The sequence below is a fragment of the Cervus elaphus genome, chromosome 10 (assembly GCF_910594005.1).
Source record: "Cervus elaphus chromosome 10, mCerEla1.1, whole genome shotgun sequence".
In the NCBI taxonomy this organism is placed as follows: Eukaryota; Metazoa; Chordata; class Mammalia; order Artiodactyla; family Cervidae; genus Cervus; species Cervus elaphus.
Genome location: NC_057824.1, coordinates 26,101,154 through 27,254,586, shown reverse-complemented (window position 1 = coordinate 27,254,586; position 1,153,433 = coordinate 26,101,154). Strand labels below are relative to the sequence as shown.

The 1,153,433-nt window shown below is 42.8% G+C and overlaps 1 protein-coding gene and 3 non-coding genes across 6 annotated transcripts; all 4 read right to left on the bottom strand.

The window, feature by feature from the left end:
- Window positions 1–206,452: 206,452 nt before the first annotated feature.
- Window positions 206,453–206,525, bottom strand: TRNAE-UUC. Its single transcript has one exon. It is a non-coding gene; the product is annotated as a tRNA-Glu (tRNA).
- Window positions 206,526–498,388: 291,863 nt separating this feature from the next.
- On the bottom strand, window positions 498,389–498,461 carry TRNAG-UCC. The gene has a single exon. It is a non-coding gene; the product is annotated as a tRNA-Gly (tRNA).
- Window positions 498,462–584,694: 86,233 nt separating this feature from the next.
- Window positions 584,695–1,100,087, bottom strand: SHISA9 (shisa family member 9). Of its 3 annotated transcripts, none has more exons than XM_043914353.1 (5): window positions 1,099,349–1,100,087; window positions 1,084,781–1,084,908; window positions 784,074–784,229; window positions 593,944–593,991; window positions 584,695–585,029 (listed from the first exon to the last, which is right to left on the bottom strand). In XM_043914353.1, exons 1-5 carry the CDS (start codon window positions 1,100,032–1,100,034, stop codon window positions 584,986–584,988), a joined length of 1,062 nt encoding a protein of 353 aa, XP_043770288.1. In that variant the 5' UTR covers window positions 1,100,035–1,100,087; the 3' UTR covers window positions 584,695–584,985. The 3 variants fall into 3 exon arrangements, with proteins under 3 accessions (XP_043770288.1, XP_043770285.1, XP_043770287.1); XM_043914350.1 differs by lacking the exons at window positions 584,695–585,029; window positions 593,944–593,991 and adding exons at window positions 755,669–760,582; window positions 776,505–776,552 and having other exon boundaries at window positions 1,099,349–1,099,915; XM_043914352.1 differs by lacking the exons at window positions 584,695–585,029; window positions 593,944–593,991 and adding an exon at window positions 755,669–760,582 and having other exon boundaries at window positions 1,099,349–1,099,915.
- Window positions 868,610–868,681, bottom strand: TRNAC-GCA. The gene has a single exon. It is a non-coding gene; the product is annotated as a tRNA-Cys (tRNA).
- Window positions 1,100,088–1,153,433: the final 53,346 nt, after the last annotated feature.

Here is a 1,153,433-nt window from a genome sequence, read left to right as displayed (position 1 = left end):
TCTGTGTCCATCCATCCGTTCTCTATGTCTGCATCTTTAATCCTGCCCTTCAAATAGGTTCATCTGTACCATTTTTCTAGAGTCCACATATATGCGTTAACATACAATATTTGTTTTTCTCTTTCTGACTTACTTAACTCTGTATCACAGACTCTAGGTCCATCTATATCTCCACAAATGGCCCAGTTTCATTCCTTTTTATGGCTGAGTAATATTCCATTGCATATACTGATATCTACCACATCTCCTAGTTGCAGGTCGTGTCTACACTTAAGGGGAGGAAGACGACAAGGATGTGAAATCCAGGAGGTGGAGATGATGGGGGCTACCCTAAGAATTTGTCTGCCACAGCAATAGTCATCAGTAATGATGATTATTAAAAATAGCAAATAATAATAAAAAATAGCAAATAATAACTACTATTATTTGGTATCTAAACCATGTATTAATTTTCAAAGTTTATATTTGGGGTTTGAATAGGTTCACCAGATGGAGAAATAGAAGATGCCATCTGTATACATAAAGAAAATCATGGACATGGATTTGTAGACACAGTTGAGAGTTCATGTGGAAAGTCTTTGGTGGATCATGGGAGGTTTGTAAATGCCCAGTTAATAAGAGGTCTGCCTTATGCCTATTGGTTAACAGATTTAAAAGGTTTTATAGAGAATGAATTTATGGCTACTTGAGGGAAAGATTGCGGGGGGAAGAATAACTTAGGAGTTTGGGATTGACGGGTACACAATGCTGTATTTAAAATGGATAACCAGGGGACTTCCCAGATAGTCCAGCACTTAAGAATCAGCTTTGCGATGCACAGGACACGGGTTCAATCTCTGGTCTGGGAACTAACGTCTCACATGCTGTGGAGCAACTAACCCCACGTGCCACAGCTAGAGAGTCTGTGTGGAGCAAGGAAGGATCCCGCATGATGCAACGAAGGTCCTGTGTGCTGCAATTAAGACCCAATGCAGCCAAATAAATTAAAAAAATGATAAAAAATAAAACAAAACAAACAATATAAAACAATAAAACTATTGCTGTTATTAGTGGATATGAATATTTTGTGTTGTAAAATAAATCTAAACCCAAACTTCAAAAGGCAAAAAAACAAAAGATTTTAAGGCAGAGGTTCTATTTAAAGCAGAGCTTCTGTGTTTGTCCAAGTGTCCTTCTTACCCTATACTTCTAAATAATATGCTTGTGATTACTATTCCACTTTTTCATTTATCAGTTTGAAGCATGAATCACTGCTTTTCTACTATTATAGAGGAAAATTTGGGTCTTTCATAATTTTTTGTCATCATCCTCCCAAAAATGTTATTTGATGATTTAAAAAAATAAAGTCAGAAATTAAATCAATAGGTTTTATAAAAGGGCTATTATGTAAAATTGTTCACAGATGAATTAAATTTGTGTGGGTGTATTCCCACTCCCGGACCCTAGCTCCCACAAAATTCCTAATAGTGGATTCAGGGCAATGCACATCAGTGGTGGGTTGGCTCCAAGCTCTGCACAGCATCTGGGGCAATAGTCTGCCTAAAGATCAGGCTTCTGTCACTCTGCTTCAAGGAAACTGTACAAGTGAAACCAGAGACTTCATGTGGGAGGTGGGTGGTGGTGGTTTTGTCGCTAAGTCGTGTCTGACTCTTGAGACCCCAGGGACTGTAGCCCGCCAGGCTCCTCTGTCCATGGGATTTCCCAGGCAAGAATACTGGAGTGGGGTGTCACTTCCTTCTTCAGGGGATCTTCCTGACCCAGGTTCGAACCTGGAACTCCTGCATTGCAAGTGGATTCTTTACCTCTGAGCCACCTGGGAGGCCCGTGGGAGGTGGGAGACAATGGCAAATGGCCTCACTCCCCCACTCCATCCCTCGAAAGGAAAACCAGCAAGTCCTCCCCTCTGTTTTTAACACCGCACTCATGGAACCTCGTCAGGAAGGAGACTGCTGGCTGGCTTCTCTCACCCCTTTCAGAGAAACTTTAATCAGGGTTTATTCACTCAAGGACACTTGAGACCAATAGCTCTGTCGGCTCTCAGCATGCCTTCCTTCCTTCTTGTCTCCCTTGTGTCTCTCAAGCCATTGAGGCTTGCACTGTTGGACAGAATTTCCTGACCGTCAGGTACAATTGTGAAATGACCACCTTCAAATGGAGCAGCTTGGGGGACAAATCACGGTCATTATTTCACCCCTGCCTTGTTTAACTGGCAAGTGGGGGAAGCAGAGGTGATGAAAATGAGAAGGGAGATGCTGGCAGGGCAGACTGGAGGGCAGGATATGAAAAACTTTGATTTTCTAATTGTCTTGGCTTTGAGGACCCAGTCCATTGTAGCTGCGTGTGTGTGTCTGACTCTTTGAGACCCCATGGACTGTAGCCCGCCAGACTCCTCTGTCCATGGGATTTTTCAGGCAAGAATACTGGAGTGGGCTGCCATTTCCTTCTCCAGGGATCCCAGGGGTTGAACGTGCATCTCCTGCTTGGCAGGAAGATTCTCTACCACTGAGCCACCTGGGAAGTCCTCCACTGTAGCTCTTGCACTGTAAATGAAGACAAAGACCACTGAGCTTAGAGAATAAAGCGATTGGTATATTTATAGAACCTGGTCTTTTTGGGCCCCATGTTGAACTCAAAGCTGGCCTGGAAAACTCACTCTGATGGGCAGCATGCATTGTTCATGAAGACTTGTCTAAAACTGTTATTTTTTAAGTTTTTAAAAAACTGTTATTTATTTTTGGCTGTGCTGTGTCTTTGTTGCTGCTCGGGCTTTTTTCTAGTTTCCACAAGCAGTTGTGGTGTGCAGGCTTCTCACTGCAGTGGCTTCTCTTGTTGCGGAACACAGGCTCTAGGCACGCAGGCTTCAGAAGTTGCGGCTCTCAGGCTCTGGAACACAGGCTTGGTAGCTGTGACACACGGGCTTAATTGCTCTGTGGCATGTGGGATCTTCCCAGATTACGGATTGGACCCGAGTCTCCTGCATTGGCAGGCAGATTCTTTACAACTGAGCCACCAAGGAAGCTTGTCTAGAACTTGTTTAAACTCTGATGTGATCATTCTTGCAAAACCCCGAATGTCTATGTGTTTTATTCTGCCATCAATGGGAAACAGGAACAAAAGCAATAAAGATAAATTTCCCTATTACTATTGGTGCCCAGGAGGCATCTCTGACTTGGGAAGATGAGGTAGATGCCTCACATCAGAAGAGTTTAACACTTTAACCTATATTGTTGCCACAATATGACATATCAACTGGAAGGAAAACATGCAGGTTGTTATGCTGTTAATTCTGAAGTAACTACAGTGCTTAACTCCTTGTGCTTGAAGGAGATATGATCTTTTTTTATTTCCAACTGACTCTACTATAATACTAATTTTTAAATTTAAATAAATATAAATACAGTGAAAAAGGATCTTAACCCAGCTCTCAGGACAGGTGGGGCTTCCCTGATAGCTCAGTTGATAAAGTATCTGCCTGCAATGCAGGAGACCCTGGTTCGATCCCTGGGTTGGGTAGATCCCCTGGAGAAGGGAAAGGCTACCCACTCCAATATTCTGGCCTGGAGAATTCCATGGACTATGCAGTCCATGTGGTCGCAGAGAGTCGGACACGACTGAGCGACTTTCACTTTCTTAGGACATGTGCTGAGAGCAGTGGGCTCAGGGACCACACCATGTCTCCCATCACAGGCAGCTTTTTAAATCTATGAGTGAAACCAACATCAGAAGTCTTCTTGATACATTTCTTGGATCATTAGAAACTGCGGCAGTGGGAGCGGGGAACCATTATAGTGGCAGAGTGGTGGCAAAATTGGGAAAAGCCTCACACTCCCTGAATTACCCAGGGAGAACCCTTCGCGGTTTTAGGAAGAATTCTAACATCTCATCACATGAGGCTCATGAAATGTCCTGACCCAAACCTTACTCAGGTTCCCAGCTGGCTCAGTGGTAAAGAATCCATCTGCCATTGCAGAAGACACAGGCTCGATCTCTGGGTCAGGAAGATCCCCTGGAGCAGGAAATGGCAACCCACTCCAGTATTCTTGCCTGGAGAATTCCATGGACAGAGGAGCCTCATGGGCTACAGTCCATGGAGTCACAAAGAGTTGGACATGACTGAGCAACTGATCAAGGCTTAATCAGAGAGAGAGGCTTTCACAAAGATTATATAAGATCCATATTATGATAGCCTCCAAAGTGCTCTCCTATCAGTTCTTTCTCCTTCCAACATAACATGGTGGTGTCCTATTCACATGTGATCAGGGTTAGTGGTTGGGGAAAGATGAAGGGACATTTATCAGGAGAGACCCTGACCTTTTTGCCTGAGCAAACTGATATTCCAAGTAAAAATCCTTTGGCACCCTTGACAAACTTCAGAAGCTCTAATGCTAGATGTTTATAAGTAAGTGTACCAGTTGGGAATGTGTTTGACTGCATGTAACAAATAGTGGCTTAAGCGTTGTACCTGTTTTTCATGTGACAAAAAGTCCAGAGGTAAGCAGTCTCCAAAAAGAGTGCAGACAGTTCTATTGTAATAGGACATAGGTTGCTAAAAATAGCTGCATTATATTGATAAATTGCACAATAGAAGCCACAAGCTTATGAGAAAGATGGGATTGGGACACAACATTCAAAAACATCATCAGGAACACATTAATATAAGAAACTCAGTAAAATAAGTTATAATAGTGACATGTTAATGGTTAAGAAATATCAATATATAAGTAATATTATAAATATGGCACTTTCCTTGAAAAAGGCCAAAGTTTGCTTGTGGAAATAGGTGTTGGACAGGTACGTGGCTCCGTTCAGGTAGGTGCAGTATTCTTCTTTTATCTGGTGTTTATTATGGTTAAAATCACACACAAGCAAAAGTGACATTTACACCAGGCTCAGATTGTTCCCTATGATTTCAATCACATTAGAATAAATAAAAAACAAGCATTATAGTGGAGTTAACTATACAACTGCTCAAGGAAGTCATCTAAGAACCAGGCTTCTTCTGTCTTCCTGCTCTGCAAACTTGTGTGTGTGGGTTTTGTCCTCATGGCCTCAAAAAGACTGCTGCACTTCCAGGTACTATCTACATACATTCCAGGCAGAAAGAATGAAGGACAAAATGTGAAGGGAAAAAGCACTTTCTCGCTAGAATCTTTGCCTGAGGAAGGGATATGCTCCCCAGGGACATCCATCTATATCCATTGTCTATAATGGAACCACATATCCATTCCCTCTAGCCACAAGGGAGTTTGAGAAGATGAATATTTTAGACAAGTACATTGCTAGTTAGTTCTTTATCATTGTCACCTACAGGTTTGTTAAGAGTGAGTTGTAACAGGTCCAAGTTATGGAGATAACTTTGTTTAATATATGTTTTCCTATTCAGTTATCTGGAAAGACGCCTGACCACAGATCTTGAAGAGGTTGGAAGATGTGTCAGATTGGAAATTTCCTAACTGCCTAAGTATCTCAACCTTTTAATTTGAGCCCATCACAGGGATATTAATATTACTCAGCTTAATACACATCTAATGCACAACAGTTATGTGCCGGGCGTTGTGCCAGGTATTGAGGATATAAAGATGAAGATGATGGTGATGTTGGTGATGATAGTGATATTGATGATGTTGACTAATGCTTACTGAGCACTTACCCTGTGCAATGCAGTATTCTAAGTACTTTGTTCATATTAGCTAATGGATTTCTCACAACAACCATAGGGGTACACTTTATTATTCCTCCAAATCTGTCAAAGATGAGAACCCTGATGCACAGAGAGTTAAGTAATATACTGAGGTCATTCAGCTTGGCAAGTGGTACTGCCCTGATTTCAGTGTGGGTCTATGTTCTTAACTGCTGTTGAACCACTAAAGGGCTTACTTACTTAGTGTTAGAGACAAACAAATAAACAAGTAACCAGTAGGCAGAACTTATTGATGGTCTACACAGTATTTAAAAAAATTAAATGCCAATATTTAGAAATTGAGGGATTTTCTCATATGCATATACTTATTAGGGTTTTCCAGAGAAAAAGAACCATTACATCCATATAGATACATAAAAAGAGATACATGAGGGATTGGCTCATGCAGCTATGGAGACTGAGCAGTCCTACAATCTGCTGTTTATGAGCTGGAGGTATAGGAAAGTTGGTGGTATCATTTCAGTCTGAACCAAAAGGCTTGAGAACCAGGGGAGCAAATGGTATAAGTCTAAGCTGAATCTGAAGACTCCAGAACCAGCGATACCAATGTACAAGGGTGGGAGAGATGGGTGTCCCAGCTCAAGCAGAAAGGACAAATTCATTCTAGAACAAATTTTGTTCTATTTGGGACTTCAGTGGATTGGCTGATGTTCATGTACATGGTGAGGGTGATTTTTTTATTCAGTCTACTGATTCAGATGCTAATCTCTTCCAGAAACACCCTCCAGACACACCCACAAATAATGTCTTACCAGCTATCTGAGTGTCCCTTAGCCTGGTCAAGTTGACATGTTAAATGAACCATCACCACTGGTTTCTCTTGACAAAGATTATTTGGCAATACAGTGCTAGTACTCACATATGGCAGGGGCTGTTTGGAGTTGAGAGGTAGCTAGCTCCTCCTTTAAGCGGGGCAATTTCTCTCCAGTACCCCACTGCTCACCACTCCCTACTTCCTGTCTTACCCCTCATCAGTTGGTTTACTCATGCTTGGTCCTGCAGCATTTGAGTTAGCAATCTCTGCACTATGAGACATAATGGGTACAACAGAGGAGGTAAAATCAGTCTTTCAAAATCACAGAGAAGAGAGTTGAGGAAAACTTCATAAAGGGGCTATGTCAAAATTGGGTCTTGAGGGTGAGAGCAGGTTGATTAAATGAGAAGGGAAGAAAGACATTCCTGGCAGAGGAAATAGCACATGCAAAGGTAGATAGGCGGGACTTCTCTGGTGGCAGTGGTTAAGAATCTGCTTTGCAAAGCAAGAGATGCAGGTTCAATCTCTGGTTGGGGAACTCAGATCCCACAAACTGCAGAGCAACGAACCCCATGCGCTGCAACTACTGAGTTCACTCGCCACATCTAGAGAGTCTGTGTACCACAACAAAAAATCCCCACAAGATGCAAAGAAGATCCAGTGTGCTGTAGCTAAGACCTAATGCAGTGAAATAAATAAATTAAAAAAAAATTTTTTTTTAAAGTAGGCTTAGGAAGATGCAGAATATTTGCTCCCTTTTGTCATAACATTTGTGGAATTTGCCATAGTTGAAATCTATTCATTAGAATCTAAAGAAAAAAAAATCTAGTCTCTGTTATCATTTTATCCAACCTGGGCTTTTGGTATAGCTTTAATTTCCCTCTAGTTCTATTGATCAAACAAAGAAAAAATTTTTCTTTTTTTTAGAAAAGGTTCTTTTTGCACCAGCATTTTGCTTCCTTGTCTGATGCTTGCTTTGTGTGGATATTGATTTGTTTTCTTTCCAGCGTGCTGGGGAATTTACCTTTCTTGTCCTCATCTCACTTTATACCACAGCTTGAAACTCCCGGATTCAAAGCTCTGGACAGGCAGGTTGCATGCAGACTGCCTGAATTTGAATCCTGTCTCCATCCTCCCCAGCTGTGTGTTCCAGGGAGATGCCCTTAACCTATCTGGGCTTCAGTTTCCTCATTTTTATTGTTATTATTTTTTCCCAATTATTTTTATTAGTTGAAGGCTAATTAATTACTTTCTTTGTAGTGGTTTTTGCCATACATTGACATGAATCAGCCATGGATTTACATGTGTTCCCCATCCCGATCCCCGCTCCCGCCTCCCTCTCCATCCCATTCCTCTGGGTCTTCCCAGTGCACCAGCCCTGAGTACTTGTCTCATGCATCCAACCTGGGCTGGTGATCTGTTTCACCCTTGATAGTATACTTGTTTCAGTGCTGTTCTCTCTGAACATCCCACCCTCGCCTTCTCCCACAGAGTCCAAAAGTCTGTTCTGTACATCTGTGTCTCTCTTTCTGTTTTGCATATAGGGTTATCGTCACCATCTTTCTAAATTCCATATATATGCGTTAGTATACTGTATTGGTCTTTATCTTTCTGGCTTACTTCACTCTGTATAATGGGCTCCAGTTTCATCCATCTCATTAGAACTGATTCAAATGAATTCTTTTTAATGGCTGAATAATATTCCATGGTGTATATGTACCGCAGCTTTCTTATCCATTTGTCTGCTGATGGGCATCTAGGTTGCTTCCATGTCCTAGCAATTATAAACAGTGCTGCGATGAACATTGGGGTACACGTGTCTCTTTCAGATCTGGTTTCCTCAGTGTGTATGCCCAGAAGTGAGATTGCTGGGTCATATGGCACTTCTATTTCCAGTTTTTTAAGGAATCTCCACACTGTTCTCCATAGCGGCTGTACTAGTTTGCATTCCCACCAACAGTGTAAGAGGGTTCCCTTTTCTCCACACCCTCTCCAGCATTTACTGCTTGTAGACTTTTGGATAGCAGCCATTCTGACTGGTGTGTAATGGTACCTCGTTGTGGTTTTGATTTGCATTTCTCTGATAATGAGTGATGTTGAGCATCTTTTCATGTGTTTGTTAGCCATCTGTATGTCTTCTTTGGAGAAATGTCTGTTTAGATCTTTGGCCCATTTTTTGATTGGGTCATTTATTTTTCTGGAATTGAGCTGCAGGAGTTGCTTGTATATTTTTGAGATTAATCCTTTGTCTGTTTCTTCATTTGCTATTATTTTCTCCCATTCTGAAGGCTGTCTTTTCACCTTACTTATAGTTTCCTTTGTTGTGCAAAAGCTTTTAAGTTTCATTAGGTCCCATTTGTTTATTTTTGCACTTATTTCCAATATTCTGGGAGGTGGGTCATAGAGGATCTTGCTGTGATTTATGTCGGAGAGTGTTTTGCTTATGTTTTTCTCTAGGAGTTTTATAGTTTCTGGTCTGACATTTAGATCTTTAATCCATTTTGAGTTTATTTTTGTGTGTGGTGTTAGAAAGTGTTCTAGTTTCATTCTTTTACAAGTTGTTGACCAGTTTTCCCAGCACCGCTTGTTAAAGAGGTTGTCCTTTTTCCATTGTATATTCTTGCCTCCTTTGTTGAAGATAAGGTGTCCGTAGGTACATGGATTTATCTCTGGGCTTTCTATTTTGTTCCATTGATCTATATTTCTGTCTTTGTGCCAGTACCATACTGTCTTGATGACTGTGGCTTTGTAGTAGAGTCTGAAGTCAGGCAGGTTGATTCCTCCAGTTCCATTCTTCTTTCTCAAGATTGCTTTGGCTATTTGAGGTTTTTTGTATTTCCATACAAATTGTGAAATTATTTGTTCTAGTTCTATGAAGAATACCGTTGGTAACTTGATAGGGATTACATTGAATCTATAGATTCCTTTGGGTAGTATACTCATTTTCACAATATTGATTCTTCCAATGCATGAACACGGTATATTTTTCCATCTATTTGTGTCCTCTTTGATTTCTTTCATCAGTGTTTTATAGTTTTCTATGTATAGGTCTTTTGTTTCTTTAGGTAGATATACTCCTAAGTATTTTATTCTTTTTGTTGCAATGGTGAATGGTATTGTTTCCTTAATTTCTCTTTCTGTTTTCTCATTGTTAGTGTATAGGAATTCAAGGGATTTCTGTGTGTTAATTTTATATCCTGCAACTTTACTATATTCATTGATTAGCTCTAGTGGTTTTCTATGTAGAGGATCATGTCATCTGCAAACAGTGAGAGTTTCACTTCTTCTTTTCCTATCTGGATTCCTTTTATTTCTTTTTCTGCTCTGATGCTGTGGCCAAAACTTCCAAAACTATGTTGAATAGTAGTAGCGAGAGTGGGCACCCTTGTCTTGTTCCTGATTTCAGGGGAAATGCTTTCAATTTTTCACCATTGAGGATAATGTTTGCTGTGGGTTTGTCATATATAGCTTTATTATGTTGAGGTATGTTCCTTCTATTCCTTCTTTCTGGAGAGTTTTTATCATAAATGGATGTTGAATTTTGTCAAAGGCTTTTTTTGCATCTATTGAGGTAATCATATGGTTTTTATCTTTCAATTTGTTAATGTGGTGTATTACATTGATTGATTTGTGGATATTAAAGAATCCTTGCATTCCTGGGATAAAGCCCACTTGGTCACGATGTATGATTTTCTTAATATGTTGTTGGATTCTGTTTGCTAGAATTTTGTTAAGGATTTTTGCATCTATGTTCATCAGTGATATTGGCCTGTAGTTTTCTTTTTTTGTAGCATCTTTGTCTGGTTTTGGAATTAGAGTGATGGTGGCCTCATAGAATGAGTTTGGAAGTTTACCTTCTTCTGCAATTTTCTGGAAGAGTTTGAGTAAGATAGGTGTTAGCTCTTCTCTAAATTTTTGGTAGAATTCAGCTGTGAAGCCATCTGGCCCTCGGCTTTTGTTTGCTGGAAGATTTTTGATGACAGTTTCGATTTCCTTGCTTGTGATGGGTCTGTTAAGATCTTCTATTTCTTCCTGGTTCAATTTTGGAAAGTTATACTTTTCTAAGAATTTGTCCATTTCTTCCAAGTTGTCCATTTTATTGGCATAGAGCTGCTGGTAGTAGTCTCTTATGATCCTTTGTATTTCAGTGTTGTCTGTTGTGATCTCTCCATTTTCATTTCTAATTTTGTTGATTTGGTTCTTCTCTCTTTGTTTCTTAATGAGTCTTGCTAACAGTTTGTCAATTTTATCTTTTCAGAAAACCAGCTTTTAGCTTTGTTGACTTTTGCTATGGTCTGTTTTGTTTCTTTTGCATTTATTTCTGCCCTAATTTTTAAGATTTCTTTCCTTCTGCTAACCCTGGGGTTCTTCACTTCTTCCTTCTCTAGTTGCTTTAGGTGTAGAGTTAGGTTATTTATTAGACTTTTTTCTTGTTTCTTGAGGTGAGCCTGTAATGCTATGAACCTTCCCCTTAGCACTGCTTTTACAGTGTCCCGTAGGTTTTGGGTTGTTGTGTTTTCATTTTCATTCATTTCTATGCATATTTTGATTTCTTTTTTGATTTCTTCTATAATTTGTTGGTTATTCAGAAGCATGCTATTTAGCCTCCATATGTTTGAATTTTTAATAGTTTTTTTTCCTGTAATTGAGATCTAATCTTACTGCACTGTGGTCAGAAAAGATGACTGGAATGATTTCAATTTTTTTGAATTTACCAAGGCTAGATTTATGGCCCAGGATGTGATCTATTCTGGAGAAGGTTCCATGTGCACTTGAGAAAAAGGTGAAATTGATTGTTTTGGGGTGAAATGTCCTATAGATATCAATTAGGTCTAGCTGGTCCATTGTGTCATTTAAAGTTTGTGTTTCCTTGTTAATTTTCTGTTTAGTTGATCTATCCATAGGTGTGAGTGGGGTATTAAAGTCTCCCACTATTATTGTGTTATTGTTAATTTCCCCTTTCATACTCATTAGCATTTGCCTTACATATTGCGGTGCTCCTATGTTGGGTGCATATATATTTATAATTGTTATATCTTCTTCTTGGATTGATCCTTTGATCATTATGTAGTGTCCTTCTTTGTCTCTTTTCACAGCCTTTATTTTAAAGTCTATTTTATCTGATATGAGTATTGCGACTCCTGCTTTCTTTTGGTCTCCGTTTAGTTTCCTCATTTGTAAAATGAGAATAACAGTAGGGTTATTAGGAGGAGGATAACAGTAGGGTTATTAGAAGGTGGTTTTTAGTAGGTTCCAGTATTCCTCCCTGGAGAATCCCACGGACAGAGGAGACTGATGGGCTACAGTCCATGGGGTCCCAAAGAGTCAGACATTACTGAGCAACTAACACTATTAGTAGGTTATTAGGAGGATTTGATGAGTTACTCCGTGAAGAGCACTTGGAACGATGGCTGAGATCTGGCTCTCAAGACGTGTGGGCTGTTATTACAAATGCCCCTCAGTGCCTGACTCTGTGCCAGATGTCAGAAAAACAGAAGGGATGTGGTCCCAGCAGCAGGGAGCTGAGTTTCTGGCAAGAAGGTGGCAGGCAGGTCTGAGAGGAGAACAACATTTTGCTTTTTAAACCCTGGCCTTTTTCATCATCAATGAAAATGCCAACATCAACCTCTCAGTCTAGACCCTTGGTTCAGAGATGTTGCTCTTCACTGCACTTTGCAGGAAACTTCATGTTGGGTGGGTAGATACCTCTGTGCATAGGCACTGAGTCATTCCACAGTGGCATCCTTGTTTGTGCTTTGGCATTTTCCCCCAGTCCCTTTAAGGAGAGCCCAGTGAGTGGAGGTCAAGAGCTGGAAGGAAATAGGTCTGGAAAGAGATATAATAGAGATCGTGTTTAATGTGGCTCAGTGATAAATCAATGTTTACTTTGGGCATAAATTTTTGTGTTATGCTGGCATAGTCAGAACAGATGCATTAAACACAAAACAAAACAAACCTTCAGGAAGAAAAGAAAGTCAGGAGGTTATTGTCTACTTTGTCTGTGCAACAAGCCCACCATGGATATTTCAAGGCGCCTTGTTGTCCTGATACTGATTGGGAAGAGAATGCCCTGGGGTCTTCTGTCTCTCTCTTCCTCCTGTTGTTTTTTTCACTGTGATGGTGCTTCTGCTGTCACCTTTCGGTAACAAATGTGCACCTTGTGGGTGTTGAATTTATTCAGCTGCTCCACCTGGGGAAGATTACAAATGAGGAACAAGCTTAGGATTTTTGAAACACGCTTCTAAAAGGGAACAAAGTGGCTTTAGAATGATGCTGGGGTGGCATCTCCTGTGGCTATGCTCTGAAAAAGAAGTGAAACAAGACAAATTCAATTCTGAGTAGTACATATTTACAAAACGAGGCCAAAGGGCAGTAGGAAAGGGGAATACAAGGGCTCTCTCGGCATAGTAATGTTGGACAATCAAGTGCCTAATATTTGGAATTCATCTGTCATTCCTTTTGAATTTGTCTCTGACCTAGGAAGACTGGAAATGGAAAATGGGTGGACGAATAGATAATTTTGTGCAAGAGGTAATTCTTAAAACAAAGATAGGGACTTCCCTGGTGGTCGAGTAGCTATGACTCCCAAGTTCCCAATGCAGGGGGCCTGGGTTTGATCCCTGGTGAGGGAACTAGATCCCACATGCCACAGTTAGAAGATCCTGTGTGCTAAGACCTGGCACAGCCAAGTAAATTTAAAAAATAAATGTTGAAAACAAAATGTAGCCAAAAGGAGGATGCTCTCTCAGACTTGACATTCAAGAGACAATGGAGGGAAAAGAAATGCAAACAGCTGTGACTTACTGGGCTATTGACAGTAAATCTTGGTCTGAGCTACTAAAAAGTTGCCAGAGCCATGTGGGAAGGCATCTGCTACTCCCTCCTTGGGAGGGGGCTTGGCAGGAGGGGGAAAAGGGAGAAGGGATCTCAGGGTGAGATGAAAAGCTATTTACCTGTTCTTTCCAACACCAGTGCTTGCTGAAAGGCACTGAAGGGGAGAGAAAGATGTCTGCAGCCCGAGGTGAAGCCAGTGCACTCACAGCTATTCTTTACTGGAAATTTGTTCTGTGCCGATCAGTTTCCTTATGGTATTATCTTTTTTCTTAAAATGAATTTTCATTGGAGTATAGTTGCTTTACAATATTGTGTTAGTTTCTTCTGTACAGCAAAGTGAATCAGCTGTGCATATGCACATGTCCCCTGCTTTTTGGATTTCCTTCCCGTTTAGGTCACCACAGAGCAGTGAGCAGAGTCCCCTGTGACATACAGCAGTTTCTCACTAGTTATCTGTTCTATACACAGTAGTCTGTGTTTGTCAAGCCCTATCTCCCAGTCCATTCCACCCCCCACCTTCCTCCTTTGTGTCCATCCATTTCTCATGGTATTATCTTTAATCATGACAATATTTGTGAAAGTTTGATAACATTATCTCTGTTTTTCAATAAACTTTCATCTTAGATTAGATTTACAGGAAAGTTGCAAAGATGCTACAGAGATTTCCAGTATGCCCTCACTCAGTGTTCCCCATTATCAAGCTCTTGTGTCACCGGGGTGTGTTTGTCAAAACTAAGCAACAGGCGTTGTTAAGTTACTATTAACCAAGTCCTAGGCTGGATTTCGGAGCAGGCAATGGCAACCCACTCCAGTAGTCTTGCCTGGAAAATCCCATGGACGGAGGAGCCTGGTAGGCTGCAGTCCATGGGGTCGCTAAGAGTCGGACCCGACTGAACGACTTCACTTTCACTTTTCACTTTCATGCATTGGAGAAGGAAATGGAAACCCACTACAGTGTTCTTGCCTGCGGAATCCCAGGGACAGGGGAGCCTGGTGAGCTGCCGTCTGTGGGGTCGCACAGAGTCAGATACAACTGAAGCGACTTAGCAGCAGCAGGGTGGATTTCAATTTCATCAGTTTTTCCATTAATGTCCTGGTCTTAGTCTGGTTGCTATAACAAAAATCCAATGGAGTGGGTAGTTTAAGCAGCATAAGTTTATTTTTCACAGTTCTGGAAGTTGGTAAGTCCAAGATCAAGGTGCCAGCAGATTCAGTGTCTGGTGAGAACCCATGTCCTGGTTCATAGATGGCCATCCCCTTGCTGTGTCCTCACATGATAAAAGGGACAGGGAGCTCTCTGAAATCTCTTTTATAAGGGCACTTTTCAGGGCTTTCCTGATGGCTCAGTGGTAAAGAATCTGCCTGCAATGCAGGAGGCGCAGGAGACATGGGTTCGATCCCTGGGTCAGGAAGATTCCCTGGAGGAGGGCATGGAAACCCATTCCAGTATCCTTGCCTGAAGAATTTCAGGGACAGAGGAGTCTGGTGGGCTAGAGTTCATAGGGTCACAAAGAGTTGGACACGACTGAAATGACTGAGCCCAGCACAGCAATCTTATTCATGAGGGCTCCAACCTCATGACCTAATTACCTCCTTAAAGTTTCCACCTCCTAATGCCATCACATTAGAGGTTAGGATTTCAATATATGATTTTTTGGGGAGGGGGTTGCATAAAACTTTCAGTCTATAGTAGTCTTCCTTCAATTGCAGGATTCTATCCATACTACATGTGGTCACCATGTTCCCTAGTTTCCTCTGCTCTGTGAACAGTCTGCCAGTTTTTCCTTGCTTTTCACATCCTTAACAATCTTGAGGGATATTATCTTTAACATGTGCATGTGTGCTAAGCTGCTTCAGTCATGTCCAACTCTTTGCAGCCCTATGGCCTATGGGATTCTCCAGGCAAGAATATGAAATGGGTTGCCATGCCCTCCTCAAGGGGATTTTCCTGACCCATGGATCGAACCCATATCTCTTACATCTCATGCATTGACAGGTGGGTTCTTTACCACTAGAACCACTTGGGAAGCCCTTTATTTTAACATATCAAGGCATTAGACCTCAGAGAGGTTAAATGGCTTGTTCAGGTTCAAACAGCTTATGGAGGCAGTGCTATATTTCTGTGAAGGCAGTTTCAAGCCTGTTTCTCAGATTTGAGCTTGCATTGGACTCACCAGGAGGGCTTGCTAGGACTCAGACCACAAGGACCCACCCCTAGAATTTCAGATTCAATAGTTCTGGAGTGAAGTCACAATTTGCACGTCTGGAAGTTCTCTAGTGATGATGATGGTGAGGACAATAACCAATTCCTACCCTAGACATTGAACTGAAGCAGTTACTGAAGAAGAGGAAACTGACAGATAAACAATGTGAACTTCAAATATTCCCTCGGAACTAGTAGCATTTGTTTCTTTTTTTTGGAGAAAGTTTCTACATCAGTAATTCAAAATTTATCCTTCCTTTCTTGCTTTTTAAAAAAATGTTACTACAAGGCTGAACTATGCTGAAAGTGGAATCTGGAGATTGTAATCCACTGACCTAAGAATTAAGCCACTAAAAGGGATTGGACAATACAGCCTCACTAAAGAGCTGTACTCATTTATTTGTTTTAAATTATGTATTTATTTATGGCTGCACTGGGTCTTCATTGCTGTCTGTGGGCTTTCTCTAGTTGCAGTGAGCGGGGGCTATTCCCTGCTTGTGGTGCCTGGGCTTCTCTTGTTGTGGAGCGTGGGCCTCAAGGCGTGGGCTCAGTAACTGTGGCATGTTGCCCTGAGGCATGTAGATTATTCCCGACCAGGGATCACACCCATGTCCTTTGCACTAGCGGGTGGATTCTTAACAACTGAACCACCACGGAAGTCTCCAATACACTCATTTATTGAATTTAAATAGTAGAGTGGTAAAGCGAACCTTTAGCCACTATAATAGCTTCCAGTGACCTGGCATATAGTGAACCCACATCACCACACCATTGTTAGTCACTTAAAAACAAATCACCTAGTAATATATTATGTGTTGTCTTCTGTGCAGTTTATAAGGGAGTAACTCAAAACTGTTCTTTCCTTTCAATGATCTTGACCTTAGGCCTATTTTAAATATGTCTTAAAAAGAATCTTGAAAGAGAGGGAAATAAAAATACTCAACCTCCTAGTGTTAACTGAAAAAGTGCTGCAAATTTTTGGAAACCCTTGAATTCGTTACCTTAAGTACTCCCATATTAATGATTCATATTACTTTCAAGCTCTCTCCCTTCCTATTTTGATTAGAAGCTCAGCCTGACTTTTAAGTCAGGCCGAATTCACAATAAAATATGAAACTTTAGTTGCTTCCTTTATTATCCTTCACATCTCTGCCCCTGAATCATTTAAAATACTTCCAAACAATCATAAGTTATCTAAAACAAAGTACAAATCATGCACACAGCCCTTGGGGGCAGAGGAAAGAATTCTGTGTGTGTGAGCATATTTAATCATCCCATTTTGGGCAAGATAATCCCTTTTAATTTTCTTAAACTGTGTTTACTTGCTTTCATTATTTTCTTTACTTCAAAGATCAACTTGACAACTATTTTTCTTCACCACTAGGCTTATAGTATCACTCCAGGTCCATCTGATTTCATGGCCTTTGGGATTGCTTTCATGTATTATGAATTTCTCAATTGGCCGTGTTTATTAGATGGAAACTTACAACTCTTTGTAGAAGTATGATCTTACAGAAACCCGGTTGCCAGGGTTTTTATTTTTAAAGAGAAGGAAATATGAACGTTTTCAGAGGGATGGTGAGAATTGTTTGCAAAAGCTACTCAATTATTGTGCATTGGATCATTCTTCTGCGATATGCACTGTTTTCTATTTTGTCTCCTGGTATTTCTCTCTCCATTTAAGCAATGAGTCCTCTGTGTTCCTTGCCTCTGGCAAGGGTTTGTGACAGACCCATCTCCTTTTTCTCCTTCCCACTTCAAAATCCTAGATCCATTAATGAGAATAGGGTTTTTGACCACAGAGGGCTTTTCCCCAGACTTGGGAAAGGAGGCATTGTAAATGTTCCTGGGTTTCTAAACTGGCAGGGGAGCAAAGAGGGCTAGTAGATTTTGAAGCAGGAATTATATATGGTTGCAAGTAACAGACTACCATCTCCTAATAGAGTGACTTAAGCAGTTCAGAAAGTCGTCTAAAAAACACAAGTAAGTCTAGAGGCAAGTAGTCCAGAGCTTGTGTGCCAGTGACACAGAGTAATCCGTGACTTCTATCTCTTTGTTCCTCCATCCTCACTTCATGGTCTCCATGCTCAAGGTTGCCTCATATTCCAAGATGGCTACCAGAGCACTAGCCATCACATCTGTTTTCTTGGCAGTAAGAAGGTTGAAAGAGTGCTTCTGTCAGGCAAAGCAATTCCTTTTGAAATCTCTGTTCCAGAAGTCATGTAACATATCTACTTATATCTCACTAGACAGAACTTAGTCACATGGCTATGTCTAGCTGAACAGGAGACTGGGAAATTAGCTTTTATAGTAGATTTTTGTTACTAAGGAAGAAGGGGAAGTGGATACTTGGAGGGCAACTAGAAGTGCATGTCACAGGCCTGCGGGTGCTAGGGGGCTGAAGCAAAGTTAACTTCATGTGTGCATAATGTAGACTAATAACAACAACAAAAATGGACATGACCCACTCTTTGGCTATTCAGTGTTCATCCACATGCCTCCATGTGTATTTGAACTTCCTCCAACAACACAAATGACCCTATGCTTCCCCCTAACAATATACAGCCAACTTTCATTGAAACAAAGGCATTTGCATCTGCTCCTCAGAGTCACAACAGTCATTATACTCATTTCTGGGCCATGTTAATCACTCTCCAAAATCATAGTTCCTTCAGAAGATTTTATTACTTAGATTTAATTGTAAAATTAACTGCCACTAACAGGACTTGTATAAGATTTTGGGGAAGAAGAAAAGAGAGGAAGAAATTAGTACACACACACACGCCAAACCAGGAAGAATATATGCCTGGTTCTACAGTCCTTGCTTCTGTAACTGATCATGATCTCGCAGTTGGTATTATAAGTTCCTCTTCCTCCTATCAGTTTCTTATTTCCTTTTTCTTCAGCCAAGACATTTGCTGGTACTTTTCTCTACCTGGTAGTGAAATTCAAACTTCCGTTTATGAAGGGTAGAGGTTCCCAACCCTATTTTTGAGGTCATTGTTATTGTAGTTTTCTATTAATCAAGTACATGAAAGTACCGAGAAGAATCCCAGAGACTCTTTGGGTCCAGACATAAGTCTTCTTGCTATGAGGGTGTTGTAGCAACCTGATTCCCTCTTCATGATTGGGATCAATCTCCCTTGACAGTAGAGAAAATTCCTTCTTTACTTGTTAATTCAGTGGCATATGGAGTTAACAGTGGGCTTTCCCTATGGCTCAGTGGTAAAGAATCCTCCTGCAGTGCAGGAGATGCAGGTGACACTGGTTTGATCCCTGAGTCAGGAAGATCCCCCGAGTAGGAAATGTCAACCCACTCCAGTATTGTTGTCTGGAAAATCCCTTGGAGAGAGGAGCCTGTTGGGCTATAGTCCATAGTCCATGGGGTTGCAAAGAGTTGGACACGACTGAGCATACACACACTCATGCAAGGAGTCAATTCTAGTCTCATCTTCCAATTCAATGGAACTATGATGGTGCCCCTGGCTGGAAGCACATCCCCCCTTGGGACTAAAATCTCCAAAGCAGCAGAGCTCAGACTTGCTGGAATGGGAAGCAAAAATCCTGCAAGTGATTGTGAGAGTGAGAAAAGCAACCCCCACCCCTTGATTCCCGGCCCTGCGTAATCTGACTACGGAAGAAATGGCACCATGAACTGGTAGGCAAATCAGAAAATGTACTGCTTCCAGTGGAGAGAGCTCCATCCTTTGTGGGAGTTGTCTCCTTGATGGCTTTGTAACTAACTCTTTCACAGGCTTCATAACTGACCCTTCCATTCTATTAGGCCAGCATTCCTAAACGATGGCCAACCAGTGAAGTCCACTGGCAAGAACCCACTGATGCATCTATTTTATTGTGAGACATATTTCCTGATCAGGAGCAATGTGTATGTGGTGGGGGGTGGGGGATGGAAATGTTAGGGCGAATGGGCACACTCTTGCAGGTCCTTGGATGGTGGTGCTGGCAGAAACATCGTAGACAGGAGGGAGGATATTCAGATCCAGAGTGTTTGTTTATTTCAGTGAGGATGAATCTCTGCCCTGTCTGTGATGGAAGGGATGTGACTGACCTCTCCCTAAGTGGCTGTCTGGACCTCCAGGGAATGCATTACTGGACTTCAGTGTTGTTCTCTGCCATTGGCCAATTAGGCACATGCTTAGCATTGGTGGAGGGAAACTCATATTGTTGAACTCATGCAGGCCTCCATTCCTGCCACCCTGGCCAGTTTGCAAACAGATCCATTGAGCGAGCACAGAAGTGGCTGGGGAGGAAGGCTGACCCATGTCCACAGAGTGTCCCATCTTGCCCATCAGGTTACTGAGAACTTTCTCTACTGTGAATCTGTGTCTCACGTGGGTCATTCTGAACCTCCTCTAAGATGTCCTCCTGCATACATCTTCCATGACACCAGCCTCCCAGGCCTGTTCTTTCCAAGAACCTACTCATCCAGACATATCATTAGCAACTGCTCATGTATTGGTGTAGCTCGGGATTCCAGTTCTTGCTTGGCCCACCGAAAGTGAACACCCAAATGTACTACTCACATTTCTGACCCCTGGAGGATTCTTCTTTACCTCTCCTTCATGGCCATCTCTGAGTAGGGCTAGAAGGATGCAGGTCCATTTCTGGTTGGTACCAGCAAGGTCTGGCGTCTACCATTTCTCTTGTCACTTTCTATCACACCCCATCTTCCAGTCCTCTGCATCTTTGGCTCAGTTCACAATGCCTTTTCCTCTCTGGCAGTGAGTCAGCTCCAAATCAACTTGCTAACTCTGTTCCTGTGCCCTTGGCAAGTGTCTCTGCCATCATACTTGTTTGAATGCTTTTTATTATTTATGCTACCCTAGCATCAGCTGTGGTTCCCTGGCTTCCTTAGGATTCAGAACACATCCGTTCAAACCACTGTTCTGTTTCCCCTTGGAGTCCAAAGCCCTTCTCAAAATGTCTGCACTTTCTCAGGTAGCTTATATTCACTACCACTGATTTTCAGATCTGGATTTTGCACATATTTTCTCTGATTTTTGCATGTTAACCTGGCTATGAAATTAAGCTCTGTCCTCAATATGTAAGATGCTATTTTAGAGGGGATTTTTAAAAGTCTGCTAAGATTGTTCTTTGTATGTATCTGTGGCCTTTAAACATTTTTGATAAAGGGTCAGAATATATTTTCAGCTGTGGGGACCATAAGGATTCTGTTGCAATTACTTCTGTTGTACTGCAAAAATAGCCAAAGACCATAAATTAACAAATGGGTATGATTGTGTTCCAATACAATTTTATTGACAAAAATTGGTGGTAGGCAAAATTTGACCAGCCCATGGGCTATGGTTTGTCAATCCATGGTTTTTAAGAAGGCTATGGGTTTTGGTCTATTAAAGTTGTGTTTTTAGTCAATCATCTTACATTCTCTTGTTTGTAATTATTTTCACTTGATTTTGAAAATTTGGGTCCTTTGGGTATAGAAATTGAATCACCTGATGTCTCTGTTTGGGCTGCTATAAAGAATACCATAAACTTAAACAACAAATGTTGTTGTTGTTTAGTCTCTAAGTTGTGTTGGACTCTTTTGCAACCCCATGGACTGTAACCTGCCAGGTTCCTCTGTCCATGGGATTTCCCAGCAAGGATGCTGAAATGGGGTTGCCATTTCCCTCTTTGGAAGATCTTCCCAACCCCTAAAATCTGTGTTTTGTGCTTGGCAGTGGATTCTTTACCACTGACCCACCAGGAAAGCCCTAAACAACAAACACCATGCATTAAACAATAAATATTTCTTATAGTTATGGAGGCTGGCAAGTCCAAAATCAGTATGGAATAGATTCAATGTTGGGTGAGGGCCCACTTCCTGGTTCAAAGACATTTTCTGCTGTGTCCTCACATGGTGGGTGGGGCAAGGGAACTCTCTGGGTATCTTGCAAGGGCACTAGTCCCATTTATGAGAGCTCTATCTCCATGACTTAATCATATCACAAAGATCCTACCTCCTAATAACATCACTTTGGAGGTTGTGATTTCAGCAGATGAATTTGGAGGGACACAGACATTCAGTTCATTATAGCTAAAAAGGACTTCCTCCTTGACCAAGCTCTAGTCAAGTTCCCTTGTTCCCTCTTCCTGATTAGACCTCATCTTTGAATGTCCATCCTTGGCCAGTGGTCCTTGGTCTGCTGTCTTTGGCTTGCTGAGCCCCGTTCAGCAGGAATCCTGCCAAGCCAGTTTAGCAAGAATCACCCCCCACACCTTGATATCTTATCAAATTCCCCCCAATAATTTTCTTTCCAATGATTCCCTCTCCCACTTGCTAGAAATTCCCAACTGTCCCTGTTGTTTTTGAACTTGAGTTTAATCTCTCTCCCCTACTGCAGTTGTCTTGAACAGTCTTGCTTAAATGGTGCAATTTTTCTTTGACCCACCTTAAAAAATTTTATTTTAACCCCTTTCCCTTTGTCCAAGTTATCATCTACAGATATAACTTGGTATTTCAGATATAGTAATGAGAGTGGATGTATGGGTAAGCCTCAGCCAGAAAACAGGAAACACCCAGCATGACTGATTGAAGAGCTTTTAATGAAAGGACTATTTCTAAGATGTGCTCAGAGCTAAAGAAACCCAATAAGAGATGATGAAGCACCCCAGGGCTGAACAAGCAATGCTGGGGTGGCTGTCATACACACCCTACACATGAAGGAATAGGTAAAGAAAGCAGTTACCAAAACTTCATCAAAGCAGGAGAGGAGGGCGTCTCATAAGAGCTGTGTCTTAGGTAGAAGAACACACCACTGCTAATCATAGCTAGATGGGAAAACTGAGGACCCTGACCCCACTGTTATCCTTCCCCCTGATCTCCTGCTGGTTTGTCCTTTGGAAGATCTCATCCAAAAGCCACAGAACAAGGGAGGCTGGTGATGGAGTCTAAAGAGGTCGGCCTCCTGGATTACAGAGCAGGGAGGAGCCGGGTGGAGGGTAGATCTGGGGAGGGGGTGTGGACAGAGTCAGAGAACTTGCATCACAATAAATACTGTTGACTTGTCCAGCCTTCAGTGATGAGTTTCTGGTGTTTGCCTATTAAGGATCAAGATGTGTTATATACATACAGTGGAATATTACTGAATCATAAAAAGGAACAAAATTGGATCATTTGTAGAGAGGTGGATGGGCCTAGAATCTGTCATACAGAGTGAAATAAGTCAAAGAGAAAAACTGATATTGCATATTAATGCATATACGTGGAATCTAGAAAAATGGTACTGATGAACCTATTTGCAGGGCAGAGATAGAGATGAAGACATAGAGAACGGACATGTGGACATAGCAGGGGAAGGAAGGGTGGGATGAATTAGAAGATTAGGATTGACATATAAACACTACCATGAATGAAATAGATAGCTAGTGGGAACCTGTACAGGGAACTCTGAGCTCAGTGCTCTGTGGTGACCTAGATGAGTGGGACGGGGAGGTGGGAGGGAAGTTCAAGAGGGAGGAAATATATATATATATATATGTGTGTGTGTGTGTGTGTATACACACACATATTACTGATTGACTTTGTTGTACAGCAGAAACCAACACAGCATTGCAAAGCAGCTATACTCCAATTAAAAAAAAAGAGTCATGCCAATTTGGGGAGTGAAATGGATGTTTTCTATCATATTAAGGAAGTATTTGTTTTTTAAAAGCTTTTCTTTTTAAAACAGGAATGGATGTTGAATCTATTTAGTGCCTTTTTATTTTCTGTGCAGATGATACTCTGTTTCTTTTTCCTTTACCTTATTAATATAGTGAATTATATTAGTAAGGAGTGTACTTTGAGAAATACTTGCATTCTTGGGAGAAACCCCACTTGGTCATGGAATATGAGTACTATTGGATTCTGTTTGTTGGTATTTTATTTAGATTTTTTGCATGGATATCAGCAAGTGAAAGAGAGAATAGTCTGTATTTTCTTTTGTGCTGTTTTTATCATTTTCAGCTTCATAAAAATACAGAGAAGTTTTCTGCTTTCTTTTTGTTTTTGAAGAATCTTTTCTCACCTTGGGTATTTTTTTCTCTTGCCAGCTGAACTTGGAAATGCGTTTCCCCTGTAAACTAATTTGAGAAGATATCCTACTTCAACAATGTTGGATCTTCCTATTTTAGATTGGTCATGATAGTCTGAGTTTAATTTTCAATTCATAGTTTGAGGAGAGAGTGGCTTGAAGTAATTCTGAAGAGGTAGCAAGGACCTTAGGCAAAACTTTGCAAAAATTTGCTTCTATGTTCAGACAAAAGCCAGTAAAGGGTTTTTAATAGGTCATTTGCCCAATCAGATTTTACATTCTAAATATCTCATGCTGACCTTCTTATCTTGGGAAAATTACTCTTTAAGCTTCAGTTTCTACATCTATAAATCACAGGGGAAAAAAATCTATATTATAGAATTTGAGTAAATCATTTGAGGTAGGTGACATACATAAATGCTTATACCTGATTCTGTCTGGCATGTCATAAACATTTATAAGCAAGACTATTATTTTTGTGCATATTCATTCAAGTTATTTTCTTTTTTGTGTTTAAGCAGTAGTTTTGTAGTTTCTTCACATAAAAAACAGACCCTTTTTTTAATAAAGATCATCCATAGACCCATGTGTATACTTTTGGAAGTGGAACCTTTTCTACATTGTTTGTTTATGGGAAACCTATTGATTTCTGTATATTTATCTTGTATCCAGCCATCTTACTGAACTTGTTGATGAACTCCTGTTTCTTCAGTTAATTCTCTTTATTTTCTTGGTTATTCAATCATATTGTTTGCACACTATTTCCTTTTCAAACCATTATTTGTGAATTACCTGCAACTTGCATTTGCTTGGAGAGTAATATTTATCCTTGGAATCCAAACCAGAATTGCACATTACAAACAGATTGCTTGGTGGAGAAGTGACCCACAGTTTAAATTACCTCTGAAGTTGAATAGGATAGTAATTGCAATGATTGCATAAGACACCATTTTGAAACTTAAAGTTGAATGTTTAACCTACCAGGTGGGATAGAAAACAGGCTATTATGTGTATGATTGAGTTTAATGGGATGTTTATTTGACCTCCATGTTCCCTACATGTAATCATGCATTTATTCCATCTTGAACTATGAAAAGGTCAGAGAGGTTTAATTATATATCTCTTCCTCTCATACCTTACTGTTGATTTGGAATATAAAACAGGTCTTGATTTCTAGAATTGCTGATTATACTTGTCACTCAATAAATATTACATATATTGAAATGTAAAACACAGCAAATAGCAGGCATATATAGTTATAGTGCAATTCCTGACATATAATAGGTGCTACAGACTGAATGCTGTGTTCCCTCCAGAACTCATATGTTGAAATCCTAACCATCAATGTGATTAGGAGTTGGGGCTTTCTGGGGTGATCAGGTCGTGAGAATGGAGCTGTCATGAATAGTATTAGAGCTCTTTAAAAGAGGCTCCAGAGAGTTCTCGCACACTTTCCCATCACCTGAGGACACAGTGAGAAGACAACTGCCTATGAACCAGGCTCTTATCAGACACTGAATGTGCTGGTGGCTTGATCCTGGGCTTCCCAGTCTTCGGAACTGTGAGCAATAAATGTTTATGGCAGATTTTTGTTTTATCAGCCTGAACTAAGATGATAAAATACAATAAACATAGCTTTCTGTCTCCTCCCTTTCAAACACATATGTCCAAGGACTCCAGCCTCATAATTTCAACCCCCCAGTTTAAGTTCTTCCCCTGCTCTGCTGTCTACGTGGTCTGCCTCCTGTCTCCTCTCCATCCTTCTTTTCTATTACTTTCCCCTTGTTTCCTTCACTCCAGCCTCAAAGATCTCGATCTCCCTTAAGCCTTTGAATAAATGAATGTTATAACCTCTAGCATGTAATTTGTGATGATAAACAATAAAATGGGTCTTGGCCTGAATTAACAGAATCTGACACCAGATGCTGATATCTCCTGATGTGGGGGATCCCTTGGGAACTGAAATCTTAAAGCTTAGAGATTGCTAAGGACCAAATTGTGTCCTTTCCAAATTCATATGTTGGAATCCTGACCTCTAATCTGACTGTATTTGGAAATAGGACCTGTGAAGAGGGGGCTAAAGAATTCACCCATCAATGCAGGAGGCATAAGAGATATGGGTTCGATCCCTGGGTTGGGAAGATCCCCTGAAGGAAGACATGGTAACCCACTCCAGTGTTCTTGCCTGGAGAATCCCATGGACAGAGGAGCCTGGTGGGCTACAGTCGAAGAGGAGTTAAAGTTAAATGAGATCATGAGTCGATAGTACTGGTGCCTTATAAGAAGAGGAAGATCCTTCAGAGCTCTTTCTCTCCCCACCATGTGAGGACACAGAGGGATGGTGACTATCCACAAACCAGGAGGAAAGCCCTTACCAGGACTTGAATGAGCTGGCACCTTGATCTTAGGTTTCCTAGCATCCAGAACTGTAAGAAGATAAATTGCTGTCATTTAAGCCACCCAGACTTATTGGGTAGTATTTTGTTATGGCATCCCTAGCTGACTATTACCAGCATACAGAGATGTTTATAAATGGTTCTGGTACCCTTCCAGTGCACTGAGAAAAAGTCTGAAACATAAGAGTAGCTGTGATGGTAATAGTTTATCACATAGACTTGGGATTCAGTCTGTTCTACAATGCATCATGTCCTCTCTGGACCACTGGCTACCTGGACCATGGTCTTCTTTTCATGAGTTGCAGATGTGGGAGAGAATGAGCAAAATAACTAATGTCACTTGTGGCCTCATCCAGAAACTGACGCACTGTCACTTACATTCATATTCCACTGGACAAAGAAGGTCATCCCACCAAGCCAGTAACAGAAGGATGGGGAAATATACTCCTCAAAAGGTATAGAATTCTAATACAGGGAGGGCATGAAGAATGGTAAATCATGCTTCAGTCCACCACAGTTCTTTTATTATTACTATCACTTGAAAATGAATCCAACATAGAGGAAAATAGTCGAGAGATGAAGAGAAAAAGCATTGATAACATTATTTGACTCCTGAAGCTTGATTTTTCCCTTGAGATTTTTCTATAAGTGAACCAAAAGACAAGATTTTATTTTAACTTAAGTTGGTTAGAGTTGGAGTTCTATTCATTACCACTGAAAGAATCCTAAAGATTAAAAATGTGGAGTAGAAAAGAATTCATTAGTCTAGTAGGCTAAAAGACAAGTAGTGGTTTAGTTGATTAGATTTTAGTTTATAAAATATTTATATACTGTTTCCACTTTGATAAAAGGGGCATATTCCTCATCTCATTGATGTTGAGCTTGGCATAGAAATTGTTGTGGTCCATAAATTGTGGGTGGAAGTGACAGTGTGAATTTCTAAGATTAAACATCAAAGATATTGTATATATTTTCTCATCTCCTGGGAGTTTCCTACCCTTGCAACCAGAAGAACACATGCCAGGCAGCCATTGGTCCTAGAAGGACAAGAGACACATGGGCAATGACCTAAATCTAGACCAACTGAGCTGTCTAATTAGCCAAATACAGTCAATCTAAGGTGGATGAGTGAGAGATGAATTTTTCTCTTTGGATGGAAGTCATGGTGTGTGTTATGCAGCAGGGGATGACTGAAACATGCTGCATTTCCCAAATTTTGATGGTGGAATCCTTTTGTCCTCATGGAACATTTTCTCAAGATTGAGGCCTTTCAATTTGGAAAAATGATGTTCTGCTTATCTTTCAAACAATTCTACATAAACATTACTTTACTCCCCAAAATGTTTTGTGAGAGTTAGATGGGAAAAAAGTCCTACTTAGGGTTTAAAATAAATTGCTTTTTAAAAACTGTAGAAAAATCAATCAACCAAATTAAAAAATTTTGATTTTTTTCTAAAATTACTATAAACTTGAATAGGAATGGGAAGGAAAGATGAGACTCAGACATGCACCTTTAGTTTGCCAATTAGCAAGATTATGCTCTCTACAGGAAGCAGTTACTAGCAAGGGTTTAGTGGCTCAATAATGTTACACTTGATATCTTTGCAGTTCTCTTAACCTTTTTCTTCATGATCACAAGGTGACTCCTGCTCCAGCCATATGATATTGAAGGTCAGCTTCTTGTATACTTTTTGATTATGAATACAGTATGTTTCCCAGAAGCTCTACTGGGTGGCTTTCCAGTTGTGTCTGAGTCATGTCACATGACCATTTCTCCTGCAACAGAGTCTGGGAAATCAAGTGACTAATGTTTCCAAGGCTCTGTAGCAGGACATGGCAAGAGATGGAAGAAGCGAGTTGTGAACGTCTATTGGTGCAGTCCGTCAGCTGACTGTTGATATAAAAATCGGAATTTTTGCCAATACTCAAGCCCCTTGGAGAACATTCTGAGGAGGAAGCTTGCATCCTTGTTGCCATTGCTCAAATGCTCTTCCCTGTGGGTGGAGGAGTAGCTTATCTGGTTACTGGGAATGATGAAGATCTGCTTCCTGGCGTATGGTCTCTGCCTGCAGGCAGAGCATGTTTTCCTTTCCTTGTGTTAGCCCTTCTGCTATTTTCCAGCTGCTCTGCTTAAGCAAAAGCAAAAAGAGGCAGAAATCTTGGATGTAAGCAAAGTGATCAGATTCAGTTACCATTTCTAAAGCTGGGGTGTTCTGATACTACCTAGCTCACAATTTTTAATTGGATCAACTTTGGGGGGCTAGAAAAGAGTACCCCCAAAGCCAAATACCTCACTTGTTAAAATATCTATTTACTTATGGCTGCCATTGAGTCTTCATTGCTGTGCATGGGCTTTCTCTAGTTGTGGTGAGAGGTTCCTCTCTAGTCACAGTGTGAAGGCTTCTCATTGCAATGGCTTCTCTGTGTGGAGCACAGGCTCTTTAGGTGAGCACGGGCATCAGTAGTTGCAGTACTCAGGCTCAGTAGTTTTCGCTCCTGGGTTCATGGGTTAAGTAGTTGTCATACACTGGTTTCCTTGTCCCGTGGCATGTGGAATCTTCCTGGACCAGGGATCAAACCCGTGTCCCCTGCATTGGTAGGCGGACTCTCAACCACTGGGCCAGCAGGGAAGTCCAGACATCTCACTTTTTATGCTTCACCATTTGACACGACAATTTCACATCCATTGAACAATACCTTTGTGAGTTTGGCATTGCAGGAGTTATTTATTTATTTTTAAAATTTTTCAGGCTAGATTCTTTTTTGTTGTTGTTGTTTTGCCACTTTATTTTTTAATTGAGGAATAATTGCTTTACAGAATTTTGTTGTTTTCTGTCAAACATCAACAAGAATCAGCCATAGGTACACCCGTGTCCCCTCCCTGCAGGAGTTTCTTAACCTCACTTTACAAATGAGGAACCTGAGCCTGGAGAGGGCAGGCGAGATGCACGCAGCGGGTGTCAGCATGGCCGAAACTCAAGCCTGCGCTTTCCGCTTCAGTCTGTGACAGTGCTGTTCCTGTGGCCTTTATTCCACATTCCCTCTGTGCAGTCTCATCAATTCTGCTCATCCTGTAGTATCTGTTTTTGCATCCTGTTGTCATCCATCCTGAATCCCCCTTCAGCCCAGGAGAGCGATGTCTCAGCAATCGGTCAATGCTAATATGCCAGCAATTTCCCAGAGCTTTGTTGTGGAGGAGTCTGTCTTGATTTATTATGCTAAGCGTGTTGCTTAGACAACATTGATTAATGATCAATTTCTACATTACAAAGTAATCATAGGGCCTGATGAAACTGTTCGGGAAGCAGAAGCAGCCTTTGAGTAGGTATGAGATGTTCAGCCTTAGACTAGATTGCCTGTGGCTGCCATTCTGTAAACTTTTCACTGATGCTCCACTGACTCTTTGTTTGAGTTTCCACACTTCTTAAAGGGATACTGGGCATCAGCTTATAGTTTTCTGCTTTGTTGTCTATGGGAACATTAAAAAAAATTTATATTGACGTATAGTTGATTTATAATGTTACATTAGTTTCAGGCGTACAGTAGAGTGATTCTGATATATATATATATATACACATTTACATATATAGGGGCTTCCCTGGTGGCTCAGATGGCAAAGACTCTGCCTGCAGTGCAGGAGACTGGGGTTCGATCCCTGGGTGGGAAAGATCCCCTGGAGAAGGAAATGGCAACCCACTCCAGTATTCTTGCCTGGAGAATTCCATGGACTGAGGAGCCTGGCTGGCTATAGTCCATGGGGTGGCAAAGAGTCAGACACGACTGAGCAACTAACATACATACACACACACACACACACACACACACACATGTATTCTTTTTCAGATTCTTTCCCCATTTATTCCAAAATATTGAGTAGAGTTCCCTTTGCTATACAGTAGGTGCTTGTTGATTTTCTATTGATTATCTGTTTTGTATATAGTGGTGTATATATATTAATCCTAATTTATCTCTCCCTCTTTTCCCCTTTGATAACTATAAGTTTGTTTTCAAAGTAACTATGAGTCTGTTTCTGTTTTGCATGTAAATTCACTTATATCATTGTTTTTAGATTCCACATATAAGTGATATCATATGATAGTTGTCTTTCTCTGTCTGACTTCCTTATGAGTGCATTTTGGAGCGGGGTGTTGTCAAGTGTAGTAGCATAGTGTTTGGCTCTCAGTTCTGTTTCTTCTAGTGGCAAGCAATGCGTAGCACACAGTAGGTGCTTAAATGTTTGTTGAACAAATGAATTAATTAGTGGACCTGTGGGTAGAATGTACATCTTTTTCAACCTTGGCTGTTTCCTGGACATTCACACATAATGTAAGGATTTCAAGAGTCTCCCTGATTCTACAAAGCTTGGATATTATTCATTCACTTTGAAAAAATCCTGGAAGGAGGCACTATTGTTAGATACCTCTGAGTTGCCTCTGCCTTCCTAGCTCAGTAACTTCAGGCATGTTTTTATCCCATTAAGCCTCAGTTTCTTCATCCATGAAATAGGAATTTCATTGTCAACGCCTACTTCATGGCTGAAGCAAGATTAAATGAATACAATGCATGTTGAGTATTTAGCACATTGCCTGGCATCTGGTAAGTCCTTAGTGACAGTGAGCTCGTATTTCTGTTTGACTCAAGATTTAGTGAAGAGAACCTAAAGATGAACTGAGAATGACTAAATTCACCCCATAGAATGAGAACTTAATAGAGTTTGCTATAGATTTAGTTTAGGTCAAATATTTACAACAATCACGAAAGGAAGTACAGAGGGATTACGGAGACAATTAATCTGAAGTGGCTGAGAGAGTAGAGTTTACTCTTGTTGGTTTGGAGCTTGTGCTTCTGGTGTCCAGCACGCTCTGCTGATCCTATTTGCATTTCTCTAGCTCTTCTCGGACCTCCTGGTCTGTACTGGGATAGTACTTTATGTTTGTTTCTGGACCTTCATTCTCAGTTTCTGCTTTGACAATTTGCCAGAGTTAGATTTTTTTTTTTTTTTTTATTAGTTGGAGGCTAATTACTTCACAACATTTCAGTGGGTTTTGTCATACATTGATATGAATCAGCCATAGATTTACACTTATTCCCCATCCCGATCCCCCCTCCCACCTCCCTCTCCACCCGATTCCTCTGGGTCTTCCCAGTGCACCAGGCCGGAGCACTTGTCTCATGCATCCCACCTGGGCTGGTGATCTGTTTCACCCTTGATAGTATACATGCTGTTCTTTTGAAACATCCCACCCTCACCTTCTCCCACAGAGTTCAAAAGTCTGTTCTGTATTTCTGTGTCTGTTTTTCTGTTTTGCATATAGGGTTATCGTTACCATCTTTCTAAATTCCATATATATGTGTTAGTATGCTGTAATGTTCTTTATCTTTCTGGCTTACTTCACTCTGTATAAGGGGCTCCAGTTTCATCCATCTCATTAGGACTGGTTCAAGTGAATTCTTTTTGACGGCTGAGTAAAATTCCATGGTGTATATGTACCACAGCTTCCTTATCCATTCATCTGCTGATGGGCATCTAGGTTGCTTCCATGTCCTGGCTATTATAAACAGTGCTGCAATGAACATTGGGGTGCATGTGTCTCTTTCAGATCTGGTTTCCTCAGTGTGTATGCCCAGAAGTGGGATTGCTGGGTCATATGGCAGTTCTATTTCCAGTTTTTTAAGAAATCTCCACACTGTTTTCCATAGCGGCTGTACTAGTTTGCATTCCCACCAACAGTGTAAGAGGGTTCCCTTTTCTCCACACCCTCTCCAGCATTTATTGCTTGTAGACTTTTGGATAGCAGCCATCCTGACTGGCGAGTAATGGTACCTCATTGTGGTTTTGATTTGCATTTCTCTAATAATGAGTGATGTTGAGCATCTTTTCATGTGTTTGTTAGCCATCTGTATGTCTTCTTTGGAGAAATGTCTGTTTAGTTCTTTGGCCCATTTTTTGATTGGGTCATTTATTTTTCTGGAATTGAGCTGCAGGAGTTGCTTGTATATTTTTGAGATTAATCCTTTGTCTGTTTCTTCATTTGCTATTATTTTCTCCCAATCTGACGGCTGTCTTTTCACCTTACTTATAGTTTCTTTTGTAGTGCAAAAGCTTTTAAGTTTCATTAGATCCCATTTGTTTATTTTTGCTTTTATTTCCAATATTCTGGGAGGTGGGTCATAGAGGATCTTGCTGTGATTTATGTCGGAGAGTGTTTTGCCTATGTTCTCCTCTAGGAGTTTTATAGTTTCTGGTCTGACATTTAGATCTTTAATCCATTTTGAGTTTATTTTTGTGTATGGTGTTAGAAAGTGTTCTAGTTTCATTCTTTTGCAAGTGGTTGACCAGTTTTCCCAGCACCACTTGTTAAAGAGGTTGTCTTTTTTCCATTGTATATCCTTGCCTCCTTTGTCAAAGATAAGGTGTCCATAGGTTCGTGGATTTATCTCTGGGCTTTCTATTCTGTTCCATTGATCTATATTTCTGTCTTTGTGCCAGTACCACACTGTCTTGATGACTGTGGCTTTGTAGTAGAGTCTGAAGTCAGGCAGGTTGATTCCTCCAGTTCCATTCTTCTTTTTCAAGATTACTTTGGCTATTTGAGGTTTTTTGTATTTCCATACAAATTGTGAAATTCTTTGGTCTAGTTCTGTGAAAAATACCGTTGGTAGCTTGATAGGGATTGCATTGAATCTATAGATTGCTTTGGGTAGAATAGCCATTTTGACAATATTGATTCTTCCAATCCATGAACACGGTATGTTTCTCCATCTGTTTGTGTCCTCTTTGATTTCTTTCATCAGTGTTTTATAGTTTTCTATGTATAGGTCTTTTGTTTCTTTAGGTAGATATACTCCTAAGTATTTTATTCTTTTTGTTGCAATGGTGAATGGTATTGTTTCCTTAATTTCTCTTTCTGTTTTTTCATTGTTAGTATATGGGAATGCAAGGGATTTCTGTGTGTTAATTTTATATCCTGCAACTTTACTATATTCATTGATTAGCTCTAGTAATTTTCTGGTAGAGTCTTTAGGGTTTTCTATATAGAGGATCATGTCATCTGCAAACAGTGAGAGTTTCACTTCTTCTTTTCCTATCTGGATTCCTTTTACTTCTTTTTCTGCTCTGATTGCTGTGGCCAAAACTTCCAACACTATGTTGAACAGTAGTGGTGAGAGTGGGCACCCTTGTCTTGTTCCTGATTTCAGGGGAAATGCTTTCAATTTTTCACCTTTGAGGGTGATGCTTGCTGTGGGTTTGTCATATATAGCTTTTATTATGTTGAGGTATGTTCCTTCTATTCCTGCTTTTTGGAGAGTTTTAATCATAAATGAGTGTTGAATTTTGTCAAAGGCTTTCTCTGCATCTATTGAGATAATCATATGGTTTTTATCTTTCAATTTGTTAATGTGGTGTATTACATTGATTGATTTGCGGATATTGAAGAATCCTTGCATTCCTGGGATAAAGCCCACTTGGTCGTGGTGTATGATTTTTTTAATATGTTGTTGGATTCTGTTTGCTAGAATTTTGTTAAGGATTTTTGCATCTATGTTCATCAGTGATATTGGCCTGTAGTTTTCTTTTTTTGTGGCATCTTTGTCAGGTTTTGGAATTAGGGTGATGGTGGCCTCATAGAATGAGTTTGGAAGTTTACCTTCTTCTGCAATTTTCTGGAAGAGTTTGAGTAAGGTAGGTGTTAGCTCTTCTCTAAATTTTTGGTAGAATTCAGCTGTGAAGCCATCTGGTCCTGGGCTTTTGTTTGCTGGAAGATTTTTGATTACAGTTTCGATTTCCTTGCCTGTGATGGGTCTGTTAAGATCTTCTATTTCTTCCTGGTTCAGTTTTGGAAAGTTATACTTTTCTAAGAATTTGTCCATTTCATCCAAGTTGTCCATTTTATTGGCATAGAGCTGCTGGTAGTAGTCTCTTATGATCCTTTGTATTTCAGTGTTGTCTGTTGTGATCTCTCCATTTTCATTTCTAATTTTGTTAATTTGGTTCTTCTCTCTTTGTTTCTTAATGAGTCTTGCTAATGGTTTGTCAATTTTGTTTATTTTTTCAAAAAACCAGCTTTTAGCTTTGTTGATTTTTGCTATGGTCTCTTTAGTTTCTATTGCATTTATTTCTGCCTTAATTCAGAGTTAGATTTTTAACAGAAAGGACTTTATCAGCCGTATTCCTGGAGACCCGGCTTCCCTTTAATTCACTTGGCAAAATGCCTGCAATATTTGCCTAAGGAAGTTTACGGTTTTTCCCTCTGGTTCATTTCTACAGTTCTTTAGTCTCATCCCAATTTTGGGACTTGTCCTTTTTTCTCCCTTGAGTTTGACATATGTTTATAGCTATATCATCCAAACCCCTATCAAAATATTGAGCATTTTCATCACCCAAGAAAGATCCTTCATACCCATTTTCGGTCAATCTCCCTTCTCTTCAAAGGCAACTGTTATGTGTTCTATGTTTTTTTAGAAAATAATTTTACTTATATATATATATATATATATATATTTATCTTTGGCTGTGCTGGGTCTTTGTTGCTGTGCGGGCTTTTCTTTGTTCTAGCGAGTGGGGACTGTTATTTGTTACGGTGCACAGGCTTTTCATTGATGTGGTTTCTTTTGTTGCAGAGCATGGGCTCTAGGGTGCCTGGGCTTCAGTAGTTGTAATTCCTGGGAAGATTATTTACCACTGAGCTGCCCGGAAAGCCTTGCTTTCTATCTTTATAGATTTGTATGTCCTTGAACATCTTTTGCTCAGTCTTCTGTCTGTGGGATTTATTCTTGTTGCATGGGTTAAAAGTTCATTCCTTTTTATTGCCCGTTAGTAGCCCATTATATGAATATTTTGTGGTTTATTTATCTCATTCTTATATTGATGAACATTTGGATTGTTTCCACTTTTTAGCTCTTATGAATCAAGCTGCAATTAAAATTCTTTTGTAAGAATTTTTTGTGGGACATATGATTTTATTTACTTTTGTGTAAATAGGAATAGAATTGCTGAATCATCAAGTTAGTGGATATTTGCCAGGCTGTTTTCCCAAGTGCCTGTTCCATTTTGCATTTCTTTGAGCTTCAGAGGCTTGGCATCCTCACCGGCGCTTAGTATGTTTAGTTCTTTCTGTTTTAGTCATTCAAGTGGATGGTAACTAATGATGTTGACCATCACTTTATGTGCCTTGCGTTTTAAGCTAATTAACATTTCTCCAATTGAAGGGAAGAGTAATTTTCCACTTGAGGTCAACACTGAACATCATTTCCCCCATGACTCCAGACAAGGATGTCACTCAGTTCCCTGGGTAATTTCACTAAACACCCTGTGATAGTTAATTTTGTGTCAACTTGAATGGGCCATGGAATTTCCTAAACATTTGGTCAAACATTATTTTGGGTATGTCTGTGAGTGTGTTTTTGGATGAAATTAACATTTAATTGGTAACTGAATAAAGCAGATTGCACTACCTAAATGTGGGTAGGCCTCATCCAATCAGTAAAAGGCCTGAATAGCACAAAAAGGCTAACCTTTCTGTGAGTAAGAGGAATATCCTCCTGCCTGCCTGCCTTTGAGCTGGGACATCAGTTTTTTCCTCCTTGCACACTTGAACTGAAGCCCTGGCTTGTGCTGTGTCTCTACTGGTACTCACAGCTTTAGCTCTTCCTAGGTCTCCAGCCTCCAGCTTGCCAACTGCAGATCTTGAGGTCTGTCAGCCTTATAATCACATGAGTCAATTTATTATAATAAATCTCTTTATGTCTCTATGCCCCATCAGTTCTCTCTCCCTTGAGAACTGTGACTAATACATACTCCTTTCTCCTCCACCATCTTCACCCGAAGTACTATCTTTCAGTTCTATTTCTGCACAAGCCCTGTGCTGGCTTCATTAAATAGGCCATAAACATGTGTTCAGTGTTTTCATTTAACATCCTTGGGATTACAACTAAAATCCTTGCAGAAAAGTTATGCAGAGTTATGGTAAGTCATTCAATGCAGCCATATTCGGAAGTGATGACCTCTCATTAGCATTGCATGAGAGGTAACCGCTGAGTGGTTGATCCCTGGCTTTACACTATTGTTCTTTAACAGTGTTTTTCAACTGAAAGATATGATCCAGCAACATAAAAATGAGAGGGCTCTTGCCCTCCTAATAGCAGAGTGACGAATAGAATAACTGGAACGATGATAAACCTCCACAGAAGGAGGATGATTAAGGATGCTGATGGATGCAGCAGCACTGCAATAGAGATCTGTCTCCACACTATGGGATGGAGGCAAATCTTGATTTTTTTCATGATGTGAACTCAAGCATAACATTCTGAAAGCAGAACTCCCTTTAATCAAAATCCTGCTTGTAACGCTTCAGAGATTCAAAGAGCATGTTTCTTCTTTCCTCTCTCTTTCCAAACAGCCTATTTATTTACTTGTTTGTTTGTTATTTACTTGTTCATTTGTATACTAACCTATTCATTTATTTATTATATATTTTATTTATGTATTGTTTATTTACTTACCTATGAGATATTTTGATTAGTTAATTTTAAAATGTGTGGACTGAGTTATGTCTCCAGACTGGAATAGCTTCCCCTCTTAAGTTTTTGGTTACCTTTCATGCTCCATACAAATCAAGGATCATTTCCTGAGACATCTAACCCCTCCCCAGATTGTACATGAACCCCACGGGGAGGGTGGGTTTAAAGAGGGTACTTTGGTTTCCAAATGTAGGCAAAGAGAACATTAGCGATTTGGAAACTAGCCCACCAGTTTGGTGCATCTTTTGTTTACTCCTGAAGGTCCTGCTTGGGCTACAGCGTGGTCTCCCACCACCTGTCTGTTTTACCCTCAGCTTGGTGATTGTTTCCACTGCTGGACTACAACCATCTCCCCCAGGTCTGATGTTGAAGCCCTGTCAGTGGTTCACCAGCCCTCAAGGTGAACATCCCCTCTGCAGGCTTGGTGTCTGTTTCTGAAAAGTCACCATTGTCAACCAGAAAAATACACACAACCTGAAAGTTGAGAGTTATTTTTATTTGGTGGGAATGTTTGGGACTCCGAGCCTGGAAGACATTATCTCAGTAGCTCTGAGAAAACTGTTCCAAGGAGGCAGGAGGGGAAGTCAGGCTATATACAGGTTTGCAACAAAGGGAGCAGGCCATCTGAATATCAAAGATCAGGTAGCAAGTTAAGGAATTTAACATCCTCTGTATGGGAAAATGCAAGCCTCTGGGCTCACTGAATTTATTCCTTTCATATGCATCTCAGTTGTCTGGGGCCAAATCCAGTTTCCTTGTTCACCTTAAGGAATGGCACAGGGCTGCTTCCTACATTCCTCCTCAGCAATTGCCATGGAGGGTGGCAGCATCCACTGGATCGCAGTTTTGGGACCCTCATTCATATTTGGAGGCCCACAGTCACAATGGCTGTGACATTTCTTGTGTATTGAAATGGCAGGAGTCACCCCCTCTGTTGTCATCATCTTCAGAGGAGTCACTTCATCTTTCTTTCCAAACACTCATGGTCCCCTTGAAAAATTTGCCCACACCCACCATAGCTGCCAGGTGAAGGGTGTTGGAAAAGACAGCACTTGCCAGCACACAAGAGGGTCCCATTGCTCGTCCCTCCAGGGTAGTGGTTGCCTATGAACCTGAAACCTGCCCATTTGAGTTCAGAGACGATGTTGAGAGAATCTTCTCCAAGAAGTTCCCTGTGGCCACCTGGCCAAAGTAATGGCCTCCAATTCTCTTTCAAGAAGCAACTCACTGGATGCCTTGCTGTGAAAGTAGTCCTTGTTCGTGTTAGCAACCCCAGGTTGGTGTGCCAGACAAATCAAAACATCATCGTTAGAGCAGAGCAAAGTTTACTGCCGGGCCATGCAAGGAGAAACAGTAGCTTGTGTCCCCCCAAACCCTGAACTCTCGATAGGGTTCAGCAAAGCATTTTTAAAGGCCAGGTGAGGGAGGGGCATCCCAAGGTCTGTGATCAACTTGTGTACAATTCTCTGATTGGCTGATGGTGAGGTAACAGGATGGAGTCAATCCTTAGGCTTCAGTAGCCCGGCAGGCTACATGTTCATAGGCAAGTAGTTAATGTCTTCTTTGTCTGTGTGTGTGTGTGTCTGTGTGTGTGTGGTGGCGGGTGAGGGGCCGGGGGGGGGGGGAGGGGGCGGGGGGGGGGGCGGGGGCGGGTGTCGGGGATTTCACATCTGTAAAACAACTCAGGAAATGTGCATTAGAGTTTGTTATCTAGGCATTTCATTCAGAGAGGAGCTGAAGCAGAGGATGTGGGGGAAGGGTCTTGCCCCAGGAAGGTCCCATAGGGTCCTGCTCAGTTTATATTCATTGCAGGAGACTTAAGAATTACAGATAAATCCACGGCTGATTCATGTCAATGTATGACAAAAACCACTACAAAAAAAAAAAATTACAGATGAATAATGAGAGAAAGTAAAAATCACCCATTATTCAACATTTCTTGCTTTTTTACTTCTTTGACTGGGCCGAGTCTTAGTTTGCAGCATGCAGGATCTTTAGTTGCACCGTGTTGGGATCTAGTTCCCAAACCTGGAATTGAATGCAGGCCCCCTGCGTTGGGAGCGTGGAATCTTAACCAATGGACCACCAGGGAAGTCCCTACTGATACATGTATAAAATAGATAACTAATGAGAACCTATTGTATAGCTCAGGGAACTCTACTCAACATACTGTGGTGACCTAGATGGGAAGGAAAGCTGAAAAAGAGGCAATATATACGTATATAGCTGTTTCACTTTGCTGTACTGTAGAAACAAATACAACATTGTAAAGCATTATGCTCCAATAAAAATTTTTAAAAATCACCATTTGCCTCACCCAGTGTTGAACTTCCATATGTGTCATTTCAGTCTCTTTTCCATGTACCTGCACGTACATGAGATTGAATTGTCTGGTGTTGTATCATAATCTGGTTTTTATTTTTTCACTTAATAATACATTATTCATGAATCTATTCAAAAATAGATATTGAGCAGCTTCTACATGCCAGCCACTGTTCTAGGTCCTGGGCATACATCAGCAACAAAAATTCCTGCTGTCAAGTCTCTTGTTTTTAAGTGCCCCGAAGGATAATAAATAAAACAAATGATTAAAATATGTTATTTGTCAAATAATAAACATTGAAGAGAAAACAGAAATGGAGGAAGAGGGATATGTAGAGTGCATGTCTGTGCTGGGGCCCAGAGCAGACTGCTTCAAAATATGGCTCAAGGGCATATTGATTATTTTGAATTAATGTTGCTTAAGAAATGCCTGTTGCAACGGGGACCCTCTGACCCTCCTCTCTGCCTCTGTGAAAGCAGGAAATGAATCTCTCCTGTGAAAGCTGCCTTCTCTGCGTTGGGAGGAAGAAGGACTCTTTATCACCACAGATGGGGAATTCAGGCGGAGAAGCAGTATAAACAAATCTTGTTCCTTAAGAAATTTACTACCTCAAGCCCAGACTCTGTTTGGACTTCTTGCATGCACGCTCAGTCGTCGCTTCTGTTGTGTCCAACTCTTTGTGATCCTATGGACTGTAGCCTGCCAGTCTCCTCTGTCCATGGGATTCTCAAGGCAAGAATACTGGAGTGGGTTGCTATTTGCTTTTCCAGGGTATCTTCCCGACTCAGGGATCAAACCTGCGTCTCTTAAGTCTCCTGCGTTGGCAGGCAGATTCTTTACTGCTGAGCCAACCAGGGAGCCCATTTAGACTTCTTAACTATTAATAACTACGCACCCAAACAGGGCCTCCCTGGTGGTCCAGTGGTTAAGACTCTGCACTCGCAGTGCAAAGGGCATGGGTTCCATCCCTGGTTGGGGAACTAAAATCCCACACGGTGCATAGTGTGGCCAAAAAAAGAAAAAGCACCCAAAGTTCAAGTTTCTTTGTTCTGTCAGTTCCTCACTGATTTATTGTTTCCTTGTCTAAAAAGTGTAAAAGTTGCCTGCCTTGGTCACGTCTTAGGTCCCATTTCTGTGAGACCTCTGGACTCATAAATTAAGCCTTGTTTCAATTCTCCTGTTAATTTCTCTGGTGTGAATTTTGCTATTAATCCAGCCTTAAGAACTCAAGAGGAATAGAGGGGGAAATTTCCCCCTCCCCACAGTGCATATTGAGGGTGTGTGATGGGGTAGTTGACATGTTATACGGGAGGCCTTGTGAACAAGGAGATTTCTGAGGGAAGCCTCGGAGAAGGAAAGAGAGAGGAGCATCGCCATGCAGATGAAGCCGCCTGAGTCCACAGGGCACCCAGCTTGTTGCAGGAACTGTGAGGATGTTCACCAGGACCAGTGGAGAGGGGGAGTGATGGAGGAGCTGGGGACAAATGTGGGGGGTGAGAGTAGCTGACCATGAGCCCCCTCCCCTCAGGCTCCTTCCTTGTTGTTCTCTGTTTTTGTATGATAGGATTATGGATTTATGTAGCCTACCACCTCTCACTGGACTTTCGTTTCTAGTTTTCCCATAGAAACAGTTGTGAGCCCTTGCTGGAGCTTTCCCATACTGATTGTCATGCTCCCCTGGTGGCTGAGATGGTAAAGAATCTGCCTGCAATGTAGGAGATATGGGTTCAGTCCCAGGGAAGATCCCCTGGAGGAAGGCAGGGCAGCCCACTCTAGTGTTCTTGCTTGGAGAATCCCATGGACAGAGGAGCCTGGAGGGCTACAGTCTATGGGGTCACAGAGAGTTGGACATGACTGAATGACTAACACATACATAAGAAAGGAGAGCAGATGGCAGAACATGGGCACATGAGGACTTCGTTGGTGGTCCCCATGTGGCTAAGACTCCTCACTCCCAATCCAGGAGGCCGGAGTTTGATCTCTGGTCTGGGAACTGGATGCCACATGCCGCAACTAAGAGTTTTCATGCCCCGAATAAGACCCAGTGCAGCCAAATAAATAAATATTATTTTAAAAAAAGGAAAAAGAAAATGGGTGCGTTGTTTTAGCCCATTTTGGCAGGGGGTGGGGTTGGGGTGAAATTTGGAGTCATTGCTCTTAACTTCGTGTTGGGTTTGTGAAGACATGATGCTGTTGACCTCTAGGGGCAGGAATGGCAGCTCTTCCGGCCCTGAGCAAGATTAATGGGATGATGTAATGCCTGATAAATTTACCAGACAGAGGAAGGAAGCAAGAAGGAGGGTTGAAAGGGCAGGAACAAAAAGAGACATAAAAGAGAAGACCAGAAGAAAGGGGGAGAGCTGGAAATCTTTATAACATTAATAATATTTTTGTTTTTCTGATTTTAAAAGTAGAGCACCACATTAAAGAAAATCTGGAAAGTTTACAGAAAAGTAAATATTTAAGTGAAAGCCACATAGCTCCATGTCTAGAGATAACAATGAGACTTTTTATTGCTTTCCACCCAGACATTCACAGAATTGTAGGTGCATACAGTTTTGGGTTTTGCTTCTTGTTTAAAATTTTGTCAAGAACCTTGACTTACCACTACAGGAATATTAAAAACCATGGTTTTCAACCATCATATAATATTAGCCTGGCATGCTGAAGTCCATGGGGTCACAAAGCTTTGGACATCACTTAATGACTGAGCAGAACAGATTGTAACGAAAGTTATCATTTCCTTGTTGTTGAGTGCTTTGGTTATTTTTGATATTGTACCATTAGAAATAATGCAGCCAGGCAGTCCTTCATCAGGCATCTTTGTATCTTTATTTTATTAGGATGAATTCTTAGGAGTGCGATGACTTGCACAGGCAGGTGAATTTTTCTTTTTTAAATACCCGAAGACTTGAAGGCAAATGATTGATGATTTTGTGCAATGACATTTGATTTTTGTAACCAATTGTGAACAGGTGACTGGCTATTAAGACTATGATTCTGTTGTAGAATCAGGAGTCACAAAACACTCTTCAGAGGACACTCAAGACAGTGGAGTACAGTTTATTACACTGGCAGGTCCAAGGGGAATAGGTTCCCAACAAGGACTCCGATGATTTCAGAGAACTTGGTTTTATACCCCCTGCTACATGACTGGTTACACGTTAGTAATTAGTTTTACAACATGCAGGTGCAGGCACTATTGTTAATCTATCTGAGACAACCTGACCTTTACTTCCAGTCTTTGTCATCTGTGAGGAAGGGGTTTTCTGGTTTTTCTTTAATGATGGTTAACAGGGTTCAGACCCAGTTCACATCCTGCCTTAAGATGGCTGACAGTCTTCAAGATGGAATCCCTCTTGCCCTCCTCCCAGCGGCCTCAACAATTCCATAATTTTGATGACAAAGGTCCATATCATTAAAGCTATGGTTTTTCCAGTAGTTATATGTGGATATGAGAATTGGACCATATAGAAGGCTGAACCCTGAAGTATTGATGCTTTCAAATTGTGGTGTTGGAGAAGACTCTTAAGAGCCCCTTAGACAGCAAGGAGATCAAACCAGTCAATCCTAAAGGAAATCATCCCTGAACATTCACTGGAAGGACTGTTGCTGAGGCTGAAATTCCAACTCCTGGAAAACACCCTGATGCTGGGAAAGACTGAAGGCAAAAGGAGAGGGGGTGGCAGAGGATGAGATGGTTGGATGGCATCACTGACTCAATGGACATGAGTCTGAGCAGACTCTGGGAGATAGTGAAGGACAGGGGAGCCTGGCGTGCTTCAGTCCACAGGGTCACAAAGAGTTGGACTGAGCAACTGAAACACAAAGACAAATCCAATCTGTGGTCATTCTTCAGACTGTAACAAAAATGCTTTGGAGGAAGTACAGGGCATCTAGCATTACATGTTGGACTTAATTTTTTCAGGAAAATGCCACCTTGGGCTGAAAGACATATGAATAGAATCAATGTAAAAAACATATAAAAGAGACTTAGCAGTATGTGGGCCTTAATTGTATCTGTTAAAAAACACAACGGCTGAGATGTTGTTAACTAAAAACGTGTACAATGTGAGAATTGCAAGTTAAGTTTTATTTGGGGCAAAATGAGGACTGCAGCCAGGGAAAGAGCACCTCAGATAGCTCTGAGAAACTGCTCCAAAGAAGTGGGGGGGCGGGAGGGGGTGGTCAGTATATATATGATTTTGGTGAAGGGGGAGTTCATGCAATCAAGCATTTATCCTTACAACAGGTTTTCTGCTAGTCACAACAAACTGATGTCACCACAAAGGGATTTAGTGCTTTTTTAGATATGGGAAGATGGAAAGATTGGGCTCATAAAATGGGCTCCTGAAAATATCTAGCTATCTGAAGACCTGTTCCACCAGTTTTCCTGGAGCACAGAGTGCCTCCTTCCTGTTCTCCACCGGAACCCCATTCAGGGCGTCAATAGCTGTAGCAGCACAGCCACAGAGGCAGACAGCAAATGCCAGTGAGTTGACTGTACATATTTTTTTAAGTCGACAATGTGTTACTTTTATTAGACAATCAGAAATTTGAATGGAGACTGAATTTCAATAATATTAAAATATTATTATTGATTACTTACATGTGATACTTTTCATACTATTCATGGGGTTCTCAAGGCAAGAATACTGAAGTGGTTTGCCATTCCCTTCTCCAGTGGACCACATTCTGTCAGACCTCTCCACCATGACCCGTCCGTCTTGGGTGGCTCCACACGGCATGGCTTAGTTTCATTGAATTAGACAAGGCTGTGGTCCGTGTGATCAGATTGGCTAGTTTTCTGTGATTATGGTTTTAGTGTGTCTGCCCTCTGATGCCCTCTGGCAATACCTACCGTCTTATTTGAGTTTCCCTTACCTTGGACATGGGGTAGCTCAACATTCAGAAAACTGAGATCATGGCATCTGGTCGCATCACTTCATGGGAAATAGATGGGGAAACAGTGGAAACTGTGCCAGACTTTATTTTTTTGGGCTCCAAAATCACTGCAGATGGTGATTTCAGCCATGAAATTAAAAGACGCTTACTCCTTGGAAGGAAAGTTATGACCAACCTAGATAGCATTTTAAAAAGCAGAGACATTACTTTGCCAACAAAGGTCCGTCTGGTCAAGGCTATGGTTTTTCCAGTGGTCATGTATGCATGTGAGAGTTGGACTGTGAAGAAGGCTGAGCACTGAAAAATTGATGCTTTTGAACTGTGGTGTTGGAGAAGACTCTTGAGAGTCCCTTGGACTGCAACGAGATCCAACCAGTCCATCCTAAAGGAGATCAGTCCTGGGTGTTCATTGGAAGGACTGATGCTGAAGCTGAAACTCCAGTACTTTGGCCACCTCATGCGAAGAGTTGACTCATTGGAAAAGACCCTGATGCTGGGAGGGATTGGGGCAGGAGGAGAAGGGGACGACAGAAGATGAGATGGCTGGATGGCATCACCGACTCGATGGACATGAGTTTGAGTAAACTCCAGGAGTTTGTGATGGACAGGGAGGCCTGGCGTGCTGCGATTCGTGGGGTCGTAAAGAGTTGGACACGACTGAGCGCTGAACTGAACTGAACTGAACATGCGATACTGGAGGAAATGGCAGTCCACTCCAGCATTTCTTGCCTGGAAAAATACCATGGACAGAGAAGCCTAGCAGGCTATTCATAGCTTCGCAAAGACTGGCAGTGTCAGACACAACTGAGTGACTGAGCACACACACGCACACACACACACATATAATCTTAAAAGATGAGCCCTTATCTTTTAGAAATATACTTGGAAACATTGAAGATGAAATGATATAATGTCTGGGATTTCCTTCTGAGCCATTTGAGGGGTAATTGATGGGGCAGCATTGACCATGAATTGATAATAGTTGGGGTTGGAGGCTGGGTTCCTACGAGTCTTTATATCAGAGTTTAGTTTAGCAAACTACGACCTGAGGGCCAAATCCAGCCTATTGCCTGTTTTTGTAAATAAAGTTTTATTGGAACACAACCATGCCCGCTTGTTCACATATTTTCTGTGGTTGATTTTGCATTGTTATGTTAGAGTTGAGTTGTTGCTACAAAGACTATCTGAGCCTGAAATATATACTTTCCTGCCCTTTACAGAGTTTGCTGGCCCTTGATTTATGCTACTGTGCCTACTTCTGTTTAAAATCATTCACAATAAAATATTTGAAGTACATTTCATTATAAAGATCTATACAGTTCCTATGACTACTGCCATAGAATAGTGTTTCTCTCCTAACTGTCTTGAATACATTAAATCACAGCTGAAACACATGGCACACATAATAAATTGCTGAAATATCTGTGGGATGATTCTTCTATTAAAATGTATTCCTCTGTGTGGGTAATACATGCATGGAACAAGATTTATAGGAAATGCTCTGGAAAGTAAGTCTCCTTTCCTCCCCATCTCTCATCCATCCTGGCCTCCTCCCTGGTGTTTCTTGTTTATTCTTCCAGGGATAATTTTTGAATGTACAAACATAATATAAATTTATAGTGTAATTTCTCTCCCATACAAGTGATAGTATACAATATATATTTGCATTTTGTCAAACTTAATAATATATCTTGGAGATCTTTTCATGTTAATTGTATAATCATTTCTAAATTATACATAATTATATGTATGTGTGCATGCATGCACGCTCAGTCACTTCATTCGTTTCTGACTGTTTGAGACCCTATGGACTGCATCCCGCCAGGCTCCTCTGTCAATGGGATTCTCCAGGTAAGAATACTGGAGTGGGTTGCCATGCTGTCCTCCAGGGGATCTTCCTGACCCAGGGATCAAACCTGCATCTCCTGTGTCTACATGTATATGTATATGTGTGTGTGTGTATGTGTATATATATGTGTGTGTGTGTGTGTGTGTCTATTCCTAAAATATATGTTTAGGAGTTTTATATGCATATATATTTATATATGAATTATATATATCTAGTAAATATATATATGAAGTATATATATTTAGGATATTTATATGCATAAAGTGTATATGTATGTGTTATTCTCAGTTTGGGGGAAGAATTAAGGGCCAGAGAGGCACGTGAAACTGAAGCCTGGAGCAAGTGTGTATGTTTGGTCAGGAGGGGAGAGTGGGATGGGCATCTGTTATTATACTCCCCCATCCCCGTTCTGAAGAGTGGTTGCAAAAAGAATTCAACAAGTTGGAGTTTGTTTATCTTTCCTTAAAATACTGAAAAAAGACAGAAATATCTGTTGGTAAATCCTATTTCCTCTCCCGTCAAAGTACCTTCAGAATCTGAGTGCTTCTCACCGCTCTCCATCCTGATCTGAGACCTGGTCCCCTCTCACCTGGCATCCATGACCATCTCCTCTCCTGGTCTCCCCACCTCCACCCTTGTTTCCTACAGTCTGTTCTTAACTCTCAGTCAGGGTCATTTTTAAAGGGAAAGTCAGATCACATCCCCACCTCTGCTCAGAATCCTTCAATGGCTCATCTTATTCGGAATAAAAGTGAAAAGCCTCACAAAGGCTCACATGGTCCTGCCACACCCCTTCTCTAGGACGCTCTTCCTTTTTCCTTCTGCAGCCACGTGGGCCTCCCCGTCTCCTCTCCCAGCTCACCATCCACATTGCTCATCCCTCACCTCCTTCAAGTTTTGCTCAAATGTCACCATTTCAAACACTCCTTCCCAACTCCTTCTTTTAAAAATCACCACTCCCGAGCATTCCCTTTTTAATGTTTATTATTTTTCTCTATAGTTTTAAGTCTCTTTTGTATTAGTTTCTTGTGGCTGCTGTAACAAATGACCACAAGCTTGGCAGCTTAAAACAACAGAATTGCATTGTCTCCTGGTTCTGGAGGTCAGAAGTCTGAAATCAAGATGCTGGCAGAGTTGGTTCCTTGTGGAGGCTCTATGGGAAAATAGATTCCATGCTCCTCTCCTAGATACTGGTGGTGACTTTCCTTGGCTTGTAGATGCATCACTCTAGTCTTTGCCTCCATTTTCATAATGCCATCTCCTCTCCGTGTTCTTGCCTTTGCTTCTCTTATCAGGGCACATCATTGGTTTTCCAGCCACCACTTTAATCCAGGATAATCTTTTCTCCAGCTCCTTTATTCCATTACATTTGCAAAGACTCTTTTTCCAAATCACATCATATTCCCAGGTCCCAGGTGTAGAACCGAGCAGGACCATTTGGGGCTCCTGGGCACAAAAGCCTTTCTGTGTCCTCCACTTCTGAATTGTAGGAAACAGGCTTCATTCAGCTTCCCATGACTTTCCCTGAGTTCCAAAGGGCAGATTCAAACAGATGCTAATTAGGAAAGAGAGGGGATGCTGGGACATGCACAAGCCTTGGGGCGAGGTCCTGGTTCCCCCTCAAGGGATACACATAACAATATCTGAGCTGTTTTTCAGATACTGAAAACCCCCCGTCAGGTGGGAGAAGTTAACTGTGTGCTGCCCACAAGCACGTAGACCCCAGACTGGTTGGAACTAGAAGGTTGATGACACTGATGCCCAGTATTCTCACTGTGAGCCAATCAGAAGAATGTTCTTAAGCTAATCACGTCCTCTTTGAACTATCACTATAAAACTCTTCATTACTTGCTCCAGGTCAGGACACACAGTTTTGAGGGTATTATCCCACTGTGTCCCCCTTTGCCTGGCAAAGTAATAAAATTATTCTTTTCTACCTCACCCAGAACTCCATCTTTGATATTTAATTCGGTGTCGAGGTACAGAGGTCAGATTCAGCATCAGGTGGACATCTTTTAGGGGAGCACCATTTGACCTATTACACCTTCTATCCCTCATACATTTGCTGATTCATTTTATATTTGTCTTTCTCTCTGTTGTAGGATATAAAACCCAACAGGGCCAAGTTTGTGGTCTGTATTTTACCCCACTGCTCTAGTGACTAGGCAATGCTCAGCATATGGTAGGGGTCCACTAAGTGTGGGCTGAAAGTGAAATAACGGTGGTATTTGCTACCAGTCTTAGCACTGTCGACAAAAAGGATGCACAACATTAGAGTTCTGAGCTAAGTTTTATTTCTAAAACTGAGAAAAAATTAGTAAAACTCATGAGTAAAACTGGGCAAAATGAGTACTGCAGCCCAGAAGGCAGCAGCCCAGATATCTCTGAGAGACTGCTCCAAAGAGGCAGTGGGAGGAAGGTTAATATATAAGGTTTTGGTGAAGTGGGAGTTCAATACCATTAAGCGCTCATTTTACAAAAGATTTTCTGCTAGTCATGAAGCTCTGATGTCACCATGAAGGGATTTAGTGCTTTTCTAGATATGAGGAGATGCAAGGATTGAGATCATAAAATCTGTTCATAAAAACATCCAACTATCTAAAGACCTGTCCCACCAGATTCCCTGGAGCACAGAGTGCCTCACTTCACCCCGAATTCCCTCAGGGGTGTTGAAGGTCAACAGCTACAACAGCACACTGTTCAGTCTCCGCAGAGGCAGATGGCAAATGCCACTGTTGTTCAGTGGTTGGCAGTGAAACTGGTAAGTGCCAATTTGTAGTTGATAGCACCAAGAGCTATAGAATATCATGTTTTCTCCCTGCCAGCCCAAGATGCCATTGTTAATACTTCACTTCCCAATAAAGTAATATGGAATGTGAAAACATGATGTGAAATGTGCCCCATGTAAATAAGTGATGTAAATCACAGAGTCCATTTATAACTAGAACCTTTTGATAGGAAAACCAACACAATATCAACAATGTCATAATCACTGAACACTTTAAGCAATGCAGACGGAAATTCTTGACTTCCTTTAGGCTTTTGTTATCAGTAACTATGAGAATTCTAAGCATAGTTTTGAACTTAAAAAATGACTTGCATACACTTTTGCCTTATATAATGATGTATGTTCAGAAACTGGGTGGTAGCTCAAAACTGACATGTTTGGTTAGAGGATTCTGCTCTTAGGACAGAGATAGACTGGGGTCCTGGGATCCTGAGGACAGGGCCTCTCCCACACAGGATCATCTGTCTCTTTTCCTGGTCCAGGATGAAAGGATGCTCCCAGAAATGCTGCTTTGTGTCTGGAAGGAACAGAGGGAGATAACGGAATTTATATTTGAACTCATAGCCTTTGACTTACAGTTTATGGTCAAAACAGAATCAAGGAACCCTCATGACTGCCACCCCATGTGACTTTGAGACACTTTCCCAGGGCGTCTCCTGTGGGAAAATTATTCCACTTGTCTAAAACATATTAGCACGTTGCCTGAGCCCAAGCTGCAGACAGGTCCCGTGGCTCTGCTCCAGAAAAATGTTCCAGTTTTCTTTCCCTCCAACTGCTCTCAAGGGTCATAGCCCAGGAGGAGGCCTCAGTGAGACCTTCTGTTCTTTACAATGTATTATTTTCAGAGATGTTCCCAGCTTTTAAATCCCAAACGAGAAAATAAGGGGCATTGAAATTCTTCTCTGATGACCTTTTTCCCTCTAATACCTTCCCCCCTACCCTGTTTATCAAAGTGATACAGGCTTGTTGGTCAAAAATTGGGAAATAGAAAAGCATGTTAAAAAGACAGTCCACATTACCAATAATTCTACTGCCAGAAATAACTACTTTTGTTATTTGAGTTTATTTTATTTTGATATTCAGTCAATTCAGTTCAGTTCAGTCGCTCAGTCATGTCCGACTCTTTGCGACCCCCTGAATCGCAGCACGCCAGGCCTCCCTGTCCGTCACAAACTCTCGGAGTTTACTCAAACACATGTCCATTGAGTCAGTGATGCCATCCAGCCATCTCATCTTCTGTCGTCCCCTTCTCCTCCTGCCCCCAATCCCTCCCAGCATCAGGGCCTTTTCCTATGAGTCAACTCTTCGCATGAGGTGGCCAAAGTATTGGAGTTTCAGCTTTAGCATCAGTCCTTCCAATGAACACCCAGGACTGATCTCCTTTAGGATGGACTGGTTGGATCTCGTTGCAGTCCAAGGGACTCTCAAGAGTCTTCTCCAACACCACAGTTCAAAAGTATCAATTCTTTGGCGCTTAGCTCTCTTCGCAGTCCAGCTCTCACATGCATACATGACCACTGGAAAAACCATAGCTTTGACTAGACGGACTTTTGTTGGCAAAGTAATGTCTCTGCTTTTTAATGTGCCATCTAGGTTGGTCATAACTTTCCTTCCAAGGAGTAAGCGTCTTTTAATTTCATGGCTGAAATCACCATCTGCAGTGATTTTTGAGCCCCCCAAAATAATTTTGATATTATCTGATATCAAATATTTTATTTTGATATATCTGTCTACATGTATTATACAGTTATTATATTTTGCATATGGTTTTTCGACATCTGTTGCAAAAATATTTTAAACATACAGAAAAATGGAAAAATCATATAGTGGACATATATGGACCAACCAACCATGTATATTTGTAGTTAACATTTTACTTAACTTGCTTTATCATTTATCTTTTCTTTCCTCTTCTGTCTTCCCTTGTTCCACCTACTCATCTCCCTCCTTTTATCCCTGCACTGAACTCTCCATCCGTCCATCCATCCGTCCGTCTCGGTCTATGTTCATTCATCCACCTACCTCATTTTTGTGGTGCTTTTCAAAGTAAGTTACAGGCATCCATATAGTTTACCTCCAAACACCAGGAGACCCAGGAGATTCAGATTCAATCCCTGGGTTGGGAAGATCCCTTGGAAGAGGAAACAGCAACTCACTCCAGTATACTTGCCTGAAAAATCCCATGGACAGAGGAGCCTGGTAGGCTACAGTCCACGGGGTCTCAGAGTCAGACACAACTGAGCGCTAGCATACACACAGCAGGCTCTCTGTATCTGGAGGTTCTTCACCCACAGTCAGTCATTCACAAGTAAAAAATATTTGGGAAAAAAATTCCAGAAAGTTCCAAAAAGCAAAATGAATTTGCCATGCTGGCAACTATTTACATAGCATTTACATTGTATTTACAACTATTTGCATAGTATTTATGTTATATTAGGTGTTATAGACAGACCTCAGAGAGATTGTGGATTTGGTTCCAGACCACTGCAATAAAGCAAATATCAAAATAGAGCAAGTCACATGATATATATTTTTTTTTCGATTTCCCAGTACATGTAAAAGCTATGTTTACATTATACTTTAGGCTCTTAGGTATTCAATAGTATTATGTCTTAAAACTGTATATATCTTTATTAAAAAATACTTTATTGCTAAAAATTCTACCATCTGAGCCCTTCAGTGAGTGACAATCATTTTGCAAATTGTAGCATCAAAGATTACTGATCACAGATCGCCATAACAAACATAACAACATCAAAAGTGTTTGAAATATTGCAAGAATTACCAACATGTGACACAGAAATACAGAGTAAACAAACGCTTTTGGAAAAGCGGCGCCGATAGACTTGCTGGATGCAGGGTTGCCATAGACCTTCAGTCTGTATAAAAGACAAGATCTGTGAAGAACAATAAGGTGAGATGCAATAAAGCAAGGTATACCTACATGAGAAAACTAGATATGATTTAAAGTGTAATGGGAGGGACTTCCCTGGTGGTCCAGTGGTAAAGAATCCACCTGCCATTGCAAGGGATGTGGGTTCAACCCCTGGTCCGAAAACGAAGATCGCAAGGCCGCAGGCAACTAAGCCTGTGGGCCATGACTAGGGAGCCCACACTCTACAGTCCACGAGCCTAGAGCCTGTGCTCTGCAACAAGAGAAGCCATGCAATGAAAAGCCTGTGAGCAGCAACCAAGACCCACAGCAGCCAAAGATAAATAAATATTTAAAAAAAAAAGTACACGAGAGAATATGCTTAAGGTTATAAGCAAATACTACATCATTTTCTGTAAGAGACTTGAGCATCTGTAGATTCTGGTGTCGCAGGGGAGTCCTGGAATCAATCCCCTGCAGAGACCAAGGGGTGGCTGTATATCCAGGTACCATAGGGTTCGGGATCTCTGGAGACAAGCACCAAAATTTGTGTAATAGTATTGTGAAAGTGACGGGCTCCCCTGGTGGCTCGGACTGTAAAGACTCTGCCTGCAATGCAGGAGACCAGGTTCCATCTCTGGGTTGGGAAGATCCCCTGGAGAAGGAAGTGGCAACCCACTCCACGTATTCCTGCCTGGGAAATCCCATGGACAGAGAAGCTTGTCAGGCTACAGTCCCTGGGGTTCCAAGGAATCGGACATGACTTATCAACTAATACTTACTTACTGTGAAAGTGATACTAGCCAACACATGTAGTACTTACTACATGCCAGGCAAAGTTCCAAGCACTGTATCAACTTCCTTAACCCTTAACAATCCAATGAGACAGGTGTTTTCTTGATGATAGCCTCTACTGCTTATATTGGTTAAGACAGTGATGGTTAAGATGCTTGTGGTGGTGGTTTAGTCACTAAGTCGTGTCCAACTCATGCAACCCCATGGACTGTAGCCTGCCAGGCTCCTCTGTCCGTGGGATTCTCTAGACAAGAATACTGGAATGGGTTGCCATTTCCTTCTCCAGGGGGTCTTCCCAACCCAGGAGTCGAACCCAGGTCTCCCGCATTGGAGGCAGATTCTTGAATCTGGGGCGAATTGGGGGCCATGTTACAACGATGTGGGCTTCTCTGGTGGCTCTGCTGGTGAAGAATCCGCCTGCAATGCTGGAGACCTGGGTTTGATCCCTGGTTGGGAAGATCCCCAGATGTGAGGGTGTTGGGCCTGCAAGATTTTGCAGATGCTTGCTCCCGCAACCTGGAAATACATAATGCCATGATGTGGCAGGCCCAGGCAAGCCAGGAAAATTCCCTGCAATTCTGCACACCGGACTTGGCTCTGTAGTCACTGTGTTCCCTCCATTACAGGGGAAGCGGCATTTATGGCAGTGGGAGTGGGAGTGGGGAGAGGTTCAAGCGTTGGTTAAGCTTGACCAATAAAGCTGTTTGGAAAAAGAAAATCCCTTCGCTTCTTGGGCAAATTGCTGTCTCCTCTTCCCAAACACAGCTTTGCTAACTGCACAAAAAGGAGCATTTTCTAAGATATCCAATCTTTCCTGAAAACAAGAAAGGTGAGCCGCTAAGACTCCAGGTCAGGAAGGTGTGGTGGGATTTTCTGAGACATAGCTCAACTTTGGAGAGAAAATAACAGACTGAAGTGCTATCTTCTCTTCCTCCCTCCTGGATGGCAGGAAAATGAGCGCCGGCAGTGACTTTGAAACGCTCCAGGATACAAAGCACTGTCCTTCTTATTCCTCACCGTAAGATGGCGCTCTGATGCCTGCGTTGTAAACTAGGTCTGCTGGAGAGAGGGCTCCTTGAGCTACCACATAAGCAGAAAGACACTGCTCTCATCCATATTTGCTTTACATTTCTATGCTAACAAGGTGCGATAATTTCATTCCAAATGTGTAAATATTATTGAGTTTGTCAGGGCTGCTGCCCGAATCTGGAACAGAGGACTGATGTTCAGGACCAAGAGGATATGGAAGAAAGAAGCAGCGTAGGGGACGAACAGAGAAGCTTGGCTACCCTGGCTTTGTTCAGCTAACATTTCCATGTCCTTATGCATTTTGTATTAACACACCGCAGTGAGGATCTCTTTGGGGCTGTGGCTCATACATACCCTGTTCTCTGGCCTCAGAGGTGGGAGGTAATTGTGCCCTTTGCACTAAGGCAAGGATGAGGGATTCCAGGAGCAGAGAGCTGGTTGCTCAGGCCGTGGTTTGCCTTCTCTCATGTTTCCAATCCCTTGATTGACTCTTTCTTCTTCTGATTGATTATTATCTGATGCTTTGCTTAATTGACTACCTAATTACCCTCGAGGTACCTCAACGTTTCAGCAATTGAATGAATGAGAGTCTCATCCTGTCTGTGCCCAAGTCAATCCCTCCCCCAAATCCAAGGGATTTTTGAGTCTTATCTGAGTTATTGAGAAGACAAGGAGATATCAGAGGAACTAGTCTTCGTCTTGAGCTATTCTCCTTTTTGTCTGTCACTGCCTCAGAGAGATGAGCTTCTTGTGTGCCCGGGAAGCCCAAAGTATCTCACTCCCTGCTCGTTGTTTTCTTAGGGGCCTGGAAGCCTAGTTTGTAGTAAGAGCTGCATGAATATTTGATTGAATGGATGGAGGGATTGGGTAGATGGGTGGATGGGTGAAAAATCAAACCTCTCTACTGGTAGCTGAAATGGTATTACATGATTTCAGTACCAGATGAGGAGACAGAATGTTGATCTATTGTTAGGAAAATTGAAGATCATGTTTAACAGTTTCTGTCCTGAAGAAGCTTAGAGTTTGTTTAAAAATTAATTAATTAATTTAAAAGTTGAAGTCTAGTTAATTTACAATGTTGTGTTAATTTCAAGGGTGCAACAAAGTGGGTCAAGTTACGCATATATATATACTATTTTTTCCAGATTATTTTCCATTATAGGTTATTACAAGATATAAGAAGTTTAGAGCCTTATAAGGAATTTAAGATAAGCTTATAGTTATTAAATGATTGAAAAAACTACCATCTATTAATCCTCTGCTATATACCAGGTTTATATTATAGTTTCATAGCACATGTATATTTTAATATGTATCAAACTTCTTTTAAGAGCATATGCATATATAACTTTTATAAGTTTATATAATTTATATGTAAATATGTAACATATAATATGCTATGCATACATTTATATGCTCTTAAAAGATGTCTGATGGTAGGTGGGGCAAGGAAGTATTGGGAGTTTAGAATTTGCAAATGAAACTTACATATAGGATGGATAAACAGCAAGGCCCTATTGTATAGCACAGGTAACTATATTCAGTATCTTGTGATAAACCATAATGAAAAGAATTATGAAAAAGAATGTGTATATATGTATGTGTGTGTGTGTATTGCTGAATCATTTCAATAAAAAATAAAGAATCATCTCTAGAAAAAAAGAAGCCGGATATTAATAAAACGGTTACCATTGTGGTCTTCTCAGCATTCATTGTTTCCGTTCTCATTCCCAGTAAAATTCTGCTTTTGGTCAGTTATTCCCCACCCCTACACAGCTGATCCCTTCCTTCCCAGCTCCATCAGCGGGTCCTATTTAGTCTAAGACGTCTGTGACATATCGAGCCCTATTGCTAGTGTTGGAGTCATAACCAGGCTTCAATGAGTGTTCAGCACTCCTCTGGTTACTGCAGTTAATCCAGGAGTGAGGATGTAACCCGTGTGGGTGCAGTCAGTCTAAGGGAAGAATATCCCTGCCAACTCTGTCGCCAAACTGGGGAGAAACCTTGCTCCCTTCTGTGGGATAGGAACAGAGAAGCCTGTTGTTGATAGCTTTATGACATCTAGAAGGAAACTGACCTTAGGATGCTATTAATGCTTTGGCTGGCAGAGCAGTGAGATGCAAAGAATCTCGGTCCTTAGTGACATCATTTGAGTGACTGTGTCAACCAGCTCTGGAACCCATTCCGTCCCTGGGCTTCCTATTACATGAGATATATTAAAATATTTTAATTGTTTAAGCCAGATAAAGTTGGTATTGTGGCTGTTTTTAGTTATATTATTGCCTTTTTAAAAAACAGATAACAAAGAAACTGAAGTTCAGAGAGGTCAATAACAATGACAATGGCAAACTATATTGTGACAAAGCCAGGACTGGAACCCTAGACCATCTGACTCTACAGGCCGTACTCCAAATCCATCGTATCACCCCCAGGGAATACAATGTAGAAAGTGTTTAGGAGTTTACTAGGGGTTGTAGGAAGGGGGGACAAAAAGAACTTACAACTAGGGAAGGAAAATATTGGAGAGTGTTAAATGAAATTCCTTCTTCCCATAGAACATGGGATAATAGACATGCCAGCAGAGGGAAAACTTGGTTTGTCCAAACTCTGATAGAGATGAATAGTAATACTATTAACTTTGGTAAGCTTAGTAGAACTTGAAATTGGATGTAAACTAAAGTTGATGCTTTTGTGTATTTTGGGAGGAAATGCACTCTCCCTTCTTTTTTTCTTATACCTCTTTATTTCTTGTTCTGTGATCAGGGCATGAGAAGAGATCATTTATTTTCCTATTTAAAGCCAAAGGAAAAAGCCCAACTCCTCAATGTCTCTTTAGTCCAGAATGAAGGACAAGCTGACAACTGATGACAACTTGATTTTACCTGGTTCCTGCCTCCTGGAGTGTGACTTCTTGGACCTTTGCCCAAAGTTGGATTTGCCTGTCACTTCAGATGTTGCAAAGAAGCCTTGCAAAAGCTCTCTCAGGGAACTTGCTGACTGGGGGAATGAATGATGTAGTTCAGGATGAAATTTGCCGAGAGATGAAGTAGAGTGAAACTTTGATTTGTCAGAAATATCAAGAAAGTAACGTTCTTGAAGTATGTAGCAGATTTATTCAAGTAATAGGCTCTATTGCCTGCTGCCAGACTTTAACTTTTTATTTGGAAAAGTTTTAAAAATACAGAAAGTTTGAATACACACTTCTCTCAAGAAGATATACAAATGGCACATGAAAAGATGCTCAATGTCAGCATTAGGGAAATGCCAATCAAAACAACAATGGAATGCAACTTTATAGCTATTAGGATGGCTATAATTAAAAAAGGAAAAATAGCAAGTGTTGGCAAGGACTGTAGAGAAATTGGAACCCTTACGCATGCATTGCTGGCGGGGGTGTGAAATGGTGCAGCTGCTATGGAAAACAGAATGGTGGTTTGTCAAACAATTAAATATACAGTTACCATAACCCAGTAATTCCATTTTTGGTATACACACTCCAAAGAACTGAAAACAGGAACTCAAATAGATAATTGTATACCAATGTTTATTACAGCATTAGTCACAATAGCTAAAATGTGGAAACCACCCAAGTGTCTATCAACAGAAGGATGGATAAACAAAACGTGGTATATGCATACAAAGGAATATTATTTGAACATAAAAAGGAATGACATTCTGATGGCATCCTACAACATGGATGAAAACACTGTGTGAAGTGAAATAGGCTAACACAAAAGGAATGGGCAAATTCATAGAAATAGAAAGTAGGTTAGAGGCTACCAAGGACTGAGGGACATGGGAATGGGGGTTATTGCTTAATGGGTACAGTTCCTCCTTAGGGTGATGCACTATTGGGAAATAGTGGTGGTAGTTGTACAACATTGTGAATGCAATTAACAAAATTTAAAGAAAAAATACAGAAAAAAACCCACACAGCACCACGGAAAATGTAATGCCCATCAGATTGAATTAACAAATATTAATATTTTATCAGTAGGGAAAACCACTAGAGTAGGTATGACCTAAATCAAATCCCTTACGATTATACAGTGGAAGTGACAAATAGATTCGAGGGATTAGATCTGACAGAGGACCTGAAGAGCTATGGATGGAGGTTCATAACATTGTACAGGAGGTAGTGATCAAAACCATCCCCAAGAAGAAGAAAAACAAAAAGGCAAAATGGTTTTCTGAGGAGGTGTTACAGATAGCTGAGAAAAGAAGAGAAGCAAAAGGCAAAGAAGAAAAGGAAAAATACATCCATCTGAATGCAGAGTTCCAAAGAATAGCAAGGAGAAATAAGAACGCCTTCCTAAGTGATCAGTGCAAAGAAATAGAGGAAAACAATAGAAGTCGCTCAGTCGTGTCCAACTCTTTGTGACCCCATGGACTGTAGCCTACCAGGCTCCACCATCCATGGGATTTTCCAGGCAATAGTACTGGAGTGGGTTGCCATTTCCTTCTCCATGGGAAAGACTAGAGATCTCTTATTAAAGAAAATTAGAGATACCAAGGGAACATTTCATGCAAAGATGGGTACAGTAAAGGACAGAAACAGTATGGACTTAACAGAGGCAGAAGATATTAAGAAGAGATGGCAAGAATACACAGAATAACTAATCAAAGTAGATCTTCATGACCCAGATTAACATGATGGTGTGATCACTCACCTAGAGTCAGACATCCTGGAGTGCGCAGTCAACTGGGCCTTAGAAGGCATCACTATGAACAAAGCTAGTGGAGGTAATAGAATTCCAGCTGAGCTATTTCAAATCCTAAAAGATGATTTTGAAATGTTAAAGTGCTGCACTCAATATGCCAGCAAATTGGGAAAACTCAGCAGTAGCCACAGACCTGGAAAAGGTCAGTTTTCATTTCAATCCCAAAGAAAGGCAATGCCAAAGAATGCTCAAACTACTGCACAATTTCACTCATCTCACATGCTAGCAAAGTAATGCTCAAAATTCTCCAAGCAAGGCTTAAACAATACTTGAACCAAGAACTTCCAGATGTTCAAGCTGGATTTAGAAAAGGCAGAGGAACCAGAGATCAAATTGTCAACATCTGTTGGATCACAGAAAAAGCAAGAGAATTTCAGAAGAACATCTAGTTCTGCTTCATTGACTATGCTAAAGCCTTTTACTGTGTGGATCACAACAAACTGTGGCAAATTCTTCAAGAGATGGGAATACCAGACCACCTGACCTGCCTCCTGAGAAACCTGTATGCAGGTCAAGAAGCAACAGTTAGAACCAGACATGGAACAACAGACTGGTTTCAGATTGGCAAAGGCTGTATATTCTCACCTTGTTTTTTAAACTTATATGTAGAGTACATCATGCAAAATGCGGACTTAATGAAGCGCAAGCTGGACCCAAGATTGCAGGTTGAAATATCAATAAGCTCAGATATGCAGATGACACCACCCTCATGGCATAAAGTGAAGAAGAACTAAAGAGCCTCTTGATGAAAGTGAAAGAGGAGAGTGAAAAAGCTGGCTTAAAATTCAGCATTCAAAAAAAAAGAAGATTATGGCATCCAGTCCCATCACTTCATGGCAAATAGATGAGGAAACAATGGAAACAGTAATAGACTTTACTTTTGGGGGCTCCATAATCACTGCAGATGGTGACTGCAGCCATGAAATTAAAAGACACTTGTTCCTTGGAAGAAAAGCTATGACCAACCTACACAGAGTATTAAAAAGCAGAGACATTACTGACAAAGGTCTATATAATCAAAGCTATGGCTTTTCCAATAGTCATATACGGATGTGAGAGTTGGACCATAAAGAAAGCTGAGAGCTGAAGAATTGATGCTTTTGAACTGTGGTGTTGGAGAAGACTCTTGAGAGTCCCTTGGACTGCATGGAGATCCAACCAGTCCATCCTAAAGGAAATCAATCTTGAATATTCATTGAAAGGACTGTTGCTGAAGCTGAAGCTACAATACTTTGACCACTTGATGCGAAGAATTGACTCGTTGGAAAAGACCCTGATGCTGGGAAAGATTGAAAGCAGGAGGAGAAGGGCACAACAGAAGATGAGATGGTTGGATGGCATCACCACCTCGATGGACTTGAGTTTGAGTTGGTGATGAACAGGGAAGCCTGGTGTGCTGCAGTCCATGGGGTTGCAAACAGTTGGACACGACTGAGTGACTGAAATGTACTGAATATTTTATCATATTTATCTTAGGGCTGTCCTGGTGGCTCAGACAGTAAACAATCTGCCGGCAATGCAGGAGACATTGGTTCGATCACGGCAACCCATTAGGTATGGCAACCCACTGGGTATTTGAAATCTAAAACATTGCTGACAGAATTATTCCCTTGTAGCCTACATGACTAATGCCGCCTGCCGTATCCCTGAAGCCAGTCTCTGAGTCCCGTTGCAGCTAGGGTAGACAGTCCCGGTGCATCCTGACTGCCATCTCAAAAGCTTGCATCCTTCATCTTCTGTGGAGGAGGGCTCCCCTCAGTGGGAGGGAGCTTGCACAGCCTGCCCACAGGGCAATCCCAGAGGGACCAGAGTTATTCCTGGAGGCCAAGCCTTATCACTGAGAGATGGAAGTTGGAGAATAAATATCTTGGATTTCTTGACCCTTGGCGAATCATGTCTGAGGCATGTTTTCTCTGTGGCTCTTCAGAGGGTCCCCAGGGAGACTGAGCCCCAGTTGCCTACAGTTGTACCCTCTTGGTTGATACATACTATGTCGGCTTTTTGGCCTTCCCCACATCCTTACGGTGCTTCCTGCAATTGACACCCCCAAAACTATTTGTGCCCAATATCTTGTTTTAGGCTCTGTTTTTGGAAGAACCTAAACTAAGACACCCACTTTCCTCCTCATTCTCCTCTTCACTTATAGGAAGAAATCACTTTCAAGAAGTTGATAAAGCTTGGGTGGTTTACCCAAAGTTTATAAATTGGTGGTTAATAACTAAGATATGGAACTAACATTCCAGGTTCCTATGCAATACTGAGGATGATATGCCTGCATGGCATTACTGATGCAATGGACATGAACTTGGGCAAACTTTGGGAGATGGTGAGGGACAGGGAGGCCTGGTGTGCTGCAGTCCATGGGGTCGCAATGAGTCGGACACGACTGGGAGGCTGAACAACAACGTAAGATATGTGTTATCCCAGATGGCGCTAGTGGTAAAGAACCCGCCTGCCAGTGCAGGAGATGTAAGGGACCTGTATTCAATTCCTGGATCAGAAAGGTCCCCTGGAGAAGGGCACGGCGACCCACTCCAGTATTCTTGTCTGCAGAATCCCATGGACAGAGGAGCCTGGCGGGCTGCAGTCTAGAGGGTCACAAAGAGTCAGACATAACTGAAGCTACTTAGCATGCACGCTTGCACCTAAGATATACTTGAATGGATTTAAATAATTTTATGAATGGAATCACTGTGTGTGTGTGTGTGTGTGTGGTGTGTGTGGCTCTGCAACTTTTCTCACTCAATATGTTTTTAAGATTTCATGTGATAACAGAGATCTAGTTCATTATTTTCAAATAACCGTGTGCAGTTTTAAATGTTGTATGGCTTAATCATATTTTATTTGGCCAACTCCTTCATCTTGAGCATTTGTACTTTTCTGATAGATTTTGCTATTATAAACGTGTTTCAATGAGTACCCTTATACTTTTGTTTTGTTTTAAAGGAATGTATCCAGAAGTGGAATTGTTGGATTGTAGGGCATGCATAAAAATTAATATCTTAAAAAATTGATTGAGGTGAAATTCACATAACGTAAGATTAGCTATTTTAAAACAAACAATTTAGTGGAATTTAGTACATTTCACAATGTTGTGCAACCACCATCCCTTTCTAGATCCAAAACAATTCCATCACCTATTAAAGAAAACCCTGTACCTATTAAGCAGTGTCTTCCCCTCCCCGACACTCCTCAGCCCCTTAGCAACCACCATTCTACTTTCCATCTCTAGTAACTTGCCTATTCTGGGCCTGTCAGTCTGCTGCAAACCTCAGCTCCTCACTTGCTAGCTGTGCAACCTATCATGAGTCACTTAACCTCTCTGAGCCTCCATTGCCTCAAGTGTAAGATGGAGGCGGTTATCTCCCTGATAGGAATATTTTGAGGATGAAGTCAGATAGCATATGTGAAGTGTAGAGCACAGTGCCTCATCCCCAGTAAGTGCTCAGCAAATGTTAGCTAGTATTGTTATTCCAAAATCAAATAGAGGTGACACACAGCAGAAGTTCCTTTCTCACTCATGCTACCTCAGCACTTTGATTCCCCTTTTTACCTGGGAAACCCAATAAGCAATATGCTACAATGAGGGCTTTGGGATGGCAGGAATCGTGTCTGTCTGTTGTATCTCTGTTGTTTCTCCAGTGCCTGGCACATGGGAAGTGTTCTGTACATATTTGTCAAATAAAATAATGAGTAAGTGAAAGTGAGGGTTTCCCAGGTGGTTCAGTGGTAAAGAATCTGCCTGTCAATGCAGGATATACAAGAGATGTGGGTTTGATCCCTGGGTCAGGAAAATACCCTGGTGAAGGAAATGGCAACCCACTCCAGTATTCTTGCCTGGAAAATCCCACGGACAGAGGATCCTGGTGGGTTACAGTCCATGGGGTCACAAAAGGGTCAGCCACATTTGAAGTTACTAAACAACAGCAGCAAGTCAAAGTGAAGGGTAGCAATCATCGGTGCTGCTCACCAAATATTTTCATGATAGCATCTCACTTCCCTGATTCCCTGATGTTCACTGTGACTTGTTTTGACCAATAAAATGCAAGCCAAAGCCATGGGTCTGGGTAGTGGTCCTCTAAGCCAGTGCTGTCCTCAGTACATCCCTCCCACAGCCACGATGATCATGGGAATCACGTTGAGATAAAGCCTCCTCTGGCCTGAGTTCCTTGGTCACTATGATGCTCAGTCTACTCCCACTCTCCATAATCACTGACTTGTATTGTACATGCAGCATAGGCAAGAAATAAACTTTTGTTAAGTCAATGAGATTTTGGGGATTGCTTGTTACTGCACCTAGCCTCTCCTGATTAATACACAGGCCTGTCACTTAATGGAAATTTTGGGATGTTATTAAAAAATTCAAACAAACCATTCCATAAGCACTGGCTTCTTCAAGGCCTCACTTTGGGACTCTATGCTTTATCCCATTATTGTCATTGCTTGGAAGACACTTTTAGAACTGCCACAAGAATCCCCAGCTCATTTATTTCTAAGTCCCTGGAGCTGGGTGTGCTCAGTTGCTCGGTCGTGTCTGACTGACTCTTTGCAGCCCCATGGACAGTAGACTACCAGGCTCCTCTGCCCATGGAATTTTCCAGGCAAGTATGTTGGAGTGGGGGCCTACTCCAGGGGATCTTCCTGACCCAGGGATCAAACTCATTTCTCTTGTGTCTCCTACATTGGCAGGCGGATTCTTTACCACTAGCGCCACCTGGGAAGCCCTCCCTGAAGCTAGCAAACCTTTATTCTTTGGGGATGAAGTTTATGTTTGGAAATAGTTCACACCAAAAGACACTGCAGTCAGGTCTAGAAAGGAAGGTATGATTCAGCAGGCTGGGGTCATTTTTCGTCCAAAACAAGATGGGACTGGAAAGAAGTGGGATTTATTTGCTTGCTCCATAGTCTGGCCTGGAATTATCAGTATTGGCTGACTGTTGTGACATGTTTCCTTTGTGCCAAGCATGTAACGAAGCACACCGCTTACAATAGTCCCAAGAGGTGGGCTTGAGGGTCCTCACTTGACACGTTGGCTCAGGGAAGTGAAGCTCACGGCTCAGCCCCACCATGGCATGGCTGTGAAGCTGTGGGCTGCCCTCGGGACTCTGACCCCAGAGCACTCAAGGGAAGACACTCAAGGGGAGACAAAACCCAAGCTTCTGATGGACAAGAAGAAAGTGGTAACGAATGTGTTCTGCTGAGAGGTTTGGGTGTAGCCTTCAGTTCTTATCCTGGGGAGGCAGTGAGCATCGTGGTCAGTGCTCTGTCTGACCCCCTCTGTTTCCTCACCTGTGAAACAGAGTAGGCATCATCCTGTGACTAGGTTGTCGTGGGACCCGATGAGCTCTCTGTAAAGCTGTTATTGTGGGGCTTTACAGATGATTCACTTTTAACCTAAGGACATGACATTGTAACTAACTCCTGTTAATTTGAACCCTTAACTACATACTGGACAGCTGAGCACATGGACTTGGGGTCCAGGCTGCATGAATTTGAGTCCCATCTGCATTCCACCTGTGGTCCTGGACAAGCCCCTTGACACCCGGGTTAAATTTTTGCTTGTGCAAAATGGGGGTATTGATTGTACCAGCTTCATAGTGCAGATCAAATGAGCTAATGAGTGTGCAGCTTCTAGAGGCTTCCTGGCAGCAGCATCAACACACCAACTTGTTATCTCCTAATCCTCACCACAATAATGCAATATAGATAGTGCCACCCCATTTGTCAGGAAAGGAAACTGAGGGAAGAGGGGGACCAGGATTTGAATTCAGATCTGCCTCACTCTAATGCCTGTGCCCTCTCCCTTATATCACACTACTAAGTAGCCTTCTTTGTATCTACAGCCACTTTCAGAACTGCAGAATGTTCCAGCTTCTCTGCTGTCTGTTTCTGTGTATCATTTGGGCTCCAAATGGCAGCCTAGAGCCCCTGCTCCCCCTTTTTATTGGAGTAGTCAGTGGTGAGATGGATCCCCTTGCTCTGGCAATTGGAGTTGAAAATATTTTTCTTGAGAACTGGGACTTGAATTTCTGCTCATGTACCTGCTGTAAACTGGTCTTCCCTCTTGTTTCATTTATCGCTGTTTGGAATCCTCCTTTCAGAAAGGGTCTCTGAGTTAAAAAAAAAATAATAATAAAATTCAAAATTCAATTGGCCCTAGCCCAGACTAAGGCTCTACCCACTGGCTACTTAAACTGCTGATCTCTGGACCAGGAAGCCACTGGGCCTCCTGCGGGAGGTGCTCTGAAAGAACTCTGGTGCCTTGTTAGAGAGGGCTTTGCTGTAATACATTACAGGAAGCAGGCTCTGGGGGATGGAGTGGATAGGCTGAAGCAGCCAGTATCACTAAGCACTTTAAAGCAGACCATTTCCAGCACAGTGGAAAGTTAAGGAAAAGGCTTATGTTGCAAAAGTGGGAGTTTTGGAATGCTAATACACAAAACTGCAGACTTTCAGGAGAGCTCACAGGCCAGGTCTCTTTGTAGAGCGTTTCCATCAAATGTTTGTTGAAACAGCAGCTCAGCTGGATCTTTGTGGATTTACTCATTGGTTGTTAGCTGCTTGAAGGAGAAGATGGGGAATAATAAACCTAGAAGCTTCACATGAAAAGTTAGAAATTTTTGTCATCAAATGTGAAGAAATGGATATGAAGAAATTTTCTAAAACTCCAAGGTAAATGAATCACAAGCATTTAAAAAAATGGATCTTTGGAACCCAAATTTTGGTTGTAAGCAACCATCTCCAAATCTCTCCAGACACTGTTTCCTGTGCTGGGACCACTCTTGGCAGCTGCCTTTCTGCCTGCCTGATCCCAGTCAGTCTTCTGTTTTGTGCCAGGGCGTCTGGACCACATGGCCTCTGGACCACATGGCCTCCAAGCTCCCTGAGGCATACAACCTCTTCATGGCCTCAACCCAGAAGTGATCCATATTCCTCTCACTCTATTGGTCAGAACTAGTCACACAGCCCCATCCTGACTGCAGAGGGAGTTGGGAAATGTAGGGGATAACGTGGACCATTTGTTGAGGATTAAGTTTCTGCTACAAATTTTCTTCTTATGTGTTTTCAAGTCATCCAGTCTTAGCAGTCTCTCTCTCTCTCTTTTTGGTAATTGCCTGTTGCTTAGTCCACCCAAATCCCAAACCTGTAAAATCTGAGAGAAAGAACTGGAACTCATTCTCTATTGTATACCTTGTATCTAACCCAACCCAACACATGGTGGGGAGAGGGGCTTTCACTATCTAGTTACTGATACAGGAAAAAAAAAAGAGGGACTTCCCTGGTGGTGGTTCAGAGGCTAAGACTTCATGCTCCAATGCAGGGGGCTCTGGTCAGGGAACTAGATCCTACATGTCATAGCTAAGACCTGACACAGCCAAATAAATAAATGAAATATTTTTTTTAAAGAAAGAATGAAGAAATAAATGACCCAGGAATATAGCCATTTAAAAAAATGGAGGCATAATTTTTTTAGGTAAGTCTCTCACTCAGGAGGTTTAATGTTTTATTTATAATTCAGATCACCTTTAACCTCTTGGATGTCCATCAGATTTCTGTGATTTGAGAATCAGTCTTCAGACAAGGCTAATGGAAATCTCCCGTCCCCGAAATGTGTATGTGCTAGTGCATGCATGCCCAATTGCTTCAGTTGTGTCTGATTCTTTGTGACCCTATGGACTGTAGCCTACCAGGATCCTCTGTCCATTGGATTTTCCCAGCAAGGATACTGGAGTGGGTTGCTATGCCTTCCTCCAGAGGATCTTCTCAACCCAGGGATTGAACCCATGTCTCCTGCATCCCCTGCATTACAGGCAGATAGATTCTTTACTACTGACCTACCAGGGAAGCTTCCTAAAGGAAATCAGTGCAGAATATTCATTGGAAGGACTGATGTTGAAGCTGAAACTGCAATAGTTTGGCCACCTGATGCGAAGAGCTGACTCATTTGAAAAGACCCTGATGCTGGGAAAGATTGAAGGTGGGAGGAGAAGGGGACAACAGAGGATGAGATGGTTGGATGGCATCACTGACTCAATGGAAATGAGTTTGAGTAAACTCTGGGAGTTTGTGATGGACAGGGAGACCTAGCATGCTGCAGTCCATGGGATCACAAAGAGTTGAACATGACTGAGCAACTGAACTGAACTGAACTACCAGGGAAACCTCTAAATGTGTAGATGTCCTGTGTTTAATACTAGGCTCTATTCAAAGTTTCATGGCTTTATTCTAGCTTCCATATTAAAAATCATGACTTGTTTCATTGTTTCCTATTATGCACACACAAATTAAGGAGAAAAAGTACATGATTTTTTTTTTCTCAAAAACATGATCCATGTTTAAAAACTATTATTATATATGTAAAAAGTAATTGCAATATTGTGATTAATAAAAAAATACATGTATGGTCTTTCAGATGACCAAGATATATATATATATATATATATATATATGTTTCTCATATATATTTGGTGTTCCAGGAACTTCCGGAGTTCCTGGCTCAGCTCCCAAAACCCTTGGAATTTCCCAAGTGTGAAGAGGGATTACAGCGTCTTTTGCTACGTTAATGAGGTGACTTTTGGAGCCCCCCTAAGGATGGGGGCTGGTTGTTGAGGGATCCAGCCCTGTCACTAGAGGGTTAGAACTTTCAGTCCCTACCTCTGAGGAGGGGAGGTGTGGTGTGAGGAACTGGAGGCTAAATCACCAGTGGCCAATGATTTAATCAGTTGTGTCTAGGTAGTGAAGCCTTATGCTGCTGCTGTTCAGTCCCTATGTCATATCTGACTCTTTGCAACCCCATGGACTGTGGCACACCAGGCTCCATGGGGTTCTCCAGGCAAGAACACTGGAGTGGGTTGTCATTTCCTTCTCCAAGGGATCTCCCTGGACCAGGGATGGAACTCGCATCCCCTGCTTTGGCAGACAGATTCTTTACTTCTGAACCATCAGGGAAGCCCAGTGATGAAGCCTTTGAAAAACTCTGAAAAGGACAGGAGTTGCAGAGCTTCCAGGTTAGTGGACACTTGGAGGGGCTGGGAGAATAGCATGCCTGGGGAGGGCATGGAAGCTCTGCGTCCCTTCCCCAGGCCTCACCCTAGGACTCTCTTCTGCCTGGTGGTTCCTCAGTTACATCCTTTCATAATAAATCGGTAGTTATGGGGTAGGGGTGGGAGAATGAGAATCGGGACCCCTTTCAGTTTCCAAGAGTTGCTCCTTGTCTAAGGTCGTGGTCCGGGTGCGTGTTGGAGTAGAATTTCTAGACATGAGACAGAATGAGAGGGAAATAAAGTTTATTAGAATGGGAGACGCTGCTAGAACAGTGGGCCAGCTCAAGGGAGAACCCATGTTGAACAAGGGCCTTTATTCCACTTTTATACCCAGGGCACAGGGAGTGGGATAGGGGTCTTCCGGGTCATTTGCTGATTGAATGAGGCACATATACTGGGTAGGGGGAAGGGTGAGGCGAATACCTTCTCCCTATGGGGTAGCAGGGGAGACAGGTTATACTGCTGAAATCCGTTAATAGTTACAACATGGGGGAGGGAAGGACGATAAGGGTCTGTTTTTTCATTCCTGCATTCCAGGACCCTCCTTGGTTTTATCTGCTCTTTCATCCTTGGATCACCACATCTAACATTTGGAAATGAATTGTCCAAGGAGAGATACATACGGACAAAGCAAAAGACTTTCCATACGGACAAAGCAAAAGACTTTATTGAAAAGGGTACTGGTACGGAAAGCAGTAAGGCCAGTGAGCCCAGGAGGCGTGGCTTGCAGCCTCAGGGTTATGGTAGTAGGATTAGTTTCCCGGTTGTCTCTGGCCAATCATCTTGTTCGTTCCCATGTTTGGTCCGACTCAGGGCCTCCCTCGCTGCGGAAGATCTCAATCAAGATGAGTTCCAGCGCAAGAGCTTCTGGGAGGACATATTATAGGCTGACATCTCCTTCCGCTTTGGCCCCTCCCGAGTTCTTCCGGTCTGGCGGCAGCTTGTCTGCGCAGTGTTCTTTATCAGGACCTCGTGTTGAGAGACAACTCGTGCAAAGGGTTACTATCGTGCCTGATTGGGGTGAGTGGTTTCCATCCGTGGTTCCTTAACAATCTAGTAAGTTAAATATTTCTCTGAGTTCTGTAAGTCGCCCTAGCAAATTATTCGAACATGAGGACAGGAGTCGTGGGAATGTTTGATGTATGACCAGTCAGTCGGAAGCAGAAGTAGCTGGGCTTGGGATTGGTGTCTGAGGTAGAGGGTGGTCTTGTGGGACTGAGCCTTTTACTGGTGGAATCTGATTCTATCTCTGGAATAGACAGTGTTAGAATTGAGTTGAGTTGAATTCTTGAACACCTTGGCGGTGTCTGAGAATTGCTTGTTCCCGTGGAGAAGCCTACACACACGTGCGAGTGTGTGCACACACAGAACTGGGTCCAGGAACCCAGGAGAGTAATACACACCTCTAAGGCATGTATTCATTTGGGTGATGCTTGCTGTTATAATAAAAACCCTACAAATATTGATGGTTTATCAAAAACTTCTAGCTTACATGGCAGTCGAGTGTGGGTGTTCTATGTTAATGCAAATTCTTTTGCCCCATTCACAGTGAGACCAAAAAAACTCAAATGTCAGGGTTAGAAGCAGAGAAAAATTTGTTGCAAGGTCACACAAGGCCCAAGCACCCTGAAGGGTTGTGGCAAAGCACTTTTAAAAGCCAGATGAAGGAGGGGGATTTGCAGGATATAGGATCAGAATTGTGTACAATTCTCTGGCTGATGGTGAGATAGCAGGGTAGTGTCACCGGGGTTAAAGTTATCAGTCATCAAGCTCCAGGAGGCCTGCAGCTGTGTGCTCTTGGTTGTGAAGTAGTTAACATCTTTTATTTGTCAAAGAGGTGGAGGTTTTTACATCTGAAAACAGCTCAGGAAATGTACATCAAATACTATTCTCTAGGTATTTCAGAGTCCCTTGGACTGATAGGGAAATCAATCCTGAATATTCATTGGAAGAATTGATGCTGAAGCTGAAGCTCCAATAATTTGGCCACCTAATGCGAAGAACTGACTCATTAGAAAAAGACTCTGATGATGGGAAAGATTGAAGGCAGGAGGAGAAGGGGATGACAGAGGATGAGATGGTTGGATGGCCTCACTGACTCAATGGACATGAGTTGAGCAAGCTCCGGGGGATGGTGAGGGGGGACAGGGAAGTCTGGTGTGCTGCAGTCCATGGGATCGCAAAGAGTCAGACATGACTGAGCAACTGAACAACGACAAAGGTATTTTGGAGAGGAACTAAAGCAGAGGATGTGGGGGAAGGCCTGTCCCAGGAAGGCCTGTGGGGTCCTGCTCAGTTGCACTTGATGGGAGGACAGGTAGCTTTTCATGTGGTGAACTGAGGAGCAGCCTCTTCCTGTCTTGTGTTCCTCCCTCCTTTAGGGCCTTGGGTTCTTCACTTCTACTTTGGTTTTCGTTCTCTTAATGAGAACTAGTTATAGAGCCCACCGTAGACACAAGGCTGGCTGGGAAATGTCGTCCATGGCCAGACAGCTCTTCCCTGTCAACAGATGCTCCAAAGACATCTGCATGGCTGCCTCTTCAGCATCCTTTTGTCCCCACAACAGCAAGTACTTTGACTCTCCTTGGGGGAATTCACCCTCTACATTCTCAACCATGTGATTTAGATGCAGTTGTCTCCATTTCAAACTCTACTCAGTGTAAGCTAATTAGCAAGTTACATACCTGTCTTAATGAAATGCATAATGTGAGAGCTGCAAGTTAAGCTTTATTTGGGGCAAAAGGAGGACTATAGCCTGGGAGACATCACCTCAGATAGCTTTGAGAAACTGCTCCACAGAAGTAGGGGGAAGGACAGTATATATGTGATTTGGGTGAAGGAGGAGTACATGCAATCAAACATATTTTTTTTGTAGAAAATTTCTGTTGGTCCCATGAAGCTTCTGCTATCACAAGAAACATTCATCACCAGGCATTTTAGTGCTCTTCTAGATGTGATGAGACACAAGAATTAGGCTCATAAAATCAACTCCTCAGGACATCTAACTATCTGAAGACCTGTCCTGCCAGTTTTTCCCAGAGCACAGAGTGCCTCATTTCTGCACTCCACCTGAACTACTTCTGGAGGTGTTGAAGGTCAGCAGCTTCAGCAGCACATGATTTAATCCTTGTAGAAGTAGATGGCGAGCACCCTTGGCAAGTGCCAATTTGTAGTTGACATACCACTGGCCACAGTGACTGGGTGAGTGGTGGGCACATCATATAATTCAGGCCTGTGTGTGTGTGTGTGTGTGTGTGTGTGTGTGTGTGTGTAGAGTAGGGTGGGAAGGCTGTTTGGAGCCAGGGGATAAAGCCAATGCTTGGAAAGCAGAGCCCCTGAAATAGGTAGAAACCAGATCTTTGGTGATCTTATTGTTGGGACTGGAATATCCCTAGCCTGCAACTCACACTATGTCTTGGATTTTCAGTTACATTAGTCAATTGATTCCCATTGTTAAGGCAGTTTGAATTTGCTTCATTGTGATTGAAAATATACTAGCCAATAGGGACCATTTTGGTTTTATAAAAATATCAAGGAAGTTTGGCAAAGCATAAAGGTGACCATAGATAATTTTTCAGTGTTTTCAGAGAAGACATTATAATAGATAGTTGAAATCATGTTGCATATTTAATTTAATCCTGCTTTTTTTTATGTTAGCTTGATTCGTAATTATCTCTCCATATCATTAAATGCTTACTGTAAACATTATTTAAAATGGGTTCAATTTATGTAATGCCAAAACATCTGGTCTTGTTCATCATTCCAGGCAAGAAGTTAGTCCAGTGGGTTGTTTGGTGTCATATACAGAAAGCAACTGGCTGGTTAATTGGTGTTTTGATTATGGCTGAATTGGCTCGGTGTTGACACATCAAGTAGACTGCTGTTATTACTGGATCCAGAGGTTATTACTGGAACAGAGGCAGTTACAGGGAGAAGCAATAAAAATAGGTGCAATTTTAAAAAATGAGTTCATATTCTAGTTGGTGAATACTGCCTAACTGTTGGGCATTTAAGTTTTTTTGAGTTTTTGCTTACCTGATTTTTTTCTTTAGGATCCATTCCTAGAAGTGAAGTTACCTGTTCAAAGGTAGGGCTGAAAAGAGCTTGATAAAAATTGCCAGATTGTTGTTTTAGTTGCAGCGTGTGCAATCTAGTTCCCTGACTGGGGATTGAACCCAGTCCCCCTGGATTGGGAGCACAGAGTCTTAGCCACTGGACCAAGAGGCAAGTCCCTGATTGCCAGTAAGTTTTATGTTTCCTTTTAACACACATCTGATGACGTAGTATTTAATATACTGCTGACTCTCAGGCACTTGACTTGCTTGCCCTCTTGACATTTGCCCTGCTTTAGCAGTCAGCTTCCAGATATGATTCTGAATATCAGATCAGGGTTTCTTAATCTCTGAACTAGTGACAGTCTCCTAGTGACACACATACATATATACATATATATGTCTAGGTACAGGTATCTATCTACATTGTATATATTTAAAAATTTTCTGTATGTTTTGACATCTTAAAAACCCTTTATTTCTGACTAAGGAGAGATTGCCTCTCCCAGGCTAGCCAATTCTTAGGGATAGCAAAGGGCCCCGTGGAAAGCATGCCTATGATATGCAAATGAACCAGTCCAGAGCCACTCTGTCTGTGGCTCTCCCACCTCAGGAGACAGTACTCCTCTGCCTTCATCATCCCAGGTCCAGTACCAGGCCACTGAAGACCACTCCAGAGCCAGCAGTAATGATTCAAGGTAGCCAGTCCTAAGCTGTTTTCACCATTTTGCCTTGCTTTCTCCCCGGAAACCCTAGAAATGGCCGTGGCCTAAACATTCTCCTCTCTCTTATCTTCTGCTTCCTGATCAGTTCAGTTTCCCTCTATGACCCTGTGTCACATACAGTGACCCCCCTCTCAAAACCTGTGCATACAGTCATCGCTCAGTACCCATAGGTTTGTTCTCGGATCCCCCAAGGATACCAGAATCCAAGGATGCTGAAGTCCCTTATATGAAATGGTCCTCCCTATCCTCGGGTTCTGAATCTGAGAATTCACCCAAGTGCAGTTCGGTTTTGCCTGCGTTGGTTGAATCTGTGGACTGAGAACTAGGGTTTCGGAAGTCAGGCTGGTATAATGAGCTTTGTTCTATAAGCCTCTCCTGTTCCTCCCATGCCACCTCGCCCCCTCCAGGCCATCCTATGAACAGACAAGTTGAAACAGTTTTAACAACCCACTATCTATCCTGCTGGCTTTGCTTCTCTGTTGAACCTTGCCTAAACAGACTTGAATCTATTTCAAAAACCAGGCCAAGAGGAGCTGCTGATGGTCTGAATGAAGGGGTGCCAGCACCCTTGGCCTGTGCAATTAACCCCGGTTCACATACTCTCAACTTGAAAAAGCCAAGGTTTTGCCAAAGTCAGGTTCGGGCGGTGCACCTTGCCTCCTTCTAAGTGGTTTCATTCTGTGCCTTTGACATTTTCCCCCAGAACAGAGTTCACCTCTCCAGACCCTGTGTACTGATCATTCCTTACAGGGCTTCCCTGTTCCCCCGGCCAGGCTTATTAGCGGCATTTTCAGCGCAAACCCTGCAGGAGCCCTGGGCAGAACTCCATGAAGTACAAGTGAATGTTTTCAGTGCCAATGACTGCAGCCCCCGAATACCTCTAAAGGACATTTTCAGTCCTTTCTCTTATGTCCACCACCTTCCTCTAGTGCTTAAAGGGTGAGGGATGGTGGTGGGTGGGCTCTGAGCTGTGTCTGTAAGACCCTGGTTGGAGGAGACTGATGGTTCTAAACCAAAATTTCCATATGGGAGGCAGAATTAGAGATGCTGTCTGAAGCCTTTCAAAGGAGTGTAGCCACCACTGTGTAGATCTCAGGGAGGAGGACCATTTCTTCTTGTGGAGCATTCATGGGGCGATTGCTCAATTAACCATAGATCTTCCCAGAAGTTTCTAGATGTGATTGAAAATCCCTGCTCTCTGTGGGCAAAGAAGCATCCGAGGAGTGGAAAATTGGGGCACATACTCCCACTGGGGCCTGGGAGGGGGTCTTTAGTTTCAGATTCTTTTGAGCAGAGAGAGTGACTCTAGGTTGCAGACACAAAAAGTTTAAAAAAAGAAGCCAAGTTCATTTATAGTCGACTCATGACCTCCCATTCTCTTTTCCCCCCAGGAAGGCAAAGAGAGGGGTCCTTTCACTGTGGCACCTGCCCCTGTTCAAGGCTTTCCTTGAAAGTCGAAAGCATCAGGAATGAATCCTCCTCCACTGTAAAAATCATATATGCTCATTATAGAAACAAAATTCACACAGCATATATATATATATGAAAGAGGAAAGAGAGAAACCTTTCAAAATCTACTACCCAGATAATAAGCATTGTTAATATTTTGATGAATATTCTTCCTGGATATTTCTAAACACACATTCTCTCCCCTTTTCTCTTTCTCACACACTTACACACACACACACACACACACACACTCACACACTCATACACCCACACACACTTCTATGCAAATGAGATCACATCACGCTTGTTCTCTTATTCTGTAACCTGCTTTTTCACTCAACATTATGCCATGGTCCTCTTTCTGGGTCAACAAATTTAGAAATATTCTCATCAATTTTAATAGCTTCTTAAAATTCCACTGGGTGGTTGAAATGGACAATATTTAACTAGTTCCCTATTGGTGGACATTTAGGCTGATTTTGATGTTTATTGTAGAGAATATGGCTATGAAAATCCCTGTGGTTATATCTTGATCCACACATATAATTTATTGCTCTTTTAAACATCTCTCTCTTTTTAAATTATTTATTTATTTATTTATTTCCATTTATTTTTATTAGTTGGAGGCTAATAACTTTACAATATCTCTCTTTTTTTAAAAAGTGCTATACATAATAGCCTTTTCGGGGGTTGAGATGAGAAAAGAATGTGGCATTTCTGGAGATTTCTGAATGCCCTAGGAGAGTTCTCAGCATGGAGGTAAAACTCAGGAGCCAGGCCCAACATCAGTGCTGTCCTGATTTATAAGGAGCAAGAGAAGTGAAAAGTGAAAGTTGTGTCTGACTCTTGGCAACCCTGTGAACTGTAGCTTGCCAGGCTCCTCTGGTCATGGAATTCTCCAGGCCAGAATATTGGAGTGGGTAGCCGTTCACTTCTCCAGGGTACCTTCCCTACCCAGGGATCGAACCCAGGCCTCCCACATTGCAGGCGGACTGTTTACCATCTGAGCCACCAGGGAAGCCCAGGGAGCATGAGGGTACATGCTGAAAGTCCCAGTGCCTAGAATCTCTGCAACATATTGCCATAGCTTCCTCAGGGGGCTTGTATTTCAGCTATTTCAAGCCCTAGGCACAGGTGGGGACCTGAGGCAGAGAGAAGCAGGAGAAATTAACACTGTATATCGAGGATTGGATTGAGTTTAAATCCAAATGCCCCTGGGAGAGGTGTGGGGAGCCAGGAAATTACAGTAGAGTGAGGTAAGTGTTAAGTATGAAATATGTTGGACACATCAAAAGGCTCATCAGTCTTTGAAGATCCAAGACGCCTTCTTGGAGGAAGCCAACTCCAAGTAAGCACTATAAGGTATCTTGGAAATGGCCAGGTAATAGAAACGTGGGGAGGGAGAGAGCATCCTGGGAAGAAGACACAGCTGCTTTAAGGCTGGGGTTGGGGGAGTGTGGAGAAAGATATGGACCTTGCCCTCACTGAGCCCCAAATCTAGACAAATAAACAGGTAAGTTTAAAATATAGTGCTAAACGTGATGAAGATAGGGACTATGACCCAGCCTGGGAAGAAACTTGGGATCCCTTAGCTTATGGAAACCTGATATTCTACTGAAGGGCATTTCTTCTTTCTTGGCCTTGGGGAACCAAAAGCATTTCTCCTGTAACTCAGAAAACAATATAGTGGTTGCTTCAGGGACCACTCGCATTATCATTAAGGGTCTTCATTTTCATGTGGCCAAGATAGAACTGAAGTAATTTACAAGAAGGGAGGCAGAATTGGGGCAAGTAAACAGGCAGGATTGTTTTGTGATAGGGACTGTTTATCATTGAGAAGTAGGAAATAGCTTTGTAGTCATTGTGGAGCTGGGATTATGAGAAGAAAACTGGGGAGAAAAGGTTATTGTAAGAAACTGAAATGCCCCTAAGAATTAATTTGATGTATGCTAAAAATTCTGAGACTTCAAAACTCCCTTCTCAGCTTGGGTGGTTTCTGGAATTTCTAGTTTTGAGTGAAGATGTAAATGTGATTGCTTGATTATATGTGCAGTGTGCTATGGAGTGTGGTTTATGAACCATGTATGTTAGAACCATCTGGAACCTTCTAGAAGGCACATCCTTGGGTCCTAGCACATCCTAAGACCTGGGGGAGGTCTTAGCTGTTATTCTAGCATCCACCTCAGCTCTGTTCCTACATGCTTCTCTTTCCTAAAGAATCAAAATCTTGTGGTTCAGTTGTGCACCCCTCCCCCATGCTCCCATCAAACTCTAGAGAAACTAATCTTTGGTATAATTGAGCTTCTCTCAAGGAATTGCTATTTTCCTGCCGGTGATTGCTTCAAGAATAGTCATTTGACCCAATTTGGTTCTCTGCTCTCACTCAGTAAAAGAAAGCCTTTTGAAAGCTTCAGAAAGTTTCCTTTTTCATAAGAAAAAGATCTGGGGAGAGAGAGAACCTGTCTGCTTCCTCTGAATGTTGTTGATTCTGAGCATCTACCTACAACTGCTACTGTGGCCATTTGTGACCAACTGAGGATGAAGCCAGTGCTGGAGAGGACAGGGAGAAGAGCACGAAGAACCTGGCTTCTTCATGACCTTGCTGAGCAGCTGGATCCACCTGCCTTTGAAGCTCTTGATCTCTCTGCCACCTTTCATGTTACCTGGGATAATAAACTCTTTACTGTTTGAGCTGACATTTCTTTTCTTAAAAAAAAAAATTATTTAATTATTTGGCTGTGCCAGGTCTTAGTTGCGGCATGTGGGATCTAGTTCCTTGACCAGGGATTGAACCTGGGCCCTCTGCATTGGGAGTATGGAAACAGCCTCTGGACCACCAGGGAAGTCTGTCCTATGAGTTGAAGTTTCCATTACTTGCAGATGGAACACTCTAATTGATATATACTCATTGAGTCAGAACAGGACACAGCTGTTCCAGGTGATTCTGATGTGTGTTCAAGTGTTTAAGTGTGGAAATACCTGGAGAGGTGAAGGGGATACTAAGCTAGACGTCAAAAGTCTGGGTTCTGGTCCCAGTTGTAATGCTAGATTGCTGAGCAGCCTGGGGCAAGTCCTGCTGCCTTTCTGAGCCCCAGCTGCCTCATGTGACAAAGGGATACACCCTAGAAATTCTATCCTTGTGAATTTTCCCATCTTGCTATAATGTGGTTCTAGGCAAGTAGAGTGAGGACCTTTGGCAGGAGACGACATCAAGGAAAATATTTCATTAATGTTGATGTCAGTGCAGTAGAGCAGGAAGGAATATTATTGCTATTCAGCTATTGGTTTTCAACTTTCTAGAGAAATACCATAATTAACTCAGGAATTTGAAGGTTCTGGTGTTTAGAAAAATGACTTGGTGGCCATTTTTATTTCAATATGGGCTACTACCCCCAACCCCAGGAAAGCCTGGATGAATGATAGTGAAACAGGAGAGACTGGACTTCTCAGTACTGTGTATTGGAAGTTTGAGGCAACAGAATCTTGCATTTCCAGCAGTCCATAGAGAAAGGGCATGGGGTCCAGAAGCAGAACAGAAGGGAGATGTGGGGAAGGTCTAAGGAAGGAGATGCCTGATTAGATGAACTGTGGTGAGCCAGGGCTTCCAGGGGATGTGGCCTGGAGAGAAATTTCCTGGGATGCAGAATGGCCCATTATCATCAGGACAGTGATGTCTGACTTGTCACTTGGCCAGTTTTGTGCTGTAATTCCCCTCCCTCACCCCAAACCATCAGTGAAAATGTGCAACACACTTCCTGTTCTCCTGTTTGGGGTTCTTTGGGGAAATAATGAAAACATTGAGGATGAGTTCCCTGTAATCTGAAGATGTGTAGAAATAGCATGGATATCACAGGAAGAAATTTTCAGAGTCTTCCCACTCTACAGAATCAGAGAAACCTAGACAGCATTTTAAAAATCAGAGACATCACTTTGCCAACAGAGATCTGTCTAGTCAAAGCTATGGTTTTTCCAGTAGTCATGTATGAATGTGAATTGGACCATAAAGAAGGCTGAGCACTGAAAAATTGATGTGTTTGAACTGTGGTGCTGGAGAAGACTCTTGAGAGTCCCCTGGATAGCAAGGAGATCAAGCTAGTCAATCCTAAAGGAAATCAACCCTGAATATTCATTGGAAGGACTGATGTTGAAACTGAAACTCTAATACTTTGGCCACCTGATGCAAAGAGCCCACTCAGGGGAAAAGACCCTGTTGCTGGGAAAGATTGAAGGCAGGAGGAGAGGGAGACAACAGAGGATGAGATGGTTGGTCAATGGACATGAGTTTGAGCAAACTCTTGAGAGTTGGTGAAGGACAGGGAAGCCTGGTGTGCTGCAGTCCATGGGGTCACAAAGAGTTGGACACAACTTAGCAACTGAACAACAATAGAAGCAGAGAAACTTGACAAGGTGCAACCAAGTGAACTTATTCCCATGTCCAGAAAATCCTCAGAACCACTGGAGGGGAGATGGGGTGGTGGTCATCAAGTTTGACACAAAAAGTGAGATGAGAGTTTGAGCCATTCTCTGAGAATAGTGTAAAGAACAGTGAGCTGACAAGCTGGAGGGCTGGAGGAACATCAGGGGGCTGGTGACTGGGTAACAGCGCAACTCTCTTTTCAGTGTCCTGTAGACCCACTAGTCCATGTTATTCTTTCAGTAACCCTGGAGATAGATTAATTATTAGACCCAATTTCAGGTATGAAATCTAAGGCTCAGAGAGGTCTTCCCGCCTTCCTGATGTCCTCATCTTTTCCTACCTGGGACTTTCACTTCTGCACCAACATTTTGCAGCTTGATTCCCCAGCTTGGATAAAGGAGTGATGAGATTTGATTAGGGATGTGAAAAAAGGTAAGTTTCGCAAATTAATTTAATTGATCTCATTTTGAAGACATCTGGTCAGCACCCCCCCCCACCCCATTTTTCCAGTTCTTGATGGCTGATGTCCTCAGATTGAAGGAGGAACTCAGATGAGGGTGGAGCTCTGAGGTATGAGCACCTTCCAAAAGTTGGAAATCTGCCCTTCTGGGCAGTGTGGATTACCTGCAGCAGGCTGATCTGTGGGAAATAGATCCAAAGAAACCCTCACAGGAGACTGGAAGTGGCTTTTTTAACCCTCCCCTGCAATCTGTAAATCTGTTAAAGAAACCAAACCAAAACAAAAACAGTGCAGCAGTAATGGAGGCACAGTTGCTAAGGCGCCAGGGTTGTCACTCAACCACCCGGAGTTTCCAGGCTGCACTAACGTAATGGGGGCAGCCACCCACCAACAAAACCCCAGCTGGCTGCAGATCTGATGGCCGAACAATCGTGTGAATGAAGCCGCCACCTCCAGCAGCCTTATTCAACAGCTCTCTCTCTCTCCACTCCTGTTGGCATGTCCTGTTGATTCTGCCTCAGTGATAACTTTCATATGAGCATCCCCACTGACAGCTTTTCTCCCTGCCTCTGGATTATAAGTTCAGACTTAATCAACTCTCATAGGGAGTTTTGCCATATTCTTTACCTGATCTCCCAACTTGCAGTTTCTAAACGCTCTGCATTATGTAACAGGTCATCAGAATTCTTTTTTGTTTTAACTGAAGTATAGTTGATTTACAACACTGTGTGGTTTTCAGGTGTATAGAGAAGTAATTCAGTTTGCTATACACCTGCAACTTTATGGGAAATAATCTGAAAAAGAAAAGGTATATTATAGGCTATTACAAGATACTGAATATAGTACCCTGTGCTATACAGTAAGTCCTTGTTGTTTATCTGTCTTACATATAGTTGTGTGTATCTGTTAATTCCAAGCTCCTAATTTATACTCCTCCTTCCCCACCCTAAGAATTCTTTAATTGTCTCTTCCAGGGCCTCTCTCAGCTCTAGGGTTATAAACAGTACCCTCTGGCTTTGATTATATTTCTCTTCCTTCCTTTGTCTCCTGGTTCCCACTGTTCACTTTTTTCCCCCTTTGGAGGTCTCTCTTCTGCCATAGGTCCACTGTTCCTCTTAGCCTTCTTCAGGAAACATTTGTCCTAAGCCTGGGTGACTTCTGGATCCTACATCTTCACTCTTTCTATGGGTCAAAATTGTATCTAGAAAGTATAGTGTGATGCTATATCTCACCACTAAGTGCTATGTTTTTTCCCTTTTTTTGACTAGGCTGCATGGTATGTGGGATCTTACTTCCCTGACCAGGGATTGAACCTGCATCCCCTGCATTGAAAGTACAGAGTCTTAACCACTGGACTGCTGGGAAGTCCTGACTGTTCACTTTCCTATTATAAACACCTTCATGAGATAAGAACTTTTTTAGGATCAGACACCACTTGTAGATTCTAGGGACAATGAGATAAACAATAATGGATAGTAACACCCTGGCAAATTTTCATGTTATTTTATAGTTCAGTATTAACTCATATTAATATGGACCCAGGTACTAATTTCCATCTGAAGTTTATTTTTGAGCATGTTCTCTTGTGTTGGGCGCCAGGACAATTTCTGTAGAAAGGTGGGTTAGGCAGCTCTTGTGCAAAGGAGCTTGCAGTGCTTGATGATAACTTTTTGTGGGACTTCATACTGTTTTCTAAATTGATAACTACGCATCATGGACTTTCTCGTTCTGAAAATGTCCATCTAGGACCTAATTTTTGTCATTTTTTTTCTTGTAATACTCAAGTTTCTTCTCTACAGCTGCTATAATTAAACAAGAAAGGCATTTGAGAAACCCTTTTAGATGAAGAGCAAGGGAAACTGAGTCTCAGTGTGGTCTGCTAGTCTCATGTTCATTTGTAACAGTTTTCTTTGATTTTGTTTGAGAGCAACAAGATAAACTTGATTTTTAATTGTAGATTCTGTCTCTTTAAAAAAAATTATTTATTTATTTGGTTGCACCAGGTCTTAAGTTGCGGCATGTGAGATCTAGTACCCAGACAAGGAATCGAACCCAGGCCCCCTGCATTGGGAGTGCAGAGTCTTAGCCACTGGATCACCAGGCAAGTCTGATTTTTAGATTTAAAAAGGAAATCTTTAAATCATGTTTTATTAAGGTTTAGAGTGGCATGACATTAAGAGTAATAGAAAATCAGAGGGTTGGAGTTCCAGTTCTCATTTTGCTATGTTCTGTGACCTTGGCCCATATGTCTGATCTGAAGGGACTCAAAGTTCTGACCTGTGAAACAAGACAGTGGTCCTAGAATGAGGGACACCCAATAGACTACGATTCAAGTCTGTTACTAACGGCTGCCAAAGCTGTGAGCTGAGAAGGATTACGAGGCTGAACACTGCGATCGGTTAGTCATGTCTGTCGTGGCTCCAAGAGTGCGAGAAGTGAGACAAGAGCTATGGATTTTCCATGCTTTCTATATGACCTTTCAGTTTCTCTTTCAGCCTGTAAAAGTCCTGCTTCTATTCCTACAAAACAATGAAGGCTCAGGTGCCCTGTTAAACTATCTCCAATGTGTTGTTTATTAATTTAAACTTAAACTCCAATCCTGATTCAGCCATCACAACTTGCAGCAGTGAACTGTAAATGAACTTTAACATTTGGGGTTCATTGTCCATCTTTTTGTGCTATCAAGGCATCTTTTGACACTTGAGCAGCTGGCCTCATCTCTTTTTCCCGACTTTTAGTTACAGTTGTCCTTCTGTATCTGAGGGGATTGTTTTCAGGATCCCCATCAGATATCAAAATCCACAGGTGCTTGAGCACCTGAAGTGAAGTACAGTGTACCCTTTATAGCCCCAGGCTCTGTATCCATGGACAAGGACGACCAACTGTATTTGGAAGTAATAATTTTAAAATATTTTATTTTTGATTTTTAAATTTTTTCTTTTTCATAATGATTTACTACAGAATATTGAATATGGTTCCCTGTGCCATACAATAGGACCTTGTTGTTTATCCATTCTACATATAGTTTGTGTGTGCTAATCCCAAGCTCCCTATCCAAACCTTCCCCCACCACCCAGCAACCACAAATCTGTTCTCTAGGTCTGTGAGTCTATTTCTGTTTCATAGATAAGTTTACTGGTGTCACATTTTAGATTCCACCTATAAGCAGTATCATATGTTGTTTGTCTTTCTCTTTTTGATTTACTTCACCTAGTGTGATAATCTCTAGGTCCATCCATGTAGCTGTTAATGGCATTTCATTCTTTTGTATGACTGAGTAGTATTCCATTGTATATATGTAGGACATCTTCCTTGTCCATTTATTTGTCCATGGACATTTAGGTTTCCCTGTGTTGGCTTTCTTAAGTAGTTCTGCTATGAATATTGGGATGCATGTATCTTTTCAAATTATAGTTTTGTCTGGATATATGCCCAGGAGTGGGATTGCTGAATCATATGGCAACTCTAGTTTTTGAGCAATCTTCATTCAGTTTTCCATAGTGGGTATACCAATTTACATTCCACCAACTGTGTAGGAGAGTTCCCTTTTCTCCACACCCTCTTCAGCATTTATTTGCAGACTTTTTCATGATGGTTACTTTGACTGGTGTGAAGTGGTGTCTTATTGTGTTTTAATGTGCATTTCTCTAGTAATTAGCAATGTAGAGTATCTTTTCATGTGCCTGTTTACCACCTGTATGTTAGAAGTAATCATTCTTAGTGTGAAAATCATAGGCAGGTTAAGTGAAATAGGAAAGACCAAGCCACAAAGCCCCAGATGATACAGAGTTAGATCAGAGCTACACTTTTTAAAAAAAATTTATTTAGTTTAATTGGAGGCTAATTACTTTACAATATTGTAGTGGTTTTGCCATACATTGACATGAATCAGCCACGGGTGTACATGTGTTCCCCATCCTGAACCCCCTCTCTCCTCCCTCTCCATCCCATCCCTCAGGGTCATCCCAGTGCACCAGCCCTGAGCACCCTGTCTCATGCATCGGACCTGGACTGGCGATCTGTTTCACATGTGATAATATACATGTTTCAATGCTATTCTCTCAAATCATCCCACCCTTGCCTTCTCCCACAGAGTCCAAAAGACTGTTCTATACATCTGTGTCTCTTTTGCTGTCTTGCATATAGGGTCATCATTACCATCTTTCTAAATTCCATATATTTCTTTCTTACTTCACTCTGTATAATAGGCTCCAGTTTCATCCACCTTATTAGAACTGATTCAAATGAATTCTTTTTAATGGCTGAGTAATATTCCATCGCATATATGCACCATGGTTTTCTTATCCATTCGTCTGCCGATGGACATCTAGGTTGCTTCCATTTCCTGGCTGTTGTAAACAGTGATGTGGTGAACATTGGGGTACACGTGTCTCTTTCAGATCTGGTTTCCTCGGTGTGTATGCCCAGCAGTGGGATTGCTGGGTCCTATGGCAGTTCTATTTCCAGTTTTTTAAGGAATCTCCACACTGTTCTCCATAGTGGCTGTACTAGTTTGCATTCCCACCAACAGTGTAAGAGGGTTCTCTTTTCTCCATACCCTCTCCAGCATTTATTGTTTGTAAACTTTTTGATAGCAGCCTTTCTGACCAGCGTAAGATGGTATCTCGTTGTGATTTTGATTTGCATTTCTCTGATAATGAGTGATGTTGAGCATCTTTTCATGTGTTTGTTAGCCACCTGTATGTCTTCTTTGGAGAGATGTCTGTTTAGTTCTTTGGCCCATTTTTTGATTGGTCATTTATTTTTGTGGAATTGAGCTGCAGCAGTTGCTTGTATATTTTTGAGATTAATTCTTTGTCAGTTGCAGAGCTACAGTTTTGAGCAGAGGGCATGGGTTCAGGGTTCACTGAGATACTGGGAGGTGAACTAATTCTCCCAAGTGTTGTGCGTGTGCACTCGCTCAGTCATGTCCGACTCTGTGATCCCATGGACTGCAGCCCACCAGGTTCCTCTGTCCATGGAATTTCCCAGGCAAGAATACTGAAGTCAGTTGCCATTTCCTACTCCATGGGATCTTCCTGACCCAGGGATCAAACCTACATCTCCTGCATTGGCCATTTTACCACTGCACCACCTGGAAAGCCCAAATTCTCTCAAGACCCCGTGGCTAATAAGTGGCAGAGCTGGGGCTCTAGACTGCCAGGAGAGAGGGCTCTTCTACAACCTGCCAATTCACTCCAAAGCTTTTGTTAACTGGGGTGATTTTTATCCCCAATAGAGAGTGCAAATATGGTTATATTATTTCATTTTTTACCTTAAAATCAGAATAAGCAAGAGTATTAGCAGGAATTTAGCACCCGTGAGAGATTAGCATGAAATTCAGTATCTATTTTAGGAGCTCTACCCTTACCCCTCCATGAACTGGGCAAGAAAATGGAGGGACTTACAAGGTCTGAGGGAGAGTCATTCAGGCAGGGACGACCTGGAGCCTTTCAGCCTGCTCCTGCTCGTTACTTCCCACTGCCACATGGTGTCGCTGTGGAGCAGCAGGCCACAGTCTGATAGACAAGGCTGTCCTCCTGTATTACCTTCCTTAGATGTTTGGTTCTAACAAACAAACAAGGATGTGTACTCATCTTTTCCTGTGAGAACTCCAAAAATGCAACACGCTTCTGAACAGCCATTGACAGGAGAATGCTGGATCCCAGCAAAAAAAAGATACCCCATGTCCAGGAGCAAAGGAGAAGCCCCAACAAGACAGTAGGAGGGGTGAAATTGCATTTAGAATCAAACCCCATACCCGCCTGAGACGCCTGGAGGGCTCAAACAAAACCTTGTGTGCACCAGGACCCAGAGAGCCCACAGAGACTGAGCCAGACCCGCCTTTGAGTGTTTGAGTGTCTCCTGAGGAGGCACAGATCAGCTGCAGCAGACCTGGAGCAGAAATTAAAAGATGCTTTCACCTTGGAAGAAAAGCTGTGACCAACCTAGACAATGTATTAAAAAACAGAGACATCACTTTACTGACAGAGGTCCATATAGTCAAAGCTATGTTTTTTTCCAGTAGTCATGTATGGATGTGAGAGGTGGACCATAAAGAAAGCTGAGTGCCAAAAGAATTGCTTTCAAACTGTGGTGTTGGAGAAGACTCTTGAGAGTCACTTGGACAGCAGGGAGATCCAACCAGTCAATCCTAAAGGAAATCAGTCCTGAATATTCACTGGAAGGACTGATGCTGAAGCTGAAGCTCCAATACTTTGGCCACCTGATGAGAAGAGCTGACTCATTGGAAAAGACCCTGATGCTGGGAAAGATTGAAAGCAGGAGGAGAAGAGGACAATGGAGGATGAGATAGTTGGATGGCATCACTGACTCAATGGACTTTAGTTTGAGCAAGCTTCGGGAGCTGGTGATGGACAGGGAGGCCTGGTGTGCTGTAGTCCATGGGGTTGCAAAGAGTCGGACATGACTGAGTGACTGAACTGAACTGAACTGAACTGAAATGTTTGGTTACTACCAAATCTGGCTGATGACATCATGACTTGGCATTCAGTACCTTAGGTCTCAAAGGGAGCGGTCCTGGTAATAGGTGGCACCTGTCCATTATAAACCTGTCGCCCCCTCCCTCTTCTTTTCCCTGGCGACCCATACGCAGAGTATGAGAAGAACTTCAGACCTCGAAGGCACTGGTTCCTTTTAAAATGTTCAAAATATCAAAGGATATCAATACTCTTCTTTTTCCAGTAGTAGACCCTGATTACCTCCAAGTCAGTGGTTCATACCAGGAGGTGATTTATGCCCCGCCCCCGGGGACATTTGGTAAGATGCCTAGGCCAGAAACAGGAAGTGACTTGTTCACATCCATCCACGTGTTTCTGAACTTTGGGTGCCTCCTTCTTGTAAAATCACACCCAAGGTCTGGACTCGGGGCAATAACCTCAAATGGCTACCAGGGCCTGGCCAGTGAGGCAAGTAAGTGAGGCAGGGGGGGAGGAGCTGCAGAGAACCACGGAGGGCCTGCCCGTCCATCACAGGCTGCTGTGTGGGGAGGAGCCCAGCGAGGGAGACCTGCTGATTGTTTTATCAGGAGAAACCATAAAGTGATACTTCATTTAAAAAAACTCCCCTTTAAAGACACTAGCTCCTTGGAAGAAAAGCTGTGACAAACCTGGACAACATATTAAAAAGCAGAGACATCACTTTGCCAACAAAGGTCTGTATAGTCAAAGCTATGTTTTTTCCAGTTCAGTTCAGTTCAGTTGCTCAGTCCTGTCTGACTGTTTGCTACCCCATGAATCGCAGCACACCAGGCCTCCCTGTCCATCACCAACTCCCGGAGTTTACTCAAATTCATGCCCATCGAGTCGGTGATGCCATCCAGCCATCTCATCCTCTGTCGTCCCCATCTCCTCCTGCCCCCAGTCCCTCCCAACATCAGGGTCTTTTCCAGTGAGTCAGCTCTTCGCATGAGGTGGCCAAAGTACTGGAGTTTCAGCTTCAGCATCAGTCCTTCCAATGAATACCCAGGACTGATCTCCTTTAGGATGGACTGGTTGGATCTCCTTGCAGTCCAAGGGACTCTCAAGAGTCTTCTCCAACACCATAGTTCAAAAGCATCAATTTTTCGGTGCTCAGCTTTCTTCATAGTCCAACTCTCACATCCATACATGACCACTGGAAAAACCATAGCCTTGACCAGATGGACCTTTGTTGGCAAAGTAATGTCTCTGCTTTTTAATATGCTATATCCAGGTTGGTCATAACTTTCCTTCCAAAGAGTAAGCATCTTTTAATTTCATGGCTGCAGTCACCATCTGCAGTGATTTTGGAGCCCCAAAAAATAAAGTCTGATACTGTTTCCACTGTCTCCCCATCTATTTCCCAGATGATGTGATCTTAGTTTTCTGAATGTTGAGCTTTAAACCAGCTTTTTCACCCTCCTCTTTAACTTTCATTAAGAGGCTTTTTAGTTCCTCTTCACTTTCTGCCATAAGGGTGGTGTCATCTGCATATCTGAGATTATTGATATTTCTCCCGGCAATCCTGATTCCAGCTTGTGCTTCATCCAGCCCAGCGTTTCTCATGATGTACTCTGCATATAAGTTAAATAAGGAGGGTGACAATATACAGCCTTGACGTACTCCTTTTCCTGTTTGGAACCAGTCTGTTGTTCCATGTCCAGTTCTAACTGTTGCTTCCTGACCTGCATATAGGTTTCTCAAGAGGCAGATCAGGTGGTCTGGTATTCCCATCTCTTTCAGAATTTTCCAGTTTATTGTGATCCACACAGTCGAAGGCTTTGGCGAAGTCAATAAAGCAGAAATAGATGTTTTTCTGGAACTCTTTTGCTTTTTCGATGATCCAGCAGATATTGGCAATTTGATCTCTGGTTCCTCTGCCTTTTCTAAAACCAGCTTGAACATCTGGAAGTTCTCATTTCACGTATTGCTGAAGCCTGGTTTGGAGAATTTTGAGCATTACTTTGCTAGTGTGTGAGATGAGTGCAATTGTGCGGTAGTTTGAGCATTCTTTGGGATTGCCTTTCTTAGGGATTGGAATGAAAACGGACCTTTTCCAGTCCTGTGGCCACTGCTGAGTTTTCTGAATTTGCTGGCATATTGAGTGCAGCACTTTCACAGCATCATCTTTCAGGATTTGAAATAGCTCAACTGGAATTTCATCACATCCACTAGCTTTGTTCGTAGTGATGCTTTCTAAGGCCCACTTGACTTCACATTCCAGGATGTCTGGCTCTAGGTGAGTGATCACACCATTGTGATTATCTGGGTCGTGAAGATCTTTTTTGTACAGTTCTTCTGTGTATTCTTGCCACCTCTTCTTAATATCTTCTGCTTCTGTTAGGTCCATACCATTTCTGTCCTTTATTGAACCCATCTTTGCATGAAATGTTCCCTTGGTATCTCTAATTTTCTTGAAGAGGTCTCTAGTCTTTCCCATTCTGTTGTTTTCCTCTATTTCTTTGCACTGATCACTGAGGAAGGCTTTCTTATCTCTCCTGGCTATTCTTTGGAACTCTGCATTCAGATGGGAATATCTTTCCTTTTCTCCTTTGCTTTTCACTTCTCTTTGTTTCACAGCTATTTGTAAGGCCTCCTCAGACAACCATTTTGCCTATCTGCATTTCTTTTCCATGGGGATGGTCTTGATCCCTGTCTCCTGTACAATGTCACGAACCTCTGTCCATAGTTCATCAGGCTCTCTGTCTATCAGATCTAGTCCCCTTAAATCTATTTCTCACTTCCACTGTATAGTCATAAGGGATTTGATTTACATCATACCTGAGTGGTCTAGTGGTTATCCCTACTTTCTTCAGTTTAAGTCTGAATTTGGCAATAAGGAGTTCATGATCTGAGCCACAGTCAGCTCCCAGTCTTGTTTTTGCTGACTGTATAGAGCTTCTCCATCTTTGGCTGCAAAGAATATAATCAGTCTGATTTTGGTGTTGACCATCTGGTGATGTCCATGTGTAGAGTCTTATCTTGTGTTGTTGGAAGAGGGTGTTTGCTATGACCAATGCGTTCTCTTCTACAAATGTGAGAGTTGGACCATAAAGAAGGCTGAACGTTGAAGAATTGATGATTTCAAATTGTGGTGCTGGAAAAGACTCTTGAGACTCCTTTGTACAGCAGGGAGATCAAACCAGTCAATTCTAAAGGAATCAACCCTGACTTTACGTTGGAAGGATTGATGGTGAAGCTCCAATACTTTGGTCACCTGATGTGAAGAGCCAACTTACTGGAAAAGAAAACTTTCCCCTGATGCTGGGAAAGATTGAGGGTGGGAGGAGAAGGGGGCAGCAGAGGATGAGATGGTTGGATGGCATCACTGACTTAATGGACATGAATTTGAACAAACTCCAGGAGATGGTGAAGGACAGGGCACCCTGGCATATATGCTTTAGTTCATGGGGCTGCAAAGAGTCAGACTCCATTTAGCAGCTGAACAGCAAAAATACTGACAGTTAAAGTGTCTTAGACATGGTGCATGGTATGGTGGGGATGGAGGGGAAGAAAGGAAAAGAAAAACCTGAGGGTTTCCTGAGATCCTGTTTGTTTGCTGCAATGGGGCAGAAGCTTGCACCTCTTTTGGAAAATCTGTGGCAGCTCCCTTTCTTGGGTTCCTTTGCCCTCACTCATCTGTACATCATTCTGAGACATAGTTAGCTGTTAATCTGGTTGGAAGGTAGGAGTTAGGGCACAGATTTTTTGATGAAGCCGTTAACTTGATTTGACAAACACTTATGTACTGCTCACCACACTCTAGCCCTGTTTTGAGCACAAATATCAGCTCATTTCACCTCCATAACAACCCCCTAGGGAGCTACTGCCCCTAATTTCATATTACAGATGAGAAAACGGAAGACAGAGAGATTGTGGCACTTGCAGTCAGGCATTGAAAAAAGGTTGCAGCCAGGATTTGAATCTAGGACGTTTAGACTCCAGAGTCTGTGCCCTAAACTTCTATCCCATCAGCCTTTCAAAACAAAGCAGAAAAAAAAAAAGCAACCATTGTTTTCTGTTTAATGTAGAATCATCTTTAAAATGGAGGGATTGGGAAAAGAGTATGCAAATGAGCTAGACTGATCTGGCTCCAATGGCAAGGAAGGCTTCGAGAAAGCTTGGTGAGGACCCAGCCATTTCCTTCTCTGTCTCCATCACAGAGAGCTCCCCAGGGTCCTGTGAAGCCCCCATCCTCCTACTGAGTTTGGTAATGCAGCTAGATTATCACAGGTGGGGAAGATGGCTGCTAAACCCGAAAGATACAGAGATATGAGGTGAAGTATTAGTCTCCCTATAAAAGATAATTAGACCCAGAGATGACTTTAAAGGCTGTCTTTAAAAAAGGGCAGACACAGCTGAATGCATTTCTAGTCATCAAAAGTGTTCTTCATTAAATGGGTATTTTATGAGCGGAAGAGTGGCGGGGATGAAACGGGCATGCATATTTATGTTTCATCAAGAAAACTCCAAGTTTCGGGAGTTCTGGGTGGTGAAAAGAAGCAACACGTCTATCTGATCTTTTGGACACAGAGACTGTTAGTCGCTTCAGTCGTGTCCGACTCTTTGTGACCATATGGGCTGTAGCCCGCCAGGCTCCTCTGTCCTTGGGATTCTCCAGGCAAGAAAATGGAGTGGGTTGACATTTCCTCCTCCAGGGGATCTGCACGACCCAGGGATCAAACCCGTGTCTCCTGAATTGCAGGTAGATTCTTTACCACTAAGCCACCAGGGAAATCCATGTTAGTTTCTAATGTACAGCAAAACCAATCAGTCATACATATACACACATACACATACATATATCCCCTCCCTTGAGGTTCTTGCCATTCTGTGTTTGATTTATGTTGGTGGAAAAGAAGATGAAGCCAGCTAGCTAGTGGTTTTCATGCATGGTGGGGAGAGATGGGTTTGGTTCTCCTTAAAGTTTGGGAAAAACCCAATTTCCAAATTGGGAAAGGAGCACGTAAAGGCTGTATATTGTCACCCTGATTATTTAACTTATATGCAGAGTACATAATGAGAAATGCTGGGCTGGATGAAGCACAAGCTGGAATCAAGATTGCCAGGAGAAATATCAGTAACCTCAGATATGCAGATGACACCATCCTTATGGCAGAAAGGGAAGAGGAGCTAAAGAGCTTCTTGATGAAAGTGAAAGAGGAGAGTTGAAAAAGCTGGCTTAAAACTCAACATTCAGAAAACTAAGATCATGGCATCTGGTCCCATCACTTCATGGCAAATAGATGGGGAAACAATGGAAACAGTGATAGACTTTCTTTTCTTGGGCTCCAAAATCACTGCAGATGGTGACTGCAGCCATGAAATTAAAAGATGCTTGCTCCTTGGAAGAAAAGCTATGACCAAACTATACAGCATATTAAAAAGCAGAGACATTACTTTGCCAACAAAGGTCCATCTAGTCAAAGCTATGGTTTTTCCAGCAGTCATGTATGAATGTATGGATGTGAGAATTGGATTGTCAAGAAAACTGAGTGCTGACGAATTGATGCTTTTGAACTGAGGTGTTGGAGAAGATTCTTGAGAGTCACTTGGACAGCAGGGAGATCCAACCAGTCCATCCTAAAGGAAATCAGTCCTGAATATTCATTGGAAGGACTGATGCTGAAGCTGAATCTCCAATATTTTGGCCATCTGATGCCAAGAACTGACTCATTTGAAAAGACCCTGATGCTGGAAAAGATTTCAGGCAGGTGGAGAAGGGGATGACAGAGGATGAGGTAGTTGGATGGCATCACTCACTTGATGGACTTGAGTTTGAGCAAGCTCTGGGAGTTGGTGATGAACAGGGAATCCTGGCATGCTTCAGTCCATGGGATCCCAAAGAGTTGGACAGGACTGAGCAACTGAACTGAACTGAAAGTTAGGGCTTTGGGAGTTCTGGTGAAGCCAAAGCTGGGTCTGTACCCTGATACCAAATTAGTTCTTGGAGACAGAGTTTTGAGTGAAGTAGAAAAGATTAGCTTTATTGCTTTGCCAGGCAAATGAGGGCACAGCAGCTTCATGCCCTCAAAACTGTGTCTGTACTCGATGTGGGCAGTGAGGAGTTTTACAGAAAAGAGGATGTGATTAGCTCATAAACATTCTTCTGATTGGTTGGTGGTTGCTTGGGAGTCAGCATCATCAACCATCTGCTTCTGACCCATGTAGGGTCTCTGTGCTTGTGGGCAGCATATAGTTAACTTCTCCCATCTGGTAGGGGTTTCAGTATCTGCAAAACAGCTCAAAGATATTGTTGTGTGTATCCTTTGAGGGGGAACCAGGACCCTGCCCCAAGGCTACACTATTGTTTCTTGACTTCCTTGTCTCTGTGACCGCTTGTTGTTGTTTTTGAGTTGTTAAGTCATGTCTGACTCTTTCGTGACCCCATGGATTTTATAGCCCATTAGGCTCCTCTGTCCATGGGATTTCCCAGGCATGAATATTGGAGTGGGTTGCCATTTCCTTCTCCAGGGGATCTTCCTTTCCCAGCGATGGAACCCTGTCTCCTGAGTCTCCTGCATTGGCAGGTGGATTCTTTACCCCTGAGCCTCCGGGGTAGCCCCTGCATTCCTGCTGTTCCCTAATTAGTAACTGTTTGAACCTGCCCATCAGAAATCAGGGAAGGTCATGGAGGCTGAGTGAGACCTATTTCCTGTAATCAACAAATGGAAGACATAGAAAGGCCTTGTGCCCAGGAGTGCCACAGTGTCCTGCTCAGTTTCACTGGGAAGAAAAGCCTGGTGGGAAGAAGTTAGGGGGAGAATCAGCTAACTTGATTTCGGCTGCATTTCTAAGTCTACTTGCAGTGAGTTGGGATCTCTGAAAGAGACATGGAGAAGTCCTAAGGACTTTCCTGGTGGCTCGGATGGTAAAGAATCTGACTGCAATGCAGGAGACCTGGTTTTGATCCCTGGGTGGGGAAGATCCCTTGGGGAAAGGAATGGCAACCCACTCCAGTATTCTTGCCTGGAGAATTCCATGGACAGAACAGCCTGGTGGAGAAGGCCCACAAATGTCTCATGGAGAAGGAACCTTGGTCCACATTTCCCAAACGTGGATTGGAGGGCAGAATCCAGAGTATCTATTCAGCTGGTCCAGGGATGAAAAATTCCCTGTCCTATGCTCCTGGCAGACGTTGCTAATCAGTCACAAGGGACTGTCCGGTGAGCCTGGCTGTGGCTTCACAGCCCATTCAGCAGTGTGTTCTATATGGTCACTAGCAATCAAATGGACGTGGTTTGAGAGAGGAACTATATTGGGCTTCCCTGTTGCCCTTCCCAGGACCTCAGCCGTCTCTTTTCAACCTCTAGCGCATTGGAGAGAAGTAGTATAACCCATTAGTTGGGCTCTGGTGTCAGATCACTGGGCTTGGAGTCCTAACTCCACCTCCTGGTCACTATGGTCTTTGTCTTGGCTTATTCACACCTAACCCCCACTTCCTGTCCTGTGAAATGGAAGCAGCACCAGCATCAACCTCGTAAGAATGGTGGTAGTGCTGCTGTTGTGTGTGTGTGTGTGTGTCTGTGTGTGTGTGTACATGTGTGTGTGGGTAGACAGCAAGTATCTAGCCCTATGTCTGGCTAGGTGCTCTACAAATGAGATTCTTTCCTCTTTCCTCTAAAGAGTCCCACAGGTGGGTTTGGGGGTTGGGTGTAGGCACTGGTTAGAAGGTAGAATTAGAAGAAGATGGGGCAGTCAGGGAATAGACCTTGTAGGGCCTTGAGGTCAGGGTTGGGACCTTTGTCTTTTTCTTAAAAATCAAACTGAGCAGGAGATGAACACCTTTGGCTTCTCAGAGTTTGCCATGCTCCCTCCCATCTTTTGTTCAAGTTTGTCCTCTTTGCTAGAAAGCTGTTTTCTTGTCTCCTGTCTCAAGCCAATCTTGCTGCTGCTACTGCTGCTGCTAACTCGCTTCAGTCGTGTCCGACCCTGTGCGACCCCATAGACGGCAGCCCACCAGGCTCCCCCATCCCTGGGATTCTCCAGGTGAGAACACTGGAGTGGGTTGCCATTTCCTTCTCCAATGCATGAAAGTGAAAAGGGAAAGTAACGTCGCTCAATCGTGTCCGACTCCTAGCAATCCCATGGACTGCAGCCTACCAGGCTTCTCCATCCACGGGATTTTCCAGGCAAGAGTACTGGAGTGGGTTCAAGCCAATCTTACATCTAGTTAACTTTCGAAAGTCTTCCAGATGGCTCTCAATGATCACCTCTTCAAAGAAGCCTTCCCCGATCTCTTACTGCCTTGTGTTATATGCTCCCAGGACCCACACTGTTAACCTCATAGCACCTCCACACTTGGAGTTTCACCTTTATTTGTGTAGTTATATGACAAAACTGACTGTGCATGTGTACTAAATTGCTTCAGCCGTGTCTGACTCTGTGTGACCCCATGGACTGTGGTCAGCCACACTCCTCTGTCCATGGGATTCTCCAGGCAAAATACTGGAGTGAATCATCATGCTCTCCTCTAGGGGATCTTCCCAACCCAGAGACTGGACCTGTGCCTCTTACATCTCCTGCCTCTTACACCTCCTGCGTTGGCAGGTGAGTTCTTTACCACTAGCGCCACCTGGAAGCCCCCACTAGTCTCTCAGCTATGTTATCTCCCTAGAACCTCACAGGTTGCCTGATACCCAGCAGATGCCCAATAAGTATTAATGTGTCAAATACTGAATAAGTGAAGAGACAGTATTGTGCTCTAGAAATGTCACTCTGACCACATGGAAGAGAGGACACAGAGCCAGGAGGGAAGCAGAGAAACCAGGGAGGAGGCCGTCCCTCCAAACCAAATGAAACGTCAAGGTGGCTTTGAACTTAGATGGTGACAATGAGCTTGGAGGGAAATAGGTGATGTCTAGAGCAAGGAAAGCAAACTTTGTATTAATAAATTACTGGCAGACATTTTTCTTTTTCTTCCTTTCTTTTTTGGACATTACAACTGGCTTCTTGCTTAATAGAAATTTCCGAAGGATAAGAAGAGGCACAGTAAACCTCGTGGCTTAGACAGTAAAGAATCTGCCTGCAGTGTGGGAGACCCAGGTTTGATCCCTTGGTCAGGAAGATCTCCTGGAGAAGGGAATGTCTACCCACTCTAGTATTCTTTCCTAGAGCATTCCATGGTCAGAGGAGCCTGGAGGATGGTCACAGAGAGTTGGACATGACCGAGTGACTTTTATGAAAATGTAAACTGTTTTGCAAACTGAGATGGGAGAAGGCTCCTAGTCCCCATGCTAATCAGAAGTGGGCAGAGCCCGTCTTGGGACCTCCTTTCCCCACTGGTTCTCCAAGAAAGGATGCTACTAGCCTGTGAAATCTGTACCTTGTTCTGCCAACCCACAGCTCAAAATGCCCAGTGCGTCTTAGGAGCTCAGTGGATTAGCTGCTGAGTGGAGAGGAAGAGGCTTATTCAAGTAGGCAAAGCTGAAAGCCTTGTTTGAACTGTAATGTGTCCTGCCGAGCATTTTATGAATATGCAGAATCAAACAGGAACTAATAGGAGCCAGAGGGAGCAGGCAGATAGAGGCTTTCTTTAAAATCACAGCCAATGGAGGCACACATTTCAGCTCATTAAAACACACAACAGGCTGTTACAGACACTTTCAAAAAGAGCTTTCTATTGAGTAATATCCTGGGGGACTTTTATTATTATTTTTTTCTTTGTAGAAAGTTTTCCAGGGGCGACACCAAATGTTCTAAAGCAAATGGCTGTCTCAAAGGGCCGGACAGAAGTGGAGGGCAACCTTCCTGCCGGGGACAAAATCGGGTCTCCGATCTGGGCCTTCAAAAGGCACTTGCCTTTTCCTGCTGATCTGTCTAATCTCCCAGATTCATTTACACTTTTCAGTTTGATGGTCTGCACTCGACAGCATGGCCCATATGCTTGGCGCTTTTGATGGAAATGGTCCTGCTTGAATTCCCTTATTTAGTTTTAATTTCCTAAGTTTAGGTTTGGCTCTGGGTGTTTCAACTGCTTATGAAAGTAAATGGCAACCACTCCTTTTGAACACCTCACTGGAACACTCTCTCTTCCTCCCTGGAGCCTGAAGACCCTACCTAGGGTCACCTTGAAGATTTCTTGGCAAAAAGCTTAGTAAATCCTTATTGTTGATTTATTCAGGAGACACGTCCTGGCACCTCTTATCTCCTGGTGTGGTGGCAGAAGCTGTGATTTTCCTAATTTAATATTAAAGTCTTCCCTTTTTCCTTTATTTCTTTGGGTTTCTGGATCTTTCTTATTTGACGTCAAGCTTATAGGAGGCTTCTATTTCCATCCTCCCTCTAAATAAAAGCTATTTAATGAAAAGTAAAAAAAAAAAAAAATAATAATATATATATACATAATGACACTGGAAAATAAATTTTGCTACTTTTTCTTGCCTAAATACCAGCTAGTTAGACCCAAGACCACCTTTGTTATCATCTTCACGGTTGTCTGCTTTGGTAGTTTGTCAAAATGGTACCCTACCCAACAGCCATGTCATGTGACTTTATAGAGCCCTCCCACTTTGGCTCTGGACACCAAGTGACTTTACTGGATCAATACAGTGTCAGCAATATGTGACTAGTAGGGGCAGGCAAATCCTTCCTGATTGGTCCTGTCTGTTCTTGCCCTCTGCCACTGCCATGACAAGGACATTCCCAGGTTCGCCCACTGGTCTCAGGGTGAGGATGAGAGATGCATGGAGCAGAACTGAATCTCGCAGTCCTCCTAGCTGACATCTAGCCAAGACCAGAAGGGAGAACCATCGAGCCAAGCAGAATCATGAGCTAAAATAACTATCTTGTCAAGACACTTGAGTCTGGGGGGAGTTTGTTACACAGCATTATTTTAGCAGCAGATAGCTACTATATCCTGAGAATGCAGCTATGAATGGTTCTGCAAATTCTTTCCTAATGCAGGGAATATAGATTAAATTGCTGAGTGTATGCACTGACAGTAGGGTATCAGCTGGCCTGGTCTTCCCTGATGGCTCAGGAGGTAAAGAATCTCTGCGATGCAGGAGACACAGGAGATGTGAGTTCGATCCCTGGGTCGGGAAGATCCCCTGGAGGGGGAGATGGCAACCCACTCCAGTATTTCTGCCTGGGAAATGCCATGGACAGAGGAGCCTAGTGGGCTATAGTCTATGGGGTCTCAAAGAGTCAGACATGACTGAGCACAGTACAGCACACCAGCTGGGCTGGTTTCTTTAGAAGAGATGGTGAAAACTTTCAACCAGGAAAGCTCAGAAATTTTACTCTTGGAAGCTGAGAAGCTGAGGAAGTTCTTCCTTGGTTTCAGCTTTTTTTTTTTTTTTTTTCACCCCTTTGTTCTATTGGTGGGTGAAGGTCTGATTGAGTGATGATGGATATCTCTCAATGTTAGTGCACTGCCTGCCTATTGCTTGTATGGCCAGTAAACCTAATAAGCTGGTTCCAGTCTTCAAAACAATGATGAGTCTTCTTATGAGTCTTTGGAGGCTGTATGCTGGAATGAAACTCACTGGTATTTGAGGTTTACTGCCCAGTCAAGCTTTGAAATACCTAAATCTTTTAAAATAGATTATCTTTTTTAGCTACACTTGTTTTTTTGCAGAAGGAATATAATCTGTGTCTCCATGAAAAATCCATTTCCTGATACTTGATTCATAGCTGTGATTTTGGAGTCCTGAAAAGAACTTTTATTTTTAAAATATAAAATGAATTTATTTGAGTGATTGGATTTATTACGGTTGACCTTCCTCATCCCTAACATAAGACAGAATATGAAGGAATAGTTGATATTAACTGGAAGTTATGGAGTTCTAGTCATTTCCTGCCCAAAATCCAGTATACACAGTTTCTCTGATAAATGTATCCTCAATTTCCTCTCAGTTATGATGTCTCCCCCACTTTCAGTCCATGTGTTTCTGGTGGATTTGACTTTACCATGATGATCTCCATGTCCCTCCCTATTCCTCCTCACTTCCTCCAGAGGTGAGCATGTGGCCAAAGCCTGGCCAATCAGACTCTCATATCCTTTGAAACACTGGGGTATTATCACATGACCCAAGCAAAGCCAGTGAGGTCACTGTGATCCAATTAAGACTTTTTGGCTTGTGCATTCAGAAAAGAGGCATGCTTTTTCTTTCCTGTTGAAACTGGAGCTCTGAGAATGTAAGTCTAGTATTTCTAGAAGCCATCTTGTTGCTAGAGGTAGCTACCTGTCTGTAAATGGAGCCAGCACAAGGGGGATGCAGACATGAAAGATGGAGGGATGAACGGTTCCAATGACATTGTTTGAGCTCCTGGATCCAGCCATACCTGAAGCCATATAACCTGTGATGTACATTTTCATGAGCTAATGTTATCCCTTTGATTGTACTTTTGAGTTGGTATTTTTTTTTTTTCACCAACAGCCAAAATTCCTCATTAAGAAATGGTGTTTGGAGAGCACAACTCCTTTTTAAAAAAGGAATAAGAATCTTCTTGGAGCTTGAGAAAAGATGGGACAAAGACTTGAAGGACATTTTGATGAGAGGGAAACAGATGTTCTGTAGATAAAGGGGAATTGCAGAGGCTTGAGAATGTGAGAGTGGGAGAAATGCCATATTTGATGAACCTGAAAGTGCTTTCCTTGACAAAATGGACTATTATGTTTTTGATAATGAGAACTATGCCACTACCTATGTCTCCCTTTTTATTTATTTATTGGGCTATGACAGGTTTTAGTTGTGGCATGTAGGATCATTAGTTTCAGCATGTGGGATCTTTAGTTGTAGCCTGAGAACTCTTAGTTGTGGCCTGTGGGATCTAATTCCCTGACCAGGGATCAAATCCGGGACCCCTGCATCAGGAGCGCAGAGTCTTAGCCACTGGACCACAGGGGAGTCCCTGTGCTTCCCTTTTTAGTTTTGACTGCCAAGCTTTCTTGTATTCAGAAAGCCACATATGTTCTTGGTGGCCGGTACATATGTGTTGTCCCCATTCAGCTCAGTTTGATGAATGTACACTCTGCACTCATTCATGTCAGACCAGAGGCTATGGGAATACCTAGATGTGTCTGTGGAGGAAAACAGATACACACGCAAAGAATTAAATACAATCTATTAGTTGCCACCTGCTGTGGACTGAATTTTGCACTCCATTAAGTATGTTGAAGCCTTAACCCTCAGTGTGAGTGTATCTGGAGGTGGGTCTAAGGGAGGCAAATAAGCTTAAATTATACATAACTTAAGTGACGTAGCACACAGCACATGTGGTAGGGCAGGACCCCATCTAACAGGAGTGGGGTCCTCATCAGAGGAGGAGGAGACACCAGAGGTCGCTCACTGTCTGTGTAGGTGCAGAGGAAAGGCCATATGAGGACATGGTGAGAAGACAGTCATTTGCCAGCCAGGAAGAGAGCTCTCATCAGAAACAGAACACCGCCAGACCCTGATCTGGGACTTCCAGCCTCCAGGATGATGAGAAATGCATTCCTATTGTCTAAGCCATCCAATCTGTGCTGCTTTGTTATGGCAGCCTGGTCTGAATAATATACTACTTATTCCTTAATTTCATGGTCTCAGTTCCTTATTATTTACAAATTCATCATTTCTACTGATTGCAATTCAGTGCTCGGTCACCATGAATCCCCTGGAAGGTGAGGTGAAGTACAAATAAATATATGTAAAAAGATCTGTTTGAAGTTTTCAGTTGTCTTCAAAGCATCAGCCTTAGCTTGCATGCGTGTGTGCTAAGTCACTTGTCTTGTCCAACTCTTTGCGACCCTATGGGATATAGCCCACCAGGCTCATCCGTCTATGGGATTCTCCCGGCAAGAATGCTGGAGTGGGTTTCTGTGCCCTCCTCCAGGGGTTCTTCCTGACCCAGGGATTGAACCCATGTCTCTTTCATCTCCTACATTGGCAGACGAGTTCTTTACCACTGGCACCACCTGGGAAGCCCCCCATCTCATCTTGTATTTCCTCAAAAGCCAACCCCAAGACAAGGACCCAAGCAGGCAGCTTACCTGGGGAGATAGACCCCATGAATCACATTGAAGGAGGGGAGGGTGGAAAGAGAGGGAAAGGAGATAATCCAGTAAAGTTTCATTCATGAGTAGGTTCTTGGGCAACTGGTGTTCCATCCCCTCGGGATCCTCTGAGAAAACGTGTGCAACACACCTCCTGAGTTATCTGGGCTGAGAGGCTGGGATATAACTTCATTGACTGAGGATTTCTCCCAGGCCATTGGATCCCTGGCACTTCTCCCTTCCCTGTGTGTGCTGGGCAAGCTCCCTGAAGAAGCTCTGAGGCAAAAAACCAGGAAGAGGCAGGTACCTGAAGTGGGAAGCCAGCCACAGGCAGGGGCTATGTGCAACCTCAAAGGTAGACCAAGAATACCTGGGGTTGGACAGGTAGCAGCTGCTACAACCCAGGTATGAAGCATGGCCTGCAGACAGTACTCAACAAGGATTTTTTTTTTAGTTGTTTATTATTGGCTGCACCGAATCTTCATTGCTGCATGTGGACTTTCTCTAGTTGCAGCGAGCAGGGGCTGCTCTCATGTTGCAGTGCTTCTCTTGTCGCGGAGTACAGGCTCTAGGGTGAATGGACGTCAGCAGTTGCGGCTTGTGGGCTCCAGAGCACAGGCTCAATAGTTGTGGCACATGGGCTTAGTTGCCCTGTGGCATGTGGGATCTTCCTGGACCAGTGATCAAGCCCATGTCTCCTGCCGTGGCAGGTGGATTTTTAACCATTGAGCCACCTGGAAAGTCCTCAACAAGGATTTGAAAGGCCATGAAACCTGAGTCAATTGCCACTCTGCTTTATCAAAAGCTTGTGGATAAACATTTTGAACAAGACTCCTCAGATGAGGAAAGCGTGAATGGTAATGCTTTCTGAAATCTGGCATATAATAATGGTCAGTTAATGTTTGGATCATGGCATCTGGTCCCATCACTTCAGGGCAAATAGATGGGGAAACAATGGAAACAGTGATAGACTTTATTTTTTTGGGCTCCAAAATCACTGCAGATGGTGACTGCAGCCATGATATTAAAAGACGCTTGCTCCTTGGAAGAAAAGTTATGACCAACCTAGACAGCATATTAAAAAGCAGAGACATTACTTTGCCAACAAATGCCCATCTAGTCAAAGCTATGTAGTAGCTTTGTATGTAGTAGTCATATGTGGATGTGAGAGTTGGACTATCAAGAAAACTGAGTGCTGAAGAATTGATGCTTTTGAACTGTGGTGTTGGAGAAGACTCTTGAGAGTCCCTTGGACTGCAAGGAGATCCAACCAGTTCATCCTAAAGGAAATCAGTCCTGAATATTCATTGAAAGGGCTGATGTTGAAGCTGAAACTCCAATACTTTGGCCACCTGATGTGAAGAACTGACTCACTGGAAAAGACCCTAATGCTGGGAAAGATTGAAGGTGGGAGGAGAAGGGGATGACAGAGGATGAGATGCTTGGATGGCATCACTGACTTGATGGACGTGAGTCTGAGTAATCTCTGGGAGTTGGTGATAGACAGGGAGGCCTGGCATGCTACAATCCATGGGGTCACAAAGAGTCAGACATGGCTGAGCGACTGAACTGAACTGAATGTTTGGATGTCTGCATCTGCCACCACATGCCTTCCCCCAGCTTATTAAGATATGACGTTGCTTGATCTTGTATTACCGTATTTCTTGATTCCAGGATGCCACTGATAGCAAGACAGACTATTAATTTAAGAGCAGCTTTTTTGGAGGGCCGAGGAAATGACATTAAATATGCATATCAACTACATGACACATCCCAATTTCAGAAGAGTTAGAACGTGAAGGAAAAATATACATCTTAGAGACAAGAAAACAGAGTATATTCAGTTTCATAATACTACCTACTAAGTACAAAGTTCTAGTCTAAACTCTGATGTGGTTCCTCCATTAAAATTAATCAAAGTACATACTTATTTCTTATTTAACATTTTTATTGATATATAATTCATAGGCCATACAATTCACTCCTTTAAAGTTCACAATTCGGTGGTTTTTAGTCTATTCATGGAGGTGTGCAGCCATCACCACTATCAATTTTAGGACATTTTCTTACCCTTTAACAATCTCTCCCCAGCCTCTCCTCACCCCACCTCCTGGCTACCACTCATCTATATTCTATCTCTAAAGATTTGCATGTTCTGGACATTTTTTATAAATGGAACTGTATAATTAAACATTTTTCATCACTTACTTCATGTACCAGGCACAGTTTTAAACAGTTGATTAGTATTTTGTAAATTAATCCTTCACAACTGGTCTACCAAGTGGAGACTCTCCACATCTTCCATACCCACATTTCTGATGAGAAGACTGAAGCAAAGAGAGATTAAGTGGCTTCTGCAAGGTCACACAGCTAGTAAGTGGCAGAAACGTGAATTTATTGCCAGGTAATCTGCCCTGATATTCTTTTTTTTTTTTTTTTAATTATTTATTTATTTTATGTTTGACTGCACTGGGTCTTTGTTGCTGCCCATGGGTTTTCTCTAGTTGCAGTGAGTGGGGGCTAGTCTCAAGTTGTGACATGCGGGGTTCTCTTTGCAGTGGCTTCTCTTATTGCAGAGCATAGGCTCTTGAGTGTGTAGGCTTCAGTAGTTGCAGTGCATGGTCTTAGTTGCACATGGGATCTTCCCAGACCAGGGATTGAACCTGTGTCCCCTGCAGTGGAAGGCAGACTCTTAACCACTGGACCACCAGGGAAGTCCCTTGAAAATGTTCTTAACCTTTACTGACTAGCACTGAGGAAATGTGAGAACTTGGATTATCCTGAACCACACTCTGGAAGTTTCCTTGCCATGTGTTCAGTTGGGGTCCTCCTCCATGGTGGGGCCACCTCTGTATATGAAAGCTGATACTTTAGGATTGTCTTCTGTAACAGGGAAGCCCTCCAAGCATTGAAGTTCATGTCATGGAGAGGTTGCTCTGTGTTCTACCAATAGCTAGAGCCGTTGGCCATTGAGTGAGCTCTTCCCTGGCTGAATCGTCTGTTTCCTTATGTATACAGTGAAAATTCTAACTGACACATTTCTGAAGTCTCATCTTGGGCCACCTTTGACTATTTTTATCTCTATCCTGCTTCCTGGAGAAGACTGTGCTTTAAGAAATTAGCATCAATTCCAGTATGAAGATGCCACTTTAATGATACAGTAAAGAAAATGGCTTTGTTTTAGGTTAGTTTCCCAAAGTGAATTTTGAAAATCTTGAAATGCATGGTTTGATATTATGGAACGTTAAGCTAATTTTTAAGACAAGGGAGAAAAAGGAAAAGAGGGTTATGATACTGTGAATTTGGGAGACATTGAGCAAAAACTGTGTATATGTTTACTGCAGGACTTTTAAGAGTCTTTAATGTCCTATAATCTCTAGCATGAGGCTTCCCTGGTGGCTTAGATAATAAAGGATCTGCCTGCAATGCAGGAGACCTGTGTTCAATCCCTGGGTCAGGAAGATCCCTTGGAAAAGGGAATGACTACCCACTCCAGTATTCTTGCATGGAGAATTCCATGGAGAGAGGAGCCTGGTGAGCTACAGTCCATGGGATCTCGAAGAGTTGGACACGACTGAACAACTTTAATTTTAATTTAATTATATTGACCTCCAGCATAGGGATTTCCTCGCTGTAGGGGACTCACAATGGGACACTGCAGTATGAGACACACCAGCATCCTTTGCTAAGAACTACCCCTCCTCCTGAGCCTTATGATGGTAGCAGGAGCAGCTGTGTAACTAAGCCACCTGCTTCAGTGGCTTCAGAGAGTGATTGTCCAAATCAAATGGGACAATCACAGTATGATATCCCCTTGAACTAGTGAGTTCCTTCTTGAGTCTGTATTTGGACCCCAGAGGAAGGAGAGGCAGTCTCTCCCCATAACATGTAAAATGCAGGAGTTTTCAGTACATTGTACTAAGTACTTAGTACGTGGTATGTTCCAAGATGGGAACTGAGGATGCAGCTTTTTATCCCAAACTTATCTGTATTAGCCTTTTAAGGAACAGCATCGTTTAGCCTGTGCTCCATTGTTTCCACCTGGACTGCATTCTCATGAGTTTCAGAATATTCTTTCAGGCTGTATTTTTCTCCTGTAATGAGAATTCAGGCAGGTAATTGTAGGTAATTGCTGGTGTTTTTCAGTGGTTGCAGCATTGTGTGGCAGATATCTCTATATTCCTCTTGGTCTTTTCCTTATGGTCACAAAGCAGCTGCAGCTTTTCCAGCCATCCTTTTTTTTTTTTTTTTTAATCCAAAGCCAGGTAATGGAAGAAAAGGTCATGTCAACTGCATTTTCAACTTTTCACCAAATAAAGTTAAAGCTTACTCAAATTCTAGATATCCTTATAGCAGAGCTTTCTTATGTCTCAGAACAATCAAAATTGTGTCTCATGGGATTCCTCATGTGCTAAGGAGGCTGGGAAATTTGGAAATAGAATTGTTGTGATTGGTTTAAATCAATCCCAGTCCATTGATTAAGGCTGGACACAGAGGTTAATCTAAATTGAGGTTCTGTTTTCATGGAAAAAGGAAGGAGTGAGTAATGAGAAGTCAGATTACAGAGTCTGCTTTGCCTGCAGCACCTCTGTACTTAGGTGGACACTTACGAGCCTTCTGGAAGCTTCCTGGGGCTCAGAGAACTATTCAAGTGTCAATAAGCCAACAATTTTTCTGTTGGTGAGCCTTGAAGATGGCCAGTTTCTCTCCTAAAGCAAATGTGTGAGATATAAGAATTATGGCCCTAGGCAGAATATAAGCATTTAAGGCAGCTGATCATTTTTCCTCTTGATTAATACTCTAACTTGTTCTCACCCTAACCTGACTTTAAATGATTTCACCATTCTTCTCTGTTGCCACTTAGTATCTATCTATCTATATTGGTTAGTGGTTTCATTTTTAAAAAATTTTAATTAATTAATTAATTTTAATTGGAGGCTAATTACATTACAATATTGTGGTGTTTTTTTTTTGCCATACATTGACATAAACCAGCCATGGGTGTATATGTATCCCCCATCCCAAACCCCCTTCCCACCTCCCTTCCCATCCCATCCCTCTGGGTTGTCCTATTGCACCGGCTTTGAGTGTGCTGTTTCATACATTGAACTTGGACTGGTCATCTATTTCACATATGGTAATATACATGTTTCAATGCTATTCTCTCAAATCATCCTACCCTTGCCTTCTTCCATGGAGTTCAAAAGTCTGTTGTTTATTTCTGTCTCTTTTGCTGTCTCATGTATCAGCTCATCATTACCATCTTTCTAAATTCCATATATATACGTTAATATACTATATTGGTGTTCTTCTTTCTGACTTACTTCATTCTGTATAATAGGCTCCAGTTTCATCCACCTCATTAGAACTGATTCAAATGAGTTCTTTTTAATAGCCGAGTAATATTCCATTGTGTATATGTACCATGACTTTCTTATCCATTTGTCTGCCTATGGACATCTAGGCTGCTTCCATGTCCTGGCTATTGTAAACAGTGCTATGATGAATATTGGGGTACATGTGTCTCTTTCAATTCTGGTTTCAATTCTGTATGTCCAGCAGTGGGATTGCTGGGTTGTATAGCAGTTCTATTTCCAGTTTTTTAAAGAAATATCCACACTGTTCTCCATAGTGGCTGTACTAGTTTGCATTCCCACCAACAGTGTAAGAGGGTTCCCTTTTCTTCATACCCTCCCCTGCATTTATTGTTTGTAGACTTTTTGATTGCAGCCATCTGTGTGAGATGGTACCTCACTGTGGTTTTGATTTGCATTTCCCTGAAAATGAGTTGAGCATCTTTTCATGTGTTTGTTAGCCATCTGTATGTCTTCTTTGGAGAAATGTCTGTTTAGTTCTTTGGCCCATTTTTTGATTGGGTCATTTATTTTTCTGGTGTTGAGCTGCCTGAGCTACTTGTATATTTTTCAGATTAATTCTTTGTAAGTTGCTTCATTTGTTACTACTTTTCTCCAATTCTGAAGGCTGTCTTTTCACCTTGCTTATAGTTTCCTTCCTTGTGCAAAGGCTTTTGAGTTTGATTAGGTCCCATTTGTTTATTTTTGCTTTTATTTCCATTACTCTGGGAGGTGGGTCTTGCTGTGATTTATGTCAGAGAGTGTTTTGCCTATGTTTTTTTCTAGGAGTTTTATAGTTTCTGGTCTTATATTTAGATCTTTAATCCACTTTGAGTTTATTTTTGTGTATGGTGTTATAAAGTGTTCTAGGTTTATTCTTTTACAGGTAGTTGACCAGTTTTCCCAACACCACTTGTTAAAGAGATTGCATTTTATCCATTGTATATTTTTGCCTCCTTTGTCAAAGATAAGGTGTCCATAGGGGCGTGGATTCATCTCCGGGCTTTCTATTTTGTTCCATTGATCTATATCTCTGTCTTTGTGCCAGTACCATGCTGTCTTTATGACTGTAGCTTTGTAGTAAAGTCTGAGGTCAGGTAGGTTGTTTCCTCCAGTTCCATTATTCTTTCTCAATATTGCTTTGGCTAATTGAGGTTTTGTGTATTTCCATACAAAGTGTGAAATTATTTGTTCTAGTTCTGTGAAAAATACCATTGGTAGCTTGATAGGGATTGCATTGAATCTATAGATTCTTTTGGGTAGTATACTCATTTTCACTTTATTGATTCTTCTGATCCATCAACATAGTATATTTCTTCATCTATTTGTGTCATCTTTGGTTTTTTTCATCAGTGTTTTATAGTTTTCTATATATAGTCTTTTGTTTCTTTAGGTAGATTTATTCCTAAGTATTTTATTCTTTTCATCGCAATGGTGAATGAGATTGTTTCCTTAATTTCTCTTTCTGTTTTCTCATTGTTAGTATATAAGAATGCATGGGATTTCTGTGTATTAATTTTGTATCCTGCAACTTTACTATATTCATTGATTAGCTCTAGTAATTTTCTGGTGGTGTCTTTAGGGTTTTCTATGTAGAGGATCATATCATCTGCAAACAGTGAGAGTTTTATTTCTTTTCCAATCTGAATTCCTTTTATTTCTTTTTCTTCTCTGATTGCTGTGGCTAAAACTTCCAAAACTGTGTTGAATAGTAGTGGTGAGAGTGGGCACCCTTGTCTTGCTCCTGACTTTAGGGGAAATGCTTTCAATTTTTCACCATTGAGGATAATGTTTGCTGTGGGTTTGTCATATATAGCTTTATTATGTTGAGGTATGTTCCTTCTATTCCTTCTTTCTGGAGAGTTTTTATCATAAATGGCTGTTGAATTTTGTCAAAGGCTTTTTCTGCATCTATTGAGGTAATCATATGGTTTTTATCTTTTAATTTGTTAATGTGATGTATCACATTGATTGATTTGTGAATATTGAAGAATCCTTGCATCCCTGGGATAAAGCCCACTTGGTTATGATGTATATGAGTCTCATTTCTTTTAGTTCTTTTTTCCTCTCTGCTTCATTTATTTCCACCATTCTATCTTCCACCTCACTTATCCTATCTTCTTCCTCAGTTATTCTACTGTTGGTTCCCTCCAGAGTGCTTTTGATCTCATTTATTGCATTATTGACTCTTCTTTATTTCTTCTAGGTCCTTATTAAACATTCTTGCATCTTCTCAATCCTTGTCTCTAGTCTATTTATCTGTAACTCCATTTTGTTTTCAAGATTTTGGATCATCTGTACTATCATTATTCTGAATTCTTTTTCAGGTAGACACCCTATCTCCTCCTCTCTTGTTTGGTTTGGTGGGCATTTATCATGTTCCTTTACCTGCTGAATATTTCTCTGCCTTTTAATTTTGTTTAGATTGCTGTGTTTGGGGTGGCCTTTCTGTAGGCTGAAAGTTCGTGGTTCCTCTTTATTGTGGAGCCTGCTCCCTGTGAGTGGGGTTGGACTAGTGGCTTGTCAAGGTTTCCTGGGTGGGGGAGCTTGCGTCTGTGTTCTGGTGAATGGAGCTGGAGCTCTTCTCTCTGAAGTGCAATGATGTGTCCAGTGGTGAGTTCTGGGGTGTCTGTGGGTTTGGCATGGCTTTGGACAGCCTGTCTTTTAATGCTCAGGGCTGTGTTCCTGCTTTGCTGGAGAATTAGCATGATATATCTTGCTCTGGAATTTGTTGGCTCTTGGGTGGAGCTTGGTTTCAGTGTAGGTATGGAGGCTTTTGGGTGAGCTCTTTTATATTAATATTCCCTGGAATCAGGAGTTCTCTGATGTTCCCAAGTTCTGGAGTTAAGTCTCCTGCCTCTGGCTTTCTGTCTTATTCTTATGATAGCCTCAAGACTTCTCCATCCATACAGCACAGATGGTAAAACATCTAGGTTAATGGTGAAACAATTCTCCACAGTGAGGGACACCCAGAGAGGTTCACAGAGTTACATAGAGAAGAGAAGAGGGAGGAGGGAGATAGAGGTGACTAGGAGAAGAGAGGGAGTCAAAAGGGGAGAGAGCAATCTAGCCAGTAATCAGTTCCCTAAGTGTTCTCCACAGTCCAGAACACCCAGAGAGATTCACAGAGTTAAGTGGAGAAGAGAAGGAGGAGGGAGGAGATGTGGCCAGGGGGAGAAAAGGGAGAGTCAAAAGGGGAGAGCTCAATCAAGCGAGTAATCACACCCGTAAGTGAAAAAGGATACTGAAGATAAGATTCTCAAAGGTACAAAATTGATAACAAATACCTAAAACCAAAGATTAAAAACCTTGAGTAGAGTTTAGACTCTCAAAAAAAAAAAAACAATATTAAAAATACAAAACAAAATCAATCAGAAAATTATAAATATATATATATGAAGTTTGCTTTAAAAATAGGGTTTTTTTTTGGCAAGGTAATAGTAGGTTATAAAAATGAAAATTAAAGGAGTAATAACTTAAATTTTAAAAAGAAATTAAAAAGTGATAATAGTAAAAATATATCTAGGAATTTCTCTGGATCTGTTGTGGGCAGTGTGGGTTCAGTTCAGTTTCAGATAGTATCTTGTTCCAGCTTGTACTTGTTCTCAGGGTCTATACGCCCCTCCAATGCTTAGTCAATGTTAACTACAGGGTTTTAATCTGTTGCACCTGTCACTTCCAGAGCGGTTCCCTCTGTTTATTTTGGCTTCCTCTTTTTGAAAGTCTCTTCAGTGTCTAATTTCTGCCCTGACACAAGGGGGCAAAGGTGGTCACTTATTTAGGCTCACTTGTTCAGTTGTGTTGTGGGGAGGGAGGGAAACTGCAAGCAAATATCGCTGGCATGTGTGGGGAGTGCTCGCAGTGTATGGACCACACTGGGTTTGCCCCAGCTGAAGGCAGTGTGTGCTTCCCGGGTCTACACTGCTCAGGCTCCAGGGTGCTCTACAGGGCACTGTCCAAAGCGGGCCCTGCCTTTTGTGGACTTCCCAGGTCTAAGCTGCTCAGGTGCAGGTTCTTGGGTACTCCGCAAGGGCACACACTTGCTTGGGCATGCGTTCTGTGCCCTTCCCAGGTCCAAGAAACTCAGGCAGCCAGGTGTTTGGCAAGTGCACTGTCCCACGTGGGCCATGCGTCTTAATCACCTCTCTGGCCCGGCCGCTCAGTTTCCCCGAGTGTGCCGGGAAAGCGCCGTCTCATGTGTGTCGCGTGTGTCCTCTGGGGAGCTGATCTCCGGCTGTGATACTCCTGGCAGATGTCAACCGTCCAGGATCCCAGGAAGACGTGGTTAGCAACAGGGAGCCTGCTCACAGTTTGGTGGAGGATGCCAGTCTTTGGGGTCGAGATTGCAGCAGCCCCTTGCCTTCCCTCTGGCTGTCGCCCGCCTGCCTCTCTGGCTCTGGTGGCAGGAGGGCCCTGTACGCAGCCAGCTAGCTCTCCTTTGGTGTTCGCTCAATCCTTTGTTCTGTGAGTGGGCCAGGCTGCACGTTAGAGCCTTTCACGGGGAAGTTCTTTGTCTTTTCCTCTCTGGTAATCCCACAGTTTGGGTTGCTGTCTCACTCTAGCTCCGTCAGGTTGTCCCCAGGGCATTCCTGGTCCTTACTCGAAGCACCGATTATGCCACCCGTGCCTCCCTGTCCAGCCCCTGCTCACTGGTGGCGGTCGTGAGCGTCTGGGCTACTTCTCTGCTGGCAGTTGTGGTTAGGCGCCTATTTGGTGGTTTTTTTCTTTTTACCTCCTGGTTATGTTGCCCTCTGAGATTCCAAAACTCCCCACAGACCCACCTATGAGAGGGTTTCCTACTGTTTGGAAACTTCTTCTCCTTCATGACTCCCTCCCCAGGACAGGTCTCCATCCCTAACTCTTTTGTCTCTCTTTTTGTCTTTTATATTTTGTCCTACCTCCTTTTGAAGAGAATGGGCTGCCTTTCTGGGTGCCCAGTATCCTCTGCCAGCATTCAGAAACTGTTTTGTAGAAGCTGCTCAGCATTCAAATGATCTTTAGGTGAATTTGTGGGCTTCTGCCATCTTCAGACAGGAGAGCAGTGGTTTCCTTCTTTTAGGATTTGTTTTTTTTTCTTTTGGTGTGGACCATTCTTAAAGTCTTTATTAAACTTGTTACAATGTTGTTTCTGTTTTATGTTTTGGTATTTTGGTCCTGAGGCATGTGGGGTCTTAGCCTCCCAACCAGGGATTGAACCGGAGCTCCTTGCATTGGAAGGCAAAGTCTTAACCACTGGACCTCAGGGAAGTCCCTGTTAGTGGGTTCTTACACATATTTCCTTGGTGTGCAATTGCCCCTCAGAAAGGATTATCCTTGCTCCATGGCAGGCATTGTTCTAAGCATTTTACAAATAAAACTCATTTTTATCTTCACAAGCATTAGAAAAGTACTCTGTAATGTAGGCGCTATTATTAGCATCACTTTTCAGGTGGGAAAACTGATGTTCAGAGGCATTAAAGTACTTGTTGGTGAGTAAATGATAGAGCCAGATTTGAAGCAAAACTGTATGCCTCCAGAGTTCATAGTCTCAACCTTACTGTAGGCAGCTGTGCAGTGCAGTAGAGTGTCCACTGTGGGGAGAACAGCCAACACAATTTGCTATGAATCACCCCATCTGTCTTGTACATTGTGGACTGTACAATAGCAGGGGCATCCATGTTTCAGTATGAGCCCATGTGGTCTCTTGACTCCAGTTCAGCAAATCATGGTACCCCACCTTCCAGAACCAATGACTGCCTTCCCCTGAGAATCTTTACTTGAGCCAGAAGGAGGGGAGTCTGTTAGTTTCTCTTACCCATAACACAAAACTCAATACTGCCGGTGGCTATGACTGGAGACAGGATGGAAGAAGAGGGATTGTTTTAGCCCTTGATTTCCACAGGTCATTCTAGGAAACCTGCAAGAATGCTGTATCTTTCTTCTTCTACTTCACTTGGGATTCAGTTGATGGCAACCCAAAGGCTTTATTAATATTATATGTGTCAGTTATTTATTGGAAGTACAATGCTGCCCAAGAAACAATCACAAAACTCAGTGACATCCAATAATATACATTTATTTAGCTGTTAAGGTTCAGGGTTGACTGATCTCAGATATCTGGCTCATGCTCTCTGCTTGGCTGCAAGTGGGGTCAGCAGCTCTACTGAACTTGGCTGAGATCTTTCACAGGGAAGTCTGGGGGTTGCCTAGGGGTTGGCTAGTTTAGACTGGCTTCTGCTGGGGGGATTGTCAACCATGTTCTGCTCCATTTGACTCACCCACCTGCAGACCAACATGGGCATGTTCTTGTGGTGATGGCAGGAAAGATGCAAGAGTGAGAGATGTGCAAATGCTTCTTAACCCTCTGTGTGCATGTGTCATACTTGCCTACATCCCACTGGCTAAAGCAAGTCACATGGTCAAGCCCAAGGTGAGAGTGGGTGGGCTCTACAGTCATTGGCAAAGGGTGCAGGTGGATTGGGTGGGTGTGGAGAATTGAGGCCAGGTTTTCAAACATCTGCACCAAGGGATAATGGCTCAGAGATAGCTGTTTTTGAATAATTTTTAAGCTAAGAAAGAGTTTTACATTGTAAAAGAACTGTAAAAGAAATAATAATAATTTGTGACAGAGGCCATATGTGTCCTGCAAAACCTAAAATATTAACTATCTGGTCCTTTTCAGAAAAAGTTGACCAGCCTGTGGTTTAGAGTGTGGATGCCAGAATCAGTCTACTTGAATTTCACACCCAGCTCTGCTGCTCATGGGCTGTGTGACTTGAGAAAATTACTTGAACACTCAGGTTCCTCATCTGTAAGATGGGGTTTCCAATAGCATCTACCTCATAGGATTTCTGTGAGGATTAAACAGAGAATGTAAAGTCTTAGTCCAGTGCCTGGCACGAGGTAAGGGCCGTGTAAGCCCATCTAGTAGTATTACTCCCTGGGGACATTGGGCAGACTGGACGGAATGAGGAGGAGCTTCTGTTGTATTATATCGAGTCAGCTTAGGGCTTGGCATGCATGCTTTGAGCTTTTAAGTTTGTCTAAGCCAAGCTCTGTTTAGCCCCAGGTGTGTGATGTACTATGTTCTTAATCACACTTACAGGTGTATCTAGATACATACACAAACACTATAGAGAAATGCAGGTCAGTCTCATGCCCGCAGAATGGCAGGTAAGTGGAGACTGGCTCCAGCTGTCCTGTCTCCAAGGTGTCAACACAGCCAAGCCTTGGATCTTCTCAGGTACCCTTGTCCTGCTGTGACACTGCGTGGCTTCTTAGCAAAGGAGGAGGAGCAGCTGTTTCCAAGAAGTGTTTCAGCGAGCTGTTTTTGGCTGGCATCTGGGAGCAGCTGCCGCCACTACTTCACGCTGAGTCACCACACTGCTCTGCCAAAGCCTAGGTGTGCAGAGGAAGGTTGACTCAGGAAGCCCTGGAGAAGTTGTCACTTGATTCTCCAAAGTGATGCGGGTGCTGACAACTTTTGAATAGAGATTCCAAAGGACCATTCTAGGGCACTGTGCACCATGCTTATTCATTGGAATTTGTGTGTTGTCTTAAAGCCACTTAACCTTCCTAAACTTCTGTTTCCCTCACCTGAAAAACGGCAGCAACGATGGTATAATAGGGAAGAACAAATCTGACTTCATATTGGATCCGTTATTTTTACTTTAACCTTTGTATTCTAAAAAACTAACTTGTACCTTTCCCTAAAGGGTACACTAAAGGGATGTTGTTATTGTTTAGTTGTTAAGTCATGTTCTGCGTGACCCCCTGCATTGGGAACACAGAGTCTTAACCACTAGACTGCCTTTCTGGTTATAGTTATAGTTAATACTTTACAATATGTGAAAGTTGTGTGAAACTCAAATTTCAATGTCTATGAATAAAGTTTTATAGAAACACGACCACACTTATTCCTTTACACATTGTCTCTGCAATACTGCACGACCATGGCAGAGTTGAGTAGTTGTGATAGAACAGCGTGGTTAGCAATATTTACTGTCTGACCCCTTACATGAAGAGTTTGCTAACCCTGATGTGGAACAATATATTGGTTTGTGTTCCCCCAGAGGCAGGCCTCAAGACAAGGATTTGAGACCTTGGTGCTGGGAAAGACTGAGGGCAAGAGGAGAAGTGTGACAGAGGATGAGATGATTGAACGACATCACTGACTCAATGAATAGGAGTTTGAGCAAACTCCAGGAGATAGTGAAGGACAAAGATGTCTGGCATGCTGCAGTCCATGGGATCACAAAGAGTCGGACACTACTTAATGACTGAACAACAACATCTTTATTTGGGAGGTGATCCCATGTAACAGGGCTTCCCTGGTTGCTGAGACAGTAAAGAATTTGCCTGCAATGCAGGTGACCTGGGTTTGATCCCTGGATTAGGAAGATGTCCTGGAGAAGGGGATAGCTAAGCACTCTAGTATTCTTGCCTGGAGAATTCCATGGAGAGAGGAGCCTGGCGGGCTACAGTCCAAGGGATTGCAAAGAGTTTGGATGCAACTAACACTTCTACTTTTCACTTCACTTCCCATGTAGAAATAGAAAGTATAATGTAAGGAAAGTAAAGTAGCCAGTAAAGGGTGTATTGTTCAGATGGGTCATTAGAGCTTAATCCCATTGGGTAGCTTTGGGAATCAGTGTAAAATACAGCCTTTGAGATATTCTATCCAAGGAGTAGAATTAGTCACTATTTGAAGGCTGCTCTGGGAAAGGAGGGAAGCCTTGATCCTGGCATTTATGAGAACAAGCAAGCCATCTTAAATGTAGTAAAGGCTCCATAGGTAAGTAGTTGTTCATAAAAAAATGATGAGACAGTCAACTTTGGAAACTGGCAAAATGTGTTGGTTGAGTCAGACTCTGGTGACTTTGGGCAAAAACTTAACTTCTCTGAACCTCCTTAAGTCTGTGGTCAGGATTAAATGAGATTATGCTTGGCACGAAGTAAGTGTGCCATAAATTTTAACTACTATTAATACTTATGGATTGAAATATATTCATACATTGAGTCAGATTCATAAAACTTTTATGAAAATTGTGTCTGTTTCTTTTAAAACCCCTGAGCATGTAATAAGATTCTGTAATTAAAATATTGGAGACCTCGGAGAAGTCAAATATTAATGAGTTAAGAAAGGAGAACGAGAACTTGGGCTGATGGCGCTGTTCTGTGGGAGTGTTTCCGAAGTGCATGGATACTTGTGTCTGAGCGTAGAAGTGTCCCAATTCGTAATTAGTTCCTAAGGATTGTGCTGCGGATCTCATTTTTGTGGAAGTTAGGAGGCTCAGGAAGTCCAGGACACATTGCTCAAAATCCTTTTGGTGTCCTTGAGAATTTTTAAACCAGTTTATTTCAATAAACCAATGTCTTGGCACACGTGTGCCAGTCATTGGGTTACTGACCAAAGGCAAAGTCTCCAACTTTAAGGTATTCCTAGTCTGCCTGAGATGTTCTTACCATGGGCACATCAGCCCAACTAATACTACTGAAGATACTGATCGATGGGGGAGGCTAACTCTGAGCGTGAGAGTCAGCAAAGATGTTCCCAAAGGAACTTTTCTGATGGTCTAGTGGTTAAGACTCTGTGCTCCCATTGCAAGGAGTGTGTATTTGATCCCTGGTCAGGGAACTTAAGATCCCACATGCAGCACAGCATGGCCAAATAAAAAGAGAAAAGATGTTCTCAAATAGGTGGTAGGTGTGGACTTGGAAAGATGAGGCAGATTTTATACCTGGAAAGGGAAGAAGGAACAGGTATTTCTGGAAGAGGGAGGATAAGCAATTGAATAGAAACTTGAAAGAATGCTTCCTGGCAGAGGGTGTTCCATTAGGAATGGGGCTAGAGCCAGAAGAATGGATTTTGGCATCTTCCATCTTGCAATGAAACCTTCTATTTGAATTTGAACTTTATTGCATTAGCAGTGGGGAACCATCTAATCTTTCAGAGCAGAGCATTAACACGATAAATGGCTCTGTTAAAAATTCTTTTGACCCAAGCGTGAAGGATCTAAGTTCAGAAGAGAGGGAAATAGGAAAGAGACTCTTCCAATAAAAGGTTCAGAGAAGAGGCTGAAGTTAGATAAGTGCTGAAAGAAACAGAAAAGTGGGCAGGAGGTGATATGAGCCTCTTAATAACGAACTTTCCTCAGGGAGCAGAAAGGAGGGACAGAAAGGGTAAAGGCAAAGTGGTGTATTTGCTGTGCTTTTACATATGGCTGCTGAGATGCTCAAGATGACCATTCTGTTTACCCGCCTGGGAAGCTCTGAACACTGGTTCTTCTTTGTAGAAGGTCTTGGCTTGGTCTTTTGAGTGAGTTGGTGCTTATGAGAGTTATTCATGCTTGAACATGGGTCCAAGAGCGGTGAAGGAAGGGGAAAACAAAGAAAAATAGCACTAAGGCTAAGAAAAGGTAGACACCTTTGAGGGGTGGGGAGTCTGATATGGAAAGAAGGGTGAGAGGAAATAGAGATGTAGCTTCTTCTTCTTCTTCTTTTTTTTTTTTAAATGAGGTAAAATTCATACAACGTAACATTGTCATTTACCATTTTAAAGTTTTCAATTCAGTGGCATTTAGTTCATCTGAAATGCTATTGCAGCCACCACTTTTATCTAATTCTTAGATATTTTCATCACCCCAAAAGGAAACCCTGTGCCCACTAAGCAGGCACCCTCCTTCCCCACCAGGCCCTGGCAACCACTGATCTGCTTTTTGTCTTTATATGTGTGTGCTTAGTCACTCAGTCATGTCCAACTTTTGAGACCCCATGGACTGCACCCCGCCAGGCTTCTCTGTCCATGGCATTCTCCAAGCTCATTCTCCAAACTCACTGGAGTGAGTTGCCATTTCCTGCTCCATTCTGTTTCTATGGATTTGCTTATTCTGGATGTTTCCCATAAATGGAATCATTCAATATGTGACTGTTTGTGCCTGGCTTCTCTCACTGAGCATAATGAAGCTCAGAGCCATTTTGCTGGGTCATGTCTGTGATAAGGAGTCAGTTATATGTATATGTTCTGTGGTCCCTGGTGGCTGCGATGGTAGTCTCCTGCAGTGCGCAAGATGAGGGTTCCATCCCTGGGAAAGGAAGATCTCCTGGAGAAGAAAATGGCAACCCACTCCAGTGTTCTTGCCTGGAAAATCCTATGGATGCAGGAGCCTGGCAGGGTACAGTCCATGGGGTTGCAAAGAGTCGGACATGACTGAGTGACTTCACTTTCACTTTGATACGTGTGTTCCAGTCTCAAGGAGCTCACCCTTGCTGAGCCCTTTGCCTGGAATGCTTTTTCCTCATATGCACACATGCCTGACCCTCTCGCTTCATTTCACGTCTCCACTCAAGTGTCACCTCCTCAGAGGATACTTCACTAGTGGGGTTGGGGATAAGTTGAGAGGACAAAGAAGACCAAGTTGAGAGGACCTTGAAAAGACAGGCTTGGGCAGAAAATAAGAGAGAACTCCCCCAAGGTCATTGTCAGTGTAAATGAACTGATGTTTTATGATTCAGCTTGTTTCAGCTGGTTTTATCTGGTGGCTACTGTCTTTTTTAAAATATTTATTTATTTGGTACATCTAGTCTTAGTTGCAGCATGTGGGGTCTTCCATTGTGATGCACAGGGTTCTCTCTAGTTGCATCACGTGAGCTCATTAGTTGCCGTGAGTGGGCTCCAGAGTGTGTGGGTTCATTAGTTGTGGCTCTTCGGCTTAGTTGCCCTTTGGCATGTGGGATCTTAGTTCCCTGACCACAGATCAAACCCATGTCCTCAGCATTGGAAGGTGGATTCTTTACCACTGGCTACTCTTGCATGGAAGGAACTCTGTGATGGCTTAGGTTGTGTTTTAAAATGTAGGTTTTTATTATTATTTGCATATGGCAAGGTCAACACATCAGGAGACATTGCCATTGAAGAGACAGCTTGTTGTACTCACAGATCCCAAGAGAAGGGAATATGCTATGACAGGCCACACAGGCAACCACCAGGGTTGGTCAGGAGGCAGAAAGATTGAGGGGAAAGCATAGGTAGATCCTTCATTGGGATTTCTGCAAGAAGGTGCAGGTCAGGCAAGGTGAGCAGGCCTGGGATTGGCTAGTTCGAATAATTTCAGCAGGTTCTGGGGTGTGAGGGCTGTCCCTAGTTGTTTGGTATCTCGGCTAGGCATAATGAGGGTAGGGTGATGGTAGCCTGGAGCATGAGAGCTCCATAAAAATGGTGTTTCATGGTATGGGATCTGGACTGGGGGGCTTGCACATGAAAGAAGCACTCACCATTGTTCTCATCCTCTGAAACCTGGATAACTTTGGGAGAGGTAATCCATTCAGGTGAGCATGGCCTCCTATATTAATCATCAAAGAACAGAAAATAAAAATACATGTTTAGGGACTTCCCTGGTGGTCCAGTGGCTAAGACTCCACACTCCCAATGGAGGGGGCCCAGGTTCTATCCCTGGTCAAGGAACTAGATGCCAAGTGTGGCAACTAAGACCCGATACAGTCAAATAAATAAATATAAATATTAAAAAAACTGAAGAGGGCACCATTTGAAAAAAAAATGCATGATTAATATAGGCTGTTACCTCTTTTGATGACTTGGTACCTTGATTGTTTTTCTTGCCTACTGCTTCCTCTGAGGATGGTCAGGCCCACCCAAAAACAGGTTGGAGGGAGAACAGAAATCAGCTAGGCAGCCCCTTCCCATAGAAGCTTGGTACGAGATGCAGTCTGTGCATGAGGGTTTTTCAGGCCTCCTGGAACCCTGGGAGTTGTTTATTTAATGTTTCTTCATTTAGGGGAGATTGCTCTTTCTGAAACTGCTTTGTGTTGGTGACTGCATCTCCTTTATCTGATTAGTCCTGCTTCTTAGAGTCATTCAAAACCTTTTTTTCCCTCCATGGTACCATATATTTTTCCTTTGAGTCTATAGTACTTTACACTCAAATTCTGGAACTATGATGTGGTATTTCTCTCCTGATGATTCCTAGCAGGTGGCTTAGCTCAGTGACTGGTAATGGCAGGGGCTGTTTATGTTATGGAGAAAGCAAGTAGATGTGTGTGTCTGTGGATCTTTGATTTCCGTGTCTATAGTCTTTGACTTCCCCTCCATATCTATTTCCTCCTTTACTGTTCTTTCAGCTCATCTCTTACATGTACCAGCATTACCTGTTGCTTTGACATCTGTTCGAAGAACTCTCTATTAGCCTGCCTATGACAAAGACATTTGGGCTCTTGGGGGAGTAGAGGTCATATTTATTTATTTTTTAAAAGTTTTTCTATTTTATTTTTATGTATTTATTTATTTTGTTTATTTTGGGTTGCACCGGGTCTTCACTGCTATATGCGGGCTTTCTCTAGTTGTGGTGAGCAGGGGCTACTCTTCATTTTGATGTGCGAGCGTCTCATTGTGGAGGCTTCTCTCTTGGTGTGGAGCAAAGGCTCTGGGCACCCAGGATTCAGTAGCTGCCGCACACAGGCTCTGAAGTTGTGGTGTGCAACTCCAGGGCGTGTGGGTTCCAGAAGTTTCAGCTTGAGTGCCTGAGCTTCAGTGGTTGTACCAAGTGGGCTCAGTAGTCGTGGCACATGGGCTTGGTTGCTCCATGGCCTGTGGAGGCTTCCTGGACCAGGGATCAAACTCATGTCCCCTGTATTGGCAGGTGGATTCCTACCAACTGCGCCCCTAGAGAAATCTTGAGGTCATTTTTAAAAGATGATATGGTGGGTGACTCAGTGGTTAAGAATTTACCTGCCAGTGCAGGAGACCCTTGATTTGATCCCTGGGTCAGGAAGATCCTCTGGAGAAGGAAATGGCAACCCATTCCAGTATTCTTGCCTGGAGAATCCTGTGCGCAGAGGAGCCTGGGAGGCTGAAGTCCATGGCGTTGCAAGAGAGTCAGACACAACTTAGCAACTAAACAACAACAACAAAATGATAAGATTTATTGAGTCTTACTATGTGCCAGACATTGTGGTAAGCATCTTCCATTCATTAACTAATGTATTCTGTCCCCAAACCATCTCGGGTATGTATTCCCATTGTACAGACGAGGAAACTAAGACCAAGAGACTTCCTAAAGACCACAAAGGTAGCAAGGCCAGAATTTGGACCCATACCTGATTCCAAGGTATTCCAAGTCTGATTCCAAGACTATATTTACCAACTTGACTAGATAATGGTTTGTGTGTAGTCCTTAGCTACTTTTGTGTCTGTGATTCATTCATGTCTTTCTTCATCTAATAAAGTCCTAGAAACTCCAGAATTCCTGAGTCATCAATAAAAAAGTCCCAAATTTTGGACTCTGGACAAAACTGTAAGGAAAGGAAATTTGTCTGCAGGGTCTTCATCTTCCTCTAATTTATTCAACTTTTTCTTTAGATGTTCAGTGGCCTCCTGGTCTCTCCTTTTCCTCATTGTTGTTGTTGTTCAGTTGCCAAGTCATGTCCAACTCTCTGCGACCCTATGGACTGCAGTATGCCAGATTTTTTTGTCCTTCACTGTCTCCTTGAGTTTGCTCAAATTCATGTCCATTGAGTCAGTGATGCCATCCACCCATCTCATCTTCTGTTGCCCCTTTCTTCTCTTGCCCTCAATCTTTCCCAGCATCAGGGTCTTTTGCAATGAGTCAGCTCTTCCCATCAGGTGGCCTAAGTATTGGAGCTTCAGCTTCAGCATCAGTCCTTCCAATGAATATTCAGGATTTATTTCCTTTAGGATTGACTAGTGGACAAAACATGGTCCACTGGAGAAGGGAATGGCAAACCACTTCAGTATTCTTGCCTTGAAAACCCCATGAACAGTATGAAAGGATAAGGTTGTTGTAAGGATCAAATGGGTTGCTATTCTGAAGCACTTAGAACAGTGCCTGGCACATAATAGAGTATATAACCATTTGTTAAATAAATAACAGAAAGGAACATCCAACTCTAGCATCCTACTGTGTGGATGGGTCCTTAGGTACTGGGGGGAAGTCACAGGATGTAATTGTGTTGGACACCCAGATCTACCTTTGTATCTCTCTTGGGTCATCCACTGGCAACTCTTGATTGCTCACGAATTAATTTTCAGCACTGAATGCAGCTTCCTCCTCTCTACCACTTAGGTGGGTCTCAGGAATAGGCCAGAGAGGACAAAGGCAAAATTCATTGACTCTCACCTGTACAATGAATTGAGATATTTCCAGTTGTCACAACTGGTGTGAAGCTGGCATCAAATGAGTAGAGACTACGGATTCTGCCAAACATCCGGCAGTGCAAGGACCAGCCCCCAAAGAATTATCCGACCCCTAAGAGCAAGCGTGCAGAGGTTGAGAACCTTGGTTGGACTTTGTTAAGGTGGCAGTTTTTGAGATACATTTGATCTCATCTGAGTTATAGAGTCATTTGTTGTTGTTTAGTCGCTAAGTCATGTCCAACTCTTTGTGACTCCATGGATTGTAGCCCGCCAGGTTCCTCTCTCCATGGGATTCTCCAGGCAAGAATACTAGAGTGGGTAGCCATTCCCTTCTCTAGGGGATTGTCCTGACCCAGGGATCGAACCCGAGTCTCCTGCATTGGCATGCAGATTCTTTACCACTGAGCCACTTGGGAAGCACCTGCAGAGTTATTAGAAATCAGCAAGCTTGAAAGGCCTTGCAGACCCACTCTGCTCCCAGGTGAGGCTATTTGAGCTGAGCACCTCTCCATATTTCTTCTTTGAGCAGAAAATTCTACAGAGGGAGTTGCTGGAAGTAAAAAATCCATCAGTTCTCATTTTACCAGGCATTTAGGAAAATAACTTTTCTCCTGCAGAAGAAATTACATGAATTACATTAAAATGGTGCTAAGGTAATAAAATTACATGCTCAGGATTCTTCTGAAAACTTCCTTTGTCTGGCAGAGTAATTTGAGTGTGGGAAAGACAGTCTTCCCAGCCACCACACTTTCACATAAAGAGGAACAGAGGAAATTGGCTCCATCATGCCATTGCTGCAAGTACCACTCTGTGAAATTCCAATTTGTAAAAAATCTGCAGATTTAATCACAAGGCAAACCTTCTGATGCAGATCCTTGAGAACAATGACTTGGGTTTTACTTTAAATGCATATTTATAAGGGAAACTTCAAATCACCATATGAATGGTGGTAACCCCAGACGGGCAAATACTCTTGGAACTGGGCAGAAATGGACTCTAATGTTGTGAGAATCATCCTCACTTTTGGTGTTGGTGCTGTTTGGAAGGAAATAGATGAAAAATGCACACGTGATGAGACAAATCTCTTCGCTTCCAGCGTGCTAACATTTTTAGCTCAGAGGGGGGAAAAAAAAATCCTCGTTTTAATGTACAAGAAAACCGAAATGACGGGGGAAAGTGACATCTGTTCTTAAGATTCCCGGTGAAAACGTCATTTAGAGGCAAACTGATGCATGTGACATGTTGGCCGAGGCCATGAGGGATGAGGCTGTACGTGCTGGAGAGATCATGGAGACAGAAGCATCCTTGCTTTTGTGGATGGTGGGGCTTGAGCCGCTTTTATTTATTTAATTTTAAAAATATCTTCATGACTTAAAAAAATAATTTTATTAATTTATTTTGGGCTGTGCTGAGTGTTGCTGTGTGGGCTTTTCTCTTGTTGCGGTGAGCAAGAGCTACTCTCTAGTTGCGGTGCACAGGCTTCTCATTGCCGTGGCTTCTCTTGTTGCGGAGCTTGGGCTACAGGGCATGTGGGCTCAGTAGTTGCAGCTCCCAGGTTCTAGAGCACAGGCTCAATAGTTGTGCACAGGCATACTTGCTCTGCAGCGTGTGGGATCTTCCTGGATCGGGTCAAACCCATGTCTCTTGCATTGGCACGAAGATTCTTTTCCACTGATCCACCAGGGAAGCCTGGTTTGAGTTTTTAGAAGAGTGGTTCTCAACCAGTGGTGACTGTGCCTCCCAGGAGACATTTGGCAACATTTGGAGACATTTTTGTTTGTCTGGGTTCTGCTGGCACCTCATGAGTAAAGGCTAGGGATGTTGTGAAGCATCCTGTGAGGCACAGGGCTGCCCCCCACAACAAAGACTCACCTGGTCCAAAATAATAACAGAGGTTGGGAAACCCTGTATCGGAACTTCTATTCCTTCATCTATAGAGTGAGAGTACCTGCTACACCTCTTCCACCTGCCTGTTCTAAGGATGCAGGAGAATGCTTTCCACAAGTGATGGTTGACTTCAGTGATAATAGAGATTTCTAAGGCATTCGTTGATTTTATTTCTCTACCTAAACTCCACCATGTTTCCCCACTGGCTCAATCCTCCTGCAATGCAGGAGACTTGGATTTAATCCCCTGGTCAAGAAGATCCCTTGGAGGAGGAAATGGCAACCCACTCCAGTATTCTTGCCTGGGAAATCCCATGGACAGAGGAGCCTGGCAGGCTACAGTCCATGGAGTCCCAAAAGAGCCGGACACAACTTAGTGACTAAACAACAAACAAACTACCATAGCCACAGAACGCTTCCTAAAATGCAAATCTGACTCTGCTGTTTCTCTCCTGAAAGCCTATATGTGGCTTTCCATCGACTCCTGTAGTACATCCTAACTGATCTTCACAGCCTTGGTTTTCAACGCTGCCCTTCTCCCTTCTACACCCCCGCGCCCCACACCACGATCAGGAATGCAGTGGAATATACTCTCCCTCACCTCCACATCTTCGTACTCACTCTTTTCTTTCCTGAATCCTTCCAGCACACTCCTTCCTTTCTGATTTCACCTACTTGTTCTTGATGGCCTTAGCCTCCATGTCACCTCCTCCAGGAAGTCTTCCCTTATTGCCCCAGGTCAAGTACTTGACAAGCTAGCACAGTTCAGTAAACAGTTGTTGAATGAAGTAATGAATAGATGAATTAATGAGATCTTTGAGTATAGCTGTTTTTAAGAGAAAATAGCTCATTTCAATTTGTCTCCCTTCTTTCTCCTTGGGTCACTGTTATGATTATGCTAATGGGTGACAGTCCAAAGGGGGAAGGTTGCTGAGAAGAGCCCAGCAGAGGGTCAAGATACTCTTTAACTTTGACCAGTGGCCTTGACATAATCCAGAGGGACATGTCCTTGGGTGAGAATAGCCACCTGAGAGTGAATTAACTGCTATTTTCTGGAAAATAGATTAGTCAGGGAGAGATGACAATTTAGTGAGTTGCTGGTAGCTCTGGGATTTGTGTGTGTGTGTGTGTGTGTGTGTGTGTGTGTGTGTGTGTGCTCAGTTGTGTCCAACTCTTTGTGACCCCATGAACTGTATGTAGCTTGCCAGACTCCTCTGTCCATGGGATTCTCCAGGCAAGAATACTGGAGTGGGTTGCCACTTCCTTCTCCAGGGGATCTTCCTGACCCAGGGATGGAACCCACATCTATTGCATCTCCTGCATTGGCGGGTGGATTCTTTACCACCAGCGCCACTTGTGAAGTTCATATTCCAGACTATTTTTTATTGTGTGTCCCACTGAATTTCACATTCTTTGCTACATAATTAAGCTTCTGGAGGACAGAAACAACATCTTAATGTATATCCTCTCAAAGTGCCTGATAAAGAAAACCTTTCTGCTAAAAGTCTTTCCATAATGATATGCAATGTCCCCATTTTACAAATGAGTAAACTGAATATTCTCAAAGAGGGTAACTGTGTCCTACAGTGAGTTAGCAACCAAACCAGGACTCAGGAAAAAAAAAAAAGGCATAGCTTCATTGGAGACAAATTATAGAAGCTGCAATGTCTTTAAATTTAGAAAACAAAGTTAGCTCCCGCCAGAGCTGCGAGGCAGTTTTGACGTCTTCTGAAAGCCTCTTCTCCCATCCAATTTTATTTCTTAAAGCAGGAAGCCAGAGCTCACAGGGACACTTGCCTCGTCTCCCCTTCCATTTATCAGTATTTTTGCCTCTCATTATACCCGTGGCCTAGTTTTCTTGGGCTCTTTAGATGTCAATGAGCGTATTACACTAGGTATTGTCCTTGAGAGTTTTTGAAGTTCTTTAGGCTTTATGAACAAGGTCTCTGACTCCAGCTGAGTGCCACGGATGACTTTGGCTCTGCTCTATTTCCTCAAGAAATCTAAAGGATGGTGTTGTCATCTTCCAAAACAGAAACTGATGAAGGCTGCCCTCATACCGAGAGCGTCCCCCCTTTTCTCAGAGGCAGCAGAGAAATTGCTAAAACTGAGTTTCGGTGTACAAGGTGCTCCTGTCTCCTAACCACCAAAGAGTGAGCTGTGGCTCTGGAAGAACGGAGCCTGTGGTTTGGGGGATGCAAGGCGACTGGTGCCGAAGCCCAGAGAGAAGGGAGTCAGCGTTTCACGTTACGATTCCATTATGGGGGAGCAGGAGCCAGCCTGCCTGAGAGTCACGTGTCCTGGGCACAGGGCCCCGTGACACTGAGTTCTGTCTTTGGATCCGGGTCTCAGGTGACTGTGGGCTTTTGAAAGGGGACCTGGGTCTACGTTTGTCTTCTGCTCTAGGCTTTATCCAACCTAGTGTAAAAAGGACTAGCAGTTCCCAGCAGACTCTCATGAAGCTGTTTTGGCATCTCGCGGGGTTGGAGGGGAAGATGGAGGGAGTTTAGCTCCAGGCTTAGGAAGGGGGTGTGGAGCTGAGGGCTAGCTCCTCAGTGGGTGGAGTGGGCTCCTGAAATCTAATTTAAGGGACTCCGAGAAGACTCACTCACACCCCCAGACACCACCCCTTCAGATGTCGGAAATGTCAGCTAGAGCACCCATCACTGCTGAGATGTCCATCACGTCTTTCCACAGCTTCCTGCAACGGGGCAGCACATTCGGTCTGTAACACGTCCACGTGGGTGGTTTTCTCTAGCCAGCTTTCCCTCCTGATTGCAGACGGAAGGTGGTGGGGTGAGGCATGAAGCCAAAAGACACACAAAAGTGGCTGCCACTGACTGCAGTCCCCAGAAGTTCTTCCAGCTGGCTCCGTTTCTTTTTAACACACTAATGTAAAACACCAGTGTCTGTGTTTCAACAAGTTGGGGAATAACATGAGGGTGTGCTCCTTTTAACACTCAACTTTTTCAGAAGTGGAGGATCTGGAGCTGGCCGGCAGAGACTCTCATGCTCGCCCTACCATTTATGAGCTTTGTGGTCTTGGATGATCCACTCAACCCCTCCACATCTGTTTCCTTATCTGTAAATGGGAACACTTATAACATAGGCTTATTTGAATGATTAAGTTAGAATAACATACGCTTTCTGTCCTAGTGCTTGTACACATACACAAAAAAGTCCTTATTGGGACTTCCCTGGTGGGCCAGAGGTAAAGAATCCACCTTCCAGTGTAGGGGACTTGAGTTTGAACCCTGGTTGTGGAACTAGGGCTTCCCTGGTGACTCAGAATCTGCCTGCTATGCGGAAGACTTGGGTTCGATCTCTCAGGTTGGGAAGATCCCCTGGAGAAGGGAATGGCAACCCATTCCAGTATTCTTGCCTGGAGAATCCCATGGACAGAGGAGTCTGGCAGGCTACAGTCCATGGGGTTGCAGAGTCAGACATGACTGAGCGACTAACTCCTTAGGGAACTAAGATCCCACATACCATGGGGCAACTAAGCCTCTACACCATAAAGAGAATTCTCACACTGTAACAAAGACCCACTACAGACAAAAAAAAAAAAAAAAAGATAAGCAGCAAGAATTTGCTGTATAACACAGGGAATTATATTTAGTATCTTGATTAACTTATAATGGAAAATAATCTGAATAAAATATGTAAAACTGAATCACTTTGGTGTGCATCTGAAACCAAAACAATATTGTAAATCAACTATACTCCAATTAAGAAAAGTTATTACACCACTATGACGGGGTGTACGTCAAAAGGACAAGAGGGCTGACAGAGCTCATGATGGCAAAGCTGGAACATTTCAAGCAACAGAAACATTAATATCAATAAACATCCATGAGTCCATACTATCAAAGAAATATTTAAACATGTATACAAGTGGGGAAAAGAAATAGATTTCCTGAACAGAAGAATTCCAGATAATTTATGTAGACATATCATCCTCAAGGGACTTCCCAGGTGTTGACAGTGGTAAAGAACTCCCCTGCCAGTGGGGGCAGGAGATGTAAGAGACCCTAGTTCGACCCCTGGGTCCCTGGGTTGGGAAGGTCCCCCGGAGAAGGGAATGGCAGCCCACTCTAGTATTCTTGCCTGGAGAATCCCGTGGACAGAGGAGCCTGGTGGAATGTGGTCCATGTGGTCGCAAAGAGTCAGACACAACTGAAGCGACTTAGCATGCACCCAGAACATCATGATCAAGGATGAGTCTCACAGCTGGCCACTCCCTTAAGTGGGGGCTACACACAGTTACTTCCTTCTAAATAGGACAGTATAAAGGGGAGGGGGAGAATAAAAGAGTAATTCACAGTGCAGACATTTTGACAAATGTCAAATGATCTCAGCCAGTGATCAAGGTTAAAATCAACAACCATGAATCATGTTGATACTAGGTGCCCTTGATATGATGTGATAAAAATGGCAATTTATCTCTGTGGTCTCCTTCTCCAAACCCCATAACCTCAGCATAATCATGAGAAAAACATGAGACTAATCCCAGTGCAGGGAATCCTACAAGATACGTGACCAGTATTTCTCAAAAATGTCAAGGTTATCAGAAACAAGGAACGTCTGATAAACTGTCATAGCCAAGCGGATCCTACAGGGATGTCAGCTAACTGTGATGTGGTCCTGAGTGGATTCTGGAACACAAAAAGAACACTAGGTAAAAATAAAGAAAATATGACTAAACCAGGGCATTAGTTAATAACCTTGCATCCATTGGCTCATTAACTATAATAGATTACCGGAGTAATCTTGGGCTTCCTTGGTGGCTCGTATGGTAAAGAATCTGCCTGCTTCAGGAGACGTGGATTTGCTCCCTGGGTTGGGAAGATCCCCTGGAAAAGGGAATGGCTACCTACTCTAATATTCTTGCCTGGAGAATTCCATGGACAGAGGAGCCTGGTGGGCTACAGTCCATGGGGTGCAAAGAGTCATACATGATTGAAAGACTGACATTTTCACTTCACATTTCACCAAAGTAATCTAAGGCATTGATAATCCAGGACACTGGGCTCAGGGTGTAGGGGAGTTCTTTGTGTTGTATTCTCAGATTTTCTATAAATCCAAAAGTGTATTGAAAAACAGTCTATTTTAAAAATAGTAATTATTATTATTATCATTATCACTATTTGTTTTCTGGAGTTCTCTCTCCTGTGAAAACTTTCAAGGCTCCTGTTAAGTCTAAGACAACAGTCCCAGTTACTACTGCTTTTGATAGCAAGGAGACCAGCTCTTTTTGGTTCTGATTGGTATGGTTCCCAACCAGCTTGGGTGATCTGGCTGTCCACATGCTCTTCTAGTGAGGCATTCTTTGGTGGTAGAATGGTGAGCATATAGCTGCCTTCCTGGCTCTTCCAGGGGAATACATATTAATTCTGAAAATGTTGACCCAGCAGCCTGACAGGACCCATGTCCAGTAAAGAAGTGTTTGGTAAACTAGTTCATTCCAGGCAAAATCAATCATTTCTTTCTCTGTCAACACTGCCTTGTTACATACTTCGGGTGACTCACACATCACATTGGATCTTCATTATTCATCTCTACCCATCTGTGAACTCCCCAGGGGAGGAGAGTTTTCTCATTTATCTCTGTACTTCCAGAACTTAATCTTAAGCCCAGCATAGATGACAAAAAAATTGATGACTGAATGGAGGACTGGGCAGCACTGTTTAAACTTGCAAAGCTGAAACTCAATTTGATTGCCTATGCCAAAGGAGAAGAGGTGGTGGGAGAGACTGTATTTTCCAAAGTTGGCGACAGCAATATCTCCCATTCCACATTCTGTTTTTTCAGTGTGGCCTTCACCCTTCTCTCGCAGCGTGGTGAAGTCTATGTCCTTTCCTCCTGAAAGGAGTCGACCTTTTGGAGTGCATGGACCAATAGCATATGGCAGAAGTGGTACCATGTGAGTTTGGAGGTTACATCATAAAAGTTCCATAGAGTTCTCTGGCTTTCTCTCTTGGGATGCTCACTCTTGGAATCCAGCCCCTATGCTGTGAGCATGCCCAAGCATGGATATAGAGAGACATGCTTTGAGAGGAACTGAAGTCCTGGTCCATGTCCTCAGCTGAGCTTCCAGCTGAGAGCCAGTGTCAACGTGCCAGCCATCTTGGAAGGGGATTCTTCAGCCCCCAGCCAAGCTACTCCAGCTGCTGGTGTGTGGAACAGAGACCAGCTAGCTCATCACACCCTGTCCAACTTCATGAGCCAAGTCAATAACTGCTGTTGTTTCAAGCCACCACGTTTTGGAGTGTGTTAGGCACGGATAACCAGAGCATATGGGAAAATAAAATCCAACTGATTGAAAATAAGACTTGTGAGTTATTTTACTTTCCTTCCTATTTCATGCAAAAAGCCTTCTGAGGCTATAATTGTTTTTTCACCATAAGTGTGAATTGACTGAGAGCGATAGAGCCACATTTGGAAGTGAGTAACTGCAAGGATCTCAAAATGATAATTTAATTAATGTGTTTATAAATCAATTAGCTAATTCAGCAGTCATTTGCATACCCATCGTGGCCCAAGTCCCTGGCTGAGGGGTGGTACCTGTCACTGAGTAACCCAGACATGGTGCTCTGTCTTAATGAAGTTTAGCATTCTAGTGGGAAAAGTAAATAAACAGTTACACGATCAGTTTAGATTAATAATTCATTCCATCTCAGGAGTGGAAAAAACTGGAGGATATTTATCCTAGAAAGTGGCTTCTTCAAGTATCTGAGGACTGTGCCATGGTTGATTCTCATGGCGAAGGCTTCCTCACAGCATGGTGACTGGGAGGCTGCTCAGTTGATGACAGTGTCCTTCTGTGGGATGCTTTTCCACTCCCCAGTACACAGGTGGGCTCTCAGCGTCAAGATCTGCCTAGGTGACTCCACTCCTCTCACCAGAGTTGACTAATCTGGGAGGGATGAGACCTGACTCGGGCTGACCCAGTCACATTCTTGGAGCTGTGGGTAAGGCTTGTTAATGGTGGTGCTGGAGATGATCAGTTCAGTTCAGTCGCTCAGTCGTGTCCGACTCTTTGTGATCCCATAGACTGCAGCACACCAGGCCTCTCTGTCCATCACCAACTCCCGGAGTTTACTCAAACTCATGTCCATTGAGTCGGTGATGCCATCCTACCATCTCATCCTCTGTCATCCCCGTCTCCTCCCACCTTCAATCTTCCCCAGCATCAGGGTCTTTTCAAATGAGTCAGTTCTTCACATCAGCTGGCCAAAGTATTGGAGTTTCAACTTCAGCTTCAGCATCAGTCCTTCCAATGAATATTCAGGACTGATTTCCTTTAGGATGGACTGGTTAGATCTCCTTGTTGTCCAAGGGACTCTCAAAAGAGTCTTCTCCAACACCACAGTTCAAAAGCATCAATTTTTCGGTGCTCAACTTTCTTTATAGTCCAACTCTCACATCCATACATGACTACTGGAAAAACCATAGCCTTGACTAGACAGACCTTTGTTGGTAAAGTAATGCCTCTGCTTTTTAATATGCTGTCTAGGTTGATCATAACTTTTCTTCCAAGGAGCAAGCATGGTTGCAGTCACCATCTGCAGTGATTTTGCAATCCCAAGAAATAAAGTCTGTCACTTTTTCCATTGTTTCCCCATCTGTTTGCCATGAAGTGATGGGACCAGATGCCATAATCTTAGTTTTCTGAATGTTGAGTTTTAAGCCAACTTTTTCACTTTCCTCTTTCACTTTCATCAAGAGGCTCTTTAGTTCTTCTTCGCTTTCTGCCATAAGGGTGGTGTCATCTGCATATCTGAGGTTATTGATATTTCTCCCGGCAATCTTGATTCCAACTTGTGCTTCATCCAGCCCAGCATTTCTCATGAGGTACTCTGCATATAAGTTAAATAAGCAGGGTGACAATATACAGCCTTGACATATTTCTTTCCTGATTGGGAACCAGTCTGTTGTTCCATGTCCAGTTCTAACTGTTGCTTCCTGACCTGCATACAGATTTCTCAGGAGGCAGGTAAGGTGCTCTGGTATTCCCGTCTCTTGAAGAATTTTCCACAGTTTCTTGTGTTTCACTCAGTCAAAGACTTTGGTGTAGTCAATAAAGCAGAAGTAGATGTTCTTCTGGAACTCTCTTGCTTTTTCGATGATCCAGCGGATGTTGGTAATTTCATCTCTGGTTCCTCTGCCTTTTCTAAATCCAGTTGAACATCTGGTTCACGGTTCATGTATTGTTGAAGCCTGACTTGGAGAATTTTGAGCATTACTTTACTAGCGTGTGAGATGAGTGCAATTGTGCCGTAGTTTGAGCATTCTTTGGCATTGCCTTTCTTGGCAATTGGAATGAAAACTGACGTTTTCCAGTCCTGTGGCCTCTGCTGAGTTTTCTGAATTTGCTGGCATATTGAGTGCAGCACTTTCACAGCATCATCTTTTAGGATCTGAAATAGCTCAGCTGGAATTCCATTACCTCCAGTGGCTTTGTTTGTAGTGATGCTTCCTATGGCCCTCTTGACTTCACGTTCCAGGATGTCTGGCTCTAGGTGAGTGATCACACCATCGTGATTATCTGGGTCATGAAGATCTTTTTTGTATAGTTCTTCTGTGTATTCTTGCCACCTCTTCTTAATATCTTCTGCTTCTTTTAGGTCTATACCATTACTGTCCTTTATTGATGGTTTGGTGATTTTTCCTGATGAGATTAGTCCTGAACCTGTCCCAATTTCTCCTCTCCCTAAGCCTGATTCTCCTCCCCACCATCCTGTCTTCTTCCTCCTCTTGCTCTTTCAGCTTCTTCCCCTTCTCCTTCTTGATCTAATCAGATGTCCAACATCTTTCCAGTCAATTTCCTTTAAGGCTAAAACTACCTAGAGTGATTTTTGTTATGTACAATGACACCAAACCTTCACTAATACAAACTACAAGAGGGATTATCCCTGTCCTTTAAGACTCCCATGGGATAGAATTAAAACCAAGGATCAGAAGTCACAGCAGGAGAAATTTCAGTTGCATATGTGAAAGAATGTTCTAAGGACCAGAAATATGCATAGACTCAGGTAGTGAGCTTCCTGTCCTTGGAGGTTTTCAGACAAAGTCTGGCTAACCACTTAGATATGATGTTATCAGAGAATTGAGGCATTTACTTCAAAATTGGGCTGCCAAATGATGATGATGATGATGATGGTGGTGGTCATGGCAGCTAAGAGTTTTGTGCACTTACTGTTTTACCATGATAAGTATTTAACATACATTGTTAATCCTCCCAGTAACTCCATGAGGAAATTTTGTTACTATAACCGTATGGCAAAATGAGGAAGCTGAGCCTTCAGAAGTTAGGTAAGTCACACAAGGTCATTCATTCGATGAGCCAGATTTTAGACTCTGTGGGAACCTAGGAATGATGCTCTAGTTTTAGGTGAAACATCTTACTCCAGCCCCCAAAGCTCATAGGATTTCACCTCTTCTTCTTTATTCCACATCTCAGAATGGTTCAAAATTAAAAGGTAAAGCAAAAATCTTGGGTAGTTATACCCTGAATAGTAGAGAATACTTCATATGAAAAAAAATTCAGGCATACGAGACTCAGGCATATTAGACCTGCTTGAATCAGAAAATGGTAGAAAAAATGGTCCTCAGAGCACCATGTTCAAGTGGAGATGCTCACTAAATATATCCCCACAAGTTGCTGCCTGCATTTTTTTCTTTTTTTTTCTGTCACTCCTCCCAGTTTGAACATTTACCTGAATCATGTCTACTCTCTCTTTCTGGACTAAATGAGCTTTATTATAATAATAATAATAATAATTAGTGTTTTGTTTAGTTTGAAAACTCAGCACATCCCTCCCAGCTCTGAATGATTTACTTTGCGATGGATATTGGTGCTGACAGAAGGTGTGCTGTGTGGCGGAGACAATTTGAATTGCCAATAGCCTGTTTGATGAGTTTCCCAGAAGCAGACATGATTCAGTTCTGCAGCAGTTTCTTTTAGAAATGTGTCTAAAAACAATCCCCCACCTCTACCTGATCATTTATCATTCTTTTAAATCACAGGGAAAAAGGGAAGGTTCCTATCACTTTCTTTATTGAATAAAAGAGACAGACTGGGAGAGATCCCATTGAATACTGAACAGACTCCAAGCACCTAATTACAGCGTTTACCTGCAGAGTTCCCTTTGCAGAGGAGGCGCCAAGCCCTGCATCTCTCCCCACCTGTTTCTGATGTGTTTCTGCCTGCCTGGCAGGTTAACATGGCCAATCCAGTGCCTGCCTCTTTAATTGAATACTTAAGTGCATCCCTGTTGCAGGGTGAAGAGCAGATCTTCTAAGAATCTTCTGTGCTTTTGTTAAGCCTATCAGGATGTTTCCAAGGAGATGGAGACAACAGAAGGCAAACGGTGGTCGTTGCATCCCCTCAGGAGCTTGTTTACCCAACTGTGTTTGGAAACTCATTACTTCATTATGCAGCTCTAGTATCCCAAGCAGGTGATGCTTGCATTTAGGAGCCAATTGTGTGCCTTCCATGCACCGTACATCTAAATTCCCCCCAATAAGCTATTTTAGGTATAGAAAGAGAGCCACATTAAATTCTCTGGACCTACAACTTCTGCTCACTTGACATAAGAGACACTGGTTTGTTAAAGCTGGGATGCAGTCTGAGTCCCAGGCACAGGATGTGGGAGTACGTTTGGGAGCCCTTGGATGATACTGATAATAATAGCTTAAGTTTCTCGAGACCTTAACCATATGCCAGGTACTCTTGAGGGGTGGGGGAGCCCAGGTTAACATCTCATTTCCATTGTTAACAGGGAAAACAAAACTTTGGCTCTCTGCATCTCAGAACCATCAGGAATCTGCTCTAACCACAAAGAATAAAGCTGTGAAAACCACAACCTGGGTTAATTCCTGTAACCACAGGGCAACTGTTTTTAAGAATATGAGTACCCTTGCAGTCATAGGCAAAAAAGTGACAAGTTCTGTGACCTTGGGGATGTATCTTTTTTGGTTTTACTCACTGTTGATTTCTGTTACCTTAACTTATAGCTTATCTTATAGCATAGAAGTCAGCACACTTTTTCTGGAAGGAAGCAGATATCAAGTGTTACAGACTTTGTGAGCCATGTGGCCTCTGTCGTGTAAAGGGAAAATAAAAATGGAGTCAGTATTGCTAAAATGGAGCTAGGAGGCCACTGAGGAAGTGGGGCTTATGGATGGAATCTTGCCTTTTGACCAGTTATCTTTTTTTTAAAAAATGTACTTACTTATTATTGGCTGTATTGGGTCTCTGTTGCTGTGTGTGGGCTTCCTCTAGGTGCCGTGAATGGGGACTCCTCTCTAGTAGCACTCTCTCATTGCAGTGGTTTCTCTTGTTGCCGCGCACAGGCTCTGGAGTGCAGGCTCAATAGTGATGGTGCGTGGGCTTTGTTGCCCCACAGCACGTGGAACTTTCTCAGAGCAGGGGTCAAACCTGTGTCCCCTGTACTGGCAGGTGAAGTCTTAACCACTGGACCAGCAACGAAATCCTGAACACTTATCATCTCAATACAGGCATCCAGAACATTTGCATAGTGTTCTAGAAACTGAAGATATTTATCAGACCCTAGAATGATCGGTGACAGCCATCCCTTAAGGATCAATATTTCCTTCTTGTGTCAGAGTACCACCTCATGGCTGTTGCTTTTATAGAAGCCCTTGACTTTTCCTCTTCTTCAGAATGCTCTTTCAGTTTTACCCAATTTTATCTCCAGAATTGCTATTCTTAAGACCCCAAATAAAGTCTTTTGTTATTTGCAGCCTTCTGCTTTTTGTTATTGTTGTTGACAGTTGCAGTTATTCAACTCTACTCTTGTAGTGCAAAAGCAGCCATACACAATGAGTAGACAAAGGGACGTGGATGTGTTTCAATAAAACTTTATTTGTGAAAGGTGTAGGTGGCTCCAGGACTATAGCTTGCTGACTCAGATACAGTATATAGTAGGTTCAGTGTATAGTAAATTCAGAAACGTTGATGAAAAATAACCCTAAAGTAGAAAGTTCAAGCAAATGAAATTTAAAATGGAAAACCAGGGCTTCCCGATGGTCCAGTGGTTAAGAATTTCTCTGCCAATGCATGGGACACAGGGTTGATCCCTGGTCCAAGAAGATCCCCCATGCCACAGGGCAACTAAGCCTGTGTGCCACAACTACTGAGCTTGCACACTCTAGAGCCCGTGCTCTGCAACAAGAGAAGCCACTGCAATGAGAAGCCCACGCTCCACAACTAGAAAGTAGCCTCCGCTTACCACAGCTAGAGAAAGCCCATGTGTAGCAACAAATACCCAGTACAGCCAAAAGAAATGATAAATAAATAAATGCAAAGCCCATCTTTGTAAAAAATTTATGACAGTAAATACATGCTTATTGTAGAAAATTTGGAAAATATAAAAAAGTACATTAGAAGAAAGTAGAAATCCTGACCAAAAGATAGGCCCAGTTAAAAATTTGGTGAATAATTGTTTTCTTTTAGTCATTTTCCTATGCCTGCCTTTTTAAAAACTTGGTAAACAACTAGAATTTAAGATATACTATGCATTTGCTCTGTTTTTCTGGAAGGTGGCAGATGAAGCCAGCTTCCTTTGAAACTCTATTGCAAGAAGTGACTCTTCTGTTCAATGAAGAGACCTTCTTCAAGTCCGTCCAATCACCTGTATCTCTTGAGATCCAAAATCAGATTTCTTCCCATGATTTTAGGCTCTAAAAAATCCTAAAGTGCCTTTTGGATTGCAAAAGATTTACTTAAACATCTCAGTAGGTTTTCAGCACTGAATGCTTTATTGCTTGTATGTGGTGTAACTCATTTAACCAAAACCTGGCATTTCTTCTCTAGTTCTGAGTGCTTGGAAGTATCTGGGGTGCTGTTGGCAGAGGCCAGGACATTTTGAGGATGTCTTGCCTGAAAAGGGAAAGGAGGTCTGTGATAAATGGTTGAGCCATAGATGTTAATAACTTGGTATCAGAGTGAGCCTTTGGGAATTTTTTATTTCTGTGTCATAGACAGCAGGGACTTCCCAGTTCCCCTCTCCTGGGACACACACACACACACACACACACACACACGACATCCCTGCGTGCATCTTCGAGAGTGTTTGATCTGATCTGCATGCGTGCTCAGTCACATCCGACTCTCTGCAACCCCATGGACTGTAGCCCACCAGGCTCCTCTGTTTGTGGAATTTCCCAGGCAAGAATACTGCAGTGAGTTGCCATTTCCTCCTCCAGAGGATCTTCCCGACCCAGGGATCAAACTCAAGTCTCTTACATCTCCTGCATTGGCAGATGGGTTCTTTACCATCTTTACCAGTAGGGCCACTTGGGAAGCAAGTGAAATTAGCATTATGAAGAAAATTAAGTGGAGTGGTGTGACAGTGATAGAGGCAGGCAAAGGAGGGCAACATTCTATGCTGATTTCTGTCTAAAATGATCTCTTGGCTTTCTTGCTTGTTGGTTTTTTAACTATTTGGTTTTTTTTTTGGCAACTTAACTAAATGGACATCTTCTATATCAATAAATAATTTCCACACAAACACATAAAAATTTATATGGTATTCCATAGTAGCATACTTTATTTAATCAACCATAGAAATTTTAGGCTATTTGAAAATTTTTTAAACTTTTTAAGAAGCTAGAGCTTATGTTTTTGTACAGTTATTCTTTCTGATACTCATACTATTAATTCCTTAGTATAAACATCCTTAAATGGAATTTCTGGGTTAAAGTCTGTGCATCTGAAGTAACCAAAATAACCAGGAAAGAGGTCTGTGAGTGATGCCTTCTGAGTGGAGAGTGATGAGAGGCAGCCAGCCAGGGAAGGGTTTGGGACGTGAGGAAAGAGGGAACAGCAAGGACATTTCTTAAATGGTTTTCTGGCCAAAGTTCCCCCAGCTTCTCATCTGTGCGTTTCCCCTCTATTGAACAGCAACCTGTTAATTACGGGTTGCCAAACAGCGCTAGACTCTAGATTAGGTCAGTCTGGAACATCCAGGTTCTAATCAGAAACTTGGGAGCAAATTCAATGTGGAGATGAACAGACTTATTATCAGTGAGGGCTGTTTGGACTGCTGTTCAATTTTGGAAAATTCCTAAACCCTTGATTGGCTTCTGCCAAAAACCAGAGCTGAGTTTCTCCCCCAGAAACTGTCCCGGAACTGTGTGAGCACAGATATGTCTGGGAGCTACTGGCTTCCAGCAGATGAGATAAGAAATCTGTTAAATCACCGGCTAATAAAAACATACAAGCAAACACACCGGAAAAAAGTTCAGATTTGTGGTTAACCAAGGCAGGGCAGATTTGTGGTTAACCAAGGCAGGGATATTGGGGGGAGGGGAACTGGATGAAGGCAGTCAGAAGATACTGCGTATGTCCAATTATAAGATAAACAAGTCCTAGGAATGTAACATGTAACATGATGAATACACTGTAATTAATACTGCTGTATATTATATACTACACTTCATCTTAGCCAAAAGGCTGAGAAGCAATATGAAAGTTGTTAAGAGAGTAAATCCTCAGAGTTCTCATCACACACAATTTTTTTCTGTTTCTTTCATTTTGCATCTATGGGAGATGATGTTCACTAAACTTATTGTGATAATCATTTCAGGATGTATGTAAATCAAATCATGATGCTATACACTTTAAACTTATAAAATGTTCCATGTCAATTATATCTCCATAAAACTGGAAGGAAAAAAAATTTGTAAATTATTCTGCAGTTTCATCCGAGGGAAAGTAATAGCTGTGCTGGGGCTGTGGCAATCAAGTTTGGCTCCTTTGGGGGTGGTGGGGAGAAGACTGGGAGAGATTATGTATTTTTCATTCACTACTGACAGAGGTGTTTCTTTAGGTAATATTTGCACTCATCAGACTTGTGGAATGTACCAACATTCTGTGCTGTTTGAACCAGGAACACTGCCAGGAAAACGCAATGCACAAGAACTGTTCCAGTTATGAAGGTGATTTTGCTCTACTAAATTCTTACTGTGTATGTTAACACAAGGGCCATACCAAACCATCTTACACTGTAAATATGAACTGTAAAAAAATCTTTGTATAAAGATCTTTATGCAGGTATATTGATATAACATAATAGGAAAATATAAAATACAGTGTTTGTCCATCAGTAGAAAACTGGTGGAAAAAACTATGATGGTTAGTCATCTAGAAATAGACTGCAGAGGCATTTACTCATTTAGTGAACATTGTTGAATACCACCGTGTTCTGGGCAGTCTTCTGGGTAATGGAAGTGGAAAGATAAATAAGACACACTGCTTGTTCTCAGAGAGCTTGTTGTCTTTTGGGGAACTGAGTCATGGCTTTTGTAGTTGCTGACTGTTTAGCTTTGGGCTTCTTATCTCTGAACCTTGGTTTTCATGTCCACAAATCAACAGGACTCAGCCAGGTGACTGGTGGGGTATTTCCAGTACCAGTGGGGTATTTCCAGTGGTATTGTAGGGTTAGCAAAGGAAGCCCAAATAGGGCTCCATGATTAGAGCAAGACGGTCCCATGCTAATGGAGACAGGGACGTCTTCCAGGAACGAGATTCAGTAGAATCTTAGGTAGTTTATGAACTCAGCTGTGAGCTTGAACTTCGATTGAAATTGGCTTGGTTTCTTAATTAAGAGAAAACTCTCATGCAGTTCTGTTTGAGGTGAATTCTCTGGTCTATTTTATTCTATTTTTTTAAGATTTTAATTTAATTTTTATTTTATATTGGAGTATAGTTGATTTACAGGGTTGTGTTAGTTTCAGGTGTACACTAAGTGATTAATTATCCATTCTTTTTCACAAGCACATCTATCTCTTTTTCAGATTCCTTTTCCATATGAGTTATTACAGAATATTGAGTAGATCCCCTGTGCTATACAGTGGGTTCTTGTTGATTATCTATGTTATATATAGTGGTGTATAGGTGATAGTCCCAAACTCCTAATTTATTGTCCACCCCCCCCACCCCGCTACATTTCCCCTTTGGTAACAATATATTTGGTAACAATAGTCCAAGACTATTTCTGTGTATGTGTGTGTGTGTTTTTATATAAGTTCATTTGTATCTTCTTTTTTTTTTTAAGATTCCAGTTATAAGTGATATCATATGATATTTGTCTTTGTCCGATTTACTTCACTTAGTATCCTCTTTCTGGCCTTTATTTTTTAAGATAAAAAAAGAGATGCATTCTTTGAACTGCAGCTGCTGCTGCTAAGTCGCTTCAGTCATATCCAACTCTGTGTGACCCCGTAGACGGCAGCCCACCTGGCTCCTCTGTCCCTGGGATTCTCCAGGCAAGAATACTGGAGTGGGTTGCCATTTCCTTCTCCAATGCATGCATGCATGCTAAGTCGCTTTAGTCGTGTCCAACTCTGTGTGACCCCATGGACAGCAGTCCACCAGGCTCCTCTGTCCACAGGATTCTCCAGGCAAGAATACTGGAGTGGGTTGCCATTTCCTTCTCCGTTCTCAGAACTACTGACTGTAGAACTCACTGATAAGTTTCTAGGTAAATTTCAGATTTGGTTTGGAAACACAATTTTTAAGTAAGTAGAAAGAGAAGTAATGATCTAGCATGGATTCACAAGGCAAAAGCCATTCACTGAGCAAATCAAGAAACACATTTAGTTTTTGAGGCATATTTACGTGTATGTTTTAGGTATCATTTTAGGTACAGTGGACTGAACAGTGATTAAAACAGTTAAAAGAATTTTTTTCTTCTCTTGTGGTATTTGTATTCTAGAGGAGGTAAGAGGAGTAGCAGACAAAGAACAAGATAAATAAATAAAGCCAGTTAGAGTGTGAGATGATGGTAGGTCATATGGAGAAAAATAAGGCAAGGAAGGGGATAATAATACTCCCATTTCTTTATTTTAGTTTTAAAAAAGGTCATCACCTGGGAATGAGAAATGAGTGCCTAGTGATTATGGAGTCTCCTTTTGGGATGATAAAAATGCTTTGAAACTATATAGAAGTGATGATCATACAACATTGCAGTTGTAATATAAATGCCAATGAACTATGCTTAAAAAAGTGGGTAATTTTCTGTTATATGAATTTTTTTCCTCAATAATAAAAAAGAAGTCATCAGGACAGGATTTCGTTTTATTTTTTTAAAAGTGACATTTGATAAGGACCTGAAGGAAGTGAGGAAGGGAGTCCCTTTTTCCTTTAAAAAAAATTCTGTATATGAGTAAGTGAGATAACACTTGTGTTGGAAATATCCAGTGATGCATACCTGATGGGTTACCCGTGACTCAGGACCAGTGCTATACGGCCAGGGCTAGTTCACCTGACCCCACTGTCACAGCCAGGATTGAGATCATCTCCAGGCAGAAGCCAGAGGTGGACTGCCTGTGGGTGAAAGGTGAGCAACCTGAGAGGCAGCACATTACCTGAAGAAATGATTTAAATTGTTGCATCCAACTGGACTAAAATTTATTTTTTATTAAAATTTTAAAATATTTATGTATTTGGCTGCACTGGATCTTAGTTGCAGCATGTGGAATCTGGGTCCCTAACCAGGTATCAAACCTGGGCCCCCTGCACTGAGAGTGCAGAGTCTTAGCCGCTGGACCACCAGGGAAGTCCTTGGACTAAAATTTATTTTTTCTTTGATTCCTGCTCCATAGTCAATGGGGCTGCTCCATAGTCAGTGATGAGAAGTGCCATGTCAGTAATAAACTGCACTTCATTTGCATGTCTGAGAAGTAATGTGTGTAAACTTGAGACCCCAAATCAGTTGTATGTTCCTTATTTTTTGGAGAGATGGGGAATAATAAGGGTCCTGAACTCTTCTAAGTTTCTCTGACAGGTGTGTATGGGTGCTCAGTCACCCAGTTGTGTCTGACTTTGAGATTCCATGGTCTGTAGCCCGCCAGCTTCCTCTGTCCATGGAATTTTCCAAGCAAGATTCTTGGAGCAGGTTGCCATTTCCTACTCCAGGGAATCTTCCCCACCCAGGGATCGAGCCTGCGTCTCCTGCATTGGCAGGTGGATTCTTTACCATTGTGCCACCTGGGAAGTCCCTTCTTTAACAGGTATATGATCTCAAAAAAGTTAAGATGCTCCAGGCACCTTGCAAGCAAATATTTTGCTTGTCATAAATAGTAATGGGCATTCTAGGGCTGTGGCAATGAAGTTTGGCTCCTTTAGGTTGGTGGGGAGAGGATTGGGGAAGGTCATTTTATTTTCATCTTCTACTGACAGAGGTGTTTCTTTGGGTAATATTTGCACTCATCAGCCTTCTGGAATGTACCAACATTCTATGCTGTTTGAATCTGGACCATTGCCAAGAAAATACAATTCATAAGAACTGTCTAGATATGAGAGTGCTTTTGCTCTACTAAATTCTTACTATATATGTTAACACAGTGGGCTATACCAAACCATCCTACACTGTAAATATGAACTGTAAAAATCTTTGCATAAAGATCCATATGCAGGTATGTTGATATAACAGGAAAATATTAAATACAAACAGTCCATCAGTAGAAAACTAGTGAAAAAACTATGGTTCATCCAAATAATGGAATAATAATATACATGATAATAATGCAGCTATTAAAAGAGGGAAAGAGAGCTACGCATATTAAAATGAAGTAACCTTTAAGATATGTTATGAAGAACTCTGCATTTACATATACTTTCATTCATATAAAATGAATCTATAAATCCATATGGGTATATTATATATTCTTACCTGTATCTATATCTACACCTATCTAAAACAATGTTAATTTCTATTTTGCTGCTTTTATATAAACAGAATATTTCTGGTAAGCTATAGGAATCTAATACTCTTGGTTGCCTCAGGGAGAAGACTGAGAGATAGTATAGGTGGGGAAGCAGACACAGAGAAGAATTATTCTTCATTTGAAATTCTTCCATTCTATTTGTTTTAAAAATAAATATTTTCACATATTACTTGTTTTTCCAAAAAATTAGAAATGATTGGATTAAAATACATGTTTTCCTGATTGGGAAAAAGAAGCCAGCTGCACATAAATACACAGTACCTAGGGTTGAAGGTAATTAAATTAACAAGCAGAATCTAGTTTTTACTAGATTGCAGCTTGAAGATTTTCAGCTTTTCTAAACTGGTAGATACAAAGAGAGGCTCCCTCTTCCCCCAACTGGTTGAATCCAAAATGTGTTATCCTGGAGGAACCAAAGAAATGGCAGGAAGAGAGGAAAAGGGGCGGGGCAGTGAGAGATTTCTGACTCCTTTACCACTTTAGATTGTCAGTGGGGTACCTTGACATAAGCAAAAATTTGTAGACAAAACTTGAAATAACCTAAAGGTGTGAAAAGAGGGAAACGGAAGCAGCATTTATTAAATGCTTTTTAGGTTTAGGACCTTTGCAAAAGTATTTTCCTTAATTCTTAACAACACCCCCATTTTGCATATAAGGAAACTGAGGCTCACACAGTAGAGGAATTTGCCCAAGGTCATCCAGCCAGGGAGCGGGATGTAGGGTCTGTAGGGCTCATTCATCTTAAGATCTTTTCACTACATCATGATTTGCAGGTTGAGGTTTATCTAGAGCAGAGGGAATGAGGCCAGCTTCCTGGCAGAACAACAAGCCATGAGATAATGAGACCCATCACCCTGGAGCATCATTTGTTCCTGATGAAAAGTAATTAAAAAATTTTTAGGCTTATATTAAACACAGATGTAATGTAAAGTGACATGCAAATGTCATAGGAGTTTTAAAGATAACATTTAAGATGTCAGAGAAATTCCTTATTTGTTTCAAAATCCTTTCCTCACAACCTCGAAGCATTGGTTCTTTGCGATTGACAGTTGTCAGAGTGCCGCATGGGACCGCCTTCTGAAAACCAGTGGTGTGTGTTTGGTCACATGTCCATTCTCCCAATTAGTATTGTGGGTTGTTAATCCACCGTGAGAGCAGACTACGGAAACCAGAGGTGTTGGCATGGGAACCCAAATGTGAGTGATGTAGAAGTCAAGGGGGCAGAGAGGACGGGGGAGTGAGTTCATTGTGCAAATATGCACTGTGAATTCCTGGGTAGAGATTCTGTGTAGGTGTTTGTTTTCTGCAACCTGGAGTGGGGGTTCATTTTAGAGTTAGAGAGTATCTGGAAGCAGCATAGTGAAGATAAGGCAGATACAAACTATGGGCTGGAACCATACTCCTCCTCCTCAGCCTTGTGCCTTAGGAGGCGTTGCCAGTCTATCTCAGCACACTTTCTTCACGCTGATCATGGGCTTCATCTCACAGTTTTCCCCAAGGTAATCATCACTGCTAATGGGTAAATGGAACTCACATTGCAACAAAACCTACATGCCATGAAAGAATTAAATCTAGTGGCTAGAACACACTTGGAAGCCAGACTACTGCTGCTGCTGCTGCTAAGTCGCTTCAGTCGTGTCCGACTCTATGCGACCCCATAGACGGCAGCCCACCAGGCTCCCCCATCCCTGGGATTCTTCAGGCAAGGACACTGGAGTGGGTTGCCATTTCCTTCTCCAATGCATGAAAGTGAGAAGTGAAAGTGAAGTCACTCAGTCATGTCCAACTCCTAGCGACCCCATGGACTGCAGCCTACCAGGCTCCTCCATCCATGGGATTTTCCAGGCAAGAGTACTGGAGTGGGGTGCCATGGCCTTCTCTGGAAGCCAGACTATCTAGGTTTGAATCCTGGCTTTGACCTTAATGGCTGTGTGGCTATGACCAGGGCACTGAGCTTCTAGGGAATCTCACTCTCTTCTATAAAGTGAGGATAAAAATAGATCCCTACATCGTAGAGTTGTTATGTGGGTTAAAATATAAAAAGCTCTTAGAACTGTTGCTGGCATGTATTAAGCACTCACTACATTATTTATGTTTTATATTATTAATATAATTGAGTAAGGTAGCTCCATGTTAAAAAGAGTGAGGATCAGGGAAGCTGAGTAACTTGCCCGAGTCATTCAGGTAGGAAGTGGTGTAGCTGGGGAATTGAATTCAGGACTGTGGGCATCACTGTATGCAGAATCTACTCCACATCATAGACTGCATCATTAATGCCTTCCTACTGTGGTCAGTTTTCTTAGCCTTTCCATTGGTCTGTATGTGTAGGGCTGATGAGTAGAAGGTAGGACCATGGGGCATTACCAGAAAAGCCAGAATATAGAGTTGGATGAGGGGCTGTGTTGTGAGTAGGGGAAGTTGAGGGAAGACTGGAGTCCTGGGGGCCTGGTCCAGGCTTTGGTGAAAGAATGGGGTTGCTTCTTATTCTTGGGGATGATGGTGGCAGGAAGCAGATGAGACAGAGTGCCTTGTGCTTCATATGGGGTGTGGTGTGCTGGCTGGGCAGAGACGCTTGGGAACCCTGTTTCATAGTCTCATGGACCTTATAGCTACAAATCCATGGATAACAGTTGAATCATTCACCCACTGAGCAACTGGGTCTTTCAAAATAAACTCTCCTCCTTCCCAGCACTTCTGGCAAGTTTTTCTACGTCTCTATAGTAGATTGCAAATCTAGTTGTGTGCTTCTGTCATCAAGCAGTGGAACCTACTAATCTATCCTTTGAATTAGAGATATCCATGTGCTTTGTCTTGACCAATAGAAAGTAACCTCCTTGTAGCTTCTTCTCAATGTTTTGGGAACCATCCACTGCCATGGGACAAACCCAGGACAGCTTAGTGGATGATGAGGGACACATGGTCAGAGACCCCTGTTGCCTCTGTGACAGCCAGCTACCCACCAGTCATATGAGTGAAGCCATCCCCAGGCAGCCCCAGCTAACTATCAGCTGATCACAGGCATGCACAGGAACCTCAGCTAAGGCAGCTGAGGTCAGAAGAACCTCCCAGCTGAACCCAGTTCAAATTGCTGACCCATGGAATGGTGAAAGAAATAATTAATCACTGTTTTGAACCTCTTAAGTTTTGGAGTGGTTTATTCCACAGCAGAAGATAACCACTACATGGACCAAGTAGGGATGGATGCCAAAGCTCAACCAGTCAAAACAGCCAGCCAATTTTGATTTTGCATCTCTGACATCTAGTCAAGACTTTTCTGTGTAAGGAATGCTTTTATTCTATTTTCCTATCATTTATTGTCATTAATTCTTCAAATATGAGAGTCTTTAGACCCCCTCAAAAGCTGAGGAACTGCATCCTTTCCAGCATGGCAGGGAAGGGAGCAGGATGGATGGTTTCAGTATTTTTCAATCTGAAATTAGCTGCTTAAAAGAGATGACAGAGTTGGGGTGGGGCAAGGAGCTGGAGTTCTGGGACCTACCAGCCTTACCCCCCCACCCCAACTTTAATCAGAGCAATTCTAATTTTATTTGTCTATATATGCATTTATTTTGATAATACATTTTTGAGTACTCGTTGTGTTCCAGTCAAATATTTTTTAGAAACTCTGCTTGCCAGACCATTAACTGGTGAACCTGTTTGTTCGCTGACAGAAAGATTCGTCTGCTACAAAACAAGTCTGAAATCCACTGCTGTGTACAGTATTTTCTCAGAATCCTTTTCAGAAGGTGGAAGCATTTTCCTGGAAAGGTAATTTTGGCTGTCGTTAAGTCAGAGCTCTCTGCTCGTGTGCCAGGAGGCTGGCTTGGCTGGAGGAGGGGCAAGGGCTGGCTTTCTTGGGGCTTGGGTGGGGTGCGGAGTGCAGGAGAAAACTTCTGATGGGTATGATTGGCTCACAGTCGCTCCAGGACCCCCTCCTCAAGTTCAAGTACTGTGCCCCAGCTCATGGCTCACCCCCAACTGCTTCCTGGCTCAGCTCCTCCTCCCTCCTCGCATCTAGAATATTCTCACTGCCGGTGGGTGCATCCAGAACCAAGCAGGCTTCCCTGACAGCGGGGGGTTTGACTGATTGATTTTCCCTTCTGCTCCCTCACATTCTTCCATCTTCCCTCCAAGACCTGGTGTTCAGCAGCCTGGCCAGAGAGGAAACAGCTGCCATCCTGCCTCTTTTCCCTCTCTCCTCTCATCCATTGAGTGATGGTCTGTTTTTTCTCCTGTTACTTCTTGGAGACCCTTTCACATCAGAGGTGGACACAGGACGAGGATTCAGGAGATGAGGTTCCGGAGACCAGTTCTGTGTTTCTTCAAGTGTGAAAAGAGGGACTTGGCCCCAAGGCTTCTCAGACCAGCCATCTGGAGCCACCTGTGCTGTTTGGCCGCAAACAGCACAGCGAGGTGGAGCCTGCTCTCTCTTTGTTGAAAAGGAGTGTGCAGGAATACTGAGTGACTATGCTGAACACCCGAAACCATCACAGTATTGTAAATCAACTATACTTCAATTAAAAAAAGAGATCAGCAAGTGTTAGGCTGTTAACCACACAGCAATCCCAAGCAGATTTTGTTTTCTCTACTAAGAAGGACTGCAGAAATACAAACTTATATAGGATAAGTAAACTACAAGGTCCTACTGTATAGCACAGGGAACTATGTTCAGTGTCCTGAGATAAACCACAATGGAAAAGAATATGAAAAAGCATGTATATATATGTATAACTGAGTCACTTTGCTATACAGCAGAAATTAACATTATAAATCAACTATATTTCAATAAAATAAATCTAAAAAAAAAAAACAATTGCTACCAAGCTAAAAAAAGAAAAAGGATTACAGAAGATGAGAAGGAGAGGTAAATTTTCTATTTTGTGATGTCTTGTTTGTTCCCCAAGGATTAGCATTATAGGGACCAAGGAGGACCTGGGATTCTGCTCAGGAGAAGCCCCCTCAATGAAAAGCCCGCACACCACAGCTAGAGAAAAGCCCATAGAGCAACGAAGACCCAGCAAAGCCTAAAAAGAAAAAGTCTGCCTATTTTCCTAGCCACTGTGTCTGCCCTAGGCCAATGCCCCCGTAAGTGCCAAATCAACTTGAAAGTTGGTTGTTGAAGGCTCTAAAGTTTCCACAGGAAATTTCCCTTTTCCCTCCCATCCACTGTTGTTCCTCTGACTTCTATCTGATCCATGTGCATTCATATACAAACACATTTATGTTATATGAGGGGCTTCTTTGAAGGCTCAGATGGTAAAGAATCTGCCTGCAATGAGAGAGACCTGAGTTCTATCCCTGGGTCAGGAAGATCCCCTGGAGAAGGGAACGGCTACCCACTCCAGTATTCTTGCCTGGAGAATTCCATAGGGTCGCAGAGTCGGACTCGACTGAGTGACTAACACTTCATGTCATGTGAGAAAGATTTCTTGAGATTAATTGCTCTTAGTCACTGCATGGGTAGTCAGAAGATGTTTACCATCTTCAAACAAACACTTGTTGGGAACTTGCTCTGAGACTAGCACTGTTCTAGATGCTGGAAAGACAACAGTGGGGGGTAAAAGCTTCCAGCACTTATGGAGCCAGTGTGGAGGCAGACAGCACAGACACGGATCAGGAGTGGGGTGGTTGACAGAATAATGTCCCCCCCAAAGATCTCCACATCCCAATTACCAGAACCTGTGATTATGTTACGGTACATGGCAACTGAGAATTAAGGTAGCAGATGGAATAAAGGTGACTAATTAACTGATTTATTTTTATTTAAAAAATATATCTGTTTTTTGCCTGTGTTAAGTCTTAGCGGGGAGTCTTACTTGAGGCATGCGGGCTTCTCTGTAGGTGTAGCACGTGGGTTTATTTGCCCCACTGCATGTGGTAATCTCAGTTCCCTGACCAAGGATCAAACCTGTGTCCTCTATATTGGAAAGTGGATTCTTAACCACTGGACCCCCAGGGGAACCCCTGACTAACTGATTTATTAATAAAACAGAGAGATGACCCTAGATTATGCACGTGGGCCCAGTATAATCATAAGGACCTTGACACATGGAAGGTGTGTGTTAGTTGCTCAGTCGTGTCCGACTTATTGCGACCCCATGGACTGTAGCCCGCCAGGCTCCTCTGTCCATGGAATTCTCCAGGCAAGAATACTGGAGTGGGTTGCTGTTTCCTTCTCCAAGGGATCTTCCCTACCCAGGGATTGAACCTGTGTATCCTGCATTGCAGGCAGACTCCTGACCATCTGAGCCACCAAGGAAGCCCCAAAAAGAGAGAAGCAGAAATTCACACTCAGAGAGAGAGCAGGTGTAATGAGAAATTACTGACTAGCCATTACTAACTTGGAAGAGGCCAAAGAATATAGGAAGTCTCTTCAAGTTCAAAAAAGCAAGAAAACAGATTTTACTTTAGAGCCCCCAGAAAAGAACAGGGCCTGCTGACCCCTTGGTTTTAGCCCAGTGAGATACATTTTGGATTTCTGACCTTCAGAATGGTAACAAATTAGATTTGTATTGCTTAAGCCACTGAGCATGTGGTGATTTGTTGCAGCAGCTATAGGAAATTAATACAGATCATGTCTCCTTCTTCATTTCAGTTTTTTCTTTCTTTTCCTGCTTGTAAGAGCAAGTGTCCTGGGGCCTTTAGAAGTCCTCTCCTTTCCTGTTGAGAGGCTGGTGTATGCATCACTAAAGAAAACAGGGAACCGACCTTGCTGTGGCTTCCAGAACACCCCCACCCCCAATCCCCCCAAAACAGAAAATGGATACGCTCTTAAGTGGTTCTTGGAATCTCATTTTCTCTCTCAGTGCCTCAGGCTTCCCCACTTAAGAGCCTTGCCATATGGCAGTGTTTTTCTGGGCTCCTGTGATGCAGACAGCCATTTGACAAAAGTCACCCCACTGAGGTATGCTGGAGGCTGGGGTGTGCTCAGAGATCTGATTTAAAAGGTCCTGAATGACAGCGCCGTAGTTTAACCTGGTTCCTGCAGCCTGTGGAGGGGGCTTGTAAGCTGCTGAGCGGACTGGTGATGGTGTGGTCCCAGCTGAACGCAAGAGACTGAAATTTTTTTTCAAATGCCTTAGCTGTCCCTTCTGCTGTTTGTTTACTCATTAAGACCTTAATACATTTATATTATGATGTATAACACACATTCAGATAAGGGTAAAAAAAAAAACACACACACCCACAGCTTAATGAAACATCACAAAGCAAACATTTGTTTAACCATTACCTGGCTAGTGAAAAGGAACATTTCTGACATCCAGAAGCCCTTGTGTGTCCCTTCCCAATAAACTACTTCCTCCTTCTCAAGCATAACCACTATCGTGCCCCCTCATAGCTTCTTTTTCTTTTATACATTTCAAAAATAACACGCATACACTACTTTGTGTAAAAGAGATAGCTAGTGGGAACCATAAAGAAGGCTGACTGCTGAAGAATGGGTGCTTTCGGACTGTGGTGATGGAGAAGACTCTTGAGAGTTTCTTGGACAGCAAGTAGATCAAACCAGTCAATCCTAAAGGAAATCAACCCTGAATATTTTTTGAAAGGACTGACGCTGAAGCTGAAACTCCAGTACTTTGGCCACCTGGTGCAAAGAGCCAACGTATTGGAAAAGACCCTGATGCTGAGAAAGATTGGAGGCAGGAGGAGAAGGATGACAGAGGATGAGATGGTTGGAAGGCATCACTGACTCAATGGACATTAGTTTGCACAGACTCCGGGAGATGCTGAAGGACAAGGAAGCCTGGTGTGCTGCAGCCCATGGGGTTGCAAAGAGTCGGACGTGACTGAGCGACTGAACCACAAGTGGGAACCTGCTCTTAAGCACTGGGGGCTCAGTTCCTTGCTCTGAGGTGACCTAGGTGGGTGGCATGGGGGTTGGGTTGGGAGGTGGAAGAGGGAGGGGATATATGTATACATACAACTGACTCACTTCTTCATTCAGCAGAAACTAACACAACACTATAAAGCATTATACTCCAATAATAAAGCAAATCAGCTTTTTTTTTAAATTAAAAAATGACATTGTAAAAATTCAAACAGTATCAAAGCTAAAGATGAATGGTTGATCACAGTAAGCATTTCTTATTAGTAATGATTCTTTCAATTAAAATTATTATGAAGTAAAACATAATAGTATGCATAATAATATAAGGAACAGCTGGTGCCCAACACACTGCCTAAGAAATAAAGCATCATCAGTATGGTCACAACCTCATATGTTCCTTTCCCTGATCCATCCCTCCCCTGCCCCAAGTGTGGTATATATTTATTAACTCCATGCATTTTGCCATATTTTTTCTAGCTTGTTTGTGTACCTAAATAATGTATCATTTTGTTTTGCACATTTTCACACCATATCATACTGTGCACACTCTCTTTTGCTCAGTGCTCTTTGTGAGATTCACGCAGGTTGAGGGTTCATCCCAGGTGGCCCTCATGGTCAAGAATCCACCTGCCAGTCCACGAGATGTAAGAGACACAGGTTTGATCCCTGGATTGGGAAGGTCCGCTGGAAGAGGAAATGGCAACCCACCCCAATATTCTTGGCTGGAGAATTCCATGAACAGAGGAGCCCGGTGGGCTACAGAAGAGGGCTGCAAAGAGTCAGACATGACTGAGAGACTGACCACACCCAGGCTGATCCATGGACTTCTTGTTTATCCATTTTGTCTTCAGTCTGTTTGGATTTTTTAAAAAGAATAAAAAGGTCTGTCCCATCTCTGCCTTTTCCCCATTCCCTGACCTCAGAGGTAAAGACAGATAGGGGTTTGGTGTTTATAATGCCCTCAGCTTTCTCTTCCAAAGTATGTATCCATGTTCACATACATACATGAAAGTCAAAGTGTTACTTGCTTAGTCATGTCTGACTATGTGTTCCTATAGACTGTAGCCCACCAGGCTCCTCTGTCCATGGAATTCTTCAGGCAAGAATACTGGAGTGGGTAGCCTTTCCCTTCTCCAGGGGATCTTCCTGACCCAGGGATCAAACATGTGTCTGCTGCATCGAAAGGTGGGTTCTTTACCATTGAGCCACCAGCGAAGCCCCATGCAGAATTTTAAATAGTTACTTACAAACATTGGATCTTCAGAGCAGATATAAGCCCAAGCTCTGGAGTTGAATGCCAGCTCCCTCACTTAGCAGCTCTGTGACTTTGGGCAAGATATTTCATCTCCCCACATTTTATTTTGCTCATCTATAAAATGTGATAATAAAAAGAGCTATGTCCAAGTGTTGGTGAAAGGATTCAATAAGATGATATATGTAAAGTGCTTATCATACTTTCTGGCCTGTAGCAAGTGCTTCAGTAAATGTTAACTATTATTGTTACATGTGGTTCCATAATGTGCTTTCTCCTTTTAATAACTTATCATGTCATCTTTCTACGCCTGTAAATATGTGTGCTCAGTCACTAAGTCATGTCCAACTCTTTGCAGCCCTATGGACTGTAGCATGCCAGGCTTCTCTGTCCATGGGATACTCCAGGCAAGGATACTGGAGCGGGTTGCCATTTCCTTCTCCAGGGGATCTTCCTGACCCAGGGGCTGAACCTGCATCTCCTGCATTGGCATGCGAATTCTTTACCTCTGAGTCATCAGGGAAGCTCTGTCTGTAAACATAGGACTGTATTATAACATGAAAACACACACATGTATGTACACATGTACATGCACACACAAACACACAGTACCTATTTACAAACCAGAGGACTGGTATGGAAACTCACCATCATGATCAATTTCAACTTACTTTATTGGTCATTTTGAGCACTCCTGCTTTTCTGTTGTGTAACTAGAGGGCTTGGCAGGTTCTAATATTTGTCATATATTTCAGGAGTCCTTAGCCAGAGATGGCAACCTTATTCCCTATAGGTCTGTGGATAGAATATAAAGGATTAGTCAGTTTGGAATGGAAAAAAGTTTTTTTCGCTGATCTCTCACTAATTTTTAGTATTTCTTTGGTTATGATTGTAGGCCACAAACCACAGTAGAATTAACACTTCCTGTGACTTGGTTGCCATTGGGAGCCATAGCTTTTTTCATATCTCATTATAATTGTTGCAGAATCTTCAAATATCCTTTAGGCTCATTGCTTCTTTGAAATTACAGTAGTTGTTAAGCCTACTGTTAGACTTTTTTTCTTTAATGTGCTAATAAAGAACAATGCTCATTGCGTGTATATTGCTATATCACAAGTTTGTTTTAATATTTAGATAACTATACTTCAGTGTAATTTGCTTCTTTTGGAATCCAATGTATTTTGTTTTATCCATTTAAAATTATTACACTGAGAAAGTCTATATGCTTCACCAAATTGCTGACGCGATTCATACCACTAAGGAGATTAAGAGACCCCTTGGGTTTTCTGACCAAGGTCTGTAGGTGTAGTTAATACTTGCCATACTTTTTGGCTGCTCAGTATATGAGGTCCTAATATTTAGAGAAGGAAATGGCAACCCACTCCAGTATTCTTGCCTGGAGAATCCCATGGACGGAGGAGCCTGGTGGGCTACAGTCCACAGGGTCACAAAGAGTCGGACACGGCTGAGCGACTTAACTAACTTTCCTAATGATGAGGCATAACCTGCCTCCTTGTTCAGAGACTGAAAATGGTAGCACCTGTTCTCTAGGTTTCCATGCAGCTGGGACACAGACCCACCCTTTGTGTGCACACATGCGTGCTAAGTCGCTTCAGTCATGTCCAACTCTGTGACCCCATGGACCATAGCCTGCCAGGTTCCTCTGTCCATGGATTCTCCAGGCAAGAATACTAGAGTGGGTTGCCATTTCCTCCTCCAGGGGCTCTTCTTGACCTGGGGATCGAACTCATGACTCGTGCATTTCCTGTATTGGCAGGCAGATTCTTTACCACTGAGCCATGTGGGAAGCCCCTACGTAGCGAAAGTGAAGGATGGCATTTCTGATATTAGATTATGAAAGGTTGTAACTTCCATCCTGATGCTCTTTCACTTGCTCTTGGATCATCCACTGGCAGGAAAGCCAGTTTCCATGCTGTGAGCATCCTCTGGAGCAGCCCACATGGTGAGACTGTTGGCAGCCAAAATCTTGGCCTTCTGTGTCCACCGAAGCCAAATGAAAAATACAAAGACAGAGTTCGGAGGAAATAGAAAGGCAGTTTTAATTCTCAGCTGGCAGAGAGGGGAAGACAGTAGGCTTGCACCTCAAGAACTGTGTCCACCCTCCCCCCCCACCCTTGAGGAGTCTCAGGGCTTATATAAAGCACGGGCTTGCAGTCAGGAGTCGATGGTGGGGAATAAAGGTGGTAGGATCTTGATTTCTTCTTGCGTTGTTTCAAAGACAGTCATAAACTGGCCACAGTAACCCAGAAATTGAATCTGGCACTTCAGTGGCTCTGCAGCCTTCTTTCTAATATGTAGCTACAAGGGGAAGTGTGTTGTAGAGGTAAACATCAGATAAGAGATGTATTTAACATTGAGTCAAAGAAAAAAATGTGAATTGTAGCTCCTGCATAGTTAAGGGGCAGAAAAGCAAAGTTATAGACAGGCAGAGTAGGAGCAGTTAAAGTAAAGAAAACTAGGAATGTTCAGACCCACTCTCTGTTCTTTATCTTCTTCATTCTCAGGAAAGGGGAAGAGAAAAACTCATTCCTCGTTTTTCCTTTTCACTGAAACAAGACTACAATGCCTCTGGCCAAAAGTCAGTGAAACACTGAGGCCTGCCAACAAACATGTGAGTGAGCTTAGAAGTGGATTTTCCACCCAAATAGAGTCTTGTGATGATTGTGTCCTTGGCTGATAGCTTTACTGCAGTCGAGTAAGAAACCCTGAGGCAGAACCACCCAGCTAAGCTGCTCCTAAACCCCAGACCCTTAGAACACGTGTGAGATAACATGTTTGTGATTTTAGTCTGTCAGACTTTTTTGAAGGGAGAAATAAACAGTTTGTTTCATAGTAATAGATAACTAAGACACAAGATTAGATAAAATGTTCTTGCTAGTTAGTGTATGTAGCTCAGTGGATAGAAAGCATGTTACAAGGACTAAGGCAGCATGGTGAGTCTTTCCTGTATTATGCAGCTAGTAGACTAACACACAGATGGATAATAGCCATTGTGTGTAAAGAGATTCTATTAATCATTGTGATAAAGATCAATTACCCAGTAGAAAAATGAGTGTGTGACTATGGGTAAATCATGTCATCAGTTTCCCAACTTGCAAAACTTTTACAGATTGGTTGAAGTCATGCCTGGCATGGAGTAAGTAATAAGTAAGTTTACGTAAAACAGATAAATTTCCGTAGAGAAATATGACATGGTCTCACTTATATGTAGGATCAAAAAATAGGCAAGCTCAGAAGTAAAGTAGAATGGGGGTCATCAGGGTGGGAGTGGAGGACGTGAAGTAAATGGGGAGATGTTGGTCAAAGGGTACACATTTTCAGTTATGTAGGATGAATATGTTCTAGAGGTGTAATCTCAGGGATTTCTCTGGTGATCCAGTGGTTAGGACTTCATGCTTCCTCTGCAGGGGGCAAAGGTTTGATTCCTCATCAGGAAGATCTCCAAAGCCTTATGGGGCAGTCAAGAAAAAAATAAAAAAGATGTAATCTCACAGCATGGTGACCATGGTTAACAATACCATATTGAATTCTTAAACTTTGCAAAGAGAATAGATCTTAAAACTTTTGCTTGAGCTCAAGCCTGAGGGTGAGGCACACACTCTTGGTAACCATTAGAAGTAAAGAGTATGTTAATTAGCTTGATTGTGATGTATATATTACAAGATGTGTATGTACATATCCACAGTGTAGCTAATGTACCCTTTAGGGCCGCTGTGTGCCATGAGGTTCCTCTGTCCGTGGGGATTCTCCAGGCAAGAACACTGAAGTGGATTGCCTTGCCCTCCTCCAGGGGATCTTCTCAACCCAGGGATCAAACCCAGGTCTCCCACATTGCAGGCAGATTGTTTACCATCTGAGCCACCTGGGAAGGGTTAGGGGCACCCAATCCCTGCCCAGTAGAAAATCTACATTTAACTTTAGACTGTCCCCAAACTTACCTACTAACAGCCTATTATTGACTGGAAGCTTTACCGATAACATACACTGTTGATTAACACATATTTTATATGATTTATATGTTATATACTCTGTGTGTGTGTGAGTGTTAGTTGCTCAGTTGCGTCCTACTCTTTGCAACCCAATGGGTTCCTCTGTCCATGGAATTCTCCACGCAAGGATATTGGAGTGGGTTGCCATTTCCTTCTCCAGGGGATCTTCACAACCCAGGGATCGAACCTGGGTCTCCTGCATTACAGATAGGTTCTTTACTATCTGAGCCACCAGGGAAGCCCATTATATACTGTATTCCTACAATAACACAAGCTAGAGAAAGTAAAATATTAAGAAAATCATAAGGAAGAGAAAATATATGCACAGTACTATAGTATATTTGTTGATACTGTAAGTTTACACCATCTGTTTATAAAATGAATTGTCAAGGATATGGTCTTTCCAGTAGTTATGTACAGTTGTGAGAGCTGGACCACAAAGAAGGCAGAGCGCCGAAGAATAGATGCTTTCAAACGGTGGTGCTGGAGAAGACTCTTGAGAGTCTCTTGGACAGCAAGGAGATTAAACCAGTCAGTCTTGAAAGAAATCAACACTGAATGCTCATTGGAAGGACTGATGCCGAAGCTGAAGCTCCAATACTTTGGTCTTTTGATACGAATAGCTGACTCATCGGATAGGACCCTGATGCCGGGGAAGATTGAAGGGAGGAGGAGAAGGGTACGACAGAGGATCAGATAGCTGAATGGCATCACCGATGCAATGGACGTGAATTTGGGCAAACTCCAGGTGATGGTGAGGGACAGGGAGGCCTGGCGTGGTGCAGTCCATGGGGTCTCGAAGGGTAGGACATGACTGGGCAACTGAACGCCAACAGCCTGCATCAATGCAGTCTTATATGATACAAAACATGGTGTATGTTATATGTACTGCTGATATCGTGATCAAAATCTGGGCTTTCTCTGTCCTCCGAAGCCGAATAAAAAAATACTGAGACGGAGTTTGGAGAAAATAGAGAAGTGGCTTTGATCTGTAGCTGGTGGAGTGGAAGAACACTGTAGACTCATGCCACAAGAACCGTGCCCCCCTTCCATGGTGACTCTATGGGCTCAACTAATAGGAAGGCTCACAGACAAGGGTAGATGATGAAGAACAAAGGTGGAAGGATCTCGTATTCTTCCTCTTGCATTGTTTCAAACACAGTCATAGGTTGCCATCAGATAGCCTGGTCATTGGGTCTGGTACTCCCGTAGCCCAATAGTTGGATCCGTTGTCTTCTGTGTATTTTACTGAGGCCTCGTTTCTGTAGTGCAAAAAGAGAAGAGCTGCAGGGGCTGGTCTGCGAAGAGAGCACTGTGAAGGTGAGCCCCAGACAAAGAATGCAGTTGGCATAGAGTCAGAGGATAATATGGGCTTCCCTGGTGACTCAGATGGTAAAGCATCTGCCTGCAATGTGGGAGGCCTGAGTTCAGTCCCTGGGTTGGGGAAGATCCCTGGAGATTCCCCTTGAGAAGGGAATGTCTCCCTACTTCAGTATTCTTGCCTGGAGAATTCCATGGACAGAGGAGCCGGCAAGCTACAGTCAGACATGCAAAGAGTCAGACATGACTGAGTCTCTAGGAGGCAGACAGAGAGAGGGAAAAATAATAGGTGCCAAATGTAGCTCATGCAGAGTTAGGGGGAAGAAAAGCAAATGTAGTTACAGACTACAGATTAGGAATAGTTAAAGTAAAAACTAGGAGTCATCAGGCCTCCTCACTCTTATCTTCTTTGTTCCCAGGAAAGAAAACAAAAACTCATTCCTCTTTTTTCCTTTTCACTGCAACATTTTATCCTTTTCACTGCAACAGTAACAATAAACTTCAAACATAAAAAGGTAATATGAAGAAGAAATTCATATTTATTTACGGGTATAATAATTCATGCATTGATAACAAAGAAGCAGCAGTGTAAGCCTAGTGTAATTGATGGTACCATGTGTGGTATGTGTTTGTGTGCATAAGTTTTGATAAATTTTGACTTTTTATAATAGCTTTGTATATATTTTGTGGTAGTGATAAATAGACTAGCATGCATTCATAACATACCTAACTTTTTCTTAAAATTTTTCAATATTTCTAGGCTACATGTTTTGTCTGCAAGTTTTAAAATACCGTCACAAATCTCCAAAAAATTTTCCAATATTTTTAATGAAAAAAACTCAAGTAGAAGTGGACCTGTGCAGTTCAAACCCCTGTTGTTCAAGGGTCAATTGTATATGTCAGAACATCCAGTTGAAAAAAATCAAGTTGTACATTTTAAATATATATAATTTAAAAAGATATCTCAATAAAGTTGTTTAAAAGAGATTGAATTGACCCATTGAAAAGGAAAAAAGAATCCCAAATACTCAGCAAAATAATTATAAAATAGCCAGTTAGTTTATGAAAAGATGCTTTACTTCAGTAAAGAGCAGAGGAAGGTTAAGTCCAACCACCTGTGCTTAGAACAGTGTCTGGCACATCATTAATACTCAATAAATACTCGTTGAATGAACAAGACCTGGAAGATGGAAGGAAGAGTGTAGAGAGTATGCAGCTGTGGTCAAAGATGCCAGGCATCAGGGAGGGCTAGGTCTGTCACAGGGAGGGAACAGGTCTGACTTGTTTGAGGACAGTGGGAAATGCTGTGTGGTTGGAGCAAAATGAACAAGAGGAGCCTAGGCAGGCCCTGGGGGGTGTGAACAGACTTGTCAGCCACTGTAAAGACTTTGGCTTTTACTTGGGGCCGAGTGAAGAGCTAGTGGTGGGTTTTGAGCAGAGAAGGGACATCTTCCGATGTATTCTGGCTGCTGTCCTCTGAATTGCCTGATGGGCCAAAGGGAGAACTCAGGCCAGGTGATCAGCAGTGGAGATGGTCAGGTTTTTTTAAAACAGCATACATTTTTTGGGTTTCCCAGGTGGCTCAGTGGTAAAGAATCTTCCTGCCAGCGCAGGAGACGCAGGAGACCTGGGTTCAATCCCTGGGTCAGAAAGATCCCCTGGAGGAGGAAATGGCAACCCACTCCAGTACTCTTGCCTGGAAAACTCCATGGACAGAGGAGCCTGGTGGGCTACAGTCCATGGGATTGCAGAGTTGGACATGACTTAGCGAGTGGCACACACAAGCTCACATACATTTGTTATCTCACTTTGAAATGATCACATGGATCTTCTTCTTTGGTCTGTTAATTTGATGGCTTACACTGAATGATTTTTTAAAGAATATTTACTTGACTTTTTATTTATTTGGCTGCACCAGGTCTTAGTTGTGGCATGTAGGATCTTTGACATTCGTTGTGGCATATGAGATCTTTAGTTGTGGCATATGAATTCTTGGTTGCAGCACATCTGATCTAGTTTCCTGACCAGGGGTCAAACCCAGGCCTCTTGCATTAGAACACAGAGTCTTAGCCACTGTACCACCAGGGAAGTCCCTTGAATGACTTTTAAGTATTGAACATGTCTGGGATTCCTGGAATAAACTCCATTTTGCCCTAGGGTATTCTTTTTTTTTTTTAAACATGTATCATTGTATTCAATTTTCTGGGTTTTTCTAGTGACTCAGTTGGTAAAGAATCTGCCTGCAATGCAGGAGACCCAGGTTCAATCCCTCGGTGGGGAAGATCCCCTGGAGAAGGAAATGGCAACCCACTCCAGTATTCTTGCCTGGAAAATTCCATGGACAGAGGAGCCTGGCAGGCAACAGTCCATGGGGTCACAAAGAGACAGACATGACTGTGCAACTGACTTTGACTTTGATTCTATTTTCTAGTATCTGAGTAGTCAGGTTTGAGATGTGTCTGCAGTTAAAACCAGGGCCAGCATCATGTCCTAGTGATCTGTGGTGTCACACTGGATCCCTTACTCAGAAGGATCCCTGCTTGGTTTCATGTTCTGCTCTCATCGTTTTGGAATTCTTAATAATCTTTGGATGTGGCCCTCCATTTTCATTTGATCCAAAGCCCCACAAATTATGGACCTGGTCCTGGATAGACTGATAGGATTTGTCAGCAGATTGCATGTGTGGTTTGAGAGAAGGAGAGGTGTCAGAGATAAGATAATGCAAAGGTCTTGGTCTCAGCAATTGAAGCTGGAGTTGACGTTGAGTGAGATGGGGAAACTGCAGGATTGTTGGGATGAAGAGAACATGGGAGTTGCAGAGAGAATTTTCTAGGACATGCTGGCACTTGTGAACTATTCCAGGGTCCTCTTTGGGGAGAGTTTTCTCCCCTCAGATTTCCAGCAGGGCCATGCCCCCATCCCAGGATGACTTTAGTCTGACTAGCAGAACAGTCACACCAAGAGCAGCTGTGTCCTCCTTGGGGACAATGGTCTGACCCCAGAGGGACTGTGCATGCCACTGACTTATTTTTAGAATTTCTCATTTCTCCTCAACGGCAACTGAAATGAAAAATCCCGAGGCTGGATGTGAATGGCTGAATAAAAACCTTTAATTAAGAGTTAAAGACTTTAATCTGCCTCTAACTCGGTTTTATTCCTAAATCCTACAATTCTGAAAAGAAAAAGCAATTGAGAGAACAAAAATGCCATCTAATACAAAGCTGCGAACGTGTTAAGCCAAAACAATTGTGGTCTCCAGGGCAATTAAACTCTCCACTTTTCAGATCTGGCAAGAAAAAATGTTTTTTCTCCCGGTCTGAGCTGCACATTTTTCTGCAAGCTCCCCAGTTGTGCTGACTCAGCAGGAAATACATCCCTCTCTCCCCACTCCCCCCCCCCCCCACACCCCCCTCAGACCTCTGGCTGGTCTACCTGTGTCTTCCTCTGCCCTCTTCCTCCCAGGTAACCTAGATGAGCCGTGGAACTAAAATGAGGCTTTATTTGTCTTCTTTTTTGGCCACTGAAGAAATGGTGGGGAAAAGTGCTCACACTTCTTTTTTAAAGATGCATATTTCACACAATGTGTCAGAAGAAGGAAGGCAGTGAGGAAGGAGGAGGTGCCAATGGCTGATGTGATTGAGAGGGAGAGAAAGCCCTGTGTTGCTCAGATGTAAATAATTTAAGGTTTGGAAGTGCTCACCTTTGGACCCAATGAAGCTGTTGGGAACTTGTGCACTGGGGGGAAAGAAAATTGCTGAGACAGGAGGGAGAGAAGTGAGCTTACTGGCCTGGACTTGATTGATTCAGCCAGGGGAGCAGCCGATGAGCCCTGGCGGTTGAGATCAGCCAGTGCAGAAGACTCCATGAGGACTGAGCACTTCGGGGGGGCTGTGAATCGGGAGCCCCCCTCCATCATGTGGGCTGAGAATTCTCATTGCTACCAAAAAGATGGCAGAGGCAGATGACTTACCAAGGCAAAAGAGAAGGGAAAAACATAGTAATAAGTAATATTAATGTAGTTCTTACTATATCCTAGGTAACCTTCTAGATTAGTAGTTGGCAGATGTTTTCTATAAAGGGCCAGGCAGTTGATATTTTAGGCTTTGTGCCCATATGGTCTTTGTAGGAACTGCAACTACTTAACTGGGTTCTGGTAGGGTAAAAATAACCAAGGACAGTATGTAAATGAATGGGTGTGGCTGAGTGCCAATAAAACTTTATTTCTGGACACTGAAATTCAAATTTCATTTTTCGTGTGTCATGAAATCTTCTTCTCATTTCCCCCAAGTCTTTAAAAATATAGAACATATTCTTAGCTTGCTGGCAATGCAAGAACAGGTGGCAGGCTGTCTTTGGCCCTTGGGTGATTGTTTCCTGGCCCCTATTCTAGATATTTTGTATGTTAGCTCTTTTATTCTCCAAACCCTGTAATAATAACTTTGATATAAGAGCAAGAACAGAGAGAAAAATTCATTGTCAATAGTCGCTCTTGTGGGTTGAATTGTGCTACCACCCAGTTCATATGTTGAAGTCCTAATATCCAGGACCATAGAATATGATGCTGTTTGGAAATAGAGTTTTTGCAGATACAATTATTATGAGGTTATTAGAGTGGATCCTGATTCAATATGACTGGTATCCTTATAAAAGGAAGAAATTTAGACATTGAAATACATGCAGGGAGATCTCTGTATAAAGATGAAGGCTGAGATCAAGGTGATGTTTCAATTGAACAAAGAATGCCAAAGATTGCCAGGATATCACTGGAAACTGCAGAACATGTGGAATAGATTTCTGTGCTACAGCCCCTAGAAGGGACCAACTTGTCCGTCACATGTTGATTTTAAAACTTCAGAACTATGAGATGATAATTTCTTAGTCACTCAGTTGTGCCCACTCTTTGTGGCCACATGGACTGTAGCCCATCAGGCTCCTCTGTCCATGGAATTTTCCAGGCAAGAATCCTGGAGTGGGTTGCCATTTCCTATTCCAGGGGATCTTCCCAACCCAGAGATGGAACTCACATCTCTTGTATCTCCTGCATTGGCAGGTATTGCCACCTGGGAATCCCAATTTTTGTTTAATCAACCTTATCTGTGTACTTGGTTTTAGCTGCCCCAGCAAACAAATGCAGTTACACAGCCAGTAAATGGCATAGCAGAGGTTGAAAGACAGGATTTCAGAGGCTGGGTACTTAACTGTTGTGCTATTTATTCTGATCATAACTTTATAATAAAGATTAAGAGTGGCTTTAGAGCCTGACAGAACCAGATACAATTCCTGACTAAAATTTCTGTATGCTGTGTGTCTTTGGGCAAGTTCCTCAACCTCTCTGAGACTTGCTTCCCACTTGTATAAAGTGGGGATTACAAGATAACCATTTTATAAGTGATGTGAGAAGGTGAAGATGATATACAAATAAAAGAGGATCTATAATACAAGAAACAAAGAAGCCCATAGCACACAGGAAATGTTCAATGGCTGCTAGTCATTTTTCTCTGCTTACGTATCCTCAGACTGTTTTTATTAGTGTTTGTAATCTCACAACAGGGGCTTCCCAGGGGCACAGAGGTAAAGAATCTGCCTGCCAATGCAAGAGACCCAAGTGACATGGGTTCGATCCCTTGGTCGAGAAGATCCCCTGGAATAGGAAATGGCAGAAGCCTGGCGGGCTACAGTCCAAAGGGTCTCAAAGAGTTGGACACCAATGAGCACAATCTCACGAGATGCAATTTTGTTCTTACAATGGCTATTTTGTAGCCACTCTGCAGAGGCTCTTAGAGGCTCTTCCCTAGCACAGGTTACCTTATATACACCTCCTTATATGCACAAGATCACCAGCCACACTGGATGAGGACCTACCTTACTGACCTCATCTTAAGTAATTATATTAGCTTTTTTGGTTCCCAATGCTCTTGTTGGAGGAGGTCATGTAGAAGACGTGACCACTGGTCGATTCTCTAGCAGGAGGGTAATCGGAGGCTGCTCACCCTTCCCCGTCTTTGAAATGTACATTCTGCTCACTCTTCTCACACTGGGAGTTGGTTCAAGGATGTGGCTTTGAGAGAGCAGCATGTTGTTCTGACCATCTGGACGGGATATACAGGATATAAGACTAAGCCCTGTAAAGCCCTCTATAAACTGTTAAGATTCTGGTGGGCGAATGCTGAGATCTACTTGTCTTGCAGGGCCTGAGACACACTTCCTAGGTTCCCTGGCTTGTTAGTAAACCTGCCCCCTTCCAGTCTGGAGTGTTTGCCTCCTCCTTCCGTCTCTCTATGCCCTCCATGTACGTGGCAGCTTTCATATTTTACATAGAAAACTCCTGAAGTCTCTAACCCTTGGCCATGTCTAGTGGAAGATTCTCTGCTGCTTGCAAGTGAGGCATGGTGAAAACTGCTTGCTTATTTGATCTGCTCTGTTAATTGTTTAGGGTTTATCATCCAGGGAGGAGGTGAGGGACTTAGATGGAGAATTTAGAGAACTTCCTTCTGGCTGTGTCCGGGGGCCTGAGAGAGTGAGAGGAAACTCTGAGGACTGGGGCAAGGGGGATGCCACACTTAGAGGGAGAACCCTTGGATGGTCGGTAAAAGATCTTTCAGAGAGCACTTTCACTTCCTTGCCTGTTATTTTTAGTTGCTAAGTTGTGTTTGACTCTTTGCGACGCTATGAACCGTGGCCCGCCAGCCCCCTCTGTCTGTGGGCTTTCCCAGGCAAGAATACTGGAGTGAGTTGCCATTTCCTTCTCCAGGGGATCTTCCTGCCCAGGGATTGTACCCATGTCTCCTCCTGCATTGGCAGGCAGATTCTTTACTGCTGAGCCTCGAGGGAAGCCCCCTTTGTCTGTTGTTTGTGGTCAAATCAGGATCCTCTTATATGCTGATTTCCACCGAGGTTCCAATTTGTATTCCTGAGACTAGAGGAAATTCATTCATTTGGGCTAAGACAAAGTTCTACCTTCCCATCCCCTTTATGAATTCCTGGCTGGCACTCTCTCAATGAAGTCTTTTTCAACTGGGCAACCAGCAGGGAACAAGGCATTGACAGAACCTGTTCTGGGATCCAAGATGGTAAGATTTTTTCTTTTTTTTTAAAATATAATTTGGCTGCATGGGTCTTAGTTGCAGCATGTGAGATCTAGTTCCCTGACCAGGGATTTGAACCTGGGCCTCCTGCATTAGGAGTGTGGAGTCTTAGCCACTGGACCACCAGGGAAGTCCCCGGGATGGTAAGTTTTGATAGGGGTCCAGAGTGTGGACAGCGACAAGAGTCAAAATAGGGGATATTACTTACGGAATTATGGCCATAGGCAATGGCAGCAGGAAGGTCCTCAGTACCTAAAGCAGGGAATGTGCCAGAGAGGAGGCAGACAGACACATAAAGGGAGAGCAGCAGCAACAAACTTGGCAGAGGCCAGCAGACCCTGGTTCGAATCTCAGCCCTGCCACTTAGCAGCTGTGTGATTTTGAGAAAGATACTGAGCCTCTCTGAGCCTTAGCTTTCTAATATTTTTAAGTGGAATTAGCAATAGTTACCTTATAGAGTAGTTGTCAGTGTTAAACAAGAACATGGGAGTAATAATACAGCTCTTTTGGGGATGTAGAGAGCCTAGCAGGACCCTGGATTCAAAGTGGGTGCTCAGTAAATGGCGGTGAGAAATGAGGTTGGTGCTCTGCCCAGGTCCACTTGGATCCCATTTTTGCATGACCTCCAGCTTTAGTTTGCTTTCACTTCCTGCAGCTCACATCTGCTGATCCCTTGGAGGGACCCATGCTCTTGGCTTAGGGAGCCTGAAAAGGGAGGTACAGGTATCTCTGTGTCCAGAAGGCAGCCTTAAACCAAAGACTGGAGGCCCAGTGACACCAGGCCTAAGCCCCCTCTGTGGGCTTCTGCCTGGGTTTCCGCACTTACTGAAGTCTCTCTCCTGCGCTTCCCTGCCCTTCCTCTCTTTTTCTGTTTTTTTGTTTTTGTTTTTTCTGGGACCATCTCTTTAATGAATCTCTTATATATGAACTCTGTGTCTGGAGACCTCAGTCTAAGAACCACAATGCTTGTCCTGTTATATTCTAGTCTGAGTTTGGAGCCTCTGAAAATCACCAAGCCAACAAACAGGAAAACCATACTGAACTCCTTTTTTGCATAAGCATTAAAGACAAATGTACTGTAAGTAAGTGTTACTCAGTCGTGCCCGACTCTTTGCGACCCCATGGACTGCAGCCCACTAGGCTCCTGTGTCCTTGGGATTTTCCAGGCAAGGGTACTGGAGTGGGTTGCCATGTCCTCCTCCAGGGGATCTTCCCAACCCAGGGATCGAACCTGGGTCTTCTGCATTGCAGGCAGATTCTTTACTGACTGAGCTACAAATACAAATGTACTATAGCTAAGGTCTTTAATGCAAGACGAAATGTCACAGAAGTCATTTAGGGGAGAGAAGGGGTCAAGGTTCTATTTGGCTTTTATTTTAAAGATGTATTTAGTTTTTGGCCATGGTGGGTATTCGTTGCTGCACTCGGGCTTTCTCTAGTTGTGGTCAATGGGAGTTATTCTCTAGTTGAGGTGCAGGGGCTTCTCATTGCAGTGGCTTCTCTTGTGAAGCACAGACTCTTGGTACATAGGCTTCAGTAGCTGTAGCATGCGTGCTCAGCAAACCCGTGTGGTGCACTGCTTTATTTGCTTGGTGGCGTGTGAAATCTTCCCGAACCAGGAATCGAACCTGTCTCCCCTGCATTGGCAGGTGGACTCTTACCCACTGTACCACAAAGGAAGTCCTAATTTGAGGTTTCAATTCAGAGGTTTATGTCATTCCAAAGGGCGATGGACTTTGTTTACTACTTGGAAAGATGGGGTGTTTGAGAGAATGGCAGTGCTGCCTTCCCAGATGGTACATTTTATTCTTTTGGGTGGCAGTTCTCTTTACCAGTTAAGGCTATGCATAGTCTCAGTTGCAGAAATTTTCCATGGGAAAGGAAAAACAGAACCATCATATATTTAGGTGCTATCAACATGATTGGTTTATTTTTTCTCTTCCACACCTGGGGGCATTTACTGAAGAGATGTTTATAAGCAAATAAGCACAGAACAGCCATTTAACCTGTTCAGTATCTTAAATCTCAGTCCTTTTTAGGTCAGTGGTTGTCAACCTTGGCTGTACCTGGGAAGCTTTAAAAAATATTGATGTCCAAGTACCATCTTAAAGATTCTGATGATATGGATCTGGGGTATAACCTAGGCACTTGAGCATACAGTGGTTTTGTTTATTGCTGTTATTATTGTCAGGTTTATTGCAGCTTAATTTTTGGTGAACAGTTCTATATGTACTGACGAACACATTTGTCACGCAAACAGCACTCAAACAAGATACAGATTTCCCCACTCCCCAAACTTCCTTCATGTTCATTTATAATCAAATCCTCACTTACCATGCCCCCACCTGCCACATACCCAACCGTTAGCAAACTCTGGTCTATTTTCCATGCCTATAGTTTAGCTTTTTCCAGTGTACCATTAAAGTGGATATAGCCCTTTGAGTCTCCTTTTTTAACTTGGCTGCTTTCAGTTTTCAGCAATCATAAGTAAAGCCACTATAACATCTTATGTATAGGTTTTGTGTGAACATAACCTTTTATTTCTCTTGGATAATATCTAGGAGTGGGACCTTTGGGTTTTGTAGGTATATACTTCACAAGAAATTGCCAAGATGTTTTCCTAAGTCTGTACCATTTAGCACTTCTAACAAAAGCAAATGAGGACACGTTAGGTTTTTTTTTTTTTTTATAAAGCCATTCTGATGGCTGTGTCTTTTATTATTTTATTATTTCACTGTGTCTTTAATTTGAATTTATGTGATGAAAATGAAGTTGAGTGTCTTTACAAGCTTGTTTGCTCCCTATGTAACTTCTTTGGGGGAAAGTACTGTTGAAGTCTTTGACCCTTTCTCTAGGGCACAGGGCTCAGTAGTTGTGATGCATGGGTTTAGTTGCTCTGTGGGATGTGGAGTCTTCCTGGACCAGGGGTTGGACTCGTGTCCCCTGCTTTAGCAGGTGGATTCGTATCCACTGTGCCACCAGGGGAGTCCCACTGATTGATTTTTGAAGGTTGAACTAACTTTGCTTTCCCAAGATCATATTCCTGGGATACCTCATTCATTCATTCATTCCTGATTTTTTTTTGTGTCATTCTATCATTGCTAGATCTCATTTGCTATTTTTTGAGGATATTTGCATCTGTATTCACTGTGGACGTTGGTCCAGAGCTGCACTATACAGTGCAGTAATTCCTAGATATGGGCTATATAAATTTAAATATAAATAGATGAAATTCTTACATAAGATTAAACATTTATTTCCTAAGTTACACTAGTTATATTTCAAGTGTTCAATAGCCCCATGTGGCTCGGGGCTACCATATTGAATAGTGCAGATATTGCTACCAAAGCAGAAAGTCCTGTTGGACAGTGGCAGTTTTAGAGTTTTCTTCTTTCTTTTTTTCTAATTTCTTTGTCTGATTTGGTATAGTATGATGGTTGCCCAATGCATGAGTTGAAAAGTCTTTCCTTCTTTCCTATTTTCCAGAAGAACCTGTGTAGACCTGTTTGTAGGAGAACTGTGATCTATCTTGGGGAATGTTCCCTGTGTACTTAAAAAAAAAATGCATACTCTGTTGTTGGGTAAAATGTTTTATGAATGTCAATTAGGTCAGGTTCTTGATAGTCTTGTCCAAGTATTCTACATCCATACTTGATTTCTTCCTACTTTTCCTATCAAGTAGCTCTGAGACATGAATTTGAGCAAACTCTGGGAGACAGTGGAGGTTAGACAGCCTGGTGTGCTGCAGTCCATAGAGTCTCAAAGAATGCGACATGACTCAGTGACTGAATAGCAATAACATGAAGCACCACGTGTATTTTCGCATTTATCCATTTCTCCTTTCAGTCTTATCAATTATTCCTTCAGATATTCAGAGACTCTTTTGTCATTTGTGTATACATTTAGGATCCTTGTGACAAGGGTAAACAGATCCCTCTAGTGTTACATGACTTGTTTCATGCCCCTGCCTCAGGGGCAGAAGATACTTTTCTCCTGCTGCAGTGGGTCTCTACTTGTGGCCTTGGATTTGCTGCTCTGCTTCCATCATCTTGTGGAAAAGGAAATGGCAACCCACTCCAGTACTCTTGCCTAGAAAATTCCATGGTTGGAGGAGCCTGGTGGGCTGCAGTCCATGGGGTCGCAAAGAGTGGACACGACTGAGCAACTTCACTTTCACTTTCCATCGTCTTGAGGATTTTTTTCTTAAATATTTGTTTGGCTGCCCTGGGTCTTAGTGGCAGCACCCAGGATATTTCACTGTGGCACATGGGCTTCTCTGCAGTTGTGGCACTCCAGTTCAGTAGTTGCGGCCCAGGCTTAGTTGTCTCGAGACTGGTAGGATCTTAGTTCCCCCACCAGGGATCAAACCCATATCCTCTGCATTGGAAGGCAGATTCTTAACCAGTAGACCACCAAAGAAGTCCTCATCTTGAGGTTTGCATTCTGTTGGGCAAAAGGATCTCAATGAAGGCTTTTGCATTTACCCTAGCAGCACAATAGGGCTATACCATCAAGGAAGACCTTTTCAGTATCTCACCCTTTATTTGATCTTTCTCTCAAGCACCCTCTAATGGTCAATGGAGAAGAGCTTGTGGATGTGTACAAGCTTCCCTTGTGCCTGTGATTCTCAGGGATTCAATAATCATATGCTAGCCCACACTCAGCAGTGGCCACAGGACTGGAAAAGGTCAGTTTTCATTCCAGTCCCAAGAAAAGGCAATGCCAAAGAGTGTTCAAACTACTGCACTATCACACTCATCTCACACACTAGCAAAGTAATGCTCAAAATTCTTCAAGCAAGACTTCAACAGTACGTGAACCAAGAACTTCCAGATGTTCAAGCTGGGTTTAGAAAAGGCAGAGGAACCAGAGATCAAATTGCCAACATCCATTGGATCATTGAAAAAGCAAGAGAGTTCCAGAAGTACATCTGCTTTATTAACTACGCCAAAGCCTTTGACTGTGTGGATCACAACAAACTGTGGAAAATTCTGAAAGAGATGGGAATACCAGAACACCTGACCTGCCTCCTGAGAAATCTGTATTCAGGTCAAGAAGTGACAGTTAGAACCGAACATGGGACAACAGACTGGTTCCAAATTGGGAAAGCAGTTCGTCAAGGCTGTATATTGTCACCCTGCTTATTTAACTTATATGCAGAGTACATCATACGAAGTGCCAGGCTGGATGAAGCACAAGGTGGCATCAAGATTGTAGGGGGAAATACCAATAATCTCAGATATGCAGTTGACACCACCCTTATGGCAGAAAGCGGAAGAGGAACTGAAGAGCCTCTTGATAAAAGTTAAAGAGGAGAGTGAAAAAGCTGGCTTAAAATTCACCATTCAGAAAACGAAGATCATGGCATCTGGTCCCATCACTTCATGGCAGATAGATGGGAAAACAATGGAAACAGTGAGAGACTTTATTTTCTTGGGCTCCAAAGTCACTGCAGATAGTGAGTGCAGCTATGAAATGAAAAGACGCTTGCTTCTTGGAAGAAAAGCTATGACCAACCTAGACAGTGTATTGAAAAGCAGAGACATTACTTTGCTGACAAAGGTCCATTTAGTCAAAGCTATGGTTTTTCCAGTAGTTGTGTAAGAATATGAGAGTTGGACCATAAAGAAAGCTGAGCACCAAAGAATTGATGCTTTTGAACTGTGGTGTTTGAGAAGAATCTTGAGAGTCCCTTGGACAGCAAGGAGATCAAACCAGTCCATCCTAAAGGAAATCAGTCCTGAATATTCACTGATGCTGAAGCTGAACCTTTGGCCACCTGATGTGAAGAGCCAACTCATTGGAAGAGACCCTGATGCTGGGAAAGATTGAAGGTGGGAAGAGAAGGGGACTACAGAGGATTAGATGGCTGGATGGCATCACCGACTCAATGGACATGAGTTTGAGCAAGCTTCGGGTGTTGGTGATGGACAGGGAAGCCTGGTGTGCTGCATGCAGTCCATGGGGTTGCAAAGAGTTGGACATGATTTAGTGACTGAACTGAATGGAGCCCACACTTGGCCTCTAGAAAATAATAATAATAATAATAAAATGTATCTGAGTTTGCCTTACTCGCATGCCTGGTGTCTCTCCATTCCATACTTTGCACAGTTGATCTTTAGAGGCACATTTCTGTAAAGTTCAAGCTACTTGCTTCCCTGCGACCTCAACTTTTAGATGCATTGAAGAAACATCATGGTTTTGAAGTTTTTCCTGCCTTTTTCTTGTTGTTAGGATGGGAGTGAAGCTCCTTCCAGCTTTGTACATCCTAGAAAACTCTATATGGTTGATAATTTAATTTTGTTTTCTACAGGTGTGTTTGCAAACTCCCAATGTAGAAGAGGTCACCTCAGCATTAAATGAAAAGTAAAGTTACTTTCATTAAAAAAGGAAAGGATTTTAGTGTGGTGATGAATGCTAGGAAGGACTGATTGGTGCCCTTAAATGCTGCATAACTTAAAAACTGTATTTTGCAAGCCAGGTTTTATGCCAGGGCAAAATTTTAGAGGTAGCTTAATAATCCATAAAGCAGGCTTATTCAAAAAGTTCTGATATCTTCCCCTGGCATGCAATTTTGCTATAATCCTATAGCTCTTGCAAAAGGCATTGTTCTACTAGGTGGTATCTGTCTGTCCTTTGCATGGCAAATCCTCAGGTGTAACTTTTTACATAATACACCCCCTTTCAATAATTGAACCTCATGTTCAGAGTGCTGTACTTTCGAGGGGTATAGAGATCACAGGGAAAGAGGATTAATACTTAGGCAAGGCTCAGAAAGAGGGAGAACACAGGAGTTACAGAGAGGAATGGATTGCTTAATAAGGATTTAAAAAGAAAGCTTTTACTTTATTCAGAATTGTTAACTTGAGTCAGGACACATGAAGCAAAAGCAGTGTTTCTGGGAAAGGGTTTGTGTGTCTGAGACTTCAGATCCATCCAGGTCTCCGTGATGGCACCAGTGCCATTGACTAGTGAATTTAATTTTTCTTAAAGAATGCTGGCTCTGGGAAAGTCCAGCGGGAGACACCAGAAGGAGCATTCAGGAAGTCTGCAGGGGGGCAATCCCATCACAGGCTGTGAATGGTGTCCCTGAGACGGTACGTGGTTTAGACACATGTATTTTTTTAAAATTTAATTTTCAATTAACTTTTATTGAAGCATAGTTGCTTTACAATGTTGTACGAGTTTCTGTGTGCTGTGCTGGGCTCGGTCACTCAGTCGTGTCTGACTGTGACCCCGTGGACTGTAACCTGCCAGGCTCCTCTGTCCATGGGATTCTCCAGGCAAGAATAGTGGAGTGGGCTGCCATTTCCTTCTCCAGGGGATCTTCCCCACCCAGGGATAGAACCCAGGTCTCCTGCACTGCAGGCCGTTTCTTTGCCATCTGAGCCACCAGGGAAGCCTGTGTTAGTTTCTACTGTATAGTAAAATGAATCAACCACACATATGCATAAATCCCCTCCCTTTTGGACTTCTTACCCATTCAGGTCACCCCAGTGCATTGTTGATTCCCTGTTCTCTATAGTATGTACACACTATTGATACTATATACGTAACAGATAGGGCTTCCCTGGTAGCTCAGCTGGTAAAGAATCTGCCTGCAATGCAGGAGACCCCGGTTCAGTTCCTGGGTCAGGAAGGCATGCTGGAGAAGGGATAGACTACCCACTCTAGTATTCTTGGACTTCCCTGGTGGTTCAGATAGTAAAGAATCTGCCTGCAATGTGTAAGACCTGAGTTTGATCCTTGGGTTGGGACGACTCCCCTGGAGAAGGGAATGGCTATCCACTCCAGTATTTTGGCCTGAATACTGGACAGAGGAGCCTGGTGGGCTACCGTCCTTGGGGTAGATAACTAATCAAACTTATATTTTAATGCTGGTTTTCCTTCTGAGTGACCTTCATGTGCCTGACTCTCCGCTTACTCGTCGGTGACAAGGAGCTAAGAATCCTTATGTCTTAGTGTTACTTGGTGGATGAAGTGATTAAATCTGTAGAACATTCACCACAAGGCCTGACACTTAGGAAATGCTCAGTCAGTATAAATTCACCTCTCCTTTTCCCCTTTTTGGGAACTGTGCAAAGAAGGGGACATGAACTTGTCCTCTGACCAGCCCTGTCCCCTGGGATCTTGGTTTTACAAAGCACACAATTTTACAGTTGTACCTTTAGAAACCTGGAGGCACCTTTGCTGAGTGGGTTGAGGCTTGCATTTGTGCCTTATGGGGACTTTGTTGTAAGGGTGTGATTATATAAAACATTAATAATCGTTTTTATTCTGCAATTTGGAAATCAGAGCAGTTGTCCCCTTGGCTCACTGTTGGACTGAATCTATCTCTTGGTGAGGTGTGAATAACTGGGGTCAGAGATTGCCAAGGGCTTGGGTCTTCCGCATGAAAGTTGATTAAATTAGCCAAGACTGTCTGGGTCAGACTGATCTAGGTTTGAATCACGGTCTTGCCAGTTCTTAGCAGCAGAATCCAAAGCAAATTCCTGTTCCTCTCTAAGCCTTACTGCTCTTGTTGACAAACTGGGAGAGGGATGCAATGTCTACTTCATAGGTTGAGATAATCAATGAGGTCAGGCATAATCATGCACTCACAAATGTTACATTAACAACTTATTGTTACCATTTACCGTGCTTAGCAGTGGGTTAAGCACTTTATTGGGGCTTCCCTGGTGGCTCAGATGGTGAAGAATCTGCCTGCAATGCAGGAGACCTGGTTCGATCCCTGGGTCAGGAAGATCCCTTGGAGAAGGTAGTGGCAACCCACTCCAATATTCTTGCCTGGAAAATCTCACGGACAGAGGAGTCTGTCACTTTATATATGGATTATATAGTTTAGTGCCCATTACAGCTCTGTAAGTTAGGTGATATTTGTAGTCCCGTTTTACAGAGGAGGAGGCTGAGGTAAGTTACTCAGTCAAGATGTGGTGGTGATGGGTTGTGAGCCCATGTCCATACTCTTAACCCCATTCCTGTGCTGCCTTCCATGTTCTTTGGCTTTTGCGTCTCCCCAAACCACTGTGGAATTTAGAAATAAGTTATGATATTCGGTGACATGTTAGTAGATGGCATGCCTAATATTGCCTTCTGAAAAGAGGTTTTGGAGCATTGCAGCTACTCTCAGAGTAGTGAAAATAGCAGAAGGTATTTTGGGAGCCAACCTCCTGATGTGGTAAGTTTTAATTCCCTGGTCTATCAGGCATTTGAAGCCTTAGGTTGGTAAGCTCTACTTATGGGCAGGGCAGAGACTCTGAGGGCTAAACAGACTGGGCAGACAACAGTGTCGTGCTTCCCACAGGCCAAGGGAAAGAGTAATTTGTTAGGGGAGCAGAATGACCAGCAGGAACTCTGAAGTCTTACCTCTTTAAAAACATGTCAAAAGTTTATTTTTTTTTTTAGATCAATCTTGTTAAATGGAGGGGGGTGTTCCCTAGTTGGTAAAATAACTGTGCATTGACTCAGAAGCTTCTGCACTTGGCAGATAATCTACAAAGGAGAGAGGACATTTTGTCCTGATTTTTCTTACCATTTTCCATCAGGTCCCGGTTAACACACAGCTGGTGCTGTGAAGTGCAGTGACAAATTAACCTCCTTTGGAGGTTTCTTCAACCTCCAAAAGACTGTCTCCTAGAGAAGGTGCCTTGAGAATGGTTTCTCTGTACAGGAATAATTCCAGGAGTTGTAATTTATGAATACATTTTTGAGGGTCTCCAGATTTTCTTCAAAACTGTGTTAATGAACAAGAGTACTTCATTTCAACATGCTGGGCTTTGAATACAGTGATTGCACCTGATCCACAATTAGAAAGGTAGTGTTTTCTGATACAGAATCATTTATAGTCTTTCTTAAGTCTCATTTAGACCTATGTTACCCATATTACACAGCCAGGTTAATGATGCAGAGGTAACATCAGAAGTTCTCTATATGAAATTCCTTTCTTTGTTAAAAAAAAAGAAACAAAACTGAGTTGATGACCAAAGCTTTAACTGTCTTAAATAATTGATCCACCGTACAAAAAAATGTCATAGAAGCTTCCCAGAGAAATGGGCCTCCCAGGAGAAAGCATTAAAGCCTTACTGTTTTTCCTCAGTATATACTCCTGACTCTCACAGACTATTGCTGATAGTTGAGCAGAAACAATAAAATCGTTTGCAGTCCTCTCAAATGTGTAGCCATAAACACAATGATCACTATTTATTTCACATACATTTTAGTCTAGCTATCTATGTACATCCGCTGGAATATTGGGCTCCTCTGGTGGTTCAGATGGTAAACCATCTGCCTGCAGTGCGAGAGACCTGGGTTCGATCCCTGGGTTGGGAAGATCGCCTGGAGAAGGAAATGGCAACCCACTCCAGTATTCTTGCCTGGAAAATTCCATGGACAGAGGAGCCTGGTGGGCTACAGTCCATGGGGTCGCAAAGAGTTGGACATGACTGAGCAACTTCACTAGAATGTTTGCATCTCTGAAAAAATAGATATAATTTACTCCACTTTGTAAATTAGGAAAAGGAGGCTAAAGTGAGGAGGATTAAGTAAGTTGTTTAATACCATGTAGATAGTGTGTAGTGGAACCATATTCGGACTGAGTCTGAATTGCTTCAAAGCTTCTACCCATTCTGTTACTTTATAGCCACTAGAGGGTATCACAAAGGAAGATTCACTTCTTTTCTTTGGATACCTTACATGTAGATAAAGAGCTAAGACATAACCATCACAATAAAAGGTTGAGAACTTATTTTGTGTCAGGGATTCTGCTCAACTTTCTGTAGAGAAGTTCTCATTTAATTATCTCAGCAACCCCATGAAGTACATAGTACTACTGTTCCAAATTGACAAATGATGGCAAGTAGCTTCCTTTATATGGTGGACTGGATCTGAGCTTCAAAGACAAGCAGTCAGACTCCAGAGTCTATTCTTTAAACTACCATCGCTCCCCAGGACTGTTGATCTGGGACACTGATAGTTCAGAAGACAATTTAGTTGAAGTCAGGCTAAGTGAGGGTTCAACAGTAACTGCAGTTAGGGAGCTGAGGGTCAAGACAAGGATAGGGATAAGTTGTCCATGGCAGTGGACCTTTCAGAACCATGGACAGCCACCTAGAAAGGAGGTTGTAGTTTGTTTAAGTCAGGTAAAGCCTTTATCTTCAAACAAGGTTAATGTCTCCTAGCCATTATTTTTATTATTAATTGACCTTCACTCACTTGTTGCTTGGCTTAGCGCCTCAGAATTCATGGGATCATTTTCAATGCCCTCAAGAACTCTTGATGTCTATATTGACGTAATTTGAGCTTCCATTGATAAATAGAACATACAGCAGGGTGGTGGAGGAGTAGTGATGAGTGTAGAGGAATGGGAGAATTCTCATTCCTCATAATCCATTGGTTTGTCCTCTAACCTCCCATTTTCCTTTAATTCAGGATAATATTAAAACTAAGGCCAGGGTCCTGACAGTAAATGTGAATAGTTTAAAAGAGTTGGGTTGCAGAATATGTGCAATGTCACAAGGAAGTTCATGATTAATTGCCGACTGGAAGGTACAGTCAAATGCCACTGGAGGGTGAAATCATTGTAAGCTGCAGTGGTCTCAGGAGACAATGGAAGGATGTATTTGTCTGAGTGTAGATAAGGTGGGGGTATTTCAGGAAAAGGTAAAGAGCACAGAAAAAAAGTACAGAGGTAGGGAGCTATAAAATGTCTAGTGGGGAATAAACAGGCTGACTTTTTTCTTTCCTGGAGACTCATGTTCATCAATGACCAGACTTGAGTCTTATTTGTATGTATGTACATAAAATACGAGCAGAATGAAAAAGCCTCAGATATGCTTTCAAGCTGCTGGGTGCTGGTGTGGGTACAGAAGGGCTCGTGCCCCTGTTTAGCCAGACAGCTCTATTAGCACTGGATTCCTGCTATAATTATAAAGCATCATTGGAGACAAGCTGTGCTGTAGCATTTCTCCCCAAGCATCCAGGGGACCTAGAGAAGCTGGACTGTCATTTACAGGAGACAAATGACAATGATCCCCTGAGATGTAATGTGCAGAAAAAATGCAATCCTATTATGAGACTGTCTTTGTAAAGGTTTCTTCTTGTTCCCAGCTCAGACAGAGGAGGGAGACAAGGTACCATGTGAACAAGAGGAAAGTGATCTTAGCCAGAATACAGAAAGATCCCTGCTATTTCAGAAAAACAATTCTTTGGGATTGAGTAAAATTAAATGCTTCAGGGAAAAGGGTGTTTTGATGTATAAGAGAAAGAATATGGCCTAACAGCCAAAGTTTCTCTTCTGATGGACCTGAAAAGCCTTGGTGATGAAATTTGATTTCCACTTTCTTTGAAGAAATCAGAAACTCGGTTGTGCAGTGAAGAGTGTTCCCAAGTGGCATTGTGTCCATTTTTAAGAGATCCATTAGTTAGTAAGATACATTGTCTTTAATTTTAAGGAGGAAAAAGAAGACTATGTTTTACTTGGCTTTCTGTGTTGTGTGACTGGAGAGAGAGGGTCGTGTTCATTCTCAAACCACTGGGCAATGTGTGTAAGTATACTTGTGCACATGGAGGTGCAAACTTTGATACCTAGTGTGGTAAATATTAAGATATTCATCCTTTACCAAGAGGTCATCCAGATTTTTTCATGCCTGATGCCTTCTACCCAGTGAAGTACCAGCAAGGTATATAGGGAACGACAGGAGCTTTGACATTGGAGAGATTCAAATTCCAGCTCACCCACTTTCTAACAGTGGATCTTTGGCAAGTTAACTTTTCTGAGCCTCATTTTCCTCATCTGTGCAGTGGGGTCACATATTCTCTGGGTGAAACATTTGGGATAGTGTCTGATGTATATGAAGTGCTCAAGAAATATCCATGACACATTTCCACATTACAATCAAAAGCAGTTATTTTGTTGCTTCCTTTGTAAGGTGGTGGATGCTTCTTTTTGTCTTCCAGTATCTTTCCCCTCCTCTTGACTAAACACTCTTCTGATTTTCTGTTGAAATAAAACCACTTATTCCCCCATCTCAGTCCATGTGGCTTGGGTAGAGAGCTTTCTTTACTGCGGAGGTAGATACACCTTCATCAGTCATGGTTTTCCTTGTTCCTGCCCACCCTGATTGGTTCAGGGATGGACATGTGACCCAATCTGGGCCAATGAGACTTGATTCCAGTACTTTTATGGATCTTTCTGAAAGGAGGAACTCTATTCTTCTGGTGGTTAAGAATGTATCAGATGATTGCTCAAAAAATTATACATAGATGACAACATGACTCATCAATTCCATTTCCAGAAAAACACCAAAAACAATTAAAAACAAGTGCTCAAACAAAAGCTTATATATGAATTTCATAGCAGCTTTATTCATAATAGTGCCAAGGGCAAAACAACTCAAATGTCCATCAACAGATGAATGAATAAGTAAAATGGATAAAAATTCCATATAATGGAATATTATTCAACCACATAAAGGAAGAAGTACCAGTGCATGCTACACTGTGGTCAAACCTTGGAAACATTAGTTATAGTGACAGCTTTGTAGGCACCCACCTCCTGCTAAGAGAAAAAGGCTGATAACACTGTTAACACAAATAGAAGGAAAGTGTTTCCAGGGCCAGACAGTGCCATTCTCCCCACAGAAAGGAAAGTGACATGCTCTTTGAATCCTAGCCTCCATTTTTCTCTTTTTGTGAGCTTATTGAATAAGACCAGTTCAAATGCTGCTTTTTCCAGGAAGAATTCAAAGTTGAACTTAGTCGCTCAGTGTCAAATGGTGAAGTAGTTTTGTAAATATCTGTTTCCCACAAAGATTAGGGGGCTATTGAGAGTAGCAACTGTGTCTTAATCTTGTTTGTATCCCTCACCTGTAATGCCTACTATGGTGCCTGGCACTCATGTTTTCTCAATGAATACTTAATTTGAAGAGAGAATTGGTCATAATTGTGTGTGAGAGTAACACGTAACTGATTTTAGATCTAGTTTTGTTGAACACTTAGCATGATTCCTTAAAGTATGCATTTTATTATATAAACTATAGCCATATGTGTATCTACCTATAACCTACACCTATATCTACTTGACACCTACGTCTTCACCTACATCTATACCACCACCTGTGTCTACATCTAGTCTGAGTAATACTACCTGAAAGAAACTGAAACCCTTCTCTGTCTATGAAACCCACTACACCATTGAACCATCCCCCAAGAAAAAGAAATTCAAAAAATCAAAATGGCTGTCTGAGGAGGCCTTACAAATAGCTGTGAAAAGAAGGGAAGTGAGAAACAAAGGATTAAAGGAACCCATAAATATACCCATTTGAATGCCGAGTTCCAAAGAATAGCTAGGAGAGATACGAAAGCCTTCCTCAGAGATCAGTGCAAAAAAATAGAGGAAAACAATAGAATGGGAAAGACTAGAGATCTCATCAAGAAAATTAGAGATACCAAGGGAACATTTCATGCAAAGATGGGCACAATAAAGGACAGAAATGGTATGGACCTAACAGAAGCAGAAGATATTAAGAAGAGGTGGCAAGAATGCACAGAAGAACTGTACAAAAAAGATCTTCATGAGCCAGATAATCATGATGGTGTAATCACTCACCTAGAGCCGAACATCCTGGAATGTGAAGTCAAGTGGGCCATAGGAAGCATCACTATGAACAAAGCTAGTGGAGGTGATGGAATTCCAGTTGAGCTATTTCAAATCCTAAAAGATGATGCTGTGAAAGTGCTGCATTCAATATGCCAGCAAATTTGGAAAACTCAGCAGTGGCCACCGGATTGGAAAAGGTCAATTTTCATTCCAGTCCCTAAGAAAGGCAATGCTGAAGAATGCTCAAACTACCACACAGTTGCTCTCATCTCACACACTAGTAAAGTAATGCTCAAAATTCTCCAAGCCAGGCTTCAGCAATATGTGAACTGTGAACTTCCAGATGTTCAAGCTGGTTTTAGAAAAGGCAGAGGAACCAGAGATCAAATTGCCAACATCCACTGGATCATCGAAAAAGCAAGACAGTTCCAGAGAAACATCTATTTCTGCTTTATCGACTATGCCAAAGCCTTTGACTGTATGGATCACAATTAACTGTGGAAGATTCTGAAAGAAATGGGAATACCAGACCACTTGACCTGCCTCTTGAGAATTCTGTATGTAGGTCAGGAAGCAACAGTTAGAACTGGACATGGAACAACAGACTAGCTCCAAATAGGAAAAGGAGTACGTCAAGGCTGTATGTTGTCATTGTGCTTATTTAACTTATATGCAGAGTACATCATGAGAAATGCTGGGCTGGAAGAAGCACAAGCTGGAATCAAAATTTCCAGGAGAAATATCAGTAACCTCATATATGCAGGTGACACCACCCTTATGGCAGAAAGTGAAGAAGAACTTAAGTGCCTCATGATGAAAGTTGAGGAGAGTGAAAAAGTTTGCTTAAAACTCAACATTCAGAAAACTAAGATCATGGCATCTGGTTCCATCACTTCATGGCAAGTAGATGGGGAAACAATGTAAACAGTGACAGACTTTATCTTTCTGGGCTGCAAAATCACTGCGAATGTTGATTGTAGCCATGAAATTAAAAGACACTTACTCCTTGGAAGGAAAGTTATGACCAACCTAGATAGCATATTAAAAAGCAGAGACATTACTTGCCAACAAAGGTCCGTCTAGTCAAAGCTATGGTTTTTCCAGTAGTCATGTATGGATGTGAGAGTTGGACTATAAAGAAAGCTGAGCACTGAAGAACTGATGCTTTTGAACTGTGGTATTGGAGAAGACTCTTGAGAGTCCCTTGGACTGCGAGGAGATCCAGCCAATCCATCCTAAAGGAGATCAGTCCTGAGTGTTCATTGGAGGGACTGGTGTTGAAGCTGAAACTGCAATACTTTGGCCACCTCATGCAAAGAGCTGACTCATTGGAAAAGACCCTGATGCTGGAAAAGATTGAAGGCGGGAGGAGAAGAGGATGACAGAGGATGAGATAGTTGGAAGGCATCACCTACTCAATGGACATGAGTTTGGGTAAACTCTGGCAGGTGGTGATGGACAGGGAGGCCTGGCATGTTGTGGTCCTTGGGATTGCAAAGAGTCAGACACGACTGAGCGACTGAACTGAACTCATACCATTGAACTTTGTATAAATCACTGAACATACTGTCATATATATCCTGGAGGTCACCGAACTATTGTATTACCTTCTGTAGTGGGACCTCCATCCCTGTCTTTAACTCGATGATCCGAAAAATGAAGACAGTATCATTTACCAGTTATTGAGTATTTGCTTTGAGCTGGCATTGGTATCACTCACATTTCATTCTGTCCACACAGCAGCATTTATTTGAGCCATGTTCTGTGAATATCCTCATTCTACTGATTCGTGGAGGCTGAGGGAGGCTCAGCCACTTGCCCAAGGTCACATATTGCATTTGAGGGAAGAATCAAGGTTTCAACCTGTTTGACCTCCAATCCCACCTTCCTGACCAGCACAACTGCCAGATGGGAAATTCTGCCCTAGTTGGCCCATTCCCTTTTGCTCCCACTTCCTGCCTGTCACCCCCTCCCTCTGAGAGCTGAAGGGTCTAAGAACAGCTTCTGAGGAGTCTGTATGCTGCCAGTGCACGCTCTCTTTATGTGCGTCTCTCCAGTTCCCTGGAAGGGGCTCGGTTTGGGGCAGTTCTGACTTGGTAACTTCATGAACCCCCAGAGGGTGGGAGTGGTCTTGTTCTTTGTCCCTGTCATTACCCATTATGTCTAGAGATGTGCCTGTATTATAATATGAACAATCACATAGGAAATGACATAGTGTTACAAAAAACTTCAGGATCTTTTGCCAGTCACCAGCATCTTTCATTGTCTTGATGGCAGTTTCAAATACATAAGCCCATTTTCCTTCCTGATTTCCAGAAATCAGGCTCAGGGAGACCCCGTCCTCACATTTCTGAGCCCTCTGGTGGGGAAGAACCGAAGGAGGCACCTGGGCCACCTTGGGCTTGTTTGGCCTCATATCCATCCTTTGTCCTCCCCCTGCAGACCATGGTTCCCAGAGTCCAATGTCAGCAGAGTTACAGCTGAGTTTGGCCAATGGGAGGTGGTGATGGGAGACAGGCAGGCAAGAGGAAGGGATAAGCCTTGTTTTGGGCTGGCCAAAACTGTTGTTCGGATTTCCCAGAAGGTGGTATAGAAAAACCGGAATGAACAAACTGGTAAACTCAATGTTTCTCTCTCCCTTTGCCTCTCATGGCATCTCTGCAGCAGCGGTATCTCCTCTCTGGCCCCAGGTCCTGTGGGACAGGGCCTTTTTGTCCTGCACTTTAGTGACACCCAATCTCCCTTGGTTCCTCTTCCTCGGGGTTGTAATAGATTCCTGCTGTATATTCATCTTTGGCAGGACCAAGACTAGGATGAAACAAGTGAGGCTGAGTCATGCAAATATGGGGTCAGATTCGGTCTTTATGTAAAATTTTGATACTTGCTTTATCATGGATTTTTTTCTGCATCAATCTAGACTTTTAAAAAATTTATTGGAATATTGTTGCATTACAAGGTTGCACTAGTTTCTGCTGCACAATGAAGTGAATCAGCGATATTCATACAGATATCCCCTCTCTCTTGGACCTTCTTCCCTCCACACCCCACCTCCTCACCCCACTCCTCTAGGTCATCGCAGAACCCCCAGCTCAGCTTCCTGTGCTTTATAGCAGTTTCCCACTAGCTATTTATTTTACACATGGTAGTGTATATGTTAATTCTAATCTCCCAATTCACTCCCCCCTCCCCATCTCCACCCTTGGGGCCACATGTCTGTTCTCTATGTCTACATTTCTATTCCTGTCTTGGACATAGGTTCATCTGTACCATATTTCTAGATTCCACATGTATGTGTTAATATCCGTAACTTATGATGGAGTTATGTCCAGATATCTTTATCTGGACATAACTCCATCATAAGTTGAAAACACTGTAATTTGAAAATGCATTTAATACACCTGACCTGCTTAACATCATAGCTGAGCCTAGCCTACCTTAAATGAGCTCAGAACATTTCCATTAGCCTACAGGGGAGCAAAATCACTTAACACAGAGCCTATTTTATAACACAGTGTTGGATATCTCTTGTCATTTATTGACTATGACAGTGAAAGTGAAGAGCAGAAAGGTTGTCTGGGTACAGAACGGTTGTAAGAGTGTTGGCGGTTTACCTGGTGATCACATGACTAAGAGATGCTCTTGGCAGCTGCCCTGCACCATCGGAGGGTTGCACTACCTAGGGCTAGCCTGGGAAAAGATTGGAATCCAAAGTGTGATATATGATTTCTACTGAATGTGTACCATTTTCCACACCATCATAAAGTAAAAAAATTGAAGTCAAACTATCGTTAAGTCAGGACTTGTATTTCTCCCGTTCACTTGCTAAGTCGTGTCTGACTCTTTGCGACACCACAGACTGCAGCACGCCAGCCCGCTCTGTCCTCCACTGTCTCCCAGAGTTTGCTGAAATTCATGTCCATGGAGTTGGTTGGACGGTTAGATGCTATCTAACCATCTCATCCTCTGCTGCCCCTTCGCCTTTTGCCTTCAATCTTTCCTAGCATCAGGGTCTTTCCCAGTAAGTTGGCTTTTTGCATCAGGTGGCCAAAACACTGGAACTTCAGCTTCAGCATTTGTCCTTCTGATGAATACTCAGGGTTGATTTCCTTTAGGATTGGCTGTTTTGATCTCCTTGCTGTCCAAGGGGCTCTCAGGAGTCTTCTCCGGAACCACCATTCAGTGTTCAACCTTCTTTTTTTTTTAATTTATTTTTTAATTGACGGATAATTGTTTTACAGAATTTTGTTTTCTGTCAAGTGTCAACAGGAATCAGCCATAGTTGCACCCATAGTCCAACTCTCACATCTGCATATGACTACTGGAACAACCATAGCTTTAACTAGACAGACCTTTGTCAGCAAAGTGATGTCTCTGCTTTTTAATATGCTGTCTAGGTTTGTCATAGGTTTCCTTTCAAGGAGCAAGCATCTTAATTTCATGGCTGCGGTCACAGTCTGCAGTGATTCTGATAGTCAGGACTATATGTATTAAAGTAGAATTTCCACATTGTTCCATTTGGAATCTTGGTCTTTTGTCACCTGAACACCAAATTCCCAGCCTTAAATCCTTGCTGTTTAAAATACTCAAGTGGTTTCTCTTCCCCAGTTAGACACTGATAGATTGCTTCACACTGATTTTGACTTATGTGTCTCTGTGAGGTAGTGATTGGTATTATGTCCATTTTAAGTGTGAGGAGAGATGCTCTGAAACCTTTGGTTACCTGCCAGTGTCACTGAAGCTATGATGGGGCAGAAGTGGGTCTTGAACACAGGTCTGTGGGACTCCAGAATTCTCACTCTTAACCATGAAGCTCTGTGGTTTTATTATATATATTTTCAAAGGATTCAACTAAGAACAAAATCCCTTTTGATCAGGAAGGAACCTTTTGATTGTGGAGAATGCTCTTGAAAGGGTCTCTGTCTGGGCTCTTTCAAACTGGAAATTTACATGCAGAGAAGACAACCATGTGAGAACTGGTGATATTGGGATGAAGCCCGGCAGGTTTGTATTCTTCTCTGAGCTGATCTGTCTCAGTAAATCCCCAGAAAATATCACTCGTCTCATTTCCCTTCAATCCTTTTGTCTGAGTTTAAGTTGAAAACACTTTTCCCCCCTCTTTCTTTGTAAATTCTCTTGATTTTGCTTATGTAACCAAGCCAGGCAGTTGCCTTTGCTGAACAAAAGTCTCAAATGAATAGATATCAATGATAATACCAGTAATTAACAGTTTCTCTCTGCAGTGCATGTCTGAAACTGCTTTTATTGATTTATTTTGACTCTGTTCCATATAGGACAATTTTTCAGCTCACACAAACATAGGCTTATCTCCTTTTGGTGTTTCCTTTTGGTTCCTCAGGACAGCTCTAACAGTGGGGCAGATGAAACGGGGCTTTGGTACCTCAAATGAACTATAACCTTGAAAGGCTAACAATGAGTGGGGAAGAGGGAGAACCTCTTAATTTGGAGTTTGATCTCTGTGTTTTCTTTCTGATATAAGGAGAACTTGGAGTTTCATGGAGTTGTGTGTAGGGAGAGGACGGGGGGATGGGAGGAGTCATCCAGGCAAAGATAGGAGTCAAAGCGGAGGAAAATGGAAGGGGAAGAACCAGTTGCCAAATTCCCCTGATGCAGGAGGCTCTGCTTCTCTGGGATCTAGCCTGGGGATCCTATTCTTTCCCCTCAGTCAAGGGTATTAAAAGGGCACTTTGTTTGGATGGCTAGGTATATCAAAGTTACTGCTTTTCCTCTGGAATTGAGTTCTTTTATTAAGCTGAATGTAGAAAACTTAGGTGACACAGAAGCAAAGGAGGAGGGGATGGGGAGGAAGCTAGTTTTACATATTTTCAAGTATTTTGTGGTCCTTCATGCAGATATGTTCCACGCCCCCCCCCCCCCCCCCCCCCAGTCCAGCTCTCTCTCTCACATGCACCCACATGCACATGCTATCTTTGAGATGCCACTGAGCATGCCTATAGGACATAAGAATATTGAACATGTGACCTGTTTTCAAATTTGTGATGTATCATGAACCCTTTTACATGCCAATAATTATAGCTCTGTGTGATCATTTTTCAAGCCCGAAGAGTATGCCGTTTATTGTTGTTTAGTTACTCAGTTGTGTCTGACTCTTGTGATCCCATGGACTGCAGCAAGCCAGGCTCCCCTGTCCTTCACCATCTCCGAGAGTTTGCTCAAACTCATGTCTGTCTATCTATCTATCCACCTATCTCTAATGGAATACTATTCAGCCTTGAACAATATAATGTATATTATATATATTTATAATATAATATGGGGCTTCCCTGGTGGCTCAGATGGTAAAGAATCTGCCTGCAATGTGGGATACCTGGGTTTGGAAGATCCCCTGGAGGAAGGGCATGGTGACCCACTCCTGTATTCTTGCCTGGAGAATCCCCATGGACAGAGGAGCCTGGCGGGCTACAGTCCTTGGGGTCTCAAAGAGTTGGCCATGACTGAGTGACTAAGCACATAATAAAATATAATATAAATTTTTCCTTCCTGTCCTCTTTTACTTTTCTTATCTCCTTCCTTCCCTCCCTTCCTGTCTCCATTTTTCCTGTATAACCATTCTGAAACTAACAACCTTTTTCTTTGTGAATCTGAAACATTTACTTAGAACAGATTCTTAAGTGTAGATTGTTGGGTCAAAAAGTGTGCCATTAAAAAAATACTGATTGGAGGATAACTGCTTCACAGTGTTATGCTGGTTTTTGCTGTACAAAATGAGAATCAGTGATAATTATATATGAATATCCTCTCTATCTTGAGCTTCCCTCTGCCTTCCTGTCCCACCTACCTAGGTCATCACAGAGCACTAGGCTGGGCTCTCTTTGTTATATGGCAGCTCCTTCAGTTCAGTTCAGTTCAGTTCAGTCACTCAGTCCTGTCCAACTCTTTGCAACCCCATGGACTGCCACCAGGATTCCCTGTCCATCATCAACTCCCAGAGCTAGCTCAAACTCATGTCCATCAAGTTGGTGATGCCATCCAACCATCTCATCCTCTGTCATCCCCTTTTCGTCCTGCCTTCAATCTTTCCCAGCATCAGGGTCTTTTCCAATGGGTCAGTCCTTCTCATCAAGTGGCCAAAGTATTGGAGCTTCAGCTTTAGCATCAGTCCTTCCAATGAATATTCAGGACTGATTTCCTTTAGAATTGACTGCTTGGATCTCCTTGCAGTCCAAGGGACTCTCAAGAGTCTTCTCCAACACCATAGTTCAAAAGCATCAGTTCTTCAGTGCTCAGCTTTCTTTACAGTCCAACTCTCACATCCATACATGACTCCTAGAAAAGCCATAGCTTTGACTAGACAGACCTTTGTTGGCAAAGTAACATCTCTGCTTTTTAATAAGTTGTCTAGGTTGGTCATAGCTTTTCTTTCAAGGAGCAAGCGTCTTTTAATTTCATGGCTGCAGTCAACATCTGCAGTGATTTTGGAGTCCCAAAAAATAAAATCTGTCACTGTTTCCATTGTTTACTCATCAATTTGCCATGAAGTGATGGGACAAGATGCCATGATCTTAGTTTTCTGAGTGTTGAGTTTTAGGCCAACTTTTTCATTCTCCACTTAAACTTTCACCAAGAGCCTCTTTAGTTCTTCACTTTCTCGCATAAGGGTGGTGTCATCTGTGTACCTGAGATTATTAATATTTCTCCCGGAAATCTCGATTCCAGCTTGTGCTTCACCCAGCCTGGCATTTTGCATGATGTACTCTGCATAGAAGTTAAGTAAGCAGAGTGACAGTATACGGCCTTGAAGTACTCCTTTCCCAATTTGGAACCAGTCTGTTGTTCCACGCATTCACTATTCTGTCCTCTGCGAAGAATGTACTGATGCATCCAGGAAGTATGGCAGTTTTTACCCTACAATTACATCATCCTGTAAAGCTTCTCTGGAGGTGCAGTATTTGCACTAAGGACTCTAGGATGGATATAAGTTAGCAAGTCGAAGAGAGAGTGGTGATGGCAAACATTGTGACAGAGGAACTCTCATATGTAAGGAACACTTTGTGGGGAATAAAGGACCTTCAAAGTGCAGATTGAGCACAAAGAATAAAGGGGGAGGGTATATCATTTAGGATTCTGAGGTTTGTTATAAGGAAGTGGCTCATGTGATTATGGAAACTGGATAGCCCCCAGATTGTAGTCAGGAAGCTGGAAACCCAGGAGAGCCAAAGTTTCATTATAAGTCTAAAGGCAGAGGAAAAAAATGAAAAGAAAAACTGTAAGACCTATGTCCTAGCTCAAGCCATTCAGGCAGGAAGTGTTTGACCTTATTTGTGGGAGAGCCAGCACTTTGGGGGCCTTCCCTTGTGGTTTGGACAGTAAAGAATCTGCTTGCAGTGCAGGAGATCCAAGTTTGATTCCTGGGTCGGGAGTATTCCCTGGAGAAGAAATGGCCTACCCACTGCAGTATTCTTGCCTGGAGAATTCCTTGGATCAGTGAGCCTGCTGGGCTACAGTCCATGGGGTCACAAAGAGTCAGCCAGGAGTGAGCGACTAACACTAACCCTTTCTTTCTTTTTTTTTTTTTTTTCATTTATTTTTATTAGTTGGAAGCTAATTACTTCACAACATTGCAGTGGGTTTTGTCATACATTGACATGAATCAGCCATGGATTTACATGTATTCCCCATCCCGATCCCCCCTCCCACCTCCCTCTCCACCTGATTCCTCTGGGTCTTCCCAGTGCACCAGGCCTGAGCACTTGTCTCATGCATCCCACCTGGGCTGGTGATCTGTTTCACCCTAGATAATATACATGCTGTTCTCTAGAAACATCCCACCCTCGCCTTCTCCAAAAGAGTCCAAAACTCTGTTCTGTACATCTGTGTCTCTTTTTCTGTTTTGCATATAGGGTTATCGTTACCATCTTTCTAAATTCCATATATATGTGTTAGTATGCTGTAATGTTCTTTATCTTTCTGGCTTATTTCACTCTGTATAAGGGGCTCCAGTTTCATCCATCTCATTAGAACTGGTTCAAATGAATTCTTTTTAATGGCTGAGTAATATTCCATGGTGTATATGTACCACAGCTTCCTTATCCATTCATCTGCTGATGGGCATCTAGGTTGCTTCCATGTCCTGGCTATTATAAACAGTGCTGCGATGAACATTGTGGTGCACGTGTCTCTTTCAGATCTGGTTTCCTCAGTGTGTATGCCCAGAAGTGGGATTGCTGGGTCATATGGCAGTTCTATTTCCAGTTTATTAAGAAATCTCCACACTGTTTTCCATAGTGGCTGTACTAGTTTGCATTCCCACCAACAGTGTAAGAGGGTTCCCTTTTCTCCACACCCTCTCCAGCATTTATTGCTTGTAGACTTTTGGATAGCAGCCATCCTGACTGGCGTGTAATGGAACCTCACTGTGGTTTTGATTTGCATTTCTCTGATAATGAGTGATGTTGAGCATCTTTTCATGTGTTTGTTAGCCATCTGTATGTCTTCTTTGGAGAAATGTCTGTTTAGTTCTTTGGCCCATTTTTTGATTGGGTCATTTATTTTTCTGGAATTGAGCTGCAGGAGTTGCTTGTATATATTTGAGATTAATCCTTTGTCTGTTGCTTCATTTGCTATTATTTTCTCCCTATCTGAGGGCTGTCTTTTCACCTTGCTTATAGTTTCCTTTGTTGTGCAAAAGCTTTTAAGTTTCATTAGGTCCCATTTGTTTATTTTTGCTTTTATTTCCAATATTCTGGGAGGTGGGTCATAGAAGATCCTGCCATGATTTATGTCAGAGAGTGTTTTGCCTATGTTCTCCTCTAGGATTTTTATAGTTTCTGATCTTACATTTAGATCTTTGATCCATTTTGAGTTTATTTTTTGTATGGTGTTAGAAAGTGTTCTAGTTTCATTCTTTTACAAGTGGTTGACCAGTTTTCCCAGCACCACTTGTTAAAGACGTTGTCTTTTTTCCATTGTATATTCTTGCCTCCTTTGTCGAAGATAAGGTGTCCATAGGTTCGTGGATTTATCTCTGAGTTTTCTATTCTGTTCCATTGATCTATATTTCTGTCTTTGTGCCAGTACCATACTGTCTTGATGACTGTGGCTTTGTAGTATAGTCTGAAGTCAGGCAGGTTGATTCCTCCTGTTCCATTCTTCTTTCTCAAGATTACTTTGGCTATTCGAGGTTTTTTGTATTTCCATACAAATTGTGAAATTATTTGTTCTAGTTCTGTGAAAAATGCTATTGGTAGCTTGATAGGGATTGCATTGAACCTATAGATTGCTTTGGATCATATACTCATTTTCACAATATTGATTCTTCCAATCCATGAACACGGTATGTTTCTCCATCTGTTTGTGTCCTCTTTGATTTCTTTCATCAGTGTTTTATAGTTTTCTATGTATAGGTCTTTTGTTTCTTTAGGTAGATATACTACTAAGTATTTTATTCTTTTTGTTGCAATGGTGAATGGTATTGTTTCCTTAATTTCTCTTTCTGTTTTCTCATTGTTAGTGTATAGGTATGCAAGGGATTTCTGTGTGTTAATTTTATATCCTGCAACTTTACTATATTCGTTGATTAGCTCTAGTAATTTTCTGGTAGAGTCTTTAGGGTTTTCTATGTAGAGGATCATGTCATCTGCAAACAGTGAGAGTTTCACTTCTTCTTTTCCTATCTGGATTCCTTTTACTTCTTTTTCTGCTCTGATTGCTGTGGCCAAAACTTCCAAAACTATGTTGAATAGTAGTGGTGAGAGTGGGCACCCTTGTCTTGTTCCTGATTTCAGGGGAAATGCTTTCAATTTTTCACCATTGAGGGTAATGCTTGCTGTAACACTAACGCTTTCACTTTCTTCAGCCCTGTTGCTTTCTTGAGGCCTTCAACTGATTAGATGAGGCCCACTCACATCAGGGAGGGCAATCTGCTTTACTTAGTCTACTAATTTAAAAATTAATTTTGTCCCCAAACATCTGTACAGACACATCCAGAATAATATTTGACTAAATGTCTGGGCATCCTGTGGCCCAGTGAATTTGACCCCCAAAACTAAGCATTGTAGGGAGAACATGAAAGAAGGTTCAGGAAGTGGGCAGCTGGGGAGGGAATGTAGGTGGAAGGAGACCTGGACCACACAGGGCCTTGTGGACCACATAAGCGATTTTGGTTTTCGTCATAAGCAGTATTGGAAACTGTTGTTGTGTTGTGCTCTGTTGCTCAGTCACATCTGATTCTGTATCCCCATGGACTGCAGCATGCCAGGATCCTGTGTACATGGGATTTTCCAGTCAAGAATACTGGAGTGGGTTGCTGTTTCCTCCTCCTGGGGATCTTCCTGACCCAAGGATTGAACTGGCATCACTTGCGTCTTTGCATTGGCAGGTGGGTTCTTTACCACTGTGCCACCTGGGTGGTTTTAGCAAGGCTGGAGGTGCAGTGACATAGTCACATTCACAATAGCCCTATGAAGTGTGAGGGGAAGGCATTGCTGGCTTATATGACAGATGAAAAGACTAGACTGGAACCTTTAAGTAGCTCCCTCTCTCATTCCACCGTATAAATTAGGATTCTTTGGGCCACACTAGACTACTACTTGAGGGTTCACATGTGTAGGTAACTTTGCAAGGCATTCTCCCAGTACACAAATTCACCACATCCCTTTACTTCAACTTGGAATTGCTAAGGAGTTAATGTCCCCAGAAGCCACCCAATGGCCGATGGGGAGCTTGTAGGTAAATGCAGCAGCCTGGCAGTCCCATGCTATGGAATCATCCCAAGGTGCCTGCTCCCCAGTTCTCTCCTGGGACTCCCAGTGGGTTGCTGCTCCCACTTCCCAGAGCAAGAATCTTTTGCACAACACAGGTCTGTATTGGATGCTTCCTCTCTTCTTCACTACCCTGTTGGGCTTTTCTGAGATCACTTCCCCAGCAAACAATTTACAAGTAAGTCTTGTCTGAGGACCTTCTTGGGGGGATACCCAACCAAAGGCAGGGACACTCCTTCCAGGACAGTTTTGCTTCTGTGCAGTTCTGCCACCAGCACTTGGCCTGTGTGGCTGGAGGTTTTAGTGATGAGCATGGGCCAAGACACTCAATATTTGTTCCTCTTTCCCACTCATGAGTACAGGGCTGGTGTCAGGGAAGGACCTCTGTGGACAGTGTGAGGAAATCTTGTGGGTTTTGCATTTGTGATGCATTACTGCTTAAGGCAGGATTTGACAGTGGGTACCTGCCAGCATGCCAGCAACAGCTATGACACCATGCCTGGGGCTGAAGGATTAATCACCAGCCTCTGCCTAGTCCAGGGTAACATGCCTGCCATCTTTTCACCTCTGACTCCTCTGCTACGCAATGGATCCCCAAGGCTCCATCAGTAATTCATAGGAGAACCAAGAGCATCACAACTCTGGCACACCTCCTGACAGTCAACTAGTTTCTGGCCCTCTCCTACCTTCTGGGTCATGTCTGATTCTCTGTTTTCCTGAACTATATGTGGCATCAGGTGAAGAATAAACTTTAGGGCTGTCATTTCCCAAGGATGCCAGAACTAAGGATGTAAATTAAATACTCATAATTAGAAGATGCCTCTCTGCCAGCCTTCTTTAGGGAAAAATTTCCTCCTTGCTCTGTCTGATATTCCCATGGAGATGAGGGGGGACAATTCCTATCTGGCAGCAGGCTGTGGCATCAAAAATAATGGCTCCAGGCCCAAGGAAAATGTAATCAATATTTACCTGCTGAGAGGTCCCATGATGGGAAGAAAATTGACTCTGTTCTCCAGTGCATATAGCCTATGTTGGTGTCCTGCTTTCTTTGTGTATTTGGCAGAGGGGAAATGCATAATCTTGGTTCTTCAGTGGGGAAAAACTACACGAAACCATTACATTGTCATCAGTCTATATAAGATAATCCATTGCTGTGGGTGGGAGCTTAAAATATCCTAGCAGGTCTCCTGGTTTTCTGCCTGGTTTCTCTTTGTGCCCAAACCATTGCAGTTCAGCAATATGCTTGTCCTTACTCCCCTCTATCCCTTGCCCCAAACAAATGACAAGGGATGACACTCGTTTCACTATCTATGTCACCTCCCTGGAGAATTCTCTTGGGAAAAAACAACTTACATGGGTTGATCATGTTTCTCTGGACTGTTTCATCATAGATCTGAAAGTTTTACTCTAGAGATAGACCTAAAATTCCAGAGTATATCATCTAGATCATTTTTTCCTCTCCAGTAGAAGTATATTGATCTGGGTTTCTGGTTGCAAATAAAATGACAGAGTAGGTGGGTGGGGTGTGTGTGTGTACACACATGCTCATGTGCATGCTCAGTCATGTTTGAGTCTTTGTGACTCCATGGACTGTAGCCCGCCAGGCTCCTGTGTCCATGGGATTCTCCAGGCAAGAATACTGGAGTGGGTTGCCATTTCCTTCTCCAGGGCATCTTCCTGACTCAGGGTTCAAACCTGCACCTCTTGCACCTTGTGTATTGGCAGGTGGGTTCTTTACCACTGCACCACCTGGGAAGTCCTGGAATCGATGATAGTGATTTGAAATGGAAAAGGACTCTATGGTTTGGAAAACAAATAGAAAGCAGAAGAGGCAAGACCTAGCCTGACTTGGCCTTAACACCAGGCAGCCTGGGGGTATTCCTGTTGGTATGGAACTGAACCTTCAGTTCAGTTCAGTCGCTCAGTCGTGTCTGACTGTTTGTGACCACATGGACTGCAGCATGCCAGGCCTCCCTGTCCATCACCAACTCCCAGAGCTTAATCAAACTCATGTCCATTGAGTCGGTGATGCCATCCAACCATCTCATCCTCTGTCATCCCCTTCTCCTCCTGTCTTCAGTCTTTCCCAGCATCAGGGTCTTTTCCAATGAGTCAATTCTTTGCATCAGGTGGCCAAAGTATTGGAGTTTCAGCTTCAACACCAGTCCTTCCAATGAATATTCAGGATTGATTTCCTTTAGGATGGACTTTTTGGATCTTCTTTTTGTCTAAAGAACTCTCAAGAGTCTTCTCCAACACCACAGTTCAAAAGCATCAATTTTTCAGCACTCAGCTTGGTTGCCCTGGATACTGGTTATTTTGCAACTGTACTCCAAAGCTAGTCTTGGCTATGTGAGTATCTCTGAAGATGGCTGTCTTTACATCCTCTGTTCAGTCTCAAGTCCTGGAGATGGGTACCTACCAGCTGAGCTTTCATCATGGCCCAGCAACCTCACTTCCAGGTACCAGGGACAGGCACCCCATCCTTTCTACCCCTGTAAGGAGAGTCTTTGAAAGAGCAATCTTTTCCATCACCCACCCATCCTCCTCCCTCTTTCTGTTTCCCCCTTTCATTTGTCCTATCAGTTTCCCACCTAGCCTATAATTTACTCATCTATCATGTTTATGCTCTGCAACCTCCCACTAGGATCCAAGTTTCATTGGAGCAGGAGTTTGGTCTCCCTCATTCATTGCTAAATCCTAGAACAGTGCCTCACACATAGGTAGCACTTAGTAAACATAAGTTGAATGAATGAATCAATGAAATGGGAGAGATAGTTTGGATGCTGGACTGCTCCAAAGGCTGACTATCCCTTGAAAGAAACATTTCTCATTCTTGATAAAGGGAAAAATCCCTTTTAGGAGTTGGCTCTTTGTATTTAGCAAGACAAGACCATAAGAAACTCATGCACTGCAGAGAAAAACACTGCACTGTGACATTTTCCCCTTAGATTTTCTTCTATGCAAAGATGGCATTTATAGGCAGTATCCACCAGCCTCTGTTTATCTACAAAGTGAGTCACAGAGGACTCAGCAAGGATCGTGGAATAAGGCGGAGTCATGGAAAGTCCATCTCTTCATACAGAGAATAAAAGGAAAGTGTAGTTCCTCTGATAAGAAGGACTATTTGGGAAAATAGTACCACTGGACATGGAGCATTCAGGGCAGTGGATCTGTGGGAAAAATTGTAGGCTAATCTGTTTCAGCTCCCTCATCCTGATCATATGCTTAAGGACCAACATTTATTGAGCATATACTACATGCCAGGAGCTCTTCCAAGCCTTCCACATCCTTTAATCCACCTTACTGTTATCCCCATATTGCAGCTGAAAAGCTGGGACACACTTGAGATCTGTGTGAGCTATGCAGGTTTCATGACAGTCCCCCTTTCAGAACCATGGACAGGGACCTGGCCGCAACACCAAGCCAAGCTGTCTTCTGAGGACTAGAGAACAAAGTGCTTGCCTGAGAGCCACCCATCATACCCAGCACCCAGTTGCCCTGATGAGGCTGTGTCGACAGAGGTTTGGCCCAATGGGCTGTCTGTGCTCTAGAGTCCGCAAGCCACAACTACTGAACCTCAGTGATGCAGCTGTTGAAGCCCGCATGTCCTAGAGTCTGCGCTCTACTGCGAGAGAAGCTACTGCAATGAGAAGCCCACACACTGCAACAAAGAGTATCCCCTGCTTGCCACAACTAGAGAAAGCCCTCACACAGTCATGAAGCCTCAGCAGAGCCAAAAGTAAATAAATAAATGATATGTACAGAAGAGAGCCAACTGTGGGGCACAAGTGCTAGAAGATTCCAAGACTGCTTATAATAGTCCTGTAAAGAGAATCTTTCACTGCAGTCATGCTTGGATTTTGGAGTAAGAGACTCACTTTTGGCCATGGAGACTCATCATCTTTCTGCCCCAATACACCACCACAAAGCAAAGCCCCTCGAATGTTAGCTGTTGTTGCCCTTAATGCAAGGGATTTGGGGAACTGCAACATTTTGTTCTTGTTATGACATGGTGCTCATGGAGTCACCGGTGACTTTCTCCACGGTGGTTCAGTCACTGTAATCAAATGAACATAAACTCAGACAAGTACCTTTACTCTGGGGCCAAGGAATTAATTGGGTTTGCACTGGAGACGGATTAAGATATAAGATGCCAACTAAAATTCAAGATCTCCAGTGAAATTTGAATTTTAGATAGACAAAGAATAATTTTTAGTATGTCTCATGCAATATTTGCAACATACTTATTCTAAAAAATTATTCATTGTTTATCTGAAATTCAAATTTCACTGGGCATCCTGTACTTTTATGTGCTAAATCTTGCAATCCTAAGACTTTTGTTTTGTCTCTGGCTATTCCTGGCCTTCTATTAGCCTCTTTCTTGCCCCTGCCTGCTTAAGTGTGAAATCGGAACTCATAAAAGACTTGACACAATGACAAAAATTTTAATGGCCTAAGGCATTAATTCATCCTTGACAGGAGACATATCCAATCCAAGTCCCTCAGTCGTGTCCGACTCTTTGTGACCCCACAGACTGTAGCCCACCAGGCTCCTCCATCCACGGGATTTTCCAGGCAAGAATACTGGAGTGGGTTGCCATTTCCTTCTCCAGAGGATCTTCCTGACCCAGGGATCGAACCCAGGTCTCCCACATTGTAGGCCGACACTTTACCGTCTGAGCCACCAGGGAAGTCCCTTTATGTGCTAAATCTTGCAATCCTAAGACTTTTGTTTCGTCTCTGGCTCTTCCTGGCCTTCTATTAACCTCTTTCTTCCTCCTGCCTGCTTAAATGTGAAATCAGAACTCATAAAAGACTTGACACAATGACAAGAATTTTAATGGCCTAAGGCATTAATTCATCCTTGACAGGAGACATATCCAATCTATTTAGGTTCAGTGATTTGAAATGACACATTTTCATATTTCCCACCCGCACTCCATCCCCACCAAGAATCAGGATGGAATCAGAAGCAATTAATTCCATTTTTAGAATATTTGAGGGCAAATGCCTTCTTGTGAAGAGGGTGAGGATTTAAGGCCTAAAGGCAGGTGTTGAAGACCCTTTGGGCGGGTGTTAATTTGACTCTTCTTGTACTCCACTGCTAATTTCTTTAATAGTCATGAGCATACAGGTGTGGGTAGCAATGCAGAGGAGAGACATGTCCCAAATTTGGATGATTAAGACACGTTTTCTCATTTCCACCCTGTAATTTGAGATGTTCTTGATTTTCGTTTTCACTCGTCATCAACTTGCAGTGGCAGCAAACATTTTAATGTTCAAGTCTCTGCTCCCTACTTCCCAGACCCTCTCTCAAGCCATATACAGTCTAGAGATACTCTTCATTTAAAGAAAAGAGCCCTGCAGTGAATCTTTACCCACAAGTGGAAATTCCTTGTGTAGTGCAAATTACACATCTTCCCCATTTTATGAGTTTTGTAAATGTTGAAGCTTCTGTTTATTGACTTTTTAAAAAGTGGATGTTCTAGTATGCCATTGGGTGTCCTGACCTCCTGTTCCTCTTCCTTTCTTCCTACCCATCGTCCTCACCCTATTCATCATTTTTGTATTAAACTCACAATTAAGCGTTGCCACTCAGAGCAGCGGTCTTCGATTCTGGCTACATTTTCTGATTGCAGAGGTAATTAAAAGAAACCTACAGACTCTCAGGGCACAGCCCTAAAGACTCTGACTTAAATAATCTGAGATGGGATACTGCTAAGCCATTCTAATTGCTGCCAGGATGGAGGACCACTCACTTAGAGATTAAAAACAGAGAAAGAACTGAGGGGTCTGGATTCCCATCCTACCTATGATGTATCCTCTGGCAGGTAACCACCTCCCTGAGGCTCAGTTTTCTCATCCATAAGATGGGGATGGTCACAGCAGAATGGAGTAGCTGTGATAAGAGATTACATGGCACACACAGTCTAAAATATTTACTCTGAACCTTTACAGGAAAAGTTTACTGTAACTTGGCATAGCGTAAGCCCGTGTAACGGGGAAGAACGGAATCTGACTCCATGTTGGATCTGCTTCTTTTACTTTAAGCTTTGTTCTCTGTTGCCTTTGTTACTATAATCACCAAAAGGAGGCTGTCATAGCTCTGCCCTCATGCGTGCTAAGTGGCTTCAGTCATGTCTGACTCTTTGCAGCCCCATGGACTGTATCCCACGCAGCTCCTCTGTCCATGGGACTCTCCAGGCAAGAATACCAGAGTGGGTTGCCATGCCCTCCTCCAGGGGATCTTCCTGACCCAGGGATTGAACTTGTGTCTCTTATGTCTCCTGCATTGGCAGGCGGGTTCTTTACCGCTGGTGCCATCTGGGAAGCCCCATCTATAGCTATAAGCATACATAATGGACTGCCTCAGGGAACCCTGCCCCTTTGCCTGAATGTTAAACTAAAGTGCCTTTGTTCAGCTCACAGGGAGACATTTTGATCCCGTGATTGGCTACAGGGAGGAAAAATTAAGACATGCCCTCCCCGAAGCTGGCCAAACCAAGAGATATTCTGCAAGACTTATGGCCTTCTTACTTTCCTTCCTCACCTCCTCCCCATCTCTATTCTATAAAAGAAAATGGCATCCAGACCTTGATAAGATGGTACTCTAGGACATTAGTTTGCCATCTTCTCAGATACCTGAAAATTATTCCTTTTCTCAACACCTTGTCTCTCCCAATTATAGGCCTGCTAGGCAGAGAGCAGACTGAGCTTGGATTCGGTAACACCTGTTCCATAAACCTCATTTATGTCCCCATGGGGTTCCCAGCCTAGTCGGGGGAGATACTTTAAATACCTCCCATATATTCCCAGTAAAAGTGCAGTGTAGTATTACGGAGATAGTCTGGGATTGGTTTCTTTCCTCAAATCTTCCCTAAACCATACATTTGACCTTAAGTAACCTGCTTTTCCCCCCCATTCCTCTGAGCCTCATCCTCCTCTCTTTTTATGAGGAAAGGTGGGGTTTGATGATCACTTTGGTCTCTTTTGAGGCTTCCCCCATGGCTCAGCAGTAAAGAGATCTTCCTGCAGTGCAGGAGATGTGGGTTCTATTCCTGGGTCAGGAAGATCTCCTGGAGGAGGGCATGGCAACCCACTCCACTATTCTTGCCTGGAGAATCCCATGGGCAGAGGAGCCTGGTGGGCTACAGTCCATATGTTCACAAAGAGTCGAACGTGGCTGAAGTGCCTGAGTGCGCACGCACAAGGGCTCTTTGAGCTCTAGAATGTTCTGATTCTGTCCCTGGCATCCTGTGTTGCTCTTAAAGCACAGCTCTATTCTATGGGGGCTGGTCCAGAAGACCTTTTCAATTGGGTGTGGTGACAGACCAGGCTTTCCCTTCTCTGCACTACAGATGTTTTAAAGTGAAGTGATGACCATTCTGCATCACAGCCACTCTTCTTTCTCTAGAGATTCAGAGAAAGTTTTAGAAATCCCTCTGTGGCAGGAGGCATATTTGACTGCAGAGAAGACAATTTGGGCAACCTCAGCTGAGAGAGTTTTAAAGATGCTAAGCTGCTGGCTTTGAAGATGGAGGAAGGGGATGGGTATTGAAGAATGCAAAGAGTGCAGCTCTAGAAGCTAGAAAAGGCAGCTGAAAAAAACCTCCACTCTGTGCAGGGAGCACAGCCCTGTTGATATTTTAATTCCACTCCGGTCAAATTGCTTTTGGAGGGACTTCCCTGGTGGTCCAGTGGCTAAGAGTCCATGCTTCTAATGGAAGGGGCCCAGGTTTGATCCCTGATTGGGGAACTAGATCCCACATTCCACAGCTAAGAGTTTGCATGCCGCAACTAAAGATCCCCAGTGCCATAACTAAAGGTCTCATGAGATGCAACTAAGACTCAGCACAGTCAAAAAAATAAATACTAAAAAAAAAGCAACAAAACTTTGCTTTTGGAATTCTAACTTTGAGAACTGTAAGAGGATAAGTGCATGTTACTTTAAACCACCGCCTTTGTGGTAATTGTTGTGACAACACCTGTAGGAAAGTAATATACCTTTCTTACATTGATAAGTAACCCATGGATCCCAAGGATAACAGGGAGTGTACATGTAAGTAAGTCTTGTACCAGAGAGAAAGTGAGTAAAGGGTTTTATTTTGGTCAGTTATGGAAACACTGGAATGGAATAGAGACAGAGGGGAAAATGGAGGGGAGTTGAATAGGGCGAGAGGGAAAATACAGAAGGTCTCTGTTCCTCCCCAGCTCTTCATTTCCATCCATCACTGCCAGGGCAACTTCTAAGCTACCCCCACAATCTCCATCTGCTGGCATTAGTGAGACCTGAGACCTGGTGAGACCTGAGACTTACTTCTAACCAGTAGAATTGGCAGAGGTGATATTGTCTGGATCTTAGACTAGAGAGAGATGTCCTCGTCTATGCACAGATTGGAAAAGAATTTCTAGACATGAGGTAGAATGAGAGGAGAATAAAGTTTATTAGAGTGGGAGACTCTGTTAGAACAGTGGACTGGCTCAAGGGAGAGCCAAACCCTTTTGCAGGCTAGTGACCAATTTTTATAGCCTCAAGACTGCGAAAATTCCTTCTGGAAGGGTGGCATTAAGTGACTGGTTACGATGCTATAGGATAGATAATAGGGTGGGTGTGTTACCTAATATGGGGTCAGGGAACTGGCCAGTTTAGATCCAGAGGCACATGGCAACAATTGTTATTTATTTATCCAGAGATTTTTGTCCTGTGACCTTGTACAGAACTCCACACCTGTGCAAGAGAGGCTGTCCCATCGACCTTGCAGAAGCAAACAGCCTTGTTGGAACTATCTGTGGAGAGTGGCATGTGCCAGGGAATGGGACTGGTGTCTAGTATTTGAGGACAGCCCCCATAGCCAGCAAGAAACCAGGAACTGTAGTCAATCAGCAACATGAAGGTGAATTTGCCAGCAATCAAAATGAGCTTAGAAGGAGGTCCTTCCCGAATCCACATTCAAGATGAGAACATGGGGACTTCCTTTGTAGTTCAGAGATTAAGAATCCGTCTTTCAACGCAGGGGCTGCAGGTTCAATCCCTTGCCAGGAAACTAAGATCCCACATGCCACAGAGCAACTGAGTCCATGAGCCATGACTACTGAGCCCATACGCTCTGGAGCCCATGGGACACAACTAGAGAAAAGCCCGTGTGCCACAATGAAAGATCCCGTGTGTTGTACTAAGACCCAGTGCAGCCCCCCTCCCCCCAAAAAAGATGAGAACACAGGCGCCTCCCTCCCTCCGCCCCGACACCCTGATTGATGCCTTGTGAGACCCACAGGAAGAGACCAAGCTGTGCCTGAATGTCTGAGCCACAGAAATGGTGAGATGATAAATGTATCTCTTTTTAGTTGGTAGGTTTGTGGTAATTTGTTACACAGCAATAGAAAATATATGTAATAAAATACAATAAAATACATTCTAGTTGAGGTGATTCAATGATTGTTGAAGGAGTGAGTTTGCGGCAATCTAAAATCTTTTACTTTCACAAAGATTTCCACCCTCTGTGAATAACCACAGTGCCTGTCCTCATGACTCAAAAATTGAAGTTATCAAGGTTGTATTTAAAATAAAAAATATGACTGAGGAGTTACAGAACATGGAATGATCATTAATGGGTTTTTTTTTTTTTTTTTTTTGCTATACTGGGTCTTGTTTGTGGCACATAAGACCTTTGATCTTCATTGGTATATGTAGGATCTAGTTCCCTGAATAGGGATTGAACCCAGGCCCTCTGCATTGAGAGCTGGACTGCCAGGGAAGTCCCCAGAAGGACAATTAGTTTTAAACTTAGTTTAAGCATTTGACAGTATAGAGTATATTTGGCAGTATAGAGAATAGTACACAGGACAGGTAAGTTCTGATTGAGGCAAAAGGGAGGGCCAGGAGCAATTCAGCATAAGGATAGCATTTAAGATGCATGTATAGAAAATTCATGTGTTGGATGTTACATTGAATACTTTACATATGTATCTTATTTAATCATCATTATCAACTCTATGGAGGTAGGCACTTTGACTGTCTCCAGTATACAAATAAATAGGGGCACAGAAAGTTTATTTAACTTGCTATAAGTCACACAATGATGTCGACTTACAAGACATTGTATTAATGCATATATATGGAATTTAGAAGGATGGTAACAACGATCCTATATGCAAGGCAGCAGAAGAGACACAGATGTAAAGAACAGACTTTTGGACTCTGTGGGAGAAGGCGGGGGTGGGATGCTATGAGAGAATAACATTGAAATATGTATTTCACCATATGTAAACAAAGTTATGACCAACCTAGATAGCATATTTAAAAGCAGATACATTACTTTGCCAACAAAGGTCCGTCTGGTCAAGACTATGGTTTTTCCAGTGGTCATGTATGGATGTGAGAGTTGGACTGTGAGGAAAGCTGAGCACCGAAAAATGGATTCTTTTGAACTGTGGTGTTGGAGAAGACTCTTGAGAGTCTTCTCAAGACTCTCTGCAAGGAGATCCAACCAGTCCATCCTAAAGGAGATCAGTCCTGGGTGTTCATTGGAAGGACTGATGCTGAAGCTGAAACTCCAATACCTTGGCCACCTCATGCGAAGAGTTGACTCATTGGAAAAGACTCTGATGCTGGGAGGGATTGGGGGCAGGAGGAGAAGGGGATGACAGAAGATGAGATGGCTGGATGGCATCACTGACTCGATGGACATGAGTTTGAGTAAACTCCGGGAGTTGGTAATGGACAGGGAGGCCTGGCGTGCTGTGATTCATGGGGTCGCAAAGAGTTCACACGACTGAGCGACTGAACTGAACTGAAACTAGATGACCAGTGCAAATTTGATGCATGAAGCAGGGCACTCAAAGCTGGTGCTCTGGGACAACCCAGAGGGATGGGGTGGGGAGGGAGGTGGGAGGGGGGTTCAGGATGGGAGGACAGATGTGCACCCGTGGCTGACTCATGTTGATGTATGGCAAAAACCATTGCAATATTGTAAAATAATTATCCTCCAATTAAAATAAATACATTTAAAAAGAAAACCTTAAAAAAAAAGAGCACAATGTGAGAGTTTCAAGTTAAGATAAATTTGGGGCAAAATGAGGACTAACGCCTGGGAAACAGCATCTAAGATAGCTCTGAGAAACTGCTTCAAAGAGGTAGGGGGATGGTCAGCATGTATGTGATTTTGGTGAAGGGGGAATACATGCAATCAAGCACATGTTTTTCCAGAGGGTTTCTGCTAGTCTCACCAAGCTTCGCTATTCATGAGGAACAGTCATCACCATGAAGGATTTCAGTGCCTTTCTAGATAATGGGGAGATACAAGAGTTGGGCTCATAAAATCAGCTCCTGAAAGTATCTAACTATCTGAAGACCTGCCTTGCCAGTTTTCCCCAGAGCACAGAGTGCCTCATTTCTGCTCTCCACCTTGAACTCCTTTCAGAGGGTGTTGAAAGTCAGTAGCTGCTGCAGCACATGATCTAATCCTCATAGAGGTAGACGGCAAGTGCCAATGCGTAGTTGATAGCTAGGGTTGATGTCCAGGAGGGACCATGCACCGGGATCCTTGACTAGGCAGGAGGTTGAAGAATGATGAGGGGCATGCAGGAAATGGGAAGGGGTCTTGAGGAAGGAGGAAGTTTCTCCAAAGAGAAGTGGAGTCCAAGGAAGCTCTATCTGAAGGCAAACTGAGAGGCTATTTATGAAATGCTCTACAACTAGGTTTATTGGCAAAGGATGCCTGAAAGGTTTGCTTGATAGTGACTCTTGAGACCTTGTCCAGCTTCAGTGGAAAGGAGTAACTGATTATTAGTATTATTATTATTCATTGATGTAGTTAAGCAATGTTGTTTTTAAATTTAAGTTTAATGGGATACAATACAGTACAAAATAAAAAGCTTTTTAAAAATCTATTATCAACTTATTCTTAACTCATGGGATTGTTTTAGAAACAACATCACTTAACTACATCAATGAATAATAATAAAAATAACAAAGTAATGCTCATAATTCTCCAAGCCAGGCTTCAACAGTATGTGAATTGTGAACTTCCGGATGTTCAAGCTGGATTTAGAAACGGCAGAGGAACCAGAGGTCAAATTACCAACATCATCTGGATCATCAAAAAACAAGGGCGTTCCAGAAAAACATCTACTTCTGCTTTATTGACTACGTCAAAGCCTTTGACTGTGTGGATCACAACAAACTGTGGAAAATTCTTCAAGAGATGGGAATACCAGACCACCTGACCTGCCTCCTGAGAAACCTGTATGCAGGTCAAGAAGCAACAGTTAAAACTGGACATGGAACAACAGACTGGTTCCAAATAGGGAAAGGAATATATCAAGGCTGTGTATTGTCACCCTGCTTATTTAACTTATATGAGTACATCATACAAAACACCAGGCTGGATGAAGCACAAGTTGGAATCAAGATTTTTGGGAGAAATATCAATAACCTCAGATATGCAGATGACACCACCCATATGGCAGAAGCAAAGAACTAAAGAGCCTCTTGATGAAAGTGAAAAAGTTTGCTTAAAACTCAACATTCAGAACACTAAGATCATGGCATCTGTTCCCATCACTTCAAGGCAAATAGATGGGGAAACAATGGAAACAGTTACAGACTTTTTTGGGGGGTCTCCAAAATCACTGCAGATGGTGACTGCACCCATGACATTGAAAGACACTTGCTTCTTGGAAGAAAAGCTATGACCAACCTAGACAGCATATTGAAAAGCAGAGACATTACTTTGCCAGTAAAGGTCCGTCTAGTCAAAGCTATGGTTTTTCTAGGAGTCATGTAACGATGTGAGAGTTGGACTATAAAGAAAGCTGAGTGCCGAAGAATTGATGATTTTGAACTGTGGTGTTGGAGAAGACTCTTGAGAGTCTTCTCAAGACTCTCTGCAAGGAGATCCAAGCAGTCCATCCTAAAGGAAATTAGTCCTGAATATTCATTGGAAGGATTGATGCTGAAGCTGAAACTCCAATACTCTGGCCACCTTATGTGAAGAACTGACTCTTTGGAAAAGACCCCAGTGCTGGAAAAGATTGAAGGCAGGAGGAGAAGGGGATGACAGAGGATGAGATGGTTGGATGGCATCACCAACTCGATGGACATGAGTTTAAGTAAGCTCTGGGAGTTGGTGATGGACAGGGAATCCTGGTGTGCTGCAATCCATGGGGTTGCAAAGAGTTGGACACGACTGAGCGACTGAACTGAACTGAATAGCCAATAAATAATGTTGTGATAGTTTCAGGTGGGTGGCAATGGAACTCATCCATACATAAACATGTATCCATTCTCCCCCAAACTCCCCTCTCATCCAGGCTGCCACATAACAGTGAGCAGAGTTCTATGTACTATACCGTAGATCCTTCTTCTTTATCCATTTTAAATATAGCAGTGTGTACATGTTCATCCCAGACTCCCTAACCATCCCTTCATCCATCCATCCACCCCCAGCAACTGCAAGTTTGTTCTCTAAGTCTGTGAGTCTGTTTCTGTTTTGTAAATGACTTCATTTGTATCATTTCTTTTTGATTCTACATATAAGGGGCATTCCTGATAATAAGCTTATAATTGTTGGTAATGTGCCTTTGACAGGGAGAAATCTTCTGACACTGGCAGAACATTGGAATCAAGTAATGTGAAAAGACAAAAATGGAAGCTTGCCAGTGTTTACATGAGGTCTTGGCAAAGTGAGGGCCACTTCTGGCTGGAGAGAGGACGGAGGCACATGGCAGAGTGTCTGAGAGTGATGGCTGTCAGATCAGATAGCTTTCTTGCTTCCTGACGCATTCACATAGCAGCTATGTTGCTGTGTTCAAGTCATTGTGTCTGTTCTGTGCTTCAGTTTCCTCATCTATAAAATGGAGCTACAGAAAGTCTGTACCTAGTAGCAACTGTTGCAAAAATAAAATGAGTTGATCCATGTCAAGTGCTTAGAACACTGGCAGTACACACTCAGTAGCTGTTATTATTATCCATACTATTATTATGTTGATGGTGGATAACTTTTTAATCTTTTTTATTTTTTGCCACATTCCTGGTGAAGCAAGCTGGTTTTTCAGGTTATTATACCTTAGATGTTCCAGGCACTCTGCCTGATAACAGTGATCTCATTTCCTCCCATAATTTATCATCATACCTGTTGTACATGTAAGAATCTTGGAGGTCATCAAGATGAAGCAGCAATTACTGGTGGAGTCAGTGTTCCAGCCAGAATGCTAAGACCCTTCGTGTCCTCTTAAGTTGCTCTCACAAGAAGAGGCCATCAGCCCTAGGGTAAGAGATTGGTACCACCAGTGGCTTAGACAGTAAAGAGTCTGCAAGAAGTGCAGGAGATCCAGGTTCCATCCCTGGGCCAGGAAGATCCCCTGGAGAAGGAAATGGCAACCCACTGCAGTATTCTTGCCTGGAGAATCCCATGGACAGAGGAGCCTGGCGGACTACACTCCATGGGGTCTTAAGAGCGGGACACGACTGAGCGCTGTTCAGGTCTGCAGGGAGGAGAATGTCCCTTTCTGCCCCAGCCCCTTCTGGTCTCCAGGTGCAGAGCTCTGCTCTTACGTATTGAAGGGAAAGAGATCCTTCTGCTGGCCTTCTAGTTTCTTATAGCCCCAAGTCTGCAGTCTTCATGCTTCATCAGCTGCAGGCCTTCCCAGTATGCTCCAAAGCAGAGGTCCTCAACCCCTGGACCAGAAACTGGCTTGCACAGAGGGAGGTGAGTGGCCGGCCCATGAGTGAGCAAAGCTTAATCTGTATTTACAGCTGCTCCTCATCATTCACATTACTGTCTGAGCTCTGCCTCCTGTCAGAGCAGCCTTAGGTCATCACAGGAGTGCGAGCCCTAACCCTGAAGGAAATGTGGAATATCCTGCTGCTGCTGCTTAGTCAGTCTGATGTGTCTGACTCTCTGTGACCCCATGGACTGCAGCCCGCCCGGCTCCTCTGTCCTTGGGATTCTCCAGGCAAGAATACTGGAGTGGGCTGCCATTTCCTCCTCCAGGGGATCTTCCGAGCCAGGGATCGAACCCTCGTCTCTTGTGTCTCCTGCATGGTAGGCGGGTTCCATCCTGAGATTGCCATCAAATAGAAATAAAGTGCACAATAAATAATGTAATGTGCTTGAATCATCCCCAAATCAGACCTTTCCCCCCCCACCCCATTTCCATGGAAAAATTGTCTTCCACGTAAATGGTCCCTGGCGTCAGAAGGGTTGGGGACCAGTGTTCTAATGGAACCTCACCAAGTAGCAGGATTGGAGACATTTCGAGGACTTTTGGCAAAAGAGATCTTGGGTACTTTTCTTTCCTTTCTGTTTGGAAGCACAGATCCCAGTGAGTTTAGGGAGTGGTGACCCCACCGTAGGTGAAGATGTTTCCTGGGAGGCTGCTCCCCCTTTTTTTCCCAAAGCATGTAGAGTATTAGGAGCTGAACTGAAGGCACAGTCTTCTTTCTGAATTTTCCTGTAGTTTCAAGGGCATGGTTAGCCTTCCTCATCAGGTACGTTGTGATTCAAGGAAAACTGCAGAGATACAGGGAGTAGAAAAGACATTTCACATGAACACTGGGAATGAGAACTTTGGGGAAGTGGGGGAGAAAGGAAAAGAATGAAGTGAATTGTTGAGGGCGGTCAAAAATCCCAAATGAAAGAAGAAAAATTGTGCCTTTCTGAAAAGACCCAAAGTAAATGACACATGTTAGGAAGAAGACAACCGTGAAGGGTGAAGTTGAGGAGAGAGACAGGAGTGGGGAAGGTGACAGAGGATGTGGTGTGCTGGACTGAGATGGATGGTAGGAAGAAGGGCGGCAGAACGGGAAATATGATAAACCCTTAAGTGCCAGTGAGAGAGAGTCCAGTAACGAGAACCTCAGCTAAGACAAACATAAGAAGTAAAACCCTTTCAGAACACAGCTGAGGGGCCGAATGGAACCGACAGCCAATGAGGGCAGGGCTGGAGGATGTGAAGCATGAAGGAGACAAATTCAAAGAGAAAGAGACTCTCTGGGCTGCCATGGCTGTCAAATGGCTTTGACAAGGGAGGCGACGAGGGACAATGAGGGGCTGATCTGACGGACAAATCCCCCAGCCCCGAGTCACATAGCATTAGAGGGATCTGCTTTGTGGGCTGTGACCGTCTCCGCTTTGGGATGCACATGAGGGCACACGCGGCACTGATGACGCAGGTTCCTTGTCTGTTTGAGATTATGTTTAAGGTGGAAATGTCTAGGAAGCAGCTATAAAGGCTCAGAAGTCAAAAGTGTATTTCCAAACGTACAGGCCTGAAAGTGGAGGGAGGGAGTCATCTCTGTTCTAACATCGAAGCCTTTGGTGCTTTTCCTCCAAGGGCTGTCCCTTTGGTTTTCAGTCATAGCTTGTTTGTTTGTTTGTTTTGATTTTGTCCCAAGCCCTGGTTGAATATAGCTTTGTGGATAGTATGGAAATCTTGGCCATCGATAGACTGGGTTGGAATCTTAGCTCCACCAGTTACTCACCCACTCCTAGTGGTTCAGATGGTAAACAATGTGCCTGAAATGCAGGAGACCCAGGTTTGATCCCGGGGCTGAGAAGATCCCCTGGAGAAGGGAATGGCAACCCACACCCACTCTAGTATTCTTGCCTGGAGAATTCCCTGGTCAGAGGAGTCTGGAGGGCTACAGTCCATGGGGTTGCAAATAGTTGGACATGACTGAGGGACTAACACTTTCACTTTTCCACCACTTACTGGCCTCAGGTTTCTCAAATAGGATGGAGCTGATGTGGGGCCCCGTAGGCTGGCTGTGGGGACCAAATGAAATCAGCTGAGTCATGTTCTCAGCGTGGTGGCGAGGCTGAGCTGGAGGCTGGGGTGTGGATCAAGGCACAGTCTAGTTCCACGTGGTTCTTGGCTGTGAAGTGAGGAAGGAAGAAGCATATGCCATAATAAAATATGAGAAATACAACCATGGGCTCTTGTTTTCAAAGTCTAACCCTCACAGCATTTAGAGGACTTGTGGAGGAGTTTCAGGGAAGGGAGAAGGAGATACATAGGCATAGGGAAAATGTATTAGCCCTGCAGGGAGAGAGTGGGGTTCTCTCTACCTCTAGACCAGGGAATTCCTTGAATGTCAGTGAGTAGAAACCAGATCTACTTGCTTGCAATGCAACTGGAGGCATCAAGACCCCAGACAAGTATGCCTGGCTTGTAAGTTTGGAAATACAGTTTTGACTTCTGAGACTTTACAGCTACTTCCTAGACTTTTCCACCTTAAACCTAACCTCAGACAGCTCAGTAGAGAGGATGTATTCATCACCTGCAAAACAATTCTTCCAACATAGTGACTTCAAAGAGCAAGCAATGAGCATAATGTGTGAGTGTAAGAGGAGTGCTCAGATCAGTTAGAAAGGAAATCAGAGCAAATGTACACAGATTCAGTGAGATACAATGGTTACTACGTTTTGTACTTTATGGGTCCCATAATTTTTGTTGTTTAGTCACTCAGTCATGTCCAACTCTGCGACACCATGGTTTGTTGCCCACTAGGCTCCTCTGTCCATGGGATTCCCCAGGCAAGAATACTGGAGTGGGTTGCCGTTTCCTTCTGCAGGGGATCTTTCCGACCCAGGGATCAAATTTATGTCTCCTACATTGGCAGGTGGATTCTTTACCACTGAGCCACCAGGGAAGCCTGGTGGGCCCAGTAAGTATTTGTCTGAATGGATGAAAGAACAAATGAATGACTGGAGGTTTGGTGCAAAAGCAGAAGACAAACAGCTTGAAAAGATTTTTTGAAAAACCAATGAGACATTCATTATATCCCAATTTCTATAGGTCAGAAATTTGAGTATGGCTTAGCAGGGTCATTTGGCTTGGATTCTCTGACAAGACTGCAGTCAAGGTGTTGGGTGGAGAAGGTGTCATCTTGGGACTCAAGTGGGAGATGATCCAGTTCCCAGGTCACTCCTGTAGCTGTTGGCAGGATTGAGTTTCTCCTGCGCTGCTGGCCTGGGGGCTTTAGTTCTGGCTGTTGGCCAGAAGCCACTTCAATTCCTTGCAGGATGGCCCCTTCCATAGGGCATCTCACAAAGGCAGCTGGCTTTATCAGGGTTCATCAGAAGAGCCAGAGAAGGAGAGGAGTAAAAGTATTTTGTAATGGAGTTTGAAAGTGGCATCCTATCATGTTGGCCATATTCTATTCTTTAGTATACACTCGAGAGGAGGGAATTACACAAAGGCATGAATACCAGAAGATGAGTGTCTAGGAAGTGGGGACCTTGGAGTCCATGGCAGAAGCTGCCTACCATGAAGGACTACAGCCATTCTTACAAGTGTTCTGTATAAGCCTGCCTTAGATGTAGCAGAGAACAGAGGTCAACTGAGAGTGAAACAATAGGAGTATCACTGGGAGTCTGTGTGGATAGTTAGCCAATCACAGAGGAGGTCTACCCTGTGTCTCATAGTGTATTAGATCATAGACTCATGATGCAGGTACAAGGGCATTATGGGAAAAGTCCTAAGGATGGCTAGGCTGAAAGGCACATTGACAGTTTTAATGGATGCTGGCAACTTGCCATCACCAAAAGAATGTACCAGTTGTCACATACAGAATTCACAGTCGTTCCTTATCTTCTCTCTTTTTCCTGGAAAAAAATGTGCAGCGGCTAACTGCTGGGAACAGTGGAGTAGAAGTGATGTGAGCCAACGATCATGTTCCATCCAAGTCAGTGAAAGGTGAATCATAGACATTACTGTACAGCAAAAGAATAACTCTGAGATTAGATTTAGTGAAGCTCAAGGAGGGAGAGTGGCTTGCCAAACCGTTAATGAAAATCTGGCTGGGAAGTGTTGAAGAAGAGAAAGGAACAAAATTGACTAGAGTCAGAACTCTGAATCCAGTATGGAGAGTTAATTCTAACTCTGAAGCCCAAGCTCATGCAAACATTAGCCTAAACATTCATTTATTCATCCATCCAATGACTATTTGGTTCACTTTCTACATGTTAGGGGATGTACATGACACTGAGGGTATAACAGTAGGCTAGACTAGGGATCAGAACAGTGGCCAGTGGACAGATCTTTTGAATCTTGTAAATACAAAAAAAAAAAAAAATCTTGTAAATACATTTTTTCTTTTTTTTGGTTTTGTGGTGTGGCTTGTGCAACCTTAGTTCCCTGACCAGGGATTGAACCTGGGCCCATGGCAGTGAAAGCACTGAGTCTTTACCACTGGACCACCAGGGAATCCCAGGTCTTATAAATAAATTTTATTAGAACACAACTACACTCATATGGGCTTCCTGGATGGCTCAGCAGTAAAGAATCCTCCTGCAATGCAGGAGACACAAAGGACACAGGTTCAATCCCTGGGTCGGGAAGATCCCCTGGAGGAGGAAATGGTCACCCACTCCAATATTCTTGCCTGAAAAATCCCATGGACAGAGGAACCTGGCAGGCTACAGTCCAAAGGGTTGCAAAGAATCGGACATGACTGAGCAACTGAGCACACATAGTCACACTCATTAACTAGCAAATTATCCATGAATGTTTTCACACTATGTCAGTAGAGTTGAGTAGTTGTGACAGAGACTGTATGGTCCACAGAGTTGAAGATATTTACCATTTGCCTCTTGCAGAAAAAGTTTGCCAGTCCCTAGGTTGACAGTCATGGTTGCCATCTAACAGTAAAGATGGACATTCATCCAGTAATGTCCTCAGTTCAGTTCAAGGTGTGTAATTATAAACTGTGAGTAGTGTTCTGGAAAGTACATGATGCCATGACAGAATGCAGCACGGGACGCTTTTTGATAGAGTGGTCAGAGAGTACTTCCTGAGGACATGGGTTTTCTTTAGGGATTTGATGGAGACGGGCAGGAAGCAGCCTGCAAAGAATGGGGGAAGAGATTTCGGAACAGAGGGAAGAGGATGTGTCGAGAATCCATGTTGGGAAAGAACTCATCTCTCCCAGGAATGAAGAGGCATTAGAGTAGTGAGACAAGACTCAGTTAGGGTCAGATCTTCAGGGACCCCCAGTCAATGGTCACAGACCTGGATTTTGTTTAAAGCACAACATGAAGACTTTGAAATTTTTATGATCAGTTTGATGAATCTTTAAGGCCAGTCTGTCTTGTTTAATTAGCTGATTTGAAGAGAGAGGAGACTGGAAAAATATTTAGTGCCCAGGCCCTGTATCTTTTTTTTGCCTTGACTTAACAGTTCAGGATGTATGGACAGAAACAGAATGTTTTTTTCACTGAGGGGTGAGGCATGTCAGGTTGGCCATAGAGGTAAGAAACCCTTGGAAGCTGCCAGAGAAGTGAAGCAGCGTAGCCAGGGTCTGGTGGCAATTTTGAAAAGTGAGCCCTCTAGTGGAGACATCATACTTCTTGGGTCACACAGTCCATGGAAAGATCTGAACCACAGTGCTGGCCCAGGGAATACTCATCACAGGACTTTTGCAGCGAAGAAAGCTGCTGATGCCTTTTTAAAATAAGGTATTTAAAAAATTTGATGAATAATTAGTGTCTGTGCTGTGTCTTCATTGCTCTGCGTGGGCTTTCTCTTATTGCGGCGAGCTGGGGCCACTCGTTGCAGAGCACGGGCTTCTCAATGCAGTGGCTTCTCTTGGTGTGGAGCGCAGGCTCAGTAGTTGTGGCACATGGGCTGAGCTGCTCTGAGGCATGTGGAATCTTCTTGGAGCAGGGCTCGAACCTGATGTCCCTTACATTGGCAGGCAGATTCTTTTACCCCTGGACCAGCAGGGAAGTCCTGCTGATGCCTTTAAAAAGTTTTTTAGAATTTATTTTTATTGGAGTATAATTGCTTTACAATGTTGTGTAAGTTTCTGCTGTACAATGGAGTGAATCAGGTATATGTAAACATATTAAATATATGCCCTCCTTCGTGGGCCTGCCCCCCATCCCACTGCTCACGGTCACCACAGAGCCCCAAGCTGAGCTCTCTACCCTACTTTAGGTTCCCACTAGCTGGTTGTTTTACACGTGGCATTACTGATGCCTTTTTAGACTACTAAAGTTGTAATTTTTATCAAGTATAAATGAACCAAGAGTCACAGACAACTCATAATCTCCACGTCAAACCCTCTTCCTCCAGCTCTTAAGTATCGCTTTCCCTGTGGCTCCTTCTCACAAGTGATGAAGGTGTTCCCTTTTTTGGCTTTGCGCTTGTTGCTAAAAGTATTCAGGCTTGAAAACAAAACAAAAGAACTGAGAAAAACAACTCCGTAAGTGCCTGCTTGACATTGAGCAAGGAATTAATTCACCTTTTCCAGATTTTACCTTATCTTAATGTCTTTCTAATCTCCTAGAAGGAACATAGCAATTTAGTCATGAGCTTGGAAGCACTAACCAGCATCTTCCCTGAGTAGATAGCTGTGTAATCGAATAAGCTTTCAAGGTGTCTCCTTGAAAGTTTTATTAAAAAGCTAGTACTAAAACCACTTCAAATGATGTCGCTTTTTATCATCCCACTAAACAATGAGAAAATCAAGGGGCAAGCTGCTTAAGACAGTGCTACTGGTGAATGATGCAGCTGGACCTGATGTCCTCAAGGTGAACAATTATAGAAAATGAAGCCTTTGTTGCCAAAATGCAAACTTTTTTTCTCTTATGGGCGATCACGTTTAATAAAAACATATAATAACATGTAAAAATGTGGACATTTTCCTTTCGGTTATTTTATAATCAAGAATGATGTAAATTGTTGGTTAATATAGTTAACTATTTTAATTCATTGTTAATTAAAACTATTAGTTAATAGTTAATAACTAATAGTTAACAGTTTTCATTCCAATCCCAAAGAAAGACAATGCCAAAGAATGTTCAAACTGCTGCACAACTGCACTCATCTTACATGCTGGCAAAGTAATGCTCAGAATTCTCCAAGCCAGCTTTCAACAGTACGTGAAAGCTGAACTTCTGTATGTTCAAGCTGGACTTAGGAAAGGCAGAAGAACCAGAGATCAAATTGCCAACATCCGCTGGATCATCAAAAAAGCAAGAGAGTTCCAGAAAAACATCTACTTTTGCTTTACTGATTATGCCAAAGCCTTTGACTGTGTGGATCACAACAAACTGTGGAAAATTCTTAAAGAGAAGGGAGTACTAGACCACCTGACCTGCCTCCTGAGAAATCTATATGCAGGTCAAGAAGCAACAGTTAGAACTGGACGTGGAACAACAGACTGGTTCCAAATTGGGAAAGGAGTACATCAAGGCTGTATATTGTCACCCTGATTATTTAACTTCTATGCAGAGTACATCATGAGAAATGCTGGGCTGGATGAAACACAAGCTGGAATCAAGATTGCCTGGAGAAATATCCATAACCTCCGATATGCAGATGATATCACCCTTATGGCAGAAGGCAAAGAAGAACTAAAGAGCCTCTTGATGAAAGTGAAAGAGGAGAGTGAGAAAGTTGGCTTAAAACTCAACATTCAGAAAACTAAGATCATGGCATCTGTTCCCATCACTTCCTGGCAAATAGATGGGTAAACAATGGAAATAGTGACAGACTTTATTTTTTGGGGACTCCAAAATCACTGCAGATGTTGACTGCAGCCATGAAATTAAAAGACGCTTGCTCCTTGAAAGAAAAGCTATGACGAACCTACATAGCATTTTATTTTATTTTTATTTTTTTAAAAAAACACAATATCCAGAGTATTATCTTACTTTTGAACAAAATTACTCAAATACATTTTGTAGACAAGAAGTCTATACTGCAAAATGTGGAACAGGTAATACCAATTTTCTGATTTATGTTTACTTGTTCTTTCTGTTTTTTTTAAGGATGGATGTTTTGTGTAATTAAAAATTAAATGACAAATGTACCACCTGCCCCCCTCCTTTTAAAAAGCAGAGACATTACTTTACCAACCAAGGTCCATCTAGTCAAAGGTATGGTTTTTCCAGTAGTCATGTATGGATGTGAGAGTTGGACTGTAAAGAAAGCTGAGTGCCAAAGAATTGATGCTTTCAAACTGTGGTGTTGGAGAAGACTCTTGAGAGTCGCTTGGACTGCAAGGAGATCCAAGCAGTCAATCTTAAAGGAAATCAGTCCTGAATATTCATTGGAAGGACTGATGCTGAAGCTGAAACTCCAATACTTTGGCCCGCTCATGCGAAGAACTGACTTATTGGAAAAGACCCCAATGCTGGGAACCATTGAAAGCAGGAGGAGAAGGGGATGACAGAGGATGAGATGGTTGGATGGCATCACCGATGCGATGGACATGAGTTTGAGTAGGCTCCAGGAGTTGGTGATGGACAGGGAATACTGGCATGCTGCAGTCCTTGGGGTGGCAAAGAGTTGGACACAACTGAGTGACTGAACTGAACTGACTGAATAGTTAGTGACTTGTAAGACAGTAGCATTATCACTAGAGAAAGCAAAGACAAATAAAATGGCCAGATCATGAGTGAACATTTTTTCATTGCTCTGTGGGTTAGAAGTTGGTTTTATCCTTGAGAGGATAAAAAGGAAGATGTGGGATTACTGGAAGCTAGGAGCTCGGAGGAAGGGCTGCAAAGCTGGTATTGAAAGTGAAAGTGAAAGTCGCTCAGTCATGTCCGACTCTGCAACCCTATGGACTATACAGTCCATGGAATTTTCCATGGCCAGAATACTGGAGTGGGTAGCCTTTCCCTTCCCCAGGGGATTTTCCCAACCCAGGAATCAAACCCAGGTGTCCTGCATTTCAGGTAGATTCTTTACCAGTTGAGCCACAAGGGAAGCCCAAGAATACCAGAGTGGGTAACCTATCCCTTCTCCAGCAGATCTTCCCAACCCAGGAATCGAACCAGGGTCTCCTGCACTGCAGGCGGATTCTTTACCAACTGAGCTATCAGGGAAGCCACAAGGGTTTCTAGCCAGCCAGGAGCTGGAATTGGGAGCATTTAAAGAAGCTAGAGATTGGAGCTAAGCACTGCAGCTGGAATAATACTGATAGGAGAAGTAAAACAAAGAGACATTCTTTTATTCCTTCCTCTTCTAGAATCTTCCATCAGCAGTTCCTAACAGGAAGCCAGTCCCTCAAAGGAGTCTGTGAAATTTAGTGTGCAGAGTTCCAACTAGGATAACATACAAGTGTGGAAGGGTGGACAAAGAGCTGAGAGACAAATGATAAATAAGTGGCATCATAGTATCCTTTTCTGTGAATAAAGCATCTTGGATCTGTAGGAGCCCCATTAGGCTGGGCTAAGCTGTGAATTCTCTTGACTCCATGAAATTCTAGTAGATTTCTTTCTTTCTGGCATTAACTATTCCAGGCTCAACGTGTATGTTTTATGCTCAAGTCAGCTATTTCTGCAAAAATCCTGGGTTCCTTTTAGCAGAGAATGGTATGTAGAGACCAAAATCTAGGCATCATGGATATTTATCAAAACCCTCATTTGAAGTAGGCATTTGCCTACAGTCCATATTAAGTTTATAACTGTAACCTACCACCAGTTCTGGAGTTTTGTTGGGGAGGGTTATCTTTGCTTTTGCTGTCAGTCCCTTGTGGAAAGAGATGATTCCAGGTTATTTTAAGTTTCCCTCATCATTGTGTTTTTGTTCCTAATTTCATGCTTAGTCTTCAAGCTTCTAGTTTTTAAATCCTAAGCCATGTTCCAAGATGACAATATAATTTGTAAGTTACTATTCTGTGAAAAATGTACATGAAGAGTGACATTAAAAATCAATCAAACAAAAAAAATCAATCAAACAGACAATGAATACGTTTTGGTATATTTGTGTTATTAGTTGCTCACTATTGTGGGAAAAGATGTCAGTTGAAGAGATCAAACATTAAGCCAATTTATGTCAAGAACTTGAATTGCAAAAGAGGTGTGGATTTTCTATATAATTAAATGGTAGAAAAGCTGGTACATATAGTGAAATCCTCGTTAAAATTCTAGGTGTGCAGAGATATTCAGACTCACTCAGGAAATCTCGCTCAAGCACAACTCCTTTGCATCACCACCAGCCATGTTGAAACTCAGCATAGTCTTTACTTCCCCTGTAGACCCCATTCACATTAATGCATATTTTGATTATACCCCAACTGAAGGCACATAATTATTCAGTTGCTTCCATATAAAAGTTCCACATAAAAGTGACATGCTTCATAATTTTAAGTGTGAAAAATTCGGTTAGTCAACCTGGGAAAATGATATTTTGATAATTGTGCTTGAATATGCCTATGATAAAATCTTCTAAAAGCCAAGAAATTAAAATAAACACTTTCCAGATCTTTGAGTAAAGTGAACGCTCAGGAAGATACACTGTGTTTGTGTGTGGCTTTGGGAAGCCTCCAAGCTTCACTAAATACTCTATCTTGAGACATATTAGAGGATAGAAATTCTGATTATTGCCTTCTGCTGCAGTCCTAGTTCTAAGAGAAAGGAACATTCATAAAGAGTTTGGTGGAAAAATAAAGTCTCTTATTTATCACTAAGATCCATCAAATTCCAAAGCATGCAAGTCTGGTAAAAGCAGACTGGAGAACAGAGTGGATCTGATGTCTTTCCCTACCTTCCCCAATATCTAGGTCTTAAACCATCCATCTACTTTTAACACTAGGAAACAAAATAGATTTTGAAAAATCTCACCCAGTTTTGAAATTTCTCACTCAATGGAATTTTAAACTCCGCCCTCCATGGAGGGTCACTGACAGATTTAACATCTCAAGGTTTTCACAGGAGGGGGCCAGAGAGGACTCCAGGAAGTGCTGACTGCTAGGAAACGGAGGAGGCCTGGTTTTCTCATCTCCGAGATTGCGATCTATTGAATAAGAGAGTGGGTGGACCACCGTTCCTTGCTTTTGAGACAAACTGAGTCTCCCGGTGGAAGGCAAGTTCTCCGGAACCTCACCAATCAGATTAGTTAGTCCCACCCTGTAGGGAGAAGCGAAGAAAGGTCAGTTAGAGGTCAAAGCCATTTCTTTGGGGGCCAATAGGATGAACATCTTTGAGAATCTGAGGACAGAAGAATCAGAATTCTTCCCTTTTGAGAAGCACCCTCAGGGGTGGGAGGCAAGGTGTTATGAATGAGTGAAGGGAGCCAGGTAGGACACGAGAGACCTGGAGACACATACCCTGTCCAAAGCTCACAGTGCCTATTCAAGGTCCGGCAGATGTCGGCATATGGGGACATGCGTTTGGAGCTGCTGGACCTCCTACATTTTCAAGAGAAGCCCAAAATGAGGCTTTTAAATAAAACTTTGCAATTTAGAAATTTTGACAAGTCATTCAACTTTTTAAAAGATGTTGTGTACCCCAAACAGAACATAGCTGTTTGTTGGACTCAGCCCAGGACTCTCTGACGTCTGGTTTGCAACATCATCAGCTGAGACAGTGAAGCATCACTTTTTTTTAACCTCTGCTTAGGCTGGTGAAAGAGCCATACCACCAAGGATTAGAATAGGAAAAAGAAAAATCCCAAACTTATTGTATTATGGATATTTGTGTTTCCTGGCCTCTCTTCCACTCTGATTCAAGACAGACAATCTTGGCTTCTTTCTCTGGCCCTGCTGCTTCCCTCGGCAGCTCCTTCATTTGTAAGTCACGTGGTCCCGGTCACACAGCATCAACACACTGACTTTGGCTGAAGTTTTCTGTCATTCTGATTAGCAGATGTAGGAAGTTGAACCTGTTGTCCTTGACAGATGAGACACGGAGCCCCATTTTCAGACCGGAAAGGCCAAGCCTTCATCCTGTGTCAGTAAGAATGTCACTCTGCATTCTGCAAGGCTGGAGCCAAGCGCACAGGACAGCTTTGGACAGAGCCCATCTTCAGCATGTCACTGCCTTTGTGTGGCTGGTGATGGCCTCGAAATGCAAGTGCCATTAACAGGCTCCTCCTCATTATTATTATAATCTCCTCCTTACCTGTCTCAGATTACTTTCTGTGCAGAGAAACTTCTGACATTCATTCATTATTCAGCAAACATTTATTGTGTTCCTGCTATTAGCTGGGGACGGTTGAGGCACTGGGTATTCAGCATTAAATTAAAAAAAAACTTGATCCCTGCCTTTGTGGTGCTGACATCCTAGTCAGGGAAGACAGGTAAGCAAAAATAAATAAAAGATGATTCAGCCAGTGATGATACCGCGGAGAAACTAAAACAAGGTGATGTTGTAGTGACTGAGGACAGGGTCTCCTTTGATTGGTGTGACTGAGAGCGTCTCTTTATGGAGATGACATTTTAACTGACACCTGAATCATGTATACTGTTTAAGTGTCCATGTATTATTATCATTATTATTTTATTGGACCCTTAGTCCTAGAGTTAATGGAGAAACAAGATTATTAAAGTTAAATATGGTTAAGGTCTAGAAATGGCATGCATTGAAGTATTAACAATGGTTATCTCCTGCTAGTGGGTTTCATGAATTCATTTAACTTAAGAAGTGCCAATATGACCCTGAGACTGTACTAAGTGCTGGGAATACAGTCATGAGCAAATAAAACAGACAGTATCATATGGTTAAAATATACAGTGTTCTGGGGGGAATGCTGTGCTCTGAGGAAGGATAAAAAAAGAGAGGCACTTAATTTATGATGGTGGGTCAGCTCAGCCTAACACTGTTACTGAGAAATGAGAAGGATCCAGTCATGTGAAGAATCTTGAGGGTGGGAATTTGGAGTATTGCAGTTAATGAGGGTGGCCTGGGCAAATGTCCTGGGGTAGGACAGAATTTGTTGTATTTGGGGAACTGAAAGAAAATGTGTTAGGATGGGACAAAGGGGTGAAGAAATAAAACTGGAGACATTTTGAAGATCCAGATAGGGCAAGTCTTGGGTTCATAAAGATGGCTTTGGACTTTTTATGGAGAGCAATGGGAACCTCTTGAGAGGCTTTAAGTTGGAGAGTGATGTGACCTGCTGTTCAGTTTTTATGAGGTCACTCTTGTTCATTGGGTGAAGAAGGGGCTGTCAGGGACAGAGTGGAAGCAGGGATACGTGTTAGGAAGTTGTTGCATTTATTCTGGTGAGAGATGATGGTAGCTTGGATGAGGGAAAGAGGACTGATGTTTATGGTCCTGTAAGTTGGTTCTTGCACAACTCTAGGGAGTATCTTTTACCTGTACAATAATGTAAACAATGCTTTCTGGAGTTAAGTGCTGGGCTTGACCCAAGTCTGAGGCAACAGTATCAGCAGAGGGATAGGAGTCGGGATTGCTGATAATTAGATTGCGTGGAGGGAAAGAAGAGAGGACACTTAGGGGTGATTCCTAGGGTTCTGAGTTAGATAACTTTGGGGATGTTGGTGGCATTTTCTTAACTGGAGAAAGACCAGATGTAAAACAATTTGAGAGAGAAACAGCAAGAAACTTTTCTTAGTTTTAAGTGTGAGATATGGGAAGATATCCGAGCGAAGATGTCCAGTAGGTGGCTGAATACACAGGTCTGGAATTCAGAGTGGAGGTCTAGCTCAGATACCAAACGTTGGAGTTTCTTCAGGACAAAGATAGATTTAAAGCCATGGGTATATATAGAGAAAAGATCAGATCTTGAGTCTGTTACTGGAGGAACTTCATAGGTAAGGAGAAGAGGAAGAGGAAGAGTTGGCTAAGAAGATGGAGAGGAAGCTGCCATGAACTAGGAAGAGATCAGAAAATATAGCATCTTAGAAGGAGCATGGATGACTTAAGAGACAAGAGAGGAACAGTCAAACAGTCCCTTATCCTAAGAAATTATTTTTAATTAAAAAGATAAATGCAGGGGCTTCCCTGGTGGTCCAGTGTTTAATGTAGGGGACATGGGTTCGGTCCCTGGTCCAGAAAGGTACCACATGCTGGGGAGCAACAAAGCCTGTGCCCCACAACTGCCAAAGCCCTTGTGCCTCAGGCTGGTGCTCTGTGACAAGAGAAGCCATGGCAATGAGAAGCCTGTGCCCAGCAGTGAAGAGGAGCCCCTGTTCATGGCAACCAGAGAAAGCCTGCTCACAGCAACAGGGACCCAGCATAGCCAAAAAGAAATAAATACATTTATGTATTGAAAAAAGATCATTGGCAAATGCATACATTTTTGTCTCTAAAATGATGCAGTTGCATGTACATTATTTTTCTGTGAGTGGCAAGGGCTGAGCTGATTTTGCTCCACAGTGGAAAGCAGTGGTGGGGGTCAGCGAGGTGTGACACAGGAGTACATGGTACCTTACGGTTGTGGATGCTGAAGATGGCTAAGACAGAGCGTTGCTCATCACCCAGTTCTTCAGGGGTTAAGTGGAAACCCACTGCATTTGCCCACCTAGAGTGTACCCTGAGAGGAACTCAGGATGAAAAATAGATTGGGGCACTCTATGCGTTGGGTAAACAGGTGCTTAGACAGTACATGCAGCCCTCAGGATGAATTTCAAGGACCTCCAATTCTTGCACCTTCCCATACATGGGGAAAGTGCTAAAATCATTACCTTGACCTATCTGTTCTTTGGCATTGGCAGTATACTTACCAAGATGTATACTTGACTCCATGTTCCCCTACCCAAAAATCATACAGAAGCTGCTTCTCCTCTGTCTCCTTGGAGCAGTTTCCTCAAAGCTACCTGAGTGGCTATCTCAGTAAGACTCTGAATAAAGCTTACACCCTCAGTTCTTACGTTGTATGCTTTCCTTTAAGTTGAAACACCCTAAAGGAGCTCAGTAGAGCTGAAGTCGGCCTGGTGTAGGGCAGTGGTTCTCACAGGGTCAGTTTGTCCCTTGGGGATATTTGGCAATGTTTGGAGACATTTTCAGGATTCCCTGGTGGCTCAGTGATAAAGAATCCACCTGCCAATACAGGAGACACAGGAGACACATATTCGATCCCTGGATCAGGAAGATCCCCTGGAGTAGGAAATGGCAACCCATTCCAGTATTCTCGCCTGGAGAATTCCATGGATACAGGAGCCTGACAGATTATAGTCCTTGGGGTCCCAAAAGCACTGGACACAACTGAGTCCACACACACAGATACGTTTTCATTTGTTACAACTGGGTGTTGGTCATGGTGAGGCTGCTACTAGCACCTACTGGGAGGAGGCTAGGGACAGTACTAAACATCCTACAAAGCACAGGATGGCCCCTGCAACAAACTGTCCATCCCTAAATGTCAATAGTGTTGACGTGGAGAAACCCTGTTATAGTGAGTGCAGGTCCTTGCAGAGGTTTCATTGCTTCTTCCTCAAAGACTTCCCTGGGGGAGGAGAGAAACCTGCCATGCCGAGGATTTATCTGTCTCCATTTTCTCGGAGTACCTATACCCAGACACGGGGACTTGATTGAAATGATTTCTTGAATGATATTTCACACTTAGGCATATCTCCAGGCTGTCAGAGATACAATTCATAGAAAAATTTCTGCAACTTGGATATGTATTTTTATTTTTTTCTGGAGCGGGGGGAGAGCAAGAGAGAATGAGAGAGAGAGAAAGGATCTTTGCACCAATGCTGCATTTTATTTCAATTATTTGGAGGTCCTCAAACACTTGTCTTTGTTCAAAAAATGGCATTTATGTTCTATTCTCTTGGGAATTGATTGACAGAAGTCGAAGAGGACTTAGCACCGGAAGGTGACCAAACTAATCTTGGCCTCACATATAGATTCAAAGGCAATGTGGCATTTCTGTACTGCCTAAGATTTTGCTTTAATTGGAAGTCTGCCTGTGGATGGAAGGTGAAGGGCAGTTGGAGAAGAGACAGGATTATGTAGAATTCAGAATTTTATATCCTTAAGGCACTTTAGAAAACATCTAATCTGACCTCTGTACATCCAGAGATTTTAAGAATATCACAATTAGCCTCATCTTTCTCCCTCTTTTTATACTTGGAGAAGTATAAAAGATTGCATGAAAAACTTGAACAGTGTTATAAAGAAAACTGGCCTGAACTTTCTCTCATTGTCTGTGCATGGGTTGGAAAAGAATTTCCAGATATGAGGCAGAATGAGGGGAGAATAGAGTTTATTAAAGTGGGAGAGGCTGTTAGAACCTTGGGCTGCCTCAAGAGAGTGGACCCCTTTTGTGGGCTTGTGGCCAATTTTTATAGCCTAATGACAAAGAAAATTCCTATGGAGAGGGGTGGCATTAGGTCATTGTTCAGGATTCTATATGATGCATATGTTTCTTAATATAGAGATGGGAGCTGGCTGGTTAGGAATGTGATGGCGCATGACAAACAGGATGGCTCCTGACAATAGTTGCCATGGAGCTTGGCTAATGCTGGAGATATTGTCCTATGACCTCAGTATAGGGTTCCACTCTTTCCAGCTCTGGGTAGGTGTTCACTGTGGAGGGAGGAGGAGGAAGAACATGTGACATAAAAGAGACTCCAGAGCAGAGGATTGTAGACGATCATAGCATTGAGATAAGGGGCCTGCGGGGCTTCCCAGGTGGCTCAGTGGTAAAGAATCCACCTGCCAAGCAGCAGATGCGGGTTTGATCCCTGGGTTGGGAAGATCCCCTGAAGGAAATGGCATCCGCTCTAGTATTCTTGCCTTGGAAAGCCCATGGACAGAGACGCCTGGTGGGTTACAGTCCATAAGGTTGCAAAGAGTCAGACATGACTGAGCGACTAAACCACAGCAGCAGCAAGGGTCCTGAAGCTGAGTCCAGCCTCTGTACCCTGACTCTGAATTAAATCCCAGGGATAGAGTTTTGGGTGAAGCAGAAAAGAATAGCTAATATTATTGCTATGCCAGGCAAACCCACAGTGGGCTAGTGCCCTCAAAACTGCATGCCAACCTAGAGGGGGTAGTGAGGAGTTTTACAGGAATGGTTCAAGGAGGGCATGATCAGCTCGATGACGTTCTTCTGACTGGTTGGTGGTGAGATAATTGGGAGTCAACATCATCACCCACCTGCTTCCAACAGGTCTGGGGGCTACATACTTGTGGGAAGCCTACAGTCAACTTCTCTCATCTGGTGGGGTTTCATTATCTGCAACATAGCCCAGTGATATGGTAATGCATGTCCTTGGTTTCTTTTGACTGTTCCTCCCTTGTCTCTGTGTCCCCTCCCTTCCGTGATTGTACTGTGTAAATGCTCACTTGCTTAGTCATCCAACTCTTTGCGACCCCATGGACTATAGCCCGCCAGGCTCCTCTGTCCATGAGATTTCCCAAGCAAGAATACTGGAGTAGGTTTCCATTTTATCCTTAGGGGATCTTCCCGCAGGGGTTGACCATCTCCGGCATCTCCTGTATTGGCAGGTGGATTCTTTACCTCTGAACCACCTGGGAAACTCCTTCTCTGATTCAGTTCAGTTCGGTTCAGTCGCTCAGTCATGTCCAACTCTTTGCGACCCCATGAATCGGAGCACGCCAGGCCTCCCTGTCCATTACCAACTCCCGGAGTTTACTCAAACTCATGTCCATCGAGTCGGTGATGCCATCCAGCCATCTCATCCTCTGTCATCCCCTTCTCCTCCTGCCCCCAATTCCTCCCAGCATCAGAGTCTTTTCCAATGAGTCAACTCTTAGCATGAGGTGGCCAAAGTATTGGAGTTTCAGCTTCAGCATCAGTCCTTCCAATGAACATCCAGGACTGATCTCCTTCAGGATGGACTGGTTGGATCTCCTTGCAGTCCAAAGGACTCTCAAGAGTCTTCTCCAACACCATAGTTCAAAAGCATCAATTTTTTGGTGCTCAGCTTTCCTCACAGTCCAACTCTCACATCCATACATGACCACTGGAAAAACCATAGTCTTGACTAGATGGACCTTTGTTGGCAAAGTAATGCCTCTGCTTTTTAATATGCTATCTAGGTCGGTCATAACTTTCCTTCCAAGGAGTAAGCGTCTTTTAATTTTATGGCTGCAGTCACCATCTGTAGTGATTTTGGGGCCCAAAAAAATAAAGTCTGACACTGTTTCCACTGTCTCCCCATCTGTTTCCCATGAGGTGATGGGACAAGATGCCATGATCTTAGTTTTCTGAATGTTAAGCTTTAAGCCAACTTTTTTACTCTCCTCTTTCATCAAGAGGCTTTTTAGTTCCTCTTCACTCTCTGCCATAAGGGTGATGTCATCTGCATATCTGAGGTGATTGATATTTCTCCTGGCAATCTTGATTCCAGCTTGTGCTTCTTCCAGCCCAGCATTTCTCATGATGTACTCTGCATATAAGTTAAATAAGCAGGGTGACAATATACAGCCTTGACATACTCCTTTTCCTATTTGGAACTAGTCTGTTGTTCCATGTCCAGTTCTAACTGTTGCTTCCTGACCTGCATCCAGGTTTCTCAAGAGGCAGGTCAGGTGGTCTGGTATTCCCATCTCTTTCAGAATTTTCCACAGTTTATTGTGATCCACACAGTCAAAGGCTTTGGTGTAGTCAATAAAGCAGAAATAGATGTTTTTCTGGAACTCTCTTGCTTTTTCGATGATCCAGCAGATATTGGCAATTTGATCTCTGGTTCCTCTGCCTTTCCTAAAACCATCTTGAACATCTGGAAGTTCACGGTTCATGTATTGCTGAAGCCTGGCTTGGAGAATTTTGAGCATTACTTTACTAGCATGTGAGATGAGTGCAATTGTGTGGTAGTTTGAGCATTCTTCAGCATTGCCTTTCTTAGGGATTGGAATGAAAACGGACCTTTTCCAGTCCTGTGGCCACTGCTGAGTTTTCTGAATTTGCTGGCATATTGAGTGCAGCACTTTCACAGTATCATCTTTTAGGATTTGAAAAAGCTCAACTGGAATTCCATCACATCCACTAGCTTTGTTCGTAGTGATGCTTTCTAAGCCCACTTGACTTCACATTCCAGTGTGTCTGGTTCTAGGTGAGTGGTCACACCATTGTGATTATCTGGGTTGTGAAGATCTTTTTTGTACAGTTCTTCTGTGTATTCTTGCCACCTCTTCTTAATATCTTCTGCTTCTGTTAGGTCCATACCATCTCTGTCCTTTATCGAACCCATCTTTGCCTGAAATTTTTCCTTGATATCTCTAATTTTCTTGAAGAGATCTCTAGTTTTTCACATTCTGTTGTTTTCCTCTATTTCTTTGCACTGATCACTGAGGAAGACTTTCTTATCTCTCCTGGCTATTCTTTGGAACTCTGCATTCAAATGGGAATATCTTTGATTAGCAACTGTTTAAACCTGTCCTTTAGTACTCAGGGAAGGTTTTGGAGGCTGAATGAAGTCTACTTCCTATTAGCAAGAGACAGAAATGGGTTTTGTTCCCAGGAGCTCTGCAGGGGCCTGCTTGGTTTCTGTCCACTGGGGAATTTTGTTCATCACAGAAGACTTGGTCCTTTAACAGCACCTGCCTATAGTAGGAACTTGGTAAATACCTGTTGAACACGGGACCCAAGGAAATCCATGCAGAGTCCGTGCAAATCCACTGATTTTTGGGGGTGGCAGGCTCATTGAAGAAGATGATATTAACTTTCATATTCTTTTGCCTGTTAAGATGCTTCAGAGAAATAGATGGTTAAGAGGGATAATAATGGTAAATATAAGATAATATTTATATTCAGTTTAATGAAACAATACCTGAAAATTAAGGGCTGACATAAGGAAAAAAGTGCTTTTTCCTCATGTAATAAAAAGTTTGAAGATGGTTAGGAAGTCCAGTGCTGATGTGGTGATTCCGAGATGCTATCAAGGGACCTGGACTCTTTCTGATTTCTGTTCTTCATCAGCCATATTTGCATTTATCTTTGTAAAAATGGATATAAGATGGCTGTTTTATGTCCATATGTGTTCTATGTCTTCCTTCCAGCCCAGAAGAAAAGGGAAAGGAAAGAGTGGTAGAGTCTATTCCATTTTATCAGGAAAAGAATGGCTTTTCCAGAAGTCCCACCCACTAAATTTTCTCTTCCATCTTATTGGCTGGAAGTAGGTCACATGCTCATTCCTAGCTGCAAGGGAGTCTGGGAAAGGTGTCAGCTACCCTGGAAAAAATATGAACCCTGTTTGTAAAGAAGTAAAGGGGAGCCTGGCACACATCCCTTATTCCACATTTAAAGAGAATGGACTTGCCTGGTCCTTTGTAGTGAATTCAAGTCAATGTAGAAACTCCACTCCCATCTCAATGACTTGGCTTGAAATCCGGATGTAGAGAAGCATGAAGCTTCAGTGACACAGCATCTGTTCATCACCACCTGGCAACTGGGCTTTGGTTTCTGCTAAAAGTCATGTGGTAGGGCCAGTACATCCTCAGGAGTCTGGGGCATAGCAGTGCCAAGTGAGACAGAAATCAAATAAAGCTGTGGCTGTGGCTGCTTTTATTCACTGTGAACACAGGACTTAACCAGAGATATCACATTTGGCCAAAGGACGATAAACCTGAGTGTTATGCTGAGCCCAGTGGAGACATCCCAGACCTGGCTGCATTTCTCTAAGTACTAGAATGCAGTGGACCGAGTGAGAAAAATGGTGTGCATGCAAGAAGCATTCAGGAAAAGGTAACTGTGGTGATTATCATTTAATGGGTAATATTGACCCAAAGAGAAATCTGATGCATTGTAGGATGCAGTTACATTAGAGTAACTAAGAAAGATATAAAATATGCATGGTGAGGAGGTTGGCTAACATACAATTATAATTTTGTGTGCGAGTATAGAGAGTGGAAGGAAAGAGCTGAGGTTGGAGAGGATTTAGCATTCCTCTAAGTGTGGAGGAAAACCACTAGGGTGAGGGGACAATGATGTTAGCAGGGGGAGTGACCACATGTATGTTTTGGAGAGCTCTCTCTGTAAATCTGAGACTAGATGGTGGGAGGAAGGGTGGAAATGGAGAGACAGAGATGATGTCACTACTGCAGGTGAGAAACCATGGTGGCTTGGACCTCAGTGCTTGTGGCGGAAGTGAAGAGAGGTCAGATTTCAGATGTATGTGTCTATATGCATTTGTGTGTGTGCTAAGTTGCTTCAATTGTGTCTGACTCTTTGTGACCCCATGGACTGTAGCCTCCCAGGCTCCTCTGTCCATGGGATTGTCCAGGCAAGAATACTGCAGTGGGTTGCCATGCCCTCCTCCAGGGCATATTTCTGACCCAGGGATTGAGCCCAAGTCTCTTATTCCTGCTGCATTGGCAGGCAGTTCTTTACCACTAGCACTATCTGGGAAGCCCATACATCTCTATATAGAGATATATGTATTGGTTGTGTCTTGTGGCTTGTGGGATCTTAGCTCCCTAACCAGGATTAAACTTGGGGCCCCTACAGTGGAAGTGTGGAGTCCTCATCACTAGATTACCAGGGAAGTCCCTTGTATATACACTTTGAAGGTAGAACCAACAGGACTAACAGATGTATTTTAGGTGGGACTTGAGAGAAACAGGGGAGGCAAAGATGTCTCTTGAACAACTGAAATGATGGAGTTGCCATTTCCTGAGTAAGAGACAACTGCAGGAAGGACAGGTTTAGGAGCAAGTGAGGGGATCAGTAGTTTCTGGCCAAGTCTGAGAGGTCTGTTAGACACCCTATTTGAGACTTAACTGGGCAACTGGAAATTTGAGTCCAAAGGCTAGGATTGAAGTTGGGGCTGGAGAATTGCATTTTAAAGTCCTGATTGTGTTGTTTGTTGTTTAGTGATTAAGTCATGTCCAAATCTTTTGTGACCCTATGGACTATCACCCACCAGGCTCCTCTGTCCATGGAATTTCCAAGACAAGAATAGTGAGTGGGTTGCCATCTCCTTCTCCAGGGGATCTTCCTGAAGACTGAACCCAGGGATTGAACCCACATCTCCTGAATTGCAGGTGGATTCTTTACCATTGAGCCACCAGCTGAGATTTAAAGCCATGGTGCTGGATGGGGTCACAGGGTGGGGATATGTGTAAGTAGAGAAAGGAAGAGATTCAAGAACAGGATCCTAGGTTAGCGAGAAGCAGCAGCCCATAAGGAAGGGGGAAACAAGATGTGGTGTCTAGGAATCAAAGTGGAAAAAAAGCCCCATAAGGGTGGATAGAGTCTGTGCAGTGAGGATGATCTCTGCATTGGCATCATGGGGTCCCAGAGATGTGGACAAGACCATTCCAGTCCCTTGCCAGGGATGACAGCCTGGTTGAAGAATAGAGTAGCTTGACTCCAAGGTTCCGTGAGAAGACTCATGACACGATTTGCTTGCTGTGTAAAGGAATCTGAATTTTCACCATGAGGGCAATAACATTGTAGGAAGAAGAGTGACATGGTCAGATTTGTATTATAGAAAGATCACCCTGACTATACTGTGGGTCAGGAGAGGTGAACTTGAAAACAGCTGGTGAGTGATGGTGGCCAGGACAGCCACAGTGGAGGTGGAGACTGTAAACTGATTTGAAAGAAATGGAGGAAATGGAACCCATACTGCTTGAGGATGGGTTGGAGGTGGGAGGTAGGAGAAAAGGAGGTGGGTTCAGGTCCTGACTCTGCCACGGGGTTGCTCTGTGACCTTGAGCAAGTCTCTTAACATCCCAGTGCCTCAGTTTCCTCATCTGTAAAATGAGGTGAACAGTAGTATCTACTCCTTAAGGGTGTTTTAGGATTGAATGAGATGATGTGTATCAGATGCTTAGCATAAGGCCTGACCTGTGGTAGCTATTGAGAACCATCAACAGAATCTTTGAAGATTTTAAATGTTTAAATTTAAATGTTTAAATTTTAACCCCTACTAGGTGTTCTTTTTCCGGGGACTATCTCCCCCTTCTTCAGCAATAAGAACTGTTGTTCAGTTGCTGTCATGTCTGACTCTTTGCGGCCTCATGGACTGCAGCACTCCAAGCTTCCCTGCTCTTCACTATCTCCCAGAGTTTGCTCAGACTCATGTCCATTGGTTGGTGATGCCATCCAACCATCTCATCCTCTGTCGTCCCCTTCTCCTCCTGCTTTCAATCTTTCCCAGCATCAGGTTCTTTTCCAATGTGTTGGCTCTTCACATCAGGTGGCTAGAGTATTGGAACTTCAGCTTCAGCATCAATCCTTCCAATGAATATTCAGGGTTGATTTCCTTGACTGGCTAGGATTGACTGGTTTGATCTCCTTGCTGTCCAAGGGACTCTTAAGAGTCTTCACCAGCACCACAGTTGGAAAACATCAGTTCTTTGGTTCCCAGCCTTCTTTACGGCTTAACTCTCACATCCTTACATGACTGCTGGAAAAACCATAGCTTTGACTATATGGACTTGTGTCAGCACAATGATGTCTCTGCTTTTTAATACACTGTCTAGATTTGTCATAGCTTTTCTTCCAAGGAGGAAGAACTGAGGAAGGCAGAATTAACCACTGGTAAGAATACACAGCTCAGATGACTCATTTTCTCCAGGAAAAAGACATGATTCATATTTATGACTAGATGTCATAGAAACTATACATTATTATTTCATATAATTTCATTAGTGAGATTCAGCTATCAGGAAACACTTTGGCTAAAAGGATTCACTCAGAAAGAGGTGGGTATGATTGGCGTCCTTGTGATTGACATGCAGTGACTATTAGGTTTAATGGGACAACAATTTTACATGCAGATTGATTTGCATATATCATGCCTTCAATTTGCCCACAAATCAGGCACTTAGGCACACAATTACCCAATTAGTGGATGTCATTTCCTAATTGCAGGGGCCAACGTGATAATTGAGCCCTCAAATGTCTAAGCATTCGCAATTTGCTTCCTTTTAGGAAAGGTGGCACTTTGGAGTTTCCTGGTAGAGGTGAAACCATCTGACAGCTAAGGAGTCCTTTTCTAACTATATGATGGTGTCATTTCAGTACAGACTGAGCATGGCAGTTAAGAAATTGAAGGAGCTATTCAATCTGAAGTTTCCATGTGGAGACTGTCAATATCTTACTGGACATCATATTGGAATTCCTTGTTCTGGGATGTAGATACTGATGTCTTGGCCTACTTTGGAAATCATCTTTTCCTTCATGGGGTAATATTCCTTCCCTCTAGCTTGTATGTCTCCATTGATTGGCACGCTCTGGCCTCAATGGTAGGGGTATTCTCTTTGTCCATCCTGCATGCCCTTTGTATCACTCCACTGCTTCTGGCATTCAGTTAGACCTAGGGAGCTTTCTATTTTTGTCTATCATAGAAGGATTTTCTTGGTAGGATCAGGATGTAACACAGAACTTGGAATTTTGAATCTGACCCACTTCCCAGTTTGGTGGGAGGTCACTGGAGATTCTTGTGGAGTTGCTTGCTAAAAGAACTAAGCTACATTCCTTCCTTCCTTCCTTCCATTACCAAATCAAATGGGTATGCTCAGGTGTACTCAGTAAAGCCAATCTACTGACACCAGGTTGTCAGGAAGGTAAATGCAGCATTTATTTCAAGGCAGGAGTCCAGGACAGCTAATACTCAAAAAGCCCAAACTCCTCGATGGGTTTCAGCCAAGCATTTTTAAAGGCCAGGTGAGGGAGGGGCATCCCAGGGTCTTTGATCAGTTTGTGCACCATTCTCTGATTGGTTGATGGTGAGGTCACAGGATGGTGCCAATGATCAATCTTCAATAGGCCTGGGGGCTATATGTTCATGGCCATCAAATAGTTAGCATCTCCCATTTGGTGAGGGCTTTTCAGCATCTGTAAAACAATTCAGGAAACGTGCATAAGATACTGTTATATCTCGGGACTCCAGAGAAGAGCTAAAGCAGAGGATATGGGGGGTTCTGCCCTAGAAAGACCCCTATGGGGTCCTACTCAATTACCCTGCCTCCTTTCTCTCCTCTCTTCCCTCCTGCATGTCTCCCTTCCTCCCTCCTTCCTTTCTTCCTTTGTCTCTCCCTTTCTCCTTCCTTTGTCTCTCCCTTTCTCCTTCCTTTGTCTCTCCCTTTCTCCCACCTTTCTTGCTTGTCACAGGAGGGAAAAGAAGAGGTGATGTGAGAGGTGTGAAACATAAGTTTTGCCTTGAATTACCAAACAACCAAGCCAGGATCATGGTCAGGCCTTCCAGTTTTCATCTCCTTTCTACTAAAGTGGTTTGATTTGTGTATTAATCAAGATAGTATTAGCAGCTGTCACATAGAGTCCCTGAAATCTCAGTGGTTTCACTCATTTCTTGCTTATTTTTCATCACCTTTGCCAATGGACAGCATTTCGTGAAGTCAGTCAGGGACCCAGGCTCTTTTTATCTCATAGCTCTGCCCTCTTCTTGGACCTCAGACTCCTCTCTCTGTTGGCTGATGGAGTAAAAGAAGGTGGAGAAAGCATATGTGCTTCTTACTCATGTTGTACTGAAGGAAATGGATGTTACTTCTACTCACATTCCATTGGTGAGAACAAGTCACATGACCCCCACCTAGCTGCAAGGAATGCTGGGATAAGTATTGTTTGGATGGGCAGATAGTCCCCAGCAGTAATTCCACACTTGGCAAGGGAAGACCCAGTCTTTGGTTGTCAGCTAGTCATTTATGTCACAATTCACATCTTTCATCAAGCATCCCCCTCTCTGCCCCATCTCCCATCCAACTGGAGCTCACTTCATTCTGCTTTATCTAGAGCTTTGCATGACCAGAATTTTTGCCAACTGAAACAGAAAACAAAAGTGCTGCATTCTCTAGCCAGACAAGCTCACCATGGGATCTCTGAGGTTCATAAATCACAATGCAGAGGGAGTTCATCATCTGAAAAATGAGGAGGAAGAGCTGGCAAAGCCCAGCTCATAAAACAGATGTTCTTTTGGTGGAGAAGAGCAAAAGAAGCAGGATTACGGAAATAAAAACCCAGGAAACTAGCCATCCTACCTTAAAAAAGCACATCTTCCCTGAAGTAATTCACTTTCCCCCTCTTACTAGACCCTGCTCTCTAGGGGAAAAAAAAGGGGGGAGTTATTTTCCCCAGTTTAATTTTCCATTTTAAGCTGGGACAATAGCTGTTTTACCTGTGTTTCCAAAAGTGTGGATATTAATTTTTTTTCCTACTGCATGACAAATACAATGATGCCTCACTAACCACTGCGGGTCTGTTATGTTTCAGGATACACGCTGCTCTGCCATCCTTATCGTGAAATCCCACTCAGAATAAATAAGATTCATTTCGGCCATAGCCATTTGTTCTTGTTAGGGAGCCGCCAGGATGGCATGAAATATTAAATGACAAGGGTTAATTCTGTTCTCAGCAAAGAGCTCCCATCTAATTTCCCATAAGACTGTACAATGGGTCATCGTGTCAGGCTTGAAATCATAGCCTGCAAAAGCCTTCTCTGGGAAGGTTCTGTACCCTGGCTGTATTGATGATTCTGGCTTTTGTGATGGGAAAACAAAGCTGATTCTTCCTGCCACTGGGAGGAATGAGGGGCTCGGTTGTTCCCAGGGTTTGCAGCAGTGACTTTGACAATCTGCCTCTAGTGACTGGTGCTTCGTTATTTTCTGCTGGTTCCCTTGTGACAAATGGGGGTTTCTGGGGGTGGTGCTAGTGGTAAAGAACCTTCCTGCCAGTGCAGGAGATGCAAGAGACACGGGTTCTATCCCTGATTTGGGAAGATCCCCTGGAGAAGGGGATGGTAGCCCACTCCACTGTTCGTGCCTCAAGAATCCCATGGGTGAAGGAGCCTGGTTGGCTATGGTCCATAGGGTCGCAAAGAGCTGGATATGACTGAAGCAACTACATATACACATCCTTTGGGTACTGGTCTCTCATGCTTACTTCTCCTGGTTTCTTATCCAGAGATTATTTGTGTTAAGTGAGAAGGTCGTTGCTTTAAATTACATTGATGCTTTATTAATATGTTAAATGATCATGCTTGAGCTATATTCACTTATTATTGTGCATTATGCAGTGCATTAGTAATGAATGAGAATGCTTTACTTAAAGATCTGTCTATAAATCAGTTGAACATGAGGGAAAAAAGACTTATTGTTTATTTATGAAGCCTGGAAAAGAAATCACAAGAGTGTAAATCTTATGTATTCTCTTATTCTAAAAACATTATGAAACATTGATTATATGTTTGTCATTACGTTTATGTGCCTGTTGCCTTTGTGTTCTGATATAATGTTAATCTTAAGGATTGAGCCTCTGAAATCTTCTGTAGACGTAAGAGTAGAAAGCTTCAGGGCTAGGCAGTAAAGTTTGCTTGGACAGAGATTGGGTGTGTGTTCTCTTGCTATGCAAATGGTACGTCATCTGAAGGATGAGCCTTCAGAGTGTGCAGTCCTTGTGGGAGTGTTTTACTACTGCCCAGGGTCCATGAACAATTTGCTTCCCAGTAAATGCAAATTAATAGACATTCACTGGGTTTCTAGCCTTCGAATTAAAGATGGGACCAAGGTACTGTTTGTTGTTGTTTAGTCACTAAGTCATGTCTGACTCCTGTGACCCCGTGGACTAGAACCCGCCAGGCTTCTTCTGTCCATGGGATTTTCCAGGCAAGAATACTAGAATAGGTTGCTATTTCCTTCTCCAGGGGATCTTCCTGACCCAGGGATCAAACCTGTGTCTCCTTCTTTGGCAGGCGGATTCTTTACTACTGAGCCACCAGGGACGACCAAGGTACTGTTAGAACATATAAAATAAAGACATTCTGGGAAATTCTTCCCTACAGCAGAAATGTCTCTCTTCATAAGACTTCTGGAGTGGAATATTCACATAAAATTATAGCCAACAGGAAGCAAGGCACCATTTCATTACTTGGCTAAGATTCTATTGAGAGCCATTGTTTCAAAATACATTTCTAGAGTGACCTGAAGAATGTGGCCTTACATAAGAATCTATTAGGACCTCTATTAACTTCTAAACCCCCAGATCCTACTATAGCAATTGGACAAATGCTGGCCAAGTCCTAGGATGTGCATAAGGATGAAAGAAAAGGGCTCAATATGGCCTCACGGGCTGACCTGTACAATATGGCTGCTTGGATAGACCAGGCAGAGAAAGAGTGATGCTGTCCACTGGACCCATGGTGCAATCATTGTCCTGGAGCCTGGAATAGAATGAGATTAGTAGTTCCTTCCCTTGAGGATAAAAAAGAGATTGAATCAAGAGCTGTTCTTTTTTAAAAAAATATTATTTATTTATTTGGCTGCATCAGGTCTTAGCTGTGGCACGGGATCTTCATTGCCTTCTCTTAGATTTTTCGCTTTAGTGCACAGACTCTCTAATTGTGCATGGGCTTTAGTAGTAGTGGTGCCTAGGGATAGTTGCCCTGCAGCATATGGGATCTCAGATCCCTGATGAGGACTCGAACTTGCATCCCCTGCATTGCAAGGCAGATTTTTAACCACTGGATGGTCAGGGAAGTCCCAAATTGAGAGCTGCTCTGAACCTTCTTTTCTTGCTATACCTCCTCTGCACTGGGTTTTAGCCTAAGATGATGGACATAGAGATAAGTAATACTAATCAGTTGCTATTTTTAAAATACTCAGAGGCTTGCAGTAGAGGTAATCCAGTAAACAAGTTAAACACTCTAGAAAATAGTAATAATAATAGTAGTCAAAAAATGCCAACAACTTACTGAGTGCTTGTGATGCATTGGGCACTGTGCCAAGAAGTCTGTAAGTTCACACGAGTTCTGGAGGTAGCATAGAAAAGGGAATGATCAACTTTGGCAAGACAGGATTTCTGGAGGAGGTGACATTTATGCTGCAATGTAAGAAGGAATAGGAAATCTCCAAATGCAAAAAAGATGGAGAACATTCTGAACAAGTGAAAGGGTGTGTGTTTGTGTGTGTGTGTGTGTGTGTGTGTGTGTATGTGTGTAATGACATAGGCCTGGAGAGAACTATACCCATCTCAGGGTCTCTAAAACATTATCTAGAGGACAGAGGCGGTGTGAAATGAATTTGAAAACAGAGGAAGAGTGAAATTGTACTTTTAAAGCTAGGACAAGAAGCTTGGATGTTTTTTATTCTAGACAGTAGTCTTTTAAGGGATGTATGGACTTCCCAGGTGACACTAGTGGTAAAGAATCCACCTGCCAATGCAGGAAACGCAAGAGACATGGGTTTGATTCCCAGGTCGGGAAGATCCCCTGCAGTAGGAAATGGCAACATGCTCCAGTATTCTTGCCTGGGAAATTCATGGACAGAGGAACCTGGTGGGCTACAGTCCAAGGGGCCGCAAAGAGCCATTCATGACTGAGCATACACACAAAAGATGTATAAGTAGAGAAAAGATTGCTCTAGGTCTTTGTAAGTCTTTCTGGCTACAGCTGGGAAGATGGCTTGGAGGAAATGAGACATGAGAAGTGAGCCACCCAAGAGTCAATAAGGGTGTAAACTAAAGAGATGTGATAACTTAGAGCAGAAAATGATCTGAAAAATCTGTGGGAAGTAGAACAGACGCCATGGTGGCTACTGGATGTGAGGACTGATGGGAAAGGAAAGCGTCCTGGATGACTTCATGGTTTATTCATTAGGTGGCAGCCTCAGTGCAAAGGGCTGGAGTCAAATGGACACTGTCCAGCTGGTGCCAGTCTCTACTAATTAGAGTTCTTGGTTGAAATCATAACCAATTCATTTAAAAAATTATTTATTAATTTGACTGTACCAGGTCTTGTCTGCAGCACTTGAGGTTTTCCATCTTAGCTGTAGCATGTGGGATCTAGTTCCCTGACCAGGGACTGACTGGACCGCCGCACTGTGTGTTTGAAATCTTAGCCACTGGACCACTCTGGAAGTCTCTTAAACCAATTCTTTTTCTGAATTTCTCTAGCTGTGGCAAAATATGTGCTTGTGCTCCATTGCTTCAGTTGTGTCCGTCTCTCTGTGACCCTGTGGATTGTAGCCCGCCAGGCTCCTCTGTCCATGGGGATTCTCCAGGCAAGAATACTGGAGTGGGTGGTCATGTCTGTCTCCAGGGATTCTTCAGGGATTGAACCGCTGTCTCTTATGTCTCCTGCATTGGCGGGCAGGTTCTTTACCAGTAGTGCCACCTGGGAAGCCCATGGCAAAATGTACATAATAGAAAATTTATTATAACACTTCTAAGTGTATTGTGGTATTAAATACATTCATACTGTTGTACAACCATCACCACCTTCCATCTCCAGAACTCTTTTCATCATATGAAACTGAAAATCTATACTTGCTGAATAAGAACTCTCCATCCTCCCCTTCCCCTAGCTTCTGGCTATCACAACACAAAAAGTATCTTGCCTGTATGATTTCAGTCACTCTAGGGACCTCATATAAATCAAACCTTACATTATGTGTCCTTTTGGAAGTGACTTGTTTCATTTAGCATGATGTCCTCAAGGTTCATCTATGTTGTAGCATGTGTCAGAGTTTCCTTCCTTTTAAAGGCTGAATAATATTCCACTGCTTGTGGATAGACCACACTTTGTTTATTCATTCATTGGTAGATGAGCACTTGGCTTGCTTCCACGTTTTAGCCATTGTGAATCATCTTGTTATGAATGTGATATACAAGTATTTCTTTGAGATTCTGCTTTTAATTCTTTTGGGTTTATAGCTAGAAGCAGGCTTGCTGCATTAAGTGGGGTCTCTTTTTTTAATTTTTGAGGAACCACCATGCTGCTGTTTTCCGAAGTTCAATCAGCAGTGCACAAGAGTTCCAATTTCTATACATCTGTCCCTACACTTGTTATTTTTTTTTTAATTTTAATTTCTTTAAATCTTTTGGCTGCAACACTCAGCATGTGGGATCTTGGTTCCTTGACTAGGGATTGAACCTGTATCCCGTGCATTGAAAGCTTGAAGTCTTAACTACTGTACCACCAGGGAAGTCCCTGTATTTTTTTTACATAGTAATGCTAGTGGGTGAGGCCAATTTTTAGATGTCTGAATTTTACCCTGTGCTACTATGAGGCCATTCATTCAGGGTCCCTGGGGAGTTGTGTACAGGAGTTGTCTTTATTTCCATCCTCAATTTTTCCGTGCCACCATGGAGGATTTTATTTATTTTTTCTGGAAAAAAAAAGGACTTTTACTCACTTATTTTAGTGTGAACATTACTGATAACATTCTAATAGTACACATCCCAATGAGAGCGGCATGTTTACAGGGACCATGCAGGAATTTAGGTTATTTGTTCAAATCCTGGTTCAGCTGTTTACTAGCCATGTAACTCTGAGCAGATCAGATCATTTTAACTTCCTCATGTGCAAAGTGGAAATTAGAAGTAAGTACCCTTTGTTGAGTTGCTTTGAGAACTGGAAGAACATTTGGTGTATAGTAGAAGTTTGATTAATATTCATTTTTACTCTTCTAAAGTTAAACAACATTCTTAATGGTGGGTCTTCAGAAAGGGAGGTGGGCAGAGACTAAAACCTGAGCACTGACTCTGAAATTCTATATTTTGTACTACTCACTACTCTGCTTACATGATGGAGTCTTTAGCAGCTCAGGCTGCTATAATAATGATACCATCAATTAGGTGGCTAAAATAGTAAACGTTTATTTCTCACAATTCTGGAGGCTGAAGTCCAAGATCAAGGTGCCAGCAGATACCGGTGTCTGGTGAGAGTCCATTTCCTGGTTCACAGACAACATTCTCACCGTGTTCTTACAAACTGGGGAGACTTCTGGGCTGTTCATCCTCCTGAAAGTGAAAGTTAGTAGCTCAGTCTTTTTTATGGCTTCATAATATTCCTCTGTGTGTGTGTGTGTGTGTGTGTGTGTGTGTGTGTGTGTGTGTGCATGCTCAATCATGTCTTACTCTTTGTGACCCCATGGACTACAGCCTGCCAGGCTCCTCTGTCCATGAAATTCTCAAGGCAAGAATACTGGAGTGGGTAGCCATTCCCTTTTCCCGGGAATCTTCCTGACCCAGGGATGGAACCCAGGCCTTCCACATTGCAGGCAGATTCTTTATTGTCTGAGCCACCAGGGAAGCCCCTTGTTTAGTTGCTCAGTCGTGTCTGACTCTTTGTGACCCCATGGACTGTAGCCTGCCAGACTCCTCTGTCCATGGGGATTTCCCAGACTAGAATACTGGAGGGGGTTGTCGTTTCTTTCTCCCAGTGAAGCGCTATCATGCCATAAATCTCATCCTGGGGCCTCCACCCCCATGACCTCATTGAAACCTAATTACCTCTCAAAGCCCACACTTCCAAATTCTATCACTTTGGGAACTGGGGGATTAAGCCTCAACGTATGAATTTTGAGACATAAACACTTAGTCCACAGCAGATGGCTTTTTTTTTTTTTGCCCCACGTTTTGTCTTCTCTTTCACTGAACCTTCGACTAAGAACAAGCACAAATGCTGATCTGGTATGCAGTGAACACATTTGACACGTGTTTTAACTTCACCTTTTACGAGGGATCTTTCATACCGAATAGTTATTAGTCGCTTGCAAGATGCAGAGATTAGGCTGCTGTCAAAGAGGCCATGACAAGAGCAGCCTCACGCTAGCTCAGGTGGCCGGAGAACACTTAGAAAAAGAGAAAAACTAGCATTGTGTTAACCCAGGGTGCCCTGAGTGATTATCCCTATGGAACACTTGCAAGTATGTAATGAAATGAGTGTTGTAGATACTGTCAAATTCCCCAGGAAGAGGAAAAGGAAAATCTTTGTAGCACAGAGGTTTTCATTTGTTTTCAAGTAAGAGAAGATGATATAGATTAACTTTGTGATTTTTTTTTTTTCTGGCCTCATAGAGTCTGGTGCTCAGACTACAAATCAGGAAATCTGAACAGTTCCAGGGGAAAATGTTACAGTGATCTGCCATCAATGCTCTGAAAATTGAATGATGAGCTCTAAAGATGTTGTAAGCATTGTCTTCCTTTGAGTGTCCAGTGGATTCTGAGAAGCTTAACTTTTGAAATTGGTCTGATAAGTCTGTGAGATGGTTCCCTTTAGTTGTGTTTTCCAACAATAACTCTCACCCCAGGAATTATTGTCATCTTTTCTTTTAAGTCGTTAGGGAAAGGTCATTGTTTGGTCTTGAATAGGCTTTCCATGAATTTTCTATATTACAGAAATCCTTGTTGGTCCCTACAGTGATCTGAGAGACTGCAATCTTCCCAGATTTATTTGTGCTTTGGAGTCAGGTGGACTGGGTTCATATCTCAGCTCAATGATTTACTGGCCATGCGAAAAGTGAAAGTGTAAATGTTAGTCTCTATGTCTGATTCTTTGTGATCGAAACCGTATCTCTCACATTGCAACCAGTTCTTTACCATCTGAGCCATGAGGAAGCCCTATTGGCCATAGTCAATAAACTTATTTGAGCCTCTTGGTTTTCTTACTTATGAAATGGGGCTAATATCTATCTCATAAAGAAGACATAGGGTTCTGTAAATTGCTTGGTATGATGATAGTACATGGCACACAGTCCATACTTAATGTGTGATTGTGTGTGAGTGCGCGCTTGCTGTGTCTGACACTTTGTGACCCCATAGACTGTAGCCTGCCAGACTCCTCTGTCCATGGAATTTTCTAGGCAAGAATACTGGAGTGGATTGCTACTTCCCACTCCAGGGGATCTTCCCGACCCAGGGGTTGAGATGATGTCTCTTGCATCTGCTGCACTGGCAGGTGGGTTCTTTACTCCTGGTGTCTCTTGGGAAGCCCATACTCAGTAAACAATAGCTGTTATTAACCTGGGCTTCCCTGGTAGCCGAGTTATTAACTTGGCTCTGACACCAGGCTCATTTACAAAGGAAAATACACATATATGTTGCGTGTAAGGGTTAAAGAAGGCATAGTCAAAGAAGGATGCTGTGGTACTTAGTTTCCATCCTACCTCCTTCTTCACCCTTGGTCTCCCCCACCACGTCAGGTTTCATCCTTGGTCCCTGGTCAGAGTACTGTAATGGGCTGAGTGTTCTTCCTTGAGATGAAGGACGATCATATAGGACCATGGCTTTGTCTACTGCAAGACTCCCACCAGCAGATATCTTCCCCAAATGGGAGAAGCAAGCCATCAAGAATCAATCTGGATTTTAAAGAACTATCAGTAAAAGAAAGAGCTTGTGGTTCCATCTAAGAACAAGACTCTGCCCATCAGAATCCATTCTTCTCACTTGCCTGTGCCCCCAGGGCCATTACTTGTGAACTAGGGGTTATTTTGTACAAGCTTAATCACTCCTGAGACCACTCATCATAAGCTCAATGTCCAATATTTTATTGGCTCTGTTTTTTTTTTTTTTTTTTATCTTTTTTAGGGACAAAGTTCATTAGCGTTTGGAACTAAAGCTTTACAGACAGTGGCCGGTTAGCATTGTAACTTTTCCCTTTTCTTTATTGCCATCAGACTTATAATTAATAATAAAGCTTGACTTTTGTTCTTCTGTTTTCATCTTCCAAAGTGCAATAATTACAAACTGAACTTTAAGTAATCCCTCCATTAGGAGCTGTTCACGCAAAATTAGAGTATTGTCTAGATGAAACTTGACTTGTCCTCCTTTTTTTTTTCTTCCAACTGTGTTGGCTTGAATTTCAGTCATCTGGGGTGGGAGGTGGTCTTTGAAAATAAATGAGAATAAAGCTGCATTTGTTGATTTAAAATCTGTTTTTAATTCTTTATTAAGCTATCATGACATATTTATTTAACTAGCACATGAAAACATGAAAATTCAGTCCAGCCTCTGTTTATGAGAACTAGGGCTTCCCTCATAGCTCAGCTGGTAAAGAATCCACCTGCAATGCAGGAGACCCTGGTTTGATTCCTGGGTGGGGAAGATCCACTGGAGAAAGGATAGGCTACCCACTCCAGTATTCTTGGGCTTCCCTTGGGCTCAGCTGGGAAAGAATCCACCTGCAATGCGGGAGACCTGGGTTCCATCCCTGGGTTGGGAAGATCCCCTGGAGAAGGGAAAGGCTACCCGCTCCTGTGTTCTGGCCTGGAGAGTTCCATGGACTGCAGAGAGTCAGACATGACTGAGCAACTTTCACTTCATTCACTGTGTGAAGGCTCAGTGGAAGACATATTGAAGATAGATGAGACAGAACCTCTGACACCAAATGTATTAAAATGTCTTGGGAGGAAAGGTGTAATTAAGAAAGAGGCCCAAGACTATGATTTGAAGCAATGAAAACCACGCAAGCACAGTGGGGCATTCTTCGACTCCAGTATGCAGTGGAATTCTAAGCAAGCTGGTCAACTTGCTTAAGAATTCTAATTGGAGGCATGTTGGCTTGTGTATAGAGCTACAGACTTTCCCCTGGTACTTTATTGAGGTATAATTTAGATAGAATAAAATGCACAAATCTTAAGTGTATAGCTTGGTTAATTTTTGTATATATGTGTGTATATATATATACACATAAGTGTCTGAGTACCTTGTATTAGTAGATATAATCTGTATCTTCAGATCAAGATAGAGTTTATTTCCTTCACTCCAGAAACTTCCTCTGTACCCCTTTCGTGTCAATTCCCCTTCCCAGGGGTAACTCCTATCAATCCCAGAGGTAACTGCCCAGAGGTAATTCCTAGTGACCTAATCTCTGGGGACTTCAATCACCAGAGATTAGTTGTGGGTATTTTGTTTTTCTCTTTGCTTTTATAGGAAAAATTATTTTATTGAGGTATAGTTGATTTATAATGTTGCATTAATTTCTACTGTGCAGCAAAGTACAGTATTCAGTTAAACATATATATATATATATATACACACACACACACACATACATATACATATATCACCAACTCCCAGACCTTGCTCATACTCATGTCCATTCAGTCAGTTATGCCATCCAACCATTTCATCCTCTGTTGTCCCCTTCTCCTCCTGCCTTCAATCTTTCCCAGCATCAGGGTCTTTTCCAGTGAATCAGTTCTTCCCATCAGCGGGCCAAAGTATTGGAACTTCAGCTTCAGCATTAGCCCTTCCAATGAATATTCAGGGTTGAACTCTTTTGGGATTGACTGGTTTGATCTCCTTGCTATCCAAGGGACTCCCAAGAGTCTTCTCCAGCACCACAGTTTGAAAGCATCAGTTCTTTGGCACTCAGCCTTCTTTATGGTCCAACTCTCACATCTGTATTTAATTACTGGAAAAACCATACCTCTAACTATACGGACCTTTGTTGGCAACACTCCAACACATGTATTATATACATACAAGTAGTATATAGTAGAAAATACTCCAATATATGGTAACTGTTATTATGATTATTAGCATCTCCATATTCTCTTCTTATCCAGCTACTTTAAGGCAACATTTTCCAAGATGTGCAATGTAGTGCTGAGTGAGTCAGTGAAAGCCGCTCAGTCATGTCTGACTCTTCGTGACCCCATGAACTCTACAGTCCATGGAATTCTCCAGGCCAGAATACTGGAGTAGGTAGCCATCCCCTTCTCCAGGGGATCTTCCCAACCTAGGGATCAAACCCAGGTCTGCCTCATTTTAGGCAGATTCTTTACCAGCTGAGCCACCAGGGAAGCCCAAGAATACTGGAGTGGGTAGCCTATTCCTTCTCCAGTGGATCTTCCTGACCCAGGAATCGAACCAGGGTCTCCTGCGTTGCAGGTAGATTCTTTATCAGCTGAGTTACCTGGATAGCCCACAACGTGGTGCTACTTGACATATATTTTACTCTAAGTATTAAATAGAAACAGCATTAAGAAATACTGAATCACACAGTGAAACTTTATTTCTATCCCAATTCTCTTTAATACCAGTTATGTCACATGAAGAGCCTCAGCATGGTGTTAGTCTGACTTGACACCTCTCCAACACTTGCTAATCTTCCTTTTTAATAAAGTGAGAACAAGACACAGGCTCTTTGTGTTTAGAAGGCAACAGTAGCTAGAAATAATTCAATGTTGTTTTGTCTTCCTTTTTTTTTTTTTTAATTTTTACTGTTAGTAGAATGGGTGGCAAGTGGTACTAGTAGTATTTATGGCAGTGATTTAATCTGTTCCTAAATTGTTTACATATAAACAGTGAATTATCTGGAAGAAAAAAATGTTAAGAAAATAATATGGGAGGAAGTTAGGGGCTGTCGTACGTTGATCCCCTCCTGGGGGTCCCATACCCAGCTTCATGCTGACCCCCTGCCAGCACACACAGACACCGACACACGAGTGTGCAAGGGCATGGATCCCTCGTCCTTGGAGTCCAGATCATCCCGATCACACAGAGAACATGGCACGTCAGGGTCATTGAAGGTGGAGTTTTTGGTGAACCAGATGGAGGTTAGCCAAGCAAGACCAGAGTGAGGACAGCTTTAGTCTTTGGGGAAATGGTCAAAGGGATATTCGAAGAAACTTCCACAGTATGTATCGTTCAGCCAGAGATATTTGAGACAGTGCTAATAGGATTTTAGAGGCAAGTAGAACTGGGTCCAAATTGTGCTTTTAGCAAATTACTGGCTGTGCGACATTGGAAAAGTAACCACTGATGGCCTGGGTTTCCTTATTTGTGAAATTGTGGTTCTAATGCCTCCTTGTCTGAGTTGTTGTGGGGATTGAATGAGGCAACACGTGTGAATAGGTTTAATGAATGTTTTGTATTGTTTTGATTATCTTGGATAGAAGTTCAAGAATGTATAGCATCTTCATTTGCTTTATCTCTACGGGGAATCAAGCAGGACAACCTTTTCTTGGCTGATTAAGCTTTGCTGCTTGAAACTTGAAACTTCCTGTTTCCAATATTCTCCCTCAAATTTACCATAAAAACTTGTGGTACTGTGTCCCATCCTCTCAGCCTCTGCTCCCCTGCTAGAGAGCAGTAGATATTGATCCTTGTGAATGGAGTAGCATATCTGATTCTGGAATCTGATCTTGATGTTTCTGTTTGATACTTTGTACTTAGATCTGTCACCGATCCCAGGCATTGTGCAGAGAAGTCAGTCAGATGGTAAGCTTCTTATAGACAGTGACCATATGCTGATTTCTGAATCTGGGGCACCTGGCACAATATAGGTGCTCAATAAACTGGTCCTTGGGTGCCCTGTGGCTTCACTTATTTTCTTAGTAGAATGGAATGTCTTGGAAAGCAGGAGCATGTCTGCCTGTTCAGAGTTGAATCTTTCATACTTGGTGGGCTCTTAAGAGCCCCCAGGTTGAATGAATGAATGAATGAGGCAAAGGGGAGATTGGTTTTTCTTTTCTGTGTTTGAGACTGGGATGTGAGCAGATAACCAGGCCTGCATGAAGGGGGAGCCAGCCACTGGCCAGACCTGTGTGCAGCTGGTCTGATCTGCTCTCTTTGTTGGCAAACGCTCTGCCAGAGGCCCCCCTCCAGTGCACCTGCCTGGATTGATCATCTTCTTTGTGATAAACAGGAAGGAAAATCATTATAGCACAAGCGCCTTGTCATTCCACATGCCTCTGCCTGTGATAAATGGTCTCCATTTACAGAGTCGTCAGTGGAAACCTAGAGGGAATGATTGCCATCCAGCTTAACCTGGAGCAGGTTCACCATTAAACAACTCCTGTAATTTCCACTGCTCAGCATTCAGCTTTTCCTTGCAGGGCTGGGGAAGAAACAGGGTTTTTGACGTCAAGACAGACAAATCTGCCACCTAATTGCCTTTTTTGTCTTCTAAGCATTGCTGTGAGGAAGTGGACAAGAGGGAGTGTCATCAAATGGACAGTCATTTGGGGCCACTGGAGCTTTTTGCCACTTTTGGTGGGAGCATTTGGCGTGATCCAACGAAACTGGTAATACACAGATTCAGTAACCCAGCAAGTGAAGTCTTCAGTATTTACCCTGGAGAGTTGCCTGCATTTGTGCTTGAGGAAAGCTCAGAACAACATTGTGTGTAACAGCCCAGATATGAACAAGATTCAACAGCCATCAACATAATGGTATGTTTTTATAAACTTGGTGTATTTATATACTAGAATATTCTACAGAAATTGAAACGAATGACTCTGACATACATGATTCTTTACAAGAATAGTGAAACAATACACAAGAGAGACTATATGCTGTGAGCCCATTCATATAGAATCAAACACAGAGGAAAGCGGATAAATTGTTTAGGTCTACATACAAAGGAAAAAAGGTATAAAGACAAGGAAATAAAGGATCACCAAAAAAGTTAAGATAGTGGTTGAAAGTTAAGATAGAGGGCAGGGAGAGGCATTGATATAGGAGTGGGACCCAGGGGTGCTTTGGGGTGGTTATTCTAATTCTAGTTCTTCACCTTGGTGTCAGTTGTGACAAAGATACTCACTTATAAGTATTTGCTAAGCTGTGCCTTTGTGCAGTTTTCTGTATACATATTATTGTTGTGGTTCAGTTTGCTAAGTTATGTCTCTTTGCAACCCCATGGACTGCAGCATGCCAGCCTCCCCTGTCCTTCAGTATTTCCGAGTTTTCTCAAATTCATATCCATTGACTTGATGATGCTATCTAACCATCTCATTCTCTGCCGCCTCCTTACTTTACAATAAAATATATTTAAAAAATTCAGCCTATAGATATTGAGCTGTCATTTATCCTGGCCAGTGCTTCTCAAACTTGCAAAATGCTAAAATCGAGCCAGGGCTTTTGTTAAAGTGCAGGTTCCTAAGTGCCTGGTGATTTTCATAGCTGTGGGACTGATGTGTGATTGTTTTATAAAGGATTTTTTGAAAGATTAATTTAGAGCAAGTTTTTGCATTAGAATCATTTGGGGTGCTTTAAAAATGACTGTTTTCTGGATTATACCCCCAGAGCATCTGGTTTGATGAGTCTGGGGGCCAATTTGAACATCCAGATTTTTTTAAAATTAATTAATTTATTTTTCATTTATTTTTATTAGTTTGAGACTAATTACTTTACAACATTGTAGTGGTTTTTGCCATACATTGACATGAATCAGCCATGGATTTACATGTGTTCCCCATCCTGATCCCCCCTCCCACCTCCCTCCCCATCCCATCCCTTTGGGTCTTCCCAGTGCACCAGGCCTGAGCACTTGTCTCACGCATCCACCAGATTTTTTTTAAAGCTCTCCAAGTGATTTTAGTGTTCAGCTCAGTTGAGACTAGTGTTTCTTAAACTGTAAACTGGGTTTCTAGTTGGTTACCTGAGGATCCTATGAAAATTCAGATTCTGATTCAATGGGTCTGAACGGACCTGAGATTCTGCATTTCTTATAGGTTCCCAGGTGATGAGGATGCTGCTGTCACATGGACTGCACTTGGATTAGCAAAGGTTTCGAGCCTTTGGAATCAGCCATGACTGAGTCTCAGCTCTGACCCTAAATTGCTGTGTTACCTGGGGCAAGGACTGAACCTTGCTGGGCCTCAAGTCATTCATCTATACATCATAACTTTCTAACAGAGTGTCAGGCAGAGAGTAAGTGCTCAGTAAAAATGGCTTTGCTGGTTTGATGTGAGGAGCTCCCAGAGGCTGTTGACAGTGGGTGTAGCTTCTAGTGTTGACTCTGCTCCTTCATTGCCTTGAATCCTGAAGCCTCATAAGGAGCCCACTTGGAGGGTCAGATAGAGGGTCAGCCAACCCTGCAGGCCCGTTAGTTTAGGAGAAAAGTGTAGTAAGTGCTGCAGAGGATGAGGGCGTCTGAGGTTGAAGTAGACACTTTGACCAAACCTGCTGGGAACTGAAGAGAATACAAGACAAGCCATGAACTCTGAGGACAGAAGTCCTTGATGTTGGACTTCTTTGGACCTGCCTTTATTTTCTGTGTGTATATCCATATATCCATACATATATATACATGTTGTTGCTGTTTAGTAACTAAGTCGTGTCCAACTCTTTTGTGACCCCCTGGACTACAACCCTCCAGGCTCCTCCATCCATGGGATTTCCCAGGGAAGAATGCCAGAAGGGAAAGTGTTGCATTCCCTTCTCCAGGGCATCTTTCTGAACCAGGGGTCGAAGTCATGTCTTCTGCATTGCAGGTGGATTCTTTACCACGGAGCCACCTGGGAAGTCCCCTGGCACAGAGAAGGTGCTCATAAAAGTGTTTCACTTGAATGATATGTTGGCTTCTGTCTCTTGTGTTCTTGGAATCATTGCAGCTGCAGGTGACTCAGTGTAGGCTCAAGTGTGTTGTAGTTGATCTTGTAAATGTCTGCATTTTTTTTTTTTTTGATGGCCAGTTTGAGTGCCATGGTGTGAAAGCCCCTTTGCACTTCAAAGTACTATCATTTTAGGTCAGTGGTGCAAACCAGCTTTTAATGACATTATTTGCAGAGAAGAAAGGAAAAAGAAACTTTATTATACTTCATTACTCCCTCCCCGCACCCTAGCATCCTGTCTGAGTTACCTCTCAGTTGCTGATCTGTTCTGGCTGCAATTAAAGTCAAATCGCCTTTGGGACCAGAGCAGTCTCATCTTTATTTACAGCACCTGCAAATCATGTTGTTCCTCCTAATTTTAACAGCTTCTTCAGTGGCAAAAATCTCTCCTCTGAAGGAGCGGGTGGGAAAGTGATAAAGAACAGTTACTGAGCTCTTTCCTCTGGGGATAGGATGGAGGAGACTGGGCCAGGAGAAGGGGATGTTTGTGCTATGGCAATAGATGTCCTCCACCCTCCGGGTTCAAATGTGAGTGCTGCCTTTTATGGGCTGAATGACCTTGAGCAGGTCATGGAAACTTGCTGAACCTCAGTCACGTTGTCAATAAGATGATGGGAGCTCAACGGCTGGTCAGCCAATCCAGTGGACTATAGGAACCCAAGGAGATCAATATGAAAAAGTTCTTATGTTTTTAGTAGCAGTGAGGGGTAGCAAAAGGTGGGAGAATCTGTAATCATCCTATTACAGTAAGTCTGTTACATAAGAACCTTCAAGTGGCGAACTTTCAAAGACGCAAACTCGTGTCCACATGTCCAATCACGTAAGCTAGTTCACGGGTCTGGTGTCCACTGACATGTGCGTGCATCCTCCAGAATGGTGATGCTTTTGTGTCCTTTACAGTACTGTATAGAGTACAGAGTACTGTATCTTTATTTCAAGCCCAGGATGTTGGAAGCAAGTGGAAAATCAGCAGGGGTGTAGCTGGTACTACTGTACTTTTCACGGTACTGTACTGTAAGATCAAAAATGTTTTCTTTGATTCTGTGTTTGTTTGTTTATGTATTATTTGTGGGAAAAGTATTATAAACCCACATAGTACAGTACTAATATATAGCTGATTGTGTTAGTTGGATATGTAGGCTAACTTTATTAGACCTTTGAACAAATTGAACTTACAAACCCACACTCAGAATAGAACTCATTCATATGTAGGGGACTTACTGTATTTAAATCATCAGGCTCACTGCTTGTTTGAAACCCTTCTCATCATGTATCATTGTGCTGAAATGCCTTTTCTCCTATATCTGTCTCTCTATGCCTTTATCTCCTTGCCTATTTCCATCAAATTCATTCAGCAATAATGTATAATAATAAACATGATGTGCTAGTCACTGAACAAGACAGATGTGGCTTCCATTCGTAAGTAGCTTTTGTTGTTGTTTAGTCACTAACTCACGTCTGACTCTTTTGCGACCCCATGGACTGTAGCCTTCCAGGCTTCTCTGTCCATGGGATTTCCCAGGCAAGAATACTGGAGTGGGTTGCCATTTCCTTCTCCAGGGGATCTTCCCAACCTAAGGATCAAACCTGCATCTCCTGCACTGCATCTCCTGCATTGCCTGCTGAGTCACCAGGAAAGCCCTGTAAATAGCTCACAAGCTAATAATGGAAGCTGCTGCTGCTGCTAAGTCGCTTCAGTCGTGTCCGACTCTGTGCGACCCCATAGACAGCAGCCCACCAGGCTCCCCCATCCCTGGGATTCTCCAGGCAGGAACTCTGGAGTGGGTTGCCATTTCCTTCTCCAATGCATGAAAGTGAAAAGTGAAAGTGAAGATGCTCAGTCATGTCCGACTCTTAGTGACCCCATGGTCTGCAGCCCACCAGGCTCCTCCGTCCATGGGATTTTCCAGGCAAGAATACTGGAGTGGGGTGCCATTGCCTTCTCCCAATAATGGAAGAGAAGCTTGGAAAAAAACTCACATGCCTGACTATGTGATGATCACCATGCCACCCTCCAGGAAGGGAAAGTGTCTGGAGTTAAGAGATCATATAGCAGGGAGACCAAATCACACTGAAGGGCCAGGGAGCCCTCTGTGCAGATGGGGTTTCTATGCAGAGACATGAAGGATGTCTGGGAATTAACTAGATGGAAGGAGGGAATCATGTTCCAGGCAGGTGGAACAGCATGTGCTAAGATCTAGAGCTGGAATAAAGTAAGTGAAAGGAGCGGTAAAGTCGCGAGTGGAGAGATCAGGTAGGCAAGTCACTTTGTTAGAGCAGTGGGTGTGTTTTCACAGGAGGCTCCTGCTGCGGTGATACAGTCCTGGCCATGATGACACAACCAAAACAAAACACATAAGCAAAGAAAACAACAGTGAGAAGCAGTCTGGTTCTGCTTCCCCTGCATCACTGGCAACCTTTTCTCTAAACAATGCTTCTTCTTCTTCTTCTTTTTTATAGACTTTATTGTTTAGAGCAATTTTAGGTTCACAGCAAATGAGCAGAAGGTACAGAAATTTTCCATACACTCTCTGCCCCACCATATGCATAGTTTCCCAAATTGTCAGTGTTAAAATGTGTTTCTTCAATCGCCAGCTTAGGACTTTGTGTATGTGTAAGCAGCTCCTTCTTAGAAGTCAAGTTATTCCTTGCCCTTCTGACTCCAGAGGGAAGGTTGGGAGGACAGGAGAAGGTAAAAATAATCTCCAACCAGTGTTGGACTGAGCTCTCCATGTGGGTAAACAGAACTCCGAGACATAGAGCACTGGTGTGGTAGTCTACTCATTTAATAAGATTCCCTGGGCTTCCCTGGTGGCTCAGATGGTAAAGAATCTGCCTGCAATGTGAGAGACCCAGGTTTGATCGCTGGGTTGGGACTATCCCTTGGAGAAGGGAACGGCGCCCCACTCCACTATTCTTGCCTGGAGAATTCCAAGGACAGAGGAGTCTGGTGGGGTACAGTCTATGGGTTGCAGAGAGTCAGACACAGCCGAATGACTAACACTTTCAGTTTCACTTCCTAGACAGTCCTCTCTGAAGCTGGTATCAATCACCCCGTGACATTGTTCTAATCAACGCCCGCCCCCTCCCCCTCCAGCTGGACTTGAGCAGACTGGCACATTTTCCCCCCAGGGGATGGTGGCCTCCCCATGTTTCCATGAAAAGTTCATTACCAAGCCCAGGCAATCACATTTACATTGCTAATTGAAGAAGAAAGCTCCCGTAAGTACAAGAGTGAGAATTATTGGGCAGTATCAGGAAAAACATGCCCAGGTCCCCCTGGGGGCATCAGTGTCAGCAACCACAACAGGACACTCTGCCTGATGCTAATAAAAGAGATGCTTAAAATGAGCACCGAGGAAAATCAGCAGACTCTAGAGACTCTCAGCGATCGCCTCTGACGTGGACTTTTGAGATATTTTGGTGCGATGGGATTTAATTCAAGTGGAGCAGGGTAGCAAATGGATTTCATTTCTTAAGAGGGTTCTCCTAGGGCCAAGGAGATATCTAAGCTGAACTGGTTCTACTGTTTTTCAAACCACTGATTTGGCCTGACAAAACCTTCTGTTCCCTGTGAATAGATCCTACCCCTTCACCACGGCCATCACTTGACCTGTGACCCCCATGGGAGGAGTCAAATTATTCACCTATAGATCATGGACATGAATTTGAGCAAATTCTGGGAGATGGTGAAGGACAGGGGTGCCTGGTGTGCTACAGTCCATGGGGTCGCAAAGAGGCAGACACGACTGAGCGACTAAACGAGGTCATGGCCACAGGTCCTCCTCTCCCCCATGGCAGGCACAACAAAGGGGAAGACCACCCCCATCTCCCAAAATGACAGGACAATGCACTCTGACTGTCATGCGTTTTGGTGACTGCTCCTTGCTCTCCATGAAGAACTTGATGTAAAATTCTCAGCCTGGGGGTGTTTAAAAATATGAATTGGTTGTCACTGAGGGGGTTAGCAGGGCCAGTCTTTCTGGATCAGGGTTTCATGTTTCAAGCAAAATAGGTTGTGAAGACCTTTTTGGTAATTATTTAAATTATGGTGTACTTCAAAGGGTGTAGCTTAGTTGACATTAACCTAGACAGCTCCACCGAGAGAGAAACACAAGAGTATACCTGTGTACCTGTGGACTCCTAGCTCCATTAAAAAAATTGTTTTTTATTTACTTGGCTGTGCATGCTGAATAAATATTTTGCAAGTGTTTGTTTATTTACTTAGTTGCTGCATGTGGGATCTAGTTCCCTGACCAGGGATGGAACCTGGGCCCCTCTGCATTGGGAGCAAGGAAACTTAGCCACTGGACCACCAGGGAAGTCCCTCCTAGCTCCATTTTAACTTTAAGGCTCCCTTTGAATTTCTTTCAAAAAGCTTTTAAATATGGAGAATCCCAAACATAAATGAAAGTATGATGAAAAAAAGTGACATCTGCAAAACGGCGGGATAAGAGCTTCCTACATCATGCCTCCTCTCATGGAACATCGATTTTGACAATCACCCACAGATAAGGGTACCTTTGTAGGGAATTGGAAGTCCAGTGGAAAGGTTCCAGCACATCCTTGGAGCAGAAAGCCCAAGAGCAGACACATTGAAGGGATAAGAACAGATTCACTTTACCCATGTCATCCTCTGCTCCCTGATGACACAGCTCAGTGCCAGAGAGACCCCCTTCAGTCGGGAAAAGCGAAAGCATGTGAGTAAGGGCATGGCCTCCCCAGTCATGTGGAATGGTTGCCCAAGAGGCTGGCTTCTGTCTCTCCCCATCAAAATAGTGAGGCGAGCTGCGGGACTGAGGGATGGAGAGAGGCAGGGAGCTTAGCAACCAGGGCTCAGCGAGCATCAAAGGGAGGCAGATCCTATTAAGTTCCTCCCTGGACTCCAGCAGGGAGGTTGTCCACAAGCTGCTAGGGATGTCATCTATGGACCCCTAAACTGACCCATGGACCCACCTCCGCATGGTCGGATCCCTGTGCGTGCCCATGGACAGTGCGTGTGAACCTTTGCAGACAGTGAGCATGCGTGAGCAGAGAGCCTGCCAGACTCTGCGGGGCTGGGAAAAAACACACAAACTTAAAGATCACAGGGCACTGCCCTTGGGAAACAAAATGGAGCCCTTTAGCACCTGCCTGGCTTTGTGGGACTAAGCGAGGGAAGCGGTCTTATGGATTCTCCTCTCTGTGGATTCTCTAACACTTCCTGGATCCCACAGCCCCTGTCTCCTCTTCCTGTTCTGGATGTCTGAAATGTCTCCTCTCTTCTATGCACTTCCCATGACTGTGTCTGACTCTGGGACCAAGAGGTGGAAGAGACAGATAGTAAAAAGCAAAGGAGATGCTCTTCCCTCCGTCGGAATTTTAGGTACTTGTCCAATGGCAGCCGCCTCCACCGTTGCCCCTGCTGTCCTAGATGGCTTGGGGGCTGGGGCAGAGGAGAAGGGAAAGAGCATAAAAATGGGAAATTACTTCTCTCCTGGGATCTTCTAGATGCACTCTTTCTCACTTCTTAGATTAGAATGAGGAATCCCTTGGAGCTCTTTGTGTCTGCACCCAGTGACTACTTTGGGATTTTTGCATGCCTGTGGGTCCAGGCTGCAGATAGTGGCGGAAAAAAGAAAAGATCCAAGAAATTCACTGCTAGATTGGTCTTGCTTTGAGTTCTATTTTTTCTTTCTTTTTCTCCTTCCTCCTATCCTTCTTTCCGGTCAGCCTGCTGGTTTCCTTTTCCGAGTCCTCAGATGCTGTCCCGGGCCTTCTTGGTAAAGAAGAGACAAAGTGAGCTATGTTTATTCATCTTGCCCAGGACTGGAAGATGAATGGTACATTTTAAAAAATATTTGTTTGTCTATTTTTGGCTGTGCTTAGTCTTTGTTGCTGTGCGCGGGCATTCTCTGGTTGCAGCGGGTGGAGACTACTCTCTAGCTGTGGCCCGTGGGCTCAGTAACTGCGGTTGGCTAAGCTGTGGCTTAATTACTCCTCGGCATGTGCAATCTTTCTGAACCAGGGATCAAACCCGTGTGCCCTGCATTGGCAAGCATATTCTTCACCATTGGACCACCAGGGAAGTCCCTGAATGATTCACTTTTTAAAAACCTATTTTATTTATTAGACTTAAGTTCTGCATTTTTAAAAGTCAGTTTTATTGCAATATAAGTTGTTGTTCAGTTGCCCAGTCGTGTCTGACTCTTTGTGACCCCATGGACTGTAGCATGCCAGGCCTCCCTGTCCCTCACCATCTCCCAAAGCCTGCCCAAGTTCATGTCCATTGTATCGGTGATGCCATCCAGCCATCTCATCCTCTGATGCCCTCTGCAATCAAATATACACATAATAAGTATACATTCAGTGGATTGTGACATATCTATATACCCGTATATACATCATCCCAATCAAGAGAGGGGACGTTTTCCTCTCCTTAGACGATTCCTTCATATCCTTGCTAATCTGAATAAAAATTTTTTTAAACTTCTGGAAATGATGATATTTACTATTTATTTTTTTTAAAAAAGAGTATTCCAATGCTTTAGTCTTCTCTCTTCTCTCTCTCTTTGAATTATTACAATTCTGCTGAACATTTGAAAGTAAGTTGCTGACTTCAAAACCCTCTGCCCCATAAGATATCATGTGTATTTCTTAATAAGGACATTCTCTTCTATGACTGCAGCAAATGATTGAAATCAGGAAATTTAATACTGATACAGAATAATGATATAATACTCACTCCATATTAAGCTTCTTACCTGTTGTCACATTTCGTGTCAGTATACCACATTTTTCCAATCCAAGATCATTTTGCTGTTGATTTTTGAAGGAGACTAAAATCTCTTCCCATTCCCCAATTCTTCAACTCCACATGAGGGGCCAAGAGCCAAATGAAGCAGTACCAAGGTTGACTCTGGATGGAGAGCAGAGTGGGTGAGATGCCAGGAGAACAGCCCACCATGGAAGGAAACAGGCTTCTTTTAGCTCGGCCAGCCTGGCCTCTGGCAGAACCCTGCTGGCCAGCCATCCAGACTGCAGCTCCTCAGGAGCCTTGGCATTCTGTGAGCCTGCCAACAAAACAAACACAGTCAGAGACAGCAAGCATATTTCTTAAAAGTCAACTTGATCTACCTCCTGAAGTGAAGACTGCATGTCCATGTGCCAGTCCCATTACAGCGGTCAATTTCCTGCCAGCAGTCGGTAGAGAATGTAACCCACCTGGGCTGCCAGGGTGCCCTACCTGCAGCCATGACAAGGGAAAATCATGGTCTCCTCCCTAAGATGCACACAACCTGAATTCTCCTAGAAAACGGTCCCCTCCTCTCCCTTGCCTGGGACAAATGTGAATTTAGAAGGACGTGCTCTTGGCATTATTCACTTTCATATGGGGGCAACTTCTCGGACGTGGGCAGGTTGGGAACACGTGTTTGTGGGCTGGTGGATCTTTGAGATGTGTAGCTGATTTCATGTCTCTTGGCCAGTTTAGAGCAAGTTGTTGCTCCTGGAGACAGTTATCAGATTGAAAATAGTAAGTTATGAATATCTTCAATCCTTCTTCACATTTGAGTTTATAGAAACTGGTCCTTATCTTTAATAATGATAGATAATTCATTGCTCTTGGTCCTATGGTGGTGATTTAGTTGCTAAGTCATGACTGGCACTTGTGACCCCACAGACTATAGCCCACCAGGCTCCTCTGTTCATGGAATTCTCCAGGCAAGAATACTGGAGTGGGTAACCATTTCCTTTTCTGGGGGGTCTTCCCAACCCAGGGATCGAGCCCATGTCTCCTGTATTACAGGTGGATTCTTTACCACTAAGCCACCAGAGATTCCTCTTAGTACTATAGAGTGTTCATAAAACCCTGTAACCAAGGCCTTTAAGAGTGGAAGGGGGTGATGGTACATTATTAAACAGTCTTCCCATTTACCAGTTACACATATATAGTCCAGAAGAATGTAAAACACACACGCACAAAAACCAAACCCACAAAAACCTTTTTCAGGTCAAATTCTATTTCCAACTATACAGAGGCCACTGATAACAGGTGTGCGTGGGAAGTGGATCCTCCTTTCCACCCAATTTGTCACTAGCATCTCAACAGGGATGAAACCTCATATTCGTTCAAGTGCTTTATCTTCATGGTTACTATAGAACTTAACTCCTCGCTTTTAGCTCTTTCTTCTTCAGGATCTTACACTCCTCCCTCTCTTCACCTCACCATCCTGCCTCTTCTATTCTGTATTTAAAAATAGGATGTCAGTTGCTCAGTCACATTTGGTTCCACTGAATAAGTGCAGAGATGCGATTCTAGGTTGAAGGTTGATGGTGACTTTGGACCAGGTTGGGTAGAGCAATAACAGTCCTAGACAATTCAGCTGCCGTAATAGCTTCCTCCTGGCTCACATACTTGACATTATGTTAAAAGAATCTCTATCTTTTTTTTAAATTCACCTTGAGTTACATTAGCGAATGCACCCTGTCCCCCATTTGTTAAATTATCTTTGGAATGTTCCAGGCCCAGGAGAGAATAAACCCTATCCATGCAAGCTATGTTAACGTTAGCCAAAAATAGGGATTAATTTTTTGGCAAGTGCATCCCTTTTAAGGTAACAAGAGCACAAGGACAGGTAGATTCTATGGTTTCTTCAATTATTTAGGATCTTTAAAAAAATATGGATTTGGATCCCTTCCTTGATTCTGCAACATTAGGACCTCTGAAAGAAAGGCTCAGGTACTACATTTTTAGTGAATTTCCCAAGATTCAGGAACTACAGTTTTAGAATGCCTAGCTGCTTCCTTCTGGGTAAAGAGGAAAACAACTCCATCCAAGGAAGGGAGAAGTAAGAAGGCATGTGCCCCTGGAGCGGTGGATGAGAGGAGTATTCTCCAAAGACTTGATGGGAAGAGAAAAGCTGATTACAGTGGGGGAAATGAGGAATGCAGCATTAGTGACAAAATATGGATAATTAGTTATTTAGGGAAATTGGATTGTTTAATATTGGATTAAGACTATTTAGAGTCAAGAAAAGTCACATTCATTTACAAAGTGAAAAACCAAGGCAGTGATATTCACAGCATTGAAGATTCCCCAAAGGGGCAAAAATAACAAGACATTTTCTGGTGAGCTGAAGCAGGACATAATATATGCTGTTTCCAGTAATGGGACACATTTCTGTTCACTTGGAGCCTAATTCTTTTAAACTTTAGGCTCCATGTAGACTGAAATCTTCATGATTATTTCAAGATAGATAAGACTTCTAGTACTCTGTGCTGCATTAGAAAAGGGGAAATATTTCTATTTTTCAAAAGTGAGAACTGATGAATCTATCAGTCTTTCATTTATTCCACAAATATTTATTGAATGTCTGCTAAATGTTAGGTATAAAGCTATGCCTTAGTGACAGACTGATGGACAATCCTAATTATATGGTGTCTGTATTTGAAGACTGGCCTCCTGTATCAATTTCTATGTAGAAAATTAACCCCAAACTGGACTTAAAACATTGAACATTTATAATCTCACAATTTCCATGGGCTAGGAATTCAGGAGCATCTTAGCTGTCTGGCTCTGACTCAGGGTCTTTTATGAGATTGAAGTCAAGATATTGACCAAGGATGTGGTGATCTGAAGGCTTGACTGGGTTGGGGAGATGGTTCATGCACAGCTGTTGGCAGGGGGCCTCAGTCACTTGCCACATGGCCTCTTTATAGGTTAGCTTGAGCGTCCTTACAGCATGGCAGCTGACTTCCCCCGGGGTGAGTGATCTACAAGAGAGCAAAGAGGAAGCTGCCATGTCTTTTATGACCTGATCTTGGTGTTACATACTGTGATTTCTGCCACATTCTGTTCTGCCACATTCTGTTCCTTAGAAATCAGTCACTAAGTCTAGCCCACACAAAAGGAAGGGAAATTATTTGGCTGTGTCGGGTCTTAATTGCGGGTGTAGGATCTTTGTTGCATCATGCAGGACCTTTCATTGCGGTGCTCGGACTCTCTAGTTGTGATGTGTGGGCTCCAGAGTGCAGGCTTTGGTAGTTGTGGCACACAAGCTTAATTGCCCTGAGGCATGTGGGATCTTAGTTCCTCCACCAGAGATCGAACCTGTGTCCCCTGCATTGCAAGATGGGTTCTTAATCAGTGGACCACCATGGAAGTCCCAGGCCCTATCATTTTAATGGAGGAGTATCAAAACACTTGTGGAAATCTCCTTATATGAGACCCCTCTTTTCCTGAAGGACTTTGTTACCTGTGATATAGCTAGGTTCAGATACATACTTGAAGGAGATGTATAAGCATGTTGACTGAATAATCTAACCACTCTCAAATACTAACTATGCAATGATTATTGACAATGATCACATACTAGAATAACTAGGGAAGTATAGCTCTTCAAAAATATTGATACCTAGATTCCAGCTCTAGAAATTCTGACTCAAATTGTCTATAATGGGATCTGGATATTGGTAATTAAAAAAAAAAGTTTCCAGGTGATAAATCATTGCCCAATAAACTCAAAGTTACTGACTAACAACTCTTTAAGAAACTTTTTTTGGGATGCCATTTAAAATCTTTATTTGATTGCATGATTTGATGAGCTCTCCCCATCTTTTATTGGCCTTTTCCACCATTTTTGCCCATTTATTCCCTTTATACATCTTCTGGTTTGGTTTTCTTATTTATTTTGGACCCATGTTCTCAACTATGTTAGAGCTTGATGTAATGATATTTCCTTATAGCTTCATCATGCATTCTCACATCTAGAGGAAAAATCTTAACTCCAGCAAAATTGGCTTGAAGTATGTGTGTGCTATGTAAAAATGTCAGGAATGCTATAATTATATTTTATCAGGTGAAGCTTAACATTTTAATAGGCAGTGTCTAAGACTGATCTGACAGGGTGTTTTTGGATGGTGAAATGGATGCTCAAAATAAGAAAACACCACTCAGGAACTAAATGAGTCACTTCTGCCAGACAAGTAGGCTTGGAGTTTATGCTGAAGGGCCTGTATAATATTTCTGAAGTGCTGTCCTCTTTAATGTATGTTCATTAAATCTGATTTGGAAGGTTTGGAAAATAACCCCTCTGTGACTTGTTAATCATTCAAGAAGAAGAGTGAACATTGGCAAGGTTCCAGGAGAAGGCCTTAGCTGAGTATTTATATCATCTCACCATGGGTGTAATTCACCAAAAATACTGATAGTTTAAGCAATTTCATCAGCTACACATCTCTATTCATTCCTTTGTGTGTTTGTCCACTGAATTGGATGAACGAGCTCATTATAGCTGCACTATTTATTATCATTTTTCTCTCATGGGAGTGAATTTAATTTACTTGGGTTATTCAGCTGATGTGTGTGTTGCCTTTGTTTTGTTTATAAGCAGGATAGTCATGACTCCCTTGCCTTGAGTTAGATCCCTGATGAGAAGCATAATTTTTGCACATTATCTGGGAAATAGATAAACTATGCATTTTACGTATGTGTGAAGCACTTCTACTTCTTTATGTAATGTTGATTTTTATCTCTAAGAATGATTGCTCTTTTCCTGGAAAGCTAAAATGATTCCCCTTTGGAAAGCTGGGTGATTAAACTGCAGCATTAACCATCCCAGGACTGCAAGGTTTGACTCCAGTGACCTGACTGCCAACTTCCTTCCTTCTTATACAAGGCATTCTGCAGGCAATATAGGTTAAAATCATGGGATTGAAAGTTAGACTGGACTTGAGTTTCATTTTTGACAGCTCACTGTATGACCTTGTGAAAACGATTTCTCTCTCTCCCGCAAAAATCTGTCATGAGGATTAAATCCATGCATAGATAATTCTTGTTTTACCTTTTCTTGCTTATCTCTTCCCTGTCCTTTCTACTCATTACAGTCCTGTTTCCTTTGGGAAATTTTATTCCATAATGCTGAACCTTTCACAGGGATGGGCATTTGGTCCAAACAGAATCTTATCAATGGAAACTTATTTTTAGTACCTTAAAAATATTTTTCCACTGTTTTCTGGATACCATTGTTACTACTAAGAAGTCATCCATTATTCTTATTGCTCTTTTGAAGGTAAATGCTTCTTTTTCCTTTTTCTGCTTTCAAACTTTATCATTAACATTGGATTTTAGAAGTTTTACTTTGATGAGTTTAGGTGTCTCTCTCTCTCTCTTATATATATGTATGTATGTATATGTGTGTATATATATATATATATATGTATGTATGTATATGTATGTATGTATGTATAAAATCCCTGCTTGAGATTCATTGTTTCCTGAAACTGTGTTTTGACGTTTTAAGCATTTTTGGAAAATTGTTTTCAAAAGTTACTTCTCCCATTCTCCCACCTCCAAGCAGTCTCTCTCACCTCCCCTATTGGGCATCCAATTACATAAATATTAGAGCATATCAAGAAGTATCTTCTATCTTTTGTGTTTTTTAAAAAATGAATTTCCCATCATTTTCTCTGTCTCTGTGCTCCATTCTTAGGGTGTTCCACTGATGTATCTTTAGATAGACTGATTCTCTGTTGTGTCTAATCTAATGTTAGAGTATCTATTGACATATCAAAAACTTTCATTTTCTGTATTTTTTCAGCTCTAGCACTTGCGTTTGATTTATGTAGATTACAGTTCTCTGGTTAAATCCTCCATTTTGCTATTTTCTCGAGTATATTAAAATCATTTTAAAGTCTCTGATTATCTAAAAGGCTGTTTTTCACTTTGTCTCATCTCTTGATGTGCCAGATAACTTTTTATTAAATGCCAGATGAATGAATGAAACAGTATAGAAGCTATGGATGATGATGTTCATCTTCCAGAAAAGACATGCTTTTGATTTTGGAAGACAGTTAATGTAGAGGCAGATGACTTTATCTAATATGCAATCTATCTAATACAAAACTGAATTAGTGTTTATAAGGGATGGTATATATTCATTCTGCCCTTAACTTTAGGACAGAACACTTAAGGACCCCAAATCACAACCTTGTGGTGTTTACCAAAACCTCTTATTTTTGGCTAGTCCTGAACTCCAATTTTTGTCTCACCATCATTGTGAAACTACTGTAAACTCTGCTTTGCTTTTTGGGGTTTTAGTTTATATTTTCTCTTTGGCTTCTCGGCCTCTCAGTCCCTGGTTACAAATCTATATGTTCCTAAAAGGGAAATGCAGAAGCTAAATGTAAAGCTTACTTCCATCTTCTCCATGACTTTGGCCCCTCAAGTTATGTGTACTTTGGTAGCCATGGATCTTACTTTTACCCAACCCCCTGAGACTTCTGAAGGAGTTGCTCATTCTTTTTAACACTTTAGTCACCACCTTCTGCCTAGCTTCTCACCTTTGTTTCCAAATTGGCAAAGGTTTCAAGGGGAAACTTTGTACAGAATACCAGGCTTTCCTCACATCCTGGTCACCTTGGAGGATTTTCAGTGACTTTGAACATCTTTTAAAAAATTTCCCGCATTTAAAGTTATTCGTTATAGAACTTCTGGTCTGATACAAACTGGACCATTACAGTTGGAAGCACCATTCTCTGCTAAAATTTTAGTTTTGGTCTGAGATCCAGAAATCGAAAAGTCCAGGGGTAATTTCTAGGGAACCAATTCCGGGACCTCTACTACTGAGCGCTCTTGGGTTGCCCTAGTTGTAGCATTTCCCTGAGATCAATTTCTCCTCCCTTTGTTTGAATATATTACTCACCTACTACTATAGTAAAAATCCTCCTTTTCTTAAACTTAGTCTGAATATCTGTATTTTCAAATAAACCATAAACATTAAGCACATTTATCAGTTGGCTACTCAGCATAAGAGGACTAATTTGTATTCATGTAAGAGCAAAGTTATGTGATTATTTTGAAGGGTTTGGGGGGCAAGTGGCCTGGTTTTGCTGGGTTTTAAAAGCAGCTCTGTCACTGGACTGCTTGATGAATTTGGAGAATTTATCCCCTTGGGTCTCAGTTTTCTCATCTGTAAAATTTTATGTTTGTACAAAATTACCTCTGAAATTCCTTCAAGCTGAAAATCGTATCTTCTGAATTGGTGCTAATTGGCCCACACAGGAATTGAATCTATGAACTTGCTCTTCTAAACTCTTGATTTTACAACTGATAAGACTAATATTTTACATGCCATGTTCCTTGTTTTGTTTTTCTTTTTTTTTTTTTAAAGCTAGCTTTAAAAATTCCTGCTCATGTAAAGTGAGGCACACCTGAACAGGAATTATACTAGTTTGGATAATATGGTGCAAGGAATAGACTTAGATGAAAAGGTCACTTTGCCAGTGAATGTCAATGATTCTACCTGACTTGTATGTCTCTGTAACACCTTTGGTGATAGACAGGGTAGCCTGGCATGCTGCAGTCCATGGAGTCTCAAAGAGTCAAACACAAAAGAGCGACAGAACTGAACTGAACAACACCTTAAGATGTTCTTTTAATCTGAGCAATTTACAAAGATACAAAAAAAAAAAAATAGCAGAGATCTATCTTTATATTTTGGAATACCTAATATATAGTTACTTCTGTATATACAGCCCTAACTTTATATAAATAAAAGCAATATATACAGCAAGGTCTTTGACTTTTGTAGGAGGACTTTCATCATTTATTTTCAGTACAGTGAGAACCTCTCTATATCACCATTGACTCTTTGGATGTCAATACCTCAGTTCTTGGTGGATAGTTTAAAATTGAACCCTAGACCTCCTCAATCATGAGGCACTTTTTTTTTTTTTTTGGAAGAGACACTTTTTAAAAGTATTACCAACCCAGTTTTTAGATTCTCTAAAATTTATTGAATCCAATTTATCAGAGAAATGTGTGCCTGGTACACATTCTTTTGCCTTTGTGGAAGATTGTTTTGGTTCTATGATATCTAACTTCATCAAATATTAATATGTTTCCTTCCTTCCATACTCCTGTCAATACTATAGGGGGAAATGCCTTTATTAATCATCTGGGTTATTACAATACTTAACCGTAACTTCCATCCCATTGATCTTCCCATATTTTCTGTTGTTGCTGTTTAGTCGCTAAGTCATGTCTGACTCTTTTGCGCCCCAAGGACTGTAGCCCACCAGGCTCTTCTATCCATGGGATTTCCCAGACAAAAATACTAGAGTGGGTTGTCATTTCCTTCTCCAGCAAATCTTCCTCACCCAGGGATGGAACTGGTTTTTCCTGCACTGGCAGACGGATTCTTTACCACTGCGCCACATAGTGGGTTGCATATAATTTCTTCTCCCTTAGATGCCAAGTGATTTTTTCAAAACAAAATTCTGATTGTCTCAGTTCAGTTCAGTCGCTCAGTAATATCCGACTCTTTGCGACCCCATGGACTGCAGCACAACAGGCTTCCCTGTCCATCACCAACTCCCAGAGCTTGCTCAAACTCATGTCCATCAAGTTGGTGATGCCATCCAGCCATCTCATCCTCTGTTGTCCTCTTCTTCTCCTGCTTTCAATCTTTCCCAGCATCAGGGTCTTTTCCAAGGAGTCAGTTCTTCACATCACATGGCCAAAGTATTGGAGTTTCAGCTTCAACATCAGTCTTTCCAATTAATATTCAGGACTGATTTCCTTTAGGATTGACTGGTTTGATCTCCTTGCAGTCCAAGGGTCTCTCAAGAATCTTCTCCAAAACTGCAGTTCAAAAGCATCAATTCTTCAGGGCTCAGCTTTCTTTATAGTACAACTCTCATACATGATTACTGGAAAAACCATAGCTTTGACCAGACAGACTTTGTTGGCAAAGTAATGTCTCTGCTTTTTAATATGCTGTCTAGGTTGGTGATAGCTTTTTTTCCAAGGAGCAAGCATCTTTAAGGCTGCAGTCACCATCTGCAGGGATTTTGGAGTCCAAAAAAATAAAGTCTGTCACTGTTTCCATTGTTTCCCCATCTATTTGTCATGAAGTGATGGGACTGGATGCCATAATCTTAGTTTTTTGAATGTTGAGTTTTAAGCCAACTTTTTCACTCTCCTCTTTCACTTTTATCAAGAGGCTCTTTAGTTCTTCACTTTCTGCCATAAGGATGGTGTCATCTGCATATTTGAGGTTATTGATATTTCTCCTGGAAATCTTGATCCAGCCCAGCATTTCTCATGATGTACTCTGCATTGTCTCATCCACTTGCTAAAAGTTCTTCAGTATCTCCTCATTGATCTTAAGGGAAATTGGTCCATTGTTTGACTCTTGTCTATCTCCTCAGCCTCTTCTTCCACTAGACTACCTCCTTCTGCATTCTCCTTTTAGCCACAGTGGTTCTAACTTACCAAAACAACTTTATTCCATGGGGCAGTTTCATTGGTTGTATCTTCTGGGAACACCTTCCTCTCTTTGCCCAGAGCAAGCCATTTCAACCTTCCGATCTAGTCAGTCAACCCCCTGGTGTAGGTTAAATCATCTATCATTGTATTTATGACTGTTTCACAGCACTTGCATTTATTTTATGACTGCTTCATAGTACTTGCATTTATTCCTGTGTTTTGTGAAATTTTGTCTGAATCTCTCATGAGAAGCTAAGCTTCATGAAAGCAGGATTTTTTATCTCTTTTATTTACCATTGTTTCTACTCCCCAGAGTATAATACAGTGCCTGGGACATAATAGATGCTTAATAAATATGTTCTGAGTGAATGAAGAAAACAACCAGCTTAAATGCATTATTTCATCAATTGTGGGATAATTTTGAAGATGTTTCCATGAAAATCATCGTTCAATGAGCACATAGTGTGAAACATTTTCTCTGGTTTCAGTACCAGAGATGGACTGTATCATGAATAATTGATGTGCTTTATTTTGTCTATAGATACTGAAAATTAAAGAACTGTTTGTTTTACCTTTTTTGTTTGGATTTTAAGCAGGCCAGAGTGAAATTTAGCATTGAATTCCAGCTGGTTAGGTTCTTTTTAACCAAAATCTATTTATTCAGCACACATTTTTCAAGCACTTGCAATGTGGGAAACACTGTCGCAGGCCCTAGATAGAGGGGAATGAGTGAAATCAAGCACAGTTGGCTCCTACAGGGGCTTCTAATATTTAGGCAATGGTTAATGAAAGAATCATACAAATAAGCCTCACAATTGCAATTTTCAGATGTACTATAGAAAATAAGTCTGTGGTCCAGTGGTAAAGAATCCATCTGCCTATGCAGGTTACATGAGTTCAATCCCTGATTAGGGAAGATCCCACATGTCGCGGGGCAACTATGCTTGCGCACCAGGACCACTGAACCTGTGCCCTGGAGACCTCGAACTGCAACTGCTGAAGCCTAGAACTCATGCTGTGTAGCAAGAGAAGCCCCCTCAACGAGAAGCCCGTGCCCCTCAAGGAAGAGGAGCCCCTGCTTGCTGCAAGCCCACATGCAGCATGAAGACCCTCACAGCCCAAACAATACATTTTTTAAAAAGGAAAATAAACCTGTGGAATTTTGAGAACTTGGTATAGGAGTATTTGTTCTGGTCAAAGTAATGTTGGAGGGGATGTCAGAAGAAGGAGTAGAACCCAACTGGGCAACGAAAGTGGGGAAGAACATTCCAGGGAAAAGCATGAGCAGATGTCCTATAGCAGAAGGGAGTGTGGGGAGGAGAAGAAACTCAAAATTAGGCTGGTGTGGCTGGTGTGGAAAGAACAAGGAGCACCGTGTGAAGTTGAGGTTGATGGGGTGTGCAGAGGCCAGGATGTGCAGGGTTTCTTATCAGACTTTCTAGGGAATTCAGTCTATCTGGAGAACAAAGGAAAATCATGAAAGGCTTTTTTTTTTTAATAGTTAACCTTAACACCTTACATTTCATTTTTTAACATTAAAAACATCTATTTATTTATTTGGCTGTCTTAGGTCTTAGTTGCAGCACAAGGGATCTTCCTGCAGCTTAAGGCTTCTCTCTAGTTGCCACCCTCAGGCTCAGTAGTTGTGGCTCTTGGGCTTGGTTGCCCTGAGGCATGTGGGATCTTAGGTCCCTGGCCCGGGACTGAACCCATGTCCTCTCCATTGAAAGGCAGATTCTTCACCACTGGACCAGGAAAGTCCCATGAAGGGTTTTTAAGAGTGGGACATATCTATTTTCAAAGAAAAAAATCATTGTTGCCTATGATGTGAACACAATATGTGCATGAATTTATATTCTTGGTATTTTGTACAACCTGGCTTTTCTTTCTATCATACTGTCTTTGACTAAATTCCCCAGAAATAAAGCCATTTCAGAGATTCTTGTGCAAGTGACTCATTCAAAGAGTGCTCTCAGGACAAAGAGAATAAAAGGGTAGGGAAAAGAGTTTATCAAAGGTGGGTCCCAGGTGGAGTCTAGCTTCAGCCTAATCTCAAGGAAAGCTCTGGAGCAAGCGCTGTATCAGAATTGATCCCTTCTTGAGGTCAGGGAACCAGAAGGGATCAAATGTGAGTCATCATCAATCAGCATTCCTAGCAGCATGGGACATGGCCTGTGAAAACAGGTCTGCGTGGGGCATCAAAAGTGTCCACCCCAAGTACTTTATTTACTTTCATTGTTTAAAAATTTTATTGGAATATAGTTGTTTTAAAAAGTTCCATTAGTTTCTACTTTACAGCAAAGTGAATCAGTTATATGTATACATATGTCCCCCCTTTTTTAGATTTCCTTCCCCTTTAGGTCACCACAGAGCTCTGCGTAGAGTTCTCTGTGCTCTACAGTAGGTTCTCATTCGATCTATCTATTTTAAACATAATATCAATAGTGTATAGATGTTAATCCCAGTCTTTCATCCCACCACCCACCTTCCCCCTTTTGGTGTCCATAAGTTAGTTTTCTGCATCTGTAACCCTATTTCTGTGTTGCAAAGAAGTTCATCCATACCATTTTTCTAGATTCCATATACAAGTGGCATTATGTGGTATTTGTTTTTCTCTTTCTGATTTCCTTCATTCTGTATGACAGTCTCTAGGTCTATCCATGTCTCTGCAAATGGCACTATTTCATTCCTTTTAAAAATGTCTCCAATTCTCTTCCCCAGAGGCAGCTGTTATGAATTTCTTGTATATGCTTTCACAAGCAGTCTCCATGTACTTTTAGTTATTAAAGTATAGTTGATTTACAATGCTGTATTAGTTTCTGGGGTCCAGCAAAGTGATTCCATTACGTGTATGTATGTGTGTGTACTAAGTTACTTCAGTTGTGTCCAACTCTTTGAGACCCTATGGACTGCAGCCTGCCAGGCTCTTCTGCCCATGGGATTCTCCAGGCGAGAATACTGCAGTGGGTAGCCATTCCCTTCTCCAGGGGATCTTCCCGACCTAGGGATCGAACGTGGGTCTCCTGCATGGAAAGCAGATTCTTTACCGTCTGAGCCACAGGGAAACCCCCATATACAGTGTGTATCTAGTAATCCCCATGCCTAGTTGATCCCCCCACCCACCCTTCCCCCTTTGGTAACCATAGGTTGTTTTCTATGTCTTATGCATTTTCTCTTACTTTCTGTAAATCAGTTTACAGCATGTTGTGCTTACTCTTCTGTACCTTGTTCTCTTCTTTTAGTGATGAAATTTACAGAGTATTGTATACTGAAACACAGAGAGCTGCATCATCATTTTTAATGGCTATAGAGTATTGTATTGTACCATAGTCTATTGACCTTGATTTTTTCACTAAATATTCCTATATAACTGTACTGTGTATATGTCTCTAAGCCACTTCAAGTACTTGGAACAGAGTAGAAGGTAAGTAACTAAAACTAATACATGGGATTTCATGTCTTATGAGAGACATAATCCAAAAAACCATTCAGAGGACCTGGAAATATCCACATTCAGAGAGGGAACCATATTTTGTTTTATTCCCTGTATGACACTGTGGAGTCTAATCAGTAATGGATATTCAATCAGTTCTTTATGGCTAGAGACCTTGGCTGAAACTCTTGTCATTTCATCTGAAAATGGCAGAAATCCCAAGTCAATTTCAGAGCTTATTTCATAGGTTTCCAAGGAATCCATTATGACTACATCCAAAGGTCTCTGAACTTTGGTCCAGACTTTCTTTATTGATTTAATGTAAAGCCTAATAAAATTCCATGGCTTAAAAATAAACCAGCCTGATCTTGATATAGCTTTCCCCCTGTATCTTTGTCTTTAGAGATTTAATCATCATATCTAAGTCACTGCTTAATGGAGTCAAAGATCTGGAACTGTTCCTGCCCAGTTGTATTTGCAAAATGAACAGCTGACATACGTACAAGATGAAGAGCTGCTTTGAAAGTTCAGGACAGAATCTTGGCTTCTCCCCTGAGGCAGCCTGTTTAGCCATGATTCACACTGCAGTCTCCAACATGGCGCTGGGGTGGGCTAGAGATGCTGGTGTTTTCCCAAGCGGAACCTCCCTGGGATCTTTGTCTCGTTCTTTCCAAAGGACTGATGCTCTGTGGCCAATTGCCATATGTAAAGCATTTGACCCAAATTTAATGCAGTTCTCTAATTCCTGTTTGATTCTTTAAGAAGTCATGCAGATAGAGCTTAGATGTCTGCTTGTTGCTCAGATAAACATATCTCACCAAGAGACAGCTAACTCTCAGAGCTATATTTAAAGTTGGCTCAGATATTAAATAATCTGCCTGCAATGCAGGAAACCTGGGTTTGATCCCTGTGTTGGGAAGATCCCCTGGAGGAGGACATGGCAACCCACTCCAGTATTCTTGCCTGCAGAATCCCAAGGAGTGAGGAGCCTGGCAGGCTAGAGTCCAGGGGGTTGCAAAGAGTCAGATGTGACTGAACGACTAAGCCCAGCACAGGACAGCAGTCAGACACAATATTTTATACTGTACAGTGTCCAGCTTAAGATAAAAGTGCTATTGTAAGTCTTGAATAAACTCGCTGTTTTCTGAGGATCAGAAGGTTAAGGTCAGGTGTTTGGTACCTTGAAATTGACAATGACTCAGGTTTGTTTTCTTTCACTTTCTCTTTGGAAGAAACAGAAGTGATGAGCAATGCCGACTACTTTATCCAACACTGCTCAGTGAAGGTGTTGAATAAACTATTCATTATTAGCAAAACTGCATTTTTAAGTTGGCACAATGACACCTTGATGGATTATATATATGGATAGTCACTTCTGATTTGCAGTTTGTACCGTTGACAGCCTGTTGGCTGCTGGAATCCATCCAAGATGTAATGCTTCACAATGCTCCACCTAAACCTCAGATTCCTTATGAAGAAAAGAATTGTAAAGTTGTTCTAAGAATTTGATGAGTTAGTTCATGTAAAGCCCTTAGCACAGTGCATGGGACATAGAAATCCCTCATTCAGTATATTTCAAAAAGATATTTAATGAGTGCTTTTCATGAGTTGGGCATTGCTCAAGGTACCAGAGATGTATACAGAAACAAGGAGTATGATGGTGGTGGTTTAGTTGCTAATTTGTGTCCGACCCTTGAACCTCATGGACTGTAGCCTACCAGGCTCCTCTGTCCATGGGTTCTCCAGGCAAGAGTACTGGAGTGGGTTGCTATTTCCTTCTCTAGGGGATCTTCCCAACCCAGGAATCGAACCCAGGTCCCCTGCATTGCAGGCGGATTCTTTACTGACTGAGCTATGAGGGAAGCCCAAGGAGTATGATGCTCACATTCTAATTTGTAAAAATGAATAAAGAAATAATCAAGATAAGTCTAGATTCCATGGACAGAGGAGCCTGGCAAGCTACAGTCCATGGGGTCATAAGAGATGGACACGACTTATGAATAAACCACCACCAGATATTAGTGAGTGCTCTGAAAATAACTATACAGGATATGATGATCAAAATTGAATGGGAGGGGAGAGATTGAAAGATGAAACGGGGTCATGCACTGACTTTGTGCAGTTTGACCTCAGATCCATCTTTTCCATTTCCCTGTTGTGACCTGTATGGTCATGGGGCTGTCGGATGTGTTTCCCAAACTCATGTGGCTATGGGGTTCCAGATGGACTCCATCAATGGAGGCACTGTTAGATTTGAGGGATGGAGGAAGGGAGAAACCTGGGTATTTCTCCCCACCTCTATATGATGACCTCATGTGGTTGCATTTCTCTTGTGACTTTGGCTTCTGCTGAGCAGGTCTTACTAAAGCTTCTTCCAGCTTCCACTTGGTGATCTTGGCTCGTGGGCTCCGGTAATGCCAGTTTCTTCCTTTGGCTTTCCAGGCCCGGGTGGACTTAGTCTTCCTGCGGTTGCAAATCTTTGTGTTGTCATTCCTTGTTTGTCTTCAAAGGTTATCCACCCCATGTATCATTAATTGTCTATATTAAATTCCTTCTGTATTAGAAATAGAGTCACAGACATAGAAAACAAACTTATGGTTACCAAGGGAGAAAGGAGGGGGAGGGATAAACTGGGAGATTGGAATTGACACATACACACAACCATACATGAAATGCTGGGGAAGATTGGGGGCAGGACGAGAAGGGGACGACAGAGGATGAGATGGCTGGATGGCATCACCGACTCAATGGACATGGGTTTGGGTGGACTCTGGGAGCTGGTGATGGACAGGGAGGCCTGGCATGCTGCGGTTCATGGGGTTGCAAAGAGTCGGACATGACTGAGTGACTGAACTGAATTGAACTGATACATAAAATAGCTAATAAGCTAATAATACATAACTAATAAGAACCTGTTATATCACAGGGAACTCTACTTAATATACTCTTATAATATCCAGAGTTATTATATAATTCTGCAGTGACTTATATGGGAATAGAACCAATAAAAAGAGTGGATATATGTGTATATATAACTGATTCACTTTACTGTACGGCAAAAACTAACACAGCATTGTAAATCAGCTATATGCCAGTACGAATTAACTTCAATTCCTTCTGGGTTAAATACAAAGAAAGGTTTCTATTTTCTTTGTTGGATCCTGACTTGCACAAAAAGTTAGAGTTTTTTTCAAAAGATACTATTTGAAATGAAATCTGAAAGGACAGGAAGCTGGGTGTGTGATCTGGAGGAAAAACATTCCAGGAAGAGGGAACAGCAAGGACAAAAGCATTGAGATGAGGCTGAGATGAGTGCATTTGAGAAAGAGAGAAAGCAAGTGTGGTTGGAGCATGGTGAAGGGGCGGGAAGGTGGTAAGTACAAAGAGGAAGGTAGGGACTCCTGTTGGAAGATCTTGCAGGTCAGAGTGAAGGTTTGGGGGGTTATTCTAATTGTATTTGAAAACAATCACAGTGTTTTAAGATAAGAATAGGACATGTAAGTTTTGTTTGAAATAGGTCATCCTGGCTGCTCTGTGAGAATATGGTAAAGTCCTAAGATTAGAACAAAGACCAGTTAAGTACCTATTGCTGGTGAGCCAAGCTAGAAATGATGAGAACTTGAGCTTGGGTGGAAGAAAAGGAAACAGACGTGGGTTGACTCCTAACATGTTTTGGAAGAACTGTCCATAGAGCTTCCTGATGAGAATGAGGGAAAAAGAGGCATCAAATATGACTTCTAGACCTTTGCTCTTAAAGTTGATGGTATAATATACACAGATGAAGGAAGCTAAAGGATGGAGAAAGATGAAGAAAGATGAAGAAAGCTACAGGTTTTGGGGGGAGAGAAGATACTGGATTTTAAATATGTTAGAGATGCTTGTTTGACATCTAAATAGTTATGTTGGGAGCTATTGATCATGTCTGGACCTCCAGGGAGAACTCATGGTTAGAAGTATAGATATGGAAGTCAACAACACAAATCCATGCATTGGATAAATTAGCGGAAGAAAGAATATAGGTATAGATCAACCATTATTATTGTTGTTGCTTATGCCTCTCCTGCTATTGCTATTGTTACTGTTATAACAAAGTTTCAGACTGCCTTAAAATTAAACTTTGACCAAAGTTTGAGACTTGCTAACTTAACAGTATGTGAACCGTGAAATTCCAGATGTCCAAGTTGGATTTAGAAAAGGCAAAGGAATGAGAGATCAAATAACCAAGATCTTTTGGATCATCAAAAGAGCAAGAGAGTTCCAGAAAAACATCTACTTCTGCTTTATTGACTACACCAAAGCCTTTGACTGTGTGAATCACAACAAACTATGGAAAGTTCTTCAAGAGATGGGAATACCAGACCACCTGACCTGCCTCCTGAGAAATCTATATGCAGGTCAAGAAGCAACAGTTAGAGCCAGACATGGAACAACAGACTGATTCCAGATCGGGAGAGGAGCACATCAAGGCTGTATATTGTCACCCTGCTTATTTAACTTCTATGCAGAGTACATCATGAGAAATGCCAGGCTGGATGAAGCACAAACTGGCATCAAGATTGCCAGGAGAAATATCAATAACCTCAGATATGCAGATGACACCCCCCTTATGGCAGAAAGCAAAGAAGAACTAAAGAGCCTCTTGTTGAAAGTGAAAGAGGAGAGTGAAAAAGTTGGCTTAAAACTCAACTTTCAGAAAACTAAGATTATGGCATACAATTCCATCATTTTGTGGCAAATAGATGGGGAAACAATGGGAACAGTGACAGACTTTATTTTTTTGGACTCCAAAATCACTGCAGATGGTGGCTGCAGCCATGAAATTAAAAAATGCTTGCTCCTTGGAAGAAAAGCTATGACCAACCTAGACAGCATATTAAAAAGCAGAGACATTACTTTGCCAACAAAGGTCCATCTAGTCAAAGCTATGGTTCTTCCAGTAGTCATGTATGGATGTGAGAGATGGACTATAAAGAAAACTGAGCACCAAAAAATTGGTGCTTTTGAACTGTGGTGTTGGAGAAGACTCTTGAGATTCCTTTGGACAACAAGGAGATCCAAGCAGTCCATCCTAAAGGAAATCAGTCCTGAATATTCATTGGAAGGACTGATGCTGAAGCTGAAACTCCAATACTTTGGCCACCTGATGCAAAGAACTGACTTAATGGAAAGACCCTGATGCTGGGAACGATTGAAGGTGGGAGGAGAGGGGGACGACAGAGGATGAGATGGTTGGATGGCATAACTGACATGAGTTTGAGCAAGTTCTGGGAGTTGGTGATGGACAGGGAAGCCTGGTGTGCTGCTGTCTATGGGGTCGCAAAGAGTCGGACACGACTAGCGACTGCACTGAACTGAACTGAACAGAAGATAATGACAGAAATGAGCATAGTGACCAATTTGCCTAGATGCTTGTTAGAACATTCATATCCTTTTCTCTGTAGACCAGATGGCTAGCTGGATAAGTAGTAAGTGTGATGGATGGTCTGAGGCTCTGAATATCACCTCCACGTGCAAGTTTTCTGGAGTGAGGCCCAGACCAGTTCATTATAGAGTAGTGAATAAATCTGCTTCATATTCATATTTTGTATGAATAATTGAACAATCCATACTAAATTCCCCCATGTGAATATTTTGTGAAAGATAAGTTGTGATGAGTACATTTGAGTTCACAAATTCTTAACCTCTTTATTTAGGTAGACTTAGAGAATATTGTGCTTAGTGAAAAGTGTCAGACAAAGACAAATTCTGTATCACCTGTATGTGGAATCTGAAAATTAATACAGATGGATCTATATACAAAGCAGAAAGATACAGATATGGGAAACAAATTTATGTTTATCAAGTGGGAGAGGAGAGAAGGAAGGACAAATTAGGAGTATGGAATTAACAAATACATACTACTGTATGTTAAAAAGATGAGCAACAAAAATTTAATGTGTCACATAGGGAATTTTACCCTATACTTTGTAATTATCTATAATGCAATATAATCTACTAAATACTAGAGTACTATGCTGTACATCTGAAATTAACCATATTGGGAATCAATGATACTTCAATTTTAAAAAATAAAATAGATGGATGAAAATAATAAATAAGAATTTAAAAATCATTAAAAAAAGAAATAAACAATTGTTTTTAAGGCCTAACCAGCTCTTTCCAGAAAATTCCCTAGAATAAAACTAAGGAAATACTGAAATACTTCAAAGCGACAGAGGTGGACAAGGCACGGTGAGCTCATGTGTGACCTCTGTGTTCTTAGGTCATTGCCTAGTGAGTCTCCAGGAGCTTAATTTACCCGATGCTGTGGTGTGCATTGCTTCTTAGTCATGTAGGGGCAAACTTTGTTAAGAGAAAGTGTTCTGACTATTAATCGACTATGGAATTAGGAGTGACCTTGGTGTTACCACATGGAAGTCAAGTATACCCAAAAAGAGCATCAACAGCAGATTCTACAAGATGTTGTTTGTTCATTGTTCGCTCAAGCCTTATTTGAATGCAACTTGGAGGTGAATGTACATGTTTGAAAAATAACTTTGGCTGTCCATTTCTTAAATTAATAGACCATTCTAGGCTCTGTCTATTAGAAGCAAGGGCATGTAGTGCTGCTTGGTGAATAGCACCAAGAAGATGATCCAGGGAGATATTTTATCTGCTATGGTGCCAAATTCAGAGCATGCCAGCCTTGAGAGTGGCTTGGCAGTCTCCGTAATACTGGTGATAAAGTAATTTCTCCACGTGCCTAAATTAGTCTAATCAAACCTATCAGAATTCTGAACATCAAGATTTTAACATTGCCAGGAATTCTCTCATGCCTTGGACAATGTCAGATAGAAGCCCTGATAGTAACTTAATTCTGTTATTTCACCCAAGAGTGCTGTTCATCTTCAGCTCTCTCATTTTCTCTTCTATTTTTATCCCAGTGAATCTGGTATACGATAAATCCATGAATCCATATTTGTTGCACATTTGCATGGTAGGTGTAGGATAGGGGTAAAAACTAAAAATAAACAAACACAAGACAAACCAACTCTTAACAATGGGGCACAAATATCCACCAGTTTTGTTTGGGGGTATTTTTTTGTTTATTTCTTGGATACTGGAGTTCCATATTGAATTCACTATACAGTTCTCAGCATGACACTTCTTTTCAAGTTTTAATGCTGCCTTCATAACTCAAAACTTATTATAAATCTACAGTATAAAATTAGCATGATATTGGCATAGCTATAGACAAAGAGATCAATAGAACAAAATGAAGAGCCCACAGGACAGAAGTGTTTTAGCATACCAGTGGAGAGACATTTGTTGCTGAGACATTTGTTATTTATATGGAAAGACATGTGATTGGACCCCTACCTCACATTGTACACAAACATGAATTCCAAATTTATTAAACATCCAAATGTACAAGGGAAAACTAGAAAAAATTTTAATTTATTTATTTACTTTTGTTGATCCTACATGGCCTGCAGGATCTTAGTTCCCCGACCAGTACTGAACCTGCACGCTCAGCAGTGAAAATGTGGAGTCCTAACCCCTGGATCCACCACAGAATTCCCTAGAAAGCTTTTCAGAAGAGAATGTTTGTGGATGTTTTCATGAACTTAAGATATGGCAAGACTTCTTAAACAAGTCCTAAAAAGCACAGTCCATAAAGGACATGATTGACAAATTTACCCAAGTGAAAACCAAGCATATGCATTTATCCAAAGACATCACATAAAGAGTGAAAATGGAAACTTTGAGGCTGAATTCCTTCTGTTCTATTTGCGAATGTTGGTTTATCAAGACCATCCCAAGCTATAAGAATGTAGACAGATGTTACAGCTGCTCGGATGTGACAACTCTTGCTGACCTCATCTCCATTATTGGTGACCCTGTCCTTCCTATCAAAGTCATGGAGAGGATAAATTTAGCATAATTGCTATTCTCTGCTTTTTCTGCAGAGTGTTAAAGTACTTTTGCATTCCTCTGGTTTGAAATGTGCTCTGCAACTTCTCTGACTATTGCCAAAATATATGATATCTTCAAAGAATTGGAGTTTATAACTCAAAAATGTGTGTGTGTGGATGAGCATGCTGGAGAAGTTCAGGAAGTCCTAAAAGTGAGTCTCTCCTTCAAGTTTGAATATAATGCATGCTCATTATAGAGAAAATTTGCAATACAGAAAAATAAACAAGAAGTAGCTCATAATTCTCCTACTGTCCATAGTCATTTATTAACATTTTGGTGTTTGCTTTTTTCTATGTGTATCCCATTGTAGCGTATTATTGAATTCTGGTCAGTTCACTGAAGATAATAACACCAACTTCCTCTGTGTTGTTATAAATTTGGTAGAAACATTATTTTCTTTTTCTTTAGCTTCTTTTCTGCCCAGTTTTATTGAGGTGTAATTGACATACAGCACTGTATAAGTTTAACATATACAGTATAATAATTTGGTTTACATACATCTAGAAACATTATTTTTAATGGCAGTCCATGGGAAGTTGTACACCATTTTCATTAGGATCCTAGGCTCCAGGGCCATACTATCTAAGTTTGAATCCCAAATCCACCACATATTAGCTGTGTGGTCATGAGCAAGGGACTGACCATCTCTTCCCTTTGTTTTCCTCACCTGTAAAATGGGCTAATAAGAGTATCTACCTCACAGAAAGGACTTTGGAATTTGATACTTACAAACTGTGTTTAGCGGGTATTCATTCGTAGTTGTTGCTGTTATCATTGTGTGTGTAAAGGGGTTGATGAATTTCAGCATCCTCTGGGCCCACTCTGTTAGTGCTAGAGCTTTCTTTGGTATCTTCCCATTGGTCTCTGTACATAGAGGATTCTACAGTTGCGGGGCTCATGAGTGTCCTGAAAGGTGTTAGTCACATGGTGTAGTTTGGAGATCTTCAAAGACTCAAGGGCATGGGTGGTAATTCTTTTGCCAGAATACTGTTGGAAACCTGCAGGTGGCTACTGTGGGAAGACCCTTATGAGAACACTGAGGACTGACCACTGGGTTCTCAGCATTAGTCCCAATCCAAGCTTCCTCTAATGGGATTGTGGGGGCTGTTTCGTGATGCTGCCATCTCTTCATGCGGTCCCCTGGGGTCCATCCCTCCTTTCCTAGTCTTAGGCAACATCCACCCTCCAAGAGCATGTCTTATCCCTTTGCCCAACCAGGAACAAAGATGGGAGGCATGATTGCCTACCCTTTTCTTTCCAGCCAGTTATTGTTACATAAACTTCATCAGTCAACTTTCCCCAAAGACCATTCTTTGTGATTATCAAGACTTTTCTTGGAAGTTAGAAAGACTGGATATAGCTTGTTTCTTTCTTTCCATTCTCATGATAACAATCCCAATTTCCTTTGAATGCCTCTGATTAACTAGGAGAAGGGTCATGTATAATGGAGCACAGAAAAGAAAGCACCACAGATTAATATTTTAAAGTATTATCTCATCATAAGTGAATGTATCATAATTTACTTAATCACTCTCCTATTACTGGACACTTAGATTATTTCCAATTTTTAGCTATTAAAATGGCACTGTGATTAACAATGCTAAAAATCTTTTCATATTTTGGATGACTTAGTGTGAATTACCAGAAGTGGAAATTCTGGGTCAAATAATACAAAAAATAATAAATGCTTTAAGAATTTTCTTTCTTGTGTTAGGGGTAGTTTCCATTGTTCTATCAGGTGGTCGAAAATTAAACATAAGAACAGGGTCAGATTTTTTAAATCATTGCTATTTAACTATCTGAATACCTGTAATATCCATTTATATTGACCAAAAAGACCCTCAACAGTTTACTGATGTCTGAATTTCTTTGGCTAATGACTTTCTTCTCTTGTTAAAACTGTTAGTACTTTGGGGAATAGTAAAAGTTTAAGACTGTGCACTAAAAGACAGAGTTCGTTTTATTGGATCCTTAACTAACCTAACTTGTTTAACTAAGCATTGATTAGTAGAAGTGGCATGACCAGTGGGACAAAGGGGCAGGCGGTGTCGCTGGGTGTCACGCGTGGCATTAGAATGGATTCCTGGAGGTCACAATAGCCAACTTTCGATTTCCTCAGTCTTTCAAGAGAAACGTATAGGAGATGAACTGATGGGGCATCAAGATGACTATTATGCCTCAATTTCACAATCATATTCTCAAACAGTGGAGAGTAGATCAAAATAAGCATGAAGAACAAGGTTGTCCCTGATGTATTTTTGTGATGGAAGGAGAATGTTGTCCACTCACAGATAGCCTAAGCTTTGTCTTATAAAGAATTCTAACAGGGGTGCTATCAACGTGAGCCTACCATAGACACCCAATCTTGAATGAGATGGGTCCTATCGCTCTATAACACAACCCTCTCTAAAGGAAAAGCAGTAGTCACTGCAAGTAAATAAATGGTGCTAGAGAATATATGTATAATTTTATTGTACACTTAACACAAATATAATCATATATAAGAAATTAAAAACACTGTACAGTAAAGCTTGTAATTCACATCCAGTTGGTCCTAACTAGGAATTCCTGAAAGCTAACATCAGTGACTCTATTCTCATTGGGTCCGGATTTTTCTTTCTTCTGTAGAACCTCTAAGATCCGTGAATTATTTTCTGCATATCTTATGTTGTTCTTGCTTTATGCAGTCCTCTGCTGGAACGCTTGCTTCCCTGAGTTAGAGAAAACTTATTACCAGAAATTACAGGAAATCCTCAGCCTCTGAAAGTGTAAAGCTTCAACATTTAGTTTAAATATGGAGCCATCATCAACTGCGTTGCTATGGAGATCCTTCCTCCCCTGTGCTCTGCACCTTGTCTGCTGCCAATTATCCAGAAATAACTTCTCTATTTCTATGGAATATTCTGTGTCTCACCTACTGCTGCCTCTGTATTCTTTTTGAATTTTGGTGGAAGGAGGAGGGATTTTCATTTCTATTCTTTGTAGGCAGGAAAGATCATTTTCAATGTGTCCCAGCTGAAAAGGGTCCCCCACGGTGCCACTTCCTGTGTAACACTATTAAACCTCCCTCCTTACTGCTTAGCTGCAGTGGGTGAAGGTTAATGTTTTAACTATTTTATACTCACAGTAGACTAGACTACCGTCTTGGTGGAAGTGGTGGGAAAGATGGTTATGGGTCAGTTTGACATTGTAGACTGTTTTTTTTTCCCTAGCAGTTTGATGAGTCAATTAATTTTCCCATATGAGCTGCCACTCACAGTCAACTCCAGTGAGGAGTTAGGAGTTGAGTGTGGGATTTGTCTATTTCTCTATTTTGATTTGGAGCATCCATGCTTGGGAATTAAAGAGTCTTCCTTGAGCTGATTCAGCATCATATGGAAGATTTGAAAGTATTCAGTCTATAACCATTGAGCTAGACCCCATGGGTGGCTTTATATTACAGCAGGAATTTCAACTCTGCAAATTCCTTATCTTGACTCTCTTGGTAGGCCAGCAGACTCTGATGCAATAGGAGCCTCCTTTATCTATTGCTTCATGCTGAAAACTGATAAGTTTTGTGGTTGATCATTCCCTCTCTAAGCTCAACCAAGTGGTGTTCTAAGAATATCCTGGCTTCATAGAAGCCTTCCATTGTATTTTATAGATTCACTTTTAGCGAGTGGTTTAATGAACACAGATCTGTTCTGAAGCACTAAGTTTCCTGCACTTGTACAGGGATGGAGAAACTGGGGGAGTTCTTTGAATTCTGCCCAACTTGGAGGCCTTTGCATGAAAGGAAATGAAAGATTCGTCTGCCTGCCTTCTCGTTCCATGTTTATAGCCCACTTGGAGCCTGTAAGGAGAATGTAATCCAAAAGGTTTGGAGAATATGGTGGATCAGATCCAAAAGTATCCCTGGCTGGGTCTGAGATAAAGATGATGGGCGGTGGAGGAGGACCAATAAGAGACTGCCCAGTCTCATACTGCTTGTATATCAATTTCTGACTTTCAGACAAGCAGACTCCAAATCTGTCAAACTAGTGAAGTGTCCCTACATCAGGCTTCCAAGAAAACCTGTGTATGATGGGCTGATATCTATAATTATTGAGGTTTATTTATTTTTGGCTGCACTGGGTCTTCATTGCCACACATGGGCTTTCTATTGTTGCAGGAAAGAGAGGCGATTCTCTAGTTGCGGGGCACAGGCTTCTCATTGCGGTGGTTCTCTTGTTGTGGAGCATGGCTATGGAGCGTGGGTTTCAGTAGTCGTGGTGCACTGGTTTAGTTGCCCTACAGCATATGGGATCTTTCCAGGCTAGGAATCAAACCCATGTCCCCTGCATTGGCAGGTGGATTCTTAACCACTGGACCACCAGGGAAGTCTAATCATTAAGATTTGATTCTCTGTCTTTGGTGGATCCAATGATTGCCCCCATTTCTTGGTCACTGAATGCAATAGATATCACTATGCCTCCTGACAGCATCACCTAAACACGTTTCTTCTTCCTCTTCAATGCTTTTAAAGCTATTGTAGAAGAATAGGGGTTGCAGGGAGGGAGCACTACACAATGCTGAGATGACAATCTGTTAAAAATTAGCCCCAAAGTTGTATTATCGGGTCAAAAAGGAGGTACACTTCACATTTAGATATTGACAAGTGACAACTTAAGGAATCTGCCCTCCGAAAGTTGTCACATTTTTGCAGAAACCCTGCATATTAGAATGTTCCTTACAGCCTTGTTTGTGCTAATAAAAAATTGTAAACAACCTCAGTATCCAACCAAAGGGGACTGGCTGAATAAATGATAATGCATCCACACAGTGGAATACTGTGGGCGTTATGTAGACTTGGGCAGAACTTTGAAGTGTGGCTCAGCAATGGAATATAACAAAGAATATAAGGGTATAGTAAATCTCCCACGCACAAGCCATCAAGTTGTGAACTTTCAAAGATGCAAACGTGCATTCTGTCAGTGTCAGGGATGAGTGAAACTGCAGCTCTCCCTCCGTCTCCCATAGATGGGGATCCTTCTCCTCTACCATCTTGCACCTCCTCTCCCTCCTCCGGTCAGTAACTCTTCCTGCCTGGTCACTCGATGCCAGCAGCTGTATGCCAGGTGTTGTACTGTACTTTTCAAGGTACTGTATTGTAAGATTAAAAGTATTTTCTTTATTTTTGTGTGTTTGTTTTTTTTAATATATTATTTGTGTGAAAAGTATTATAAATCTTTTACAGTGCAACACTGTATAGCTGATTGTGTTAGTTGGGTACCTAGGCTAACTTTGTTGGACTTATGGACAAATTGGACTAATGAACTTGCTCTTGGAATAGGACTCGTTCATATATAGGGGACTTACTGTATAGTAAAAAATCTGGAAGGCCATGTGTAAACTTATTAGCAGTAGTTAGCTATGGACAGTCAGTTTTGAGGGAGGAGATTTTTACTTTATACTTATTTTATTATATATATGTAATACACACACATATATACATATATCCTTGTATTACTTATAAAATCTTTTAAAAATGTCTTAAAAATCAATTCTCCATATTTGTTTATTTTGTTTGTTTGATTATACAATTCAAATCATGGGTAATGATCTTGTCAGTGACAGACTCCCATGGATGTCTTCAAGTCACACATGATTACAAGTCCCCAAGTGATGACTCCATCTCTTGCTCTCCCATTCAAGAAAGTACTCAAAGTGGCTTGAGTCAGGGTACTACGATTATAAGAATAAGCTTAAATATGTTGCAAGTTACTTTTTTAAAAAGTCACTTAATATAAAGCATACTATTTTAACCACATTTCAGTGTACATTTCAGTGGCACCAAGTGCATTCATACTGTTTTGTTTTACTTTCACCATCATCCACAATCTCCCGAATGTTTCACTTTTCTAAGCTGAAACTCTGTCTCCATTAAACCCACTAAGTCCCCATCCCCCCGCCCACACTCTACCCTTTCCTTCCTCACCCCCCTGCCCTTCCCTTATCCCTGGCCCCTGACATCTATCAGTCTACTTTCTGACTATGAATTTGACTCTTGTAGGTACTTTTAAAAGCAAAGGTATTCATAAACTTAACTTAATATCTCTCTATATATAGGTATGTCTGTCTATCTACCTCAAAAGCAAATTATATGAGACACAGGTAATTGAGAACCACTAACAACATTGATGGGCAGTCATGACCTTCCAGTGAGATGTTATACAAAAGTGTGTGTGATACCAAGAAGATCAAAGTGCCTTCTTTACCTTAGAGCTGCTTGAAGTAGAGAAGTATATATAGCAAGACACTTCATGATGAGCTCCTGCCTCAATTTGCGTGCATGGATATTTTGAGGGCAACTTCCAGCTGAGACTGAGGGCAATCCTCATGAAGGAGGTGTCTCATCACAGTGGTATGATTAAAAGATTCAGAGGTGTGTGTAGGTGGGTTTAAGCTGAGGAGGAGTGTGGTAGGCAAAGATTATCTTTAGAGGACACTGCGACCTTCATGAAGGTGAGGGATTTGTTTCATCAGCTATGCTTTGCCTAACATTGAGCCAGTGCTCAGCCAGACATTGAGAAGTGCTCAACAATATTTTTTGTGTAGATAACAAGTCAAATTTAGCATCAGAAATAGAAATCAATCTAGTCTGGAAAACAGCCTATGGATCCCAGTGCCCTGTTGGTAAAACAATAGCTGCTGTGCATCTTCTTAATGTGCGAGACCCCTGGGAGGAACTGCTGGATTCAGTCTTTCAACAATAGCTTTGGAAGATTGATGATTTCAGGGGTCCAGAGCTCTTTATTGACTGCTGAGCAGAAGACAAAAAAAAAAAAAAAGAAGAAGAAGACAAGATTTCTGCCAGTAAACAGTTTACTGATTCCTCTATGTGGCTGGTTTTTGATAAGTTGCACATTTGCACAGCTCCAGACACCATCTCTGTATTTATGTGACCCTCATGCTAATCCCTGAGTGATGATGGATAGCATGAATTATTGTTCCCCTTTTACCACTTCTGGGATCCAGAAGTGCAAGGACTTGTTGGTCTCACAGCCCAGGAGTACAGAGCCTGGGAGAAAAATCAATGTCTCCCGACCTTGCTGCAGTTCCCCTTCCAGTCACACAGGCTGGGACACTGTGAGACCTCTGTGAGCAGCTTGGTATGTCTTAGGAGGTACTGCTTGCTGCTGTAATTAAGGTGTGGATAATAGGTTTCCATCCCTCTGGGAAAGAGGAAGAATCAAAGCAAAGCAAACAGAAACCCTCTGAGATGCTTCTGCTTTGTGTATTGACTTGAGGGTTTCTGTTTTGTTTGACTTTCTGGAAATCCCAGGAATGAGATTTGCCTTTTTTCTACCCTTGATTAGAATTATTGAATCTCTTCTGTTTAGTTCTTTGGAATACAATCCTCTTCAATTTACAGTGAACAAAAATCCATCTTTCCAGTTCTACTTCCCCATTATTTCCTCTCCAAACAATCCTGGACTTTGGGGCAGATAAGTCACGGGTTATATATGCTCAGATGTCAGGACAGTGCTCATCCTTGGAATAACAATGGAGCATTTATCCATGTTTGGTTTCTTCCTTTCCTTTTACATCTTCCCCTCCCCACGCTCATTTCCTCATATTTGCCTTCTTTGCCATGTCTAAATATACCCTCTAATTTCGTGAAGCATTTAAAAGCAAAATTGGATATTCATTCATTCAGTAGTAACGATTGCAGGCCTGCTGTGTGCCAGGCAAACTTTGCTATTGGTATCGGCGTTCTATAGCTACTTCATAAGTTACCACAAACTTAGTGGCTTAAACACACATGCTTGTTATTTCACACTTTCTGTAGATCAGTGACCTGGGCTTAGCTCTGTCCTCTGCGCAGAGTCTCATCTAGCTGAAATCTAGGTGTCCCCTGGGGCTTCAATCTCATCTGATGCTTGCTGGGCTCTTCCCAGCTTACTGGTTGATGACAGAACTCATTTTTTTGTGGTTGTGTGGCTGAAGCCTGCTTTGTTAGCTGTTAGCAGGGGATCACTTTCAGCCCCCAGAGGCCAACCTCAAATCCTTGCCACATGGTCTCCTTCTCTTACCAGGTGGAAGCCGACCTCTTAGACACGAGACAAGCATCTACTGCTGCTTCTCATCTCTCTGATATCATTTAAGGACTCGCTTGAATGAAGGTCAGTCTACCTGGGATGATCTCCCTTTTGATTAACTACTGATTAGGGATTTTGTTTGTCTCTACAAAGTGTCATCCTCTTTCCCATATGTGTAACCTTCTCATGAGAGTGATGGCCCATCATCATCTTAAGACCTGCCTAGATTCATGGGAGGGGATTGTACAGGTCTTGTATCCCAGAGAACAAGAATCCTGGGGGCCCTTTAGGATCCTGTCTAGTAAGCTCCACAGTCGATACATTTGTAACTAACACGTGCTTGATCCCTGCCCCCATGACATGTTTGTTTAGTGGCAGAGCCAGACAGCAATAAACAGATATTTAAAATTTGTGATAAATTCTGTGAGAGGAATCAACAGATTGATATGAAAAAATACTGTGCACAGGTGACATTGTTTATTTTTATTGAAGTATTTAGAATTTATATGCTTTACAATGTGTGTTAGTTTCTGCTGTACAAGGAAGAGAAACAGCCACTTGTATACGTATATCCCTCCCTCTTGGAACTCCCTACCATTCCATGGCCCCCCTCATCCCATCCATCTAGGTCATCACAGAGCACCAACCTGAGCTCCTTGTGCTATATAGCAGCTTCCCACTTGCTACCTATTTTACACATGGTAGTGTATATATGTCAATCTGAATCTACTAATTCATCCCACCCTGCCCTACTTACCCCCCATGTTCTCCACACATCCATTTTCTACATCTGCATCACTATTTCTTCCCTGCAAATAGGTTCATTCTTCTAGATTCCACATACATGCATTAATATACAGTATTTGTTTTTCTCCTTCTGACTTACTTCACTCTGTATAACAGACCCTAGCTCCATCCACATCTCTCTACAAGTGACCTAATTTCATTCCTTTTTATGGCTGAGTAATATTCCCTTATACATATGTACCACATCTTCTTTATCCATTCACCTGTTGATGGACACTTATGGTATTTCCATGCCATAGCTATTGTAAATAGTGTAGAACAAAATTTATCCTGAGTAGTGTGGAGGATAGAAAGGAACAGTCACCTAAGATCTGGAGAAAGCATTCTATGCAGACCCACCAACTGGTTCAAAGGCATGGAGGTCAAAAAGACTTGTGCTTCTGTTTTTGATGAACAGAGAGGAGACTGGTGTGATGGAAGCAGAAGGAAGGAGAAAGTGAAGTCGGAGAGGTAGGAAGGGGCCAGATGAAGCAGAGACTCAGAAATCATGGTAAGATGTTTTGGAGATGGGAAGCCAAAAGTAATTTTATTCAGGGGAGAAATATGATCTGATTTGTTTTAAGATCTGTGATACTGTGATACATAATAAGAAATATGCATTTAGTCTTCATCCCATTTCGGGGGGTTACAGAGCTCCTAAAACCACTGGAATTTACTAAGGGGTGAGAGAGATCAAGCTATCTTTTGTTATGTTAATGAGATGATATTTGGACCGAACCTAAGGGGGATGACTAGTCCTCAGTGAAACCAACCAAATGATTAGAGAGTTGGAACTTTCAGTCCCTCCCAGACCTCTGGGGAATGGAGAGGAGTTCAACTGGAGTTGGAGACAGAATTCAATTACTAATAGCCAATGATTTAATCAACTGTGTCTATGAAATGAAGCTTCCATAAAAACCCAAAAGGACTGGGTTTAGAGAGCTTATAGTCTGCAGGACACATTGGCGTTTTGGGGTGAGTGGACCCTGGAGAGGGCTTGCAAACTCTGTGCTCTTTCCCACATACTTTGCCTTAGGCATCTCCGCCATCTGGCTGTTCCTGAGTTACATCCTTTTATAATAAATAAGTGATCTAGTAAGTAACATGCTTCTCTGAGTTCTTTGAGCTGCTTTAGAAAATTAATCAACCCAAGGAGGAAGTTATGGGAACTGCCAGTGGTATAGCCAGTTGGCCAGAAGCCGAGGGAACAACCTGGACTACAGATTGACCTCTGGGGGTGGGAAGTCAGTCTTGCAAGAGTGAGCCCTTAACCTGAGTGATCTGACACTGTATTCAGGTAGACGGTGTCAGAATTGAGTTGAATTGTAGGACATTCAGCTGGTGTTGGAGAACTGCTTGGTGGTATGGTGGTGAAAACCCCCTACATGTTGGAACTGGGTGCAGGATTATAAGATCACTTTGTGTAGAAATTGGATCTTAGAAGTTCAGGAGAGGAAGTTGGGAGACCAGAGTGGAAACTTCTAAGAGGATCCAGGAAAGAGGTGATGGAGGGCTGCACCAGAGTGGTGGTTGTGAAGATAGGAAAAAGGAAATAGAGTTGAGACATATTTTGGAGACATTAAGAAGGACGGGAGTTGCTGATGGATGGAATGTGGCACCTGGCAAGGGCATTTCAATTTTAAAAGGTTAATCACTTTGCTTAAGGTCACCCAGTTAATAAGCATCTACAGGCAGTTTGTGGATGCAGGTAGTCTAAATCTGCTATCCTCTCTCCATCCCTTTAATTCTTTAGTGAACAAACAATGCAAACCAGGCAGGTGACATCATTAATTGACACTATGGAAAACATGCTACAAACCTGCTTATTTTTTTCTCTTAAAAGTGCAAGTAAAAGCAGTAGGGAATTGCTCTGTGAAGTTGATTCCAGACACACAGCAGAGAGCAGTAGCTTGCAATGAACAGCAGCTTGAAGCAAGACCTTAGTTCCCTGATGGAGTATCAAACCATGGCAGAGGTGGTGAGAGCACCAAGTCCTACAAACCATGAGGGCCTGTGGCTGGAATCTGGGACCCAGTTCTTATCTGCCTTGAAAAAAAATTCTGACCAGGAGATGGAAGGTAGAGAGGAAAGTAAGGTGTCCATGTGGACAGACTTATGGGTGAGTGTGGAGAGACATTTATGTCTTTGCGGAAGTTTAAATCATTTATAAGCTGGCAGTCTTCCAGGTCTTTGTTTTCCTGTGGCCAATTGTTTTGCTTTGACCCTCTGGCTGATTTGCTTCAAGACTGTTCCTACATGTGTGCACATCCTTCAGCAAAGATGGGTTTCAGTTCAAGGGCCTTTGGGGGAGTTAGGGCATTTTATTATGGCCTGGCATACCCTCCCTTTTTGATCTCTAAGAAGTGTTTCTGTGCATGTGCAGTGAACGTCTTCCTGGCCCCAAAGATGGGAAATATGTGACCTCTTGATCTTTTATACAAATCAAGGTTTATCCCCTCTCTGCCCTTGCCATTAGCGTCATTGCCAAGTGTCCACAGGAGACAAAGTTCAGATATTTACCCTGTTTCTGTTGTTATTTCCATCTCAAAGTATAAACAAGAGACTAGCTATAAATGTCTAATAACCTAGAGCTTATCTATCCCCTGCCTCAAGAAATATAAACAGGAGGCCACTTTTAAATGCTTAGCCTGGAGGCCACCTTTCTCCTGCCTCAAAGTCAGCACATCCATATCTTTATTGCAAACCAGGGTAACATGATCCTGGAAGTCACAGTCAGTCAGAGTAGAATTGTTGATTTTTTTTTTTTCTTTTTACCAGAAGGAGATAATCTTTTCCTGGAAGATTTCCAAAGGAACCCATCACAGGGTTTCTGGATACTGGATGGTGATTGTCATGCTATAAAACTACCTTTGTAAAATGAGCAAAGGGAGAAGGCAAGGAAAGGATGATTGCCCTGGATTTGGGTGATTTATGATTTCAAATTTTAAATTTGTGAGTCAGGTTTGAGGACTGTGATGATCTACAGAGTCAGTCGAATTATCATCAAAACAAGCTCTCTCTCACCACCCACCCTCCTTGTCACTCTGTCCAGAGGAAGACAAAAACATTTGCATAAGCACCAGACTAAATGATTTGGTGTCTATTAATCTACCTGCTAGAGATAATAGTTTCATTTTTTAAATGGTTGTAAATTGTATTCACAGACAGAGCTGGTAAGAAATTAAGTAGGTTATAATGTTGGATCCAAATCAACAAACTTAAATGACTACCTGTACCACAGTTTATATCTCAGGAGCTCCCCTTGGTCTCTGATGCAGAACAGTGAGATGCACCTCAAAAAATGAGGTATGCAAAGAGAACTGCTGTTTTGGGGTAAGGGCATATTTGGTCAATATAAACCAAAAGAGAAGGATTTTGGTAAGCACCATGGGGGTGTTGGGGTTTCCCAGGTGAAGCAGTGGTAAAGAACTTGCCTACCAATGCAGAAGATGCAAGAGATGCAGGTTTGATCCCTGGGTGGGAAAGATCCCCTGGAGAAGGAGACGGCAACCCACTCCAGTATTCTTGCCTGGGAAATTTCATGGGCAGAGGAGCCTGGTGGGCTACAGATCCATGGAGTCACAAAGAGTCAGACAGGACTGAGCAACTGAGTATGCACATATGGGGGTGTTATCAAAGGGGTGAGCATAGGGACATTGGAGAAGGCATATCAGCAACTTACATCTGCTTGTGGCTCTGCAGATTGCTATCTAGGGCACGTGCTTCCCTGAGATGGCTAGTGTCAGTTGAAGGTCCCTTCAGACCACTTAACCAGATAGAATGGATACCAAGGCAGCCATACTGTGAAGTAGTTTAGCTAAACGCTCAACAGCTTGCTAGTACCACCATTACTACCTTTATTAGTACTGCAATTCATCATCATATGTTAATATAAGAGGTAACAGTGATTGAAGACTAATCATGGTCTAGGCATTATGCTAATTGTTTTACACCAATTAACTCATTTAATTCTTTACAACAATCTTGTCTTGCAGACACTAGGATGATCTCTTTAAAGGAAATAGAGGCTTAGAAAGATTAAGGAAATTTCCTAAAGGTTCTTAGACTGTGAATGGCAGATCTAGTATTAGAATACAAGGTATTTCACTCTGGCTTTAGTGCTTTTAAATATAAATATAAAATAAGTGCCTTACCTTAGCGACTGTGTTCTAGTCCATCTCTTTTCTCCTTTCTTCCCATTCATAAAACACTGTATCTTAGAGAAGTGAAATGACTTGCCCAAGCTCATTTACTTGTGTAAATTTTTAATGAGAAATCAGAGAGATTTAGTTGCTTAGGAAGAGTTTTTGAATGTCATTGGTATTCTAGCGGTGTTCTCAATTGGAAAATGAAAGCCTCTGGCAGAAGAAAGAGTTTCTGGACACCTGAGAAAGATGTAGAAGGACTGCAGCTATGTTTGTTTATGAGAATACCGTAGTCTTGATGTGCAGAAGTCCTGGTTCAGTTGAATGAATTATTCTAATGAATTCTAAGGGGGAAAAAAAGGTTAAACAAAGCAGTGATTTAAAATCAATAGCAGATGATTTTTTTAAATTGCCTAGTTGCACTTTGGAGAAGGCAATGGCACCCCACTGCAGTATTCTTGCCTGGAAAATCCCATGGACGGAGGAGCCTGGTAGGCTGCAGTCCATGGGGTCACTAAGAGTCGGACACAACTGAACGACTTCACTTTCACTTTTCACTTTCATGCATTGGGGAAGGAAATGGCAACCCTCTCCAGTGTTCTTGCCTGGAGAATCCCAGGGAGGGGGGAGCCTGGTGGGCTGCCGTCTATGGGGTCGCAGAGTCGGACACGACTGAAGTGACTTAGCAGCAGCAGCAGCAGCAGCAGTTGCACTTAGAAGTTTCTCATTCTATAATATTTTAAAATATAATTATGATAAAGTCTCCCATCCTAGAGAATATCACCCTAGACGTTACTTTATAAATGATCCACATTTTCAAATCCCACCATGTTGTTTTTTTTTTTCCATAAAACTTATCTTTATTATTTTTTGTTAAATTTTTAAAACAATTTTTATTTGTTTGTTTATTTTTGGCTGTGCTGGGTCTTTGCTGCTGCTTGGGCTTTTCTCTAGTTTCGGTGGGCGGGGGCTGCTCTTCATTACGGTATAGGGGCTGCTCATTGTGCTGGCTTCCCTTGCTATGCAGCACAGGCTCTCGGGTGCCCAGGCTTCAGTAGCTGTGTTTCCCAGGATCTAGAGCACCAGCTCAGTGGTTGAGGTGCTCAAGCTTAGTTGCTCCATGGGCATGTGGGATCCTACCTGACCGGGGATCGAACCCACATCTCCTGCACTGGCAGGTGGATTCTTTACCACGGAGCCACCACAGAAGCCCAGAGTTATTATTCCCTTCATCTCTTCTCATTGCTTCTAAACTAGCACTAGCAGTTGCATTTCTTGGGACAAGGGACTGGGTGGGGGAAATAACTTTTTTTTTTAACTCACAGAAATTACTGCATCTTGATTACTAACGGAAAACAGTGTTTGGTGGTCAACTAAGTCCACTCATTATTTACAATTTACAGAGGCATGATGTTCTAACAGTTGTCCCTTAAGCTCAAAAATGGGTCATTTCAAATGATAGATGTTCAGAGCCACTCATTGATTGTTAGAATCAAGAAAGATAAATGTCAACTGTCCACTGTACTAGGAAAAGTAATTGGCACTTGTGCTTAATTAACTATAACTTTTAAAGTTAAAACCATGATTGAAAAGAGAAAGTTTTTTTAAACTTTAGATAATTATGAGCATAGGAAGCCTTTCTAGAGTATGTAGTTGTAACCTAGTCTACACTCCTGTTTATTTTGTTCAGAAATCCTAGCTCCTGATCAGGTTCTATGAAAGAAACAATTTGGAGGTGTCTGGTCTTGCATATCCATACATATTGTTTCTCAAACTTCCATGATGATGAGAATACTTGTCAAGTCTAGAGATTACCCAGTTTCTTTCCCAGGAAATTCTGATTCAGTAAGACTCAGCTGAAGCGTAGGAATCTGTTTTAACAAATTCTCCAAGATATTCTTATCATTGAGAAAGTTTGAGAAATACTGTGATATGAAAGGAAGCACCACTCTTTGCCTAAGATGTCATGATTTCAACAGGAGAAAGATTTCAGTATAAATATGAAATATCCTGATGCAAGTTCTTCACTGAAGTTGCTGTGTATCCTTCTTTCCATTTGGACACCTGGTTGGTCTTTTTGCAATAGTTGCAGTGGTTGCATCTGTTGTAGGTAACACAGTTAGTACTTCCTCCCTCTCCCATGTTATTAGAGAAATGAAAGATATATTTAAAAAACAAATTGAGCTTCTAAAAATTAATACTATGATGTCTGAGATTAAAAAGTAATATACTGGATGGTATCAATAGCAGATTAGATATTGCAGAGGAAAAGATCAGAGAACTTGAAGAGATAATGATGAGAAGGAAATCGCAACCCACTCCAGTATTCTTGCCTGGAAAATCCCATGGATGGAGGAGCCTGGCAGACTACAGTCCATGGGGTCACAAAGAGTCAGACACACCTGAGCGACTTCACTTCACTTCACTTCACCTGAAATAAAATGCACATAGGAAAAACACTGGGAAAAATAAACAGCATGAATGAGATGTGGGAAAACTTTAAGGAGCTCAATATGCTTATAATTGCAGTGTGGAAGAATGGGTGGCAAAAAAATTTTTAGGAGATAATGGCTGAAAAAATTGAAAATTTGATGTGAAGTTTAAACCCTGTAGCTCCAAGGAGCTGAACAAACAGCAAGGACAAGAAAGATGACAAAAACTTATCCAAAGTATGTCATATAAAATTGCTTAAAACCAGGGATGAAAAGAAAATCTTAAAGCAGTCAGAGAAAAAGCACACATCATATATAGAGGAACAACAATAAGCATGACAGCCGATTCCTTAGACACAATGCAAGGAGACAGTGGAACAACTTCAAAGGATCAAAAATCAACCTCCACATTTTACTGAGTGTCATATCCTGAGCAGCCATTTAACGTTTCTGGAGCTTCATTATATTTATGTGTAAACTGGAAGTGACCTTGATGCTGGGAAAGATTGAGGGCAGGAGGAGAAGGGGGTGACAGAGGATGAGATGGTTGGATGGAATCATTAACTCAATGGACATGAGTTTGAGCAAACTCTAGGAGATAGTCAGGGAAAGGGAAGCCTGGTGTGCTGCAATACATGAAGTTGCAAAGAGGGAAAGTTACAAATGAGTAACTGAGCAACAATAAAAGTGGTAATAAAATTAAAATGTGTCTTTCAGAGATTCTGTAAATATTAAATGAGATAATTTTCTAGAAATGCACATTTTGAGTAATAAATTATTAGGCAGAATCTTTATTTTTTTTTATTGTATACATTCTTTCTGGTATTTTTTGTCATGGTATCTTAGAACTTAGAATTGGGTCTTCTTAGTAGTAATTTGGTTCAGGATCCTCAGTAGGCAGTAGTGATGTCTATTATTTTGAAATAAATCTTAGGAAACTTGAGTTCACTGTGGTGGATTGAACATATCCCTTTATGCCTGCCCTCCTGCAATCCCCTAAAACACCAACAAAATGATAAAAAGTAAAAAAAAAAAAAAAAAGTTTAAAAGCTACACAGAGAAGCAGAAGACATGATAATAGGCAAGAAATTTCAGTATACTTGATTGCTGATAAAAAGATGGGCAAAGGATAAACTTCCTGGCAGACTGAGAAAGTTGAAAATTAGGTACCAGCGAGAAGAGGGAGAAGGCTAAAAACAAGGAGGTATATTTGCTGAAGCCCAGAAAGATTCAAGAAAGGCGTGAGGAAGGATTGAGAACATGAAGACTGGTTGAAAGTTTTTATAATGAGAAGTGAAACCATGGGAGCTCTTCTGTCACTGCAAACCTAGAAATCATTTTACTACATCTCTCCTTCCTTGGCAGAAGATTGCAAGTTTATTCTCCAGGAAGATACAGCCAGAGGATCTCTAAATTAAGATATCAGATTCAAATGAAATTGGTGGAAGGTACTCTACTAAAGATAAGGCATTGAGAAAATATCTACATACTAAATGGTGAGACTCTGAGTTTTCTTTTTCCTCTCATCTCCCAGAATGTTGTCAGCCAAACCTAGACCATCCAACTAGGACAATGAAGTTACCTCTGGGAATATTTACTACCTGAAAAGACAATTTGTTGTTGTTATTGTTGTTCTGTCACTAAGTTATATCCAACTCTTTGTGACTCCATGGACTGCACACGCCAGGCTCCTGTGTCCTCTGCTATCTCCTGGAGTTTTCTCAGATTCATGTCCATTGAGTCAGTGATGCTATCTAACCATCTCATCTGCTGCTGCCCTCTTCTTTTTTTGCCTTCCATCTTTCCCAGCATCAGGGTCTTTTCCAGTAAGTTGGCTCTTTGCATCAGGTAACCAAAATATTGGAGCTTCAGCTTCAGCATCAGTCCGTCCAATGAATATTCGGGGCTGATCTCTTTAAGGATTGATTGATTTGATCTCCTTGCTGTTCAAGGGACTCTCAAAAGGCTTCTCCAGCACCACAGCTTGAAAACATCAATTCTTCAGCTCTCAGCCTCCTTTATGGTCCAACTCTTACATCCATACATGACTGCTGGAAAAACCATAGCTTTGCCTTTACAGACCGTTGTGAACAAAGTGATATCTTTGCTTTTTAATACTCTGTCTAGGTTTGCCATAGCTTTCCTTCCAAGGAGCAAACGCCTTTTAATTTCATGGCTGCAGTCACCATCTGCAGTGATTTTGGAGCCCAAGAAAATAAAGTCTGCTACTGTTTCCATTTTATCCCCATCTATTTGCCATGAAGTGATGGGATCAGATGCTGTGATCTTAGTTTTCTGAATGATGAGTTTTAAGCCAGCTTTTTCACTCTCCTCTTTCATCCTCATCAAGAGGCTCTTTAGTTCCTCTTAACTTTTTGCCATTAGAGTGCTATCATCTGTGTATCTGAGGTTGTTGATGTTTCTCCTGGCAGCCTTGATTCCAGCTTGTGATTTATCCAGCCTGGCATTTTGCATGATGTATGAAATGCATATAAGTTAGATAAGCAGGGTGACAATATACAGCCTTGTATAGACATACTGGTGTTTAGGTGCACCCAGAGAAATAGGTCGTTACTCCTAGAGTGAAGTCCACAAATTGACAAGTTCTATGAAGATAGAACTATCCATCATCCTCAACCAGCATTTCAGTATCTTGTTATTAAATAAAATCCAGCTCCATATTGGATTTACAATGAATGAGTAAAACCTTCTGACCTTTAGACACTTAAGGAAATCCTCTACTGTGAAACTCAATGACCTAAATAAAGGAATGCAGAGGAAATAGTGTCCAGACCACCAAATGACCATTAGTACCTTCAGAGAAATAGTAGACTATAACCATTGCATTATGAAAAAATAACAGGATGCTTTAGAAAAGGTACAGAAAAGAACAAGAAAGAAATATTGGAAGTTAAAAGATGGAGGGATATTTGCCAAATTTTAATATAAGAATTTAAAGGTAAAGTCAAGGTAATGACTCAAAATTTTAAGAATAACAAAAGATAGAAAAGATGAAAATAGAAATATTGTTGGCCAAGAAAAGAAAACAGAGAAAATGGAAAGAAGGAAATTATTAAACTATCAGACCTCCATGACATGAATTAAAAGAAGTGTCATTGGGCATCCATAAAATGTGAGTAAAAATTCTACATACTAAACTACCTCACTGAATTTTAGAGCAGCAGTGATTAAAAAAAAAAATAGATGGACATAATACTTTCCCAAGATTTTAAAAATGCCCTAAAGAATGTGGACTTGGAATGGCATTGAGCTTTTCAAGAGTAACACTATAGTGTATACACTGGGATTTAGAATGCAACAGAAGGGGTGCATTCAGCATTTTGAGGGAAAAATTATATCCAATCTAAAATTTCACACTCAGACAAATGATCCATCAAGTTGCATGATGGAAAAAAGAACTCTTCAGACAGAAAAGATCTCATTAAATTAATCTTTCCTTTCTTGAAAAGTACTTGAAAATGTGCTCTCCTAAAACAAGAGAGTAACCCAAATAAAAAGAAGATGTGGCATTCAACTGCTGGACATTTATCCAAAGGAAATGAAATCAGTGCCTTGAAGAGATATCTGTGCTGTCATGTTCATCGCACTGTTATTCACAATAGCCCAAATATGGAAACAATCTAAATGTCTGTTGATTTTTGGATGAAGAAAGAAAATGTGGCATATGAATTTAATGGAATATTACTGAACTCTTAAAAAGGAAATTGCTGCCATTTGCAACAGTATGGATAAAGCTTGAGGATATATTGCTAAATGAAATAAGCCAAACATAGATAATGACTGTGGCTCATCATGAACTCCTTATTGCAAAATTCAGACTTAAACTGAAGAAAGTGGGGGAAAACTACTGGACCATTCAGGTATGACCTAAATCAAATCCCTTACAGTTATACAGTGGAAGTGACAAATAGATTCAAGGGATTAGATCTGATAGAATGTCTGAAGAACTATGGACAGAGGTTCGTGACAGGATGTTTGTGTACAGGTTGCAGAGGTTTGTGTATAAGATGCAGTGATCAAGACCATCCCCAAGAAAAAGAAATGCAAAAAGGCAAAATGATTGTCTGAGGAGGCCTTACAAATAGCTGAGAAAAGAAGAGAAGCTAAAGGCAAAGGAGAAAAGTAAAGATATACCCATTTGAATGAGGAGTTCCAAAGAATAGCCAGGAGAGATAAGAAAGCCTTCCTCACTGATCAGTGCAAAGAAATAAAGGAAAACAACAGAATGGGAAAGGATAGAGATCTCTTCAAGAAAACTAGAGATACTAAGGGAACATTTCATACCAAGATGAGCACAATAAAGGACTGAAATGGTATGGACCAAACAGAAGAGAAGAGGTGGCAAGAATACACAGAAGGACTGTACAGAAAAGATCTTCACGACCCAGATAACCACGATAGTGTAATCACTCACCTAGAGCCAGACATCCTGGAATGAGAAGTCAAGTGGGCCTTAGGAAGCATCACTATAAACAAAGCTAGTGGAGGTGATGGAATTCCAGTTGAGCTACTTCCAATCCTAAAAGATGATGCTGTGAAAGTGCTGTACTCAATATGTCAGCAAATTTGGAAAACTCAGCAGTGGCCACAGGAATGGAAAAGTCAGTTTTCATTTCAATTCCAAAGAAAGGCAATACCAAAGAATGTTCAAACTACCGCACAATTGCACTCCTCTCACATGCTAGCAAAGTAATGCTCAAAGTTCTCCAAGTCAGGCTTCAACAGTACATGAACCATGAACTTTCAGATGTTCAAACAGGATTTAGAAAAGGCAGAGAAAACAGAGATCAAATTGCCAACATCCATTGGGTCATCAAAAAAGCAACAGAGTTCCAGAGTAACATCTATTTCTGCTTTATTGACTATGCCGAAGCCTTTGACTGTGTGGATCACAACAAACTGTGGAAAATTCTTCAAGAGATGGTAATACCAGACCATCTCCTGACCTGCCTCCTGAGAAATCTGTAAGCAGGTCAAGAAGCAACAGTTAGAACCGGACATGGGACAACAGACTGGTTCCAGATCGGGAAAGGAATATGTCAAGGTTGTATATTGTCACCCTGCTTATTTAACTTGTATGCAGAGTACATCATGCAAAATGCCAGGCTGGATGAAGCACAAGCTGGAATCAAGATTGCCGGGAGAAGTATCAATCACCTCAGAAGCCCAGATGATATTGCCCTTATAGCAGAAAGCAAAGAAAAACTAAAGAGCCTCTTGATGAAAGTGAAAGAGGAGAGTGAAAAAGTTGCCTTAAAGCTCAACATTCAGAAAACTAAGATCATAGCATCTGGTCCCATCACTTCATGGCAAATAGATGGGGAGACAATGGAAACAGTGAGTGACTTTATTTTGGGGGGCTCTAAAATCACTGCAGATGGTGGCTGCAGCCATGAAATTAAAAGATGCTTGTTCCTTGAAAGAAAACTATGATCAACCTAGACAGCATATTAAAAAGCAGAGACATTACTTTGCTAACAAAGGTCCATCCAGTCAAAGGTATGATTTTTCCAGTAATCATGTATGGATGTAAGAGTTGGACTATAAAGAAGCTGAGTGCTGAAGAATTGATGCTTTTGAACTGTGGTGTTGGAGAAGACTCTTGAGAGTCCCTTGGACTGCAAAGAGATCCAAGCAGTCAATCCTAGAGGAGATCAGCCCTGAATATTCATTGGAAGGACTGATGCTGAAGCTGGAACTCCAGTCCTTTGGCCACCTGGTGCCAAGAACTGACTCATTGGAAAGACCCTGATGCTGGGAAAGACTGAAGGCAGGAGGAGAAGGGGATGACAGAGGAAGAGATTGTTGGACGGCATCACCGTCTTGATGGACATGAGTTTGAGTAAGCTCTGGGAGTTGGTGATGGACAGGAAAGCCTGGCATGTTGCAGTCCATGGGGTCACAAAGAGTTGGACATTACTGAGCCACTGAACTGAACTGAACTGAGACAAATACTGTATGGTCTCACCTATATTTGGGATCAGAAACAGTCAAACTCACAGAAACAGACAGTAGAGTGGTAGTTACTAGGTGCTAGGGAGAGGAAAAATGAGGATATGAAAGAGTTCAAATGTTTGATTTATGCAAGATAAGTTCTGGAGATCTACATACAGATAAGGTGTTATACTATAGCTAACAATGCTGCATGGTACACTTAAAATTTGCCATGAGAGTAGATCTATGTTAAATGTTCTTTTCACAAATAATAACCATAATAATAATATAATAAAAGGGTGAGAGGAAACTTTGGGAGGTGATAGAAATGTTTATGGCCTTGATGATAGTGATGGTCATAAGTGTGTGTGAAGTGAAGTGTTAGTTGCTCAGTTGTGACTCTTTGGGACCCTATGGACTGTAGTTGGCCAGACTCCTCTGTGCATGGAATTCTCCGGGCAAGAATACTGGAGTAGGTAGTCATTCGCTTCTCCAGGGGATCTTCCTGACCCAGGGATCAAATCCGGGTCTCCTGCAGTGCAAGTGGATTCTTTACCCTTACAGCTACCAAGGAAGCTCTCATAGTGTATATCTATTCCCAAAACCATCAAGTTGTATACATTAAATATGTATAGCTTTTAATGTCAATTATTTTCCAATTAAGAAAAAAAAAAAGTATATAGAATTCAGAAACAAAGGCTCCAACTTAGGAAAGAGACAAAAGGAATTTCCAGATTAATGAAAGGCATTTCCAGGATGCTGAAGATCTGTGAGTGGATCATAATCTCCAGATTATAATCAGAGAAACAAGTACTTCTAGAGGATTGTCTTCAATAAACAAAAGAATGAAAACTCTGAGTGTTTCTGATTTACACCTTTGCCCATCCTCTCCACTCCCCCATTAGGGATGACTAAATTCATGAAGTTCAGGAAGTCTAAATCTGGTGGACATATTTTGTCTTATGTTATAGATTTGAAAACCTGGGTATATGGGACTAAAAATATTATTATTTCAGGCATCTGGATCCGTGGACTCCAGACAAACTGCCTACTCCTGAGATCTATAATTAAAATATGATATTAAAATAACTTCACTGCTAAATGCAAAGGAATTAGAAGTGTCCTATATTCATTTAAAGCTATTTTAGAAGATCAAGAAGTCATACTCCTGAGAATAAAATGAGTAGATTTTGGATTATCCTGGATTTAAATCTGAACATATAACTTTAACAGAGTTAAAAAGTTAATAAATACTACTACTGTTGAGGAATGAAAGAGAAGAAAACTCAATTACATTGGTCACCTACTATGTGCCAAGTCTTACACTTGGCATGTAGAGTCTAAAAACCTTACGAGGATGCCTTGGTAGAAGTGATGAAAAGATTAAGGAGAGCCACTCCCCAAGCCCTTACTTTATTTGGTTGATTTTTAACTCAGCTGGTAAAGAATCTGCCTGCAATGCAGGAGACCCCTTTTGATTCCTGGGTCAGGAAGATTCCCTGGAGCAGGGATGGACTACCCATTCCAGTATTCTTGGGCTTCCCTGGTGGCTCAGCTGGTAAAGAATCTGCCTGTGATGCAGGACACCTGGGTTTTATCCCTTGGTTGGGAGATGCCCTGGAGAAGGGAACGGGTTCCCCACTCCAGTATTCTGGCCCGGAGAATTCAGGTCATGAGTCAGGTACGACTGAGCGACTTTCACTTCCCAGCTCTAGAGATACAGATTCACTGTTTGTTAGATATTTTGAACCGTGGTAGGAAAGAGGCAGTGGTGGGAGAGAAGGTATGTGGTTGAAGAGATACAAGTCAGAGAGATGGCCAGCCAGAGAGGTCCCAGTTTTTCCTAGGAGGCTGTGGGACGTGGATCTTTTTCTTCACCCATGATGTTTCTATGCTCCAGGAGTTGTTGCAGTTCCTCTTCTTTTCCTCCTCTTTCTCTCTTTCTTCCCCTTTCCGCTCCTCCTTCTCCCATTCTTCCTCCTTTCCCTTCTCCTTCCCCTTCTCTCGTCTCCCCATCCCTGTTCCTCCTCCTCCTCTTTCCCTCCTCATTCTCCTCTTCTTTTTCTTATCCTTCTTCTTCTCCCCCTTCTTCTTCCAGCTAAGAAAACAGACCCAGAAAATATAATCACTTGCCAAATTTCTTACGTATAGTAAACTTGAGGGCATGATTGGATCCTGTCTGATTAAATGACCTGTCGTTTGCTTGTAGCGTGTAGTTATACAGTGCTTACAATTTCCAAAAGTGTTGTTGGGGTCTCCGTGGTTTCCTTATCGGCTCTGTTTTCTTATGAATCAGCACTTCCATGTCAACCTTGAACTGGTCAACTTCTAGACATTTATAGGAGAGAGAAATAAACATGGCTTAGTTTATACCACTGATAGTTTGAGTTTCTTTTCGCAGTCAAACCTAATTTAAGTCAAAACTAATTTAAGCCCATTTAGTCACAGAATATTCTATTATTTTATAAATGCATATTCATGGAGAACATACTAGATACCTGGCACTATGCCAGTTTCAGGGGATAGAATGATGAGGAATAATAAACACAAATTCCATGGAACACCCACTGGGAAATATTTTTTTAAAAAAGCAATTTGTTATTCAAGGTGGTTAGGTCTTTAGTTCATTAACTAACATGTAAATGTGGATTCAAAAATCATATTAGAAAAATGAAAGCTAGGGCACTGTGGGAATGAGATATAAGGCAATAAAAGGAAATTTCAATGTTTGGGAGCTCTGGATATTTGAGGGATTGATGAAGGCCAAAGCTAGAAGGCAAGGTGGAATAGAATAGTTGATAAAGCCAAATTACTTCCTTTCTAATTTTGCGGAAGTCTTTGGATCCACTTACATGGGCTTCCAGTGCCAAGTGTGAACTGACCTTTCCCACTCCACCTGGGCAATGTCACCTTTTCTCTCTGAGCTTGTCTGACACATTTTGGGATGGAGGAGAAACTCATTTACCCAGTGTTCCTTGAACAGCCAGCCAATGATATTGTTCTAGGAGGCCCTGAGGAGTTCATCTTTGCCTGCTGAACAGATGAGATATTCCAGGTTTAAAATAACTTTATGCCACCAGGGTCATTACAGAAGATGTTCTCAGTTAAGATCTGTCATTCATCCGACGGGGGCAAAAATCCATAAAGCTATAAGTAGCACAGCAATAAAGGCAGATGGGGAGAGAGAAAGTGCTCACTAGCCAGCATCTTCATTGCAAAATACCTACTGTTAGGATACTGTTCAGATGGCTGTAAATTCAGGAGTTCAGTGAAATGGAGTCAGGAAGAGGGCGGGAAGAAGCAACAGGTGAAAACCCCGATTTCCTCATGTTCTTTAGGAAGCTGATGCTTACTCAAACATTCATTCATTCCAAAGATATGTATTGAGTACTATCATGTGCTGCATACTGTGACTGGGATACAAAGACGGAAAAAACAGACATGGTCTCTGCCCCGATGGGTCTCATCAACAAACAGTATGAATATGCAGAGAGATCCTGGGAGGTGGCAGGAAAAGGGAAGCAAAAAGGACATTTTTGGGTGTTTATTGTCCTCTTAATCTCATAAAAACTATGAAGGATACAGTTATCATCCTTGGCTCTATTTTAGAGAAGGAGTACATGTGTGCTAAGTCGCTTCAGTCATGTTTGACTCTTTGTAACCACATAGACTGTAGCCTGCCAGGCTCCTCTCTCCATGGGATTCTCCAGGTAAGAATATTGAAGTAGATTGTCATGCCCTCCACTACGGGATCTTTCCAACCCAGAGATCGAACCCACATGTCCTGAGGCTCCTGCATTGCAGGTGGATTTTTTTTTTTTTTTTTTTTTTTTACTGCTGAGCTATCTGGGAAGCCCATAGTAAAGACCAGAACTCAAAAAGTTTAGGTAACTACCCAAAATTATTTGCTAACTAGTAAGAAACAGAAACAGAATTTTAACCTGGGTCAATCTGACTCCATTGCTTAAACTATTGGCGATTAGATGAATATCCTATATCATTTCTTTGTTTTGGGGGGGTTGTATTGGGTCCTCATTGGGCACACGAGCTTCTCTCATTGTGGCGTGCAGGCTTAGTTGCCCCGGGACATGTGGGATCTTAGTTTCCTGACCAGAGTTCAAACCTGTGTCCCCTGTATTGACAGGCAGATGCTTAATCACTGGACCACCAGGGAAGTCCCCATGTATCATTCCTTGATTTATCTCCAAGGGGTAGGGTCTGTCAGGGGCTGACTTCCTTCTAAAGCCTAAGCGTAAGCCCCATAAACATGCTTGAGGAAATAAAAACTCATTTTAACTTTCAACTACAGTGACTATTTGGCTTTCCTGGTAGCTCAGCTGGTAAAGAATCTGCCTGTAATGGAGGAGACCTCGGATTGATTCCTGAGTCAAGAAGATCTGCTGGAGAAGGGATAGGCTACCCACTCTAGTATTCTTGGGCTTCCACAGTGGCTCAGCTGATAAAGAATCAGCCTGCAACATGAGAGACCTGGGTTCGACCCCTGGGTTGGGAAGATCCTTTGGAGAAGGGAATGGCTACCCATTCCAGTATTCTGGCCTGGAGAAGTCCATGGTGTCACAAAAAGTAAAACATGACTGAGTGACTTTCACTTTCACAGTGAATATTATTAAGAAGGTAAATCTGCCACTACATATTTAAAAAAAAAACCTTAAAAATAAAAGTTATATAGAAATGGCATTAGAAATGTTTGGAGTTTATTCCTGGAAATTTAATTTGGATACATTTCATGGTCATGACTTTGGAGTTGGCAAATGGCTAGCTAAGAATCTTTACTTCTCATAATCTGTGGTTTGAATCTTTGGATTTTTTTTCCTAATTGCAAAGTAATCGAGCAGATTTTAATAATTCAACCAAGTCAGACATATCTATTTGTTGTTGTTGTTCAATCACTGTCATGTCTGACTCTTTGAGATCCTGTGGACTGTCGCACACCAGATTTCCCTGTCCTTCACTATCTCCCAGTGTTTGCTCAAACTTATGTCCATTGAGTTGGTGATACTATCTAACCATCTCATTCTCTGCCACCCTCTTCTCCTCCTGCCTTCATATATCCCAGGATAAGAGTCCTCTCTAACAGGTCAGCATTTTGCATCAGGTGGCCAAAAAATTGGAGCTTCAGCTTCAGCACCAGACCTTCCAATGCATATACGAGGTTGATTTCCTTTAGGATGGACTGGTTTGATCTCCTTGCAGTATAAGGAACTCTCAAGAGTCTTCTCCAGCACCATAATCTGAGAGCATCAATACTTTGACATTCAATCTTCTGTACAGTCCAACTCTCACATGTGTATAGCTTTGACTATATGGACCTTTGCTGGCAAAGTGATATCTCTGCTTTTTAACATGTTGTCTAGGTTTGCCATGGAGAAGGAAATGGCAGCCCACTCTAGTATTCTTGCCTGGAGAATCCCAGGGACGGAGGAACCTGGTGGGCTGCCGTCTATGGGGTCACACAGAATCGGATACGACTGAAGCGACTTACCAGCAGCAGCAGCAGGTTTGCCATAGCTTTCCTTCCAAGGAAGCTTGGAAGGAAGCTTTTCTTCCAAGGAGCAAGCATCTTTTAATTTCATGGCTGGTGTCACCATCCACAGTGATTTTGGAGCCCAAGAAAATAAAATCAGTCACTGTTTCCACTTTTCCCCCATCTATTTGCCATGAAGTGATGGGACCGGATGCCATGATCTTCGTTTTTTTAATGTTGGGTTTTAAACCAGGTTTTTCACTCTCCTCTTTCACCCTCACCAAGAGGCTCTTTAGTTCCTCTGCAGTTTCTGCCATTAGAGTAATATCATCTTCATATCTGAGGTTGTTGATATTTCTCCTGGAAATCTTGATTCCAGCTTGTGCTTCATCCAGCCCAGCATTTTGTATGTACACTGCATATAATTTAAATAAGGAGGATGACAATATACAGCCTTGATGTACTCCTTTCCCAATTTGTAACCAGTTTGCTGTTCCCTGTCTGGTTCTAACTGTTGCTTCTTGACCTGCATACAGGTTTCTCAGGTGGCAGGTTAGGTGGTCTGGTATTCCCATCTCTTGAAGAATTTTCCACAATTTGTTGTGATCCACACAGTCAAAGAATTTAGTGTAGTCAATGAAGCAGAAGTAGATGTTTTTCTGGAATTCCCTTGCTTTCTCTATGATCCAACAAATGTTAGCAATTTGATCTCTGGTTCCTCTGCCTTTTCTATACCCAGCTTATACATCTGAAAGTTCATGTATGCATTTGGTTCATGTAGTCCTGAAGCCTAGCTTGAAGGATTTTGAGTGTTACTTTGCTAGCATGTGAAATGAGTGCAATTGTTTGGTAGTTTGAACATTCTTTAGCATTATCTGTACTAATGACTAAAGCCCACATATTAAGTTCTAACCACTCTTCTAAATGCTTGCCTTTATCACCTTGTTTAAACCTCTCAACATCCCTCTGCAATAGATTTTATGAGTATCATTCCCATTTTATGGATGAAGACATTTTGGCTCAGCAAGGATAAGTCAGTTCTTCCAGATCACACCACTGGCAAATGACAGAGCCAGGATTTGAAAGGAGTTTGGACACTAGAGTTTAGTGTATATTCTTCCATCTTCCTCCAATGGAAAGGGAAAATCCTCTGCCTTTTCTCTGTTTATGCTCATCAGGAATAAAATGGTATTTGCAGAAATCTGTTCTGGGAAGTACATTAAAAAGAATTTTCAATTTTTCTCTGGTTCTCTTATTTACATCTTCAGATTTGAGCATCTCAGTGGGAACTGAGATCACAGTCTAGGCAGGCTTGGGAAACCTCCAGTCTGGGGACTAGAGGGCTCCCTATGGGGTGCCAGCTGATTAGATATTTGCCTTCAGGGTCAGCAGAGCTATAGCTTCCAGAGAAGGACAGGTTGGCTCTGTTCTGAGCCTCTGGCTGCCGTCCAATACACCAGGTAGGAATCCTACTGACTGCTCCTCCCCCAGGCTAGTAGAATCCATGGTTTTCTCTGCTCCTCTTCCTAAAGTCCAGAACTAATTTTTACCATAGGCCCTGAATAGCTCAAAGAATGTAAGACATTTCACTTTAACTTAATCCTCCCCCAACATATTCTTCCCTCACTGATTCCAAACTATGCCTCAGATCAGGGTAACTCCTTCAGAAGTCTTTTTGCTGTTTCATACTGTTCATAGGGTTCTTAATGCAAGAATGTGAAGTGGTTTGCCATTCCCTTCTCCAGCAGACCACATTTTGTCTGAACTCTCCACCATGACCTTTCCATCTTGGGTGGCCCTGCTGTCACTTCAAGGCAAATAGATGGGGGAAAAACAGAAACAGTGTCAGACTTCATTTTTCTGGACTTGAAAATCACTGCAGACAGTCACTGGAAAATCCCATGGACGGAGGAGCCTGGTAGGCTGTGGTCCATGGGGTTGCTAAGAGTCAGACTCTACTGAGCAACTTCACTTTCACTTTTCACTTTCATGCATTGGAGAAGGAAATGGCAACCCACTCCAGTGTTCTTGCCTGGAGAATCCCAGGGATGGGGGAGCCTGGTGGGCTGCCATCTATGGGGTCACATAGAGTCGGACATGACTGAAGTGACTTAGCAGCAGCAGTGACTGCAGCCATGACATTAAAAGACACTTGCTCCTTTTGAAGAAAAACTATGACAAACCTAGACAACATATCAAAAACCAGGGACATCACTTTGCCGACAAAGTTCACTATTGTCAAAGCTATGGTTTTTCCAGTAGTCATGTGCAGATGTGAGAGTTGGACCATAAGGAAGGCTGAGTGCTGAAGAATTGATGGTTTCCAGTTATGGTGCTTGAGAGTCCCTTGGACAGCAAAGAGATCAAACCAGTCCATCCTAAAGGAAATCAACCCTGAATATTCATTGGAAGGACTGATACTGAAGCTGAAGCTCCAATACTTTTGCCACCTGATGCGAAGAGCTGGCTCATTGGAAAAGACCCTGATATTGGGAAAGATTGAAGGCAGGAAGAGAAGGGGATGACAGAGGATGAGACGGTTGGATGGCATCAGCAACTCAATGGACATCAGTTTGAGCAAACTCCAAGAGCTGGTAAAGGACAGGGCAGCCTGGCGTGCTGCAGTCCATGGGGACTGAACAAAAACATGGATGTCTATGGGACAGACATGGACCAGGGTTTCAACCTTGCACACAGGCTGCCTGCCTATCTCTTGGTTTAGATTTGCCCCAACTGGAGCCTGAAGGAATATTTTCTGGAGGAAAATTAAGAACACATATCTGGACTAAGTGAAGAAGGAGGGCAGCCACTGCTGGGAAGGCGAAGATTATATTGAACAGAAGTGTCAATGAGAGAAAGAAAACTCTGATCCTTTCTAGGCATTGAATAAGAAATCTGAGTTTTCTGTAGAAAAGATATCCTTATTGTTTGATAGGAATATATCCGAAAAAGAGGTACACGAGGTACAAGAGAACAAAAGGAGAAATACGGAAAGAGATGAAAGATAAAAGTGGAGGAGAGAGAGAAGCTATAAATATGAATGGATATGAGATAGCCAGGTCTTACATAGCACACCGAAAGTGATTTTTTTAAAAAATTGTTTATTAATTTTGGCTGTGCCGGGTCTTGTGTTGCTCTCAGTTGTGGAGAGTGGGGGCTACTATCTAGTTGTGGTGTCTGGTCTCTAGGGCTTCAGTAGTTGTGGCGAATGGGCTTAGCTACCCCGGGGCACGTGGAATCTTCTTGGACCAGAGATTGAACCCCTGTCTCCTGCATTGGCAGGCAGATTCTTAACCACTAGACCACAAGGGAAGTCCCAGAAACAATTGTTTTATTTTCCCCTTTTCTGCCTCTCTTGTTTTCTCCATGGCTGCTCAGGATCATTCACATGTATTCCATCCAAACTTAACTTACTTGGATATCTCCCGGTGTTCTTAATTGCTTCTACCTCTCACCTCAACCAATACTTGCTTGTCCTGAAGATGTTAAAGAAAAGTGTCATTGGTTCAATTTTCAAATCTGCCCTACATAGACTGTGTGACTTTAGGGCAAGTCACTTCCCCTCACCGGGACTCAGTTTCCCCATGAGTAAAATGAAGGGATGTGATTCAGTAAGGTCTCCCATCGTTTTTGCTGTAAGAGTTTATCATGCCGTTTGAAGTGAAGTGAAAATCGCTCTGTTGTGTCCAACTCTTTGCGACCCTATGGACCATACAGTCCATGGAATTCTCCAGGCCAGAATACTGGAGTGGGTAGCCTTTCCCTTTTCCAGGGGATCTTCCCAACGCAGGGATTGAACCCAGGTCTCCTGCATTGCAGGCCGATTCTTTAGCAACTGAACCACAAGGAAAGCCCAAGAATACTGGAGTGGATAGCCTTTCCTTTCTCCAGGGGATGTTCTCAACCCAGGGACCGAACCCAGGTCTCCTGCATTGCAGGCGGATTCTTTACCAACTGAGCTCTTAGGGGAGTATGGCCGTATGATTCCTAGAGGTCTCTTCTCCTTGGGGGTTCAGGTGAACATTTTCCTTGAGCATCAGTATCACCTGAAAGTTTAAGAATAAAAATTTCCAGTCCTCTAGCTCAATCTGTTGCTTCAGAATCATCAGGGCAAAGTCCTGGGAAGAGGGGAAAGACATCAAGAGTCCCACGTGATTTTTTTGTCTTGGGGGAAGTTTGGAAAACAGATGCTAAGGAAATTTTATTTCTTGACTGATATGGTTTAATGTACTATCTGTCCTAGTTAAAATATTTACATTTCAAAGGGGTCTCAACTGCCTAACTTGAGCAAACTCTAGGAGATAGTGAAGGACAGGGAAGCCTGGCATGCTGCAGTTCATAGGGCTGCAGAGAGTCAGATATGACTTACAACTGAACAACAAGATCAACAACTACCTAAACCTGTGTTTGAGAACAACGTAGGGTGAGGAGGAAGCACTTCTTTAGAGTGTACCTGTGCCTGGAAGCAGCTAAATGTCACATACATACTCTCTCAAATATGTGCACTTAGAAAACTTATTTAACTTCTCTATGCCTAAGTTTCATTGTCTGAAATATGGGATAATATTGGCTAAAAAATCTACCTCACTGATTGTTGGGAAGTTTGTAAGTTTAGCATGGGACCTGGCATGTAAGTAGCACTCAACACTTTTTTTCCAATGGACCTTAGGAGAAATATATTACTATCTCCATTTTACAAATCTGGAAAGTAGATTCATGTGGGTCATGTTTGTTGCTGAAATGGATTTTATAGGTAATTTGTAGGTGATGAAGTGGAATTTGAACCCAGGTCTGCTGCTGCTGCTGCTAAGTCGCTTCAGTTGTGTCTGACTCTGTGCGACCCCATAGACGGCAGCCCACCATGCTCCCCCATCCCTGAGATTCTCCAGGCAAGAACACTGGAGTGGGTTGCCATTTCCTTCTCCAATGCATGAAAGTGAAAAGTGAAAGTGAAGATGCTCAGTCGTGTCTGACTCTTAGAGACCACATGGACCGCAGCCTACCAGGCTCCTCCATCCGTGGGATTTTCCCGGCAAGAGTACTGGAGTGGGGTGCCATTGCCTTCTCCCGAACCCAGGTCTACACTGACCCTAAAACTTTCATTCCTTGTCTATACCATCTGATCACCTACTGTAGCTGAGTGACAAGCCAATCCTGATTTAGTCAGATAACTGGCCAGTACAGAAATCTGTTTTGTAAAGTGGTTACTGAACATTATGGGATGATCCACTTGTGCTGGTAGAACAGCCTCTGGGCAGCACATCCTTTAGGCTCTCGGATGATGATGGTTCTTCTTTTGTTGTCAAGGTTTTGCTCAAGAGAGTTGTACAGACTTCCTTTTCTCTTGGAGGATTTATAATTCACCATGTTTCCTTCCTGGCTCCCCAACTCCTGCTGCATCGGGTTTGATATGCATTTCTAGTTTGATCTCTTATTCATGACAGGCAGTTTTCACAAACAAATAGAGAAGGAGAGTTTTCCATACCAGAGGCAAATGGTTGATGTAATTCCTGGGCTTGAAACAGGAGTGATGGTCTGGCTCCTCTGCCCATATCTGTGTCTAAATGCAGTATTTGCATACTGTGTGGACATTTTACACATTCCAGTGTTTCCCATTGATGCCAGTGAGTTTGTGTACTTGCCAGGCTCAGCTGTGACAACTCACATGTATAGAGTCCTATAAATTGAGTGTTTATGCCCTTCCCAAATTCTTATATTAAAGTCTTAGCCCCCAGTATCATGGCATTTGGAGATAGGGCCTCTTAGGAAGTAAAGCAAAATGAGGTCATAAGGGTGAAGCCCTGACTCTTGACTAAGATTAGTGTCCTTAGAAAAAGGGAAAGAGAAAATACATTGCCCAAGAAATGTGTATTTCCAAGTAGAAATTGATCATTCCATATCACATGAAGAAGAGAGTGGAATTACCTTGCATTCCATGCTCTAGAACCCAGGGCTCTAGAATTATAACTTTTTAAGCTGGAGAATAAAAAAGGCTTTAGTAAGAGGTGCATTTGGTAAAAGCATCGGGGTACAGCATAGGTCTCAAACTGAAAACTATGGCTGAGCTAGCCCACAGAAGTGTGCTTTTTTTGGCCTGCACATTGTTTTATTTTGGTTGTTGTTTTGTTTTAACTGATTCAAAGCAAAACAAACTCGAAACACTTTCTGACCATGAACAGTTCACTTCTCTAAGTCTTAGTTTCTTATGTGTCAAAATGCTTGCAAGTTCATAGTGAGCGTTACATGAAATCACGTATACAAAGCACACAGCACAAAGCAGAGCCCACTCTAGGTGTTCAGGAAACGGCAGCTTCTTTTGATGAACATAATGAGTGCGCTAACAAATACGAGTTTTCCACCATAGAGAGTGTCCAAGCCTTTCACCTGGTTGATTAACAGGGAATCCCTTTCCAATTTGATCAGTTGAGAAGTGTTGATGGCTTATCCCATCACCTCATGGTCAGGTGTCAGCCCGGTATGCCCACCCACCAGCTGCCATAAAGTCCTGATATTTGCCAAACGTCATTTGGAGAAGCTACTCCTTCTTTGAGTGACAGCCCAGAACTATGATGACTCACACTGGGGAATGTTGGCTTGCCCACCACTCATTGCCCTCAAGGCTTGCCTTCCTTTGGATTTCAGACAGTATTTCAAAGAATGGCAGATACTCCAGGGTTGAAATTCTTTGAGAGTGGATGGCCCACCATATAAGTGGACGATCAAAAGGAATATACAGCTTGGCAAAGTCCTCCCAGTGGGAACATGCATCTATATGGTAATTACCTCTTGACTCCTTGAACTACTATACTCCAATGAAAAATCCTTGAAGTTGGAGTCCATGGGTGACTCATCTTTGTATCCCTAATTTTAGCACTGGGCCTGGCTCAGGGGTGGTCCTCACTAAGGGCTAGTTGGATGTGTCTCTGAATAACTGTTACTTTTTCCTTTTAAAAATATGGAAAAGATTTGAGCAAATATAAAAATAGAGCCACTATATAATGATCCTTCAGGGACTAATCACCCAACTTCAACTGTTATTAACATTTGCCACTCTTTATTCAGCTATTCTTCCTGTTTTTTTCCCCCCCTCTGTAATAGTTTAAAGCAAATAAAATATTATAGCACTTCAACTATAAATAATTTAGTATGCATTAATAACTGATAGAGAATCCTTTGAAAAAGCAGAGCTATAATATTGTTAATCATACCTGACAAGTTCAATGGTAATTTCATATATATCCTCTACTACTTGGTTTATATTCCAAATTCTACATGTGCCTTAAAATCTTTTTCTTTTTTTGGCCATGCTTTGAATGTTCTGCTTCATTTTAAAATATTTTGCTTATTTACTGTCAGAGTTGGTTTATGACTTTGGGATATGTTTGCTTTGTTTTGTATAGCCTTATTTGGGATATTTAAGGACCTCATAGTTGAAGAGCTCATCACAGTTTGTTACAGAATGAAACTGTGTGTGCTTCTGTTAATAAAAACAAGGTCTACTTAGAAATTTCTGATACAAACACACACGCATGTGCACACACACACATACAACACAGCCTATGCTTGAAATAGAAACAAAGAAAATTTTGGCCTTCAGATTAAAATAGGAAGGACTAGGATACACTTTTCAAATAAGCCATTTATTTTGGTAAAGATGTTTCAACTTTTTAAAAAGTATATTTTATTTTTTAAGATTAGAGGATGATGGTTTTTGCCGTACATCAAGATGCATCGGCATTAGGTATACACGTGTCCTCTTCCTCTTGAATCCTCTTCCCAGCTCTTTCCCCATCCTAGGGTTGTCACAGAGCACTGATTTACCTGCATCATGCATTGAATTCCCACTGGCTATGTGATTTACATATGGTAATGTATGTGTTTCAAGGCTATTCTCTCATATCACCGCACCCTCTCCTTCCCCTACTGTGTCCAAAATGTCTGTGTCTCCTTTGCTCCCCTGCGAGTAGGATCATCAGTACTTTCTTTCTGATTCCATGTGTATGCATTAATACACAATATTTTTCTTTCTCTTCCTGACTTACTTCACTCTGTATATTAGGCTCTAGGTTCCTCATTAGAACTGACTCAAATGTGTTCCTTTTCATAGCTGGGTAATACTCCACTGTGTATCAGTTCAGTTAGTTCAGTCACTCAGTCGTGTCTGACTCTTTGCGACCCCATGAATCACAGCACGCCAGGCCTCCCTGTCCATCACCAACTCCTGGGGTTTACTCAAACTCATGTTCATCGAGTCAGTGATGCCATCCAGCCATCTCATCCTCTGTCGTCCCCTTCTCCTCCTGCCCCCAATCCCTCCCAGCATCAGGGTCTTTTCCAATGAGTCAACTCTTCACATGAGGTGGCCAAAGTATTGGAGTTTCAGCTTCAGCATCAGTCCTTCCAATGAACACCCAGGACTGATCTCCTTTAGGATGGACTAGTTGGATCTCCTTGCGGTCCAAGCAACTCTCAAGAGTCTTCCCCAACACCACAGTTCAAAAGCATCAATTCTTCAGCACTCAGCTCTCTTTATAGTCCAACTCTCACATCCATACATGACCACTGGAAAAACTATAGCCTTGACTAGATGGACCTTTGTTGGCAAAGTAATGTCTCTGCTTTTTAATATGCTGTCTAGGTTGGTCATAACTTTCCTTCCAAGGAGTAAGCGTCTTTTAATTTCATGGCTGCAATCACCATCTGCAGTGATTTTGGAGCCCCCCAAAATAAAGTCTGACACTGTTTCCACTGTTTCTCCATCTATTTCCCATGAAGTGATGGGACCAGATGCCATGATCTTAGTTTTCTGAATGTTGAGCTTTAAGCCAACTTTTTCACTCTCCTCTTTCACTTGCATTGTGTATATGTAACCACAATTTCCTTTGGCATTCATCTGTCATTGGACTTCTAGTTTGCTTCCATGTCTTAGCTATTGTAAATAGTGCTGCAATGAACGTAGAGCATATGTGTCTTTTTCAGTTCTGGTTTCCTCAGGGTGCCCAGTAGTGAGATTGCTGGGTTGTATGATAGCTTTTTCCTATTTTTTAAAGAAATCTCCACACTGTTCTCCATAGTGGCTCTATCAGTTTGCATTCTGACACAGTGCAAGAGGGTTCCCTTTTCTCTACACCTTCTCCAGCACTTATTGCTTGTAGACTTTTTGATGATGGCCAGTGTGAGATGATCCCTCATGTAGTTTTTATTTCATTTATCTAATAATGAGAATATTGAACATCTTTTCATGTGTTTATTAGCTATCTGCATGTCTTCTTTGGACAAATGTCTGTTGAGGTCTTCTGCCTGCTCTTTGATTGGGTTGCTTTTCTAATATTGAGCTACTTGTATATTTTGGAGATTAATTCTTTGTTAGTTGTTTCATTTGCTGTATATTTCTCCCTTTCTGAGAGTCGTCTTTTCACCTTGCTTGTAGTTTCCTTCATTGTACAGAAGCTTTTAAGTTTAATTAGGCCCCATTTGTTTATTTTTGTTTTCATTTCCATTATCCTAGGATGTGGGTCATAGAGGATCTCACTGTGATTTATGTCAGAGAGTGTTCTCTATGTTTCCCTCTAAGAGTTTATAGTTTCTGGTTTTATATTTAGATCTTTAATCCATTTTGAGTTTATTTTTGTGTATGGTGTTAGGAAGTGTTCTAATTTCATTCTTTTACATGTAGTTGACCAGTTTTCCTAGCGCCACTTGTTGAAGAGACTGTCTTTTCTCCATTGTATATTTTTGCCTCCTTTATCAAAGATAAGGTGCCCTCAACTGTTTTTTATACACTTGAAGTGATTTTCATATTGAGATAAGTCAGAGCACTTTAAGAAATGAATTGACTATTATTGACTATGACCTTCTATGCAAAATTTTAGATTTTGAATAATATTTATGGAGGTACTTATAACTGAAATTATTTATGAAAATAATTTCTTATATCTTAGCTACTACTTGGCTTATGTTTGAAATTCTTAAAAAATATTTTTATAGTAATATTTTTTTGTGATTGGGATCCAAACAACTCTTGCGTTTTAACTATAACAGTTTATATAAGAATACAACTGTGATAATTAATCTCCCCACCTTTTCTTTTTGGTTCATGCTGTTTATTTGTGAATAAAAAAATGAGTCACTGCCTGATAGAACTTTTTACATCTGAGATTTGGCTGATTCTAATCTTATGACTTTTTAACAACTTCCTCCATTTCCTTTATTTCCTGTAATCTGGTTGTTAGGGTTAGAAGCTTTTTGATTTTCATGCTTGTTTTCTTCTGGAAAAAAATACCTCTAGGATACCTCTATTTGCTTCCTATGGCATCACATCTGGAAGCATTGGTTGTCTCACTTTAAGTGATTAAAAAATAGCAATCTCAAAAGTATATAATTTCTGCTGAATTTATTAACAGGAATTCTCTTATAAGAAGGAATCTCAGTGAAGTAGATGAACCTAGAGCCTTCCATACACAGTGAAGTAAGTCAGAAGGGGAAAAACAAATATTATATATTAATGCATGTATATAGAATATAGAAAAATACTACTGATGAACCTATCTGCAGGGCATGAATGGAGACACAGACTTGTGAACACAGGGCAGGAAGGAGAAGGCAGGACAAATTGAAAGGGTAGTGTTGACATGGTAGTGTAAAGTAGACAACTAGGGGGAAGGTGCTGTGTAACAAGGGAGCTCAGCTTGGTGGTCTGTGGTAACCCAGAGGGGTGGGATGGGGGTGGGAGGAAAGCTCAAGAGGGAGGGGATATATGTATATATATAGCTGATTCACATCATTGTACAGCAGAAACTAATGCAGCATTGTAAAGCAGTTATCCTCCAATTAAAAAAAAATCTGGTGACTCTGAAATATGGTTGACCCTTGAACAACCTGGGTTTGAACTGCAAGGGTCTACTGGTACCTAGATATTTTCCAGTAGTAAATACTACAGAGCAATGCAGTCAGGTCCACGGTTGGTTGAATCCACGTATAACAGAGAAACTGCAGATATGGAGGGCCAATTATAAATTATATACAGATTAACCCCTCCCCATGTTGTTCAAGGGTCAACATGAATATAGTCTATTTATAAAAGCAGTCTAGATGCTTGATTTCTGTAATTTTAATTGTCAGTTCTTCATATCAGGTGGCCAAATTATTGGAGCTTCAGCTTCAGCATCAGTCTTTCCAATGAATATTCAGGACTGATTTCCTTTAGGATTAACTGGTTGGATCTCCTTGCTGTCCAAGGGACTCTCAAGAGTCGTCTTCAACACCACAGTTCAAAAGCATCAGTGCTTTGTGCTCAGCTTTCTTTATGGTTCAACTCTCACATCTGTGCATGACTACTGGAAAAACCATAGCTTTGACTAGATGGACCTTTGTTGGCAAAGTAATGTCTCTACTTTCTAATATGCTGTCTAGGTTGGTAATAGCTTTTCTTTCAAGGATCAAGAGTCTTTTAATTTCATGACTGCAGTCACCATCTGCAGTGATTTTGGAGCCCCCAAAAATAAAGTCTGTCACTGTTTCCATTGTTTCCCCATCTATTTGCCATGAAGTGATGGGACCAGATGCCATGATCTTCGTTTTTTGAATGTTGAAGTTTAAGCCAGCTTTTTCACTCTCCTCTTTCACTTTCATCAAGAGGCTCTTTAGTGCCTCTTTGCTTTCTGCCATACGGGTGGTGTCATCTGCATATCTGAGGTTGTTTATATTTCTCCCAGCAATCTTGTTTCCAGCTTGTGCTTTATCTATCCTGGCATTTCTCATGATGTGCACTGCATATAAGTTAAATAAGCAAGGTGACGGTATACAGACTTGACGTTCTCCTTTCCCAATTTGGAACCAGTCAGTTGTTTCATGTCCGGTTCTAACTGTTGCTTCTTGACCTGTATACAGATTTCTCAGGAGGCAGGTCAGGTGGTCTGGTATTCCCATCTCTTGAAGAACTTTTCCCAGTTTGTTGTGATCCACACAGTCAGAGGCTTTAGTGTAGTCAATGAAGCAGAAGTAGATATTTTTCTGGAATTCTCTTGCTTTTTCTATGATCCAATGGATGATGACAATTTGATCCCTGGTTCTGCCTTTTCTAAATCCAGCTTGAACATCTGGAAGTTTTCAGTTCACATACGGTTGAAGCCTAGCTTGAAGAATGTTGAGCATTACGTGTGTGAGATAAGTGCAATTGCGCAATAGTTTGAACATTCTTTGGCATTGCCTTTCTTTAGGATTGGAATGAAAACTGACTTTTCCAGTCCTGTGGCCACTGCTGAGTTTTCCAAATTTGCTGGCATATTGAGTGCCACATTTTCACAGCATCATCTTTTAGGATTTGAAATAGCTCTGCTGGAATTCTATCACCTCCACTAACTTTGTTTGTAGTGATGCTTCCTAAGGCCCACTTGACTTCATATTCCAGGATGTCTGGCTCTAGGTGAGTGATCATGCCATCATGGTTATCTGGGTCATTAAGGTATTTTTTGTATAGTTCTGTGAATTCTTGCTACCTTTTCTTAATATGCATGTATATATATGTATATACATATATATATATGTAATTTCAAAATAAGAATAACTGATACTAACATTGCTAGAAATAGTTTAAGCTCTTTTGCATTTTGGATATCTGCCTCTTGGAATGTAAATTCAACGTATTCTGTGCCTGTCACTTAAAATAATTCTTGGGTGGTTATGCCAAAAACTTGATATACAGTTGTGTTATTTGCTTCAATTTGTGTTCTGCAGGAAATTATCCAATACCAGTGTGGTCTCCTCTAATTCAATTCAATTCTGAAATTAACTACCCAGAGTTAACATCCAATCTCATATGGTAAAGGGTAAGGTTTCCCAAGAAGACACCCCCTTACTTCAGACACCAGCCTCAAGTAGGGGCCCAAGGCCACCTTCACTAATGCACAACTACAAGTTTGGGGCTTCCCACAACTAACTTCCTTCTGTAATTTATAGAACTACTCACAGAACTCAGGAAAGTGCTATACTTAGAGTTACCATTTTCACATAAGGGATACAAATGAGCAGCCAGATAAGGTACATAGGGTGGCAAGGTTCAGTATTATGCAGTCAGGGTGTTTCCCCTTCTCTAGACCTTTGATATGTTCATCAGCCAGGAAACTCCCTCAATCCCTTATGTTCAGTTTTTGTTTTTGTTTTTGTTTTTAACCAAGATCTGTTAATTACATAGGAATGATTGATTAAATCACTGACTATGTGATTGAACTCATATTTCAGGACTCTTCCCCTCCCCAAATGTTGGGCTGCTGAAATTTCCAACCCTCTCATCATGTGGTTGGTTTCTCTAGGGACCAGCCCTCATCCCAAAGCTGTCTAGGAGCTCTGACATTTAGTCACCTCATCAGTATACAATGGCATGCCCATCACTCATGAAATTTCAAGGATTTTTGAAGCTCTGTGCCGGGAAGCAGGGACGAAGACCAGAGATTTTTAAAAATGATATTACATAGATTATTCTCAATTTAATGCTATTTATTAAAAAAAAATTATTTATTGGCTGCACCAGGTCTTAGTTGCACCAAGCAAGATCTCGGTTGAGTCGTGTGGACTGAGTCGCTGTGCTGTGCAGGCTTAGGTGCCCCAGGGGATGTGGGGTATGAGCTCCCCAACCTGGGATTAAACCCGCGTGCGTCTCCTGCATTGGAAGGCAGATTCTTAACCACTGGACAACAGGGAAGTCCCTTAATGTCATTTTTAATGGTGAATATTGCTATTATGACATTGCCAAGATAAAGGCACCTAGCAGAGCATTTTGTACATTGAAGGTGCTCCACTCATTATTTGTGCTCAGATGATTCTCAGTCTCCTTGGGTGTATGAATAAAATGGTGCCTATGTTCTTTATATGTGGGTTTCATACACGTGGGTCTTTTCTTCCATCTTGGTTCTTTCCAAGACCAGGACAATTCCATTTCTGCTCATATATAAAATATCAGTATTGCTGTGGCTGGGTTTGATCAATGAATATTGAATTAAATTGAAAATTTAAAATAAAATGCTGAGGATATAAAGGTAGGAGGTGTTAGGAAAATACTAACTCTTCCATCTATTAGTAATTCTAATATATTGTTTCCCAGAAAAAGAATCTACCTTTATTTCTTTGCCTTTATATCTGCTATTTTGTTTCTATCGGTGATTCTCAAGGCTTGTGGCAGCTGTCAGACCCCTAGGGGAGCTTTCAAAAAAATTACCCTAGGCCTGGGGAAGACCCCTTTCTCCATCTACCTGGAGTCAAGTTTAATCAATTCTAATTCAGTTGATCTGGGCTGTGTTTGGAGCATAGGTATTTTTAAAAAATAAACCCAAACATTAGTATGGACTCATATTTAGATTAATATAGATGCAGATAGTTCATATAGAAGTATTTATAGAAAAATGTGTATATACACACACACACATATATATAGATAGATTAGATACATGAAATTTTTTTTCTGTTAGTTGAGAGGACCCAGAAGAAACACCCCAGTAGCAACAAGCAGTCCTAGAGCTCATATCTTAATTTCTCATACATTCTCCAATAAACTCTAAGCTCCAATAATATGTATCTGTGGTCCTTGGAGAAATAACTGATTCTAAGACTGGGCAAAAAATATATAAAATAAACCTAGAGCACATGTGCTAGAGAGTTAAGGAAGTGCTAAAAACAAAAAACAACCACAAACAAACAAAAAAAAGCCCCACAGTGATGGGGATATGTCAAAGATGCAGAAGTCAATTGAAAGAATTCCCAGTGGCTAAAGCTGGAACAATTTGAGCAACAAAATTACAAAGTAGTATTGGATGACAACTCAAAGTGAAAAATAGCCACCAATCCACACTGATATAAGTAAATAGTTAAATAAATGGGGGAAAGAGACAAGTCTTCCAGGCAGAAGAATTCCAAATAATTTAGGTAGATATTCCTTTTTCAAGAAAGGAGAGCCTCAGACCCCACTCTGTAACTGTGGGCTTCATATAATGACTTCCTCCCAAAGAGTTCAGTATGGAAAGTGGCAAATAAGAGTGGCTGGATAGAGGAGAAATCTGAAAAACACTACTCAGTGAGGGGATCAAGGTCAACATCAACAGTGATAAGTCATCTTGAAAGCATGTACCCTTTGCTATTATGGCATTTTACCTCTGTGTTCTCCCTCTTCTGAACCCATAACCCCAGTCTAATCAGAAGAGAAATATCAGACAAATCTCATACTCAAATAGCACTCCTCAAACTGTCAAGGTCTTCAAAAACAAGTTGAGTCTGAGAAACTGTCCCAGCCCAGATTGCTTAAGGAGAACATGATGACTATATGTCACATGGTCTCCTGGATGAAATTCTGCAACAAAGGAAGGACATTAGGTAAAAACTAAAGATGTAAGAAGAAACTATGGGCTCTAGTTAATGATCATGGATTAGTACTGGTTCACTTACTGTTAAAAATGTATCAGATTAATGCACCATTCTAATAATAGGAAGACCTGAATGTGGGGTATTTGGGGACTCATTGTGCTGTCTTCACAATTTTTCTGTATATCCAAAAGTTTGCTAAAGTGAAAAGGCTTATTAAAAAAAAAAAAAGGAAAAAAAGAAACCTTGCCCAGGTATTTTCTGCCTTCCTCTCCTTTGCAACGTCCTAGACTAAATGAAAAGAAGAAAATGATCCATTCTACCACAGTTACAATTCCCATTCAGTATGCTACTCAAGTATAAATTGGATTATCTAACTGTTAAAACTGAGGTGTGACTTTCTAATAGGCTTAACATTTTCAGGTGGTATTTACATTTTAAAAGAGGCTCTTATTTACTCAAATCTCAAAATATAATGCCCAGGAGATATTTCTGAGCTGAGTCTTTTTGGTGCACTGTATCTGTGACTTCCATAAGCAGTCCTCACAAAGAATAACAGCACAAAAATAGATTCATAAACTTTCCAACAGACTTCTGAAGTCTTCAGAGACAAAGCTGATAGCTTTGGACACAAACAGGAAATAAAATTTCAAAACGCCAAACCAGGAGAAAGACAAAGTGTGGCGCAATGGGAAGATCTCGGCCACGGACATCAAATGGACCTGGGTTCTAGTTATGATGCCAGGAACTTTCCCGGCCGGCCAGTGGTTAAGACTGTGTTTCCAGGGCAGGGTCCTCAGGTGCAATCCCTAATAAGGAAATTAAGATCCCAGATGCTCTAGAGCAAGGCCAAAGAAAAAAAAAAATTTTTATGATGCCAGCACTGATAACTTGATGACGTTGGCCATGCTACTTGATTTTTTGAGTCCCAGTTTCCATACTTGAAATAGAGATGATTAAATGTTTATCGTGGTACCGAAGTGACACAGTGGGGCTTTCCTGGGGGCTCAGTGGTGAAGAAACCGCCTGCCAATGCAGTAGGCTTGGGTTCAACTCCTGGTTTGGGAAGATCCCCTGGAGAAGGAAATGGCTTCCCACTCCAGTATTCTTGCCTGGGAAATTCCATAGACAGAGGAGCCTGGTGGCAGCCCATGGGGTCTCAAAAGAGTTGAATGTGACTACTAACACAACAAGTGACACAATGCAAGTAAAATGCCGAGTATAATACCTAGCACATACAGATTTTTTTTTTAAAGATGATTGTTAATGTTTTGCTGTCTTTATCTTCATCATTGTGATCACCATCAATGGCTCCTGCACTGCCAAGCTGAATAATCTGGGGAAAATTACTTACCATCCCCCAGCTTCAGTTGCTTTGTAAAATGTCTATAAAAACTTTATACTCTGTATGGAAGGGCTATGAATATTAAATGAAGTAATGGTTTTATGTATTTTTCCTTGTGGTCTGACACAGTTGTTTGTGTCTGCCTGATTCTGTATCTATCCATCTGTCTTCATATTTATTCATCTATCTTTAATATTTGAATAGTTAACGAAATTTTCTGTGCAAGAAGTATTTGTTTTTAACAGTGGAAAGGAATGAGTTTTAAAAAAGCTCAAAGGCCTTCTTTGATATTCATGTGTTCCAGATAAAATTCTCAGAAAATGCATAGACATGAAGAGAGACTTAATCTGCAATAATTAACAAAAAAACTACTGGTTTTGAATGATATTGGAACTGTAGGTTTATTACAGGAGCCTGCCTCTACTTAAAGGTTACTCCTAATTAATATTTTTTGAGTTAAAAACTTTTTGGTGCTTTCTTGCTAGGGGCACTGAGGCCGGCTGAGAAATTATTAATAATTCTGGATGCTTTGAAGCCTGAAGCCATGAATACTTTTCTTATTTTTCAATGTGGTTGCCTGTATTGCTGGATCCTTGCAAGCTGCTTGTCAATAAATATTCAAAAACTTCATGGTCACACTGCGATAAGCAACACAGTGGTTAAATAACCTTTGTTATTCCTGTCATCCTGCTTTTCACTGACATCTGCCCAAGACCACACACTGATTCCTCCCTCAAGCAACACGGGCTCACTTTTCTCTCAGGTTCCAGCCAGAAAACAGGCAGACATAGTGGGCACATTCCTGGAAAGTGAAAGTAAAAGTCACTCAGTCATGTCTGACTCTCTGCAGCCCCATGGGCTGTACAGTCCATGGAATTCTCCAAGCCAGAATACTGGAGTGGGTAGCCTATCCCTTCTCCAGGGGATCTTCCTGACCCAGGAATCGAACCGGGGTCTCCTGCATTGCAGGTGGTATTCTTTCCCAACTGAGCTATGAGGGAAGTCTTGCTTGGTTGAGTCCAACATTGCTTGGTTGAAACTCTGAGACCTTTTGGATGAACTGGGAATCTAGCGTGAAGGGAAAGGAAAGAATTAAAAAGGGGCCCAGGACTGACTCCTGAGTAGCTCTGCCCTTTAGAGTTAAGAAGAAGAGTGACAGATAGATGTAAAGCCATGGTCTGGGAGAGAGGAGGAGAACCCAATATTCTAGAAGCAAACAGAGCCCAGATGCCCGCACAGGCCTTGACACATGCTGTTGAGAGACTGAGTGAAATAAAATCAAAGGGCTCTGCGTTTGACAGATGGAGGTCATTGGTAATATTGGTAAGCGAAGTTCCCAAGGAGGGAGAAGGGTGTGGGAGCTAAAGTGGAGAAGCAAATGGGAAGTGAGAGTGGGGGAGACCTGTGCCTTTCTTTGTGTTTGAAAATTTTTATAATTAAATAAAACACTTCTAAAGCCAGTATCAAAACCTATATTTGGATATGTCCACATACACACACCCCCCGGCCCTCACATTCCACATCATGGACGACATAGGGTATGAACTCAGGTCCACTGAATTTCAATACCATCCTACCTTCCTACCACACCAGGTCACAGCTCTGGGAAGCTACCTCCTTTAGAGCTTTTACTTTTCTGAAGCCTTTATAATTAGATTCCTCTGCTACTCTCATTCTGACACTATTTTGAGGTCAACACTATCCATCTAGCTTTCTTTCTAGGAACAACTGATTCTCAAGACTTGATTGCATGGTAGAGTAAGATCTTCTTTTCTTCAATGCCCCTTAACTAACCGTATGGTAACGGCAAAAGATCCAAGTTCTTCCTATGCTCTATAGCGATGGTCCCCAACTTTTTGACCCCAGGGACATGTTTCCTGGAAGACAATTTTTCCACAGACCAGCATGGGGACGAGGGTGGTTTTGAGATGATTCAAGCACATTACATTTGTTGTGCCCTTTATTTCTGATCTAGTGCTGCCACTGACCTGACAGGAGGTACCAATCCGCAGTCTAGAGCTTGGGGGTCTCTGGTCTCCAGGGTTGTTCCACATGACCATTTGGCTCCTGGCCCCTTAACGTTTCTCACCACGTGCCCCCTGTAACAGTCCCCCAGCCATACTAGCTTCACTGCAGATCCTCGATCATACAAATATCCACCTTGGGGCCTTTCCACCTGCTCTTTCCCCTTGCCTTGGACACTCTGACCAATAATTACATGATTCACTCTCTAACTTCATCTGGAACTCTGCCCAGATGTCACCTCCTCAAGTGTTACCTTCCTTAACATGCCTAGCTGAAAGAGCAACACTTGTCCCTTTCTACTCCTTCATTCTTGATTATCATATTTTCATAGTGCTGATCTCATTCTGATTACATTGTTCATTTGGTATTTATTTTTTAAGTGTTTCTGTACCACTCTTCCCACACCCAAAAGCAAGCTTCATGTGATCGACCAGTATGGTGGACAGGTTCTTGGTGCAAAGCAGGTATTCGATAAATAGTTGTTGAGTGAGTGAAAGAATGTGGCTGGGACTTCCCTGGTGTTCCAGGGGTTAAGAATCCTCCTTGCAGTGCAGGGGATGCAGGTTTGATCCCTGCTTGGGAACTAAGATCCCACATGCTGAGGAGCAACCAAACCCCCATGCCACAACTACTGAGACCACACCTCACAACTACCACTAGAGTCCGTGTGCACAAGGAAAGATCCCATCTGATGCAATGAAGATCCTGTGTGCGGCAACTAATACCCAGTGCAGCCAAAAAAAAAAAAAAAAAAAAGAGAGAGAGAGGAGAGAGAGAATATGGCTGATATTTTCTGACTTTAAGATGATTTTTTTTAATCCTTTTCTTATTTTTAAAAATTATCTTTATTTGTAATCACCAAGGAAAGGACCACAGAGTTAATTCAGGAGTCTTGGAGTTGTGGGAGACCTAAAAAAGCATCTAAATCAGTCTTTCCCACTAATTTCTTTGTTATTAGGTGAATCTGTGAGAAAAATAAGACTTTTGAAATAAAGCACATTTGGAGTATAATGCATATTAGTACAGAGTAATAGAGAAGTTCTATCATAAAGAAAATTTAACCGGTTTGATGGTAATTTAGTCACTAAGTCATGTCTGACTCTTGCAACCCCATGGACTGTAGCCTGCCAGGCTCCTCTGTCCATTGGATTCTCCTGGCAAGAACATTGGAGTGGGTTGCCATTTCCTTCTCCAGGGGATCTTCCTGACCCAGGAATTAAATCCGGGTCTCCTGCATTGCAGGTAGATTCTTTACCAACTGAGCTATGAGGGAAGCCCCAGCACTAACTGGGCAGTTCACCTAAAAGATTTTTAATTAATTATTTTTGGCTGTGGTTGTAGCAACAAAGTTACTTTGCCTGCATGTAGCAACAAAGTTACTTTGTTGCTACATGCAGGCTTTCTCTGGATGCAGTGAGTGGGGGCTGCTCTCAGTTGTGGTGTCCAGGCTTCTTATTGCGGTGGCTTCTGTCCCTCTAGAGCACAGACCCTAGGCATGCACACTTGGTAGTTGCAGCTCATGGGCTCTAGAGCTTGGGCTCAGTTGTTGTGGTGCTGGGGTTTAGTTGCTCCGCAGCATTGGAATCTTCCTGGACCAGGAATTGAACCTATTTCCCCTGGGTTCCCTGAGTGCCTATTGTCTGTGCATTGGCAGGGCTTCCCTGATAGCTCAGTTGGTGAAGAATCCACCTGCAATGCAGGAGACCCTGGTTTGATTCCTGGCTTGAGAAGATCCTCTGGAGAAGGGATAGGCTACCTCCTCCAGTATTTTTGGTCAGCTGGTAAAGAATCTGCCTGCAATGTGGGAGACCTGGGTTGGGAAAATCCCCTGGAGAAAGGAAAGGCTACCCACTCCAGTATTCTGGCCTGGAGAATTCCATGGACTGTATAGTTCATGGGGTCACAAAGAGTCAGACACGACTGAGCGACTTTCACTTTCATTTCCCCCTGCATTGGCAGGTGGATTCTTAATCTCTCGACCACCAGGGAAGTCCTGAAAATATATGTTTTGATCATAGCATATTTTATTTCTTTGGAAATTTTCATGGCACTCTATTTTGTGGAACATATAGAAACACATAAATGTACAGTATAACCTAGCAAGGAAGATCAGTGTGGTGCAGGCATTAAGAGTGTAGAATCTGACCTCCAGTCTGCCTTAATTATATCTCGGCTCCTAGGCTACAAGCTGTGTAACTTTGGGCAAGTTATTTAATCCTTTTGTGACTCTGTTTCCTCATGGGCAAAATGAGGATGATAATAGTGGAACTTACCTCAATCAGCTGTAATGATGATTAGGTGGGTTAATCCATGTAGGTACTTAAACTAATGCCTAACTCATAGTAAGCACCCACTAGCTCTTAGCTGTTACTATTATATATGCATAAGTTTTTCAGTAAAATTAAGTACCAACCCAATGTTGGTTTTCAAACTCTTTTGACCCTGGCAATTTAAACAAGCAAACGTGTTTCAGTCTTGTTATAGTGACAAGGAATTCTGACTTTCTTTCCAGGAATTGCTCTTGGGCAGTTTGAAAACCTCTCTTGCCCATTTCACCGAATATTTAATAATCTCATTTGACCTCTTGGTTTCTTTATTTCTGGCTGCTAAGCTGTACTCAGGCAGAAAATATGCAAAATAGTATGATGTCCTGACTATGCAGATATGCAATTATCTTTCACAAATACATTATTTCCTTCTTCCTCTACTTATGTTTCTGGCCTCTGTCTGTCTCACTCTTATTTCAATCTCTTGTCTGTCTCTCTCTTTTTTTTTTTTTTCTTTTTTAAACTGAAATATTTGTTGCTTCCCTGGTGGCTGAGAAGGTAAGGAATCTGCCTGCAATACAGGAGACCTAGGTTCAGTCACTGGGTCCGGAAGATCCCCTGGAGAAGGGAATGGAAACCCTCTCCAGTGTTCTTGCCTGGAGAATTCCGTGGACAGAGGAGCCTGGCAGGCTACAGTCCATGGGGTCGCAAAGAGTTGGACATGACTGAGTGACTAACACACACATGTACATAGTTGATTTACAATGTTGTGTTAGTTTCTGGTGTATAGCAAAGTGATTCAGTTATATTAATACATATATATATATATATTCTTTTCCATTATGGCTTATTATAGGATATTGAATACAGTTCCCTGTGTTATACAGTAGGGACCTTGCTGTATGTCTATTTTGTACATAATTGTTTATATCTGCTAATCCCAACTCCTAATTTATCCCTCTTCCACTCTCTTCCTTCTTTGGTAATCATACATTTGTTTTCTGTTTCTGAGTGTCTGTTTCTATTTTGTAAATAAGTTAATCTAAGTTTTTAGATTACGTATGTAATTGGCATGGTATTTTTCTTTCTATGTCTGACATATTTCACTTATCATAATGCTCCCCAAGTCTATCCATGTTGCTGCAGATGGCAAAATTTCGTTCTTATTTATGACTGAGTAGTATTCCATTGTGTGTATGTGTGTGTATATACACATTCCATAGAGAAGTTCATCTTCTCTAACCATTCATCTGTTGATGGATAACCTACGTTACTTCCATTTCTTGGCTATTGTGAATAGTGGCTCTGCTATGAACATTGGGGTGCATATATCTTTTCAAATTAGAGTTTCTCTGGATATATGCCCAGAAGAGGGATTGCTAGATCATATGGCAACTTTTAGATTTTAAAGAAACCTCCATATCATTTTCCATAGTGGCTGCACCAATTTATATGCCCACCAAAAGTATAGGAGGGTTCCTTTTTTCTGCATTCTCTCTAGCATTTGTGATTTGTGTCTCTCTGTCTTGATCTCAGCGTTTGGCTATTTCTATCCTAATTTCTATTTGTTTCTGTCTTTGTTGTTATCTCTGCTTATGTCTGCCTTTTTATCTTTGTCTCCTTCTTTTTCAGTGTCTTCCTCATATACACACAAAACCAATACACATGGTATGTCTGTTTTTCTCTTTGCATGTGTATGTGTGTACATGAGCTATTTTCCCAGACATGACTGTTTCCTCTTGTATCATCTTTTACTAACTTTTCTTTCCCTTTATCACAAGAGACTTGGCTTCCCTAAGACACACATCCAAGTTCTCTTGGTTTGAGCCTTTTGAGTTGAGCTAAGTGGAAGATAAAGGCCCCTCTGAATGGCTTCTTTTCTTTAAACTAGCGTTGCAAACATGCCAGTGTCTATTTGGAAAGTCTTTCATTTGGGAGGATTTTTCCTCCTCCAAATTCCTTTTAAAATTACCCATTTGCAGTTCAGTCTTTGTCTGTTTGTGCAGCTCAGTTCCACCCGAGGTCAATCACCTCTCTTCTCTGCCTTTCAATTATCTTTGGTGCTTTTATTCCCATGCACAACTTGAGTTGCTACCTAGCAATTTGAATCAGGGTGTTCAGCCTCTGAGATTCGTGAATGAATAGCACTCCTGATAACAAGTATTAGTTGACAAGCTCCATCTTCTGTCCACATTGTTAAATGGTGGGAAGAATGAAATATAAATAAAGTCAAATTCTTATATCTTCTTTTGGGTAATTCTCCTATTAATTTCACTGTGAGTAGAAAACCTGTGGTTTTTATTGGAAGCAAGGACATTTGACACTAGCATTTTAATCAGATTTGTCCAGAGTAGTTTGGAAGTTGATTTTCAAGACATCAAAACATTATCCAGAAGACTTTGTCATGGTGGGTTTGTTTTTGTGAGTTAAAAAAAATATCCCAACAACTTTTGACCTATATAATCTGTCTTTAGAAAGTGATTTCCGCATATGCATGACGTGGTTAGACTGCCTTGTAAAAACACAATTTTTATTTGACAGTTTTAATATTTTGAACACTCCATGTTGACATTTTTATCAGATGGGTTGCTTGTTGTCATTGACAGTAGGAGTTTGCAAACTAATGAGGAAAATAAGAAAGGAAATTAGCTTGAAGCTGCTGAATATTTGTGACCAGAAAGTAAACGAAGGAGGTACCAGAGTCTGGAAATAATTACCATCACTGCCATAGTCCTCCATTAGCGCTGGCAAAAGACCCAGGGTCTGACAGTTAAATTAAAGCTTGCAACCCAGTGAAAAATTAGCAACAGAAAGCTTGAATTCTGGTAACATCACACTGCATGCCGTTTACTGTAGGGCTTTGACAACTCTGCTCCATTCATAAGATTCATTGGTGAAGCAAGATCCCTTAGAAGATGTAGAAAACAAATTCATCTATAGCAGGCAGTGTTTACAAAGCAATGACCCAGGCAGTCTGCTATGGAAGTCAACCTTACTCAGTGAAATTCTTCTTTTATTATGTGGCATTGGATGATGACAGAAGTCTGAACTTTAAGAAAAGTTTTTTTTTAATTGGAGGAAAATCGCTTTACAGTGTTGTGTTGGTTTCTGCCATACAACAATGCAAGTCAATCATAATTATACATACATCACCTGTCTCCCCTCATCCCACCCCTCTAGGTCATCACAGACTGCCAGGCCAGAGTCCCTGCGTTATATAGCAGCTCCCAGCCAGCTATCTATTTCGCACATGGCAGTGTGTATATGTCAGCGCCACTCTCTCCTTTCATCCCACCCTCCCCTTCCCTGATTGTGGCCATAGGTCCGTTCTCTCCTTCCACGCAGATACTTTCATCAATACCATTTTTCTAGATTCCATATATACACATTTATATACAGTATTTTTTTTTCTCTTTCTGACTTACTTCACTCTGCATAACAGGTTCTAGGTTCATCCACCTCATTAGAACTGCCTCACATGCATTCTTTTTTATGGCTGAGTAATAGTCCATGTTTTGGGCTCCAAAATCACTGCAGATGGTGATTGCAGCCATGAAATTAAAAGACGCTTACTCCTTGGAAGGAAAGTTATGACCAACCTAGACAGCATATTAAAAAGCAGAGACATTACTTTGCCAACAAAGGTCCCTCTAGTCAAGGCTATAGTTTTTCCAGTGGTCATGTATGGATGTGAGAGTTGGACTATAAAGAGAGCTGAGTGCTGAAGAATTGATGCTTTTGAACTGTGGTGTTAGAGAGGACTCTTGAGAGTCCCTTGGACTGCAGGGAGATCCAACCAGTCCATCCTAAAGGAGATCAGTCCTGGGTATTCACTGGAAGGACTGATGCTGAAGCTGAAACTCCAATACTTTGGCCACCTCATGCAAAGAGTTGACTCATTGGAAAAGACTCTGATGCTGGGAGGGATTGGGGGCAGGAGGAGAAGGGGACAACAGAGGATGAGATGGCTGGATGGCATCACCGACTCAGTGGACGTGAGTTTGAGTAAACTCCGGGAGTTTGTGATGGACAGGGAGGCCTGGTGTGCTGCGATTCATGGCGTCACAAAGAGTCGGACACAACTGAGTGACTGAACTGAACTGAACTGAACTGAATATTCCATTGTGTATTTCTTCCACATCTTCTTTGTCCATTCATCTGTAGATGGACATCTAGGTTGCTTTCTTGTCCTGGCTATTATAAATAGTGCTGCAGTAAACATCATATATATGTCTTTTAGAAGTGTGGCTTTCTCAGGGTATATGCCCAGTAGTAGGATTGCTGAGTCGTGTGTGTGTGTGTGTGTGTGTGTGTGTGTGTGTGTGTGTGTGTGCGCGTGCGCTCAGTTATGTCTGACTCTTCATGACCCCATGGACCATAGCCTGCCAGGGGCCTCTTTGCATGAAATTTCCCAGGCAAGAATATGGGAGTGAGTTGCCTCTTCCTACTCCAGGAGGTCTTCCTGACCCCAGGGGTCGAACCCACGTCACTTGCGTCTCCTGCATTGATAGGATTCTTTACCAACTGCACCAGTTGGGAAGCCCTTTAGAAGGGTTATGCCCAGTAGTAGGATTGCTGGGTCACATGGTAGATTTATTCCTAGTTTTTTTAAGAAATCTCCATATTGTTCTCCATAATGGCTGTATCAGTTTACATTTCCATCAACAGTGTAGGAGGCTTCCCTTTTCTCCATATCCTCTCCAGCATTTACTGTTAGTAGATTTTTTGATGATGGCCATTCTGACTGGTGTGAAGTGATGAGCCTGAACTCTGAAGTCAGAGTTGCATATAATACCCAGTTCCAACACTTACTGGCTGTGTGTCCTTGGTCTGGTAACTTCACCATTTTGAGCCTTAGTTTCCTTACCTTTAAAATACATATAATACCATAAAATACCTAATAAAATTACTGGGAGTCAATAAGATAATGCATACAAAGTACATGGTGATGCCTGGCCCATCATAAATGATGGAATGAGTAGTTGATCTTGTTCAGGCAAATGGTAGAGAAGGAGATTCATTTCACTGTAGACATTTGGAGGCTCCTTGGAAAATGTGGAAGCTGAGATTCATCTTGAACTAAGAGTAAGGATTTGACATGAGCATATAAGTTGGGAGAAGAATGGAAACCTGCAAAAAAGGAGACAGCTTAAGCAAAGATTTGGGAGATGGGAGGGTTTATGGCTTATTCAAGGAACAGAAGAAGGGCAGGGAATAGGGAATGACCTTGAGCTAAAATAGATTCGGGACCACTTTTTCTGTGATTCGTCATGCATAAGCCATGGCCTTCTTGAGTAGCCAGATTCAAACTAGGTTCTCTAGTACAGTTCTTAAGTATCAGACTGCAGGGAATACCTAAGGATACTCCACCGTTTAGGTAGCTCACCATTTTTTCCAAGATCCTCAAAGGCACTAATCCTTCTCCCCTTACCCTAGCCAATGCTTGCCAATCTGATAGATTAAAAAATGGCGTCTTCTAGTTGACACTTCACTTTAAAAAATTTGCGGTACAAATATAATGCTATAATCTTTTAGGAAATTAATCTGGCAGTGTCTATAAAAATTAATTATATTTATATTAATTGGGCTTCCCTGGTAGCTCAGTGGTAAAGAATCCACCTGCCAACACAGGAGACATGGGTTTGATTCCTGGGTCAAGAAGATCCCCTGGAGAAGGAAATGGCAACCCATTCCAGTATTCTTGCCTGGGAAATCCCAAGGACAGAAGAGCCTGGCAGGCCACATTCTGTGGGGCTGCAAAAGAATTGGATACAACTTAGTGACTAAACAACAGCAATAATTATATTAGTTATATAATTAAATATGGGCTTCCCAGGGGGCACTAGTGGTAAAGAGCCCACATGCCAGTGCAGAAGTAAGAGATGCAGGCACGATCCCTGGGTCAGGAAGATTCCCTGCATGGCAACCCACTCCAGTATTCTTGCCTGAAGAATCCCATCAACAGAGGAGCTTGGCAGGCTACAGTCCATGGAGTTGCAAAGAGTCAAACAAGACTGAAGTGGCTTAGCATGCATAATTAGATATATAATTAGTTGTAAAATTAATTACATTAATACCCCTTAAGTTACAAATCCAACTTTGAGGAATCTTACAGAAAGAAGCATATTAGTACCTGAAGATCTCTGTGTTAGCATGTTTATTAAAGTATTATTAACAATGGTTAAAAAGAAAGCAAATTCCATATCATCTACTGATAGAGATGGTTGAATTGATGGGCTGGATTTCTCCTTTTACAGAATATTATTCAGTATTTTGGGAAATTAATTACCTCTCTATTCCTTAACGTGAGCAAGTTGTATACTATAGTGGGAATAGTGTGATCTAGTTATTTGAAAAATAACTTTATGTATGTGACTATGTTTACATATGGTTGGATGAATGTAGATGTAAAAGATCATACATCAAATATGTGTGTTAGCCTGTTTCTTTGGTGGAAGGTTGACAAGAATTGAATGAGAAGAGAGAAACAGTTGCCCTTTTCTTTGTACAACTCTGATTTTGACTTGTTGTCATAAGCATGCATTGTGTAACTTGAAAGGAAAATCTAATAAAATATATAAAAAAGGCATTCACCTGGTGAATGGCGGATACAGGAAAAGAAAAGTAGACTAAAAGCAAAGGGAAATTGTGTAGCTTGTAAGCCTAGGAAAGAATGAGTGATAGCCATTTTTGTTCATTTAAGTACCCGATGGGTTTAAAGTCTGCTTGAGGGCGAATTTTTCTCACTTCCTGCACAGTGTAAAAGGAAGCTACACAGATCTTAGCTTGTCATGGAATCTGCCTTATGTGAGGTGGTCTCTGATGACCTGTCCCAGCGCCATCTCCCACCTGACTTACTCATTGTTACTCGTTGCTAACATTGAACAGTTTATCTAGTGGCCAACACTCTATCATGGGAGAAGGCAATGGCGACCCACTCCAGTACTCTTGCCTAGCAAATCCCATGGACGGAGGGGCCTGGTAGGCTACAGTCCATGGGATTGCGAAGAGTCGAACACGACTGAGTGACTTCACTTTCACTTTTCACTTTCATGCACTGGAGAAGGAAATGGCAACCCTCTCCAGTGTTCTCGCCTGGAGAATCCCAGGGATGGAGGAGCCTGGTGGGCTGCCGTCTATGGGGTTGCACAGAGTCGGACATGACTGACGTGACTTAGCAGCAGCCACACTCTATCATAAACACACACACATGTGTGTGCACACTTGCATGCACACACATGCACCAACACTCATGGCTGTGTTTTACGTGGTTCCCCACCTGTATGTTGTTCCTTTAGACCAGAACACTCTTTCCTCTACTCATTGCCTGGTTAAGTCCCATTCTCTAAGATTTGAGTTGGGAAATATTCCTCCTCTGAAGACTGGACTAAGCAACCTGCATATGTGCCCTCCTCCCACCAGCAGCCTAAGTAACCGTCTAGCTCAGCATTTCATCTGTGCGTGTGGTACTGTCTTCTTCTCAAAATGAATTTTCTTTCTGTCTTTTCCTTAAACCATTTTAACTGGGTTTCAGTCCCAGTTAAGATTTTTCATGGAATTTCTCCAAAGCACTAGAAATTGGGTGAATTTTTATTTGGTTTCTATTTCAGACAAGGAATTAGAAGCTCAGCATAGTTGAGTGACCTCCTCAAGTTCCCACAGTAAAGTATTGACAGGATGAAACATCAAAACCGTATCTCCATACTCCTAACTTGGGACTTTTCTGCTCCACCCACACTGAAACTGCAGATATAGACACACTCCAGTGAAATTAACTGGTGATGGTATTACTATTATCCAGGTGTGCCTTATATTATATTAACAGGTTGCCTCTGAAAATCCCATTGGTTTTGCCTCATGTTGACTTGCTCTAAGCCAGACTATAATACCCTGATGACCATGTGTATGAATTAGGATGCCCTCAGTTGTAAGTAACAAGAAAGTCTAACTTAAAATAGCTTAAATGTTAAAGATGTGCATTATCTCATATAAAGAAAAGTTTGTCTCAAGACATTAGCAAAGGGACTTTCCTGGTGGCCCAGTGGTTAAGATTTCACACATCTAACACAGGGAGCGTGGGTTTGATTCCTGGTTGGGGAACTAGGATCTCACATGCTATGTGGCCTGGCCAGAATTAAAATTTAAAAATAAATAAATAGACATGATTCTGACAAATGAACAAGGTCAATTAAAATAAAATAAAACTTCCCCTTAAAAAAAAGAAACACACTTTAGGAAGAACATTAGCCTTCCCACCTTTCTCCTCAGCCATCCCACACTTGTGACTTTTATCCCCAACAGAGTCACCTCATGGTTATGGACTGTTGCTGCAGTTCCAGGCCTCACAGCTGCATATAAGAACAATCAAATGTGGAGAAAGAATCCCTATCTTTAGGAGATAAGGAGATAAAATAGGATAAGATAAGAGGAGGAGATAGGAGATAAAAATTCCACACGTCTTTCTCTATGAGTCTGTGCAGTGAAGGATTAAAATTGCCCCAAGGTTTGGGCTTTGGCCTCAGCTCCTGGGAGGTAACCTCTAAGACCTTGGAGAGTCCTGCATGATAAGAATATCTGTTTATCTGGGGTCTTTGGGCCAGGCCAGATAGTGTCTGCTGACAAGGTGACTTAAGGTGGGAGGCCTTGCATAATGCATCAGCTTGATCTCTGCAAGGGCTGGAGATTAAGGTCAGCCATGGGAGTGGTCAGTTGCATCTTTGTGACTGAGCCCCAATAAAAACTCTGGATACCAAGGTTTGGATAATATTCCTGGCTGACAGCATAGCATGCATCATCATACATTGCTGCTTGAGAAGTAAGTGCTATTTGCATGACTCCACTGGAAGAGAACAATCATAATCTCCACGCTGGGTATCTCTTCAGTGTTGCTTATGAAACTTGGCTGATTTTAATATGTTCTTTTGCTATTAAAAAAAAAAACCTTAATAGTTGCCATTGAAATTGTTAGATGGCATTTCAGGAGGCTCCAAAGAGCTCTAGTTCTTTATGTTTCTTTGCAGAAAGAATCAGTGAGAGGTGAAGTGATAGATAAGTGGTTTATTAGAATAGGATGCTTGTGAGGCTTACACTTGTGGTTGAGAGGGTGCCACACCCTGAGAACTTATTGGGCTACAGGTTTATAATCAAAGGAAAAGTGGGGTGGAGGAGAAGACCTTCTTTGTCTTTCTTGAGTATATGTCATGATCCCATCATCAGTTCCCCCTCCCAGTTGGGCAGGGGAGTTTTTTGGTTCCTGTATGGTCAAGCTAGGTCTACAAATTAGTGTGTGTGTGTGTGCGTGCATGCTCATATGCACACGTGCAGAGAGCATGTTCCAGGGATCATTAACTTATTAAGCTCACTGGGCAGGTTGTGGGTCTTATGCCACCATTGTTTCATTGCTTGGTTTTGTGGTTAAGTAAACCTGCTTTTGTGAGTAATCATTAACTTACAGGGGTCTCCCGTATTTTTTTCTGTTAACTTTTAATCACCTATTTTGTCGCTTTACTCTGTCCCTGTCAGAATTCTGAGTTCTGTGAAAGTGAAAGTGTTGGTTGCTCAGTTGTGTCCAACTCTTTGCCACTCCATGGATTGTAGCCTGCCAGGCTCCTCTGTCCATGGGATTCTCCAGGCAAGAATACTGGAGTGGATTGCCATCCCCTTCTCCAGGGGATCTTCCCAACCCAGGGACTGAACTCGAGTCTCCTGCATTGCTGACAGATTCTTTACCTTCTGAGCACCAGGGAAGTTCAAGTTCTGTGAGTCCTAGTCTGTTATTGTATTGTACCTGCACATGATCTTGGAGACCAACAAACTTGTAGGTGATGTCAGAAGTGAGAGTGGTCTTGTAGACATTGTTCTCTACCTCTTTTGACCAGAGCAGGACCTTAGGCTCACCTTTCAATGAACCACAGGCAAGTGGAATTGTCATGAGTGGCTTGAACTGATAAAGATTTAGCCTCTGGGCTGGTGAAGAGCCTCCTCTGGAGCACTTGGCCCTTGAGTCTTGACATTTCTGTTAGCAACAAAGAAGGTGGGGCCTAGCTGTTGGGGAAAAAACTAACATCGTCAACCACGAACTATTGCCACTCTTTTTCTGCCCAATGGAAGCAACTACAGTACCAGAGGAACCTTTACCTCTGTATTCTGCATCCTTCTTTGCTTCCCACGGACTGAGGGACAGGGAATCTTCATTCTAGACAGCAACACTGATAAACTTGTCAATGCTGTTATCTACCTGGAGTCCAGAGGCTTTGACACAAGCAGCTTGAGCTGACCTTCTCCCACACTTGGTATTTGTGCAGAATAAGGACCGAAAATAACTAAGTAGAAACCCGAGAGAGGTCTTCCTTAGGGCAGTGTTCTATTCACAAACCTCCCATGTGTATAAATGCAGCATCCCAACCAGCTTCCTTTGGCATTCAAGTTGATTGTAGATATACAAGTGCCCAATAAAAACAATAAATTCAGGGACTTCCCTGGTGGTCCAGTGACTAAGACTACACACTCCCAATGCAGGGGTCCAGGGTTGAATCCCTAATCAGGGAACTAGGTCCCACATGCTGCAACTAAAGATCCTGCATGCTGCAGCTAAGACCCCACACCATAGATATTTTAAAAGTAATAAGTTCATGTAATAATGATGTCAGTTGATTGACTGCTAATATGTGCTAGGATTGGGTAAGGGCTATGCATGTATTATTTCATATACTCCTCAAAACAATCATGTGGGGTAGGTTTTGTTGGTAATTCTTTCTGTGTAAATAAGGAAACTGAGTCTCAGAGAGTTGCAGTAACTTTCAGTAAGTTGCAGTCACACAGCCAGTAAGAGCTGTAGTTAACCTGGAAGCCTCTAAATCAGACCAGAGCCATTGGGCCACACTGCTATGTGCGGTCATGTCTGCTGGGAAAGGAACTTCATCCCAGGAACAGTAGGGTACCACTGAAGGGTTATGAGGAAAGGATGACTAACTCATTCTGGGAAGGGCATCTGGGCAAGATGAGAGTGTTCCAAGCTGCCCATGGTAGGGATGGCCAAACTACTACCGGAGTTTCTTTGAGAGATATTAATACCTTGAATGTACACTTGCCTCATCTGAGAAGCATCCTTTTGATTTGTTTTACACCTTGGATTCCACATAATATTTCATTTGAATGAAACATTTAATTGTTTTTAGAAAAGAAAATTAGAATTCCATTGTGGACCAAATCCGGAAAGTTGGTAATTTTGTAAAGTTATATTGAAAGAAGATCATGTCCATTTACATGTTATCTAAGGTTGTTTTTGCTGTAAATAGCAAAGCCTAAAATATTTACTATCTGGCCCTTTGCAGAAAATGTTTGCAGGCCTCTGAGCTAGACCAGGGTTTCTCAGACTTGGCACTATTAACATCTTGGGTTGAATGATTCTTTTTGCAGGATTCTGATCTGTCTGTTGTAAAATGTTTTAACAGCATTCCTGGCCCAACAAGACACCAGTCGCATCGTCCCCACAGCAGTCAGGCAACATCCCCCAGATGAGAACCACTGAACCAGATGATATTCATGTTCTTTCTGGGTCTGAAATTCTAGATATTTATTTATTTATTATTGGAGTATAATTGATTTATAATACTGTGTTAGTTTCAAGTGCAAAGCAAAGTGATTCAGTTATACACACACACACACACATATATTAATATATATTGATATTTGCTAGCATTTAACTGTTCATAGTATATTCTTATCATTTTTTGTATTTCTTAAAAATACAAAAAAGTATCAGCTGTTATTTCTCCTCTTTCATTTCTTATTTTGTTTATTTGTGTCTTCTTTCTTTTCGTCTGAGCCTGGCTAGATGTTTGTCAATTTTGTTTATCCTTTCAAAACCTAGCTCTTGGTTTTAGTGATCTTTTCTATGTTCTTTTTTTAATCTCTATTTTATTTATTTCATTTATTATCTTTATTATTTTCTTTCTTCTGCTGACTTTGGGTTTTGTTTGTCTTATTTTTCTGATTCTTTTAGTAGAGGGTTAAGTTGTTTATTCGAATTTTTCTTGTTTCTTGCCAAAGGCCTGTGCTGCTATAAACTTCTCTCTTAGAACTGCTTTTGCTGTGTCCCATAGATTGTATAAGGTTGTTTTCATTGTCTTTTGTCTCAAGGTACTTTCTAATTTTCTCTTTGATTTCATTGCTGACCCATTGATTTTTAGTAGCATATTGTTTAGTCTCTATGTAATCATTTTTTTCCCTGTTTATCTTTCTGTGGTTGATTTCTAGTTTTGTACCACTGTGGTCAGAGAAGATGCTTGAAATAATTTCTACCCTCTTAAATTTTAAAAAATCTTTTCTTCAGTTCTGAATGATAGTTTTCTGAGTAGTGTATCCTAGGTTTTTCCCTTTCAGCACTTTACACATGTCATGCTAGTCCCCTCTTGCTTGCAAGTTTTCTACAGAAAAGTTTGCTAATAGCTGATTCCCTTGCCTGTGTGATTCTTTGTTTTTCTCTTGCTGCCTTTAGGATTCTCTTTTTAACTTTTGTCACTTTAATTATGATATGGTTTGGAGTGAGTCGCTTTGGGTTCATCTTGTTTGCACTGTCTGTGGTTCCTGTACCTGGACATCTGTTTCCTTCTTTAGGCTCAAAATTCTTTCAGCCATAATTTTATCAAATACATTTTTGTTCCCCTTCTGTATTTCTTCATCTGGGACTGCTATAATATGCCTGGGGACTCAGAAAAGGATGGGGATATTACAGGCTTGGAGGTAATCTTCTAGTGTGACTGCCTAGCCTTGGTTGTAGAAGAGTCTTTCTGACAGTTTCATTTGCTTTCATGAAAATTGCTCCACACGGAGATGTATTTTTGCTGCTCTTGGGGGAAGTTGAGCTCACTGTCCTCCTACTCTGCCATCTTGATCTCTCCTCCCTGGTGCAAATTTGAATTTTCCGTAGAATAGGAGAGATACTTCTCTGAAGTACTAAAGTTTTAAGAAAGTTTGTGAAATGAATGATTGAATTTTCTTAGTTCTCTTTTTTTTTTGCTGGTAAAGAAATATGGCTACGTGACTAATACATTCAACGGTACAGAGTAAAAGAAAGTGGGAATTAAGCTACAGTTTATGATTTGATAATTATAAACTTTTGGAGCTGGAATATCACTGTAGGTTAGACAAGAAAATGATGCTTGATTACGATATTTCCAGGCTTATAGTGTCAGTACCATAATTTTAAAAACTCAAGTTTTGGACTGTGATGTTTTCCATTTTCACAATTTCTTCTGCTTTTAAAAATTCTAAGAATTCAGCGATCTTCTGTACCTGTGCCATTATCAAGTACTGAAATGGTGGTCTTGAAATCAATTTCACTGAACTAATAGCTATAGAGTTGTCTACAGTTTAGACACCTCCTTGCAGCCAAGAGATGACACAGTGGTGTAATCAGAGAGGCATGTAAGCTAATTATCTATGGTTGAATTTTGATTCAGATTCAGCTTTTCTAAGAAGAGATTTCACACTTAGGTTTTGAGCCATGATGGGGAACTCTCTCTTTTATGTGTATGAATGTGTGCGTACACGGGAATGTGAAAGATGTGCTATGTGGAAAGTTGTCCAGGGAAAATAAATAATGTGAAGGTCTCTGTCCAAATGCTGAAATTCTTGACACCTTTTGCAACCAGTGGGTGGATCCTGGGCTGAATGTCAAAAAGTCTGGTGAAACAGATCACCAGCCCAGGTGGGATGCATGAGACAAGTGCTCCGGCCTGGTGCACTGGGAAGACCCAGAGGAATCGGGTGGAGAGGGAGGTGGGAGGGGGGATCGGGATTGGGAATACATGTAAATCCATGGCTGATTCATATCAATGTATGACAAAACCCACTGGAAAAAAAAATAATAAAAAAAAAATAAAAAAAAAAAAAAAAAAGAAAAAAAAAAAAAAAGTCTGGGTTGCGTTCTGCTTCTGCTCATTGCCTGTTTTGTGTCCTTGGGAGAGGCCCTGCTTTCTGGGCCTCAGTTTTCTCATATGTCAAATGAGCACATTAGATGGAACAAAGCGTTTGCCATTGTGTTTTGTAGTCCTTTTCTCCTCCCGTCTTTCTTTCTCTGATCTCCAGCCCCACATGTAAACCAACTGAACATATTTGACTCCTTCTCTTTTATCTTTCCCAGTCCATTATCTCCTGTTGACTTTCACTGGCAGCAGTACTATTATGGGATAATTTTCCAAAAAGATAGAACCTTGATTTCCTTAGTCATATGAATAAACACATTAGGTTGAATAGGATCCCCCTATTCACATTTGTGAATGTGACCTTATTTGAGGATAAGATGTTTTCAGATGTAATCAAATTAAGATGAGATCATACTAAAGTAGGGTAGGTCCTAAATCCAATGACTGGTGCCCTATAAGGGGAAAAATCTCAAGACAGATTCACAGGAGAATGCTGGGTGTAGACAAAGACAGAATTAGAGTGATGTTTTTGCAAAACAAGGAGTGCCAGAAACTACAAGAAGCTGGGGAAGAAACTAAAAGAAACTGAAAACTGCCAGAAACTACAAGAAACTAAAGAGAATCAGGGGTGGATCTTCCCCTACAACTGTTAGAGGGAGAATGGCCCCACTGATAGCTTGATTTCAGGCATCTCTCCTCCAGAACTGTGAACAAATAAATTTCTGTTGTCTTAAGTCACTCCATTTATGGTAATTTGTTACGGCAGCTTAGCAAACTGAAACACACACGTTAAAGATTTTATTTAGCTCAAATGAGGACAGCAGGCAGCAAGCAGTTCAAAGCACAAATTAATGGGGAGTAAAGGAAAGTTAAAATGGATTTGCAAATGAATACAAAGCTGCCTTTACATGGGGATGAGGGAGTGGGGGGTTATCTCTCTACTGGACATAACTTACTGGCGCATCTATACGAGAATTGTTTTTACTGCTATCAGTCATCTACAACTTACACATTACAGAGTTGGGAAGTAGCTCCTGTAGAATCAGACAGCTTGGAAGTCTTGACAGTGCATGGTTGTCCAGTGACATACGCACGGTCCCTCTCCACTTTCTTGTTCACCCAGGCTTAGAGTTCAGGGTCATTTTGTTGGGTGGGGACATGCTGTGTGGCATGTGGGATCTTAGTTCCCTGACCGGGGATCGAACCCCATCTTCTGCATTGGAAGAACAGTGTCTTAACCACTGGACCACCAGGAAAGCCCTCCAGGGTCATTTTTAAAATTTTCTTTCTCTTCCATGCTTCTTGAAACACTCTTCATGCCTGTTTCCCTTCTTCGACCTCCACCTACATTTTTTTTTGTCTTTAAAAAAATTTTTGTTTTAAATTTTAGTTGGAGGCTAATTACTTTATAATATTGTGGTGGTTTTTGCCATACATTCACATGAATCAGCCATGGGTGCACATGTGTTCCCCATCCTGACCCTCCCTCCCACCTCCCTCCCCATCCCATCCCTCAGGGTCATCCCAGTGCACCAGCCCCGAGCACCCTGCCTCATGCATCGAACCTGGACTGGTGATCTATTTCACGTATGACTCTGTGGGAGAAGGTGAGGGTGGGATGATTTGAGAGAATAGCATTGAAACATATATATTACCTCCACCTACTTTAGATTCTTCCTGGATCATCCCTGGTTTCCCCTATCCCAGCTTTCACTTGGAGACCTAAAACTGGCCCCAGATTCCTGTTGTGATGGGGATTAAGGCAGTGTAGTGGGCTGAGTAGCATCTCCCCAAAAGTCCTGTCCACCGGGAACCAAAGAATGTGATTTTATTTGAAAATAGGGCATATAAAGGATGCAATTTGTTAAAAACCTTGAGATGAAGTCATGGATGTAAGGCCAGCCTAACTCTAGTGACTTGTATCTGTTTAAGAAGAGGAGAGGACACAGAAAGACCCACAGACACACAGGGAGGAAGTCCATGAGAAGATGGGGCAGAGATTGTAGTCATGCTACCACAAACCAAGGGAGACCAGGAGCCACCAGAAGGTGCAAGAAGTAAAGAAGGACTCTCACCAAGGGCCTCCAGAGAGAGCATGGCCCTGCCAACACCTTAATTCCGGCTCCGTGAAATTGATTTCAGACTTCTGGCCTCCAGAATTGTGAGGCAATAAATTTGTTTTGTTTTCAGCCACTGAGTGTGAGGTAATTTATTATGGCAGCCCTTGGAAACTATGACAGGGGAAATGGCAGTGGGAAATAATTCAATTTCACAAACTTTTTGCTAAGGTCCTGCTAGATGACTTCCAGCCTTGTGCCAGGCATTGGAGATTTAGAAAGTGTTGAAGAGGAGCTCTGGTCACCTTTGATAACATATGGTAGTGACCACATGATATGGGCTGCCTGGCCTCCTCCTCCTCTCCTCCTTTTCCTCCTCATCCTCCTCCTTTTTTTTTTTTTTAACTTCCAAATGGATCTTCCTTTTCAATTCATCATTTGGGTTTTGTCATTGTATTGGGTCCCTCTTGGGTGTACGTGCTAAGTTGCTTTAGTCGCGTCCAGCTCTTTGTGACCCCACAGACTGTAGCCCGCCAGGCTCCTCTGTCCATGGGATTCTCCAGGCAAGAACACTATCTGCAGCTCAGATCTTCCAGATGCTTCTGGGGACCTGAACCAGAGAAGTGGGGGGCCATTTTCAACTTTTTACTGTTTCCTTTGGGCAGAAATTGAGAGTCCTGAGTAACTGCAGTTATCACCATGTATTTCCTATTGCTGCTGTAACATATTATCACAAACTATTGCCTTCCCAGGTGGCTCAGTGGTAAAGAACCCACCTACCAATGCAGGAGATGTGGGTTCAGTCTCTTGAGTTGGGAAGATCCCCTGGAGGAGGAAATGGCAACCCACTCCAGTATTCTTGCTTGGGAGAATCCTATGGACAGGGGAGCCTGGAGGCCTATATCCATATGGGGTTGCAAAGAGTTGGACATGACTTAGCAACTAAGCTGTGGCAGCAGCATTGGCTCAAAACAACATAAATGTATCATCTTGTAGTTCTGGAGGTCAGAGGTCCTAAAACCAAGGTATGGGCAGGGCTACATTCTTCTTGGAGGTCTTAGAGGAGAACCCATTTCCTTGCCTTTTCCAGCTTATAGAGGTCTCCTGCATTCCTTGACTTGTGGCCCCTTCTGCCTTCTTCCAACTCCATAATTCCATCATCACATCTCCTCGGTCTCTGACCTCTTGCCTCCCTCCTATAAGATCCTTTGTAGTTACATTGGGTTCAACCAGGTAATCCAGGCTAATCTCCCCCATCTCAGTGTTCTTAATCACATCTGCAAAGTCCCTCTTGCCACATGTTGCCTTTAACACATTCACAGGTTCTGAGGATTAGGGCATGGAAATCTTTGGAAGGGGTCATTATTTAGATGAGCAAAAACTTTCTTTTATCGTATTTATGACATCGGTGAAAAGTTCTTTATCCATCTATCTATCATATATAATCTGTCTACTTAACTGCATCCTTACCCATCTCACTGACCACAATTCTTAAATAATGAGGGATTTTCTACCTGATGTAATTATCAATCAAAATGAAATTTAAGCAAAGAACCTTCATACAATGAAAAATGCTTGGTCACTGCAGAGGAACAAGATAATTTTAGAAATGACACTTGGACTCTGGAGTACCTTGTTGAAAAGCAATATTTTTTCCAGGAGGAAATATTATTATGTGGAAGTCTCAGGTTGTATCAGATCTTTACAAAATCAGTGTCTATCAAACTGGATCCAAAATGAGATTTCTGCTCAAAGATTAGGTAACTCCTGCTTAGCTGTTAATTGATACTCTCAGGATGAGATCGTAATGCTTGACCCATTTCTTCTCTTCTGGTCCTTGTGGGTGGGCATTTTTCTCTTGGATTTGCCAAAAAGCAAAAGCTAACAGTTCCAACCACTGGAGATTTAAATGAAAGAAGATTTATCATTTTCTACTTATAGTTGGGGGCTTCCTAGGTGGTTCAGTGGTAAAGAATTCACCTGCCAATTCAAGTTCAATCCTTGGGTTGAAAAGATCACCTAAAAAGGAAATGGCAACCTACTCTCGTATTCTTCCCTGGAGAATCCTGTGGACAGAGGAGCCTGGCAGGCTAAAGTTCACAGGGTCATGAAAGTCGGACATGACTTAGTGGCCAAGCAACAACAACTACCCACAGTTGTAATCACAGAGGACCGTGCATAGCTACTGCAGTTTGTGTAAATCTCTGCATACTGTCACACTCCCATCTTGTGGTTCTTTTATTCCTGTTGAAGTTGTTATAATGATTGTATGCAACATAATGATCTCAGAAGCCTATGTTCTGTTGGATGTGTGATGGAGAAACTTGTTGTGGTTTCTCAAGAAAATAGAAGTTTTCTATTCAAAATGGCCTTTGAACTTCTGGCCACTCATTCATTGAGCAGCCTGAGTGTGTGATGCCGTTAATTCTTCAACTGAGTGAGTGGGAAAGTGAGACAGGGCAGGTGGGCTTGACACCTGCTAGAGGCAACATTCGTGTCCCACATTTATGAGGGATCAGGGAGTTAACATTATAACCAAAGGAAGAGAGTTTAGGAGGGAATTCATTCCTGCCCTCTGGCATTTGCTGAATGTCTTTATGGACTGAGATTATTTCCCTCTCACAAAGGCCAAGTTACTAGGGAAAAGCATTAGTTCAGACTCGTCATCTTAGGACTTAACAGCAGGTGCTAATGGCGTGTGTGTTTTTGTAACTAAGCATTTGGAAAAAGCAATCATTTTGGACAGAAATTTTGACCTCAGAGTAGCTGCCCTTGGCAACTATAAACTAGTAATGCTTTATAACACTAGGGGTCCAGCTGCCTTTGTGGCTAATCCTCTCAGAGGCTAATCCTCAGGGCCTCTACAGATAATGTCCTTCCTCCAAACTTCTACTTTCACTCTAGATGAATCTACCTTTTCAGTTTCTTCCATTGATCAGAAGCATCAAATAGCTCTGCATTTCATATGTTTCCTATGAATAGAGTCCAGCCTTCTTGGTCAGGCCCAAGACTACATTTCTTGTCTTATCTCCTACTCTTTCCCGGAAAGTTTTAGCTATTGAAGACATCTTGCATTGTCCTGCACCTATGACTTTGGTCAATATTTATTTTAGCTTAGAACCTGCTCTCTCATCCTTTTTCTACAAATTCCTATCTCTTCTATAAGGGACAGTTTAAGTGCTTTCTGCTCCCAAAGGCATCCTAGTATTTTTTCAACTAGATGAAGCCTTTTTTTCCTTGAAATTTTCCTTCCTAAGAGAACATTTCTGTAAACTTTCCTTCTTAGGTATTGTTTATGAGAAATGTTGGGCTCACTACTGCCTATGATTTTTTTTTAAGTTAATAGTTCAAGTCATATTTCCCTTAAAGGATTGACTTGCTATGAAGTTCAATTTAATGTTACCCGAATGAGCAATCCCCTGTCTATTTAAAATGATTCAATTAGCTAGGATGAGATATTTTATAAAGGGAATACAGTTTTTTTTAGCATTTTTAGGAACCTATTTAAACCATGGGCTCTTTTTCACCAAGTTGCATGCTTGTGTGCTAAGTTGCTTCAGTCAAGTCTGACTCTTTGTGACCCTATAGACCATAGCCCTCCAGGCTCCTCTGTCCATGGGATTCTCCAGGCAAGAATACTGGAGTGGCTTGCCATGCCCTCCTCCAGGGGATCTTCCTGACCCAGGGATCGAACCCATGGTTCTTAGGTCTCCTGCACTGGCAGGCAGGTCATTTACCACTAGCACCACTGGAGAAGCCCTCACCAAGAGGTTAACAAGGCAAAATTCCAGAGAATTTTGCATAATATTTCAGAGTGACCTCAAACCACCATGCCTTCATTTGCCCATGATTAAGAACTTGTGCTTCAATACGTTAATTCTCTTGCATTGTGTATTAGCTAAAGCACAAGGGAACCATATTTGTTACGGCCAGTAGACAACTTCCAACAGTATTAACATTAAACTTGATTCAGTAACTGTATTTTTAGAGTCTGCTGTCAGAAGGAAAAGAAAAGACATCATCAAGGCCTATCTATCCATAGGCCTTGAGAAGTCAAGACAATATAAGTGCTATTTGCTGTGATGGAAGTGACATACACATTTTAGCTCTGCACTGATTAGAAATGCTTGAATTCAAGTGGCCAAGGGCTCAAACTGCCTTCTCGGTGGCATAAAAATAACTTCTCCAGATCAGTGGTGATCATTGAGTGCATGGGATTCAGTCCTCTCTTAAAGTAATAATACACTGTGGTGTCAATGGAGCTATTTCTTATTAAGCAAGATTAAAGCTAAAGCTAAATATCCAGTCAACTGTTTGGGAGGTTTTTTGTGGTTGTTATACAAAGCTGTTACAATAGCTGTGGGCCAAGTGATTAATTAATTGGCCAAATTAATTGATTTAATCTGGTCATTATTATGCTAGAGAAAGCAGTCCTCATGAAAGCAGCAGAATTTTGGATGCTAGCTGTTCTCAGAGCTTCGGTGTCACTACGTGCAAGTGTAAAACTGAACTAAATCACTCTGTCTCTCTCTTGCTCTCTTTCTGCTCCAAGTCTTCTCTCTCTGAGAAAGCCCTCACCTTTTCTCTGGCTCTCCACTCATTTCCATTGATTCATGTAATTTTCCTTATCATTCCTTTTACTGACATTTCTACCAACCCCTCAAACCAGACCACTGCAATGCCCTGCAGTCATGCCTCCAGCTTCTGCTCTCTCCTCCATGGCAACAAGTTTATTTTAAAATTATTACTTTGAATTTTTTTTTTTTTTTTTTGGCTGTGCTAGATCTTCGCTGTGGCACTCAGGCTCTTCATTGTGGTTCACGGGCTTTGTCTCCTTTCCGTGTGCTGGAGCTTCTCTCTGGTTGTGGAGAAATGGTTTAGTTGCCGCTGGTGGCTTAGATGATGATAAAGAATCTGTCTGCATGCAGGAGACCCAGGTTCTATCCCTGAGTCCGGAAGATCCCCTGGAGAAGGAAATGGCAACCGACTCCAGTATTCTTGCCTGAAAAATCCCAGGAACAGAGGAGCCTGGTGGGCTATGGTCCACGGGGTCACAAAGAACTGAAAGCAACTGAGTTAGTAATACTTTCACTTTCATATGGGATTTAGTTCCCAGACCAGGGATCAAGTCAAACCCATATCCCCTGCATTGGAAGGTGGATTACTAACAACTGGACCACCAGGGGAGAACCACCCACCCCCCCCCCAACAAATTCTTACTTTTTATGAATGTACATAATACTCAACATTCAAAAACCTAAGACCATGGCATCCAATCCCATCACTTCATGGCAAATAGAAGGGGAAACAGTGGAAACAGTGACAGACTTTATTTTCTTTGGCTGCAAAATCACTTCAGATGTTGACTGCAGTCATGAAATTAAAAGACACTTGCTCCTTGGAAGAAAAACTATGACAAACCTAGACAGCATATCACAAAGCAGAGACATTACCGACAAATGTCCGTCTAGTTAAAGCTGTGGTTTTTCCAGGAGTCATGTATGGATATGAGAGTTGGACCATAAAGAAGGCTGAGCACTGAAGAATTGATCCTTTTGAACTTTGGTGTTGGAGAAGACTCTTGAGAGTTCCTTGGACTGCAAGGAGATCAAACCAGTCAATCGTAAAGGAAATCAGACCTGAATATTCGTTGGAAGGACTGATGCTGAAGCTGAAACTCCAATACTTTGGCCACCTAATGCGAAGAACTGACTCATTGGAAAATACTCTGATGCTGGGAAAGATTGAAGGCAGGAGAAGAAGGGGACAACAAAGGATGAGATGGTTGGATGGCATCACTGACTCGATGGACATGAGTTTGAGCAAGCTCTGGGAGTTGGTGATGGACAGGGAAGCCTGGCGTGCTGCAGTCCATGGAGTCACAAAGAGTCGGATACCACTGAGTGACTGAGCTGAATACATGAATGCATTCCCTCATCAAAAGACATGGAGCATGTGTGTGAAATCCCTTTGACACCCTCATCCCCCAAATTGTGTTCCTCTCTCCAGACTACTCATGTGTGTACAGTTTGGCAGGTGAATTTCCAGACATCATTCTTCGTATTTGCCAATGTATGTACTCATTAAAAATATATTGAATGTGTGTATCAGAAGTATCTCAATTTGTTATTATTTTTAACTCAGCAGTATGATTTGGAGGTCTTTACGAATTCTTACATAGATATTGACTTCATTTTTTTCAACTACTGCATGGGATTCCATAGTATAAATATGACAGACTTATTAGGCCACTTCCTGTTGATATTTTCACATTTTCATTATTAAAAACAACATGATTTATTTCTGCATCTTCTAAAATACCACATGAGCACTCCTTCATGGAATTTTTAGGTGTTTATACCACAAGTGCATGTGGGGGAAGTCTCTACTCTGATTCTCCTCCTTTTCATATTTTACTTCTTGCTGCTTCCCTCTATATGCCCACCACTAAGCTGGTATTTACATTCCTTACCACTCTTGTGCTTTGGCTCATTCAGTACGAGGCTCAATTTTTTTATCGTGTTCGATCATTGTCATCATCCTCATTATCATTATCGTCCTCCTCATTACCATCATCATCACATCACCCCTTACCCTAGTCATTTTCTAAGTACTTTACACATATCTACTCTTTCCTCTTTTTCTTAGTACTTTACATGTATCTAATCTTTCTCACCAACCTATGATATAGGTATCTTAACTTTCCTCATTGTATAGATGAAGAAACTGAAACACTGAGATTAAATAATTTGCCCAGAGTCACCTAGAATGTACATGATGTGGCCAGGATTCAAGTCTAGGCAGCCCAGCTGCAGAGGCAATGCTTCTGACCCCTCATCTGTACACTCTCTGTTTCACAAATCATAAGCCACCAACTTGGTAAACTTCCAAGTTGGTGGTCAGTTTCCTTGACCATCACTGCAGACCTCTACATTTTTTCTCCTGTTCAACAGACATTTCAAGCCCCCTTACTCTGTGTATGTTCTGTGCTGGTTTCTGCGGCGATATTGGCAAATGAAATGGTGCAGGCCATGTCCTGAACTTGTCAGGCCAATAAACTTGACCTTCAGATGCTTTGCTGTCCACACCACTCAGAGGTATGGGATGCATACTACTTTTTATCTTTTATAGTGTTCTTTGCATCCTGTATCTTCCTTAGGGAATTAGTTGTGTTTTTGCTGTTGGACATCTCTCTTAACACTTAGATGATCACAATTGCTTCATGATCATTTAATGATGATGATGCTATAATAGACAATGTTCCATATAGATTGCTTAAGTCTTACCTGCAAAAGAATCTGGATATGGTGCCAGGTAAATCATGGCTTGCTAATAAGTCTCATTCCCACCTTGATGTCCAGAAAACTACTTGACATATGGCTGAAACCCACTCATTTGAGGTGTCCCCACTTAGGAAGTAGGACTTCAGTATCTACAGATCATCTGATGGACCTCATCTGAAGCCTTGGGTTCTTTCAAGAAGAACCGTTGGGGTTAGAGAAGTGCGTGGAGTCGATCCTGGCTCTTGAGCTCCAAGCGTCTCACAGTTAGGGAGACAAAGGGTAAAAGAGTGTCTGTTCATCAGAGTGGCTGCATGTCTGTTGATTTCACCTTCTGTAGATCTGCTTTTGTTGAACTAATGCCTCTGGTGCCCACATTTAATGTTTTATGTGCTCCCCTGACCTAGAGGAAGTCAAAGCATTTGGAAACATCGCTAGGATTGATGGTTTAGAAGAGGATTATCCTATCATGTGACATACCAAGTGAAAAATACCACGAGTTGCGCTTTCACTTTCTCTTTTACATAACAGAGATTGAGAAGAGCCTCAGAGGGAAGCAGGTAGAAACAACCACAATTAAGTGGAAACAAATTTGCTGTATGACGCAGGGAGCTCAAATAGGTGCTCTGTGACAACCTAGAGGGGTGGGATGAGGTGGGAGGTGGAGAGTAGTTCAAGAGGGAGGGGACATCTGCGTATCTATGGCTGATTCATGCTGATGTATGGCAGAAACCAACACAGTATTGTAATGCAACTACCCTTCAGTTAAAAATAAATACATGTTTTAAAAAGGAAGTGGAAACAATCGAGCCAGTGGTTCAGAGGTCTATGTTCCACATCAAGATGCCACCAATGGATAAGGAAAAAAAAAGTCACTGGGCCAAATTTGTTAAAATCAGGCCTTGCTTGCTAACACACCAGACAATACATTTTTGGCAAAATACTCACAGGTTTATACCACATCCTTGCTTCCAGAAAGAGGAAGTCTTCCCTGATCCCAGTACTTCGTATTCATCCAGTGTTTGGGGAGGATAAACACAGCCTTGTAAGGTTTCACTGTGTCTGTTTCACAGATGAAGGAAAGCTGATTGCTTAAGTTAGTGGCAGAGTGAATATTAGGTTTTGGCACTTCAAATCCCTGTCCGATCACCAGTTTTCTGCCACTATGCTTTTCTATTCCGCACTGAGTATACCTCTTAAGATGAATATCAACATTAGCCTGAGAGGTCCGACACTATTCAAAATCAAATCCCACCAGTTCTACAGAGGCTGAGTTCTAATAATGCCAACCTGCTCTTTAGGTCCCCCAAACATCTCTTGGCCTTTTATACCCCTCTGATTTTTACACACGTGGTTCTCTCTCCTCTTCCCCCTTTGTGTGATGAGAGCCTCCACTTGCAGACTTAGTTCAAATATCACTTTCTCTGGGAAACTCTGCATGCTCTCATTTTTGCTCCAGCATCTTGAGATGACCCTTTCCTTTAATATTCATCTCAAATGTCTGAAACTCCAGTCTAAGAGAAGACATAAAATCTGTCTGTGCCCAGTATCTCTAGGGCTTCTCGGCAGGACCCAGTCCAGGACACTTATCCTTTCCTGGTTGTCTCTTGCCCTGAGTTCCTGTGTTCTGGCCACCTCCTGCAATTTCTCTCTTCCTCCCCTTCCCCCGACCCGTACTGACATGGTCTTCAAAGTACCGCTGACACAGGCTGTCCTGTCTTGCAGATATTTATTTAACAGAAGGTTTTTGCTCACAGTGGGAGATCACCTCACGGGAGAACAGAAGAAACAGTAGCTTGAGGTGAAATATTAGATAGATGTCGCGATCCCAAGCACTCATCAATTGTTCGCTGGCACTGGGGGTTTCTCACTGACTGCCTCAGCCGAGGATTTTATTCTGTATACCTTTCTTGCCCTGCCTCTGTGGATGTCCCCTCCTCTCTACTTCTGCCAGCCTTGAACCCTTAACATTCTTATGACTTACATACAGAGCTTTCTAGTGTCTTCCTCTTTTCCTCTGAACTAATCTCTGGCTGACTTGACATATCCAAAGATTTCATTAAGGTGGCTGCACTTAACAAAAGGTTTTTTCCTTCTGGTCTCTCCGTTTAGCTCACAAAGCATCTGATGTGCAGACATTATTTTTTTATCGGTAGCATCTCCAATAGGTGAGAAAATGGAATTGCTAGAAGGGAGACAGACAAGGACTCTGTTTTCTCTTTTTAAAATGTATGTTTATTTGTGGTTTGCATTTTATTTTTACAGTGAGTGCCTATTGGCTTATTGGTGTATTTGTAATAAAATCATTAATGCAAGGATGTTTAAAATGGCCTCTTTCTAATTCTTGGGATGATATTCAATTCTCATACAAGGAGTTTCTTTCACAGGGGCCTTGTAAACAGAAGAGGAGCCATGGAAAGATTTATTCTCCTTCTGTTTGGGCAGAGCAAAGCAAGTTCTTTGTTTATTTCAGATTTCCCAGACACCGCGTGAGAAGGCAGAGGCTGTATCTTAATCATCCTTGTAGTGTAAAGAAAAGTGGTGGTTCAGTGGGAAAGTACCCACTGCCTGGAGCATATTCTTTCTGGTTGTCCAGTGTTTACCATCGCTGAGTTCTTTGATGACTGTAAGTTGTGGGTGACCCACAGCAATACAAAACCATCCTTCCCAGTAGACATCCAAAAATTCTGTAAAAGGAAGGTTCATATCTGGACAGTGGAGGTTCTCAGGTAGAAGAGGCCATTTTTTCCCAGTTTGCTTATTCACTTTAATATTCCTGACCTACGCATGTGTATAATCTTTGCATTCTCCTTTAACCTGACAGTAACCTCCTACCAGTTCCCTCATTAATGACAGCTAAATTCTCTTAACACGTTTTCACTTAACTTCCGTGTGAAAGTCATGACTTGACCTTGTCTTAAGTTTTAAAATAATCCTGTAATAATTTCTTTGTTGCCTCTATCAAGGACTGATGATGCATGGTCCCCACAAAAAATATTTGTTGAATGAATGGATAAACGAAAAAACAAGAACGTCTAACCTGACTATGCCAGAGAATTGATGCTTTTGCACTGTGATGCTGGAGAAGACTCTTGAGAGTCTCTTGGATGGCAAGGAGATCAAACAAGTCAGTCCTAAAGGAAACCAACCCTAAATATTCATTGGAAAGACTGATGCTGAAACTGAAGCTCCAACACTTTGGCCACCTGATGCAAACAGCTGACTCATTGGAAAAGACCTGATGTTGGGAAAGATTGAGGGCATGAGGAGAAGTGGGTGACAGAGAATGAGACAGTTGGGAGGCATCATCAACTCAATGGACATGAGTCTGAGCAAACCCCTGGAGACAGTAAAGGCAGACACTCACAATGAGTTGGATACTACTTAGCAACTGAACAACAAACAAACTTCATTGCTGATAAAATAACATGAGTCCAAGTAGCTGCATTATTAACAAGTCTGAACTTTCTCATGGCTTGCCAGCTAATGTTAAGATTGGTGAGAACTTGGGTTTTACCCAAGCCATCATCATTTGATGTTATTCAAATTAGAAGAATATTTTTTTAGAAAAATCAGAAAAAATAGAAAGGTTAAAGAATAAATTGTAACCATTCCATAGTCTCTCTCCCTTGAGTAATCACAATTTTTAAAAGTATAATTTAACTAATTTAAGATAGATAATACACATATATGGCAAAAGTACAAAGTGCATGAAAAATTTTTAAATAAACATTTTTCTTTTCTTACCAAAATAGTAGTGGATTATTTATTTATTTATTTTTATTTATTTATTTTTTTCATTTGTTTTTATTAGTTGGAGGCTAATTACTTTACAGGAAGGGAGAAAATTAGTAGTGGCTTAAAACAGCATAGATTTATCTTACAATTCTAGTGAGTAGATGCCCTAAGATTAAGGTGTTGGAAAGGCTGTATTCCTTCCAGATTCTCTAGGGGAGAAACTATTTCCTTGCCTTTTCCAGCTTCTAGATGCTTTTTGAGGCTTTTGGCTCATCCCTCCAATTTAAGTCCGCAATGTAACATCTTCAAATCTTGCTTTCTCTCTGACCTCCTCTTCTGTCATCACATATCCCTACTCTGACATTTTGGCCTCCTTTTAAACAAAAAATAATTTATTCATTTCATTTTTGCTTGTACTGGGTCTTCATTGCAGTGCACGGGCTTTCTCTAGTTTTGGAGAGTGGGGGCTACTCTCTAGTTGTGGTCCCAGCTTCTCATTGCAGTGGCTTCTCTTGTTGCAGAGCACTGATTCTAGTTGTGTAGGCGTCAGTAGTCTTGCTCATGGACTCTAGAGCACAGGCTCAATAGTTGTGGCACATGGACCTAGTTGTTCCGCAGCTTGTGGAATCGTCCCTGACCAGGGACTGAACCCTTGTCCCCTGCGTTGGCAGGAGGATTCCCATCCACTGAACTAGCAAGGATCTTATGATTACATTGGGCCCACTGGATAATCCAAGATAACTTTCCCTCCTCAAGATCCTTTACTTCACCACATTGCAAAGTCTCTTTGGCCATATACATACCACAAATACTGAAAAATAGGACATGGACATCTTTGGAGCTTATTATTCTGCCTACCATAGTCTCCGAGAGTTGAGTAATCACTATTAATTCTTGGCTTATTTCCTTCTAATTTTTTTCTCTGACTCTCTTCATTAAACAAGAATTTACTAAGTACTTACTGCGTGCCAGATACTACAGCTATAGTGCTGAAGAAAGCAGACAAGGCCCCTAACCTTTTAGAGCTGACAGTCTAAGTGGGAGAGGAGAAAAAAATAGATACATAAATGAATAAAAATATCCAGTCAATAAAGAGCACGTGTATACTTCTGAATGAATATTTTCTATGCATTGAGTTAGTAAAATATGTTTTGATCCATTTATCCATTATTAACTGCTTGAGTGCAAGTGCATCAGTACAGAATTGCTTTATTGAAGTACAGTTGATTTAGAGTGTTGTGTGAATTTCTGCTGTATAGCAAAGTGACTCAGTTATATATCCATATATGTATATATATGTGTTTTTTTTATTCTTTTCCATCCTGGTTTAATCACAGGATATTGAATATAGCTCCCTGCAGAACTGGGTTTTAAATCAGCATCTGACTCTCCTAGGTGGTCCTGACTCTCCTCTGTGGCCCAGAAGATTCTATAACCAGGTGTAAGGAGTTAAAGTTGGTCACCCCCAAAGGTCAGTGGCTCTGCGGCGCCTCTGTGGCTCTGAGATTCAATGTCAGACTTTCAAATTCAACAGCCACCCGGGGGGAACACAGAGGAAGAGTAATTTTTTTTTTTTTTTCCTGTAGAGTTACAAATAAGAGAGGCATTTCCAAAGGGCAGGGAACTTGAATTTCCCTTTAATCTGTCCTTGCTTGACTGGAGGGGACTGCCACGTGGAGGAGAGAGATGCGATGGTGGTAGAGGAGAAGGTGAGGAGAGGAGGCGGCCAAGTCTGACACTTTTCTCTGGAAAAGGTGATGCTTCTATAGGCACCCCCTACATATTTGGGGAGAAATCACGGTTAATCAGCATTCAGACTTGGTAGATTTCTTTTCTTGTCAGTATGTTTCATTTATTTTTTTTTCCATTTATTTTTATTAGTTAAAATGAAATGTTCTGCAAACTTTTAGCCTTTTATTTTATTTGAGAAGCTGATCTGAGAATACTTATCTTGGAGATGAAGGTGTGTATGTGTGTTTCAGTTTTAGACTAGGTCCCACACAGGAGCTGTGTTCTAAGATTGGGAAGAAGGTGAGACCCTTTGAAGGGCTTACATGTAAATTGATTCCAAATCATGGCTTAATATTGATTTATAATAAATTTCCTGTGAGGCAAGTTTGTGAGTTGTTTCCTTCTATGATTTAGGACACAAGAGCCCTGGTTTTGTGACACATGATAATGGCCTTTTCATATAATTAGGCACAAGAGTAGTGTCATCTGTTAAGGCTCTCTTTCTCTGCCTCTTTCTCAGTCCCTCTCCTGATTCTGATGTCTCAGAATATTTTGTCCTGATAGCAAATAAAACAATGTCTCAACTCAGACGTCTGAAAAGGATGTAAGAGGGTTTACCAGACACAGCCATTGCGGAGACACTGCATTCATTTTAGAGTCATGTCTTCACTCACTCTAATATGTATATACTTAACTGAACTATAATTGACATACAATGTTATATGTTTCATGTGTGCAAGATAGCAATTCAGTATTTGTGGACATTATGAGGTGATCATTACCATAAGTTTAGTTACCATCTATCATCATTTAAACTTATTACAGTACTATTCACTATATTTCTAATGCTGTGTATTACATCCCTGTGACTTACTTATTTTATAACTGGAAATTTGTACCTCTTAATCCCCTTTACCATCCATTCTCCCAACTCCTTCCCCTCTGGAGACCACCAGTCTGTTCTCTGTATCTATGAGTCTGTTTCTCTTTTGTATTTGTTCTTTTATTTTGTTTTCTAGCTTCCACATAGAAGTGAAATCATATGACATTTGGCTTTCTCCGTCTGACTTTTTTCAGTTGTTCCCATATCCTGGCTATTGCAAATAATGCTGCAATAAACATAAGGTTGCATATCTCTGTTCAAATTAGTGTTTTTTGTTTTATTTAGATAAATACCCAGAAATGGAATTGCTGGATTATATGGTAGTCCTATTTTTAATTATTTGAAGAAACTTTGTACTGATTTCCATATTACATTCCCTTCAGTGGTGAACAAGGGAGAATATGTTTGAAAATCATATATCTGATAAGGAGTTAAATCCAGAATATATTAAAAAAAAAAAAAAAACTCATGCAACCTAATGTTGAAAACCAAACAGTTTAATTGAAAAATGGGAAGAGGACTAGAACAGACATTTTTTCCAGATAAAAATATTCAGATGGCACTTTAGAAAAAGGTCAACATCACTGGTTATCAGGGAAATGCAAATCAAAACCACAGTGAGACATCACTTCACTCTTGTCGGAGTGGATATTATCAAAAAGACAAGGAATAACAAGTGTTGGCAAGGATATGGAGAAAAAGGAACCTTTGTCTGTCTATAATATCATTTAATATCATGTTAAATGCTCACAAAGGTCCATATGGTCAAAGCTATGGTTTTTCCAGTTTTCATGTATTGATGTGAGAATTGGACCATAAAGAAGGCTGAGCACTGAAGAATTGATGCTTTTGAACTTTGGTGCTGGAGAAGACTCCTGAGAGTTATTCAGACAGCAAGGAGATCAAACCAGTCAATCCTAAAGGAAATCAACCCTGAATATTCATTGGAAGGACTGATGCTGAAGCTGAAGCTCCAATTCTTTGGCTGCCTGATGTGAAGAGCTGACTCACTGGAAAAGACCCCGATGCTGGGAAGGATTGAAGAAGGTAGGAGAAGGGGACAACAGAGGATGAGATGGTTGGCTGGCATCACTGACTCAATGGACATGAATTTGAGCAAACTCCAGGAGATGGTGAAGGACAAAGAAGCCTGGCGTGCTACCATTCATGGAATTGCAGAGAGTCAGACACAACTGAGCAACTGAACAACAAATGTATTATGTTTATTTATTTATTTATTTTTAGTTCTACAAGCTTATTGCTACCAACCCATCTCCCTCCACCCTTATGCTTGCATGCTCAGTCATCCGCCAGGCTCCTCTGTCCATGGACTTTTCCAGGCAAGAATACTGGAGTGGGTTGCCATTTCCTTCTCCTATGTTTATTTAATATGCTATTATTTAATATAATATATTATTTATATTATAATATATAATATTAAATACTATATAATATATATAATATATAAATACTATATATTATTAGTATAATATTTGATATTTATTTTCTGATACTTCTAGGGGTGAGTCTTGGTTTCACTCATCCAGATGTTGATTACTGATCTTTGATATGTCTTATACTCTTCACCCACCATATTTGATTATTGGATTAAGGTTGCCAAGTTTCCTGTCCCACCCCCTCAGCTGCTATGGTCCCAGGGCCCTGGAGTAATATAAGTTACAAAAGAGACTAATTGCCTGGCAGACATTTAGGAGGTGTTACTGGACCCTGCATGACTGTGATCCTTTCACAGATACACTCCAGCTATCTGTTCTCTTCCCAACACAGTTTCTTAACCACCCAAGTGAGCATCATTGGAAGACCCTAAGTCATTTCATCCACAGCCTTCACTCCATGACCCAAGATGTTCCTATTTCACCACATGGGGAAGAAGGAGAGGTTTCTAATTCTGACTTGTTCCATGGCTGGATTCATTCAAATAAACTCTGGCCTTAGTATCCTCATCCCAAACCTCTTGGATTTTATACACCAGAGAGAAAGAATACCTGCCTTTCATCTTTCTCTCCTTTGACCTTGTTCTTTGAAGGTTATGGCAGTATCTAAGACCTACAGGTAGATCATAAACAGGTGACTCTTCTTTAAATTTATTTTTAATTGGAGGATAATTGCTTTACAATGTTGTGCTGGTTTCTGCCATACATCAACATGAATCCGCCATAGGTTATACATGTCTCCTCTGTCTTGAACCTCCCTCCCACCTCCCACCCTATCCCACCCCTCTAGGTGGTCACAGAGCACCAGGCTCAGCTCCCTGGACTGTAGGACAACTTTCAATTAGTATCTATTTTACATAAAGTAATATATTTTTTTCAGTGCTTCTCTCTCAATTCGTCCCACCCTCTCCTTCCCCAGCTGTGTCCATAAGTTTGTTTTCTTGTCTGAGTCTCTATTGCTGCCCTGAAAATAAGTTCATCAATACCAGTTTTCTAGACTCCATATATATGTGTTAATATTTATTTTTCTCTTTCTGACTTCCTCTCTCTGTATAACTAAACAGGTGAATCTTACTAATGATTTAGGGAAGGAAGGAAAGGAAGATTATTTGTATACCACCTCTTCCAACACAAAAGGCTTGAATGAAGGTTTGAACTTTCCTGTACAAATTAACTTATCATTGTATTTTATTGTTTAAGTTCTTGTAGGATTCATGTCCTTCCTCTGTGGGTTTGAAAGTTTCCCTTAACTGACTGTAAGCCCACTGTGGACATGAATCGTCTGTGACATCTTTGCCTAAGCCATCACCACTTCTCTTTTAGATTATAGCAACAGCCTCCTGTACGGTCTCACTATGTGTATACCTATACCTATAATACATTTTCCACACAGTGGCCAGATGATGTTTAAAAACATAAGTCATATCATATTACTCCCTTGTGAAAACCATCCAGTGGCTTCTGTTTGCCCCGTAGAAGAAACGGAAACTTTACCATGACATATAAGGTCAGCCTCTACACCCATCTTTCTATTTCCTCTTCAGTTCACTTGCCGATGTTGCAAAAATCTGACCTTCCCACTCCAGGGCCTTTGTACTACTTGTTCTGTCTTCCTAGAATGCTCTTCTTTCTTTATTTTTAATTGAAGGGTAATTGCTCCACAATATTGTGTTGGTCTCTGCCATATATCAGCATGAACCAGCCATTGGTATACACATGTCCCTTCCCTCTGGAACCTTGCTCCCACCTCCCACCCCATCTCACCCCTCTAGGTTGTCAGAGAGCCCCAGGTTTGAGCTCCGTGTGTCACAGATCAGATTCGCGCTGGCTATCTATTTTACACCTGGTAATGTATATGTTTCAATGATGCTCTCCCAATTCGTCCTTTCTTCTCCTTTCCCCACTGTGTCTACAAGTCTGAATGTTCTGCTTTAAGACTTTTCATGTAGCTAATTTCTTCTTGCTGTTGAGATATCTCCTGATCCAATATCAACCTTTCTCATTCTTTCTTTGTCTTAGTTTATCTGAAAAAGTGCTCTGTAAGATATTTTTTCTTCATTTTCTTCTTTTGTTTTTCTGTCTTCTGTCCCCCTTCCGTCTCCCTCTAAGAAGATGTAAGCTCCTTGACAGCAGAGATCTTTTAAGGTCTCGTTCACAGCTGTATTCTTGCTTAGCATCTAGTGCAAAACTTGACACGTAGTGGGTGGTCAATAGATATTTGTGGGTTGAATGGATGAATTACTTAACATCCCCTCCATTCCAGATTGGAGGCCAGATTTTCTTTGGGAAGTAAAGGATGTATTTGCATTGATTAATTATTGTTTGTATAAACTATTGCAAATAGAACATGAGGCTGGGAGCACTGGCTTATAGAAACATTGGTTCCTGGGGTGACTGGCATTCAGCTTGTCATGCCTGAGTGACACATTTTCCCTCCCAGTGTAGTCAAAGCTGTTGATCTGAGTGTGGCTCAGGTTCCATGGGCCCAGAAGCAGCTGTAATTAACTGCCTAAGCTTTGAAAAGGTATTTTGAACTAACCCAGAGCAACCAACTTTGTAAACAGTAGTTAGCTAGAAAAAAAGGTAATGCTGTGTGTGTCCTCCCGTTTTTCTATCATATGCATTTCAAGGTTCAAAGGGATTATATGAAAATGAATATTCCAGCGTTCTCATATACACCTGCCTTCCAAAGAAGAAAGAGAAAGTTTTAAGTTAAGTAGGGCAGCATGTCTGCCACTTTAAATACTAAGGCCAGGGATGTTTGAGGAGCAAAAGGACCGTGCAGATGGAAATCTTTTCTCACTGCTAACTATGCCCAGTGGGACATTTCTCAGAAGGGGTGCATTTACTCATAATAATTGGGGTGGGGAAATGTGGGGAAATATTGTTGGCCCTATTTCTTATTGACAGATGAAACTGAAGCCTAGAGGTCAGTAATACACATCTACTCCTCTGTCCAAGTGATTTGTTTTTTCATTCATTCATTCATTCAAGATTTATTAGGCCTCAGTGTGCATCAGGGGCTGTGTGCTAGTTGCACATATTCAGTGAACAAAACAGATGTGGTTCCTCCCTGTCCTCGTGGGGCTGAGAGTCCTCGGTAAGGAGGACAGTGAAAGTGAGGACAGGCATTTGACAAACATGCAGATAAATATTTAATTATTACAATAGAGCAAAGGCTGTGAAGAGAAAGGACAGGGTGTTATGAGAGAGGATATGAAGGAATCTTCCTTATTTAATTATTCATATTGGAATATAATTGCTTTATAATGTTGCATTAGTTTCTGCTGTACAAGGAAATGAATCAGCTGTATGTATATTATATATATATATATATATCTGGGGTTCCCAGGTGGCGCTAGTGGTAAAGAACCCGCCTGCCAATGCAAGGAGACACAAGAGACACTTGTTTGATCCCTGGGTTGGAAAGATCCCCTGGAGGAGGGCACGGCAACTCACTCCAGTATTCTTGCCTGTGGAATCCCATGGACAGAGGAGCCCAGCAGGCTACAGTCCAAAGGGTCGCAAAGAGTTGGACATGACTGAAGTGACTTAGCATGCACACACACACATGTGTATATCCCCTCCCTTTATTTAGGTCATCACAGAGCACCAAGCTGAGCTTCCTGTGGTTTATAGCAGGTGAGGTTCTTTAAATTAGGGGATCAGAAAAGCCTTTCTGAGGAAGTGACATTCAACTTGTATCAAAGAAGGAGGAGAAGCTGGGGAAGAAGTGCTCCAGTTCTGAAGGGTGGTGATCAGCTGGGGCCAGGAAGGCTCTTGATGTGATCCAGAGGTGGACAAGTCCACATGACTGGATGATGGAGAGTTCAGGGGCCTAGACACAGTGGCTGATGGGGGGCCAGATTGTGAGGGTACATGGAAATTTGGATTTTATTTTGTAGGTAACTGGAAGCCAAGAGAGGAAACATCTGAGACTGTGCTTCCCTAGCAAGCTAAACAAGAATAAGAATAGGTCCCCAAACCTCTCAGAGTGTTCCCTAACACAACTGAGTTTCAACTCAGGTTACCTGGGAGAAATATAATTAATCCTCTTATTTGTAGAGGACAGTGCCTTCTGCCTCCTGGGAGTCTACCCAGAGTAATTCTGACAATGCTACCCTCAGACAATCCTTTTCTGTGAAGGATGTTGAATCTTGCAAAACTCAAAGGAGATTTACTCATATAATGGAATAATATTCAGCCACTAAAATAATAAAGAAAAGAATTAGGAATTTCCTGGCAGTTGCTCCACACTTCCACTGTAGCGGGGCACAGATTCGATTCTTTGTTGGGGAACTAAGATTCTACATGCTGCATGGTGCAGCCAAAAAAGAAAAATAATAAGAAAGAAGGAAAGAAAAAGAAAGGAATTTAAAGGACGTGAGAAAATGCCTTGACTGTATCTGATTGTTTTTGTTCAGTCCTGAGTCATGTCTGACTCTTTGCGATCACATGGATGGCAGCACACCAGCCTTCCCTGTCCTTCACTATCTCCTGGAGTTTGCTCAAATTCATGTCCCTTGAGTCAATGATGCCATTCAGCTATCTCATCCTCTGTTGCCCGCTTCTCCTCTTGCCTTTAATCTTTCCCAGCATCAGGGTCTTTTTCCAATGAGTTGGGTCTTCACATCACTTGGCCAAAGTGTTGGAACTTCAACTTCAGCATCAGTCTTTCCAATGAATGTTCAGGGCTGATTTCCTTTAGGATTCACTGGTTTGATCTCCTTGCAGTCCAAGGAACTGTCAAGAGTCTTCTCCAGCCCTACAATTCAAAAACATGAATTCTTTGGTGCTCAGCATTCTTTACAGTCCAATTCTCACATCCATACATTACTCCCGGGAAACCATAGCTTTGACTATATGGATCTTTGTCATCAAAGTAATGTCTCTGCTTTTTAATACACTGTCTTTGTTTGTCATAACTTTTCTTCCAAGGAGCAAGCGTCTTTTAGTTTCATGGCTGCAGTCACTGTCCACAGTGATTTTGGAGCCCAAGAAAATAAAGTGTATTGCTGTTTCCATTTTTCCCCCATCTATTTGCCATGAAGTGATGGGGCCAGATGCCATGATCTTAGTATCTGATTGCAACGTAGTATGTATTACATGATCTTATTTTTTTAAATGATATTAACTAATCCATGTTTTGGAAAAATGAAAGCCCTGGGTAGATATTTATCAAAATGGCACTTCCGACTGGTAGGATCCCACATATGTTTAACTCTCACTGAACTTTGAGAGAAGACACTGCTGGCCTTAATTTCTAGATGATGAAAACTATCAGAGGTAACATACTGTTGGGGCTTCCCAAGTGACTCAGTGGTAAAGAACCTGCCTGCCAATGCAGGAGACATGAGATATGGGTCCAATCCCTGGGTCAGGAAGATCCCCAGGAGTAGGAAATTGCAACTCACTCCAGGGTTCTTGCCTGGGAAATTTCAAGGGCAGAGGAACCTGGCAGGCTATAGTCCATGGAGTACTAAAGAGTTGGACTTGATTGAGCATACCTACACACTCAATACAGTGTTAAGTCACTCACACTCATTCATTCCTTCAAGCAATATTTATTAGGTACTTACTGTGTATCAGGGGTTGTGCTCAGTTCAGTTCAGTTCTGTCACCCAGTCGTGTCTGACTCTTTGTGACCCCATGGACTGCAGCAGACTTCCCTGTCCATCGCCAACTCCCAGATCTTGCTCAAACTCATGTCCATAGAGTCGGTGATGCCATCCAACCATCTCATCCTCTGTCGTCCCCTTCTCCTCCTGTCTTCAATCTTTCCCAGCATCATGAGTCAGTTCTTTGCATCAGGTGGTCAAAGTATTGGAGTTTCAGCTTCAGCATCAGTCCTTCCAATGAATATTCAGGACTGATTTCCTTTAGGATTAGTTGGTTAAATCTCCCTGCAGTCCAAGGGACTCTCAAGAGTCTTCCCCGACACCACAGTTCAAAAGCATCAATTCTTTGGGTCTCAGCTTTCTTTATAGTCCAACTCTCATGTTCATACATGACTACTGGAAAAACCATAGCTTTGACTAGATGGACCTTTGTTGGCAAAGTAATGTCTCTGCTTTTTAATATGCTGTCTAGGTTGGTCATAGCTTTTCTTCCAAGGAGCAAGCATCTTTTCATTTCATGGCTGCAGTCACCATCTGCAGTGATTTTGGAGCCCCCCAAATAGTCTGTCACTGTTTCCATTGTTTCCCCATCTATTTGTCATGAAGTGATGGGACCGGATGCCATGATCTTAGTTTTCTGAATGTTGAGTTTTAAGCCAACTTTTCACTCTCCTCTTTCACTTTCATCAAGAGGCTCTTTAGTTCTTCATTTTCTGCCATAAGGGTGGTGCCATCTGCATATCTGAGTTTACTGATATTTCTCCCGGCAATCTTGATTCCAGCTTGTGCTTCATCCAGCCTGGCATTTCTTATGATGTACTCTGCACAGAAGTTGAATAAGCAGGGTGACAATATACAGCCTTGACGTACTCCTTTCCCTATTTGGAACCAGTCTATTGTTCCATGTCCAGTTCTAACTGTTGCTTTTTGACCTGCATACAGGTTTCTCAGGAGGCAGCTAAGGTGGTCTGGTATTCCCATCTCTTTAAGAATTTTCCACAGTTTGTTGTGATCTATACAGTCAAAGGCTTTGACATAGTCAATAAAGCAGAAATAGATGTTTTTCTGGAACTCTCTTGCTTTTCTGATGATCCAACAGATGTTGGCTATTCCTCTGCCTTTTCTAAATCCAGCTTGAACATCCAAAGTTCATGGTTCACATACTGTTGAAGCCTGGCTTGGAGAGTGCTTGGGATTGTGCCAGGCACTGAGTTTTCAATGATGAGTATATTTTGCTTTTATTTCAATGATGAGTATAGCAGATGACTTTTTAAAATGTGTCCTGTGTTATTTCAGACATAATGAAAAAGTATCAAATAAAAAGTGCAACTCACATCCATGTATCCAATAATTAGCCAAAGAAATAAAACATAACTGATGTAGTTGAAGGTCCCTGTATATTATTTGTCTCCCATTACACTCCATCCCTTCCCCTTAGGGGTAAACACTTCGGTAACTTGGGTGTTTATCATTCACAGACATTTCTTGGACTATAGTTAATTTTTGTCTCCTTTTTCCATGCTCCCGTCTTTGAAATTTCCTGTAGTGAACACATATCCTTTCAAGGAAAAAAAAAAGTGGAAATTATTTTTTAAAACCCAAAAGGAGATGTTGGAAATCAGGCCCCTGAAAAAGAGTGCCTTCATAAACCTGCAGTCAAGGGCCTTCCTTCATCCTGGTGGGTCCTTCGTACCCTCCTGCCTAAGCTGTCCTTCCCAGCCCCTCTCCTGAGATCTAGATAATCATCAGCCAGGAAGGTCTCCTTCTCAGATCCTCTTGCTTCCTAAAAATATTTAAAGGACAGTGTTTGTTTGATGCCTGGAGCTGGGGCTGTCAGTCTTCTAATGGGACTGTGTCCTTGATCTCTGGTTATACCCTGTTCTTTGGGATGACATTGACCAAGGGCAAAGAAGATCAAATGCTCAACCCCAGAAGCAGGGGGCAATATCCTCTGGATGCATTTTCAATATGAAAGCTGAAATTAGAGTGAAACTTTACCTTGCATTTTTTATGATGTGTGTCTTAGTCAACTTCTGTATTTGCAAAGACAAAGGGAATTAATATTTAATATGGGCACGGCAAAAGGAGAGGGGAAAGATCTTTTCTCTGCTGTGTCTTTGAATCTTCAATCTCCTTGGAATATCAGCCCTTAATCTCTTGATTATGAACTTGACACCATCCTCTTCCATTTCTCATTAACATTGGGTAAGAACTGTTGTTGGAGAAGGGAATGGCAACCCACTCCAGTGTTCTTGCCTGGAGAATTCCATGAACAGGGGAGCCTGGAGAGTTACAGTGCATGGGATTGAAGAGAGTGGACATGACTGAGCGAGTTTCAGTATACTACACTAAGAACTGTTGTATCCTTGGACTTAGATAGACCTGAACTTTGGTGCCAGCTCTGCCATTTATGTACTAGGTGACTCTGGGCTTCGATTTTCTCTTCAGAAAAATGGGATAATATGAATAATACCTACCTCTTGGGTATTCATTGGATATTCATTGGAAGGACTGATGTTGAAGCTGAAACTCCAATAGTTTGGCCACATGATGCGAGGAACTGACTCATTTGAAAAGACCCTGATGCTGGGAAAGATTGAAGGTGGGAAGAGAAGGGGATGACAGAGGATGAGATGGTTGGATGGCATCACCGACTTGAAGGACATGAGTTTGAGTAGGCTCTGGGAGTTGGTGATGGACAGGGAAGCCTGGTATGCTGCAGTCCATGGGGTTGCAAAGAGTCGGACACAACTGAGCGACTGAACTGAACTGAACTGAACTGACCTCTTGGGAGGTGCAATGGAGATGTAGTGAGATAACTAGGTGTAGCAGATGAAAACAGTATTTGGAACCTTACAAATCCAAATGGACGATCGCTTATCAGCCTTCTGAAGGATGAGCATGGAGTGGCTATATCTGTCACAGGAAGAGTAAAAGAAATCTTTTTCACTTAGGTAGACTGGTGTTGAAGAGAAAGGGGAATCTGAAACTTTACAGCTTCTACCCAATCTTTTGTGCAGCATGGAAGTCGTGTCTTGGAATATTTCACAACTGATTTCAACAGAGATATTTTTGTGTTTAAGAGATATGAAGATGTGTCCAAGGTTAAATTGCTCTGCAGAATGGGGGAGGGTCTGAGGGTGAAGGAACTCAAGAAAGAAAATGGAGGAGATAGTCTTGTAGCTTCTTATTCAGCAGGTATGGGGGAGGCCTGGGATTCTGCATTTCTAGCAAGCTCCCAGGTGATGTTCCTGCTGCAGGTACACAGGTCAGTCTTAGAGGAGTGATGTCTTAGGCATCAAGGAAAATATCACAGGGATTGTACACAGCTACTCTTGCTTTTTTGTTTGTTTTAGAAGGTATGTTTAGTAATTTCATTGCCTTCTTCAGGATTGTTATTGAGAATTTTCCCTTCTAATGTAAATATTAAGATTTTCTTTTTTAAGGTTTTTTTTTTTTTTTCTTTAAACCTATGGTAAAAGTCACATAATCTAAGACACACTATTTTAACCATATTTAACTGTACAGTTCAGGGGCACTAAGTACTTTCACCTTGTTGTGCAACTCTCACCGTCACTCAGCTCCCAAATTTTTCACTTTCCTAAGCTGAAACTCTGTCTCCATTAGACACTAGCTCCCCAAGCCCCCTTCTCACCCCTCCCACCTCCTGGCCCCTGGCATTTACCAGTGTATTTTTGACTCTGAATTTGACTATGCTAGTACCTCATATAAGTGGAATCAAACACTATTTGTCTGTACCTAATATATATTGGAATGCATTTTTAAGGTTGACTTAACATATGTGTGCACTGATTCTTTGGTCTCACATTTAAGGGTGTTGGGAATTAGTACTCTGAAAAACAAAAGAAAATCCATGTGTTAGGGGTGGGAAGTAGTGGAGAATAGGGAAAAAGGCTCAAAGTCAAAGCTAGAGTGAAGTTTGCCCTCATGATTTATCTCTATCCGGGCTGCTGGTTAATTGGCTCTCAAGTGGACAGACTTGGATCTGAGCCTGGAAAGTACTCAGACTTAAAGGTCCTGCCTCCCAGGGTGATTATAAGGATGAGTTAAGTATGGTAAGTAGTGTCTTAACTTATAAACTAATTCTTTGATCATTTAAACAGTATTTACTGAGCACCTGTTATATCTGAAGAACGCTGAGTGCTGAAAATTGGTGTCTTTGAATTGTGGTGCTGGAGAAGACTCTACAGAGTCCCTTGGACTGGAAGGAGATCAAACCAGTCATTCCTAAAGGAAATCAACCCTGAATATTAATCAGAAGGACTGTTGCTAAAGCTGAGACTCCAAAACTTTGGCCACCTGATGCAAAGAGCCCACTCATTGGATAAGACTTTAATGCTGGCAAAGATTGAAGGCAAAGGGAACAGGGGATGGCAGGGGATGAGATGGTTGGATATCACTGACTCAACGGGCTTGAGTTTGAGCAAACTCCAGGAGATGGTGGAGCACAGAGGAGCCTGGCATGCTACAGTCTGTGGGGTTGCAAAGAGTTGGACACAACTTAGCGAGTGGAACAACAACAATTGTATCCGAAGAAATAATGCACAGTGGATAAAGCAGATGCTGGCCTGGTCCTCATGGAGCTTAGAGTCTAGCAGGGTAGACAGACATGAGTCAATTATAATAAGTGAACACCATGTTGCAGATTGAGTTGGCATATTTCTTGGAGCCTCTGTTGCCTTCCTGACAGCTCATACCTCCAGTGTCATGCTAAGGCTTGTGATTGCCTCGAATTTTATGTCCCCCTACCACCGGGGCTGCCATTAGTCTCTGACTGACTGATGAGTAGCTACCTAAACCCAGCTCCCTTTGCTTCAAAGCAAGACAGACTCAGTGGTTCAGTCCCTGCTCCGGAGCTCCCGGGTAGCGGTGGGTGCTGACGCTCCATGTCACCTGAACCTGTACCTTTGCCAATGCTTTGTGTCAGCTGTATCATCTATATCTTTGCTCAGCTTTTCCATGTCCTGTCCTGCATCCCACGCTCCCTTACAAGTTCTTCCCAAAAGCCTTCCCTTAGGAAGCCTCTTCAAGGGAAACTGACCTGAAATACAGGATAATTCTTAGTAGTGATGAGGGCTATGAAACCGGGCAGGAGAAATGTGCCAGAGGGTGATGAGGGAAGAGGGACTGATTTTAGATCAGGTGTCAAGGAGGGCTTTTTGGAGGTGGGGGCATTTTGAACTGAGACCCAGCTGGGAAGGGAGAATGTCTACACTGACCCAGGGGAGAAGCGTTTCAGGAAATAACTGGCAAAGGATCTCAGGAGGAAGTGAACTGCAGCCTGGAAGACAGCCTGAGGCTGGAGTGTAGTACAGAAGGGCAGATTGGAAGGGGATGAGGTCAGAAAAGCAACCTCAGTGCCCTTCTTTGTAAGCTGAGGAAAGAAGTCGATTGTATTCCAGATGTGATTTGAATGTACTGGAGCGGGTGAAACTTGATTCAGGTTTCAACAAGATCTCTCAGGATGCTAAGGATGCTGTTGTTATTGGTTAGTTGCTAAGTCGCGTCTGAATCTTTGCGACCCCATGGACTGTAGCCTGAGATGCTTCTCTGTCCATGGGATTTCCCAGGCAAGAATACTGGAGTGGGTTGCCATTTCCTTCTCCAGGGGATCTTCCCAATCCAAGGAGAGAACACGCATCCCGTGGGTCTCTTGGGTTGCCAGGCGGATTCTTTACGCTGAGCCACCAGGAAAGTGTGCTGTTCTTAGTCATTCAGTTGTGTCAGACTCTTTGTGACCCCATGGACTGTAGCCCACCGGACTCCTCTGTCTATGGAAATTCTCCAGGCAAGAATACTGGAGTGGGCTGCCATGCCCTCTTCCAGGGGATCTTCCCGACCCAGGGATTGAACCCAGGTCTCCCACATTGCAGGCGGATTCTCTACCGACTGAGCCCACCAGGGAAGAATAGATGATAACACAGTGTCTGGCAATAATAGCTGCTAAATAAATAGTAGCTCCTTCAGTAGCTCAATTCCCATCCTTCAGAGGTGTCTTAGAGGACATTTCTGCATTAGGAAGGAAATTGGCATGACTACCCTCCCAGGGCTGTTTGAAATAGACTGTAACTCGATGGGACTTCCCTGGTTGCTCTGCTGGTAAAGAATCTGCCTGCAGTGCAGGAGACCTGGGTTCGATCCCTGGGTTGGGAAGATCCCCTGGAGGAGGGCATGGCAAACCACTGCAGTATTCTTGCCTGGAGAATCCCTAAGGACAGAGGAGCCTAGCGGGCTGCAGTCCATGGGGTCACAAAGGGTTGGACATGGCTGAGCGACTCGGCGCAGCACACAGCACATAACTCAGTGCCCTCTTATGGTATTAGCCCTGGGGCCACATGACTCACCCACTAAGACTTTTTGTTTGATTGTGTTTCATTTATTGGAAAAACTGATAAGACCTTGTTTCAAGTATATAATTTCCAGATGCTTTTATTGACTTTTCCTCTCTTTTATTGACTTTTAAATATAGAAAGATGAGATACATTTTGCAGAGTGCTGGTATTTGACCCAATCAGGTTGTAAAACAGAATGACTTTCCTTTTCTTCAAGTATTTAAACTCCAGGCAACCGGCCCCTCCTTACTCTCCACTAAAAATGTTTAAACAACTTCTATTATGTTTTCTAGTTACAGGAGGAATACAACCATGTTTTGCCAAAAAAGATGATAAAATCCAGGCAAACTCAACAATCGTTTTTTATTTTTATTTATGTTATTTGTTTATTTACCTTTGACTGTGCCGGGTCTTCATTGCTGCACAGGCTTTTCTCTAGTTGCGGCGATCGGGGGCTACTCTCTAACTGCAGGGCACAGCCTCTCATTTAATAGTGGCTTCTCTTGTTGTGGAGCACAGGCTCTGGAGCACAGGCTGAGTAGCTGTGGTGCATGGATTTAGTTGCTCTGCTGCGTGTGGGATCTTCCTGGACCAGGCATCAAACCTGTGTCCTGCTTTGGCGGGCAGATTTTTTACCACTGAGCCACCAGGGAAGCCCCTCAACAATTACTTACCATAATGGCTGAGATCTATTAGGTGTTCTGCCCGTAGTCCGAGTCCCCGGTCGGGAAAGAAGACTCCTCGAAACAATGCAACTCGCAATAGGGGAATTTATTACTGACTTGAGCCAGGGCCTCCCGCCCTCACCAGGTGTGTGAGGATGAAAGGCCCCGAGCCCCAGTTCTCTCGGGTATTTATTAGGTCAAAATAAGCCGCAGGTAGTTGGCGCAATCAGATTGGTTACACAGTGGGTAGTTGGTGTAAGCGGATTGGTTACACAGTTGCAAGGTAATTTTTGTTGGCCCAACATGGGGCTTTCAGCTTTCCCCTGATAGGTTCCCTTTTTTCTGGCTAGGCATATGTTGATTGGCTGGCTCCAGGAGGCCTGATAATTATGTTACCCCGGGAAACCAGGCCTACTCCTAATCTAGGCTGCCTGCCATGGCGTTAGCCGTGACAGCCTTACGTAGGTACTAACTGTGTGCCAGACACTGAGTTCGGCACACACTTGCATATATCATTTTATTCTCACCAGGAGGTGGGGACTATTATTATATCCATTATAGAGAAGAGAAAACAGGTTGAATGAGTCAAGTAGCTTGCTCAGCTTGGCAGCTAGTAGGTGGCAAAAATAAGTTGAACTCATGTTATCTGACCCCCAATTATTTGAACTCATGTTATTCAGACACTGTCCCACCACTTGCTGAAATATCATTAGTGTTTGGTACATAGACTGACATATTTTAAGCTATAAGTGGCATTCATTTGCATAAATATGATTTTGTCCACTTTTGTCATCCATCACATTACATTTAGTTTCCAGTCAAAGGTACAGATATGTATAAGTATGTATGTGTGTGTGTATACTTTCTGGCACCAGGGACAGGTTTCATAGAAGACAGTTTTTCTGTGGACCAGGGATGGGGTTAGATTTGGGATGAATCTCCTAAGGAGCGGGCAACCTAGATCTCTCGCACCCACAGTTCACAGTAAGGTTTGCACTCCTATGAGAGTCTAATACCACCACTGAGTTAACAAGAGGCAAAGTTCAGGCAATAATGTGAGTGATGGGGAGCGGCTGTCAATACAGTGAAAACTTCACTCGATTGCCTGCTTCTTGCCACCTGCCGTGTGGCCCGGTTCCTAACAGTCCATGGACCAGTACACATCTGTGGCCTGGGGGTTAGGGCCTCCTGCAATCTGATATAAACACTGTAAGATGTTGATCTCATTCCCTCATCCCATCTGCCCCCTCCCCATATCCCTAACATTTAGAACAGTGCATGGAATGAAGCAGACACTCAAGTGAGTGCTTGTTGAATAAATAAGCTAAATCAATACTAGCTCATCCAGCAGCTTTTATCTTTAAATATGTAAACGTTTTGTAATCAGAGTCTTCCCTTGAAGCAATCTATCATAAACATCTATGACATTTACTACTTTAGCAGCACCTCATTTTTAATGGCTGTGCAGAGTTATAAATTGACACGTTTAGTTCTTTTTTTATTATTATTACCTCTTGGGAGCATCTTGAAGCATTATCTTTCTTTGGCCTCAGGAATTCTCCCCTTTTCTGTGATCTCTCTGGCTGTTTCAGCATCCTAAAGCCTTCTTATCGTCCATCTTCCTCTCTGAGGAATCTGACGTCTCTCAGGGTTTGAGGTGGACTCTCATTCCTCTCTGCCTTCACACTTCCTGGGCAAGCCCAGCCGCATCTTTATCTCCAGTTATGACCTTCCAGATGCACACTATGTGCTCTCCATCCCTCGCCTTCTCTCACTTATTCTCCACAGTGGTGTTGGAGATAGGCACTGTCAAACTTGGAGGCATAACGAGCCTGCATGACTTCACAAGTGTCACACATCTGGAAAACAGAAAAAAGTGAAAGTGAAGTCCCTCAGTCGTGTCCGACTCTTTGCAACCCCGTGGAGTGTAGCCCGCCAGGCTCCTCCGTCCATGGGATTCTCCAGGCAAGAATACTGGAGTGGTTCGCCATTTCCTTCTCCAGGGGATCTTCCTGACCCAGGGAACGGACCTGGGTCTTCCGCATTGCAGGCAGATGCTTTACTCTCTGAGCCACGAGGGAAAACAGAAGAGCTAGGATTTTAAGTCAGATCTGTCTGATCAAAACAACAGGAGCTCCATCCTCTGTGTTCTCCAGATCAATAGCACAGAACATCTTATGCCTTCAAAACTACACGTGGAAGCTGTCAATCCTGTGTTTTAATTCCTCATGACTACTTTTATGAGCCATTTCTTCTCACTAAAAGGATTGTCTCTTGAATTCTCCTTTTGTCTTCCAATTCTCTTTTGCCCCCCAATTCTTCCTTCTCCTTTTGTTTTTTCCTATTGAATCTTCAAGCCTAACAGTTGGAGATTTCCACCCAACTATAGTTGGAGTTTTGGTGGAATTTCAAAGTCTGTCTTGTAACTTTGGAGCAGTTAACATCCAAAAATTGAGCTGTGGCTGTCTCAAAAGATCCTGAACTTAAGCCAGTCGAATCACCACACTCCGCTGGATCAAATAGTTAAACCAGGGATTGTCAGCTTCAGAGAAGCTGTTCATCACTTCTCCCTTGGCCCCCTGACCCCCAGGGGTATGCAACATCCCATCCCCATAGAGGGTCCATGGAAAGGAGGATGGGATTTCAGGAACATATAGAGGTTACACTGTGTGACCATCCAAATGGAGGAAGGTGGTCAAAAGATTGAAACCTTCTGTTACAAGACAAGTAAATACTTGGAGCGTAATGGACTACATGATGAGTAACCTTTACGGAAATGGTTAGGAGAGTACATCTTAAGAACTCTCATTACAAGGAGATTTGTTTTCTTTTTTCTTTTTATTGTATCTTTATAGTATGATGGATGTTAGCTGAACCTATTGCAGTCATCATTTCACATGTATGCAAATCAAACCATCATGCTGTATGCCTTAAATTTATACAGTAATGCACATCAGTTTTCAATAGGACTGGGGGAAAAAGGCAAAACTACCCAAAGCAATTTGCAACCAACGTCAGACTTGATGGTCCTCATGGGATGCTTTTGATGCCTGCCTTAGGTTCACATGGAACTAGCTGGGTGATTCTGAACATTGGGAAAAGTGCTGCATCCAAGTATATCTTGAGATCAGTGTTGGCAGTGTCTCAAATGAGAACTTGAATATCAGAAAATCTACCATGTACTAAAATGGTCTATTCTGGGCTGTCCAACAGCCAGAATGTATATTGTCTGATCCATCTGTCATCAGCCACACACAACCTGCTCCAGTATTCTTGCCTGGAAAATCCCATGGACGGAGGAGCCTGGTGGGCTACAGTCCATGGGGTCACAAGAGCCAGACAAGGCTTAGCAACTAAAACTTAACTTTGATATGCGGCTGTGTATCTCTTGTGACATTTAAGTAGGGCAAGCAAAGAACAGAATTTTCAGTATTATTTAATTTTAATCGCCATACGTGCAGTTATTTCAAGAACAAAGGAATAAAAAGAAGAACACCTGGAGAGTTCATACCTGCAACTCAGATTTCCAGTCTATGGAATTGTGAGCAAATAAATTTCTGTTGTGTGAGCCACCCAGTCTGTAGCACTTTATTATGGTAGTTTGAGTGGGCTAATAGATTCTCTCTCCATCCATCTACCCTTCCATTCTTCCATCTATCTATCCAGCAATTATGATTTCTTTTAATCATGTCATAAATTTCACATGCTCCTAGGGGATCATGTTATTTTCTTGTCTTCAACACAGTGTTATTACTAACTGAAAATTGATGTTAATAATGATGGTTACTGTTTCTAACCTGCCAGCTTGAGCTAGGCCCTTATATTTATTTTCTAATTTAATCTTCCCCACTATATCAAACATGTTAAGTAAAATATTCAAAATCAAAGTCTTAAAATCATGCCTCTTTGCCTCTCAAAGTATTTGATGATTTATCTCAAAGAAGCCAGGAGCTTGTATTCCTTCATACTCACTTAGTTTCATTCACAAATGCCTCAAGCCAGGGGCAGGAGTGATTAATACATAGTTTTTTTAGCAATGAGGAAAGAAAATAACCTACTGCTTCCACAACCCTATAGGCCCTTTATATCTTAAAATACTCTACCCTTAGTAATACTCTGCTCCTGTTAGGAGGAGATATGATAGGAGCATGGCTTTGGAGCCAAATAGAAATAGGTTCAAATTCTAGCTGTATCATCTACTTCCTACCCTGTAAACTAACGCAAGTTATTGAACCTTGTAACTTTTCTTAACTATGCGGAGAGGATAATGGTATCTATCTTCAAACATATCCACCTGTTGAACAAATGTTTTTCAATCATGAGTGTTGAGTATGTGTAAATTCACTCGATGGTAGCCCATGAGCAGGGAGCAAGACACACTTTGTCTCCACCTACCTAGATCTGTGGCCTAACGGAAAAGTCTGATAAGTAATCAAATAATCACACAAGCAATTAACTGCACTCATGATAAATGCAACAGAGGACAAGTATGGTAAATTATGAGATCACATAGGGCATATGAAGAGGTGACAATTATCCCGGGATCCAGAGAATGAGGAAGAGTGGTCTTATCTTTATTCTCAATACATCTTAAATAGAATCTGTTATTGTGCAAAGAATCTCATTCCCAAGTCTAAAGAGTGAGGTATTCTTGGACCTGAAGTTTCTGTCTGCCTCACACTTCATTTGTATAGGTGGTTGCAGGGTTTTTAAGCTTCATTTCAAAGTCAAGGATAAAAGCTCTATATAATTTTTCTTTCTCCAAAGGCGTATGCAGAGGACAGAGCCTCAGGAGAAGGAAAATACCATTGTAATATAATTATCTTTGTAGCTGGCAGGTTGGAAGGCACCACTGCTCAGATTGAATGATGTAAGAGGAACGCCCTCACTGATGCACATGTATGGTAGGATATTAAGAAGCAGCAAAATCCACATTTGGGGTGAGGTAGTGGGGAGCCTGTGATCTCACAAACAAGTACCTCTTGGTCCTAAGTTGTAGGACTTAAAATACTCAGTGTACATTTTAGGGAAATGGTATTTTAAAATATAATTTTAATTAAAATTATAAATACAAAAATATTAAAATACAACTGTATCAATGAAACCAAAGTCTCCCTCCCACCTCAAACTCCCATGACTTTTTCCACAAACAACCAGTGTTCATGGCTTCTTATGTATTTTTAAAATAAATTTTCTATACATTATATGTATGTCAGTATATTCTCTTATTTTTAACATAAAAGGGATAAAAGGAAGCACAATGTTCTGTGTATTACATTTGTCACTTACTATTTTCAAATAAATAATGCAGATCCACCTTCATCTCTTTTTTCCCTCAAATAGGTGTATATAGTCATCTATAAAATGGGACAGTCTTGACCTGCTTTAAAAATTCAACAGCACTCCTGTTGATGAATATTTAGGTTGTTTCCAATCTTGCTGTTTTATGAACAGTGTTGCTATAAATCTCTTCATGCGTATGTCTTAGTGCCTTTTTGCAAGGACAGATGTTGCTGTTGTTCAGTTCAGTTCGGTTCAGTCACTCAGTTGTGTCCGACTCTTTGCGACCCCATGGACCGCAGCACGCCAGGCCTCCCTGTCCATCACCAACTCCCAGAGCTTACTCAGACTCAGGTCCACTGAGTTGGTGATGCCACCCAACCATCTCATCCTCAGTCGTCCCCTTCTCTTCCTGCCCCCAATCCCTCCCAGCATCAAGGTCTTTTCAAATGAGTCAGTTCTTTGCATCAGGTGGCCAAAGTATTGGAGTTTCAGCTTCAGCATCAGTCTTTCCAATGAATATTCAGGACTGATTTCCTTTAGCATGGACTAGTTGGATCTCCTTGCAGTCCAAGGGACTCTCAAGAATCTTCTCCAACACCACAGTTCAAAAGCATCAGTTCTTCGGCACTCAGCTTTCTTTATAGTCCAACTCTCACATTCATACATGACTACTGGAAAAACCATAGCTTTGACTAGACAGACCTTTGAAGGCAAAGTAATGTCTCTGCTTTTTAATATGCTGTCTTGGTTGGTCATAACTTTTCTTCTAAGGAGCAAGCATCTTTTAATTTCGTGGCTGCAGTCACCATCTGCAGTGATTTAGGAGTCCAGAAAAATAAAGTCAGCCACTGTTTCCACTGTTTCCCCATCTATTTGCCATGAAGTGATGGCCCTGGATGCCATGATCTTAATTTTCTGAATGTTGAGTTTTAAGGCAACTTTTTCACTCTCCTCTTTCACTTTCATCAAGAGGCTCTTTAGTTCTCATTTGCTTTCTGCCATAAGAGTGGTATCATCTGCATCTCTGAGGTTATTGATATTTCTCTCGGCAATCTTGACTCCAGCTTGTGCTTCACCCAGCCTGTCATTTTGCGTGATGTACTCTGCATAGAAGTTAAATAAGCAGGGAGACAATATACAGCCTTGATGTACTCCTTTCCCAATTTGGAACCAGTCTGTTGTTCCATGTCCAGTTCTAACTGTTGCTTCTTGACCTGCATGCAGATTTCTCAGGAGGCAGCTCAGGTGGTCTGGTATTCTCATATTTTTTAAGAATTTTCTACAGTTTGTTGTGATCCACACTGTCAGAGGCTTTGGCATAGTTAATAAAGCACAAGTAGATGTTTTTCTGGAACTCTTTCGCTTTTTGATGATCCAACGAGATTTGGAAATTTGATCTCTGGTTCCTCTGCCTTTTCTAAATCCAGCTTGAACATCTGGAAGTTCATGGTTCATGTACTGTTGAAGCCTGGCTTGAATAATTTTGAGCATTACTTTTCTAGCATGTGAAATGAGTGCAATTGTGTGGTAGTTTGAGCATCTTTGACATTGCCTTTCTTTGGGATTGGAAGGAAAACTGACTTTTTCCAGTCCTGTGGCTACTGCTGAGTTTTCCAAATTTGCTGACATATTGAGTGCAGCACTTTCACAGCATCATCTTTTAGAATTTGAAATAGCTCAACTGGAATTCCACCACCTCCACTTTGTTCACAGTGATACTTCCTAAGGCCCACTTGACTTCAAATTCCAGGATGTCTGGCTCCAGGTGAGTGATCACACCATTGTGATTATCTGAGTCGTGAAGATCTTTTTTGTATAGTTCTTCTGTGTCTGCTTATTGTAGAGGAAGGTAAATTCCTGGTAGATCATAGGATTTGTATCTTACAGTTTTAATAATTGGGGTAAATTTGGTTTCCCAGAAGCTCTCCTGCTTGACATATTTCAGCCAGGCTCTCCTCAATGGCACTGTCAGTTATAAATATCTTTATATTTTTCAGCCTGTGAGGCAAAAATTAGGGTCTCATTGTTATTTTAATTTGCATTTCTTTAATTATGAGGGAGGTTAGACATCATTTCATATGTTAATGAGGCATTTGATTTTTTTTTTTTTCCCTCTTGTGAACTGCTGTTTGTGTCCTCAGCTAATCTTTCTACTGGGACCATTTTTTAATTTCTTTGAAAGGGCACTGATTTGATGAATGAAATTGATCCTTCTTCTGTCCCTGGTGGTGTAAAAGTATTTTTCCTTCAGTTTACAATTTTTTTCTTTTGATTTTATTATGGATGGGCAGAATCTATTTGTTCTGATTTATTCAAATATCCATAATTGCTCCTAAAGGACAGCTGGTCCTTTGGATCTTTCACCTCATGTCTTCTTAGTTCTTTGATTCATTCATTCCACAAATACTTACTGAGCTCTTATTATGTGTCAGACATTGTTTTAGGTTCTGGGAAGACAGAAATAAAATGATCACAAACCTTTGTGTTCTAGGGACTAGTGAGGAGACAAAGATAGCCAAAAAGCAGGTAAAATACATTGAATGTTTGGTGATGATACATGTTAGGGAGAAAATAAAGCAAGTGAAAGGAATCAAGATTTCATGGGATGCGGGGGGTGGGGGTGGGTAGGTAGGGTGGCAATTACAAAATTTGAATTGTCAAAGCCTTGTCTTATTGTGAAGGTGACATTTGATTAAAGATATGAAGAGGGCAAGGAAATCAGCCACGTGAATATCTGGGAGAAAAGTGCTCAGCTAAGAAAATGGCAAGTACAAAGGGAGCATTGTGGGAATAGCAAAATGTGATAAATCCCCTCCATAAGAACCTTCACGTTGCAAACTTTCAAAGATGTGGACATGCCTTCGCACGTCCAGTCCCGTAAGTGAATTCACATGTCTGGTGTACTTCTAGCCTCTACAATTGTTTGTGCTTTGGGTACTTTACTGTACATACTATAGAGAGCCCAGTAGTACAGTATCTTTATTTCAAGCCCAGCACGTCCAGAAATAAGTGTAAAAGCAGCAGTGATGTAGCTGGTACTGCTGCAGTTTTCAAGGTACTGTAGTGTAAGACTAAAAATATTTTTTACTTTTGTGTGTTTTTAAAATGTATTATTTGTGTGAAAAGTATGTGGCCTTAAAAAATATTCACAACTTAAAAGTTGAGAGTTATGGTTTATGTGGTGGATATTTTTAGGACTTCAAGCCCTGGAGATAGCATATCAATCGACCCTGAGATAAATAAATGCTCTGAGAAGGTGAAGGGAGGAGCCAGGTGACATAGAAGTTTTGCAACAAAGGCAGGTAGTCTGAACATCAGGAGATTATTGTTAATTAGAGAAAACCTGTTATCCCAAGTTAAGGAGTTTAGTACATTTCTGTGTATGGAAAGATACAAGAGTCTGGTCTCACTGAAATCATTCCTTTCATATGCATCTCCGCTGTCTGGGGCCAGTTTCCTGTGTTTTCACCTCGTGAGCTTCCTTGGGGCTCACTGTAGGGACTGACTGTAGTCTGAAGGCTGCTAAATTGCAGGTATTCTTTCCTTCCTGAGTGCCTTTAGGGCTTACCAGCTCATTTTGGAGGGCTGTAATCACTGTTGATTGTATCATCCTTGTTTACTGATATGGCAGGAAATATTCCATTTCTGAAGTATTGTAAAGCTATTACAGCACAGTACTGTATAGCTGGTTGTGTTAGTTGGGAGCCTAGGCTATCTTTGTTGGATTTAGGAACAAATTGGACTTACTGACCCACTCTCGAAATGGAACTCAGTTGTATGTAGGGGACTTATTCTACTCTACATGAATTGAGGCCTTCCCTGGTGGCTCAGATGGTAAAAAATCTTCCTACAATGTGGGAGACCTGGGTTTGATCCCCGGGTTGGGAAGATCCCCTGGAGGAGGGCATGGCAACCCACTCCAGTATTCTTTTTTTTGTTGTTTTTTTTCTTTTTTTTCATTTGTTTATATTAGTTGGAGGCTAATTACTTTACACTATTCTAATGGTTTTTGCCATACATTGATATGAATCAGCCATGGATTTACATGTGTTCCCCATCCTGATCCCCCCTCCCACCTCCCTCCTTATCCCATCTCTCTGGGTCATCTCAGTGCACAGCCCCGAGCACCTGTCTCATGCATCAAACCTGGACTGGCAATCCGCCCCACAATTGATAATATACATGTTTCAATGCTATTCTCCCAGATCATCCCACCCTCGCCTTCTCCCACAGAGTCCATAAGTCTGTTCTATACATCTGTGTCTCTTTTTCTGTCTTGCATATAGGGTTATCGTTACCATATTTCTAAATTCCATATATATGCGTTAGTATACTGTATTAGTGTTTTTCTTTCTGGTTTACTTTACTCTGTATAATGGGCTCCAGTTTCATCCATCTCATTAGGACTGATTCAAATGAATTCTTTTTAATGGCCGAGTAATATTCCATTGTGTATATGTAGCACAGCTTTCTTATCCATTCGTCTGCTATTGGGCATCTAGGTTACTTCCATGTCCTGGCTATTATAAACAGTGCTGTGATGAACATTGGGGTACATGTGACTCTTTCAGTTCTGGTTTCCTCGGTGTATATGCCCAGGAGTGTAACCCACTCCAGTATTCTTGCCTGGAGAATCCCCATAGACAAAGGTGCCTGGTGGGCTACAGTCCATGGGGTCACAAAGACTCGGACACAAGTGAGCAACTGACACTTCACTATACTTCAGGAACTGAGGTCAGAGATGTGCTGGGGAGGAGGGCAGATTGTTAGACACTGTTTCGGTGATAGTGGAAGCTGGACGACTAGTGTTGAGGCTATGGTTCTAATCCAGGTAAGAAATGATGGTTGCTTGGACCAAGATGATAGCAGGGGCAGGTCGAGAAGAGGTGGGATTCCGGTTGTATTGTAGAGGAGGAGCCATGGACTCTATTGAAGGATTTATATGGGATAAAGCAGAAAGAGAGAAGCCAAGAATGGCTTCTATTTTGGTGAGAGATGGAAGAAATGGTGTCAGCATTACTGGGAGGGGACAGATTTAGAGGCATGTGATCACAAGTCCAGCTTTGGTCATGTTAAGATTTAAATGCCCAACAGTGTCAGACTTTATTTTTCTGGGCTCCAAAATCACTGCAGATGGTGACTGCAGCCATGAAATTAAAAGACGCTTACTCCTTGGAAGGAAAGTTATTACCAACCTAGATAGCATATTAAAAAGCAGACATTACTTTGCCAACAAAGGTCCATCTGGTCAAGGCTATGGTTTTTCCAGTGGTCATGTATGGTTGTGAGAGTTGGACTGTGAAGAAAGCTGAGCTCCGAAGAATTGATGCTTTTGAACTGTGGTGTTGGAGAAGACTCTTGAGAGTCCCTTGGACTGCAAGGAGATCCAACCAGTCCATTCTAAAGGAGATCAGTCCTGGGTGTTCATTGGAAGGACTGATGATGAAGCTGAAACACCAGCACTTTGGCCACCTCATGCAAAGAGCTGACTCACTGGAAAAGACCCTGATGCTTGGAGGGATTGGGGGCAGGAGGAGAAGGGGACGACAGAGGATGAGATGGCTGGATGGCATCACCAACTCGATGGGCATGAGTTTGAGTAAGCTCCAGGAGTTGGTGATGGACAGGGAGGCCTGGCGTGCTGCAATTCATGGGGTCGCAAAGAGTCGGACAGGACTGAGTGACTGAACTGAACTGAAGTATGACATCAAGAATGGATGTTGAGCAAGCAGCTGATATGTGGGTCTGACATTTCAGAGAGGGTTCTAACCTACTAATAAAATTTGGGAGTCATTAGCCTAGAGATACTGTTTAATGTCATGAGAATGAACGCACTAGAAAATAAACATAGATAACAAATAGAAGTCCAAGGGCAGAGCCCTGGGACCCTCCGAAAAGTGGCAAGAAAATTAGGAAGATGCAGCGTCATGGCCAATAGGCTCTGGTACTTAAGGTGAATAAGAAGCAAGCGTAGGAAATTATGTACCAGGCAGGGGGGCCAAAATGTGCAAGGGCCACGAGTGAGGAAAAGCTTGGTCAAGGTCAGGATTGTAACTGAGGGCTGGCAGACCTCACTGGCTCACGAATCTCTTTTGTGTGGCTCATCCAGTTTTTGTTTGCTTGTTTGTCTTAGTGGAATTAGTTGTTAGCTCTGAGAAAGCTGCTCCTGGACTCAGAGTCCTAAACATTTCCATCAAATAAAATAACTCTCTACTTTTCAGGTTGTGACTATATTTTTTAGTCAACAGATGCCAGCATTTGAAAATAGGGAGATTTCACATTTTTAAGAAAAAATTTGGAAACCTGCCATCTCTTCAATAATCACTGTATTTCACAACACTGGCTCCAGTTTCCCCACAGGCAAGAACTGGCCATTGCTAAAAGCTGAGAGCTGAAGAACTGATGCTTTTGAACTGCATTGGAGAAGATCTTGAGAGTCCCTTGGACTGCAAGGAGATCCAACCAGTCCATCCTAAAGGAAATCAGTCCTGAATATTCACTGGAAGGACTAATGCTGAAGCTCCAGTACTTTGGCCACCTGATGTGAAGAACTGACTCACTGGAAAAGACCCTGATGCTGGGAAAGATTGAAGACAGGAGGGGAAGGGGACGACAGGATGAGATGGTTGGATGGCATCACCAACTTGATGAACATGAGTTTGTGCAAGCTCTGGGAGTTGGTGATGGACAGGACAGCCCGGAGTGCTACAGTCCATGGGGTCGCAAAGAGTTGGACGTGACTGAGCCAACTGAACTGAACTGAACCAACTGCTGCCCCCTTAGAAAGCTTGTGTGATTTGCTGCAGGAGTCCCCTGGCCTGGCTTATTCATTTTAGTTCCAGGTGCAAAAAGCTATGCCCTTAAGCTTGTCAACTGGAACTTCTTTCAGTCTGGGCTCCTCCTCACCCCACCCCAGGACGAAGTGAGATGACTTCTGTTGGGGGCACCTCCAGGTTGAGTTATGAAATGGTTCTGTGTCAGACTCACTGTGCATCCTGAGTCAGTCATGCAGTTAAGGTAACTGACTGACCTGTCCAGGTTGGCCCAGATCTGTGTGGTTTCCCAGGATATGGGGCTTTTCTGTACTGAAACCAGGAAGGACCCACGCAAACTGAGACAAATTGGCCAGCCATCACTCTGAACCGGCCTGGCATTCTAAGTTGAATGGCAGGCATCAAAACACCTCACATTTTCCCCCAAGATGATGACATGTTCTTTAAAACTGTTAGAAGATGGAACTTGAGATAGAAAAAGAGACTGGAATTTGAAATCAAATTTGTATAATAGAAATTACAGACAGTTCTTGCTCATGAAGGGGATCATTATTATTACTATAGTTAAGGTCGGGAAGATCCTGTGGAGAAGGAAATGGCAACCCACTCCAGTATTCTTGCCTGGAGAATCCCATGGGCAGAGGAGCCTGGCTGCTAGAGTCCATGGAGTTGTGAAGAGTCAGACACAACTTAGCGACTACCTAACAACAATAGCTGATTAACAAAGTTGTTATAGTTTCAGGTGCAGAGCAGAGCAACTCAGTCATACATATTAATATATTGGGATGGCCAAAATGTTCACTTGGATTTCTCCATACGATGTTATAGAAAAACTCAAATGAAATTTTTGGTCAACCAAGTATATGTGTCTATTCTCCCCCAGATTCCCCTCCCTGGACTACGCATTTTGTATGCACTCACTCACTTCATGCTAGAAGCCTCATGAGGTAAGGACTTATTCTCCCAATGGAGATGCAGAAGTTGAGTCTGTCTCTATAAGGTCACAGAGGTAGTAAGTGACAGAGCCAGGGTACAATCCCAGGCCTGTGTGTTTCTGAAGTCTGCACAATTTTGATCAGTGTCTAAAGTTCAAACAGGGACTCCTTGGGGTGGCTGGCATAGACTGGATTGGTTGCAGGCTGAACAAAGCACCTCCCTCCGCCATCCTCCAGGTCAAACCAGCCCCTTGAAGGCCTCCCTGTGCTTCAGAAGTCAAGGCCCAGCATTGAAAAGCCGCCTCCTTCTACGGAATTCTAGTTATCTTGTTTTATGCCAAGTGGCTTAATATCCTGGCAACACAAGCCTTGGCGTTTTATATCCCCCCTGTTTTCTGAAATTTGCAACCAAATGAGGAGCGCATTGGGCTCATTATCTAAACCCCCTCATCTGCAAAGCAGAGATGGGATCAGAGCTAGCCCACGTGATAGCCGTTCCCTTTCATGGATGGGGATTTAATTAGGCTTCTGTGTCACACGGGCTTAGGAGAGCTATCTTTCTGTTGGGCTCATGGGCGTTGACTTCCTTCTTCCCCTCCTGGGCCCTCAGGGGGTGGGGAGAAGGAACAGTCTTTCTTATTCTCTGAGGCTGAGTCTTGAGTCCTAAGCATGGGCCTCTGAGCTTTTTCTTTTGTGGGAATCATTTAGGTAGAAGCTGAAGTCATGTGCAAGTCTAGGCAGAGATAACAAGGGCCCGAGTAACCCTTTCATGATCCTGTCGGGGATTCAGACATCCCTGGAAGGCTGGAAGGTGTCTATCAGATCCCTCTGGTGAAAACTTTGCTCCTTATGGCTTCACGCCCTTGACTCTACCCATCTCCTCTTCTTGCAGCCATAACCCTGGGCTTTACATCAGGCCCACTTCCCAGCCTCCAACTTCTTCTTCACTTGATTGATTTCCACTCATGCTTCAGGAAATGCCACATTTTTTTAGGGAAATCATCTCCAATCCTTTCAACTATATTAAACCCCACTGTTTCCTGGCCCCACAGGACACCATAGTCACCTTTCCTTAATACCCTTCCCAGCTATAATTTGCTTAATGTCTCTCTCCTAGTCTAGAAAGCTCTCCCAGAATAATTTTCAAAAAGTTAAAGACAGGACTTTCAGTCGAATATCAATTGAACACATGTCAAGATTTTATTTCACTCTTTAATGAAGGAATCCATAGAAAAGATAAAACTTATTCAAAGAGCAGTTTGAAGAACTGGGTATTTATAGGCATTTTAGAAAGAAAAACGTTAGACTAAGACTGCTAGGTTAGATACAAAACTGAATACTGTCCTATTGGACAAGAAAACAGAACCTGTAGGGCGGCCTTTTCAACTGCACAGAAATCTGCAAGGTGACATGTAGCTTCAGAGTATTTGGTCTCTAATCAAAGAATAAATAGCAAAACCAATGTAGATACATTCTCTAAGAGAACTAAATAAATCTTAAGTGAGCAAAATTGTTACACAATGCTCTGACATGACATTGAGAGTGCAGGCTGTGTTCTTTTGACCGCATCTATAAATTTTATATCATCCTTTTAAAATAGGCCTGTATGGTCAAGGCCCCTTTTGTGGTGTCGCTGTAGCACCTAGCCCAGTTCTTGGCTGTGATCAGAATCCAGTGGAGATTTATCAACTATTGACTGAAATAAAAGAATCTGTTGCTGCTGTTTAGTCACTCAGTTGCATCTGACTCTTGCGACCCCAGGGACTGTAGCCCGCCAGGCTCCTCTGTCCATGGGGTTCTCCAGGCAAGAATGCTGGAGTGGGTCGCCATTTCCTCCTCCAGGGGATCTCCCAGACCCAGGGATCCAACCCATGTCTCCTGCATTGTCAGGCAGATTCTCTACCAGTGAGCCACCAGGGAAGCCAGTAAAAGAATATTGTGTAGTAAATTAACCTGAAGTCTGTGTTAGTCAGCTAAGGGTGCTAGACTGGGTGGCTTAAAAAACAGAAATTTATTTTTGCACAGTTCTGGAGGGGAGAAGTCCAAGACTAAAGTTTCTGTGATTGGGTTCTGGTGAGAGGTCTCTTCCTGGCTTGCAGAGAGCTGCCTTCTTGTCCTCACAGAGCTTTTCCTCCATGTACACAGAGAAAGGGCTCTCTGGTGTCTCTTTCTATAAGGACACTAGTCCTTTTGTATCAGCGCTCCCTCCACCTTTATGACCTCATTTAACCTTGTTTACTTCCTTACTCCAAAAACAGCCACACTGGGAATTAGGGTTTCCACAGATTAATTTGGAGAGGATGCATACATTCATTCCATAACAAAGTCCAATTTTGAATGGAATCAGATGTGAATCAGGTTCATTCGTGTTTTAAAATTGTTTTATTTAAGTATTGTTTTACAGTGTTGGGCCAATCTTTGCTCTACAACAAAGTGACTCAGTTTTACACATTTTAGATGTGTATGTATGCATTTGTGTATCTTTTTCATTTGTATATCTTTTAAGAAATGCCTATTCAAATTCTTTGCCTATTTTTTAATCGAGTTTTTTTTTAATTGTTGAATTGTAAGAGTTCGCTTATTATTATCATTGCTGGAGTAGAATTGCTTTACAACACTGCCTTGGTTTCTACTGCACAACAAAGTGAATCAGATATATGTAAACATATATACTCTCCTTCTTGAGCCCCGCCCCGCCCCCAATCCCATATTCATTTTATACAAGACTTCAAGGCTTTTGTTTGTTCTGGGTAAACTCTGCAGGCTTCATTATTCAATTGGTTTTTATCTCATGACTATTACCACTGTTTCTTCTGGATACACAAAAGTGTGTAGACATTAGTACTAAGCGTTGCAATAAAGCTTTTCTACTCTTGTGTGGGATTCAGTTCTATCTATCCACTAAGATAGTGTAGCAAATATCAGTCATTTTTGTCCACTCATCATCCATTCTTCCTTACTCTGTTATCAAATGCTGGATTGTTGCCTGGGGAGCCACAATTCCCCCCATCTCAACCCACAAGATTCAGAAGGAGTTTCCTCAGTTCTCACATCCAGCAGTAGGCAAGAGATTCAGGCAGAGCCAGAATATACAACCCTCAGAACTGATTGGTTTGTAGTTGAGCTTGTGCTTTAACCTGGGAGAATCCAAGACTTAACTAAGACTTTTTCTGTAGCTACCAAGAAACAGTCTTCACCTTTTCTTTTAGGGTTGCCTAGTTTTTATGTTAATAATACAAACCAAAAGGAGCTGTGGACATTTTTGCAGTCTTTTGATGATATCCTAAGACTGAGGCTATTGAATCCTGGCTCCCCCAAATACCAGGAAAACAATTTGCTGATAAGTCAAAGTTGAGTTGATTTTTACCATAGCGAGTAGAGCTCTACCTTGATAGAATCTCACTAGCATCACAGAGAAGTGAGGACAAAATTGAAATATTTATTGAGATTCTGAAGTCAGTTTGTGGTGAGTCTCTAATGTGAGGACTTTGTCAGAATTAGTAAGGACTGAAGTATAATAATTTAGGATTGGTAGACATATCAGGATGAGAAATTCGAGATGAGGGATTCAAAGAGTCTTGGGTATAAACTTAATGCTTTCTATTGAAGAATTGATGGATCTTTCCTCAAGTTCCTTAAAAGAATAATAAAGTTATTTGCCACTTTTATCTTTCTGGGTAAGAGTTTTCTGGAACGGTAAAATTATGTCTATGAAGACAGGAAAATAGTAAGTGTTAGTCATTCAGTTATGTCTGATTCTGAGAGCCCACAGACTGTAGCCTGCCAGACTCCACTGTCTATGGGGTTCTCCAGGCAAGAATACTGGTGTGGGTAGCCATTCCCTTTTCCAGGGGATCTTCCTGACCCAGGGATTAAACCCAGGTCTCCCACACTCAGGGCAAATTCTTTACTGTTTGAGCTATCAGGGAAGCCCTGGGAAAATGTAAAGTCATGAAAATGTAGACAAGCCTCTTATTCTTATCCATCAGAGGGCAGACAGAGTGAAAACCACAATCACAGAAAACTTACCAAACTGATCACGTGGAATTAGCCTTGTCTAACTCAATGAAACTATGAACCATGCCATGTAGGGCCACCCAAGATGGACAGGTCATGGTGGAGAGTTCTGACCAAACATGGTCCACTGGAGAAGGGAATGGCAAACCACTCCAGTATTCTTGCCTTGAGAACCCCATGAACAGTATGAAATGGCAAAAAGATAGGACACTGAAAAATGAACTCCGGGTTGGTAGGTGCCCAATATGCTACTTGAGAAGAGTGGAGAAATAGCTCAAGAAAGAATGAAGAGGTTGAGTCAAAGCAAAAACAATGACCAGTTGAGGATGTGACTGGTGATGGAAGTAAAGTCTGATGCTGTAAAGAACAATATTGCATAGGAACCTGGAATGTTAGGTCCATGAATCGAGGTAAACTGGAAGTGGTCAAATAGGAGATGGCAAGACTGAACATCAACATTTTAGGAATCAGTGAACTAAAATGGACTGGAATGGGTGAATTTAATTCAGATGACCATTACATCTACTACTGTGGGCAAAAATCCCTTAGAAGAAATGGAGCAGCCCACATAGTCAACAAGAGTCCAAAATACAGTAGTTGGGTGCAGTCTCAAAAATGACAGAATGATCTCTGTTCATTTCCAAGGCAAACTATTCAATATCACAGTAATCCAAGTCCATGCCCCAACCACATTGGATCATAGATAAAGCAAGAGAATTCCAGGAAAACATTTACTCTGCTTCATTGACTATGCTAAAGCCTTTGACTATGGGAATCACAACAAACTCTGGAAAATTCTTAAAGGGGTGGGAATACCAGACCACCTTACCTGCCTCATGAGAAACCTGTATGGGGGTCAAGAAGAAACAGTTAGAACCAGACATGGAACAATGGACTGGTTCCAAATTGGGAAAGGAGTACATCAAGGCTGTATATTATCACCCTGCTCATTTAACTTATATGCAGAATACATCATGTGAAATGCCGGGATAGATGAAGCTCAAAGTGGAATCAAGATTGCAGGGAGAAATATCAATAATCTCAGATATGCAGTTGACACCACCCTTATGGCAGAAAGTGAAGAGGAACTAAAGAGCCTCTTGGTGAAAGTGAAAGAGGAGAGTGAAAAAACTGACTAACATTAGAGAGTTCACCCTCGGACTTTTTAGATATATGATCCAACAGGTTCTCCAACAGGTTCTCAAAACTAAACATTCAAAAAACAAAGATCATAGTATCTGGTCCCATCACTTCATGGCAAGTAGATGGAGAAACAATGGAAACAGTGAGAGACTTTCTTTCCTTGGGCTCCAAAATCACTGCAGACAGTGACTTCAGCCATGAAATTAAAAGACTCTTGCTCCTTGGAAGAAAAGCCATAACCAACCTAGACAGCATATTAAGAAGCAGAGACATTACTTTGCCAACAAAGGTCCATCTAGTTAAAGCTATGATTTTTCCAGTAGTCATGTATGGATGTGAGAGTTGGACTATAAAGAAAGCCGATCCCCGAAGAATTGATGCTTTTGAACTGTGGTGTTGAAGACTCTTGAGAGTCCCTGGGACAGCAAGAGATCAAACCAGTCAATCCTAAAGGAAATCAGTCCTAAATATTCCTTGGAAGGACTGATGCTGAAGCTGAAGCTCCAGTACTTTGGTCACCTCATGTGAAGAACTGACTCAATGGAAAAGACCCTGATGCCTGGAAAGATTGAAGAAGGCAGGAGGAGAAGGGGATGTCAGAGGATGAGATGGTTGAATGACATCATTGACTTTATGGACATGAGTTTGTGCCGTCTCCGGGAGTTGGTGATAAACAGGGAAACCTGGCATGCTGCAGTTCATGGGGTTGCAGAGTTGGACACGACTAAGCAACTGAACTGAGCTGAACTGATAATGTAGACAGTAAGCTATGAATATAGGGGATGGAAGGCAGAGGGATGAAAGATATGCTTCCATTGGCATCATTTCAATTTCTGGCAGGGAGTGTAGGGATAAATTAGGGCTTTGCAATTAACATATACCCACTATTATATATAAAATACATAACCAACAAGGACCTACTATATAGCACAGGGAACTATATTCAATATTTTGTAATAACCAATAAAGGGAAAATAATCTGAAAAAAATAGATATGTATGTGTATAGCTGAATATGCTATTACATATACATACATATGTATATACATATGTATATATACACATACATATATGTATATATGCTATACACCTGAAATTAGCACAACATTGTAAATCAACTGTAGTTTGATACAAATAAATAAATTTCTGAATCCAGGAATACTGAAGCCAAATATGACTGGTTGAATCATGCTCTCTTTGCGTTAGAATTACACATTCTAATCTTTTACCATGCAACCAGACCACCTCCTAACAAACAATGTGGATTCTGTTTCTCAGTCCCACTGATGTTGGGCTAGTTACAGGACTGGACTTGGCCAACAGAATGCAGGTAGGAGTGATGGCTGCCAGTTTCAGGCAGTGACCTATGAGCATTTGTATTTCTACTGCCCTTTTTAAGCTTCTGTGATCAGCCATGAGATGATCCTCCTCAGGCTTCCCCTCCGTTTTTGGCAGGGCATCAGAGTGGAGACCCACGGAGTAGTCAGAACAAGCCAGGAGTCCTGAGTCCTGTTTGGTTCAACCACGTTCAACCCGGATCTGCCAAAAAGCTGCTCCAAGGATTTGTGAGAAAGGAAAACAAAGATTTGCTGTTGAAAGCTACTGAGATAAGGAAGTTGTTTGCCACACAATAAAAAATGACTAACATTAGAGAGTTCACCCTCGGACTTTTTAGATATATGATCCAACAGGTTCTCCACATTGCTTAAATTGAGTTGAGTTGGAGTTTTGTTATTTGTTAACTAGAAGAGTTTTCTGCGTTAGTGTCTTTATATGGCATTGCATCACTTTTTGGCTCACGGAAGCCTCTGTGACACCCCGAGTCTTTCTCAAGGAAGCCACAGCCAAGCTTGATCCTCTCCATTCTCTGCTTGAACAATTGATTTTTTTTAAAAGCAATATTTATCCTTGTTAATGCTTATCTTTTGGCTTGCACCCAACATTCCAGTCTAGTGAGATCTTTCTCAATTTGACTCTTTCATTCTGGGGCTTAGCTGTCTCATTCAACATTTTGTCAAATACAAATTGGATCTGTGTGGCCACAAGGGCCTCTTCCAAGCCCCTGATTTCTCCATTATGATTTTGCAGTGTTGCACTGAAAACCAACCTCAAGACTGACCCCCAACCACACAAAAGATCATTATTTGGGCCAGGTATTCTAAATGAAGCTCATAGGACTGAAGTATTTTTCAGTGCTTTTTTTTTTTTTGCCACTGTAATGATCTCAGAGGAGTGGAAATCAGGAGATATTATGCTGGGTGTTTTTGCAGATAATATTTTCCAAGTCTACCAGCAGTTGAGTGACATACTTTTCAAGTAAGTGGGTTGGAATCTGTAAACCTTCTAAAAAAAATAAAATTGCCCAGCTCTTGAGTTCTAGTCCTGCCTGATGATGTCAAATAATTGACCTTGAGTGAGTCATTCATATTTGTCCTCTGACTCTTTGTTACTATGTCTTGGATAGGATTTGTACCTATCAAAGTACCGAGGCAGTTATAAACATATCAACTTATTTAAACTATCTCTTCTTCCTAGCTTGTCTCGGTACAAGGATTTTTAAAAATCTGGGGTATATGCTTCACATCAGAGCTTCCATAGCACATCCCCGCATCCAGCATTTCACTGTGTTGTAATTTTCCATTACCTTGTGAGTTTATCCTGCTTATCTCTGGACTTTTTGAGAGAAAGAATCAAGTTGATCTTGTTACCAGAATACCTGACATTGTTTCTGACTGACAGTGGACATTCAATAAATATTTGTTTGGTTCAATGAATAGAAATTGTTCTGAAGTTTTGTGTGTGTTTGTGTGTTTCTGCATGTGTCTGTGTGTATTTGTGTTGAAATAGCTGGATAATGTTCATCATTTGCCTGAAGCATTGGCTAATGTTAAATTTAAATTAAAATATGCTCTTGGGTGACTACGTCTTCAATTTCATGGTTGACTCCTTTGCGATTGACTTATTAAGCTAAACTGGGAATTGAAAACTAGATTACCTTGAGGGGCCAGAAAGGAGCATAATAAACAAGGATGGTTAGGTATAACTGAAAAAGACCCAGTATCTTTATAGGAATGGATATCCAGTATCTTCATAGGAATAGACACTCAGTATTGCTAGATATTCTAGTTTTTCAGAGGAGGATTTTAGTTTTAAAATGTGCTTTTAAGAAATGTAAAAGGTCCTGATTTAAAATTTTTTTTTATTAATAGAATTGGGAAATACTAAAACAGAATGTCTAAAATATTATATGGGTCAAATAAAATATATCTGAAGCTTAGTGCCAACTCATAAGCCATTAGTCTGAGAAAAGGAGTTAAATGTTTTACACCTGTGCTGGTATTTCAGTTTGCAATGACTGTTTAATTTACAATGAACAACCTTGAACTAGTGAAAGTGTTAATTGCTCAGTCATGTCCACTTCTTTGTGACCCCGTGGACCTGTAGCCCACCAGGCTCCTCTCTTCTTGGGATTCTCCAGACAAGAACACTGGAATAGGTAGCCATTCCCTTCTCCAGGATATATACCTGACCCAGGGGTCAAACCTGGGTCTCTTGCATTGTAGGCAGATCCTTTACCTTCTGAGCCACCAGGGAAGCCCAAAGAACAACCTTGGGTAATATCAAACACTACGTTTATTGTTGAATAGTACAAAACCTATAAAATAGATAGAGATCCAATTAAGGCCCAATTTTGAGGCCTGAGGTTAGATTTTCGTGGGCCTACTTCACAAAGGGTTTCCCAGATAACACAGGAAGGATTATGGCATTAAAGATAAATTTTTAGCAGTTTATACTAGTGTTTTACACAACAAGATAGAGACCTTGAGTCTATCATCTTCAGGTCATTGATCTCCATTATGGTTGAACTAGTGAAAGTTATGTCACTCTTGAGAAGCTCTCTATCATACCACATGACCTTCCTCACCATGTTCTCAATGTTTATGCATTAATATTCATGGAGAGAGATGGGCTCTTAACTGCTTCTGGCTTTCAGCCCATCAGTTATTGTTGTTGGTTCATCCCGCTCACTTTAGTAACCACTAGTCAAGCATGTCAAAATGCTCTTATGTATTTGCAAAGATAGGAACTGGAATCTCTCCTTGGAAAAAATGACCATGTTAATCAAAGCCTACAACTTCCAACAAGCAGAAACTCATCTGAGGGTTTCATTTTATTATCCATTAATTGAGAAACATATTTAATATTCATGCCTCATTGACCCTAGATACCGAATGGATCAAGCAACATATAGCATTTTTATTAAAGAGCACAGCAAGATATTCAAATAACTGCAAGTAAGTCTAAAAGAACCACTGTATCTAGGATGTTGCCTTGCTATGAGAATATGAAAAAATAGAATTCTGTGTTCCTGGGAATGAGAACTCTAGTGAGGAGAGGAGTTGTAAAGACAGGGTGGAAGCCAGCGGAGTAAAAAAGGTAAGGTGCTCTCCTACGGCAAGTATCTACTCTTTTACTGAAAAGTGAAAGTGAAAGTTGCTCAGTTGTGTCCGACTCTTCGCAACCCCATGGACTATACAGTTCATGGAATTCTCCAGGCCAGAATACTGGAATGGGTAGCCTTTCCCTTCTCCAGGGGTTTTTCCCAACCCAGGGATCAAACCCAGGTCTCCTGCATTGCAGGTGGATTCTTTATCAGCTGAGTCACAAGGGAAGCCCTTTTACTCTTTTACCGAACACCTGTCATTTATAGAGAAAGGTGGGGATGCTCTACTGAGAATGATTTCAAGACCACTCACTAATTTAGAAGGATGGAGTGATATAAGTGAATAGTAATGTCTGTTACAAGCATCAGAAGAAGAAATAGCAGTATACATGTGTATGTTACCTGCAGCCTAAGTAGAATAAATAAAACAGAAAGTTTGCAAAGGATTATCATAAGATCCAATATGCATGGGACAGTCTCAGTTTATCCCTGTCATAAATCAGTTAATCCCTCTTAGTTATGCATGTACGCCTCTTTATTTTCAAGAGTGTCTCCTAGTCTGGATAGTAAGTGATCTACAGTCACTCTGGAAAGATTCTTGCATGATTATTATTAGTTCATTTGTTAACTCAAAAATATTCCTGAATCTCTTCTGTTTGGCCCTCATCACTCATTACTAGCCACCATCTTCTTTTGGGGGACCAGGGTTTTCTCAATATTCTGCTCAAAATGTCTTAACAGAATAGAGGCTTCTTCCCTTGTGGTTCAGCAGTTAAAGAATCCGCCTGCAGTGCGGGAGACCTGGGTTCGATCCCTGGGTTGGGAAGATCCCCTGGAGAAGGGAAAGGCTACCCACTCCAGTATTCAGGCCTGGAGAATTCCATGGACTGTATAGTTCCTGGGCTCACACGATTGAGTGACTTTCACTTTTTTTTTCCACTAAGCATAATTCCATACTTCCTATCTAAACCACTCTCGGATATATTCTGGAACGCAGCCATGAGATCACACTCCTTAGCCTCTCCTGTATCTGACAATTCTCTCTTCCTCCCCAAAATAGCTCCTGAACAAAAAAATCTCTCTTCTAAATGGAGCTCCTTCTTTATATCTGCCATATTGAGTATCCTGTCTATGTCAAATAATGTCAATTTCCAAAAGCCCAGATCAAAGACTAAGAATGTATGTATCAGATTTTTCTACTGCAGATTCCTGGGAGTTTAAAATCTTGGATTCTGTCTGGATATTTCAGTTGATTCTCCAAGGGCAGAGCTGGGGTTCTCTAACACAACACCTATCACAACTGAGGTTCCCAGCTAGATTTGCCCTCATGGAAATACTGGTCGATTTCCATGCTGTCAGCAGACTTGGCGAGAAGCCGGATTTCTCAACCTCAGCAATATTAACATTTTGGGCTGGATAACTCTTGGTTTGTTGTCTGTGCACTTTTGGTTAGTTGGCAGCATCCTTGGCTCAAGCCACCAAATGCTAGTCTCCGTCTTCCCCAATTGTGCAAACAGAAATTTCTCCAGGTGTTGCCAAACATCCCCTGGAGATGAGACAGAACTGTTGCCTGCTGAGAAATATTGGGATAGGCATTCTGAAGATCAAGACAAATAAACTACTCTTGTGAGCAAGTCATGTGAGCAAGTGTATTACAAAACTCTAAGTGCCCTGTTAAGGTTTGGCAAAAGTGCTGTCAGAGCCAAAGAAAGGAGGGATGTATCTTCTTGGAGAAACAGAGGATGTTTGCGGCTTCGGGTGATTATCTGATATTCCCCAGGTGGGAAAGAAGGGGAGGACCTCCCAAGCCAAGGGGCTGTGATATGAAGGTGAGTAGTGTATTTGAAACAGAGTAAGAAATTTAAAGGGAATGGGGTGATGGGTACACTAGGGAGAGAGTTAGGGATTGAGGGATAGGATGGGGACCTAGATTTAAGTCCACTTTGGAAAACTGCTAGAATATGAATCAGGACTTTGTTAACTGGGTAGCAGGGAACTACAAAAAGGCTAGTAAAAGTGATACGGGCAGATGTAGGCTTTATAGAGATCACATGGGTGTTGGCAAGAGTTGGAGCATCAGGGTGAATGACACTGTCTTTGGAATCAGGCTGCCTTGGGCTGGGATCTTGCTTCACCATCGAATAGCATGTGGGACCTTGGGCAAAGCATGTCTCTTCCCTAAACCCCCACTTCCTTCTCTGCAAAATGAAGATGATAATCCTGCCTACCCCACTGGGTTGTTGTGAGGATTAAAGAAGTTAATTCATGTAATGCACTTAAAGTGTCTGGATGTAGTTGAAACTCATTAAATAATTATTCTAGATTCCCAGGAAGTGTGAGGGTTTGAGCCTGAAGGCAGGGAGACCAGTTTAGAAGAAGGAATGAAACATGATGGGGACATGAGCTAGCACAATGATGGGGTGATGGAGAAGAGCTACCTGAACTGAGTTGACTCAAGAAACTGACATTCTCCAGGGACCGAGCAACAAGACATTCAAATCGCCAGACAGATGCCCTATTACTGGAGTTCCTACCATGTCCAGGGCTGGACAGTCCCATGCTGAAATTTTCCACCACATATTCCCTGATAGTGTGAGTCTGAGATCTGAGATAGAAAGAGTTAATTCAATGAAGATCCACAGTTGAAGGGTAGATCTTCATTTCATTCTGCCTTGTCTGTATTTTCCTGTTCTTTTCTGCAGCCTGCCTTCTGTTCTGAGGAAGAAGGGCTGCAAATGACCTGCTTCAGGACCAAATAACAATTTAATAGAGTGGAGATTCATTAAGACAGTGCTGATGGCGACTGTAGTCTCCGGAATGGAGAAACAGCCCAGAGGACTTAGATTCTCTACCAGTTTTCTGACCTCAATTTACAAGGCACAATTAAGTTCCGGAGACCTCAGAACAGAACGAAATAATGAAACTACTGGCTTTTAATCACTAGTAGAATTGTGAGGAGTTAGTAGACCTCTAACATTATTCAGTTCTCTCTTTTAAAGGAAAGTTTCTGTATCTGTGACACATAACCTGATGTGATTGCTGTTTTTCCTTTCATTCTCAGAATGTATTCATCCAAATATATTTTTTAAAAACAAAACTGTGTGCCATGATAGTGCCAGATATTGGAAAAACAGTGATAAACAATGCCAACCTAACCCTTGTTCTTGTGGAGGTTACCTTCAGGAAGAGCCAAACAACAACAACAACAAAAACTGCTAAAAAATTATGGCAATTACTGGAGAAGGAAATGAACCAACTGGTATTTATGTGGCTAAAGGATATGGATCCCAATTTTAAACATGATTCTCAGGGTTTTTTTTTTTCTTTCAGATCATAATTGTTATGAAGCAGACAGAGAATTTCATGCCTACCTCTGGCAGCTTGGGGAATTGACTTAAATTGATTGAGTCATGGGTTAATAACTCAGAGTTATTATCACTTTCTTACATATCAAGGAAATCGGTGTTGAAGGGCAGAATAGAGAAACATTATTTGTTTTAGTTTTTTCATAGTTAGGTGAAGTTTGGTTTCTTGGAGTATCTTGGAAAAACCTTAGTAATGATGTTAAGATAGGGGTTAGGAGTGTGGGCCCTGAAGTCAGATACTTGGGTCAAAATTTGGGCCCTGCTGCTATTAGCTGAATGACTTTGGCAGGCTCATTCACCTTACCAGGTCTCAGTTTGTAAAGTGGGATAATAACCAACTTCTCAGAGATGTTGAGAGAATTGAATGAGATGATGCATATAAAGGCTTAGCAAAGTGTCTGACACATATGGCATATTTCTAAAAATAATATAACAGAGAAAGGAGGTGTGCTATGTTGCTGGGTGGGGTGAAAATTACTGAACTGGTCTCTGAGCAGCAGCAACCAGCAGCAAGGAAGAGTATGTTCAAAGGCAGCTTTGCCTGCTCCTAGCAATGATTCCATTCCCCTCTGTCAACCCCAACTTCCTCCTCTGCAAAATAGGAATAATAATGACCATCTTTTGAGGCTGTAGTGAGGATATGAAGCAATGTATCTCAAACATCTAGAATGGAGGCCAGTACATATCAGTCCTTGGTACAACATAAGAAGGGTCACCATCACATCATCATCACCATTAGCAACATCATCACCACCTTCATCACCACCATCATCCATCATCATCACCACCATTATTAGAGACAGTTGGTTGTTTTGCTGCTTAGCATGCTTTTTCCCTTCCCATCTGCCTTAGGTTATATTGCCTAGAAGCACAGTTTGCAATAGGATATTTTTGTGTGTGTGCAAATGGTTTATTGGGAGACTGCTCTCAAGACAAACAAGTATCAGGGAATCAGGAGACAGTGGGAGAGGAAAGATGCAAAGAAGTGATTTGGGGTGATGTCCAGCTTTGGTCAGATCCTGTAGGGAGTTCTAGTGCACTGTATCACAGAGTTTATCCTATCCAAAGGCCAGAGAATAGCTTTATACCGCCATATCAGTCAGTCACTGGTTGCTTGCCTGCTCCCAGGAGAAGGACCTAATTTTCCAGACATGCCAGGTGAGAAAGCTCCTATCAATAGCAAGGTGATCCCCCAGAGAAAGGTGCAAGATAAACTGTCAGCTCCCAGCATCAGAGCAGCTGGGAGATGAATGCCCAGACTTTGTATTGAGGCTGGGACACCAGTAGCATCCACTGTACCTTTCTGATGCACTTTGATTTCCTCTGGAAGCCCCCTCCCCTACTCTCAGTTTTATCCCAACTCCAAGGGGAGACTTGTGACCTGAGACTTGGTGAAAGAGAGTATGAGATTTGCCTGCCGGTAGTGATTGGTTCAGGGGTGATCATGTGATCTCATGAAAGCCAATAAAACTCAAGGAAACTTTTGCTAGGAATGCTGGGAGAGAGTTAGATGGTCTTTCCCACAGATAATGCTAATAATTATGGCATCACAAGCTAGACCAGTCAGGGACCAAACATGGGGTCTGAGAATGAAAATAGTTCGGTGGATGATAGTCAAATGACAGAGAGAAGCAAGGTCCCTGGATCAAAACATGCTTGAAGTTTACTCTCCCCTTGCACTTTCAGGTTACATAAGCCGTTTCTCCCCCTTTTGCTTATTTCTCTGAGCTGGAAATTCTGGATACCAGCAATAGTGAGTCCTGACTGATATTATTGCTATAATGGCCCCAGGAGCGCTATGTAAATGAGAAGCAGTCAATCAACTTACAGGATTATTGTTGCTATGTAAATAAAGTTCTCTTTTGACTGAGTGAGCAGAGGCTTCCAAGCCAGGGCAGTTTTCCAAATTAGATTTTTCATTGTCTCAGCCAGAAAAGAGGCACATTAGGCGACTCAGAGGGCAGCAAGGCTGCCCATACCTCTGAGAACGAGTCTTTCCTGCCAGCTTTCCCTAATTGCTGAGGGCCAGGTGCTGGCAAAGTGACTTTCAAACAAAGTGGCCATCGTAAGGCTGACAACATAAACCAAGTCAGAGGAAGGCATAGATTTACTTTAGAAGGAAAGGTAGACAAAAGTAGAGTGGGGCAGGCAAATGGGTGATGTCAATGGGCATTTTTAAGAGATAAATCGAGTCATATTCAAAATGGTAAAAATTTATTTGAGCAAAAATCTATTTGAATCTGCCAGTGCCAAATAGGAAGTGGTTAGGAGTAGCCCAACACAGGAGCTTGGGGAAAGATGTTTATAGAGAAAGGTTGAAAGTAATGTGAGGGAATGGTTTGATCAGCTATAGATTAAGTGGTTGCCTTATGGGGAGAAACCTAGTTGGCTATTTGTGGTTGGTTGTCTTTAGGTATCAGTTGTTTAACCTTGAGATATTTCAGGCTTAGATTTTGGTTTGCTTATGTCAGCTGCATGCTCAGTTGCTAAGTCATGCCTGACTCTTTGTGACCCCATCCATGGACCATAGTCCACCAGGTTCCTCTGTCCGTGGGATTTTCCAGGCAAGAATACTGGAGTGGGTTGTCATTTCCTTCTCCAGGGAATCTTCCTGACCCAGGGATCGAACCCGCATCTCCTATGTCTCCTGCATTGGCAGGTGGAGTCTTTACCACTGAGCCACCTGAAGCTGTTAAGGCATTAAAGTCAGCTTAGTCTATTGACCTTCTTGTTTAGTTAATTTAAAAACATGGACAGAAGCAGTTCACTAACAACAACCAAAACCCCTTTAAATCCACACAGACACCTACTGATAAAGCAAAATACATTAACCTTTACTCATAGTTATTTGCATTTTTAAAAAGTTTGTTATCTTTTTATTTCCATTTCTTACTCTTAAAAAAACAAAAAAACAAAAAAACCTTTTCTATACTATTACAATGTGCCCTTGAATTGCCCGCTGATCTCATTTCATAAGATCTCAACACTTGATGCAGTCGGAAAAAGAACTCTTAGAAAAATCTGTGGGGAAAAAAAAAAGATGTTTTAAGAGCCATCAAACCATTTCCATTAGACTGAGCTTGGTTTCTAGCCTTTCTGTACAACAAGAATATATTTTCTATGAATCAAATTTGGAAACCATAATGTCTTTTCTTTTCACTGGAGGATTTTTCCAGCTTAAGGGTGGGGAAGGCTCTGGCAATTTTGGAGTGTTTAGAAGAATGAGCAGTCTAAAGCCACAAGGGGAAAACTTGAGGATAGCCATCCAGAACCAGTGAAGTGACACATAAAAGCAATGACAGGAAGGAAAAATGAACTTGTGGATGAGCCTGTATAAAGAGAAAGGGAAGAAAGAAAAAAGTGTGGAAATAAGTTCCAGTAATGTGTCACCTACCTGCCCAGCTGACTATGGTTAACTGGCCAACGGTGATTGGCATTTAGTATCCCTGGCTGCCTTGGTGTGGCCGAGATATATTTTCCTCAAGCAGCATTTTTCAAAGGGCAATTCGGGGACCACCTTCACCAGCAGGTCATGGGAGGTGTGTTGAAAAGCTGATTCTTGTATTTCATCTACTGCTACTTAAACATTTCTGGGTGTGGGGCTGGGTGGCTGCATTTTTTTTTTTATAGCTTTACTGAGGTATGATTGACTTAGAATAACTTCACACATTAAAGTACACAATTTGATAAGTTTGGACATTATGATGTGTCTGTGAGGTCATCACCACAATCAAGATCATGAATATATCACCTCCTCAAGTTTCCTGGAGTCCTTTTGTAATGCATTCATCTCTGTTCCTTTCCCATCCTCCTATCTCAGATTGCCATGGATCTATGGTCTCTGTAGATCAGTTTGTAATTTTATAGAATATATAAGTGGATTCATAGATTACACATTATTTTTGTTTGGTGACTTTGACTCATTTATTCTATCCATCTGATGAGAGACTGCTCAGATGCTTCTATTTTTTGACTATTACATGTAAAGCTGGTTTGACCATAAGTCTACAAGTCTTTGTATGGACCTAGGTCTCAATTGCCCCTTTGTTCATACCTAAGAACCAAATGATTGGATCATAGTTTAGTCAAATGTTTAAATTTTTAAAAAAATTTGCAATGTATAGGTCCCACAGGGACTTCCCAGGTGATGCTAGTTGTAAAGAACCCACCTGCCAATACAGGAGACATAAGAGATGCAGGTTCAGTCCCTGGGTTGGGAAGATCCCTTGGAGGAGAACATGGCATCCCACTCCAATATTCTTGCCTGGAGAATCCCATGAACAGAGGAGCATGATGGGCTACAGTCCATATCGTCACAATGAGTCAGACACAATCGAAGCAAATTAGCATGCACACACGCATATGTCCCAGAGTGCTTGTAACTTTTCCAGAGAGTTTTTGTAGAATTGGTATTATTTATTTCTTAAATGTTTGCTGGAATTCACAAATGAATTCATCTAGGCAAGGAGTTTTCTTGGTGGTAAGGTGTTTTAAACTCTAAATTTAATTTCATCAGTAGATATAGGACTATCAGATATTCTGTTTCTTTTCAAATGAGTTTTGACAGTTTGTGGTTTTTAAGGTGTTTGCCCATTTCACCAACAAGTTGCTGATTATAATGGCATATTGGTGTTCATAATATTCCCTTATTAGGCCTTTAATGTTTGTAAGATCAATAGTGATGTCTCTTCTCTCATTTCGGATATTGGTGCTTGACATCGTTTTCATCCTGATCAATTTGAGTAGAAGTATATTAATTTGATTAATCTCTTCAAAGACTTGTTTTAGTTTTAATATATATATTTTCTATGTCATTTATTTCTATTCTTTTCTTTCTTTATTTTTTCTTCTGCTTTTTTGGATTTAATTTGGCTTTCTTTTTATCAGTCAGTCAGTTCAGTTGCTCAGTCGTGTCCGACTTTGTGACCCCATGGACGGCAGCACCCAGGCTTCCCTGTCCATCACCAACTCCCAGAGCCTGCTCAATTTCATGTCCATCGAGTCAGTGATACCATTCAACCATCTCATCCTCTGTCATCCCTTCTGTATTCAATCTTTCCCAGCATTAGGGTCTTTTCCAGTGAGTCAGTTCTTTGCATTAGGTGAGCAAAATATTGGAGTTTCAGCTTTAGCATCAGTCCTTCCAATGTATATTCAGGACTGGTTTCCTTTAGGATTGACTGGTTTGATCTCCTTGCTGTCCGAGGGACTCTCAAGAGTCTCCTCCAACACCACAGTTCAGAGGCATCAATTCTTTGGCACTTAGCTTTTTTTATGGTCCAACTCTCACATCCATACATGACTACTGGAAAAACCATAGCTTTGATTAGGCAGACCTTTGTTGGTAAGGTAATGTCTCTGCTTTTTACTTATAAATATTTATGCCTACTTTCTTCTCAGGATTACAGTTACATTATCAAAGACATCTGAAATTGTTCCACAGCATATTTATCTTCTGGGTTTTTGTCATTCTTTTTTTTACTCTCAAGTTTCCATTGCTGGGTCTTCAATTCACTAATCTTTTCCTCCGTGGTGTCTAATCTGTTGTTAGTTTCATCTAGTGTATTTTTCATCTTAGAGATTGTATTTTTCCTTTCTAGAAGTGTGATTTTGATCTTCTAAAATGTCTTCTCTCCTTAACATGTTCAGGCTTTTCTCTCTTCTTGACCATATTGAATATATTGATAATAGCTGTTTTGTTTTCCTTGTCTACCTAGTCTCTAGGCAGTGTCATTTCTGGGTGTCTTTCTGCTGATTAATTATTTTCCTCATTTTTCATAAGTTTTTTCTACTCCCTTGCATGTCTGGAAATTTTTATTATTATCAGCCATTTTGAATTTTTACCTTGTTGGATGCTGAATAGTTTTGTAATCTTATAAATACTTGGGGATTTTGTTGTGGGACATAGTTAAGTTTGTTGCTTTCTAGGCTTGCTTTTTAAGTTTCGGTAAGTAGGTCCTTTAGTTCAGGGCTTACATTTCCAAACTAATAAGATGACTCATTTTTCAGAACTTTCATTTTCCGTGAATTATAAGGTTTTTCTCTCCCATTAGTAAAAACATAAGCTATTCCTGAACTTTCATCATATTTGGGGATTGTCCTGGCTCCAGTATACCTTTAGGTACACAACATAAGTTGTCAATTTTGTCCTAGGCAATTTGAGGGTGCTAATAGAAACCAGCAGTGATAACAAGATTAGTCATGAAATAGGTATTTACAAACTCATGGCTCTTTTCTGACCTGAGGAACCTCAAGTTATTTTTTTATTCTTTAATCAGAGGGGTAAGAAGGGAAGGGGATCATATGCCATGTTGTTTCAAATAGGCTTCTTCTGTTTTAAGCCAGATTATTGTATAGACTTCATGAGTAAGCACATAAGGTGGCCTAGATAAGATTGGAGTAAGTTATTCTTGTTCAAGCCACCTATCCCTCCTATTAAGCTCTTAAAACTCTGTTTAGATATTCAGAAATCTGGGTTTACTGGACACTCAGATGCCAGTGGGAAGTATAGACTCAGAAATGCCATTATTAATACATAAGATATCTAGCTGATGGACAGAAAAACTCCTGACTATCTGGTCGACAGTGAGGGCAACCTCTAGGGGAATGACTTTAGCCTGCTTAACTGAAAATTGAACCACATGTCAGTCAGACCAGGGGATCACTTCCAGTCCCTGATTTAGCCATCAAATTCTGAGATCATTCCAAATAGTAATTCTGTTTCCATCATCCTACTGTTTCTACAGGTTTTAATCTACATAAAAACAACAGCTGATACAGCATCCTGTCTTGTCAACTTTGAGTATTAACATTAAAATAATTATTGGCATTTTATTTGTAATTTAGTAAAATTTGATTCCGCTAGAATGTAAGCTCTACAAAGGTAGGAATTTTGCCTGTTTTTCCTACTGCTATAACATCAGCAGCTAAGGTAGTGCCTGGCCTGTAGTAGATGATAAATTAATTTTACTGAATGGTTTAATTTTAATGGCTACACAATAATTCATGTTTATCATTGTAAATCAAATTACGCAAAGAAACATATAGGACATTCAATGATTAATCTCCTTGTACTCCACACTCCTCTCCCCACAAATTAGAGGGGCAGTATTTACTTTTGGTATTATATATATTTTTTCACAAGCCTCAGACAAAGCTATGAAAAATTATACACATTCATATTGTTTATTCTCTTATTTTTCTTCTTGTTGTTTTTCTTCATTTCCCCCTCTCTTTCTTGCTTTTCTATTTAATATATAATGATACAGTGATGTCCTATTAAGCTGGTGAGTCTCATTCTAATTGCACATTAAAATCACTGTTGAAAGTTTAAAACAGTTCCAAAGACTGGACTCATATATCTACAGGTAAAAGTACAGGTATGAATCACTTTGGCCAGTGGCATTTTTTAAAAGTCCTCTAGCTGATTCTAATGTGCAGTCAGGATTGAAAGCCTCTGATCTACTTTAATACATATAAATGTAACTCATCCATTTTAATAATTACATAATATTTCATAGTGGGGGTACATCAAAATCTGTTCATCTGCTTTTCCATTCATGTTCATTAGGTTGTTCCTGATTTCTTTCCCTTATTCTCCATTGTTTGGTGCAGAAACTGTCATTATTACACTATTCTCTCCATGGATTGTATCTTTTAACATTTGGGCAAAGTCATGCTTTTGGTCTTGAATTGTGTTCTATCTGTTGATACCAGTACCGCTCATGCTTTCCATTGTTGTTTTTGCATTTGCCTACTGTTCCTTTGTTGTTGTTGTTGTTTAGTCAATAAGTTGTGTCTAACTCTTTTGCAACCCCATGGACTATAGCCCGCCAGACTCCTCTGTCCGTGGGATTTCCCAGGCAAGAATACTGGACTGGGTTGCCGTTTCCTCCTCCAGGGGATCTTCATGAACCAGGGATGGAACCCATATCTCCTGCAGCGGCAGGCAGATTCTTTACCGCTGAGCCACGAGGGAAGTCCACTGTACCTTTACCTGTAGATATATTCACAGACTTTTCTTGTCACTTGTTTTAGGCATAAACAGCATATAGCTGGAATTAAACCGAAATTCTTATGTGAAATCCTTTGCCTTTTTATAAGGATATTAGCATTTTTTTGTTTTGTTTACTTTTTGTTTTCTTTTTTCTTTTTGGATATTAGCATTTTAAATAAGAATCCAGGAAGACTGTAAAGTCTTCAGGCCTCAAATTCATGGGCATCATAGTGGAGTTCAGACCTCCGGCCAGCCTGACCGAGGATGAGCAGGATGACTGTTCTTTCCTCACCTTTCCAGCCTTTTCAGTCCCGGTGTATGCAACAGCCACATGAGGTGCTTCTCATTGCAAATGCAAATTCCACATGTAAACTGTTTCTTTCTTAACTTTATCACTCTTCCCTCTTAATTTTCAAGAGGCTTAAGTTATTAGCACTTGTCTCAACAATGCAGACTCGCCTGGTATCTCTGAGGACGTGTTGTTGATAACTTCCCAAATGATGTCACCCCAGAAAGCACAGCTCCAAAGCACCCGTTCCATTGTGGGCATTGTTCACAAAGTGCCTGAATAATTCAGTGACCTACAGCCTGGATGCATTTATAGAAGTGCAAATTGAAAAGTAAATCAGAAACTTCATTTCCATGTCTGGGACTCTCAAAACTCTGTATATTCCCTGTGTACCAATGCATCTTATCAACGGGGGTGGGGACAGGCAGAAATAGTCTCCTGTGGAGAGCTGAAAGATCCAGTTCCCTCCAGGAGCTCTTTTTTCTCATATCCTCAGCAGCAAATTAAGGCATTTGGGGGGGTTGAGGTGGGGGGAGGGTTGGGGGTTCACTTGAAGAACTGATGCTGAAGCTGAAGCTCCAATATTTTGGTCACCTGATGTGAAGAGCTGACTCATTGGAAAAGACACTGATGCTGGGAAAGATTAAGGGCAGGAGAAGGGGATGACAGAGGATGAGATGGTTAGATAGCATCACCGACTATGAATCTGAGCAAACTCTGGGAGATAGTGAAGGACAGGGAAGCCTGGCATGCTGTAGTTCATGGAGTCGCAAAGAGTTGGACACTACTTAGTGACTGAACAATAATAACAGGACTCCCTGCCTCACCTTTCAGGAGCTTTCCACACTAACATGTGTTAAATACGTGCTCAATGCCAGACACTGTGGTAAACATCTGAATGGATTATTTTAGTTAACTATCCCCACTACTTGATGAGGTAAGCACTGCTAGTTTCCCATTCTTCAGATGAGATAACTGAGGCTCAGAGAAGTGATGCCACTTGCTCAAGGTCACCCAGTAAGTTAGACAGGGAATGTGGATTTGAGCCCCAGTCTTTATGTTGCCAGAGTCATGAATTTATCCCCTATGATGACCTGATTGAATCTAGTATGAAGGACCCATCACACTCGGGGTCCTGCCAACCTCTCTGGCGTAATCTGTCTCATCTGGGCCCCTGGCCTCCTCACCACCCGTAGCTCCTCCAGCCATACCTGCATGCGTGCATGCTTAGTTGATTCAGTTGTGTCCAACTCTTTGTGACCTCATGGACTGTAGCTGCCAGGCTCCTCTGTGTATGAGATTCTCCAGGCAAGAATACTGGAGTGGGTTGCCATGCTCTCCTCCAGGGGATCTTCCCGACCCAGGGACTGAACTCGTGTCTCCTGCATTGCAGGTGGATTCTTTACCACTTAGCCACTGAGGAAGCCCCTAGTCACACCTAAGCCATCCCCTGAATGTGCTTCATCGTCTTCCCCCTCCATGCCTTTGCTCCCCCGACACCCACTGAGTGGGGTTGACCCCTGGACTCCATTCACAGTTCTATCAGAGCTCTCCTCCACTTTATAGCATCCCGTGGCTTCTCATCTCCCTACTCCCAGCCCCCAATAGTGTGAGCTCCCCGTGGGCAGGGACTGTGTCTCACTCACCACTGTATCTGATCACCTAGCACAGTGCCTGGCACATAGCAGATACTCAGTAATAAATTGGATGTTCCTAATCCCCCTCCCAAACTTTTTTCTCCCCACTATGAAAGAAGTCAAACCCTTTTGACCTATTATTTCATTCCTCTTCAGAGAAATGAGAGGAATATTTGTTTCTATGACTTTATTGGTTTCCCTTTATTGGTTGTTGGTCCTGAACACTTGGTCTAGAAGCAGAAAAAGTGGAAACAGTAACAGATTTTCTTTTCTTGGGCTGCAAAATCACCAAGGACAGTGACTGCAGCCGTGAAATTAAAAGATGCTTGCTCCTTGGAAGAAAAGCTATGACAAATCTAGACAGCATATTAAAAAGCAAAGACATCACTTTGCCAACAAGGGTCCATATAGTCAAAGCTACCGTTTTTCCAGGAGTCATGTACAGGTGTGAGAGTTGAACCATAAAGAAGGCTGAGCACTAAAGAACAGATGCTTTTGAACTGTGGTGTTGGAGAAGACTTGGGAGCCCCTTGGACTGTAAGGACATTCAACCAGGCAATCCTAAAGGAAATCAATCCTGAATATTCACTGGAAAGACTGATGCTGAAGCTGGAGCTCCAATACTTTGGTCACCTGATTCGAACAGCCAACTCTTTGGAAAACACCCTGATGCTGGGAAAGATTGAGGGCAGGAGGAGAAAGGGGTGACAGAGGGTGAGATGGTTGGATGAGATCATTAACTCAATGGACTTGAGTTTGAGCAAACCCTGGGAGATAGTGAAGGACTAGGAAGCCTGGTGTGCTGCAGTCCACGGGGTCGCAAAGAGTCAGGCATAAATGAGTGACTGAACAACAACAGTCATTCTGAAATGTAAAAAAAAAGTCTTCATGGTCCAATCACAACTGTTTGGCATGATCTGGCTTGATTTTGCAGTTTTCCACCTCTGACTTGGATTTTCAGGCAGGGCTAAGCAGAGAAACCTATCTGGATTTGAATTCCCACTCTATCATGTGTTTGAATCAGGCAGCTCTGATTGGCTGGACTTGAATCACACACCCATCCTTGGTCTGGTCGGTCATCTCCAAACCATGCAAAATCAAAACCGGGGAGAGAGTTGTTCTTCCCTAGAGGAAGAGGAGAGAATAAATGCTGGTGAGCACAATGGTGTCAGCTCCAGAGGCTACATCTGGATGATTTGGGTCTACAAATGCTCCCGCCTAATGCCTCAGCTGGTATACAATCTGCCTGCAGTGCGGGAGACCTCGATTCGATCCCTTGGTTGGGAAGATCCCCTGGAGAAGGGGATGGCTACCTACTCCAGTATTCTTGCCTGGAGAATTCCATGGACAGAGGAGCCTGGCGGGCTACAGTCCATGGGGTCGCAAAGAGTCGGACACGACTGACTGAGCGACTCCCACTTTCACTAATCTTGCCTTAGGGAGCCCCTACATCTCTCCATTCCCAAAGACGGAGCAGGCTGCAGAGGGAGAGGCACCAGCTGCGTACCTCCCACCATGCAGTAAGCCCAGGGCTATTTTGGCCCAAGTCTAGTGAGGCAGAGGGGTATTTGCAAAGCCCTCTCCAGAGAGGTTGCCAAACATAGAAGAAATTGAATAGTATCATCAAGTAATCACACCGCACCCTGGACTCTAAAATGAGCTCCTTCCTCCCTTTGATCTTGTTCTAATGGAGAATGCCCATGGCATTCGTTGTGACCTAAATCCCTCACAAGATTGCTGGAGAGGAAAACTGCACCAGAAGAGAACTGTGGCCTGGAATATCAAGTGAAAGGGGCCAATTAGCCCTGCTCCCTGAGAGCCTATCACCGGGCCTGCATATTCATGGGATTTGCATACAGACGAGCCAGCAGCTGCTGCTGAAAATGGTTCAGTTTGTTGTGGGAAAGTCTGGGGAGGCCTCCTGAAGCTGCTCATTGGTGAAATGTCCTCTTCAGGGGTTGTTCTGTTCCCACTCAACGTGGTCCTTTGGAATAATACAAAATCTGGATCTTCCAGCTTCAGGGAACAAATGCTTGCCTTCTAGCTGAGTTGTGTTGGGTAGGGGGTGGTTAAAAGCCTGGATATAAATTGTTGACTCTTTGCAACCCCATGGACCACTGCATGCCAGGCTTTCCTGGCTTCCCCCACAATCTCCTGGAGCTTACTCAGACTCATGTCCATTGAGTCGGTGATGACATCCAACCATTTCATCCTCTGTCATCCCCTTCTCCTTCCTTCAGTCTTTCCCAGCACTGTGTATATCCTCATGCTGAGATATAAACTGGGAGGGATAAGTCCTTAGTATACCTGCTGCAGAACTGTCCTAAATGATCCCTGCCTTGCCCCCCAATCTTTTAAAGATGGGAGTAGGGGTGAGGTAGAGACAGGTGTCTGTGGAAATTTGACTTGGAAGAATGCTGGAGACTTGGTAACTCCTGTCTGGGATGGTCTAGGGCAGTGCTTCTCAGACTTTATTAATACACACACAAACACTTGAGTCTTTTGTGAGTATTGCAGATCCTACTTTTCTAGACCTAGGATGGAGTTGAGATTCTGCATTACCGGCAAGCTCCTAGATGGACCATGCTTCTGGTCCGTGGGCCACTCTTACTTTAAGAGTATAAAGAGATGGCTCCCAAACTTGGTTGCATATTAGAATTGTTTGGAGAGCTTTTAAAAATTAGGATGCCAGGCCTCACTCCTTACCAGTTAGATCAGAATTTTTTAATTTTTTATAGCCGATAAGGGCTTCCTAGGTGGCGCTAGTGGTCAAGAACCCGCCTGCCAAACAGAAGATATAAGAGACACTGTTGCGATCTCCCAGGGGTCAGGAAGATCCCCTGGAGGAGGTTATGGCAACCCATTTCAGTATTCTTGCCTGGAGAATCCCATGAACAGAGGAGTCTGGTGGGCTACAGTCCATGGGGGTCATACAGAGTCGGACATGACTGAAACGACTTAGTGTGCATGCACTCATAGCGATTCACGATGTTGTGAAAGTTGCAGGTGAACAATGAAGGGACTCAGCCTATACATACCTATAAATGTATCCATTCTCCCCCAAGCTCCCCTCTACTCCCCTCTTATCCAGGCTGCCACATAATGTTGAGCAGAATTACCTGTGTTATACAGTAAGTCCTTGCTGGTTATCCATTTGAAATAAAGCAGTGTACATGTCCATCCCAAACTCCCTAACTATCCCTTCCTCCTATCCTCCCCCCAACCCCAGGCAATCATAGGTTCGTTTTCTCAGTCTCGTTCTGTTTTGTAAGTTAATTTGTATCATTTATTTTTAGACTAGGAATCAATATTTTTATAAAGCCTCCCGGGTAATTCCTACATTCAGTTTGAGAATCAATGGCATAGTGGTTCACAACCCTGACTACTGCACATCGCAGTCACCTGGGGAGTCTAAAAGGTATCCAGGCTCAGCCCCATCTCATGGTGAATCTCTTGTGAGGTGTGTACAGTAGGGATAGACCTGAGCATTCTTATGTTTCAAAAGTTTCAGAGCTAATTCTTTGCAGCCAAGTTTGGTAATCAGAGATGTAGAAGGAATCAGCCTCTGTGGTTCTTTCCCATCCTGAGATCCTGTGAATTACTTTTGCTATTATTATCATGAGGGAGCTTATTATCACCTTTGGACTCAGATTTATATCTCTTAAGGCAACCGTAGGTACATTGTTGTACAACAGTCCCCTTATTTACCTTGCTAACTGAAGCTTTATGCCCACTGATTTGTAACTCCCTCCCTCTGCCCTCCCTCCGGCTCCTGGCAGCCATTATTCTTTTTGATTCTCTGAGTTTGACTACATTAGATACCTCAATAAGGAGAATCATGCAGTATTTGTCCATCTGTGACTTATTTCACTTGCAAATGTCCTCAAGTTTCATCCATCTTGTAGCATATTGCAGGGTCTCCTTTTTAGGTCTGCATAGTATTCCATTGTGTGTGTACAACACATTTTCTCTATTGATTCATCTGCTGATGGGCATTTAGGATGTTTCCGCATCTTGACTGCTGTGACTAGTGCTACCATAATCATGGGAATGTTAAGATCTCTTCAAGAACCTGATTTCAATTATTTTGGATAAATACCCAATATTTGGATGGCTAGACCTAGGATAGTTCACATTTTTTACTTATGCTCTTCTATTCTTTTTAAAATAGTTTTATTGCATCTCTCTATATTTTTTGTTAGTTTGTTTCTTGGCTGTGCTTATCAGCATTGCAGGATCTTAATTCCCAGACCAGGGACCAAACCCTCACCCCTGCAGTGGAAGCATGAGGTCTTAACCACTGGAGCACCAGGGATGTCCCTCTTCCAGTCTATCTTATTTTACAAGTCTGGAGTGTTCAACAGCACATACTCCCTTGTTTTAAAATATCACTTCCCCGTATTGTATCTTTTTCTATAAGACATTTCTTAATGATTGTTACTATCATGATTCATTTAACCATTCTTCAACTCTTAATAAATATTTAGATTGCTCCTAAGTGAAAGTGAAGTTGCTCAGTCATGTCCACTCTTTGCAATCCCATGGACTGTAGCCCACCAGGCTCCTCCATCCATGGGATTTTTCAGGCAAGAATACTGGAGTGGGTTGCCATTTCCTTCTCCAGGAGATCTTACCGACCCAGGGATTCAACCGGGATCTCCCGCATTATAGGCAGATGCTTTACCGTCTGAGCCACCAGGGAACTAGATCGCTCCTAACTTAAAAATAATTTCTTTAATAAAATGTCTTGGATATGGAACTGTGGGCTAAAAGACAGGAACATTTCTTTAGGAGAATGGATTCATACTGTCAAAGTAGGGCTTCAAATTTGTAACTCATTGTTTAATAACCAGGGCCTTGCATGCAGTAAGCATGTTGAATGAAAGAGTAAATAAATAAACCGAGTCCTTGCATCTCCAGCATTTAGCAGGGTGCCTGGCCCATAGGACTCATTCAACAAATGTTCCTAGAATGCCTGAATGAGTAAACTTTGTATAAAACTATGAAACATTAAAAAAAAAAAAAAAAAACAGCTATCCATGGCTAGGATGTGTCAGAAGGCTGACTAAAATATAATTTACTTTTGTTCTTCACAAGCAGTCAAGCCCAATTACATAGAATGCTTCCCAAAGTGAAGGCTAACATCATAATTTGCTCTTAGTAAGGTATCAGAAAATTAATTGTTCCATTTCTCAAAGACCTTTACTGTGTGAGATATATATATATATATATATATATATATATGTATATATAAATCCCTCCACCGTAGCAATTATCTATAATTACTAATGAAAACAGGTGTCTTCAAAGCCTTTTCAAATTGAGACATGAATGGTTCATTATCGTAGCAGGGCAACTACCAATATCCAATTTTCAATGAGATGTTGAAATCAAACATAATGCGAGGATCAGCGGGGCACACAAAGGGAACGGCGCTTCTTGGCTGCTGTTCATTAGAAGTAATTTGGTGGAGGGAGCAGAGGTTGACAGATGTTAAAATAAGAAGCGGAGTTTCTTGGAGATGTGGAGCACTGCATGGCTGAGAGAGGTAAAAGAGAGCAACAGTTTTTGTACAGGGGATAAAAATCTCTTCTTCCAAAAGCTTTTTCATGGAGGAAAATTAGCTCAATCAAGCCATTGTCTCCAAGCTTACTTTCTGCATGTGGAGAGTGGCCATGAGACAACCTCAGCTTATTAGGGTATAGAACCCCCTTTATAAATAAGATATAGGACTGTTATGGGGAAGTGACTGAGAAAATGGATGACGAGGGAACAGCAGACTGTCTGGAGTGGGCCTGATGTGATTCTATTCTTTTTTCTTTTAATTTATTTTTTAATCTTGTTAAAATGTGTGTATGTAATTTTTATTGATGTATTTATTTTTGGCTGTGCTGGGTCTTTGTTGCTATGCCAGCTTTTCTTTAGTTGCGGCAAATGGGGACTACTCTCTAGTTGTGCTGGGAGGGCCTCTCATTGTGATGACTTCTCTTGTTGCAGAGTACAGGCTCTAGGGCACCAGGGCTTCAGTAGTTGTTGCTCACGGGCTTCGTTGCTCTGCAGCCTGTGGGATCTTGATCAGGGATCGAGCCCATGTCTCCTGCATTGGCAGGCGGATTCTTTACCACTGAGCCACTAGGGAAGCCCTTAGATTTACTTTTAATTGGAGGATAATTGCCTTACAATGTTGTGTTGGTTTCTGCCATATAACACCAACGTGTAGCACTCTGTGTGCATGCATGTTCATTCACTTCAGGCATGTCCCACTCTTTGTGACCCTATAGACTGTAGCCCTCCAGGCCCCTCTGTCCATGGGGTTCTACTGGAGTGGGTTGCCATGTCCTGCTCCAGGGGATCTTCCCGACCCAGGGATCGAACCCAAGTGTCTTATGTCTCCTGCATTGGCAGGCGGGTTCTTTACCACTAGCGCCACCTGGGAATGTATACATATATCCCGTCCCTCTGGAAGCTCCCTTTCCACCCCTCTAGTTGATCACAGAGCACCGTGCAGGGCTCCCTGCCCTATACAACAGCTTCCCACTAGTATCTGTTTAACACATGATAGTGTATACACGTCAGTCCTACTCTCTCAACTTGTCCCACTCTCTGCTTCCTCCACTGTGTCCACAAGTCCTTTCTCTTTATTTCTCCTTTAAAGTTTTCTTTGATTCCCAATTTCTATCAACTTGTGATAAGCGCGGTGGACCAGGTATAATACAGCATCTAATCCCTGCAGAAATTAGAACTCTGCACGCCTGTCTCTACACTTCCTGTTGCATTGCATGCTGGGAGTTAGCTCTCATGAACATGTGCATAGAGCAAGGAGTAGAAAGGAGAGAAGCTGAAAAATATCAGAACTTGGCCTGTGGCTCAGGACACAGTCTCCATGCATTGGAAGCATAGACATGTTTATTTTGGTGGATTTGCCTTCCCTGCACCCTAGTTTTAGTCAGAAATCGTGAAGAGGATCAGTATTTTCTCTAATTTTGTTATTTGGGGATACTCTTGTAATCCAGAGAACCGGATTGTGGGATCTATCCCATTGACCATATAGCTAGCCACATGCCCCTTGGACTTTGAGATTCCCATAGAATGCAGCCCCAGAGGCTGCTTGACTCTAAAAGCTTTTCCTAGCCTAATGTGTTGGAAGAAAACTGTAGACTACCTTTCCCCTTGGGAAATCTGCAACGGAAATTGACATATTTCCGCAAGGAGAGTCCTAGAGCAGAGAAACACGATTAACTGGGTTTATCCTGTCTTTTCTAAACCTATTTGGCCACAAAACTCCTTTTATGTGGAAGAACTATTAACATCCCACTCATTTTATGTCCTGGGGAGCACATTTTAAGAAACATTGGTTTATGGTCTTTTTAATCTTTGGTTTTCCTATCAAGTTTTGAATTTTTATGTGTCTCTATGAGTCTATTCAGGAGAAACTGAGCTGTGGAGGGCAGTTTTGTTTTTGCCCATCCAACAGTCTGTTGATTTCTCCTTTCTCCCCTCTAGCTAGGGACTCTGGGGAGTTTTCAATCACAGAATTCTGCTCCTACCTCTGGCAACCGCAGGGTTGCTGGATCAAATATAAGGTACCCATTGTTTATTCAGATAAACAATGAATAACTTTTTAGTCCATGCTTATCTCTTTTTGTGTTTGCAGAATCAAGCAGCTCTACCATTAGGGTGGCCTGTCTTGGACCTGCCTTCTTCCAGCTCATAATGCCTGTCCTGGGAGGTGTCATCCCACTCAAACAGGTTGATCAGAGAATATCCCCTATGATTCTTCATTCTGTGCTGGAAGAAAGTGACTTTGTGATGCATGTCACAAAGCTGAAGGAAAGGTTGGTGACTGGGTCAACCATCTCTCCCTCCATGTGGAAAAAGGCTACCTGTGGAAGGTAAGGCTGCAGCCACCACCTACAGAGAAACAAGCCAAGAAGGGGAGAGACATGGAGTTCTTACGACTTCAGTGATGTCCCTGGATCCACTTTGGATTGCAACTAGTCTCCTCTTCAACTTTCCAGGTACACAAGCCAATAGAGTTATCTTTTGCTTTGTTACTGTTGGTATCTTTTCTTTTCCTAAGCGAATTTGAATTGCAACCAATACAGAGTATATGTGGCACTTCTTTTCTGCTGTCACAACCCTATAAATTATTTAACATTTATTTAATGTCTTCTATACACCAGGGCTTGCATTAGGTGATTCCCTTCGCCCATTGCCTGGCATTTAGGGCCACTTGACCATGACAGTCAGACTCACCAAGCCAGTCCTTTCTCCCAATCCCAGCTTCCCATGCCTGGCTACCCCTGTCTTGTTAAATTCTGAATTTGAATGGAGTGCTGAAGAATCAGCGTGCTTCAACACAAAACCCAGGCAAAAGCATCAGATTACAATTTTGCTGCAAACCTGAGAGGGAATGGAAAGGAGGAGAGGTTCCTGTCCACAGTTTGCTTCTCACTTAGAATCCTTAGCAGCAGAGCAGCTGTTCGACATCAGTTTGAGAGTGAAGTCTTGGGACTAGAGATTCCCGTTAGACCTGGTGTGTCACAAGGAACGTGAGGTTGAATCCTCCTCCCTCAGCTTATGTAAGGAAGGCAGTCACTGGTGGGAGGAGGCTGCTGGTTCTCTCAAAGACATTCATTTGGATGACTCATGGTCTTCTAATATTCTGGGACTAATAGCTGCCAAAGACTTCACTCAACGTTGCAAATTTCAAATCCTGGCGCACATGCAATATTCAACAAGATGTTCGAAAAATAAATAACATGGATGGAATTTGTTGTTCAAGGACTGAGATCACCCTGAAATTTCTCTGGCTTCCTCTCTCCTTTGCGTGTAAAGCTTGTGCTCCATCCCTTGAGAATCACCAGAAATTCTCTGGGCCCTTCGTGTCCTCTCAGCGCTATGTCTCTGCACACATTGTCGCATCTCACTGGAATAGTTTTCCAATCCTGATTCTTACTCTGAAATTCAGCCCTCTTTGAACACCTGGCTCATTCATGATCTTTTCCTTCCAGTTCTTTTTAAGTCCACATGTGATGCTTCACCTGTTTGATTCCAGTATGTCCTAAATTTACCCTTTTGTATTTACCCTATTGAACAGATGACACTGTATTGTAATTACTGATGCATTTCTTCACTTCAGCTCTAGATTGTGAACTCCTTTGCAGATGGAAACTGGGAATCTTTCACCTGCATATAACCAGAACCTAGCATGGCACCTGGAAAAATAATATTTGTGGATCAATATGCATTTTTTAAAAATAGCAATTTCTAAAATCTCTGTTTTCACCTTGAGGGCCTTTGTTGTTCTTTGTGTGTCAGAGTGTAGTAGAAAGCTGTTGCTTTCTGGTATTCATTCCCCTCATTCTACTAGTCTTAAATTTTGGTAGATTCTTCAGGTACTGGGAAAGCTGACGTTAACCTCTGGATCATGTGACCTGGCCCAGCCAATAAGCACTATTCATCCCATTGGCTCTGGTTGTTGGTTCACAGGTGAACTTGTGACCTAAGCCAATCCAGTCAGAGTGAATCTCAGATCTTTGGCTGGAAACTGTGGTGTTGTTGTTCAGTTGCCAAGTCATGTCCAACTCCTTGCGACCCCATGAACCACAGCCATCAGGCTCTTTTGTCCTTCACTATCTTCCAGAGTTTGCTCAAACTCATATCCATTGAGTTGGTGATGCCATTCAATCATCACGTCATCTGTCACCCCCTTCTTCTCCTGCCCTCAATTTTTCAGAGCATCAGGATCTTTTCCAATGTGTTAGCTCATTGAATCAGGTGGCCAAAGTATTGGAGCTTCCGTTTCAGCATCAGTCTTTCCAATGAATATTTAGAGTTGATTTCCTTTAGCATTTACTGGTTTTATCTCCTTCTGTCCAAGGGACTCTTAAAGAGTCTTCTCTAGCACCACAATTCAAAGGCATCCATTCTTTAGCACTCAACCTTCTTTATGGTCCAACTCTCACATCTGTACATGACTACTGGAAACTCTGGGCTGACACTAACCTGATCAGGCCCAACTAGTCAGCAGTGTCCATCCCTTTGGCTCCAGTGGTTGGTTCAGGGATAGCCATGTGACCTGAGCCAGTCCAATCAGATCTTTGGCTGGAAATGCTGGACCACAGAAACTCTTTTTTTTTTTTTTTTTTCAAAATTCTGCCTTGTGTAGATGCTAAGTCTTAGACTCCTGAAGATATTTTTCTACAGTGAGAGAAGCCATCCTGAGGACACAGCTAAGAGAACTGCAGAGAAACTGAGTTGTAAAACTAAAAACCTAATGATATTTTTAATCTCTGGAGCAATCTATATTGGAAATCTACCCTAACTCTGGACTTTTCTGCTGTGCAAGTCAGTAAATTCTCTGTCTTGCACATTTTAAAGCCAACATTAGTTTAGTTTTTCATTATTTGCAACACAAAGTCCAGTACTTAGGTCTTAACTGGTACTCAGAGCCTCTTTCTTCCCTGTGAACTTATTCCAGTGAGGGCTGTTGCTTAAGACCAAGTCAGTCATCCCAATTAGTGTGACTGACTTTAGCTGAAGGTATAGACTGTGTTTGGAGCCTCTGGGAATACCCTCCACCTTTTCTGCAGTCCACCCTGTCAGTGTTTATTGAACACTGCTCTGTTGCAAGCACTGGGCCATATGCTCTGTGACATCCCAATAAGAGCAAAGATCCCATCTGTAAGGCGCTGGCAGTCCAGTGAACCTGAAGGCACCCTGAACCATGGCCGAAGAAATACATGCTTTAATTGAAACATATGCGTTATCATACATAAAGCAGACAGCCCGTGGGAATTTGCTGTATGATGCAGGGAGCTCATACCCAGTGCTCTGTGATAACCTAGAGGGGTGGGATGGGGTAGGGGTTGGGAGGGACATTCACAAGGGAGAGGACATATGTATACCTGTGGCTGATTCATGTCAGTGTATAGCAGAAAGCAACACGACATTGTAAAGCAACTGTCCTCCAATTAAAAATAAATTAAAAAGAGAAATACATGCTTTCTTTCCCCCCAATTTGCTTTGTGATCTTGTGCTGATCACCATCCTTCCCTGCACTTGAGCTTCTCATCTATAATGTGAGTGCATTGGTTGATGACTCTCGAAAATCCTCTCCAGCATTAACATGCCGCTCTCTAAATACATTTGATGTTGTGTCTGCTCAAAATAGAGCTTCAGGCTTATTTGCCCAGCCAGTATTTGTTAAGAGTCTATTATGTTCTAGGTGCTGGAGACACAGCAGTGAACACAACAGACAAAGCACCTGATCTCTTAGAGTTTACATCCTGGTGGGAGAAGCAGAGAATAGAGAAACACCTAAGTGAGATACAGTTGTTGTTTGGTCACTAAGTTGTGTCCCACTCTTTGCAACCCCAGGGACTGTAGCCCGCCAGGCTCCTCTGTCCATAGGATTTCTGAGGCAAGAATACTGGAGTGAGTTGCCATTTCCTCCTCCAGGGCATCTTCCCAACCCAGGGATCAAACCCACATCTCCTGCTTGGCAGGCGGATTCTTTACTACTAAGCCACCTGGGAAGCCCAAGATAGAGAGTAGACCCTCATTATTCATGGAATAAGTATTTGTGAATTTGCCTACTTGCCAAAATGTCTTTGTAACCCCCAAACCAATACTTAAGGCACTTTCATGGTCATTGGGTGACAAGTGGGGAGTGGTGAAAAAATTGAGCCACTTAATACGCAATTCCCAACTGAGGTCAAACAAGGTGATGCCTTCTCTCAACAGCTCTCTTGTTGTAAACAAACTCCTTGTGGCACAAACCTTTTAGTGCCAAGTTTTAAATTTCTGTCTTTTTGTGAGTGATTTTAAATAGCCCAGATATATAGTTCTGAAGTGCTGTCTAGTCTTCCTAAGCACAAGAAAGCTGTATGAGCCTTACAGAGAAAATATATGCTTCGTTCAGGCCTGAATTATAGTGTGTGTTGGTTGCGAGTTCAATATTAATGAAACCATGTATATTAAATAAGGTGCCTTTAAACAAAAACACAAAGAACAAGGTCATAAACTGATGGGTTGACAAAAATGGGATGACCAGAGTCTTGCAGGAAACTGAATTTTATGTTACCTCCAGGAGCAAATGGCTCGGTGTTTGCTTATTCACGGTTCACATCAACTTCATGAACCATCACTGCCTGCAATAATAAGGAGCAACTGGATACCATGTGAATTTGCAGTAACAGCCATGGAGGAAAGCAAAGGGTGGAAGCAGGAAAAAGGAGTCCATGTCTTTAGAGGATGCCAAGAAAGTGTTTTTCAAGCAGAAAGAATGGCGAGAGTGAGAACTCTGCAGTGGAAATGTGCTTCACGTGTTGGAGGGGTAGTCTGGTGGCTGGTGTGGCTGGGGAGGATTGAGACCCAAGACAGTGGAAGGAGATGACGATGAGAAGGTAGCAGAGGCCACACCACGGAGGTCTTTGGGGCTATGACAAGGACCCTGACTGCCTTCTGAACCACATGGGATAGCATTGGTGAGTTTTGACAGAGAAAGGATATGATCTGAATTCATGGTTTTTTGTTTGTTTTTTGTGTTTTTTTTTTTACTGCACTGGGTCTTTGTTGCAGCACTCGGGCATCTCTTGCTGCGTCGCTAGGGTTTAGTTGCCCTGAGATATGTGGAATCTTAGTTCCCTGACCAGGGATCGAACCTCTGTCCCTTGCATTGGAAAGCGGATTCTTAACCACTGGACCCCCAGGGAAGACTCAGTCAGAGCTCATTTTAATGGGGTCTGTCTGGCTGCGGCATTGAGAACAGGCTGAAGCAGGTCAAAGCAGAGGACAGCAGGCCAGCCCGGAGGCAGTTCCAGTGACCTGGGTGAGGGCGGACAGTGAATCTTGAATGACACACCCGCACAATCTGCATTAGCCCCCTAACCGAGCAAAGGTTGCCGGGAGTCTGAGAAGCCGGCTCTTGTTGCAAAAGTCCTTGAACTTGAACAGTAAATTATCCTCAAAGTTTCATTAGCTCACCTTGGCATGGTTCTCTCCTCCGACGCCCTGTGCCACGGCTCCTCTTGAGAAGCGGCTATAAATAACCTGCGATTCTGCTCTCATCAGGGAAACAGGACCTGGAGTCGCTTCCTGGACACGTTAATAACCGCCCTCTCCTCACTCCCAAATTACTCTTGTTATGAGGCTGCCTTGCCCTGGGTATCTTCTAATCATCATTTAACCCCAGGACTCAGCCATCCTACAGCACCAGGCTCTGTCTCTTCTTAGTGGCCTCAGAGGAGCACTAGGCCCATTGAAGTTCCAGTTTTTCCAGACAAATGCATTGCATTGCAATAGAGAAAGTGTGGTTTTGATCTAATTAACTGAATTCTTCTTTATAGCTGCTCTGTGATAACCTGTACAGAGGAGCCTGAGGGGCTACATTCCTTGGGGTTGCAAAAGAGTCCAGCACCACTTAGGCACTAAACCACAATGATAACCCATACTTTGGGGGCAAATTTGGGGCACAATGAAAGATTCAAGAAGAAGACAAGAGATTTGAATTCAACTTTTATTAACTTGGGCTTCCCTGGTGGCTTAGATGGTAAAGAATCTGCCTGCAAGGCAGGAGATCTGCGTTTAATCCCTGGGTCGGGAAGATTCCCTGGAGAACGGAATGGCTACCCACTCTCTTCCTGCCTGGAAACTCCCATGAACAGAAAAGCCTGGCGGGCTACAGTCCATAGAGTCAAAGAGTCACAAAGGACTGAATGACTAACACTTTATTAGCTCTTTAAGACCAATAGATGGGAGGAAGGAAAAGGGAACTGACATTTGTTGAGGTGCATTCATTTATTCCTTCATTCAATATTTATGAATACCTACTATGTGCTAGTAATTGTTCTAGGGGCTGGGGATAGAGCAGAGAGCCAAGACACTTGTTAATCAATGAAGTGAGAAGCAGAACAAAGTGATGCCCTGATTCAGAGCATGAACTGGAGCTGGACTATGTCCCCACCCGAACTCTGGTTGTGTGACCTCGTGTGACTTCATCTCTACCCCATAGCTCACTTGCATCATCTGTAAACCAGGAGATAATAAAAATACCTGGATCACAGCTCATTGAATTAAATGAATTCATGTTCAGTGTATGTAGTATCAGTCTGATTGAGCGTGCTTGGTAAGTGATGCGAGAGTACGCGAGTCCTGAAGGAGGAGTTTAGGAAAATCTGAGAGTGGAAACCAGGCCAGCCTCATCTCCGTAGGCTCTGTGTTCAGAGCTTTGCTAAGCTCATCTACATCTCCACACAGTCTCAGGAAGTCAGCCATCCTTCCTCTTTGTCACAAATGGGGAACCTGAGAACCAGCACTAGGAAGCTGTCTGCCGCTGAACACCCAGCATCTGTGTGGCAGGGTGGAATCAAGCCTGCATATGCTTGGTTCCAGAGTCCTTCCCCAGCCTGAACTTCACTGTGGGCTGAGAGTTGACAGTTGTTCAGTCTCTTAGTTGTGCCCAGCTCTTTGCAACCCCATAGGCTGCAGCATGCCAGGTTTTCCTGTCCTTCTCCATCTCCCGGAGTTTGCTCAAACTCATGTCCATTGAGTCGGTGATGCCATCCAACCATCTTGTCCTCTGTTGCCCCCTTCTCCTCCTGCCTTCAATCTTTCCCAGCATCAGTGTCTTTTCTAATGAGTAGGCTCTTTACATCAGGTGGACAAAGATTGGAGCTTCAGCATCAGTCCTTCCAATGAATATGCAGGGTTGATTTCCTTTAGGATTGACTGCTCTGATCTCCTTGCTGTCCAAAGAACTCTCAAGAGTCTTCTTCAATATCACAATTTGAAAACATCAATTCTTCAGTGCTCAGCCTTCTTTATGGTCCAAGTCTCATATCTGTACATGACTACTGGGAAAACCATAGCTTTGACTCGACAGACCTTTGTCAGCAAAGTATGCTGTCTAGGTTTGTCATAGCTTTTCTTCCAAGGAGCCAGCATCTTTTAATTTCATGGCTTCAGTCACCATCTGCAGTGATTTTGGAGCCCAAGAAAATAAAATTTGTCACTATTTCCATTGTTTCCCCGTCTGTTTGCCATGAAGTGATGGTGGAGAGTTATTTTACCCCTAAATACAAAACACCCTGCCTCTTCCCTCCAGCTAAGTAGCATAGGGGACCAGGGTCTCTGGGAAGAGAACATAGATTAGTCCAGCACTCCTTTTGTACTACATCACAACAAATGAACTTCTCTGGGAGGGGAAACTCACTACCTCCCCAAGCAGCTCAATCACAGACCTCCTGGTTTGCCTGAGACGCTTGTTGTAAGAATTGATGAATTCTCTCTCTTGCTCATTTTTAAACAGTTGAATTTCTTGTACATTCTAAAATGGTTTTTTTTTTTTTTTCCCACACAGTTCACATGTGCCTTTCCCACTCCAACCACCCATCATTTGAAGGAGCTACCAGACTTTCTTGGGTTTAGGAGGAAAAAAACTTATTTCCCCCTAGCAATTTTTAGATGGATTTTGAGTATGGTAACACCATCTTTGTTCACCATTAAAGAGGGCTCCATCTGAGTGACAGGACTAATGTTCTCTAAGCCCAGATTAGAATTGGGAGAGATTGAAGACAGGAGGAGAAGGGGATGACAGAGGATGAGATGGCTGGATGGCATCGATTCAATGGACAGGTTTGAATGAGCTATTCAATGAGTTTGAGCCAGCTCCAGGAGATGGTAAAGGCCAGGGGAGCCTGGCATGCTGCAGTCCGTGAGTTGCAAAGAGTCGGACACGACTGACTGAGCAAGCAACAAAGCTCAGATTAGGCTCTAGGGTTGATGACACAAATTTTGGATGGGTAGAATATTCTAGAGGCATTTAATTTTATTATGACCAAGAGCTATGCTAACACCATATAGAATTGTTTGTTAATTTAATCCTCACAGCAACCCTATGAGATTATTATTACCCTGTTCAGTAGATGTGGAAACCAAGGTTCAGAGAACTCAGTAACTGTCTGATGACATGTCATAAGTGGTCAAGTCACTTCTTGAACAAGTGTCACCTGACCTCAGGGCCCATTTTCTTAACCACAGATCACAGCCTCCCTGGTTCATGAAAGTTTTATTGATGTCATAGAAAGTATCATGTATGCTTAAATTACTACATGGCTTCAAGGCTAACAGTTTGTCTCTGTGCTGGGTGGTATTCTTGGAATACAGTAAGTACTCAGTAAACACCAAATGAATGAGTGGGTGAGTGAATTTAAGACTTCATGTGTAGGGTTGGTACAGTCTCTGCATGGTCTTTTAAAGGCTTTGTTGTTGTTCAATCACTAAGGCCTGCCTGACTCTTGCGACCCCATGGACTATAGCCTGTCAAATTCCTCTGTCCATGGGATTCCCCAGGCAAGAATCCTAGAGTGGGTTGCCATTACCTTCTCCAGTGGATCTTCCTGACCAAGGGACTGAACCCATTCTCCTGCATTGGCAGTCGGATTCTTTACCACTGAGCCACCAGGAAACCCTAACTTGCTTTAACATAATCCATTTTCCTTCTTTGACTGTCAAAGTTAATATTGAATAATAAGGATCTAATTTTTTTTTTGAATTGAAGTTTTGGAAGCATCCTAGTAACAGTAGCCTTGACTTTGAGGAATTGGAAGCAATTTTTGGACCCCAGAAACTTGCAATCTCTCCTTCCGTGGCAAGGGTGGCTTAACCTTGGTAATTCTCACCTTCTTTTTCGTCAACACTGGGTTATTAAGAAAACAAACTCGAAAGCTCCAGTGTCAAGGAAGCTTTATGACTGTTTATTTTTCCATGAATTTATTGTATATAGGTTGCTCTTTTTAAAATATTTATTTATGGCTGCATCAAGTCTTAGCTGCGGCAGGCAGGATCTCGGTTGCAGCACGTGGGATCCTCTATCGCAGCTCGAGGGCCTCTCTTCAGTTGTAGCACGTGGACTCCAGAGCCTGTGGGCTTAGTTGCTCTTCAGTACATGGGATCTTAGTTTCCCGACCAAGGGTCACACCCACGTGCCCTGCTTTGGAAGGTGGATTCTTAACCGCTGAACCTCCAGGGAAGTCTCTATACATAAGATGCTTGAAGGAGCCCATGAACTGTGGATTATTTGCATACTCATGTAACCCATTCATGTATTCATTAGTCTAGCTATGGAATGAAATGAAAGGGATAGCGTTAATTTTGATAGAAGCATCTGGCGAGTACCTGTCACTTCATGCTCCAGACTAACGTGTCTCTAGGAGCCAGGGATTCAGAGGTGGGAGGTCTGGGGGAAGGTGCAGCTGGAATTGGAAGTATCTGCTCATAGTAAGCAGTGTCCCCGGATATCACATCATGGAGCCATGATAAAATCGAGGGTACAAGCTCTTTAATGAGTGCATTCACAATTTGTCAATCACATTCAAAGAGTTTGTTTGAAATAGTTGTGCTATGAGCTATAGAAGTCCCCAAAAGCAAGCTTCCAGAAGTTGGAGGGACACAGTGTCATTTTTTTAAAAATTTGTTTATTTAGAGATTTTTAGGGCAATAGAAAGTTACATTTATTTCATTTCATTGAGGTTGCTGGCTAACTTTATTTTTAATTGGTTATAGCTGGTTTACAATGTTGCATTATTTTCTGCTGTACAGAAAAGTGGATCCACCACACATATACATATACTCTCTCTTCCTTGGATTTCCTTCCCCTTTAGGTCACCACAGAGTAATGAGTAGAGTTCCCTGTGCTCTACAATAGGTTCTCAATAGTTATCTGTTTTATACATAGTAGTGTATATATGCCAAGCCCAACCTTCTGATTCATTCCACTCCCCCGCCCCCTTTGGTATCCATACATAGGGACACTAACGTCTGAGCTCCAACTTCTTAGTTGTATGAATTCCTTGTCAGTGAGGAGGTCAGTCTATGTGAAATCTCAGTGGGGCAAAGTGATTTAATAAAAATGATAAGCTTTTCAAGAAATTGATCAAACTGGGATTCAAATCCTGCATCTACCACTTACCAGATGTGAGTCCTTAGGCCACCTCTTGACCTTCCCAAGCCTGTTTCCTTATCTGTAAAACAACAAGAGTATATCTAACTGTTCAGGATTGTTTGAGGAATAACACAAGAGTGGGTGTCAGTTTTCTGACATGGGCATGATTTTCAGTGTCAAATGTCATTCTCTTCCTGTGTTCCTTCAGGGTGCTCCAAATACCTAAGTATAAGCTCTATTTTTAACTAATACTAATTGTATATCAGAAATCTGATGCTTGAGGTTAATGGAAAATCCAACTCAAGTCGCCTTGAACAGCAAAAGGGACTTATTGACTGGGATTGATGAGCATCCCAGAGGAAGATCTGGCTTCAAGCAGGCTTTCTTTGATGCATCTTACACAGGTATTTTCCATCTCTTCTCTCCAAATTGCCCTTTTCTGCTTCATCGTAAGAATGACTCTCCTTATGATGCAAAGTGGCTGCCAGGAGCTTGTAAGAACCCAATTCTTCTTCATCACTTAGCAACAGGAACTAAGTAAGCCTTTCCTCGCAGCCATCTCACATAAAGGAGAAATGTTTTCTCTTCCAACAAGTATATCTGTGATCTCATTGGCTCAAAATGTATCAGATACACTGAACCAATCAGAGTGGCTTCCTGGAGGGTGTGGACTGTTTTAAGCCAATCAAGACACATCCCTGGAGTGAAGGTGGGGCTGTGTGTGTAAGAGGGGAGTGATACCCAGTCAAAAATAACAGTTTTAGTACCAAGAGGAAAGGGTAGTGAATGTAAGTTGCTTTTTTACTATTTATTGTCCTTCAGAATAGAGTAAGGGAGTTTGCCTAGAAGCCTCTAAGTTGTGGCCTTACACCATTTTAGAGGACCTCACAGGATAATAGGATGCTATTTTTCATCTTTAACAGTCCTGATTCATATATTTTCTGTCACAAAGACAGGAAGATCATTATCCAGGTTGGACTCAAAGGTCTCTGGACCATCCCAGCTGGAATATTTTACACAGCCCCTATAACAGTGGAAAATATACTTGGTTGCAAGGGAGTTAATTGGTAGTAACTAAAGCCCAGTGGTACAATTTGGTGGTGATTCAGAGGGGAATGATGCTTAAGGCTCATCAATGATGCCACAAGGGATTGGCTTTATAATTCAGATGCACAATTTAGTTTTTTTTTGTAAATCGTGACTCTGATACTCCAAATCACTATGCTAGCTCACAAGGCAGGAAGTGTTCAAATAAAAGACTGTGTTTGGGGCATATATATAGAATCTATAATGATGGTATTGGTGAGCCTCTTGGCAGGGCAGAAATAGAGACACAGACGTGGGGAACAGACTTGTGGACACAGTGGGGGAAGGAGAGAGTGGGATGAATTGAGAGAGCATCGCTGACATTCATACACTGCCATGTGTATAACAGATAGCTAGTGGGGATCTGCTGGATAGCACAGGGGGCTCAGCTCAGTTCTCGAGATGACCTAGAGGGGTGGGGTGGGGAGTGAGAGAGAGGTTCAAGAAGGAGGGGATATATGGATACATATAGCTGATCCACTTTGTTGTATAGCAGAAACTAACACAGCAGTGTAAAGAAATTATGCGTGCATGCATGCTAAATTTCTTCAGTCATGTCTGACTCTTTGTGACCCCACAGACTGTAGCCCGCCAGGCTCCTCTGTCCATGGGATTCTCCAAGCAAGAATACTGGAGTGGGTTGCCACGCCCTCCTCCAGGGGATCTTCCTGACCCAGGGGTCAAACCCGCATCTCTTATGTCTTCTGCATTGGCAGGTGGGTTCTTTACCACTAGTGCCACCTGGGAAGCCCCCAAAGCAATTATATGCCAATTAAAAACTAAAAAGCCCTTGTTGGGGTTTTCATGAGATTCAGCCTAATCTTTCCTATCTGCTCTCAGTACTTTAGACCTGCTGAATGCCAAGACTACCAGGCACATGGCACAAGTCAGAGCCCCACATTTTGCTAGCTGGACCTCTGTGTTCTCACCCATACAATGGGAAATTTTTTGATGTCTAAAGCAAAGAGTTGTGGTGAATCTATATAAAGTAAATTCAGTGCCTGGCACAGTGAGTGCCTGAGTTGTTCTTTTTGGAAGTAGGGATAACAGAAAGGGCTACTGGATATGATCAGTTATATGCATTGTGTGATTCAGTGTCCTCACCTATAGAATGGGGATATTGATATCTTATAGGATTACTGGGGAGATAAATGAATTAAAACACATCATTCAGTGCCTTGCACACAGTAGGCATTCAGGAAGGATGTAGTCCAGTGGTTTTCACCCAAGAATGATATTGCGCCCCACAGGACAGTTGGTAATGCCCAGAGGCATTTTTGGTTTTCACAGATGATGACGGCATCCAATGTGTAGAGGTCAGGGATGTAGCTAAACATCCACAGGGCATAGGACAGACTCCCCACAGCAAAAGTTATCTGGCTCAAAATATCAATACTGCCCAAGGTTGAGAACCTCTGCTATAGTCAAAACCTGAACGAGGTCATCTTTTGTTCCTTTGGTGGCTTTTGTGACTTCTGCTTTGCATGGAAATTTGTTCCCAGGGGACAGAGGCCAACTATCAAAAAAGAGCCAGATTGGCCTTGTGAAGTGAGCTCTGGTTATGCTCCTTTAAAAAGTATGTTTAAAAATAAAGCTTTTGTTAAAAAAAAAAAAAAAAAAAACCTTCATTATTCTAAAACACCCCAGGCTCAACCACCTCCTGGATCTATCTTTCCAAATTCAACCTGGGTTCACAGAGCAGCCTCATCAGTTGTAACCTTGAGCAAGTTATTACCTCTCTTAGCCTCACTGTACTCAACTGCAAAATGGGAATAATAATATCAATACATTTGCCCCTCAGGGTTGTTGCTGAGATCCTATGAATTAAGGTAGCAGAAGCACTTGGCACAAAGTGAGGTACCTTGTGAATATGTGAGATCATTGTTGGGGTCTTGGTGATTGCTTTCTGTTTAAAAAAAATATTTATTTACTTGGCTGCACTGGATGTTAGATGTGGCGCTCGGCATCTTCGGTCTTTGTCATGGCATGCGGGATTTTTAGTTTTGGCATGTGGGATCTAGTTCCTTGACCGGGGATGGAACCCAGGCCCCCTGCATTGGGAGCCCAGCATCCTAGCCAGTGGGCCACCAGGGAAGCCCCTAGTCCTTGTGAACTCTTATGTGGCATCATGGCATCTGCCTTTCCCTTCTTTTGTTGAAGCTTCACAATAAAAAGAGAACATAGATGTGAAATCATTTTTCTCCCTAAAGTCAAAAGGAGTCATAAACATAAAGCTGTTGTTAATATTAATTTGAAGGATAATGAGGAATATCCGGGGAGACTCCCTCTGGATGAATTTCCAGGGCAGAGATCCGGCTTCCCTGCAGAGCCTAACCTCTTCATCCTCCTTGTCTTGGCAGAGATGAACGCCAGATCTATGCTTCCCCAGGAGCGTGCATCTTATTTTCTTACTGCTTCCCTGATTTCACTGCAATTGATTTTCCATTTCATGGGGGAGGGGGGGCAGAATACAAAAAGCAGAAGCAGAAACACATCCTCAATCCTTTACCAATTGTATTTCTTTCCACCTGATCATTTAGGAAAACAGTGTGAAGCCCCTAGGTGCTGCGTGCACACACAGCCGTTGTGTATCTGCCTTCCAGAGTTGGAGGAGTATCACATGCTTCTGATTACTTGTGTTACTGTTGTTTTGTCACTAAGTCGTGTCTGACTCTTTGCGACCCCATGGACTGTAGCCTGCCAGGCTCCTCTGTCCATGGGATTCTCCAGGCAAGAATACTGAGAGTGGGTTGCCACTTCCTTCTCCAGGGGTTCTTTCCGACCCAGGGATCAAACCTGCATCTCCTGCCTTGCTGGTGATTCTTTACCGCTGAGCCCCCAGGGAAGCCCGAGTACTTGAGTGCATGCCTGTGTGTGCACACACAGGTGCATATGTGTCGGTGTGTGTGTCTTGTGTGCCTGTGTCGTTACATTTGTGTGTGAGAATTTGTATCTAAGACTGTACATGTCCCTGCATGCTGGTGCTATGTGTGCACGTGTGAGCGTGTGAGTTCTCTGTTGCAAACACTCATCTGTTTTGTGTTTGTGTGTGTGGGTACATAAGTGGATTTTTTATTGTTATGGGCATCAGGTGCAGGAGAATATTCCTACCTGTAGAGACACAAACAGATGAGTATTTGTGCATGCACTGCAAGCTGTGAATATAAATCCATGTTTGTGCTTATGTGTATTTTCGTGAATATTACCGACATCTATGCATCTAATACATTGTTGTGTGTTTATAGGTGTGTGTGTGCGTGCATGTGCACATGTAAAAGAGAGAAGAAGGAGCAAAGATCTTCAGTGGATTTTTATCTTTGTGGACATCGCCACATGGACTGAATATTTTCCCCATTTAATCATCTCAGGGAAGAAACAGCAACCATGTAAATGCAGGGGGGAAAGTTACCAGCCAATTAATTTCTCCCTTCCTTTTCATGGTGACTACTTACTGATATTTTTTATAGCACAGGGAACTCTACTCAACGCTCTGTGGTGCCAAAGAGAGGTATTTGTGTGTGTGTCGCTGATTTGCTTTGTTGTACAGTAGAGACTAACATGACTAAAGCAACTAAACTCCATATAAGAGAGTGTATTAAAATGTAGGGGAAAAGTGACTTTATGTTTTTTATAGGAGTATAATTGACTCACAATGTTGTATAGGTTTCAGGTGTACGGCACAGTGACTCGGTCATACATATATGTGAAAGTGAAAGTGGAAGTCTCCCAGTCATGTCCTACTCTGTGACCCCACGGACTATACAGTCCATGGAACTCTCCAGGCCAGAATACCGGAGGAGGTGGCCGTTCCCTTCTCCAGGGGATCTTCCCAACCCAGGGTCAAACTCAGGTCTCCTGCATTGCGGTCGGATTCTTTACCAGCTGAGCCACCAGGGAAGCCCAAGAATACTGGAGTGGGTAGCCTAGCCCTTTTCCAGCTGATATTCCCGACCCAGGAATCAAACTGGGGTCTCCTGCATTGCAGGCAGATTCTTTACCAACTGAGCTATGAGGGAAGCATACATATATATATATATATATATATATATATATATATGTATGTGTATATATATGTATGTATATGTGTATATGTAATTATATATGTATATATATATAATGGACTTCCCTGGTAGCTCAGACAGTAAAGCGTCTGCCTACAACGCAGAAGACCTGGGTTCAATTCCTGGGTCAGGAAGATCCCCTGGAGAAGGAAAAGGCAACCCACTCCAGTACTCTTGCCTGGAAAATTCCATGGACGGAGGAGCGTGGCAGGCTACAGTCCATGGGGTCGCAAAGAGTCAGACATGACTGAGCAACGTCACTTTCACTTTCACTTCCATATATATATACCCTCTTAGATTCTTTTCCCATGTAGGTCATTACAGAGTATTGAGTAGAGTCCCCTGTACTATACAGTAAGCTCATATTATTAATAGTTATCTATTTCATATACAGTAGTGTATATGTGTCAATCCCAACCATTTTAAAAGTAGAAAAATATGAGAGTATGACAACATGTCACTGGCATTAAAAATTTCTGATTGAGGAGAGGAAGCCATTTTTCAAAGTTTCACTGTGTATCTGATATTTCCAGAAGGCCTGGAGGCAGAAGGGCCAGACTCTCCTCCAGCAAACTTGCCTCATTTACCTTCTGACAAACCGCCCGTCTGAGGGAACATGCTGAGAATCCCTGGCTGAGCTCTGCGTTTGCTGATCCATGTTTAAGAGTTGCCGCTTCAACGGTTTTCAAAATGATGAGGAGGATGTTTGGCTGGTGCTAAAATGGGAAGTCTGGATTTTAGCTCTATGATTTCAGAAAGTTCAATTCTGTGTAGACTTGAGCTGGTGAGACACCTACACGTTATCTAGCTTAAGTTTCTTGTTGCAGGGCTGAGGAAACTGAGACCCAAGGCAGAAGAGTTTGTTTCTAGGTGCTGGAGAGATAGCAGTGAACATGATAAGTGAGGTCTCCATGAAGATGAAACCCTAGTGAGAGAGGGAGACTCCTCACCTGCTCAATTGGGTCCAAGCATGTAGCTTTCTTTCTGTTCCTCTAAGCTTATCCCTGCCCCAGGGCCTTTGCACTTGCCATTCCCTCTTTTGGGAATATTCTGGACTTCACATTCCTTGTCATTCACCTCTCAGCTCCATACACTTGGTCTAAAATCCTCCCCACCCAGTGTTGTCTTCATAGTGAAAGGTTGTTGCTGAACGATAAGACGCCGGGATTCTTGGCCTCCAGAGGAGATGAATTCAATCCGGGACCAGAGACGAGGCTGGATCACTCAGAGATTTTGTGTAATATAGTTTTATTAAAGTATAAAGGAGATAGAGAAAGCTTCTGACATAGGCATCAGAAGCGGGCAAAAGAGTACCCCCCTGCTAGTCTTTAGCTGTATGTTATATAGTCACTCACAGTCTGTTAATGAAAAGAAAGGAATGTCATAAAATTTAGAATGGCACCAGATAATTCATCCCTGGCCATAAAACGATTGACTTGAATCTTGTAGAAGGGCAGAATACCAACAAATAGTTTTGTTTACATAGATTAGGGGAACAATACCTGAGTAAGTAAGTTAGGCCGTTTGGCAGAACCAACTTGAAGATAGAGTCTGGGGTACATTAACATAGCTTAAGACAACATTTCCATAAGAAAAAGAAATGTATTGGTTAACTCAAAGTTTGAGAGTAGTTAGCTTTAGGTGAGACCAGGTGTCATGGCAACACAGCATTTTAAGAGAAACCTCCTTTTAAATTTGTATAGAGAAGGAAAAACATATTGCTGGTTTGTTTCTTCCTGCCGCTTAAGAGAGATAAAAATGTCTGGCACTTGCAGCCTCTTTCCTCCGTTTGGAGACCCCTGGCCTTCCTGCCTGTTACCCTCTCAATAGTCCTTCTCATAAATGCGTCCATGTGAATGTGTATGTTACCGTGTTTGTCTTTTGTTTTCCCCAACTAGAATGTGAACTCTAAAATGACCAGAATCATCTCTGACTTGTCCACTGGCCTATACCAGTTGCACATAGTAGACACTCCATAAGTGTTTGATGAATGAATGAATGACTTAAAGGAATAAATGTAGAATTTCTCAAGTCAGAAGTATTATGAAGAAAGTTAAACAGTGTGATGGTCCCTTGGAGGCATTTGCGGTAAGAGCTTGGTGATGAAGTGTGAGCCCTGAGGAGAGAAGGGAAGGATGTTGGCCTGGGGCTGGGAGGAGCCCTGTGGATGCCACCGTGGCTATGGCAGGGCAGGAAAGCGGGGAGTCACCTGGGGGAGCCACAAACAAGAGTCTGATGATGCCGGGCAGGGACCGGCTAACTCTTCCAGTAAAAAGCCATGTGGTAAACAGTTCAGCGTTTCACACTATATGGTTTCTGTCACAATGGCTCCATTCTGCCGCTTACAGAAAAAGCAGCCACAATCAATACAGAAATGAATGGGTACAGTTGTTTTCCCAAAAAAACTGTCTTGACACATATAAATGTTAGGCTGACTTTGTCCCAAGGACCCCAGTTTGCAGCCCTCTGATGTTGGGAACCCTAGGCTATGGGAAAGTACTTTTGTTTCATCCTCAAGGCATCAGGAAATCTTATGACTGGTGCCTTTGAAAACCATCTTTCTAAGGAGAGTGGAATGGAAGGGCAGGAGAAAGCACAGGCATGCTTCATTTCTGTCTGGGCTCTGCTGTGCTGTACTCACGTGTGTCTGACTCTTTGTGACCCCACAGACTGTAGCCCCCCCAGGCTCCTCTGTCCATGGGATTTACCAGGCAAGAAGAGTGGAGTGCGTTGCCATTTCCTACTCTTAGGGGGTCTTCCTGACCCAGTGATCAAACCCGCATCTCTTGAGTTTCCTGCTTGGCAGATGGATTCTTGACCAGTCCCTACTTCAATGGTGGTTTAATTAGATGGTGGTTCAGCTCTTAACATCTTTTTGGAGATGCTATTTGTTCCTGAAAACCCAAACTGGAAACTACCCAAATGTCCATCAACAGAGCATATGCATAAACTGTGATACAGCCATACAGCAGAATGCTCCTCAGCAATAAAAAGAATCAATTACTGTATGCAACAACATAAAGGAATCTCAAAAGCTTTATGCTGATATAAAGAAGACAGACGCAAGAGAGTCCACACCGTATGATCTAATTCTCTGAAACTTTACAGAAAGCAAAGCCAAACGATAGTGACAAAACAAAAAGGGATTGTTTTTTGTCAATCACTCTCCCACCGGGGTTCAGCAGGAGAGATACTGACTCCATACAGTTATGAAGGAGTTTTCTGGGGGTGATGGATATATTCTGTAGGTTGAATGTAATGATGGTTACTCTGATGTATGTATCCAAACTCATCAAACTTTATTTAAATGATTGCATATTGCTGTCTATAAATTATAACTTCAAAAAAGTTGATTAAAAATAATTTTTAAAGTAGTGAAGACAATCCCACTCCTGGGCATATATCAAAAAAAAGGAAATAAAGAAAACCAATAGTTCAATAAGATACATGTAGCACAATGGTCATTGCAGCACTGTTTACAGTGGCCAGAGCATAGAAGCAATCTAAATGGCCATCGATGAAAGGATGGATAAAGAAGATGTGGTGTAAATATACAATGGAATATTAGCTCATAAAAAGAACAAAATATGCCATTTGCAGTGACATGGATGGATCTAGAGACTGTTGTTCTGAGTGAAGTCAGATGGATAAAGACGAATATTATATGATTCACTTTTCTGTGCATAGAAACTAACACAGCACTGTCAATCAACTATGATCCAATGACTATTAATTAAAAAATAAAAAAGTGAAGGAACAATGAAGGGACATTGAATGTCTTCTACAAGGAACTTAATATGTGTGTGTACATGTCTGTTTGTCTATATATATCTGGACATTGACTTGAGGAAAAGACGTAAGCCTTGATTTAAAGGTTAGACTAAAATCCCTTAAATATCCATTCAGCTCTGTTATTATATGATACTCCAAAATTGACAGGTTAAATTGGTTGCAGGGCATTATCTTCCATGGTTCATCTCTCCTGACCCCCAAGGTAATGTCAGAGACCCTCAGAGAGCATTAGAACTCTAGAGCCAGCTCCCTGAATGATCAGCTTCCAACTGTCAAAGTTCTGGCTTGGCAATTAACTCATTGAAGCCATTTGCTTTCTCAGAATGAATCAACAGCTTTTTCTTATCATTCCTGTACACATTTTATATCCAACAGCATTTTTTTTAATCCCCAAAAGATTGTGTTATTAAAGTTTTGTGTGAAGCTGTGATTGCCATCCTTGGAACTGAAGATGCAATCAAGGGGACAGAATTGATGCCTTATAATTCAATGAATGGATGTGCTTCTGTGGTAATTTCTTCAGTAATTACTTGTGTAAACTGTGTGTTTCTGTAATTGAAACTTGAGAGTGTGGGGTAATTCATCAAAATCTATAATTTATTACCGCTTTCCCATTTTGTCTCTTGGTTTCTCTACTTGTCCTCATTAGACTGTTGTCCTCTCACCACCACTCCAGTCCATCACAACTGGTTAGACAAGGAGGCAAAAAATGTACTGATGGGAATTTGGGAAAAAATGTTCTGATGAACTTGGATGGAAGTTTAAAATGCATTTTCTAAAGAACACAGTTGTTATTGTCACTTGCAACATGTATTTTCTGACAGATTCTAAAAGATTATTTATGAAATGGTTTCGAAGAGATTGTCTACTTCAAAAGTCTAGATAATAACACAGGTTTTCTGTTGTGATCAGCAAGTATTCTGAATGTGTCTCATGTTTGTTCACAAAAGTCTAGGGAGGAAGGTAGGGGCTGAGAGGTAGGTTCTGCTAGCAGAGGACACAGAATCACAGAGACTTCTGAGAGCAAAACTGTGTCTCCTGACTTAAGGAACTGTCTTAGGGCAATGTGAGAGGGGAGCTGTTAGAATCCCATTCCAAGACCATGAGAAAGCCACCCTAACAAATATCCCAGAGCTGTCCATGATGCTTACCCATTTCTTTACAGTAGATAACAGATAGGGACTTCCCAGGTGGTGGAGTGGTAAAGAATTCACCTGCCAATGCAGCAGATGCAAGAAATACACATTCACTCCCTGGGTCAGGAAGATCCCCTGGAAAAGGAAATAGCATCCTGTTTCAGTATCCTTACCTGGGAAATTCCATGGCAGAGGAGACTGGCAAGCTACAGTCCATGGGGTTTCAAAGAGTGGGACACGACTGAGCACACACAGAGATAACAGGTATCAGGCAAAGTCTGGTGTGCCGTGTGAAGGACCCTAAGGTCAAAGACAATTGAGAGAAACTTCTGTAATCTAACATGTGTTTAAAGCAAACTTTAGTTGTTTCATCACTAGAATGAAGCGTCAAAAAGAAGAAAAATCATAGAAAACAACATTTGCTCTCCCACCAGCAAAATCTACTGTTAGCATTTAGACATGGTTTTCTCCATTATGTTTTTCTGTGTATGGTTTCTGTGTTACTTGATACTGTTTCACATTGCTTATGCATTTTCTCGATGGCACTCAAAACAATACAAAATACAGCTTTAAACTTTTCTTTATGATTTTTGAGGTGTAGTTTGTACATAGTAAAGTCTGCCCGTTTTAATGTACAGATCACTTTATGAAAGTGAGAGGAGAGTGAAAAAGCTGGCTTAAAATTCAACATTCAAAAAACTAAGATCATGGCGTCCGGGCCCATCACTTCTTGGAAAATAGATGGGGAAACAATGGAAACAGTAACATACTTTATTTTCTTGGGCTTCAAAATCACTACAGATGGTGACTGCAGCCATGAAATTAAAAGATGATTGCTCTTTGAAAGAAAAGCTATGATCAACCTAGACAGCATATTAAAAAAACAGAGACATTACTTTGCCAACAAAGATCCATCTAGTCAAAGCTATGGTCTTTCTACCAGTCTGTATGAATGTGAGAATTGAACCATAAAGAAAGCTGAGCACTGAAGAATTTATTCTTTTGAACTGTGGTGTTGGAGAAGACTCTTGAGAGTCCCTTGGACTGCAAGGAGATAAAACCAATCAATTCTAAAGGAAATCTGTCCTGAATATCCATTGGAAGGACTGATGCTGAAAGCTGAAGTTCCAATACTTTGGCCACCTGATGGGAAGAACTGACTCATTGGAAAGACCCTGATGCTGGGAAAGTTTGAAGGCGTGAGGAGAAGGGGATGACGGAGGATGAGATGGTTGGATGGCATCACTGACTCAATGGACATGAGTTTGAGTAAGGTCCAGGAGTTGGTGATGGACAGGGAGGCCTGGCATGCTGCAATCCATGGGGTTGCAAAGAGTCAGAAACGACTGAGCAACTGAGCTGAACTGAATGTACAGTTCTCTGAATTTTTACACTTGTATAGAAACCCTTATAATCAAGATGTTGAACAGCCCTATTGTCACCAACAATTTCCTTTTAAATTATCCTCTCTCCCCACTTCCAGACACTGGTAAGCACTCATTTTTTTTCTGTCCTTCTAGAAAAATAGTATCTTTATAATATAATGTTACAGTAAGAAGGTATACCATAATCTCTTAATTTGTCTCTGTAAAATATTTAGTTTATTATATTTTCCTCCCATTATAAATAGTACTGAAATGAATATTTTTGTGCATATAGCTTTTCAAGAATCTTAAGTAATTACAATCCTATGGAATTCTAGGAATGAGGTTGATGCATCAGAGATGAGGAACGCTTTGAAGCTTCACTCTGGGAGCAGACACCAAATTAACACACTTGATAATGAAAATCCAAGGAAGTATTTATAAAAACCTCAGAGTAGAAGGGAGAGAATCAGGAATGTACTGAAGCGCTGGAAACCAGTCCTTCCAATCATGCTACAGTTCTGTTTAGTCTTCTGTTGACAATGAAGACTAAACAGAATCTGGAAACAGATATTTCCAGATTGTGGTGCTAGAGAAGATTCTTGAGAATCTCTTGGATGGTAAGGAGGTCAAACCAGTCAATCCTAAAGGAAATCAACTCTGAATATTCATTGGAAGGACTGTTGTTGAAGCTGTAGCTCCAATACTTTAGCCACCTGCTATGAAGACCCGATTCATTGGAAAAGATCCCAGTGCTGGAAAAGATTGAAGGCCAAAGAAGAGGGTGGCAGAGGATGGGATGAGTTTAGATAGCATCACTGACTCAACAGACATGAATTTGAGCAAACTCTGAGAGATAGAGGAGGACAAAGGAGCCTGGCGTGCTGCAATTCAAAGGGTCACAAAGAGTTGGACTTAGTGACTGAACAACATCAACAATTTCTTAATGACCTCAGACATAGTTAAACATCTTAGCTTGACATTCACAGTCTTTTATCATCTGCACTGTGTCTATTCCACACCACCACTGCCCCCCCCCCCCATCATGATTTATATGTATATCTACTCTATATGCATCACTACTTGTGCTCCTGGGCTTCCCAGGTGGCCCAGTGTTAAAGAATCTGCCTGCCAGTGCAGGAAATGCAAGACACACAGGTTTGATCCCTGGGTTGGGAGGATCTCCTTGAATAGGAAATGGCAACCTGCTCCAGTATTCTTACCTGAAACATGCCATGGACAGAGGATCCTGGCATGCTACTGTTCATGTTGTCACAAAGAGTCTCAACTAAACACACACTTGTGCTCCTAGGTATGCCACCTTCTCCTGTGGTTCCTGTCTTTGGACATATTTATATTTGCCCCCCTTTTCTGAAAAATCTCCTCCCTCCCTCCAATGTCCCCTTCTTTTTCAGCCTTCTCAACCCACCAACACAAAGCTTTGTGTTGTGTTCCCCCAGTTCCTTCTGCTGAGCTCCATGTTAGGACTCATTCATGTATACCCTCAATAATTACATATTGAGAGTCTACAATATGCAGGGCCCTGTGGACGTGGCAGTGAATGAGAGACACAATGTCCCTGTCAAATGGAAAATAACATTCTTAGAGCCAAAGAGATGATATTGGAGCAGAGACATGAATAATGAAAAGAAGGAGTTGTAGGATAGATACGTGAAAAGTGCTTTGCGTGCATGCATGCTAAGTTGCTTCAGTTGTGTCCAGCTCTTTGTGACCCTGTGGACTGTCACCCACCAGGCTCCTCTGTCCATGGGGATTCTCCAGGCAAGAATACTGGAGTGTATTGCCATGCCCTCCTACAGAGAATCTTCCTGACCCAGGGATCAAACCTTGAAACTCCTACACTGAAGGCTGATTCTTTATCTCTGAGCCCCCAGGGGAGGTTTGAAAACTTCATTAGGCAGATGGCAAAACAGGTACAAAGATCCTGAAAAGTGGAATGCTTGGCTTATCTGAGGAAAAGTAAAGAGGCTATGTGGAGTCTGGTGAGTAAGAAAAAAAGTTGTAGGAAATAAAGTTAGAGAGGAAAAGTAGGTTCTGATCATTTTTGGCCTTGTAGGTCATGACAAGGTGGCACAGTGGCCTGCCAATGCAGGAGACACCAGAGAAGCAGGTTCAATCCCTGGGTCACGAAGATCCCCAGGAGTAGGAAGTGGCAACCTGTTCCAGTATTGTTGCCTGGAAAATTTCATGGACAGAGGGCCTGATGGGCTACAGTTCATGAGGTTGTAAAGAGTCAGACACAACTCAGCACATACATACATACAGGTCATGGCACAGAGTGTGGCTTTTATTGCAAATATGATTGAATGATTAGAATTTTTAATTAGGAGAGCTATAAAATGTAATTAGGATTTTAAGAACATCATGCTGAATTCTGGGTGAAGAAGGGGGAAAATAATAGAAGACTACCAAGAAGGCGGCCATGGCAGTCATGTAGGTGTGAAACAATGATGGCTTAAGTCAGCAGTCAGCAAACTTTTTCTGTAATGGGCCAATTAGTAAAAAATTGGGGCTTTGTGGAACAAATGGTTTCTGTCACAACCACTCAGTTCTGCCATTGTAGCATGAAAGCAGCCACAGACAATATACAAATGAATGAGAGTGGCTGTTTTCCAATAAAATGTTATTCACAAGAACAGATGGTGGGCTGGATTTGGCCCAAGGGCCATAATTTGTTGAGCTCTCTCTTATAGTAAGAGTTATGATGAAGGTAGTGATGAATGAATAGATTAAATATTCATTTTTGGATATGGAGTAGGTTTTCTCTGAGAAGTCAAAAGTTCTGTTTTCACCCTCAGGTTTTTAAGATGCTCATTTCATGTCTACTTGAAGATTTTGCATTGGCTATTGGAGAGTTGAGTGAAGCATAGAGTACTGAGGCAGGGTTGACTAGCATTATTAATTCTGGGATTATCATCACACAGGTGATAAGTAAGAAAGAACATAGCCATCAAGGGAAAGGGCTTAGATAGAGAAGAGGAGAAGAGGCGCGAGGTGAGGGAAGATGAGGCTAAGGGTTGAGTTTTGGATGATTTCCACATCGAGAAGTTGGCATATGAGGATGACCCAGAAAAGAAGAGGGACTTCCTGTGAAGAAGCAGATATCTCCAAATTCAGGAGCAGAGGATGCTTTTAATTGGAGTATTGTTGATTTATGGGGCTTCCCCGATGGCTCAGCAGGTAAAAGGATCTGCCTGCAATGCAGGAGATGCTGAAGACGCGGGTTGGATCCCTGGATCGGGAAGATCCACTGGAGAAGGGCATGGCAAACCACTCCAGTATTCTTGCTGGGAATATCCCTGAGGAGCCTGGCAGGCTAAGGTCCGTGGGGTCGCAAAGAGTTGGACATGACTGAAACTGAGCATGCGTGCATGCATGGTTGGTTTATAATGTTATATTAGTTTCAGGTATGCACCAATGATTTGATATTCTTATAGATTATACTCCATTTAAAGTTATTATAAAATATTGTCATATTGCCTGTGTTATACATTAAGTCCTTGTGTTTTATTTATTTTCTTCCTTGTAGTTCGTATTTCTTAAACCCTTTCCCCTATCTTGCCCCTCCCTCAGCTGTCTGACTCTTTGTGACCCAGTGGACTGTAGTTTGCCAGACTCCTCTGTCCATGGGATTCTCTAGGCAAGAATACTGGAGTGGGTTGCCATTTCCTCCTCCAGGAGATCTTCCCAACCCAGGGATCAAACCCACATGCCTTTCATCTCCTGCAGTAGCAGGTGGGTTCTTTACCACTAGCCTAATGGGCATGATCCACAATTAGGGGAGAATTGATACAGGACAAAGAAGAGACAATTAAAGCAGTAAAGTCTTTGAGGAGGAAAGAACCATAGGGGAGGGGTTGACAGTCCATCCAGCACAACAAAGGAAGTCAGAATTAATCTGTACTGATGCTTGTAAATTTGGTGGGGGGTGGTGTGGGATGGTGAAGGAATACTTCTAATTTTCAGGGAAATAGAAAAAAAATCATCAGTTTTCCAAGAATGGGAGAAGAGGCATTGGAGGTTGGGGAAGAAGATATTAAGTAGTCAACCTGGACAAATAGAAAGACAGACTTTCCAGGAAACAGAGTTTAAGATTTTCTGGTAGGACTAAGGTCATAAATGTAAAGTGAGGTCAGTCAGCTGGATTTGTGTTTCTCTCACCATGTTGAGCTCTTGGGCTATGGGCATAGAAGAGATGAAACACTAGGTTTAACCTGGGCTTGACTTGGATGGAGAAAGAAAACACAGAGAATGGGAAGTAAAAGAATTAACAGTGTACCCAAGTGATGTGGCTTAGTGTTTGATCATGAGAAAACTGTCTGAAGGAAAAAGTAAGAGTGAAAAAGAGACCATCATTAGTGAGGTAGTGGTGGGGGACAATGGGTTAGAATCCTCAATGGTGGGAAGAATAATTGGATTAGAGAGTCCTGTAAGGTATGAGGTGGAAAGATAAGAGGATGGAATACTTAAGTTTGAGGTCTTAGACCTGGTGCTCTCAAAGTTCTAGAGTGTATTCATGCAAACATGTTGAGAGGTGAGATGAGACAAAAGAATAGATTTGCGGAGGTAGGGTGGTCAAGGACCTGAGGGGTGGGGTCCTTGGGTGGATAATTGGATAATTCACATGGATACTGAAGTCACAAGGAAGGATGACCGGAATAATGGTTGACAGAAAAACAGTGGTCCAGATGCTAGAATCTTCAGTGAATGAGAGTGAGTGCCTGTGAAGTCAGCCCAAGACTGAAAAGAAGGGGCCATGGTTTGTGAAGGCTTGGGGTAAACTTCAAAAGAGCTGAAATTTTGGAAGCAGGAAGGGAAAGCAAAGGCTGAGAAGCAGCCGTGTTGAAGTAAGAAGGGCGCTTTCTTACCTTTTCTCATGTAGGAAAAAAATTATTGCTCTCAGGGGCTGGTCACGTTTTGGTTTGCATCTCTGTATAGGCGTAGCTCATTTTCTTGTGCCTCATTTTATTGCTCTTCCCGGATATTGTGCTTTTTACAAATAAGTAGAACAAAAACAGACTCATAGGTATAGAGAACAAACTACTAGTTATCAGTGGGAGGAGGGGTTGGAGAGAGGGAAAATAAGACTAGGAGATTAAGAAGTACAAACTACTACGTATAAAATAAATAAGATACAGGATATATTGTACTGCACAGTGAAGACAGCCAATATTTTATCCTAGCTTTAAATGGAATGTAATCTATAAAAATATTGAATCACTATGTTGTACACCTGAAACTAATACAATATTGTAAGTCAACAGTGTCAGGTAAGTCTATCAGTGCTGTTCGCCCAGCAGTATTTGCCCACTTTGCATCACTGTGTCACATTTTGGTAATTCTTGCAATATTTTAAATATTTACTGGATTTGTTACAGTGATCTGTGATCAAAGATATTGGATATTCTACAAGATGATGGTTAGTGTTTTTTTTTAGAAATAAAGTTTTCTTAAATTAAGATATGTACATTGTGTTTTAAAGACATAATGTGTCACACACTTGATAGACTACAGTAAACATGGGCTTCCCTGGTACCTCAGCTGGTGAAGAATCTGCCTGCAATGCAGGAGAGCCTGATTCAACTTCTGGGCTGGGAAGATCCCCTGGAGAAGGGATAGGCTACCCACTCCAGTATTCTTGGGCTTTCCTGGTGGCTAAGATGGTAAAGAATTCGCCTGTAGTGCTGGAGACATGAGTTTGATCCCTGGGTTGGAAAGATCCCCTGGAGGAGGGCATGGCAGTTCACTCCAGTATTCTTGCCTGGAGAACCCCATGGAGAGGAGCCTGGTGGGCTACAGTCCATGGGTTGCAAGGAGTTGGACACGACCGAGTGACCAAGCACAGCTCAGCACACAGTGTAAACATAACTTTAATAAGCGCTGTGTGTTAAGTCACGCAGTCATGTCTGACTCTGTGTGACCCTGTGGACTGTAGCCTACGAGGCTCCTCTGTCCCTGGGATTCTCCAGGCAGGAATACTAGAGTGGGTTGCCATGCCCTCCTCCAGGGGATCTTCCCGACCCAGGGATCGAACCTGCGTCTCCTGCATTGGCAGGTAGATTCTTACTTGCTGAGCCGTTGGGGAAACCCTTTACATGCACTAGGAAACCAAATAATTCACTTTTTTTTTTTTTTTTTTTGCCATATTTGCTTTATTCTGGTGACCTGGAACCAAACCCACAATATCTCTGAGACGCATCTGTATATATAATATTACTCTGCTACCCAGGCAAGAAAACTGAGGTTCAGCAAGATTAGGGAACCTGGCCAAGGTCACAGCAGCTTGGGCTCAAGACTATGTCTGTTGATTCTGGAGCCTGTGTTCTGGTCTGATAGGATACACAAATCTGAACCCCATGCTGTATCCAGTTCTGCCATGTGTGACCTATTCTGCCCTGACCCTGCAGCTTCCTCCTTCAAAGTTCACCCCCTGAGGCTACTCAGGATGTTACTGGCATCTGTAGCCTTGTCTGAGGCTGGCCTGGGCCGAGAATCCTTGGTTATTGTCCTCAGGGTTAATGGCCTGCACAGGGAATTCACCCTTGACTTCTCCTCCCTCCCAGATTCTATTCCGAGCAGGGACACGTTGGTACAGACAGCTGGTTTTCATTCTCTTGATGCTGACAGTGGGATAATGATTCAAATTGGCCTTGGTTATGAAATGAAGCCCTGGGAGGGAATTCTCATCAGACTCCTTAGGAGAGCAAAGAAAGGGATTGAAATTAAAGTGGTTACTGATGACTTGGTTGGCATTCAGACTGACTCCTTAAGTCTTTCTTCCTCTTCATGTCATCATTAAATGAGATAGAGCAGGCAACTGGTAAATGGGAGAAACCTAGGCTAATGCTCCGACGCTGTGATATGGTCTTTAATAGCTCTCATTTAGGCTCTGAGGGCTTCCCAGATGGCGCGAGTGGTAAAGAACCCACCTGCAAATGCAGGAGACCTAAGACACTTGCGTTCGATCCCTGTATCAGGAAGATCTCCTGGAGGAGGGCATGGCAACCCATTCCAGTATTCTTGCCTGGAGAATCCCATGGATGAAGGAGCTTCGCAGGCTACAGTCAATAAGGTTGCACAGAGTCAGACATGACTGAAGCGACTTAGCACTGGCTCTGAGCCCCACACTGAACAGGAAGCATGCTACCCCGTCCCCATAGCAATCCCACAAGGAGAGCCACCCCACTGTCCCTTTTACAGGTAGGCAATCCAGGCACAGTATTATCTTACTTGAGGCCACACGTACACCCCTGCCTCCCAAATCAGTCCCTTCTCCACCTCAAGGTAGTTCCTCCCCATGGACCCTATTCATTTTCCTTGACTTTGCTTAGAAGCTGGAAGGATGAAGGGACGCCAAACCAGCATATCGAATCAGAGTTCTTTGTGGTCTTCCTCTAGAATATCAGATTCTAGCACTTGGCTCCCTGGCTTTAAATATTGCCTCTATTTCCTATTGACTGTGTGAACTCAGGGGAATTACTTAATCTCTCTGAACTTCATTTTCTCCATCTATAAAATTGGTTTTATTATGCATTTATCACATATGATGGTTTTTGTTTTTCAGTTGTGTCTGATTCTTTGCGACCCCATGGACTGCAGCACACCAGATTTCCCAGTCCTTCACTGTCTCCCAGAGTTCACTCAAACTCATGTCCATTGAGTTGATGATGCCATCTAACTATCTCATCTTCTGTTGCCTCCTTCTCCTCCTGCCCTCAATGTTTCCCAGGACCATAGGACAATGTTTCCATAGGACTGTTGTAAAGATTGAATCATTTAAAGATGTTAAGCTCTTAAAATGGTGCCTGGCATATAGGCAGTGTTTGCTATCATTTTTGTTTTGTTTATTTTTTAACTGAAGTATAGTTGGTTTACAATGTTGTGTTAATTTCTGCTCTACAGCAAAATGATTCAGTTCCATATGTATCTTCATATTCTTTTTTTCCATTATGTGTTCTCATAGGACATTGAATATAGTTCCCTGTGCTATATAGTAGGACCTTGTTTATTTATCCCATATAAAACAGCAGGGCTTGCTTGGTGGTGCAGTGGGTAAGAATCCACCTGCCAGTAGAGGGTACATGAGTTGGATCCCTGGTCGGGGAAGATTCTACATGCCATGGAGCAGCTAAGCCTGTGGGCCACAACTACTGGACCTGTACTCTGCAACAAGAGAAGCCGCCACAGTGAGAAACCGGTGCACCACAGTGAGGAGTAGCCCCATTCACAGAAAGCCTGTGCAAAGCAGCAAGGACCCAGCACCACCAAAAATAAATAAATAGATACAGTTTTAAAACTGTTTATGACCCCATGGACTGTAGCACCCCAGGCTCCTCGGTCCATGGGACTTCCCAGGCAAGAACACTGGAGTGGGTTTCCATCTCCTTCTCCAGGGGATCTTCCCGACCCAGGGATCGAGCCCACATCTCTTGCACCTCTTACATTGGCAGGCAGATTGTTTACCACTGTACCACCTGGGAAGGCCCATCATATGCTTGCACTCCAAATCAGTTGAGAGAATAGGATTTCCTCAGGATCAGTCAGGTCGCCCAGGAGCTGAAGGTGAGATCAGCCTTGCAGAAGCATATGAACACCTGGAATATCATAGTACCTGAAAAAAAACAAAAAAAATCATACTCTGAGAGAAAGATAGGGAAATGAATCTAGGTGGTCAAAATCAGGGTCCACTATGGTGAGGCGCTGTTGTTGATTTGTAATAGAGAAGGAAACTCAGTCTCTGAGAGTTTTCATAATTTCACACAGTCATCAAAGTGAAACTCAACCTTTCAGATCCTAAGATGCATGCTCTTTAGGGCCACATTAAAGCTCTATGGGGTTTGCTGTGTTCACAGCAGCACTATTGAGCCATGACGTGGAAACAACCTAAATGTCCTTTGACAGATGACTGGATAAAGAAGCTGTGGTACATATATACAATGGAATACTACTTAGCCGTGAAAAAGAATAAAATATAGTTGTTTTTTCCTAGTTTCATGTTGGCTTATTTTAACAGATGGAAGTAGTTGTTTGTTGTAAGGTGTGTATGTAACCTATGTTAAATTTGTGGTCTGAAGTGTTTAGCTATCAAGTGGCTTCTTTAGTAGACCAAAATTTTCTGTCACTGAAGTGTTCTGAAGTATATACCGTGATGTTTAAAAGAAACACTTGTTAAAGCAAGTTTTCATCTTCTGGGATATACTTTTTAAAACTTCCATCCCCTGTAGTTATGACTGCATGTGCCAGGCCTCTAGAAGTTAGTGTGTTAAGCTGAACCAACTTGATTGGAGTCGCTGTCCATACATAGGACTTGTTTTCCAAAGAAAAATATTGTTTAGAGTAGCAAAATTATAAGCCTGCCCAGGCATGTTGTAAAGCCTCTGGAAAAGTAACTTGGAGCAAGTCTTGTGAATGGAAATGTAGTGCTCAAGTCACATTCTGCTTTAAAAAGTTGTAACAAATACAGATGAATTAAAAAGAAAAAAAAATAATGCCATATTCAGCAACCTGAATGGACCTAGAGATGATCACACTAAGCAAATTAAGTCAGGAAGAGAAAGACAAATATCATATGATATCATTTGTATGTGGAATCTAAAATACACTGACACATGGACATGAGTTTGAGGAAACTCCAGGAGGAAGTGAAGGACAGGCATTTTGCAGTTCATGGGGTCACAATGAATCAGACATGATTTAGCAAGTGAACAACAACAAAATACAAGTCAACATATCTATGAAATAAAAACAGACTCACAGATATAGAGAACAGACTTGGTGTTGCCACGTGGGAGAGAAGAGAGAGGAGGGAAGTATTGGGAATGGAATAGAATTAATAGAGTCAAACTGTCACACATAGGATGGATGAACAAGTTCCTACTGCATAGTACATGAAACGGTATTCAATATTCTGTGACATACCATCTTAGAAAAGAATATGAAAAAGATACATACTGTCACTCTGCTGTAGAAGAAATTACACAACGTTTTAAATCAACTGTACTTTAACAAACTTTTTTTAAAAAGCTTTATGGAGTTTGGAGATGTGGCAGTTTTTATTGATCGAGCACATATGTTTGGCCACTATGAAGACACTTTACAAGAATCTTATTTAATTCCTTTAATCAACCCCCAAAATTAGTTCCATTTAATAGGATGAGGGGGTAAACTGAGGTTAAAATAGGGTATTTGGCTTGTTGCAGGCCACAGAGCTAAGCCAAAAAATCAAAATTGGGACCCAGGTCTCTCTGGATCAAAAGCCTAAACTTTTCCTATGACCCTAAAATAACCAAATGCCATTCTCATATTCTTCTATCATTTGAGATTCATATGAGAAGAAGTCAAACTTTTAATGAGGATCCTGACGAATTTCAATTCAATGACCCAGTTTTTTTCCCCTAATTTTTATTTTAGAATAAGACTTTCAAAGCACATATAGATATGGACTTTTTCTCTTTTTTTGTGCTGTAAGCTCTGTGACCTCCTCTTTCTGCCTGCTTTCACTGAGAACTTTTAGGATAAAACATCTTAATTGGCTGCTCTGATGCCCTCTGGGCTGCATGGGATCAGGAGTGCTTGGGTTCCATGCTGGTTTGCCTCCTCCTCTCCATCAGCCAGGAGCCGTGGAGAGCTGAGCGTATTATGATCACATGAACCCAGGTCATGCTCAGATCTAGCGTGGAAGCCCTCAGCCGTTTCTCTCCTTTGTTCCCTAAAATCCCTTCTATTTCTAAGACAGGGGCAGGAATTCTGGTTAGTTGAGGGCCCAGCCAAGTACCAGGCAGTATATTACTGTTTAATTTTCACATCCACATCAAATATCGGTATCCTTTATAAAGGTGAAGACACTGGTTCACAGAGGTGAAATAACCACCCAAGGTATCACAGCTGGTGAGTGGGGATTCAGAACTGACCTGAAGAACTCCATGAAATTGCTGAAGAAGAGCTCCATGAAAGAGTGGAAAAAAATCTTTAATTTTTTATTGTGCCTCCCAGATTGTAAATTTCTATAGTGTTAGTCACTCAAGTCCTTGTGAACTCATGGACCGTAGCCCACCAGGATCCTCTTGTCCATGGAATTCTCCAGGCAAGAATACTGGAGTGGGTTGCCATGCCCTCTTCCAGGGGATCCTCCTGACCCAGGGATTGAACCTACGTCTCCTGCACTGAAGGCAGTTTCTTTACCATCTAAGCCACCAGGAAAGTCCCAATTTCTATAGGGAATCTGCCAAAGTCTTATACTTCTTTGCTCTATATCCTAGGTAAAGTCATATGAATTTATTTTGCTTGCAACTAACAGAAACCTCGGAGAAGGCAATGACAACCCACTCCAGTACTCTTGCCTGGAAAATCCCGTGGATGGAGGAGCCTGGTAGGCTTCAGTCCATGGGGTCGCTAAGAGTCGGACGTGACTGAAGCGATTTAGCAGCAGCAGCAGTGACGGAAACCTACTGAGATTAGCTTAAGCTAACCAGGGCCTTGAATGCAGTGTAGGCTTTCTTCTATCACATGAGCTTCTGTGTGTTTACTTCGTTCTTGTTCACTTAAACTAGTTTGCTTGACTTCCCACAAATTAAAAAAAAAAAAAAAAGACTGCTGGCCCCTCTAGTTTACATAACTAGATTATTCATACAGAAGAGTTTTCTTTTCCTCCCTTCCTCCCCATTTCTCTATCCATCTTAATCCTCTCTGTATTGTAATCTACAGGGTTTAGCCTGGTTTGGCTAAGGCCTGTATCTAACACTAACTCAGTCATCTATGTCTGAAGTCTGGGACTGACGCTGGACCAAAATGTGTCAGCTTGGAAATTTGTGGTTGGAAGGAGGAGGAAGCGGTCTCAGAAAAATTTGAGGGGGAGATCCCAGAAGTTGTGGTTTTACTGGATAGACTGCCTAATAGTTCCCCTTTATAAAAGTATTGAAACTGTACTACCTCGCTAAGACAATCTAGTAAATTACATTTTAGGAATGTAGAACACTGTCAATTGATACGAATGCTCAATAAAGGCAGAAAGTTTTTTTTGTTTGTTTTAAAATACACATATATTCTTTTTCCGATTATTTTTCCTTTACTTGTTATTGAAAGATTTTGAATATAATTCCTGTGCTTGACAGTAGGTCCTTGTTTGTATGTTATAAACAAGTCATGTATGTGTGTTAATCCCCAACTCCTAGTTTACCCTTTCTCCCTTTCCTCTTTGGTAATCACAAGTTTGTTTTCTATGTCCGTGAGTCTGTTTCCGTTTTGTAAATAAGTTCATTTGTATCATTTTTTTTTTTAAGATTCCACATATTAGTGATATGTGTCCTCTGTCTGGCTTACTTCACCTAGTATGGTAATTTCAATGTGCATCCATGTTGCTGCAAATGGTATTATTTCATTCTTTTTTATGGCTGAATAATAATGGCAACCCACTCCAGTATTCTTGCCTGGAGAATCCCATGGATGGAGGAGCCTGGTGGGCTACAGTCCACGGGGTCGCAAAGAGTCGGACATGACTGACTGACTTAACTAACTAACTAACTAATATTCCATTATATTTCTATACCACATTTTCTTTATCCATTCATCTGTCAATGGACATTTGGATTATTCCCATGTCTTGGCTATTGTAAATAGCACTGTTGTGAACACTGGGGTGCATGTATCTTTTGAAATTAGAGTTTTCCTCTTTTCCAGATATATGTCCAGGAGTGGAATTGCTGGATTGGATGATAGTTCAGTTTTTAGCTTTAGAGGAACCTTGATACCACTCTCCACAGTGGCTGCAGCAAAAGTGCAATAGGTTTTTATCCCATCCTTTGAGTCTTGAGTTGGAAAACAGAATAAGTTGCCATTTTAGAGAGGAAGCCAGTGGAAAAGCTCTGGGGGAGATGTTAAAAGGCCATGACGTTCTTCTTAGAATCAAAATTGGTGCATGCTTATCTCTAAGGCAGAGTTCCTTTCATTATAGGCAGAGTCAAAATATTTGCAGATTTTTTTTCTCCTTCACCTAAGACCATGTTTCTAACCATAGATGCACATATGGGTTTTTTAAGCAGATGTGTTTAAAAAATACTGATGCTGAGGCCCAGTCCTACCTCCAGGGGTTCTGATTCAATTCATCTGGGGTGGGGCACATGAATTAATTTTCCAAAGAGCTTCTGAGATGAGTCTCATACACACAGAAAGGAGAACTACTGACTTATAGTGAGAAGCATTTACCTGAGGTCCTAAACCTGCTCCAAGAAGTGCTCAGACCAAAAGCCACATGATCACAGGCAGGCAGGGATGGTGTCTTTTGCTCCAGGGAGATGTGGGCCAGGCTCTGAAGTGATGTCCTCTCCAGGAGGTGCTGTGCTGAAGCTATTGATGGGTCTATTTTAGAGTGAGGCCTGTTTTGGCTAATTACAAGAGAAATACTGAAGCTCGGGTGGATCTTGTTAGTGTCAAGTATATTCCTACTGGGTCCAATTTGCTCTACTCTTTTAATTCATCATCTCCCATTTGAAATGGCATTAGGGCATATTGGGAAGAGCTCTCAGAGACTGAAGGGGATGGGAATGACAGGTTCGAGTGGCCATTCCTGACATACAGCCAAACTTTAAGAGCAGATGGAGAGTGCACACTAGCTGCATTAGCTCACACCAGGGAGGGCCTCCTGGTCTCAACCTTTGCTCCCCTTTTAGACAATTGAAACAGCTACCCTGCCTAGGCAAAATTGATAACAGCACATTGAATCTGTACAACCTACAAAATTTACAACCTACAAAACTCCCTCACAAATACCTCACTGTTCCCCAAAGTGTGATAACATGAACCATAGCCCCATAGGCGGTACAGAAGATGCTTTTAAGTGGTACACAGAGATTTTTAATAGTTATCTTAATGCCTATTTGGGGAAACATAATTATCAAGTGGAAACTGATTTCACAGATATTATTTCTTATGATAAAGTAGATGATTAAGATTTTACCTCCTCAGAGTGAGTTGATTTAAAGAAAAGTGTTAATTTCAGGTTGTGGTCGATACAGTAAGACAGCATGATGTGTTTTGAGGATGATCAAACATTAGGTCAAAACACTAGGTTATTTCATTGTCACCAATGATCCACAGTAAGTTGCTTGTTAATCAGCGGGGGGTGGGGGAGTTGTTTTATTGATTATTGAATTAGAGCTTTGAGAGTGTAAATAATTCATCCAGGCTTGTTTTTTATATATGTGTGTGTGTACTAAGCTGCTTCAGTTGTGTCCGACTCTGTGTGACCCTATGGACTGTAGCCTGCCAGTCTCCTCTGTCCATGGGATTCTCCAGGCAGGAACACTGGAGTGTGTTGCCACGCCCTCCTCCAGGGGATCTTCCCGACCCAGGGATCAAACCTGTGTCTCTTATGTCTCCTGCATTGGCAACTGGATTCTTTACCTCTAGTGCCACCTGAGAAGCTTATATTCAAATTCATGTTCTCTGAATCTAATTCCAGGCTTCTTTCTATGAACTTACTCTTCTGTTGAGAGTTAATGTCTAAGTTCAGTTCAGTTCAGTTGCTCAATTGTGTCCGACTCTTTGAGACCCCACGGACTGCAGCACACCATGCTTCCCTGTCCATCACCAACTCTCAGAGCTTACTCAAACCCATGTGCGTGGAGTCAGTGATGCCATCCAACCATCTCATCCTCTATTGTCCCCTTCTCCTCCTGCCTTCAATCTTTCCCAACATCAGGGTCTTTTCCAATCAGTCAGTTCTCTGTTATTCTAGCAGGTGAGAAAGGGCTTTCCAGAGTCACCCACTCTCAGACTAGACGGCATGCATGGCCCTGGATATGTAATGGAATGGACCAGTTCAGTGGTTCTCTAAGGGTGGCTTCTGGGTCAACAGCAGAAGCATCACCTGGAATCTCTGAAAATTCTTAGACCCTCTAGAGGACTGCTGAGTCAGAAACTCTGAGGGTGGGGCTCAGAAATCTGTTTTATCAAACTTCTAAGGTGATTCCGAGGTACACTGTAGTTTGGGAACTGTCTTCTGGTTTTCAACTGGGGGTGACTTGGTCTCCCTAGGAGACATTTAACCATACCTGGAATCATGGCACAGTGGTAAAGAATCTGCTTGTCATTGCGAGATGCAAGAGATGAGGGTTTGATCTCTGGGCCAGGAAGATCCCCTGGAGAAGGGAATGGCAGCCCACTCCAGTATTCTTGCTGTGGAATCCCCATTTACAGAGGAGCCTGGGGGTCTACAGTCCGTGGGGTCACAAAGAGAAGGACCTGACCAAGCAAGGAGGCACTCATAGTTGTCCCACTTGGGGCAGAGGGTGCTGCAGACCCTGGTGAGTAGAGGCCTGGGATGCTGCTAAACATCCCATACAGGACAGCCTCCTTCAACAACGATTGATCCATCCCAAGATGTCAGTAGTGCTGAGATGGAAAATCCCTGCACCAAACTGATTTATCTTAGCTTGATGAGCATGGTGTATAGTTTCTTTCTTTTTTTTTTTTTTTTAGTTTCTTTTTTTAATTAAAAAAATATTTTGGCCTTGTCCTGTGGCATGTGGGATCTTAGTGCCCATACCAAGGGTGGAACGCATGCCCCCTGCATTGGGAGCCTGGAGTCTTAACCACTGGAGCACCAGGGAAGTCCTACAAGGGTGTGTACTTAAAAGACCACAAATCAGCTAAAAATTGAAGCTTCCTTTGGCCTCTGGTTGACTGAGTAGCACACTGGCCATTTGTGCTCACAGGTTCATGGTCAGGGGGCAAGGAACTTCTCCAATCTGTAGCCATAGTCATATCTGAAATGGATATCAAATTGTGGTCAAAAGTGGTGGTGGAGTCTAGCCCAAGAAACCAGGGCAGCCCTGGGATAATATGGGGGGCTTGTGCCTGGTGAACCCCATTTGGCCTTCTTAGCACCTGGGACTTTACACTGTCCTCTGAATGCTAAGACTCCACCCCCTCCAAAAAAGAATGCTTATCTAGTTCCCTGATCACTAGGCCCTGTATCATAAAAGTCAACAGCACCGTCTAGGGGATGAGAGTGTTTGGAATCAAATCCCAGCTTTGCTATTTCATGGCTGTGTGACTTTGGCAAACTGGTCACCTTTCTAAGCCTCAGTTTCCTCATTTGTAGAATAAGGGTGATAATAATTGGAGTTCTGGCTCAGTGGTAAAGAATCTGCCTACCAATGTAGGAGACATAAGGAACTCAAGTTCGATCCCTGGATCAGAAAGATCCCCTGAAGGAGGAAATAGCAACCCACCCCAGTATTCTTGCCTGGAAAATTCCATCAGTGGAGGAGCCTGGCTGCAAAGAGTCGGACACGACTGAGCACACACACACACACACACACACACACACACAAGGACTGAATGGCACACTGCATGTAAAACTCTTAGAACAATGCCAGATCCATAGAAAATGCTTACACATGCAAAGTATCAGCATTGCTATCTTTTTAGGTCTTGCATTTTTAAAATGGCAAGCCTGTCCCCTTTGTGCTCAATGTGTTTGATTGAACCTCTGATGCCCATGTGTTTGAACTCATCCCTGGTCTCCTCTCTCCTTGCTCTCCCTCAGATCTGATGGTGGATGCTCCTTGCCCAGGACCAACCTTGTCTCTCTCTACACCTCTGATATGCCAGGAGACAAACTGCATCAGCTGCCTCCAGCTTCTTGGACTCCACCCTGGTCCTGGAAGGTTGGTGTGTGTGTGTGTGGTTTTTTGTTTTTTTTTTTTTACGATGAGGATAGGATGGGTGTCTGGCATTACACTAGCTGTTCTCAGTTTCAAAGAGTGCATTTTGAATGATGGGTTATCAGCATCAGGGAAGATATTTTCAAGCAAGAGATGACTTTGCCCCACATGGGTAGGCTCTCACTGAAGCTTTCATAAGGTCAGCCTTGCCCAGGTTAATATGGCTTTCGAAATAATAAAAGGGAAGAATAAAAATCTGTCTGCTTTCATTAAGTCTAACCTTTGCCTGCATATTAGAATATGTATACCTCAGCACCATGCAGAAGGATGGCTGGCCTCCAGGTCAAGCTGGGTACAAAGGAGAAGAACAGGGCTTCTCATTAATGGCCCTGGAAGCAAACGGGGTCAACATCATTAATATTAGAACATCCCCCAATTATCTTCAGATGATCAAACCCCCGAGGGAGGGGCCAGTGGGGGAAGCTCTGAACGTGTCACTAGGATGAGAACTATTCAAGCTTCTTTTTCTTCTGTGTAACCTCAGAAGTCGGTGGCTCCCAGCTCAAACTAGCGTCTACTGCAAAAGCCTCTTTCTGTCTTTGCATCTGAGCATCACAGTGGGAACTCTCCTTGTAGTCAAAACAGAAAGAAATGGGAAAACTTTGCACAGGTGGCTACGCAACCCTCCTGATAGGAATGCTCTCATCTTATATGAAATTACTGGAAAGCAGTTGGAACCAGCTTTGGAGTCTCAGGTTGGGGGAGGAGAGAAGTTGGCGGATTCAAACATGATGGGAGCTCCTATCAGATTTCTTATTGGTATTCCAGAGTTCTGTTCCTGGGCCACAGAGCGTCTCCCACTGTATGTGTGGGCTTCATGCAAAATTGATAAAGTCAACAGCCAGCCTCCCTCCTTCAGAGGGAGTTATTTCTTGAGTGTTTTTTTTTTTTTCCCCCTGAGCCACCCTAGGAAGAGAGCGCTGATGGATGGAGACTTCTATTTCAAAGGTTTGTTTAGTTTTTCAGGGAGAAGTGATATTTTGGTGACTCATCCTAACAGCAGTTGTAGGGGGAAATCTGCTAAAGGCTAAGAGCATTGAATATAAGGAACGTGAAACAGTTAAATGACAGCGTACAGTATACCAAGTCCTGTGCTGGATACAAGGGCAGCGGCTCTTAACCTTGGCCATTCATTAGAGTTCTCCTTGGCACTCAGAAACAATGTAATAAAATAGTACAATACAAGTGCCAACCACCAGACTAATTAAACCAGAACCTCTGGGGATTATCCCAGGCATCTCTAGTTTTCAAAACTCCCCAGGTGATTTCAATGTGAAATCAGGGTGAAGCGCCTCGGACCTAAATTGGCAAGAGTTGAAAAAGACATAATTTGCTCCCTTGAGAAAGTAAACAGAGACAAACATGTAAATAAATACATGCATTTATTTACATAAGATGCATATAAGACATCAGATGCACTCATGGTGATGCACTCAAGAGATCAGGTTTTTGGAGAGAAGGAATAGACTGATTTTCCTTGGGAGGATCAGGGGATCCTTCATGGAAGAGATGAGGTCAGAATAATTTTGAAGATGACAAAGGATGTTTGTCAAGTTGGCAAGCAGGGAAGAAGATTGGAGGGCGGAAGGGAGCTCACATGCTCTGTGTGCAGGTAGAGGAAAGCCAAGAAGGTGCCGAAGACTTTTTTCGACCCATAGCTATCAGATAGGGAACAGTTCATGCAGAGTGCTCTCGACATCCAACCTGGAAGCTGCTCTTGACTGTTGAGAAGCCAGTGGCTGGGACAGACAAAGTCCCCCTTTCTCATCAGTGGAGTCTGTAACGTGAGAGTTGAGAGCAGAAGGCAGTACACGGGCAGAGATACCCTTCTCAGAGTAAGGGGTGACAAAGGAGGACCCTGAATGACAGCCAGCATTTTGTACTATTAATTTTTTAAAGCATTATTTAGGATTTAGTGAAATCCATGTGGCTTCAAACCATGAAGATACCAGACTCCTCTTCCTGCTCTTAATCTTCTCCATGGCTTTTCTGCTGATGAACTTGACCTGCATGATGACAGGCAGCTTTAGGAGTTTCTCTTCTCCAGAATGTTTTAAGCGCGATCGTATCACATCCATGATGGGACTGTCTGCAGTCCTGATTTTGTTAGCATTTACCTATGTCTGCTCCAGGGCCCATGATTTACTGAGGTCGACATTTGGATAGAAGTTCTGATTCCTCTTTAAGTGGTTATGCCTCATATAAACCTTGTCAGAGTAACCTGGGTAGCTTTACCTAAGTTGATTGTTCGGTGATGCCTGCCACTAGCCTGACCCTGCTTCCCCAGTGCTTCTGGTTGTTGCTGAAGTAGCTGTTGCCTTGGCTCCCATGGTCCTGAATCTTATGGTTCTTCCTTAGTTTGGATGGTATGTCAGTGACCAAGACAAATGAGATATCAATATTTTTGAAGTCGCAGCATTATCATGAGTGGATGCTGTAGCTAACAGAAACAAAGATAACTGTTGTTGCAGAGATACAATTTATATATGATGTGGTACCTGGTGCAAGTTTTGAAGACATGGTGTGAATTTGCACAGTGGCATTCATGTTTGGAAATACTGATTGAGGTCAATACCAGTCAAGCCACATACCCATCACCTGTTGAATTGTGACCAGCCTTATGCATCATGTGGCATCTTGTCAGTTGCCACAGCTGATAGTGGCATTGCCCATAAAGATATTACAGCAAAAGCTACAACTAACAATAATTTAAAAAATATATTGAGGGCTTACAAGTGGCTCAGTGGTAAAGAATCCATCTGCTGATGTAGGAGACACAGGAGATATGGGAGATGCAGGTTTGATCCCTTTCCTCCAGGAAGATCCCCTGGAGGAGGAAATGGCAACCCACTCCAGTATATTTGTCTGGAAAATTCCATGGACAGAGGAGCCTGGCAGGCTATAGTCCATAGGGTCGCAAAGAGTCAGACATGACTGAGCACATGTGTGCTCACACACACACACACACACACAATGCCCTAAATGTGTTAACTATTTTAAGAAATCTTTGATTGTGTTTTGCCACTTACACTCCATTTATTTTACTTTTAATATCATCAAATATTTTACTTGCACATTTGTTTACTCATAACAAGGATAATAGTTTTAAAAGTTTTTAGAGAGACCTCTTTTCTCATTTTTGTGGTAAATCATGTTCTTCCAATATAGCTTTTTTGTTTGTTTGTTTCGGGTGTATGGGCTTCTCTAGTTGTGGCATGTGGGCTTAATTGCCCTGAGGCATGTGGGATCTTAGTTCTCAAAATCAGGCATCAAACCCACATCCCCTGCATTGGACAGCAGATTCTTAACTACGGGGCCATCAAGGAGGTCTTCCAATACAGTTTTAACTTTTAAGATTTATTTTATTCAAGTATATTTGATTTACAATGAGTTTATTTCTACTATACAGTAAAGTCCTTCAGTTATACATACATATATTCCCTTTCATATGATTTTCCATGCTGGCTTATCACAGGATATAATATAGTCCCTGTGCTCGGAGGTGGGACCTTGTTTACCCATTCTATACATCATCATTTGCAACTGCTAATCTCGAACTCCCACCCCGTCCCTCCTCCATGTTCCCCCGCCCCTTGGCAACCACAAGTCTGTTCTCTGTGTCTGTGAGTCTGTTTCATTCTAATGTGGCTTTAGACTAAGAAGTAAGATGCCAACTTGGGGGAGAGAAGAGTGCAGAATAGGAAACATCACTGTGAAAGAGGTAGAAGTAGCCAAAGGCCCATTCCTGCTGCTTCTGGGGATGTGGGAAGAAACAAGTTAACCTTTCTGTGAGGCAGGTGGTGAAACACATGTATCTTTATCAGCCTCTCTGGGTTGAAGTGCAGGGAGGGGAAACCAGCTGGATAGATTGAGAGGGAGATGAAAGCAGAAGAGGATTTTTCTTTGCTTGCTTCCTATTTAGGATCTGAGAGAAGAAGGATTTCTAAGGCGTCCCCCTTGATAACATGCGGTGGCCCCTTCAGAGCCACATCAGATGCATGCTGTGGTTAGGGGAAGAGTTGGGCTGAGACAGGATCTTAAGCGTCCCTGGGCTCTTGTGGGGATCAGGAAAAGCCAGAATTTTTTCTGAATTACGGAAGGACCTGGATATTAGCTGATCATGACTAGGAAGCTTGCCTTAGGGTTGCTGCTCCAGAAGTGAAGTGGTCTGTGGGGGGATGCTGCATTGTGGGCCACCTAGCCTGGGGGTTCAAAGGGAGTGGTCAGCCTCAGAGGGATGTGTGGAAGCACGGAGGAACCCGTCAGAGGCCCCGATTGGGTTGGGAGAGCACAGATCTTAAGTTTACCTGTCATCAGCTTCCATGTGGCCCACTGCCAAGCAGGGTGTCCAGAAACTGGGCGGCAAAGGACATCAACGTGGAGACCAGAGGAGCCTGGATTCAGTGGATGAGGCTGAGTGAGTGGATCTGAAACCCCTACCATCCCTGCCACCACAGTGCTGCGTTCTCCAGCCTCCTGGACCCCATCCAATGCCCAGTGGAGAATAAGCATAAGGAGGGGAGAAGGCAAATAGAAGGGGAAAATGTGGAAACAGTGGCAGATTTTCTTTTCTTGGGCTCCAAAGTCATTGTGGATGGTGACTGCAGCCATGAAATTAAAAGCTGCTTCCTCCATGGAAGGAAGGCTGTGACAAACCTAGACAGCATATTAAAAAGCAGAGTCATCACTTTGCCAACAAAGATCTGTATAGTCAAAACTATAGTTTTTCCAGTAGTCATGTATGGATGTGAGAGTGGGACCATGCAGAAGGCTGAGCACAGAAGAGCTGATGCTTTCAAATTGTGCTGCTGGAGAAGACTCTTCAGAGTCCCTTGGACAGCAAGGAGATCAAAGCAGTCAATCCTAAAGGAAATCAACCCTGAATATTCATTGGAAGGACTGATGCTGAAGCTGAAGCTCCAATAGTTTGGCCACCTGATGGGAAGAACTGACTCATTGGAAAAGACCCTGATGCTGAGAAAGATTGAGGGCAAAAAGATAAGGGGATGACAGAGGATGAGGTGGTTGGATGGCATCATGGACTCGATGGATATAAGTTTGAGCAAGCTCTGGGAGATGGTGAAGGACAGGGAATTCTGGTGTGCTGCAGTCCATGGAATTGCAAAGAGTCAGACATGACTTAACTGAACATCAACACAGGGAGAGATAAATTGGAAACACTGGGGAGAAGCTAACTCACCTTAAGAGATTGTTTGAAGTATTGCATCAGCCTGAATTAATGTGATTAAACTATTAAAACTTCAGGTTTTCCCCATGGCCACTTGAGGTGAGGGCTTGTGAGGTTAATTCAGGACATATAAATGGTGCATTTTCTGACATCTGTACAAATCTGTGATCCAGCTATACTGGTTTCCAAGACTGCCACAACCAATCACCACCAACCCGGTGGCTTAAAATAACAGAAATTTGTACTCTCATGGTTCAGGAGGCCAGAAATCTGAAATCAAGGAATCAGCAGCGTTTGTTTCTTCTGGAGCCTCTGGGGAGCTCCTCATGGTGGCCAGCCATCATGGGTATTTCTTGGCAGGTAGATTCATTGCTCAGGACTCTGTATACATCTTCATGTGGCTTGTCCTCTGTGTGTCTCAGTCTCTGTCTCTCTTTTTTAAAATTAAAGATATCAGAGACTTCCCCAGCGGTCCAGTGGCTAAGACTCCATGCTCCCAATATAGGGAGCCCAGGTTCGATCCCTGGTCAGGGAACTAAGCCCATGTGCCAAGCAACTAAAGATCCCACATGACTCAACCTAGACCTGATACAGCCAAATAAATAAATGAAGTAAAAAATAAAGTGCAAGATTTTTTAAAAAATGCATTATTGGGTTTAGTACCCACCCTAATCCAATATGACCTCACTTTAATTAATGACATTTGCAAAGACCTTCTTTCCAAATACTCTGAGGTTCTGGGTGGACATGAAAATCTGGTGACACTATACAGCCCAGGGCTTCCCTGGTGGCTCAGTGGTAAAGAATACATCAGCAATGCAGGAGACCTGAGTTCCATCCCTGGGTTGGGAAGATCCCCTGGAGAAGGGAATGCTACCCACTCCAATATTCTTGCCTGGAAAATCCCACGGAAAGAGGAGCCTGGTGGGCTACAGTCCTTGGGGTTGCAAAGAGTCAGACCTGACTGAACAACTAACACTTTTACTTTTCATACAGTCTAGCACACTGACAATACTTGTTTCTCCCTCACTACCCTGTAAGCTTCCCCAGTGGGGAAGCCCCTGGGCTTCTCTGATGGCTCAGCAGGTAAAGAATCTGCTGGCAAGGCAGGAGACACAGGAGACTCGGGTTCGATACCTGGGTCAGAAAGATCCCCTGGAGGAGGGCATGGCAACCACTCCAGTATTCTTGCCTGGAGAATCCCATGGACCGAGGAGCCTGGTCGGCTCCAGTCCACAGTGTCACAAAGAACTGGACACAGCTGAGTGACTAAGCATACACCCTGGAAGCTCCCAGAAGGCAGTGACCAGATAGGTTTCATTGACCCTACTGGTGCCTCACGCAGAGTGTTCCCAGAGTGTATTCATTGATCAAGTGAAAGAACAGATGTACTCCATCAGTATGACTTTTGCTTCTTCCATTATAAGGAAGGATTATAGCCTTCCACCAGTCCCAGCCTTCAGTCCATTGTGGGTCAGACTGGTCTTCTGTCCCCTGACTTAGCACCTGCATCTCAACTTTTGTCTAGCCCCTGCACGAGGTTTCTTCAACAATATGACTTCAATTTATGAGCCGTGAATTGTTCAAAATTTGTTCCCCTTGGCTTCTAAGTAGAAAGTGATTACTGAACTTTATCCTATATCCTTCAGCATTTGTTGAGCAAGAGAGGAGTCCTGCCTCTTTGAAAATACAGAGGACATTTATTTCTCACCTTGCAAGGCTAAGAGAGGCCCTGTCTATCCTGTCCACCCTTCCTGACCTTATATCAGCGCCACTGTTTATCTGAGTTGAAGATTAGCCTGGGCAAGATGCCTCTTCTGCAAGAGGGAATGTCTCTATGCAGAATTTTGGAAGGCTTTTGATCAGGCTACCATGTAATTAGGAGATAAAATAGGGCATAGGCAACTGATGAAAAAGGGGGAAAAAATCAGTCAGTTCCAGGCATTGTGCCTCATCTATGGTAAAATGATGATTATTTCTTTTTGCTTATTCTGCTATATGCTTGCGACAAAAGTGATTACTTAGGCAGGCTTGGTCAAATATTTAGGCCCTGTAGACTAAATTCAATGTAATGACTAAGTGTCAAAACTGCTTTCAAAGCCCAGGGAACTTGCATTTTCAATTCAACAATTGTATTCCAAACCCAGATCTGAGTGTGATCAAAATTAAATCCCTCTTCCATCCTCATTTCTGCCAGCCTACTCTAATCCATCTCTCTCTAAAATGCTCTTATTTTTGCTTCCTGGCAATGAAACTCAAGATGAAAACCCAAGCCATAGAGTCAGACACACCCAACTATATACTTAGTTGTGTTTTCAACCAGTGTTTCTCAGCCCTGGCTGTGTGTTAGAGTTACTTTGGGAGCTTAAAAATCCTGATATGCAAGCCCCACCCTACACCAATGAAATCACAATCTTTGGAGATAGGACCCAGGCATTAATATTTCCTAAAACCCCTCAGGCAATGACAAGATACATCTGTATTTCAGAACTGGGGATCTCAGATGAATCATTTGTCTTTCTAAGCCTCAGTTTGATCTTCTGTAGATGGAGGTAATTTCCTTCTCATAGAGTTTATTCTGAGGATTAAATGACAGTGTCTGAAATATTTTTAGTATAGTGCCTGCTAGTTAATAATCTCTCAGTACACTATAGCTGCTTTTATTATGTTTAGTCTTGTATTGTTCACAAATGGTTTCTTATATCTTATTTCCAAAATAAGATAAATTCTTCTCTAGAGACTATTATATTTTATTCTTAATTAACTAATTAAGAAGTATTTCTTATGGTACATCTCTGTATTAAGTACTATAGGGAAGAGGACTTAAAAATAGTTAAGACAAGGCTTCTTATCTCCAAGAGCTCAACAGGTAATGGGGAAAGATGACATCATGTATTTGGCTCTGATCCAAAGTACACTCCACAATAATCACATTGGTATAAGTACCCAGGACGTGCAATGGAGGAGTGCTGTTTTGTTGCTCAGTTGTGTACGACTGTTTGCAACCCCATGGACCGTAGCCTGCCAGCTCCTCTGTCCATGAGACTTCCCAGGCAAAAATGCTGGAATGCCATTTCCTCCTTCAGGGGATTTTCCCAACCCAGGGATCCAACCAGCGTCTCTTGGGTCTCCTGCATTGGCAGGCAGATTCTTTGCCCCTAGTGCCACCTGGGAAGCCCCAAATTGGAGAAGAGTGCAGTTTATTCTGGTTGGAGTTCTTGGAAGACTTCTTAGACAAAGTAGAACCTGCACTAACTGGGTTTTGTAGAGTGAGTTAGCCACAGATGGACAAGTCAGTGCTAGGCAAAGAGTATAGGGAGAACTGCTTTTACAAAGACAAAGGGGAAGAAGAAGATTGAATTATTGTTCCCAGAAAGGCAAGTGGTTCATGTCTCAAGAGTGCATTTGAGAAAGACCCACAATGGTAGAGAATAACAGAAAGGTAGGTAGAGGCAATTGATGGAGGTCTTGGCAATCCAAGGTAAAGGGTTTGGACTTTTTGTCTGTTTTACTAGTTGGGTGCACAGGTTGTTGGTTGTTATGACCTTCTTGCTAGTTGGGATTGAGTTGTGCAAATAGAGAACAGTTCTGTTTACAGAATCCCACAAGGCCCAGTCACATCAGGCTCATTAGCATCAAGCCTGGTACAAAAGAGAATACATTTCCTAAAATGTGTGTAGGACAGACACTGGTCAAAATGTGCTCTGTTGCCCATTACCTGGGGGCTTGTTAGAACAACACAATCTTGGATTTTATCCCAGAACTATTACATCTAAATCTGAATTTTAACAAGATCCCCAGTGATTGATATGCATGTTAACATTTGAGAAGCATTAGACTAGCCTCTCCTCTTTGCAACATCTTTCCCAATATCCATCCAGTTGAACATGTCTCTCATCACTGTAACAACTGGTGTCCCATAATAATCAATAAGGATGCTAGCAGAAAGGAACAAGTTGGCAAATACGACCTTTCCCCCCAATTTAGAAATGTAATGTTTCCAGGAGTCTCTTGTGGTAATATCAATTTCTTCTTATGGATACTCCTCACATTTTAGCATACAACATTTACTTATTAATGCTGGAAAAGTCACCAGTAGATGTGGCCTTCTTGCCACCAGTGACCTCATTCAGATGCACACGTGTGTTTTACAAAGTCAGGCAAAATTACTAAGGGTACATAAATCTTAATAATTGTCTCTTCTGATTCCTTGATATCTTGATTCCTTGATATTGCCAACAGAGAGTTACCTTGTTGGCAATCAAGATATGCTGTTACTAAGAGTTACATAAATAAGTTTCCTGGGGTAAAATGATTACAGGAAATACCATATATTTTCTTTCCTTTCTGTGGTATGTATAATACATGCTAACATATTTTTAAATACTTATTTATTTATTCTTGGCTACCTTGGGTCTTAGTTGCAGCCTGCAGGGTCTTCATTGTGGCACCCAGCTTCTATCTAGTTGTGGCACGCAGGCTTAGTTGCCCGCCTTGTGTCGGGGACCTTAGTTCCTCGACCAGGGATTGAACCCAAATCCCCTTGCATTGCAAGGTGGATTCTTAACCACTGGACCACCAGGGAAGTTCCATTGTAACATATGGTAACATATTTAAGATTCTATGGTGTCCTACAAGAAGTGTCTGGTTTATTTACTGTCCCCACCCTGTTTCACCACAGAACACACTTAATGCATTAATCTCTTGCAGAACACAATTAGAGAAATTCTGCTGTATGAAAGAAAGGGATGGACAATGTCAAGGGGTGTAAAATTAACCATTAGAAATGCACAATTCAAGAGAAAAAGGGTGGAGAGGAAACTGTGCCAAGATAAACTTGAACTCCATTAGCCTCAGACTTCTGTCCTGTAAGAAGGTACTCAATTAGTTCAGAGCCTTTCTAACTTACCAAATGCTGTTTTAAGCCTCTCCAAATACCTGAACACATTCTCAGTAAATGGAAAAAATATTATCCAATTTCACAGTTAGAACCATAGAAAACTTCTGGGAAGGGGTAACGGCTTTGGTATCAGACATACCTGTGACGTTGGGTGAGTTCTTTACCTATACAAGTCTTAGTTTTCTCATCTCTAAAATGAAAACACTGATTTCCACATAACAGATCTTTTTAGTATTGTGTTTGTTTTAACCAGTCAATTTAGTCTTAAATAGATTTAAAATATAAGAAAAAAAATCACATATATACTCATGCAGTTACCATTCCTATTTCTCTTCATTCTTTCATGTAGCTCCACACTTCCATATGAAATCATTTTTCTTCTGCCTGAAGAAATTCATTTAACATTTCTTCTAGTGCCAATTTTCCACTGCTGAATTATTTGGATTTTGTGTGTCTGAGAAATTCTTTATTTCAGCTTCATTTTTGAAAGATATTCTCATTGAGTATAGAATCTTAGATTGACCATTCCCGCCTCCCTCTGTCCCCTGGACTTTAGTGATATTGCTGCACTGTTGCTTACTGTCATGCAAAACTTAGTTCCTGTGCATGTCATGTGTCTTACTTCTCTAACTACTATGATTTTCTCTTTCTCACTGGTTGTAAGCAATTAGGTTACGATGTGTCTTGGTGCCATTTTCTTATGTTTCTTGTAATTCAGTTTGTTGAGTGTCTTGGCTCACTGCGTTTACATTTTCCTTTCATTTATAAACTTTTGTCATTATTTCTTCAAGTATATTTCTTTGTTCCCCACTCTTTGGGGTCTATAACTACACATATGTTAGGCCAATGGAAGTTGATTGCAGCTTACTGATGCTCTATTTTATTTTTATCCTTGTATTTTTCCTTTGCATGTCACTTTATCTTCAAATTCACAAAATTGTTTTGCAATGCTTAATATTATGCTGATCTTCAGTGCAATCTTCATCTCTGGAAGTTCAATTTAGGTCTTCCATGTATCTTCCATGTCTTTACTTAATATGCTCAATTTTTCTTCTACATTCTTGAACGTACGAGATACAGTTATAATGACTGTTTTAATATCTTTGTCTAATTGGTTCTATATATGTGTCATTTCTGGGCATACTTTGATTATTTCTTTATTCTCCTCACTGTGAATCATATTTTCCCGCATCTTTGAATGCCTGGTAATTTTTGTTTGGATACTAGACATTGTGGTTTTAGCTTGTTGGGTGTTAGATAATTTTGTATTTCCATAAATATCCTTGAACTCTGTCCTGGGATGCAGTTACATTCTTGGGAACATTTTGATCATTTTGAGGCTTGCTTTTCAGCTTTATTAGGGGGACTAGAACAGTTCTTAGTCTATGACTAATCTTGCCCCACTACCAAGGCAATATCTTTCTGAGTACTTTACCTAACACACTGTTCAACCTGTGAGTTTTTTCACTCTGGTTAGCAGAAATAGGAATTTGCTCTGGCTTTTTGTGAGCTCTGGGAATTATTCCTTTTGCTACTTTCAGATAATTCTTTCCCTAGATTTTGCTAGTTTTATCAGCCATCATCCTGACCAGTGGGCTTCCCTCATAGCTCAGTCAGTAAAGAATCCACCTGCAATGCAGGAGTCTGTGTGCAATGCAGGAGACCCAGGTTTGATTCCTGGGTTGGGAAGATCCCCTGGAGAAGGAAATGGCAAACCAGTCCAGTATTCTTGCCTGGAAAATTCCAGGTGGGCTACAGTCCATGGGGTTGCAAGAGTCAGTCAGACACGACTTAGCGGCTAAACCACCACCACCACCAACCACCATGCTGACCAGTATTGAGCCTAGGACTTGAGAGGAAACTTCTTCAGACCGCTCTGCTCTCTCTCTCTCTCTCCCCTCCCACCTCTACTCCTGTCCACTACTCTTCTCTGTGAACTCTCTAATCACCTTCATCTCCCTGAATTTCCATCTCCTTCTCAACTCAGATGACTGGAATTTGCCTGAGTTTTGTCTCCCAACACTGCGGCCTGAAAACTCTGTGCCATAGTAACTTGGGACAATTTCTGGGACTTATATGATTTGATTACTTCATTTCAGGGATCACTGCATTGCACTGCCTGATGTCCAATATCTGAAAACAGATATTCCATTTACTGCACCCAGTTTTTCAGGTGTTTTAAGTAGGAAGATAAATCTGTTCGCTGTTACTTCACCTTCGTTGCAAGGAAAAGATTCTATATATGAAAAATTCTGAATGCAGACAGACAATATATAAATAATATCCTTATTGCTGTAATTTGTGATCTTAAATTGAGGTTTATTTCATTTATTCTAGACATTTCTGCTTCTTTGTTCAAAATAATATCTTGACTGTCACAACTTTGTGTGAACTCCACATGCTAGCAATAGGGTCTGATATCAGTGGCTAATTTCCCCAAAAGATTTACAGTGAAGTGCAAGGGTCAGATTTCAGATAATAAATGACTTTTATTTGGCTACAACTACAATCTGGGCTATTGCTGGTTGATTTATTAGTAGTTAGTCTCAATTTAAGAACATTAGCGAAAGTCTTGTCTTTAGCCAAGACATGTGACTAATGAAGTGATGTACCCCCCAAAATGAACCATGTGGTAACTTTTGCTTTCTCTAGGTATCCATGCCAGGTGAAAATCTAATTGACCTATGCAGGCAGAGGCATATGCCCATAGTGGATGCTGCATCAATTGCAGGGATAGTTCTAATATGTGTTAATGGGACCTGCTATAATACCTGGGCTTCCCTGGTGGCCCAGGTGGTAAAGAATCTGCCTGCAATGCAGGAGATTGGGGTTTGACCCCTACCTCATTCCCAGGCTTAAGTACCTAAATGACAAAGTTCCTTGACCACAGAGGTGGTAACTTCTATAATGCTTTTTATTACAAAACCTCAACAGAAAATTTGCATTTTTCAATAATCAATCTACACAGAATACCTACAGTGTCATTTATTATTATTGCTTCTTTGGGCTGAAATGATAAAATATAAAAATAACAACTACTACTTGATAAATTATGTTTAAGCCACAATTTTTAGGCCTCAAAACAACTGTGCAAAAAAAGCAGAAGTAAGAAAACTTTACTGTTTTGAATACATTGTACTTGTCCCTCATGAACTGGTAAGAAAGTCTATTCAGTAGTTACAATTTTGTTTGACTGATAAAATTATGGGAATGAATGAAAAATTACCACACCAGTACAGTTTGTCAACATGATATGGTAAAATGGTTATGGTCTTTGGAGTCAGACAGATATGGATTCATATCTCAGCTCACTAATTTGTTTTGTGATCCTTGAAATTTACATAACTTACCTGAATGAGCTCAGATTCTTTACTATTAGTAAATAATTAGTAAATAATAAGATTCAACATGATTTGAGCAGTTAACATGTGACAGCCACCATAGTAAGGTGAAATCAGGATGATTATTATCCTCATTTTACAGATGAGGGCTTCCCTGATAGCTCAGTTGGTAAAGAATCTGCCTGCAATGCAGGAGACCCCAGTTCGATTCCTGGGTTGGGAAGATCCCCTGGAGAAGGGAAAGGCTACCCACTCCAGTATTCTGGCCTGGAGAATTCCATGGACTATATAGTCCATGGGGTCTCAAAGAACTGGACATGACTGAGAGACTTTCACTTTACAGATGAGGGAAATGAAGCTTAAATACATCACTTGCCAGGAGTCCAGTGGGTAGTAAATGAAGATCCAGGATTTGAACCCTGACTGACAATAGTATTGTGCGAAAATAAGGCAAAACAACATGTATGTTAAAAAGTCATTGGTAAGGAGTAAATGTCATGCCGTGTGTTCTTAATACATGGTGATTCTTCAATAAGTGACTCTCTCCTTTTCTTCACTGTAATTTCTTAAACAAGGATTCCATAGAGGGAGATCTAATCTTTTTTTTTTTTTTGCTGTTGTTTAGTTGCTAAGTCATGTCCAGCTCTTTCACAACCCCATGGACTGTAGTTGACCAAGCTCCTCTCTCCATGGGATTTCCCAGGCAAGAATACTGGAGTAGGTTGCCATTTCCTTCTCCAGGGGATCTTCTGGACCCAGGGATTGAACCTGCACCTACTGCAATTGGCAGGCAGATTTTTTTTTTTTACCACTGAGCCACCAGGGAAGCCCCAGTTTTTTTAAAGTATTTATTTATTTATTTATTTGATTGTATTGTGTCTTAGTTGTGGCATGTGAGATCTAGTTCCCTGACAAGGGATAGAACCTGGGCCCCCTGCATTGGGAGCAAGTAGTTTTAGCCACTGGACCACCCAGAAAGTCCCAAAATCTAATAGTTTTAAAGAGTAGTTCTTGGTGATAAGAATACTTGAGATCAATGGGAAAATTCAAATGCAGACAATGAAGAAAACTTTATTATGTTATAGGAATAATATTATTAGTTTATGAGATCCATGCCTGAAGATATTCTGAAATCATCTTCACAGCAATAAATGAGGCAGGCACTATCTTCATCATTTCTATTGAGACTTGTGGAGGACACATCTACTTTATTCACGTTCATACAGTAAGGTCTGGGGAACAGAGGCTGAGTCCAGACAGTCTAAATCCAGAGTTCCAGTTCTAATCACTAAAGCATCCTGCATCTTCATAGCTCTCATACATCATTTTTAACTGAGGTTTTTGCATTAAAAACAAATTTTTTTTTTGGCTGCACCACACAGCTTATGGGATCTTAGTCCCCTGGCCAAGGTTTGAACCCACGCCACCCCCTGTATTAGAAGTGCAGTGTTAACCACTGGACCACCAGGGAAATCCCATTTTTGCATATCTGATTGAAACAAGCTATGAGTTTGTACCAGGATCATCTGAGAAGATTCTTTCCCACTCAGGGAGGTAGCATGCCATTGAAAGTTAACATGGCAAGTTCAAGACAGGTTATGCAAATATTTCTATTGCACTTTCCATTGTGTAATTAGCCTCTTGCCACAGCCTGACTTCAGATTTCCATTCATGAAAGCCAATTTGGAGCCAAGCAGGGTTGATGCCTGAAATCCTGGAAGTCATACGAGAAACCCCTTTTCCTCCCAGGTTTACAGCAATTAAATCCTTGATAATGAATTGCTCATCAGTTCTGCAGGCATCGGGAGTGATTGCCTTTGCAGGTAGCAATCATTCTGTGCAACTGCCACAATTATCAATCCTCTTCAGGATGATTGGGATTTAGCAATAGGGACCAGAAGAGTGGAAGATTTTTCAAGATAGGGACTAATATTAGAACTTGCCAATGGGAAATGATGTCTTTTCACTAATGAAGGTCTCTTAGAAAGTGAGCAGTGGCTAGAAAATGATCGGGATTTCTGAGGCTCCTCCCTTACAGATCTGAATGCACTGTGTACACCCAGAAGACAAGATAATTTTAAAGATCTATCATAGATTTTGTTTTTCCTCTTCATGACTCCCACCAATTATTATGCTGACACATATTCATTTCTGACCTAAGTATTCAATTCCAGGTAATTTTTAATGCTGGTGGTGGTATTAGGAGTATACACTTTCTCCCCTCTGGAAAAATAATTTGGCAGCATACATGAAACCTTAAAATATTTATACCCTCTGTCTTTTTCATACCTTTTCTGGAAGTCTATCCTATGAAAAGCAGAGGAGTAGGAAAAGATTGAAACACTCAGTGTTATTTCTAGTAGAAAAATATTAGAAAATACTTCAATGCTCAATAACAGAATAGTTAAGTAAATTATAGTTCATTAAATGATGGGGTATTATGCAGCCATTAAACGTCATGTTTTTGAAGAGTGGTTAATGACACATGGAAAATACTCATTATAGAATGTCAAGTGGAAAAAATAAACACAATCAAGGTTGAATAACAGTAGGTATAATGTAATTTATTAAGCATCCATTATATAACCCTGAAGGGTAGGTATTTTTATCCCCATATAACAGAAATGGAAACAAAAGTTCAAAGAGGTTAGGGGAGAAAGAGAGGGGCGGGGGAGGAAAAATGTGATATGAAAATATACAAAATGTATTGGTAGTTACCCTGGAGGGATAGGAACTGAAAACAACTGTGTTTTCAGTATGTGTTGTAATTTCCACCATAACCGTGCATTATATTTGCAATCAGAAAATAGCAAATGTCATTAAAATATTCTGGGCACCTAAGAAACAAACAACCTTGGAAAAGAACTTTTTCTTAGACCAGGAAGCAGGAGGTAAACATGAATTTTAGTCTTCAAAGACCTAGACTTGACCACAGTCTTGCTCGCTACTCAGGCCCCTGGTTAAGGGATTATTCAGACATGGGACTCTCCCCAGCCTAGCTAGCAGTCTCCCTCCTGCTGATCCTTTTATTATGGATGAGTCCTTGTCCCAGAAGGAAACATCTGATAAACTCACCCACCCTCAGGAGTTTGACACCAAGAGTGCTGTTTCTCAGAATACCTACCTGGTTCTGGTCCTGGAATGCCTGATCCAGGAATCACTCATCCACCTTAACAAAAATGTTGATTCCTGGACCTTTCAGACTTCCTGAATCATTCTGCATCTGCAACAAGAGCTCCAGGTGATGCTATTTTGCTGTTGTCAGAGATCATTGTCCTGGAGGAACCTACTATTAATGGGGAAAGAACTAAGAGGGAAATGTTGAATCCAGTGAAAGTGTCTACAGGGAAGATATCTGGGAGGCAGAAAATCCCTTTAATCATGTCAGTTCACAATTTCCTAGTAGGATCCTGGCCAACCTTCTCGCTAGGGTAACCTTGACTTTGGGAAGTTACTTCCCCTCTCTGAGAGTCTCATTGTTTTCATCTATGAAATGAGAATGGCATGTTGATGACTGGTGAAGATGTTGATGGTGGTGGTGGTGATGGTGGTGATGATGGTAGTGAAATGATAATGGTGATGCGGTGGTGATGATGGTGACAATGGTGATAATGGTGATGGTGGTGGCAATGACAATAATGGTGATGGTGGTGGTGATGATGGTGGTGATGGTGATGGTGGTGATGGTGGTGATGATGGTGGTGGTGGTGATGATGGTGATGGTGGTGGCAATGACAATAATGGTGATGGTGCTGGTGATGATGGTGATGGTGGTGATGGTGGTGATGATGGTGATGGTGGTGATGATGGTGATGGTGGTGGCAATGACAATAACGGTGATGGTAGTGATGATGATGGTGATGATGGTGATGGTGGTGATGATGATGGTGATGGTGGTGATGATGGTGGTGGTGGTGATGATGGTGACGGTGGTGGCAATGACAATAACGGTGATGGTGCTGGTGATGATGGTGATGGTGGTGATGATGGTGATGGTGGTGATGATGGTGGCAATGATGATGGTTTGTTGTTGATGATGATGATGATGATACGATGTAGCCTACCTGGCTCTTCTGTCCATGGGACTTCCCAGGCAAGAATTCTTTACCACTGATCCAACAGGGAAGCCTTTAAAATGGCCTACAAGATCATATATGATCCACTCTCTACCCCCATAACCTCTCTGATCCCACTGTATTCTCTGTTGCTGTTTAATCAAGCCAAGCACACTTCCATCGTAAAACTCTCCCATTGCTATACAGATCGGCCATCTAATTCCACTGAGTCTTTTGCTCAAAGACACCTTTCTGAGACCATCCTAAAGTTTAGCATCCTAAATTTAGCATTTAGCATTTAAAATTTCAGCATTCCTCCTCCTGACACCCCCAATCTCCCCTCACTTGCTTTCCTTTTTGTTTTGCACTGCACTTACCACCTTCAAACATACTGTATAACTGGCTTATTATTCTTTTATTGCACCCTCTCCCCGCACATATCTGTTGAAACCCCTTTATCTTTTTACTGTTGCTAATTGATATCCCCAAGCACCTTGAACAGTGCCTGGAACACGGTAGGTTCTCAGGGGATAGTGGTTGAGTAAATGCATGAGGGAGTGAATGAATGAATAAACAACAACTTGATAAATCTCTATTCTCTTCTTCACCAAGGGAATTGGTTCTTAAGACAGAATGGCTTGAATGTTTTCATGTTTACTCATTTGCCTCTTGTTTTATCTGTGTTTTAGCTAAGTCTTTGAATGTCCCTGCTAATCTACCATATCTTTCTTATCAAAGCTTTTGTGTCTTTGAGTTCTGTGTACAGATGACTTGGATTGGTCAACATCTGGCTAGTGGGCAAGGGTCTGGAGAGCTATTTGCCATGGGCATCAGTTTTAAAAGGGTTCTGAAAAAAAGGAGTTCAATGCCTCGCTGCCACAGACATGGGCACAAGGCTTTCTGCAACAGACACAGACGCAGACCATAGTGTGTTCCATTAAGACAGGATTGCACTATTACATTGATCTCACCAGAGGAGCCTCTTGACATGAATCTAATACAATTTTCCAAGTTACTAAAACCAGTTCTGACTCTCTGCCTCCTCTGAGTTTCTCTTGAGACTGCAGAAAACAAGACTACTGGCTTAGAAATCGAAATGTGTTTGGTGGGGAGGTATTGCAGACTGTAAAACACACCACATTTTAGTGATGGGTATTATTATTATTGTCATTTATTATTTATTTGCCCTCCTCCATACACAAAGAAGACTTGGTAATGATCCCTGCTTCCTTGCTCTAAAAGCCTTCACATTTGCCCCCAAATTGGCCTGAGTGGTATAATTAGCCTGGAAGAACCACTCACTCATTATTGTTCTGATAAAAGCAAGTTTTCTCCAGGCCAGCTTGCTTTCTCCACTACCCCTGGCCTCCATGGAGGGGATCAATAAGGATATATAAAACACCCCAAAGGGCACTATTCTGGGGAGAGGGGACCAGGCGGCAGAACCATAAAGAGCTTCTCAAGGCTGCTTGAACTCCCTCTGGCCAGGCCCGCAGACTTTAATGATTGTTTTTGTCACTCTGCACAGCAAGATGTAATTTACCTTTCCTGGGATTTCAGAGCAGGATGTTCTCTCTCACTTGGGTCTGTTTTGCATAATTGCACTGGAGTTCTTTAGCCATCTCTTGCCGTGGCACAAACCAGAAAGCAGAAAGAGGAATAGATGGGCAACTCTTGGAGTGTTCCAATTCCATCCAACAGCCTTGGTGTGATTCCTAGCACGTGGAGCACAGATCCAGAAGAATCCTGGGGGACGACCTGGTGGTCCAGGGGCTTAGACTCCGTGCTCCCAATTCAGGGGGCCTGGGTTCGATCTCTGGTCAAGGACCTAGATCCCACAAGCTGCAACTAAGATCTGGTGCAGCCCAATTAAAAAAAAAAAAAAAAAACCTGGGGAATAAGATTGATGTTATCTGATTATCTAAAGTAACAGGGTGGTGGGATAGTCATGGGGTGGATTTCTGTTGAGGAAGACCTTGATTTCAGTCTTGGTTCTCCTCCTTTCCATCAATATGAACTTGGGTAATTTATTGGAACTTTCTATGACTCTGTTTATTCATCGGTAAGACAGGAACAATAAAACCTCTTGTAGAGTTGTCGTGAGAAACAGAGGAAATAACTTGAAAATCTTGGCACATAGTAGGTATAGAATGCATCCTGATGATGTGAACAAATGCCTCTTTTGACTCTCCCCAGGGCTGGTGGTCCATATGTTGTGAATAGTGGGTTTCATCATCCCATAACTAAAGTTCCTCTGTTTCTCAGCCCTTCTATATTCCGGGTTATTTTTCCCCCTCAGACAAAGATCTCCGGTGATGGCAATGATTTCCATAATCTTGTCACCTTAATCGCTGCTGTCACTATAGGTATTGAAGTTAATTTTGATTTCTTTTTGTTTCTGCTTAGCGCTTTGGAATGTGACTAATGGAATTATTTTGGGCTTTAGCTTAGAGTCATGTTCCTGGCAGCTTGAAGAGCAGGCCTGAGCTTTCTGTGTGGGGCCACTTTCTGCCCAGGGACAGAAAACGTGTTGGAAGTCTCAGGAAAGGGGATCAGCTAGTTGAGGTCATTTCAGACAAATGGCACATAGATGGTGTGTGCATTCTTATTGTCATTTCCCTTTTGCATTTATCCCTGGGTCAGGAAGATCCCCTGGAAGCAGACGTGACAACCCACTCTAGTATTCTTGCCTGGAGAATCCCATGGACAGAGAAGCCTGGTGGGCTGTGGTCCACAGGGTCACAGGGTCAGATACGACTGAAGTCTTAGCACAAATGCTCACTGGCATTATATTGCTTTAAATTATGTGACTCGTCATAAAAACTCCAGAAGCGAAATCTAAAATATGACACAGGTGAACATATTTATGAACTAGAAACAGACTCACAGACATAGAAAACAAACTTATGGTCACCAAAGGGGGAAGGGGATGGGAGAGGGATAAATTAGGAGTTTGAGATTAGCAGATAAAACTACTATATGTAAAACACTATATATATATAAAACTTTATATGTATATGTAAAACACTATGTAAAAATCTTTACACATATATAAAACTACTATACATAAAATAGATAAACAATAAAATCCTACTGTATAGCATGGGGAACTATATTCACTAACCTGTAATAAACCTTAATGGAATAAACCTTCATTCATATACACACACACACTCTTTTGGGCTTCCCTGGTAGCTCAGTTGGTAAAGAATCTGCCTGCAATGCAGGAGACCTGGGTTCAATCCTTGGATTGGGAAGATCCCCTGGAGAAGGGAATGGCAACCCACTCCAGTATCCTAGCCGGGAGAATTCAATGGACTGAGGAGCCTGGCAGGCTACAGTCCATGGGATCCCGAAGAGTTGAACATGACTGAGCAATTAACACACACATACACACAGACACACATGCACACACACATACACACACACACACACACACATCTGAATCACTTTGCCGTACACCAGAAACTAACAAAACTGAAAGTCGATTATACTTCAATTAAGGAAAAGAAAACTTCAGGAGCAAGGGATGCCTCTGTTACTTACGCTACACCCTTCAAATGCTTCCTCTCTAGAATCAGGTCTTGAGTTAAAGAATAGATTGACCACGACTGATCCTGTTGCAGCTTCCAGAGGAGACCAGTCTAGCTTTCTAAAAATTCTTGGAGCTGCCCTTTCTCATCCTAATTTTTTAAGCTTGGTGATTCTTGAAGCCACCCGGCATTTTCCCAGCAAGCTCTCTTTCTCCCTTGGTTAGTTACAGTCAAGTAGTTACTGACGTAGTGATGTAGTTAGTGACGTGGGACCGAAGAACTCTAGCTTGTCCTGGGCACTTTACAATTTTTAGGATACCAGTGGTGACGTAACCTCACTCTGTCTTTCTCCCTCTTTCTCTCTTTCCCATTGCTGAGCCTGAGATACCCTGCCCACCTAGCCTCTCTATTGCTTCTTCATCCTTCAAGACCCAGGTCAAGTGTTACTTCCTCTAGCGAATATCCCAGAGAGATCAGTGTTGCTTCCTCCGTGTCCCCCACAGTGTTCCTGCTTCCCACGTAGCATCCGTTATACCACACTGCTGGTTTTGTTTGCATGTCTGCCTGTCTGCCGTGGAGCCCTCCTCGGAGGTGCCAATCAAACTTCTGAAGGCCACACACATGGTCCCCTGTTCATCCATCCTTCCTGGCGCATGTTGGTGGACGGATGGATGCACTGACCTCACCGAGGGACAGAAGGTCTGAAGGTTGTCAGATGCCCTGACTGAGAGCAGTTGTGCTGAATTTTCTCAGAATACACCTGTAGTGGGTTTATATTCATCTGTTCAAAGTGCTCTGGGCCAAAATCAAAGAGTTTATTCCTCCTGATGAGCAGAGGACAAAGAGTGCAAAGTCACTCTGACCTCTAAGATCCTCTTTTATCACAAATAACATGATTTTTTTTTCTGATTATAAAAGCAGTACAAACATAGTGTCAGGAATTTATATAATACCTGAAAGACAGAAAGGAGAAAATAAGAATGCCCCATAGCCCTGACACCCAGAGATAAATGCTGTCATTTTAAAGTACTTTATTCTAGTCTTTTTTTCCTCCAGGTATCACAGTTTGTAGATGTATTTATTTATGCACTATTTTTGTTATGTGCTTTCTTGCGTTTGATCTTAGATAGTGCCCATTTTCTTTTATGTACCACTTTTATTTATTTTTTATTGAAGTATAGTTGATTTGCAATGTTATGTTAGTTTCAGGTATACAACAAAGTGATTTGTGTGTGTGTGTGTGTGTGTCTATCCTTTTTCAGATTCTTTTCCCTTGTATGGTATTAAAAAATATTGAGTATAATTCCTTGTGCTATACAGTAGATATATGTTAGTTATCTATTTTATATAAGAAAAGAGTGAAAGCATCTGACACTTTCAGACTCCATGGACTGTAGCCCACCAGGCTTCTCTGTCATGGAATTCTTCAGGCGAGAACACTGGAGTGAGTAGCCATTCCCTTCTCCAGTGTATATATGTTAATCCCTAATTCGAAATTTATCCCTCCTCTCCTTTCCTCTTTGGTAACCATAAATTTGTTTTCTATGTCTGTGAGTCTAATTCTGTTTTGTATACAAATTCATTCAAATCATTTTTTTTTTAGATTCCACATTAAAGTGACATCATGTGATCTTTTTCTTTGTATGTTTGACTTCACTTTAATATGATAATCTCTAGGTCCATCCATGTTGCTATCAATAGTATTATTTCATTCTTTTGTGTGAATGAGTAATATTCCATTCTGTACATATTATATACTGCTTTTAGAGTCTGTATGATAGTCCATCCTATAGAGAAACTAACATTGAGTTCATCAGTCTTCTCACTTGCTCTGTCTATGCTGTCCTCTTTGGTGTGTGGTTGTAAACAACACTGAACTGAGGTTTGGGAGGGGGGTTAATAAATAGTACCCTCTAGGACTTCCCTGGTGGCCCAGTGGTTAAGAATCCACCTGCAATGCAAGAGATGTGGGTTCGATCCCCGGTTGGAGAACTGAGATCCCACATGCCCTGGAGCAGCTAAGCTTGTGCATCTCAACTACTGAATCCGATGTGGTCCAGAGCCTGTGTGCCGCAACTACTGAGCCTGAGTGCCACAACTCGAGAGTCCATGCACCCCATCAAAAGGATCCTGCCTGATGCAGCTAAGACCCAACACAGCCAAATAAATAAATAACTTAAATAAAAAAGAGTACCCTTTGGTCCCCACCCTCAGAGCCAGTTGAAGGTTAGACACACAGAAGTTAGGCCAAGTAAGGATCTGTCAACTTAGTTACTGATTGCACACTAATTTGGAGGATGTAGAACCACAAAGAACTCCCTCATGCCACATTCCAGAATATTTTTTCCAGCTTTGTTGAGATACAGTTGACCTATGACATTGTATATGTTTAAGATATAAAAGCCAAGGCTTGATCCATGTACATATTGCGAACTGTTTCCTGCAATAATCTTAGTTAACACATCCATCACCTTGCACAGTCCCAGTTATTTTTGTGTGAATGGTGAGACATTTAAGAACTACCCTCTTATCAGCTTTCAAGTGTCAAATGCAGTTTTGTTAGCTCCAGTCTCCACACTGTACATGAGATCCCCAGCACTGATTCATCTCATAACTGGAAGTTTGGACCCTTGGGACAATACTTTCCCATTTCCCCCACCCCTCAACCTCTGGAAACCACCAATCAGTTTTCTGTTTCTAAGAGTTCATTTTTTTTTTTTAATATTTCACTTGTAAGTGAGGTCATGCTATATTGCTCTTCCTTAGTCTGACTTATTTCACTGAGCACGATGTTCTGAAATTGCATTCATGTTATCACAAATGGCAAGATTTCCTTCTTTTCATGGTTGAGTTATATATACATATAGTTGTTGTTCAGTTGCCCAGTCATGTCTGACTCTTTGTGACCCTGTGGACTGCAGCATGCCAGGCCTTCCTGTCCCTCACCATCTCCCAGAGTTTGCCCAAGTTCATGTTCATTGCATTGGTGATGCCATCCAGCCATTTCATCCTCTGATGCCCTCTTCTCCTTCTACCCTTGATCTTTCCCGGCATCAGGGACTTTTCCAATGAGTCATCTGTTCGAATCAGGTTACCAAAATACTGGAACTTCAGTTTCAGCATCAGTCCTTCCAGTGAATATTCAGGGTTGATCTCACTTAAGATTGACGGGTCCAAGGGACTTTCAGAAGTCTTCTCCAGCACCACAGTTAGAAGGCATCAATTCTTTGGCACTCTGCCTTCTTTACTGTCCAGCTCTCACAACCATACATGACCACTATATACATATATATATGTATATATTATACATTGCATGTCATATATTAGAGAGAGAGACAGAGGGAGAAGAGAGCAGTAGACACCTTCTCATGTGGGGAGTCAGATTCCACCCAGAGGGAGAGGGTAGAGAAGGCAGGACCCCTCAGACCCCATGTCTTCTCCCAAATTCACCAACTGGATGGATCTCACCCTTGTCCCCCAAGTGTCCAAGAAGTAATACTTTAGTTGACATCTTCCACTTGACCAATGGTGTTGGATATTCTGAAGCACAACTCCATAAGTATTTTCTTAAGGAAGATTTCTATAAGACTTATTGAGAGGTTGAATATTTTTAAGACTTTTGAGACATATTTTCAATTTGTTCATTGTAAAGTTTGTTCAAATTTACCATGCCACCAGCAGTGTGTACAGCTGACCATGTCGCTGAATCTTCATAAGCATTCCGCAGTGCCACTTTAAAGCTGTTCTTTTCTATTTGATAGAAAAAAAAGAGCAGCTTATTTTTTCATGTGTGTTTATCTGCATAGAAAGAAAGCTGATAACTTTTTTCATCTGTTTGTTATTTGAGCTTTTGCTCTAAATAAGCCAATCATTCATGCCCTTTGGCCATTTTTCTATTGAATTTTAATTTCTGAATGGGTTTTATATACTAAGTATAACAAATTTGCCTGCTATATTTTTAATTTTGTTTTTTCTTTTATTTTGTTGATACTTTAAATAAGTTATATATTACTGAATTTGTTGAGTGTTTTTGATTCTTCCATTGCTTACAAATTTCTTCCTTTTCAGATATAATTTGTCTGTACCTTTTTATGGTTTTATTCTTATGTTTACACCTAGCATTTTAATCTGGTAAGAGTTTATTTTGGTGTGTGTTGTCAGGCTGAGATTTCTCTTCTTCCATAACAAATAGATAATTCATTGTCCTGGAACTTATTGCTATTTTATGTAGTATCTTATTAGAAATTTAATATCTAGCAGGACAGGGTGCCTCATTTTATACCTCTCTTATATCCCCTCAAGTCTCTTGGTTAGTCTCATCTCATATTTTCAAATGAAACTTGGAATAATTTTACTGCATTCCAAAAAAAATTCCCAAAGAAGGACAATGCCAAAGAATGTTCAAACTACCAGGCAATTGTGCGCAATTCACATGCTAGCAAGTTAATGCTAAAAATCCTTCAAGCTAGGCTTCAATAGTATGTGAACTGAGAACATCCAGATGTTCCAGCTGAATTTAGAAAAGGCAGAGGAACCAGAAGTCAAATTGCCAACATCTGTTTGGATCATAGAAAAAACAAGGGGATTCCAGAAAAACATCTACTGTTGTGCTATTGACTACACTAAAGCCTTTGACTGTGGGGATCACAACAAACTAGAAAATTTCCTAAAGAGATGGGAATATCAGACCACCTTACCTGTCTCTTGAGAAACCTGTTTGCAGGTCAAGAAGCAACAGTTAGAAATGGACATGGAACAAAGGATTGGTTCCAAATAGGAAAAGGAGAACGTCAAGGCTGTCTATTGTTGCTCTGATTATTTAACTTATATGCAGATTGCATCATGTGAAATGCCAAGCTGGATGAATCACAAGTGGAATCAAGGTGGCTGGGAGAAATACCAATACCTCAGATATGCAGATAACACCATCCTAATGGCAGAAAGCAAAAAGGAAGTAAAGAGCCTCTTGATGAAGGTGAAAGAGGAGAATGAAAAAGCTGGCTTAAAACTCAACATTCAAAAAATGAAGTCATGGCATCCAGCCCCATCACTTCATGGCAAATAGATGGGGGAAAAGTGGAAACAGTGACAGACTTTCTTTCCTTGGGCTCCAAAATCACTGCAGACAGTGAGTGTGGCCATGAAATTAAAAGATGCTTGCTCCTTGGAAGAAAAGCTATGACAAACCTAGACAGCCTATTAAAAAGCAGAGACATCACTTTACCAACAAAGGTCCATCTAGCCAAAGCTATGGTTTTTCCAGGAGTCATGTATGCATGTGAGAGTTGGACCATAAAGAAGGCTAAGAGCCAAAGAACTAATACTTTCAAACTGTGGTGCTACAGATGACTCTTGAGAGTGCCTTGCACGGCAAGGAGATCAAACCAGTCAGTCCTAAAGGGAATCAACCCTGAATATTCACTGGAAGGATGGATGCTGAATCTGAAGCTCCAATACTTTGGCCACCTGATGCAAAGAAGCACGTCATTGGAAAAGACCCTGATGCTGGGAAAGATTGAAGGCAGGAGGAGAAGCAGGCAAGAGAGAATGAGATGGTTAGATGGCATCATTGACTCAACAGACATGAGTTTGAGCAAACTCTGGGTGATAGTGAAGGACAGGGAAGCCTGGAATGCTGCAGTCCATGGGATCACAAGGAGTCGGACATGACTGAATGACTAAACAACAACAACAAATTTCTTTTATTTATTTATTTGAGTATAATTGCTTTACAATGTTGTGTTAGGCTTTGCTGTACAATGAAGTGAATCAGCTATGAGCATACATATATCCTCTCCCTCGTGGCCCTCCCTCACTGCCCATACCACCCTTCTAGGTCATCACAGAGTCAGTATAGAGTGTCAAAAACCCTTCATATCATATATGTTGTGCGTATGTCTTGCCTGTGAGTTCTGAGTGTTTTTTGTTGTTGTTATTGCTGCTGAAAATCAACTGTTTTGTGTTTTCTAATTCCTTTGTTTTAAACATATAGGGAGATGTAAATGTATTAATTTTGCAACTCATTACCTTCAAAACATTTTTATTATTTCCATTTTCCTAGCTCATATTTTTTTCTAAGTAGGTAATCGTATCTTGTGGAAAGAGTAGTGAATTTCCCTATTCCTTTATTTCTCATGACCTGTTGGATAGATTAGAATATCCAGCACATTAATAAGCAACAGTGGGTTTCCTTGTCTTATTGTTAATGTTAATGGAACTATCTCCTTAACCATTGACTTAAGACAATTAAGAAAATTGTGTTGAGGCACTTTCATTTTATTTTAGTTGCATTAAGCTTTTGTTAGTAATGCAGTGAGTGTGGACTTCCTCAGACGCCTCCTCTTATTCTTTTTTGAGGATGATTTTATCATTGCTTCTGGAGATTTGGTGGTGATTCTTGGATTATAAGGGCTTCCCTAGTAGCTCAGTCAGTAAAAAATGCGACTGCCATGCAGGAGATTCCAGTTTGATTCCTGGGTCAGGAAGATCCCCTGGAGGAGGGCATGGCAACCCACCCCAGTATTGTGGCTTGGAGAATCCCCATGGACAGAGGTGCCTGGCAGGCTACAGTCCATGGGGTCGCAAAGACTCAGACATGACTGAGTGATTAAGCACAGCACTTGAGTCATCATCTTTCCTTCTCAAGTACTGGCAGTATGGAAGAAAGGTTTGAGACCTGTCTCACGTTTTCATCTTCCCAGGTAAACCATTTTTCAGTTCTGTTTCATTTTTTGCCTGGCTGCATGTAGGATTTTAAACATTTTTCCTTGAGAGTCTAAAAACTTAATCAGATTGTATCTAGATGGTGTCCTTCAGTGTATCTATTAGAATTACAAATTCAGATCATCCATAAACCTGGAAGGTGTGTTGCTATCTTCTCTCTCTGATTATTGCTTTTGTCTTCTCTTATGATTGTGTTTTTAGAAACATCAGTGGTACCCTGAATCTCCATGTTTGGTCCTATGATCTGATATATCTCTTACCATGTCACAGCTTCATTCTTTTATACGGGCTTCTCTGATAACTCAGTTGGTAAAGAATCCACCTGCATTGCAGGAGACCTGGGTTCAATCCCTGGGTTGGAAAGATCCCCTGGAAACGGGAAAGGCTACCCACTTCAGTATTCTGGAAAGGCTACCCGTTCCAGTATTCTTTTATACTGCATTGTGGATGAGATTTGTGTGTGCTACACACGTCAGTGCTTAGTTTCTGTAGTATTCTGCATGTTTATAAGGTAGGGTTTAATTTTGCTACTACATTTTGTATTTCTTTGCATTGTTTCTTCTATTTCTTGTCAGGACATTTTCTTCTCTGTCCTTTCTCCCGATTCCCTTTTGTAAGACTATCATATGTATTTTACCTGAAATATTATTCATTGATCAAACGTTGTATTTCAAGCACTAAACCTTGAGTTAATAAGTTCTTTTCAGAATCTAAAAGTAACATATATTTACTGCAAAAAAATTTAAGAAATACAGAAAAGTATTTAGAAGAATATGAAATGACCACTATCCCATTAAAAAATCACTGCCAGGATAATGGAGTGATTTTTTTTTTATGGGTTGGAAAACTTAATATTATTCTTTTTTTAAATTTATTAATTGGAGGAGAATTGCTTTATAATGCTGTTTGTTTCTGTCGTACAACGATGTGGATCAGCCATGAGGGTACAGATGTCTCCTCCCCACCCCATCCCACCCCTCTAGGCCATCACAGAACGCCAGGCTGAGCTCCCTGGGTTATATAGGAACTTCCCACTAGCTTTCTATTTTACACACGGTAGTGAGTATATGTCACGGCTCCTCTCCCAATTCACCTCATCCTCTTTTAGTCAAAATTTGTATTTCCTTGGTATACATTTTTTCTTTTATTTTGAAGTCATTATGGACCTATAGGGTATTGCAAATATAACATAAAGGGTCCCATGAGCCCTCTGCTCTGGTCCCCTCATCAGTGCCGTCTCATAGAACTCTAGCATAGTTTGAATCTAAGAAGTTGACATTGGTAAAATACTGTTTCCTAGACACAGATTTTGCCAAGTAAGCCTTTTTTACATGCATTTATTTGCATGTGTATGTGTATACGTCTGTGCAATTTCAGCCTCTGGATAGGTTATGGAACCACTAGTACAATTGAAATACAGAGCTATTCCATCAGTACAAAGGAACTCCCTGCTACTACCTTCTTATATTCACACCTCCATCCTTGTATCTTGGCAACCACTAACTAATCTGTTTTCATCTCTTTAGTTTCCTCATATCAAAATTGCTATATAAGTGGAATCATGCAGTATACAGCCTTTTGGGATTGACTTATTTTACAATGCATAATGCCTTTGAGATACATCCAGGATGTTGTATGTACCAATACATGGGTGGATCAGAGTTTATATAAACATTCACCCACTGAAAAACATTTGAGTTGCTTCCAGTTTCTTTTTTTCCTATTATGAAGAAAGCTGCTGTGAACATTCAAGCAGAGACTGGGATTTTTGGCATTTGTTGTTTTTAAATTCTACTTTTATAATATAACATTCTATTGTAAGTGTTTCTCCATATCGTTCTTTCGTCTTTGAAGACATGGTTTTTAATGCCTGCATAATATTCTACCATATGGCTGTACCTCCATTTATTTAAACATTTCCCTATAAGTTCATGTTTCTTTGAATTTTATCAAGAGCTCACCAGATGCTCTTTAAAATTTTCTTCTTTTTCTCAGTAAATCTTTTTAAAATGTGTGTGCTTTCTGTGCATTTTGAGTGCAATGTTTCATGTTTAGTATGATAGGAAGTTGTTTCATAGACTCCAGGTTGTTGGTTTTATAAAATTTTTCTTTCAAACTTTTTCTGGGGGCTGCATTATGCAGCATAGGGGACCCTGGCTCCCAGACCAGGGATGGAGCCTGTGCCCCTTGCAGTGGAAGCATGAAGCCTTAACCACTGGACAACCAGTTGTGGTTCAGTTGTTCAGGTGTGTCTGACTCTTTGCGACCACATGGACTGCAGCACACCAGGCTTTCCTGTCCTTCAGCCTCTCCCAGAGCTTGCTCAAACTCATGTCCATTGAGTCAATGATGCCATCCAACCATCTCATCCTCTGTTGCCCCCTTCTCCTCCTGCCCTCAATCTTTCCCAGCATCAGGGTCTTTTCCAATGAGTCGGCTCTTGCATCAGGTGGCCAAAGTATTAGAGCTTCAACTCCAGCATCAATCCTTCCAGTGAATATTCAGGTTTGATTTCCTTTAGGATTGAAATCCTTAAAGTCTTCTTTGGTCTTCTCAAAAATGAAGAGAAGCTTGGTATTTGCTGATAGGTTGGGTGAATTTTCCTCCGTATTCCTAATTGTCCCCCTGGGTACAATTAGACCTCCCTCTCTCAGACCTTTTGAAGGATGGCTGATTAATGTATTCTGCCAGCCATATTTCTGAACCTAGTGGCTATATAGTGAGTATGATGAGTGTAAGAGACAGCTTTACTCCACTGATGTTGCAGTGGGAACTTATTCATGGATTATTTAACAGGGGGTGTTGTCCTTCCCTTGTCTGGAGCAGCATGTTAAATCCTACACAGAGTACACCACTCTGGGACTTTCCTGGTGGCCCAGTGGTTAAGACTCTACACTCCCAACGCAGGGAACCTGGGTTATATCAGGGCACTAGATCCCACATGCTGCAACTAAAGTTTCTGCATTCTGCAACTAAGACTCAGTGCAGCCAAATAAATAAATAAATTTTAAAATAAACAGATTTTATTTATTTATTTATAAAGCCAAATAAATACGTTTTTAAAAGCACACTATCCCCACTGCACCCTATCTCTCTCTGACTCCTCCTTCTTTGGTTGTCATATCTCCCATCCCAGGTGACTATAAGCAACTGCTCTTCACTCTTTCTCTGCATCCTTCACAACGTCGCAATTCCAGCTACTGCAGTCCCTAAGTGACTATAATAAGAAAGATGCAGTGTTGGGGAGTGGGGACCAGTGAAGGAATCAGAACGTGTCTTCTACATAGCAGAAACTCACGTGTCTCAGATACCAGAGCTCAGGGAAAATCTATTACCTTTTCCCTTCCTGATCTTGCTGTTCTGCCTCAGGTGGCCAAGAGTGACTTCTTCATGGAAATGTCTCCTAGGGTCTGGCTCGTGCTATTCCAACCATGCATCTTGATGTGGCTTGAAATTATTTTCACAGAAAAGAGGTGCTGTGAAAATCAGGTGTCTCTAGGGTTCCACCCTCATTATCCAGAAGTCTGTAATAACTTTGTGATCTAAGACAATGGGGGCAGGGTCTTATTCTTTTCCAAATGATGATGACTGTCAATTCTGAAACACTTCCTTGTTTTAAACACTTAATATGCATTATGTCAGCTCATTCACGTAGTTTTTGAGCACCTGTTTTATGCCAAGCACTGGGGACACCAAGTGAATGACACTTTTTTTTTCTTTTTGCTTGAAATCCTTCAATGATGTCACATAACACATAGAATAAAATTTCGATTCCATTACTACTCGGGCTGGCCCTTTCTGTCCTTCCAATCTCATCTTCTCTCTCTTTTGTACATTTTCCATTTCTCTTGAGCCACAGAGGTCTCTGGTTTGTTTCTCCTTCCCACCTCCAAAATCTGTTATTTCTTTTGCCTGAAATTCTCTTTCTTTATTAACTGGTTGCTTCTTGTCATTCAAATCTCAGCTTAAATGTCACCTCCTAGAGAGGTTAAAAGGTTCTGCTTCAAATGATCAAATATTGGAAACAAAAGCATTCTACCCCAGTCAAATCATTGCTTGTGTTATCTGCAATCAATTAACTAATTGATCAATAGCTAGTAAGTATCCACTATGAGTCAGGCATTGTTTGGCATGTGTATGTTCATGCCGTCGCTCTGTCGTGTCTGACACTTTACGACCCCGTTGGTACACTGCAGCCCACCAGGCTCCTTTGTTCATAGAATTTTCTAGACAGGCATAGTGGAGTGGGTTGCCATTTCCTACTCCAGGAGTTCTTTCCAACCCAGGGATTGAACCTGCATCTCCTGTGTCTGCTGCATTGGCAGGCAGATTCTTTAGCACTGAGCCACCTGTGAAGCACTGTGTATACAGTGAAAGAGAGCTTAACATGACCCCTGACTTTTTGGAGTCTACATTCTCTTGGGATTTGAGAATAGATCACTAATAAGAACCTGCTGTAAAGCATAAGGGACTCTGCTCACTACTCTGTAAAAGTGAAAGAGTTAGTAGCTTAGTTGTTTCTGACTCTTTGTGGCCCTGTGGACTGTAGCCCGCCAGGCTCCTCTGTCCGTGGGATTCTGCAGGCGGTAATACTGGAGTGGGTTGCCATTCCCTTCTCCAGGGGATCTTCCTGACCCCGCAATCAAATTCAGGTCTCCTGCATCGCAGGTGGATTCTTTACCATCTGAAGCACCAGGGAGGCCCTGGATATATATGTATATATTATATATATAGCAGATTCACTTAACTGCATGCCTGAAACTAACACAACATTATAAATCAACTATACTAAAAAAATAAAAATTAAAAAATTAAAAAAAAAAAAACCAACAAAACAGACTAGACCTTGGCTGCGGATGGGCAGGAGAGGTGAAGCAAGATGATGTCATCCTAGGAAGAAAGCTGGGTTGCCCTAAAAACCTCTTGCCAGGAATCCTCATTGGTTTCTCTCCTTTGATTTCTAATCTGCTCATTTATGAGCTCAGATTCTGAAGGAAAAAGGATTAATTTTCAAAGTGACCTGAAGGCTCTCCAAGAGCACCATTACCCTTGCCTGTTTAGGAACCTGGCCCACCTCCCAGCTCCAACCCCAGGAGTGATTCACCTGGGATTGAGTGAGGACACGGGGCTCCGAGCACACTGGCCATGGTGTTTGCCCACAGAATGTGTTCCCATGGAGGCTCTGTTTGACTTTTGCTTTTCCCCTCTTTGTGAAGAAATTGACTAGGACTTGTTGTCATGGTGATGCAGGATGCTGGGAACCTTACTCTGAGAGACCATTTTCTTTGTTCTTCCTTCCTACTGGAAGAGAGGTGAGATGGGTAGGGCTAGGAATGGAGTCTGGAATCTGAAACTGGCAAATTCTTCAATTTGAGAGGCCACTGGATCTGGTTTACAAGCCCAACCCTGCCACAAATAAGCTATTCAATCCCAGCAGGTAGCTTAAGCCTGCTTAACCCTTAGCTTCTGTTTCCTCATCAGAAATTGGGGATAAGAAAAAGCTTTATTTTATAGAGTGTCTGAAAAACCAATGGAGTTATTCCTTTAAGTGTTTAGGTTAGCACCTGGCACACAGTAAGGCAATTATTACTTTCAGAAATATTGCAATTGCAGAATTTGCAATGGTTACTTTTATGACTACTGCTACTCTCATCACCACCTCATCATCATCAACTCTATCCTTGTCATCCTCACCAAAAGTTTCCCAGTGCTATCTTTGTAGAGAAAAGTGAAAGTGAAAGTTGCTCAGTCGTGTCTGACTCTTTGCAACCCCATGGACTGTATAGTCCATGAAATTCTCCAGGCCAGCATATTGGAGTGGGTTCCTTTCTCCAGGGGATCATCCCAACCTAGGGATCGAACCCAGGTCTTCTGCATTGCAGCTGGATTCTTTACCAGCTGAGCCACCAGGGAAGCCCTTGTAGAGGAAAAATTCATAGCAAAGAACAAAGAGACCCAAGTTCAAATCCTGATTTCACTACTTATGGGCAAGTCTATTGATGTAACTGTCTTAGAAAATGGAGACAATGAAATTTTATCTTTTCAGGGTTATTTTAAAGAGTCAGTGAACTTAGTGAAGTGTAAGTGTCCAGCACAAAACAAGTGCTTAACAGAGATTAGTTGAACTTGAATTTGAATCACACTCCTGCAGCAAAATAGCCTTTGGTTTTAGGATATGTCTTACACTGCTAAAACTTGAAAGGAACTTAATAATTAAAGAAAAAATTAAAACCAAAATTCCCCTCCCCCAGCGAGTGAAAACCAAAGAACATCTTGCACGTGGTGAGATAGTGGAACAGTTAACTGGCTGATTAACAGACATCTGCTGAGCACCTTCTGCATGTTGAGTGTTGTTCCTGGCACTCTTTGGAAAGAAATAAGATATAGAAGGCCCCAAAGGGCCTGGGTAAGTCACACAGATATGACACCAAGAAGATAATTGGGCAAGGCATTGGAGACCCTGTAGTTCCCAGATAAAAGGCTCAGACTCAGTTCACTCTAAGGACCTTCAGATTCTGGCCTCTCTGTCTTCCTGTAGCCTTATTTCCTACCATTTTTAACAAACACTCCAGCCCCAGTTAGTATGATTGTGTAATGCTCCTTCATGCCCCAGTAATTTTGTTCCTGCTATGACTTCTGCCTAGATCACTCTGTCCAAAACTTTTTATGCTCTTCTTCTCTGCTAACTCAGTGATGGCCATCATCCCTCCAGGGGTGCCCTTTATGACCTACCATCTTGTGTGTCTACTGTCTGTCGGTTAGTCTCTCCATTGTGTATGACTCTTTGTGACCCCATGGGTGGAAGCCCACCAGGCCCCTCGGTCCATGGAATTCTCCAGCAAGAATATTGGAGTGGGTTGCTATTTCCTTCTCCAGGGGATCTTCCCAGCCCAGGGATCAAACCTGGGTCTTTTGCATCACAGACAGATTCTTCACCATCTGTGCTACCAGGGAAGCCCTAACCATAACCCTAACCCTAACCCTAACCCTAACCCTAACCCGTGTCTACTATTTAAATATGGGGGTGATCAATGTTCATCACAGCACTGTTTATAATAGCCAGGACATGGAAGCAACCTAGATGCCCATCAGCAGATGAATGGATAAGGAAGCTGTGGTACATATACACCATGGAATATTACTCAGCCATTAAAAAGAATTCATTTGAATCAGTTCTAATGAGATGGATGAAACTGGAGCCCCTTATACAGAGTGAAGTAAGCCAGAAAGATAAAGAACATTACAGCATACTAACACATATATATGGAATTTAGAAAGAAGGTAACGATAACCCTATATGCAAAACAGAAAAAGAGACACAGAAGTACAGAACAGACTTTTGGACTCTGTGGGAGAAGGTGAGGGTGGGATGTTTCGAAAGAACAGCATGTATATTATCTATGGTGAAACAGATCACCAGCCCAGCTGGGATGCATGAGACAAGTGCTCGGGCCTGGTGCACTGGGAAGACCCAGAGGAATCGGGTGGAGAGGGAGATGGGAGGGGGGATCGGGATGGGGAATACGTGTAACTCTATGGCTGATTCATATCAATGTATGACAAAACCCACTGAAATGTTGTGAAGTAATTAGCCTCCAACTAATAAAACAAAAACTCAAAAAAAAATAAATAAATATGGGGGTGATGGTGGTGGTTTCGTCGCTAAGTCATGTCCAACACTTGCGACCCCATGGACTGTAGCCTGCCAGGCTCCTCTGTCCATGAGATTCTCCAGGCAAGAATACTAGAGCGGGTTGCCATTTCCTTCTCCAGGGGATCTTCCCAACCCAGGAATCAAACCTGGGTCTTCTGCATTGCAGGCAGATTCTTTACCAATTGAGCTATGAGGGAAGCCCCATTTAAGTATAGAATCTACTATATTTCTATCTATTTTCTGATCAGTTGAACCATATGAAATTGCCATTTTGGATGTTAAAAGTGGTTGAATATTGTCAATTTCTTTTGGTTAGAACAGATCCCCTCATGTCCTATATATGACTGTGCACTGCTTCCAAACCCCACCCTTACCCCACATGATCCAAACCCCTCCGCTCCCCGACTTGTGACCTTGGGAAAGTTGTTCTACTGTTCAATGTCTCAGTTTCCCTATTTGTAAAGTAGAAATGATTTATCCTATCTCATAATATTCATGGGGAGATCATATATAAAATTTAACAGAATCTCAGGCATATGAAAAGTGAAAGTCACTCAGCCGTGTCCGACTCTTTGTCCGTGAAATAGATATAGTCCATGGAATTCTCCAGGCCAGAATCCTGGAGTGGGTAGCCTTTTCCTTCTCCAGGGGATCTTCCCAACCCAGGGATTGAACCCTGGTCTCCCCACATTGCAGGCGGATTCTTTACCAACTGAGCCACAAGGGAAGCCCTTGCATATAATTAATGATAAATAACAGTAAGTGTTAACTTATAGTCACTGGTTTATTTTACGGGACTCCTCATTTACACTATAAGGTCATTGAGGGCATATACTGAATATTATTTGACTTCATTACCCTGTAGCCAAGAAAATCAACAAAGATAGGTGACTAATAGATGTTTATTGAATAATAAAGACCTAGGTGTGAGTCCCATGCAGACATACACCAGCTACATGATCTTGGACAAGCCAGTCAGCCCTCCAAACCTCTTTTTTTTTAATCTGTAAAATGAGAAAAATAATTTAAAAATGCCTTTTCTAGAGGACTTCCTGGTGGCCCACTGTTTAAGACTTTACCTTCCAATGCAGGGGGTGAGAGATTTATCCCTGGTTGGGGAGCCAAGATACACACATGCTTCATGGCCAAAAAACCAAACATAAAACGAAAGCAATATTGTAACATATTCAATAAAGACTTTTAAAATGATCCACATCAAAAGAATCTTAAAAAAAATAAAATGCCTTTTCTATCTCCTAACATTTCTGTAGCTATTGAACAGCATTCATTAATTCTACAAATATTTCTAGTGTCTGCTATATATGTGCTTGGGAGTATACATACTGCCAAAATATTTTGGCAGTGAAGATGCGTTATCATCTGTAAAACTCTAATCATATGTAAGAGGTTACTTATAGAAAGAATCAACCACTGGGCATGAGCAAAAAAAAGATATCTTCATATGAAAGCTTCCCAGATGATAGAGAAAAATGAAGCATTTACACTGACTCAGAGACTCAAGGTCTGATTGTAGGGCAATAACAGTCCATAATTAGATTTTTAAAAATTGTCCTGTAATACCCATTTCACAGTCTTTGACATAAAGTTAAAAATAATTCCTTCTTCTACAGCTTGAGGAAGTTGACTATCCTTAAAGTGAAAGTGAAGTGAAAGTGAAAGTCACTCATTCGTGTCCAACTCTTTGTGAACCCATGGATTATACAGTCCATGGAATTCTCCAGGCCAGAATTTTGGAGTGGGTAGCCTTTCCCTTCTCCAGGGGATTTTCCTAACTCAGGGATCGAACCCAGGTCTCCCGCCTTGAAGGCAGATTCTTTACCAGCTGAGCCATAAGGGAAGTCCTGAATATCCTTAGACTGTGTATATTTAATGCAGAGGGAAGAAGGCTAGAGTGATAAAGCCATGAAGGGCCTTAAATGGGAAGGGAAGGGGTGATGGCTGTTTGGGGTCAAGTTTACTAGCTAACAGGTCTCCCTAGTGGCCCATCATCTTTCTAAAAACATCAGAGGGAAGGATTGAAGTTGACACTATGGTTTGCACCTTGAGATATGAGCCAAGTTCAAGGACTGGCCTATAAGAAACTCTCTTTGGCCTCACCGAGTTTCACTTGATTGCTTAAAAGGGATCCCCCCTTCCCAATTCCAGACTAGCCCTATCATCCCACACTGCCAAGAACATTTCCATCATCCCAACACCAACTGTCCCAGCCCAAATGAATACACAAGCAATGGGACGGGAGGTAGGAGTCATTTATTCAAAACAGGGACCAGGAAGATGAGCAAACAACCCTTCAACTTGGTGCAGAGCCAAGAAGCAAAGATCCTCAAGGGAAAGGGGTAGGGAGAGAATTATTGTGAGTGCCCCCTGGAGTGTCTACCATGTGCACGACTCTGGAGTAGAGGATTTACACACATCCTGCTAAAAAGAGAAAAAAAGAAAAGAAAAGGATTATTCCAGGAAAACATTCTTCTCACTTGATAAATGGACAAAGTCAAAGCAGACATGATGTGAAGTAAAAATGAGTTGGTAGGAAGTCTAAAATTTTTTCAAAATAAAAATTTAATAAAAGCTAGATTGATAGATACTAATCTGTTACCAGAGTGTTGACGCTTGGTTGCAAGTGACAGAAATCCAATGATACTCAGAAAAGTGGAATATTGGGGTGACCCATGGAAGCCATGAGGGCAATGCCACCGGACCTCAGGTGTAATGGAAATCAAAGACTTGGACACTCCCCAGATAACCTCATCTCTCAATCCACCTCCTCTCTGGGTGTTTATTCCACTTTCTTGCTGTCTCCCACACTGGCTTTCTTCAATTCTGACCAACACATCTCAAGCTTTGCCTCTTTACAGTCCTGAACATAGAGTGTCTTTCCCAGTTCCAGGTCCCCAATTCTCAGGAAAGGAATCTGATCATATTAGATGCCCATCCATGGACCATCTGGAGTCAACTCTGCACAGGAATGGCTTAACACTTTTCTAACAAGACAGGTTCTAGAATAAACTTCTGGATGAAGTGAGAGGGGAGACCAGGGATGTCTGGGCAGATACTCAGCATGGGGGTGAAGGGATAAAATGGTGTAAGAAAAAGGGCTTGAATGTTGTTCCTGCAGGATAGAAATACCTACCATTCGGGAGCTTACGGTATAATCAAAGAGGTAACATTTACCAATGATCAGTGCTAGTGTCTGAAGCCTGGCTGCAGGCATGCTGGGCATTTGTACTTGGTCGTGGGCTGAAACAGTGTGAAAAGGAGGAGTGTGATCAGCAGGTAGTTATATTGTATTATCCATGTCTTGCACTGATGCTTTGTGTACATACATCTCATGCAACTTTTATTCCCATCTTGTTGGCGTGGAAACTGAGACCCCAGGAGGTGAGGTGACTTCCACCAAGTCACAGTTGTAACTAGTAGTGAACACAGATTCTAAGTCGTGGAGCAGAGGGAGCAAGGTCCAAGAGGGAGGGAATATATGTATTGATAGAGCTGATTTGGGCTTTCCAGGTGGCACTAGTTATAAAGAACCTGCCTACCAATGCAGGAGACATAAAAGATGAGTGTTTGATCCCGAGAAGATCTCCTGGAGGTGGGCATAACAACCCACTTCAGTATTCTTGCCTGGAGAATCCCATGGACAGCGGAGCCTGGGGGACTGCAGTCCACAGGGTTGCAAAGAGTCGGATACCACTGAAGCGACTCAGCTTCCGCGTATAACTGATTCACTTCAGTATGCAGTAGAAATAAATACAACATTGTAAAGCAATTGTACTCTGATAAAAAACAAAGACAAATTCTAAACGTGGTGCCATTTCTAAAACCTCTGTTACTCTGAAATCAAGCGCATACCTGTTATTTTTTCAAACTTCAATGAAGTTTGAACTTTAAAGCATAAAGTTAGGTGGCAAAGCTTTGGTTTCCTTCTGATTTCTGTAAAGCTTTTGGTCCCACTCTGGCCTCAGGGAGCTGCTTGCCAACATCTCTGAATCAGTCAAAACATCCCTTTAAGAAATGAAAAAATGCAACCAACCAAGCCGCGAGTGATTCATGGTGCCCAATATACATATTTATAGGCTACGTGCAAGGGTGAAGTCCACTCGAGGCTCTCTTGTTCACACCCCCACGCATCTGTGCGTCTGCATCAGGCACTTAGAGGAACCGAAGCCCCTTCCACTTATTCACCCACACGTGTCTGTGATGGGGTCTGAACTCTCCATGAACCACCACCAACCCGCAGAGCCAAACTCTAAGTGCCCATCTGTGGAAGCAGAGTTCCAAAATGAGAATTCTGCTAGAAACATTCTTCTAGTCATTTTTTTTTTCTGAACTCCATTTCTCTTCCTTTGGGGATCTGGGGTGATTGGCATGTGGTTTGGACTGATCTGGGTTTGATGGTCTGCTCCTATTGACTCTGACCTTGAACTTGTCTCTTAAGCCTTTTGAGATTTAATGCCTTCTCTTTAAAAAGGAGCTATTACATACCATGGGACTGCTGTCATGTGCAAAGTGTGGGACAGGGTTTTAGGAAACCTGCAAGACATAGCCAATGCCTCTGGGGTAGTAATAGAGGGCAGCTGATATTACCTGAAAGCTGGAAAGGGCAACAGGAGGAGGTGGTTACTGGTACCTGGAGAAGGCAGTCATGTGGAAAAGGCTCCATGGCAGGAACTAGAGTCTAGAGCAGGATGATGCAGCCGGCTCATCTGTTGTCACCTGGGAGGGAGGGAGCCAGGGGACTGAATACCTTGACCATATTCTACTCCTTCCCTCCAACACCTGCTGGCACCTCCCTTGGTTAAATCTATGTAGAAGCTGGAGGAATAAAGGCCTCAGGTGGTCCATACAGGTTAGCATCCTCATACCCAGAGCAGGGTGGAGAGGGGTGGAGGGTGAACGTGGAGGGCCTGGAAGACATCCAACTCAAGTATCAGAGAGAGAGATGCAAGTAGAGCGCTTCATCACAGAGGCTGGCGTGGGATATGTGTTTAACAAATAGTGACCTTAATCACATAATCAAAGTGTGAAGAATTACAGTGCTACAACTTGGGGATTCTTTTCAACTTCAATCTTGATGTACCAGTTTATAGAAAAATTAGGGAAAGATAATTCCCATTTTCCATGTTCTTTGTTTTGAAGATTTGCAGATCCTCTCCACCCCAGCAGTGCCCTCTGGCACTTTCTACATTTCTTCTTTGTTCAGTCACTAAGTTGAGTTCAACTCTGTGACCCCATGGACTACAGCACTCCAGGCTTCCCTGTTCTTCACTATCTCCCAGAGTTTAATTCAGGCTTAAATTGAAGAAAGTAGGGAAAACCACTGGACCATTCAGGTATGACCTAGATCAAATCCCTTGTGATTATACAGTGGAGGTGAGGAATAGATACAAGGGATTAGATCTGGTAGACAGAGTGCCTAAAGAATTACGGGTGGAGGTTCGTAACATAGTATAGGAAGCGATGATCAAAACCATCCCAAAGAAAAAGAAACAAGAAGGCTAAGTGGTTGTCTGAGGAGGCCTTACAAATAGCTGAGAAAAGAAGAGAAGCAAAAGGGAAAGATATACCCAACTGAATGTAAAGTTCCAAAGAATAGCAAGGAGAGTTAAGAAAGCTTCTTAAGTGAACAATGCAAAGAAATAGAGGAAAACAATAGAATGGGAAAGACTAGAGATCTCTTTCAAGAAAATTGAAGATATCCAGGGAACATTTCACACAGAGATGGGCACAATAAAGGCAAGGATGTAACAAGGAGAAGAATGCACAGAAGAACTGTACAAAAAAGGTCTTAATGATCCAGATAGCCATGATGATGTGGTCACTCACCTAGAGCCAGACATTCTGAAGTGTGAAGTCAAGTGGGCCTTAGCAAGCATTACTACTAAAGTTTCCTCTTAGGGAAGGCATTCATTCATTCATCCATTCATTCATGGTTTTACTCAACAGTGATTGACTCAGCACCATCTCTGTGCCAGGCATGGTGCCCCAGGGCATTGAACCCACAGTGATGGACACACATCTCGTCTCTGTGTTTGCAGGCTATCAGAGGCAGGAACATATAAGCTCCTACAGTAAGTCCCCTAAGAATGAACAAGTTCTGTTCAGAGAGTGCATTCGTTAAATCCAATTTGTTCATAAGTCCAACAAAGTAAGCCTATCACAACTATCACAATCAGCTATATAGTACTGTACTGTACTGTAGTAGATTTACAATACTTTTCACACAAATAATATATAAAAAGAAACAAATATTAAAAAATAAAGAAAACATTAAGAATCTTACAGTATAGTACCTTGAAAATATAGTAGTACAGTACAACAGGGCTTCCAGATGACTCAGTGGTGAAGAATCTGCCTGCCAATGAAGGAGATGCAAGAGTTGTGGGTTCGATCCCTGGGTCAGGAAGATCTCCTGGAGAAGGAAGTGGCAACCTACTCCAGTGTTCCTGCCTGGGAAATCCCATGGACAGAGGAGTCTGGTGGGTTACAGTCTGTGGGGTTGCAGAGAATTGGATACAACTGAGCAACTGAGCAACTGAGCACGCATGCACAGTACAACACTGGCATTCAAGGGCTGGCATCGAGTGAACAGGCAAGAAGAGTTACCGGCTGGAGGAAGGGGAGGAGGTGGGAGATGGTCGAGCTGAAGGATCGCCAGCAATAGGAGATTGAGGGTGTTCTGCCGAAAGTGAAAACTTTCATCTCAGGTTCAAAGGATTTATTAGCAAATAAGTCTCTCATTTTATACAAATAAATAATACAAATATTTATTAAAGAATGATCTAGCTTACTTTCAATATGCTAACATTACAAGAAAAGAGAAACAGAAAGAGCAGAGACCAACATCCAGACTTAAACCGCGCTGGGACGTCCTGTGTCATGGCACATTTGGAGTCCCAGTTGGGAAAAGGTCCCAGGCAGCGTGTCTGCTCTGTGGGTGAGGCTTCAAAGATTGCAGTTCAGGGTTCCTGTTTATCATCCCAGGATGGCAGCAGACTGATAGCACCATCAATCTGTGACCAAATTGCAACCCTTTTAATGTGAATGCTGTGTGTTTTGTCTTGGAAAACTTGGAATGTAGCTAAGCCCAAGGCTTGGTTGGCCAGACCCCTCCAGGATCCCAACAATCTCAAGATTCCTTCCCCATCGTGTCTAAGGTGCTGCAAGTCTTGCAGTCCGAGCAGGCAGTCACTCCCAGTCACTCCCAGTCAGGACAGTGTCCAGGCAGGTTAGAAGCGACGTCAGAGGCCTGTTCTGGTTTGTCTCTGAAGCCTAAATAAGACTATTTTTTAAATTTCCCTAACAGAGGGCAAGATGCAATTTCATTCATGCCTGATGATGGGACGCATATTCGCCCCCTTTTTTTGGTTGCACTGGATCTTCGTTGCTTTGTGCGGGCTTTCTCTAGTTGTGGCGAGCCGGGGCTACTCTTCATGGCAGTGCTCAGGCTACTCTTGTGAAGCACAGGCTCTAGGCACGCGAACTTCAGCAGTTGTGGCACACAGACCCAGTAGTTGTGGCTCGTGGACCCTAGAGTGTGGGCTTCAGTAGTTGCAGAAGCAGGTTCGGTAGTTGCGGCGCATGGGCACACTGGCTTCTTCGAAAGTTCGGGACTTGAAGGTTCCTATGTAGGGGACTTATTGTTAGTGATGAAGCAGCATGTGAGATGTGAGATGGAGGTAGGTGTGGTTGAGCAAGGACCTCCACAGCTTGATTGGAGCTCCAGCCTGATGCTGTTTGAAAATGAACCCTCAAGAGTTAACAAAGAGAAGACGCTCTCCACAAAGGAAGACATCGTTAAATGCAAAGGTTTGAGGATTAGCCAAAGTCATTGCCAGCCCCAACTTTGGTGTCTTTCCAATTCTTTGGTCTCTCCAACTTTGTGGTGGGGTGTGTATTTAAATGAATAAGCATAGGGTCGTTTCTAATTGCTATAGAAAAAAAAAAAAAGAGTCTTGTTTATGTGCTGAGCACATTCTCTTCTAACTAATTAGCTCAACAAAGCTGAACACAGAGTCATTTCTGACCCTCCCTAGGCAATTAAACATAAGTGTTTTCTACTATCTATAAGCCTTCCACCGCCTTCTGAATTGCTGCTGCCAAGGAGGGGTATGCAAGGGATGTGCATGCATATAGCTCCCTTTCTAACAAAGAAATCACGATGGTGTCCGGGGCCCCGGTTGTGACGCCTGCCTTGGTCCATTCTCAGCCTCTCATCTTTGCCTGTCTGCAAAGGAAAATTGCAAAAAAGAAAGAAATTGCAAAAGTCTGACTTGGTTGCCCCAGAAAATGCCCAGCATACTGGGGAAGAAAGAGCGTAGCCCCCAAAATGGCAGGACTTAGAACAGGGGTCCCCAAGCTCCAGGATCTAATGCCTGATGACCTATGGTGGAGCTTATGTAATAAAAATAGAAGTAAAGTGTACAATAAATGTAATGTGCTTGAATCATCCTGAAACCACTCCCACGTCCATGAAACTGGTCCCTGGCGCCCAAAAAGGTTGGGGACCGCTGCCTAGATGACTCCCTCCCCTGTCATCTGGGAGCAGCAGAGGATAAATGGAAGTGGCCAATTGTCCTGAAATAGATGTGCTGATATTCCCAAGGTTCTGAATGATGCACTTAATACAGAGAGAGCAGGGTGATGCTGACAGGGCAGGGAGCACCTTGGGCAGCTCCCTGCTTCCCATGCCCCAAGAAGGGGTGACCAAACGCTCCCGTGTTCAAGAGAGGCTGAGAGTGATTGAAGCCTGGAGTGACCATGGCTTTGACCAGGAGGGATGGAGCGGTTCTCAAGGGACACTCACACAGACTGATAATGACAGAAAAATAGAACACTTCCTCCCTCAGCATGATGTGACTCAAGAAGCCTCAGAGTTAAGCCACAACATGTTGAGAAAGAAGAAGAGAGAAACCCTAAATAGTCCAAGATTTACTTTTCTCTGCTTGGTGGAATTGAGACTCAGAACAAAAATTAAGATGTTTGATAAAAAAGAAAGTTTCCTATCTTGCCATTGTCCTCTTTCTGCCACACATACACCAAGTAAAGCACAGGTCCAAGTGCCAGAACCTCTGGGTGTGAGGCTCTAGTGCTAACTGGCTGTTAATAGCTGTGAAAACCCATTTTGCAGATGAGGAAACTGAGGGATGGAAAGGTTAAGAAACATGTGGCTGGTAACTGACCAAGGCAGAATGCTAATTCATGTCAGTTTGTCCCCTAAACCATCACGTTTAATAGCTACAACTGTCCTCTGAGAAATCTGTTTGCATGTCAGGAAGTAACAGTTAGAACTGGACATGGAACAACAGACTAGTTCCAAATCGGGAACTGAGTACGTCAAGGCTGTATATTGTCACCCTGCTTATTTAACTTATTATGCAGAGTACATCATGAGAAACGCTGGGCTGGGCAGAATACATCATGAGAAACGCTGAAGCACAAGCTGGAATCAAGATTGCTGGGAGAAATATCAATAACCTCAGATATGCAGATGACACCACCCTTATGGCAGAAAGCGAAGAAGAACTAAAGAGTCTCTTGATGAAAGTGAAAGAGGAGAGTGAAAAAGTTGACTTAAAGCTCAGCATTCAGAAAACTAAGATCATGACATCCAGTCCCATCACTTCATGGCAAATAGATAGGGAAACAATGGAAACAGTGGCTGACTTTATTTTTCTGGGCTCCAAAATCACTGCAGATGGTGACTACAGCCATGACATTAAAAGATGCTTGCTCCTTGGAAGGAAAGTTATGACCAACCTCGACAGCATATTAAAAAGCAGAGACATTGCCAACAAATGTCCATCTAGTCAAGGCTATGGTTTATCCAGTGGTCATGTATGGATGTGAGAGTTGGACTATAAAGAAAGCTGAGTGCCGAAGAACTGATGCTTTTGAACTGTGGTGTTGGAGAAGACTCTTGAGAGTCCCTTGGACTGTAAGGAGATCCAACCAGTCCATCCTAAAGGAGATCAGTCCTGGGTGTTCATTGAAAGGACTGATGCTGAAGCTGAAACTCCAGTACTTTGGCCACCTGATGCAAAGAACTGACTCATCTGAAAAGACCCTGATGCTGGGAAAGATTGAAGGTGGGAGGAGAAGGGGACGACAGAGGATGAGATGGTTGGATGGCATCACCAACTCAATGGACAAGAGTTTGAGTAAACTCCGGGAGTTGGTGATGGACAGGGAGGCTTGGTGTGCTGCAGTCCATGGGATCACAAAGAGTCAGACATGCCTGAGCGACTGAACTGAACTGAACTGATCCTCTGAGAACAATATATTTACATTCATGAAATGGAGGGTTCTAGGTGACATGATGCAGGCAATTGCTGATTACCTAGTCATATATGGATTATTATTACTTTTTAATAGAATCATTCATTCTCAGGACTTGTTTTTGGGGGAGGTATTTCAGCTTTTATCTTATTTTTAATTAATTTTTATTAGAGTATAGTTGCTTTACAATGTTGTGTTAGTTTTTACTATACAGTAAATTGAATCAACTGTATGCATGCATATACCTCCTCTTTTTTTGGACTTCTTTTCCATTTAGGTCACCACAGAGCATTGAGTAAAGTTCCCTCTGCTATACTGTAGGATCTCATTAGTTATTTATTTTATACACAGTATCAATAGTGTATATATGTCAATCCCAATCTCCCAATTCATCCTACCCCTCTTCCCCTTCTGCTTTGCTAATAAGATCATCTATACCATTTTTCTAGATTCCACATAGATGCATTAATATAGATATGGGTTATTATTAGCCAGTGTCTCAAGGGCATCTCCTGGAGTCAGTTTACTAGCTTGTACAAGAGAAAACTTGCAGCAACAAATTCTGAGACCCTTGTATCAGCCCCAGCAAAACCAAGGAGACATGTGATTAGGTGAACAGCTTGCATGCGTGCCCTCCTCCAGGGGGTCTCCCCACCCTTTTCAGAGCAGCGATAAGAAACTGGTACAAACTGTCACCTACAGAAATGTCAGATGGCCTGAGAGTGCATCACAGTCACTTCCGCAGTTTGTAGGGAGCACTTCCCCCAGAACCACCCCAGGCGTTAAGATTCATTAGATCGGAGAGAATGGAACAGCTACCCACTCCAGTATTCTTGTCTGGAGAATTCCATGGACAGAAGAGCCTGGCAGGCTTTAGTGCATGGGATCGCAAAGAGTCAGACAAACTGAGTGACTAACACTTTCTTTTCCAGCCAGTGAATGCATTCTTAACACTCTTCCTTCCCCAAATCTCCAGGTGGTTCCGATTCAGGGGGGATGAGAAATATTCTACTGGGGTAACGGAGGCTATGAGGACCTAGAAGTTTGCTATTCAGAAAACAAGTGGTTTTTGTAGTGTGTTCAGCAGAATCACTAAGCTCTAAGCAAGTTACTCATTAAATCCTACACTGTTCAAACTGGAAAGGACCTTGAGGGGATGGTCCAAATGCTTAAATTTTTCAGAGCTAGAAATGGAGGCAACAGGAGGGCCAGGGTTTCTAGGGAGTAAATTATAAATTTTGAGTCTGGATCAGAATTTAGTGTTGCAGAATAATTCCATTAGACCAAAGCAAAAGGGAAACATGGGTTCTTTCTAGGGTGCCATCTTTTATTTGGGGAAGACAACATTGATTTGAAAATGAGTTTTTTCTTAGGTCTACAGACAGCTCAAACTAAATTAAAAAGCCAACCTTCATGCTCATATGTAATTATGGGATTGCATACTTTCACATTATGTTTTCCTCCTATCTTTTCTACCACTATGGATGTGTCTATCATGTACTTCCCTGGATTTGAAAAAGGTTTCCTATTAGTGAAATTTTATGAATTTTTACAGTTTATCTGGGGTTGCTAGCGAAATGAAAAAGATGATGCATTTAAAAAAATTCTCTGAGCACTTTCTCCCAAAAAACAGAGATAAAAGCTTTGAAAAATAAACTGTCATAACATAAAAGTAAGGTATATCCCCTGAAAACACGGAGTGGCCTGTTTCAGGCCCAACCCCTGCTGCCTCGTGACAGATTCCCTAAAAGGGTCTGTCAGAGGATCAGAAGCACAGAATCCTCATACAGGTTACAGCGCAAGTCCTGGTTGACCAGAACCCTGAAATGAGGCACTGTTCTTAGAGACTCCTATTGGAGTTTACATTTCTGTGTCTGTATTCAGTTATGAATGTGTACGAAATGGCAACCCATTCCAGTGTGCTTGCCTGGAGAATCCTATGGACAGAGGAGCCTGGCGGGCTGCAGTCCATGGGGTCGCAAGAGTTGGACACGACTTAGTCACTAAACCACCATGTGTACCTGTGTGTCCTGGTGCGCTAAAACCCGGGTAATGAGAGATTATCATACTAAATGAAGTAAGTCAGAGAAAGACAAATACCATTTGATATGGCTTATGTGTGGAATCTGAAAAAAGTGTTACAGATGAACTTGTTTATAAAATGGAAATAGACTCACCGACATAGAAAACAAACATATGGCTCCCAAAGGGTAAAGATGGGGTCAGGGATAAATTAAAGGGTTGGAAATACACAGTACTGTGTATAAAATAGATGGCTAACAAGGACCTACAGTTCCATATAGTGCAGTGCAGGGAACTATTCAATATCTTATAATAACCTATAAAGGAAAAAAACCTGAAAAAGAATATATATATATATATATATATATGTGTGTGTGTGTGTGTGTGTGTGTGTGTATAAAATACACACACACATGTATATTTAACTGAATCACTTTGCTGTCACCTAAAACTAATATGACATTGTAAATCAAGTGTACTTCAATAAAATTTTTAAAAAGAAAAGATAATGAGAGCATTTGGGAGAAGAATTAAATATATTTGTTCCTACCAGGTAAAAATTTTCAACGTCCTGACCCAGGAGAGTCCCCTAAACGTGACTCTCTAACTCCATGAAGAAACCCTGAAACTCTCAACATTGTGAGGTGAACTGACAGTCCCTGGAGCAGAAACACAAGGAACCAGGGGACTGTCCCTAGGTGACTCAGAATCTCTCTTTTTTTTTAAGCCTTAAATTCAGGATCTCTTTTAAGTGTTTTTTTTTTTTTTCTTAATACACAGTAGATTCTGTCAAGATCTTGACATATTTCCCCTAGCAGGCTCCCTTTTAGTTAAAGATATTGCAGGATGAAAGAATGACAGGAAGAAGTCCAGATGAAAGCATAGAGATGATCCCCAAATAAAAAAGGATCCATGATCAGAATTGATGCTTTTGAACTGTGGTGTTGGAGAAGACTCTTGACGGCGCCTTGAACTGCAAGGAGATCCAACCAGTCCATCCTAAAGAAGACCAGTCCTGGGCGTTCACTGCAAGGACTGATGTTGAAGCTGAAACTCCAGTCCTTTGGCCACCTGAAGCAAAGAGCTGACTCATTGGAAAAGACCCAGATGCTGAGAAAGATTGAGGGCAGGAGGAGAAGGGGACAACAGAGGATGAGATGGTTGGATGGCATCACCGACTCAATGGACATGGGTTTGGGTAAACTCCAGGAGTCGGTGATGGACAGGGAGGCCTGGTGTGCTGCGGTTCATGGGGTCACAAAGAGTCGGACACAACTGAGCAACTGAACTGAACTGAACTGATGATCAGAATACAGCAGGTGCCCAGAAAACTGTTGTTGTTGTTCAGTCACTCAGCCTGTCTGACTGTTTATGACTCCATGCACTGTAGCCTGCCAGGCTTCTCTGTCTATGGAATTCTCCATGCAAGAATAGTGAAGTGGGTTGCCATTCCCTCCTCCAGGGCATCTTTCCTACCCAGGGTTCAAACCCAGGTCTCCTTCACTGCAGGCAGATTCTTTACCACTGAGCCACTATTGAACCCTTCCCCACCCCACCCCCAGAAAATAAGGTGGGTAGAAAACCAACAGAGTTCTAGTCTTTTATATGCAGATTCCAGATTCCAGTTTGCGTTAGGAAGCACAGTGAAAAAAGACTTTGAATGAATTCATATGGCACAAGCTGGGAGCCCTTTCTCCAGCCTCATCTCTCCCCAGCCTCTCTTTTGCCTTGCGGTCTCAGCACCTCATAACCCCCAAGAACTTATGTGGTGTTTTAGACCTTTGTAATTTTATGTGGACTGTTCTGTCTGCTTTAGCGTTCTTTTTTTCCTCCTTTTTGTATGGCAAAATCCTTCTCCTCTATCAGGTCCTCTAAGATAGCCTAATTACTTTTTTCCCAGTCTGTGCAAGGTACCCTCCCCTGTGATCCAGTGTGCCCCATGCTAATCTCTACCATGACACCTATTATCCTGGATCTGAATAATCATTTCTGGTTCAGTTTTCCAATTAGACTGTGGGCTCCTTGAGGACAGGTGGGTCTCTTATTCTTTTTTTGATTCTCTCGTGACTGTCGTGGCAGTCAGAGCTCAGGCTGGAAAAGAATTTCCAGACATGGAGTGCTTCAGAAAGGAGTGATTTTATTAAGAACAAAGAGCAGAGATCACGTGGATGCTTCCAGCACCACGGCCGACCTCCTGACAGGCCGAGGAGAGTCAACACTTTTCGTGGGTTAGTAACCAATTTTTCTAGCCTCAAGACAAAGAAAATTCCTGCTAGAATTGTGGCATTAGGTGATTGGTTAGGGCACAGTAGGGTGTGTACTGGGGTGGGTACTCTTGCCTAATATGGGTTCAGGGGCTTGGCCGGGAAGGATTGGGATGGGGGGTTGTCAGTGGTTACCTTGGGGCTCAGTCAGTTCCGGTGATGATTTTGGTCCGGTGCTCTGCATCTATGGCCTTGATGTAAGGCTTTGAACCCATGACCTTGGTGTCAGGGGAAGCACACGGACTGAAACCGCCCACCCTGGCCAGGCACCATAGTAGCCATTTGCATGAGTTGTTTTACAACAGGAGGTCCTGGTAAGGAACACGGAACTAATAAGCCACCACCAACCGGAAGAGTTCAGGAAAGGTCAAAAGGAGACACCACATGTCCGACCACCTCCCAGAATCCTTCTCTCTGGCATCCATCTTGGCTGAACAAGGCGTGCGCCACCAGGAAGGACTCTGAGTCAGAATGATTGGCTAAAGACAACCCAGAAACGAATCCCATCACCATAAAACTGGAGACTGCAAGTCACGTGGCAGAGCAGTTCTCCTGAGTTCCCTTACCCTCCTGCTCTCCACCCGGGCGCCCTTTCCCAATAAAATCTCTTGCTTGGCACATGTGTCTCCTCAGACAATTCATTTCCAAGTGTTAGACAAGAGCCCAGTTTCGGGCCCTGGAAGGGGTCCCCCTTCCTGCAACATTGGTGTGGGACTCCACAGTGAGCAGCCCAGTGCCTGCCACATAGTGTGTATTCAGTAAATGTCTGTCAACACTCTTGTGGTAATCACTTGTGGAGCATGTGTGGAGAAAGAGTGAAAGAATGCTGGTGGCTGCGGGACACAAACACAAAGAGTGAAGTGGGTTATGTGGGATGGCAGGAAGGGTCTATACAGTCCAGATGCCCTTACTTGCCACCCTCAAATCCTGGAAAATTCAATCAATCATAACATGAGTTATATAGCATGAGCTTTGGGTTATAAAGACTGAGTTTGAAAGTCAGCTTTGTTTAAGGACTTTAATAGTAAGGTAAAATATTCTCTGTGCATCTAGATATGTGTGTAATTTCTTATATCTTCTCTTCTCCTCTACAACTGTGAATTCCATGGAGGACCGTGACTGTCTTGATTACTCATATTTCTGCTGTACTTCACACATATTTGTTGAATGAATAAAGGTATTATAAATGAATGTCATGGCCTAGCTGTGTAACCTTTGACGAGTTACATCATCTCATACAAAATCTCTCAATAGATAGACAGATGGCATGTAGATAGTAGTTAAATAGATAGATGATTGGTAGACAGCCATAGCATACAGATAGGTAGTATAGTAGATAGACAGATGGCATATAGATAGTAACTAGATAGATTGTGTTGTTGTTTACTTGCTGAGTTGTGTCTGACTCTTTTGCAACCCCTTGGATTCTAACCCACCAGGCTCCTCTGTCCATAGGATTTCCCAGACAAGGATACTGGAGTGGGTTGCCCATTTCCTCCTCCAGAGGGTCTTCCCAACCCAGGGTTCAAACCCACATTTTCTGCATTGCAGGCAGATTCTTTACCACTGAGCCACTGGGGAAGCAAAGATAGATAGGTAGATGGTACATAGGTAGATAGATAGATAATAGAAAGGTATAGAGACAGATGGCATATAAATAGATAAATAGATATCCTCATATATAAAATGAGGGTGAAAATTTCTTAGCCAAACTCCTAAGAAAACTTCCTCACTCTCCTCTCATAGCTCTCAGCCAACCCATGAGTAAGTTCTGAAAATTCTACCTCAGAAACATAATTTCATCTCCATTCCTCCAACTTGACTATCACCATATCCAAGCTGACAGCTGCAAAGCTTCCTAATTCATTTCCTTCTTCCATCCAAGCCTCTCATAATCTATTCACTGAAGAGCAGCCAGACTGATTTTATAAAATACAAATCAAATCACAACACTACCTTGCTTAAAAATCCCCCAGTGATCTCCCATTTTGCTTGGAATGGCCTCAAAACTCCTGACCGTGGTTTTCTAAATCCTCATGACTGTCATGTCCTATCTCTTCTAACTCTCCAGATACACTGTTTTGTTGCTCTTGTTGTTGTTTGTTATTCTTTGAATCCATCATGCTTATTCTCAACTGAAGACTTCTGCACTGGCTGTAATCTGTGCCTGGAAATGGCTTGATTTTCACATAGTTAGTGGTCTAACTCGTCATTCAGATTTCACCTTCACTGGCACCTCAGAGATGCCTTTCACAATGACCTGATCTAAACTAATGTATATTCTATATTTATCCCATGTTTTAATGATCTTCAGAGATCTCTACAGTCTTGTAGTTTTATTTGATTTATTTATTTGATGTTGTCTGTCTCCCTTAGGGCTTCCTAGGTGGTGCTAGTGGTAAATAATCCATCTGTCAATACAGGAGACTTTAAAGATGGGGGTTCGATCCCTGGGTGGGGAAGATCCCCTGGAAGAGGGCGTGGCAATCCTCTTCAGTATTCTTGCCTGGAGAATCCCATGGACTCTCAGAGGAGTCTGGTGGGTGAGTCCATAGGGTCACAAAGAGTCAGACACAACTGAAGTGACTCAGCACACATGCATACAGGTCTCCCTTACCAGAAGGTAACTCCATGGATGGGAAGCACATTGAATCATGGAAATATCCACAGTACCTAGAGTAATGCTAGTAATTCAGAAATATTTGTGAAATAAATATATAAACCCCTACATCTTAGTGTAGTTTTGAAGGTTAAATGAGATAATTTACATAAAGCACTTAGCCCTGTGTTTGACACATACATAACATGCAGTAAATGTAGTTATTCTAGTCATTTATTACATTGCTTTATGCAAGCAAACAAACAAACAAACAAAAATCCCACTTCTAAGTTTCTGTTTCTGCATCAATTCTATCCAATCCTTTGGGAACTGGAATGTGGAATGTCCTCCAAACAGAACTGACTTGTTTCTGTTTACCAGGTCTGGGTGATGGTACGGACCAGATATGTTACCTACAGAGGAAAGGAACCAAGAGTATAGGGAGGTTCAAGACGGAAGGGACATATGTACAACTATAGCTGATTCATGTTGATGTTTGACAGAAAACAACAAAATTCTGTAAAGCAATTATCCTTCAATTAAAAGATAAATTTTTTTAAAAAAGATTGTACTTGGCTGCAAGTAATAACAAGAAATTTAAAGCCACTGATTTAAGCAGATAAAGGGTTTTCCCCCTCATGTAGTAATATCTGAAGAACACCTCTTGAATATTTGGCTGAATTCTGATTAGCACATACATGTGAGAAAACTCCCTGATGTGAAAGAAAGAAGCTCCCAATGAGATTAGACGACTCGGTGCTCAGTGCTCACACAGGGCTGGGAATTGTGCCTCTTCTACCAGCCAAACTAGAAAACCTCTGATTTCAGAGGCACTGGAGTGAGGACACAGAAGAATCTTGCCTCATAATGGGGAATAATTAGTCTCAGACCAATTTCTTCTCTGGTTGTGCCCCAAAAATATTAAAAGTGAGATCTGAAAGAGTCTTCCAAGGAATTTAACTCTTTCCCATTACCAAAGGCAAGAATAGTTATAGGAATACAAAGGATTTCCCAGGTGACTCAGTAGTAAAGAATCCGTCTGCCAATGCAGGAGATGTAAGAGACGTGGGTTCAATCCCGGGGCCTGGATGATCCCCTGGAGATGGAAAGGCAACCCACTCCAGTATTCTTGCCTGGAAAATCCCATGGACAGAGGAGTCTGGTGGGCTACATGGCAACTCCATGGGGTTGAAAAGAGTCAGACATGACTAAACACACACACAGACACACACAGTCACCCTCATGCACAAAGATTTTCAGCACCCAAAGAGGCACAATTCACATCTGGCGTCAAATAGGACCCATAATGAAGACTAATTAATCCAAATTGTTCCAGGACTGACACAGATATTAGAATTAGCATGCAAGAACATTAAAATAGTTATAATAGCTGTATTTAAAATATTCAAAGTAAAAGTAGATGTATGGAAGATTTTAAAAAAACCTCACATTGACATTGTTGAGATAAATAGGCTTTCCTATCCTCCAGCAGGACAGTTCTTTCTTTTTTTAATTAAAATTTGTTTTGTTTATTGCTTTCATTTATTTATTTTTATTTTTTAAGCTGCACCTTGCAGCATGTGGGGTCTTAGCTCCCTGACTAGGGATTGAACCCATGCCCCCTGCAGTGGAAATGCAGAGTCTTAACCACTGGACCACCAGGGAAGTTCTCCTGTAGGAAAATTCTGTGATGAATTCTCCATGAATCTTTAGGGGGGTTCCTCAGCAAGACCAAACTCTGCCTATAGCTCTAGTTAATTTTTTAATGCACTCTTGATTGGCTTTTTTCCCTACCTTGCCTCATTTTCCCCATCCCTTCACGTTTGTTTTCTGAAATCTTCTCTCAGTAAATGAACCGTACTCAAGCCCTTATCTTAGGGTCATCTTTGGGAGAAAAACAAAACTAAAATATATGGGAAAATAAATTTAGAAAATATTGAGTTACCTGTAGTTAAACATGTCTTCTTTTATAGAAATTCTAGAGCTTTAATATGCTAATGTTCATTCTGACTCTTCATGAGGGGAATTCAGAAATTTAAGCTTCCCAAACTTGGATTATAAGCTTTTATCCCCAAGGCAACCTGGAGAATTAGTACTCCATGAAACACACGTCAGGGATGCTTGATTTAAAGTTTCTACAGCTTTTTCTATTTTGAATAAAGAAAAATATTTTTAAATTTAAATGGTGTAGAAGAGTAAGAGGGGAAGAAAAAGGATTTTCAAACGTATCAAAACATGAGTACCTTATTTTGTACCACTGACAAGAACAAAATTGACTACCAGGCTGGTACCTAGCCCCATGAAGAAGGAGTCTTGTGGCAGGTCTCAAGGGTGGGCATTAAATAGCCAGATATTCTCTGGAAAGCTTCTTGCAGCTTCCACTGGAGAATGAAGCCATGTGGTCTTTAGTGAAAAAGGGCAAATTCTTCCTCTCCATGCTAAGTTGCTTCAGTTGTGTCCGACTCTTTGCAACCCCGTGGACTCTAGCCTGCCAGGACTCCTTTGTCCATGGAATTCTCCAGGCCAGAATACTGGACTGGGTTGCCATTCCCTTCTCCAGGGGATCTTCCCAACTCAGAGATGAAACCCGCATCCCTTCCCTCTCCTGCATTGGCAGGCGAGTTCTTTACCACTAGCACCAACTAAGCCCCCTCTTCTCCCCTCATCTTTTAATTACTGTGCGGGATGGTGAAGTTAAACCCAGCAGGTAACAACTCCTATACAAATTTCTGAAGCTACCTCATGTGCTGGTTAATTGTATATGCCTGCAGAGGCTGATTAGCATAATTAATCTTACCCTGTGATTACCCTGAGGAGGAAGAAGTTCTGAATGCACAGGTGGGATCTGGTGAATGAGCGGCTGTGCCTGTCTCCTAGGGACAAAGAAACGTGGGCTGGAGAAGGTTTGAGGACCACAGCCAGAGTCATTTGCATGAACATGCCAAAGGGCTTCACACACATGCACATGCTCAGTTGCTCAGAGTCATGTCTGACTCTTTGTGACCCTTCGGACTGTAGCCCGCTAGGCTCCTCTGTCCATGGGATTTTTCAGTCAAGAATACTCGAGTGGGTTGCTGATTCCTTCTCTAGGGGCTCTTCCTGACCCAGGGATCGAACCTGTGTCTCCAGCATCTCTTGCATTGCAGGTGGATTCTTTACTGCTGAGGCACTGGGGAAGGCAGGGCTTCGTGGGATAGGAGAAAAGAGGAGAGGAGAGGCAATTTGTACAGGTCAAGCCAATGGGCTGACCTATCTTTATATAGTTGTAGAATTCCAGGTCTCCTTTGTCTGCCAGGAGCTCCCTGAGGACCAGGGTTTTGTCTTCTACATTTTCCAGAGTTCTTTCATCACTTGGTACAGGGATGGGCCTCTGAGTAACTTTGGATAGAGTAAGATATTTGGAATAAGATGGGGAGAACAAAAGAATAGATGGAATTAGTGGAAGAAATGAAAATACTATATTAGAAGAGATAGAGGGAGATAAGTGGTTAGGTAGATGGATACTAAGTAGATGGAAAGATAAACTGTTGTGAAGTACTGACCATGTACCAGGATGGTGCAATAAAGCAGCTCCAGTACTGATCTCTATAAGGCATGCTTTTAAATTATCACAACAGCCCACAGCACACATTGGTTCTCAACTTAAAGATGCCTAAGAATCACCAATAAACTTTGTTAAAATGCATAAGAATGAGTTGCCTCTAGAGAGATTTTAGTCCTATAATCTTAAATACAATCTAGGAATCTGCATCTGTTAGTGGTCCAGGAGATCCCCATGTGGTTGGGCCTAGGACCTCACTTTTAGAAATGCTCTTTCTCTAATGAACGAATGAATGAATGAATGAATGTGTCCTTTAAAGCAGTTATTTTAGTGATCAATTTCAGAAAAGCAGAGACTGAGGGGCAGAACAAGCAAGTAGCTTGTGCAAGCTCCCACAGAGAGTAATGGAGGATAAATAGACCTCCTATTTGCCCTTTCTACTGTAGGAGGCATGTAGCAAAGATTATGAAAGAGATCCTTGGTTATCTTTTCCTTAAAGCATAAACAAGAGGAAGAAGTGCAAGGAAGGATATATCAAATTTGAATCATTTCTTCCTTCATTCATTCAACCAATATCTTAAGCAAGTACTCTGTGCCAGATATTGAGATTGTAATAATGAACAAAAAGACATGATACCAGCCTTTTTGGAGTTTACAGTCTAGAGTAAATAGATACAAATGGGAATCATTGCATAAATACGACCTTATAAATTGCTCCAAATATTTTTTTTCCCAAATACAGTGTTTATGGTGTTAAGAAAAGATTTAACAGGGGCCCTGACCTGGCCTTGAGGATCAGGGAAGGACTTCTATTCAAGTTAGTGTCTTAAGTATGAGTATGAGTTAACCAAATGAATTGGGTAGAAAGACTCACATCCCAGACAGTGGGGGAAAAGCTTGCATAAAATTTTGGGACGGGGCTAGGGAGCAGAGGGCTTGAAAAATGGAGAGGATGTGAATTAGGCCAAATCCTTCAAGCTGCATTTCTTGGGAACCAGAGTACGGTCTGGGCAATTGAGTAAGGTGCATCTTCAGCTAAGAAAGATGGAGTCCCGATCATTGGTTTGGGAATGTGGAAAAGCAAAATTAACTGAAGACAGGCTTATACTGGAGAAATTAAATCAGAAGAACCTGAGTGGTCAGAAGCTAATCTGGATGGTCTAGAAGAAGGGGTTTTGGAATCAGTTTTTGAACACACTGATGCCATTGGAAACCTACTTTTATTTGATGCTACCTGCAAAATCCAGTCCAGTGGAATTAAACAAGCCTTTTGAATGGCACATTATAAAGGTGGGAGGCAAGGTAAATTTCCACCAGTCCCATTGTCCATTATAAGGAAAGCATCTGCTTTTCTTCTCTGGCCCAGAGCCCGAAGGCCATATTGGCTAGTTAGTATGTAAATACTGAGCATGTGTGCCAGGCTGGATGCTAGGTATTTGTTATATGGCAGTTAACAGAGGGGCTTCCCTGATAGCTCAGTTGGTAAAAGATCCGCCTGCAATGCAGGAGACCCCAGTTCGATTCCTAGATCGGGAAGATCCGTGTGGAGAAGGGAAAGGCTATCCACTCCAGTATTCTTGGGCTTCCCTATGGCTCAGCTGGTGAAGAATCTGCCTGCAATGCAGAAGACCTGGGTTCAATCCCTGAGTTGGGAAGATCCCCTGGAGAAGGGAAAGGCTATCCACTCCAGTATTCTGGCCTGGAGAATTCCACGGACTGTGTAATCCAGGGGTTGCAAAGAGTCAGACATGACTGAGTGACTTTCACTTTCAGTGAACATAACTACTAACTCAATTCCCACCTTCTTGAAGTTTACAGAGAAATGGAGGCAACTTTCATTAAGTACATAACTACAGTTCTGATCAGTGTGATGAATAATTAATCCAAGAAAATGAGAATTTTGGGGGGAACCTCATCTAGTCTGAGAAGTCAGTGGCTGAGGTGAAGGGTGCTTTGAGGACATGACATTTAAACTGAGATTTAAAGAACAAGGTTAGGGACATCCCTGGTGGTCCAATGGTTAAGACTTCACCTTCCACTTCAAGGGGTGCAGGTTTGATCCCTGGTCAGGGAGCTAGAGCTTGACTGTCTCGGGGCCAAAACCCCAAAACACAAAACAGAAGCAATACTGTAACAAATTCAAGAAAGACTTTTAAAAAATGGTCCACATTAAAAAAAAAAAAAGTCTTGAAAAAAATAAAAAAACAAAATTCATGAAGTGACTGGTGGGATGGAGAATGCATACATGCGTAAACCCTGAGCTGGAAGGTCGTGCAAAGAGTCCAAGCAACTGGCAGAGGGTGTGTGTGTCTGCAGAAAAGAAATTTGTTGAAATGATAAAGCAAAAAGTTTGTGAATGCTTAGATCACATGGGAGCTCACCACCATGGTCCAGTGAGTGACTTTGTTCTGAAAGAAATGGGTGACTATTGAGAGATTTACCCCAGAGAATGGCAAGAGCTGGTTCATCTTCAGTCTCCAGGGTGCTACATCTCAGCAGAGCACAAGACAGGAATTCTTATTCCAACCAGGCTCTGTGCCTCCACTCAAGGGAATGGAAAGGATCCAACAGTAATGGGAAGGAAGACAATGCCTCCTGACTCAGAGCAAGTCACGTCCCCATCCTGAACCTCAGCTCCTCCTCTGACCACTAAGAATTTGGGCCCACCACTCAGTAAGTATTTATTAAATCATTGGAGATAAATATACTTGCTTTCTGGCCTTAGCTTTCTCTAGAGTGGAGCTATTTTTCTCCCTTCTAAAAGGTCTGTTGAAATACAAGAACATCATTTAGAAATGAGATCCTGCAGTAGATTGATCTGTTCCGATATGAGATGAGAAAGGGAATAAAACCACATCCATTTAAAATCTGACTGAGGAACAGGAGAGTAAAACCCACTCAGTCTAACAACGAGACTGAGCTGAATTTTGTTGTGATTTTTCATTGGCTGTTAAGTTTCTCAGTTCTTCTGAAGGGAGATAAAACACCCTTAAGAATAACAATGTGTTGAACTGGCAAATTTCAGGAGCGTTCACACATGCAATTTGTGTTGCAAGTCTTTCCTCCCTGAATTGTTTTCACTTTTCAGTTGAGGGCTTTTTCTAGTGGAGACAAATTAACCCGGTGTGAGACGAATAGAGGAGAAAGCAAGAAACATGGCCGGTGGCCAAAGACTCCACACGGCAGAGGAAGAAGGAGGTCAGCGACCAAACCCAACATCTGGCTGTCCCCTTGGCTCCATCCTGCGGGGCGCCCACTGGAGAATATCAATATAGACATTATTCTCTGAATAAAGGGGTGATGAAGTTTTTCAGGAAAGGATCAAATTGTAAATCATTTGGGCTTTTCAGGTCATGCAGACTCTGTTCCTAAGAGTCAGCTCTTTGGTTGTAGCAGGAAAGCAGTTGTGGATACCATGTATGTGAATGGGTATGTCTATACTTCTGAAAAGGGGCAGTGAGCATCTTTGACCCATGGGCTGCAGTAGGCAAAGGAGGGGGGCACTTCCCTGGTGGTCCAGTGGTTAAGAATCTGCCTGCTAATGCAGTGGACAGGGGCTCAATCTCTGGTCTAGGAAATAAGATCCCACACACCACAGGGCAACTAAGCTCATGCGCCACACTCTGGAGCCCCAAGTCACAACTACTGAGCCTGCACATCCTAGAGCCTGTGCTCCCCAACGAGAGAGGCCACACCCAGCAACTAGAGAGTAGCCCTCCCTCAGGGCGACTAGAGAAAAGCCCAGGAAGCTTTTCTGAGGACCCAGCGCAGCCAAATGTAAATAAACCAAGGGCTGTGGATTCCAGATCTGTGGGCTTGAAACTGACTCTGTCTTTACAGGCTCATGACCTTGAGATAAATGACTACCTTTCTGAGGCTCTGTGGCGGGCGTTTGTTGTATTTGCTGCCCTACATCCTACTTCTTGAGAGAACAAGATGGCGGGTTGTTTTGAGGGAGTTTTATCTGAGAGGAGGGCATCTTACCTCTTCAGCACTCACAACCTAGACAGTTCTCGTGACGAGGACCAAAGTTGGTGGCTTTTCACCTTCCTGCACCACGTTCTACCAGAGATCCTATCCTTGCTGGACAAAATCTTGTGCTCTGGACTTTTCCAATGACCTCCAGATCTTCCAAAATCAAACCTGCCCCACGTCCAACACTATTTGAGAGATGATTCCTGGGACTCTTCTGTGCTTTAGAGCAGCTGTCTGAGGAGTGGGTGATTGTGATCCTCACCCCCCAGGAGACATTTGACCACATCTGGTGACATTTTTGTTTGTCACATCTTGGGGGGAAGGAGGACATGCTACTGACATTGGTGGGTGGAAGCCAGAGAGGCTGTTAGACACCCCATAATGCACTAGACAGCCCTTCACAACAGATAATTAGTTATCTGTCCCCAAGTGTTAAGAATGCTAAGGTAGAGGATTTCTCTGGTGGTCCAGTGACTAAGATTCTGCCCTCTTGTTCCCTGGTCAGGAAACTAGATCCCGCAGACCACAACTAAAGATCTTGTGTGCTGCAATGAAGACCTAGCACAACCAAATGAAATTTTTTTATGTGTTAAGGCAAAGAAACCATACTTTGAAGTTAACAGCTAATAACAATATTTTCTTTGATAAATTGTTATGTCTTCAAATAGGGCCTCTGTTATCCATTATAACAAAATCTTTGATTACCCTAGATCCCTAAATATCAGCATTAGAAGGAGACTATTTGAGCATTTGTGGAAACATTTTTCTAGATGCAGGACTTAATGAATTTCTCAGGTTCTTATTTTTCTCAGCTGTAAAGTGGGGATGAAGATGAAACTTTCTCAGGAATTTGGGGTTTCCCCGGTGGCTCAGCAGTAAAGAATCTGCCTGCAATGCAGGAGACACAGGGAAACATGGGTTTGATTTCTGGATTGGGAAGATCTCCTGAAGGAAGGCATGGAAACCCATCCCAGTATTCTTGTCTGGAGAATCCCCATGGACAGAGAAGCCTGTTTGGCTTAATCCATAGGGTCGCAAAGAGTCAGACACTACTGAGTGACTGAGCATGCATGCTTTGGAAGCATCTCCCTGCAAAATGGGGTGATTATTATTTTTAACTACCCATGATTGAACCCTCATGAAGTACCAGGCAGTACACTCAGCTGAAAAACTTCCCCTATTCCTCACAATTACTCTATAAAGGAAGTAGCAGACTTCATAGAATTATGCCCATTTTAGAGATAAAATAACTTAGGCACAGAAAGTTTAACTGATGAAACTGCTATGTAATTCTCACAACACACAAGTCATGGGATAAGGAGAAAGGAAGATAGACTTTGAGCCTGGGATATCCTGGATCTTTTTATTAATTAGCATTCCCTTAGGGCATAAGGTAACCAGGAAAATAAAAATAAAAAAGAACAACCCTGTCAACTAAATAGTGAAGCAATTAGATGGAAGTCAATATTAACAAGATTCTGTGATTCCAGGGGCCCAAAGACAACGATTCAGAAGCCTCTGCCACTTAGCAATTTTGTAGACTTGCGGCCTAAAGGGAAGGGATGTGACACAGGAATTGATTTCTTGCCAGCTGATTAGTAGCTGGTTATTTCCCGAGCAGCCCATAGTCCTGTCCCATCCAGAACCAGAAAGATGCTGCAGACAGTAACCAGTTAAATTCAGAATCTACTAAGGAAGCTCTTCCTCTTAGGAAGTAGAGCTCCCTGCCCTACACAGACACACAATTTGCAAAGGGTGTTTTTCCTACTTCTTGACCTTAGCACCTACTTCTTGACCCAAAGCACCAAGCCAAGAACAGAATCATCAGCGTCAACAAAGTTGACACTGGATTCCCTCACTTCTGCAACTGGAGAAGGTAATGAAGCTCAAGGGCAGTTCTTCAGAGAGTAGGTCAAACCTTCCAGTCTAAGAATCTTCCTAGACTTTTCTCTCTGTTCCATGACCTTTAGGCAGTCTGTCTCAAGTACTGATGGCTTTACCTCTGCGTTCCCTCCCCTGCCTAGCCAGCCCTTTCCCTCCCCTTGCCAACAGCATTAATGCCCATCCACAATTTCCTAGAACTACTGCAGCAGCTTCCTAACTGGTCACACAACCTCACACTCATTCTTCCCAATCTATTTATACTATTTATACATGAACTCCATAGTGAACTTTCTACACTGCAGGTTTGATTATGCCATCACTCCATCTAGATGGTCCCAATATGATAGGATAAAACTAAGCTTCCAGCATGAGATAATATCCTCTGAAATCTAGCCTCATCTCTCACCCCCACTTCCTCCAGTCCCCATCATATTGAATGATATTCAGTTCCACAAGCTCTACTTTTACAGATGCTATTTCTTCTATCCGAATTACCTTTTCCATCCTTCTTCAAGTTTAATTGGGTTGAACAAGTGGTTTAATTTTATTCATTTTTCGAAGACTGAAATTAAGGGTTAAAAACCCTCTGAATTGAGTCAGGCACTTGTCTCTCTGCATTTCTGTGGCCTTGTCTTCTTACCTCTTGTGGTGGCTTAGAGCTATGTTCACAGATTCTTTGACATGCCTCTTCTTCAGAATGTGCTGTCTAGTTCCCTACACCTTGAATGCAGACCAAATTTGGTGCCTTGCTTCCTTCTTGAATCACCCACTCTGGAGGAAGCCAGCTGCCATCTTGTGAGGATACTCAAGCAGCCTGAGGATGACAGCCAACAAGAGCAAGATCTATCTTATAATTGGATACTGCAGTGCCAGTCAAGTTTTCAGACAGTCGCAGTCCCAACCAACATCTTGACTACATGCTCATCAGAAACCCTGAGCTTAGCCACACCTAAATCTCTGACTCACAGAATTTGTAAGCATAAAATTATGGGTTTTTAAAAAAATTTTTTTATTTGTTTCTTTATTTTTGGCTGTGCTGAGTCTTTGTTGCTGCATGGGCTTTTCTCTAGTTGAGGAGAGTATAGGGGCTACTCTCTAGTTGTGGTGCACACATTTCTCATTGCGGTGGCATCTCTTGTTGTGTAGCAAGAACTCTAGGGTGCACAGACCTCAGCAGTTGCAGCTCCGGGGCTCTAGGGCACAGGCTCAGTAGTTGTGCATAGGTTTAGTTGCTCTGCGACATGTGGGATTCTCCCAAACCAGGAATCAGCCACCAGGGAAGTCCACATTATGGGTTTAAGTCACCAAACTTTGGGGTCATTCATCATACCTCAGTAGATGACTAATAAACCTCTACAGCCCAACTGTCTGGGTTCAATCCTGGTACTGTCCCTAATTAACTCTATGACTTTCCACTAGGTACTTCATTTCTTTTTTTAATTTTTTTGACCTTGCAACACAGTATGTGGGATTTCAGTTGTGTAACAACCAGGGGTCAAACCTGAGCACCCTGCATTTGCTGATGCCATCCAATGGTCTCCTCCTCTGTCGCCCCCTTCTCCACCTGCCCTCAATATTTCCCAGTATCAGGGGCTTTTCCAAAGAGTCAGCTCTTCATATCCAGTTGCCAAAGTATTGGAGCTTCAGCTTCAGCATCAGTCCTTCAGATAAATATATTCAGGGTTGATTTCCTTTATGGTTGACTGGTTTGATCTCCTTGCAGTCAGGGCTATACTTATAGGGTTACCGCTTGTAGTTTTGTGATCTTAGGTAAGTTTATATAACTTTTCTAAGGTTCTTTTGTGTGTATGTGTGCTCAGTCATGTCCAGCTCTTTGCGACTCCATGGACTATAGCCAGCCAGGTGTTTCTCATCTGGAAAATGGGGATTAAAGTTAACAGTCATCTCAATATTTGTTCTGGTTATCAATTGTTGCATGACGGACTATGCCAATACAGAGGGGTGTCCTTCAACTTTCTCCAGATAAACAGAACCAATCGGATATACGTATATGGAGAGAGAGAGGTATCTAGTGAGGGACTGACTCATGCAATTACAGAAGCCAAGAAGTCCTATAGTTTATTGTCTGGAAGCTGGAGCCCAGGAAAGCTAATGGTATAATTCAGTCTGAGTCCATAGGCCTGGGAACCAGGAACACCAGAGTCCAAGGGCGGGAGAAGATGGATGTCACAGCTCAAGCAAAAAGAAGAAATTCACCTTTTCTCTGTCTTTTCATTGTATTTGAGCCCTCGACAGATTGAATGATACCCACTTTCACAGATGAGAGTGATTGTGTTTATTCAGTCTGTCAATTCAGTGTTACTCTCTTCCAGAAACACAGACATGCCCAGACATGTTTTACCAGCTATTTGGAAATCCCTTAGCCCAGTCAAGTTGACACATAAAATTAACCAATCATAAGAGGCTTAAAACAAAAACGCATTTTGCTTGTGTGTCTGCAGTCTGGGCCAAGCTCAGTAGGGAAATCTCTCTGTTCTACTCAGCATGAGCTGTGGCTACCCCACTGTGAGCTGAGAATCTGCCTCCAAGATGGGTCACCCTCACAGTTTCCAAGTCAGGGCTGGAAGGTCACCTGAGGACTCTGGGGACCTCAGTCTGTTCCCATGGAGGCATCTTCATGTGTCCTGGGTTTCTTCACAGCATGATGGTTGGGTTCAAGAGTGACTCTCTCAATAGAGATAGCCAGAGAACTGTATCTCTCATTGTGCAGCCTTGGAGGTCACATAGACTCCATTGCTCTGACAGTCACAAAAGTCACCCAGGTGCAAGGGGAAGAGACACGGACTTCATTTCTTAATAGGAGTGGCAAGCTTTTATAGGATAAGTGGAACAGGAAAATCCAGTCTAGTTATTGTATCTTATTGTAAATAAGGTAATGAATGTAAAGTGCTTAGCTTGGTTTCTGGCATGGAGTATGTATTTTATACATATTTGTTAGATGAATGATAAATTTACTCATATAACTTTTAAATTTGAGTTTTCTCATCTGTATTATGGGACATGCATGAACTGGGTTTCCCTGGTAGCTCAGCTGGTAAAGAATCCGCCTGCAATGCAAGAGACCCTGGTTCGATTCCTTGGTCGGGAAGATCCCCTGCAGAAGGGATAGGCTTCTCTGGTGGCTCAGAATGTAAAGAATCTGCCTGCAATGCGGGAGACCTGGGCTCGATCCCTGGGTTGGGAAGATTCCCTGGAGGAGGGCATGTCAACCTATTCCAGTATTCTTGCCTGGAGAATCCCCATGGACAGAGGGGCCTGGTGGGCTACAGTCCACAGGGTCACAAAGAGTTGGACAAGACTTAGCGACTAAGCACACAGCACATGATAGAATTAGGGAGACTTGTGAGGTTTACAAACACACATAAACCAGCAACACATGCTAAGACTTTGTATTATTATTATTGTGACCCTAGTGATTCCATTCCTCTCCTCGAGGCACACATAGAGCCGACTCATTTTGAGCCTGTTTATGTATGTTATGTTTATGGACCAATAGACTCCACCCCCAAGGGGGCGGGGCTATGTCACTCCCTTGGCATTTTCTATTAGTCCAGTTTTGCGAGTATGCAATGGACACTCACTTACTGCCCAATGACTATTCAAATGTGTATTTTAGGGGTCATATTAATAAACATATTATTAAATATGTTTAAATGTCAAATAATGTTAAAATGTTAAATATTATTAAATAAACATTAATAAACATGGGGATTGATAGTGACTATAAGTTAAGTGACTATCTGGGCTTCCTAGGTGGTGCTAGTGGTAAAGATCATGCCTGCCAATGCAGGAGACATAAGAGAAGTTCAATCCCTGGGTCAGGAAGATCCCCTGGAGGAGGGCATGGCAACCCGCTCCTATTCTTACCTGGAAAATCCTATGGACAGAGGAGCCTGGTGTGCTATGGTCCATATGGTCACAGAGAGTTGGACACGACTGAGGCAACTTAGCACACACACATAAGGATGTCTAAGTTTAGTTCAGTTCTGTTGCTCAGTCGTGTCTGACTCTTTTCGACCCCATGGACTGCAGGATTCATGCAAACTTGTTTCTTTCTCCATACCCATTATTTTAAGATAGAGTAGCTTCTAATGGTTGTGTATCAGCACAATGTCTTTATTTTGCCCTTTTTTCCTGATTACATTAAACATCTTCATTAAGATCTCCAGACATGATATGTGGGGGTCAATAACAGCCTAATACTAGCAAATACCAGGCTGGAAAAGCTGAAGAGGAAGGCACACTTCCTTCTCCTCTGAAATGTAAACTCTCCTCATCTGTTATATGAACTCCAGTGGTTTCAAATTTTGATGTATGATCTGAGACACTGAATAATCTGGTTATGATTTATTTGCAAAAACCAAGGAGATAAGTGAAGTGAAAAGCATTCAGTCATGTCTGACTCTTTGTGATCCCATGGGCTATACAGTCCATGGAATTCTCCAGGCCAAAATACTGGAGTGGGTAGCCTTTCCCTTCTCCAGGGGATCTTCCCAATCCAGGGATCGAACCCAGGTCTCCTGCATTGCAGGTGGATTCTTTACCAGCTGAGCCACCAGGGAAGCCCTGGGGAAAAAAAAAAAAAAACAGAATAAAAAAGCAATAAGCTAGAACATCTCCAGGCATAGGTAAAGGTTATACAATAATTCATCCAGTTTTCCTAGATTATGCTTTCTTTGTACCCCACTCCCCTTGTCATCTGTGTGGTAACATGGGAGAAGGGGAGAGGAATTGAGGGAGGGAGAGTAACATTTGCTACATAAAGTCTGTAAAATCATTTCTCCCTGAAGCATGCCGAGACCGGGACTGTGCTTGACTGATGAGGCATGGGCACATGCTAAGGATGTCTAAGATCCTTCCAGGCAAAGAGTCTCCATCATTTTTATGATATCTCATGATCCCCAAGGAGCCACAATTGGTGGAAGGAGAAGATGAACCATAACAAAATAAGTGTCCCCATGAGGTTATCCTTATTATTCTCTGAGTTTCCTTCAGAGTCCCCCTGCTCAATGAGTTGACTGGTAGAATGAGTACATCAAAGTTGGAACACTTCTGATCTATCCCTAAATTTAATATATTTTTAGTTGCCTAGAAATGGACAGTTTTTTTGTTTCCCTCTTGAGATGATTCTAATATATAGGATTTTTAAAGGATATGTTATAACCTCAAGGCAAACAAAAACAGTCATCACTTGGTTCTTTTAAAGTTAAAAGAGCACTACCCAAATCTTTGAGTATTACCTAAATCTTTGAGTATTACCCAAAACTTCACAAATAATAATAATACCTAAAACTTGAGTAGCAATTTAAATTTTACGAAGTGATTTTTTGCTAGCAATATTATTATTATCCCCAGTTTATAGAAGAGACAGAGGGTCAATGATTTGTACCTTACCCAAACCCATAGTATTGGAGAAGGAAATGGCAACCCACTCCAGTGTTCTTGCCTGGAGAATCCCAGGGACGGCGGAGCCTGGTGGCCTCCCGTTTATGGCATCACACATAGTTGGACACGACTGAAGCGACTTAGCAGCAGCAGCCGCAAACCCATAGTAAAACGGTAATAGTGAAATGGCAACATATACATGCTATAAATTAGTTTTGAGCTTTAGAGATGACACATGAAAAGTATCTAGCACTTGAACACTCACCCCAAAAATGTTGGAACACATCTATACCCTCCATCACAGTATCCCCAGTGCCCAGCATAGTGTATGAAATATGGGACATACTCAATATAGGTTAGTTCATCCCTGCAATGAACAAATATTGCAAGTATTGGTTGTGCTTCCAGTGACGTGTAAGACACTTTCCTTGACATAAAAGAAGGAAGAAAGGTGCTAAGTGAGGAGTTCTTCCTAAAGTCTTACCTAGAGAGGCCCTACTCATATTTCTTTTTTTTTTTTTTTTAATTTTTTATTAGTTGGAGGCTAATTACTTCACAACATTTCAGTGGGTTTTGTCATACAATGATATGAATCAGCCATAGATTAACAATGGAACTATAGCTTCTTTCAATTTTCTTTTTATTTCTCAGATAGATTACCTGGGTCTTCAGTTTCTGTTTGGGGACTGTCCTAAGCATAAAGGATGACAGCAGAAAGTTTGGGGGACTGTGTTTATTGGTAGCTGAGTAGCCCAGGTAGTGCAGTGGTAAAGAATATGCCTGCCAATGCAGGAAACACAAGAGACACAGGTTTGATCCCTGGGTCGGGAAGATTCTCTGGAGTAGGAAATGGCAACCCACTCCAGTATTCTTGCTAGGAAAATTCCTTGGATAGAGAAGCCTGGTGGGACTACAGTCCATGGGGTTGCAAAGAGTTGGACATGAGTGAGCACACACAGCATGGCTAACAGTGAGGAGCCAATACAAAGAATCTTGCTCAAGAGTCTTTAATGTTATAGATGGTAAACGGTCCTAGGTCAAATAAAAAGGACAAAGTGAACAAGGGGAGTGGAATGATGAAAGACAACACAGAGCTGGTACTTGAATAGAAAACCAGCCAAACAGAGGCATTCCGAACTTAGGCTATGAACTGTAAGTATGTACAGGATCTTTCTTTTTATGTGGCAACATGCGGCAGGCAGTGTGAGACAACTAGATAAACAAAATCCACCCAAAGACACCCTCACTTCTGACTCCAATCGTAGATTCAGAGGATCCTCCAAAGCACTTTTAGTTTTGGTAATTTGCTGGAAGGATTCATGGAACTTACAAAAAGCTGTCATACTCACAGTTATAGTTTATTGCAGGGAAAGGAAACAGATTAAAATGGAGCTCACAGGCAGAGTCCAGCAGAGGTTGGATATTTGGAGCTTAGATTATCCTTTCTCCATGAAGTTCTGGATAGTGTGACTTTCCCAGCATAAATGGGTGACTGTATGTACAAAGCGTCACCAACCAGGGAAATTCACCTGTAATTCTAGGGCTTTTATCGGGGTTTGCTTATATACTGCTTTGGCGAGAACCCATCTGGCGTTAGAACTGATAACATTAGGCTAACTGTTAGTCTTCGACTCCTTCATAGGTAGAACTGATATTATATGACCCAAAGCCTCACTTATAAATCACATTGCTAGACTGTCTGATGGCCAGGGATGCAGGCAAACAAGGGCACTCTTATCAGGCACGACGTTCCAAAGGTCAAGGGATTGCACACCAGTAGCCGAAAGCAAAGTTCAGGCCCCTGTTTGGGTAAGGTTAATTCTTCACTTGCACAGTGCCCTTAAAAGGAAATGCAGATGGCCAACAGGCACTTGAAAATATGCTCAACATCACTAATCATCAGAGAAAGGCAAATCAAAACCACAGTGGGCTATCAGGAAAAATAACAAAGTTTGGCAAGGATGTGGAAAACAGGGAATCCTTGGATACTAATGATGGGAATGTAAACTGGTGTAGCCACTGTGGAAAATGGTATAAGGTTTCTCAAAAAACTAAAAATAGAATTACCATATGACCTAGCAATTCCACTCTTGGGTATATATCTGAAAAAAGACAAAAACAATAATTGGAAAAGATACATGTACACTAATGTTCATTGCAGCATCATTTACAGTTGACAAGATATGGAAGCAATCTAAGTGTCCTTCAACAGATGAATGGCTAAGGAAGATGGGGTCTCTGTATGTATATATATGTATGTGTACACACACACACACGCACACGCACACACACAGACAATGGAATACTACTTAGCCATTAAAAAGAATGAAAATTTGCCATTTGAAGCAATATGGATAGACTTGGAGGGTATTATTGCTAAGTGAAGTGTCAGGTGGAAAAAAGACAAATATTGTATGATACCCCTCATATGTGAAATGCAACAAACTAGTGAATATAACAACAACAAAAAAAGCAGACACGCATATATACAGAACAAGCTAGAGATTACCAGTGGGGAGAAGGAAGGGGCAGGGCCATTTTAGGGGTATGGACGTAAGAGGTACAAACTATTAGATACAAAATAAACCATAAAGATATATTGTACAACATGGGGAATATAGCCAATATTTTATAATAACTAAATGGAGTATCACCTTTAAAACTGTGAGTCACTCTATTGTACACCTGTAACTTATATAATATTGTACATCAACTATACTTCAATCACAAAAAAGAATAGACCTTGGTATTTCAGAATTGCTCTAGTGAATCATTCATTTATTCATTTCTCTGTGCAAATAATGTGCTGGACACCGTGGGGGAAACAGCAGTGAAGAAGACATGATTCTGGAGCTGACTCAGATGTGAGCAATTAATTGGAGACATGGAGGAGGTGGAGGATGGAAAAGTGCTCTAGCTAGCTAGTGGGGATAGCACTAGAGACGAAAACAGGAAAGTTCAAGTGCACGACCTCAGGGGACCTGGGACTCTGAGGTCTTCTTCCAGAAGAGAGAATGAGGGAGGCCGACCATAAGTCGTTAAGATCCATCGGAAACAGATGGAGAGGAGTCACTAGCCAGATCTTTATCCCATTTTATTTTCTTTCTAGAACTTAACATGTCTGAAATTGCTGGTTTTCTTATTTGCTTCTTTAGTGTCTATCTCTGCCAATAGGATAAGGGATGATGCTTGCCTTTCTTATCAGTCTATTCCCAGTTCCCAGAATAGTGCCTATCATAAGGTGGACACTCATTATTCATTAATTAAATGAACTTTTTCTAACCCCAAGTCATAAGAAGGATCTCTGAACTTTCTACCTTCAGGGCTTAGGTTTCTCCAGCTTAAACCAAACGGAAACCCGTAGCCACTGACAGAGTGTCTAGCTCGAAGTCAACCCTTGTTCTTTTTTTTTTTTCCAGCAGGAGAGTGATGCGTTATGTTGTGGGAACAGGAGGGTGTGTTTCATTTGTCCATTTAGATCTGCGTAAGAGCTGAGGGGGTAATCATAGATGCAAGACTGCTGCCTTTAACTGGAAAAACTCCACTCTGAGTTAATAAAGAATCAGGCACTTAGCTATATGTTTTCACATCTTAACACCTGAAGACATTTTTCCAAGGGTTGAATGCACATAATTATCAATTTCCACACGTTTATTACGATTCAGCTGGGATTGAGCAAATGCTTCCTAAACACAGGCTGTTGACAATGACAATGAGCACCACTCCTCACTGTTCTCATCCACCAGGTGCAAGTTTGTGTCACTTTCTTTTGATTCTGTTTTATTGATTTTCTCATAAATCTGTGGTGAATGCAAAACATTGAACCTGCTCTTGAAATCAGTCCAATGGGGGGACAAAATGGACTTTGACTTTGCTCTCTGTGTAGGAAATGAGAGATCCGTCCTTATGGGGAGTGTATAAATTGGCAGAGAATGACATGGGGTCAGTGCAGAGATGGACTTCTCACATTCACTGGCAGATAAGAAATTCAGACAGACAGGGGTGGGGGAGGATGACTAGAAGGGGAAACTTTTGTTTTGAAGGGGATCATGTACTAAATTATGTATATAATATGAACTTAAATAAATGGTTTATAAAGGTATAATTATGTGGTTATATGCATTTGGAGATATTCTGGTATAGAAACTGAATGGATTAAAATAGTAGAGTTAGAATACAACTCAGGCAATAAGATAAAAAAGAGGTGGTTGGTTTTATCTCCAATAGTAATAGTGACGTGGGCCAAGAACATACCTGGAATTCAACCAAGTGGAGGGGAGTGTCCTACTTAGGGTGAAAAAAAAAAGTAGGCAAAATTCCAAATTGCCTGGTTCTTAGACTCCTTTCCTTCATGCAAATGCCTTTGTAATAAAGAGAGCCATGTGCCTGGAAGTATATATTATAGTAACCAGGGACAGAACAACATGGGACTAATACAGATGATAACAGGCACATGAAAAGATACTCAGCATCCCTAATTGCTAGAGAAATGCAGATCAGAACTACAGATACAATGAGGAATCACCTCACACCAGTCAGAATGGCCATCTCTAAAACATCCACAAATGACAAATGCTGTTGATGGGAATGTTAATTGGTGCAGCCACTATAGAAAACAGCATTGAGGTGCCTCAAAATACTAAAATTATGATCCAGCAACCTCACTCCTAGGCATTATGCAGATATAACTGTAATTCAAAAAGATACATGCATTCCTATGTTCATAGTAGCACTATTCACAATAGCCAACATATGGAAACAATCTAAATGTCCACCGACAGATGAATGGATAGAGACATGTACATGTATACAATGGAAAACTACTCAGCCATAAAAAAGAATGAAATATTCCCATTTGTAGCAACATGGATGAACCTAGAGATTATTATACTAACTGAAGTAAGTCAGAAAGAGAAAGGCAAATGCCATATGATATCACTTATATGTGGAATCTAAAATATGACACAAATGAACTTAACTACAAAACAGAAACAGACATAGAGAACAGACTTTGGTTGCCAAGGGGTTGGGAGGATAGGAGATGAATGGACTGCAAGTTAGGGGTTAGCAGATGGAAACCATTGTATATAAAATGGATAAACAACAAGGTCCTACTGTATCGCACAGGGAACTATACTCAGTAACCAGTGATAAATCATCATGGAAAAGAATATATATGTATATGTATAACTGAATCACTTTGCTGTACGGGAGAAATGAACGCAATGTTGTAAATCAACTATCCATCAGTAAAATAAATTTAACAAACAAACAAAACACCCATGGGTCTAGCAGCTCCAAATTGGAAGAAGGTCCAAAGTGGGATAGAGAAGAAGCGCTTCTCCTTCCTTCTGATCATCCCTACTGATCCACATCCAAGGTCTAATGCTACATCTTGGGCTACAAGGCACAGTGTGGCTTCTTTCCTCAAGACTGTGCATACACACAGGCATTGGAGCAAGTTCTGCCTGGATTTGAATCCCAATTCCATTCCTTACCACCTGTGTGACCTTGGGTTGATCTGATTCTTTACTTCCTCCTCTGTAAAACGAGGATGACAACCCACATCTAGAGCTACTGTGAGAGTTAAGTGAGTTGTACAATGCCTGGCATGCAGGGATCAAGCATCACACATTTTCTATGATGATATTTAATATTTTAAATAGAGGATGCATGAGTGTGAGTCTGGGTGGGAAAATGGAATCGTGTCAGTGAAGACAAAATCCTTTCCAAAGTTACCTCTATTAATGCAAGTTCAGGTGCTCAATGCCCAGTGAGGCCAAACAAACTGAAATGATGGAATTTGAAACAAAGAACAGCTTATTGCAGGGCCATACCAAAAGACAGGCTGCTCATGCCCTAAAAAAATCCCTGACTTCCCGGAAGGGTTTCAGCAAAGCATTTTTAAAAGCCAGGTGAGGAGGGCAGGGTCTGTGATCAGCTTGTGCACAAGCCTCTGATTGGCTGATGGCGAGGTAGCAGGGTGATGTCACAGGGTTAACATTATCAATCCTTGGGCTCTAGGAGGCCTGGGGCTCTGTGCTCATGGTTGTCAACAGTTAAACATATTTCATTTGTTGAAGAGGGGGAGGAATTTTACAACTGCAAAACATCTCAGGAAATGTGCATTAAATACTGTTACATAGGTACTTCAGAGAAGAGCTAACGCAGAGGACATGGGAGATGGTTTGGCTGGGGAAGACCCCATAGGGTGCTGTTCAGTTACCCCTCTTAAATTCTGCCAGCCTCTCCTAGTCTTTTTTCCTTCTTCCTGAATCTCTCCCCTCCATCCCCTCCTTAGAGGTTTAATTGACATAGTTTCTCCTTCAATTCCAAAAGCAAGCAAGCAAGCGAAGAAACACAGAGAAAGAGGGTGTGCAGTGGTTCTGAAAACGTCAACCTTTTACAGCTGTGCATGGTTGGTCAAGAATGTCCTGCAGGGGGAGCTGTTCCCTTTCCCTCTTGGTTTCTTACACTAAGTCCAAAGAAGACAAAGGGCTATCCTCTCAAAAGGATCAAATGACACAAACATCATCTCAGTACCTCACTAGTACCCCTTGAAGAGTGGAGATCTTGATTTCATTTCGGAGATGAGGGGATTATAACATAAACTGGACAAACCTTGTCTTTTGGAAAGAGTTATTATGCTAAAGGCAGTGGACCCCTCTTTTTCTCGCCTCTTTTCTCTTGAGGAGAGTGGGGTAAGCTTTGGCTTTTCACAAAGCTGGATGACCAACCAGACCTAAAAATCTTCCCCTTCGTGGGCCCTTGTATTATTTAGCAACTGGCATAAAATGCAGTACCTTAAAATGTAGTGGCTTAACCATTTATTGGGGTTTTCCTGCTGGCTCAGCTGTAAAGAGTCTGCCTGCCAATGCAGGAGATGGAGGAAACTCCATCTCCATTTCAATCAAGGGATTGAAACTTGGATTGAACCAAGTTCAATCCCTGGTCAGGAAGATCTCCAGAGGAGGGCATGACAACCCATTCCAGTATTCTTGCCTGGCTATGGTCCATGCAAAGAGTCAAACACAACTTACCGACTATTAAGCATGCACACAACCATTTATTGGGTTGACCAAGAAGTTCATTTGAGTTTTTCCATAGATGGCATGGAAAAATTGGAATGAATTTTTTGGCCGATGTGATACTACTGTTTACAAGTCTACGGGCAATCTGGTCAGTTTTGCCAGTTTTTTGGTGGGGAGTGGGCAGGATCTTTAATGCATCTTCAGGCAACTGGAGAGTTGGCCAGGGGCTGGCTGGTCTAGGATGGCTTTGCCCTGATCCGTGTGCCTCTCATCCTCCAACAGGGCAGCCCGGGCTTATTCTCATGGTGACAGCAGGAATCTGAGAGTGAGTAAACCCCAGTATTCTTGCTTGGAGAATCCCGTGGACAGAGGAGCCTGGCAGGCTACTGTCCATGGGGTCGTAAGAGTTGGACATGACTTAGTGACTGAAAGAGAGAGAAGCCGAGCTGTATATGAGAACAAGAAGATACTCACACGTGCTTCCAAGCTTCTGGTGGCATGAACTTTACTGTAATCTTGTCGACTTAAAAAATAGCCACAACCTGAAAGTTAAGAGTTATGTTTTATTCGGCAGAAATTCTTAGGACTTCAAGCCCAGGAGACAACATTTCAAGTAGCCCTGAGAGAACTGCTTGGAGGAGGCAAGAGGACGAGTCAGGTTATACAGAAATTTTACAACAAAGGGCAGGTAGCCTGAACATCGAGAGATTATTGTAAATTAAAGAAGACTAGATATCCCAAGTTAAGAATTTATCTCTTTTTCCGTGTATGGGAAGATGTAGGAGTCTGGGCTCACTGAAATGATTCCTTTCATATGCACCTCAACTATCCTGGGGCTAGTATCCTGCAGTCTGTTTTTGTTCTTTTTTTTAACATCCTGAGTTCCTCAGGGAGGGAGTGGCTGCCTGGATCCCCTAAGGGATTCTCCTTCCTGAGTGCCCCAGAGGCTGAAATCACTGATGACTCTAAGTGACATCCTTGTTTATCGATATGGCAGGAAATACTCCATTTCTAAATCTTACCTTCCAAAACAAGTCACACATCTGAGCCGGGGAACTACAGAATGACAGGCAAAGGGTGTGTATATAGGCAGGTCATTTACTGGGGTCATTACTGCAATCCATCTACCCCAGTCCCAAAGTCTGCTCTGTGGGAGTGCAGAGCTTGCAAGGGTGAGAAAAACCATCTCACTTGGGAAGGCTTGGACAGCTTTGTGATGGAGGAGATTTCCTGAGCCAAACTTTTTTTTTTATGGGATTGCAAAAATGAATCTGATAATTTATTGAAATCTTTCAAGCACAGGCTTTCTTCTGGCCCAAGAAAATCAGAAATTATTTTATGAATACATGTATTAATCTTGGATCCATTAAAAATGTCTATTATGCATTTAAAAAATTTTTTATTGGAGCATGCATTCTACCAGAAAGCTCAGAGGCTTGATTAGGGCTTGGCGCTTTGGAGGAACTGGCAGTAATCACCAGGCAAGGTAAAAGATGAATCGTGAACGCTGAGGTTGAAAGGTTGTGCTCAAGTGCTGAGGGTTTCTATTGTACCCATCTACCAGAAACCACTGAAGGTTTTTATATTGTTGAATGTGATCTGCCTTCTTTTGGAAAGATAACCTTGTCCCTCGCTTAGGAAGAGGAGGAAGAACTGCACTCCCACCTGATCTGTAAGTCAAGAGAATTTTGTTGTCAAATAATACTCCTTTCTCCACCCACCTGCTTTGTTTAGCCCTTTTGTTCCTCTCAGGGACACAGTTAAGCGCTTCTAATTCACAGATCTGGAAGCCAGCTCTTTTTGTAGTCGTTAGACAATAACCTATCCAGATTCCAGCCACACACACACAAGAACAACAGAAATAATGGCTGGGAGGCGAAGTAAGTCCCCAGTTTGAGGCTCTTTCTTGCTTTCTCCTTCTGAAGCATCTATAATTAGACTTGAAAGAAAGACTTTCTTTAATTCATGCTATTTCACGTAAGATCATTAGCAGGATTCAGCCGGGTCTTTATTACTCCAGTGCAGGCGACCTCTGTAAAGTTGAGAGCAATAATGGGGCTCTACCTATCTTCAGGAAGCCAGCCCATTCTTCTGAGGAAGGAAAAATGGCCCCAGCCAGGTTGCCATAGCCACTAGAGAAGGCTGTCACAGAGCCACAATGTACCTATTTCCCAGTGACGTGCAGAATTAGAGGTGTTGGGGGATCAAGGGAGAGCTAGCCTGATGAAACAAAAGGTCCCTTCAGCTTCTCCTGACATACTTCTTTGCAGAAGCAGCCTCCTGGCACCCTTCTCCTCTCCCCCACTGCCTGAAGCCAGGTGAACGAATTTACATCCAAAGATGGAGACAGTAATCTCCACCACGTTGAGGTCAATTTCAAAGGCCTTCTTTGAACAATGTCAGTGGCTTCCCATGGTTCCAGAGTTCCTTTTGTATATATATAATTTTGTTTATTTACGTATATTTTGGCTCTGCTGGGTCTTCATTGCTGCACAGGCTTTTCTCTAGTGGCGGCGAGCAGGGGCTACTCTCTAGTTGCAGTCCATAGGCTTCTCTTTGAAGTGGCTTCTCTTGTTTCAGAGCATGGGCTCTAGGGTGTCTGGGCTTCAGTAATTTCAGTTCCCTGGCTCTGAAACACAGGCTCAGTAGTTGCGGCGCACGAGCTGAGTTGCTCCATGGCATGTGGGATCCTCCCAGATAAGGGATCAAAGCTGTGCCTCCTGCATTGGCGGGTGGATTCTTTACCACTGAGCCTCCAGGAAAGCCTGGTTCCAAACTTCTTGATGTGACCCTAAGTCCTGAAAAGTCTCTGTCACCTGCCAGCATCTCCATGTTCTTCAGTCACTCTTGTTACAGCCCAGCTGTTCTCCTTTGAGTTCATAAATATGCAACACATTCCCACCTAGGGGACCTTTGTCCCTGGTGGCCCCCCTTGCTAACTTCTCTCACTCTTGCCTCTTGTGTGGCTGGTTTTCCTTCTTTTCCAGGTCTCATGTGAGGTTGCTTTCCCTGGAGATCCTGTCTGAGCATGTGTGTGTGTGTGTGTGTGTGTGTGTGTGTGTGTGTGTGTGTGTGTGTTAGTTGCTCAGTCATGTCCGACTCTTTGTGACCCCATAGACTGCAGCCCACCAGTCTCCTCTGTCCTTGGGATTTCCCAGGCAAGAATACTGGGGTGGGTTGCCATTTCCTTCTCCAGGGGATCTTTTTGATCCAGGGATCAAACCTGGATTTCCTGCATTGCAGACAGATTCTTTAACCATCTGAGCCACCAGGGAAGCCTGCCTATCTGAGCATGATTACCTCTGAAAGAGTTCTTTCATCCCAGTTATTCTCCATCATATCGTCTTGGTTCTTGATCAGTAAGTTTCACCATCTATAATTATCTTTTATTTGCTGTTTGTGTTTATGGCTGGTCTCCCCTTCTAGGGTGCAATCTGCGTAAAGCCAGGTACCTGATAGATGTCTCTGCGCATCTTTGCTTCATTTCCTCCCACAGCAGATGCTGAGGCAAGGAGTCAAGTGCAGATGGTTTTATTTATTTATTTTCGGTTGTGCTGGGTCTTTGTCGCTGCACACAGGCTTTCTCTAATTGTAGCAAGTGGGGGCTACGCTTTAGTTGCCAGTGTGTGGGTTTCTCATTGCGGTGGCTTCTCTTATTGCGGAGCTTGGGCTCTAGGCACGCGGGCTTCAGTAATTGTGACAGATGAACTTAGTAGCCCCGCAGTATGTGGAATCTTTCAGGATCAGGGATCGAGTCCATGTCCCCTGCATTGGCAGGTGGCTTCTTAACCTCTGGACCACCAGGGAAGTCTTGCAAATGGTTTATTTGGGAGGTGAAGAAGGTGCAGTCAGGGGATGAGAGTGAGACAAGGAAAGGAAGACAGTCAATAAAAGTCTGTGATAACAAGGTACCATTCTGAGTGGATTATATACATCAGAAATTTATTTATGAATGTTCTGGAGGCTGGAGGTCTGAGATCAGGGTGCCAACAGGGTCAGGGTTGAGGAGGTGCTCTCTTCCAGGTTGCAGATGGCCAAATACTCCTTGTATCTTTTCGTGGAAGCAGGGGAAGTGAGCTCTCTGGGGTCTCTGGTATAAGAATCTTCATCCCATTCATAAAGGCTCCACCCACATGACCTAATCTCTTCCTAAAGTCCTAAACACCATTACATTGGGTATTAAGTTTTAACATATGTATTTGGGGGCATGCAAACTTTCCGTCTATAGCGGGTGTGTAAGAGTGAGTTACCACTGGGGCAACTGGAGTATGATGCTCCTTGGGACTCTAGGAGCCAGTGTAGACACACATTCAGAGTTGTCCTATGTGAGGGATGAGGGAGCTGGGGTAGTTACTTATTATCTCCCATCAGTCATTGAGAGCTCTTTCCAGGGAATGGGAAGTCTTCAGCCTGCCGATTTCCTGGGCATAGCAGGCTCTGGTGGCCAGAGGAAATCTTCGAGTAAAGACTTGTGGATGACAGCACTAAGAGTTGTGTTGTGTATACTATATTGATAAGACCCAAGAGGGGATCCTGATAGCATCTGTTAGGTGCTTCACAGACATTTGCTGACTGAATGCAAGAATGCATACATGCATGAATGAATTAATGGATTCTATGCCTTTTGCTGCAGCTAATATCAGACCCTCAAGAAATGTTCAACAACTAGTACACGTTGAAGAAGAGACAGCACAGATTCTCATCTCAAGCTGTGCTGGGTTCAAATCCAGCTGGGCTACTTTAAACAAATTACACAGTCTCTCTGAGTCTCAGTTTACCCACCTATAAAATGGTGATAATAACTCCCACCTCAGAGAATGATTTTAAAATGACTAGAGATATTATAAATGAAGTTTACAACTGTGTCTGGCATATAGTAGGTGACCAATAAATCTCATCTCTCTGCCATGAAGGGGAAGCATGTTCTCTAGGGCAGTATGTGGTTAAGGGCTAAGATGAACAACAAAAATTAGGAGACCCATGAAAGCTGGAGTGGTCATGAGTAGCTTCTAGAAAGGTAGATACATTTTGAAGAATGGGCAGGGTTAGGGTGGATCTGGGCAAGATTCAAGATGAAGAATATTATTCACTTCTACTTATCAGATGCTCACCATGTCTTAGACCCTGTGGGAAAGCACTTTGTATGTGTATTTACTTTTTTTTTTTTTGCCATACCACATGGCATGTGGAATATTAGTTCCACAACCAGGTATCGAACCTGTGCCCCCTGCAGTGGAAACATGGAGTCTTAACCACTGGATGACCAGGGAAGTCCCTGGATATGTATTTCCTAATCTACACAATATAACTCCATGAGGTACTACCTCCCTGCCCTCAACCCTGAAGATGAAAAAACTAAAGGATAAATTACTTACATGAGGCCACTCAGCAAGTAAGTGGTGGAATATGGGTCAAAAGTAATTGTCTTTGGAGAACTAGCTTTGTTAGGAAAGAGTATAATGTAGTTCTTCCCAGAATGTGGGAGTAGGACATGGGGGTGGGAGCAACTCAATGGGAGTAATGGGAACATGGAAATCAGGGCTGGTCAAAAATATCATGGGAGAAAGACATGTTGGGACTGCACATAAGGGGACACGAGGGTCAACATACAGTGTTTTTAAATTGAGGTGAAAGTTCCATACAGCAGAGAACACACACACATTGATTTGTTGTTGTTCAGTTGCGAAGTCATATCTGACTCTTCACAACCCCATGGACTGCGGCACACCAGGCTTCCCCGTCCTTCACCATCTCCCGGAGCTTGCTCAAACTCATATCCATTGAGTCAGTGATGCCATCCAACTATCTCATCCTCTGTCACTCTCTTCTTCTTCTGCCCTCCATCTTTCCCAGCTTCAGGGTCTTTCCCAATGAGTCGGTTCTTCACATCAAGCGGCCAAAGTATCAGAGCTTCAGCTTCAGCATCAATACTTCCAATGATTATTCAGTGTTGATTTCCTTTAGAATTGACTGGTTTGATTTCCTTGTAGTCCAAGGGATTCTCAAGAGTCCTCTCTTGCTTACCCTATTGATGGTACAGCTCAATGAATTTGTGTCTCTGTATACACCTGGCAGGCTATAGTCCATGGGGTCAAAAAGAGTCAGACACAACTGAGTGACAAAGCAAACACAAGCATATACACCCATATAACCACCAGATCAAGATATGGAACATTTCCATCCCTCTAGAAATTTCCCTCATGTTCCTTTCCAATCAATAGCTCCCTCTCTGCCTACTCCACCCTCAGGAAATCACTCTTCTGCCTTTTTGTTAATCACCAAAGGTTAGATTTTTAAAGTACATATTTTTAATGTACAAAAGAAATATATGCTTGCAGAAAATTCACACAATGACAAAAAATTCAAAAAGAATAATCAAAATCACTCATCATCCTATAGCTCAGAAGTAACCACCTTGAACATTGTTGTTAATTCCTTGCTGTCTTTACATGTTTTAAATTTTAACTTGAGATCATACTATATATTCAATTTTGTATGCTGGTTTTTTTTTAATGAATCATTAGGACAGAAGCATTTTCCCAGGTGAATTATAAATTCTTTATAAACTTAATTTTACATGACTTCAATGTTCCATTGAGGAATTCAGCAAAAATACCTACCAGTTCTACGCATTAGCTGTTTGAGTTTGCTTCCAACGTTTCATAGTAATGAATGCCTTTTTTGATAAAGTTGTCTGGATTTCAGACTAGTTAGAATGGAATTGGAAGTACTGGTTGAAATAGTACATATCCTTTTTTTCTTTTTCCATTTATTTTTATTCATTGGAGGCTAATTACTTTACACTATTGTAGTGGTTTTTGCGATACATTGACATGAATCAGCCATGGATTTACATGTGTTCCCCATCCCAATCCCCCCTCCCACCTCCCTCTCCATCCCATCCCTCTGGGTCTCTCCAGTGCACCAGCCCTGAGCACCTGTCTCACTATGGAATATTACTCAGCCATTAAAAAGAATTTATTTGAATCAGTTCTAATGAGATGGATAAAACTGGAGTCCATTATACAGAGTGAAGTAAGATAGAAAGATAGAGACCAATACAGTATACTAACACATATATATGGAATTTTAAAAGATGGTAACGATAACCCTATATGCAAAACAGAAAAAGAGACACAGATGTACAGAACAGACTTTTAGACTCTGTGGGAGAAGGCGAGGGTGGGATGTTCAGAGAAAACCACATTGAAACAAGTATACTATCAAGGGTGAAACAGATCACCAACCTTTTTTTTTGTTGTTTTGGCTGCACTGCATGGCTCTTGTGGGATCTCAGTTCCCTGACCCAGGATTGAACCCAGACCCTCAGCAGTGAAAGCTCAGAGTCCTAACTATTAGATCATGAGGAATTCCCCAAAACAATACATATTCTTCAAACCCTTGATACATAGGCATCAAAAAACTTTCCAGAACAGATAGACTTACATTCTTATCATCTGGGTCCATGCTGGGTGCCACTGAATTTCACACTCATCAGCCTTAAGCACCATGAGGCAGTGGTCTGCCTCATGATTTAGTTACTAAATCATGTCTGACTCTTGCAACCCCATGGACTGGAGCCCGGCAGGCTCCCCTGTCCAAGGGATTTCCCAGGCAAGAATACTGGAGTGGGTTGCCAGTTCCTCCTCCAGGGGATCTTCCCAACCCAGGGCTTGAACCCAGGTCTCCTGCGCTGCAGTTGGTCTCCTGCATTGCAGGCAGATTCTTTATTGACTTAACCACCAGTTTGTTAAACATGAAGTACCATCTGGAAAAGCTCCGAAAGGCTATCCTACTAGAAGCTTCAGTGACCACGCTGAAGGATGATGCTGGTTTCTTTCTCCTCTCCTATTCTGTGATGCTGAGATGGTCTCAATAGGTAACCTCAGAAATGACTCTGGTTCAACAGCTGCAGCCATCAAGGAGTCATGAGCAGGGAAGACAGACAGGGACATTTGTGGGCTGCCTTGGAGCAGGGTCACAGATGGCCTCCGGTTATCTAACCTCCTTCTGAAGAGTCCATTCTATCCACCTCTCATTTCATCATGGGCGTGGAGAAGCAAGAAGCTGACAGACCCAGTCTGTGCCTTGGGCAGCTTCAAAGGGGCCCTTTGTGAGGTCGGGAGCTGCGAGAGGACTGATAATTACAGTGGAGCTCACAGCCGAGAGGCATAATGATGGGGGCTAACCTAACATTTAGGGCAGACTCCATAATGGCCTTTTGAAGGCTGTTTAAAATCACCCTCCCATCTCCAGGAAATCTGGCCTTTTGCACTGAAATCAAAGGCCAGAGTATGTGTACAAAGTTCTCAATAGGATACTTCCAAACTTGCTTCCAGGAAAACCACTCCAAAGCAAATTCTCCATGAGCAGGAAAACTCACTTCTCACTGACTTTGGAAAGACCTCAAAGAGTAAAGGCAATGATGGCTATTTCTGGGAGCCAGCGGCTCCTGTGAACAGACGGTCTCCTTCCAAACCCACCTTGGAAGCACTGCTTCCTCGTTTAAGGTTCATTACCCTTCCAGGAGCTAACATAATATTGTAGGTCAGTTATGCTTCAAAATCAAACAAATGAGTTCATAGAAAAAAGTGATCAGATAAGGTTTTCAGAGGCAGGAGGTGAGGGGAAGGGAAACTGGATGAAGGTAGTCAAGGTACAAACTTCCAGTTATAAGATAAATAAGTATTAGGGATGTAATGTACAACATGATAAATATAATTAATGCTGCTCTATGTTATATATGAAATCGTTATGAGAGCAAATCCTAAGAGTTCTCATCACACGGGAAATTTTTTTCTGTTTTTTAAATATTGCATCTGTATGAGATGATGGATGTTCACTGAACTTATTGTGGTCATTATTTCCTGATGTATGCGAGTCAAATCATTATTCTGTACATCTTAAACTTACACAGTGCTGCATGTCACTAACATCTCAATAAAACTGGAAGAGAAAAAAAGGAGGGTAGATAGCCTTGAGCCTGTGCTTCTTGAAGCATGGAGTCTTAACCACTGGACTGCCAGGAAAATCTCATGGTTGTTTAATTTTCTGAGGGTCTTCCATAACATTTTCCACAGTGGCTGTGCAAATTTCCAGTCCCATCAACAGTGCACAAGTTTTCCTTTTCCTCCACATTCACACTAGCATTTATCACTTGTCTTTTTGATGATAGCTACAAGACCAGGAGCTGACCGTGGCTCAGATCATGAACTCCTTATTGCCAAATTCAGACTTGAACTGAAGAAAGTAGGGAAAACCACTAGACCATTCAGGTATGATCTAAATCAAATCCCTTATGACTATGCAGTGGAAGTGAGAAATAGATTTAAGGGACCAGAGCTGATAGACAGAGAGCCTGATGAACTATGGACGGAGGTTCATGACATTGTACAGGAAACAGGGATCAAGACCATCCCCATGGAAAAGAAATGCAAAAAGGCAAAATGGTTTTCTGAGGAGGCCTTACAAATAGCTGTGAAAAGAAGAGAAGCCAAAAGCAAAGGAGAAAAGGAAAGATATTCCCATTTGAATGAAGAGTTCCAAAGAATAGCCAGGAGAGATAAGAAAGCCTTCTTCAGTGATCAATGCAAAGAAATGGAGGAAAACAACAGAATGGGAAAGACTAGAGATCTCTTCAAGAAAATTAGAGATATCAAGGGAACATTTCAGGTAAAGATGGGTTTGAAAAAGGACAGAAATGGTATGGACCTAACAGAAGCAGAACATATTAAGAAGAGGTGGCAAGAATACACAGAAGAACTGTACAAAAAAGATCTTCACGAGCCAGATAATCACAATGGTGTGATCACTCACCTAGAACCAGACATCCTGGAATGTGAAGTCAAGTGGGCCTTAGAAAGCATCACTACGAACAAAGCTAGTGGATGTGGTGGAAATCCAGTTGAGCTATTTCAAATCCTGAAAGATGATGCTGTGAAAGTGCTGCGCTCAATACGCCAGCAACTTTGGAAAACTCAGCAGTGGCCACAGGACTGGAAAAGGTCCGTTTTCATTCCAGTCCCTAAGAAAGGCAATCCCAAAGAATGTTCAAACTACCGCACAATTGCCCTCATCTCACACGCTAGTAAAGTAATGCTCAAAATTCTCCAAGCCAGGCTTCAGCAATACGTGAACCGAGAACTTCCAGATGTTCAAGCTGGTTTTAGAAAAGGCAGAGGAACCAGAGATTAAATTGCCAATATCCGCTGGATCATCGAAAAAGCAAGAGAGTTCCAGAAAAACATCTATTTCTGCTTTATTGACTATGCCAAAGCCTTCAACTGTGTGGATCACAATAAACTGTGGAAAATTCTGAAAGAGATGGTCAGGCCACCTGACTTGCCTCTTGAGAAACCTGTATGCAGGTCAGGAAGCAACAGTTAGAACTGGACATGGAACAACAGACTGGTTCCAAATAGGAAAAGGAGTACGTCAAGGCTGTATATTGTCACCCAGCTTATTTAACTTATATGCAGAGTACATCATGAGAAACACTGGGCTGGAAGAAGCACAAGCTGGAATCAAGATTGCCGGGAGAAATATCAATAACCTCAGATATGCAGATGACACCACCCTTATGGCAGAGAGTGAAGAAGAACTAAAAAGCCTCTTGATGAAAGTGAAAGAGGAGAGTGAAAAAGTTGGCTTAAAGTTTAACATTCAGAAAACTAAGATCATGGCATCTGGTCCCATCACCTCATGGGAAATAGATGGGGAGACAGTGGAAACAGTGTCAGACTTTATTTTTGGGGGCTCCAAAATCACTGTGGATGGTGACTGCAGCCATGAAATTAAAAGACTCCTTGGAAGGAAAGTTATGACCAACCTAGAAAGCATTACTTTGCCAACAAAGGTCCGTCTGGTCAAAGCTATGGTTTTTCCAGCGGTCATGTATGGATGTGAGAGTTGGATTGTGAAGAAAGCTGAGCACCGAAAAATTGATGCTTTTGAACTGTGGTTGGAGAAGACTCTTGAGAGTCCCTTGAACTGCAAGGAGATCCAACCAGTCCATCCTAAAGGAGATCAGTCCTGGGTGTTCATTGGGAGGACTGATGCTGAAGCTGAAACTCCAATACTTTGGCCACCTCATGCGAAGAGTTGACTCATTGGAAAAGACTCTGATGCTGGGAGGGATTGGGGGCAGGAGGATAAGGGGACGACAGAGGATGAGATGGCTGGATGGCATCACCGACTCAATGGGCATCTGTTTGAGTAAACTCCGGGAGTTGGTGATGGACAGGGAGGCCTGGCGTGCTGCGACTCAGGGGGTCACAAAGAGTCGGACACAACTGAGCGACTGAACTGAACTGAACTGATCCTTTCAGGTGGAAGGTAATATTTCATTGTGGTTTTATGTGCCTCACTGAACTTGTAACACCAAATTAGATTTTTGGTTTTTATAGACTATGAGTGACTTGCAGGCAAAGATCAAATTAGTTCTCCCATATATCCCTCCATAGGGTTTAACTCAGTGTCATGCACATAGTAGGTGCTCAGCAAATGTTGTTAATATATGAATAAACCTGCACTCTAGTTCATATAAGCAATAATAATACTTACAATGAGTACTTGCTATCTGCCAGGCAATATTCTATATGCCTTTTTTGAACTCACTAAATCATTACTTGTCCAGAAGGTTTTATTATTATCCTTCATATCTTCCCAACCCAGGGATTGAACCCATGTCTCCCACATTGCAGGGAGATTCTTTACCAGCTGAGCCGCCAGGGAAGCCCAAGAATACTGGAGTGGGTAGCCTATCCCTTCTCCAGGGGATCTTTTCGACCCAGAAATTGAACTGGAGTCTCCTGCATGGCAGGTGGATTCTTTACCAGCTAAGCTACCAGGGAAGCCCCTTTATCCTTCTAGATAATATTGTATATACTAGATGAGGAAATATATATTATATAGCCCAGAGAGGTTCAGCAACTAGCTCAAAGTCACACAGCTGATACATGGTGGGGTCAGAATTTGCATCCAAGTCACCTGGCTTCATTATTTGATATTATGCCCTGAATGATAATGAATACCCAGGATTCCATTATAGGAAAGGGGTAGAGAATAAAATGATTTCAAATTGACTTGAAACTCATGCTCCCTTTCCACCATCACCAATACATAAGCCAATTTGTGTGCATTCCTTGCTTCCTTCCTTTGCTGCTTCTGCAAATATTTACCGACTTACTACCGTGATCCAGGGACTGCTGTAGAAATTGGCTTTCAGTAATGAAGGGGAGAGGACATCAGCCTTTATCTCCACAAAACTTTCAACAAACATCTCCTGAGAACCTCCTTTGTGCCAAGATCATGCTAGGTTCTAGAGATACAAACATGTATCAGGAAGAGTCCAGGTTCCTTGTAGATGGGACAGACACAACAGCAATAATTAAGATGGAAAGAAAAATAAATAAAGAAAATAAGATGCCCTTCCTGAAAGCAATTTCAAAGTAAATGTAGATAGAGAGATGGAAAGACACATAGATAAAATAGACAAATGGAAAGGAGGTGAACAAGAACAGAAATCTGCATAAGGGGAAAAATGAAACAAAAGTGAACATCACTCAGTTGTGTCCGACTCTTTGTGACCTCATGGACTGTAGCCTGCCAGGCTCCTCTGTCCATGGGATTCTCCAGACAAGAATACTGGAGTGGGTCACCATTTCTTCTCCAGGGGGTCTTCCTGACCCAGGGATTGAAGCTGGGTTGCCTGCATTTCAGGCTGATTCTCTACCATCTGAGTCACACTGAACCCAACTCTAGGACTTTCTGGAAGTCTTTCTGGAGAGGATACAGCTGTGCCTGAATCTTTAGGCATCCTCAGATGTCAACCAGGTAAAGAAAGTTGGACAGCTCCAGTGAAAGCACAGAGATAAAGAATACTTCTCTGTGTGGCTATCTGTAAGTATTTTTATATGCTAGAGAAACTAAGGCCAGGTGGTAACACTCGAGAACAAAGGAACATGAACCCCAGAACACACTGGAGAAATCAAGAAAATGCTTCCATAAGACGTATGAGACCTTACCTTTTTTCTTTACATCCTAGTGAACAAAAATGAAAAGAAAACAGACTGGTCTTCACGGAGGAGAGAGGAGGTGATCTTCCTTCTAAGACAAGTTGTATAAAACTTAAATCTTGGCAGATCACCATGATACGAATGACTCTTGCTTCTCCAGACCAAGAAATACTTCAAATAAGTAGCTGGACTTCCGGGCTGGACTCCTACTTTTGTATGAGAAGGAAACTGCCCTTAAACAAGATTGATGTTCAGGTTATTCCATAAACGACAGAAAATAATGTCGAGAGGGAGAAAAATGAATAAAGACAGGTCTGAGAAGAATAATAAAGGGGCATTAGTGGGTGGTTTATGATGCGTGGCATTTTGTTAATGTTAAACTTTCCCAGGTGTGTTATATAAGTCACAGAACAAGGCAATGGGTGGAAGTTTTATTTTCTTGTGTGAACAATGAGTGCCCATGAACTAAATAAAAATAAGGGACTTGGGAACATGGGGAGTTGATTACCAGGGCATAAAATTGATCATAAGGACTATATCCCACCATGTACCAATAAAACAACCTGCACCGTTTATGTTGTTTGCTTCTTTGAAGGATGGTTATCAAATGGTTTCACAATGCTTTTTTTTTTTTTTTTAAGATGCGGAGTCTCTGGCTTTATTTCATCTTTTTTTTGTTTTTGACCCCACCACATGACATGTGGGATCTCAGTTCCTTGACCAGTGATTGAACCCATGCCCCCTGCATTGGCAGCACAGGGTCTTAACCACTGGATTCAGGGAAATCCCTATCATGCATTATTCCTCTGATTTTATCTCAGCCTTGGGAGGGAGAAATTACTTCGTCCCCATTTTACAGATAATGGAGAATGAGCTGGACCCATCTGGCTCAAGATCTTTCAGCCACTAAGGAACCAAACTGGAATCCAAACTCAGGTGCACTGACTCTAGAATGAATTCATTGTGTCTGTGCAACGCTTCACAAACCTCTTCATAGCAAACATTTTTTAAAGAAGGTTAGTGAGAACTCTTCCATTCCCCTAGTGTCAGTCTTGATAAAAAGCCTCAACACACACCTGAAACTATCACAACATTGTTAATTGGCTGTACCCCAATACAAAATGTTTTTGGTGTTAACAAAAAATAAAATTAAAAAGAAAAAAATATCTCAACACAGATGAAGTTTGTATATTTGGAGTAGTTGGAATCCCAGTAACTACGTTTTCTACCTTTCTCCAGTACACATGTGCATGCTCAGTTGGTCAGTCATGTCCGACTCTTTGTGACCCTATGCACTGTAGCCCGCCAGGCTTCTTGGTCCATGGGATTCTTCAGGCAAGAATACTGGAGTGGGTTGCCAGGTCCTCTTCTAGGGGATCTTCCTGACCCAGGGATGGAACCCGCATCTCCTGTATTGCAGGCAGATTCTTTACTACTGAGCCACCAAGGAAGCCCAGTGATCTTCCCCCCACCCCCTGAAATGTCTTTTTGTCTCAAAAGAAAAGGAATTGATCAGAAGTCCTCTCATGGCAGATTTAGTACTGTCTTCTCCACTTATAACTCTAAAGAAGGAAATCTGCCTCTCAGAACTGGAGGAGAGAGTAGGGTAAACCACCCAACCTAGTTTTATTTGCAGAGTCTGTTGTTTTGAGCCATTTTCTTTCACTTTTAAACTTTTATTTTGAAATCATTATAGATTCACTGGAAGCTACATGAACAGTATGGAGTCTTGTGTACCCTTCACCCAGCTTCCTCCAGTGGTAACAGCTAATAAATCTATACTACAATATCATTGCAACCTCAGTATCCATCAACAGAGGAATGGATGAAGAAGATGTGGTGTGTATATGCAATGGAATATTACCCAGTCATAAAAAGGAACAAAATTGGGTCATTTGTAGAGACATGGATGGACCTAGAGACTCTCATACAGAGTGTGGTAAGTTAGAAAGACAAATATCATATGTTAACATATGTGGAATCTAGAAGCATATGTTAACATATATGCGGAATCTAGAAAAATGGTATAGGTGATCTTATATGCAAAGCGGAAATGAAGGCAAGGACACGAAGATCGAATCTGTGGATACCAAGAGAGAAAGAGGGGTGGGATGAATTGGGAGATTGGGATTAACATGTATACACTATTGACACTCTGTATAAAATAGAAACTAATGTGAACCTACGTATAGCACAGGAAGCTCTACTCAATGCTCTGTGGTGACTTAAACGGGAAGGAAATCCTAAGAGAGGATATATGTATATAGCTGATTATATATATATATGTATGTATACATATATACACACACACACATATATATAGGCTTCCCAGGTGACTCAGTGGTAAAGAATCCATCTACCCATAGAGACACAGGACTTGTGGCTTTGGTCCCTGGGTTGGGGAGATCCCCTGGAGAAGGAAATGGCAACCCACTCCAGTACTCTTGCCTGGAAAATCCCATGGATGGAGGAGCCTGGCGGAATACAGCCCATGAGGTCACAAAGAGTTGGACATGACTGAGCCACTGAGCACAGACACATATATATAACTGATTCTAACACAACATTGAAAGCAATTATACTTCCATAAAAATTAAATATATATTTATATAAATATATATATATATTAATTGCAGAGTATTTAATTTTTTTTCTGAATTAGTTATGAAGATTAAAGCAAAACAAGCAAGCAAATGTTAGCAACAAAGCTAGGAGATCTAACAAGAAAGTTAGAGTTCTGATCTTTTTTGAAAACCTGGAAGATCTGGCAACGTGGTCCTCCCTGGGCAGTAAAGGCGGCTAGTGATGCTGTCCCTTGCCCACAGGCAAGGGCTCAACAGGTCCATGAGGCTTTCTTCACTTGTGTTACCTGCCTGGCCTCTGGAGGCAGCTGAGTTTTCAGTGCATTCTTCAGAAAGGGGAGTTATTACTAAGTTACAATAAGCATACAATATTGTATTAGTTTCAGATATGAAACATAGTGATACAATATTTTTATACACTATGAAATAATAACTACAGTAAGTCCAGTTACCATCTGTCACCATATAAAATTGTTACAGTATTAGTGATTACATTTCCTACTATTTATAATAGCCAAGATAAGAAAGTAACTTAAATGTCCATCAACAGATGAATGGATAAAGAAGACGTGAGATATATATATATATACATATACATATACATATATGAATATGTGAAAGTCGCTCAGTCGTGACCCCATGGACTATACAGTCCATGGAATTCTCCAGGCCAGAATACTGGAGTGGGTAGCCTTTCCCTTCTCCAGGGTATCTTCCCAACCCAGGGATAGGACCCAGGTCTCTCACATTGCAGGCGGATTCTTTACCAGCTGAGCCACAAGGGAAGCCCATATAAATATACATAAATTTGAGCCACCTGGGAACCCATGTATTTATATGAATATATATATGTAAATAAATACATGGGTTCTCAGGTGGCTCAAGTTGCGAAAGCAAATTGACTCCTCTGCCACCTACTGTTCTTCTCCACTCCCTTCCCAGTCCCCATCACTTCATCTAATTATTGCTGTTGTGAGTTGGAGTAATCCTGGGCCTTCGAACATGCCCATATCCCTTCTTAAAACAAAACATATGCAGGCTCTAGGCTAATGAGAAAGACATTTGGAAAGAAAACTGTGAAGCAGAAACCAAAGGAGACTGTTAACAGAATAACTAGGAAACATGCTAAAAGATGGCCAGAGTTGACGTTTCCAAATTTGGATGTCTTGTGTTTACTCTGTTTTAAAGCCAGACAATGGCAAAATCCTCCTTTCTTTTTCTTCTCCAATAAAGGGACTTAAGCTCCATCCCTGGTTCCCAGCACAGCAGGGAATTGGACAGATCGAATCCAATGACTGACAACTCTGCCCTGAAGCCAAAGATAGGAGGAGAGGATAATTACTGGGGAAGCGAAGGTACATTAACAGGATGTGCTAAGTTGTTTCAGTTGTGTCCACTCTTTGTGACCCTGTGGACCATAGCCTGCCAGGTATCTCTGTCCGTGGGATTCTCCAGGCAAGAATACTGGAGAAAACTGCAGTGGGTTGCCATGCCCTCCTCCAGGGGCTCTTCCTGACCTGGGGATCAAACACACACTGCTGAGCCAACTGAGAAAGCCCGCTAAGGGGATAGGGTGCCACGAACTGGGCTTCCCAGGTGGCTCAGTGGTAACAAATCCACCTGCCAATGCAGGAGACATAGGAGGTGCAGGTTCATCCTCGGTTCAGGGAGATCCCTTGGAGAAGGAAATGGCAACCCACTCTAGGATTCTTGCCTGGAAAATCCCATGGACAGAGGAGCCTGGTGGGCTACAGTCTATGGGATTGCAAAGAGTTGGACATGACTGAGCACGCACACCATCAATGGGAAGTAGAGAAGATATAAAGGAGAGAAGTTTCCTTCTAAGGAAAGGGAGCCCCAAACATCTAAAATGAGTCCCTACACATATACACAGTCACTATTAAGAAACCATCTGTGGGAATTTCCTGGCAGTCTAGTGGTTGAGACTCTCTGCTTCCAATGCAGGCGACATGGGTTCAATCCCTGGTCAGGGAACTAAAATCCCACCTGGCATGTGGTGCAGCCAAAAAATCATTTTAATTAAAAAATGTAAAAGCAAAGATTTAAACATAAATAAATACATACAGAAAGAAGCCATCTGCAAATTCATAATTTCTGTGGGGGCGTTTGAGGGTGTAATTTTAAGACTGAGAATTTTCCAGGTCTCTCCTCCTCCAGTAAGTGTAGAAAGATCACGACCCTCCAGAACATACATCCTCCTTTGTGCCTAAATTTTAATCCAGCCTTGTAATAGCAATTCATCTAATCATAGCCCCAGCTGCCCATGCTGGTAAATGGCTGAGATCACTGCCACTCTAATGGAAAGTTTGGAAGGTCAAAAAGAAGCAGAGCTGGCTCCCAACTGGGCTTTTGAGAGCTGACCTTTTGTTTCCTCCGTGGCTCTGCGGCAGAAACAGAGTTTCCTAAGACAGTCCCTATAATTGGGTTTAACACAATGGCGTCAGCAAAGACGCTTGGAAGATGGAGAGTCAGACTCAAATTCAAGGAATTAAAAATTTGAGAGGTGCTTCCCTGGTGGCTCAGTGGTAAAGAATCTGCCTGCCAATGCAAGAGATAAGGGTTGGATCCCTGATCCAGGAAGATCCCACATGCTGGGGAGCAACTAAGCCTATGCATCACTATTACTGAGCCTGTGCTCTGGGGCCCTGGAGCCGCAACTACTGAGCTCATGAGCTGCTACTACTGAAGCCTGCAAGCCTGAGAGCATGTGCTCTGCAACAAGAGAAGTCACCACAGTGAGAAGTCAGCCCACCACAGCTAGAGAAAAGCCCTCACAGCAATAAAGACTCAGCTCAGCCAAAAATAAATAAATACAATGATAAAAAGCTTGAAAGCTCAAGGGACACCCAAAAGGCATGTGGTCCAGTCTCTTGCTTTTGGGCTTCCTTGGTGGCTCAGCTGGTAAAGAACACGCCTGCAATGCAGGAGACCTGGGTTTGATCCCTGGGTTGGGAAGATCCCCTGGAGAAGGGAATGGCTACCCACTGCAGTAGGCTGGCCTGGAGAACTCCATGGACTGTATAGTCCATGGGGCCGCAAGGAGTCAGACACGACTGAGTGACTTTCACTTGCTTTCAGTTTCAACCATTCTTCATGGAGAGGTAACAAATCTTCCCTCTTGGCCTCCATATTCCAGGTATGTCACACCTGAAAGATAGGCTCTCCTGGACAGGCATTTCTAGAACCCCTGCAGGTAACCTTTTAAGTATGTATGCATGCATGCTCAGTTGCTTCAGCCGTGTCCAACTCTTTATGACCCTATGGACTGTAGCCTGCCAGGCTCCTCTGTCCATAGGATTCTTCAGGCAAGAATACTGGAGTGTGTTGCCATGCCCTCCTCCAGGGGATCTTCCCGACCCAGAGATCAACCCCTCATCTCTTATGTCTCCTGCATTGGCAGGCAGGTTCTTAACCACTAGCAACACTTGAGAAGCCAACCTTTTAAGTGTACTTTATAAAATAAAAATACCCCGAGCACCGTGCCTACATACCCTTGGCATTCTTTTTAAGTCACCTTCTTGAGTTTTCTCATTAGTGGAGATGGAGGCGATCACCTCATTTAGCAATGGGATGAAGACAGTAATTAAGTGGCTATGTCATCTTTTCCTTTCTAGGCTAACTAATCCCAATTATTTTTTAACCTTTTCACATGGGCCCTTTTTCCTGACCTTCGAATGAATTTTCACTGCTTACCTCTGGTCCTTATCTAGAGGTACCACAGGCTTCACAGGTTGCCAAAGTTTTTCCATAGCAATAATGAAATGCTCACTATTTTCTCCCTCTTTGTAAGAATAGACTCCCATTTTTGAGAAATATCTAAAATTATATGCCTAATTTTCAGCTCCAGTTCTGCAGTGGCGTTCCTACCAAATACATCAGCTAGGCTCTCTACTTTTTATTTTTTGCAGCTACATGTTTTATCTACAAAATAAAATGATGATTGAAAGTATTTTCAATGCATTATTGAGGCCCTACTAGGTATGGAGGAGTGTGCTATGTACTATCTGTGCAGGCTAAGTCACTTCAGTCATGCCTGGAGTTTGTGATCCCATGGACTATAGCCCATCAGGCTCCTCTGTCCATGGGATTCTCCAGGCCAGAATACTGGAGTGGGTTGCCATTCCTTTCTCCAGAAGACCTTCCTGACCCAGGAATCAAACCTGAGTCTCCTGCACTGGCAGGCAGGTTCTTTACCACTAGCGCCACCTGGGAAGCCCGCTATGTACTGTGTGTGATAGTCGCTCAGTCATTTCCGACTCTGCGACCCCATGGACTGTAGCCTGCCAGGCTCCTCTGTCCATGAACTTTTCCAGGCAAGAATGCTGGAGTGCATAGCTCCAGTTTCCCTTCTCCAGGGGATCTTCCTGACCCAGGGATTGAACCCCGGTCTCCCACACTGGGGACAGAGTCTTTACCATCTGAGCCACCAGGAAAACCCCTAATTAAGTGGTAGAAAAGTGATATAAACTCTGACTTGTCTTGCCCGAAAGCCAGTCAGTGGAATTTTCAAGGCTTGGTGGTTTTTGCTGTATTTACATTTATGACCTTGGTACTCTTACCTTACAAGTCAAGCATCACCTTAAAAATACAAAGCTGATATTGTCAGGGGAAGCACACTGACTGAAACCGCCCACCCTGGCCAGACACAATAGTAATCATTTGCATGAGTTTTATGACTGGAGGTCCTAGTAAGGAACACGGAATAAGCCACAACCAACAGAAAGAGTTCAGGAAAGGTCAAAAGGAGACACCACATGGCCAACTACCTCCCAGAATCCTCCTCTCTGGCATCCATCTTGGCTGAAGGAGACGTGCACCACCAGGAAGGACTCTGAGTCAGAATGATTGGCTAAAGACAACCCGGAAACTAATCCCATCACCATAAAACCCGAGACTGCAAGCCATGTGACAGAGCTGTTCTCCTGGGTTCTCTTACTCTCCTGCTCTCCACCCGAGTGCTCTTTCCCAATAAAATCTCTTGCTTTGTCAGCACCTGTGTCTGCTTGGACAATTCATTTCCGAGTGTTAGACAAGAGCCCAGTTTCGGGCCCTGGAAGGGGTCCCCCTTCCTGAAACAATATTAGTAACTATCAATGATATGATAAACATCATCTCCAAGAAGCTAATGGGGACGGACTTCCCTGGTGATCCAGTGGTTAAGACTTTGCCTTCGAATGCAGGGGGTCCAGGTCTGATCCCTGTTCGGAGAGCTAAGCTCCCACACGCCTTGTGGCCAAAAAAACTGAAACATAAAACAGAATCAATATGGTAATGAATTCAATAAAGACTTTAAAAATGGTCCACATCAAAAAGAAATTCTCAAAGGAGAAAAAAGCCAAGGGGGAGTTTACAGGAGAGAGAATTGAAACCCATCAGGACCTTCCCAACGGAGTCACATGTCCTGTTTGCTCTTCGTGGTACTGGAGGCTGTACAGAATGGAGAATGAATGTATGGTCCCTGGGACCAAGCTGATTTCATCCCAACTTCCCCACTTAATGGCTGTGAAGTCTTAGGAAAAATGCTTCTCCTCTCTCTGCTTCCATTTTCCCAACTGTACAATCGAAATAGTTGTAGCATTGACCTCGTTGCACTATTGAGTGTATTCCTATGTTAAAAGTGCAAAGAACTGAGTCTGAAATAGATGAAGTGCTGAGTAATTAGTGACCATCACTGTCCTAGAAATCTCTTCTCCCCAGGGTGTCCCAGCTTTTAATGTCTATCTTTTCTGGAGTTGTATCGCCTTTATGGTAACCATGGCAAACAGCCCCTGTAGATGTTTCCATGACATTTTTTTTTTTCCTTAAGCAAAAACTTGAAAATCTCTTTTGAAAACCAAAGCTATCTAATTCTTCCAGGCCAAAAGAAATCTAAATTTCCATCAGAGCTGTAAAATGCTTTAAGCAAGGATATGGGGGATTAGACAGGATGTCCTAAAGCAATTAACTACACAAATGGATGAGGCAAAAATCAAGTCTATCTGAAATACAAGGTCATTGTGCTTTAAGGTGACTGTGGAAACCAGCAGGAATAGAAAATGGAAAGAATTCTAAAGTGTCCTTGCTTATCTGAGTAGTTTATTCCCTTCTGTTTTCTTTTTTTAAAAAATATAGATTTATTTAATTGGAGGCTAATTACTTTACAATATTGTATTGGTTTTGCCATACATTGACATGAATCTGCCATGGGTGTACATGTGTTCCCCATCCTGAACCCCCCTCCCACCTCCCTCCCCATCCCATCCCTCTGGGTCATCCCAGTTTTCTTAAATATAAAATTTGTACAGTAAGTCCTCTACAGATGAACAAGTTCAGTTCCAAGAGCATGTTTTTTAAGACAGTTTTGTTCATAAATCCAACAAAGGTAGCCTAGGTACCCAACTAACACAATTGGCTATATCATACTGGACTATAGTAGGTTAGTAACACTTTTCACAGAAATAATATGCAAAAAAATGAACACACAAAAAATAAAGAAAACACTTTAATCTTATAGTACAGTATCTCGTACAGTACCACAGCTGGCATACAGGGGCTGGCATCGAGTGAACAGGCAAGAGGAGTTGCAGACTGGAGGAGGGGTAGGAGGTGGGAGATGGTAGAGCTGAAGGATCGTCAGCAATAGGAGACGGAGGGCAAACTGCGGTTTCACTCATGTCGGACATTGATGGCACAGGTCCTGGTTCCTTGCTGGAATTAGATGCATGCTCACATCTTTGAAAGTTTGAAACTTGAGGGTTTGTATGTAGGGGGCTTACTATATTGAAGTATAACATGTCTATGGGCAAGGATACAAATCTTAAATGAACTTTAATAACACAAGCACACCCAGATGTAATTGACATTCAGATCAGGGGACAGAACATTGAATGAACCTCTCTCACCTTATTTCACTATTTTTAATTCATATTCATATACACAGCCTTAATGAGGAATGACAATATTCAAATGTTTAAAAAGAAACCATTTTGCTTGAACTATCAGAAGCTATGGGAGGAACTAATTTTTTTCCTCAGATTTTGGCCATGGTTGAGTCCACCAGAAATAATTTTTTTAATGTCTGGATAGTCTGTATATTATTAATAGCTGCTCGTTGAAAACTACTTTTTCCCAGTTACATGCCAATGAACATAAAATTGTAAAAAAAAAAAAATTCCCTTTGGAGTAGACATCATTCTTCATTGAACTGGGCTCAGTTATGCAGTTGACTGCCTTTTCTCAGGACAGTTTACCATCATTCACCCAGTGCTTTGTTATTCAATTGTTATGTGTTTAAATTCTCTTTTCAACCACATTTCAGATTCCTGTAGGGAGAATTCTCACTAAACTTCTTTGAAGTCTTTGTAACTCTGAATACTTATGACATAGAGTTATCTCACTATATTTCCTGAAGAAACGATTCAAAGAATGTGTGTATCTATCCTCTCCGGCAATACATATTAAAGTAATAGAAGTTTCGCTATACAAAACAAAAACAGAACCTTGGTACATTCTTGAAAGCTGGTGTTTTCATTAATTAGCATAATGGATCAAGTAAACAGGGAAGAAATTATGTTTGAAAAAGAACAGATTACCTACGGGGCTGAGATCTTGTCATGCAATACATTTGCAGTGTTTGTATATTTTTCATTTTAAAGAGGGATTATTAACGAAACCTAAAGGCATTCTCTGTTCATGCTATATTCAGAAAAATACCAATTTCTTTCCAATCAAAGCAGAATACAACTACTTTGTAATGGGAAGACTGGTTAATAGGTTATTGAATGTTACTGAATTACTTAGCTAAAGTTCTGCTAAAAACCTGGAACACCAGCTCCTATTACTTAATTAATTCTTCATTTCAACAAGAATCAATGAGTAGATAGTGTGTACCAGGCATAGCTTGTCTATCACAGAAATGTCACCAAACTGACAAAAGCAGATAGTAAATGATCTAGAACCAAAGCACACATAATCTGTCTATCCTAAGGATATGAGGTTAAGTCAGGTGGGCAGATCCTCCAAGCTGTGCTCAAATGCTTTCTCCTTCATGAACCCATTCATCTATTTCCCCCCTGCATTCCTAAAGATTTTACCCAATACCTTCATTTTCACTTATTTCCTTTCGTGTTATATTATTGTTACCTTGGATGCTGTGAAGCATGGTTGTTCGAATGTGAATTTTACGATCAGATTGAGATTTGCATCCTAGCTTTAATCTTTCCTTGCCCTGTGTCCTTGAGCATAGGAATCAATCCCTCTGGACCTCGGTTTATTCACCTGTGAAATAGGAATAATTAAAAATTTCCACAAGCTATCATACACATGGGAATTCCCTGGAAGTGCAGTGGTTAGGACTCTGAGCTTCCAACACCAGAGGCCTGGGTTGAATCCCTGGTCAGGATATTAAGATCTCACCAGCTATGGGGTGTGGTGAAAAAAATCATAAATGCAGTGTGTTTCATGCACTCAGAGATAATAGTAACTATAATGAACACTTTCAGCACTAACTGTATTTTTATGATTACTTTAGGTATATTAACTCATTTAACCCTCACAATAACCCTACAGAATAGGCACTTTGGTTATTTCAGATGAGAAACTGAGATGCAGAGAGGTTTAGGGAACTTTCCCAACATGATACAGTGAGTTAAGTGGTGAAATGGAGTTTTGAATTGAGATGTGTTGCCTCTAGTCTTCATGATTGTACCACTCTGTTCTACTGACTTTTCTAGAAGAACATGGTAGGCATAAAATTAATAAGTGGTAGCTATTAATATGGGCTTCCTATGTGGCACTAGTGGTAAAGAACCTGCTTGCCAATACAGGAGACATAAGACACGTGGGGTTTGATCCCTGGGTTGGGAAGATCCCCTGGAGGAGGGCATGACAACCCACTCCATTTTCTTGCCTAGAGAATCCCATGGACAAGGGGAGCCTGACAGGCTACAGTCCATAGAGTCGCAAAGAGTTGGACACTACTGAAGTGATTTGGCATGCACTGTAATAAACACACTTTTAATCATCTTTTCCCAGCACTATGTTAATAACATAGTGAAACAAAAAGCACATCATATTTATTCATCTGTCTTCCTACTTTTGTGCTCCGCACATAGTAGGTCCACAACATGTGTGTGTTGAGTTGAAATGCCTTTCTTAAAAATGAAACAACAGAAGAAAACAAATAAAAACTAACAGCTACACTATTTTAAACTATAATTCTATCAAGTTTTTGAATCAATGTTTCTTCATGACCCTAGAGACAAATGCAAAAATGAAAATTTTTGAGCATTTTAGAATGCCACCCTCCATTTCAATCATTTCACAGCTCATTAGCTTCCAGGTTTTCTTTTTTTCCTCTCTCAGTCCCTCACAATAAGGATTCTTAGAAAATAACTCTCACCTTCCAATCTACATTTGCAGATTCTGTTTTTGTTTGTTTGTTTTGCAGCCTAGCAAATAGTCACTTGCCCACTGGCACAGGTAAATGGCATCTATTCTAAGACGTTTAAAGAGAATACAGATGTCCTACATATTCTGAACTAGGAAGTACAGAAAAGAGAAATTAGGATGGATTGACCAGCTTTTTCAATTGGTTGTTCGGCTTTTCATCTTTCAGAGACTGTGGGAAAGAAATTCATAACATGAGACTTTACAAGCCTGAGTACAACCTAGAGACATGTTATCTTAATTTTGTTATTGGAATTGAGTATGTATTTCCTTACAAATCTGAATTCCTCAACAGGTAGGACAACAAAGTCACTGTTGGAACACAGGAAGCTGAGTGAGTCCAAAACCAGTTGTTTAAGTCCATTGACTCTCAGATTGACCAGGGAAGAAATCATGCTTACTACAAAATGGACCATGGGCATGGAGTTGGAAAATCAAACAAACAACAACAACAACAAAAAAGCTGTACCATTTTTTTTTTTTTAGATTCCACATATAAGTAACATTATATATTTGTCTTTCTCTGTGTGACTTACTTCACCCAGTATGACAATGTCTTGCTCCATCCATGGTGCTGCAAAAGGCATTATTTTGTTCTTTTTTATGGCTGAGTAATATTCTATGATATATATGTGACACATCTTCTTTATCTATTCCTCTGTGGATGGACACTTAGGTTGCTTCCATGTCCTAGCTATCATGAATAGTCCTCCAATGAACATTGGGGTACATGTATCTTTTCCAATTACGGTTTTCTCCAAGTATATGCCCAGGAGTGGGATTGCTAGAGGAACCAAATACATTTGGTTTGTTTGTTTACCCTTTCTTGCTTCAAGCTGTGGTTTTGTTGCTGGATATACAGCCTGATAAGATCTTGGTAAAAATAAGTTGGATATTAGAAAATATAACCACGAACACATCACATATTCCATTTGGATGAAAATTTATACACAACCAATGTCAGTTTCCTCTCCTAAATCAGAAATCTCTTCTGTCCATTCTATTCTTTCTCCCCTTGACATCTTCTGAGCTTCTACTCAGTTCTAGGTATTATGATGGGAAATGTGTCTAAAGAACTAAACAACTGAGAACAAAAGAAGTTTACCATATAGATGCAGAAAGAGGCAGGTTAACAGGTTAACTGTAAAATCTGGGGAGGTCAAGTTCAAGACACTGAAGTCAGGCTGGACCATGAAGGTGATCACAGGTTTTCTCAAGTAGGGACAACTGAGATGGGTTTTGACAAATGTGTAGGAGTTTTCCCCTATCCAGCGAAGGAGGTTTCCCAAACAGCTTCTGCTCAGGCATTCCTCATGAGGAGAGTCAGTTGTTGGAAAACTTCTGGAACCTAAATACACCTTCCTGTAACACTTTTCTCATCTCTGGTTTTATCTTTTGGAAAAACTCTTCTTTTTACAGAGTTCCATCAGACAGTTGAAGATGGTCTTTGTGTCCATTGTAACTCTCCCTTATAAAAATAAACATCTTGTAATCACTCCTCATATAACTTAATATCAATTTCCTTTATCTTTCTGATCATCCTTTGTTGATAAAATTAAATGTTCAATGAGTCCCTTTCAGGGCCTGTACTAAGCACTTTTGACTTGTTATCTCCACCCTCACGACAAATCCTTTGAAAGGTTCTTTTTATCCTATTTATTTATTTGGCTGTGCCAGGTCTTAGCTGCACAAGGGATCTTTTGTTGCAGCATATGAATTCTAGTTCCCTGACCAGGATTTGAAGCTGAGCCCCCTGCACTGGGAGCACAGAGACTTAGCCCCTGGACCACCAGGGAGGCCCCTATTGTTGTTGTTGTTGTTTTGGCAAGCTTCTCAGCATGTTAGATCTCAGTTCCCCGACCGGGATCAAACGCATGACCCCTGCACTGAAAGTGTGGAATCTCATCTAGTAGACCACCAGGGAAGACCCTTTACCCCATTTATACATGAGAAAGTGAGGATTTAGAAAAATAGCCTGTTCGAAGTAACCCACCAGAGCCCTAGCTTTCAGCAATAACTGCGCCTCCTAGATTCCCACTGATTTCATTAAAATGGTCAAAGGCAAAGGCTTGCGGTACCCTTTTCTCCCTTCTAGCTGAGGAAAAGCATGAGATCCAAGAAGTAGGATGCACTTGGAACCAGCTAGGAAAACAAAGTGAAGCCCCTATCTATAATTGTACTTGACTTGGCACTCCATGTTCTGGGTAAGGAGGATGATGTTTTTGTTAGAAGCAATGTGGTGTCACCGTCACAAGCACACGGACTCCTCTGTCTAAACAGTGAGGGATAAGTCACAGTGGTATTCGTGTCCGATAAGCACAGCACATCACGTGCCAGATCTCCCACCACACCCGTCCATCTCAGACTCTGAAACCGTGGGGCTCAGCAAGTCCCACACCTACAGCCCTGTCTTCCTATCTTTTTGTGTTTTTATACATGTTTCCACCTTCTGCCCTTCATCCTAGAAAATTGAAATGACCGCTTACATATTTTATGAGAAATCACACCATGGGCGATTTCTGCAACATTTGGCAATGTCTAGAGACTTTTTGGTTGTCACAGCTGAGGGTGTGGGGGTGGCGGTAGGTGTAAGTGGCTTCTAGTGAGTGGAGTGATACTGTTAAACGTCCTGCAATGGACAGGACAGCCCCGGACAACAGAGGGTGACCCGGCCCCCCAAGTCAGTCATGCTGAAGCTGAGAAAACCCACGTTCACTCCTCTGTCTCTCAGTCTTCATTTCCTCTCTCTCTTCCCTCTACTTCCCTTTTCCCCCTTCTTCCATTTTGTTGTTTCCCATTCTTTTCCCCTCCCTTTTCTTTCTAATCCTCTGGTCTGTTCAACTTCCTTCCTCAGTCGATGACAGATAAAGTAAAACTCTGCTTATCCTCACTGAACAAAGTTTTCATCTAAAACCCCAAATGGTGGGGCTGCCCTCGTGGTCCTATGGTTAAGACTCCATGCTTCCAATGGAGGGGGGCACGGGTTTGATTCCTGGTCAGGAAACTAGGGGCGCAACCAAATTTTTTTTTTAATTTTTAATTTTTAAAAGTAAAAACCCCAATGGTAATGGCAGCCAGAAGTAAATAACATGGCAGCATTTAGGATACCAGGTCCTGTTAAGGTGGGTGCCCTATAAATGCTTCTTTCTCTAAGCTTCCAGCCTGCTGGAGTTTGCAGAAAGGCAGCATCAAACTTGTCCTTTGGCAGATTAAGAATCCAGTTACCTAGAAAGACTCAACATCCCCCACTTTCACATGTTAGGTCCTCTACTGGTCAGGCACCTTAAAGGAGCATCATTAGATTGTTAAGGACTATATCCATCTGCAAGGGTTGCCATAACAAAGTACCACAAACCGGATGACTTACACGGCAGAAATGTATTTTCTTCCAGCTCTAGATGCTGGAAGTCTGAGATCAAAGTTCCTTTGGGGTTACTTCTTTTGAGACCTCTCTCCTTGGCTTATAGATAACTGTCTTCTCCCAATATCCTCACATCATGTTTCTTCTGTGTTTTTTCTTCTCTTCTTTCTTTCTTAATTTTTCCAACTTTATTGGGTACACTTGACAAGTAAAAATTATATGTACTTAAGGTATATAGCTGGAGAAGGCAATGGCAGCCCACTCCAGTATTCTTGCCTGGGAAATCCCATGAACGGAGGAGCCTGGTGGGCTGCCGACTATGGGGTCACACAGAGTCGGACACGACTGAAGTGACTTAGCAGCAGCAAGGTATATAGTATGATGTTTTGATATATGTACGCACTGTGAAATGATTACCACAGTCAAGCCAATTAGCATATTCATCACCTCCTCTTTTAAGGATGCCAGTCATTGGATTAAGGCCCACCCTGATGACCTCATCTAACCTTCATTATTTCTTTAAAGGCCCTATGTCCAAATATAGTTGTTTTCTGAGATTATGGGGGCTTAAACATATGAATTTTGGTGAAGGGGGGGAATAATTCAGCCCCACATAAGAATGTTGCAACTCATGTTTACCCCTTGCTAAGTTGTAAATTATATATTAATATCTCCTTCATCTGCAAACTATCTTAATTTATAAATAAGAAAAACAAACTCAATTAGTCATCAGGTCAATTATAACTCCAAAAACTCCAAAATACCTTTGAAATGGGTTCTGTCGTGGGTTGTGTCCCTTTGCCCCCACATCCATATGTTGAAGTACTAACATCAGTACCTTAGAATGTGACTATTTGGAAACTGAGACGTCACAGGTGTAATTAGTTAAGATGAGGTGATATAGGAATAGGATGGGCGCCAATTATGATTGGTGTCATTAGAATAAAGCAAGGTTTGGACATAAAGACAGGCAAGCACAGGGAAGGAGCATGTGAAGACAGAAGGAGCGATTTGGATGTTGCAACAGAAACCAAGGAATGCCAAAGCCTCCCAGCAAACCATTATGAGCTAGGAGAGAGGCACAGAGCAGATTCTCCAGACCTCACAGCCTTCAGAAAGCACTCACATCTGACATCTTGATCTCGAACTTCTAGCCTCCAGAGCTGGAACACAGTACATTCCTGTAGTTTAAGCAACCCAATTTGTTGTCCTTTGTTGCAGCAGCCTGAAAAACTAATACAGGTCATCTCCTCTGTATGCTTCGTAAAAAATTAATAAATAGAAATCTCAATTAAATAGAGTTAGGAGACCAGAAGGGGGCGCTCTCACACCCTCCCACGATATAATGGCACAACCCATCAGGAAGAAGACAGACTTCCCTTCTTTCCTGGTGAGGACTCAGCCATTGACCACAGCCCTCCCGACTTCCTTTTCACCTCTATAAAAGAGTTCTTTTTCTCTGGTCATCTAGGGACTTGTGCATGACTCCCCATGGTTGCAGACCCAAAATTGCAATTCTCTGCTGATCCCCGAAAAAAATCCATCTTTGCTAAAGAAGCATCAGCAGTCTATTTGTTTCAGGTCGACAGCCCAGAACTACAGGTGAAATTGTTCACCAACTTTTCATCATTTCTCACCTGGGCTATCCCAGTTAGCTTTAGGTGCTGCTCCCGCCGCAAGACTAACACTGTCTCCTTCCATTTATTCTCCACTCAGCTGCATGGTGACCTTTCCACAATTCAAGTGTCACCTTGTACAGAATCCTCACCGTTATCCTCAGGATGTGCGCCAAGATTATCAGCCCAACATCCAGGAACAAAGTCCCCCATTAATAAAATTACTTCTCTTCCAGAAGCATTATCCCATAGATCTCATGAATTTCTTCTTAGGGGTCAGAATTCACTTGGACATGAAATGGAAAGGAGGACCCAGTCTCAGGAAATTGAATTACCTTTGGGAAGCTAGCATCAGAAACAGATACATCTATCTTTTGTTGCTGTGCTCAGTCGCTAAGTCGTGTCCAACTCTTTGCAACCCTGTGGACTGCAGCACGCCAGGATTCCCTGTCCTTTGCTATCTCCCTGAGTTTGCTCAAACTCAGGTTCATTGAGTCGATGATGCCATCCAACCATCTCATCCTCTGTCGTCCCCTTCTCCTCCTGCCTTCAATCTTTCCCAGCATCAGGGTCTTTACCAATGAGTCAACTGTTCACATCAGGTGGCCAAATATTGGAGCTTCAGCTTCAGCATCAGTCCTTCCAATGAATATTCAGGATTGATTTCCTTTAGAACTGACTGGTTTGATCTTGCCATCCCAGGGACTCTCAAGAGTCTTCTCCAGCCCCATAGATCAAAAGCATCAATTCTTTGCCCCTCAGCCTTCTTTGTGGTCCAACTCTCACATCTGTACAAGACTACTGGATATCTGTCTTTAGGACTGACAATCACTGGGGCCTCCTAAGGAGACATTCTCCACTCAGGGTGTGTTTATTTGGAGATAAGGAACCCCTAATTGTTTTGAGCTCTTGGTCAGTGTACTTGACAATTCAGCCTGTGTCATCTTTTTGGTGGCCCAGCCAGGAGGATCCCCAGTGATGGAATCCAACCAAGGGTGTAGCTCAGTGATAAAAGTGTTTGATGACTGCATTTCTCTCATTTCCCCCACCCCCAGCCTTTGCTGGTGATTCTGAGCACGAATAATCGACTTTATTATGCTGGGTTAAGAGAATGCTCTTCCACAGAAAATTATCGGCAGCAAATAAAAACAATTCCATATGGCAGCCCCATTCACTGCAAGACTAGTTAAACCTTGACAGCACGGTTTGTGCTCGTGTGCCATCTTTCTTGTTGCCTTGGCTATTTGCCAGCATGTGGTATTCTGTGTCCCTCGGTGACAAATTCAACCCAGAAAATTCCTTGCAGGGTTCTTTTTATCTCTAGATTTCTAGTAGTTCTTTCTGTTTTGGCCTCAGGGCAGATTCTAAACCTCAAATTGACTTCTCCTAGAAATCATTCAACGTCCAGTAAATATTTATTAAACACCTCTAGTGTGATGTGCCATATATGAAACTCCAGAAATGCTATACTTCTATAAAAGATGATGCTTTTGACTCATTATCGAGTGGGTTGTATCTTCAGTGATTTTTTCTATCTGTGAATATGGGTTGTTCTAGAATAATACCCTGTTTGCATATCCTTACAGCTTGGAGAACAAAACCTATAGTCTGTCTCCAGTTTGCCTTGTAAATACCTCATCTCCTGCTTCCTCTCTATTTGTCTCAAGTGCCCCCTCACACTCTGTCCACACTGCTTTAAATATCCTGCCTTATCATCCACTCTTCCATCTCTATGCATTTACTTCCTTCTATCCTGTACTACCTAGAATGCAAGTTTCCATCTTTCAAGTTTCAACTCAAGCCACATCTCCTTCACAAGGCTTTGTCTTTTCTTTTTTAGTTCTTCTACCTCCCAATTAGAATGATTCATCCCTTACAATTCTTTTGAGTTTGATTTTTCAAGTAAACTGCAATTGCCTCAATCTGTTTTGTATGACAGTCATCTGTTTACACTTCTTTATTTAAATTGAAGTATAGTTGATGTACCATATTATATAACTCACAAGTGTACTCTATGGTGATTCACACTTTTTAAAGGTTTTATTCCATTTATGCGTGCGTGTGTGTTACTTCAGTTGTGTCTGACTCCTCGTGACCCTGTGGACAGTAACCCACCAGGCCCCTCTGTCCATGGAATTTCCGAGGCAAGAATACTGATGTGGGTTGCCATACCTTCCTCCAGGGGATCTTCCCGACCCAGAGATCAAACCCTTGTCTCCTGTAGTTCCTACACGGCAGGCAGATTCTTTACTGGGGAAGCTCCATATTCCATTTATACTTTTTATAAAATAATGGCTATAATCCCCATGTTGTACAATAGATCCTTGTAGCTTATTTTATACATAATAGTTTATATCTCTTAATCCCCTCTGCCTATAGCATTCCTTCCCCCCTTCCCTCTCCCTATTGGTAACCACTAGTTTGTTCTCTGTATCTGGTTCTGCTTCTTTTTTGTTACACTTCTTTATCAGAGAGGGAAGAGTGACTTTATCTAGCTATATACCCTGGATAGGCTCCTTAGCTTCTCTTCCCTCCTTTATGAAAGGAAAGATTATAACACTCACCTTGGAGCAAAGAATTCATTTCTTTCCTTTTCTCATGCTGCTCTGGCTGGTGAGTTTGAACTAAAGGGCCATGTGGCATTTCTAGTCTTGAGCATTGAATTGGCGAAGTGAGATGCTCCCAAACTCCCCTACCCTCTGCAAGGCCAAGTAGCAATGTTCCTGAGAGTGCCTGCTCTTCTGCCTGATTTCCAAAGTAGCAGTCTCCAGCTAACTATTATAGATGTACAGCAAGAGTGAGAAATAAACATCTTTTTATAGCCTCTGACATTTGAGGATTGCCTGTTATTGCAGCATAGCCTAGATTATCCTGACTGATGCAGAGGGTTATTATGAGAATTAAATACAATAAGGTAAGAACAATGCTTGGTGGTACTTGGCAGACTGGAAGTTCTCAGTCATCGTTTGTAAAGCACAGAGTGACGAAGAGAGGATGTCGATTCTAAATGATCCATATACAGCCATCCCATTTCAGTGTTACATTTTGATGTGTCTGAAAGATCCTACAAATAAAGGAGCTTTATTAAGTTAGCTCTGTGGCACTTGCTTCCCCCTAATGTTAACTTCCTAGTATGAAATTAAGTCTCCCAGCCTGGCTTAACCTAATAGAGCATCAATCTAAGTACTTTATTAAGTGATTTTGATCTTAAAATTGATTGACATCTATACACTACTGATACTATGTATAAAATAGATAACTAATGAGAACCTATGTAGAGTTCAGGGAACCCTACTCAGTGCTCTGTGGTGACCCAAATGGGAAGGAAATTGAAAAAGGAGGCAACACGTACATATATATATACATATATATGTGTGTACATAGAGCTGATTCACTTTGCTCTACAGTGGAAACTAACACAGCATTGTAAAGCAACAATACTCCAATAGATATTAATTTGAAAAAAAAGATCTCTATGGTGCCCTTAAGAAGAGGGACTGTTTCCTTCTGTCACCTTGGGAGGAGATGGACTGTACACAAAGAGTGTGTCGCCAGGGACTCAGTCTCCTGGAAGTAGCGGCTCCTGGGTGTAGTGGCTACAGGAAATGGTTTTAGAGTCAGCGAGACCTGTGTTCAACCTTGACTCCACTGCTTGCTGGCTCTGTGAACCTGGGGAAACTGATTAACCCCTTGACACCCCAGTTTCCCTTGCATAAAATGGAAAGAGCAATAGTGCCTACCTCAGAGAATTGTTGTGAGAATTAAATGAGATAACACATATAAAACACCTGGCCAAGTGCCTGGTGTGGAGTAAGCTCCCAATAAATGGTAGCTATTATGATTACAGCAAGATGCAGCTCAAACTACATTTTCTGCCAAATACTCTACACAACCCAATGAACTGTGAAGTTTCTATTATAACAGGAAGGAGAAAGAAGGAAAGTTAATAGAGACCTTTGATGTTGGTGTAGCAAAGGGTAGATCAGTCTTCTGTTGTCTGCTTGCCACGTGTTAGCTTCCCCTTACAGAGTGGCTATGGGGAGGGGAGCACAGGAAATTTGACCTTGAACCATGCCCAAGAACTCCATCTATATCTACAGGATCAGCAAAACAACAATAATAACTCTTATTTCTAGTTTCCTGGTCTTTGGGTTGCTTAAGGATTCTCTAGGAGGAAAGAGATGAGTAAATAAACAGCAACAATGACTTTCAAATTGGTCTTTCCAAAACAATGTTAATCGAGAATGGAAATCAGGACAATAAAAAGCTAAACATGTTTTTCATATCTTTTAAAAAAATATTTATTTATTTTTGACTGTGCTGGGTCTTCTTTGCTGTGCGGGCTTTCTCTAGTTGTGGCAAGTAGGGGCTACCCTCTGGTTGTGATGGGCAGGCTTCTCATTGCAGTGGGCAATCTCTGCAATTGCCGAAACAAGGCTTCTCTTGTTGGGGAACACAGGCTGTAGAGCAGCACGTGGCCTTAGTTGCCACTCGGCTTGTGGGGTCTTCCAAACCAGGGACCGCACCCATGCCCACAGCAGCTGTCAGGTGGATTCTTAACCACTGGGCCACCAGGGAAGTTCTGTTTTTCATATTAATGTAAATAAGTGGTTCTCTTTCAAAGAAGAGTTTCTCTGAATGCTAGTTTTCCTTTCCTCTGGTGACCTGGGACAGGAGTTTCCTTCACTCTCAAAGGATAAAGAAGAGACTCGTCATTTCTCAGGGCTTCTCTGATGGCTCAGAGTTCCCTTGGAACACTCAGTTATACCCCAATCCGTGTCTTCCCAAATGGTAATTCCTAGGACCTCAAGCAGTTAGAATCAGACATGAAACAACAGACTGGTTCCAAATTGGGAAAGAAGCACATCAAAACTGTATACTGTCACCCTGCTTATTTAACTTATATGCAGAGTGCATCATGCAAAATGCCAGGTTGGGTGAAGCACAAGCTGGAATCATGATTGCTGGGAGAAATATCAATAACCTCAGGTATACAGATGACACAACCCTAATTGCAGAAAGCGAAGAGGAACTGAAGAGCCTCTTGATGAAGGTGAAAGAGGAGAGTGAAAAAGCTGGCTTAAAACTTAATATTCAGAAAACTAAGATCATGACATCCAGTCCCATCATTTCATGGCAAATAGATGGGGAAAAAGTGGAAACAGTGACAGACTTTATTTTCTCGGGCTCCAAAATCACTGCAGATGGTGGCTGCAACCATGAAATTAAAAGATGCTTGCTCCTTGGAAGAAAAGCTATGACCAACCTAGACAGTATATTAAAAAGCAGAGACATTGCTTTGCCAACAAAGGTCTGTCTAGTCAAAGCTATGGTTTTTCCAGTAGTCATGTATGGATGTGAGAGTTGGACCATAAGGAAGGCTGAGTGCTGAAGAATTGATGCTTTTGAACTGTGGTATTGGAGAAGACTTTTTGAAAGTCCCTTGGACAGCAAGAAGATCCAACCAGTCGATCCTAAAGGAAATCAGTCCTGAATATTCCTTAGAAGGACTGATGCTGAAGCTGAAACTCCAATACTTTGGCCACCTGATGGGAAGAGTCGACTCTTTTGAAAAAACCCTGTTGCTGGGAAAGACGAGGTGGGAGGAGAAGATGGTGACAGAGGATGAGATGGTTGGATGGCATCACTGACTCAATGGACATGTGTTTGAGCAAGCTCCAAGAGATGGTAAAGGATAGGGAATCCTGGCGTGCTTCAGTCCATGGGGTCACAAAGAGTTGGACATGACTGAATGACTAAGCAACAACAACAAAGGACCTCAAATAAAGTTTGGGCTTCCCAGATGGCACAAGTGGTAAAGATTCTGCCTGCCAATGCAGGAGATGCAAGAGATATGGGTTCAATCCCTGGATTGGGAAGATCCCCTGGAGTAGGAAATGGTAACCCACTACAGTATTCTTGCATGAAAGATTCCATGGACAGAGGAGCCCTGGCAGGCTACAGTCCATGGGACCGCAGAGAGTCAGATATGACTAAAGGCCTAAGCAGCAGCAGCAAATAAAGCTCTTTGTTCTTTGCCCAACAATCTTGATACTGATTATTGTTTAACAGGAGACAGACATGGTGAGGGATACAGGCAGCCTCTTGGAGCAGAGAGCAGTCCTTGGTTGAAAGACAATAAGAAGCAGGGGCATCAGCCCTACAGTTGCAAAGACCTGAATTCAGCCAAAAACCTGAATGACCTTGGAAGTGGCTTCATTCCCAGAGTCTCCAGAATGGAACATGACCCAGCTAATGCTTTGATTTCAGCCCCATAAAAGCTTGAGCAGGGTTCTCAGCCATACTCTGCCTGGTTTTGGTTATCAGCTCCCAAATGTGTGATGATTTGTTATGCAGAACTAACACAAGGAAAGTGAGTTACTTTATTTGTATATTAAATGAAAAACTGGCTCCAGAAAGCCAAAGAAATTAGGGGTGATTTGAGTAAATGATAGGAGCTTCCCTGGTGGCTCAGATGGTAAAGAATCTGCCTCTAATACCAGAGATATGGGTTTGATCCCTGGGTCAGAAAGATCCCCTGGAGGAGGGCATGGCTACCCACTCCAGTATTCTAGCCTGGAGAATTCCATGGATAGAGGAACCTGGGTAAATGATGACTTTCACTTGGAAATATTGAAAAACAGGTTCACAGAATATAAAATAAAACGTAACTATGAGTATCTTTTAGGGATGGGATAGATTACAGGATAGGTTATTTCTTCTTTTTTGCTTTTCTCTGCCTTAGAACTTTTCTAACTATTACCATAAGACAAAAATAGGGGGGAGGAGCTAAGTTGGCAGAGGAATAGGATGGGGAGACCACTTTCTCCCCTATAAATTCATCAAAAGAACATTTGAACGCTGAGCAAACTCCACAAAACAACTTCTGATCACTAGCAGAGGACATCAGGTGCCCAGAAAAGCAGCCCATTGTCTTTGAAAGAAGGTAGGACAAATGATAAAAGATAAAAAGAGAGACAAAAGAGTTAGGGATAGAGACCCGTCCCAGGAAGCGAGTCCTAATAGATGAAGTTTCCAAACACCAGGAAACCCTCTCACTGGTGGGTCTGGGGGAAGTTTTCAAATCTTGGAGGGCAACCTAACTGGGAGGAAAAATAAATAAAACCTGCAGATTACATGCCTAAAAGCAACTCCCAGCAGAAAAGTACCCCAGACCAGCCCGAACACACTGCCGGCCGTTCACAGAACAAAGGAAGGACTGAGCAATTCCAGAGAAGAGCTAGCTGGTGGCGGACCAGCCCATCCCCCGCTGGAGGGGAGGCAGGGGGGAGGGGAAAGGGGCAAACTCAGCCACAGAGACAGCATCCCCTACCAAACTGCAAACAGGCCTCCAGTTTCTAACCAAAGACTTCCTGAGATTCTGTATGGTTGACATCCGCTGGGAGGGTCGCAGCTAGAGACCAGCTCCCCAGCAGAGACACAAGGCCCACCCAACCTGCGTGCGTGGAAACTGAGGCTGGGACCACAGAGGGGATAAGGCTCACCGCACCCAGGGAGAGTGAGCTCGTCAAGCTCCTGGCTGCCTGAGCTGCTAGGGCGGGGAAGGCACAAAATGCAGGCCCAACTGAGCCTGCGCTTTTGTGGAATACCCGAAAACCTGAATGTGAGAGGCTTAGGCCTGGGAACTGAACGCAACTCAGGGCCCGCTCCCTATAGAGCAGCCTGGAGCCTGAGCAGGGTAGACGGGGAAAGCACACATGCCTTGAGTGGGGGCAAACCCAGTGTGGCCGGAACACTGCGAGTGCTCCCCACACAGACCAGTGACATTTGTCTGCAGTGCCCCTCCCTCCCCACAGCACGACTGAACAAGCAAACCTGAACAAGAGACCACCTCTGCCCGCGTGTGTCAGGGCGGAAATTAGACACTGAAGAGACCTGCAAACAGAAACTAAATAAACAAAGGGAACCGCTTTAGAAGTGACCGGTGCAACAGATTAAAATCCCTGTAGTTAACACCAACTACACCAGAAGGGGCCTGTAGATATAGAGAAGTGTAAGCTGGAACAAGGAGCTATCTGAAACTGAACCAAACCCACACTGCCCGCAACAGCTCCAGAAAAAATTCCTAGATATATTTTTACTATTATTTTTTAATTAAAAAATTTTTTTCCTTTTTAAATTTTTTTCTTTTATTTTTTTAAAGTCCTCTATTACTCCTTAATTTTCATTTTCACAACAAACTATAACCTTGCAAAAAAAAAAAGACCCTATTTTTAAAGCAAACTTCATATATATTTCTTAAATTTTTTGTGTTTTTGTTTTCAATATTGTATTTTTAAGAGTCTAACCTCTACTCTAGATTTTTAATCTTTGTTTTTCAGTATTTGATATCAATTTTGGACATTTAAGAATCCAATATTCAGTACCCATTTTTACTCAGGAGTGTGATGATTACTCTCTCCCCCTTTTGACTCTCCTTTTTCTCCCCCAGATCACCTCTATTTCCTCCCTCCCCCTTCTCTTCTCAGTCCAATTCTGTGAATCTCTGTGGGTGTTCTGGGCTACAGAGAACACTTAGGGAACAGAGTACTGCATAGATCTGTCTCTCTCCTCTTGAGTCCCCCTCTTTCTCCTCCTGCTCATCTCTATCTCCTTCCTCCCTCTCCTCTTCTTCATGTAACTCTGTGAACCTCTCTGGATGTCCCTCACTGTGGAGAATCTTTTCACCATTAACCTAGAAGTTTTATTATCAGTGCTGTATAGTTGGAGAAGTCTTGAGGCTACTGGAAGAATAAGACTGAAATCCAGAGGCAGGAGACTTAAGTACAAAACCTGAGAACACCAGAGAACTCCTGACTACAGGGAACATTAAGTAATAAGAGAGCATCCAAGAGCCTCCATACCTACACTGAAACCAACCACCACCCAAGAGCCAATAAGTTCCAGAGCAAGACATACCACGCAAATTCTCCAGCAATGCAGGAACATAGCCCTGAGCGTCAACATACAGGCTGCCCAAAGTTACACCTAACACATAGACCCATCTCAAAAACTCACTACTGGACACTCCATTGCACTCCAGAGAGAAGAAATCCAGCTCCATGCACCAGAACACCGACGCAAGCTTCCCTAACCAGGAAACCTTGACCAGCCAATCGTCCAACCCCACCCACTAGGAGAAACCTCCACAATAAAAAGGAACCACAGACCACCAGAATACAGAAAGGCCACCCCAAACACAGCAATCTAAACAAGATGAAAAGGCAGAGAAATATCCAGCAGGTAAAGGAACATGAAAAATGCCCACTAAGCCAAAGAAAAGAGGAGGAGATAGGGACTCTACCTGAAAAAGAATTTAGAATAATGATAATGAAAATGATCCAAAATCTTGAAAATAAAATGGAGTTACAGATAAATAGCCTGGAGACAAGGACTGAGAAGATGCAAGAAATGTTTCACAAGGACCTAGGAGAAATAAAAAAGAGTCAATTAAAAAATGAATAATGCAATAAATGAGATCAAAAACACTCTGGAGGGAACCAACAGTAGAATAATGGAGGCAGAAGATAGGATAAGTGAGGTAGAAGGTAAAATGGTGGAAATAAATGAAGCAGAGAGGAAAAAAGAAAAAAGAATCAAAAGAAACGAGGACAACCTTAGGGACCTCTGGGACAATGTGAAACACCCCAACATTTGAATCATAGGAGTCCCAAAAGAAGAAGACTAAAAGAAAGGTCATGAGAAAATACTCGAGGAGATAATAGCTGAAAACTTCCCTAAAATGGGGAAGGAAAATAGTCACACAGGTCCAAGAAACCCAGAGAGTCCCAAACAGGATAAACCCAAGGCAAAACACCACAAGACACATATTAATCAAATTAACAAAGATCAAACACAAAGAACAAATATTAAAAGCAGCAAGGGAGAAACAACAAATAACACACAAAGGGATTCCCATAAGGATAACAGCTGATCTATCAATAGAAACTCTTCAGGCCAGAAGGGAATGGCAGGACATACTGAAAGTAATGAAAGAGAATAACCTACAGCTCAGATTACTGTACCTAGCAAGGATCTCATTCAGATATGAAGGAGAATTTAAAAGCTTTACAGACAAGCAAAAGCTGAGCGAATTCAGCACCGCCAAACCAGCTCTTCAACAAATGCTGAAGGATCTTCTCTAGACAAGAAACACAGAAAGGTTGTATAAACACGAACCCAAAACAACAAAGTAAATGGCAATGGGACCATACCTATCAATAATTACCTTAAATGTAAATGGGTTGAATGCCCCAACCAAAAGACAAAAACTGGCTGAATGGATACAAAAACAAGACCCCTATATATGCTGTCTACAAGAGACCCACCTCAAAACAAGGGACACATACAGACTGAAAGTGAAGGGCTGGAAAAAAATATTTCATGCAAACGGAGACCAAAAGAAAGCAGGAGTCGCAATACTCATATCAGATAAAATAGACTTAAAAATAAAGGCTGTGAAAAGAGACAAAGAAGGACACTACATAATGATCAGAGGATCAATCCAAGAGGAAGATAGAACACTTACAAATATATATGCACCCAACATAGGAGCACCGCAATGTGTAAGGCAAATGCTAACGAGTATGAAAGGGGAAATTAACAATAACACAATAATAGTGGGAGACTTTAATACCCCACTCACAACTATGGATAGATCAACTAAACAGAAAATTAATAAGGAAATACAAACTTTAAATGACACAATGGACCTGTTAGACCTAATTGATATCTATAGGACATTTCACCCCCAAACAATCAACTTCACCTTTTTCTCAAGTGCACACGGAACCTTCTCCAGAATAGATCACATCCTGGGCCATAAATCTAGCCTTGGTAAATTCAAAAAAAATTGAAATCATTCTAGTCATCTTTTCTGACCACAATGCAGTAAGACTAGATATCAATTACAGGAAAAGAAACTATTAAAAATTCAAACATAAAATAACATGCTTCTGAATAACCAACAAATCATAGAAGAAATCAAAAAAGAAATTGAAATATGCATAGAAATGAATGAAAATGAAAACACAACAACCCAAAACCTATGGGACACTGTAAAAGCAGTGCTAAGGGAAAGGTTCATAGCAATACAGGCTTACCTCAAGAAATAAGAAAAAAGTCAAATAAATAACCGAACTCTACACCTAAAGCAACTAGAGAAGGAAGAAATGAAGAACCCCAGGGTTAGTAGAAGGAAAGAAATCTTAAAAATTAGGGCAGAAATAAATGCAAAAGAAACTAAAGGGACCATAGCAAAAATCAACAAAGCTAAAAGCTGTTTTTTTGAAAAGATAAACAAAATTGACAGACTCATTAAGAAACAAAGGGAGAAAAACCAAATCAACAAAATTAGAAATGAAAATGGAGAGATCACAACAGACAACACTGAAATACAAAGGATCATAAGAGACTACTACCAGCAGCTCTATGCCAATAAAATGGACAACTTGGAAGAAATGGACAAATTCCTAGAAAAGTATAACTTTCCAAAACTGAACCAGGAAGAAATAGAAGATCTTAACAGACCCATCACAAGCACGGAAATTGAAACTGTAATCAGAAATCTTCCAGCAAACAAAAGCCCAGGACCAGATGGCTTCACAGCTGAATTCTACCAAAAATTTAGAGAAGAGCTAACACCTATCTTACTCAAACTCTTCCAGAAAATTTCAGAAGAAGGTAAACTTCCAAACTCATTCTATGAGGCCACCATCACCCTAATTCCAAAACCAGACACAGATGCCACAAAAATAGAAAACTACAGGCCAATATCACTGATGAACATAGATGCAAAAATCCTTAACAAAATTCTAGCAAACAGACTCCAACAACATATTAAAAAGATCATGCATCATGACCAAGTGGACTTTATCCCAGAAATGCAAGGATTCTTTAACATCTGCAAATCAATCAATGTAATACACCACATTAACAAATTGAAAGATAAAAACCATATGATTATCTCAATAGATGCAGAAAAAGCCTTTGACAAAATTCAACATCCATTTATGATAAAAAACTCTCCAGAAAGCAGGAATAGAAGGAACATACCTCAATATAATAAAAGCTATATATGACAAACCCACAGCAAACATTATCCTCAATGGTGAAAAATTGAAAGCATTTCCCCTAAAATCAGGAACAAGACAAGGGTGCCCACTCTCACCAGTACTATTCAACATAGTGTTGGAAGTTTTGGCCACAGCAATCAGAGCAGAAAAAGAAATAAAAGGAATCCAGATAGGAAAAGAAGAAGTAAAACTCTCTCTGTTTGCAGATGACATGATCCTCTACATAGAGAACCCTAAAGACTCTACCAGAAAATTACTAGAGCTAATCAATGAATATAGTAAAGTTGCAGGATATAAAATTAACACACAGAAATTATTATACACTAATAATGAGAAAACAGAAAGAGAAATTAAGGAAATTTAAAGAAATTCCTTAAAGAAATTAAGGAAAGAATATCATTCACCATTGCAAAAAAAAGAATAAAATACATAGGAGTATATCTACCTAAAGAAACAAAAGACCTATACATAGAAAACTATAAAACACTGATGAAAGAAATCAAAGAGGACACAAATAGATGGAGAAATATACCGTGTTCATGCATTGGAAGATCAATGTTGTGAAAATGAGTATACTATACAAAGCAATCTATAGATTCAATGCAATCCCTATCAAGCTACCAATGGTATTCTTCACGGAACTAGAACAAATAATTTCACAATTTGTATGGAAATGCAAAAAATCTCGACTAGCCAAAGCAATCTTGAGAAAGAAGAATGGAACTGGAGGAATCAACTTCCCTGACTTCAGGCTCTACTACAAAGCCACAGTCATCAAGACAGTATGGTACTGGCACAAAGACAGAAATATAGATCAATGGAACAGAATAGAAAGCCCAAAGATAAATCCACATAGCTATGGACACCTTATCTTTGACAAAGGAGGTGAGAATATACAACGGAAAAAAGACAACCCCTTTAACAAGTGATCCTGGAAAACTGGCCAACCACTTGTAAAAGAATGAAACTAGAACACTTTCTAACACCATACGCAAAAATAAACTCAAAATGGATTAAAGATCTAAATGTAAGACCAGAAACTATAAAACTCCTAGAGGAGAACATAGGCAAAACACTCTCCGACATGAATCACAGCAGGATCCTCTATGACCCACCTCCCAGAATATTGGAAATAAAAGCAAAAATAAACAAATGGGACCTAATGAAACTTAAAAGCTTTTGCACAACAAAGGAAAATATAAGCAAGGTGAAAAGACAACCTTCAGAATGGGAGAAAATAATAGCAAATGAAGCAACAGACAAAGGATTAATCTCAAAAATATACAAGCAACTCCTGCAGCTCAATTCCAGAAAAATAAATGACCCAATCAAAAAATGGGCCAAAGATCTAAACAGACATTTCTCCAAAGAAGACATACAGATGGCTAACAAACACATGAAAAGATGCTCAACATCACTCATTATCAGAGAAATGCAAATCAAAACCACAGTGAGGTTCCATTACACGCCAGTCAGAATGGCTGCTATCCAAAAGTCTACAAGCAATAAATGCTGGAGAGGGTGTGGAGAAAAGGGAACCCTCTTACACTGTTGGAAATGCAAACTAGTACAGCCACTATGGAGAACAGTGTGGAGATTTCTTAAAAAACTGGAAATAGAACTGCCATATGACCCAGCAATCCCGCTGCTGGGCATACACACTGAGGAAACCAGAACTGAAAGAGACGCATGTTCCTAAATGTTCATTGCAGCACTGTTTATAATAGCCAGGACATGGAAGCAACCTAGATGCCCATCAGCAGACGAATGGATAAGGAAGCTGTGGTACATATACCCCATGGAATATTACTCAGCCATTAAAAAGAATACATTTGAATCAGTTCTAATGAGATGGATGAAACTGGAGCCCATTATACAGAGTGAAGTAAGCCAGAAAGATAAACACCAATATAGTATACTAATGCATATATATGGAATTTAGAAAGATGGTAACAATAACTCTATATGCAAGACAGAAAAAGAGACACAGATGTATAGAACAGACTTTTGGACTCTATGGGAGAAGGAGAGGGTGGGATCATCTGAGAGAACAGCATCAAAACATGTATATTATCAAGTGTGAAACAGATCGCCAGTCCACGTTGGATGCATGAGACAAGTGCTCGGGGCTGGTGCACTGGGATGACCCAGAGGGAAGGGATGGGGAGGGAGGTGGGAGGGGGTTCAGGATGGGGAACACATGTAAATCCATGGCTGATTCATGTCAATGTATGGCAAAAACGACTACAATACTGTAAAGTAATTAGCCTCCAACTAATAAAAATAAATGAAAAAAAAAATCATGTGGGAAAAAAACACAAATGTAGAACAAAAGCATTATTAATGTACATTCTGATTTATAAAAAAAAAACAAAAAACTTTTTTTCAGTTAAAAAAAAGCTTAAGCTGATATAGCAGCATCAACAGATGTTAATTCTCGAAAGGGTCAACAGGTGTCATTAAAAAATTACACTGTGGAAAAAAAAAAAAAAGACAAAAGTAAAGGAAACAATTTCCAGGGAAACACAAGGCAGATGTCAGATGGCCAGAGATAGCAAAATGAGTAGGCGATCCTTTCTGCCCTCCCTGGTAGCTCAAAGCCTTTCTTCTTTTCAGACACACAATTGGATACCTGACCTCTGTGAACTCCTGGATTCCCTGAGCAAGCCATTTTTATCATTGACTAATAAAACTTGGAGGTGATCAAGCCTATCCCTCTCTTTTTGTAGGTAAACGAACGTGTTCTCAGGGAAATGAATTTATCCAATGCCATGCACCTGGTTGGTGGTAGAACTGGGGTAGGAATCCAAGGTCCTCCCTCCCCATCCTGCCCTCTTTCATCTTCACTCCAAAGTTGCCACTGGAACGTTTCCTTTTAGAGCTGCAAGGAATCTCCACTCTCAGCTGGGGCAAGATCCTTATTAGGGAGACAAGGAAATAGAGACACAAAATTGGTGTAATGCTGTTACCAAGATCACTTGCCAGAGAGTGGAAGCCACAGGGTTAGAATTCCAATTTCACTCTCTCCCCAATGGTTTATCGATCATTTTGAATGTAGTTCTCTCCAGTCTATTTGAAGGTTGGTGGCGTGGAGAAACTTGCTTTTTTCACCTGGTACTTGTGGCAGAGATATAAACATATTTGTCATTTGCTTTCTGCTTTAACCTGGGAGCAGAGTTACACCCCACACACATTTGGCACCTCCCTGCCCCTCTGTGCTGCTTAAGGGTACCGTTTGCAGAATGCACCTGAGTATGACATCAAGGGCCACATGTTACTAGCAGGTGAGCCTGGGTCTTTGGAGTGATGCTTCCTGTGGCCCTTTTTCTCCTGTGACCACAGAGGGAAGGGAAACTGAGCAGGTTCAGCTCAGCTGTCTCTGCCAACTTAGTCCCACAGTAGAAAACATAGGAGATTAATGGCCTATAGGGGCTTCCCTGGTGGCTCAGGTGGTAAAGAATCTGCCTGCAATGTGGGAGACCCAGGTTCAGTCCCTGGGTTGGGAAGATCCCCCAGAGAAGAAAATGGCAACCCACTTACATTTACTTATTTAATGGCCTATATGGGAAAAGATCTAAAACAGAGTGGACATATGTATATGCATAACCGAATCACTTTACTGTACTCTTGAAACCAACACAACATTGTATATCAACTATACTTCAATTTAAAAAGAAAAAGAAAACATATGGAGTGAAAAGCCCTACGAAGCACTGGGTTGGCCAGAAACTTTTTCATTATGAAGAAACCCAAACAAAATTTTTGGCCAACCCAATATTTAGGGCCCAATCTAGGCATTCCCTGTGGTTGTCACCAGGCATTCAGCTTTTCCTCTGCCTCCTTCTGGTTAGACATTTCTTTCAGTGCTTTCACCAAACCAAGTTTGGGTCCCATTGCCCGCTTGCAAGGTGGAAGGAGAAGGGGACGACAGAGGATGAGATGGTTGGATGGCATCACCGATTCAATGGACCTGAGTTTGAGCAAGCTCTGGGAGATGGTGAAGGACAGGGAGGCCTGGTGTGCTGCAGTCCATGGGGTCACAAAGAGTTGGACACAACCTAGCGATTGAACTGAACTGCCCGCTTCTAGTAAAGCTAGTCTACTGACATCCGGTGGTGGGGAAGGAAAGTGCAACATTTATTGCAGGACGCCAAGCAAGGGACTTCCCCCGTGGTCCAATGTCCAATGTACTTCCAATGCAGGGCACCTGGGTTCAATCCCTTGTCAGGGAACTAGATCCCAAGTGCTGCAACTAATGCTCAGCACAGCCAAATAAATAAATATTTAGCTTCCCCAGTGGCTCAGCAGGTAAAGAATCCCCCTGCAATGCCGGAGACACAGGAGACCTGGGTTCGATCCCTGGGTCGAGAAGATCCCTTGGAGAAGGAAATTCTAACCCACTCCAGTATTCTTGTCTGAAAAATTCCACGGATAGAGGAGCCTGGCAGGCTATAGTCCAAAGTGTCGCAAAGAATCAGACACAAGTGACCAAATACACAAACAGTCCAGGGTAGCTAGGGACCAGGACACCCAAACTCCCCAGTGGGTTTCAGCAAAGCATTTTTAAATGCCAGGTTGGGGGGGGGGGTGGGCTACAAGGTATGTGATCAGCTTGTGCACAATTCTGTGATTGGTTGTTAGTGAGGTAACAGGGAGGTGTCACAGGGGTTAACATTATCAATCCTTAGGCACTAGTAGGTACTGGGACTATGTGCTCAGTTCAGTTCAGTCACTCAGTCATGTCTGACTCTTTGTGACCCCATAGACTGCAGCACGTCAGGCTTCCTTGTCCATCACCAACTCCTGGAGCTTGCTCAAACTCATGTCCTTCGAGTCGGTGATGCCAACGTGCTCAGAGTCATCAAGTAACTAATTTCATCCATTTTGTAGGGGTTTTAGCCTCTGTAAAACAACTCAGGGAATAGGCATCAGATCCTATTATCTGGGTACTTCAGAGAAGAGCTACAGCAGAGGATATGGGGAAGGGGGCTGTCCTGAGAAGACCCCTGGAGTCCTGCTGGGTTACACAGTGTTATTGGACAGGATTTGCTCCAACCTGGCATTTATTTGTGCAGATGCACTCAAGGTATTAGGTGAAGTGGGGAAGGCCAGTAAGAGGTTTTATGAGATTTCAGGCAAGAATTGTGTACAGTAGAATGGTCTGGAGGAAAGGGAAGAGAACAAATATTTGCTGATATCCCCTGCACCTCATGCATTGTGAGAGGTCCTTTAATATACAACAGAACTATAGCAATTAAAATGTACTGACAGTTTACTGAGCTCCACTGAATGAAGTTCACGGCTTGGTTCATTAGAGCCGAAGGATGGTATATTGGAATTACGTGGAATAGAGAAAATGCCTGTTGTCGGTTAAGACAGGGATTAGAAATGGCATTGCCTCCAGGAGATCTGAATGCAGTGCAGACTCTCTTACCTGGCATGGGCCAGGGCTGGGGAGTTCCAGCCAACTGTATATTCTTGATGGAAAAAGCTCACTTCCAAGTGTTCTCTAGGTTTGCATTCATTGGTCCCAGATTAATCAGTGCTGAAAACCATGTGGAAATCCACTCTCTCCTTGCCTGGTGCGTGGGAAGAGCTGCTTTCCCCTGAAGCAGATTTGAGCTGATTGGCTCGGAGTAGCCCTAACACCATCTTCTCATGAGTGGAAGCTTGTCTGGATGAGAGGATTTCACGGTATTTGCTGTTTTCAGAACTTCAGTCGTTTCCAAACAAGGCTGATTATAATACATCCTGAGGCTGGAGAGGCTATGAGCTCGTGCTGGGGCGGGGAGGGGGCAGTCAGGGACACTTCACCGCTTGTGTATTTCTTGGGGTGACTCCAATTTCTCGACACCTCCAATTTTGTCTTTCCCCATTCCTTCCTCCCTCCCTCTCCCTGTTGCCATCAGCCTGAACTTTTATTACTTTCTCTAATGAAACACACTATCTCACCTTGGTGCGTTTGAAACAGCTGTTTCTTCTAGATGGAACAATTTACCCTCCTTCACATCCTTCTGCCATTCTTCCAGTCTCAGACTAAACCTCACTCCCTCGGGGAAGTCATTTCTGGCTCCTCCATCCTCTAAGATTAGGTGATATCCACTGCATCTTTCCTTTCCACGTCCAGGCATCTCTTCTAGATTGGACACTCTGGGAGAGAAGGGTCACACCTACCTGTTCAGCTTTGTATTCCCATTGACCAGAACAATGCTAGGCACACCTTGACCCTAGAGTAAGTATCTTCTAAGTGAACAGCCTTTTCTGGTCTTCTTTTCTTCTTTTTAAAAATTTTTTATTGAAATCTAGTTGATTGACAATGTTGTATTAGTTTTGGTTGTACAACAAAGTGATTCATATTATATATATATGTGTGTATATACGCACACGTGCACATGCGTATGTGTGTGTGTGTGTGTGTGTGTGTGTGTGTATACCCCGCCAGGCTTCTCTGTCCATGGGATTCTCCGGACAAAAATAAAATGGAGTGGATTGTCATGCCCTCCTCCAGGGGATCTTCCCAACTCAGGAATCGAACATGTGTCTCCTGCATTGCAGGCAGATTCGATGAGCCACCAATATTTCAAAATTCTTTTCCATTACAGATTATTACAAGATATTGAGTATAGTTCTCTGTGTTATACAGTAGGATATTGTTATCTATTTTATATATAGTGGTGTGTGTATTTTAATTCCAAACTTTTATTTTATCCCTCCCCTGCCTTTCCCCATTAGCAATCATAAATTTGTTTTCTATGACTGTGAGTCTGCTTTGTAAAGAAGTTAATTTGTATCATCTTTTTAGATTCCACACATAAGTTATATCTTGTGACATTTGGCTTCTCTGTCTGACTTACTTCACTTAGTATGATAATCTCTAGGTCTACCCTCGTTGCTGCAAATGGCATTATTTGATTCTCTTTTATGGCTAAGTTAACAGTCCAATATATATAGTCATATATGTATGTACACACACATATATGCATATATCTACTTCTTCTTTATCCATTCATCTGTTGATGGATATTTATGTTGCTTCCATGTCTTGACTACTGTAAACAGTGCTGCTATGAACATAGGGGTGCATGTACCTTTTGAATTATAGTTTTGTCTGGATATATACCAGGCGTGGGATCACTGAATCATATGGGAGCTCTATTTTTAGTTTTTTAAGGAGTCTCCATACTGTTCTCTGTAGCTTTTGTATCACATTGTTATCAACAATGGGAAGCTTACAATAGAGCTCAGTAAACATTCACAAGATAAAGTAGAATGCCTAGAGCAAGGTTAATTGAGCTCTGGCTCATGTGCCAAATCCAGCCTGCTATGTGGTTTTACTGAAACGCAGTCATGTCTATTTGGTTATGGATCCTCTATGGTTGATTGTGTATCACAACAGCAAAGTTGAGTGATAGCAATAAAGACTGCACAGCCCACCAAGCCAAGAATAGTTTGTATAATATCTGGCCAACTCCAGGTCTAGATTCTTTCCTTTCAAGCCCAAGAAGAGATATAAGTAATTAACCACTTCAAAATACCTCCTCGCCTTTTGATTTTTCAATCTCTGCTTATAGCCACATTTAGTTTTCCCATTAATCTTTAAACTGCAGAGTTCCACACATTATACACTAAAAATGTATAAGGTTTAAGAATTTAAAATGTTTAGGAGAAAAAATAATTGTGTCTTGGGCCAAAAGTCATTAAAAAACATTTCTAGTTTTAAAATTTCTTCCTTTCTCTGCTTCCTCTCCGCCTAATTAAATCTTACCAACTTCCAGAGCACAGATCAAGTTTCCCATTTTCAGGAGGCCCCACTGTTCCCTCCAGCTCTCAGAATGTCTATTTTCCTTGGAGGTTATTCCTATAAAACTTAATGCATGAGCCATTTCTTTGGGGCTCCCTGGTGACAGCTCTCATATTGTCTTATGCCATTATTTAATGTATATTAATTTTATTTTCCCAATTAGATGCTAAACCCCTGAGGGTGAGGTCATTAAGTACCAAACTTGAACTAAAAATGTTATCAAGTTTAATTTGCTCCTTCATAATCCAGTTTGTTTAAATGGGCTTATATAAGATCAAAAAGTCACATTTCACTAGTTTTGCTTCAACTACTCACAAGGAAACAGCCAGTCTCTATGGAGTGTCCCTAGTTTATGTCTGGCAATCTCCCAAGGGTTGTCTCATTTGTGCTCGTTAACCAGTGTGTTAACTTGACCACTGTGTGATAATGTAAATTGTTCTCTCCTGCTCTGCCCTGGGCTGTTTATTCTGCCCCTTGGGTGGGCTAATGGTATCCTAGTGTAACATGACAAGCGTTGAGTCCCTGTGTCCCCAAAGCTAGACTGTGACTTGCAGGACTTAAGATGCTCAAGCCATACTGTATTGTTATCAAGTCAAGCAGAAGGTGAATAAAATCACCCCACCCATGTGCTGCTTTGCCCATAGAACATCTCTGCTTGGTCCCCCATCTTTAGAGCTCCTGCAGCTTCTCTTCTCTCCAGGTACCCATGCAGGAGTCTCTGGATGTGGTTGGGTGATCCAAACAGGATTCTTGCTATACACATTATTTCCTCTGCACTAATGAATCTCTGAGGACTGGAGTCCCATCACCAAGAACCCCATTTTCTGGTATCTATGCCCTTAAGTTGTCTCATCCCACCGTGAAATGGGGCTAACCCTGTGTAACTCATAGAATGTACCAGAAGTGATGCTGTGTGACTTCTAAAGCTAGGTCCTAAGAGGCTTTGCCGCGTCCATCTTGGTCTTGTTGAACACTTGCTCTCGGGGAAGTCAGCTATGGTATATCTAGGTTGAGTATCCTGACACCATCATATTGTGAGGAAACCCAACCTGGTCACACGAAGAAAGAGCAGTGTTAGTCCACCCCCAAAATGTTTTGGCTGTCTCAGCCCAGACACCAGGCATGTGAGTGAAGCAGACATCTTCGACAGTCCAGCAGATGCCACAAGGTAAAGAATTGAAGACCCAGAAATACATCCCAGTTGAGATTCCTTCATCTCTAGCCATTCAAATTACACCAGACATTGTGGAATGTGGACAAGTATGGACAGACAACCCAAATTCCTGGCCCACAAAATCATGAGCATATTAAAATGGTCATTCTTTTTTTTTTTTTTTTGATGTGGGATCTTAGTTCCCTGACTAGGAATTGAACCAGATACCCTTCACTGGAAGCATGGAGTCTTAACTGCTGAACTGCCAGGGAAGTCCCCAAATTGGTCATTCTTTTAGCCACTAAGCTTGGGGCTGTTTTATTATGCAGTGACAAATAACTGGAACACCCCTTTCTACTCCTTTCTTGAAATTTCATGCTCATAAAAACGCATAGGTCAACCCCTGAAACAGCAAATTAGACATGCCTAGACAAGCCATATTCTCAGAGATGAATATAACAGAATTTCAGGGGAGGGCCTCCCCTCTAAAACATGTCAGGTATCTGTTGGATGGGTGATGGAAGAAAGGAAGAAAATAAGGAAGGATTCAAAGAAGGAAGGGGAAGAGGAACAAAATAAGAGGTTCATGGTTTCAGAAAGAAAAATATAAGATGGCACTTATGAAGGGTATCATTTGGCATAAACCTTCCCAAGTGACTTTCAAAGTTCTGCCAGCTTCACCACACCAGTGCTTCAAGCATCCTCTGCTTGACTCCAGTGTTAGGTAGATAAGACATAATGACCTTGTTGAAGAAGGAATTCATAGGGCCTGAACTCCATCTCAGGCCTGTCCATGCTGGCTGTGCTCGACTGCTTCTCCAGTGGACTCTGAACTCTCTGCTTAGTGCCTGTGAGGACAACAATGGAAGGATAAGACCCCCTCCAGACAGAGGAATCCTGAAGATCACATCCAGGCTACTCATTGCCTAAGAGGAAGCATACCGTAATCACACCTGTCTCTGGACAGGTCATAAACTTTTTTTCGTATCTGTCAAGATGTAATCACAGGCTTATGGATTATTAACTGGTTGGAATGTAACTGCGGGCTTATTGACTATTGACTGTTTAAGACACGTACACATGGGGCAAGTGGTGGGTTTAGACACGTACACATGGGATAGGAGGTGGGTTTAGACACGTAGGCATGGGGTATAAAAGATTTTCACAAATGCTGGACGGGGTCCTTGGCTAAGAGGAGACTCTGCCTTGGGCCCGCCGGTGTAATAAACTGCACTCCACTATCTGCATTGTCCTTCTGAGTGAGTCTGTTTCCCGGAAAGCGTGGCTATAACATTGTCACTAGGGTAAACTTACCTACCCTCCTTGCTCTGCTCTTCAGAGTTAATCTGCCCATTGTCCCCACTCAGGGAATCTGTGATGGGCTGTTCTTTGTAGGTTGTCTTTGTAGCTGGTACCTCAGTTCAGTCGCTCAGTCGTGTCCGACTCTTTGTGACCCCGTGGACTGCAGCACACCAGGCCTCCCTGTCCATCACCAACTCCCGGAGTTGACTCAAACTCATGTCCATTGAGTTGATGATGCCATCCAACCATCTCATCCTCTGTCGTTCCCTTCTCCTCCCACCTTCAATCTTTCCCAGCATCAGCTTTCAAATGAGTCAGTTCTTTGCATCAGGTAGCCAAAGTATTGGAGTTTCAGCTTCAGCATCAGTCCTTTCAATGAATATTCAGGACTGATTTGTACCTACACAGACAGAAATCTGTGATGGTGACATCTGCCCAATACATGTGACACCCATGACTGTGCCATTCTGTCAAGCTTCTTCTGGTTTAGGAACAAGGAACACAGTAGTGGTTAGCAGATCTAAAGGGACCAACAGCCTAAACTTGTAGAAAGAAACAAAGACACCATGCTCAGTCGTGTCCAGCTCTTTTCGACTCCAGGGACTGTTGCCCATGAGTCTCCTCTATCCATGGGATTATCCCAGCGAGAATACTGGAGTGGGTTGCCATTTTCTCCTCTAGGAAGACTCTATGACAGGAACCCAATTGCTAATGAGAGAGAAAGTGAATTCACCGAACAAGTAGCTATTCACTCAGTCTTGCTGCTGTTTCTACTCCGTGGTTTCCAATCCAGTTCTTAGGAGCAACTCCCTTGTCCTTTTGTGGACAGTTAGCCTCTGATTTTCTCTTTTTTAACTTAAAACCTTCCAAATAACACAAGGGACAAGAAGAGAATGTTGGTTTCCATTTTCACTTTATAAGTGCCTCCAACTCTGAATTCCTTCAAGTGACAAAACATATCATAAAACATGAAACATATACCATTCTCTCCTTCGGGTGCCAACCATCCTTCAACACATTGTCATGAATCCTGCACCGATGTTAACAGTCCTCTAACATCCTGAAAATGTCTGCATCCATTCACGTCTTCTCCAGTTTCTCCGGAGTGATGGGAGCAGTGATTTATTCAAAAGGAGCCTTCAGCAAAGAAGAAAGTTATAGCCCGCGTGATTTTCTCTGTGGCTGCCCTAAATTTTTGATAAGCAGGCTTTCTCCATCTTAGTTACCATTGGATTTTGATTTAAACATTTCTTCCGGAGGTAACTTAAAGGAACTTATCCCAATTTCTTAGGTTTCTGGGTAGTTTTCACAGGAATTCATGTGTGAATCAAAGTCTTCTTGGGTGATCCAGCCTCCCAGAGGCTACATCACATGATAGTTAAGATGTGGACCCTGGAGACTGGTTGCCTTGGTTTGAGTATCTGCTCTACTGTTTTTTTTGCTGTATGGTCTAGGGTAAGTCTTGTTTTCAGTCTTGTTTTACTTTCTAAGGATAGAATAACAACTGCATTCACTTTGTGATGTTGAAAGAATTAAATAAATGAATGCATAAGAATTTGAGACTCTAAGTAAGCCTATGATAAAGTGCCAGTTACTGTTGTTATTTATAAAGGTTTCTGCTGGGAAAGCTGGTCAACCACTTGAAAAAGAATGAAACTAGAACACTTTCTAACACCATACACAAAAATAAACTCAAAATGGATTAAAGATCTAAATGTAAGACCAGAAACTATAAAACTCCTAGAGGAGAACATAGGCAAAACACTCTCCGACATTAACCACAGCAAGATCCTCTATGACCCACCTCCCAGAATATTGGAAATAAAAGCAAAAATAAACAAATGGGACCTAATGAAACTTAAAAGCTTTTGCACAACAAAGGAAACTATAAGTAAGGTGAAAAGACAGCCCTCAGATTGGGAGAAAATAATAGCAAATGAAGAAACAGACAAAGGATTAATCTCAAAAATATACAAGCAACTCTTGAAGCTCAGTTCCAGAAAAATAAATGACCCAATCAAAAAATGGGCCAAAGAACTAAACAGACATTTCTCCAAAGAAGACATACAGATGGCTAACAAACACATGAAAAGATGCTCAACATCACTCATTATCAGAGAAATGCAAATCAAAACCACAATGAGGTTCCATTACACGCCAGTCAGAATGGCTACTATCCAAAAGTCTACAAGCAATAAATGCTGGAGAGGGTGTGGAGAAAAGGGAACCCTCTTACACTGTTGGTGGGAATGCAAGCTAGTACAGCCACTATGGAGAACAGTGTGGAGATTTCTTAAAAAACTGGAAATAGAACTGCCATATGACCCAGCAATCCCACTTCTGGGCATACACACTGAGGAAACCAGATCTGAAAGAGACACGTGCACCCCAATGTTCATCACAGCACTGTTTATAATAGCCAGGACATGGAAGCAACCTAGATGCCCATCAGCAGATGAATGGATAAGGAAGCTGTGGTACATATACCCCCATGGAATATTACTCAGCTGTTAAAAAGAATTCATTTGAACCAGTTCTAATGAGATGGATGAAACTGGAGCCCATTATACAGAGTGAAGTAAGCCAGAAAGATAAAGAACATTACAGCATACTAACACACATATATGGAATTTAGAAAGATGGTAACGACAACCCTATATGCAAAACAGAAAAAGAGACACAGAAGTACAGAACAGACTTTTGAACTCTGTGGGAGAAGGTGAGGGTGGGATGTTTTGAAAGAACAGCATGTATATTATCTATGGTGAAACAGATCACCAGCCCAGGTGGGATGCATGAGACAAGTGCTCGGGCCTGGTGCACTGGGAAGACCCAGAGGAATCGGGTGGAGAGGGAGGTGGGGGTGTGGGGATCGGGATGGGGAATACGTGTAAATCTATTGCTGATTCATGTCAATGTATGACAAAACCCACTGAAAAAGTAAATAAATTAAAAAAAAATAAAAAATAAATAAAAAGACACTTTTTTTCTAAAAAAAAAAAATAAATAAAATAAATAAAGGTTTCTGATAGCTACTGTCTATCTTGTTTCTTAACTGTGTGAGTTTTTTTTTTTAACTTTTTGAGATTTTATTCATGTATAATATACGTACAAAAAAGTGCCAAGGTCATAAGAACACCACTCAATGGATTTTCACAAATTGATCGTAGTCATGTGAGCAGCCCCAGAGCAAAAACAGACATCGCTAGGACCCAAGAAGCTTCCCCGCTCCCCCCACCCCCTAGTCACTCCTTCCCAAAGAGAACTGCACTTCTGATTTCTAATGCCATTGATTAGTTTTGCCTGTTTTTGAATTTTATGTAATCTTCCAGTATGTACCGTTTGGGGACTGGTTTATCTTGCTCAATATTGTATGTGTGTGAGTCACCCATACTTTGGCATGTATAATATCCTGAATGTGTAATATCCCACCGTATGAGTACATTAGGGTTTATTTATCTGTTCTACTGCTGATAGGAATTTGGGTAGCTTCCAGTTTGGGGAGGTTATGAAGAATGTTACAAACATTCTTGAACATTTCTTTGAGTGGACATACATACATGTTACTGTTGGCAATGAAATGAGTGGTCATGGAGAATGGATAAATGTGTAGATTTTTAAAATTTATTTTTGGCTGCCTTGGGTCTTCATTGCTGTGTGCGGGCTCATAGCGGTGGCTTCTCTAGCTGTGGAGCACAGGCTCTAGGGCATGTGGGCTCAGTCGTGGCACACGGACTTAGTTTTTCCACAGCATGTGGGATCTTCCCAGACCAGGGATCAAACCTCTGTCCCCTGCATTGGCAGGTGGACTCTTAACCACGGGATCACCAGGGAAGTCCAGTAAATGTGGTTTTACTAGACAACGCCAACAATTTTTCAAAGCTATGGTGCCAATTTACATGCCCACCCCTTGTATATGAGAGCTCTTAGTTCTCTTCATTTTTGCCACTAGCATTTAACCATTTTAGTAGGTGTGTTGGTTTTGCTTTTGAAGATCCATCTAGCAAAGAATAGTGAGAAGAATGCTACAGTAAAAAAAATAAAATAAAATAAAATAAATAAATAAATAAATTTGAGCCCCTAACTCGAATTTACCAAATCTACTTCCTAGATGTGTGACATGGTGAGTCATTTTACTTCTCTAAGCCTATTTCCCTGAGTTTAAAATGAGGCTAATAATATCCCCAGGGAATTCAAAGCCCTTGTTTCAAGGAATGCTGTGTGGGCATTTGTGAACACCTACTCCATCCTGTTTTCAAGTCCATTTTCTCCCTGGATGCTAGAACTTACTCATCTGCTAGTGCTATACACCAAAAACAAATTGTAATCATTAGGTCAAGGTAGTAATTTCTGTGGTTGAAAAGTCAGGGCTTAATGGGTCATGCTGCTCTCTCAACAGGACTTTTGCATGCAAGATTACAACAGGAGAGGTAGTGGAGGCTTTGCTTTCCTCCTATTTACTAAATTAAGAAGTGAAAGCAGAAGCTGGGGATAGCTTAAAACTGTACACATATTTTAGGACACCCAACTCTATCTCATTTGGCGATCAAGTGGCATGTCTTAGCCATGAAAAAGTCAAATTTAACTCATGGGGGAAAAGCCACAAAAAGGACTTACCAAGATAATCCTTAAATGACAGGACTTGGAAAGAAGAGATTAATCTGGCCACAGAAATCCCCTATTGGCTCTGCAGTTGCCTTTATGACTTAGCTGTTGCTACATTTCCAAGATGACTTCTGACAATGTAGTAAAATGGCCCAGGTTTAGCTTAGGGACGTCTTGCTTTCTCTTCTGCTTAATCTCCCATTAAGGATATACTCATAGATACCCAAAGTATCAACTGGCTGATTCAGACATCTGGTAGACCAATTTCTCCACAGCTGTATACATGCAGACACCTCAAAGCAGGAGTGCACAGTTAATTAGAATCTCATCATCAAAGAGCCTTTCATTCACTCTAAAAGCCAATGTCTTTAATATTTTCAAGAGAGAAATCCTTGTTTTTAGAGCCCAGTGAAGAGCCTCAGAAATAGTTCCATCTGCTTATTACAAATGATAAAATTGATGACAAGAATCATAAATTGCTTGCTGCTGGGGCTGCTAAGTTGCTTCAATCATGTCCAACTCTGTGCAACCCCATAGACGGCTACACAAGGTTATTTTAGTGACAGGTTTTATTTGTTCAAATTTCCTGATTTTCAATCATCAAATTTTCTTCAAATTCCATAAAGAAATTTGGAGGTGAGCACACAACTGATGGTGTAGATCTTAATTGTGATTATGTGGGGGTTTCTTTCTGCATCTGTTGGAGTCAGATTTTCCTTTGTGAGAACTTCCCTGAGTTTTCACTTGATCCAGATGAAATCAGTCCCTCCTTTTTCTGTGTGCCTAGGGTAATTATGCATATTTCTCTACTATACCATTTCACTCATTTGTTTATTATTTGTTTATTCATGTGTGTATGTATGACTGCATTCCCCAAGAACATCACATTTTATTAGATGTGTTGTCTAACCATCCCTTGTCTTCTTGAATCTGATAGCTGCCTAAAGTCAGGTATCAGAAGGAATTCATCTTTGCATCTTGCATAATGGCTATCGCAGTGATAGAAATATACAGAGACAGAGAGAGAAAAAAGAAGAGAGGAGGGAGAAAGAGAATGTAGTATAGGGGAAATAAGAGAAAAGAAAGAAAAGACAGAGGAGAGAATTTAGGAGGTGTTATGGACATCTGTTGATATTGCCTACTGAGCATCTCTGTCCCCTTCTTCCAGCTCTAGCATCAACATTTTCATCTGGGAAACTAACCCTCTCACCCAGCCTGTGGACCTCATGTGGGGCTGACCTCACAGTCCCCTACTCTGGGGGTGAGCACAAAAAATAGGCTGTCCAAGCAGCAGGTTTCACCCTTTGACCATAGTCGTGGGCACATGTGACCAAGTCAGACTGGTGTCACTCAATTCTGGGAATTTTATGAGAACTACTAAAAGGAGAAGCTCTCTTTTCACAGGTTTCAAGGGAGTGTGTCTGGGTCTACCAGCAGCAATTTTGTCAGCATGAGGGGAAAAATCTGCCAAAGAACAAAACTTCTTCAGATAGAAGCAGAGATGAAAATAGATTCCTGATGCTGTGATTTGAACCCCTGAATCCAGTTGTGCCTGAAGCTGGATTATTTTATGAATCTAGTCCTCTTGAGCCAATGCACTTCCATTTTCCTGCTGAAACCAGTTTGAGTTAGGTTTCTTTCATCTGTCTATAATCAACAGAACTCCAATTAACACGAGAGTTATAGAAGGAAAAAAAGAGAAAAGAGTAAGGAAAAATAAGAGGACAGGCTTTGGGTACCTTTGGGTTCTCCTAGATCCTCCCCACTGATTGAATACTCATGGTCTAACCCAATAACAATTAGAACTGGGTGTGGAACAACAGACTGGTTCCAAATAGGAAAAGGAGTACGTCACAGCTGTATATTGTCACCCTGCTTATTTAACTTATATGCAGAGTACATCATGAGAAATGCTGGGCTGGAGGAAGCACAAGCTGGAATCAAGATTGCCAGGAGAAATATCAATCACCTCAGATATGCAGATGACACCACCCTTATGGCAGAAAGTGAAGAAGAACTAAAGAGCCTCTTGATGAAAGTGAAAGAGGAGAGTGAAAAAGTTGGCTTAAAGGTCAACATTCAGAAAACTAAGATCATGGCATCCAGTTCCATCACTTCATGGCAAATAGATGGGGAAAGAGTGGAAACAGTGGCTGATTTTATTTTTCTGGGCTCCAAAATAACTGCAGATGATGATTGCAGCCATGAAATTAAAAGATGCTTACTCCTTGGAAGGAAGTTATGACCAACCTAGATAGCATATTGAAAAGCAGAGACATTACTTTGTCAACAAAGATCCATGTAGTAAAGGCTATGGTTTTTTCAGTGGTCATGTATGGAGGAGAGAGTTGGACTGTGAAGAAGGCTGAGTGCCAAAGAATTGATGCTTTTGAACTGTGGTTGGAGAAGACTCTTGAGAGTCCCTTGGACTGCAAGGAGATCCAACCAGTCCATCCTAAAGGAGATCAGTCCTGGGTGTTTATTGGAAGGACTGATGTTGAAGCTGAAGCTCCAATACTTTGGTCACCTGATGCGAAGAGCTGACTCGTTTGAAAAGACCCTGATGCTGGGAGGGATTGAGGGCAGGAGGAGAAGGGGATGACAGAGGATGAGATGGTTGGATGGCATCACCGACTCAATGGACATGGGTTTGGGTGGACTCTGGGAGTTGGTGATGGACAGGGAGGCCTGGCGTGCTGTGGTTCATGGTGTCGCAAAGAGTCGGACATGACTGGGTGACTGAACTGAGCTGAACCCAATAACCAGCTTGTGAATGAATTTTCTTGTTAGGTGGGAGGGAAAGGCCACGCCAGGGCAGACCCACATTGGAGGTGTGTTGGACAATGGCCTCCTCAGCCTTCTGCAATTTATTCTACCTACCTCTCCAGTTAGGCTTCCCAGGTGGTGCTAGAGGTAAAAAAAAATCTGCCTGCCAATGCAGGCGATTCAAGGGACTCGGTTTTGATTCCTAGATCGGGAAGATCCCCTGGAGGAGGAAATGGCAACCCACTCCAGTATTCTTGCCTGGAGAATTCCATGGACAGAGGAGCCTGGCAGGCTATAGTCCACGGGGTCACACATAATCAGACACAACTGAGTGACTAATAGACACACCTCTCCAGTTAAGAATGATATAACTACGGGTCCATCTTTCCCTTCCTTATATATAGCAAGTCTAACAGAGGAGCCTGGTGGACTATAGTCCATGGGGTCGCAAAAGAGTCAGACATGACTTAGCAACTAAACTACAACAACAAACCATAAAACAAGGATTTGGCCTATATTTTCAAAACCCCTTCTATCTTTGACACCCTGGGTGCCTCATCTGGTTCTCCTGAAGATCCAAACCAGTCTCATCCCCAGAGGTCTCTCTGAATCCCATGATGGGGCATCTTGGGTGAACAACCATCTAGCTTTCCCAGGACTTAGAGGGGATCAGGGGACACAGGACTTTTAGTTCTGAAACCCAGAACATCCCAGGAAATTGGGACAAGTTTGGCTCCCTGGACTGACATATTCCCATTAGCTGCTGCAGTCCAAGGGTAAGGCTCCCTCTGACAGATCAGACACTGAAGAGCCCAAAATGACGGTAACCTGTCTCCAAGAATATCAAAACTTTGCAATGATGAGTTGTAAAACTCCTTGTATAAAGACATTGTTTAATTGTTAAGTCTCATAATGATAAAAGTTAAGCATGTTATTTATAGAAATGTAGATAGAAATAATGGGAGATTCCCAGGTGGCTTCTATGGTAAAAAATCTACCTACCAATGCAGGACACTATGGAAACCCGAGTTTGATCCCTGGGTCGGGAAGATCCTCTGGAGGAGGAAATGGCAACCCACTCCAGTATTCTTGCCTGGAGAATTCCATGGACAGAGGAGCCTGGTGGGCTGCAGTCCATGGGGTCACAGAGTCAGACACAACTGAGTGACTGAGCACATAGGCACAGACAGAAATAACAGGGAAGTAGGTTGATAGATAGACAGACAGACAGACAAGGGATATGCCCATATTCGCCTTACTTTTCCTTCATTCATCTTGCTTCTTGGAATTCAGATTGCTGTCAATCCATCTTTGCTGATGCAGAAACAAGAACAGCCAAGGGATGGCAGAGCAACAAGAGAGGAGGGTCCTGGATCCCTGAACGACCTTGTAGAGCAGAGAGGCCATGCTCACCTGGACTGCTTGCCTTGCATCTCATCTTTTTTATGTTTAAGTCATTACTATTCTGTGCCATTGATACACACAGGTAAACTAACTAAATCACACATTATCTCATCTCGCCATTGCTGGAGCTGTTTCTGAAGAGAAGTTAAGGACTCTGCCCTTGACCACATACCTGGTTAGTGGCTAACATTCCAGTAGAGTTTAGGCCTGACTCACATACAATTTGGGCTTCTAATCTCCAGGCTTTACTGTCCTTCTCTCTTTTCCTTTTATTCAGTGCCTTCCAGCTTCCCAAGTGTTCCATGATTATTACTCAGTTAAGGGGCGGGAGGAGAAGGGGACGACAGAGGATGAGATGCCTGGATGGCATCACCGACTCGATGGGCATGAGTTTGAGTAAACTCCGGGAGTTGGTGATGGAAAGGGAGGCCTGGCGTGCTGCGATTCATGGGGTCGCAAAGAGTTGGACACGACTGAGCGACTGAACTGAACTGAAGGAGGCAGGAATTATTACTGTAGTTATTAGCCAGATCACTTAGGTATTCTAGTGATAATCATCTAGTAAATCATCTAGTGAATTAGAGATGGAGCTAGGATAAAAGTCCTAGTGTTTGAAACTTTGCAACATTGCCTCTTTCATTTGACTTTATCCGTCAGGCCTTCTTGGAAGCACCAGACTCCACCAGCCTCTCCTAGTATTTTTTAATTACTCTAAGCCATTCATTCAGATATTAAATTCAGGAATACTAATGACAGCTATTTTCTTTGAATTAAGGTATATTTGACAGGAGAAAATTAATTTGTTGTCAGACATAAATGAAGTTATGGTCAATTTCAGTCTCCCCTCCCACAGAGAGTAGTATCTTTTTCACTAGGTTTATTCAGAATTTTTATTAGTATCAGTGAAATGGAGTTTAAACACTCCCTCTTTGAGCAAACAAATGATCTAATTCAGCCACAACCTGTCAGGCTTTGTTTATTGAGATTTAACAGCGGTACCTAATTCTTATCATCAATTTAGCATCCTTGAAACAGTCAACTTCGTTCCCCAGTGCTCGACTTTCTGACAAACACTCTATTTTTCTTGCATATTTTCTGAACTGTAGGTTCTAATTCTGTGTTCCAGTTAATTAGCACCGTCTGTAATTTTAGACAACCCATATCTGTTAAGTCACCCAAAATTCCATCTTTGTTTCCAAAGGTGGCTGTTTGTTGCGCCAGAAGGTACTTAGCTGCCGAAATAAATAGATGACGTACCACTTATAAAAAGTGCCGTTGCCTCATTGGGCAGATGTCTGGTGGTGATGGTACCTAAATATAGCATGCCGATTTTAGGGCAAAGATGTAATTTTAAAAAGTAATCATAAAACTATTGATCTGAAAGATATCACTCATTTCCTGTTCACTGCGATTAAAGAAACCTTCATCCTTACCAGGCTTAGGAATTTTTAACCCTTGAAAACTAAAGCCCCATGAACAGATTTCATACCAGAAAACTAAAAGGGATGGTTAGATAGCACCACAGACTCAATGGGCATGAATTTGAGCAAACTCCAGGAGATAGTGAAGGAGAGAGAAGCCTGGCATGCTGCAGTCCATGAGGTCGAAAAAAGTCAGACAAAACTTCAAGACTGAAAAGCAACAACCACCCAGAGGGAGAAAAGTGTGGGTCAAAGACTTTTTTCTGCCCTTTAATTCTAGCAATGAAAACACATTAAGGAGGGAAAAAAAGGAGGTGCTATGGGAGGTACCATCTTAAATAATAATAAAACTCCTAAAAATATAATCATTGTTACCGTATTTCAAACTTCATCATGTGCCAGACATTGTGATAAGCCCTTTATTTATATTGTGGGTTCATTCAGTTCTCAGCGTGCCTGTCATCAGAGCAAGATGTACTCATGTGAAGAACACAAAACTTACATTTTAGGGTCCCCTCCCTCATATGGACCATTTCTAAGGCCCTAGCAACGTGTTTCCATCATCACACATTGAAAATTTGTAAAAGTAAAATGTTTGACTGGCAGTGGCTTAAGGCTGCGAATTCTTTCTCCTGGGGCTTGTCCTTTATTACATATTCCATCGTAGTTGGTGCTGGAGAGGCTGAGAGCATTTGGGGATTTGGGATTCAGCCGCAGTAACACATCAGGACGGGGCTTTGTGGGATATATTTATGCAGTTCTCACTCATTTCCATGAATAGTTAAGTTACTCTACCCGGGAGTGACTTGTCCCTGTGGTTTCCAGGAACACTGCCGCCGCCACTGAGCTGACTCATATGATATCTTGATCCAAAACTGCAGGGGCAGAGGTGGTGCTGCGATGGGGCCAGAAGAAATGCAGGTGCCAGAGGAGAATTTAGGTTGGAAGTTTATGGAGTCAGAAGCTAGTCTATGGGAAATTCTTCTAAAGCTTGTAACCCATATATGAACCAAACTCATGAGAGCTTTCCCCAAATTCAGTGACAATAAAAATTTACATGACCTTACTAAAACAGTGAGTTGTGCAGCTGAAACAGAACTTCCTAAACAATCAATAGTCATATAATATTTTATCAACCATGCTAGCAAAAGTTAGAGGGACTTCCCTGGTGGTCCAGTGACTAAGACTCTGAGGTCCCAATGAAAGAGGCCTGGGTTCAGTCCCTAACCAGCAATCCCACATGCTGCAAATAAGACCTGGCACAGCCAAATAAATAGTTTTGAAAAGAAAAAGTTAGAATTATTTATTCTCTTTATAGAAAGTATCTTTATAAAAGTATTCTCCTATGAAGACAGAGTAAGCAGCATGAGCAGAGAGGATTAAAAATATTATAGAGATTTATTAGTCTCTTAGTAGTAAAAACTATTATCTTTAAAAATTTGGTGATGTGGGCATTTATCATCTTTTAAAATTTGAAGTTTGCTGTGGCTTCCTTTTTAATTCTAAATTAGCATCTATTTTTGTACCTAATTTTCATAGTTTTGATTTTGCTTTCTTTTAAAGAGTGTATACAACATAGTATAACTTGCAGATCCCATAAAATGTAAAAATGGCTAAGCAGTAGAAAGACTTATTTCTCATATGATAAAGCGTCTAGAGAAAAATGTTTCAGAGAAAGTAGATTCAGCACCTAGACACTGTCAGGGCTCTGTATGACTTTTCTGTGATTTTCTTGCTTTTCCCCTCATGACTGCAAGACGGCTTCTATAGCACCAACCATCAAAGAATCATTAATGTCTAAAACTATGAAGAAAGGAAGATGGGCTCACTCTTTCCTCCATTCTCTTTCCCTTTGGACTGCATGATACAGAAATGATTGCATGGCCTAACCTGAACGGACTAGGATTATTATGATCACTCTAAAAGTCAAAATTCATCCCCTGGGACAAGACACCTTGCTTTGAGTGCCTAAATGAAACAACACTCTCTTTTCAACAAAGATGGGATGACTGTTGGTTAGGCAACAGCACAGTAGCATCTCACAGTTTCACAATAGCATCACTGTCTCCTTTCTGTCCCCTTACATAAGCAAGTTAAGGCTTAGTGATATAAAGTGTTGTGTTTCCAGAGTCACACACATAGGAAGTTGTGAAGTTAGAAAACCCATATGTGTTTAACTCTGGGACTCAACTGATATCTTATACTATGTCATGTAGCTTTCCCAACCCACAAGGCCCCTGGTGTACAAGCTGTAGGACTTTGGGGAGCATGGTTGAGTGGTAAGGAAGGAGTATAGGGCAGCAGAATGCTGGTCAGAAAGTCTCAAAGGGTCAAAGAGGGAGAGGGGCCTCTGTTCTGAGTCCAGGGATCGAATTTCAATAGGGACAATTACAGGTACCCAAGCTACATTTTGTTGTTTTTTGAGTGAAGAAGGGCATTTCAGGTAGTGGAGAGGACATAAAGAAAATAATAGTGGAGAGGACATAAAGAAAATAATAGTGGAACATGAATGGATTAAGGGTAAAGAAAGACTGTGTTTGAATCAGAAATCTACCATTTTCAAGATCTGTTGAGTTACTTCCCCTTGCAATATCTTATATTTTCAGAGGGGGATAGTTTGATGGGGTCAAAGGAAAATCAGAGGAACCACCAGCTTTATGCCCCTTTTCTTTCACAGGGGAGGAAACTGAGGCCCATAGTGGTAAATTAGTGACTTGCCCCCAAATCCCAACCACTTAGTACCAAAGCCTTCATCTACAAATTTGAGTTACTTGTTTCTTAGCCTGTCTTTTAGACCCTGAACTGGGAAGGCATCATTCTGTATTCAGTTCCTTATACAACCTACTCAGATCATTTAATGCTAATAACATGCTTCTTTCCTTGTGGAAGTATGTCTATGATGACACTTAGCAGCACCATCTAATACTGTGATTAAGTAATGCTTTTGAATTACTGTCTCCATTTCCAATTGGGTGTTTGGGAGATGTCAAACCCAATAGAGATCATGAATAATATTCCACATGAGATTAATATGATTGCTATCAAGGGTGCATTCCACAGGGTACCTCTCATTTCTGGTCAATTACACATCCATTCATTCATTCCACAAGATATACCACACATCAAATATGCTGCTCCAAACTCAGTTTATAATTGTTCAGTTCAGTTGCTCAGTTGTGTCCGACTCTTTGCGACCACATGGACTGCAGCATGCCAGGCTTCCCTGTCCATCACCAACTCCCAGAGCCTACTCAAACTCATGTCCGTCATGTCCACGCCATCCAAATATCTCATCCTCTGTCATCCCCTTCTCCTCCCGCCTTCAATCTTTCCCAGCATCAGAGTCTTTTCAAATGAGTCAGTTCCTTGCATCAGGTGACCAAAGTATTGGAACTTCAGCTTCAGTCACAGTCCTTCCAATGAATATTGAAGGTTGATTTCCTTTAGGATAAGTTCATTAAGAAGATTAAAGAAATGAAAGTGGGTAAAGAGCTCAGAAGAATAATTGGAGTATAGGTGCCCAATAAATTCTTCTTAAACTTTGGAAGATCCAGCAGTATGTTTATTACTCTGACAACTTATAGTAGTGTTTCCCCAGGGTTGCCAAACTCTTTAGGTCTGGACCTAGAAATATGCATTTTAGTGCGCTCCCCAAGTGGCATGGACATAGGCTTTTGTTGGAGAATCACCAGCTTACCTGCTAAGAGATGTTGGGTAAATGTATTTGGTTCACAGCAATTTCCTCATTTGGTTCTCAATAAATTAAGTCCACGTCAAGAAGAGAGGGTGCACATCCAGTGTCTTCTAGACTGTGTCCTTCAATAGCTGGCCCTTTGGGGTCATGTGATCTGCATGAAATGGAAACAGGCAAGCTGATGTGTTTAGACATGGAGAGAAGATTTTCAGAATGAATTTTATCTAGTTGAGTCACCATTGTGGGGACCCTGGCAGCAACTGTCCCCCTTATTGGAGAAAGACGCCATTGGGAGGCCAAGGAGAGCCATGGCTGCCCTGCCCCCCTGTCCCCACTGAGAGTTGGCGGGTGGTATCTGAATGTGCCTCCCGTCCATGATCACACTGGGGCTTCCCAGATGGCACCAGTGGTAAAGAGCCCACCTGCCAATGCAGGAGACATAAGAGACTCAGGTTCGATCCCTGGATCAGGAAGATCCCCTGGAGGAGGGCGTGGCCATCCACTCCAGTATTCTTGCCTAGAGAATCCCATGGACAGAGGAGCCTGGGGGGGCTACAGTCCATAGGGTCGCAAAGAGTCAGACGTGAGTGAAGCAACTTAACATGAATGATCACACTTGGTCTTTCTGAAAAGAAAAATAGTGAATTTTATAATGATTTATGTTATAATGTTATGACTTTATGTTATAATGATTTGACTCTGCCACAAATCCAGAAATAGCAAACTTGAAGTAACCAAATCAATAAACAGCGTTTAGTAAGATGTACTAAATAACAGTAGTTAGTATGTTCTTACATATAAGAACAGTTTGTGAATGGGGAACTTTCAGACTTGAAAAGGCTATGAAGCTCAGGGGCATGACTTGACAGGATGGCTTATAAAGTGACAATGAGGAAGTTGTTTAAACTTTACAGTCATTGCTCATTACAATGGAGATTTCCAGGCATCAGGGGATTGGCTATAAGTGATTATCTTATTCCCTCACCATAGTGAAGATGTGGCTTAAGGGTAGAAACTTGCAGCTAGTAGATAAAGAAGGCCTGGAGATCGAAAGCATAGCATAGTGTTTACACACAGTAACATTGTAATATAAATATCAAAATGGCTAAGAGACTAGAACTTAATTAGGCTCAGAATACTTATTTCCAGAAATGATAATTATGTGTTGTGATAGAGGTGTTAGCTAAATCTACAATGATCATTATATTGTGCTATGTAAATGTGTCAAATTAACAGGTAATATGCCTTAAACTTCTACAATGTTATATGTCAAATATATTTCAGTAAAGAAATAAATTTAATAGACTCACAGACATAGAAAACAAACTTATGGTTACCAAAGAGGAAAGGCGAGGGGAGGGACAAACTAGGCGTTTGGGATTAATAGATACACACCCTCCTCATTTCTGTGCTGGAAAACCATGGCTACCCCCAGCTGGCCTGTTATGGAGCACTGAGGTATGGAAGAACTCCCAAGGAAGGCCGGAAAGCCACACTCCTGGTAGGAACCAAAAGCAGCAGAGCCAGGAGTGATGTGGCAATTTACCAGGACGTTAGTGATGAGACCTAAGTGGGCTGGTCTTTGAGCACGCGTGAATCATGGCTGGGGCCTCACAAAAAGCCAAGGGAGATGGTGGGGAAGGAGAAGGCCATGTAGTTCTTTGCTGGAGACAAAGAACCATTGCAATTTAAGTTTTTATGCCAATTTGGCTCCATTTGAGGGTAAGCCAGGTGAAACCTGGATCATTTCGGATATATCTGTGCAAGTTGCTACACTAGACTGTGAACACCTAGAAGGAAGGACTCAGGTCTTGTATGATTTTTTAATCCCAGCATCTGGTGCACAAAATTGGGGCTTAATCAATACTTGCTAAATGGCCTGATGAACTCCATTTATTAATGTATTCATTCATTCATTTATTTAACAAATAATCAGTGAATATAATATTGTCCAGGCACTGTATTAGAGCTGGGTTAGCATTGGTGAATAAACCACACTGTTAGCTGCCTTTGTGAAGCCTGTAATCTAGTGAGGGATGGACAAGCACATGAAATTAATATATATTGAAAAAATTATGAAAAATGCTACACGTGGAATACAGGGAGAAGGATAAAGGGAGAAGGAGGATGCCTGCAGATCGAGTACCAGGAAAACGCCGTTTGGAGATTGATGTTTAAGTCAAGAATTCTTGAAGGATGGAAACGTGGAAGGTGGAAGAGCCTTCTCAGCAGCCATCACAGCATAGGCAAAGGCCCTGAGGCAAGAATTAACAGAGTGGCACATGATTTACGGACATGAAGTTGAGCAGACTCCAGGAGATGGTGAAAGACAGGGAAGCCTGGCGTGCTGCAGTTCATGGGGTCGCAAAGAGTCAGATACGACTTAGTTACCGAACAACAACACAAGATTGATAAGAAATAAAACCCACACCCTAGATTGCTGTTCACTGAACAGCCCTACCCTGTTTAAGCAACAGAAATCCTGAAATAAGAGTCAAGCCTGTCTGAGACAAACCAAGTTCTGTTGTGAGCCCTTGGGATTGCCTTAGTTTGTGCTCCTTTACAAAAGGAGAGTCATCCATTTGGAAAATCCAGCCACTGCAGGGTTTGAGTTTCTAGGAGACGTTAGCATCTCAGGGCTCAGCCTAAAATCTCATCTTGTAAAGGTTTCTAATTTGTTATGCTTTCCCCCACTCTTGATCATGGAAGATGAAAGCGTGAGTCATGCGATTTAGAATGTGTCAGTGTCACATTTCAGGGCCACGTTCCAAATAGAAAGGAATATTTTTTTTTTCCTCTGAAGATAATGAAAAAGTTCTAGCTCTGCTGTTACTATTTATGTGACCCTGAACCTCTTACCTCAACTTCCCACACCTGGTTGCTTCCTCGCTAGAACTGTCTTTGCGAGCCCCGTGATGTTTATGAGAACTGGTTCAGTTTCGTGCAGTAGGAAAGCATTTCTTGAGCACCTAACAGTCAGTCACTCATTTGACAAATGCGTTGATTCCCTCTCTGTATGTTTTAAGCACTGAGTGAAATCTGGAGATATAACAGAGTAAAACAGGAGCATCCCAGTTGCCAAGAGCTCACGGTCTACCAGGAAAGACAGGCTTAAAGCACAGCAGATGTGAATCTCAGCCCAAAATGTGAGCACTATATATGAAACAGGTAAACAACAAGGATTTATTTATTTGTATACCACAAATATCCTGAAATTTACTGTGTACTGCAAATAATGGAAAAGAATGTAAAGAATTTTTTGAGAATACACACACACACACACACACACACATATTGTTGCTGTTATTTTGTTGCTAAGTTGTGTCTTTTGCAACTCCATGGGCTGTAACCTGCCAGGCGTCTCTGTCCAGGGGATTTCCCAGGCAAAGATACTAGAGTGGCTTGCCATTTCCTTCTCCAGGAGATCTTCCCTACCCAGGGACCGAGCTCGCATCTTCTGCTTGGCAGGCAGATTCTTTAGCACTGAGCCACTAGGGAAGCCCCATATATATATATATATCTATATAAAATCACTTTGCTGCACACTTGAAACTAATGCAATATTGCAAATCAACTATACTCCAGTCAAATTATTTTTTAAAAGTGAGGTTCCAAGAAATAGCAAAGATATTTATTGTCTGTAAACCAAGTGAGGGCTCAGTTCAAGCCCCAATTGTATCTGATTGGCAGGTAATTCAATCTTGGGCATTACCAGGCTCAGTCTCTTAATATGGGACTTTGCAGAGGACCTTGATTTTATCCCTTGAGACTCCTAGCTGAGAACTTATGCTTGGCCCAGATTCCTGACCCCGGGAAATGGTGAGATAATAAATTTGTATTGGTTCAAGCCCTTGGATTAGTGGTGGTTTTGCAGCAGTAGAACAAGGATACAGAGGTCTCCACCCTTCCCTACGTCTCTCCTGGTTTCTGGGAGTGTCCTAGTGTATGAGCCTTCACGGTTCCTGCTGTGGTTTCCATGACATCTGAGAAACAACCAGTCTTACTGACCAGCAGCCCAGACTTTGTGGTCCAATGTCTCTGGTGCACTAGACCTCCAAGTCCTTGTGCCGAGCATCCATCCCCACTGTCCATCTTCACTCTGGGGGACACTCTTGTCTCAAAGCTAGACCCCAAAGTCAAGCTCCTCTCTTCCTGTTCCCCTGCTGGGATGATGCCAGAAATGACTTAGAATTTCATAAGATGCAGGGGAAAAAAAAAAAAAAAAACAAGCCCACATTCTTACTTTGCTTTAAAATGACATGGAGAAACGTCACAGAGCACTGAGCTAGAGCGGTGGGATGGGGGAGGGAGGTCCAAGGGGGAGGGGATATGTGTATACATGCAGCTGATTCACTTTGTTGGACAGCAGAAACTAACACTGTAAAGCAATTATGTGCTCAGTCGCTCAGTTGTGGCCGGCTCTTTGTGACCCCATGGACTGTAGCCCACCAGGCTCCTCAGCCCATGGAATTCTGCAGGTAAGAATACTGGAGTAGGTAGCCATTTCCTTCTCCAGTAAAGCATTTATACTCCAATAATAAAATAAATTCATAATCAAACAAACAAACAAAAAATTGACATGGAAGAAGGGGTCCTATAGACAACTTGGGATTAGTGTGGGGGATTGGGGGGAGTTTGGAAAGGAAAGCGTGGCTATTTCTCCTTTGTTCTTATCATTCTACAGAAGTGACAATGAAACACCCATGTCTTAATATGTTTTCCTATCAGACTAATCATGATATTATACTGTTTCAAGTGCTGTAATAGGAGCAGAACATGGTGCAACAGGGGCATATACCAGGGGCCGTTGGCATTTTCCAGCGAGTCTCATGGAAGATTGTTGGGCTGCACCCAGCAGTCTGCAAGCCCTGTACTTAGCCAGCTTCAGGACGGAAAAAAGAGCTTGGAGTCAGTGACAGAGACATCAATGGTTTAATGAATGGGGGGATCTTACAAGCAAGCTCCTGGAGCGACACCCCACCATGAGGTGGGTGGGACATGGCAGGAGGTTACCAGTTATAGGGGGAATTGACGTCAGATTGGCTCATCCGTTACCAGGGAAACGAGCAGTGGGGCACACTGCTCACCACCCCTTTGATAAGCTATCATGGTTGAGATGTTCTAATCTGACGATCGGAACAATCACTAGCTGGGGCAGAGGCAAGTATGTAGGAAGGTTAGTCGTGTGAGCAGGGTGTAGGTGAAGCAGGCATTGGTCAAGCAGGGGATGTACAGAGAGCAAGAGATTAGCCATCTTAGGGGCCTGACCATACAGAAATTTACTGGTGGAAGTGGAATTTAGTCTGAGAGCCAAAGAATGAGGAATTAACCAGGCGAAAGGGTAGTGCTCAAAGCCAAGCAAGACATGGTACAGTTAAAGAATGAAAGAACAGAGCATGTGCTGGAGAGAAGGGGATGAAGCTGGGGGGATAAGTCTGGGTTAATAAGAATGGACCAGCCAGAAAAAGCCGTACAAACCCAGTTAACAACATTTCTGTATCAGTCAGCTTTTGCTATTGTAATTCTGCCTGACAAAAACCTCCCAAACTACTTGCACTATAAAAAAATAAAATAAAAAGCCTTTTGGTTTTGCTTATGGGTCTCTGGAGAGGCAGTTGTGTTTCTGGGCTTGACTAGAATCAGCTAGGTTTGAATCTAGGTTGGGCAGTGAGTTGACCCCACCTGCTTCCTCCTTCTCTTTGGACCAATGGTTAAGTGAGGCATGTTTTCCTCATGGTGATGGCAGATATGCAACAAGGTGAGAGGAAGCATGTAATGTTTCTTAGGGTCTCAGCTGGGAACTGGCACAATGGTAGTTCCATTCAAGTTCCATTGGCCAAGGCCGGTCATCTGGCCAGGGCAGGAAAGGTCACTTTGCCCACAGAGGAAGAGACACACACCGCGGAAAAAGGCAGGGAGGTGCAATTTCTAATTCAGGGAGGGAAGAAAGAAGTGGGAACAGTAGCCCAGCTTGTCATCCTAGGGGTAGAAATCCATGCCAGGGTTTCAAGGAGAGCTATGAATAAAATGATCAGAAGAGCAAAACCTTATGCTAATGTGAACAGCCACCACTTTCAAGAGTCCTGAGCGATGCAGCGCTGCCTCCATAGTTCTTGGTCCCACTTGGTCACCTGAGCCTCAAAGCTGGATTCCCTGTTCTCAGAGATTCACACAACCTCTAATGAACTGTTACTTTCCTGGGGGCTCAGACGGTAAAGCGTCTGCCTACAATGTAGGAGACCCGAGTTCAATCCCTGGGTCAGGAAGATCTCCTGGAGAAGGAAATGGCAACCCACTCCAGTCTTCATGCCTGGAAAATCCCATGGATGGAGGAGCCTGGTGGGCTACAGTCCATGGGGTCACAAAGGGTCGGACATGACTGAGCGACTTCACTTTCACTTTCACCCCTTCCTTCAGCTGTGGTCTTTAATAAGACTTACCCAGGAATTGAACCCAGGTCTCCTGCATTGCAAGTGCATTCTTTACCATCTGAGCCGCCAGGGAAACCCCAACAATACACCAGAGTGGATGTCCAACACAGTCCCCTTCTGCCATCTTCTGTCCCAAACCCCTGGAAATGACCAAAATAATATTACTAAAAGGGAAAACAAATGATCAATGGAAAACAACAAGAGAGGGACATTAGTGGACCAGAAACAATGAGAAATTGCTACGAGCAAGTAAACAGGATGTGACTGAAGGAAGGAAAATTGGTGAGAGGCTTGGGGACAGGACTGGTTATAGACTTTGCAGGGCCCAGTGCAAAGTGAAGATGCTGGGCCCAGGTTAAGAAATGATTCAGGATTTCAAGATGGCGACACTAGAGAACAGAAACAAGCCCAGAGGCCTTCTAAGTGCACAGCCCATTGAGAAGAAGAAAGATTCCATTAAGGTGACTAGTCAGTTGACCTTAAGGCAGAGAGAGGATCCTAAGTTATCCAACTGGGCCCAGTGTAACCATGTGAGCCTCGTGAGACTCTAAGCAAAGAAACCAGCAAGCTAAGCTGCATATAACCTTCTGAAAGATGGAAAGTATGAGATAATAAATCTATATTATTTAAAAAAAAGAAAAGAAGATTCCTTTTATTTTCTGGCAAGGGCTCAGCCAATGAAAAGCCACAGACACTGCACAGGTTACATGCCCATGAAGCTGGCCAGCTAAGGGCAGCAGGTACCATGAGCAGGACGGGGCCGAGAGCAACAATTATGGGGATTGGTTTGAAATCAGGTTTATAACTAGGGCAGAATCCCCAGGTGGCACCGTGGTAAAGAATCTGCCTGCCAGTGCAGGAGATGCGGGTTCGATCCCCTGAGCTGGGAAGATCGCCTGGAGGAGGAAATGGCAACCCACTCCAGTATTCTTGCCTGGATAATCCCATGGACAGAGGAGGCTGGCAGGCTACAGTCTATGGGGTGGTAAAGAGTTGGACACTACTGAGTGACCGAGCACAGATTACCACCAGAGCAGTTGATTAGTTTAGCACGTGTCTTCTGCCAAAACCCTCCACTTATTCCCATCAGGTGAAGGGTTGGTTCTTCTGGCCTGGACTACTGTCACAGTAACCACACACTGGGTGGCTTAGATAACAGAGATGCATTGTCTCCCAATTCAGGAGGCTAGAAATCAGGAACTGTGGTGTCAGCAGGGCTGGTTCCTCCTGGAGGTGGTGAGAGAGGTCAGTCCCATGCCTCTTCCCTAGCTTCTGGAGGTCTGGTGGCAATCTTCGATGTTCCTTGGCTTGTGTCGAGGCATCGCACCCGATCTCTGCCTTCAGCTTCACATGATGAAATGCCCAGGTACATGTCTGCACCCAAAGTCCCACTTTTCATAAGACACCACTCATACTGGATTAAGGGGAGGGTCCATCCTTCTCCAGTAGGACCTCATCTTAAATAATTTTATCTGCCACGACCGTATTTCTAAATGTCATAGTCTGCTCAATATTTCGTAATAATTTATAGAAGAAAAGACTCTGAAAAAGAATATATATAGATATATAGACAAAACTGAGTCATTTTGCAGTACACGTGAAATTAACACAGCATAGTGAATCAACTATAGTTCGATGAAAAAAAATAAAGTCACATTCTAAAGCACTGGGGGTTAGCCAAACGTCCAATGACAAGTGAATGGAAGATGAAGATGTAATACATATATACAATGGGATACTACTTAGTCATAAAAAGTAACAAAACTGGGTCATTTATAGTGATGTGGATGGACCTAGAGTCTCTCATACAGAGTGAAGTAAGTCAGAAAGAGAAAAAACAAATACTGTATATTAATGCAAATATATGGAATCTAGAAAAATAGTGCAGATGAACCTATCTGCAGGACAGGAATAAAGATGCAGATATAGAGAACGAACATATGGACCCAGGGGGAAGGAGAGGGTGGAACGAACAGGGAGAGTATGGTTGACATATATACATTACCATGTGTAAAATGGTAGTGTAAAAGGGCTTCCTGTGGAAGCTTCTGTATAGAAGGGCTTCCCTGGTAGCTCAGCTGGTAAAGAATCTGCCCACCATGCGGGAGATCTAGGTTCGATCCCTGGGTTGGGAAGATCCCCTGGAGAAGGGAAAGGCTACCCACTCCAATATTCTGGCCTGCAGAATTCCATGGACTGTATAGTCCACAGGGTCACAAAGAGTCGGACACGACTGAGTAGCTTTCACTTTCACTTCATGTGTAAGATAGACAGCTAGTGGGAAGCTGCCGTTTATGGTACAGGGGACTCAGCTTAGTTCTCTGCGGTGACCTAGATGGATGGGATGGCGGGGTGGGGGGGAGGTCCAAGAGGCAAGGAATGAGAGCTGATTCATTTCACTGTACGGTAGAAACTAACATCACATTGTAAAGGAATTATACTCTAATGATAAAGAATAAAAATGTAAGGCTCTAGGGGTTAGGAATTCAACATATGAATCTGACTGGAGACACAATTCAACCCACAACAGGGGTGTGGCGGGAGCTTGAGGCCGAGGTGCAGGGCCATGCCCCGGCACAGACTTCTTCACCCCCAGGACACTGGCAGGCAGGGAAGCCCCCCCACCCCCCGCCTCACCCGGCTGAGTTCTGCTCCTCCCGCCAGAACCACAGGCAGCAGATGGCCCTAAACAGACAGCAGCAAACCAGGACCATCAAACACCAGGGGCAAACCAAATGTCAGAGAATGAGAAAGTTGCTCTTGAAGAATATCATTTGATTAGACCGCATCACTTATCCAAAACAGATGGACTTTTCATAGTCCCCTGACAGTTCTGAATTTTTACCGCAATTACCCAACAGGTGCAGCCATCTCTTGCATTACCCTCCCTGCTGCAGTCAGGTTATAGAGTTTGGAAACACTGTGGCTTGACTCATCCAAGATCAGAGGTTGTGAACCTCAACTGCACACTGGAGTCCCGTGGGGGGCTTTGAAAATGCTGCCTGGGCCCCACCATTGAACTGGTCTAGGGGGGCGTGCAACCTGGATACTGAGACTTTTCTTTTGAAAGCTCCCAGGTGATCACAGTCATAGCGGAGGCTGAGAACCACTGGCTTGGAACCCTCCCAGAACCTAGCCATCTGCGTAGCTATAATGATGCATATTGATCGCAGATGGCATGGGATAGGTTTGTTGGGGGTTGTCTTTTGTTTGTTGCTTTCGAATGAAATGCATCAATATCTCTGTTCTCTAACTCTGCAGGGCCACGTGCTCTATTTTCTTTAGCCTAACTTTGATCGGTTGCTAAGGAGCCAAATCTTTGCCGTATGAAGTTCGCCTTTGACTTACACAAGCAGCACCTCAGCTGGAAACCGAGGCAGCAGAGTGAACTGTAGTAAGACCAGAATAGAACAGAAAATAGGTTTACATTCAGTGCAGTGTATGATCAGGAGTAATCGTGTGGACCATAGCATCTTTTTCCCCCCAAGGAAGCAGGTTGGTCTTGCCTACTCTATTCAGCAGAAAACACTGGTCTATGGCCACAGTGCATCTCTCCCTCTGCCTATCGGGTTCTTTTCCTTTTATTCTCTCTCTCTCTGACTGATTCTCTTTCCATCTTCTCATTTATTCTCATCCTCTTTCTCTTATGTACCTTCTCATGTTGTCTTTCTCTTTCCCTTTCTATCCTCAAAACTCTTACTCTCACCACTTTCACGGGTTGGAGTAGAGGGAGTGTAGATTCAATAGTTAAAATGCTCTGACAATCAGGACGTTATATGTGCAAACCCTTCCATCTTCTGGGACATCTCCTATTGCTTCTTGTAAAAGATGTGAGGAGAAACCACACAGCCAAGAGAACTAAGTAGGTCTCTCATTCCCTCAACCCATGAAGTCTTTCTCTCCCACAGTCTTCTCTTTCCAAATCTGCTATGTCACCCTGTTTGCTGGTCCCAGAAACTACTTAGGGAAGTTGGCTACACAAACTTGGGAAATAATAATAGTGATTGACTAGAGCATGCTTCTTACATGCCGGGCACCCTTCTTAGCACCTCTGACAGATAAGGAGACATAGCCAGAGATGGGGGTAGATTTCAAGCCCAGGCTTTGTGGTCCAGGGTCTTTATATTATGAGCATTTCAGAAGGCGAAGTGAGAGAAAAGATTACAGAGAAGGAGAGAGAGACACAGTAGAAAGCAGAAAGACAAAAGACAGAGACACGGGGGAGATGAAGAGACACAGCCACTAAGATGCAGAGAAGAAACAGGATGGGACCATAAAAACCTCAACAGTAACTATCACAGAGCCAGAGAGAGACCTGGTGAACACACTTCATATTGGCTGTGAATTGGGTAAAAACAATTCCATGTCTGGGGCCAATTTAGCTGAGAATCTCCAACTGTATGAAGTAAAAGTTTGACTTGGGTATAGCTTGAAAGAAAATTCTGATGTCATGGTTCACTGGTTTTGGAAAATGTGTGTTTGTTTCTGGTTCACCTGGTGTCTTTTGAAAAGGGAGAAAAAAATCCCCTTAAGCCTGAAAAGAAAAAAAAAAAGTAAAACATTGTATTTAAGTTTTGTTTAAGTCAGCCTTCAGAAAACCAAGGCAAAAATTCAGATATTTTTTCAAGTCTCATCATTGGCACTTGCCAATTGAAATCTTCAAAGACCCTGTTAAATCGAATGCCTAATCTAGTAGTTTCATTAGAAGTAAGTGGGGATAACAAGGCAGGATGGGGCTGCATTTCCTGGATCTGAAGTTCCAAGAGCACCCATTGTAGGCAAGTAGGGATGGATGGAACCTGTTGGTGGTTATAATTGGTAGAGGTATTGCATTGTGATTTTCAGGCCAATTCCAGTATCCTCAGCTAATCAATTTTATTTCTTTAATTTCTTAGTTTGGTAGGTGTTAGGATGCTAGTGACCTAAGACTTGTCTTTTGTGGTATGTTGGTGAGACCCTGAATCATTGACAGGCCTAATTTCCCTTCCAAATGGCTGCTGTCTGCTCATTCCATGCTGTGGTCACTTGAGTGTAAGATGGAGACCTAATTTAATTCAATAAAAGTTGCATGTTCTTCAATAGGTGAATGGGTAAGTGAACTATGGTACATCCAGACAGTGGAATATTATTCAGTGTTAAAAAGAAATGACCCATCAAGCTATAAAAAGACATGAAGGAACCTTAAATGCTTATGACTGTCTAAGTGAAAGAAACCAATCTAAAAATGCTACATACTATACAGCATTCTTTAAGTTTTGAGGTGAACCTAAAACTTTTCTAAAAAATAAAGTCTTTACTTTCAAATTGTGGTGCTGGAGAAGACTCTTGAGAGTCCCTTGGACAGCAAGGAGATCAAACCAGTCAATCCTAAAGGAAATTAACCTTGAATATTTATTGGAAGGACTGATGCTGAAGCTGACGCTCCCATACTTTGGCCACCTGATGAGAAGAGCCAACTCACTGGAAAAGACCCTGATGCTGGGAAAGATTGAGGGCAGGAGGAGAACGGGACAACAGAGGGTGAGATGGTTGGATGGCATCACCAACTCAATGGGCATGAGTTTGAGTAAGCTCCAGGAGATAGTGAAGACAGGAGAGCCTGGTGTGCTGCAGTCCATGGGGTCCTAAAGAGCTGGACATGACTTAGCAACTGTACAATAACACAAACATTTTAAAAAAGATTTATGTATTAAAGACTTGATAATCTCATTTGTTAGGATGCTACTAAACATGAAAATTCCCTTTCCTCTGTGATTTTTCCATCTCCTCTGAATCGGGTCCTATTTTTTGCTCAAATTGATTTTTGATAACTATTATGAGCCAAGTTTCTCTCTTTTACAAAGGAGACTTAGGCTCGGAAAGGCTATCGATATTTCCAAAGGACACAGCACATAGTAGAACTAGGACTTTTCAAACACAAGATTTTCCAAATTCTGAGCTTTCCCACTGCTTCTCCATCCTGAGACTCTGCTAGAGGTTTGACAGTCATTTCCATGCAGCTTTCTGTAGTTTCCTACTTATCTCCTGGGACTGAAAACTCTTCGCTCTCCGGTTCCATATTGCAATTCACAAAGACAATCCCAGAACTGATACGTGGGAGCCACCAGGACCCAGATTTCAACGAATAGAAATTGCTCCACAGGGCAGAGAGCTCCCCAGGGTAGAATGGACTGCCTCAGTAGTATCGACCTCCCCATCACCACAGATATTCAAGCAGACGATAGAAAAACAAGGATTCTTAAATTGGGATTCACAGATGAACTGTGGATCATCTAAAATTGCCCAGATTTTGAGTGTGGAGTCTACACATATATGGAGGAGAGTTTCACTAGGTTTTCACATTTTAGTTTGACCCAATAGTTGAGAACTTTTGAGGCCAAAAGTGGAGGAAAGGGTGGAATGAAATTATATCCCCAAGTTGATCACCCAAGAGTCTCCCTACTGAGTCATTTTCATGAGTGAAAATGAATCCTCAGGGATAATATCAAGCCAGGCATCAGCTGGAAGACTTGAATCTCCTGTGCTCCATCATAGGAGTCAGTGCTTTCCTAGGGTCAGGGTGAAATGAACTGCAAATTGCATAAAGAATAAGGGATCTTACTAAGGTGATGGAAGTGCTCTAAATGTGTACCATGTATTTCTACTGAAAAAAAAAAAACAGCTATATTTGAAAACACTAAAAACTAATATATAGACTGAAAAGACAGACTTGTGATTTTCCAGAAGAAGAGGTGTGAAGGAGGTATGGATTGGGAGTCTGGAGTTAGCAGAGGCAAACTATTATGTGTAGAATGGATAAACAGTAAGGTCCTACTGTATAGCCCAGGAACAATATTCAATATCCTGTGATAAGCCATAGTGGAAACGAATATAAAAATGTATGTATGTGTATAACTGAATCACTTTGCTCTCCAGCAGAAGTTAGCACATTGGAAATCAACTAAACTCCAATGAAATTTTTTTAAAAACAAATGTATATTAGTTTCTTAGGGCTTTTGTAGCAAAGTACCACCAACTTGGTGCCTCAAAACAAGAGAAAGTCACGTTAAGCTAATTATACCTACAACAAGCCTATTTTCAAACAAGGTCATGTGCTGAGCTCCTGGGGGTCGAGATTTCAATATATCTTGTTTGCTGTACACAATTCAATACACAGCAAAGTAAAATCATAGTTCTGCTTGCAAGTGTATGTAAATTTACAGAGATGGGTATATTTTATGATATGTCAGTTAAACTTTTTTTTTTTTTTTTTCCAGAATCTCCCAAGAAGTTTCCCACATGTTTTATTTAATCCTTGTGACAATCTTGCAGGAAGGTTCTTTTTTTTTTTTTTTTTTTTTTTTTGGAGGCTAATTACTTCACAACATTTCAGTGGGTTTTGTCATACATTGATATGAATCAGCCATAGATTTACACGTATTCCCCATCCCGATCCCCCCTCCCACCTCCCTCTCCACCCGATTCCTCTGGGTCTAAACAGAAACCTCAATAAAGTAGAGTTGGGAAACCAGAAGGGGGAGCTCTCACGCCCTCTGATGATAGCACAGCCCAAAGGAAGGAAGACTCCTTTTCTTTGCTGGTGAGGACTGAGCCAGTGAAAAGCCACGGAACCTTTGTTTACTATTACCCCCACTCCCACCCCAACTTGCTTTTCCTCTTTATAAAAGCCTTCTCCTTCTCTTGCTCCTTGGGGACTTGCAGTGACTCAATATGGTTGCAGACCCCAAAGTTAATATTCTCTGCTGATTCCGATGAAACCCACCTTTCATGGAGAAAAAATAGCAGTCTATTTGTTTCAAGTCAACATTTTAAATCAAATAATTTCTAAAGAGTGGCAAGGAGATTTTTCAAACCATTGCTGGCATTCTGAAGTTCATATAGACAGCACTATATCTTAGCACACCATCTGAAAGTTTCAAGTCATGTTTAGTGAACCAGCTATTCCATTTCTCATATATAGCTCAGAGAGACACTTGCATGAGTTTAGATAGCACAAAATTAGGAACAATCTAAATCTCTTGGTAAATAGATTGAGATATAGCCAATCATGGAATACTATGCAACAATGACAAAGAATGAGATAATTTGACATTTAGTGATATGGAAAGAAATCTGAGATAGATTGTTGTGAGGAGAAAAAAGCACAAACAGACTGATACAGGAAGCATGCCATTTGAATAAAACACAAAAAGTCGACATCAAAAAAAGTATACTACATGTAGTCTGAGGATACAAACGTAAAAAATAATATTGAGCATTTACTATGTTCCAGGCTCTGCTCCAACAGACTGACACATAATAAATTATTAACTTCTCAGAACTAATTAACTACTAATTATTATAGCCCATTTAATGAAGAGGAAGTTAGGACACAAAGAGGTTAAGTTACGTCTCCAAAGATATTATGTGGTGGAATCAGAATTTGAATCTAGGCTTGTCTGAATTCAAAGGACTCTTTCCACTCCGGACTGTTTTATGTATTCTGGAAGAATGCACATTAAAATAATGAATGTGCTTATACTCACTGGGAATATACTACATACCATCTTATAAATTGCTTTTTTCATCTACAAGTCTATTATGAACACTGCCCCCATTTCATTAAGTATTTCTCTTAAAAATGTACTTTGGTTTTTTTCCTTAATAACTCTTAGTCATCATGATAAACCTACTATGTTTGGGGAACTTGCAGGAGAGCTGGAGGTAATGTTAGAGACCACCTTGCTCACCTTCCTCGCTTATGAATGCAGCATATTCCCAATGAGTATAAGCACACACATCCACACACACACATATGTGTGTGTGCATGTCTGTGTGGTTATGTGTATAGAAAAATTTCACACATATAAAAAATTATCTGAGTAAGACAAAGCAGATTATTACCAGTGATGGCATTGGAATTACTGATATTTTATTCCTGGCATGTTTTTGCATTTTATAGTTTTTCTGTAAGGTACAGGCTTTACTTTATCAGCTGGAAAAAAATAAGTTTTTGTGAATGTTTTCTTCTGATCATTAAGTTAATATGTGTACCTTCTAATAGAGCTAATATTTTGTAACTATGTAATTGGAATTAAAATAAATAGCTGACCAAAAAAACCCAAAAGTCATGAGCGTTCACCTTCAGAAATGAGGTAGAGGGGAATTCATGACTCCAGTTAGTAATCAATGGGATTTTAATTTTTGGACTATTGTAGGAAATAATATAGAGAGATTTGTGTATCATTTACTCAGTTTCCCCTAATAATATGATTTTGCGAAATTTTTGTAAAATATCATTATCAGGACATTGACATTGGTATGATACACTGATAAACCCACCTATTTTTACTCATTCACGTGTGTGTGTTTGGCTCTATGCACTTTTAAAATTTTATCCATTTACTTTTGGCTGTGTTGAGTCTTTGATGCGATGCGCAGGCTTTCTCTAGTTCTGGTGAACGAGGGCTACTCTCTAGTTGTGGTGCGCAGGCTTCTCATTTCGGTGGCTCTAGGGCTTTTGGGCTTCAGTAGTTGTGGCTCATGGGGCTTAGTTGCCCCACAGCATGTGGAATTTTCCTGGGTGAAGAATCAAAAGTTCCATACATTCCACATGAATTTTAAAATCATTTTTTTACTATCTGTGAAACACTCTGTTGGAATTTTGATAAGATTTGCATTAAGTCTGTAGATTTTGAGGGGGTGGGGCAGCATGGACACTTAAATATTTTTCCAGTCTACAAACATGGGATATCTTTCCCTTTATTTTTATGTTATTCAATTTCTTTCATCAATGTTTTGTAATTTCCAGTATCAGGTCTTTCACCTCCTTGGTTAAATGTATTCCAGGTCTTTTGATGCCATAGTTTACTCTTAGCATGTAGAAATATAACTGATTTTTTCCGCGTTGAATTTATATCCTGAAAATTTAATGAATCCGTTTATTAGTTCTAAGGGTTTTTCTGGTGGCATCTTCAGGATTTTCTGTATATAAACTCATGTCATCTGCAAACGGAGACAATTTCACTTCTTCCTTTCCTACTTGGGTGCCGTTTGTCTCTTCCTCTTGCCTAATTACTTCTGACTAAGACTTCCAATACTATGTCAAGTAGAAGTGTTGAGAGTGATACCTTTGTCTTGTTTCTGATCTTAGAGGAAAAGGCTTCAGTTTTTCCCCATTAAAGTATGATGTGAGCTGTGGGTATGTCACATTTGGCCTTTATTATGTTGACATTCATTTCCTCTATACCTTATCTGCTGAGATTTTTTTAATCATGAGCAGATGTTGAGTTTTGGCAAATGCTTGTTCAGTATCTATTGAAATGAACATATGATTTTTATCCTTCATTCTGTCAGTGTGGTGTATCCTGTATATTGATTTGTATATGTTGACTCATTCTTACATTCTGGCAATAAATCCCATTTGATGGTACTGTATGACCCTTTAAATGTGCTGTTGAAATTTGTTTGCTAGTATTGTGCTGAGGTTTTCTGCATTCATACTTATCAGGAATATTGTCCTGGAATTTTCTTTTCTTGGAGATCCTTATCTGAGTTTGATATCAGGGTTCTGTTGGCCTCATAAAATGAGTTTAGGAGCAATTCCTTTCCTCTTCAAATATTTGTAAGAATTTGGGGAGGATTGACATTAATTATTCTTTAAATGTTTGGTAGAATTTACCCATGAAGCCATCTGGTCCTGGGCTTTTCTTTGTTAGGACTTTTTTGATTACTGATTTAATCTCTTTATTAATAATTGATCTGTTGAGATTCCCTATTTCTTCATGATTAAGACTTGGTAGTTCACATGGTTTTAGGAATTTATCCATTTCTTCCAAATTGTCCAATTTGTTGGTATGTAATTGTTCACAGTAGTCTCTTATGATCCTTTGTGTTTCTGTGGCATCAATTGTAATATATCCTCTTTCATTTTCATTTATTTTAATCTCTTTTTGTGTTAGTCTTGCTAAAGATTTCTCAATTTCATTTATCTTTACAAAAACTCAACTCATAGTATCATTGACCTTTCTATTATTTTTCTAGTCTCTATTTACATTTATCCAATATAACTATGTGTTCAATGATCATGAACCTAACTAGGTCATGGCCTAGTTAGTACATATAAGTATACTGCTGAGTTAAGCAGTATACATGGATTATCTTTTCTCAGTAATGTAACTTTATATTTTCTTGGAGTTGATAATTGCTTCAGTTTTTCATTTGCTTAGCTTTCACACTCCACAGAACTCCAGAAATCACTTTAGCACTGTTTTCCTCAGAGTCAAGTGAAACAGTTATATTCATCTCTCTCAAGTGCCTCTGTGTTCCTGTTCTAATCTGCTGTGGCTGTTCTCTGGGCCTAGTTCCCAACGTCATCTAGAGACATCCCCTCCAAACCATTCTTAAAATGACCTCTGTTTCTGCTTTCTGCTGGATCCCTCCCCTAGAAATCTTACTTTTCTGTCTTTTGGCTACTTCTTTTTAGAGGAACACTTTGTCCAATAGCTTTCTGAGAACTGACAAATACTAAGAAAAAAAAGCTTTCCCTTAATACTTGGTCGCTCGTTTGAATGGCATAGAATTCTTATTCAGAAATCATTATTAGTCAGAGAATTGAAATCATTGCTCTATTGTCTCTTAGTTTCCAGCATCATTGCTAAGAAAATTAATACCATACTCATTTCCAATTCTTTGTATATTGTCTCCTTTTTGTCTCTTTTGAAGCATTTCAGCTTTTCTTTATTCCCCTTGTTTTAAAATTAAATAATGATGTGTCTTAGTTTTATTATTATTATTGTTTTGTTCTGGTCATTGGGTTAGAAAGAGAGTGTTTTTCAAACCTGGAAAATATTTCTTGTATTTTTTTCTTTAATAGGTTTTCCTTTCTATGTAATTCCTGTTCTATTTTTTTTAAAACTCTCTTTAGTAAAATATTGAATCTCTTGGATTGATGCTCAAATTTAAAGTATGTATATATGTGTTTCTGTGTTTTTATCTTTTGGTACTACTTCCTCTGAGATGTCTCTGATTTTATTTTTCGACTCTTATGTTTATTTTGTTCTTTAAAAAGTTTGGTTATGATATTTTAATTTAAAAGATCTCTTTCATACATCTGATAATTTATCTATGCTTTCCTGTTTCATGGATATTTCATGAATTATAAAGTAAAATTAGCTATAATGATACCTAATATTAGTTGAACCATGGAGAACTTTGTGAAGAAGTTTGTGAAATTAGCTTCTTTAATCCCCAGAACCATGGATTGAGATAAGGGAGTGGTTCTCTAAAACAAAAGAAAGGCATCAATAATAGAAGAAAAGGAAAGGAATGTGGAATGCGAAAAAAGGATAGACAGCCATGACAGAATGATTCAAAGTAATATATACCTACCAGGAGAAGGGGACACCAGAGGATGAGATGGTTGGATGGCATCACCGATTCAATGGACATGAGTTTGAACAAACTCTGAGGGATAGTGAAGGGCAGGGAAGACTGGGGCCCTGTGGTCCATGGGGTTGCAAAGAAGCTCGACAAGACTTAGCAACTGAACAGCAACAACCAGGGCCCAGGCACCGTTGTAGGCCCAGGGGCTGGGACCTTGGAGAGGGTGATAAGACACCATTCCTGCTGTATTCACGTCCTTTAGTATAGTTGAAAGCTAATGGCATTTGCCACTTGTCAGTCCCTGATGAATTCCTCCCCCAGTGCCTTGAAGCAGCCAGGAGCTCTGCAGGAAAGGCATCCTGGAACAGGAGGAGGAGAGGGAGGGGACCTCAGAGTTGCTCCTTCTTTCTGAAAAACTTTGATGGGAAAATTGTCAGCTGTACTCCCACTCTCTCTGAAAGTCAGTGTGATGCTGCATCCATCTTAATCACCATCGGAGAGAGCAGGCATTTTAATAAGCAGCATTATTCATGAAAACTGTGTTCTCCTTTCCCACTTCCTTCCAAAATAAGATAGACGTGAACTTGGAATGAACTCCTCATTTGTCTCCTTCTTGCCTCTTCTTTATATTGAAACCTGTTACCTTCCTACCATGGTCTCCATCCTCTGGACATCTCTGGGGAATGAGTGAGGAGCAGCTGTCCACCTGGGGGCGGGGAGGAGGGAGAGTGTGGCTGGAGGTGTCTGGGCCCCTAGAGTGTAGGGACCTGTCACTACAAATTGAGAGGCCAAAGAGATGGGACCCTTGCTGTGGTGGAACCTAGAAGTCATTCACTGAACCAGCGACTTATTTAACAAGTAAATGTGTGCTTTGCTGAGAACACAGTGAATCAGATATGATTTCTATCTCTGGCATGCATACATGCTAAGTTGCTTCAGTAATGCCTGACTCTTCATGACCCTATGAACTGCAGTCTGCCAGGCTCCTCTGTCAACGGGATTCTCCAGGCAAGAATACTGGAGTGGGTTGCCACACCCTTCTCCAGGGGATCTTCTCAACCCAGGGATCGAACCCGCGTCTCTTATGTCTCCTGCATTGGCAGGCAGGTTCTTTACCACTAGTGCCACCTGGGAAGCCTTCTATCTCCAGAGGAACTATCAATTCATTTAAGAACTAGTTTTGAGCTGTGGAACAGACCCCAGACAAGATTCTTAGTATGCATATGCATTATGCATTGTAATTCATTGCATTATTGGGACACCTACATATTTTAGGTATTGTACTAGACACTGGGCTTATAGAAACATAGAAAGTCCAAGCCTTTGTTCTACTCAGGGTCTAGAAGAGAAGGTTAGGAAAAGAAAAAGAAATCTATAAAACATATTATATATTGTGGGGGATGACACAGGTAACAGCTCACAATTTCTCCTTTCTAGAAACTTCTCTGTGTGTTTCAGAGGCACTAATCCCATTCTGTGCTCAGAGATGAGCGCATGAACAGAGGCTGGCCAAGTAGAGCATTGAACCTTCCTATAGATAGTGATTGTTTCAGAGATGGAGCAGGACTCAGAGTGAATAATGCAACACTGTGTGGAGACACTGCTGGGACCATTGGAATAAGGGATGTGTTTATATTAGGATTTTTCATTGTGTACCTTGCTACCATATGGAGAGAGAGTTGTTGTTGAGTCTCTCTGTCATGTCTGACTCTTTGCGACCCCATGGACTGCAGCACACCAGGCTTCCCTGTCCTTCACTATCTCCTGGAGTTTGGTCAAACTCATGTCCATTGAGTCAGTGATGCCATCCAACCATCTCATCCTCTGTCATCCCTTTCGCCTCTTGCCCTCAATCTTTCCCAGCATCAGGGTCTTTTCCAGTGAGTCTGTTCTATACATCAGGTGGCCAAAGTATTGGAGTTTCAGCTTCAGCATCAGTCCTTCCAAAGAATATTCAGGAGATAGCCTGCCTGAGAATAAAACCAATGAGGAGCAAAATAGAGCAGAGATGAAAAGATATCAAACCCTTTTGACACTGAGTGCCTGGAACCAGTCACACCTAAAGTAGTCATACAAGAGTAATCCTTAAACTCTTGGGGATTTTAGGGAGGCCTCAATTGTTGGGCTTCACTTAACTGTGCATTGTAGATACTTTTTTAAGATTTTTTTTACAAACTGAAGATTTATGCAAATCCTACATGGAGCAAGTCTATCATCATCATTTTTCTGACAACATTTGCTCATTTTATGTTTCTGTGCCAAATTTTGGTAATTCTCACAATATTTAAAATTTTTCCATATTTTATTTGTTATGATGATCAGTGATCATCATGTTATCAGTGATCTTGGACTTTACTACTTTGGCTCACTGAAGGCTCAGATGACAGCATATATTTTAGCAATACAGTATTTTCAAAAGATAATTCTTTCTTTATTTGGCTGGGCCAGGTCTCAATTTTGGCATGCAAGATCTTCAGTTGCAGCATGTGGGATCTAGTTCCCTGACCAGGAATGGAACCCTTGAATTGGGAGTACTTGGAGTCTTGGCCACTGGACCACCAGGGAAGTCCCCAGCAGTGAAGTATTTTTAAATTAAGATATACACATTGCTTTCTAAGATATAATGCTATTGCATACACAATAGACTACAGTAGAGTGTAAACATAACATTTATATGCACTGGGAAACCAAAAAATTTGTGTGACTTGCTTTATTGTGATATTTCACCATTGTTGTTCAGTAACTAAGTCGTGTCTGTCTCTGCAACTCCATGGACTGCAGCACACCAGGCTTCCCTGTCCTTCACTATCTCTCAGAGTTTGTCTGTTGAGAAGGTGATTCCATCCAACATCTCATCCTGTCATCCTCTTCTCCTGCCTTCAATCTTTCCCAGCATCAGGGTCCTTTCCAATGAGTCAGTTCTTCACATCAGGCAGCCAGAGTTTCAGCTTCAGCATCAGTCCTTCCAATGAATATTCAGGTCTGATTTCCTTTAGGATGGACTGGTTTGATCTCCTTGCAGTCCAAGGGACTCCCAAGAGTCTTCTCCAGCATCACAGTTTGAAAGCATCAATTCTTGGGTGCTCAGCCTTCTTTATGGTTCAACTCTCACATCTGTACACAACTACTAGAAAAATCACAGTTTTCGCTATACAGATCTTTGCTGGCAAAGTGATGCCTCTGCTATTTAATACACTGCTTAGGTTTGTCATAACTTTTCTTACAAAGAGCAATTGTCTTATAAATTTTGTGGCTGCAGTCACCATGCTCTGTGATTTTGGAGCCCCAAATAAAATCAGTCACTGTTTCTACTTTTTACCCATCTATTTGCCATGAAGTGATGGGACTGGATGTCATGGTCTTAGTTTTTTGAATGCCAAGTCTTAAGCTAGCTTTTTTACTCTCCTCTTTCACTCTCATCAAGAGGCTCTTTCTTTAGTTCCTCTTCACTTTCTGCCATTAGAGTGTTATCATCTGCATATCTGAGGTTGTTGATGTTTCTCCTGGCAATCTTGACTCCAGCTTGTGATTCATCCAGCCTGGCATTTCCCATGATGTGCTCTGCATAGAAGTTAAACAAGCAGGTGACAGGATACACAGCCTTGGTGTGTTCCTTTCCCGATTTTGAACCAGTCCATTGTTCCATATCAGGTGCTAACTGTTGCTTCTTGACCTGCAAACAGTTATCTCAGGAGGCAGGTGGCCTGGTATTGCCGTCTCTTGAAGAATTTTCCACAGTTGTGATCCACACAGTCAAAGGCTTTAGCATAGTCAGTGAAGCAGAAGAAGATGTTTTCTTGGAATTCCCTTGCTTTTTTGGTGATCCAGCAGATGTTGGCAATTTGATCTCTGGTTCCTCTGCCTTTTCTAAATTCAGCTTGTGCATGTGGACGTTCTCAGTTCATGTACTGTTGAACCTAGCTTGAAGGATTTTGTTCATTACTTTGCTAGCATGTGAAATCACTGCAATCACTACGGTAGTTTGAGCATTCTTTGGCACTGTGTTTGGGACTGGAATGAAAACTGACCTTTTTCAGTCCTGTGGCCACTGCTGAGTTTTCCAAATTTGCTGGCATATTGCGTGTAGCACTTTAACAGCATCATTGCTTTCCTGTGACGTTCACTTTATTGCAGTGGTCTAGAACTGAGCCCTCAGTACCTCCCAGGGCTGCCTTGATGTGGATCATTAAATCTCCCCTTTGATCTAAGCCAGTTTGAGCTCTGTTCCTAACTAATATAGAATCTGATACATATTAATATTTCCCAACTCTTCAGCCTTTGTAGAATCAAAGAGGGCCATGTGTCAGGTGTCTCCAATTCCTAAAATGAGATTTTATTTTTTATACAGGAAAAAAAATAAGAAAAATGAGATCCAGAGAAGTTAATTATTTTCCTAAGATCACACGATCACAACTCTGCCACATAGCAGAGTTGAGATTTGGATTTAAGTTAGTCTGATTCCAAAGAAAAAGCTCTTCATCATCATGATGGAGGCCCCATATAACTTACACTCAGAAAATACAGTCTTGAATCCCAGAGGGCTGGGATGGGGGGCATGGTAGAAAGCTCAAGAGGCAGGGATATATATATATTCATGACTGATTCGAGTTGTTGTATGGCAGAAATCAGCACAACATTGTAAAGCAATTATCCCCCAATTAAATTTAAAAAATAAATAAAATGTACTCTTAACTGTCAATCACCAGAATTTTAAGGGGGTTTCCCGGTGGCTCAGTCAGTAAAGAATCTACCTTCAGTATAGGAGATGCAGGAGACCCGGGTTCAATCCTTGGGTTGGGAAGATTTTCTGGAGAAGGAAATGGAAACCCACTCCAGTAGTCTTGCCTGGGAAATCCCATGGACAGAGGAGCCTGGTGGGTTACCATCCATGGGGTCTGAAAGAGTTGGATATGACTTAATAGAAATTGTGCATGTGTGCATGTGTGTGTATATTATTTAATAATCACAAAATATCTACGAATTGGATACTTTTATGCTCACTTTACAAATGAGAAAACTGAGGTTCAGAGAGTTAACTTGGGCAAGATCACTTACCATTAAGAGGCAAATCATGGATTGGAACTGAAACTGCTCTTGTTCCAAAGGTCCCTTCATGTTCTTTCCAGAAAATCAGTTTCCCAAACTTACTCAGTGGTATCTACAGGGGATCTGATTTTATCTCCAGGAATGCCTTGGCTGTGGTGCACAGCTACAGTCCGTCTTGCTGCTGTCCCAAATCTCTTCACCCTGCGTACTTTCCAATACCCAAGGGAAGAGAAAGTACTGAGCTCTTTGGGTAAAAATGGCATTTTAAAAAATGCTCTTGGAGAGCAAGATGGTGGAGGAGTAGGTGGATGTGAAGTACATCTCTCTCCATGGATACATCAGGAATATACCTTCAGACACAAAAGTGTATGCAGCACACCAGCTGAGAGCAGACAGGAGTACCTGACCAGTGGAAGAGAATATATAGAACCACGCAAAACTCAGGATCAAGTCCTGAGCCCTGGGAGTGGGAGCACTGACTCCAAAACCCTAGACTACCAGATAACTAACCCTCAGTTCAGTTCAGTTCAGTCGCTCAGTCGTGTCCGACTCTTTGCGACCCCATGGACTGCAGCACGCCAGGCCTCCCTGTCCATCACCAACTCCCAGAGTTTACTCAAACTCATGTCCATAGAGTCAGTGATGCCATCCAGCCATCTCATCCTCTGTCGTCCCCTTCTCCTCCTGCCCCCAGTCCCTCCCAGCATCAGGGTCTTACCAAACTTAGGAGGGCAGAACCCAAAAGGAAGAAAGAATTCAGCCTTAAAGCCTGGGAAAAGGAGACCTCAAACACAGTTAAGTTCAAAACAAAAATAATGAAAAGGCAGAGAAATACTGCGCAAATGAAGGAACAAACTAGAAACTCAGAAGCCCAAATAAATGAAGAGGAAACGGGCAAACTGCCTGAAAAAGAATCCAGAATAACGAGAGTAAAGGTGATCAAAAACCTTGAAAACAAAAAGGAGAAAATGCAAGAATCAATTAACAAGACTTAGAAGAATTAAAGAATAAACATACAAAGACAAACAAAACAATTACTGAAACTAAAAATACTCTAGAAGGAATCAATAGCAGAATATCTGAAGCAGAAGAACAAATCAGTGAACTGGAAGATAAAATGGTAGAAATAACTTCTGAAGAGCAGAATAAAGTAAAAAGAATGAAAAGAACTGAGGATAGTCTCAGAGACCTCTGGAACAATATCAAATGCAACAACATTTGAATTATAGGGGTCCCAGAAGAAGAAAAGAGAAAGAAAGATGAGAAAATTTTTGAAGAGAGTATAGTTGAAAATTTCCCCAACATAGAAAAGGAAATAGTCAATCAAGTCCAAGAGGTGCAGATTCCCATACAGGATAAACCCAGGGAGAAACAAGCCAAGACACATATTAATCAAACTAACAAGGATTAAACACAAAGAAAGAATATTAAAAGCAGCAAGGGAAAAGCAATAAGTAACATACAAGGGAAACCCCATATGTTTAACATCTGATCTTTCAGCAGAAACTCTGCAGGCCAGAAGGGAATGGCAGGATATATTTAAAGTACTGAAAGGGAAAAATCTACAACCAACATTACTGTACCCAGCAAGGATCTCATTCAAAATTGATGGAGAAATAAAAAGCTTTTCAGACAAGCAAAAGTTAAGAGAATTCAGTACCACCAAACCAGCTTTACAACAAATGTTAAAGGGACTTATATAGTCAAGAAATACAAGAGAAGAAAAAGATCTACAAAATCAAGCCCCAAACAATTAAGAATATGGCATTAGGAACACATATATCAATAATTACTTTAAATGTAAATGGATTAAATGCTCCAACCAAAAGACACAGACTGGCTGAATGGCTACAAAAACAAGACCAACATATATGCTGTCTACAAGAAACCCACTTCAGACCTAAAGACACATATAGACTGAAAGTGAGAGGATGGAAAAATATATTCCATGCAAATGGGAAGCAAAAGAAAGCTGGAGTAGCAATTCTCATATCAGACAAAATAGACCTTAAAATAAAGAAGATTACAAGAGATAAGGAAGGACACCACATAATGATCAAGGGATCAATCCAAGAGGAAGACATAACAATTGTAAATATCTATGTACCCAATATAGGGGCACTTCAATACATAAGACAACACTAACAGACATAAAAGCAGAAATTGACAGTAACACAATAATAGTAGGAGACTTTGACACCCCACTCACACCAATGGACAGATCATCAAAACAGAAAACGAATAAGGAAACACAAGTCTTAAATGATACATTAGATGAGATGAATCTCATCAATATCTTCAGGACATTCCACCCAAATGCAGGAGAATACACCTTCTTCTCAAGTACACATGGAACATTCTCCAGGATAGACCACATCTTGGGTCACAAATCAAACCTCAGTAAATTTAAGAAAATGGAAATCATATGAAGCATCTTTTCTGACCACAATGCTCTGAGACTAGATATCAATTACAATAAAAAAAAACTGTAAAAAACAGAAACACATAGAGATTAAACAATATATTTTTAAACAATGAACAGGTTACCAAAGAAATCAAAATGGAAATAAAAAAATTTCTAGAAACAAATGACATGAAAATACAACAATTTAAAACCTATGAGATGCAGCAAAAGCAATTATAAGAGGGACGTTTATAGCAATACAATCCTACCCCAAGAAATAAGAAAAACATCAAATAGACAATTTCTAACTTTACACCTAAAACAACTGAAAAAAGAAGGAAGAAAACCTCCAAAATTAGCAGAAGGAAAAAAGTCATTAAGATCAGAGCAGAAATGAATGAAAAAGAAATGAAAGAAGCAATAGTAAAGATTAATAAAACCAAAAGCTGGTTGATAAACAAAATGGACAACCTTTAGCCAGACTCATCAAGAAAAAAAGAGAGAAGAATCAAGTCAACACAATTAGAAATGAAAAAGGAGAGGTTACAACAGACAATGCAGAAATACAAAGGATTATAAGAGACTATTATGAACAACTATATGGCAATAGAATGGATAACCTGGAAGAAATGGACAGATTCTTAGAAAAGTTCAGTCTTCCAAGACTGAACCAGGAAGAAATAGAAATTATGAACAACCCAATTACAAGCACTGAAATTGAAGCTGTGATCAAAAATCTCCCCCAAAACCAAAGCCCAGGACCAGATGGCTTCACAGGAGAATTCTATCAAACATTTAGAGAAGAGCTAATACCTATCCTTCTAAAACTCTTTCAAAAACTTGCAGAAGAAGAGACACTTCCAAACTCATTCTATGAGGACACCATTATCCTGATACCAAAACCAAAGACAACATAAAAAAAGAAAACTACAAGCCAATATCATTGATGAACATAGATGCCAAAATCCTCAGCAAAATTTTAGCAAACAGAATTCAACAACACATTAAAAAACTCATACACCATGATCAAGTTGGGCTTATTCCACGGATGCAAGGATTCTTCAATATATGCAAATCAGTCAATGTGATACACCATATTAACAAATTGAAAGATAAAAACCATATGATAGTCTCAGTAGATGAAGAAAAAGCCTTTGACATAATTAAGGACCCATTTATGATTAAAACTCTTCAAAAAATGGACATAGAAGTAACCTACCTCAACATCATCAGTTCAGTTGCACAGTCATGTTTGACTCTTTGCCACCACATGGACTACAGCATGTCATGCTTCTCTGTCCATCATTAACTCTCGGAGCTTACTCAGACTCATGTCCGTAGAGTCAGTGAAGCCATCCAACCATCTCATCCTCTGTAGTCCCCTTCTCTTCCTGCCTTCCATCTTTCCCAGCATCAGGGTCTTTTCCAATGAGTCAGTTCTTCACATCAGGTGGCCTAAGTGTTGGAGTTTCAGCTTCAACATCAGTCCTTCCAATGAATATTTAGGAATGATTTCATTTAGGATGGACTGGTTGGATCTCCTTGTAGTCCAAGGGACTCTCAAGAGTCTTCTCCAACACCACAGTACAAAAGCATCAATTCTTCCACACTCAGCTTTCTTTATATCCCAACTCTCACATCTATACATGACCACTGGAAAAACCATAGCCTTGACTAGATGGACCTTTGTTGGCAAAGTAATGTCTTTGCTTTTTAATATGCTGTCTAGGTTTGTCATAGCTCTTCTTCTAAGGAGCAAGCGTCTTTTAATTTCATGGCTGCAGTCACCATCTGCAGTGATTTTGGAACCCAAGAAAATAAAGTCTCTCACTGTTTCCATTGTTTCCCCATCTATTTGCCATAAACTAATGGGACTGGATGCCATGATCTTAGTTTTCTGAATGTTGAATTTTAAGCCAACTTTTTCACTCTCCTCTTTTACTTTAATCAAGAGGCTTTTTATTTCTTCTTTGCTTTCTGCCATAATGGTGGTACCATCTGCATATCTGAGGTTATTGATACTTCTCCCAGCATTCTTGGTTCCAGTTTGTGCTTCATCCAGCCAGGTATTTCTCATGATGTACTCTGCATATAAGTTAAATAAGCAGGGTGACAATATACAACCTTATATATAAAGGAAAGTACTCCTTTCCTGATTTGGAACCAATCTGTTGTTCCATGTCCAGTTCTAACTGTTGCCTCTTGGCTTGCATACAGGTTTCTCAGGATGCAGGTCAATGGGTCTGGTATTCCCTTCTCTTTAATAATTTTCCACAGTTTGTTGTGATCCACACATTCAAAGGCTTTGGCGTAGTCAACAAAGCAGAGGTAGATGTTTTTCTGGAACTCTCTTGCTTTTTCTATGATCCAGCAGATATTGGCAATTTGATCTCTGGTTTCTCTGCCTTTTCTAATTCAAGTTTGAACATCTGGAAGTTCACAGATCACATACTGTTGAAGCCTTGCTTGGAGAACTTTGAGCATTACTTTACTAGCATGTGAGATGAGTGCAATTGTGTGGTAGTTTGAGCATTCTTTGGCATTGCCTTTCTTTGGGATTGGAATGAAAACTGACACTTTTCAGTCCTGTGGCCACTGCTGAGCTTTCCAAACTTGCTGGCATATTGAGTGCAGCACTTGCACAGCATCATCTTTTAGGATTTGAAATAGCTCAACTGGAATTCCATCACTTCCACTAGCTTTGCTCATAGTGATGTTTCCTAAGGCCCACTTGACTTTGCATTCCAGCATGTCTGGCTCTAGGTGAGTGATCACACCATTGTGGTTATCTGGGTCATGAAGATAGTAACATAGCAAAGGCCATATATGATAAGCCTACAGCAAACATTATTATCAATGGTGAAAAACTGAAAGCATTCCCCCTAAGATCAGGAACAAGACTGGGGTGTCCACTTTCACCACTATTATTCAGCATAATTTTGGAAGTCCTAGCTATAGCAATCAGAGAATCAAAAGTAGTAAAAGAAATCCAGATTGGAAAAGAAGTAAATCTCTCACTGTTTGCAGATGACATGATACTGTGCATAGAAAACCCTAAAGATATTATCAGAAAATTACTAGAGCTAATCAGTGAGTTTAGCAAAGTCACAGGATACAAAATCAATACACAGAAATCACTTGCATTTCTATACACTAAAAATGAAAAATCAGAAAGAGAAAAGACAACTCTCAGAATGGGAGAAAATATTAACAAATGAAACAACTGACAAAGGATTAATTTCTAAAATATACAAGCAGCTTACACAACTCAATACCAGAAAAACAAACAACCCAATCAAAAAGTGGGAAAAAGGACCTAAACAGACATTTCTCCAAAGAAGACATACAGATGGCTAACAAACACATGAAAAGATGCTCAACATCATTCATTATTAGAGAAATGCAAATCAAAACTACAATGAACTATGACCTCACACCAGTCAGAATGGCCATCATCAAAACGTCTACAAACAATAAATGCTGGAGAATGTGTGGAGAAAAGGGAATGCTCTTGCACTGTTGGTGGGAATGTAAATTGATGCAGCCACTATGGAAGACAGTATGGAGCTTCCTTAAAAAACTAGCAGTAAAACCACCATATGACCCAGCAATCCCGCTCCTAGCCATACACTCTGAGGAAACCAAAATAGAAAAAGACATATGTATTCCATTGTTCATTGCAGCACTATTTACAATAGTTAGAACATGTAAGTAACCTAGATGTCCATTGACAGATGAATGGATAAAGAAGTTGTGGTACATATACTCAATGGAATATTACTCAGTCATGAAAGGAATGCATATGAGTCAGTTTTAATGAGGTGGATGGATCTAGAGCCTGTTTATACAGAGTGAAGTAAGTCAGAAAGAGGAAGATAAATATCATATACTAACACATATATATGGAATCTAGAAAAATAGTACTGAGGAATTTATTTTCAGGGCAGCAATGGAGAAATGGACATAGAGAATAGACTTATGGACAGGGGAAGAGGGGAGGAGAGGGCGAGATGTATGGAGAGAGTAACATGAAAACTTACATTAATATATGTAAAATAGAGAGCCAACGGGAATTTGCTGTATGGCTTAGGAAACTCAAACAGGGACTCTGTCAATCTAGATGTGTGGGATGGGGAGGGAGATGGGAGGGAGGTTCAAAAGGGAGGGGATATATGTGCAAACATGGCTGATTCATGTTGAGGTTTGACAGAAAACAACAAAATTCTGTGAAGCAATTATCCTTCAGTTAAAAAATAAATAAATTTTTTAAAATGCTCTTTCTACCTCTACCTTCAACAGTCATGGAAATATCATTGTATAGTTTACTTTTAATCTGATTTTCTTCTCTCTTATTTATTTTTTTATTTTTAGTTGGAGGATAATTGCCTTATAATGTTATGTTGGCGTCTGCCTACAATAACATGAATCAACCATAAGTATGTTATATATGGTAGAATATGTATGACAATGCTACTTTCTCAGTTCATCCCACCCTCTTCTTCCCCCGCTATGTCCACCAGTCTTTTCTCTACATCTGTCTCTCTATTCCTGGTCTGCAAATATTAATAGGTTCATCAGTATCACTTTTCTAGATCCCATATATATGTGTTAATATATGATATTTGTTTTTCTCTTTCTGACTTACTTCATTCTGTATAAAATCTTATTTTTTAAATAGCACACATGCTAAAACTCAAACAGTACAAAAGTATTTACGATGAAGACTAGGTCTCTCTCCCACCTACAATCCTAGCTCCAACTGTAACAGGGACAGCTACCACCGATGATTCACATGGTTACTCTAAAGATGATCTGTGCACACACAAACACTCAGAGCCCTTAAGTTCCATGCATCTAAGGCCATCGTTCTTAACCAGCAGTGCTTTAGCATTGCTCTCCCCAGGGATCATCTAGTAATGTCTGGAGATATTATAGAGTGAAGTAAGTCAAAAGAGAAACACCAATACAGTATATTAACACACATATATGGAATTTAGAAAAACAATAATAACGACCCTATATGCAAGACAGCAAAAGAGACACAGATGTAAAGAACAGACTTTTGGACTCTGTGGGAGAAGGCAAGGGTGGGACGGTATGAGAGAATAGCATTGAACCATGTATATTACCATATGTAAAATAGATGACCAGTGCAAGTTTGATGCATGAAGCAGGGCACTCAAAGCTGGTGCTCTGGGGCAACCCAGAGGGATGGGGTGGGGAGGGAGGTGGGAGGGGGTTCAGGATGGGGGGACACATGTACGCCCATGTTGATGTATGGCAAAAACCACCATAATGTTGTGAAGTAATTAGCCACCAATTAAAATTAATTAATTTTTTAAAATTTATTTATTTATCTATATATTTGGCTACACTGGGTCTCCGTTGCTGTACATGGGCTTTCTCTAGCTGCTGTGAGCAGGGGCTTTTCTCTAATTATGGTGTATGGAATTCTCCTTGCAGTGGCGTCTCTGGTTGCACAGCACAGGTTCTAGGGCACATGGGCTCAGTAGCTGGAGCTCCCAGGCCCTAGAGCACAGGCTCAGTAGTTGTGGAGCATGGGCTTAGTTGCTCTGCAGCTCATGCGGGATCCTCCCAGACTAGGGATCAAACTCATGTCCTTTGCATTGCAAAGCAGATTCTTAACCATTAGACCACCAGGGAAGTCCTGGAGACATTTCTTATTGTCATGGCTTGAGAGGGGTAGGGATTGCCTCTGGCATCTGGTTGGTAGATGCTGCAGATCATCCAACAACGCATAGAACAGCCCCTCCACAACAGGGAATTATCTGGTCCAAATGGTCAACAGTGCTGAAGTTGAAAATCTCTCCTCTAAAGGAATCTGTTTCTAACTTGCTTTCAACACTTAGCCGTGTGTTGAGTCTCTTTCCATATCAGCTTACACTGATATTTTCCAGTGTTTTAAATAGCTTTGTGATACTCAATTACATAGATAGGTCCTTGTTCATTTAATTAGCCTTCTATTGATAAACATTTAGGTTATTTACTGTATAAGACAAGTACAGTACAATACCATGAAGCAAAGAGTCTGAACATGTCTTTGCACCCAGAATTCATGGATCTATAAGATATATTTACAGAGGGTCAATCACTGAGTCAAAGGGAAAGTATTTTCTCTTTGCTTTGAGAGGTATTTCCAAGTAGCTCTTCAAAGAAGCCCCACTGGATTACACAGCCACATCCATGAATAAGAATACCCAATTCCTCACATTCACTCATACTGGGTTTTACCAACCATTTTAACTTTAGTCCATTTGATAGGTAAATAATTGGTGTGTGCTCAGTTGTGTCCGACTGTTTGCTACCCCATGGACTGTAGCCCACCAGACTCCTTTGTCCCTGGGATTTCCCAGCAAGAATACTGGAGTGGGTTGCCATTTCCTAATCCAGAGGATCTTCCCAACTCAGGGATCAAACGGGTCTCTCGAATCTCTTGCACTGGCAGATGGATTCTTTACCACTGGCCAACCTGGGAAACCCCAAATAACTAGATCTAGCTGCTATTCAAAATACCACTTCATTACTAATGAGCATGATTGAACATCTTCAGTGTGCCTAAATTCTGAAGTTCCTAGAAATGGTCCCTTGTTGCTACAGGACCAGGAAACTCACCCTTTCAGAAGGAGGTTTTGCTTTAACACCTCTTTGCCCTGCTCCTAGAGCCTGACTGATTCTCTGGCAGAGCCCTCAGAAAGTGAGATGATGTCAATGCACTCATGACTGTATGCTTCTTGTGAAAGTGAAAGGGCTAGTCACTCAGTCGTGTCTGACTCTTTGTGAACCCATGGACTGTAGCCCACCAGGCTCCTCTGTCCATGGGATTCTCAAGGCAAGAATACTGGAGTGGGTTGCCATTTCCTACTCCAGGGGATCTTCCCGACCAGGAATCGAATCTGGGTCTCCCACATTGCAGGCAGATTCTTTACTGTCTAAGCCACTTAGAAGCCTACATATTAGTTAGAAACAGATGGGGACTCCCTAATGTATCTGAAGTCATTCCAGTCCTTATCTTCATGACCAGAGGTGTTTTTTGTTTTTGTTTTTTTGTGTATGGCGATTCCAAGAGAGATTAAAGTTGCAGAAAACCAGTTGCTTATGCCTCTGAATAGGCAAATTAATTTATTTTAGGCTGATTAAAAACTATATTTCTATTTCCCAGAGTAGAGTTGAGAGAACATTTCTTGTTCTATAAAAGATGAGATCTTATATGAAGAAGGCATTTACCCAAAGGGAATGTAAAACAGAAGAAGCTTTAATGCCACCTCCCTCCTTTCAGGAGACAGGAGAAAGGCAAGGATTACAGCATCTCACCAGCCAGCGAGGGTGCCATGCTCACCAGTGATAGAGAGCAGAGTGAACCCCCGTGAGCCAGACTGTGTCTCGAATGGATAAGGGATAAAGAGCTCCTCTACCAATATGGATGGCAATTGCCATGAACAGTCTATATGTACATGAATAGTCTACATGTACCATTGCTCAAGCTGCTCAGGAACAGAAAACTATGGATTGATTTTGTTATGGGGCCATCTGAGTATTGAAAGGAACTAGGTACTAAGGGAATATGCTGCCCAGTTTCTGCCTTGTTTTGCCAACTACCAATCATTTGTTTATATTTTGAATGTCACATTTATTCTTAATTTTAATGCCTCATAAATTTGCAGGGAGGAGAAGGCAGAGGATTGTCCCAATATACTCTCCCATTATGACTTTGTTGTTGTTCAATTGCTAAGTCATGTCTGACTCTTTGCAACCCCATGGACTGCAGCATGCCAGGCTCCCCTGTCCTTCACTGTCTCCCGGAGTTTGCTCAAATTCATGTCCATTGAGTCAGTGATGCTATCTAACCATCTCATCCTCTGCCGCCCTCTTCTCCTTTTGCTTTCAATCTTTCCCAGCATCAGGGTCTTTTCCAGCGAGTCGGCTCTTTGCATCAGGTGGCCCAAGTATTGGAGCTTCAGCTTCAGCATCAGTCTTTCCAGTGAATATTCAGGGTTGATTTCCTTTAGGATTGACTGGTTTGATCTCCCTGCAGTCCAAGGGACTATCAAGAGTTTTCTCCAGCACCACAATTCTAAAGCATCAATTCTTTGGTGCTTAGTCTTCTTTATTGTTCAAATCTCTGTAAGAGCCATAGTTGGATATGATCAGAAAAACCATAGCTTTGACTATTCATATTAGTATGCCATCAGTCTAATTGAAATATTGTCCATGGTATGTTATATAACTGCCGAAAATATTCACTGCTTCTCTCTAAGGGAAGACTGTACATTTTCCCCACTGATATCAGGCTTGACCGTATGATTTGTTTTGGCAAGTAGAATGCGAACCAAAGTGACATGACCCAATCAGGAACAGAGTCTTCATCTAGTAGTCCACTTCCTCTCCATTTTCTCTGCAAGACTATCAGTGACATTCCAGGGTGAACTTCTTCTATCACCTTGGATACTTGTGTTGGTTGCTGTAACTTGAAATCAAGAAATGTGAGTACTCCAAATTTTCTGTTTCTCAAGACTGTTTTGGCTGTTTAGGATCCCTCGCATTTCCATATGATTTTTAGTATCAGCTTGACAACTGCTGCAAAAATGGGAAAAGAACTTTAATAGACACTGTGTTGAATCTGTAGATCAATTTGGGGAGTGTTGTCATCTTAGCAGTATGAAGTCTTCTGATCCATGAATACATTCTATCTTCCCCTCCTTTTTTTTTTTTTTTTTTTTTTTTACTTCTTTAGTTGTCTGCAAGGATGTTTTTCTGTCTTATATTTCTTTTATTAAATTTCCTGAGCATTGTATTATTTTTAAGGCTACTGTTAGTGGAATTGTTTTTTCATTTCCTTTTTGAATTGTTCATTACTGGTGTATAAAAATACAACTGGTTTTTGCATGTTGATGTTGAATTCTATATCTTGTGGAAGTAATCTGTTAGCTTCAGTCTTTTTTTATTCCTTTGGATATTCTGTGTAAAAGATTTTGTCATTTGCAAAAAGATGCCAAGATGCCAGTTTTACTTCTTTTATTCCAGGATGGACAATTTTATTTCTTTTTCATATCTAATTGCCCTAGTTAGAAACTTTAGTACAATGTTGAATAAAAAAAGCAAAAGTTGGCATCCTTATCTTGTTCCTGATCTTAAGGGGAAAGCTTTCATTTCTTCACCATTAAGTATGATGCTAGATATGAATTTTTCATAGATATCCTTTATCAAGTTGAGGAAGTTCCTTCCTAGTCCTAGTTTATTGAATATTTTTACTCAGGAAGGAGGATTAGATTTTCTCAAATGCCTTTTCTGCATTTATTGAAATTACCATGTAGTTTTGTCCTTAACTCTATTAGTGTGACATATTACATTGATTGGTTTTTCATATATCCAACCAACATTATATTCCTGGAATAAATTCCACCCGGTTGTGGTGTGCAATCCTTTTTACATTTTGCTGGATATACTTTCTTAGCATTGTGTTGAAGATTTTTGTGACTACATAATACAAGGGATATTAGCTTGTAGTTTTCTTTTCTTGTGATGCCTTTTTCTGGGTTCAGTATCAGAGTGCTATTGTCCCAATAGAATGTGTTGGAATGTATTCCCTCCTTTTCTATTTTTTAAGATTTTTTTTTAAACATTTGGTAGATTTTGCCAGTGAAGCCGTCTGAGTCTGGGATTTGTTTTGTGCATGTTTCTTTCTTAACTTGATATTCAGATCTTCTTGAGTCAGTATCGATAATCTTTGTTTTTCTACGAACTTGCCCATTTCTTCTAGATTTTCTATTTGTTGGCATACAGTTGTACATAATATTCTCTTATAGTTCTTATTTCTATGAGATTCATATTAATGACCCCACTTTCATTTTTAACTTTAGTAATTTGAGTCTTCTCTTTTTTTCTTAATCAATCTGGATAAAGTTTTGTTACTTTTGTTTATATTTTCCAAGAACCAAGGTTTGGTTTAATTAATAGTTTTCTCTGTTATTTTTCTTTTCTCTGATATTTATTTTCTTTTCTCTGACCAATATCTCTCTGATATTTATTATTTCCTTCCATCTATTTGCTCTGGGTTATTTTGCTCTTCCTTCTCTAGTTTGCTAATGTAGAAGACTAAGTTACTGCCTTGAGATCTTTCTGATTCTCCCACCACATTTTGTTGTTGTTTTTGTCACTGCTGTTCCTGCAGTGTCTTTAGTGACTTTTAGTGACTTCCTGAGCTAATTATTTAACATTTCTATTCATTGTTATGTGTAGACATTGAAGTTTCTGTTTGCTTGGCTTAATAGTCAGTTAATAATTGGACAGAAATTTTCTTGGATTCTTGGAACCAGTAAGTCACACAGGCTTTGTTTAGGGTCTCTGTCTATATGTGGAGACTCCCCTTCAGTTCTATGGCAGGCAGTTTACAAATCTTCCTTGGGCTTCACCTCCTCCTTGTGTAAAGCTTCAAGGTCAGTAGTGAGAACTTAGGGCCTTCCCATTTCTTTCCTAATCATGTGCAGCATTGTTCATGTGTGTGCTCGCCTAGATTCTCAGGAACACATCAGAAGTTTACAAAACCTTCAATGAACATCTCATTTTTCACCTTTTCCTTTTATTTTATTTTTTTTTTTGGTCAGTTTATTTTGTTTTCTCAAATTTTTGTTGCTGCCTCAGGCAGCTTCCATGTTAAACAGTTGCCACTAATTGTTTCTGACAAATGCCTAGAGGGAAAGGGGCATTCACAAAGAGAAGGCTCTGAGACAAGTCAGGTAAATACAAGTTGCCTTAGTGAGTGTTTCCAGGCAATTGTCAGATAGGTCAAAAATGACAATTACCTGAGAATGATTTTTTCTGGAGAGCTCCAAACTGGTTCTTTCCCTTCACTGGCCACTGCGCATGCATGCTAAGTCTCTTCACTCATGTTCAACTGTTTGTGACCATCTGGACTGGAGCCCACCAGGCTCCTCTATCCATGGGATTCTCCAGGGAAGAATTCTGGAGTGGGTTGCCATGTACTACTCCAGGGGACCTTCCTGACCTAGGGATCGAACCTGCATCTCTTATGCCTCCTGCATTGGCAGGCAGATTCTTTACCACTAACACCACCTGAAAAGACAGTTTTCACTGTGGTTGCAGGCTTTTATTTTCAAGGCTAGCGTGGAGCTGGAGAGAGGGACTTGAAGGGAGTAAGTTAAAATGCCACAAAACTCTCTATTCTTATTGATATTTATCTGCTTTTCTTGACAAATATTTCTTAGATTGTTGCAAGCCTTTGGTTAACCTCCAGAGTTCTGAAAAAGTTGGGTTTTGACAATTTTCACTAGTGTTGTATATATGGAACAACAGATTTTTGAAGTTCATTACAAAGCCATTTCCACTGATATCCCTCTGATGGATGTTAAATCTGAGTCTAAATACTTTACTTTTATAATCTTTTATTTTTTAAAGTGTCTCTCTCATTAAACCAGAGGCTGCACAAGGGGAATAATTCAGGTTTTCTTATTTATCATATTCCACTATGTGAAAGTCGCTCAGTTGTGTCCGACTCTTTGTGACCCCATGGACTGTACAGTCCATGGAATTCTCCAGGCTAGAATACTGGAGTGGGTAGCCTCTCCCTTCTCCAGCGGATCTTCCCAACCCAGGGATCGAACCCAGGTCTCCCACCTTGCAGGCGGATTCTTTACCAGCTGAGCCACCAGGGAAGCCCATTCCACTGTGTAGTACAATACAATGTAGCAAGCATTCACTACCTATTTGATGTGTCAAGGAATGAATGAATGTTCCCCATAGCCAACCAAGAGGAAATGAAATTTTAGAACTAATCAATTATATATTTACTTCCCACCACCCCTCCACAACAGTGAACTGAGGTTCCCTTTTCTCTATGCGTGCATGCTAAGTCGCTTCAGTCATGTCCAACTCTTTATGACCAACCAGGCTCCTCTGTCCATGGGATTCTCCAGGCAAGAATACTGGAGTGGATTGCCATGCCCTCCTCCAGGGGGTCTTCCCAACTGAGGGACTGAACCCTTGTCTCCTGCACTGCAGGAAGATTCTTTACCACTGAGCCACCAGAGAAGTCCCCCTTTCCTCCACATCATCCCAATTGTTGTTCAGTCACTCAGCAGTGTCCGACTCTTTGTGACATTATGGACTGCAGCATGCCAGGGTTCCCTGTCCTTCACTATCTTCCAGAGTTTGCTCAAACTCGTGTCAACTGAGTCAGTGATGCCATTCTTTCAATATGTCGTGTCTTTTTGATGCTAGACATTCTGACAGCTGTGCAGTGATACCTATTTGTGTTTTTGATTTGCATTTTCCTGACAATTAGTGATTTTGAGCACCTTTCCATGTGCCTGTTGGCCAGTTGTATTTTTCCTTTGGAAAAAAAAATGTCTTTTCAGGTGTTTTGCTGATTTTTCAATTGAGTTGTTTGGTTTTTTGATACTGAGTTATATGAACTCTTTATATATTTTGGACCCCTTATCAGACATCACACTATGAAAAGCAATATGGAGGTTCCTCAAGAAACTAAAAATAGAACTACCATATGATCCAGCAATTCCACTCCTGAGTATAGGCACAAAGAAAATGAAAACACTAATTTGAAAATATGTATACACACCAATGTTCATCAGTATAGTTCAGCCACTTAGTCACATCTGACTCTTTTGACCCCATGGACTGCAGCACGCCAGGCATCACCAACTCCCAGAGATGTTCAAACTCATGTCCATCAAGTCGGTGATGCCATCCAACCATCTCATCCTCTGTCATCCCCTTCTCCTCCCACCTTCAATCTTTCCTAGCATCCGGGTCTTTTCCAATGAGTCAGTTCTTTGCATCAGATGGCCAAAGTATTGGAGCTTCAGCTTCAGCAGCAGTCCTTCCAATGAATTTTCAGGTCTGATTTCCTTTAGGATTGACTGGTTTGATCTCCTTGCAGTCCAAGGGACTCTCAGGAGTCTTCTCCAACACCACAGTTCAAAAGCATCGATTCCTCGGTGCTCAGTCTTCTTTATAGTCCAACTCTCACATCCATAGTTGACTACTAGAGAAAAAATAGCTTTGACTAGGCAGACCTTTGTTGGCAAAGTAATGTCTCTGCTTTTTAATATGCTATCTAGGTTTGTCATAACTTTTCTTCCAAGGAGCAAGCATCTTTTAATTTCATGGCTGTAATCACCATCTGCAGTGATTTTGGAGCCCAAGAAAATAAAGTCTGTCACTGTTTCCATTGTTTCCTCATCTATCTGCCATGAAGTGATGAGACTAGATGCCATGATCTCAGTTTTTTGAATGTTGAGTTTTAAGTCAGCTTTTTCTCTCTCCTCTTTCACTTTCATCAAGAGGCTCTTTGGTTCCTTTTCACCTTCTGCCATAAGGGTGGTGTTATCTGCATATCTGAGGTTATTTATATTTCTCCTGGCAAACTTGATTCCAGCTTGTGCTTCATCCAGCCTGGCATTTCCCATGATGTACTCTGCATATAAGTTAAATAAGCAGGGTGACAATATACAGCCTTGACGTACTCCTTTCGTGATTTGGAACCAGTCCGTTGTTCCAGGTCCAGTTCTAACTGTTGCTTCTTGACCTGCATACAGATTTCTCAAGAGGCAGGTAAGGTGGTCTGGTATTCCCATCTCTTTAAGAGTTTTCCACAGTTTGTTGTGATCCACACAGTCAAAGGCTTTGGCATAGTCAATAAAGCAGAAATATATGTTTTTCTGAAATTCTCTTGCTTTTTCTATGATCCAATGGATGTTGGCAATTTGATCTCTGGTTCCTCTGCCTTTTCTAAACCCAGCTTGTACATCTGGCAGTTCTCAGTTCACATACTATTGAAGCCTGGCTTGGAGAATTTTGAGCATTACTTTGTTAGCATGTGAGATGAGTGCAATTGTGCTGTAGTTTGAACATTCTTTGGCATTGCCTTTCTTTGGGATTGGAATAAAAACTGACTTTTTCCAGTCCTGTGCCCACTGCTGAATTTTCCAAATTTGCTGGCATACTGAGTGCAGCACTTTCACAGCATCATCTTTTAGGATTTGAAATAGCTCAGCAGGAATTCCATTACTCCACTAGCTTTGTTTGTAGTGATGCTTCTTAGGCCAACTTAACTTCAATGTTCATAGGAGTCCCATGTTCATAGGAGCATTATTTACAATAGCCAAGATATGGTAACGACCTAAGGAAGATATGGTACACCTGTATACAATGGAATATTTTTCAGCTTAAAAAAAAAGGGAGAGTGTTTTGCCTATGTTCTCCTCTAGGAGTTTTATAGTTTCTGGTCTTACATTTAGATCTTTAATCCATTTTGAGTTTATTTTTGTGTATGGTGTTAGAAAGTGTTCTAGTTTCATTCTTTTACAAGTGGTTGACCAGTTTTCCCAGCACCACTTGTTAAAGAGGTTGTCTTTTTTCCATTGTATATCCTTGCCTCCTTTGTCAAAGATAAATCACAGCAAGATCCTCTATGACCCACCTCCCAGAATATTGGAAATAAAAGCAAAACTAAACAAATGGGACCTAATGAAACTTAAAAGCTTTTGCACTACAAAGGAAACTATAAATAAGGTGAAAAGACAACTCTCAGATTGGGAGAATATAATAGCAAATGAAGAAACAGACAAAGGATTAATCTCAAAAATATACAAGCAACTCCTGCAGCTCAATTCCAGAAAAATAAATGATCCAATCAAAAAATGGGCCAAAGAACTAAACAGACATTTCTCCAAAGAAGACATACAGATGGCTAACAAACACATGAAAAGATGCTCAACATCACTCATTATCAGAGAAATGCAAATCAAAACCACAATGAGGTACCATTACACGCCAGTCAGGATGGCTGCTATCCAAAAGTCTACAAGCAATAAATGCTGGAGAGGGTGTGGAGAAAAGGGAACCCTCTTACACTGTTGGTGGGAATGCAAACTAGTACAGCCACTATGGAAAACAGTGTGGAGATTTCTTTAAAAACTGGAAATAGAACTGCCATATGACCCAGCAATCCCACTTCTGGGCATACACACTGAGGAAACCAGATCTGAAAGAGACACGTGCACCCTAATGTTCATCGCGGCACTGTTTATAATAGCCAGGACATGGAAGCAACCTAGATGCCCATCAGCAGATGAATGGATAAGGAAGCTGTGGTACATATACCCCATGGAATATTACTCAGCCGTTAAAAAGAATTCATTTGAACCAGTTCTAATGAGATGGATGAAACTGGAGCCCATTATACAGAGTGAAGTAAGCCAGAAAGATAAAGAACATTACAGCATACTAACACATATATATGGAATTTAGAAAGATGGTAACGATAACCCTATATGCAAAACAGAAAAAGAGACACAGAAGTACAGAACAGACTTTTGAACTCTGTGGGAGAAGGTGAGGGTGGGATGTTTTGAAAGAACAGCATGTATATTATCTATGGTGAAACAGATCACCAGCCCAGGTGGGATGCATGAGACAAGTGCTCGGGCCTGGTGCACTGGGAAGACCCAGAGGAATCGGGTGGAGAGGGAGGTGGGAGGGGGGATCGGGATGGAGAAAACGTGTAACTCTATGGCTGATTCATATCAATGTATGACAATACCCACTGAAATGTTGTGAAGAAATTAGCCTCCAACTAATAAAAAATAAAAAAAATAAAAAATAAATAAATTAAAAAAAAAAAAGGGATGACTTTTCCCATTTGCAACAACATGAATGGACCTGGAGTTTAGTGAAATAAGTCAAACAGAGACAAATCCTCAATGTTTCCACTTACACATGGAATCCAAAAAAAAAAAAAAAAGACAAAATGGAAACAGATTCACAGGTATAGGGAACAAACTAGTGGTTACCAGAAGGGAGAGAGGTGGAAGAAGAGGCAATGTCAGGGTATGGGATTGAAAAATGGACTGCCATATCAGCAAACAAGGATGTCACAGTCATCAGGGATTTCAGCTCTCCATTGTGAACTCCTGAGCCCTAAGGGGCAATCAAGGAGAATCCCTGCAATCTCAAATCCATCAGATTCCAGTCACTACCTCTGGGTGAGCCCAAGGGAGCTCAGAATGTAAAAAACACAGGATACCGGCCACAAGGTAGCTGAGATGCATATGAAAGGAATTAATTCAGTGAGCCCAGACTCTTGCATCTTCCAATACATAAAAAAGTGCTAAATTCCTTAAATTGGGAAATCTGGCCTTCTTTAACTGACAATAATCTTTTGATGTTCAGACTATCTGCTCTTTGTTGCAGAACATCTATAAAACCTGACTCGAACCCTCACCTCCAGAGCAGTTCTCTCAGGGTTACTTGAGATGCTGTCTCCTGGACTTAAAGTCCTAAAAAATTCCCACCAAATAAAACATAACTCTCAACTTTTAGGTTGTGGCTAATTTTTAAGTTGGCCAAATTAAGAGATACACACTACTATTTGCAAAGTAAATAAGCTACAAGGATATAATGTACAACATGGGGAACATAATTAATATTTTACAGTAACATCAAATGGAGTATAACCTATGAATCTATTGAATTACTATGTGGTACATCCAAAACGAATAAATCAATTATCTTACTGAAGTTAACGGTACTTCATGATTCTCATCCCTGCCTGCATATTAGAATCACCTGGGAAGGTTGTGACTCATTGGGGTTGGGGTGGAGCCCATTGGGTGATTCCACAGTGGGAGCCAAGGTTGAGAAGCACTGCATCAGTACCTTCCAGCTCTGCTTCGATTCAATGGTGTGTTTGTAGTGTCTAAAACTTCAGGTTTCTTGGCTTTAACTGGAGAGCTTGTTTAAAAAATCCAGATGCCAAGAATCCACCCCTGCGCCCATTTTCTCAAAATCCATGGAGGTGAGGCGAGCCATCTGGAATCTAGCAAATCCCTCGGTTGAGAACCAATGATCTGTCTTCATCCTTTTGCTTTACACAGGAAGACGCAGACACCCAGAGAGGAAGATGACTTTCCAAGTCTCTCTCTGTTCCTCTCACCAGACACAGTGCTTAACCATAGCAGACACAGAGTAAAAGTTTGATGACTGCATAATTGTTGAATGGCTTTCACCTTATGAATTTAGAGAGGCAGTGCATCATTTTGGTTAAATTAACAGGCTCTGGAGCTAGACTTCCTCCATTCAAATTCCAACTCTGCCACATACTAGCTTTGCTGCTTTGGGTGAGTTAACCTAACACTCTGCCTTTGTTTTTTCAACTGTACCATGGGACTTACAAGACTCTCCCTGATAGGGCTGTAAGGAATAAACAGATCTAATTCACTTAGTGAACTGACAGAATCAGCAAAAAAAAAAAAAAAATACAGAAATTTACAATACTAAAGAAGCACTCACTGTTTATCTAAAATCCAAGTTTAACTGGATTTCTTGTTTTTTTTTATTTGCTAAATCTGGCAACTATTTTTTAGCATACCCAGCAAGTGCTAATAGATGTTTTCTATGGGTTTTTAAAAAAATTTTTATTATTGAGCCCACTCTGGTCTAAGCCTTTTGCTCAGAGTAAGGAGCAAAGAGCCCTTCAGAACCTTACTAATTTGGCTTCCAATAATATTAAAAATAACCAAACAGAGGTAGACGGGAGCTTTTCATTACTAAGTAAACACTCCCTCAAAAATAAAATAAATTTTTTGCTAAAGATAATAAGATCATGGTGGGAACACTTAAAATAGTTAACTGAACAAGATGTTTTAATGAAACGTCTGATGTTTTAGAAGCTCTCATTTCCATACAATTAGGATAATTATAAATTATTTTGTGCTTGAAAGAAAGTCCCCTCAAAGGCATCTTCTCAAGCCAGTTCAGAGCTTGAGATATCACCTCTGGAAAACAAACCCTTATTAAGAGAATTTCCTTTAATTTTGTTTTCAAGACAGTGTCAGAAAATCAGCATTTGGCAGAAATGGAGACACAGACATAGATAACAAATATGTGGATTACAAGGGGGAAGAGGGTGGAATGAATTGGGAGATAGGGATTGATGTATATACACTATTGATACTATATGTACAATAGATAACTAGTGAGGACCTACAGTATAGCTCAGGGAACTCTACTCAAAGCTCTGCAGTAACCTAAATGGGAATGAAATCCCCAAAAGAGGGGCTATATGTAAACACAGAGAGATTCGCTTTGCTGTCAGTGGAAAGTGACACAACATTGTAAAGCAACCGTGTGTGTGTGTGTGTGTGTGTGTGTGTGTGTGTGTGTATTAGTCACTCAGTCGTGTCCTACTCTTTGAGACCCCATGGACTGTAGGCCACCAGGCTCCTCTGTTCAAGGAATTCTCCAGTCAGAAATACTGGAGTGGGTGCCATTCCCTTCTCCAGGTGATCTTCCCAACCCAAGGATCAAACCCAGGTCTCCTGCATCACAGGCAGATTCTTTACCATCTGAGCCACCAGGGAAGCCCTATACTCCAATAAAACTTAATAATAATAAAAAAAGAAAATCATCATTTGAATTCTGGATCTGCTACAAATTCACTGCATGTCTTTGGGTAAAGGTATTTTTGTGTTTCAGGACCTTTATTTCCTCATTTTGAAAATGTTGCCATTCTATCATACAGTCTCAGAGATCTCTTTCAAGGCAAATGATTCTACTCTCTATTTCCCACTGAGGTCTGTGTCTGAGCAGAAAAGGCACCCAGCAAGGCGCAAGGCGATGTGTATTTATAAACACTATTTACATTGATTGTCACCAGCCCAGAAGGAGTAGAAACAGACAGAACCCGTGATTGTGGAGCTTTGGAGCACACATAGCCCAAGGTTCTCAGTCCAGGCTGAACACTGAAATAAGCTAAGAGACTTTAAATTAAATGCCCACACCAGGTCTCCACTCCCAGGGATGCTGATCCAGTTGGTCTGGATAGGGAGCAGGCACACTGGAGCTGCCCAGGTGTTAATGGTACAGAGCCAAGGAAGAGAACCATTGGCTTAACTGGCTGCCATGATCCCCGTTTTTATCCTTCTCTCATATCCCTCTCAAATTCACCCCAAATCCTTCAAGATGAGGCTCATAGGTGATCACAGATCACATTGCTCCAGATCACTTGATTTTCATTTGCACGTGGCTAACTAGGATGCTATAAGCATGAAGAAAAAAGCCCCACCCACCTGGAAGTGCAACAGCACAGCTTAGTCTTGGCCACACCCTCTGCTTCTCTCTTCTAAAATTTATCTTCAGAGGACAACTGCTTTACAATGCTGTGTTTTTCTGCCCTATGACAATGTGAATCAGCCAGGCGCCTCAGTCCACGGAATTCTCCAGGCAAGAATACTGGAGTGAGTAGCCATCCCCTTCTCCAAGAGATCTTCCCACCCTAGGGATCAAACCTGAGTCTCCTGCACTGCAGGCAAATTCTTTACCATCTGAGTCACCAGGGAAGCCCAAATCAGCCATAATTATTTATATATATACATATCTCCCCCCTCTGGAGCCTCCCTCCCCTCTTCCATCCTACCCCTCTTAGGTCATTGGAACACTAGGCTGGCCTCCCTATATTAAACAGCAGCTTCCCACTAGCTACCTATGTTACACAGGGTATTGTATATGTGTCAATGCTACTGGGTATCACCTCACAGCAGTCAGAATGGCCTTTGCATCCTCCTTTTGGCTAAACACCCTGTTCATCTCATTTCGACTCACCTCACTCTTGGGGTACCAAGAAAGTCATCTCTGCAGCCTCCCCACACCGGGACTTACAAATCTCACTGTCCAGGATATAGTCTCCTTAATCCACCAGTTTAGCACATTTCCTTTGCTTGATCATTATGAACTATTTGGAATATACGGAAGAGGATAGATTCATTTAATAATAAGCTACCACGCCTGTCTCCCAGAGTGAACAAATGCTAATTCTTTGTTCGGACTTCCTTTATGGTCTTTTCTAATCTCGTGCTCTTAATTTTCTCCCAGGTGTTACCATTACTCTCAAATGAGCATCCCTCTCATTTTTGATGTCTCATTTTTGATGTTAAAGCCTTTCTATATACAAATGTTAATGTGACCAAGGATATTGTTTTGTGTGTTTGTAAAACTATACACGAATGGAATCACACTGGATATTTATTCTGCAGCTTACTTTTTTCATACAGCATTTTGAGATTTATCTAAATTCCGTTTATTCATTTTAACACCTCTGTAATGTTCCATTGTGTAACTGTCTAACACTTTATTCATTCTAGTACATTATCTTTCTACCAACAGAACATTTAAAATCTTTCCAAACACACCTATTCACACAAAAATGATCTTACTGGCTTAAGAGTTTCTTCTTTTCCAGAAAAAATGTTGGATTATGCACTCAAACGTGTGCATATTCATTTCTATATTGTGCACTTAGCCCACTGTCAATCACATGTTAAATATCCATAAAGCTTAATTTCCTTCTTTTTAAAAAAAAAACAGTTCTATGTATTTGTTTATTTTATTCTTGGCTGTACTGGGTCCTCATTTCTGCCCAGGCTTTACTCCAGTTGCAGCGAGTGGGGCTACTCTCTAGTTACGGTGCCTGGGCTTTTCACTGCAGTGGCTTCTCTTGGGTGAATCGTGGGCTCTAGGGCACGTGGGCTTCAGTAACTGCAGCACATGGGTTCAGTAGTTGGGGTGCATGGGCTTAGGTGCTTTACAGCATGTGAGGTCTTCCTGGATCAAGGACTGAACCCACATCTCCTGCATTGGCAGGTGGGTTCTTTACCACTGAGCCACCAGAGAAGCCCCTTAATTTCCATCTTAATTGTGAGTAAACATAAATATTGTTAAAAGTTCTACTAATAATATTTTCTCCCCATACCCCGATGTGACTTTTTTACACACATTGTCTTGCTTCTGAGGCCATTGCTCTAACAAATGCATCTTTAACTTAACTGAATGGTTTTCTATCTTCTAAAGGAATTCACTTTCACCCCTATAAATTCCTTTATTTTTTTTATTGGAGCATGATTGCTTTACAATGTTGTGTTTTACACATGGTAGTTATTTATGTCACTGCTACTCTCTCAATTTGTCTCACCCTATTTTGATCAATACAACCCTCCATTTTCTCACCAGTTGCGTGTGTCTTTTAATAGGGGAGAGGTAGAGAGGGATAAATTAGGAGTTTGGGATTAAAATATACACACTACTTTTATAAAATGGGCTTCCCTGGTGGTTCAGAGAGTCAAGAATCCGCCTGCAACGTGGGAGACCTGGGTTCGATTCCTGGGTTGGGAAGATCCCACGGAGGAGGGCATGGCAATCTATTCCAGTATTCTTGCTTGGAGAATCACCATGGACAGAGGAGCCTGGTGGGCTATGGTCCATGGGGTCTCAAAGAGTCAGACACGACTGAGCAACTAAGCACAGCACAGCATATATAAAATAGATAACCAACAAGGATTTACTGGATAGCACAGGGAACTATAATCAATAATCTTATAATAGCCTATAATGGAAGAGAATATAAAAAGAATATATATTTATATATAAACATATGTATAACTATATCACTTTACTATACACCTGAAACTAATGCAGCATTGTAAATCAGCTATATTTCAATAAAAAATTTTTAAAGTCTTTTATCAGTATTAAAACAAGCCCATACTGCATTACACACTTTCTCTCTCCTCATCCATATAGCTTCTCCCTCTCCCATTCACATTCAAAAACCTTCAAATCCAAACAGGTTCTGAGCTCCCAGGGGTCTTTCTTCTGATAGTCCTAAGTCATGTTCCTTGGAATGAGCATGTCTCTGTATACAGAGTTGATACTGATTTAGTGTGAATTTGGTCTGTTGCAACTCAGATAGCAGTTACAAGGGAGACCCTACCTATGCTACCAAAATTCCTTGAAGTTCCCCTCTTCCCATCTCGCTCCGACCTCTGGCTCCCCAGGGGGCTAGAAACATGGTTGCAAAATCATCGTCATGATTACACCTACTAGTGCCATGGCTCAGATATGGCTGATTAGAAACGCCTTTGCAGGTGATTTCAGCCCAATTTTAAGGACTTGTTGATTAACTTGGTTGATTAATCACTTGAAGCACAGTAGGGAATTGCCAGTCTGTGGGTACTTTGGAGAAGTCTTTTCTGAGTTATAGATGATTACAGTCATTGACAACATGGATTTGAATTGCAACTAGGAGGCTAATGGCCTGGAAGACTGTGGGATGCCCAGGGATAAGTAAGGGCTCGTTAGCAGATCTTTCTTCTCCATCCAGATTTTAGGAAAGGAGACTGAGACCAGCTCAGTTGTATGTGTCTGTCTGTCTGCCACCTATTTTGGGAGGGAACTTCATTTTCTCAGCTCTTATATCTTGTTTTAGGATAAGGAGCAGCATTTTCATTCCAAATGATGCAAAATGTTATAGAAGCTGAGTAATGAATCAAGAGACTGATGGTTCAATTCCTAGTTTCCCACCCAAGGATGAAGCAAATTTGAGCACACTGCTTGACTTCTCTGCCTCTTGGCCTCCTGTTCTGAAAAATGAGGACAATGATAATATTCTCCTCTTACCATTGTGAGGATTAAGTGGGAGAGTGTCTGTAAAGTGCCTGGCACAGCGTAAGAGCTTAATAAGTGAGACCCATGGGTGACATCTTTCCTTCCTCTGTTTTATGTATCCATTTTGCCCAAATTCAGATCTCAGCATGATTGGGTACTACAGAGTATACTCTGCATGGTGTCTGGCATTCAATAAGCATTCCACACACAGCAGTGGATTAAGTTTGATCTCTGAATGGTTGTTGGCACTTGCTGTTGGACATTTATTTAGAAGTTCACCCTGGTAGTTTGTTTAATTCTTTGAGTTTAAATTTTGTTGATTGGAACTCCTTGTTGTACTTGTTTCACAGATGAATCTTGAGGTTATTAAGATCTTTGAGAGAGGAGAGAAATGTTGACACATATTAGCTCAGGTATTTACAAGCCTAGATCCTTGATACTCACAGGATACCCTGGGAACCATCAACACTGGCATCACCTGGGAGCTTGTGTACAAATGGAGAATCTCAGCATCCCCAGACCTACTGAATCAGAATCTGGATTTTAAGAGAATCCTTGGTGATTTGCTTGCACAATAAAGTTTGAAATGTCTTTACCTAAATGTTTATACCACGTGTGAAAACACACTTCCACTCTCCTTAGATAGATGTTATCTCTATTTACACAGGTGAACTCTGTCTAGAGCTGGCACTACAGAAAGTGAATGGACAAGACTCAGTGTTGCAATAAAGCGCTACGTATTAGTTATCGGCAAGATCTTTTCAACTAATGTGAGCCACTTAAACAAGATATTGGATATTTTTTCACAAGGTGAACTGATGGCAGTTTTGTATACACCTTCTTCACCTGGCCCTTGAATGATCCTTATTTTCTGGACCCATGGCAAGACAAAATTACCAATATTATACCATGTGATGATAACACCAAAATAAGGGCTCCATGCATTTCAATTCAAGGCAATCTAGAAGACATCAGGGGAGTTTTAACTTTCTACGAGATAAAACTTTCCTGGTGGAAATTTCTTTCTTTAATATTTATTTATTTGGCGGCACAGTGTCTTAACTGCAGCACACCGGATCTTTCAGTTGTAACATGTGGGATCTAATTTCCTGACTGAGGAGCAAACCCAGGCCCCCTGCATAGGGAGAACAGAGTCTTAGCCACTGGACCACCAGGGAAGTACCCTTCCTTGGGGGAAATTTCCTGCTGTCCTCATTTTTTTCAGTGGTTCAAACCCATGGGTTGTCCATGGAGTCCCATAGACAGATACAAACCTGGGAGTCATCCCTGACTCATCACCATCATCATCCTTTTTGGAACACAAATATGAAGTCCCAAAGTCCTTGTATGTTATGATCCTCTCTGCCCTCCTCATTGTTGCATACACCAAATGGCTCATTTCCTCATGCTTATTGACCACAGAAGAACTGAGCCCCTAACTTTGACATTGCCCCGCATCATGCTCAAATGAACATGATTCTCCAACCAAAGAAATTCACCAGATACAGAAGTTTTTATTATAACTGTCACTTGCATTATTCAAAAAGTGATTAATGTCCATGGAAGGAACCCATTCAGAGAGCGCAATTCCTTAGACACCAGGAATCAAGTCTCTTTCAGAGGTTGATCAGAGAATAAGGGAAATATGAAACAATCTCTCAAGAACATCTTATCATTAAATTGTCTATTTAATAAAAATATTCCCCAGTGTTCATTATAATTGGGTATTGTCTATTTAATATTGTCTATATGGCATATTGTCTGTTGAATAAAAATACTGAATGCTGTTAATTATATTTGGGTGAAAAGAATCTTCTTGCATATTCATTGAAAGACATAAACCACCCAAATTCTGCAAGTTGAGTGAATGCTGAATGGGGAAATATCTCTTGTTGCTGGTTCTAAATTTGCTTCTCTATTTTCTCAGGGCGTCTCTTGTCTTTGTGTGATTCAGTGTCTTTGGCAAAGACACAATTGCTTTTCCCTGTTCCTTGGAGCATGCAAACACCAGAGACTAGCCTTATTCCTCCCTCCCTAGATAATGGTCTCTTTCATATTGTTTTTAAGAACCTAGTGGACACAGGTCTTTTTGAAGAAGTCCAAGCTAGTTCTAACAGGCAGAGTAAATCTGTTAGCACGGTGCTAAGCCAATGAGAGTAAAGATAAGCAAACTGTCTAGAGGTGTTACAGTTCCTCAAACTGGGCAGATCATCAAAGATCAGTTTTTGTTTAATTATAGACTTTAAGCCACACATCTTAGATCAGGGGTCTTCACACTTGAGCATGCACCAGAAATAATACGGAGGGACTTCGCTGGTGGTCCAGTGGTTAGGAATCTGCCTGCCAATGCAGGGGATACAAGTTCGATCCCTGGTCTGGGAGGATCCCACACAACTTGGGGCAACAAAGCTCGTGTGCCACAACTACTGAGCCCACACTCTGGAGCCACCAAGCTGGCTGTGTGGCTGAGCCTGTGAGCCACAGCTACTGAATCCTGCTTACCTGGGACTCATGCTCTGCAACAAGAGAAGCCACTGTAATAAGAAGCCCACACACCTCAATGAAGAGCAGCCCTGCTCACAGCAACTAGAGAAAGCCGATGTACAGCAATGAAGACCCAGTGCAGCCAGACATAACATAATGCATAAATAAAAATTTTAAAAGGAAACTACTATTTAAAACCAGAAATCATATGGAATGCTTGTTAAAATACAGATTGCTGGGCCCCACCAGCTTGAGTGTCTGACTCAGAAGGTCGGGGAGGGTCTGAGAGAGTACATTTCTAACGAGTTCTCAGGAGATGCTGACATGGCTCCTCTGCCCCCAAAGTCCTGCATCAGAGTATTCTGAGACTTGAGAATGCATGTATCTATCTCACATGCTATGGAACAGTGCACCCCAAAGGCTAAGACCATCAATGCCATGCAAGCCTATTCTGAAGCCAGCGCTGTGCTAGCTTCAGCATCAAGGCTGCAGGAAAGGCTGGGCCCTGCTGGCCTTGGGAACTCTATCCTCGGTCACCCCCAAGCCCTGTGCTACTTCTCAGTTTTACCAAGTCACTTGTGCTCTATGTGTGTGTGTGTGTGTGTGTGTGTGTGTGTGTGTGCTCAGTTGCTAAGCCATGTCTGACTCTTTTTGCAACCTCAAAGACTATAGTCCACCAGGATCCTCTGTCCATGGGATTTCCCAGGCAAGAATACTGAAGTGGGTTGTCATTTCTTCCTCCAGGGCATCTTCCCCACCCATGGATGGAACCTGCGTCTCCTGCCTTGCAGGTGAATGCTCTACTGTTGGGTAGAGGAAAGCTACTCAACCGGGGAAGCTCACCTAACCACTTGCAGTCCTCCAGATTCAAAAGTATGTCTGCACCTTAGCATCTTTGCACACGCTTTTTTGATCTGTTCTGAATACTCTCCCCAGTTCTTGGTTTCATGCTTCAGAGCTCAGTTCAGGTGCCATTTTCCTCAGGACCACCCTCCCTTCGGACACTTAGTTCTTCTTCAAGGAAAATCTCGCCCTCAAACAAATGACAATCTGGAGGGAGAATTAGGAAATGAAAAATTCCCAACTGTGACACTGCCTCTGTATTTTGCTTGACACATATTTCAATGTAGGGCTTATTTTCCAACATTGAAATGGTTGTTTTCTATGGCTGCTTCTCCCCCTAGACTGTGGCCTCTTGGAAGGCCAAATCCACGTGTTTTCATTCCTCTGTACTTAGTTGGTCGTGTGGTTGAGTCTTTTTGAAAGGCTTTCTGAGTTCATCACAACAACGTTATACTAACACTAGTGCAGCAGATGTGGAAACCTTAATTATTTTATTAGGTGGCATCAGAATTCTTTTTATATGGGCTTGTCTGTTTCAGTTAAGAAGAATCCCTTGAGAAGCCACTGGAGGCTTGAATAAAAGCTCAGAGCATCTGAACTTTGGGGAGAAAATTCAAGGTGATGAAAGAAAAGGGTACTTCGCTCTGTGTGAGAAGATGAAAGGAAGGTGGCTTTGCTCCTGGGGAGAGAAGGAATATACCAGTAGAAGAAAGGGAAATGGAATAGGGCAAGTGATGAGCAAAAGAGCTTGGGAAAGAGGGGCATCTGTCACCAGTGAGATGGGCTGAGACTAAGGCATGAGATGGGATGAAGTGGCCAGGGAAAGTTCTCTGCTTCCGGGGTGACCAAAGCATTTCAGCAACAGGTGAAGTTTTTATATCATTTTAGGAAGCTCTTCTATGTGTGTCCTGTGCAGCCCATGATTTTCAATAAAATCCACCAACTCACAAATGCCTTTTACAAGCACTTTCTGTTAATGTTTGTTTCTGGCAAATAAAGGAAGCGTCTGAGTTGTGTCTGGGTCAGCACACTGAGGACTGGAATGATGGTAAGATGAGCTTAGAGATAAAGTGATACAGAACGCCAGCCAAGAAATACTCACGGAGCATGACTGGGTGCTGGTCATGCTTGTAGAACTGGGGATACTGCAGTGAACACAGCAGGGGAGGAAAGTTTTTGATCCCACAGAGTTCACATGCACATGGAGGAGACATTTAACACAACTGGAGTGCTGAGCGCTAAGTAGGAAAATGAAATAGGGCACGATGATGGTGTGATGATGGTCCAGGGTGATTGGGGAAAGCCTCTTCGAGGAGGAAATGATGCAGCCGCTGTGCTGTGCTTCGTCACTCAATCATATCCAACTCTTTGTGACTCCACGGACTGTAGCCCGCCAGGCACCTCTCTCCATGGCAATTCTCCCTCAAGAATGCGGGAGTGGGTCGCCATGCCCTCCTCCGGGGATCTTCCCAGTGGAGGGATCAAACCCAGGTCTCCCCCATTGCAGGCGGACTCTTTACTCTCTGAACCACCAGGGAAGCCCTGATGGAGCAGAGACCTGACTGAAGTAAAGAGCCACAGGCGATCTGTGTCAGAGACCACTGGGCAGAGGAGAAAGCGAACCAGTCCCGAGAGGGAAAATGGTCCAGCTGAGAACAACAAGGCTGCCAGCACTTCCGGAGCAGAGTGAATGCGGGGAGGAAAACAGAGGAGGTCGCCGGACAGCAGGGAGAAGATCACTTGGGGTGTTGATTGGCAAGGACTCTGGATTTTACCCTGAGGGGAGGGGGCTGTGGGATGGGGAACCATTGAAGGGCTTAGAGCAGGGAAGTGACATGATCTGATTTGAGTTTTAAAGGCTTCTTCTGGCTGCTGTGTGGAGAATAGACAATAAGTGGTGAGAGTGAGAAGAAGGAGCCCGAATGACCTTCAGAATTCATGGAAATCTTGAGCAAGACTTTGGACTTCCCCTGGTCATGGAATTGAGATTTATATCCATCTCCTATAGATTGCATACAGTTGGGAGACCCTCTTAACATCTGGATTTAGTGCTACTGCTACTTCTACTATTACTTATTGTTACTACAATTGCAGTGAATAATAATTACTAATAGATAGTGAGGGTGGTAATATTACTACTACCAGTACTACTGTGACTGGTATAGTTACTGCTGCTTAGTACTTTATTACTAGGAAAGTACTTTGTGATTACTATGCTGCTTTATTACAATAGAGTAATAAGCATTATGTGGCAGAAACATTGAAGAGTGATTTGCATATTAAAGCAATCTCATCCAGCTCTCTCAACAAACCTATGGGAGAGGAGCTATTTTTAAAATTCATATTTTGCAGATGAGAAAACTAACCCTGGGACATGTTCAGTAAGTTACCTAAGGTCATGTAACTATTAAGTGATGGCAATAGGACATGACCTTAGGCCGTCCTGACTCTAAAGCCCAAAATTCTTTACCTCCCTTCTGTAATGACAAGTGACAATGGATATTTCAGTGTTAATGCAAACAAGAGGTACAAGGGAATTAGTCAGTTAAATAAAGGCCCTTCATTCCATAGACCATTTATGTGAGACTATTGTATTGAAATATGAAACAGAGGAGGCATCAGCTTAGGTGAAGATGGAAGGGAAGCAGCCCTGTGAGAAGGACAGGGTGGAGATGCTAGGATGGCAAGGTAGGGGTGTGATGCTCTTAAGATGTACAGGTAGGAACATAGTTGATTAAAATCAGGAGTTCTGCAATTGGGAAATGGATTAACACCCCAGGCCCCACTCACACACTCACTCAAACACCGTTGGGCAAGTTCCCTGGACCTCTCTGTGCCTCAATTTCATCATTGGTAAATGTGGGAAAAAATAGTATTGTCCCTACAGGGATGTCAATGAAATTAAGCATGTAAAGTTCATAAGATGCTTAGCATTTAGCAAATATTAAAAAAAAAAAAAAAAAAAAGGTTAGGGACTTCCCTGGTGGTCCAGTGGCTAAAACTCTGTTCTCCCAATGCAGGGAGCCTGGGTTCACTCCTTGGTCAGGGTGCTAGATCCCACATGCCACAACTAAGAAATCACATGCTGCAATTCAAGATCCCACGTGTTGCTACGAAGATTGAAGCTCCCGCATACCACAACTAAGACCCAGTACAGTCAAATAAATAGTTAAAAAACAAAAGGTTAGCCTTTATTAATTTAGAGGGATGTGGACAAAACAGAGAAACGATTACTATTTGATGACTGATTCAAGGATGAGAAGAGAATGACTCTCCCCCACCTTGCCCCGACCAGTTTTCTGGGTTAAGTTGATAAGGGCATCACGATACCATGAATTGAAACATATGGTCCTGGTAGAGGATCAGGCTTTTTCAAGACAACATATCTTGTAGTCCTGTTTCCCTAAGAATGGAAGAAAGAGAAAGGTGGGCAAAGAGATACAGAAGAAAAGATGATGGTGGATTTTCTCAGCCTTTAAGGGAGAAATTGAATCACCTATGAGTGTGGGAAATGAAGGAGGCAGTGAGAGTGTTAGAAAAGAGGAAGAATGAGGTGAGGTGTTAGTTTATATCTCCCCAAGCAGAACCTGAGACAAGGACTCGGGTAGTGTATTGGAGAGGTTATCTTTAAAAGTCAGAAGAGGGAGCAGTACAAATCAGACAAGAAAGGAAGAAAAGCTGATAACAGGGGCACTATTATCATCGCCACACCATGCAGCATTCTGGACCTTAGTTCCCTGACCGAGGACGGAACCCATGCCTCCTGCATTAGGAGTGCCAAGTTTTAGCCACTGAATCACCAAGGAAGTTCCATGGCGGAGGGGGCGGGGGCAGGCATTATTGAGTTCTTAGCACTGTGGCCAACCAGAAAGCTTCCTGCTGGAGCTCCTTGGAGAAGCTGAATAGAAGGCACTTCAGAAAGCTCCCTCTGATGACTAGGAGTTGGGGCATTTATCCCCTGACTCTTTGTCTCCCATTGGCTGAGGGTCACCACGCTGGCATTAACTCCACCATGTTTCCATGTGTGATCGGAGTGAGCTGCCAACACCATTAAAAAAAGAAAAAAATCCCTAAGACAGCAAAGTGGGGAGACACTGTGGGGACCTGAAGTCAGACACTGGCAGTGACCATTCAGCTCAGCTAAAATCAGACCCCGACGCTGGGAAAGATTGAAGGTGGGAGAATAAACGGGTGACACGGGATGAGACAGTTGGAAGGCATCACCGGCTCAATGGACATGAGTTTGAGCAAACTCTGGGAGATGGTGAAAGACAAGGAAGCCTGGTGTGCTGCAGTCCATGGGGTCGCAAAGAGCTGGACATGACTGAGTGACTGAACAACTACAAAAATCAGAGATGGGCTAAGGGAAAGTGACACATGGGTATGAGTGGCATCTGCTAGGTGGTAGATTGGGGTTTAAACCACATGGGATGGAATTCAAAACTCTTGTCTCAGCTACCATGCTGCCAGTCTTCAGCAAAGAATTCTATTAAATTGAAAATGGCAATGGCATTAGTGGGCCATTTCTTCCCAGGACTAATTATTGGAATTTTGCTGACACTGTTTTCCAGACCAGGACCTAAAAATACCCATTTCTTGAGAGACCAGACACATGACAGACTCTAAAGAGGAAAATGAGAGCCACAATGAATTCAAAATTGGAAATCCTTCTCCAGTTCATATTTGAGGGATAGGAATTGCATTTCTTAGCCCAATCAAGACATTCTTTACCTCCAATGACTTTATGTAGTCATTAAAGTTCCAGGCTTTTGTCCTTGGAGGAGGAATTCCAAAAATTCCATGTATAATCTGCTTAGCTCAGCATTGTCCCCAGTGGATTAAGGTACTTCTCCATTTTCCTCATTCTGACAAATCTTTTAACACTGGTCCTAAAAGCACTTTAGGAAATCTTAAAGGAAATCAGTTCTGAATATTCATTGGAAGGACTGATGCTGATGCTGAGGCTCCAATACTTTGGCCATCTAATGCAAAGAACTGACTCATTGGAAAATACCCTGATGTTGGGAAAGATTGAAGGCAGGAGGAGAAGGGGATGACAGAGGATGAGATGGTTGGATGGCATCACCAACTCAATAGACATGAGTTTGAGCATGTTCTGGGAGTTGGTGATGGACAGGGAAATCTGGTGTGCTGCAGTCCATAGCGTCACAAAGAGTTGGACATGACTGAGCAACTGAACTGAATTGAAAAACTCTTTGTCTTCTAGGTCTATCAACCATACCGTGATTATCTTCTCTAATCTTCAGAATTTCTACTGGATGATTGAACTATTTAGAATTGTGCTGAATTTGAGTTCTGAAAATAGATAAAATTTTCTTATGATTTTCATGTTCTGCAGAATGGAAAGGAAAGGGGAGAGGAAAGCAGAGATAAATTTACTGAGCATTTACTTATGCCCAATACATCTTCATAGATTGCATGCATGCATGTGAAGTCACTTCAGTTATGTCCAACTCTTTGCAACTCCATGGATCATAGTCCCCCAGGCTGCTCTGTCCATGGGATTCTTCAGGCAAGAATGCTGGAGTGGGTTGCCATGCCTTCCTCCAAGGGATCTTTCCCAACCCAGGGACTGAACCCGCATCTCTTACATCTCCTGCATTGGCAGATGGGTTCTTTACCACTAGTGCCACCTGGGAAGCTCGATTCTTCATAGATTATTTCATCTAATTCTGACAAGTTAATGACTTTTTAAGATTCAAAAACTCATGCTCATCTTTCTCCACTCATCTTTCATTGGATACTTAGGTTGTCTTCTTGCAATTATAAATGGTGCTGCAATGAACATCGGTGTACATGTGTCCTTTTGAATAATGGCTTCTCAGGGTATATGGCCAGTAGTGGAATTACTGGGTCATATGATGTTTCTATTTTTAGTGTCTTTAAGGAACCTCTATACTGTTCTCCACAGTGGCTGCATCAATTTACATTCCCACCAACAGTGTAAGAGGATTCCCTTTTCTCCACTCTTCTTCAGCATGTATTGTTTGTACATTTTTTTGATGATGGCCAAGCTAGTGGGAACCTGCTCCAAAGCACAGGAAGCTCAGCTCGGTGCTCTGTGATGACCGAGATGGGTGTGGGAGGGAGGTCCAAGAGGGAGGGGAAATATGTATACATATAGCAGATTCACTTCACCATACAGCAGAAACTGACACGACATTGTAAAGCAATTATATTCCAGTTAAAAACAAACAAACAAAACTCATGCTCAAAGCCAATACTTGGACTCAGTTGCTGTCTGGATAGCAACTATAGCCCCTCATACTGCAAATTCCTCTCCTGCCCTTGCATAGACGTCACTAATCAATCAGGCTCTTTGAAATCCTTCCCAGTGTCCCAAATAGTCACTACCAATTTAGTTACAGCCAAATGATACACTTCCCACTGTTAACCTAAAGCGATAGGATGACTAGTCGCTTTACGAGCAAAACAGGTTTATTTAGGAACTGCAGAGAATTTCAGTTCTGGACATTAAACAGTGGGGAACCGTGTGCCATCCTGGTAAGACAAAAGAGAGGAAACTCTTTTATAGAGGAGAAGGGGACCTTAGTTGGGAGGGGCTGTTATAAGCTAAAGTCCATTGGAGAAAGCTGGGAGTTTGACACATAGTGACTTTTCGTTGGTTGAGGATGACAGGCTCTCATTGGCTAAGCTGTTGCTAGGTTAGGAGAAAAAACATTTTTTCCTCTCTGGCTGGCCATACTAGAGTCACTTCCTGCCAAAGATGCGAAGTAGTCTCTTCCCATTAGGACTTGTATTGACATCTTGTTATGTGTGTGAGAGCACTCCATTCTGGCTTTGAGATTCCCAAGTTCAATAAGATTTCCCTTTATTAATTTTCACAAGACTTACCAAAGATTTGAGGCCTCCCTGGCTTCCCTTGTGGCTCAGCTGGTAAAGAATCTGCCTGCAATGTGGGGGACCTGGGTTTGATACCTGGGTTAGGAAGATCCCCTGGAGAAGGGAAAGGCTACCCACTCCAGTATTCTGGCCTGGAGAATTCCATGGGATGTATAGTCCATGGGGTTACAAAGAGTCGGACATGACCGAGTGCCTTTCACTTCACTTTGGTGATTCAGGAGGTAAAGAATCTGCCTGCAGTGCAGGAGACTCGGGTTTGATCCCTGGGCTGGGAAGATCCCCCGGAGGAGGAAATGGCAATCCACTCCAGTATTCTTGCCTGGAAAATTCCATGGACAGAGGAGCCTGGCAGGCTAAAGTCCATGGGGTTGCAAAGAGTCAGACACAGCTGAGCAACTGACACCAAAGATTTGCTAGCAGAAAGACGATTCTCCTTCTATGCGAGGCCATGCCCATCACAGAGCCACACCTTCGCTGTCCAGACCAATCTGAAAGGTCATCCCAAGACAACACAGTGTGCCCTAGATTCCTACCAGGATCACACTTTCATGGCAACAAAGAGTGTTGGCGTATAACACTCCTCCCATCCCCAGCAGCAACCACTGATAACATATTAATACATTTCTTTTTGGTTTATTCTCACTGCAGAAATTTTGCTGTGGACTTGAACTTAATGGTGATCACACCGCAGCTGCATTTCAAATGCTGCCTTTTTCATGTATCATCATAACAAAAGCATTAAACAGACTCTCCTATCATAATGCTCTCCATTGGTTCATTTTTATTTCTGCCCCAGTTACAGGAAAACAAAGAAATCAGACCATGCACTCCTTTCTCCCTCTCTTCTGCACTCTGTGGGTAGAATGGATAGCTAGTGGGAAACTGCTGAATAGCACAGGGAGTTTAGCTCGGTGCTCTGTGATGACCTAGCAGGGTGGGATGGAGGGAGGGTGGTCCAACGGGGAGGGGATCTATGTATACATATAGCTGATTCACTTCCTTGCGCAGCCGAAACTGACGCGACATTGTAAAGCGATTATACTTCAGTAAAAACAATAAATAGTCATTCTTTTTTTAAAAAAAGGAGATCTAAGAAGTGAGCGTTCCTACTCAGCTTGGGCAAAATGGAAGGATTTTTTTTGGGGGGGGGGATGTTTTTGCCAGAAGTTGGAGAAGTTTCTTTCGGCAGTCACTTCTTTCAACTGTCATTGATACTCATCTCTCTAGCCTGCTTTGATGTCAGCAAAACCGTTTTATTTGCGCATGAGCCGGCACTGTGGCTGATTCCCCCACCTGTTGTCATCCCCTCCCCCGCCCCCGCCAAATTTCTTCCTGCAGAGAATTTAGAAAAACTCTTCACAGGGTAGCCGTGTGTTTGCTATGGTGCCACAGTTCCCCATGTTTGATCTTATGTTTTTTTTTGCCTGGAGCTTGTATTTCAGACTAGAGTAAATTATTTACCAGTGCTAGCAACCAAGTCTTGTGTTATTCAAAATATAAACCTGAAATATCGGAGCAATCAGACCTCGCCAGCTGACACTATTTATGCTTTGCAGACAAAGGGACAGATCAAAGGATGAATCATAATTATTCCAACACATCAGTTTTTCCAAGTGAAAGAAGAGGAGATGCAGTCCTCTCTGGTGACCATGAACTTCAGGAAATAAACACTGATTTGCTCCTCTCCTCCCCAGACCCATCTCAGCCAGGAAAGAGGATTGTGGGTGTGGGTGGGCATTCGGGACCTGGGCTGACTCTAAAACCGCTCTGGCTTCCTTTCTTTGCTCTCTCAACCTCCTTGGCACATCAAGAGTCCTTGGTTGGTAGTTCTGCTCATCACATTGTTTTCTGTCTCCTTTCTCTTCTCTGCCACCCACCAGTCTATGAGTTCCTGAAAGGGCAGAAAACCAAGTTATACAGAAAAGTGTGTTTATGTGGAAGCAGCTGTCATTTGCTTTCCTTGGTAGCTTTAACACTGGCTGGCTAAAAGCCTATTTTATCTACCTGCTGGGCAGACTCCCTTGTGATAGAGAAAAATAAGAGTGGCCTGTGGCAGGCGGTGCCAGTAATTGACTAAGAGACTGGACTTTGGAGTGATGTAGATCTGGGTTTGAGTCCTGTTCTGCTACTTTTTGCTGTGTGACCTTGAGAAAGTCACTTAATCTCTCTGATCCCCAGTGGCCTCATCGGTATCACGGGGGTTGTTAGGGAAATTGATTGAGACAATTCATATAAAAGAATTGACTCTAAAGCCTTCTCTAGCATTCCAGTGGTTAAGAGTCCACGCTCTCAGTATAGGGGACACAGGTTTGATCCCTGGCCGGAGAATTAAGATCCTTCCCAACAGGGCATTGCCAAAAAAAAGAGAAGAATTGACTCCTGTGAAGAATTTACCGCAGGGATTTCCCTGGTGGTCCAATGGATAAGACTCGGCTCCCAATGCAGGAAGCCTGGGTTCAATCACTGGTGAGGGAACTAGATCCCACTTACGGCAACTAAAGATGTTGAATGCCACAACTAAGATCCAGAGCAGCCAACTAAAGAAAGAATTTTTTAAATAAAAAATTTGAAAAAAGAATTTAGCAGAGTACCTGCACGTATGTGCTACATCACTTCAGTCATGTCTGACTCTTCATGACCCAGTGCTGTAGCCCACCAGGCTCCTCTGTCCATGGGATTCTCCAGGCAAGAATACTGGAGTGGGTTGCCATGCCCTCCTCCAGGGGATCTTCCCGACCCAGGGATTGAACCCAGGTTTCCTGCATTGGCAGGTGGGTTCTTTACCACTAGCGCTACCCAGGAAGCCATAATCCCTGCATATCAGGGCTTAATAAATGATAGTGATTATTACTGTTGGGAAGATCTGCAATGCAAGCCTTTCATGGATCCGTGAAGCAGTGTTGGAGGAAGATGTGAGGACACCGTGTTCTCTGGAACAGCTGGGTTCCAGATGAGATGAGGTCTTCCTTACTCCGACTTTGCCAAAGCCTCTTTTGGAGAATGAAGAGGGATTCTGTGCTATAAGGAGCAACATCTTAAAACCAGCCTCTCAATGAGCCATTCAGAGTTAATACTCCGTTGCTCGCCCTTTTCCCTCTCTGCCTCTTCTCTCTGCAAAGAGGAGCTGAGGTAACTCTTGGAACGACTCGTGCCTCTGGAGCCCAAACGCATTTCTGGAGAGGATCCTTCTCTAAATTCATCTCTGCATTTTGGATGCAGAGACACAGACCTGAAGCTCCCAAGGATGGCTTTCAGAAGACTGAGTCCTGAGGCTGGTTCCAGGCTCACCTCAGTGGACCAAACATGTACATTTACCAGTTCTGGAGCCTTTCAGAAAACTCTAGTGAAAATAATGGATGTTCTAACTTCTGCACTTCTGAAGAATCAGGTCTGTCTTTATATTTGACCTAATCCCTCCCTTTCAGACCAGATAAACACCGGACCCCTTAATCTGCTTCCCTAAACAACAGTAACCATCCCTGCATGAGATTTATTACCACCTTTTCAAGAGTCTAAGATGCCCTATTTGTAAGACATGTCATTGATTTTATAGCACCTTTCTGGGAAAAACAGAAAAATAAATGTACACATCAATTGTCAGTTGTAACAGGCTTTCAGAAAATAAAATGTAGAAAGAAGTGCTACTTGGAAGAAAAAAAATTCTAGTCATATTAACTAAAGGGCACTTGTTGCATCAGAAATGCTATAACTCTCAATGGATTAGAGAGCAAACAAGGTTCCCAGGCTCCCAGACCTTTTTCTATCTCTATTCCATGGTCCTCAGGCACCGTGTACTTGGCCTCCAGAGTGATAATCAGAAGTTGCTCAGTCATGTCCAACTCTTTGTGACCCCATGGACTGTACAGTCCGTGGAATTCTCCAGGCCAGAATATTGGAGTGGGTGGCCTTTCCCTTCTCCAGGGGATCTTCCCAACCTAGGGATTGAGCCCAGGTCTCCTGCATTGCAGGTGGATTCTTTACCAGTTGGGCCACCAGGGAAGCCCTCTTGGCCTCCAGAGACCTGGTACTAAACCAGTGAAGTCACATCTGTAGTATCCATCCCTTGTGACTCTGACCTCTCTCCTTATCTAGGCAAATTTTATATTTTCTGCAGAATATAAGCCTGCCACTATAAAAGATCCCTTTTCCTTTAACTCACCATGTATTCATATTGCGGGTGATTAAGACAAACCGAATATCAGGCAACAGGGAAGTCTAAATTGATGGTGGCTTTGCAAACCTCATTGGCATTTTGTAGGTAAAAACTAGGAGGACAAAGGGGGTTGATATTTATTACATAATAGGATCTTCTCCTTTATTTTTAGTAACTGCTGCTCATTTTCTTACTAGACTTTCTCCACCGAGCGACACCCAGCGACATTTTGTGAAACATGCTTTAGATTCTCTACTTGATGGATTGTCCAGAGCATGTGGAATGGGAGCTGGTGGCTTAATACTTTAGTTCTGATAATGACTAGCATTTTACTTTATGGTACAAGACAGAAAATGGGAAAATGCAAATGTCTTAAAAAAGCAAAACTGTGCAAGATATACACATGTTGAGGGACTGACTTTGGGAAGGGACAAATGAGATGAGCAGAACTGTTGGAGGTCTGGGGATTTAGTGATAGGACGATTAGGGAATTCTCTTCCGTTTCCTTAACCGTGAAGTAAGATCATCAGGTAAGAGGAAGGTGGGTTAATGACAATAACAATCATAACAACAGTGATAATATTAATAATAAACATTCACTGAGTGATTCCCATATGCCAGGTAATATTTTAATCATTTTGCATATATTAACTCAGTCATCACAACAACCTTATGCATGTGGATTAGATCCTGGAGAGTAGGAAAGTGAGCTCAGTGGGAATAAAGACTATAAAAAAAATGATGTTTATTTACGTGTGTATGTTAGTTGCTCAGTTGTGTCCAATTCTTTAAGATGCCATGGACATCTTTCCCAGGCAAGAATACTGGAGTGGGTTTCAATCCATGTGGAGTGGGCTACAGTCCATGGGGTCACAAAAGAGTCAGACACAACTCAATGACCAAACAATAATAACAGTGCATATGTATGTATGTGTGTGTGTATGTATATATATATATATCTGAATCACTTTGCTGTACAGTGGAAATTAACACAATATTGTAAATCAGCTATATTTCAACCAAAAAAAAAAAAAAAAGAAAGAAACAAAAACAAAGAGGGGAAAAAAATGAAATACATTATAGAATGTAAAACCAGTATCCTGGTTTTATTTTCTTATTGTTTTTAGTCACCCAGGGGCAGCTACAGAGAAGGCAGAAAGCTTATTGCCTATAGGGTTGAGTTTTACCAGGCAAATATGGTGGAGAGAAAAAAGGAGTCAAGTATATCAAAGATAGTGGGCCTTTGGGAGCAGATAATTGCAAGTGATGGGCCATGATATCAGTATAAGAATAGGCATGAAGAGAGGCTTAGGAACATGGAGAACTTGGTGTCAATGGCTTAGGGTCATAATGAAGTTAAAGAATGATCCTATGAGAGTTAGTTGCCTTCAAGCTGGAAGAAGAGGAGTTTGCAGTCACAAAGAAGGGAGATGACATTTGTGATGCCTGTAAATAGGGCAGCATTCAGTGATCATGAGTCCTAAGATGTGACCCTGATGTGGCAACTGAGGTATAGAGGAGGTGAAATAGTAGACTGATTATTACACCTGATTAGACTCATGTTTAGGAAGATGAACATTATGGAAGGGACAAGATCTTTCTGCTGTGATAGACAGGATCCTTCTATGTTACTTCCAGTGTTTCATCTCCCAGAAGGAGTTTTTGCATTTGACGAGGTTACTAATGAATTCAAATTAAGACCTGTGGTGGGAAAGAGTGTTTCCAGTGGAAATGTGGATACAGAAGTTAGGGAGGGCTTTTTAAGGACTGAAGGTAGGATCCTGCCAGCGCTAGACGTAACCAAAGTGCTGCCCTCTGGTTAGGCTGGGTCACCTGCTGAGCCAGAATATAAATAGCAGTCGAAAATGACCACCATGATCTGTTGATGACAAGCTTGTGCTGTGTAGTCTCCTTTTTTTTAATATCAAATTTTTTATTGAAGTATGGTTGACATGCAGAGTTGTGTTAATTTCCACTGCACAGCAAAGTGATTCAGGTATACAGGTATAAACATTCTTTTTTATATTCTTTTCCATTATGGTTTATCAAGGATATTGAATATAGTTCTCTGTGCTATACAGTAAGACCTTGTTGTTTACCCATTCTATATATAAAAACTTCTATCTGTTAACCTTAACCTCTGACCTCATCCCTCCTCATGTGTATCCTCCTTTTGAATCACCCTGGAAGAAGAAATCTCTTGGGAGTTTCTCAATTTCCATCTCCTTATAGCAGCATAAAGGGTCTTATTGGGTTGCAGATAAAAGAACCTCACTCACATAAGATTGAACAAAGCATAGGCATTCAGTGAAAGGAGGGTTAGGGCCTCTCACTGAATCTTCAAAAATGTGAAGAAAAGAACACTTCAAGGAGAGTGGTGGTGAGAACCAGGACAAGTCTCAAATCTCAGCAGCTGTAATATGTGGACTTTCTCCCTGTAACTCTATTCATTCCTGGCAAGGAGATTAAACCAGTCAGTCCTAAAGGAAATCAATCCTGAATATTCATTGGAAGGACTGACTGATGCTGAAGCTGAAGTTCTAATACTTTGGCCATCTGATGTGAAGATCTGACTCATTGGAAAAGACCCTGATGCTGGGAAAGATTGAAGGCAGGAGAAGAAGGGGACAAGATGGTTGGATGGGATCATCGACTCAGTGGACATGAGTTTGAGTAAACTCCGGGAGTTGGTGATGGACAGGAAAGCCTGGCGTGCTGCAGTCCATGAGGTCACAAAGAGTTGGATGTGACTGAGTGACCGAACTTAACTTATTCATTCATTAAGCAAGCATTTATTGAGCATCTGTTATGGACAAGGCACTGTGCCAGACACTAGGGATACAGCAGAGAGCAAAAGTGAAGATGACTTCATCCTAATGGAGCCTGGATTCTGCTGGGAGAGACTGTCACCAATCAAATAATCATGCATACACATGTATAATCACAACTGCGACTTATATTAGGATGAAAAGGCACACAGGGCAATGAAAGCCCACAGAACATAAGCTTGACCCAGTCGGGGAGGTGAGGGAAGATTTCCTTGTGAAAGTAACTATAGAAATGATATAGGAAAGACGAGGAGGAGAGCAGAAGGACTGGTGTTCCAGGCAGAGGGAACAGCATCAGCAAAGACCCTTTAGCAAGAGGACCCATGGTAAGCACAGGGCCAGTGCACTAACAAGAAAGGTGACATGCTGTGAGATGAGGCCCTGGAGGTCCATGGTGTCTCAGGTCACACTAAACAGGTCCTTGTTCCAAGAGCCAAGGGGAGCTACAGATGTGTTCAAAGCAGGAAGGAGGTGATTGATTTTCAGAAAGATCACTCTTGCTGAATTGTGCTATCAGGTTTGGAGGAACTCATCTTCCAGTTCCCACCTCTGCAGAGAGTGAATCTGATTGGATCAGGGGTCCAACTCCAGTCCAGTCATGTAACAGGAGGAGAGGGTCACATGGCTGCCAAGGACCCACTTGCAGGGAAGTTTTCAGAAAAGATGTACTAGACGTGCATGTGGGCTTCGCTGGTGGCTCTGACAGTAAAGAATCTGCCTGCACTGTGGGAGACCCAGGTTCAATCCCTGGGTTGGGAAGATCCCCTGCAGTAGGGAATGGCTACCCACTCCAGTATTCTTGTCTGAAAAAATCCCATGGACAGAGGAGCCTGAAGAGCTGCAGTCCATGGGGTTGCAAAGAATCGGACCCGACTGAGCAACTAACACTTCCACTTTCAGACATGCCTGTGTGCTCAGTTGCTGAGTCATGTCCAGCTTTTTGCAACCCCATGAAGTGTAGCCCACCCGGCTCCTCTCTCTATGGGAGTTTTCAGGCAAGAATACTGGTGTGGTTTGCCATCCCTTTCTCCAGGAGATCTTCCCATCCCAGGGATCGAACCTGTGTCTCCTGCACTGGCAAGCAGATTCTTTACTGCTGAGCCATCAGGGAAGCCCCGGAATCCCCCAGATAACTGTGACATCCATTCACATGACACCATCACTTTCCATGAATGAAAACCCCATGATTAACACTTCCCCCTAAATGTTTCCAGTGTCCTTCAGAGCAGGCAGCTTCTGGGGAGGGATGAGGGCGAGAGGTTTAGCAAAAGACATTTGGCCAAAACATTCGTGTGTCTGCACACAAACGGCTGAATCACCCCTACTTCCTCCTCTGCAAAGTCAGAGACCATCACAAGAGCCAGTGTGTCCTAAGCTGGTACACCATGATCTCACTGTAATGTCGTTTTAATCTCAAGGGGCAGAAATTACAATCTCTATTCTGTAAAAGTAGAAATGAAGGTTGAGTATATTTTAAAGCAGGAATAACTTCAAAGTCTATATACTCTTCATCATTTTCCTCCCTAAATCTCCTAACCCTCTACATCAAATAAGAAATTATTATCATTATTATTCTTAATAGCAATAATATCAGGATTCAATTAATAGTACTGTTGCTATGGATGGTTTAGATGTACAGTACGTCATGTTACAGGCATGGTTCTAAGCACTTCTGTGTTTGGAATTATTCACTTAACCCTCATAACAATCTATGGGATAAAATAGTATTATCACCTTTACTTTGCATGTGTGTGCTAAGTCGCTTTAGTCATGTCCGACTGTGCAACCCTGTGGACAGTAGCCCTCCAGGCTCCTCTGTCCATGGGATTCTCCAGGCAAGAATACTGGAGTGGGTTGCCATGCTCTCCTCCAAGGGATCTTCCCGACCCAGGGATTGGATCCTTGTCTCTTATGTCTCCCGCATTGGCAGGCAGGTTCTTTACCACTAGCGCTACTTAGAAAGTCCACCTTCATTTCAGTTGCTCAGTCGTGTCCGACTCTTTGTGACCCCATGGACTGCAGCACCCCAGGCCTCCCTGTCCATCACCAACTCCGGGAGTTTACTCAAACTCATGTCCATTGAGTCGGTGATGCATAAATAGCAGAGTCATGGGGGTGGGGTGGGATGGATGGGGTTATGTGGTGAGTAGATTCAAACTAGTATATACAGGATGGATAAACAAGGTCCTACTGTATAGGACAGTGAACTAAATTCAATATCCTAGGATAATCCGTAAGGGAAAGATACACTAAAGAATGTGTATATATATATATATGTATATATATGACTGAGTCACTTTTCTGTACAGCAGCAATTACCATAACACTGTAAGTCAACTATATACTTCAATTTAGAAAGTTGAGCAACTTAAGAAAAAAAATTTTTTTTTTACTTCAACCATCCTGTGTGCCCACTAGGAGATTTTGTTTTTAAAATTTAAAACAGTGAAGCATTGCAAACTGTGATATATAAAAACAAATAAATAAATAGCAGAGACATAACCTGAACTCCAGATGTTTGGCCTCAGAGTCCAGGTGGTTTACATCATTCTGTTCTGTTCTTATTCATTTTCTCTCTGTCTCTGTCTCCCTTCCTGCCGCCCCCTTCTCCCTCATTCTCTCATGCTCTCTCTCTCTCAACACACACACACACACACACACACACACACACACACACCCCAAACAGGAAAAAAACAACTAGGACTATTATTATTCATGAATTATTATCTCAACACTTTTTAAAGAGGAGGCACAAGAGAATATATACTTTGTACAACCACTGTCTTTATACTATTATCACTGCCTCCATTTTACTGATAAGAAAACTGAGGCTCAAAAAGATGGACTTCCCCAATGGCTCAAGCGGTAAAGAATCTGCCTGCCAATGAAGGAGATACATGAGACATCAGTTCAATTCCTGGGTTGGAAAGATCCCCTGGAGAAGGGAATGGCTACCCACTCCAGTATTCTTGCTTGGAAAATTTCATGGTCACAAAGAGTTGGACATGACTGAGCTCACATGCCATTTTACTGATAAGGAAACTGAAGCTCATTCAAGATAACACAGATTGTAGCTGAAAGAATCAAGATTCAAATTCAGGTCTATTTTACTCCAAAGTTCTATTGACATGAGAACAGGAAAACAATTTTCCCATCATTCTCTCTCTACTGCTTCCATCGAAGCCCTTCTTGAATGACCTTTGGGACCCTTGTGAGAAAATAAAGACCAAAATGATACAGTGCATATTAGCCCTTAAATTTTGCCAATTCCCACTCCATGACTCCCATATACCCAGACCAACATGTGTCTGCATTTTCACACAAGAAAGTCGCAACACAGGATTAATCTCCAGTATTTTCTCCTTCAGTTATGATTTCTGGCATAGAAGTGAGTTATTTAGATTGTTAGTAGCTGACAGTCCCCATAAATTGCTAGAGGAGGTTCAGCAGGGTAAAAGCTGGCTCTGTTTTGCTCTCTGCCATGCAGTATATCTCACTCTCTTTCTCTTTCTCTTTCTCCCTCTCTGGTTACAATCTCTCCATGCAGTTCTGTGTACCGAGTGGCGATGAATTATACATGTACTTTCTGAAGTTAAATGAAAGTTCCCCTACCTATTAAATTGCCATCTTCCCAAATCTAACATAAATCTAATCCAAATACACTTAAGAAAATATTGTACTGTTTGTTCTTCTATTATTGGGTCTTTTTCTTTATTGTATCATGTATTCAAAGTGCCAAGAGCTTCAGCTTACTATATTTTCACCAGGGGATTACAGACCAGTCAAACGAGTCTCCAGCATGGCTCAGAGATGTTAGAAATCCACAAAACACAGGCTACATCATTCCAGCTCGCAGGAGAAAGCTAGTCCACTGCCTTGGAAGTAACAGGTAGAAAGAGATAGGACTGCAGGAGAGGAGTCAAACTTCCAAATAAAAATCCTAGGGCAGAGAAAGCCAGATTTAAATAAAAGGAAAAGAGTGTTAGGCTATGCAACTAGAAGGAGCTTCCTAGGTGGTGCTAGTGGTAAAGAATCCACCTGCAATTCAGGAGATGCAAGAGACATGGGTTCAGTCCCTGGGTCTGGAAGATCCTCTTTAGTAGGAAATGGCAACCCACTCTGGTATTCTGGAAATTTCCATGGACAGAAGGGCCTGCCAGGCTACAGCCCATAGGGTCACAAAGAGTTGGACATGACTGAGTGCACACACACATGCAACTAGAAGTTCAGGGATGTTGGAAGCTTCAGGTGTGGTTGGATCCAGGAGTTCAAATGCTATCACCAGGACTCAGCTTCCCACCACCTCTCAGCCCTGCCCTCCTCTAAACTGTTGATGTCATTTTAGATAAGCTTTCTTCCCCAAGTCAACCAGAAGGCCCCTGAGAGTACTTGACTCACAACCTATCCCTTCAGCAAAATGGAAACAAAGACTGTGCTTATTTTTTTTCCAAACTAGTAGAATATCTTCAAATATTTGCTAAAAATTTCAGTCAAGAAAAAAAATCAGACTATTAATTATGGATATCCTAGTTGAGAGTATCTTTGGAAAAGTCAGATGATCTAGCAATATCGGGCCTTGGTTGGCAATGGTAACCATAGGCTGGCTCCTTAGAAGGGCACCCTTGACACAGAGCACATACTCTTCAGTTGATTATCATCCCTCACATACTCTACTGTCTCCCAAACTCTAGAGCCAGGCATCAATGGTCAGTCATCACCATACTCTCACTATTTTTGTTTTAGAAGAAAAATATTTCTCTGTGGCCACGTCTTTTAAAAAGTGGGTCAACTAATGAACAACTGAAAGACCCTTGTGAGTTTTCTTAGACCTGTTCCACTTCAATTATATAGATTGCCTACCCGGCTTTGGAGGGTGTAGAAGTGTGAGCCTCCATGGGAAAGACATGCTACTTGGATGGTGTGATGAGGAGGAGAGTAATGTACTCAGAGATCCAGGGTCCAGGAGTGGACAGAATGGAAACACTCATGAAAATACATCCACAGTTTGAGTATTTCACTTCCTTCTCACCCCAAACCAAATTCCCTGCCCAACATTTGGTCCACAGCTAAACTGATAGCTCTTGGTGATGGTCCAAGGGCATATACATTAAGGAATGTATTCCTCACCTTCCAAGTTGGTCATCCTCTTGGGATGGAGAGAAAGAACTCTTCAACTATTTTAAGAAGGCACTGCTGTGGGTTGCTACATGCTTTCACCAAGGAAGCTTCCTTTCTGGGATCAGAATGATTCACTGCCTGCTTTTTGTTTGGGACCAGCAAAAAAAAATTAACATCTTTTATATGAATCTGGGCCCTGGTATACCTAAACAGAGACTTGGGTTCATAATAGGAATCCTCAAGCATGCATTTATTAAATTGTTGATTATTTACTTGCTTCCCTTCATGATCTGCGGTCTTCATTGGCTCTTTATTTGGCATAGAGGCCACTACCGTTGACCCCTTTTTAAAATAAGGAACATTATCAATAATATCCCTCTGTGTTTAAGTTGGAGAAAGTTTCTTCTGGGAAGATGGGATGGCATGCCTGAACATGCCTGGGTGAGTCTGAGCAAAGTAACCTCACAACCTTTCCACTAGGCTCCTGGAAAAGGGGTTCTGATCTGATGAGGCTCTGTGCTGGAAGCCCTGCCTTCAGTATTTACCTATAATTAGCGAGAACCATCCATATGACGACTCTTCTCAGGCCAGATGGGTGGTTGTCAGGTGGCACATGATCTTTGCTTCACTTTGAAGGAGACATGAGTAATCCTGGGGATATTAATCCAGCGAGGGCTATATTTATCTCCGTGTCTTTGGTTGATAACACATCTCTGTTTCTTCTCTAGGCATCTGGGGAGGGGGAGGGGATGCAGGACTCAAGCACCAAGATGATCCTGCCCAGAGCTGATGCCTCCACTCTGTGGTTCCCACCTGATTCCACGGCCCCACCCTGCAGTGACCTCAGACACCCTCGAAGGCACAGAGCACCAGAACCTGGCGGTATGTCAGAGCCTCAGAGCTTGTCCAGGCGGTTTGACAGATGAAGGGACTGGGGCTCAGAAAGGGCATGGGACGGTCCACAGCAAGTTAAGGATCAGATGGTGTAACAGTCACATGACCTCTCTCTAGTTTCACGTGGGAGTGACAACCTATTTTGCATGTGCTGAAGCAAAGCATGAAAAACTCTATGGTTGCCATATTTTAAGAGACTACAGTTCCTTTAAAGGGAACCAGAGGGGGTAGGCATTTTCAGCATATAAATGGTATAAATGGAACCAGAAAAGCTATCACACTTCAGGGTAGTTCCATAAGCAACCTGTTCTATCCGTTTCCCTCTTTCTCCCTAATGATGGCTCTGCATCTCATCTCAACTCTGTCGTCCTCTCCCTCCCACCTAACTGGTCCTCTTCATGTTTGATGGGCCACATTCCCCAGGAGGCTGGTCTGATTGGCTCTGCTGATAGCCATCAACTCCACTGGCCATTCTACTTTGCCTTGTTGGTCGTTGGCCAGCAAATGGACGAACTACAGACCCCAGATTCAATGCCCCACGGAGTCGGCAGCCTAGCTGAGTAAGGACTGAGGCAGGGGCCATTTTAGCTAGAAGAGGGTGTTGTACATGGTGAACTTTGCATTGAAAAAGGTAGGGTCCTTCTTGGGATTTTGTTAATGACTTTAATACTAAAGTCATTAGTATTAATGTTAAAATCATAACATTATAAGAGGTACCTAGAACAGTCATAGAGTCAGAATGTACACTGGTAGACACCAGGGTCCGGGGCGGTTGGGGGGGTACTCAGTTTTTAATGGGAACAGAGTTTCAGTTTAAGAAGGTGAAAAATTCAGGAGATGGCCGATAGTGAGAGTTGCACAACAATGTGAATGTCCTTGATGCCACTGAAATGTGTAGTTAAATATGGTTAAAATATTATCTGTTATATTAAGTGAATTTTACCACAAAAAAATTAAAAAATTATAACATATTCTTGAATGCTTCCTGACACCAGTTTCAGATTATTTTCTTAATCTCCACACAATCCTATAGGGTATGTATATTCTCATTTTATAGATAAGGAAATGGGGGTCCAGAAATTCCATAATTTGCTGAAGGTAATGCTAATGCAGCTTTTAAAATGCTGTCTTGACCCAGTTTGGAGGCCCCGGCTAGAGGTTAATTAGTTCTTTTTGAGCAGAAACATCCGCACCCAAGCACCTCTGTAGTGGGCTCACACTCCAGGCAGATCTGTCCACCCCAAGGACCCTAGGCCAGGTAACCTGGGAGAGCAACGATGCCCCAGAGCCTGCTGAAATTATTCAGTGAGCCAATCTTACACCTGCTTACTCTGCCTCTCCTTTTCCTTCCTGAAGAAACCACAGTAAAGGAGCGTGACTACAGTCTCCCTCTCCCCCTGCCTCATGATGGGCCGGCTGCCTCCCCGGGTGGCCCTACATGGCATGCTCTTTCTCCCCAGGGAGCTGTGAGTGTGGCAAATCACAAAACTCTACCTGTTTCTCTCTCTTGATCTGCATCTGGTCACACCATACCTCACCCAAAGTCATAGGGTTGAAAGTGGCATAACTGGGAAGCAGTGAAGCTGGGGGTTGAACCCAAGCAGCCTGGCATGATGAGCCACACACACGGTTATGCTGCCCTATCTCTCATTCACTGCCAGCCACACCCTCCAGGGATGGGGTACCACCAACTTGTTAATCTGTGTTGACTCTGACCTTGGCATAGACAGAGTTGCTATAAACAGCTTCAGCCCCGCCTTCCAAGAGTATCTTTTACCTCTGTTTCTAGTCTGGGTATCTATTAGTTCCTACCTTGAAGGTCCTTGATAGCAAGTAAAAATTTCAGTCGACATGACCTGGCAAAGTTTATGGAATCTTTCCTGTTTCTTATAGTTGTTATTGCTGTTATCATTTGGCATTTTATTCGTATCTTATTATTTTGTATTTTCTGATTGTTGTTATTTTGCAATTTATTGGTAGTCTGGAAAGCCTTCAAGATCTAATATTATGACCTTTAACTATAATAGAAAAGAAAAAGGAAGAGACTCAAAATGCAGGTAGCACATATCCATGACTTTGGACAAGTTATCTTTCTGCGACTCAGTGTCTTCATCTGTAAAATGAGAACAATACTTCCTACCTGACAGAGTTATTGTGAGGGTGAATGAGAAAAGGCCCATGGAAGTGCCTAGGAGAGTCTCTGGAACCTAGTACTTGCTCAGCAAGTATTTCTCTCCTGGCTTGAATAAGTCCTTCAGTTCAGTTCAGTTCAGTCGCTCAGTCGTGTCCGAATCTTTGCAACCCCATGAACCGCAGCATGCCAGGCCTCCCTGTCCATCACAAACTCCCGGAGTTTACTCAAACTCATACCCATTGAGTCACTGATGCCATCCAGCCATCTCCTCCTCTGTTGTCCCCTTCTCCTTCTGCCCCCAATCCCTCCCAGCATCAGAGTCTTTTCCAATGAGTCAACTCTTTGCATCAGGTGGCCAAAGTACTGGAGTTTCAGCTTCAGCATCAGTCTTTCCAATGAACACCCAGGACTGATCTCCTTCAGGATGGACTGGTTAGATCTCCTTGCAGTCCAGGGGACTCTTAAGAGTCTCCTCCAACACCACAGTTCAAAAGCATCAATTTTTCGGCGCTCAGCTTTCTTCACAGTCCAACTCTCACATCCATAAATGACCACTGGAAAAACCATAGCCTTGACCAGACAGATAAGTCCTTAGGCAGCACCAAAGTGCCATCTATGTGGGTCTCCAATGTGAGGCATCATTATCCTTCTTTGTCCTGACACTTCCCTATAAGTTCTTTCTCTCTCCAGGGCACCTGAATTAATTATCCCTGGGTCTGATTTATTTACCTACTTACGTTTTCTCCCATTTCTGATCTCAACTAGCCCTTCACACCTAAAGCCCTACTCTTCCTCCCCACTATGGCCATCAGATTTTGGGATAAATGACTTGCTTCCTCTTTGCTCAAGAAAAGAGAAGACAGTTAAGGTCTTCTGTTTTTTTCCTGAGCTATAGATAGCAAATATCTTTCATATAAGCTGGAATCAAGATTGCTGGGAGAAATATCAAAAACCTCAGATATGCAGATGATACCATCCTTTTGGCAGAAAGCAAAGAAGAACTAAAGAGCCTCTTGATGAAAATGAAAGAGGAGAGTGAAAAAGGTGGGTTAAAACTCAACATTCAGAAAACTAAGATCATGGCATCTGGTTCCATCACTTCATGACAAATAGATGGGGAAACAGTGGAAACAGTGACAGACTTTATTTTGGGGGGCTTCAAAATCACTGCAGATGGTGACTGCAGCCATGAAATTAAAAGATGCTTACTCCTTGGGAGAAAAGTTATGACCAACCTAGACAGCATATTAAAAAGCAGAGATATTACCTTGCCGACAAAGGTCCATCTAGTCAAGGCTATGGTTTTTCCAGTAGTCATGAATGGATGGAGAGTTGGATTATAAAGAAAGCTGAGCACCAAAGAATTGATGCTTTTGAACTGTGGTGTTGGAGAAGACTCTTCAGAGTCCCATGGACTGCAAGGAAATCAAACCAGTCCATCCTAAAGGAAATCAGTCCTAAATATTCACTGGAAGGATCGATGCTGAAGCTGAAACTCCAATCCTTTGGCCACCTGATGTGAAGAACTGACTCATTGGAAAAGACCCTGATGCTGGGAAAGATTGAAGGTGGGAGAAGGGAGAAGAGGATGAGATGGTTGGATGGCATCACTGACTCAATGGACATGAGTTTGAGTAAACTCTGAGAGTTGGTGATGGACAGGGAGGCCTGGCGTGCTGCAGTCCAGGGAGTCACAAAGAGTCAGACATGACTGAGCGACTGAACTGAACTGATTTTTCATACTGAAGGCTGACTGTGATTATATGAGAGTGGCTGGGTTCTTAAGATACTAAGTCCATGAACAGATTCTGTGGGAAGGAGTTCCATAATCGATTGGCCATGTCTGCCTGGGCACAGAGTGGAGAGTGACAACCCATGTTCCATCTTTTCCCCTGTGCTTTTGATACTGATTTATTCCTAGAATGGTTGTCACAATATGCTCTTGGTCAGGATGAAGGTGATGTTATAGGCAAACACCAAATGCAGAAACCTCCACCACCACTAAACAAGCCATTCAAATGCTTTCACTCCTGATTTATAGAAAGTCCATCTTCATATGCAAAAATGCACAATGTGCAGATGAAGAAAAGACTCATTGTACCATCTTTCATGAGTAGTTGAGGGATTGAGGCCAATTGGTTCTCTATCTTTTTCAAATGTTTTTAATGAGCCATGCAATTAGGAAAGAAAATCTGGGGAAACAAGGTGTGATTGTTTCATTCTTTAGGACACAATAGCAATGGCACTATTAATAACTACTTTTTAAGGGGTCCCATAGCTATCTAGTTAGCACTGTAATTAAAACAATTGGTGGTCCAGTGGTTGGGAATCTACTTTGCAGAGCTGGGGACACAGATTCAATCCCTGGTCAGAGAACTAAGACCCCACATGTCACGGAGCAACTGAGTCTGTGCACCACAATTCAAGGGTCCATGCATTATGACGAAAGATCCTGCATGATGCAGTGACAATCCCACATGCCTCAACTAAGACCTAAGGCCCGTGGAAGTGCCTAGGAGAGTCTCTGGAACCTAGTACTTGTTCAGCAAGTATTTCTCTCCTGGCTTGAATAAGTCTTTAGGTAGCACCAATATGTCATCTATGTGGGTCTCCATGCTATGGCTTCTCATTCAACATTACAACAACCTTATGAGGTCAATACTATTAGTATTTCATTTTACGGGTGAGGAACTTGTCCACGTTCACACTGCAGCTGAGCAGTAGAGCTGGACTTTACCCTGGCTGCTGCCAGTAGCCAAAATCTGAGCTCTTCCCAAAATACCAGGTTTCTGAGCAAGGGTCTGGAAGATGTTGTCTGTCAGGTCAGCCCACCTGACCTGACTATGCCCTTTCCTCATTTGCTGTTTAACAGACATTTGAGATAGAGACTCTGTGTGTGTGCGTGTGTGTATGTGTGTGTGTGTGTGTGTGTGTGTGTGTGTGTGTGTGTGTGAGTGAGCTTCTGCACCCAGCTTGGCTTTCTGCAATAGATTGAATTTAGAAGATTTGGGCAGAAGAGGCCAGGCAATGAAGCATGCATTAGCTGGGTCATAGCACGGAGGCCGTGAAAGAATTCTAAATTGAACCTCACCCCCAAACCAGTAAGACCTAGGTGAGCCCACATCCAACTTCCAGTGTGTTTGTTTCCTAGGGCTGCCGTGGTAAAGTAGCATGCATTAGGCCACTTAAAACATCACACATGCATTATATCACAGTTCTAGAGGCCAAACGCCCAAAATCAAGGTGTGGGCAGAACTATGATCTCTCTGAAAACACTAGGGAGGGAACTGCTCCAGGCCCTTCTTCCAGCTTCTGGCCTCAGGGGCCCTCTCCAGTTACAGATGCGTCACTCCTGTCTCATGGCCATCTTCTCCCTTTGGGTCTGCTCATTACCTTCTTTGTGTGTGTCAGTTTCTGTGTCCAAATTCCCTCTTTTTACAAGGATGCCAGTCATAGGCCATGGTGGTTTAGGGATCCCCTTTATGAGGTCTCCCTGGTGGCTCAGCAGTAAAGAACCTGCCTGATGATGCAGGAGACACAGGTTTGGTCCCTGGGTCAGGAAGATGCTATGGAAAAGGAAATAGCAACCCACTCCAGTATTCTTGACTGGAAAAATCCCATGGACAGAGGAGCTTGGCGGGCTACTGTCCATGGAGTCTCAAGAGTTGGACATGACTGAAGTGACTAAACAGCAACGACAGTACCCTTAATGACTTCATTTTACCTTGATTACCTCTGTGAAGATCCTACCTCCAAGTAAGGTCACATTCTCAAATACCGAGAGTTAGGACTTCAGTGTGTAATAAGAGGTTGGGGGATAAGATGCGGCCCATAACTCTTGGGTCCTCTGTATGGGAATCAGAATTCAGGAATTTTTCTTCCCATGGAAAGAACTAATCCCGTGGACAGGGGAGCTTGGTGGGCTACAGCCCATGGAGCTGCAGAGAGTCAGACACAACTGAGCAACTAAGTGCAGCACCTGGAAAGAACCAGAAGAATCAGGAAACTTTGCTAGAATCAAGGATGGGATTCACATAGCCTCTTAGAATACTTAGGACCATAGTACATAGAACTGGAATAGAATATCCAACTCTAGGAAGGGTGGGCAGTAACATTTGCTGAGCACCTACTATGTGCCAAGATCCTTTACACTTTACAATCTGTACCCTATTTAGCTTACTGAGTAATGGGTAAATAAATATGCATATCTGTTCATCTATCTTTCAGAACAAAATCTTGGGTAGGGGATCCTATTGTCTCCATTTTACAGAAGAGAAACATGAAATTCAGAGAAGGGAGAATGCCTCAGCTGGCAGGATTAGATTTCCAGATCTGGAGCAGTGAAATGCTTCTCCCCATGGCCATCAGTCTTGAGGATTGGTAGGACCAACACCAGCTCAGACCTCAGACAACTGGGCCAATGACCACCAAGAAGCATATTCTTCCTCTGAGGAATGGTGAAAACATGAAAAACCCAAGAAAGAGAAAACCAAGCCCAGAGTTCATTGATGAGTGCCAACTATCTCCCCAATGAGGAGAGAAAAGGAATTGAATTTCTCTTCTTGATGTTCAACTTTGACCTTATAAATTTTGAAATTTGGACTGAAAATCCAAAGATCAACAAACCCCGGTTTTCTCATCCTGAAAACTGGGGGCGTGAACTTGGTTGGGGAAATCAAATGGACTGAGATGAGTGTAAAAAACAGAAGCAAAAGGCGAGGGAGGAAGGAAAAGATATACCCAACTGAATCCAGGATTCCAAAGAATAGCAAGGAGAGATAAGAAATCCTTCTTAAATGAACAATGTAAAGATATAAAGGAAAACAATAGAATGGGAAAGACCAGAAATCTCTTCAAGAAAATTGGAGCTATCAAGGGAATATTTCATGCAAGGATGGGCATGATAAAGCACAGAATCAGTAAGGAACTAACAGAAGCAAAAGAGACTGAGAAGAGGTGGCAAAAATAAACAGAACTATACAAAGAAAGGAATTAATGATCCAGATAACCACGATGGTGTGGTCACCCACCTAGAGTGAGACATTCTGGAGTATGGAGCCAAGTGGGCCTTAGGAAGCATTACTATGAACAAAGTTAGTGGAGGTGATGGAATTCCAGCTAAGCTATTTAAAATCCTAAAAAAATGTTGTTGTTAATGTGCTGTACTCAATATGTCAGCAAACTTGGGAAATTCAGGCATGACCACAGGACTGGAAAAGGTCAGTTTTCATTTCAGTCCTAAATAAGGGCAATGCCAAAGAATGTTCAAACTACCATATACAGTCGCGCTCATTTCATATGCTAGCAATGTAATGCTCAAAATCCTTCAAGCTAGGCTTCAGCAGTACATGAACTGAGAACTTCTAGATGTACAAGCTGGAGTTAGAAAAGGCAAAAGAAGCAGAGATCAAATTGTCAACATCTGTTGGATCACAGAGAAAGCAAGGGAATTCCAAAACATCATCTCCTTCTGCTTCATTCACTATGTGAAAGCCTTTGACTGTGTGGATCATAACAAACTGTGGAAAGTTCTTAAAGAGATGGGGACACCAGACCACCTTACTTGCCTCCTAAGAAACCTGTATGCAGGCCAAGAGGCAACAGTTAGAACGGGACGTGGAACAAAAGACTGCTTCAAAATTGGGAAAAGAGTATGTCAAGGTTGTATATTGTCATCTTGCTTGTTTAATTTATATGCAGAGTATATCATGTGTAATGCTGGACTGGATGAATCACAAGTTGGAATCAAGATTGCCGGGAGAAATATCAACAACTTCAGATATGCAGATGATGACATCACTTTAATGGCAGAAAGCGAAGAAGAACTAAAGAACCTCTTGATGAGGGTGAAAGAGGAGAGTGAAAAAGCTGCCTTAAAACTCAACATTCAAAAAATTAATCATGCCATCCAGTCCCATCACTTCATGGCAAATAGAAGGGGAAATAGTGGAGACAGTGACAGATTTTATTTTCTTGGGCTCCAAAATCACTGTGGATGGTAACTGCAGCCATGAAATTAAAAGACACTTGTTCCTTGGAAGGAAAGCTATGAAAAATCTAGACAACGTATTAAAAAGCAGAGACATCACTTTGGCAACAAAGCTCCATCAAAGCTATGTTTTTCCATTAATCATGTACGAATGTGAGAGTTGAACCGTATAGAAGGCTGAGCATTGAAGAATTGATGTTTTCAAATTGTGGTGCCGGAGAAGACTCTTGAGAGTCCCTTGGACAGCAAGGAGATCAAACCTGTCAATCCTAAAAGAAATCAACCCTGAATATTCATTGGAAGAACTGATGCTGAAGCTGCAGCTTCAATCCTTTGCCCACCTGATGCAAAGAGCTGACTCTTTGGGAAAGACCCTGATGCTGGGAAAGATCGAAGGCAGGAGGAGAAGGGAGAAACAGAGGATGAGATGGTTGGATGGCATCACCAGCTCAGTGGACACAAGTTTAAGCAAACTCTGGGAGATAATGAAGGACAGGGAACCCTGGCACATTGCAGTCATGGGATTGCAAAGAGTTGGACAAGACTTAGCAACTGAACAACAACAAAAACAGAAAAATATGATGAAAATGTTGATCTTTTTAATCTCCATGGTTGGAGTTAGAGCAGAAATGGTTTGGAGCTAGATAAGATGATCTTTTCTGAGAGATGAGGCCTCTGTTATTCTATGTAATAAGGTTATGGAGTTTTTTGCCTTGATTTTTTTTTTTTATTCGATGATTTTTTTTTTACTGTGATGTATTAGTTTCTGCTGTATAACAACGTGGATCAGCCATGTGTACACAAGAATTTCCTCTCGAGTCTCCCTCCCACCCCCCATACCACCCTCTAGGTCATCACAGAGCACTGAGCTGAGGTCCCTGTGATATATAGCAGCTTCCTGCTAGTTGTCTGTTTTGCAACACATGGTAATGTGTATATGTCAATGCAGTCTCTCAATTTGTCCCATCTCTTTTTCCCCCATGCCCACAAGTCCATTCTCTACATCTGTGTACTCATGCCCTGCAAATAGGTTCATCAATATCATTTTTCCAGATTCCATATATATATATATACACATAAATATATGATATTTGTTTTTCTCTTTCCAACTCACTTCATTTTGTGAGGTCTATCCATGTGGCTGCAAATGGCATGATTTCATTCTTTTTATGGCTGACTAATACTCCATTGTATATATGTACCACATCTTCTTTACAAATTCTTCTGTCTGTGGGCAACTAGTTGCTTCCAAGTCCTGACTATTGTATGCAGTGCTGCCGTGAAATAGGGGTGCATGTATCTTTTTTAATTATAGTTTTGTTTTCAACAAAGCAGCAGAAATTATGTCACAGCAGGGGCACTAGAGAACTCCTCCATCTCCATGTGTTTTTTGCTGAAGTTTTTTGATGCTAAAAAAACTGGATGGTTACCTTATGATCAGGTATTTTCATTTCAGTTCAGTTCAGTCGTGCAGTCGTGTCCGACTCTTTGTGACCCCATGAATCGCAGCACGCCAGGCCTCCCTGTCCATCACCAGCTCCCGGAGTTTATTCAGACTCATGCTCATCGAGTCGGTGATGCCATCCAGCCATCTCATCCTCTGTCGTCCCCTTCTCCTCCTGCCCCCAATCCCTCCCAGCATCAGGGTCTTTTCCAATGACTCAACTCTTCGCATGAGGTGGCCAAAGTATTGGAGTTTCAGCTTCAGCATCAGTCCTTCCAATGAACACCCAGGACTGATCTCCTTCAGGATGGACTGGTTGGATCTCCTTGCAGTCCAAGGGACTCTCAAGAGTCTTCTCCAACACCACAGTTCAAAAGCATCAATTTTTTGGTGCTCAGCTTTCTTTACAGTCCAACTCTCACATCCATACATGACCACTGGAAAAACCATAGCCTTGACCAGACAGACCTTTGTTGGCATAGTAATGTCTCTGCTTTTTAATATGCTATCTATGTTGGTCATAACGTTCCTTCCAAGGAGTAAGCGTCTTTTAATTTCATGGCTGCAGTCACCATCTGCAGTGATTTTGGAGCCCCCCAAAATAAAGTCTGACACTGTTTCCACTGTCTCCCCATCTATTTCCCATGAGGTGATGGGACCAGATGCCATGATCTTAGTTTTCTGAATGTTAAACTTTAAGCCAACTTTTTCACTCTCCTCTTTCACTTTCATCAAGAGGCTTTTTAGTTCCTCTTCACTCTCTGCCATAAGGGTGGTGTCACCTGCATATCTGAGGTTATTGATATTTCTTCCGGCAATCTTGATTCCAGCTTGTGCTTCCTTCAGCCCAGCGTTTCTCATGATGTACTCTGCATATAAGTTAAATAAGCAGGGTGACAATATACAGCCTTAACGTACTCCTTTTCCTATTGGAACCAGTCTGTTGTTCCATGCCCAGTTCTAACTGCTGCTTCCTGACCTGCATGCAGGTTTCTCAAGAGGCAGGTCAGGTGGTCTGGTATTCCCATCTCTTTCAGAATTTTCCACAGTTTATTGTGATCCACAAAGTCGAAGGCTTTGGCGAAGTCAATAAAGCAGAAATAGATGTTTTTCTGGAACTCTCTTGCTTTTTTGATGATCCAGTGGATATTGGCAATGTGATCTCTGGTTCCTCTGCCTTTTCTAAAACCAGCTTGAACATCTGGAAGTTCATAGTATAGGTACCAGATATTTACACAGTGATTTTCATTCTGTTTCCATTTGGGAACATCCTTGCTAATCTCTCTCTTCCATCTTTCCTAAATGTTTTAGTGAGTAAATGCATTATTATCTCTCAAAGTTAGACAACTTGTTCCTTCAAATGCAGGATGTGACTCCTGGCTCTGAGTGTGAGATTGTTAGAAGATGTCCAGAAGCTCCATTCACCCTGGATGCCATAAAATATGCATGACACCAAAATAGGCAGACTTGACAACACCCCCTCCCTCCTGCATGTCAGAAGGGTAATGTTTGTGATCTATATGCATCTTGGTCAAGTGGATGTCTGGGGATCAGCTTGAGACTTATCGATAATTTCATCAGGGTGATAATATTTCACACATTACCCAAACCAGCTTCCTCCTTTCCAGATGATCTGAAGAAGCAGGTGAAACTTTGATTGCAGCTGAAAAAGCTCCAGAACCAAAGTGGCCCTGCCTGCCCCTGGCTATGGTTTTACTTCCCTTCCCTTGAAAGAGAGAAGTCAGGCTGTTTTGTGTTTGGATGGATGTTCCAATCATACATGTGCTCTGATGACCCCTAATCGGCAAGGTCCAAGAGCTGGACCAGAGAACATCCTCCTATCTGCACTGAAGAATGTTCTCCTTTCTGCACTGAAGAATAGCTCTTCTTGGCCTCTGACTTCTGAAGACAGACATTGCAGAGGACCTCTTGCCAAGAAAAGAAGCAGGATGAAGGGCCAGATATCTTTTTTTGAAAGTTTTTTTTTTATTGTTTGTTTATTTATTTATTTATGACTGCACTGGTTCTTCATTGCTGGACATGGGCTTTCTCTAGTTGCGGTGAGTGGGGGCCGCCTACTCTCTAGTTATGATACACAGGCTTCTCATTGCAATGGCTTCTCTTATCACTAAGCAGGGGCTCTAGGCATGTGGGTTTCAGTAGTCGCAGCTTGCAGGTTCTCAAGTGCGGGCTTACTAGTCATGACACATGGGCTTAGTTGCCCTGTGGCATGTGGGATCTTCCAGGACAAGGGGTTGAACCCATGTCCCCTGCATTGGCAGGTGGATTCTCAACCACTGGACCACCAGGGAAGCCCAGGGTTGGATATCTTTAAGTGTTAGTTGCTCAGTTGTGTCTGACTCTGCGACCCCATGGACTGTAGCCCACCAGGCTCTTCTGTCCATGGGGTTTCCCAGGCAAGAATACTGGAGTGGGTTGCTGTGCCCTCCTCCAGGGGATCTTCCCTACCCAAGGACTGAACCCCAGTCTCCTGCATCTCCTGCATTGGCAGTGGGGTTCTTTACCACTAGTGCCACTTGGGAAGCCCCAATATAACTGCAGTGTGTGTGTGTGTGTGTGTGTGTGTGTGTTAGTTGCTCAGTCGTGTCCGACTCTTTGCGACCCCATGGACTGTAGCCTGCCAGGTTCCTCTGTCCATGGAATTCTCCAGGCAAGAATACTAGAGTGGTTGCCATTTGGATTTCTCATTTTTTTTCTGGAGGCACCTCTTTGCTTAAGATCTACCTCCAGTCATTTCTCTAGACTTCAGCCATCCCCCTCTTTCTTTTTCTAAATATCACTATCCAATTTATACCCCCAACCAGATTAGCAAGAAGGACAATGAACCCAAGATCATGGGGAGTGTTTTCTGAAGGATGTTAGGGAATAGAGATAGAACCTGAAGCCAATTGAATGCACGTCAAGAACTGTACCAGCTATTTAATGCATACCAGGTTATCATGGCAACCTGGGGTAAGTGTTATAGTTACAATTATAGTATTACTGTTTCCATCCTCCAGACAGGAAAATAAAGATCAGGAAGATTCAATGACCTATTGGAAGCTATACTGAAAACATATAGTGAAACTGGAATCAGAACCCAGGACTGGTCTGGAGAAGAGACAAGGACCAGGACCTTTTGGAAGGGAACCTTGAGATTACAGCTATAAAATATCCCAAAATGTTGAAGCCAGGGAGAAAAAAAAAAAAAAAACCACTGTGATGGAGGAGAGCAGATGAAGCAAAAATGTGGGAAAACTGAAATATATGCATTTCTCGTTTTTTTTTTTTTAATTTAACACTCTTTATGGAACTTAAGTCATTTTGTAAGCTTTGAAACATAAAAATGTATTATGTATAATGTGCTTTGCTCATAAAATTATCATGTTTGGTGTATTTAAAGACGTGAGAACATGGGAAGAAGGAGAAGAGTTTGAGGGGAATAGCTTTTTTTCCTTTTTTTTTTTTTTTGAAAAAAGTTAAAAGGTTTTGAAGGGGAAAAAAATGTTAAATAAAAATGTTCTATTCTTTTCACCAGATGTTCATGATCCTATTTGCAGCCATTAACTTCTCCTTTTTCTGTTAAATTTCAGGAACCCTCAAACTAACCCTCAGAGGTTCCTCCATCTGCCCCAGGCCCAAAGTTCAGCATCACTATCCCCACCCCTCTGGGGATATCCCCTCCTTCTCCCTAGTTGTGGACACTTCACAACTCTGGCATCCTTCATTTTTCTGTCTCTTTCTCAAGTACCAGCCTCCATCAGGCTTTCTGTTCAGTAGCTGTTGCTTGGTTCTGCCTCTTCATGATAAACTACTCCTTCTGAGTAGTTAGTGTCTGTATAGTTCACAGTGGCTTCTAGTCATCTCCCTGAGATGATTTATGATCCTTGGGATTGGCTGGGTTCTAGGTAAAGAGGACTGCTTCTCTAAGACTTTTAGAGGGGTCAGCCCAGGGAACCCCCCTTTACTATACCTGTACATGTGGGGGACACAGTCCCACTCTAGGGTTCCTTGTCTGATGAATGGAGTGTGGGCTTGAATGTCACTCCCAGTTTGCCTCTTGGTCAAGTGCCCATCCCCTCTGTCCCAGATCAAGCCAAGGTTTTCTAAAGAATTTTGCTAAAGTGCAAATAACCTAAAAAGCTAAAATAGGATTGTTTAAATTATGATGTATCCACAAAGTGGGATGTGTGCTCCTCAGTCGCTTCTCATGTCCAACTCTTTGCGACCCTATGGACTGTTGCCCCCAGGATCCTCTGTCCATGAGATTCTCCAGGCAAGAATACTGGAGTGGATGGCCGTGCCTTCCTCCAGGGGCTCTTCCTGACCCAGGGATCAAACCTGCATCTCCTGCTAAAATGGGATGATCTGCAGCTATCAAAATATTAAGACAGAGCTATGTCTACCAAATATGGTACCATCCTTAAGGAAATTTAACTGATACAGGTGAAATACAAAGTTATGTGGAACTATTTCCTATTTACATAAGAAAGAGTAGAAATGCACTGATAGGTGCATTTTGCTTACATGTCCATAAGATATCTTACAATCTTTACAAGCCCCAGGAAACTGTGACAGAGAGGTGACCTAGGGGATGAAAGATAAGGAGCAGGAGAGATTTAATTTTGACTAAATATTATTTACAGTGCTCGCTTTCTATCACTTATATGTATTACCTTTTGATAGCTGGCTAATCAGATAGCTAGGTAAACGAATAAATAAATGAAAATTTAAAGGTAGTGAGTCAAACATCGTATGCATTGAGTAAGTTTGCTATAAATTTATTAAATGAAAAATTTGCTAATTGAACAAGTCACCACTGCATAAGGGATAGCAGGCATATAGTCTAGTAAATCTGAAAATCCTGTTTGTCTCTGTGGAAGGAAGGCAAATGAACTTGCCTCTAGATGGTCTCTCTACATTTCATTATTTCTACAACAAACATAAACTGAGAACTCACATGTTCCAGCACTGAGGTGTACACTTGTGCTGCAAAGGTGAATAAGACACAGCTGATCCGTCTGGATCTCAAAGTGAACAGGAGAGGTAGACACCTCAATAAATCACTATAGCTCGACACAATAAAAGCTCAACCCAAAGATCCTGGGGGATAATCCACTAATGGGATTATGGGAGGTCTGGAGAAGACATTGAATAACTTCAGAGATGCAAAGATCCTTAGGAATCTTCTGGTTCAATCTCTTGTTGAAAAAGTGGAAGAAACAGACATGACCAAAGTCAAGCAGGAACAAAAGGACAGAACGGGATGTATAAGCCAAACTGGGCTTGTGCTCAGTCGCTCAGTTCTGTCTAACTCTATGCGATCCCATGGGATGTAGCCCACCAGGCTCCTCTGTCTATGAGATTGTCCCAGAATGAATACTGGAGTGGGCTGCCATTTCCTCCTCCAGAAGATCTTCCCAAGCCAGAGATCGAACCAGTGTCTGCTGCATTGGCAGGCAGATTCTTTACCACTGAGCCATCTAGGAAGCCCATGAGCCAAATATAAATGTTTGATTCTGCTGCATGACAAATATCCTCAATATCTCAACAACACGCAGTAATAAGCACCTATGTAGCTCCAGTTCTGTGGGTTGGCTGGGAGTGGGCAAGGTGGCTCTGTTCTGCTCTGTGTGCCTTTCATCTATTGCACTACCCTGGGCATGTTCCTCTCCTGGCATGGCAGAGATGCAAGAAAGCAAAGAGAAGCATGCAAGGCCTCAGAAGGCATAATTTCAGAACTGGTACCACGTCATTTCTGCTTCATTCCCTTGACTAAAGGAAGTTTCTTGGTTGAACCTAAATTAGAGGAATGGGAAATTATTTTCCACTCCTTTGGTGGAAGAACATAAAAGTCATAAGGCAAGGGGCGTGGTTAGAGAGAAGGGTGAAGAAGAGTCAACAACAAAATCCAGCACAAGAATTTTAAGTCACATCTTTTGGTCCCAAGCCCAATGCAGTAGGTTACCTCTTAGGAAAAATAGTTGCTAATGTAGGGCAGTCCTGTAGACTAGGCCCTTGTAATCACATTGGTATCGTTAAGGAGGAAAATAGATCCTTTCTAGGAAGCTGGCATCTGGAAATTGATCTTTTCCTCTTTCAAAGCTATTGCAACCTGTCCAAGGTTTTGCAGAAGTGTGCAGGGAATAGAAAAGTGGGTGGTGAGGGGCACCTGCTCTAGGCCAGTTTGAAATGGAGAGTAGAGGGAAGGGGGGCCAGGAGAGACAACACTCTTCTCTTTGCATAATTGTTAAAAGTAGAATCTTTTCAGATATTTGTTCAGGTAATATATGAATATATGGACATGTGAGAATGATGAATCATTTCAGATGAGACAAGTGTCAAAGTACAGGCTTGGGGCTCAAGGAAACGCAAGATCTAGTGCCTTTAAGTGAGCTTGGCTGATCTGCCAACCAGAAGGCTCCATCCCACCCCAACAGGATTCACCCCTAACAGGCCCCACCTCCAAGAGGCTGCAACTCTAACAGACTCCAACCAATCAGGCTTCACCCCCAGCAGGCCCCGCCCCCAGGCTCTCCTTCCTCCCTGGTTAGGACTCGGCTGGGCCTCCAGTGGGTTGGGCAGGGAGAAGGGTTACTAGGGCTCGACTAGTTCTATTAGGAAGCATAACCTGGAGCATTACTTTCACAGAGTGATAATGCCTAGTGTTTCCTGCAGGCAAGACTTCTAAAAATTGGTAAACACTGTGGCAAGAACTGAAATAACTGTTATCACACTGTTTAACACCTAAATTGTGTATATTGTTGCTGGGGAAGAAGCAAATTTGACTGGTGGGTGTTGAGGAGGTTGTTTTCAAGATAATCAGGTTGCAAAGACATTCTATGATGAGTCACTGAGTTACTGATAATAAGGCACAGAGAGGAGAGAGACAAAAATAATAACAATAGCTACCACACAGGGAACACCTATGATGTGCTGGGTATTGATGCCAGATTATTTTTCTCTCTACCTCAATACAGTAGGGACAATATCAACTAATCTGATTCTTTCCTGGGACTCTGACTCTTAAGTGAAATGGTGCAAGGACCATGAAAACCACTAAGGTTTGTTTATTCCAGTATTAGCATCTGGATGAGACCACTGGTTAATTTTATGTGTCAACTTGACTAGATCAGTGGCTGGTTTGAATAAAGTGGATTGCTACTCTCAATGTGGATGGGCCTCAGCCAATCAGTTGGAGACCTGAATAGAAAAATAGAGTCTTCCTTGGTGGCTGAGATGGTCAAGAATCTGCCTGCAATGCAGGAGACCTGAGTTAGGAAGATCCCCTGGAGAGAGGAATGGCAACCTACTGCAGTATTCTTGCCTGGGGAATTCCATGGACAGAGGAACCTGGTGGGCTATAGTCAATGGGGTTGCAAAGAGTCAGACATGACTGAGCAACTAACACTTTCCCTTTTTATAAGGGAAAATGTACTCTCTTCCTGTTTTCAAGCTGGAACATTGGTCTATAACATCAGAATGGAACTTAGTCAACTCCCTTGTTTCCCAGGCCTTCAAACTTGGATTGGAATTACACTGCCAGCTTTTATGAGTCTACAGTAGAAAGTGGAACTTCTCAAACTCTATAATTATGTGAGCCAATTCCATATAATAAATTTCTTTGATAGCTAGGTGATAGGTAGGTAGATGAAAGACAGATAGATAGATAGATAGATAAACAGATAGATAGTTGCTGTTTTTCAGTTTCTAAGTCATGTCTGACTCTTTGTGACCCCATGGACTGCAGCACGCCAGGCACCCCTGTCCTTCAGTATCTCCCAGAGTTTGCTCAAATTCATGTCCATGGAGTCAGTGATGCTATCTAGCCATCTCATCCTTTGCTGCCCTTTTCTCCTTTTGCCTTCAATCTTTCCCAGCATCTGTTGACTCTTTCTCTGGAAAATCCTGGCTGATATAATCATCTTTGTGCTACCAAGACCTTTTGGAGAGGCCCAGACACTTTTTATTGTCGGCTTTGTTCTATACTGGAAGTTACTCCTTGTATTTTTAATCAATTAATTTTTAAATTAATTTTTAATTAATTCCTTTTGGCTTAAGTGATTCAGAGCCAGATTCTGTTGCTTGTGACCAAAGAATCATAGCTTCTGATGCAACATTAGTAGATTGGTAAATAGTATTCCCCTCTAAAGATAAAAACAAACAAAAGCAAAACAAAACAGAAACCCCACAAAATCAATTGCAAGTCACAGAGATGAAGCTATGTCACACAGTTAATGAGCGGTGGGCTTGTGATTTGAAATCAAAACCCTGAGCTCTTCTCCCTTTGTCCTTTGGGGTTGCCAATCAAAAGGTGACTGGAAACTGGTCTGGGATTCTAGAGGAGGCTCTTCACCAACTCTGAGCTACAGAAACTTCCAGAGGCAGATGACCTGGCTCATTCTGCAGCAAGGGAGATGCTCACAGGTCAAAGGTTCATAGAATAAAGGGTGTCAAACCTGACTCAGTGCCCAGTGCTGAACCTGGGGTCTGCCACTAAGTTACTAGAGGCTCTCTTACTAAGCCAAACTTGGGTTTCCTTGCCTGCATGCAGTAAAGCTAATCTACTGACACCAAGTTATGGTGAAGGAAAGTGCAATGTTTGTTGCAAGCACTAAGCAAGGAGTCCAGGATAGCTAATGGTCAAAAAGCCCAATCTCCTCAATGGGTTTTAGCAAAGCATATTTAAAGGCTAAGGGACAGAGGGGCATCCCAGGGGCTGCGATCAGTTCATGGACAGTTCTCTGATTGGCTGATGGTGAGGTCACAGGGGTTAACATTATCAGTCCTTAGGCTCTAATAGGCCTGGGGGCTACGTGCTCATAGTCATCAAGTTGCTAATGTCTTCCATTTGGTGATCGTTTCATCATCTGTAAAACAACCCAGGAAATGTGCATTAGACACTGTTATCTAGGTCCTTCAGAAAGGAGCTAAAGTGGAGCAAATGGAGGAAGGGACTGTCCAGGAAAGGCCCAATAGGGTCCTGCTCCATTATAGAACCTGAATTGGAATCTGAGTCTCTTAACCCCAGAGCCCATTGCTGTTTTGTTCCACGCTAACCTACCATTTCACTTGAGAGTTTCATTTTAACAGGATAAGAAGCTATTATAATTGCAGATTTTCCTTTTTCCTGGCCTTGCTTCAAATTCAAACATCAAAACAAATGTAAAACCAAAGTTTAAACAAGAACCATCCCTGCTGGAAAAGCCACATGTGTTCTGTTCTTCACCCTTTTATCAGCTCTGTGCACATCTCTGTGCTGAAGTCCCTAGAAAATCCTTTTTTGGGACTAGACGGACCCCAGAAGAGCCTGAGCTGAGAGCCCAGGCCTCCTGCTATCAACTCAGGGCTGCACCTAGTGGACAGGTGGTTATTGTTTAGTCGCTCAGTTGTGTCCGACTCATTTGCAACCCCATGGACTGTAGCCCGCCAGGCTCCTCTGTTCATGGGTTTTCCTAGGCAAAAATATTGGAGTGGGTTGCCTTGTACTAAGGTTACTGGATAAAAATCTCCGGAACTGACCAAGCCCCATAGCAACTGTTGCCATGAGCCTCCAGATCTAAACCCACCAGTTCCCTGACCCCGTATTAGGCAAAATACCCACCCTATAGTATCCTAATCTTCCCTGGTGGCTCAGTCAGTAAAGGGTCTGCAAACAGTGCAGGAGACCTGGGTTCAATCCCTGGGTTGGAAAGATCCCCTGAAAAAGAAAATGGCAACCCACTCCAATATTCTTGCCTGGGAAATCCCACAGACAGAGGAGCGTGGCGGGTGACAGTTCATGGGGTCGCAAGAGTTGGACATGACTGAGTGACCAAACCTACTTGCCTGTAGCATCTTAACCAATCACCTAATGCCACCATTTCAGTAGGAATTTTCTCTGTCTCGAGGCTAGAAAAATTGGCTACTAGCCTGCGGAAGTGTTCGGCTCTCCCTTGAGCTGGTCTACTGTTCTAACAGCATCTCCCACTCTAATAAACTTTATTCTCCCCTCATTCTGCCTCGTGTCTCGAAATTCTTTTCCAACCTGCATGGACCACGACAATTCCCTTCTCCAGGGGATCTTCCTGACCTAGGGGTTGAACCCACGTCTCTTGCGATGGCAGGCAGATTCTCTACCACTGAACCACCTGGGAAGCCCAGTGAACAGATATGAAAAGCCTTAAGATTCAGACCTGGAGAACCACACCCTCACATACATATACACACACACACTCATCCCCATTCCCAAGGTCAGGGAGCCAGAAACAAATGAAGGAAGGTGTTCTTGATCTTGGGCTCTTTCCAACCAGAGCCTTCGCTGTACTGTTTCAAATCTGTGTCAGGCAAGGAGGAGAGTCAGCTTTATTCTTGTGTGATAAATCCTTATCATTGCTTATTCATGTAGGGTTTTCCTCTTAGTGTCACGTTAGTGACAGAGATATTTGTTTGGGAGCTCTCCAAACAGATCTCTTAGGGCAGGAAAAATGCAGCTGGCTGGAGAGCTTTCTTGCCAAACAGTTTGGTTTGTTTTGCAAAAAATAAATATGGTGAAATGAGTCTGTGAGGACTGCCTTAGTCTTCATCGGTGCACGAGACTGAGAATGTAGGCTGGACCCGCATCTTGCAGGGCTTTGGATGTCTGCTGAGGAGTCTGTACTTGACTTAGCAAGTGATGGGGGGCAGTGGAGGTGGGGTTTTGTTGGTTTGTTATTTTTCTAGTGGAAGATGACTATGATTCAGGTTTATTTGATCATTTTGCAAATATTAGGCACCTACTACATTCCAGTTACTCTTTCAGGGCCTGGAAATTTTATAGAGGATGAACCAGACAGACATAAGTAGGTTATTCTGAAACTTTGACTCATCTACAATAGTGGTTTTCAACCAGGGGCAATATTGCCTTCCCGGGGGGCATTTGGAAATGTCTGCAGGCATTTTTGGTTTTCATAACTAGGGAAGGGGAGGCAAATTTGCTGCTGGCAGATAGGAATGAAGACCATGGATCCTACAGAACACAGGACAAGCCCCAGAACCAAGAACTGACAAAATAACCAATGATTCAAAGGTTAGAAATCCCTGACCTAATAAGTCATAAGCTCATGAATGATAAAGATACTCTCTCCTGGCACACAAATCATAGACACTACTGAAGTGCTAGACACAGAGGATAAATAGTGGAGAAAATTAAATAAGGCACACTTAGGCTTTATAAATTAATCATTTATTCAGTCTCCACTACAAAGCCACAGTCATCAAGACAGTGTGGTACTGGCACAAAGACAGAAATATAGATCCATGGAACAGAATAGAAAGCCCAGAGATAAATTCACGCATCTATGGACACCTTATCTTTGACAAAGGAAGCAAGAATATACAATGGAGAAAAGACAACCTTTTTAACAAGTGGTGCTAGGAAAACTGGTCAATCACTTGTAAAAGAATAAACTAGAACACTTTCTAACACCATACACAAAAATAAACTCAAAATAGATTAAAGATCTAAATGTAAGGCCAGAAACTATAAAACTCCTAGAGGAAAACATAGGCAAAACACTCTCTGACATAAACCACAGCAGGATCCTCTATGACCCACCTCCCAGAATATTGGAAATAAAAGCAAAAATAAACAAATGGGACCTAATTAAAATTAAAAGCTTATGCACAACAAAGGAAACTATAAGCAAAGTGAAAAGACAGCCTACAGAATGGGAAAAAATAATAGCAAATGAAGCAATGAACAAAGAATTCATCTCAAAAATATACAAGCAACTTATGCAGCTCAATTCCAAAAAAATAAAAGACCCAGTCAAAAAGTGGGCCAAAGAACTAAACAGACATTTCTCCAAAGAAGACATACAGATGACTAACAAACACATGAAAAGATGCTCAACATCACTCATTATCAGATAAATACCACAATGAGGTACCACTTCACGCCAGTCAGAATGACTGCTATCCAAAAGTCTACAAGCAATAAATGCTGGAGAGGGTGTGGAGAAAAGAGAACCCTCTTACACTGTTGGTGGGAATGCAAACTAGTACAGCCACTATGGAGAACAGTGTGGAGATTCCTTAAAAAATTGGAAATAGAACTGCCATATGACCCAGCAATACCACTGCTGGGCATACACACTGAGGAAACCAGAATTGAAAGAGACACGTGTACCCCAATATTCATCACAGCACTGTTTATAATAGCCGGGACATGGAAGCAACCTAGATGCCCATCAGCAGACGAATGGATAAGAAAACTGTGGTACATATACACCATGGAATATTACTCAGCCATCAAAAAGAATTCATTTGAATCAGTTCTAATGAGGTGGATGAAACTGGAGCCCATTATACAGAGTGAAGTAAGCCAGAAAGAAAAACACCAATACAGTATACTAACGCATATGTATGGAATTTAGAAAGATGGCAACGATAACCCTGTATGCGAGACAGCAAAAGAGACACAGATGTATAGAACAGTCTCTTGGACTCTGTGGGAGAGGGCAAGGGTGGGATGATATGGGAGAATGGCATTGAAACATGTAAATTATCATATGTGAAACGAATCGCCAGTCCAGGTTCGATGCATGATACAGGGTGCTCGGGGCTGGTGCACTGGGATGACCCAGAGGGATGGGATGGGGAGGGAGGTGGGAGGGGGGTTCAGGATGTGGAACACATGTACACCCATGGCGGATTCATGTCAATGTGTGGCAAAACCAATACAATGTTATAAAGTAAAACAAATAAATTAATTAATTTAAAAAAAGAAAGAAATTAGTCATTTATATACCATTTATATAGTCATTTATATACCAATAAAGTAGTCATTTATTAGACATTATATATAGTCATTTATATATATATATATGTATATATAGTCATTATATACAGTCAAATATTGGGTATTTCAGATAGAAACTCTGAGCACCTAATGAGCTCAAGAAAGTCAAACATGAGGTGTTTCCAACCTTAGGGTCTCAGGGTACTTTTGGAAAAAAAAAATAATGCATGAAACTCTGGCTATCAGGAAGATTCTACAACAAAAAGCCATTGCCTTTGATGTTTGCTGTGTGAGTAGACAATTGTAATTATCATTTATTAAGCACTTAGTATATGCAAGTGTGTGATAAGTCCCGCTTCAGTCGTGTCTGACTCTGTGTGACCCTCTGGACTGCAGCCTGCCAGTCTCTGTCCATGGGATTCTCCAGGCAAGAGTACTGGAGTGGGTTGCTATATCCTCCTCCAGGGGATCTTCCTGACTCAGGGATTGAACTTGAGTCTCTTACACCTACCTGCATTGGCAGGTGGGTTCTTTGCTGCTAGTGCCACCTAGGAAGCCCAATATATGCAGAGTGTGATGCATAATCCCTTGCATTCCACTGCCCCCTCAACAACAACCCTGTGGGTTAAGGCTGTTATGATCTCCATGTTACAGATGAAGGAACAGAGGTACAGAGGGATTGGGTAACTTGTCCAAGATCACCCCACTTGCAGGCAAAGCCAGTCTTGCAGGAGAGAAGGCAGCTGGACCCCAGAGTCTGCACTCTTCACCCAAATTTCCTCTTGGGGGAACTCCCACTGTGCTTGATATTGGGAGCCACCAGTAAGCATCCCCTGCCATAACTCACATCAGGCCAACTGGACTTTCTGGCCTGGAAATTTCTCTCTTAAACTTTGTGACAACAAAACAGAAACAGTTGATCGATTTCCCCTCAAGCAGTTGCAACCAGACTCCTTGTGTTGCCCTGAGTCCCACTTTCCTGTCCATTCTGCCAACTACCTCCTTTCTCACCAATAAACTCCACCTTGTGCTAATGCAGGTCATTGCTCATTTCTATTGTTTGCAACCAGAGATTTCTGGTACAGGAAAAGATCCAGGAAAGGAATTATGGATGTCCTGGGCCCTACTGGCCTCTTAAAGCAGCTAGAAAGTCCATCTGTGGAGCAGGGGAGGCTGGAAGCTGTGAAGACAGGCCCGAGGCTCAGTTGAGGAAGGAGAGGTAGGAGATTAAAGGAGCCAGAGAGCATTCTGCCTCAAGTACCCGGACAGCAGATGCCCTGCAGCTTCCTGGAAGTGCATGGGCTTGCACCAAGCTGCCTAGAGTTAAACTGTGGCTCTCTTTTACTGACTTCCCTGGGTGGCTCAGTCAGTAAAGAGTCTGTCTACAGTCCAAGAGACCTGAGTTCAATCCCCGGTTTGGGAAGATCCCCTGGAGAAGGAAATGGTAACCCACTCCAGTATTCATGCCTGGGAAATCACATGGACAGAGCCGGGCAGGCAACAGCCCATGGGGTCACAAGAGTCAGACACGACTGAGTGATTAAACCTACCTACCTACCTCTCTCTTACTAGCTGTATAACTTTGACAAGCTGTTTAATGTTTTGGAACCAGTTTCCTCTTCTTGAAGGAGGTATGTATTAATATCTGTTTTGTAGAGTTGACAGACAGACCAAATGAGCTAACAGTGCATTCATCACTTCTGTGGTGTACATTTGCCACATTTTATCATCTTTAAATATTGGAAGGTGGCTTACAATACAATACAGATTGCTAGATGGGGTGTTTTTTTTTTTCTTAGCGGTACATGAAATAAAAGTTATTGCTGTCATCTTAGATTCAGTGATATAGCCTGGATTTACAGCTTAAAATATTAGCAATTATTATTCCTATTTATATCACCAGCTCCTAGCATATCATAAGCACCCAATGACTGTGAGATTGAAGAAGATCCCTCTTGAGCTTGAACTTGACCTGAAGATGTATTTGAACAACTACACCCAGTGAAGGTCAAAAAGCAGTTACACTTGGGCTCCCTTTATAGGGAGAGAGGTCGACACGAATGTACAAACAGAAGCCCCTAGCCAGGAAGAAATGATGAAACTCTGGTTGCAATAAATCACCCTGGACAGGTTATCTGTGTTTTCAGGGAACTGTTGCAATCATATTTCTCTTTTGTTCCATAATTTGCAATACAAAACCACTGACCCTTCCACCTCTGCTTCCTGGCACACTGCCAAGTCATCCAGACTCTAGGTAGCAACCAGGAAGTCAACAGTAAGTGATTGCTTCATATCCAGGCTTTGCAGGACCAGTGATAAGCCCTTTCTAAATGCCATTACTCATCTTCAGCTTGGCCACGAAATTAGGCATTTGCAACTCTCTGGTTGTCATTGATGTAATTGTTCAGATCACAACACTTCTTATCAGATTTTATTTCCTCTGACCTAAATATGCAATTCTACAGGAACATACAGTTCATCGGGGCATTTTTATCAGTATTCACTCAAAAGTTAGCTAGGGAGATGGAAAATACAGCATGATGATTAAGAAACAAGTGCTGGTATGTCACTGTACAAGATCATAGCTTTACTCCTAAATAAGTGACGAAATAGGAAAATACCCAACTGCTTTCAGCCTCAGTGACCTCAGCTATAAGACAAGAATAATAATATCTAACAATATTATGGACTAGACACTGCTCCATGTGGTTAACACACAACTGTTTATTTGCTCCTCACAGCCATCTCTGAGCTGGGCATGCTATTAACATCCCCATTTAACAGATGTAAAAAGGGATGTTTCAAGAGGTTCTGGAAGTTGCCCAATGAATGACAATGGCAGGCTGGCAGTCTCCGGGTTATGTGCTCTTAACTGTAACTTTATGTTGTGACCTAAGCCCAATAGAAATGCCTCCCCAATGGCAGGAGTGTGGTAAGATTCAACAAGATAATGAATGCAAATATATAGCTTAATACCACATTTTATAAACATAAGAACGTTTAATGCTGTCATGACAGCTTTCATTTATCAAGCACTGATCATTTGCCACACACTGTGTGATGGCCTTGACCATGCAATCTCTCTCATCCTCACAATGACCCTAGGAAATAAGAATTTTTATTACCTCTTCTTAAAGATGAGAAGCTAGGCTCAGAGAGGTTTTGTCCTTACAACTACTATGGACCAGTCACCATTGCACATGTTATCCAAGAGTGGAGTGCAGGGCACACAACTACTGAGTAGCTAGGTCTACTGGACTCTAAGACCCATTCTCTCTCCATTTACCCCATGGCTCCAACAGTAGGCTTTATTTATCTGATAAGGATGCTGAGATCATTTCAAGGGGACCAAACAAGGCTTAGGGACCATGATGATCAAAGATTAGGAGTTATTCCCAGTACATATTAAGTTATCTGGGCTTCCCAGGTGGAGCAGTTGGTAAAGAATTTGCCTGACAATGCAGGAGACACATGAGACACAAGTTCAATCCCTGGGCCAGGAAGATCCCCTAGAGTGGGAAATGGCAACCTACTCCAGTATTCTTGCTTGGAAGATTGCATGGCAGAAGAGCCTGGTGGGCTGTAGTCCACAGGGTCACAAAGAGTTGAACATGACGGAGCACACACAGTAAGTTGCCCTGAAACTGATTCCAAGATGCCAGAATAAGAAGCAAGCTTTGACAGTCTTTTAGTTCCAACCTTGTTTTTGCAGCAGAAGAAGGGAGCCTGGAAGCCTGCCTGAAGGACAGAGCTCTTTAGCAGAACCAGGGCAAAACCTGATGGCTTCCCAGCAGAACCATCCGTTTTGCCAACTGCTCAACACAAGGGACTTCCCTGGTGGCTCAGATGGTAAAGAATCTGCCTGGAATGAAGGAGACCTGAGTTTGATCCCTGGGTCAGGAAGATCCCCTGGAGAAGGGAATGGCTACCCAATCCAGTATTCTTGCCTGGAGAATTCCATGGACAGAGGAGCCTGGTGACTAACACTTTCACTTTCAACACAAAGAGAATGGCAAACTGCACTGAAGGTCTTCCACTCAAGTCTTTTAATATATGGTTTATTTTGGAATTATAAAAGCTGTGCATGTTTGCCATAGAAAATTGGGAAAATGTAGAAACAAAGAAAGTTGTGACAAAAATAAAATGATCCTGTTTCCCACCACCCAGAGAGCTGTAGATAACTTGGCATGTTTCCTTCTAGGACTCTTCCTATGCATAGCTTTTTGTTTGTTTTCTTTTTAGTTTTTAGATACTTGTGAAGGCTCTGTGTATGCAATTTGTTACCAGCCTTCCCACTTAAATTATAAATATTTCCCCATGTTATTACAGTCTCTTTGTAAACAATTTTCCTTTTCAATAATCAAGTGCAATAGTCTCCTGCTCTATGCCTACACCCTACCCTGCACACACATGCATCTATTGCGATCCCCTTGGGAACTGCTTTCAACCATCTGTGTTTAAAGTTTTTCTGTTACCTCCATATAGCTTAATATGTGACTTCTAGATTTTTCTACTTCATAATTACCTGTTGATTTCCTGCTATGATAGATGGGAATTGAGTTTATTTCTATCACTAACTCTAGATATATTTTTTTTCTCCTTATTCTTCTCCCAATAATTGTAATAATAATTATGCCATTATTTTTCTCATTTCCTGCTTGGTCACCATGATAATTGTAAATAACATGCCTAACTCTCACTTTCAAGATCTTTGTCTTGTTTTCCTCCCTACACTTCTGAACTTCTATTAATTCTAGTTTTCATTTTCTTTAAAAAATTTTTATTTTGTTCTACTTTTGACTGCACCACGCAGCATGTGAGATCTTAGTTTCTGCACGAGAGATTGAACCCATGACCCCTGCAGGAGAAAGGTAGAGTCTTAACCACTGGACTGCCAGGGGAAATCCTGACTAGTTTTTCTTTTAATTTGTCAGTTTTGATAATGCTTATATTCTCTCCTCACTCCATAATTAAGACATTAATGCTTTATTTATAGGTTGATTCTGAAATCTGAAAACAAATAAACATTTACACTAGTAGGAAAAATGGGCATCTGTTGTGACTGCATAATATTCCATTGGATGATGTTTTTGTTTCTCAATTTCCCTATTAAATGCTTAAGTTGGATTAAAAGAGGCTTTTTTCCCCTAATTATTCACTGTTACAAATTACACTGTGATAAAAGCTTTGATTTTTGTGTTTGTCTGAATATCCTTCTCTGATGGTTTCTTTAGAAGAGATACCCAATAGTAGCCAGTAGGGTTCCTGACATACTGTGAATTCTCAATCAATATTTGTCAAAGCTATGAATAAAGTGTGGTAGATGTGAACAGTTTTAAGACTCTCAATAAATAACGAATGAGAACTTACTGTATAGCACAGGAAACGCTATTCAATGCTCTGTGGTGACCTTACTTAGGATCCAGAAAAGAAGGGACATATGTATATATATCGCTGATTCACTCTGCTGTGCAGTAGAAACTAACACAAAATTGTAAAGCAACTATGCCAATAAAAACCAATAAAAATTACTTTTAAAAAAAGATTACAAAACTGCTTGCCTGAAAGTATTCTAAATATTCACCACTGAATGTCCCTGAAATCCATGATAGAGATTGGGGATAAGAAAAACAATTAATACAAGCTCATTTGAAAAAAAAGAAAAAGTGGGTGCTTGTGATGCTGGACGGGCTAGAGCAGGGGTCAGCAAATTATGGTCTGCCCGCCAAATCGAGGCCACCACCTGCTTTCATAAATAAAGTTTTATTGGAACACAACCATGACCATATGTTTATAAATTCAGAGGCTGCTACAGCAGCTTGGTTGAGTCACTGTAACAAAAACTTAGTAACTGATGAAGTCTAAAATATTTACAAGCTGGGCCTTTAGGGAAATATTCATAGACTTCTGGACTTCAAGATTTGGAAGAATAAAGCTGAAGGTTGGGTTACAGTGGTTTTAGTAAATGAAATTGGTTCCTTATCCCTCTTCCTAGACATCCTTCCTGAAAATCCATTATTATTGCAGGAGAAAAATAACACACAGTTGTAAAGTTTTACTATTTTTCAAGCAGGGTACTAAGGACTTCACATATCATCCACTCATTTAATTTTCACAATAATCTATGAAATAGTTATTATTATCATAACCTCATTTTTGTGGATAAGGAAACTGATATCAAATAACTTGCACGGGATGACAGCACTGGTGAGTGATGGAGGGAGAGATCATGGCTGGAAGGCAGACTCCAGAGCCTGGGCTCCTAACTACCACATGATAACACAGCGTCCTAGAGAAATGAAAGCGGAAGGGACCAAAGAGAGCAATCTCCACTCGCTTGTAAACACAGATTTTTTAGGAGTGGAAATTTTGTATCTTCCTACCTCACAGTCACCTTCCTTATTTGCTCCCCTCACCCCCTAGATGGTCTTCTAGAAGCCCTGCTTAATCAACATGACTCAGTCCAGAGCTGATTTTTTTTTAAAAAAAATCCTCCAAGTCATTGTCCAAGTGAGCTGGACCAATCAGAGTCCTTTCCCTCCCAGGAACTGAGAGGGAGGGAAAGCCCATCTCTTCATGGGGTTGGGCTTAAAATATGTATTGTAGAACCTACTTAGAATGGCCAGATAAAACAGAGGATTCCCACTGAAATTTAGATTTTTGACAAAAAATACAGAATTTATGTAAGCATGTCCAAATATTGGATAGAAAACACACCAAAAAAAAAACCTTCCTTTTTAAATCTGAAATTCAAATTTACCTGAGTGTCATAATACACACACATATATACATACAACATACTAAATAAAAGATATAATATGTAATATGTAAAATATAGTATATATGAATATGTATATATACAGGTAAACATGTATATGGGGCTTCCCTGGTGGCTCAGTGGTAAAGAATCTGCCAGCACAGGAGACGCAGGTTTGATCCCTGGGTCAAGAAGATCCCCTGGAAAAGAAAATGGCAACCCACTTCTAGGATTGCCTGGGAAACCCCATGGACAGAGGAGCCTGGAGGGCTACAGTCCATGGTGTTGCAAAGAGTCAGACACAACTTAGCAACTAAACTAACACCACCATATATGTGTGTGTGTATATATATATATATATACACACATACATACATTATATAGATACATACACACACACAAACACATACACATATACATGTGGCTGGATGGCATCAGCGACTTGATGGGCATGAGTTTGAGTAAACTCCGGGAGTTGGTGATGGACAGGGAGGCCTCGCGTGCTGCGATTCATGAGGTCACAAAGAGTCGGACACGACTGAGTGACTGAACTGAACTGAACTGATGTTGTTGTTGTTCAGTGGCTAAGTCATGTCTGACTTTGTGACCCCGTGGACTGCAGCACATCAGGCTTCCCTGTCCTTCATTATCTCCCAGAGTTTGCTCAGATTCATGCCCATTGACTTGGTGATGCTATCTAACCATCTTATCCTCTGCCACCCTCTTCTCCTTTTGCCTTCAATCTTCCCCAGCATGAGGTTTTTTACAATGAGACAACTCTCTTGGCATCAGGTGGCCAAAGTGTTGGAGCTTCAGCTTCTAGGAGCCCTGTGAATACCCTTGTTTTGGAGAAAGTCTGCATGCCGAGCAGGAAAGATCAAACAGACACATGGAGAGAAGCAGAGACATGAGAGAGAGGAAGTATCTCTCAGACCCTGACTCAGTTCGTTTGGACATTCTCAGTCTTGGATTCCACCTGGGCTCCCACCCCCCATTTACAACCAAAGCACCCTTAGAAAATAACCCTTCAGTAGAAAATGTGAATGTTCAAGTGTGAAATTAATGCTATTCGCTATAGCACAGAGGAGGATTGAGATCCAACATTCAAATCATCTCTCAATTGTTTTTTTTTTTAGAATTCTTCAAAATAGTCTGGTTTAAATGGACACACAATTGCACAAAAATACTCTTTCTTTCATCCCTATCTTAATGAGTTAGAATTCCTCCGTTAAATAAACATGCCTCTAGGAATGATAACATAAAAATCAAGATAGCAATTCTGTGGGTTGACAGGGCAGAATGAGGCTAAGGAAGTGCCTCAGTTAAATTTATGTTGTTTTACTTCTTAAACTATGTAGTAAAGACCTGGAAGCTCACTAAAATATTCTTTACACTTGTTTTGCGTCCTAAATACTTCACAGTAAAAAAAAAAAAAAAAAAAAAAAGCTTTTTTAAGCCTGATCGCAGTTCTTGAACTTAGTTAAAACTGTCTGAGTATGGGTTGGGTAGAAAAGATTTAAAAATATCTTTGCATGTAATGGTACCTCATTGTGGTTTTGATTTGCATTTCTCTAATAATGAGTGATGTTGAGCATCTTTTCATGTGTTTGTTAGCCATCTGTATGTCTTCTTTGGAGAAATGTCCATTACACGCCAGTCAGGATGGCTGCTATCCAAAAGTCTACAAGCAATAAATGCTGGAGAGGGTGTGGAGAAAAGGGAACCCTCTTACACTGTTGGTGGGAATGCAAACTAGTACAGCCACTATGGAAAACAGTGTGGAGATTCCTTAAAAAACTGGAAATAGAACTGCCATATGACCCAGCAATCCCACTCCTGGGCATACACACCGAGGGAACTAGATCTGAAAGAGACACATGCACCCCAGTGTTCATCGCAGCACTGTTTATAATTGCCAGGACATGGAAGCAACCTAGATGCCCATTAGCAGATGAATGGATAAGGAAGCTGTGGTACATATACACCATGGAATATTACTCAGCCGTCAAAAAGAATTCATTTGAATCAGTCCTAATGAGATGGATGAAACTGGAGCCCATTATACAGAGTGAAGTAAGCCAGAAAGATAAAGAACATTACAGCATACTAACACATATATATGGATTTTAGAAAGATGGTAACGATAACCCTATATGCAAAACAGAAAAAGAGACATAGAAATACAGAACAGACTTTTGAACTCTGTGGGAGAAGGTGAGGGTGGGATGTTTCAAAAGAACAGCATGTATACTATCTATGGTGAAACAGATCACCAGCCCAGGTGGGATGCATGAGACAAGTGCTCGGGCCTGGTGCACTGGGAAGACCCAGAGGAATCGGGTGGAGAGGGAGGGGGGAGGGTGAAGGAGTCTTTTGGGCCTAGAAAAGAGAACAACAGTCTCAAAGGCCCCTTGCTGAATCATCTAACTTCGGAGAAAACAAAGCATAACTTTAGTTCCATCCTGATGCTCCAGGCCAGCTGCATCTATCTGGGACTTATCACCCCCTGTCCGGAAACCTACCACCCCCTACACCCGCCCAGAAGACTTATCACCCCCTGCCCAACTACAAGTGTCATCTCAACAAAAGAATACTCAAAATATCCCGCCTGATTGACGTTTCCCTTATCACTTCCACAAACCTCCCTATAAGTATGAAGCCTCCCTGATCCCTCTCGGCGCTCAGCCTGGTCATTAGGCCGACTGTCGCCCCTCCTTGCCTGAATAAAGGTAACCTACTTCTGTTGAGGTCGTCTTTCCTTTTCTGCCTCGCCGGAACCATGCCTTACATTTTTGGTGCCGAAACCCGGGAGGGGGCGAGGCACTCGTCTCACTCTCTCTCACTCTCCCTCCCTCTCACTGTTTGCCCCTTTTCCCCGGAGTCTGGGAGCGCAAACATCCTCCGAGCTCACTTCTCTGCCAGGGCTCTTAAGTTCCCCTCGGGGACGCCTAGTGCCTTCGTGAGCGGTGCAAGTCTTGTGCTAAGGCTTTATTGATGATTTGCGTACCCCCAGGCCTCGGCTTTACCCCCTTTTCTCTCTCTCTCTGATGACCTCCAGAATAGGGACCTCTTGCCATTCGACCGCTCTACATGCAACACTCCACTCCAGCCGGCCCCTAGATTAAGGTAAGATCCGATCCGGACGGAGTTCTAGAGGCGCCCTAGAATTCAGTCCTCTCCGGGTCCCAGGGACCCCCGGCCCAGGGCCACTCTGTGGGCGACGGTGGGGGACGCTCCACCTCAACACAGAGCTCTCTTCTCATAACTCCTATTGCGACTGCGGGTGACGACTCGAGTTCCCAATAGGAGCCTCTGCTTGCCTTTCAATGATGGGGTCTGGCCACTCTGTCCCAAAAGATTCCCCTCTGGCCTGTGTTCTCAAAAATCTCAAACCACTCTCACTCACTGAACTCAAAGCTAACCGCTTAAAGCAACTCTATACACAGATTTGGCCTCAATATCAATTAGACAATCAAGACCGCTGGCCTGAGGTCGGCACATTTGACTTTAACATTCTCCAAAATCTCACTGACTTCCTTAAATGGAATGGCAAGTGGTCGGAGATCCCCTATGCCCAAGCCTTTTGGGCTCTTCGGAGCAGGCCCTCCCTATGCCAGGCCTGCTCCACACACGAAGTCCTTCTATGCACCTTGCCTCCCAAGCAAAAGGGCTCTTCTTCCTCAATTAACCACAGACCGCAACTTTCTGCACCCCCAGAGTTCGACCCCGCGGACGAGCCCCCTCCCTACCCGCCACCCCGCCGCCCCTCTCCTTCCCCTTCATCCAACTCACCTACTGGCACCGAAACCTCTCCTGACTGCCCCTCGGCCCGGCTACCCCATCTCCCCGACTCCCCCTCCCCCCTTCCTTCCCCCCCTGCCACACGGTCACGTACCCAGCACATGTTTCCCCTAAGAGAGGTCGCAGGACCAGAGGGCCCCACCCGAGTCCATGTGCCATTTTCATTGTCAGATATGAGCCAGATAGAAGAAAAGTTAGGATCATTTTCTGAAAATCCTACCAGATACAGAAAAGAATTCCTGAGACTCTCCCAGGCCTATAACCTCACATGGAGTGACGTATATTATATCCTAAATGCCACTCTCACCCCAGACGAAAAAGACCGTATCTGGCAAGCGGCAAAAGCCCATGCTGATCATTTACATAACCAAGACCGGGACAGCCCAGTTGCTGATGAGGCTGTGCCTCAGTTAGATCCCCACTGGACTTACCAGCCCGGTGACCCAGGTATCAGGAGACTCAATCATATGATCACCTGCATTCTAGAAGGAATGCAGAAAAATACTCATATCCATGTCAATTATGATAGAGTCAGGGAAGTCACCCAAGGGGCAGACGAAAATCCAGCCTTATTCTTGGCACGCCTCACAGAGGCAGTCCAAAAGTATACCAACCTAGATATCACTACCCCTGCTGGGTTACTGTACCTTCATGTTCAGTTCATCAGCCAATCTGCCCCTGACATCAGACGCAAGCTTCGCCAACTAGAAAAGGGCCCTGAGACCCCCCAGAGAGACCTTCTAGAAGTAGCCTTCAAGGTGTTCAATAATAGAGAGGAGGAGGCTAAGAGAGAAAAAGAACGTGAGAGAAAAGCTAAATATGCCCTTTTGGCAGCAGCAATTAAAGAAAAAATTCAGCCTGGCCCAAGTCATCCCAGAACGGGTCTTAAGACTCCCCCCGGACCCTGCTTCTGATGCAACCAGTCGGGACACTGGGCAAAGGCATGCCCAAACCCGCGGCCCCCGACAAAAGCATGCCCAGCCTGTGGCCAATGGGGACACTGGAAGATGGACTGTCCCCGGGAGTGCCCTGGCACCCCTGGGGAGGTCCCCACCTCCCAGACCTGGAGAGTGGAATGTCCACAGGGACGCCCTGGCGCATCTGAGGAGATCCCCACTTCTCCCCGAAACCCCAGCCCAACTCTACAAGAATTGTTCCAATGATGGGGCCCGGGTTCCAGCCCCCCGGCCCGTGTCTTGAACACGAGCTCAGAACTCAGGGTAGACGGGGTAGTGGCCGGAAAAAAGACCTCTTTTATAATAGACACTGGAGCCACTTTCTCTCTCTTAACTTCCTACTCCGGCCCAACTCAAGACTCGGAAATCACAATCAAGGGGGTCTCTGGAGTTCCCCTAAGGCCAAAAATCAGCCCTCCATTACTCTGTCAATTTGGAAAATCAACCCTTATACACTCATTCCTTATAATGCCTCAGTGCCCAATGGCACTTCTAGGGAGAGATGTGTTATCCAAATTGGGGGTCTTTATTACCATACCCCTCCTCGATACAGTCTCTATATTCTGCATGCAAATGCACCTGGACAGTCCCTATCCCTCACCCCTGACCTTCCCTTAGATCTACCTGCCTTAGACTCCCAAGTCTGGGACACTGATCACCCCTCAATAGCCAAACATCATCCCCCAGTCCACATTACCCTAAAAGACCCCTCGACTATAATCACCCAACAACAGTATTCTCTCACCCCAGAGGCCCACAAGGGACTTAAGCCTATCATAGACCGTCTTCTTCAAGCCTCTATCCTAATTCCTACCCATTCACCACACAACACCCCTATTCTGGCAGTAAGAAAGGGACCAAACTCTTGGAGACTGGTCTAGGACCTGAGAAAAATCAATAAGGCTATTATGCCGACATTCCCAATAGTCCCTAATCCTTACACCCTTCTGTCTACCATACCCCCGACTGCAACCCACTTCACAGTATTAGATCTCAAAGACGCTTTTTTCACCATCCCCCTCCACCCCCTCTCCCAACCTCTTTTCGCCTTCACCTGGCAAGACCCCGAGACTCACGTTTCCCAACAGCTAACATGGACAGTTCTCCCCCAGGGGTTCAGAGACAGTCCCCACTTTTTTGGACAGGCTTTACAAAAGGACCTACAGACTCTCAACCTAGCCCCGAGTCATCTCCTCCAATACGTAGATGACCTCCTCCTTTGTAGCTCAACCCGAAAACTCTGCCTCCAACATACTGCCAAACTCCTTGGGGCCCTAGGATCCTGGGGTTATCGGGTATCCCAATCTAAGGCCCAAATAGTCCAGACAAAAGTCACCTACCTGGGACTTTCCATATCCCATCAACAAAGAACTATTCCCCCAGATAGAATCCAGGCCTTAATTAACTGTCCACTTCCAAAAACAAAAAGGGAACTCCTGTCTATCCTCGGCCTCCTAAATTTTTTCCGTATCTGGATCCCCAACTTCTCCCTCATTGCAAAGCCGCTCTATGAGGCAACTAAAGGATGTCTAGATGAGCCCCTCTTTAATCGTTCCTCGCTGGCCAATCCTCTTCACCAACTCACCCAGAGCCTCCTCCGAGTGCCAACTCTCCACCTGCCAGATCACACCAGACCATTCTTTCTCTTTGCACATTCCAACCAAGGACAGGCCCTGGGGCTTCTATGTCAGCGGGCTGGAGATAGCTGGACTCCCATAGCCTATCTATCAAAACAGCTGGACATGGTGACCAAGGGGTGGCCTCCCTGCATACAGGCCATGGCTGCTATCGCAGCCCTCGTACCCGAAGCAAATAAACTCTCTAGACATGCCCCTTTAACAGTCTGTTCTCCACACACCTTCCGAGACTTGCTGTCACATGGGGCTTTCCTCTCCCTTCCCCCTTCCAGGGTACAGGTCCTACATGCCTTTCTCCTCGACCCTCCGCTCTCATTCTCCCCTGCTCTCCCCTTGACCCCGCCAGCTTATTACCCATGTCCTCTACAACAGACTCCCTCTTACATAGCTGCAGCCTAACAGTAGATCTTACCCAAAACCCCTTCCAACATGTAACAGATCAGCCCATCCTAGACCCAGACACCCCACACTGGTTCGTTGATGGCAGCTCTCAAAAATCCCCACCGTTTGCAGCAGGATATGCCATCATCCAGGGAGACCTTCGTCACAATCATAAAACACAGACAATTGAAGCTTCACCGCTGCCACCTCACACCACCTCCCAACAGGCAGAACTGATAGCTCTCACCAGAGCTTTAACTCTGGCTAAAAATCTAAGGGTTAACATCCACACAGACTCCAAATATGCCTATAACATACTTCACTCAAACATCCTAATATGGAGAGAAAGAGGTTTCCTAACCCAAAAGGGATCCCCTATTATTAATTCAGACCTGATTCACAAACTTCTAGAGGCAGCACTCTTACCAAACAAAGCCGCTGTCCTCCACTGTAGGGGACATCAAAAGGGAAGTCTCATATCAGCCTACAACAATGCTGCAGACCAGAAGGCAAAGGAGATAGCACTGTCCCATCCTTCCCTCCAGTCCCCTGTCATCTTAGCTCTGACTCCACCCGACCCTCCCACCACCAGAAAAATCCTCTCTTATCTACACTCACTTTTTCATCCCTCATCCAAGACACTCCAGCAGTTCCTCCATAACCACTTCCCCATATCCACTGCTGACCAACAATATTTAGATAACCTTACCCGCTCCTGTCAAACATGTCAACCTACTAACCCCAATTCCAACCTTAAACCGACATCCTTTCCAACCCATCAAATGCGAGGCAGCCTCCCAGCACAGGATTGGCAGATAGACTTTACTCATATGCCCCGGGTCCGGAGAGTCAGATACCTACTAGTCCTTGTAGACACCTTTTCGGAATGGGTAGAAGCATTTCCCACTACAAACAAAAGAGCCCACACAGTGGCCCAAATCCTCCTCACAGAAATTATCCCCAGGTTTGGGCTGCCTTCACCCCTACAGTCTGATAATGGCCCAGAATTTACATCCAAGGTCACCCAACAACTTGTCCAATTCTTACAGATACCCTAGAAATTTCACATTCCATACCGTCCCCAGTCCTCAGGAAAGGTAGAAAGGATGAATAGAATAATCAAAGAAACCCTTACCAAATTAACCCTCGAGGTACATCTAGATTGGACTAAACTTTTACCAATTGTTCTCCTCAGAATACGGGCTTTGCCCAGAAAGCCCCTGGGGCTGAGCCCCTTTGGGGTGATGTATGGAAGGCCCATGCTCCCTCCTGGACCCCCCCCCCCCCCGAACCTCCTCCCATACCAAGCTTCCTACACGCCCCTCTGCTGGCGCAACTCCGCAATGCCCTCTGGAGATACGTCAACCACAATCTGCCTGCCCCTGACCCCCAAGCCTCCCTGCCCCCTTTACAAATTGGGGACATGGTCTATCTGTCTGATAATCCCCAGGGTGACCTAACCCCAAAGTGGCAGAGACCATTCAAAGTCATCCTCCTTACCCCAACTGCAGCTAAACTCGAAAAGGTCACCTCCTGGGTACACCTCTCTCGTCTAAAACGGGTCACCTCTAATCCTGCGCTGCCCTCCTTAAATGACACCTATCAGGTCTCCCTCACAGGACCCACCTCCTTAAAATTCACCCGGCGACAACCCCTGTCAACCATCGGAGAAGACACTGAATGACCTGGACTCTCTTCAACCTACAACTGTTCCTGACCCAACTACTACAAGACCTCTGGATCAGCGCCCCAACAGAAACCTCCTTCAAAGACCTGACTACACTGGTGTCTCAACTGTGGCTCCAGGGAACCTTCTACAACCTGACTCCAGAAGAAATTGATTTCTTTACCCTCATTCTCTACATCATTCTACATCCTAATGAGCACTGTTCCTCCTCAGATTCAAACAACCACCAACTTGGGGCCTTCTGCCCCTCACCCTGACTGGCCTCTCCCTGTCTCTCTAACCATAACTGCACTCCTAATCTTAATCCTTGCTATAGGCCTAGTAACTGTCTCCCCTCAGGACCTTCTCACCGCAGAAAAGAGAGGGACCTGCCTTTTCCTAGGAGAGAACTGCTGCTATTTTGTTAATGAAACAGGCATAGTCCAGGGCCGAGTCAAAGAACTTAGAGACAGAATTGAACGCCGCAGGAAAGAGTTACAAAACCTTTACATTCCCCAAAACCTGTTCCAACAGATACTCCCTTGGTTGCTCCCTTCCCTGAGACCATTGGTACTTATCATTCTATTCCTCTTATTTAGACCCTGTCTCTTTAATCTCTTTCAAAGGTTTCTCCAAGAACAGATTCGGGCCGTCTCTCGAGATCAGGTCAAGACCATTCTTCTTCTCGAGAGCCTTACCTCAAGCTCAGAAAAAGGAGACTGTGGGCCCTAGGACGATCCTCCATTCCAGACCCCAAACCGTCGCCCCTATCCAGCAGGAAGTAGCCAGAGAGATACGGCGCCCTTTTCCCCTTTTTCTTATGATTTCAGGGTCTGGAATGAAGGAGTCTTTTGGGCCTAGAAAAGAGAACAACAGTCTCAAAGGCCCCTTGCTGAATCATCTAACTTCGGAGAAAACAAAGCATAACTTTAGTTCCATCCTGATGCTCCAGGCCAGCTGCATCTATCTGGGACTTATCACCCCCTGTCCGGAAACCTACCACCCCCTACACCCGCCCAGAAGACTTATCACCCCCTGCCCAACTACAAGTGTCATCTCAACAAAAGAATACTCAAAATATCCCGCCTGATTGAAGTTTCCCTTATCGCTTCCACAAACCTCCCTATAAGTATGAAGCCTCCCTGATCCCTTTCGGCGCTCAGCCTGGTCATTAGGCCGACTGTCGCCCCTCCTTGCCTAAATAAAGGTAACCTACTTCTGTTGAGGTCGTCTTTCCTTTTCTGCCTCGCCAGAACCATGCCTTACAGAGGGGGGATCGGGATGGGGAATACGTGTAAATCTATGGCTGATTCATATCAATGTATGACAAAACCCACTGAAATGTAATTAAAAAAAATATCTTTGCAGTTTATTTGATATTTAAAATACAATAGCTTGCATTTGTTTAAGGTTTGGTCTGTAGGTCCCAGGAGCATTATCACAACACATTTGGAATTTAAGCTTTCTTAATAAAAAGGTTTCAGCATCTAGAACAGTGCCTGGCAAATGGTAAGTATTCCGTGTATAATGATTGGGTTTCCCTGGTGGCTTAGATGGTAAAGAATCTGAGATGGTATAATGATTAAATGGATGGCAAAACACTAAAATCATCACTGCACACCCTCTTTTATGTTAAGGTTTTTTGCATCTCTTCCCATATGCCTTGTCTCCCAAGGTATGGCTATGTGCGTACTAAGCCACTTCAGTCGTGTCTGACTCTGCATGACCCTATGGACTATGACCCACCAGGCTCCTCTGTCCATGGGATTCTCCAGGCAAGAATACTGGAGTGGGTTGCCATAACCTCCTCCAGGGCATCTTCCCAACCTAGGGATTGAACGCATGTCTCTTATGTCTCCTGCATTGGCAGCTAGGTTCTTTACCACTAGCGCTACCTGGGAAGTCCAAGGTATGGCTCTGCTGGGGTTATACTGGAAATGGAACAGGGTTGGCAGGAGAGAATTTGAAGGAGCTGTAGTTTTGTGATATCCAGAATGTTTGCCTGAGACCCATGCTGAAGATACACTATGTGGTTGACATCATCTCCACCCGTTTTCCTGCCTAAATGGTCTAATTTGAATAATGTTACCTCGGGCTGCTCAGCACGTTGGTTAGAGGATATGGAGAAAGATGAGGTCAGGACAGCCGGGGGCAAATCTCTTGTCTTGCCCTTTCACCTCAATAAACAATGACAGCTGAAATGCATCTGATGCTTTTCCTCCACATCCTCACTTATAAGCATTGGAACAAGATTCTCCCCCAAGAGGAGGATCCTGGAACAAAGACTACTTTGATGAATATAATAGAGCAGTTCATACGATCTGCTGCTTTGGGGGCAAAAAGTCCCAGAACATTCTATTCCTTTTTTTCCCACAGTCCTATTATTCATGTGATGCCTCAAAATAATTATTTTCTAAGAGGATTTTAGCATCCCAGATGCACTTTGAATGTCATGAAAGAGCAGAGGAAACATAAGCCTGAGATGAAGCACAAGGGAAGAACACAAACTGCCCGGGTCTGTGATGTGTGGTGCCCAGAATAAACACAGGGAGTTCTGGGAAAGCCAGTTCAGTTTATGTACAAGGCGATCCAACTTTAGTTGCTGGCAAGACCATTAGTCGTCCTCACCTAATCATGGAAACAGTGAAGTGAAAGTGTCAGTCACTCAGTTGTGCCCCACTCTTTGTGACCCATGGACTGTAGCCCCCCAGGCTCCTCTGTCCATGGGATTCTCTAGGCAAGAACCCTGGAGTAGGTTGCCATTCCCTTCTCCAGGGGATCTTCCCGACCCAGGGATTGAACCCTGGTCTCCTGCATTGCAGGCAGATTCCTTACCATCTGAGCCACCAGGGAAGCCTGTCATGGAAATGAGTCCATCTAAATTTTCCTGAAAATTCCAACTCACAGAGTGGATTAAAAGGATGGTCTTTTTATTTTAGAGGTAAGACATTTAAAAGTCGCTTTCATAAAGTGACAAAACCCACTTTTTGTTCTTTTCCTCTCTATTAAATGTGTCTAAACAACTTATCGATTCCTGTAAGAGAAAGTGCAGGGGGAAAAAATCATGTACAAATTGAATAAAGACGTAGGGGTTTATTACACTAGAGCTATAATTCAAACAGGCTTTGAAAAGAACTTTTGTCTAATTAGTCATTGTAATCAGGTATCTATGGGAATAAGTGTTAATGCTCGGAATAGACAACCAATTAATCATGTCTACAGTCAGCATAATAACTGGCATCGGGTTCTGTGTTTTTTAGACTTTTTATACAGCAAGTACAAAACAGGCAGCTCTCCTGTGCTTTTCCTGGAACAGAAAGCAAACCCCCTTCCTGCACTGGAAGGCCCCTCGGATAGTTCATCCCTGGATGTCTGAATCCTTACAGCCTCAACCATAAGCCAAGGGAAACAACATCAGGTAAAGTACACGAGAGGCCGGTGCATTCAGGAATACATGGCCCCTCCATTTAGAATATTTACGATAATTGACATTCATAAAGTAATTCTATGTGCCAGGCCGCGGACTAAGTCCTGAGCATACATCAGATTCTTTCATCTTTATAACAACTCTGATATATAAGTGTGCTGTGATTCTCTTTACAGATGATGAAACTGGGCTGTGGAGTAATTAGTTGCCTTGATCAAGTTTGTGCAAATGGAACCAGGGTCAAACTCAAGCCGGTCTGACTGCAAAGTATATGATGTATTTATTTCTTAATACCATGGAACTATGCTTTAGCGTTTTTGTGGGTCAGGAATCTCGTGTGATTTTGTTCAGTCATTTCACTCAAGGTGCCTCACAAAGCTGTAGTCTTCATCTCAAGGATCAACTGGAGAACATTCCATGTCCAGGTTCACTCACGTGGCTGTTAGAAGCCACAGGTCATGACTGCCACTTGGACTGCCCCCTGGGGCAGCTGACAACACAGCAGGTGGATTCCATCCAAGAGAGAGCAGGGGAGAGAGGGAATGAGCGAGAGAGGGTAAGTGAGGCGGAACCAGAGTCTTTGTAACCTAATCTCAGGAGGACAGCCTATCACTTTGGCCACATATTTATTAGAAGCCAAGTAACCAGGTCAGCCTGAAGAACTGATGCTTTCAAATTGTGGTGCTGGAGAAGACTCTTGAAAGTCCCTTGGACTGCAAGGAGATCAAACCAGTCAATCTTAAAGGAAATCAACCCTGAATATTCATTGGAAGGACTAGTGCTAAAGCTGAAGCTCCAATATTTTGGCCACCTGAAGCAAACAGCCAACTCATTTGAAAAGACCCTGATGCTGGGAAAGACTGAAGGCAGGAGGAGAAGGGGATCACAGAGGATGAGGTGGTTGGATGGCATCACTGACTTAATGGACATGAGTTTGAGCAAATTCCTGGAGATAGTGAAGGACAGGGAAGCCTGGAGTGCTGTGGTTCATGGGGTCGCAAAGAGTCGGACATTAGAGACTGAACAACAATAAAAACCAGGCCAGCCCAGAGAGATGATTAAATGGGAGCCTAAATATCTGGGAATGGGGATCACTGGGAGATACTGCCTTGAATATTTTGACCTTGTCTCTCAAAACAGGTCCAGACTAGGATGTCCATCACCTGCTTTCACCTGCTTTCTCTAAGAACCATCTTGAACTCCTGATGTGCACCCCTCCCAGAAAACAGGAGCCAGCTCCTCGACTCCTGGGTATTCAGTGGATGACAGTCCATCTCTAAACACAGTTCATCTATTCATTAATTCTGTGTTTCAGCCTTGGCCATGTTGCTTTACCTTTGACGGATATTTGGGCTGTTTCCATCTTTCAGGAACTGTGAATAATGCTGCTGTGAACAGGATTTTTTTATTGGAGTATAATTTCTTTACAATGTTGTGTGAGTTTCTGCCATACAACATCGTGAATCAGGTATAAGTATACATATATCCCCTCTCTCTTGAGCCTCCCTCCCAACCCGCCCCATCCCACCCCTCTAGGTCATCACAGAGCACTGAGCTAAGCTCCTTGTGCTATAAAACAGCTTCTCACTAGCTAGCTATTTTTGTGTGTACAGGAATTTGTGTATCTGTTTTTAGGTTCTTTGGTATATATTCCTAGGAGCAGAATTGTCATGTGAAATGCCGACTCATTGGAAAAGACCCTGATGCAGGAAAAGACTGAAGGCAGGAGGAGAAGAGGGTGATGGAGAATGAGATGGTTGGATGGCATCACCAACTCAGTGGACATGAGTTTGAGCAAGCTCCAGAAGATCATGAAGAACAGATAAGCCTGGCATGCTGCAGTCCATGGGGTGGCAAAGAGTCGGACACAACTGAGTTGTTGAACAACAATAGTAATTCTGTTTAATGTTTTGAGGAACTGCTTCATATCACTTTTTACAGGTGGATAAAAAAACTTGAATGCCTCAAGTTTAGAGTTATCAGGCCTCTGAGTCATAAAAGTCATTGCCATTTTCACTGATCACTGAAAGCTGCATGAAGGAAGGCTTCCTGGAGGAGGCGAGACTATCTCAGGGAAGCAAGTTGCTCCTGTGGGATAGAGCAGGGCAGATAGGGTGCTGATGCTAGGATGATATGAACAGAGGCAGAGGCAGGCAGCTTAGTCTGGTTGCAGCCAAGTTCCTGCCTGGAAAGAATTCAGGCCACAAGTCTCCATTCACACCACTGACTCCTCCCTGGGTATCTGCCTGCTCATATCTTTATTTACCTTTCAGAGTCAGAGGAACTAATCTCTGTCGGGTTGAGTAAGAACTATGTATCCCAGGATAGGCTTTGGGCTCTGTCCAGCTCACACAGGGACACAAGCTATGGACTTTGATTTCTTTTTTAAAAAGAAGCGGGGGTGGGTTAATTTCCGGCCTGCACACCTCAGTTCTTTAGGGGCAGAAACAAGAGATTACACAGACAGATTGCTGGTTCTCCTGGTTTCCCATTAACAATCATGACTCAGCCGGGCCAAGAGAAAAAAGTCTAAGTCCTCCAGCACCACGAGGAAGGAAATGAGCAGGCTAGATCCCACCACCCGACTCTGTAACAAAACCTTCTCCCGCTGCCCAACATCTTTAAACATCAGTGTATTCTCTTCACCCCAGACACTCCAATTCCTCTGCAACAGCAAAATTACACCATTATCCCCGTCAGTTCAGTCTCTACTTTGTGTCAGGCACATTCTACACACTATCTTCTTTAGCCTTCACAATAACTCTGCAAGGTACACAAGATTACCCTCATTTGACAAGGAGAACGGTAAGGTTCAAAGAAAATAAATTGGGCGGAATCGGGTTCCGAGCCCATGTCTTGGCCAAATTTCAAAACCCGTGTTTCTTCTGCTGCCCTGTGCATCTAGGTTCCTCCACCCTGCTGCATGAAAAGTGAAATGGTCAGTCGCTCAGTCATGTCCAACTTTGTGTGACCCCATGGACTGTAGCCAACCAGGCTCCTGTCCTTGAAATTCTCCAGGCAGGAGTACCGGAGTGAGTTGCCATTCCCTTCTCCAGGGGATCTTCCTGACTCGGGGATCAAACCCACATCTCTTACGTCTCCTGCATTAGCATTCTTTACCGTCTGAGACACCAGGGGAAGCCCTGTGGCTGTCTCCATAACTTATTTACCTTGAGTACTAAACTTGGTAAACTTTGACCAATTTATCCCTCCAGCCCCTAGTAACCACCATTCTGCCCTCTGCTTCTATGAATTTGGCTATTTTAACAGCATGTTTTTTTAAAAGAAGAGAAGCAATGATTCCATAAGCTTTAGTATTCTGTTGCTGGAAGATACTTTTCGGATTTGTTTGTTTTGCTTGGCTGTGCCACGCAGAATCTTAGTTCCCTGACCAAGGATGGAACCCACGCCCCTGCAGTGGTGGTGCAGAGCCTTAAGTGTTAAAGTCTTAACTGGAACGCCAGGGAAGTCCCCTAATGGCATTTTTGAAAGAAGCAAAGGAAGAGGTAGAGAAAAGAAGAGAGGGGAGGAGGAGCCAGAGGGAATATGGACAAAGAAAGGAAGATGCTCCTTGAATGGAGGGGGCGGAGGATATGCGGAGGAGGAAAGAGAGCGATCCTGTCACAGGGCTGAGAAGAGCCCTCCCTTTGTGTGGTTGGCAGAACCCCCATTTCTCCGAAAGGAAACCTGGTCCCTCTGAACGACTTCCCCCCAGGCTGGGAGCGTGCAGCCAGAAGGCAATGACACAGGCACACTCATTGATGCTAAATAGACTCCGCTGGGAGCACATCAGAATGATTTTCAGGATTCAATTGAATCGACTCGTTCTTTAAATTAAATTCTTTCATTGCAGCTCAGCTCCTCCACAATCACCCAGTTCTCTCCTAAAGGGGCTCCGATTCCCAATTAGTAAATGAGATCTCCAGTAATGCCCGTGTGCGTTTTGCCGATGGGGGTGGACTAGGTGGTGGAGGGGAAATGCAAGGAACACTGCACCTCTCTGCTTTTCCTCCTGGAGGGCCCATGTGGATGAGCTAGTCTGGGGGAAGGGCGGGGAAGGAACAGGGTCACATTTGCAGGGAAGCTCCAAAACCAGGTCCTTGTTCTTGGGAAGCCGGCTTGTCTTTGCGGTCTGTTGCATCATGGGGTCCCACTCAGAAATGGGACTGGGGGTTGATCAAGTCTGGGAAGTCAGCACCTCATGAAATTCAGGATTGTTAGAGGAAAAGGTGGGCAAGAGCCCACTACTTCTGGGTTCTTGTTCCCTTTCCCTCCATCACCTTGAATTCTTTCTTTTGCTTCAATCAAGGTAAAGCTTCACATCCTGGAGGACAGAAATAGCTGGACTGCTTTTTTGTTGTTGCTGTTGTTTTTTTGTTTTTTAAATGTTTGGCTTTACCGCACTGCATGTGGGATCTTAGTCCCCCAACCAGGGACTGAACCTGTGCCCCTTGCAGTGAGATATCTCCAAGAGACAGTGAAGGACAGGGAAGTCTGGTGTGCTGCAGTCCTTGGGGTAGCAAAGAAATGGGCATGATTAGCAACTGAACAACCCCTGCAGTGAAAGCACAGTCTTAACTACTGGACCAACAGGGACGTTCCTCTACTGCTTCAAAATAGGGGCATGGAGATGGAAATGGAGGCTGAACAGAAAACTTGGGGGGTGAGTCCTTTTGGGAAATCACACTCTTCCCTGGAGCTTCATGTCTGCCATTTCACCGAATCCTCACAGTAATCTGATGGCGTAGGTAGAATTGGCACCTGCATTTCACTGATGGGGAAACTGAGGCACAGAAGTCTTCAACACTGTGCCCACAAAGGCAGAGGGGGATGAGAGATAGCCAGGATGGGGACCTGGATCTGCTCATCTCATTTCTACAGAACAGTTAAGAGTATGAGTCTACAAGTCCATTCTCTACATCTGTGTCTGGGGAACTGGGAGAGCTGGATGGACATATATACACTACCATGCGTAAAATAGATTGCTAGAGGGAAGCTGTTGCATAATACAGGGAGCTAGGCTCGGTGCTCTGTGATGACCTAGAGGGGTGAGATGGGGGGAAGGACTGGGAGGGGGGCTTGGGAGGGAGGGGATATATATATATACACACACACTTATGGCTGAATCACACCGATGTGCAGCAGAAACTAGCAGAACACTGTAAAGCACTTATACTCCAATTTTTAAAAACTAGTAGATAAATAAAACATGATTCTGGAGCCACTCAATCTACATTTGAATCTGAGCTCTTGCCCCTACTGCCGTGTGACCCCAAGCAAATGACATAATGTCTCTGTGCCTGATGAGTGAAAACAATGTGAGACGCTCAGCTGTGTCTGACTCTTTGCGACCCCACGAACTGTAACCTGCCAGTCCAGGGAATTCTCCAGGCAAGATTACTGGAGTGGGTAGCCGTTCCCTTCTCCAGGGGCTCTTCCCAACCCAGGGGTTAAACCCAGGTCTCCTGCATTGCTGGCAGATTCTTTCCCATCTAAGTCACCAGGGAAGCCCAAAAAGTGTTAATCACTAAGTCATGTCTGACTCTTTGCAACCCCATGGACTGTCGCCCACCAGGCTCCTCTGTCCATGAAATTCTCCAGGCAAGAATACTGGAGTGGGGTGCCATACCCTTCTCCAGGGGGTCTTCCCAACCCAGGATCGAACTGAGGTTTCCTCCATTGCAGGCAGATTCTTTACCATCTGAGCCAGCAGAGAAACCCTGCCTGATGAGTATCTAAATGATTAGAGCAGTGATTGCCTTATGAAGTAAGTGCTAATGAGAGTGTGGCAGATGAATTTTTACATTCTGAGCCACCAAGTGACATTCAGTACAATAAAGGAGCGAGTGATTGTCTTTGGAGGGTGTGGTTTAGATGAAGGGGGAGGAATATCTCAGCTGGACTTTATCACGTGAGCAGGAAGTCTTCTGGCTGCCCTTCTGAGCATTTTTTTGCAGGTCCCCTCTGAGGCAGTCTTCGCCTAACTCTTGCAGCTCCAAGGGGAGCCAAGGAGACTGCTCATTTGATCCAAGTGGATCTGGGGACAGGCCTCCAGGCACCTCGCCCAGGGAGCTTCCCACTCCGTCAGTGACCAGAACCCAGTGGCAGGCGGCAGGGGGCTGGACGTGCCCTTCTGATACACTGGGCCTTCCCCAGGCTCTGAAAGCCTGAATGAGGCCAGGTCCCAGCACGGCGGCCAGGCTGCGTTAGTTTCCAGCCCTCCTTCCCCAGGGCCTAGCTAACTGGATAAACTCTTCTCAAAGGCCGCACATCAGCAATTCACTAGATAAACTGTGGCTCGGACAGAGCTCCCTCTGTGAGGCAAATTGAAAGGCAGAGTTCATCAGACAGAAGTGGGTTCAAACCCCACCTCCAGGACCGTCCAGTTCTGTGCTTCTGGGGAAACGGCTGAACCACTCTAGACCCCGGTTTCCTCTTTCTCTGTAACATTAAGATAATGAGCCTACTGACTTCTTTCTTTATATATACTTTTTTCTTTTGGCTGTACCTGTGGTTTATGGGATTCCCATTTCCCTGACGAGGGATTGAACTTGGACCATGGCAGTGAAAACCCAGAATCTTTACCAGTAGGCCACCAGGAAACTCCCATTCCTGACTTCTTAAGCTTGTCATAATGATGAAAATGAGATAATCCATGTAAAACTTTTAGCAGAATACCTGGGAGATCATCGCTTAGTATTTGTGAGTTATTATTTTCATTATTGATAATATATTGATGTCAATCATTAGCAAAGTTAATAAATTAATGGAAATTAGAGTTTTCAGAGGGGGACTTTTTCCAGCAAGAGTTTCATCAGTTCCTTTTGGCTTAGTGGGGTCCCTCAAAGTCTACAACCTCTGTGAACTTCTGAACCATCAGAGGGACAGGGTTGGCCAGGAAGCCTGCGGAGGGCTTCCATGAGGAAGGGAGCATCTTTATATAGTAAATCCCCTGCCCAGGTGGTGCTAGTGGTAAAGAAGCTGCCTGCCAGTGCAGGAGAAATAAGACTTGGTTTCGATCCCTGGGTCAGGAAGATCCCCTGGAGGAGGCCTTGGCATCCCACTCCAGTATTCTTCAAGGCTTCCCAGGTGGCTCAGTGGGTAATGAATCTGTCTGCAATGCAGGAGATGTGGATTCGATTCCTAGGTCAGGAAGATCCCCTGGAGGAGGGCATGGCAACTCACTCCAGTATTCTTGCCTGGAGAATCCCATGGACAGAGGAGCCTGGAGGGTTACAGTCCATAGGGTTGCAAAGAGTTGGACATGACTGAAACAAGTGAACAGGCACGCTGCATAGGAGTGAGTTCCGTTCTAAGAGCACGTTTGTAAGTCCAGCAAAGTCAGCCTAGTACCAAGCTAACACAATCAGCTATATAGTACTGTACCATAATAGATTTATAATACTTTTCATACAAATAATATATTTTTAAAAAGCACAAAAAATAAAGAAAACATTTTTAATCTCACAGTGCAGCACCTTGAAAAGTAGCAGCTATGTCACTGATGCTGTTACTCTCTCTTCTGGACATTCTGGGCTTGAAATAGAGATAACTGTACTACTGTATTCTATAAAGTGCAGTAAAGTACATACAAGCAAAGCAACCTGTAGAGGATTTGTGCACAGGATGATGTTCGCCAGACACATGAAATAAGTTTGTGATTAGATGTGGGAATGCATGTTTGCATCTTTGAAAGATCACAACTTGAAGGTTCACATGTATGGGGACTCACTGTATTTGAATAAAAATCTCCTTTTTCTCAGTTGAGTGGCAGGCATCCATGATTTGGATCAGACACCTGAGCATATTTCCCTACCTTCCAGCAAGTGCATAGAAGGTAAGTGTCTCAGAAAACCCTGAGAACTGTGTCAGCAGGGAGCTGCTGCTGCTGCTGCTAAGTCACATCAGTTGTGTCCGACTCTGTGCGACCCCATGGACTGCAGCCCACAAGGCTCCTCCATCACTGGGATTCTCCAGGCAAGAACACTGGAGTAGGTTGCCATTTCCTTCTCCAATGCATGAAAGTGAAAAATGAAAGTGAAGTCAGTCGTGTTCGACTCTTAGTGACCCCATGGACTGTAGCCCACCAGGCTTCTCCGTCCATGGGATTCTCCAGGCAAGAGTACTGGAGTGGGGTGCCATTGCCTTCTCTGCAGCAGGGAGCACCTGAGGTTAATTTCCCCTTCTTGCTCTCTCAGGAAGCATGAAGCTGATAGTCAGACCACCCTCCTTATTCTTATTCTCAAAGGTAAATCAAACCTTTGCTGCCTGGGAAACTTGTATCTGCTCTATCCTTGTGGAGACTTCTTCCTTTAGATGGATGGATGGCTCTTTCTCACCTCATTCAGCTGTCTGTCATTGTCCTGGTCAGTATGGGCTGCTATAACAGAACATCACAGACTCAGTGGCTTATGCATAACATACATTTGTTTCTCACCGTTCCAGAGGCTGGAAGTCCTGGATCAGGGAGCCAGCACGGTCTGGTTCTTCTCTTCTTTTTTACTGGAGTCGCGTCGGTCTACAACGTTGTGTGAGTTTCTGTTGTACAACAGAGTGAATCGGCTATACGCATATACTGCGGCTGTTGTTGTTCGGTCACTAAGTTGTGTCCAACTCTTTGCGACCCCATGGACTGCAGCATGCCAGGCCTCTCTGTCCCTCAACATCTTCCAGAGTTCACCCAAGTTCGTGTCCATTGAATCAGTGATGCCATCCAACCATTTTGTATACACATATATCCCCTCTTTTTTAGATTTCCTTCCTATTTAGGTCAGCACAGAGCACTGAGGAGGGCTCCCTGTTCTCTATAGTAGGTTCTCATTAGTCATCTATTTTATGCATAGTAGTGTATATACGTCAATCCCAATCTTCTAATTCACACTACCCTTCCTTCCCCACTTGGTCTGGATCTGATGAGCGCTCTCTTCTGCCGTGCGCCAAGCTGACTTCTTACTGTATACCCATGTGGTAGGGAGCAGGGAGAGAAAGCACTGTCCCTCTCTCATGACCCTTAAAAGGGCACTAATTCCACTTATCAGGGCTCCACCCTCATAACTTCATCTGGTCCTTATTATTTCTTGAAGGCCCTGCCTCCTAATACCATTCAATTGCAAGGTAAGGTTTCAACATATGAGTCTGGGGGGGCACATTCAGTCCATAACAGTAACATAGGAACACCATGCCTGACTATGCTATTACACATCCAAACCCCTCCACAGCATTCTCTATTTCTCAAAATGTTTTCTCCTCACAGGACAAAGGGAAGCCCCTAATATAGACTGATATAGACCCAGTCTTAGAAGACCTCACAGTATAAATTTGCACCACTTTCTTACAAAATCATCAGTAGACTTGAAAAACAAATATTGTATATTAATGCATATGTATGGAATCTAGAAAAATGGTCCTGATGAACCTATTTGCAGGGTGGGAATAGAGACACAAAGATAGAGAACAGACTTGTGAACACAGAAGAGGGAGGAGAGGGTGGGAAGAATTGAGAGAGTGGCTTTGAAACGTAGACATTACCATACCTAAAATAGATAGCTAGGAGGAAGTTGCTGTATACACAGGAAGTTTAATCTAGTGCTCTGTGACAACCTAGAAAGGTGGAATGAGGTGGGGGGGGTGGGAGAGAGGTTCAAGATGGAGGGGACATATATATATACTTACGACTGATTTATGTTATTGTATGGCAGAAGCCAACATTGTAAAGCAATTCTTTTCCAAATAAGATAAAAAGAAAAGAAAAAAAATCTGTTCCATCTGACTCATTCAAATAACCTAAGGTAATAACATGAGATCCAAAGAATGAGAAGCAGGAATATTTATCCAAGTAGCATTTATGGAAGCAAAACATTGGAAATCACCTAAATATCGAACCACAAGGGGATGGATTAAAATGTTATTGCACATCAGAGTGTCGGAACACCATGCAGACATTTTAAGTCTTTAATACTGTAGGGATGCTATTAGAGTAAAAAATAAATCTGGATATTAATATTTACTTACAGTGTTATTCTGAAGAGGTGCAAGGGAGACTATATTTCAAAGTGCTAAATGTCTCACTGATGGAAAGAAACACAAGAGAATATTTTCTTCATCTCTTTTGTAGTTTCTAAGATACATTTACAACGAACACTCATTACACTTACAAGGAAATAATATTATAAGGTATGTGAGATTTTTATTTATTTATTTTTAAATGAAGGATAATTGCTTTACAATATTACTTTGGTTTCTGCCATACACCATCATGAATCAGCCATAGGTGTACATATGTCCCCTCCCCCTTGAATCTCCCTCCCACCTTCCACCCGTCCCCACCCCTCTAGGTTGTTTCAGAGCCCCAGTTCAAGTTCCCCGAGCCCTATAGCGAATTTCCATCGACTGTCTATCCATCTTACATGTAGTGGTGTATATGCTTCTATCCTACTCTCTCCATTCATCTCACCTCTCCTTCCTCCCTTCCGCCCTGTGCTACATAAATAGTTGAAGCTTTTGTTTTTTTTTCATATATCCCATCATGTGTTTTGTTGCCATGAATACAATCATCAGTCCCACCAACAGAATGAGGTCCCCCTAAAAGAATATTATCAGCCACTTTCCCAGAGTTTCTGGACACGGTGAGGCGGGAACCTGTTCCTCCCCACCCCTCACCGTGCTGTTCAAAATACAGCAGGCATAGCAAATCACAACCATCCAGATAACACAGGTGGGTAAATATTGATAGGATTTGTTACATGAAATGCTAAAAAAAAATATAGCTTGAGGATGTAACCACTTATTTTCCCACCTTCAGAAATCCCAGTATCTGTTTCTGCCAAAAAGATGGAGGGTGGGGAATTTTGCAGAGAAAAAACAAAAAAATTCAAAAATCTCTTCCTTCAAACTGACAGAGGAAGAGATGGGGTTGATAATGGAGGAAATGCACTAACTCAGAGATTTGGCTGTTATCATTCCTGAAAGCACATGTGAGCTGGATTTTGCAGCATGAGAGTGACAGGTGAGACCGACGGAAGGACTGGGGATTAAGAGACACTTTTCAGATTTGCAAGGAAGGCAGGGAAAATCCTTCATCTTCTCTAATGGATAGACGCACAAAGTCTGACACAAGCTTAACAGACATGGCCTGATTCCACCAGGACTTGTCGTGTGATTTGGGGCAATTCAAGGAAAGGCTCAAAGAAAAGGAGGGGAAAAGTTCTCTCTGAATCAATGTTCCTTCCCCTGCATTTTCAAACTTTCCCTCTGGCACACCCTGGGCATTGTTCATCTCTGTGCATTGTGTGATCAATTTTCCATCATCCTTTGGACTTCCTTGGGGTTTTCCTTCTTCTAATCCCTCTCTCCACCCTGCCAATTCTTGACAACAATGTTAAGCCACACCTGCTTGGCACCTGAGACATCTCTTACCTGCTCATGTCCCTGAAGGAAGGTAAAACATTCAAGGTGAAAAGGCTGTCAGCAAATTCCAAGCCTGATCTGCAAACCAAGGCCAGTCTCTGCCTTGGGCTCAATTTCTAACACCCTCTCGAGGATGGGCCAATGTCAAGCAGTGACTGCCTAATATCCTGGACCAATCAATGCCCGAGCAGGAGATTCAGCCAGAGTTTCATGGAGACACTGCTGGGATCTTGGGGACTGACTTTTGAAGCTTTGATTGCATTCAGTACTTTTCCAGAAGAATAGGAGACCTGGAGTGTCTGGGCAGCTGCCCTGGATTCAAGATGATAAAATTGTCCTGAACAGACCAACCCTCTAGAACAGTGATCTTAAACTAGAGGTCCACAGCCAAATTCTGTCCATAAGTATATTTTCCTTGGTCTGCACAGCTGATTTTCGTTTATTTAAATGACTTGTCGAGATGTAAATCATGAATGATTGCATGTGAAAATCCAAATTTCTGACTTAAAAAAAAAAAAAAGATTTGATTGTAGCTGTGCTGTGCTGTGTTTAGTCAGAGTCATGTCCAACTCTTTGGGACCCCATGGACTGTAGCCCCCCAGGCCCCTCTGTCCATGGGGATTCCCCAGGCAAGAATACTGGAGCCATGCCCTCCTCCAGGGGATCTTCCCAACCCAGAGATCAAACCCAGGTCTCCTACATCACAGGCTGATTCTTTACCGTCTGAGCCACCAGGGAAGCCCAAGAACACTGAAGTAGGTAGCCTATCCCTTCTCCAGGGGGTCTTTCTGACCCAGGAATTGAACCGGGGTCTCCTGTATTGCAGGCAGATTTTCTACCAGCTGAGCTACCAGGCAAGCCCTTTGGTTGTAGAGTACCATGTTTGAGAATGTGAACTCTGGGGCCAGACTTCCTGGTTTAGAATCCTAGCTCTGTGATGGACAGCAAAGTGCCAAACCTCTCTGTGCCTGAATTTTCTCATCCAAAAAATGGGAATAATAATAATAATACCTGTCTTGTTATTGTTGTGAAGATTAAATAAACTAATATAAGCAATTTTTAAAATTTAACTATTTCTTAGCTTCTCGCCCAGGGATTGAGTTCCTGACTCTGGGTAGTGAAAGTGTGGAGTCCTAACCACTGGACCAGCAGAGACTTGCCTAAGCAACTTTTTAAAAACAGTGTCTAGCGTATATAAGTATTAGAACAATCACTACACCACAGTGGGTTGGGGGTTGGGAAGATCCCCTGGAGAAGGAACTGGCAACCCACTCCATATTCTTGCCTGGGAAACCCCATGGACAGGGGAACCTGTTGGGCTACAGTCCACAGAGTCACCAAGAGCTGGACACTCCTGAGGGGCTCACACACACACACACACATGTTGCTATTAACAAGGGTGGGCATTCAGCGGTTACCGCCCTCACTCAAGGTAGGACATAACCTCCCCTTTTCCTTATGCTTTTCACCCACTCAGTTCACTCACTATTTTGTATTGCATTAGCTTCCTGACCTCTAGATCAGTGGTAAAGAATCCACTCACCATTGCAGGAGACACAAGAAATCCAGGTTCAATCTCTGGGTTGGGAAGATTCCCTGGAGAAGGAAATGGCAACCCATCCCCCGACCCCAGTATTCTCGCCTGGAAAATCCCATGGACGGAGGAGCCTGGTGGGCTACAGTCCATGGGGTCACAAAGAGTTGGACACAACTGAGCGCCCATGCACACACATTGTGTTGTATTACCTTCCTGACCTTTGTAAGTAATTGAGTTTGAGACTCGTGGTTTCAAATGATATAGGATTTGCCAGTGGTGGGACCTTTGTAAATCCATGAGGGTATCACTACCTTGGGCAGTAACCAAGAGATCCCCCAGGTGCAAATTTCCTCACACCAAGAAATCTAGGAGCATAATAGGTGAACGTCATTATTGACATTCATGCTCATGATTGACCATTATTTAAGGAACCATCTTACGAATTAGGTACTGTTGCTCCCTCACTTTTACAGCTGATGATGTTGAGGTCCAGGTGATGCAGCTACAAATGATAGACTGAAGCCCAGGAAGTCTAGATCTGTATCTGAGCTCCCAACTACTGCATGACTCTGCTCCTGCATTACTTAAGAGTTTTGCAAATGATAGAATAAGCAAAACTTGGTGGTTGATCAGCCATAGAGGTGAAGAACAGGGAGTTCAAAACTGTTCAAAAACAACCTGATCTTCTCATTTGTTTTAGGGAAGAATGTGTGTCCTGTGTGCGTGGGTGCTAATTTACAGTGACAAACAAGAAAAATTCCACTAAGAGAAGATCCATGGGAGAATGATTACTGTCAACAAACATTTTGTGGATTGTCACATATTCGGTTCTGACTTGTTCTCTGGGGATCAAGGAATCAGAACAGAGACCAAGAGGTGGGAGGAGTTTTGAAAGGAGGACGAGTTTGATTTGAACGTTTGAAATAATTTTCATTGGTCAGAACTTTACATGGACAGGATGAGCTGTTCTGGAGATACACAGATGTCTGGCATTGCAGTTGTCTAAGAAGGAAATTGACATCACTTGGCAGGAATAATGAATAGGAGAATCTAGCAGTGGGGTGTGTGTGAGTGTGTGTGTGTGAGAGAGAGAGAAAAAAAAAAGAGAGAGTGTGATAAACTAATTGTTTTTGTTGTTCAGTCTCTAAGTCGTATCCAGCTCTTTGTGTCTCCATGGACTGCAGCACACCAGCTTTCCCTGTCCTTCACCAACTCCCAGAGCTTGCTCAAACTCATGTCCATGGAGTCAATGATGCCATCCAACCATCTCATCCTCTGTTGCTTCTTTCTCCTCCTGCCCTCAAAATTTCCCAGCATCAGGGAAATTTTTCCAGTGAATCGGCTTTTTGCATCAGGTGGCCAAAGTATCGGAGTTTCAGCTTCAGCATCAGTCCTTCCAGAGAATATGCAGGACTGATTTCTTTCAGAATTGACTAGTTTGATCTCCTTGATGTCCAAGGGGCTTTCAGAAGCCTCTTCCAGCACCATAATTCAAAAGTATCAGTTCTTCAGTGCTCAGCCTTCTTTATGGTCCAACTCTCACATCCATACATAAACAAATAAATTTCTTAAAACAATCACAGGCTCATTTTGTGACAACTTCTAAGTTGTCTACTGCAGCTAAGAACTTGTTTGAATCTTTTGGAGGCTATTTAAAATCTGTTTGCTGCTTTGATTTTTCTAGTTAATACAGTAGCCAAGACTCAGCAAGATAAACAACTATTTGGAAGGGGAAAAGCCTGGGTATTCTTGGCTTTGTCAGGTTCTTTAAAAAAAAAAATTCTTATTTGATGCAGAGCAGGATTCTTTCTCTCTAGAGCGGAGATCAATAATGACTTTTCTGCTAAAGGTAGCATGTATATTTTCTTTATTTCCAAGGGATGAATGCTGGCAGCAAGGAGACAGAGAATCCTCATTCAACTTGATGCCCTAGAACTTTTGCTCCTCGACAAAAATTTTGGAAGAGGTCACCTTTTGAGATAGGCTGTCAGTCTCAGAGTCTTTTGCTTTCTCCCTGCCCTTGTCTTGAAGTTAAGCTTTCTTTCTCTATAACCGCCCCCCACCCCTTGTCCTAGTGACTGGTGCCATCTGGTAGGAATCAGATGGCCAATTACAGGACTAGGAGGGCATCTCTCAGACTTTCTCCTCATTACATGATGGAGGATACCAGTAATAGGGAGATCAGTGGAAATTTGAGATGGAATTCAAAAGGTGGGGGAAAAGAACTCAGAAAATCTGTCATGTGATTTGGTGTGAGCACAGAGCTGGGTAACAGAGCCTGAATAGAAAGATCAGAGAAGTGAAAACACGGGGGTATTCTGAGTGGGGCCGTACAAAGACATGAATAGAGAAACCCAAGCCTTTCTTGATGAACTGAATGGGGACATCCAACTCCTCTGTTGCAGGGTTCCGACTATCTGATATGAAAAAGAGTGTGTTAGGAGTGGCCTGGGTTTTTTATTATTGTTATTAATTGTATTGGATATAGCTGCTTTACAATGTTATGTTAGTTCCTACTGTACAGCAAAGTGAGTCAGCTACACGTAAACATATATTCCCTCTTTTTTGGATGTCCTTCCCATTTGGGCCACCACAGAGCACAGAGTACAGTTCCTGAGCTATCCAGTAGGTTCTCATTAGTCATCTATTTTATATATAGGATCATTAGTGTACATATGTCAATCCCAATCTCCCAATCCATCCCATTACCTCTTTTCCCCCTTGGCGTCCATACATTTGTTTTCTATGTCTGTGTCTCTATTTCAGTGTTGCAGATAAGAGCATCTATGCCATTTTCCTAGATTCCATGTGTGTGTTTGTGCGTGTGTGTATTAGTCATTCAGTCATGTCCAACTCTTTGTGATCCCGTGGCCTGCAGCCCATAAGGCTCCTCTGTCCATGGAATTCACCAGGCAAGAATCCTGGAGTGGGTTGCCATTCCCTTCTGTAGGAAATCTCCTTGACCCAGGGATCAAATCTGGGTTTCTGCATTGTAGGCAGATTCTTTACCATTTGAGCCACTAGGGAACCCCAGATTTCACATATATGCCTCAATATATGATATTTGTTTTTCTCTTTCTGACTTCCTTCCTCCTGTATGACAGTCTCTATGCCCATCCTCTTCCCTACAAATGATCCAGTTCCATTGCTTTTTATGACTGAGCAATATTTCCATCGTATATCTTCTTTATTCATTCCTCTGTTGATGGACATTTAGGTTGCTTCCATGTCCTGCCTATTGTAAATAGTGCTGCAATGGGGGGTGGCCTGGTTTAGAAGCAGCAGTCAGGACAAATACACACATATTCTGAGTCATAACTGGCTCCTGTCAGTCACAACCTGGAGGCTCTTAGAAATCAGGGGCTCTGTCCACCTTTGGCTTTTCCCTAGTTCAGCATCAAGGACAGAACACAGAGACCATGGTGGCTCCAAAGTTAGTCTCTGCTTTTCATTAAAGTCACATTTTAAAACAAAACTGAAATTGATCATAGGGAAGCTCCATTCAAGCTATGAATGGAAAAAGCATAGAAACTTATATGAGTAGGCCATGAAATCTGATGGAGGGAATGCATGTGACCAGAGACTCTATGTGACCAGAGATTCTATGACCAAGAAATGAAAACTTTACTTTGTCCATCCACCTCTAGATCAGTCCTGTGTTGTGCTCTTCATAGAGTCTCCTGGGAAGCCTAGATTCAAATTTGTAGTTTGTCTACCAATTGTGAGTAGGGATAGGGACTTCCCTGGTGGTCCAAAGGCTAAGACTCTGTGTTTCCAGTGGAGGGGGCTTGGGTTCCATCCCTGGTCAGGGAACTAGATCCCACATGCCACAACTAAGAGTTCACATGCTGCAACTAAGCAACTAAAAATCCCATATGGTACAGCTAAAGACCCCACGTGCTGCAACTAAGACCTGGCACAGCCTAGTTAATTATTTTTTAAAAGTGGCTAAGGAAGTTATGACCGAACTAGATAGCATATTAAAAAGCAGAGACATTACTTTGCCAACAAAGGTCCGTCTGGTCAAGGCTATGGTTTTTCCAGTGGTCATGTATGGGTGTGAAAGTTGGACTGTGAAGAAAGCTGAGTGCCGAAAAATTGATGCTTTTGAACTGTGGTGTTGGAGAAGACTCTTGAGAGTCCCTTGAACTGCAAGGAGATCCAACCAGTCCATTCTAAAGGAGATAGGTCCTGGGTGTTCATTGGAAGGACTGATGCTGAAGCTGAAACTCCAATACTTTGGCCACCTCATGCAAAGAGTTGACTCATTGGAAAAGACTGTGATGCTGGGAGGGATTGGGGGCAGGAGGAGAAGGGGACAACAGAGGATGAGATGGCTGGGTGGCATCACCTACTCCATGGGCATGAGTTTGAGTAAACTCCGGGAGTTTGTGATGGACAGGGAGGCCTGGCGTGCTGCGATTCATGGGGTTGCAAAGAGTTGGACACAACTAAGCAACTGAACTGAACTGAAGGACATAAGGCTACACTTTTAAAGTCATTTCTGACTCCATTTTCTTGCTCTTCTGTTTTTAAAATGATCTTTCATCTATTTTGAATTTGGGCTTTCTCTTTTGGTATTACGTATTCTTTTGTGTCATATGTCTTGTGAAAGTGAAAGTGTTAGTCACTCAGTCGTGTCTGACTCTTTGTGAACCCATGGACTGTAGCCCCCCAGGCTCCTCTGTCCATGGGATTCTCCAGGCAAGAACACTGGAGTGGGTTGCCATGCCCCCAGGGGATCTTCCTGACCCAGGGATCAAACCCACATCTTTTGTGTCTCCTGCATTGCAGGCAGATTCTTTACCACTGAGCCACTGGGAAAGCCCCCATATCTCTCCTCTGTAGGAGAAGAAATGCTGTGAAAGTAGAATTCTCCAATACAGGAGGAAGGGGACAACGCTGAGGGTCAAAAGACAAGAGCTTTAGTCCCAGCTCAGTCAACTTTCTGGGTTGTTGCTGTTCAATCGCTCAGTTGTGTCCAACTCTTTGCGACTCCACGGACTGCAGTATGCAAGGCTTCCCTATCTTTCACTATCTCCTGGAGTTTGCTCAAACTTATGTCCATTGAGTTGGTGATGCCATCCAACCACCTCATCCACTGTTACCCTCCTCTCCTCCTGCCTTCAATCTTTCCCAGCATCAAAGTCTTTTCCAATGAGTTGGCTGTTTGCATCAGGTGGCCAAAGTATTGGAGCTTCAGCTTCTGCATCAGTCCTTCCAAAGAATATTCAAGGTTGATTTCCTTTAGGATTGACTGGTTTGATCTCTTTGCTGTCCAAGGGATCCTCAAGAGTCTTCTCCAGCACCATAGTTCAAAAGCATCAGTTCTTCAATGCTCAGCCCTCTTTTATGGTCCAACTCTCACATCCATATATGACTACTGGAAAAACCATAGCTTTGACTAGATGGACATTTGTCAGCAAAATGATATCTCTGCTTTTTAATATGCTGTCTGGATTTGTCACAGCTTTTCTTCCAAGGAGCAAGCATTTTTTAATTTCATGGCTGCAGTCACCATCCGCAGTGATTTTGGAGCCCAAGAAAATAAAGTCTGTCACTGTTTCCTTTTTTCCCCATCTATTTGCCATGAAGCTCCTCTTCACTTTTTGCCATTAGGGTGGTGTCATCTGCATATCTAATGTTATTGATGTTTCTTGCAGCAATCTTAATTCCAACGTGTGCTTCATCCTACCTGGCCTTTCGCATGATGTACCCTGCATATAAGTTAAATAAGCAGCCTGACAACATACAGCCTTGATCTGTAAGCAAATGAAGTGAACTTTCTGGACCTCCACCCCCGCATGTGTGGGCTGAGCAGGTTGGAGAAGCGAGTCCCCAGTAATATTTATTTATTTGTGGCTGCACTGGGTCTTTGTTGCTGGGAGCTTTCTCTAGTTGTGATGAGCAGGGGCTGCTCTAGTTGTGGTGTGTGGACCTCTCACTGCAGTGACTTCTCTCGTGGCAAAGCCTGGGTTCCCGGGCACTCGGGCTTTCGTGGTTGCAGCATGCAAGCTCAGTAGTTGTGGCCCATGGGCTTATTTGCTCTGTGGCATGTGGAATCTTCCCAGACCAGGCATGGAACCCATGTCCCCTGCAGTGGCAGACAGATTCTTACCCACTGTACCACCAAGATGTCCCAAAGCCCCTTTAAGTTCTCATAGTCCCTATTTGTCTGACTCTAAAGCATCCTTCTCAGCCCCTTAGTCACGGCAGGAGCTCAGGGATTTTATCATGACAGGCGGGAAGCCAATGAGGGGGAGGGAGGGGGTTGCATTTCGTTCTGTCAGCTCCCCTTCTTCTAAAGGGTAACATTGTCACTCACAGCTTATCTTGCTGTGAACTTTCCTTAATGGTTTAGTTGGATTCAGGCTCAGATTAATCATCCTGGGCAACAGGCAACACGACACACTCATCACTAATTAATTGGCAACAACACAAGATACCACATTCCCTGGTGCAGAAGGTCTGTTTCTATATCAGCCTCCGTCCTCCCAGGTTCTAACAATGGTGCACTTTTTCATCCTCCGTGTGCTCATCTTGGTTAAAAGCGTAAGTGAATGCTCACCATGGGGAAGAATGACAAGGAGAAGATTCAATTCGGGAACATGTGTTTCTGTTTACATCTTCCTTCCCCAAACCACTGTTTAGTTAAGGGAGAAGTTCTGCTTTGGCCATCTTCCACAAATGAAAATGTTTGCCCTTGCAGTGTTAAGCAAAAATTCAATATTATTGCTTCACATGCAATACTGTAGATGTGAAGATTAGGTCGTCCCATAAATAGGCTCTAAATTTTGATGTTCAGCTGAATTTTTTTATCAAAGAGGTTTATTCACATTCAGATATAGATATGTATCACCTGTGTGTGCATGCATTCATGAGTCATGTCTGACTCATTGTGACCCCCAGGGACTGTAGCCCACCAGGCTCCTCTGTCCATGGGATTCTCCAGGCAAGAATACTGGAGTGGGTTGCCATTTCCTTCTCCAGGGGATCTTCCCAACTCAGGGATTGAATTCACATCTCCTGTGTCTCCTGCATTGGATCTGGTCGATGCTAAATCACCCAGTACACAGAAGAGTAAATGTTTCTTGTAGAAAAGGAGGAACCTCTCTTATAAAACAACCACACTACTTTCTCACCTTTAATTGATTCCTCAGATTACAGTGTTCTTGTTTCATCTCTATCCCAACAATCTCAGTATTGGTCAGGAGTCTTCAAACCTTTTAGGAGCATAAACACAACTCGAACTTGTTTAAAGAAAAGAGGGAGTTTTTGGATTGTGTGGCTGGAAAGAAAACTGGGAAGCTTACGGTGATCAAAGGAAAAGATTTGGGAAACATCCTGAAATTCTGTGCTGCCAGAAAACAATCCATCGACAAACCAATCTCAGCACCCCCATCCTCTCGGTCTCCACCATGTCCAGACAGGCAAGAAGGCGGCTGTATGCAAACCATGAAGCCGGAGGTGAGTTCTCACCAGAACCCAACCATTTGGGCACCCTGATCTTGGGCTTCCAGTCTCCAGAATTGTGAGAAAATAGATTTTTGTCATTTAAGCCACCCAGTCTATGGCATTTTATATGGTAGCCTGAGCTAACACACCAGTCTAATCTAGTTTTCTTCTTATTTCTTTGAAATTTTTTCTCTTTATGCTCTCTTTGGGGTTGAATTTCACCTCATCCCATGTTTTCAACTGACTGATGCCTTTGAACTGTGGTGTTAGAGAAGACTCTTGAGAGTTCCCTGGACTGCAAGGAGATCAAACCAGCCAATTTTAAAGGAAATCAATCCTGAATTTTCATTAGGAGGACTAATGCTGAAGCTGAAGCTCTGATACTTTGGCCACCTGATGCAAAGAACTGACTCATTGGAAAAGACCCTGATGCTAGGAAAGACTGAAGGCAGCAGGAGAACGGGGCAACAGAGGATGAGATGGTTGCATGGCATCACTGACTCGATGGATATGAATTTGAGCAGGCTCCAGGAATTGGTGATGGACAGGGAAGCCTGGCGTGCTGCAGTCCATGGGGTCGCAAAGAGTCAGACATGACAGAGTAACTAAACTGATGTTTTCAATTGTCACTACCATTTAGGTCCCCCCGATGTAATGTGCAGCTCATATTTCCCACAGGAGCTACATATGAACATATCTTGCTACTCACTGCATACTCCACAGGTGCCTCCCGCCCCAAACCGAAATATTACCTTCTCCCAAAGCCATCATTGTTCCCATCCACACTCATCATCTCTGTGACTCAGTATCACAGTGAAAGAGTATCAACACTGATGCAATCTTTTATCCCACCATCCAGTGCAAACACCAGATTCTTAGTATAACTATTAAGTAGTTCTAGAACTCTTCTATTTACCTTCACTTAATGTGGACAATGCCTTAGTGAAAATGAACCACCACTGCTCACCTGGATTTTTACGACACTCTCCTAAGAGGTCTCCATGACTTCAGGTCTGCTCTCTGTAATCCATTCTACATTCTGCAGTCAAACTTGACCATGCTATCCCTCTGCCAGAAACTCAGCACAAATCAAAGTGTTGGACTTACCTTTCCAGCATTATTTCTTGCTCTTTTCCTCTCACAGTCTTTATTTCAGTCATGTGGCATGCATGGATGTTAAGTCGTGTCTGATTCTTTACCACCCCATGGACTGTAGCCCACCAGGAGTCTCTGCCCATAGGATTCTCCAGGCAAGAAAACTGGAGTGGGTTTCCAAGCCCTCCTGCAGGGGATCTTCCCAACCCAGGTATCGAACCCATGTCTCATGTCTCCTGCAATGGCAGGCGGGTTCCTTACCACTAGCAGCACCTGGGAAACCCTGAGTCATGTGGATCTACTTACAATTCTTTTGGACCATGTAATTCTCACTAATGCCTCTGAATGTTTGAACATCTATTCTATCTAAAAAATCTTTTCTATTGCTCTTTACCTGATTACTTCCTACTGGTCCTGCTGGTTTCAGTTGCTCTTCCTTTGAGAAGCCATCTCTTTTCCCCAATTTAACTAGGTTCTTATGGGATCTCATAGACCACGTTATTAATCTTACTGTAGGATCAATTTACAGTATCCTAAACAATGTGCTTACTTTTCTCCTCTTCTGTTAGACTGTGAATTCCTTCACTGTAGGCGTAGTGTTTGGTGTCCATTTTGAATACTTAATTTGTATTTGTTTAATGAGTACATCAATAAAGTAATGAGTGAAAAAATATGCAAACCTATCCCCACCCCCTAATTGTTTGGTGACCATAATTCCTTTAGCTCAGCTCTTACAAAAATATAAACAAAAACCAAACAAATTCCACAGCTTCACCTTTTTAATAGGGAAATGTAAGAAGTATCATTTTATGGCTTTATATAGAAGATCAAGAAGTTTATGTGTCTTATATGCTAATTCCATTAATACCTTCTTGAAAATCTATTCTGTCCATCAATTTCTGCTGTTCTAAGCAGAAGGAAGATATGTTTCATCAACAGTTGTCCCCTACGGATACATAAAAACACATTAAATGTCTCAGGTGGACTTTGCCAATGACATGTTCCTTCTTGTTACTCTTTTTCCTAATATTGGTTTAATTGTTTCATCATCATTGTGGAAGAAACAAACATTGGCTGTTACATTTTGCTCAGACAAGTGGCTCACTCAGATCTGTTTGCTTGTTTTATTTGGGCTTCCTGAGTCTGATTTTTACCTGGGTGTGAATACATTTAGTGATAAAAAAATGCTTGGGGACAAATGGTAACTGAAAAGAGGATATAAAATTGTACGTAGAGACTTGTTGGTTGAGTATGCAGCACTGAAATGGCAGAAGAGAATTACACACGTTTTAAAAAATCCATAGCAGATCTGGAAAGATGGGAAGGGTACCACGAAAACAACCTGATGGAAGAGAAAAGGGGCTGGAAAGGACTGACAGTGGGAGAAGAGGGGATAAAGGACAAATGGCCATGGGTTCTTAGTAGAGTGAGTAGTTATAAGGTAGAGAAATTAAGGCAAGCTCTGCATAGCAGAAGGTCTTTATATGACATTTGTCCCCAGGACAATGTTTTACATATCATCTTTGACCCTGAAATTCTGACACAGGCTCCCAGAGAGAGATGTTTGGCCAGTGAGATGAGACTGCGCCTCAGATAAATTACAGCTTCCGGGAAAGACAAAGAGGTCACATATTCACAGTGAAAAACTCATTCTCCACTTACACATCTTAAAGGAAATCCCACTTGGTCTCTCATCCTTTCCTCCATTCCCTTCTCTTACAAAAACACTGACATTAAGGTGTTTATGATCTAAATCTGCCTTCATTACCAAGAGAAAGACAAATTTCACTTGGATGGAGGAATTACTCCCCGGCTGCCAACATTGCTCAATTTAGATTTCATCAGTGATTGTGGACAGCAGCTAATAAATGCCATACATTTGAAGAAACCGAACAGTGTGAAGAGGAATCTCAAAATACAATAAATAACAAATTAATGTGGGAGGAAACAGTTAACACAATAAGCTGAAGGAAATTTATCAAGCTATTTCACATCAGCAAGAAAGAACAGGCTGCAAAGGAAAGGAAACATCAGAACTCTCAAAGACAAAATCCCACCCCTGGGCATATATTTGGAGAAAACTCTAACTCAGAAGGATACATGTATCCCAGGGCTCATAGCAGCACTATTTACAGATATAGCCAGGGCATGGAAGCAACCTAAATGTTCATCGATAGATGAATGGATAAAGAAGCTATGGTAGCCCAGTACGTATCTCCAAATCAGAAACTGACCCACAGACATAGAGAACAGGCTTGTGATTGCCAAGGGGGTATTGGGTCGGGGAGGGATGGATTGGGAGTCTGGGGTTAGCAGGTGCAAACTATTATATATAGGATGGATAAGCAATAAGGTCTTAGTGTATAGCACAGAGAACTATATTTAATATCTTGTAGTAAACCATAATGGAAAAGAATATAAAAACAAATATATACATATATATGTGTAACTGAATCACTTTGCTGTACAGAAGAAATTAATACCACATTGTAAATCAACTCACCTTCAATGAAATAAAATTTAAAAGTATAGTGGCATATAGAAAATGCTAAAATAGTGAAGAAAAAAAGAAAACATTTATATAAAAAGAAACCAGAACTATATTGACATCATCTTTTAGAGCGATAGAGCCATGTCTTGAGTTCTTATAGAATATGATGTTGAATTCTTATTTCTATATCAGACAAAATTGTATATGCAGTGCCATCTCAATTATGTAAAAATATGCATAGGAAATATTGAAAAGAAATGTGTGTTGAACACCTAACCAGTTCTAGTATTAAGGGTTTTAGACACATCACACTTGATCCTCTCAGGGTAGGGATTGTTTTCCTTGTTATTGGTCAATCTCATAGGGCTGGTAGAGAACAGAGCTAAAGTCAGACCATGCCTTCTGTAGAGGAGGAAGTCAGACTGCCCGCCTTGTCATCAGATTTTAGAAATTTACACTTGATGTTGAATGACAGATACTCCTGTAACATCAAATGACCAATGCTCCCACTACAAATGGACACAATGGCCAGCACGCTGGGCCAGATGTCCAGTGAACTTGGGAATTTGTGCTTGATAAGAGGACAACTGGGCTTCCGAGGCAGCGCTAGTGGTGAAGAATCCACCTGCTGATGGAGGAGACACAAGAGATGCGGGTTCAACCCCTGGGTCAGGAAGATCCTCTGGAGTAGGAAATGGAAACCCACTCCAGTATTCTTGCCTGGAAAATTCCATGTTGGGCAGAGGCGCCCAGGCGGGTAGTACAGTCCATGGGGTCCCAAAGAGTGGGGACCCAACTGAGTGATTGAGCACACACACAAGAGGACGATGACTAGATTCGCAGCATGGGCTAATGTCTTTCCGCAGTTGGGAGTTAGCAAGTTCTCCCTGAAACCTGTTTGATTCTACTAGGTTTCCTCCAAAGGGATGGCTATCATTGCTAAGTGGCTTTTCCAGCTTCAAGGCAGCGTGAACGACTTTTTCAGGCTCTCTGATTCCACACAGAGTGGGCATGGAATTTGAGCCACTTGATGTAATCGAGGGCCTTCTCCTTCCTCTGCCTTTCACAGTCAGCCAGCAGTACTGTGGCTCCCTTCCATCTGCCCACATCGTCTCTACCAGGGGGAATTAACAACCACTTCACTAGCACATTTCCTGCTGCTGCTGCTGCTGCTAAGTCGCTTCAGTCGTGTCCGACTCTGTGCGACCCCATGGACGGCAGCCTACCAGGCTCCTCCATGCATGGGATTTTCCAGGCAAGAGTACTGGGGTGGGGTGCCATTGCCTTCTCCGAGCACAGCTCCTAGACGCTGGAATAATTCATTAAAATTTAAAATAAAACCATTTACAAGCCTTTGCATCTGAAACTATAGGAGTGGGTAACCTCTTCAAGGCATTGCAACTGATTCGCAAGGAAAGAAAAGTTTGTTTTCCAGAGGATATTAGCAGTATAAGTGATTTCTTAAGCATATATATATATATATATATATATATATAAATAATCAAACCACAAAAGCTGACATTAAAGCCGAAAAATCTTGGTGTGTACAACAATTAGAAATTTATCCAGAGGATCAAGATGGATTCATGGGTAGCAAATAAGGGCTAGGCTACTAAGTGAAAAATGTGGATGAAAAAAAGTGACAAATCAATGTGATAACTGGTCCAGCTTTACCTTTTATGAGCTGCTCCCCAAATTCTTGGAATAGTCCAATAACTGATGGACAGAATACAGTTTTATGTTTTGATTTTATGAAGCTTCAAATGAGAAGGAAGCACGCTAATGGCATGTGTTATAGACATGTGCCCAGCCAAATTTGTTACTCTTGCCTAGATGAGGAAACTAAGATATCTTTCTTTGTTCACTGGAGTGACCTTCTCAAGGTCGTTACAACAAATGATTCGTTCCTAGAAACAATCTTGCTGGAAGAGCCCAGATTCACTTTCAACAATCAGGTCCAGCTCACTCAGAATGATGCTTGATTGATGACCCAGATATACCAGTTATGCAAATGGTTTCTGATCTTAGAGACATGGATAGCCATGAACTTCGACAGTTGATGACAATATTACACTTCTGTAATCTTTCTGAGGCTTGGGGAAGAGGATGAGTGTTCACTGTGCTTGGACTTTTTGTATATGATGATCTCATTGAATTTCATTTTTAAAATATTTATATTTTATTATCACAAAATATTTATTTTATTCAATAGTAAACTAAATTGAATGAATGCATATGTCCATAGTAGTTACTCTATGTTTCACTATTTTAACAAGTTGAATAATCTATTTTTAAAATTCTTATGTTTATTTATTTATGGCTGTGCCATGCAGCATGCGGGATTCTAGTTCTCTGATCAGGGATCGAACCAGAACTCCCTGCAGTGGAAATGCAGAGTCTCAACCACTGTATAACTGCCTTGTACAATAGGCATTCTATATTTACAGACCATGAAAAAGTTTGGAGTTAAGCAACTTGCCGACAGTCATTCTTTTGCCATCACATGGACTGTAGTCTGCCAGTCTCCTTTGTTCATGGGATTTGCCAGGCAGGAATACTGGAGTGGGGTGCCATTGCCTTCTCCAGGGGATCTCCCTGACCTGGGTCTCCTGCATTGGCAGGCAGTTTCTTTACCACTGAGCCAGCAGGAGTAAACTCTGGGAGGTAGTGGAGGACAGAAGAGCCTGCGGGCGACAGCCCGTGGGGTCACAAGGGGTCGGACACGACCTAGCAGCTGAACAACCACCATAGTCACTCAGCTGCTCAACTGAAGCCTGAGATTTCAAAATGCCTCTATTAGGTCACACCATCCACATGTCTCTGCGAGGTCTCTGCTTGCACCAGTGTGACCAGGTGCATAGGCAGAAATCGGGTCTTCAGAAGTACTTCAGTAGACTGTTCACAGCTGATGGGCCAATCAATGTAATGCAGTGAAAACTACCAATTCTGGTGGTAATCAGCTCAGGGCTCGGCCAAATCACCACCACTGCGCTGATTTCCTGGCTTTCCCAGTTTAGAAAATGAGAGAAAGCAGTGGCTTTAGTTCTCCCAAGAGTTTAAATATCCCGAATTAAGACAGAGGGGGAGAGAGAGGGAGAGAGATTATCAGCAAGTCTAACAGAAACGTCTACAGGACTGACACATAGAATCACATAGGTGATTCTAAGGGCTGTGGGGGGAAAAAAATCCCATTTGATAACATGGATAGTTCTGATGGTAAACAATGGGATGGGAATAGGTGGTAAAGAGAAAGACAATGGGTTTTGCCTGAGGAAAAGGAGACACTGTTGTATATCTTCCTCCTGTCTACGTGCTCTACCCATATCATTTCAACATGTGTCATTTCATTAATCCTCACAAAGCTGGTGTCAGCTGTTCTATAAACTTACTCTGAAAATATGGTGATAATTATTTTATTTTTCTGAGGAATCATAGAGTCCTCACCTACTAGATTGGAAAAAAAAAAATCTGATTGCCTTCTCATGGATCTCCCTATCAATTTCACAAACCCCAGAAAGAACTGGGGTTTACGTCTACATGTGGTAGAGGTAGGGGAGGGAGTGGGTGGCTGTCCAACTTCCACACTCCAGCAGAAACATTCACAGCTTTCAAACAGCCCACCATCACCATTGCTTCTGGCTGCCTCATCGCACTGCTTTTATAAACAACTTTATTAAGGTATAGTTGCTGATTAGGAAATCCATCCATCTCAATTAGATGCTTTGATGATTTTAGTAACTTTACTAAGTGGACTAACCATCATGATCAGTCAGTTTGAGAACATTTACACACTCACAGCACACACACATACCCCATGTAAGGTCCCTAAAATGCCCATTAACAGATAATCATTATTCCCACTCCCAGCTCCAGGCAACCACTAATCTACTTTCTCTTTTATATTCTTTCTGGACATTTTGTATAAATAGTTTTTTATCTGTGGTCTCTGTATCTGTCTTCTTTTTCACATCAAACCTTGGGTTTGAGACTCGTCATTGATGGAGTGTGTCTGTAGCTTGTTCCTTTTTACCGTTGAAAAGCCTCCCTTTGTACAGATAGACCACACTTTTCCACTGATCAGTGTCCACAGACTTGCACATGGATGTCCTCAGCAGCATTACTCGTTGTTGTAGCTGTTCAGTTGCTAAGTCATTTCTGACTCTTTGTGACTCCATAAACTGCAGCATGCCAGGCTCTCCTGTCCTTCGCTATCTCCCTGAGTTTGCTTAAACTCTTGTCGGTGAGTCAGTGATACCATCCAACCATCTCATCTTCTCTCACCCCCTTCTCCTCCTGCCCTCAATCTTTCCTAGCATCAGGTCTTTTCCAACGAGTCAGGTCTTTGCATTAGGAGGGCAAAGTATTGGAGCTTCAGCCCAGAACTTCCAATGAATATTCAGAGTTGATTTCCTTTAGGAATGACTGGTTTGATCTCCTTATGGTGTTGGAGAGTCTTCTTTAACACCACAGTTCAAAAGCATTAATTCTCTAGAGCTCAACCTTCTTTATGGTCCAACTCTCACATCCATACATGAATACTGAAAAAATCATAGCTTTGCCTATACAAACCTTTGTCAGCAAATGGATATCTCTGCTTTTTAACACACTGTCTAGATTTGTCACAGCTATTCTTCCAAGGAGCAAACATTTTTTAATTTCATGGTTGCAGTCACCATCCACATTGATTTTGAAGCCCAACAAAATGAAATCTGACACTGTTTCCACATTTTCTCCATCTATTTGCCATGAAGTGGTAGGACCCAATGCCATGATCTTCGTTTATTGAATATTGAGTTTTAAACCAGCTTTTTCACTCTCCTCTTTCACTTTCATCAAAAGACTCTTTAGTTCCTCTTCACTTTCTGCCATTAAAGTAGTATCATCTGCATATTTGAGGTTGTTGTTGATATTTCCTCCAGCAATCTTGATTCCAGCTTGTGATTCATCCTGCCCAGCATTTTGCATTCTGTACTCTACATATAAGTTAAATAAGCAGGGTGACAATATACAGCCTTGACTTATAAAAGCTACAAATTGAAAACAATCTAATGCTTTTTAAAACTGGTCTACACCTGTGGTTTTCAAGCCTGGATCTGCATAATGATTTTGATTTAATAGACCTGGGGTAGAGACACATATTGGTTTTCAGAGCTTTCCAGATGAGTCTGTGGAGACGTGAACTGTGAACTTCCAGATGTTCAAGTTGGTTTTAGAAAAGGCAGAGGAACCAGAGATCAACTTGCCAACATCCACTGGATCATTGAAAAAGCAAGAGAGTTCCAGAAAAACATCTGCCTCTGCTTTGTTGACTATGCCAAAGCCTTTGACTGTGTGGATTACAACAAACTGTGGAAAATTCTTCAAGAGATGGGAATACCAGACCACCTGACCTGCCTCTTGAGAAACATGTATGCAGGTCAGGAAGCAAGTTAGAACTGGACATGGAACAACAGACAAGTTCCAAATAGGAAAAGGAAAATATACGTCAAGGCTGTATATTGTCACCATGCTTATTTAACATACATGCAGAGTACATCATGAGAAACGCTGGGTTGGTTGAAGCACAAGTTGAAATCAAGATTGCTGGGAGAAATATCAATAACGTCAGATATGCAGATGACATTATTCTTATGGCAGAAAGTGAAGACGAACTAAAGAACCTCTTGATGAAACTGAAAGGCGAGAGTGAAAAAGTTGGCTTAAAGCTTCAGAAAACTAAGATCATGGCATCTGGTCCCATCACTTCATGGCAAATAGATGGGAAACAGTGGAAACAGTGTCAGACTTTATTTTTTGGGGGCTCCAAAATCACTGCAGATGGTGACTGCAGCCATGAAATTAAAAGACGCTTACTCCTTGGAAGGAAAGTTATGACCAACCTAGATAGCATATTAAAAAGCAGAGACATTACTTTGTCAACAAAAGTCCGTCTAGTCAAGGCTATGGTTTTTCCAGTAGTCATGTATGAATCTGAGGGTTGGACTATAAAGAAAGCTGAGCGCAGAAGAATTGATGCTTTTGAACTGTGGTGTTGGAGAAGACTCTTGAGAGTCCCTTGAACTGCAAGGAGATCCAACCAGTCCATCCTAAAGGAGATCAGTCATGGGTGTTCACTGGAAGGACTGATGTTGAAGCTGAAACTCCAATACTTTGGCCACCTGATGTGAAGAACTGACTCATTTGAAAAGACCCTGATGCTGGGAAAGATTGAGGGCGGGAGGAGAAGGGGACGACAGAGAATGAGATGGTTGGATGGCATCACTGACTCGATGGACATGAATTTGGGTGGACTCCTGGAGTTGGTGATGGACAGGGAGGCCAGGCGTGTTGCGGTTCATAGGGTCGCAAAGAGTCAGACACGACTGAGCGACTGAACTGAACTGAACTGAACAGATGATGTTTGTCCTCTCTCTCTCCATTGATGTTACAGTTCCTGGATCACCAATGTGGTTGTCTGATCTCACTCCTTCTGAATTGAGCTTGGCCAAAGATGCCCAAAGGTGAGCTCTATATTATAGAATTTTACTTGTGTCATATTTGGGACATCACCCTGCTCTCCACAGAACCCCAAAGTCCCATCCATTTCTACTCCCTAGGTCTGAGATCAGTGGCTTTCACTTAAACCCTTATAATCCAAATATCTTACATATGCCCCCTTTCCTGCAGAATGGGAGCACCTGTCTACTTTCCAAGTGAAGCTCCAGACCCTACTCCTTTCTCTAGAGATACCACTTTTAATGGATCAGAAGCCAATTCTCTCAGGGAAACTCCAGTTGATTCCAAATTGCCACCTACTATACTGCTAATTAGAGGCTACTTTTATGATTCCAAGATGCTCTGCATCTCCCTCTTCCTGTTGATTGTACATGTTTCTTGGTTAATAAAGCAGAAAAAAAAAATGTATTCGGTGACTGCTGTGTCACAACCTGCATAATCACACCATCGTGTAAGTATATTATTATCCTTATTTTCAGACATTGCTTCCCAGCTAGGTTAATTGGCCAGGGTTATACAGCTGATAATTGCAGATCAACACTTTAACTCAAGTCTTCTTGCCTCCAAAGCCTGTGTCACTTTCTAACTTTCTACCACAATCTGCTGGCTTCTCTCTACCAGGCTTCTTTGCAGAGTAAGGATTTCCACATTCCCTTTAAAATGCAATTTAATTGTAAATACATTCTGGCAAAGGCTCATCCTATCTCCCTCATTTTCTCCTCTCATTCCTCTGTCTCCTAAGAGAGAGTCATTAGGAAGGTACATTCTGTTTCTAAGTCTGCTTTGCCTCATACAAAAGGTCTTCTTTCAAAAACTCGGTGGGGGTGCATTGGAGAGTCAACAATGATGTCCTAACACACTCCCTGTTAGGTCTGCAGAATCTCAGAGCCTTGAGGAGTACATCAACCCAGTGTTACAAAGTTCCACTCCCTTCTCAGCCAGTCTGCAGACTACAGACCCTCACCATTGGGGGGAAATGTCAATTAAAGGCAAATTGTATTTTTCATCAAATAAACAGTTGGATTTTGATGGAGTCTACTGAGCAAGGCAGGGCATTGCTCTATTGAAGTCTTTATCAGAGCCCAGCAAACACTTCCTGCCCCTGTAGCTGGCTTTAAATGTTCTGTAATAGGGAGAGTGATGATAATTAAGTCAGCCTGCCAGGGTCTCATGCCAACCTTCTTGCATCCAACCAGCTTTTGGCAAATGCCCACCTTGCTGCTCAGGTGGGGTGAGAAAGCTTTCTGGAGGTCAAGTCTCATTCATCTATAGTTGATTGCAGGGACAAAGATTTTGGTAACTTTGTCATTGTTGTTCAGTGGCTAAGTTGCATCTAACTCTTTGCAACCCGATGGACTGTAGCAGGCCAGGCTTCCCTGCCCTTCACTATCTCCCTGAGTTTGCTCAAACTGAGCCAGTGATATTATCCAACCACCTCATCTTCTGTTGCCCCATTCTCCTCTTGCCCTCAATCTTTCTCAGCATCAGCATCTTTCCCAGTAAATCAGCTCTTTGCATCAGGTGGCCAAAATACTGGAACTCCAACTTCAACATCAGTGCTTCCAATGAATATTCAAGGTTGATTTCCTTTAGGATTGACTGGTTTGTTCTCCTTACAGTCCAAGGGACTCTCAAGAGTCTTTTACAGCCCCACAGTTTGAAATCATCAGTTCTTTGGTGCTCAGTCTTCTATATGATACAACTCATAGTAGCTTGGAGCTGGAATCAAATCTCACCCCTGTTTCCAAGGTATATGGCCTTGTGTGTGTGTGTGTGTGTGTGTGTGTGTGTGTGTGTGTGTGTGTGTGTGAGGGTTAGTTGGTCAGTTGTGTCCCACTCTTTGTGACCCCATGGATTCTACCCTGCTAGGTTCCTTTGTCCACAGAATTCTCCAGGCAAGAATACCAGAGTGGGTTGCCAGTTCCTTTCCTACAGGATCTTCCTGATCCAGGGATAAAACCTGGGTCTCCCACATTGCAGGCAGATTCTTTACCATCTGAGCCACCAAGAAAGCCTTGGGCAAGTCTACTGAGTCACAGATTCCCACCTACTTCTGCAGATTTAGTTCAGTCATTGCCTCCTTTATTCTTTCTCTTCACCCATTTGCCTCAAATATATCACCCCAGGACCTCTGCATATACTGTTTTCTCTTTCTGAATCATGCATAAAACATTGTAGCTGACACAGGCCATCGTGCCTACCACCTTCATTTTACAGGTGAGGAAACTGAAGTTTTGAGAAGGGAAGTGGTTTTTCCAAGACCACACAGTGAATCAGTAGCAGAAAAATATAATTGGCAGAGTCCCATTGTTAAGAGGACAGAGAGGGGCAGGCCTGGGAGACAGTCTGGCATCTGGCACCCTTTGCTGCAGTGCTTGCAACCTGGACAAATGTCTCTTTGAGCAACAAAATACAAGGAAACTATAAGGGATTATAAATATCTGCATGCCTGTGCAGGTGAGGCAAATTATGGACAAGATACCAAAAGACCAAAAACCCAACTGCCACTGCTGAGGAGTTCAGAACAAAAGTAGGGTGTTGGGAGCAAAAGCAGAGTACTGTACGTGTACCCTGCACACGGCATCACCAAGGAGGTGGGCAGACCACCCAAGCCACTCCTCCAGCCCAACCCCATCCTCATCCCATATAAGGACCTCCAGACCTGCTCCCACCCTCATCCCAGATAAGGACCCAGATCACTCCATCATCACCACCACCCCCAGGGAGAGAGCTAAGGAACCTGTTACTTGTTTTCCATTCTCATACTGCAGCAGGAGTCCCAATAAAACCTTGCCTGAATTTCCTGTTTGGCTTCTTATCAATTTCTACTGATTAAGAAATCCAAGAACCCTGATGGGTAACACACAGAGCTGGCTAAGCATAAAAGTCTTCAGCTTTTGAAAAGTACTTTCTATTTATGATCACTGGAAATCTGAGCATTCCTGGACACATAGAAGAGAAAGATCTCACGCTATATATGCCCCATAGAGTAAGTATTGGTTTTCCCATCTTACAAATGAGAAAAGCGAGGCTTAGGGAGAGCGGTTAGCATTTTCAGTAGACACAGCTGGTAACTGACTGAGCTAGGATTTAATCCAGGCTCTGCCTTCAAAGTCCTCCTTGTATGCCCTAGAGGATACAGCATCCCCTACCTTGCTTTGCTTTCAAACATTCACAGACTTACTCCCCTCTCAAAGATCAGCTCAAATTCACCACCTCTTGAAACATCTCTTGGTGCTTTTTCCCTAACAGTTTTTTCTCTTGCACCATTGCACTTTGATGTGTCATAATTATTTCTTGACCTGGATGTTTTCACCTCTCAGTCATTTCTTGTGGAGGACCAAGACCATGTATTAACTTCCATATCTGCCCATTACAGACACATAATAGCTATACCCAGAGCTGATAATAGATATATAGGTATAACTGCTATTATGTGTCTAGGTGGGCACATAATAGGTATTCATCAAATACCTGCTGAATGTGTCACAAAGCTAGTGATGGTGATTTTCTCCAAGAACTGTGATTTATTCCGGCTGCAAGTTGACTTCCTTTTATTAAAAGATTTCCAGGATTGATATGAAGACATTTTATCTCATTAAGAAAAAATATCACAGGAAACTGTCCACCATAGGAAAAAGGAAAACATGTTGACATGGAAGATGGAAACAAGACCATGAGCGCTACAGAGAGAGGTTCACGCTTTCTCCTGAACATGGAGAATATTAGGTCTTGATAAGCATGCTCAAAGAGAAAAGTTTTCATTGAACATAAGGAATGGCTTATTCATCTCCATCGTCTAAACATCTCCACAACCCTTACCCCTGCCCTCAATGCCGAGCACAAAACACCTGTCACAATTGAATTGGGAAAGTTTCAGTAGAAACATGAGGGAGGGAGGAAGGTATGTGGGGTCCTTCAGCCCCTTCCCCCATAGATTCACGTAGCAGCTGCATCTTCTCTGGCCCCCGAGTACTGTAATCCTTTCCTCTCTATGCATGGCTTCCTGGTGTCTACTTTAAAAAAAAAAAAAAAAGCACAATGTGAGAATTGCAAGTTAAGTTTTATTTGTAGCAAAATGAGGACTGCAGCCTGGGAGAAAGCACCTCAGACAGCTCTGAGAAACTGCTTCAGAGAGGTGGGGGGTGGAGAGGTCAATAAATGAGATTCTGGTGAAGGGGGAGTTCATGCGGTCAAGCAGTTGCCTTTACAAAAGGTTTTCTACTAGTCACGAGGAGCTGATGTCACCATGAAGGGATTTTGTGCTTTTCTAGATACGAGAAGATGCAAGGATTGGGCTCATAAGATCAGCTCCTGAAAATGTCTAGCTATCTGAAGACCTGGAACATGGACTGCCTCGTTCCTATTCTCCACCCTGAACACCCTTCAGGGTGTGTTGAAGGTCAACAGCGGTAGCAACACATGATTTAATCCTTGTATTAATAGAAGCAGGTGGCAAGTGCCCATGGCAAACGCCAGTTTGTAGTTGACCGTGGTGAAATCCTCTGGACACAGGGATCCTTTGAGTCACAGGAATATCTATCCCAACACTTGGAAGTAGAGTGCTAGCTGCAAAGTCATAAAAGGCTGAGAAACAAGAAAAGCACGCTTGGTCAATGGACCAACTACTAAGCTAAAATTCTCACCACCACCCTCCAGTGTGCCCATTTTAGATGATAAGGCAGCATAATCAGAAATGTAAACAGCATTCCCTGGGACACATGGAAGTTAAAAAAGGAACAAATACAGGTTGGTTGGACTCTTTACTAACAGCTAGAATAATCCAGCAAATGTATTCCAACATTTATGTAAGTATTCCCCCTCCTGTTATACACCTTGCTGTTGTTCAGTTACTAAGTCGTGTCCAACTCTGCGACCTCATGGACTGCAGCATGCCAGGCTCCCCTGTCTTTCACCATCTCCCACAGTTTGCTCAAATTCATGTCCATTGAGTCGGTGATGCCATCCAACCACCTCCTTCTGTCGTCCCCTTCTCCTCCTGCCTTCAATCTTTCTTGGCACCAGTGCCTTTTTCAGTGAGTCAGTTCTTTGCATCAGGTGGCCTAAGTAATGGAGTGTCAGCATCAGTCCTTCCAGTGAATATCCAGGTTTGATTTCCTTTAGGACTGATTGGTTTGATCTCCTTGTTTTCCATTGCCTTCTCCTTTTCACCACTGTAAACAACACTGCAAGGAAGTTGTTTTTTTTTTCCATTTATTTTTATTAGTTGGAGGCTAATTACTTTACAATATTGTAGTGGTTTTTGTCATACACTGACATGAATCAGCCATGGATTTACATGTATTCCCCATCCCGATCCCCCCTCCCACCTCCCTTGGAAGTTTTTTAATACAAGAAGCTTTGGCTGCATTTAGGATTGCTGCCTTGGAGGTAGAATCATTGAATTAAGAAGCATGGGTGTTTTTAAGGATCTTGATATGCATTGCCAAATTGCTTTCCAAAAGGACTGCATGAACTCACATTGCCTCCAGCAGTGCATGTGAGTATCAGTTTTACCACACCCCCCTCAGTTTGGGTATTCTGGTTTTTTGGAAAGGTTACATACACATTTGCTAGCTGAAAATAGTATCTCCATTTTAATTTGCATTTCTTTGATTACTAGCAAGGTTGAACATTTTCCCATATGTTTTTCAAGCCATTTTGTTTCCTCTTTGTGATTTTTATTTTCCTGTCTATTTTAGCTTGCAGCATCTTGGTGATTTTCATAATAATTTTATAAGCCCCTTTATGTTAAGAATATCAAGACTGGGTTTGTCAGCTTCACTTAGAATATTGTCCCATTTTGCTTCCTTTTAACAATTTTTAAACCAAAGATTTTCAAGATCTATAATTAAATACATCAATCTTGTATTTTGTGACTTTATCCACCCATATCCTCTCTGTCTCCGCAACTCAATAAATGTTCAATTTTACTTTGTTCTGGTGCTTGTTTTTACTAAAAATGTTAAGGCTTTGACTCTATCTGAAAGGCTTTTTCTTTTCTTTTTTTTTCCAGTGTTAAATCTGATGTGAGGGATCAACCTGAGTTTGTGCCAAAATGCTAACCAACATTTCTCCTAGCAGTGTGTACTAAATAATCCCTCAGCTTCCCCATGGCTTGTTATCATATATTAAGGTCTTGTTCCTGAGAGTGACTGTTTTTCATCCTTGTCTTCACTGAGTTATACTGAGTTAGGCTGCCCTGGGACCCTTTGCTGCTATGCTTGCACGTGGACAAACTCCTTCTCCAGCAACAAAATACAAAGAAACTATAAGGGATTGAAAATATCTGCATGGCTGTGCAGGTGGGGCAAACTATGGACAAGAAGATACAAAAAGATCAAAAGCCCAACTGCCACTTTTGAAGAACTGGGAGCAAGAGCAGGGTGTTAGGAGCAGAAGCAGGGTATTATGCATGCCCCCTGCACATGATACCCCCAAAGGGGTGTGCAAACCACCTAAGCCACCCCTCCAGGCTGACCTCTGGACTGGCCCCTGAAAGGGGAAGTGAAAAGTGTTAGTCGATTAGTCGTGTCCGGCTCTTTGAGACCACATGGACTGTAAAGCCTGCCAGGCTCCTCTGTCTATGGAATTCTTCAGGCAAGAATACTGGAGTGGGTAGCCATTCCCTTCTTCAGGAGATCTTCCTGACCCAGGGATTGAACCTGGGTCTCGAACCTGGGTCTCCTGCACTGCAGGCAGATGCTTTACCCACTCAGCCATCAGGGAAGCCCTGGACTGGCCCCTCCCCTCACTCTATATAAGGAACCACTTTGCCCTTCCTCGGCAAGTGAACAAGGGAACCTGTTACTTGTTTCTTGCTCCCCACCCCTGCTACAGGAGTGGCCCCAATAAAACGTTGCCTCAATTTCTTGTCTGGCCTCTTATTAATTTCTATTGATTAAGGAGGGCCAAGAACCCTGGTTGGCAATAATAACAGAGGCCATACAGATGTCCTTGCTCATCTCTGCTCCACCCACTACCACCTACTCAGTTCCCCTCTCCAGCAGGGTCCTCAGAGCTATCCTTGGACATCCAGCCAAATAGCTTTCCATCCCAAAAGTTCTTTGGAAAGCATTTGCAAGGCTGGCCTGACTTCCTGGAGGCCAAGACCTCGCTGAGAAATTTCAACTGGGAAACAGCAATAGTTAGTGCCCGTAGGAAGGCAAATTGAGTCTTTTGTTTAATATATATTTATGCAGAAGTTTATTACTACGAACATTAAAGCACATTAATATTAATACAAGACAAATGTTTCATATCAGTAATAGGCAGATTGTGTCTTTGAGCCTGGCAACACTGCTCCCAGCAAAGCTCTGGACAAGCCTCATGGTGGGAACAGACTGTATGGGATTCTGAGAAGCACTATAGGCTCTGAGAATCACAGAATCCTCATCTTAGTCTAAGGTTAAGAGAAGAACTCACTCCAGTATAAGAGAACTAAACCCTTATCTTCCCAAAGAGAGAAATCAATAAATAATACCTGGGGAAAATTAATCAAGAAATAGCAAACCATGCATATTTAGAAATATAGAGTTAACCATTAAAAATCTTTGCCTGTGAGAAGGTACCCAAGAAGGGAGAGCAGGACACATAGGGAAAGAGGACCTCTGATTTTCCTTCTAAAACTGATTGATATTTTTAACTCCATGCATGAAATTGCTTTGATACAAAATTAACACGTCTTAAAAAGCATCCTCTGAACATGACAATGCAAAAAACCAAAACAAAACAGGGATTTACTTTCTTATCTGATGTCTGGTGAGCAGAATTGAATCTTTCTTTTCTGATCCTATGTCTTAAGGACAGAAATTCTCACCACCCAGGCCTGCAGATGGAGATGAATTAAAGTTTAGAAGATTGATTACAGTGTGAATTGGTGGCCAAAACACTCTGGATGTTGGCAACGATCCTTTTAAAAGAAAAAATCTCCTACAGTTGCTTGCTTTTGTTTGATTGTCTTCTGCCTAGAAAGGACTAGTTCCTGTCTCCCACACTAAACTCTGCACTTTTGGAGAAGAGGGACCAGGTATCTTTAGTTTACGTATCCTCTGCATATGTTTGATGAATATTTGTTGAATGAATTGATGGAGAGGATAGGATGGAATAGAACAGGAGAATTCTCTTGGGCCTCAGGAAGTCAATGTGTCCACTCCCTTTCCTCCACATGGAAATACATTAAAAACTCCAACGACAGAGACTATCTTACTTCTGCTTTGGGTCTAATGTAGCCAGAGTGCTGTGAGAGCTAAAGGAAACTAGCATGTTCAGGGAAGGAGGGAGCTGAGACATGAGGCTGAAATTCACCAGAAGGTTATGGATTCCAGAATCAGGAATTTGCAATTTTATGATAATTCATGAAAACCAACACATTCTGGCTGTGATCACCTGTGTAGCAGCTCAAGCCACCTCATATCAATCTACAGCCGGTATCAACTCCATTTTTTTCTTATGGATGAGAGCACATTGGGACCAGTTCTCCTCCCTGGATGATTGACAGCCTGTTGTTTTGCCAGATTGTCTGAGGGCATTTGAGGGTGGTGGGGGTGTTGGTTTTCTTTCACTCTGAACCTCAGTGGGAACTCATGGCTCTTTTTTCACTTTCTGAGTCATTGTAGGGGGATCTTACCTGAGAAGGTTGATTTAATTAATGTCTCTGTTATCTACCTGCCACCTTGGAAGCTGCTGTCTTGTTGCCGGAGTTCAAGCTACACAGTGACAGCCCTGTGGGCTACGCCTGCCAGCAAACTCCCATCTACTGTCATCCTTAGCTGCGGAACCTAGAGGCAAGGCAAGGGATGCTTTGATCTTGAGGATGTTCATGTCTCATCCTGAGCGAGTTGACCACAGATAGGTTTAAATCTCACTAACTTCCATCTTAGGGCTTTCCAGATGGTTCATCAGTAAAGAATCCACCTGCAGTGCAGGAGACGCAGGAGATGAGGGTCTGATCTGTGGGTTGGGAAGATCCCCTGGAGGAAAAAATGGCAGCCCACTCCAGTATTCTTGCCTGAAAAATCCCATGGACAGAGGACCCTGGCAGGCTACAGCCCAAAGGGTCACAATGAGCTGGACATGACTGAGCAACAGAGCACACATGCAACTTCCATCTCACAATTTTCTTTGTTAGTCATCCCAAATTCATGAAAGCCATGGTCACCAGCCCATCTCCATTTCAGGTGACAGAAAGGATTCATGATCATGTGGCCTTAGCACATGGCATTGAGTAGACAGGTGACACCATGAACCCACCAGCTTCTTCCTGTGTGAATTTATAAAAATGCTGAAAACAGTACATTTGGATGATAAGAAAGCGTATTGTAAATATCATCAAAGTGCATGACTTGGAAACCCACATTTAATCCTTGTTTCATTTCAGAGTAAATCCTCAATTTCTGTTAACCTAGAGAGATCTGGTGAGAGTCTTGGCCCCTGAAATTAGGAAGAACCTCAGTTTTGAATGAACTCTGACACTTTACAGCTATGTGGCCTTGGTCAAGTCAGTTAATGCCAGTGCTCAGTATAAAATGTGAATGCTGCCCTTATCATCATCATCATCAAAGTTATGATCACTACCATCATCATCAGTATCACCATTATAATTCCATCTATAATCTATAAATTAATCCAGGCTGGGTTAGATTCCTCTCCTAGGGTTGGCACTAGTGGTGAAGAACCCACCTGCCAATGCAGGAGACATAAGAGATGTGGATTTGATTCTTGGGTTGGGACAATCCCCTGGAGAAGGGCATGGCAACCCACTCCAGTATTCTTGCCTGGAAAATTCCATGACAGAGCAATCTGATGGGCTACAGTCCATTGGGTCACAAAGAGTCAGACACGACTATAGAGACTTAGCATGGACTCCCCAAGCACCTTAAACTTCCCCATCTTAGAACACTTCACATGTTACCACTAGACTTCTAAAGAGCATGGAAAGCAGTTTTGCTTGCAAAAAAGTAGAAGAGGAGGGAACCAACTCTTATTGAAACTCTATTATATGCCATATGCTTTGCAAATGTATTCCTAATCCTCAAAGTAATTTTCAATATTTCCATTTCTATCCCCATTTCTTGGTTGGAGAAATGAAGACCCTGGAAAGTTAACTTGACCACAGATGCATAGTTAATATTAATAAGTGTCAGTGACAGTACTGAGAAATTGTCTGCCCAATAATCTTTTTCTACTGGATGATTCTCTAATGAACCAGAAAATTTATTTATTCAGAATCTTTTTTACTCTGACTCTTGTAGGTAATTAAAGTTTTACTGTTTCCCCGTGGGGTCATAGGGGAGGAGCACTCAGGATGGGGAAGAGGCTGGCAGATGGTGTCAGGAAGACTAAATTACATGGCTTAGGGCTGCTAAGATTTTCTAGTCAAACTCCAACCACTTAGAATTAAGAAATTGCACATTCCCCCCCCATTTGCAAAGCTATCCGTGGACACAGGGTGTGCTGAGCAGTCTGGTCATGATGTTTTTATTTGCAGAGAGCTGCTTTGAAAATCTCAGAGTTCTTTGCAAAGAAAATGGCAAACACAGGTTTAAATCACCAATAAAATTAAGTGTTTAAACAAGATTTTCTACAAATAGCACATAATGGACAGATTTCAGATTTCATCAGCTTCAAGTAGCACAGAAGGGAGCCTAAAACATTAAGGCAAGAAGCAGCAGTCCAACTCTAAAGGTCAAGTTAAGGGCTTTTACAAGCAATGCTTGATTCCAGGTGAACACGCATATAGAGGTGATAACATCTGCCAAGACATCTGGGTTGTTACTCAGAAGCACAATATTTAAATTCGTGGAAATGACACCTGGAGGGAATGACACACTCCAGCAACCTTCTTGCTTTACAAAAAGGAATGATCAAAGAAAGATAATATTGTAAAGGTAAAGTATCACATAGTCAGATCAAGAGATCTGAATCTTAGGTATAATAATGATGGGTGGTGACATGATTTTTTACCATGTATCACAACTAGATATTGTCCTAGTCACCATCCTTGAGTGTTATCTATTTAACACCTTGTGAGTCTGTTATTATTAGCCCAGTCTTAGTGATGAGGAAAGAGAGTTCCAGAAGATAAGTAACCAGTCACATAATTAATAAGAGGTAGGCCAGATGTAAGTTAGACCAACCAGCCTAATTACATTCAATTACCCTATGCAATATCTCTAAGGATTAATCAAGTCACTCTCTAGGGTGATAATAAAGCACGTTATATCAGCAGCAACACAGAAAGAAAACATTTTAAGAAAGGTTCCCACATCAGTGACCAAAGTCTTCACCCAAGAGAGAATGTGATGTCCCAGGGAAAACAGAAACACAGAGTTCTCATCCAATTTCTGCTCCTACAAATTGTTCTAAATGGACAGAGATTCTCTGACAGAGCATTTGTTTCCTGATGCCATTTCTAGAGATGGAGTTCTTACTAATGAGTTTAAGAGATCCAGACATTTAAAATTATTTTCAAATTCCCTACAGCTATATCAGATATATTGTGTGTGTGTTTTCTGGGGAAATGGTTGCATCAGATTGCTCAGAGGGACCTAAAATATCCCCTGTTGCCCTCAAAGGAAGATTCTCTGTCCCTAGGTTTTTCAAACCACAAACTCTCCCCTGTCCTCAGTGAGTCCTGGACTACTCAATGATCAGAAAGGCAACAAGGTGTAGTAAAAGTACCATTTTTTCATTTACTCATTCATTTGGGTATTTATCCATCACCTTCCTTAATACCCTGTCCAAGGCAATGGGAATTCATAGACAAAGTCAATTTTAAGGAGCTTCTCATCTAACAGAAAGAAAGATACCTAAGTAGATGATTATAAGGCAGTGTTATGATTTCAGTAATACATATTTACAGGCCACGAGGAGGAGCATCTAATCCAGCCTGAGGGTTGGAAAGATTCTGATCTGAGTGTTAGGTAATGAGCACAGTTAACCAGATGTAGAAGGAAAGGCATTCCAGACAGAGGAAAGAACCAGGCCAGGTAGGAAGAAACAGGATGGTGGATTCACGGGGGAACTTCCAACAGCCTAATTTTCCTAGAACATGAAAATGTAGAGAATGAGAAAAGATGAGTCTGGGGAGATTTCAGGGCAGGCAATGGAGGTTGTCACATGACTCATCTTTATCCTACAAGGAGGAGACCCTGTGAAAGAGTTTAAACAAAACTGTAGGTAATGTAGCTGCAGTGTGGAGAGCGGATTTAGAAAAAATTTCACTGATTAGCCCAGGCATGAAGTAATAAAAAACGTGTACAAAGATAGTGGTGTGCCATTCCAAGTAGACTTGGATCACGTCTTATTCATCATTTTTGTTACCTGTCCCAAACCTACTACAGATATCAACAGGAGCTCAAGTAGCATAGGGTGAATGAAGTGATTAATAGAAAGGATGGAGAGGTGGAGGTCATGTTTGAGAAATATTTCAAGTATTAGATTGGCAGGAAGTGGAAATTAACTAGACATGATAACTGAAGAAGAGAGAGACTGAGGCAGCTTCTAACAGCACAAGCATTGGAGTCTGCCAAACATGGGTGTAACTTCTGTCCTTTGAACTTGAATGGTGCTTGTTTGAGACAACACAGGCAGGAATGGAAGGTGGTAGTGATGGCTTAGTGTGGACTGTTCTTGAGATAGAATGAATCCTTTGTATGTACGTGAAAAAGAGAGAGAATGAAACAGAGAGACAGAGGAGACAGAGTCCCAAAGACAGAGAGCCAGAGAAGAGAAATAGAAAGAGACTAGACAGAAGGAGAATTTTAAAGAAAGGAAGAGAAGACAAGGAAGGAAGAGAGGGAGGAAGGAAAGGGGAGAGGGAGGGAAGAAAGAGAAAAGAAGGAAGGAAAGACGCAAAATTAAGTTAAAGGAAAGGAACAGCAGTGATAAACAGTATGGGGTAGAATGATACAGGAAGGAGAGAAGCACAACAGAGGAGAGAAAGAAAAAGGATGAGAAAGCAGTGGGAGGGTCAGGAGTTTCAATGGGTGTCAATAATGCTCCTGACCTGATACAGTCAGGTATACGGGTGTGTGGATGCTGAGAGGGTGAGTAGAGACAGAAAAAGAAGAGAAAAAGCAGACTCCCCTGGTGGTCCAGGGGGGTTAAGAACCTGCCTGCCCAGGCAGGTGACACGGGATCGATCTCTGGTCTGGGAAGTTCCCATGTACTGCAGAGCAACTAATTCCATGAGCCGCAACTACTGAAGCCCATGAGACTAGAGTCTGTGCTCTGCAACAAGAGAAGCCACTGCAATGAGAGGCCCGCTCATCGCAACTAGAGAGTAGCCCCACTCGCCACAACTAGAGAAAGCCCTGCACAAAAATAAATAAATGAGTATCATTACCATCTTTCTAAATTCCATATATATGCGTTAGTATACTGAAGAAAAAAAATAAATAAATGAATTATTTTTTAAAAATGAAGAGAGAAAGGAGAATGATAGAGACTCAGGCGGGGAGGAGGGGGAGCAGCCCGCACCCTCTTTTGTTATGCAGACAACAGCTCACACTTCATCCTCTGTTACCCGGTATTAGTCTGCTGATCTCTCACAGGACCATGTTGCCTCTGGGCACACCTGCTCAACGAGACGACTGGCACTTAACAAGCCTGGAAGGGACTGTTCCTCCCTTTGCAAGAGTTTGGCTCTCTCACTTTGCCCCCAAGGTGTCCACTGAGGATTCTCAGGCAAGCCCCAGAAACAGCTGAAGTCTAAAGTCACATCATAGGATTTGCTCCAAGATTCTGTTCCGTTCTGGGTGAGGTGATTAGCCAGACCAAGAGGTCCCTTTCTGGAAAGAACCCCATGGTAATTGCTGACAGTTCCCGGATCCACAGATGGAAAAGTTCAGGAATAAGAGAATAATGAATAAGCAATCAGTCTATTCTTGGATCTGCTATTACTGCCCTTCTAATTGGGTGTCTCAGAGTCTCCTGGGATTCCCTAAACGATAGCACTGTTCCCAGAGAGACTGAGAATCCGAGGCCGAAGACATAATAACTCACAACCAAAATTCTGATCGGGATGGATAGCCATTCTGGAAGTGGTGACGAGTTGTCTTATTGTCTTGTTGTCTCTCCTAAAGATCCCCTGTGAGGGCTGGACAGAAAAAATTCCTGACCAGAGAATAGACCTGTTGTGATTCAGCCAAAGTGAGTCCTTGGTCTGCCCACCTCCAGCTGTGTGGCTTCAAGCCAATCACTTCACCAGCCTGAGCCTCACTTTCCTCCTCTAAAATTAGGGTGACTAGTTCCCACCTCATATGACTTTTGTGAAGACTGGTGCTAATGTATGCAAATTGCCTGGCATGAAGTACACTTTCAATAAATGATAGCTATTAGGATTATTATGATGGAGGGCATCTTTGGCAATGACGCAAGGACTGGCTGCCTGACAAATAAGAAGCCAGAGCCACATTTTGAAAGCTGCAACCAAAGTGTGCAGTAGCCCTAATTAGAATTCTCATTAAGTCCTGATAATGAGAAATATGCGAGAAGACACTTTTCAATCTCCCAAGAGAAAACAGGAAGTGGGAGGATTTTTTTAAAAAGTGAAGAAAAGTAACTTTCAATGGCATCTCATTTTCGTCTTCTTAATCTTAGAGAGTGTTAGGAGAAATTAAATGAAATCGCTCTTCTGTGCTCACCTTTTTGACCTCATGGGGGTGTTTCATAATACTCTTGGTCCAAGGATAATGAATGCCCAAGTGGATATAGTTCCTTGCCACTTTAAGTTCTGATGGGTTCTCAAAATAACTGAATAAGTTATAAGGGGGAGCATGATGTGAGTTCGACCCCTGGGTTGGAAGGTCACCTGGAGAAGAAAATGGCAACCCACTCCAGTCTTCTTGCCTGGGAAATCCCATGGACAGAGGAGCCTGACAGGGTACAGACCATGGCATTGAAAGAGTCAGACATGACTTGGCAGCTAAATAACAAAATGGTGTGAGCCAGTAGGTTTGAGCTGCAATTTTTCCTTTTGGTGGTGTCTTTGACTAGTCTTGGTACCAGAGTGATGATGGCTTCATAGAATGATTTTGGGAGTGTTCCCTCTTCTTCAATCCTTGAAAGAGTTTGAGAAAGATTGGCATAAGTTCTCTGTCTATTTGGGAGAATTCCCCAGTGAAGCCATCCAGCCCTGGACTTTCGTTTGCAAGGAGTTTGTTTGTTTGTTTGTTTTTTCACTGAAGTGTTGCTAATTTACAGAGTTGTGATAATTACTGCTACACAGCAAAGTGATTCAGTTATACCTAAATATACATTCTTTTTTTATATTCTTTTTCATTGTGGTTTATCACAGGATATTGAATATAGCTCCAATGAGAGTCTTTTTTTCTTTATTACAAATTCTATTTCACTTCTATTTCACTCGATTGGTCTGTTCAAATGCTTTGTTTTTCTTGATTCAGTTTTGGCAGGCCGTATGGGTCTAACAGTTTGTCCATTTCTTCTAGGTTGTCCAGGTGGGTTTGCAAAAGAGGTTCAGGATTAAGGTTGTAATTGGCAGAACAGCTCTAGAGAACCCTTTTATATGAGGTTTGCCGTATGACATGTGGGTGCCCCAGGTGGCTCAGTGTAAAGAATCCACCTGCCAAACTGGAGTTGTAGGTCCCATCCCTGGGTCGAGAACATCCCCTGGGGAAGGGAATGGCAACCCACTCCAGTCTTCTTGCCTGGGAAATCCCATGGACAGAGGAGCCTAGTGGGCTACAGTCCATGGAGTCACAAAAGGGTTGAACATGACTTAGTGACTAAATAACAACAGTATGACATTGGTACAAAGTAGAAGCTTCAAGGTAGTTCTTTCAGGAAGTGATCCTAAGGAAAAGGAGGAGGGACTGGGCAGAAGAAACAGGGAGGGAAGAAACGCCAAAGACAGAGGGCTTCATGGACCTGAAAACCACTGAACACAGGGGGTTCAGCCCACTGGGACCTCTGTAGAGCTGATGGAATGTACTCAGAATTGTCTGCCCAAGAGGCAAAAGGGCATAATGCATATCACTGACATGCCTCCCACTGGTCATGGTTTGGACCATGGGGTGTGAATTCCTCACACTTTCAGAATCACACATGCTTCTGAATGACTGGACTGGTTCCTGACCTTGTCTTATCCAATGAAGGCAGGAAGGCACTGAGACAGAAAATATGAGCTCTGCAGAATATTAGTGCTCTCTGGGGAGACCTGCAAACTGGTTGCCACAGCCATGGTTCAAGTAAACCCAAATGACTGAGAGGAAGTGAAGTGGGGCTTAAGAGGTGTCTGATGTAGCAAATACAGCAAGGGGCTGAAGTGTTTACATGAATACACTTTGCCTGAAGTTCCCTGGTCTCTGAGAATAGAGCGGTGGGACCTTGGGGCTGGTGCAACCTCACACACGAAGGCCATCACCTTTGACTATTAGAATTTTCCCATCTGCCATTTCAATGGTTCCTGAGAGAAACCCTACAGAATACAGGGCAGGGATGAAGAGCCCTGTTGTGCAGACAAGGAGAGATGCTCAGAGGCCTTCCACAACTACACTGGAGCTTTGGGAGCAGAACCAAGCCCAGGTGTCTAGAAGTGATTCTCAAACTGTGGTCCATCAATCACCCACCTAAGAATTCTTGGTGTTTTTCTGAAAACACTGATTCCAGGGCCCCTAGACCAACTGCATTTTTTTTAACTTCCTCAGGCTAATTTTTTTCAACTTTTTAATTCATATTAGAGTATTAGAGTTGATTAACAATGCTGATGGTTTCAGGTAGACAGCAAAGGGTCTCGGTCATACATACACAAGTGTCCGTTCTCCTCCAAACTCCCCTCCCACGCAGGCTGTCATGTAACACCGAGCCGAGTTCCCTGTGTTCTACAGTAGGACCTTGTTGGGTATCTGTTTTAAATATGGCAGTGTGTACATGTCCATCCCAAGCTCCCTAACTATTCGAGTCTGAATACTGTCTTATACAAGTCACCAACGTTTTCCTCTCCACCCAGAGCAGCTGCCCTAAACGTCACAAGAAAATGGTACCTGGATTCTAACCAACAGAGTCTGTTTCCATGAGACCTTTCTCAAGCCCAAAGCTACTCATCCTCCAGAATCTGAGAATGGAAAAAAAAAAAAGCTGGTTGTTATTCTGGGAGCACCTTATGGGTGCCTTTCCAGGACTGAAATCCAATGTAGGGAGGAATTGGAGATTTTTGACAGCAGAATTCCTGGCCAAGAAGACTGGAGCAATCCTTAAAGATCACAGCCTCTCTATCATATGGATGAGGAAAAACAACATCCAAATTCAATCCCAGTGCTAGAATCAAAACTACAAATTGCCCGATCCCTACCCCAGGGCACTTGGGAGGCCACCCATCTACAAAACAGCGGGAAAAATCACCTCTTGTCCAGACCCTCTCCCCAGCCCTGGCCCCCATCCTCCCAAAGTAATGAGCCATATATTCTATCTGTTAGTTCTCATGGCTGCCTACCTGGGGTGCTAATTTCATTCACCCTCCAACCCATCCTCCCCATGCCCAAGCTTTAACTGACACTCTGGATGGTTTTCTGTTGTCTCTAAGAAACCCTCTGTTACACCTGTGGGTTTGGCTTGAATTGAATCTCCCAGAACTTCACAGATTCTGCAACCTTCAGAGGCGCCTTGGAAAATAACAGCGGGAGGCAGGAACTTCACAGGGCTGAAGGTTGGATATCGTCCAGTTGAAAGAAAGAACTAGGTCTGTGTGGTAGGAGGATGCAAGACAGAACCATAGAGAGGAAGTGAAGGAGGAAGGAAGTGGGGTGGAAGGAAGACGAGAAGGGATCGCATCAAAAAATAAAACATTAACGCATATATGTGGAATCTAGAAAAATGGTACAGATGAACCCGTTTGCAAAGCAGAAATAGAGACACAGATGTAGAGGACAAACGTGTGGACATCAATGGGGGAAGTGGGGGACTGGATGAATTGGGAGATTGGGATTGACCTATATACACTATTTTTAAAAAACTTTAATTGGAGGATAATTGCTTTACAATGTTGTGTTCGCCTCTTCGGTACACCACGTGAATTAGCTGTGAAGTATATATATATTTATATATATCCCTCCCTCATGAGCCTCCCTCCCACCCCCTCCCCATCCCACCCCTCACAGAGTGCCAAGCTGAACTCCCGGTGTAATATAGCATCTTCCCACTAGCTATCCGTTTTATACATGGTCGTGTATACATGTCAATGCTACTGTCTAGATTCTTCTCACCCTCTGCTTTCCCCGCTGTGTCCACAAGTCCATCCCCTATGTCTGCATCTCTGTTCCTGCTCTGCAAATAGGTTCATCACTACCATTTTTCTAGCTCCCATATATATATTCATTAACATACCATATTTGTTCCTCTGACTTACTTCACTCTGTATTCTATATGCATTATTGATGCTACGTATAAAATGGGTAACTAATGAGAACCTACCATACAATACAGGGAACTCTCCTCGATGAGAGGGAGATGAGAGAGAGAGAGCATACAGGAAGGACAGAGTCTGTAATGTACAGGTCTGCCTCCCCCACCCAGTGGCAAGGTCTCGGGAGGCAGTACCTATGTCTGATTCATTTCAGGATACAGATGCTTAGCCCTAAGCCTACCTATAGCAACTGCTCCATAGATATACTGCCAAAGAAATCAGTAAACATAAAGGCATCTCAGCCCAGAACAAAACTACACCAAGTATATCATTATTCTGTTTACAAATGAGAAATGTTAAGTTAGGCTAAATCAGTTCCCTACAAGCTGCAAAAAGATAGGCTGAGATTTTCTCTTGAATCAGGCTGACCCCAAAGCGATGCCCCAATGCCTCCCATTAGCCAAATTTGGACAGATAAATCTTTCAAACTTCCTGTTGGGCCGGGGTTAATGTCCTCCAGAAGTCAGAAAAGGGAGGTATAACCGACAAAGTTGGTGTTTCACCCAGATTTCCTCATGTGTGATCATCACTCAGTCGTGTCTGACTCTTTGTGACCCCATGGACTGTAGCCTGCCAGGCTACTCTGTCCTTGGGGTTTTTCCAAATAAGCACACTGGAGTGGGTTGCCATTTCCTCCTCCAGTGAATCTTCCCAACCCCAGGATCAAACCTGTGTTTCTTTTGTCTTCGGCATGGGCAGGTGGGTTCTTTACCACTAGCACCGCCTGGGACTACTGGTACCACTTCCCCTCACATGCGGTGAGTCAGTGTTCTTGAGGTTACCACCCCTTTGGCTAATGATTGGCAAGTGTAAGAACGGAAGAAGGAAAAGCCCAGCTTCTGTGCTAGGGGTAATTGCAAATTCTGAAGAGTGGTACACATTGGAGTACCCGACACGGGACATTCCCTGAAATTGCATCCTTGTTTGACTTCTTCCCCTTGTGTCTAACTTCTACCATTCCCTTCCACTTTCTCCCGGGATCCCCTTGAAACTTGAACATGTCTTGTCTTGAAATCTGTCTCTGGAGATCCTAACATAAACAAAAGGCAAAAACTAAGCTGGTCTCCAATGAGTAGGAATCAATGATAAACAAATGTTTCATATTAATATCACCTCCAGTTTTTGGAGCATCCACCATCACTGAATGTTTCACACACCTTATCTCAGATGCTCAAACAATACTGCAAGGTAGGTATGATTGTGTCCATTCTAGGGATGAGAAAACCTAGACTCTGAAAAAGCTCAGTCCTTTCTGCCGGGTCACATGGCTTGAAGTGCTAGGAAGAAATTTGAACCCAAGGCTATCTGACATCAAGGATTTCCTCTACCCATGATGTCTCTCTATACGGTACTTGCTTTTCCATTTGTCCATCTTCCATCTTCCCTTGTTTTTTAAGGGAAGGGATGGTGGCAGATGGTCCTTGTATCCTCAAGGACTAGTATAACACTTGGCACACAGTAGATGTTTTGTATTTTGTTGGATGACTATGAGGTGCTTTGAGAGGAAACAAATTCTTCCCTGGCTTCCCAGGTGGCTCAGTGGTAAAGAATCCACCTGCCAATGCAGGAGAAGCAGGTTTGATCCCTGGGTCAGGAAGATCCCCTGGAGAAGGAAATGGCAACCCACTCCCATATTCTGGCCTGGGAAATCCCAGGGACAGAGGAGCCTGGTGGACTGCAATCCATGAGGTCAGAAAGAGTCGGCCATGACTGAGCACTGAACACTTTGGGGAAATTCTCAGAAGTCTCTGTATTTTCACTCAAATTTTATTGAATCAATTTGAAAAAGTATTGAGTAACCATGAAACAGATTCCCACAGCAAATTAAGAGACCTAGGGGGAAGGCTTTAAGACCCACATGGTGTTAACTTTTGGCACCTTGAATGTGGGGACTCCAATGACACCCAACCTATAGAATTCTTGTACATTCAGCTCAACTGCCTTTGATAAGTGGACAGTGAGACACAAAAATGAAATTACAGCATCAAAAACAGCTTCCAATTACCAGAAAATAAGGCACCTGCACATCACAAATTGCCTCTCTAAAATCTTCCCACTTTGTCCCTTTTAAGACAAAGACAATGAACCATTCTATTTGGACGCTGAGATTTTTAAAAATGAGCTGTGCTTTTATAACGTTTTAAAGACAGGCATTATAAGATTTGAATCTAACTGAAACCTCTGAACTTGCAAAGAGGAAAATTTCAAGAGGATGTGACAAAATTATTTCTAGCAACCATGACATTTCTTGATGTGAAATGCTTTCTTTGAACTGCACAACACAGCACAAGTTCGGATTGGAAATCTGACAAGAAAATAAGTGAGATGCCAAGCTGACCATGTAGATAATCCTCCTACAAAGGTTTTACCTCCATAACTGGGTCCAGATCATACCAGAAACTTTGAGAGGGCTAAGTGGGATGTGAGAAATGGTGGAACCAGACACCATAAATGAGGTTTCAAGTAGCACGCCAGCACTTGCTCTGTGACCTCAAATAAGTCATTTAACTTATCAATTTCCTTATCTATGAAATGGAGTTACAAATATTGGTTGCTAGGTGGATTAGAGAGGTGTGTAAATTTCTTAGTACAGAGTAGGAGTTTAGTTAATTAAGATGATGATGATGGGGGTCACCCTGGTAGTCCAGTGGCTGGGATTCCACACTTGCTATGTGGGGGAACCTGATTCAATCTCTGCAGGGAGGACTGGATCCCACATGCCACAACTGAAGGATCCAACATGCCACAGCTAAGACCTGGTGAAAATGGAAGTGATGGTCGCTCAGTCGTGTCCGACTCTTAGTGACCTTGTGGACTGTAGCCCACCAGGCTCCCCTGTCCATGGGATTCTCCAGGCAAGAATACTGGAGTGGGTTGCCATGCCCTCCTCCAGGGGATCTTCCCGACCCAGGCATCGAACCTGGGTCTTCCATATTTCAGGCAGATTCTTTACCATGGGGTTGCCAAGTAAATAAATACATAAAAATAGATGATTTAAAAAAAAAAGATGGTAGTGGTGGTTGTGGCGGTGGTAACAGGGGACATTTATTGACCAGAGCCCTCAGTCCAACAATCCTAGAGGAACTGAGCTGACAAGCAGATCATTCCCCTCATGAGCCCTCAGATGAGACTTTAAGCTTGGCTGAAACACTAACTGCAGATTCGTGGGATGTCCCTAAGCCGTGCTCAGATTCTTGACTCCTGACAATAAATGTGTGCTGTTTTTAAAGCTAAATTTTGGAGTAATTGCATAGTTGTGCTGCAATTGATGGGTTCAATCCCTGAGTTGGGAAGATTCCCTGGAGAAGGAAATGGCAACCCACTCGAGTATTCTCACCTGGAAAATTCCATGGACAGAGGAGCCTGGTAGGTCCCAGTCCATGGGGTCACAAGGAGTTGTACACGACTGAGCAACTGAGCTGCAATTGACAGTGATTCTAAAGCTAGGTGTTCACAACCATATTTACTACCATGGATCTCTTTAATTATGATTTATCCCCTGTAGACCTCTAGATCTCAAAAATTCCTCCTACCAAGAAAACCACATTGAGCAAAAATTTATTTTCTTTCCCAGTTTTTAAATTCATCATAACTATATCTAATTGGATCTGCAGTAAAACCAACTCCTTACCATGCTCATGGCATCACCAACAGCCAAAGAAATGGAGGAAAAAGCACCCAGTGAGGTTCAGATATGTCTCACCCAAAGTAAAGAAGTGTGATATTTCTTCTAATCCCTTCTGCAGGGCCTGGGTATATGATAATTTCTGAGTGAGGTTTTAAAATACTGAAAACACTACCTGTGAGCTGTGCTCAGAACTTTATCTAAATTGCCTCATTTCATTCTCATAATAACTCTCCGACAGATGCTATTATTATGCCCACTTGGATTCAGACGTGGATCCTTGAACTGCAGAGGTCCTACTCTTATCCAAAAGATTCCTCCTAGAGAGGGGAAGTGCAAAGTCATTCAAAATGAAGGCATACTAAGTTAAAATTCCTAGTTTCTGATCTGCTTGCCCCTTCTGGCCCTGTTTTCTTTCTACCTCACAGACCCTAAAGCATTCTGAAGATCAAGTCTGTTTTGTTGGAGAGCAGACTTGAGGACGTGAAGGACAGAGTCATCAACCAAGGCAGCATCAGGCCAACTGCAATGCCTCCAGCTCAGTGACAACTCATAGGATGAATATTGACCAGAGGATACTGCCTGAACCAGAGGAGTCTGTTTTTCCCCAGACTTAGCTGTATCTCCTTGAAACAATTTTAGTTTGCATTAGAGCTCCCAATTATGTATCCCAAAGGTAGCAAGCACAGATACGGATCATGCAAGAATGTGGATTGTTGTGATAACGTCGGCTTTGGAATCATAAAAATCTGGGTTGCGATTTCAACCCTGCCGTTCATGTAAGATCTTGGATGAGCCATTCCACCTCTCTGAGCCTCAGTTTTCTTCATCTCAAAAAGCGGATTGATGCCTCTTCCTCAGAGGACTGTTGAAATCAGGAAACAAGGCAATGCGGGTGCAGTGCCTGAACCAGAAGGAATTGTTACCAGAATTGATACCAGAAGGAATTGTTGCTATTATTATCATTATGATGATTATTATATCTTTCAAGACTGAGAATGTCTGAATTGATAAGACATACTTATTTCAGTCTTAGGTGATAAATATATTTCTAAAGGAAGTGAGTTTTTAAATAAAAGAACCTGAAAATTTCCAGGACAGTGAGGTCCCTGTAATTGGAATCTGCTAAGTACTGGGGCTGGGGAGAGCTTATTTTGAATGGGAGGACATTATTAGAAACTCTCTCCAATATGCCTTTAAATAAATGGTCCTCAGACAAATCTGACAGGAGCTTCCTGAATTTCTGAAACCTGCCTTTTTCCTTGGGGAGGGGAGAAACACTGGAAACTTCACTGGGAGACACCCCAGGTTCTGACTGGCCTCACTCCAGGGAGTAGTGAGGACATTTAATTGCAAAAAAAAAAAAAAAAAGAAAAGTATACCCCATGGTATGTGGTCAAGGAGTTGAGTTTCCATCACAAATACCTGGATTTCATTCAGCCCTGGCACTGACTTGCTGTGTGCACTGACTTTGTGCAAATGTAATCTCTCTGAGGGGCTTCCCAGGGCTTGCTAGTGAATTTGCCTGCCAATGCAGGAGACTCAAGAGACACAGGTTTGATCCTGGGTTGGAAAGATCCCCTGGAGTAGGAAATGACAGCCCACTCCAGTGTTTTTGCCTGGAGAACTCCATGGATAGAGGAGCCTGGTGGGCTACAGTCCATGGGGTCGCAAAGAGTCAGACATGACTGAGCAACTGAGCACACAGCATGCAGTCTCTCTGAGCCTGTTTCCTCTGGGAGTGGTGAATAATAAAATGCTATTTCCTAGGGTTATCATGAGGATTCACTGAAATAATAATCAGGACAAGAGAAGCCAACTCAAGTGTTTACTGAGTTAATCAATGCCTTTTAATCTATTGTTTTATTTCTCGTAACAGCCATTAATAAAGATACTCTAATTGTTCTTATTTTTAAAAGATGAGAAAACAGAAGTATGGAGAAAATAGGTAAGTAGCTCCAAGTCCCATGAATCCATGAGAGCTTAACCCAGACTTGCAGACCATCAAGGGGATCTATGGATGGAATTTAGTGGGTCTGGGAACTTGGATGGTACAAAATGACATCTTCACATTTGGTTCACTAGCCTATCATTGAAATGTAGTATGTCCCTCAACTGGTGATGATGTCACCAACAGAAGAACAGATACTGTCACATCAAATTGCAGGGGTAGCAGAGAGCTCAAAGGATTGTTTGTGCTTCCTGCATATGGAAACTTATCATTAGGTCTTGTTATTGAATGCATGAATTAAAAATTGAATATATTACTATATGACATGTGGATTTTAAAATATTTTTATCAGTGTTATTTCAAGATGATAGGTTTATTTTGTAATCCTATGCATTTTGTTCTATGCATTTAAAAATCATTGTTTTGAGAAAGGACTGTGGGTGTCACCAGACCAACAAAGGGGTCCATGACTCATAAAAAGTTAAGAACCTCCACCATAGCACATAGCTGGTGTGTGTGTGTGTGTGTGTGTGTGTGTGTGTGTGTGTGTGTGCACATTTAGTCATGTCTGACTCTTTGTGACCCCATGGACTGTAGCCCTTCAGGCTCCTCTCTCCATAGTATTTTCCAGGCAAGAAAACTGGAGTGGGTTGCCATTTCCTACTCCAGAATCTTCCCAACCCAGGGATCAAACCCACATCTCTAGCATCTCCTGCACTGGTGGGCAGATTCTTTATCACTGCACCAGCTGGGAAGCCCCACATAACTGTTAGAGCAATGAAAAGCCCTTAGCATAGAGCTAGGTATAGAGCAAGCATTCAGTGCACAAAAGTCATTACCATAGTGATTGTTATTACACCCAGCAAAATCTTGTTTATCTAGGAGAAAACTTTGGAACTAGTAGCATTGAAAGGAGTCAATGCTACTAATGATACCAGATGACACACTGATGGGGAGGAAGACCATTCAGTCGAGTGACACAGCACAATTGGAGATTATCCATCCCAGCTTCTTCCTTCTTGGGATGAAGAAATAGAGTCCCAAGTGGGCTATTTTCAGGGCTCAGAGCACATGGCAAATTAGTGCTGGAATCAATACCAGCAACCAGCTCTTCAAGAGTCCGTCCTCTGTCCATTAGAGAACATGACCTTCCAACATTGGACTTGAAACTGAAGGGTGAAGGTCCCTCTCTTTGGAAGCATACATCTTCCTTCCATTTCCTCCTGCATCCCAAACTCCACAGGATGAGCCCACAGATATAGGATGATCAGGAAACTGGCGTAATACAAATGTGTGAGGAGGCCATGTCTATTACAAACACTGAATCTGGGGCCCCATTCAGACTGACGGAGCTTGGGAATCATTATCTTTATCAAGTGTCCCCGCTGACTCACAGCCTCATGCAAATGAGCACTACTGTGTGGGAGTTAAAGCATGAGGTCTGGAGTTCGAATCCCAGTTCTACTACTTAATAGTTGAATGGCTTTCACAAAATTACTCAAATTTTGGGTTTCCTTGGTGGCTCAGTGGTAAAAAATCAGCTGGCCAATGCAGGAAACATGGGTTTGATCCCTGGGCTGGGAAGATCCCCTGGAGGAGGAAATGGCAACCCACTCCAGTGTCTTTGCCTGGGAAATCCCATGGGCCCAGGAACCTAGCGGGTTGTAGTCCAGGGGGTCACAAAAGATTTGGACTCCACTCAGCAACTAAACAACAACTCAAGTTTTAGATAAATCTCTCACCTCCAAAGCTAATAGTGCCTGCCTTATGCAGTTGTGAGGGTCCAGTACGACAGTCCCACCTAGCCTTCAGCAGTGGCTCATCCTGAGAGCTCTACAAATATAATTTATAGGGTGGTGGCTGTTGTTACTGTCTGTGTTTTGTAGCCAAGATTCACTGATGGAAGACTGTCACTGCCCCCCACTGCCCACAGAGGTATGAGTCTCTGTCCTAGGATAGCATCTGTGGGGAAGGGGTGTGCTGTTCAATGCCTCCATGGATCTGAACCATTCCCAAGTGCTGGAAAAGCATCCTCTGCCATCCAGCTTATCTGACGACCAGAGCTATGTCCCAGGGAGAAAGCCAAGACATCTGCTCTGGGAGATACCAAGTGACCCACGACCAGTGTAGGATCCCAGATCCCAGACTGAGGACCCTCACTCTGACTGCAGTTTGGGATCCACAGTCCTCACGGACAACTTCTCCAAGTATCCAGAGGGTGGAAGCTTCATTCCTAGGAGGTTCTAGACATCTGGGTGTGAACAGCTCCTGTGAGCCCCTGCCCCCATCCCTGTGTCTTTAAGACTTCCCATTAGCATCAGGGCGTGGGTGGGGAAGGGCTTTCCAGGTGGTTCATTGGTAATGAAAGCCGCCTGCCAATGCAGGAGCCACAGGAGACCCAGGTTCGATTCCTGGGTCAGGAAGATCCCCTGGAGGAGGATATGGCAACACTCTCCCATTGGCAGAGGAGCCTGGCGGGCTACGGTCCATGGGGTCACAAAGAGTGGGACATCACTGAGTGACTGAGCATGCACACAGGCATGAGTGGGGAAAAGATAGTCCCCTTGCTTTGTCCTGTTCTCTCTTCTAAGCCCCCTCACCCTACCATCCCTGTGTGTGGGGCTTTCTCTACCACCATGGAAATCCCTCTGTCCTAGCACATGATGGCCTGGGACTGTGTGAACACGAACACCCCCTGAAAGCAATGCTCACATGAGGTCTGATGGGAGTTGATGTGTAAGCACCCCAGCTCCATGCCCACTTGGGTGGGATAATTCTCCCAGTTTCCCTGCAGCATTAAACTCTAGTCACTCAGAGTGGTAGCTGACATGATTGAGCATTCTTTATGGGCTGGTTTCCTTCCCATGTTTCTTTCACCTCCTCACCCCTTACCAGTGTTCCCTTCATGTCTCAAATAAACTCCTTGCACCAAATCCTTCTCTCAGAACCCCTCCCCGGTAGAACCACATTAAGGCAGATTTCTACCTGAGCATTCAAACTTAATGCTATTGGAAGCCAGACAGGAAATGAAATTCAGTAAATAGTAGAAGAATCCAGTCTCCCATACTTTTTCAATATTTGTGTCTTTTACAAACCTCGTCACTGGTAACAACAAAAGTGCAAATCTCAGCAAGATTCCTGACCATGTTGAATAGATTTAGTGATGATAAGAGAGATTGATCTGTGTTATACACCTCAAGGCAGGAAGTGAAGTAAGAGACAGGACAGACTCTTCCCCAAAACCTTTCAAAGTCTCCCAGAAAATTTGTCGCAGTTAATTAAAAATTTCCTTTACCTGTAATGATTTCCCATATATTTAGAGTATTAAACATTTAGCTCTCAATACTGCTGTTCACTGGTGAAAACTCAGATCAGGATGTAGGGCCCTAGAAAGATACATGGCAACCCCAAAAGCATCACATATAATCAGTTTTATTGCCAGGTAAGAAATTCATATTAATATAGTGAATACATATGTTTACAAATAAACATTCTTAGAAAACAAACAAATGTTTTTATTCATCATTGTAGGAAGTATTATTGGTATCATAAACTCTGCAGTTGTTGACAAGTATTAACACAGGTTTACTTGCAGAACATACGGTTACTAAAATATTTGCACATAAAATATGCTCCATTTACACACAAAAAGAACCTGGGGAGAGTTAGATGGGGATGCCAGGTGGAGCCCAAGGCGGATGAAGGATGAGATATTCTGGAGGGCAAAGAGAAGTCAGATTCTGGTCCCACTGGGTTGGAAGTGGGGGAGTAGCTAAGAATAAGTAGAGGCAAGAGCCAGGGCATGGGATGAGAAGGTGGTCTCCCTGCTGTGTTCCAGTTTCTGTCTTCTAAGTCTCCCCATTCTAGCTAGAGGATCCTTGCTGATACACGGCCATCATAGTTCTACAGGTCATCCTTCAGGGTACTCTTCCAGTATCAAAAGGTCTGTCCACTCTCCCTAGAAGAAGCCAAAAAATAAACTTCCCTCACTCCCCCCACATGAGTTCAGCTCCCAAAGCCAAGAGGGAGGTAACGAGGCTAAGTATTGGATTTGCCAAAAAGTTTGTAACACCTCACGGAAAAACCCAAATGAAAATTTTGGCCAACCCAATACTGTTCTTGGATTCTCACCACTGCTACTTCTTATGGACCATGCTGCAACTTCACTGCCAAAATTATAGCTGCGGACTCCCAACTAACAAAATTCACTGGAGGCAGTTTACTTGGAAGAGAAGGAACATGACGAATACATCCTGTAGATTCAGAGACCAAGAAAGATCCTTAATCAGGGCTGGGGTAAAGGTCACACAATAGGGATTGAGGGCAGGGAGCAGAAACCAGCTAAATGGGAGACTAGAATGAGAGAACTTCTGAGCTGAAGGAAACCTCACCAAATGAGCCAATCCTGTATTTCCTGAAGCACGTGTTGTGTACCACTAGCAAATGCAAGACGAATTTAAGTAGTACATGCATAGGGCACTAATTAACATTTTCACGTAGGAAATGATTCCTTTTTCACTTTCGTCAGTCCATTTGATTACTTCAAAGACAAAGTCTCCACTGGGGGCTAGAATATCTTCAGCGACTCTTGAATGTCTGCTAATCTGTTTTGAATAAAGAAAAGGGCTTCCCTGATGGCTCAGTGGTAAAGAGTCCGCTTGCCAGCAGGAAACGAGGACTCGATCCCTGGATCAGGAAGATCCCTTGGAGAAGGAAATGGCAACCCACTTCAGTATGCTTGCCTGGGAAATCCCACGGACAGAGGAGCCTGGCGGGCTACAGTCCATGGGGTCGCAAAGGGTCAGACATGACTAAGCAACTGAAAACCAACAATAACAATAAAGAAAAGGGGAGAGGAAGAGAGGAGGGAAGGAAGGAAGAGAAAGTGGGAAGCAAAGGTCAGGCTCGGACCCTTCCATGCGCAATAGTCTGTAATCAGAACTTAATAATTTTACACTTACTTCCTGGTTAGGATGGCTGCCACTGAGGAATACTGGTTTTCTATTTATGATACTGGCAGGAAGTTTTCCTTTCAGAAGGTAAATGTATTAAAAATGCACCAATTTATCACTGAAATTAAGCAGGTCTCTGGGTAATGTTAGCAAATAACACTTCCTGCTCCCCTGATTCTAACACCAGCACTTTTTATACATTCTTTATTCAAAGCCACTAGACTCAGGACACATAGAGCCATATACTAAATAAATGTCACTGAAGATTACAAGGGAAGGTCTAATATTCTCTAAATCTGATTTCAAATAACTTATTTATTGAAGTTAGAACACTAATAATGAAAACCCATAAGACATAGAAGATACTATATGCATGAAAAATGGCCCTCATATTATAAATAACTATGCATTTCCCTCCATTCCCACTTGGAAAGAAATGAGTCTGAGACCTTCCTTTGTCAGAAATGTCTTGGAGTTCTGTGTAGTTAATGCTAGATGGTTGTTGTGTATATGTTTAACAAATGTTGATCTCTTTTCATTTTAAGTATCTGTGCTGTTTTCTGGCTGTTTCTTTTTTAGGTACATGACAATGCTGTTTATATGGTCATGTAAAAAGTTATGAAAAATGCATCAATTTAGGTACAAGTATTGTGACAGGGACACACAGACATGCCAGAAGTGTGTTGCAAGTACACAGATAACTAACATCAAGGAGACACTGACCAAGCCCCACCGTGTTTACTTTACAGTGGGGAGCGCTGGGACTTCAGCCGAGAGGCTGAGAAAGCAAGCACTGAAACCCCCATCTCTGCTTCATCTAGCGCAGAGCCTTGGTCTGCACAGGGATCCAAAAGGAGGTCTTCTGGGCACGATTTCATTTTTTTTCATTTTCATTTTCAGAAAGCTTGAAAATCTTGATCTCTTCCCCAATTCCCCACATAGTAAATGGAAGACTAAAGCCCAGAGAGATGAAATGCATGGTGCATATCCCCAGATCAGCCGGGAGTAAGGAATAAACATTTTCCCTGATGCCATGACGTCAGAGTGCAGAGATGAGGAGGCAGAATGCTGAAGTCCAGCATTCCAGGAAGGGTCTTGTCAGACCAGACCACATTTAGTTTCTGACAACTGCAGACCTAGGGGTCTCTCCGAGGCTCCTGTTAATTAGCCAAACCCTTGAGGGACTGATTGAAAACCTCTCACATTAAATGCAAATCTCTTCTCTGTCAGTTCCCCGCTTTGGACTTCCACTAAACAAATCAGCTTCCTTCATGGTTCAGTGGCAAAGAATCTGCCTGACAATGCAGGAAATGCAAGTTTGATCCCTGGATGGGGAAGATCTCCCAGAGAAGGAAATGGCAACCCACTCCGTATTCTTGCCTAGGAAAACCCCTGGATGGAGTAACCTGGCAGGCTATAGTCCATGCGATGGCAAGAGTCGGACATGACTTAACGACTAAACCACCACCACCAAGCAAATCAAACTAGCAGGAAAACTGTCTTTGTTGGGACATCCTTTAGCTATGAGAACCAATCTGAATACCCACCTCGGGGGATCATGAATCGGGATGAATGCACCACAGTATCTGGGGAGTTGGTTTGGAGGGACAGTGGGAATGATGGGACCCAGAAATGCTTGGGAAGCTAAAAGATCATGGGACTCATGGAGTTTTGAGGGTGTGGGTTGTAAGGAGGTCTTGGTCTTTGCAAGTTGCAACAGCCCCCTCAGAGTGTGTGATGGGGTGGGCTCACCAACAAAAGGAGGATGGAAACAACTTCTACTACTGCAGAAAGACAGGAGGGAGGAAGGTGAAAGAACACAGGTTGCACTTGAGAAACAAGACTGTCATTCAACAGTGACACATTGAAGGCACCACCCACGCTTATGACATTTTCAGTCCAAAGCAGTTGAAATTCGGCAGCGGCGGCGGCAGCAACAGGCTGAAAGGGAAGGGAGTCAGGGATAGACAGTTAACAGAGAACTGGGGTTTGTGTCTGTTTCTTATCTCAGAGGCAAGGGGGCAATGCCAGAGATCACAGGCTCTGCGTCCCCTTCTCGCCTCTCGTTGACATCTCAACTGTGAATTTTGTTTGTTCTTGATGATGATGTTGATTTTCTAGGTCTTGAAAATGTTGGACCAAAATTACTTTGCTGTTCTTGTCTATGTGGTAGTGGGATCCTACTGTATTTTTCTTTTTTAAAAAATAGTTATTGAAGACTCTCTGGACCCTTTTCCTGCCATACAAGCCTACCCCTCCCATTTCCACGGTCTTTATGGGAGTTGTCTAAAAATGTCCTCTCTTTCCCATCACCGTAGGTGGGTTCAGGGTCTGTTTATTTTTTGTGAGTTTGAGTGTATGTTGTTTTTGCTTCCAATCTTGATGATATGAAAAGTACTAAAAGCATGGTGATGGTGGTGGGGTCCAGTTACTATCTCGTGCTTAGCAAAGTTTTGTGTCCATATCACTACTTCCTGGGATTAGGAAATGCTTATCATGGGCACACACGACCCCTTTTCTCTACCCCACCCTTTCCACCCTTTTCTCACTTTTTCACCCAGAAACAGACAACACGTGGTAAATGGTATATGTGCTCAACTGGACAATTTCTCTAAATTGTGCTACCTTTTTTTTTTTTTTTTTCCATCATGGATTTCAGTTTCAAGTTAGGAGGAAAAGAAAAAAATCAGCCCCATGGTTTGGGCGTGTGGGTCGGCCACCTCAGCCCTGAAGTTGAAAGAGGGTGCCTCAAGTTACCCCTTGGCTGTACTGTGGACCGTCCACGCTCCAGTCTTGCTCAGCTGCCCACCGACACGCATTAGGCAGGACGCAGGAAAAGCATGATTCCATGTCACCAGTAGGTTTATCATCAGTTGGTGTGGAGGGTGAGTGTGAAGGTGGGTGTGCTGGCGGGGGACAGGGAAGACGTGGGCTGGGGTATTTTTTGCCTCTCTCAGTTGAGTGTGGTCTCCAGGATGTCCCCTGTGGCGACAGCTCAGACAGTCACTTCCGTTTTGCTGTTGGTGATGAAGTATGGCTGTGGGGGTGGGTAGTGCGGGGTGCGAGTTCCCAAGGGGTCGCTGGAGCCTGACTCAGCCGTGCCAAGCTTGCCCTTATTCCCATAAGCCTGTTGCCGCCGGAGAGACTGATCCTTGGGGTCCCAGCTCTTAAAGTTGGCTGTGGAGTTGTAGGCCAGGGGGTGGGGGGGCGTCTTGTTGGTGCGGGACTTCTGTCCATTCTGCTTGGCGGGGCCGTGCTCAGGGCTGAAAGCCCGCGGCTCATCCTCCACTCGCACAGGATGCAGCGGTAAGTTCCCCTTGGCAGCCAGCTCAGCCAGGTGCCGCCGCTTGGAGTAGAAGTCATCGTTTACCTTGTCGGCTGTACCATGGGACAGGTAGGTGGACGAAGGAGGGGAAGAGAGAGCAGAGAGAGGGAGAGAGAGGAGAGAGAGAAAGACAGTTAGGGATCAGCCAGGTCAACCCAAGAACAGCATCTCAGTGGGCCAACAGTCCAACGAGACACACACTAGAAACACCACCTGGAGCAGACAGAAGGAAGGAAGACAGGGCCATGTGTTCTTCACAAACAAGACCACAACCAAGAAGGTGAGGGCATCTCCAGTGGAATCTCTAGCTTCCCCCACCTCAATCCTTCTTCCCTCACCATCACACCTAGCACTCTGCCCTCCTTGCCTTTCTCATAAAATGCCAGTGCTGTTTCATCATGATGAAAATGATACCTCCTCATTAGAGAAGATATTGAACACATTGAAAAATATTCATATCTATCAGCTACTGCCCCAAACAATTGATATCAATACTTGTGTATATTTTCTCTTGTTTTTCTTAACAGCTTCCTTTGGAATTTGCATCAGTGCTCTCATTTTTTGCTTTCAGCAGTTAAGCAGACCGGTGTTCAAATCCCACTTCTGACACCTACTAGCAGTGTAACTTTGATAAATAACTTTTATTACCATCAGCTTCTGCATCAGGAAAGTGGCTTCAATAAAAAGACTATTTCATAGGGTTGTTTAGTGGGTTAAGTGATATGCAATGTGCTTACGTGTTAGTCACCGTTATTATCATCATTGTTATGAATGATTGTAATTTCCCACTTTCTAACAAGCATTTCCACATATTGTTATGAATCACTAACAAAGATCACTCTAATACCTACATAATATTTCAGTGAACAGAACTACAAAAATCAATCAATTGTCCTATTGATGAACATTCAAGCGGTGCCAACATTTTGCTAATATAAATGAAGCTGAAATGAGAATTTTCTAGACTAAAGCTCTCTTTGTATTTAGAATTCTGAATGTAAAATCATTCTTAAAATATCTTTCAATCTATATCAGAGGATGGAAAACTATAGCCCACAGATCAATCTAGCTCCCACCGGTTTTTGTAAATAGTTCTGCTGGAATCGTCCCCAGACCCATTCTGTTACCTACTGTGGCCGCTTTTGCTCTGCAGTAGTAGATTTGAGTACTTGTGACAGCGACTGCATAGGTTACATAGCCTGAAATGTTTACTATCCAGCCCTGAAATGAATGATCTGAAGTAGAATTACTTGGCCAAAGGGTATAAACATTATTAAGGCCCTTTACACATATTGACAACTTTGCTACAAAAGAATTACACCAATTTCCACTTCATTCATTATCCTTTACAGCACTGAATGACTCACTTCTTTCTTTTTTGTTGTTCTTCCTTCCCTGCCTTCTTCCTTCTTTCCTTTCCTTCTCGCTCAATTTATTTAATAAACTTCTGAGACCTTTATATTTTATTTTCTCTCACAATTCTTTTATTAGGAGAGCCACTATACCTTTAAAGTTACCGTGTTATCAATAAACTTTTGAGCTTACATCTCTCAGGAGCCCAGAAAAATGTGCTGCTCTTTTACCCACACTTCTAATATCTCATACTGTTCCACGTGTGAATGTATGTAAATTCATGGAGGTCATTGCCCTTCTATGTTTATTTTCTCATTTGATCCTTTCAACAACTACAAGAGGTGGTAAAGATGGGGATTATGACACCTGCTTGACAGATTAAGAAACTTTCAAGCTAAGGCATGTGAAATTATTTAACTGAGGTTACTCACTGCTAGTGACTGAGCCAAAGTAGAACCTAACTCCAATAGATGCTATTTGATGCTTTTGAAAGGTTGCAGAGGGAAAGGTTTGCTTTCAGGAATAAGTGGACAAATATGCCCCCCTGCCCCCCTCTGCTTCTGTAGCAGAAAGCACTCATTGAGCTCTTTCCTAGTAGGTGTGGCCTGTACTTAAACTCCTCAGCACGATGCCCCAAGAAGCCACAAGTTAACTTTCTAGGCTCCATACAGTTTAAGTTGGGTTTCTGTCCATGTTTAATACAAACATCCCTGCAAAAATGCAATCTTTCAAGAGAATGCTCCCCTCTTCCTTGAATTCTAGAGCTGTCTGAAGACACAGAATATCAATTCCAAAAGGAACCATGGGATAGCTACCGACATGGGAATGAGTTATTCAAGTCAATAGTAAAACTGCTGTCTTCTAGAGGAAAGTTCTAGGTTTCCAGTGTCATAATGTTTCAACAGAAGGATGCTCTGACACTGTCTCCTTGGTCTTCAAAATTCATGTATCCAGTTATCTTCAGGACAGAGTAACTGGCATCTCCCACTCAAGGTGGTCAAGCCTGCATACATCAACACCACTCAGTCTGTTTCTTCAGGTTCTTCCTTCTCTTGAGAGTGGGAACACCAACTCTCTGGTTACTCAAGCCAGGAACACAGGTGCAGGAGCTGATGCCATCTTCCTCTTCTCCCCAGCACAGCTGCTAACCCACAGGTCCTTCCAGCTGTATCTACCAAATGTCCCTCTAACCTATGCAGCCAAAGGCATATTTCTAAATGCAAAGTTGACCATCTACCAAAACCTCTCCAAGCAATTTTGTTTAGTCATTCATCAAATAGGCATGGGCCAGGTGACAGACACTGAAAATATAAGGGAGAATCAGAAAAAGACAAAGTCCCCGACCTCATGGAGTGGATATTCTGCTAGGAAGGACAGAAAGTAACCAAATAATCCCACAAATGACATCAAAGTAGAAATATGATAAGTGTCTTGAACTATCAAATCTTTTGAGTATTTATAATAAGGTCTCTGAGCTGGTCAGAGAACCAGAAGTTGGAGCTGACATGTCTCACCCCTTCATTTACACCAGATGCTCTGATATTCATCTTCAAGACTAAGCTAAGGTGTCATTTCCTGATTTCCCAAGCTCCCTCAGCAACCCCTGCTCTCTCTGTCATAGCACTGACTGTGCTGTTTTATAATTTTCCATTTTCCATCTATTTGCTCTCACTAGACTGTGAGTGCTTAGAGAGCAAAAAGCTTATCTTTCCATTTGTGGGGCTCAGTGATTCTCCATACTGGCAATGCATGGGAATCACACGGGAGAACTTTTAGAGCATTCACTTCTTTTCCAATTTAGGTTCCTTTTAATTCTTTTTCTTGTCTGATTGCTGTGGCTAGGACTCCCAATATTATATTGAATAAAAGTGGCAAGAGCGGGCATCCTTGTCCTGTTCCTGATTTTAGCAGAAGTGCTTTCAGCTTTTCACCGTTGAATATGATGTTAGCTGTGGCTTTGTCATTTATGGTTTTTATTATGTTGAGGTATGTTTCCTCTATGCCCACTTTCTGGAGAGTTTTTGTCATAAATGGATATTGAATTTTATCAAAAGCTGTTTTTTCCATCACTGACTCAATGGACATGAGTTTGAGCAAATTCCAGGAGTTGGTGATGGACAGGGAAGCCTGGCGTGTTGCAGTCCATGGGGTTGCAAAAAGTCAGACACAACTGAGTGACTGACCTGAACTGATTGAGATGACCCTATGGATTTTATTCTTCAGTTTGTTAATATGATGTATCATACTGATTGATTTGCAGATACTGAAAAATCTTTGCATCCCTGAGATAAATCCCATTTGATCATGGTGTATATTTATAGAATTACAGATTCCTGGATCCCTCTCCCAAGCAATTTCATCAGAATCTCTGAGGGCGTGGTCCAGGCATTTTTCTTTAAAGCCTCCCTGGATGATTCTAATGTACAGCCCAAGTTGAGAACCACAGATACAGCCCTGGTGTCTAGCATGCTGCCTGTACATATTTTTTTTTAATTAAAAAAGAATGAGTAGTCACTTTAGTTTTCTTATCTCCAGCTGCCCCCCAGCTCAGGCACCCCTCATTCATATAAAGTTTGACAAAGTCAGATCCCTCCATGACAGGTCATTCTCCAGGGCATGTGTCACAGCTGCCTTTCTACATTTGTTTATTCAGTTCAATTATTATTGTCTAATTCTTCCACTAGAGTTTCAAGAAAGAGAGCCTGGGTCTGATTTTTGCCCACCACTGTATAAGCAATGTCCAACCTAGTTCCTAACAGACGTTAGATATGCAATAATTATTCAGTGAATAAATTATGATCAAAATACAAAGCACAGGTAATATCAGGACAACAGTAGGAGTGGAAATTCTTTCCCTTGTTTCAGTCTCTTGCTAAAACTCTCACCCACCATCATTCTGCACCCCCAGCATCATTAGAACCATTTATCCCCATATTCTTCTTTCCAATCAACAGACTAGTCTAATGTCAGCTCAGATCAAGGGATGCATTTGAGAATTCCTATTTCTGACAAACCCAGGAAACTGAATATGAAGCAGGTGTGCCCATAAATTGGCAAGTTGATATCCTCTCAAAAAATTCTAGATAAAAAAAGAAAGAAGGCTGAGCACCAAAGAATTGATGCCTGAGAGTCCCCTTGGACTGCAAGGAAATCAACCCTGAATATTCACTGAAAGGACTGATGCTAAAGCTGAAGCTCCAATGTTTGGCCACCTGGTGTGAAGAGCTGACCCATTGGAAAAGACCCTGATGCTGGGAAAGATTGAGGGCAGGAGGAAAAGCAGACAACAGAGGATGAGATGGTTGGATGGCATCACTGACTCAATGGACATGAGTTTGAGCAAACTCTGGGAGATAGTGAAGGACAGGGAAGCCAGGCATGCTGCAGTTCATGGTGTTGCAGAGTCAGACACAACTTAATAACTGAACAACAAAAATAGTCATGGGGCAACTCTTGCCATATCAGTGCTGGTGTGAGAAGCAGCCCCCACTAAGAAATCATGGAGTGCCACATGGAGAACCTACATCCTTCTCCACACTCAGCCCTGAATAGGTCTCTTGGTGAACTTGGCACTGGGAAACCCCTGAACTCTGAAAATGTCTGGTATGTGGTACAAAGGTGGGACAGAAAAGTCTGTAGGCTTTGGAATCAGAACCTGAGTATATGAGATGTTGGTAATTTCAACCTCCTATATTGCTAATTCTTTCGGTATAAAATGAGGATAAAATAAGTAATCTGAGGTTTATTGTTAGGAATAAATTATATGAGACATAGAAGCTCTATAGCATAATTCTGAAAGAGAGTAACTATTCAAGACATCTATTTTGTCTGTCTTCTGGTTTATGAAGGAGGCATTGGATTAAATCCAACACTTACTGAGCACTCTGTGCCAGACATCCTGCTAAGCACAAAGGAAGCAGTCATCCAAACCAACCATCCTTACTTCCTTTCTTCTTCCCCTCTTTGCTTCCTTCCACCTGCCATGTGTGATGGGTGCATAGTTCTCACTATGAGATGACATAAGAAGGGGCTTTTTCCACTTGGGATGAGGGTCTGGTTAAGGAATGCATCCTTGTGGATGCTCTTTTAGGTGGCATCTGAAGGTAAAAAGTAGCAGAAACAGCACCCAGGTGAAGGCACATAGGGTATGTTGCAAAAGTAGCTGTAATACTTTGCAATTTCTTCCAGTAGGAAGTAGAGTCTATTTCCCCACCTTTGGAATATGACCTGACATTGTCATAGGCTTTAATTAGTAGACTTTAGCAGAAATGATGTCATGCACATCCCAAATCTGTGCTATTAAAAGTTCTACCACTTCTGCTATCAGGCTCTTGGAACCCTGCCTCCATGTACAAAAAGAAGCCCAAGTTAGCCTCCTGAAGGATGAGAAACCTGCATTCCAGTTGCCCACATTCACCACAGCCAACAGCAGCCTGGTACCTGCCAGATACCAAGTGAGACCATCCTGGACCATTAGCCCACCTGCCATTAGCCATACAAATACCATACAGCCATTAGCCCACCTGCCAGCTAACCACAGATACCAAGAAGACCTGGACAAGAACAGCCAGGACAGCCCAAACCAGAATAATTGCCCAGCTAACCCAGAACCACAAGCCGTATAAGCAATTTCTATGTTAAGCCATTAAGTTTGGGGGTAATTTGTTATGCAGCAGTAGATAACTGATACAGAACAACATTTACAAAAGCCCTGAGGTGGGAAGTAGCATGGTAGTTTCAAAAACTGAAAGGATATCTATGTAATAAAGTGAAGAAAACAAGGGGTTATCAAATCATCTAATGTTCTGTAGGGAGGACTGTATTACTCATATCTGTTGTCTGATACCCTCCCTTCACAAGACTCAGAGGTGTTTTCTACAAGTGCAGAGCAAGTACAGACTTGCTGCCTGGGGTGTGAAACTGTCCTTCAAAGAGTTATTTTTGAGATTATTTCAACAAGGATGTGGTTGGTGGTTAGGTGGATGAACTGTTCCCATAGCCAGAAAATGCAATTTTCGTGGAATCCTCTTTCTCATCCCTCTGATTTAGGTATTGAGGACAGGAAAGAAATGCTTACCTGGCCACTCTCAGCATTGTGCATTATGGTCCCTGGATTAGTATATTAAAAAGCTACTTGTGAAAGAAATCACAGATTCATTGAGCAGCTTTGTAAGCCCCGTTAATAAATGCATTAACCTAATCATCTTGGGTATCTCGTGGGCAGATGGCTAACAAGCCGACCAGGAAACAGATGTGTGAGGCTTTCAACATCACTGGTCCTCTCCGTTTTGATTTTTCTTCATTTAAAGAGAGGAAGAAAGAATGAAAAAGGTGCTTTCCTTCCAAAAAGCCTAATTGCCTTGAAGGAACTAAGGCTATAAAATTAAACTGTACCTTCCTCCATCTGTCTCTCTCTTAATTAGCAGCAGACGCTGGTACAGGTGCTGGGTGGGATGGAGCTTTGCCTCCGTGGATGGCAAGAGTCAAGGTAATAACCAGTTTTCAAAACAAGCTACATAGCTGAGGGTCTCAGCAGGTGACCTCCCACCTACCTTCTTTCCTTGGGACAAAGGTATCTTAAGGAGGGGTTCCCACAGCTCTTTCTCAGTTGGTGTTCATCTTGGGTCTCAGGTGATGGATTTCACCTGGTAAGCAATGTCCCAACCTAGGCTTTCACTAATTCCCCCACATATCCCTATCCTTGGTCCAAGAATATAGCGAAATAAGCTTCCCATCACATTTATAAATCAAATCCAAATGATTTGCATGACTTGGTCTGCCTAACCTGATCCCTGGCTGTTGGTTCACCCTCATCCTTCCCACACTTGCTATGACCTCACTTAGCGTACTGGTTTCCCAAGGCTGCCACAGCACAAGTTGGCACAAACTAGGCAACTCCAAACAACAGAAATGGATTCTTTCCCAGTTCTGGAGGCCAGGTGTCAGTGGGTCTGTGCTCCTTTTGCAGGCTCTAGTGAAGCATCCTTCCTTGTCTCTTCCAGCTTCCAGTGGTGGCGGTAATCCTGGCATTCTCTGACTGTAGCAGCACCTCCTGTCTTTCCCTCTGACTTCACAGGGCTCTCCTCTGTGTGTGTGTCCAGCTTCCAATTTGTTCTGTTTCTCTAATACATCGTCCACACTGTGGATGTCTTTGTGACCTGGGCCTCACAGGGATGGAAAGACGGGATCTTCTGGGGCAGGAGAACCAGGTTTCTGTCCAGCTCCAAACCCCTGGTTGGAAACTTGCAGAGGCATGAATGTTTTCTACCAGCCATAGCTCAGGGGAGCTAGGATGGAGGCAGGTGCAGGAGGCAGGGATTGGTTAAACACTGCCTGGAGACAGCAGCAGGCTGCGCTGACACACCTCCCTCCCAGCTTCCCCAGCGGTAACCTGTAATCTGACTAAGAGCTCACCTTTAAGTGTATGCTCTGCCCCAGGTACCCAGATAGGGAATGGACATTTTTCACCCCACTGAATACTCTCAAAGGCTTCCCTGGTGGCTCAGATAGTAAAGAATCTGCCTATAGTACAGGAGGACCCGGGTTTGATCCCTGAGTTGTGAAGATCCCCTGGAGAAGGGAATGGCTACCCATATATTATTCTTGCCTGGAGAATTCCATCGACAGAGGAGCCTGGCAGGCTACAGTCCATGGGGTCGCAAAGAGTTGGACAGAACTGAGCAACTAACACTTTCACTTTCACACTCTCAATATCCTAACGAGATCGGTGTTATTGTTGGTCTCCTTTTATAAATGGGGAAACTGAAACGACAGAGCTTTGGCAACGTGTCCAAGTGACAATGCTGGGATCTGAATCCAGGGAACCTGGCTGAATTCCAAGTATCTTAGAATTTACGAATCTGTGGCAACAACACTCACCACTATTTAGCCATCTGCCCACCTGATAGAAGAAACACTTGTTTCCTTAACAAGTTTCTATCCACTAGAAAAGGTTTTCCCCAAACTCCAAAGAAGATGGAGGACAGAGTGAAAAGCACATGGAGAAAACACTTTTCTTGATTCCTCCTCTCCAAACACTAGAGATTGAGATATACATGTAAAGCTTGTTTACATAAGGCGATATCAAAATGTCACAACTGGAAGTCTCAAATTTTCCCTGAAGGCAAGATATATTTGCTGCTTTCTTCCTTAAAGTGGGACAGGAGAAAGGGAGCTGGGATGTCATAGGACTGCCTGCCAGGTCCTCCGCACTCAGCTGGCTACCACATTAAAGAGTATGGGTCTCACCTCCTCTGAGATGCACTGGCATTGGCTGGAGTGCTGGCCAGTCACCAACCACAAGTGGTTTCCTGTTACAGAGCTGGGTTGGGTAAGATGCTATATGCTTCTCATAGAACTGGGAGGAGCCTGAAGCTTCATCATTGCTCCAGCCAGGCACATCCAGGTGCTTCAGACGAATCATCTCGTTTAATTGGCTCCCTGCCCCACCCCGAGCCAATGAGGTAGATGCGGTTGCCCGGGTGTTTCATGCTACATCACACCGATTCTCTCCATGACAATGTGGAGAGAGCCCATTCTGAGATATTCACCAATGTTCTTCTCCCTCTGCTTCCACTCTGCCCTCCCCACCATTCAGCGAGCAGAGATCACTTTTGATGGTGACAAAGGGTTCCGAGTGTTGCTTCTGAATCCTACACTGAGATTTCAACAGCCACAGTAGAGTCTTGGAGGGTAAGACTTTGGCAATAAGATCTGAGAAGGCTGAGAGAGAAAGAAAGATTAGTGAGACTGAGAGCCTGGAGGATTCAGTGCATCCGGTTTATACAGAAGATTGCAGAGTTTGGAAGAATGTACCCTTGTTTTTTGTAACTGTAGAATCTTCTTTACAATACAGTAGAAAGAACATGAACTTGAAAAGCACATGGACCTGAGTTCAAATCTCAATTTACAAGCTGGAGGCCTTCAGCAAGTTACCTAGGTCCTCATACCTTCCCAGTAAAATTGAAAATAAATAACAGTGCTGGCTGATTGTTATATGGCAGAAACCAACACAGCATTTTAAACTAATTATCCTCTGATAAAAAAAAATAACAATGCCTGCCTATGTGGTAGGGGGTTAGGGTATTCAAGAGCATCGTGTGAACTATACTGTATAATGTGAAGTACCAATGTCCTTGCTTCATGGTAGATATTCATTAGACAGTAGCCACTATCGCCTCATTGTCAAAAAAATAAAAAGAATACAAAATGAGGATAAGAAGACCTACTGTGCAGAGTGCAGCAGAGAAGTAAACAAGGCATGAAAACACAAACCACTATGCCCGGCGCACAGTAGGACTCCTTAAATGTATACCCCACATGAGATGATATTGTAAATACTGCTATTATCTCTCAGAACTCTTCTACCATTTTTTGGGGCGGGGGGGCACATGGCCACCCAGCCCCAGACTTCCCCAGCCTTCTTAGAAGCTAAACTTGGCCATGTGGCTGATCTCTCACCAATGCAATGTTAGCAAAAGTGATGCATCCAATTTCCACTTCATATTACTCACTTCAAAGAAAGTTGGTTGCCCTGGGTGTCCTCTCTCCCCTTTCCCATAGGCCATGACAACAACTAATTATAACAGCGCAGACGAGGACAATCCAGTAGAGGGTCTGCAGAGCAACAATGTTGCAGGAAGCTGTGTCCCTGAGTGACAGCTTGGAATACGGTCTGGACCACTCCCTTTGGGGTGATGATGTGAAACAGAAATATACTTCTTTCTTTCAAGCCACTGTATTTAGGGGGCCTTTTGGTTCACTAGGACAATACTGACCTTTTATTTATATAGGGATGTTTTCTCGATCTCTACATTTTTTTCTCTCCATCATAAGCTGAATTAAAAAATAAAAGGGGAAATAGTTCATGTTCAAAAAAAAAAGCACCCAGGTATTTCACTCCTTTTGAAATACATGCTCTAAAGCTACAGAGGCTTCTGGGACTGTCTCAGCAGGCAGAAATAAGAAAGGCAGGAAAAAAAAAAAGCCCAGCTTCCCAGGCAGAAGACAGCCAGGAAGAAGGTGGAAAGATTTGTCTTTATGGCAAATTAGCCCCATTTCACCTGGTTCTGGGCCTCACTGCAGAGGTACAAGGAGGGAAAATCACATTTGAACCAGTTTCTAATGAAACCCAGGACTCCTGGCTGTTCTTATAGGGCTGCACATCTTTCCTGAAGTCTGAAGTCTTATCTCTCCAAGAGAGAAAACTGGAGATGGAAGAACAGGAGCCTGGCCCTTTTTGTCTCTGCCCTGAGAGATCCCATGTGGAGGCCCTGCTACCTTTGTTGAGAGGGTTCTGAAACAGTTCCTGGCTTGGGCTTTGCACTAAAGTTGTCCACCTGCACCACTGGCCCCTTGGTTGTGGCTGCAGGGAGCTCTCTGTGAATGTCTTGCTGCCAACGGACCGATGAAACCTCAAGTCTCTTCCCTTAGGCAGTCCTGCTGGACAGTCACTACTTTCTGAAAGGCTACCGAACAAAGCCAGATGGCCTCATTGTCCATCCATGGCTGACCACAGCATCCCCTGCCTTGAAAGGTCCTAGATGGAAACTGTGCACTCATTCACCGCCTTTCATCCTGCTCCCTAGATGGAGATTTTTTTTTTCAGAAATTCATTACTTGGTTTGTCTTATGATCAGCCTTCCAGCTAGTGAAATTTTACACATCTGGTGATTTTTCAAAGGGAGGAAATAAAGGTTAATTCTCCTGAATCCTACCTACCTCCTTCCAATGTACTGTAGCAAAGGATGGTCTCAGTGTAGATGATAAGATTTTGTACCCTGTGTTAGATGAATGCATGAAGGACCTCCATTCTTCCAGGTTCCCTATATCCATGTTCTTTTTATGTGACTTTGAAATTCACCCCCCCAAAAGAAGGATCTCTTTCCTCACCACTGGATTCCAAGTTCCTCCATGTGACTAATGAAGGTGAGCAGACATGACACACACAGAATTTTGAAAAGTGTTTTTTGGCATTTGGCTGCTCTCTTGCACATTTGTCCACATCATGAGAACATGTCTGGGCTACCCTCTCTGAAGATGAAAGACACCTGGAGCAGAACCAAGTCACCCCAGTCTTTCCAGCTGAAACTAGCCTACATTAGCCAACATTCAGCCAACCCCCAGATATATGGGTGAATTCAGTTGAGATTAGAAGAACCTCCTGCATCAGCATAAACCACTGGCACTTAGACCCCAACCCCAATAAGTGCTGAGCTAAATAATTTTAAGGCATGAGATTTGAGGTTGCTTGTTATGCAGCATTATTGTAACAATGGATAACTGACACAAATACCAATCATTCACTCACCCTACTCCCAGGAAGAGCCCCAATTTCCAGATGGGGATCCATGTTGCCTCTACTCTAAATCCACATGGTTTGGATGACATACCCCTCCACTCCTTACCCCCAACCATCCTCCCAGGATGACAAATAACCCATTTCATCACCCTAACATAACATTTCATAACCATAACAATTTGTTCAGAGGTGAGTGGTCACATGACAAGGTAGTCAATCAGAGTAAAGCCTGGGATCTTTACTTATGGAGACAGAGGGGCCAATGAGATCAAGGATCCCTGCCTTCCACTTATTGGAGAAGCAACCAGAGCTGTGGGCTCCACATGACAGCCAGCACAGTAGCACCAGCGCTGGATCTAGACACAGGCTTCCTGGCTTCCACCTGGTTCATTTTTCTGCTACTCCCACGGTCTCTTCAGAAAAGACAGCAAGATTCCTGTCAAATGCAATGCCCAACTCCATTTAATAATTTATTAATAAAATGTACGTTGTGGGTCTACTATATGCCAGGGCCACCATGCAAGATTTGGGGGAATTTAGCATGAATGGCACCTAGCCAGCTTAGCCTCAGTACGTACATGCTTCCGTCATGTCCAACTCGTTGAGACCTTATGCAGTGTAGCCAGCCAGGCTCCTCTGTCCCTGGGATTCTCCAGGCAAGAATACTGGAGTGGGCTGCCATGCCCTCCTCCAGGGGACCTTCCCAACTCAGCTCGTGTCTCTTGGGTCTCCTACGCTGGCAGGTGTTTTGTTTGTTTGTTTTTTGTTTTTTACCACTAGCGCCACCTGGGAAGTCCTTAGCCTCAGAAGGACACACTCAAACTAGTCCCCAGGGCTGGGCACTCGGACCTCCAGCAGGGACCACCAGGGGGAGACTTGCCTGAAAAACATCAGGTATTAAAAAACAAATACAGTAGAGCAAATTGGACTACCACAGTGGGTCAGCAGTACACGAATCCGCCTGCAATGCAGGAGCCACAGGAGATGCGAGTGTGACCGCTGGATCAGGAAGATCCCCTGGAGAAGGGCATGGCAACCCACTCCAGTATTCCTGCCTGGGAAATCCCATGGACAGAGGAGCGTGGCAGGCTACAGTCGATAAGGTTACAAAGAATCAGACACGACTGAAGAGACTGCATATGCACACACGCCCACAGCGCAAACTGGTAAGATCTGCTTTGCCATTTCCTGGCAGATAGGATTCCCCTCCAAAGTCAGTGAGAGTCAATGCAAGTGGGAGCAGGACACTTGTATCTTCAGGGGCCTTTCCCCCTCTCCTTCTCAGCTAACCTCCCCTGGACACAGTCATCCCTTACCCGCTGTTTGTAAAGTGGGTTCATAGCAACATTCACACTCCAGATGTTAAGACATGAACTGGCTTTACTGAAAGAAAAGAGATCAGATGTCAGAAGTGTTTGAGGGACTTCCCTGTGACTGCAGTGGTTAAGAATCTGCCTTCCAAGGCAGAGGACACAGGTTCGATTCCTGGTTGGGGAACTGAGATTCCACATGTTATAGGGCAACTACTGAGCCCACACACCACAACTAAGACCCAATGCAGCCAAACAAATAAATAAATTTTTTAAAGTGTTTGGGAAATAATGGATTTTACAGAGTTTGATAGTTTCTTTACCTTGAGATTTTTCAGAACTTTAATTTGCTCACCTGATAATGTTAGTATTCATAATATCAGTTACTATGTCATCACTTTCAACACACCAGGCACTGTGACATGTATTGCACATGTTATCTCATCTTATCCTCACAACAACCTTAGGAGGGATGTGATAGTGATGTGGCCACCTTGTAGATCAGAAATGAGGGGCTCAGAGAGGCTGAATGACTTGGGGAAAGTAACAAGATGGGGCTATGAATGGAGCCCAGGTGTGTCTGAAGCTAAGCGCATCACGTCCTGCTTATACCTTCCTTTCAAGAAGCTGGCGTGCGTGCTCTGTCAGTCGCTAAGTCGTGTCTGACTCTTTATGACCCCATGGACTGTAGCCCGCCAGACTCCTCCATCCATGGGATTTCCCAGGCAGGAACACTGGAGCGGGTTACGATTTCCTTCTTCAAGGGATCTTTCTGACCCAGGGATCGAATCTACCTCTCCTTCATAGACAGGCAGGTTCTTTACCACTGAGCCACTGAGGAAGTCCTCAAGAAGCTGACAGGTGTGCAAACCCCTGACCTTAGGGGTGTACAAACCCACACCTTAGGCAGACTGAGGGTCTGGAGGTTGAGTAGAAAACAACAGGGGAAGACAAGTGACCCCAGAGGTCCCCTCTCTGGAGCCTCTTTTCTTCTCCCCTGATAAAGCAGAATAAATAAAGGTGCATTTAGCAGGACCGGTGAAATTAGCCTGGTTGGAGTAGAAAAATAGCCTCTAAGCCCTTGCTTCTGACCCATCCTGAAATATGTTCTAAATGCATCCGACAATAACAGGCTGATATCAGGACATGGATGCTGACTGCCTCTACATGCTGTCACGGGCATTGTAATGGCTTTGTTTTTCACAAGGGAAGGAAAAAAAAAAAGTTTATGCCTCAAATTAGCAGGTCTGTCATGTTCCAAATTGTTTGCATTTCTAAAAATGGACGTTGACATGTGAATAGTTATTATCTAATACAAGACCCAAAAATCTCCCTCTCTCAAGGCAACAACTGGTGATCAAGGGATTCTCATTAGACACAAGGGTCTGAAGTTCTCTCTCTCTCCCAATTCTGGAATAAGGGGCGGCTCTCTCCATTCCCCCCTTTTCGCTGAGGCTGCTTATGAGCTTCTGGGTTTCTGGTCACACTCCCCTCTTCAGAACTCTCAAGCCACAGAAAGATGCTTGGAGATCCAAGCAAAGGGTCTTAGGGTCTTAGTTTCCCAGCAAGATTTCTCTAGTGCAGTGGTTTTTAAAGTATGGTCCCCAAACCAGCAGCAGCAGCATCACCTCGGAAACAGTTAGCAATTCAGCTCCTCAGGCCACACTCACGGTCTAGTGAATGAGATGCTCCAGGATAGTGTCCAGGAAGCAGGCTTCAACATCCCTCCAGGGGATGCTGATACGCGCTCAAGTGGCCCAAAGGTGAGGACCGTGGGTCAGCCCACAGCTTCCTCCCCTCCTCTCACACACATTCTGCAGTCTCTTCATTATTCCTCTACTCCATTTTCTTCTCTTCATCCTCTACCACCCCAGTTCAGGGCACCACCCACCTGGATGACTGCAAGAGCCTCCCAGTGGGTGGTCCCAATTTCAGTCCACCCTCCCTTGATCCAGTCTCTAGTTGGAAACCAGCATTGTCTTTCGAGAAGGCAAAATGGCCCTACCAGTAGCTTACCTACAGCCCTGAAACATCTTCTAACTTCTCCCAGTTCAAGGTCACTAAAGAGTTGGAGCTCCATCTGCTTGGGTCAGCTATATCTTTCCAATTCCAAATTCAACAAAGCACAAGGAGTGAAGAAAGAAGAGAACTGCATTTCTGGTCTGTTCTGGAAAAGAGCTACTCCCACCACACCCCAGTGGGAAATAACTAAATATTAGAGCTAGGCAGACATGGGTTCAAATTTCAGCTCCATCACTTAGTAGCTAGCTGACTTTAGATAAGCAAGACTTAGACTTGATCAGACACCCAGGTCCATATTAATAAAGAGGATTAATAAAGGGGAAGGACAACATACATATGGCTGGATCATCAGAGAATTTAATGATAAAATGATATCAAGGGCCCAGCCCTGCCTGGCACATAGCAGGGGTAAATAAATTATAACTACCACCTGCCTCTGTCAGCCAGCTAGTTAACACACAGACACAAATGGACTAACTCCTTAACTTTCAGCTCATCATGATAGCCAGGAGAGTTAAAAAGAGCATCTGTTCCCCAAAAGGTTAATCAATCCCAAGACCCAAGGCCAACAATCTGTTTATCACTCCCTCAGAAGTTGTTTTCCCCCTGCATTAAATCACCTTATGTTTTGCCATTTGCCTGTGCAGCTTTCTGAGAGGGAAAAAAAAAAACAAAAACATTTCCTGGATGTCTTACCTGGGATGGCTTCTGATAGCGACATTTTCCTTCAGGCAATGAACATCAGGAAGTGAAGAGGATCACACTTTTTAGCAACAGCCTGGAGACACGCCATCCCAGGTGCACACACACATACACACACACACACAACACCTACACACTGGAACTCAGACGGACCTGCAGATCCAGCCAACATGGACACACGTGTGCACTGGGTCACACACAGACAGTGGGACGCTCTGTGCCTTCATGGATCAACGCCAAATCCGACAACACCTAGACAAAAGAGCTAGAAAAAAAACCGTACGGTACCTTTCGGTGACTTAAGTGTCGCCACTGTCCAGTCACCCTCAGAACTTCCTAAAAAAATAACAATGGAGAGATGCTGATCTGCTCACCAGCTACCCACGTGCACGGCGCCCTCACACCCAGATGCTGCTGTTTGCATCTCAGCTGCAGTCTTCAAGTGTGTGTGTTTGGGGGCGGGGGCAGGTCTCAGGGGACTCAGGGAAGAAGGCGAGGGAGTGAATGCACAACTGTGATTATGTGAACACTTCTCTCTGCAAGGTCCTGAAGCATGATCGAGATGATGCCCAATACAGGATCAAAAAAGGTTCCCCTTGAAAAAGCCTAGATGTATTCAGACAGAGACAGACAATTCTTAGGTGGTGAAATCTGGCTCTAAGTTTCAACCTTCTAAGAAAGAAGGCAAAGTTTTAGTTACAAGAAGTCAAAGTGGCTAATAACCATGCTCTGTGGTCAAGAGAGAAATCTGGACCCTTTTCTACTGCAATCCTCCTGCTAAAAGGGAGTGGGGGGGGGGCGGTGCATCATTAGCTCTACATATTCGAAATTGGGGCAGGCTAGGCTTTGCTGACTGTGACTTTAAATGCTAGGCAGCAGACCAGGGTGGGTGGAGACCACCCTAACCCAGTGCCCACCACACAATCTGTGTTTGCAAAACATTGTTGAATGAATGAATGAATTCAAGGTTCTCCACCGAGTCACTCTTCCTAAGGTAAAGAAGTTCCCTTAATGCAAAAGGGATCAAGCTTGTTATCTGAGAATCCCTAATGCCTGGAATTTTTATTGTAAATCAGTTTCTCCAGATTGAATTCTGTTTCAGATGTACTGGCTGAACCCTGGGGGAAATCTCACATGATTAGCAGGAGCCCAGAGTGTAACCCTTTCCGTAAAGGATGGTGAGAAAGGCTACTGCTACACCTTACCCAGGTCCTCCATAGACCTTCTCTGTACTATGGGACTTTGCTCAAAGCGGGGCAAACATGCGCACGTGCCAGTGCTCATTGGCTGGCGGCCTGACCAATCAGCGTGCGCTACTAGCTCCCGTTTCCTTTCTTGGGAAGCTACCTGGAAAAACCAAGTCCTCAACGTTTCTGCACAATTTCCAGAGATATATCCGGCTGCCAGCTGGGAGGAGATGCAGGGAACAGTCTGTGATCTGAATGATTACAGAGCACAGATCCGGACCCATTTAAGCATTTCTGGTTGGCCTCCCAGGCGTGCCAAAGGACACGCAAATTGCCACGTTCCCCCTGCAGATATGAACTCTACACGCTCATCACTCACAACGGTCGGGAGATTGGAGTGACAGGCGAAGAGTGACGAAGTTAAAATTACGTGGGACCCGCCCGGGATGCCCTGAATGTTTCTTCTCCCTCTGAACCAGGATCACTGACATCTGGAAATAGTGATGTAGCCCCAGATCTTCCGGTGTGGGTGGACACAAGCCTGACACAGTCACTGAGTCACTAATTCCAAGGAAGCCATTTGCCCCCAAGTCAAATCCATCACTGCCTTGAAGGCAGGAAATACACGGTGGACATCCCTGTCTCCACTCCCTAGGACAGGGCTTCACTCTGGTGAGGCAGTAACACGTTTTGTTTATTAAATCCAGTGCTAATAAGGGCACTAAATAAAATGGTACAGAAGCTACCAAATATATACTTTAAGTCTCCTTTTGTGCTCGGTGACACTAGTGAGAATTTGTTAAATGTTTGTTGGGTGAAAAATTAAATGCCTGTGTAAAGAGGATGGGCATTGGGAGGAAGAGAACATGAGGGAACTTTCTGGGAGAGGAAAATATTTCTTATCCTTCCTGGGATGTTGATGACTCTAGCATACGTATATTTCAATAATCACAGTATTATAAAATTACGATCTGAGTCTTATACTATACATATTAAATTATACCTCAACTATAATATACCTTAAATGTGTTATACCTCAATCATACTAGCATGATGAGAAAATTTTACCTCCAAGCAAACAAACAAAAGAAAAATAATTAACACCTTAGTAAGTCTTCCCGGACAAAAGAGGAGAATGAGCCTCTTCAATCTTCTTGTTTTTTTTTTTTTTTTTTTTTTTTTGGCCTGGTAAGATCCTTCTGGTGCCAGAAACTGCTCTGTGGGAGATAGCATCATTTCATGGGAAGAAGACCTGATTCAGGCTATCCCAGATATGACTCCTGGCTCTTCAGGTGTTACTTTGGAAAAATTACTTAACTATACTGAGCCCCAGTTTCTCCATATTTTGACGTTGGGACTGATACCTCCCCAAGAGGCGTACAATTTGGGAATCCAGTGATACTAGCTCCCTTTCTTCCATATCAACAACAACAAAAAACTAGTAGAGGTTAATTCAAAGTTGAGGGGTTTATGCATCACTTAGGGTCTTTACAGATGATTCCTACAGAAAGAGTAGAAAAGAATTCCTAAGGGCATTGTTGCTGTGGTTTTAAAAAGTGCTATTGGAAAACTGTAACAAGGTTCTGGGAAGACAGTCCACAGACTGTTAAAGAGTAACAGAGAAAATATTTTCTTATTAAAGTCTGGAATCTAAAAAGAAAACACCACCTTTTATCAATAATGCTGGTACATCCTGTCTCTTTTACTCACTGGACAGCCTAGGTTGCCCAAAAGCATCTAAAGGGCACGTGGTCAAGAGCCATTAGCAACTGAGGATTTCAACTCTCAAGACACCGAGAGGAAAAACTAGACCTGGGGCCAATAGGTGCTAAATGCCAGTGTGCATGCAATTTTCCATTTTCCAGAACCCCTCAGGAATTACATAAAAGAGTGGTATTTTCCCAGTTTTGGAGGCAGGAAGCAACCAACTCTGAACCATCAGGTGACCCTTAGGGATATTTTCACGACTGTCTTTGTAAACATTGGCCAACGAAGAACCATAAAGTGGCTCCTCACATAGTCACCACCATTGCATGGGGGGTGGGGGCAGGGCAGGCCAGAGGTTTTGTGTGCTTAACTGATTTTTCAAAAGGTTACAGTTTGGCTCAGTCTAGAACAACACACACTTCTTGACTTTTCTTGGTAGCAAACACTTTGAAACTGTTTAACCTCACATTCCTGACTGAGTAAGGGAAGTTAATTGAGTGAAACAGAATCTTTCTATGATGGATTATGGGAGTCATGGGTCTGAGCACATGGACCTTCATTGTCCAGGCTATTGGTGGGGAGAGTAAAGAGGTTTGGGTTGCCTCTTAGCTGGTGTGAACTGTGCCACATGGTGCTAGGTCCTTGGTATACACCGATGAAAGGGACAGACTTTGTTCCTGACTCAGTGGGACTTACAATTGAGGGACATGAGATTAAATGATTGGAGAATGAATGAATGATTTGGACAAATAATTATTCAACTCCATCACTTCTTCTTGTACAGAGTAGTGAGGTTTCAGTACAGTTCAGTTGCTCACTCATATCCGACTCTTTGTGACTACATGGACTGCAGCACACCAGTGAGGTTTAGGACTTCCCTGATAGCTCACTTGGTAAAGAATCCACCTGCAATGCAGGAGACCCCGGTTTAATTCCTGGGTTGGGAAGATCACCTGAAGAAGGGATAGGCTACCCACTCCAGTATTCTTGGGCTTCCCTTGTGACTCAGCTGGTAAAGAATCCACTTGCAATATGGGAGACCTGAGTTTGATCCCTGGGTTGGGAAGATCCCCTGGAGAAGGGAAAGGCAACCCACTCCAGTATTCTGGCCTGGAGAATTCCATGGGCTGTACAGTCTATGGGGTCACAAAGAGCCAGACACAACTGAGCGACTTTCACTTCCTTCACTTCAGGGAGGTTTAGCCTCTTATATTCCCCTAGTGTGTGCTAATATTTTACAATAACTGGGCAGGGAACTTCTTGGGAACAGAGACCATTCTGCAGCCACATGGTACACAGGACCAGATGTTACATTCCCAAATCCCTGAATCACAGAGAGAAAGGAATTCTGTTTAAACATGAATGAATGTGATTTCAACAAGCAAACAACAATAAATAAAAATAAGATTGCTGTTTTTGTTTAGTCACTAAATAATGTTCGACTCTTTGTGACCCTATGGACTGTAGCCCGCCAGGCTCCTCTATCCATGGGATTTTCCCAGAAAGAATACCGGAGTGGGTTGCCATTTCCTCCTGCAGAGGATCTTCCTGACCCAGTGGTCTAACCCATGTCTTCTGCACTGGCAGGAGAATTCTTTACCACTAAGCCACCAGGGAAGCCCATAATATAAGATAAAATAAAAATAAAATAAAATAGAAGGGAAGGCCTGTTTTGGAAGAATTTATCTCAGGAACTACCAACAGTTCCTATTCTGAGTTGGTTGTGAATGAATGAGACATATTTCATGGCCCACAGGTATTCTAATAACTAAAATGAGTAGAATTGTTTCATTTTCTAATTTTAAAATCATAATGGAGTTTGGAACCTACAGAGTTCAACTTCTTCATTTTTCACACAAAGAAGCTGAGGCCAGGGGATTTCAGTGACCAAAACCCCCTTGAGGTTCTGAATATTAAAGCCTCCAAAAGAACACCTATTTTCCAGAAATATTTTTGAACTTGGCAGCTAACCCTAAAGGCTGTCCAAGTCTCTCCTTATTGGCTGAATTGAAATTTTTAGAAAATGAATCTGGTTATCAGACACTGCAGAACTTTCCACAGCAAACCATTTTTTAAACAACTCTCCTGGGTGGTAATGATTTTGTTAATGAAATGCATTTCATCCTTCACACCATGGTCACATTATGCCTTAATAAAGAACCCTTGAAAGAACATTTATTATGGGATTTGCATTTCATTTGGGCAGGCAGTCACTCAGTCTGCCCCACACCGGACCTCACAAGACCATCAGAAGACCATCCGTGACTCAGATAAAGCCTGTGAACTCTTATAATAGTCAGAAAAGAAGGGCAGCAAAGAAGAGGGCCACATCAATCATATCCAGGATCGAGGAGGGTTCCTCATGTGAGATCCTTCAGAGTTTTTAGGAGATATAGGGGTGCTCCCTTCCAACTAAGCTATTCTTCGGTTGGGATCAAAGATAAATTCATTCATTCATTCAGCAACCATTTCAGGAGCTCCTGCTTTGTGGGAGAAAAGGTTACTCAAGGAGTGCTGAATAAACTTTCAGACTGCAAATTTAATTCCCAGTGCACTGCAAACATTTGCTGTACCAAGGAGCCCTATGTCAAGCCTGGACAGAATCAAGGAACTCTGCTGGAAGATCCACTTATGCTTTACCGAAGAGCTATAGGGTGTCGCAGGGGAAGGAAACACTGGGCCTAAGTGAAGAAATGAGTTGTTTGGGGGTAATGGGACCTGTTCAAAAAGAAAAAGATGTCAGGGTGGGATTTTTTTAATGTCAAAAGAAGAATCAAATAACAGCAGATGCTAGTCATCACCTAAACGCAAGACTCAGAAAGGGAGGTGGGCCACCGAGTAGTGCATGAAGGCTTATGCAGGTACATGGGCACAGATGCCAAGACTTCTTCTCTCCTAGGCAACAGCCCTTATCCCTCCCTTGTAATATCTGAGTCTGTTTGAACATGCTTAGGATATATGTGCTATACAAACATGCAATACGGAATAGAGGGAATCTACCGTCTCTGCTGGGCTTCCCTGGTGGCTCAGATGGTAGAGAACCAGCTTGCAATGCAGGAGACCCAGGTTCAATCCTGAAGATCCCCTGGAGAAGGGCATGGCAACCCACTCCAGTATTCTTGCCTGCAGAATTCCATGCACAGAGGAACCTGGTGGGCTACAGTCCATGGGGTCTCAAAGGGCGGGACATGACTGAGTGACTAACACTTTCACTTCATGGTCACAGATGTAGATAAGGAGACAAGTACTCAGGCCTGGTGCACTGGGAAGACCCAGAGGAATCGGGTGGAGAGGGAGGGGGGAGGGGGGATCGGGATGGGGAATACGTGTAAATCTATGGCTGATTCATATCAATGTATGACAAAACCCACTGAAATGTTGTGAAGTAATTAGCCTCCAACTAATTAAAAATAAAATAAAATAAAATAAAAAATTAAAAAAAAAAAAAGGATTGAGTTGGGTGGAGAAATTCAACAGAAAACATGGGGTGCTGGTATGTGAGAGCTTATGAGGGTTGGGATTTAGGAAGCACAAGCTGTACCCTCAGAATTATAAGCACCCCTCAAGCCCTCTTCAAAAGGTTCCGTTTGGAAGTCCTAGGATATTGGGGAACATAAATTCCTACAGATAGGTTTCTAAGCTCCAAGTTTGGACCTGACTGTCGGCAGGGCACCTATATGCTTGTTTTATGAATCTGATGTCCATAGACCATGGTTACGACAGCAGGTTACATGATCGTGTCTGTGCTTTAGTTTCTGTCCTTAATTTGTATTGGAATTAGGATATTTCATACTAGAATTGATCAGCTCATGTCTCCTATCCCATCTCCAAAGAGGAGCTTGGCAGAAGAGAGAGAAAATAGAATAAGAGGCTGATAATTAAAGAAAGTACATGGTCTGGGTATCTTCTGTCTGCCCCAAAGCTTGCCTTTGCTGTGAGTGCTGCTTCCATCCTATAGGAAGTGGTCATGAGTCATTTGTCCAGCAGTCTGGGTCATCATCAAGGCCACTGTCACACTCCCTCATGTATGAATCAGCGGAACGGACTGAACCCCCACCCCAGGGCTGTGGGAAGGTAGTGGCAAGAGCACAGGCTCTGGAGTGATAAAAACACAAGCTCAAACTGCCCACCAGCTGCTTGATTTAGGGCAAGTTAAATTAACCTCCGCAGTCTCAATTTTCCTAATCTGAAAACTGGGGCAATATTTATGCCTTCCTCTTCGGATCACTATGAGAAAATGAGGCAATGTTCTGTAAGAACACCAATGCGATGTCCCAGACTTGATAAGAATGCAGATAACAGGAGCTCCAGGCTGTCCCTTCAACCTGGAAATATTGGAATCCAGTATTGGAATATTGGCATATTGGAAATATTCCAGCATCTGGGAACCAGAAGCTGCCTGAGATAGAAATGTGCAGGCTTACTGACTGTTCCAAGAGAGGCTAGACTGGGTGGATGGTGAGCATCTTCCACTAAAGGACAGGATGTTCAGAGACCAATGCCTTGGATCCCATGTCCATGTTCCCTGAGGATTCACGAGGGTAGATGTTCAATGGTGGAGGGGCTGAGGTATCCACAGGATCAAATGAATATCCATGTTCTCTTCTTCCCCCACCCACCCTGCTCCACACAGCAAGGTAGGACTTGTCCTGGGGCCAAGAGAAAACAGCTAGGGGGCTCTGGTCCTTAGTAAACTGTGTCCCAGGTACAAAGACCCAGAATATATTAGAGAGGGAGAGAGAGAATGAGACAGAGAGAAACAAAGAAAAAGGAGAAAGAGATAATGGATGGATAGATACATGGTAGATGGATAGATGATGGATAATAAAAAGATGATGGATGATAGATAGATAGATGAGAGAGATCAGAAAGATAGAAAATGGAGTAGAAAAAAGCTAGAGATAAGGAAATGTAGAAGGAACAGAAAAGTACAAGATAGAGAGAAGAAAAAAATGGTGCTTACCAACTGCCTTCAAGGAGGCGTACTTATTGAGCTCTTTGCCTGGCGGCTGCTGTTCGTAAGGGTTGGAGATCTGGCCCAGGCTGGGATAGGAATGTGGGTGGCCCATCTGCTGGAGCAAAGGGGAGGTGGGCACTGCGTTGTTCATCTGGGTTGTATCTGGAAGGGAAGAGAACAGAAGGAGATGGTCATCAACAGGGCAAGAACTTCTACCCATCCCCACCATCGCCACACCCCTCGAGACCAAAACTCCTCGCCCTCTAGAGACACGGGTGTGTGTGGGGGGGGGGGGCAGCCAAGGGTGGACAGGTATAATGGCATCAGTCAGCTCTGCAGTCGTCATTGGCGAGCAGCTGAGGATGGATGGGGAAGAGCACAGATGCACCTAGAACATTTCCATCTTCCCCAGTTTAATGTAAGTCCTATCACTGCAGGGGATGCTCTTGTGATTGAAACAACATATGTATAAAAGGATGACCAACTTCAGTAACAGCCAAAGAAATGCAAGTCAGAACAATGGGAGGCCACTCCTCTGCCAAGAGATTGGCAAAAATTAAAAGGACTGAAGAACACCAATCTGGCAAAGACGCTTGGACCCTGGGCAGTCTCATAAACTCATGGTAGATAAGCGATTTGCTGTATCTGCAGAAAGGAAGCGGGTAGTGTGTGTGTACGGAAATTTAAAATGGTTAGCGTGGGTATGTTCACCAGATGATGCCAATTCTAAGGAGGGTGACTTCAGAAATATAAGCGTCAGAATGTGAGGGTGGCAATTCCCTAGTAGTCCAGTGGCTCGGATTCCATGCTCCCAATGCAAGAGGCCCAGGTTCAATCCCTGGTCGGGGAACTAGATCCCACATGCTGCAACTAAGAATACACATGCTGCAAATAAAGATCCCACAACTAAGACCAGGAGTGATCAAATAAATAAATATTTTAAAAGATTAAAAAAAAAAAAACCACCAGGGCTTCCCTGGTGGCTTAGTGGTAAAGAATCTGCCTACCAGTGCAAGAGACATGTGTTCAATTCCTTACCAGGGACGATCCCACATGCCGTGGAACAGCTAAGCCCATGAGCTGCAACTATGGAGTCTGTGTTCCAGAGCTCGGGAGCTGCAACTACGGAGCCCAGGGCCTGAGCTCCACAGCAAGAGACGCCACTGCAATGAGAAGCCCTCGCCCCACAACTAGAGCGTGGCCCCCACTCGCCACAACTAGAGAGTAGCTCCCCATTGCCACAACTAGAGAAGAGCCCTCGCAGCAACGAAGACCCAACACAGCCAGAGATAAAAAAATAAGTGAAATTTGAAAGTGAAAGGTGCTCAGTCCTGTCCAATTCTTTGAGACCCCCTGGACTGTAGGCCGCCAGGCTCCTCTGTCCATGGAATTCCCCACTCTGCTGGAGTGGGTTGCCATTCCCTTCTCCAGGGGGGGTCTTCCCAAATAAAATTTTTAGATAAGTAAATAAATTAAAAAACAATTTGTATAAGTATATGAAATTTTATATATACATATATATAAAATTTTCCTTACCCTTTTAAAAATTAATTAATTAATTTTAATTGGAGGATGATTACTTTATAATATTATGATGGTTTTTGCCATACATTGACATGAATCAGCCACGGGTGCACATGTGTCCCCCATCCTGAACCCTCCTCTCACCACCCTCCCCACCCCATCCTTCTGGGTTGTCAAAAAAGAATGTGAGGGTATTTATTAAGAGATGTGCATTGTACCATTGTTCGTTAAGTGAAAAGTAAAAACCACACAGAAACCATGTGAACTCCTATCATCAAAGCAATTCTTAAATTATGGTATATCTGTATTAGGTACATATACATACACGTGATGGGCTATCATTCAGTTCTTAGAAAAAAATGAGTTAAAAATCAGTGAACTATACATTCAAACTGGAGAGTGTCTTATGATTTGTATTGGTAAGGGGGAAAAAGCAAATGTCAAAGTAATGTGAATAACAGTGTTTTGTTGAAAGAGAAGAAAGTCTGCATATTTTTGTGTGCTGCAGTTTATAAAAATAGGCAAAGACACACAAACTGAATACTGGGTACTTAGAGGGACTGGGATTCATGGGGAGAAGGGTTCAAGACATTTTTCCAGAGGAAATACTCTTTGTGCTATTAAAGGTTTCTGTCTTCACCCCAAGAACAGTGGGACAGATGGACAACGGATGGACTGGAGGCAAGTGGGAAGTGGGAGTCAGAGAGTCCAGGTGAGGTCATTTGGGCTCAGGTAAGATAGAGGAAGCGGTGGTTCTCCCCATTCCCAGGAAGCATATCTGCAGATACAGATCAACACAGCGGTAGTTGCTTCTGGTGCCTTGAAAGATGCCCTTACCCCACAAGTGAGTCCCAGCTGTTTCAGCTGCTAAGAGCTCGTAAAGAAAGAAAGATAGCGCTAAGTTGTGTCTGACTCTTGCAATCCCATGAACTGTAGCCTGCCAGGTTCCTCTGTCCTTGGGATTCTCCAGGCAAGAATACTGGAGTGGGTTGCCACTTCCTCCTCCAGAGGATCTTCCTGGCCAGGGAATTGAACCCAAGTCTCCCGCATTGCAGGCAGATGCTTTACTGACTGAGCTACATGGCTTCCCCTAACATACAGAAATTTGCTCTTGGCTGATGTGAGCCACCATCTTGGGCTTAAACTGTTTGACAGGTCTCACCCCCAACATCCCAAGGTGGGTGACAACAAAAGCCCAGCTGACACTAAGGTACCAAGACCAGCCCTTTCCTCAAGGCAGGGATAACGCTATGGAGCAACGGAGGCTCCAGAGCTCCCATGGGTTGGGACAAGTTTTAGAGCAGGGGTCAGTAGGCTTCTGCTGGAAAGAATCAGACTATAAATAACTTAGGCTTTGCAGGGCATCCAGTCTCTATGGCAACCATTTAACTCTGCCCTTGAAGCAAAAAAGCAGACATAGCCATTATGCTAGCACAGGGGCATGGCCGTGTCCCAATAAAACTTCATTTACAAATTACAGGGGCAGCTGAATTTGGTCCAGCGGCCATAGTTTGACAACCTCTGGTCTAGACTTTATCTGAAACTGAGATCCCCATCCCAGTGTGTCTCCTTTATTTTTCTTATATTGTTTCCCTCATAACCTTAGAAGTGTGTGTGTGTGTGTGTGTTTTATTACATCAGAGTCTCATACACCTGAAGCTGTCTCTCAAACACTGCTTCTAGACAATTTGACCTGTGACATGTAAGGGATAAGTTTGGCTTTAGAAACCAATACACTCAAATTGGGCTTTCCTGGTGGCTCAGACAGTAAAGAATTCACCTGCAATGCGGGAGACCTGGGTTTGATCCCTGGGTTGGGAAGATCCCCTGGAGGAGGGCATGGCAACCCACTCCAGTATTCTTGCCTGGAGAATCCCCATGGACAGAGGTGCAGGCTACATACAGTCCATGCGGTCACAGAGTCAGACATGACTGAGCGACTAAGCACACACTCGAATGAGAAGAGCAGAGATACCACAGCTGAGACACAGAGATAAGGTGAGTATTTTTATCACTGCACATGTATAGGCCAACCCACAAGCCCAACTGTCTAATGGGAATATCGCCAAACATAAGCCAAGTCGTCCAGCCACTGGCCAGCATCTGAGGAGGCGGGCATGTCCTTCTGCCATGATAACTTTTTGGCTGGCATTCAGTTGGGGTGGAAGAGTCCTAAGATTAATGGAGTTAGGGTGGAAATGCTGTCTCCCATAAATTACAGCTCTGCCTGTTGCCAGGACCCCAAGATTTGCTGACATTTTCCTCTCTAGAGCAACCTGCTAGGGAGGTCTGTTGGCTTCCTCTGGGCATGGCAAGCAAGTCATGGTTTGTTTCCAAATGTTGGCGTATTAGGAAGAGATTTACCTTAAGTTCTCATTGTTTGCTGTTCTGTGGATTTCTTCCCCCACCCCCGCAACACACACTTACGTATTTTAGTGGATAGCTACTACTTTGTGTATTTAGAACTATCAGTTCCTTGGGCACACTGCTTCATCCCCGTTTGACTCATGTAATGAGTTGTCAATCACAATAACTCTCTTAGTTTGGGTTTTCCCATAAATCACTGAGATAAGAGCTCAAGTACAAGCAGAAAAACATCTACTTCTGCTTCACTGACTATGTTAAATCCTTTGACTGTGTGGATCACAACAAACTGTGGAAAACTGTTAAAGAGATGGGAGTACCAGGCCACCTTACTTGTCTCCTGAGAAACTTGTATGCGGTCAAGAGGCAACAGTTAGAACCAGACATAGAACAACTGATTGGCTCAAAATGGAGAAAGAAGTACAACAACGCTGTATGTTGTCACACTGCTTACTTAACTTATATGCAGAGTACATCATGCGAAATGCCAGGCTGGATGAATCACAAGCTGGAATCAAGATTGCCAGGAGAAATAGCAACAACCTCAGATATGCAGATGATACCACCTTTCTGGCAGAAAGTGAAGAGGAACTAAAGACGCCCCTGAAGAGAGTGAAAAAGGAGAGTGAAAAACTGGCTTAAAACTCAACATTAAAAAAATGAAGATCGTAGCATCCAGTCCCATCATTTGATGGCAAATAGATGGGGGGGAAATGGAAACAGCGAAGATTTTATTTTCTCAGGCTTCAGGATCACTGTGAACAGTGACTGCAGCCATGAAATTAAGATGCTTGCTCCTTGGAAGGAAAACTATGACAAAGCTAGACAGCATATTAAAAAGCAGAGACATCATTTTGCTGACAAAGGTCCATTATAGTCAAAACTGGTTTTTCCAGTCGTCATGTACAGATGTGAGAGTTGGACGATAAAGAAGGCTGAGCATCGAAAAACTGATGCTTTTGAACTGTGGTGCTGGAGAAGACTCTCCAGAGTTCCTTGAACTGCAAGGAGATCAAACCAGTCAATTCTAAAGGAAATCAAACCTGAATATTCATTGGAAGGACTATGCTGAAGCTGAAGCTCCAATAGTTTGGCCACCTGATGTGAAGAGCTGACTCACTGAAAAAGACCCTGATGCTGGGAAAGACTGAGGGCAAAAGAAGCTGTAGAGGATGTGATGGTGGGAGAGCATCACTGACTCAATGGACATAAACTTGAGCAAACTCCAGGAGACAGTGAAGGATAGGGGAGCCTGGTGTGCTGCAGTCCATGGGTTGCAAAGAGTCCTATATGACTTAGTGATTGAATAACAATCAGGAAATACTACAGAAAAGGAAGTAGGGGGACAGACAGAATAAAAAAGGCAGATAAAGAGTGCAATGTCTGCAAGGGGGCAATGGTGAAGAATGGGCATTTAATCCCACTCTAGCCTTCTGATATGTCATGCTGAAATTCTATCAGCCCATGGGCAAGAGTCCCTGAGTATTTATATGCCAGCTCCCATCAGTCATTTGAGGGCTGCTTCTGAGATACAGTAATTCCTCAGCACTTGGAACCTGCCACATTCATGGGCAGAGAAAGCCCCAATGGCCAGAGAAACTCTTACTCAGAGATGTAAGTGAGAGATAGCAGTTGGAAATCAGGTCAGAAACTCACCCCTCTGGTCACACAGTGAGCATGTGATCCAAATCAAACCAATCACAACACCTTCTTCTCACAGTGATTGGCCCAGATGTGAGCATGTGATCTAGGCTGGACCAATCAGAGTTCTTCCCTTAATTTTTTCTATTGGGAAGCTTTGAAGTCAATGAACCAGGAGGCCATGAATTCAAGTGGAGAAAGTGTTCCTTCATTGTGAAAGAATAAGGACAAAGAGAAGTATCACAGGAGATAGGGAAGCTCCTTCCTAAACAAGCTAGTGTGCTTTGAGGTTCCTGGCAAATGCGACATAGAGTTCTGACAAGTGCAATTGTCTGGATTCCTTCTGGGAAACCTGGAACTGATCAGAAGAGAAGCTTCTCATGGGGTCTATGGAGTACATTAAGATGGAATGGGCATTGCCCCTAGATTTCCTTTTTCTTTCTTTCTTATTATGTTTTAACTGTGCTGGCTCTTTGTTGCGGTGCATAGGTGCGTCTCTGGTTGCACATGGGCTCAGTAGTTGGGCTTAGTTGCTCCACAGCATGTGGGATCTTAGTTCCCTGACCAGGGTGGGAACCCATGTCCCCTGCATTAGAAGGTGAATTCTTAACCACTGGGCCACCAGGGAGGTCCCAGCCCTAGGTTTTCAATAGAGTTGCAGAAGAAATTTCAAGCAGCAGATTGCCTGAGTAGTGAGTAGAGAATACCCAAAGACATTCATAAGTTAATTAATTATCTTAACAGCAGTTTTTTTTTTTTTTTCTGAAAATAGATTCCAAACTAGTTGAAGAGCTGACACCACCTAAGCCTATCATCCACTGGGAGCCCTTATTCCTGTCTCTTTGCTCCCTCAGTCCCAGATCCCACCCACAATTGTTCAAACCCTGTTTCCAGTCTTGCCAAGGGAAGGCTAAACACTTGATTATGGGAAAAGAAATTTGTAGAGAGGTTCCTTATCACTTGGGATAACCTTTTATATTATTAAACAGACTACTTAATACATCAGTATAAAACACTTGCTTTTGGATGACTTCTCTCAAGTGAAAGTGAGCTGCTCAGTCGTGTCTGACTCTTTGAGATCCCATGGACTGTAGCCCACCAGGCTCCTTTGTCCATGGAATTCTCTAGGCAAGAATACTGGAGTGGGTTGCCATTCCCTTCTCCAGGGGATCTTCCTGACCCAAGGATCAAACCTAGGTCTCTGGCATTGCAGGCAGATTCTTTACCGTCTGAACCACCAGGGAAGCCCCAGTTTCTCCCATGTCCTGAGCTAACTCAAGGGCAGCGAGTAATTACTTAATGGAAGTGGGTAGGACTGAACTGGCCCTCCAAAGGGATTCCTCACAAAGAAGGAAGAGCCTGCCACAGAATCATGTTTCTGCTTTCACATTCAGGACAGCAGGAAGCAAATTTCTGGCAGTTTTAGATAGCCATATTGTACTAGCTTCCAGGCTTTGATTATTCAGAAATATTGAAATCCAGGCACAGAGCAGCAATCAAGAATTATTAAACAGACTTTGGTGACTGGGTTTTTTTTTTTTTTGAAATCTTATATTCATTTTACTGAACAAGAAACTGGACTGGACCTGACAACCCAGATTCTCTGTGAGTTTTGCACAGATATATCCAGCTAAGGAGGACAAACAAACAATACACATGAGGTAAGCTTAGGTTGGCATCTAAGAAAAACAGAACAAGAGTGAGTGAAGAGAGAAGAGTGGGTGAGACCTGGGTTATCTACAAATCCTCACCTTGACAATTGAGAGAAGAAACATAAAGACAGGTAACTAAGTCAATAAATATTTGAACATATGTATATAAGTAGTATGTATGTGTGTCTATGCATGTGTATGTATATATATATACATTATATATAATATAAATAATAATATATTACATAATGTAATAATATATAATAATATAATAAATATATAGGTATATAAATATAAAACCTATTTCAGATAACTTTATAAATCATATATTTATAAATTATATACTAAGTATATGTAAATATTATATTTTATAATTATATATTATGATGGACTATACAGTCCATGGAGCTCTCCAGGCAAGAATACTGGAGTGGGTAGCTTTTCCCTTCTCCAGGGGATCTTCCCAACCCAGGGGTTGAACCCAGGTCTCCCACACTGTAGGTGGATTCTTTATCAACTGAGCCACAAGGGAAGTCCAAGAATCCTGGGGTGGGTAGCCTATCCCTTCTCCAGTGGATCTTCCCGACCCAGGAATTGAACCTGGTTTCCTGAATTGCAGGCAGATTCTTTACCAACTGAGCTATCAGGGAAGCCCACATATTATGATAAATACATATTTTTATATGTAGTGTATTTATGTAGTATATATATATACTATGCAAAATAAATCATATATAGATATATGTAACTATATGTCAAATTATATAATTTATATATAAAATATATATACTGTATAATTTGGCTTCCCTGGTAACTCAGTGGTAAAGAATCTGCTGGCAATGCAAAAGGCCTAGGTTAGATTCCTGCGTTAGGAAGATCCCCTGGAGGAGGGGATGGCAATCCACTCCAGTATTCTTGCCTGGAGAATCCCATGGACAGAGGAGCCTTGTGGGCTACAGTCCAAAGGGTCGCAAAGAGTCAGACACCAATGAAGCAACTGAGCGTGCACTCAGGCATATAATTTGTTTTGCAGAGTCATGACCATAGAGAGAATCTAGTAGGACCAGCAAGTCTTGCTGCCAGGAGTATGGTTTCTCTTCTAGACACACCCCAACCCCAGAGATATCTTACTCACCTCATCTCTGTAGAAAGGTACTTTCTACCCAGAGTCACAAAAAAACTTTCCCTGCTTAATCATAATTTTGCAACTTCTTTTTTAAAATTTTTATTGGAGTATAGTTGATTTATAATTTAGTGTTAATTTCTGCTATCCAGCAAAGTGAATCAATTAAACATATAATGTATCTATTCTTTTTCCGCAACTCCTTCTGATCCTTAGAAATAACTGATGAGGACTTGCTGTTCTTGGGTGCTGCATTCTGTCAAGACCCTCCGTCAGCAAACAAATTGATGACATCCCATCCTCTCCTTCCTAAGAGAGAAAAGAGGGCCTCATACACCTTATCAGTTTCAAAGAAACTTAAGATACACTTACTCCAACTGGAAGTAACGAAGTGGTGGTTACCAAAGTAACCGCCATATAAGTACCGTTATTATGTGGTACATCTTAGCTACTAAACAGACTAATGAGTGCGATCAAGACAGGCTCACTGAAGTAAAAATGCTCAGTTACAAATACTGGGATGATGCTCTAATCTTCTCAGTGGAAAAGAAGCAGATAACAACTATCAGAAATTAGAGCAGTCTGGCTCATCTTGGAGGGAAGGCAACAGTATTAAACTTTTCAAGGTGTGTAACGAGGAAGAATAGCACAGAAGGAACAAAATGGTCAAAGCAGGTTGCTTTGTGGAGCATGTATTACCCATCACTCGGTAAAGAATGTTTCATGCACTATCTCCTTAAATCTTCATATCAATCCTATGGAGTAATGATATAGGGACAACATATTTTTTAAAATAAACTTTTACTGTAAAACAATTTTAGATTTACATAAATACTGCAAAGATAGCACAGAGTTTCCATATCCCCAGACCCAGTTTCCTCTATTGTTATTAAATTACCTTAGTAGGGTACATTTGTTACAATTAATGAATCATATTGATATATAACTATTAACTAAAGTCCAAACTTTAGTCAAGCTTCCTTGTGGTCAGCTGCTCAGTCATGTCTGACTCTTTGCAGCCCCATGGATTGTAGCCTGCCAGGCTCCACTATCCACAGAGTTTTCCAGGCAAGAACACTGGAATGGGTTGCCATGCCCTCCTCCAGGAAATTTCCCCCATCCAGGGATTGAACCCTCATCTCTTGCATCTCCTCCATTGGCAGGTGGATTCTTTACTACTAGCATCACCTGGCAAGTCCTCAAGCTTCCTTAGTTTTATCTAATGCCCTTTTTCTGTTCTAGAATCTCATCCAGGTAGCACATTAAATTTAATCACCACCTTTCTTTAGGTCTGTCTCTTGGTTGTGAATTTCTCAGGCTTTCCTTTTTTGTAATGACTTTGACAGTTTTGAAGAGTACTGGTCAGATATTTTGTAGAAATGTCCCTCAGTTGGAATTTGTCTGATGTTTTTCTCATGACTAGACTGGGGTTATGGGTTTGGGGGAGGAAAACCATACAGATAAGATGACATTCTCAACAAAACATATCAAGGATACCTTTTATGATGACATCACTATTGATAGTAACCTAATCACTGCCTGAGGCAGTATTACTCTTCTCTCCACTATAAAGTTACTGCATTTTCCTCTCTTTCTACATCATACTCTTTGGAAGAAAGTCATTATTCACAACCCACATGTAAGGAATGAGGAATTACGCTCCACCTCCTTGAATACAGAATGTCTACATAAATTATTTGGAATTTTTCATCACAGGAGATTTGTCTATTCTTCCATTTAATTTGGGTGTCCCCTGTGGTTCAGTGGTAAAGAATCTGCCTACAATGCAAGAGACGTGGATTTGATCTCTGGGTTGGGAAGATCCCCTGGAGGAGGGCGTGGTAACACACCCCAGTATTCTTGCCTGGCGAATCCCATGGACAGAGGAGCCTGGTGGGTTACAGTCCATCGGGTTGTAAAGAGTCAGACACAACTGAGTAACTAACACTTTTACTTTTCACACTGCTTACTAACTAGAGAAACTAATAACATTTTTTCAAAACTTTTTTCACAAGGGAGAAGCATCACATTTCTGCTTGGCCCACAGGCCATGTTGATCCTACCCAGGGCCCTTTTTAACCCCTACTGTTTCCAAGACCCCCTACTTTTTCTGTGCCCCATGCTGTAGCCTCAACGGACTCTCTCCCATCACAACATCCAGAACAACATGATGAAAGAAGCATGGATTTCTGGATCAGCCAGTTCTGGATTAAAATTCTGGCCGTTCATTTCCTAACAGCATCTTTGGGTGTGTTATAAAATTTCTCAGGTCTAAAATGAAGCTGCTGTTGTTTTTCAGTCACTCAGCCGTGTCTGACTCTTTGTGATCCCATGGACTGCAGCATGCCAGGCCTCCCTGGCCTTTACTATCTCTCGGAGTTTGCTCAAACTCATGTCTATTGAATCGGTGATGCCATCCAACCATCTCATCCTCTGTCGTCCCCTTCTCCTCCTGCCCTCCATCTTTCTCAGCATCAGGGTCTTTTCCAATGAGTCAGCTCTTTGCATCATGTGGCCAAAGTATTGGAGCTTCAGCATCAGTCCTTCCAATGAGTATTCAGGGTTGATTTCCTTTAGGATGGACTGGACTATAACATAAATCCTCATAGGCTTTGCTATAAAGTTTAGAGACTGTGGATGTTCCATCCTCAGTATCACACATGAAGCATAGTAAGCATCCAAAATATTGTAGCTAAAGCTTTATTGCCTCTGATTGTCAGGGAAACCAAGAAGAAGAGGATGTCTGTTTTCCCTAAGGCCCCCTCTGGACTCAGCATTCTTGGATACATTCCAGATTATTCAATTGTCCCAGAACTGGACAAATGAGAGAGAATAAGTAGGAGATATTCCTGTGGGAGCCAACTGCACTGCTAATTCTCTTAACGACAAAAAAAGAGAGAATAGACATTCAGAAATTATAACAGAGCTCTGGCTTTTAGCTCCGTTTTCCTTTCCAATTCAAACATGTACATCCAGCATCCTTTTAAAAAGAAAACCTGAAAATTATAGTTTGAAACATCATGTAGATTTTTCTCTGACCACAGGAAAGCAAAAAAAAAAAAAAATCAGATCCAACTCAAAATTACCCTGAATTTGTCAAAAGAGAACATAGAAGGCTAGGCTTTTACCAGAAAAAGTTGATGTAAAAAGAGAATTAAATTCATCTTTTGAACCCTGGTGGCAGAGAGAACAGCAGGAATTTGTGATGCAGAAAAAAGTGTACATATATCACTGGAAAACCTTTGGCAAATTGATCATGTATGTTACCCAAGAGCTTATATCTTTAAGAATGCAAAAAAAAAAATTAATTTTGAGCATTAGGATGTGAATATTTTGAAACTGGAGTTGTTAAGCAAATGTCTATTTAATGTTCATTTCTGGCCATTTTGTATGCAGATTCTGAGGGACAGAGATTCACTTCAAATCTCAGTTTGTGCCCCAAGGAGATGATGGTCTAGAATAGGAAGCAGCCCAAGAACAACACAGGTAAGAGAAAAGAAGAGTTAAAATCAGCATGGTTAGTGCTATGATACAACAAAACAGATTCTATGAGGGCCCAAGGGAGCAGGTACCTAACCCAGGTTTATTGTCGTTCAGTTGCTAAGTCATATCCGACGGCTTTGTGACCCCATGGACCGCAGCACACCAGGCTCCCCTGTCCTTCACTATCTCCCAGAGTTTGCTCAAACTCATGTCCATTAAGTCGGTGATGCCGTCCAGCCATCTCATCCTCTGTCACCCCCTTCTCCTTCTGGTTTAAAAGGTACATTTTGAAAAAGAGAGACTCTCAAAGACAGTAACAAGAAGAGAAGGACCTTTTAAATTTGTAGTAGCATTGTGTGTCGAAGAAACTACAGTTTATTGGCATCACTTCTGAAACAGGACATCTCTAAAGTGGTTAAACTCACCATTGATGGCTCAGTATTATCATTAAAGGATCAAAGGGTGGTTGGTGGTTCTGTGCTTCAAGTAGCCATTTCCCCAGAAGTCAATTTCATGAGCTAGTGTAATGATGGATGTTTGTCCCTTCACTCATTCATCAGTAGACAGATGAATGGAAAGAAGATGCAGGATACACACACACACACACATACACACACATACACACTCACACCACACACACACACAATGCAATATTACTCAGCCATAAAAAGAATGAAATAATGCCATTTGCACAACACAGATGGACCTAGAGATTATCATACTAAGTGAAATAAGTCATTCAGAGAAAGACAAATATCATATGATATCACTGACATGTAGTATCTTAAAAAAAAGAAAGAAAAAAAAAAAAAAGAACTTGTTTACAGGCTTCCTTGGTGGTGCTAGTGGTAAAGAGCCTGCCTGCCAATGCAGGAGACATAAGAGATCTGGGTTTGACCCCTGGGTTGGGAAGATCCCCCAGAAGAGGGCATGGCAATCCACTCCAATATTCTTGCTTGGAGAATTCCAAGGACAGAGAAGCCTGGCGGGCTGTGGTCCATAAGATCACAAAGAGTCAGACACAGCTGAAGCGGTTAGCACACATGCATGGGTGAACTTGTTTACAAAATGGAAATAGACTCACAGATACAGAACGCAAACTACAGTTACTAAAGGGGAAAGGGGAGAGATAAATTAGGAGTTTGGGGTTAACACATACACACTATTACATACAAAATAGATAACTAACAAGGACCTACTGTACAGCACAGGGAAGTATATTTAATATCCTATACTAACTTATAATGGAAGAGAATCTGAAAAAGAATGTATGTATATTCTGACATGTATATATCTAAAACTAACACAACATTGTAAGTCAACTATACTTCCATTTTTAAAAAGGTTTAAACAATTTTTTTAAGATTAAATGAGGCCATATGGGTAGACCTGACTCCAATCCTGACTGGAGTCCTTATAAGAAAAGAATATTTGGACACAGAGATGTACAGGCAGAGGAAAGATCAGGTGAGGACACGGCAAGGAGGCAGCCATCTGTAAGCCAGAGACAAAGACCTTGGAAGGAATCAAACATGCCGACACCTTGATCTCAGACTTCTAGCCTCCAGAATGGTGATAAAATTAATTTCTGTTGTTAAAAAATAGAGCCCCCCCTCAAAAAAAATCCAAATGGAAAGGTTGTTTTATTTCTGTTCCTTCTTCTCTTCCCTTTGTGTTTTCTTCTTCCCAATTCCATTGACTTAAGTTTACTTTCCTGCACCATCATGGTCAGCCTGTTTCATCAGCCACGCGGCGAGTAGCAGCCAGCTCTCTTGGACTTCTCTGTTTCTCGTCCTAATGTGCTGTGGGATTCGAAATGTGATACCCACACTTGTTAGAATAGATTGTAACCACTAGCCACATATCAAAATACTATTTCTTCTGCAACATGCTATTCGTTGGCGCGTCAGGCTCCTCTTGTTACGGAGCACGGGCTCTAGGGTGTGCGGGCTTCAGTGGTTGCAGCTTTAAGGCTCCAGAGTGCAGCCTCAGGGGTTGTGGTGCATGGGCTTAGCTGCCCGGTGGCAGGTGGGACCTTAGTTCCTGGAACAGGAATCAAACACGTGTCCCCTGCCTTGGCAGGCAGATTCTGGACCATGAGGGAATTCCTTTGTGAATTCTAATACAAAAAGGATGAGGGAGAAAAAGGATGCTTTTCAGGCACCTGCTATGTGACAGGCAGCATGCAAGATGTTTTACCTAAAAGTCAACTACTCATCTAAGAAAAATGCACTGAATGTATTGGTTTAGCAACAGCTCTTCTAGTTGCTCTGAAATTTGTATTTGCTTTTTGGAGTGTATGTGCAGTGGATATGCATTTTGTTGATGGATTGTTTGATGCCTGGACAGAAAATAATAACAACAATAAAAGCATATAACAGATGAGAAAATTGCGTTCAGTTTAATCAAACACTCGGCTTCCCTGGCAGCTCAGCTGGTAAAGAACCTGCCTGCAATGCAGGAGACCTCAGTTGGATTCCTGGGTAGGGAAGATCCGCTGGAGAAGGGATAGGCTACCCACGCCAGTATTCTTGGGCTTCCCTGGTGGCTCAGCTGTAAAAAATCCACCTGCAATGCAGGAGACCTGGGTTAGACCCCTGGGTTGGGAAGCTCCCTTGGAGGAGGGAAAGGCTATCCACTCCAGTATTCGGGCCTGGAGAATTCTATGAACTGTATAGTCCATTGGGTTGCAAAGAGTCAGACACAATTGAGTGACTTTCACTTAACCAAACACTACGGATGCTACACTGCCTAGGTGTGTATCCTTCACGTGATAATGCAACACACATGCCCCTTGGATGGAGGGTGAAATGTTTTCCACTGAGGCTCTAGTAAAGATAAGTCTGTATAGGGGTTGAAGAACTCTCTAGAGAGCCTCACTTTAGGGACTGAGGAATTTTTGAATATGCACTCAGAGGGTCTTTAGCTCATGCTGTTGTTGAAGCTTCCCAAAGTCAATGCATGCAGCAGGCTACTTTTTGATTTCCCTACCACCTATGCATTTTATCTACTGAAGAGCCCACTTGATTGGGGTGCAAATCTACCCCACTCAGGGCCTGTCACAAAGAATGTAAATGACTGGTTATGAAATTCACAGTGATGGATGCTACCATCTTTCTCTCTCTTTTCTTCTAAAGCACCCCCAAATCTCCTCTTGTCACTCAAGATGCCAACCTCTCCTCCTGAGAAGTATTTGAGGGCAAAGTGAGGATACGGAGAGAGAACAGATAATGTAGATACATATGTTTGTGCTCATGCTCGCCACTCAGTCGTGTCTGAATCATTGCGACCCCATGGACTGTAGCCCACCAGGATCCTCTCTCCATGGGATTTTCCAGGCAAGAATATTGAAATGCATTTCCATTTCCTTCTCCAGGGCATTTCTCAACCCAGGGATCGAACCAGCATCTCCTGTGTCTCCAGCATTAGCAGACAATGGGAAGCCCAGAGACAGAAGACTTGGGTTCAAATCCTACTCCAGAAACATATCAACTGTGAGGCCTTAATCAAGTTAATTGACCTCTGACACCTCTGTTTCACTGCCCATGAAATGGGAAAAATAGGCAACTAAGTATTACCGATTGCAACACAAAGGCTAACAAAAGAATTTAAAGCAGGACCTTTAAGAGGTATTTGCACATCCAGGGTCCTTGCAGCCCTTTTCGCAATTGCCAAGACTTGGAAGAACCCAGGTGTTCACCAAAGGATGAATGGATTTGAAAATGTGATATATTCATGCAATGGAATGTTGTTCAGCTTTAAAAAGGAAAGGAATTCTGACCCATGCTACAACACAGATGAACCTTGAGAACATTCTGCTAAGTGAAATAAGCCAGTTACAAAAAGACACATACTATAGGAGGCACCTAGTCAAATTATAGAGACAGAAAGTCGAATGATGGTTGCCAGGGGCTGAGCAGAGGAGGGAACTGGGAGTCAGTGCTGGAGAGGTATCTGAGTGTCAATTTTGTAAGATGAAAAGGTTACCGAGATGAATGGTGTGGATGGTTGTACAACACTGAACAGGCATTACATTATTTAGCTATACACTCAGAAATGGTTAAGGTAGCAAAGTTTATGTTATGTGTTCTTTACCACAATTTGAACAAAAAGCACACATGCCAAGTACTTTACCTCCACATCCTTCAATATACTCAAACCCACAGCATTAGCGAGGATTGTCTGTGTATGTGTGCATGTGTGCTGTCGTGTCCAGCTCTTTGCCACCCCAGGGACTGCAGCCCGCCAAAGCTCCTCTGTCCATGGGAATTCTCCAGACAAGAATACTGGAGTGGGTTGCCATTTCCTCCTCCAGGGGATCTTCCTGACCCAGGGACTGGACCCACATCTGCTGTGTCTCCTGCACTGCAGGCAGATTCTTTACCACTGAGCCACCGGGGAAACCCAGTTAGGCGTTACTGTGCTCATTTTGCAGATGAGAAAACTGAGACAAAGGGAAACTCTGAACCACTTGATCAGGTCACAAGCAAAGAGACAAAGTCCAGCTCTAGCCAAAGCCAGTGCTTTTTTCTCTACACTGATTCTCTATGAAGAGTTCAGGATGGGACAAAGCAAGATACCTCCTGAAAACACTGACCTTCGTGCTTGGCACACGTGAGAGCCTGTAATGTGAGATCCTTCCCCTCCCCCCAACATTTCTGTTTTAAAAATTCAGGCCCCAAGGAAAAACAACCTAACCATTTTCTTCTCTGAGAACACTCAAGGTGGTGATTGTTGAATAAACCAAATCCTTTCTAATTACAGGTTGAGCAATTTCATTCAGTGAATAACCCACTTATGAAATAATCATCATGTGCCATTCCTAGGCCACACATCTTTCTGGGTATTTGCAGGAAAAGAATTGGATAAGTCACACCTGAGCCTTTGAGAAGCTCACAGTTCAATGAGGGGAACAGACAGCAAATAACTTCACCATAACACATGTGATATTAAAAGTAGGTTAGGAACAATAATAAGTGAAGTAAGTCGGACAGAGAAAGACAAACGTCATATGTTACCACTTATATGTGGAATCTTAAAAAATGATATAAGTGAACTTATTTACAAAACAGAAATAGGCTCATGGACATAAACTTACAGTTACCAAAGGGGAAAGGGGGCTGTGAACTGTGAATTTGGGGTTAACAAATATATGCTACTATATATCAAAATAGATAAACAACAAAGACCTACTGTATAGCATAGGTAAGTAAATTCAATATCTTACAATTACCTACAATGGAAAATAATCTGAATAAGAATATACATATATGCTGCTGCTGCTGCTGCTAAGTCGCTTCAGTCGTGTCCGACTCATAGCGACCCCATGGACTGCAGCCAGGCTCCTCTGTCCATGGGATTTTCCAGGCAAGAGTACTGGAGTGGGGCGCCATTGCCTTCTCCGATACATATATATATATATATATACACATAAATATATAGAACTGAATCACTTTGTTGTACACCTGAAACATTGGAAATATAATTTTTTTAAAGTAGGCTTGTAATGGGCTTCTTAGGTGGCATTAGTGGTAAAGAACCTGCGTGCCAATGCAGGAGACACAAGAGACGCGGGTTCGGTCCCTGGGCGGGCAAGATCCCCCGGAGGAGGGAACAGCAACGCACTCCAGTATCCTTGCCTGGAGAATCCCATGGACAGAGGAGCCTGGCCGGGTCACAAAGAATCGGACACGGCTGCAGCGACTGAGCATGCAGGCGTGCACGGCATCCGTACACAATGATCTCAGAATTGTACGCCATAGGTCCCTGGGCAATCTAAGTTCAGAAACTAAGTGAACCAGAGGTCATGCGCCTTATAGACTCAGGAAATTTCCCTAATTGCCTGACGACTCTTTCGTATTACAAAGTCATCAATATCCTGGGCCAAAATTCACCCTAAGAAAGAGACCTAAACAGATATCCCAAGTCTTGTCCTATCAGTTTCACCCTGCTCCTAACACAACATTTTAATGCCCACATTCTTCTGCCAGGGTGAAATAGAAGAAGGGGATTTTGGCTGTGACCCTTCCTGTTTACATTAAGGAGACTCTGTTCTGGGCTTCCCCGGTGGCTCAGTGGTAAAGAATCCACCTGCCAATGCAGGAGACTCGGGTTCGATCCCTGAAAGATCCCACACACCGTGGAGCAACTAAAACTAAGCCTGTGTACTACAACTATTGAGCCTCTGATCTAGAGCCCAGGAGCCGCGACTACTGAAGCCCATGCACTCTAGAGCCCATGCTCTGCAACAAGAGAAGCCACACAATGAGAAACCCGCACACTGGAACTAGAGTGGCCCCAACTAAAGAAAGCCCATGAAGCAATGAAGACCTCACACAGCTAAAAATAAACAGATATTTAAAAATTAAAAAATAAAGAAGGCTCTGTTCCCATTCAATGGCCTGGTCTCACCCTTGAATTTTCCAACTGGACCATGGATTCTTGAATTTCTACACTGAACCTAAAAATTAATAATTCATGGAAGAAACAGGAGAGAAGAGTCTTTCCAGCCCCATTATCTTTCTCAGAGGATGATCATCACTGGAGCCAAGGCCAGGAGGCCTGCTTATGTAACAGAGGATTTTCCTTTAATTACGGAGAAGGAAAGTGGGTTTGCTTGAGTACAATCTTGGTTCTACCTTTTAAGACCTGTGCAACATTGAGTAAATTTCTTACCATCTCTGATTCTCTGTTTCCTTGCTATAAAGTAGTGATAATTATCATATCTGTCTTATAGAGGTGTTGGAAGGGCAAAATAAGAGCTTGTGAAGATGTTTATGCCTAGCACATGATCAGCTTCCCTGGTGGCTCAGATGATAAAGAATCTGCCTGCAATGGGGGAGACCCAGGTTCAACCCCTGGTTTGGGAAGATGCCCTGGAGAAGGAAATGGCAACCCCCTCCAGTATTCTTGCCTAGAGAATTCCATGGAGAGAGGAGCTTGGTGGGCTATAGTCCATGGGGTCACAAAGAGTTGGACACAACTGAGTGACTAACACACACACACATAATTAGCACTCAACAGATATTAGAGAGTTGTTGTTATTGTCATGGAAATATCTGACCATTCAAAAGTCTTCTGTGTCAACAGACAAGATAAGAGTAAGGTGTGTTTCAATTCTCAGACCACCTTATAATCAGTATCAGGCTTTTCTAGAAGTACTGATATTATTACTAAATAGGTCAGCCAAAGTAATCCCATTGGCTGAGAAACTGGACCTGAAAATAGATCAAGCTAGCTAATATTTGTCTGGACACCACGTCAGCATCTTCAGCTTCCAGGCACTATTGCTAAGTCCAAATGGGGCTTCTCTCTAAGGCCTCGCTGACCCATGCCTGGAAGCTGGCTTCTCTGCTTCACGTTCCCCAGGTCCCGGGTGCAGACAGAGCAAGGGGGTGGGAAGTTGTCTGTGTTGCTGGGGATGGGGAGGGCTCTCCCGGCATCTTGGAGCTAGATGACACTGTCAGATAGCCAAGTGGTTAAATGTTGAGGGCTGTAAATGAGGCTCATCTGTCAGTCGTGGGCGGGCACCGGCTCCATCTGCTGTGTCAGCAGCCTGGAGAGCGCTTGAAGGAAGCAGCTTATAAAGCAAGAAGCCTAGAATAGGGGGCAGAAGCATCCTCAGAAGATGATAGAATGTGTACCTTGAAAACTCTCTCAGTCCTATCGAAGGTCAAAACACAGGCAAGCCACAGGCCTAAAGAGGGCTTGGCATGGTCACTCAGCAAATGTGCATGATGATTGCCAGGATGACAGTCAACTCCCCAGGATTCCAAAGTACTCCTCTCTTCACCCAGATACACCTGACCCAACTTACACCTAACCCATGAGTAGAAGAGATGCTCTGAACAATGTGAGAATAACACCTCCCAGTTCTCTTTCTACACTTGCATTTGTTCTTCAAGTATCTGTTCCTCTCTATAGAACCTCAGAATAGACCTGATCATATTCATTCATTCATTCAATAGATATTTTTGGAGTACCTCTAGGTATAAGCTCTCATTCCAAGCACTGAATGCATCGATGAAAAACACGTACCTAGTTCCTACCTCCGGAAGCCCATAACCTAGTGGGCAAGACAGATCTTAGGCAGAAAGAAAACGAGTTTTTGTAAGGAAAAAGTATTGGGTACCAGTTGTCCCTAATTCACATGTTGCAGAATATTATGAGGAATTGACCACTATGTTTCCCCCTCACCCCACTTCTTTTTATTCAGTGACCTTTCTTCACTGGGCCAGTGGCCATGGGGCAGCCAGAGTCTTGGTGGAGAGTTTTGCACAAAGGAATCAGACAGCAAAACAGTCACATTCCAGATTTCTGAACTTCAAAACGCAGCACTGATATGGACAAATATTTGCTAAGTTAGCATTCTATTTCTGGCCCAGAAGATATGAGGAATTCTGGGCTACAGGAGGGGCAAAAGTTAAATAAAAGAGCAACTGAGTCAGCTGTTCATTTATATTTTCTGAGATGAGGTTCTGTGGGTTGCCCAAAGAAACACGCACAAGCAAAAATACAGATCTCCCCTGTTCTCGTATCCCCAAGCCCATTGAAGAGTTTGGCCCTGGTTCAGAGATATTCCCAGCTGATGAGCTGAGCAGAAAGGCCAAGAGAAGAAGGCTTCCCCAGTCAGTAAATGAGGAGGCTTCCCCAGCCTTGGGTCCTCCAAGGTCAAAGACTGGCAAACAGTCTATAATTGGAGTCGTATGTCCTCCCCAGCCTTTGGGTAACCACATGGCTGAATAACTCCAAGTCAACATCATGACTTAGTTATTATCTCAACAACAGATGAAACGCAGAAAGAAGAGAAGTGATGTGGGTGATCCGAGAGCTGCAGTCCTAGAAGGCCATTATCTGTCTTAAGCTTCGGCCCACCCTACCACCCACTCCTCCATGTGAGGTTATAATACAGCAATAAGTCTGCAATTATATTTTACTGGTGAAAAAAATTGTGGTGAGTCAAAAGCCAGCTCACAGATGTAACGTCACCACTAGTTATTTAAGTGGGAGGGGGCCAAGTCTTGGGCTGAATTCAGACCCCCCACTGTGGGCCCATGTTCCTGAGTCTGACTGCTCTGGACTTTGCTGCTGTAGGTCTTTGGACAGACCCTGGGATCTGGCTATTGTTGTGCAGTCCCTCAGTCGTGTCCGACTCTTTGCGACCCATGGACAGCAGCACACCAGGCTTTCCTGTCCTTCACCATCTTCCACAGCTTGCTCAAACTCATGTCCCTTGAATCAGTGATGCCATCCAACATCTCATCCTCTGTCATCCCCTTCTCCTCCTGCCTTCAATCTTTCCCAACATCAGGGTCTTTTCTAATGAGTCAACCCTTCACATCAGCTGGCCAAAGTATTGGAGCTTCAGCTTCAGCATCAATGCTTCTAATGAGTATTCAGGGTTGATTTCCTCTAGGGTTGACTGGTTTGATCTCCTTGAAGTCCAAGGGACTCTGAGTTAAGCATCAATTCTTCAGTGCTTAGCCTTCTTTATAGTCCAACTCTCACATTCATACATGACTACTGGAAAAACCACAGCTTTGACTAGATGGGCAAGACATAGCAGCATCACAGCCTGGACCATCTCATCAGAGACAGAAGGAAAGGGGCACCTCTACAGATGTAAGAATGGATGCCTCAGATCAGCCAAGAACCAGACTGGGTGACATAGCCATCAGTAGAAACCAGTGTAGACACATAATCACCAAAGGCCAAACCTGTACCCAAATATGCCTGGACAAGGTGTCAACTCCCTCTGAATTTAGATGCAATCACGGGGACAAGGGTGAAGGCAGAATATATCAAGTAAGGAAATCTTAATTGCCATATGTAAGTTTTGAACATCAAGCAGAAGAGGGACATAAAACAGAATTAAACTAAGTTATAAATATAAGAAAATATATGTAAATATGTGTATATATTATAAACATGTACATATAGGTATATTTTGGGTGTCCCAGGTGGTGCTAGTGGTAAAGAACCTGCCTGCCAATGCTGGAGACTCAAGAGCCACAAGCTAGATCCCTGGGTTGGGAAGATCCCCTGGCCGAGGGCATGGCAAACCACTCTGGTATTCTTGCCTGGAAAAATTCCATGGACAGAGGAGCTTGGCAGGCTACAGTCCATGGGGCTGCAAAGAGTCAGACACGACTGAGGGACTGAGCACACAAACAAACAAAAGTATATTTGTATCTTAATGTTTATATATTTATATAAACATATATAACATATGTAATATGTAATATGTTTATATATGTAAACATATATAATATATATGTTTAATATGTATATATGCAAAACACAAAATGTAATATAATTAAATACTAATACTAATATACCGACTCAATGGACATGAGTTTGAGTGGACTCCGGGAGTTAGTGATGGACAGGGAGGCCTGGCGTGCTGCGATTCATGGGGTTGCAAAGAGTCGGACACGACTGAGCGGCTGAATTGAACTGAACTGAATACTAATATAAATACACATTTATATATATTTATGATCTATAAATTATATATAATAAATACATTCATATTTATAAAATGTATACTTTTATATTATATGATTATATATAGTACTTTATATTTTTTACAAATGTACTTATTTATATACATATATATTTACATTTTCAGAGAGAAAACGAACCTCATTTCAAATCCCGGTTATGTCACTTTATAGCTCTAAAACTTTGAGCCCAGTGCATTTCTCTCTTGGTTTCCTTACATGTGACATTCTAACCAGAGTGATCCTACCCACCCACCCTTGAAAGCCTGTGGGCCTGTGGGAGAGGCCATTTTTAATTTTATTGGTGATAAAGAAGAGGCTTCTAGACTTGGGCTTACTTTTCTCCAAGATCCAAGATGCTAACAGTGCCTCTACTGGAAGACCCTGGAACGAACCTCACATCCCTTGAAGACTACCTGGAGAATCATTGTTATTCCAGACTCTTTCCAAAGTCACCTTCTGCCTGGCCAGGGGTGGGCATGGAACTGAGTCAGCAGCCCCCCCAGAACCCCGCCACGGGGCGTGTCCCGCCCAAATCACAGAGGCAAGCCCCCAATCTCCAAAAAGTTCTCATCCATTCTCTCATTTACTTCCTGCAGCTTCTCTGAAACTTAGGAAGTATCACCTCCTCAAAGGGGAAAACTGAAGTACATTTGATGCCAGTAGCAGAACACCCCCACCGCAAGTTGTGGCAACCAAAACTATCTCCAGACATTGTGAAATACTCATGCACTGGGGGTGCAGACAGAGACAGGAGCACAAAATCACCCCCAGGCAGAAACAATGTTCTTCTTATATAAGAACATAAATATTCCTATGATGCAGCTCAGGGCCTGGAATATGGTAAGCATGCAATGAAACTAAATTTATGCTTATGAAAATGCATTTGTGGGGGGTGTGTGTGTCCATGCACACACACCCAAACATGCTATTTGCACATGGTGCTTTCCAAATAAATTGTCCAGGATACAAGATTTTTTGCTTTTCTGGGATGCATTCAATACTACTGTTTATATTGCATTGTTAAAACAAAAGTAACAACAACAACAACAAAAAAAACCACGCTGCTGTTAATTGGAACTTAACAACTCTTTGTTCTCCGATTGGTGATTGTGTGTGTGTGGAGAAAGAAAGCCCTTTCTCCATTCCATAAAAGAGACATTATCAGATCATTAAAGCATCATCACATGTTGAGCTCCTAATGCACTGGTCTTTACTTGGGAGCACATGGCAATCTCAAGGAAGAATTTTTATTGCCAAATGAACAGATCAGGAAGTAAGATATGAAATGTGCTATTATGTGGCAGATAAGTAATTAGGTGACAAGCAAAATACATTATTCGGCATTTCAAAATATTTCCACTTCATCACCAGTTCATTATGATCCTGCCTCCTCTCTCCTGGCCCACCAGGAATTTACATCAAGATTATTTACAAAAAAAAAAAAAAATCATCAGGCTAAGTGAATTGTAATTAAGTCATATGATTGTTTTTAACACTTTCAATGAGCCTAAAGAGACAGGCATAAACAGGTTCAAATTACCACTGGCAGGCTGAATGATTGCTGTTCTTGCCAGCAGGAAGGTGATGGTAAAATGGTGTTTTTGTTATTATTTCACACACACACTAAAAGGAACTGAGGAGCCATGGATGGTGCCACAGGAAGGGAGAACAGTTCAAACCACAGTCAGGGCGACTGTGCGTCTTTAAAGAGATTCTGCACCTTGATATGATGCCTTGACTGAGGACCGGACTCACTAACAAATTCCCCAGAGGAAGAGTAATTAGCAAGCTACCTGCTTCTGTGCAGCCTCCTGTCCCTACCACCAACTGCTTGTTTCAGTAAGGACTGCTCAACTGTTTCATGATACTAAGATTCACAGGTGCTATAACAGGGAAACCTTCCCGTCCCCTGGCCCTCTTTGAAGAACCAGGCATAAAGTTAGTGCCCATTTTATACTCATTGATCAATTTGATAACCAACTGATTTAGTAAGAATAATAAGCAAAGTCCCTAGTTTTTTTTTTTTTGTTTGTTTTTTAATAGCCCTGAGTTTTAAAAGAATTAAAATGCATTCTTCACTTAACATGATCTTCTCTAGGTCCATCCATGTTGCTGCGAATGGCATTTCTCATTCTCTGTTATGGCTGCGTAATACTCCATTTACTTACACCTTTTTTATCCATTTATCTGTTGATGAACATTTAGGTTGCTTCCAGGTCTTAGCTATTATAAATAACAAAAAAACATTGGGGTGAATATTGCGGTGCTTGTATCTTTTCAAATTAGTTTTCATTTTTTCTGGATATATGTCCAGGAGTGGGATTGCTGGATCATATGGCAACTCTATTTTTTTGTTTTTTAAGGAATCACCATACTGTTTCCACATACTAAGTGAAATACCTCAAAGACACATATCATTTGATATCACTTAAATGTGGAATCTTTTTAAAAAATGATACAAATGAACTTATTTACAAAATAAATTGACAGATATAAAAAAGAAACATTGTTACAAAGAAGAAAGGAGTTGGGGGATGAATTAGGATTTGGGGATTAACAGATACAGACTACTATATGTAAAATAGATAAGCAAGGATCTACTATATAGCACAGGGAACTATATCCAATATCTTACAATAACCTATAATGACAAACAATCTGAAAAGGAATATATATTCATAAATTTATATGTATGTATAACTGAATCAAGTTGCCATACACCTGAAACATTGTAAATCAATTATAATTCAATTAAAATTGCACAGGAAAAAATATATTCTTTGGTCAGTTGGGTTTTTTCTCAAAGGGGATATTAGCTTGATAAATACAGAAAAGAGAAAGGAGGGAGAGAGGGATGGAGGAAGGAGGATGAGAGAGAGAGAGAAAGAAAAAGAAAGGAAATTTTCCTATATTCAGCATACCAAATGCTAGGAGGAGCATCTGCTCTTGGCTTATTTCCTATAATAGCTACTGTAAAACTAGAGATAAGTCCTATTATTAGTATCACCTAATACATGTGGAAAGGATCAGAGAGAGAAAGCAATTCATTCAGCATCACATAGTTAACGTTGCATCTTTATTTTACGTATACCTGTCTGTGCATACATGTCTGTCTAACTGTGCTCATGTCACCTCCTAAAATGCTCCAGTGGTTTTTCCTTCTTCTAAGACAAAGATGACAGGGAACCCACACGGCCCTTGCCACCTCTCCACCTTCCTACCTCTCCCACCGCCTCATACTTTCAGCTGCTTGCCTTCTTCCAGTTTCCCAAATGTCCTTGTCCTTTGTTCTTAATCTCTCGGGGCTAGAACTTTGCAGATACTGTTTCCTCTGCCTGAGACACCCTGATTCATCCACTTAACCCCTTCCCTTCCTCCTTGTCAGCTTCAGGGGGAGGCGTCCCTGAACCTCCATGACAGTATTAACAGCATCAGTTATTGATACTCTCCTCAGTGCACACCTGTCATTTATGACATCTATCTCATTTGCAACTTCACACCAATCTCTATGATTTATTGATGAATGGATAACCCCTCTATTATACTTTTTGTGACACCAAAGACTGTAGCTTGCCAGGCCCCTCTGTCCACGGAATTCTCCAGGCAAGAATACTGGAGTGAGCTGCCATTCCCTTCTCCAGGGGATCTTCCCAACCCAGGGATTGAACCTGGGTCTCCTGCATTGCAGGCAGATTCTTTACCAAAGAGTCAGACATGACTGAGTGACTAACACTTTCACTTCACTTTCACTTTCTATCACACTGGTGGCTCAGTGGTAAAGAATCTACCTGCCAAAGCAGAAGCCACAGGAGACTTGGGTTCGATCCCTGGGTCAGGAAGATCCCCTGGAGGAGGAAATGGCAACCCACTCCAGTATTCTTGCCTGGGGAATCCCATGGACAGAGGAGCCTGGCAGGCTATGGTCCATGGGGTCACAAAGATTCGGACATGACTGAGCAACAGAGCACACATGTGCCCACCCACTATTAAGTGAGAAGTATCTAAGTTCAGGGACTGTTCCATTCACCAGTGTAGCTCCTGCACCTGGCACAGAGTGGCTCAACAGATCTCCATCATGGGGATGAATACATGAACAAACGAACATGTATTTTAAATGCCAATATTTATAAGCACATGAGTAACAATTCAGAACTTGACTGCCACACCAGCCAGTGAACCAGGGTGACCCAGGAAAGTCCCCAGAGAAGAGAATGATTCAGGACTGGGACACAGAGCAGGAGTTTTTACCCAGAGTGATCATCCATCATCATTAGTTTTGGGGGGAGATAGGGACCGTATTACAAAGACTGTATCAGTCTCTGACTTCTGGCCCAGGCTACTCGTAATTGTTTTAGAACTCTAAAACCATTTAGATCTAGAAATCTAAAGCCAGAGCTCTGACAATTTTTTTTTTTATTTCCCTTGAAAATGATAGATCAGCCATTTGGTGTTTTTCATAAATTCTTCAGCCAACGTTGCATTTTTCCATCCACATTTTGCATTAAGGATTTGCTATGAAAATGGCTGTAAGAGAGGAATTTAATGCAATTATGATTTTTTAAAGCTCCATCTCTCTAATTGATACCCCAGAGGGGGGATTTTTTTCTAACATAATGGCCTTTCAGTGTTAAAAGGGCTTAATATTATGGTAAAATATGTTAACTTGCCTGACAGTCTGACCCAAATGAAAGAATGAAGAAGGAGCGCATCTGTCTTCCCCGAGCTTCTGCCACCGCAAATGGTGTTGTTTTCGGTATTTTCATAATGAACTAATCAACTGCTTATTCACTAATTGTGTCTACATTAAAAACTTATTACCCTGGAAAAGGGCTGCTCTGCCATTGACCTTCTGGCTAGAGGAGAGAGGGATGAGGATCACAAGGAAAGCTTAAGGCAGAGGAAATGGCCAAACCCAGGGCAAGGATATCTTTCTCTTCATTGAAACAGGCATGAGGCTTTCTGTGGGGCTGTCATATACAAGGAGTTGGAAGTTCAAAAGCTGGAAGCTGCTTCTGCTTTGCTAGGTAGGGCCCATGCCTCATTGGGCTTTACAGTGCTACCCAAGAACACAGAAACAACTCTAATGATGACAGTTACTCATAGGGCAAATTGGTCATGCCAGGCACAATGATGCACAATGTCCACCCCTACCAATAAGGAATGTGGGGCTCAGACAGGTCAAATGACTTGCCTAAAGCCACACAGCTGGTCAATGTCAGAAGTAGAAATAAATCAAATCCTTCTAACCACGTCTCCTGGGTGCCAAGCCTCTCAGGGGATGCTGGAAAAATGAGAAACTAGATGCTGATGAGATTTAGAGCAAATCCAAGATCTCTACCTGTTCCTAAGCTGTCATTGCTCCCTGGCCAGCTGTCTTCCAAGTCTCCCTCCTCTCTTTCATGACGTAGTATACAGAGAGACAATGCTTTGCAGTTCACCAAGGCACACAGGAAGACTACATTTCCCAGCCTCCTTTGTGGGTAGGCTTGGACCACGTGATTAAATGCTAATCAATGGAGAACTGGCAAAAGTGATGGACCCCAGGCCACTGCTGCGGCAATTCTGGAAGCCATATGCTTGGAGGGCATTACTAAAAGAGCTGTACTGCCGAATGTATATCAGGGTTTGTATAAATAAGAAATAAAGGTTTAAAAAAAACAAAACAAACAAACAAAAAAAAAGAAATAAAGGTTTATTGTATTAAGCTACTGAGTTTCTAGGCTTTTTCAATCACTGATGCATAGCCTAGCCTCACCTAACTAGTCAACCCTCTCAAAGAATAGCTGTAAGTCTCTAGTCTTCATTCAATCAACAGATTTTATTAAGCACCTCTTACATTCAGAGAGACAATGGCGATCAAGGTTGACATGATCCTATCTCTACAATGGTTAATTCCAGGTGTCAACTTGACTGGGCCACGAGATGCCCAGATGTTTGGTCAAAGCTTCTGGGTATGTCTGAGGGTGTTTCTGGATGAGAACATTTGAAGCAGCAGGCTGAGTAAAGCAGATCACCCTCCCAAATGTCAGTGGTCCTCTTCTAATCAGCTGAAGATCTGAATGGAGCAAAAGGCTGGGTAAGAGGGACCTTCACCTTCCTGACTGTCTGAGCTGAGATATTAGTCTTTTCTTACATTCAGACTCAAACTGAAAAATCAACTCTTCTTGGGTCTCAAGTCTGCCAGATTTTGAACTGGAACTTCCAGTTACAGAAAAATAGAGGTGGTAAGAGAGACAGAATGATAAAGATAGAGACAGAGATAAAGACAGATAGTGCCAGAGATAAAGATAGAGACAGTGATAGATAGCAATAGAGACAGAGAAAGATAGAGATATAAAGATACATCTCCTATTGGTTCTGGTTCTCTGATTAATGCACCCTTAAGAAAGAAACTAAGTAGACGAATAAACACAGAATTAAATAATAACAACCTAGGGTATCTTCCATGCAGGCTGGGAATTACAGGTGGTTGGGAAAAGGCTCTCCAAGGAGACAATACTGTCTTAAAATATAGCTTTTATTATATTCCAGTATGTCAAGGCCAACAGATCAAGAGACCTGGAAATGTTTACCATTGAAGAGATAGCCTGTTATATTCTTAGACTCCAAGAGGATGGGGCACAGCACAGCACGTGGGGCCATGTGGGGAAGCCCCAGGGCCAGGCGGGAGGAGAGTGAGGAGCCAGGAGAAAGCATGTGCATTGTGGTTTCTATTGTGCTTTCTGCAAGAAGAAACAGGAGAGGCAGAGTAAGGAGGTTTAGGGATGGTTACTGTGAATAATTTGGCTTGGCTCTGAGACATAAGAGCCATCCCTAGTTGTCTAGACTTAGACCTGGGTGATAAACGTAGAGGATGAGTGAGTGACCTAGAGTATAGAAACCCTGTGAGGGTGCTGGCTGGGGGGGTCTGCACTCTGGATTGGTTGGTTTGCGTATGAAAGTCACTCTTGAGATGAGTCCTTTATTATCTCCAGGCATTGGCTATGCTGGGATGGACAGACCCATCAGGGTCCAACAAGGTCAAAAGACGTCAAAGCATCAAACAGAGAAACTAGAAGATGTGGTTCTTAACAGGCATGTGAGCCGAGACTGAATAATGGAAAGCCATCAGTCATGAGAAGGGGAAGAAGGCAGACTCTAATCAGAAAGAATAGCATAGAAAATCAAATAAGTGAGAGTGAAAAGGAGTGGCCAGAAATACAGGGAGAAGACCAAGTCAAGGGAGGAGAGTGTTCCAAGAAGATGAGAGTGCTGCTAAGAAATGGAGTAAAATAAGAATGGAAGCATATTCTCCTGATGAAAAAAATAAATCTTAGTATTCTACACACTGCCTCCTTAACTTCCCTACTTCTTCCATGATAGTCTGGCTTCTTTGCCCAGAAGCACCCCATGAACATCATTGGTGGCTTCACACTGGATCACATCGAGTGGTCTTTCCTTTGCCCTCATTTTGATAGCATCTCTGGAAAATTTGAGGGTAGGTACCAGCTACACAGCAGTAAACATACAAAAATATCTGTCCTCATAGTTGTGACATTCTAGTGGGGATGAAAGACAATGCAACAGAAAAAAATGTATAGTGTTAGGTAGTAATGCCAAAATGGAGTAAAGCAAAGCAGGAAAAGAGAAAGCATGGGATGAGGAGGAGAGGACTTTGATTAGAAGTGGCTAGGAAAGACCTCACCAATCTTCCTAGCCAGCCATGCCAAGAAGTGTGCACTTGATCTTCAAGAGAAAGCTGAGCACCAAAGAATTGATGCTTTTGAATTGTCTTGCTGGAGAAGACTCTTGAGAGTCCTTTGGACTGCAAGGAGATCAAGCCAGTCAATCCTAAAGGAAATCTACCCTGAATATTCATTGGAAGGACTGATGCTAAAGCTGAAGTTCTAACACTTTGGCCACCTGATGCCAAGAGCCAATTCACTGGAAATGACCCTGATGCTGGGAAATGTTGAGGGCAGGAGGAGAAGGGGATGACAGAGGATCAGATGGTTGGATGGTATTGCCGACTCAATGGATATGAGTTTGAGCAAACTCCAGGAGATGGTGAAGGACAGGGAAGCCTGGTGTGCTGCAGTCCATGGGGTCACAAAGAGGCGGACACAACTTAATGACTGAACAACAAAGGAGGTATTCTAAGTCTGGAAGGCACAGGAGTCCCATGACCAGAACTGTTTTATCAAAAGAGCTGAAATGTGAAGAGGGAGTGAGAAGACGTTCTAGCAAAAGCCCAGAAGAGTGGTCTGATATGGCTCCAGTGGAGAGAGGAACTGGGTGACAAGCCATAATCCTGGGCAAGTCCCTTCATTTATTCAGACCTGAGTTATCTCATCTATGAAATGGAAAATACTACAACAAACATGTGCAGGATCAAAGACAGCATGTATGAAATCCCAAGCACAATCTCCTGCAAACAGTAGGCATTAACAAATGATAGCTACTATTAAGACAATGACTTCCCATTGAGAATTTTATAGCAGGAAAATCACAAGCTCCAGACACTGAGCAGCTGATAATATCAGCCATTTTCTTTTTTAACAATTTTATTTATTCATTCATTTATTTATTTATTTCTGGTAACACTGGGTCTTCGTTGCTGCACACAAGCTTTCTCTAGTTGTGGCAAACCGGGGCTACTCTTCACTGTGGTGCTTGGGCTTCTCAATGTGGTGGCTTGTCTTGTTGTGGAACACAGGCTCTAGGTGCGCGGGTTCAATAGTTGTGATGCATGGGCTTAGATGCTCCTCAGTATATGGGATCTTCATGGACCAGGGATCCAACCCGTCTCCCCTGCATTGGCCAGTGGGTTCTTATCCACTGCACCACCGGGAGCCCTGCCATTTTCTTAGACTCTACTGAGAGTTGTACTTAAAGGTTGTGTGAGAGACAGACCATAAAGAAAGCTGAGCACTGAAGAATTGATGCTTTTGAACTGTGATCTTGGAGAAAACTCTAGAGAGTCCTTTGGATTGCAAGGAGATCCAACCAGTGCCTCCTAAAGGAAATCAATCCTGAATATTCATTGGAAGGACTGATGCTGAAGCTGAAACTCCAATACTTTGGCCACCTGATGCGAAGAACTGACTCATTGGAAAAGACCCTGATGCTGGGAAAGATTGAAGGCAGAAGGAGAAGGGGATGATGGAGGATAAGACGGTTGGATGGCATCACCAACTCGATGGACATGAGTTTGAGCAAGCTCTGGGAGTTGGTGATGGACAGGGAAGCCTGGCATGCTGTAGTCCACGAGGTTGCAAAGCGTCAGACATGACTGAGCGACTCAACTGATCTGAGCCCACCATATGGGGCCAATGCTGCTTCTTGGGCCTGATTCAAAACCTCCCCACTGTTTTTTATAAAGATCTGTTGACATGATTTATTGGGAACTCTGTCCATTAACATTTTTGAATGTTCAATAAATCCTCCAACCAGGCTAGTAAATTAATCTTAATAAATTCACAGCAGAAACAGCTTTGCCTGTTGACCAGCACATGATAATGTGTTTGCTCCCCTGTCTGTTGTAGGAAGGGATAGTGTGTGTGGAGCTGAAGCCCCTGAAGACAGAGGGAAAGATGCTGAAAAGTGCCTTCTCCACCCACAGAGGAGGAGTCTTAGCCCACCTCAGCCTCAGTTTCCCCATCTATCCAATGGGACAAAAGATGTAACAGAAATTTGTCCAAACTTGTGACGCATGATACATCGAGACCAAGGGCCAACAATCCCATGAAACCAAGGTTAGTTTACCATTTGAAAGTCAATGTAATATGAACATCATAATATTAACAATCATATGATTATTTCAATGGATGCAGAAAAATCATTTGCTAAAATTCAATACTATTACTGATAAAAACTTTCTGCACCCTAGGAATAAAGGAGAAATTTTCAACTGATAATGGACATCATACTTAATGGTAAGATACCCAATAGTTTCCTACTAAAGTCAGAAACAAGGCAAGAATATGCACTTTCACCATATTTATTCAATATTTTATTAGAAGTTCTAGTAAGCACAATAAAGCAAGAAAAGGAATCCATGTCAGAAATTGTCTTTATTATCAGGATTCCTTTCCTTTGGAATCTACAAAAAACATAAATAAAATAAACCTATCACAACTAATAAATGATTTCAGCAAGATTGTAGGATACAAGATCAATATATAAAACTCAATTGTATTTCTATAGAATACTGAAAGACTACTAGAAATTGAATGTGAATAAAATACCATTTGAGATAACATAAAAATACTAAATATTTAGAGATAAATCTGACAAAAGAGGTGCAAGTCCTATACACTGAAACCACAAAACCTTACTGAGAGAAATTTATAAAGACTTTAAAGGAATAAGACACTGGGTTCTTGGTTTAGAAGATTTGGTGTTGTTAAAATGTCAATTTCCCCCAAATTGGTATATAAATTCAGTGCAATACCAATCAAAATCCAAGCAGACTTCTTTTTTTACAGAAGTGACATGCTGATTCTAAAATCCATACAGAAATTCAAAAGGTCTGAAACAACCAAAGCAATGCTAAAAGGTAGAATAAAGTTGGCTTAGAAATGTTAAATAATTTTCCCAAGGTCAAAGGAAGATCATGCCTCTCTCCTTCCTTGAATGACATGTTATTGCCCTTACTGCCCCTCCCTTACTGCCCCCTCCCCAGTACCTGTCCTAGGCAGGTATTTCCAAACATATTGTTTCATATCATCCTTACTATGGCCCTAGAAGTTTATTAGCATCCCTTACAGACAAAGAAACTGAGGCCCAAGTGACTTATGGTGAAACTAAGCTAAGTAACTCATGGTCTTTAAGAAAGAGAATATGAGCTGACTTAGAATTTCTCTCTCTCTCATTCTGGCAAGTAAAAAACACTGTAGATAAAATATTCACAGTAAGACGATTGAGTAGAGTCATCTTTTGACAGAGATAGGATAACTACTCCAACGTGATAAAATAGAATGTGCTCAAAACCACTTCTTCTATCAGGATTTTCTCATGTAAATGAATAACTTAAGTTGCTTTCCTTTCAAAAGCACTTGCTATCGAAGTCTTTTTCAAGTGTCTGACATCTCTCACAACAATGGTCATATATCCATCTGATAATAGCTATCCACTAAGTCACATCACAACAAAATCCCATGTGTAACACACAGTCAAGGAGTGGCCTACTTATTTCCAAGTCCACTCACTCTACCCCAATTCTATCAAAGGAAAAAAAAAATTGGGACAAGCTTTGAATTTATCCTAATGGAATTTGACTTATCATTCCAGCAATCAGCCCCATGTATCAATATTAAAGATGCACTCCACACCTAACACAGTGCTTGATGCTAATGCAAGGTACCAAAAACAGCATCCTTATTTCTCTTAAGTGTTTTTCCTCAACAGTCCTATTAGATTCACCTGCCAGTCTGGTTTAATTTGTTTCTTAATGACTCCTCTATCCACACAAGTATCTCTTGTCCCTGTTTCCCACCCCCCCCCCCCCCAAGAGAATTATACCATTCTATGTGCATGCATGCATGCTCAGTTGTATCCAACTCTTTGGCATCCCATAGACTGTAGCCCACCAGGCCCCTCTGTCAATGGGATTTTCCAGGCAAGAATACTGGAGTGGGTTGCCATTTCCTACTCCAGGGGATCTTCCTGACAACAGGAATCGGGTAATCCGAGTCTCCTTCATCTCCTGCATTGGTAGGTAGATTCTTTTATCACCGAGCTATACTAACTCATAAATCTCAAAAAGTTCATGTTTATTTTCCATATTCTTCTATACCAGCTAGGTCTCCAAGAACCTGAAACTGATATGCATACTCTCTGTCTCTAAGAAAAAGCTCTCTCCCACCTCCTTCCAAACATCCACCCTTCTGACTACTTTTGCAAAACCTTACATTATCTACTTGAGGATCTTGGGGATTCTATGGGCCAATTCATCTGCTATTGACAGCCACATCTGAGGTCCCCCTCTGCCATCACGTTTCCCCCTCCCCCACGATAAAGTCTCCAAGGAAGCAAATCATAAGCAGCTCTCCATTTCTAGCACTACTGGGGGAAAATAACAAGGAAGGGGTTTTTCTAGTAGGGCAGCATCAAGACTCTCCAACCCTTGCCCATCAAAACTTTATCTTGCATGTGGTGGTTTGCAAAGGGTGCAATGGTAGATATAGGACTCGGGGAGTGAAGACAGGGAAATACAGAGACAGGAAGATAAATTCATCACTGCCTGGGTCCTAGACTTGGGTCTGGGCCATCATAGGGAAGTCAGGATGGCTGGGTAGAAAAATGCCTTTGAGTTTGTGTGGGCCCAGCATCTTAGCTGTAGGGGGACAGTCGATGTTGAGATGGGAAAAGTGCCAAAAGTCAAGATCAAGATGAAAGAGATGGGTTAACTGGTTCAGAAGCTGATCAGGAAAAAAAAAATGTGGCTATGTAGGTGAAGAGTTGTTTAGAAATAAGACAACAATAGTGAGAGTGTTAGGGTCCAGCTCTGAGGTGGGGCTACCCATGTGGGCAGCTGGGTCTGATGACACAGAGGCCTGGGCAGCTGGGAAAGATGTCCTCAGTGATGTGACAAAGAGTGACCCACTGAAGTAGCAGAGGTCCACCCTCCCCTAATTTTGAAGGCATCACAGACATCTCCCAAAAGCCATGGAAGCCTGGAGCTCCCCACAGCCTATCATTCCATCTGCTCACTACCTCCTAGAACCCACCAGGACAGAGAACTCTGAGAATTTCCATGGCTCCTTTGAAATATAGGTCTTTGGCTCTCATCAGGGTTTGCCTTTTCCAACAAATTATTTATGAAGCTTTGGCTCAAGTGCCGACTTTTCAACTCCTCTTGCCATGGAAAATGAGACTAGGGAGAGAAACCAGGGCCATTTTGACACCATTATCTATCCCGAGGCTGAGAATTTACTTGTTTCCTTGAAGCCATCCAGTCTGAAAAGGAGAGCGCTGCTTTCTTCCCACCTTGTCTCAGCCAGAGGCAGCGAAATTAGAGGACTGCAGGGAGACATCATCCCCTTCCTGTCGGAAAGTTCCCAGCAGAAGTATTCTGATAGATCTATGGACATATGTGACAGGGAGCTTGTTATGTGCTAGGAGCTGTATCTTTCAATTGAGCCCAAGGAGGTATAAAAAAAACAGTCCCCAAAGAGCATATAGAAGAATTTCCTCATCAGATTTTGGTTCTCATATTTGATGCTTGGGTGTGGTCCTCTGATTTGACTGTACTGGTGACACATGACCCAACATTCATTAGCTATGCCCCCATGTGGGGGGCTTCCCTGAGGGCAATAGTGGTAAAGAACCTGCCTGCCAATGCAGGAGATGGCAAGAGACCCAGTCTGATCCCTGGGTCGGGAAGATCCTTTGGAGGAGGGCATGGCAACCAACTCCAGTGTTCTTGCCTGAAGAATCCCATGAACAGAGGGGCCTGGCAGGCTACAGTCCCTAGGGTCACAAAGAGTTGGACATGACTGAAGTAACTTGGCATGCACACAAACCACATAGGACCTTGTAGCCTTCTGCTTTGGGCTGCAGTATTTTCTGGAAATAATAACTTGAAGGGACCAGGACCACTTATGCAGGGTAAAATACAACGAGGGGAGGAACAATTTCAATCAACACGTGTCAGCAAACACTCTAAGCAAAACAAATAACAGGCAGATAGGAAGCCCTTGGTGGTCTAGTGGTTGAGAATCCACCTGCCAATGCAGGGGATATGAGTTCAATCCCTGGTCCAGGAAGACCCCACATGGCGAAAGGCAACTAAGTCCCTGTGTCACAACTACTGAGCCCGTGCTCTGGAGCCCATGCTCCACAACAAGAGAAGCCACCGCAGTGTGAAGCCTGAGCATCGCCACTAGAGAGTAGCCCCTGCTCACCACAACTAGAGAAAGTCCATGAGCGCCAAAGAAGACCGAGCACAGCCAAAAATAAATAAATTTTTTAAAACAGGCAGACATCAAGAAGCAGAAAACACAGACTTGATTGCCGAAAACACAACTTAATAAGCTAAGACACAAAATACCATTGTTGTTGTTGTTTAGCTGTGTCTGACTCTTTCCAACCCCATAGACTGCAGCATGCCGGGCTTCCCTGTTCTTCACCATCTCCCAGAGCTCACTCAAACTCATGTCCATCGAACCGGTGATGCCATCCAACCATCTCATCCACTGTCCTCCCCTTCTCCTCCTGCCTTCACTCTTTCCCAGCACCAAGGTCTTGCCAATGAGCTCTTTGCATCAGGTAGCCAAAGTAATAGAACTTCAGCTTCAGCATCCGTCCTTCCAATGAATATTCAGGGTTGACTTCCTGTAGAATTGACTGGTTTGATCACCTTGCTAAACCTCTCCTTCCCTCACTGCTCACCAGCCATGCGAGCCGTCTGTCTATGCCTGGAGCACATCAGCTCACTCTGACCTCAGGGCCTGTGCTCCTCGGTTTCCTCTACCTGGAACTCTCTTCCTTGGGTCTTCAGTCTTCCTTAGAAGGGACCTCACTAACATCTAGGCATCAAGTCTCTCCACCTCCCCTGATGTCACTGTCCCAGAGTCTTTCTAGCCTTCACCCACCACAGTATAAAATTAATTTATTTCTTTACTTGTCAATTTTCTCCTTTCCCCACTAGAACAAAATTTCTCTGAGAGTAGATAGCTTGTTTGTCTTATCACCCACTTTATCTCCTGTGCCTAGAACATAGTTAGGCCCTCGGTGAAAATGGTGAAAACAAAACCAAGAGTGAAAAAAAAGAGGAAACCATGTGAGCTCCAGGAGCAGGGGTGGGCAATGAATGGTCCCAGTGAGCTTCACCCAGGGGACAGACTGGAATCCAGGTCTTGGGGAATGGGAAGACGATCTGACATCTCCATGAGCTATTCTCCTCCCAAGAGCGGCCACCTCTAGGTGTTGGATGCAAGGGAATGCTATGATGGCATAGAAATGTCACAAATGTTTATCCAGAAAAAAGCATACACTCAAAGGATGCTCTCATGAGTGAACCAAGAGCTGCTCGTGTCCACTTCTATCAGACTCCTAAGTGATATTCAACTCATTCTAGGGACTTCCCTGGTGGTCCACGGGCTAAGACTTCACACTCCCAATGCAGGGGGCCCAGGATCAATCCCTGGGGTCGATCCCAGGGAACTAGGTCCCACAGGACACAACTAAGAGTTTGTGTGCCACAACTACAGCTCCTGCATGCCACAACTAAGACTCGAGGTGGAGTCAAATAAAACAAATATTTAACTCATCCTAGGCAAGGGAACGGGTTTCCCAGCTGGCTCAGTGGTGGAGAAATGCCTGCCAAAGGAGGAGACTCAGGTTCAATCACTTGAGAAGGAAATGGCAACCCACTCCAGTATTGCCTGGGAAATCCCACAGACAGAAGAGCCTGGAGGGTGTGGGGAGAGAGCAAATAAGCCAAGATGGTGTGGTCATGCTCTCTCGCCCCACAGCCCCTCGGTCTTGCCCTGCATTTTGTAAATAATGTTTATGTAACAGCTGAGCTCGCTGGTAGCACTGCGCGTGCGCATCACAAGGCACTCACGTGGTCACGTGCTACTTTGCGCGGTAGGCCTGTAAGAGCTTCACCACGAAAGCCCTGGCTGCTACGGCATTGGGGTACATTGGAGTGGCATCATGGTTATGCTATATGAGGTTATGTCATGGCTGTTATTGCTACATTATGGTCATGTTGTGGCTGCTGCTGCGGCTGCTCCTTCCAGCCTCTTAGCTCACGCCTTGCCTATCCTGGGTTCAGCGAACAGTATGAACTGTGAGACAATTGGTGTCACGAACAGGATCAGTGATACAGCAGGCTACGGTCCATGGGGTCACAAAGTCCGACACCCCTTAGCGCCTGAACGACAAAACAAGGGAACAAGACCTTTGCCAATCCTGAACTCCTTCTCAGAACTGAACAGTATCAGGCCCCTTCTCTCATACTGCAGGAAGTCATTCTCAGGAGCTTCCATGAACCACTGGGAGTCTGAAGACAGATCAACATCATAAACCAACATCATATACCACTTATGTAGCTAGGAAGGAACAGCCTTCTGGGAACCATCCCCTGAAACCCAAGCCCTGAAGTACTTTCCAGAAACAGGGACAGGAAAGAAGGATTTGTTGAGGGCATATAATGTGCTAGGAACGGTGCTCCAGCAGTTCCCTAGGGCTAACAGGTAACTTCCACCACAATTCTTAAGAGATGGGTCTTGTTTTCCCAATTTTACGGAGGAGGAATCAATATTGTTGCTGACAGTGCTAGTTGAGTTTGTTGTTATTTCAATCATCTTAATCATCTCTTCCTACGTTTAGAGGTGTTTGGGGAGGTGCCCGTCTTTAGAGTCTTGAAGAGAGGTGGAATCTACCTCCCAGAAGTTGAAAAGACCAGGTGCTTTCCCAGCCTCCCTTGCTGCTCAGGAAGGCGCATGTGCCTAGACTTGGCCAATCAGATGCGTCAGCCAGCAAAACAGACAGGGTCCTGGGAGGGCAATAGAGGGTCCTCAGAGGACAGCTTCTGTGGCAGGGTTTTGATGGTGGTTCTGGCTATTGTGTCTCTCTGTCTCTGCTTGTTTCACGAGCTAGTTTGCCAGTGCATGTCCGACACCCCTCAATTGTGTGCTCAATTGCTCACTCAGGTCCGACTCTTTGTGACCCCATGGACTGTAGCCCGCCAGGCGCCTCTGTCCCGGGGATTCTCCAGGCAAGGATACTGGAGTGGGTTGCCATGCCCTCCTCCAGTGGATCTTCCTGACTCAGGAACTGAACCTGCGCCTCCCGCGTCTCCTGCATTGCAGGCAGATTTTTTACTGCTGAGCCACCAGGGAAGCCCTTAGTTTCCCAGACACCCTGGAAATTCTATGAGCTCCTTAATATCCCTTCAACAAATTTGTTTCCAGAGAGAATCTTTCAGAGGCAGGTCCCTTTGCTTGCAACTAAGAACTCAGGCTGATTCAGCCTTGGAGAAGACATCAAGGTCATTCAAGGATTTGGATACTGGTCAGTCTGAAGGCAGAGCCCAGGCTGTCTCCACTATATCTACACTGCTCTGGGAGAACGCTGGTCCCATTTCACAGATGAGGCATAGAGAGGAGAGGTAACCTAGCCTGGAATTGACTGTAAGTTCCTGGTTCTCTCTAATGTACCAGGACTCACGTTCTGTTCCACCACTCTTCACCACAGCTTCTTGGCATAAAAATCTTGTTTCAAACTAAGGAGCCCACAATAGAGGGAATGAGATCCCAAACATGAATAGAAGCAGGAACTTCCCAGACAGAGAGATAGGGGTTCTCTTTTCAAAACAAGATTAAAGCCTGTGATCATGGCCAGTTCCTGGGAAACTGGGAACAGGAATTAATAATTAACAGGGGTGTGGGGGTGGTCTCCTTCCTGGGAGCAAGCAGGGAAGACAGCTAAGAGGCAGTGACACTGATCTGCTCTGACCCTGTCTTCATATGTGCAAAATAGGAATAACATCACTTCCTGCACAGGTCTGCCTGAGAACATCAGCGCAGGAATTTTAGCAACAACCTATAGCACTTAAAATAAGCCACACACTGTTTGAAGGGTTTTTCCTATATGAATTCTTTCACTCCTCACCAAAACATGAATTGGGTACTATTGTGATCTCTGCTTTCCTGAGGAGAAAGTGGGGTACAGAAAGTTTAAGTGAGTTATCTAATTACGGCAAATAACAGGGACAGCTGTGATTTGAACCCAGGGATCCTAGCTCCAAAATCAGACCCTCAGGATTGTGCTAATCAAGTTTTATCATGGATGCAATAGAGCTTTGTGACTATAAATTGCTTCACACAGATTAGCAAAAAAAAGAAAAAAAAGTACTTGATTCCAGGATAGAGTCGAGTCTCTGAGTAAGGAGACATGTATCTGTCTTGTAGCCCCGCACCCAGCACCATGGTTAGCCTTACCACAGGCATAGAAATCATGTTGTTGGAATGAATGAATGAATGAACGAATGAACAAACACATAAAATGAGGATTCAAGTGGTAGTGAGGAGATGGGAAGGAAAGAGCCACGTGGAACCATGAAAGAGTAGAATATAGAAACGTCGCTCTAAATGGGTATCCTCTGAGGTAGGCTTGAAAAGCCCTCAGCCAAGTTTCCAAAGGAAACTTGCAAATCGCTTCCATATATCTGTTGTATCAAAAAAAAAAAAAAAGAAACAACACTCCATAAATGTTCCATTTCTTCCTGCCTTCATGCTTCAGTGGGGAACACCGTAGGGAGTCATGCGCAACCAGAGGTGTGCACAGGGTTCTGTGGATAAACAGCATCCCACAGGTGTGCCCAGATTTTGGTGTGCACGGTTGTGCAAGGATTTAATTTCATGCTGTATACAATCAGACCTCTCAGTGAATGTCTGCAGGATTGGGCGCATACACCCATGTGCACACAGTTATTAATGGGCTAACACTAATTTGAACTTACTACGTGCCAGGCTCTGTCTTAAGCATGCTGCAAACATCATCACATCTAATCCTCACAGTGGATACAGTGGCACCCAGGGATGCACGTGGATGTGTGCATAGCTGTTTCTGAGCTGCACATACGCAGATTTTTCCCCGGGGAAGCACAGGTTCAGACTGGCTGTCAATTTTCAGCTGCTTAACCCAAGCTCTGTGAATAACGCCAGGAAGGCACACTTTCCTGGGCTGGAAGGAGTAACAATGAATTAAAAGCTAGATCATAAAGTCCTTTCAAAATACCATCCACTTAAGAAACAGCAGACACCCAGCCTGCGTTTTCTTGCTGTGTAAACACATTCCTACCACCCCACTCACTTAAATAAGGCTCACTCCACTTTGGCAACCCCGCAAACACATTTTTTTTTTTTAACAGTTTCTTTTTCAAAAACAAGATTGCTCCCTCGGCAACTGTTTCCAAGCACATTCCCTCATTCTGGGAGAGGGAAGGAAAAAGCAAGAGAAAGCCTCTTGTTACTATACAGGGAACACAGAACAGAGGCAGGGAGAGAAGAGATGTGGGGAACAGGCTGAGAAGCCAATGGGACAGGAAGATGTATTTCCCCCAAATGAAATTGGCCAGATGCTCCCCTGACCCAGCAATGTATCCCCAGGACCCAGTAATTGTGAGTTCTTTTAAAAGTTATGGTCTGGGTACCCCAATTAGGATACCCCAACTCTTCTGCCCTGTATGTGTGTGCATGTGTGTATGTGTACACGTGCATGCATGCATGCTATTAAAAGTCAGAAACCATCCCAGAATCAGCCAAAACTATCTCCCTCAAAGAGGGGACATCTTTTGAACAATGTCATTTTCTCCACAGTCTGTGGACTACTGACAGCAACAAAGATAGTCCCCAGGGCACGGCTTGGGGGTAGGGCAAGGATAAAAGACCAGAAGAAAAGAACTCAGTCCCATTCTATGCCTTTCATTCAATGACTAATTCTGTTCCACTCAATTAATTCTATTCCATCTGTTCTGAATATCTTACTCTATATCTCTCCCTAGCTTCCACCATAGCTATTCCCTTCTCAGACCTCCCATCCCATTGAAATTCACATTCCTGCCATTCTACCTCATCTCCGTCCATTCTCTCCTAATCTACTTCCAGGTCATCTCATTCCATTGAAAGTCAGGCTCTTCCATTTCAAGCCCCAGTGTCCAAAATCGTTCCATTTCATCCCATTTCATCATTGCAGCATCTTCTTAACCATTTCAATCTGTTTCCATAACTCCTGCCAGAAATGTTCCAACAGGATCGGCGATGTGACCACTCCTAGGTGCCAGAAGGGGTCTGGAGAGACAGGCTGAGCCCCCATCTTTCTCTCCATTTTTAAAATTTTATTTAGTTTATTTATATTTTTGGTGGTGCTGGGACTTCATCAATGTGCCGGGACTTTCTCTAGTTGCCGTGAGTAGGGGCTGCTCTTTGCTGTGGTGCACAGGTTTCTCATTGTGTGACTTCCCTTGTTGTGGAGCACAGGCTTTGGTGCCTGGGCTTCAGTAGTTGTGGCCCACAGGCTTTAGTTACCCTGTGGCATGTGGAACCTTCTCGGACCAGGGACCAAACCTGAGTCCCCTGCATTGGCAGGAGAATCCTTATCCACTCTACCATCTCGGAAGTTGTGCACTCTCAGTTCAACATCAGAAGCCATCCTTATGAAACAAAATCAGGACCATATCGTGCTACGGTCTTCACGGACCCAGCTGAATCAAGAATCATGGGCAAGGGCTTCCCTGGTGGTCCAGTGGCTAAGACTGCATTCCCAATGCAGGAGGCCCCACGTTCGATCCCTGGTTGGGGAACTAGACCTCACATGCCACAACTATGACCTAACATAGCCAAATAAATAAAAAGGATCATAGGCAAAACATCTGAGTGCCTAACTCTCTACACAAATCTCCATGCTTTGGTGCCATGTGGAATAGAGGTAAAAGCATAAACTTGGAAGCCACACTAATAAATGGTCAAATTCCAGATCTTCTTAGAAGCTGTAATAGACAAGGTTATGTACCTAACAGCCTTAAAAATGTCAGTGGCTGGACTTCCCTGGTGGTCCAGTGGTTAAGAATCCACCCGCCAATGCAGCAGACATGAGTTCGAACCCTGGTCTGGGAAGATTCCACATACCGTGCGGCAACAAAGCTGGCACACCTCATCTACTGAAACCGTGTGCCCTAGAGGCCGTGCTCTGCAACAAGAGAGTAGCCCCCTCTCATCACAGCTAGAGAAGGCCTGCGTGCCGCAATGAAGACCCAGCATAGCCAAAAATAAATAAAGTTAAAAAAAAATTCAGTGGCTGAAAATAGTTTTATCTCTCACTCATGACTCACAGCTCTCACACATTGGATGGGGGCTCTGCTCCATGGTAGCCTCGCTGTCAAGACCGAGAGCAGCCTGTGTCTGGAACATTGACCATCCCCACGGTGGGGGGCGGGGAGAGCACACAGCAGTGTATGTATTAGCACTTAGGGCTTCCTCCCAGAAGAGATGCACGTCATTTCTGCTCACATTTCACTGTCCTAAAAAAGTCACACATGTCCACTCATGGTCAAAGGTCAGGGAAGAGAAATCACACACTGGCCGCAGGAAATGTGGGTTCAGTCCTGGGTGCGAAAGATCCCCTGCCGGAGGAAATAGCAACTCACTCCAGTGTTCTTGCCTAGAAAGTTCCACGGGCAGAGAGGCCTGGTGGGCTACAGTCCATGGGGTCACAAAGAGTCGGACACAACTGAGCCCACACACACAGCACAGAGAAGGACAAAGACCACAAAAATGCTTATGTTCTTCGGAGGAGAGTGGGAAATATCTGATGGGCAGCACTGATGATGATCACACCAGCTGGGTTTCCATAGGCCCCTAATTTCATTTTCTCAAGCCTCAGTTTTCTCACCTGTAAAATGGGGATAATTAGAACCTACTTCTCAGGTCTATTGTTAAGTGATGAGACAGGAAAAGAAAGAACCCAGCACACAGCAGGTGCTTAATAAACATGAATTCCCTTCCCCAAACGTCTGAATTTATCTCCCTGTCAACCTCCTCGCAAAAAAAAAAAAAAAACCATCAGAGACACAAACTAGATGGCTCTTATCTGGGAATAGACAGGTGCTCTTCAGCCGCACTCCCACCTCCCTTCCAGCCCTCAGATCTGTTGCCTCTCCCCACAGCAGCTTCAACCACGTGCTCAATGATGATCCATCTGCTTCGCAAATGTAATTATATCACAACACTGTTTTCTGATGGGCAGAGACCAATACCCAAAGCTGCTTTGTTCCCAAACATTGCAGAAAAAAAAAAGGTACCATACTTCCCCGGAGCAGAAGTGTAATCAAAATGAATGATCATCATGCACAATATTGTCTCACACTCCAGAGAAGACTGACAGACATCCTGGAACAGCAGGTTTGGACCCCTCCAGAGGGCCACATCCCTCTGCCTGCTGGAGCTTGTGATGGCTGGAACCGATCCTCTTGGACACGCTTTGGCTTTTTCTAATGACTCTATGGGAAGCAGAGCCTGCAGACCCCCTCCTCTTGTGGGAAGTCACCCATAGGAGTTCCACCACCTGGTTCCAGAACACTGGGCATGGGATACCTCCACGGTCCACTAAACACTAAGGCTGAGAGGACCAGGAGCAAGAAAGTTCCACTGTCTACCAATGGATGAAGCCAGCATGCATCAGACACTTCCTTTCCTACATGAGAAGGCTGAGCACCAAAGAATTGATGCTTTCGAACTGTGGTGCTGGAGAAGGCTTGAGAGTCCCTTGGACAGCAAGGAAATCAAACCAGTCCATCCTAAAGGAGATCAACCCTGACTGGTCATTGGAAGGACTGATACTGAAGCTGAAGCTCCAATACTTCGGCCGCCTGATGTGAAGAACTGACTCACCGGAAGAGACCCTGATGCTGGGAAAGACTGAGGGCAGGAGGAGAAGAGAACAACAGAGGATGAGATGGTTGGATGGCACCACTGACTCAGTTCATCACTGACATGAACGTGAGCAAACTCCAGGAGACAGTGGAGGACACAGGAGTGTGGTCTGCGGCAGTCCATGGGGTTACAAGGAGTCGGACATGACCTAGCAACTGAATAACAACAACAAAGTTTTTATTTATAAAAAGAGGGTATAATTTTTTTGAACTCTGTGGGAGAAGGTGAGGGTGGGATGTTTCGAAAGAACAGCATGTATATTATCTATGGTGAAACAGATCACCAGCCCAGGTGGGATGCATGAGACAGGTGCTCGGGCCTGGTGCACTGGGAAGACCCAGAGGAGTCGGGTGGAGAGGGGGGTGGGAGGGGGGATTGGGATGGGGAATGTGTGTAGCTCTATGGCTGATTCATGTCAATGTATGACAAAACCCACTGAAATGTTGTGAAGTAATTAGCCTCCAACTAATAAAAAAAAAAAAGAGGGTATAATTAAATTATATTCTGTGAAACCATTTTTTTTTCATTTATTTTTATTATTTGGAGGCTAATTACTTTACAATATTGTAGTGGTTTTTGTCATACATTGACATGAATCAGCCATGGATTGGCTTACTTGCAGGTGGGATCTTAGTTCCCATGTCCCCGGCACTGGCAGGCAGATTCTTAACACTGGAACCCAAGGGAAGTCTCCTGATTCAGTTTTGATCAGTTCAGCAAACTGGGTGCCATATTCTTTCCTGTTTAAGGACTATACATGTGAGGTAGGCCAGTCAGATATCCTGTCCCTGGGATTTGAATCTTGAATCGAATGATCCCATAATGGAAAATTGTTGACGTTCAGTCACCTTCATCACAGATTGTGCTGAAAGAAGCATAATAGTTCCAGTTCTCTGAAACTTCCCTGGTCTCCTTCCTTCTTAAAGTGAGGTTCTCTAAGTATTTCTTCTGATTCTGTGAGCTATCCCACGGTTCGTCCAAAAGATCATTTATTGGCTTAAGTCATCCAGCTGTAGTTTCTGTTGTTTGCAACCCATAAGCCTTGAGGTATTCAGACACAGAGACACACACAGAGATAAGCAGAGAAACTCACAGAACCTGAAGATAAAGCAGGCACACAGACAAACTCTCCTGACTTGTATTGAGGACAACAGACTTATTTTGAAAGAAAAAAAAAAGTGAGTCTGAAATAAATAGCTCGGCCAGATGAATTTATTTCTAGGGAGTGGTAGACTTGTTATATGCATCTCGGGGTATTTTCACAGTTCCATTGTTGGAGCTAGCCCCTTTTTATTTATCTACACTGAATGATAAAAGGAATATGATAATATGCGTGAAATACGGTTTCTACTTTGCTTTCTTCTCTGATCTTTCTCTCACAAAATTTAAGGAGCCATACTAATTCCTACTGGCAAAGCCTGCAGAACTGACTGCCACTTCTGTCCATTCATTCATTCAAACATAAATTATAACACCTACTCTGTGCTGGGAACCTTAGAGATGTGGAGATTTAAAAAGTCAGACACCCTGGACCCAAGAGAGTTACTGAGCCATTCATTGAAAAACATTCCCTGAGCATACCCACTAAGTGCCAGCTAATCCATCATCCTGTTCTCGTGGAGATTAGAGTCTAGAGACAAACTTATGAACGAGACACCTGCTGACGTAGAATGATCAGCAGGGAAATCTTTTTTTTTTTTCCTGAATGAGAGAAAATGCATTTGGCTAATTAATAAGCATACAAAACATATTTAGTTCAAGATTTGTAAAGGTTTAATTATGCAGTCATGTAAATTTAGAAATATTCTTTTCATAAGAGCAGGAGAGATAGATACTGATCGAGGAGAATTGAGGGAACACATCTTGGTGGATGAGATATATAAAGAGGATAGAGCTACGGAGTATTTATATTCTTGTGACCGTAAGAGGAAGCTGAATTCTCTGCTGTTCAGCCAAATGGAGGCAGGGTACAAAACGCTGAAAAATCAAAGAGATTGGGTACCACTCTTTGTTGTTCCATATGTGGATATTCCTCCTCATGTTGATGATAATGTAAAAAAAAAGTCCATATGCAAAGAAATATGCAGTAATTAGAGACACAGTAACCCATAGTTTGCTGTTTCCATCTGGGAAATATGGGAACAGAGTTTGGGGGAGGTTTGAGATGAAGGCAGGAAGAAGATAATATGGAGAAAAATTAGAGGATTCAATGAAAGACCAAGACTGTATTCTTGATTGCATCATACATACATATGATATCTACCCGGGGTTTCTTCCATGGTCATGGTAGACAAGTGTTCACAGATGCCCTTTACTTCACCTGTCCAGTTTATCACCATCATTGCAAGGGGGAAGCCCTAGACAGTGTTTCCCAAACCTCATTATTCAAATGAATCACCCTATTATTAACATTTATAGTCTGATTCAGAAGCTCAGGGGTAAGGTTGAAATTCTGCATCTCAAACAAGCTCCCAGGTGACAAGGATAACCCCAAAATACAGGTTGAGTAGCAAGGCTAGGAGTAGACTGATCTTATTATACTATAGATGGTGGTGAGTCCTCCTTCTTAACCCCTCTCCCTGTCTCTTGCTGCTGCCAGAGAAGGCCAGGTCTGCCACATTGGTGAAGGATGGGGGGCAGGGGATCACCATGCTCAAGGATCCATAAGAGCAGAAGAAGTCCAAGTCTGCCTTGGGGAATCCAGGATGCTATTCAGAACAAGTTACATTTGAGTCCACACTTAAAAGGTGAGTAAAGGTTTGCCAAGCCAACAAGAGAGAGGAGGGCAGCATGGGGAGATAAGACGGCACAAGAGGAGACACAGAGGTATGAGCTAATATATTTGGGGAACTGTTGTTTTAGTCACTGAGCTGTGTCTTCTCTTTTGCAGCCCCCAGTAGTTGCATCTTACTCTTTGCTCCTACTCTTTTGGTGGACTGTAGCCCAGCAGTCTCCTCTGTCCACGTTATTTCCCAGGCAAGAATACAGGGGTGGGTTGCCATTTCCTTCTCCGGGGAATCTTACCAACCCAGGGATTGAACCTATGTCTCCTGAATTGGCAGGTGGATTTTTTTAGCACTGAGCCACGTGGGAAGCCACCTGGGGAACTACTGAAAGCTCAATATGGGTGAAGAGCAAAGTGCATCCTTCAAAGGTGAAATAAAAGATCAGGGTTTCCTTAGAATTCAATCTTGGCCAGAGTCAATACAGAAAAATAAGCTTGGCTTAAAAAAAAAAAATGATGACGATAATGTCTACTGAGTGGTTCCTGTGTGGTGGGCATTGAGCTGTGCTCATCTCACCATTATCTCTTTGGACATCACAACGACCCCCATTTCAGAGTTGAGAAAAGTGAGGCTTGCCCCAGATCCAGGAGCTAATAGACAAAGGAGATGGAATTTGATGGAAGGCTACCAGCTCCAGGCACCATGAATTTATACGATGCTCTACTACTCCCTTCCCAGGGCGTCCCAGGTGGCTCGGTGATAAAGAATCTGCTTGCCAACGCAGGAGACACAGGAGATGTGGGGTCAATCCCTGGATCAGGAAGATTCCCCTGGAGGAGAAAATGGCAACCCACTCCAGTATTCTTGCCCAGATAATCCCACAGACAGAGGAACCTGGAGGGCTACACGTCTGCAGGGTTGCAAAGAGTCAGACACAGCTGAAAACAGCACGCAGGCAGGCTACTACCCCCGACTGGTGATACAGGGGCCACTCCATCCTTACCTGTAGGTGGTTCCTGGAAACCTGTGGCCCTGTGCCTGGAGAACATGAGCACCAAAACCCAAGGTATTGAACCATCGTCTCTTCACGTGGGCCCCTCATTTCCATTCCCAGTTGGCCAACTGGGCCCAGAATTTGAACCTGGTCAGCTGAGTCCCCACTTTTCCAGATACTTGTCTCACATCAAGAGATCTTGGGAAGGGATATGTGCCAAGAATAGACCATTTTTCATATATTGGTCTCAGCTTTAGCCTTCACCAAGCAGGGCACGCTGTGGCAGGAAGCTCATCTAACTAGCTGAGAGCATCACTCTCCCCCCTCCCCAAATATTCCATCCCTTCAACAGAGCAGTAAACATCCCCTTGCCTAGAACACCTGCTGCTGGTGGCGGTGGATAAAAGGAACTTGCACGCCCATCACCAACAGTAGAGCAGATGCTGACGTCAGAAGTCAGAGATGCTGGAGTTACATAATTCCAGAGGCTGCTTGAGCATGGAATAAGGCCACGTTTAACCTTAAGGAAGATAAAAATAGGCAAAGAGAATCTTATTTCCCCATAATATTTTTAAGCTTTAAATAATATTTTTTGTGTGTGATTGTAGGCAAGAATTATGTTTGACCCCAAGAAGTTTTTTTCACTGTTGAATTATGTTCCCCAGGAAATAAATATAGGATGTATACACGACATGCTGTGCTTTGCTTAGTCACTCAGTTGTGTCTGACTCTTTGTGACCCTGTGGACTGTAGCCCACCAGGCTCCTCCATCCATGGGGATTCTCCAGGCAAGAATACTGGAGTGGGTTGCCATGCCATCCTCCAAGGGGTCTTCCCAACCCTGGGATCGAACCCAGGTCTTCTGCACTGCAGGTGGATTCTTTACCATCTGAACCACCAGGAAAGCCCAAGAATACTGGAGTGGGTAGCCTATCCTTTCTCCAGGGGATCTTCCCAATCCAGGAATCGAAGCAGGGTCTCCCACATTACAGGTGGATTCTTTATCAGTTGAGCTACCAGGGAAGCCCCATATACATGGCATAGGCATAGCATATTTGTGTGTATGTACGTGTAGGAATGAAGGTTTGTGTGTGTGTGGATAGATATAGATATGAGGAAGGATATGGACGTAGATATAGAGAATGTGGTCTGTGTTTTGCTGCAGTGAAGTGGTCCAGAATGTGTTTCATGTGACTGGGTTGGGTAGGGAGCAAAAGGTGTGTAAATTTCATGGGTGGGACAGTTTTGATACCAGTGTGTGGTATATTTCTGTGGCTAAAAGCATGAGCTGTATGCGTGTGTGGTGGAAACTGGGCATTCTGTGTGTGGTGTTGATGTGTCTGCAGGGATGCATAAGATATGTGAACCCAAGGCATTGCATCTGCCCTTGCTTATGTGAGCATGTGGTGGATTATTTCACTCAGGATGGGGAATGTGTGTTTGTGTGCATTCAGATTGTGTGGGAAACATATGTTGACAATATATATGGGTCACAAGTATGTGGTGAGTATGCAGGTGTGTGCTGGAAGGGGTGTGTGCCTGTTTGTGTTTGTGGGTGCATGCACATGTCAAGGCTGATGACACCAAGAAAGATGGTCCCAGAGCCTTGAACAACCCTGCCCAATGTTTACAACATCCTAGATCTTCCTCCAACTTATTTCCAGAGACCTATTTGAAGGTGTTCTCCTGAATACTGACCTCCTGCTCTCCTCTGCCCCTCTGGGACTCTAGTCCCTAATTATTCCTTGGACCAGGCACAAAGAGTCTGGGGGCAGTCGACATTTCTTGGTACATATAGGCTTCTCTCAAACTCTGGTCTAGAGGCAGAGGTGTCCCAACTTGATGGAGATGGTCAAAATCAAACAGTAAAATAAAACCTGTCCTGAACAGAAATAGCCTAGAGTTGAAGCTCACTTCACATTTCCCCATAAGAATTAAGAAAACATAGTGTGGCTTAGAAGAAATTCTCCAGCTTTAGGGTTTCTAGTTTCTGCTCTTATTATTCTGCAGTCTGACCTTGGGTAAATCCCTCCTTTGTCTTAATCTCTCTCTTAACTCCCACCCATTCCAGCCACTCCAGAGTGTTTAACACAGCCCTTAGTTGTCTCCCTGGACTTCCCTGGTGGCTCAGACAGTAAAGCGTCTGTCTGCAATGCGGGAGACCCGGGTTCGATCCCTGGGTCGGGAAGATCCCCTGGAGAAGGAAATGGCAGCCCACTCCAGTACTCTTGCCTGGAAAATCCCATGGACGGAGTAGCCTGGTAGGCTGCAGTCCATGGGGTCACAAAAAGTCGGACAAGACTGAGCGACTCCACCATCCAGTTGTCTCCCTACAGTCCTCAGATAGAGTCCAATCTCCTTAGTGCACCACTCAAGACTCTTCATGACCTGATCCTACTAGTTTCTCATATCTGGCCATCCTTCCATGCCATCATATCTTTTAGGCGCATCTATTCACTGATCCTTCCTCAAAGGCAAACTTAGCAAAGAAACTCATGTCGCTGTCCTTTGTGCTGAATAAGCATACTTCCTCTGTCTTCCTTTCTGCAAAAAGACCAAGGACTGGGAAGGACATATCTACCATAGTCACTCATGACTGATTCATTTACCCATTCAAAATAGTTTCTGGTAATTAGTAAGTCAGAAGCTCAGTTACCTTCTAGAATACAGTGTGCGTGCATGTTCAGTCACTCAGTCATGTCTGATCCTTTGCGACCCCATGGACTGTAGCCTACCAGGCTCCTCTGTCCATGGAATTCTCCAGGCAAGAACACAGGAGGGGGTTGCCATTTTCTACCCCAGGGTATCTTCCTGACACAGGGATTGAACCAGAGTTTCCTGCATTTCCCACACTGGCAGGCAGATTCTTTACCACTAGAATACAGAAGCCAGCCAGAAAGACATGTCCCATGCCCTTGTAAAGCTAACATATTAAAATTAACTGAAATAAGTTTTTTTCTCCAGAAACCTAGTGCCATAACCTGTGCCTGAATCTGGAATGAAGGAGATTTTGAAGGAAAGACTTCATCCATCAAGTTGGTGTCTCTTTAGTCCTGGCTAAGAGCATGAGTTCAGGATGCTCAAATATCTGGGTTTGAAACCTGACTCCACCAATGTTAGATGGGTGGCCTTGGGCAGGTTTGCTAAACTCTCTGTGTTGCAACTGCTTCATGGAACAAACTTACCTCAAAAGGTTGCATGAGATGCTGTATTATTGTAAGGGCTCAATAAATGTTGCTTTAGGAAATATACACCTAGCTTCCTCCCAATGGACACAGATCATGCCCCTTTCATTTCCTGAATGCTGGAATTCAGGTTTCAATTAAGAACCTTGTCCATCAGGCTGAGGCTTCCCATGTCTTCTCAACTCAGATGGTAATTTTAGCTGTGAATTATTAACAAGGTACTAGGATAGTACATCATGATGACCTCCATGAGGTCAAGGATTTTTTTTCCCCTCTATTTTATTCACTGATACAATTCAATGCCTAGAACAGTTTTCAGCCCAGAGTGGTTCTCAGTGAGTATTTGTTAGGATAACAAATACTGTACCCATCAGTAGGTTGCAGAAATTAATCTGTCTAATCATTGCTATTATTAACAGCTGCCACTTTCCCCATGAACTGTGAAAAGCCTTCCACAGTTCATCTCTAATTCTCTCCACAAAATCACAAGTCTGAATATTCTTTTCTACAGGTGAGCAAGCTAAGTGACCTAAGACCCAGAGAGGTTAACAACTAGCCTAAGGCCGCATAACTACTAAGTGACAGAATTGGGATTTGAATCCAAGGCTCGTTTCCACGCTCTCCTATGATACAATCCAGGAACTCTCATGGTCTCCTAAGCAGAAGCAGAAAATCTTCTCTCCACCCCCATTCCTCTGATGGAGCCCCCAAACTAGATGGTGAGGGACACAGGAAAAGAGGCTGGCATTAAGAAAACAATAGGGCTGAAGAAACCGCATTGTCAATAACTACTGAAAAATCATGACACTAATTAAGAACGATGCTCCTTGTTCTGCCAAAAGCTCTATCTTCTTGCAGAGATCAATAAATCAAATCTAATTGTTTACTTTGTCTGGGCTCCTTCCCTTCTGCCTGTATTTTTTTCCTTCTTTCTTTGTATAATGTGAAGGTTGATGAAGGAGCCTCATCTTCACTAATGAAAGAAACTTAATTTGGGGGGGCACTATATCCCTCATTAAGAAGAGCAAAATCCATTTAGTGGTGGCTTTTGCTGCCTTCCATTTGTCCAAACAAAGACCCAGAATTGGCAGAAGGCCAGTTTTAGCATGAAATTTAAGCTTCCATGAAATTTATATCTATTGTTTCAGGGAAGATATTTAATGATAGACAGAAACAGTCACTAAAAATGACCACAGCATTTTCTTCACTGTTGTTTTTTTAATCTCTCCCTCTCTCTTCAATAGTGTAGGCAAGAACAACTGTGAGGTGGCCACAGAGAATTTGGAATCTAGAAACCGGGTTATCATGGAATACTACAGATGTGTACAATTCTCTCCCCTAGATAGACACTAGAGGCGAAATAAAAAATATTGCCTTAAAGAACTAGCAAGAAAAAAATCTGGGCTAATACATAATAGTAGATTCACTCATTAGAAGGGTGTTTGCCCAGCCACACATACAACAAGGAGTGTTACGGAAGAAGACATAGGGCATGTCCTTCCCAGGACTATCTAGCAGATGTTTAGGGAAATCCTATCAGCTTAAATATGTCTTATGGCACACGTAATAGTTCAAATAATGGTTCAAATGCTGGTAAATGTTTAACAAACAGATTTTGGGGGAAGGAGCTCTAATTTGTAACATTTGCAAAGTATGATAGTGAACATATTCCCACCATGGCTCATTGCAAGAAATCAACATAAATGTTGGATTGGAAAGAGATGTGTACAATTCTCTGTATACAGATTGTACATTCCATTGACTGTGGATTTAGTAAGAGATATACATAATTGGCTCTTGTGCATCAAAACCAGCAGACTCTGGCATCCCTAGTGGTAGCCTTTGCATTAGGAATCCTTTGATTGTAACTGAGCTTCCTGTATGGTTTGGTCCTTGAGAGGAAATTCATTTATCTGCTGAATGGCTCTTTTTTCTTGGCCTCCAAAACCACTGTGGACGGTGACAGCAGCCATGAAATTAAAAGACGCTTACTCCTTGGAAGAAAAGCTGTGACAAACCTAGGCAGTGTATTAAAAAGCAGAGACATCACTTTGCTGACAAAGGTCCATATTGTCAAAGCTATGGTTTTTCTAATAGTCAGGTACAGATGTGAGAGTTGGATCATATAGAAGGCTGAACACCAAAGAACTGATGCCTTCAAACTGTGGTGCTGGAGAAGACTGTTGAGAGTCCATTGGACTGCAAGGAGATCAAACCAGTCAATCCTAAAAGAACTCAACCTTGAATATTCATTGGAATGACGGATGCTGAAGCTGAAGCTCCAATATTTTGGCCACCTGATGTGAAGAGCTGATGCATTTGGAAAAGGCCCAAAGATGCCAGGAAAGATTGAAGGTAAAAGGAGAAGTGGGTGGCAGAGGATGAGATGGTTAGATAGCATCATCACCAACTCAGTGGACATGAATTTGAGCAAAGTCCGGAAGAAAGGGAAGGCCAGGGAAACCCAGCGTGCTGCAATCCATGGGGTTGCAAAGAGTTGGACACGACTTAGTCATTGAACAATAACAGCAACAATAACAAAATAATGGTTTATACATCAGTTTACTGGGAGTCAGTCTCTGGAACCAGTTCACATTAAGAGGAACAGCCAGCAAGGTTGGGTAGCTCAGCTGGGGTATGGTGAACAAATCACAGTATGACTTCCCCCTTGGACCAATGCAGTTGCCCAAGGGCCTTCCTTCACCTCCTTATCACCCTCCTTTGTAGCTGTTTGCTTCCTTCCTTGTCAGTCTTTTTAGGTAGGCTCTGAATTCTAGAAGGATAGGTATGGGGACATATTCATTCTTGACACGCTGAGGTTTTAGGCTGAAAACCTTCATTAATATAAACAAGCAGGCTAATCAGAATAAAGGAAACATCTACTGAGGACCCTCATCCATGGCTACATGCTGCTAAGTTCATCCTCAAAATCTTGACTCTATCTTCTCCCATAAAACACTTAAGACAGAAATTACAGGGAACTTCCCTCAAGGTCCAGTGGTTAAGAATCTGCCTTGCAATACAGGGAATGCAGGTTCAATCCCTGGTTGGGGAACTAAGATCCAACATGCCACAGAGCAGCTAGGCCCACGTGCTGCAATTATTGAAGCCTGCACACTCTGGAGCCCACGCGCCACAGCTGGAGGGTCCGTGTGCCACAGTGAAGACCCTGCGTGGCACAAACAAGATCCCGCATGCCACAACTAAGACCCGATGCAGCCAAATAAAAAAAGAAAGAAAGGAAGAATTGGGAAGAGCTTTGTAACCCTTGTCATAGACACTGTGACACTCTTTAAAAACTCCTAAACAGTGTGCTCACCTGCTTTAATTTGGTTCAAAGTGATGATGGATTTACATGTATTCCCCAATCCATGGCTGATTCATGCCAATGTATGACAAAAACCCTTACAATATTGTAAAGTAATTAGCCTCCAACTAATAAAAATAAATGGAAAAAAAATGAAGGGGTTAAATAAACTTTCAGCTTATAGATCTTTAAAAATAAAAAAAAAAATAAAAAAGTGACGATGGAAATATCGACCCCCGACTCCCACCATACTCCCTTGAAATAATGAGATGGCAATAAAATAATGAACTCGAGGTAAACAAGAGGCAGAAATACTTTAATCCAGAATGAAATGAAACAGAAATACTTTAATCCAGATGATGACCGATTAAGAGACTATTTGGTAATACATTGTCTGCAGACTTAATGGTGGGGAGAAGTTAATGATGTACTAGTCTAATATGAAGACTTGGAGTTTGAGTATTGTAGTCTACTGGTTTCTACTTGCAAAATTCCCATTGCAGCTGGCCACTGCTGCTGCTGCTGCTAAGTCACTTCAGTCATGTCCGACTCTGTGCGACCCACAGACGGCAGCCCATCAGGCTCCGCTGTCCCTGGGATTCTCCAGGAAAGAACACTGGAGTGGGCTGCCATTTCCTGCTCCAATGCACGAAAGTGAAAAGTGAAAGTGAAGTTGCTCAGTCGTGTCTGACTCTTGGTGACCCCATGGACTGCAGCCCACCAGGCTTCTCTGCCCATGGGATTTTCCAGGCAAGAGTACTGGAGTGGGTTGCCATTGCCTTCTCTGTCAGCTGGCCACAGAGGTGTATAGTAAATTAGGCGCTGATAACCTGCATTTAGCCAAAGTGTGAAAATCAAGTGGATAGAAGCTGCCAAGGTTTAAACTGCCTAACTCAGGCAGTATTATTGGGGGACTCAACAATATATATACATACACACACACACACATATATATATGTATATATAGCTATGGAAGGGAACATGTGAGCTGTTACTCATCTGGAGTTAAGGAAGACCTAATAAGTAGTTATGGCTACACCATTCAGTCTGGTCATGCTAGACACCCCATTTCTAACATAATTATAATGATTCCTGGAACCCTACTTCACCCAGTCCATACCCAGACATGAAAGACCTAGAGTCAGGCCCCACAGGACCATCTGCAACTGGATATGGCTCCAAGGATGACCTCAGGAATATTCCTAGAATGAGGATGCTGCAACTTTATCTCAGGTAGAATGGAAAGCTAGGTTTATTTTGGCTTGGGTGATGGGGAATCTTTCTACCATCTGAGTTAATTTCCTGCCTCAGCAAGGAAGATCTACAGATGTGTCCCTCCAGGGTCATCGACATGAACTCTGCCCCTCAGGGTCCAGCATCACAGCTGCAGAAAATATGGGAGGCAGAGACTGCCATCGTGTTTTTAGACAAAGCCCCAGGACTTGGCTATTTTTTTTATCTGACTGACAATAAGCAGTGGCAATAAACGTCAGTTAATTACAGGACTAATAAATGAGCATACAGGAGCTCTCTGTGCTATCTTTGCAACTTTTCTGTAAATCTAAAGTGTTCTAAAATAAAACATTTCAAACAAACAAACAAAAATCCATTATGTAATTCCCGACTCAATGGACAAGAATTTGAGCAAACTGGGAGACAGTGGAGGACAGAGGAGCCCGGGGTGATGCAGTCCATGCGATTGCAAAGAGTCGAACATGACTTAGCGACTTAACAACAACAATTTCTAGTTTATTGAGAAGTTGAGTAGGGGTCCATAAAGGGAGCACTTTCCTGTTTAAAACTCTCCTTTGTCATCATCTCCACTGTATAAAAAACTATGTAGAAAAGAAAGACTGACAGAAAAAACCAAGGATGATAATAATGGTTGCCACTGGAGGGTGGTAAAAGTTATTCAGTCATATCCGACTCTTTTCAACACCAGGGACTATACAGTCCATGGAATTCTCCAGGCCAGAATACTGGATTGGGTAGCTATTCCCTTGTCCAGGAGATCTTCCTAATCCAGGGATCAATCCCAGGTCTCCTGCACTGCAGGCAGATTCTTTACCAGCTGAGCCACCAGGGAAGCCCCAGTCAAGACCATCCCCAAGAAAAACAAATGCAAGATGGCAAAATGGTTCTCTAAGGAGGCCTTACAAATAGCTGAGAAAAGAAGAGAAGCTAAAGGAAAAAGAGAAAAGGAAAGATATATCCTTGGATTCCAGCATTCCAAAGAATAGCAAGGAAAGGTAAGAAAGCTTTCCTCAGTGATCAATGCAAAGACATAGAGGAAAAAATAGAATGGGAAAGACTAGAGATCTCTTCAAGAAAATGAGAGACACCAAGGGGACATTTCATGCAACGATAGACACAATAAAGGGCAGAAACAGTATGGACCTAACAGAAGCAGAAGATATTAAGAAAAGGTGGCAAGAATACACAGAAGGACTATACAAGAAAGATCTTCATGACCCAGATAACCACCATGGTGTGATCATTCACCTAGAGCCAGACATTCTGGAGTCTGAAATCAAGTGAGCCTTAGGAAGTATCACTGTGAACAAAGCTAGTGGAGGTGATGGAATTCCAGGTGAGCTATTTCAAATCCTAAAAGATGATGCAGTTAAAGTGCTGCATTCAATATGCCAGCAAATTTGGAAGACTCAGCAGTGGCCACAGGACTGGAAAAGGTCAGTTTTCATTCCAATCCCAAAGAAAGACATTGCCAAAGAATGCTCAAACTACCACACAATTGCACTCATCTCACACACTAGCAAAGTAATGCTCAAAATTCTCCAAGTCAGGCTTCAACCATACATGAATCGGGAATTTCCAGATGTTCAAGCTGGATTTAGAAAAGGCAGAGGAACCAGAGATCAAATTGCCAACATCCACTGGATCATAGAAAAAGCAAGAGAGTTCCAGAAAAACATCTACTTCTGCTTTATTGACTATACCAAAGCCTTTGACTGTGTGGATGACAAGAAACTGGAAAATTCTTCAAGAGATGGCAATACCAGACCACCTGACCTGCCTCCTCAGAAATCTGTATGCAGGTCAGGAAGCAACAGTTAAAACTGGACATGGAACAACAGACTGGTTCCAAATAGGGAAAGGAGTACGTCAAGGCTGTATATTGTCACCCTGCTTATTTAACTTATATGCAGAGTACATCATGAGAAATGCTGGGCTGGATGAAGCACAAGTTGGAATCAAGGTTGCTGGGAGAAATATCAATAACCTCAGATTGCTGGGAGAAATATCAGTAACCTCAGATATGCAGATGACACCACCCTTATGGCAGAAAGTGAAGAGGAACTGAAGAGCCTTTTGATGAAAGTGAAAAGAGGAGAGTGAAAAAGTTGGCTTAAAGCTCAACATTCAGAAAACTAAGATCATGGCATCCGGTCCTGTCACTTCATGGCAAATAGATGGGGAAACAATGGAAACAGTGACAGACTTAATTTTCTTAGACTCCAAAATCACTGCAGACGGTGACTGCAACCATGAAATTAAAAGATGCTTACTCCTTGGAAAGAAAGGTATGACCAACCTAGATAGCATATTAAAAAACAGAGACATTACTTTGCCAACAAAGGTCCATCTAGTCAAGACTATGGTTTTTCTAGTAGTCATATATGGATGTGAGAGTTGGACTATAAAGAAAGCTGAGCGCCGAAGAATTGATGCTTTTGAACTGTGGTGTTGGAGAAGACTCTTGAGAGTCCCTTGGACTGCAAGGAGACCCAACCAGTCCACCCTAAATGAGATCAGACCTGGGTGTTCATTGGAAGGACTGATGCTGAACCTGGAACTCCAATACTTTGGTCATCTGATGTGAAGAGCTGACTCATTTGAAAAGACCCTGATGTTGGGAGGGATTGAAGGCAGGAGGAGAAGGGGACGACAGAGGATGAGATGGTTGGATGGCATCACTGACTCAATGGACATGAGTTTGGGTGGACTTCAGGAGTTGGTGATGGACAGGGAGGCCTAGCATGCTGCGGTCCATGGGATTGCAAAGAGTCAGACATGACTGAGCGACTGAACTGAACTGAGATTCAACCAAGTTTCTTAGGCATAGTGGATATTCAGTAAACGATAGCAGTGATATTTCAAGCCGGGTGTTTGGAGGGGTCTGCTCATACTGCAAGCGTAAAGGAAGTATGTTGACTGAGGAAATTTTAAAACAGCAGTAAAACCAACCAACATTTGGTCTTCTTTGTAATACCACCATGCACTAGCAATTCTAAATGTCAGTAATAAAATACTCTTACATGCCAAGATGGATCATTTCCACTCCCCCACCGACTGATACAACACTGAATGGTTGCTGAATGAATGAACAAACTAGTTGATAGAATTGAAGAGAATGTGAACGATGAAGAGGCAGCAGCTGATAGAGAACAAGTCAATTACTTCCATGTTTTTGAATGAAAGCAAAGCCCATAGCCTAGTTTGACATGCTGCCTACCTTGCATAATGTGAGTAAAACTGGGCAGAAACCAGCCAATTCAGCTGGATGGTCCTGGCATTTCAAAAACAGGATTTTTTAAAAATCCATATGCAAATGCAAAGGGCCTTGCATCACCCAGTAATCTGAAGGGTAGGGACAGAGAAATAGCTCACCCTGGTGTTCCCATGCCAGCTATGTCAGTGATTGGAACTGCAGAGATGCAAGTAGGATTCAGGGAAGAATCTCAACCTGAATTTGAATGGGCTCCATTAGGCAATGACCCAGGTTTCCATAGTACTCATCACACTATTATTCCATTAAGAAAAAGAAATGAGAATCATGGGCATTCCTTATAAGTAAGTTCTGTGTCTCAGGCCTTCGATGATCATTTATATGGGCATTTTATTATAATAGAGCATGTGAGTTTCAGTATTTGCACATTTCCACATCAATACAGAATTCCCTAATATTTGGTTAAGCCAAAGTCCATCTAAGATCCCAACCAGCTCTGTAGCCCCCATCTGGGATACTGCTCACTTATTTGTCTGTTTAGATTGTGAGTTCCTGGAATGTGAAGAAGGTATCTCCCTTTTCATTGCTTCCTGAGCTATAAAAGTATCCCTCGTTTTGTTGAGTGACTAAACGATGACTTTCCCTCTTTCCATCATGGTCTGACCTGGTGACTCTCTCTTAGTACACCTTCCCCAAGGGATTGACTACGTCACTCAGAACATCTTTCCCATCCACGAAGAGAACCTAGAGACGTGGGTTGGGGTCAAATCCTAAAATGTCTACTTTCCATCAGAAACACTTTCCACAAGCTATTCACTTTTTCCCCAAAGTTTTCTCCAATGACCTTCAATGGATCATATCAGCGAAAGGGTCTTGACTAGGGGTTAATTGCTTTTGATATTTTTTAACACATTAATTTTTCTCTTCATGAGGAAGGCATGTGTCAGGATTTGCTGAACAGCCACAGGGAAGAAGTGATGACACTAGAGCAGGTGTTCTCAACTAGGGGAGAGATTTTTGCCCCCAGGACCCAGTGGGACATTAGGCAATGTCTAGATACATTTTTGGTTTTCCCAGCTGGGGGAGAAGATGCTACTGCAACTAGATGGGAGAGGCCATGGATGCTGCTAACACCCTAAAATTCACAGGACAGCCCCCTGTGAATTTTTGGATGTTAGCAAAGAATTACCCAGTCCCAACTGCCAATGGTGCTGAGGGTAAGATACTCTGCATTAAGGCACTGGTGCTTAGAAGCAATTAACATATGAAGTCATAAGTACCACGTTGGGAAAAATAATGATGACGATGAAGATGATAGCAGCAACAGCAATAAACACCTACTGGATGGCAGACACTCTTCTAAGCACTTTGAACTTGAACTGTTTCAACCCTCATCCAACAGCCCTCAGGCAGGGACAATTACTCTCCTTATTTTACTAATGAAAATCCTGAGGCACCTGAAGTCACCCAGCTAGTAAGTATCAGAGCTGTTATTCCCACCTCACCTGCCTGGCGCCAGACCTGTATTCTTAACCACTTGGGTGTGTTGGAGGTCAGGGACCGTATCTGTTCTGGCTCCTAGATTCATTTCTTCAGGAAAGAGACAACGCAACAGAGCGGAGCATCTGCACTTGTGCAGGTTTCTGAGGAAGAAAGGTATCAGGAGTGAACACTGAACAGTGACTAATGTTTGCAGTCGGAAGGAACAAATGGCAAATACATGAGCCCGGGATTGGTTTCTGTTTCCGCCATAGTGGTTAATGAGGGAGGTTGGTGTAGTGGAAAGAACATTAAGTCAGGAAGCAAAAAACACGGATTCAGGACACAGCTCTGCCACAAAGATATCCTAGGACTTTGAGCAAGTTTGCTAAATTCACCTCATTTTTCTTTTTTTTGGCATATTCCATGTTTTTCATTTTAATTCTGGCAGTTGTATGGAGTACAAGTTGACAAACTATGACCTATAGCCCAAATATGGCTGTCACCCACTTTTGACAATAAAGTTTTATTGAGACATGGCCACACCCATATTTCAAGTGTCATCTATGGCTGCCTTTGTGCTACCGTGGCAGAGCTGAGAAGTTGTAATAGAGATGGTAGGGTCAACAGATTTTGAAAATTTGATTTTGAACATCTGCTGAACATTTTCTTCAGATTTTGAAAATCAAAAATATTTACTATTTAGTCCTTTACAGATAAAGTCTCTTGAGCCCTAGTATAGAGGTAATTCTTTGTAGAGTTTCTTCCTCAATCTATGAAGCAGAAAAACTCAAACATGAGCTGACCACTAACACTGAACTACCATGATGGTCTAATGAGATGATCCATGGAAAAGCACTTTGGAAAAGAACTAAGAAATATAGGCCTCATGCAATGTGACAGAATGAAAAGCAAGCAAGTAGCATAGGATTTGGAATCAAGCACATTTGGACCCAAGTCCAACCAATGATTACTATTGCGATTGGGGCATAGCTGGTAAATTCCGTGATCTCAGTTTTCTTAACTGAGGATAATATTGTTAAACTATGGAAAGGGAATAATGCATAATGGGGATAGTGAAAGTGTTAGTTGTGTCTGACTATTTGCGACCCCATAGATTGTAGCCCACCAGGCTTCTCTGTCCATAGGATTCTCCAGGCAAGAATACTGGGATGAGTGCCATTCCCTCCTCCAGGGGATCTTCCTGACCCAGGGGTCAAACCCGGGTCTCCTGCATTGCAGGCAGATTCTTCACCATCTGAGCCACCAGAGAAGCCCAGGGATAATTATACTCAATTCCTAAGGTTGCTGGGAAGATTCAGTGAAATATATTCAGTGACTTACGCATTTGTTCACTGAATTTATCATATGGTTTCCCCACTGTACATTAGGAGCTGAGCCAATCACTGCCGGACCACTATCCTCAGACAGCATGGTCCCTGTTATCCTGGCACCTAGGGTCTAGTGGAATAGAAAGACCCTGAGCAGGAAACTTCAGCACATGAAATTCACGGAAAACTGGAAGGGCCATTCAAATTAAGTGATAACATTACTAGGACTGCTACCAACAGCTAAGAATTTTTTCAAGGTGTAAGACATCTGGGTTCCCAGTTGTAAGAGGGCTTTGAGGGGTGACTGAGGGATTCACAAGAGTGGAAGAGCTTAACCCAGGGAAGAAGGAAGGAGAAGAGGCACGCAGGAGAACACTGTGTATATCTGAGCACTGGATAAGACACAGGGTAAAAGAGGCCAGGGGCTTTCCTAGTGGTTTAGCAGTAAAGAATCCACCCGCCAATGCAGGAGAAATGTGTTCAATCCCTGGGTCAGGAAGATCCCCTGGATAAGGAAATGGCAACCCCACTCCAGCATTCTTGCCTGAAGAATTCCATGGACAGAGGAACCTGGTGGACTATAGTCTATGGGTCATAAAGAGTTGGACACGACTGAGTGACTAAACAACAACAGAGGGCAAAGAGAGAAAGAGGAGGATGTGAAAATGGCAGGGCTGGTGGTCAAATTTCCCTCCTGGACATCGTGAAACCATACAGAGTGCTACACATCCACCAAGGATGCCTCCTCCCCTGGAGGAATGCAACCCTCCGAAGCCCGTGCAACTGTAAACACACAACAAGGCATTGTGCAATCACACTTGTGTACACTGCAGCAGGGTATGTATGTATTTTTACTAAACTGGTTCCCTTTTCTTCCTGGGAAACTATCCCATATCCACCAGCCTTTCTTGTATTTAGGTTTAACCATACAGCAGTTCTGCGTTTCCCCTATGGTGCTAGTGGTAAAGAACCCACCTATCAATGCAGGAGATATAAGAGATGTGGGTTCGATCCCAGGTTCGGGAAGACCCCCTGGAGGAGGGCATGGAAACCCAATACAGTATTCTTGCCTGGAGATCCCATGGACAGAGGAGCCCGGAGAGCTACAGTCCACAGGGTCACAGAGAGTTGGACATGACTGAAGCAACTTAGCATGTATGCATACAACAGTTCTGGCCAATAGAAGCTAGGCAGAAATTATGTTTACCCCTCCAAGACTCCCCAAGCCCATCCAAGTAAAGCAACCCATCTAGACCTCTCCTAGTCTGCTGATCAGACACAGACCCACAGCACTGTGGGAATTGTGGAATCAGAAAGTAGAAGAGTCCCTGAGTCCCTGAATGACTACATGAAGCAGAACTCACTAGCTGTGCACAAGGGAAAAAACATTGATTATATTAATGCACTGAGATTTGAGGGTTGTTTTTCTTCTTCATAACCCTAATTGATACATATAAGTACATTGATATTGCTGTCCAACTCTCTGCGACCCATGGACTGCAGCACGATAGGCTTCCCTGTCCTTCACTATCTCCAGGAGTTTACTCAAGTTCATATCCACTGAGTTGGTGATGCCATCTAACGAACTCATCCTCTGCCACTTTCTTCGACTTTTCCTTTATACTACCTTCGGAATGGAAGCTTCATGAAAACAAGAACTCTGTCCTCTTACTCACCCTTCTGTCTAGAACAGTCTGACATAAAGAAGATGCTCAGATAACATTTGTAGACCAAAATATTAGCAAGTTGAGGACAAGATAAACAGCAATCAATGACCTAGAGTCCTTGGAAAGATGAGATAAATGCATACACAGAAAACTGCTCTTCTGTAAACAGCAAAGTTCTGTGAGGATATTAATTTTTACCACCACCGCCAAGGTGGGTTTGCAAACGCACAGGTCAGAGCTTGTGTACAGACATAGCCACACGGAGTTCTTACAGCATCGTGATGCAGACACGGGTACACAGACACAGCATAGCTGAATTCTTACAGCACAATGGGAACCCAGAGTGTTCATGTCCCAGACAGAACAAGAGATTTCCAGACTTCCATGGGACTCATGTCCATGCAGGACACTCCATTTCCCAAGGGCACATAAGCTGAGCTTACAGATTCATACACCCAGTGTAGGATTTGGGTCCAGATAATCGCAGAATGAATAAAAATATTAACTCACACTTATCGAGTTCTTTGTAGCTGCTCAGCACTGTGATAAGGGTGTTATATATGTCCCCTCTTACTTGATTCTCTTATCAACCCTACCTGGTAGTATTACTGTTATCTTCACTTTCCAAGTCAGCACATTTAGGCTTAGAGACCTGAAGGGAGGGGCTTAAGGCCACCTGGCCAATGGGGCTTCCTAGAGGCTTGACCCTGGTACGAGCCTTCAACCTTCCATCACCCTGTATCTTCATCTGAAACGTGGCAGCCACAATGCACACCTGCTCTTCTATGAGGAGGGTGAAATTAAATCAGACCCTGGGTGCAGAATTCCTGTTGATCACCTGACACTTAGAGCTCAGAAATGTGCCCCCTTCCTTCCTTTTTCCTTCTCTTCCTTTGCCAAGGATTGCTGTTTTGTCCTAGGCAAGGTTCTGGCCTCCAAAAGCCAGTGGCAAGCAGAGGCTGTGTCCCCAAATGACTCCACCACAAAGGACCAGCCAGTGTGCACCAAATCCTTAATGGTATTTAAACTTTGTCTGGGCACCTAATTATTTTAATGATGCAGCATTCAAAATAGCACAGTCTGTGTGAACCCCAGGAAAGGTCCCGTTCACAGACACAGGCCTATGAAGCCAAGAGGAAAATGTCTAATAACAGAATTTAACAATTGCAACCTTAAAATGGAGAAGGCTGACAGATCTTCATGCAACCGAAGCTGGGCTCTCCCCAAGATCCCTGCCTCCTGGCTGAGCTTCTCAGGATGCTTTGGCCTCTGAAATACCTCATCTCGGCTTCAGCCTCCCCTATTTTGGGGATTGTGACTTTTCAATTGTTATTATTTAATTTAATTCTTACAATCATGTGAGGTCAACCTGGTTAAGCCCATTTCACAGATGAGGACTGAGCCTTAGAGAGTTTGATTTGGAACAAAATTCCTAAGCTCTCCCTGCAGCTCAGTGTCCACCTTGACAACTTAAGAAATTATATCTTGGTAGAGAACAGGCTTGTGGTTGCCAACCTGTGGGGTGGAGAGATAGATCGGGAGTTTGGGATTAGCAGATGCAACTATTATAAATGGAGTGGATAAACAACCAGGTCCTATTGCAGAGCACAGGGAACTATATTCAATATCTTGGGATGAAACCATCATGGAAAAGAACATAAAAAAGAATGTACATATGTGTGTAACTGAGTCACTTTGCTCTACAGGAGAAATTCACACCATGTTGTAAATCAGCTATGCTTCAACAAAATAAATTTCAAAATAAATAAATACTAATTTTTTAAAAAAAGAATTTATGTCTTGGAAAAGAACCAAAGGGAAACCTTTCAAGAGCTGGCCTATATTGTGCTGGTTTCTGCCATATATCAATATTGTGAGCCACTTATCCTTCAACTAAAAATAAATATTTTTTTTTAAAAAAAAGAATTAACTTCAACTTTGAAGTACTAAAAAAAAAAAAACAAACTTGCCTATAGAGTCTGCCCGTCCTTCCTATCTTTTCCTTTCTTCTCCTCCTTCTTCCCCCTATCTTCCTTCTCAACTTTCTTTTTTCTTTTCTCACTTTAGTCTTCATCCCCCCTGTTTTTCTCTTGTCTTCCCCGCTTTTCTTCTTTATCTCCCTAGCCTCTCTCTCTTTCCCCCATCGATGTCTTTCTCTATTCCTCTTTGTCCCTGTCTCTATCTCTCTCTTTCTCCGTCTATCTCTCGCTACCTGTTTCTGTCTCTCTGTGTCTCTATCTCTTTCTGTCTCTGCCTCTCTTTCGCTCTCCATCTCTATCTCGATCTTTGTCTCTCTGTCTCTGTCTCCCCCCTCCCACTTCCTCACTCTCATGTGCTCTCATTCTCTCCCTGTATTGATTACCTACCCATTCTTTGCCTGATCTCCTGCATCCCACTGGGATGTGAAGATCCATTAGACCTTGTCTCTGTCTTCCAGGAACCCACACTCAGGTAGAGCCGGGAGATAAAGAGCCACAGACAAGTGCAGTAGGAGGTGAGCGTGATGGTAAGGGAGGTCAATGGGCTGTAGGAGCATGGAATAGGGCCCCTGGGGAAGGCTCGGTCTGCAAGGCAGTCTCTATGTCACTGTCCAAACAGCTCTCCCAGCTCAAGAGGTCACCTTCTGCATACATGGGGCTACCAAGGCTTTGTCAGCCTCTGTAGATCACTGAATTCTCAGTTTGTGCCATGGAACGCTTGCTGCTAGCTAAGATGAGTCAGGTAACTGGACCCTTCCTCCTATCTTGTCCATTTCAAACCGAGCTGGCCATTGCTGAGAGAGTCATCCTAGTTGTTAAAAAGAAAAAGAAATAGGTCTACTGTCTGCCTGTCTCTGTCTCTCGGCAATGGTGAATAGTCAGGTAAAATCAGGTATCACCTGGCCAGTGTCCACCACTGGTCTCACAGCTGATCAATGTTCAGCATTTGTGAGAGTAGATTTGTAAACAAAAACCACATAAATATATCCTGAGTGGTTATGATAGCTTTGCACCAGACTGGGTTTTCACAGGGCTTCCCAGGTGGCATGAGTGGTAAAGAACCTGCCTACCAATGCAGAAGACACAAGAGATGCAGGTTCGATCCCTGGGTTGGGAAGATCCCCTGGAGAAGGGCATGGCAACCCACTCCAGTATTCTTGCCTGGAGAATCCCATGGGCAGAGGAGCTTGGCGGGCTATGGTCCATGGGGTCGCAGAGTCAGACATGACTGAAACACTTAGCACAGAGATGAGGGAGTCATCCTTGTTGTTAATAGAGAAAAAGAAATTGGTCTGATGTCTGCCTGTCTCTGTCCTGGGCAATGGTGCACAGTCAGGTAAAATCAGACAATCAGAGACTGTCTCGTGTTAAGCTCATCTTGTGTAGATGGGATAGAACATCATATTTGGAGTCAAACAGATTTTCATTCCTACCTGTGAGGTCTTGGGTAAGAAACCTCAATTCTATGCAGCTCAGTGTCACATTTTCCCAATGTGGATTATGACATCTGCACTGCAAGACTACTGATCAAAATGAAGATGAACACCATGGCTCCTCCATCATAAAATAAGAACACGATTTCTTAGAAAACTTATGATTTCTAAATTTATTACTCTAATTCATCATTACAGTGCTGTGAGATAGGTATCATCATATACTCATTTCAGGAGAGAAGCGAAAACTCGAAGACACATCACTAATAAAACAGAGGGCCACAATCTGAGATGCAGTCCTTCCAAATGGGATACCCCACCCCATCAGAGAAGTTACCATCTGGAAGGAAATCAGTGGTGAATTCACAAGACAAGCCCATGCAGATGGTGGAAGATACCAATCACTTCTGTTTTATTACCCTGTCCAGAGGACAGGTTAGAGGAGAAGGTGTACCTGTCCAGAATTCTCTGAAATGTTAGGTAACCTGAAAACAGTGAAAGGCTCCACATGCCTCATGCTTTAACAGGTCTGATCTCTCTTGGGCTTGGGAAAGTGACACCCCACCCCACCTCCACACCCCGCTCCCTACCCCCCAGCTAATACCTTTGGTCATAGGTCAACCTCTCTTCAAAGCCTTTCTTTGGTCTCAGCTTGAGCAAGCTCCAATTTGGTGACTGTTCATTATCCCCCCATTTAGGTAATTTGCAACACACAGCGGAGCCTTTAAACACTGAACAATGTTGCCAATCTTTTTGGGGCAGCCTCTGCTAGGCATTAAGAGGTAAATTGACTGCAGCAGGAGGGGGAATTTGGAGCACAGTTTCCTTTAACAGTAAGAGAGGAAGCCAAGTACATCCTGAAGTTGGGTCATGGGAGGGGGCATTAGATGCCTGTATCTGGAGGGCTGGGCTCAGTTCTGTCAGGATTCAGTGCCCCTCAGTGAGGACTTTCCCCATCAAGGACAGCACCCCAAATGCAGGAGACAGTGGTATGGAGAAGGTACTCAAGAGCTGGTACTCATGATGCCATTTTCTGCACACACAGGACTGCTAAGGCTTTGTGAGCCTGTGTAGATCACTGAGTTCTCAACTTGTGCTGTAGAATGCTTAAGGTTTGCTGCTAGCTAGGATGTGGCAGGGAACTGGGCCCTTCCTCATATCCTGTCCATTTCAAAATGGAGACAAGCAGAGTGACTCCTCCATCATAAAAGAACACAGTAAATGATACTTGCAGGCGTTCATGCTAAGCTGCTTCAGTCGTGTCCAATTCTTTACAAATCTATGGACTATAGCCCACCAAGTTCCTCTGTCCATGGGATTATCCAGCAAGAATACTGGAGTGGCTAGCCATTCCTTCCTCCAGGGGATCATCTCGACCCAAGGACTGAACCTGCAGCTCCTGCAGTTCCTGCATTGCAGGCGGATTCTTTACTGCTGAGCCACTGGGGAAGCCCAAAATGATACTTATGGTTTCTAAATTTATAACTCCAGTCCACTGAGCACCTGCTGTATGCAAAGCCTTTTAATAATTTACCTTGCTTCATTCTCAGAATAATATCAAGAGTTGGGGGTAGTATTCGTATTTTGTAAAAGAGAATACAGAGGTAAAAACCCAAAGTCACATAGCTCATAAGTTCCAGGATTTGAAATGTGATCTGTCTAGCTCCAACAGTCCCCTGGCTAATAACCACTTTACTAGGAAAAGGGCTCACTTCCTGGATTCTTCCTAATATCTCTGTTATGCCCAGATAGGGCTGCTTCTCTTGGAGGCAGCTGAAGAATTTTAAGTTAACCATCTCCTATTCCCAAGTGGCTCAGTGTTAAAAGAATCTGCCTGCCAATGCAGGAGACAGCAGTTCGATCCTTTGATCAGAAAGATACCCCAGAGAAGGAAATGGCAAGCCGCTCCAGTATTCTTGTTGGGATAATCCCATGAACAGAAGAGCTGGTGGGTCACAGTCCACTGGGTCACAAAGAGTCAGACATGCACTCATCTTCTATCACATAACATCTGCCCGTTCTCACCTAGATTCTCAGTTTCTGCCACCTATGCTCACCATCCACCTCATACCTTTGTTTTAAAAAGATAAATGCCCTAATATGTGCATTCAACAGAGCAATTTTTCTGTATTATTCAGAACAGCCACTTTATGAGTAAGTATCAATAGCAACTGGGTCACTCATACCCCATCCTATTATGGCGGCTAGGCATCATTAATCAATTTCCCACTGAGCAGCCACTACCAATGGATCAGATTAGATCAAATTAGGATTTAATCTATTCACCAGCCCTGACCCAAGCCCATCACAGCTCCTAAAAATATGAATGAATTTATCCTTTGGATTAACAAAATTTCTCCTTTTTTGCCTCACTTCCCAAGAGAGCAGAAAAACAAATTGATTGTCTTCTAATGTGTACCTTTACCATCAAATCTCTTTTATTTTTTTTTAATTCCCACATACTCCCTCAAAGATTTGGATCCAGACAAATATTCTAGTTCTCAAACCCTAGTGCCATCATATTTGTTTGAGTTACACGAGCTTGGGGATGTTAGTTTCTTTATCCACAAGACAAGTGGGATAATATTGTCCCTGTGGTGTTGTCTGAGGATTAAATGAGCAAACATTCACAGGGCACGAAGTATAGCACTGTTAGTGACATTAGACCACTCATCTCAACACGCTTCTCCCTCCTCTCCCAAACACCAGTCATCATACTTGTCTATTTGCTCCTTGCAGAAAACTGATACTGAACAACACTATGCAGCAAACCTACAAACCCAAGTGACACTATATATTTCTTCTCCAACTTCTTGGAAAAAAATGCCTAAATATCTTAAATGTATCTCTTCCTCCTCCACCACAACTGCCTGGCTGGTTTCCTATATCACAGAGATCTTTCCACCCCATTCCCTCTGAAACTCCAATACTTTGGCCACCTCATGCAAAGAGTTAACTCACTGGAAAAGACCCTGATGCCAGGAGGGATTGGGGGCAGGAGGAGAAGGGGACGACAGAGGATGAGATGGCTGGATGGCATCACCAACTCGATGGGCATGAGTTTGAGTAAACTCAGGGAGTTTGTGATGGACAGGGAGGCCTGGTGTGCTGCGATTCATGGGGTCGCAAAGGGTCGGACATGACTGAGCGACTGAACTGAACTGAACTGAACTGATTCCCTCCAGCATTTTCGGAAGAGCAGGAGTCTCAAATCAACGTGAAGATAGGGCTTTCCTGGTGGTCCATTGGTTAAGAATCCACCTGCCAATGCAGGGGACATGGGTTTGATCTCTGTTCTGGGAAGATCTCACGTGCTGCAGAGCAACTAAACCCGTGCACTGCAACTACTGAAGCCTGTGCTCTAGAGTCCACACTCCACAAGAAGGAGAAGGCTGTGCATTGCAACTAGAGAGCAGCCCCAACTTGCCAAAACTAGAGAAAGCCCAAGCACAGCAACAAAGACCCAACACAGCCAAAAATAAATAAAAACAAAGACCCTGATGCTGGGAAAGATTGAAGACAGGAGGAGAAGGGGGCGACAGTGGGTAAGATGGTTGGGTGGCATCACTGATTCAATGGACATGAGTTTGGGTAAACTCCAGGAGAAGGAAGCCTGTCATGCTGCAGTTCACAGGGTCACAAAGAGTCAGATGTGACTCAATGACTGAACGAACAACAACAATAATTAATAAATAATTCTTTTTAAAAATTTGAGCATAGCCACTTGCCAAAAGCAGAAACAGTCACTGGTGTCTTGGCAAGAAATGGCTGTGATCCAAATAGATGGAGGAATATAGCATGTTCATGGATCAGCAGAATCAATATAGTGAAAGTGAGTATATTATCCAAAGCAATCTATAGATTCAATGCAATCAGTATCAAGCTACCAACAGTATTTTTCAGAGAACTAGAACAAATAATTTCACAATTTGTATGGAAATACAGAAAACCTAGAATAGCAAAAGCAATCTTGAGAAAGAAGAATGGAACTGAAGGAATCAACTTACCTGACTTCAGACTACACTACAAAGCTACAGTCATTAAGACAGTATGGTACTGGCACAAAAACAGAAATATAGACCAATGGAACAAAATAGAAAGCCCAGAGATAAATCCACACACCTATGGACATCTTATCTTAGACAAAGGAGGCAAGAATATACAATGGAGAAAAGACAATCTCTTTAACAAAGTGGTGCTGGGAAAACTGGTCAACTACTTGTGAAACTAGAACACTTTCTAACACCATACACAAAAATAAACTCAAAATGGATTAAAGATCTAAATGTAAGACCAGAAACTATAAAACTCCTAGAGGAAAACATAGGCAAAACACTCTCTGACATAAACCATAGCAGGATCCTCTATAACCCACCTCCAAGAGTAATGGACATAAAAGCAAAACTAAACAAATGGGACCTAATTAAACTTAAAAGCTTTGTGCAATGAAGGAAACTATAAGCAAGGTGAAAAGACAGCCTTCAGAATGGGAGAAAATAATAGCAAATGAAGCAACTGACAAAGAATTAATCTCCAAAATAAACAAGCAGCTCATGCAGCTCAATTCCAGAAAAATAAACAGCCCAATCAAAAAATGGGCCAAAGAACTAAACAAACACTTCTCCAAAGAAGACATACAGATGGCTAACAAACATATGAAAAGATGCTCAACATCACTCATTATCAGAGAAATGAACATTAAATGAGGTACCATCTCACGCTGGTCAGAATGGCTGCTATCAAAAAGCCTACAAACAATGAATGCTGGAGAGGGTGCGGAGAAAAGTGAACCCTTTTACACTGTTGGTGGGAATACACTACGGGGAAGAGTGTAGAGATTCCTTAAAAAACTGGAAATACAACTCCCATATGACCCAGCAATCCCACTGCTGGACATACCCTTGGAGGAAACCAGAATTGAAAGAGACATGTGTACCCCAACGTTCATCACAGCACTGTTTACAATAGGTAGGACATGGAAGCAACCAAGATGTCCATCAGCAGACGGATGGATAAGAAAGCTGTGGTACTTATACACAAAGGAATATTACTCAACTATTAAAAAGAATGCATTTGAATCAGTTCTAATGAGGTGGATGAAACTGGAGCCTATTATACAAAGAAGTAAGTCAGAAAGAAAACCACCAATACAGTATATTAACACATATATACAGTATTTAGAAAGATGGTAATGATGACCCTATATGCGAGACAGCATAAAAGACACAGATGTAACGAACAGACTGTTGGACTCTGTGGGAGAAGGCAAGAGTGGGATGATTTGAGAGAATAGCATTGAAACATGTATATTACCATATGTGAAATAGATCACCAGCCCAGGTTCGATGCATGAAACAGGGTGCTCAGGGCTGGTGCACTGGGATGACCCAGAGGGATGGGATGGAGAGAGAGGTGGGAGGAGGGGTCAGGATGGGTGAACACATGTACACGCATAGCCGATTCATGTGAATGTATGGCAAAAACCACTACAATATTGTAAAGTAATTAGCCTCCAATTAAAATAAATAAATTAATTTTTTAAAAAACAAAATAAATAAATGGCCGTGTCCTAAAGCTGAAGAGAACCTTTGGCTGAACAACAACAGCAAAATTCTACAATAGCTGGTAAATGCCTAGAACTGAATTATACACAGAGGCTGACATTCCTTCTGTCAAAACCAATGTCAGTCCCAGCTTATTTATTTCTTCAACAAAAGTATTGAGCCCCTACTCTGGGCAACCCATGGGTTATATCCATCAACAATCCCTCCAGGCAATTCTTCAATGAGCTGAAAAAAAATGAGAGTAACCTTGGACATGGACTGAGAGCTTCCCATGTGCTGGGCACTGCAGTATTTGATGTGGGCTCTCTCCCTCTGTCCTCAGAAAATCCCATGAAATAGGACTTACATTATGATCATTTTATCAAAGAGGAAACTTGACAGTGAGAGAAAAGGATGCTGAATATGCCTGTTATAGACACCTGTCCTCTGTGTGTGTGTTGAATTTAGTAATCTATTACAAAAGTCACAATGATCTTGCAAATTTTTTGAGCAGAAATGGACAAAATGAAACATTAAAGTTGTCTACTCCCCTTTTGGCTCACAAGATTAACATGGATACTGTCTGGTGTAGACCCTTGCCAGATATTGCCCATCCAACAAAAAAAGGCATATTGAATATAATTCTTCATATATTGGAGCTTTCTTCTATTAGAGCTTTGTATTAATATCTTTGGGCTTCCCTGGTGGCTCAGACAGTAAACAATCTGCCTGCAATGCAGGAGATCTGGGTTTGGTCCCTGGGTAGGGAAGATCTCCTGGAGAAAGGAATGGCTACACAAATACAAATACAATGGAATCTTTGTATTTCCAGTTGAAAAAGTAACATATGGTTATGATAGAAAATGTACAGAATGCAGAGACAGATTCTCTCAATTGCCCATCACATTACTGCACAGGTCTGAACTGGGTCAGGTAACCAGAGTTTATTGGTGGAAAGACCACTGGGCTAGGAGACAAATCAATGTGTAGGGACTCCCAGGTCCTTCCCTATGTACTAGCTGAGTAACTTGAAAAAAATTCCCTTGATCTCTTTGACTCAGTTTTCCTATCTGTAAAATGGGGTTTAAATGCATGTTTTCCTATCTGTAAAATGGATTTTAAATGCTTACCTCCAAGAATTACACATGCTTAGCAAAAGGACTATCATACAGGTACTAAAAGCACAAATAGAAAGTGCCCATCCTCTTCCCTCCCTAATAGCATTATTATTTGATTAGCCTTGCCTTCTCTATTTCCTTCCTCAAAAAAGGCAGCCTTCCTACACTGTGAAACATCCTTGACTTCTCTCTTCCCTTCCTTGCCAACCTGCCAGGGCTATTTCTCTCTCTCTCAGCATTTTCCTCTCTCATGTTTGCAAAGCCTGCTCTGTCGCATTGTGTTTTCACGCCTGGTTTTGCCACCTTCTTCACAGAGCTGATTTGACATAAATATTTATGTGTAAAAATATGTTCTCCTGCCCGCCCCGCCTCCCCCCCCCCCCCCACCGTGTCCTCCTCCCTACATACTACCACTGGGACATGGCAGAGATGGTGCAGTGTGTGGGGCACCGGGGCCACTAGCTTCATCCTGCATCGTGGGGGGACCAGATGTTTGATGTGAAATTCCCTGGTAACAAGTCCGCACTGATATGCCAAAGGGCCCCAAAACTCTCTAGTTGAATCTATCATTCACAGTCCCCTGAGAGTGCCATCAGGGGTGGGAGTAACTCTGTGATCAAACCAATTTGGTCAAAGCTAAGAGAAATATATGTATGGTTATCTGTACCCTTCCTTTAATCCATTCTCAGAGCTGCCTGCAGATACACCTACACTACTGTCCCCTCCTGTGGGCATCTACAATCAAGCCATTTTTAAGGACATGCCAGCTGGAGTCACCTCCTTCCCACCTGACCTCTAAGACCACACTGTCTTCACCTGTTCATGTCTCCCTGTCATGTTCTCCTTCTCCCTGGAGTCCAGCCTCCTGTTTCTGAGGTCATCCACCATCCTTCTTCCAAAAACTGTACATTCTAGTGACTGTTGCCGTGGAAGGTGGACTTGCCTGGTACCTTAGATCTCATGTAACTCAGAACTACAACAGCAAAAACAAAAGATGAGGCCTCTTTCATTATTCAGTAGTCATCTCAGAAAAGTAATTGTACAACAACTCAGTAACAGAATGTTTGCCTTGAGCTGAGCAAAAGACCCACACTACAGCCCTCTGAGGCTCTGATCAGGGGAAACGGGGTTTTGGGTGTGAGAGTCAATTACTAGGTAGGTTGATAAGAAGTCCAGGGGCCCCAAGGAGAAGAAAGGAGTCTGGAGCCCTTGAGAAGGAGAAACAGGTCTGAGGTTCTCAAGGAGGAGAAAAGGACAAACATTTTTTTTCCCTATATTGCTTTGTCTTAGTCAATATAACAATGTACCTTGCTCAAGGATATGTTTCTCCTTAACAAGAACCTTCTGACTAATCTTGTTATCTTAAAACTTGTATATTGTGGGAGTGTGTCTGGTAAGATCTTTCTATTGTTACTTCTAATCCTGTTATCATAAGATGTATGTTGTGGGAGTGGGTCTGATAAAAGTATATAAGGCCTTGCTAAGACTAGCAAGGCAGGGCGGGGTGGGGGGCACTCTCCATCCCCCTTCTGATGTCTATGTCAGAAGCTTTCTCTGTCCTTTCTCATACTTTAATAAAACTCTGCTACACAAAAGTTCTTGAGTGATCAAGCCTGGTCCCTGGTCCCGAAGCTAAATCTTCTTTGGAGATCAAGAATCTGACACTGTTCACCATAAGCTACCAGGTGAAGCCCAGTTCACCCTCAACTCCCACTAGGTCAGTTTCTCTAACAGTGAAAGTGTTAATCACTCAATCCTATCTGATTCTTTGTGATGCCACAGACTCTAGCCAGTCAGGCTCTGCTGTCCATGGGATTCTCCAGGCAGGAGTACTGGGTTGGAGTGGGTTAGGTGGAGTACTGTAGTGAGTTGCCAGTCCCTTCTCCAGGGGATCTTCCCAACCCAGGGATCAAACCTGGGTCTCCTGAATTGCAGGCGGATTCTTTACCATCTGAGCCACCATCAGCTTCCCTGAAGGAAACAGCAAATAAAGACACTGCTGCCAACACCTTTTAGGAGGCTATGAAAAGAGGTAATTTACTTACAATTCATAAAATTATTAGTGACTAATGAGGATAACTAATAGTCACTAGTTGATATAATTATTCAATAATATAGAACACAAGTAATAATATTTATTATTGATTAGTAATGAGCACTTACATTATATCAATAAATAGAAATATGACATAAACACTCTATTAGCAGAAAGAGACTCTCAGATTGGGTCAGGAACATTTACATCTAGCCCTTATTTGTAGAACACAGTGTAATTGCATGATGAATTATTCAAAAGGACACCGTTTAGAAAAAAATCAGAAAAGCAGAGTTCTGGTATCAAAAATATCATTTGAGTCTGTGTGACCTCAGGCTTGCAGACCTCCTCTCAACAAGCTTCTGGTTTCCCAGCTGCAAACCAAGGACATGACTATCTCCAGGGGTGTGCGTCTGCTAAGTCACTTTGGTCATATCTGGCTCTTTGCGACCCCACGGACTATAACCTGCTAGGCTCATCTGTCCATGGGGTTCTCAGTGTAAGAATACTGGAGTGGGTTGCCATGCCCTCCTCCAGGAGATCTTTCCAGCCCAGGGATCGAATGTACATCTCTTACATCTCCTGCATTGGCAGGCATTTCTTTACCACTAGCACTACCTGGGAAGCTCCTCCAGGGGAGGGAGGCATGTAAATTTCAGGATATTCAGGCCTTGCTCCTCCAAGTGTGGTCCACAGACCTCAACTGGGAAGGAACCGCTGAGGTCAGCTGGACTCTAAGCTCAGAAGGGCTTTCACTAAAACCCTGGACTGTCCTCTCACTAGCTGTTTGGCCCTGGGTGAATTACCGAATTTTTCTGTGTCAGTGTCCTTACCTGTTAAAGGAGGATATGTCTATCTGTGTCATAAAGTCATTATGAGTATAAATAACACAAAACACATAAGAAAGAATAAAGTTGTTATCACTACAGATATAGCAGGAATTAGAAAAATAGTGTATGATCTGTAAGTTTCACCATAAATTAGAAATCAAGTTGACGTGATCAATTTTTCAAGCAAGATATACATGACCCAACTGCCCCAAGAAAAAACTGAAAATCACAGTAAACCAAAAGACATTTAAAAATTGAAGTAATTTCTATGGTGCTTCTCTTTCAATGTTTTTTTTTTTTTTTTTTTTTTTTTGTCAATCTTTCAACATTTCAGAATAAAAAGCCAGGGTAAAAAGAAATTTAGACAAAGGTACTAGCTCAGGATGGTTTTCTAGCCAAATTCTAGCAAACTTGCAAGAAATAGATAATTCCCATTGTAGTCACATTATTCTAGAACATAGAAAAGGATGGGACTTACCCTCATAACTTTATGACAGCAGTATAATCTTAGTACAAAAGACAGGACAAAGATGGTTAGAAATGTATACCAAACCAATTGCCCTTACTCAGCAAGGACCACACAAGAAAACCTATCTCCATTACACACAGAGGTGCAAAACAAAACAAAAAACAAACTGAACTAGGGTGTCTGTGAAAGCTTGCCACCAGATCAATAACCTGTCCCATATATTCAGTTCAGTTCAGATCAGTCGCTCAGTCATGTTCAACTCTTTGCAACCCCATGGATTGCAGCACACCAGGCTTCCCTGTCCTTCTTCATCTCCTGGAGCTTGCTCAAACTCATGTCCAACCAGTCAGTGACACCATCCAAACAGTTAATCCTCTGTCATCCCCTTCTCCTCCAGCCTTCAATCTTTCCAACCATCAGGGTCTTTTCCAATGAGTCAGTTTTTCCCATCAGGTGGCCAAAGTACTGGAGCTTCAGTTTCAGCATCAGTCCTTCCAACGAATATTCAGGACTGATTTCCTTTAGGATTGACTGGTTGAATCTCCTTGAGGGACTCTCCAAGGGACTCTCAAGAGTCTTCTCCAACACCACAGTTCAAAAGCATCAAATTTTTGGCACTCGGCCTTCTTTATGGTTCAACTCTTACATCCATACATGACTACTAGAAAAAGCATAGCTTTGACTAGATGGACCTTTGTCAGCAAAGTAATCTCTCTCCTCTTTAATATGCTGTATATCTTGGTCATAACTTTTCTTCCAAGGAGCAAACGTCTTTTAATTTCATGGCTGCAGTCACCATCTGATGTGATTTTGGAGCCCAGGAAAATAACGTCTGTCACTGTTTCCATTGTTTCTCCATCTATTTGCCATGAAGTGATGGGACCGGATGCCATGATCTTCATTTTTTGAATGTTGAGTTTTAAGCCAGCTTCTTCACTCTCCTCTTTCACTTTTATCAAGATGCTCTTTAGTTCTTCTTCACTTTCTGACATAATGGTGGTGTCAACTGCATATCTGAGGTTATTGATATTTCTCCCGGCCATCTTGATTCCAGCTTATGCTTCATCCAGTCCAGCATTTCTCATGATGTACTCTGCAGGTAAGTTAAATGAGCAGAGTGACAATATGCAGCCTTGACGTACTCCTTTCCCTATTTGGAACCAGTCTGTTGTTCCATGTCTGGTTCTAACTGTTGGTTCTTGACCGGCATACAGATTTCTCAGAAGGCAAGTCAGGTGATCTGGTATTCCCATCTCTTGAAGAATTTTCCACAGTTTGTTGTGATCCACACAGTCAAAGGCTTTGGTATAGTCAATAAAGCAGAAGTAGATGTTTTTCTGGAACTCTCTTGCTTTTTCTATGATCCAGTGGATGTTGGCAATTTGATCTCTGGTTCCTCTACCTTTTCTAAATCCAGCTTGAACATCTGGAAGTTCCCGGTTCATGTACAGTTGAAGTCTGACTTGGAGAATTTTGAGCATTACTTTGCTAGTGTGTGAGATGAGTGCAATTGTGTGGTAGTTTGGCATTACCTTTCTTTGAGATTGGAATAAAAAGTGACCTTTTCCAGTCCTGTGGCCACTGCTGAGTTTTCCAAATTTGCTGGCATATTGAATGCAGCACTTTAACTGCATCATCTTTTAGGATTTGAATTAGTTCAACTGGAATTCCATCACCTCCACTAGCTTTGTTCCTAGTGATGCTTCCTAAGGCCCATTTAACTTTGTGTTCCAGGATGTCTGGCTCTAGGTGAGTGATCACACCATCATGGTTCTCTGGGTCATGAAGATCTTTTTTGTATAGTTCTTATGTGTATTCTTGTCACATCTTCTTAATATCTTCTGCTTCTGTTAGGTCCATACTGTTTCTGTCCTTTATTGTGGCCCCCATCTTGCATGAAATTTCCCTTGATATCACTAATTTTCTTAAAGAGATCTCTAGTCTTTCCCATTCTATTGTCTTCCTCTATTTCTTTGCACTGATCCCTGAGGAAGCCTGTCTTATCTCTCCTTGCTAGTCTTTGGAACTCTGCATTCAGATGGGTATATCTTTCCTTTTCTCTTTTGCCTTTAGCTTCTCTTCTTTTCTCATCTATTTGTAAGACCTCCTCAGAGAACCATTTTGCCTTTTTACATTTATTTTTCTTGGGGAAGGTCTTGATCACTGCTCCCTGTACAATGTCATGAACCTATGTCCACAGTTCTTCAAGCACTGTCTATCAGATCTAATCCTGTGAATCCATTTGTCACTTCCATTGTATAATCATAAGGGATTTTATTTAGGTCATACCTGAATGGTCTAGTGGTTTTCCCTACTTTCTTCAATTTAAGTCTGAATTTGGCAATAAGGAGTTCGTGATCTGAGCCACAGTCAGCTCCCTGTTGTGTTCTTGCTGACTGTATAGAGCTTTTCCATCTTTGGCTGCAAAGAATATAATCAATCTGATTTCAGTATTGACCATCTGGTGATGTCCATGTGTAGAGTCGTCTCTTGTGTTGCTGGAAGAGGGTGTTTGCTATGACCAGTGCGTTCTCTTGGCAGAACTCTATTAGCCTTTGCCCTGCTTCATTTTGTACTCCAAGGCCAAATTTGCCTGTTACTCCAGGTATCTCTTGACTTCCTACTTTTGCATTCCAGTCCCCTATGATGAAAAGGACATCATATTTTTGGTGTTAGTTCTAGAAGGTTCTTGTAGGTTGTCATAGAACCATTCAATTTCAGCCTCTTCGGCATTAGTGATTGGGGCATAGACTTGGATTACCGTGATATTGAATGGTTTGCCTTGGAAACAAACAGAGATCATTCTGTTGTTTTTGAGATTGCACCCAAGTACTGCATTTTGGACTCTTTTGTTGACTATGAGGGCTACTCCATGTCTTCTAAGGGATTCTTGCCAGCAGCGTAGATATAATGGTCATCTGAATTTTGTCTCCATCGTTGTAGCACTTCCAACTTCTTCAAAGTGTTTTAACAAAGGGAGCCACAGAAATATGAAAGTAAACTAAACAACCTTGGGAAGAGGATGTAAGTCTTACAAGTTGAAAGAAAAGTCAAATGACATAAAATAACAGGAACGAAAGTGAAATGAACAGCCCCCACCCCACCCCAACCCGGACATACACCCACCACCTAGAGCTTACTAATTAAACTGAAAGAGAGACTCTCTGAAGTAAGAGGGCGGATGGGAAAAGCATGAGTCAATATCCACTTTTTTCAAACTTTTTCACAATAATGAATGAAAAGATTCCGCTCCAATTTTATTATTAACAAACGAACAGCCGCCCAGGTTCAATCTCTGGTTGGAGAGCTGAGATCCCACAAGCTGCATAGTGTGGCCAAGAAACAAAACAATACAAAAGATGAAAAGAAAAAACAAAAATGAAGAAAAAGAATTAAATGTACTCATTAATCACATAAAGGCAACCAGCATAACTTTAAAAATGACTACAGAAATCATGGAAATAGCAGGAAAGGAGGGGGAAAGGAGACTAAAAAAAGATCGAGATAAGTGATTCTCAATTCTGGTTGCTCATTAGAATACCTGGGGAAGATTTTTAAACCCTGATGCCTATACCAGATGCCAGAGCAAATAAATCCAACTCTTGGATGGGAGTCAGACATCAGAATTTGTTAAAGCTCTGGATGGGATTCCAGCATGTGGCTAAAGTGGGAAGCACCAATTTAGAGCAAAAGATACAAGATAGAAAGGAAAGAAAACAGCAAGAAGGTATGAAGAATAAGAATATCACCCAAAAGTGAAAACAGAATTCATCACAAACAAGTTATATTCTAAGTAGAAATATGATCAAATAATATATTAAAAGAAAAAGACTCTCAGGCTGGGTAAAAAAAAAAAATCAAAGCCCAAGGGCCTACTAGATAGCACGGAGAACTCTATTCAATATTCTGTAATAAACTAAATGAGAAAAGAATTTTAAAAGAATATATATATATATATATAAAAGAATATATATATATATATATATATATATATAACTGAATCATTCTGCTATATACCTGAAACTAACACAATATTGTAAATCTACGATACTCTAATATAAAATAAAACTGAAAAATCAAAGGCTAGACTTTATTTGCTGAGTGCCGAAGAACGGATGCTTTCGAACTATGGTGTTGGAAAATACTCTTGCGAGCCCCTTGAATAGCAAAGAGATCAAACTAGTCTTAAAGAAACCAGTCTTAAAGAAAATCAACCCTGAATATTCATTGGAAGGACTGATGCTGAAGCTCCAATACTTTGGCCACCTGATGCAAAGAGCTGACTCATTGGAAAAGACCCTGATGCTGGGAAAGATTGAGGGCAAGAGGAGAACAGGGCAACAGAGGATGAGATGGTTGGATGGCATTGCTGACTCAGTGGACATGAGTTTGAGGAAACTCTGGGAAATGGGAAGCCTGGCATGCTGCAGTCCATGGGGTCACAAAGAGTTGGACACAACTGAGCAGCTAACAACATTCTCCAATATAAAACAAAATTGAAAAATCAAAGCCTAGCATTTATTTGCAAGTCGCAAATAAGTTGCACAATGAGTTATTTTAAGGAGTATTGTACACACTGCTGTATTTAAAATGGATGACCAAAAAGGACCTACTGTGTAGCACAGGGAACTCTGCTCTATGTTATGTGGCAGCCTGGAAGGGAGGGGAGTTTGAAGGAGAATGGATACATACATATGCACGGCTGAGTACCTTTGCTGTTTACTGGAAACTATCACAACACTTAGCCAGCCATGTATGCATGTGTGCGTGCGTGCATGATCAGTCGCTCGATCAACTATACTCCAATACAAAATAAAAAGTTTAAAAAAAACAAACAAAAGAGCATTGTATTCAAAGCCAGAATATCTGAAATCTAAAACTGAAGATCTCACTTGAGGCTATGTGATGTCATGCAAGGTACCTCCTCTCTTTAAGCTTCCACTTTCACAGCTGCAAACCGAGGACCTGGCATTCTTCAGGAGAGACTGCAATGTGTTAAGAAATGGGGAAAAGTGCTCTAAACTTTAGAATACCCAGGCCTTGCATCTCAAAGTGTGGTCCACAGACCAGCCACATTGGCATCTTTGAAGAGCTTGTAAGAAATGCAGATTCTGTACCCACTCCAGACTCACGGAATCAGAATCTATATTGTAACAAGAGTCCCCTGGTGATCTGTGTACATATTTTTTTGGCCACGTGGCATGTGGGATCTTAGTTTCCCAACCAGGGATCGAACCGACACCCCCTGCATTGAAAACATAGAGTCTTAACCACTAAATGCCAGGGAAGTCCAATCTGTGTCTATCTTAATGTTTGAGAAGCACCACTCTAGATGGATATGTGACCTTCCCTGAGTTAACTGTGATTAATTCTGTAACCTTTCCAGAGTTACAAAGACAAGAGTTGTTGCCTGTTCTTGCCATCTCCTTGCCTCTGGCTCCCTCTACTCAAATGCCCTCCCCCTACCCTTGTCTAGCTAACCCCTCATTGATCTTTGAGGCACAGTTTAGATTAAGCCTCAAGAAATATTTCTGAAAACACCCACATATATACCTCCCTGCTGGGTTACCTGCCTTTCCTGTGCTTCTCTCTATCAAAATCTTCACCAGCTATAATGTATAATTTTTGGTTTACATGGCATCTCCCATAAGTGTTTTTTCCAAACAAACAACTTTTTATTGAAGTATGATTGGTATACAATGTTTTCTATGCAAACTGATTTAGTTCTATATATATATATATTCTTTTTCAGATTTTTCAATTATAGATTAATATAAGATATTGGCTACAGTTCCCATACTTTCCAGTAGTTTCTTATTGTTTATTTACTTTATATATATTAGTGTGCTTCTGTTGATCCTAAATTTCCAGTTTATCCCTCCCTACCTTCCACTTTGGTAACAATTAGTTTGCTTTCTATGTCTGTGAATCTATTTTTATTTTGTAAATAAGTTCATTTGTACATTTTTTAAACTCTACATATAAGTGATATCATGATATTTGTCTTTCTCTGTCTGACTTACTTCACTTAGAATGATAATCTCTAGGTCCATCCATGTTACTGCAAATGGCAATATTTCATTCTTTTTTGTGGTTGAGTAATATTCCATTGTGTATATATACCACTTCTTCTTTATCCATTCAACTGTTGATGGACACTTAGGTTGCCTCCGTGAGTGCTGCTATGAACACTGGGATGCGTGTATCTTTTCACATTGGAGTTTTCCTCTTTTCTAGATATAAGTCCAGAAGTGGGATTGCTGGATCCTATGATAACTCTGTTTTTAGCTTTTGAGGAACCTCCCTACTCTCCTCCATAGTGGTTGCAGCAACTTACATTCCCACAAACAGTGTAGGAAGGTCCCCTTTTCTCCACAGCCACTCCAGCTTTATTATCTGTAGACTTTTCAATGATAGTTACTGTTAACTTTTGAAGGGCATTTGAGGAAATGCCTACAGTGTGCACAAGATTCTTGAATAACCAGAACTTACCACAGAAACCACCTGTATTAATTTCCTATGGTTGCTGTAATGAATTATCACAAACTTGGTGGCTTAAACAACAGAATTTCATTCTCTCACAGTCCTGAAGGCCAGAAATTGGAAACCAAGGTCCAGGCAGGGTTGCTGTATGGGAGGATCTGTTCCTTGCTTCTTCCAGCTTCTGGTGGCTCCAGGATCACTGCTCTGTGGTCACACTGAATCCTCTGTGTGTCTCTCACAAGGACACACCACTGGATTTGGGGCTCAGGCAGGTAATTCAATATGATTTCATCTCAAGAAGCTTAACTTTACTATAATCTCTTTTTCCAAATAAGTTCAAACTCACAGGTTTTTGGGATCAGCACTTGACTCTGTCTTCTTGAAGACCACCAAGGAGCCTACTGCACCATCTCATAGTAGGCATCCCCAGAAATGTCTGCTGTGTTAATGCAGACCCATTTTACAGATGCAGAAACTGAGGCCAGGAGTGTTTAAAAACAAATCAACAACAACAATTGCAAAACCTTCCCCAGCATTGAGACAAACACATATGTCTGTCCCCTGGATGTTTGTCCCTAATATACACAAGAGCTCCCACCCATATCAGGTGAAAGGTGTTTACTGCATACACACCATGTGCCAATCATAGTCAGTGAAGTTGCTCAGTCATGTCCGACTCTTTGCAAACCCATGGACTGTAGTCTACCAGGCTCCTCCATCCATGGAATTTTCCAGGCAAGAGTACTGGAGTGGGTTGCCATTTCCTTCTCCAGGGGATCTTCCCAGCCTGGGGATTGAACCCAGGTCTCCTGCATTGCAGGCAGACGCTTTACCATCTGAGCTACCAGGGAAGCTATCCATCTGTGAAATCTCCTTTGTTCAATAGGCCCAAAGGGTAGACTCTTTTTGTTACCATTTTTTCAGACAGGGAAACTGAGCTTTGGTTAGATAAGTATGCTCAGTCGCCCAATCATGTCCAACTCTTTACAATCCTTTGGACTGTAGACTGCCAGGCTCCTCTGTCCATGGAATTTTCTAGGCAAGAATACTGGAGTGGGTTGCCATTTCCTCAGCACGTGGACTCTTAACTGCTGCAGCCCCTGGGAAGCCCAAGAAATGGGTCCAAAATCTCAGAGGTGGATTCAAACATGAGAGCCAGGATTTGAACACATGGCTCTCTGGCTCCATTCACACACTCAGCAAATATTTACTGAGTGCCCACCACATGCCAGGAGTGACTAAGTTCAAGATGCACACTTTTCTAGACTTTATTCTAAGCACAGGTTCAGAGAAGTTAGTGACTAGCTCTGCTCCCTGTTCCACGCCTGGCCCTCAAAGTGTCTTGGTTTTACCTTCTCAAAGCACATTTTGCCCCTAAAACTTCAGCTCCTTCCCAAGATCATCAGCAACATCATTCTGCCATCCCATAAACCACGGTGTTGTGATGAGCTCTCTCGGAGCCGAGGACCTTTAGAGTCAGGAACACCTTGATAAGTTCCTACGAATGAGAACACGAGGATGTGACATTATCATGTTGCCCCCTTGCATGCCTACAGCTCATGCCTTGTTGACTCCATGGTCGACTCCTCGCCTACCTAACAAGGATTTGCTGAGTCCCCTAGGCACCAGATGGCATGCACGTTTAAGTGAGCTGCTCTTTAGTTGCTCAGTCATGTATGACACTTTGTGACCCCATGGACTTCAGCACTCCAGGCTTCCCTGTCCTTCACTATCTCCCAGAGGTTACTCAAACTCATGTCCATTGAGTCAGTGATGCCATCCAACCACCTCATCCTCTGTCGTCCCCTTCTCCTCCTGCTCTCATCTTTCCCAGCATCAGGGTCTTTTCTAATGAGTTGGCTCTTTGCATCAGGTAGCCAAAGTATTTGAGGTTCAGCTTCAGCATCAGTTCTTCCAATGTTTAAGTGAGAGGCAGATACAAAAGAAGGTCAGATAGGTTAGTAAGGTACAGTCCCCGGTTAAAGGAAGTTAGAGCCCACTGGACCATTCAAGCCATGGACAATGCTACAGGCATAACCCCAGTTACAAAGCAGGGTGGCGTCAAAATAAAAATTTGTCTTGGAGACCCTAGAAGTGGAATTTGAACTTGGCCTGAAAGGCTGCTTAGATTTCTACAAGCAGAGATGATGAAGGAGGTGTTTGGGTAGTAGAAGGGAAGGGTATTCTTGAGGAAGAAAATGAGAGCATTTTGTTCATAAGAACGTCAGTACTGGAACGAATTTGCTAGAATATGGCTTGCAAACCCAAGTGCCTACAGGCAGGGTTATTGGACAGCTGGTATGAACCAGTATGATAGATTTACCAATTATTCAAGGTCAAATTTAGCCTCATCGGGCTATTACAAGCTTTTATTATTTGGTGCCTGGGGGCATGAAGGTTGTTAAATATATTGAGTATCACCCTTGATACAAGAATTAGGAAAGAAAAATGAGTGAGTGAAATAGGACAGGTGTAAAATAGCAAGACAGCAGCCAGAAATATGAATAAGTAGACAGACACATTGATGATGATAATGACCATGATGATGATATTGGTGATAATGATGGAGGAGAGAAAAAGAAAAAGAGAAGAAGAAGGGGAAGGGAAGGAGGGAGAAAGGAAAGGAAGGAAAGAAAGAAGGAAGGAAGGGAAAAAGAAAGAAACGAACAGTTAGCTGGATGGATGGATAGATACACGGAGCTAGGCATAATACCTAGTTACAAAGCAACACATGAAAAGCCAGAAAGCATAACGTCAAGTGAGGGAAAATGTAAGAGCAGAACAAAGTGAAAAATATGAGACAATGTACATAAATGAAAACATAAAAATATTATACATTATTTACTGAAACATAGACCTATATGTAAAAGTTAAAAGCAAATCTACTTGTAAGAGAAAGCTATGAAGATCTTAGAAAACAACACAAGAGAAAAATTTCACGGCACTGGACTTGACAATGATCTCCTAGAAATGACACCAAAAGCAAAGGCAACAAAAGAAACCACATAAATAGATTATATCAAAATCAAAAACTTCTGTGCATCAAAAGAGATAAGCAACAGAATGAAAAAGTAACCTATGGAATGGGAGAAACTATTTGCAGATCATATATTTGATAAGGTGTTAATGTCCAGAATCTATAAAGGACTCTGAAAACTCAACACTTTAAAAAAAAAAAAAAGAACAAGAAAATTCAAAAATGGGCAAAGGATTTGTACATACATTTCTCCAAAGAAGATACACAAATTACTAATAAGCATATGAAAAGATGTTCAACATCACTAATCATCAGCGAAATGCAAATTAAGACTCCACCTTTGGGCATCCTGGTGGCTCAGTGGTAAAGAATCTGCCTGCCAATGCAGGAGATATGGGTTCGATCCCTAGTCCAGGAAGACCCCACATGCCGCAGAGAAACTAAGCCCTTGCACCACAACTACTGAACCTGTGCTCTAGAGCCTGGGAGCTGCAACTATTGAGCCCACTCCCTTACTAAATGTACCAGTTACTAAAGCCTGCTCACCCTAGAACCCGTGCTCCTCATCAAGAAAAGCCACTGCAATGAGAAGCCCACACACTGCAATGAAGAGTAGTCCTCACCCGCAGCAACTAGAGAAAAGCTGGCCCCCAATCGCCATGACTAGAGAAAAGCCTGGGCAGCAAGGAAGACCCAGCATAGCCAAAAATAATAAACAAAAAAAATTTTTTTAAAAAAGAGCCACATTCATGCCCATGAAGATGGATACTATCCAAAAAAGATGGGGTGGGGGACAGAAAAATAACAAGTGTTGGCAAGGAAATTGGAACTCTTGTGCATGGCTGGTGGGAATATAAAGTGATGCAGCCACTATGGAAAGCAGTATGATGGTTTCTCAAAAAATTCAACATAGAATTATCATATGATCCAGCAATTCCACTTCTGGGTATATACTACCCACCCCTACCCTCAGACCCTGCCAAAAAAATAAAAGACTAAAAGCAAGGACTAAAACAGTTTTTTGCACACTCATGTTCCTAGATGCATTATTCACAAGGAACTTTTGTTCCTTTGTGGAAGTAACAAAATGTCCATCAACAGATGGATGGATAAACACCAGTGCAATATTTATTTATGATGGAATAATCAACCTTGAAAAGAAAGGAAATTCTGACGCATGGAATGAACCCTGAGGACATTATGCAATGTGAAATAAGTCAGTCCCAAAGGACAAATACTATATGATTCCACTTATATGAGGTGCCTAGAGTAGTGAATATATAGAGATAGAAATTAAAATGGTGGTTGCCAGGGGTTAGAGGGAGGGAATGGGGAGTTAGAATGTAATGGGTACAAAGTTTAAGTTTTGCTAGATGTAAAGCGTTCTGGAGATGAATAGTGGTGGTGACTGTACAATTAATGTCAAACTGTTAAATCTTGTTATGTAAATTTTACAATTAAAAATAAATAATTTTAACTATTTACTGTTAAAAGGTAACATATTGTAATCAACTATACTTCAATACAATAAACTTAAAAAAAATAAAGTTTAAAGATATTAGAACTAGGTATAAAAAGAAAACACACAAAATTCATGACTATAAAGGGACTTCCCTGGTGAGCCGGTGGTCCCAATGTTTCCACTGCAAGTGGCAGCAGTCCAATCCCTGGTCAGGGAACTAAGATCCTGCATGTCACATGGTGCACCAAAAAAAAAAAAAAAAAGTGACTCTGACTCCCTGATTGGAAGAGGGTGGGATATAACACTGGGAGATGGCATTAGGGAAAGACTTTTTTCCCTCTTTTTTTATTTTTGGCACTTTTTCTTTATTTTTTTTTTACTTCTAGCTTATTTTTAAATTGAAATACAATCAATTTACAATGTTGTGTTAATTTCTGCTGTACAGAAAAGTGATTCAGGAAAGACTAGTTTCAACATGACCATTAACATATTGGTTCTGATGCTAAATATACATATCTATCTGAAGAAATATGACCAGAAGTCAACAATTATTCATTCTGGGTGGTGGAAAGCTGGGTGATTGTTACTTAGTTCTTTGTCCTTTTCCTCAAACTAGAAAGTAGAATGAAGAAGAAAAAAATTGGGAGTTGGGGGAGACTTCAGTATTATGACTTTGCTAACAGTCAAATCTCTGTGCTCTGGGAACAATAGTCATTTATTTCTAGGACTATTTAAACCAACACAGGTAATATCTAAAAATTTTCCTGGTATAATTTCAGCTTACAATAGGTACGAGGCAAATATTTGTGAAAGGAAGGGAGGGAGGGAGGGAGGAAGGAAGGAAGAAGGGAAGGAGGAAGGGAGGGATGCTTGCTAGGTAGTTTAGGGCAGAGGCCTGCATTGACTGGGTATCAGATTAAGTGACCACTTGACTATGGCCACAAAACCCTTTTCCTCCATAAGATAGTGGCCTGTGCCTCTTTTCAGGTTCCAATATGTTCAGCCCTCCCTCCTCCCTGGGTTCCAACAACACAGCCTGAGAATGCAAACAAATGAGCCACTAATTTTCAGGACATTCTCAATTTCTTGGCTGGGTCCCTGCAGCAGCTGAATATTAAGCATATTAACTCTGACCTCCATGCACAAATTCCTTTGTATTGGCTGCAATAATGAACTTCTCAAGCAAGACAATTTTCCCAAGGCTTAAATGTCTGTTCTTGTCCAGTGGGTGACAACCACAAGCCCTGAAGGCAGCCAGTTAATTCAGAGTTGTCTTTCTAAACAAGAATGACCACACTCCACTGTGGGTGGTGGGAAATTCAGACCAGGCAACCTCCAGGCTGGCTCAGGATGGATACTGCCTGGAAAAACACATCTCTCTATCCTTAACCTACCCATAATCCTATACCTAATCCAAACCCCTATCCCTAACCTTAAAAGACTGTGAGAGCCCTGTTATCTAAACGTTTGTGCACGCTAAGTCACTTCGGTCTTGTCCAACTCTTTGGAATCCGATCCACTATAGCCTCTACCGGGCTCCTCTATCCATGGGATCTCCCAGGCAAGAGTACTGAGTGGTTTGCCATTCCTTTCTCCAGGGGAGTTTCTCAACCTAGGGATTGAACTCAGGTGTCCTGCATTGCAGGTGGATTTTTTACCACCTGAGCCACCAGCAACAAATCCCACTTTTGCTTAAAACAACAAAAACCTTACGAACTCACGGTTCTCAATGAGACGTACAATTTAGAATTAAATTTCATTTGCCTACAACTAACCTCAGGGATTCCAATTCAGTAGGTGTGGGTATGGTCCTAAAAACCACATTTTAAAAAAGTTCCTCTAGAAATTCTAAGTTCCTCATAAAGCCCACAAAAGTCAATACATTATAAAACTGTATCTTGCGAATGAAAATCCAAACCTCTTCTTTCTTTCTACCTTCTCTCCTTCCTTCAATTAGGCAAACAGGTATTGAACATATAATGTTAGGCTTCCCTGGTGGCTCAGTGGTAAAGAATCGGCTGCTAACGCAGGAGATGCAGGTTTGATCCCAGGAAGTCCTTTCTTTTTAATAGTGTGAGCACCTGGACTAAAGGTAGCAAGCTCTTTTGGGTGATTTTTAGAAGGCAAATGGTAAAGGACCAGAGCACTGAAGTTAGAAAGAGACCTGGCCTTGAATCTCAACTCTGTTTCTTAGCTTTGAGTCTTTAGACAAGTTTCCTAATGTCTCTGGGCTTTAATTCCTTCATCTGTAAATACAAGATAAAAAGGACCTCCATGGATATCAGCCATGAAATGACAACCTACTCCAGGATTCTTGCCTGGAGAATCCCATGGACAGAGGAGCCTGGCAGGCTACAGTCCATAGAGTCGCAGAGTTGGACATGACTGAGTGACTAACACTTTCTCTTTCTTGTCCCTTGGGCAGACACGGGTTCAATTCAGGACTGTCTGAGACTGAATTCCTCAGGTGCCCACAGGATGAGCCAGGAGGCTCTGATCACGAGCTCTCTCTCCATCACAGCTCCTCGGCTGGCTGGCTGGCCTCATTGACCTGTCACATCATCAGGAGACGAGCTCCAAGTCTCCAGCAACCTTTGATTCTCACTAAAGTTTCAGGTCTCTCCCCTCTGTGCTTTTGGATGCTGAAACAGACCAAGCAGTAGCAGAAACTGAAGAGGGACCACGTCTCCTCCCAGAGAAACGAAGAGCAGACACCGCATACTATTCATACCCGCTACCAAGGTTCACCTTTTAGCACAACATTCATCTTTTTTGTCTCTTTCATGAAAAGCCCTTTTCAGGAGGGAAGCATTGCAGCTGCTTTTACAGGACTGCACCCGTCTCCTCTGGAGAAAAAGGCGAGTTCAGACAGCTGTAGCTGTCTTTGTGTTTCTTCATCCTTCGGGTGGGCTGGGGCAGGAAGGGGAAGCTTGGAGGAGCGATTGGTGGGTGGAACTGCTCCAGCACATGGCAAGGCATGGAAGGTCCTAAAAATCCCACTGCAGGCTGGACGGCAGTCATGTGGAGAGTACCCAGGGCCACAAAGAAGGCTCAGCCACTGCCCTTTTGATGTGGCTGAAAGGACATCTTAACAAGGCTTAAAAGCTTAGTCGGGTTGCCCAATGGCTCAAGTAGTAAAGAGTCCACCTGCCAATGCAGGAGATTTGAGAGATGCAGGTTTAATTTCTGGGTCAGGAAGATCCCCTGGAGAAGGAAATGGCAACCCACTCCAGTATTCTTGCCTGGAGAATTCCATGGACAGAGGAGCCTGGTGGGCTACAGTCCACGGGGTCGCAAAGGATCAGACACAACTGAGCAGGTGTTGGGTGATAGAAAAACCGAGCCATCAATTTCTCTTTTTTTCAATATTTCATTTATTTATTCACTGATTTGGCTGCCCTTGTCTTCACTACAGCACATGAACTTCTCTAGTTGCTGTTCCTGGGCTTTCTGGCTGTGACGCACGGGTTTACTTGCTGCACAATACGTGGGATCTTAGTTCCCTGACCAGGGATCGAACCCACAGCCCCTGCATTGGAAGGCAGATTCTTAAACTTAATATAATCTTACTATGGGCTGGGTGCTTAGTTGCTCAGTCATGTTTGACTCTTTGTTGTTGTTGTTTAATTATTTATTTTAATTGGTAGTTAATTACTTTACACTATTGTAGTGTTTTTGCCATACATTGACATGAATCAGCCCCCATCCTGAACTTCCATCCCTCTTCCCTCCCCATCCCATTCCTCAGGGGTGTCCCAGCACACTGGCTTTGAGTGCCCTGTTTCATGGATCGGTGTTCGATTCTCTGGACATGACTCTTTGATCCGACCCAGGGATCAAACCTGCGTCTCTCATGTTTCCTGCGTTGGCTGGATTCTTTACCACTGCGCCACCTGGGATGCATCCACTGATTCCACTCCTAGATAGCTACCCAAGACAAATGAAAACTTATCTCCACACAAAGACTTGTATGAAAGTACTCAGAGTAGCATTATCCATACTATTGCCAATGTGGAAGACACTCAGGTGCCCACTAACAGGTCAGTGGAGCGGTCGCTCCATCTGCTGCTGATGTTGTTCAGCCAATCAGTTGTGTCTGACTCTCTGCGACCCCTTGGGCTGTAGCATGCCACCTACACCATCTGTCCCCGTCCCTCACCATCTCGCAGAGTTTGCCCAAGCTGATGTCCATGGAACTGGTGATGCTGTCTAACCATCTCACGGAATATTATTCATCAATGGAAAAATGAAGTATTGATACCTGCTACAACATGCGTGAACCTCAAAAACAGCCTGATACACAAGACCACATAGTGTATGATTCCATTTGATACTAAATTTGCCAGAATAGGCTAATTTACAGGAACAGAAAATAGATTAGTAGTTGCCCGGGGCTAGGAATGGGAACAAGAATAGCATTTTACTGGGGCAATGAAAATGTTCTAGAACTGCATGGTGGTGATAGTTGTTAAGTTTACTTGGGGAAAAAAAAAAAAAAAAAAAAAACCTAGGGGCTTCCTTGGTGGCTCAGTGGTAAAGAATCCACCCACCAATGCAGGAAACACGAGTTTGATCCCTGATCTAGGAAGATCCCACGTGCCATGGAGCAACTAAGGCCGTGAGCCACACCATTGAGCCTGTGGTCTAGACCGCAGGAGCCACAACTACTGACCCCACGTGCCACAACTACTGAAGCCCCTTGCACGCCCTAGAGCCCACGCTCTGAAACAAGGGAAGCCACTGCAATGAGAAGCCCATGCACGGCAACTAGAAAAATGCCCGAGAAGCAACAAAGACCTAGCATAGCCCTAAATAAATAAATAAAGCTATTTTTTTTTAAATCTAAATCATACATTTAAAATAGGTGAATGTTATGCTATGGTAAATTGCACCTCCATGAGCTTAGATTTTTTTTAAAGTCACCAAACATTCAGATTATTTTTACAAAACCTAATGATGTGTGTATGAGACACCCGGGGAATTTGCTGCTGTCACCCCATCCCTAAGCAGGAGTCAGGGAAAGGAATGATGCCAATATGGGGCTACCCCTGAAAGCTGAAAATGAAACATGGCGGGGGGGGTGCTGATGCCCAAAACATTGGGTACGTTTCTACAGTGGCTTGATTTTTAGAATCCTGAAAAGCTCATAAATATCACATGACTTTGGAATCAGAAGCGCCAGGTCAAAATGGCCACCTGTATCATGGAGTGCATGTCACAGCCTAATCTGTTCCATGTCACCCAACACTTGCTGCTTAGCGCACCCAGGGAGGTCCTAGTCCATTCTGGACATGACAGTTTGGAAAGCATATTGAAAAGTTGACTCTACCCAGGAAATCTGTTCTCCAGCCCAGGTTCATGAGAGTCTCCTGTGATATCATCAACTGTGCTGTGAGCTGTTTCAAATCATGGGGAAAAAAAAGTGTATAAGTGACTTGCTTAAAAAAAAAAGTTTGGATCAGAGTCAAGATTTCCCCAGTGGTAAAAGAGCAATCTCTTTCTCTCCATCAACTCCCTAGCTCCTTCTGCTGAAGTTCACTCCATTTTAAAAGTGTTACATTATGAACATTTCCCCAGAGATTAATAAGCACACCTTCCTATGTGTCTTGCTCTGAAGGTAGACTTCTTTGTCAGCTTTCCTTGTCCACCTTCTTAAATAGCACTTCCTCCCCCAACTCTCATCTGCTCATCCAAATTTTTTCTTCTTAGCTTTGATCACCACCGGATACATTCCATGGGGCTCAAATGGCAAAGAATCTGCCTGCACTGCAGGAGACCTGGGCTCAATCCCTGGGTCAGGAAGATCTCCCGGAGAAGGGAATGGCTACCACTCCAGGCAGTGTTCTTGCCTGGAGAATTCTTGATGTAGCCAAGAGCCGGACACCACTGAGCAATTAACACTTTCACTTCTTTAACATATTACAGACCATTGTTCCGTTCGATGTGCACTCTGAGAAGTCCAGGACTCTTCCTCTTTTCTACCAGCTGAGTTCCAAGTACCTTGTACAATGTCTGGTCAGTGAAAAGTGTTAGGATACTGTCAAACTATAGCTGAAAACCTCAATTCCTTGAAAAAAATCAAATCAAACCAACTCATACCTGTAGAACCTACTACATGTAAGGCTTCTGCTATGCCATATTAGACTCCTATTCATATCCCTACTTTCCAAGCTGATTTATGATAACTTAAGATCAAAGACTATTTATGTGCCTCAAAACACTGCCACTGTTCTCATTTATCCCCACTCAGTCTCCCAAAATGATCTACTGGCTTTTGGTTTCACCTGCCACCATTCATTCTCCAGTGCAATGTCATGCCATCGAAGGTTCTGATGACCTGGCCCCAACCTACCTGGTCAGCATCATCTGCCAGAATTATTCCTTGACCCCAGTGTGGCTCTCATACAAGAAAATAATGCAGCCACAGTACCTGCATCTGGCGGAACAATCTTTCACCTTGTGAATTCTGGACCCTATTACCTGTCTACACCTTGGCGTCCCATCTAATTATTTGATTTTTGCTAAATCTAAAGTTCAACTCTGATCATTTTATAAGCATTTATTATTTCTATTCACTCCATCACTTACTGAACATTTAAATGAAAGCAAGATTTGCCATAAAACCAATGAATGAATATTACAAAGTAGAAACAGACTCACAGGTACAGAGAACAACCAGCAGTTACCAGTGGGGAGATGGGAGGAGGGGCAAGAAAAGAATGGGGATTAAGAGGTACACACTACCATGTATAAAATAAACAAGCTACAAGGACATATTATAGGGCAGAGAGAATACAGTCAATATTTTATAAAAAAAAAAAACTTTAAATGTAGTCTAATCTATAAAATATTGAATCACTACGGTGTACATCTGAGACTAATACAGTATTGTAAGTCAGCAATACTTCAATTAAAAAAAAAAAAACTGGCCATTTAAAAATGCCTACTATGTGAAGCACAAATTTCCCTTGCAAGTGAGAAAACATATTTAAGCTAGCTCAAGCCAGAGCAAGAAGAGAGGGAGAATTTTTTTTTTTTTTTTTTTTTTTGGTTTATGCAACTAGAAATGTGGAGGTATGACAGGACCCAGAAATTCATTATGACCAAAGCTCTCTCTTTCATCTTCCTTCTCTTGGTTCTGTTTCCTCTGGTTGGGCCTCATTCTCAGGAAATCCTTTCCCACCAGGTGGCAACAAGAGCTCAGTGTTTATATGTCCCTTGGCACCCCTCAACTTGGAAGGCTGGAAAGTGCCTCTTCATGATATGTCTAGCCAAAGTCCCAGGGCAGGCATGGATTGGTCCATCCAGGTCACATGATTTCCTGTGAACCAATCCATGTGACCAGAGTCATGACACTGTCCCTGGAGCTGGAGATTATGGTAAATCTCATCAAAACTGAGCTAGCTGAGGATAAACAAGGTTTCGGTGCCCAAAGGAAGACAAAGCTGCCCACCACACTTAATTCCTATCAGGCACCATACATGCATCACCTCACTAAATCAGAAACCCTCTGGGTAGGTATTATTATTCCTTAATAAAGAAAGTGAGGGACTTCCCAGGTGGCTCAGTGGCAAAGAATCTGTCTACCAAGGCGGGAGATGCAGGTTCAATCCCTGGGTCAGGAAGATCCCCTGGGAAGGGAACGGCTACCCACTCTAGTATGCCTGCCTGGGAAATCCCATGGACAAAAGGGCCTGGTAGGCTACAATCCATGGGGTTGCAAGAGTCAGGCATGACCTAGTGACTAAACAACAACACGCACCACATACTCTAATGAAGAAAGTGAGACTCAGAAAGGATAAACAAGTCACCCAAAGCCACAGAGCTAGTAAGTGGAAGAAGCGAGGTCTGACTCAGGATCTTAATGCACACCAAACTCACTTCTGCCCACAGGCTCTGGGCTGGGCCCAGAAGATACAGCGATGAAATATACACAATCTGTGCACACGAGAAGCAGGCGCACTAGTGTACAATTATGATATGATGTGATAACACGTGATATGATTCACACCAAAATCTGGGAGGCAATAGAACTTCGGAGCCAAGAGATCAGGCTCTTGAGTCATTGAAAACTGGGTTCTAATTTCAGCCCTGCCACCGATTTCCACATCTGCCAAAAGAGAAGCGGGGAAGGGCTGCAGGGATGAAGGCAAAGAAGCAGAGGCAGAGCCGTCCGTACCTGTGGAAATAGGGAGATCAGGGTATACAGAGGAAGCAAACCCTGGTAAGGCGCAAGAGTGATGCGTGTGCAACCAGAAGCCAAATGATGAAGACTTTCCATGCCAATATCCAAGATGGTGCGCTCAAGTTCAGTTCCACATTTCCCAGCCTCCAAGCTCCGTATTCTGCACCAGGCAGTGCCAAGTTTTCAGTAAACCCAGGAGGAGCTGGGCAACTTGTAAGGATGAGTCTTCTCAGCCGCTGGCAGCTCTCTTCAGCAGCTGAGCTTGATTCCTCCTGACAGCACAAGCACTTGCCATGCCCAAAATGAAACTGACTGCTTAGAAAGTTCAGCTCCCTTTCTCGGCTCTATTTTCTCTCTCCCCAGACTTGCAGCCATTCTGTTGGCACAAGCCCAGACCTTCCTCCTCCAGAATCTCCCCACAACGAGTCTAATTGGGATGCTGCGGGAAGCCCCGTGGGGACAGCCTGCCCATCCTCCCTCTAAGCTTCCCTACAAGAAGCTTTGCAAAAATAGGAAGCAGGAGCCAGGGAGACCAGAAGACCTGTTGTAGTAAGCAAGGAGCAAGGAAGCTGGTGGCCTGAAATGCAGTTCAGATAGGACCCACTTGGGACTGAATGCAGTAAGCAACAATGATAATAGTGCGTCTCCTCCAGTCTTAGACACCTTCGATCCACAGATCGATCTGCAGATGCATGGTAGGTTCAGAAACACTTTTTGAGATAAAAAAACCTAATCACCACTATTGATACTATGTATAAAATAGATTACTAATGAGAACCTATTATATAGCACAAGGAAATCTACTCAATGCTTTGTAGTGACCTAAATGGGAAGGAAATCCAAAAAAGAGGGGATATATGTATACATATGGGGCTTCCAGGTGGCTCTAGTGAAGAATACACGTGTCAGTGCAAGAGACACAGGAGACTTGGGGTCAATCCCTGGGTCAGGAAGATGCCCTGGAGGAGGAAATGGCAACCCACTCCAGTATTATCGTCATGAAATCTCATGGACAGAGGAGTCTGGTGGGCTACAGTCATGGGGTCGCAAAGAGTTGGACATGACTGAGCATGAACACACACATACCTATACGCGTAGCTGATTCACACTGGTCTATAGTAGAAACTAACACAACATTGTAAAGCAACCATACTCCAATAAAAAAAAAATTTTTAATTCTTGTATTCAAGGTCATTGCATTTGTACTTTTATGAATATACTTCACCATTTTAAAATGTGGAATAGAAAAAGGAAGCATTGGCAATAAAGAAACACAATTACTCTGCTAGCTGTACACTCTTACAGTATATTTTAAAAATGTTAATAATATTAAAAACATCAGCATCAAGGAAAGACAACAATTAAAAATAACTTACTGAGCACGTAGAATATAAATTGTTCCTCTTTACAAATTCTAATTTTGGTTCCTATATTTTCTTGATGCTAAGCATTTCTCATGTTCTAACCAATATCTGTCTTCACAAAAGCCCAAAGAGGTAGTGCTTATGCCCATTTAATGAAAAAGGAAACTGAAGCTCAATTAAATTCAGCAATCCACAGTGGCATAACTAGTGAGCAATGCAGTGGGAACTCAAATTAAGGTCTGTCTGAATTAGAGCCCATATATTAAAAATCAGTTTCATTGAGATGTAATTTACATACCACAAAATTCAGCCATTGTAAGTATACAATTCTATGGGGGACTTTTAGTAAATCTGTAATATTTGAATCATTACTACCCTCTAACTTTAGACACTTCCAGCACCCAAGAAGAATCTGAGCCACAGGGAAGCCCTCCTCATGGCTACTTGCTCTTAATTCTTGCTCCCACTTCTAGCCTCAGGCAACCTGATCTACTTACTGTCTCTATAGAGTTGCCTTCTCTGGATATTTCATAATGGACTCATACCATAACTAGCTTATATATCTGGTTTATCCCATTTAGCATAAGGTTTCTGAGGATCACTCATGTCATAACAGCTCAAGTATTTCATTCCTTTATATTGCTGAATTGTATTCCACTGCATGGATATACCACATTTTGTATATCCATCCATTGATTGATAGACATTTGGATTAACTCCACTTTGAGGCTATTATGAATAACACTTGCATAAATATTCGTGGATATGTCTTTGTGTAAACATATGCTTTCATTTCTCTTGGGTAGATTCCTAGCAATGAAGTTGCTAGGTTGTATGGGAAGTTTACTTTAAGTAACTGTCAAACATTTTCCAAAGCCACTACACCATTTTACATTCCCATCCATAACCATACTGTTCACTATTAACATGTCTTACCTTGACTGAACTTCAGACATGTCTGAGAGTGTGAACTGGTGAGCTAAGCCCCTTGAGACAATGAGACAATGCTTTCACATGAGTCCCTTGCAGAAGAGCATAGGTTGGGGATAATGATGAAAGCAAGAGACTTGGATGACCTGAGAGAGAGAGAGAGATGTGGGGATGATGCAAGAACCAGGTGCATGGGCCCTGGAGCAGTCTAGAGAGGGAATGAACAGAGAAACTGAAGGCTCTGGTTTCATGAGACATTTTAGTGTAAAGCCAAGCAGGATGGTTTTGGAGCTCAGGTAGTAGATTCTATCTCAGAATTGGGGAGAGACTACTTCTCACGACTCTGGAAACTTCAGAGTTGGAAACTTTGTGAATATCAGGACACAGAGTCATGGGTGGTGATTCAAGGGCACCAGCACCACGAAGCACCCTCAAGAGCTTCTTAAATCACAAATAATGACAATGAGGCCAAAGCAAAAGAAAAAAATCATCGCAGACACTATGAAAGGAACGCAGCAGACAAATGCAAGTACACAGTGAACCTGCCATGAGAAATCTCTACAGAGAGAACGTTTGCATGGGCAGAAGTCTGTGTGTGTGAATGATGATAACAGTCAGAAAATGTGAGCAATCTCTGCCCCTGTGACTCCATCATTCCTCAAGGCTGAGAATCCTGGGAAGACTGGGTCACACATGATGTACGAGAGGGGAGCTGATTCCCACTGGAGACTCCTTGCTTTGCAGATGCAAGAGCAATAAGCTTCCTTCCCATCAGCCAAAGCTTCTCCCACTCACATGCTCATGAGACATTAAAGATACTATGTGGCCCCAGATGTGCAATAAGTCATCCAAGAAAGATAATCATGTCCCTCTAGACATCATCTAAACTCTATAAATCAGGCTCAAAGGAGATAAATCATCAAACTCACACAGCAGAAATCTTTAAAGAGGGAGATTTCATCCTATCCCAGAGAAGCTTAAGGGTGAAAAGAAAGGGGATGGGGTCTTGGTGGGTGTATTCCTCAATGTATGGCATGAGCTTTGAAGTCTGACACATCTGTGTTTCAATCCCAGCTCTGCCACCAACTAGTCATATGACCTTGGGTAAGTTGTGCTATCTTCTAGCCTCAATTTCTTCATGTTATAACTGAGAAAACTACCTTGCAGGCTATTGGGAGAACTAGAGATAATGTAGTCAGACACTTACGCATAGTAGCCCTTCAAGAAAAGTAGAAATAAGAAAAGATAGGGACTTCCCTGGCAGTCCAGTGGTTAAGACTCTGCGCTTCCAATGCAAGTGGCACAGGTTCAATCCCTGGTTGGGGAATTAAGATCCCACATGCCACATGGTGCAGCCAAAAAAAAATTAATTAATTACTGGATACTTAAAAAAAAAAAAAAAAACATTTAAAAAGGGCATCGTTATATGAATAGACTATCAGAAACTGTCTGTTCCGTCTGCCAACCCATGACCTATGTCCCTTAAGAATGAAGTGTGGAAGTTGACTTAGCAATTTATCCTTTAAATTAAGATGACTTTTGGCCCAGGGAGAATAATAATTATTTTCCCCTGAACAGTGACTGCATTGGATGCCATATTGATTGGGGATTAGCAGGGACAAAACAAGTCATGGAGAGTGAATTCTCCCCAAAAGTCAAGGGGAATCAGTGGCGCATTACAGTGACAGAGAAATGGAGATAGGGCTAGGGCAGAGGGGAGTCAGGAGAGAGGACAGAAAGGGGAAAGCCAGTTACGACCTCATGGATTAAATGCTTCCCAAGGCCCAGCCATGACCCTGACTTTACGGTGTGATCAACTTGACCAAGAAGGCTGAACTGGGGCATCAGATGGGATGGAAGTGAAATCTCTCCTCTGTCTCTTGCCCCTAATAGTTCAGAGGGGCAACAATGGCCACCATGGACTTCCTGGCCCTGAGACCCACCTGAGAACAGACGGACTTGGAAGAGACAGAGAAAGGATACCCCTGGGACACACAGGGCAGGTCAGAATTCTACCAAAATAGCAGTAATTGTAATTTCCTCTGAAGCCTGCTCTGGCCTGGAGATTGAGCCAGGGGCACGGAGATGCAAGAACACACTGGAGGAGTGGTAACTGGTCATTTATTGGTCACGGCGGACACACGAGGTTCTGAGTCCCAGGGACAAGCGTGGGAGCTCAGACACACTCAGCCCCAGGTGTGCTACTCAGATGCGCAGCCTCAACCTCAAGGGATGCAAACCCGGCAGACTTCAGGGAGGAGGAGAACAGGCAGGATATATAAATCAGTCAGGTGGACCTGGCCCAGAGTGAGCTGGGAGCACACACCCGACCTGCAAGAGGGAGCCATTCTCAGCATCACCGTCACCCATGCAGGAATTTGGGTCTGGTGTGGCCAGATTCTCCCCATGTTTTCATGAGGAGCCCAAATCTGGAATTTACTCTGAAATCTTTCACTTTTCAAAAGCCATCAGTTAACTTAAGACATTTTTTATTCTATATGCAATTATGTTACTCAAACAAAACGCAATTGCTGGCCGGACTCCAGTCTATAATAATAACCCTAACCCTAACTGTAACCCAGTTATTTCTCTGTTTTTAAGGACTTGTATGCTACTCTTTTTCCTAGAGTGGAAACTTCAGGAGGGCAAGCATAAGCTTGTAACCTCTCAGTCTCTGGGGTAGCCCTGAGGACAGGGTTAGACCTGGGGTAGGAGTGAGCCAAGTGAGGACCCATCATTGCTATCAAGCTACACCTGCAAGTTGCATGCATGCTAAGTCATTTCGGTCATGTCCGACTCTTTGCGACCCCATGGACTGCAGCCCATCAGGCTCCTCTGTCCATGGAATTTTTCAGGCAAGAATACTGGAGTGAGCTGCCATACCCTTCTCCAAGGGATCTTCCAAACTCAGAGATTGAACCTGGGTCGCTTACATTTCCTGCATTGGTCAGTGGGTTCTTTACTTCTTGTGCCACCTGGGAAGCCCATCTGCAAGGTATGAGAAGCAAAGAGGGGGCATTCACCTGTATTTGTGCTGGAAACTTTCTGCTGATACTCTTTGTTTTGCATGGTATTTAAAAAAGACAAGTTGAATTACTAGCAAACTTAGAAAACCTGGAAGACCTGATATTAAAATCTGCTTTTGAGTTCTCCTGAGAAACCGCCTCTGGGGTACTGAGCTCCCTTTCTTGTATTCCCAACAACCAGCTGGCGAGGATTAGCATCCATCTCTTAAAGACCACTGTTCCTTCACATCAGTCCCACTTGCTGTTGCATCATAGGCTGACCCCCATCAACTCCTGGGTTCTCATCACCACTTCCAGCGTCCAGGGAAATGGTCCAGGATGGGAGGCTTGGAGGTCCACCAGTGGAGACCCCAGGCTCTCCAAACTCCTGGATTTTCCCCAGCTCAAATACTGTAGCTGAGGAGGGAGTTATCAAGTACAAGTCCGATCATGGCCCTTCTCGGCTCAACATCACCCAGTGCTCCAGCTCACACAGGGCAAAAGGCAGAATCCTCTGAAGAAACCACAAGGTCAGAGACAACTGTCCCCCCCCCCACCATTGAGATGTTGTTCAGTCACTCAGTCATGTCTGACTCTTTGTGACCCCATGGACTGCAGCACGCCAGGCTTCCCTGTCTTTCCCTATCTCCCGGAGTTTGATCAAACTCCATGAGTCCATTGAGTCGATGATGCCATCCAACCATCTCATCCTCTGTCGTCCCCTTCTCCTCCTGCCCTCAATCTTTCCCAGCATCAGGGTCTCTTCCGGTGAGTCAGTTCTTCACATCAGGTGGCCAGAGTACTGGAGCTTCAGCTTCAGCATCAGTCCTTCCAATGAACATTCAGGGTTGATTTCCTTTAGGATGGACTTCCCACTTCTCTTCCCTGTGCCTTCTGCTTCAGCCATGCAGACTCCTCACTGCTTTCAGAATGCTCTGAGCACCCTTCTGCCTCAGGGCCTTTGCACTTGTCACCTCGCTCCCTGGGCACTCTCCTCCCAGACACCTCACTGTTCATTCCCTCACCTCCTTCTGAAATGTCACCTTCTTAATGTTGCTGGCTCTGGCTACCCTATTTGAAGTCAACAACTATATTCCCTACGAGCAAGCCCTGTCACCCACCCTGTTTTAATCTTTCTCCATTGTTCTTACCATCTCCTAATATAATAGATTATTTTATCTACTGATTTTATTTTGGCTGTGCAGGTCTTTATTGCGGCACATGGGCTCTTCATTGCAGCACACAGGCTTTTTCTAGCTGTGGCTCATGGACTCCACAGTTCTGGCATGAGGACTTAGTTGCCCCATGACATGTGGAATCTTAGTTCTCCCATCAGGGATCAAACCCACGTCCCACACATTGCAAGGCAGATTCTTAACCACTGGACCACCAGGGAAGTCCCTATAACATAAAATTTAGCTATGTATTAGGTTTATTACCTATCTCCCCTCTTCTATAGTGTCCCACTACATTAGGGAAGAGATGTGTGTGTGTGTCAAGAGATTTTCTATGTGTCATTACCCAGATCAGAGGTCAACACACTTTATCTGTGAACAGCCCAATAGTAAATATGTTAGGCTTTACGGGCCATATGGTCTCTGTCACAACTACTCAATTCTGCCATTGTAGCATCAAATCAGCCGTGGACAATACATAAATGAATAAATGTAGATATATTCTAATCACGCTTTGATAGGCAGCAGCTGGATTCAGCCTGTAGGCCATAGTTTGCCAACCCCGGATCTTAGAACAATGCCTTACACACTCAAGAAATGACTAAGACTCCATCCTTCCCATGCTGGGAAAGATTGAAGGCAAAAGGAGAAAGGGGCAGCAGAGGATGAGATGGTTGGATGGCATCCCTGACTCAGTGGGCATGAATTTGAACAAACTCTGGTGAAGTGAAGGACAGGGAAGTCTGGCGTGATGCAGTCCAGGGGGTCCAAAGACCATGCTCCCAGTGCAAGGGGCCTGGATCTGATTCCAAAGAACTAGATCCCACATACCACAACTGAAAGAACCCGCATGCCACACGATGATCAAAGATCCCACAACTATGACCAGGGGCCATGAAATAAATAAAATTAGATTTTTTTTTAAAAAAGAAATGTTTCTTGAATAAATTCAGCAGCTTTTAATGTCAGTCTCTTACACACAGACACACACACACACACACACACACACACACATACACACATATGCCATTTCCTTTTAGCTAACTACTGTTCACTTACTCCTCATAGCCAGCCCACTTTGCAGATGAAGAAACCAAAGCTTAGAGAGGTGAAGGGAGCTGTCCAACATCACAGAGCCTGAAGGGGCAGAGCCAGGCCTATCAGAGCACGGCCACCGACTCCAGAACCCCACTGGGAATTTCATCCAGCTCAGCGCTGAGCTCCACTCCCAAGGCAGCAACTGCCCCCCACACAGAGCGGATGGGAGCCCAGAAGTGGTCCTCGAAGAGAATCTGGACATTCTGCCCTGGGCAGCCCACAGAAGCCATTGAAGACCTTTAGGTTCATTCTGGATGCCTCATTCTCTGAGCCCCCTTCCTCACTGTGGCCGAAAAGTGGTTCCCACACTCTACACAGGGAAAGGCTCCCCTCTCACTTGCAGAGAACAAGATTCAGAACTGAGGGAAATTCTAGGGGTGGGTTGGCCCCTGGAGGAGAGCATAGAAACCCACTCCAGTATTCTTGCCTGGAGACTCCCATGGATGGAGGAGCCTGGCAGGCTTCATTCCATGGGGATGCAAAGAGTAGGATACAACTGAGTGATTAAAACACATGCTTGCACACTCACGCGCACGCACACACACACGCACATACACATACGGGATGTCAGCACACAGAGAGAAGACCCCAAGAGGGCACAGCAAGAAGGGGCTATTTGCAAGCCAAGGAGAAAGGCCTCATAGGAGACTAACACTGCGCTCACCTTGATCTTGGACTTCCAGCCTCCAGACTTGGGAGAAAATTAATTTCTGTTGTTTAAAGCCCCAGTCTATGGCACACTGTTATGGCAGCACTGGCAAGCTAATACAATAACCCTGGGTGGAATGGTGATTTTTCAGTTATGAGAAAAAGAAAAATGGACCTGATTTATTAGAGATACAAAATGTAGCATTTACAAGTAAATCAAGGAAAGCAAAAATTTAATAAAAGAACAAACGAAATTCTGTTAGGATTTAAAATCCTTTTTACATTAATGCTGCTATTGTGGTCAGTCGTGTTCGACTCTTTGTGACCCCACAGACTGCAGCCCACCAGGCTCCTCTGTCCATGGGATTCTCCAGGCAGGAATACTGGAGTGGGCTGCCATGCCCTCCTCCCGAGGATCTTCCCAACCCAGGGACTGAACCGTCATTTCTTGTATATCCTGCATTGGCAGGTGGGTTCTTTACCACTAGTGCCACCGGGGAAGCCCCAGTTTGTTTATACACAAACCCAATTATCTATATACTTTATATTCCTTGAAAAAAGGAGGGGGCCACTTCAAACCTGTCATAAATGCTTAATAATTCCAAAAAATGCATATTTCAAAGTTTAGGTTCTTTGGTGGATAAACCGTTGTCTGGAACAGTGCCTTTTAAAAAAGAAGTTCAGAGAGCACCACTCAGGACCAGCAAGTGAGAGAGAAACAGAGACTCCTTGGTTTGCTGGGGCTCTAATGGGTTTACGGCAGCACAGAACAGCTAATCCTGAATTAGTTAAGGAAAAGGATATTGGCCGTTAATTATCAGAGCTGGCATTTATGGATGCCAATGACACACCCGGGATTCATTTGGCATCTTATACACATTGTGTCTAAATATTACAAGACAGGCAGTGAGGAAACCGAGGTTTGGAGAGACTGCCACTTGTCTGAGACCATTGTTGTTCAGTCGCTAAATTGAGTCTGACTCTTCTGTCCTTGGGGATTTTCAGGCAAGAATACTGGAGTGAGTTGCCATTTGCTTCTCCAGGGGATCCTCCCAGATCAGGGACTGAACTCATGTCTCCTGCACTGGCAGGCAGATTTTTTTTTTTTTTTAAATCACTGAGCTACTAGGGAAGCCCTGCCTAAGATCACACAGCTAAGTGTCCCAGTCAGGATTCGCTCATCAGCATCAAAACTACCCAGTTAACACCTGCAGAAGTAGGACTTCAAACTCAAGTCTGACTCGAAAGCTTTCACTACTGACACCTGAGCTGTAGATCTCAAAATGTTAATTCTCAGGCCCCACCCCAGACCTAATAAATAGGAAACTCTAGCCATAGGCTCAGCAATGTGTGTTATCACAAGCCTTCCAAGTGACTCCGAGGCACGTTCAAGTTTGAGAACCACTGGCTAGAGTTTATTGTCAAGCAGAGTAAACCTACTCACTATTTATTGAGTATTCACAAGATGCCAGATAGTAGGTCAATGCCAGGGATACAGAGATGAGAAACAATATCACCAGCTTCTGCCTGTGTAGCCTAACTGTGAAGGGTTTGTTGATTGAATGTTATACTCTGTCAAATTTAGAAATACAAGTCTTATTGTTCTTGTTCAATCGTTAAGTCATGTCCGACACTTTGCAACCCATGGACTGCAGCACGCTACGTTTCCCTGGCCTTCACCATCTCCCAGGGTTTGCTCAAAATCATGTCCATTGAGTCGGTGATGCCATCCAACCATCTCATCCTCTATCACCCCCTTCCCCTCCTGCCCTCAATCTTTCCCAGCATCAGGGTCTTTTCCAAAGAGTCGGCTCTTTGCACCAGGAGGCCAAAATATTGGAGCTTCAGTATCAGTCCTTCCAATGAATATTCAGGGTTGATTTCCTTTAGCATTGACTGGTTGGATCTCCTTGCAGTCCAAGGGACTCTCAAGAGTCTTCTCCAACACCACAGTTCTAAGGCATCAATTCTTGGACACTCAGCTTTCTTTATGGTCCAACTCTCACTTCCATATATGACTACTGGAAAAACCACAGCTTTGACAATATAGACCTTTATAGGCAAAGTGATATCTTTGTCTTTGCCTTTTAATACTCTCTCCACTATAACCCGTCCATCTTGGTGGCCCTGCATGGCATGGCTCATGCTTCATTGAGCTACGCAAGCCCCTTCACCACGACAAGGCTGTGATCCATGAAGGGGATGCAAGGCTAGTGGTCTGTAAAATAAGGACTGCCTGGACCACAACCTTCTTCCTTGACATATAGCAAATATTTTGCCTGAAACCCACACAAGGTAGAAGAGTCCTGAAGAGGAACTTGGCAGCCTCTCAACACTTAAAAACCTTCCTCCCCGGAGAAGACAACTCCAGATTCCCAAACAATTAACTGCCTTCAGCTTAAACTCCAATATATTTGACACTTGATTGGTAGTCGCTCATTGTGTTTGGACATGGATCCCTTGGGTACCAAAGACATAAAATCTTGATACAAAGGCAAAGTTCGTATCATGTCAAGGACAGCAAAGTGTATTTCCATTAGTTTAGTGTCACAGTCCTTCTGGAGGACTGGGCCATCCAAGATCAAGGCAACAGCAGCAAACTGGGTGTCTGGCGAGGCTCTTCTTGATTCAGAGATGAAGACAGCAGTCTTCTCGCTATTTCCATACATGCCAGAAGCAACCATTTGTATTTTCATGTCCCTTCCCTGACCTAGTAGAGGTCCCCATATTCACATTTGGGAAATGATAATTTGCCTATTCACTCACTGTGCCTTCTCCAGTTAATTAAAACATGCAGAATGGAGGTGGTCAACCAACCAAGAAACCAAACAGCAAGGCTGGCCATTTCCCAGCATCCTTAGCTTAGCTTGAAAGCACAAAGACAAACTGTGTATGTGTGTTGTGGGCTAATGGGTCTCATCGTCCTCAAAGCAGAGGTAGAAATGAAAAATGTTTCAGGCAGATGCCTGCCAGTCTCCTGAGAAACAGGTTCCAAACACGTGGTGCCAGCAAGTATGGTCACAAACAGTGTTGCTCAGATAATTCTCCTCTTCTTTCTCCCAGTTATCCCTGGGGCCTAGGAAGTATTAAGAAACCATTGAACCCATTGAACCCAGCAAGTTTGCTCTCTCAAGGAGGAGGGGGAACAATTGATGTACTCTGTAAAAAGAGGAAACTGGGAGGAGAAGGAAGAAATACATATTTCCTGAATACCCACTTTGTGCCAGACACTCTGCTAGTTGGCCTTATGTATGTGTGTGCTTGCTAAGTCACTTCAGTCATGTCCAATTCTTTGTGACCATACCGACTGTAGACTGCCAGGCGCCTCTGTCCGCGGACTTCTCTAGGCCAGAATACTGGAGTGGGCTGCCATGCCCTCCTCAAGGGGATCTTCCTGACCCAGGAATCAAACCCACAGCTCTTACATCTCCTGCATTGGCAGACGGGTTCTTTACCACCAGTACCTCCTGGGATGCCCCGGCCTTACACATAGATGGTCATTAACTTTTCTGACACTCTTACACAGTTAAATTAATATCTCTATTTTAGAAGAAGTGATCAGGACTCAGAGAAGTTAAGTGACTTACCCAAGGACACACAGCTAGTACAGAGCAAAACTTGAATTCAATCCTAGTCGTGCTTGACCACAGAGACCAGAGTCTTGTCAATTACATAAGACACTAACTCTTCATTACTCCCAAAGCAAGGTCTATAAGCCAATTCGGAGAGAGGTCCAGAAAAGTCCATCTGCAGGGAATGTATATTTAGTCTCCAATATCAAATGCATAAATCTCACTTAATGGGAAATGCAGCATGTGTGGTGTTGACACTGAGACAAATGGAATTAAAGTTGGCTTTCCCTCTGACTTTGAGAAAACACTCTGAGTATGTTTTTCTATTTTAGGCACAGTTACAACCTGAACAGTCAAAGTGAATTAGTTTGGGGTATTTTTTTTTTTTTTCTTTTTTGCCTAGTCATCTGTAAACAAGATCTATTAAAATAATTAAATGCAAATTCGGTAATTTCTGCAACATTTAACTCAAAAATAGCAGATTTTATAAGAATGGGTATATTTAGCACTCAATTGGCTCTTTGCTTACTTCTGTCTAATGGCCTATTTTAAAGTCATCTTCCAAAGAGGTGAAGTTCAGTTACAGGTTTTGTCAACTGCTTCGTGCAGCTCTGAGGGTGAAAATCATATCTTCTATCCTTCTTCCAAATCAGAGGACCACATCTGGGGAATTCATCACATTTTCCCTTTTCTCCTTTCCTGTGACAATGACAATCTTTTCTTTCCCAGAATCCCTTCTGCTGGCGCTTTGGCAAAGGACAAAGAGAGAACGGAAAAGTACTGAGAAGCGGAGACCTGGGCAGTGTCCTTGAAACAGGAGATGGGAGACGCAGGAATAGGCCTTCTCCTGACGGGGTATTCCTTTATGGGGTGTGGTCTGAAGCTGGGCAGAGTCCAGCTACAGAAAAGGCAGACGAGGGAGGAGGCAGCCAGAGGGGGAAAGTGAGCCACACCTATTTAAATCCTTGGTGCTCCTCTCCTCTGCCAGAGGAGTGAGCCTCTGAGTCAGCAACAGTGTCATCTGAGCTAGTTTGTCCTGGCACCTCTCTCTCTCTCTCTCTCTCTCTGGGTTGTGCTAAGTAACTTCAGTTGTGTCCGACTCTTTGCAAGCATATGGACTGTAGCCCACCAGGCTCCTCTGTCCATGGGATTCTCTAGGCAAGAATACTAGAGTGGGTTGCCATGCCCTCCTCCAGGGGACTGTTCCAACCTGTGGCTCCTACATTGCAGGTGAACTCAATTGCTGAGCCACCTGGAACCCACCCCCAACCCCACCCCCACCCCGCCACCTCCCTCTCTCTCTGTCTCTGTCTCTCTGTCTCTGTCTGTCTCTCTCTCTCTCTCTATGTTGCATAGAGAGAGGCTTGTCACTGTGAAACTGCAAAGAGATACAAAGGCTGCAGGCAGGGGAGGTCAACAAAGAAAAATACCCAACTCCCGAGGAAATTCTCCAAGCCCCACCTGAGCACCCAGAAGAAAAACCCAGGGCTGAATTGGAGCAGCAGCTCCCCAAAGGGGAACAGGGTTTTCCCCAGAGGCCTGACTTTCTCTGATTTATAATCTGTCTGTTCCCTCTGTGTCCCATGTGCATACTTCATAACTTGGATTTTAACAATTCTTCACTCTTTTTGATCCTTACCTAAAAATCGATGACAGCTAATATGGACTCCCTCCTAAGTGGACCCTTGCTGTCCCAATTACTCTGTTGTATCCAGAAACAGTCATGACTGACCACCTTTCTGCTAACATTTATTGTAATTCTTATTACCAACTTGCCATTTTATGTATGATTCAGGAAATCTTGTCAAAAGTCCTGTAAGATGAGCCTTATCAACATGCCCACTTTCCAGATGAACAAACAGGCTCAGAGGCAGAAAGCAAGTGGACCAAGATCCTACAGCTAGTGGCAGAGCCAGGCTTTCTTAAACTCTTTGTTACAGTGAAAGAATCTACAGTAGAAGTTCCTCCTGATTATCTTGTTACCTGAGGTTGAAGTCAGGTCCAAGGCCAAGTCCAGAAAAAGAAGGATCCAGCTCCCCAAGCCATCGGCCCCATATTCCCTTCCCCCTCCAACTCTGCTGCAGATCCAAGCAAAACCTCAAGGTGACCTCCCTTACCATCCCAGCTTCTGTATTTCCACCAACGTGCTTTGGTGTCCGAAAGAGCTAGGTTCATGCTCCCACCTCTGCGTGTGTGTTCCGTCGCTCCGTCATGTCCAGCTCCTTGCAGCTGCGTGGACTGTAGCCCGCCAGGCCCCTCTGTCCATGGGATTCTCCAGGCAAGAATATTGGAGTGGGTTATCATTTCCTACTCCAGGGGATCTTCCCAACTCAGGGATCAAACCCACATCTCTTGTATCTTCTGCATTGGCAGGCAGACTCTTTACCACTAGCGCCACCTGAGGAGCCCACCTCTAGTGTTCACAATAATAATTCATTGTCTCTTCAAGCCTGCTTCTTAGAAAAAGGAAAGCTTCCTTATAATGCCTGAAAATCAGCCTCTCTCTACTTGACCGAGTCACTGGTTTCCCTCCAGAGGATAAGCTCACTGGTCTCTTCCTTGTGTCTGTGCTTACTTGCTCAGTCGTGTCTGACTCTTTGCGACCCCATGGACTGTAGCCTGCCAGGCTCCTCTGTCCATGGGGATTCTCCAGCCAAGAATACTGGAGTGGGTTTTCATGCCCTCCTCAAGGGGATCTTCCTAACCCAGGAGTCGAACCCAGGTCTCCTGCATTGCAGGCGAATTCTTTATCATCTGAGCCACCAGGGAAACCCAAGAATACTTTAGTGGGTAGCCTATCCCTTCTTCAGGGGAACTTCCCAACCCAGGAATCGAACTGGGATCTCCTGCATGGCAGGTGGATTCTTTATCAGCTGAGCTACACAGGAAGCCCAGTCGCTGCCTTAGCATACTCATTTTTTTTAGTCCTGAAACACAAAGTATCCTAAATTTCATCCTAATGGCACCACGTTTGCCTGGGACCACACAACTCAAGCATCCTTTTGACTATATTTTTGACACCTTCTGATTCATCAGCACCAATTTTTCACTCTGGATAATTTCTTTCAATCTATCTTTCAAACTACTCTCTCTCTGAAGCTATGTCTAATTGTTTATGAAATCAAGTATTAAAAAAAAAATTTTTTTTGGCTGCACTGCATGGCATGTGGGATCTTAGTTCCCCGACCAGGCATTGAACCCATGCCAAACCTGCACTGGAAGTGGGGAGTCTTAACCACTGGACTGCCAGGGAAATCCACGAGTATTTCATTTTAGTTGGCCTTAAAAATTTTTTTATCTCTTTTTTTTTTCAATATCCTGTGCTTTCATGATCGTCTTTCATCCTTCTTTTATTTGATCATTTTCAACAAACTGATTTCATAATCTCTTACAGATGGTTCAACTGTCTCAAGTTCCTGAGATGTTATTTCTTAACTTGCCTTTATGTAAAATATCTAATGATGTGGCTTATAATTTTTTAATGATGAGCTCCTCATCAACAGAGGTTCTTTATTCTGTGAAGGTTCTGTGAGCCAAGGGATGCAGAAGTTACCATAAAAAGGGGTCTCACTCTCCAGGTGTTTCCTTGGCCCCAGATGAATTTATACCTAAATTTCTCATGTTAAAATTTCTAGGAACCTCCCTAGTGATCCGGGGAAACTAAGATCCCACATGCCACACAGTGCAGCTAAAAAGTACAAAAAAAAAAAAAAAAATCTATTCCAGGTGGGTGCACCCACACATAACACAGATCTAACCTTTCACTTTTTCACTGGATATTTTCTTTTTTCAGGGGCTTCCTGGATGGCTCAGTGATAAAGAACCTGCCTGCCAGTGTAAGAGATGCTGGTTTGATCCCTGATTCAGGAAGATCCCCTGGAGAAAGAAATGACAACCCGTTCCAGGATTCTTGCCTGGGAAATTCCATGGACAGAGGAGCCTGATGGGCTACAGTCCATGGGATGGAAAAGAGTTGGACACTTTTGTAGCGACTAAACAACATTTTGTTTTCTCAACCTTGAACCCTGGGTGGACAACAATCTTCCCTGAACATGTAGATAGAGTTTCTCCACCCTTTTAATAAAGGAAGCTGCATTCTAGCCTTAAGTGGGGATGTCAGTAGTTACTATAAATGATATTCATTAATAATTGCTGTTCAATTGCTAAGTCCTGTCTGACTCTTTGCAACGCCATGGACGGCAGCACACCAGGATTCCCTGTCCTTCACTATCTCCCGGAGTTTGCTCATGTCCATTGAGTCAGTGATGGTATCCAACCACACAATAGTAATAATATATTCATATTATATATATATATATGTTTCCCTCTCCAGTAATCCTACCTTGTGTGAAGATGTAAGAGGGCTATGCCAGTTGAGTCTGCCATATTGCTAAGTATACTCCTTCATGCCTTAACTTCCAGAATGATACTTCTAAAACCCAAAACGTATTCTGTTACCCTACATACACACGCACATGCACACACACCATCAACCCTCATGCCTACTGTGTTTACCTTCCTGCCCTGTCCTCTTGACTCCAGAGTCAATTTCCACATTCATCTCTCAACACACCCATTCCCACCCTACCCTCCAGCCACCTCACCTTCCTCAAATGAACAGGGTCTCGAGCAGACCGCCCCTCCTTGGAGATCATACACAAGCTCTTCCTTCTTTCTGGAATGTTCTTCCATCCTCTTCCTCAAACCCCACCCACCCAATTCCTAATTTCTCTCCATTCTTTCAATATCCTTCTGGTCACTCCCACAGAGAAAAGCTTTCTGACCCCAAACCAGGTCAGGACACTTGCTTACAGGTTCACACAGTACCCCAGACATCTTCAGAGCAGTTACCAAAACTGTCATTTCTATTGCACAAAGAGTAGTTTAACTTTTGTCTTTGCCACTGGACTGTAGCCTCCAGAAGAAAGACTCCATCTGGATGTGCACTGCTGCAACCCCCACTGTCTAGCACAATAAATATTTGTTAAATAAATGTGAGTGCCCAGGCACCAGCTCTCTGTCACCCTGGCTATCGTGGACCTGAGCTCACCATGTTTCCTGCGAGCCTCATTCGAAGCAAGAAAACCATTGTCTGGGAGGCTTATTCACCGCGTGACCAAAATTTGCTTCTAAGCAGCGGGAGGGGGGTCACTGAGTTCATGGAGACGTAGTTCCACAAAGCAACCGCCACTCCCCTAGTTGCCTGTTTTCAGAGAAGCAGCAGCAAGAGGCTTGCTGGCTTTGAAGAAGGATGCTTGGGCAGGTTCAGTCTTGGGTCTGTCCCCCTCTCTGTGTGAATCTGGGTTACTTGATCTTTTCTGGGCCTCGGTTTCCTTGTTTTTAAAGTAAAGGGGCTGGTCCAGATCATCTTTTTTTTTTTTTTTTTTTTTTAATGGTTTGGCTTTTTGGAGAAAACTGATAGCAGGGATAAGCTCATGGTAAGAGGCAAGCAGTTTCCATCTCTAGTCCTCCTCCAAGGCCTGCTGGCACCGGGGACCTCAGCTCTGTTCTTTGGTTCCTGTGTTGATCAGCTAGAGCTACTCACAAGCCCAGTCTCCCTCCCCCTCAGTCGCCAGTTGTATCCAGCATGGTGGAGTCGATGCCATGGGTGCCCTGCCCAGATTCCCCTCACCACGGTGGGCACATCCCCTGCTAGAGAACCACGACTGCTGGAGACTCACAGCCACCCTCATCGCTGGAGAACTGGCTGCCACTGATTGGAAGCTTCCTCGCCTAGGAGGCTCCATCCCCAAGGCCTTGGAGCAGCCTGAATGGCCCAGCAGCACAGAAAGCCAGACCCCTTGCCTTAAAGTGAGACCAGCTCTGAGATGTGATGGAGGCCCAGTGGTCCCCATGGGATCAGCCCATAGACCAGCTGAGACCAACACTTCTGAGCTCCCTGAACCATTTGCTTTCCTCGATGCCACCCTTCTCTGGAATGTTGTTGTTTAGTCACTCAGTTGTGTCTAACTCTTTGCAATCCCATAGACTGTAGCCCACCAGGCTCCTCCGTCCATGGGATTCTCCAGGCAAGAATACTGCAGTGGGTTGCCATTTCCTTCTCCAGGGGATCTTCCTGACCCAGGGATTGAACCTGTATCTCTTGCCCTGGCAGTGGATTCTTTGCCACTGAGCCACCAGGGAAGCCCACCCTTCTCTGGAAAGCAGTCTTCAATAGGTCTCTTGCACAAGAGTCCCTCTTTGAATCTTTGCTTCTAGGGAATCCAATTTAAGATGCAAATGGAGGCAGTATTGCTTGGCATCATCACATGTAATGCCTAGAAAAATCCTCAGAATAACCCATGTATGTGACCACTATGGGCTTCCCAGGTGGCCCTAATGGTAAAGAACCCACCAATGAGAAAGAGACTCCAAGGACTCGAGTAAGAGGTATTCAAAGAGATGTTCTGTCTTCTCTGAATGGTGTGGGCTGAAAGGTGGAGCGTCTGCAGTTGCTGCAGCTGTTTCTAGACCTGGAGCAAAGAGCATGGAGCTATTGATGACCCACGAAGAGATGCCTGAGGATGAAGCTATTACCATGAAGAGGCAAAAGGAGAAGGCTTTAAACTGCTAGATCAAGCCTCACCCGAATGGAGCAGCATCTGGATTTCCCTGTTGCTGTAGTCAATAAGTTGCATAAATCATTTTAGCCAGAGTGACTTGTGTTTCCTTTCTGTATACAATGCAAAACCTCTTAAGTGACACATATCTATTCTGTGTGTTCTCGAGGGAGTTAAACACTTCTGGTTAATACTACACTTCTGCTTCAAAGCATTCACCCATACAAAATTGCCTGTCCTTCTTTTCTCTCCCTTGGGATTTTCTGTTGCTTTTGTCATTGTTGTTGCCTTGGCGATTACCTAAAGAGTCGGCCATGACTCCCAAGTGTGGCAAAATACGGAAGTGCAGCATTGGGTGCAGACTGTTTCTATTCACAATCTCAATTCTGAATCTACATTTGGGGCAAGAAATTGGGTCATCCCCCCTCCATCCCCACCAATTCCCCAGTCCAGTTGATCAGTGGAGGCCAGCCCAAGTGCTGGGCTGAGAAATATTCCCAAACCCAATCCTATCTAGACAAAATGTTGTGGTTACCTGGGGGGCAGGGGGTGTCACAGATGTAGGTATTAGGGGCAGAAGGGGCACTAACTGATCACCTCGGAACAAAACCATACCTTGAAGGCTTGTTCCAATGTCTGATTTTCCTTGCAGCCAGAAAGCCCTTCCTCATGTTCTGCCTAAATAATTCATATTGCAATTTCAGCCCAGCCTTCCTTCTTCACAGCAGCTGTGAGGACTGGCTTGTCAGCCTCATCTGACCCTATTACATTCATGATAAAGGGTGCTATAAAGTTGTCTTTCCCATCTCTTCTTCTTCCCTGTGCTAAGTGACCCCACCCCACTACTTCAGGTCTAAATCCAGATGAGGTACTCTGCCCAGAAAATGATTGCAAAGCCCAGATTGCTAAGAGACTCCACCTCTGGGGACCACATTTTCTATCCCTTCTTGGGTACAGGTAAGACTCCCTGAATTAAATCAAATGAGACTAGGATCATCTAGTCTCATCCTAGTCCTCCAGAATCTAGTGACTCCCTTCTCTGACAGCGTGTCTAAGTCATGTTTCCAGTGATAGTCAATCCATGACTGAAGGTGGCCATCAGCCAACCACTGCAAAGCATCGATTGCAATTCTGGTAAATGACAACCAAAGAAAAGGAGGTCCCATTCATGCAAATACACCATGTCCTTGTTCCTGTCCTCCTTTTAGGAAATCTCCTCTCCCTCAGTGTCTAGGGTCTCATTGAAACTGTAAATCACTGTGCCTCACCTTCTCCTAGCCAAGAAGCATATATACAAGCCAAGCAAGACCAATGGGACTCTAACTGGGAATTCAAGTGCTGGAGTCTATACAAGACGGTTCCGCTGCCCGGCTTCCTTATTACCTGGAATCCCTGGTTGCTGGCTCCCTACCCTTCCCTTACTCTTATCCACTCAGTATGTTCTAACGTTCTCCTTTCTCTTATGTTAGCCAAGGTTGGTCTCTATTGCTTGCATCAACAAATACTAATGTGTACTGTTAACACTCCAAGAAGGTGTCTCCCAGATTTTTTAAACCTTAATCATATATTTTTAAAAAACAACTATTTCACACTTGTACTGGCATATGAGTTTGAGCCTGGAAGTCAATGGAAAAGAGTCTCTGTGTATCAGCTGAATAATGTCATGACAACAGAAATTTTGTCAAGCGACCAGACTACTCTGAAATTAGTTTTGTGACACTGACCTAATGTCTCATTAAAATTAGACAAATCAAGGGGAATGCAGATGCCGTCAAAATGAACGAACATTGTCAGAAGAAGATGGATCTTCCTGGAAAAACAAATTGTTTTGGGGGCGTTGTGATTGTCATAAGCATCCTCCTCTTGTTAAAGTAGTTTTGCAAAGAAACTTGAGTGTAATTTACTAATTGTACAGTGCAAATCACTTAACAGTGGAATGGGTTTTATGCTATCATTTTTAACTGCCCGCCTTTTTCTCTGTGTTACTTTAGTTCCTCATCCTAGAATGTTGACAATAATAACAACAACAAGCTGACAATATGTAACAGATAGCACTAAGGACTTTACCTTGAATTACCTGAATTCTGCCTCATAAGACTCCATGATAGATACGGTGGGGTCTATCATAAGATAGATAGGATCTATCATCAAACATGCTTTTTAGATGAGAAAGTCAAAGTTTTTTGAGAATTAATTCCAAGTGTGCAAAGATTGTAAGGTACACAGGCTGGAATCCACACTCTGTATCCCCAACTACCATATCATTGCATTTATTAAGGTCTTCTATGTGCCAGGGGCTGTACTAGGCGTTTCAGAGGTCCTATGTTACATTTAACAGGCTTCCCAGGTGGTGCTAGTGGTAAAGAACCTGCCTGCCAAGAGACTTAAGAGATGCGGGTTCGAACCCTGGGTCAGGAAGATCCCCAGAGAAGGACAAGGCAACCCACTCCCTGGAGAATTCTCTGGACAGAGGAGCCTGGCGGGGCTACAGTCCATAGGTTCACAAAGAGTTGGACTGATTAAAGCAACTTAGCACACATGCATGTCACATTTAATTCTCCCCACAATCTTCCGAGGTAGGTTTTTTAAATCCCTGTTTTACAGAAGAGGAAGCTGAGGTTCAAAGATATTAAGTAACTTTGCACAAGGTCAAGATTCAGCTAGATTCAAACCACAGCCGTCTGGCTGCTGCAGAGCCTAACTCTAACCACTCTCATGCCTCCTCCAGAGGAAGTCAGACACGCCCTCCCTCTTTATCCTCCTAATTAGTTTCAAAGCTATTTTTGAGGAGTTTGAGTACCACTACTCCCCAGCCTCCAGTGTCTAGTACTAGGTTTCACACCCTTTAGAATCTCCATCAAGTTTCTGCAGGATTAAATGGGTTGATAGATAATCTATTAAACACTTACAACAGTGCCTGACACCAAGGAAATGCTATATACACATTTGTTATTTCTCTTTTTATCATTACTTAAGAGAATCAAACAAGCACCTGTTTTCATTCCAACTATTTCTGTGTTCATTACCATCATTATGGTTGTATTCAAAAAAGCAGATCCCCTGAGATTTCTTTCACTTAGGCTTCTATTCATCTTCTTTGGCTTCTTTTTACTTGTTTTTGCTGCATTTTTATGACTGTAGTATAACTTGTTGTGTGTCCTTACAAGTAATGATAACAGAAGGATAGACATATCAGGCTTTCCTTTCATATAAACCAGACTTCCACCCCCAATTAATTGAAATGGACTGAGACTGGCTATAATTAGGCATGGCAGCAGTTGGGATAGGAAATATGTCATACTCTGACTTTTCTCCAGGGTCTCCTTCCAAGTCATTTTGTCTGGTGTCCACCTAAGGCTGGTATGCCAACACCCAGCTCTCCTACCTTCAAAAGTTTCTTATTGAGTACATGCCTTTTGCCAGCCTAGGGGGAGCTATGACTTCTCAGTTGGGCAGAGAAAGAACAGTAGCAGCCTTTGGGGCTGTTTCCCCATCGCCTACTCCCCACACATAGAAATGGGACTCTGGGGTCATGTTATGTACAGCAAACCCTGCTTACTTCCTGGACACTCCTGACTGGACCAGACATGATCATCTGATCCAAGTTGAGCCAATCAGAGCCTTTCTCCTAAAAACTTGAAATTGATGGTTAGAGACTTTGCTTGGTCTGGATTTGTGTTTGAAGTAAGAGGGCAAGTAAATGTGGGGATCAAGATTTCAGCTTTGAGGAGATCATTTTTTTGCCATGTAGACAAAGGAAGCTGGTGTGGAGAAAAGCAGAGGGGCAGGCAGAGAGAGAAAGATGAAGGTAATCACTAAGCAAACCTGAGGTCGGGAGCCATTCCTGCAGAGAAAGGCAGAATGACGGCTTTGGTCCTGAGGCATTTCCAGTTCCTGGCCCTGGTCGCTCAGGAAGCTAGGCTGGACTTCTGCCCTTGGAGTCTGTGAGTATCTGTGGGTCTTTCCAGCAAATAGCCCCTTTGTTTTATGTAGTTTGAGTGGGTTTCTGCTTCTTCCCTCGGAACCCAGTGGTAACCAAGATACACTGTCACCGACATTAAGAGCTAATGAATGCTCCTGAGATTTTTAAACTTTTATATTATATTGGAGTATAGTTGATTTACAATGTTGTGTTAGCTTCAGGTGTACCTCAAAGTGATTCAGTTTTATATACACATGTGCGTGTGTGCTATGTCACCTCAGTCGTGTCCAACTCTTTGCAACCCCATGGACTGTAGCCCACCAGGCTCCTCTGTCCATGGGATCCTCCAGGCAAGAATACTGAAGTGGGTAGCCATGCTCTCCTCCAGGGGATCTTCCTGACCCAAGGATTGAACCTGCGTCTCTTATGTCTCCTGCATTGGTAGGCGGGTTCTTTACCACTCACGCTACCTGGGAAGACCATAAATACACATATAGCCATTCTTCTTCAGAGTCTTTTCCAAAGAAGACATACAGATGGCTCTTGTGATATGAATGCAATGGAAAGGACACTAAAATTGATTTATTCATGAGTTCAACAGGTATTTACTGAAAGCCTACTACCTACCGGGCACCAAGACAGGCATTGGAGATACAGTGCCAAACACATCAGAGAAAAACTGTTAATCTGCAGAGATGACAATCAAGCAGATTCTTGGAAAAGAATGGAGGGGAAATAAGGAAATCAGAGTTCTCAAAATGCTCTTGCTAAGGCCACATAATGAAGCCTCAAGAAGCCCATCCTATAACTTACTGATGGGGCTTCCCAGGTGGTGCTGGTGGTAAAGAACCCACCTGCCAGTGCAGGAGATGTAAGTGATGCTGGTTCGACTCCTAGGTCTGGAAGATCCCCCGGGGGAGGGTATGGCAACCCACTCCAGTATTCTTGCCTGGGAAATCCCATGGGCAGAAGAGCCTGGTGGGCTACAGTCCATGGGGTCACAAAGAGTCAGACATGACTGAAGTGACTTAGCATGCAACTTACTGCTTGACTTTAAAACATGTGGCCAAACCTCTGTGTTGATCCACACCCCTAAAACAGCAGTGGTGTGTGTGCCTGTGTTTGGAAGAGGAATTGACTAGGCAGTGATGAGGTGAGTGAGTTGTATCGTATATAATTTTATACGCTGATGACTCATACAGAGATGCTCAGATTCGGGGTGTTCGTAGAGGCAGAGCAGCGTCTTAGGAAAAACACAGGATGCATAGTTTGACCCCTAGTTCTCAACAGGGGATAGTTTTGTCCCCACAAGGATGATTGACAGCATCTGGAGATATTTCGGCTGTCATAACTGGCAAGGATATGCTACACTGTACAGGACAACCCCCTCAACAGAAAATTATCCAGCCCCAAATATCAACCGTGTTGAGGTTAAGAAATGCTGAGTTAGATAAATCCTGGTTCTGCCTCACCAGCTGTGTGACCTTTGGCAGGCTGCTTTTTCCTTGGGTCTTATTTCATCCTCTGCCAAATAGGAAGCTGTAATATCTTTCATATAGGCTTCTCCGATGGCTCAGCAGGAGACACAGGAGACATGGGTTCAATCCCTGGGTCAGAAAGATGCCCTGGAGAAGGAAATGACAACCCACTCAAGTATTCTTGCCTGGAGAATTCCATGGACAGAGGAGCCTGGTGGGCTACAGTCCATGGGGTTGCAAAGAATCGGACATGACTGAGCACATAAGCTCATTAGGGGCTATGGGATCTGGATTGGTGGTTTTCTGAGGGTTAATTAAGATAATACACTTGAGGAGGCTGCATAAAGAGGACAACCAAGGCTACCAATAGATACAATGAACTGAATGAGCTCAGCTGTTCTAGAAATCTCCAGGGTGAATTTTCAGAACCAAAAGAATTCCTTGGTGATTCCAAAGACTTAGCTGATGGTTTTCCCAGTTCAGCCTGGCTTGTCTCTCCATCTTCCTGTCTCTTATACACAGCAGACACAACAGAGCACCTTGGATTCAAAAGATCTTCCTAAGTGTTCAAACCATAAGGATGGGCTCCAGATCCCTTGACTTTAGGACCTAGAGGACCAAGCAAGAATCTGTCAGGCCCTCTGTCTCCTAAGGGGCTGATGCCAGATGCTAGAAATCAGAGAACAGTGAATAATGGAGACTTCTTGGGTATATAATTATGCTGACTTCATTACACCATTCAAACAGATGATTAGGAAATTTCCACCCCCCCCCACTCGGCTTCCTTGGTGGTCCTGCCCCCCAGATGTGAACCAGGGAGTCGAGCCCCATGCTTCTTGGCTTTGACATCTTCTCATCCATGCCTGGATGCTTCAGACATTGAGCCTGAGTCACAGTATAGGGCAGATATAAGGTCCCAGACAAGTGTGTGTATCTCTACCATTAACCAGGTTCACTTTCTTCCCCTGCTGAACACAGAGAAGCATAAATAAAGCTAACAATAAAAGTAATAGTGAGAATGATAATAATAATAAAAATAACAGTCCTACTAGTGAACTTATGGTTGCCACAGGGGAAGAATGAGGGGAAGATATACCTAGGGAGTTTGGGATTGACATGTGCACACTCAATTCAGTTCAGTGGCTCAGTCCAACTCTGCAACCCCATGGACTGCAGCATGCCAGGCTTCCCTGTCCATCACCAACTCCCAGAGCTTGCTCAAGCTCACGTCCATCGAGTTGGTGATGCCATCCAACCATCTCATCCTCTGTCGTCCCCTTCTCTTCCTGCCTTCACTCTTTTCCAGCATCAGGGTCTTTTCAAATGAGTCAGTTCTTCCCATCAGGTGGCCAAAGTATTGGGGATTCAGCTTCAACATCAGTCCTTCCAATGAATATTCAGGACTGATCTCCTTTAGGATTGACTGGTTGGATCTCCTTGCAGTCCAAGGGACTCTCAAGAGTCTTCTCCAACACCACAGTTCAAAAGCATCAATTCTTCAGTGCTCAGCTTTCTTTATAGTCCGACTCTCTCATCCATACATGACCACTGGTAAAACCACAGCTTTGACTAGACAGACCTTTGTTGGCAAAGTAACGTCTCTGCTTTTTAACATGCTGTCTAGGTTGGTCCTAGCTTTTCTTCCAAGGAGCAAGTGTCTTTAAATTTCATAGCTGCAGTCACCATCTGCAGTGATTTTGGAGTCCAAAAAAGTAAAATCTGTCACTGTTTCCATTGTTTCCCCATCTGTTCATCATGAAGTGATGGGACCGGATCAGTGTGCCATGTGCACACTGGTATATTTAAGATGGATAACCAACGAGGTCTTACTGGATACCCCAGGGAACTCTGCTCAATGTTATATGGCAGCCAGGACGGGAGGGGAGTTCAGGGGAGAACGGATACATGTCTATGTACGGCTGAGTCCCTTTGCTGTCCACCTGAAACTATGACAACATTGCTAATCAGCTATACTCCAATATAAAAGTTAAAAAAATGAAAGTTCTCCTGCAAGTGTAGAAAGCTGGCTACGGAAGGATGTGTCTTGTTTGACTGGCATGGCCCGGCAGGGAGGAAGAGACAAGAGGTGTTTACTCACAAGCTAACACTCTTCAAGGCTAAACACTCTCAGATTTTAGTGTGCATAAAAGTAACCATAGAAACTTGCTTTAAAAACATAAAAAAATCTGATGTGGGTTTGATTTTGTTTGGGAGAACAAGGGATGGGCCTCTGTCCCTACACACTTGGAGAAATACTGCTCTGAGCCAGGGGGCTTTCAACTTTAACGTGCACCAGAATCCCCTAGAGCATTCTGTGTTCGTTTCCTGTGGCTGCCATAAAAGTGACCACAAATTGAGTAGTTTAAAACAGGAATATGTCCAGAGAAATCATACAGATGGCCAATAGGCACATGAAAAGATGCTCAATGTCACTAACTATCAGAGAAATGCCAATCAAAACTACAATGAGATACCGCTTCACACCGACCAGAATGGCCATCATAAAAAAAAAAAAAAATCTACAAATAATAAATGCTAGAAAGGCTGTGAAGAAAGGGAACCCTTGTACACTGTTGATGGGAATGTAAATTGATACAGTCACTATGGAGAACTATATGGAGGTTCCTTTAAAAACTAAAAATAGATTTGCCATATGATCCAGCAATCTCATTCCTGGGCATATTATCTGGGAAAGATGGAAACACTCCTTTGAAAAGATACATGCACCTAATGTTCATGTGCTTATTCACTCAGTCGTGTCTGACTCTTTGTGACCCCATGGACCACAGCCTGCCAGGCTCCTCTGTCCATGGGATTCTCCAAGCAAGAACACTGGAGGGGGTTGCCATGCCCTCCTCCAGGGGATCTTCCCAACCCAGGCATCAAACCCAGGTCTCCCACCTTGCAGGCAGATTCTTTACCATCTGAGCCACCAGGAAAGCCCATCTAATGTTCACAGCAGCTCTATTTACAATAGCCAAGATGTGGAAACAAGCTAAATGCCTATCCACAGATGAATGGATAAGGATGTGGGGCATACAGTGGAATACTACTTGGCCATAAAGAAGAATGGAATAATGCCTTTTAGAGGAACATCGGTGGACTAGAGATTACTATTCTGAGTGAAGTCCGAGAAAGACAAATATATGATATCTCTTATATGAGGAATGTTAAAAATGATACAAATGAGCATTATTCCAAACTCTGCCTCTGTCTCCACACGCACACACCTCTGTGTGTCGTTCTCTCTTTTCTCATCTTACAATGACACTTGTCATTGGATTTAGAGCTCACCCTAATTCAGGATGAGTTCATTTCATAATCCCTACTTTCATGGCATCCACAAAGACTTTTTTCCAAATAAGATCACATTCACAAGTTCCAGTTGGACATACCTTTGGGCAGGAGGGGGCATCAATCAATAGAAATGGCTGGGCCCCTTGCCCAGAATTTGCATGTCTAACAAGTTGCCAGGTGATGTTGATGCTTCTGGTCCAGGAAACACACATGGAGGACCATTGCCTTCGGCAAAAACTACACATCCGAGTGACTTGCTGTTCTGATATTTAACAAGTGTCAGATGTCTCCACTGAAAAGAGCGAAGAAAGATGGCAAAGACTCTTGCCCCCATCTTTCATCCTTGCCTGCCTCACCAGTCCCTGTCCTGCCTCCCCAGTGACCCCAAATTAATCTTCAAGAAGCAGCAAGTCCTACTGTACAGAAAAGTGGGAGTGGGAGGAGCTCTGAGCTTAGCCAGACCTGTCTCTGCATCTTGCCAAACTGTGTGAGTTTGGACGAACCATTTCATCTGTCGAAGCCTTAGTTGTCTCCACTCTAAAATGGGAATAAGAATCTTGCCCAGTCCAGGGGCTTCCCTGGTCATCTAGTGGTTAAGAATCTGCCTGTCAATTCGGGGGACATGGGTTCAGCCCTTGATCCAGGAACATCCCACGTGCCGTGGATAAACTAAGCCCACAAGCTGAAACTACTGAGCCCAAGAACTACAGCTACTGAAACCCATTTGCCCAGAGCCTGTGCTTCACAACGAAGAGTAGCTCCCACTCACTGCAACTAACTAGAGAAAGCCCACGTGCAGCAATGAAGACCCAGTGCAATCAAAAATATAAAATAACTAAATCTCAAAAAAAAAAAAAAAAAAGGAATCTCACCTGGTCCAATCCTAGTTCTTAAAAGGCTGAATGGACCATATGTGTAGATGTAGCTATTGCTACAGCTAAAGATGTCAGCAAGCCAGCAGTCCTGATAAGTGGCCTGGCTGCTGATGCGTGACGGGCACAAGGTAGCCGGAAGGACCACAGGTCTAATTCTGCCAAAAGATAACTCAAGCAAAGTGTGTCTTTGGCCCTCGCTTCCTCTCCTAGCCCTACAGAGGCCCAGCTTCCTCCCCTCCCACCAAGCTACTACCAAGCCATGTATCCAGCATCGATGAGGGCAGGTAATCACCTGGGTTGCTGCCCCCCTCCGAGGATGAGCCTCGTTAGCTTTGATGTGGCTGGCTTACCAGACTTGGTCCCAGGTCTCTTTCCAGCCACTGCTTTGCAACACCACTGAAGCGGCTTTGACACTTTGAGGACACTGGGGAGACAGACTGGGCCAACCAGCTGCTTGCTAGGAGACTGACGGGCACTCAGGCCTTCAGAAGGAACTGAGCTGGAACCAGGGACGAGGCGTCATCTAATCTCCTGGGACTACAGACAAGTCGGGCTCTCTGATCGGCATCCTCGCACTGGTAAAGCAGTGAGGAGGCGGCATGGACTCGGGAGGCGTGCTGGTGTCAGAAAGGTCTGGGTTCACACCAGGGCTGCCTGGCTAGCTAGCTGGGCACACTCCAGCAATGCCCCAACCTCGGGAGCCTCGAGTATTCCATCTGTAAAGTGGAGGTAATAGGAGAAGCTGTCTTGTAGGGTGCTGGGAGTTTACAATGAAATAATCCACATTTAAGTGTTTGTCGAGGCGCTTACCCAGGATACTTACCTAGGGTACTCAAAAGTACCCTGATGGCTGATTCCTCTCCCCTATGTGGAGTAAAAAGCATAGGGCCAGAATCACAGGTTCAGAAGACCCCAGTGGGATGTAATACCTAGGACCCTCGTCACTCTTTTCTTTAAATACACATACCTAAAGCATACCATTTAACTCTAAGTGTACAACTTTGTTGTATTAAGTGTTTCACACTGTTGTACAACCATCACCATCATACATCTCCAGAATACCATATCGTTCTTAATACACATCGTTTTTAACCCATAAAAAGGCTAGGATTTCCCTGGTTTAAGACTCCAAGCTCCCAGTGCAGGGGGCCAGGGTTTGACCCCTGGTCAGAGAACTAGATCCTGCATGCCACAACTAAAGATTCCACACATGGCAAAGAAGATCCCAAATGCCACAGCTAAGACTCGGCACAGCTCAAAAATATTAAAAAAAAAAAAAACAATGATGAGAAAGTGGGTGTCACACCCTAGTTCCTGAAACTTTCAGGACTCCTGGCTAGTTACTGGCTGGCTAGTTACTCCAGAGAGAGAGGAACCAGATCAAAGGATGGGGGCAGGGTGGGCAGGAAAGTTCTTAAAAAGCCCCTCACTCCCCTGCTTCCATGAGCCCGGATCCCACACCTTCTAGCCTGTCTCTAGGATCCCCAGGGAAGGTGGCGATGCAGACTTTTTAATGACAAGACACATCTGGGTTTGCATCTCATACAGTCTTAACCATGTTATTTCTGTCTCCCTCTCCCAGTCTGTAAAATGAGGAGAAAAATACCACCTACTTCATAGGTTTGCTAATGAGTTAAGATATATATGTATATAAGGAGACTGGAGTTGACATCTACACGCTGCTATGTATAAAATAGATAACTAAAGAGAACCTGCTCTATAGCACAGGGAACCCTATTCAATGCTCTGTGGTGACCTACATGGGAAGGAAATCCAAAACCAAAGAGAGGATATAGGTATATGTGTGGCTGATTCACTTTGCTGCCCAGCAGAATGTAACAGAACTGTGTAAAGAAAACTGTACTCCAATAAAGAAAAAAAATTTTTTTAAGAGTTTAGCAAACAGTGGCTGATAAGTAGGTAAGAACTATTACCAATATGGACCACCCTGCCCCTCCAAGCTGCTTGCGTGCCTTTTTGTAAACCTGTTCAAGTGGCCTCATTCTGCAACTCAGAGTCTTCATTAGGACAAGGATTCCCCTCCCCAGCTTGGAAGTCCTGCCCACCACGGCACACTTCGATTCCTTTCATGTTCCAGAGAATACCCCTCGCCCTAAGGGGACCAAGGACAAGACTCGCCCCCCAAATCTGCCCACCAACCCAGAGTCGGGCCCCAGCCCGGCCAATCACATGGGCTCACCCTGCAATGGTTGCCTAGGTAACCAGCACTCCTGTGCCAGCCCAGAGAGACTGGGTGCTGGGCGAAGGGGCGCCGAGGAGGGGCACAGAGACAGACCCGGGGGTGGCAGCCCGACAGCAGGAGGGTCAGTGATAGAGGGGACAGAGGACAAGGACAGCCGTGGAGACGAAGCAACACAGGCAGGGACTGAGCGGGGAGAGACGGAGAAGGGTGGGAGGGGAGGAGGAGGAGGATTCCCTCTCTTCTTTGGCTGTTCTCACATGTCCATACACGTGTATACACACAGACACACCTGCACACATAAAATCAAAATATACTTGTGTACAAAATACTCACACACACCCCTAGAACCCTTTCTCATCTGCAAGTCGCAGGGAAAGTTGGGCTTCCTAAAGGCCCAGCTGCAGTATTTGTTGGCATTTGCGAAGCTTATCAAAGCCTTGGCTCAAACCCAATTTATTTACGGAGCTCCAGGGATGGGATGGAAGGAGCGCCTGGGAAGAGATACTCCTGCTCTCCATCTAAACGCGAAGCCACCTCCAATTGTCACACAGGGTTTGGCACTTTGAAGGGACCATCTGCAAGGTCTCTTAGTGACAGAGAGAGGGAGAATGAACGTGTGTGTGTGTGTGTGTGTGTGTGTGTGTGTGTGCATGTGCATTCACACCCCTTTGAAGAACCGTTTTCTTTTCAGGTCCACAAAACAACAGGAAAGTGATGAAAAAAAAACACCACCATGTATAAAGCGTCTCCTCTGGACCAGGCACCACTTACATCATCAGTGTCATTAGCACAGCAGTGGCAGCTGCTAGCCCATTTCATGGAGGAGGAAAACTGAGTCACAAGGATGCTGTCCAGGCACCCACACCGTGAATGGAGACACTGGGGCACAGGAAGGTAAAGAGTGCCATCTGAGGGCTAACACCTGTCAATCATGGACCCAGGATTCAAGTTCAACAAGCTGGATCTCAGAGCCTGGGACCTGAACCACTCAGCTACCCAGCCCCCAGGATAACGACCTCAGACTGGAACTGATGGACAGACACTGCATAGCTAGTTAATGCCGGTGCCTGGGCACTTGACAAGGAACATCTAAAGTGAGATCTGAAGGGTAAGAGGGAATCAGTGAAAGGAAGGAAGGCGGGGTGCAAGGTGGGAGCGTGAGCAGGTAAGAAAGGGCGTGAAGCCCTATGACAAGGCCTGGATGCAGTTAGTGTGGCGGCAGCAGCAGGCGCAGGCGGAGATGGGCAGGCAGGTAGAGGAAGGCCAGGTAAGGCAGAGCTTCAGCTGGAATTGAGTTCAGATTCTATCCAGAAGACAATGCCAAGTCTCTGAGGACTTTTTTCTTTAGGAGAGGCATCACATGATCAGATCTGCTTCTTAGATAAAATATGCTGGTTTCCACCAAGAGAACAGACTGAAGGAGGTAAGCCCTGCTGGAGAGGCATAGAATCTCATCTGATTCTTCCCAGAGCAGCAGAAGAGGAAACCGATGCACAGAGAGAAGCCATGTGGCCCACAGTCACACATCTGGAAAGTCGTGGAATCCAGATTCCAGCTTGAGTTCATCCACGTCCAGAGCCCAGCTCTGCGGGACCTGCACAAGCCCCGCCCACCTGGGTGTTATTTACAGCCTCGCTCTACTCTTAGCCAAGAGGCTGGAAGAGATTCTGCTGTGGCCATTTCTCCCTCACTGGGACAGGATTCTACACTCATCACTGAACTGGAAATAAGTGTAAGCACCCACTCTGTCTCTTCTGGGTGTTTTTTTTTTTAATTTATCTATTTTTAATTGAAGGATAATTGCTTTACAATAGTGTGTTGGTTTCTGCCATGCATCAACCATAAGTACACATATGTCCCCTCTCTCTTGAACCTCCCTCCCCCCTCCCACCCCATCCCACCTCTTCTGGGTGTTTTGACATCAAAAGTATATTTTTCTATGTAGCATCACTACCCCTGTCTGTGAAGGCCTTATGCTGCTGCGGCTGCTAAGTCACTTCAGTCGTGTCCGACTCTGTGTGACCCCATAGATGGCAGCCCACCAGGCTCCCCCGTCCCTGGGATTCTCCAGGCAAGAACACTGGAGTGGGCTGCCATTTCCTTCTCCAGTGCATGAAAGTGACAAGTGAAAATGAAGTCGCTCAGTCGAGTTTGACTCTTAGCGACTCCATGGACTGCAGCCCACCAGGCTCCTCTGCCCATGGGATTTTCCAGGCAAGAATACTGGAGTGGGTTGCCATTGCCTTCTCCGTGAAGGCCTTATAGACACTAGCTGTTTCTTCCTATTTGAACATTTGGCCTAAGACTCAAAGCATTTAAAACTTGAGGGATGGGAGATGAATTGAGACCGTAGCATTAGCATATATATACCACCACGTGTAAAATAGCTACTGGGAAGGCGCTGATTAGCACAGGGAGCCCAGCTCAGTGCTCTGTGATGACCTAGGGGGGTGTGATGGGGGGAGGGTGGTCCCAGGGGGAGGGGATGCATGTAAACATACAGCTGACTCACTTTGTTGTACCGCAGGAACTAACACAACGTTGTAAAGCAATTACACTCCAACTAAAAAATAGAGGAAGAAATACACATGAAAGAAAAAACATCAAAAAAATACATCCATAGACATAGATGTGGCTCAGTGGTAAAGAATCTACCCGCTCACGCAGAAGACACAGGAGATGAGGGTTCTATCCTCGGAGCAGGAAAATTCCCTGGAGGAGGAAATAGCAACCCACCCCAGTATTCTTGCCTGGGAAATCCCATGGACAGAGGAGCCTGGCAGGCTACACACCATAGGATCTAGAAAGAGTGACTGAGCATACACACACACATAGACACAGATACAAAGAGAGACAAAGTGCTCAAACAAACAAAATGAAAGAGATAAATAAGTAAAGCTTGAGGGGGCCTGAAGGTGCTCCAGTCCAATATAGAAGGGGAACTTTCTCCAACTTCCAAGTCCAGCCTGTGATCTAAAAGCAAACACTTAGGACAAGGCTTCTAGATCCTCTATGAATGAAGATCCTGGATTTCAATGTAACAATGCAATCCCTTTGCTAAAGAATCTTCCACAGGTCTGAAGAACAACATAAACATTTCTGTTAAAAGTAACTGATCACAGAGGCCCTGACAATCACTACAAAAATAATAGCATATGTTTACTGCACCCTTACTATGTGCCAGGCAGGGTGGAAGATCCTTTACCTTTATTCCTTTAATTCTCAACATGTCCCTATGAGGCAGATATGATTAATATTCCCATTTTACGGACAAGGAATGTGAGGCTCATAGAAGTGAAGTGACCTTACCACATTAACCACATTATTAATGAATTCATTCAACACATATATTAACTGAGTGCCTACCATGTACTAGGCACCCTTCAGGATAACAGGGTTACTCCACTGAACACCAATAAACAACCACAAAAAAATGGTTCTCAGGGAATTTATAGTTTAGAGAAAAGAGGCATAAAACAAAGAAATATGCAAAACATAACTACCATGATGATGGTGATTAATAAGTGCTATAGAGAAAAAAAGAGAACACTTGAAGGTGATATTGTATATGTCAGGATCCATTAAGTTATGCTGCAGTAACAAACAAGCCCTAAGTCTCAATGGCTGGTCCAGCTCTCATTCACACCCCAGGTGAAATGCAGGCAGAAGAGGGCTATGTTTACTCTAGTCCCTGGGGGACCGTGATGGAGGCTTCCTCTTAGCATGTTCCATCTCCACGGACAGGGGCCAAGGACCCAGAAAATCACACGCTGGCCCTTAAAGCTTCACCTGAGAAGTGACACCCGTCACTTCTATTTACACTTCATTGGTTAAATCAAGTCACAGAGCCACTCTGAACTTACATTAAAATAGAAGGAGAATAGTGATTCTATCTTGTCCCTGGGAGACAGGGAAACAGAGGATAGTGATCAGCCCTCCTTGGTGAGGGACAGAGACTAATCCAGGGGGCTGCTTTGAGTCGACAGATCAGAGGAGCCCCTTTGGATAGCAGGTTGCAGGACTGGGATTTAAACCCTGATCTTTCACTGGCCCACACCTTTTCTTGAGGCCAGGCTACTAGCATGAATTATCAACAGACCCTGGCACAAAGGACCGTTCACACACCATGGGTACACAGGACCCAGGCCTGCACACAGATTGAGCTGTGGCAGTCAGTGCGTTGTCAAGGTCTAGTTCAGAGTGATGAAAGACTTGCCAAGTCATCCTGACAAGCAGAGATTCTGGGAGCTCCAGATGACAGTCGCTGCTTCTGCCTTTCTTGCAGAATTCAAAGGACTTAACACCTTGGTTCTGAAACTTAATTTTCCTTTCTCTGTTCCTCTCTACAGACGAGCCATGGTGTGGGAAAACATTGCAAGCCTTCTAACCTTCTTCCATAGCAACTGAATTGTCAAAGTAAGCAAAGAACATTAAAAGCATTTAAAAAGAGAAAAAAAAAAGTCTCACCCGAGAGCTAGAAATGAGTAAAAGGCCACCTGAAGTTATCATTTTTACATCAAGTGCCTGAATAAACGTGTCTTTTCCATGGGAACAGCGCTAGTTTCAGTTGGAGCCCTGGACGTGGTTTTGACCTTGAACTCTGTCCTCTCCTCTCCCCAAATTTCTTGTTTATAGGTACATCCAGCTGACCCTAAGGATGAGCTGGTATCCTGACTGGGGTCCAACCAGCATGATGGAGAGAAGAGACAGAAAGAGGAAGGAAAAAAGGGAAGAGAGAAGAGGAGGGATGAGAGAGGCTGAGGAAGGGTTAGAGAGAGAGGGAGAGAAGACCATCACCAATAATGTGTGCTCCTTGTCCAGGATGCAGAGGACCAGAGGGAGCACGCAAGGAGTGAAGCACAGGTGTGACTGGCATCCTTGTTAAATGAGGTCCAGGACCTAGGAGACCCAGGGGAGATAAAGGCGCGATCTCTTTGGCTAAGGCCAGACTGATCCCATTAAGAGGAGGAGACTAAGTTTTGCCTGATGTCTATTTCTCACCGTCCTCCTGAGAGGGAGGATTTATCCCCAGCAAGCAGGTGAAGATGCAGAGCTCAAGGACGGATGCAGTACGTGGGCCATCAGGTCTGAGCTCAAAGATCACACCTTGGTGAGACTGCCCCTCTCCTGGGTACCTCCTCCCCATCGCCCTCCCACCTTGGCCCAGGTTACTTTCTACCCCATCACAGCTCGCTCAACCCTTTGTTCTCTTGTTTTTCACCTGCCACCACAACGGGAAGACAAGGGTAAGCTTCCTAACTGTAAGGACCTGTCTCTGTTTGTTTCCTACTGAAACCCCAGCATCTGCAGAAGTGCCCAGGACACAGTAGGTGCTCAACAAATACCTGTCAACTAAATGAGTGGTGGCACTAGTGGTAAAGAACCCACCTGCCAATGCAGGTAGATGTAAGAGACACAGGTTCAATCCCTGGGTTGGGAAGATCCCCGGAGGAGGGCATGGCAACCCACTCCAGTATTCTTGCCTGAAGAACCCCATGCACAGAGGAGCCTGGAGGCCTACAGTCCATGGGGTCGCACAGAGTCGGACACGATGTAAGTGACTTAGCACATTCACACAAATGAGTGACAGTGACCTGCCATGACACCTCTTTGAGTTTCAGCTCTCAGCTGCAGAAATTGAGAGCTGAAAGGTAAAATACAGAAAATGGGGCGACAGTGAAGTCTTGGATCCAGAGGTCCAGGAAAGCCACTCAGAGCCTGCCTCAGCCAGGAAGCCTCAAGAGCGCTGGGCAGGGCTGGGGGGTGGGCGGGGGGGTCACAGACACAGGCTGAGTCAAGCTCAGAAATGGGTGGGGGCTGCCCAAAAAGTGCTGCTGGGAAAACACGTGCATTTTCCTAATGCCAGAACGCTCCGGGTTGATTTTTCAGGGTCACAGTCAGCACACCCACTCTCCGAGCTGGCGCATTTGCACTGGTCTTGGCTTCAGGATCCCACTGTCCACATCTCTGTCATAGTCTCTGCCACCTCTGTGCCCCTGATGAGAAGCCACCACCCATCCCTGCTGGAAAGTGTCGAGAAGTAATAAAAATGCCCAATACATAACAATAACCTGCTTTCCTGGTGTAAAGACAGGAGAGGATGCTGAGGGATCCTGACACTCAGACATTCTGCATAATTGTCTCATGGATGCACCATAAGAAACTGAGATAGAAGCTGGTGTGGTCCTCACTTTATAGATGAGGAAACTGAGGCTCTAACAGGAATGGAGAGGTGTTTTTAACACTTTGTAGATGCCAGGCACTGTCTTAAGCACTTGACATGAACTTTTTTTCCTCAGTTAAGGTTACAACCAACGTTGAGACACGTGCTTTTATTAAACCCATTTTACAGACAGGGAAACTAAGGCACCATGAGACACTAAGGCACTGAGAGTCACTCTGCCAGTAAGCCGTGGGTCTGGAAGCACTCACAGCAAGTGTGTCTGACTCGTGATACTGTCAGTCTCTCCCTAAGAAACCAGGACTAGGGGACTTCCCTGGCGGCCCAGTGGTTAAGACTCCACACTGCCAAAGCAGGGGGCACAGGTTCCATCCCTGGCTGGGTAACAAAGGCCCCACAGGACTCACAGTGCAGCCAAAAGGAAAAAGAAACCAAGACTAAGGTGAAAGCAAGTGAGCTCTTCTCCTTGCATGTAAAATATAAGAGGTGGGCACCAAAACACTGAGTGATCAAGATAAATAATATTTTCATGCAATAATTTAAAAAGTTAATTAAAAAAAATCTGTGATAAAACCGTGTCAACATTTAAAATAAAGACAGAGTGAGTAACTGTGCCAAGCCAAATTAGAGCCTGTGGTTAAGGAATAAGCAGTAATACCCTCCTCAACCTTGTCTAGGAAACTCCTAAGCAATCAATTGATGTCAGGGGCTCAGGTATGATAACTCATACCTTCAAATAATAAAAATCCTAGGGCTTTTCACAGCACTTGAGCAAACATCCTGCAAATGACGCCTCAGTAAAACCAGCTGAGGTACTTCAGACCTAAACTGGAATCTCTATTTTTCGGCTGTGGCAGCTGGGACACAGAGAGGTTAGGCAACCTGCTCTGGGTCACAGCACAGTCCATTGTGCCTCCCCACAGTTCTCACTCTACGCCACAGAACTGCCAGGGCCAAAACAAGTCATCATCTTTGCCCACGAGATTTCTCTCAACACTGCACTATCTTCCCAGTCTGCATGGAGTTAGTTGATCACTCTAGTTAGGGCTGCCGATTCAGCAAATAGAAAGACAAGATGCTCAGTTAAATTTGAAATCCAGATAAACAAAAATAAATAAATAAATTTTAGTATAGATCCCATGCACTATTTGGGACCTACTTACACTAGAAATCCGACTTATCTGGGCACACCATATTTTATTTAGCAACCCTAGCTGCAACAGGTTTCGGGTAACAAGAATCATCAGATAATAAAAATAATCTCTTAACTGGACACGTAGCTGCCATCATTTCCCACTCCTCCTCCACCTGAAGTCTACCCCATTTTTCTTCTCTTCCTTCCTCAGTTGTATGGAGCTCTTTCCAGCCTGAAGGACCTTACATGGATCCTTCTGTTTGGGCTTCCCTGATGGCTCAGACTGTAAAGAATCCACCTGCAATGCAGGAGACGTGGGTTCAATCCCTGGATCAGGAATCGCCCCTGGAGAAGGAAATGGCTACCCACTCCAGTATTCCTGCCTGGAGAATCCCATGGACAGAGGAGCCTGGTGGGCTACAGTCCATGGGGTGGCAAAGAGTCAGACAGGACTGAGTGACTAACACTTTCAACTTTCCACTGTTCAATGGCTCCATCATTTCTGTTCTTTGAGTCTTGGCTTAAATGCTTCATTCTTGGAGAAATCTTCCCATCACCTCATGTCTCACTTTCTCTGCCTCTTGCTTGTTTCCTTTACAGGAGGAATCACACCTTGCAACTGTTTACCTTTTGGCCTGTTACTTGGTTTGAGATTGCCTCTTCCCAAAGGATTGCAAGCTCCAAAGGGCAGCCTGCTCCTTCCAGTCTCCCCCCAGCACTGAGCCCAGTGCCCGGCACATAGTAAGTGCTCGATAAATGTACCAAGTCAACACAACCAAACCATTAGGCACTCCCAGTCCAGCAGCATCTCATCTGTCCCCAAAGAATCATCCAAAGTGACCTCATATCCATGCTCCCCTTAAAGCAGGCAGTGCATAAATCCTCCCAGATCAAAGGCTTTGCCTGCATCCGACAGTCTTAGACCTTGAACCTCACCAACCTTCAGGTTACTTCCCTTAACAACAATAGCAACCCCCAAAAATGTATTATATAACTCTAGATGGGGGAAGAGTCATCAAAAATATTTCCTTGCCTGGCATCATCCTGTTATTATTTTGACATCTGTGTAGGCTGCAGAACGATTCTTTTAACGCTGTGTGTGAGGCGTATTTATATCTCTGGCTGGAGCACAGAGCATATGCAAAGGCTTCGGAAGCCTATTCTAGTACGTCTTGCTTGTAGCCGTAGCAAGTCCCGTGTGGAGGGCCTGAAAGAGCATCCCTGCTGTTTACTATGTTTAAGGAGATAAGTTTCCAAGTGGCAGGGGAATAACCAAACCCTGCTTCTACCTGCCAGATCCATTGGTCTCAATGGAGATGAGAACATTGGGAAGCAAAGGTTCCTGTCCCCCACCCCACGCGCCTTGACTTGAAGGGATGCCATCTGATTCAAGTAGCAACAGCAGCAGGTGCCATGGACTGGGAGTGCTGTTATGCCCAGCGCCACTCTAGACTGTTCCCAGGCATTATTCCTTCCAGTCTGTACAATCACCCTCTATGATCAGCTTTGGGCTTCTCAGGTGGCGCAGTGGTAAAGAATCCACCTGCCAGTGTAGGAGACATGGGTTCGATCCCTGGATCAGGAAGATCACCTGGAGGAGGAAATGGCAATCCACTCCAGTATTTTTGCCTGGAGAATCCTATAGACAGAGGAGCCTGGTGGGCGACTGTCCATGGGGCTGCGAAAGAGTCGGACGGGACTGAGCAACCGAGCACACATACACACTTTATGATCAGCTTCACTCTCCACACTTCTCAGAGAAGAAAACTGGGGCCCAGAGAGAGGTTAAAAAACTGATGAATGGCTAAAGAAAATGTGGTCCATATCCACGATGGAACACTACTCAGTCATAAAGAAGAATGAAACAATGCATTTGTAGCAACATGGATGGACCTAGAGATTATCATAACAAGCAAAGTAAATCAAACAAAGATAAATATCATGCAACATCACTTATATGTGGAATCTAGAACATGACACAAATGAACTTACCTACCAAACAGAAACAGACTCACAAATATAGAGAAGAGACTTGTGGTTGCCAAGGGGGAAGTAGGTGGGGGAGGGATGGATTGGGAGTTTGATATTAGAAGATGCAAATGATTATATATAGAGTGGATAAACAAGGTCATACAGTATACACAGGGAACTGTATTCAATACCCTGTGATAAATGGAAAAGGATTCTGAAATATAAGATATAAGATACTGTAGCATCACTGACTTAGTGGACATGAATTTGAGCAAACTCCAGGAGACAGTAGAGAACAGAGGAGCCCGGCATGCTGCATTCCATGGGGTCACAAAGAATCGGACATGATTTAGTGACTGAACAACATACGTGGATCACTTTGCTGTAGAGTAGAAATTAACACAACATTGTACTTTAAAAAGACACGTGTGAACTAATGTTCATTGCAGCACTATTTGCAATAACTAGGACATGGAAGCAACCTAGATGTCCATTGACAGATGAATGGATAAAGAAGCTGTGGCAGACATATACAGTGGAATACTACCCAGTGATGAAAGGGAAATTGTTGTATGACTCACGGAACTCAAACCGGGGCTCTGTAACAACCAAGAGGGGTGAGAAATGGTGGGAGGTGGGAGGGAGGTTCAGGAGGGAGGGGACATATGTACACCACTGGATAAATCACGTTGACATACGGCAGGAATGAAACCAATATTGTAAAGCAATTATCCTTCCATTTCAAAAAATTAATTAAAAACCAAAACAAGTCTCATGCCTCCAGTTAACCAGATGAAGAACAGGAGACTTCAACCTCGTCTGTTTCTTCCAAACGCAGTCATGCTCCCCAGGGAAAGCACGGTCCACACATTGCCGCCCTCACCAGCAGTGCCTGGCCAAGGAAGGACGGGACGGAGAAACCTGGATGGTTTTCACCGGGAGAATGAGCTTCCTGAATTCCAGTTACTCACCTGTAAGATGGGGATAATAACAGTAGTCACTCCTGTACTAGTTTCTGCTGCTGCTGCTGCTAAGTCACTTCAGTCGTGTCCGACTCCGTGTGACCCCATAGACGGCAGCCCACCAGGCTCCCCAGTCCCTGGGATTCTCCAGGCAAGAACACTGGAGTGGATTGCCATATCCTTCTCCAATGTGTGAAAGTGAAAAGGGAAAGTGAAGTCGTTCAGTTGTGTCCGACTCTTAGCGACCCCATGGACCGCAGCCTATCAGGCTCCTCCATCCATGGGATTTTCCAGACAAGAGTACTCGAGTATTGGTTTCCCAGGGCCGTGCTAACCAAGTACCAGAGACTGGGGGGCTTAGCTTCATTCTCCCACAAAACCAGGGTGTCAGCAGGGCTGATCCCCTTTGGGGCCGTGAGGGAAGGATGTGCTCCCAGTCTCTCTCCTTGTCTTGGAGATGGCCGTCTTCTCCCTGTATCTCTTTACATCGTCCTTTCCCTCCGTCTCTCTCCCTCTGACCCCATGTATCTCTTCGCCCAAGTGTCCCCTTTAATGAGGACATCAGTCATATTGGAGTAGGGCCGACCCCTCTGACCTCATTTTAACTTGACTGCCTCTGTCAGGAGCCCATTTTTTTTTTTTTTTTTTTAAAGGTAGCATTCTTGGAATTATCCTGAGTTTTTTTGTTTGGGGTTGCTATTGTTTTCGCCTTCAACTGCTGAAATAAGTTGGAATCATTGCTTGTTATCTTTGCTGTGGATCCCTCACTATTATCACGAATGATTTCTTGCAGTAAAACCTAAAGGTATTTTTCTTCACTGTATATGTTTCCATAGTGCCATCTGTTAGTGGCAGCCCTAAATTAAGAGTCCAAAAAATCTGTCATTCATTTTTATCAAAAGTCTTTACTTCTAAAATTCACTAAATTCTAATTCTTTGTCCATTATCATGTCCACTCTTTTGGCTGAGAATATAACAGAAATCTTTTCACCACCACTGATATTAAATCTGACTCATATACTGAATCCAGAATAAACCAGATCATCTATAATTTCAAAAACCATATTTCAAGATGTTAGCACACTTCTCTACCCTTTGTGTGATTTGTTCTGTGTAGACCCTGCACATAAATTCTTCTTAGGTTAACTTCATGCACCTTTCACTTTTTTTCTGAATATCTAATATGGTTCCTATAGAACAGCTTACAACAACCAGCTTTGGAAACGACCTAGAGGCAAATGTAGCCTTCTCCTGTGATCTCAAAGGTCTTCCATGTTCCTTTGTTAGAACTTACCAAGTACTCTCTAAGCACCCTCTTAATTTTGATCCTTCTTAATTTTGAGTGAACATAATTACCGCATGGGCTCAGGGCATTGGTTATGACCCAGAAAGTGGTTAAACCCCAGGCATAACTGCCAATACCTCTCTTCTGACCACTTTTCTGCAAGTTTTGGATAGAAATTCTACACCTACTAGTTCGCTGTTTAGAAAAGATTGATTCTTTTTGCTATTTGAAGTATCTTCATCTATGTCGAGAATTCAGTGTGTTTAAGTGAACACTTAAGTGTCCGTGTGAGTACTGATTCAAAATAGCAGTGTGTCATGTCCTGACATTCCTGCTTGTGGTGTAAGAGAGCCCCCAGCTTCCCCAGGGCTCCCTGCGGCGCAAAGGCTCATCTGGAGCCCATTTTTTAATAAAGTCACATTCCGAGGTCCTGGGACTTCGACATATACATTTAGGGGGAGACACAGTTCAACTTGGGTTCAGTCCTTGGGCTGGGAAGATCCACTGGAGGAGGAAATGGCAACTCACTTCAGTACTCTTGCCTGGAAAACTCCATGGGCTGAGGAGCCTGGTGGATTACAGTCCACGGGGCTGCAAAGAATCGGACACGACAGAGCACACGTGCACACACACACACGCGCACAACTCATTACATGACCTCATCAGAATGTCTTATTGATGAATGCAAAGAGTACACACAGACACACTTTCCCAAATGTTCATCCACAAACACACAGCCCACACATACTCTGGTCAAATGGTCTAAGATTAGACCTGAGGCAATTTTGAGGTGCACTCTTGGTTAAGAATGACCTGCTAGAGTAAGTTCTCAAACAGTATAACGCATCAGATCCCCTTGGGAGTGGATTCAAAATGCAGATTTCCAGGCCCTCGCTCCCCAAACTCTGATTCTCTGGTCTGTGATGAGCCCCAATAGTCTGCATTTTTAGTAAGCATTATACAGGGAATTGGGGATCCCTGCCAGTCACCTTCCATACGTGGGAGTCCATGCCTAGCAGTTTGCCTCCTAGAAAGCCAGGGCAGCTGGGTGGGCACTCTGGGAACCTCAGCTCTGTACAAGGCCCCAGCCTGGAGAACATCACATACTCAAACTCAGTCGTGCACTCTGGCAGGGCCACTGCACCAAGTCCATTTTCACCTTTGCTAGCTTCATAGAAACAGTGACAGACTTTTATTTTCTTGAGCTCCAAAATCACTGCAGATGGTGACTGCAGCCACGAAATTAAAAGACACTTGATCCTTGGAAGAAAAGCTATGACCAACCTGGACATCATATTAAAAAGCAGGACATTACTTTGCCAGCAAAACTCCATCTAGACAAAGCTATGGTTTTTCCAATAGTCATGTATGGATGTGAGAGTTGAACCATAAAGAAAGCTGAGCACCAAAGAATTGATGCTTTTGATCTGGGGTGTTGGAGAAGACTCTCGAGAGTCCCTTGGACTGCAAAGAGATCCAACCAGTCTATCCTAAAGGAAATCAGTCCTGAATATTCATTGGAAGGACTGATGCTGAAGCTGAAGCTCCAATACTCTGGCCACCTGATGCAAAGAACTGACTCATTGGAAAAGACCTTGATCCCGGGAAAGATGGGAGGCAGGAGGAGAAGGGGACGACAAAGGATGAGATGGTTGGAAGGCATCACTGACTCAATGGACGAGTTTGAGCAAACTCCGGGAGATGGTGAAGGACAGAGAAGCCCTGTGTGCTGCAGTCCTTGGGGTCACAAAGAGTCAGACATGACTGAGTGACTGAACAGCAACAAGCCTCACAGCTAATGAGTCCCAGAGCCAGTCTTCAACCTAAACATACAAAGGTACAAACCTGCCAGACTCACTGTCTCCCCAAAACTCCTGTGTCTATAATACTTTCTGCCACTTCTTCCTGATAATACTGGAGGCTTAGCCAGCCCCCAAAAAGAAACATACCCCTTTCCCATCCTAATGAATTAATGCCTCTATAGCACCCATGCTATCCTCGGCAGTCTTCTGAGCGCTCTGTGTATCCTGATTCATTTGGTCCTCAGCCATGACACCATGAGGTGGGAGGCACATCTCATAGACAGGAAAAGAGCAGTCACTTAGCTAAGACCACAGAGCTCATTCAGGAGCAGACCCTGGAATTGAACTCAGGCAATCAGATCGCAGAGCATGCTTGCTGTCACCCCTTAAATTCACCATCGCATACCTGATTCCGACCTAGTCTTATCCATTGTAGGAGTCCCTCTCCAGCTCTAACGGTGGTCTACATATCTGTCTTTGATGTTCAGGGTGATTCCAACATAGATGGACCAACGCAGATCCCATTACCAAAAGAGATGGATTTAGACAGTGGGCTTTTATTTCCTTGTGTTCAGCCCCCTATTCAGTGATTGAGCCCTTCCGTGTAGATGAAGTCTGGTTTGCCTACACCCTGGAAAAAGGCACTTCTCTCCTCCTGCCAATGCCTCTCCAAACAAAGTGAACATCCCCAGTACACTTGATGTCATTTAGTGCTAAGTGATGCATGCAGGATTTCCCTCCTCTTCTGCTGCCCCAGGGTAAAGCATTCCACAATTCAGTCTATTTAAGAAAATGACCCCTATATCTCATGCATCCACTCTGCTGATATTTCCGGGGCTCCTGCTATGTGTCAGACCCCGAAAGGTGTCCTGGGGAGTCCATGCTCTCCTAGAATTCACGGTCTACCAAGGAAGCCAGACCTGAAACCCAGTCAGAACATGAGGGTCCCAAGCATCATGAAAACCACGTGTTATGGCACCCACCAGAGTCCATAGGTCTAGATGGCAGCCCCGAGGCCTCCACCCACCAAGGGCTCATGGGTTCTCACCAAGGACATGTGATAGTTCTTCAGCCACTCTCAGTTGAGCCCAGAGGAAAGTTTTCTAAAAACGCTTTGGTTGAGTCATGAATAGCAGAATGTCAACCCTGCTGCACCCTCGGTGATTCCACAGACTTCTCTGCTACCCAAGAATGTATCTCAGTGTTTCTCCGGGTTGGGCCTGGCCTCTAGAGTTCTGTGAAGGAAGCAGGTGGGTGACATAGAGGGTGAATTTAGCATCTGCTCAGCTATTGTAAATCAGAGTGGGATGCTGCCTCATTCTTCAGTGGGTCCCCCAGAGTCACATTATAGTTCCCAGGTGACTGGGATTCAAGCTGGGAGTTTAAGGACCTTCCTATGACCATCACCAAGGTTAAGGAAACAGTAAACTGAGAGCTGATTCATGTTGTTGTGCAGCAGAAACTAATACAACACCGTAAAGCAATTATACTCCAGTTTAAAAAAAAGAACAAAGAGGGATTTCCCTAGTGGCTAAGATTCTACGCTCCCAGTGCAGGAGGCCTGGGTTCAATTCCTGGTCAGGGAACTAGATCTCACATGTCACAACTAAAACCTAGTGCAACCAAATAAACAAATAAATACTTTTCAAAAAACAGAATAAGGAAATAGAGGCTTCAGGGCACAGAATTAGAGAGAGAAATATTCATTCATCCCCAAAATACTTAGGTGGAGCTTATCTTGTGCTAGATTTAGAGAGACAGTGAGCAGCAGAAATCAACATGGTTACTACCTAAAGGAAACAGAATAGACTAGGGGTTACAAGCACAGATTCTAGAACATGGGTGCCTGAGTTCTAATCCCAGTTCTATTTACTGGCAGCATGATCTTAGGGAAATCACTTACTTTCAATGTGGCTCAGTGTCCTCATCTGTATAATGGGCACATTCATAGTACCAAACTCATGAGATCATTGTGTGGATTCCACAAACTAATATGAGTACAGATGCTTAGAACACTGCTGGACACAGAAAAGGAATTATAAAGGGGTGAGCTATGATGATAATGAATATGGCCAAATTGCAGGGAGGGCTACTAATGTAACAAAGAGACACACAGATGTGAACTTGTAGCTGTGATCACTGGGACACTTTAAGAGCAGAGGGTAAAAAGATTTGATTTGGAGGTATTGGGGAATGTTTCCCCAAGGAAGAGCTATTTAGATGAACAGGTAGCAGCTAACTTGTTTTAGACTAGAGAGAATAGTGAAGCAGTCAGACAGAGTAGCATGTGCAAAGGTCCTGTGGCAGCAGGGACAGTGAAAATTTCCTAGCACTAAAAGGAGGGCTGCATGCCTAGAAGGCAGAGAGTAATGGGCACATAGGTCATGATGGGGCCGGAAGTGCAGGCAGAGGCCAGAGAGAGGCAGCCCAGTACAAGATGTTGCTCTCATTGAAGCATCTGCCTGAGGCAAGTCTAAACCCTCCCCCACACCAGATCATTTTTATTTGCCTTTTTAACAACCATCTCCAGAAGAGTCACAAACCCCCTCAGCAAAAATCCTACTGTTGCCTTGAAAAATAAGTCAAATTTGTCAGCTATTTTTAAAAAGAGGCTGTGATGGAAAGTTAAAGGCCTTCTTCTCGATTCGCCAATAAGAATTTCCAGGGCTTTGTGTGTAGTCAAATGACTTACAAGACTCCTTGGTTCCCAGAAATATCGGAGAGTTTAAAATAGAATAGTCATCATTTGCTGCTTGGGAAACTTCAGTGTTACACAGAAGGTGCAAGAGCAAAGTCGTAACGTTCATTGAGGGCCAACGTGCTCCGAGTGATGAGCGGCAGTGGGCTCAACACAGGTGCTTCCTAGGTGGCCTTCACACTAGCCCTGTAAGGTAAAGATCAGTCCCCTCCCCACGTAAACAAAACTGAGTCTCTTTACATGGTTTGCATAAGGCCACTGTTTAAACCTAAATCTACAGTGTTTCTACTATCCTTGGTTAAGATGAAGCAGAAAGACAAAGCAATGGTTAAAAGTTGGGCTGCGGGGACTTCCCTGATGGTCCAGTGGTTAAGAATCCACCTGCCAATGCAGGGGACACGGGTTTAATTCCTGGTCCTGGAAGATTCTGCATGCCACAGGGCCACAACTACTGAGCCTGCATGCCTGGAGCCTGTGCTCTGCAACAAGCAGAAGCCATTCCAATGGGAAGTCCACGTACTGCAGCCGGAGAAAGCCCATGAGCAGCAACTAAGACCCAGTGAGACAAAAGAAAGAAGTCTTTCAAAAAGTCAGGTTGTCAGGTTAGCTGGTCTGCTCTCTTTAGGATAGCCAACCTTAATGTTTCATCTGGAACTACCCCAGTTTGGGGCTTCCCAGGTGGCACTAGTGGTAAAGAACCTACCTGCCAATGCAGGAAGCATAAGAGACTCGGGTTTGATCCCTGAGTTGGGAAGATCCCCCTGGAAGAGGTCATAACAACCCATTCCAGTATTCTTGCCTAGAGAATCCCATGGACAGAGAAGCCTGGCAGGCTACAGTCCACAGGGCTACAAAGAGTCAGACATGACTAAAGCAAGTTAGCCCGCATGTATGCATCCCAGTTTTAACACTGAAAGTCCCGCATCCCAGTAAATCCTGTAGACCCAGGCAAACCAGCGTGGTTGCTCACTCTACCTCTCATGCCAAAAACAACCAGGGAAATCTTCAAGAGTCAGGCTCTTGAGTAAATTTTGATCTGAGTAATATTGCTGGCACCTTATTAATGGCAGGCTTCCAACACCTCTCAGCCCCTTTAAAATTAAAATACACAACAAGCAGGTAGGAATAAAGGGTTTCAAGAACTGGTGGCATATAGGGTGACCATGTTTTTCCAAACCTAGGGATGGAATCATTTATTCGGTCATCAGATGTCTGTTGAACTGAGTACCAGGCATGGTTGTATGGGTGAGGAACACATAGTTATGGTTTCTGTCCTTTTGAAAGTTACAGTCTTGTAAGGAAGACATCAAATTAAGCAAACTTCTGTGTAAACAAAATAATGTCTGATGGGGGGACTGCTGGGGTTTTAAAGAAGATAAAGTAGGTGATATGGAAAGGAGGGACTAGGGGTGATAAGGTCAGATGTCTCTGGCTGAGATTATCACAGAGGGTCTCCAGGTGAGGTGGTGGCATTTGACTTGAGACCTGGACCATGAAAACACATCCAGCACCTACAGGCAGAGCATTCCAGGCAGAAAGGAGAACCAGTGCAAATGTCAGGCTCTGAGGCAGGAAAGAGCTTGGTGGGTTTAAGATCTGTGAGGAAAGATGGGGGAGGCTGAGCTCAGGGAGGGGGGAGGCAGATGGCAAGGTGAGGTCAGAAAGTGGAGGTGGTGGTTTAGTCGCTCAGTCGTGTCCGACTGGCTCTTTGCGACCCCGTGGACTGCAGCCCACCAGACTCCTCTGTCCATGGAGTTCTCCAGGCAAGAATACTGGAGTGGGTTGCCATGTCTTTCTCCAGGGGATCTTCCTGACCCAGGGATCAAACTAAGGTCTCCTCATTGCAGGCAGATGAGAGGGGGTGTTCAGAGAGCAATTCAGGTGGGCGAGAAACCTCTGGAGGATGCCATAGTGGAGTGATATAGTCAATTTCCCTTTTCATTTTATTTTTTTATGGTAGCAAAAACTAATTTGTCTTTTTTCCAAACTTTAAACTTTTTTATTTCGTATTGCAGTGTAGTCAATTAACATCGTTGTGGTAGTTTCAGATGAACAGCACAATTTCCCCTTTTGAAAGGAATACCTGGACCGCTATAGTGAGCATGGATTGTGGGGGACTAGAATGGCAGCAGAGAGAGTGTGGTTGTAGCCCAAGCAACAAGTCATGGAGACTTGGACCAGGGTAGGAACAGAGAAGATGAAAAGAAGTGATTGGCTGGAAACATTATTGTGGAGGTGAGACGGCAGCCCTTGACTGATGAAGGGTGGGATGCAAGGAGGAGAAGGGAATCTTAAAGGATTTCTTGATTCCTAACAGCTGTATCAACTTGAGCAACTCATTGAAATCTTCTGAGCCTCAGTTCTTCTAATCTTAAGGGGAAATAATCATCCATGACAGACCTAGACAGCATATTAAAAAGCAGAGACATCATTTGCTGCCAAGGTCCGTCTAGTCAATGCTATGGTTTTTCCAGTAGTCAAGTACAGATGTGAGAGTTGGATCATAAAGAAGACTGAGCACCAAAGGATTGATGCTTTCAAACAGTGGTGCTGGAGAAGACTCTTGAGAGTCCCTTGGACAGCACAGAGATCAAACCAGTCAGTCCTAAAGGAAACCAACCCTGAATATTCACTGGAAGGACTGATGCTGAAGCTCCAATACTTTGGTCACCTGATGCAAAGAGCCGACTCATTGGAAAAGACCCTGATGCTGGGCAAGATTGAGGGCAGGAGGAGAAGGGGGCAATGGAGGATGAGATGGTTGGATGGCATCACTGACTCAATGGACATGAATTTGAGCAAACTCCAGAAGATACTGAAGGACAGGGAAGGCTGGCGGCTGTAGTCCATTGGGGTCACAAAGAATCAGACACAACTGAACGACTGAACAATACCACCACCCACAGACAATTGCAAGGAAGACCAAATACCTACTTCTTAGCACAGGGCTCAGCTCATGTGGCATCTTTTTTAAAAATCTATTTTTCCATTAGTGTGTTTGAAGTTTGGCTTCCACTGGGAAAGAAAAACTTATGGTTAAAAATATGTATGGTTTAGCTTAATTCAGGAAAACAGAAGTGACTCTCCTGCAGTTTGGAGCCATATGGATTTCTTGGTTGGGTGGACTCATCTGAATAGGGTCTGTAGACAGTGTCTGTCAGCCAGTTGTATTTTTGCCATAGATTGTGTGGCAAGATGATTATTTCAGTGCAATTGGCAGCCTCAGGTACTTAAGAGATGTGTTTGACTCATTTCTCAACAACCAGGATGGAGCAAAGGAGGAATGTCTCCTAATAATGACTGTTTGCAGAGCTCTCAGAAGACAAAGCCCAACAAAAGGTCTCCTTGGCCTTATTTCTTCCCTCCCTCACACATAATCTTTAATCATCCTTAGAGCCAAACATTTGGGGTGACACATTCACCAAGAGTTATTACAGAAAAATGATTTCATTTCCACAGCCCAGAAGCATCCTTAGAAAGGAAGAAAAAAATCTCTAAATCATCACCAAAGGCATCAAGCCCTTAGGTGACTGGTTTCTAATTTGGAGTTTTATACAATATTCCTTGTTTCTTCTTTCCTTTTCTTGGCTTATTCTTACTCTTATTTTTAATGACAGAGGGTTTCTAGCATCTGTGAGTAATTGAGGTTTGATTGATCCTTCCTCCAAGACTTAAGGCTTGCAATGAGAAGTGTTAAAAGTCAAAAAGTGCTTTAAAAATATGAAAACTTTATGGGGCCATGATTGAGGACAAATTGGGCCGTATTGTAAAGTGGTCCTCCCTCTGGAGATGTGGAATAGCTTCAAAGATTCACTTTTATTTGCTCATTTGTTTGTTTAAACCATGCTGTGTAAACCATGTTGTTTTAAGGAGAAGAGGGAGGCAAGGGGGAGGGGAAGGCAGAGGTACAAGAGGAGGAGAAGGAGGCGGAGGGAGGGGAGAGGGGAGAGGAGAAAGAAAATCACGGCAGATAGGAAGGAAGGTAGTAAGAACAACTGGAGAGTGTTGGGCATCCAGAAGCAGCTAATACAGAGTATTCAATCCATATTCTGTGCTAAGCATTGTTTAGAAGCATCATCTCATTGAATCCTCACAAACACCCTCTGAGACAGAAATCATTATTAACCCCATTTTTCAGACGAAAAGACTGATACCCAAGTTATCAGCTAGTAGTGGCAAAGCAGAACTCCAGAGTATACTAAATTATACTGCATCTACACATAGGGATTTACTCATGAGCCAAACATGGCAAATACTTGGGATTTTCCTGCTGAATCTTTGATGAAGCTTTAGGAGACAGAATGTCACAAGAAAAGAACTTGAGCATGGAAGCAGACTGAACTCTAATCAGTTACTAATTTGTTAAGGGACTAAAGAAAGACTGATGATGCCCCATGCTCTCGTTTCCCCATTTAGAATCTATGATAATATTTACTGTATTTTTATTATAAATGTAATGGGCACTTACTATAGAAAATTATAAACTGTTCAGTGGAGGGGGTTCAGGATGGGGGGACACATGTACCCCTGTGGCTGATTCATGTTAATGTATGGCAAAAGCCACCTCAATATTGTAAAGTAATTAGTCTCTAAATTATAATAAATCAATTAATTAAAAATTACAAAAACAAACAAACTAAATTCTCCAAATCAGGCTTCAACAGTATGTGTTACTGTGAACTTCCAGATGCCAACATCCATTGGATCATCAAGAGAGTTCCAGAAAAACATCTACTTCTGCTTTATTGACTACACCAAAGCCTTTGTGTGGATCACAACAAACTGGAAAGTTCTTCCAGAGATGGGGATACCAGACCACCTTACCTGTCTCCTGAAAAACCTGTATGCAGGTCAAGAAGCAACAGTTAGAACTGGACATGGAACAACACACTGGTTCCAAATTGGGAAAGGAGTACGACAAGGCTGTATATTATCACCCTGCTTATTTAACTTGTATGCAGAGTACATCATGAGAAATGCCAGGCTGGATGAAGCACAAGCTGGAATCAAGATTGCCAGGAGAAATATCAATAACCTCAGATATGCAGATGACACCACCCTTATGGCAGAAAGTGAAGAGGAACTAAAGAGCCTCTTGATGAAAGTGAAAGAGGAGAGTGAAAAAGCTGGCTGAAAACTCAACATTCAAAAAACTAAGATCATGGCATCCAGCCCCATCACTCCATCGCAAATAGATGGGGAAACAATGAAAACAGTGACAGACTTTATTTTCTTGGACTCCAAAATCACTGAAGATGGTGACTGCAGCCATGAAGTTAAAAGACACTTACTCCTTGGAAGAAAAGTTATGACCAACATAGATAGCATATTAAAAAGCAGAGACATTACTTTGCCAACAAAGGTCCATCTAGTTAAAGCTATGGTTTTTCCAGTAGCCATGTATGGATGTGAGAGTTGGACTATAAAGAAAGCTGAGTACTGAAGAAATGATGCTTTTGAACTGTGGTGTTGGAGAAGACTCTTGAGAGTCCTTTGGAGAGTCCCTCAAGGAGATCCAAGCAGTCAATCCTAAAGGAAATCAGTCCTGAATATTCATTGGAAGGACTGATGCTGAAGCTGAAGCCCCAATACTTTGGCCACCTGATGGGAAGAACTGACTCATTGGAAAAGACCCTGATGCTGGGAAAGATTGAAGCCAGGAGGAGAAGGGGACAGAGGATGATGTGGTTAGATGGCATCACTAACTCAATGGACATGAGTTTTGGCAAGCTCTGGGAGTTGGTGATGGACAGGGAGGCCTGGTGTGCTGCAGTCCATGGGGTCACAAAGAGTCAGACACGACTGAGCAACTGAACTAAACTGAACTGTATATGCATTTTACCACTGTATCTTCAATTATAAGAAAAAATTAAAATTTTAAGTTGTTTTTTAAAAAAATGTATCTATAATTTCTCCACCCAAAGATTAAATTTAACATTTTGTTATCTATAAACGTATCTATAACCATATTTGTATCCATTTCACAAGTAGGATCATATTAGTCATAGAATTTTGTAGTCATCCTTTTTGAAAACTTGCCACTACATCACGATACCTTTTTGTGTCAACAATTATTCTACATGATCATGATACGGTGTACTAATATTTTGTTTTATCTAGCATCCCCTTTCTTGGACATTTAGCTTGACAGCTCCAAGCTGATTTCCTTGGGATCAATTTCCTAGAACTTATTTCTCCTTTTGAGAAGACGAGGTGAACCCCTATCCCTGCAGAGACATGTAGGGACAAATGAGAAAATAAATATCAAAGGAAAAAATGATGAGTGGGGATACAGATGCTGTAGCCAGCCACAGAGAGGGCAGATCTGACCCCCCACGCCATCACCTCTCCTATTTGAGCATTTCTCAATGTGAGAATCACCTGGCAGCGGAAACCGAGTTGGGGGTAGGATGTGTGAAGCTAGGACATTTTGTCTGGCTGCCCCAAGAGGAAAGCAGCAGGAAGAAAAGAGGACTCATTATCCTTTCAGAATTTTTCTTTTGTCTAATTTTCCCCTCTTGACAGGGAAGATTTCAGCTCTGGATAGAGAAGAAATTCATGCTGTCAAGGGCTGTTCTTGTTTTAGTTACAACACATGCAGCATGTTTCACTGCTCCCTCATCACTACCAACACGATCCGGTGGGGAAAACAACAGACAGGACACATTTCCCTCCCCAGAGTGTAAAGAGCAAAGCCAAATTGGGTCATTTCTCGATGAATCCTCTTTTCAAACCTGGAATAAGAGAAGCAGAGGAAGTGATTACCTACTGTGAACTAGCTGCATGCGGAATCTCAGGTCATCTGGTCAACCTGCCTATTCTATAGCTAGGAAAAGTAAGACCAAAAACGTTCTTCAACTCCCCAGAAATGGCACAGTTTTTAAGGACCAGGGCCATTCCAGGGTCCAGGGATGCTAACTTCCAAACAAAGCAGGCTGGGACCATTCATCAATGTTGTTTGCTTCCCCTATGCCATGAAACACTTTAATCACTCTTAGACTTGTACCTGGCAAAATACCAAGTAAGCCGGCAAACTCAATACACACACACACACACACACACACACACACACACACACACACACTCCTAATCAGAAATTAGAATAGCTGCTCAAAGCTTTGGATTTGCCAATAATTCCTGAATAGTGCCCACTAAGCCCAGCACCAAAAGTAGACTTCTTTGAAGGTTTCTTTTCCTTATGAAAATTCCAGCACCTCACACACTAGACCAGAAATGTTTGTTGAATGACTAAAAGGTTTAATGAATTGAATGACAGAATCAATCAATAGATAATAAGAGAAATAAAACATTGAGTGAATGTACTTAATTGAAGAATTAATTCATATCTGACTTGTCTACTCAGTGAAACCCACACATATTAGACCAATTAAGTCTCATGACCTCTGTCCACTGTGGGGTTCTCTTAAAGTCCAAAGTTCATCTTACAACAGAGCTTCCTTTCTAGACTCCTAGACCCTAAAGCACTTTTTAAAAGATGCTCTTAAGTCCATGGGCTTCCCTGTTGGTTCAGACAGTAAAGAATCTGCCTGCAATGCAGGAGACCTGGGTTTGATCCCTGGGTCAGGAAGATCTCCTGGAGAAAGGAATGGCTACCGACTCCAGTATTCTTGCCTGGAGAATCCCATGGACAGAGGAGCCTGGTGGGCTACAGTTCATGGGGTCACAAAAAGTCAGACACAACTGAGTGACTAACACACACACACTTAAGTCCATGAGTCACTTTCAATGGCTTGAAAAGCTCATTCGAAATTGCACGCTCTACACATGCCTGGATCTGCTTTGGGTTACATAAATGTTTGCCCTCCTTATCATTCTGATCAGAAGTTCTGATGATCCTATCTGATTTTGAGTTATGCAAAGTGAAAAAAAATCAAAGAAATTGCTTGTTACTTCATCATCCGACTTTGTTTGAGATATGCCATTTATCAAAACAACAGCGTCTGTGTGGGGAAAACAAATAAAAAAGGAGTGATTTTGCATGCAGATGGTAGAGACATGCTACCTCAAAGCTGAGCCTTTAGAATCCTTCCCAAGGAATTCCTGATGTGAGAGATGGTGCCTGGGATGATGTCTTTCAGAAAGCCTCACAATGTTCAGTGATAAGTTCAGCTAACCACTAAAAAATAATATGAATCTTGACATCTGCTGGGCAAAATTGGAATCCCCTTGCAGAACGTGTGAGCCCAGGCAGGTTTCTCAGTTTCTCTGAGTTACAGGGTCCCTCTACATAAAGGAACATTAATAACTTCCACCTTCCATGGAGGAAGTGATGATCCAACAAGGTGTGTGTGCACGCTCACTCATATCCGAATCTTTGTGACCACATGGACTGTAGCCTGCAAGGCTCCCCTGTCCATAGAATTTTCCAGGCAAGAATACTGGAGTGGGTTGCCATTTCCTTCTCCTGATCCAATGAGGTGATGCATTTTAAATACTCATCATAAGGTCTGAGACATCACAATTTCTCAATGCACTTTAGCGATTTTATTATTAAATATTATTAGTAATCAACCCATAGGGCTGTGTGAGCCTCAAGTGAAATATAGTGGATATAGAATCTAGCACAGATTCTCTCACTCAGGAGGTACTTAATGTTTATTTCTTGTCACTTTTTTTAGATGGCCCTGTTGGGGATCCTCTGCATTTATCCTTTTTCTCAAAGGGCAGAATCATTATGCAGTAAACATTCCAGCACCCTCCAGAAAGCCACTATCACAAAGCTAATCCCTATGCCCTGGGCAAGGAAACTGACTCTAAACTTCTCTCTGTTGCCTAAGAAAGCTTCTTGAAAATAACAACTGCCCATGTGCCACCAACTGGGACTGGATACGGTCCCCCAGGCTCCAGGATGTCTTCCTGACTTTCCCCATGATAGATGAGGTACCATGAGCTGATGGTCTGATTGATGGAGGGAAGGAAGCTTGCTGGCCCATGGCAGGGAATGAGCTTGCTCCTTTCTTCCCATGATGGACAAAGGGGCAGATAAGGATAGAAGAAGGCTCTGAGGAAATGGCCAGAGTAAGTCTTTTAACACTGGTCTCAGAGGAATTCAATCAGGGCAAGAATAAAGAGTAGAGAGTTGAGGGGATTCTTACGGATTAAATGTGTAGCCCTCCTTAGTTTATCTTTTGGGAAAATACCCAGCCAGACCCACTGGAGAGAGAACTATAGTAGAATTTAGTTTCAAATTGCAGGTTCCCCTGCAATCTCAAAGGATCCTTCTAATTTATCCCTTAGTTCCATTTCTACTTTGTGTCCACCACTTGTTTATGATGAAACTTTCCCCTAAAGTTGACACTAGTGTAATGAAAGAAGCAAAGATAATGTGCATGACATCTACATACAAATTTTGTGGAAGTGACACTTGTCAGAATAACATATTGGTGCTTATGACATAATGATATCAAAACAAAAATGAATTTTAGTGAGGTCTGACTTACATATTGCTTTTAAAAACAAACCAACAAACATAGTTTTAAAACAAAGGGGACAAGAAAAAAAAAAAAAGAAGGCTGGTCAGTTTTTTTCTCATGGCCAGTATTGAAAATTTTCTCGTCCACTTGCCAACATGTTCAACATTCATACTGTTTGCCTGTGTTTTTTTTGGGGGGGGGGGGGCAGGGGGACACCGTAGTATGCAAGAGAGTACAGAGTATAATGGAAACCCAGAACAGGAAAGGCTCATCTACCCTAGAGGTTCCAGGGACACAATTGGGAGAAATGATGTTGTAACTGAAGCATGAAGGAGGAGAGGGAATTAGCCAAGCAGAGGTGCATATTTTAGACAGAGGAAATGATGCTATCAAAGACATGCACGTAGAAGAAAGACTGAAACGTCTAGGGAACTGAAAGAAGTTCATGATGGCTGGATTTAAAAGCGTGAGGGAAGAGGAAAGGGAAAAGAAGTTAAAAACAGACCAGAGTTAGATCATACGGGCCATCATCTGTAGGCCATGGTAGTGCCGTTATTCAGTCGCTCAGGTGTGTCCAACTCCTTGCAGCCCCATGGACTGCAGCACGCCAGGCTTCCCTGTCCGTCACCATCTCCCAGAGCTTGCCCAAACCCATGTCCATTGAGTTGATGATGCCATCCAACCATCTGGCTATGGTAAGGAGCTTAACTTTCCTTGTGAGAGCAATGGGGAGCCACAGAGCACTTTAGGCAGGAGGAGGCTCATGAAATTCCCTTTTATGAAGTGTGCCCTGGTTGCTTTGTAGGGAATATTGGGTTCTCTTAATAACTAGCTATCTGGTTATGGGTTATTCACACATTTTCTGGGTGCTTTTCTAGATGAGGAAACTGGATTGATGATATGACATCATAGCAAAAATCCATCCTGTCTCCCCCTTCCCAGAGCAGGCCTAAGAAATGCTCTCTGTCACCCAGCCCCCAAACCGTCCAGAAACTCTATACTCTGGGAGTCTGGATCTCATAACCTGAATTCCTTCCACATTTAAAAGCAGTTCGAAAATCCTTTCTCAAACCAACAAGGATCTACTGTGTAGCACAGGGAACTATACTCAAAATCTTGTTAATAACCTATAACGGAAAAGAGTGTAAAAAAGAATGCACACACACACACACATACACACACACACACACACACACACACATACACATATATATACACACACACATACATATATGTGGCCTCCCAGGTGGCCCTAGCAGTAAAGAACCTGTCTGTCAATGCAGGAGACATAAGAGACACCAGTTCAATCCCTGGGTCAGGAAGATCCCCTGGAGGAGGGCATGTAATCCACTCCAGTATTCTTGCCTGGAGAGTCCCATGGACAGAGGAGCCTGGTGGGCTACAGTCCATTGGGTTGCAAAGAGTCGGATATGACTGAAGTGACTTAGCACACATGCATACATATAGATATATATATTTATATAACTGAATCACCTTGTGGTATACATGAAACCAACACAACATTGTAAATCAATTACGTTTCAATAAAAAAAAAAAAAAAAAACTTTTAAATCCTTTGTCAGCCCAATAGGATCTGAATTGAGAGTCAGGAACTACAGCCTCCCTCAAAAAGATCGCTTCTTGCTCAAATACACTGTATATTCATCTAGTATAGAGCGAGGCTTTGTAAAACACACAGCCACAGAGGAAAACTCGCCTTTTCCTAGGAAAGGAGGGGAAGAGAGCCAATATCTGTCTCACGGCAGCATCACCTTCAGACCACAGCTTCTTGCTGATGTCTGATTAATATGCTATTGCACTTGGAGAAAATTAATGGGTTTTGATGGTTATTTGGAGCTTGCCTCCTCAATTCCACTGTGAGAGAGTTACGAATTTAAACAAACATTGACAGAGAATAAATCTGTTCTCTGCACACTCGTTGGAAGGTCTGACTTAATAGGCCTGACCGTCTTGAAATTTGGATTGAATTCATAACTGTGACGTGGGCTGGCTTATCAGGGAAGACAAGCCGCAGCTGGGGAAACGGCCAGACCCTTCCTTTCCAGGCACGAGGCCACGTGCCCTCTCGCAGCGGGGCAGCCACACAAAAGTTCCCAGTCACTCTCCATCCCATTATCCAGTTTTATTTTCTTCACAGGATTTAAAATCTGGGTCTAAAATTAGCTAGTTCACGTATTTGTTTACTGATTTGTCATCTGGAGAGTGCAGCCCTGCAGGAGATTTACTGCTAACCATTGTCACCCCAGCAGTTATTTTCAATGGAGCCCACCACACAATAGAAGCTCAATAAATATTTCTCAAGTGAATAAGTAAGCAAGCAGTCTTTCGTTAGTCATGTCATATCCACGGACCATCTATATTATTTAAACAGGGGCAGTATGGTGTGCTAGGGAGCAGTAGAGGATCTGGAAGCAGAATGCATCGAATTCTTGCTCTGCCATTTGACACATCCCTGGGCAAACTACTTACCTGTCTGCACCTGTAAAATGGGTTAATAACCCACCTTCATAGTGAGCATTCAGGGAGAACATACATGTAAAACCATTAGCACATCACCTAGTAAATACCCAATCCAAGTTCTCTATTAACTTCCTTTCATATTGGCTCACAATTTTGACTTAAGTACATTGGTAAGTCTTTATATTTCTCCCACTAATGATAACAAACATGTGGAATCTCTATGACAAGCCTATGAAGTAGTGACTACTATTATCTCCATCTCACAGATCAGGAAACTAAGGAGATTTCCCTGAGGTCCAGTAGTTAAGAATCTGCCTTGCAATGCAGATGGATGTGAGTTTGATCCCTGGTCAGGGAACTAAGATCCCACATGCCAAGGAGCAACTAAGCCTGAGCGCCACAACTAAGACCCGACACAGCCAAGTAAATTAATTATTTTGTTTTAAAAAGGAAACAGACACAAGAAACTGGTATGAGGTCACACGTTAGAAACCTCAGTGCACAGATTTTTCAAACAGGCAGAATCCACGTGCTTAACTCCCAACTGGTGTCCCCCGTGAAATATTCAGGGGGCTTTTCAAATAGAGACTGTAAATGTCGATGTAAACTTTCAAATTTTTTTTTTTTTTACTCTTTATGGTGGAAAAAATGAAATGTGCCAAAAATGGAGAGATTTCTATTTTTCAAAGGTTGAAGTGATCATGAAGCTATTACCATAGAGTCAACCCGAGAAATATGAGTGGGTCATTTATCACCTGGTGGGAAATTGCAAGGGTTTATTTAATCCTCTCAACAACTTAACAAGGATTCCCATTCACCTCCAGACCTTCATATAAACATACTGTTGCCTCTGCCTGGAATCTTCCAGTAACCCCTTCCCCTGCTGTATCTTGCTTACTTTCCAGTCTCAGCCCCATAGCTTCCTTGGAGATCCCTTCCTCTGAAGTCTTTTCTTTGCATTGAAAGAGACCTTAAAGTCGTTGGTCTAACACCCCTAGTCCCTGAGATCTACATGCCTTCCATTCATTCTCATACACCCAGCACCTACATCAGTGCCGGCACATAATAGACACTCAGTAAACAAATGTGTTAAAGTCATCATTTTTTGCATGAGAAAACAAAAGTTCAGAGATGTTCAGTAACATGCCCAAGGTCAGACAGTCAGTAAACAACAGAGCTGGGATCCCAATCTGTGTCTTTCTAGACCCAAGCTCTTCCTGCCACCCAGATACACACAAGTGCCATGTGGATTTGACCTGTTGCCCCTCAGACATCAGGAAATTAAATTAGACATCCTCTAGGACCCTTGCCTTCAACAGGATTTTCAGATTCCAATTCATGAAATAGATCACAGCTTGAGTCTGCAAGATCCCCGTGGGTCAATTTCCAAGCAAAATTTAAATAGGGCCCTTTCCACTATCGTGGGACCAGCAAGACATATTTGTTTGGCCAGGCTAAGTTCTGGAGCATAATACAAAAAGAAAAAAATTTTTCTATTTTACTTACTGCTCAGTGGTAAAGAATATACCTGCCAATGCAGGAGACCCAGGTTCTGTTTTTGGGTCAGGAAGATCCCCTGGAGAAGGAAGTGGCAACCCACTCCAGTATTCTTGCCTGGAGAATCCCATGGACAGAGGAGCCTGGTGGACTACATTCCAAGGAGTTGCAAAGAGTCAGACACAACTTGGCGACTAAGTAGCAAAACAAGCTGATAAGGCATTTTTGGCAGAGAGAAGAGAGAAAGTCCCAAAGTGTAACCTGCATGGCTCTGGACCTTGCAACATCCATTCAAGGAGAGATGTGAGGTTGTTGGGACAGTGAGTTCAGCCTATGGAAGGCTAAGAAGTTTGAACTTCCTGCTGCTAAAAAGGAGAGGTCAACTTTGGGTGCTCAGAAAAACAGACACATCTTAAAGTCCAACACAGGAGTGAGAGCAACCACAAAAGTCCCCATGATAAGGAGTGGGGAGTACCAAGGTCATTTCTGCTTCCTCCTGGGAACACAGCTAGACAGCATCTCCCAGGCTCCCTTGCCTGTGGCCATGTGACTGAAGTTCTGGCCAACAGACTATGGAGGCAACTAATGGAGTCACTTCCAGGTCAGACCCATTAAATCCTCCCAAGGCATCTTCCATCCCTCTGCCTACATCACCCCAACCCCCTAATGTCTAGATAATGATGCCCAGGCCAACACTGAAAGCCATACGATGAAGCTGAAACTTTCTCCATCCTCTTGGGTTCTCGAGTGGCTGCAAGGAGCAGAGCTTCTCATCCAGCCTCCAATCCCAAGCTGCTGTCCACGAACAGTTAGATTTTATTTGAATACAAAAGAAGTTTCTGTTTCATTAAGCCCCTGAGATCCTGGGGTTTGTATATTCTGGAAGTTAGTATCACCCTAAGCAATATACCCCTTGAGTTAGTTATTCCATGAATGTTCTTTGAGCATCAACTATGTGGCCAGGTATGCTTCTAGGCATCTGTGGTAAACAAGGAGAAGGGCTCCCATGCAACTTTAGTGGGAAGAGACAAACTGCAAGTAAGTAAGCAAATAAGATCACATTATACCATCATAAGAAAAAGGAGATAAAGGAAATAAAATGAGAAAATATATATAAAGGAAATAAAACAAGATGATGTAACTACAGTGGGAAACAGGGAACTTACTCTAAGCAGAGCAGCCACTTCCCTCTGCCTTTTTTTTTTGAAACACAAAACCCTGTTTCAGGACCCCAAGCATTCTAGACACTACAGGACCAGAGAACTACCCAAAGCAGGTGGCTCTTGATCCCCTTCATCAAAAAATTGAGCATTCAACTCAGTGGAAATCAAATGATCCTGTCTTGGGAAGACTTTGATGAGAACAACTAAGGCATTCATCACAGAGGCTGGGCAGATGTTTGCAAAGCCTGTCAGTGCTTGGGGAGTTTGGCTCAGCTATATGTTGTCCTATAAATTGTCACTGTATTTCCCATTAATTACAGTCAAAGTAAATGTGCCATTTCATTAATCCTAATACCAGCCCCCAAAGGAACAGATTCTGTCAATGAACAGAAAGCAATCACAAGCATGGTATTAAAACTTCCCCAAGCAGCAGGTTAGAACCCCTTCCAGGTGCTAGTCAATATGAGCACAATTACAGGGTTAGGTAGATGTGAGAACCGGCCCAAAACTTTGGGTTTTCTTTATGGCCAGTGTTCAAACTGTGTTCTACAAGCGTGCAACCAGCATATTTTGGAACAGCTTGGTAGTCACACTGGTTATTAAAATACAGAAATGTTTCCAATAAATGCTGTGTGTGTACTCAGTCACTCAGTCTGTGACCCCCTGGACTGTAGCCCTCCAGGCTCCTCTGTTCATGAGATTTTCCAGGCAGGAATACTGGAGCAGGTTGCCATTTCCTACTCCAGGAAATCCCTGACCCAGGGGTCAAACCCCTATCTCTTGCATTTCCTGCATTGGCAGGTAGATTCTGTACTACTGCACCACCTGGAAAGCCCTCCTCCAATATAAATTAGGAACAGACAAATATGGTTCAATTCCATTTATATGAGGTACCTAGAATAGTCAAATTTATACAGTCAAAAAGAATACTGGTAGTTGCCAGGGCCTGGAGTGGGTCGGGTGGAGAGGGAGAAAGGGGAGTTAGTGTTTAGTGGGGACAGAGCTTCAGTTTAGCAAGGTGAAAAATTCGGGAGCTGGAAGATGGTGAGAGTTGAACAACAATGTGAATGTACTTATTGCCACTGAAGTGTACAGTTAAATATGGTTAAAATTGTATATTTTATATTAGGCTACTTTTACCACAATAAAAAATATTTTTCAAAAATACAGAAATGCTTCCATGCATGCGTGCTCAGTGGTGTCCAACTCTGCAACCCTTTGTACTGTAGCCCCCAGGCTCCTCTGTCCATGGGATCCTCCATGGCAAGAAGATTGGAGTGGTTGCCATTTCCTGCTCCAGAGGATCTTTCTGACCCAGGGATTGTACCTGAATCTCCTGCATTGGCAGGCAGATTCTTTAGCCACTGGAGCCACTGGGGAAGCCCCATGCAAAGCTGCCATACTTGTGGGTAATAGCCCCTGTCCCTTGAACCCTAAACACCCACCTGACTATCAGATACTACAACCCCTCTCTCTAAGTCCCCTAGACCTTCTCCCAATCCAGAAACCAAAAGCTCAACCCAGGCATTTGGGGAGAGATTGAGAAAGAGCTCCAATATCTTGCTGATTGGCTAGTGCTGACGTCATGTAAATATTTTTGATATTACCCCTGGACCTACATCAGAATTCCTGAGAGTTTGTTCAAATTGCAGATTCCTGAGTACCAGCAAACACATACTGAATTGCAATCTGTGGAGGTGAAGCCCAGCAATTGGTATTTTATCAGGCTTCCTTAGCCAGAGTCATGTACTCTGAAATTTGAGAACTGCTAGTCTGGGCACTGTGTTGACATTTTGCCAAAATGAGGAGAAACTGGGTTTTGTGTTCATCTGATCTGATGGGCGATTTTGAAACTTGATCCAAGGCTTCCTTAAATTCTACACGGGGATTTCAAAACACAAAGTAAATCAGAACAGAACTGCATAGAGCCCCTTGTTTGTAAGCCCAAGCTGTGAGGATACAGCACGCACCACGGAAGCCATACCTGGGGCTGCCTGATGCTGGCAGGGAGAGAACAGCCAAAGGAAGGACAAGGCATGACTTTGGATGAGGGAGGAGCCTAGCAGGTTTCAAAGTCTGATAATGGCGGAGCAGAAAGCCAAGGATCGGCCAAGAGCCCAGGGTCTCATATCTGCACCAGCCATGATGAAGAACTGGAGTGCAAGACACAAAGGGAGACCAGACAGGGGGACAGAGAGAGGCCAACAGGATAACAGGTTGGCCAAATAAGCAGGCTCCATTTAGCCAGGAAGAAAATGGTGAGGAAAGGGAAGTTCTTTGTGGGGCCCTGCACTGCTCCTGTGAACACCTACACAGCTCTGATAAAGTGCAAGACAGCACGTCCAGCTGTGAGTTGTTGGGAAGAGAAGACGTATATTTGCTCAAAATTGCATCCTAAGTACCTCACCCAGTACTTGCATAAAATCTGCCCTCAGTAAGATAGTATTTGTTGGATGGACATATGCATGCATGCATGGCTGAAGGGATGGATGGATGAATGGATAGATGGGTGGGTGGACGGATGGAAGGGGGAGTGGATGGATGGATAGATGGGTGGGTGGATGGATGGATGATAGCTGAATAGATGAGTGGATGAAGGGCTTTATATCTGCAACAGAACCCATTACTTGCCTCTGGCAGTCAGGGATCACTGGGCCCAATTCTGTCTCCCCACTTCAATGCCAGAAAAGTCTGTCTTGCTCTAGAGAAAACAGACTTGCTCCAAAGAAAAAAGCTCAGCAAAGCACCTTAAGACAATGTTTGTTTATGAGTCTTTAAAAATCCTAAGTTTATTGTTCTCTTGAACCAAAAATCTACCTAAGAGTTCTCATACCTTAGCATGATAGGAAGAAGGAAAAGAAGCTTTTCTTTACTGGGTGGCTCTTCAATATTTTTAATTCAAAAATTCTATTGTTTTATACCCCAGACACAGCATAAGGCACTGATGATAGAGCAGGGTGGGGGGGGGGGGGCGGGGAAATAGGCCAGGTTCTTCTCTCTTGAAGTTTGCATCCTAATAGAGAATCAGGCCATAAACATGAAAACATGCAAATGAATGAGATTATTTGGAATGTGATAAATCCCATGAAAAAATTTTAAATGGAGATATGCAAAAGAAAGAGACTAAAAGGCAGGAAGCTTTTCAGAAAAGGAGACCGTTCTTAGAAATGGCATTTGAGCTGAAATCGGAATGACAACAAGACAGTCATGCAAACATTGAAAGAGATTAGCACAGCAGGCAGCAGGGTTAACGACCAGTGCAAAGGCCCTACAAGAGTCACGTGTTTGAGGAATAGAAAGGAGGCCAGTGTGATTGGAACTGAGTAGTAAGGCAAAAATAGATGAGCCAGAAAAAGAGGCAGGGATCAGAGCAAGCACCGTGAGGAGTGTGCGGGTGGTTTGATGATCTGATTTGGTTTTGAAGGACAATTCTGACTGCTGTGTGGCAAACGGACAGTAAAGGAAGCCAGAGCAGAATCAGGAAACCGGGTAGGAGGTGATGGCAGACCACCAGCAGGGAGATGACTTGGACCAAGATGGTGCCAAGAGGCAGAGCGATTCAGGAAATGTTAGGGAGGTGGAACTGACAAGACTGAAAAGCAAAAGGAATTAAGCAAACTAGCAACCAATGCGCATAATGAGGAAATGGTTTCTCATCCCCGTGTTCTCGGGTCAAGAAACTGAGGTCCAGGTCACACAGCCAGGAGCTGTGAGGACCAGGATCTGAAACCATGTCTTTGTGTCTCCAGAACCCCCACGTTCTTTCCAATCTTTCTCCTTTTTATGGAGCTTTTATTCTTTCGGTCATTGCCAAAGAACAGGTGTGTGGGGTTTGTGCCTTCCCTGTATGCCAACTCCTCCTCATCTGGGGAAGAAAAATTAACCTTGCACTCGTTAACACCACGCTGCTTATTGATTTAGGCAAATGCTTGGCAGCTCCAATTCATCTTCCAAAGGGTAATGTAATAAGAGCCTGGATTATGCTGTCACTTTCTCAGGGCTCTGAATGGGCCACCCTCCTTGGTCTCACAATCTCCTCTTAGAGTTATAGAAATAAACAACCCCATGTCATTGACACATTGGCCAGGCATGTCTTCTTCCACAGATGGAAGCAGGAGGTGGAGGCGTGGAAAGAGCTGGAGATAGAAGTTCTCAAATAGTTTATGACCCTGTGCAAGTCACTTAGCCTCTCTGAGTCTTAAAATACCTGAAAATTATTATGGGGTAATACCCTGTCCTGTCAATCTTGGAAAGTTCAAGGAGAAACAGGAAAGACATTGTATGTCATTTGTGAACTGAAATGTGTAATGTTAGGATGAATATTATGAATTGTTTAGTATTCAATGAGGGAATGAGTAAAGAGAGCCACTGAGTGATTCAATAAATATTTATCGGCTCTCTACTTTATGCCAGACACTAGCAATTCAGTGGTGGGTAAAGTAAACATGAGAGGTGGTCTCTGATTCCATGGAGCTTATAGTCTAATCAGGAAGAGAATGAACAAATGATTGCCTGTGAAATACATAATGTCACATTATTAGAACACATGTTTAAAGAAACGTGCAGGGTGATACAGGGGCTCAGAGAGGGTGTCCCAGAAAAAAAAGACAGAGCTGAATCCTAAGGGTGCCTTGAAATGAACTATAAGATGGGCAGGTACGGGGAAGGATGAGAACATTCTATGGAAGAGCATGTGCAAAAGTCCTGTGGCAAGAAGGAGTATGGGGCACATCGGAAGAACTGAAAAAAAGCCAGGGGTCATGGGCACAGAGTGAACAAGAATGAGAGGACTACGAGATGAGACCGGAGTAGGGGCAGAGCCTCCGCTGTGTGGGACCTTATGGGCCACAATGTGACATCTTAGTTGCTCTGAAGGAAACGGAAGGAAGGCACAGGGATGAAGAATGGAAGGTAAATTACAAATGATTAAATACATCTGTATATTACCAGGTCCCCTGGAGTGGGAAATGGCAACCCCCTCCAGTATTCTTGCCTGGAGAATCCCATGGATAGAGGAGCCTGGCAGGCGATGGTCCACAGGGTCGGACATGACTGAAGTGACTTAGCACGCACATATTACCATGCAGAACTTTTAAGAGAGGATTGGAATACAGATAGTGTAGGAGTGCAGAGAAGGGGTCTCTGATCCAGCTATAAGAATAACGGTGTTAGGAGGAGGAGGAAGACTCTAAGAGGCTGACATATGCATTCTTGATTGGAGGATATCTGGGCGTTACAGAGACAGCTGAGGCAGGAAAGAGCATTCAGGTAGAGAGAACCATGAAGGTGAAATACTGCATCATGTGATACACTGAGGACCCTCATCACTAGGATGAGGACTGAGGAAGCACAGGAGCAAAGAAACAGACTGGTGATGTAGTCAGAGCCTGGGTTTTGAATGACACTTGATGCTTATGGAGGACTTTACTACACGAGAAAGCTCAGTTTGGGGGAATGCTTAACATATTTGAGAGAACACAGTGGGGGAAAAAAAGCAGATACACATGCTTACAAAGAACTAGGGTCAAGACAGGGAAAGACTGGAGTGAAAGGACCAGTTAGGAGGCTGCTTCTGGAATTCAGGAAAGATATGGGAGATGGCCCCATGGGGATAGTGGTGTGGCCAGGAGGAGATGTGGGCAGGCAAGGAGCAGGGGTCTGAGCTCTCAGCTTGATTCTTTGCCCAATCTCCTACAAGAAGAGTTTATCTCCGCCCCATTCTCTCACCAGCATCCTGCCCAGAACCTCAGCCCCCCAGGCTCTCTGAGGCACCACTTCCACCACTCGCACCCTCCCTTGCTGCTGCCCACCCTCTAATCTTGGTCAGATGCTCTGCAAAACCAACACTGCTGATGCCTGTTATGTAACACTGTTGTTTCTATCTTCTGAGAACTAAGGGGGAGAAAAGTCTGCCTGACGAGTAATTCCGTATGTAAAAAAACAATCTGCCAGAGGCCTGGGGAAATGTACCTGCAGTTTCTGTACACACTGGCGGGTACACCTGCCTGCCTGATGACAATTCTGCCTTCAGACATCCTGGAAGCAGAACACAATTACACACGAGAGGTAAAATGCCCTTTCCCGTTTCAGGGACTGAGACCACCACTCTGAAGTTTAACGTGTGTGTGTGTGTGTGTGTGTGTGTGTGTGTGTGTGTTTCATTGTTCTCTGTTTTCCTTAAAAAAAAAAATTTTTTTTGCCCTGAGGAAAACGTTTGATTTCTCTACTGCAGAGTGAGGATAATAACAGTGGCTGGTGAGAATAAAACGAATGCATATAAATAGGGTCTTACATGATACCTGGCATATAGTAGGCATTCATTAAAGGGTTTTTTGAGCTGCCTTCTAGTGAGGGCTTACTCTGCTGCCAGGCACTGTGCTAACTGCTTTACCTGCATTTTTAACATTGACTCCTGGGGTGCTGTCCATGGTTCTGAATTGGTTTTTTCCCAGCAACTGATGCTATTTTCCTCCTAATTCCAGGAAGCTGATTGTGCCACAGCACCCACCATCTCCCTGGAATTCTTAATCTTACGACTTTCAGAAGACAAAATTTTAAGTCTCTTTTAAAATCATCTTCATCATTTATATTTACATACAATTAAATGCAACCACCTTAATTGTATATTTTGATGGCTTTTGACAAATGTGTATGCCAATTTAACCACCAAGATACAGAATATTTCCATCATCTTCAAGTGTCCCCTTGGGCTCCATCTTAATAAATCTCCCACATCTCAGTCACAGAAAAATTCTCATTTACCTTCAGTCACTATAGATTTGAGTTGTCAATCCTCGACTTAATAGTAATATAAAGCATATAGCACATAGTCATTTATGTCTATCTTTTTTCTCTTAATGTAATTTTTTAGAATCTATCCATGTTAATGCAGATATCTGTAATTTATTCATTTTTGTTGCTCATGCATCATCCCATATACAATTTACTTATTTATCGATAGATGGACTTTCAGACTATTCCCAGTTTAGAGTTATTTTGAATAAAGCTGATACAAATATTTGTCTTTGCATACACGTCTTTGCATGGACACATTTACATGAATCTTGAATAAATACCAAGCAGTAACACTGATGAGTCATGCAGTAAGTGTAGACTTAACTTTATTTTAAAACTGTCAACCTCTTTTTTTGTTGCACCATTTTACACCCTCAATGTATGAGAATTCTAGTTACTCTACTTCTCTCACCATCACTTGATATTGTCACTGTTTTTAATTTAGCCATTCTAATGGGTGACACCTATCTTATTATGGTTTTTGTTTGCATTTCTCTGATAATTAGTGATGCTGGTCATCTTTTCATGTGCTTGTCAATCATTTGTATATTTATTTGTGAATTACCTTTGCCCTCTGTTCAAACCTTTTCCCTTTTAAATATGATTTTAATACTATCAACAAACACAAGATCTTCATAGTAAAAGTTATTAAAACTGACACTTGAAGGAAGACATAACCAACCTCAGGATGACACAGTCCAAGAGAATATTCCCCTTTACTCCAAATTACTGAGCTCTTTGAACTAACACAATGGCCACCATAGGATTCTGGATATGGATACACCACAGAGAGGTAGGTAGACTGGGACAGTAGAAAGTGTCTACCTTGTTATCTCTAACTAACCCTTTATTAGCCAGTTGGCCCCATGTAAGTCAATTAACCTCTGTAATTCTCATCTCAATTATCTTCAAAATGCAACCCTCCTAAATGTGTTGGGAAGACTGAAGAAAGTGTACATATGGTGTCTGTTGCATAGTAAATAATCGAGATACAAAACTTTTAATTATTTTAAACTTTTAATTTAAACTTAAACTTTAATTTAAAACTTTTAATTTAAACATATTAGTTATAGATTGCCACAACAATGCTGCTTTAAAAACCATCCCCCATGTGAATCACTTTACTGTATACCTGTAACTTATAATATTTGAAAAGATCCTGATGCTGGGAAAGATTGCAGGCAAAAAGAGAAGAAGGTGATAGAGGATGAGATGGTTAGACAGAATCACTGACTCAATGGACATGAATTTGAGCAAATTCCAGGAGATAGTGAAGGACAGGGAAGCCTGGAGTGTTGCAGTCCATGGGATTGCAAAGAGTCAGACCCGACTTAGCAACTGAACAACAACAACTTATATAATATTGTTCATTAACTATATTTCAATTTAAAAAAGTCATCCCTGAAATGCTGTAGTTGTTTTCAAAATGTGCTTATTTAGCTCTCAAGTCTATGACCAGTGACTTAGGTTAGGATCATCTAGGTTTCCCTTCCCATTTCAGCTCAGCTCACTCACATGTCTGGGGTTGGTTGATTGTTGACTAATCTAAAATAATCTCAGATGAGATTGCTAGGGGCCTCTGCTTCACATACCTCCCGACCTCCAGCAGGTTCATCCAGGCATGGTCCCTAGGCAATGGTGGAAGTACAGGAGAGCAAGCAGAAACACACAAAGACGTCTCAGTCCTGGACTCTGAACTGGTACAGAGACACTTCGACCATATTCTATTGGTCAAAGCAAATCATATGTTCAAGAGGTGGGAAAACATCTCCACCTCTTTGGTGAGAGAAATTGCAAAGTCACGTGGAAAAGAGTGTGCATACCGAGAGGCTGAAGACTTGGTTCTATCATGCCAAGCTGCCACACAAAACTTAAGATAAATTTAAATTACTTCCCACTCTCGAATCTCACTAATTCTGGCCTCAGGCTGAATATCTATGATCCAGTTTCCCTCCTCCCAGAAAAAAGGACAGCCCAATGACCTGACTTCTGTAAGATGTGAATCAGTGTCTGTTCATTAGCAAGTCTAGCAGGACCAAGAAGTGAAAGAGAAGCTGAGAAGTAAGGTCATTTGTAAGGAGATGTTAATGGTACTCACTGCCTCTACAACCTCCCTCCCCCGACACACACACCTACAGCTTTATTCCTCTGTGTTACCCTCTATCCTGCTAAATGAGCCGGACTCCAAGGAGCCAAGCAGACTACCTCTCTGCTTGAGGGAGTGAAAACTCTGGCCTCAGATAGAGATATTTGTCAACTCTCCATCACCTTATCAATCATGAGCTAAGCCATCTTGGACTTGAATCCTGGAAGTAGTGGAGGTATACTAGAGCAATTTGAAATGACCTGCCTCATTATGGACACCTACTTAGGTAGTCTGACCAACTCACAAGGACCATTCTTCCAGTCTCCCCATCTAGAGACATACAGGTGGGCTCCTAAAAGTCTATTTACACAACAAAACAGCAGCACCCCCATGCTTGAATCAGGTCGCTTACATGAAAGAGAGCCCCTGATTCAAGCTGGGTCAGAGTCCTTGCTTTAGAATTTTGAATTGAGATATTCAGTCCTTCCAGTGACTAGCTGTTTAAGACTTTGGACAGCGTGGGGCTGGCAGATTCTGCCCATTGTGAAGATTGTGTGGATCAGAAAAGCAGAGAAAGAAAAATTTCAGGAAAACAAAACAGTGAAGCATAGAGCAGTTAAGAAAATCTAAATGGCCTCCAAACCTCTGATTTGGGTAATTTCTTATAGTGGAATCTTGTTGATTTTGCCAGTATTCATTCTTCCTTATTCGGGTACTAATACGTTGAGGTTCCTGTGAAGAAGCACTCTTTCCAATTCTCTCTCCAGGTTCATTTGCATAAGATCTGACAATACCCTAAACTCCAGGGGAATGTATGACACCCAAACCCAGCAATAAGAGAATCGCATCACTCTGATCACAATTATAATTTCAGGAACATGATCCAATTAGAGCCAAATAAATCCCAGGATTTAAGTAGATGAGACTAGAAGAAAGAAGCACCCTATCTTTTCCACTAAACTTGGAATGTATGGATGTGAGCCAAGAATCACTGGCCACCATCTTGCCATCACCAGGATTAAAGCCTGCTCGAAAACAGAGCCGGCAGAAGGCAGGGCTGAGAGACAGAAACTAAGTCCCAGTGACATAGCAAGGGTTTAGTTCCTTGATCCAGCTGTGACTGAACCAGATCTTCAGGGAACCTCTCAGTTACAAGCCAATAAACCTTTTTTTGTCTTCACAAGTGTGAGCTGGGCTTACTGTTTCTTACAACTAAAGGTCATAGCCATGACTTCAGTGAAGCCAAGTTACATTCCTCTCCCTGAGATAGCTATTCTAATAAATCACTTGTTCTTTTCTACCTATGAAGCCCAAGTCATTTCTCTAAGCAATCAAGAGTCACAATTCAGCTCTTTCTACTTTTCATCGTATGAGGATTTAAAGTGAGGGGATGAGGCTACACTAATGTTGACTCTGTACTGCGCACTATGCCAGGCACTTTACCTCATTATACAGACAGTTCTGCTATCATATAACAGAATGCATATCATATGCATTCCTAAAATTCACTGCACTATGGAAAGCTGTACAATAAAAACTACAAAGTTCATGGGGAAGTGAGGGTGGAGTACAACACTCAAAAACCTCACCAGTGACACATTAAAGAATACAGCAAACTGATAATAATGGAAGCACTGCTTTACACACGTTAAATCATTTTTAAATACATATGTGCTACAACAGATATGATCCTCTACCCTGGAAAAGACCTGAAATTGGCTTATGAAGGGCTTCTCTGGTGGATCCGTCAGTAAAGAATCTGCCTGCAATGCAGGAGACCCATGTTTGATCCCTGGGTTAGGAAGATCCCTTGGAGAAGGGAATGGCAACCCTCTCCAGTATTCTTGCCTGGAGAATTCCATAGACAGAGGAGTCTGGTAGGCTATAGTCCAGGGGGTCACAAAAGAGTCGACATGACTGAGTGATTAACACTGGTTTGTGAAGGTAGGGATTGGGGAAACCAGCTGATGAGCTATGAGGTGACAGAACTGATATCAGCTATCTGAAGTCAGACAGGAAGTTTTAACACCAGATGAGGATGGGTGTGGCTCATAATTTAGGTATTGGGTAGATGCTTGAGGTGTGTGTACATTGCATCCCATGTATTCTTACATGGCTCATTTCAGCTGAGTGCAACTGCCTTCATTCACCTGTTATTTCTCACTGATGAAATTGTACATAAGCAAACACGAAATTCACATTATGTTCAAACTGCTTCCTAATGTATCAATCTCATTGGAACAAATTCATGTTTCTGGGACAAGTGTTAGAGCAGAATTAACCATCTCATATGATCCTAACCTTAATCTTATGCCATAGATATTAGTCCTCTCCTTTTAAAAGAAAAGACCTTGAGGTTCAGGGAGCCAGTGAGTGGCCAAACTTAGATTCAAAGCTGTGTCCACCAGACTGTAGTGCTCACGCGCTCTCCACACTGGCAGGCTCCATCGCAGCACCAGTGTTTCCTAGGTTACGTGTCTAAGTTGCCTTACCCTTGGCTGTCTTCTCCTCAGGTTCCAGGAATTACATAAGATTCTGCACTGAAATGTTAAAAATCTGGCACAGGAGGTAGTGACTGCATCATGTATCTCGCTCCACCTTGATTACTCCATCTGTAAAATGGGGCCGTGCCCATTTATTACCCACCCACCCCACGGAGAAGGTGCACGGCCTGCATATGCTGCTGACAAGGCAATAGCCTCACACAGTTCACGATACCTGAAGACACGAGGCTTCTTCACCCAGACCACTGCATTTGACACCAGAGGGGGGTTCCCTGGTGGCTCAGATGGTAAAGAATCCGCCTGCAATGTGGGAGCCCTGGGTTCAATCCCTGGGTTAAGAAGATCCCCTGGAGAAGGGAACAGCTACCCACTCTAGTATTCTTGCCTGGAGAATTCCATGGACAAAGGAGCCTGGGAGGCTACGGACCATGGGCTTGCAAAGAGTCAGACATGACTGAGTGACTTTCACTTCACAAACTGCAGGCCAGAGAGATCAGGGGACTCACCAAGGTCACATAGGAAGGTGGTAGTAGGAGAGTGATTAAAATCCAGGGCTGTGGATGCCTAACAAAGTCATTTACAGTATGCCTGGAATAAGACTCATTGTAACCATGGTGCCCAGTAGCGCCTGCTTAAACCACTGTTTACTCAAACTAGCCCCTCCATCAACAGAGCAGAGCTACAGAAACGGCCAGGAGGTATGTGCTCAGCTTCCTAAGCCTTGCGGTTTCGCAAAGTCACTTGGCTGCACACAAACCCACAGCCCATTATTCTGACAGAGTGATAGCCCCACACGACAAGCCAGGCCAATCAATCACTCAACCATTGTTTACAGAAAACTCCCCTCTCTTTTGTTGTGAAAGGGCCTTTCAGGATTCATCTCCCCCATTGCATTCTTCTCCTATAAGTGCTTTTATAGGGTTTGCCTACCCAGCAAATGGCATTTATTAAGAAACAATTCTGTTCTACCATATTTTATTCATCAAAGCCTTAAAGAGCTGCCAATCAATACCCTTGGCCGGCAGAAGATAACTAGCCCAGACTATGACACTACACAACGTTGGGTGATTCTAGCCAAGAGTAGAATTGTGATGCTTCAACTCACTCATGGGATATGGATCTTGGATTGGCTTCAGAAGGAGGGTCTCAAATAAAGTCTGAATGCAAATAGTTTACATAGTAGGTAGGAAGGAGGAGGGAAGTTAGACAGAGAAGGGACATAAGACAATCCAGTCTTAAATGGCAGGGGGCAACTGATGCTCAATCCCCACATTAAGGGTGGAGGAGGGGGAACTCCTGGGAGATGCTGTAGAATATGACTTAGGGTTACTTCAGCCAAGAGATGAGAAAACTGGGGTATCCATTGCTGGCTGAGAGCTACATCTAGAGGTATCAACTCTCCAGCACTTCTAGGCCACCTCACATGCAGGAGAGCATGCCAAAGAAAGCCCTCCTACAGAGTGAGTGGAAGGTTCCTGTAGTGGAATGCCATCACCAGATACGGGTGTGAAAGTGCCAAGGACATAAGTGTAGGCATCCATTCACCTGCTACACTTGGTTACAGGTAAGTACCTAGTTTTTTTAAAGTCACTTACAATATTAAAAATGGTAATAATACATAGATGAACTTATTTGCAGAGCAGAAATAAAGGCACAGATGTAGCAAACAAACGTATGGATACCACGCGAGGAAGGAGGGTGGGATGAATTGGGAGACTTGGATTGGCAAATGCAGATTGGCTCAGAGGTTAAATTGCAGGTCTCCTGCCTGCAATGCAGGAGACCTGGGTTCAACCCCTGGGTTGGGAAGATCCCCTGGAGAAGGAAATGGCAACCCACTCCAGTATTCTTGCCTGGAGAATCCCATGGATGGAGAAGCCCAGTGGGCTACAGTCCACGGGGTCGCAAAGAGTCGGACACGATGGAGCGACTTAACTTTCTAACTTTCACTTTCATGTATAAAACAGATAACTAATAAGAGCCTACCACACAGCACAGGGAACTCTACTCCATGTCCCATGGTGACTTAAATGGCAAAGAAGTCCAAGGAAGACAGGATATATGTATATGTGTGGCTGATTCACTTTGCTGTGCGGCCAAAACTAACCCAACGTCGTAAAGCAACTATATCCCAATAAAAAAAGTAGTAATAATGGATTACACTGATTAGGTGCTTACTGTGTGCCAAGTATTGTGCACACACTCAATACAAACTATCTCACTGAATCCTCACAGCACTGTCTTAGGGCAGGTCTTATAGGTATCCTCATTTCAGAGACAAGGAAGTTGATTCTTGAAGAGCTTAAATTGCCTAACTTCAAGGACTCAAGAAGGAGCTGAGATGAAATTTGAACCCACATGTGTCTGACTTCAATGCCTTTGCCTTTCTTTGACTTCATGCTGGTCGAAGAAATCACAAAAGTGATGAGACAGATGGAATCCATCTCATTCTAAAGGATGAAGGATCTGAAAGAGAGATGGGTACCCAGCCAGAAAGGTTATATCCAGGAAAGGTCTATGTAGAAGACCTCCACGGCATTTACATCCATTTCTCCATCTTTTAGTAACAGCACCCCTGCATTCCTCTGAGAAAGGATTCCACTCCAGTTTTGGAGGGCTGAACCCACCCTCCAACTCAACTACATGACCCAGGCCTGACCAATCATAGATTTCCACTACCATTCCCAAACAGTGATAGGTTCAAGAAAGGTCATGTGATCCTGATGATTCCAATGACAATTTATCCCATAACTATTATATAAGAAGAAGCTCTTTTTCCCTTGAGGTTGCTGAACTGAGGAACATAAATTGCCATGAACTGGCTTTGCTACTACATGGGGAGAGCCTGTCCACAAACGAAGCCACATCAACATAAGCAGAACCAGAGAGAGAGGCAGATTTTTCAATAAAACTTACTGAGGTATAATCTACATAAAATAAAATACACCCATGTTAAGGGCACAGTTTGATACATTCTGACACTTGCATCTAGTCAAGTAACCACCATGACAAGCGAGAGTTATAATATGTCCATCACCTTAGAGGGGTCTCAGACCTGTTTGCAGTCTCCATCCCATCTCAAGGTAAAAGACCCTGATGCTGGGAAAGATTGAGGGCGGGAGGAGAAGGGGACGACAGAGGATGAGATGGTTGGATGGCATCACCGACTCAATGGACATGAGTTTGAGCAAACTCTGGGAGATAGCGAAGGACAGGGAAGCCAGGCACGCTGCAAAGTCCATGGGGTCACAAAGAGTCGGACATGACTGAGCGACTGAACAACAAAACGATAACTCCAGGAAACCAGTGGTCGACTTTATCACTGCAGGGTTACCTTTATAGAATCTCATATAAACAGAATATACGGATGTGTCTGGCTTCTTTTACTCAATATAATGCTTTTGAGATTCAACCTTGTTTTCGCATGTATCAATATTCATTCTTTTCATTGCTGAAAATTACCCCATTGTGTGGATATTCCAGCTTGTTTATTAATTCTCCTGTTGATGGACATTTGGGTTGCTTCCAGTTTGGGGCTATTATGAATAAAGCTTCTATGAATACTAGTGTAGATTTCTTCACATGGATATAATTTTCAATTCTCTTGGGTAAATACACAGGAAGGGGATGTTTCAGTGGCATATGCTAAGTGTTCACTGAATTAAGAAACAAAAGGTAAACCTTATTTACAAGGTCTTTAGAGCACCTGTTTCTAGTTGGATTCCTAGACTTTTTGTTACATGACCTAATTAATAATATTAATTGTTTAAGGAAGTTTGAAGTGGATTTTATTGCTACTTATAACTGAAGGAATACTGATGGGTCTTCCTGACCCAGGGATGGAACCCACGTCTCTTGTCTCCTGCATTGGCAGGTGGGTTCTTTACCACTAGCGCCACCTGGGAATCCCTAATGCAACTCAGTGTTGAGAAGAGAAATCCTGAGGCTCCCTGTTCAGTAGATAAACTATAGCCCCAAAGACTTGGGTGCAGTGGTTCAGATAGTCGCAGGGAGTCTCTTCAAGTCTCTTCCAGATGACGAAACCCCAGGAAGGTATGGCACCCTGAAGGGCTAATAACTTTGAACCTTAAAACCTGACACTTTAACTCTGATCCAGAAGCAGCACTGATTTCCTCTTTCTTCAGCCAAAGTCTTTGCATTTCACATTCTACTCCTATAAAGTGGAGATGATACTAATCATCCCAGCTAATTGGAAGTTTTCCATTGTATTGAGTGCTTTATATGCAATACATAGGTAATCCTCAAAACAAGCCTGTAAGAAGATTCCCATTATTACTCCTATTAACAGATAGGGAAATTAAGGCTGACAGAGGTTAAGAACTGACCCACAGTGAACGTAAAACAGGATAATCACTATGAAAAACAGCATAGATAGAGTTTCCTCAAAAAAATTAAAAATAGAACTACCATAAGATCCAGCAACCTCACTTCTAAGAATACACCCAAAAGAATAGAAATCAGGATCTCAAGAGCTGTTTGCCTTCCCATGTTCGTTGTAGCATATTCACAGTCGGCAAGATAGTAAAACAACCTTAATGTCCATTGATTGTTGTTGTTTTTCAGTTGCTAGGTCATGTCCGACTCTTTGTGACACCATGAACTGCAGCATGCCAGGCTCCTCTGTCCTTCGCTATCTCCCAGAGTTTGCTCAAACTCATGTCCATTGAGTCAGTGATGCCATCCAACCATCTCATCCTCTATCGCACCCTTCTCCTCCTGCCTTCAATCTTTCCCAGCCCCATGGTCTTTTCCAATGAGTCAGTTCTTTGCATCAGGTAGCCAAAGTATTAGACCTTTAGCATCAGTCCTTTCAAGGAATACCCAGGGTTGATAGACAAATAATAAAGAAAATGCATATCCATACAATGGAATATTATTCAGCCTTAAAAAAAAAAAAGGAAACAATGCCACAGGTGACAATATGGATGAATCTGGAAGACATTATGCTAAGTGAAATAAGCCAGCGGCGAAGGACCAACATTGCATGATTCCACTTATATGAATAATCTAAAGTAGTGAAACTCCTAGAAGCAGAAGATAGAATGGTGGTTGCCAGGGGTTTGTGGAGGAGGAGGAAATAGGGAATTGCTGTTCAAAGCGTATAAAGTTTTAGCCATGCAAAATGAATAAGTTCTAAAGATCTGCCGTGCAAAACAGTGCCTGTAGTTAAAAACGCAGTCAGTCTCTGCGCAACTCGGAGCTGTATCCAACTCTTTGCAACCCCATAGACTGTAGCCCTCCAGGCTCCTCTGTCCTTGGGATTTCCCAGGCAAGAATATTGGAGTGGGGTGCCATTTCCTCCTCCAGGGGATATTCCCAATCCAGGGACAGAACCTGCACCTCCTGTGTCTCCTACCTAGGAGGCAGATTCTTTACTGCTGAGCCATTGGGGAAGCCCATAGTTAAAAACACAGTAATAAAAATTGTAAAATTCTGATGAAAGAGTAGATTTCACACTAAGTATTCTTGCCACATTTTCTTACATGTGAAAAAAAAGAATGGACCCACAGTTTAAAACAAGGACATTAGGGTGTCATCTATGTCTGACTCCCAAGCAGGCGATGAATCACTATGTTCTACTAACTAACAAATGCACTTTGCGTGCCTATTGGGAGTGACACACCATGTTGGTGGTTCTCACCTTTGGCTACATATTAGAATCCTTTGGAGACTTCAAAGGATCCCAATGCCCAGGACACCCCCTGAAACAAGTAAGTCAGGATCTCTGGAAGTGAGACCAAGGCGTCACTAATTTCTAAAGCTCCCTAGGGCTTCTGGCACATTGCCAAGCTTGAGGACCAGGGGTCTGGGGCAGTGGTTTTTCAACTTGAGTATGTATGAGAGTCACATGGAGGGCTTGTTAAACAGACTGCCAGGGTCCATGCTCAGAGGCTCTGATCCAATGGATGTGGGGTATGTCTTGAGAATTTGCATTTCTAACAAGTTTCCAGATGATACTGATACTGCTGGTCTGAGGACCAAATTCTGAAAACCAGTGGTCTAGGATGATGAAAGTGAAAGTGAAAGCCACTCAGTCATGTCTGACTCTTTGCGACCCCATGGACTACACAGCCCATGGAATTCTCTAGGCCAGAATACTGCAATGGGTAGCCTTTCCCTTCTCCAGGGGATCTTCCCAACCCAAGGATCAAACCCAGGTCTCCAGGATTACAGGCAGATTCTTTACCAGCTGAGCCACAAGGGAAGCCCAAGAGTCCTAGAGTGGGTAGCCTATCTCTTCTCTAGTGGGTCTTCCAGACCCGGGAATTGAATCAGGGGCTCCTGCATTGCAGGCAGATTTTTTACCAACTGAGATATCAGAGAAGCCCGAAAAAGGGATAATTAGCCCTTGCCTTTAAATGTATCCTTACCTGAGTCTCCTGCATTACAGGTAGATCCTTCACCATCTGAGCCACCAGAGAAGCCCTATATAATAAATAGGACATTACAATCCAATGTCATAAGTGTGATGATAAATTAAGTATGAGGCATTGTAGAAACTCACAGAAGGAAGACATCACACAGGCCTAAAGGTTCAGAGAAAATTCCAAGAGGGGATGATGCTATACTGAGTTTTAAAGACTCCTCTTAAAATACTGATATCAGTCCCAAGGTGACTATGACATTGTTGTTGTTGTTGCTTAGTTACCAAGTCGTGTCTGATCCTTGTGCCACCCCATGGACTATAGCCCACCAGGCTTCTCTGTCCATGGGATTCTCCAGGCAAGGATACTGGAGTGGGCTGCCATTTCCTTCTCCAGGATTATGTGTGTACTGAGCTTAATCACTCAGTCCTGTCCAACTCTTTGTGACTGCATGGACTGTAGCCCACCAGGCTCCCCTGTCCATGGGGATTCTCCAAGCAAGAATACTTGAGTGGGATGCCATGCCGTCCTCCAGGGGATCTTCCCGACCCAGGGATTGAATCCAGGTCTCCCACATGGCAGGCAGATTCTTTACCACCTGAGCCACTAGGCAAGTCCCACCAGGATTATGACATATGTGAAATCTAAAATATGACATAAATGAACCTATCTATGAAACAGAAACAGACTCACTGGCATAGAGAACAGAATTGTGGCTGCTAAGGGGGAGAAGGTTAGGGAGGGATAGATTGACGAGAGTTTGGGATTAGCAGATGCTAACTATTATATACAGGATGGATAAATAATAAGGTTCTACTATATAGCACAGGTTACTATATTCAATATCTTGTGATACACCATAATGGAAAAGAATATTTAAAAAGAACTATATTTCAATTTAAGACAAAAAAAATCAAGGTGACTATGAGGATAAATGAGAGAAGCTAGTAAGGCACCTGCACAGGGCCTGACTCACAGTAGATATTCAATAAAAGCCCTGCCAGACCAAGTCACATGGGATCCCACAATCTTCCACACAGACATCCTTTCTCCAAGATCTGCTCCCCCGCCCCAATTAGTGACGATGATCAACATATTTGCATTTGACAGAAGGTACCTGGTACTGAGATGCCAGCTGCATTCCTGCCACTTCCAGGCAAGCAGAGACCTCACCCTACAGAAGATGCTAACCAGGGATAAGGAAGCATCACAGGGACCTGCAGATGCACCCAACCCAGGACCTCTGGGTCTACGGTGTGGCAAGCATCATTCAAGGTGTTTTACGTGCAGGCTCTGCTAAGGTGGATACTATCATCCTTTAGGTTTAAGCTGAGGATGCTGAGGCTCCGAGAGGATGCTAAGAATGCTAAGGCTTCAAGAGGATGCTGAGGTTCAAAGAGGATGATGAGGATGCTGAGGCCCAAGGAGCTGAAATAACTCACCTGTGGTCACACAACCCATTAAATGGCAAAGACAGGACTTGAGCTGGGGTCTGTCTTATTCCAACCTTCTCCTTATAGCAGACTGCTTCTCTCTTGGGAAATTCTGCCTGACTTGCTCCAATTCCAGCACTGGAGGGTGTAGGGAATCCAAGCCCTTTAATATTTATTTGTGGGACTGGCTCCTCTGCAGTGCCAAGTGGCCAAGGGTGCCAGAAAGGGTGTCGCCACTGAAGCTGCCAAAATCTGCCTCTGTGCCCACCAGCTGGGCTGCCCAAGGCCGCCAAAGGCAAGGTGGTGAATGCCAGGCTGGGGAAGGCCCAGGATGAGCAGTGACAGCTTCTGTGTTGCAAAAGAGATGTCCGAGCCTTGACCTCTCCCTACGGCTGCTAGTAAGAAGCCACGCAAATGCTTCCTTTACCCTAGAAAGAGCACAAACTCTAGAATCAACAGTGGTGGTGGTGGTGGTTTAGTTGCTCATGTCCAACTCTTGCAATCCCACCAGGCTCCTCTGTCCATGGGATCTCCCAGGCAAGAATACTGGAGTGGTGTGCCATTTTCTTCTCTAGGGGATCTTCCTGACCCAGGGATCGAATCTGCATTTCCTGTATTGCAGGCAGACTCTTTACCAATGAGCCACCAGGGAAGAATGAGCAGAGCTGTATTCCGTTTCTGAATGTGTTTGAGCTACTTGTTTACTTCCCCTGAGCTTGTTTTCATCTTTAAAATTGAGATAACCCCTGCAAATAGGTTCATCACTGCCATCTTTTTAGATTCCATATATCTGTGTTAATGTATGATGTTTATTTTTCTCTTTATGACTTACTTCATCCTGAATAATAGGCTCTAGACTTGTGGATACAGTGGGGAGAGGAGAGGGAGCGACAAAATGAGAGTAGCATCAGAACATACACATTACCATATGTGAAATAGATAACCACTGGGAATTTGCTGTAGGATGCAGGGAGCTCAAACCTGGTGCTGTGTGACAACCGAGAAGGGTGGGATGGGGTGGAAGGTGGGAGAGGGGATCAAGAGGGAGGGGACATGTGTGCACCCGTGGCTGGTTCATGTTGTTTCATGGCAGAAGCCAACACAATATTGTAGAGCAATTATCCTCCAATTAAAACTAAAAAATAAATTTAAAAATGGAGACAACCTATCCACCAAGTATTAGCAAGATTCATGGCTATGAGAAATGGGGAGCAGTCCAGTTCCTGGCATATAGTGTGAGTCACTTAGTCATGTCCGACTCTTTGTGACCCCATGGACTGTAGCCCACCAGGCTCCTCTGTCCATGGGATTTCTCTAGACAAGAATACTGGAGTGGGTTGCCATTCTCTTCTCCAGGGGATCTTCCCAACCCAAGGATCAAACCCACGTCTCCTGCATTGCAGGCAGATTCTTTACCATCTGAGCTACCCTGGCATATACTAGATGTTTTATTACTGTTACTCCCTGTCTGCCTCAGTCTCTCCTTTCCCTGAATTTTAGGCAGTAAATCACTTTCCACAGTATTCTCTTATCCCTTCCATCTTTCTATTGTATCCCATTCTGTCCTGGGCTGGATAGCATCCCCACGAAAGTCTGTCCCAGTCCTAATCCCCAGAACCTATAAATGTGATCTTATATAGAAAGAGGGTCTTTGTAGATATAACCAAATGAAGAATCTCAGGATGAGGTCATCCTGAATTACCCAGCTGGGCAGGCCCTAAATACAGTGAAAAGGGTACTCATAAGAGAAATGCAAAGAGAGATTTGACACGTAAAAGCACAGAGGAAAGAAGGCCACATGAAGGCAGAGGCAGAGGCTGGAGCTTTGCAGCCACAAGTCAAGGAATGCTTGAAGGCAGGAAGGCAAAGAAGCATTCTCCTTACAGATTTCGGACTTCCCTGGTGGTCCAGTGGTTAAGACTCCATGCTTCCAATGCAGAGGGCATGGGTTTGATACATGGTAAGGGAAATTCCACATATCTTGAGGTGCAGCCACACACACACACACACACACACACACACAAATTCCTTATAGATTTTAAGAGAGAGTGTGGCCTTACCGACACCTTGATTTCAGACTTATAGTCTCCAAAACTGTAAGAAAAAAAACTTTGTATTGTTTTATAGCCAGGCAGTGGGTAGTGATAGGATCCAGCTGCAAGAGAACCCTAATGCATCTTCTTCCCAGCCCTAACCAAATTTCCACCTCAGCCCTCAGAGAAAAGAGTAGCCAGTTAATTCAATCTTCATCCTCTTCCTCCTCACCCCAGCTCCCAACCTTCCTACTTTACATGGGAAAAGAAGTAGCTCATCTGAATGTCTGGAATTAGCTACATGGATTGAGCCACATTTTACTAATGGCACTGAGCCTTAAATATCAGAAGCCTGGCTCCGTATCCTATTTTACACTTGCGTCCCTCATTTGTAGAAGACTGTTTTGCAAACATGCCCTCAGCAGGACCACTAAAAGAATTTCTCAATGTCATCACTACTGTTTGGACTGGATCACTTTTCATTATGTGTGTATGGAAAGAAGGGAGTCAGGATATCCCTGGTGGTCCAGTGGCTAAGACTTAGAGCTCCCAATGCAGGGAGATGTCAGGGAACTAGATTCCACATGTTGCAGCGAAGAGTTTGTATGCTGCAACTAAGACCCGAGATAGCCAAAATATAAAATAATAATAATAAAATAAATTTTAAGAAAAGAAAGGAGTGGGTCCTGTGATTTCTAGGGTATCGAGAAGCACCCCTGGCCTCTACAAACAATAGATGCCAAGAGCCATCACCCTCCCCCAGTGATGATGACTCATTGGATCATTGGTGGTCCAGTAGTTAAGACTCCATTGAAGGTTCGATCCTTGGTCAGGGAAGTAAAATCCCACATGCTGAACCAAGCATAGCCAAAAAGAAAAGAAGAAGAAGGACTACAGACACTGGCAAATACCCCTAAAGGAGGAAAGAGAGGAAAATCATCCCAAGTTGATTCACTCCTGCTCCACAGGAGAGTCCAGCATCTACAAGGCTTGTAGAAAGGGTAGAAACACTCTGTCTTCTCTGTCTATGAGATTGAATGAGCAAGCTCAGCCTGGCACACCCAGCCCTTCCAGACTGAAATAAACCGGCAACAGAAATCCCAACAAGTTGTGGGCCTGACCGTCTTGCTCCAACACCAACCACCAGAGGAGCCTAGGACTGGGGAGATATTAGCTATCTGCAGATAAAAATAAATGCAAGATTCTGTGTTCTTGTGTGTAATTCCTTCAAAGAGAAGTAAGTGATAGGATATCTAACTCACACTGAATGCCTGACAGTTATAACCACAAAGGTCTTGGAACTTACCGCTCTGAAGTATCAGAGCCTTAGTGTCGTTTGGTATATCTGGACCATAGAATCCAGGAAGGAAGGGAAATTGGAGATGGAAAGGATGTGCTAAAGACTCTTATATGCCATACTTATATGGATGGACTAAATATTCCCTCCAATCCCCAAATTCATGTTTTGAAGTCCTAACCACACAGTGGCTATGCTTGGAGGTGGGGCGTTTAAAGGAATTAAGGTTAAGGGAGGTCATAGAGGTGGGGCCCTGATCCAATAGGATTCGTGTCCTTATAAGAGACACCAAAGAGCCCCGGACCTCTTCCTCTCTTCCTCTACCTCAACCTTGATCTCTACCTCTATCTCTCTTCTTAGACACACACCAAGGAAAGTTCATCTCAGGGTATTATAAGAAGGAACCATTTGCAAGAGTGAGGAGGAGGGGCCTCACCAGAAACTGAATCAGCTGGAACCTTAATCTTGGACTTCCGGCCTCCAGAACTTTGAGAAAACAGATTTCTGTTGTTTAAGCCACCCAGCCTATGGTATTTTATTATGGCAACCCAAGCAGATAAAGGCTCAGTCTAAAGAGTTTGAACTTTGTCCTGTGGATAGAAACTTTCCAAAACTCAGTTCCTGGACCTTCTGCGTCAGATCTCCTAGAGGCTCTTGCAAATGCAGACAACCCACACCTGCTGAATCAGGGGCTCTGAAAGTGGGGCCAAGGAATCGGCATTGCCATAAGAGCACCAGGTGATATTTACACACATTAAAATTGTAGGACTAGGACTTCCCTGGTGGTGCAGTGGATAGCAATCCACCTACCAATGCAGGGGACACAGGTTCAATCCCTGATTCAGGAAGATTCCACATGCCATGGAGCAACTAAGCTCATGTGTCACAAATACTGAGCCTGCCTGCTGCAACTACTGAAGCCCAAGCACCATGGAGCCCAGGCTCCACAACAAGAGAAGCCACTGCAATGAGAAGCCCAAGCACCACAACTAGAGAGTAGCCTCCACTTGCCACAACTTTAGAGAAAGCAACAAAGACCCAGCACAGCCATTAATTAATTAAATTTTCAAAACTGCAGGACTAAAGTTGACAAGTGACTGGGAATCCATAAAGAACTTTAAGCAGACATATTTTGGAAATATTTCCAGCTGCAGTGCCTCTCCTGGACTGAAAACAGCTGGGATGGAGGCAGAGAGAACATGTTGAGACCCTTCCCTCTGCTGCTTTGCAACTGTTAGCCTTCATCCCCATGGAACAATCCTCCCCCTTCCTACACCTTGCTCAAAGACACCGCTTGTAAAAGATGACCCATGAAGTAAAGGATGGTGTGCCGGGAAAATGCTAAGAGGTAGGGTAGACAGACTGAGAGTAGGAAAAGAGAATGAGTGGGAAAAAAAAAAAAAACAGGAAGGAAACAGGAGATACTGAGAAATTGGTATTAATTGACCGTATTTAATGACTTCCTTAGGAAGTGGGGCCAACTGGCATGCGTCTAAATTCAGACTAGAGGCCAGATCCCTCTCGCCAGATCTGGGGCCAAGCTTTGAGTGCAGGGCATGAATAATGAGGGGGAGCCAGGCCAACAGGAGTTCAAGAAGCCCTCTCCACAGAAGGGTTCTGCTGATTACGAATGCCTCCCAGATAGGCATAGAGTAGGGAGCAAAGGCTGGCCTGGGCAGGGATCCAGCTGAGGTTACCTCTATCCAACCAAGGGCTGCGACTCTGAGCTGGCCTCTCAGTAGGGGACAGCATAGGACTTGGGGAAGTGTGAATGGTCTTGGCTGGTACAAGGAAGAAATCCAAGTTCAGACCTTTCTCCTTTAAGTAACCAAAAATCTCGGGGATTAACATACACACATTACTCTATATAAAATACCCACACTACTATATATAAAATAACCAACAAGCACCTACTATATAGCACAGGGGACTCTACTCAGTATCCTGTAATAACTTATAAGGGAAAAGAATCTAAAAAAGAATGAATAGATGTATATATGTAATGAAATCACTATGTTGTACACCTGAAACTAACACAACATTGTAAATCAACTACACTTCAATAAAGTTTTTTAAGTGAATAAATAAAAATGTTACAGTAGCCAAAAATCTCCTGTTAGAAGGGAATACAGGCATAAGGGGATTTCCTTAAGGCCAGTTGATCCTTTATTGGATGAAGGAATTAGATAAGATGGCCTCTAAGGAAAGACACTCTGGGTTGAATGCATGAATCAGTATGACTTGAGAAGGGCAGAAATTAGCAGAGTCCATGTCCTTGCAGCACTGGTGTTACGCAAGGATATATTCAAGCCCCTTCTCTGATATATACAAGCTGGGGAGCCTTGAGCCAGTAAATCAACTTCCCTAAACCTCAGTTTCTCTCACCTGTAAAATGGGAGTAATAACCTATCTTGTAAGGTTGTCATGAGGATTAAATGAGATAATCCATAGACGGTGTTTACCACAATGCCTGACACAAAGTGGGCAGTTTGTATTATCTATTAATATTTATTGTTGTTGATGATGTTATTTTCAATGAATAAGGACTTTCAATAAGAAAGATCTAATGGGAATCCCAGCTTAGCCAATAGCCATGAGATTTTCAACAAATTACTTGATAATTTTGAGTGTCAGTTCCTTTTTCTATAAGATGGGGGTAATTATTACAATTTGGAAATCTGTTTATGAAACTCCAGTGAGATGATGTTTAGAAAAGTGCCTTTCACAAAATCTTACATCCCATCTTTTCAGAAGAGCAAAAGTTCCCATGGGTCAGGGACTCCCAACATATACATAAACATTCAGACTCCTGCTCAATACTTCAACATGTGTTTTGAAATTTCTAATACCAGAGAATATTCACCTAGGTCAAAATTGCCTTTCTGGGGGATTATGCTTTTAAACGTCCCAGGGAAGTGCCTAAGAAGCACGGTATGTCCCTGCATGTTGGTGTTGACTTCATCTCCCTTCATGATTTCCCACACAGCCCATTCCTTTAACACGTGGTATAATGGCTTTGTAATACTTTCAATATAAAGGTTGTCAGAGGTCTAATCCATCAGTCAATCAACCAACAGAATGAATGTTCTGGGACTTCCCTGGTGGTCCAGTGGTTAAGAATCCGCCTTGCGAAGCAGGGGATGTGAGTTAGATCCCTGGTCGGGAAATTAAGATCCTACATGTCTTGGAGCATCTAAACCTGTGCATCGCAACTAAAGAGCCCATGCACTGCAATGAAAAATCCCACATGATGCAGCGAATATCCTGCATGGCACAACTAAGACACAACACAAACAAATAAGTAAATTTATTTTTAAAGATCCAATAAATAAATAAGTAAAATGAATGTACTGAGTTGAGTTTGGTTACTAGTCTTGTAGGATCTGCCCAACGTGAATGTAAGTGATGAAAAAGCCACCAAAACTGGAAGGCTAGACCTTGCATCTTCCTTTGTGCAGATCTCTGCCCTCATCACCACTTATTACACAACCAACTATGTGGACTTACGCTTGTGAATTCGGTATTACTGCCCCTCCTCTTCCTTGCACAGACAAGTCAGCAAAGATTTAGATGGCTCTAGAAATCTGTGGCAGATTTTCCCCAGTGGCTCAGTGGTAAAGAGTCTGCTTGCAAGGCAGGAGACGCAGGAGACAGGTTCGATCCCTGGGTCAGGAAGATCACCTGAAGGAGGGCACGGCAACCCACTCCAGTATTCTTGCCTGGAGAACCCCATGGACAGAGGAGCCTGGTGGGCTACAGTCCTTAGGATCGCAAAGAGTCGACAGAATCGACTTAGCACGTGCACACGCACGAAGACTCTGTGGTGGAGAAGATGCTCCAGCTGAAAGCTCTAGGAGGACTCAAACCATCAGAGGCTAAGAAGCTAGGGAAATTAATTTGTCTTTGTGAAACTGGCACCAGACTTCAAAGGTATTGATGAATCAGCTGCTCCAGACACCTTTGATCTCCAAGAGCAAATCTGTGTATTTATGCAGAGAGCAACAGTTCCCTCCAGTCACAAACTACTCAGGCATCCTGCCTGCTTTCTCGAGTGATTTTAGGTGGCAGTGCCCTCAAAGCCCCCAAAAGAATTAACCCCAGATGCTCCAAAAATGGTTCAAAAATCAAGGTGAAAAAATTCAGTCTGTTCTCAGTTTTCTGCAGTATCGGGGAACAGGGAGCATAAGGCAGACTTAAAAAGCCTTGGCTCTAGAGAGCTAGACCTGAGTCCACACCCTGCATTCACTACTTATCAGCTGGGGAAGCTGTTTAACCTCCGTGAACCTCAATCCTCTCATCTGTATAATGGGAACACTGTCTTTCAGGTTTGTTTACAAAGCAGTGGTCGGCCAACTTTTTCTGTAAAGAGCCAGATGGTAAATATTTTAGACTTTACGGGGTCATATGGTCTCTAACAACTACTCAACTCTGCCATTGCAGAACAAAAAGAGACACAGACAATACATACATAACTAGGCATGGCTGTGTTCTGATAGCACTTTATTTACAAAAATAGACAGCCTGCTATTGGCCCATGAGGTATAGTGTGCCAACTCCTGGCTGAAAAACATAAAACCCAGTGTCTACACGTGAAAGACAATAAAAAATGGTAGTTATGGTGATGATGATGATGGTAGCAACGCTGATTAACACAAAAGACCCACCAACCAGTCATCTGTTGACTGCTCTCTTTGTCCAACCCTCTGCACACATGAATGCTAAGTCACTTCAGCCACGTCTGACTCTTTGTGACCCCATGGACTGTAGCCCGCCAGGCTCCTCTGTCCATGGGATTCTCCAGGTAAGAACACTGGAGTGGGTTGCCATGCTCTCCTCCAGGGGATCTTCCCTACCCAGGGATCGAACCCGTGTCTCCTGTATTGGCAGGCAGATTCTTTACCACTAAGCCACCAGGGAAGCCCATCCAACCCTCTACTAGATGCTAAAGGCGAGACGTACCACGCAGATAGGTGAGGCCTCCATCTTCGAGTCACTTTCCCTTATCGAATAGGTAAATAACAGGTAAAAAGGAACACAGCCGTGAAAAAATATCCGAGGGATGTCTTTGAAATCCTGTGGCTCTATGATATTTTAAACAAAAGGCTTATAGTGAGATCTGATTCATCGGGTGTGTGTATGTGTGTGTGTGTGTGTGTGTGCACATGCACACATGCGCACGCGTGTTTAACAGCCTTAACCCTGGTTCAAAAGCCACATCAGCCCTCCACTGTGATAGACAGCACCGCACATCAAACTGGTGCAAAGCAGTAACCCAAGATGAGATGCTCTTTGAAAATTCCCCCTTTGGTGTTCATGCTCTTTCTGGAGTCAGAAGGAAGAACCAGGGGATGTGATTGTAAAGCCCTCCTGTTGGAACTATTGCCAATATAAGGAAATAAGCACAAATGAAAGAGACTGGATTGGATTAATTAAGGATATTATCACTCGCTCTGTTTAATTACCTCCGAGCAACCATTCCCAAAACGCTGTCAGAAGATGTTAACAAGTGTGCCCAGAAAATAAAAAGGGAAGGGTCGAATGATTGTAGGAAATGCCCCTTCTTGGAGATTCATAAATTCTATTAACCTATTAAACTCCTTTGAATCCTAAAATTGAGAGACCCATTTAAATTGGTTACCTTGAGAGGCTGGCTCTGGAGTCAGGCAAATGTGGCTGTTAATCTCAAATCTGTCTCCAGCCTTGTTAGCTTGGGCACATGCCTTTACTTCTCTGTGCCTCAGTTTTCTCATCTGTGAAGTGGGGAGAATAAAAATACCTACTTCATGGAGCTGTATGAGGGCGAAATGAGATGGTGCAGGTGTCTCACCTGGCACCATTTCTATGTCCAATGAGAGCTTTAAAGGTACCCATCATTTTTCAATCTGCTTTGACCACACTAACATCCAGCTCCAACAAGCTTGGGCAAAAGAGGAGCAAATGCAGAGATGTGAAAAGTGGGGTCTTGTGAACTAAAGAAGATGGGGTTTAGAGTCAGCCTTCTTACAAGTACATAGCAGGATATTTGGTGAATAAATGCTTAGAACCTCTGGACGCTACAAGCTGTAGCATGGGACAAGCAAACTGGATGCAACCTCTGGCCATTTGGAATTTAGTCAACTGTATCTTTATTGAGTCCATGGCCGAGTCACTCCCAGGAGCCACTGGCCTTGTGCTCCAGGCAGATGAAAGCCTAACTTCTTTGCAAGGCTCTGAAGATCACAGGCAAAAGCCTTGAAGGCCAACACAGGCCTCAGGCTAAGAAATAAAGGCCTGCCAGCCTCCTTGTCTCTGCGCCCATCATTCCAGAGGAAGCTGATGGCAGCCCAACCCTGGCAGAGGACAAACAGCCTGCAGGGGACGTGATTTCGGTCAAAGCTGTAGGCTTCAGAGCTCATTAGCACCGGGTGCTTGGAAGCCCGCCAGCCCTGGGGTCCCTGATGCGATTGGCAAGTCCCACCGCGTTGCCGAAAAGCCTCCTCTGATCCCAGCACGGAGCATAGAAAGGCCCTGCCTCCGTGGCCTCTGACTGCTTAATCAATAATAACTTCAGAGAGGGAGAGAGAGGGAGGAGAGACAGTCAGCGAGAGAGGCAGGCCCCCTTCTCCCTGTCTCCCTCCACTTCCCCTCCCTCTGGGATGCTGAAAATAGCCTCATTAGGTTGTCCCCCTGCCTGGGTACCATGGAGATAGCAAGCACAGAGGCTGTGACAGCCCTCACACACTTCTGAAAGTTGTCTCTCCTCCCCGTCTGGCCGTCGTTGATGGAGATACAGGAGCCCAACCCCACAGGACCAGAGAGGAGGGGAAGGCACAAGGCGAGGGTGATGGGCAGGTGGTTTATGTAAAGAAGAAGATGCTCGCAAGGGCTTCCCAGGTGGCACTAGTGGTCAAGAACCTGCCTGCCAGTACAGGACATAGACTCGGGCTCCATCTCTGGGTTGGGAAGATGCCCCAAAGGAGAGTATGGCAACCCACTCCAGTGTTCTTGCCTGGAGAATCCCATGGAGAAAGAAGCCTGGCAGGCTACAGTCCATGGGGTTCGCAGAGAGTCAGAAACAGCTGAAGCAATAAGCACGCAGGCACAAGAATGCTTGCAAAGCACTGAGGAAGCACAGCCATGGACCCTTGTATGAAGCGGTGGCCCAAGGCGGTACCAACCCTGACCTCATTCTCTGTGACCTGCTTCTGCATCCAAATCGCTTAGCAAGCACTTATGCGTAATGTGTAGTGGGCAGTGGGTTCAACACTGATGTGCTGAAAGTTTCTCATTATTTACTTGAAATGAAAAGAGGGTGCGCTCCTGCCCAGCAGTCTGACCTCATCTCTCCCACCTCGTTCCCCCTTCCACTCACTGTGCTTCAACCCACCAGTGTTTTTCCTGCACCACGATCACACAAGCTTGTCCCCACCTCAGGGCCTTTGCACTTGCCATTTCCCAGCCTGGACCTCCCTTCCCCAGATCTGCCCACGGCTGACTCTTCCTCATCATTTGGGTCTCCTCTCAAAGGAGGAGAGGTCCACCCTGATCATCCCATCAGGTCACTTTCTGTAGTATTATGCTGTTTTCTCTCTCCTTAGAACTGATCACTGTCTAAAATTATCTTCCGTGTCTGTTTTCTGTCTGCCCACCTGCACAAGAATGTGTGCTGCATCACAGTGGGCATTATGTCTTTCTGGTTCACTGATGCCCATATATATTAGGTGCTCAGTAAAAAATATTTTGGGGGGACTTCCCTAGTGGTCCAGTGGCTAAGACTCCACACTCTCGATGCGGGGGACCTGGGTTCACTCTCTGATCAGGGAACTAGATCCCACATGCTGCAACTGAGCGTTCATAAGCCACAACTAAGGCTCAGCACAGCCAAACAAACAAATGTAGCTGTGCTTAGTCACTTCAGTCACATCCGACTCTTTGTGACCCTATGGACCACAGCCCACCACGCTCCTCCGACCATAGCATTCTCCAGGCAAGAATACTGGGGTGGGTTGCCATATGCCCTCCTCCAGGGGATCTTCCCCACCCAGGGATCGAACCCAGGTCTCCTTCATCTCCTGCATTGAAGATGGATTCCATACCACTCAGCCCTCAGGGAAGCCCAAAGAAATAAATCAGAAATATTTAAACTATATATTTTTGGAAGAAATGAACAAGAATATCTTGGAGGGGGTGCAGTTCATTCAAGCAGAGATTTGCCAAGCAGAGTCACACAACCGGCTTTCTTAAAGGCCAGATACTTGTTGTAGGAGGCACCTGATTCTAGCAAAGCTTGATTATGAGGTTGTAGAGGTTAATCAGTAAAGGTCTAGGCTCAAAAAAACAAATAATGCTAGTAATTCTGTTTTCCTGGCTATTCGATTTTACATTCCTGAGATTTCAGCTAAAATTCTGTCTGTTATTCTAATGACTGAATGTGTCAAGTATCTAGGAGATAGTTTTACCTCTAAGAATCTATAACACTAATGATTCTGACGTTAAGATTCTTTTGGTTTCTCATTATTTATTTAAAATGGATTCTGTCAAGCTAAGCACAATATTCTATTGTCTTAAGTAGGGGGTCTTATTAAGGGGGTTATAAGCTGAATCTGATCCATTAACACATTTTGTTTGAGCTCCTCAATGTCACCCTGCAAAATGTTTTGTAAAATTAATTTATGGCCAATACTCACAATTTGGGATGTTCTTCCTTTTAAAAATCAGATTTCTGTCTTCTCTTTCCTACAGAAGAGAAAAAGCAGCCACACTGAGCCCCCACCCTCACCAAGCAACAAGGGGCTGCAGTGGACTATTGCCTGCCTCCTCCAGACAAGACACAGGTGTTGCCATTTACCATCTCACCTCGAGGGGTTCACCTTGGCTGCCTGGCCCTTGCAGGCATTTGAGTTTGCAACTTTGGCCGTGAGGCTCTGGAATCCAGTGGTTTTGAATCTAAGTGCATTTGAGAATCCTGCAACCTCTGCCTAAAATTAGTAAAGCTACAGAAAAGAATCTGCTACTGCAGCATCTGTAGCCAGGTTCCTCCAAGGTTTCTGATTCCAGCTTTTGACCCCTCAGCCTTCCCCACATCCCAGGATGCTGGTAATAGTATAGCGTGTGTGTGCAAGTTAAGTTATTTCAGTCGTGTCCGACTCTTTGCGACCCTATGGACTGTAGCCTGCCAGGCTCCTCTGTCCATGGGATTCTCCAGGCAAGAATACTGAAGTGGGTCGCCATGCCCTCCTCCAGGGGATCTTTCCCAACCCAGGGATCAAAACAGCTGCTCTTACATTGCCGGCAGGCGGGTTCTTTACCACTAGCACAACCTGGGAAGCCTGATAATAAAACTAACCTTTTCCAGTCCTGTGGCCATGGCTGAGTTTTCCAAATTTGCTGGCATAGTGAGTGCAGCACTTTAACAGCATTATCTTTCAGATAATAATATAGGGGACAGGAAAAGGGGAGGAGGAAATGAGATCATTGCAGAAGGCAGACCTTCCTGCAAATAAATATAGTCCCACTTTTATTAGAAAGAAACGGATGAGAACCTTAACAGTAGTTAGGTCCATATAATAGCATCAGAATCTGCTTTTCTGTATCTTTTCCTCTTTATCACTGCTGCTTCTGTTTAGTCGTTTAGTCGTGTCTGACTCTTTGTGACCCCATGGACTGTAGCCCACTAGCCTCCTCTGTCCATGGGATCTCCCAGGCAAGAATACTAGAGTGGGTTGCCATTTCCTTCTCCAGGGGATCTTCTCAACCCAAGGATCGAACACTATGTCTCCTGCTTAACAGGCAGATTCTTTGCCACTGAGTCACCCTTTTCTCTTTATTACAATGAGTATATTATTTTATAGTAAAAAAAAAAAAAAGCAATTACAGTGATGTGTGTCAATTATTTCTGAATAAAACTGAAGAAAAAGAAGCAAAACAGAACAAAAAACCTTCCCTCAAGGCATATGACCCTGAACAAATCCTGTACTTTCTCATCTTGCCTTTGCTCCTGCTGACCCCCCTTCCTAGAACGCCCTTAGTGACCTCTTCCAGCCATTCAAAACCCATATCAAGTATCACCCTCTCAATAAGGCACAGTGCTTCAGAATCCAGCTCAAAACCGGACGTCTGGAGCCACTTCCCAGCTCCCCCACCTACAGCTGAGAAGCTGGGTTAACCATTTTATCTCCCAGCTTACTTCCTCCTCTATAAATAGGGATTATTATAACGGCCCGACCATGAGCTGCTGTGATGTTTAAATGAGAGGGAGAAAAAAAAAATACACACAGACACACTCCCTCTTAGAGCCTGGGACCTGGTCAATGCCTACTCAGTGTTCACGCCAACTACTCACCATCCTCACTAGGGTCCTCATCCTCTGATTTACAGAGACTTTGAAACGGCTGATTGGTGGTTGAAAACTGTCTCGTGTCGTTCCCTTACTGTTTTACAGATACTTGATAGTCATCGTATGACATGTTTTAGTCACTCATTAAATATCTTACAGGCACTGTCTGAGTTGGGCGGAGGCAGACGCTGAGACAAAGATCCGGATCTTTAGTGAGATGACGTCATCCAGTGAGAGGACGACCCCTGGGCATCTCAGCAGAGAAGCGGGGACGTGACACGAGGTGAGGGTGTGCTGACGAGCAAGTTACCCCTGACAAGGCTGGAGCACACTCACGATGGGGACCGCCGGGAGCGCGTGCGAAGTTCAGCTCATCATGGTTGCACACAAGCAGTGAGGAAGCTGGGCTATTCACCGTCCAATGCTCATCTAAATTTAGAAGCTTTTTTTGGAATTAATTTTTATTAGAGTATAGTTGCTTTGCAATGTAGGAGACCCTGGTGCGATTCCTGGGTCAGGAAGATCCACTGGAGAAGGGACAGGCTACCCACTCCAGTATTCTTGGGCTTCCCTGGTGGCTCAGCTGGTAAAGAATCTGCCCACAACACGGGAGACCTGGGTTGGATCCCTGGATTGGGAAGATCCCCTGGAGAAGGGAAATCCTCTTTCCACTACCTACCCCAGTATTCCGGCCCAGAGAAAGTCGCAAAGGGTTGGACGCGACTCAGCCACTTTCACTTTCACTTTTCATAGCCGCTTTCCAGTGTTGCCTTAGTCTCCGCTGTCTGGCAGAGGGAATCAGCTACACCTGAACACACATCCCCATTTTTTGGATCTCCTTCCCCTTTTAGGTCACCACGGAGCACTGAGTGGGGTTCCCTGAGCTCCACAGTAGGTTCTCTTTAGTTATCTATTTTATACACAGTATCAGCTGTGTATACATGTCAATTCCAATCTCCCAATTCCTTGCACCCATTTCCTTCCCTCCTCAGTATCCATATGTTTGTTCTCTACATCAGTGTCTCTATTTCTATTTTGCAAATAAGATTATCTATATCATTCTTAAAATAACTTCATTTATTTACTTATGGCTGGCTGGGTCGTCCCTGCTAAGCAGGCTTCTCTCTAGCTGCGGTGGCTTCTCTTGTTGTGAACCACAGGCTCTAGGGCACGTGGGCTTCAGCAGCTGCACAAGCTCCCGGCCTCCAGAGCACAGGCTCAGTAGCTGTTGCTCTGTGGCACGTGGGATCTCCCCGGACCAGAAATGAAATCCATGTCTCCTGCATTGGCAGGCGGATTCTTCACCACTGAGCTACCAGGGAAGTCCCTATCTATACCATTTTTATAGATTCCATATATATGCATTAATATACGGTGTCTGTTTTTCTCTTTCTGACTTACTTCACTCTGTATGACAGACTCTCTAGGTTCATCCACGTCTCTACAAATGACCTAATTTTGTTCCTTTCTATGGCTGACTATGATTCCACTGCAGATATTTTTCATTATTATTTACCCACCAATGTTCCCTAAAATGTTAACACCCTGACACTCCCATTCTGCTCTGTTCACCTCCCAGGTACGCTCCTGCGATCAGAGAAAACCCTCATGTGGAGCATCACCTGTGCTGGCAAATGGTCACCTACGAGTGCCAGGCACTAGGAAGACTAAGCGACTGCTCCTCCTATTGTGGGATTTAAAGGCGAGAGTCATGTAAACACACATGTGCAATAAGAATACAGAAGCAGAGGGACTTCCCTGGTGGTCCAGTGGTTAAGACTCCAAGCTCCTAATGCACGGGTCCTGGGTTCAATCCTTGGTCAGGGAGCTAGATTCCACATGCCACAATTAGAACTCAGCATAGCCAAATAATAAATAAATAAAATTTATGAAGAAAAGAATAAAGCTAGGGGTAGAGGTGGGGGAGGGAAAGGAGACTCAGGAGGAAAGGGATATATATATAATTATGACTGATTCATGTTGTTGTATGGCAGAAACCAACACAAAATTGTAAAGCAATTTTCCACCAATTAAAAAACACATAAAAATTTTTTAAAACAGTATAAGAGCAGAGCTAGATGACAGGGCACAAGAGGGGTCTAAGGAAGGGAGAGGTCAGTTCTCTGCAGGGAGCTGGAAGAGGAGCTGCAGAGAAGAAAGGTGTCGTGAGCAAAGGGCTGCCAGGTCACACTAGAGCGGCTAAGAGCAAGTTTGCATGAGGCCATATAAGAGTGGGGGCTGGGAGAGTGTACAGAGGGGAAAGTCATGAAGGGCCCTGAAGGCCATGTTTAAAAGCTTGGGTCTCACCATTGGGCAGTGGAAGGCTCTCAAGTTTTTAAGTAATGCAGCAATGTGAAATTATTGGGATCTTCAATTCCTTTGGCTGCGGTGGGGAGATGAGTTAAAAGAAAGAAAAAAAAAGCAGAGAGACCAATATGGCGGCCATGGCAATAAATACAGGCAAGAGACAAGGAACATTTGTGGGTGGAAAGTAGAGAAAAGGAAGCAATATGGGAGATGTGCGAACTACAGGATTGGGACCTATTGGGTGTGGGAGGTGTGGGAAGAGGGCAGAGTCTAGAATGAGTCTCTATTCTCTGGTTTGGGGAAACAGGTGATGGAAAGAACCATCTGCTGAGATCCATAAAACAACAGGAGGGACTGGTCTGGTGGGAGAAAGGATGAATCTCTTTTTGATGTCCAATAGAACATCACGTATACATTTGGCTACATGAGTCTGGCACTCAAGAAAGAGACTTGAGAGTAGGAGATAGACATTCTTGGAGGACAAGGACTTGGTGTGTGTGGTTCATTGTATTATCTATAACACCTAGAATAGACCCTGAAGAGGCACATGGATAGTACCCTGTAAATACCTGTCGACACAATGAAGGAACATTTTGGAGGGGTTCACCAGCATTGAAATAGCCCTGAGGCAGCAGGTATGCAGAAAAGGTATGGAGGGTGATGAAAAAACTGCTGCAGACACCTACAGTTGGAGACAGGTAGGAAAAGAGTAGCCTGAACTCCGGGGACTTCTCTGGTGGTCCAGTGGCTAAGACTCTGTGCTCCCAAAGCAGGGGGCCCAGGTTTGATCCGTAGACAGGGAACTAGATCCCACATGCTGCAGCTAAGACCTGGCGCAGCCAAATAAATAATTTTTTTTTTTAAGAGTAGCCTAAGTTGGATGGTCTGAAAGGTGGAAAAGAAACAGAGGAGAAAGCACAGCATGAAAACCAAGGAAGGGGTGAGTTTCAAAGACCAGCAAGTGTCCAGAGGAGTCAGACATGAGGTGTAGCCAAGTAGGCTGGAGGAGAGAGTGTATGCCATTGAGGGATGGTGTCTATGTGCCCCCGGTGAGTGTAAACATCTGAAGTAAGGGTCCCAGTCCTTTCATCAGAGGGTATAATGCACTTCATTTTCTTATGTCTTCCCTCATTTGCACATCCAACATATATGTACTCACTGCCTATAGTGAGCAAGGCAGCATGCACGGTACTAGCACCACAGTAATGAACAAGACAGATAAAAATGTCTGATAATTTATGGTACAGATGAACCTACTTGCAGGGCAGGAATAGAGACGCAGATGTAGAGAAGAGACATGTGGACACAGAGAGGGAGGGGAGGGTGGGATGAGCTGGGAGAGTAGGAGTGCCATATATACACTGCCATGTGTAAAACAGATAGCTGGTGGGAAGCTGATGCATAGCACAGGAAGCCCAATTCGATGCTCTGTGATAACCTAGAGGGGCGGGATTGGGTGGGGTCGTGGTCCAAGAGAGAAGGAAAATAGGCATTCATAGAGCCAACTCACTTTGTCATACAGCAAAAACTAACACACCATTGTACTTGTATTGCAACTATACCCCCCAAAAAAGGTCTGATGAATGAATGAATGAATGAATGAATGAATGAAGTCCCCAGTGACTTGCAGAGTCCTTGAGGACAGAGTTCTGAGTCATGCTTCACTGGCACCCTCTCTGCCCTCATCCACAAGTCAGAGAGACAGAGAAAGTGCTCCATAAATGCTGACCGAGTGTCAAGGGCTGACGGGATGTTGATATAGTACCAGGGAAGTGGGACTCCACCCCTCCCCACCCATCACCCAGCTGATGACTGGTGGTTTGACCTCTCTGGTTCCAGGTTTAGGAAACAAGGCAAGGGACAGGCGCTCAGAGCAAACACACCCACCCAGATTGCTGGGGTCACTCTGGCCCTTTCTTTTAGAGGAGGAAGGAAAGAGTCTGGCAGGCTTGTTTTTCTTTCCTGCCAATGATGCTAACACTCAGATGTGAGTCTCTTCTTTGCACAGATGATATGCTAGCTAATAAAAGCTCATCTGAAATCAGTCTCTTGGAGAGTATTTGTGTGTGTGTGTTTGTGTGTGTGTGTGTGCATGTGTGTGGCTTCACTGCCCATCTGTAGCCTAAGCTGCAGGGAGACATATGCCTTTGTGGGTGACTTTGCAATTGAAAAGGACTCCAACATTCTGTGCTCAACTCTCTGAAATAAGAGCCTCCCACCGCTTCAGACCTTCCCTGCTCACAAGCCGAGGTCACCCAAGAAATGCCATGTGGCAGCAATGCTTTTCCAAACAGGCAGCCATCCCTAAGACATTAGTGCCCAAGAGGCAGAGGGTCTGTTTGCAAAGATCACCTGCTCCTCATCCCCGCCAGCATCCACCCCCCCTTCTCTGATCTGTTCCTCCCCTCCCCAACTCTGCAGCCATGCGGTCAGTGGGGTCAACCTCAGTGTCCAGTTTCAAGGGATGACCCTTGTCCCAGGCCTGGACAATCAGAAGGTCCCACTGGCCTGAGGATGGGAACAAGGATGAGAAAGTACTCAGATTTGTCCAGTGAGAGTCAATCTCAGGACCCTCATGAAAGATTTTTTTCCTAGAAGTTGAAGAGAGAAAGAGCTGGATTTAAACTCCACCTCTGCACACTCCCCTGGTGGCTCAGATGGCAAAGCATCTGCCTGCAATGCGGGAGACCCAGGTTCAGTCCCTGGGTCAGGAAGATCCCCTGGAGAATGAAATGGCAACCCACTCCAGTACTCTTGCCTGAAAAATCCCATAGACAGAGGAGCCTGGTAGGCTACAGTCCATGGGGTTGCAAAGAGTCAGACATGACTGAGCGACTTCACTTTCACTTTCTGCACACTTACAATGTGCCCTTGGGCAAATAACTTACCTGAGCCTCATTTTGTTCATTGGCCAAATGGACATCCAACCATCCAGCGCTTGCAGATGCAAGATGATGACACACAGTAGGTGCTTCATAAACACCTTCCCCCACACCCAGCCTCTTCTTCCTCTATGCTTCTTAACAGCTGATCTCATCTATCTGGAAACTTTCCAAAACTCACAAATTTAAATCTCCAGCACTGATCTCTCTTTTGATCTCCAGACTCATTTATCCATCCACTGACTTGGCATCTCCGTCTGGACATTTCCCAAGTGTCCCAAACTTAACAAGGCCTCAGATCAAGGACTGAGCCACTCTTCCCCGCACCAACTCCCCCAAAGCATTCAGTCACCTTCTTCTCAGAAATGGCACCTCCAATGGTCTCAGCCAGCCAACCCAGAAACCCAGGAGGCATCTCCCATCATCAGAACTAAGCCATCACCAGGTTCTGTTGACAGTCTCTTATATATTTCTTGAATTTCTCCCCTTTCCAAAGACATCCCCATCCCACCCTACGTTTGGTCACCATCATCTCCTGCCTGGATGATAGAACCGACCCACTCTAGACTGAGCATCTAGAGATCTCTTTGTAAAAGGGGAATCTGATTGAGGTCACCCCCACTGTGTAAAGATTTCCAATGGCTTCCTAGGACTTTTAGAATAAAATAAAAAATCTTTACCTTAACTCAAAAAAGAGCATGAACTGGTCCAGCCCAGCCTTCTGGCCTCACTATTGACCATTCCTTTGGCCCTGACTTTGGAGATATTTAACACACAGACCTGACCATCAAGCAACCTGACTTCTGGTTCCTGAATGACCATAGGCTTCCTTTTGAGCTTTGACTGCATAACATCTCTTCTCTGGGGCTTTTTTAAAATGGACAAGTGGGACACTAAGGAGCCTTACAGATCTGTCAAAAGCTGGCCTTTTTTCTGTAGCCCCTTTGAGGCAGACTTAAAGAAGAGACCAAATATACACACACAATGGAATATTCCTCAGCCATAGAAAAGGAATGAAATAATTCCATTTGCAGCAACATGGATGGACCTAGAGATTATCACACCTAGTGAAGTAAATCAGACAAAGACAAATACTATAGAATAACATTCACATGCGGAATCAAAAAAAATGATACAAATGAACTTATTTATGAAACAGAAATAGACTCAGAGACACAGAAAACAAATTTATGGCTACCAAAGGGAAAAGGTGGGGAGAAGGATAAATTAGGCATAGGAGCTTAACAAATCTATCCGCTTCTATACATAAAATAGATAAACAACAAGGATCCACTGTACAGCATAGGGAATTATATTCAATCTTATAGTAACCTATAATAGAACAGACAGTTATGTACAGATATATAGTAGATATATAGGTACAACTAAATCACTTTTCTGTACATCTGAAATTACCACATTATAAGTCAATTATACTTCAGTTTAAAAAGAGAATGCAAGGCCAGCATATGACTTATCCAAAAGCTCTTAATTCATCCTGCCCCACAGAATATTAGGGATGTTGTCACTTCTGCTTATTTGTTGTTGTTAGTAGTATTTGTAGATTGCTTTTATGCCCTCTTTCTTGTAACAAAGAGAATGTTTCTTGCCATTCAAGCAGGTTGGGTTTTTGCACATGGCCAAAACAAACAATTCTCAAAAATACACACCAATGTTTGAAAAGATCGGAATACATCAATCTTAGGGAGACAGAGGCTTTGAAGGCAAAGAAATCTGGGTCTAAATCTGGATTTGGCCATTTTGGAACTTACATAACCTGGAGTAAAATGGGTCATGTTCTTCCCATGTTTGAAGCCCTTCCTTGGTTCCCCGGTGATCTGAGGCTAAAGTCCTGGGTCACTGCCATGGGGTCTAAGACTCTGCGTGTTCTGGCCACTGCGACTGCTCTGATCTCATTCTGCACCACACCCCTCTCATCTCACTCTGCTTCAACCATGCTGACCTTCTCGCTCCTGAAATCTTTCCCACTTTGAGGTTCATACGCATGCTGTTTCCTCCAGTGGGATATGTGCCCCTTGACAACACCAACTATTCAATTTTAGCTCACTGTTATCCTCTTAGGGATGCTGTCTTTGATGGTCTATCCATCCCCAAGACTCTATCTAATGTCCTTTGTAGATGCCCTCACAGCTCCCTCTAATTAGATCTCAACAGCATAGATCATGGCTGTCATCCAATACTTAGTTAAGAATGCAATTTTGAGCTTACGCTCCTATTAGATTGCAAGCCCTATGAAGACCCAAGTGCCAAAGAATTGATGTTTTCAAATTGCGGTGCTGGAGAAAACTCTTGAGAGCCCCTTGGAATGCAAGGAGATTAAATGAGTCTATTATAAAGGAAATCAATCCTGAATATTCATTGGAAGGACTGATGCTGAAGCGGGAGCTCCAATACTTTGACCATGTGATGCAAAGAGCCAACCCATTGGAGAAGACCCTGATGCTGGGAAAGGTTGACGGCAAAAGGAGAAGGGGTCAGCAGAAGATGAGATGGTTGGATAGCAAAACTGACTCGATCAACATGAATTTGAGCAAACTCCAGAAAATAGTGGAAGACAGGGGAGCCTGGCATGTTGCAGTCCATGGGGTCACAAAGAGTTGGATATGACTTAGCGACTATACAACAACAACAAAAACCTACAAAGACAGGGCTCACTGACGCTCTCCCAGGGCATCGCCAGCTCCTAGCACAGTTCCTGACATTTAGATCATTATCGAATGAATGACTGTGAAGTGACTTAACCCCCTGTAGCCTCTGCTTTTGCACAATGAGGATAATCAGGACTAACTCGTGGAATGATTGCAGGGAGAAGCAGGGAAATTCTGCAGGCTTATTATCATGCCTGGCCCACGTTAAGGGGATTCATCAAAGAGCATGATTTAGGGATCCAGAGCACAGTGTTTCCAATCCTGGCTCTTCCACTTTGTAGCCATGTGGCTGTGACAGACACCTCTCTGATCACTCAGAGCTATTGTGGGGGATTAAACAAGATCTTGTAAGTGAAGGTCCTGACATAAAATTGGCAATTTGTAAAGTCCAAATGCTATTACTCTAAGTCAGGTCAGTGGTTTCCCATCACAGAAAGCTTTATAAAGCACTGGTGGCCAGGCCCCATTCTGGATCAATTAAATCCATTTATCTAGGGTAGAATCCTGGGCGATTGGCACTTTTCCCAACCTATTTATTATGAACGTGCTTAAGCGCACAGAAGAGTTCAAGAATTTTTACCATGAATGCTCATATATCCACAACTTAATTTCTACATTTAACAGTTACTATTCTTGCTTTTTCATATATTTATCCATCTTTCCACGCATCAACCCATATTCGTGGGGTTGCTTTTTTTTTTTTTTCATTTCAAAGTAAATTGCAGACAGCAGCCTGTCTTCCCCTAAATACTTCTGCATGACTACCGTGTCATGAAGTAAAGTTCGGTATCTGTTTATATTTGTCTCTTTGGAGATAAAATTTATTTAGAATGTAACACACAATCTGAAGTATATCATTTTACGGATTTAACAATTGCATCTGCCCACATGCATGCTCAGTCGCTCAGCGGTGTCTGATTGTTTGAGATCCCATGGACTGTAGCCTGCCAGGCTCTTCTGTCCATGAAATTTTCCAGGCAAGAATACTGGACTGGATTGCCATGTCCTCCTCTAGGGGATATTCCTGAGCCAGGGATTGAACTCGAGTCTCTTCTGTCTCCTGCATGGCAGATGGATTCTTTGCCAACTGTGACACCTGGGAAGCCCCCTTGTATACACCCACGTAACCTCAACCTGTATCAAGATGGACAACATTACCACCATCCCAGAAAGTTCTTTCATATCATTCCTCAGTGAATGCATACCTCTACTCCCCAGAATCAACCTTTGTTCTGATTTTTTTCTACCATAGATTAGTTTAGGGCAATGGAGTTTTCAGTACTCTAGAGGAGCAGAAATTAACATTGTAAATTGACTATCCTTTAATAAAATTGCTAAAAAGTGCTCTAGGGGAGATTCTTTGTGAAGTCAAAATTCAGAACCAAAGACCTAGTTAAATGCACTTACCCTAGTGAGTCTCAGGAGAGGGGAGGAGACTGGGACATAGAAAAAAGCCCTTGTGACCTTCTGAGTCAACAGGCCCCCTCACATTGGCCAGGGAGAGGAGGAGGAAAAGAAGCAAACACAATATAACATTCTCAAAATAACAAAGCTCTTACAGACATAAAACAGATTCAGGATTGAGGGTGTGTAGGGGGAGGAGAAGTATATGATTGTGAAGGGGTAGAATGAAGAAAAGCTTTGTGGTGATGGAATCTTATTCCAGCAGTGGTTACAGTAATCTATCCATGTGACAAAATGGCAGAGAACTATACACACACATTGTATCCATGTCAAATTCCTATTTTTGATACTATAACTATAATTATGTAAGATTGAACCAGTGGAAGAAACCTGGTAAGGAGTACATGTAACCTCTCTGTACTATTTTTACACCTTTCTGTAAATCTACAATTATTTCACAAGTAAAAGTTATATTAAGTGAACCCCTTTGACAAAAAAAAAAAAAAAAAAAGCTAACACAAAGGACTACATCACCTATGATTCCATTTGTATCATGTTGGGGAGCATGCAAACCTACTTCATGGTAGAAGGAATCAAAACAGTGGCTTCCTCTAGCAGTGGTCCCCAACCTTTTTGGCACCAGGGAGCAATTTTGTGGAAGACAATTTTCCCATGGATCGGAGGGTGGGGATGGTTTGGGGGTGATTCAAACACATTACATTTATTGGGCACTTTATTTCTACTATTATTACATCAGCTCCACCTCAGATCAACAGGCATTAGATCCCAGAGGTTGGGGACCCCCACCCTAGGGGATGGGGACGCCGACTGGGAAGAGCTCTAAGGGAATTTGGGGGGTGATGGAAAGGTTCTCCATCCTCATAGGGGAGTTGATGATGCAGGTTTATGCATCTGTAGAAACTCATTGTTCACTTAAGCTACTGTGCAGTTCACTGTATGTAAATTATACTGATTAGAACAAATTCGAGGCTGAGGATTTGGCAGTGGGGGACTTGCAGACGCCAATTACATGCATGCTGAGCAGTTTTATCCCCAGAAGACTCAGCACTGGGTACCTTGCATAAAATGAATTTTGGCCGTCATGTATCAAATTTTCTTAACAAACTTTTATCTTTTTTTTTTTTCGAAATTACAATTCAGCATGCCAAAATGACAGACCCAAAGGAAGCTTTCTGTCTGAAGTGGGCATAAGCAACTGAAGGTCTCTCGAAGGTCCCACCCTCAGGACTTCCCCTTCTATCCCACAAGACCCTGAGACACATCCAAAGATCCCTGGAGATCATGGATCCCAGGCTGAGAATCCCAGGTGGAGAGTCAAGTCAGTTGCATGGGTGAGCACTGCACAACTTCAGACTATGACGTGAATGACATCACTTGGAGGTGTGCAGGGCAGCAGCCTTGGGGCCATGCTGTAACACAAGCAAGACAAGTAGGCCTGGAAAAGGTGATAAATGGTAACTAGGACTTAGTCAGAGCACCAGGCTCAAGAGAGCATGGTGGGGCTTGGAGCAAACTGATGAACTCAGCCCTGTTAAAAGTAAGGACAGCTGCTACTCACCTCCAACTGATTGTTGCTATGTGGGAAAAGCAGCTCAGTACTGCCAGATCTGAATTTTTTCAAGAGAAGCCAAAAATCTGGATTTCATATGAAGCTTCCCAGTTTTTAAATGCTAGGAATTAAGTTCATGTTTAAAAAAATTATGTAGCCCAAATCAAATGTGTCTGCAAGACAAATACACCTCTGGGTCACCACTTTGCAGCTTTTGGTTTGATAGTTTCATCAGAAAGTATCTGAGTTCTTGGCAACAAATAAAAAGAGGCACGTATGTATCACATCCTCTGTGCCATGGATATATCCAGGAATTGGAGCGGTCTGCCTTCTGAGTCAGGAGACCTCAGTCACACTTCCCTGCAATTTCCAAGGAATTATGCAATCGACATTATCAGCGACACAGACAGAAACCCCAGCTCGGGAAGCACAGAAAGAGATACAGTACTGTTTCCCGCATGTCCGTCCACCCCTTGGTCAGTGATGCACCTGAGTGGCCACCATTGTGAAGGCGGAGATTACAAGACTGAGGTACCCAGATCTCAGAGTCAGAGCAGCTCAGCATAGCCACCATTTAAATGAATGAGCAAGATAAAACTGCTTATTTAATACATTCCTTAGGGGAGTTTGGGAGAGAATGGATACATGTAAATGCATGGCTGAGTCCCTTCGCTATTCACCTGATCTATCACAACACTGTTAATCAGCTATACCCCCAATACAAAATAAAAAGTTTTTAAAAAATAAAATAAAATTCACATTAGATCATCTAAAAACAGGCTCTTCTATATAAATAAATACATGGAAATGAATGCAAACATCTCAGGTTTTTCAAGCCCTTCTTCCGTGTCATTTGGAGAAATCCTCTGAGATTTAGGAGGAACTCTAACGATGGGAGAGTAGAAGCCAAGTGAGGGAGCAGGAGAGAGCAGGAAAAAATTCAGAAGCCAAACCATCATTTTTGTTGGGCTAAAGGCCAGATGGACATTCAAAAGACACTCCTGGGACTTCCCTGGTGGTCCAGTGGTTAAGAATCCACCCGCCAATGCAGGGAACATGGGTTCGATCCCTGGCCCAGGAACTGAGATCCCACATGCCATGGGGCAACTAAGCCCATGTGCCACAACTACTGAGCCCTGGCACCTGGAGCCTGTGTTCTGCAACAAGAGAAGCCACTGCGCATTGCAGCTAAAGAGAAGCCCTGGCTCACCACAGCTAGAGGAAACCCACACACGGCGATTAAGACCTTGCAAAGCCAAAAATAAAATAAATTGAAAATAATATCTTTTTAAAAGACACTCTTGTTTGGGTTTGGGACATCCCTGACTGACTGGAAAAGATCAGTTTTCATTCCAATCCCAAAGAAAGGCAATGCCAAAGAATGCTCAAACCACCACCCAGTTGCACTCATCTCACATGCTAGCAAAGTAATGCTCAAAATTCTCCAAGCCAGGCTTCAACAGTATGTGAACCATGAAATTCCAGATGTACAAACCGGATTTAGAAAAGGCAGAGGAACCAGAGATCAAATTGCCAACATCCGTTGGATCATCAAAAAAGCAAGAGAGTTCCAGAAAAATGTCTACTTCTATTTTATTGACTATGCCAAAGCCTTTGGCTGTGTGGATCACAACAAACTGTGGAAAATTCTTTAAGAGATGGGAATACCAGACACCTGACCCACCTCCTAAGAAATCTGTATGCAGGTCAAGAACCAACAGTTAGAACTGGACATGAAACAACAGACTGTTTCCAAATCGGGAAAGGAGTACATCAAGGCTGTATATTGTCACCCTGCTTATTTAACTTATATGCAGAGTACATCATCAGAAACGCTGGGTTGGATGAAGCACAAGCTGGAATCAAGATTGCCCAGAGAAATATCAATAACCTCAGATATGCAGATAATACCACCCTTATGGCAGAAAGTGAAGAGGAACTAAAAAGCCTCTTGATGAAAGTGAAAGAGGAGAGTGAAAAGGTTGGTTTAAAAGTCAATATTCAGAAAACTTTTAAGATCATGGCATCTGGGTCCAGCACTTCATGCAAATAGATGGAGAAATAATGGAAACAGTGAGAGACTTTATTTTGGGGGGCTCCAAAATCATTGCAGATGGTGACTGCAGCCATGAAATTAAAAGACACTCCTTGGAAGAAAAGATATGACCAACCTAGACAGCTTATTAAAAAGCAGAGACATTACTTTGCCAACAAAGGTCTGTCTAGTCAAAGCTATGGTTTTTCCAGTAGTCATATATGGATATGAGAGTTGGACTATAAAGAAAGCTGAGCACTGAAGAATTGATGCTTTTGAACTGTGGTGTTGAAGAAGGCTCTTAAGAGTCCCTTGGACAGCAAGGAGATCTAACCAGTCCATCCTAAAGGAAATCAGTCCTGAATATTCGTTGGAAGGACTGATGCTGAAGCTGAAACTCCAGTATTTTGGCCACCTGATGTGGAGAAGTGACTAACTGGAAAAGACCCTGTTGCTGGGAAAGAGTGAAGGCAGGAGGAGAAGGGGACGACAGAGGATGAGATGGTTGGATGGAATCACTGACTCAATGGACATCAGTTTGAGTAAACTCTGGGAGTTGGTGATGGATAGGGAGGCCTGGCGTGCTGCAGTCCATGGGGTCACAAAGAGTCGGACACAACTGAGCGACTGAACTGAACTGAACTGAACTGAACCACCTGATTCAAGTCTCCTTCCCTATCTGGGTCCTGCCTCTGCCTGCTCAGTTAGAATCTCCATCGGTGTGGCCAAGAAACCTGCTTTCGCAGCAAGTATCTTCAAGAAATTCAAACACACACCAAATTCAAGAAACACTGGCCCTCAAAATCCTATCCACTCCTGTGTCTTCAAATTCGGTTTGCACACCATTAGGAAAAAAACATATATCTTTATCCCAGAACTCTCTTGTGAGTCTAAGACACAAAAGATAAGCTGCAGACTTGATTTTTCTAGTTGGGCACCTCACAGGTATCTTAAATTTCTAAGAACGACACTGGACTCTTGATCTTTTTAGTAAATGGCACCTCAATCCACCTAGCTGCCTATGCCAGAAATACGAGAATCGTCTTTGACACCTCTGTTTTCCTCACCCATGACATCATATCCCTGACCATGATCCACTGATGACCAGTTCTACCTCTGAAAGGGTCAGGTTTTGCTGTAGAAACAAATAACTCTAAAATCTGAGTGGCTGAAGACCACGATGAGTCAGCTAGAGCTCTGGCTGACTCTGTGGAACCTATTCTCAAAATGCAGGCCAAGTTTAGGACATTCTCAAGATGCAGACCAAGTTCAGGACTGTACCTGAACTCTGGAATGTCACCTCATTCCAGAGCCAGGGTGATAGGAAATGACAGGAACACAAGAGGCTGCTAGATGCACACGAGTTCTCTTCAAGCCTGTTCTCTGACTGTACCCTGTTGGTTCTGCCCATAGTCCATTAGCCAAAGCGTGCCATGTGGCCAAGCCCAAGATCAGCAGAGTGAGGAAGTACATGAAGCAGAAAGTGAATCTTTACAGAACGATGAGAGAGTCCTCGGTGACATCCAAAATACGCCCTGGATCCATCCACTTCTCTCTGTTACCACGGCTCCCATCCTGGTCCAAGTCAGCATCATCTCTGCCTGGTTGTCCACACCCCCTCAACTACCTGCCTGCCTTCCATGGCTTCTCCAACCTGTCTCCACACAGGAGTCAGTGTAATGTGTTCACAGGGTGGATCAGTTCATGGTGGGCTCTCTGATGGCATCCACCGCACTTAGGAAAAATTTCAAATCTGTATTGATTACTAAGGCCCAACCAAAGCTGTCCCTAGACTATCTCTCTAGACCAGGTTTATTGAGCCTAGAGTCCAGGGACCCCCACTGGGTTCCCGCCTTCGTTCCCTCTCTTCTCTGCTCTCATGTTGCAGCCACGGCAACCTTCCTGCAGGTCCCTCTAACTCACCATCTTCATTTCTAGATGCCACCTCACTTCCATTCTAGATGCCATCCCCTCCACCTAGAACGTGCTTCCCATTCTCCTTGCTACATGAGCTTCCTCCTATTCGCTGACAGGTGTCAGTTTATAATACCCTTGCTCAGAAAGACAAGGGATTGCCCAGTCTAAATGAACTCTTCATATAGTTTCCTAAATAAACTGTATTCATTACAAACTGAAATTGTAAGTGGGCAATTACCAGCTTGATGTCTGCCTCTCTGCCACATGGTAAACTCCACCTGGGCAGGTGCTGTGTGTCCATGTCACCCACCATCAAGTCACCAGTGTTGGACACGGTATACATAGTAGATGCTTAATGACTGCTTGTTTGGGGTTTTTCAATATTTTATTTATTTCTTTGGCTGCACGGGGTCTTAGTTGCCCCATGCAGGATCTCCAATCTTCATTGCAGCATGCAAGATCTTTAGTTGCAGCATGAGAACTCTTAGTTGGAGCATGTGGGATCAAGTTCCACAACCAGGAACTGAACCTGGGCCTCCTACATTGGAAGCGCTGAGTCTTAGCCTCTGGACCACCAGGGAAGTTCAGATGACTGGTTGTTGAATGAATACCAAATGCTCTCTAACTGAGCACTTACTTTCATTTCGTCCTCATTCCTGATCTAGGTATATTAATTCAAGGAAACTGAAGCTCAGAGAAGTAATGTGCCTAAAGTCACAATGTTAGAAAAAAATCAGAGCTTAGATACAAATTCAGATGTGTCTATTTCTGGGGTCTACACAAATAAGTGTTGTCCCTTGTTGCTTCCTCTAGAAGAAACACAAAAGTAATTTTGCAGGACATGAGATGATCCATCCTGTATTCTTTGCAATGTAAGTCAACCTCCAAGACAAGAAGAAAGTCAATTCCTTCCTCATGCAAAAAAACCTACCTGAGGGTCAGCAAAGGGGGCTCAGGGAGGGACTGAACTGTCCCATTCTCCTCTCCACCCAGCCTCCACCATGAAATGAGTAATCTCTTTTAGAGAAAGAGAGAGAAATACACACAAAGATGAATTGCTTGAGAATCCAAGATGGTGACAAAGAGTACAGCAGAGGCTGTGTGTGCTCAGGGCCAAGTGGATTGTACAAACGATGCCACACCAGAAGTGGGATGGGACTTCTGGGCCTCAGTTTACCCAGTTGTGAAATGGGCTAAGACTCATCCCAATCTCCAGGAAGCTACACATTCGAAGTGTTTGGTTTTACCTAGAAAATCGCGAGCATTCAGTGTTGACCCATTTGCAACATGCCAGTCACCCCCAGACCATTTACAAAGCAAAAACGACAGTGACCTCTGTGGATAGTACAGTTACAACAGTGAAGAAGGGAACCCCAGGATTAAATTGCTGTAAAATTAAAAAATCTTTAATTATGGCTTAAAAAGCCCAGGTCTCTGAGACAGAAAAACTGGGATCTAGAGCGTATTCTAGGTCCTACCTACCCTGTGACTGTGGGCAATGTTTTTCCTTCTGTGAGACTTAATTTTTTTTGGTCTGCAGTCAAGAATGTTAACAGCACTCTTTTGCAAACTTATCGTTCTCCTACCACTTTCACAGATTTTACTGAACAGTATACCACTTCTCCGATGGCCCAGTAGTAAAGAATCTGCCAGCAATGCAGGAGGCACAGGAGACATGGGTTCAATCCCTGGGTTGGGAAGATCCACTGGAGAAGGGCATGGTGAACCATTCAGTATTCTTGCCTGGAGAATCCCATGGAAAGAGGAGCCTGGCAGGCAACAGTCCATGGGGTCGCAAAGAGTCAGAAACAACTGAAGCGACTTACACACATGCATACACTCACAATATTATTTATTAAATATTTCTAATTTATACCCATTTATTCAACAAATACTCATCAGCATTTACAATATGCCAGACAATCCTCTAGGTACTAAGGCACTGTTCTAGATGACTTTTTTTTTTTACTTAATATCTATTTTTCTCCCCTGATACTGGGAGGGATTGGGGGCAGGAGGAGAAGGGGACGACAGAGGATGAGATGGCTGGATGGCATCACCGACTCAACGGACATGAGTTTGAGTGGACCCCGGGAGTTGGTGATGAACAGGGAGGCCTGGCGTGCTGCGATTCATGGGGTCACAAAGAGTCGGACATGACTGAGCAACTGAACTGAACTGAACTGAACTGAAGCAATAAAACCCATGAACTCATGGGACCGATAAGCTAACTATAGGTTTTTTTTTCCTAATGTATATTACAATCAATGTGAAAATAACAGTAAGGTCCTACTGTATAACACAGGGAACTATATTCAGCATCCTGTGATAGACCATAATGGAAAAGAACATGAAAAAGAATATACGTCTGTATAACTGAATCACTTTGCTGCACAGCAGAAATTAACACATTGTAAATTACTTCAATAACATTTTTTTAAAAATCAATGTAAAAATTGTAGAAGGAAACAGGTCCTTTAACATCCACATTAATCTCAGGTAGGGGTGGCTCAGATGGTAAAGAACCTGCCTGAAATGCAGGAGACCTGGGTTCTATCCCTGGGTCAGAAAGATTCCCTGAAGAAAGAAATGGCTACCCACTCCAGGATTCTTGCCTGGGAAATCCAATGGACAGAGGAGCCTGGTGGGCTACAGTCCATGGGGTCACAAAGAGTTGGACACGACTAAGCGACTAACAATCTCAGGTGCTCCAAGTGATACAAGGTGGATGCTTTTGGAGACCTGGATAATAGCTGAGAATCCTGCTAACTCTCAAAAATGTTCTGTTCTAGATTTCTCTGGAGAGATTGACACTTTATCTCCTCTCTTCCAACCACTCTGCACCAGCCATGAACAGAGTGACATTAATTAAGCAATTATTCAGTGATTACAAGAAGTTTTCTCCTGAGCCAGAGACTAGGGCTCTGTCAGTTTGAGAACATGCTTGAACTTCCTGGCTCTCCGCTTTTAATTCACACCCCAAACTTCAGGCACTTTCATCTCCTCCCATTCAGTCACAGAGGACTTTGGTTTACACCCAAGCGCTGTTTTCATCTTCAAAGGATATTATCAACTTGCAATGATGTCTCTATATCTGACATGGGAACAGCTCCAAAAAAACTCATAATCACCCTACTAGACAGCTCTTCCCAACAATAGTTAATAAGTTGTACATAATGAGTCCAAAATGTATGTTCTGAGTTGCCTTTGAAATCCAAAAAAAAAAAAAAAGGTTTGTAAAGGAAAACTTTCCCACCAATCAGTTAAAACCCCCCCTAAAACTTCAGTAGAAAAGTGAGCTAAGGACAGGAGTGCTAATTCACAGGAGAAGAAATACAAACAACTCATAAGCATATGAAAAGGTACCTAGCTCCTTAATAATCAAAGCAAATGCAAATTAAAACAACAAGAGAGGACTTCTTTCAGGTTTCAAATTAACAAAGGGTTATAGTATAATTATTTTCCATGCTAGCTGGAGTGGGGTTTAATAGGTACTGGTGTTAGAAGAATGGTATTTCCACCTTGCTGGAAAGCAATTTGATACTATGTTTTGGGATCCTGCAGAGGTACTAATATTTGACTCAGTACTTTCCCTTCTAGGAATCAACCACAGAAAACCAGAGGAGATCTGTCTGTCAAACATGTCTTGATTAATGGACAAAGGAGTCTAGCATGATGGTTTTTTCTAAGATCAGGGTTTCTCCACCTCAGCACTCTTGACATTTGGGGTCCAGACAATTAATTCTTTTTTGGAGGGCTGCCCTGGGCATTGCAGGATGTTTGGGGCATCCTTGGACTCTACACACACCCACCATCCCTCTAGTTATGACAGTCAAAACTGTCTCCAAGGCTGGGGGGGATGGATGGAGTGGGAGTTTGGGGTTAGCAGATGCAACCTATTCTATAAAGAACGGATAAACAACAGGCTCCTACTGTATAGCACAGGGAACGATATTCAATATCCTGTGATAAACCATAAAGCTTCCCAGGTGGTTCAGTGGTAAAGAATCCGCCTGACAATGCAGGAGACCTAAGAGACATGGGTCTGATCCCTGTGTTGGGAAGAACCCCTGGAGGAGGAAATGGCAACCCATCCCAGTATCTTGCCTGAAAGAATCCCATGGACTAAGGAGCCTGGCAGGCTACAGTCCTTGGATCTTAAAAGGTTGTACACGACTGTTCAGTAAACCATAATGGAAAGCAATATGAAAAAGAATATATATATATATGTGTGTGTGTGTGTGTATAACTGAATCACTTTGCTGTACTGCAGAAATTAGCACAACATTGTAAGTCAACAATACCTCAATAAAATAACATTTTTTAAAAATTGTCTCCATACACTGCCTCGTACGGACGATATTCCTTGGGGTGACAAAATCTGCATCAAGAACCACTGATCTAAGAATAAAAACTTCTAAACCACCTAAATGTTCAGGTATAAGAGAATGGTCAGATGAGTTACAGTCTGTTCAGAAGGTGAAATACCATGTAATCACTTAAAATGTTGCTTTCAAGGAGTTTTTAATGACATGGAAACCTAATCATGATAAAATGGTGAATGAAAAAAGCAAAGAAGAAAAGTACTTAGCTAGTCATTAATTAGCCCCTAATCATTTAATTAGTCATGCTTTTCCTAGAAAAACAGACTGAATGGAAATAAAGCAAATGTCCACTGCAATTATCTGAAGGTAGTAGGATAAAAAAGCAATTTTCATTTCCTTTTTTAAAACACCTATTGGCTCTATAAGCTCAGAAAATGGATTTCTAGTCTGAAAAACCTGGCTTTAAACCCTAGTACTGCCACTGTTGAGGAGATCCAACCAGTCCATCCTAAAGGAGATCAGTCCTGGGTGTTCATTGGAAGGACTGATGTTGAAGCTGAAACTCTAATACTTTGGCCACCTGATGCAAAGAGCTGACGCATTGGAAAAGACCCTGATGCTGAGAAAGATTGAGGGCAGGAGGAGAAGGGGATGACAGAGGATGAGATGGGTGGATGGCAAACCAACTCAATGGACATGGGTTTGGGTGGACTCTGGGAATTGGTGATGGACAGGGAGGCCTGGCGTGCTGTGGTTCATGGGGTCACAGTGTCGGACACAACTGATTGACTGAACTGAACTACCACTATCTACGACTCGTTAATGCTTTTTAAAATTGTTTATTTTGAAATAATTTTTATGATTTTTTAATTTTTACTTTATATTGAAGTATAGTTGATTTACAATGTTGTGTTGGTTTCAGATGTACAGGAAAGTGACTCAGATATATTTATATATACACACACACATATATATCTATTCCTTTTTTATCAGAGTATAGTTGCTTTACAATGAATGCTGTATTCGTCTTCTGTACAGAAAAGTGAATCAACTTTATGTATACATATATCCCCTCTTTTTTTGGACTTCCTTCGCATGTAGGTCACAGCATCAGGTAGAGTTCCCTGTGCCAGACAATTGGTTCTCATTGGTTATCTATTTTATACATAGTCATGTATATATGGGGCTTCCCTTGTGTCTCAGATGGTAAAGAATCTGCCTTCAGTGAGGGAGACCTGGGTTCGATCCCTGGGTCGGGAAGATCCCCTGGAGAAGGGAATGGCAACCCACTCCAGTATTCCTGCCTGGAGAATCCCATGGGCAGAGGTGCCTGGTGAGCTACAGTCCATTGGGTCGCAAAGAGTCAGACATGACTGAGCAGCTAAAGACACACAGTGTATACATATCAGGTTCTTTTTTCAGATTCATTTTCCCATATTACAGAATATTGAGTAGAGTTCCCTGTGCTACAGGAAACAAGTAGGTCCTTGTTGGTTATCTATTTTTTATATAATAATGTGCATATATGTAAATTCAAAACTCCTAATTACTAGCTCTTAACCTCTAAGGTGCTGTGACTTCATCTATCAAACAGGAATAACCATGTATCTACTGCAAAGAGGGTAAAGAGTAAGTGAGTTAATTCATAGAAAGTGCTAAGCAAGGTGCCTGGGGGGTCGTAAGTATTCAGCTAAAGGTGAGTTCTCATTAAGAGTTACTACCTTTTTAATTAAAACCTTTTTCTTAAAACACATAACACCAAGATAGAAGGAGCTTGTCCAGTTTCTCTGGGGAGGGACATGGCCTGAGAGTAAGAGGTCACTGATGCTCAGGGATCTGACATTGGACAGAACTGTTAGTCGTGGAATGAAAACAGCGATGAAGAATCCATCTGGCAGCAGAGATGGCCTGTGAGTAAACGTTATTTGAATTGGACAGGATGGAGAGACAGCTTCAAGTCAAGAGTACTGAAATGTCAAGAGCCATAAGTTTAACTGCCTAACAGGTTAGACTACCAATCTAGGGTCTTACAAAGAGGCATTGGGAATTGGCACTTGAAATGTTCCCAGGCATGCTGTGGTCCATTTCATCTGAAGCCTGGAGAGCCATGAGCCCCAGGTCATTGAAGGAGAGCCCCGGAGGACTGTGGATACTAGCACTGGGATGGACTGAAACAATCTGGAGACTTGGCTTCAAGATCTTGCTGTCTTGTCCTGCAAATTCCTTTTCCTCTTTGGATCTCTGACAATCGGTGTATTCAGGTAAGCAGACTGGCTTCATTTAGAAGAATAGGAAAACTGGAGACCAACCACCTAGAGGTGATTTCTGGACCTACCACAGACTGGCTATTGTATCTCTGGGTGAGTTGCTTACTTGATGGCTCTAAGTCTTCATTTCTGCATCTACAAGAGGTGGGTGATATATCTACCCTCTGTAAGAGGTTCAGCATGGAGCCAGGTAACTCCCAGCAAGGACTTAACACGGCAGCTCTAGTTGCTTTCTTTAAAGTCACTTCAGGGACTTTCCTGGCAGTCCAGCAGTTAGGACTCTGCCTTTTAGTGCAGGGGATGTGAGTTCAGTCCCTCATCAGAGAACGAAGATCACACATTCCTCCAGGCAACTAAGCCCATAACTCCTGAGCCAGTGTACCACAACTAGAGAGAAGCCCACATCACAACAAAGAGTCAACACAGCCAAAACTAATACAGTGAATAAAGTATTAAAAGTTACTCCATACACAAACCTACTATATATAAAATAGGTAATCAGCAGAGACCTATGTATAGCCCAGGGAACTCTACTCAGCATTCTGCAATAACCTACATGGGAAAAGAGCCTGAAAAAGAAAAAAAATACATACACGTATAATGTATGTATAATCACTTTGCCATACACCTGAAACTAACACAACATCGTAAATCAGCTATGCTCTACTAGAAAACAAAAATTAAATTTAAATATAATAACAAAAGTTATTTCAAACATAGAACTTGAATCTCCCTCAAAGTGGAATTCATTGTTTTGAAATTTTGAGTGTGGGGTAGGTCAATGAGCAGATGTACGAAAGATGAATGACAACAGTTCTTTAGTTCATCAAGACTTCTCACAGGATTCATGTTTCTGACCTGTGCCCGGTCCTGGGTAGGCAATGGGGCTACTGCGATGGCCAAGAAACAGTCGCTTGGCCTCAAGTTGCTCAGAATCCAGTAGAGAAGACAGACAAGGAAGTCATACTTCGTTCAGACAGTGAGAAGAGGAAGCAATATCAGGCCATGGTGGCACACACGCCCTGGAACCACCCTCCCTGGTTTTATCTTCAAATCTTGAAGCCATGTGAACTTGAATAGGTGACTTTACCCCTTTAAGCCTCAGTATTTTCAACTGTAAAATGGGAGAACAATATAAAATAAAAGAATAATAGTCACGTTTCTTCTTCATAGGGTTGTGTCAGGACAAAATAAGGGGACGCCCTTATAACTGTGCCCAGCACACAGGGTTTAATAAATGTTAGCTTGGTTACCACTATTAACATCTGAGTAACTAGTTATATGGACCCTAGAAAGGCAGTCTGGGTCTCTGACTTGCAAAGTGGGGTGGGGGGATCTACCCAGGGAAAGTCAGCCCATCCCTTCCAATATCCAGTTTGGGTAAACCTCAGGGGCCATGATCATACCACACCTGAATTTCCCCTCAGCATCACCACACAGATCTAGAGAAAACTTTCTCGAGAATTAAGATGGACACTTTTATTGTTTTACCCTCCTCCCCTAAAAGCACCAAACATCTGTGGCTGTGGAGCCACTCACCCATTTTCTAAATGGAAAAGAGACTCCAAATCACTTGGAAAAGTAGTATCAGGACTTCCCTGGTGGTCCAGTGGCTAAGACTCCACGCTCTCAATGCAGGGGGCCCAGGTTTAAACCCTGGTCAGGGAACTAGATTCCGAATGCCACAACTAAGACCCAGCATAACCAAATAAATAATTAAATACTTTTAAAAAATAAACAAAAGCAATACCCCGCTCTCCCCATCTCCTGTGCCACACACACACATACACACACACACACCAAACAGTGAAGGGCGGGTGCGGGGGGTGTGAGAGGGGAGAGGGGTGGGAGGGAGGCAGGAAGTGAAGAAGGAAGCCCTTTAAGAGGAACCAGGAAGGATGATGAGGAAATAACCGTGGGCAAGGCAGGATTGTCTGAGGATGGACACGGGGCCCAGACACCTGAGCACATGCTCTCCTGCCTCCCCTGACTGAGCAGACAGGTGACAGGTGTCTCCTCTGGGCCTGTTCACCTGAACACCTGCTGGTCCAGCCTCCCCCGCAACCCCCAGGTCACTCTGGGTGATCCCCAGACTGAATGAACTCGCAGTCTTGTGCTGATCTTCAACAGAACCCAATTCTTCCTTTTCCCTGGCAGAGTCTGGGCATTTGGGCAGACACAAGTGCTTGAGGGTTTTGCTAAACAAGGGAGGCATTGTGACATCTGGGAAAAATGCCACCACAAAATGATAAAGTTGGACCAGCCTGCCTGCCATTCTCAAATACACACACACACACACACACACACACACACACTTCCGAGTAACCCCATGCGTGCCTACTTAACAAGGTGATGGACAAAATATTTAACAACTCTGACAGCACATCTACTAACCAAGCAGAATGGACAAAGACCATAACTTTAGAGAAAGTTCTGGAAGTCCCCTGCTGTTATCTTTCTATTTTAAAAATCTCAGGAAGGTTAGGCGATAGAAGGGAAGGGTCAGGGTGGCAGGCAGGCACTTGGGGCACCAGGGCAATGATTGTTGCCCAGCTGGCATGTAAGTATTTCAGTATTTTAATGCCTACCATGGGCACACTGGTGCATACCAGTAAGACTGAACATAGGCTCTAAGACGAGGATTTGTATGTGGGTGGTTTATTAAAAAAAACTGTTCCCGGGGAGAAAAAATAAAAACAAACAAACAAAAAACAGTAAGAAAGCAAAGAAAGCAGAACAAAGAAGGGAGGAAAGCCTGGGCTGGCTCAGGACTTGAATCAAAGCCCCACAGATGGTGACCTCAACCTGATTCCATGTGGGAGTCTGGAGCAACAGTCAGCCCCACGGTCGGCTGATCTAAGGCTAGAGAGCCTGACTGTCGTGTTCATGTATCTGGAAGGCAGGAGTTGAGGGCTGCCCTGGGAGCAGGATACAGAGCAAAGCAAAGCGTCTCCAGGGGCTGCCCAGGTAGTCCTCTGAACAACAGCCACTGATCGCGCCTGGAAGCAAGAGCCCAGCAAAGTCAAAGGCTGGACACCATGAAAATGGCAAAAAATAATAATGATAATAATAATAATACTTAGTGGATTTAGACGGAGTGCCAGAACTTCCCATGACACCAACTGAATGTCAGCCTAAGTCCTTAGACAAGGAAGGAACACATGCAAGTGATGGCTATGGTGCCTAGAGTAGCATGGGGTACTGGCTTTGGGGTTCAACGCTTCTCCTACTACATAATTCATTGCTTATCTCCGGTGTCAGCCCTTTCCATCCCAAAGAGTAACAAGAGGTAAAATGTACAGAGTGGGGGTTCCCAGTGGCTCAGCGGTAAAGAACCCACCTTTGGTGCAGGGGATGTGGCAGGAGCCTCACGTTTGGTCCCTGAGTCGGAAAGATGCTCCGGAGGAAGAAATGGCAACTCACTCCAGTATTCTTGCCTGGACAGAGGAGTCGGGCAGGCTGCAGCCCATGGGGCCGTAAAAGAGTCGGACACGACTTAGTGACTTAAGAATAACAACAACAAATGTACAGAGCACCCACAAGGGGCAGGGGACCATGAAATGCCATGCTCAGCCTCACAACAACTTCTCAAGGTAGATCACATTCTTTCCACTTTACAGATGAGCAAGATGAGGCTCGGAGAATTGAAGCCCCTTCTAAAAGTTTCCACAACAAATAAATGGTTATGGAGAAATTCTGATCAATCTCGAGTCTGCAGGACTCCAGAGCTGCTGTTCTGTCCAACTGTCATCCCTACTCAACATCACCTCCTCTGGATGTAACCATGACCCAGACACAGGTTCTGAGCTGAGGATTCATGTGCAGTGAGGGTCATGCCACATCTCATGCAGGAAGAGACTTCCTGAAGTAGGGGAAATGGGTAAGGGAAGAGGACAGAGTTGTGCATTAGGCGGTCTTCAGGAACCTCCCAGCCCCAGCCCCCTGATTCCAGCTAGAGCTCTGGTGGGTATATCAAGCTTCAGAGTTAGTTCCAACTTGAAGCAAAAGAACTAGGCTTTCACATGCCTGCACCACGCAGGCACCCAGAGCATGTAGCCTTCCCAGTAGAATGACTCCAGTAACCCAAGGGAATCCTTCAAAGAGAGGTAGATGAGACATCCCTGGTGGTTCAGTGGTTAAGAATTCTCTTTGCAATACAAGGGACACTGGTTCGATTCCTGGTCCAGGAAGATTCCACATGCGGTAGGGCAACTAAGCCAGGCTGTTGCAACTACTGAGCCCGAGCGCACAACTGCTGAAGCCCGTACACATAGCTCTGCAACAAGGAAAATCATCATAATGAGAAGCTCACAAACCGAAGCCAAGAGTAGCCCCTGACCTCCGTAACTAGAGAAAATCCACGTGCAGCAAGAAAGACCCAGCACAGCCAAAAATAAAATTAATAAATAAATCTTTTTTAAAAAAAGAAGGGGGTGGGGAGGCAAGCAGACCATAAAAGCAAAGGTTAGAGAGGCATGCCTAAGGAACCAGAGGCAATCTGGGTACCACCCTGACACCCATCATTCTTCATGAAGCCCAGCTGTCCTTTCCCTAATTCTTAGCTTTCACCCCCAAGAACCAATTTCCCTATTGCCCAGGGGGGAAAAAGTCTCCCTTTCTGATAGTCTAAAGAGCATCTCAAAGACCATTTTCAAGAGCTGATTACCTGAGCCTGGCTCTAATCTAAGGAAAGTATCTCATTTTCCACCTCTGTAGAGAAAGAAACATAATCAAGTGACTTGTCCCTGGCTCTTCGGCTTTATTCATACAGATACCAGTAAATAAAGGAAAATTTGACTGTTCACAGAACTTCAGCAAATTGAGCTCCTATTTGGGGGCAAAAATAAAGGCCGCTGAGATTTAATATGAAATCCTTCTACAAAGAAGATGATTGAATACATTATGGGGGCTTCAATTTTTACCATGACAGATATTGAATGAGCCTTTCATTTCTTTCTGCTGCTCATTTCCTCGATGCTTGAGGCTTTGATATTGAGGAAGAGATGGAATCAGTGTCTTGGCAATGGCGTAAACTGGTAGGAAGGCCAAGGGCTCCAGGCTGGAAATGCTGGGATGACATGAAGGAGGTCTCATACATGGATGGACTTGAGCTTCAAAATCAGTGCTAAATACCAAGTTTTTAAAGAAAAACACCAAGAGCGGAGTCGAATGGGTGCCCAGAGGGGAGTCTTGAACAGGAGCTAATGCCAAAAGCCAACAGGCACTCATTATCCTAATCATGTACCATTTGGTTGTAAGAAACAAAAACTCACTCAGACTAGCTGGAGATGAAGGGGACTTTAATTGGAAGAATCAGAAGGAGAATTCAAAGCAAAAGGGTGAATACACAAGAACATTCAAAATCAAAACCACAGGGGTTTCTCTGGTGGTCAAGTGGTTAAGAATCTGCCTTCCAATGCAGGGGACGCTGGTTCAATCCCTGGTCGGGGAACTGAGATCTACCATGCCATAGGGCAACTAAGCCTGTGACCACAACTACTAAGCCCACCAGCGTGCAACAGCTAGAGAAGTCCACATGCTGGAACAACGACCCTGCGCAGCCAGACACAAAAACAGCGAACCACCCTCTCCTCTTGACTCCACACAAACACATAATGTTGACTGAGGTCCTTCTATATGTCAGGCACCGTGCTGAATGCTTTACCTGCATTATCTCACAGTTCACCTACACAGAAAGTCTCCGAGATGCAAACATCCCCATTTTTCAGATGGGAAAACTGAGGCTAAAGTAATTTTCCCAAGGTTGCACAGCTAGCTTCACATTGGCAGAATTAGAATTCACACCTTGCTCAACTCGGTGCTCTGTGATGACCGAGAGGGGTGGGATGGAGTGGGGGTGGGAGGGAGGCTCAAAAGAGAGGAGACATATGTATACATACAGCCGATTCACGCTGTCATCCAGCGGAAACCAACACGACATTGTGAAGTGATTATACTCCAATTAAAAAATAAATTTGAAAACGTTTTAAAGGAAAAAATTCACACCCGGTCCTCAAAACAACTGTCCTCTATCACCAGTCACGTGAGCTCCATCTCAGCTTCTTCTCTCTGGGTCTGCTAGATCCTGAATGCTTCTCCTTGCAGGCTGGCTCTTCCTGCGTCAACGAGCTTGTGAAGCAGCAAAATGAGCAGCCCAAATCTGGCTCTGGTACCCAGGGGAAAGTACCAGAAGGGGAGACATGAGCCCACCCATATCAACAATTACATTCTATGGTGTCCATAACCATCTTTTGCAAATGTCTGTGTCTTTTGGTTCAAATTCTCAGAGTAAAGAGTCTTGGTTTCTTATCCCTTCAGCTCTGATGATCAGCAAGACGTCACCTTGTAAAATCAGGGCAGCTCATGGTGGGGTGGCAACTTCTCTATGAAAGTGAGTGTGTGACATGGGAAAATGGGAGATACTTATAATGCCCTCATTTATATACGCCACACTTCTTGAGTGAGCATCTCATTCTTCATAGGTAATCTAGGTGCCAAAGCCTCCAAGATTAAGAAGTTATCATATCCTCCCTTGGGAGACTCACCATATCTAGAATAGATACATCACTAAACCATGGCCATCCAGCACAATAAGTGCTGTGGTTGGAAGAGACAAGTAGTGTTGCCACCTCGCGGACAAAGTATACCTGATCTGGCCCAGCAAATCAAGGAACAGGTCCTGAAGACAGTGACACAGGAGCCCAGTCTTGAATGAATGAGCAGGCATGACGAAAGGATAGTGTATTCCTGAAAGGTGTGACGCGCTGGAGAGGTCTGAGGAACTGGGCACCATGGAAAGGCAGCAAGAGTGAAGAAGTACCAGAAAATGGGGTTAAAAAGGTAGACAAGGGCCAATCCATGAGCGACTTTCTGTGCTAAGAAAAGACATGTAATCACTTTCCCAAGCAGCAACACAATCTAGTGCAGTGCCGTCCAATAGAACTTGTCATGGTGATGGAAATGGCCTAAATCTGCAGAGACCAACATGGCAGCCACTGACTGCGCACTTGGCATATGGCTAGAGCAACAGAGTAACTGACTTCTTTACTTTACTTATTTTCAATTCATTTAAATGGCCAGATGTGGCTATGGGCTGCGATACGGGACACCCAAATCTAGCCATAAAGCTGGCAGTTCCCGAGGAAGACTTGAAACTGGCTCCAAGTCAGGCTGGCCGTGTGACTCTGAGAAAGCTCCATGAACTCTCTGTACCTCAGTTTTCCCGTTTGTAAAATGGGATGATAAGAACATATCTCCTAGGAGTGTTGTGAGGATAAGTTAAGTCGATACACATAAAGCAGTTGGACAAACACCTAGCATATTGTAACAACCCAACTAGCATCTGTGTGGTTAGGAAGGTGATGGGAAGCTTTGAAAGGTGCTAATGGCAAATTTGTTTTCTTATAATTCTGGAAGCTGGAAGCCCAAGATCAAGGCATCAGCAGGCTTGGTTTCTTCCAAGGTCATCCTCTTTGCTGTGGCAATGGCCATCTTCTCCTTGTGTCCTCAAATGGTCTTCCTGCTGGATGACTGTGTCCCAGTCTCCTTTTATAAGAACACCAGTCATACCGGATTAGAGCCTCATTTTAACACAACCAGCTCTTTAAAGAGCCTATCTCCGAGTATAATCACACTGTAAAGCCCTGGGGGTTAGGACATTGACATGAATTTGCAGAGCGTGGAGGCACAATTCATATAATAGTAAAGACACTACAGACCAAAAATCAAGATTGACAGTTCCATTTCTGACCTATATACTGGCTCCTTTCCGCAAGAGCCACCTTGGAAGAACCAAGGGGAAAGCAGAGAACCTGGAGGAGGACACATCGGAAAGAGGGTTCTAGAAGTTTGGCCCCAGATGCTCCCCCCTACCATTTCCCAGATACATACAGTACCTGCCCCCACAGCCCAACTCATCTGGTCCAGATGCCATCAGGGGAAAAAATCAGGCCAGAGTAAAAGCCGTGTGCTTGTGAGGTGCTGAGAAATGGGGATGAGACAAAATGACCTCAAGGAAGTTGCTCCCTCAAAAAGAGGTGAGGATAGCGCTGCGGCGGCGCGCCCGGGTCCGCCGGCCGGTCCGAGTGCGCGCCCTGAGCCGCGCGCCGCTTAAAAAAAAAAAAAAAAAGAGGTGAGGATGTCTCCCTTTTATACCCCAAAAGTGGTATGTGTGAGTAGGGAAAACGGAAAAGCTCCATGAGGAGGCGCTTCCCTTAGGGGCAAAAAGTGATGCCTGAAAAGCCATTCTGAGTGGTGAGCAGTGATCATGGGGTGCTTCTGCCTGGTGCTCTTCATCCTAGGGCTCAGTCACTCCCTACTCTCTGAGCTCATGGGAACTGACATAAGGGTCTGGCTTTCATCCATCCACATTGCCCATCAGAGTCAATGCCCAATTCCTCCAGGGTGACATGAGCTCATAACCCAAAATAACAAGACATTTGAGGATTAAAATAATTTCAAAGGGAAAACAACACACTGGGCTTCAGATGCCAACAGAAGTAAGAATATTAGAACAGGTGGACTTTGGATATAAAATTAGCCTTTTGTAAAGCATATTAAGAGATAAAAGAAAATATGAACAAAATAAATTAAAACAAGAACAAGAAAATACTTTTTAAAAAGCTAAGCTGAAGTATCACACATGAAAAATGCAATGGTTGAAATAAAGAACACAATGAATGGATAAATGGAGACAGAATGAACACAGCTGAAGAATGAATTAAGAAACTGGAAAACAATGTTGAAGAAATCTTCTGGAAGGAAGCAGAGAGACAAAAGTTTTTTGTTGAAGTACAGTTGATTTGCAATGTTGTATTAATTTCAGATGTACAGCAAAATGAGTCAGCTATATATATATCTTTTCAGGTTCTTTCCATTACAGGGTATTACAAGACAGTGAATACAGTTCCCTCTGCTATACTAGGACCTTGACGTTCATTTATTTTTTATACAGTAGTGTATATATGTTAATTGGGATTCCCAGGTGGTTTGGTGGTTAAGAATCCACCTGCCAATGCACGACACACGGGTTCAATTCCTGTGGGGAAGATCCCCCGGAGTAGGAAATGGAAACCCACTCCAGGATTCTTCCCTGGAGAATCCCAAGGACAGAGGAGCCTGGGGGACTACAGTTCGTGAGGTCGCAAAGAGTCAGACACAAGTGAATAGCTGAGTACACATGGGATATGTTAATTATTCCTCCCCAAACTTTACCCTTTGGTAACTCTAAGTTCATTTTCTATGTCTGTGAATCTATACTATTTTGTAAGCAAGTTCATTTGTATCACTTTTTAAGATGCTACATATAAGTTATGTACAACATTTGTCTTTGATTTATTTCACTTAGAATGATAATCTCTAGGTCCATCCATGTTGCTAATAATGGCATTACTTCATTCTTTTTATGACTGAGTAGTATCCCATTGTATATACGTACCACATCTTTATCAGTGTCATCTGTTGACGGACATTTCAATTGCTTATACATCTTGGCTAATGTAAACAGTGCTGCTATCATTATTGGGGTGCATGTAGCTTTTCTAATTAGAATTTTCATCTTTTCTGGATATATGCCCAGGATTGGGATTGCTGGATCATATGCTAACTCTATTTTTAGTTTTTTAAGGAGGCCAAAAATTTTTTAAGCTAAGTGATATGGAAAATAGAATTGCTAATACAAAATAAGATTCCAGGAGGTGGAGAATAAATTGAGAGATTGGGATGAAAATATGCACATTACTATATATAAAATAGATAACTAATAAGAACCTACTGTATAGTACAGGAAACTGTACTCAATGCTCTGTAACGGCCTATATGGGAAAAGAATCTTCAAAAAAGAGTGGATATATGTATATGTATAATTGATTCACTTTGCTGTACCCCTGAAACTAACACAACATTGTAAATCAACTATACTCAAATAAATTTTTTTTTTAATTAAGAAGATTCCCAGAGAGAGGAATAAAAGTGAAGAGGAGTAAACATCTGAAAAAATGTTAGATACAAATTTATCAGATTTTGTTTAATGTTCTATAAAGTCTCAAAGAGAAGAAATGAGGAAAAACCCACATCTACACACATCATAGGTCAAGAAGCAACACTTAGAACCGGGCATGGGACAATGGACAGGTTCACAATTGGGAAACGAGTATGTTAAGGCTATATATTGTCATCCTGCTTATATGCAGCGTACATCATATGAAATGCCAGGCTGGATGAATCACAAGCTGGAATCAAGATTGCTGGGAGAAATATCAACAACCTCAGAAATGCAGATGATACCACTCTAATGGCAGAAAGTGAAGAGGAGCTAATGAGCCTCTTGATGAGGGTGAAAGAGGAAAGTGAAAAAGCTGGCTTAAGACTCAACACTCATAAAACTAAGATCATGGCAAATAGATGGGGGAAAAGTGGAAACACTGGCAGATTTTATTTTCTTGGACTCCAAAATCGCTATGGACGGTGACTGCAACCATGAAATCAGAAGATGATTGCTTCTCTGCATGAAAGCTATGACAAACCTAGACACAGTATTAAAAAGCAGAGATATTACTTTGCCAACAAAGGTCAGTTTAGTCAAACTATGGTTTTTCCAGTAGTCATGTATGGATGTAAGAGTTGGACCATAAAAAAGTCTGAGTGCCGAAGAATGGATGCTTTCGAACTGTGGTGTTGGAGAAGACTCTTGAGAGTCCCTTGGACTGCAAGGAGATCAAACCAGTCAATCCTAAAAGAAAGCAACCCTGACTATTCATTGGAAGGACTGATGCTGAAGCTGAAGCTACAATATTTTGGTCACCTGATGCAAACAGCCAACTCATTGGAAAAGACTGATGATGGGAAAGATCGAAGGCAGGGGAAGAAGCGGGCAGCAGAGGATGAGGTGGATGGATGGTATCATTGACTCATGAGACATAAGTTTGAGCAAGCTCCGGGAGATGGTGTAGGACAGGGAAGCTTGGCATGCTGCAGTCCATGGGGTCTAAAAGAGTCGGACACGACTGAGCGACTGAACAACACGTGTGCTGTGCTTAGTCGCTCAGTCGTGTCCAACTCGTTGCAACCCCATGGACTGCAGCCAACCAGGCTCCTCTGTCCCTGGGGATTCTCCAGGCAAGAATACTGGAGTAGCTTGCCATGCCCTCCTGCAGGGGATCTTTCCAACCCAGGGATCGAACCCAGGTCTCCTGCATTGCAGGCAGATCCTGAACCACCAGGGAAGCAAAGAGGAAATTCTAAAAAGCTTCCAAGGAGAAAGAGATCACATTTTTAAAAAGAAAGAATCAAATTGACAGCAGAAATTTTTCATCAGCCATACCAAATGCAAGAATACATGAAGGTCCAGTAGTTACATGAAATGTGACTAGTCCAGATTCTGATGTGTCTTAAGTATAAAAGATACAGTAGATTTCAAAGGCTTAGGACAAAAAAAGTACAAATTAGCTCATTAATAATTTTTATGTTAATTCCATGTTGAGATGATAATATTTTGGATCTACTAAGTTTTGCCAAGAGAACACACTGGTCATAGTAAACACCCTCTTCCAACAACACAAGAGAAGACTCTACACATGGACATCACCAGATGGTCAACACCGAAATCAGATTGATTATATTCTTTGAAGCCAAAGATGGAGAAGCTCTATACAGTCAGCAAAAACAAGACTGGGAGCTGACTGTGGCTCAGATCATGAACTCCTTATTGCCAAATTCAGACTTAAACTGAAGAAAGTAGGGAAAACCACTAGACCATTCAGGTATGACCTAAATCAAATCCCTTATGACTATTACAGTGGAAGTGAGAAATCGATTTAAGGGACTAGATCTGATAGACAGAGAGCCTGATGAACTATGGACGGAGGTTCGTGACATTGTACAGGAGACAGTGATCAAGACCATCCCCATGGAAAGGAAATGCAAAAAGGCAAAATGGTTGTCTGAGGAGGCCTTACAAATAGCTGTGAAAAGAAGAGAAGCCAAAAGCAAAGGAGAAAAGGAAAGATATTCCCATTTGAGTGAAGAGTTCCAAAGAATAGCCAGGAGAGATAAGAAAGCCTTCCTCAGTGATCAATGCAAAGAAATGGAGGAAAACAACAGAATGGGAAAGACTAGAGATCTCTTCAAGAAAATTAGAGATACCAAGGGAACATTTCACACAAAGATGGGTTTGATGAAGGACAGAAATGGTATGGACCTAACAGAAGCAGAAGATATTAAGAGGTGGCAAGAATCCACAGAAGAACTGTACAAAAAAGATCTTCATGACCCAGATAATCACAATGGTGTGATTACTCACCTAGAACCAGACATCCAGGAATGTGAAGTCAAGTGGGCCTTAGAAAGCATCACTATGAACAAAGCTAGTGGATGTGATGGAATTCCAGTTGAGCTATTTCAAATCCTCAAAGATGATGCTGTGAAAGTGCTGCACTCAATATGCCAGCAAATTTGGAAAACTCAGCAGTGGCCACAGGACTGGAAAAGGTCAGTTTTCATTCCAATCCCTAAGAAAGGCGATCCCAAAGAATGCTCAAACTACCACACAATTGCACTCATCTCACACGCTAGTAAAGTAATGCTCAAAATTCTCCAAGCCAGACTTCAGCAATACGTGAACCGTGAACTTCCAGATGTTCAAGCTGGTTTTAGAAAAGGCAGAGGAACAAGAGATCAAATTGCCAACATCCACTGGATCATCAAAAAAGCAAGAGAGTTCCAGAAAAGCATCTATTTCTGCTTTATTGACTATGCCAAGGCCTTCAACTGTGTGGATCACAATAAACTGGAAAGAGATGGGAATACCAGACCACCTGACTTGCCTCTTGAGAAACCTGTATGCAGGTCAGGAAGCAACAGTTAGAACTGGACATGGAACAACAGACTGGTTCCAAATAAGAAAAGGAGTACGTCAAGGCTGTATACTGTCACCCTGCTTATTTAACTTATATGCAGAGTACATCATGAGAAACGCTGGGCTGGATGAAGCACAAGCTGGAATCAAGATTGCTGGGAGAAATATCAATAACCTCATATATGCAGATGACACCATCCTTATGGCAGAAAGTGAAGAGGAACTAAAAAGCCTCTTGGTGAAAGTGAAAGAGGAGAGTGAAAAAGTTGGCTTAAGGCTCAGCATTCAGAAAACTAAGCTCATGGCATCTGGTCCCATCACCTCATGGGAAATAGATGGGGAGATAGTGGAAACAGTCTCAGACTTTATTTTTTTGGGCTCCAAAATCACTGCAGATGGTGATTGCAGCCATGAAATTAAAAGACGCTTACTCTTTGGAAGGAAAGTTATGACCAACCTAGATAGCATATTAGAAAGCAGAGACATTACTTTGCCAACAAAGGTCCGTCTGGTCAAGGGTATGGTTTTTCCAGTGGTCATGTATGGAAGTGAGAGTTGGACTGTGAAGAAAGCTGAGCACTGAAAAATTGATGCTTTTGAACTATGGTGTTGGAGAAGACTCTTGAGAGTCTCTTGGACTGCAAGGAGATCCAACCAGTCCATCCTAAAGGAGATCAGTCCTGGGTGTTCGCTGGAAGGACTGATGCTGAAGCTGAAACTCCAATACTTTGGCCACCTCATGCGAAGAGTTGAGTCATTGGAAAAGACCCTGATGCTGGAAGGGATTGGGGGCAGTAGGAGAAGGTTATGACAGAGGATGAGATGGCTGGATGGCATCACCGACTCGATGGGCATGGGTTTGGGTAGACTCCGGGAGTTGGTGATGGACAGGGAGGCCTGGCGTGCTGCGATTCACGGGGTCGCAAAGAGTTGGACACGACTGAGCGACTAAACTGACTGACTGACTGACTAAGTTGGATAAAATATATTATGATTCACATTGTTCTATTTTTTCAAATGAAACTATGAGAATATTTAAATTATTAATATGCTGCACATGTGTAGCTCACTTTATACTTCTATTTGATATCACCATTTAATTCCATTCTGCTATCATATTTCTTTCTTTAGTTACACTAATCTGAAATTTTCCTTTGTATTTACTCATTGGCTGTTCACCCCAATTAGAATCTAACTCTGTGAGAGCAGGGACCTTAAGTGTTGGGGTTTTTTTTTTTTTTTAATTGCTGTATTCCAAATCTTAGAACACTGTCTGGCATAAAGAACACACTCAATAAATATTTATTGAATAACTTAAAAAAGAATACATTCAGAAATGATTTCAAGGAATTTAGTAAAAAAAAAAAAAATAGAGCTCAACATGTTATATCCAATTAAGCCATCATTTAAATATGAAGGCATAATAAAAATATTTTCAGGCACAGAAGTTCTCAAAGATTAGCCACACAAAGCTCCACCTTGAACACAATTTGGGATGAATTACTTAAATAAGAGGAAAGACATATCCAAGAGATGGTACCAGATATATAGCTGTAGATGATCAAATGCCTTGATGCTGTCTTTAAAAAATAGCTAGGACCAAAAAAAAAAGAGAAATTATAACCAGAAAAACAGAGAATTAAAAGTCTCCAGATCGTACTCAAATTGTGGTCCCTGGACCAGCAGCATTACCTGGGCTTGTTAAAAATGCAGGAACTATTGTCCCACCCACAATGTACTGAAACAGATTCTGCATTTTAAGAAGACCCCCAAGTGATCTGAATGTACTTTGAAATGGAGAAGCTTTACACAGATAATACCAAAGCATTAGATGTAGTGATGGGAAGGAAAGAAGCCGAGGTATGGGAAGGTATGTCAAATCCCTATCTTATTAGAGGGGAGATACAGATACCCATTTTTGAAAAGAACGCATTTTAAAGTTTAAAAATGTTAAATGTGGAACAAATTAAAAAGTGAAATAAATTAAAATGGATAAACAGCAGTCAAAACAAATGAACTCTAGCAACACACAACATTACGGATGAATCTAAGTAAATGGAGAAAAACAATAGAAGTTCCAAAAACTTACATAGAGTGTGTGGCACATTCTGCAAGGTTAAAGACAACCAAAATAAAAATATAAACAATCAGGAATATAAACAGAAGCAATAAATGGATCAACAGGAAAGCAAGAAAATGATGCCACAGCACTGAGAATGGTAGTTGACTTTAATGGAGGAAGGCACGGGGTGGGGTTTAGGGGCTGATATAGAACCATAAGATTAGATGCGCTTTATCATCAATATTCCAGATTTTGTTTGGGGCATGAGCTCAGATGTGCTTCTTCCATTATTAAAAATAACAAACTTTAACTACTGAACAGAATTAACTAAACAAAAGCAAGTCCCACGTGGAATGATGAAAGTGTGTTATAAACTAACGATTATCATCCATGCCTGACGGCTCAGAGAGTAAGGAATCTGCCTGCAGTGCAGGAGACCTGGGTTTCATCTCCGGGTCTGGAAGATCCGCTGGAGATAAAAATGGCAGCCCACTCCAGTATTCTTGCCTGGAGAATCCCATGGAGAGAGGAGCCTGGTTCATGGGGTCACAAAGAGTCAGACACGACTGAGCAACAAATACTTTGTGTATGGTGTTAGGGGTTATTCTGATTTTATTTCTGATTATCCTTCCAGTTTTCTGTACCTGAGGTCCAATCCCTTAGCAGGGTGTCTAACATATGGCAGATACTAAAAACGCACTTCATGAATAAATAGAGCACTTTGATAGCCATGTGAAGGATCAATCAGAAAGGGATCAGATAAAGACCAATAAGGGATGGCTATATAACCCAGGCAAGACCTTCTGGAGGCAGGAATCAAGGGAGTAGCTAAGGGAAGGATGGAATCTGAAGATTTAATGCAATAGAATCCACGGGACCTGGAGACTAATCAGATGAGGAGTTGGAGAGAAGAGAGGAATCAACATTAGTGACCAAGTTCTGAGATTCCAAAAGAGATCACGAACCACCCCGTAAGTCAAAGACACTGCGTCTCACTGTTTCATTCCCTAGTCATTTTATTACAGAAACTATCCAATATACAGAAAATGTGAAAGAACTGTATGTGAATACATACACCTACATACTCACTCACACTTAGATTCTACAATTAATACTTGAGAATAGCTTCTTTTACATACATTTATCCTTGTATCTATCTCTCTAGTCACCCATCAACTCTTTTCTTTTTTCTTTTTTTCAAAAGGGGGTGGTTCCGGTTCTGTCACGTTGCAGTGGAAAGAAAACAAACTTAAAAGAAAATGCATCACTGCCTTAAACACAAAACCAAATGTTCTGTGATGATCTCAAACACACCAACCTCCCCCTCCCACAAGGTAGCTGCACTCCTTTAAGGCTGTTTCTAACGTCATTCGAATTAGATATTAAACAGATAACTCTGAAAACAAACACTGTTGTCCTTAATTGTTCTTTATGGGAGTTTTATGGAGGTGGCAATTGGCATCACTGGCATTTGGTCTGGGGTTTGGAAACACACTCATTGTCTACTGTTTCAAATTATTTACCATCTACATGGAGCATAATTGAATTCTGAGTGCTTCAAATAAAGCTCAGACGTCAGGTTACAATCCAAAGGAACTCCTTGGGTTACACAGTGGCTGTTCCTTCTCTGTACAAATCAGCAATCATAATTTGATGAAATAGGGCTGCACTTATGAAAATTCTTCCCCAGGGGGAGATAGAAGTCAGGCTTGTTTCTCCCAGAATAAACAGTAAGCAATCTGATTATCCTATACCAAGTAGGTGATGCCACTTTGGTTCATGAAAGTAAGAGCTAGATGGGGACCAAATTCAGGCTTCCATTTTATTTTCTGGAGAACATCATCCTCTCGCTATGTCATCTGCCCATTTCCAACACTCTTTTTCTTTCCCTCGGTTCTCTACCTCTGTACCACCTAAACCCTCTGCAAGGCTCCTGCCCACCCCCACCCTTACTCACATAAGATGAATGTCCATCCCTCTCTCTTTCTTCACAACTTTGCTCAGGTGTCAGTTTCAAAGATGCCTCACCTGATTCCATCAAGTTGGACTGTGTTCTCCACAGTACCATATTCTTCCCTCCATCAAGAGCTCCTCCAGGGGGGTCTCCCTGGTGGGCCAGTGACTAAGACTTCAAGCTCCCAATGCAGGGTCCTGGCTTCAATCCCTGGTTGCAGAACTGGATCCCACATGCTGCAACTAAGAGTTCAAGTGCCCCAACTCAGACCTGGCACAGCCGAACAGATAAATAAATAACTAAGGAGCCATTGCCTTCATTTACCTGTCCAGTGACTGCTGTAGGATTATCCAACACAGTATCTTCCCTTTCTCGTTCATTCATCATGTATTCAGCTGCTTTTTGTTTTAGTTACAGCATGCAAACTCTTAGTTGCAGCACATAGCCTCTACTAATACTTACCTAACCAGGGATCAAACCCAGGTCCCCTGCATTGGAAGTGCAGAGTCTGAGCCACTGGGCCACCAGGGAAGTCCCATCAGATATTTGTTGAGCATCTACCAAGAACTCTTCTAAGCATGTGGGACACATTGGTAAACAAGACAGGAAGTTCCCTGCTTCATGGAGCTTACAGTCCAGTGGGAACATCACACACACACACACACACACACACACACACACACACGACAGGAGCTATGCCTCTAAGGGCTCCATCTTCCTTTCACCTAGAAATAGTGAGCCTGAGCTTGATGCAGGAGGAACCCTACAACTTACTAAACTTGGAGCCTCGGGCAAACCTAGATTAGCCTTTGTGGACCTCAGTTTCCTCCCACGTTAAATGAGCAGGATAAAAATCTACCATACACAGTAGGTAGTGAACACATAATTTCTAATGTATGTAAATCATTAGCCAATGCCTAGAACATAGCACAATCTGCAGCTATAATTATGATATGAAACTCAAATCATGTAAAGTTACAAATCCAAATGATTCCAAACTAATGCTATAATACTGTTGGTAGGCATCCCTACTGTCCACTGATATTCCTCATTTTCTTTTTCCAGATAGGATCGAACTTTACAAAACCCCCCCCTCCTTGGAGGTATGGATAGCTAGGTATGTCACTAGGTATGTCACTAGGTATGTCACTTGCTTTTGTCAATCACACACAAAAGGAAACCTTTAAGAGCCACTGCAAGACTTGTCACCTTCTCTTCACCCTGCCTTGAATGATGACAACATTGCAGACCACAGAGGCTCTGATAAACTAGGTTTCTGAATAGGTACAGTTAGGAGCAGACCCTACCTGCAATAACTTACAGCATGAGGAACAAACCGTTTTGTTTTAAACCACTGAGATTTGGGTCTATTTGTTACGGCAGCATAACCTAGACCATGGTGACTAATATATACCTATTCTTCTAAGTTTTTAACCTCAGAAATATGTTAAATTTGCTCTCTGCTCACACTACTTTATATTTTACTATATCACTCAAATTCACAATATTTTCCTCCTCCAGAGAAACCATGCAACCCTAGATGGTTTTTTCTTCATTTAAAGTGTCAACTCTTCCTAAAAGCCTCCCCTGACTTACCTTCAGCCGTTCTCCTCTGAGATCCCAGGTATATCTGCCCATTTTAACAATCCTATCTCATTTTCTCTACCTGGAGTGAAATTATAGGCAAAGCCAAGCCAGGGTAAGTCCGATTTTCAGCCACAAGACTTTACTGTCTCCCACTGTAAAACTCACTTGCCTAAAAACCATTTAATATTTAACCCCCAAAAGGCACTTTGCATTGGAAAGCCTTAGCCTCACTTTAGCACACCTGGAATGATTCAGAGAGATTCTGGGAATAGAAAAAAATATCTTTAGTTCAAGCCTACAAGATAACTGAATTTTTAAGGAAGTAAGCATCCTTTCCAATCTCTGTGATTCAGTTGAGACGGTAGCAGAATAAGAATTATTCAGTGGGGGATGCTGAATCTCAAAGCTTTCAAGCCAAGAGATGATGCTCATGTGACCAGAACCACAAAAGGACAGAAGAAAATCCAAAGGACCACACTCTTCAAAAATTAACGAGTTTCCCTATAAGCAAGGTGAAAAGACAGCCCTCAGATTGGGAGAAAATAACAGCAAATGAAGCAACAGACAAAGGATTAATCTCAAAAATATACAAACAACTCCTGTAGCTCAATTCCAGAAAAATAAATGACCCAATCAAAAAATGGGCCAAAGAACTAAACAGACATTTCTCCAAAGAAGACATACAGATGGCTAACAAATACATGAAAAGATGCTCAACATCACTCATTATCAGAGAAATGCAAATCAAAACCACAATGAGGTACCATTACACACCAGTCAGGATGGCTGCTATCCAAAAGTCTACAAGCAATAAATGCTGGAGAGGGTGTGGAGAAAAGGGAACCCTCTTACACTGTTGGTGGGAAAGCAAACTAGTACAGCCGCTATGGAGAACAGTGTGGAGATTCCTTAAAAAACTGGAAATAGAACTGCCATATGACCCAGCAATCCCACTTCTGGGCATACACACTGAGGAAACCAGATCTGAAAGAGACCTGTGCACCCCAATGTTCATCGCAGCACTGTTTATAATAGCCAGGACATGGAAGCAACCTAGATGTCCATCAGCAGACAAATGGATAAGGAAGCTGTGGTACATATACACCATGGAATATTACTCAGCCATTAAAAAGAATTCATTTGAATCAGTTCTGATGAGATGGATGAAACTGGAGCCCATTATACAGAGTGAAGTAAGCCAGAAAGATAAAGAACATTACAGCATACTAACACATATATATGGAATTTAGAAAGATGGTAACGATAACCCTATATGCAAAACAGAAAAAGAGACACAGACGTATAGAACAGACTTTTGGACTCTGTGGGAGAAGGCAAGGGTGGGATGTTTCGAGAGAGCAGCATCGAAACATGTATATTATCTAGGGTGAAACAGATCACCAGCCCAGGTTGGATGCATGAGACAAGTGCTTGGGCCTGGTGCACTGGGAAGACCCAGAGGGATCAGGTAGAGAGGGAGATGGGAGGGGGGATCAGGATGGGGAATACATGTAAATCCATGGCTGATTCATGTCAATGTATGACAAAAACCACTACAATATTGTAAAGTAATGAGCCTCCAACTAATAAAAATAAATGGGAAAAAAATGTTACATTTCACTAGTAAAAAAGAAAAAATTAACGAGTTTCCTTTCCTAGAGCCATCAGCAGGGAGGCAACTCATGATCTGAAGGCATTCCATGATTGGTTCAAACATGTTGCCAAGTGAAATTAACTGAGAATCACAGTAAAACTTTGATTTTTCATGACACTCTGGGTCATCAGATTTTCTGATGAATTAAAGTTTAACTAGAATTTTCTATTAGTTTAATGTTCATTGCCAAAAACGCTGCTCAAATAAATGAAATCATTATCCTTTTTTATAAGGCAGGCCATTGAGGATGATTTTAAGTCTTTCTAAGATGACAAAGGATCTTGCCAAAATCTGGGTCATCATCCACCTCCTCTTAGACCCCTCACTCACCAGTTCTATCTTAAGCTTACCAATTCCTGATTACATCGAGCCTATTCATAATTCCATGCATGTGCCTCTTAGTTACCACTGCCTGAATGACCTTCCTTGGTCATCACTTACATAGTCTTAATAATCCTTTAACTCTCAACTCCCATAAATCCCAACTATTGTGAAGGACTTAATATAATAGCTCTAATCTCTAAGCCCCCACGACAATTTGTTCATGTGATTGTACTAGTTTCAAACACAGCATATGACAATTCATTTGTGAACTTATCCATCTCCCCACACCCCACAACTACCCACACTTAACCAAAAACGCCTCAAGAACCGGAAATGTATCTTATAAAATTTGTGCTCATATAGTGCACAAGGACTTCCTGGGTGACTCAGATGGTAAAGAATCTGCCTTCAATGCAGGAGACCTGGGTTTGACCCCTGGGTCAGGAAGATCCTCTTGAGAAGGGAATGGCTTACCCATTCCAATATTCTTGCCTGGAGAAGTCCATCGACAGAGGACCCTGGAGGACCCTTTGAGTCCATGGGGTCACAAAGAGTCAGACACAGCTAAGCAGCTAATACTTATTCAGTGCTTGGCCACAATTAGGTGCTAAACAAATATTTGTTGGATGACTGGATGGATGAATGGCTGGTTGGATGGATGAATGAATGAGAGTACTGTGCATGTAGGTTATCAACATACAAGAATCTTAGCTGATTTAGTAGCAGACACGGAAGTGTATATATAGAGAGACATATAGATACTGATAACATAAACGCAGACATAGGGAAAGACAGAGAGAGAGATAATCTTAGCTTCACAATAATTTTCACAGGGATTAACCTAAAAATGCCAGTGAATTGAGGATTCTGATGAATAGGGGTTTTGCTTAGATTTAAAAATCACTAAAAAGCACAGACTTTGTGTGCATAGCAGTTAGGCGACATGCTTAATTTTCCAAAATATAGGCTGTGTTTTTAGGGAGCTGTCTATCTGGTTCCTCTGCCCTTTTCATCTAGTAAGCTCCTTTAGGAAACTACCTCTCTCCTATGGGATACAATTTTTACAAAATTATCATAAAAGATGTCCTGCCCTCTCCGGGCCAAGGAGTAGGCCAAGCTTTTCTAAACATATGCTTTCTCCCCATAATTTGAATCACGAGCGTGTGAATACAAGGACTTAACCTAGACAGGTCTTCATTGCCTTTCTATGGATACCCCGGAGCTCCCTGGTTCCTGTCCTTCCGAGGCCTCATACTTCAGCACCACTGGCTTCTGCTGCTTGCCACCCCAGAATCCTGACCATGCCAATGCTGGAGACCCTCCCCTCTGTCTTCACCTCCCCCTGAGCTCCACTCCCTAAATAACCATGAGGCCACGTAACACACAATAAAGAAATCCAGCACACCTTGATGCCATAGGTTACAGAACCAGAATGGAACTTAGAGAAGACCTCATTAATCCCCTCCACATAATACCTGGACACACAGGAAGAGCTTTGCCCAGGCCACACAGCCAACTGGTGACAAAAGTCAGACTAGAACACCAGCCTCTGTTCCTTTCATTGCACCCAATAAGATCTGTAGAGGAGACTTCCCTGCTGGCCCAGTGGTTGAGAATCTGCCTTCCAATACAGGGGATGTGGGTTCAATACCTGATCGAGGAACTAAGATCTCACATGCTGTGGGACAATAAGCCTGAGCACTGCAACAAGAGAAGTCCATGTGCTGCTATAAAGACCCAGTGCAGCCAAAATATTAAAAAATGAAATTAAAAAAAAAACTAAAAAAAAAAAAGACTCATAGAGGCAAGGATGGCCAGCAGGAAAGTCTCCTCTACAGATCTTATTTTGAAAATTTTGAAATACTTTTTGGGGACCTATCATTAACAGGCAGAGTGGTTATGAAAATTCAATGTTATGTATATGTAAGTTGTGTAGCTCGTATGTACTAAAAGCAAAAAGGCAACTATCATTATGATTTGCAGATTTTATTAAGTGCATTTTGTCTGCAGAAGGAAAGAGAAGTGATGGGGTGAACTAGTCTTATCTTGTCCAGCAGCCTGATGACTCTGTTCTGAAATCAAAATGTTGCTCTTGCCTAGTGAGTGACCAGTGGTAAAGTAGCTTGGTCTGTAGCCAATATCTTTATGGGAGTCAAGAATCCATTCTACTAGAATTGAGCTGTCCGTTGAAACACAGTGCACACTCCCTGGGGCTTTCTGTCTTCTGAAGCATCAGCTCAGTCTCGATCCTGGACCATTCCAGAAAATCGGACAGCATTTGAAAAAAAAAGGACACAGGAAAATTTTCTTCAAATATTAGACTCGGCTGCCAGGTTTCTCAGGAAAAGTGAATGGCATAAAACAGCCTCTGAAATGGGCCCCTGCTTCTACGCTTGCCCTAAAAATTCACTCTCCAGAAAAATATTACCCAATCATGCCATTCTACTGGGGTTTCCCCGGTGGCTCAGTGGTAAAGAATCTGCCTGCAATTTAGGAGTCACAGGAGATGTGGGTTCGATACCTGTGTTGGGAAGATCCCCTAGAAAAGGAAATGGCAAGCCACTCCAGTATTCTTGTCTGGAGAATCCCATGGATAGAGGAGCCGAGTGAGCCATAGTCCATGGGGTCACAAAGAGTCAGACATGCCTGAAGCGACCTAGTATGTACTCACACACCACTGCACTGAGCAAAACTATGCATTGCTTCCTGGATCACTTATAACTGCCCTCCAATATGGTAACCAATAGCTATTCTCAGCCATTTCAATTGAACTTTGGATTCATTAACATTGGCTAAAATTAAGAATTCAGTGCCTTAGTTGCACTAACCACATGTCAGCTGCCCAATAGTCACATAGGGTTAGTGGCTACCATGTTAACCAGAGCAGATATAGGACATTCCCACCATCACAGAACATTCTACTGGACAGTGTTGGCTGAGAAGAAAGACTAACTGTGCCTTTAAAAATTCTAAATAACTTCACTCCTTCCAATATTTCTAATTCCATTGTGCATCACTTTTGTTCTTGCTCACTTCTAATTACACTGGACTCTTCAGTTTTGGGCGTGTGCTCAGTTACTCAGCTGTGTCCGACTCTTTGCAGCCCCACGGACTGTAGTCTGCCAGGCTCCTCTGTCCATGGAGTTTTCCAGGCAAGAATACTTGAGGGAGGGTGCCATGCCTTCCTCCAGGGGATCTTCCCTTCCAAGGGATCCAACCCCTGTCTCTTGCATCTCCTGCATTGGCAGGCGGATTCTTTACCACTAGTGCCACCTGGGAAGCCCCTTGTTTGGTTTTAGACCCTGCCAGACTTTGTCCTGCCTCAGGACTTTTGCATCTGTGGGTCTCTTTGGCTGGAATACTCTTCCACTCTACCCTACTGTTGCTGCTTTTTTTTTTTTTTTAATGGCTGCACTGGGTCTTCACTGCGGCGAATGGGTTTTCTCTAGTTACAGTGAGCAGGGGCCATTCTTCTTGCAATGCAAGAGCTTCTCATTGCAGTGGCTTCTCTCATTGCGGTTCCCAGGCTCTAGAGCATAGGCTCAATAGTTGTGGGACACAGGCTTAGTTGCTCCGAGGCATGTGGGATCTTCCCAGACCAGGGATCAGATTCTTAACTGGACCACCAGGGAAATCCTTATTGCTTTTCTTCTTATCTTTCAGGTTCTAATTCAAATATTTCCTTTGCAAAGAGCCCTCCCTGACCACCCTAGTTAACATATGTCCTTACAGTTTTGATCCCTGGGTTGGGAAGATCTCCTGGAGAAGGGAATGGCAACCCACTCCAGTATTCCTGCCTGGGGAATCCCCATGGACAGAGGAGCCTGGCAGGCTACAGTTTATTGGGTTGCAAAGACTCAGACATGACTGAAGCAACTTATCACAGCACGCACACAGCGCAGTTTTAATATCAGTGCTCACAACAACTGGAAATAATCATATATATTTACTTATTTCTCCCCCATGGGCTCCACTTAGACACACACACGCTAGAAATATAAACTCCAGGAGAGCATAGATTTTTCCCTAATTTATTTAGGATCACATCCCTGGTGTCCAGAAGGTGCCTAGCATAGAGTAAGGGTTCAAGAGAAAATTTTGTGGATTAACTAGGCTAAATACAATGCAAAGACAGGCCAGGATCCAAGGGACAATCGTGTAAAAGGAAAGCTAATATGAATAACCCCATGGGTACCACTAAAATTGAGCTGAACACTGAGCTGAAAAGGAGCTAAGAAAGTCTGCCAAATACCAGCTTTCTCCATTTGTACAGGATTTTCTTTACTTTGGCTGCCTTGATTAATTGCCTCCCAGATCCACCCCAAGAACAACGATGATGGCATTAATAATAATGGCCATCATAAAAATAATCGGGTACAGTGCCTGACGCTCAGGGCTCATCCTCCTAAATAGAGATGATCCACACAACAGCACAGGGTGAGTAAGGAGATTCACGAATTTTTTAAATGACAGCATCCCCCGAGCACAGGCAGCATGCTTGCCTCCCCAATTATGCACCAAATTAGGCCACAGTTTCCCCCATCTCCTCCCCAAGCTTAAGAGGCTGACTCACACTTCACGGGAAGACCTTTTTCCCATTCAAGACCAGGCAGCCAGCCAAAAGACAAGCAGGTTTCTGCCTGCCTCTGCGACATGGCCGGGCACAACCTCCATCTCCCCCATCACCTCCTTCCCCACCGGTGATCTGAACTCCCTGGCTTCTGACAAGAGCTTCAGGATTTACTAGACAGCCTCAGAAGGCAGGCAAGCTAAGGGGTCCCTCACAGTCTTTCCTGCACAAATTCAGAATGTGGAGAGGGAACAGGGTCAGCAGGTGTCATCTTTTAGATGTTGGACACAGAGTTTTGCTTTTGCCATTAGGCTGGAAAATTAGAAGCTTTGAAGACTGGGCGGAAGTGGAGAGCTGACAGAGTCTGTCTTACTGCTCAGGTCTCAGGTGGGGGTCTTTACAGAATCACTGGTTTCCCTCCTCTCCATATTCCCGTGACACCTCCAAAATGTATTCTTCAGTCAGTCTGTAACTGTCTCAGGTGATGAGCATTTCATCCATTCATTCATTCAACAAATATGTGAGGAGTTCCTACTGTGTATCAGGGCTTCCATCATGGCTCAGTTGGTAGAGAATCTGCCTGCAATGCAGGAGACCTGGGTTCAATCCCTGGGTTGAGAAGATCCCCTGGAGGAGGGCATGGCAACCCACTCCAGTATCCTTGCCTAGAGAAGCCCCATGGACAGAGGAGCCTGGGGGGATACAGTCCATGGGGTCACAATGAGTCGGACGCGACTGAGTAACTTTCACTTCACTTTACTTACTGTGTATCAGGGCTTCCCTAGTGGCTCAGATGGTAAAGAATCTGCCTGCAATGCGAGAGACCCAGGTTTGATCCCCGGGTTGGGAAGATTCCCTGGAGAACGGAATAGCAATCCACTCCAGTATGCTTGCCAGGAGACTTTCACGGACAGAGGAGCCTAACAGGCTACAGTCCATGGGGTCACAAAGAGTCAGACACAACTGAGCAACTAACACTCACTTTCATTTTACTATGGATCAGGCCTTATTCCAGGCACTGGAGAGAAATAAAAGAATTAAAAACCACTGTCCTCCTGGGTGCACATTCTTCTGAACCTTGAAGCATTTGCCCCTGAAAAATAAGGATATGGTCTGCTATTCTTTTTGCTCTTAGCATTGAATGTGTGCTGTGGACTGTGCTTAGTCGCTCAGTCATGTCTGACTCTTTGCGACCCCACGGACTGTAGCCCACCAGGCTCCTCTGTCCATGCGGATTCTCCAGGCAAGAAAACTGGAGTGGGTTGCCATGCCCTCCTGCAGGGGATCTTCCCCACCCAGGGGTTGAACCCAGGTCTCCCACGTTGCAGGGAGATTCTTTACCGTCTGAGGCACCAGGGAAGCCCAAGAATACTGGAGTGGGTAGCCTATCCCTCCTCCAGGCGAATCTTCCCAACCTAGGAATCGAACCAGGGTCTCCTGCATTGCAGGCAAATTCTTTACAGGCTGAGTTACCATGGAAGCCCCTAGTATGGAATATTTGAACACAGAAAAGAAATAAAGGATAGCGTGATCAACCCCACTTATTCATCACTCTGCTCAATAAATAAAAAACTACAGCTCCACATGAACGCCTCTGTGGACCTCTTTCCCTCCCACATCCCTCCCTGCTTCTGCTTCCGCACTGAGGTATCCAGGATCCTGAATTTGGTGCTCAGTCTTAATCTGGTGCATGGTCCCTAAACAGTTTATCACATCGTTCTGCCTATTTTACATTCTGTGTATACCTTCCAAAACACAACTTTTTTTGCACATTATGATTTAGGGCATATCATTTTGGCTCATCTTTTTATTTGCTGCTTCTAATGCAAACTTCACATTGAAGAATAATACCACACAGAAAAGTGTACACAATGAATTGCCACAAAGAAAACCCAGCAGCATGATCAGCAGCCAGATGAAAGGGGAAAAAAAGATCATTTCCTGAGCCCCTGCAGCTGCCCTTCTCATCCCAACCCTCCACCTGGGGTAACAAGTCTCACGGAATGTTGCTTGCTTTAGAATAGGGATCAGCAAACTGCGGCAGAACTACACATGGTGAGCCAAAGCCAGCCCGCCACCTGTTTTACAAATAAAGTTTTATTGAAACCCAGACACACTCACTTGTTAACATAGCACGCATGGCTGCTTTTGTACAACAATGGCGGCTCGACTTGGCAACAGAGGCAATGCCGCACACAAACCTAAAGAATTCACTGTCTGTCCCTTTGCAGAAAAGTTTGCTGACTCCTGTTTAGAACACCACGTACTTGGAATCACACAGTCCACACCTCTGGGCCCGGCTTCTCTTCCCCAACAGTGTGTGATCACACATGCCTTGTAGTTTCTTCATTCTCACTGATGTGTAATAATTTCTTTTATAAACACGCCATGATTTATGTATCCATATGTGGATGGACGTTTGGGTTGTTCCCATTTGGGCACTATTATGAATAGAGATGCTGTGAACATTATTTTCACAAATTTTGTTATTGAAGTACAGCTGATTTACAACATTGTATCAGTTTCTGATGGACAGCAAAGTGATTCAATCATACATAAATGTATTTTTTTATTTTCCATATTCTTTCCCATTATAATTTATTATAAGATGTTGAATATCGGTCCCTGGGCCATACAGCAGGTTCTTGTTGTTTATTTTATTTATTTTCGTTGTTTAGTCACGAAGTTGTGCCTGACTGTTTTGTGACCCCATGGACTATCGTCCGCCCGGCTCCTCTGTCCATGGTACTTCCCAGGCAAGAATACTGGAGTGGGTAGCCATCTCCTTCTCCAGAAGATCTTCCTGACCCAGGGATCGAACTCAAGTCTCCTGAATTGGCAAGTGGATTCTTTATCACTGTGCCACTGGGAAGCCAACATATAAGTGATGTCCTGTGATGTTTGTCTTTCTGTCTAACACACTTCACTTAGTATGATCATCACTGGATCTTTCTACATTGCTGTAAATAGCATTATTTCATTCTTCTTATGGCTGAGTAGTATTCCACTGTGTGTGTATAAACCACATTTTCTTTATCCATCCAACTGTCAATGGACACTTAAGAGGCTCCCAGGTCTTGGCTATTGTAAATAGTGCTGCTGCTATAAACATTCTTTTTTTTTCTTTTTCATGCCACATGTGGGATCTTAGTTTCCTGACCAGGGATTGAACCCATGCTCCTTGTATTGGAAGCACAGAATCTTAACCACTGGGCCAGCAGGGAAGTCTTGCTGTAAACATTCTGGTATACATCTTTTGGAATAGTTCCTATGTTAGAATTACAGCAAGGCAATCCATGATATAAGCATACTGTAACTTATTTATACATTCAGCTGACAGTGGTCATTTAGATCAGCAGTTCCCAAAGGATTCTGGACATTGGAATTACTTGAGAGCTTCGAAACGTAGTGACAGCTATGTCCTATTTCCAGGGATTGTGATAGACTTGATATGGGCGGCAGACAATTTTTAAAACATCTCTGGGTGATTTTAACATGCAGACATGCTTGGGAACCACTGAATTAGACTGCTTCCAATTTTTTCACTATTACCAACAACACTGCAATAACTATTCTTTGCAGGTCCTGCTGTGCCCATAGCCAAGGGCTCCTTTAGAATCTCCACCTGGGGCTGATTTGTGTTCTTGTATGCAGAAACCAATACAACACTGTAAAGCAATTTTTCTCCAATTAAAAAATAAAAAACAACAACAACAACAAAAGATAAAAAAAAGAAGAATCTCTACTTGGGAGAGAAACTGCTAGATCAAAGGGTATGAACATCTTTCAGTTTCCAAACTGGTCTTCAAAATATTTCTCCCAACAAGACCATGTCTTCTTCATTTCTAGATCCCCAGAGATTTTCACAAATCCTAGCACACAGGAGGCACTCAGAAAATTTCTACCAAATGACCAGAATCAGGCAAATTTCAAAAGATAATCTGGACCACAGCCTCCCTTCCAGAAGGTGAATATTTAACCACCTTCGATAGAAGTGTGTGTTTCTCAAGTTCAACAGCTTGGTAAACACACCTGGAAGCCTCCTTTAAGACTTCTTCTTTTCATTTATATATTCAACAAATATTTCTTAGCACGTACGTGACGGGCACTGTGCTGGAAATGAAGGAGACAGTGGATTCACAGTGTCCAAAAGAAATAACTGAGGTATACAGATCACTCCAGTGCAAAGGAGAAAGGAATTGTCCCAAAGACCAGGTGGGGTAAGAGAAGCAGCCAAAATTCTGAGACGCACAGAGTTCCTGGCTTTGCCACTGTCCAGCTATGTCACCTTGACCACATTACATAGCTTTTCCAAGCCTCGGCTTCATAATCTATAGATGAGAGTAATGATGTCATCCTCATGGAATTTTTTCTTTTCATTCAAGGCAAAACATTTTAACAGGTTGCCATATACTTATGGGATTATGACAAGGATTGCAAAGCACAGACCCGGTACCTATTGGCACTCATTATCATATAAGACATAAAGTGCTTTTGGGATTCTAGGGACTTCTCTGGAGATCCAGAGGTTAAGACTCCAGGCTCCCAGTGCAGGGGTTATGGGTTTGATAGCTGGTCAGGGAACTAATCCAACATGTTGCAGGGCATGGCCAAAAAAGAAATTTAGAGCTTTATGGATTCGATTTGTGGACACAGTTGGGGGGGGGGGGAGCGGAAATGAGAGGGTGGGACAAATTGAGAGGGTAGCATTAACTTATATACACGATTTTGTGTAAAATAGGGGCTTCCCTGGAGGCTCAGCAGTAATGAACTCACCTGCAAAGCAAGAACCACAGGCGATGTGGGTTCAATCCCTGGGTTGGGAAGATTCCCTGGAGGAGGGCATAGCAACCCACTCCAGTATTCTTGCTTGAACAATCCCATGGACAGAGGAGCCTGGCGGGCTACAGTCCATAGGGTCACAAAGAGTCAGACACAGCTCAAGCTACTTAGCACACACGCATTTGTAAAATAGATAGCTAGTGGGAAGTTGTTATATAAAACAAAGAGCTCAGCTCAGTTGTCTGTGATGACCTAGAGCGGTGGGATAGGAGGGGGGTGGGGAGAGGGAGGCTCAAGAGGAATATATGTATACTAACAGCTGGTTCACGTTGTCATACAGAAAAACCACCACAACATTGTAAAGCAATTTTCCTCCAATTGAAAATAATTTTTAAAGTGCTGTAGAGACTCGAGATGGGGGAAGCTCTTTCAACATTGAAGACACAGGAAAGAGGCAGCATTGGAGCCTGGCCTTGACGGCGAGTGGTGGAATTTGGACATGGTAGAGCTGGGAGATAGAAGACCCTGAGGTGAGTAAAATCATAGATGCAGGAAAGCAACGTGTTCTTCAGAGGATCCTTGAGAATTCAATTTTGATCCGTGGTGCCCAAGTAGGGACTAACTTTGCCCTCCAAGGGACATTTGGCAATGTCGGCCATAGTGGTAAAGAACCTGCTTGCCAATGCAGGAGACATAAGAGACATAGGTTCCATCCCTGGTTTAGGAAGATTCGCTGGAGGAGGGCATGGCAACCCACTCCAGTATTCTTGCCTGGAGAATCCCATGGACAGAGGACCTGGAGGTCTACAGTCCATAGAGTCACAAAGAGTTGGACATGAGTGAAGTGACTTAGCACATATGCATTGAGACAATTTTGATCGTAACAACTTGGAAAATGCTAATGGCATCCAACAGAGAGAGCCCACAGATGCTGCTAAACATCCAATAAACAAGAAGCCCCTCCAAGAGAGGATTATCCAGCCCAAGATGGTAATGGTGCCAAGTCAGACCTCAGTTTCAATGGAGCATTTGATAAGAAAATTTTCCCCATCCTTCAATTCCTGAGATAAGCACTCACACTTACTACAAGGTTTTCCAAAAATACCATTTCCTCCTCATCATTCATTGCAAGCATCATCTTTCCCAGTTGTTTGGTCGTGTCTGACTCTTTGCGACTCCATGAACTATAGTCCACCAGGCTCTTCTGTCCATGGGATTCCCCAGATGTGAATACTGGAGTGGGTTGTCATTTCCTCCTCCAGGGGATCTTCCTGACCCAGGGATCAAACCTGCATCTCCTGCATTTGTAAGTGGATTTTTTATGCTGAGCCATCAGTAAAGTCTTCAAGCATAACATCATTACCATTTATTGATCGCTTACTATGCACTAGATGAGCTTCCCCAGTGGCTCAGCGGTAAAGAGCCTGCCATGCAGGAGATTCAGGAGATTCCAGTTCAGTCCCTGGGTCAGGAAGATCCCCTGGAGGAGGGCATGATAACCCACTCCAACATTCTTGCCTGGAGAATCCCATGGACAGAGGAGCCTGGTGGGCTAGAGTCCTTAGGGTCTCAAAGAGTCGGACACGTCTGAAGCAACTTCACACGCACGCGTGAACTAGAAGACATGCTAAACTCTTTACATGCCTCATCTCATTTTATGCTCAGAACAACCCTCAGAGGTGGGTAGCATTTTAGAGACAAGAAAACTAAGACTCAATGAGACTAAGGCCACACGGCTGCCAAGCTGTGGCAGAGAAAGTAAATCTGGTCCACCCTACACTGCTCCTCCCTGCAAAAGCATTCACCACCACCCCCTCGCCAGACTTCTCTGGTGATCCAGTGGCTAAGACTCTGCACTCCCAATGCAGGGAGTCCAGCTTTGACCCCTGGTCCAGAAACTAAATCCTACATACTGCAACTAAGACCTGCCGCAGCCAAATGAATTAATTAAATATTTTAACATTTTTATTTAAAAGAAGCAATCACCCCCTCAATGACAATGACAGTCAGTTCCATTCATTTGTTATCTCAGTAATTTAGGGTTTGTTCATCTGATTCCAAGTCAGTTGGGAGAATTTTCTTATTATCATATTTCCAACTCCTGGTAGAGTGCCTTGAACATAGAAGGTGCTCAATAAAAGAGAGACAGAAAGGAGATTAATGTCTGCCAGGGGCTGGGGTGAGGAGGAATGTCAGTGACTACTAATCAGTCTTTCTGAGGTGATGAAAATGGCCTGTGAATTTTCAGTTTTGTGACTGTACCAAAAAATGAATTGTATAACTTTAAAATGTGAAATTTTATGGTATGTAAGTTATATCTCAAATATATATATATATGCACACAGACATATGTCAACAGACTTCAGAGTTGCAGTTTAAGCACATCATTTCTTAAATTTCCTAGGAGCTGAACTTTCAAGACAAAAACAATAATTTGTTGTCATTGCTGGATCAAACCTTTCCTGAAGGCGTATTATATACATGAATATATACATATATATACACACATACACACATGTATATACATAATACACATGAATGAATGCATAAATGAATGAATCAGTCTAAGCACCTACTATAGGAAACTGTCATGATTAATAACCCATTAATTCCCATGATCACTAATTATAGTTGCTCACTTGCATAGAATTCTAATAGATATATTTTCTCAGTTGAGGCTTTTGACAACCCCAAAGCATTAAACTAGGGCAGAAATTACTATCCATGTCTATTCCAGGGGAAAAACCTCAGAGAGATTTAAGAAACTTTTCTGAGGTTACACAGTTAGGAATGCTCTCCATTTTCTGTTATGTTCCTGAATTCTGGTCATTTGTTCCTCTGTACTTCACAAAAGCTTGGCAATCTGGTGAATTTTTTTCCATCTCAGGCCAGATTGTGTGTCTATAAAATATTACCCTTGACCAAACCACAATATCAGACTTCAAACAGAGGTGTGGTATAAATGTATCTGCCTTGAATTCCTCAGAAGTTGAGCTCTCTCAACCAAAATCATAATTTTGTGATACTGGCATGGCTGGATCAAATCTTTCCTGAAGGCCAGCATACTGTGGGACATTTTAGTTATACAGCTGACCAATTCTATTACTTAAGTCAGATTGAATTTCTGTTGAATAGACACGCAGAAAACCCCAAGGTCTTGACAGATACACCATCACTCCTTTGGTTCATGTCATACCTACGATGCACCATAGAATTAATCACCTTTGAATCATTTTTATTTGTTCAGGCAACAGATACTTGCATCTACCTGCCAGAGGCCAAGGTCCTGGGCTTGTGGTCGTGAAACAATCTTGCTTCCTTCAAGATTGGCTCTGACTATATCTTCGCTCAAAATTCTTTTCAAACACAGCATCTTGGGCTAGATCTGGAAGTGGACTGATTCTTAACGTAGCCAGGGCAGGTCTGGGAACAGGCCCAACATCAGCAGGAATTTGTTAAAACGAAAACTGTGATTTGTCAGTGTTATTAGTCTGCAAGCAGTAGCCCTTTGAAGATTCCTTGTTTGCAGGGAGCTTTTCATTTAGTTAATTATAAGGCTGTGGCTTGAAGGGTTCCAGAAGCCCCCTCGGTGAGGACTAGAGGGAAGGGATTACATGAGTGATTTTCTCTCGGCTACAACACCCAGAACATGTGAAAAAGCTTGTTTTAACACCTTCTGCCTGAGGTGAGTATTATCTGTGCTGTGCTGTGCTGTGCTGGGTCGCTCAGTCGTGTCTGACTCTTGGAGACCCCATGGACTGTAGCCCACCAGGCTCCTCTGTCCATGGGATTCTCCAGGCAAGAATACTGGAGTGGGTTGCCACATCCTCCTGCAGGGGATCTTTCCAACCCAGGGATCGAACCCAGGTCTCCCTCATTGCAGGCAGATTCTTTACCAACTGAGGCACCAGGGAAGCCCAAGTATTATCTGACTCTGGCATCAATTTTCTCAGCCTGCCTTTCGCAAGGCGACACCAAAGTCTCTACCCCCATAATACCTTGGGACACCAATGGGCTGAGGAGCCAGAAAGGGAGGATTTAAATGCCACCCAACCATATCCCAGCCCTGTGACCTTGGGACACTTATATACCCTCTTTGTGCCTCAGTCCCCCCATCTGAAAAATGGGAGAAATAAGAGTAGCTACCTGCTAGGGTTATTATGAAAATTAAATGACATCAGCACATAAAACATTCAGTAAGGCACCTGGAAGACAATAAAGTTCAATAAATGCTACCTCTTATCATTGTTACTGTTTTACTATCAATTATCCCCCACACTGAACGATCTCTTCCTCCTCTGGATCCCCATCACCCATCTTGTCTCCCTCATGTCTTTATCATATGCGCTCTGATACGGTTATTTATGCCCTTGTCAACATCTCTGCTGATACACTATGAGGCCCTGAAGGCCAAGGCCATGCTGTGTGTATTTTTGACACTATTTCCCATTCCCAGTCAGGCTGCAGAAAAGATCCAGGCTGCTGCCTTGCTTCTGTCTGCTTCCTCCCCACCATCCTGGGTCCTGCAGAGATGTCCCTCACGTCCCTCACCTTTCCCACTCATCTTGCTGATCACATGCACACACATTCATGCTCATCTCATGACACGCTTTCAGCCGACGATTAAAAACAAGTGGTATTTATGTAAATGTGTGGCTGAATCCCTTCACTGCTCACCTGAAACTATCACAACATTGTTAACCTGCTATAACCTCAGTACAAAATGATTTTGGTGTTAAAAAATAAAATAAAACTTAAAAAACAAGTGTATCTGGTAGGTATGAAGTTTCAAGTATGGAAGGAGAAAAAGTCCTGGTTATCAGTTATACGACATCGTGCCTACCATTCCCTTAGAATGTGTTGAGAGGGTAGATCTCACATTCTGTGCTTTTAACCACAACTTTTAAAACAACAAAGAAATACTGATACATGCTACAGTGTGGATGAGCCTTGAAAACACTCTGGGTTTAAGTAGCCAGCCAGACCCTGGGACTTCCCTTGAAGTCCAGTGGTTTTACTGCCAAGGGCATGAGTTCAATCCCCAGTTGGGGAAGGAACTAGGACCCCACAAGTCATGCAGCATGGCCAAATAAATAAATAAATAAAACCAGAACCGAAAGGCCACATATCGTGTGATTCTTTTAGATGAAATGCCAATAACAGGCAAATCCATGGAGTAGAAAGTAAATCAGTAATTTCTGGGGCTGAAGGGATAACTGCTCATGGCTATGAGCTTCTTTGGGGATGGCGAAAATATCCTAATATGGGACAGTGATGAAGGATACACCATTTCATGAATATACCAAAGCCAATAAATTGCACAATTTCAAAGGGTGATTTTATTGGCATGTAAATTATGTATCAATAAAGCTGATTTAAAACAAAAATAAGCAGCACTGAAAGTACCCAATACCTCTGAGGTGACCTAAATGGGAAGGAAATCCAAAAACAAGGGAATATATGTATACGTATGGCTGATTGACTTTGCTATACACTAGAAACTAACACAATATTGTAGATCAACTATACTTGATTTAAAAAACCATTTTTTTTAAGCTCCCAGAACCAGGCTACCCATCTTGGGGAACCTCTGTCTGCAAGCAACAGAAATGATGGTGGGGAACTGAATCAGACACAGACGTGATTGGATGGACCCTGAGCAGCAGCTTACAGAGGATGGAAAGGCTGAGAACTTGAATTGGAAGTAGGGCTGGGATCAGACAACAGGAGCCAAGCTCCCTCCTTGTCCCCCGGAGCACCCTGTGGGAAGAATATGCTGGACTGTAAGAATCAGCAGAGGCCAGGCCTGGGGAGAAAAACTTTGATTGGCCCAATGTGGTCACATGACCATCATCAGTCAGTCCCACCAAGATGCAGTGAGTGAGGGGAACAAAATCCTCCAAACGGAAACTGAGGTGCTTTAAAGAAGAAGACTGGGCTTCCCAGGCAGCACTCGTGGTAAAGAACCCACCTGCCAATGCAGGAGATGTAAGAGACATGGGTTCGATCCCTGGATTGGGAAGATCCCCTGGAAGAGGGCTGGCAACCCACTCCAGTATTCCTGCTTGGAGAATCCCATAGACAGAGGAGCCTGGCTGGTTAGAGTCCATGGGGTTGCAAAGAATCAGACACAACAGAAGCGACTGAGCACGCATGCACACACGCAAGGAAGGAGGTGAAAGGCTAGCTGTCTTAGCTCAGGTTGCCATAGCAAAACACCATAGACTGAGTGGCTACAGCAATAGGCATTTACTTCTCACAGTTCTGGAGGCTGAGAAGTCCAAGGTCAAGGTCAAGGTGCCAGGCGCTTCGGTTCACCATGAAGGCTTCCTGGCTTGCAGATGGCCACCTTCCTGCTATGACCTCACATGGCAGAGTGAGCTCTGATGTCTGTTCTTCTTATAAGGGCATTAATGCCATCATGGGGGCTCCACCCTCATGAACCCCTCTAAACCTAATCACCTTCCAAAGTCCTCATTCCCTAACAACATCTCATTAGGGGTTAGGCTTTCAACATAGGAATTCTGGGAGGACAAAAACATTTAGTCCATAACAGAAGTGAATGTGGCAAGTGTCATTCTCAAAACTGGGGGTCTGAAAAGTAACGGTGAGGGAGGTCAAAAAACCCTGAAACTGATGACCCCAGGATCTACAGTTTTGTATCCTGCAGATACAAAACTTTGCAGACTTTGGTTCCCACCGTCCTTGAGCAGGTCCTTGAGCCTCTCTTGGCCTCAGTTTCCCCTTCCTGCCTCCCAGGGCTGTTGTCTTGAGAATCCAAGGTCACACGCATAAAGCAACAACAGGATAGCGCTGGCACATGATGGCTGGGACATGATGGGTGTTTCCTGCTTGTCTGGTAGGGTGAGCCTGGCCAGGGCAGGCAACGTGGGCCAGGTGTCAGTCCTCAGGAGGCAAGTCTGGCCATGGCCAGAGGCCTCCATGCTGGGAGCACGGATGTCAATGTTGCCATGGGAACCACTGATCCCATTTTAATTACTCTTACTGACCTGAAGTGCCGGCCCTGGGTTTTCAGTCTCAGCCAGGCTGGAAGATACAACTCCCCAGCAGAGAAAGGCCAGCTCCGGCAGGGATGTGTGATCACACCTGAGCCACTCGACTCACAGGGCTTGGCCGAAACCTGACTTGGTGAGTTCACTTGCTGTTCCTCAGGGGGAACAGTTCTAGTGCAATGATCCGATTTACCGGATGCTCTGGTTTCATTTGCATTTTAGAATGCGAGGATATCACCTTTCTTCCCCTTCTTTCTCCTTTTTCTTTCTCCCTCGTGAAAACACCTTATTAGGCCTTTTGGCATTCCCCCCCCCTTTTTTTTAATATTTATTTACCTATTTTATTTGGCTGCATCAGATATTGCTGCATCATGAAAGATCTTTATTTGTGGCATGCAAAGTCTTACTTGCCACATGTGGGATATAATTCCCTGACCAGGGATTGAACCTGGGTCCCCTACATTGGGAGCACAAAGTCTTAGGCACTGGACCACCAGGTAAATCCCATCTCAGTTTTATTTCTGGTCACTTCACTGGCTCCACATACACAGGTAATTTCATCATACCTCTGGACCTTTGTCCCTGCTGTCCCTTCTTCTCTGAGGCCAAACCAGCTTATCCCCACTCCCACAACCAATGCCTCCTCATCTATCAAAACTTAGCTTAAGAGTCACCTCCTCCAAGAAGTCCTCCTGACCACCTCCTGTCCCTAATTATATGCTCCATTTCTGGGCATCTTTGTATAATGCCATTTATGAACATCCATTTGGTATCAATTTGTCCATTTCCATGCCTGACTCACCCAGGACACCATCATTTCATTTTGCCATTGAACCTCCAACTCCGAGGGGGACACATAGCAACAACTCAGCTAAGCAAAGAATGAATCTTGGGAGCTGACTACAGACATATCACAAAGGCAAGGGGACATACTGCCCGCAGGAAAAGTCACGCATCATAAGGGGGTTGGTTGGAGGAAAATGGCATGAACCTCATACACGGTATCAAGGTCCCCACTCAGCTCCACCCCCATGGAAGTTCAAGGGCTCTCATATTTCCTCCCTCATGGTCCCCCACGTCCCATCGCCAGACCTCTGCACTGCTGTTTCCTCTCCCTGGATTGGCCTCCCCTCAAAATGCCCCCCAGGCTCTACCTGCCTTGTTAAACTCCTCTATGCACACAGGAGTTATGTATAACCACAGCATGTTCTCTTCTTCCAGGAAGCCTTCCCTGATTCCCTTCTCCCATTTCTTTGGCCTTGCCTATTCCCGGCTGAAAGCCTCCGTCACACTACGTAACAGTTACATGCGGAAGTTCTGTCAGACCGTTTGGATAGTCTGATCTCTAAAGACCAAAGCCTGACTTCTATTCATCAGGATATTTCCAGCACCTTGTCAGTGCCCACACACAGCCGTCAAACTAATCAATGTTCCATCTTACCCTCTAACAGGCTAACCTCCAAAGGCCTTGAACAAATCAACTCACCTTTGCATGTCCACAAAATGGTGGTGACAGGTTGCTGTGAAAACGAAATGAGACAATACAGGTAGAACACTCTGCATCCGGCATGACGTACGTGCTCAATACAAGTCACGTCCCATGACCCTCCAGGGGGGCAACACTTTAACAACTATGAAAGGTAAGAAGTTGATGAATTCTTGCCATTAAGACAAGAGTCTGGCTAGAGGAGGAAGTATGAGATCAAGAGGCTGTTTACTCAATAAATGGTTAAAGCCTCACTATCAGATATAGAGAAGAAAATCTCCTGAGAGTGAAAGAAAACAGAATCTCCCATCACTGGTTGACAGCTCACATTCTATTCCCCTCGGCCCACTCCAAATTTCACCACAACTGCTTTTAGAGCTCAGTTCAGCTCATTTTTATTCAATTTTTCAGCAATAAGCCATGCACGTGCCTCAAAAGTCAAAGCAGTATAAAAACGTTCACACGCTACAAATGCTGGAGAGGGTGTGGAGAAAAGGGAACCCTCCTACACTGCTGGGAATGTAAATTGGTACAGCCAAATGGAAAACAGTATGGAGGTTCCTTAAAAAACTAAAAGGAACTACCATATGACCCGCTCCTGGGTATACATCCAATTGTTTGCTGTTGTTCAGCCGCTAAGTCCTGTCGGACTCTGCAACCCCATGGACTGCAGCATGCCAGGCTCCTCTGGAGTTTGCTCAGATTCATGTCCAGTGAGTTCGTATGCTATCTAACCATCTCATCCTCTGCTGTCCCCTTCTCATTTTGCCTTCAACCTTTCCCAGCATCAGGGCCTCTTCCAAAGAGTTGGCTCTTCGCATCAGGTGGCCAAAGTATTGGAGCTTCAGCTTCAGCATCAGTCCTTCCAATGAATATTCAGGGTTGATTTCCTTTAGGATTGACTGGTTGGATCTCCTTGCAGTCCAAGGGACTCTCAAGTGTCTTCTCCAGCATCACAATTTGAAAGTATCAGTTCTTCAGCACTCAGCCTTCTTCATGGCCATGCTCTCACATCTGCACAGGACTACTGGAAAAAAACAGCTTTGACTATATGGACTTTTGTCAGACCTTTGTCTCTTTTTAATACTCTGTCTAGGTTTGTCATGGCTTTTCTTCCAAGGAGCAAGGGCTTTTTAATTTCATGGCTGAAGTCACTATCTGCAGTGATTTTTGAGCCCAAGAAAATAAAATATGTCACTGTGTCCACTTTTTACATCCAGAGAAAACTCTAATTCAAAAAGATACATACATCCCAATATTCACTGCAGCACTATTTGCAATAGTCAGGACATGGAAGCCACTTCTATCTACAAATAAATGGAAAAAGAAGATGTGGTAACATAAATACAATGGAATATTACTCAGCCATAAAAACAATGAAATAATGCCATTTGCAGCAGCATTGGTGGATTTCATGTTAACATAAGAGTATCATGTTAAGTGAAGTAAATCAGGGCTTCCCTTGTGGCTCAGCTGGTAAAAAGAATCCGCCTGCAATGCAGGAGACCAGGCTTTGATCCCCGGGTCAGGAAGATCCCCTGGAGAAGGCAAAGGCTACCCACTCCAGTATTCTGGCCTGGAGAACTCCAGGGACTATATAGTCCACGGGGTCGCAAAGAGTTGGACACGACTGAGTGACTTGCACTTTCACTTGCACTTTTCACAGTTGCTTTACAATGCTGTGTTCTCTTCTGTTGCACAGCAAAGTGAATCCATTTATACAGAGATCCCCTCTGTTTTGGATTCCCTGCTCCTTTAGCAGAGCCATGGATGGACCTAGAGACCGTCACGCAGATTGAAGTAAGTCAGAAAGAGAGACGCATCTATGTGGAATCTAGGAAAATGGTACAGATGAACCTATTTGCAAAGCAGAAACAGACACACATGTAGAGAAAAAAATACATGAACACCCAGAGAGGAAATGGGCGGTGGGATGAATGGGGAGGTTGGAATTGACATACATACACTAATGTGTGTAAAATAGAAAACCAGTGAGAACCTCATCTACAGCACAGGGAACTCTACTCGATGCTCTGCAGTGACCTAAACAAAATTTCTTTAAAGGCACACAGGGACACCACACCTGTCACCATACATCTTGCCCCACACATACATACGATCAATATATAGCCTCTTGGGGTACCTTTTCTTCATCCTTCCAGTGTTTCCTTAATCAAACACATGTAAATCCAAATATATACTCCAATCCACCTCTCTTTCTGACACTGTCCTGCACTTGGTTTTCCCCATTCAACATGTCCCTCTGGGGACCCTGTCTATCAGGATATGGTATGTGCCATCGTTGGGGGTGAAGAGCGGGCCTTCACAGCTTACATCCCCACCCCCATCAATGGAGCCACATATCCCTCTGGTCTAAAGTGACTTTCCAGAAATGAATTCCAAGTGTGTTTTTCTTCTGTTTAAAACCCTTCCACAATTTCCACTGCTCTAAAGAAAAACACCAAAACTCCACCTTTTCCCCAACCCCTGCCCCGCAGCCCCAGACCCTGAGACCTTGCTGGACCTGCCTGCTGACTTGGCCACATCCCTCTCTGCTTTCCCTGCCACTTTTTGTCTGCTCCAGCCACGCAGGTCTCCTGTCCATCCCTCCAAAGATCCGGCCATGAACCCCTTGCCCAAGGCTTCCCTAGAACCATTAACTCCCTCTGCTGATCCATGTTCCACCTACTCCCCTCCTTCAGCTGCTCTCCTACTTGTCCTCTGGGTCTCAGCTCTAGCAAGGAGGAACAGGAAAGTGTTCCCTGACCCTTGACACAATGAGCACACCCCCCATTGCATTCTTCATTCCTCGTGGTGTAAAGATAATTTCATAAGTGATCCCACTTCTAGATGATTAGTGCCCAGGCAGAGAAGAAGACACTTGCTCACCTGACTCATCACGGAATCCCCAACGCCTATAAGCCCTTTGCACTGGTTTGCAGTGGGCAGGTTTATGGAAGGAAGGGAGGAGAGTGGTGAGAAAGAGAAAAAGACAGAGAGGGAGGGAAAAGGGAAGGAGGGAAAGGGAGGAAGCAAGGGTGAGGAGGGCTCGAGAGGAAAGAGGGAGAAGAAACCGGGAAGGGGGGGAGGGAAAGCTGGAGGGAGGAGGGGAGGCGAGAAGCTGGGTATGAAATGGATTTATTAAGCAAACTTCCTGTACCTGCCCTACACTAGACACTAGGAGGGAAAGGGAATGATGAATAGAAAAAGAAAAAAAACACCCTGTTTGCAGTCTAGCTGGAGATGATTCATTTACACAAGAAAATGCAACTAGAGTTCAAGGCTCCAGAAGATCAGGGCCCAGTACTAAACAAGCACACCCAGCAAATACACTCATGAAGACTGTGACGCCTGTTTTGACCTATTTATAAAGCGTTTCTTCAAAGATTTCATAAACATGTGGTCCCAAGTGCTATATAATTAGAAATCCTAATTCCCATTTCTAGACCTTTGCACTTTACCGTTTCTCTTTAAATGTAAACTATCTTTCTGAGGTTGTTTTTTAATCAAAAAAGCATCTTCGTTTGAAATAAAGACCATCATTTTCTCCCCCAAACTCATATTTAGAGTGTTTAAACTGTTGGTTTAAGGGTGAGTTGGTTCCAGGGCTTGGGTTTCCCTGGTGGCTCAGACGGTAAAGAATCTGCCTGCAATGCGGGAGGCCTGGGTTCGACCCCTGGGTTGGGAAGATCACCTGGAGGAGGGCACGCCAACCATCTCCAGTTTTCTTGCCTGGAGAATCCCCATGGACAGAGGAGCCTGGTGGGCTACAGTCTGGGGGGTCGCAAAGAGCCAGACATGAATGAGTGACTAAGCGCAGCCCAGTTCAGGGCAGCCTGAAGCAAAGAGCAAGGCAGCATCTGGGGGCCTGCGGTCTCCCAGGCTGTGAACCAATTTTCTGGGTCATCCTCAGCAATCGATGCCCCCCCTCTTCTCCAAGGGTTTTGGTTTCCTCTTCCACACAAGGAGCTGAGTGAACTGATGAATAAAGGATGTCCCAGCCCTAACAGTGATTATCTCCCTCTGCCCTGGTTATTCCACCCCAAAATAAAAGACCTTTTGTGAAGAGTATGAGCCCCTTTTATTTATTTATTTTTTAATTTATTTATTTATTTGGTTGAGCCAAGTCTTAGTTGCTGTGTGCACGATCTTTTTTCATTTGTGGCATGCAGGATCCTTAGTTGCAGCATATGAGACCTAGTTCCTTGACCAGGGATTGAATCCAGGCCTCCTGCATTGGGAGTGTGGAGTCTTAGCCACTGGACCACCAGGGAAGTCCTTTTCTTCACTAGCTGCCCTGAGATTTTCCTCCTCCAAAGAAAAGACAAGTGAGGACATCATTTCAGTTGAGGTTTCTAGACTGTTTACAGAATCACAGCCTTCCCTCTGCTGGTGTGGACATCCCAGGGAATGAACCCAGTAAATGTCCTCTGAATTAGTGAAATGAGGGAATAAATGAACAAACTGACTTAGTGAATCTTGCCCAGAAAAGCCAGCAAGCTTACCAGCCCCCTGCACAGAGTGGGCCTGGGCCCTGTTCCTCAGGGCTTGCCCTGCACTGCTTTCTCTGGAAACCAGGTTCTTTATTAATCCAATAAAATATTTATGGAGCATCTGTTATGAACCCAGCACTGAAAAATCTAACATTGAACAAACAAGTCTAAATAATCTTTTAGAACATAACTCAGATCACATTACTCTCCAACATAAAATCCTTCAGTAGCCTCTCATTGCAATAAACATAAGATTCAGAACCCTGCTCCACCACCATGGCCTTTAAAGTCACGGTCAAGTCTTTCTCTATGACATAATCTGTTGTCACCATACTCTTTGTCCCATAGGCCCAGCTGCACCAGCTCAGCTGAGATCAGCTGAACCACAGCCAACCCTCAGACCCAGCAACAGTTATGTGACAAAATAACTGCTGATGTAAGGTCCTAGATGTTTTTGGAGGGGAGAGGTAGAGAGTTATTTGTTACACAGCTTTATTGCAGTAATAGCTGACCAAAACAGAGTGTCATCATTTACTAGAAGCAGAATCTTAAGAAAGTCACTTAACCTCTTTGAACCTCAATATGCTTTAAATTTTTTGAAGATATATATGTCTCTTCTCCATTTACCTCCAGTGACAGTGGGACAACAAATAAAAAAGGCTTTGAAAACTGTCAAAGCCTGTTGCAAATATAAGACAGAATATTCGGCAACAGTCTTGCCTACCCAGATCCAGAGGAAGGTCTGTTGCTGTCCTGACAATGAGGCATGACTCAGCAGGCCAATACCACCCATCTTATGAAGACATATTGTGTCTAGCACATACACACTCTGAACCAAGGCCCACGGTCCCAGTCTGACAAAGATTAGGGCTTCAGAGAGAAATTTCCACAGGCCAGCAATCAAAAGACATTTTTGCTTCTAAAACTATCTGTGGAAAACTATCATGAACAAGGTTGGCAGCACAAAGCTGCCCATTATAACTTTGTTCATGATGGAAAATGAGAAACAAGCTAAATGTCCAACAACAAGGACCTGGGTACATCCATATGATGGAATATAACACAACCATTTAAACTAAAGTCAACTGAGGATTTTTTTTTGCAAGCAATGCTGGTTGGAAAACTAGAAAATTCATGGAGTTGATTCAGGAGCTACTTTGAGCAAAACAACAAAGTAAATAGGCAGAATTTCGGTTCCTCTATTTACACTTCAATCAAAGAAGCTCTATTTTTATTCATATTATGGACTGAATGTTTATGGCCCCACCTAAATGTATATGTTGAAGCCCTAATCCTCAACTTGATAATAATAGGGGATGAGACTTGGGGGTGATTAGGGTTAGATGATGGGGCTGGAGACCTCATGATGGGTTAATGCCCCTGTGAGAACACAGAAAGCAGGTGACTATCCGCAAACCAGGAAGCAACCTCTCTCAGGAACCAAATTGACTGACATCTTGATTTTGGACTTCTCGGGCTCCAGAACTATAAGAAATAAATCTCTGTTATTTAAGCCACTCAGTCTGTGGTTTTCATTATAGCATCCCAAGCAGATTAAGACAATCTGTCTAATAAATTTCTTTTTTTTTATTATTATTTTTTTTTAATTAGTTGGAGGCTAATTACTTCACAACATTTCAGTGGGTTTTGTCATACATTGATATGAATCAGCCATAGATTTACACGTATTCCCCATCCCGATCCCCCCTCCCACCTCCCTCTCCACCCGATTCCTCTGGGTCTTCCCAGTGCACCAGGCCCGAGCACTTGTCTCATGCATCCCACCTGGGCTGTCTAATAAATTTCATTTCCAAAGACAGTACTTGCAGAAATGGTCCAGGAGCTGCTTAAACAAGTTTGAAAACCATCACTAGAGAAGAATGTCAAGGTGCCTCTGTTGAGTCGTGAAAGGGAATGGCCAGTTATAAAACAGCATGTATGGCATTATTTTAGTTTGTAATAAGGAGAGAGGGGAAAAAAAAAACACAGACAAGATAAATACGTCCCAATATGTTAGCAGCGTTTATCACTAGGAGGTAAGATAAGTTTCTTGCTTTGATGAATGCTTTTCTACCTTTTTCGACTCTCTCCTTTTAATTTTTAGTCTTTGGCTGCACCACATGGTATGTGGGATCTTAGTTCCCTGACCAGGAATCAAACCTGCGCCCTCTGCACTGGCAGCATGGAGTCTTAACCACTGGACCACCAGGGAAGTTCTAATTAAAAGTTTCTTTTGATTGCTTTTTGGCTTCCCTGGTGGCTCAGATGGCAAAGAATCTGCCTGCAAATGCAGGAGACCCAGGTTCGATTCATGGGTCAGGAAGATCCCCTGGAGGAGGGCATGACAAGTCACTCCAGTATTCTTGCCTGGAGAATCCCATGGACAGAGGAGCCTGGAGGGCTACAGGCCATGGAATCACAAAGAGTCGGACATGACTGAGCAACTAACACTTTGATTGCTTATTTTTGTCTATTGAAACATTCTAAATGTTTGGTGATGAATAAAACTATAGGAATAAGAAGCAATACACAAATAAACTTTTTCTGTGTGTCTATAATAAATCAGTCATGCCAATGCGAGGAAAAGTGAACTCATGGTCTTTGGCATCCAAGAATTAGTCTCCGTAAATGTAATCCCTCCTCCCCTCCCCAACACCCCAGTGGGAACAGACATCCAGAGACACACATCAGCTCAAAGCCTGAAGGGGCAGGCTATTCCGAGAGGTGTGATGAGCACTGGAGAGAAGGCTGCTTATGGAAGGAGTCACCTGACAAGGAAACCAGGGAGCAATGGCTACTGAGTGGTCAGTCCTAATGTGGCCATTGGCTGGAGTACTGGTTGGGGAGAGAGCATGGGCAGCCCCACAGGAAGAGATGCAATTAAAGATGCAGACTGAGGAGGCAACTTACCAAGCCCACAGGGAGAAACAAGTGGAAATATCAAGTGGGGGCGGGGAAACCAGCAATCCACACCTCCTGGCTTCAGTTTTCTCATCTCCTAAAAGGAGGTTGTAAGGAATCTTACAATTCCTACACTACTATTGTAAGGAAAGAGCATCAGAAATACACGCAGACCTGTTCGCCTGTACCTAGTACATAGTAGGTACTCAATGCGTGTCTTCATTTATTCCCTGCCCTCTGGGTATGACAATAAGCCAACTGCACTTAACAAAATGAGTTGATGAAAGCATCATGCTTTATACTGTGGCCTCTGGAATTATACGGTGGCCTCCAGAATTATAATCTCTGGACTGTCATCTCTGCTTCACCAATGAATGGCTGTGTCATTTGAGATCTGTCATTTAACCTCTCTGACCCTTGGTTTCTTCATCTCTAAAATAGAAACAATAGCAACAGGCATGCCTATCATGCAGAGTGATTGTTTAGAATTAAATAACATTAAAAAATGTGAAGTACTCAGCACAGAATCTATTCAGCCCCTAGGATGTGCCCTGTAAGAAATATCTACTATTATTCTTCATTACCATAAATAAGAATTAAGAAAAAAAGTCCCACTGGGCTGATGGGAAGGTGTCAAGAAAAATGAAATGGGTAACATAACCCCCATCAAACCACCATGCATGCTCACACTGCTACTATGCTATCTTCTAAAAACACAAATCTATCCACATCACCCCTCATTTGATGGCTACCCATTGCCCTCTGGATAAAACCGAGGTTCCTTAAGCAATCTGAACTCTGCCCACATTTCCTGTCTCATGAACTGTTATTTCCCCCATGTGAACACTATGCTGTCTTTAAGGATTGAGATGCTCTGACTCTGTGCCTTTGACTGTCTGTTCCCTCCACCTTCCATGCCATTCCCCATGCCTATTTTCACACTCTGTACATATCCAGTTCAATGTTGCCGTCCTGAAAACTCACCCTTCAAGTTTCAGTCCATCTTGTCCCTTCTGAATGGTCTTCCATGATTATCCCTCCACTATCCCAGCCTGAGATCACGTGCTCCTCACTTCAATAACAATTCTCAGAAAGCCTGAACCCTGAAGTTGTCTCTACCGTGAGGCAATAAGAGAGGGATGTTGCTGTTCAGTTGTTAAGTCCTGTTCAACTTAATAGAACTGCCCCACATCAGGCTTCCCTGTCTTTCACTATCTCCCAGAGTTTACTCAAACTCATGTCCATTCATTCGGTGATGCCATCCAACCATCTCAACCTCTGTCGCCCCCTTCTCTTCCTGCCCTCAATCTTTCCCAGTATCAGGGTCTTTTCCAATGAGTCAGAGGTTCACATCAGGTGGCCAAAGGATTGGAGCTTCAGCTTTAGCAACAGTCCTTCCAATGAATAATCAGTGTTGATTTCTTTTAGGATTGATTGGCTTGATCTCCTTGTTGTTCAAGGGACTCTTAAGAGTCTTCTCCAAACCACAATTCAAAAGCAACAATTCTTCAGCACTCAGTTTTCCTTATGGTCCAACTCTCACATCCATTCATGACTACTAAAAAAACCATAGCTTTGACTATACAGACCTTTGTCCAGCAAAGTGATGTCTCTGCATTTTAATACTCTGTTTAGCATTAGTATTGTCATAGCTTTTCTTCCAAGGAGCAAGTGTCTTTTAAGTTTTCTTTTTTTTTTTTTTCATTTATTTTTATTAGTTGGAGGCTAATTACTTTACGATATTGTAGTGGTTTTTGCCATACATTGACATGAATCAGCCATGGATTTACATGTATTCCCCATCCCGATCCCCCCTCCCACCTCCCTCTCCACCTGATTCCTCTGGGTCTTCCCAGTGCACCAGGCCCGAGCACTTGTCTCATGCATCCAACCTGGGCTGGTGATATGTTTCACCGTAGATAATATACATGTTTCAATGCTGTTCTCTCGAAACATCCCACCCTCGCCTTCTCCCACAGAGTCCAAAAGTCTGTTCTGTACATCTGTGTCTCTTTTTCTGTTTTGCATATAGGGTTATCATTACCATCTTTCTAAATTCCATATATATGCGTTAGTATACTGTAATGGTCTTTATCCTTCTGGCTTACTTCACTCTGTATAATGGGCTCCAGTTTCATCCATCTCATTAGAACTGATTCAAATGAATTCTTTTTAATGGCTGAGTAATAGTCCATGGTGTATATGTACCACAACTTCCTTATCCATTCATCTGCTGATGGGCATCTAGGTTGCTTCCATGTCCTGGCTATTATAAATAGTGCAAGTGTCTTTTAATTTTGTAGCTGCAGTCACCATCTGCAGTGATTGTGGAGCTCAAGAATATAAAATCTGCCACTATTTCCACTTTTTCCCCGTCTATGTAAGAGAGGAATAGGTCTTACTTATGTCTACTTAGCCTATGTCAGGTCCTCTGTGAGTGAGAGATGAGAATAAATTAATGAATCAAATATTCAATAAATCAATGTCCTTATGCCTCCTGATGGCTAAGAGCACTTACAGTCAGGGGCCTGGGTTCCAACCCAATCTCAGCACCGATGAGCTTGACTTCATCCTTCTATGTTAGGTTCTCACCTATCACGTGGGGCTCATCTTAGTTCTACCTTCCTGCACCATCATGAAGATTAATCCATGTCTGAGAAGCACTCCAAACCCCGCCTAGCACAGAGTAGGCACCACAGCCAGTAGCACTGGCTGTATTTATTTGTAGGCCTTCTTCCACATGCCACCTTCTCAAAAAGACCACTCCTGCCCATCTTATCTGTGATATCCCACACATACCATTGCTCTCTATTCTTTCACCCCTTTTAATTCTTTTCACAAACCTTATCATTTGGCAAAATTGCATGATTTTATTATTTATTTAAAATTGATTATTAGGACATCCCTGGTGGTCCAGTGGTTAAAAATCCATCTGCCAATGCAGGAGACACAGGTTCAATCCCTGGTCTGGAAAGATCCCATATGCCATGGGGCAACTAAGCCCAGGTGCCACAACTACTGAAGTCCTCTTGCGTAGAGTCTATGCTCTGCAACAAGAGAAGCTTCTGCAATGAGAAGCCTATGCACCACAACTAGAATAGCCCCCACTTGCTGTAACTAGACAAAGCCGGCACACAGCAACAAAGACCCAGTACAGTAAAAAAATAAATAAAGAATTCTTTTAAAAAATGAGTATCAGTCCTTCCCACTAGCATACCAAGCCTGACAAAACATGGTTCCTAAAACAGGCTGAGTGAACCATAAATGCTCAATAAACACTTGTCAAGGGGCTTTGCAAGTGGCTCAGTGGTAAAGAATCTGCCTGCCAAGCAAGAGACACAGGAGACACGGGTTTGATCCATGGGTTAGGGAGACCCCTTAGAGAAGGGAATGGCAACCCACTTCAGTATTTTTGCCTGGAGAATCCCATGGATAAGGGAGCCTGGCGGGCTACAGTCCATGGGGTCACCAAAGAGTCAGACACAACTTAGGGAGTGAGCATGCACACAAACATTTGTCAAAGGAAGAGGACAGAAAGAAGGAAATGTCAATTCTTCCTTGAAGAAATAAGATTCTGATTGGAGGAGAGTGAAGACTGGGGAGACCACTCCAATACATCAATGGGTAAAAATAATTACGAAGAATCAACTGCAAACCAGCTAAAGGGGCCTTTAGAAGAGTCTCAACATTTACAAAGAGGGGCAGGGCCATGGGGCTGCCAGAGGAAATGCACAGACAGTGGAGACATTTGAGTCCAGCCCAAACAGGTCACAGAAAGTTCTCTGGAGGCCAGAGAATCATTTTAATTGAGTAATTCCACCTTGAGAAAGCAGGAGTTGCAAAGATGTCATTTCCCCAGGATTCTGTATTAATTATTTCCTGGCCTAAGGCATTCCATGTTAATTGGCCTCAATTGGAAGATTTCATGTTTATGTTTGTGTTGGCAAAAGTTGGGGGGGCAGGGAAATGTATCATTTTAAAAAATCACTTAAATCCTCAAGACGACACTGCCGCCACCTTCCAGGGTAGACCAGTTGCGCAGACCTGGAGAATACTAAGCAGCATCTTTAAATGCTATATTGATATGTATGTGTACCCCTCTTACAATCCTGAGACGGAAATAAATATTTGGTCCTGTTTTCCTTCCTTCTGCATATTTCTCCATCTTTAGTCTCACAGTCCAAGCTCCCTAAAATAAAGTTTCCCCCTCAAAGCTTCCTCCTTTATAAACAAAATAGCTAGCAGTCAGTAATAAAACCTGGGGAAAATCATTTGGGAAAAAAATTTATTTCCTAATCAGGAGGAAAACAGAGGCATATAGACCCCTCCACCACCACCATCCTTATCTGGTATGAATCAGTATTCATAGAACTGCTAACAGTTCTCAACTGTTATTTTTCCCTAGAGCAGGGATCGGAAAACTACAGCCCACAGGCCACGTCAAGCCCTCCACTTGTTTTTATCAATAATCCTTTACTGGGACATGACCATGCCCATTAATGATTTATGTTTGGTCTATGGTTGCCTCCCCAATAACTGAAGAACTGAAATTGCAATGGAGATTGTATGGCTTAACAAAGTCTAAAATATTTGCTCTCTGACCTTTTATGGAGCCTGCCAACTCCTACTCCAGAGCAATACTGTCCAGTAGAAATATAATGTGAAGCAGATGCAAACCATTACATATATAATCAATAAATCATAAGGCCCTATTGTACAGCACAGGGAATAATATTCAATATCCTGTGGTAAACCATAATGGAAAAGAATATGAAAAGAATACATGCATATATATAATATATTATATATATTAATATTATTATTAATATTAATGTTAATTAAACCATAATGGAAATAAACCATAAATAAACCATAATGGAAAAGAATATGAAAAGAATACATATATATATAATATATTATATATTAATATTATAATATTTATATATATATATATAGTTAGGACTGCAAGGAGATAAAACCAGTCAATCCTAAAGGAAATCAATCCTGAATATTCATTGGAAGGACTGATGCTGAAGCTCCAATACGTTGGCCACCTGATAGGTAGAACTGACATATTGGAAAAAAACCTGATACTGGGAAAGATTGAGGGCAGGAGGAGAAGGGGGCAACAGAGGATGAGATGGTTGGATGGCATCATCGACTCAATGGACATGAGTTTGAGCAAACTGCAGGAGATAATGAAAGACAGGGAAGCCCAGCGTGCTGCAGTCCATGGGATTGCAGAGTCAGAAATGACTTATACGTGAATCACTTTGCTATATAGCAGAGACTAATACAACATTGTAAATCAACTATACTTCAATACAATAAATTTAAACAAATGAATATAACCCAAATGCATTTCAAAAATTTTTTAAAGAAATTATGTACTGTAATTTCAAATTTTCAAACAGCCATATTAGAAAAAATAAAAGTAATTTTAAAAATCTATTTTATTTAACCTAGTATATTCAAAATGTTATTTCAACATATAATCTACTTTATAATTATTAAGGAAATGTAGACATCTCTTTCTTCACACTAAATCTTCAAAATATGATGAATATTTTATACCTACAACACATCACAGTTAAACCTAGCCACATTTGAAGTGCTTCATAGCTACATATGGCTATGAGCTACCACGTTGGAAAGGACTACTCAAGAGAGTCTCCTTTGGTTGACTAGGAGAGGTTTTACCCAGAGGTTTTACACACGGGAAATAATATAAAATACACATATTGGTCTCTGCCCCTGGTTCCTGGCCCAGAGCCCCTGAAACCTTAGTAATTTCCTAAGTGATATGAGCACTAATGGCATCTTTTTTCATATTCTTTTCCATTATGGCTTAGTATTGGAGGCTTCCCTTAGACTCAGATGATAAAGACTCCACCTGCAATGCAGCAGACTTGGGTTCAATCCCTGGGTGGGGAAGATCCCCTGGAGGAGGGCATGGCAACCCACTCCAGTATTCTTGCCTGGAGAATCCCATGGACAGAGAGGCCTAGTGGGCTACAGTCCATGGGGTCACATAGAGTCGGACACAACTAAGCAACTAACATACACATGGTTTATTACAGAATATTGAATATAGGTCCCTGGGCTATACAGTAGGACCTTGTTTGAAGTGTGAAAGTCACTCAGTCGTGTCCGACTCCTTGCGACCCCATGGACGATACAGTCCATGGAATTCTCCAGGCCAGAACACTGGAATAGGTAGCCTTATCCCTTCTCCAGGGGATCTTCCCAACCCAGGGATTGAACCCAGGTCTCCCGTATTGCAGGTGGATTCTTTATCAGTTGAGCCACAAGGGAAGACCAGGACCTTGTTTCTCCATTCTATATATACTAGTTTGCATCTGCTAATCCCAAACTCCAAGCCAGCTCCTCCCCACCCTCCCTTCCCCTTGGCAACCACAACTCTATTCTCTATGTCTGTGTAAATAAGTTCATCTGCATCACATTTGAGATTCTACAAATAAGTGATATCCTATGGTTATTTGTCTTTCCCTGTCTGACTTACTTCATTTAGTATAATAAACTCTAGATCCATCCGTGTTGCTGCAAATGGCACTATTTCATTCTTTTATATGACTGAGTAGTGTCCCATTATATATATACACCACGTCTTCTTTATCCATTCATCTATCAATGCACATTTTGGTTGTCTCCATGTCTTGGCTATTGCAAATAGTGCTGCTACAAACACAGGGGTACAAGAGGACGTTTTGTTCTAATATTTGGTCTTTGACCACAGGTCCTAACACAGAGCTCCTAAATTCTTTGAAATTTCCCTGATGGGTGAGAGGAATGTCTTTTGTTCTAATGAGGCAATGCTTGATGGGGTCCTGGAAGGGGGGCTGGTCACCAGAAAGACCAAACTATGATAAGGAGCTTGGGAGTTTCAGCCCCATTCCTTATCCTCCAGGAAGGGAAAAGTGGGGGTAAAAATTGACTTCAGGATCCATCACACTTATGGGATGAAGCCTCCATAAAGAGTCCAGTGGTATGTGGATCAGAAAACTTCCAGGTTGCTGAAGACATGAAGGAACTTGAAGCTGTGTATACCACCTCCCAACACCTTGCCCCATGCCTCTTGGCCATCTGGATGCTCCTCTGCATCTCATCAAGCTGTTGTTTCGTCACTCAGTCATGTCTTACTCTTTGTGAGCCTATGGACTGAAGCCCACCAGGTTCCTCTGTCCTTGGGATTTCCCAGGCAAGAATATTGGGGTGGGCTGCCATTTCCTTCTCCAGAGGATCTTCCCAATCCAGGGATCAAACCCATGTCTCCTGCATTGGCAGGCAGGTTCTTTACTGCTGAACCATCAGGGAAACCCACATCTCATCATGGTCTTTTATAATAAAGTGGTAAAAGGAAGGAAGTGTTTCCCGGAGTTCTTTAAGTCATTCTAGCAAGTTGTTGAACTCAAGGAGTAGGTCACGGGAAGCCTGATTTATAACCAGTCAGGCAGATGTACAGGTGACATCCTGGGACTTGCAATTGACATCAGAAATATGTCTGATCTGTGATCTGAGCTTCCTCCCATTAATGTCATAATTGAACTGTAGGACAACCAGCTGGTGTCACAGAGAATCGTTTGGTGTGGGAAAAATAACCAACACATCTAGTGTGAGAAGTGGTGTCAGTATGATCGTAAAGGAGACTCACACATGAAGAAGAGTAGGTTTTTCCTACACAAAGCCACAGCCAATGATCACTAATGTGAAGATGTCAGAGGTCAACCCCACAGCCTCAAGGTGATGCCAGCTCTGTGATGCTTCAGAGCTCACCATGAGATCAGGCTGTAGCCGGGCTCCAGAGTAGACATGCTTTTTCCTCCCTCTCTTGCCCGCCTCCTGCCACCATCTCTCCCTTCCAGATCTTTCCTGAGATATCCCTCACCTCTAAAAAGTGACCTGTGCAAGAATCCCCATCTCAGGCTCTGATTCTAGTAAAGTTGTCAAACATGAGGAGAAAAGAATACAAATATTTGCTGAGTATCCATCACATGTCAGAGGCTTAATAACTTATCTCATCACAAAGCTCAGTTCAGTTCAGTTCAGTCACTCAGTCGTGTCTGACTCTTTGCAACCCCATGAATCGCAGCACACCAGGCCTCCCTGTCCATCACCAACTCCCAGAGCTTACTCAAACTCATGTCCATCAAGTCGGTGATGCCATCCAGCCATCTCATCCTCTGTTGTCCCCTTCTCCTCCTGCCCCCAATCCCTCCCAGCATCAGGGTCTGGTAGCAAATTCTAGCCCCACTTCAAAGATAAGGAAACTTACATAGATAAGTATACCCAATCATTTAACAACATACTATGGGGTTATTTAAAATTATACTTGTGAAGGTATGTGATAGTATTTAGACACTTACGGTATAATGCTGATTTGAAAAAATAAGACAAAAATGTGCTATGTGAATACATGTGTCTTTATTTTTTCTGGCCAAGTTGTGTGGCATAGGGGCTCTCCCCTGAACAGGAATCTAACACATGCCCCCTGCAGTGGAATCATGGAGTCTTGACCACTGGACCACCACAGAAGTCCTCATATGCTTCTAAAATACAAATATTCTTTAAAAGCCTGAAAGGATATACAGCACAATGCTGTCAATAACTTACTCTGGGGACTTCCCTGGTGGTCCAGTGGTTGAGAATCTGCCTTCCAATGCAGGGATGTGGGTTTGACCCCTGGCCCAGGAGCTTAGACCACACACCCCACAGAGCAACAAAGCCTATGGACCACAACTACCAAGCCCATACACGCTGGGGCAGCCACACCACAAACAGAGGGAAGGCCACCAGCCACAACAACAAAGATTCTGTGTGCTGTAGCTGAGACCCAAAAAAGCCAAAACAAATAATTTTTTTTTTAAATTTACTTAGGGCAATCAAAATGAATGGCTGTTTATGTTTATTAATGGCTGTTTATTCTACAATTTAATAAGACCCTGCAGGGACTCCCCAGTAATAGACCTCCTGTGTCCCCCAGTTCTTGTTTATAAAAGAAGCCTCGGGCTCCTAGGCAGCCCCCGAGTTCCAAAGAGCAGACACAAGCAGTTAATCATTAGAGAAGCAGAAAAAAAGACACAAAAAGAAAACAGTCAAGCAAAAAGGTAGTAATAACTAAGTAGATCAGCCATAAGAAGAGTCATAGGACCCCAAACTCCTCTGCAAAGGATGAAAATCATAGGCCAACTCATATTCTTGAGTTGTTTTTCAAAAACCAGGACCCCACCAAGCAGAAACACAGAGACTCAAGGCTGGATGGAACCAGAGGGTTGGTGATCAAGACACCAAAAAAATCACCCTGTTACTTCAGCACCAACCAATCAGAAAAGAAAGTCCATGAGTTGATCACATATCCTGTGACCTTCATCCCTTTCAAAACACTTTCCTAAAAGCAATCAAAGAGTCTGAGTCTTTTGAGCACTAGCCTCCCATGCTCCTTGCTTGGCATGTGTTGCTTGGCACCTGACAGTAAACACTTTACTCAAGACTTCTCTGATGGTCCTGTGGCTAAGAATCTGCCTGCCAATGCAGGAGTCACAGGTTCCACCCCTGGCTCGGGAAGATCTCACATGCCATGGAGCAGCTAAGCCTATGCGTCTCAACTACTGAAAGCTGCACGCTTAGAGCTTGGGCTCTGCAACAAGAGAGGCCACCACAATGAGAAGCCCTCATACTGAAACGAGAGCGTAGCCCCTGCTCACCACAACTAGAGAAAGCCTGCCTGCAGCAGTGAAGACCCAGCAGAGACAAAAAATAATTAATTTTTTAAAAAATCACTTTACTCCTTCACTACAACCATTAAATTGGCTCTGCTCCACATTAGGCAAAGAGACGCAAGTTTGGTTCAGTAACAGTTCTTACCATTCTGTAATTTCAGTTTTTCCAAGGAAAGAAAGGGCTCCATTTCTGTTGAGGTTTGGTTTGCCTTGAGTACACTGTGGTATAATGGTTAGAGCTTGGTTTGGTTTGGAATGAGTCAACCTAGGGTTCACATCCCAGCTCCACCACTCTGAAGTTCTATGGCCTTGGGCAAAAGAGTTAACCTCTCTAAACCTCAATTTTAATATCTGTAAAAGGTTCAGCTCAGTTCAGTCGCTCAGTCGTGTCCGACTCTTTCTAACCCCATGAAGCGCAGCATGCCAGGCCTCCCTGTCCATCACCAACTCCCAGAGTTTACTCAAACTCATGCCCATCGAGTCAGTGATGCCATCCAGCCATCTCATCCTCTGTCGTCCTCTTCTCCTCCTGTCCCCAATCCCTTCCAGCATCAGGGTCTTTTCTAATGACTCAACTCTTTGCATGAGATGGCAAAGTATTGGAGTTTCAGTTTCAGCATCAGTCCTTCCAATGAACACCCAGGACTGATCTCCTTTTGGATGGACTGGTTGGATCTCCTTGCAGTCCAAGAGACTCAAGAGTTTTCTCCAACACCACAGTTCAAAAGCATCAATTTTTTGGTGCTCAGCTTTCCTCACAGCCCAACTCTCACATCCATACATGACCACTGGAAAAACCATAGCCTTGACCAGATGGACCTTTGTTGGCAATGTAATGTCTCTGCTTTTTAATATGCTATCTAGGTTGGTCATAACTTTCCTTCCAAGGAGTAAGCATCTTTTAATTTCATGGCTGCAGTCACCATCTGCAGTGATTTTGGAGCCCCCAAAAATAAAGTCTGACACTGTTTCCACTGACTCTCCTTCTATTTCCCATGAAGTGATGAAACCAGATGCCATGGTCTTAGTTTTCTGAATGTTGAGCTTTAAGCCAACTTTTTCACTCTCCTCTTTCACTTTCATCAAAAGGCTATTTAGTTCCTCTTCACTTTCTGCCATAAGAGTAGTGTCATCTGCATATCTGAGGTTATTGATATTTCTCCTGGGAATCTTGATTCCAGCTTGTGCTTCTTCCAGCCCAGTGTTTCTCATGATGTACTCTGTATATAAGTTAAATAAGCAGGGTGACAATATACAGCCTTGATGTACTCCTTTTCCTATTTAGAACCAGTCTGTTCCATGTCCAGTTCTAATTGTTGCTTCGTGACCTGCATACAGGTTTCTTAAGAGGCAGGTCAGGTGGTCTGATATGCCCATCTCTTTCAGAATTTTCCACAGTTTATTGTGATCCACACAGTTGAAGGCTTTGGCATAGTCAATAAAGCAGAAATAGATGCTTTTCTGGAACTCTCTTGCTTTTTTGATGATCCAGTAGATGTTGGCAATTTGATGTCTGGTTCCTCTGCCTTTCCTAAAACCAGCTTGAACATCTGGAAGTTCACGGTTCACGTACTGCTGAAGCCTGGCTTGGAGAATTTTGAGCATTACTTTACTAGCGTGTGAGAAAGGTGGACAATGACATATCTCATAAGGTCGTTATGAGGGTTATGTGTTGTTGCTCAGTCACTAAGTCACATCTGACTCTTTGTGACCCCATGGATTGTAGCACATCGGCTTCTCTGTGCTCCTTTGTCTCCTGGAGTTTGTTCAAACTCCTGTCCATTGAGTCAGTGATGCTATCTAACCATCTCATCCTCTGCCGCCCGCTTATGAGGGTTCCATGAGAGTTTGCATTAGAAGTGCTCAGTATGCTGCCTGGCACATGGTAGGCTCTTGGTAGATGGTAGATCCATAAACAGAGGTTGCCCGGCCCCAAGAGTAATGGTCTTTACCCTACTCCATGTTCCTAGATGGAATCCCTAGATCCCCATCATGATCTTAAAAATCTTCTCAATTCAGGCTGCCCGAGGCTCTGCAGTAGGACCCACAGCTGGCGATTTTTGAGCCAAGGAGCAGTCCCCAATGCAAGGGGATCACTCTCACTCACATCCCTGTGTGACTATGCCACTCGAGTTCCACTTCCCAGCCTCCATTCCCCACTGTACACTAAAAGCTCCAGGGGCTGGGAGTTCTTTCCCCCTCCTCCTATACGTGATTAATGAGACTTAAATTGGCGCAGTGATAGATGAGTTATCCTAAAGGCATCGAATATTTAAAACTGAATCCTCCTTTGGCAAAAATAGTCCATGAGTTTCAAGAGCTGCTGTCCTGCTGTCCCTGTTAGCGAGCACATGATGTCTACGGGTGCTGAATGAATTCCTGCTAAGCGCTCACCAATGCCAAGGGCTGAGATATCTTTTTCTCCTTTTGCTGTCCCTATGAAGGCAAAGCGTGTGCTTTCCATCTTTATCTTAAGTGACCAGACTTGTTTACAGCTGCTCCAAATAATTACGTCTGACCGCATCACGTCGAGCACACCCCAGACCGTGCACTCCTCTGATTAACGGTTTCTAAATGGAATTCTTCCCTGGAAATGAGCCTGAAGTGGATTTCTTCCCTTGAACAAGCTACTGTCCCAGATATCCACGTGGTCCTGGGAGAAGAATTTTTGTACCATATCACGCTTCCTTGGTATACAGCCTTCCATCTTTCTTCTGGGTGTATCTGTTTCCCCTGTACCCACATGAACTTGTTCATCCTTGAAGTTCTTCTGGATTCCTCATCATGAACTCAAGTCCAGAGAAAAGAAAAAGTGAGTGTTAGGTGCTCAGTCTGACTCTTTATGGCCCCATGAACTGTAGCCCACTGAGCTCTTCCATCCATGGAATTCTCCAGGCAAGAATGCTGGAGTGGGTTGCCATGTCCTTCTCCAGTCCAGAGAAGAGTGACCTCCATTCTCCGGCCACCCTGGATTACTTTGAACTCCCCTCTTCTCTGAACCTCTGGATTGGTTGCTGGGAATAGCAAATACTTGAGCTTTCAAAGTCCTAGGGTCTCCATCACAACTACTCAACTCTGCCCTTGGAGCACAAACAGCCATAGACAAGACATGAACAAATGAGCATGTCGGTGTCCTAATAAAACTTTGTCTATATCATTAGCAGCAAGCAGGATTTGGCTTATGGGTTGTAGTTTGCAGACTCCTGCCCCAGAGACCTGCAGTGGCCGTTCTCAGTGCCCTGCTCAGATCCTTTTTACCAGCTTCTGATGGCTCCCAGCTGCCTTCTTCTCCACTTTGGCCAGCAGAGCCTTCTCCACTAAAAAATTACTTGACCCCTACGCCCATCCAATGGAGTGGCCAGGGCCAGTGAATGGGTGGCGTAGGGGAAAGTACAGAAGGCCAGCCACTTGTCTTAAGGCAGAAAGCACTCTGGTAGACCTGATGCTCCAGAGCTCCCTCTGGCATCAAGCAGAAAAGTCAGTCTCCAATCAAGTCCAATGCTTGCTTAGCTTTGTCTCTTTCCCCATCTTGCTTCCTCATCCCCCTTCTCCTAAAAGCCTCCCTTGGAAAATTAAATCCTCCCAAACCCCTGTCTCAGGCTTTGCTGCTAGGAAACTCAACTTGAGATAAGACATTAAAACCCATCCTGGCTCCCTACTGGTCTTGTCTTTCTCTCTTGGCTGTCTTATGCTTCCTAGGTTTATCTTTCCCAGTACAGCTATGAGATTTTTAGAGGATGAGGAGTGAAATGGAGGATGCGTCTTCAGCACATAGTATAGGACAAAGAATGCAGACTTTTTATGTTAACATAAAAATGGGTTGAAATTCTGGTTCTGTCACTGACTTGGCTTGTGACCTAATGACAATAACAGCTAACAGTAGCAGCGATACTGTGACAATAGGTACCACACGGTGGGCAGTGTACTGTGCGGCAGGCACTCTGCTAAGCCCTTCTTGTTAGTGATGTCCGCATTCTCCCAACACTGCTATAAGGAGCCCTAGGCTCAAAGACTGCCCAGGTCACCCATTTTACGGATGAGAGTAAGGATGGCTACCTTGAAGGGTTGCTGTGGTAACTCACATGAAGGTCAAAGTGTTCAGCAACCAGCAGGTACTACCAAAATATTTAACTTTATTCAGTTCAGTTCAGTTCAGTTGCTCAGTCATGTCCGATTCTTTGCAACCCCACGAACTGCAGCACGCCAGGCCTCCCTATCCATCACCAACTCCCAGAGTCCACCCAAGCCCATGTCCATCGAGTCGGTGATGCCATCCAGCCGTCTCATCCTCTGTTGTCCCCTTCTCCTCCTGCCCTCAGTCTTTCCCAGCATCAGGGTCTTTTCAAATGAGTCAGCTCTTCGCATCAGGTGGCCAAAGTATTGGAGTTTCAGCTTCAACATCAGTCCTTCCAATGAATACCCAGGACTGATCTCCTTTAGGATGGACTGATTGGATCTCCTTGCAGTCCAGGGACTCTCAAGAGTCTTCTCCAACACCACAGTTCAAAAGCATCAATTCTTCGGCTCTCAGCCTTCTTTATAGTTCAACTCTCACATCCATACATGATCACTAGAAAAACCATAGCCTTGACTAGCCATGAAATTAAAAGACACTTACTCCTTGGAAGGAAAGTTATGACCAACTTAGACAGCATATTAAAAAGCAGAGACATTACTTTGTCAACAAAGGTCCATCTAGTCAAGGCTATGGTTTTTCCAGCGGTCATGTTTGGATGTGAGAGTTGGACTATTAAGAAGGCTGAGCGCTAAAGAATAGATGCTTTTGAACTATGGTGTTGGAGAAGACTCTTGAGAGCCCCTTGGACTGCAAGGAGATCCAACCAGTCCATCCTAAAGGAGATCAGTCCTGGGTGTTCATTGGAAGGACTGATGTTGAAGCTGAAACTCCAATACTTTGGCCACCTGATGCGAAGAGCTGACTCATTTGAAAAGACCCTGATGTTTTATTAGTAGACTGGTATCCCAAACAAGAAATATTTCTTTTTTAAAAAGATATGTATTTTTATTTATTTATTTGATTGTACTGGGTCTTAGTTTGCAGCATGTGGAATCCAGTTCACTGGCCAGGGATTGAACCCGGGTCCCCTGCATTGGCAGCTCAGAGTCTTAGCCACTGGGCCACCAAGGAAGTCCCTACTTCTCATCCTTGATTTCATTCTTTTTCTAGCACCTTGCTATGTACACCACTGCCCCATCCACCAAACGTCCCTCCCATAGCAGTGCCCTGCCAATATCTGTTCAGGCAGAAGGAAAAGGGGCAACAGAGGATGAGATGGTTGGATGACATCACCAACTCAATGGACATGAGTTTGAACAAACTCTGAAGAGATAGTGAAGGACAGAGAAGCCTAGTGTGCTGCAGTCCATGGGGTCACAAAGAATCAGACACAACTGAGTGACTTAACAACAACTCACCTCTACACCCAGTGCTGCCATCTGAAAACACCTCTGACTCTCTGTCCAATAACTTTTCCTCTGGCTGGAAAACACACTTGGTCTCCTAGTTGCCTTGATGGTAACTGGTAGGAAAATACACCTTTTATTAGCGCCCCTATCTTGCTCACACCTACCTAACAGTGTTTTCTGGGATCACTTCCCCAAAAAACATCTTGTCTCAAGGTCAGTTTCTGGGGAAATTCAAGCCAAGGCAGTCCCCAGGCCTCTTGATGCTGAAAAAGTTCCTACACTTTTCCAAACACCCATACTGAAGTGTGGAGGGGGAGGACTTCCTATTCCTTCATAAGAAAATGTTTGCTCTCTGGCTAGAGATCTGGCTCTAAGAGAGGCACATGGCAAGGTCATCTCACAGAGAACTACCCCTAAAAGTCCTATAATTGCACCCCCTGTGCCTGTTCTGCTCTCTCCCTCTCCAATTATTTCCATCCATTTCCTTCCTATAATTCAAGAAATAGCCATGATTTTTAGGACAAAATAACCACATGGCATTGGGCTTAGCACTCTTCCAGGAAGGAAGTAATCATGATAACAGTAATGTCAAGAGCAAACATTTCTTGAGTGCTTGTCATGTCCCTGAAAGGAGGTAAGACTTTACACAAATTAGTTTAGTTCTCCTAACAAGAAGAAATGTGGCTGTTTGGAGGCCAAAGGTACCTAGAAATTAGTTCAAAGTGGGTCAGTTCATTTAGTCAAAGATTTGTTGGGAAAAAAGAAAGGATTTGTTGAGCATCTACTAAGTTCCAGACAACTAAGTTATTCAGAGGCCCTCTTCTCTCAGAAGCCACATTCAAATAAGAGTAGTGGTTTTCTTGAGAAAACCATAATTCAAATAGACACATGTACCCCAATGTTCATTGCAGCAATATTTACAATAGCCAGGACACGGAAGCAAACTAGATGTCCATCAACAGATGAATGGATAAATAAGTTGTGGTGCATATATACAACGGGATATTACTCAACCATAAAAGGAGTAGGAAATGGCAACCCACTCCAGTATTCTTGCCTAGAGAATCCCAGGGACAGAGGAGCCTTGTGGGCTGCCATCTATGGGGTCGCACAGAATCGGACATGACTGAAGTGACTTAGCAGCAGCAGCATAAAAGGAGTGACTTTGAGTCAGTTCTAGTGAGGTGGATGAACCTAGAACTTGTTATTCAGAGTGAAGTAAGTCAGAAAGAGAATAACAAATATCACATGTAAACACAAATATAGAAATGGAATCTAGAAAAAATGGCATAGATGAACCTATCTGCAGGGCATAAATAGAGATGCAGACATAGAGAACAGGCTTTTAGACACGGCAGAGGAAGGAGAGAGTGGGACAAATCGAGAGAGCAGCATTGAAACATATACACTGCCATACGTAAAATAGATAGCTAATGGGAAGTTGCTGAATAACACAGGGAGCTCAACCCCATGCTCCGTGACAACCTCGAGGGCTGGGATAGGATGAGGGGTGAAAAGGAGGTTCAAGATGGAAGGGACACATGCATACACATGGCTGATTCACGTTGTTGTATGGCAGAGTTAACACAGCATTGTAAAGCGATTGTCCCCCAATTAAATGCCTAAAGCTGGGCACCTAAAGTCAGAGCTCCGGGACAACCCAGAGGGATAGGGTGGGGAGAGAGGTGGAAGGGGGCTTCAGAATGGGGGAACACATGTATACCTGTGGCTGATTCATGTTGATGTATGACCAAAACCATCACAATATTGTAAAGTAATTACCCCCCAAATAAATAAATCATTTTTTAAATTTAAATAAATAAAAAGAGCAGTGGTTTTTCAACCAAAATGATTTTGTCCCCACGGGCCATTTGGTAGCATCTGGAGACATTTTTGGTTGTCATAACTGGAGGGAGGGGCAACTTGCATCTAGTGGGTACAGGTTAGGGATGTTGCTAAACATCCTACAATGCACAGGAAACCCTCATAACAAAGAATTACCCCGCCCAGGATGTCCAAAGTGTCAAGGTTGAGAAACCCTGGAGTAAAGAAAGGAGAAGACAGAATAACAAATGAATGAGCAAACAAAAAAAACCACCAAGTATTTCAAATTTGAACCTAAGCTAGGTTTCAGTTATCAATCTATAAAATGCTATTTACATCATATGAGCCTCTCATCAGTTATCTACAAATGAAGGCAGGGTCATTTTTTAACAGGCATGACCCTAACAGTATGGAGGTCTTGGCCGCAAACCCGTGGGCAATCAGAAACAAGTTTCCCCTCTCCATCACATTCCAGAGCTCAACCTGGGGCTGAGCTTGCTGACTGTTCTCTCTCATCGGCCCCTCCCTCCTTCCGTAAAGAGAGATGCATGGATGCGTCTATTCAATCAGTTTACACATCTTGGTTTTTTATTCCGCCTCATTTCAGAAAAGGTTTCAGGCAGTGAAGCAAAACATAAATAAACAATCATACATCAAAACCAGGGACAACAGGTGTGTGGGGTTGTTTTCTTTATGGTTGTTGTCTGTTTGGAGTCTCTTGTCTGAGGAGCTCCTCCTGAAATATGACACGCGTACACACACGTACAAATACAAACACACATTCACGGCTCCATAGCGATCCTGTGCAGTCTGTGAATTGATTCCCGCTAGTCCAACAGTGAACCCATGATGCTACACTAACCAGTCAGAGCACGACTTCCTCAGTTAACATGATTGGTCCAGGGATGGGCACGTGACCTACCAGAAACCAACCATAGACCACGCCCAAGTTTTTCCCCAAAGTTGTAGAGAAATAAGCTCTTTCCTTCTCTGCAGGTCTGGAGGCTAAGGACAATGTCCGATTAGGGCTGCTGAAGCCAACTTGCCTTCCCAGGGAAAGAGCTTGTCTGAAAATTAAGTGGAGAGAGACACACGAAATCTAGAGATGAAGAGAGAGTCAGACCCCTGAGAACACTGGCTGAATCCTAGCTATGCCTGAAATTCTTGACCCACTAAGTTCCTGTTTGCATTCGGTTTCTGTCACTTGAACCTACAAGATTATGACACATTACGGGGCATATGCCAAGATAAGAGCAAAATGGAAACCAGAGAGCGGAACATGAGGGTGAACACAGGTTTGGATTTGGCTGTGTGCTTCTCGGTAGTCAAAGTGAAAAGGGAAAGCTGGTTACATCATTTTCATGAGGGCAGTGAGACCACTCAGGCTCCTTAAGAGAAGCAAAGCTTTTCCCTAGCACTGACTTCTCAAAGCATCGTAAGAAAGGGAACACTGAGATATGAAGGATGCTGCTTTATCTAATTGACACCTTCATGAATACAAATAGTAAACTGCCTTTTACAGACTCTGAAACAGATGCTGGGGGACTCACTCTTCCCCAGTTGGTCAACTTGTTTCTGTGGGGCTGAGAGAGAGGTGGTGTGCTCCAAGGATGAACTTTCCTGAAGGTTTTCTCCATGTGTGAACATTCCTAGAACTGGTTCCAGGACATTTTAACCACGACTGATTCTCAGCCCGTTTCTGCCTTTCCCTTCTCAGCAATAAGCTCCTTCAGGACTTCCTTGGTGGTCCAGTGGTTAAGAATCCACCTGCCAATGCAAAGGATGTGGGTTTGATCCCAGGAAGGGGAACTAAAATTCCACATGTCACTGGAGCAACTAAGGCCCCAGGCTGCAACTGCTGACCCCGAGTGCCACAGCTAGAGAGCCCACGTGCATCAAGGGAAGATTTGCTTGTCACAACAAAGATCCCATGTGCTGCAACTAAGACCCAATGCAGCCAAGAAATAAACAAATATTTTTTTAAAAAAGAAATAAGGTCATTTGTTTCAACTTCAGAAGGTTCCCCCCTCCCTTTCAGAGGAGGAATGTTCAAGAGAATTGGAGCCTCCTGCCCTCCAGCGCTAATGAAGATGCACGGAGGGACCCACAGTGGTCAGAGGTCTCAAGAGCTTCCCTCTTCTTCATATCCTGTCTCCATGATTCACTTAGGCCATTGGGATCTCATGTTACCATCAGACTGTCACAGCACTAAGGATTTCAAATGACTCCAGCCCAAGTAACAGGTTACCCCAGGTTCCCTGTTCTTATAAGCAAAAAATTGCCAAATGTGCCCCCGAACTTGTCTTGGAGAGGTGATGCTTTGATGAAGTATATTCTAACCATGTGTCTCTTTCAAGTACCATAAACACAGGCAGGGTTGTAGCAAAATATTACACCTATGACACTAAAGAAGACAAGATTTGGTTGTATTATTTTTCCTCCTGTCTGTTTGTTTGCTTTCACTATCCTCAGATCTGTGCCAAGGGTTTTATATGCATTATTTAATTTCATCTTCATAGTGATCCAAGGAACCAGATAGTAACACTATATCCCATGAGAGGAGAAAGAGGTTATATACTTTGTTCAAGATCACACCATTAGCATTAATAAGAGGCAGAACCCATGAATCTGAACCCAGGTCTAAAGGACCCCTGAACCCCTGCTCTAGACTCTGCCTCAAACCCTGGAGGGTGAACAACATGTAACCACAAATGGGCAGAAGAATCCCTTGCTCCTGAGGTTCATCCAGCCAAAAATGCCTTCCTTCCCACCAAGGCTACCACTAAAATATGATATCTTGGAGGTGCTGAGTTACTCATTCGTGTTTGACTCTTTGTGATCCCATTCACTGTAGGCCACCAGGTTCCTCAGTCCATGGGACTTCTCAGGCAAGAATACTGGAATGGGCTGCTATGGGAGGAGTCAACCTTTGAACGCCTACCGCCTCCACCAGAGTATGGATAAGTTAGCTGAACAATTAGGGTTCTTAGACAGTGTTTCTCAAAATATGACCCAGGACCATCTATGTCAGGATCACCTGGGAAAATGTAAGGCTATTAAACAGACATATATCCACTGTCGTGGAAGGAATGCTTGTGTCCCCCACAAATGCATATGTTAAAGCTCTAACCCCCAAGGTGACTGTATTTGGAGATGATAAAGAAGATGACGAGATGGCTGGATGGCATCATTGACTCAATGGACATGAGTGTGAGCAAACTCTGGGAGATAATGAAGGACAGGGAGACCCAGCATGCTGCAGTCCATGGGGGTGCAAAGAGTGGGACACAACTGAGTGGCTAAACAACAACAACAAAAAGAGATGATAAAGGTTAAATGAGACTGTAAGGCTGGGGCCCTAATCCAATAGGGTGGGTGCCCTTCTAAGAAGAGATTTGGGGCTTCCCAGGTGGCACAATTTGGTAAAGAATACATCTGCCAATGCAGGACATGCAAGTGACGTGGTTTTGATCCCTGGGTAGGGAAGATCCCCTGGAGAAGGAAATGGCAACCCATTCCAGTATTCTTGCCTAGAGAATCCCAGGGACAGAGGAGCCTGGTGGGCTACAGTCCATGAGGTCACAAAGAGTCAGACACAACTGAGCAGGCACGCGTGCGCACACACACACACACACACACACACCCAGAGATGACTGAGCAGACACACACACACACACACACACACACACACACCCCCAGAGATCTCTTCTTCTGTCCACCAGGTGAGGATGCAATGAGAAAGCAGCATCTGCAAGACAGGGTGAGTGCTCTCACTAGGCACCAAATTGACCAGCACCTTGATCTTGGACTTGCCAGCCTCCAAAACGATGAGAAAATAAGTTTCTACAGTTTAAGCAACATACTCTATGGTATTTTGTTATGGTAGCCTGAGCAGATGAAGACATCTACTGGTAAGCGAAATAAGCAAGGTGTGAAAGTGTTTACAAATGTTAATAAATATCTTCAGGAGAACAGACAATAAGCTTATTACAGTGATTGCTTCTGAGAAGGAGAACTGTGGCCTGGAGGCTAGGGGACACCTTGTGTTTATACCCTTTGGTACCACTTCATTTTTTTCTCCATATTCATGTTGACTATTCAGATAGATGAACGCATTAATTTTTTAGAAGCACTGAATGCAGAAAGCAAGAGCACACTGCCCAGAGGCTGGCGAAGCTGTCCTTCTGGGGAAATCTCCAGCTCCACCAACCACCTAAAACTCAGTTGCTGAAAGTCTAACAGATATGCAATGCTAGAGTTACAGACACAAAAAACAAATGGGTGGTTGCCAAAGAGGAGGGGATGAGGAGAAGAAAGAAAGAGGTGAGGGAGATTAAGAGGCACAGAATTCTAGGTGCAAAATAAATGAGTCACCAGTATGAAATGTACAGTGTAGGTAGAGAATGTGCCTAACAGCTATGTAATATCTTTGTATGGTGACAGATCATAACTAGACTCATGGTGATCATTTCGAAAAGCATAGAAATAATGCATCACTCTGTTGTGTAACAGGAACTAGCCTGGTGTTGTAGGTCAGTTACACTTCAAAAACAAAGTCATAGAAAAAGAGATCAGATTTGTGGTTACCCAAGGCAGGGGTGGAGGAGAATTAGATGAAGGGGCTTCCCCAATGGCTCTGTGGGTAAAGAATCTGCCTGCAATGCAGGAGACACAGGAGATGTGAGTATGATCCTGGGTTGGGAAGGAACCCTGGAGGAGGAAATGGCAATCCGCTCCAGTATTCTTGCCTGAGAAATCCCATGAATAGAGGAGCCTGAGTGGCTACAGTCCATGGAGTTGCAAAGAGTCAGACACGACTTAGCGACTAAGCATATGCACAGTCAAAAGTTATAAACATCCAGTTATAAGATAATTAAGTACTGGGATGTCATGTACATGTGATAAATCTAACACTGCTACATGTTACACACAAAAGTTGTTAAGAAAGTAAACCCTAAAAGTTCTCATCAAAGGAAACATTTTTTTCTATTTTTTAAATTTTGTGTCCATGAGACATGATGGACATTCACTAAACTTCTGATAAGCATTTCAGGTTGCATGTAAGTCAAATCATTATGCTGTACACAAACTTATACAGTGCTGTATGTCAATTATATCTCAATAATACTGGAAGGAAAAAAAAAAGTACTATAAGTAAACAGCAAGAGAGACTCCCCAGAGGTTTGGGTGAGCTGTCCTAGTGGGATATCCTCAGCTCCACCACTGACCTAAAAGTCAATCCCTAAATCTCCAAAAAAGCATGCAATGCAAGGGCAGTGGTGGACTTGCATAACCCAGGGGGTTGAGCTGTGGTTCTTGGGAGGACCAGCTAATTGTATGAGGGTGAAAAAGTGAAAGTTGCCCAGTCCGAGCAACTTATCAACTCTTTGCGACCCCATGGACTGTACCCTGCCAGGCCCCTCTGTCCATGGAATTCTCCAGGCAAGAATACTGGAGTGGGTAGCCGTTCCCTTCTCCAGGAGATCTTTCCAACCCAGGTATCAAACCCATGTCTCCTGCATTGCAGGCGGTTTCTTTACCATCTGACCCACCAGTACCTAATGGTATTTTCTGCTCAGGTTATAACAGTGATCTCAGAAATGCCATCACTAAGGTAAGGTACAAATAAATAAGTCCCACTACCCTCCAGCCAGTCCATACTATGCCAGGGGGTGGGCAAGTAAGTGAACCCCATTGTGGGATTATCCATGGCACCAAGTAGGAATTTCACAGAGCTATTCACTGGAATCCTGTCTTGTGCAGAAATCTAAGGCCAGAGGGAGCAGCTAAAATCATGCTCAGCCAAAATTACCCACAATGGCTGTTTCTCTGGTTGAGCACCAGATGAAGTAAGTGGCTTCTGTTTGGTGGCCAAGTTATATGAAAAATGCATATCTTTAAATGCTAGAATCACACTCAGGAGAAGCTCGTGGGAAGTGAGTCTGTCTGCGGCAAAAGCAGACTCATGTCTCCCGTCTCACTCTGAGCATATGCTCATTGTGTGGAAGGGTGAGCAGAAATACTCACGTTATTTATGTTGCTCTCTCTCTCTCTCTCCCCTCACCTCACGCCCCCTCTCCCATTTGCTTCTTCCCATCCCTGACCTGAGATCACAGAATAGAATTCACATGTCTTAAAGGCACTTCTGTCTCTCTCTACTCCATAGTAAGGTAAGAAAAGATGGCATTGGACTGACCTGGCTCTTCCTCCAATCATGAAAACTTAGAGAATTATTATCATCAGATCCCAACTGTTCAAGCATCCGGTTTCCTAGCAACCCTCAAAACGCTTTGGTGAAGGGTTAAAACGAGGACTTTATGGGTAAGCGGGTAAGGTAGCTGCAGCTGTGTTGGAGATGGCTTGGGAGCTTCCCCGAATTGTCTTAAAAGGCCATTCTCATCCATCATCCCAGCAACCCAACAAGACACTGTTAGTCACAAAAGTGATGTAAGGCAGCCCAGCCGCTCAACACTCCCAGAGGCGCATGTCTAAATTTCTTAACCTTGACTCGGGGGCCTTCCATTCATCAGTTTCATCACTCTTCACTTCCGTGGGCAGCCCCTCCATCCCAGCAAGGCTGCTTCCTCTCCATTCACCTTTGCAGCCTTCTCTGAACGTCTTCGTCTGTACACCCGTGTTTCTACCCACATCTCCTTCCTTACCAACCACATCCCCTCCACCCATCCCACACCTCATGTTGTTGTTGTTTAGTAGCTAAGTCATGTCTGACTCTTTGCAACCCCATGGACTGTAGCCAGCCAGACTCCTCTGTCCATGGGATTTCCCAGGCAAGAATACTGGAGTGGGCTGCCATTTCCTCCTCCAGAGAATCTTCCCGACCTGGGGATTGAACCCGAGTCTCCTGCTTTGGCAGGCAGGTTCTTTACCACTGAGCTGCCTAGGAAGCCCACCCACACCTCACACCATCCTTCTAATCACTTGACTGCCTTCCCCTAGGAATGCTTTCCCTTAATCACTTAACTCTGACTACTGCTGGAGACATCGTATAGGTTTCATTATTATGCCTAATTAGAGATACAGGGCAAATTCATCCCACAAGAGCTAAGCCACAGAGGAGGAAAACAACGCAGGAAAGATGGCCAGGTAGCATCTGGATGTTGGCAGAACTGAGTGGTCTGCAGGGACTCAGGCAGATATCAAGGCATATATAAATTCAAAAGAGTGATCAGACAAAAGATGGGATTTGTTTGGACCTTGGTTTCTCTCTCTGAATACTCAGCATCCATCCCTCCATTTTCTGCCCAGAGTCTCAATTTCATTTTTGAGACTTTCGTCTTCCTCCCCATGTGCAATCTTGGACTGTCAATCAAGGTACCAGCCCTCCCTAGCCAAGGTTGAGCATGTGACTCAGTGTGGGCTAGCCAGACACTCCCCAGGACCTTATATTTAAGTGGAGTAGACACAAAGAAAGAAAAATGGTTATAATGATTGATGTCTGCAGGGGAGCTTTGATGAGACCACAGATTGGCTCAGGCCACCAGCCCTGGTTAGAGCTGCCCTGATTCTTACTATGCCAAGCTTTATTCTTCAAATGCCCCTTCAGTTCAATGAACCATCCCATATTCTTCAAAAGAGCTCCCTTTTTGCTTAAGTCTCATAGCATTGACTTCTGTTACTTATTTTTAATTTCTTTTATTTTATTTTTATTTTTTGGCTGAGTTGTGTGCAGCAAGCATGCAGGATCTTAGTTCCCTGACCAGGGATTGAACCCATTCGCCCTGCACTAGATGTATAGAGTCCTAACCACTGGACCACCAGGGAAGTCCCTGATTTCTGTTACATATAGCCAAACCAGCCTGATATGGACTATTTACATCGAGCCTTGAAAGATGACAGAAACTAGCATGCACAGAGAGGAGGAAAGAGGATTGTTAATAGTTTTGTCCTCCACTTGCTCTTTTAGGCCACTCTAAGGGGTTGGCTTGGAGAAGAAATGGCACCCCACTCCAGTACTCTTGCCTGGAGAATCCCATGGACGGAGGAGCCTGGTAGGCTGCAGACCATGGGGTCACTAAGAGTTGGACATGACTAAGCGACCTCACTTTCGCTTTTCACTTTCATGCATTGGAGAAGACAATGGCAACCCACTCCAGTGTTCTTGCCTGGAGAATCCCAGGGGCGGCGGAGCCTGGTGGGCTGCCGTCTATGGGGTCGCACAGAGTCGGACACGACTGAAGCGACTCAGCAGCAGCAGCAGCAAGGGGTTGGCTAATAACTTTGGAAAGGGCACACTCCATGTCAATGTTGTTGTTGTTGTCTTAGTCACTAAGTTGTGTCCAATTCTTTGTGACCCTATGGACTGTAGTCCTTCGGGCTCCTCTGTATGTGGAATTTTCCAGGGAATGATACTGAAGTGGGTTGCCATTTTCTTCTCCAGGTGATCTTCCCAACACGGGGATCGAACCGCATCTCCTGCATTGGCAGGCAGATTCTTTACCACTGAGCCCCCTATCAATGATAGGGAAAATTAATAGGGAAGCGCCCTATCAATGAGGTCTGCCTCAAACCAGAAAGGATTGCCTTGGGAAATAATAAGTCTACCACCAAGGAAGGTGATTAAGTCAGACGGAGTAAACATACACCCAGCAGCATTCTTCTAAGTTAGTTCTCCAGTATTTCCTTTCCTCCACATATATCAATCGTTGCTCCACAAAAAGATATTTAATAGATCTATCAGTTTGAAAAACACTGAAATGAATGCAATTATAAATGGCTTTATTACTTTTATTCTCAGTCTTTAAGGTGCCAATAAGATACATCGAGAATCTCCAAGAGGTGGAGAGAGAATGTAGCAATTCCCAAATTTATTTGGGCAAGAAACTAAAGGACCAGTGTTCAGTGGAACACCCACTGGGAAGCCCAGTTAGAGGGACAGAGCAGTCCTGGGACACACAAGAACAGATGTAAAGCCCCTAACACAGTGCCTGGCACATAGTAAGTGCTCAAAATTGTAGCTATAATCTCTACAGACACCTCAGAGATACTGCAGCCTCAGTACCAGATGATTGCAATAAAGCGAGTATTGCAATAAACAAGTCACACAAACTTCTTGGTTTTCCAGTGCATGTAAAAATCATGTCTACACTAGCCGGTAGTGTATTAAGTGTACAACAGCATCATGTCTGAAAAAAATGTACATACGTTAATTTTAAAATATTTTATTGCTGAGAAACACTAACCATCATCTAAGCCTTCAGCAAATCGTGCTCTTTTGCTGGTGAAGGATTTGAAATATGACAAGAGTTACCAAAATGTGAGACAGAGACACAAAATGAGCAAATGCTGTTGAAAAAAATGCTGCTGACATACTTGCTTGATTCAGGGTTGCCACAAACCTTCAGTTTGTAAAAAAAAAAAAAAATGCAGTATCTTTTTATGGCTGAACAATATTTTCTTGTATATATGTACCACATCTTCTTTATCCATTCACCTGTCAATGGACATTTAGGTTGCTTCCATGTCCTGACTATTATAAATAGTGCTACAATGAATATTAGGGTGCAATTTAATTAATTAGTGCAATATTAGGTTGCAATATTGCAATAAAGTTCAATATTAGGGTGACAATTTAATTAATTGTCACTAATTAGCTGTCCCTTAAATGTGTTTTAATGCAACACTGTAAATCAACTATACTCCAAAAAAAAAAGTTTTAATGCAGTATCTATAAAGTACAATAAAGCAAAACTTAATAAAACAAGACATGCCTGTAATTAATATCTCACTTTGTTCTCATTTCTGAATATCATTTCTCCACATTTAGGAATATGACCTCTTCCCCTCCCTCACCAGACTCTAGCCCCCTTGTGCTTCCTTTGGTTCCACAGATGAAGTAGTTTCCAGCCTCAGGACCTTTGCACATTCTGTCTTCTCTGCCTTCACTTTCCCCTGTGCTTCACTTGGACAGATCCTTCTCACTCATCTTTGGGTCTCACGTGAATTGTCACCCCCTCAGTGAGTTAGCCCTGTTATCCTTAATCCCATCATCTTCCTTGTTTCCTCCTACACTTAGCACAAGTAATATCTCTTCTACTTTTTTAATCTATTAGATTTGCAAACAGTCCTATCCACCTCAACTGTAGACTCCAGAGGTCAGAAACCTGGCAGGGTTTTGCTCCATTAGCACACTGTCTAACTAGATCTAAAAAAGAAAAAGATCTTTCTAAATTCCATATATATGCTTTAGTATACTGTATTGGCCTTTATCTTTCTGGCTTACTTCACTCTGTATGATGGGCTCCAGTTTCATCCATCTCATTAGAACTGATTCAAATGAATTCTTTTTAATGGCTGAGTAATATTTAGAAAGATGGGAACGACAACCCTATATGCAAAACAGAAAAAGAGACACAGATGTACAGAACAGACTTTTGGACTCTGTGGGAGAAGGCAAGGGTGGGATGTTTAGAGAGAACAGCATCGAAACATGTATATTATCAAGGGTGAAACAGATCACCAGCCCAGGTTGGATGCATGAGACAAGTACTCAGGGCTGGTGCACTGGGAAGACCCAAAGGAATCGGGTGGAGAGGGAGGTGGGAGGGGGGGATTGGGATGGGGAATATGTGTAAATCCATGGCTGATTCATGTCAATGTATAACAAAAACCACTACAATATTGTAAAGTAATTAGCCTCCAACTAATAAAAATTAAAAAATAAATAAATAAATAAAAGAAAAAGAAAAAGATTTATTGAATACATGCATAAGACAGAAGTAATTCCCTATACAAAGGATGGACTTCCCAAGTGGTACAGTTGGTAAAGAATCCACCTGCCAATGGAGGAAACACAACAATGATTTTTTTAAAGATCAAAAGTATACTATTGAAATATTCAGCTCTAGGTTGACTTTCCTATAGGAAACAAAGGAATGTAGTTCTATTATGTAGTTTTATGGTAGAACGACTTGTTACATGTAAATAGCTTAAAGAACCTAGAAGAACAAAGGGTTGTAATATGCCTCAGACTATCCACTCATGTATTCATCCATTCATTAAAGATATGCTAATCACCTACTACACATCCAAACACCATATGTTAGGTACTATGCATTGAGGCATAGTACCCAATCCATCAAGTGGGTTTATATTCCCTCAGTTTATATTCCATTTATCTTCCCTCATTAAAAATATCATAAGTGCTTTGACTTAAAGGGCTTATGTCAATAGGAGTATAAATACAAGGCAAACAACAGTATACGCCTAGCCAGCTCTCAAAGCAGACACAGTTAATCAACCACAGCACTCATGCCCACTGGGTTTGAATCTAACCTAAAAATCCCTTTCAACACTTTTATCAGGCAGCCCCTTCCCAGCACCCAAAAGGGAATCTGTTTGCCTACTTTGGGTAGAAGAAAGAACCCTGGTTTTAAAGTCAGACTACAGTGTATGAGATGGTTGGATGGCATCACTGACTCGATGGATGTGAGTTTGAGTAGGCTCCGGGAGTTGGCGGTGGACAGGGAACCTGGCGTGCTGCAGTCCATGGGGTCAGAGTCAGACATGACTGAGCAACTGAACTGATACTAATACAGTGCATTTAAATCCATGCATCATATGGATAGCTTCTGATACATGGTATCTGATATCTATATCTGTTTACTCCGTCGGATATAGATAACCTCAGCCACCATACCAGCTCATTAAGAGAATTAACTGAGATAATATATTGGAAACACCTGGCAGACAGCGTCCAATAAATGCTAACTATTGGTGTTATTACACTTACCCAAGTAAGCCTCATAAAGTGTTTCACATACCGTGATGCTTAACAAAATGGACTGACGTGAACAATAAACTGCTGAAACAACCACAACAGGATACAAAGCTGGAAAACCAGGCAAAGGGAACCAACAACGATGTCCTCTGTCCGCACCCTTTCCCCATCATGACATATCCCATTTCTTTCCCATACTTTTACTAAAAAGTATCTTGGGGGGCAGAGGATGCTCAGAGCATTCGTGATGGAAAATTCAGAGACTGCATCTTTTGTTCTTGAGTGCTTTTCTTAGCTTGACCTGATTTTGCTCCGAGGGTGAGGATTATAAGATCGGTGGCATATTGGGGGCATTTTGGAATTCAGAGTCAAAAGGTAGGTAAGTACTTGATCTTAACCATAGATGTTATACCCAGGGTTTATGGAGGACTGCCCAGTTATGGGATACGAAATGAATCTGTGGATCTGCTGTTTATTTTTTTCCTTTGTATCCACCATCTCCTCCCTCTGGATTTTAAGACTTCCTTTTAAATATAATAATTAAATGTGGAACATAGCTGTTGGGGATTTAATAGTCTGCTTGGCAATATTTGAAAATCAACACTATAATCCTAAGCAGGCTGTTATTACAGTTACTTGGCATACACCGGAGTTGAGTTTTTTTAATTGTGCACATCAACACAACATAGTTATTTCAAAAGTGTTAAATACGCCCAACTCCCTCTTTAATTTGCTTTCGTGGTGATGAAGTTGAGAGCCATGATGGAGAAGGGATATCGTGGGGGACCTAAGACACAGGCAAGTCCAAAGAAAGGACTTGGGAGAAAACGCCCTTGAAAAAAGTCAGTTGTGCTCAAACTGGTGGACTGGTCATAATTTCCAGGTGATGCTGGAATGTGTATTCATGATCTTTTTATTATACGTAATTTCTCTGGGCATGCAACTTGGCATTTGCTAAACTTTGATAACTGCACTAAAAGTTTAGTCCATAAGAAATAAAACCCTGGTGAAGTGACAAGAAAAAGTGTGAGTAGCAATGACTTGAGAAATGTGCTCAGTGTTGTATTTTCTTATATTCATCTTTATTTATTTATCTATTTGGCTTCATCGGGCCTCAGTTGTGGCACAGAGAATCTAGTTCCCTGACCACGGATTGAACCCTGGCCCCCTGCATGTGGAGCATGGAGTCTGAGCCACTGGGCCACCAGGGAAGTCCCTCAGGGTTGTATTTTGACAGTACTTGTTTCACAATTTTTTTATTGAGCACCTAATATAGAGAGATAGACAAGTTCCCTGGTCTTGTGGAGCTGACCTTTGGGTGGGGAAGATACTAAAGAAACAAATGAACGAGATGATGCTTAGGTAGTGATATGAGCTATGACAAAAAGAAAATGGTGACCTAATAGAGAGTTATGGTGGTGGGATTCCATATGTAGAGTGAGCTACTTTCTCCTTCCTTCTTCAGGGAGGCTTCCCTAGGGAGATAACTATTTAGCAGAGACCTAAAATGATGCAAAGAGTAGGGCAAGGCAGAGGGAAAAGCAACAAGAAAGTCCTTACCTAAGGGAAAAGCAATCCTGGTTCATTTAAATAAGAAAAAAGAGAGCTCCCTGTGGTCAATTGAATGAGACAGTGTTTGGGCCAGGTTATGCGAGACCAAATAGGCAAGTGAGGAGTTTGTCATCATTATTGCAACAGAAATGGGCAACGGAGAGCTCAGTTGCAGAGTTTTAAGCAGGAAGTGGCATAATGAAATTCAGGCGAAGACCCCAAAATGTCACTATGGCCCAAATTACCCAATGCCAAATTCAAGGGCACTAGACCTGTGGTTTGGGTTTGGGATTCTAGTCCTTGCTCTGCTATTTAACCAGTGCTGTCAGCTTAGACTGGTCACAGCTAGTTAAGTGGCCAGGCTTTACTAGTTTATTCACCAAGTAATTACTCACTGTCTACTGTGTTGGAAAAGATCCTGATGCTGGGAAAGATTGAAGGCAAAAGGAAAAGGGGACGACAGAAGATGAGATGACTGGATGCCACCACTGACTCGATGGACATCAGTTTGAGCAAGCTCCGAGAGCTGGTGATGGATAGGGAAGCCTGGCGTGCTGCAGACCACGGGGTCACAAAGAGTCAGACACAACTGAGTGACTGAACTGAACTGGACTGTTTTCAGGTTTAAATGTTGGGAATAGAGATACACAGAGAAGAGCTCACAGTCTGGTAGAATAAAATCACAACAGAGTTAGCACACTTCTGGATACATTTGAGTATCCCGGCTAAAGAGGCAATAGACCCAAGGTGGTTTTTCTAAAAGTTAGATGAGATAACCTAAGCACTGGAAACTGTGGGTAATTTATAATGGTAGATTTTGCTTATAGAAATCAGCTTCTTTCCTATGCAAGTGACAGAAACCCAACTCAAGCTGACTGAGTTTGAAAGAAATTTGTTCTGTTACCGAAAGGCCCCTGGCTTCAGGTATGGCTGGATCCAGGAACTCAAATAATCTGAGAACTAAACTCATTCTCTCCCCTTTCCATTCTGCCTTTCTCTTCCAGGTCTTTATTCCATGGTGGGATGCTCCCTCCCCTTGTGATGGCAAGGCAGCTTCAAGCAGCTCCAGGTATGCAGCCTACCTCCTAGCAACCCTAAGTGATTTTTCTCCCCAGCAGTTCAACAACATGATAGACCTTATTCACATTGAAATAAAATGAAATGGTCTCATTTACATAGAATTAATAATCATTATGACTGGAGATTATTTTGTATCTACGAAGAGGCTATGATTAATGACAGAAGCAAGATTTCCAGCACCACACTATGTGAAGAGGTTCATAATTATATGTATAATGGTGGTGGTTTAGTCGCTAAGTTGTATCCAACTCTTGCGACCCCATGGACTGCAGCCTGCCAGGCTCCTCTGTCCATGGGATTTTCCAGGCAAGAATCCTGGAATGGGTTGCTATTTCCTTCTCCAGGGGATCTTCCCAAGCCAAGAATCGAACCCACTTCTCCTGCACTGCAAGCAGATTCTTTATCAACTGAGCTATGAGGGAAGCCCATAGGTATAATACTCATGTAAATTAAATAACAATGATTACATGTTTAAAGAACCATACCAGGATCTGAACCCTACCCACCTCTATGCTTATTAGCAGAACAAAAATCTTCATAATGAACAATTTTTAAAAACATGCTTATACAAAGTGACCATTTTGTAATATACAGAAGTGTTAAGTCACTACATTGTGTACCTGGAACTAACATGGTGTTGTGGGTTAATTATAGTTCAATGAAAAAAAGAAGCAGGATCAGGGTATAACTTCAATCATTGTTCTAGTCTATGGATTTGGGGAAAACAGCCTTATTTGTAATTTCTTTAAACAGAGGCAATATTCTCTCATGTCTTTAAGTGTACATCTTATGTGTAACTGAACCACTTTACCAAACAGTAGAAATCAACCCCACATTGTAGGAAAAGTTAAGACTCTGAGCTCCCAATGCAGGGGGCCTGGGTTCAATCCCTGGCCAGGGAACTAGATCCCACATGCTGCAACTAAAGATCATGTGTGCTGGCCACAACTAAGACCCAGCACAACCATAAATAAATAAATATATTTTTTAAAAAACACAACATTGTAAATCAATTACACTTCAGTGAAATAATGTTTTTAAAGTGCCCGTTCTTGTCTTCACTAATACAATTTTTAACATATTAAACATGCAATTTCTCTCTTAAAAGGAAAACATGCTTATACAATGCCCCTGTCAGCTATTATCAAAGGATTGTTTGACTGAGGACCTTCCTTGACTTTGAATATATGCACTAAATATTTTTAAACAATGCCTCTGAAGAATGAGGTGCTTTCTTGTTGCTTTTCCCTCTGCCTTGCCCTACTCTTTGCATCATTTAGGTCTCTGCTAAATAGTTATCTCCCTAGGGAAGCCTCCCTAAAGATGGAAGGAGAAAGTAGCTTACCCTACATATGGAATCCCACCACCATAACTCTCTATTAGGTCACCATTTTCTTTTTGTCATAGCTCATATCACTACCTAAACATCATCTCGTTCATTTGTTTTAATACTTAATAAAGGAAATCAAAAATTACATGCTGCCCTTGCGCAACTTTCAATTCATGGGCTTTGGGCAGTTCAATATTTTGTTAAAATGTCTGAGTATCTGAATATTTTAAACAGCTTCCTTTAGATAACAGATAAGGCATCAAACTAAGGAGGAGCTGCATCAATAACTATGAAGTCTATCTCTGTGTTTCACATCCTTAAGTCCATTTCCAAGAACTGCCAAGTAAACGTGTATCTGTGATCAGTAATTGTGTCCTAAATATTCAATTTTAAATAGCAATCCTTCCACTTTTCATCATTCTGAATTAACAACCATATCAATATCTCAGCTAATTTGCTTGCACAACTTTTTAAATAATCCTATTTATTTATTTATTTTTGGCTGCCCTGGGTCTTCATGGCTGTGCAGGTTCCCTCTAGTTTCAGGGGCTACACTTCACTGTGGGGCACAGGCCTGTCACTGCTAGGCCCCTCCTGTTGCGGAGCACAGTCTCTAGAGTGTGTGGGCTTCAGTAGTGGAAGCCTGTGGGCTCAGTAGTTGCAGCTCCTGGGCTCCACAGCACAGGCCTCAGTAGAAGTGGCACACGGGCTTGGTTGCTCCGCGGCATGTGGGATCGTCCCAGATCAGGGATAGAACCTGTGTCTCCTGCACTGGCGGGTGCGTTCTCCACCACTGAACCACTAGGAAAGCACAATAATGTTTTCTAAACAGTATTAACTTCACATGTTTCGTGGCTGTGTCACTTTAGAAAGAAGAACAGAACCCATACATTTTCATGTACATTCTCATTATTGGTAAAATGCAAAGAATGGACTGACTTTAAGCTCCATGAAGTCATATATACATACATATATATATATACACACATACATATATACACATGTGTGTATATATATACCTATGTACATATACATGCATACACACACACTCAATGCCAATCTCCAGATCCCTAGCACTAAGCCCCAGTGCCTAGCATATAGTAGGTACTCAATACATACTCATCCAATGAGCAAACCATTTAAGGAATGATCAGTAATTCCCCAAAATGTAAGTCTATGTTCTCACTTTCAACTGACTGGGGCCAAAAAAAAAAAGAGAGAGAGAGAGAGAGAGAGAGAGAGAAAATATATATATAAGGATGCTGGAATGAGGTGTTTCATAAAATCAATTTCACTCAGTTTAGGAGTTGTATTTTATTTTGAGAGCTATACGTAACCTAAATGTTTGGTGTTACAATACCCATATCATTTGTGAAATGATGCTGATTGTTTTTCATGGTTACTTTTTACATTATTATCTTCCTTAGCAAAATTGAAAGCACTCTATGTTGGTCCTTCCATTCTTGTTTTTGTTTTTGTTTTAATTTTTGGCCACCTTTGAAACCAAAAATGTGGTAAACCAAAGGGAAAATGACTCCCAAAGTTCCTTCTAGCTCTGAAATTCTATAAGATAGACTTCTTGCTGGGTGGCTTGAATAAATACATCCAGGGTGTGATTCAGCACCATGGACAAATCTCAGAGAAGGCCCATCTCCCTAGACTAAGGGCTGGATTTCAACGTGTAAAATCCAGGCTCTGCTTTGAGCATGGCTGTCTTCGTGTGAGCACATAACTCCAGGCCTAATACCTAAATTAATGAGTCTAAGTCTCCATTCAATGAAATATTCAGATTATGATTACATTTAGTTTCATTAACTGCATTCTCAGACTAATGTGACGGGATTTCCTTTCCAACTTGTAATTAACTTTACTGAGAATTCTTAATTGGGATTTTTTTCCTAAAGCCTTATTACAAATTCTTTTAATATATGCATTATGGTATTAAACTATGTTGCTTAATTTTATATTGGCTGTAATTTTAAAAAGAAGAAAATATTCAGGGACTCCCGTGGCAGTTCAGTGATTAAGACTCTGTGCTTCCATTGCAGGGACAACAGGTTTTCCACATGCTCATAAAAGAGAAAAAAACAAAAAAGAAGAAAATATTCAATGCTAATCTCCAAGAACAGCAAGCTGACCTGAACTCAGAGACTGTTCTGCAAAGAATCTGTACTCAAATCTGAAAGCTGATCCTGAAGTTTTGGGCTTCCCACATCAGACATGGCATTTTAACTTTCCTGCCAAAAGCAGTGTGACCCTAAATGACCAAATCCTCTTCTCCCCTTATATAATTTGTATAAAACCAATCAGACATGCAAGAGAGATCTATATTCTAGGACTGATTTCTCAATCAAAAGCAAGCAAAGTCAGTACATAAAAATCTTCTGCTTTCTTTCACTCTGGTTCTTGGAAAGTTGTTGGGAACTATTTCTCTCACAGAACAAAATACCTATTTCTCAGGAAAATCTGTCCTCATTTCCCTTCCCTTCCCATCAGCCCCAAGTGTTTTGAGGAGACCGGCATGATGCTCCCGTAACATTCCATACTGACTCCCATCACGCTGCTTTGCAAGTACCTGTTTTCCCTTCCATCTCCCTGACTGAATCACAGGCTCCAGAAGGATATTTCTTATCTTTCTTTCATTCATCCTCATACCTCCAGTTTTCACAGAGCATTGCCTGACACATAGCAGAATTTTAGTAAATATAGTTCAGTGTTGATGAAAACATGCAAATATTAATAACAAGAAAGCAAAGATTGGTGAATATCTGAATCTTCCAGAAATGATGGCTCTATCCAGTTGGTCCATTTCAAAGATGCATGTCACATCTAATACAGTGCTTCTTAGTGAGGATCAATAAATAAAAGGGAGAAGGAGAAAAGACATAACCTGGCACATCATCCACTGCATGTCCCTGAAAGACATGAGAAAAGTCACGAATACAGTTCATGCCTGAATCCACATCTAGGGTCTGAAGTGTTAATTGCTCGGTCATTTCTAACTCTTTGAGACCCCATGGACTATAGCCTGCCAGGCTCCTCTGTCTGTGGGATTCTCCAGGCAAGAATACTAAAGTAGGTAGCCATTCCTTCTCCAGGGGATCTTCCCAATCCAGGGATGGAACCCAGGTTTTCTGCATTGCAAGCAGATTCTTGACCATCTGAGCCACCAGGGAAGCCCTAGGATCTGAACTCCTTACCAAATATCTCAGGGGCCTTGAGCAGATTATTTAAACTTTCAGTGTCCTAGTTTCCTCGATCTATAATATGGGGGTGCAGTACATATTTCAATTATTTCATGGATTGTTGTGAGAAGGAAAATGCATGCATGTAGTAGGTGCAGAACAAATGTTATTATTTCATGTATTCCTCTCGTTTTTAATCCACGCTGTCAATCACATAACAAGCATGTTGCATCTTTTACTCCCTATACCTAAATAGAAACGCTCTCCCAAAGGAGCTGGATAGGCTTTCCCTAGAATGGAAGGAGTAGAACTTGGCATCTTTTAAAGTAAACCAGACACTGTGATAAGCACTTGGGCTTTCTTTACAAGTAGTCCTACAGCTGGTTGGAAGCACTTTGGAAAGGCAATGTAGATCCAATTAGGCAAAGCCATGTGGCCAGCATTAGTAGCAATTTTTGAAAAGAGCCCAGGAGATGACTTACAGAAAGTGCTAAATTTTTTTTTCTTTTAAGGGGTATTTTTCTGTTCTTGTGCATACACACACACACACACACACACACACACAAAATCTCATTTTTCTAGGTGGAAATACAAGGCATGTTTGGGGCCAGACAGATTTCTATGGGTCTGGTCTGCTAGTGTAAGTAAATATTAAAATCAACACTCAGAACAAAAGCTCATGTGTTAATGGGACTCAAAGAAAAACATAAGACAGGAACAAATGGCTAAGAATGGGACAGCTGCTGCACCCCAGTTATTTCTTTGGGAAAGAGTTGACAGTTTCTTCAGTTCTCATTTACATCAGAAACAGTAGTAGAAAACACACACACACACAAATGGGGTTATCAACAGGCAGCATGAAAATATGTTCACTGTGAAGACAACTGCACAATAAATGCATGCTGATGAGCATCACTGGCCCCTAGTCTATGGACCACCTTAGCATCAATGCTCAATCATTCCCCAAATAATAACAGTAACAATCAATGCATATGTTACCAGGCATTACACTAAATCCTTTGTATGTGTTAATTCCTTTATCTCCAAAACAAACTTGTAAGGTAGATGTTATTTTACTCTTTTCAGTGAATGGAAAACTGAAGCTTACAGAATTAAATTAATATTCCCAAGACTCCACAGCTCACAGATGACACAGCATACATACACCCAATCCAACCATGTCCACTTCCCAAGCCCGTATCTCCCATGCCCTCACTGCACCATCTCAAAGACAAACTGTCCACTGTTTAATGAGCATCATCTATAACACAGGATCCCATCTATAACACTGACTACTTAAGGAGGAAACTAGGGCTCCAACCTAAAACCACACCAAGTGAACTCAGGCCACTTCACTAAACCTTAAAATGTCTTTAGGGACTTCCCTGGTGGTCCAGTGGTTAAGAATCAGCTTTGCAATGCAGCAGACACAAGTTCGATCCCTGGTCGGGGAACTAAGATCCAACACACCATGGGGCAACTAAGCCCAAGTCACAACTAGAGAGCCTGTGTGCTGCAACACAAGATCCCACACGATGCAACAAACATCCCATGGGCCACAACTAAGACCCAAAGCAACCAAATAAATAGATATTTTCTTTTAAAGTGTTTCTAGTGGATCCAGTGTGGCCCAACTCCCTAACTCTTAGCAATGCTATAATCTACTGACCTGTGTGCAAAACTATTTGCAGTCATAGATCTTCAGATGGAAAGACTACCTGTCCCGTCATTTCAGGAACATGAGTGCTGGTAGCTGTCACTTCTTAGAAGAGAGTTAAAGCCTCATATGAGTTGAAATTAGCCAAGCTTCCTCAAAACTCAAAAATTTCAAGGGTCCTGTTAATGCACTCCCCTGGACTTCTTATGGAGCTCCGGCAAGGGATTCATTGATAGATGCATGTAATCATTCATTTGACAAACGTCTGTTGAATTGTGTGTAATTTCTAGGCAGTGGAGGTACAGAAAAGAATAAAACCAATGTAATCCTTGCCCCTACCCCTAGGAAGTTTAAAACAGCAGTCTCCACCGTGCTTCTCAAAACACAGCCTTCTTGGAGAGTAGTCCCACCTAAGTCCTGAGAAGGAGACCGAGACATTCTCCATCCCACCCAACTGATTGTTCGAGAGTCTGACAGCTGATTCAGGGGAGCCAGGTCAATGGTTGGTCAGAAACCAACCACATTTTCTCTCTCTGGATAAAGTGAACTAAAAGACACTGTGATTGAGCATATTAAGGACAGAAACAATAGTGATGCTTTACCCACTCTACCTCCTAAAGTCCCTGAGGTGTCTTGATTCTCATCATTCCTAAGCCTGGATATTCACCAGAGGATAACCCACATGCCTCCTTAAAGTTCAGGCTACAGACACAGACAGACCTGGGTTTGAATCCCAGCTCCTCGGTGTATTAACTCTGCTATGGTGGACAAGCTGTTTAACCTTCAATTTTATTATGGATATTTTCAAATATACACAAATATAGACTAGAATAATAAATCCCCATGTAGTTGGTCACCTGGCTGTAATAACAGTATTATTCCCATTTTGTTTCATCTACCATCCCCCACAATTTTATATATTCCTGGCGATGTTGAAAGTAAATTTCAGTTATCATGCCAGTTCTTTAGTTTCCATGAATCTCGGTTTTCTCCTTCATAAAACAGGGATAACGATACCTCTTCCACAGGCTTTTTCATTTATTGGACAAAAATTTATGGAGCTTCTGTCATGAGCCAGCCCAGTCCTGCCGTGGGGAGTACACCTGTGACAATATGAAGCTTTTGTTCTTGTGGAGTTTACAATATAGTGAAAGAGGAATAAATTTAAAACATGAGCACGACAACTTCAGAGAATACAAAAGTTATAGAGAGAATAGTGGGGAAGTGGGGAACAGTAGGTGACCTGGGAGGCAGAGGTAGACAAGGACGTCCTCTCTAGTGAGGTGGCAACAGGGGTAACAGATGAGATGCAAGAGGCCTGGGATCCTGTGCTATAGGCAAAAAGCACAGCAGGTGCAAAGGCCCTGAGGCAGGAATGAGCTAGGCTGTTTAAGCGTTGTTTTGCATATTAAAGGAGTTAATATATTCAAAGTACTTAGCACCTGTGCCTGGCACAAACAAAAGTAAAGGTGTCAGTCAGACACAAAGGTGTCTGACTCTTTGCAACCCCATGGACTATAGCCCTCTGCCAGGCTCCTCTGTCCGTGGGATTTCCCAGGCAAGAATACTGGAATGGGTTGCCATTTCCTCCTCCAGGGGATCTTCCGGACCCAGGGATCAAATTCCTGTCTCATGTTTCCGGCGTTGGCCAGCAGGTTCTTTACCACTAGCACCACTTGGAAAGCCCTTCTTTTCCTGTATACATTATTACAAAATATTGGGGACAGTTCCCTGTGCTATACAGTAGGCCTGTGTTGGTAATTCCTCCCAATTTTTAGAAAGTATATGGGAATATTCCTTCTAGTATTTCAAAAAAATCGAGTATAGGACATCCTGGGTGCCTTTGTAAATATGGACAAATGAATGAAAATCCATTTAGCCTAAACATGAGCTGTACAACCTCTTCAGAAACTAACTCATGGATCTGCTTTTCATCTGATTCCCCGTAAACCTGCTTGGAAATGGTCCTGGGGGAGGACAGGGTGGGAATAGAAATTGGAATAAGAATCCGGTCTTTCTGATGAGTTCCATGCCCTGAAATAGCAAGTCAGCATTCACCAGAGTTTGGGGTGACATCTCACTTGCTCAGATTATGCCCGTGAAATAAATACTACAACATTGACTCCATTCAAAAGTGGAGTTGTATGTTTGTATGGAATGTGAGGGTCCTTTGCCCATTGAATAGATATGAGAGCAGAGTCACGACATCAGCTGGTTCCATTCCAACCCTGAGCAGGTACATAACTTAATAGGAGGTTTTCATAGACACTGAGCAACACTTTTTATACAGTGGCAATAAAGGCTTTGTAATTGCCACTGACTTATTTCATGTTGTTTCCAGCCTTTACCACATCATTAAACAATACTGCACAACCAAAATTCTGCTATCAAGTCAGCTGCAATAACTATAACATAGTATTCTGGATTGAATCCTGGAGCAGAAAAGGGACATCAGAGAAGAAACTAGTGAGATTCAAACAATACCTATCACTTGGCTAAAAATAATGTACAAATGTTGACTTCTTAGTTTTGACATAGGACTATGGTGTACCATAGTCATGTAAGATGTCAATATGAGGGGCAAGTGGGTGAGGGGTACCCAGAACTCTATGTACCACCTTTTCCACTTTCCTATAAATATAAAATTATTCCCAAATTAAAACTATATTTCAAAAGAAGTGTGCTTTTAACACAAACAAGTCGAGAAATGTTGATCCAGGTTGTATTTTGTCCCCACAGTTCCTCACTCAAATCTCACAATCTTGACACTAAAAGAAGCCTATATTTACCCTGGACTCTCGGAAGGTGGGGTTGGGGGGTGTCACTGGCAAGCAGGGCGGCTGGGGTGGGGGAGACAGCGCACGTTCATAGTACTTGAGAACAAACTGCGCCTTCAAAAGCAAACTGTAATTACGCAGAAGCCGAGGAGCTTTTGCAGAAAATCACTCTCTCATCTGAATCTACATCCTGTTAATCAAAGAGGTCCAAGCCCTTTTGATTATCAGACTAAATATTTTTAGGCAATAACACTGAATGCCTGAAAAGACCCTGAACAGCATCTGCTGAAGATAAAAAAAGGCGAGTCCTGCCTATATCACAGGAAAAATAAACCATAGGAAACTGATAAAAGTTGGCAAAAAAATTTCCCAATATTGAAGCCTTTTCCTCCCTATTTGCCTTCACCCTAGTCCTTCCTGACTCCTCTCCTTCCAAATATCCAGGTTTCTAGACTGACTGCTGGTTCTCTTAGTGTTTGAACAAAGCATAAGGAAAAGAGCAGAAAGTGATCTAGTGTTAGTATCAAGAGGAGAAGATGATTACTCTCTTAAAGCAATGTCAAGTGGGTCACCAAACAGAGATAAAAATAACATTTAAGTTGGAACTTCAATCAAATCTCACAACTTGAATATTTAGTGAGGAACACCCTAAAAATGGCACAATGTGCCCCTTCTTTTGTATCACAAATAGATGCATCTTTCCATTTTTTCTAACAGTAAATCTTTGTAGCTCCCATAATGTCCAGAAAAGGGTTTTACCTTCATTGGATGGTCAGACTCTTTGTGACCCCATGGACTGTAGGCCACCAGGCTCCTCTGTGCATGGAATTTTCCAGGCAAGAATATTAGAGTATGTTACCATTTCCTATGACATTATATTCAGTAGTGGCATTCTAATTCTGGCACCAAGAGCTGGTCTAAGTTTCTGATTTTCAGACAAAATTCCTTCTCTCCTAGTTCTCTATTAGTCAGTGGCCTCTGGAGACTGTGTGGCTTCTTGAACCTTTAAATATTGATAATGTCAGTCACCTAGTTCTTATCTTCTCAATGAACTCCACAAATCATTGTTTCTTTTGAACACGTGATTTTCCCCCCGTGTCCATAATATGTAAAGAGCTCCTGTAAATCAATAAAAGACAAACACTTCATTACAAGTAAATATTATCACTACCAACTACTGAAGTAATTTGTTATTTAAATTAAACTCATTAATGTAAACCTGTAGAAAAGCTATATGTTCTTATTTTCCCGATATTCCCAAAAATACTACCTAGCAGAACTACATAAAATTAATATCTGTGGTAATTCCTAGGAGAATGCAGTGTTTGTGACATTGTACCTAGAATTCTCCCCTGCAGTTTGTCAGGAAAGCTCTAGTGCAATTCTACCCAATAAAATCTTACAAGACACATTTTTTTTTCCCTTGGTGTAAAAGATCACTGATTACTGAAACACAAATATAGACTAAAAGCAAGACTCATAAATAAACCAAGTTAGTCTGTCACAGGAGACTTCTGAAATGCTCAGTATCTAGAGACCCATCTCTGAACCACAATTTATTTTCAGTGCAACTTTAAACAAAAATCCCTTACTAAAGCAAGATTCATTAATGTTGCCTGCCCTTTTGCCTGACAGAGTGGTGTAATTTGAGTGACTTCAACGAGTTTGCTATTCCACTCAAGAGCTGATTCAAAATCATCCTAGAAATTGAAACTTCAAATGAGAAACTTTCAACAGCCACCTTTTCATAGCCAGGGACTCAACACCATTTCAGGCTTTCTCTACTTCATGGTCATATTCACTCACTTATGATATTTAGGACTCATAAACACCTAGGTTCAACTTATTTTCCACTGCATTCTGAAAGAGAATGTGCTCATTTCCATCAAAACCAGAATTGGATACGACGATTGCTATATCAGAGTTGGCGCAATTCACCATGCCTTTCGGGGCTGTGAGATTTGGTCATAAGACTTCCAATGACTGGTGTATTTTGCTCTAACATGTGGCTATTTCTCATATCATTTTTATGATCCAGTTCATAAATAAATAATGTCAAGTTATTTAATAGAATTGAACTTAAGACTTTCTACTTTGTAACCCATTTCAAACCACGTACACATCAACTTTGCAAACATACTGCAACATTTCCAAGGCCATGAACAATTATCACCATGCAGAATCAGATAATTTGCATCACCAATGCCAAATTCCATAGACTTATTCCTCTACCCATTGAGCATGAAAATTTGCAACCAAACAGTGCAAAACTATGATTCAGCAAATAAAACACCAATGCTGTTTCTGGTGGAACTTTAGCAAAGGAGACCCAGACTAGAAAAATGTGCAAAAATGCCAGAACTGTTTCCGTTTTTAAAAAACCTCCAGCCACAACTAAATGCATCCTTTAAATTTTCTGGCTTTTATTATTTTAAACCAAGCCTTACACATTACTTTAATGTGGGGCTTACTTGAAAACACAATTGCTAGGAATAACCATGATAGTATACTACTGTCAAAAACAAAATAATCTTGTTTTTCCCCACTGCCTATAGTCAGTACACAGCTCCATAGTATATATTGTATATACTGACCTTTGAAAGGAAAGAAAATCTTTGGGACCACACTAAGATTCCCAGGTATGCTCTGTCAGCTAAAGAATACCTATTGAAACACAATATCAAATGCAACTTTTTTCCCCTGGGAGAACAACAGAACAATTTGTTCTGTTGAATCATAAGTAAACACCCAAACTAACATAACCACAACTCAAAACCCCCACATGCACAGGTATACACACACACACACACACACACACAGAGTTTGTGGATTGTTTATGAAACTGGTTTCATGAAAAATAAATCTAATCCTTCTAAACCAGTATCTGTTAGCTGAAAGCCATGTGAAACCTAAAAGTGACAACTGGTCTACCTCAGGAGGCAGACAGATAAGCATATGAACCATTGGTTAACAGATTACCCAATCAAGATGAACCAACAAAACAGGTTATTGGCTAACAGATTTACTATCTAGGATGAACCAACCAAGTAATCCTTTGGTTAGCTAAGTAACTAACCATGATGACCAGTCAAGAGGGCTATTAGTTAACATATGACCAAGATGAACCTCCAAAGTGGTCTGTTAACAGAAGAACCAACCATGAGAAATCCACCACATGGATGACTCTTTTAATGGAGAAACAAAGTGAAATCTGAGGATGCCAGATTTCATCATGTCTGGTCCAGAAGAGAGAAAATAAATCTTCTTAGTCAACAAAGAGAAGCTCCTCATGGACCCAAACACACACCATGAAATCTGGAGGTGTGACCACCACTTGGGTCACCCAGTGGGACTGGAACTGGATGGCAGAGCTATACTTACGAAGATTATTTATGGGGGTTCTGGTATCCATGTTCTCATAATGCTGGACGTGAACCACAATGTTGAGATCTCTCTCCATGTGGTCAGTGTTGCAGTGGCCCTGGGGCCTCATCACGTCTGCAAGGGCCCTGAAAGGAGAGAAAATTTAAACTGATTCATTCAAAACAATGACTAGCACCTACTTATTCTGAAAAATTGAAAGTGGTTCAGTCGTGTCTGACTCCTTGTGACCCCATGAACTGTAGCCCACCAGGCTCCTCTGTCCATGGAATTCTCCAGGCAAGAACACTGGAGTGGGCTGCTGTTCCCTCCTCCAGGGGATCTTTCCAACCCAGGGATCAAACCCAGGTCTCCCACATTGCAGGCGGAGGATTCTTTACCATCCAAGCTACCAGGGCTTTGGGCTTATGAACAAAAGACAAGACCCCTTTCTCCATGGAGCTGCCATTCTACTTAGGGTAGAGGGGGAAAAGACATAAGTAAATAAGATCACTGCAATCAGAGATTACATAAGGATTTCCTGCAGAAGAATTCATACACCTCTCATGTTACTGACGTAAGAGCAGTGTTACCCACTTTATAGAGTTATTGAAAGGATTAAATGATGAATATATGTAATATGTCTGCACCTAACAAGTTTAGTCACCCTTTATAACTAATCCTAATAATAATTTAAAAAAATGTTTATTCCCAGGTGGCACTAGTGGCAAAGAATATATTTGCCAATGCAGAAGATGCAAGAGACATGGGTTTGATCCCTGGGTCAAGAAGTTCCCCTGGAGAAGGAAAATGGCAACCCACTCCAGTATCCTTGGGAAATCCCATGGACAAAGAGGAGCCTGGTGGGCTACAGTCCATGGGGTTGCAAAGACTTGGACACAACTGAGCATAGCACGGTACTCTTGCTAACCCTAGATACCAACACTTCAGGTGCAGCTACAGCCTAGTATTAGTAACAGTAAGTAACATTTACTGAGTACTTCCCATAAGCCAGGCACTATACTAGTCACATGACATGCCTCAATTCAATTAGTCAGCACATAAAAAGGTCATGAGGGTTATTACTCCTTCTTTGCAAATGAGTCAACAAAGACTCAGAGAGGTGAACTGATTCCATTTACTTGAAATGTTCAGAATAGGAAAATCCATACGGAAGCAGATTAGTGCTTGCCAGGGGCTGGGGTGTGGGAGGGGAAATGGGAACTCACTGCTAATGAGGGAGGGGTTTCTTTTTAGGGTGATGAAAATGTTCTAGAATTAGACAGTGGTGATGGTTGCTCAACTTTCTCAAAATACTACAAACCACTGCACTGTACACTTTAAAAAAAGAAAAATCCTAAATAAACTGACAGATTGGCTGATCAGGAAAAGCCCTCCTGAAGAGGCATCTGAGCTGAGCCCTGAACAGTGAGGAGTTACTGCCATAAAGAGGATGAAAGAACATTCCAGGCAGAGGGGTCAGCAAGTGCAAAGACCCTGAGGCATGAAAGAGTTCAGATCTGAGGGACAAGAAGGTTAATAAAGCTGAATTGCAGCCAACAAGTGGGAGAGCGTTACAAGGTGTGGATTACTATACCCATTCTCCAGAACAAAGAGACTGCCCGACGGGACTTCCCTGGTAGTCCAGTGGCTAAGATTCCAAGCTCCCAATTTAGGGGGCCTGGGTTCGATCCCTGGCCAGGAAACTAGATCCCACATGATGCAAATAAGACGTGGCACAACCAAATAAATAAATAAATATTTTTAAAAAGGCTGCCCTGAGAAAAAAAGGAAAAAAAAAAAAAAAGGCTGCCCTGTAGGGCTACGGTCCATCAGGTAGCAAAGAGTTGGATATGACTGAAGCAATTTAGCATGTACGCACGCACTCCCAAGTTAACCCAGCTAATCAGTGGAGGGACTAAGATACAAACCTGAATGTCTTTGAAATCGTTGTTTAAGCTCCTCCGGACCCTGCACAGCAAGCAGGACCTGAAACTTGAAAGGGGCTGCAGGAAAGGAATGTTTGAAAGACAAGACAGATGTTTCTCAAACGTAATTTGCCTTTTTTCCACTTCTAAACATGTTCTTTCCTATTTGCAGGGCAGCAATAGAGACCCAGACATTGAGAACAGACTTATGGACACAGAGAGGGCAGGAGACGGTCGGACGAGCTGAGAGAGCAGCATTGAGATATATACGTTACCACATGTAACACAATAGCTAATGAGAAGCTGCGGTATGCTGATTCATGTTGATGAATGGTAGAAAGTAACATATTGTAAAGCAATTATCCTCCAGTTAAAAAAACTTTTAAGAAATACATTAAAATAAAAATAAATAAATACATAGGTTCTTTACCGAACTTCAGAGGATCTCTGAACTCCTCTAGAATTGAACAGAAATTTTATTTGTGCATTTTTCCTGAACAAGAAGCCATAGTGTGGGATTTCTCTGGCCATCCAGTGGTTAAGAATTTGCCTTCCAATACAGAGCTTAATCCCTAGTCTGGAAACTAAGATCTTCCAACTAAGCCCGCACCACAGGTAGTGAAGCCCACAGTTTACAACAAAGGGCCTGCACACCACAGTAAAGACCCACTGAAGCCAAAATGATAAAATAAGCAAATAAAAATAAATAAAGAAGACAGATTGAGACACTATCAAGTAAAAAAAAAAAAAAGAGGCCATAGCTCTCACCACATTCTCTAAAGATTTCTCTCCAAAATTTCAAACTATTTGAACTTTCAAGAGGATAGCAAAGTAAATGATCAGGGTGGTTCTCTGTGAATTCGGTCAGCACTGCCATTGGTAGATTCCCTGGCTCCTGCTGAGTGCCAAAATTCATGAAATTCACCAGAAAGCCAAGAATACATTTCCCAAAGGCAGCCCTTCCCAGAGCAGGGATGGGGACAGGGATTCTTAGGGCCTCTGTATCCTGGACAAGGTGTCTTCAAGGTGTGGTCCACTCACTCGGGGAATGCCTAATACAGTTTGGCAGGGTGGGGGGAAGGAAATATGACAGCTTCTGTGTATGGTCTTTAATCATTAAAAATAAGAAATATTTTTCTTAAAAAAATGAGGCTGGAGCCCTTACTTGGAACACCCATGTCAGATGGTGAGAATCAAGAACCTTGGACCACGGTGCCAACCTTGGCAGCAGCGTCATCTTTAGGGTGCATCACCTGTGCTGTAGTTATACACACCCCCAAAGGGATGTGCAAGCAAAGTATCTAGTTTTACTAAGCTAACCATCACTAGGTGGACATGGGGCTTAAGAATGTTCCCTCATAACAAAACCACAGCCTGGAGACAATACTGATGAAACAAGGACAGGAAAATGATAGACTGGACCCTCTCCTCTTCAACAGTTTCTCACGAGGTTAAAAAAAATGATGGCCTAGTCAGATCAAAATGAAATCAGCCAAAAATAATTCAAACTCTCATGAAGAATATTCGAAATATGGATTTATGTATGAATGGTGACCTTCATCCTCAACACACATTAGTGTGTTATTACACAAAGTCATCACCATTGGCAACAAATTGTAAATGTTTGTTTCACCTTCAGTTCTGTTTAATATACCTGTTCTTATGTATGCTTTCAGTTCAGTTCAGTTCAGTCGCTCAGTTGTGTCCGACTCTTTGCAACCCCATGAATCACAGCACGCCAGGCCTCCCTGTCCATCACCAACTCCCAGAGTCCACCCAAACCCATGTCCATCGAGTCGGTGATGCCATCCAGCCATCTCATCCTCTGTCGTCCCCTTCTCCTCCTGCCCCCAATCCCTCCCAGCATCAGGGTCTTTTCCAATGAGTCAACTCTTCGCATGAGGTGGCCAAAGTATTGGAGTTTCAGCTTCAGCATCAGTCCTTCCAATAACACCCAGGACTGATCTCCTTTAGGATGGACTGGTTGGATCTCCTTGCAGTCCAAGGGACTCTCAAGAGTCTTCTTCAACACCACAGTTCAAAAGCATCAATCTACAGTGCTCAGCTTTCCTCACAGTCCAACTCTCACATCCATACATGACCACTGGAAAAACCATACCCTTGACTAGACGGACCTTTGTTGGCAAAGTAATGTCTCTGGTTTTTAATATGCTATCTAGGTTGGTCCTAACTTTCTTTTCAAGGAGTAAGCGTCTTTTAATTTCTTGGCTGCAATCACCATCTACAGTGATTTTGGAGCCCAAAAAAATAAAGTCTGACACTGTTTCCACTGTCTCCCCTTCTATTTCTCATGAAGTGATAGGACCAGACGCCATGATCTTAGTTTCTGAATGTTAAGCTTTAAGCCAACTTTTTCACTCTCCTCTTTCACTTTCATCAAGAGGCTTTTTAGTTCCTCTTCACTTTCTGCCATAAGGATGGTGTCATCTGCATATCTGAGGTTATTGATATTTCTCCTGGCAATCCTGATTCCAGCTTGTGCTTCATCCAGCCCAGCATTTCTCATGATGTATTCTGCATATAAGTTAAATAAGCAGGGTGACACTATACAGCCTTGACATACTCCTTTTCCTATTTGGAACCAGTCTGTTGTTCCATGTCCAGTTCTATCTGTTTCTTCCTGACCTGCATACAGGTTTCTCAAGAGGCAGGTCAGGTGGTCTGGTATTCCTGTCTCTTTCAGAATTTTCTACAGTTTACTGTGAGTTTATTATGTATGCTTTAGAGTATATCTAAACAACAAGGTCCTTTTATATAGCACAACATTCAAAAAATGAAGATCATAGCATCCAGTCCCATCACTTCATGGCAAATAGATGGGGAAACAGTGATATACTTTATTTTCTTGGGCTCCAAAATCACTGTGACAGTGACTGCAGTCACGAACTTAAAAGACGCTTGCTCCTTGGAAGAAGTTATAACAAACCTAGACAGGGTATTATAAAGCAGAGACATCACTTTGCTGACAAAGGTCCATATAGTCAAAGCTATGGACTGTCCAACAATCATGTATGGATGTGAGAGTTGGACCATAAAGAAGGCAGAGTGCCTAGGAATTGATGGTTTTGAATTGCGGTGCTAGTGAAGACTCTTAAGAGTCCCTTGGACTGCAAGGAGATCAAACCAGTCAATCCTAAAGGAAATCAACCCTAAATATTCATTGGAAGGACTGATGCTTAAGCTGAAGCTCCAATATTTTGGTCACCTGATGTGAGTAACTGACTTATTGGAAAAGACCCTGAGGCTGGGAAAGATTGAAGGCAAGATGAGAAGGGGCGGCAGGGGATGAGATGGTTGGATGGCATCATTGACTCAATGGACATGAGTTTGAGCAAACTTCAGGAGATAGTGAAGGACAGTGAAGCCTGGCATGCTGCAGTTCATGGGGTCACAAAGGACCAGACATGACTTAGCGACTGAACAACAACTGTATAGCACAGGAAACTATATTTAATATTCTGTGATAAGCCATAATGGAAAACAATAAGAAAAAGAATATATATAGCTGAAGATAATTTTACTGCAGAAATTAATACAAATTGCAAGTCAACTGTCTTTCAATAAAAATTTTAAAAATAATAAATGCTATAGTGTACCTATTAATTGTTTGCTAGTATGTGCATATATTATACATGTTAGTCACTCAGTCATGTCCAACTCTTTGCAACCCTATGACCTATGGCCTGCCAGGCTCCTCTGTCCATGGAGTTCTCCAGGCAAGAATACTGGAGTGGGTTGCCATCTTCTTCTCCAGGGAACCTTCCCAACCCAGAGATCGAACCTAGGTCTCCTGCATTGGAGGCAGATTCTTTACCATCTGATCCACCAGGGAAACCCATATATTGTGTATACTAAAAAATATGCTACAAATAGGGATGTGGTTTTTTTTAATTTAGTGAATTAGACAGTGGAAAGAACCAACTATGCACCACAAGCCAAACAAATGCCTAAGGGATGGGTATTTACGTGTAGTACACACTCTGAGCGCTTCTCAAACTTGAATGTGCACACAGATTGAAGTGAAGTGAAGTCACTCAGTCGTGTCCGACTCTTTGCAACCCCGTGGAATGTAGCCTACCAGGCTCCTCCATCCATGGGATTCTCCAGGCAAGAATACTGGAGTGGGTTGCCATTTCCTTCTCCAGGGGTTCTTCCCAACCTGGGGATCAAACCCAGGTCTCCCGCATTGGAGGCAGACACTTTAAACTCTGAGCCACCTGGGTGCTTTTGTTAGGATGCAGATTCTGATTCAAGATGTCTGTGGCCGGCCCTGAGATTTGGAGCCAGGTGACAGAGTTACTGCTGGTCCACACTTAAAAGAGCAAGATCCTAAATGTACTGTGATGGTAACTTTTATGTGTTAATTTGACGTGCCACAGTGTGACCAAAGATTTGGTCAAACATTATTCTGAATGCCTCTGAGTGGGTGTTTTTGGATGAAATTAACATTTAGATTGATAGACTGAGGAAAGCAGATTGCCCTCCACAGCATGGGTGGGCCTCACCCAATCGGTTGAAGACTGGAATAGAACAAAGGCTCATCCTCCCCCAAGAAAGAGAATTTTCCTGCCTGTTGGCCTTCAGACTGGGACATCAGGTCCTCATGGTTCTACAGTGACTTATAGGCTTTCAGATTCAAACTGGGACCTTAGGACTTCCCTGGTGGTCTAGTGACTAAGACTCCATGCTTCCACTGCAGGGAGCACGGGTTTGATCCCTGGTCAGGGAACTAAGATCCCACATGCTTTGAGGTACAGACAAAAAGTAAAAAAAGAAGGAAAAAAAAAAACAAACTTGGACCGTGACTCTGCAGATTTTGTACCTACCAGCCTCCATTATCATGTGTGGCAAGTCTGCCTAATCTCTAGATAAGCAGATAGTTAGACAGATCTCCTGAAGATTCTGTTCCTCTGGAGAACCCTGACTTAATAAAGGCACCTTATTGAAGAACCTACACTTTTCCTCCATATCCCTTAACCCAGTTCCAAACAGCTGAAAGACTGCCATTTTTGAGGCTGAAGATGATGGAATACTGGCAGTTTCATAAGGTTCAACTTGGTGTCTATTCACTTGTACATTCACTTGTACGTCACCCACCTCCTGCCATGGACCGTGAGCTCTATGCCTGCATTATTCCCTGCAGTTTCAGAGCTCTCAGTCCAGTGCTGGATCTACTACAGGCACTCAATAAACACCTACTGAATGACTAAATCCATGAGCAAATACATGATGATGGAATGCGGAGGAACCTTATGTCATGTAAACCAGGATGTCAGGAATCAGAACTCCTATGTGCCAGGTACTATAGCAGGACTCAAGTGACAGATGGGGAAAGACTGCACTCCTTACTGTGAACAATAATGGAAGGAGGCAGATGATAAACTAGTAGACCAGTACATTAGTAAGTTCGTTTTAGAGTGTAATGTGAAATGCAGCAAATCACATTGAGTGATGGGCTGGAGGGGGTGGGGGAGCATCGGTAAATAAGCCTAGGGGATCAAGGACAGCTTCTCAGACAAGGTGACATTGAGCTGAGACCTGAATGCTGAGAAAGGGCCAGCCAGAGAATTTGAGGCAAACCAACACAGCAACCCCAAGGCAGCAACAAGCACGGCATATCTGAGGAATGACAAGACAAGTCTGCGTCCCTTTTCTTTCCAATTACAGTGAGTAAATAAAAGACCCCAGCATCGCCAAATGGAGCTCAGAGTTCCAACATCTCGCTTCGAAGCCTCCAGGGGTTCCAAGGTCTGAACTGTTTCCTGACTTTTAAACACTTGAATGGGATTCCTGAGATTTTTTCCTCTGGTACCAGCAGCATCATTTATTTTTCAAAGATCTAAGGGCAATGGACATGAGGTTACTTTCTGGGGAAGTGGTTATACGGGTGTAGCCACGTGTCCACGTTCATCAAACTACACATAATATGTGTACACTGTATTGTGTAAATTAGACTCCAATAAAGTTGATTTTTAAAATGCAAGGTCTCAGTGTGCAAAGAGAAGCAAAACATATTCTGCAAGGAAAAATTTAGATAGCCAGTGGGAATTTGCTATATGATGCAGGCATCTCAGGCCGGTGCTCCGTGACAACCTACACAGCTAGGATGCGGTGAGGGGTGGGAGGGAGGTTCAAGAGGGAGGGGATGTAGGTATACCTATGGCTGATCCATGTTGATGAGTGGAAGAAACCAACACAACACTGTAAACAATTAACCTCCAATTAAAAACTAAAATTAAAAAAATAACTTAGAGACTTTCTGTGGCCAACAGCATATGCATTCATGGGCTTCTCCAGCCTGGGCAGCTGGTGAAAGCCACAGGATAACCATAAATGTATAAGAAAAGGGAGGTGGAGGGGAGGCTGGAATAAGAGAGAAAAGGCAAGAGCAGGAGGGACTTTGGAGAAGGCAATTGCAACCCACTCCAGTACTCTTGCCTGGAAAATCCCATGGACAGAGGAGCCTGGTAGGCTGCAGTCCATGGGGTCTCGAAGAGTCAGACACGACTGAGGACTTCACTTTCACTTTTCACTTTCATGCATTGGAGAAGGAAATGGCAACCCACCCCAGTGTTCTTGCCTGGAGAATCCCAGGGACGGGGGAGCCTGGTGGACTGCCGTCTATGGGGTCGCACAGAGTCGGACATGACTAAAGCGACTTAGCAGCAGCAGGAGGGACGTTTATCACTTGATGCCATTTGCAAGAGATTCAAGCATTCGTGAAGCATGCTTGAAAAACACACGGGACATTGTGCTATGTAATTTGCCACTTGGACTTCTGACTGTTTGAAGGTGGGCAAGATAATGACTTATGTTCCCTACTGGCTTCGAATGTAAAGAGCTTCAAACATGCATTCCTGCCCCCAAGGTCATTTCTCACCAATGCCTTTGCCAAGAGGGCTGGCCCTGCCAGGGGCAGATGCAGGAAACATCCATAGTCTTGATCTGACTCGGGCTCCTTGAACCAGCCCTGACATGTGCACTCTTATTTGCAGGGCATCAAGCACCTCTCTGTGATCGGCAAAGACTGAAGCCCTGGATGTCAGTGCTTCAAGGCAGTGCAGCCTGGTGGTCAAGGACCCGTGCCATAGCCTCAGACTGTCTGGGCCTGAAGTCCAGCTCCTCCACTCGCTAAGGGATTTTGCATCCTGTTGAAAAGCAATCTGTGCCTCTGTGAAAAGCAGATTGTCATAAAGCTGACCTCCGTGGGACATGAAATTAAATGAGAATTTACACACAAGCTTATGGCAAAATAGCAAAGCCAGCAAGTGTCCTTGAATATCAGCCAGGCCAATGAGGGGGTGTGGGATGGACTGGGGAGGTTGGGATGGACATATATATACTATGTATAAAAACAGGTAACTAATAAGAACCTGCTGTAAGCACAGGTGCTCTGTGGTAACCTAAATGGGAAGGAAATCTAAAAAAGAGGGGAAATATGTATAAGCACAACTGATTCACTCTGCTATACAGCAGAAATGAACGCAACATTGTAAAGCAACTATACTCCAATAAAACGCATGGCAAAGCTCTGGCCTGGGTCATTTTTTTTTAATTAACTTTTATTGGGATTGACATATATACACTACTATGTGTTAAATAGGTAACTGATGAGAACCTACCGAACTTGCCACCTGTCCTGCTGAAATTCAACGCAAGTCCAGAGAGGTGACGAGACTTGGCCAATGTCACGCAGCTAAATAGACATGGCAGAGCAGGCACTAGGCAAAGAGTTCCAGACGACAACTTCACCTCCTTCCATAGATAAGGGGGAGAAAATTCCAATGATAAGGATGATAATAAAGGGTCAGAGTCACTGAGCAGTGACTACGGCAGGTCCTGCTCTATGAGATTTCTAAGCCCAGTCTCAGTGAATCCTCACACAGACCTATGACACAGGGACCCTCATCATCCCATTTTTAAAGACAGGAATCTGAGAATCAGAGATGAGCTGCAAATTTCCCAAAATTTCACACTATTAAGTGGCTGAGCTGGGACTGAATCTGGAGCCATTTGACTTGAACCCATTTCTCTTTAGATCAGCCCAACGACCCCTCTGGGGACTGCAGGGAACATGACTGACTGAACTGGGGACCAGGGCAGTAGTGGACGGGGGCAAGTGAAATTAACCTGAGGGTCCTAAAGGGAACAAATGCCGCTTGAAAATGCAGGTCCAGTATTACCAGATCTATTGATTTCTCAAGAGAAATCAGAAGATCAGGATTTCTATGCGAAACCTCCCAGTTTTTTAAATGTTGGTCATTGGTTCTAAGTTGGTTTTAAAACACTGTACACCATAGAGGCTAAAGAGATTTCACAGCCAAACGCAGTGAGCCTTGACTGAAATCCTGGTTTGAAAACCCAGTCTCTAAAAGACATTTCTGGTGTATGACTGGGAAAACAGTAATACGATTGGCTATTTGATGATGTTACGGAATTTTTGTTCCTTTTGGGGGGCAGAATACTGGAACTGTGTTATGTGGGAGAAATGTCCTTGTTCTTAGGAGATCCACGCTTAAGTATTTAGGGATGAAGTGTCATGTCTGCAACTTATTTTCAACTGCTCAGCCAAAAAAAAAAAAAAAAGGAAAAAAGAGAGGAAGGAAAAAAGGAAGGAAGGAAAGAAGGAAGAGGGAGAGAGAGATAGCCATAAAGCAAACGTGACAAAATACTAATAACTGTTCAATCTAAATGAGTAGTTTTTGACTGGGAGTGACTCCGCTCCTAGATGACTTTTGGCAATGTCTGAGGACATTTTAATTGTCCCGACTGCAGTGTGGGTGGGTGCCACCTGCACCTAAGGAGGCAGGGTCCAGAGATGCTGCCAAACACCCAGCAATGCACCGGACTGCCTCCCACAGCAGAGAACAATCAAGCCCCAAATGTCAAGAGTGGCAAGGGGAGGAAATTCTGATCTAGATGAAAGACATACTAGAGTTTATGTTTATTCTTCTTTCAAGTTTTCTGCATATTTAAAATGTTTCATAACAACAAATCGGGAACAACTTAAGAATTCATGTGTGTAGGCTCAATCGCTTCAGTCATGTTTGACTCTTTGCAACCCTATGGACTGTAGCCCCCCAGGCTCCTCCATCCATGGGATTCTCCAGGCAAGAATACAGGAGTGTGCTGCCATGCCTTCCTCCGGGGAATCTTCCAGACCCATGGATCATACTCGCATCTCCTGTGTTGCAGGTGAATTCTTTACCCACTGAGCCACCTGGAAAGCCCAAAAGTAAGAATACAGACATAGAAATATGTTGCAGACCAAATAAAATGTGTCTGCATGGTTTGGTACTATTTGGTACCCACCATTTGCGGTCACTTCTTCCAATAAATAGTGACTGAATGTGGCTGTGGTTATATCTGCTGTCGAAGGATCTATACAGTTTTCTCCACCTCACAGGCCAGGCCTGCGCACACTCTGGAATTGCTGTCTCTCCCCTTTTTCAGTCCTAATCAGCCCAGAAGGAAGCAGGCGATATGCCCAGGCCTCTGAGACTGGAAACACCTCATCAAATACAAGCACACAGGTCACTAGAAGCAGTCAACAGTGTGACGTGGCAGCAGCACATGCTGTTAGTCTTTGAGGAGTAGGTACTCTCAGGAAAGGTAAGAACAAAGTTTCCATTCCAGTGACCCCTGCAGCTCGAGACAAATTTAAGAGGCTGCAGCCAGCAGGTTAATTTCACCTGAAAGCCACCCTACAGCTTCTCTGATGCAGAGTTTGGCGTGCTGGACCCAGCCAAACATCCTATGGTCCGTGCGGGCAAAAGCGAATGAGCCATGGCTGGGATAGGAAATGATTAACTGCATCAGTAGAGCAAGATGCACTTGGTGAGTACTTGGGGCAAGCCCCAGCACCATAGAAACACACCCAAAGGCTACACACACAGGGAGAACCAGCAACACCATGTAAGTAAGAGTCACACTGAATGAATCCATCCACCCTCCTTCCGGGAAAATGGTCCCAAGTCAAGTGTGGACCACTTTACACAAGCCGTTCAGGGAGGTGGTAAAAACGCAGACTTCTGAGGCCCAGATAGATGGATTTAGAATCTCTCTGGATCAAGCGCAGGACTGTGCATTTTAGGAAGCTCCTCAAATTCTGATGCTCACTCAACCTGAAAACATCTGCCCCAGACACAGCTGACACCAGGGGACTAAGGAATGCGCAATTTTCTCTGTGACCTTGAGCAAGCCACCAATCTCAGCTATGATTTGCTCCTATGTAATACAGAATTAGCACCTGTCTCATCACTGTGCGAACTAAATGATGTTTACACACACACACACACACACACACACACACACACACACACCCTAGTACAGTGCCTGGCACCCAGAACTGTGCTCAGCAAATGTTACTTCCTTTTCCTGGACAGTGACTGACTGAACACCATAAAGCCCGGAGAGATACTCAAAGTATGGATGTACAGGCCCCACCCTAGAGATCCTGACTTGAACCATCAGGGTGGGGCCCCTGGCAACGGGGTTTTTTAAAAAAGCATTCCAGGTCACCCTAAACATCAGCCAAGGTTGAAAACTATACCCTGGAAGTCATCAGTAAAAATCAAGCATTCTTTCTTTTCAGGAGTATGTACTTCACTCCTGCCTGGAATTCTCAAGATGTATGCAAGAGGAGCCTGTGCTGGGGCTCTGCGACCCCAGTACTGGATACCCCCTAGATTACACCACCAAGGAGACCTTTCCCGGTACCTGTAGAGGAATGTGGCTGCAGCCTGCCGGGCTGCAAGCGGGCAGGACCAGGAAGTTGAGTCCCTGGGGCCTCAGGCCAGCATCACTTTCTCCCACAGTTGCCCAAAGGTTAGTGCTCCTCCCCAGCTTCCCACCTCCCTCCTCCTGCCTCTCCACCCCCATCCCAACCGAACGAGGAGGAGAGCTCCCGAAGCCCTGGTTTGCAAGGCAAAGGCTCCAAGGAGCTTTCAGCAGAGGAATTAAGTCGAAATCTGCCAGGCAGCCTACCCATCCCTGGGTGAATTTCCCTACCGAGGCAACAGTCGCTGCCGCAACCCTGCTTCCGAGACTCGTTCGCAACACCAGACCCTTGGCGAGGACAGCGGGGGGACGTGGAACCACCGGCCCGTGGGGTTGGCGATCGGGCACCTTGGGGTGGCAGGAGGTGGGCGGGGCCCGCGCTTGACTCTTCTGGTAGGTCAGGCTTTCTTGAAACCCCTGGGAGAGGGGGGTTTCTGTGCCTCTTGATCCCACCATCCATCCACACCTCCCTGCTAACCCAAACCGAGAGCAACTTCCTCACCCCTTTCTTCCCCCAAATTCTTCCCTTGGGGTGGGGAAGGGGGGTGGGGAATCATCCGATAATCTGCATATAAATAGAAAATAATTACTAGTGAGGTGCTGGTGATGTTCCTCGCCTATTTTTGGTGGGTCTCTTTGTTGAGATTTTTTAGGCAGGCACACGGAGCGCGTGCAGACACACGCGCGCGCACAGGCAGCCGGAGGTGCGGGGTGTGTGTGTGTGTGTTTGGGGGTGGGGGGAACACATGGCGACTCTGTTGCGCGTATACGGAAAGAGAATAAACCTTGTTCCCCAGTCATCCGGCTGTGTGCAGGCGACCCCGCGCTCTTTAACACCCTCCCCCGTCTCCCCTCACCCCAGCCGGGACCCCACACCAACCCCTGGCCTCTCCCCGGCCGGGGGTTGCATCCTCCCGTCTGCGTCTTCCGCCTCCAAAGTTACTGGGTTGTGCGAATCGATTTAGACACTCGGGGAAGGGAAAAAAAAAAAAGGCAAATAGCTCCATTAATCCCCAAATGCCTTCTCCCATCTGCTGCGACTTGCTCGTGCTGGGACTTGCATAATGAATAAGGCAAAAGGGAAAGTTGACGAATCAGAGTGTCTAGGGGGGTGAAGGCACGCTGGGAGGGGGCTCCGGCCCTGGGAGGCCACACCAGCCCGCGCAAAGGGCGCAGCGCCACGGCTGCGGTCTCTGCCCCCGACAGAGAGAGGTGGCGGCTGGAGAGAGGGACGAGGGGGTGATGGGGAGGGGGGTGCGAGGTCCCAATTCCAGGGACCTGGCAGCTCGGCGGAAAGCGAGGCGGCCGCTCCATGCAAAGCTTTTGTTCTCGCCCTCCCCGCACTCTCCACCTCCCTCGCCACATTTTCGCGAGTCGTACGAGTTGCAGGCGGCACACACTCCTGGCCTCCCTCCCTCCCCCCCCGCACACACGCGCGCGCGGGCTCACACACGCCCCCCTTCCCTTTCGGGCTCGCCGGCCCCCGTTTACCTAGAGGCTCGTATGCGGAATCCGAAGGCTGGACCACCCCCCGTCCCCAAAACCCAAGACTCCAAAGACACGGGCTCTCAGGCTGTCTCAAGTCCGCTGCAATACTCCGCGGGAGGGGGCGGCAAGAGAGCTGGGGGGCGGGGGGGCGGGGGGGAGACACCCCTAATCCACACACACTCTCTCACATCCACACCTGCGCTGAGGTCCCCGTCCCCCCTCTGCACTCCCAGCCCAAGTTGGCTGCCCGGGTGACATCCCCCCGCGGAAAGGCCAGGGTGGAGGGGGAGCGCCATTGCCTCCGGGAAGGTGGGGAGGGGCGGGGAGGGAGAGCGGCGCCCGGGGAGTGGGGGGGCGGGGGGCGGCAGCCCACCTGGACATGTGCTCCCTTTGGGGCCGGTGCGCTTTCTCCAGCCCCAGCTTGGTGAAGATGCCCACCAGCACCATGACGGCCACCACCCCGCAGATGATGTAAACGATCAGGTTGGTCTTGTCCTTGGTGGGGTCGTGCAGGGGGTCGTCCTTCCGCGCGGGGGGCTTGCCGGTGTTGAGCCAGAGCGGAGTGTCGTAGTTGGTGCAGGTGCTCTGATTCAGTCGCCGCTTCTTAAACGTGCAGCAGAACCGGAAGCCACAAGTCCCGCAGCAAAAGATGAAGTCGCCCGAGCTGCAGTTGAACGGCGGGTCCCACTGGCCCATGACATCGAAGTAGCCCCGGCAGAAGTCCGGCGTGGGCGCCCGGGTCGGGGGCGCGTCCGAGACCCCCACGCCCTCGCCGACCTCTCCCGAGGCGGCCCCGGAGCGGTTGCCCCCCGTCAGCACCACCACGCCGCCCAGCTGCGCCAGCTGCCCGTGCCCCGCTCGCTCCTGCGCCCGGCACACGCGGGCGCACAGCTCGGTGAGGAAGCAGCCGAGAAGCAGCCGGAGGACGCGGCGCATCGTGTCTCCCAGCCCGGGCTCGGCCACTCGGCCGCCGCTGGAGCCGCTGCAGCCGCCTCTCGAGGCGCGGCCGAAGCTGCCGAGGCTGCTGCCGGGGGCTGCGAGCCGCCGCGGGCCGCACATGCAGGGAGCGGCGCGGGGCGCTCGGTGGTCGGCGGCCACTGCGCTCGGCTCAGCCCGCGTTCGCCTCCAGCGCGCCGCGCGCCGAGGGGCCGGCCGGGGAGGAGCGCGCCGGGCCGGGCGGGGGGAGGAGGAACGGGGGCCAGCGCGGGGTGCAGGTCCGGCTGGCTCCCGTGGGGAGGCGGGGGCCGGAGAGCAAGGGCGAGTCGGGCGGTGCGCGCCTCCCCTCGGCCGGCGGCTCGGGACTCGCCGCCCCGCGCCCGCTCGCAGGCTCCCTGCTCACCTCTCCAGCACGCCAAGTGCGCGGGAGAGAGCGAAGCGACACTTGTGGAATGAAGGGAGGGCAGGAGGGAAGGGGGAGGGGGAGGAGGGCGGGCAGAGGAGGCGCGGGGGGGAGGGGGCGGGAGCGAGCTCGAGAGGGGCGGGGGCGCGGGAGAGGTGACTCCCGCGGGCGGGCGGGCGGGAGCCAGGCGGGGGGCGTGCGGAGCCGAGCCGGGCTGGCGGGCGGACAGGAGCGAGCTCCGGCAGCCGCAGTGGCTGAAGGCACAGCTCGGATTTCCCGGCAGGTGGGGGACGGCGGCGGGACCTCCCGCGCCCTCACTGGGCGGGAGCCGCGGTTCCGACCTGTTTGGGGCGCGGAGGCGGCTCCGCCGGTGGCTTTTTCCCGGGTGCGTGCGCAGGAGCGGCGGCTCGAGTCGGCCCACCGGGGAAAGGGGTGTCTCGAAGGGTTGAGGGACAGACCAGGTGGCTTCCACTCCAAGACGGAGTGGGGCGCGATCTGATCAGGATCGTCCCTCCCAGGTGCCCGGGGACTGCCTGGCCCTTTCCTGGGCCGTGCCCTCCAACCCGGGACTAACCCGGGCTGGGTCGACTCCCGGGACCCAGGCGAGGACCAAGGCAGAGCTGGGAGGGCGCCTGGGCCCGGCGTAAGCACCCCCGGGAGAGGGGCTCGGGATGAAATTAAGTCAAAGAAACGCAGGGAAGGTGAGGCAGTGACCACCGCCGAGGCGATGACCTGGCCCCAGAACGTCTTTCCTTGGTACTCTCTCCCAGGCCCCTGGACCGGCCACTTGGTCCCTCTTCGCCGAAGCCGCCTTCTCCGCGCTCCACAGGAGGGCCACACCGCGGCGCCGCCTCTGCGCGCCCAGATCTGGTGCAGCGCAAGGCCTGGGCGCCCAGCCTCGGCCGCCCTCCCGTACCTGCAGCCCTCGCGCATCGTTCTCCGGGAGCCGGCTGGCCCCTGTCCCCACCTACCCCCACCACCACCCCGGATATCCTCACCGGAGCTGCCGAACCCGGCCTTGCTTCCTCGGCTCCAAGTCTCCCGTGGTCAGTGTTTCCAAATCTGCCCTAGCTCACATCAGCCGATTCCAGCCAGCCGTCGGCCCTCTCCCATTTCTCCCACTTCTTCCTCTCCTCGGCTTGAATTTGACTCCAGTAGCCCCTAAAACAGGATTTGTACCAAAGCTGCTACACCAAATTTAGATCCCCACACGCCCCTGCGTTTTGTTTTTTAATTGCATTAACTAAGTATACACTTTGCAGTCGGCTAGGCGATTTGCAGGCAAATGTTTCCACCACCCCTCTCCTCCATTTGGCTGCAGTCAAGGGCTTCTCAGGGCATTTCCGAAGAATCAAGAGCTTGGGCCACAGAGAAGGTGACATACTACGGTGGGGGTCTCCTTAATTGGAAAATCATGGGGTTTTAATGGGACTGTTTTGCAAATTTTCTCAGCAGGAGAGGGGGTTCTGCTATTTATGCCTTCTCTTTGAAGAAATGGTCACCTACTCTCTCCCGCTAAAAACTAGCAGAGAATGACCCGATTCCAACAAAAACACACCAGGGCCATATTGATAGAGCCATATCCAGGAGTGAACCAGCCCTGGAAGAATAAATGAACTATGGGCTGTTATATCCCAAACCCATCAGGACAAGGCATGAGATTGCGTAGTCTGACCTCCTTGTGTTCATCAGAACAGGATCCCCCAAACAAGACAGTGTCCACGCACACCTGTGTCCACGCACACCCACCACCACGGTGTGAGTCTCTGCAAACACAGGTGTGTGAGCTGACCACAGCTGACATTTATTCGGTGCCTGTAACATACCCAGTAAGCTTGCTTGTCTTAAAATCACCTCCTCACGATGCTTAAAGCAGTGCCTCGCATCTAGCAGACAATCTGGGAATATTTGCTGAACCACTGAGTGACTGATCTCATTTAATTCCCCCCTGTTAGGTAATCTTTCCAAGCCCACACAACAGAGGGAGAGACTGAGGCCCAAAGCAATTAAACCAGGTGCCCAAGGAAACAGCAAAGAAGTGCTGCTGTTGACATTTGACCCAAGAAATTTGACTCAGGGGCCTGTGTTCTAACCACTGCAAGTAGCACCTTCCTAAAATAGGCCTCCACACTCTCCATCCAGCTGGCAGTATATTATTATTTCCTTTTTTTTTTACTGTCATACCACATTGAAATATAAAGCCCAGGCCAGAGAAGGCTCTGACTCTGGCAAGAGTCCCCCAGCATCTAGAACAATGTAGATGTGGGAAATACTTTAAAAATACATTGTTTTGTTTAGTCGCTAAGTCATGTCCAACTCTTGCCCAAAGACTGTGGCCCACCAGGGTCCTCTGTCCATGGGATTTCCCAGGCAAGAATATGGGAGTGGGTTGCCGTTTCCTCCTCCAGGGGATTTTCCTAGACCAGGGATGAAACTCTAGTCTCCTGCATTGGCAAGCGGGTTTTTCACCACTGAGCCACTGGAGAAGCCCCCCAAAATACCTACAGGCTGTTTTAATGAATTAATTAACATCTTTTATGCAACACCCTGTCTTTAAGAGAGGAAAGAAACTCTTAGGGCTAAAATAGACGTGAAGAGGGTATGGAATATTTTCACATGAGATTTCAGAATTGAGAAGAGCTGCTCCAACACTTTTGCTTCAGTCCAGGAAGGTGAGGCTCAGAGAGGTTAAGGGCTTTGTCCAAGGTCACACACCCAGCAAATGGGAAATGCAGAGCTGGATGCAGAGCGCCAGGCCCCTAATCCCAGATCTCCTGCCATCCTACCCCACTGCACCCCATGTGACACTTCCCAGCAAACATCAGGGCTGAGGGCAAGACCCCGACAGAAAGCTGGATCACAGACACCTTCCTGCAAAAGAGGTTTGAAGGCATTCCTAAATTTGATTTTTTTTTTTTTTTTAAGAAAAAGCTTAGCAAAAAGAGACAAAATCTAGACTGAAAAGTCCATTTCAGAAGCAGCCTCCAATCTCTGCAAAATATTGCCTGTCACCAGGACATTTGAGTCCGATCCTCAGAGGAGACGGGCTCTGGAGGCTGCTGCCGGCTTTAATTAACAGAGACTGCCCCCTGTTTGTGACAAAGAGAGTGCAGGGAATGGCTTTGGGAAGAAGCAGACCTAATCCACTCTGCGTGGCTCATTTGCCAGATTCCAAACCTGAAGCCCTGGAAGCTTTGCCCCAACCACATTCCCTTCTTGCTCCCACCGGCCGTGGCTGTCAGTGTCCGCTGGAATACTGCCAAAGCCTATTTCCTAAGATTTGGAAAAATACTCCGAGGAGAGGGGAATCATCTTCATTTTACTCCTCAGAGGGAAAAAAGTCGATTTCCTCTGGGTATGTCAACTCAGGAAATAGATTCACTACTTCCTACCAGATGTGTGATTATTGGGAACGTGCCCCCATTTGGAACATGTGATTGAGAAGATATTTCTTTCAGGGCTTCTGGGGATGAGGGGTGGGGTGCGTTTATAAACTTCCTAATTGAAACACCTGGCAAGTTCATGGAAGATGAAAAATTGTTATTAAACGCCACCCCCTACCACTGCCCAAATGAATTCATGCAAATGTGTCGAAATTAAAATGTAGCTCTTAATGAAAGTGCTTTCTGTGAAAGAGATGATGAAATTATTATTTACAACACAGGGGCTTTTAATATCTGAAGAAGAATCTCATTTGCTCCAGCCTTACTGCTGTCAGGCTGCAGTATTGAGAATGCAATTGTGCCCCACACCCCTCTAACAATTAGTGGAGGTAGCATTGTAAGGAAGGATGTTCACTTACCAGGACTTGTAATGAAGGATGCTTGCTTACCAGGACTTGTAACCCACGTCCAGAAGCAGCTCAGCAAATCAGAAGATTTGGGCAGTGGTCCTCACTCCCAGGAGTTCTTTGTTAATTGTCCTCATCCGGTGCCTTGGGGTTTCAAAGTAGTCTCTAAGCAACTGTTAGCCTTGAGAAAGAAAGAAAGAAAAATAAAGCATTGAAACAGAAGCTGTTGGTTTAAATCCGTAGGGAGCTTCCCAGGTGAAATTCCAAACTGGCCCATCTCCGGAGAAAGAAGACAGGAGACAGAGGCAGCCACTTCAGATTAGCAAGATTAATAAACATGGGAATTTATAGATGAGTTTGTCTTGAGTGGCTCCAAGAGGAATAGATCTGCACTCGTCTGCCAGTCTTAACTGTTTATTTAGACTTTTGCATCCTTGGAACAGCTTCTAGTGTGGGAAAAGTGGCTGGAGTGTATATTTCAAGGGCCAAGGAGAGTCAGGAGCCTCTCATTGCCCAGGTCTAGCTCTCAGGTCACATGCTCTTTATGACCTTCTCCAACAGAAGCCAAAGTGTTGCTAACACCCTGCCAGTTTCAAGTAAAATACTGAAATGATATATCTTATTCTCTTGTTCTGAAAAGATAAGAAGTTTTATTAGAAGAAGAAAAGTGGGTCTGCTATACAGTTCTCTCAGACCGGAGGTAGTGTGTGAGATGATTTTTGGCGGTACTCCAACCAAGGTTTTTTTGAATTTTTTAAGTGACTTTAGCATACTTTTATTTACTTATTTTTATTTTTTGAATGCACAATGGGGCACGTGGGATCTTAGTTCTGCTACTAGGCGTCAACCCGTGCCCCCTATAGTGGAAGCATGGAGTCTTAAACCCTGGACCACTAGGGAAGTCCCCCCAACAAAGATTTTTTTTATAGTTTTATATTTGTTGGCTGGAAAAAAAATGCACAACCTAAAAAGTTGAGGATTACATTTTATTTGGCGGACATTCTAAGGACTTCAAGTCAGGAAGACAGGAAGACAGGACTCTCAGCTCACTCTGAGGGACTGCTCTGAAGAGGTAAGGAGGGAAGGTGGATATACAGGAGTTTTGCAACAAAGGCCAGGTTATCGTGAAGAGGAAAAGTTAAAATTTTACATAACCTCCTGCTCCTTCTGCCTCTGTAACTCAGCTTGCTGCTTGAAAAGTCTGTATCACGTAGGTCATGTAGTTTCAGAAATTGGGGACTTAGAATACTAGGAACTGGAGCTTATCTCACTCACCTTTGTCCTGCTCTTTCCAACTGCCCAGCCCCTGCAGTCCTGCTTAATCATGCCTGTCCACGTAGAAGTCAGGCATCCCCCTCCCCATCTTGACTGCTATTCCCACAAGTGCGTGAAACCCCTTAGTTTAAACCAGCCTATAACAGCTAGTGTTGCCCACTATAGTCTGTCTATAAAAACTCTGTAATCTCTTTGTTCGGGGCTCAGAGCTTGGAGTGTTAACTCCTCTGGGCCCGCCGGCGTAATAAACCTGAGTTCTCCAACTCTCCAAGTGTGGTGCTTTGGTTTTTCAATTATTGGCTTCTGCAACAATCAGAACATAAAAAAATTACCGTTAATTAAAGAAAATCAGATATCTCAAGTTAATGAATTTAGCGCTTTTCTGTGTCTGGGAAAACACAAGACTCTTGATGTAGGAGATAAATGGGCCCCTGGGCCAGGCAGCTGATGTTTGTCAAATGGAGCAAAACTGAAGTTTTAGTCTTCAGCCAGACAGGAATGATACCTGTTTCCTTTCCTCCATTGATATGGAGGGACTAACTAACAGAGGGGCATTTGATGCTGCAAAAACAGAAATTGGTGAACAGCCTTTGGTACATACTAGTCAAACCGGCCTACAAGAGTTAAACAATCTCGGTTATTCTTTAGCTGTTACTACAAACAAACAAACAAACACTTGTAGCTGGATTTGTCCTTCAAAAACCTAATTACCCTCTTTCTCCATATAGATGATGCCCTGCACCTGTCATACCTTTCCCCTACATGCAGGTCATGGGCTGATAACTTCAGGGACACAAGACCCGGCGGTGGGTCTAATGCCACAGCCTAATGCTTGTGTCTAATGCCAACTGTAGCCGTTTTGAAACTTTGCAAGAAAAAAAAATGCAAGACTTCAAAAGGATATATAACCTCTCCCTATTCCCGAGAAAGAGTGCACAGTTCTTGAGGCACTAGCCCGCTGTGTTTCCCTTTCATCCAGCAAAGGTAATAAAGCTACTCTTTTCTATTTCCTCCAAACTCTGTCTCTATATTTCTATTTGGCATCAGTGGACAGGGAGCCAAGATTTTGGCAACAGTCTGGGCTCACCAAAATCATTCATTTGATGTGCACTTCAACTGTCTGGGGCCTGTATCCTGCTTTTCTGAATCCTGAATTCCCTCTGGGTGCACCCTTGAAGGTGAATGCCATGGCTAAAAGTTTGACAGTGGGCAGCTATAGTGGCTTGATGGTGGCAACATCCTTTGTTTACTGATATGCAGGCAACATCTTTTCATTGACATGATTATTTCAGTGTATATCAGGGGAAAAAATGATGTCACATCAAACATATGGCTTCAATGTTTAAGTTGTAGTTCTTTCAAGTATATCAATTTAAAGTCAATTTAAGAAAAGTAATAAATATAATAAAAAATTTTATTAATAAAATATAAATAAAGAAAAGAATATGAAGTGGCTGGTACTGAAAACCAGAATTGAGGAAACTTGGCCTTTGGTATCAGGACAGAGTTTCTCAGCTTCAGCACTGATGACTGGAATGGTTAATTAACTCTCTGTAGGATGTTTAGCCAGAGAAGGCAATGGCACCCCACTCCAGTACTCTTGCCTGGAAAATCCCATGGATGGAGGAGCCTGGTAGGCTGCAGTCCATGGGGTCGCACAGAGTCGGACACGACTGAGCGACTTCACTTTCACTTTTCACTTTCATGCATTGGAGAAGGCAATGGCAACCCAATCCAGTGTTCTTGCCTGGAGAATCCCAGGGACGGGGGAGCCTGGTGGGCTGCCGTCTATGGGGTCGCACAGAGTCGGACACGACTGAAGTGACTTAGCAGCAACAGCAGGATGTTTAACAGCATCCCTGGATTCTACCCACTGGATGTCAAAAGTACCTCCCAGCTGAGAAGTGAAAGTGTTAGTCCCTCAGTTGTGCACAACTCTTCAAGACCCCATGGACTATATAGCCCGCCAGGCTCCTCTGTCCACAGAATTCTCCAGGCAAGAATACTGAAGTGACTTGCCATTCCCTTCACCAGAAGATCTTCCCAACACAAGGACTGAACCCAGGTTGCCTGCATTGCAGGCAGATTCCTTATCATCTGAGCTACAGGGAGCCCACCTCCCAGTATGACAACCAAAAATTGTTTACAAAACATCCCCTGGGGGCAAAAAAAAAAAAAAACACTGAATCTTACTTATGTTTAAATCCCAGCAGTTTCTCAAATGAGGTTGATGATCTCAAATCACTTAGGCTCTCTAAGCCTCAGTTTCCTCACCTATAAATGGGGATAAGAATGGTGCCTCTCCACATACCTGTAACAGACACTCCATACTTTGTGTAGAGTGATAAAAGCACAGTGAATGGAACCTGATGTTGACCTTGAAAATAACACTGCCACTTATTTTACCAGCAAAATGGGTTAATTTGTGAATATCAGAGAATTGCAATGTGGGATAAGCAAACGTTCTATGTAAGGCCAGCAGACAAAGCAATCTGCCATGTCCCTCTGTGCATGGAAGTCTCCAGGCAAGAATACTAGAGTAGGTTGCTGTTTCCTCCTTCAGGGGATCTTCCCCACCCAGGGATCGACCCGCGTGTCTTACGTCTCCTACTTTGGCAGGTGGGTTCTTTACCAGCAGCACCACATTGCATGTAGCAAAAGTCCCCACCGAGGATCCAGAGAGTCCAGGGTGGTGCTGGCTTCCTATTGGCTGAGTTTGGACAGTTCTCATTGGCTGGGCCTGTTGCTGGGCGGGGGAAAATCTTCTTCAGGCTGAGGTGGTAGGGAAGAGAGATACCTTCCTCCTCCGGAAATGCAAGGTATGTCTCTTCCTGTTGGGGTCTGTGGTTTAATGAGGTGGTAGTGCCTGAGAGTTTCCCCTTCTGGCCTCCTGGCTCCATTTTAAAAGAGGTTTCCTTTATTCAGTTTCACACTTAGCAGTGAAACCATCACTTATTACAGTAAATCTGTAAGTCCACACTGTGTCAGGCACTACACCCGGAACTGAGGAGACAGATGACTGAGACAGGAGTCTTGCTTTCCAGGATCTCAACATCTGCAGATCGAGAGAATGTAGAGGCAGGGCACCCTGGGCATGACGTCTGTGCAGCCCTACAACAAGCCTCCATGCTTAGGGAAGGCTCCGTGCTTTAATGCTCTGCATTAAATGCTCTGCATAATGCGTGTTTAATGCTCCGCATTTGCCTTCTTGAAATTCCAAGTGATTTTTGAACACAGGGTCCCACCGATTACATAACCAGTTCTGTATATAGGTAATGCAACTCCAGCAGAAACAGAGGTGTTGACTTAAAAAAATATTCACAACCTGAAAGTTGAGAATTATGTTTTATTTGATGGAAATTTAGGATTTCAAGCACAGGAGGCAACATCTCAAGTAACCCTGGGAGAGGGGAGTGGGGGGAGCGGTAGGTGTAGGTTATATAGTAAAGTTTTACAAAAAGGCAGGTGGTAGTCTAAATCTTAAAAGATTATTGTAAATTGAAACCAGGTATCCCAAGTTAAGGAATTTAGTGCTTTTCTATGTATGGGAAGATACAAGAGTCTGGCTCACTGAAATCGTTCCTTTGATAGGCCAGTTTCCTGTGTTTCCACATCCTGAGTTCCTCAGGGCTCACTGTAGGGAGTGGCTGCCATCTGATGGCTGCTAGATGGCAGGTATTCTTTCCTTGCTGAGTTCCTTCAGGGCTTACCCACTCACCATCCATGGTGGCTGCAATTCTTGATGACTGTGACATCCTTTGGTTATTGATATGGCAGGAAATGCTCCATTTCTCAGAGGTCAAACTTACAGAAACTTTAAAGAGGATGTTTAGCTCCACCAACACAGATAAAGAGGACTTCCCAGAGGTGGTGACATTTGAGAATGTTAATTTAAGTTAAATGTACCTAAGCATTCTCAGAAATGTAGCAGGAAAAAATTTGGTAGATGCTCTTTAAAAGTAGTTCTCAGGACTTCCCTGGTGATCCAGTAGTTAAGATGCCACCCTTCCACTGCAGGGATGGGTTCGATCCCTGATCAGGGCACTAAGATCCTGCATGCCTAGCAATGCAACCAGAAAATAGGGGGATGGGGAGTAATTCTCCAAAGCTAGTCTGAAGAATAATACCAACATGTGTTCAGGTTTTCACTGAGCCATTTAGAAAACTGAGAACAAGTAAGACTGATGAAACAAGTGTTCAAAAAAACACACATTTTAATTGTTATATATTATTTTTGTATTACAATTTGCTTTCTAAAGTATGTTGGACTTACTCCACATTCGTTTCCCTTTAGTGTGTGAAAGTGAAATTGTTACTCAGTTGTATCTGACTCTTCGCCACTCCATGGACTGTAGGCCGCCAGGCTCCTCTGTCCATGGAATTCTTCAGGCAAGAATACTGGAGTGGGTTGCCATTCCCTTCTCCAAGGGATCTTCTGGGTCTCCTGCATTGCAAGCAGATTCGTTACTGTCTGAGCCACAAGGGAAGCCCATTTACTGTGTATGTGTGTGTTATTTTAAAAAATATTTCCTACCAGAGGAAAATTGGCAAACCTACCCTTCCCAATTTTTGGCTATTTTACTATAGATGAAATCCCAGAGTCTGGGACTAATTTTAAAACATCACAGTAGCTTCCATTTACAAGTAAAGTGGTAGGTTGAAGCAAGTATCTGAATAATTGAAGTCCCTCCAACTATACTGTGAAACCAAAATAGGTTTGGGGGGTCATGAATTTTCCTGCTAGCTATATTAAAATAACTAGGTTTATCCCTAGGAATCAACTTAGACTAGATGATAATGCCCCAACTGTATACTCCCCAGGCCCATATGTCTCTGCTCAGATAAATGCCTATAAATGAGACTGTATCAGTTTTTGACATGTAACAAATTATCCCAAAACAGTGGCTTGAAACAAGTAATGTTTGTTTAGCTGATAGTTCTCTGCACTGGAAACTTTTAGGTTGGCTTCAACTGGATGATTCTTCTGGTCTTGGCTGGGCTCACTCACGGATTTGCTGCTAACTGCCAGGTCACTGGGGTGCTGGTTGGTCTGGGACAGCCTTCAGCTGGGTCAGCTCCACTCTACCCCATGAGGTTCATTATACACCATCAGGCTAGCCTAGGGTATTTCACATGGTGTCTGGGCAGGCTTCCTAGAATCTGAGAGAAAGCATGAAAGCCCAGTCGAGACCCAGGTTGGAAAAATCGCACCATCACTTCTGCCACATTCTGTTAGCTCAAAGCAAGCCATAAAACCAGTCCCTCTTCATGGAATTAGAGAAATAGACTTCTTCTCTTGATGGGAAAAGCTGCAAAAAGTCACATTGATGAGGAACCTGCTCACAAGGATGTGTGAATGATGGCAGCCATTTTTTTGTATCAGCTCTCTTGGTCTGTTTGGGCTTTGTTGTTATTGTTTGGCCACTAAGTCGTGTCCGACTCTTTGCAACCCCGTGGACTGTAGCCCACCAGGCTCCTCCGCCCATGGGATTTCCCAGGCAAGAACACTGGAGTGGGTTGCCATTTCCTTCTCCGGGGAATCTTCCCAACCCAGGGATTGAACGGGGGCCTCTTATGTCATTGGCAGGTGGGTTCTTTCCCACTGAGCCACCAGAGAAAGCCCCTGTTTGGGCTGCTATAATGAAATACCATAGATTGGATGGTTTATAGACAAGAGAAAGTTATTTCTCATAGTCTGGAGGCTGGGGAGTCTAAGATCAAGGCAGGAGCATGGTCACATTCTGATGAGAGTCCTCTTCCTTGTTCATAGCCAGCACCTTTCCATTGTATCCTCACAATGTGGTAGAAGAGGGAGGGTATCCCTGTGGGGTCTTATTTATAAGAACTACATTCCCATTGTGAGAGTTTCAGGCTTGTGACCTAAGCACTTCCCACAGATCCCACATTCTAATACATCACATTGAGCGTTTTGATCTCAACCTATGGATATGTTGGGGATACAAACATTCAGACCACCGCTTATCTCAAATCCCATTACTACCAACCATAGTAGAATAAAAAGCTCCATATCTAGGGATTTCCTGGTGGTCCGGCAGTTAAAACTCCATTCTTCCACTGAAGGAGGCACAATTTCTTCCCTTGCTCAGGGACCTAAGATCTCACATGCCAAGTGGCACAGCCAAAACCAACAAACAAAACCTCCATATCACCAAGTTTGCCCAGCTGACAATATTCAAGGAGAAACTTATATACACAAAGAAGTAACAGAAAGGACTTCCCTATAGCTCAGATGGTAAAGAATCTGCCTGCAATGCAGGAGACCCTGGTTCAATCCCTGGGTCAGGAAGATCCTCTGGAGAAGGAAATGGCAATCCACTCCAGTATTCTTGCCTGGAGAATCCCATGGACAGAGGAGTCTGGTGGGCTATAGTCCATGGGGTCACAAAGAGTCAGACACAACTAGGTGACTAACACACACACATAAACACTAAGAAGCAACAGTCACATAGAGCTGTGTTTTCACCTACATATTCAAAGCCAAAGAATTGATGTTTTTGAACAGTGGTGTTGGAGAAGACTTGAGAGTCACTTGGACTGCAAGGAGATCAAACCAGTCAATCCTAAAGGAAATCAGCCCTGAATGTTCATTGGAAGGACTGATGCTGAAGCTGAAGCTCCAATACTTTGGCCACCTGCTGTGAAGAACTGACTCATTGGAAAAGACCCTGATTCTGGGAAAGATTGAAGGTAGAAGGAGAAGGGGGCGACAGAGGATGAGATGGTTGGATGGCATCGCTGACTCAATGGACATGAGTGTGAGCAAGCTCTGGGAGTTGGTGATAGACAGGGAAGCCTGGCGTGCTTCGGTCCACGGGGTTGCAAAGATTCAGACACAACTGAAAGACTGAACTGAACTTGGACATTTGAAATTTCAGTGCATTAATATCCAGTCATATGTCCATACTGGTAAAGTGAAAGGTCTTTGATGCCATCCTTTATTTCAACTCCCATGTCCTGTTAATCACCACATTCTGTCAGTCCTTCCTCCTGAACAAATATCAGGTCCTTCCTCTCCTTTCACCCCCATTGTCATGGCTTCAGTTCAGACCTCATTTCTCACAGTGACAATTACACTTCCCCCTAGTATCACCTAACCTTCTGTGTCCTCATCTTGAATCCAGCTGCCTCTCATTCACTTAACAATCCTTTACTGAATGATCACTTTGTGCCAAGCACTGTGCTAGGGACAGGGGGTACAAGAGGAAATAAGATACAGCCTATATTTTGGTAAAGAAAAGAAACAAGAGAGCAAATTTATTAGTCAGGATAGGACATCTGCTATAAAACACAAGCCCAAGATCTGTGGTAAATGATGACTTAGGAATCCCAGTTCCTCCCATCATGTAGCTTCACCATCCTGAAATCATTTACCCTAACCCATGTGGATACCATGTGGAGCCATGCATGTGGATGAAAGAGCGGAAGGATTGAGGGAGGCAACTTACGGCCATGCCTGAATGGGGCACACATCATTCCCACCATTCCATTAGCTGAACTCGATCCCATGGTCCCAACTTAAGCACAAAGGAGGCTGGGAAATGTAGTCTCCCTATGCTCTCAGAGGAGGTAAGAGAATTGCTGAGTGTATAACCAGTCCTTGCCTCACAGATCATTATATGCATGTAACAGATGCTGGAAAAGTATAGCATCCTGTGGGAACCAGGGGAAGGTTTAATACATTTACTGTATCCTGGGATTCAAGAAGGTATGGTGGTGGGCTGAATAATGGCCCCCAAAGATACCCAACTCCCTATGTCCTCATCTTGAGTCCAGCTGCCTTTCATTCACTTAACAATTCTTTATTGAATGATCACTTTGTGCCAAGGACCATGTTACCTATCCAAGTTCTACCCGACCCCAAAACTCAGTACTTAGCAAAAGGGACTTTGTGGATGTAATTAAGTTAAGGACCTTGAGATGCAGCAGTTACCCTGGATTATCCAAATGGGCCTTCAATGTAATCAGAAATGTTCTTATAAAAGGGAGACAGAGGAAGATTTGACTGCAGAAAAGGGAACCAAAATGTGATGACTGGCGCATTGGAGTGATGCTCTTTGAAGAGGAAGGAAGGATCCACAAGTCCAGGAAGCTGAGAAAGGACACTCGGAGAGGAAAAGGCAAAGAATAGATTCTCCCCCTGGAGCCGCCAAAAGGAATCAGTTCTGCTGACACCTTGATTTTCGCTCATTAAGACTCAGTTTGGACTTCTGGCCTCCAGAAATGTAAGTGAATACATTTTTCTTGTTTTAAAACATTAAGTTTGCAGTAATTTGTTACAACAGTAAGAGGAAATTAATACAGGCAGTCATGCCAAAACTGAGTTCCAGATAAGGGTCACTCATTAGAGAGCTAGGCAAAAAGGCAGGAAGGCGGGGAGGGGGTGGAGGGTAAGGCCAAGAGGTAGCCGGGATCCAGATCTAACAGGATTTGGTGGGCAGGTTGAATTTTAACCTGAGGGCACTGGGGCGGCCTTGAAGCAGGTGTGACCTGATCAAGGTTTGCATTTTTGAAGGATAGCTCTGCCTGCTCCTTGGAGAACAGACCAGGAGAATCAGTGCTGGAAGTGGGCAGTCATTTGCTTTATTCCAAGGGAAAAGTATAAAGGCATCTAGGGGCTTCCTTGGTGGCTCAGACGGTAAAGAATCTGTGTGTAATGCAGGAGACCTGAGTTCAGTCCTTGGGTCAGGAAGATCCCCTAAAGAAGGGAATACCCACTCCAGTATTCTTGCCTGGAGAATCCCATGGACAGAAGAGCCTGGTGGGCTACAGTCCATGGGGTCGCAAACAGTCAGACACGACTGAGCAATAACACATACGTACATAATCTCAGGTCATGGCAGAGGACTAATTGAATGCGTAGGTGGACGCAGGAGGGCTTGGTGATGAACTGCCTGGGCTCCAAATATTGACCAAGGGTAAAAGAGCAATCTCCTCCATCAATATCAGCTGTACCAACTCTGATGCTTGATAGTATCTTCAGAGGCTATAACCAGCTTAGCCACCTATTCAGGACAGAGATCAAATAGGAAGGTCTAAAGGAACAGGGAAAGTGCCTGAGAAACCTAAGTGCTACCCCGTGGAGGTCCTCTTCTAAATCCTATTGCTTACCAGGGACCATGCCCTTTGTAACTTGAGTAAAATAATTCAGATGTCATCTCCACATAATGGGAAATCCAGCATTAACTCCCATCTCCACCCCCCTTCATGATCAATAGAGATTTCTATTTCTCCTAATCTCTTCTGACTCTGATTTCCTGCTTCTGCTTGTACATTTATGCCTTACTGATCTCCAGGATGTTAAATATGTAAATTAACATATTTAATATATATTACATATAAAATATATTTAAATATATAAAATGTTTTTAAAATATTTTTAAATATTTAAATATATATTTTATAAAAAGTTAAATATATATCTTATAAAATATATCTAAATAAATAAAATATAATACAGCTATTAAATATATATATTTATACACACAAAACTTTTCAAGATAGGGTAAAAAAGCAAGGCAAAAATAAAAACACACTTATAGTTAGAATATATGAACTATTTCTGGAATGATATACTAGAAACAGTGGTGACCTCTAAGGATAGGAACTAGAAAGGAGGGACAATTTACTTTCCTCCTTATACTTTTGTGTACTGTTTTATCTTTTATTTTATTCTAGCATTTAGTTATTTGGCTATATCAGAGAAGGCAATGGCACCCCACTCCAGTCCTCTTGCCTGGAAAATCCCATGGATGGAGGAGCCTGGTAGGCTGCAGTCCATGGGGTCGCTAAGAATCGGACTCGACTGAGTGACTTCACTTTCACTTTTCACTTTCATGCACTGGAGAAGGAAATTGCAACCCACTCCAGTGTTCTTGCCTGGAGAACCCAGGGAGGGGGGAGCATGGTGGGCTGCCGTCTATGGGGTCGCAGAGTCGGACACGACTGAAGTGACTTAGCAGCAGCAGCAGCAGCAGCATTCAGCTATATTGGGTCTTAGTTGCAGTACCTGGCATCAAACTTCTATCCCTTGCATTGGAAGCCAGATTCTTAACCACTGGGCCACCAGGGAATTCCTCTGTGTGCCACCTTTTAAACCATCTGTGCACTTAACCTATTTAAGAAAAGTAATCAAAGTGTGTTTAATGGGGACTTCCCTGGCGGTCCAGTGGTTAAGACTCCATCCTTCCACTGCAGGGGATATGGGTTCAGTTGGGGAACTAAGATCTAAATGCCAGGTAAGTGCAGCCACACACACACAAACACAAAAATCTGAAAGGAAAGAAAAAGAGGAGGAATGGGTGAGGGTAGATGAAAAGAGAGATCATCAAACATCTCAACAACAGCACCCTTCTGAGTTCCATTCCTAACACCTCTATGCTCACAGATCCTTGATCTTAACCAAATGATTTCCCTACTTCAGGCCTCAGTTTTTTCCTCTGGAAAACAGGTCAGCAAAATTTGATGCTCTCCAAGGTCCCAACTCTGAGCTAATTGCTCGGGCAGAACTTTCCAATTAGAGCAGTAATTGTGCCGGCTTCTCCCAGCCGCCTAAGATGTTCCCATCATAATGTGAAATGGCTTTTTCTTTATTAGAGTCATCTGTGAAATCAGTTGTCTTAAAGGGTAGGAAATGAATCATAAGCAATGTATTTGGAAATAATGTAGAATAAGGGATAATTTTTTTTTTACAAGAGGCACATTTGAGTGCCTAACCAGCCCTTGACCCTCTTCAGAGAAGAGTCTCTGCTTTCCCACCCTCTGCAACCTGGTCAGAGGTGGCCCCAGATGTCTGATCAGAAGGATCCAATCAACTATAATGCTGCCTAAAGCCAGTTAGAGTCCCCCTCAAGAACATGAACTAAGAAATGTGGACTGAGGGAGAATGAAGGTGAAAAGGCCCGTTACATTAATGCTTAGGAACTAGGTTGAAAGTAGTGTGAGGGGAGAGATTGTGACAGTCTTGCTCACTGCTACATGCCTGGTGTCTGCCACCGTTCTAGCATACAACAGGGGCTCAATAATCAGTAGTTGAAAGAAAAAAATAATCACCAGCCAAAAGTCTCATAAATTCTCATTGTTCCAGATCCCTGATACTACCCTATTATTGTTCAGTCGCTCAGGCACGTCTGACTTTTTGGTACCACCCTGGCTCCTTTCCTTTCGAAAATTAAACTTCCAGTTTTTCTTGGAATCTTATGGGGTTTTTATCTTTCTTTAAAAGCCCAGTTACCTCTGGAGAAGGAAATGCCAACCCACTCCAGTATTCTTGCCTGGGAAATCCCATGGACAGAGGAGCCTGGTGGGCTACATTCCATGGGGTCGCAAAGAGACATAACGGAGCATGCACAAATACACACACACACACACAAACACCCCCCCACACACACACACATACACACACACAAACACCCCCCCCCCACACACACACACATACACCCCCACACACACAGACATACACCCCCCCCACACACACACACATACACCCCCCCCACACACACACACACACATCAGCTGGAGGGACATGGCATGGGGCCATGCAGCTGAGACCCTTGAGCTAGATCCTGGGTTTACTAGTTCTGTGACCTCTGAAAGCCTCTCTGACTCACCTGTGATGAGGTTTCCTCATCTGTAAAATGAGAATTGGTAAGAATTGTACAGAAGGACTAAATTAGTAAATATAAATGAAGCACCTAAAAAAAATAAATAAAGACCCACTTATACCTAAGTTAATCTAAATAGATTTTGGTTTGCTTCATCCAGAAGAACCCTAAAGGCAGATATTTTTTACCCCAGTAATATAAATCATTTTTTTCCTGAGATAACATTTTAAAATAAAATATTATCAAAATTCATATTAATGTGTCCCCTGGTTCAAATCCAGTTCAGTAAACATGTATTATGCTAGGAGGTATGGGGCAGCTCAGAGACAAAGAGGGCAATGTCTCTACCATCAGAAAGTTCACAATGAGATGGAGAAAGACAGATATACGGTTAAGTCATTCCAATAGCATATCATCTGAAAGGAGAGGTTTAAACAGTGTCCTCTGGGTACAAATGGGAGAAAGGGAGAAATATCAAGGAAGACGTCACAGAGAAGGTGATCCTGAAGATGGGCTTTGAAGAATGAGTAGGATGTCCCAGGGAAAGTGTATCTTGGACAGAGATAACACTTTGAAGAAAGAAATGGAGCCAAGGAACACATGGTTTGTGGGGCTACATGTTAGAATGAAATGGAAGATGAAGCTAGAAGGGTAAAAGGAAAATGTAAGAGTGAACAGCGTATTTTCACCCAAGATCCCAGCCCACGGTTTTAAATTATTCAGGCCAGTAGGGATTCTTTTAAAGGAATAGCACATTTGGCAAGTCTCTGAGTGCTAAAGGGAGCCCATGAAGTCCTAGAAACTCTATAACACAGAAGAAGAAAAATTATCAGAACCTAATCTCAACAAGGGTCATTCTTTCTATTCAAAATGTATGTTGTTCCTCCCCCAAAACATCCAACAAGCAGGGGATGCTCACTCAGTACCACACAAAAGTGGTTAACTGTGATTCTGTTTTTGAAGTGATGAAACTGTTCTGAAACTAGAGAACTGTGATGGTTGTACAACATTGTAAAGGTAGGAAAAGCCAATGAATTATACCCTTTTTGTGAGACATCCTACTCACTCTTCAGAGCCATCTTCAGGGTAATAGTCCATTGTGTGTGTGTGTATGTATACATATATTTCCTTTATCCATTCATCTGTGGATGGACATTTAGCTCCATGTCTTGGCTGTTGTAAATAGTGCAACTGTGAACACTGGGGCGCTTGTATCTTTTCAATCAACAATTCTCCTTTAAGGAATCTGTCTTTGTGCACAAGACACTAGTATCCTTGTATACAAAACATAGACAAAAAAGTTTATTGTAACGTTGTATTAGTGAAAAATTGGAAGCAACATAAATGTCCATAAGTAGAAGACTGGCTAAATAAATAGTAGAATAAATAAATAGGATAGGCCACTAAAATTTGGTTACCTCTAGGCAGTGCTACTTAAGAGGGATATTTTTCCATATAATTTTTTCATTTCTTACTTGATTTCTTGTGGCATGCCTTGCTTTTGTCATTTAATAAATCAGCAAGTTTTCTCTAATCAAATATGGCTTTATTGATTCCCATGGAAAATATATGAATTCTTCAATTTAGCTTACTCATTCTTTATTGAGTGAAACAACATTAATGAAAAAAACAAAGTCTATGTTTATTTTATGCACATCTGAGGCACAAAAATATTAAAAGGCAGGCATGTTTTAAAGATAGCCACCTGAAGGATGCTTCCTAATCTTGAATTCTTAAATTAGATCATGGTGGTGGTGGTGCTGGAGGTGGTGTGTCCACAGTCTTTGTGACCCCATAGACTGTGGCCCACCAGGCTCCTCTATCTATGGGATTGTCCAGGCAAGAATTCTGGAGTGGGTTGCCATTTCCTCCTCCAGGGGGTCTTCCTGATGCAGGGATCGAGTCTGGGTCTCCTGCATTGTAGGCAGATTCTTTACCATTCAGCCACCATTCTTAAATTAAATCAGGGCCGTGTTAAAAAGCCAGTGTCTGTCATCCACTAGTTGCCCCTTAGTGAATTCATAAAATGGATACAAATGACTAGATGTATCAAGTCAGCGACAGAACCGGTGTTAATGGACCAAGGGCTGTTGGTGCTCTACCCAGATTCCCTTGGTTTCCTTTGACCACGTCTGTGACCCTTGCCTGCTTTGGTGTGCTTTTGCTTTTGTTGCCTGTGCACAAGGAAGTCATTAGAGAAAGAAAAACAAGGCTACTGGAGCAGATTTGATTGGATGTTCTAAACCAGAAGTGCTCAGAGGGTACCTCCCTTTGGTCAGGGACTTATGAATATCCCTTCTCTAGCAGATCTCCCTGACCCAGGAATCGAACCAGGGTCTTCTGCATTGCAGGTGGATTCTTTACCAACTGAGCTATCAGGAAAGCCCACTTATACATACAAGAGTATGAAATTCCAGCTCTCTTGACTTGGGTCAGAATAAACTCTGAGGGACAGCCTACATTCCAGTGTCCCCTGCACAATCAGGCTGGAGTTACCCTCTGTGGAACTTTGTCTACAATCACACTTTTGCTTGGCTTCTTGTCCTTCCTTTATGGGAAGTACTTCCTTCATAAATCAATTACATATGAATTCTCATCTGAGTCTTCTGTAGAACACAGTCTCGGGCGATCAGTCTTACAAGTTTAAGCTCAAAACCAGACACCAAAAGCACAAAAACCATTATCCAGGCCCAACCTCTTCAGTTCCAAGTTTTCACAGAACACGATGATTCAAAACATGGCTGATAAGATGATAGTTTCTCATGGCTTCAGTCCCTGTATTTGCTACTTAGACTCTAAACCTGCTAATGATTCTGTCTATTGAGAGATTCATTATCTTTTCTTGCTCATGTGTATAAGACCAGTAGTTCCATGGAAGAAGTCAATTAAGTTCTCCTAATTACACGTATCCTTGGAATTGTCCGCATCTGGAAAGTCAATAAAAATTTAGTGGGTTCATTTATTTCTCGCACCTACCTGTCTTTATTTAAAGAGTAGAATCGCTGTTCTACTTCAAAATCATTTCATGAACCTAAGGGGAGAGAGAGAGATTTCTCTTTGAAGGGACCTCACTAGATTGTTCTGGGGGTTAAATGAGGTTAAGTTCAGAACCTGGTCCAGAGTTATGGCTCATAGTAAGTGCCCAATCAAGTAGTCACCTTCCTACATTCTGAAGCTATAGCCTATAAAGATACTCTAGTTCTGTGATTTCCTAAAGTATGGTCACATGTGAGAATCACCTAGAGTGCTTAGCAAATGCAGATTTCTGGACTCCATCCTTCTGAATCAGAATCTCTAGGAAATATCCAGAAATCGGCATTTTGTAAAGCCTCTGTCTGAGCCTGAATTGTATTCATTCTAAAATTTAGAAATCATCATCACTGATTCAGTGGCTTTCAAACAGAGTGATCATGAGAATACATGTGTGTTCAACGGTATGACTTTGAAAATGACAGAAACTCAAATGAAACTAACTTAAGCTAAAGGAAAAAAAAAAAGAATTGGGAAGGTTTATTCAGAAAGTTAAAAACTCCAAGGTTAGGTTTAGGTGTGGCTAGATCCAAAGACTCAAATGCTGCCTTCAGGAATCTCTCTTTCCTGAGACTTCCCTGGTGGTGCAGTGGATAGGAATCCACCTGCCAATGCAGGTGTTTCCTCGTTTGATTCCACATCTGGGAACTAAGATCCCACATGCCATCGAGGATATAAGCCCATGTGCCACAACTCCTGAACCTGTGCACTAGGGCCCAGGGGCCACAGCTACTGAGCCTGTGCTCCACAAAAAGAGAAGCCACAGCAGTGAGGATCCCACACTGGCCACAACTCAGAGAAAGTCCACATGTAGGAGCAAAATTCCAGCACTGCCAAAAATAATAATTTTTTTTAAAAAAGAAGCTCTTTCTTTCCTCTGTCTTCTTGCTCTCATATATTCTCACTTGGCTTCATTCCTGGGTCCCCATGTGATGAAATGATAGCTGCCAGCAGCCCTGTCTCACCTTGCCTTTATGCTATTGATCCATAAAGATAGGAGTATATTTCTTTTCAGGTGGTTTCAGCAAAGCTCTCTGAGAGCTGTGATTGGTCTAGCTTGGGTCACATGCCCATCTTTTAACCAATCAATAGTCAGAAAGTTACAGCGCTCTGAGAGGTGAAGCTTGAGTCCTGTGTCCATTTCTGTGGCAGAGATGTCAGTGTTGACTCCACCTAGGTGGCACGGGTGGTAAAGAACCTGCCTGCCAATGCAGGAGACATAAGAGACCCAGGTTCGATCCCTGGGTTGGGAAGATCCCCTGGAGGAGGAAATGGCACCCACTCCAGTATTCTTGCCTGGAAAATCCCATGGACAGAGGAACCTGGTGGGCTACTGTCCACAGGGTCACAAAGAGTGGACATGACTGAAGTGACTTAGCACGAAGTCACATAAATGAGTTTGACCCAAGAAATGTGTCCTGTTGCCAGAAGAAGTGGAGAGGGCTTTTTGCCCAACTAGATCTCATGTTCACTAGCCCCAGAATCTGTGTTCTTTAAAAGCCCCCCAAATGGTTCTGCTGATCACCCCACATTTGGGGACCAGAGTCTGGCTGCTCTTATGGGTCAGCTGGAAAGTGCCTATTACTGATAGTGAGGGAATGTCATGTGTGTCTTTTTTTTTTTTTCATTTATTTTTATTAGTTGGAGGCTAATTACTTTACAATATTGTAGTGGTTTTTGCCATACATTGACATGAATCAGCCATGGATTTACATGTGTTCCCCATCCTGAACCCCCTCCCACCTCCCTCCCCATCCCATCCCTCTGAGTCATCCCAGTGCACATTTATTTGGCTGCATTGGGTCTTAGCTGCAGCACCTGAAATCTTCATTGCATCACGCAGGATTTTTCACTGTGCTGAATGGACTCTAGTCATGGCTCACAGGCTCTGGAGCGAGAAAGTTCAGTAGCTGCGGCTTGCAGGGTTAGTTGCTCCGCACCTCATGGGGTCATAGATCCCCAACCAGGGATCGAACCTGTGTCCCCTGCATTGCAAGGCAGATTCTTCGTCACTGAACCACAAGGAAAGTCCCTATTTTTCCCCCAGTACTAATACAGCTAAACTTGTGAACAAACATGTATCTATGTTTGTATCTGGTGCTAAGGTAGTAGCCTCCATCCCACCTCCCCCCACCATAATGAACAAAGGCAGTTGTGCTAAACCTCAGGGATGCATTTACCTTAAATTGACTCAGAAAATCTCAAAACCACTGATCTGTCCTCACTGGAGAGTTCTGCGGCTCAGCTGGGGGTGAATTTTCTGTAAACCGTGTTAGCCAGAGAATGCAAGCCTGGACTGTCACCACTTAACAGAGAGCTAAAAGGTTGGCATTAGAAGCAGCTTCAGCAAAATGTGTCTGCTTGGCTTCCAGGGAGACAACAGGTTAGTGTAACATCTACCAAGCAGATGTGCTCGTGGGAATAGGGGCCAAATGGCAGATTTGTTGAAAAGGGAAAATCCAACGTGATATAGATGATCTCCTGATGCAAAAGTATTGTATTTCAGTTAGTGCAGTTAGGTCTCTTCCTTGCTATTTGTCAACAGAGGAGAATCTTTTTCTTGAACTGAAAAAAATTAAACCAATCTATGTGTATGTGCTTTTTTATATTGATGCCAGGGAAGACAGAAAAAAAAAAGTCCATGAAATAAAGCCAGTGTCATCTTCTGCAACTGGCTTGCCCAAAATTACGGTGCTCCTTGCTGTTGTTAAGTCACTAAGTTGTATCTGACTCTTTGTGACCCCAAGGACTGGTGCCCACCTGGCTCCTCTGTCCATGGGATTTCCCAGACAAGAATTCTGGAGTGGGTTGCCATTTCTTTCTCCAGGAGATCTTCCTGACCCGGGAATCGAACCCACACACCCTGTATTGGCAGGTGGGTTCTCATATTCTTCACTGCTGAGCCACCAGGGAAGCCCCGTGCTTCTATTCCTGGAGAAAAAAAAAAAAAAAAAGAGGCATGACCAGAAAGGACTTATGAGCCTAATTTGAAGAGTACATCAAGACATTGGGAGAAGATGCTAGAAAAGCTGCTGAGAGAAGGTCCTGGTTGTGTCTTTGGGGGGTCAATTTGCTTGCATCAGCATGTCGTATGTAAAGAGCAAAACACCATCTCATTTTAATAACACCCTTAACTGCCTAGACATACACAGGAGATCGTAGTGTTAGCCAATTAAAAAAATTTAATCTCCAAGGCAGGTACAGCAAGCCAGTATTTTTTAGACCAGACAGCTGGAAGAGATCTGTAGTTCTTAACACAATATTGGAGGCATTAAAAAGTGTGGCAACAAACATAGCAATGATTTGGATAATAAAACCACATTTCAGGGTGGGTTGTGACACGGGAGGATGCTTAAAAGAAAACAACTCAGCATCTTATTAGCAAGTGTGGGGGATAGCAGGACATCATTGTGTGTGTGTGCATGTGTGTGCGCTCTCCACCCACACATTTCATCCACCTAACAGCCAGGTGGCCTCCTTTGTGGTAGTTTTATGAATTTCATCTTGTGCAAAATTTAAACCCTCACCAGATGCAATTATGACCCTGGCTTGCTTTGGTTTGCACTCACTGCTGCTTTTAAAGTGCCCTCCTCAGGACTTCGCTGGTCGTCCAGTGGTTAAAGATGTGGGTTGGATCCCTGGTTGGAAAACTGCCGCAGTTCTCCATGCTGCAGAGCAATTAAGCCCACTTGCCACAGCTACTGAGCCTGCCAAATGATGCAGTCAAATAAATAATTTTTTTTACAAGTGCCCTCCACCAGATAAGAATGCCCTTCCTCTCCCTTCCGGATAGAATTGGATATGCACTTCATCATTTATTTTAAAATATCTCTTAAGGGTCTACTATGTGCTATACATGGCATTAGGCACTAGAGATACAGCAATGTAAAAGACAGACCCTCATGGTCTTTTGTTCTGGAAATGTACTGTCCAATAGAGCAGCCACAAGCCACATGAGCTGTTGAGAACTTGAAACGTCACTAGTACAAACTGAGATGTGCGGTGAGTGTAAAATACAGGATTTACCAAGACTTACTGTCTGTTTTTTTTTTTTCAATGTGTAAGGTATGTCCATTTTTCCTATTGATTACATGTCAGAATGATAATATTTTAGATATTATTGGGGCAGATAAAATATGTTATTAAAAGTAATCTCGCTCATTTCTTTTTACTTTTTTAGTGGAGCTACTAGAAAGCTTCTGTATAGTTGGGTGGCTCAGTGGCAAAGAATCTGCCTTCCAAGGCAGGAGACTTGGGTTTGATCCCTGGTCCGGGAAGATCCCCTGGAGAAAGAAATGGCAACCCACTCCAGAATTCTTGCCTGGAGAATCCCACGGACAGAGGAACCTGGCGGGCTACAGTCCAGGGGGTTGCAAAGAGTCAGACACGACTTAACGACCGAGCACGCATGCACCAGAAAGCTTAATATCACATTTGTAGCTCACCTTGTATGTATTGTATATATTTATGTTAAACAGAATTGTTCTAGAATAGTCATAGTAGTTTAGTCACTAAGTCATGTCCAACTCTTGAGACCCCACAGACTGTAGCCTGCCAGGTTCCTCGGTCCATGGGACTCTCCAGGCAAGAATACTGGAGTGGGTTGCCATGCCCTCCTCCAGGGGATCTTCCTAACCCAGGAATCGAGCCAAGTCTCCTGCATCACAGGCGGATTCTTTACTGATTCGTTACCTACTGAGCTACGAGGGAAGGGTGATACTCAAATGGGGATGATTTTGCCGGCTCTCAAGAGACATTGGTGGGGGTGGTTTAGTCATTCAGTTGTTTCCGACCCTTGCGACCCTGTGGACTACAGCCCACCAGACTCCTCTGTCCATGAGATCTTCTAGGCAATAATATTGGAGTGGGTTGCCATTTCCTACTCCAGGGGATCTTCCCAACCCAGGGATCAAACCTGGGTCTCTCACATAGCAGGCAGATTCTTTACCATCTGAACCACCAGGGAAGCCCCCTGCAAGGGCAAAATAAACATGTTTTCCTTTTAAAGGTCTGAATCTATCATCACTTTGGAAGTTTAAACTTACAAGACCAATCTCTGAGAGGTTTTTAGACACCATGCCTTGGAATTCATTGAGCTGTCTTCCCCACAACCTAGGTGGTGTCTAGATTTCTCTGCATAACTTAACAAGTTGAGATTACTACACGCCTAGACACAGTATGGAGCCTGCATTTCTGTGTGAGGTGTATGTGTGTGTGTTAAATCTTGAGGAAGAAAGTGTGACAGCAGAATCACTGATTATAAACAAATAGGATACAAATGTTTGAGCAATGCTTTGGCATGTAAATCAAACTGTATAGCTTAAACTTACACAACAATGTATGTCCATTATCGCTTAATAAAACTAGGGGGAGATGTCTTGGCATATTGCCAGGTTTTCCTCCCCTGATCTTTATCCTATGGCTAATTTGTTTCACTTAATGTGATCAGAATTTCTTGTTTTCTTTAATTGACGTACTGTTGGCTTATAGCGCTGCGTTAGTTCCGGGTGTACTGTGAGTCATTCACTTAGGCTCTGCTGTGCTGTGCTTGGTCAATCAGTCATGTCCGACTCTGCGACCCCCTGGACTGTAGCCCATCAGGCGCCTCTGTCCATGGGGATTCCCGAGGCAAGAATCCTGGAGTGGAGACTTTGGAATACTGGAACCATGCCCTCCTCCAGGGCATCTTCCCTTCCCAGGGATCGAACCCAGGTCTCCTGCATTGCAGGCGGATTCTTTACTGTCTGAGTGATTCACTTATACATACATATATATCTACTTTTTGTTTTGTTTTGTTTTGATTCATTTGCCTTATAGATTATCCCAAAATATATAGTTCCCTGTGCTAGGTCCTTGTTAGTTATCTAAAATTCCTTTTCTTATTTTTTTCTACCTTTTTTTTTTTTTATGGAATATGTTCTTAAAAGACCAAAAGTGATGAACACACTGTGTAACATAAATAGTAAGCAAATATCCATGTCACCACCAACAAGGTCAAGAATAGAAGATTCCAACCACCCCAGGAATCCCCAAGTTCATTTCCCCATCATGATCTCTACCTCCCTGTCGGAGGAGGTCATCAGAGAATATGACTGCCGGTTGACCCCTGAGCAGGACCTGGGCAATCCGAGACTCTCTGTCCCGTCCTCTGTCCTTGCGATGTATGTCCCGCCCCCATTCCCACACTAGGAGCTGTTCCAAGGATATCACCTCGAGGGAGTAAGGCGTCCCTTGAGAGAGTAAGCCTTGAGACCACTTGGATGGGAAATGTGACTGAATACCATCAAGGCCTCTATAAAAACTGTTAAGATCCTGGGGAGCACGTGTGGAGATCTACCCATCTTGTGGCACCCAAGATAAGCCTCATGTGTGAGCTCCCTTCTCATTAAACCCACCACCTGCTAATCTGGAAAGGTCTGCCTCTCTCTTCAGTCTGTCCTTGCCTTCCGTGTATGAGGCCTGTTTGGGAACCAGCTGTCCCCTCTCCCCAGGATTTTGAGGGTTTTCCCTGCCTTCCTTTGTAGCGTTACAATCTATAGGCACATCCCTCAACAGTATAGTTCCATGTTGCCTATTTTTGAGCGTCACATTACTGGAATCATCCTGTATGTTTTCTTTATATCTTGCTTCTTTTTAAAATATTTCTTTATTTGGCTGTGTTGGGTCTCAGTTGCAGCACACAGGATCTTTGTCGTGGTGCATGAATTCTCTGGTTGGGGCACCATGGGCTCAGTAGTTATGGCACAAGGGCTTAGTTGCTCCCTCAACACGTGGGATCTTAGTTTCCTGACCAGGGATCGAACCTGTGTCCCCTGAACTGTAAACTGGGGACATTGTAACCAGGTTAAGAATCCCCTGATTCTTAACCACTAGATCACCAGGCAAGTTCTTATATCTTGCTTCTTTTGCTCAGTTTTATGTTCTCTAGATTCTTCCTCATAGTTGCATGAGAAAGACTATTTTCACAGCTTTATGGCATTCTATGGATATACTATGTGCATGCTATGTCACTTCAGTCATGTCCAATTCTTTGCGACCCCATGGACTGTAGCCCACCTGGTTCCTCTGTCTGTGGGATTTCCAGGCAAGAACACTAGAGTGGGTTGCCATGCCCTCCTCCAGGGGATCTTCCCAACCCAGGGATCAAACCCAAGTCTCTTGTGTCTCCTGCATTGGCAGTGGGTCTTTTACCACTAGCAGCAATACAGTATTACATGAGTATACGATGTATGTATCCAGTCTACTGATGAGGCACACTTAGGCTACTTCCACTTTGGGTCTTTCTTGAACCATGCTCCTATGAACATTCCAGAACATGAATGTTGCGCTCATGTGCACAACTTTCTCTAGGGTATATCCTCGCCAAATTTTAATTTTAAAACCTCTGGAGAATCCAATTATGCATCTATATTTGAGACTGAATGAAAGCAACTCTTCTGAATCTCTTGTTAGAGCTGAAAGATTTCTGGGATGAGGGACCTTTTCTTATTTATCTCTGTATTTTCAGCATTAAACATGATGCCAGATGCTTGTTGCGATGGTTAATATTATGTGTCAACTTGGCTGGGCCATGGGCCCAGATATTTGGCTAGACATTATTTCTGAGTGTGTCTGGGAGAGCGTTTCTGCATGAGATGAGCATTTGAATCTGTAGGCTGAGTAAAATGGGTTGCGCTCCCCCAATGTGGGTGAATCTCATTCAATCCATTGAGAGTGTGAATAGATCAAAAAGGTGAAGGAAGGGAGAATTTGCCCTCTCTCTACCCGAACCCTTGAGCCAAGATACTGACCTCCTGTCCTTGGATCAGGACTTATACTATAGGTGCTCCTGGTTCTCCGGTCTCCAGACTTGGACTGGAGTTACATCACTGGCTTTCTTGGGTCTCCTCTTCTTAGCCTCCATAATCAAGTGAGTTGGTTTCTGTTTCTCTGGAGAATTTTAATACACTTGGTAAGTGCTAAATAAATATTTGCTGAGCTGAACTGAAATTGGCATTTGAACGTGAACTTGACTTCGATGAAAGAGAGCATGCACAGCACAGTGCTGGGGAGTCCCATTCACTATGTTGCAAATGACTGCTACAAATGATCTGTCCCTCCACCCCATTCCTCTTGTTATCCTTGTTGTCTAATCAAGAAAATATTTCCTCCATGTGACCCACTTCTCTTCCTGATTTCTATCCTCCAGTGCCTAGAGTTGCTATCCTAAGTAAATCAGAGTCAGTCACTTTAGAATCATCTAATATCACTCTAGTAAGTAATTGTATCCTTAAATGAATGTTCCCTCCCTAGTGGCTCAGACAGTAAAGAATCTGCCTGCTGTGTGTGTAGACCTGTGTTCGACTCCTGGGTCGGGAAGATCCCCTGAAGAAAGGAATGGCTACCCACTCCAGTATTCTTGCCTGGAAGATTCCATGGACAGAGGAGCCTGGCAGGCTACAGTCCACAGGGATGCAAAGAGCTGGACTCCATAATACCCAATTAGTTGGGCAACTAATACTTTCATACTTTCACTTTCTCTTCTTAATACAAGTAGACTTTCAACCAAAAGCATATATTTTCTTGATTTTTTTTTTACTTTGTTCACTTTAAAAAAATGTTTTAATTTATTCTTTGGCTACCCTAGGTCTTTGTTGCTGCCAGCAGGCTTTCTCTAGTCTCACTGAGTGGGGACCACTCTTCATTGCAAAGCGTGGGCTTCTCATTGCAGTGGCTTCTCATTTTGCAGAGCATGGCCTCTAGGGCACCCAGGCTTCAGTAGTTAATGCGCACAGGCTCCGTTGCCCCTTGGCATATGGGATCTTCCCTGACCAGGGATCGAACCCATGTCCCCTGCATTGGCAGTAGGATTCTTAACCTCTAGACCACCAGAGAAGTCTAGAATATGTATTTTCAACAGAACACAGCTTGATGTTCACACAGATGTATAGTTTATCATTACATTATCTAGCATTCTTTTGGTGCCTCAGAGTCTTCTTTCAGAATATAAAGGAATCAATTTATCGTCCTATAAATAAAGTACAGGATATCTGTTTAAAATTTAACTATTTGAGTAGAAATGTTCTGGAAGACTCTTTTTTCAAATATTTGTTTAATTTTTCTTATGTGTCTCTGTCCTAAAAGTCAAACGAAAGGTGTGAAGTCCAGTTAAATATTTCAGCTAGTCCGGTATATAAAAACAAAATTGTCATTTCAGTTTGTAGAGAAAACTACAAAAGACAGAAATCACACATGTATGATATTCTTCCTTGCTATTCCCATACCTGTGGCAGACATCACTAATTGATTCCAGCACTCACTGTCCTTGAGATTATCAGAGACTCAAAATCCTTTTCAAGATAGAACTCCAAGCAGAACTGACCCAACGGGTGAAACAAATTTGCTATTTCAGATTGACAAGATTCCAAGAATGTTTTAGGTAAAAGGTCATCTGTTTGTTTTTCTTGTTTGGATAAGAGTATATTCTAGTTGACTCTAAGAATGGTGCTAACATACTGAATGTCAGTGTGAAGCGGAAATGTTTTTCTCCTCCACTGGAACTAACTTCTCCCTGAAAGACTTCCTGGTTTCTTCAGCCTATCCTGGCCTTTCTCTTCTCTCATTGTTCATGGTCCTTAGAATTTGCGCTATGGGACTTTCCTGGTGGTCCAGTGGTTAAGAATCTAGCTGCCAATGCAGGGAGCATGAGTTCGATCCCTGGTCCTGGAATTAAGATCCCACATACCAAAGAGCAACTGAACCCATGTGCCAAAACTAGTGAAGCCCTTGTGCCCAAGAGCCCATGCTCCAAAACATGAGGAAGCCATCACAGTGAGAAGCCCACACGCCACAACTAGAGAGTAGCCCCCACTCACTGCAACTAGAAAAAGGCTGCATGCAGCAACAAAGAGCCTGTGTGCCACAACCAAGACCCAGCACAACCAAAAATAAATAAATAAAAAGGCTTTCTGCCAGATAGGTTAGTGTTCAGTTAGATCGCTAAGTTCCTTGGGAGCTGGGGTAGCATCTTAACTTACGGTAAAGCTGGCAGAATCCTGCTCACATTCACCACTCTTCAACGCTCTTCGCCCTTTTGGTTGCTGATATATAAAGAGAGGAAAGCAGAAAGAGGATGGTCTCACCTGCTGCATATGTTTCAAGAAAAAAAAAATCTAAATAAAAAATTCAGGCCAGAGATTCAACTAAAACAACAACTAAATATTTCCCCTACCCTTTCAAGCCGGACATCTTCAAATTATTTCTAGTCAAAATGGGGGAGGGAAATCACTTCAAAGACCACACTACTCAAAATTCAGGAGACAGTCTGTTAATGCCGGGTTGAATAATTTAATATTTCAAATAACCTTTCCACACCTCGTGTCCAACAAGATTATTAATGCTGAATCTTTGTAAGGCTCTGAATTTAAAATTGCACTGCAGTCCTTCCCTGGAACTCTCTCTTCTGTCAGTGAAGCTCCTTGATCTTCCTGAGGCTCTCTGGTTCCCTCATCTTTGCTCAAGTTGTCTCCTGCATCTGAGATTCTTTTCCCAATCCTGTGTCAAGCCAGGGACCCCCTCTGCCTTAAAAGCATCTCCTGACTCCCCGGTGGAATGGCAAGTCTCTCCCTCTGGATGTCCACGGCAACGCTTAAAAAAAAATTATTTGTGTATTTACTTTTGGTTGCTCTGGCTCCTTGCTGCTGAGTGTGGGCTCTCTTTAGTTGTGGCAAGCAGGGGCCACTCTTCGTTGTGGTGCACAGGCTTCTCTTGTTGCAGAATACAGGCTCTAGGCACGTGGATTTCAGTAGTGGCCGCATGTGGGTGGGCTCAGTAATTATGGCCCATGGGCTCTAAGCATGGGCTTAGTAGTTGTAATGCGCGGGCTTAGCTGCTCAGTGGCATGTGGAATCTTTCCAGACCAGGGATCGAATCAGTGTCCCCTGCATTGGCAGGCGGATTCCCATCCAGTGTACCACCAGGGAAGTCCTCCACAGCACACTCTATGTACCACACGTAGGGTTTAGATCCCACAACACACAAGAGTGTGGGCTTCAGAGTCTGGGAGACACCTGGGGCAGAATCCTGGCTTTGCCTCTGACTGGTTAAGTGACCTCAGGCAAAGCTCTTATCTTCTTTAGACCTCAGTTTCTTCATCTATAAAATGGACATAAAAAGAGCACCCACCTCAAAGAAGTTCCTGTGAGGACTAAGTGAAATAGTGAATGCCAACATACTGTAACCACTTATTTAGATATTACTTATCATTAGTATTATGCAATGTGATAGTGGCTTATAATTTTAATATTTGGCCTCATATATTACAGACTTTTTGTGTTTAAGAATATGTTGTCTCTCTTAATGCACTTTGAGCATCTCAGGAGCACTGGTGAATTCCTCTTCCACAGCTGTATTAGTTAGCCTCTGTGTGCATGCTAAGTCTCTTCAGTCGTGTCTGATTCTTTCCAACCCTATGGACTGTAGCCCGCCTGGCTCCTCTGTCCATGGGATTCTCCAGGCAAGAATACTAGAGTGGGTTGCCATGCCCTCCTCTGGGGAATCTTCCTGACCCAAGGGTTGAACCCGCATCTCTTATGTCTCCAGCATTGGCAGGTGGGTTCTTTACCCCTGAGCCACGTGGCAGCCTAGTTAGCCTCTGCTGGGTAACAAACCACGCCAAGACTTAGTGGCTTAACATAACACCATGTACTTAGTGGTTCTTAAATGTTAGCATGCATCACAATCACCCAGACAGCTTGTTTAAAAATGCCACTTGGGCCCACTACTGTGGCTTGTGATTCAGTAGTTCTTAAGGTAAGCCTTAAAATTTGCATTTCTAACAGGTTTCCCAGGTGATGCTGATAATGCTGGGCTTCAGGATACACTTTGAGAATCCCTGAGTTAGCTCCTGATTGTGTGGGTTGGCAATTTGGGCTGTATTAGTTATCCTCTGCATGCAGGCTCAGTCTCTTCAGTCGTGTCTGATTCTTTCCGACCCTATGGACTATAGCCCACCAGGCTCCTCTGTGGGCCGGTTCTTCTGGTCTGGGCCGGGCTCACTTATGCATCTATGATCAGCTGCTGGTCAGCCACATGGCTCTGTGTCTAGGGGTTGGCTGGCTGCTAGCTAAGGTGACATGTGTGAGTAAGCCGTGTGTCTCTCACACTTTGGCTGCTGAGTCCAGAGCTGTTCCCATGGAACTCATTCCAAGAGAGGACAGAAGGGCTTCCTTGGTGGCTTAGTGGTGAAGAATTCGCCTGCAAATGCAGGACACACAGGATCAGATCCCTTATTTGGGAAGATCCCACATGCCACGGAGCAACTAAGCTCACACACCACAACTCCTGAGCCTGTGCTCTGGAGCCCTGGAGCCACAGCTACGGAGCCCTCATGCCAAAACTCCTGAAGCTCATGCATCCTAGGGCCCATGCTCTGCACCAACAGCAGCCACTGCAATGAGAAGCCTGTCCGCCACAACTGGAGAGTAGCCCTCGAAGCAGGGAAGATCCAGCACAGCGAAAAATAAATAAATGAGAGAGCAGACACTGCAAGGCCTCTTGAGGTCTAGACAGGCACTCTGTCATGTTGCAAAGGGGTGTGGCTAAAGAGAAAGGAGGCAACCTAGATGTCCATGGAAAGATGGATGGATAAAGAATTTGTGATGCATATGTACAATAGAATGTTACTCAGCCCAAAAAGAAAAACATTTGTGTCAATTCTAATGAGGTGGATGAACTTAGAGCCTATTATACAGAGTGAAGTAAGTCAGAAAGAGAAAAACAAATATCATATATTAACACATATATATGGGGTCTAGAAAGATGGTACTGATAAACCTGTTTTCAGGGCTGCAGTGGAGGCATAGACGTAGAGAACAGACTTGTGGACCCAGTAGGGGAAGGAGAGGGAGGGGCGAATTGAGAGAGCTGCATTGAAACATATAAATGACCATATGTAAATTAGATAGCCAGTGTGACTCAGCTGTATGATGCAGGGACCTCAAACTGTGGTGCTCTGCCACAACCTTGAGGGGTAGGATGGGGTGGGAGGTGGGAGGGACGCTCGAGAGGGAAGGGACATATGTATACCTTTGGCTGATTCATGTTGATGTATGACAGAAACCAACACAGTATTGTAAAGCAATTATCCTCCAATTAAAATAAATTTTAAAAAGAAAGCAAAAAAGTGAAAAATAAAGAGAAAGGAGGCATGAGAGGCCAGGTTTGCAATCTACCTTGCCACCACTGAGTCTAATACCTAACTGGTGTGCAGGAAGTACTCATAAAATGAGTAAATAATTCTCCTAACAGCTGAGCCTTAGCATTTAGCAAATGATAGCAATTTATCCGAGCCCCGCGTTTCAGCAGACCATGCCTAGGGGACCGCTGAGCAGTGCTTGATTTCTGACTTCCTGGCCCTGTGACCTTTAGCCCCAAGAGTCAGGAGTTTCATGCATAAAATGAATATTCTAATTCTCATCTCACAGAGTTTTGGTAACTTGAGAAACAGTACAACTTAACCACTCTACACCTCAGTTTCCTCATATGAAAAATGGGTGCAAATCATTCCCATCTCACAGAGCTTTGGGGAGGATCCAAACTGGATGGTATGTGCAAAGTTCTTGCCTTATAAAGTGCTCACAATTACTCATAACTGGATCACCTTGTTTAGCACTGTGGTGGCAACAGTAAGTGTTTGGTCCAATATAGCACTCTGGCTATAGAAATCCCAGCTTCTGTTCAAAAGAGCTGCCCCTCAAATGCTCCACGTCAAGAACTACAGGTGCATGAACCCTGCCCAAGGTGCCCAGCATTGAAAATCTGACCCCTGCCAGCAGCCTGGTCAGATAACCTGTGGGGCCCCTTGGTTCTCGACAGCTGGAAGCCTCTGCCCACTTCTCCCATTCATCTGGCCCACAGCTCCACGGTCTCCACTTACAAAACGAAAGTAGGTCACTTCAATATTTCAGATTTTAGAGGCAGGAGAGATATGGGAGCAAGGGATGGAGTAGAGCCAATAGCCAGGAATAATAAGTAGAGAGGTGGAGAGTTCATAGACCTTTTATAACTTTCTTAGACCCGAAAGGAAGGAAGGGAAGAAAAGAAGGAAGGGAAGGAGGGGAGGAGGGAGAAGAGGAGGACAAGAATAGGTAAGGATGGAGACAGGGTAGAAGGGATCCTGCTAGGCAGATGGCTGATTTGCAGACAGCTTGGACCAACCATCCCCAGCAGCCTCTGAACCCCAGAGGCTGGAGATGCTAAGGGAGGAATCTTGTCGCTGCCCATTTAATTGCCTGGGGAAACCTTGGTGAAGGAGGAGGCTGCAGCTCTGCTAAAGCTTTCTGAGTGATCCCTGGGGCTTCACTTCCTCCAGGTGACTCCCATTTAGGCCAGCCTTAATGGGTCCCCTGTCGAGAAGCCCCCAGTGGGGCTGTGCGGTTAAAAGTGCCTCATTCAAATAATCACCATCAGAAACAAACAAACAAAAAAAGCCCTCTGGGCTGGGAAGGTGAGCTCAGGCTGTCAGTTTCAGGCAAGCCTGGAGCAAGGCAGCTGCTCAGCCAGTAACCCAGGCTCTTCTTACCTCCCTTCCCCAGGGGGACAAAACAGGGTAGCACAGTGCACAATGCTTATTACCAACCCAGGATCAGATTTCAGATCAGGCCGCTGATAGCAGGCAGGGGTGAGGAAAAATGAAGAATCTGGAGTTTTCCCCCCCAGGGAGGCTCCAGGTTAATACTTACGGTTCACTTACTGGGTACTAGGTGCTTTGCAGGTGGCTGAGGGTGTTGGATGAGCATGATGGTGGGGCCCTGCTCTCAGGATGTTGATGTCTGGAGCAGGGAAACAGAGGCTAAGTGAACCAGTGAGTAATTGACATGATTTCAGAGAGTGAAGAGGATGCATCGGTGGATGCGGACTGGCCTGGAGTGGAGGCTGTGAGGAAGAGCAGTATTAAAGAGTGATTAAGAAATGCTTCTTGGACTTCTTTAGTAGTCCAGTGGTTAAGAATCTGCCTGCCAATGCAGGCGACAGGGGTTTGATCCCTGGCGAAGGTTCCACATGCTAAGCCCGTGTGTCAAAATTACTGAGCCTGTGCTCTAGAGCCCACACTCTGCAACAGAGAAGCCACCGCAATGAGAAGCCTGGGCACCACATCAAAGAGTAGCTGCCGCTCGCTGCAACTCGAGAAAGCCTGAGCACAGCCATGAAGACCCAGCACAGCCAAAAATAAATAAATAAAATTATATATATAAGAGAAATACTTCTCTAGAGAGATAAGTCTTGAGCCAAAACCTGAATGTTATGAGGAAGCGAAGATCAGAGAAAAGCTTATCCAGGTGGAAGGAAGAGCTGGGTTTGGAACCAGCATTGCAGCAAAACAAAGATGATCAGTGTAACGAGAGCAGAGTGAGTTCATGGGAGTTAGAATCAGAGAAGTTGCTCGTTGTGGTAACGTTACTGAACTCAAGGTCATAAGCCACAGGGAGGCCCAACAAACGGAAAGGTTGGGAGCCGGGAGCAGAGTAAGGTTCTCTGCAGAGCCAAACAGGGACCACAGGTGGCTCATGCGCAAAACTCCTGAACTCTCCAGTGGTTTATAGCAGGGGTCCCAAGCCCCTGGGCCATGGACTGGTAGTAGCCTATGATGAGCCTCGCAGCGAGAGATGAGCAGTGGGCGAGTGAGCAAAGCTTCATCTGTATTTACAGCCGCTCCCCATCACTCACATCCCCCTGGTCCATGGAAAAGCTGTCTTCCATGAAATCAGTCCCTTGTGCTGAAAAGTTTGGGGATCTCTGGTTTATAGGGCTACAGGGTGTATGATTTTCTTCTCATTGGTTGGTGGTGAGGTGACAGGGTGGTGCTTCAGGAATCTTGTGCTCAGCCTGGGTGGGGGCTAAGTTCAGCAGACGAACTCAAAGATACTGTTATGTTTATTACTTTTCTGTTTGGGCCATGCTGCATGGTTTGTGGGCTCTTAGTTCCCTGACCAGGGATTGAACCCGAACCCTCAGCAGTGGAAGCAGACTTCTAACCACTGGACCACCAGGGAATTCCCTGTGTATTTCTTGAGGAGGAACCAGGACCCTGCCCCAAGCCTGCTCTATTGTTTCTTGACTGTATGTGTACCTGTATGCTCAGTCGTGTCCAAATCTTTGTGATTCCCCTGGACTGCAGCCCGACAGGCTCCTCTGTATTTGTAATCTTCCAGGCAAGAATTCTGGATCGGGTTGCCATTTCCTACTCCAGAGAATCTCCCCAACCAGGGGTCGAACCCATATCTCTTGCATCTCCTGCATTGGCAGGTGGATTCTTTACCACTAGCACCACGTGGGAAGCCCATTTCTTGATCATCATTGTTGTTCACTTGCTAGCTAAGTCGTGTCTAACTATTTGCAGCCCCATGGACTGCAGCACGCCAAGTTTCCCTGTCCTTCACTATCTCCTAAAGTTTACTCAAACATCCACTGAGTCAATGACGCCATCCAACCATCTCATCCTCTGTCACCCCCTTCTCCTCCTGCCCTCAATCTTTCCCAGCGTCAGGGTCTTTTTCAATGAGTCAGCTCTTTGCATCAGGTGGCCAAAGTATTGGAGCTTCAGCTTCAGCATCAGTCCTTCCAACGAATATTCAGGGTTGATTTCCTTTAGGACTGACTGTCTTGATCTCCTTGCAGGTCCAAGGGACTCTCAAGAGTCTCCTTCCTCATTTCTGCATCCCCTCCCTTCCCTGATTAGCAACTATTTGAATCTGCCCTTTGAAACTCAAGGAAGATCTCAGAGGCTGGATGAAGCTTATTTCCTGCAAACAAGAAACTTGGGACATGAAAAGCATTTTTGCCTGGAAGCCTACGGAATCCTACTCAGTTTCAGTAGACAGCCTCCAAGATATTCCCAAGCAAACTTTGAAGACTGATTCATGTCCTCCCACTCCACTTCCCTCACCTCCCACCACCGCACACTCCCTCCCAACCACAGGCTCACAAGAGTGGTCGGGATTTGAGCCTGATACCCTGAAGCAACCAGATTTCTCAAACTTGAAAGCAGCATACTTTCTCCACCACCGCACTGTTCCTGAATCCGGAGCCTCATGCTGCTGGAAGGCTATTCTGTGTTTCTTAATTAGTGCTAATGGAACTTGGTGATTTCCTCCAGGCACAAGGACTTTCTGCATCTTTCTGATTATTTAACCCTGTATTCTAATTGGTGTCCACCCCCCTCCCCCTCACCCCAGCCACCTGATTTATTTACTAATGAAAACTGTTCAAATGAGTCATGCTTGAATCAGGACTAGCCTTTGCTGGCTTACAGCAAGCTGCAAGGAAGCTCATGGAAAATCTTCTTTGGGGTGGTGCTCAGTTTGAGGATAAATGTAGGGCCTGTTCTTTGTATGACATAAGGACTAGGTCAGGCTGCCCCCAAACAGGGTTGGGACATGGTCTCTGAATTAGCAGCGGGCAGCACTCGGTGACGATGACCTGCTATTTGCCAGCACATAGACAGGCGTGAGAGACCGCATGCGTGATAGCCCAGGCAACCCAGCACAGAAGGATGGCCAGCTTCTCTACCCGGTCAAGCCTTTAATGCACTGTGTGATTTGAAGAAAGTTAGTTGACCTCTCAGAACCTCTGGCTCCTCCACTGCAAAATTTATTTAATGACAACTAGGACAGGGAACTATATTCAGAATATCATAATGACCTACAATGGAAAAGAATCTGAAAAATACATGTGTGTATGTTTGCACAGGGCTTCCCGGATGACTTAGCAGTCAAGAAGCCACCTGCAATACAGGACACGCAGGTTCGATCCCTGGGTCGGGAAGATCCCCTGGAGGAGGAAATGGCAATCCATTCCAGTATTCTTGCCTGGGAAACCCCCTGGACAGAGGAGCCTGGTGGGCTACAGTCCACAGAACAACAAAGAGTTGGACACGGCTGAGCGACTGAGCATACACGTGTGCGTGACTGAATCACTTTGCTGTCCTCCTGAAACACTATAAATCAACTATACTTTATACTTAAATAGAATAAGCTATACTTAAATGAAATTTGTGTAATAAATTTCACATTGTAAGTAATATGGAGAGAATTGAATCAGTTCATTAATGCCTCTCAGAACACCTATGACAGTGCATAATGGTCCAGGTGAGAGTTCTGGAGCCTGACCACCTGGCTCACACCTGGGTCACAGCCTTTATGACCTTTCACCAAAGGGCGTAGCTTCTCTGCACTCCAGGTTTCTCGTCTGTGTTATGGAGGTAATAGCAACACCTACCTCATTAGCTTGTTCTCAGAATCAAGTGAGATGTTAGAATAAAACACTTAGAAAGTTGTTTGAAACACATTTAGCACTCAATAAGTGGTAGCTATTATCATCTGGGCTTCCCCCGGTGGCTCAGATGGTAAATACCTGCAATGCAGGAGACCTGGGTTCAATCCCTGGGTTGGGAAGATCCCCTGAAGGAGGGAATGGCAACTCACTCCAGTATTCTTGCCTGGAGAATCCCCATGGACAGAAGTGCCTGGCAAGCTACAATCCATGGGGTCGTAAAGAGTCATACACGACTGAGCACTATCATTTTAATGTCCTCGAGTCCTTGAGACTAGGCTCTAGCTAGATTGTTGCCCTTGTCATTAGTAGAAACAACCAACCAACGAACAGGAAACTACAAACTTAACAGCCCTGGGAGGGGGCTGGGAAACAACAGCCCTGGGAAGCATGGTCTCTCTTTTTAACTGAAGTGTAGCTGATTTGCATTGTTCTGTGTTAGTTTCAGGAGTACAGCAGAGTGATTCAGTCACACATATATATGTCTGTTCTTTTTCAGATTCTTTTCCCTTATAGGTTGTTACAAAATCCTGAGTATAGTTCCCTGTGCCATACAGAGGGTCCTTGTTTATCTTAGTTTTGGTAGTGTTTCTCTGTTAACCCCAAACTCCTAATTTATCTCTCCCAACCCCTGATAGTCGTAAGTTTGTTTTCTATGTTTGTAGATCTATCTCTGTTCTGTGAAAAGCTACGTTTATATCCTTTCTTAAGATTACAAATGTAAACGCTATCATATGACATTTGTCTTTCTTTGTCTAGCTTACTTCACTCAGTATGAAGTCTAGGTCTATCCATGTTGCTGCAAATGACGTTATTTCATTCTTCGTGGTAACTGAGTAATATTTCATTGTGTGTGTATACACACACACACACACACACCTCATCATCTTTACCCATTCATCTGTCAACAGACATTTAGGTTGTTATCCCCTTTAGAAGGAAATGGCAACCCACCCCAGTATTCTTGCCTGGAGAATCCCATAGACAGAGGCGCCTAGCAGGCTACATGGGGTCGCAAGAGTCGGACACGACTTAGCGACTAAACCACCACCACCACATGTCTTGGCTGTTGTAAATAGTGCCTCAGTGAACCATGGAGTTCATGTATCTTTTTGAATTAGAGTTTTCTCTGGATGTATACCTAAGAGTGGGATTGCCGGACCATATGGGAATTCTATTTTTGAGGAACCTCTGTACTCTTCCATTGTGGCTGCACCAATCTACATTCCCACCAACAGTGCAGATGTGGTCTCTTTAGAACTGCCTCCTCTCTGAACCATGAGGCATGGATTGGATGCAGCTGTTCTTAAATTTAAACAAGCATCACGATCACCTGGAGGCTTGCTAAAACTCAAAGAGCTGGGCCTCACTGTCAGGGGCAGGGGCCTGATGACTTGCATTTGTATTGAGTCCCACGAGAAGCTGGTGTTGCAAGTCTGGGAACACATTTTTTTTTTTTTTTTAATCCCACTGTGCAGCTTGTGGAATCTTAGTTCCCTGACCAGGGATCAAACTCATGCCCTATGCAGTGGAAGCACAGAGTCTTAACCACTGGACCACCAGGGAAGTCCCTAGGAACACACTTTGAACCATCTATTTAATAATCTAACGCTCAGGGAGTCACCTCACTTCCAAGCTCTGGCTCCATAACCCAACCATCAACATGGTCCCATCCCACTGCCCCAAACAGCTCTCTCAACATGGCAGTCCACTTTGGAAAGAGGCCACCAGAATTCCTGCTCACATCCTCTCTTTTGATACTAAAGGGGACCCTGTCACCTTACAAGCAATCACCAGATAGTCAGGAAATTCACCTAAAAGCACTAAGCCCTTCCCTGCATCCCTGAGTTGAGAAATACAATTTTTCAGGGATGCTTTAGCAGCTGTTCAGCCTCTGACCAATTCTGGCCCAGAAAGAGTTAATGTTTTTTTTTTTTGGTTGTTTCAATGGACCCCAAATGTGAAGGGATTCCTCTGGTTTCTACCTTAAAATTAAATCTATTTCTCTAGAAAAAGATAAAACTAGAAGTATTCAGAGCTATATTGTTTCACTCATTTAAAAAAAAATTCCCTTCCTTCTGAAATTCATTAGCCTTGTGTTAATATTGTGACCAAAATTAATTTTAGGCTGAAGTAAAAATTATTCTTCTTTATTTTCCCTAAAATATATTTTACCTTCAGAAACTTGGCAAGTAGGAAATTGCAATTCAGTATTAAAGTGGGCTTTGCTAATTCGCCGTGTAATCTTTGGAGAAGTGTTGAAGAAAGAAAGAAGTAACAGAGAATTATAGAGAAACATCTGGAGGGGGAAAAAATGAGACACATACACAAAGAAAAAATAATGCTGCAGACCTAAAGGAACAGTTGGAAAATATTTTCTGTTAAAGGCCAGATGGTTCATATTTTCAGCTTTGGGGGCCATAGAGTTTCTTGCTGGAGCCACTGAACTCCATACTTCAGTGGAACTCCATACTTCCAAACTACAGGCTTCAGTGGTTGAAACCCCTGAACTCCAGCCGCAGACAGTATGTGAAAGAGTGCATCTAGGGGCTTCCCTGGGGCTCAGTGGTAAAGAATCCACCTGCCCATGCAGGAGACGGGAGGCCCAGTTCGGGTCCGATCCCTGATCCGGGAAGATCCCACATGTCACAGAGCAACTAAGCCCGTGTGCCACAGCTGCTGAAGCCTTAGAGCCGGTGCTCCTCAACAAGGGAAGCCACCTCAATGAGAACGCCCCCACCCAACTTCAGAGTAGCCCCTGCTCGCCGCAACCAGAGAAAAACCTGCATGCAGCCACAAAGACCCAACACAGCCAAAAGTGAAATAAATCTTAAAAAAAAAAAGCGTCCCTGTGACTGTGTTCCAACAAACTTTATAGGTAGACACGGAATTTGAATTTCATGTAATTTTTACCCATCACCAATATCATCTTGTAATTTTTTCCAACTACTTAGAAGTATAAAATCCATTTTTAACTCATGAACTGTATAAATAGAAATGATAGCTTGATGTGGCTCACAGGTTGTAGTTTGCTGACCCCTGTCCTAAAGAAAACAGCTTATTTGAAACATCATCTCTGCTTTCAAAAATACTGTGAATTTTTTCTAATTGAAGTCTAACTGGTTTAAAATATTGCGTTAGTTTCAAGGGTATAGCAAAGTGATTCAGTTATATGTATATATGTCTATTCTTTCTCATATTCTTTTCCCTTATGGATTATTACAAGATCTTGAATATAATTCCCAGTGCTATAAGTAGGTCCTATTATTTGTTTTATATATAGTAGTATATATCTGCTAATCCCAAACTCCTATTTTATCCCTCCCCATTTCCCCTTTAGGAACCATAAGTTTGTTTTCTCTGTCTGTGAGTCTATTTCTGATTTGTGAGTTCACTTGTGTTATTTTCTTTTAGATTCCACATTTAAGAGATATGATACTTGTCTTTCTCTTTCTGACTTATTTAGTATGATAATCTCTAGGTCCATCCAGGTTGCTGCAAATGGCATTCTCTCTTTCTTTTTTAATGCCCGAGTAATATTTCACTGTGTACATGTACCACATCTTCTTTATCCTTTCCTCTGTCAATGGACATTTAGGTTGTCTCCATGTCTCGGCCACTGTAGACAGTGCTGTCAGTGAACACTGGGATGCATGTATCTTTTTGAATTATTAAAAAAAAATGCTATAGTATTTAGGGACACAAGAAACAGACTTGTTTTTCTCTTGCTGACATAACGGTGGCCAGTAAGAGGTTAACCCACTAGGTTGCCGGGGGAGAGAGGAGGCAAGGAGATGTGGGCATTAGAAACACAAAGGACTCTATATCTCTGCCCAGTGGGAAATTTCTTTTTCAGTCCAGATGCCAATCAAGTAATGCCAAACAAAAGATGTCTACATTTCTTCTCCTGGCGTTTTGTCATCCTATGTTTCACTGCCAAATGAACACAATCCAAGGCAAATGATCTCATTTCTAGGAATTTTAGCCATAGATGCAAGTAAAAATATTTATAGGAAGATATTCCTGGAAACATTGTCCTAGAGGTAAACTGGATATAGGCTAAGCATCCACAGTCAGGCACGACTTAAGGAATTTAAGGGAAATCCATAAAATGGAGTAGTATGTGACCGTTAAAAAGAATGAGGGCGGCTTTTATACACAGAGGTGACTCAATGTCCAAGATCTATCATTAAGGGGAAAAAAGTAAGTCGCAGAATAGTACATTTGGTATTATGCTATATTTATATATTTGAATATAGATAGTAAAAAAAAAATGTCAGGAAGTAAAAAGTTCACACTATAAACCACGATTACTGTTGGAAAATGAAGCTAAAGGATGACGATAATGATGGACTTCTACATTTTAAACATTTCTGTACTCCACATTTTTTTTCAAATTTTTATTTTATCTGTTTTTGGCTGCTCCGGGTCTTCGTTGCTGAGTGAGGGCTTTCTCTAGTTGCGGCGAGCAGGGGCTACTCGTTGTTGCAGCGCGCAGGCCTCTCACTGTGGTGTCTTCTCCCGCTGAGGAGCAGGGGCTCTAGACATGCAGGCTTCAGGAGTTCCAGCACGCGGGCCAAGTAGCTGTGGTTTGCAGGCTCAGTAGCTGGGGCGCACTGGCTTAGTTGCCCTGTGGCGTGTGGGATCTTCCCAGACCAGGGATCAAACCCACGTCCCCTGCATTGGCAGGCGGATTCTTATCCACTGCACCACACTCCAATATTTTTTTTGTTACTTTATGTGATAGTTAATTTTATGTGTCGACTTGACTTGGATATGGGGTATCCAGATATATGGTTCCAGGTGTGTCTGTGAGATGTTTGCTGAGGAGGTTAACGTTTCACCTGGGGGCCCGAGTAAAGTGGCTATGGGTGGGCATCAGTCCATCTGTTGAAAGTCTCACAGAGCTAAAAGGCAGGGGAAGCGGGAATTCTCTCTACTTGAGCTGGGACACCCATCCACTCCTGCCCTCGGGATTCCTAGTTCTCAGGCCTTCAGACTTGAAACTGATTCTGCACCCCTGACTCTCCAGCTCTCGGGCCACTGGACAAAACCACTGGCTTTCCTGGGTCTCCAGCTTGCAGATGACAGAGCATGGGAATTCTCAGCCTCTAGAACTGCATGAGCTAAATCCTTATCAAAAATCTTGTTTTAGATATAGACACAGATATAGAAATAGATATAGATGATATAGATACAGATATAGGTTTATATAAAACGTATAAATATATATTTTTAGAAAATATATAAAATCTATGTGTGTGCATTTTAAAAAAATTTTTTAGTAGACTATGTAAAATCTATATGTGTGTGTTGGGCTTCCCAGGTAGGGATACTGGTAAAGAACCCACCTGCCAATGCAGGAGACCTAAGAGATGAGGGTTCAATCCCTGGGTTAGGGAGATGCTCTGGAGGAGGGCACAGCCACTCACTCCATTATTCCTGCCTGGAGAATCTCATGGACAGAGGAGCCTGGAGGGCTACGGTCCACAGGATTGCAGAGTTGGACATGACTGAAGTGACTTAGCATGCACACATGCATATGTGTGTGTTAGTTGCTCAGTCATGTCTGACTCTTTGTGACCCCATGGACTGTAGCCCTCCAGGCTCCTCTGTCCATGGAGTCCTCCAGGCAAGAATCCTGGGGTGGGTAATCATTCCCTTCTCCAGGGGATCTTCCCTACCCAGGGATCAAACCCATGTCTCCTGCATTGCAGGCAGTTTCTTTACCATCTGAGCCACCAGGGAAGCCCATAAAATCTGTATCTGTGTCTATATCATGTATATAGATATACATAAGAGAGGTCTATCTCTCTCTCTCTTTTCCCGTCTATCTCCTATTGGTTCTATTTCTGAACCCTGACTTTTGTAATAAAAATTAGTTTTAAAAAATCCCTCCTTTCACAAGAAGAATGGAATCAAGGAAGGGCTAACCTTGCAAGAGCCTGCATAGTTTTCCTCAAAATAATTGATTGAACTAAAGAATCTGAGTAATTACGTTTTCTTTAATTTTTTATCCAAATTTGTATACTAGGGTTCATGGGAGACTCCTTCAAATGTATTTATTCTTTCTGTCCACATTTATTATAAAATGACTCTGTGTTCTCATTTAAAGAGATTTATGTGACTTTGAAGGAAGAAAATTTTTATTTATTTATTTTTTTGCTCTACTTCATGGCTTGAGGAATCTTAGCTCCCCAACCAGGAATTGAACCTGGGGCCTCCAATGAAAGCATGGAGTCCTAACCACAGGACTGCCAGGGAATTCTCTGATGGAAATCTTTTTAAATGAGTTATTTTCAAAAATGTTTGAATGTTTTAGAATGTTATAATGTAAGGTACACATATCAGGGGCCATGGTTTGATTATTTTATAATAATAATCAAGTTATTAAGGAAGTTAAGAAGGAAGCCTTGATAACCATAGGAGCTAAATGGTATCATCTTTGTATTAAAAAGGAGGCTTAATTGTGTCACTTTCATAAGGTCACAGGATCAATAAATGCTAGATTTGAATCTAGATGTGTCTGACTTCAAAGACCATGTATGTTCTTTCTACTAGTGGCAGAGACCAAGACCCCTTCTCTCCTTTTGTTGTGGCAATGAAACCCCAAATTCTTATTTGGACACATTTTATGTAGCCACCAAGAACAAACAGATTACCGACCCCAGCCTCTCCTGGAATTAGGTATGGCCATGAATCTAAATCCTAGGTGTAAGAGGACATAACCTATAGTAATCTATAGTGGCTTCCATAAAACCTTCCTAAGAGATAGCTACTATGTACATTTTGCCTCTTCTTCCCTTTCTTTGTCCTGCTGACCAGAGCACCAGAAACCATCTTGGGCCATGAGGTAAAAGTCATGTGTTCGGTATAGAAGGAGCATGAATCCCTGAGGACTATGAAGCTGCCATGCCTGCCTCAGACTGCTGACCTCTAGGCTTCATTTATAGGAGGAAAAAAGTACATTTCTGTTGTTCAAGTCACCACATTAGTGTTTTATTGCAGATGAACTTAATCCTATTATATGACAAAATGCCCTCAAATCTGTCATCACTTGGGAAAGAAGTTCTAAAACTATTATCAAGAACAATGTCACCTAAAAATATCTTGGAGGAATCAGATTGCACAAGGCAACATCCACAAGTACATAGCTCATTCAAAAGGGAATGCATCAGATTCTTCCTGAAATAATTGGTGTTGACCTCTGTTTTTGGTAAACATTGAGATTCAGTGCTCACCAAAATCAAATATTGACTTCCCCTTCACTTTGTTCAGCGTTCATCCTCAAAGCAATAAACTAAGATGGAATGTGGGAAAGAGAGGTCAAGAGAACGTGCTTTACCTGCTTCTCCATAAGTGCAGTGCTTGGGCTAGTTCTTAATAAATCTATTAGGAAAGATCAGAACTGGACTAAAATAAGTTGTTTGGAATTATAAGTGTTTTGAGGGCACACACAAAACACCTTTTATAAACATTACTTTAAATGTATTACATTTATATAGTATTTACTTAAAACTGTATTTTCTCCCCTTCAGAAAGTCAAGGGACTTTACTAAAAATATTCTTTTGTCCATTTTAGGTAAACACAAACCTACATTGGGGATTTTTAAAGTAAGGTTAACTTGGAAAAACAGCAAGAGAAATGCTGAGGTTTACAGCCTGTCTACCTCATTCAAAATCCCAAAGAAGTACCCTACCTAGCATTTAGAAAACGAAGTCATAGTACCATAACATAAATGGACAGTTCCTACTGAAATGTTTTAAAGGAAGATACAGGATTTCATTATTACTGCCTTTGTGCTGACTTTTTAAAGTTGTGTTTTCATTATCATGTTTTTGTGCTGCAGGAAATAGCACGCTGAAATATGAAATTAGCATTTAACTTTGAAATTTCCTTTTAAAAATATTAAACTGAAAGATTTTTAAAAGCCAGTAACCACTTTAAACTCTACATTTATTTTTGAAGCATGGTTCTTCCAGCAATTCCTAATTAGTGGTGACCCCCAAATGGGTCATTTTGACTTGACCTAGTCTCTTTTTTTATTTTCCTTTTTGATAGTCCACTTGTTAATTTTCAATGTAGCTATTAAAAAGAAGAATGATTTTTCAACAACAGCTAGCAAATAGAAAATAACTATGGGCCTATGTATTTCTGAAGGTTCTTAAACTATGTACCCTAGGACTTGATCTAATTTCTGGATCACATTATAGCTGTTTAATCAGTTTCTGTCATAATGGCTCTTGAAAATTTATGCTCCTTTTTGGAAAACCACTCTTTTTTTTTTTTTTAAATACCAATGCTTTTGCCCCAAAATACATTAAATAAATATGCTATAAGGAGTGATAGCTTGAACTATGGCTTCAGGCAAAGACACACTTTCCAATTTACCCAACACAACAGTTTCAAGTCAGAAAATACCAAGTAGAACAAATTTGAATTGCAAGCCATGTTTGATGAACCTCGATTTTCCCTGTATCTATCTACCAAGAGTGAGGGATTAAAAGGTGTCTTCTATAGCACTCCAGTGTGTTTTGTACATGTACTATTTATATAAGCAAGCTCATGTTTCATCTTGTTTTGTCCTTATTTGTTTGAGCTCTACTATTATTTCTTTTGTACAATTTGAGTGCAAATTAACCAACCTATCAGCCCCAAATGGTTCAGAAATTACTGAAGAAATGGTGCAGAAAGAAAACACCATTCAAAGAATGGTTCCTTTGCATATTTCTTTCTCAATTAAGTCTTGCCTTCCTCTTTTGGCAAACACAGTAAGGCTTCTTGGCATTGTATCTTATGTTCAACTACATTTATTTACTCTCCATTTTAAAGTTACTACTTATATAAACTTTTTTCCATTGTCCAATTGATACGTATCTTTGAAAATTATGAGGATATTTTGGATTGAGATGAAATGAATAATAATCTTCCCATTAAAAGCAATGAAAAAAGCTTCCCATTTAATGACTTTTTACTTAGCAACAGAATTTTCAGGAATGAATAAGGGTCATTAAAAAAAAGAGATAGGTGTATAGATTCTTCCCCAGGCAGAAATAGAACAACAAATAGTCTTTCTCACTCACTCTTACTCTTACTTTTTCCACAAGTTTTTGACATAATACTAATATGGATTCCAAGTTTTCTGCCCTTTTGGTGTAAATTACCCTGTGTAATTCCCAGAACTATAAAGATGATGGATTTTATTCCTGTGATTAGATTATATTAGGCTTCCCTCGTGGCTCAGAGGTTAAAGCGTCTGCCTGCAATGCGGGAGACCAGGGTTCAATCCCTGGGTCAGGAAGATCCCCTGGAGAAGGAAATGGCAACCCACTCCAGTATTCTTGCCTGGGAAATCCCACAGATGAAGGAGCCTGGTGGCCTACAGTCTACAGTGTCGCAAAGAGTCACAACTGAGTGATTTCACTTTCACCCTGTGTAATTCCCAGAACTATAAAGATGATGGATTTTATTCCTGTGATTGGTTAGGTTATATTATGTGGCAGTTGATCATAAGAGATAATCCCAATTATCCTAATCTAATCCCACAAGCCTTTTAAAAGTAGAGAGTTTTCTCTGGCTGAAAGAGAAGTTAGGGACACTCAAAGAATAAAAAAGGATTCAATTTCAGGGTTATTCTTGCTTGTCAAAGGAGGGGGCTACATGGCAAGAACCCGAGATAAGCCTCTAGAAGCTGAGAATTATCCCCTCAGCTCCTAGCTCAACAACTAGCAAGACAGTGGGAACCACAGTCCTACAACCATAAGGACATGAGTTCTGCCAATGACCCAAAGGAACTTGGAAGCAGATTTTTTTCTCTGGCCAAATCTTCAGATTAAGATGCAGTTCAACAGATACCTTGATTTCAGCCTGTGGCATCTCTAGCAGAGAATCCAGCCACCCTACACCAGACTCCTGACCTATAGAACTCTGAGCAAATAGAAGTGTGTTATTTTAAGCTACTAAATTTATGGTAATATCTTACACAGCAATAGAAAATGACTATGCCCCATATTAGTAAGAATGAACAATTATATTATAATTTAAAAAATTTAAAAAAAAAACACAATTTCAGAATCATAAAATAACCAAGGCTCATTTCTCACTCACTCAAATGTCTTGTGTATTTTATTAGAAGGGTTCCTCTCAAAATACTCACTCAGGGATCCAGGTTGCTAGAGGCTCCTTTTTAGGACGTGTTTCTATGATTGCTGATGGAAGAGCAGAGTAAAGGGGCTTCACAACAGCCTGACAATGACACGTGTCCCTCCTGTTCACAACCTATTAATTATGTGGCCTGGACCAAAGTCAAGGAGGCTGAGAAATTCAATCTCTCTACATTGGTGAACTATTGTCCTCTCAACCACAATCATCTGAATCTACTGTCCCCCTTCATCTTCTTACTCCCAGACCTTGGCAGATTTTACTGGCACCATGCATGTGGGGCTGTGAGGAAGAGCATATCCATTCTGAGGTCTCAGACTGGCCATTGATTGATGGGATGAATCAAGCCCACAAGCGTATTCTGTTAAGCTCTCACACTCTTTACATTTTCAATTAGTTGCTAACATTTAAAAAATCAGAACTTTTCCCATAAACATCTGAAGAGCTTCCTAAGATCTTGCAGGGAACTTCCCTGGTGGTCCAGTGGCTAACCCTCTGTGCTCCCAGCGCCGAAGGCCCAGGTTTGATCTCTGGTCAGGGATCCCACATGCTGCAACTAAAGATTCCGTGTGCTGCAACTAAGACTCAGCCCAACCAAATTAAAACAAAGATAGCAGGAGATCTTGACCTGATCTATTTCAAAGAGCAAGGTAAAGTCATTTGGCCTGACCTACAATGTTTTCTAAAGAGCATTGTTGGGAGGTGGGAGCGGGTGTTCAGGATGGAGGGGACACGTATACCTATGGCTGATTCATATTGACGTATGGAAAAAACCATCACAAAAAAAAAAAAAAAAACCATCACAATACTGAAAAGTAACTATCCTCCAATTAAAATAAATAATTTTTTAAAATAAAGAGCACTGTTACATGAGAAAAATGTTAGTCTAACTCTTTTCCAGCGTGTTTCTGCATACAAATGCAATAGAAAAAGATCTAAAAGAATACACACACCAAGCTATAAATCAGAGTTACCTACTGGCAATAGAATGAGATAGGGAGATTCCACAGCAGCCCAGAATGTAAATGAAGTGTTTTATCTGGCCAAGAAAATTCACCAAGTTTGACTGAATAAAGATAAGAATAAGTTTATGCCTTAAATTGAGAAAAAGATCTTATTTCCATTTATTTTAAAGTCGTATTGTCTTAAACCTAGCAGAAAAAAAATTTCAGTGCATTGATGCTCTCACATAATCATTTTTACAAATTCTACATTTCACTTTTCTAAGTCAAGGACCCCATGGACTATCCATGGAATTCTCCAGACCAAGATACCAGAGTGAGTAGCTGTTCCTTTTTCCAGGGATCAAACCCAGGTCTCCCACATTGCAGGCAGGTTCTTTACCATCTGAGCCACAAGGGAAGCCCAAGAATACTGGAGTGGGTAGCCTATCCCTTCTCCGGCAGATCTTCCCGACCCAGGAATTGAAGTGGGGTCTCCTGCATTGCAGGTAGATTCTTTACCAGCTGAGCTATTGGGGAAGCCCTAAGTCAAGGACAACCAACCAGAAAACAACTTAGGCAGGAATTTTTTTTTTAAATTCAGGGTATTTTACAAGCCAGTACAAATCACCTTCTCTGATGTTTCCTGTTGAGCACTATGTGCCGCTGGTGGTGGTCCTATGCCGGTCCTGAGACCCTGAGAGAGCATGAAGCATCAGAGGGAGATTCCAGTCCACAGCGCAGAGATTTTGCTCCCTAGTAGATAGCTGTGGTTATGTCCCCTCAGCAGCCCCTCCATCTTCTGGAATGACTCTCCATCCACCAAGGACTTTTGCCACTTTGGGCCACTTATAAATTATTCCCCTCTCCCAAAACTCCAGTTTCCTTCTGGAAGTTTACCCCTCATTCATTGTGTTCAGAATCTCTGGTAAATCCAGGTGTATACCCTCTTGTATGGTCAGGCCACTTAGGATGGCTCTGTTTTTTGTTTTTGTTTTTGTTTTGGCTGTTTCCCGTGGCATGAAGGATTTTAGTTCCCTGACCAGGGACTGAACTCGGGCCGCCCTGCAGTAGAAGCACGGAGTCTTAACTACTGGACCACCAGGAAAGTCCCAAGATGGTTGTCCTCTGTGCATCCCCTGCCCGATCAGTGCCTTCTTCACCTATACCCTGTGCTCATGGTTGCCTTTTCTACATACCTGCCCCAGGCCCCAGCTAGTGATTGTTCTTATCAAAGGGGCAGAGAGGGGCATATTCCTCTGCTGGTTTCCCTAGTAACTAAGAGAGCCCACCCAAGATCAGTTCCTTCTCATCCCCCCAGAACAAAGACCACCACCAGATACTGTTCACTGTCCACTGTACATGGTGGGGTGTTGTGCCGGGACCTGGCTTCAGACATGTAAGCTCCTGCATCCACTAAACCACTGATGTCTGTTATTGACCCCAGGCTCTTTTTTTGGTCTTAAAGCTGGGCAAATGCAGGCCTTGTTCAGTTCAGTTCAGTTCACTCATTCAGTCGTGTCCAACTCTTTGCGACCCCATGGACTGCAGCACACCAGACCTCCCTGTGCATCACCAACTCCCGGAGCTTACTCAAACTCATGTCCATTGAGTCGGTGATGCCATCCAACCGTCTCATCCTCTGTCATCCCCTTTTCCTCCTGCCTTCAATCTTTCCCAGCATCAGGGTCTTTTCAAATGAGTCAGTTCTTCGCATCAGGTGGCCAAAGGATTGGAGTTTCAGCTTCAACATCAGTCCTTCCAATGAACATTCAGGACTGATTTCCTTTAGGATGGACTGGCTGGATCTCCTTGCAATCCAAGGGACTCTCAAGAGTCTTCTGCAACACCACAGTTCAAAAACGTCAATTCTTTGGCACTCAGCTTTCTTTATAGTCCAACTCTCACATCCATACATGACTACTGGAAAAAGCCTTGTAAGCCTACCCAATACCTCTTATAATAGACAGAATAATGATTTTCCTCAAACATATCCATACCTTAATCCTCAGATCCCATGAGTATATTACAATATATGGCAAAGGGGAATTAAAGTTTCGGGTGGAACTAAGGTTGCTAATCAGCTAAACTTAAAATAGGGAGATTATCCTGGATAACAGAGGTGGTCAGGGTAATCATAAGGGTGCTTAAGAATGGAAGAGGGATGGAGAAGAGGAGAGTCAGGAAGATGAGAGAGGTAGAACATTCAGAGGAGATGCAGCTTTGCTTGGCTTTGGAGGGGGAGAGAGGGGTCCGAGGGCCAAGGAGAGCCAGCCACTAGAAACTGGTAAAAGGCAAGAAGAAGCACCCACCCCCCGCAAGGAACACAGAAAGGAAGAAAGGAACACAACTGTGTTAACATCTTGGCTTCAGCCCCGTGAGACCTATGTCAGACTTGTGACCTCCAGAGCTATGAGATAATAGACTTGTGTGGTAATAAGCTTTAAGTCTTTCTGGCTGATCCTTCCCTCAACTGGATGCTCAGAAACATCGCTGCTTTCTCCCAGCTTGAGTACCTTTTCCTTCTTTGTCTGATTCTCAAGAGTCCTTTTAACGAACATATCCTTTAGTTTAAGTTTCTAGAAGTTGTGCTCTTGTTGTGCCGCGCTGTGCTAAGGGGCTTCAGTCATGTCCAGCTCTTTGTGACCGCGGGGACTGTAGCCTGCCAGGCTCCTCTGTCCATGGGGATACTCCAGGCCAGAATACTGGAGTGTGTTGCCGTGCTCTCCTCCAGGGGATCTTCCTGACCAGGGATCTAACCTGGGTCTTTTATGTCTCCTGCATTGGCAGGAGAGTTCTTTACCCCTAAGCCACCTGGGAAACCTGTGCTCCTATTACTGGCAGTTAAGTGTCCTGATCATATTTGCTAGATTGGACAGAGGCTCATTTTTCAATAGATTTTTCATTCCCAAGGATTATTATAAGCAGAATTAAAGTATTCATGAACACTTAGTTAACCAGTTAATGACAGTAGTTAGAATCCCTTGTAGGTAGCCAAGATTCACATGGATGAAACCAGTCCCTGTAGGATGTCTTTCTTTTTTTTAAATATATATTTATTCATTTTTATTTATTTATTTGGCTGCACTGGGACTTAGTTTGGCATTCAGCATCTTTAGTTGCAGCATGCAAACTCTCAGTTGTGGTATGTGGGACGTAACTCCCTGACCAGGGATCAACCTGGGCCCCCTGCATTAGGAGCTCGGAGTCTTAGGCCCTGAACCACCAGGGAAGTCCCTAAGGATGTCTTTCTTATCCTATATTTCTCTCAAGAAAGAAAAAAGAAGTAAGGACAGAATAGTGTGGTAGATAAGAGTCTGGGCTTCCGAGTCATGCAGATCAGAGTTCAAATTCCACCACCACTGCTTACAAGCTGTGTGACCTTGGCCATGTGACATGTTGGTTGGGGACCTCCATCTGCTCAGCTTCTGGTTTTCCACTTGGTGTTTTGATCACCATGCTTCTGACTCCAATCTCCCAATTTTCAATTTGTTCAAGGGAAACCTCTCTATTGCTCCAGCCAGACTGTAAAAGTTTGAGTATTTTCTAGTCCCAATTTCCTCCGCTGAGAAATATGGATAATGCCACGCTGATTTTGAAGATGAAAGGAAATAATACACAGAAACGAATTGTACTGATCTTGGCACACAGCGAGGATTCAGCAAATGCTGGTTGACAACACAGCACCAAGGACAGATGAGCTTTTGAGCTCATCTTTGAGCTTCAGTTTCCTCACTTTTAAAATGAGATTGGCATCTTTCACACATAAACTGTTAGAATTTTAAAAGATGAGACATTTAAAGTGCTTGTCCAGCACAAAAATTGGTTTCCTTTAGCTCTTCTATTCTTAGAGAAAGATACCCAAGGCAGCATCCATATGCTCTAGTTCTTCTTTCCCATTTCACCTAATAACATCATCATTCTATTTCTGTGAGGACAGAACCAGAGTTAGGGCTGTGCTCATTTCCCCCAACCCCCACCTCGAGGCATG

Bases quoted from the DNA above. Each gene is read 5' to 3' on its own strand.
- SHISA9 (XM_043914350.1), bottom strand. From the start codon at position 1,099,911: ATGCGCCGCGTCCTCCGGCTGCTTCTCGGCTGCTTCCTCACCGAGCTG. The intron at 784,230-1,084,780 runs GTAAGTATAGCT...CTTCCCTTCCAG, and splicing joins AACCCCCATAAATAATCTTC to ATACAACCCAGATGAACAAC. The intron at 760,583-776,504 runs GTACCGTACGGT...CCCATGGTACAG, and splicing joins GACACTTAAGTCACCGAAAG to CCGACAAGGTAAACGATGAC.